Source organism: Schistocerca piceifrons, chromosome 7 (assembly GCF_021461385.2).
Source record: "Schistocerca piceifrons isolate TAMUIC-IGC-003096 chromosome 7, iqSchPice1.1, whole genome shotgun sequence".
Classification (NCBI taxonomy): domain Eukaryota; kingdom Metazoa; phylum Arthropoda; class Insecta; order Orthoptera; family Acrididae; genus Schistocerca; species Schistocerca piceifrons.
This window is the reverse complement of record NC_060144.1, coordinates 517,619,299-518,731,562: the sequence shown is the minus strand read 5'-3', so window position 1 is coordinate 518,731,562 and position 1,112,264 is coordinate 517,619,299. Positions and strand designations below refer to the sequence as shown.

At 42.8% G+C, this 1,112,264-nt stretch overlaps 4 protein-coding genes and 2 non-coding genes across 13 annotated transcripts; 3 read left to right on the top strand and 3 right to left on the bottom strand.

Moving 5' to 3' along the window:
• Positions 1 to 25,524: 25,524 nt before the first annotated feature.
• On the bottom strand, positions 25,525 to 77,919 carry LOC124804718 (Krueppel homolog 2). 2 transcript variants are annotated; one of them, XM_047264991.1, is made up of 6 exons: positions 77,738 to 77,919; positions 77,469 to 77,642; positions 76,861 to 77,042; positions 69,955 to 70,022; positions 51,637 to 51,770; positions 25,525 to 27,545 (listed from the first exon to the last, which is right to left on the bottom strand). In XM_047264991.1, exons 2-6 carry the CDS (start codon positions 77,627 to 77,629, stop codon positions 27,320 to 27,322), a joined length of 771 nt encoding a protein of 256 aa, XP_047120947.1. In that variant the 5' UTR covers positions 77,630 to 77,642; positions 77,738 to 77,919; the 3' UTR covers positions 25,525 to 27,319. The 2 variants fall into 2 exon arrangements, with proteins under 2 accessions (XP_047120947.1, XP_047120946.1); XM_047264990.1 differs by having other exon boundaries at positions 77,469 to 77,919.
• Positions 77,920 to 77,952: 33 nt separating this feature from the next.
• Positions 77,953 to 144,560, top strand: LOC124804716 (dehydrogenase/reductase SDR family member on chromosome X). Of its 2 annotated transcripts, XM_047264988.1 has the most exons (6): positions 77,956 to 78,280; positions 83,676 to 83,783; positions 104,188 to 104,361; positions 122,580 to 122,790; positions 132,111 to 132,312; positions 144,138 to 144,557. In XM_047264988.1, exons 1-6 carry the CDS (start codon positions 78,166 to 78,168, stop codon positions 144,327 to 144,329), a joined length of 1,002 nt encoding a protein of 333 aa, XP_047120944.1. In that variant the 5' UTR covers positions 77,956 to 78,165; the 3' UTR covers positions 144,330 to 144,557. The 2 variants fall into 2 exon arrangements, with proteins under 2 accessions (XP_047120945.1, XP_047120944.1); XM_047264989.1 differs by lacking the exon at positions 104,188 to 104,361 and having other exon boundaries at positions 77,953 to 78,280; positions 144,138 to 144,560.
• A 108,623-nt stretch (positions 144,561 to 253,183) lies between these two features.
• On the bottom strand, positions 253,184 to 304,451 carry LOC124804660 (protein SPT2 homolog). Of its 2 annotated transcripts, none has more exons than XM_047264894.1 (8): positions 304,096 to 304,451; positions 303,768 to 303,914; positions 283,313 to 283,448; positions 273,269 to 273,429; positions 268,783 to 271,567; positions 264,079 to 264,208; positions 262,814 to 262,899; positions 253,184 to 255,986 (listed from the first exon to the last, which is right to left on the bottom strand). In XM_047264894.1, the coding sequence occupies exons 1-8, from the start codon at positions 304,153 to 304,155 to the stop codon at positions 255,901 to 255,903; spliced, it is 3,591 nt and encodes a 1,196-aa protein (XP_047120850.1). In that variant the 5' UTR covers positions 304,156 to 304,451; the 3' UTR covers positions 253,184 to 255,900. The 2 variants fall into 2 exon arrangements, with proteins under 2 accessions (XP_047120850.1, XP_047120851.1); XM_047264895.1 differs by lacking the exon at positions 304,096 to 304,451 and adding an exon at positions 293,450 to 293,528 and having other exon boundaries at positions 303,768 to 303,818.
• Positions 304,452 to 401,927: 97,476 nt separating this feature from the next.
• On the top strand, positions 401,928 to 1,084,843 carry LOC124804661 (zinc transporter 1). 5 transcript variants are annotated; one of them, XM_047264897.1, is made up of 12 exons: positions 401,928 to 402,043; positions 652,543 to 652,598; positions 888,202 to 888,303; positions 973,346 to 973,536; positions 991,017 to 991,130; positions 1,003,497 to 1,003,770; positions 1,013,550 to 1,013,741; positions 1,036,184 to 1,036,309; positions 1,036,392 to 1,036,570; positions 1,068,754 to 1,068,840; positions 1,069,345 to 1,069,527; positions 1,084,172 to 1,084,843. In XM_047264897.1, exons 4-12 carry the CDS (start codon positions 973,348 to 973,350, stop codon positions 1,084,430 to 1,084,432), a joined length of 1,605 nt encoding a protein of 534 aa, XP_047120853.1. In that variant the 5' UTR covers positions 401,928 to 402,043; positions 652,543 to 652,598; positions 888,202 to 888,303; positions 973,346 to 973,347; the 3' UTR covers positions 1,084,433 to 1,084,843. The 5 variants fall into 5 exon arrangements, with proteins under 5 accessions (XP_047120853.1, XP_047120852.1, XP_047120856.1 ...); XM_047264896.1 differs by lacking the exon at positions 888,202 to 888,303; XM_047264899.1 differs by lacking the exons at positions 401,928 to 402,043; positions 652,543 to 652,598 and adding an exon at positions 745,242 to 745,303.
• On the bottom strand, positions 480,679 to 480,753 carry Trnas-uga. Its single transcript has one exon. It is a non-coding gene; the product is annotated as a tRNA-Ser (tRNA).
• Trnas-cga lies at positions 480,829 to 480,903 on the top strand. Its single transcript has one exon. It is a non-coding gene; the product is annotated as a tRNA-Ser (tRNA).
• Positions 1,084,844 to 1,112,264: the final 27,421 nt, after the last annotated feature.

Below are 1,112,264 nucleotides of genomic sequence, written 5' to 3'. Positions count from 1 at the left end.
ATGCTCATGTCTGGATCTCAAAGTAAAGTAAGAACAGAGTAAAGAAACGCTCAGCTAAAGATTATTCTAGAGGAAAAAAGTGATTGTTGTTTAAATGAAAGATGTATGTATAAGAAAAGTATATTGTTATGATATGAAATGTTGTTATGAGTGATATTATTTACATAATGGTTGTGTATAAAATATCACGTGTCCGATCTGAGGGGGAGATATATAGTGTTTCAAGAATGTCTGTGTAAATTCTAGAACCACTCAGCCTTCTACCGTCTTGAACACATGACGTTTTAGAAGTGAGTGTGGAATGATAGAATCCTGTCTACTGCGTGTCACATGTTTGTGTGTGCAGGTTTGAAATTTAGTTGTGAGAATAATGTAGATGCAACGGTCGAATGGCAACGACAAGTACTTGTCAGGTCATCCATGGAAGTTTTAGTGAAAGTGTATGGAAGAACCATGGAGCTTCTATGTTATTCTGTGCTAATTGTGTCAGTGATCATTGTTATAATAACGAGAACAGTTGAGAAGGTACTCTTGAGAAAAACTTTTGTCTTAGCCTTGTTGAATGGAAGACGTGTTTCTGATTTATGTTGAGAATGGACATGGTGTTTAAGCCAACTTTCTCATATATGTAAATTAGTTTGTTTCTGACGTTTGGAAGCACGAGAGACTTACTAAAAAGTATAGATTTAATGTGAAGAATGGGTTTTGTAATATGTCTGAAGTTTAAATATACACTGTTAGTTAACGTAAATGAAACTTTGTATGACTACTTATTTTTATAAGTAGAAAGAGTCTTAAGGAATTCCTGTACCTAGCAGCATACTTCAGAGAAGAAGTGAAATAGAGTTTGCAGCAGCAGGCTAACCAGCAAGGAAGACCAGCCAAGCATCTCAAGTAAGTCACCTTGGAAAAGAAGTGGGAGTTAGTATATCTACTTCACATTTAAATTGTCGTCCAAACCGTTAGAGTAGCTAGGCTGTATATGAGCAATATTTTTGTTGTGGAAGGGATGACAGATGTCAAAATGCAGGTGCTGTTGATGGTTAGTGGGCTCAGTATTGGCAGAAGTATAGATAACACCAACAGAGGGGTGGCAGTCAACATCCAGGAAGTTGGCACGCTGCGCTGGAGAGGATCAGGTGAAGTGAACAGGAAAGAACATGTTGCAGCTATGGAGGAATGATAATAGGGCATACTGGCTCTGTGTCCAGATCATGAAAATATCAATGAACGGACAAGGGGTTTTAAATTTTGGGAGGCAAAGATGATATGCTCTAGATGGCCCGTAAATAGGTTGGCTTAAGAGGTTGCCATGCAGTTCCCCATGACCATGCCAGGGATTTGTTTGAGGGCATTGCTGCAGTATATATGCAACGGAGTGTGACTCTGATGTGGATATATAAACACTGACACGAAGGCAAGGAGTTACTGTAGCATTAGTGTCTTTCTGACATGCATGTGGTAAATGTGAAAATGTGAACTATGGCGATGTTATTACCAAATGTGTCCAAACAGGATCAATGGGCTGTTATTCTTTTCTTGGCTGCTGAAGGCCAAACACCAGTAGCCACCCATCAGAAACTGAAGAATGTGTGTGGGGCAGCATGTCTGTTGAAAACCACCGACAAGGGGTGCTGCTGCTTCATCATAACATAGTTCCTCATATTGGAAATGTTGTAGTGCAGAAGTTAGCCAATTCAAATGGGAGATACCCTGTAGTTCTCATCCCTCCCCACGACATTATAGCACCTTTGGTCCCTTAAAAAAGGCTCTGAAGGGTGGACAATTCCTATTGTTGATGCTGTGCAACAGGCAGTTACGGACTTCTTAGTGCAGTGGGACACAGTCTTTTATTAAACAGGTATCATCAATCTGGTGCATTGGTAGGATGATTGCCTCAGTCCTCATGGCAATTTTGCCTGATTGGCATAATGATTCTGAACTGTATGTCCTTCAAATGGAAACTTTTTTGTTTGGCCTGATGATTCTGTACCACCTGTATGATTATCGAGAGCTCGGATGGAGAACCAGTCCTATGCAAAGAAGGGAAAGGAGAAAGGTGGAAGAAGTATATAGAAGGTATATACAAGGAAGGTGTACTTCAGGGCAGTATTATGGAAATGGAAAAGGACATAGATGAAGATGAAATGGGAGACATGATACTGCATGAAGAATTTGACAGAGCACTGAAAAACCTAAATCGAAACAAGGCCCCAGAAGTAGACAACATTCCATTGGAATTACTGATAGCCTTGGGAGAGCCAGCCATGACAAAACTCTTCCATCTGGTGAGCAAGATGTATGAGAAGGTGAAATACCCTCAGACTTCAAGAAGAATATAATAATTCCAATCCCAAAGAAAGCATGTGTTGACAAGTGTGAAAATTCCTGAGCTGTCACTTTAATAAGTCATGGCTGCAAAATATTAATACAAATTCTTTACAGAAAATCTGATAGAAGCCCACCTCAGCGAAGATCAGTTTGTATTCTGTAGAAACATTGGAACATTGTTGTTGTTGTTGTGGTCTTCAGTCCTGAGACTGGTTTGATGCAGCTCTCCATGCTACTCTATCCTGTGCAAGCTTTTTCATCTCCCAGTACTTACTGCAACCTACATCCTTCTGAATCTGCTTAGTGTATTCATCTCTTGGTCTCCCTCTACGATTTTTACCCTCCACGCTGCCCTCCAATACTAAATTGGTGATCCCTTGATGCCTCAGAACATGTCCTACCAACCGATCCCTTCTTCTGGTCAAGTTGTGCCACAAACTTCTCTTCTCCCCAATCCTATTCAATACTTCCTCATTAGTTATGTGATCTACCCATCTAATCTTCAGCATTCTTCTGTAGCACCACATTTCGAAAGCTTCTATTCTCTTCTTGTCCAAACTATTTATCGTCCATGTTTCACTTCCATACATGGCTACACTCCATACGAATACTTTCATAAATGACTTCCTGACACTTAAATCAATACTGGATGTTAACAAATTTCTCTTCTTCAGAAACGCTTTCCTTGCCATTGCCAGCCTACATTTTATATCCTCTCTACTTCGACCATCATCAGTTATTTTGCTCCCCAAATAGCAAAACTCCTTTACTACTTTAAGTGTCTCATTTCCTAATCTAATTCCCTCAGCATCACCCGACTTAATTAGACTACATTCCATTATCCTTGTTTTGCTTTTGTTGATGTTCATCTTATATCCTCCTTTCAAGACACTGTCCATTCCATTCAACTGCTCTTCCAAGTCCTTTGCTGTCTCTGACAGAATTACAATGTCATCGGCGAACCTCAAAGTTTTTATTTCTTCTCCATGAATTTTAATACCTACTCCGAATTTTTCTTCTGTTTCCTTTACTGCTTGCTCAATATACAGATTGAACAACATCGGGGAGAGGCTACAACCCTGTCTTACTCCCTTCCCAACCACTGCTTTCCTTTCATGTCCCTCGACTCTTATAACTGCCATCTGGTTTCTGTACAAATTGTAAATAGCCTTTCGCTCCCTGTATTTTACCCCTGCCACCTTTAGAATTTGAAAGAGAGTATTCCAGTAAACATTGTCAAAAGCTTTCTCTAAGTCTACAAATGCTAGAAACGTAGGTTTGCCTTTCCTTAATCTTTCTTCTAAGATAAGTCGTAAGGTCAGTATTGCCTCACGTGTTCCAGTGTTTCTACGGAATCCAAACTGATCTTCCCCGAGGTTGGCTTCTACTAGTTTTTCCATTCGTCTGTAAAGAATACGTGTTAGTATTTTGCAGCTGTGACTTATTAAGCTGATAGTTCGGTAATTTTCACATCTGTCAACACCTGCTTTCTTTGGGATTGGAATTATTACATTCTTCTTGAAGTCTGAGGGTATTTTGCCTGTTTCATACATCTTGCTCACCAGATGGTAGAGTTTTGTCAGGACTGGCTCTCCCACGGCTGTCAGTAGTTCCAATGGAATATTGTCTACTCCGGGGGCCTTGTTTCGACTCAGGTCTTTCAGTGCTCTGTCAAACTCTTCACGCAGTATCATATCTCCCATTTCATCTTCATCTACATCCTCTTCCATTTCCATAATATTGTCCTCAAGTACATCGCCCTTGTATAGACCCTCTATATACTCCTTCCACCTTTCTGCTTTCCCTTCTTTGCTTAGAACTGGGTTTCCATCTGAGCTCTTGATATTCATACAAGTCGTTCTCTTATCTCCAAAGGTCTCTTTAATTTTCCTGTAGGCGGTATCTATCTTACCCCTAGTGAGATAGGCCTCTACATCCTTACATTTGTCCTCTAGCCATCCCTGCTTAGCCATTTTGCACTTCCTGTCGATCTCATTTTTGAGACGTTTGTATTCCTTTTTGCCTGTTTCACTTACTGCATTTTTATATTTTCTCCTTTCATCAATTAAATTCAATATTTCTTCTGTTACCCAAGGATTTCTACTAGCCCTCGTCTTTTTACCTACTTGATCCTCTGCTGCCTTCACTACTTCATCCCTCAAAGCTACCCATTCTTCTTCTACTGTATTTATTTCCCCCATTCCTGTCAATTGCTCCCTTATGCTCTCCCTGAATCTCTGTACAACCTCTGGTTCTTTTAGTTTATCCAGGTCCCATCTCCTTAAATTCCCACCTTTTTGCTGTTTCTTCAGTTTTAATCTACAGGTCATAACCAATAGATTGTGGTCAGAGTCCACATCTGCCCCTGGAAATGTCTTACAATTTAAAACCTGGTTCCTAAATCTCTGTCTTACGATTATATAATCTATCTGATACCTTTTAGTATCTCCAGGGTTCTTCCGTGTATACAACCTTCTTTCATGATTCTTAAACCAAGTGTTAGTTATGATTATGTTGTGCTCTGTGCAAGATTAGACCAGGCGGCTTCCTCTTTCATTTCTGTCCCCCAATCCATATTCACCTACTATGTTTCCTTCTCTCCCTTTTCCTACACTCGAATTCCAGTCACCCATGACTATTAAATTTTCGTCTCCCTTCACAATCTGAATAATTTCTTTTATTTCATCATACATTTCTTCAATTTCTTCGTCATCTGCAGAGCTAGTTGGCATATAAACTTGTACTACTGTAGTAGGCGTGGGCTTCGTATCTATCTTGGCCACAATAATGCGTTCACTATGCTGTTTGTAGTAGCTTACCCGCATTCCTATTTTCCTATTCATTATTAAACCTACTCCTGCATTACCCCTATTTGATTTTGTGTTTATAACCCTGTAGTCACCTGACCAGAAGTCTTGTTCCTCCTGCCACCGAACTTCACTAATTCCCACTATATCTAACTTCAACCTATCCATTTCCCTTTTTAAATTTTCTAACCTACCTGCCCGATTAAGGGATCTGACATTCCACGCTCCGATCCGTAGAACGCCAGTTTTCTTTCTCCTGATAACGACATCCTCTTGAGTAGTCCCCGCCCGGAGATCCGAATGGGGGACTATTTTACCTCCGGAATATTTTACCCAAGAGGACGCCATCATCATGTAATCATACAGTAAAGCTGCATGCCCTCGGGAAAAATTACGGCTACATACGGGGCAATATTGAGCCTATGATTTATCTTAGAAGATAGGTTACGGAAAGGCAAACCTACATTTATAGCATTTGTAGACTTAGGGAAAGCTTTTGACAATGTTGACTGGAATACTCTCTTTCAAATTCTGAAGGTGGCAGGGGTCAAATACAGGGAGCGAAAGGCTATTTACAATTTGTACAGAAACGAGATGGCAGTTATAAGAGTTGAGGAGCATGAAAGAGAAGCAGTGGTTGGGAAGGGAGTGAGACAGGGTTGGAGCCTATCCCTGATGTTATTCAATCTGTATATTGAGCGAGTAGTAAAGGAAATAAAAGAAAAATTTGTAGTAGGAATTAAGACCCATGGCGAAGAAATAAAGACTTTGAGGTTCGCCGATGACATTGTAATTCTGTCAGAGACAGCAAAGGACCTGGAAGAGCAGTTGAATGGAATGGACAATGTGTTGAAAGGAGAATATAAGGTGAACATCAATAAAAGACAGATGGCAGTTATAAGAATCGAGGGACATGAAAGGGAAGCAGTGGTTGGGAAGGGAGTGAGACAGGGTTGTAGCCTCTCTCCGATGCTGTTCAATCTGTATATTGAGCAAGCAGTAAAGGAAACAAAAGAAAAGTTCGGAGTAGGTGTTAAAATCCATGGAGAAGAAATAAAAACTTTGAGGTTCGCCGATGACATTGTAATTCTGTCAGAGACAGCAAAGGACTTGGAAGAGCAGTTGAATGGAATGGACAGTGTCTTGAAAGCAGGGTATAAGATGAACGTCAACAAAAACAAATGAGGATAATGGAATGTAGTCGAATTAAATCGGGTGATGGTGAGGGAATTAGATTAGGAAATGAGACACTTACAGTAATAAAGGAGTTTTGCTATTTGGGGAGCAAAATGTGTCAGGAAGTGATTTCTGAAAGTATTTGTATGGAGTGTAGCCATGTATGGAAGTGAAACATGGATGATAAATAGTTTAGACAAGAAGAGAATAAAAACTTTCGAAATGTGGTGCTACAGAAGAATGCTGAAGATTAGATAGGTAGATCACATAACTAATGAGGAAGTATTGAATAGGATTGGGGAGAAGAGAAGTTTGTGGCACAACTTGACCAGAAGAAGGGATCGGTTGGTAGGACATGTTCTGAGGCATCAAGGGATCACCAATTTAGTATTGGAGGGCAGCGTGGAGGGTAAAAATCGTAGAGGGAGACCAAGAGATGAATACACTAAGCAGATTCAGAAGGATGTAGGCTGCAGTAGGTACTGGGAGATGAAGAAGCTTGCACAGGATAGAGTAGCATGGAGAGCTGCATCAAACCAGTCTCAGGACTGAAGACCACAACATCAACATCAATAAAAGCAATATGAGGATAATGGAATGTATTCGAATTAAACCAGGGGATGCTGAGGGGATGGCGTAAGGAAATGAGACACTTAAAGTAGTACATGTGCTTTGCTATTTAGGGAGCAAGATAGGTGATGATGGTTGAAGTAGAGAGAGTATAAAAAGTAGAATGACTATGACAAGGAAAGCATTTCTGAAGAAGAGAAATTTGTTAACATTGTGTGAGTTAACAAGCATTTCGCTCTCATTTAAATATATGGCCGAAAGAGACAGCCTTCAGGAATTGTGAAACAAACCCCGTCGTCCAAGACCGTGTGCCACAAAGAGTGCAGATTTGCCACGAGATGGCGAAAATCACAGGCGTCTATTGTGCTGAATGATGCTAGGCTGAGTGAGGCCTAAGCGCTGCAGTGTGAAGTGAGACAGATGAGAACCTACCTGCTAGGGAAACCCCACAGAAGCCGTTTGTGGCCAGGGAGATGTAGCAGTGTTAAATATGGCAGACCTAAGATCAGCCATAAAGGGAAACATTTATGAAAACAATTTTAATTCTGTAGTAATTCAGGGAATGGAGCCACAGGAATTTTAATCTACCATCCTTCATAAATTTTCATGGTGATCCCAATAAAACTTGAAGTTCAGGAGTAACTGTTAAAGTGAAATTAACAAGTTTTGTAAGACCTGAATGCTAAAATCTGAATGCTTTGGTCGATCTTAATGATCAACATTTCATATAGAAGCGCATCTTTAAAATGACAAATGTTGTATATATCAACTCTGTTTCTTTATTTGTTTAAAAGATATAGTAAATTTAAATTATCAGTATTTTCAGTTAAGCATTAGATCATCATTTCCTCCACACAAAACACATTGAACAATGACAGCATGACACCTTATTGACTCATTAGGTAATAGAATATTCGTTGTAATGTTTAGTGCATAAAAGTTACTTTTGTTCTTTATTTATTTATCAGAAAGCACATTGGTGCAAGGCTACTGGCCATGGCATTCAATCCTAAGAAGAAAATTGTATTGGTTTTATGTAAAAGAATTTAATTGGTTGGTTGGTTTGTTGGGGGAAGGAGACCAGACAGCGAGGTCATCGGTCTCATCAGATTAGGGAAGGATGGGGAAGGAAGTCGGCCGTGCCCTTTGAAAGGAACCATCCCGGCATTTGCCTGGAGCGAGTTAGGGAAATCACGGAAAACCTAAATCAGGATGGCCGGACGCGGGATTGAACCATCGTCCTCCCGAATGCGAGTCCAGTGTCTAACCACTGCGCCACCTCGCTCGGTGAAAAGAATTTAATGTTTATTATTTAATGGATATTATTGTTACTTTATTTAGAATGTGGAAGTGGTCAAGCTTTGATTAATAATAATAAGATGCAGCCAATCAGATGGATGGCTTCAGAAAGGAACTGCACTAGTCAGTTGAGCGAAGATACTTGGTGCGCAGGAAACTCGACTGGGGACAGGCAGAAATAGTTTGGATTGCGCCACAAAAGTGGATGGTCAGTCTTTAGGTAGCTAGGAAGAGTAATGACTTAGAAAATTTCGTGTTGTGTGGTATCACGGGACTTAGTCTCTGAGCAGTGAGAGCATCCACGCGCCTGGCATGAACTCTTAACTTTTCGCGTAGTTAACGAGGTGGAGTATTGGACTTGTAATTCGCGATGAGATTGTGAATGCTCTAATTGTGACAAATGGATATGCACTCAAGTGTAATAGTAATTCTAAATATGACCACTTCTGCTAGTAGTTTTCTTTCTGAATAAACATTGTCCTAACCAAAACACAACTGTGTGGCCTACATCATTTATGGCTCGCTAGTTTAGTTACCGATATTATTATTACTGTTATTATACGTATATTTTATACAATTTTGCAAACCTACCATCAGCCAGACAATTTAACCGAATGTGTCACAAGTGTCTAATTTAGGGCATGTAATGCGACACGTGCGGTTCAATCCCTAGACGAGTTTGACCCAGGACATTTCAACGAAGAGGAACTGTGTGTGATCCCAAACACCTTTGAGATGTTAGCTTGCAATTGAGTACAGATTTAAGTGTCAGGAAGTCTTTTCTGGAAGTATTTGTATTTAGTGTAGCCATGCATGGAAATGAAACGTGGTCAATAAACAGTTTAGGCAAGAAGAGAATAGAAGCTTTCGAAATGTGGTGCTACCAAAGAATGTTAAAGATTCAATAGGTAGATCGTGTAACTAACAAGGAGGTACTGAATAGAATTGGGGAGAAGAGGAATTTGTGACACAACTATCGGTTGGTAGGACACATTCTGAGGCATCAAGGGATCACCAATCTAGTATTGGAGGGAAGCGTGGAGCCTAAAAATCGTAGAGGGAGACCAAGAGATGAATACACGAAGCAGATTCAGAAGGATGTAGGTTGCGCAGTAGTTCAAAAAATGGTTCAAATGGCGCTGATCACTATGGGACTCAACATCTTAGGTCATAAGTCCCCTAGAACTTAGAACTACTTAAACCTAACTAACCTAAGGACATCACACACACCCATGCCCGAGGCAGGATTCGAACCTGCGACCGTAGCAGTCCCGCAGTTCCGGACTGCAGCGCCAGAACCGCTAGACCACCGCGGCCGGCACGCAGTAGTTACCTGGAGATGAAGAAGCTTGCACAGGATAGAGTAACATGGAGAGCTGCATCATACCAGTCTTTGGACTGAAGACCACTAACAACCAACAATGATTCTGGACTGTATGTTGTTCAAATTAAAACTTTTTTGTTTGTACCTTTTATCGTTACTTCAAAGATGAATTTTACCTTTACTCCTAAATAATTTAGTTTTTGCCATAACATTTCTTACCATACATATTTTCATTTTTGCTCTGATGAAATAAATTTGCTTAAATTTTGTGGTTTTATCTGTACATTCATATGCTTTGTGTCAATTTATTTGCCTATAAAATTTGTTTCCTCTTCCTTTAACTAAAACATAAATAACTAATTCTGAAACTTATCAGAATGGCAGTGATATTGATATGTTCTTGTTGTTGTGGTCTTCAGTCCAGAGACTGGTTTGATACAGCTCTCCATGCGATATTGATATATGTATCAGATGTTGATATATGTACGTGAAAGAAGGCCAATTAAATCACTGTTGCTTTGAAAATGTTAATTGTTGTGCCATTTATTTGTATATTAAGTCTAAACACATCTAAAAGCTGTAAATTAGTGGAACAACAGCTCCTTAAACAATGAACTTGTTTGTGTCTGGATTAAAATGCTCAGATTTATTTTCTTCATAAAGAACTATATTTAGAGTTGTACGAATTCCTAAAAAAACTTTTGTAACCAATTTGATAAAAAAGCATCATACAATATGAAAGGTCTGCACTGAATTTATTTGTGGTCAGTTGCTCAGCTAAAATGTACGATGAAATCTAATGAAAAACTACATCAAAAACTGCAGTCAAGCAGAACAGATTCCTCACAGCTAGTCCATAAAAAAGACTATGGAAGAATTGAGAGTTTCAGAAACAATGGCAAAAGCAGCAATAGACCTGATGGACACTAAAGAAGCCAATGTGGTAAAACCTTCCATAATATACCAGAATGGGTTGTGTGATTTTTTGAGAATCATGAAATTAGTCATACAGTATTTGTCCAGATAAAGATGACTGTTCTCATTCAAGTAGATGGAGAGAAAGTTCAGAAGCAAAATCACTTCCTACTGAGCTACTTGAAAGAAACTTTTTTTGCTTATTGAAATAAAAACTGTCCATGAAGGTGGATTTTCTAATACTGCAAATTCTATCCAAAGCAGTGTATGACAGTTGTGACAAAGCAGGTTGGCTCCTACCATCCTACTTTGTATGCACACTTATTTCATATGTTAAGGTCTATATAAAAGTTTTGCTAATAATTTAAAGTGCTTACATTAAGCACATGTCTTGCAAATTATCAAAACTGTAGAAACAAATTCCTTGAACAAAACTTTGTTATTCAGATCATTCAGTTTGTTGTTCTGGTTGCAATCAAAAGTTAATGCAGTTATAAAATTTTGTACATCCAGCCCTACGGAAAATCATAGGAGCTAATAGGTAAATTTGGAAGGACTACTTAAAATTAAAGAGCTATTTTTCCTCTTTTCAGTAATGTGTTTACATTTGTCCAAACTTAATTAGTTCACAAGGCATCGATAATTATAGGTTTCACCTGATCCATAGTTTCAGTGCCAGTTATAGCCAAATCACTAAATTTCTGGGATCTATTGATATACTTTTGATCACCTGCTTTTTCTGAATCAGCTGACGCCAATATGGGCTAGAGTCCCCATTAAAAATAATTAAATTGTAGTAACTAAATCTTAACATACTAGATGGATTCTCTGTTCATAAATCTGGGTTCCCCACTGCATAGGCATAAATTAGTACTGCATATTTTAGTAGATGCTGCTCATGATAAATACTACACAAACAGAACATAATCGCAGATTCAATAGCAAATAAAAGATCAGTAATATCACAGAACGAATCTTTATAAGGCTAACAACTGTCATGTCATTTCAGTCAGTCCGTCCTAAGTCTGCTCTGATTCTTCGTTTAGTACAGATTCCGTCTAGCTAGTCTGCATTTTAGCCCAGCCTTGGGAATGGTTTATGTTGCCTCTTCATTTGTTTAATTCAGGTAGAGAGCACATATTTTATAGTTATGAGCAGTAGACATCAAAATGTGTGTGTAATTGCTAGTGTAGCAACTTATGATCACTTCATCTGTACTGTGTGTATCTTTTACTTCCTGAAGAGCTAAAAACTATTAAACTATGCATATGTTTGTACAATCTGTGTGTAAATATTATTAGAGACCGTAAGAGTCCAGGTTATCATCAGCAGGCTCTGAAAGACTTCATTAAATATTGGTGAACTTACAATTTTGAACTTAAAAAAGAAGCTTCTGGCTCTGTATTTTAAGGATGTCTCCTACAACAGCAATTTCAGGTGGCGATCCAGTGAAACTGCACAGGTACGAAAGGCTTATGCCACGGCAGGTAGCTTAAGTGATTTGACGCAGTAGATTCACACTAAGTCTGTGTGTCACAATACATCAAATGTAATGTAACTGATTGTATTGCAGTCACCATGGACCACTCATCTTAAATGAAATGGCACTAAAATGAAAACAAGTATTTGATAAACTTAAATGCAATCTTTTCAATAGTGTTGATTATTACCAAATCAGATGTGTCAGTTTTAAAATACCATTTGGAGGCTGATAACAAAGTGAATAAATTTCTAGGGAAGTTCATAATTCATTAATTTTTTGACATGCAGACAAACAATGCACACACACATCATTATGTTCCCAGTATCCATTACTCACTACCTATTCCTTGTTGAAAGCTAGAGAAATTTGTGTCAAAATTTTCCAGCAAGTTTGAAAAGAGATGGTGCCAAGGGCATTGCTTTCTGGTCATTAGTGTTAATTCTATATTCTGTGAAAAAGTTGTGTTAGGATCAGAAGTTGCTAGATTGTAGCTCTATTACTCCTAGTTTATACAATGATGGTAAGTTGCGCACGGCTGTGCTACTAACCACTGCACGTATGTGGTGCATTTTTGCATACCTTGTTGCTAAAACCAAAAACAGTTTTGAGTTAATGTGTGGTGTCGGTAGAGTATAAACAAACTGAAATATTAACTGGGAAACAGTAAATTGTTTGCTTCTAGGATATCTGTGCTGTGAATAGGTGCTTATGGAATTTCAGTGTGACATAGGTTACAAAACAAGCAGTAACGTGTTGCTGCCCTTGAGGCTTTCCTACATGATCTGAACATGGATAGGTTGACAACATATGAACTGCAGAGGAAAATTCATTCAGTTAGGAGTACATCCACTAACAAATTAAGAAAAATATAGGCAAGCAAAACGATTTTGTTGTGGAACAGCTGATGTTTCACAGACTAAATTCCCGTGGTTCAAGTTGCCAGATCGTTTTTTCAGCAAAATTGTGTACAGGAGGAAAAGCTTTCGAAAATCTGGTAAGCTGAAGTTTTTATTCTATATTCAACCACTGGTATGTCCTGGACTGAATAACAGCAACATGGAAAGGATAGATTGAGTCGCAGACAAGCACAAAGAAACAGAATGCCAGACATACTTCATCTTTCAGACAAAGCCCATCTTCAGAAGTAGAAAACACACATTCATGCAAAAACAACTCTCACACATGGCCACTATGACCAGGCACTGAAGTCCAACCCTCAGTTCCCACTCCAGCTAGATTTCTGCTCTTGGCAGATACAGTCATTCTTATAGTGGTGTGTGTGTGGTTTTTTTTTTTTTTTTTTTTTTTTTTTTTAAAAGAGTAATTTTTATTCTTTTATTCATAACATTTAAATTGGTTTGAGATATTGCATATTATAGAAAATGGGAAAAGCATTCAGTGCTATTTTAATAACAATGCTGACAGAAATGAGCTAAACAAAGGTGGCACAAGAATTGTTACAGCATGGCTGAGGCAATAATGTCCCTTTTGCCACATGTCGTGGCTTAAGGCATAAGTGTTCATGCGGAGAGTTCCTGCACCTGGTCTATGCGATAGTTTCTTGCTGTGGTCACTGGAAATCATTGTATTGCAGAATGACGCCAACCCTAGTCTGGAAGTATTTTTATGAAGTGCTGTAGCAATGACGTATAATGCTTCACTTGCTTAAAAGATTAAAGACATGTCTGCTATTTCTGTGAAATAAAAATGAGCAAGAAAATTATCATAACAGTAATAAATTAAAAACTTAACAAAAATTCATTCGTACTATACAATAACAATAGAAAGTAGCTGATCTGCTGCTTGGGTTTACATAACATGCTTTAATCTGCTTGTAGCCCTTGAAAATGGGAAAATTAACATGATAAACAGAGTTCTTTGCCCTCATTTTTCACCTTTAGCACTGACTATTTGTTATACTCAAATAGCAGCATGGCCCCAGATTGCAACTTCATTTTTTAGCAGAGTTTCAAAAAATTAGAATCAGTAGGAGAATATGGTGATTTTTTTCCATATTTGTTGTGTATGACTTCATATGCAATGGGAAGGAGAGGTGGGCTACAGATTTGCGCAGCAACTGTCATCGTAGGAAAGCTGGGCAGGAACAGATATGATTAGCGAATAAGTTACCACATTAAATGGAAGATTTATGTAACTTGTATTTCTCGAAGTGTGCAGAGACTCACTCCAAATAACACAGCAAGAAACAGTGTCCAGCTCTCAATGTGAACAAGAATGGGGCTCTCTGTACCTAAGCCACTAATGGCATCAGAGCCATGACTATGCGTAGCATCACGTAGCAGAGAGGCTCCAAGTCCAAATGTGCTATCTGGCAGGCGGCAGAGGGCATTCGTAGTCCGGATCCGCTGGAGGCATAGCTCAGTTGGCATGCTCCATTGGGTCCATGAGATGCTGCACAGTGCCTCTGCTGATCCACAAGATTCCAGTGTGGTGTGTGTATATAAGTCAGTGCAAATGCCAGCACCGGGATCTGCTGCTATGACACTCGGCGACTCCGTCCCCGTGACATAATGGCTCTTGTCCTCGCCCAGACACCATGGCCAATAGTGTGTGTTTGCCAAGCAGGAAGTCCCATGCTCACCCTCTGGAGTGCTACTTGTGGTCACCATGTAGAGCACCAAAGGGTAACAGCCAGCAGCAGATGTAGTAGTTCAGCCTCAGCAGCTCCAGTTGCCCACTCACAACAGCTCAGTCAGTGATTGAGGACAGCCTTGGACCGAGGAGGCCACAAGATAGTGTCCCAGCATTCACCCTTGCAGACAGTGGCTTTCGGTCCAAAGGACAATGTCATGCAGAGAGCAGAGGCTGGCTGCATCTCTGCTCCCCGCACCCATGCAGTGCCAAGTTTCAGACTTGCATTGCCACGGTTGTGGTGCGTCTGTACAGCGGAGCTCGGCAGTTGATACATGGGCAACTTGGCCACTGAAATCCATCATAAGATTGTTGCTGTGGTTAGCCAGCAGCTTAAACAATTGTCATTTCTCTCTGGTTCCAGACGAAGCCACAATGGCAATGTGACTGTTTGCCTTGAGCCTCTGAGCTCCCTTATTTATATTTCTTTTCCTATGCTTCTGACATAGTCTCACTGGAAGGGCAAGTGGAGTGTTCCTTAATAATTATAACTTCAGGTTTTTCTAGCCCACTTTGGCCACAGGTGCTGCTGTAACTGCAATGTATGAATTTTCATACCACGCCAGTGCCCTGTGTTGCACCTGATTACTCTACACTTGTTCATAGTGCTCACCAGGACTGACTCCTTGTCTGTGAGTGGTGTTGTACACCTGGCTCACAGAATCATGTGGTTAATAACAACACTGACAGTGCCCCCTACCCGATGTGTCCACTGGAACCTTAACTTCTGCCTCCCGGCCATAGCTGTGCAAAATTTCCAAGAATTCCTCAAACTCTGTCTATACTCATTTGTGGTGCAGCACTACTGTCCATATTATTCAGTATTCATATGGTTATAATAGAGGGAATCATTCCACGTAGGAAAAATATATCTAAAAACAAAGATGATGTGACTTACCAAATGAAAGTGCTGGCAGGTCAACAGACACACAAACAAACACAAACATACACACAAAATTCAAGCTTTCGCAACAAACTGTTGCCTCATCAGGAAAGAGGGAAGGAGAGGGAAAGACGAAAGGATGTGGGTTTTAAGGAAGAGGGTAAGGAGTCATTCCAATACCGGGAGCGGAAAGACTTACCTTAGGGGGAAAAAAGGACGGGTATACACTCGCGCACACACACACACATCCATCCACAAATATACAGACATAAGGTCTGCTTATGTCTGTATATGTGTGGATGGATGTATGTGTGTGTGTGTGTGTGTGTGTGTGTGTGTGTGTGTGTGTGTGTGCGCGAGTGTATACCCGTCCTTTTTTCCCCCTAAGGTAAGTCTTTCCGCTCCCGGGATTGGAATGACTCCTTACCCTCTCCCTTAAAACCCACATCCTTTCGTCTTTCCCTCTTTCCTGATGAGGCAACAGTTTGGTGCGAAAGCTTGAATTTTGTGTGTATGTTTGTGTTTGTTTGTGTGTCTGTCGACCTGCCAGCACTTTCATTTGGTAAGTCACATCTTCTTTGTTTTTAGATATATTATTCAGTATTCAGATTTATTTAAAATGAAACCACAGTGCTTCACATTCACAAACTGTAGTACATACTTTTAAACTTTGAAATGTTGCTAAAGCACAGATCAGTTTTCAAGAAATTAGCTGGCAAATCTTTCTCTTCTAAATGCAGCCTGCTTCAAATCATTATTGTTGCCAAATTGCAGCTTTGCATCTGTCAGCCACCTATCATTTATGCTTCTTCACTTACCTGGCTGGTAAATTCCATTTTCCACATGCTCCTGGTCTATGAGCTGCAGTTTTACATATTACTGACAAGCTGTTTTTCTCTGCAAGTTGTGAATCACTCTAGCTTTGACATCTTTGCCAACTATTTGTGAGCAAAGTGATACCGGCTTTTTGTACAAGCAAAATTTAGAAACAACAATTCTAAATGATTTTTCCATAACACGGAGAGCTCTCAACAGTCTGTTCATTAAAACTTAAGAGATTGGACCTTTGAAAACAACTTCATTAAATATGGTGTTAATGGACGTGAGTCTACTCCAACTAAAACTGCATCTTTTCACAGTCTAAGAAGTAGTGTCTTAAGGAAACTGTGTAAATATTCAGTCAGGACTTGATAAGATTTCAAATTGGGGCAAAGATTGGCAACTTGCTTTAAATGTTCAAAAATGTAAAACAGTGCACTTCACAAAATGAAAAAAGATAGTATCCTACAAACATAATATCTGTCAGTCATAACTGAAATCGGCCAACTCGTACAAATACCTGGGTGTAACACATTGTAGGGACATGAGATGGAATGATCACATAGGCTCAGTCGTGGGTAAAGCAGATGGTAGATTGACAGAATACTAAGAAATAAAATCAGTCTACAAAGGAGACTGCTTACAAATCACTCCTGCAGACCATTCTAGAATACTGCTCAAGTGTGTGGGACCCATACCAAACATGACTAACAGGGAATATTGAACGTGTACAGAGGAAGACAGCACGAATGGTCACAGGTTCATTTGACCTGTTGCAGTGTGTCACAGAGACGCTGAAGAAATTGAGGTGGCAGACTCTGAAAGATAGATGTAAACTAACCTGAGAAAGTTTACTTACAAAGTTTCAACAACCAGCTTTAAATGATGATGGCTACAAATATACTACAACCACCTATGCATCACTCGCATAGTAATCATGAGGACAAGCTTACATTAATTACAGACAGCATACACAAAGGCATCCAAACAATCATTCTTTCCACACTCCATATGTGAATGGAATGGGAAGAGACCCTAATGACTGATACAATGCGACATATCCTCCTCTGCCATGCATTTCACAGTGGTTTGAAGACAACAGATGTAGATGTAAATCACAAAACTCTTCATTTTACTCTTCCAGTCATTGGAAAAAAGCAATCAGGATTACTGATCCAAAAATTGTAGATCAGTATAAGAATACAAATTATGATCAAACAATTGAAACTCCACTTACAAGGGAACCTCCCCATCGCACCCCCCTCAGGTTTAGTTATAAGTTGGCACAGTGGATAGGCCTTGAAAAACTGAACACAGATCAATTGAGAAAACAGGAAGAAGTTGTGTGGAACTGTGAAAAAATAAGCAAAATATTCAAACTGAGTAGTCCATGGGTAACATAGACAACATTTAGGACACTCTGAACTCCTGAGTGCCGTGGTCTCGTGGTAACGTGAGCAGCTGCGGAACGAAGGGTCCTTTGTTCAAATCTTCCATCGAGTAAAAACTTTAATTTTTTATTTTCAGTTTATGTGACAAACTCTTATGTTTTCATCTCTTTTTTGGGAGTGATTATCACATTCACAAGAAAACCTAAATCGGGCAAGGTAGAAGAATCTTTTTACCCATTCGCCAAGTGTACAAGTTGGGTGGGTCGACAATATATTCCTGTCATGTGACTCACATGCCGTCACCAGTGTCGTATAGAACATATCAGATGTGTTTTCCTGTGGAGGAATCGGTTGACCTATGACCTTGCGATCAAATGTTTTCGGTTCCTATTGGAGAGGCACATCCTTTCGTCTACTAATCGCATGGTTTTGCGATGCGGTCGCAAAACACAGACACTAAACTTATTACAGTGAACAGAGACGTCAATGAACAAACGGACAGATCATAACAATCCAAAAATAAAGAAACTAAAGTTTTCACTCGAGGGAAGACTTGAACCAAGGACCTCTCGTTCTGCAGCTGCTCACGCTACCACGGGACCACAGCGCTCGTGAGCTTCCATTACCCATGATGTTGCCTATCTTGCCCATGGACTACACAGTTTGTATATTTTGCTTATTTTTTCACAGTTCCACACAACTTCTTCCTGTTTTCTCAATTGATCTGAGTTCAGTTTTTCAAAGCCTATCCACCGTCCGACTTATAACTAAATCTGAAGGGGGTGTGATGGGGAGGTTCCCTTGTTAGTAATACCAACAATGTAGGAAAAGACAGATTGCCACTTCCCGTAAAACACATTAAGTTACAGACAGGCACAATTAAAAGACACCTACATACAGCTTTTGCCCACAGCCTTCAACAGCAACACACACACACACACACACACACACACACACACACACACACACACACACACACACACAATTAAAAGACACCTACATACAGCTTTTGCCCACAGCCTTCAACAGCAACACACACACACACACACACACACACATACACACAAAAGCAAGCACATCCCACACACATGACCAGTAGCTCAGGCCAGAATGCAGCTATCACGTGGCATGGCAGCTGGATTGGGTGGGGAAGGGGTCAGGATAGTAGCGTACGGATGGCAGGACAGAGGAATGCTGTCTGGCAGAGTGTGCAGAGACGAATTTCTACATGCAAAGCATGAGGTGGTTGTGGGGCAAGGAGGTGGAGCAAAAAAGAGAGGAGTGGGGAAAGATAGGTGAGTGCATTGGCAAGGGGTTGCAAACAAAGAGGCTGCGAGACAAGGGGAGGAGGAGATGATAGGATGAGGGGGGTGGAAACTGTTGGTTGGAAGGTGTGTCCCTCTGTTTCTCTTTTGCTGATAAAGGCTGTGGCTGAAAGCTTTTGTAAGTATCTTTTAATTGTGCCTGTCTGCAACTTAACTTGTCTTCTTTATGGTAAGTAGCACTCTATCTTTTTCCTACAAATTATGATCAGGTATGCTTCAGCTCAAGCTGAAACCATCTCATTCCTCCCTTTCAGGGTGATTATGCAGCATATGAAGAAGATGAAAATTTTCAGTCACAGGAGCACAATAAGTGAACCACTCTTGCTACACCATGGACAAGCAGAATCAGTGACTGTTCAGTCTTGTAACAACCAGTATCAAAACTGAGTGTGAAGAAAAAAAGTAGTGGAGATCCTTTTCAGCATCTTGAGAAAGATGCTGATGCTCTAAGGGCAATCATAAAACATCCTCAGGCTGACAACTAAATTGTCAGCTTAGGCAAAGCTTTGTAGTGAAAATGTGAAAGTTGCCAGAAGAATACAACATTGAACTTATGTAGGAAATGCAATCACTAATGGCTAAAAGTCAAAAGAAAGGACATCTCTACTTGGAACAGTTCCTTACTGCTGAGCAAATACCAGGCAAAGAAGGGATGTCAAGTCTCGAGCAATCACATTGTACTACGATGCCACATTAAATTAGGTTTAATAGTATTCCAAGTTGGTGACACATTTTCAGCTCTTTAACAATAATAAAAAATAATTAAATAGCATCAATAGTATTTATTCTGCAAGTCCTGTGTAGATGACATCACACACAATTGGAACAAATTGGGCAATTGTTGAATTTGGAACACTACATAGGTACTGTAGAGATGAATATGTATCTCAACTTGCCAAGAAATGCACTGTAATTTTTAGTTTCAGTTGCTCCACACATTGCAGTGTCTTTCTTACTTACTGCATTATGGACTCTAATTAGAAGGAATGTGGTCTGTTCTGATGACATTTTCAGATGACTGGACTAACATCCTGGGTCTTCCACAACAATTTTTATTAGCTAGATCGCTGAGCAACTTATCAGACTTCTTTACTTTATCCAACCAGGAACCCAAACACATTTCTTATAACTCTGGTGCAACTCTTGCAGCTGCTAAAACTCACAATGAATCTGAAGTGTACACTGGTGATGCTGTGTCTACAATCGTATACGAAACCAGATGCGGGAAATTTGTTTCATGATCAAGGTGGCAAACCTAATGTCGCTGTGTAAACTAGTCTGCCTGTTGGGAATATTGACTTGCTGTACTTTTGAGGATTTTTGGCATGTTTCCAGTTCTGGTCTTAGTGAAATAGCTCCAGTACCTACACCAAGTTACAAATGGAGCTGAAACTCAGCAGTGGTTCATGCAGTACCTACACCAAGTTACAAATGGAGCTGAAACTCAGCAGTGGTTCATGCAAGTCCCTTAAGCAAGTTCTGTACAAATTTCAACAAAATTGAAGATGGTTGTACTGGAAATATCTTCCATGCTGGCTTAGTTATCACAGACTGACCCACAATTACATTCGCTACACTACAAATATTAGCAACTGGCAATTTATGTTGTGCACTGCAATGGTACTGTAGTTGAGTGAGACTTGGTACTCTGCAGAGGTAAGGTAACTTTTTATGACTTATACTTCAGGACAAAGTCATATAAGCAAATCTTGCACGATTATATTTTCTTCAGTCAGCATTTCAATCAATTTGTGATCATTTACTGACAAACGTCCTTTATTAACTATGGGAAAAAATAAAAGAAAGAGAAAAAGAGGGACAGGAGCCAAGATGAGACTGGTTGAAAGCTGTCGGCCAAACTGATTGCATTCCCGCAGTCAATGTTGCAGTTAAGTATAATTTTTGAGGCCAATACATTCCTCGCCTCCCCCCCCCCCCCCCCCCCCATGTATATGAGGTCAAAGTACCCAGACACCTGGCTGAAAATAGCTTACAAGTTCCTGGCATCCTCCATCCATAATGCTGCAATTCAGTATGACGTTGGCCCACCCTTAGCCTTGATGACAGCTTCCACTCTCACAGGCACACATTCAATCAGGTGCTGGAAGGTTTCTTGGCGAATGGCAGTCCATTCGTCACGGAGTGCTGCACTGAGGAGATGTATCGATGTAGGTCGGTGAGGCCTGGCACGAAGTCGGCGTTCCAAAACATCCCAAATGTGTTCTATAGGATTCAGGTCAGGACTCTGTGCAGGTCAGGACTCTGTGCAGGCCAGACCATTACAGGGATGTTATTGTCATGTAACCACTCCTCCACAGGCTGTGCATTATGAACAGGTGCTTGATTGTGTTGAAAGATGCAATTGCCATCCCTGAATTGCTCTTCAACAGTGGGAAGCAAGAGGGTGCTTAAAACATCAATGTAGGCCTGTGCTGTGATAGTGTCACGCGAAACAACTAAGTGTGCAAGCCCCCTCCATAAAAAACACGACCACACCATTAGACCGCCACCTCCGAATTTTACTGTTGGCACTACACACGCTGACAGATGATGTTCACCGGGCATTTCTCATACCCACACCTTGCTATCGGATCGCCACATTGTGTTCCGTGATTCGTGACTGCACACAACGTTTTCCCACTGTTCAAGAAAGAGAGGCAATAGGTGGGGACAAAGACGTCTTAAAAACTATGTAAGTGGGGGACTTTTCAAGGGAACATCCTTTAATTGTTGTTAAGAGCAAAGCCACTACCAACACTGGTGTATCAGGTCTGAACTGTAGCTTATAGGCTGTATTTTTTTATTGAACCAATTGGGAACTTACAGGTGCAGGTGTGGCTCATTGTTTCCGTACTGGGGAAGGCTGCGACATGAATCGATTGGAAATAACCTAGATCTCGCTACAGATCAGTCTGTAACCACAACCAAGAATTCAGGGTGGAAAAGGGGGGGGGGGGGGGGGGGACTGCCAATATGACACTCTAGTGAAATGTTTACATACTGTATCTTCTTTACTTTCCATAATCAACTACTAAATAAGATCAAAAGCTAATTCTCAAGATCGTACGTAGCTTATTTATCCCCCAATGTCATATTTCCCGATGGTTTACCACAACAAATTGTACTAAAAGGAGCATTTTGGAGACACTTTAATGTGGTGTATGTTAGCTTCACTGCACACTTAATTTAATGTTTTTGGTGTTTTCATTCCTATACTTCACACTCTAATGTTTTGTGTGCTCAAACTGTGGTGTTTATGAGTTTGTGTGACAAAACAGCGATGTTTCCTCGATGTCATGGATCTTGTGCTGTGATTGGTTGACATAAGCAACCCAAGTAATTGCCGTGTTAGATACCATTGCAGTGCACAACATAAATCGCCAGTTGCTAATATTTGTAGTGTAGCGAATGTAATTGTGGGTCACTCTGTGATAACTAAGCCAGCATGGAAGATATTTCCAGTGCAGTAAAGATCTCCCCAAAATGTGTCATTTTTTGTATGTTTCTTGTGCTAAAGTGTCAGAAAATGTAACAATTTAACTAAGAAATGCATGTTTTGTAAAATATGACATAGGTGGCTAAACATGTCACTACCCTTACTATGCATTTAAATTCTATGCTAAACTGATAGTTACAACAAACAAATTGCTTTTTATTTCCTAGTAATATTCATTTGCTTACCTTAATTCATTTGTTCATAGATGAAATCAGCTCATCTCCCCTTCTCTGTGGCAAAATGGTCTATGACCATTTCACTGAAATTTGGCTGATTCAATACTACTTCTTTGAGAGAACACATTGCAGGCACACAAAGTCTATCTTCATTCATGGTATTATGCATAAATGTTTTCATTCATTTTAGCATTTAGAAGCAGCATTCGGCCTCGTCTCTCGTCATTGGGAAGGTTACAATTATCTGCGCAAGTTTAGTACTTTCAGGAAAAACTCTTACCATATTGTTTTCACAAAGAAAGTACAACAAGCTCAAAGCACCTGATGCTTTCATAAAATCCTTTCAGCTTAAAAAATGCATTTGATTCACGACATAAGTCTGAAGACTGTAATTTAAACAAATTAACAGTTACTTTCAGTTTTTTTTGTTTTTTGTTTTGAAAATGATGGTCCAAACAGTTGTGCAATTGACAAGTGATCATTAAAACTGAATCAATCGCTAATCTGAGTCATGATGCAGTCACAAATGTTTCGTGCATCCATCAGTCTCGATTCTGTGAAATATCCCCATTTCACAGTTGGTTCTTTCTGTTCCCAGTAACTGTTATGGTCAAGTGCGACCCTAACATGCTGGACAGAAGCTTCAACGTGAGATAAATATTCAACAGTTTTCACTGCATCAATTCTCCTTTGCTGCAGTTGGTTGAACAGAATGTCACAATGACACATGACTTTATTTAGAAAAAGTAATCAGAAGAGGAGATGATGATCTAGCAGGAAACCCTTTACTCCCGCAGTCTTGTTTATGTCCTGTAATCATCAGTATCATCACTGAAAAATTTTTCCATACACTCAACAGTTTCCTTTCGTTATTTGTATACAGTGGTTACACTCCATGATTTGAAATTCCATCCGATGGTCTGAGGACAGGCAGGAATCCATTTCTTCACTATCAAGAATAGCTGTGCATTTAAGAGACTGGGGGGAAAAGGTAGATATTCCTTTCAAGAAGCTGAGATGATCTGCACTTGCTCATTGCCTGCCACAACATTCAGCAATTAAATTTAACTGAAATGCATAACAGTGAATGAAGTGAGCATTTTCTTACACCTCTAATTCTGACGAACTCCACTTTCTTGGCTGCTCACAGTAGGAGCCCTGCCACAACACTGAGTTATCAGTTTTTCAGGTTTTTCATTTACACTCATTTTCTCTAGTTAACTGGGAACAACTGCAGTTACATCATTTGCAGTGCGACTGTTTGGTTGTACAAAGGAAATTAATCTTTCATTTATTTTTACCAGTATCTCACACTGAGTTATTACAACCAGTTGTGACAAATCTGTGCAGTCAATGGGCACATCAACTTCGATTGCAAGGAAATTTGTCTTCAATAGTTCACTCCTGATGAGACTGAGGGATACCTCATAAATTGTTTCCAGCAGTTCATTTTGAATTGTTTTGGACATGCCAAAGAAAACCTGGTTTTTCGGTTTTTCAGTGTGCTGCTTCTACATGCTGTCCAATTCTGACATCAAATCAACTAGACCACAAAAGAATTGTGGGGTCTTGGAATTTTCTGTTTCATCATGCTCCCTTAAAGCAACCTTGAATTTACCGCATAATTTAATGCAGTCACTATTTTACTCAATATGTACTTTAAAAAAAAAAAATACATTTTCATTATATGTCTTCATATTAAGGTGGTAAACACTATCTAGTTGACACATAATGTCCCCAATTTCACTTTGCATGAAAATTTGTCTGTGATACCATTCTGAATTTGGCACTGTCACTACAATTTGTCAGATGAGAGGTGAAACAGAAAAATGCATTTTTTCACTTCACAACCACTCAGCTGCATAGCACATTGCTCTGTTAAAATTGTGTGTATACAATTGCCTGGATTTACCCTGTTTTTGTCCTTGACTGGTGTTCAGATCAGATCTAGGTGCACCAAGTTCCCTCACTTTCATCCTAATGGCATGTTCCAAAATTTTACCCGATAAATCACACACCGTCTTCATATTGTGCTGTTTTCGAACTCATGGTGTGCTGTTGTTATTTGCAAGAAAATAAAGCTCATGCATAATACACTCACAAAAAGAAAGTTGCTAATAACGCATATTACTCGCAAACTCAGTCTGCGGGCAAGGAAACTAAAGTAATGAGACATATTTTGTGCATGGAATGTATTTTGCATGCTTTTTCCTCTAATCATTCATGAAAGCCTTGTTAGGTGACAATACTTATGTTACTCTGGTGATACATTTGCAAACTTATTCAAATGGTGGACAGTATAGTCAATGGCAGAAAAAAAAACACTACCAAAACAATAATACTAAATGTCAATGATGCATCAAAGCATAATAGAGGTATTTACAGACAGGAATTCCACAGTGAAATTTCAGCATCTCTGATCATTCCTTTTTTATGTAAGCAGTGGAATGTGAAAATTTTGTGCAGGTTGTTAGGACAGACTTAGGTTGAAACACCAGAGCCTTCGTTATGTCTGTAAGAGCGGTACTCCAAGGAAGTTATGCCTCCAAACGTCTGCTATAGAGGGTTAAGTGGCGTTTTAAGGCGCAGTCTTAAAACTAGCTACTACTTGTTTGCAAAACGTCACTTCATATCTCATTTCAACAGTTACAAAAATGTTGACTGACATCATTTAAATGTGTGAGGAACATGTGAAATGCATTCCGGTAATTTAAATTCTGTAATACTTTATTGATAAATTTACTTTAATATGTATTTTGGGATGGCTCTGCCTCAGAGCATTTAATTTAGAACTGTGCCTGTAGAGGATTTAAACTATTTGGAAACTAGTTGCATATGCCAGTAACAGATAACAGAAATAAATAAAGGACAGATAAATTACAATTAAACAGTTTATTGAAGTGTCTGTCATATGCACAAAAGACAAACGTGTTTTTATAAAAAGTGGAACATGAAAATTTCTTAAACAGTTGTTTTGTAAAATGTTTCTCATTCCCTGTGATGAAATATCATTAATTGTCCAATGAGCAACAGTAATACAAACTGCATAGTAGCAAAAACTCTGTTGCAGGAAACAACAATTCCATGCAATTCCCAGTATAATACTGTCATAACTGGTTCTGATTGACGTAATGAACACACAATGATTTTCTAAGCAGCTGCCATTATGTTTCATTAATTTCATTTCAGTGATAGATTTCGTAACTTTATATTTTTTGGTATCATATCCTGTAGATTATCAGTCACATAAAATGCACACAATTAAGTGAAACAATGCTCAACAAACAAAATCCACTGTTACCTACATTAAACAAAGTTTTTTACATTTATCTGTTTGCACTAGTATACAATAAATGCTTTTAATAAGAGAAAATAATACTGCAAAACAAAATCTACAGCAAATATACAGGTAATCCAGGAATAGTCACCTACTGCGCATACCTGTTGCGCAGACTGATATCGGACTTCTATCTGAGATCGAATTATTTCCTCATCTTAGCTCTGTTGTGTAAGTACCATTCAAAACAAGTTGCTACTGTGCAATGAGTGGTAGAAAGTCCCACCAACTGCGAGGCCAGAGATATTATTTGATTTTTGAATGCTCAAAATATGAAACCTGGACAAGTTTATTGTCAACTAAAAGAAGCATACGGTGGTGCAGTCATAACAAGATAAGTATGAAAGTGATATGAAATGTTCAGCAATGGACAAATAAATGTGCGTGATGAAACTTGACCTAGGTGTCTGTAATTAACTGCAGATGATTTGAAGAACCAACTGACGAACAAAATCTTGTGACACACATCTTCATGAAGCTCAAAAGAGTTCCTGGGTGGGAAAGATTCTGCTGGTGATGCCAAGGTAAAGGCACACTGAACAACTTGATTAATGAGCGGGTAAAAGCCAACTAAGACACCGGAATTCTAAAACTCATGTACAGATATGACAAATGATCAAATAATAGAGGTGGTTATGAAGATGAATGAAGCAAGGTTCAATTTTGCAAGTGACATGTTTCCTTAAGAGAAAATATTTATTGAATTTATTATAGCCAAATGTTTGTTACTACCTGGATTATACCTGTAACATTAACAGGAGTGGAAAAAGAACAGCTGAATTACTCTCCACCTTAACCTAACTTAAGTTCCATAAAAAAAAAATACAACAATAACGGATACATATACAAAAATATATCATCATGCTGTGTACTATGTACTTCATTCTTTTAACTAGATTTGATAAAAAAGTACCTATCTTTCAACATGCACACTCACTGATTATGCAAATGAAAAATTCATTCATTACACACAATGATCTTCCCTAAAAACAATCGTGATGTGCTCAGAGGACATACACAACTCCTATAGTAACCTAACCGTTCTCTAATAGTCATAGGTGTAAAATTGTCTGGAAATTGGAAATGTGTACCTGAACATTACACACATGTGGAATCCAAACTGTACACAAAAGTGCACCACATTGCAACAACATGTGAGGAAAAGTTAGTAACAGAAAAACCTTTCCATAACCTTAAAAGTAGTGTCATATTTATTCCACAAACATTACATAATTCAAATAACCAATGTGAAGACATTTCCCCCATGTCTTTCTTTTTTTTGTCTTTTTCCCTTCTCATCAGTTTTTCTTTTTTGACAAACATATTACAATAAGTTCACTGCTGTCCTGGTGGTAGCTGTGGTGCGAGCCTCAGAGTAAAGGCGACAATCGTACGTAGGGCAGATCGTACAAATCCAGGTACACTTGGCTTGTTCGCCGTGTGCTCTAGCAGGACCCGCAACTCGTAGAACATTGTCCTGGTATATCGATTACGGCGGGACGTGTAGCGTAATTGCAGGAAATGGTAATAAACAAATGGTGTGATGAGACCTGCTTTCCCACTGGAAGCAAACATAAATAACAGGACATAAATATAGCTATCACCTCTTATCAAAATAATCTTCCTCATATGTAACAGAAACAGTCACAAACAAAACACAGACTAAAGTCTCTACAGAATAGGATAACATCACCTCCATTGTTTTAAGAGGATTGAAATACACACACTTTCTTGTTAATCTGTTCAATTAAACTTTACATAAAAGCGTGTTCCTATCCAAATTAAAACTCACAATAGTCAACCTACTGTAAACCACTTTATTTTTGATCTTAAGTAAAGTCCCCCCCCCCCCCCCCCAAAATTATTAAATGAGATTAGGAAAGTTCGTTGTTCAGGAAAATACTCATAAATGAAACAATAATGTTATAGCCACGATCGAACAGTGAGTGAAACCGCCAGGCGGGGGACTCGCTGGAGGCACTGTTAACAACGAAGACACAGGGCAGATGAACAAATAGGAGACAACAGACACTACGACTGACCACACCACAACACGAGGCAAGTGCGCAAGAACTGAGGTGATAAACATGGTGGGACAACAAAAATGCAGGAACACTCCAAATAATGACAGTACCTATCCCAACAAATGGAACTGGAATGCAGTACGACCAAGATGCACATGCAAAGCACGGCGAGTACCAGACTGCCAACGTAGCACTGCCAGCCGCCTAAATACATGACTGTGGGAAATGCAATTGGCCGTTGACTTCACGTGGTACGGAGTGACACACTCGAACAGGTGTGTGCTGGAGCACCCTATGGCATGAATTAAGGCACCAGATTCCCCTCCTCCCTGAAACCTGATGGTGCCATGGTGGGCGGAAGGAGGGAACGGACAAAGACCCTGTGTCATCGCCTGCCAGTGCTGGGATGGGAGGGCAGTCTGTAAAATCCACCGGAGAGCAGGGCATTGCAAGGCAATTCCGATCCTCGTGGGTGCGGGAAGGAGTGCCGGTGTGCCTGCTGGGAGCCGGTAGCCATCGGCAGTGGGGCCAGCTCAAGGGCCTCATGCACACCAGAAGGAGCAGGAGGTTGGGGGACATGAGGTTCCACAAAGGGGCATGAGGAAGGAGTTGATTATGCTGGTGGCACTCGACCCCCTTCTGTGTCTGTACCAACATTACACGCCGCCCATGGGTCGCGACTACTGTGGCGGGAGTCCGAGCAGCCTTGCCCCCATATGTGCAGGCCCACATGGCCATGCCCAGGGTGTAGCATTGAGAGGGGGTGGAAGTGGGACTCAGAAGGCGACAGCGACAGCAGACAGAGGAGAGTACGTGGTTGCCACCCACGGAAGAGTTCGGCTGGACTGTGACCATCAATCGGTGTTGTGCGGTAAGTGCTCAAGAATAAGATGAGAGCCGATGTGGTGGCAGAGGGTTCGATTGCTTTTGTCAGCTGTTGTTAAAACATCCTGCCCAGTCGTTATGCTGTGCCACTGGAGAATGGATGGAATGGAGGGGTGTGGATGTGTTTGATACTGTTGGCTTCACAGAATGCGTGGAAGGAGGCTGCCATGAATTGGGGCCATTATCGGAGACCAAGGTACAAGGCAGGCCTTCGATGGTGAGAGCCTGAGCCAAGGCCATGGGGGATGCCATACACGCCACACACAGGTATCTGGAGTATGAATCCACAATGAGGAACCACATCAATTCCAAAGAACAGGCCCGCAAAATCGAGATGGATGCGGTCCCAGGGCCAGTGAGGTGTGGACCAGGGCGCAAATGACTATGAAAGGCTGGCCTACCGGCGAGCCAACGCCTTCATATGCGAAATTCCCCAGTGTCCACAGTGTAGCAAGTGTAGGATGCAGTGGCGCAAATCGAGTGGGATGATCACCCAATGAGTGTCAGCCTGCGTGGCCAACAGAAGGACACCTGCCACAATTGAGAGCCTGTGTGAGAGGTGCTGCCAGGGGCTGAATTCAATTTTCAACTGGCGAGTTAGATAGGTGGGCCAATCATAGGTCATGTAGCGGAGGACCTGCCACAGAATGAGGTCCTGGCATGTAGCAGAGGCGACCTGTGCAGCTGCGATAGGAAATACGTCTGGTGTATCTTGGTGGGGTGTATCAACGTAAAAGCAGAGGATGTGAAAGCAGAGGACTTCCTGCTGGTCGAGCTCGGGATCAGGGCCCGAGGGCAGACGTGACAAGGCATCTGTGTTGGAGTGTTGAGAGGTGGACTTATATCGGATAATATAAGTGTAATTGCGTAACAACAACACCTAGGGTTGGATACATTGATCAGTTCACTCTGGGAGCTGTGTGTGTGTGTGTGTGTGTGTGTGTGTGTGTGTGTGTGTGTGTGTGTGTGCCGAATAGCATAACCAAAGGCTTATAATCAGTGAGGAGGACAAAAATTGTCCCAAACAGGTAGATGTGAAACTTTTGAATGGCAAACACAATCGGCAGAGCCTCTTTCTCAATCTGAAAATAGTTCCTCTGTACTGGGGTAGTGTCTTGGACACATATGCAATGGGCTGTTCATCATCATTCCTGTGAGCCAGGACTGCCCCAATACCGTAGGCCGAAGCATTGGTTGCCACAACCAAGGGGCGGTCCAGAGAGAAGGCAGTCAGGCAAGGGGCAGACTTGAGCGTAGTTTTCAAGTGGAGAAAAGTATGATCACAGACAGGAGTCCAGTTTAAAGGCACCCCCTTGCAACACAAGTGATTGAGGGGCTTTGCAATGTCAGCAGCCTGGGGCAAAAACTAAGTAGTAGTTAACCTTTCCCGGAAAAAAAAAAAAACCCTAGATAAACCCTTGGGTCGGGGAAGGGAGTTGTCCTTGAGGTGGGAAAGGGAGTTGATGGCTGTGACATTGTTATATGATAGACGAATTCTGCCTTTACTGAGCCAGTGTCCCAGGTATTCAACTTCCGGTTGAAAGAAAGTACACTTTTCTAGCCGAAAGCTTAAGCCTGCAGCCTGCAGGGCATGAAATAAGGTACCGAGGTTTTGCAAATACTCATACCGTGTATGGCCGGCGACCAAGATGTCATCGAAATAATTGGCAAAAGCCGGGATGGGCTGTGTAAGATGCTCCAGGTATCTCCGGAAAACGGCTGGTGCAGAGGACATACTAAATAGAAGGCGCTTGTATTTATATAATCCAAAATGCATTTTGATGACAACGATGTTCTGGGATTCCTCATCTAAGGGTAATTGGTGGTAAGCCTCTGTCAGGTCGAACTTAGAGATGTACTCGCCATGTGCAAGTTTGGTGAGAAGGCCTTCCTGCCTGGGAATGGGATAAGTTTCCACCAGGGACTGTACATTGATTATAACTCCAAAACTCCTACATAGGCGAAGGGAGCCATTGGGTTTCCTGATCACCACTAGTGGGGTCGCCCAAGCACTCGCTTGCACAGGCTCAGTGATGCCAGCAGCCTGCAATCGTCAAGCTCTGCTTGACTGCTGGACCGGAATGGGTTGAGCCCAGAAGAACCACAGCTGAACATCTGGCTGGAGAAAAATGTGCCTGGAATTCCAAAGCACACCCTAAGTCAGACTGGAGGAGAGAGGCATATGCCAAGCACAGACTGTCAAGATCCTGGAACGGGACGGCAGTGGAAATGTCCTTAACTTCATCAGAAATCGAAAAGCCAAACAGTGTGAAAACATAGAGTACAAAAATGTTTGAAGCTGAGGGATGGTCAACCACCAGTAGGGTCAAGAGCCAGGGAACTTGTTTATAGGTGGCCGGGATCGAGAACTGGCCATGGAGGGTGATAGAACCATCACTGTATGAGACCAAATGCCGAGACGTGGGAGACAGCTCCGGGAAACCCAGGCACGTATACGTCGCCAGACTAAGCAAGGAGACAGTGACCCCCGTATCGACCTGGAAACAAACGTCCACATTAAAAATTTGGAGTGTGAGAAACAACTTATGTGTCAACGGGGCATCCAGAGGAACGACTGACTGCAGCATGTGCACGGATCCCGATGCCCCGTGAGTGAGGGGCGGGAGCATGTTGAGTAGCTGTGACAGACAGATCGGAGATAGCTGTCTTTCTGACAGAGTGTGCACGTCTTCCAGTGATTGGGACAGTCTGTGCGAGAGTGGGCAGAAAAGTACTATGGGCAAGACAGACGTGATTGTCGATGAGGGATGACCGACAGCTCCGAAGCCACAGAGTTGTCGGACAAGGAGTCTCGATGATGATTCTCTCTGTAGGCTGTACCATGCAGACGGTGGGAGGGAAGCGTCCATGGGAGGACTCTACTGCTGCCACCTGCGGTCATGCCAAGAGACACTCGTTCGCCGCTTGTGCAATTTCAAACGAGTAGGCTTCCAGCGAATAGTTACTGAGTTTCCATGCAGCCGTGCAGACGTCTGGATCAGGTGCCAGTTGAATGACACCGCAAGTCGAGGAGTCTGCATACAATGCCTTGCAATGCTGATTGGTGCAAGTGAAGTCGCATTTGCGGCTGAGACCCTGCAAGTCCATGACCCAAGAGTGGTATGACTGACTGCGCTGTTTATGGTACTGGTGGAATTCAAGCTGAGATGCTACAACATGGTATCACTAGAAATAGTAGTTAGTAAGCAGCGTACATATCTCCAGAATGAGATTTTCACTCTGCAGTGGAGTGTGCGTTGATATGAAACTTCCTGGCAGATTAAAACTGTGTGCCAGACCGAGACTCGAACTCAGGACCTTGCCTTTCACGGGCAAGTGCTCTACCAACAGCGTACATATCTCATTAAAGGAGAGAGCCATGGGGTCTGACAATGGTGCCAACTTGCTGAGAAGAAAGAACATGTCTGGTGATGCCCAGGACAAGAATAACAACCATGACCCGAAACACTGAAATGTTGTTTCAGATGATGCAAGTATGTTTCCCAGTCTTCCTTAGTGTCAAAGAGCTGAAACGATGGTAGACATGGGGAAGTGTCAGAAAATGGGACACCCGGGAGTTGGTGTGGTAGGGCATCCCATGCTGTGACTGTCCGTCAGCAACTGCAGGGATTGCTGTAAGACATCTAACTGGTGCTGCTGCTGCTGCTGCTGCATGGGCTGCTGTTGCTCCACAGGAGACAGACCAACTTAGCCTCCATGTTACCGAACCTCTTTACCTCGTTACCAATGTTATAGCCACGAGTGATTGGCAAGCGGTGCATGGCAGAGAATGGAGACGCGAAATCGCCATGCGGGGGAGCTGCTGGAGGTATCACTAGCAACGAACAGACAGGACAGACGAATAAGTAGGGGATGACAGACACTACGATCGACCAGGACACAACACGAGGCAAGCAAGCAAGAACTGAGGTGATAAACATGGTGAGACGAGAACAACACAGGAACACTCCACACAACAACAGAATGTATCTCAACAAATGGAACTGGAACGCAGTACAGCCGAGATGCACACGCGAATTATGGTGAGTACCAGACTGCCGGGATAGCGCTTCACGGCCGCTTAAATACATGATGCAGGAAACGCGATTGGTTGTAGACTTCATACGGTATGGAGAGTGGTGCACTTGCACGGTGAGGCTCGCGGCGCAGGCATGCACCGGAGCACAGAGACCCTTAGTGGGTATCCAGGTCCATACCCTCTGACACGCATTCAACTTCTGCACCTTCCAACATCAGACGTACAGTATCCGAAGGTAGCTACAGTCATAGGTACAAAACAGAGCTCAGTTACACACATTGAACACCATTAGGAAGTACTGCTCTAGTCTAACTATTTTGTGGTGTCTCCCCAAGAAACAGTTCTGTAAAATTTATTGTTCACAGTGTACCTTATGACCGACATGCAGTGTACAGATGCAATGTAGATGGCACAACAATTGTTGGCTAGGAACCCAATGAGAACTATCCGTTATGCAATTGTACTAGTTCTTTACATATCTCATAAAAGAAATTGCCTAAGCTTAAACCTTAATAAGTAAAATCTAATGTACTTCAACTAAATCACCAATCTGGTGGAGTACAATGGGATGTTGTGTCTGGTGATGGTCTGGCAGTAAAATTATGAAGATAGAACTGCCTTCTTTGGCGTAATTTAAGATAGGCATCTCACTTGGGAATATCACACTGATCTTATCTACATTTACTACATTGCAAGCTGCCTTATGCTGTATGGCGAAGGACTGCAGTCGCTTCCCTTCCTTCTCGGTTTCAATCATAAATAGTAGGCAGGAAGAATGATTGTTGGTAGGCCTCCTTGTGAGCCTGAATCTCTCTAATTTGACTTTCATGGTCTTTATGTGATATATATGTAGGATCAAGTTATATATAAGCTGAATTCTAGGTGCATACATTCTCAAAATTTTAACCTAACCCATACCATAGAAACTGGATGAGTGTCTTCATGATGCTTTCACATGTACTAAACAAACCTGTGATGAAATGCACTGACTGCTCTTCTTTGGATCTTTATCATTCCTATCAATCCTATATGGTGCCTTTTATGAAAAAAGTAAAGAGAATCAGTTTATGTATTAAGGACAAAGAGAAAAATTTTGAATGCCGAATAAATGTGTATGGTGCACTTTGTGCTGGTGTATCAATACTTAACATATAAAATTAAAGTATAACGATCTGTCAGAGCCAAGCTGTCCAGTATTCAAATTCCAAACCCTAGTACAACACATTCCATTTCGCATTGCAGATTGGCTTGTGCTAGCAGCACTTCAGAACAGTTTTTGGTTGTTCCCATAAAAGTTTTCACATGTGTATTAATTTCAGTTTCTTGACAGCAGCTCGTTACTACGAGAATTATAGCAATGGCTTTCACTTGTTCACCTTTTATGCGAAAAAGAAGGTTATACTAGAAGGTGTATTTTAAAAAGATTATAATTTGGGTAGTGCTTGCTTTAACTTGCATTAACACTAAGTCCAGAGAATTTCACTAACAACTGTTACATTCATTTTCAAGAAAGCTGTGTGTGTACAGACTTAAAAGTAATTTTGACATGGTATCTATCTTTTGTATGCAGTGGTGTATTACATAATGTGAACTAAACACATAGCACAAATGGCGTTCAAAACGTTTTGCACAGTCGTCTCTAATTTTTTTATTGTTTGCAGGAGGAGAATGAAATTTTCTGTGAACATACTTGGAACATTTAGCTATAAGATGGGATATAAAACTATTTTCTTTTATTTACAGGTGAGCCATAATGGACCGTGAAGTAGATGTCAGGTTGCAACAATGGTCGATGATGGAGTTCCTCTTCAAGACCGGAGATGACTCTGCCAAATTGATTCACAGGAAGTTGCTCCCTGTTTATGGAGAGGACACAATGGATCGCAGCAGTATCCAGCGGTGGTTGCAGAGGTTTAAAGAAGGTAATTTCTCTCTACAGGACAATCCACAATACAGTAGACCATCGACAGCAGTGAGTGATGTGAATAGAACCATTCATCAAATCAACCAAAACGACAGATGTGTGACAACACGACAGCTTGCTGAAATGACTCGTTTGTCATTGGGTAGTGTGGTATCACTGGTACAGTCACTAGGGTAGAGCAAAATCTGTGCACACTGGGTGCACATTATTAACAGGAGAAATGAAAATGATGAGGAAGAATGGAAACAGTGTTTTGACGGCATCATTATCCAGGATGATTTTTACCTCTTTGGTCGTCTGAAGGCCCATCTGTGCAGTAAAACATTTGATAGTGAGAAAGGCCTTATTTCCAGTGTCAAGTGATGGTCTAAAAGTCAATCCCTAGAATTTTACCAAAGTGCATTTACATAATGGAAAGAACATTGGGCTAGGTGTGTCACAGCTGATGAAGGCTACATTGAGTAGGATCAATGTATAGCTAAATATTCCAAGTATGTTCACAAAAAATTTCATTCTCATCCTGCAAAAAAAATTAGATATGCCTGTGCAAAACTTTTTGAACACCCTTTGTATATAAACAGCTAGTTTTTATTGCAAAATTCTTCAAATTAATTTCAGAGCATCTTTAAAGCTATGGCTAATAATGGAATGATAAGTTCACTGTCAAGCAATGATGTGAAATTATAGTAAGAATTTGTTTCTTTAATTTCCTTAATTAGCAGACAAGAAAGATGGCATAACAAAGACAAACATGCTAGTCAAAAAACAGTGTTTTTATTTCTACATAAAACATATAATTATTTGAATTACTTACTTCTGATGCAGACATAACATTGCTTCATTTACCTAACTACTTTCTGTAGAGACACAGCAGACAACCATGAAATACACATTACGGATGTAGGTATGCTAGCTACGCATTCAAGAGCTGAGAACCTTATAAGCATGGTAGGCTGTATGGTTGAAGCTTATGGTGCCCTTAACAACTAGGCTGAGCTTGTAAAAGTTTTTGGTTCAATATTTCATTTCTTTTGGTTTTCTGTTCCTTTAAGTTCTTTATTCTACCCATCATTACTGTATATAAGATTCTACAATATATGGGACGACTTCAGCAAGGACTTAACAACTTTGGAATTTTATATAACTTTATTTTGGTGACTCTCAGAGATAATTTTTCCATCATTCTTAAGCAAAATACACTGAGTTTTGGCTCACATAGTGAATCACACCAATGTTAAGTGTTCATGTTGGTTGTTGCAAAAATGTTGTTTTTAATGTTCCTGAACAAGCTTGTTCTGTATTCTGGACTACACAATCCAAGCCTGCAATAATTGTACAACAGAGTAAGAAAGTATGGTCACAAAGCTACGGAAACACACATATAAGATTTTAATCCAGAGTATTCACAGCATCACACTTGAGAAAGAATGCCAAATGACTGGACCTCCACTATCATCCAACCTCTTAACACTATAAGGGCAGCAGGTGAGACCGTAGCAACTACATAGGAATCTCCCGCTTATCTTCCCAATGCACTACTTACAAGAGTGGGTTAACTAGGCTCTTGCATAGGAGGGTTTCAAGCCATGTTCAGGTATTCAAGATAACATGCAGAACAGGTACTGAACCTCAAAACCATCCTCACAAACAGGAACTTAGGAGTATCACCTTCATAACAATCTTTATCAACTTCCAAAACACCTCCCTATCACTCTGCGGTGACATTCCCTCTTCCAGACACTAACCATACTGGGCCCAGACAACGAGATTTTGAACACTGTGGATGTGACACCGGAACAACATACAAAGTTTATTTAGTTACATGTTCCATACATAAGTCGAGCAATTCTTTCATCAAAATGATGTCGAAAGAGTCAGTTAACAGGATGTAGATATGTATATTTGGTAGTAACATCAGTGAACATATTTTTTAGTCCTACTCATGAAACTATCCCTAAAAGCTAGGTTTTTTCCCCTTCAACTGGTCTGAAAATAGAAATCTGTCCATGGAATAGAAATAGTTGGCAAAGCGAAACAACTTTAGGTTTGGCTTAAAACTTGCTTGCAAATGATCAAAACTTCTGTTGCATGCTTATCAAACTCCTTTCTGAAGTACTGCAAGCCATAATAATGGGTAATAAAGGTCATCTTTCCTCTAGTGTTTAAAGTTTGGACATTACTATTTTTCTCAAATTGTGATGAATTTCAGTAGGGAACACACGTATTTCATTAGTGCAGTTAAAATGCCTAATTCCTTGAAAAGGTCCCCAAATTATGACCGTGGGTGAACGCCACAATTATTATTACATTGCTCTTTTGTGAAATCTATACTTTCTTTATAAGTGATGAGTTACGTCAAGAAATTATTCCACAAGACATTACTGAGTGGAAATATGCAGAATATGTCAAGAGGACAATTCATTTGTTTCTAAGACTTGCAATCATATGAAAAGCAAAAGTTAAACAATGGAAAGCCCAAGATGGAATAAGCCCTAGGCAAATTATTTACGCAGGTCAAGAAGAGAAGTGGGCAATGCACTGTATCTTGCAGGATCCACTCCAAATATAGTCTTCTTTCTGTGATATCATTTGTTAGTGCAACCTCTGTTTTCTACTGTTAAGATATGATGTGTCCACACAAGGGGATTGTACCTGACAACACACTATTTCAGTTAACCTAGCAGAATTTTGCTAGTTGCACTATTACACAACAGAAAATGCCAACAGAACAATTATTAGGTTTGCCTTATTGCAGTAGCAACACCAGTTCCCATCAGTCATCGAAGTTAAGCACTGTCGGGCTTGCCTAGCACTCGGACGGGTCACCCTGAGTATGCTGAGTGGTGTTGGCTGGCAGGGTGCACTCAGCCCTTGTGAGGCCAATGAAGGATCTGCTTGACTGAAAAGTAGCAGCACTGGTCACGAAAACTGACAACAGCTGGGAGAGCAGTGTGCTGAACACGCGTCCCCCCCTCTGTGCCTGCACCCGGTGACACCTACAGGCTGAGGATGGTACAGTGGCTGGCTGGTCCTGTTGGGCCTCGAAGGCCTGTTTGGACGGTGCTCTTTCTTCTTCACAATAGGCTGCTTATTCCATCACTCAATGTATTTTATCCAGCTGTATGCAGCACTTGTTACAAACTTTTGAGAATCAATTGTTAATGATACATGTATGAGAGTCATTCAAAACCTTAAAACTGCAAGGAAATTCCATTGTAACAGGTTGTTATAATTAAAGTGCAGGTACTCATGGAGGTCCAGTGTGGGCTTTAATCATCATATTGAAGCAAAATTTGGTAGATATGCTAATGCGTTAATACAGAACGAATTTATGCTGGAAAAAAATTAGTTCCAATTTTGGCCACCAGCTGCAAATCTGGTGCCATCTTGACCTCTCCGGTGCTCATGTCGAACAACTATGAAAGTGGCAGTTAATAATGAAATCAACATTATGACTTCCTCATTTGTTTGACCTTTTCTGCCTATGTCCCCCCCCCCCCCCCCCCCCCCTCCCTGATCCATTACATATGGAAACATTTCTACATGTTTATCGTGTGTTCACAGTGCCAGAGTTGCACCTGGTGGGCAAAACTGGAACTTGAGGAAGTTGCCCCCAGTGCAAATCAGTTCCACGTTAAAACTTTAGTATGTCTACCAAGTTTTGCTGGCATACGATAAATATAGCCCACACTGCACCCCTGTGAGTAGTTGCAATGGTACTACTGGTTTGGCAGCAAGCAGGCGTGATCCTTGTGTTTCAACAAATAACAAATAGTTGATAGCTTGTTGCTGCATCATAGAAAAGGAAGCTATATCAGTGCAAAGGTGGCCACCCCACTGTTGACTGGCATTGGTTTGGAGTTGCAACCCATAAAATGCTTTTTGAGTAGCAAAGCTGTTAAACCTCTGGAAATCCATCACAGGATGAACTCACAGTACTCTGGTTCACATAAAAACTGCATCAAGTGTGTATGTGATGCAAAAAGTTAAAGAGAGGTGTAACCTCTGTGAAGACATTCCACAGCTGCAGCAGGCACGTGATGTAGTGACAAATGAAAACAGTGTTGCAGTGAAAGACTCTGTGAAGGAAAACTCTTATTACTTCAAACAAAATAACCACTCCTTTGGCTATCAGTGCTGGTTCAGCATACAATATTGTCCACGGTATGCTGCAATTTGATGAAGCCTCCACAAGAGGGGTGCCTTGTCAGCTAACTGCCAAACTACAAGTTCATCCTGTCAATGACTGTAGGGAACTTCTGCATCATTTACAGATTGGAGTAATGGATTTCTGGACAGAACTGTTACAGAAGATGAAACATGGATGCACTATCACCAATCTGAAATGAACATGTCGAGCAAGGAATGTGCCACAATCTTCACCAAAAATAAATTGGTTGGTTGGTTTGTTTGTGGGATTGAAGGGACCAGACTGCTAGGGCCATCGGTCCCTTTTTCTAAAAACTTCAAATACCCACAAAGAATAAAAACGAACAATTGAGACGACAAGAGATGGCACAGGACAAAAAAGACTCAGACAGAGACCAGACAAAAGGAATTAAAATCACACAGAGTGAGACTGGTTGGCCGACGATAGAGACAAAAAAGGAAAAGCCAACCACCTAGAAACACACTATCGTAGGCCAATGGCCGGACTCAGCACAAAAAAGTGACAAACACTTAGATCAAGTGATAAAAGCCCTCTGCCCGAATAAAACGCAAAACTAAGCATGCCATGGCAGTGTCATCTGTTAAAAGGGCAGGGAACGTGTCAGGCAGTGCGAACATCTGCCTGAGCACAGTTAAAAGGCGACAGGCCAACAAAATGTGGACCACCATCAAAGCCGACCCGCAGCGACATAGAGGCAGGTCCTCATGGCGCAGTAAACAGCTGTGTGTTAACCGGATGTGGCCAATGCAGAGCTGACAAAGGGCAACTGATTAGCTGCGAGTGGCTCGCATGGATGACCGCCACACATTCGTCGTCTCCTTGATAGCATGGAGTTTGTTTGGTGTGGTCAGGTTGCACCATTCAATGTCCCAAATCGCAAAAACTTTGTGGCGGAAGACTGCTTGCAAATCGGTCTCCGGGAGGCCAATGTCCAGAGATGGTTTACTGGTGGCCTATTTGGCCACGCGGTCAAAATGTTCATAGCCCGGTATCCCAACATGGCCTGGGGTCCAAATGAAGGTCACTGAGCATCAACTCCTGTAGAGGGCATAAAGAGACTCCTGGATTAACAATATCAAAGGATGCCTAGGGAAGCACTGGTTGGTTGGCTGGTTTAAAGATTAAAGGGACCAAACTGCAAAGGTCATTGGTCCCTTGTTTCATTAACACACAGAGCATATTTAAACCATCCACCAGTCAGGCTGAGCACTTAAAAAAAAAAAAAATTATTCCTGGGAAGAAAAGCCCCAAAGTCAACGGTAAGGCAACATGGAAAATGGAGCACAACGACAAAAACAACATATAGAAGAAACGCAGAAAGAATTAAAACTGTACAGCAAATAACCATGGCTGGATGATGACGAAAATAAAAGGATGAGCCAGCCACTCTGCAACACGTTAAAACCTCCAGCCTAATAGATTAGGGTGGAGTCGAATTACAACACAAAACTCAGTAAAATATACAGCACAAAAGAGGGCGACACAATAAAATTAGATGGACCTATAAAAGCCGCTTGCGCGAATAAAACTTAAAACCCGATCTGCCATAGAGACATTGTCACCTAAAAGAGATGATAAATCACCTAGGAGATTAAAAGTTCGCCTGAGGGCGGTTAAAAGAGGACATTCCAACAACACATGGGCCACTGTCATGTTTGCACCACAGCAACAATTAGGGGAGTCCTCTCGATGCAGGAGATGACTCTGCGTCAGCCAAGAGTGACCAATGCAGAGCCTACAGAGAACAACAGAATCCCTGCGAGAGGCCCGCATGGAAGACCCCCACACAGTCATAGTCTCCTTTACTCGCCGCAGCTTGTTGGGTGCAGAGAGTGCGCCATTTGTCTCCTCACATCCCAAAGACCCAATGGCACAACACCGATCGGAGATCAGTTGCCGGTAGGCCGATCTCCAGCGTCAGTTTGCAGGTAGCCTCTTCGCTAATTTGTCAGTGAGTTCGTTTCCCACTATCCCACCGTGTCCCGGGGTCCAGATGAACAACACCAAACGTCCACACTGTTCAAGAGCGTTAACGGACTCCTGGATGGCAACAACAATGGGATGGCATGGGTAACACTGGTCAAGAGCCTGCAGACTACTGAGAGAGTCACTGCAAATGATGAAGGACTCTCCAGTGCCGGTACGGATACGCTCAAGGGCATGAAAAATGGCTGTTAGCTCTGCAGTGTAAACACTGCAGCTTTCCGGCAAGGAGTGCTGGTCTATATAGTCCGCATGAGCGTAAGCGTACCCCACATGGCCATCAACCATTGAGCCATCGGTACAGATAATCTCCAAGTCATGGGATGCATCTAGGAGAGCAAGAAATTGGCGGCGCAAGACTGCAGGAGGAACTGAATCTTTTTGCCATCGTGAGAGGTCCAGCCAAAGCTGTGGCCGACGAATACACCAAGGTGGTGTATGTGGGTGGACCCGGAAAGCAGATGGAAGAGGCAAAGACTCGAGTTCACTAAGTAGTGACCAAACACGGATCCCAATTGTATGTCGTGATCGCGGACGCCGGTGTGGGATATGGACTGCCACATTAGTGAAAAGGAGATGGTAGTTAGGGTGATGGGGCGAACAATGGACGTGTGCAGCATAGTTAGCTAAGAGTTGTTGACGCCAGACGCGAGGTAGAGGAACCCCAGCCTCAGCAAGTAGGCTATTAACAGGGCTGGTGCAGAATGCTCCTGTCGCCTGCCAAACCCCGCAGTGGTGAACGGGGTCTAGCAGTTGCAACGCTGAGGGCGACGCTGAGCCATACGCCACACTCCCATAATCGAGTCAGGACAGCACGAGGGCTTTGCAGAGCCGCAGCAGCATATTACGATCTGCACCCCAAGTCGTGTTGCTGAGGCAGCGGAGGGCATTCAGATGCTGCTGCCAGCACTGACGCTTGAGCTGACGAATATGTGGAAGCCATGTAAGCAGTGCAGACTGCAGACTCAAGGAAGACCACAGTATCAGAGGTGGAACGGCCCTGACGGAAGCCGCTCTGGCATGGAGCCAGGAGACCCCGAGACTCGAGCAGCCAACACAGCCGTCGACTCACCATACGTTCCAGTAGCTTGCACAGAGCGTTTGTTAAGCTGATGGGCCTATAGCTATCCACATTAAGCGGGTCCCTACCAGGCTTCAGCACCGGAACGATGGTACTTTCTCACCACTGTGACGGATAGACACCATCGCCCCATATGCGGTTGAAGATGGTAAGAACACATCACTGACAGTCTGGGGACAGGTGTTTGAGCATCTGATTGTGGATGCCATCTGGCCCAGGGGCTGTATCAGGGCACCATGCCAGGGCACTTTGGAGTTCCCACGAAGATAGACACTGCAGATAGTTATGTCCTGGGTAGTCCTTACTCTGACAGCCACAGCTTCCAATGATGTTTGAAGGTGCACAGGAGCACTATATACACAGGTAAGGACATACACGCAGGCTCTACCTGACACACTATTGTAAATGCTACAGTTACAGTAATAGCCCCTGTATCCATGAAGGACAGGGGTACGCACTGCCGGGAACCAGGTTTCCTGGAGGGCAATGCAGAAACCAGGTGTCATGTTTAGAAGCTGCTGTAGCTCAGGTAGATGCCTAAAATAACCGCCACAATTCCACTGGAGGATTGTACAAAGGGTGTCCTGTAGGGGCATGAAGGCACTGAAAAGGCAAATTACTTTGCAGGGTCACATGCTGCCACCGACTGAGTGACTGACGTCACAACTTCCGTCGTTTCTGAGGAGATGGCGAGATCCAGGTCATCAGTGGATGCAAAGAGCTCGACATCCTCAGAGGCTGAGCTGACAGGAAGCGGTGGCGCAGGAACCACTGGGTCCTTATTCTTCTTAGAGAGCTTCCTCTTCTCTCTCTTGTCTTTGGGAGGAGGGTTCGCATGTTGGGAGGGCTTTCCTGACATATTGTCTGGAACAGAGGAAGAGTGTGAAGCCCTTTGATCAGCAGCTGGTGGCTTCTTCAGCCACTGGCTAGTGGCTTGTGAGACACTGGTAACGTCCTTGGAAGGGACCCCTTCCAAACGAGTGAGGCCAGAGGAGGCTGTTGCTTCTCTGGCTGAGCAGCCGGAGAAGGCTGTCACTTTTCCGGCTGAGAGGTGGGGATGGACGTCCCCGGTTGTTCGGGGCACACTGCTCCCAAACTGGGTGTTTTGGGAGGAGTGGAAGATAGAGTGGCCTCTACCAGCAGTGGGGCAGGCGTAACTTGACTGTTCTGTGGGCCAACTGAGAAAGGATTCTTTGCAGGAACTGGTGGCGGCAGTGTTACAGCAGCATAACTCCTCAACAAAGGTGTGGGGTTGAGTCGTTCTAGCTTCTTCTTTGTCTCTTGGTAAGTTAAATGGTCCAGGGTCTTAATATCTTGTATCTTCCGCTCTCGTTGGTAGACTGCACAGTCTGGCGAGCAGGGAGAATGATGCTCCCCACAGTTAACGCAGGTGGGAGGCGGAGCACACGGAGCATTGGAATGCGAAGGTCATCCACAATCTCGACACGTGGGGCTGGCAGTGCATCTGGAGGACATGTGTCTGAACTTCCAGCACTGAAAGCAGCGCATAGGGGGTGGGACATAGGGCTTGACATCACACCGGTACATCATGACCTTGGCCTTCTCGGGCAAGCAGTCGCCCTCAAAGGCCAGGATGAAAGCACCAGTAGCGATCCTATTATCCTTGGGCCCCCGAAAGACATGACGGACAAAGTGTACACCTCGTCGTGCCAGGGTCTCCCATAGCTCATCATCAGACTGTAGCAGAAGATCTTTATGAAAGATAATCCCCTGGTCCGAAATTAAGGACTTATGGGGAGTGACGTTAACGGGTATGTCACCGAGCTTCTCACAGGTGAGTAATGCCCATGACTGTGCAGATGAAGCTGCTTGTATCAGGATGGGCCCGCTCCTCATTTTGGAAAGAGACGCCACTTCCCCAAACGTATCTTCAAGATTGTTCACAAAGAAGAGAGGCTTAGTCCCCAAAAACGAATCCCCATCGGTTCTGCTGCACACAAGGTATCGCGGTGAATACGGCTCCTGTTTGTCCGCAGCCTTACATCCCTCCCAGGGCGTGGCTATGGAAGGGAACGATTTGGGGTGATATATCACAGCGTTAAAGTCTACCTTACCGCGCTTAGAGACGTTGGCGGTCGTTCGACCACTGGATTGAGACTTCATCTGCTTCAGTGCGGATCATCTGCCCCGATGCCATCCACTCCAACCAGGGGTTCTCTCCAAGGGTGCCACCCAGCCGCAGCAAAGACCACCACCTGGCAGGATGGCCGTTGCCGGGAGTCCCGATGCACCAGAAAGGCAGGCAGCTACTCCTTGGCTTACGTGGGGAGATGGCAGCTCAGGCATCGGCAGTATGATCCCTGTGTCGTCAGGGGGCTACAACCTAGAGGGTACATGACAACCCCACCAAAACGGGCTGGCTACCGTGCTGGATGTTGGGTGCCATGGGAAATCCATATTTATTGTGGGTGCAGATGGTGATGCACTAAGGGTGTAACTTACGCAACCCATCAGGCGCGTATGCCCAAAATGATGGATGGTGGGAGCAGTTACGACGCCAAGAAGATGAAGAGTGCCAAGGTCTTAGAGCACAGAGAACTGATGGTGCACCACATAAGGTGTCCTTCCCCAAAAGGCTCGTACTTCTGTTGAATTTGAAGAATGGAGGTCAAACCCTAATGGGGACCAACACATGAAAGGCCAAAACGGTTGAGACTCCTTTTAGTTGGGAAGCACTGGCCGAGGGCTTGTAGGCTGCTTAAGGAGTCACTACAAATGACTTAGGACACACCAGAGCAGGAGCGGATATGATCAAGAGCGTGACAGAGGGCAACCAGCTCTGCAGTGAATACACTGCAGCCAACCAGCAAGGAGCGTTGTTTTGTATGGTCAACATGAGTGTAAGCAAAGCCAACAGGACCGTCGACCAGTGAGCCATCAGTGTAGATGATGGCAGAGCCCCCAAACTTGCCAAGAACAGAGAGAAAAGTCCGACGGAGGACCTCAGGTGGGACTGAGCCTTTGGAGCCAAGCAATAGGTCCAGCCAAAGCTGCAGCCAAGGTATTGACCATGGAGGGGTATGGAAATGAATCTGCAGGAAAGGTGGTAGGGGGGGTGGGGGGGGGGGGGGGGGGGGGGAAGCATGGTCATGAAGAAATGACCAGACACGGACAGCGAAGAGATTTCCAATTCTGGGTTGCCGCTGCGGAAGATGGACCGCCGTGTTGGGGAAAAGAAGATGGTAATTTGGGTGGCAAGGTGAACTATGGATGTGTGCGGTATAGTTTGCGAGCAATAGTTGCCGCTGGAGCTGCAATGGAGGAACACCTGCTTCTACAAGGAGGCTGTTCACGGGGCTAGATTGAAAGGCTCCAGTAGCAAGGCGAACTCCACAGTGGTGGACAGGGTCTAGTAGACGCAGTACAGAAGGGGTGGCTGAACCATACAGCACACTTCCGTAATCAACATGGGACTGTACAACGGCTTGGTACATCCGCAGTAGTGTACGACAATCAGCACCCCAGTCAGTGTGGCTCAGGCATCGAAGTAGATTGAGATGCAGCCAGCACTTGTCTTTAAGCTGATGTATATGCAGAAGCCAACTTAAGCGGGCATCAAAGACCAGTCCCAGGAAGCGGTAAATCTCCACTAAGTCTAGTAGTTGGTCATCGAGGTAAAGTTCGGGATGGGGTTGTACAGTACGGCGGCGACAGAAGTGCATCACACAAGTTTTGGCGGCCGAAAACCGGAGGCTGTGATTGAGGGATCATGACTGCGCCTTCTGTATAGCTCCCTGCAGACAGTGTTCAGCTACAACAGTAGAAGAGGAGCAGAAAGAAATACAAAAATCATCAGCATAGAGGAGGAGAGAGACTGACGATCCTACTGCGAGCGCAAGACCATTGACGGCAATCAGAAAGAGTGGGACGCTCAAGACAGAGCCCTGCTGGACCCCATTCTCTTATGGATGGGGTGTGCTATGGGAAGCACCAATGCAAACTCGGAAAGTGCGGTAGGATAAAAAGTTCTGTATAAAAATTGGGAGTGGTCCCAGAAGACCCCACTCATGCAAAGTAGCGAGAACGTGGTGTCGCCAAGTAGTATCGTAGGCCTTCGTGAGATCGAAAAAGACGGCGATGAGGTTTTGTCGCCGGGAAAAGACTGACCAAATGGCAGACGCCAGGTACACAAAGTTGTCAGTGGAGTGTCCTCAGCGAAAACTGCCCTGGGACAGAGCCAGGAGGTCCCGAGACTCAAGGAGCCAACTCAACCGCCGGCTCACCATGCGTTCGAGCAACTTGCAAAGAATGTTGGTAAGGCTAATGTGGTGGTAGCTGTCCACCTCCAGTGGGTTCTTGGCAGGTTTCAGAATGGGGATTACGATGCTTTCCTGCCATTGCGATGGGAACTCACTCGCAACCCAGATATGGTTGTAAAGGTCTAGGAGGCGCCACTGGCAGTCCACCGAGAGGCGTTCGAGCATCTGACCATGGATGCGATCTGGCCTGGGAGCCGTATCAGGGCAAGCAGTGAGGGCACTTTGGAATTCCCATTCACTGAACGGAACATTGTACGATTCAGGGGGGCGCATGTGAAATGAAATGCTTCAATGTTCCAACCGCTCTTTCAGGGAGCAGAAGGCCAGTGGGTAATTCGCAGAAGCAGAACTCTGAGCAAAATGCTCTGCTGAGCGGTTTGCAATGGCCTCGGATTCAGTACAGACTGCCCCATTCGGTGAAAGCACAGGGAAGCTGACGGGGGTCCGATAGCCATACAGTCGCCTAATCTTGGCCCAAACCCGCGATGGAGAGGTAAGGAATGGTGGAGACATACCTTTCCCAGCACTCCTGGGTGTGGTGGTGAATGATGTGGCGGGCCCGTGCAGGGAGCCGTTTAAAGGCGATGAGGTGTTCCAATGAGGGATGCCGCTTGTGACGCTGGAGCGCCCACCTGTGATCTTCAATTACCTCAGCGATCTCAGGCGACCACCACGGCACAGTCCTCCGCCGAGGGGACCCAGAAGAACAGGGAATGGCAGATTCTGCGGCAGTAGCAATGCCGGTGGTGACCGAGTGAACCACTGCATCAATGGCGTCATTGGAAAGAGGCTCAAGAGTGGCAATGGAGGAGAACAAGTCCCGGTCAGCCTTATTCATAGCCCATCTGCAGGGGCGCCCAGAAGAGTGACGCTGTGGCAGTGACAGAAAGATCGGAAAGCGGTCACTACCACACAAATCGTCGTGCACACTCCATTGGACACACAGCAAGAGGCTAGGGCTGCAGATCGAAAGGTCGATTGCTGAGTACGTGCCGTGCGCCATACTGAAATGTGTGAAGGCACCATCATTTAAAAGGGAAAGGCCAAGCTGTGCCAATACATGCTCAACGGTGCTGCCTCGGCCTTTTGCCACTGATCCACCCCACAGAGGGTTATGGGCGTTGAAGTCGCCAAGTAACAGAAAAGGTGGTGGCAATTGAGCTATCAGCGCAGCCAGGACATGCTGCGGGACATCACCATCTGGTGGAAGATACAGACTGCAAACAGTAACAGCCTGAGGAGTCCACACCGGAACAGCGACAGCCTCTAAAGATATTGTAGAAGGGCAGAATCACTGTGAAGGGAGCGAAGGATGTAGATGGAGATCCACCAGATCCCTTTCATAAGCTGCCCGGTTCCTTTAATAACCCCGATAGCCACGGAGGGTGGAGGTTCGCATTGCCGGAAACCAAGTTTCTTGAAGAGCAATGCAGAGGAAAGGGTGAAGGCTGAGAAGTTGTCAGAGCTCAGCAAGATGGTGGAAAAAACTGCTGCAGTTCCAGTGGAGGATGACACTGTCCATGGCTGAGAAAGGCGTGAAGGGACTGAGGAGGCAAATTATGCTCCTGGGTCACCTGCCGCCACCGACTGAGTACTGACAGGAGCGACATCCATCATGTCCGAGGGACTGGCGAGATCAAGGTCCTCAGCAGAATCAAGAATCTCCACCTCATCCTGAGACGCCGAGCTTGTAGGTAGCGGTGGAGTGGGTGCCACCGCAGGTTCCTTGGTCTTAAGGGTCTTCAATTTCGCTTTCTCACGCTGTTCCCTAGGTTGCCCTTGCTGGGAGGGCTTCTTGGAGTCAGTCTCCGGGACTGAAGAGGATCACGAAGCTCGACAACCAGCAACCCGTGACTTCTTCAGCCACTGGTGGGTGTTTGCTGTGCTTCTGGTAAGAACCTGGGAAGGGAGTGACCCAAGGGATCCCTTCCTAGCGGGAGAAGCCGAAGACGACTTGCGATTCTCCGGCTTAGAAGTGGGGACTGGCGTCCCCAGTGGTTGAGGGGGTGCTGCTCCTGAGTTAGGTGGTGCGGGAGCAACAGGGAGGGAAGTGCCCCCCACCATCAAGGGGGCAGGTGTGGTCCTTCGGCTCGGAGAGCTGACTGTATGTGGTGCAGCTGATGGAACTGTAGCAGGAGTGACAGTGGCGACATAAGATGACGTCATGCGCACTGGATGAAGCCATTCAAATTTCTGCTTAGCTTCAGTGTAGGTCAGTCGGTCCAGGGTCTTGTATTCCATTATTTTCCTTTCCTTCTGTAGAATCTTACAGTCCGGCGAGCAAGGGGGATGGTGCTCTCCGCAGTTGACACAGATGGGAGGCGGGGCACATGGAGTATCAGGATGGGATGGACGACCATAATCACGACATATGAGGCTGGAAGCACAGCGAGAAGACATATGGCCAAACTTCCAACACTTGAAGCACCGCATCAGGGTAGGGATATATGGCTTGACATCACAACGGTAGACCATCACCTTGACCTTCTAAGGTAATGTGTCACCCTACAAGGCCAAGATAAAGGCAACTTTATGATCCCTCGGACCCTGGTGGACGCACCAGACAAAATGGACACCTCGTTGCTCGAAGTTGGCGCACAGCTCGTCATCGGACTGTAAAAGAAGATCCCGGTGGAAAATAATGCCCTGGACCATATTTAAGCTTTTATGGGGTGTGATAGTAACTGAAACATCCCCCATCTTCTTAAAAGCGCGCAAGGCTCATGACTGGGCAGAGGATGCTGTTTTTATCAAGACTGACCCGGACCGCATTTTGGACAAGCCATCCACCTCCCCGCACTTGTCCTCTAAACGCTCTACAAAGAACTGAGGCTTCACAGACACAAAGGATTCTTCATCAGCTCTGGTAGAGATGAGATACCGAGGCAAATATGTTTCGCTATCATTTATAGCCTTACGTTCCTCCCATGATGCGGCCAGGGAGGGGAACGATTTGGGGTCATACATGTTAGCTTTAAAGTGAGCCCTCGAACACTTAGAGGCTGCTGGTGGTTGGCCACCAGCAAGAGAAGACACGCCACGCTTCATTGCGTGTCATCCACTCTGATGCCACCTACTCCAATCAAGGGCCCTCCCCATGGGTGCCACCCAGCAACAGCAAGGGTCACCTGGCAGGATGGCCATTGCCGGGAGTCCTGATGGCCCAGGGAGATGGGTATCTACTCCTTGGCATATGTGGGGAGCTAATGGTGCAGGCATCAGTACAGCAACCCCTGTGTTGTCAGGGGGCTACAACCAACAGGGTACATGGTGGCCCCACCACAACGGACTGGCTACCATGCTGGATATTAGGTGACAATTAGTCCATGGTCGTCATCAGTGCACACAACCGTACTGCACATTGCATGGCGGAAAGTGCACACAGAAACGTATCCATGGAGAGATGGAGAGCGGGCAGGACTGCAATGCAACGACAAATAAGCTGGCGAAAGGTCTCAACGCACGATGGACACAATGCAGCAAGTAAGGCGCCCTTCCCCAATCGGCTCACTCTTTGGAATAATTTTGAGATATGGAGGTCAAACCCGACAGGGGACCATCACATAAGGGCCGAAACGTTTGAGCGACTCCTTCTAGTCGCCTCTTACAATAGGCAGGAATACTGCAGGCCTATTCTTACCCCTGAACGAGCAGGGGGGCCAAAAATAAATTCTGCACTTAACCTTCAGCAGGAAAAGTAATGCTCACTTTCTTTTGGGATGCAAAAGAAATAATTCTGGAACATTACATGGAAAGGAGGTTAACAGTGACCAGTAACTCACACTCAAATATGCTATGAAGTCATCTTGCCCTGAGTAACTGAGTAAATGACAAGCAACACAAAAATGTTTGTCCATATACTGTTCACTCAACTGAAGCAACAATAAGGGAGATGAAATATGAATGTGTTTAACATCCACCTTATTCGCCAGACCTCACCCTGAGTGACTTTCATGTGTTCGGAGCGCTCAGTGAAGTGCTGGGAGGCAAGCATTTCAGAAATGATGACGAGGTGAAAATCGTGGTGCGCAAATGCTTATTCACAACCAAAAGAATTCTTCTCACGAGGTATCCATGCAATTCCAAAGTCATGAAATGTGTGCTTTACACATCTGGGGACTACACTGGAAAATGATGTATGTGTAATTTTTCTTATTATATCATTTGCATAATAATAAACAAAAAAACTCATTTGAATCACCTTGTAGTATGTAATCAGGAACCAAATACGAAGGATGAGTTTTAGTGGGTTTTCGAACTCCTACATTGTCTGGCCACTTGAAATGGAGAAATCAATTTTTCCCACGAGTTGAGAAAACCTATAACAAACCTGTTAAAGAAGAACAGTGGCACGCTAGCAGGCAATGAATCTCATTCTGTTCTGTGATCTTACTACCAGCTTCTGCATTCTATTAAGTGCTGGCAAATTCTGCAACTAATGTTTAAGTTTAATTATTTGATGTTTCAGTGAGTAATAGTTCCTTTTTTGTTCTCTGTCTATTGATGCTGATATCTGTAGGGTGCATTAAAAATGGAAGGCTTTGAATCACTGCTGTACAAGTGACTAAATTTTTATCAGAACAAAAAATTAGTAATAAAAAGGGACACAATTTATGATTACACCATTCCTTAATGCTGAAATGGCACACCATGAATCAATTCCTTGTTCACATGTTAGGACAAGATCTGAAACTTCTCAACATAATACAATGATCCACTGGTGTTTGAGAAAGTTCAACAATCTTCATGTTTGAAACTGACATTTCGTGTTCAACATTCTTAAACTATCTTGCACCCAAGACCAGCAGCTCATATTTATATCTGATGTTTACAAATTCCCTTTTTTCAAGAGAGCTTTTCTTGCTATTGCCAGCCCTCTTTACCTCTGCCACCTCTACATATTTCACTTCACTAAATAGTTAAACTTGTCTGCTGCTTTCAATATCTCATTTCCTAATCTAGAACCCTCAGTATCATCTGATTTTATTGGACTACATTCCATCATCCCTGTTTTACTCTCATTGTCATTTATGTTATAACCTCTTTCCAAGACACTATCCATTTATTCAAATGATCTTCCAAGTCCTTTGCCATTCATTATATTGAAATCAGCAAACCTTAAAGTTCTTACCACTTCCCTTTAACTTTCATTTCCTTTACAAAATTTTCTTGGTTTCTACTACTGCTTGCTCCATGTACAGAGTGAGTAACTGGTACACATTTTAAAATTTATATCTTAATTTTAAGATCATGAAGAAAACTTACACAAGTATTAACAAAACGGCAATTGGCATCAGGACAATCTCCACAAAGGCGACCAGCCTCAGAATATTGTATGTCTGGAACTCGACGAGTGAGATAAGCAGCCTAGCTGCCCACCATGAGTTCTGTCCCAAATCCTGGAAAGAATGTACAAGTTTTTATCATTTCATTGGATATAAAATAAAGTGTTTTATGGGTAAGATCCCTAAAGTGAATCCCTAATCAAACTACTAGAACCGGGAGGGGCGGGGGGAGGGGGGGGGGGGGGGGGGGGGGCAAAACGACACGAAGTATTGGTAGACATAGGCTAACACTTACTATACTGTGGTAAGTAAATAAGTACAGTCCCCCTCACCCCGCATTCTTTATTCAACAGTAATTTCATAGCAAACAAAGGCTACTGATATGGACTACTATTATAGTTGTCAGACAGGAAAAATTGTATTGACATTAACTATAAAAAATGTAAGAGTAGATGTTCAAAGTGACAAAATGCAATGATGACATGAAACAAACTATTACGGTTAGGCTGAGAGTCGACGGAACAATTGTACAGAAACGCAAGTGGCTTTATTAAACCTTTGTTCTCCCCATTCTCGGGTAATGTTGTTAGTGTGGCACCTTTACCAGGTAGGATTAATAGAAGACCTTTACCAGGTAGGATTAATAGAAGAGAGAGACAGAGAGAGAGAGAGAGAGAGAGAGAGAGAGAGAGAGAGAGAGAAGATAGAAAAAAGAAAAGAGCAGCACATTTTGTTACAAATTCATTTAGTAAATGCAAGAATGCTATAGAAATGAGCAACAAAATCCAGTGGTAGACACTGCAAGAGAACCTTTTACCCACCAATAAGGTGTTTTAGAGTTGTAATTTTGAGATTGTATGATCCAAAAACTGCTGAGCAATATGCAGGTGATCCCCCCCCCCCCCCCCCCCCCACATACAAACTCTAAGGACTGATCGATGAGAGGATACGGAACAAAAAAAGGTGCAATAAACTTACGTCCAGAAATGCATGGTTTCCATGCTAGAGACAATTTATTCAATCATACTTCATTACGGAGATTGCGGTCTAATACGCACTGTACCATGCAGCTACAGTTACAGTATGCATGGTTTCCTCCTAGAATGCGGTACTGTTCCTCATACATCGTGCCCTCTCCTGGCATAGTAATTGGTAATGTTGTGTCCAATTCACTTCTCTCACTGACTCACCTTGCAGTGGATGTGATACAGCATTGTACACAGTGGTTCCATATTCAAATCCAGAGCTCGCCAACATGGTATTTACTTACAGAAAGGCAAATGGCAATGGGTGCCAGGTAGTAACCTATTCCCACCGACAACAACCACAGCATTCAATGTTTGTAATAGTGTTTCATCGTCCATTTGAGACAGTCATTTCAGGAATCAAGAAATTGTTAAGGATGTACCTGAAATGTTCCACATCAGACTTGGACGAAAATGTGATTAACACTGTCGGCAGTAACCGCCATGTAAGTATCAGGCAGTTGGCCCGCCAGTACAGGGTAACCCCGATGACCAAGTGGAACATTCTCCATGACAATTTTTACTACCCTGATCACTTAAAGCGTGTGCAGGGCTTACTACCGACAGAATTTCCACATCTGGAGCAGTTTTGTCATTGGTTTCTTCATCAGGCTCAACAATTCCGGGATTTGCGTCATTCACCCTATTCACAGATGACACCATCCTTACGCTGAGAGGTGTCTTCAACTTTCATAACAGTCATCTGTGGGATAGTACGCAGAACCCCCATCGTATGGTCACAGCAAATCATCAGCATCGGTGCAGCTGGAATATGTGGGACAGGATAACTGACAACCTCATTTTGGGACCAGTCTTCCTTCCTTTACGTCGCCTAACAGGCTGGAACTATCGGCATTTCTGGAAGAAGTGGCATTGTTGATTTGAAGGGTTATGTGGCAGCTACATGATGGTGCTCCAGCCCACTTCACTGTTACAATGTGGACGCATCTCAATAGTGTCTTCCCTTGTTGACGGATCAGACTAAGGGGTCCAGTTGCATAGCCTGCTCATTCACCGGATCTCAACCTATGAGGTTTCTGGTTATGGAGCTATCTCAAAAGCATCGTGTATGCAGAGCCCACTCCAGATGTGGAGACACCGGAACAGCTTACTCATGCTGCCTTTGACATTGTTCAGATGCTGCCTGGAGTAATATTTCTGGATTTCCGGCCATCATATTCAGGTGCAAGAAGCTCTTCTTAGAGCAGTTGAGAATGCAGCAATGGCAAGATGACATAATGTGGTGTGAGGTACCGATGACAGGTGGTTACAGCCTAAATTGTAGTCCTTCTCTGCACAATTGGCTGCTGCATTCAGAAGTTACATGCCAAAATAATAATGTTCTGTTATTAATATTGGACAAACTGAACAGTGCATTTACTTCAATTTCAAATTAAACCATCTCTCAACAGTGTACTATCATTCCATTATTTCACAAGGATTAACAACCAGCAGAATAATGAATACCTGCTAAACAAAAAGGCAGACGAGGCACTTTGCTTATCTTTGGGTCATGCTTAACTCGGGTGGCGGGCAAAATTGTTCGGCTGCAAGATCATAGCTGGTTTGGCAGTGTCGGAGGACAGACATGTCTGCCACAGATGGTGTCAACAAACTCTGGTTATTTGGACATGAAGTCGAGAACCGTATGATAGTATTTACGGAAATACGCAGTTAATTATCTTGTTGAAGACTGGAAATTACTTGGGACTCTAAAGTGGAATGTAATTGTGCAGTTTCTAATAAAAAGCAAGTGGCATCCCATATAAACAAAAATAACTGAAAATTTAGTTATTCATGTAATATCATTCCTAAGATTTTCTTACAGCCTCAAGATAACGAATTCATGACCTATGTGCTGTTTCCTGTGCAGGGGACAACTACAGAAGACTCCAGGTAGGTGAACATTTATTAGAACTTATGCATTCCACTCAGAGCGGTGGAAGCAAATAGGCACATCGTTGTACTGCAATTGTAGTACAAATGATATGAGTGACAAGTCATCTGTGGTAACACAGAGGAGGTATGGAGGAGAGAAGTTTAATCTCATTCTCTCAATCCCTCTCTTTTTTGAATTGCTGTACTGACTGAATTGAACGTGTAAGACAGAACACTCTGTGCATGTACACACATGCACTGAAGCACATGCAAGCCATTTTCCACACACTGTAACTGTGGCTGCATGGTACAGCGCACATTAGACCACAGTCTCCGTAACAATTTATGACTGAATAAATGGTCTCTAGCATGGAAACCATGCTTTTCTGGATGGTAAGTTCATTAGAACTTTTTTTGTTCCGTATCCTCTCATCAACCAATCCCAAGAGAGACAAATCACAGTAAGTACAGCTCATATGGAGGTTTACTGATTGTCACTTGTCCTGTGATACATTTGTGAATGGAACAGGGAGCAGGCAAGTGATGGTGCTACCACAAGTACCCTCCACCACACACCATAAACGGGCTTGTAGAGCTGTAAATGTAAAAAGGTACAGTAAACAGCCACCTATAAAAATACAAGAGTCAAACCTATTATGCTTTTCATGTTGTGCAGCATTCTTATGTAATTCTGCATTCAGACAAAGTCTATAAAAATGTTTTAATCGCTGTAGTTTTTAATGAGGAATACCACAGCAACAAACAAAATTTGCTTCACAAAGCATAACTACCATACCGTTGTTATTTAATAATCCATACTGGTTTATCTAATTTATAATGATATATTACTGTTGTTGTCTTCAGTCCAAAAACTGGTATGGTACACTGATGTATTTTTTAGATGCCTGCATTTCCTTTTGCCTACTATGATTTGCTGCATTTTTATATCAACTCATTTCTTCAAATGCAATATCCTATGGGTTATATGAGGATTTCTACAGTTTTGTCTTTTTGCTGATCTGATCCTTCATCATCTTCAGTATTTCATCTCTCAGAGCAGTCAATAGCTACCTAATGCTCCATTTGAAACTACCTTTCAACTGATCCAGGTCACATCTCCAATTCCAATTTTTTTCTGCAATTTCTTCAGTATTTATCTGCAGCTCATAAGCAATAAATTAGGATCAGAGTTCACCCTACAGTTTAAAATCTTCTTTTGCAGTCTGTGTTACCACTAGATAACCTATCTGAAACCTTCCAGTGTCTCCAGATTTCTTCCATTTATATTACCATCACTCATTATATGTTTGCAATAATTAAACTGTGATTTGCACACAGTTCTATTAGGCGAATTCCCCTTTTATGCTTTCCTCAGGCCTTGTGTTCACACTACTGCTATCAAATACCAGTCTCCATACACAATTAAATTTTCGCCTCCTGTACTGTAATGATCTGAATAATATATTTCCTCTCATAATACATTCTTTCAAATTCATCATCTATGGAGCTAGCAGATATATATATACACATCTGCTATTCTAGCGAGTGTCACCTTGGCTACAATAACGTGTTCACTAAAGTGAACACAGTTCACCCACGTTCCTCTGTTCTGATTCATTATTAGTCCTGCTATGGTGTCACACCTTCACGATCTTTTACTGATAACCCTATACTCACCTGACTACCAATTCTGTTCCTTCTGCCACTGTACTTCATTAATTTCTGCAGTATTTACCTTTAGCATATCCATATCCCTTTTCAAGTTTTCTAACCTACCTGCCAGATTAACTGACTTAACATTACACACTCCAAACTGTAGAATGCCAATATTTGGTGTTCTGATGACATTCTCCTCAGTAGTCTATGTTTAGGGATCTGAATGGGGAACTATTTTTCTTCCACAATATTTTATCCAAGAGGACATCATTACCATTAAAACGTAAAGTAGTGCTACATGTTCTTGATAAATAATGGTTATGGCTTCCCCCGCGCTTTCAATAGTGCGCACACCAATATTAAAAAGCCAGATCAGTCGTTCAGACTGTTGCCCCTTAAACTAATGAATGGCAGCTGTCCCTGTTCTTCAGGACCCATATGTCAAGTCTCTCTCCAAACTGGTGGTACCTATGGTATGCATAACTGTTTCGTTGAGGCACACCAGCCACCTCACCACAGCAAGAACGATGGTTAACGGAGGGGTTCAATATTGTGCTTGTGACACCGCTTCATTTTCCATCTGTACAATGACTGCTAAATATTCATATGTTATTATATTTACAATATTTTTGTTCTCAAATATTTATGCAAATGCCTTCTTTTGGTTTCATGATTGTAATGATTTTAGGTGAGGGGCACTCAACATCCTGGTCAAAAGTGCCCTGACAAAAAGGCAGCATGCCAGTCTCAAGGGTGGGTACGAAGGCTGTCCCACATGCAGAGCAGTTTATAATGCATTAGTCTGCCTCTCTTCCCCACCAATTTAGGGGCGAGGCCCGACAGTTCACAAATTCCACCACTCTTGTAACACTGGAATCAGGTGAGGATGGTGGGCAGAGCTCCATCGAGACTGATGGCTGCCCTCATATCAGTATATAAGACACGTGTTGCCAAAATATGCTAAACTGAATGTGGCACACCACAAACCTCACAGAGTGGTGGATCTTCCCACCAGACGAGGAAGCCACGTGTTAAGGTGCTATGTCCAATGCACAACCTGGTAAGCAAAACCTCCTTCCAGCAGTGAGGCTGACAAAGTCTGCCATGCCTGTGTGGTCAATTTGAGCATCCACAGTTTGTTTTCTGTCACCTGCAACAGTCAGTCTCCCACTGACACATGATGCGTCTATCAGAAAATGAGATGACAGCATCCAATGGGATGGGACATTGATGGACAACACCATCCCGACACACTTCTTCGGCTCCTTTGTCGGCCATGTCATTTCCCTGTATCCCAGTGTGGCCAGGTAACCAGCAAAAGGATCACCTCCTTGCCACCGTGTTGGAGCTGCTGTAAGGAGTCGTGGATGAGCGGAATCAGCTGGTCTACAGGCTGCATTTGGTGAAGTACTTGTATTGTATTAAGTGAGCCGGAACAGACAAGAAACCTTATATAGTGATGCCTGTGAATCCTCTCCATTGCCATCATAATGCCATTTAACTTTGCAACATAATTTGTAAATTTTTCCGAAAGACACACTTTGAAAACCGTATCATATAAAACAGTGGAACAACCAAGGACATCCTCTTTCTGAGATCCTCTGTATAAACAATGATAAAACTGTGGTACACACTTAAAATGGAAGAAAACAAAGCTGTAAAATTGTAACCTGGAGAACAAGTTTTCTTGCACCTTAGCAAGTTCTGAGCCTCTGAAGACACTGAGGCGGCAACACGTTCCCTACCTGGCTGTGTATTCGGAGGTCTGATAATCCAGATCTTTCAGGCAGTTAATAGCATGTAGCCCGAATGGCTTGGTTGCATGGGACCAATTCCTGAAATCCATTCAAAGTTGGGGTGGACCACAGCACTAAATGCCATTGACTTCAGTAATGCTGAGATTCTCACCACCTGTCAAGCCAAAAGGAAAGATTGGTGGTTGACCAGCTTCTGCACACAGACTCTAGACCGGGCTGGTCCAAAAGGCGCCAGTCGATACCCGAATTCCCTCATGATTGACAGAGTCTAACATTTTGAGGTAGGAAATATGGGCTGATCCGTAGACCATGCTGCCATACTCCAAACGTGATTGAACAAATGCCCCATAAAACTGCAGGAGGTGGGACCTATCAGCTCCCCCTGCTTTTCCACTGGGGCATTTCAAAACATTCAATGACGAGAGGCACTTTAGAGTGAAAAAGTGTACAGTTTTCTGAAAACGGTAAAATATTATACCCCCCCCCCCCCCCCACATTGTGAGCACTGGTTGGTTAAAACTTCGACAAGCATGGTTAAAATAGACACACATAATCTCCTTTGGTGAGAACTGAAAACCAGTTGTCTTAGCCCATGTTTCCAGCCTCCTGATGGTCAGCTGTAGCTGTCCTGTCGTCATTGAAAGATTGGAGGAAGGGTAGAAGATTGTGAAGTCATCCACAAACAAAAACCATTCGAAAGGGTTCCTGACTGTGGAGGAAATGCCACTGATAGCAATGGCAAACAACGTGACACTGAGTACCCTGCCTTCGGCGACCCCATTCTCTTGAATGTAACAGACAGACAAGGCATCATTAATATGATATTGAAAGTACCGGTCCTCGAGGAAGGAGTGGATAAGAAGCGGCGGATGTCGTCCATGTAGTCCCCATTTGTGAAGTTGGAGAAGGATGTTGTACCTCCAAGTAGTGTCATATGATTTTTAAGGTCAAAAAACACAAAAAACAAGTGGTTTTGGCATAAGGAGGACTCCTGTATCGCTGTCTCCACCAGAATTAAGTTGTCAAGGGTGGAACATTAACACCTGAAACCGCTCTGGGGGGCGGCTCAGGCGACCTTGGGATTCAAGCAGCCAGATGAGGCAGTGGTTGACCACGAGTTCAAGAGTCTTACCCATACAACTGGTAAGGACTACACTCCAATAACTGTTAGGGGTGCTACGGTCCTTGCCTGGTTTCCATAATGGAATATTGTCTCCTTACAAGTCATGAGGTACTGTCCATTAAACCACATCTGACACACGAGAGGAGCTGTCCTTTTGCTTCAGGGCACAGATGATGGAGTAAGACATAATCAATCTCATCAGCTCCTGGAACAGTGTGTCTGGCTGTGGACAGAGCTGATTCCAGTTCACACATGGAGAATGGAGGGTTGTAGACTTCCCCATAATGCGAGAAGACATGGAGCTTCCTCATCTCCGCAATCCTACAGAACACCTGAAATGAACGATCTTGTTTGGATGACACAATGACTGTAAAAAAGGTTCAGCTAAAACATAAGCCATGTCTTTAGGCACGTCCACCAAGACCTCATTTCTTGACAAGGCCGTAAAGGTATGTGTATCGTCCTTGCCTGAAATCTACATGACTGATTCCTAAACTTGCACAGTGGAAATGGATCGATTAATGGAACTTGTGAATTCCTTCAAGGAATTCCTCCTCTGTTCTTTTATCACTTGCCTTACATGTGCTCTAACAGATCTGATCGCAAGAAGGTTTTCTGTAGTTGGATGGTGTTTGAAGTTCCACAGAGCTGTTCATGTGGCTCTGAATGCCAAGTGACAGCTGTCATTCCACCAAGGTACACACCATCATCTGAGCTGGTTGCTGGACTGGAGGATGGACTATGCAGCAGCCCGCTAGATCTCACAAGTGATATGGGCCACTGTCTCCTGTGCACAATCCTTTTGTTCAAACGCAGTCTGTTGACTGTACTGCAACCTATTTGCCCTTTGATTCATGTATCGTTGTGGTCTCCTGTCAACTCCAGTCAGAGGCAGCAGTTGGTTGGTTTAAAGGTGGGAGAAGGGACCGAACTACGAGGTCATCGGTCCCTTGTTCCTAATAAAACAATGCCACAAGGGTGAGAATAAAATGGATGAAACATATAACACAAAACAGAAAGAAAGGAAAAGCCACAAGAACAAAGGGAAGGCAACAAACACTAAAAGGAACAAAAGAGGACAAGAAAACTAAAGAGAGACGCTAGAAACAGAAGAGAGTAAAACACGAGAGTAGATTACAGTGGCTGGTCAACCACGAGAATAAAAAGGGAAAACCACCCACTCTGCAACACATTAAAACCTCCACCCTAAAAGCACTACGGTGGAGGACACAGAGGGACAAAGGACATGCGCTAAAACCTACACATAAGTATAAAACCCACTCTCATGGATAAAACGTAAAACTAAAGCTGCTGTGGAGGCATTGTCGCCCAACACCAAAGGCAGGGTGCTGGGAAAGTTAAAAGTCTGCCACAGAGCGGCTAAAAGTGGGCAGTCCAGCAAGAGGTGGACGACTGTCATTTGGGAGCTACAGCGACACTGAGGTGGGTCCTCGCGATGGAGTAGGTAACCATGCGTTAGCCACGTATGGCCAATGCTGAGCCGGCAGAGGACAACTGATTCCCTGTGAGAGGCTTGCAAGGAAGACTTCCACACAGTCGTAGTCTCCTTAATGACATGCAGTTTGTTGTGTGTGCTGTTATGCCATTCTGTCTCCCAAAGCTGGAAAACCCTACGGTGTAAGACAGAACACAGGTTAGCTTCAGAGATGCCTATCTCCAGAAGCGGTTTCTGCGTCGCCTGTTTGGCCAGCCTGTTGGCAAGTTCGTTGCTGGGGATTCCGACTTGTCCTGGGGTCCACGCAAACACCACGGAATGGCGGGACTGTTTCAGGGCATAGATGGACTCCTGAATGGATGCTACTAGAGGGTGGCGAGGGTAGCACTGGTCAATAGTTTGTAGGCTGCTCAATGACTCAGTACACAGGAGAAATGACTCGGCAGGGCATGAGCAGATGTACTCAAGAGCACAAGACATGGCCACCAGCTCTGCAGTGAAAATACTGCAGCCAACTGACAAGGAGTGCTGCTCAATATGTCCTCCATGAGCATATGTGAAGCCTATGTGACCATCAGTCATTGAGCCATTGGTGTAAACCACTTCAGAGCCCTGGAACACGTCAAGAATCGAGAGGAAGTGACAGCGGAGAGTGGCGGGGTTAATGGAGTTCTTAGGGCCATGCAAAAAGTCCAGATGAAGCTGCAGCCGAGGGATGCACCAAGTAGGTGTACGTGAATGGGCCACAAGTAGAGGTGGTAAGGGGAACGACTCCAGTTCGGAGAGAAGGGATCGCACGCGAACCGCAATCGTTAGCCCCGGTCTGGGCCGCCGATGCAGGAGATGTACTGCTGCGGGCGGGAAAAGGAGACATTAATTCAGATTCTCAGGGGAACTATGAATGTGTGCTGCATAACTGGTGAGCAGTTGCACACGTCTGATCTGCAGCGGATGGACACCAGCCTCCATCAGTATGCTGGTCGCCGGACTCGTCCTAAAAGCTCCTGTCGCTAATTGAACCCCACAGTGGTGCACAGGGTGAGTTAATGCAATGCTGAAGACACTGCTGAACCACAAACCACACTTCCATAGTCAATTCGGGATTGGACAAGGGCTCTGTAGAGCTGCAGAAGCGTACAGTGAGCTGTACCCCAATTATTGTTGCTCAGGCAATGGAGGGCATTGAGGTGCTGCCAGCACTTCTGCTTAAGCTGACGAAGATGAGGGAGCTAAGTCAATCGAGCCACAAAAACCAGTCCTAGGAATTGATAACTCTCCACTACAGTGAGTGGATCATCATTAAGGTAAAGTGCAGGTTCCGGATAAACGGTATGACGACGACAGAATTGCATGTCACACGACTTTACAGCTGAAAACTGGAAGCCGTGGGCTAGAGCCCATGACTGTGCCTTGTGGATGGCTCCCTGGAGGTGCTGCTCAGCAACAACAGTACTGGAGCAGCAGTATGAAATGCAGAAGTCGTCTGTATACAAAGAAGGTGAAACAGAGGGCCCGGCAGCTGCTGCTAGACCGTTAATGGCCACTAAAAATAGAGACACACTCAATTAAGAGCCCTGCGGGACTCCATTCTCCTGAATATGGATGGGACTATGGGAGTCACCGATTTGGGCATGGAAAGTATGGAGCGACAGGAAGTTTTGGATAAAAATCAGGAGTGGTCCCTGGAGGCCCCACCCATACAATGTGGCAAGGATATGATGTCACCAAGTCATGTCGTACGCTTTATGTAAGTCAAAAAAGACGGCAATCAGGTGTTGCCGTCTGGAAATGGCTGTTCGGATGGCAGACTCGATGGATACAAGATTATCAGTGGTCGAGCGATCCTGGCAGAAGCCGCCCTGACATGGAGCCAGCAAGCCACACGACTCCAGAACCCAACCCAACCACCGACATACCATACATTCCAGCAGCTTACAAATAACATTGGTGAGGCTGATGGGCCGATAGCTATCCACATGAAGCAGGTTTTTATGGGGTTTGAGCACCGGAACGATGGTGCTCTCCCACCATTGCAATGGAAAGACGCCATCGCACCATATCTGGTAGAAGATGATGAGAAGATGTCGCTTGTAGTCAGATGAGAGATGTTTAATCATCTGGCTGTGGATGCCATCAGGTCGAGGAGCTGTGTCGGGGCAATGTGCAAGGGCACTGAGGAGCACCCACTCTGTAAATGGGGCATTATAGGATTCACTGCAGCGTGTAGTGAATAGAGGATGTTCCCTTCCAGCCGCCGTTTGAGTGTGCGAAAGGCTGGGGGGTAATTCTCTGACACAGAGGCTCGAGCAAAGTGCTCGGCAATCGCGTTTGCATTGGTACATAACTCACCATTTATGATAACACCGGGGACAGCTGTTGAGGCCTTGTACCTGAAAAGACATTTGATCTTTGTCCAGACTTGGGAAGGTGACGTATGGCATCCAATGGTGGAGACTTATCTCTCCCAACACTCCTCCTTCCGTTGTTTGATAAGGTAGCAAACATGGGCATGGAGCTGTTTAAAGGCTATGAGGTGCTCCAGGGAAGGGTGCTGCTTAAGCCGCTGTAGAGCTCGCCGACACTCCTTAATTGCTTCAGAGACTTCCGGCGACCACCAAGGGACTGCCTTACACCTCCGGCACCCTAAAGAGCGAGGGATCGCATTTTCTGCTGCAGAAACAATTGTGCTAGTCACCTGCTCAACCATCACATCAATGTTACTGTGTGGGGGAGATTCAGCAGTGACAGCAGAGGTGAAAGTTACCCAGTCCACGACCAGCTGCTTTTGGGCTCTTCATCCACTGGCGGGTGTTGTCTTTCCCACTAGAAGAAACCTGGGAAGGGAGTGACCCAAGGGACCCCTTCCTAGCGAGAGAAGCCGAAGAAGACTTACGCTTCTCCAGCTTAATAGTGGGGCCAGACGTCCCCGACGGTTGGGGGGCGGGGGGGGGGGGGGGGGGGGGGGGGTTGCTCCTGAAGTAGGTGGTGCAGGAGCAACAGGGAGGGAAATGCCCCCACCATCAAGGAGACAGGTGTAGTCTTCCAGCTCTGAGAGCTGACCTGGGTTGGCAGAGCTGATGGTGCCAGAACTGTTGTAGCGGCGGCGTAAGACGATGTCATAAGCACAGGATGCAGGTGTTCAAATTTTCTCTTAGCCTCTGTGTAGGTTAGTCAGTCCAGCGTCTTGTAATCCATGATTTTCCTTTCTTTCTGGAGAATCCTGCAGTCAGGCGAGCAACGCGAATGGTGCTCTCTGCAGTTGACACAGGTGGAAGGCGGGGCACATGGAATATTGGGATGTTATGGACGTTCGCAATCTTGACATGTGACACTGGAAGTACAGCGGGAAGACATACTGCCAAATTTGCAGCATTTAAAGCATCGCATTGGAGGAGGGATATAGGGCTTTCATCACCGCGGTAGACCATCACCTTGACCTTCTCGGTTAATGTATCACCCTTGAAGGCCACGATGAAGGCACCGGTGGCAACCTGATTATCCTTCGGACCCCAGTGGACACGCCGGATGAAATGTACACTTTGCCATTCTAAATTGGTGCGCAGCTCATTGTCGGACTGCAAAATATGATACCCTGTATCATATTTAAGCTCTTATGGGGCATGATGGTTACAGAAACATCTCCCAGCTTGTCACAAGAGAGTAACTCCTGTGACTGGGCAGATGAATCTGTTTTGATCAAGACTGACCCAGATCTCATTTTGGACAAGGCCTCTACCTCCCCGAACTTGTCCTCTACATGCTCAACAAAAAACTGAGGCTTCGTCATGAAAGATTCCCCATCAGCTCTCGAACATACCAGGTACCTAGGCGAATAAGGTCCGCTGCCATCCTTAGCCTGATGTTCCTCCATGGTATGGCCAGGGAGGGGAACGATTTGGGGTCATATTTCTATGCATTGAATTGAGCTCGTGATCGCTTATAGACTGCTGGTGTTTCACCACCAGCAAGAGACGATGTACTACGCTTCATGGTGTGTCATCCACCCTGATGCCACCCACTGTGACCAGGTGTCCTCCCCACGGACACCATCCAGCTGCAGCAAAGGCCACCTTGCAGGATGGCCATTGCTGGGAGTCCCGATGCCCCAGGGGGATGGGCATCTACCCCTTGGCATACGTGGGGAGTTAGTGGCGCAGGCATCAGCAGAGCGATCCCTGCGTTGTCAGGGGGCTACAACCAACAAGGTACAAGGCAGCCCCACCTCAACTGACTGGCTACCGTGCTGAATATCAGAAGCAATGAAGTCCATGGTCATTGTCGATGCAGAAATCGACACTGCATAGTGCATGGTGGAACACACACCCAATAAGGTGTCCTCACGCAAGAGATGGAGAATGGGCGGGACTGCAATGCACGATGGACACGATGCACCTTGTAAGGCGCCCTTCCGCAGTTGGCTTGCTCTTTGGGATAATTTTGAAGAGTGGAGGTCAAACCCTACAGGGGACCATCACATAAAGGCCGAAACGTGTGAAACTCCTTTTAGTCACCTCATATGACAGGCAGGAATACCTCATGCCCATTCTAATCCCTGGATCCGCAGGGGACGGCAGCAGTTGGATCCACAATGGGAAGTGGTCACTAGAACATAAATCTTTAGCCACTTCCCACTAAACTGAGTTTGCAATAGCTGGGAAGCAAAAACAAAGGTCAATCACTGAAAAAGTGCCTGCAGCTGTGGAGAAAAATGTGCCATCTGACTTGAATTCTAAAGGCAGGTATTCTCAGACTGGACAAGTCACCTGATAATTCGACCTCTGGAGCAAGTGGTAGCCGAGCCCCAAAGCACATTGTGTGCAATGAAGTCCCCCACAACGATGAGGGAGTGCCCAGAACAATTCTGTCAGTGCATCTGCATCCAAAGGATAATGAGGTGGAAGATAGAAGGAACACACAGTGATGTTAAATGGTGCTATGCTAGAACTTTCACAGCAACTGCTTGTATGGCCATGGTAAGAGGGACAGGTGAGGCATGGAATCTGTCTTCAATGAAAACAGCCACTCCACCTTTAGCCTGTCTCCAGTAATATTGTCCTTCCTGTACAGGTGGTGACTCCTTACAGCAGGTGTGTTGGACACTTTAAAATGAGTTTCTTGTAAGCAGATGTAGAAGTTTATCCTGGACCAGGAGCTGTAATTCTTCCACATGTCTTTATTAGCCATTTAAATTCCACTGCAATACAGAAGTCCTTGTGGGAAACATTGATTAGCAATGGTTGGTCTTGTCTTTCTCCCTTGGTGGCAGCAATTTACCCAGAAGGTCAGAGGCAACGTTTGTCAGTGCCTGGGTCTCCAGTTGCTCCAAGTGAAGGTCCATATCCTCAGAAATAAAGTCCTGATCTGAGATGGGGAGAGCTTGCCAATCCGAAGGCTTAACTGGCACTTTCTTCGACTTTGAACTACTTTTTGGGTGACGGTATTGCTTACTTTAGGGAGGAGTTGGTTGGCTGAGCTGAAGGGACAGCTTAATAGGCTTCTGATGGTGGGCAGCAGCATGTGGCTTAGGTTGTAAGCCCATCGACAATGACTTCCAAACGATTTCTGGTTCAAGTGTAGCTCCGCCCCCCACACACTAACAAGTGCACGTGCTTGTACTTGAATAGAAGTAGTAAAAATCAGAGGCTGTGAAGCTTTGAAAGCTATTTCAGCTGCAGTATAGGGTATGAGTCTTGTGACTTTCTACTCCTGAATTTTCCTTTCCTCGTTGCAATCCTCATACTTTCTACTCCATTCTGGGTGATCCCCAGAGTAGTTTATACATTTTGCAGGAAGTATACAATAACTGCCTGATCTGCAAGCTGAGCCTCCACAATTTCCACACGTAGCCCTCCCATTACATACCATAGTGGCAGGGTCAAATCTTTGGCATATGAAGCATCGCATTGTGTTGGAAACAAACAGGTGACCCTTAAGACAGATATAGTCTGCAATGATGTGTTCAAGTAATTCTGGAATAAATGATGCAGATTTTTCCAATGTGACACTGGCTCTCCTCATATAGTTCACCGCTTCTGTGATGCCCATTGTTTTCCATTCTTCACATAACTTGCAGGGTCCGTCTCCATAATAATATTGGAGCAGGTAGAGCCTTTGTAGAAGTTAGGTGCGGTATGCAACTCGCTTCTAAGGCCTTACATTCCAGAAGCTTAGATACTTGGTTTGAATTAGCAGTTTCGACTAGAAATGTTCCATTACAAAGTTGTTTGACACTTTTCAGGGACCCAGCAACAAACTCCGATGCCTTGTGAATATAGAATGGGACATCTTCTCTCAAAGATTCTCCCCGTTTTCATGATTACAATGAAAGTGTTATGGCTTACTAGTGCCCTGTTACTATGGTTCTGAGAATACTTCTCAGGAGGAGTGACCAACCAAGCTCTCTCTTATGAGAGGGAGGGGGTGCAGGTACTATATGACAGTACACCCGCCCTGTCAGTAGTAGTAGTAGTTTGGTGAGACAGTTCCACAGAAATCCCATGAGATGCTAGGGAAACAAACATTGGCCCCAGCAGAGTGCTGCATCCCTGAGCAGGCCTTAGACAACTGGGGGACCGATGGTGCCCTAGAGGTTGCCCGCTAGAGCCTATTTTACCTCAACAGCCATTCACCTCATAGGCACATAGCACACTTTGAAGTTGATGGTCTTTTTATAGAGATGTGTACCTTTCTCGTGGTCCAGACAATGAAGCCAGGGCCCCTGTTCTCCGAAACATACAACATTTCACTGCTGCACTGCACAGTGGTTGCTGAAGCATGCACAGAGCTTATGGGAAAAGAGGACTGGCAGCGCTTACCAGTCCTCAGCTCAGGAACCCGAGGTTGCCAGGGCTGTACCCAGCAAACAAACACTTAGCCCCTGGAGGGTTTTTGGTTTCATGTGACGTTGGCAATGTAGTATTGTTTTCTTTGCCTGAGGCTCCTTTAGCAGCGCCATAAAATGGTATTTTTTTGCCAATAGTCAGGATCATGAGAAGATGGCAGCCACACTGCCAAAATACGCTACATTCTCTATTTCAAAAGTAAAATGAATGGAATATTTTTTCATCATGAACCAACTATGCAATATGCTGTGAAGAAAATGTGGTACTCATCAGTCAAAAGGCAGATCATTCACTGTATTGTACTAAAGCTGGTGAGTGCAACAGTCTGTAATGGAAATTAATTGTGATACAATACAAGTTCCTTAAAGAAAATGTTTTTCACCAAATGGATTTTACGAAATGTGACAAAGTGGTAAATGAAGTGCCTGAGTTGAATTTTTGGAATGATGTGATGTGAAGTATGTAGTCTATGTAATTTATTATAGAAGCAAGTGGCAGCTGCTTTGACTGACAAGTTATGATATAAACTGGTGTGCAGAACTTAAGGACGACATTAACTTTCACATGATGTGTCATTGCCAGTTAACATAGCTTAATGAAATTTGTACTAGATAGAAATCATGATTTTTTTATGGTCCCCTGGACATTATAAATGGTGGGACATAGTTCTTAATAGGGTGTGTGAGCATTATGGATGGTAATGCACGTTCCCATGCTGCAAGGTTGGTAACGAGTTCTTGTGGTAGGGTGTCCCATTCCTCCAACAGTGTGATTGACAACCGCTATATGGTTTTGGTACATGTGGATGTTGCACAATACATCTCCCCAATACATCCCACATGCACTCAGCACAGGCCAGGCCAGCCCATTCATCAAACATTCTCTTGTCCCAAGAGCTGCTCCACCTGCATAGTTGTTAAGACAAACTTTGGTGTTTGTCTAACAGTCGGAAAGCAAAGCAATGATTGAAGGGATTGCTATGCTAAGGAGAAATCTACGGATACCAGTCACCGAATGCTGGCCCCTATTTTGACTGGATCAGAGGTGGGATCTTCCTATGCGTCAATCAGCGGACCTGAAGGTAGGGTAATCTAGTGCTGAAACTGGTGGCAATAAAGTAACAACTGGAAATTTACACGGCTGCAGGTGCTTTGTTTTACATTTATATCGAATATCAGAGGTCCCACAACCATCTGTATAAAGACGGACTTACAGAGACTTATGGTAATGGTAATGGTGATGGATTAATGGTAATGGTGATGGTGATGGATTAACTGATGAAGTAGGCATTCACTCTGAAAACACTGAGATGTCCAGAAGGAACAAGACAGCTGCCCAAAAATTATGGTTTACTTGGAACACCAAATTGAAACAACTTCAGTCCAACTAATGTTGGTAAAACACCTCTCTGATTGTGCTGTATGTAATACACAAAGCTTACTAATTACTTCAAACAATGGAAAATCCAGGATCGAATAATGACACTATCACGAAATGGATAGATTGCTACTCACCATGTAGAGATGTGAATTTGCAGGTGGGCACAACAAAAAAAGCGCGCGCACACACACACACACACACACACACACACACACACACACACACACACACACACAACTACTGTCTCTGGCCACTGAGGCCGAATACCAACTGATTACTTCTGTACATAAGACTCACTGGTTGAAATTTGTGTGAAAATAATTTATAATTTGGGTGTTTATGTGAAAATAAGCATAAAGTGTGTTTATGGTATTTAACCAGTGTCAACTTTTTCTGACGTTTCAGATTATCCATTTTTACAGCAGATTATATGGCTAAGCAATGGCGCCACCTAATATGGGAAAAAAGTTTCACTGCAGTTCAATACAAATAGATAAGGACAGAATCTTACGGTAGTTGGCAGGAGCACAGCAAATGAAAAAAATGCACACAGTAGCACTAGATATAGATTAAGATAAAAGGCTGTTTCTTCCTGCAACAGAGGGGAATTTTTTGTGCATACTTGCACTTGCATGTTTTATGGAGCAGGAAGTCAGTAAAGTTTTTTTTTTTTTTTTTTTCATCAAATTGAATTTTGTAGGTGGCATTTACTATTTCTAAACATAACTCATCAATGCTAAAAGCAGTTAATTATTTTGAGTGTTGCAATTTGTAGCTAAAGCTTGTCTTTGCACAAAACAAATGGTCACAGAACTTCACCATTACACTCTTCCATCTTACGAAGTATGTAATCAACACAGCAGCACTACTACTACTGATATACCTCCTTCCTCCAAATGAGAGTACATTTAAGACAGTTCACAGCTTCCATTAACGATAGTCAGTACCCAGCCTCATATTTACGTATTAGGTAAGAAACACTGCGCTATTCAAAAATCAGATAAAGCAGAATTGTTTGTTAATAATTGCCTTTAAAATGAACATCATACTCACTGAAACACTGTATCGTTCTCATTACTTGTTTAAATGGAAGGAAATCAAACCAGTTTCTTACTTATGTTGTTTATGACAATACAAATTTTATCACCTATTAGGTATTAAGTCAAAGCATTTGTACTTACATCCAATAAAATCAGAGAGTATCGTGAGAACTGAAGCACTGCGAATAAAAACACTGGCAACAGAACCACTGTAAAAATGTTAAGAGAAATAAACTTTATGACAGTGAAACTATTTTTTGAAAACATACAAAATACACCCTGAAACCACTTTTCTCCAAGCAGCTCATAAATTTTCATTTCCTAATGCTAACAAAAAGTTACATTCGAATATGAAATCTGAAAACTGCTGTGAAAAAGAATAAGTATCAAACAAATCAATATGGACAGGATAATTTTGCAAAAATGATGGCACAAAATTAGTGATTTTTAGTGAAATAATGAATATTGTGATTTTTATGAGATATTGTGAAATTTGTAGTTTTGTCAAAATATTATAAACCTGAGGTTGGCGGTTTACTAATATTTGTAATTGATAGTTATTGAATTTTAAAATTATTTTTGACTTCTAATCTCCTCAAGGTTCAAGTACAATCTAAAACTGACAGTTCATTTCCCACCAAACCAACTTCGACGTGACAACGAAAATAGTACCAAAATTAGCAAAAAATATCAGGGAATTTGGCTCCGCATGGTGAACAGTCAGACCCTCCTGTTGCTAGTCAGACCCCACAATGACGAATGGTGTCTAGTATCTGCAATGCTGAGGATGATGCTGAACCATACGCAAGACTCCCATAATCAAGACGTGTCAGAACCAGGGGTTTGTAGAGTGAGACTGAGGCAGTTGAGTGTACTAAGGTGTCGCCAGCACTTTCGCTTAAGTTGGCGAAGGTGGGGAAGCCACGCCAGCCGGTAATCAAAGACTAGTCCTACAAAGTGGTGCGTCTCAACTACAAGAAGTAAAACTGGGTGTGGATGGGCAGTATGATGGCGACAGAAGTGCATGACACAAGTCCTGGTGCAAGTCATGCAAGCAGTACATCCTGAGACACCATCATCATCATCATCATCATCATCATGAGGGTGATAAACATTACAGATGGTAAAATCCTGATGTGCCCGTGCCCAAACAGCCACAGCCTCCAACGGAGTATCAAGAGGCACAAGGTAACTGTATATGAATCCAGCACATACATATGAAGTCCACTTGATATGCTCTCACAGTCAGTACGATTCTTAAAATAACCTCAATAGTTAACGAAAGGCAGAGGTCCAATATGCTGGAAACCACAATTCCTGGATGACATTATAGAATGCAGGTTATGTGCTTAAAAGCTGCCATAGTTCAGCCAGGTGGTGCAAAAATCTGTTACAATTCTACTGGAATGTAAGAGTGTCTAAATATTGTGGGAACATGACGTGACCGGGAGGGGAGGCGAGTGTCAGATTATGACCAAGGGTCATGTACTGCCACTGGCCGACACATCAGGGGATCCACTGACATAGATTCTGTGGCGCATTGCCTGGGGAGATCTGGTGCTTCAGGAGCCACTGGGAGCACATACAGAGTCTAGTGGCATGGGGGGGCACATAATTTCCTTTGTCTTAGAGGACTTCTTTTTATATTTCTTCTTCTTAGAAGACAAGGACTGAGAAGGTTTCCCAGAACTGGTTTCTGGTACACAGGAGGAACAAGAAGTCCAATGGAAAGCAGCCTGTGGTTCCTGGCTGTGGACCAGCAGGAACCAAGGAAGGAAGAGTCCCAAGGGACCTCTTGGTAGCTAGAGAAGCCACAGGAGGATGAGGTGCCTCCAGATGGGAGATGGGGACCAGTGTCCCTGGCACATGGGGAGCCAATGCTCTCGAAGTGGGTGTGGTGGAAGCACCAGAAGGGCCCCTAACCACCTGGGGGGCAGGTATCAGTGGGTGGCTCTGAGGGCCCACTGTAAGAGGCGCAACAGAGGAAGGCACCATCGACAGAGAAAGTGATGACATTGCAGCTGTAGCATAAGATTGTGCTATTTGTCTGGGATTTAGATGCTCATACTCTTTTCTGGCCTCTTGATATGTGATCTTGTCCAGGGTCTTACAATCTTGGATCTTCTTTTCACGGTTAAAAATGAAGCAATCTGGTGAGCAGGGAAAGTGGAGCTCACTGCAGTTTACACTGACAAGGGAGGGGCACGAAGAGCGTTCACATGCAGTGGATGCCCATAATCCCTGCAGGTAGCAGCTCGTCATCAGATTTTAGGAGAAGAGCACAGTTAAAGATTATGCCCTGTACCATACTGGGACTTCTGTGTGGAGTCACAGTCACATAGGGATGTCATCCAACATTGTTTTGCAAGAGAGAAGTGCCTATAAAAAAATTAAATTGAATTAAAAAAAGAAGGCTTTGTGGCCAAAAAGGTGTCCCCATGAGTCCTGGTATAGACCAGGTACCAGGTATTCTAGGGAGAATTTTGCTCCTTGTCTTTAGTTCTGCATCCCTCCAACGGCGTGGCAAGCGAAGGGAACATGTTGGGATCATACTTTGTTGCATCATACGAGACTTTTCCAGAAACCGCAGGGCGCGTGTGACCACCAACGGGAGAAAGTTTAAGTTGCTTCATGTGCAAACTATCTGTCTTGGTGCCACCCACTCGGAGCATGGGCTCTCTCCATTACTGCCACCAAGCCACAGCAACAGCTACCTGGCCAGCATTCTGTTGCCAGGAGTTCCCGTGCCCCAGTCATGATGGGCACATACTCCATGGAATACTTGGGGAGTGTGCAGCACAGGCACCAACAGTGCGATCCCAGTGTGATCGGGGGCTACCACAACACAGGTACTTGATGAACCCCCCTCCCCCCACAATGGGATGGCTACCGTGCTGGGTTTCACACATACTACATCAGAAAGGAAGGGTGCCAAGGACCATCCGATGAAAAGTAAGAGGAGGGAGAAGACAATCGAAGTGTAGGTTTGCAGCACAGAAAGAGGAAGCAATGCTGCAAAGGCTGAGGCCCCGTCGTAGCCACACATGTACTCACCAAAGAGTGGTGAGCCCCCTGGAGCAGCTATCTATTGTCACATGAATTTCATTATCTTGAATACTAATTAATAGCAAATAAAGGTAAATTAACTGTCTCACTAATGAAAATGCAGATAACGATAAAACTAAGGATCACCAGCTAATACCTACAGGAGCCACAGGAAAGATGGTGAAATTCTGGTCTTTTAGTACCAGAAAGTGAAATACAAATTTCAGAATTTTGCCACGGAAGATTACATCAACTTTGCATTGGAGACCATACTGGCATACAGGTCACTTCATGATTTGTCCAAAACTGGATGCACGGTTGAATGAGATGTGTCAGTCATGGCTATAGGTGACTGACAGTTTTTGGACAACTTTCAAGGACTTGAAAATTTTTGTGCAGCGATTCGGCATACTTACAATAAAGTTTCAATGGTTAGTCAACGGCTCTAACATTGAGTATCCACACATTTGGACTCTCAAATAATTCAATGCCTAGCCTGATGAACTTTAACTTATCTGCTGAAATGCTGGACTTGTGAAATTTTCCAGCAATTAGCTTCAAGAGCTTTAACATAGAACAGTAATATGGTGTTTTGTACTTATCATTTTTGTAACTGCATGGTATTTTTCTGTGTCGCCATGTTGCTTTTACAATCTTAAAGATTTAATAACTGTTTTTATTGCTAAATGTTAACTAGCTGGTCTTCGTAACACTTTCTTTAATTTGTCATCACTGACCACAATAATGCTTCCAATGAACATTTATTAAGAGGTTAAGACAACTATTTAATGGTGCTCAAGCTCAAAGATTATAGGATATACCCAAGAAGCCAAAGCTTTATTAAAAATTATTATGTATGTTCAACAGCAAATAAGTCCTTTTACCCCAGACCTCGAGTTGATTAGATTAAATATGCAACTTTTATAGTGTATCTTGTGTGTACATACAGAAAGAATATGGGATTATTCTGCGACAAGTGACCAAACGTGGATGATGCTCCTCCTACCAAGCTCTTCAACTTTGCTGAAATCCGTATAAAGTGCACTTAAGGGTATTCATGAAGTTCTACCAAATTTCAGCCTGATCTGTAACTTCTTGTAAGGGTAGAATTTTGATATATCGATATCACACTTTCAGGCACTGTAGTACAACAAACCATGAAGAAAAAAAAAAGGACATTTCTTGGATAGATCTTTAATGCACTGTAGCACTGAAACTGATTATTTGCAAAATAAGCAAGTACAAATACAAAATCCACCAAACACTGCACGATAGCTTTGGAAACCGTGAAATCAAGATTGGGCTGTACAATGTGCTATTCTAACACAACCTGGGCATAGGACATGTGATGATCTAAGCCAATCAGAACACAGAATGAGAGCACATTACACATTATGTAATCAACCAACAGTATCATCATATTTTCAACGCATAACACACAAATGATGAAAAAATTTTAAGAACGAAACACTAGTAAAGTAGATATTCCAATGCAATGCACAAAATGTACAGTGCCAATCAAAGCAATGCTGTAACGTATCAGTAATGCTGAAGAAACTGAAGGCACCAATTTCCCTGAAAGGCATGGAATAGTAGTTGCTACTCATGCTTGCAATTACTTTGAATGTTATTGCACTACAACTCCACCGCGCACATAAATTTTACCCACTTCAACAAGAAGGTGATATGATATTTCTTTCTGGCTATGTGCTTGACAGAACGTACTCTCAGCTAGGTAACCTGCATAATGTTTAGTATTTCTGCCACATCAATGGATGACACCCTTGAAAACCTACCATGTCCTGTGTGTGAATCGGATGCTCCTTCATATCTACCAAGTTCAAACTACGGTTCACTTTATAGTGCTGAAAACCTTCAGTATCTCAAATGTTGTATGAACTAAAGAAGTCACTAACAATTGTTGTCCCAGGGAGCATCTTTTCTTTTTATTATTGTGAACAACACTTCCTTGGCCAGGAATTCAACATGCTCAAGGAAGCATTTCTTCAACCCTCGCTGAATTCCACTGAACACCCAATTTCCTATGATTTCATGGCCTTTTTTGCATCTACTTTTCCCAAATTTCACTTCGCCAACTCATAACCAAACTGTTGCATTCCAACCTAACCTAGAGTTCCCGGTATGATACAGATCAGTCAGTCATCACAACCAGATTTTTTGGTTTCACATTTTTTGGCTTTGCAAACTCACAACAAAACTGTTGCTTTCCAACCTAACTTAGATCTCTGGCTATGCTACAGATCAGTCTGTCGCCAAAACCAGATTTTTTTCTGTCAATTCAAGCCGTTCTCTTATGTCCTGGCCAAACAATACCATAGGGAATCACGAGATATTCAGTCAAAATCAGTTTAACTACACTCCTGGAAATCGCAACGTATTCATAGAATAACAGCCAAGTATTTGTAACGACAAAGAATATTAAGGTCATGCTTCACTCCCAGCAATTTAACCCTAGATCACTAAATCCTCCTAGAATTTATGGTTGGAACTGATACCAATTCACAGCTCCCACCAACATTTTGAGCAGTACAGTTGTCAGTACAGTGTGGTGTGGAACAGGGTAGTTGTATTTGTTTGTATGTGACATACCACTGGTGACAATCATAACTAACTAGTGAATAAACTGTAAACTACAACTTCCTTTCAATAAAATATACAGTAGTAGAGTTTACAGTGGTTAAGTAACATAGTAACAGTGTCACAATGCCCTCCCCTCCCCCCCCCCCCCCCCCCCCCAAGCCACATCAACTTTAATGTTCTAGGATTCAGTTCTGTTAATATGTCCCAGCTGTACTATACCCTTGGAAATTGCAGTATGGAAACCACAATATTCAGAGCAAAAGAGCCATTTATTCTCTCAAACAAGTGTAGTAATGTCACTGCCTCATTCGCATCAATGTAAGATGTCATCTTACATCCCAGCCTAACCACACCTGACGAAAAACACAGCAGACCCAAAATTAGATATGAAGCAATAACTCTACTTATTTTTATATTGTACTGTATGTATTTTAATTTGTGTGTCTGTGCAATGAAATAATCATAGTGTTGTTGGTTGAATAGATCACATCTGCTACGCCCACTGTAATTGGCTAACTAGACAAGTGTCCTGCACTCGAATTGCATAACAAAAGCTCATCATACAGCACAATCTCAAGTTCACAGTTTCCGAAGCTATCATGGCGTATTTGGTGGATTTCATATATATACTCGCTTATTCCAGAAATATACAGTTTGTGTTACCGCGCATTAAGTATCTGCCCAAGAGACTTTCTTGCCCTCTCTTTTTGTTGTGCTACAGTGCCTGAAAATGTGATATTGATATATAAAAATTTAATTACTGTAAGTATTAGATCCTTTTCACTTCTTCATATTGCAAATGCATCACAAAATTCAAGTTCAGCAAGCCATTGTACATGCTCTAACAGAGCTACAATCCTGCAAATACACCCCAACACAACATTTTGTGCGGTATACAGAAATACAAGTGATACCCCCCCACCCCTTTCTTTGCTTCTATAATAAAGAATAGGTAGAAAGTAAAATGAACTGGAAACATTATGTTCCAATATGTTTCCCTATCAGAAAATATGTGAATGATTAACTTTCCTACATGTGTATTCACTACATTATCAGCTGCTATAGTTGCCAAATTACTATATGAACCAATTATTTTTTTAATGCCAGGAACATCAGCTTGCTGAACATGAGGATTTCTTTGTGGGGGTTTCAGAAAATGGTCCTTGTGAAAAAGGCTCAATTTTCTACACCAGGATGCAAACAAAGCTGAAACTCGGCAGAAGTTAATTTAGGTCTATTGTATACAAATTTCAACAAAATGAAATATGGTCAAACTAGGACACCTTTACAGGAAATAACACACGAGAGACACACAGACAGATGACACATCGGAGATAGAAAAAAAACTAATAGAAAAAATAGCTTTCAGGATATTTTCAAATAAGGTTTTGTAAAGGATACAGCCAACTGGAGCTACATATAGAAATATAAGAGAGTACAACAAATAGTGGCAGCTATCTTCTGATAACAATTGCTGAAGGAACTCTTTAGAGAATGAAACTCGAGGAATTCTCTGATGTAGTCGCAGTGCACTTGTTGCAGCATTGGACATCAGTGCTTTATAGTATGCATTATAGGCGTTTCTGTAAGCAGAAGAAAAAAATTCTATGATAAGCTTAAACTATTTACATGGAACTACAGGTAAAAACACTGTCAAAATGTGAATTGATAAATATGTAAAAGTATAGTAGGTCTGAAAACAAGATGTATTACTAGTCGCTGACGTCTAAGAGGTCCAGTGCCGTTTTGATTTATTTAATTAGTTGCACCAATTAAAAGTTACGCAGTCACAAACAGTCGTAGGCAGTATCTAGGCCAACCAGTCCTGCCGTGTGCGCAAGGTCAGCTGGTCAAAAGCAGCAATGTCATTCTAACTTCCAATGGCAAATTATAGTCAACAAATGTGATAACGTTTAATAACTTAAATAAAAAGCGCAATGCGGTTACAAGCAAATCACTAGGTATAAAATTACTGGCTGCAACATGATATGGTTCAAGAAATCACGTACCCGAAGATAGGGACGAAATACCCAAAAGTAAAAAATATTGTGAATATTCTCGTTGCCCATAAAGCAACTTCAACTTTCTCTTCAATCAGACGTTTCTTCAGCGTTGCCCAACCTTTAACCTGCGGTTGCGTTGAAGTGCTTGTGCTAGTTGTATCGGCCATATTTCAGAAGTATCTGTCCAGAAGTATAGATACAGTTTTCAATCAAAACAAGCAGCAGGGTTTCGCTAGCAATTTTTTGAACACCACCACTATTATTGCTACTTTTACCGTCACTCGTGGCAGTGCAAATAAACAGACCTACTCAACATGAAAATAATCTCTGCACTAATTATCAAGATACTCTTATTTGCACGTGAAAATTAAACTTCAATCATACACTATTAGTGACCACAACGCAACCTGCACGCAATGACTTGACCACACTGAGTATCGTTTCTGAAGTTTCGTGTTTTCGCAGTAGATAGCGCTAGCAGATGCGAAAATGGTATCTTCCGAGTAAGTACTTTGAATTACTGCCGCCTCTTTAAAATGTGTTTACTGGCGGGACGGGAAGCACTCTGGGACAGCTGTCGCTAAGTAGTAAAGAGAAAGTGGAGGTGACAGAGAAAGTTATAGTAGAAAGCTGTGAGGGAGGGTACGTCCTCCTGTGGTGTGCGGACAGTATCGCATGCGCAGTGTAGTTGCAGAGTGAAACCATGGCTATTAACTGGAAGCTTATTTTTAAGGCAGTTTGTTACGAGATTTATTACTATGTGATTGGAGCGGCAGCAATTGTAGAAGATTTTATGAATGGGCATCGCAACAAACTAGGTAACTATTAATATCTAGTGAGAATTGTTGCTTACAGAGAAAGTTTGTGCGCAGTGCTACGTAATCGATCTGTATCCATGAAGAAATATTACAACATACCACAATGTTTCTCCTCCTTTCTCCTCTCTGCCTGCCTTTAGTCGAATAGTTGAAGTCTACTGTATTTCAGTGAGATTGACCAGTTTACGTGTATGTTTTCGAGCATACATGGCAAACAACTCTAATAGAGTTAATTGTCCTACATTCTTCACCAAAGCAGGCGGAGCACTAAGTAGAGATACTGGACACCTCTTTCGGAATAACACGATGCACTTGGCTGCTACCTTCTATAAGGAAGTGTCAGTAACGACCCATCTTTTGAAATTGTGTATTATTTGTTTCTCACAGAACTCATTTTTATATAAAAAAGAATTCTGCAGAATGCATTGGTCTGCCATCAGAGAGTCAATGGGTGCTTTTGCTCTGTTGTTTTTAGAATATAGTTTGTTTCAGTTTTGTAATGTGTTTGTGCACTTGCCCAAGCAAAGCAAAGTTATTGTATTCTCCGTATGGCATTAGGTATTGATAGAAAACGTTGCTTTCATTCTGATTTTAATCACAAAGACATCCAAAGTATTGTTTTATGTGACCATTTGATCATTTTGATGCTGCCCTTGAACTACGTTGGGCCAGATTAATTAGATGTGACTCAGTCAATGATGTGTGTAAGATTGTGCTTTAAACATGTACGAGAGTCAAGATGGGATATCATATTTGACTGTAGCATTCATCGGTGAAGCATACCAGACAGCTGTGACCACAGTGAAATGCACAGCTCAAATATACATCTAAGTTGAACTCCCTTGTATTTTCTTCTGGGCTCTCAACAATTGCATTTAATCTTGTACTGCTTGGTTGGCTGTGTGTAGTTTTTAAACAGTAGTGGCAGGTGCCAAACTGTTTGTGGTCGGCCGAGACAGAGATTGACCTGTGCAACATTCTACTACCCACTTGTCACTGTTTGTGACCCTCTTTTACATCTGTATGTATAGTTTCACTGTAAAGTACCTAGCAGAAGCTACTTCATACCAGTTTCAAGAATTTTCTATCCGATTCCATTCACATACTGGACACGGGGAAAAATGACTGTCCATATGCCTTTGTATGTGCTCTAATCTCTCTTGTCTTATTCTTGTGGTCCCCATATGGGATATTCAATAGTGGTAGCAGAAGTGTTGCACAATCCCCCCTGAACACAGATTCTCTAAATTTGTCAGACAGGATTCCACAAGGGCAATGGCTTCCTTTGTGAAATATTTCCACTTAAGTATGCCAAGCATCTGTTACACTATCATATGGACTATACCAATTTTCTACAGTTACAAGCATGAGTTTTGATTTCTCAGCAGTAGAATTATAAATTATCGCTCAGTCATATCAAAGTTGCCCCACCCAGCTCTTTACCTGCAGAGTGACCTCTGACACAGACCAACCTCTCAATATAACACAAACATCTGATGAGAGTTGCAATTGCACACAGCCTGCTAACTGCAAAACATGTACTTCCTATATGCATCTGTCTTTATTGTAGCATTGAAGGAAAATATCAAGCCATTTATATAATCATTCGAATTGTTATTGTCCTTTTCATCATGAAAAAGGTTTTATAGCTTTCCTACACTGTGTGGGTGCAAAAAACCAAGATCATTGTGTAATCCAGCTTGTGAGTGCTCAGTGTCATGAATGTGGCTGGTTAGATTAGATTAGTACTTGTTCCATAGATCATGAATACGACACCTTGTAATGATGTGGAACGTGTCAGGTTAATAAAAGGTGTCTATACAAGATATTACATTACACAAAATATTACATGATTTTTATTTTTATTTTTGTGGGGGTTGAGGAAATTATCCATTTACTATATCCAAAAATTCATCTAATGAGTAGGAGGAGTTGCCATTAAGAAATTCTTTTAATTTCCTTTTAAATGCTATATGGCTATCTGTCAGACTTTTGATGCAATTAGGTAAGTGACCAAAGACTTTTGTGGCAGCATAATTTACCCCCTTCTGAGCTAAAGTTAGATTTAAGCTTGAGTAGTGAAGATCATCCTTTCTCTTAGTGTTGTAGCCATGTACACTGCTAGTACTTTTGAATTCATTCGGATTCTTAATAACAAATTTCATAAGTGAATATACCGGGTGATTAAAAAGTCAGTATAAATTTGAAAACTGAATAAATCATGGAATAATGTAGATAGAGGTACAAAATGACACACATGCTTGGAATGACATTGGGTTTTATTAGAACCAAAACATACAAACATTCAAAAAATGTCCGACACATGGCACTTCATCTGATCAGAATAGCAATAATTAGCATAACAAAGTAAGACAAAGCAAAGATGATGTTCTTTACAGGAAATGCTCAATATGTCCACAATCATTCCTCAGCAATAGCTGTAGTCTAGGAATAATGTTGTGAACAGCACTGTAAAGCATGTCCGGAGTTATGGTGAGGCATTGGCGTCGGATGTTGTCTTTCAGCATCCCTAGAGATGTTGGTCGATCACGATAAACTTGTGACTTCAGGTAACTCCAAAGCCAATAATCACACGGACTGAAGTCTGGGGACCTGGGAGGCCAAGCATGACGAAAGTGGCGGCTGAGCACATGATCACCACCAAACAACGTGCGCAAGAGATCTTTCGCCCGTCTAGCAATATGTTGTTTTTTTTTTTCCCCCCTCTAATAAAACCGCATGTCATTCCAAGCATGTCAATTTTTACATCTCTATCTACATTATTCCGTGGTTTATTAAGTTTTAAAGTTGTACTGACTTTTTGATCACCCGGTATATATTGTGAAGCCACAGTGAAGATCCCTAGCTCTTTAAATAAGTGTCTGCAGGATTATCTTGGATGAGCTCCAGCAATTATTCTGATTACATGCTTTTGTGCAATGAACACTCTTTTACTCAATGAGGAGTTACCCCAGAATATGATGCCATACGAAAGCAGAGAATGAAAATAGGCGTGGTAAGCTAATTTACTGAGATGTATATCGCCAAAATTTGCAATGACCCTAGTAGCACAAACGTTTCAGCAGATCCTCAGTGTGTTTTTTGCAGTTCTACCCCTCATCAATGCATACACCTAGAAATTTTGAATATTCTACGCTAGCTACCGATTTCTGATCGAAGTCTATATTTATCAGTGGTGTCATTCGATTTACTGTGTGGAACTGTATATACTGTGTTTTGTCAAGGTTTAATGAGAGCCCATTTGCAGAGAACCACTTAATGATTTTCTGAAAAACATCGTTTACAATTTCACCAGTTAATTCTTGTCTGTTGGGTGTGATAGCTATACTTGTATCATCGGCAAAAAGTACCAGCTTTGCGTCTTCGTGAATATGGAATGGCAAGTCATTAATATATATTAGGAACAGCAGAGGACCCAAGACCGAACCTTGCGGCACCCCATTCTTGATTGTTCCCCAGTTCGAGAAACCACCAGTTTTCTGCATATTATGTGAACTGCTTATTTCAACTTTTTGCACTCTTCCAGTTAGGAATGATTTAAACCATTTGAGCACTGTCCCATTCATACCACAGTACTTGAGCTTATCTAGAAGTGTTCCATGATTTACACAATCAAAAGCCTTTGAATAGATCACAAAAAATCCCAACGGGTGATTTCTGGTTAGTCAGAGCATTTAATATTTCATTAGTGAAAGTATATATAGCATTTTCCATTGGAAAAAACCTTCTGGAAACAAAACTGACATTTTATTAAAACTTTATTTTTACAAAGGTTTGAAGTTACTCTAAAATACATTACTTTCCAAGAATTTTGGCTAAGGCAGTCAGAAGAGAGATTCGGCGGTAGACATCAGACATATCCCCTTTTTTATGCAGTGGTTTAACAATGGCATACTTCAGTCTATCTAGGAAAATACCCTCCTTCAGAGAGCTATTACATATGTGGCTAAGAATCCCACTTATCTCTTGAGAACAAGCTTTTATTATCCTGCTGGAAATGCCATCAATTCCATGTGAGCTTTTATTCTTGAGAGTTTATTATCTTCGTAATTTCAGGAGGAGAGGTGGGTGGAATTTCAATTGTATCAAATGGTGTGGGTAAGGCCTCTTCCATTAACTACCTTGCTTTATCTAATTAACATTTAGATCCTATTTTCCCTACAACATTTAAAAAATGATTATTCAAAATGTTTCCTACTTCCGGCTTGTTGTTTATCAAGTTTCCATTCACTTCGATGGTGATGCCATCATCCTGTACTCTTGGTTGCCCTGTCTTACTTGTAATAATATTCCAAATTGTTTTGATTTTGTTATCAGAGGTATTAATCTCAGACATGATGCACATGCTTTTGGACTTTTTAATAACATTTCTTAATGTAGCACAGTAGTTTTTATATTATTTGGTTGTTTCTGGATCATTAATCTTTCTTGTTGTTAGATACAGTTCCCTTTTGTGGTTACAAGATGTTTTTATTCCTTTAGTAAGCCAAGGTTTTTTGCTTGGTTTCTTATTATTAGATTTATCTACTTCCTTGGGGAAACAGTTTTCAAATTCTCTTACAAGTGTATCAGGAAATAAGTTATATTTTAAATTAGCATCAGGTTCCATGTACACCTCATCCCAATCTCACTGCTGAAGATTTTCTCTGAAATTTCTAATTGTTGAGTCATTAATTGGCTTCTTTGGATCTGTAGAAATTAATCGGAGGGCATACTTGTTATTCTTATTGTATCTCACTTTAAAATTGACCTCTGTATGTCTTGAGTGCTTCGTGTCATGTGTTGAGCACTGTGTTTTCGAAACATCTGAGCAGTTATTATTAGAATCATTCTTCAAATTGGGACATAAACTATATCTCGTCGAGTTATAAATTGTGAATGCCCGTTAGTTTCGATCGGCTTCAGAGTGTTAGTTACTTTCTCTGGAATGCAACATTAATTAGGTAACATAGTGGTTTCATTACTTTCTTATTACACATTCAGAGGAGACAATCAGATTCTCTTACTAACCATTTGCCGTGCATATAGCATTTGTTGTGCAGAATTCAGCCTGCGTGGCCTTGTTGGCCATTGGAAATTTTAGTCCTGGTGTACTTAAGTTCTAAATACATCTTTTTTGTTAATGTTAAAGTGACAAGAATCAATTTCTGTTGTCATATCAATATTCGCTAGTCTCGTATACATTGAAAACATGTTATATAATATTTCTTGATGTTAACATCAAGTAATTGCTTCTCGAAATGCATCATTTGACATTTTATTTGTTAGTAATTGTGTGTGATCAAGCCAGAGTACAATATTCCACTGATTCAGAAACAACCCTCGTACTGTGGAAAATTCTAAAAGCTTTGATTCAGTTTGTTTCTTTGTACAGAACTTGTGCAGAGGCCAGGAGATGTTGCAGTTATTACAGGTGGAGCACGAGGAATTGGAGTGGAAGTGGTGAAGAATTTACTGAAGTGTGATATGCACGTGATTATTGGTGAGTGTGTATGTATGTATGTATGTAACCTGTGTATGTAACAACAAATTTTTTTTTAATATGTTGACCAGTGTACAATAACTAAAGTGCAGAGGTCAGCCAGAACTTGTGAACTGACCACATCTTTACATTAAAAACTACACAATGCTTTAACTGTCCAGGAAATTGCAAAAATCATTAGGTTACTTACAAGTAGTTTTTCACCTGATAATTATGGTATTTCAGTACTGAAATGTTTTGCTGAGTTGATAATGCCCCTCTTGAACTATGTTTCTAATCAGTCAATGAATCGAGATATTTTTGTACATTTAAATATAGTACAGTAAAACGTATTTATAAAAGTGGAAGAAGCAAATGACCTATATAGAGCCATTCCTTCCACATGCTTAATGTCTGTTTTCAAAACTGTTAGAGAAGGGAACTTAGAATAGAATAATATTATTATTATTATTATGGTGGTGGTGGTGGTGGTGGTGGATGAGGAGTAGTAGTAGTAGTAGTAGTAGTAGTTTCCACCATATAGACTATTCATCCCAGTGTAACGTGTAGAATGAAAATTTGTATGTTGAGCTAGAAGTGTGTAACAGCTTGCGACAAATATTAGACAGGAATAGGGAAATCCCCATGTATTCCAAACTATAGTGAGAGTATCTTATTAGCCAATTATTTTATAATTATCAGATTTGGGCCTGGGGATCTATGTTCTGGTTAACATAGATGTTTACTACGAACAAGTTTCTTAGGTTTCAGGTATACAAGACAGCTATAGTGGTTTTTGAAATCGATAACGTTACTAAATGCTTAGTGTGAAGTAGAAAACTTTTTTAAGAGGGAAGGGTAGCTGATTAGTGTAAGAGTAGTGGCTTTTACTGAACTACCTAATTTTCTGCTATCATATCTAAACAAATGTTACCTTTGCTAGTTACCTTTGCTAGTGAGAGAGTTGTTGGGATGAGGGGAGACATTCTGGGATGGGCCTGAGGATTTGAATAAGAAAATAAGAATAGGTGGTTTCGCTGGATTTCCAGAATGGAATCACTATGGCAGGGTTTGTAGTCAGATGCCTTCTGTCAGATAATCACTCCAGTTCATCAAGATGGTGGTGGAGCGTTGGTGTGCAGGGAGCATGATTAAATCAAGGTCTGTCTTGAGGTTACGGATAACTGTTCTTTCTTCCATTTGCATCTTTGGTCCTGGGAAGGGATGTGGCAAAAAAAGGGTGAGGCCAAGTTGGAAGTAACGAATTCCTGGAAGATAAATAGGAGGCACATGTTTATATGCCACTAGATCCACAGGAAGTGATGAGACTGAAATTACAAATGATGGGAGATATGAAATTGCTCAGATTGTTACAAGAGATGGAAATTAGTGATGGAGGGATAGGAAAAAGGAAGAGAAAAGGGGTAAGTAGTATGAGAACATGGACTGTAGGAAAGAAACGGAAGTAGACCACCTGGTGGAATTTTGCACATAGCATAATTTAATTGGTGCTAACACCCGGTTTAAGAATAAAGGAAGAAGGATGTACACATGGAAGAGTCCTGGAGACACAGGGAGGTTTCAGGTAAACTATATAATGGTTAGACAGAGTCCTGTCAAACACTTGGTTGTGCACATTCTACACCCATCACAAGCTTATCCTATCCATTGGAATCAGGGCCACCTTTAGAAGCAGGAATGCATACTAGTTTGTGACAGTTTCTCCACAGCACTTTATGTGGGCATGTCCACCAAGCAGCTGTCCACCTGAATGAATGGTCATTGGCAAACTGTGGCCCAGAGTAGAACCGACCACCCAGTGATGGAACATGGTGCCAAGAGCACAATATGATCAATATTAATGGCAGCTTCACAACACAAGCCATCTGTATCCTTTGTCCACCCCCCTCCCTTTCCATAACACTGTCTTCTCTGAATTGCATAGATACGGGTTGTCCGTGCAACATATCCTTAAATTCCGTAATCCTCCTGACTGACCTCTGTCTTTCAAAACCCCATACCCCTCACCTGCCTCCACCACTGCTTCAGGACTCTAATTTCACTCATCCTGCATTCAAACACATAGTGTCTTCCCCACAGACTCCCCTTTCTCTGTTCTGTCACCTCCTCTTCAACGTAACAGAGTTTTGTGGCCGTGGTGTCCATGCCTGTACTACCATATTCCTGTCCCGCTTCTTTCACCCACATTCCTGTCCTGTGCAACCACTGCCTGTCCCTCCCAACCATCAACCACCCTTCTTGAACTCTCCCTCCCACTTCCTGCCCTTGCTTGCCTCACGTACTCAACCCAACCACAGGCGTGTGAAGCTGGTGGTACTTGATTTGCCAGTAGGAATTTAATGGCTTTGATAGTCAATGCCAGTGCTGCATAGATACCAGGTTTTCTGGAGCATTATTGTCTGAAGGACATGTGAACACCTGTGTGATGGATTTTATCTTTGTGGAGATGGTATCAGTCAGGGCACTGTTTATCTTTGCTGGGAATATCTGTTGGATGCACGTGCTACCAATCCACTTGAGTGAGAGCATTTATCAGGCTGGAATTTCTGATAAGATTATTGTGATTATATTCTTGGGAGAATCCCTGTCTTGTATTAGTTCATCTTGTGTGAATAGTAATATTTAATAAAACTATGTAAATGTGTTAATATTTGAAATTTCTAACTAACTAATATTAGTTCAAAAGTAACAGCATCACATATTTGAGAACTGTTAGTGCTTTTATTTTCAAAGAATTGAAATTTTGTTACTGGTGAGGATAGAGATCATTGAAGTGGGACAAAAACTGAACCTTAACTCTAGATTTTAAATGTTTGCAGCAGAATTCAAGTTTCAAAACTTGCCAAACTAGGCTTGAACCCCAGAATCTCGCAATTCATGGGTAGTCCTCTTAGTGACTCATGAGCCACCCTCATGGTGTCAATTCTGCCACATATTTCTAGTGCACAGTACTAATCTGTAAAGAATCTCAGAACAGCGTGCACTTGGCTGCAAAGCCAGGATTCGTTCTGGAGAGTATTTTGACAGCTTCACCTACTGCTTTCATCAGATGTCTTGGTCAGTGGATATTGGCCAAACTGAACTGGATGAACTGCATTTTGCCTTTTGTAACTGAAATCATTTTCTAGCTAACACAGTGGTGTTCCGGTGCAAGTTCTGCCACTGGGCATTCCCCATATGTCAGTTGACAGAAGTCTCTTTTGCTTAAAGTATCTTACCCTCTAATCTGTACCAGCACAATTAGTTTCACTGCGAAAGCTTCAAACATCACAACAGAACATTTTTATAAAAGAAACATAAATAGATAAATTCATAAGAGGGCTATGAGCCATCTGAAATCCAAACAGAGTAAGACAATGAGGTAACCCTTCTGCTTTTGTGTTTAATTGTATCCTGGAGAAAGTAACAAGACAGTGGCAGAAAGAAATACACAGGGATATGAAAATAACACAGAAGCTAAAGTAACCTAAATGAGCTTCTCACCCAGTACCTCACTTAATTTGGAGTAGGAATTAAAATCCATGGAGAAGAAAGAAAGACTTTGAGGTTTGCCAATGACATTGTAATTCTGTTGGAGACAGCAAAGGACCTGGAAGACCAGTTGAATGGAATGGACAGTGTCTTGAAAGGACGACGTAAGATGAACGTGAACAAAAGCAAAACAGCAAAACAAGGATAATGGAATGTAGTCAAGTTACCTCAGGTGATGCTAAGGGAGTTAGGTTAGGAAATAAGATACTTAAAATATTAAATGAGTTTTGCTATTTGGGAAGCAAAATGAGTGATGATCATTGAAGTAGAGAGGATATAAAATGTAGACTGGCAATGGCAAGGAAAGCGTTTCTAAAGAAAAGAAATTTAACATAGTGTAGATTTAAGTGTGAGGAAGTCTTTTGTGAAAGTATTTGTGTGGATTGTAGCCATGTATGGAAGTGAAACATGGAAGATAAATAGTTTAGACAAAAAGAGAATAGAAGCTTTCAAAATGTGGAGCTACAAAAGTGCTGAGATTAGATGGGTGGATCACATAACTAATGAGGAGGTAGTGAACAGAACTGAGGAGAAGAGGAATTTGTGGCACAATTCGACTAGAAGAAGGGATCGATTGGTAGGGCATGTTCTGAGGCATCAAGGGATCACCAATTTAGTACTGGAGGGCAGTGTGGAGGGTAAAAATTGTAGAGGGTGACAGAGATGAATACACTAAGCAGATTCAGAAGGATGTAGGTTGCAGTAGTTACTTGGAGATGAAGAAGCTTGCACAGGATAGAGTAGCATGGAGAGCTGCATCAAACCAGTCTCTGGACTGAAGACCCCAACAACCACCACCACCTCACTTAAAAGGCAGCAGTCAAAGATGGAGACAGTGTTCGGACTGCGGAAGAATACTTTGAAATACAAATGCCCATCTTATCACACCAAATTCAGATGGCAAGCTACTGTATGTATGTAGTACACAGGTGGTGTCCAAACAGAAGCTGTCAGAAATAAACAGAATGAAAGGAAGGAAATTTCTGAATATCGTGGGGCCAAAAGAAGTAATATCAGAAGTCATGAAACAGACTTTAAAAATGCTGTATGGAACTATAGGAAACTATCATTTTCAATTTAGATTTAATAGCAGATTAATTTACATTAAATTGGAGACTAAATAAAAAATGTTGTGAAAACTTGGAAAGATCTCAGCCACAATAAAGGAAGGATGGTGGCTTCTTATGGACACACTATTAGAATAATACCAGAAAGTGTTATACAAGGTATTTAATTACCAGAAGAACAAAACGTGATAAATAAAAGAATTATATCTGCTTCAAAGAAGGTGCGGAACCATTGCAGAAGCTACATCTGGAGTTAGACAATTACTCTGCAATTCACAATTAAGTGCCTGACAGAGGGTTCATCAAACAACCTTAAAGGGATTTCTATACCATTTCACTCTCAAACAACATTTGAGAAAAACAAACACTTAAATTTTTCCATGCAAGCTTTGATTTCTCTTATTTTGTTTTGATGATCATTTCTCCCTATGAAGGTGGGCGCAATAAAATATTTTCACTGTCTGGGGAGAAAGTTGGTAATAGAAATTTCATGAAAAGTTCCTCCAGTGATGAAGAATGCCTTTGTTTTAATGATTTCCGCCCCCTACCCCATTTCATGTGTCATATCTGTAGCACTGTCTACTCTATTTCACGATAACACAAAAAATGAGCTGCCCGTATTTGGACTTCTTCTATGTCCTCTGTCAATCTGAACTGATTAAGATCTCGCATGACACAGCAGTTATTCCAGAAGAGGGCAGACAAGCATAGTGTAAGCAGTCTGTTTAGTAGACCTGCTGCATTTTCTAAGTGTTCTGCCAATAAGTCTTTGGTTTGCTTTCCCACAACATTATGTATTCAGTTGTTCCGATGTAAATCATTTGTTAATTGTAATCTGTAATCATTTATTGAGCTGCAGTCTTTTCTACAGGGAACAGAAGTTCAGAGCAGTCTAACAAATAGGGGAAAAAAGTTGTAACAATGTAGGAAAAGACAGATTGCTACTTACGATAAGGAAGGTATGTTAAGTTGCAGATGGGCACAATTAAGACACACAAAGCTTTCGGCCAGTAGTGTTTCCTTTCCTCTGGGTTCTGCCGTGAAAAATATAAAATAGAAAATCTGATTGGGTTTTGAATTTTTGATGGAATAAGTTACGGATAAGGCGGACTTCGTATTATTGATTGAGATAGTGCTGTAATTTGACCATGCATGGAAGACCAGGTCAGCAACACTACAGAAAGGGACTATACGGAAATAGCATCAGAAACTAGTTGAAATTTACCTTATAATCTTGTTAGAAATGCAGTACTAATTACAATATAGTCTTCATGGCTGTCCTCCTAATTCTCTTATAGGATGACCCGTCTTTCACTTTTCTCCGTCTGTTGAAAACTTTAAGTTGTCACTGTCAGGATTAATTTTTAAATTTGGCGATAACCATTTTGAATCACTATTGAAATAACTTTGTTTCGTAATATAGTTTTAATTTCCACTTTAAAGCATATTTAACACAGTGCCGAAAAATACGTCTTTCGTATGAAGACAAGAGAGAGATAGTGAGTAATGAATTAGTTGTTAAAAACAAACACCTACGCAAAAGTAAAAAAAACAATTATTTATAAAAATTGGTTGCTGGCGCAGCACTCTTCCGCGTGTGCGATTGTAAATCATATCTTTGTATTGGCGGAGGCGCGGTAGTCAAAGTACCGTTACAGGCCACAGCCTTCTTCAGTGAGAGAGAGAGAGACACACACACACACACACACACACACACACACACACAGAGTCAAGCACACCTCAGCATCTTGGGCTGGAATGCAGCTCACACATGGGATGTAAGGGGTATGGATATATGGAGGGGGCGGGGAAGGGGAAGGGATAGTAGTGTACGGGTGGTGGAGTATGCATGGACTAAAATGCCAACAGGCACAGTGTTAGGTCATTGTGGGGCAGGGAGGTGGGGGGGAAAAAGGAGCAAAAATAGGAGAGGAGCAGGAAAAGACAGGCAGATGGATTGAAAGAGAGTGGGGGATGAGAATGGGGAGGAGACAATAGGACAGGGGGGGGGGGACTGTTGGGTGGAGGGTGTGGGGACAGTATGTTACTGCAGGTTGAGGCTGGTACAATGACCATTTATTCACACAATGTTAATGTTTATATATTTAGTCTTTTTCTGGATAAGTATTGGTACCGAAGGGTCTGAAGTAGTGACGATCAGCTTTTACCTCGGCAAGTTCTTCGCATTTCAGTTCCTATGACTGTGAGTTAATTGCGGTCTGCCCAACATCTCCTATATTGTTTCCATGTAGCTTGAATTCAGTGATTGGATGTGATTTGTGTTCCATCATGCACTGAATTTTTTCCACCAATACTTCTTTTATAGCTTCAGAGAGAAATAAGCAAAAATCTTCTGCTTTTAACAACTTTAGGAATTCTATTTTCCATGCAAGCATTTTTAGTATGAGCACTGTTCTCTTCAGTACAACCACCTCTCTCAACATCTCGTCACAAACAGAAGCAGCTAATAAAAAGTAAAATAAAAAAAACTGAAGTCTGCTTTTTTTCATTATTTTTACATACATTACAGCAAGAATAGCAAGAGTGGTGGATTTATCAAATGAGAAAGCAAGAACAGGAAGAGTATTCTTGCAGAAGAGTGAGAGGGGCTGTGTTGTAGAATGAAGGAATACTACCGAAAGAGGGAAGAACTTAAGAAGGAAAGTCAATTGTTTAATCATAGCCCATAGGTGGCTGAAATAATTATGGTAAAAATTACCAAAAAGAAGGAAGTGGACATATTGAACTAGAGGTCAAAGGCCGAAATATTGTGCAAATATGAGGATGGTTCTGATAAAAGTAAATTGAAAGGGAAGTCAGAATTTGTTGAATGGGCTTACTATTACTACATCAAAGCTAAACATAATTTCAATACCATAATATGTTTCAATGTCACAAGTACAGGTATAAAAATGTAGACATTTGGGATAAATTTTCAGAGTTAATGTTCTCAGTTTCTTCCCACAATATTTTGACAACCTAGTTACTTTAAACACCAGAGGAAGACAAGAAGTTGTTGTTGAAATAACATGGAAGGAAAATGATGTTAACTCAGCTGCACATCCAGAAACTTGAAATAAATTTTTATATTTCTTTCCTAACTAACGAAGGACAAAGAAAAAAAAAGGTATAAAAACTAGTACCTTAATGTTGCTGTAGGATGAATTAAATGAATTTGACTGTCACTGATGCATTTGTTTGTGATGATACATTTTTTGGAAGGTTGAGAGTGCTCACTATTACAATATGTCGACTAGTGACCTTGATTTTGGAATGTTTATTTCAACAAAGAAAGGGAGCTGCATTTCATAATCTGTCACTAATACTTCAGTAAATTACATTAACTTGTTCATATTTTTGAAAGAACTTTACCGTAAATGTAGGAATTCTATCAGAGAAGTCACATAACTACACATTACAATTGATGACACGTGTCTAATTAAAACTGCCTTCCTCTGCATTGTTTCTAGGTCCCTGGTTCAATACACAATACAAGGGATAAACTGCTCTTCCTGTACTTCAGCAGTGGCAACATTCTTGTTCAGCAGTGTCTAACTGAAAAATACTGCATGCAGCAGTAGATGGTAATGGCATATGTCACTTGAAATGTGAGATTTCTTTTTCCAGACAAACTTTGTGTGAAGGACTTGCACATTTCCCACACATTTTTAGTCATTTCTTTCTTGAGTTTTTAAGCCCTAGATAATTGTCCTCACACTTTCCTGAGTTCCTCCATTTCGTATAAAAAAACTGTGCCAAGAGTTTTCATCATGGGAATGGAAACTTATAGTAAAGCTTCAGATTCTGTGGACAGAAATGTTTTACTGAATATTTCTTGTGGCAGATGGCTGGACCCTGTAAAAAGTACATTGGAAGGCACAATTGCTAGGCTTGTGTAGCAAAGCACTATGTCATGAAGCTTTGAAATGGATTCACGAGGTTGCCAATATGAGGAGTCATCACTGAGGTTGTGAGTGATGTGCCCAAACAGTGGAGACAGATGAACAATACTGTGGCTATTGAAGGTGTACAAATTGGATGCAAAATACAGTACACTTCCTAGTCATCACCTAGAATAGGGCATCATTATACAAGAAAGTTTAAGGTGCATAATTCGTACTGAAATTGCAGGGAAAACTGATCTCGAAATAGTGCCTGAGAAGACTTGAGGTATGGTATGCAGAAAGCAAGTGTAAAGTCAAAAGTAAAGTGCTTTCAAGGAGAGCATAAAGAGTTCACCTACAATCAAACAAGATCATAATAGACAGAAATTATATGTTGCAAAAATGATGACTGGAAAAAAACCACATGTAAAGGGTTACCAAATTGTGACATTATATGGCAGTAATCAGAAACAGTGCATAATATGCAATGGAGACACCCCCCCCCCCCTCAGGGAACAGAACCTGTATCAGAGTGAAAGAGGACATTGAAAGGTCTTGAGAGACATCTAGGGCATGGAAAAAATAAGATGAGGTATCGGCAGTTAAAGACAGCACCTTCACAAGTATTTGGAAGCAATTTCTAGCAAGACACAGACAGAAGACTGAGATTTCCAGAGTGCATCATGAGGATGGACAGCCATGTTATACCAACCACATATGAAATGCAGTATGTACTATGAGGAATGGCTGGGTGAAGGAAGCAGTTTATATAAAGGGAAGAATTCATACACATCATTGCGGTATATGTTCAGTTGTAGGACAGCAGTGGAAGATCATGTAGTGTAACATATCACTTTGCTAAAGTGATGTTATGCAAGCATTCACCGAACCGACAAATGACGATTGCCACTATAAAAACTTTATTTTGGTAATGAATTAGTATATCCTACTTTTTGGACGCATGTTTTATTTATGTACATGTATTAAGAAATGGGTGGCTGCAGCATATCTGCAAGTCAGGACAACAATAGGAATCGTATCATGTTCATGGTACCTGCTGGTTGGGCGGTTTTATTCCGTGTCATTGGGACCTGCCTTGGAGATATGATGCAAGTCATTGAGCAAGAGTGACCATGACAGTATCCATGATTTCACAGGGACAAGAGAAAACCTGTTATCTAGTCTTCCAGTGGGAATCTGTTAACTGAGACACACTGTTTTTGGACATAATCCTTATCAGTGTATATGATGTTCTGAGTAACGAAGGAATTTTGTTATGAAACTTCCTGGCAGATTAAAACTGTGTGCCGGACCGAGACTTGAACTATGTACCTTTGCCTTTCACGGGCAAGTGCTCTAAAGCTGTGAGGACGGGGCGTGAGTCGTGCTAGGGTAGCTCAGTTGGTAGAGCGCTTGCCCGCAAAAGGCAAAGGTCCCAAGTTTGAGTCTAGTCCGGCACACAGTTTCAATCTGCCAGGAAGTTTCATATCAGCGCATACTTCGCTGCAGAGTGAAAATCTCATTCTGTAAATTTTGTTACGCATAATCACTGTAAATGAGTACAGCATACAATACATTGTTTATGAGAAGAATCATATTTATTTCAACAATCGGATGTAGGATAGTATGCGTAACTTCCGGCAGTAACTGCAGCACTTCATTTCTCGAAGTCTAATCAGAAGGTTGGTGGTGAACTGAAATAATGTGAAAAAGATTGAATAATAGGAAACTGTACCTCCCAATCAGCCTTCACATCACAATGCTATATCGAGGTAAAGAAGCAGCAGAACATTTCAATTGTAGGTGGACTGAGTCAGGATCAAAAATGAACATTACAGGAGTACAGGAGGGACGAGAGAATTGAGAGGTATTGCATGCTGAATAAGTTACTCTTGATCCTAAATGGTCAACACGCTTGAGAAGAAAAGTTGAGCACCCAGAAAAGGAAGAGAAAACAAAATGAAATTTCACAGGTTGAGATGGTATGAATGTTGTTTCGGTGACTACAGAATCGTGTCAGTTATAAAAACCTTGGCAATATTAGCTCACTTATCGGGATGATGTAGCATCTCATCTGGCTTGGATGCAGGCACTCGTTCAGTTGCAAAGAGTGTCATAAAGCTGTCGTAGCCTCTAGCGAGATAAGCTGGCTCACATCTGTTGTAAATGGTCTTCTATATCTCGGATACTGGTAGTGCTATAGAATTGATGCCCCAGTTAGTCTTGCACGTGATATACCGTGGACATATCTGAGGAGATTGCTGGCCATTGAAAAACATTTCAACACTGTTGTCATCTTGAAAAACATTTCAAGAATGAGACCTCACCCCAGATCGCAACTGTACTCACTGACAGTGATCAACTGGGCTAGGAAAGACTTGCGGTTAATCACTGAACATAATTTGACACCATTCCTGGTTACGATTCCACTCCAAATGAAGTTTTTTGAGTTGTGGTATTAATGGCAGCCTGTGCGTGAGATAGAATTCCCCAGTGTGCCTGCTGATAGTCTCTTACCAATGGTGTCGGACGATACAGTGTTGCAGTGAGTGCATTACTTGTTCTCGGATGGCAGGTGTGCATCATACGCACTCTGTGCACATTACGGCAGTACTCCCTTGAGGTGATCAGATGTGGGCAACTGGAACCTTGAGGAGTGTCTCTTCCCCTCATGTTCTCATGCGGTCAAACGTCAGGTCACTGTCACATCCAAATGCCCTGTAAATCTGCATATTGCAACAGTAGACCAACCTGCCAAATGGAGACCCACAATGAGGCCCCCTTTCAAGCTCTGTCAGGTGGTAATAATGTTGCCTCACAAGAGTACATGTCATCTCTGGGTCTTTCACAGTGATCACTCATCTGATACTACATACACCCTATGAGGTCTGGTAACAACACTAAACACAAACAACACTAATGCACTCTGGTGGCCATTCTACCTGATGCAGAGAATTGACAGTCTAATCATTTACATACCCACCAATTGTGTGTACATGTATGAAGTTACGTGGACATCCAAGCATGTTGTCTTGAGTGCTTCACAATTTTTTTTGTAAGGGGGACTATAATTATTATTATTATTATTATTATTATTATTATTATTATTATTATTATTTCTATCCTTTCTCAGACGTTATGTCTGGTTAAAAATGGAAAGTGGCGTGGACCTTGATCAAGCGTGACTTCCTTTTAACTGTACGGTATTTGTTACATTGCATTTAGGAACTTTCGGCTAATTGAACATGTATTAATGATATCAATATAATAGAGGGAAACATTCCACGTGGGAAAAATATATCTAAAAACAAAGATGATGTGACTTACCGAACGAAAGCGCTGGCAGGTCGATAGACACACAAACATACACACAAAATTCTAGCTTTCGCAACAAATGGTTGCTTCGTCAGGAAAGAGGGAAGGAGAGGGAAAGACGAAAGGATGTGTGTTTTAAGGGAGAGGGTAAGGAGTCTTTCCAATCGCGGGAGCGGAAAGACTTACCTTAAGGGGGGAAAAAGGACGGGTATACGCTCGCGCGCGCACGCGCACACACACACACACACACACACACACACACACACACACACACACACACACACACACACACACACACGAGCAGACATATTTAAAGACAAAGAGTTTGGGCAGAGATGTCAGTCAAGGCGGACACACGAGCAGACATATTTAAAGACAAAGAGTTTGGGCAGAGATGTCAGTCAAGGCGGAAGTGCAGAGGCAAAGATGATGTTGAATGACAGGTGAGGTATGAGTGGCGGCAACTTGAAATTAGCAGAGATTGGGCCTGGTGGGTAACGGTAACGCTAATTTCAAGTTGCCGCCACTCATACCTCACCTGTCATTCAACATCATCTTTGCCTCTGCACTTCCGCCTCGACTGACATCTCTACCCAAACTCTTTGTCTTTAAATATGTCTGCTTGTGCCTGTATATGTGTGGATGGATATGTGTTTGTGTGCGCGAGTGTATACCCGTCCTTTTTTCCCCCTAAGGTAAGTCTTTCTGCTCCCGGGATTGGAATGACTCCTTACCCTCTCCCTTAAAACCCACTTCCTTTCGTCTTTCCCTCTCCTTCCCTCTTTCCTGACGAAGCAACCGTTCGTTGTGAAAGCTAGAATTTTGTGTGTATGTTTGTGTGTCTATCGACCTGCCAGCGCTTTCGTTCGGTAAGTCACATCATCTTTGTTTTTTGAACATGTATTAATAATTACAGATTTCTGTAGTTGTATATATACGTTTGGATGTAGCTGTATTGCATTGATGTACTGGTGGATATTGTGTGGTATGACTCCTGTAGTTGATAGTATAATTGGTATAATGTCAACTTTATCCTGATACTATATGTCCTTGACTTCCTCAGCCAGTTGGATGTATTTTTCAATTTTTTCTGCTGTTTTCTTCTGTATATTTGTTGTATTGGGTATGGATATTTAGATTAGTTACGTTAATTTCTTCTTTTTATTGGTGAGTATGATGTCAGGTTTGTTATGTGGTGGTGTCTTATCTGTTGTTATGGTTCTGTTCCAGTACAATTTGTATTCATCATTCTTCAGTACATTTTGTGGTGCATACTTGTATGTGGGAACATGTTGTTTCATTAGTTTATGTTGTAGGGCAAGTTGTTGATGTATTATTTTTGCTACATTGTCATGTCTTCTGGGGTATTCTGTATTTGCTAGTATTGTACATCCGCTTGTTATGTGATCAACTGTTTCTATTTGTTGTTTGCAAAGACTGCATTTATCTGTTGTGGTGTTGGGATCTTTAATAATATGCTTCCTGTAATATGTCGTCATAACTGCCGCCTGCTTCACGTCTGCTGTGCAGCGAGCTACCTTAATTTAAGTATCAACTGTATTTTTCTTACTTGTCACTTCTTCTTCCGTGTGTTTTTGCTTTTAGGAAGCTTTAATTGTCGAGTGCTAGTAATAGTGTTCCATAGATTTCGTGTTTGTTTTGAATACAGTCAGAGAGAGTCCCTTTGGTCAGCCACAGTACCAGTAGTGCTAGTGTTTGTTTTGAATACAGTCCAGAGACAGGTAGTGCTATTTTAATTGTTTTCTACAAGAAGTGGCTAGCAATCACAGTTTAGTCAACAATCAGCCGTCTTTATTGAATTAGCAGACTAGTTAAAAGTTGATTAACTCTCTACAGTAAATTGATTCCTTAGGATGGATAGGATGTGTGACTGCTGTGTACGGATGCAGGAGGAGCTGACCACTGTTCACGAACAGCTGAGCGTGTTGATGGCCGCGGTCAGCCGTCTTCAGGCTGCTGCAATGGGGAGTCTGGTGCGTTGCATGGTACACCCACTGTCCCTGCTGTCGAGACATCTTCGCGGGTACCGGGCACGGTTGGGCCACCCTCTCCCCAAGGGGAGTGGCGGGTTCAGCAGCGTTCGCGGCGCACGAGGTGGAGGGTAAATGTGGAGGCTGGCCGTGTGGCATCGCCCGCTCTGCCTCTGAGTGGACATGTGGCTGCTCCTTCAGAAAGGTCCGAGCAGGCACACGGGGGGAGGGGTTTATTAGTTATTGGGAGCTCCAACGTTAGGTGGGTGATGGAGCCCCTTAGGGAGATAGCGGAAAGGTCGGGGAAGAAGGCCAGTGTTCACTCTGTCTGCTTGCCGGGGGGTCTCATCCGAGATGTGGAGGAGGCCCTGCCGGCGGCGATAGAGAGCACCGGGTGCACCCGACTGCAAATTGTTGCTCATGTCGGCACCAATGACTCCTGCCGTCTGGGTTCAGAGGTCATCCTCAGTTATACAGGCGGTTGGCGGAATTGGTGAAGGCGGAAAGCCTCGCTTGCGGGGTGGAATCAGAGCTAACTATTTGTAGTATCGTTCACAGAACCGATCGCGGTCCTCTGGTTTGGAGCCGAGTGGAAGGCTTAAACCAGAGGCTCAGACGATTCTGCAGAGATCTGGGGTGCAAATTTCTTGACCTCCGCTATCGGGTGGAGAAATGTAGGGTCACCCTGAATAGGTCAGGTGTGCACTACACGCCGGAAGTGGCTACGAGGGTAACGGAGTACGTGCGGAGTGCACATAGGGGTTTTTTAGGTTAGAGAATTCCCTCCGTAGGCCCGACAAGACGCCTCCAGCGACGTGGCAAGGTAGGAGTAGGCAAAATGCAACAGGGAATGACAATATTAATGTGCTAATAGTAAACTGCAGGAGCGTCTATACTATAGAAAGGTCCCAGAACTGCTCTCATTAATAAACGGTCACAACGCCCATATAGTACTGGGGATAGAAAGTTGACTGAAACCAGACGTACACAGTAATGAAATCCTAAACTCAGATTGGAATGTATACCGCAGAGACGGGCTTGGACAGTGAAGGGGGAGGCATGTTTATAGTGATAAGAAGTCCAATAGTATCGAAGGAAATTGATGGAGATCCGAAATGTGAAATGATTTGGGTGAAGGTCACGGTTAAAGCAGGCTCAGACATGGTAATTGGATGTCTCTATAGGCCCCCTGGCTCAGCAGCTGTTGTGGCTGAGCACCTGAAGGATAATTTGGAAAATATTTTGAGCAGATTGCCCCACGTCATAGTTCTGGGTGGAGATTTTAATTTGCCGGATATAGACTGGGAGACTCAAATGTTCATAACTGGTGGCAGGCACAAAGAATCCAGTGGAAATTTTTGTAAGTGATTTATCTGAAAACTACCTTGAGCAGTAAAACAGAGAACCGACTCGTGGCGATAACATATTAGACCTTCTGGTGACAAACAGACCCGAACTATTTGAAACAGTTAAAGTAGAACAGGGAATCAGCGATCATAAAGCGGTTACTGCATCGATGATTTCAGCCGTAAATAGAAATATTAAAAAAGGTAGGAAGATTTTTCTGTTTAGCAAAAGTGACAAAAAGCAGATTACAGGTACCTGACGGCTCAACACAGAAGTTTTGTCTCAAGTACAGATAGTGTTGAGGATCAGTGGACAAAGTTCAAAACCATCGTACAATATGCGTTAGGTGAGTATGTGCCAAGCAAGATCGTAAGAGATGGAAAAGAGCCACCGCGGTACAACAACCGAGTTAGAAAACCGCTGCGGAAGCAAAGGGAACTTCACAGCAAACATAAAAATAGCCAAAGCCTTGCAGACAAACAAAAATTACGCGAAGCGAAATATAGTGTGAGGAGGGCTATGCTAGAGGCGTTCAATGAATTCGAAAGTAAAGTTCTATGTACTGACTTGGCAGAAAATCCTAAGAAATTTTGGTCGTATGTCAACGCGGTAGGTGGGTCAAAACAAAATGTCCAAACACTCTGTGACCAAAATCGTACTGAAACAGAGGATGACAGACTGAAGGCCGAAATACTAAATGTCTTTTTCGAAAGCTGTTTCACAGAGGAAGACTGCACTGTAGTTCCTTCTCTAGATTGTCGTACAGATGACAAAATGGTAGATATAGAAATAGATGACAGAGGGATAGAGAAACAATTAAAATCGCTCAAAAGAGGAAAGGCTGCTGGACCTGATGGGATACAGTTCGATTTTACACAGAGTACGCGAAGGAACTTGCCCCCCTTCTTACAGCGGTGTACCGTAGGTATCTAGAAGAGCATAGCGTTCCAAAGGATTGGAAAAGGGTACAGGTCATCCCCGTTTTCAAGAAGGGACGTCGAACAGATGTGCAGAACTATAGACCTATATCTCTAACGTCGATCAGTTGTAGAATTTTGGAACACGTATTATGTTAGAGTATAATGACTTTTCTGGAAACTAGAAATCTACTCTGTAGGAATCAGCATGGGTGTCGAAAAATACGATCGTGTGAAAACCAGCTCACGCTATTCGTCCACAAGACTCAGAGGGCCATAGACACGGGTTCCCAGGTAGGTGCCTTGTTTCTTGACTTTCAAAAGGCATTTGATACAGTTCCCCACAGTCGTTTAATGATCAAAGTAAGAGCATATGGACTATCAGACCAATTGTGTGATTGGATTGAAGAGTTCCTAGATAACAGAACGCAGCACGTCATTCTCAATGGAGAGAAGTCTTCCGAAGTAAGAGCGATTTCAGGTGTGTCGCAGGGGAGTGTCATAGGACCGTTGTTATTCACAGTATACATAAATGACCTTGTGGATGACATCGGAAGTTCACTGAGGCTTTTTGCAGATGATGCTGTGGTGTATCGAGAGGTTGTAACTATGGAAAATTGTACTGAAATGCAGGAGGATCTGCAGCGAATTGACGCCTGGTGCAGGGAATGGCAATTGAATCTCAATGTAGACAGGTGTAATGTGCTGCGAATACATAGAAAGATAGATCCCTTATCATTTAGCTACAAAATAGCAGGTCAGCAACTGGAAGCAGTTAATTCCATAAATTATCTGGGGGTACGCATTAGGAGTGATTTAATATGGAATGATCATATAAAGTTGATCATTGGTAAAGCTGATGCCAGACTGAGATTCATTGGAAGAATCCTAAGGAAATGCAATCCGAAAACAAAGGAAGTAGGTTACAGTACGCTTGTTCACCCACTGCTTGAATATTGCTCAGCAATGTGGGATCTGTACCAGATATGGTTGATAGAAGAGATAGAGAGGATCCAACGGAGAGCAGCGCACTTCGTTACCGGATCATTTAGTAATCGTGAAAGCATTACGGAGATGATAGATAAACTCCAGTGGAAGACTCTGCAGGAGAGACGCTCAGTAGGTTGGTACGTGCTTTTGTTAAAGTTTCGAGAACATACCTTCACCGAAGAGTCAAGCAGTATATTGCTCCCTCCTACGTATATCTCGCGAAGAGACCATGAGGATAAAATCAGAGAGATTAGAGCCCACACAGAAGCATACCGACAATCCTTTCCACCAACAATATGAGACTGGAATAGAAGGGAGAACCGATAGAGGTACTCAGGGTACCCTTCGTTACACACCGTCAGGTGGCTTGCGGAGTATGGATGTAGATGTAGATGTAGATCTGGTGTTTATTGTTTGATCCTGTATTGCAATCATGAATTCTTCCGTCTCACTGTATATATTGCCTTTTGTTAGCCATGTGTTGGATGCGTCTTGATCGATGTGTGGCTATGTTAGATGATACGGGTGCTTGCCATGTAGTATTTTCTTTTTCCAATTTACTTTCTTTGTATCTGTTAATGTTATGTGGTCTAAAGGGTTGTAGAAGTGGTTATGAAATTGCAGTGGTGTAGCCGATGTATTTATGAGTGATTGCTTTGTGTATTTTGCTAGTTTCTGCTCGTTCTAGAAAGAATTTTCTTAAATTGTCTACCTGTCCATAATGTAGGTTTTTTATACCGATAAATCCCCTTCCTCCTTCCTTTCTGCTTAATGTGAATCTTTCTGTTGCTGAATGTATGTGATGTATTCTATATTTGTGGCATTGTGATCGTGTAAGTGTATTGAGTGCTTCTAGGTCTGTGTTACTCCATTTCACTACTCCAAATGAGTAGGTCAGTATTGGTGTAGCATAAGTATTTATAGCTTTTGTCTTGTTTCTTGCTGTCAATTCTGTTTTCAGTATTTTTGTTGGTCTTTGTCTGTATTTTTCTTTTAGTTCTTCTTTAATATTTGTATTGTCTATTCCTATTTTTTGTCTGTATCCTAGATATTTATAGGCATCTGTTTTATCCATCGCTTCTATGCAGTCACTGTGGTTATCCAATATGTAATCTTCTTGTTTAACATGTTTTCCCTTGACTATGCTATTTTTCTTACATTTGTCTGTTCCAAAAGCCATATTTATATCATTGCTGAAGACTTCTGTTATCTTTAGTAATTGGTTGAGTTGTTGATTTGTTGCTGCCAGTAGTTTTATATCATCCATGTATAGCAAATGTGTGATTTTGTGTGGGTATGTTCCAGTAATATTGTATCCATAATTTGTATTGTTTAGCATGTTGGATAGTGGGTTCAGAGCAAGGCAGAACCAGAAAGGACTTAATGAGTCTCCTTGGTATATTCCACGCTTAATCTGTATTGGCTGTGATGTGATATTATTTGAATTTGTTTGGATATTAAGTGTGGTTTTCCAATTTTTCATCACTATGTTTAGGAACTGTATCAATTTAGGATCTACTTTGTATATTTCCAATATTTGTAGTAACCATGAGTGGGGTACACTATTAAAAGCTTTTTGGTAATCAATGTATGCATAGTGTAGCGACCTTTGTTTAGTTTTAGCTTGATATGTCACCTCTGCATCTATTATCAATTGCTCTTTACATCCTCATGCTCCTTTGCAACAGCCTTTTTGTTCTTCATTTATAATTTTGTTCTGTGTTGTATGTGTCATTACTTTCTGTGCAATGACTGAAGTTAATATTTTGTATATTGTTGGTAGGCATGTTATGGGGCGATATTTAGCTGGGTTTGCTGTGTCTGCTTGGTCTTTAGGTTTCAGATAAGTTATTACATGTGTAAGTGTATCAGGGAATGTGTATGGGTCTGCAATATAACTGTTAAATAATTTAGTTAGATGTGAATGTGTTGAGGTGAATTTCTTTAGCCAGAAATTTGCTGTTTTATCTTTTGCAGGGGCTTTCCAATTGTGCGTAGAATTAATTGATCGGGTGACTTCATGTTGCAAAATTATCACTTCAGGCATTTGTGGTATCATCTTGTATGTATCTGTTTCTGCTTGTATCCACCGTGCATGTCTGTTGTGTTGTACCGGGTTTGACCATATGTTGCTCCAGAAGTGTTCCATGTCTGTTATGTTTGGTGGATTGTCTATTTTAATGTGTGTGTTATCTATTGTCTGGTAAAATTTCTTTTGGTTTGTGTTGAATGGTTGGTTTTGTTTCCTTCTGTTTTCACTTGTTTTGTATCTTCTAAGTTGTTTGGCCAATGCTTGTAATTTCTGCTTCTTATCATCTAATTGCTCTATCACTTCTTGTTGTGAGATTTTACCTAACCTTTTTTTTTTTTTTTTTTTTTTTTTTTTTTTTTTTTTTTTTTTGTGTTGGTTGGTTCTGATCTCTGCCTAGTGTGTATATTTAGTGTAGTGAGTGCTCCTATATAAACCAGTAGTTGTAACTCTTCCATAGTTGTGTTTTCATTTATTTTGTTGTGTATGATTGTGTTGATAGTTTTTTTATTGTTGTTTCGACTTGTGGGTTATTTGGCAGTCTATGCAAGAATGGTCTAATGTCTGTATTTGTGTCTTTGTATTCTATATATGTCATCTGAAATTTTTCTTCTATATCTAACATGTGTGTCACTTCGTGTTCTATTTGTGCTTGTTCTCGTGGCTGTCTTAAGATTTCGTTTTCCCCTGACTGTTTAATTGATGCGTGTTGTTCTTTGTTTGTTTGCTCTGGGATGTTTGAGTCCATTACTGTATTTTCTTCTTCTTCTGATTGCACATTATTTTGTTCCAGTATTTGTTGTACTTGTTGTTTGATGTTTTCTAATTCTGACTGGGGTATCCTGTTATTTTTGATTATTACATGGATCTGATCAGCTAGTCGTTGTTCTGTTAAAAATTTTAATTCCGGGTATCTGGTAATAAATGTTGTGTATACTTGTGATCTGTATCCAGTTGTGTTGGTTCCTAGGTTTGTTGCTTGGTAATAACAGAACATGAGGTGTCGATTAACTTCATCTGACCATCTCATCCTCTGTCTTTGTTTTCCTTCTAGGGTGGTTGCAGGAAGCATATCCTGCAAAACACCTCTATTTGGATTTATTATTATTATTATTTTACTGCTACTAATGTTATATTCATTCCATGAGCATGAAGTTGGTATTTAATTTGTTTTAATTCAGTCAATTGTCTGATACTGACATATGACTGATGTTAAGATAGCCTTTACAAAAATACTTATTTCAGAGTAGGCAAACTAGTGGAAAATCTCAACTAGTTACCTGTTTCTGTACTAAATTTTTATGGAAATATCATTAATTTCAAATGGTTTTAGGCTGCAGAAACACAAAAGCTGGAGAGAGAACAATTGAAAGAATCCGTTCATTGGGTGTCACTAGTGGTTCTGCAGAATGTTTTACACTAGACATGGCGTCTTTTAAATCTATTAAGGAATTTGCTGCAAATGTAACTGTGAAACATCCTGCTTTACATCTTCTTATTAACAATGGTGAGTAGGGATGTCACTTCATGTAATTTGTTATGATAGTCATAATTCAGAATGCTTCAGTTTCAAAATATTTTACAACTTTCTGATTGTATACAAATTTAACAGCTGGTAATGTGGTGCTGCCAGGATGCTCATACATCCTAATCTTGTATCAGGTAGGAAGAGGACTGGACTGTGTCTACAGTGCAAAAATGAACTTCATTTATTTACTTGTTTTTAAATTATGAAGGAAGTTCAGAAAGGAAAATCTTTTGCAACTTCAGTCAATAACATACTATGTTTTTTCACTTTGTGTAGTGTGCAGGTTTACATTTCTGAACATTTAAAGCAAGTTGCCAATATTTGCACCACTTCAAAATCTTATCATGATCTGACTTGATATTTATCCAACTTCTTCCAGACTGTACTCCATTATAGATAATTGCATCATCTGTAAAAGGTCTGAGGTTCTAATTAATATTTTCTGTAAGGTTGATAATACAAAATGTGAACAGCAAGGGTCCCAACACACTTCTGTGGGCCACACTCTAAGTTACTTCAACATCTAAAAATTTCTCTCCACCCAAGATAACCTTCTACATCCTCCAGACCAAAAAATCCTCAATCCAGTCACAAATTTCACCTGATACCTCATTCCCTCGTACTTAAAAGCATTGGTGTGGTACAGAATCAAATGTGTATTGGAAATAAAGAGTGTCTGCATCTACCTGACTGCCTGTATCCAAGGCTTTCATTATGTCATGCGAGAAAAATGTGAATAGGGTTTCACAAGACTGATATTTTTTTAAGTTCATGATGGTTGGCATGAAGGAGGTCATTCTGTTCAAGATACCTTATTTTGTGAGCTCAGAGAGATTCTACAACAAATTAATGTCAAGGATATTAGGCGGTGGTTTTGTAGATCACGTCAACTACCTTTCTTGTAGACAGTGTGATCTGTGCTTTCTTCAAAGTACTGAGCAGGCTTTTTGTTCAAGATATCCATGATAGATTGTAGTTAGAAGAAGGGCTAATTCAGCTAAAAATTCAGTACAGAATCTGATAGGGATGCCATTGGGCACTGGGGCTTTGTTAAAATTCAGCCCTTTCTCAATACCTCTGACACTAATACTGATTTAACTCATCTTTCAGTGGTACAAGGACTACATTGGGGCAATTCTCATGAGTTTTCGTTTGCAAAGGAACATTTGAAAATGTGGTTAAGCATTTGAGTTTTTGCTTTGCTTTGCTACCCTCAGATTAAGTTCCTGTCTCACTCACTTGGGACTGGACACTAACTTTGGTGCCACTAACAGCCTTTACATAAGACCAGAATTTCTTTGGATTTTGTGAAATATGATTTGACAATATTCTGTTATAGTAGTCATTGGAGACTGTATGCATTGCTCTCTTGACAACCAAACACATTTCATTCAGCATCTTTCTCTGTAGCCCTTTGCTTTGTTTTACGCCAATCGTGCGGTAATCTGTTTCTCTAGAAGTTCCTTTACAGTGACTGTATACCATGGAGGGTCCATCCTAGTATGAATTGTCCTACTGGGTATATATCTATCCATTGCATGGTCAGCCATTGTTCCTTTAGGCTCCTACCCTGTTCTGAAAGTTTAAAGTTCCTCATTGAGAAAGGACACTACTGATTTTTTTATCTAGTTCACTCAACATAGACGTCTCTGTGCTCATTTTAGTTATGCTTTTTACTTTGGTAATCATTGTTACCACATGGTCACTGATACCAGTTTCGACGTGGATATCCTCAGACGTGAGGTCTATTCGTTGCCATTAAATCCAATATATTTCCATCATGAGTGGGGTTCTGAACTATCTGTTCTAGGTAATTTTCAGAGAAGGCATTTAGCAATGTTTCACAGGATGTCTTACTATGCCCACCACTAACAAAACTGATTTTTCCCCACTTGATTGTTGGATGATTAAAGTCTCCACCAATGATTATGGTATGATTGGGGAACTTACATACAAATGAACTGAGGCTTTAAAGATTTCACTTACATCAGGAGATGAGACTGGTGGATGATAGTAGGCTCCAATTATTATTTTATGCCCAACCCTGCTACTGAGTCTTGCCAAACATTCTCACATGCAACTTTAATTTCTGTCTTGGTGAATCTGAGTTACTTGTCTACTGTAACAAATAGACTACCTAGATTTCCCATTAGCCTATCCTTTTGATAAGCACTTTAATTTCAGGGTTCAACTTTCAACCAGTTTTCTGTACCTAGTATTATGTAATCTTTACAGGGACACTTGAAACTCTGGCACTTTGTTGCAAATGCTTCAGCAGTTAACTACTAGGATTTTAATAGTCTCACTTGTGAGAAACATTTCTCTCAATCTTACACTGATTATTCTGGGTTTCCTACAGCTGTCATTATCTGGACTGGATGGAGAGTCATGTAGTCCAAAAACCCTTGTGTGCACATCGCACATGATCAGATACCTGGATAGCACCCTATGATGTGTAGTGCACACGTGACTCATTTAGGGGGACCCTACAGTTCTCAATCCTATGCCACAAGTCCAGGAAATAGCAACATAGCTTGTCATAGAACTGTCAAAGTCTCTGGTTCAGTTTTTCAACTCAGACCCAAGGGGTCACGGTCAGTTCTGGGGATAATGCTGCAAATTGTGAGCTTCATTGAAACCCCATGTGCAAGGCTGGTCTTCTCAACCTTCTCTGCCAGTCACTGGAATGATAAAAGTAAGACTTCGGAGCCCAGACAACAGGCTTCAATTGTTCCAAGATGCGCAATGATCTGCAGTTGTTTGCACCCTGTTCTGTTGATGATTGCTGGAATAGATTTTTTCAGAATGTTGAATGATGGCCCCAAAGTGTACACACTGAGTGCACCTAGTGTACTGTCCTGTCCATTGATGCCATTTCCCTAAGGGGTACCATCATTCACCGTACACTTCAGCTGCTGATGATTAATAGCCTCCTACCCTTAAAAGGGTATTGTGTTTGGCCCATATTGACACCATACAAAATGAGTTTGCCCAAAACAGGTGAACTGAGTCGCACTGGCTCAGTTTCATTTTCTGTGAAAGACTGCACCTGAACTTGTTGGCAGATGTGTATACTACTTGGTGTCCTCCCTGATACCCATACACACTGTACAGGACACCTAGGTCTATCATTGAAGTGCCACTTGCAGTCAAGTGGGGGGAGTAGTGACAGATCCCATACTTTCTGCAATTGAGACAGGACCCACAGGAGAGGATAGCACTTCAGGTACATTTTGTACGGTATCCCAGGTACATAACTCTTGAGAGCTCCTCCAACACACGAATCCACAGCAGCTGCCATCGTTTGACAGTAGTCAGGGCGATTCCCAGTTGCTCTGTTCGAAAACAGCCTTCGCAATGGGGCTGCAATTTGGCTGGTGCAATGTATTAACAGTACAGTAGCTTCAAACTAGGCCTGCTGATTATCTCTCTCATGTTGAGTTAAAAACATTACTAATTCCCTATAAGGATTTGGGCATATACACAAAATGAGATTTTTCTTAAGGCAACAGAAAAACCTTCGGTAAAAATTACTAATTTCTGAAAACTTTTTACGTTAGTTATAATTATTAGCGAACTTGAAAATGGAGTTAATTTGTGATAAATGTGGGTAATATAAACTCTCCTTTAAGGGAAAACTAGAGCAAACACAATATGTTTGCTAGAATATCTGCTATTGTAACAAAATGGCAAATGCCAATTTACTAAAAATTGGAGGATGCACAAGAGGTCGTAGAGAGCAGATGGTAGACTTCAGTTTATTGGTAGAATACTGGGGAAGTGCAATCAGTCGACAAAGGAGATTACTTACGAATTACTAGTGCGATCCATTCTAGAATATTGTAAAGTGTATGGGACCCATACCAAATAGGACTAACAGGGGATATTGGATGTATACAGAGAAGGGCAGCATGAATGGTCAGATTTTTAATCAAAGGGAGAAAGTTACAGGGATGCTGAAAAAACTGAACTGGCAGACTTCCCCCTGCGGGTCGGGGGGTTAGAATAGGCCAGAGGTATTCCTTCCTGTCATAAGAGGCGACCTTTATGTGATAGTCTTCTGTAGGGTTTGACCTCCATTTTTCAAAATTTTCCCAAAGAGCGAGCCAATTGGGGAAGGGCACCTTACATGGTGCAACATGTCCATCTTGCGCTGAGACCTATCACATCCTTCGTTGACGTGGATCTGCACTTCTGCTCACTCTCCAACTGTTGGGCGAGGTCACCCTCCTGGGTGCATATCTTCCCATCAACTGTGCACTATCGTATTCTACGCAGACGATGATAATGGCCTTGTTTGTTTGGTTGCACCTGATATCCAGCACGGCAGCCAGTCCGTTCTAGTGGTGCTGCCATGTACACTGTTGGTTGCAGCCCACTGACCACACAGGAATTGCTCTGTGGCTGGGTGGTGCCTGTGGGGAGGACACCTGGACAGAGTGGGTGGCATCAGGGTGGATGAAGCTTACTATGTCATCTCTTGCTGGCGGCCAAACACCAGCAGTCTCTAAGCTTTCATGGGCCCAATTCAATGCACAGAAGTAGGACCCCAAATCGTTCCCCTCCCTGACCACACCATGGGAGGAACGTCGGGCTAAGGATGGCAGTGGCTCTTATTTGCTCCAGTACATTGTATGTTCAAATGATGATGGGGAATCTTTAATGTCAATGAAGCCTCAGTTTTTTGTCAAGCATTTAGGGGAGGTGGAGGGCTTGTCCAAAATGAGATCCGGGTCAGTCTCGATCAAAACAGCATCCTCTGCCCAGTCAGAGGTGTTACTCGCTTGTGGCAAGCTGGAGATGTTTCTGTAACCATCACACCCCATAAGAGCTTAAATATAATCCAGGGTATCATATTTCACAGGGACCTTCTTCTGCAGGCTGACAATGAGCTGCGCGCCAATTTAGAGCAGTGAGGTGTACATTTCATTCAGCGTGTCCACCAGGGTCTGAGGGATAATCGGGTTGCCACCGGTGCCTTCATCTTGGACTTCAAGGGTGATACATTTCCCGAGAAAGTCAAAGTGATGGTCTACTGCTGTGATGAAAGCCCTATATCCCTCCCCCAATTCGGTGCTTCAAATGCTGGAAATTCGGCCGTATGTCTTCCCACTGTACTTCCAGTGTCACATGTCAAGATTGCGGATGTCCATCACAACCTAATACTCCATGTGCCCCGCCTCCCATCTGTGTCAACTGCAGAGAGCACCATTTGCCTTGCTTCCCTGACTGCAGGATTCTCCAAAAAACAAAAAAACAAAACGTGGATTACAAGATGCTGGACTGTCTGACCTACACCGAGGCTAAGAGGAAATTTGAACGCTTACATCCTGTACGTATGACATCATCTTAAGCCGCCGCCACTACGACAGTTCTAGCCCCATCAGATCTGACAAACCGAGCTACCTCTCAGAGCTGGAAGACTACACCTGCCCCCTCGATGGTGGAGAGCCCTTCCCTCCCTATTGCTCCAGCACGACCTACTTCGGGAGCAAACCCCTGCCCTGCCCCCATCCATCAGGGATGTCAGTCCCCACTTCTGCGCCAGATAAGTGTAAATCTTCTTCTGCTCCGCTCGCTAGGAAGGGGTCACTTCCCAGGCTTTTGCTAGTGGGAAAGATGACACCTGCTGAAGAGCCCAAAAGCAGCTGGTCATAAGGCTTCACGCACATCGTCAGTCCCAGAGACTTTCCCAGTCTCACGATATCATCCTCCAGTGGAATTGTGGCGGTTTTTTCCACCGCCTGGTTGAGCTACGGCAACTGTTAAGCTTTACACCTGCTATCTGCAGTGTCCTCCAGGAAACCTGGTTCCCAGCAATGCGGACCCCTGCCATCCATGGCTATAAGGGATATTATAGGAACTGTAGCGACTATAATAGACAGTCAGGTGGGGTTTGTGTTTATGTTCGAAACTCGGTCTGTAGTGAAACTGCGCCCCTTCAAACCCCTCTTGAAGCTGTGGCTGTCACAATAAGGATGACACAGGAAATAACTGTCTGCAATGTATATCTTCCTCCAGATGGTGCAAATCCCTGAATGTATTAGCTGCACTGAGTAATCGACTCCCTAAACCTTTCATTCTTTTGGGAGCTTTTAACACTTGTAACCCCTTGCGGGATGGCACCGTGCTTACTGGCCAAGGCAGAGATGTCTAAACTTTACTGTCACATTTCGACCTCAGCCTCTTCAATACTGGGGCTGCCACACATTTCAGTGTGGGTCATGGTAGTTACTCGGCGATTGACTTATCAATTTGCAGCCCAAGACTTCTCCCATCTCTCCTCTGAGAGCATGTGATGACCTGTGTGGTAGTGACCACTTCCCCATATTCCTGTGACAGCACCGGTGTCAGGCCCACAGATGCCTGCCTAGACGGGCTTTAAACTAAGAGGACTGGGGAACTTCCACCTCTGCTGTCACTGTTGAATCTCCACGACATGGGAACGTCGACTTGATGGTTGAGCAGGTGACTACAACAATCCTTTCTGTGGCAGAAAACGTGATCCCTCACTCTTTGGTGGTCCCGGTGAAAGGCGGTCCCATGGTGCTTGCGAGAAGTCTTTGAAGCAATTAAGGAGCATTGGTGAGCTCTACAACAGCATAAGTGGCACCCTTTCCTGGAACACCTCATAGCCTTTAAACTGCTCTGTGCCTGTGTTCACCAACTTATCAGACGACAGAAGCAGGAGTGTTAGTCGAGATATGTCTCGACCATTGGGTGCCATACATCACCTTCCCAAGTCTCGGCAAGGATCAAACTTGTTTCCCCACAGGGGGTCCACAACTCTTTTGTGGATACGTGTGTGGTGAGCACGGGGCCCCAAGCTAGTGCAGTTCTCCTTCCTCAACGGGCTGCCCTAACCCCCTTCCCTATCCCTCCTCGTCCCCCAATCCTCCCCCCTCCCCTACCTCCCTTTCACACTCCCTCTTCTTGGGAGTAATGTATTGAGCCTTTGTTCGGATACAGACGTTTGAAAACTCCAGGATCCTGTTTCCTTTGTTTTTCTCCATCCTCACACTTTCTTCCTCTATTGGTCTTTCCCTACATTCACTCTTCTCCTTGCTTTCATGCCCTTACTTCTATCTCTGCCTCATTCTCCTTGCCCTATTCTCCTTGTCTTCTTTACCGTGTCTTATTCTCTGCTTCGGCGTTTGAGATTCTTTTTTTCTCTCTCTCTCTCTCTCTCTCTCTCTCTCTCTCTCTCTCTCTCTCTCCTCCCTGTGCGTGTCTGAAGGCCGACCCACGTGTTCTCTCTCTCTCTCTCTCTCTCTCTCTCTCTCTCTCTCTCTCTCTCTCTCTCTTTCCTCTCTCTTTCCTCCCTGTGCGTGTCTGAAGGCCGACCCACGTGTTCGCACACGTAGCCGGTGACGGGGTAACACGTAATTTCCCCCCCTGGGTAGACAAGTAAGGCACGCACGTACCCCCTGGTAAAGGCCAGGCCAAGGGAGGGGTGATTGCCTGTGCTGTTATCTTCCAAACGTGCCGATTGGTCCCTCCGTCCATTTCTCGGAAGGTGTGGACAATCACCTAGGGCGGGAGTGCCCTCTGAGAGGGCCCCCACAAGGAAGGAGTGCGCAATCAGAGACACTGGCAATCATGGGGGATTGATCCGCAATGGATTTCTTCTTCTTCTTCTTCTTCCATGTGTTCTGCCCAGAAAAAGAAAGCTACATTAAACTCCTGTTCAGAAAATTCTACAACCAGCACTGAAGTTTCTTGTTACAAGATCTGGCAGTCACGGTTTCTCAACAGTCAACCCTTTTGTCATTCAGAAGGCTGTAGATGTGATTGCAGGACCAGTGAAATCTTGTAATCAGTTGCGCAACGGTACCTTGCTGTTGGAGACAGAGAATGCCTTCCAGGCCCAAAAATTACTTCGAGCCCCTCTCCTACACACATTTCCTGTACGGGTGGAGGCCCACCGCACCTTGATTTCGTTGCGTTGCGTTGCGTGGTGTGGTGTATACCAGGTCACTCAACGGACTAACTGATGAGGAGATTCTGTCTTTCCTCTCTGATCAGGGAGTGACGGCCGTCCATCGGGTCGTGAAAAGGGTCGACAAGGATCTCGTACCGAACCGAGCCATATTCCTGACGTTTGACATTGTGCAACTGCCTTCACGAATTAAAGCAGGTTATGAGATCATTTCTGTTCGGCCATATGTACCCAGCCCTACAAGGTGTTACCAATGTCAGTGGTTTAACCATATACGGCAGTCTTGTTCAAGTGTGGCTAAATGCGTTACCTGTGGCAGGAACGCCCATGAGGGTGACTATCCACCTCCGTCCCCTCATTGCATCAACTGTATGGGTGACCATGCTGCCTCCTCTCGCAACTGCCCCGTCTACAAAGATGAGAAAAATATACAGGAACTTGGAGTGAAAGAGAAGGTGTCGACCTCGGCTGCTCGCAAGTTATTCAATAGCAGAAAGCCCACTGTGCTTCTGGCAGGTTAATACAGTACCGTTCTCGCCTCTCCTCGGCCTACCAGGGAGGTAGCTACACAGACATGTGATCTAACATTTTGCGATTTGGTCATCAGATCGGCCAGTGCTAAGATCGCCCGATCAATGTCTCCTCTTCCTCCCACCAACCCTAAGGCTCAAACGTCATCTGCTACTGCTAAGACGAGAACCTCTAAATCAGATGCTCAGACCTTCAAAAAAGAACCGACATGTGGAGATTTCTTCTGTACACAAACTTCACAGCCATCAACTGTTCTTTCGACAAAATGTGATTCTTCAAAGAAGGCTCAGAGAAAAAAGAGTTCTCCATTTCCACCAAGGCGCGTTTCTTCTCCTGCGCCACCCAGCGGTTGCCGTCCCCGGCTATCTTCAGTTTCGCCATACCACACTGCTTTTCACCTCCATGGCAACCTTCCATGATCATAACTTCTCCAGCTGCAACAGTCAGGTCGCATACCTCACGGAAGTTATTCTCACTGCTACTGAATATTCCATCCCTCGTACTTCCTCTTCTCCACGTCGAGTCCCAGTCCCCTGGTGGACTACAGCATGCAGCGACGCTATTCGTGCTCGGCGACGTGCTTTACGCACCTTCCAACGCCACCCTACGATGGCGAACTGTGTCAGTTGCAAACGAGTCTGTGCACAATGTCGTCGTGTTACCTAAGAAAGCAAAAAGGTTTGATTGGTGGCTTTCACCAGCTCATTCAACAGTTTTACTCCTCCTTCGGTTGTCTGGGGGGTGGCCTATGCTGGCTATCTGGCACCAAGGTCCACTCCCCGATTTCTGGCATGACTAGCAAATGAAGTCCTTGTGGATCCTGAGGATGTCTCAAATGCCTTCGGCCACTTTTTCGCGGAGGTTTCGAGCTCTGCCCATTACCACTCTGCCTTCCTCCCCAGAAAACAAGCAGAGGAGGCACGGCCACTTTCTTTCCACCACCACGCGGGAACTCGAAAGTGCACTCGCCCGGTCCCAATCCTCTGCTCCAGGGCCCTATGGTATCCATATTCAGATGCTGAAGAACCTTTCTCCTGCAGGTAAAGGCTTTCTTCTTCGCGCCTATAATCGCATCTGGACTGAAGGTCATGTTCCCACATGCTGGTGTGAAGCAATTGTTGTTCCCATACCCGAACCGGGAAAGGACAAATACCGTCCTTCCAGTTATTGCCCTATCTCCCTTACCAGCTGCGTCTGCAAGGTGATGGAGTGTATGGTAAATTCTAGATTGGTTTGGCTCTTTGAAACTCGACGCCTCCTTACCAATGTCCAATGTGGCTTTCATAGGTGCTGCTCTGCTGTTGACCACCTAGTTACCTTGTCGACCTTCATTATGAACAACTTTTTGCGTAAGCGCCAGACGGTGGCTGTGTTCTTTGATTTGGAGAAGGCTTACGACACCTGTTGGGGGGGCGGGCATTCTTCGCACCATGCGCACTTGTGGCCGCCTCCCTCTTTTTATTAATGCGTTTTTAATGGATCGAATGTTCAGGGTACGTGTGGGTTCTGTTTGGTCAGATGCCTTTCGCCAGGAGAATGGTATGCCCCAGGGCTCCGTTTTGAGTGTGGCCCTTTTTGCCATAGCTATCAATCCAATAATTGATTGCCTTCCAGCTGACGTTTCAAGCTCCCTTTTCGTGGACGAATTTACGATCTACTGCCATGCTCAGAGAACATGTTTCCTGGAGCGCTGTCTTCAGCGTTATCTAGACCATCTATATTGCTGGAGTGTCGCTAATGGTTTCCGTTTTTCTGGTGAGAAAACGGTCTGTATGAACTTCTGGCATTACAGTTTCTTCCACCGTCTTCCTCACGTCTCGGTCCCGTTGCTCTCCCATTCGTGGAGACAACAAAATTTTTGGGTCTTACATTTGACAGGAAACTTTGCTGGTCTCCACATGTGTCTTACTTGGCTGCTCACTGTACCCATTCCCTAAATGTCCCCAGTGTTCTCAGCGATACATCATGGGGAGCAGATCGAATGGTCCTGCTTTGCTTACATCGGTCCATTGTCCAATCAAAGCTGGATTATGGGAGCTTTGTCTACTCTTCTGCCCGGCCGTCCATCTTATGCCGTCTAAACCCTATCCACGATCGGGGGTTACGTCTGGTGACTGGAGCATTCTACACCAGCCCTGTTGAGTCTGTATGCTGAAGCTGCCGAATTACCGCTAAACTACTGGCGCAATATGTTCCTTTGTCAGAATGCCTGCCGGCTGATGTCAATGCCCGCCCACCCGTCATATTTCTCCTTCTTTGACGACTCTCTCGACCGCCAATAAGGGCTGTATGTCTCTGCCCTCTTACCTCCTGGAGCTCGCTTTCGTAGCCTGCTTCAGCAACTTGATTTTACCCTCCCTACGACTTTGAGTGGGTGTGAGCCCAACGCCACCTTGGCTCCAGGCTCAGGATCCCGTTCACCTTGAACTCGGCTCGCTCCCAAAGGAGAGGACTGCGAATTCGATATACCACTAGAGGTTTGTCGAACTTCATTCGAGGCTTGCTAATAACGTCTTTATTTACACAGATGGCTCCAAGACTACTGCTGACGTCGGATGTGCCTTTGTCATTGGGGGTGATACCTTTCAATACTGGCTCCTTGACCAGTGTTAAAGCTTTACAGCTGAGCTTTTTGCTCTTTATCAGGCTGTTCAGTATATCCGCCGCCATCGTCATTCTCCATATGCCATCTGCTCTGATTCTTTGAGTGCCATTCAAAGTCTCCATGACTCATATTTGGACCACCCTCTCGTCCAACGAATTCAATGGTCTCTTCAGTCGCTAGCTAATACCAGCGCTCATGTCCTTTTTTTGTGGATTCCTGGCCATGTTGGTGTGCCTGGGAACGAAGCTGCTGATGCTGCGGTCAAGGCTGCTGTCCTCCTGCCTCGGACAGCTTCCTTTTGTGTCCCATCAACTGATGTTCTTGGGGTTCTTTGTCGGCGCCTTTCATCATTGTTGCATGAGGCTTGGTCCTCTCCCCGTGAAAATAAGCTTAGGGCCATCAAACCGATCCCGACTGCTTGGACGACCTCTTCATGCCCTTCCCGGTGAGAGGTCATTTTGGCCAGGTTGCGGAATGGGCATTGCCGATTTAGCTACCACTACCTGTTGTCCGGTGACCCCACCCTGCAGTGCCCCTGTGGTCATCCCTTGATGGTGCGCCATGTTTTATTGGCCTGTCCCCGTTTTATTCACTCTCGTGTTGTCCTGTGTCTGCTGTCTACCTTACAGGAACTTTTAGCTGATGACACTCGAGCAGCTGCTCGTGTCCTTAGTTTTATTACATTGACAGACTTGTCCAAAACGATCTAACTCTTTTATTTTGTTTCTCTGCGTCTTTGTAAATACTTTCTGGTGTTGGCCCCCCCTTGCATTTTTCTACGCTATTAGTGCACTAACATTTGTGACTGGGCACTAATGACCATAGTAGTTGCGTGCCCTAAAACAAAAAAAAAAGAAAATCAAACATGTTTTTGGGTACCAGACCCCAACAGGTGTTCCTGGTGTTAACATAAAATTTGTGTTATAATCGCGATTGCCAAGGATTTTGCTGAGGACTTTGCTTGAGCCTCTGTGTCGGAGAACTACCCCCGCCCCCCCCCTCCTCCCTCGATCGGATCGGATCCACAGTCAGATGATTAAATATCTCTCATCTGACTACAAGCGACATCTCCTCGTCATCTTCAACCGGATCTGGTGCGATCATGACTTTCCATCGCAATGGCGTGAGAGTACCATCATTCCAGTGCTCAAACCCGGTAAAAACCCACTTGATGTGGATAGCTATCGGCCCATCAGCCTCACCAACGTTCTTTGTAAGCTGCTGGAACGTATGGTGTGTTGACGGTTGGGTTGGGTCGGGTCCTGGAGTCATGTGGCTTACTGGCTTCATGTCAGGCGGCTTTCGCCAGGGTTGCTCTACCAATGATAATCTTGTGTCCCTCGAGGCTGCCATCTGAACAGCCTTTTCCAGACACCAACACCTGGGTGCCATCTCTTTTGCTTTATGAAAAGCGTGTGACACGACCTGGCAACATCATACCCTTGCAACATTATATGAGTGGGGTCTCAGAGGTCCGCTCCTGAGTTTTATCCAAAATTTCCTGTCACTTCGTACTTTCCATGTTCAAGTTGGTGCCTCCCATAGTTCCACCCATATCCAGGAGAATGGGGTCCCACAGGGCTCTGTATTGAGTGTATCATTATTTTTAGTGGCCATTAATGGTTTAGCAGCAGATGTTGGGCTGTCTGTCTCACCTTCTCTGTATGCAGACGACTTCTGCATTTCGTAATGCTCCATCATTACTGGTGTTGCTGAGCAGTGCCTACAAGGGGCCATCTGCTAGGTGCAGTTATGGGCTGTAGCCCACAGCTTTCAGTTTTCAGTCGTGAAGTCGTGTATTATGCACTTCTGTCAGCGTTATACCGTTCATCCAGAATGATGACTTTACCTTAATGACGATCCACTCACTGTAGTGGAGACATATCGATTCTTAGGACTGGTTTTTGACACTTGATTGACTTGGCTTCCTCACCTTCATCAGCTTAAGTGAATGTGCTGGCAGCACCTCAATACCCTCCACTGCCTGAGCAACACCAACTGGGGTGCAGATCGCTCTACGCTGCAGCTGCTCTACAGAGCCCTTTTTCAGAGCTCCCGCATCGGCAGCCCTGGTCAGGGATTCCAATTGCAGTTTGTGACCGATCCCTTCTTTCTGAACTAGAGTCCTTGCCTTTACCACCTATACTTGATGTCCATTCACGTTCACCTCCATGGTATACACCTAGGCCGCGGCTTCGCCTCGACCTTTCACATGGCCCTAAGAACTCGGTTAACCCCACAGCTCTCCGCTGCCACTTCCTCTTGATTCTTGACATGTACTGCAGCCATTTACTCGTTTATACTGATGGCTCGATGGCTGATGATCACGTCGGCTATGCGTATGACCATGCATGGAGGAAATATTGAACAGCATTCCTTGCCTGATGGCTGCAGTGTTTTCACTGCTGAGCTGATGGCCATATCTTGTGCTCTTGAGCACATCCGTTCATGCTCTGGGGAGTAGTTTCTTCTGTGTACTGACTCCTTGAGCAGCCTCGTCATCCTTTGGTAGTGAACATCCAGGAGTCCATCTATGCCCTGGAACATTCCAGTCATTCAATGGTGTTTGTCTGGACCCCAGGTCATGTTGGAATCGCAGGCAATGAACTTGCTGACAGGCTGACCGAGCAGGCTATACGGAAACTGCTAATGGAGATCGGCTTCTCCGCAACTGACCTGTGTTCAGTACTACACCACAGGGTTTTGCGACTTTGGGAGACAAAATGGCATAACCTCAGTGAGCAGAACAAACTGTGTGCCATTAAGGAGACTACGAATGTGTGGAAGACCTCCATGCGGGCCTTTCACAGGGACTCTGCGGATCTCTGTCGGATCCGCACTGGCCACGCTTGGGTTACGCACTGCTACCTTCTGTGCCCTGATGACCCGCCTCAGTGTCAGTGCGGTGTCCGGCTGACAGTGGCCTATATCTTGGTGAGCTGTCCTTCTTTGGCTGCCCTGCAATGGGCTCTTCAGTTACCGGACTTGTTGCCATTAATTTTAGCTGATAATGCCCCTCATCAGCTAATTTAGTTTTACGTCTTATATGTGACGGTGGGCTTCATCATTCTATATAAGTTTTTGTGCATGTCCTTTGTGTTCTCCACACTAATGCTTTTAGGCTGGATGTTTTAATGTGTTGCTGAGTGGCTGGCTTTTCGCTTTTATTCTCTTGGTTGGCCAGCCACAGTCGTCTGCTCTCTTGTTTTTATCCCATCTACCTGTTTCTTGTTTCTCTCTGTGGCCTTCTTTTCATGTTTTCTCCATAGTAGTGTTGGTTGTCCTTCTGTCATTCTTCTGGGTCTTCCATTCTCCTGTTATTGTGCTGTATGTCTCCTTCCTTTTCTTCTTTCCCTTGTGTAATTATTTTACTGGGAATAAGGGACCGATGACCTCGCAGTTTGGTCCCCTCCCCCCTCCTTTAAACCAACCAACTGGCAGACTTTTGAAGATAGAAATAAGTTTGAAGAACCAGTTTTAAACGATGACTGTAAAAATTTATTGCATTTCCCTATGTATCGCTCACATAGGGATCATGAGGATAAGAGTAGAATAATTACTGCACACGTACACAGAGGCATTCAGTCAGTCATTCTTTCCATGCTCCATACATGGAAGGAACCCCAATAACTGGTGCAATGGGATGTGCCCTCAGCCATGCACTTTCTGGTGGTTTGCAAAGTATGGATGTAGATCTAGATGTAGAAAATGGTAACTTCCAAAAATTCTCAAAAATCACTTTTGTTTGTGTTAATACATATTGAAATTTTGGATGATCTGTTCTTTGGCAGTAGCTAAGTATCACAAATGCTGATTTGCCATGAAGGAAGTTATCCAAAAATACTCTTACTGGTAACTTACAAAAATATAGCTGTGTAAGTGTCCAAAAATTCTCAAAAAAAACCTATTTGTCTTGTAATTATACAATGAAATTAGGGAAAGATTGTCTTGAAAGAGAATAGGTCTACCATTCTCAAATTTTGAAAGAGCACAAATAAGTTTAAGCTGAAGGTTGATAATAACAGTAAGTTTGTCAAGGCACTCATGAATGTTTGAAATTTCACAGTATGTCACAGTGCAAATGGGTGTTGATAAAATTGGTGAAAGACTATGCAAAAGTGATGTGAACAGTAAAATATGCAAATCTAGAATTTCATATCGGCACACATCATCTTGCAGTTGTGGTGTTGCTTTTTGATACAAATAAATGTGAGAGTGCATAGTTTTCTTTTTTTTCTTTCTTTCTTTCTTTCTTTCTTTCTTTTCTGTGCCAACTTCTTTACTGGCTTGCCAAAGTAATACACTGCAGCATGAGTTTATCTTAGTCAGAATCCAGAAAATGTGCAGCCCCAACAAATCATGTCTTCTGCATATTGCAGCTAACAATGCTGCCTGCAAATGCTTTATCAGTACTCGTCATATTCATGGCTTACCTTCTAGATAAAATAATCTTTGTTCACATTTGAATACTGAAAAGTGTCTTGGACCTTGTTGATCCTTATACATATATGAACGTATTGCAACAGTTATTGGCCTGTAACTCTACGTGTACCCACATGATAAAATACCATGAAGTACACATACCGTCCTTATTACATAAGGAAATACTGAGCCACAGTGAGCTGTCTTCTCCTTATACTTGGCTGTACCTTCCAGCCAACAACAACTCGTATTTCTGCACTGTGCTGACACATAGCAGGAAACTGAACTGGCCTCAGAGGGCCACACAGAAGGTATAGTAGACGGGAAAAACACATGATTTGACACAGGCCTTGCTATCAACTCAAGGCATTGATCTAACTGCTCTGCTAACCTAAAAGAGTGATTTACATTATATGACAGAGTAACTTCTAATCTGTCTAATATGTAGAAAACAAAAAAGAAATTTAATTAATGCAAATGTTTTAGTGAGTCTTATAAAATGACATGATCAGCACTGTTTAGTAACATTATCAGGATGCTACATAACTTATGGAACTGCCTAAAGATACCAGTTATAACTGCTGGCAAGCATTGGAAAGCAGCTGTAATCCACGCAATGATGAATGCATGAAACTAGTTAAATTATGCAAAATGCATGAAAGTGTAAAATATAATTGTAGTTCTTACACTATTGTACGTACTACGTTGTATAATGAAGCATATAAGCAAACCAAGAGAAAAGTGTAACAGTTCATTTTGAAGAAAGCTTGGTGAATGTGATACTAGGTATATATCTTAATGTGCATTTCTCTTTTGTTGCGATACAGATCTTGTGAAACTTTCTGGCAGATAAAAACTTCATGCCAGACCAGGCCCTGAACCTGGGACCTTTGCCTTTCCCAGTCCAGCACACAGTTTTAATCTGGAAAGAAGTATGAAATTGGCACATACTCCACTGCAAACTGGAAATTCTGGAAAAAAAACCATGCTCTGGGTTAGCCAATCCTCTGTCATAAACTTTCTTCTAGGAGTGTTAGTCATGCAAGGTATGCAGGAGAACTTCTGAGGAGTTTGGAAGGTAGGAGAAAAGCACTGGTGGATGTGAATCCGTGAGGGCAGGTCATGAGTTCTGCTTGGATAGCTCAGTGAGTAGAGCTCTTTCCCCATAAAGGCAATATCTCAGGTTCAAATCCCAGTTCAGCACAGTTTTAATCTGCCAGGAAGTTTAAAATTAGTAGATGCTTCGCCGCCGAATAAAAATTTGTTCTGGTTACAGGTCACCTGATGGTCATCCATGAAATTGCCTGGTAGTGTCATGTAGAGCTCTTTTTTTGGAAAAAAGACAAACTAGGCAGTGACTTGGATATGCTTTAAAGTATCAGTAGCTGTGACAGCATAAATGTGTACCTCAAAGTAAAAATTACATATTGAGGCTTCCAGTTTCGGGTGAATGATGGAGCATTGTATTGAGTCCACCTCAGCCTATCCTCATCTAAGTTGCAGGATTTTGCACCCATTGTCATTGGTGATATGATCTTCAGAGTCGTTAGGCCATGTCATATTCCTCTTCAAACTTGATCAGTGATTGATCCCTCTGCTGAGATCCTCTTCAGGATTCCTCTGATTTCCCACAACGGCTGAACACTCTTTGACCATCCTGAACAAGGTCCCAGAGGAATCGAAACATCTATCATTGAAGAGGAATATGACATGGCTTAATAACACTGAAGATTTTATCATCAGTCATTGTCTTTCTGAGAAATCTATCTTCAGTTTGTACATTAAGCTGTCGACTGTTCCTCTTTAAAGAGACAGCTGCAAGCTTTTCCCTTACTTAAACTGTGACAGGCTATTACAATAATGTGTTTTGGTACAGGTTACTGTTGTTGTTGGTTTTTTTCCGTTCTGATAACTGGCTTTGTTCAGTTAAAGAATATTTTGGATCTTTTAAAAAAAATAAGCATACTGTTATCATACCTAATTCATGATATATCATACACATTTGTGAATAATAGATTTCAGCTATCAGTCGCACTTTTGAAATTCCAGCTAGAAACTAGCTGTTTTCAATGCACTGTCATTTTTGATCAATGCATGTAATTCCTGTTCGTTGGGCCTCATCTACAGTTCATTGAGTATTCAATGAACTGTGGATGAAGCCCGACCAACAGGCATTACACACTTCATAAGGAAAATTAGTATGTCTATTTTATTTTTAAACACTCTGGCACATTATATCACAATTCTGTCACTGTAATGTTTTTTTATATAACCTCACCAATCTGCCTATGGATTTTGACAGCTTTCACACATTTTGCCCACAGAAAATGAACCACAGCTCATTATTCCACATCTGGCAAGATTTTCAGTTAACTAAATCATTATAAATAGGCATAAACAAGTTTAAAAATAAATGAATGAATGCGTAAACTATGACATCTGTAATGAGCCAGTAGACAAAAGTACTTGACATGCATATGCAGATTGCAGAGTGCAGCAACATGGTGGTGCATTTTTAAAAATAGTACAGCTCATAGTGATAAACTGTGCTCCTTCAAATTTAAATGCACAGAGGACATTTGGGGCCAGTGATATGTTATTTGTGTAAAACTTGAAAGCTGTAAAGTCTGTATTGAAAAAGATAGTGATACTTACCATATAGTGTCATCTCTAAAAGAATCTTTGCATCTGTGTTTTCAGCTGGCATTATGTTTGTGCCGTTTTCACTGACAGAAGATGGATATGAATCACATTTTGCCGTCAATTACTTGGGTCACTGCCTGCTCACACACCTACTGCTGCCACAGCTGAAGGTAGGTGGGCACTCGAGAGACGTCAATGCACGCATCATTAATGTCTCCTCCAGTGCCCACGTGGTGGGGAACATAAACTTCAAGGACTTAAACTTGAAGTAAGTACATATCACATGTAACTGCCCAGTGCTTCTTATTCCCAGTGTTTCTTATTGCATATCTGTTATGTGATAAATATTTAATATTTTTGTCCATTTCTGTGTATATGAGATAGAAGTTGTAATGTTCACTTATCGCAGCTTAGTAGTATTCAGCACACTCTACAGCAGTCTTCACATAACACAGCAACACATTTAGAGATGAAAGGCTCCCATCCTAGGGCAGTAAATGTTCACATCATCTCATCAAAATTATTAAGACACTCGTAGCAGCAATCATAACATAACACACAGTTTTAACAGCAACAGGCATTTTCTGTATGGGGTGCACTTACTGAAACCAAGTTTTGAAAACAGCCAAAAGTTGCACTTAGTATTTTTTTGTTTAGTATTTTAACTCTTCAAATGAAAAATAGTGTAATCAAAATCAAAGATACAAGCTGAGATAATATGGAGAATTTACATTGACATTACGTTTTATGCAGTTGTAATTAATCTTTTGATACACTGTACCATGAGCATTAAAAGGACTGTTGTACAGTCAGATTAATCTTTGGCACTGTCAGTGTCATCATTTACTGCTGTACTTTACATTCAAAGTTTAAGTACTACAGTACAGCCAGTTTGATCTTTAGTGCTGTCAGCCAGTAATGTCAGTGTAAGTTTCCTGTATGATCTTAATTTATACTTTTCATTCTAATGATGCTCTTCTTTTGTAGAGGTGAAACTGGTAAATAAAAAATACTAAGTGCAACTTGTGGCTATTTTCAAAAACTTATAACACACAGTGTTTCGGTGAGCACAACAATGTACAGTTTATGCTTGACTGGTGGGTGTGTTATCTTATAACACGGTTTGTGGCAACGACTGGCAAAGGGGACTGTGACAGTATGTCCACATTTACAAAGTATACTTTCTCTTGCTATCATCATTCTTGGAATATTAACTTAGTGAGCTCATTTTGTCATGAACACAAACCACAATATTTTTCTCCAATTGTGTTATCAACTGTACGTGTCCCATATATTTTGTTAGGACAATGATACTGTAGCTTATTTTTGTTGCAGGTACGTAATAAATAAAAAAAGAATATTAACAGAATCTTCCGTTGGTTCTTCGTAGAACAACATTTCAATAATAAATGAAAAGCACCAGTTTGCTTTTGTTCTACAATATTATTTTTATTGCTAACCGGTTTTCGGCTTACAAGGCCATCTTCAGACATTTTTATTGCTAACCGGTTTTCGGCTTACAAGGCCATCTTCAGACATTTGTCTGAAGATGGCCTTGTAAGCCGAAAACCGGTTAGCAATAAAAATAATATTGTAGAACAAAAGCAAACTGGTGCTTTTCATTTATTATTAAAAAAAGAATAGATGATTTTTTTCCTGCTGATTTCATTTAAAAATTGAAATGTTTTATCTGTCTATGTAGAGAAAGGGGTTTTCTTTCACATTGTCTCTGAAAACTGTTGATAATTAAAACAATCTTTGCACTTTTTTATTTTCTGATTCTCAGGAGTGGTTTTCCTTTTCTTTCTTTAATTATTTTTTATGTAATTTAATATCAACATACATTCCTTTAATGCTGAAGCATTTCATTTGTAGTTAATATTACCAGTTCAACATCATTGATTAACTCCAGTATTTAGATGGCCAAGCAGCTCTGAAATATCTATCAGCCCCTGGAATGAGATCAAAGTTCATTGCAGAATGCCATGAATCCCTTAAGAGACCAGAGGATAGCAACAAGGCAAGTCTGCTATGGGTGTCTGGCTGATAGGCTAGCCAGGACGGGCAACAATCTCATTTGTTGGACTGGAACGTATCCTAACTATCCCTGAGGTGGTGATAAAATATTAACTGTGTAGGTCTATCAGAAGGCAGAATTTAGAACTTTGGACTAACACCCAAAAACAGAAACTTGGCAAGCTCATGATAGAGAAGTTCTATGCATTCCAGGACTTGAATAGAAGGCAGATTAAACGCATGTATGGTAAATGTGATTGACCACAGGAACTTCAAGAAACATCTACACATAATGGGAGTAGAGAAAGAAGCCTCTAAGTGCAGACAATGTGGTGCAAGGGATGAAACTGCACCACCTCTAATGTGAAGCACTGGAGACCAAAGGGCACAAAATATATAGATCGAAAGTTCCTTAAGAGATTGTGTCTAACAAAGGCCCAGTAAAGGGTATCCCAGTATTCCTCAGGGGTTCTGGCTGGCTTTACTAGAATGACTGGGAGAAAAACTGCACAATATACTTAGTTTCATTGTGGGCAACAGAGGATTAAGTCCACTGTTGTTCTGCCTTCCTAATTAAATCAAATCAAACTCCACTATACAGATATGCATATCGCATGTAACGATTCCGTGTATTTATTCTTGAGCAAGGCTAACAAGGAAGAGGTAAAACTTCAATATAACAAGCAACATGATACATATTAGTCCTAAATATATCAATGAAAATAATAAATTTTTGAAAATAAAGTGTAATTGGATAGATAAAAAAAAAGCCACCCACCAAGAGGCAGGAGAACACACATATAAAGGTATTAAAGTTTGCAAACTTTTGGAGCCAGTGGCTCCTTCTTCTGGCAGAAGGGTTGAAGGGGAAGGAAGAGGGGTGAAGGGAAAAAGACAGTTGAGGATCAGGAAAAGGAGTAGAATTTGGAAAAGTCGCCCAGAACAGCAGCTCAGGAGAGACTTGCTGGACAGGATGAGAAGGAAAAGACTGATAGTTGGGGACACTCTAACAGGATGAGTAAGAAAGACGGATTGTTGGGGACTGCACCAGATGAGATTTAAAAACCGAAGAGTTTAACGGTGAAAGATAGGATAATACACAAGATAGAGATTACTGCCAAAACATCGTGCACAAGTTGAGAGTAGAAAGCTTTATGCATTGTATGTGAGAGGTGGGAGGTGGAAGATGGGGGGGAGTGGCAGATAATAGACAGGTCAGAAAATGACAAAGAAAACTAAAAGGAAATGAAGACAGGAATAGTTACTGTGAAGAAAATGCTGATACCTGAGAAATTAACATAAATTAAGGCCAGGTGGGTGGCGAGAACCAAGGACGTGCTGTAGTGCCAGTTCCCATCTGCGGAGTTCTGAAGAAATGGTGTCTGCAGGTAGAATCCAGATGGCACGTGTGATGTAGCAAGCACCTATGTCATGACTGTTAAGTTGCAGAGCATGCTCTGCATTAGTATATTGTGTGTTCCCTCTGTCTATGCCCGTTACACTTAACTGACAAGTTGGTGGTAATCATGCTCATGTAAAAGCCCAAACAGTGTTTACATAACAGTTGGTATACAACATGTCATTTCACAGGTGTGTCTCCCTTTGGTAGTATATGTTTTGCCTGTTACGGGGCTGGAACAGATGGTGATAGGAGACTGCACAGGGCAAGTCTTACAGCAAGAGCAGTCACAAGGACTGAAACGATAGGGTAGGGAGATAGGGGCAGAAGGAGCATAGGGTCTGACAAGGCTATTGTGGCGATTGGAGGGTGACAAAAAGCTATTGTAGGTGTGACAGACAGAATGTCAGATAGAGTGGACCTACTTTCCGGACATGATCTTAGGAAGTCATAGTCTTCTCGCAGTAGCTGATTAATTCATTCAAGGCCAGGATAATACTGAGTGACAGATTGGATGTGATAGAGAAATCTGCTCTTGAACTAGGCTTGTGTGGTAAGTACATCCAGTGAAGGTGGAGGTGAGAATGGTGCTGTATTGCTGTGATGGGTTTGTACCATAACAAATATTTTTACCTCTTATGCCAAGGCTGTATTGGAAAGAACATATGACATGAAAAGGATGACAACTGTCAAAATGTAAGTACTGTTGTTTGTTAGTAGGTTTAATGTGGACAGAAGTGTGTAGTTGGCCTTCAGTGAGGGTGAGATAAACATCAAGGAAAGTGGCATGGGATTCGGAATAGGGCCATTTGAAATTTAATTGGGAGAAGGTATTTAGAGATTCCAGGAATTTAAGAGGTCAGCCTCACCACGAGTCTGTTTGACAAAGATGTCACCTATGTATGTAAACCAAACCAGGGGCTGAATGCTTATGGAACCCAGGAAAGCCCCCTCTAAGTGACCCATGGAAAGGTTGGCATCAGAAGGAGCCTTCTTGGTTCCCATTGCTGTACCCCTTATCTTTTTGTATGTCTGCCACTCAAAGGTGAAGTAGTTGTAGGTACCTATAAAGTTGCTTAAGGTGAACAAGTAGGATGTCTTAGGTTTGGAATCAGGTGGGTGCTGGCTGAGAAAATATTCAGCGGTAGACCAACCATGGACATGGGCATATTAGAATAGACGGAGGTGGCATCAACTGCAACAAGCAAGGTGTATAGTGGTGGTGGTATGGGCACAGATTTCAGATGTTCTAGGAAATGTTTGGCTTTTTTTTATTTAGGAGGGAAGTCTTAGTGCTATTGGTTGCAGGTGTTGATCATTGCATAGTTGGTGGGTGCTTTGAAGCTGTCAACTATGGGTTGGCCATGGTGATTTGGTTTAAGGTTCTTATAAGGTAAAGGTGGGGATGCGTGGTTTGGATCGAGTAAGAAGGTCTATAGATTGAAGTGTTAGTCCTTGTGACAGGCCTGAGGTTTCAAGGAGAGGCTGCAGGTCAGTTTGAATCGCAGGGATGGGATCCTGACGGCAGATACTGTACATAGATGTCGGACAGCTGACGTAGAACTTCACTTGCATAATCCCATTGGTGAAATACCACAGTGGTAGATCCCTTGTCTGCTGGGTGGATCATGATGATGTCAGCATTTAGGGAACCAAGAGCCTGGAGTGGTGCAGAGGACAGGTTAGGGTCATGTTGTAGGAACCTGAGGAAGGGTTGTAAAGCAAAGCTGGATGTGAGTTCTTGGAAGGCTTATAAGGAATGATTTTGAGGTGTGATGGTGGATCAAGCCCTCAACAGTCAGTCTTTCCTTCTAATCCCACCTGTCAAGTCTTTCCTGACCTGGCGTTCTGGGCAACTTTTCCAAATTCTGCCCCTTTTCCTAAACCTCACCTGTCCTTTTCCTTCATCCCTCTTCCTTGCTGTTCAACCCTTCTGCCAGAAGGAGCCACTGGCTTGGAGAGCTTCCAAACTTTAATACCTTTATATGTCAGTTCTCCTGCCATATTAGTCTTACAGTTATTGATTGTCACTACAATTGGAATTCAATTAATGTGACTAAATCGGAAGTCTGCAACACTGAATGGTGGGATCTTCTTATGGTTACTGGTTATTGTAGAAGTTTTAGTAGTGACCAGGTCAGCATATGAGGCTGTCATAGCACAGATACCATGTCAGAATGTAGCATCTCTCATGTGCTCGCCGTGAAAAAGAAATAAAATGTAATAAATGTTTATTAAATCACCCTATCATTTAGTAATATTATTCAGTCTTCTCAACTGTAATACCTTTGGTGGGAATCGTAGCAGTGTGAGAAGTCCCATACCTTGCCACATACAGGATGCAGACTGGTGTGCAAGGATAAGCTGTGATGAGATGGCAAAATCACAAAATGTGAAAAATTGTGAAGTAAGATAAGGACTACTTGTCCTACATATTTTATTTTATAATTTCAGCTAAACATTTTTTAGTAGTTTCGGTAATGTCATTCAAATATTAACAGTGTGATGATGAGGTCCTTTATCTCAAAATGTGTGGTGGCTGTGTTTGGTGGTGCTTACTGTAAAATGAGTGGAACACCATAGAGCTCCCTGAGCTCCCCCCCCCCTCCCCCCCTCCATGAACCATGGACCATGGACCATGGACGTTGCTGTTGGTGGGGAGGCTTGCATGCCTCAGCGATACAGATAGCCATACCATAGGTGCAACCACAATGGAGGGGTATCTGTTGAGAGGCCAGACAAACATGTGGTTCCTGAAGAGGGGCAGCAGCCTTTTCAGTAGTTGCAGGGGCAACAGTCTGGATGACTGACTGATCTGGCCTTGTAACATTAACCAAAATGGCCTTGCTGTGCTGGTACTGCGAATGGCTGAAAGCAAGGGGAAACTACAGCCATAATTTTTCCCGAGGGCATGCAGCTTTACTGTATGGTTAAATGATGATGGGGTCCTCTTGGGTAAAATATTCCGGAGGTAAAATAGTCCCCCATTCTGATCTCCGGGCGGGGACTACTCGAGAGGACGTCGTTATCAGGAGAAAGAAAACTGGCGTTCTACGGGTCGGCGCGTAGAATGTCAGATTCCTTTAGCGAGCAGGCAGGTTAGAAAATTTAAAAAGGGAAATGGATAGGTTGAAGTTAGATATAGTGGGAATTAGTGAAGTTCGGTGGCAGGAGGAACAAGACTTTTGGTCAGGTGACTACAGGGTTATAAACACAAAATCAAATAGGGGTAATGCAGGAGTAGGTTTAATAATGAATAGGAAAATAGGAATGCGGGTAAGCTACTACAAACAGCATAGTGAACGCATTATTGTGGCCAAGATAGATACGAAGCCTACGCCTACCATAGTAGTACACGTTTATATGCCGACTAGCTCTGCAGATGATGAAGAAATTGAAGAAATGTATGATGAAATAAAAGAAATTATTCAGATAGTGAAGGGTGACGAAAATTTAATAGTCATGGTTGACTGCAATTCAGTAGTAGGAAAAGGGAGAGAAGGAAACATAGGAGGTGAATATGGATTGGGGAGAGAAATGAAAGAGGAAACTGTCTGGTAGAATTTTGCACAGAGCACAACTTAATCATAGCTAACACTTGGTTCAAGAATCATAAAAGAAGCTTGTATACATGGAAGAATCCTGGAGATACTAAAAGGTATCAGATAGATTATATAATCGTAAGACAGAGATTTAGGAACCAGATTTTAAACTGTAAGACATTTCCAGGGGCAGATGTGGACTCTGACCACAATCTATTGGTTATGAACTGTAGATGAAAACTGAAGAAACTACAAAAAGGTGGGAATTTAAGGAGATGGGACTTGGATAAACCGACTAAACCAGAGGTTGTACAGAGTTTCAGGGAGAGCATAAGGGAACAATTGACAAGGGGGGGGGAGGGAAAGAAATACAGTAGAAGAAGAATGGGTAGCTTTGAGGGATGTAGTACTGAAGGCAGCAGAGGATCAAGTAGGTAAAAAGACGAGGGCTAGTAGAAATCCTTGGGTAACAGAAGAAATATTGAATTTAATTGATGAAAGGAGAAAATATAAAAATACAGTAAATGAAGCAGGCAAAACGAATACAAACGTCTCAAAAATGAGATCAACAGGAAGTGCAAAATGGCTAAGCAGGGATGGCTTAGAGGACAAATGTAAGGATGTAGAGGCTTATCTCACTAGGGGTAAGATAGATACTGCCTACAGGATAATTAGAGACCTTTGGAGAAAAGAGAACCACTTGTATGAATATCAAGCGCTCAGATGGAAACCCAGTTCTGAGCAAAGAAGGGAAGGCAGAAAGGTGGAAGGAGTATATAGAGGGTCTATACAAGGGCGAATGCGTGAAGAGTTTGACAGAGCACTGAAAGACCTGAGTCGAAACAAGGCCCCGGGAGTAGACAACATTCCATTAGAACTACTGACCAGTCCTGACAAAACTCTACCATCAGGTGAGCAAGATGTATAAGACAGGTGAAATACCCTGAGACTTTAAGAAGAATATAATAATTCCAATCCCAAAGAAAGCAGGTGTTGACAGATGTGAAAATTACTGAACTATCAGTTTAATAAGTCATGGCTGCAAAATACTAACGCGAATTCTTTACAGACGAATGGAAAAACTAGTAGAAGCCGACCTCGAGGAAGATCAGTTTGGATTCCATAGAAATATTGGAACATGTGAGGCAATACTGACCCTGACTATTTTAGAAGCTAGATTAAGGAAAGGCAAACCTACGTTTCTAGCATTTGTAGACTTAAAGAAAGCTTTTGAGAGTGTTGACTGGAATAGTCTCCTTCAAATTCTGAAGGTGGCAGGGGTAAAATACAGGGAGTGAAAGGCTATTTACAATTTGTACAGAAACCAGATGGCAGTTAGAAGAGTTGAGGGACATGAAAGGGAAGCAGTGGTTGGGAAGGGAGTGAGACAGGGTTGTAACCTCTCCCTGATGTTATTCAGTCTCTATATTGAGCAAGCAGTGAAGGAAACAAAAGAAAAATTCGAAGTAGGTATTAAATTCGTGGAGAAGAAATAAAAACTTTGAGGTTCACCGATGACAATGTAATTTCTGTCAGAGACAGTAAAGGACTTGGAAGAGCAGTTGAACGTAATGGATAGTGTGTTGAAAGGAGAATATAAGATGAACATCGACAAAAGCAAAACGAGGATAATGGAATGTAGTTGAATTAAGTCAGGTGATGCTGAGGGAATTAGATTAGGAAATGAGACACTTAAAGTAGTAAAGGAGTTTTGCTATTTCGGAAGCAAAATAACTGATGATTGTTGAAGTAGAGAGGATATAAAATGTAGACTGGCAATGGCTAGGAAAGCGTTTCTGAAGAAGAGAAATTTGTTAACATCGAGTATTGATTTAAGTGTCAGGAAGTCGTTTCTGAAAGTATTTGTATGGAAGTGAAACATGGATGATAACTAGTTTGGACAAGAAGAGAATAGAAGCTTTCGAAATGTGGTGCTACAGAAGAATGCCTAAGATTAGATGGGTAGATCACATAACTAATGAGGAAGTACTGAATAGGATTGGGGAGGAGAGAAGTTTGTGGCACAACTTGACTAGAAGAAGAGATCGATTGGTAGGACATGTTCTGAGGCATCAAGGGATCACCAATTTAGTACTGGAGGGCAGTGTGGAGGGTAAAAATCATAGAGGGAGACCAAGAGATGAATACACTAAGCAGATTCAGAAGGATTTAGGTTGCAGTAGGTACTGGGAGATGAAGAAGCTTGCACAGGATAGAGTAGCATGGAGGGCTGCATCAAACTAGTCTCAGGACTGAAGACCAAAACTACTACTATAGAGGTGTGCTATAGACAATGGCTTACCCAACAGTAAAAGAAAATTAAGATGTTGTGAAGTAAGGGGGATTTTATTTTTCAGATATCTGGTTTTCAATATTGTGATTCAATATGTTGTGTAAATATGTGTAAGTGTTGCGTATGGAAGATAAGTTTTTTAATGGAACATTGTGACTGTAGCAAAACAGCAGCAGTCTCCCTCGCACTAATTTATGGCTGACTTTGTAGCCCTTCTGTTAACTGCCTAAGAGTTTTATTATTGTTATTAATGTAGCTGGAAGTACACATCAGATTTTGTATAAATAGTTTCTGTTTAACAATGTTGTCTTTTATATATATGTATTTTTTTTTTACAGGGATATGTATGTTGCAAGTGAGGCATATGCTCAGAGCAAACTGGCTCAGCTTCTTTTCACCAAAAAACTGGAGTCTTTACTGAGAGAAAGTGACTCTCACGTTCAGGTGCATGCAGTTCATCCTGGTGTGGTTAATACAGACCTTTTTAATGACACCACATTGAAAAAAATATTTCCGTGGGTACCTCCACTTTTTTTCAAGGTAAGACCTTTTCGATGCAGAATATAGGATACGATTAATAAGGGTGGTTGGATAAGTTAGGTAAATTTCCATGAAATAATGGAACACTTTTGTTGAGTCTTCACAGTTGGTAAGCTTGATTATTCCAAGGATCGTATGAAGAATTTCAAATATGTACAGCATACAGTTCGTTGGTAACAGCCTTCTGGTTGTGTCAGTGTGTCAACTGTGACTGAAGATGGAGAAAACAAAGTTTCATGCTGCCAATAACATGTTCATTTGAAGTGTTGGACTGCTACACAAATAAAGACAGAATTGTATGACGTTTAAGTGGACTCTGCACTATCACTGAAGACCATTTACTTTAAGATTAATGAATTTAAACTTGCTTGGACAAGTACTGAAGACGAAGTGAGCACAGGCTGTCCAGTTGAGCTGGCCGGAGTGGCAGAGTGGTTCTAAGCGCTGTAGTCTGGAACCGCGCGACTGCTATGGCTACGGTCGCAGGTTCGAATCCTGCCTCAGGCATGGATGTGTGTGATGTCCTTAAGTTAGTTAGGTTTAAGTAGTTATAAGTTCTAGGGGACTGATGACCTCAGAAGTTAAGTCTCATAGTGCTCAGAGCCATTTGAACCATTTTGTCCAGATGAGGTTACCACAAAGGAAACAATTGACAAAATCTATGAAATGGTAATAAAAGACTGCCAAATAAAATTCTGTGAGATTTCTGAGACTGTAGGCATTCCAACTGAATGAGTGAATAATATACTGCACAGGGAATTGGCTGTGAAAAGGCTGTGTGAGAGATTGGTGCGTGATTGCTCAGTCAACCAAAAGTACATAAAATACAATGAATTCCCAAGGAATAATCCTCATAGATTACTTGGAAAAGGGCGGAATCGTAATTGGACACTTTGTGTGTCATTGGTGGATCGTTTGAAACTTGTGTTGGCTGAAAAACCCAGATTTACACAAAAAGGTGCTGTTTTGCCAGGATAGTGCCCCATTCGACAAGTCTGCAATAGCAGTGGCAAAAATTCTTGAATTGGGCTTTTGAATTTGTTCCTCATCCATGCTACTCACATGACTGAGCCACAAGCGAATTTTTCCTGTGACTTGTTTATGAAACACTTTTTTTCTGTTGCTTTTTGCCCTTACTTCTGTACATAGTCTCTTTTGAGGGATACATATACTTGGTGCAGCAATCCAGCAGCCTTTTCATCTCATTTAAAAAAATAGGTTTTGTCAAATGCTACAAAATGCTCGTTGACTGCAACTGTCACTTCTCATCTAATGAAAATTTATTCCAAGCAACCAAAGTTTCAAGTTGTGGGGTGGAACATTGTCTTGGTGAAAGAGCAGTTTATGTGGAGGCATAGATCTTTTTTTCCATCCAACACAAGTTACAAATGATCCAACGATGAAGCGTAATAGGGTCCCTTTATTGTTCTGCCTTTCTCCAAGTAATCTATGAGGATTATTCCTTGGGAATCCCAAAAAAGTCACCATCACCTTACCATGTGACAAAATGGTCTTCGCATTCTTCGGTACACTTTCATCAGCCTTTGTCCCTTGTTTTGACTTTGGCATGTAATGATGTATCCATTGTTAAAGTGTCAGGATTGGTGAGGAAGGGAAAGCAGTGGGCACCCGTTGAGGTGAAGATGTCAAACATGTTTTAAGAGCATGGTTATTTAATGCAGTAAGAAAGAAATAAAGAAAGGCAGGCCTAGAGAAGTCGCCAAAACTGAAAGGGCAACTGCCCAAGAGAGCAGGAGAGGAGAGCATCTGGTTGGGTCAGAAGCTGCCAGCAGAAGAGAGCGGACAGTGTGTCCACTCCCAGCAGCTGACTGCGGTTCCACCCCCATGTAACCACCTCCAACCCTCCCTATTGGACAGCCCAGTTGTAGACATGCAGTTTGATAGCATTACCTCATCAGCAACATGGAGTTTAGCTGCTGATGGTTCAACACGTGAGTTTCAAAGTGGTTCTGTCCTGTTTTGCACAACATGACTGATGCGCTGCAACTAGCGGCCAGGCATGAAGCATTGACAAACATAAAGTGGAAAAATAAAATCAGATTTTTATACTATTCAATCTATTCAATAATGGGGCCCCCTCTGTACACCATGTTTCATCAACATTCACAAATCGGCACAAATAGTCTTGCAGATTGTGACTAAACATCACCAGATATTGTGTTGAAGTGTTGTGCCAGACGTGCTTTTGGTCGACTGTGAGCAATTACACTCCTCACCTCACATACAGCTTCTTCATAGCCAATTGTCCATGCAGGATATTAAGCAGCAACTCAGTTGAGATGCACACAATCTCGGCAATCTCACAAATATTTATTTGGCAGTCTAACATTATCATGTCACGGATTTTGCCAATGATTTCCTTTGTGGTGGTGAACTCAGTTTGACGGCTGGACTGCTCTTTGTCTTCAGTGCTTGTCTGGCCATGTTCAAATTCATTAATCCAGAAGTAAATGGTCTTCAGTGATGATGCAGAGTCCATGTAAACTTCATCCAATTCTGTTTTAATTTGTGTGACAGTCCAACCCTTCAAATGAACATGTGTAATGATAGCACGAAACTTGATTTTCTTCATTTCCAATCACATTTGACACACTGACAAATTCAAAAGGCTGTCAACAATGAACTGTGTGCTGTACATTATTGAAATTCTTTGTATGATCCTTAAAATAATAAAGCTTACCAACAGTCGAGGCACAACAAAAATATTGCATTCTTTCATGGAAATCTACCAGACATGAAAATCACCCTCATAATACATATGTATTTGGCAACCTCATTTAACAACCAATTTAGGGAATTGATGTTAAAAGATTAGAACACGTCATGCAATAGTAAAATTTGTTACCTGCAGAATGGAGAAATTGCAGTCGGAAGTGTTAGACATGCTGAGAAGATAAAATGGAAACAAAATGTCAAAGCCAGTGCATGTAAAGAAGACAATAAGTAAGAACAGGTGTTTTGGAACACTGTAAATAAACAAAAATTTTGTGCCAGAATGAGATTTTCACTCTGCAGCAGTGTGTGCGCTGATATGAAACTTCCTGGCAGATTAAAACTGTGTGCCGTCCCGAGACTCGAACTCGGGACCTTTGCTTTTCACGGGCAACTGCTCTACCAACTGAGCTACCCACGCTACTCACGCAGAAGTAAAGCTGTGAAGACGGGGCATGAGTCGTGCTTGGGTAACTCAGTTGGTAGAGCACTTGCCCGCGAAAGGCAAAGGTCCCGAGCTCGAGTCTCGGTCTGGCACACAGTTTTAATCTGCCAGGGAGTTTCAAAAATTTTGTGAAATACATACAAAGGGCTATCAAAGTATAAAGAAAACTTATTACAGAGGCAGCTGAGAAAAATCAAGAGCTCAAAGAAGCAAGAACCAAACTGTAAAAGGGCACAAGTATCACAGCCAAGTGCTTCACACAAAGAACTGCAGTACCTACACAGCTGGAAGAGAAATGACAGTCTAAATTGTGTGCTGTATCTGGTGTTCTCCACATCCCACTGTAAAAAGCAGTCAAGACTTTGTGCTCCATACACAATACTACTCTCTCCTGTACATTCACCTGGTTTAGCAGAGTGCTTTGACAGCAGCAGCTCTACTATGAATATTCTGCTTGTAAATTTCCTGAAACATTGTTCTCTAGATGAATTTAAGCACATTTACTATCATGGCAAAAAAAAAACTGCTCCCAGAAACTCCATTAATCCATTTACACATTCTGGATTGTCATCTCATGCATAGTCCATCTCGGCCACTGAAATCTAAAAAAGAAAAATTTTGGTGGGAGTAGAAACTTCTGCTCGTATGTTAGTGATGACATTACTCATTGTTATCAGTCAGTTCCTACTTTACATATTGATAAGCATACTCGAAAATACAGTCCATGTCTTCATTTTAATTGCATCACTATTTGTTCTGGTCTTCATTGTAGATAAATTTGGTAGTAATAAAAGGAAGCTCAGTGATGGAGAACTTTGGCATCTAACTAATGTGGACAAACAAAATGAAATGAGTTATGAACAAATTCTCGAATAGTGTAAGTTTGTGCAAACCATCTTAAAGTGGGTATTCAGAGACAGATGATAGTAAAGGAATAAATATGATGATCACTTTGGTGTGATAGGATGCACCACAAACAACACTGATTGGTGGCGCAAAATACCTAGAGAACTACAAGGTAGCTTTTCTTATGTAGAAACCATACTTGCTACAGAGAACAAAGAACAGCCAACAAAGATGTGCAGAGCATGTACTTCCAGAGAAACATCACAAATTGCATTACTATTTTTTGATTTGTGAAGAATGCTTGTTTCTCTTTGTAGAAGAGTGCTTAAAAACCTTAGTTTATCAACAAAACTTGATTTTTTTTTTTTTTTTAAAAGATTTCTGATACAGTGGATACAGTTTATTCCGAAAGTAAACATTAGTTGTATTACCTTTTCTGTGTACTTTGAAGGTACTGTAGTCTTGGGATGAATATGATATTTATGGTATACCAACCCTAAACAATTACCTATGCATATTACTGATGCCCACAACATGTAGTACACAGGTATTGGCTATCCAGTTTGATGTAGAAATTCCCTTTGTATGAGTTAATTTGTAGTTGAGGCCAACAGTGAGCTGGTCAGCTATGAGAATTCATAGTTGGCAGGCAATATGTTGAGCTAAATAGTCACTTTTATTCTGATATTGGTTTCAATGAGTGAGTGCAAGTAGTGCATGAAAGACATCATAAATTTAGTTTTTCCTGTGCTATTACATTTAGCAGAAAGTTATCAACCCTGTAATCTGCCATGATAATAGAAAGGGTAGTTCTGCATGGTACCTCAGCAGACTAGAAACTGTCACCAGGTGAGGTGTCACAGTAGTAAGATATTAAACTTGTATTTGGGAATCCAGATTTGTTTTCCACATTTTCCCTAAGTTGCGTAAGGCAAGTGCCAGGAGAGTTCCTTAGGACCGCAGCTTGTTTCCTTCCCCGATCTGTGTGTAGTCTCCGTCTTTAAAGACCTCTCATCAACAGTATGTTAAGCTCTAAAACATCCTGCCTTTCTGAAAACTGTAACATATGTAATAAATAAACTGGCATTGATGATTTTCTACCATACACAATTAGTTCACAACTAGTTCCAGCCTTCTAGGCCAGTCTAAATTGATTTGTGATTCTGTGTAAAATAGAATGTATGATTTTATGCCCATGAATAGAAATGTTATGATGTGAAAGTAAATCTATAGGAAATACATTTACCTCCAACAGAAAACTATGCCACCTGTATAATGGTTTGACATCACATTTACAAGGATCAAAGAGTAATGCTAATCAAGGAACAAAAAAAATGTTCAAATGTGTGTGAAATCTTATGGGACTTAACTGCTAAGGTCATCAGTCCCTAAGCTTGTACACTACTTAACCTAAATTATCCTAAGGACAAACACACACACACCCATGCCTGAGGGAAGACCCGCACCTACGCCGGGACCAGCTGCACTGTCCAGGACTGCAGTGCCTTAGACCGCTCGGCTAATCCCAAGCGGCTAATCAAGGAACAACAATTTCTAACACCATACTACGACCTCAGTTACACTGTGCTGTGACCACATCTGTGGTACATTTTTGTGTGTACTTGAGAAGGGTTAGAAAAAATAACGAGGAATAAAATGGCTTGGAAAATAAACTTAAAAAAAAATAATAATAATAATAATAAAATGTGGAAATGTAGATTGGATTTTTAATTTTATAAGGGAAACGATAGATTGTTAGCCACCTTGAAGATGACATGTTGCATTTCAGACAGGCACAAAAAAGGAAAAAAAAAACTTGGACATTAGCTTTTGCCCACCAGCCCCCCCCCACCCCCCCCCACCCCACCACACACACACACACACACACACACACACACACACACACACACACACACACACACACACACACACACACATTCACACAAGCTAGCATACTCTTGCACACATGATCACCATCTCTGGCAACTTGGACTGGAATGTAATGGTGTTGTGGAACAAAAACAGGAGTCTGGAGGGGCAAAGAAGGGATGGCAGGGTGTGGTTGGGGGGGGGGGGGAGAGAAGATTACTGTCTGGTGGAGCATGTGGGGACTAGGTGGAGTCACAACAAGACTGCTACCAGGCACGGTGTTGGGAGGCTGTGGGGCAGTGAGTTGGGAGGGGCAGTGGTAAAGGAGAGTATCAGGGAAGGGGAACTACGGGCATGTGCATTGGCAGATGGTGGCACACAATGAGGGAGAGGGGATGTGAATAGGGGAAGAGATAAGACAGATGGGGAGGGTGTGGGGCAGTAGGTTATTGTAGGTTGAGCCTGGGCTAAAAAGTGTTGTAAGGATAACTTCCATCTGCACAGTTTAGCAAAGCTGGTGGTGGAGGGGAGGCTCCAGATTGTCTGGGTTGTGGAGCAGCCTTTCGAATAAAGCATGTTACGTCCTGCTGCATGTTGTGCCACAGTGTGGTACACTTTGTTCTTGGCCACAGTTTGGCAGTCGCCATTCCAACTGGTGAACAGTTGGTTAGTAGTCATACCAATATAAAAAGCTGTGCAATTATTGCAGCAGAGCTGGTGTGCAATGTGGTTGCTTTCACAAATGGCTTGGCCTCTGTAAGAGTAGAATAACATGTGACAGGACTGGAATAGAAAAAGCTGGGTGGGTGGATTGGAAGCATCCTTCACCGGGGTCTTCCACAGAGATATGATCTCTGTGGCAAGAAGTTGGGATTGGGAGTGGCATAGGGATTGACTAAGATGTTTTGAAGGTGGGTGGGTGATGGAACACTGCTTTTGGAGGGGTGGGAAGGATCTTGAGTAGGATTCTCATTTCAGGACATGATGGTGGGTAATCAAAGCCCTGGCAAAGGATGTGGTTCAGTTGTTCCAGTCCGTGGTGGTATTGGGTGACAAAGGGGCACTCCTTTGTAGCTGATTCTTGGGGTTGGTAGGAGGTTTAGGGGTGTGTGGGCAAATGGTGTGGGAGATCTGTTTGCGAACTGGGTCTGGGAGTTAGTGCCTGTCTGTGTAGACCTTGGTGAGACTTTCAGCATACTGGATAAGGGAGTTCTTGTCCCTGCAGATATGCCATCCGTGAGTGATGAGGTGAGATGAGATTAATTATTCATTCCGTAGACCCACAAACGAGGGGATCCTCCTGGGTGTGGAACATGTCAGATACACACATTACAAAAATGTAATTAGAAAAACTTGAGTTTCATTAATTTTAATGATCCTCAGTCAATAAACAGTAAAATTATGTACATGAATTACAATTAAACTTCTAATATTTACAGGTTTAATACTTACATCTGCTTTCATTAAATCCATCATTCACACAGTTGCTAGTTACTTGGCTATTACAACCAAGCATTCTCAAAAATTAAAGTATAATAAATTTGCATTAAAATGGTCTACTGCACTTGAGAAGTTCATGGATGCATGGATGGAATAGGAGTTGGCCACCAAAAATTCTTTAAACATAATTTAAAAGTGTGCCTTGTGTGAAACTAAACTCTTAATGGTTGCTGGTAACTTATTAAAAATATGCATTGCTGAATACTAGACTCCTTTCTGGGCAAGAGTAAGTGATTTTAAATCTTTATATATAATTGTTCTTATTCCTAGTATTGCTACTGTGTACTAGGCAGTTAGTTTGAAAAAGAGATGTATTATTTACAACAAACTTCATTAAGGAATGACTACAGAGAAGCTGTAGTTAGTACGCCCAATTCTTTGAATAGGTTTCAACATGATGTTCTTGGATTTACACTACACATTACTCTTCTTATACAATTCTGTACTCTAAAAAATTTTTTTTCTCGGTTTGTGGAGTTACCCCAAAATATGATACCATATGACACCATATGACATAATGGAGTGAAAATAAGCAAAATATGCCAGTTTTTTTAATATTTATATCTCCTATGTCTGACATCATTCGCATTGCAAACACAGACGCGTTTAGGCGCTTCAGCAGTTCATTAGTATGTCGCTCCCAACTGAATTTATCATGCTGTAATCCCAAGAATTTTACACTCTCAACTTCTTCCATTTCCAGGTCATCGTATTTTATACACACACCAGAAGGAAATCTCTTGAAGTTATGAACTGCATATAGTGGGTTTCAAAGTTTAATGACTGTGAATTGGCTGTGAACCACTTATTAATGTCAGTAAAAATTTGATAAACTGGCCTTTCTAAATTTATATTTGATTTACTATTTATTGCAGTGTTTGTATCATCTGCAAATAAGACAAACTTGGCATCTGGTAATGTAACAGATGACAGGTCATTAATTACACAAGAAAAATAGTGGACCTAGTATGGAACCTTGGGGAAAACCACATGTAATTTCTTTCCAGTCAGATGATGTCCGATTACCTACTGCTGAAGTGTTACATAATGACACCCTTTGTTTTCTGTTAGTAAGATATGACTGAAACCACTTTGCAGCAATACCAGTGATGCCATAATATTTTAATTTACTTAAAAGAATGCTGTGATTCACACAGTCAAAAGCCTTTGACAGGTATGGGAAGGATTTTTTTGTTTTGGAAGTGATGACAGCTGTTGAAATGCAGGTATTGTTGGTAGGTTTAATGTGGATAGAGGTATGGACAGAACCATCAGAGATGAAGAAGTCAATGTCCAGGAAGGTGGCACTCTGGGTTGAGGCGGCTCGGGTAAAGTAGATGGGAGAGGTACTGAGGCTGTGAAGGAATGAGGAAAGTGTGTCTTGGCCCTGAGACTCCATGTGAGTTTTCTTTTCTGAAGAAGGCTTTGGCCAAAAGCTAAGTGAGTAACAGTCATCTTGTGCGTGCCTGCAGCCCAATGTGCCACCTTTACAGTGAGTAGCCACCTATCCTTTTCCTTATATTGTTGATATGCCAACCTGGATTTTCCATTGTTTGTTTTAATTTGATTTCATTGTATAGATGATTTTTGATTAGTCATAGCAGAATGTGAATGAAGTTATTAAGAATTTTTGTCTGTAGATCTTTTTGATCCTTTTGGGAAGTGTATGGGAACTTGGGCTTTATCTCTCGTCCACAATACATATCGCTCAGTTATTCATTAATAGCTGTATTATGCTTGCATGGGATAAAACAACTAACTTAGGATAAAAAGCTGTAAATAACAATAGTCACTATGCCGACTGCAGCAAAGATTCATGTTATAGTCCACGATGGCTTCACTCGCTTATTGCAATGATTTGGTGGTGTCCTCATGTCTATCCGATTGACTTTTTAAATGACTGAAAATTTTGATTAGTTCTAAGATATTCGTTTGCACCATTTCTTAGCCTAATGCAAAAATCTGGAACTTCAATTAATGTTTCCCAATATGTGTTGTTGAGGAGATGTAGTGCAAAGGCACTTGTACTGTTATTGTGATGTTATGTGCTCTTTAAAATGTATCTGAAAGTTTCTACCAGATTGCCCAGTGTATAATCCATTAAATTTCGGGCATGCAGCCGCGCAAAAAAAATTTCTTCTGTTCGTCATCGTGTCACCGCTGCCGATCAAACATCGATAAGCACATCGAATGCCCGTAGGCCTTCGCCACAGGCGGCGCATGTGTAAGCGTATGTCTCTGCCGCCAACCAGCATCTGTGACCCGCATGCGCAGTACTGCCGCAGTGGAGCATATAAGGCCGCGCTTGGCGCCTTGTAGTCAGTCTTGTGACTCGCTCTGAAGATGGCCGGACGATACGCGGCCGAAATTACGCCGCGAGAAGTTGAAAATGCCCAGTGTATACTTTGTGACAATTGTCACATCCAATTTTGTACATCCTTGACTTGGTAAATGGATCTGTTGTATTGGTGGTGTGTCATAATATTACTAACATTGGTTTCAGTTTGGAACCCAATTTTTATATTTGTATTTTTAAATGTTTTGGCTATTTTATTAGTAATAATTCCATAATAGGGCAGAACTATAAATTTACTTCTTGTTTGGTTTTCTCTTTTTCTAGAGTATTTTCATTTGTGTCTTATTTAATTTTCAGTTTCTGTTTTTACATTTCTTTAATTATTTGTGGTTTAAAATTAAGAAATTTCATGAAATAAGTAGTTTGTTTTTTCGTAGTTAGACTGTTAATTTTCTTGACTTTAAGCTTATACATAAGACACTCTCGCTAACTCCATGTATGAACTCTTACTTCAACAATTACAGATTAGAAAATAAAGGACATTGAACGACGTGAAATGATTTCAGTTTTTTACATTTGTCACAATAATGTGAATTTGCAAAAACTAATTTTATAAAATGAAATAACTTTTTAGAACACTGTATTCACAATTTGATTAAAAAGTATGTCATCACCTTGCATTATTTATATTTATTTCAATGAAGCTTTAGATATTAGCACTGAAGTATTTGGCCTGCATTTCCCATTGGAATCTTTTTAGTTTCTCTGCACCAATTACAGGGTATGAGTGCCCAACATTTACTGGGAAATGTCAATTGTCCTCCAACAATAATGCACTGATCTTTCATAATTTTTGTATGAAAAGACATGGGTAAAACTTGGTATCTGAGCAAAGTTGTCCATCCAGATGGAGGCATCAGGCATGAAAACTCACAATAATTGTAACATTTTAAAACTGAAATTGATGACAAGAAGACAATTTATTCAGTTAAAAGCATATTTTAAACAATTTCCAAGTGTCTGGGTTTTGCAGCCAAGTGTTTTTTTTTTTTTTTTTTTTTTTTTTTTTTTTTTTTTTTTTTTTTTTTTTTTTTTTATTTTATTATACAACGTTTTGACAACTTCCTTACTTGCCTCAATGTGTCAAGCCCAGATTTCCTGCCTTGTTGTTTGGATTATAACCCAACAGTGAATAATTTTCCAGTTTTCCATTCCAGGTGTTGCGCTTTGTCTTAACTGAAATGTTATCACATCTGGGACAGCTTTGACTGGGATGTTTCCTGTTGCACGCAAAGTCCTGGGGTCGCCCATCTTCTGACTCCTATCTTCATCATCTTGCTTTTTATTACTGATAATACAAAAGATGTCCATTTCATTTTCAGCCTTCTCTGTTTACTGTTATGAGTCTCCTGACAATATCAGTTTTGGATGCACCACTCTTGGATAGTCACTGATGACGTTTTTGTTGGTCCCTTACACCCACGCCCTCCCATGCAAACCAACCAGCCAACTCAACTGTACTACACACAGCCTTAGTGATTGTTTTCCAGCACTTTTAAACAATAAAACTGTCTCGTAGAAATTTTAGACCAGTCAAAAGGCTATGCCAAAGCATATAGAAAATTATGATAAAAAAATTGCCATAAGACAGTTGCCTTCACCTAAAATTACCTTTAAATGCATTCATCCCTAATCAGATGGGAGTCAGAGATAATGTTTCCTGATGTGATGTAAGCAAACTGAGTGCTTGGTCTCATGATTTTCTTCAACAAAAGCCTCTGTCCATGCTAAATAAATCGCTTGCTACTGTAATCTTAGTTGGTGACTTTTCTACAGTGCTCCACCTGCCATCACCTCGGTGTTTGGCATGGTTTTTGTTAGTCTGTTATTCTTTGATTGGGCCAGCAAGCAATCTCTAGGGTGTCCTGTTCAGTTTGAGTGGAACCCAGCCAACAGGTCAGAAAATCTGCACTCGGTGCATTGTAAAGGCAACCAGGGAAGTTTTTGAAACACTCGAAAGAAAAATGAAGTTTCACTGATATCTGGTGAATCATGTTTGAAATAGATAATGTGGTTAGTCGTGTATCGTGCAATAACTCTTTAACATGATGTCTGTACATATGTTTTCTTTTCCAGACTCCTGCACAAGGAGCAATAACCATTATGCACGCTTGCCTATCCCCATCGCTGGAGGGGCATGGTGGGAATTATCTCAGCAATAGCCGTGTAATAGCTAACAGCCCAAAAGCTGACAACAAAGTAACACAGGACAAGCTGTGGGACGCTATGCGTAAAATTGTAGAAGTCCACATGTTTGGTGAAATGTAAACCAATTTCTATATTTTACAAGTGTCAGTAGGTAAAAAGATTGACAGTATTATTATAGTGCTGGTTTTTAGCTGATTTTTGTTGTTATTTTTGTTGTGTTTGTAAAGTTTTTCATGGCAGCTTTTGTTATGCACAGCAGCTGTTGTTATCAGTATTTCGCAATGTGCATTTCTGTATGTGTACCATATTTGTAAACACCATTTATATTGTTCACTTTAAGACTGCATCTTGTAAACCAAATGATTTTAGAGACTTATTTTTGTAAATAAAGGCAATTATCTGCATAAAATCCAGAATTGGGTTCATTCTTCTGTAGTCTTAATCTTTTGGATGAAATAAGGAGCATTTATCTCCTTACTTGCAGGTGGAAAACTAGTGATTGAGTTCAAACTGAAATGTTCATTAACTTACAAGCACACTAATCTTTCACAGTTAGTTGACACTAAGCCTTCACTGTTAGCATCTGTAAGAGAAGAAAGCTAATCTATTTGTACCCAACAGTAAAATGTGTGGTGTGGTACGGTACTTTTATCAAACTTTCTTATCCCATTTGTGGATGAAGTACCAGATTGGATATTTCCATACAAATTGCTTAATTGATCAACTCTTGCCTTTTACATGCCTGTGAGAGTAATATGTAAGTGGCTACAATGCTACTGGGCTGGTCCATGAAATAACAACTGTTTGCTTATAAGTTCTGTTTTCATATTTTTCGTAGCAATTGGAGCTTACTGTTTTTCTCTATGTAACAGATTCAGTTATTTAAGCATTTATCATATTTATTGGCTAACTTTGGAATTTCTGTCTCAATGTAAACAGCCATCTGTCAATTAAGATAGTTGTTCATTGCATTCTTCACTGTGACATAAATAATTTCTGCTTAGGGACTATGTAAAATTTGTGAAAAGGTGAAAATGGTAAGAGTGAGATTGGAACTTTAGGTAGGATTGTCAAAAATTATCCATCCAAACTGATCCAGAAAGTCTCTGGTTGCAGCAGCTGGATGAGGGTAGACATTATTGTGAAAAAACAGTCCCAGTGAGAAAGCATTAAAATTTTGGAATGCTGACTGTAGTTTTCTTAGGGTATCACAGCATCATCGGTTTGCATTGATTGCAGTACTGTATGGCATGAAATCTACCAAGGGAACATGGTTGTCACGTGTTTTTTCTTGTTGACAAAATTTGAAAGTTAACTTTTTTGATGATGAGAGATGATGTCACTAAAGTATTGGTGAATTAAACTGAGAGGCATTTCCATCTGCATAACACCACATCAACAATATCAGTGCTGCTTCCATTCCCCATCTTTTGTTTTGGTCACTCAGCTGCTATCGTGCCGATTGAGCAAATTTTGCTATACATGGGATGCTTCGACATAATTTCACCAGAGAACGAAAAAATTTGTAAAATAAATGTATAATTGAACCATTGATAAATGCCTGTTACCCCTAATTTCATTCTTCCCTTGCTTCTTCAAATTGTGGGTAATGAGTGACTGACTTCAGGATTGAGTTTAGTTACATACATTTGTACATCTACACAAGGGAAGCAAACCATTTTTATGTAACTACCCACCAGTTCCACATCATGATGATTTATAAACTAGGAAAGTAATTATGCATTATAAAATTTGTAAAGCAGAGCTACAGTAACATAAAGAATATAATAATAATAATAATTGCTTACCAAATGCTTTCCATAAATAATAAAAAAAAAATTGTGGAAACCTAATGTAAATGTTTTGAAAGTCCCTACCACTTGCTGCCCACAATGGATGTTGGAACGTCCTCTAGTTGGCAGTAGGAATCACGTTGACTACTACTGATCTACACCTTGTGGCGGTCCCACCTGTTTTTATTTGTTTCGTTTGTGGTCCTCTGTTTCGTCGTACTGCGTTGCTACACTGGCTGAAAAATGGGTTGGGGATTCCAAAAAGACTACTGTAAATCATGTAGCCGACAGGTGGATAGTTTTTTTGTTTTTTGGGGGGGGGGGGATAAACTGCTATGGTCATTAGTGCCCGGTCTGTGACTTAGGAAACTGTAAAAAAACGAAAATGGAAACCAGCAGCAATGGGAACAAAACTCAAAAAATTGGAGAAACTAAAAGCAGAAGGAAAGCTTAAAAATCCACTACAGAAAGGGGTTGGTTGTCCCCAAAAAGAGCTTCAAATGACTGACGTCATCTCACAGGCACTAATAAACTCGAACGCGATTGGCCGAGCGCGTGTCATCTGCTAAAATGGACAATATATCGGGCAACAGCTGTAGATGGGCACATAACGGAGTAAAATAGGGGCACTCAATTAAAAGGTGTCTTACCGTCCACAGCTGAGAGCAGTGGGGACAGAGTGGGGGAGGATCACCGCTTAAAAGATGTCAATGGCTAAAAAGACAGTGCCCTATCCAGAGACTAGTTAAAATTACCTCCTCCCGATGATGCGTTCCGGAGGAAGAGGTCCAAGCACAGGGAATAGCTTTCACGTCCCGCAATTTATTATGGGGAAGTGTCGACCAATGTGTGTGCCATAAGAGAACAATACGACGACATAAAACACTCCGTAGATCAGCGAAGGGAATCGATCGAATAGCTGATTGACGAAGAGAGACTGCAGCCTTGGCCGCTGTATCGGCCGCCTCATTTCCACAGATACCAACGTGTCCTGGGAGCCAGAGGAACACCACCGAGACGCCCCCCAAGTGGAGCAAGGGCAGGCAGTCCTGAATCCGGTGGATGAGAGGGTGGACAGGGTAGAGAGCTTGGAGACTGAGGAGAGAGCTGAGAGAACAGGTAACATACTGTATCCGCTGATGGCGGCGGATGTAGTAGACAGCCTGGAGAACAGCGTAAAGCTCCGCAGTATAAACCGAACACGGGAAGCCGAAATCGATTTGGGGTGTCGCCAACAATATAGGCACTCCCTACACCTAATGATGTTTTCGAGCCATCAGTGTAAATAAATGTGGCTTCCTTCATTCGTGCACATAGAGCAGCAAATGCTCGACGATAAACAAGTGAAGGGGTACCATCCTTGGGAAACTGACAAAGGTCACGGAGCAGGCAGGTCCGGGGATGGAGCCAAGGCGGTGCTGTACCCCAAGTCGTCAAGAAAGTTTTAGGAAAGCGGAAGGAAAGAGAATGGAGCAGTTGACGGTGCTTGCCGATTGGATAGCGGAGGTTCAGCAGTCTCAGCATAAAGGCTTTCCACAGGGCTGGTGTAAAAAGTTCCAGACACTAAACGTAATCCACGGTGGTGGATAGTCGAGACGCCGAAGAATAGACGGCCGAGCAGAGGAGTAAACTATACTTCCATAGTCCAATTTGGAGCGCACTAAGGCGCGATAGAGGCGGAGAAGGACCACTCGGTCCGCTCCCCAGGAGGTACCATTCAGGACACGGAGGGTGTTGAGGGATCGTAGACAGCGAGCTGAAAGATAGGAAATGTGGGAGGACCAGCACAGTTTTCTGTCAAACATAAGACCCAATAATTTAGAGACGTCCAAAAACGGAAAGTTGACAGGTCCTAGATGTAAGGAGGGTGGAAGAAACTCCGTATGACGCCAAAAATTAACACAAACTGTCTTACTGGGAGAAAAGCAGAAGCCTGTTTCGATGCTCCAAGAGTGGAGGCGATAGAGACAGCCTTGAAGACGTCGTTCAAGAAGGCTGGTCCGCTGGGAGCTGTAGTAGATCGCAAAATCGTCTACAAAGGGAGCCTGAAACATTGGGAAGGTGACAGTCCATAATTGGATTTATGGCAATGGCAAACAGTACAACACTCAGCACGGAGCCCTGGGGTACCCCTTTTCCTTGGGAGAAAGTACGGAAGAGAGTAGTGTTCACCCGCACTCTAAATGTGCGCTCTGCCATAAATTTGCGAAGAAATAGTGGCAGCCGACCTCGAAAACCCCAAGAGAACAGTGTGCGGAGGATGCCTGTCCTCCAACAGGTATCGTATGCTCTCTCCAGATCAAAAAATATTGCTACTTTTTGCCGTTTCTGGAGAAAATTGTTCATGATATAAGTGGAGAGAGCAACAAGATGGTCAACTGCAGAATGATGCTTTCGGAAACCGCATTGGCCAGGTGTTAACACATACAGTTGACCAAAGTAGGATAGTGGCGGAAAACGCGAAGAGCACGTCGCCGCTCACGTATTGCGTCATGGCATGCCTCGTTCCACCAAGGAACTGGGGGGCGCCGGGGCAATTCGGAGGTGCGTGGTATTGAACATTCCGCAGCTGTAAGAATAACGTCTGTAATATGAGTGACCTCATCGTCGACACTAGGAAAGGGACAGTCATCTAATGTCACTAGAGACGAAAAAAGTGTCCAATCGGCTTGGGCAAACTTCCAGCGTCTCGGGCGCATATATGGCAGTTGTGGCTGCAATCGAAGGACACATGGAAAGTGGTCACTCGAGTGTGTATCAGCTAGGGCGAACCATTCGAAGCACCGAGCTAGCAGAACAGTACCGACCGAAAGGTCCAAATGGGAGAAATTTGTCGTGGAGGCAGACAAGATCCGCTTGGTGGAAGACGTCTAGCAATAGTGAGCCACGCGGACATGGATGTGGAGATCCCCAAAGTGGGTGGTGGGCATTGAAGTCCCCAACCAGCAAATAGGGGGGTGGAAGCTGACCAAGAAGATGGAGATCAGCTCATGCCATAGATGTGGACGATGGAATGCGTACAGTACAAAGAGAGAAGGTGTATCCAGAAAGGGAAAAACGGACAGCGACTGCTTGGAAGGAAGTGTTTAAGGGGATTGGGTGATAATGGAGAGTATTATGGAGAAGAATCATGAGTCCTCCATGTGCTGGAGTGCCTTCAACAGAGGGGAGATCAAATCGGACTGACTGAAAACGGGCGAAGACAAAGTGGTCATGGGGACGCAGCTTTGTTTCCTGAAGACAGAAGATGACTGGCGAGTAGGATCGTAGGAGGATCGTCAATTCATCCTGATTGGCTCGAGTGCCGCGGATATTCCAATGGATAATGGACATAGGGTGGACAGAAAATGGAAGAATGTGACCAAGGTTGCCGTCAACTCAACGACTGCTCAGAGCTTGCGACCGACAGCGTAAAACGGCACTCAGCCGAATGCAAAAGATCCTGATCCATAGGTTGTTCAGGAGCAGCTCCTGCCACCAGCGATCGGCCGGTTGATCGGCCGCCAGCAATGCGCCTTGGCGACACACAAGATGGCTGAGGGCAGTTACCGCCAGGTGGTGCTGTAGATCAGACATGCCGTGACGGAGAAGGAGAGGAACTGGGTTTCTTATTAGCTTTCTTGGAAACATGATGTTAAGATGAAGGAGGAACCGATGGCTGTGAAATTGGGGTACGTAAAAAATCTTCAGGAGTATGCTCTTTTTTGGAAGTCCGGGTATCTGACTTTTGGGATCGAGATTTAGCAGAACCCGATGAAGGGTGAGCCATAGATTGAGCAGGCGAAAGTGGGGAGATTGAACAGGTGATCTTTGTGCTGGCCGATCTGACGACCGTGTCGCTAAAGGTGAGATCACAAGTGTGCATGGCCGCCTCCTTTGTTGGCCGAGGTGAGGCAAGGACAGTGCCGTATTTTCCTGTCTGAGGCACAGTGGGCTTTTGACTTGCGAATAATTTTCGAGCAGCAAAGGTCGACACCTTTTCCTTCACTCTGATTTCCTGAATGTGCTTTTCGTCTTTAAAAACGGTGCAATCTTGAGAGGAAGCAGCGTGGTCACCCATACAGTTGATGCAACGAGGGGATGGAGGTGGACAAGCACCCTCATGGGCATCCTTGCCACACGTAACACATTTGGACGGGTTGGAACCGGACTCGCTGGTGTGATTGAACCGCTGGCACCGATAGCAACACGTAGGGTTTGGGACGTAGGGGCGAATGGAAATTATTTCATAGCCCGCTTTTATTTTCGATGGGAGTTGAACTCTGTCAAATGTCAAGAAGACAGTATGGGTTGGAACGATGTTCGTGTCAACCCTTTTCATAACTCTATGAACAGCCGTTACGCTCTGGTCAGACAGGTAGTGCTGAATTTCCTCGTCAGACAATCCCTCCAGGGAGCGTGTATAAACGACTCCATGTGAGGAATTTAAAATGTGGTGCGCTTCAACCCGAACAGGGAAGGTATGGAGTAGTGAAGTACGCAGCAGTTTTTGTGCCTGGAGGGCACTGACTGTTTCTAACAACAAGGTGCCATTCCGTAATCTGGAACAAGACTTTACAGGATCTGCAATTGCGTCGACACCTTTCTGAATAATGAAAGGGTTGACCGTGGAGAAGTCGTGACCTTCGTCAGACCGGGAAACAACAAGGAACTGTTGGGCGCTAATGACCATAGAAGTTTTGCGCCCTAAAACCACAAAAAAAAAAAAAAAAAAAAAAAAAAAAAAAAAAAAAAAAAACAAGGAACTGTGGCAACGATGGAAGAACTGTCTGTGGCTGAGACTCAGTGAACTTACGCTTGTGAGCAGACATAGTGGAAGATAAGGAAACCATTGCGGAAGAATCCCCCATGATTACCGGCGTCTCCGATGGCGTGCTCCTCCCTTGTGGGGGCCCTCTCTGAGGGCACTCCCGCCTTAGGTGATTGTTCACACCTCCCGACAAACGGACGGAGGGACCAATCGGCACTTTCAGAATGTATCAGCTCGGGTAATCACCCCTCCCTGGGCCTGGCCGTTACCAGGGGGTACGTACGTGTCCTACCTGTCTACCTGGGGCGGGGAATTGGGAATTACGCGTTACCCCATCACCGGCTACGCACGAAAACGTATGGGTCGGCCTTCAGACACGCACAGGGAGGAAGAAAGAGAAAGGGAAAAACAAAGAAAGGAAAAGAAAGAAGAGAGGTCTCAAATGCCGCAGCGGAGAAAAGGGTAAAGAGGAGAGGTAACGAAAAGAGAAGGACAAAGGAAGGATGAAGACATACAAGCAGGGAAGATGAAGAATGTGTTACATTTACGAGCGTCCGTCTCCGGACGTAGGCCAGAGGGGGAGAAAGGGAAGGAAAGAGCCAGAGGGGGGGGCGGGCGAAGATGGGGGATAGGGAATGATGCGGAAAAAGAAGGTATGCAGCCCGGAAAGGAAGGAGGGCTATATTAGGGGTCCCATGCTCGCTACGCACGTATCCACAAAAGAGTTGAGGACCCCCTGGGGGGGGGGGATAGTTGCGTATCACAGTACTTTAATTTCACCGTACTTTAATTTCACCGTACTTTAATTTCACCGTACTTTAATTTCACCGTTCACAACCCCCCCCCCCCAATAATACACAGTTATATGACCAGTGCACTGTTGTTTAAACTTTCCATAAGCCTGGTTAATAGTCTGCATGTGAAACTCCACATGCTGCTGTGATAGTTTACTGTTGAACAGCTATGAGCAATAAAACCTAACCACAAAGTTCACACTTCTTGAAGAATAATTGGGTACATATGGAACAGACACTGTCACTCTTTTTACACATGGCGAAATTGTTTAACACTTTTTACACAGTTAATTTGAAACATTGTTGTTGTTCTAACAAGTACAGGTTACTCATCTGAAACTCGGCCGTGAACTGACTGTCTCGTGACCAAAAATCGGGCCTTTATATATCATCACAATAATCGGTACTGAAACTACATATTGTTTGAAGATAAATTTACAGAAATTACAATTAAAACTTAACTCATAAAATTAACTGAAAACCTCGACATATTGTGTCTTTTTAACAGTTTTGTCTACTGCAAGGGTTAAGCTGAATTATTTGTTTAAATCATAAAATTAACAAATGTAGTTACGCAAACAATACTTTTGACAAAGCTGTTAATTACTTTGGAATTAATGAAGGGCTGGTTTTGCTAACATGCTTTTGAATAGAGCCAAATAGATACTTTAAGATTACTAGTACTTCGCCTTACAAATGTTCACAATTATTACAGAATTTATACTTGTCTATATGTCAACAATAGAATTTAAGTTATGCAACGATTACTGATTTCACCCTATAATGGAAGCTACTAACTAGGAATAACCAAAATAAATTAGAAAATCAATTACATACATAAAACTAAGCACAAAATTAGATCTGGTGTTATTTACTTTAAAACTGAGGGCCAGTCTTTCTCTTTTATGACAATACAGCTTATACTCACGTATGTTAATGTTAATTAAGTCAAATCGAAAAAATGAATTTTAAGGAGGCAGATGACAAAACAAGAGGGGAATTAACATTATCCCAGCTTGCTTCATCACAAACTGCACCACTACCATGGAATTCACATCCAGATGTGTGACAGAGGGTTTGCAAAACCAGTATCAAACCATTTCTCAACTGTTTGGGAAAAATGAAAATATGTCTTTATGTGTGAGCTCTGATTTCTCTTATTTTATTATAATGGTAATTCATCCCTCTTTAGGTGGGAAATGGCAAAATATTTTCACATTCGGAAGAGAAAGGTGGTGACTGAAATTTTGTGAAAAGATCTCACCGCAGCAAAAAAGTCCTTTTGTTTTAATGGTTGCCACTCCATCTCATGTATCGTATCCGTGACACACACTCCCTTATTTTGTAATAGTACAAAAGGAACTGCCATTCTCTGAACTTCTTCAATGTCCTCTGTCACTCCTGTCTGTTAAAGGACATGTACCACCAAGCAGTACTCCAGAAGAAGGCGGCTGAAGATAGTTTAGGCAGTCTCTTTAGTAGATCTGTTGCACCTTCTAAGTCTTATCTTAATAAAATGCATTCTTTGGTTTGCCTTCTCCACAACATTATCTACATGATGTCTCTAAATTAAGTTGTTCATGATATGGTATATAATTGAATCAACAATTATCAAATTTTTGTTGTTTATCATGTAGCTAAGCATAGTGAAGACATTATTGTAGCCCACACCTACCACAGTAGCAAAAGTTTATATGCCAGCTACCTCCGCAGATGAAGAAGATATTGAAGAAACGTCTCAGGAGATAAAAGAAATAATTCAGATAGTGAGGCGAGAAGAAAATTTAATGGTCATGAGTTACTGGAATTCGATAGTAGTAAAAGAGAAGGAAAAGTAGTAGGTGAATATGGACTGGGGCTAAAGCCGTCGGCACACGGACCGTGCATCAGAGCGTTGAGCGTGCCGAGTTTCTGATGTCACAGCATGGAATAGCATGCTCGGGAGTCTTTCTGAACGTGCAGAGCAATATCTGGCATGTCAGATATTCTGAGCGTTGACCAGTGAGATGGCACAACGCCACCTACGTCACAAGCACGCCGTCTCCCTTCAGTACCGAGTTGTGAGGCGCCATATTGGCATTCATTTCAAGCCTATATGTATATATGCCGTTCCGAGCACCAGCAAATTGAGAATCACTGCAAAACCCGTTGTTAACTGTGTGATTCGTTCCAATAAAATAATGAGAAACATCATATTTGTGGCAAAAGACTTACTGTAACTTGCGTATAATGAGAGTAGGCTATTTGAAGGCAGCTACACACTGAATATCCACCCAAAATGCATTGTTCTTGGTACAATGTGTTATAATTAAATTTCAGTTAGTAAAATATCTACGATTAAAATTTTTAGCAAGAGGTAAGATACTATGATTAGTTACAGAAAATGTGGTGTTGGTTTAGCATAATGAATAGCATCACTGTATAATGAGTTTTCTTCTTGGGAGGTGGTTCGCGTCCTGACACAACAATATTCCCCCCCCCCCCCCCCCCCCCCCTAACATTCGCGTTTTTATTAGGTTCTGATACTTATTATTAGTTTAATATAAGTATAGACTATATGTTTGATTTTATGTAAATACAAGTTCATCTTTTTTTGAGGGGTGATTTTGCTCAATTGGCTTAATCTGAAGGACTGACCTTGGGGTTTTACTAAAATGTGGGAATGATGAAATAATGTTTATCTTATGCGGAGAAGTATTCCAAATTTGTAACGCACTGTTTGTAATGGAACTTTTATAAGCCTGTGTCCTTATTGATTGGACATGGTACTTTCCTTTTCGTCGACGATGGAAGAAATGGGCATTTTAATAGAGCTAACGTGGGAATTTTACGCGCGCCCGTTGAGTAAACAGTGTGATTAACGAACTAGAAACATCCCTCAATTGTCGCTTGAGTGCGTTGCGATCGCGTATACCACGTTGGGGTCCACGTACCGTATGCACAAGTCCCATCATTCCTGAGTGTTCAGCAGCACATTGAACTTGGCACGCTCAACATTAACGTTCGGCAGCACGGTCTGTGTGCCAAGGGCTTAAGGAATGAAAGAGGAAGCCGCCTGGTAGAATTTTGCATAGAGCGAGAATTTTGCTTAGAGCATAACTTAATCATAGCTAACACTTGGTCTCAGAGTTGTGAAAGAAGGTTGTATACATGGAAGAGCCTGGAGATACTGGAAGGTTTCAGATAAATTATATAATGGTAAGACAGAGATTTAGGAACCAGCTTTTAAATTGTAAGACGTTTCCAGTGGCAGATGCGGACTCTGACCACAATTTATTGGTTATAAACTGTAGATTAAAACTGAAGAAACTGCAAAAGAGATAGGAATTTCAGGAGATGAGACCTGGATAAAATGGAAGAATCAGAAGTTGTAAAGAGTTTCAGAGAGAGCATTAGGAAATGACTGACAAATACAGGGAAGAGAAATACAGTAGAAAAAGAATGGGTAGCTTCGAGAGATAAAATAGTGTAGGCAGCAGAGGATCAAGTAGGTAAAAGGACATGGGCTAGTACAAACCCTTAAGTAACAGAAGAGATAAAGAATTTAATTGATAAAAGGAGAAAATACAAAAATGCAATTAATGAAGCAGGCAAAAAGGAATACAAACATCTCAAAAATGAGATCGACAGGATGTGCAAAATAGCTAAGCAGGGATGGCTAGAGGACAGATGTAAGGATGTAGAGGCAGATAGATACTGCCTACAAGAAAATTAGAGAGACCTTTGCAGAAAAGAGAACCACTTGCATGAATATCAAGAGCTCAGATGGAAAACCAGTTCTAAGCAAAGAAAGAAAAGTGGAAGGAGTACATAGAAGGTCTATACAAGGGCAATGTACTGGAGGGCAATATTATGGAAATGGAGGACATAGATGAAGATGAAGTGGGAGATACAATACTGTGTGGCGAGTTTGACAGAGCACTGAAAGACCAGAGTCGAAACAACGCCCTGGGAGTTGAGAACATTCCATTAAAACTACTGATAGCCTTGGGAGAGCCAGGTTTTAAAACAGTAGGATGTGAGGTCCGCCAGTTATGCAAAACACCTCCCCCCCCCATCCCCCACCCCCCACCCCAGTACCCAAACGTGTTTCAGCACCACTGTTCCATCAGTGGCTTTCCGTTTTATGTATTCTGTAATGTGAACATTTTTATTAAATGATTACAAAATTATGTGGATGTTAATTCAAACTATAGTTGTTTTCTTTTTGTTAATACCTTTACACTTGGTGTGCAAGATTTTTTCGGATCACTTGTATTTTATTTACTGCAGATAGCTTGTCGTTATCAGGAGAAAGAAAACTGGCGTTCTACGGATCGGAGCATGGAATGTCAGATCCCTTAATCGGGCAGGTGGGTTAGAAAATTTAAAAAGGGAAATGGATAAGTTAAAGTTATAGTGGGAATTAGTGAAGTTCGTTGGCAGGAGGAACAAGACTTTTGGTCAGGTGATTACAGGGTTATAAATACAAAATCAAATAGGGGTAATGCAGGAGTAGGTTTAATAATGAATAAAAAAATAGGAGTGCGGGTTAGCTACTACAAACAGCATAGTGAACGCATTATTGTGGCCAAGATAGACACAAAGCCCATGCCTACTACAGTAGTACAAGTTTATATGCCAACTAGCTCTGCAGATGATGAAGAAATTGATGAAATGTATGACGAGATAAAAGAAATTATTCAGGTAGTGAAGGGAGACGAACATTTAGTAGTCATGGGTGACTGGAATTTGTCAGTAGGAAAAGGGAGAGAAGGAAACATAGTAGGTGAATATGGGTTGGGGGGAAGAAATGAAAGAGGAAGCCGCCTTGTAGAATTTTGCACAGAGCATAACTTAATCATAGCTAACACGTGGTTCAAAAATCATAAAAGAAGGTTGTATACCTGGAAGAATCCTGGAGATACTAAAAGGTATCAGATAGATTATATAATGGTAAAACACAGATTTAGGAACCAGGTTTTAAATTGTAAGACATTTCCAGGGGCAGTTGTGGATTTTGACCACAATCTATTGGTTATGAACTGCAGATTGAAACTGAAGAAACTGCAAAAACGTGGGAATCTTAGGAGATGGGACCTGGATAAACTGAAAGAACCAGAGAGTTTCAGGGAGAGCATAAGGGAACAATTGACAGGAATGGGGGAAAGAAATACAGTAGAAGAAGAATGGGTAGCTCTGAGAGATGAAGTAGTGAAGGCAGCAGACGATCAAGTAGGTAAAAAGGCGAGGGCTAATACAAATCCTTGGGTAACAGAAGAAATATTGAATTTAGTTGATGAAAGGAGAAAATATAAAAATGCAGTAAATGAAGCAGGCAAAAAGGAATACAAACGTCTCAAAAATGAGATCGACAGGAAGTGCAAAATAGCTAAGCAGGGATGGCTAGAGGACAAATGTAAGGATGAAGAGGCTTGTCTCACTAGGGGTAAGATAGATACTGCCTACAGGAAAATTAAAGAGACCTTTCGAGAGAAGAGAACCACTTGTATGAATATCAAGAGCTCAGATGGCAACCCAGTTCTAAGCAAAGAAGGGAAGGCAGGAAGGTGGAAGGAGTATATAGAGGGTTTATACAAGGGCGATGTGCTTGAGGACAATATTATGGAAATGGAAGAGGATGTAGATGAAGACGAAATGGGAGATAAGATACTGCGTGAAGAGTTTGACAGAGCACTGGAAGACCTGAGTCGAAACAAGGCCCCGGGAGTAGACAACATTCCATTAGAACTACTGATGGCCTTGGGAGAGCCAGTCATGACAGAACTCTACCATCTGGTGAGCAAGATGTATGAGACAGGCGAAATACCCTCAGACTTCAAGAAGAATATAATAATTCCAATCCCAAAGAAAGCAGGTGTTGACAGATGTGAAAATTACCGAACTATCAGTTTAATAAGTCATGGCTGCAAAATACTAACGCGAATTCTTTACAGACGAATGGAAAAACTGCTAGAAGCGGACCTCGGGGAAGATCAGTTTGGATTCCGTAGAAATGTTGGAACACGTGAGGCAATACTAACCTTACGACTTATCTTAGAAGAAAGATTATGAAAAGGCAAACCTACGTTTCTAGCATTTGTAGACTTAGAGAAAGCTTTTGACAATGTTAACTGGAATACTCTCTTTCAAATTCTTATGGTGGCAGGGGTAAAATACAGGGAGCGAAAGGCTATCTACAATTTGCACAGAAATCAGATGGCAGTTATAAGAGTCGAGGGACATGAAAAGAAAGCAGTGGTTGGGAAGGGAGTGAGACAGGGTTGTAGCCTCTCCCCGATGTTATTCAATCTGTATATTGAGCAAGCAGTAAAGGAAACAAAAGAAAAATTTGGAGTAGGTATTAAAATTCATGGAGAAGAAGTAAAAACTTTGAGGTTCGCCGATGACATTGTAATTCTGTCAGAGACAGCAAAGGACTTGGAAGAGCAGTTGAACGGAATGGACAGTGTCTTGAAAGGAGGATATAAGATGAACATCAACAAAAGCAAAACAAGGATAATGGAATGTAGTCAAATTAAATCGGGTGATGCTGAGGGAATTAGATTAGGAAATGAGACACTTAAAGTAGTAAAGGAGTTTTGCTATTTGGGGAGCAAAATAACTGATGATGGTCGAAGTAGAGAGGATATCAAATGTAGACTGGCAATGCCAAGGAAATCGTTTCTGAAGAAGAGAAATTTGTTAACATCGAGTATAGATTTAAGTGTCAGGAAGTCGTTTCTGAAAGTATTTGTATGGAGTGTAGCCATGTATGGAAGTGAAACATGGACGATAACTAGTTTGGACAAGAAGAGAATAGACGCTTTCGAAATGCGGTGCTACAGAAGAATGCTGAAGATAAGGTGGGTAGATCACGTAACTAATGAGGAGGTATTGAATAGGATTGGGGAGAAGAGAAGTTTGTGGCACAACTTGACTAGAAGAAGGGATCAGTTGGTAGGACATGTTCTGAGGCATCAAGGGATCACCAGTTTAGTATTGGAGGGTAAAAATCGTAGAGGGAGACCGAGAGATGAATACACTAAGCAGATTCAGAAGGATGTAGGTTGCAGTAGGTACTGGGAGATGAAGAAGCTTGCACAGGATAGAGTAGCATGGAGAGCTGCATCAAACCAGTCTCAGGACTGAAGACCACAACAACAACAGCTTGTCATCTGCAACCAAACGATGTTGATGAGAAATTTTGCTGCGAGTTATACTATCATCTAGAATGTAATTTAGTTTGTCGCAATATTTTGTGCCTATATTCATTTTTTCTTAAGTTTTCATCTGGCAAGCCGTTTTATTCTCTGCATCATGGTGAGGTGTCATGACGCACACACAAATATAACACTCATTTTCCACAAATAAGGTCGTAAAAACACGTTTTACTTCATCAAACTGAGTGAGGTGGTGCAATGGGTAGCACACTGGACTTGCATTCGGGAGGATGATGGTTCAATCCCGCGTCTGGCCATTCTGATTTTGGTTTTCTGTGATTTCCCTAAATCTTTAACGGCAAATGCCGGGATGGTTCCTTTGAAAGGGCATGGCCGATTTCCTTCCCTGTCCTTCCGTAATCGGATGAGATATTGTGAAGTTGTGTGTATTGTTTGTTTTATGTATGGTGAGATCTAGAGAGTGTAGTGTGTTGTTAGTTTCTGTTTCTAATATGAAGTTAATTTTTGGGTGTAGGTTGCTTATTTCATTGTGTAGCTGTTCTATGTGTGTATGTGTATGTGGTTCATCAATCAGGCATATTATGTCATTTACATAACGGTAACTGTATATAACTTTGTACTTTTTCGTTTTATTATTTGTCTGAAGATCATGTTCTCCAAGTTGTTCATAAATATGTTAGCTAGGAGGCCACTGATTGGTGATCCCATTGGCAGTCCTTTATGTTGAGAATAAAATACTTTTTTGATATTATGGTCTTGAGTATGGTTGTTGTTTCATTGATGTGTGTGCCTGGTGTATTTCCTTGTTGATTTAATCTTTGTGTGATGTTGATTGTTCCTTTATTGGAATACTAGTGTACATTGATGTGACGTCGAATGATATGAGGGTTGCTGTGTCTGGTATGTGTATGTTCTTGGTTCTGTCTATTAACTCCTTTGAGTTTTCCAGGTTCCTGTTGTTTTCAAAAGCGTCCAATTTTTTTAGTAGTGTGTGTGTCTGTCGGGCTAGGTGGTAGGATGGAGCATTTCGGAAGTTAATGACGGGCCTTAATGGAAACTTTTGGTAGGGAATTTAGGATGGGTGATTTTGGATTTTTCTGTGTCGTCCTCTTTACCTGGTCTTTTGAGAATGTATTTTTGATGTTTTGCAGTGTCTGTTGAATGTTATTCTGGTACTGTGGTGTTGGTTCACTGATCAGTTTTGTTACGTCGTTGTCTTTGAGAAAAACTAGTGTTCTCTCTATGTATTCCCCACCAAAAGTTCACAAGGATAATATTCCATTAAGGGCCATCATTAACTTCTGAAATGCTCCATCCTACCACCAAGCCCAACACACACACACACACACACACACACACACACGTAAAATAAAATTCAAATTTGGCACCGAACTCTCTGGTGAACAAATGAACACTAAGTGGGCTGGGACACGCAACAAACCACAGTCAACTGTGTTTTGGTGAAGTTAAGTGTTCTTACGACCTTATTTGTGGAAAACACATGTTATATTTATGTCTGCATCATGACAACTCACCATGATGCGGAGAATAAAAGGGCTTGCCACACGAAAACGTAAGTAAAAACAAATATAGGTGCGACATATCACGACAAACTAAATTACATTCTAGATGATAGGTTAACTCCCAGCAAAATTTCTCATAAACATTGTTTGGTTGCAGATGACAAGCTACCTATAGTAAATAATACACAAGTGATCCAGAAAAATCATACACACCAAGTGTAAAGGTATTATCAAAAAGAAACGAAGTATAGTTTGAACTAAACATTAACATAATTTTGTAATAATTTAATAAAAATGTTCACATTACAGAATAAATAAAATGGAAAGCCTCTGATGATGGAACAGTGGTGCTGAAACATGTTAGGGTACTTAAAAAAAAAAAGGTGTTTTGCACAACTGGCGGACCTCACATCCTACAATTTAAACTGCAAACACGGTCAACACAAGGAGCTGCAAATCCGAATGATGAATGGGTGTGGAAAGTATCAGTTTAATAAGTCACAGCTGCAAAATACTAACATGAATTCTTTACAGATAAATGGAAAAACTGGTAGATGATGACCTTGGGGAAGATTAGCCTACGACTTATCTTAGAAGAAAGATTAAAGAAAGGCAAACCTACATTTCTAGCATTTGTAGACTTAGAGAAAGCTTTTAACAATGTTGACTGGAATACTCTCTTTCAAATTCTGAAGGTGGCAGGGGTAAAATACAGGGAGCGAAAGGCTATTTACAATTTCTACAGAAAGCAGATGGCAGTTATAAGAGTCGAGGGACATGAAAGGGAAGCAGTGGTTGGGAAGGGAGTAAGACAGGGTTGTAGCCTCTCCCCAGTGTTATTCAATCTGTATATTGAGCAAGCAGTAAAGGAAACAAAAGAAAAATTTGGAGTAGGTATTAAAATCCATGGAGAAGAAATAAAAACTTTGAGGTTCGCCGATGACATTGTAATTCTGTCAGAGACAGCAAAGGACTTGGAAGAGCAGTTGAATGGAATGGACAGTGTCTTGAAGGGAGGATATAAGATGAACATCAACAAAAGCAAAACGAGGATAATGAAATGTATGCTAATTAAATCAGGTGATGCTGAGGGAATTAGATTAGGAAATGAGACACTTAAAGTAGTAAAGGAGTTTTACTATTTGGGGAGCAAAATAACAACTGATGATGGTCGAAGTAGAGAGGATATAAAATGTAGACTGGCAATGGCAAGGAAAGCGTTTCTGAAGAAGAGAAACTTGTTAACATCGAGTATAGATTTAAGTGTCGGGAAGTCGTTTCTCAAAGTACTTGTATGGAGTGTAGCCATGTATGGAAGTGAAACGTGGACAGTAAATATTTTAGACTAGAAGAGAATAGAAGCTTTCGAAATGTGGTGCTACAGAAGCATGCTAGAGATTAGATGGATAGATCACATAACTAGTGAGGAGGTACTGTATAGAATTGGGGAGAATAGGAATTTGTGGCACAACTTGACTAGAAGAAGGGATCAGTTGGTAGGACATGTTCTGAGGCATCAAGGGATCACTAATTTCGATTTGGAGGGCAGGGTGGAGGGTAACAATTGTAGGGGAGACCAAGAGATGAATACACTAAGCAGATTCTGAAGGATATAGGTTGCAGTAGGTACTTGAAGATGAAGCAACTGGCACAGGATAGGATAGCATGGAGAGCTGCATCAAACCAGTCTCTGGACTGAAGACCACAACAACAAAATGTAACTAAAATTTAATGGATTCTTTTTAGTACTCATATGGAGGACCTCACACTTTTTATACTTTAGGGTCAGTAGCCAATTTTGCACCATACAGATATTTGTCTAAATCATTTTGTAATTTGTATTGATAAGGTGGTTTTACTAAGCAGTAAATGACATCATTTGTAAACAAATATAAGAGAACCGTTCACATTCTCCTATATCAGAAACAGCAGAGGGCCTAGGATACTTCCTTGGGGAATGCAAGGTACCACTTCACACGATGGCTTCCAGGCAGTTACTACAAGCTGCCCCCTTTCTGAGAGGAGATCATGAATCCAGTCATATACATGACAGGAAGCATGCAATTTGATTGGAAGCCACTTGTGAGTAGCAATGTCAGAAGTCTTCCAGATAGACAGAAATATGAAAACAGCTCGAGATCCCCAGTCAACAGCACTCATGAGTTCATGTGAATAAACGGCCAGTTGTGCTTCACGAGAACAATATTGTCTGGCTCTGCTAGTTGTGTGTCAATAGATAAGTTTCTTCATGGCATTTCATAATGTTTGAACACAGTAATGTTCCAAATATCTTACTGCAGATTGTTAGTTATATGGGCCTGTAATTCAGTGAATGAAATCTATTTCCTTTGTAGTGAACTGGTGTGTCCTGTACAATCCATAAGTGCTGATCTTCTGCTGAGCGAGTGGTTGTGTATGCTTCTTAAATACAGAGCTATTACATCAGCATACTCTGAAGGGAACCTAATTGTATAATCTGGATTGAAAGACTTGCCTTTATTAAGTGATGTAAGTTGCTTCGTTACTTGAATTATGGAAAACTGTGTTTAGTAGCTCCACTTTAGTGATGTTGTCATCAATAACATTACTATTGCTATCATGCAATGAATGTATTGATTGTATGTTGCTGCTGGTGTACTTTACATACAACCAGAATCCATTGTTGAGCATTTCAAACCACTCTCTCAAATTTCTTTCATTAAACTTCCTGACAGATTAAAACTGTGTGCCCGACCGAGACTCGAACTCGGGACCTTTGCCTTTCGCAGGCAAGTGCTCTACCAACTGAGCTACAGAAGCACGACTCATGCCCAGTACTCACAGCTTCACTTCTGCCAGTACCTCGTCTCCTACCTTCCAAACTTTACACAAGCTCTCGTGCACCATTTCTCTCACTAGTTGTGTTTGCAAGGTGATGGAACATATGATTCATGCCCAGTTGGTATGGTGGCTCAAGTCTCACAATTTACTAACCACTGCACAGTGTGGATTCTGAGCACGCCATTCTGCAGTTGACCATCTTGTTACTTTGTTCACCCATGTCATGAATGGTTTTCTGTGGAAATCCCAGACTGTGGTCATGTTTTTAGATTTGGAGAAGGTCTACGACACCTGCTGGAGGACTGGTATCCTCCATAATCTATACACGTGGGGCTTGCATGGTCACCTGCCCCATTTCCTTCAGGAATTTTTGAAATATTGAGTTTTCAAGGTATGTGTGAGTTCTGCATGGTAGGACTGCTTCATCCAGGAAAACGGTGTGCCTCAGGGTTCTGTCCTGAGTGTTGTCCCCTTTTCTATCATCATTAATCCTATCATGGCCTGTCTCCTGCTGGGCATCTCCGGCTCTCTTTTCATTGACGATTTTGCCATTTCTTTGAGTTCTCCATGGACCTGTCTCATTAAGCCACATCTTCAGCAATGTCTCAATCATCTTTACTGATGGAGCATTGACAATGGCTTATGTTTTCCCACTGACAACACTGTTTGTGTGAATTTCTGCCAGTGCAATTGGTTTCTTCCACTGTCTTTACTTCTTCGGCCTGTTGCTATCCCGTTCATTGAAACTATGAAATTCCTGGGGCTCATGCTCGATAGGAAACTTTCTTGGTCATCCCACATGTCTTACCTGGCAGCCTGCTGTATGCGGTCACTCAATGTCCTCAGTGGTACTTCCTGGGGAGCAGATCAAACCACTTCCTCCATTTGCACCAGTCCCTTGTCCGTTCGAAACTAGACTACTGGTGTTTCATTTATGCATTTGCACACCTGTCCCTCCTATGCCGTATCAGTAATGTCTACCATTGTGGTATCTTTTCAACTGGCCTGGTTGAGAGTATGTATGCAGAAGCTGCCGAACTGTCCTACCACCGTGACTTTCTCCTCAGCAGATATGCATGCTGTTGGTCCACCATGCATGGCTCCTCATCCTATGCCTCCTTCTTCAGTGACTCCTTTGATCACCAGAAGGGGCACGTCCCTCTTCTTTGTTACTTCCTGGAGTTCACTTTTGGCTCTTGCTCCAGCAGCTTAACTTCATGCTACCTGCAACTTTCCCGGTAGGTGTAAACCCTTCAGCATCTCAGCTTTGTGCAAAGGCCCATGTTCACGTTGGCCTTCATTTGCTTCCTAAGGACACTACTCCAGTCTCGCTCTATCACCTTCAGTTTCATGACCTTCACATGGAACTTCGCGATACTATCTTTTTGCACACTGACGGCTCTCAGACTGACTGTGGTGTCAGGTGTGCCTTCATCATTGGCACCAATGTTTTTTTCAGTATCAGCTTGTAGCAGTTGGCCTACTTTATTTTCTTTGTTTGTTGTCCTTGGTGTTGACGTACTGCATTGCTACACTGGCTGAAAAATGGGGTTTGTAATTTGGACACTGACTATGGTAAATAATGTAGCCGACGGGTGCACAGTTGCATTTCACAGATGTTTACTTTCCCTTTTCACAACTCCCCATACACACATTTAATACGGCCAGTGCACTGTTGTCTAACTTTCCATAAGCCTCATTAATAGTTGGCAGGTGAACATCCACATACTGCTACAATAGTTTACTGTACTATAGTTTACTGAGCAGTAAAAGCCTAACCACACAGTTCAGTCTTTCAAATAAATTGAACAGTCACTGTCATTGCTTAAACACACGGGCTATTGGTGTAACACTTATTTCGCTGAAAGGATAATTAAATCGACACCATAGCTGCAAACAGGTGTTGATACACATCACTGGGGACATGTTGAAAATGTGTGCCCTAACCGGGACTCAAACCCGGGATCTCCTGCTTACATGGCAGACACTCTATCCATCTGAGCCACTGAGGGCACAGAGGATAGTGCGCCTGCAGGGACTTATCCCTTGCACACTCCCCATGAGACCCACATTCCCAACATGTCCACACCACTACATTTGTAGTGCGTCTAATAGATGTTTGCCTATCACACTCATCGATCTTGTGCGAACACACACACTATGCCCCAACTCGTAAGGGACTTGGTAAATTATTCTGCCACGAGTAATGAGTGTGATGGGCAAACGTCTATTAGGTGCACTACGAATGTAGCGGTGTGGACATGTTGGGAATGTGGGTCCACAGGGAGCATGCAAGGGATAAGTCCCTGCAGGTGCACTATCCTCTGTGTCCTTGGTGGCTCAGATGGATAGAGCATCTGCCATGTAAGCAAGAGATCCTGGGTTTGAGTTCAGGTCGGGGCACACATTTTCAACATGTCCCCAATGATGTATATCAATGCCTACTTGCAGCTAGGGTGTCAATTTAATTATCATTTCATTCTAGAGAAGCTGCACAGTCATCAATGGTACGTGTTCTTTCGGGAACAGATACTACCTACGTATATACTTATTTCGCTGTTAAGTTGATGCATTGTTGTCGTTCTAACCAACACGGGTTCCTCGTCTGAAACTTGGCCATGGACTGATTGTTTTGTGACCAAAACCTGGGCCCTTATATATCTCACAATAATAGGTACTGAACTTACACATTGTTTGAAGTTAAATTTACAGAAATCACAATTAAAACTTAACTCATTAAATCACCTGAATACATCAAAAAATTTGTTCTTTTTAACAGTTTCTTCTACTGCAAGAGTTAGGCCAAATTATTTGTTTAAATCATGAAATTAATAAATATAGTTATGCAAACAATATGTTTGACAAAACTGTTAATTACTTTGGAATTAATGAAGGGCTAGTTTTGCTAAAATGTTTTCGAATAGAGCCAAACAGATATTTAAGAACACTACTAGTTGTTCCTTCAAATGTTTATAATTAGTTCAGAATTTATATTTGTTTATATGTCAACAATAGAATTTAAGTTACAAAGCAATTACTGATTTCACCCTATAACAAAAGATACTAACTAGGAAATGTCAAAATAAATTCAAAAATCAATTACATAAACAAAAGATACTAACTAGGAAATGTCAAAATATATTAGAAAATCCATTACATACATAAAAGTAAGCACAAAATTAGATCTGGTGTTATATTCTTTAAAACTGAGGGCCAACCTTTCTCTTTTATGAAAATACAGATTATACTTATGTATGTTAATGGTAATTAGTTCAAAGTGAACAAATGAATTTATGGGGGCAGATGGCAAAACAAGAGGGGAAATAAAAATAGCCCAGCTTGCTTTGCCACATCATTGGATTGAACACATAGATATTGCAAATAGCTAACTCTGAAATTCAATGAACACAAGTGACACCAGAAATTGGGTTTAAAATCTACACACAAAAGATATTGCATAAGAAATCTTATCAAAACTATAGTACATAGGGTTTTTTTTTTTTTTCTTCAAATTTATACGTATGTGAACTGGCCATATGAAAATCCCCATACAAAATAATTACTCACAGTGTACTGTTGTACAATATCACACAATATCCACAAGTTATACTTTTAACAAAAATTATGTGTTTATAAGTGATGTCCTTTTTTGTTAAGCGAATATTACATTTTAAAATATATATCACTTTGTACAAGTCCTGTCTTACTAAACAAAATAAATTATAATGGGTTGCAATAGACAAAATATTTCACTTGCTCAATGTTTAGTATTTTTCACAGGCACTTTCACACTTTTAATGAGCTTTTATGCATTTTCTCACCAAGCTGTCCATGTCTTCAACAGGTCCAAGTGGCAGTTAGTTAGGAAATGCATTGCGATCAGTTCCTTTGGAGATGGTTCTCCTCCACCATAGTACATGAAAAAATGAGACAAAATAACCTACTTCAGTACACTTAATTTTTTCTTCTAACTAAGTTTAAAAATGGCAACACTAATGGCAAATGATAATCGTTACATCACAAATAAATACATTACCTAGCTCTCATAACATTACAATTGTGGCGCCAATGAGGTAGACACCAGCATTGATCTGAGTATCATCTTCGAACTAAACTAAGATTATCTTTGGGCAAAACTGCCATGCTAGTTCTGTATAAGCCTTGCTTGTGTAAAGAGGTGAATAAATAAACTGCTGTAAAATGGGAGTGTTGTTTGATGTAACCGACCCGAACTTCCTCCTCACTGGTGACCCCGAGTTGTAACGTCTTCCGTTTTCACCGTTTTACTGTGTCCGCGGCCTCCGCGTCGGTTATTTTCGTGTGTATTACATCAACACAACATTCAAACAATGACTTCGGCCCAACGCCTATCGCCGGATTTTGTGATCGACATGCATCGTGTTGCGGGTGATGTACTACAGCCAGGACTGCAACACGATGCCTCTCACTCAACAATTACGCCGATTTTGCCACACATTTTCGAGCCTACAACAATAAGTGAGGTTAGGAGTGTGCATGACTCCGGCTATCAAATGCCTTTGTTCCCTCCACATGTGCCCTCCCTCATCGACTGTGCAGTTACCTCTTACGGATCTCCGTGCAGTGCAGGACCAATGCCGATTTCTGCAAATGCTTCGTTGGGCAACCTACCACTGCCAGGACAACGATTGTCTACGCTGGAATCTGTATCGTACCACGCAGATACCTGCCACATGGCCGGAACCGCTTCTTTCACAGGTCTACCTCCTCAGCATCCAATAACACCCGTGCCTGTCTCGGTTCAGCATCAGCACATGCCTTCCTACTTCGATACCTCGCCCTGCAACGGAAACAATAACTTGTTATCTGTGCCTGACCTACACCTCCATCCCACTGCTACGCCTCGGTGTTTTGTGCCACGACGTTCACCTTATCCACACACCGTTTTGAGTGGAGTGACTATGAACAGTAAACATTTGCACTTTCCATCCTATGTTCGACATTTCCCACACTGTGCTTCTGGACAGCCCGCACCTCCGCAGCCTCCCTGCAACACAGGTAGCCCTGGTTCTGATCAAACATCGAGCTTTCCGGCTCCAGTCGAGATTCTGCTACCGTTCTCGGCACATCTCAGTGCCTCATCCGCGTCAGTCTTCTGCGAAGCGTCAATTCGAGCGCGCCCGCAACTTGTTGAGCTTTCGAAACTGCAAACGACACAGTATGGTGCCTCACCCGTGTTGGCCTTCCACATTGCGATGGATTGCACTCAACCACAACGTGTCACCTTCATGCTGCCACCCGAACAGCCGTCGTTGCCACATCCCCTGGAGGCACACTCTCCTGGAATACTACAGCAACAACAGTTCGATGCAGGCAGTGACCCGACGAAGTCAACTCAACCTGTTCTTCTGAACATTCTACAATGCTTACCGACATTGCCGCCATTTAATCCCGACAGAGCTACAACCTGGTTCAAAATTGTGGACAAAGTGTTCGACCATTACAGATTGACCAGGTTTCTGTGCTTCATCACCCACCTGCACGACCAGGAGGACTTGGTTGCTGACCTGGTTGACGCCCGGGACTCATCTACCCGGTACACGCTAGCCAAAGAGACAGTTCCTCATCAGCTTGCATACTCAACTGAGGCAGCAATACGGCAAGTGCTCCATGTCGAGCAACTAGGCAACAACAAACCTTCCCAGCTCTGGAGACGGCTACATGCCCTGGTCAGCGCCGATCTATTGTCTGACACAGCTCTCCTCACCGTCTGGTCAGATAAACTCTCCTCTCACATCCACTTTGCTCTGGCTCAGAGGTCTCCTGAACCTGTCGAGCAAAGAATGACAATTGCTGACAAACTACACGATGCATCACTGCTCCATTTTGCCAGACACTGCCTACCTGACAAGTCTCAGTTTCAGGCTCATTGACCTGCGGCCAAATGCTGCTGGGGCCGTACTGTGCTGACTGTTCCGCTTGCCCCGGGAAGCAGTAAACAAGCAACTGGGACGTCACCAGCTCTTCCCACGGTCACTCCCCTTCCTCCAACTGAACCTGCTGCAGCCACCGAACCTTGGCCACTGTAGCGACCCTTTTTTCGATCCCGACTTCCATATCTTGCATGAAAGTAGGAATGTTAATTTATCTATACATTGACTGGTATTGAGGGGTTTTGTTTTATCCTGGCTGGTTCTTAAATTAACCCCAGTGAGTCACTACACGTATTGTCTTCCCAGTTCTGAAGGAAAAAACCACAAGTAAATTAATACTAGTGTTTTCAATAGATTCTTGTTCACTTGTTTCAGTTACTAGTCTGCAGTTTATTCTTTGTGAAAATCAAGTAACCTAATTATTTATGAAACTAAATCGAAGTAAAGTACAAGACGAATAGTCAGTTTCAAATTAGCACATTATTTTTATTCAACAATAATTATTAATAAATTAGTTCATTCACATTATTGCATTCAAAGGGGTTCTTTGAATAAGTATCTAATCTAAAATCCCGTCAATATCAGAGATACTAAACATTGTTCTGTCACTTTCGATAAAAAGATTGTTCCCGTTTAATATCCATAAACTGTCACGAACCATGATTACTAGTCGCATGAAGTAAAGCTTTTCCACTATCACAATACAAAGTCCGAATCTGTTCAAAAATTGTTAATTCCATAAAATATTTAAATCTTTACACAAAGTGATGTTAAAGTCAGAGAGATTATTGACCACCTCCCCGTTCCTCTAATATGACAAAAGTTGTAATTCTGATCTGAAATTAATGCTTCCCAAAAAACAATCTCGTCGCAATTTATTCTTGCTCCCTGGTTTAATAAAGCTCCTATTGTTGCTTCCTAAAGCTGTACGTCCTAATTGACTTCGACAGACTAGAGGATAGAGACTGGAGTATCATAATTGCATTGTATGTCTATTTATACTTTCGTAAACGCTATATTTGGTGTTCAAGACCTACGTTCTGTGACTATAATATTCATTTTCTCATATATAACAATAACTAATAATTTAACCATTTCTATTGTTTTCCCCCCCTCCCATGCTTCCAAAATTTATAATTAAAATTCTTTTCTTTTTCTATTATTTTTCTACTATAGATTTCCCTCTATTTGTCTCTTATTTCTATTTCGTAAATTACTACTTGTGGAGGGACTTGCCACATTTTCTGAATTTATATTTCGAGGGCATGGGAGCTAATTTGGGAGCTATTTTGGTTTATTAACATCAACAGGCATTGTAGATGTTACACCACCGCCACTGGCAACGAACTTTCTGCAGGAAATGCAACCACACTACCCGTGCTGTTACTTCAACACATGGTTTGGTGAGGTGGCACGGAACTGCAGACCACCTTGCTACTTCAAAAACGCCAATTGCAGGTAGGTTTGGGTGCCGCCTCCTGCGCACAGTGCTCCATTCTGTCCTGGAACAACCGGATAATTGTGTACGACTTTACATTAAAGACATTTCGTCGGGATACCTTTTCCTAGTGGACACAGGTGCCAATGTTTCACTGCTGCCCACATCCTTAGCGTCATCGAACGTCTGCCCTCATCATACTACACTGAAAGCCGGGAATTCCACTAAACTACAATGCTCGGGTTCAACCTCACATGTCGTCTCACTCTCCGCAAACTGCAAACTCGAGTGGAAATTTTTAGTGTGCGAAATTGACGAACCTATACTAGGCATTGACTTCTTGCGACACCACAAACTTTCACTGGACCTAGTGCGAAACACTGTGTTTCATCATCCATCCAAGATTCACTTCCCCTGTACTCCGTCGAGCAACCCACCCCGTGACACATCGGTCTGGGCTCATCTCATCTGTACATGCTTGTCTCTGTCAACAACATTACAAGAAACCACGCATAAGTGCCTTGTTGAGCTCGAACATGTCGCTCACCTATGCAAGGAAAACTTCGAGCTCTCCCTGCGGCTCCATGAAACGCAGCTCCAGCTCTCCGATGCAACAAAGGAATTACAGACACTTCAGCAAAGTCAGTAAGTGCGCCGAATCTGCTTGCATTCCCAGCAACCGAGCTTCCATGTGTTTACCTCCTGCTACCCCTCACAACTGTGCTATCAAGACTGCCATAATGTGTACTAACAGTTCTGCAGGGCCACACCCTCCTAACCTGGCAGCGTTTAACACTCTGCCGGACACAAGTGTGCATGCGCGATGAGTGTCACGTGCTCCCGAACTGACGGCTCCTACCCCACCCCTTGTGGACAGTACCTCAAACAGTGCAACTTTGGCTCCTGCGCGCCGCCGTGCAACTGCCACTGACAACACAAACAGTGCACTTGCGCCTAGCGCTTCCCCCGTGACCGTGCTGCCACAGGCTGTGCCCTCAGACAATGGTCTCACTAATGCTTCACCAGCTCTACCGAGCTCACCCGACCGTGTTGCCACTGCTTCGGGCCGGCGGCCATCTTGTCACGTTGACTCGTGGGACACTTTGCCGCCTCGGCTCCCGTCGGATCTGCTGAGTGGCTCCGAACACCACGACCACGCCTCGCCTGCCCAACCCACCACACATTGTAAACAAACCGCCTCCAGTGCTGCCAGCAACATTTCCGTCGTCACCAATGGCGCGGTTCACAAGCTTCGCCTCATGCCAGGCCCCCTGATCTCCAGTAAACCATGTTGACTTTGTTCCGAGTGCCTCTCCGACCTTAAAAAGCAGATTTCTGAACTACTAAGCTCCGGCGTCATTGAACCCTCTGCCAATAGCTGGTCTACACCCATTCATATGACACCCAAGAAAGACAGGTCCTGCCGCATGTGCTGAGACTACCTTCGACTAAATGCACTAACAATTATGGACAACAACCCCATACCCAACATTGCCAACTTTACCAGTTCCCTCGCAGGTGCAACCACGTTCTCTGTCATTGATTGAAAATGGGCCTACCAGCAGATCCCCATGGCTCCTGAAGACATCGAGAAGACAGCAATCACCACCCCAATTGGGTTATTTCAGTTTTGATTTATGCCCTTCGGTCTGAAGAACGCAACCTAGACCTGGCAGTGCTTCATCAACGAAGTGCTTTTTGAACTAAAATTCTGCTTTGCGTATCTTGATGACATTCTTGTATTCAGCTCCTCTGTCGAGGACAACCATATTGCCCACATAATTACATGTAATGCTTTCAGTTTCAACTTTTCCTTGTCCTTTCTGCTCCACTAATTCTTATAGCTGTTCCTCCAAACTAGTGAATGTGTTCTGGGCACCAGTCTTTCTTTAAATTCTCTACCCTTTTCAAGTAGTTCTACCTGTCCTCATGTATCTGAGATTTGGTAATGTAAAGTCTTGATTCCATAATGTACCTCTGTAAATTGGTCATTTATTTCATTTCTTACTAGGTCACACTGTTTATTTACTTCAGTCCGTAACTCCTTAGGCAAATTTGATTTTATTGTTTCTAAACAAGAAATCTTATCATCTTGTATATTTATGCTAGAAGCTAATTCTGGCTTAGTAGCTTTAATCTGAGTCATCAACTCCTCTGATTTCATGAGTAATGCTTTTACATTCCCTTCCATACTTCAGATGACCATAGGCATACAATAGTGACCAAAATAAATATTTAGTTTTTTAAAAATATGTAAATAATGTCACTTTGTATCTTCACCTCTACAGCATTATTCAGTTCTATGGGAGATTAAAGTGCAAACAAAGCACACAAAATGTCAGTTATGGGCTTAGTACAGTTCACCAGATGATGAAAACAGATTGCTGAGCATGTTTCCACAGAAACTGAAAATTTCTAAAGTCGATCCCCTGTTGAAAAAGGGTGATAACCTTAAAATAGAAAACTACAGACAGGTCTCACTTCTCCCAACTTTCTCTAAGGTTTTAGAGATACTAATGAAATATAGAGTCACACATTATCTTAATATCCACAATCTGATAAACAGTAATCAGCTTAGATTTCAAGCTGGGAGAAGTACTGAAACAGCTGTAGTTGGGGTAAATCTAGATCTGTCAAAAGCCTTTGACACCTTTGACCACAGCTTACTTTTGGAAAAGCTTGAAGCTATAGGTATCAGAGGGCTGGTAAAAAAGTGGTTTGAATCGTATCTGGAAAAGAGGATGCAGGTGGTTGAAATTACAGCACCAAATATTAACCAAACAATTAAACTAAGATCAGATCCAAGGGAGGTCACAATAGGAGTACCCCAAGGAAGTGTATTAGGTCCCTTGCTGTTCCTCATTTACATTAATGATATTCAGGTGTCAGAGAGAAAAGCTAGAATCATGTTATTTGCTGATGATACTAGTTTAATAGTTAGTGATATGAATCAGTCATTGCACAGTACTGTGGACAATGTCCTACAGGATATACAAAAATGGTTTAGTGCAAACAAGCTAACACTGAATGCAAAAAAAGGGAAAAATAAGTGAACATGGTGACCTAAATCCCACCATGGAGGGCAAACAGCTTGAAAGAGTAGTGTGTGCAAAATTCCTGCATATGGACATTGATGAGAAGATAAACTGGAAGGATCATGTGGTGAGCTTAGCACTAAATTTAAATTCATCATGTTTTGTACTTAGAATAATTTCAACAGCTTGTAATAATGACTGTACCAGATTAGTATATTTTGGATATTTTCAGTCCATTGCACCCTATGGGACAGTATTCTGGGGAAAAACAAATTGTCGTCTAAAGGAGATTTTCAAATTACAAAAACGTGCTATTTGGATAATGACCCAGAGCCCACCTCAAACACATTGTAGGCCCCTTTTTAAAGCATTAAAAATTTTAACAATTCCATCATTATACATTCTGAAATGCCTGTTGGTGATCAAAAGAAATCAGGGCAAAATGAAAACCAATACAGACTACCATAATTACGATACACGGCAATGTAAAGATCTCCACTTACAAGCTGTACCAAGGACCCTAAGTCAGAAACATGTACATAATCGAGGCATCAAACTTTTTAATGCACTACCAAAACATATCAAAGAGCTGGAAAATGATGATAAATTTAAAATTGTTACAAAGAATCACATGCTTGACAAATGTTATTACAGTGTAAGTGAATTTCTATGCTCAACTGTATTAGCATATAAAGATCCACATGCTTGACAAATGTAATTACAGCATAAGTGAATATCTCTGTGCAACTGTATAAGAATATGTGTTTAAATTAATATGACAAATGAAATTACATCAATGAATATGCCTGTCAACCACATAAAAAGATTAAGAGCCACATGCTTAACAAATGTCACTACAGTGTAAGTGTGAGGAGGAAGTTCGTGTCGGTTACACCAAACAACACTTCCATTTTGCAGTAGTTCGTTTATTCACCTCTGTACACAAGCAAGGCTTACAAAGAACTGACTTGGCGGAACTGCACAAAGATAATCTTAGCTTAGTTCAAAGACGATACTCAGATCGATGCTGGTGTCGACCTCATTCGCACCACATAGCCCCCCCCCCTGCAGTACGGGCGGGGGGGGGGGGGGGGGTGACTATGGCGTCGGCAGGGGTGGTCCGCAGGAGCCGGACTACGGTCTGTGTGGGTAGATGTCGTGAAGGAAGGTTTGACGAACAAACCCGGAAGTCGTTGAAGCACGCCGGGTGTCGTACTGGGCGTGCTGGTCGTGCGGCAACAGGTAGGCCGGCGGTTTGCGGTTGGAACGGAGCGGTGACGACGATGTCTCCGGTGGGCGTGGCTAACACATGAAGCATGTCCAGGTCAACTTCGGGCAAGAGGGGAACACATTTCACCAGGTGGCAGGGAATGCCGGAGGTTGTGTCATGAGCACCGGATGAAGGGAAACAAACGATGAACAGTGTATCATCACGTAGTATTATGGAGATGTCGTGGATTATGTCTGGGGGGGAAAGGCACAAACACCTCGAGTGAGAGCACGTTCAAGATTGGGGGGCGTGAGAAACCTCGACAGGGTGAGGCAGGCGATGGGGGAGAGTTAGAAGGGTCCAGAGAAGGGCCTGGCGGCAAGGGCGTGATCCTAGGTAAGCTCACTGTGGAGAGCATGGGGTCACTCGACAGAGTGCATGAGACCGGAGTAGAAGGTGAGGTTGGAGAAGAGCTTGACGATTGGAGCTGGAAGTCACTCAACTGAGTGTGTAAGTCCGATGTGGAGGGATTGGTTGGAGCGTCGTGAGCCAAGACAGTGAGTGGCGTGGTCATGGCCTGAAGAGGGGTAGAAGCGAGCTTGACATGAGCAGGCTTAAGTCTGTCGAGAGAGACTGTAACAGCTGAATCTTTTATCTGGATGTCATAGGTGTTGGCTGAGTGCCGGAGAACTCAGTACAGGCTGGTATATGGAGGTTGGAGGGGAACACGGACAGTGTCATCTCGGACCATGACATACTCGCAAGTGTCCAGAGATTTCGGGACATGAACATTAGGGCGGGAATGGCTGGCGGGCAGAGGGATGTGGAGGTTGATGAAGTGGCATCTGACGCGATCCACGAAGGAAGGTAAGTCAGACTGAGGGAGAGAAGTGGAAGGACTCAAGTTAGCCAGGGAGAACAATGTTCTGGCCGTATACGAACTTGGCTATTGTGCCTTTGAGGTCTTCCTTATAGATCGCATGAATGCTGAGTAGCACAAGGGGAAGGGCCTCTGTCCATAGAGAGTCGTGGCATTGAAGAGCCGCCTTGAAAGTGCAGTGCCAGTGCTCAACTAGCCCGTTACTTTGCGGGTGATATGCTGTGGTGTGGATGCGCCGGATGCCACAAATGTTACAAATCTCGTTGAACAGGGTCGAATCAAACTGTCTGCCCTGGTCAGTCGTGATGATAGCTGGACATCCAAAATGCGATACCCATGACTCGACGAAAGCTCGAGCAACTGTTTCTGCTGTGATATTGTTCGGTCGATAGACGAGAGAATATAACAAAAGCCATTAGAGGGGGGGAGAGGGCCAGCAATGTCAATATGAATATGCTGGAAACGCGCAGGAGTGATCGAAAAGGCGCCAATGGGGGGTGAAGTGTGCTTGTGTACATTGCAGCATTGGCATGCGACACAGGAGCGTACCTATTGCTAGCAGTCCTTGTTGACATTTCTCCACACGAAGCGCTTCACTACGAGGCGGGCGGACGCACGAATAAACACCGGGGTGGGCTAAATTATGCAGTGCGTTGAATACAGCCTGACGGAGCGTGGTTGGGATGAGGGGGCATAACGTGCCCACACTGTCGTCACACCAGATCTTACCAGAATACCAGGAAAGGTGGTGCGGACGAAGTGTAGTGAAGAGGTAGAGTCTGAAATCAGGTTTTGTGTGTCCTCATCGGCAAGTTGGAGCTTAGGCAGTTCAGAGAGGTCTAACAGCGAATGGATGGCATCAACTCATGAAAGGAAATCAGCAACTATATTGTCAGCACCCTTTATGTGTCTGACATCGGTGGTGAACTGAAATATGAAGTCCATATATCTGAAGCGGTGAGGAGGCGGGTCAGCTGGCGGGTTTGTAATGGCTGCAGCCAGGGGTTTGTGGTCTGTTAAAACATAGAAATGGCGTCCATCAACATCAGAACATCAGTCTTAAAATGCTTGATCGCTTCATAGACCGTGAGCAACTCCCTGTCAAACGCGGAATATTTCCGTTGTGCATTGGTGAGCTTGCAGGAGAAGAATTGCAGAGACGAAGTTTAGCTGTCGACTGTCTGACTGACAGCGCCGATGGCAGTATCGCTCGTGTCTGTGGTGATGAAAATCTGCGCATTGGGATGAGGGTGCACGATGGTGCAGGCCTCGGTAAGAAGATTTTTGAGGCAGTGAAAGAGAGCAGGGGTCCATGGAATGGGTCAAGATCCAGAAGTCTTGGTGCCTGCCAAGGCGTCCGTCAGTGGAGCCTGAATCTCCGCAGCCCGAGGTAGATGTCGGCGATAATAATTAACTGTCCCCAGAAAGCGCCGGAGCTCTTTGAATGACGAAGGTCTGGGTAGGTTTAGTATGGTGTGCACTTTCTCAGGGGGCAGTGAAATGCCCTCGGCAGAGACCAGAAAACCAAGAAAAGTGACGGCGGGTTGATGTAGCTGCAATTTGTCCTGGTTGGTCTCGATGCCTGGTGCCGCGAGAGTGTTCATAACAGTTTGCACATGTCGAATGTTGTCCTTGACGGAGGAGCTGAAAACAAGAATGTCATCAAGATATGCAAAGCAGAATTTTAGGTCGAGTAGCACTTCATTGATGAAGCCTTGCCAGGTCTGGGTTGCGATCTTCAGGCCGAAGGGCATGAATCGAAACTGAAATAACCCAATCGGGTTCAATGATGCCAGAGCTTAGTGGTTCAGAAATCTGCTTTTTAAGGTCGGCGAGGTGCTCCGGACAAAGTCGACGTGGTTTACTGGACATCGGGGGGCCTGGCGTGAGGCAAAGCTTGTGGACCATGCCGTTGGTGACGACGGAAATGTTGCAGGCGGCACTGGAGGTGGTTTGTTTACAATGTGTGGCTGGCGGGGCAGGCGAAGCGTGCTCATAGTGTTCCGAGCTACTCGGCGGATCCGACATGAGCCGAAGTGGCTAAGTGTCCCAGGAGTCAACGTGGCAAGATGGCCACCGGCCCCAAGCAGTGGCACTGTGGTTGGGTGAGCTCGGTAGAGCTCGTGAAGTATTAGTGAGACCATTGTCTGAGGGCGCAGCCTGTGGCAGCCTGGTCACAGGGGAAGCACTAGGCACGAGTGCACTGTTTGTGTTGTCAGTGGCAGTCACACGGCAGCGTGCAGGCTCCACAGTTGCATAGTTTGAGGTGCTGTCCACGAGGGGAATGGGTAGGAGCTCTCAGTTCAGGAACATGTGATGCTCGTCACGCATGTGCACTTGTGTGCAGCCGAGTGTCAAATGCTGCCGCGTTGGGGGGGGGGGGGGGGGGGGGGGAGGGGGAGTGGTCCTGTGGAATTGTCAGTACACGTTATGGTAGACTTCATAGGACAGTTGTGAGGGGTAGCGGGAGGTAAGCACACGGAGGCTCAATTGTTGGGACTACAAGCAGATTCGGCACACTTACTGACCTTGATTTGTCCCTGCTGCAGTTTTTGTAATTCCTTTGCTTCATTGGAGAGCTGGAGCTGAGTTTCGTGGAGCCGGAGGGAGAGCTTGAAGTTTTCCTTGCGTAGGCGAACGACGTTTTCAAGCTTGACAAGGCACTTGTGCGTTGTTTCTTGTAACGTCGTCGACAGAGACGAGCGTGTATGGATGAGATGAGCTCGGACCAATGTGTCATGTGTGGGGGCGGGGGGTGTTTGCTCGACGGAGCACAGGGGAAGTGAGTTTTGGATGGGTGATGAAACACGGTGTTTCGCGCTAGGTCTGGTGAAAGTTTGTGGTGTTGCAAGAAGTCAATGCCTAATATAGGTTCGTCAATTTCACACATTAAAAAAGTCCACTCGAGTTTGCAGAGAGTGAGACGACATGTGAAGTTGAACTTGAGCATTGTAGTTTAGTTGAATTCGCGGCTTGCAGTGAAGTATGATGAGGGTGGATGTTTGACGATGCTAAGGACATGGGCAGCAGTGAAACATCGGCGCCTGTGTCCACTAGGAAAAGGTATCCCAACGAAATGTCTTTAATGTGAAGTCGTCCACAATTATCTGATCGTTCTGGGACAGAATGGAGCACTTGGGGGTGCCTGTCACGTTGTGCACAGAAGGCGTTTGGGAAGTAGCAGGGTGGTCTGCAGTTCCGCACCGCCTCACCAAACCGTGTGTGGAAGTAACAATGCGGTTGCATTTCCTGCGGAACGTTCGTTGCCAGTGGCGGTGGCCGAGGTTCGATGGCCGCCGCTGGCTCAGTTGCAGGAGGGGGTGTGACCGTGGGTGGAGCTGGTGATGTCCCAGTAGCTTGTTTACTGCTTCCCAGAGCGAGCGGAACAGTCAGCACAGTACAGCCCCAGCGGCGTCTGGCCGCAGGGCGATGAGCCTGAAACTGAGATTTGTCAGGTAGGCAGTGGCTGGCGAAATGGAGCAGTGATGCATCGTGTAGCTTGTCAGCAATCGTCATTCTTTGCTCGACAGGTTCAGGAGACCTCTGAGCCAGAGCAAAGCGGGTGTGAGGGGAGTGTTTTTTCTGACCAGATGGTGAGGAGACGTATGAGCTCGACGTATGATCAGAGTGGGGACCACCTGTGTTGCAGGGAGGCTGCAGAGGTTCTGCTGTCCAGAAGCACAGTGTGGGAAATGTTGAATCAGACAATAGATTGGCGCTGACCAGGGCACGTAGCAGTCTCCAGAGCTGGGAATGTTTGTTGTTGCCTAATTGCCCGACGTGGGGCACTTGCCGTATTTCTGCCTCAGTTGAGGGTGCAAGCTGATGTAGAACTGTCTCTTTGGCTAGAGTGTACCGGGTAGATGAGTCCGGGGCGGCAATCAGGTCAGCTATCAAGTCCTCCTGGTCATGCAGGTGGGTGATGAGGCACAGAAACCTGGCTGACTCATCGAGTTTGTAATGGTAGAACACTTTGTCTGCAATTTTGAACCAGGTTTTAGCTCTGTCGGGATTAAACGGCGGCAGCGTCGGTAAGCGTTGCAGAATGTTCGGAAGAACCGGTTGAGTTGAGTTCATCACCTGCGACACGATACATGTCGATCACAAAATCCAGTGTTAGGCGGACGGCCGAAGTCATTGTTCGAATGCTGTGTCAATGTAATACACGCTAAAATAACCAACGCGGAGGTCGCAGACACAGTAAAACGACAAAAACAGAGGATGTTACAACTCGGGGTCACCAGTCAGGAGGAATTTTGGGTTGGTTACCCCAAACAACACTCCCATTTTGCAGTAGTTCATTTATTCACCTCTTTACACAAGCAAGGCTTACAAAGAACTGACATGGCGGAACTGCACAAAGATAATCTTAGTTTAGTTCAAAGACGATACTCAGATCTATGCTGGTGTCGACCTCATTGGCGCCACAAGTGAATAGCTCTGCTCAACTGTATAATAATATATGATATCATAAATGTCCCCCCCCCCCCCCCCCCCAGAACAATGGACCTTGCTGTCGGTGGGGAGGCTTGCGTGCCTCAGCAATACAGATGGCCGTACCGTAGGTGCAACCACAACTAAGAGGTACCTGTTGAGAGGCCAGACAAATGTGTGGTTCCTGAAGAGGGGCAGCAGCCTTTTCAGTAGTTGCAGGGGAAACAGGCTGGATGATTGACTGATGTGGCCTTGTAACACTAACCAAAACAGCCTTGCAGTGCTGGGACTGCGAACAGCTGAAAGCAAGGGGAAACTACAGCCGTAATTTTTCCCGAGGGCATGCAGCTTTACTGTATGGTTAAATGATGATGGCGTCCTCTTGGGTAAAATATTCCCGGAGGTAAAATAGTCCCCCATTCAGATCTCCGGGCGGGGACTACTTAGGAGGACGTTGTTATCAGGAGAAAGAAAACTGGCATTCTACATATCGGAGCGTGGGATGTCAGAGCCCTTAATCGGGAAGGTAGGTTAGAAAATTTAAAAAGGGAAATGGATAGGTTAAAGTTAGATATAGTGGGAATTAGTGAAGTTCGGTGGCAGGAGGAACAAGACTTTTGGTCAGGTGAATACAGGATTATAAATACAAAATCAAATAGAGGTAATGCAGGAGTAGGTTTAATAATGAATAAAAAAATAGGAGTGCGGGTAAGCTACTACTAACAGCTTAGTGAATGCATTATTGTGGCTAAGATAGACAGGAAGCCCATGCCTACTACAGTAGTACAAGTTTATATGTCAACTAGCTCTGCAGAGGACGAAGAAATTGATGAAATGTATGATGAGATAAAAGAAATTATTCAGGTAGTGAAGGGAGACGAAAGTTTAATAGCCATGGGTGACTGGAATTCGAGAGTAGGAAAAGGGAGAAAAGGAAACATAGTAGGTGAATATAGATTGGGGTTAAGAAATGAAAGAGGAAGCCGTCTGGTAGAATTCTGCACAGAGCATAACTTAATCATAGCTAAAACTTGGTTCAAGAATCATAAAAGAAGGTTGTATACATGGAAGAATCCTGGAGATACTAGTAGGTATCAGATAGATTATATAATGGTAAGAGAGAGATTTAGGAACCAGGTTTTCAATTGTAAGACATTTCCAGGGGCAGATGTGGACTCTGACCACAATCTATTGGTTATGAACTGTACATTAAAACTGAAGAAACAGCAAAAAAGTGGGAATTTAAGGAGATGGGACCTGGATAAACTGACTAAACCAGAGGTTGTACAGAGTGTCAGGGAGAGCATAAGGGAACAATTGACAGGAATGGGGGAACGAAATACAGTAGAAGAAGAATGGGTAGCTCTGAGGGATGAAATAGTGACGGCAGCAGAGGATCAAGTAGGTAAAAATACGAGGGCTAGTAGAAATCCTTGGGTAACAGAAGAAATATTGAATTTAATTGATGAAAGGAGAAAATATAAAAATGCAGTAAGTGAAACAGGCAAAAAGGAATACAAACGTCTCAAAAATGAGATCGACAGGAAGTGCAAAATGGCTAAGCAGGGATGGCTAGAGGACAAATGTAAGGATGTAGAGGCCTATCTCACTAGGGGTAAGATAGATACCGCCTACAGGAAAATTAAAGAGACCTTTGGAGATAAGAGAACGACTTGTATGAATATCAAGGGCTCAGATGGAAACCCAGTTCTAAGCAAAGAAGGGAAAGCAGAAAGGTGGAAGGAGTATATAGAGGGTCTATACAAGGGCGATGTACTTGAGGACAATATTATGGAAATGGAAGAGGATGTAGAGGAAGATGAAATGGGAGATATGATACTGCGTGAAGAGTTTGACAGAGCACTGAAAGACCTGAGTCGAAACAAGGCCCCCGGAGTAGACAATATTCCATTGGAACTATTGACGGCCGTGGGAGAGCCAGTCCTGACAAAACTCTACCATCTGGTGAGCAAGATGTATGAAACAGGCGAAATACCCTCAGACTTCAAGAAGAATATAATAATTCCAATCCCAAAGAAAGCAGGTGTTGACAGATGTGAAAATTACCGAACTATCAGCTTAATAAGTCACAGCTGCAAAATACTAACACGAATTCTTTACAGACGAATGGAAAAACTAGTAGAAGCCAACCTCGGGGAAGATCAGTTTGGATTCCGTAGAAACACTGGAACACGTGAGGCAATACTGACCTTACGACTTATCTTACAAGAAAGATTAAGGAAAGGCAAACCTACGTTTCTAGCATTTGTAGACTTAGAGAAAGCTTTTGACAATGTTAACTGGAATACTCTCTTACAAATTCTAAAGGTGGCAGGGGTAAAATACAGTCAGCGAAAGGCTATTTACAATTTGTACAGAAACCAGATGGCAGTTATAAGAGTCAAGGGACATGAAAGGGAAGCAGTGGTTGGGAAGGGAGTGAGACAGGGTTGTAGCCTCTCCCTGATGTTATTCAATCTGTATATTGAGCAAGCAGTAAAGGAAACCAAAGAAAATTTCGGAGTAGGTATTAAAATCCATGGAGAAGAAATAAAAACTTTGAGATTCACCGATGACATTGTAATTCTATCAGAGACAGCAAAGGACTTGAAAGAGCAGTTGAATGGAATGGACAGTGTCTTGAAAGGAGGATATAAGATGAACATCAACAAAAGCAAAACGAGGATAATGGAATGTAGTCGAGTTAAGTCGGGTGATGCTGTGGGAATTAGATTAGGAAATGAGACACTTAAAGTAGTAAAGGAGTTTTGCTATTTGGGAAGCAAAATAACTGATGATTGTCGAAGTAGAGAGGATATAAAATGTAGACTGGCAATGGCAAGGAAAGCGTTTCTGAAGAAGTGAAATTTGTTAACATCGAGTATTGATTTAAGTGTCAGGAACTCGTTTCTGAAAGTATTTGTATGGAGTGTAGCCATGTATGGAAGTGAAACATGGACGATAAATAGTTTAGACAAGAAGAGAATAGAAGCTTTCGAAATGTGTTGCTACAGAAGAATGCTGAAGATTAGATGGGTAGATCACATAACTAATGAGGAGGTATTGAATAGAATTGGGGAGAAGAAGAGTTTGTGGCACAACTTGACTAGAAGAAGGGATCGGTTCGTAGGACATGTTCTGAGGCATCAAGGGATCACCAATTTAGTACTGGAGGGCAGCGTGGAGGGTAAAAATCATAGAGGGAGACCAAGAGATGAATACACCAAGCAGATTCAGAAGGATGTAGGTTGCAGTAAGTACTGGGAGATAAAGAAGCTTGCACAGGATAGAGTACCATGGAGAGCTGCATCAAACCAGTGTCAGGACTGAAGACCACAACAACAACAACAAAAACATCATAAATGTGACAAATGAAATCACATCATCAAGGAATAGGTCTGCCAAGCACATAAGAAATTATGTTATAAAAATACTTATTTGCTGTATATTGTATTAAACATAAGACAGATTCATATGAATTCAGAAAAAATTTGTAAAGATATTATATAGTTGTTGAAATGTATCCTGACAAATCCCACATCGCAAATGTGATCATTGGGATGGTAATGAATAACTAAAATTCTGATAATTGGCCTATGCGCAGCCAATGACAGTGTGTCAATGAGCTGCGCTGTGGATAGTATGTGGAGATGAGCGTCTGTCATGTCAATCATTGGCTGCTGTAATGGAGTCACGGACCACTGAGTCAGTTGTAGCCCTCTGACCCTAGACAGGAAATCTTCTTAGTTAAGCGACAAAATCTTCTTGCATTTCTATCATGATGATATCTTATTGTATTTTCATGTCAAATTCGACTTGAACACTGTTGAATCTACCATGTCATCCATGTTGCTATGGACAACAAAGTATAGTCTAGAACTTGACTTTTGAGTTCAGTTTTTTTTAATTATCCATTTCAACAGCATTTTATGTTGCTTTCCTTCTTATAGTTCAGCTTACTACACCACACTGCGTACAATTATTCTTCTTTATTGTTTAGTCACAGCAGATAGGCACGACAAAAGACTGTCACAAATAAAGCTTTCAGCCAGTAATGCCTTTCAAAAATAGATCTCTCTCTCTCTCTCTCTCTCTCTCTCTCTCTCTCTCTCTCTCTCTCTCTCACACACACACACACACACACACACACACACACACACACACACACACGGCTGCAGTCTCAGTTGCGCAACTGAAACCACACCGTTGATGTGATTTCAGTTTCCTGAGACTGCAGTCTGTGTGTGTGCATGTGTATGTGTGTGTGTGTGTGTGTGTGTGTGTGTGTGTGTGTGTGTGAAGCTTTATTTGTGACAGTCTTTCTGTCGTGCCTATCTGTGCCTCAGCATCTTCGCTGTATGGTGAGTAACAACTTTCCTTTTCATAATATTTTTACATTCCATCCCACATTTTCCATTGTTTGCTTCTTCATTGTTTTTTATTGATGTCACTCACCCTTGGCAACCACATATTTTCTCCAGTTTTTTCTATGAACTTCGTGTAAAATTTTCTTTTTCTCTCTTTCTCTAGCACTGCTAATCCAAGTCCTTCACTTAGTTTGCTGTATTGAAAAGCGACATCAGTTGTTTCTGATATGGTATCAATTTTACATTTTCTTTGTGTGATCTGTAACCCTTCTATGTCTGATGCCAGTTGATTTATTTTCTCTTGGTCACTGTTCTTTACAGTTGCTGAGGTGACTGCTGTTCAGTTCCACCTAATTTTGTTGCAGCAGTCTTCACAGGATTTCATGTCCTTGTACTTGGAAGAGGTGGCTATTTTTCTGGAAAATTTGGAATTCTCAGGGAATTAAATTTTTACCTAAAAAAATCAGGGAAATCTCGGGGAATTTTGAGTTTTTAACCTAACACTGAAAATTAATTTTATCGGACTATACAAATCACAAATTTTTAAATACTTAATATTCCAAAATGTGTTAATTATTCAAATATTAGTTCATAAAATTATCAATGTTTAAAAACTGTGGTTAAACTACAACCGAGAGGAAAGAAAGTTGTTGTTGTGGGATGCCAGCTCCATCCCCCCCCCTCCTCCCCTCTCACAGTTAATTTCTCACAAGCTTCTTATGATGTCATCTCCCTCCCAATACCAGGAATTTTCAGGGGATTTTTTTATTGTCTTCAGTGCTACTTGAATTATGTGAAAGACTGAAGTTTAAACCTTCTATACCGACACTTTCTCTTACAAAACATCATGTCGCAATTACAGTCTTGCATATGATGTGGGTTAACAGATCTTTTTAAAAACTGATGTTGCTTGGACAAGATCAAGCTGTACACAAGATAGTTTGACAATCATTTGTCATGGTGCTCACTGTAGCCATGATCTTCGTTTTCCTCTTTGTCTGTGTTATTTACCAAGGAACTGCAGTTTTTTAACCTGTTATGGCATTGTATGTTTGGCCTGGCTGTGTCAGTATAATAAAAAAATAAGAAGAAAACTTTTCAGATTTCCATTTTCCAGCCATCCATTTGACAGCAATACAGCAACTGCAACTCACATTTGAGAGGTAGGTTTTAAATTTTCTCGTCAATATTTGTAAATTTTCTTTTCTTCATTCAAAGCCTGTTTCTAACATTTTTGAATTTAGAATTGCAAACACCATTTTAAATCTTATGGATCAATGAGTTTTCTGTGCCTCATTTTGTGAAATAAAGTCACCCAATACTGCATCTGAAGGATGCTGCATATTACTGAATCGCTGACAGGATGCAGAAAGCAGGCCAAACTCACCTGCTTCAGCTTTACAGAGCCTCTGTATGGTGGGTGGGCCTACCAGTTACCTTACCCAGAGACACACGCCAGGTCACTCAGGGTCAGCATATCCAGCTGGTCACAGTGGCCTCTGGCTCCAGCCCATTTCCCAGACTCACATGACTCATCACATGCTGTGAAGCACAAGTTTTCCACAGTAAAACAGCAATAGAGTTTACCTTACTGCTGACTGCCTCTCAGTTTTAATGCTTATTTGTGAAGACTGAGGCTTCTTGAGACCCGTACAAATAACTCTAGCCTTTCCCTCGTGTTCTTCAGTTTGTATATTCAGCTAGCAGTGAAGGAAACTGGGGAGAAATTTGGAAAGGGAATTAAATCAATCAAGAGGGTTAGGAGAGTATTTTTTCCTAGAAAGAACAGATAAGCAGTTGCTACCATTCCACTTAGACAATGAATGGGCATCATTTAGTTACAGTATGATGGAAGTACAGGAATTGTGGACAAAATTTAAACAGATTGCAAATTGTGATTTGGAAAAGTATGTGCCAAGTAAGTGGATTAAGGATGGACAGAAAAGACACCCACTGTGGTCTAATAACAAAATTTGGAAAATGCTGAGGAAACAAAGACAGTTGTACACTCGGTTCAAAAGAGAATGTGCAAATGATTACAGGCAAAATTTAGTGGAGATTCGTGTGTGTGTGTGTGTGTGTGTGTGTGTGTGTGTGTGTGTGTGTGTGTGGGTGTGGGTGGGTGGGTGGGTGGGTGCACGCACGTGTGTGTAAGCAATAATTCTAATAACATATATGCATGGTAGGCTGTGAAATTGTGTGATGACTGAGCACTACTTATGAATTTAACCCAAGTTGGTTTTGCAATAGACACATTGAAAAGACCATACATATTCAGTGTTCATTACAAGTGGCATACGTCACAATAATTATTGTTTCCCATGTTTCTATGATCTGTATAATTCTCATTTGTACAGTGCTCCATAGATTGCTCATTTTGTTTGCCAGACATGTAGATAAAATAATAAAATAAAAGCTTTATATTGATTTGATTGCAAGTTATTGTGTATCCATTTTTTCCAGTCTCATTATGAAAACTTTTTTCCTTCTTTTTTCAGGATAAAGATTATGAAAATAATAAATGAATTATTCAATAATGAGAGTTTGCACACTCCTAATAATTACATGGGAAGAAAAAGAAAAGTAGTGGCAGGAATATTCAATCCATGGGCCCCTTGCTCCTGAAACAAACTGCTTAACACTCTCGGCTGTGGACTTCTTGAGTACTAGCAACCATAGAAAATATGCAAATACACATAAAATTTCCAAACTCGATTTTCTTGAAAACAGTTGAGAGTCATGTCTTCTTGTTTACATATATTGAAGTTGTAATTGTGCCCTACACATCCCGTCAATATGAATCAAATAGGCAAGGGGAAGTTGGTATGGTCCCCTTGTAAATGGGACAAAGGCTTCTATCCAGTCACTTTTTGACCAGTCTGGTGTGGAATAGAAGATAGCAATAGGAAACCTCAAGTATTAAACTTTGGGTTTAAGAAATCATTTACACAGGAGTATCATACAAATATACTATTGTTTGAACATCACAGGGACTTCTATATGGAGGACATAGCAGTAGGTACCCCTGGTGTAGACAAACAACTCAAAGTTGAAAACAAGTAAGTCCACAAGTCCAGATAGAATCCAAGTTCAGTTTTACAAAGAATATTCTACAACATTGGCTGCTTGCTTAGCTTGCATTTATCGCAAACCTCTCGCCCAGTGCAAAATCTGAAGAGACTGGAACAAAGTGCAGGTTACTCCTGTACATAAGAAGGGTAAAAGAACGGACATGCCAAATTATGGGCCAGTATCCTTAGCATCACTTTGCAGCAGTATTCTTGAACTTATTCTCAGTTCAAATATAATAAAGTTCCTTGAGATCAAACAGCTACTGTCCACAAACCAGTATGGTTTTAGAAAACGTTGCTCTTGAGAAACTCAGCTTGCCCTTTTCTCATATTATATCCTGTGAACTATGAATGAAGGGTAATATGAATATTTTATATTTCTAATTTCTGAAAAGTATTTGATATGGTGCCCCACTGCAGACTGTTAATGAAGATATGAGCATATGGAATAGGTTTCCAGATATGTGTGTGTCTCAAAGACTTCTTAAGTAATAGGACCCAGTACATTGTCATCAATGGCAAGTGTTCACCAGAGACAAGGGTATCAACAAGAGTGCCTCAGGGAAGTGCATTAGAACTGCTAATACATAAATGTTCTGACGAACAGGGTGAGCAGCAATCTGCAGCTATTTCCTATGATGATATGGTGTACAGGAGGAAGATGTCATTGAATGGCTGTAGAAGAATACAAGATGACTAAGAAAGTATTTATAGTTGACTGGAAGCTATTCTAGATGTAGAACAATGTAAGGTAATGCAGATCCATAAGAAAAACAAACCCATAGTGTTTGAATACAGCATTTGTCATACGCTACTCAACATAGTCAAGTTGATTAAATATCCAAGCATAACATTGCAAAGCAATATCAAATGGAATAAGCATGTAAGAATTTAGTGGAGAAGACAGATGGCTGACTTTTGTTTATCTGGAGACCTTTATGGAAGTGTGGTACATCTGTAAATAAGACTGCATATAGATCACTAGTGCCAGCGATTCTTGAGTACTGCTCAAAGTTTGGGATCCCCACCGAGTTGGATTAAATGAAGATATTGAAGTAATTCAGAGGTGTGGTAGGTTCAGCCAACACACAAGTATTACAGAAATGCTCCAGGAACTCAAATGGGAATGCCTGGGTGGAAGGTAACATTATTTTTGAGGAACACTACTGAGAAAATTTAGAGAACCAGCATTTGAAGCTGATTGTAGAACAATCCTGCCACTGCCAACATACAATTTGTGTAAGGACCATGAAGGTCAGAGAAAGTAGGGCTCACATGAAGGCATATAGATTGTTGTTTTTCTCTTGCTCTATTTGAGTGGAACAAGAAGGGAAATGACTAGCAGTGGTTTAAAGTACTGTCCGCAACATACCGTATGGTGCCCTGTGGAGTATGTATGTAGATGTAGATGTAGATGTAGATGTAGATACAAAGTTCATGGGAGGAGAGAGAGAGTTGGTTTGCCAATGGTATTTTAATTTTACGAGAGATGGCAAAGAAGTGGAAAACCAGTTAAGCAGAATGAATAGTATTTTCTAACAAGGTTATGAGATGAACAACAACAAAATTAAATCATGATTAGTGTAATGAACTGGAATCAAGTCAGGTGATGTTGAGGGAATTAGATTATGGAATAAGATGTTAATGGTAGTAGATGAATTTTGCTGTATGTGCAGCAAAACAAATGTGAATAGCAGGAGTAAATAAACTGCAACATGTGAGATGGCAAGGGTAAATTGGCTGGGGAAATAGCAGGAAAGTTAAAGGGAGGAGGCACTGTCATGAGTGGTAAAATACCAGTGGTTATAGGGTTCAGAAAAGACCCTTTTTTAGGGTAGGGAGGACAGAAAGAAACCAAATTTTAAGAGAGGTTAGAACTGAGACAAACCTTCAGTTTGAGAAAGAAACAAAAAAACATAATTCCAGCTTATCACATCAGCATAAACAGCCATTGGTTAAGAATTTTCAACAGTCAACAGATATTTTAACTCTACCCAATTTTAACTCAGTCAATGTGAAATGTCAGCTATCTTTATTGCATCAAAATATTCGAGGACTGAGAAATAAAATTAATGAATTAACTATCTGCATAGATGAATTAGAGTCTTCAAACCCAGCTGACATAATCTGCCTCTCTGAACATCATGTGACCACTGGTATAGAACTTTTAAGTGTTACAGGGTTTAGGTTAGCATCTCACTTTTGTAGATCAGAAATGGAGAAAGGAGGAGTTGCCACATTCATCAGGAACTGTCATAAACTTAAGAACATAGACATTCATAAATTTTGCCTAGAACAGCATATGGAAGTATGTGCAACAGAATTAGAATTTCATAAAAAATCCTTCATAATATTAAGTGTATATTGAGCACCTGCAGGTAACTTTAATCTGTTTGTAAACCGCCTTGAAGCTGTACTGCCCCATTTAACAACCAAAAACAAAGAAATAGTGGTTGCTGGTGATTTCAATGTAGATTTCCTTAAAGACTCTCCCAATAAGAACTTATTTGAGTTAGTAACACTATCATTCAACTTAATTCCCACAGTAAAGTTCCCCACTAGGATAGCCACTTGCTCACAAACAGCCATTGATAATATCTTTATAGAAAAGTCCAATGAACAAAATTATATTACAAAACCAATAGTCAATGGCCTCTCAGACCGTGACATGCAGTTCCTTCTGTTAAATGTTAATACTGAACAGGATATAAAATCTGTTAAATCTGAGCTCAAGAGGGTAATCAGTAAGCCAAAAATTTATTATTTTAGGACACTCCTCAGAGACATTCACTGGACTGATGTTTACAGTGCTCATGGCATGAATGAAAAATATAACACTTTTGCTAATAAAGTGCTTACCTTATTCGAACACTGCTTTCCCCCAAAACTTACCAAGGTTAGAGCAAAGTCTACAAAGAAGCCATGGATTACTCGAGGAATAGGGGTGTCTTGTAAAACAAAAAGAAAACTGTATCTTTCAATCCGAAACATTTCCAATGTTGATGCTATAGCACATTATAAGAAATACTGCAAAATATTAAAGACTGTAATACGGATGTCAAAGCAAATATATTACAAGGAAAAGATAGTCATATCAGATAACAAAATAAAGACAATATGGGATACAGTGAAGGAGGAGACTGGTAGAACCAGACATGAAGAGGAACAAATAGCATTAAGAGTAAATGATACATTGGTGACAAATGTGTATAGTGTTACAGAACTTTTTAACAAACATTTTATAACTGTTACTGAAAAGATGGGGTTGTCAGGTTCGGTAGATGCTGCTATGGAATACCTCAGACCAGACATTTCATGCAACTTCCATAATATGAATCTGACCCTCACTACCCCAACAGAAATAATGTCCATCATAAAATCTTTAAAATCAAAAACATCTAGTGGGTATGATGAAATATCAACAAAGTTAATCAAAGAATGTGATTCAGAGCTAAGTAACATATTAAGCTATCTGTGTAACCAGTCGTTTACCAGTGGAATATTTCCTGAATGGCTGAAATATGCTGAAGTTAAGCCACTGTTTAAGAAGGGAGGTAAAGAAATAGCATCAAATTTCCGTCCAATTTCACTGTTGCCAGCATTCTCATAAAGTTTCGAAAAAGTAATGTACAGTCGGCTTTATAACCATCTTATCTCAAATAACATACTGTCAAAGTCACAGTTTGGATTTCTAAGGGGTCTGATATTGAGAAGGCTATCTACACTTACAGTGAAAATGTGCTTAATTCATTAGACAAAAAATTGCAGGCAACTGGTATATTTTGTGATCTGTCAAAGGCATTTGACTGTGTAAATCACAATATCCTTTTAAGTAAATTAGAATATTATAGTGTAACAGGAAATGCTGCAAAATGGTTCAAATCTTATATCTCTGGCAGGAAACAAAGGGTGTTACTAGGAAAGAGACATGTATCAAGCTATCAGGCATCATCCAACTGGGAACTAATTACATGTGGGGTCCCACAAGGTTCCATTTTGGGACCCTTACTTTTTCTTGTGTATATCAATGACCTTTCATCAGTAACATTACCAGATGCCAAGTTTGTTTTGTTTGCCAATGATACAAACATTGCAACAAATAGCAAATCAAGTGTAGTCTTAGAAAGATCAGCCAATAAAATATTTGTGGACATTAATCACTGGTTCCTAGCCAATTCTTTGTCACTAAACTTTGAAAAAACACACTACATGCAGTTCAGAACTTGTAAGGGGTGTCCCACAAGTATATGTCTAACATACGATGACAAGAAGATAGAAGAAGCGGACAGTGTTAAATTCTTGGGATTACAGCTTGATAATAAATTCAACTGGGAGGAGCACACCACAGAACTGCTGAAGCGTCTTAACAAATCTCTGTTTGCAATGCGAATTTTGTCAGACATAGGGGATATAAAAATGAAAAAGCTGACATACTATGATTACTTTCATTCCATAATGTCATATGGGATTATTTTTTGGGCTAATTCATCAAGCCAAGCTAAAGTTTTCCGGGCACAAAAACGTGCAGTAAGAGTTATATGTGGTGTGAACTCAAGAACATCCTGCAGAAGCCTGTTTAGGGAACTAGGGATACTAACTACTGCTTCCCGATATATTTATTCCTTAATGAAATTTGTCATCAAAAATATATCACTTTTTCAAACCAATAGCTCAATTCATGGAGTCAATACTAGAAATAAGAATAATCTTCACAAGGATTTAAAGTCACTTATTCTTGTACAAAAAGGTGTGCTTTATTCAGGAACACACATTTTCAATAACTTGCCAGCAGCCATAAAAAGCTTAACAACCAATGAAATTCAGTTTAAGAGAAGCCTAAAGGATTTATTGGTGGCCAACTCCTACTCCATTGATGAATTCCTCAGTAAAACCAACTAATTTGTATATAAGTACAATCTAATTACATGTTTATTACCTTATAAATAAATAAAAAAAATTATTTTAAATTCAGTGTATTAGTATTTGTAAAATGACTCTTTCATATAGTGTTCATTAAAAAATGACGGTCATTCCACTTGGGACCTGGGGAATGGTACATTAGCTTATTTGTTTTAGTTGTAAATATTTGTCATGTATTGTTGTTTTTCTGACATGTTCCACATCCTGGAGGACCTCCTCACTATGAATCAATTGGAATGAAAGTAAATCTAATCTAATCTAATCTAATAGTGTACGACTGTTTTCTGGAAATCATCTTAAATTGTTAATTATGTAATTTTATGCTCATAAAGTGCTTTTTTTCTCTTTCTTGAATGTCAGTATTCTTTTATAAAAATTGAAATGAAATTCAAATAATTTGAAAGCCTGCTTAAACACTCCCTTCGAGTCATGGTATGCCTGTGACATCACTGGCTAGCTGACTGCTCCTACTTTCATAAAGCTAATTCACAGTGATGTCTTGTTTTGGAATTTACATTTTGGAAAATGGATTACAAATGGTGTGTAGTACCACACTGTATGAATACATCCATGAAAATTCTAGAAAAAATTATTTTTGGGTGTTACTGAGAACGAGAAGATGCCTAAAAATTGGTTGCGCTGTACTGGAAAAATGCCACCACTTCGATGCCCAAGTTTGTGTACTTAATTAAAAATGTCTTGCACTCTGAAGTTAACATTAATTTACCTATGAGAGATTCTTTCCCATAGTTACAAAGAAGGATAGCATCCACTGATGGAATTAAGCTGTCATTATATGCAATTCGTTGCACACCATTAGTACCTCCATTGGTAGAGTGGTGAACTATTGAATATTAAAAGATGATACCCATAGGCCACTGGTTTGAGTCCAGCCAGCAACAATATCTTAACTTATTTATAAAACAAATTGAAAACCAAATTACAGTTGCAAAACTTCACCACACCAATTAGAAATGGAGTATTATTGTATTTTCCTTGGTGTTTACATGCACTTATATTTGCAATAGTTGTTCCCATAAGTCACATTCAAAATTATATTTTCTATTTAATGTGACAAATGTCTTTTATTTATTAGAAACAATGTATTTTTTTATCTTTGACTGTCCAGCTAGAATCCTCGTTGTTTAAGCTTCTGAAGTTTCATCGTCTTACATAAGATGAAATTAAGTCTACTTCAGACACTGACGTTAGTTTACACTCACAGACGGCAGAGCCCTTATGTTTGTGTTACCTGTATGATGTACATGCTTTATATCTGTCTGGATACAAAGCCTCATCATCCTGCACCTCTTTGTTTTGTACTGTTAGAGTATGGTGATGTCTTCACTACTAGCAACACTTTCCAAAAAAGGTAATTGTTTGTAGGCAAAGTAGATGCATTTATCCTCAGTTGCCCATTTCTTGGACTAAGATTAATGTGAAGCTACATGCAATACATCCCAGCATCAAAACAACTGCTACAATGAAATCTTGCTAACGCTGTTTTCATATTTCCTATAAAACTTCTAAAAATTTACGACCTTCCCAGGTTTTGAACCTGTGTTCTTCTTCTTCTTCTCTGTAATCACAGATGTTATCTGTTGTGCCTCTGCTGAGTGTCTTGTATAGCGGAAATTGTTACTCAGATTTGTCAAGAATAGTTTTGTGCCTTAGGTCACATTTCGTGACTGATAGTCAACCATCTAGGTATAAGTTAGGGACTCATTTGCAAAAGTTTTACAATTCTTTAGATTTGAGCAAGTTTAATGGTGTTGCAGGGAGCAGAGAAAAGAATGTTTGTTCTTGCACATATCACCACTTTTGCCTCAATTTTCGTAAGGTTTTTCACTATCAGCATTCACAAAATTCCTTTCTACTGTTACTAAAAAGTTGTAAATGCGTTGTCTGTCACTAAATAGCTAAATTACTTGCAGAAAAAGTGTGTTAAAACTCACTAACTTTTGCTAAGACTTGTGTAATGTATGTACAGATTCGTCATAATCCTAGCCCGAGATGTCACCAGAGCTTCAGCCACTAACAGAGCATTTTCAATCACATGACCAAATCTTGATATTTAATGATTTTTAAGCTTTAATTACATAAAAATAAGAGATATTTTGTGATAATATTGACCTAAATGCAATTTGAATGCTATTATCACTCCGAATAACAATCTGAATCTTGTTTTTAATGTAGGAAAATAGCCATTGCAAGAAAAGCTTTTCTGGAAAACAAAACAAAATCTTGACATCAAGTATAAATTTAATTGTTAGTAAATCTCTTTTGAAAGTATTTTTGTGGGGTGTAGTGTTGTGTGGAAGTGAAACGCAGATGATAAACAATACGGAGAAGAAGAGAGTAGATGCATTTGATATGTTTTATACACAAGAATGCTGAAAAGTATGTTGAGTAATTAATAAAGAGGCCCTGTATTGTAGCAGGAAGAAAAGAAATGGCATAACTTGACTAAAAAGAGGGACTGGATGATAGATCACAACCTTAGGAATCAAGGAATAATTCATTTGGTACTGGAGTGACAACAATGGCAGAGACCTGCATTTTAGAAATGGATTTGCAAGGACCAAAGTGTTATGCCACGGACATAGCAAAAGAGTGCCTTGGTAACTTGGGAAAAGTAGACTGATTTTAGATTTGATGTTCTTTTATTTTTCTTAAAAAGAACACATACAATGTTTTAGGTAAGCACCACAGTTTTCTTAAATGTACAATTATTGGTGGATTCAAGTAAAGGGATCCTTGTTACACTGTGTAACACTCCCATAAAATTATCCTCACCCTGAGGCTACTAGCCCTGCAATTATTCCTGCTGTAAAACCTGCCTTGTGCACGCACCCACCCACTAACACATACCCAGACCCACAATTGGCAAATCCTGCATCATAAAAGCCAGTGGAAAATGTGAAACCACACACACTGTGTACCAATGGACTGCATTATTTGAATGACCACCACAAAGCCAGGCGAGTGCATGAATGGATGCAGAAGAACTGTCTGCCTTGGAGTCAGGCGGTGCCCCAAAGCTGAGAATGCCTTGCAGTGAACTGAGTGCCTGTTACTGCTACTGCTGCACCACACTGTCTATTCACATCCTCCCAACTCCAGATATAGGGACTTGCTCTCCAACATATCTTCGCATTGGCAGTTGAAGGTGGCAAAATGAAAACCGAAACTTTAAATTTCACGTTCAAGAAGTCATTCACACAGGAGAGTCGTACAAACATACCGTCATTTGACTGTCAGACTGATTCCCGTATGAACAACATAGTAGGAAGCATGCCTGGCATAGACAAACAACTGAAAGATTTGAAAGCAAGTAAATCACTAGGTCCAGAGGGAATCCCAGTTTGATTTCACAAAAAGTACTCTACGGCATTGGCCCCTTACCTATCCTGCATTTGTCATGAATCTCTTGCCCAGCGCAAAGTCCCAAGTGACTGGGAGTGGTTGGGGGGAGGGGGGGAGGAATAATAATAATAATAATAATAACAATAATAATAACTGCAGGTGGCTCCAATATATAAGAAAGGTAAAAGAATGGATCCACAAAATTACAGACCAATATCCCCAACTTCTGCTTGCTGCAGAATCCTTGAACATATTCTCTGTTGAAATATAATAAACCTTCTTGAGACTGAGAAGCTTATGTGCATGGTTTTAGAAAACATTGCTTGTGCAAAGCTCAGCTTGTTCTTTTCTCACATGATATTCTGAGAACAATGGGTGAAGGGCAATGGGCAGATTCCATATTTCTTGATCTCCAGAAAGCATTTGACATGGTGCCCCATTGCAGGCTGTTAATGAAGGTACAAGCAAATGGAATAAGTGCACAGATATGTGAGTGTCTTGAAGACACCCAGTATGTTGTCATCAACGGTGAGTGTTCATCAGAGACAAGGGTACTGTTGGGAGTGTCCCAGGAAAGTGTGATAGGACCACTGTTGTACTCTGTATACATAAATGATTTGGCTGACGGGGTTGGGAGCAGTTGGAGGTTGTTTGCTGATGATGCCATGGTGTAAAATAAGGTATCAATGATGAGTGACTGTAGGAAGATACAAGACAACTTGGACAAAATTTCCAGTTGATGTGATGAATGGAAGCTTGCCCTAAATGTGGAAAATTGTAAGTTAATGCAGATGAGTAAGAAGATCAAATCTGTAATGTTCGGCTACAGTATTACTAGTGTCCTGCTTGACACAGTCAAGTCATTTAAATACCTGGGCATAATGGTGGAAAGTGATATGAGGTGGAACGAGCATGTGAGAACTGTGGTTGGGAAGGGGAATGGTCGACTTATTGAGAGAATTTTAGGAAAGAGTGGTTCACCTGTAAAGGAGACTGTATATAGCTCACTTGTGCAACCTATTCTTCAGTACTGCTCAAGTGTTTGGGATCCGTACCAGGTCAGACTGAAGGAAGAAATCGAAGCAATGCACAGGCAGGCAGCCACATTTGTTACTGGTAGGTTCAAAAAACATGCAGATATTAAGGAGATGCTTCTGGAACTCAAAGAGGAATCCCTGTAGTTAAGGTGAGACTCTTTTTGAGAAACACAGTTGAGAAAGTTTAGTGAACTGCATTTGAAGCTGACTGCCCAATGATTCTACAGCCACCAACATACATTGGTCGTAGGAACGACGAAGATAAGATACGAGAAATTAGGGCTCATATGGAGGCATATAGATAGTTGCTTTTCCCTTGCTCTATTTTTGAGTGCAACAGGAAAGGAAATGACAGGTATTGGTATAGGGTACCCTCCACCATGCACTGTACTATGGCTTGCGGAGTATCTGTAGGTTCTGCACCCTCGTGGACTCATCCTCTGTTAACACCAGCCTCACTTCCATCCTTTCCGTCCCTTTCCTTTCCTTTTTCCTTTTCCCGTTTGCCTTTACCTTTCCTTTCCTGCTCAACATTTTTCTCTCTTGAATTTTCTTTTTAATACTTAAAACACTTATTCAGATAACAGATGATTCCCTTCCCCTGTTACAAAGATAGGGAAAGTGTGAAGCAGCAGCCGAAACTATGGCACAACATGTGGCCCCCCATGAGTGCCTATGTTGAGTAGGGAGGTTACAAGCCAACGGGAGTAAGAGCAGCAGGAAATGATGAATAATGAGCTGTGGCCAAAGAAACTGATTGTCTGGTGGTGGGACTCTTCCTCCTGGTTGCAGGGTCAGGCCAGAGTGGTGCATATCAGGGGCACCGTCCTCTGACACTCCAACCTGTTTGTTCTGCATGTGCCACATGCAATTCAATACATCACATTTTAAGGGAGTACATTTTACACCACTTGACAAAAAAAAGTGAAGCACCCAGAAGTCATGGTTCGTTGTCAATGTAACTTCATACATGCAGACACAATTGGTCAGTATATAAGTGTTTAGACTTGCTATTATTAGTGGCAGACGGAACGCTCACCAGAGTGCATTGGTTTTGTGTGTGTTTAGTGTTGTAACCAGGCCTGGTAGGGTATGTAAGGGTTATAAGGGGTATAACAGTGTGAGATGTGCGATGAATTTGAAGGATACAGAGATGACACATACTCCTGTGAGACAGCATTATCAGCACCTTTTGAAGTTTGGGAAAGGCCTTATTTGAATGTAGTTTGGGCCGGCTGGTTAAATAGTGTAATTTCCAGTTTTGTGGCGCATTCTGATGTGAGGGTAGCCTGATATTGGACTGCACGGGAACACAAGGGCCTGCATACCCGTCTTCTAGGTTCCGGACGACCACGTCTGACCACCACAAGGGAGGATCGCCATATTGTGCACAGAGCACATTATAATCCCTCTCCATCTGCTCCTGCAGTTCAAGAACAGGTAACGGATCCAGTACAGCATCCTGTGCCTTCCTCCACCATTGGTCAGAGACTAGCAGCAGACAGACGAGGGAACTTCGTCTCATGTGTAGACTACCGTTAACACCACAACACAAATGGCCATCTTTGGAGTGGTGTGATGACCGTTAAGAGTGGACTGCTGATAAATGGCACTACACTGTGTTCAGTGACAAATCATGGTTCTGCACTACTCCAGATGGTGGAGGCCACCTGGGGAGAGGTCTCATTCTTCTGGCATTTTGGAGAGGCACTGTGGTGTAGGAATCGATCACGTATGACTGCAGGTCACGGCTGGCGGTGACTGAGGGAACTCTGACAGCACAATGGTATGTCATGGACATATTGGGTCCTCATGTGTTACCTCTCTTGCAATAGTACCTTGGTCCATTTTTCAACAGGAAATTACTCATCCACACATGGCACATGTCTCTAGTAACTGTCTTTGTGATGTCCTGGTACTCCCATGGCTGGCTAGATTCTCAAATCTTCCCTGATATAACATTTGTGGGGCCAACATGGACATCAACTCTGTCCCTGTGCCAGTACACAGGATAACAAGGACCTGGTTTACATTTTTGGGTCGCAGAAACAGTGCGTGCATCCAGTCCAGAGAGGATGCAACATTATACCGATAAGTGGGATCATACTTCCAAGTTCTTTGCAAATTTGACTCGATATTGTAATGATGGTCGAAGTAGAGAGGATATAAAATGTAGACTGGCAATGGCAAGGAAATCGTTTCTGAAGAAGAGAAATTTGTTAACATCGAATATAGATTTAAGTGTCAGGAAGTCGTTTCTGAAAGTATTTGTATGGAGTGTAGCCATGTATGGAAGTGAAACATGGACGATAACTAGTTTGGACAAGAAGAGAATAGAAGCTTTCGAAATGTGGTGCTACAGAAGAATGCTGAAGATAAGGTGGATAGATCACATAACTAATGAGGAGGTATTGAATAGGATTGGGGAGAAGAGAAGTTTGTGGCACAACTTGACTAGAAGAAGGGATCGGTTGGTAGGACATGTTTTGAGGCATCAAGGTCTCACAAATTTAGCATTGGAGGGCAGCATGGAGGGTAAAAATCGTAGAGGGAGACCAAGAGATGAATACACTAAGCAGATTCAGAAGGATGTAGGTTGCAGTAGGTACTGGGAGATGAAGAAGCTTGCACAGGATAGAGTAGCATGGAGAGCTGCATCAAACCAGTCTCAGGACTGAAGACCACAACAACAACAACATTGTAATCACTGAAGTAACATCACATACCCTCACAACCTCTGAAGTATCATCAGTGGCTACACCTAATGGATGAAAAGTTCCATGTCTAGCCTTTTTGTATTCCTGTCCGCACAGACAATATCCCATGGAGTCCTTATGTCACTGGTTTTGAGGACTCCACAAACTACACATTATTCTATGTTGTATATCATCATTACATCACAGTGTATTTACAAGAAAGAACAATCATGAAAAAATTTGTGGAATGCGATTCATGAATAGATGTTAAAAAAGGAAACAACTTATCCAGAAAGACAACATCTTAACATGATTTAATGTAAAAATGTCGATGTACAATGTTGTAATAATATACCACAATAAGAAATGCAGATAAATAATCTGGGAAAAACGTAACACCACAACACCTACCTTTTATTTTAGATCCACTTATTACCTGGCATTTTCTGGTGACTTCACTCCCAAGATGCCAGGGATGTTTTACCATTGCAGTATTTTATTGTAAATAGTAACAATTATGCTTACATATCATCCCTTTCCCTCTGCTACCCTTAGCCCATCACTGTGATTGCCAGAGATAGCCTAGTTGGGCAGCATTTCTTCCCCAGCTACTGCGTCATATGTGTACATAGGTTTGTTGAAATTGCTCATATGATACTGGAATTATGCTTTGCATGTTCACATCACCAAACCTATATGAAGGGTTGAAACGGCACTGGAACTGTCTCTGATCAACCCAAGAAGTTATGAATTTGACACAAATCTTTTTTAATACAAGGATAAAGCAATGTAGTCAATTTAAATAAGGTGAAGCAGTCTGGACATTGTTGTGGCATTGAACAACAATGTGGATTTGTAGAGCAAGACACATGATTGATTTGCAGGAGGGGAGTCCATAAAGCACAGTCAGTATACACTAGGGTGACAAATGCCAGGGGACAGTGAGATGCACATATACAGATGGCAGGAGCATCATACACACAAGGTATAAAAGAATAGTGCATTGTTGGAGATGTCATTTTTACTCAGGTGATCCATGTTGAAAAGGTTCCCGACATGATTATGGCTGCACAATGGGAATTAACAGACTTTGAAAGTAGATGGAACTAGACACTTGGCATGTACCCTTTCAAAAATTGTTAGGGAATTCAATATTCCGAAATATAGTGTGTTAAGAGTGTGCCAAGAATGCCAGATTTCAGGCATTATCTCTCACCACAGACAACACAGTGGCCAACAGCCTTCAGTTAATGACCGAGAGCAGCAGCATTTGCATTGAGTTGTCAGTGCTTACAGACAAGCAACACTGAGTGAAACACTCACATAAATCTATGTCGGACGTACGACAAATGTATTCGTTAGGACAGTATGGCACAATTTGGCGATGATGGGCTATGGCAGCAGATGACCAATGTGAGTGCCTATGCTAACAGCACAACATTGCCTGCAGCGCCTCTTCTGGGCTGGTGACAATATCGGCTGGATTCTTGATGACTGGAAAACTGTGGCCTGGTCAGATGAGTCCCGATTTTACTTGGATAAGAGCTGATGGTAGGTTTAGAGTGTGGTTCGGACCCCATGAAGCCGTGGAGCCAAGTTGTCAACAAGGCACAGTGCAAGATGGTGGTGGCTCCATAATATTGGGGGCTATGTTTACATGGAATGACTGTGTCCTCTTGTCCAACTGAACTGATCATTGACTGGCCATTATTATGTTTGGCTGCTTGGAGACCATTTGCAGCCATTCACGGACTTCATGTTCCCAAACAAGGATGGAATTTCTGTGGATTACAAATGTTCCCTGTCACCAGGCCACAATTGTTCCTGATGTACTTGGTTCAAATGGCTCTGAGCACTATGGGACTTAACATCTATGGTCATCAGTCCCCTAGAACTTAGAACTACTTAAACCTAACTAACCTAAGGACAGCACACAACACCCAGCCATCACGAGGCAGAGAAAATCCCTGACCCCGCCGGGAATCGAACCCGGGAACCCGGGCGTGGGAAGCGAGAACGCTACCGCACGACCACGAGATGCGGGCTGATGTACTTGAAGAGTATTCTGGACAATTCAAGTGAATGATGTGGTCACCAAAATAGCCCAACAAAATCCTGCATTGACAACAGTTTTGCAATTGTTGACGACTAGAGGCAGCCTGGCTCAATTTTTCTGCAGGGGACTTCCCAATGACTTGTGGAGTCCATGCAACATGAAGGTGCTGTATAATGCTGGACAAAAGGAAGTACGACACAATATTAAAAGACATCATACAACTTTTATCACCTCAGAGTGTACAAGAGTGTAAGTGGAAGCATTTTTTTTAAAGATTGAATTTTGATCAAGCTTTTTTATATTCTTGATTATGTCAAGTGTATCCAAGGCTGAAATATTGTCACGTAGAGAAAGGTGTAATTAGATGAATGACAAACACCAACTTCACTTAATGAAGGTTTATTCAGCACTTGCACATACAAGAGTGCAGAGCAAACTGCCTCCGCCCAGAACACATACAGTGTATATACAGCTACAGACCATTCCAGTACAATTATTCTTGACATTTGTGGATATTTCTAGAATGTACTCAAACCGAATATAGAAATTAAAATTGCACAGTCCAAGTGAGTTTTGAACTCATGACCCTCCATGCGACAGTTTAGTATCATAACCAGTACACCATGTTGCTACTCAGATTCTTCTGCCAAATTGCTCCCGCCTTAAGAGAACAGTGTCTCAGTGTTACGTCCTCCTTGTCTGGGAATGAGTCATCGGTCCTGCACACTCTGACTCCCAATGACTGATTCTCGCTCTGGCAGTGATCTTCTTAGAACTTCTTTTGCTGCTATGCTCTTCGTCACCTTTCCACTTGTTGCCTGTCGGTGGAGCTTTGAATTTACCCTGGGTTGCAGGATTCTTATAGGGCTTCATTCGAAGGATGTGTACCATATCTCTGATCTTTCGTCATCTTGTGTCAGGATTGAAATCTTCAAATTCATAAGTAACATCAGACAACTGTCTTACAGCCTTATAAGGTCCAAGGTAGTGCCTGAGGAGCTTCTCAGAGAGACCAACCTTCCGAACAGGAGTGAAGATCCAGACGAGGTCACCAGGCTGGTAGACAACAGGGCACAGGCTCGCGTTGTACCTTTGGTGATAGTTTTCTTGAGCCTGCAGTGTGTGGAGTCAAGCTATCTGCTGAGCTTCCTTGGCTCCGGTTAACACCTGGCCGATGTAGTCATTGTCGTCCACATCATCAGAATGTAACGGAAACATAGTGTCCATCATCTTAGGTGCCTCATGCCCATGCACTAGGAAAAATGGCATAAATCCTGTGGTGTCTTGTTTGACAGTGTTGTAGGCAAACGTCACAAAATGTAGCACCTCATCCAGTTGCTCTGCTCAACATTGACAAACATTGATAGCATGTCGGCCAAGGTCTTATTAAGGCGTTCAGTAAGACCATTAGTTTGTGGATGGTAGGCAGTCATCATCTGATGAGTAATGTTGCACCAACAGTTTATCTCTGTCACAAGATTCAATTGAAAAACTTTCCCTCGATCCGTAATTAATGACCTTAGGGCACAGTGTTTTAATACAATGTCTTCCACGATGAATTTGGCTACCTTGGATGCTTCGGCTGTTTTCACGGCTTTTGTAATGGCATAGCATGTCAGATAATTAGTGCAAACAATAACCCATCTATTGCCACTAGCAGATGTTGGAAATCGTCTGAGGAGGTCAATCCCAACATGGTGGAAAGATGTTTCGGCTGGTGGAATTGGTGTGAGTCAGCCAGGTGGTTTCTGAGGAATTGGCTTTCTCCTCTGGCACTCTCAACAGTGTGACACATAGTGACAGACACTCCTAAATAAACCTGGCCAGAAAAATCTCTTGTGGATTCTATCGTACGTCTTAATAAATCCTAAATGTCCAGCCTCAGGTGTGTCATGGAATTTCTGTAGAGCAGCGAAGTGCATGTGTTTACAAATCATTGGTAGCCACCTTTTCCCAAACAGATCAAAGATTTTCCTTGCAAAGTAATCCATTAACTACCTTAAATTGTTCTTTCACATCCTCTGACCAATTTAAGGCAAGCATAATTTGAGATATCTTGGCATCCTTCTTCTGCTCAGCAGAGACATCCTGGAGTGCAGTGAGACAATCACTATCTTCATCAAAGTCTTGATGGTCTTGCACAGGGTTTCTTGATAGACAGTCGGCGTCTTGGTGATTTCTTCTACTTTAGTGCACTGTGGTAATGTCATACTCTTGAAGACATAGTGCCCACCTGGCAAGTCATCCTGTTGGATCCTTAAGACCTGTCAACTGACAAAGTGAATGATGGTCTGTAACAACTGTGAATGGCCTTCCATAGAGATACTGTTGAAATTTGCACTTGTCCCAGATCACAGCAAGACATTCCCTTTCTGTAGTTGAGTAGTTTCTCTCGGCTTTGGTAAGTGTCCTAGATGCATGGGCTATAACCTTCTCTTTTCCAACTGAAATCTGCACCAGAACAGCACCGATCCTGTACCCACTGGCATCTGTGTGTAGTTCTGTAGGTGCCCTCTCATCTCACAGACCAAGTACAGGGTCAGTCATCAGAGCTTTTCGCAGCACATCGAAAGAATCTTGTTGAGCACCACTTCAGATAAATTTGGCATCAGCTTTTAACAACTCTTGGAGTGGCCTGGCTTTGATACAAAAGTCTTTGATAAAATGATGGTAATTAGAACGTAATCCGACGAAGCTTCTCACATCTTTAATACTTTTAGGAATAGGAAGATCTCACCTTTTCTGGGTCTGGCCACACACCTTCGTTTGACACAAGGTGTCTAAGTATTTTGATTTATTTTGCTCCGAAGAGACACTTTCTTGGATTAAGTTTCAATCAGCCTTGTTGGAGACAATTAAGAATGGCCCTCAGTCTTTTTATATGTTCATCAAATGTCTCTGAGAACACTATAATGTCATCTTAATAATAAAGACACATCGTCCACTTCAGGTGCCTCATCCGCTCAAAAGTTGCTCGTGCGTTACACAAACCAAATGGCATTACCTTAAACTCATACAAGCCCTCAGGGGTGATGAATGCAGTTTCCTCATGATCAGCCTCATCTACTTCAATTTCCCAGTATCCTGAGTACATGTCCATGGTTGAGAAAAACCTAACCCCCTTCAGACAATCTAGTATATCATCAATTCATGGAAGAGGGTAAACGTCCTTTTTAGTTATCTTATTAAGCTTCCAGTAATCAACACAAAAGCGCCAACTGCCATCCTTCTTCCTGAGGAGGACCACTGATGATGACCATGGGCTCTGTGAAGGCTAAATGATGTCATTCTTCATCCTTTTCTCTACCTCATCGTGAATTATTCGACGTTCCGTTACTGACACAAGGTATGCTCTCTTGCTTATTGGTTGATGGTCTCCAGTGCTAATTCAGTGCCTCACCATCAGTTTCTCTGATCTGCTCTTCACCTGTGGATTGGAGCATTCAGAGAACTCTTCAACAATGGCAAGTAGCTTCTTCTGTTGTTCCTTAGTGAGATCTGGTGATGGTCAAGCTAGAAGATCTTGTCTCGTAGTGGTAGCACTAATTTCGCACACAGAGTCAGCATGGGAGATTTCTGTGATGCTCAGCTGTTCAATTAATGGCTGAGCAGTTGCTACGCACATGCACCTTGGAAGGATCTGCAGTTCTCGGCAACAGTTAACTATCCACAATTCACCGAATCTGTTCTTAAACGAGATGACAGCGGCTGGGATGACAAAGTTATTCTTCAGTGGTCATGCTTCTATTACATTCCACTACAAGATCCATGGGTTGATGCATGGCATGACATGTGACAGTTACCTTTCTAGTGCTGACTGCAAGAATGATCACTTCATCCAGCACACAGTCTCCACACACTCGGATGCACATCTTCCTGTCCACAGTATCTCATCTTGTCCAGCATAATCTTCAAGTGACCACAGTCTATAATTGCCTGAGAAGCTTTCAAAAAGTCCCATCCGAGAATGACTTCATGACTACACTCTTGTAAGATGATGAACTCCAAGGTCTGTGTATGGCCACTTATACCAACACAAATGGTACATCTTCCTGTAGGTTTCACATATTTCCCATTAGCCACCTTCAACAGAGATGTTTTGCTGTCGACGAATATGGTTTTCTGCAACTGGCGATGGTACTTCTCTGAAATGGCTGAATATCATGCTCCAGAGTCCACAAGAGCTTGGGCTATCCATGAGGGTATCAATGTAGTTTCCTATCATTTTTCTAGCGATCGACGGCGGAGGATTTTTCTCTTTGTTGGCCTCACCTTCAAAGAAGGTCACACCCTTTAGTTTTCCAGGTTGTGGCAGCTAGGTGATCGGCTGGAGCTTCTAAACGGTGATGGAGACCTTGATCAGCATGTTGGAGAGCATCCTCTCCAGAGGCTAGCTTGCGGCGATGGTGACCTACGTCGTCCTGCACCCACATCTTTTTGTTCATCTTCGTCGTCCCGGAGTTGGCGTCAGCTAAGATTGATCTGCTATCTTCTTGCGCAGGCGTCATCAAATATCTGCTACCTTTCTCAACATGTGGTGACATGTCCTGGTTGTCTGCAGTGAAAACATACTGGTTGGTTATCCTGGGTCCTCCAGACATCAGTCTTCCTTGGTGCCCAAACAGGTTCCTCTTGTGACATTGTAGGAATGTAACTCCACCTGGGTCTCAACTTTTTCACCGCTTTAAAGGGAAATGAAGGACGAGAGACTAGGTTCAATGTCTGTTCCACTCCCCCCCTTATGACCTCTTTAAGTGTCTTAGTGTTTTGCTCACTGTGCAATCCAAGTGCCTTCTGAATTTCCTCTCTCAGTATCTGATGAAGAACACTGTGAAATCAGTTGCTTCCTCCAACACAGACATCGATATGACTTTTGGAATCTGTTCAAACTTCCTGCATGTAATTCTTTTTTGATGCATTGTCTCGATATACTGACACCATTTTATGAAGTTGTCTGCTGTCGAAACGTCCTTCTGGAGTAGGGCTTGATACATGTCCTCAGCAACACCCTTCATGAGATGTGCAACCTTATCTTCCTCCTTCATTCTAGGATCCACTACTTTACACAGCCCCAAGATGTCTTGAATGTAGGATGTTGTAGTTTCTCCCGGACGCTGTGCCCTGCAATTTAATTTATCTTCAGCCTAGCTCTTCTGTCGTTGTGTGTCCCCAAAATACTTGTGCAGTTCCACCTGGAATACTTCTCAGCTTGTGAACTTCTCCTCATTGTTCTCATACCATTGCTTGGCAGTGCCCTCCAAGTAGAAAAATACGTTAACCAAACACACTGTGTCATCACATTTGCTAAATTTGGCTATACGCTCATAAACCTGCAGCCACTTGTTTGGGACTCGGCCATCATCACCAGAGAACCTGGAAGGATGTCTCATGTGGTGGCACACAGTTGCTGTCATCGTAACGTCGTCTTCTTCTTCTGTCTCCGATAGAGTGCGATCTGTTGAAAATGGCTCGAACTCGAGTTTCTCACCATGTAAACGGCGGCTCTGTTGTGGCCTGACGGGAGCCACAGTGTCATCGATAATGTGCGCTATCACAAGTTCCAATACCCAGTGCCTCCACTAGAATAATGTCACGTAGAGGAAGGTGTAAGCAGATGAATGATGAACACTAACTTCACTAAACGAAGGTTTATTCAGCACTTGCACATACAAGAGCGCGAAGCGAACTGCTTCCAGCCAGAACACATACAGCATATATACAGCTACAGAACATTCCAGTTCAATTATTATTGACATTTGTGGATACTTCTAGAATGTACTCGAACCAAATATAGAAATTAAAATTGTACATTCCAGGTGAGTTTTGAACTCACAACCCTCCATGCAACAGTTTAGTATCATAACCACTACACCACAGTGCTACTCAGCTTCTTCTGCGGCAATATTATGAATTCTTGTATACATACAGACCTTGTTGGATTTAATTAAAATTCATATTGAAGTGCATGCTCACAATGGAAATACATTGACTGTTAAGCAAGCTTAGGACCTTTACTACAAAATCCTGTGACTGTCACTTATTTATTTGGGATACTGAACTCATGCTTATTAGTGAGGGCTAATAAACACATAAGTCTAATGATGGACTTCCTACATAAAAATGCAGGATTGTGATTTTTAAAGTGAATTTCTGCATGACTTTGAACTGATAATAATAATTAACAAATATTTTCAAAGAGAATAAAACTAAACTCTAGAACTGCCGTTATTTCAAATTTTCCCCCTCATTAATGTTATAGGTGGGTAAATGAAAATTTAACTGTAATTGTAGTTGTTAGGGGACACAATCATTGTCAAGATCTGTTTACAACTGTGTCCTTCTGTCTAGTCGCTATACAGCCGAGTTTGCCCCACTCACAGTTAGAAAACACATACAGGTGCATGACTCTTCCTCTCTGTGTGTGCGAGTGATTCCATTCACACCTGTGTTCACACTGGACGCATCTACTTCCGTGTGGGCCAAGTTAAAGCTGCACAGTGACTAGCAGCAAGGCACACAGGTGTAAAAGCACCTTTAGGAAGAAATGCCACCTGTGATTGTGAGATTATGTACTAGTCAGTCAGTACAATGTCTAAGTTTTGAGAGCCTAACATTGGTAGGAAACTTCCAACATTAATTTTTAACCTTAAGACAAACCATGTGCATTACCTTCATTTACATAGACCTTTAGACACATTTGAGTATAATCTCCATTTAGTTTTATACGTTTTTTCCAGCTGCCTGAACAATGTGACAAATTACTTTCTGAACGTTCTCCAGTGTCTCATAGTATTGGTCCTGTAACTGTTCTTTCAGGGAACAGAAACGACGGTAGTGAATGGCACAGGAAGACTTTCCACCCTAATGTCTTAATTTTTCCTCAGAGTGAGACAAAGAGTGAGAGACCATTGCAGAAAATTAGTCTTCCTAGGGAATTTATAGTGAATTGCACTATATAGCTCTGAAAATGTCTTGATTTAACGTACATCATTTATGGTTGGTTAAGATTCATGAGAGTCAATCAGAATACAATGTACTACATCACAGCAGATGCTGCCCATAACTTTCCCATCAGCTGGCACTGTCTTTTCTTTCTTCTTCGATAGTGTATCTAAAAAGTCATGAGTGGTGTAAAAGAGAATATTCATGGTCATGTAAGAGGAGGTGGTGGCATAGCTCAGGAGGTGGTGTGTGTTTGATTAGCAAGTGAAAGGTTCCATGTTCAAGTCCCAGTGACTCCAAAGTTTGGATTAATGCTGTAGTAAAAATGGTCTGCATGTAGAATTGTGAACTGCTTATAATCTACAGCAAGCTGATATTGGTGAGCAAATTGTTCAGAACTATTAGCAGCCATAATGGATGAACTTAAGCAGGCATGTTGTGCATGAGGTCTGACCCTCCATGGCTCCAGAGCATTTAATTTGGAAACAGTACAAGCCATTCAAAAAATAGTTGAATCTGTTGAAAATTACTGCTGAGGCAACAAAAATCCAGTCCATTTCACTGCATGTCCATCCCTCGGGCCACTGCTGGAACTGGTTCCACAATTTGGTGTTTTGTTTTAGGCTCATAATAACGGAACAAGATTTCAATGGCCATAACAGTATTTGTCAAAAAACATCATATCTTCTATTCTGAAATCTCTGAAGAAGGCTTGGGCAACGGGTATTCTCTGAACTTCATGATCATTAGTTAACAAATGCATGAGCCAATAGGCACAATACTTTTTACAGCCCAAGTTTTCAATCATTTCCTGCATTGCAGTATGTCCTATTTGCCAATTTTGTTGTGATTTCTTTCACAGTGCCGTATGTGTTGCCTCCAAGTAGCCTATCAATCTCGTCTTGTCATGTACTGTGAAGGCGGTTGAGGACAAACCCTATGATGCTTGTGTTCCCATCTCTGAAGTGTTTCACTCATCTACTAACACTTCTGGTGCCCATGCAATCTACACATGTACACTGAAACCTGAGATGAAATTCTGTAACACATCTGTTCTTCAACCAGAAATTCAATGAAATCATGCTTTGAAAACACAGCTTGTGGTCACATATAGAAGTTAAGGACATCAGAATGTGTCAACACAGTGTTTTGTCTGTAGATTATGACAATGCAATCCTTTTTTGTCACAATGTATAATTTACAGTTGTAACAAAGGATTAATGATGACTTTTAGTACAACCCTTGTAAGAGTGAGATGAAGGTGGTGTACATTTTTACCGTTGTGTATCATGTCAAACCTCCTGCCAAGTTACTGGACAGAAGAATTTAACATGTTTGAGAATGCCTGGCTCATCCATTCATCTGGCCAATGATCATGGACTTCATCTACAAGACAACTTGAAATGGAAAGCACATATTGATCAGATGAACAAAGAAATAAGTACTTCTTGTTTTGTGCTGCGTACATTAAAAAATTGTACCAGCTACAACACCCTTCAGTGTGTATATTATGCAGTTGTACACTCTCACCTCCGGTTCTGGGGAAATTCTGGAGATGCCATCAAAACATTCAAAATTAAAAAAAAAAAATTATAAGAATAATGGAAGGGCTAGATAATCGCAAATCATGTAGACCATTGTTTCAGAAAAGGATGATCCTGCCACTTCCTTGCATATACATACTTGAAAATATAATGTGAATATAATAGGGGAAAACATTCCACATGGGAAAAATATATCTTAAAACAAGCTGTCTGTATATGTGCGCATGGATATGTGTGTGTGTGCGCGAGTGTATACCTGTCCTTTTTTCCCCCTAAGGTAAGTCTTTCTGCTCCCGGGATTGGAATGACTCCTTACCCTCTCTCTTAAAACCCACATCCTTTCGTCTCTCCCTCTCCTTCCCTCTTTCCTGATGAAACAACCGTGGGTTGCGAAAGCTTGAATTTTGTGTGTGTGTTTGTTTGTGTGTCTATCAACATACCAACGCTTTCATTTGGTAAGTTACATCATCTTTGTTTTTTGAAAATATAATGTATTTAAAGCAAAACTTACATACGAAAAGACCACTCATCACTCAAAATCACACAATACACAGCTATGATACAAGACAAAAATTGGATGTACATGTTCAAAGTTCCAACACAAAGTTATTTCAAAACAGCCTTATCCATCCTAGTATCAAACTATACAATGCCTTACCAGATACCATTAAACACATACAAAACATTGGCCACTTCAAATCCAAACTGAAGTTGTACTTGGTTGATCACTGCTTTTACACAGTAAATGAATACCTACAAAACTAAATTTTGGTGTGTTTACCCACTGTAGTCCCATTCAGAAGAACATTTGTATTTTATCTCTCTGTATATAGCATAACAACATTTATTTAAGTATTCATCATTGATTGATATATTATTGTGTGTTATTATGTACAAAGGTATATTATATGTAAAACTGTTAATATTAACTAAAAAATCCAAATATCACACTGTGCAGCTGTAGATGAAAATGGATCAATAAATCAATCAACCAGCCAAATTGCCATGACTTTTTAAAATTTGAATGGCGTGTTTTAAACATATTCTGTATTAATTTTTCAAATGTGTTTTTGTTTGAATTTGAAAGTGAGCACAACTGTAAAAGAGCAAATGAGTTCCAGACAAAGCTTATTACAATTTCAATTCAAAGTCTCTTAGCCACATTTCTCTTTATTTTAGGATGCACATGGGTAAATTTATGATTGAAGGTCATAATACTGAAGCAGCACCACCTTTTTATGCAAAGCTGTTTCTGTTGGGGCTAGGAATCCTGCATACTCAGTTTGCTAGACAAACAATCAAACAACTCATATTAATGAATTTTATTACAACAAGACAAGTACAAACACTTAACATTGACTGATGTGTTGCAAGCAAAAGACAACATACAAAAGAATCAGTCTTCTTCAGAAAAGACAAACACAAGTATGTGCTATGTTGGGATAACTAATGATAGAGGCTATGATGCATCGGCTAATGAAGTGGCTAACATTGAAGCAGCTATTAAAGTGGGCTGCCATCGGTTGGGTGTGGCACTTCTGTCCTCTTCACCTAGGGGCTGCTGCTGTTGCATTGTCATCCTGGATGGAGGTCGGTCAGTGTGTGGTTGGCTGACGCGTCCTCACAGCCATTTCTTCTTTGTCGTTTCCTACTGGTGTGCTGGCGCTGACTTTATGCTGTAACATTCCTCCCACCCACAAAGCGATGGACTGTCATCATATATGGAGAACAACAATGGGGAGGGGAGGGGGGGGGGGGGGAGGCATGGCTTTGGATGCTCTGATGGACTGGAAGCTGCAGCTCTAGGGGACATCAGACTTCCAGTCATACCCTGCCATCCGGCCTTTGCTCTAGTGGGAACGTCCCCGGAAAATGCTCAGAAGTGTGTGTGTCCACCTCCTGAGGGCCATACCAAGATATAGAAAGTGTCGGCCACTGTGGAGTGGGCGGGTCCAGCTCCATTGGTGGGACAAGTGGAGTTGGAGGAGGTAAAGGCTCTGTCTCCATGGGGTTCACCTGCAGTGTCATGATAACACCCTCTGGCAGCTGCTGTGGCTGCACTGTCCTCAAGATCTGCGAATCTGGAGGAAGAGATACTGAAGGATCACCGTGTACATGACAGCGGCGAATTTGATTGTGATGTCGGCGCTGCAGTCTGTCTAGGCCTGAAATGAAATACATACGTGTGCCAACTTGACAAAGGATCTCGCCTGGTGCACACCATCTACTGCTGCTAAAAACCCTGAAAAACACAATATCATGTGGTGCGAAGCGATATTTGTGGCCTTCCTTTGGCACTGGATGCCGAGGAGGGTGGAGCAGTGTTGATGGTGGCAGCAGTGAAGCAATTCTGCCGGCAATGGTCTATCTCGTGGATGCAAATGATAGGTGGTGAGAAACAGTTGTATTGCTTGATCCTTGGTGTGTGCGGTGCGAAGTTTGGCCATCTTCTGCTTGAAGGTTCTAACAAAATGTTCTGCTTTGCCGTTGGGCTGTGGGTGGAATGGTGCACTAGTTAGATGCTGTTTGCCACTGCATTCACAGAATGTTTCAGATTTGTTTGACATTAACTGAGGGCTGTTGTCAGACACTATGACTTCAGGCAAACCTTCGAGGCAAAAAATGCAATGTAACATCTGAATATAAGCGCCACAAGCACATTTGAATTTGTGTTTCCTCGTCAAACACTACAAATCTGTTAGCCACTCACGATAAGCTTTTTTCTGACCTTTTCTTGCAATGAAAGAATTGGCATCTAGCTGCCTCCGCATTCACTTGTTGGTCATAATAATTACTTAGAGAATCTACGACTAGATCATAGGAAAGTTCATTGGTGTTAGGGAACAATTTCTGAATGAGGCAAAAGACTGCATTTCCTACCAATGACAAAAAGTAATGTAGTTACACAGTACCTGATACTTTGTGAGCACTAATATGGGCTCCATACCGCTGCAACCACTCAAGCCATTCATCTTCTTTATTGTTAAACTGGCAAAAAGATGGTATGGCACTCAGAGCTACAGTTGTTGCATGTTGGTCATGCTGCATTTGTGGCTTGGTTAGCCAGTAATGCTGTACTGTGTTTAAAAAGGTTGCAGTCTGCTGCATCTGAAACTGAAACATCTGCATTAGCTGCAATGCATCTATCACTTGCAGCTGAGTCACCTGAGCAGGGATGGGAGAGGTGGGTCGCTCATTTTGGAATAGGCAATACACAGATAAAGCAAGCAATAAAAAGAAGCACACAAGCAAATAAAATTTCTGCAATGCCCACCTGAAAACACTGAATAGAAAAAACACTATTAAAACATGTAAACACACCCCTGCAAAGAAAAGACAAGGTAGAATTAAGATGCCAGAAAAACACAAAAGCCCATGATAAAACAAAACAGAGACAATCTGAGGCAGCTGGTGGCTCTGAGTGTGAAATGTTAACAGGCTGTCACTACGTTATAGCTCCTATATTGTCAGGACCATGTTATCCGTACATCTCATTGCCATGTCGCTGGGTCTAGGAATCCTACATACTTGGTTCCTTAGACAAACAATCAAACAACTTATATCAATGAGTTTTATTACAACAGGACAAGTACAAATACTAAACTTTGATAGATGTGTCACAAGCAAAGGGCGACATACAAAATAATCAGTGTTCTACAGAATAGACAAACACAAGTCTGTGCTACATAGAGATTGCTAATGACAGAGACTAAAATGCATCAGCTAACGAAGTGGCTAACATTGAAACTGGTATTGAAGTGGGCTGCCACCAGTCAGGCGTGGCACTTATGTCCTCTTCACCTAGGGGCCACTGCTGTCGCATTGTCGTCCTGAAAGTAGTTGCTCACGTCAGCATCAATGATGCCTGTCACTTGGGTTTTGAGGCGAGCCTCAGTTTGTACAGGTGGCAGGCGGATTTGGTGAAGACCGCTGGCCTCGCACGCGGGGTGCAAGCAGAGCTCTCTATTTGCAGCATTGTTCCCAGAGTGCATCGGGGTCCTTTGGTTTGGAGCCGAGTTGAGGGTCTCAACCAGAGGCTTCGTTGACTCTGTGACGGTCTTGGCTGCAGATTTCTAGACTTGCGCTTTTGGGTGGGGAATTGTAGGACGCCCCTAGATAGGTCAGGGGTGCACTACACAAAGGAAGCGGCTACTCGGGTAGCAGAGTACTTGTGGCGTGCACATGGGGTTTTTTTAGGCTACGCAGTAGTGCGAGGTGTCCTGATGAACACTCACCAGTCAACGTGTGGGCAGGGAAATCAGGCCATGCTCAGTATAAAGACACTTCAGCTGTCAAGATATTAGCAGTAAATTTTTAGAGTGTTCAGAATAAAGTTCCTGAATTTACTGCCCTCCAGGAAGCGTGTGGCAAGCAAATTATTCTCGGGACTGAGACCTGGCTGAACCCTGAGATGGGAAGTTCTGAAATATTTAGTGAGGGTTGGAATGTGTATCGGAGAGACAGATTAGACACCGTAGGAGGTGGTGTCTTCATTGCAGTTGACAAAAATATTGTGTCTACTGAGGTCAAAATAGAGTGTGATTGTGAAGTTATCTGGACACGTTTAACAAGGCTAGGGGAAATAAAGTTAATTGTGGGGTGTTATTACCAGCCACCAGGTCCCACCGTGACAGTTCTAGAACCATTCAAAGGGAGTCTACATTCTGTATCGCAGAAGTACCCGTATCATGCTATATTAGTCGGAGGCGACTTCAACCTACCTAGTATAGACTGGGATGTCTATGGATTCATTACAGGTGGTACAGATAAGCCGTCGTGTGAATTACTTTTGAACACATTATCTGAAAACTGTCTTAAGCAGCTAAATTGACAGCCAACGCGTAATGGAAATATTTTGGATCTCGTAGCCACGAACAGACCAGACCTCATCGACAGTGTCAGTGTTGAGACAGGGATTAGTGATCATGATGTTGTCATTACGACTACGGTTACAAAAGTTAAAAAGTTGGTCAAGAAGCCTAGGAGAGTATTCCCACTAGAAAGAGCAGATAAGCAGTTGTTAGCATCCTACTTAGTAAATGAATTGATTTCATTTACTTCTGGTACAATGGACGTGGAAAATTTATGGGCAAATTTTAAACACATTGTAAATCACGCATTGGACAAGTATGTGCCAAAAAAGTGGGTTACGGACAGAAAAGACCCACCGTGGTTTAACAGCGCAATTCGGAGAATGCTCAGGAAGCAAAGGCAGTTGCACTCGCGGTACAAGAAATATTGGGAGAATGAGGACAGGCAAAAGTTAGTAGAGATTCATGCTGCTGTAAAAAGAGCAATGCGTGAAGCATTCAACTACTACCACCATCATACCTTAGCAAAAGATCTTGCTGAAAACCCAAGGAAATTCTGGTCTTACGTAAAGTCGGTAAGCGGGTCGAAGGCTTCCATCCAGTCACTCACTGATCAGTCTGGCCTGGCAATGGAAGACAGACAGGAAAACGAAAGCTGAAATTTTAAATTTAGTGTTTGAGAAATCTTTCACGCAGGAGGATCGTACAAACATACCGCCATTTGAGTCTCGTACAGATTCCTGTATGGAGGACATAGTGATAGACATCCCTGGGGTTGTGAAGCAGCTGAATGGGTTGAAAATAAAAAAATCGCCAGGTCCTGATGGGATTCCAATTCAGTTTTACAGAGAGTACTCTACTGCATTCGCTCCTTACTTAGCTTGCATTTATCGCAAATCTCTTGCCCAACATAAAGTCCCGAGCGACTGGAAAAAAGCGCAGGTGATGCCTGTATATAAGAAGGGTAGAAGGATGGATCCTCAAAATTACAGACCAATATCCTTAACATCGGTTTGTTGCAGGATTCTCGAACATATTCTCAGTTAGAATATAATGAACTTCCTTGAGACAGAAAAGTTGCTGTCCATGCATCAGCATGGCTTTAGAAAGCATCGGTCCTGTGAAACACAACTCGCCCTTTTTTCACATGATATCTTGCGAACCATGGGTGAAGGGTATCAGACAGATGCGATATTCCTTGACTTCTGGAAAGCATTTGACTCGGTGCCCCACTGCAGACTACTATGGTATGAGCATATGGGATTGGTTCCCAAGTATGTGAGTGGCTCGAAGACTTATTAAGTAATAGAACCGAGTACATTGTCCTCGATGGTGAGTGTTCATCGGAGGTGAGGGTATCATCTGGAGTGCCCCAGGGAAGTGTGGTAGGTCCACTGTTGTTTTCTATCTACATAAATGATCTTTTGGATAGGGTGGATAGCAATGTGCAGCTGTTTGCTGATGATGCTGTGGTGTACGGGAAGGTGTCCTCATTGAGTGACTGTAGGAGGATGCAAGATGACTTGGACAGGATTTGTGATTGGAGTAAAGAATGGCAGCTAACTCTAAATATAGATAAATGTAAATTAATGCAGATGAATAGGAAAAAGAATCCTGTAATGTCTGAATACTCCATTAGTAGTGTAGCGCTTGACACAGTCACTTCGATTAAATATTTGGGTGTAACATTGCAGAGCGATATGAGAAGGGACAAGCATGTAATGGCAGTTGTGGGGAAGGCAGATAGTCATCTTCGGTTCATTGGTAGAATTTTGGGAAGATGTGGTTCATCTATTAAGGAGACAGCCTATAAAACACTTATACGGCCTATTCTTAAGTATTGCTCAAGCGTTTGGGATCCCTATCAGGTCGGATTGAGGGAGGTCATAGAAGCAATTCAGAGGTGGGCTGCTAGATTTGTTACTGGTAGGTTTGATCATCACGCGAGTGTTACGGAAATGCTTCAGGAACTCGGGTGGGAGTCTCTAGAGGAAAGGAGGTGTTCTTTTCATGAATCGCTACTGAGGAAATTTAGAGAACCAGCATTTGAGGCTGACTGCAGTACAATTTTACTGCCGCCAATTTACATTTTGTGGAAAGACCACAAAGATAAGATGAGAGAGATTAGGGCTCATACAGAGGCATATAGGCAGTCATTTTTCCCTCGTTCTGTTTGGGAGTGGAACAGGTAGAGAAGATGCTAGTTGTGGTACAAGGTACCCTCCGCCACGCACCGTATGGTGGATTGCGGAGTACATATATAGATGTAGATGTAGAGGGAGGTCGGTCAGAGTGTGATTGGCTGACCTCATCTCACAGCCATCTCTTCTTTGTCATTCCGGACTGGCGTGCCAGCACTGACTTTAAGCTGTTCTTTTTTTCTTCAATTTTGGGTTTATTGTTTCTAATTGTTCCCAGGATCCTGAATGACTTACCTTCCCTTTATCACACTTTTAGTTTAAGTCCCATTACACTGAAGTATTGACAGTTTCCCTTGTCAACCTTTCCCCCATAAATGTCTTTCTTTCATTTTATTTTTGACTGCAGAAGTGACACGATTGTAAGATCATATCGTATTGCAACTTACCTGTTTTCTCCGACATGTTTTGTGATCACCACTTCTCTCCTGCCTCCACAGAAGCCTGCATCCATACAAACCCACTGATCACCAACAGTACGTCCATTCTGATAACCGCCACCTTCTTCCATGTAGAAAAAGTCCTGTCACTACAGCACTGACATCTGTGGATGTCATCCATACAATACTACCACAGTGTTTATTGGCATATGTGTAGAATAAAGCATAGAGCTACAGATAGAGATATGCTAAGTGAAATGCATTTGGCTGTCGAGAGAGCAATGTGTGATGCCTTCAATGACTACCACAGCAAAATATTGTCAAATGATCTTTCACAGAAATGAAGAAATTCTGGTCATATGTAAAGGCTGTTAGTGGCAGCAAAGTTAGCGTCCAGTACATAGCAAATGAGACAGGAACTGAAATTGAGGGAAGCAAAGCAAAAGCTGAAATGCTTAACTCCATTTTCAAATGTTCCTTTACAAAAGAAAACCCATGAAAACTGCCCCAGTTTAATCCTTGTGCCACTGAAAACATAAATGAAAAAAATATTAGTTTCAGTGGTGTTGAGAAACAGCTGAAATTGTTAAAACTGAACAAAGCTCCAGGGCCTGATGGAATCCTTGTCAGATTCTATACTGAATTTGCAAGTGATTTAGCCCCTTTTCTTATCTAGTGTAGTTCCCTCAAACAAAAAACCATGCCTGTTCTCGGAAAAAGGCACAGGTCACACCTGTCTACAAGAAGGGTAGCAGAAGTGATCCACAAAACTACCGTCGCATGTCACTGACATCAATTTGCTGTAGAATCTTAGAACGTATTATGAACTCAAATTTAATAATGTGTCTTGAACAGAATGGCCTCCTCAATGCCAACCAGCATGGATTCCGAAAACACCCCATCATGTGAAACCCAACTAGGACTTTTCTGACATGACAAACTGAAAACTTTGGATCATGGCAATCACGTACATGCAGTATTTCTTGATTTCCGAAAAGCATTTGACTCTGCACAACATCTACACTTATTGTCAAAAGTTCGATCCTATGGGGTATAAAGTGAAATTTGTGACTGGAATGAGGCATTTTTGGTAGGGAGGACACAACATGCATATACATGTGTATACCCGTCCTTTTTTCCCCCTAAGGTAAGTCTTTCCACTCCCGGGATTGGAATGGCTCCTTACCCTCTCCCTTAAAACCCACTTCCTTTCGTCTTTCCCTCTCCTTCCCTCTTTCCTGATGAGGCAACAGTTTGTTGCGAAAGCTTGAATTTTGTGTGTATGTATGTGTCTGTTTGTGTTTCTATCGACCTGCCAGCACTTTCGTATGGTAAGTCACATCATCTTTGTTTTTAAATATATTTTTCCCGCGTGGAATGTTTCCCTCTATTATATTTAATTTATATACATATGTTTTCCAGGTGGGAAAAATATATCTAAAAACACAGATGATGTGACTTACCGAACGAAAGTGCTGGCAGGTCGATAGGCACACAAACAAACACAAACATACACATGAAATTCAAGCTTTCGCAACTAACTGTTGCCTCATCATCAGGAAAGAGGGAAAGAGAGGGAAAGACGAAAGGATGTGGGTTTTAAGGGAGAGGGTAAGGAGTCATTCCAATCCCGGGAGCAGAAATACTTACCTTAGGGGGAAAGAAGGGGTATATACACGCACACACACACATATCCATGCGCACATACACAGACACAAGCAGACATTTGTAAAGGCAAAGAGTTTGGGCAGAGACGTCAGTCGAGGCGGAAGTACAGAGGCAAAGATGTTGTTGAAAGACAGGTGAGGTATGAGCGGTGGCAAATTGAAATTAGCGGAGATTGAGGCCTTGTGGGCAACGAGAAGAGAGGATATACTGAACGGCAAGTTCCCATCTCCGGAGTTCTGACAGATTGGTGTTAGTGGGAAGTATCCAGATAACCTGGATGGTGTAATACTGTGCCAAGATGTGCTGGCCGTGACCAAGGCATGTTTAGCCACAGGGTGATCCTCATTACCAACAAACACTGTCTGCCTGTGTCCATTCATGTGAATGGACAGTTTGTTGTTGGTCATTCCCACATAGAAAGCTTCACAGTGTAGGCAGGTCAGTTGGTAAATCACGTGGGTGCTTTCACACGTGGCTCTGCCTTTGATCGTGTACACCTTCCAGGTTACAAGACTGGAGTAGGTGGTGGTGGGAGGGTGCATGGGACAGGTTTTACACTGGGGGCGGTTACAAGGGTAGAAGCCAGAGGGTAGGGAAGGTGGTTTGGGGATTTCATAGGGATGAACTATGAGGTTACGAAGGTTAGGTGGACGGTGGAAAGACACTCTTGGTGGAGTGGGGAGGATTTCATGAAGGATGGATCTCATTTCAGGGCAGGATTTGAGGAAGTCGTATCGCTGCTGGATAGCCACATTCTGAGTCTGATCCAGTCCCGGAAAGTATCCTTTCACATGTGGGGCACTTTTGGGGTTCCTCTGCGGGAGGTTCTGGGTTTGAGGAGATGAGGAAGTGGCTCTGGTTATTTGCTTCTGCACCAGGTCGGGAGGGTAGTTGTGGGATGCGAAAGCTGTTCTCAGGTTGTTGGTGTAATGGTTCAGGGATTCCGGACTGGAGCAGATTCATTTGCCACGAAGACCTAGGCTGTAGGGAAGGGACCGTTTGATATGGAATGGGTGGCAGCTGTCATAATGGTGGTACTGTTTCTTGTTGGTGGGTTTGATGTGGACGAACGTGTGAAGCTGGCCATTGGACAGGTGGAGGTCAACGTCAAGGAAAGTGGCATGGGATTTGGAGTAGGACTAGGTGAATCTGATGGAACCAAAGGAGCTGAGGTTGGAGAGGAAATTCTGGAGTTCTTCTTCACTGTGAGTCCAGATCATGAAGATGTCATCAATAAATCTGTACCAAACTTTGGGTTGGCAGGCCTGGGTAACCAAGAAGGCTTCCTCTAAGCGACCCATGAATAGGTTGGCGTATGAGGGGGCCATCCTGGTGCCCATGGCTGTTCCCTTTAATTGTTGGTATGTCTGGCCTTCGAAAGTGAAGAAGTTGTGGGTCAGGATGAAGCTGGCTAAGGTAATGAGGAAAGAGGCTTTTGGTAGGGTGGTAGGTGATCGGCGTGAAAGGAAGTGCTCCATCGCAGCGAGGCCCTGGACGTGCGGAATATTTGTGTATAAGGAAGTGGCATCAATGGTTACAAGGTTGGTTTCCGGGGGTAACAGACTGGGTAGGGATTCCAGGCGTTCGAGAAAGTGGTTGGTGTCTTTGATGAAGGATGGGAGACTGCATGTAATGGGTTGAAGGTGTTGATCTACGTAGGCAGAGATACGTTCTGTGGGGGCTTGTTAGCCAGCTACAATGGGACGGCCGGGATGATTGTGTTTGTGAATTTTAGGAAGAAGGTAGAAGGTAGGGGTGCGGGGTGTTCGTGGGGTCAGGAGGTTGATGGAGTCAGGTGAAAGGTTTTGTAGGGGGCCTAAGGTTCTGAGGATTCCTTGAAGCTCCACCTGGACATCAGGAATGGGATTTCCTTGGCAAACTTTGTATGTAGTGTTGTCTGAAAGCTGACGCAGTCCCTCAGCCACATACTCCCGACGATCAAGTACCACGGTTGTGGAACCCTTGTCCACCGGAAGAATGACGATGGATCGGTCAGCCTTCAGATCACGGATAGCCTGGGCTTCAGCAGTGATGATGTTGGGAGTAGGATTAAGGTTTTTTAAGAAGGATTGAGAGGCAAGGCTGGAAGTCAGAAATTCCTGGAAAGTTTGGAGAGGGTGATTTTGAGGAAGAGGAGGTGGGTCCCGCTGTGACGGAGGACGGAACTGTTCCAGGCAGGGTTCAATTTGGATAGTGTCTTGGGGAGTTGGACCATTAGGAGTAGGATTAGGATCATTTTTCTTCATGGCAAAGTGATATTTCCAGCAGAGACTATGAGTGTAGGACAGTAAATCTTTGACAAGGGCTGTTTGGTTGAATCTGGGAGTGGGGCTGAAGGTGAGGCCTTTGGATAGGACAGAGGTTTCGGATTGGGAGAGAGGTTTGGAGGAAAGGTTAACTACTGAATTAGGATGTTGAGGTTCCAGATTGTCTTGATTGGAATTTTGAGGTTTTGGGGGGAGTGGAGCTGGAAGTGGGAGGTTGAGTAGATGGGAGAGACTGGGTCTGTGTGCAATGAGAGGAGGTTGAGGTTTGCTGGAAAGGTTGTGAAGGGTGAGTGAGTTGCCTTTCCGGAGGTGGGAAACGAGGAGATTGGATAGTTTTTTGAGGTGGAGGGTGGCATGCTGTTCTAATTTGCGATTGGCCTGTAGGAGGATGCTCTGAACAGCCGGTGTGGATGTGGGAGAGGAAAGATTGAGGTCTTTTAATAAGGATAGGAGTTGACAGGTGTGTTCATTGGCTGAGTCGGTGTGTAGGTGGAGGATTAGGTGGGTGAGGGCAATGGATTGTTCAGTTTGGAACTGGTATAGGGACTGATGGAAAGAAGGATTACAGCCAGAGATGGGAACTTTAAGTGTGAGGCCTTTGGGGGTAATGCCAAATGTCAGACAAGCCTGAGAAAATAAAATATGGGAGTGAAATCTGGCTAGGGCAAAGGCATGTTTGCGGAGGGAATGTAAATAAGACTTAATGGGTTCGTTGTGGGGATGTTGTGAGGGTGACATGGTATTAGAAGGTGGAAAGTGTAACATGAGGCTGAAATGAAAATGAAAATAAAAATATATGGCGAGAGATAAGGTGAACTAGAAAGCAACTGGAGATCTGGTGTGAAAAAAGGCGAAAAGGTGTTGGTTATAGCTGGGCTATGTTGATCCTGTGGTGAACTTGGGTTGGTAGACAACGATGTGAACAAAGGTTATGTGGTTGTGTTGCCGCCAAAACACGTTAAAGGGTGGAGCAATTCGGGAAAATTTCGAAAAAACTGCGTGTAAATGTATTAAAAGGGGTGGTTTTGTGGTGGCAGATTATGAAAATGAGGCTAACAATTGTCTGACGAAGAAATAATGATGTTAAAACCTGTGGGAAGCGGCTAAAAAAGGTCAGTGATGTGGGAAAAACGGAAATGGAAAAAAGCGAACGTTATTGGAACTAGCTGAAATGGCTGTTTAATAGCTGAAAGGAACTGTTCGTGAACTGGAAACGGTGAAATTTGTGGTAGCAGTATTGTTGAAAGCGGAAGAAAAAAAATTTTTTGGTTAGCACCAGGATGGCCCCCTCGTACGCCAACCTATTCATGGGTCGCTTAGAGGAAGCCTTCTTGGTTACCCAGGCCTGCCAACCCAAAGTTTGGTACAGATTTATTGATGACATCTTCATGATCTGGACTCACAGTGAAGAACAACTCCAGAATTTCCTCTCCAACCTCAACTCCTTTGGTTCCATCATATTCACCTAGTCCTACTCCAAATCCCATGCCACTTTCCTTGACGTTGACCTCCACCTGTCCAATGGCCAGCTTCACACGTCTGTCCACATCAAACCCAGCAACAAGCGCCTCCATTATGACAGCTGCCACCCATTCCACATCAAACGGTCAATTCCCTACAGCCTAGGTCTTCGTGGCAAACGAATCTGCTCCAGTCCGGAATCCCTGAACCATTACACCAACAACCTGAAAACAGCTTTCGCATCCCACAACTACCCTCCCGACCTGGTACAGAAGCAAATAACAAGAGCCACTTCCTCATCTCCTCAAACCCAGAACCTCCCACAGAAGAACCCAAAAAGTGCCCCACTTGTGACAGGATACTATCCCGGACTGGATCAGACTCTGAATGTGGCTATCCAGCAGCGATACGACTTCCTCAAATCCTGCCCTGAAATGAGATCCATCCTTCATGAAATCCTCCCCACTCCACCAAGAGTGTCTTTTCGCCATCCACCTAACCTTCGTAACCTCTTAGTTCATCCGTATGAAATCCCCAAACCACCTTCCCTACCCTCTGGCTTCTACCCTTGTAACCGCCCCCGGTGTAAAACCTGCCCCTTGCACCCTCCCACCACAACCTACTCCAGTCCTGTAACCCGGAAGGTGTACACGATCAAAGGCAGAGCCACATGTGAAAGCACCCACGTGATTTACCAACTGACCTGCCTACACTGTGAAGCTTTCTATGTGGGAATGACCAGCAACAAACTGTCCATTCGCATGAATGGACACAGGCAGACTGTGTTTGTTGGTAATGAGGATCACCCTGCAGCTAAACATGCCTTGGTGCACGACCAGCACATCTTGGCACAGTGTTACACCGTCCAGGTTATCTGGATACTTCCCACTAACACCACCCTATCCTTTCGTCTTTCCCTCTCTTCCCTCTTTCCTGATGAAGCAACCTTGGGTTGTGAAAGCTTGAAATTTGTGTGTTATATATATATATATATATATATATATATATAAAAAAAACCAAAGATGAGGTGACTTACCGAACAAAAGCGCTGGCAGGTCGATAGACACACAAACAAACACAAACATACACACAAAATTCAAGCTTTCGCAACAAACTGTTGCCTCATCAGGAAAGAGGGAAGGAGAGGGGAAGACGAAAGGAAGTGGGTTTTAAGGGAGAGGGTAAGGAGTCATTCCAATCCAGGGAGCGGAAAGACTTACCTTAGGGGGAAAAAAGGACAGGTATACACTCGCACACGCGCACATATCCATCCACACATACAGACAGAGGTGACTTACCGCTCCCGGATATGTGCGTGTGTGCGAGTCTGCTTGTGTCTGTATGTGTGGATGGATATGTGCGTGTGTGCGAGTGTATACCTGTCCTTTTTTCCCCCTAAGGTAAGTCTTTCCGCTCCCGGGATTGGAATGACTCCTTACCCTCTCCCTTAAAACCCACTTCCTTTCGTCTTCCCCTCTCCTTCCCTCTTTCCTGATGAGGCAACAGTTTGTTGCGAAAGCTTGAATTTTGTGTGTGTGTTTGTGTTTGTTTGTGTGTCTATCGACCTGCCAGCGCTTTTGTTCGGTAAGTCACCTCATCTTTGTTTTTTTTATATATATATATATATATATATATATATATATATATATATATTAAAAACAAAGAGAAGAGACGATATACTGAAGGGCAAGTTTCCATCTCCGGAGTTCTGACAGGTTGGTGTTAGTGGGAAGTATCCAGATAACCCGGACGGTGTAACACTGTGCCAAAATGTGCTGGCCATGCACCAAGGCATGTTTAGCCACAGGGTGATCCTCATTACCAACAAACACTGTCTGCCTGTGTCCATTCATGCGAATGGACAGTTTGTTGCTGGTCATTCCCACATAGAAAGCTTCACAGTGTAGGCAGGTCAGTTGGTAAATCACGTGGGTGCTTTCACATGTGGCTCTGCCTTTGATCGTGTACACCTTCCGGGTTACAGGACTGGAGTAGGTTGTGGTGGGAGGGTGCAAGGGGCAGGTTTTACACGGGGGGCGGTTACAAGGGTAGGAGCCAGAGGGTAGGGAAGGTGGTTTGGGGATTTCATACGGATGAACCAAGAGGTTACGAAGGTTAGGTGGACGGCGGAGAGACACTCTTGGTGGAGTGGGGGAGGATTTCATGAAGGATGGATCTCATTTTGGGGCAGGATTTGAGGAAGTCGTATCCCTGCTGGATAGCCACATTCAGAGTCTGATCCAGTCCCGGGAAGTATCCTGTCACAAATGGGGCACTTTTGGGGTTCTTCTGTGAGAGGTTCTGGGTTTGAGGGGATGAGGAAGTGGCTCTTGTTATTTGCTTCTGTACCAGGTCGGGAGGGTAGTTGCGGGTTGCGAAAGCTGTTTTCAGGTTGTTGGTGTAATGGTTCAGGGTTTCCGGACTGGAGCAGATTCGTTTGCCAAGAAGGCCTAGGCTGCAGGAAAGGGACCGTTTGATATGGAATGGGTGGCAGCTGTCATAATGGAGGTACTGTTGCTTGTTGGTCGGTTTGATGTGGACAGATGTGTGAAGCTGGCCATTGGACAGATGGAGGTCAACGTCAAGGAAAGTGGCATGGGATTTGGAGTAGGACCAGGTGAATCTGATGGAACCAAAGGAGTTGAGGTTGGAGAGGAAATTCTGGAGTTGTTCTTCACTGTGAGTCCAGATCATGAAAATGTCATCAATAAATCTGTACCAAACTTTGGGTTGGCAGGCGTAGGTAACCAAGAAGGCTTCCTCTAAGTGACCCATAAATAGGTTGGCATACGAGTTGGTCATCCTGGTACCCATGGCTGTTCCCTTTAATTGTTGGTATGTCTGGCCTTCAAAAGTGAAGAAGTTGTGAGTCAGGATGAAGTTGGCTAAGGTAATGAGGAAAGAGGTTTTAGGTAGGGTGGCAGGTGGTTGGCGTGAAAGGAAGTGCTCCATTGCAGCGAGGCCCTGGACACGCGGGATATTTGTTTATAGGGAAGTGGCATCAATGGTTACAAGGATGGTTTCTGGGGGTAACAGACTGGGTAAGGATTCCAGGCGTTCAAGAAAGTGGTTGGTGTCTTTGATGAAAGATGGGAGACTGCATGTAATGGGCTGAAGGTGTTGATCTATGTAGGCAGAGATACGTTCTGTGGGGGCTTGGTAACCAGCTGCAATGGGGCGGCCGGGATGTTTGGGTATGTGAATTTTAGGAAGTAGGTAGAAGGTAGGAGTGTGAGGTGTCGGTGGGATCAAAAGGTTGATGGAGTCAGGTGAAAGGTTTTGTAGGGGGCCCAAGGTTCTGAAGATTCCTTGAAGCTCTGCCTGGACATCAGAAATGGGATTACCTTGGCAAACTTTGTATGTAGTATTGTCTGAAAGCTGACGCAGTCCCTCAGCCACATACTCCCGACGATCAAGTACCACGGTCGTGGAACCCTTGTCAGCCGGAAGAATAATGATGGATCAATCAGCTTTCAGATCACAGATAGCCCGGGCTTTGGCTGTGGTGATGTTGGAAGTAGGATTAAAGTTTTTCAAGAAAGATTGAGAGGCAAGGCTGGAAGTGAGAAATTCCTGGAAGGTTTGGAGGAGGTGGGTCCCACTGTGATGGAGGACGGAACTGTTCCAGGCAGGGTTCAATTTGGATAGTGTCTTGGGGAGTTGGATCATTAGGAGTAGGATCCAATTTATTTTTCTTCGTGGCAAAGTGATATTTCCAGCAGAGACTATGAGTGTAGGACAGTAAATCTTCGACAAGGGCAGTTTGGTTGAATCTGGGAGTGGGGCTGAAGGTGAGGCCTTTGGATAGGACAGAGGTTTCGGATTGGGAGAGAGGTTTGGAGGAAAGGTTAACTACTGAATTGGGGTGTTGTGGTTCCAGATTGTCTTGACTAGAATTTTGAGGTGTTGGGGGGAGTGGAGCTGTAAGTGGGAGATTGAGTAGATGGGAGAGACAGGGTCTGTGTGCAATGAGAGGAGGTTGAGGTTTGTTGGAAAGGTTGTGGAGGGTGAGTGAGTTGTCTTTCCGGAAGTGGGAAACGAGGAGATTGGATAGTTTTTTGAGGTGGAGGGTGGCATGCTGTTCTAATTTGCGGTTGGCCTGTAGGAGGATGCTCTGAACAGCCAGTGTGGATGTGGGAGAGGAAAGATTGAGGACTTTGATTAGGGATAGGAGTTGACGGGTGTGTTCATTGGCTGAGTCGGTGTGTAGGTGAAGGATTAGGTGGGTGAGGGCTATGGATTGTGCAGTTTTGAACTGGTATAGGGACTGATGGAAAGACACAATAAAAAAACACATAAACACACACACAAAATTTCAAGCTTTCGCAACCAACGGTTGCTTCATCAGGAAAGAGGGAAGGAGAGGGAAAGATGAAAGGATGTGGGTTTTAAGGGAGAGGGTAAGTAACAAGATAACATGGTCTCATACTTGAAATTTTTATTAAAGATGAAAACAGCCTTGGATGCCTCCCCCCCCTCTCCCCAAATCTTAAGATTTTTGTGTGGTTTGATGCTGGCCTCCAGGCTTCCCATCTTGTGCTAATCTCTTCTCACCTATCAACAACAGCCTCATAGTTACCCTACTTCCCAATGAATATTGCTGTAAAAAATCAATAATCATTCAAAAACATCAGTAACACCTATAATCTAACGCTGAAAGCACTTTGCCTTTAAATATGTCTGCTTGTGTCTGTATATGTGTGGATGGATATGTGTGTGTGTGCGAGTGTATACCTGTCCTTTTTTCCCCCTAAGTTAAGTCTTTCCGCACCCGGGATTGGAATGACTCCTTACCCTCTCCCTTAAAACCCACATCCTTTCGTCTTTCCCTCTCCTTCCCTCTTTCCTGACGAAGCAACCGTTGGTTGCGAAAGCTTGAAATTTTGTGTGTGTGTTTTTTTATTGTGTCTATCTACCAGCGCTATCCCGTTTGGTAAGTCATGGAATCTTTGTTTTTAACATATTTTTCCCATGTGGAATGTTTCTTTCTATTTCATTCACATCATTTATATACATATAGACACACACACACACATACACACACACACACACACACACACACACACACAGGGTGTTACAAAAAGGTACGGCCAAACTTTCTGTGCGGAAATGCTCATTTTAGTTTCGTCATTCCAACGTGATCAAATTGTAAATTTTCACAATCAACATGTGTGGGCTGATGAGAATCCGCACGCAATTGTGCAATCACGTCATCAACACAGATATTCTGTGAACATTTGGGCAGGCATTGTTGGTGATGTCTTGATTGGGCCCCATGTTCTTCCACCTACGCTCAATGGAGCAAGTTATCATGATTTCATACGGGATACTCTACCTGTGCTGCTAGAACATGTGCCTTTACAAGTACGACACAACATGTGGTTCATGCACGGTGGAGCTCCTGCACATTTCAGTCGAAGTGTTCGTATGCTTCTCAACAACATATTCGGTGACCGATGGATTGGTAGAGGCAGACCAATTCCATGGCCTCCACGCTCTCCTGACCTCAATGCTCTTGACTTTCATTTATGGGGGCATTTGAAAGCTCTTGTCTACGTAACCCCGGTACCAAATGTAGAGACTCTTCGTGCTCGTATTGTGGACGGCTGTGATACAATACGCCATTCTCCAGGGCTGCAACAGCGCATCAGAGATTCCATGCGACGGAGGGTGGATGCATGTATCCTTGCTAACGGAGGACATTTTGAACATTTCCTGTAACAAAGTGTTTGAAGTCATGCTGGTACGTTCTGTTGTTGTATGTTTCCATTCCATGATTAATGTGATTTGAAGAGAAGTAATAAAATGAGCTCTAACATGGAAACTAAGCGTTTCCGGACATATGTCCACATAACATATTTTCTTTCTTTGTGTGTGAGGAATGTCTCCTGAAAGTTTGGCCGTACACTTTTGTAACACCCTGTATATATATATATATATATATATATATGTGTATGTGTGTGTGTGTGTGTGTGTGTGTGTGTGTGTGTGTGCGTGTGTGTGTGTGTGTGTGTGGTTATAATAGAGGGAAACATTCCACGTAGGAAAAATATATCTAAAAACAAAGATGATGTGACTACCAAATGAAAGTGCTGGCAGGTCGACAGACACACAAACAAACACAAACATACACACAAAATTCAAGCTTTCGCAACAAACTGTTGCCTCATCAGGAAAGAGAGAAGGAGAGGGAAAGACGAAAGGATGTGGGTTTTAAGGGAGAGGGTGAGGAGTCATTCCAATCCCGGGAGCGGAAAGACTTACCTTAGGGGGATTATAGAGGGAAACATTCCACGTAGGAAAAATATATCTAAAAACAAAGATGATGTGACTTACCAAATGAAAGTGCTGGCAGGTCGACAGACACACAAACATACACACAAAATTCAAGCTTTCGCAACAAACTGTTGTCTCATGAGGAAAGAAGGAAGGAGAGGGAAAGACGAAAGGATGTGGGTTTTAAGGGAGAGGGTAAGGAGTCATTCCAATCCCGGAAGCAGAAAGACTTACCTTAGGGGGAAAAAAGGACGGGTATACACTCGCACACACACACATATCCATCCACACATATACAGACACAAGCAGACATATTTAAAGACCAAATATATGTCTGCTTGTGTCTGTATATGTGTGGATGGATATGTGTGTGTGTGCGAGTGTATACCCGTCCTTTTTTCCCCCTAAGGTAAGTCTTTCCGCTCCCGGGATTGGAATGACTCCTTACCCTCTCCCTTAAAACCCACATCCTTTCGTCTTTCCCTCTCCTTCCTTCTTTCCTGATGAGGCAACAGTTTGTTGCGAAAGCTTGAATTTTGTGTGTATGTTTGTGTTTGTTTGTGTGTCTGTCGACCTGCCAGCACTTTCATTTGGTAAGTCACGTCATCTTTGTTTTCATATCATCCAATACCACAGTCTTTGGAAAAGTGTTTATCCAGTGTTTTTTCCTCCCTACCTCCCCCCCCCCCCCCCCTCCGCACCCCTCTCTCTGTCTCACTGTGCTCTGAAAAGAGCATTATCTTAATGAAAATATGTCAGTCAGGGCCCCTTTCTGATGTGGTATTCTGTTGGCTGCCCAACATGTGCAATATCCATCTGTAAATTGTACACTCCTGTGGATGAACCAGAAAATGACCTGTGCTATATACCTGTTAGATATAGACTCTCATGTGAAAGCAGCCATTGTATCAAGTACCATACCACAACTGCTATGCAGCTTATGAATCTTCTTCAATAAATAATCGCGTTAGCAATAACATTTCTCGTTGTATACAAGTTACTGTTACCACTGTGAGCCTCATCTTTTGGATAATGCTAAAAGAATACACAACACTGGTTCATATACTGATTTGGTTTTAGCAGCGATTTCAGGAAATGGTGGTTTGCAGTTTTTTTGCCGAAATGGGAAATGTGCATTGTCATTCAATGATTTGCTTTTTGCTGCGAACCTCATCATGGGATAAAATTGGTTGCTGCTTAAAATGACCCTTCCCCATTAATGACAATTGTTAGAAATTAATTTGACAAATTTAAGTTATTGAACAGCTGTTTTTAATGAGGATCGTCCAAAACACTAAAGATGTGGGTACTCTAGAATGATTCATACTGACTGTCAAACACAACTGCATGAATTAGTAGATGCTATATGTGTGTTGACTAGAATACCAAATTATTATTTTATACGGTAAGTTGCAATTGAAATAATTGTGGATGCAATGGGTGTCACAGTTCCAACAGTGGGAAAAAGGCTACATAAAACAACGCCAAAATTTGGGAGGAAATGGAATAAAATTGTATTACCCCCCTATCGTATGTGAAGGGTACTGATGAATATGTGGAATATTTTTTCCACCAAATGGGTATTGCACCAGTCTATCAATGCACAAGCAACATCTGATACATGATACACTTCATCAAGGCTGCTATCATTAATCTGCACATGGCTGGAGACTGTAAAGCCAGCTGGGGTTGCAGAAAAGCACTGTGTCTTGAACAACACAACAAGTCAGCAGTTGGGCAACATCACAATGAATGTGGCAAAACTGTTCAGTCTGGGAAGCTCGCATACTAATTAGGCACCTACTTTCTTTATGGAGGACGATAATGGAGGCAACTGACATGATGAAACAGCCTGACAATGAATCATGATAACAGATAAATAAGGGCTACCATCATTCAGCTACTAGAAGTAGCCAGTTTACAGACCGACAGCATTTGTGAGGCTTCCCCAAGGTATGCAACACCGCAACACAGCACACTGTGTTATCTTGGCTGCCACAGGGCACCATAGGAATACATCACTGCACTGACTTATTTCTCATTTGTTGAGACTAGCCAATATTAAGCAAAATAAAACCTATACCCAATAAAGAGCATCAGTGCCCCATTTCACAATTCTGCCACTGAATCAAAACAAAAGTTCAGAAAGATTCTTGAGTACTGACACTACATCTAGGATGACATATCAGTTATAAAGATATGAATGTAATACTGGCACAGTAGTAAACAAACCACACTGAGGAATGCCACTTACACCAGTAGCTTGTGTAACAAGATGACATGGTCTCATACTTGAAATTTTTACTAAAGATGAAAACAGCCTTGGATGCCCCCCCCCTCCCCCCCCTCACCCCAAATCTTAAGAATTTTGTGTGGTTTGATGCTGGCCTCCAGGTTTCCCATCTTGTGCTAATCTCTTCTCACCTATCAACAACAGCCTCACAGTTAACCTACTTCCTAATGAATATTGCTGTCAAAAATCAATCATCACATCAGGGTCATTCCATGTCAAACCAACCAATTGTACTACATGATTTGAACCATGACCTCTCAGATTTGGATGAATTTTTTTCAGGTAATGTACCCAGTAACACTAGTTTAAATTTGAAATTTCAAATTTTTCTGACCTTTGGTTTATGAGTTTCAAGGGTTTAAAAATAAAAAAAACTCTTTTTTTTTTTATCAATCGATGAGTGTTTAAAAATGCTGTAGCTCAAAAACTATACAACCTAGAGAGCTCAAACTTGTACCATTGTTTTCCTCTAAAAATTCCTTTCAATTTGATATGTAACATGACTATGCTACCTAAATATGAAAATTTTAAACTATTCAAAAAAAAATTTTTTTTGAAATTTCCAAAATACATATCCTCGGATTTTTTTTATAAAAATTATATGTGTTGTTCAGTCTGACTGACTACATGCATGCAAAATTTCAAGATAGGATCTCAATGGGTTCTTGTATAAAATAATATTTTACTACTGCAAAACACACTAGTGAGGTGAAAAGCAGACTATTTCTAGGCTATGAATATCAAGGTAGGCCTATGGAATTCTAACAAACTTAAATTATTATGTTAGTCTTTTTATGCAACATTACCCTCTTATGGTTTGTTATTTCATTAAATGATGCAGTGTTGTTTTAATTTAATGTTCATGATTCTTTTAACTATGCATCAGAAGGAAATGAACACATTTTAATTGGTAATATACGCGCTACAAGTTAAAATTTTGAATAAAGCCACTCACCTTCATGCTTAGTTATAAATGGCAGAGGTGATCTTTTTCTTGGTTTTCCAGTGTTATTTGTAATCGTTTACAACAAGTTCCTTCTATTAGAAATTGGCATATAAGTAATTTCACTTGGGAAAAAGATTAACTTGTTGATATTTACATGGATATAACTGTATTTCTAATACTAATTGGTATTTACAAATTTAATACACATGGTATTTATATAGCTTAGTGTTTAGTGACGGTAGGTGTAACATAATTTAAACATGCTTCTTTTATGATCTTTTAAGATATTTTGCCAAAGCAATAGAAGACAACTTCATTTCTTTAACACTTAAAGAGTAGGTTCTTCTTGTAGCTGTTGTTGGATTCGCTGTTTGTAAAAGAATTTCCTGGGACATCTAATATATCTCTTGTGTGTGGATAGTAAAAGACTGGGCTCGACCCTTTGGGTGTAAAAAAATTTTTCGGTACATGTTGTATTTTTCTTAAATGCATCCTAGCCATCAAGAGTCATCATATGCTACTGTCACAAAACTAGCAGCAATATTTTCCATATGTGACCATGTTATTTGGTTCAGTGTTGTCACATATTCAAGAGACTCATCCAGACTAAAATGATAAGGCTTGACAGTAATTTGACTCTGTGCAGGCTTTATATGAGTGAAACTTTTGTGTTCCCACAATCGCTTTTGATTCACTAAACAGAGGAAGTAAGTATTCGTTGGTCAGTTCATGGTCCTCTGTTGTGCAAAATTGAAAGTCAATGTTTTTTATGTTTTCCGTGGCAAATACATAAAGTGGTTTGGGTGTTAAAATTTGTTGGTCATATGGCCTTTGTAAGCTGGCTTCAGCAGCTAGCTGCTTAACAGTTCCGCCAAGGCCATCGCATGCACTCTTGCCGTGGGATGTTGCAAAGAACTCCCACTCTGCCTCGACTTCAAAATCAGTTTTATGCAAACACAAATTAAGGAAGTTTTTCTTATTTTTATATTGTGTAGCACTGCCATCAGAAAAGTAAGTAATCTTTTTAAGAGTTAAAGGCAAGGTTTGCTTCATGATATCTAGCAGTTTTTTCTGGAATACATAGAAAGCGACTGTATTATGTTTCAGGCAATCTGATATGAAGACATACTGCAGATGTTTTAGTTTTCCCTTCCATTTATAATATATGATGAAAGGATGCAGTGTAGCTCAGGTGAAAAGAGTAGTTTTCTGCAAAATCACATTTGACAACTACATGGCCTTCAGCTAAATTGTTCTTGATTTCGCTGTAGTATTCTTTCTGCTGACTAGCTATAAATGAATAATTTTTCACCTTCATTAGAATGTCCAAAAACTCATCCATAAAAGTCATCAGTACTTTTAAAATTGCTTAAAATTGCACCCGTTACATCAAGATGGCCATAAGTGGAGTAGTGGCCAAAACTAGAGCCTTGACCCTATATGAAAATCTCATGTTTTTCTTAAATAAAAAGTGAATGTCGTATAAAATCGTAATATTCTTAAGTTATTATTTTTTATATATTTTCTTCGCACATTAAAATATTATTTAATGAATTAACAAACAATAAGAGGCTAATGTTGCATAAAAAGGCTAACATAATAATTTAAGTTTGTTAGAATTACATAGGCCTACCTTAGCATTCATAGCCTAGAAATAGTCTACCTTTCACCTCACTAGTGTGTTTTGCGGTAGTAAAATATTATTTTATACAAGAACCCATTGAGATACCATCTTGAAATTTTGCATGCATGTAGTCAGTCAGACTGGAAAACACATACAATTTTTATTTAAAAAAATCCGAGGGTACATATTTTGGAAATTTCAAAAAAATTTCAGATTTAGGTAGCATAGTCATGTTACATATCAAATTGAAGGGAATTTTTAGAGGAAAACAATGATGCAAGTTTGAGCTCTCTAGGTTGTATAGTTTTTGAGCTACAGCATTTTAAAACACTCAATGATTGATCAAAAACAGAGGTTTTTTTTATTTTTAAACCCTTGAAACTCAAAAACCAAAGGTCAGAAAAATTTGAAATTTCAAATTTAAACTAGTGTTATGGAGGGTGCAGTACCTGAAAAAAAATTCATCCGAATCTGAGCTATCAAGGTTCAGATTGTTAGTTGATTTGAGATGGAATGACCCCTCAGTAACACCTATAATCTAATGCTAAAAGCAAAAATTACTTACATTATTTATAAACAATATTAAAGAAAGGATAGATTGCTACTCACCATATAGGGGAGTCACTGAGACGGAGACAGACACAACAAAAAGACTGCTATGCATTTTAGCTTTTGGCCAAAATTCTCTCTCTCTCTAGCTGCTGCTGTGTGTGCAAGTTATGCTTGCTTGTGTTAATATGTGTGTGAGTTGTGCTTATGTGTGTTTCTATTTCAGACGAAGGCCTAAAATGTATTGCAGTCTTCTCATTGTGCCTATCTGCAACTCAACATTTCTTCTACATAGTGAATAGCAATCTATCCTTTTCATAAAATTGTTGTTATTCCATCCTGGACTTCCCATCATTTGATTTTATATTATCCATTAATTAGCTTTAGTGTGTCTAAAAGTCGATCGAGGGATTGAGACACAAAAATTTTTGACCACTTACTCAGTAGTGCAATGAACATAACAAGATAACGAAACAAATCAAAAACAAACAATGGACAGAGTAAAAGTAATAATTCAGCATTCAGAAAAGTTGCCTATAGGCACATAAACAAGATAAAGTGTTGTTAGGCTTTCAGACGTCGCCGTCCTTTGGAGCTACAGCACTGCAGCTTGATTAGGTTGAGATATTGTGTTAGAAGGGTGGGGGTGGAGTGAGGTGTTGGTGAGAGGACAAAAGGATATGGGGAGGTTGAGGGAAGACTGAAGACTGGAGGGAAGGTTGGCTGAGGGCTGGGAGGGAGAATCAGCACAGGATAGGAATGTGGCACTGGTGCATGTGACTGGGACATCATATTCAAGTCCTTGTCCGGCCACTGGCATATCCTACCCTACCACACAGTAGGGGAAATCAGTTTAAAGGCATGAATATTTATAGAAAAATTGTCTCTTGGAACAATTGTGAAAGGTGTAGTGCAATAGTATGAGATCCAGTATACTGACAAATGCAGTCAAATGCTATCACATTTGATATCAGTAATACAATATATACCAAGGCATCAATGATTGACATGGTAGAGGGTGGAACTCAGTATGAAGACAGTCAGCTCTGTGTGCTTATGGGCCTTTCTTGCAGACGGGAAATAGGTACCGTTAGTGACAGTGTGCAGAGCATACATAAACCACAATTTGCCCATTTAGGATCAGACAGACATAACCACATTTTTGCCACCTTTGAGTTGTTAGTGCCGGAATCAAGACCTACGTTATGATCAAACAAGCATAACTCTATCTTATGTGGTCTCCATTTTATTTGTCAACGTATCTACATTTTACGAAAAATAGTAAGGATCAGATAGATGGAAGAGCTGATCAGTTTTTGGACTACAGGACACAGTGTTGTGTTAATTTGTGAAAGGAAACAGCTCTTACATTTCTCTGATCCTTACATGACTGTTAGAAGTTGCTATTCCAGCTACTTATCTCTAGACACATTGTCATCTGTGAGAACTATGAAGTGCACCTTCCTGGTAAGGAAGATAAGTATTGTTTCAATCATGAATGGGTTTACAAGCAACTAGGAGCACTATACAGTCCAGAGGAAGGAGGATGGTGAAAATGCACCTCGAGAAGGAACAGAATTTAATCGAATCTTGTAAGTATTAGAACCTGTTTCTTACTGTATATATTTCAGTAGTAAGTATTATAGTAATAATAATAATAATAATTATTATTATTATTATTATTATTGCTATTACTGCTGTTGTCATTATTTTTACTATTATTATTATTTCTTATATTCATAGCTGAGGAAGAATGTGATGTGGAGATGCTCAGGACATTCATGGGTTCAGATACAGATGACGATCCTTCCTATGAACCAGGCAACACTACAGATTCTGGTGAGAAACCAAACAATTACTAGACACTATAGCAGTTCCAGTTAATTTTCTTTTCCCTTACTCTGAATACCTGTCATGTTATTATTACAGTCAGCAGTGTTGATTGTGGAGCATCCCTTGGAAAGAATGTCACAAAAACTGCTGAGGGTGCAACTGGTGCACAAGTAATCAGCTCGGGGAAATTGCAGATGACAATGCTGGTATTGAGAATAGTAACAAAACAAGAAAATGAAAAAGGGTAGGGGTTAAAGAGACATGGAAAAAAAAACACAAAGAAAAATCAATCGACAGCATGGTAGGGCATATATTTCTACAAAGAATTCTGAAGTTCCTGCAAGAAATGTGAAGCCAAAAGATTGCCCTACAACAGTGCAGCAGTAAGTTTACTGAGTAAGACAGACAAAATTTCCATAGAGCCCACTGGGATCTTGGATCACTTGTGCTACAAAGGCAGTACCTAGATAAGTTTGTGGAAGAAGAAGAGGAACAAAATCGGACAACTCACGGAGGAGGAGGATGATGAAATTCTGTCTTATACAGGGATCTGATAAGATTCAAGTGTGTATGCAATTTTTCCTCAAGACATTTGACATTTCTGAAACCTTTGTAAGAAGTACTATTAAAAAAAAAAGGAGATGTACATCATGTAATTGAGAATAAGCAAAGAGGATTAATGAGCCAGGTATAAAGAGACCAGAAGAAAGTAAAGAAGCTATAAGGAAACAAATTCAGAGTTTTCCTACCCTTCTGTCTCATTACAAGAGGAAAGAATGTACAGCAGATTAATTACCTGCCGATATTAATATTAAGATATCATATGAGTTACATTGGGAACAATGCTATGAGGAAAGAAAGACAGTCGAGAAATTATGGCTGTATAGGGAGATATTCACAAAGGAATTTAATCTGAAATTCCATGGGTCACAAAAGATGTGTGTGATAAATGTTTAAATGTTCACACCTTTTGGCTGAGGAAAAGGAAGACAAAGATTTTAAAAGAGAATAGGGAGCGTATTTGAAAAGGAATGAAATGACAAGGGAATTTAAGAACATTAAGAAAGAAAGTGGAAGAAAAGGTGAATCTTTGTTAGCTGAATTTGACTTACAAGCCAATATTGTATTAGGTACCAAAAGCTGGTTGAAACCAGACATAAATAGCAGTGAAATTTTAAACTCAGATTGGAAAATGTTTAGGAAGGATAGGACTGATGCTATGGGAGGTGGTGTGTTCATTGCAGTTAAAAGCTGTTTAAATGCAGTTGAAATCGATACTGGGTTGGACTGTGAAATAGTCTGGATAAAACTGTCAATCAGACAAGGATTGACCATTGTATTAGGATATTTTTATAGACCACCAGCATCCACAACAAACATTTCAGAGCATTTCAGGGAAGTCTTGAGTACATAGGAAATAAATATCCAAATTATCCATTAGTTATAGGTGGAGACTTTAATCTGGCATCAATTGACTGGGAAAATTACACGTTTATCACAGAGAAGTTATTCTAGGAGCACTCTCAACATACAATCATGAGCAATTGGATAGAAAACCAACTCAAGATGGGAACATATTAGATATCTTGGTGACAAACAGACCTGATCTTTTTGAGGAAGTTAATCTAGAAGAAGGTATTAGCGACCATAATGTCGTTGTGGCTTCTATGTCAGTGGAAGTTGCAAAAAAACCAAAGAAACAGCGTAGAGTTTTCTTGTTTGGGAAAGCAAGAAAAGTGTCATTAATGAATATTTTCATAGTCAGCTCCAAGCATTCACTGCAGAACACAAAGATATTGAGCATCTTTGGTTGGAACTTAAAGGTATTGTCCACCACATGCTAGAGAAGTATGTGCATAGCAGAAATATAGGAGAGTGAAAGGATCCACCTTGGTACAACAAACATATTAGGAAGTTGCTGAGAAATCAGATAATTCTGCACAGTCGTTTTAAACGTAGTCACTGCCCCACTGACAAACAGAAATTATGCGAAATGAAAGCAGCTGTCAGAAGGACACTGAGAGATTCTTTTAACAAATTTGAAAGCAATATTTTTTCTGCAGATCCTATTAAAAAAAAAAAAAAAAAATTAAATAAATAAATTTGTCGTACGTAAAGTCTATGAACGATAAAAATAATTCAATACCTTCTCTTGCTGACAGTATGGGTAATGTAAGTGATGATGATAAACAGAACGCCAAAATTCTAAACCCAGCTTTCAAACACTCGTTTATGGTAGAGGACTGCAGCACCATTCCCCCTATCAATTATCGAACAAACGCAAGGACAGCTGACATAGTGATTAGTGTATCTGGGATTGTAAAACACTTAAGATCCTTAGATGCCAGGAAGGCATCTGGCCCAGACGGTATCCACGTAAGATTATATGTTGACTATGCTACAAATCCCCCCCCATGAACCGTGGACCTTGCCGTTGGTGGGGAGGCTTGCGTGCCTCAGCGATACAGATAGCCGTACCGTAGGTGCAACCACAACGGAGGGGTATCTGTTGAGAGGCCAGACAAACGTGTGGTTCCTGAAGAGGGGCAGCAGCCTTTTCAGTAGTTACAAGGGCAGCAGTCTGGATGATTGACTGATCTGGCCTTGTAACACTAACCAAAACGGCCTTGCTGTGCTGGTACTGCGAAAGGCTGAAAGCAAGGGGAAACTACGGCCGTAATTTTTCCCGAGGGCATGCAGCTTTACTGTATGATTAAATGATGATGGCGTCCTCTTGGGTAAAATATTCCGGAGGTAAAATAGTCCCCCATTCGGATCTCTGGGCGGGGACTACTCAACAGGATGTCGTTATCAGGAGAAAGAAAACTGGCGTTCTACGGATCGGAGCGTGGAATGTCAGATCCCTTAATCGGGCAGGCAGGTTAGAAAATTTAAAAAGGGAAATGGATAGGTTGAAGTTAGATATAGTGGGAATTAGTGAAGTTCGGTGGCAGGAGGAACAAGACTTCTGGTCAGGTGACTACAGGGTTATAAACACAAAATCAAATAGGGGTAATGCAGGAGTAGGTTTAATAATGAATAGTAAAATAGGAATGCAGGTAAGCTACTACAAACTGCATAGTGAACGCATTATTGTGGCTAAGATAGATACGAAGCCCACACCTACTACAGTAGTACAAGTTTATATGCCAACTAGCTCTGCAGATGACGAAAAAATTGAAGAAATGTATGATGAAATAAAAGAAATTATTCAGATTGTGAAGGGAGACAAAAATTTAATAGTCATGGGTGACTGCAATTAGAGTGTAGGAAAAGGGAGAGAAGGAAACATAGTAGGTGAATATGGATTGGGACTAAGAAATGAAAGAGGAAGCCGCCTGGTAGAATTTTGCACAGAGCACAACATAATCATAGCTAACACTTGGTTTAAGAATCATGAAAGAAGGTTGTATACATGGAAGAACCCTGGAGATACTAAAAGGTATCAGATAGATTATATAATGGTACGACAGAGATTTAGGAACCAGGTTTTAAATTGTAAGACATTTCCAGGGGCAGATGTGGACTCTGACCACAATCTATTGGTTATGACCTGTAGATTAAAACTGAAGAAACTGCAAAAAGGTGGGAATTTAAGGAGATGGGATCTGGATAAACTGAAAGAACCAGAGGTTGTACAGAGTTTCAGGGAGAGCATAAGGGAACAATTGACAGGAATGGGGGAAAAAAATACAGTAGAAGAAGAATGGGTAGCTTTGAGGGATGAAGTAGCGAAGGCAGAAGAGGATCAAGTACGTAAAAAGACGAGGGCTAGTAGAAATCCTTGGGTAACAGAAGAAATATTGAATTTAATTGATGAAAGGAGAAAATATAAAAATGCAGTAAATGAAGCAGGCAAAAAGGAATACAAACGTCTCAAAAATGAGATCGACAGGAAGTGCAAAATGGCTAAGCAGGGATGGCTTAGAGGACAAATGTAAGGATGTAGAGGCCTATCTCACTAGGGGTAAGATAGATACTGCCTACAGGAAAATTAAAGAGACCTTTGGAGATAAGAGAACGACTTGTATGAATATCAAGAGCTCAGATGGAAACCCAGTTCTAAGCAAAGAAGGGAAAGCAGAAAGGAGGAAGGAGTATATAGAGGGTCTATACAAGGGCGATGTTCTTGAGGACAATATTATGGAAATGGAAGAGGATGTAGATGAAGATGAAATGGGAGATATGATACTGCGTGAAGAGTTTGACAGAGCACTGAAAGACCTGAGTCGAAACAAGGCCCCCGGAGTAGACAACGTTCCATTGGAACTACTGACAGCCTTGGGAGAGCCAGTCCTGACAAAACTCTACCATCTGGTGAGCAAGATGTATGAAACAGGCGAAATACCCTCAGACTTCAAGAAGAATATAATAATTCCAATCCCAAAGAAAGCAGGTGTTGACAGATGTGAAAATTACCATACTATCAGTTTAATAAGTCACAGCTGCAAAATACTAACACGAATTCTTTACAGACGAATGGAAAAACTAGTAGAAGCCAACCTCGGGGAAGATCAGTTTGGATTCCGTAGAAACACTGGAACACGTGAGGCAGTACTGACCTTACGACTTATCTTAGAAGAAAGATTAAGGAAAGGCAAACCTACGTTTCTAGCACTTGTAGACTTAGAGAAAGCTTTTGACAGTGTTGACTGGAATACTCTCTTTCAAATTCTAAAGGTGGCAGGGGTAAAATACAGGGAGCGAATGGCTATTTACAATTTGTACAGAAACCAGATGGCAGTTATAAGAGTCGAGGGACACGAAAGAGAAGCAGTGGTTGGGAAGGGAGTAAGACAGGGTTGTAGCCTCTCCCCGATGTTGTTCAAGCTGTATATTGAGCAAGCAGTAAAGGAAACAGAAGAAAAATTCGGAGTAGGTATTAAAATTCATGGAGAAGAAATAAAAACTTTGAGGTTCGCCGATGACATTGTAATTCTGTCAGAGACAGCAAAGGACTTGGAAGAGCAGTGGAACGGAATGGACAGTGTCTTGAAAGGAGGATATAAGATGATCATCAACAAAAGCAAAACAAGGATAATGGAATGTAGTCTAATTAAGTCGGGTGATGCTGAGGGAATTAGATTAGGAAATGAGACACTTAAAGTAGTAAAGGAGTTTTGCTATTTGGGGAGCAAAATAACTGATGATGGTCGAAGTAGAGAGGATATAAAATGTAGACTGGCAATGGCAAGGAAAGCGTTTCTGAAGAAGAGAAATCTGTTAACATCGAGTATAGATTTAAGTGTCAGGAAGTCATTTCTGAAAGTATTTGTATGGAGTGTAGCCATGTATGGAAGTGAAACATGGACGATAAATAGTTTGGACAAGAAGAGAATAGAAGCTTTCGAAATGTGGTGCTACAGAAGAATGCTGAAGATTAGATGGGTAGATCACATAACTAATGAGGAAGTATTGAATAGGATTGGGGAGAAGAGAAGTTTGTGGCACAACTTGACCAGAAGAAGGGATCGGTTGGTAGGACATGTTCTGAGGCATCAAGGGATCACCAATTTAGTATTGGAGGGCAGCGTGGAGGGTAAAAATCGTAGAGGGAGACCAAGAGATGAATACACTAAGCAGATTCAGAAGGATGTAGGTTGCGGTAGGTACTGGGAGGTGAAAAAGCTTGCACAGGATAGAGTAGCATGGAGAGCTGCATCAAACCAGTCTCAGGACTGAAGACCACAACAACAACAACAACAACAACATGCTACAAATATAGCACCATTCTTATCCATCATCTATCAGAGATCATTGGAACAGTGGAAAGTTCCACGGGACAGGAAGAAGGCCCAGGTCATAGCAATCTATAAAAAGGGTAGATAATCGGATGCACAAAATTACTGGCCAATTTCACTGACATCGATTTGTTGTAGAATCATGGAACATATTTTGTGTTCAGACATAATGACCTTTCTAGAATCTGAGAAGCTCATCTGCAGAAACCAGCATAGTTTTAGGAAGCAACGGTCATGTGAGACATAGCTGGCCCGCTTTGTGCATGATATACAACAGGCTCTAGATACCGGCTCCCAGGCTGATGCCATATTTCTCAACTTTCGAAAGGCGTTCGACTCAGTTCCGCACTGTGTTGTCCTGAATGGGGAGACTTCAACAGAAACAAGCATAACTTCAGGTGTGCCCAGGGCAGCGTAATAGGTCCGCTGCTTTTTATGATTTACATAAATGATCTGGTTGATGCTACTGACAGCGGCATTAGGATGTTTGCCAATGATGCTGTAGTCTACAGGAAAGTAGTATCACACGAAAGTTGTGAACAAATCAAAGAGGATATTCAGAAAATTAATGCATGGTGTAATGACTGGCAGTTATCTCTCAATATTAGTAAGTGCAACCTACTAAGTATAAGAAGGCGAAAATCCCCATTAATGTATGAGTACAAAATAAATGCCCTGTCTTTGGAAGCGGTAACATCTGTCAAGTATCTGGGTGTGACTATTCGAAATGATCTCAAATGGAACGATCAGATTACACAAGTAATGGGTAAGGCAAACTCTAGATTGTGGTTTATTGGTAGAATCCTGAAGCAGTGCAGTCCTTCAACAAAGGAAATCGCTTACAATACATTAGTTCATCCAGTCTTAGAGTATTATTCATCTTTATGGAACCCTTACCAGTTGGGTCTGATTCAAGAGATTGAGAAGGTCCAAAGAAGAGTGGCAAGATTCATGACTGGTACATTTAGCCATCGCGAGAGCATTACAAATCTCATAGAAAGTTTGAAATGGGACACACTTGCAGATAGACGGCATGCTAAACAGAAGGGGATACTCACTAAATTCTGAAATCCAATCTTCACCAACGATGTAGAGCATTTATTATTACCACCAACTTTCAAATCGCGCAATGATCACCATTCAAAGATAAGGGAAATTAGAGCTCATACTGAGGCGTTAAGACAGTCGTTTTTCCCTCATGTGATCCGCGAGTGGAACAGAGGGGGGGAAATATGACTTGGGTGCAAATTGTGTCCTTCGCCACACACCGCTTGGTGGCTAGCGGAGTATACATGTAGATGTAGATTTACTGCCCTAAAGTGAATGCAAAGGCAATATTCTATAAAAGAAGCCTCTACATGTACAATCTCACAGTTTTTAATGTAGGGGAAAACATAACTTATTGCTACATGTGGGACGAGACAACATCTAAAATGGGGTCCATAGAAGTGGCTTCATGCCTGTGATATTTTTTGAAAAATCCTGCACAAGGAAAATCGATAACCTTGCTTTCTGATACATGTGGGGGCCAGAACAGGAATGTCAAATTGAGCACTGTGTGTTTCCATGCAGTAAAAATACACTGCACATTCCAACTATCAACCAATGCTTTTTTTGAGCCTGGACATACACAAATGGAAGTAGACTCAGTGCACACAAGTATTGAAAGAAAAAGTAAACATGCAGATGTTTTTGATCCCATTGGGTGGTTTACAATTGTAAGAATGACCTCTAACAAGTACAGAAATGGATAACACTCAAATTTTACATTTCAACCAGCTTCAGAAGAAAATAATTTGGAATAGGAAAATGGCTGAGAATGGAGGAACTGTGAAATGGCTTAAGATTGCTTGGATGCAATAAAGGAAAGATCAACCTGACATGAGGTTTTTCAAGTATTCCTACAACGATTGTGGCGTTCAAGTTTTGCACACCAAGAAAAGACCTGGCCTACGAAATTCTTCGAATTCAGGATCTGTGCCCAGCATATGACAGTCCTCTCTGCAAAAGTAAAGATGAGAAAAAAAAACTCTTATAGATTTGTGTAATAAGGGTATTATACCTCCTAGGTATCACACATTATATCAAGGACTCAATGCTGCTAACAATTTAGAAAATGAGGAAAACTTGGAAGAATCACAGGAATAGATTTCATGTTTATTTTGGTTTTTGTCTCCTTTATTATTGATGCTAGTTCGTCACCTTAGTGGTTCATGTAAATAACTAATTTTGGCTCATTTAAATGTCTATCTTGTATTATTTTTGAAACAGTAATCCACAAACAGAAAAACTGGTGAGAGGGAGCTAAAAAAAAAAAAATAGTTCAAATGGCTCTGAGCACTATGGGACTTAACATCTGTGGTCATCAGTCCCCTAGAACTTAGAACTACTTAAACCTAACTAACCCAAGGACATCACACACATCCATGCCCGAGGCAGGATTCGAACCTGCGACCGTAGCAGTCGCCCGGTTCCGGACTGAGCGCCTAGAACCGCTAGACCACCGCGGCCAGCTGTGATGGAGCACTGTGTTTAGTTAAAATGATTTTTCCTATGTTTGTTATGTGAAGACTAAAAAAAAAAAAAAAAAAAACAAGATTATTATTTCTCTTACCTGTAAATTATTTATTGTGAGTTCAATGCTACTGCAGACAAATTTCATTATTGTCCACCAAGTAACTAGAATAGTAACGCCTAGTAGAAAACAGTCAATGAAGTATACTTTTTATTTCCCATAGAAAGGTTTGTGAAAACTATTAGAAAGTACTCAGTCTTTTGGATAAAACCTTTAAATCGAATTATCTCAAAATACTGTTTTTGGAGTTGCGTTTCTTTGATCCTAAATGGGCGAATTGTGACATTGTCATGCAGAAAACAATTATGTGCTGGAACAGCAAAAACTGATTTATAGCAGGAAATGTGACACTCTAATTGTCAGACAGCCAAGAAGTTCAACCGTTACAGTACAGTGATTTATGATTTTGTTAGATTTGGATCAAGATATGGACAGAATGGAAAATATGGCAAAGCAGAAAATTAACTGAGGCACTGAAACTATTATTTTGGTGCAAAGCAAGGGCCACAAACTGTTATTCTTCTCCACATGTTGCTGGTTTACAGTCGACAGTAACTGCCAGACGTGTATGACAAATTTTGTCAAATGACAAACATCTTGCATTCAAGCAATGAGTGCAGACACCTGCTCTAACACCCAAACATAAGGAGAATAGGTTGGAGTTTGCTGAAAAACATTCATCACAGACATCAGATTGGGATAAAGTGAATGTCAGTGATGAGAAGAAGTTTAATTTGGTTGGTCTCGATGGATCTCAGTATGATTGGCACAATCTGAGAACAGAGCAGCAGGTAAGAATGAGAAGAAATTTTGGTGCTCGAAGTGTTATGACCTTGGCAGCCTTCTGCAGTAAAGGTAAATTACGAATTGCTTGGGTGAACACTTAAATGAACTCCAATATGTGTACTGAGAATATATTAGAACCTACGGACAAAAGTCTAATGTTTCAACAAGGTAATGCATCAGTGTATGTTTCTAAAAAAGAGTGGTGTCTTGCACTGGCCTGCACGTAGCTTGGATTTGAACTCCATGAAAACTTTGGGGAATACTTGCAAGGAGTGTTTATTGCAATTGAAGGCAGTTTGAGGTCATATGTAAGCTGAAAAGTGAAATACAAGTAGAGTTAAAAAAAAAAAGTAAGCCGAAGAATTTTTGAGGCAATTCAGAAGAACGGAAGTTGGACACAGTACTAGAAACTTAAAATGCAATAACACAACAGCACAGAGTGAACCTTTGCACCAGTTTCCATCCAGGAAAAGCAGACTTCTTATTTTGTTACTCATGTTATGAAAGAAACAATGTGATTCCATCATGATTGTTTATGTTTTAAATGTATCTACTACTTTCATAATAAACTCGATACATGTAAGCTTCAGACATTGTATATTATTTTTGTAGAACACTGCCTTTATACTGATTTCCGCTACTGTAGGTAGGGCCATCTGTTAAATCAGTCTTACCTTGTTCTAGCTTTGCATAGGCTTCTAAGTGAGCATGACTACCAATCACCTGACTATCAGAATGGCTGCTAAACTGTGCTCAAAAGCAGAGTTGACTAACCTGAGCCGGCCAGTGTGGCCAAGTGGTTCTAGGCGCTTCAGTCTGGAACTGCGGGACAGCTACGGTCACAGGTTCGAATCCTGCCTCGGGCATGGACGTGTGTTATGTCCTTAGGCTAGTTAGGTTTTAAGTAGTGGTAAGTTCTAGGGGATGACCTCAGATGTTAAGTCCCTTAGTGCTCAGAGCCATTTGAACCATTTTGACTAGCCTGTGTTGTATCACAGGCTAACCCATCTGTGCAGATTGCTCTTGTCAATGATGCTGGGTCTGTACACATTTTGTGCTTGTGCATGTTTGACAACACATTATTTGTGTGTGGAGTCTTATTTTATAGCTGCAGGAGGAGGGAAGTAACACCTCAGCTCCATGTAAATTTAGAATTGCGTACATTAGTTAGCCTTTGCATGTCCAGAAAATGAGATGGGAAGTCATACAGAGTCTGCCTTGCGCAAAAAGTGTTAGTATCCTCAACATCAAGGAAATTTTATTGAAAACTGTAGAGTGCGTACACTTGATACAAGTATATTTTCTGCTAAAAGTCCTGTGTTGTACATTGATATACTGACTGAAACCAGTTGATATGTGTGTTTAAAATAAAAGCAGCTGATGATGAAACATTCATTTCATACCTTACTTGACAGCTGTTGATAAGTCATCTTCCAAACCTGTTTAGTTACATCTATACAATGTACCTCCCCCTTTGGTGGACAAGCAGGTGTGTATTCTGGTTTGCAAAGCCAATGTCTGAATGACATTGTGCAATAGATTGTCTCTAGTAACTTGCACCTTTTGTTGCAATTTGGCAGTAGTTCTTGAAGGCTCTAGAGAGTGAATAAGTTCCAATTTCACTATGTTCCAAACATGTTTAATTGGTGAGAGTTCTCATGATCTTGCTGGCCAGGACAGTTGATGTACCAACGATGCCAGTCACAAATGAATCACTAACCCTACATCCTCTCAGTACATACATGTTATACCATGGTGCCACTCAACACAGCCATTGAGGGTGTTCCACTTTTCTCCTGATCAGTATAGATGGAATCAAGTGGCTAACAACATACTACTATTTTCAGAAGGATGATGACTGAAGCATAACATCAGAAAACTGTAGCTCCAGCACTTCGGTCTACAACTTTGCTTCCGCCATTTTGCAATAGACGGCAGTAGCGGCAAGTGGGGTTTGGATAGTTGGTCATAGGTGTAATACAATAAGCTTAGGTATCTATAAACATAATGCCATAAAAATACTAGTCGATTTGTGATTGCATCATAACGTTATTCTCGATTAAGTATGTCAACTTACATACCCATTTCCTGCCATTTGCGGGAAGTTTTAATTTTCTGCTTTAACACAAAGAAATCTGCGGCTGTGGCTCTTAAGGGGGGTAGGACATCAAATGGGCTGACTTGGAGCAGGAGAGGCATCACAGGACATTTTAATTTCCAGTGTCTATACTTTTACAAATAAATTCATAAAACTTTGTCAGCATCACCAGGAAGGATTCAGGATTCACACTCATTGCAGTGGAAGTTTGAAAACATAGCAAAATATTTTTTTTTTACGTGTGAAATTTCATCATTTTTTTCACTTACTAATGGCTGCATTTGTTGCTATATGTACACTTTTCTTCATAAGTTAGAGAGATTCTTTGATGAATTTTGCACAGCATACATACCATACTTACAGGTGTATGAAACTCTAGAACATATTTAATTTATGAAAAAACGAATGATCTGTTGTATTTTAAACTTCATGTTTAGAAAAAACACAAACTTTGTAGCTAATTACCTCAATTTTTACCACAGTTTTTAATAATTTGGAAAATTCTAGAGTTTCATACCAGGACAGGTATACACTCGCGCACACACACACATATCCATCCACACATACAGACACAAGCAGACATATTTAAATATGTCTGCTTGTGTCTGTATGTGTGGATGGATATGTGTGTGTGTGCGCGAGTGTATACCTGTCCTTTTTTCCCCCTAAGGTAAGTCTTTCCGCTCCCGTAAATATGTCTGCTTGTGTCTGTATGTGTGGATGGATATGTGTGTGTGTGCGAGTGTATACCTGTCCTTTTTTCCCCCTAAGGTAAGTCTTTCCGCTCCCGGGATTGGAATGACTCCTTACCCTCTCCCTTAAAACCCACTTCCTTTCGTCTTCCCCTCTCCTTCCCTCTTTCCTGATGAGGCAACAGTTTGTTGCGAAAGCTTGAATTGTGTGTGTATGTTTGTGTGTCTATCGACCTGCCAGCGCTTTCGTTCGGTAAGTCACCTCATCTTTGTTTTTATATATAATTTTTCCCACGTGGAATGTTTCCCTCTATTATATTGAAATTACTTAGTTATGTTTTTGAACTTCCACTGCTATGAGTGTGAATTCTGAATCTTTCCTGGTCATGCTGACAAAGTTTTATGAATTTATTTGTAAAAGTACAGACAGTGGAAATTAAAACGTCCTATGGTGCCTCTCCTGCTCCAAATTGGCCTGTTTGACGTCCTACCCCCCTTAAAATGCTGGCTAAGACCAATGGTGAGGGAACTATTAGTGGAAGAACGTGCAAAGAATGTTTTCAATGTCTTAAGAACGATGATTTTGATGTCTAAGACTGGCGTGGCAGTGGAAGACAGAATGTTTTCGAAGCTACTGAAACGGACGAAGACAGTCACAGGACATCATTATTGAAAGCAATTGATGCATTTGAGCCCTGCACTGAAACACAAATAGCCACAATACAGCGATAGACACATAAAGGTAATTTTGCAGAAGGTCAGTGCTTGAACCCATGTCGCAAAACCTGCCAAATATACACGGAAACGTTGAAATGAGAAGTCTTATCCCTACCGTTGTATATTCTCCATGCATTTCTCTCTCTGACTACCAACTTTTTCGATCAATGGCATACAGTCTGGCTGACCAGCACTTCCGATCATATGAGCAGTGCAAAATTGAATTGATTCATGGATCTAGACACCCAGTCGTTCTGCTATGGGATTTGTATGCAAACCGAAAGATGGGAGAATGTAGTGGCCAGCGATGGGCAGTACTATGAATCATAATTTTTTGGTAAATTTTTCACAATAAAGTCCCAAACTTCGAGAAAAATGGCGGAAGCAAAGTTGTAGACCTAGTACAAGAGTTTTTTTTTAGGGGGGTTAAGGGAGGAGAGTAAAAGCAACAGCAAGATTGGGTGTGTAAATAGGTTAAATTGGCATGAAATCTGTGGGTCTAGGTAAGGGAGCATTTCACTTAAGAATGGCTACTATCAAATTTCAATCTATTATTAAGATTTTGTTTCTGATCACTTATCATCATTTCAACACAACAGCAATATGTGAGCACTATCCAAAAGTAACCTCTGTTTCTTGTAGTATGGACAGTAGTGAAGGGAATGCAACAGCCATTACTCTGGCTTACAAAGTAGCTTGGGACACTTAGTGGTATGATAGCAAGGAAGCCACAATGTTTCTTTGCCATAGCCGTTCAGCAAGAGTGTTGCAACTGAAAATCATACGAATTGTAAAATTTGTTCCATAATACAGATTTTATTGGCAAAAATCCTAACATATGTTGTCAATCAATCCAAAATTTGTTACGTACACAAACAATATGATGAGCAAATGTGTTATACATCAGTGGTTTCATGACCAATATTCATGAAAACGATAGAAGTGGTCATCCATGTGATCAGCAACAAAATGGTACAGAAAACAACAGGGGGGGGGGGACACATAAAAAACTGGCATTTCCTTGGCATCTTTTCTGTCGAACAATGTCCCATAGATTCTCCTGAGAGTTTTGTGTGAGACTGCCCCCAAACAATTAGCGTACCACAAGTTCTGTTCTCATCAGATTACAAAATGGCCCGAGAAACAAAAAACTCTACAAGATAGCAGCGTCTCTGAATGTCCTTTTTTCATAATGCTGCAGAGGACCTACTGATCAGAATTGGAGCAGCTAAGAGAGATGGATTTCATATGATAACAAGGAGACTAATGGCATGGGTTCAGACCATTTTTGCCCAACAAACTGAAAAAATGTTTGCCTAACTCCATCACTCTTGTTTTGGCTACCTCTTTTTGAAGTACTAAATTAAACTTGCTTGGGTCTATTATGGTATGGGGAAGAACAATCAATTCTGAAGCCTAGTGAGAGGGGGAAAAAAAGAAGAAGTCATTCAAAGCAAGTAATGTGTTCTCTTACTGCATGTGTAGCATTTGTGAGAATCCTTGGCCACACACTGCCCAGTCAACACAAGAATTATTGTGCCAGTTCAAATGTGGCATTTTTTTTTAACATCTGCCTCACAGTCCTGGTTTGTCTATAAGTGACTTTGATTTTGTGCTCATGAAGAAGTGGCTTGGTTCCCAGTGCTTTGATTACAATGAAGAACTTCAAAATGCTATCAAGGACTTCTTATAATGTCAGGCAGCAGAATTTTATGCAGATCAAATTAAGATATATCACAAATCTGCTTAAACCTGTTTGGCAATTATGAAGAGAAGTAATAAACGGTGTTGTTTTAAGATTTATATCATAAATTTGCTTTAGTATTTCTGTATTTTCTTTATAATATAAGGGGGTTACTTTTAGGGTAGCCATTGTATTATGGCTGACGCTCTAACCTCTGTACTCCTCCAATTATTGTAGAATCTACAAGTTCACAGTTTATGTGGAATCCAACACACAGAGCAATATGCTATCTGCTACATACGTAAAGAATTACACAGCTTAAGTCAATTAGATGTTGGGGAGAGGGGGACATAGGTGAGGAAGGGGGATGGGACACTAATATGAACTGGAAAGACACATATACTTCATTATGAACTGACAGCAAATTTAACAGTAACATCCACATGTTGCAGCCACACGCAATGTAAGGTTTAAAGGCACAAAATACCAGATCCTCTGAGTTACATAGTTGGGAGCTGTCCTCGCAACACAGCCTTCAATCCCATAATCCTCCTGGTTTCAATCTCCACTAGCCCCTGCCCCTGGGCACTAACTTTATCCGCTCTCCACTAACAACCTCTTTCCCATAGTTTCCACTCCCTCTGTTCTAACACCAACCTCTCCACCTGCATCCACTACTCCCCATCATCAATTCTCCTGCCTGCACCAGAGTGAGCTAATCAGGGCCTCATTTGTACAATTTGCACCTTTCTCCCTCTCACTTCCCACCTCCTCCTCCTCTCCCCATAACCTTCACTGCATTTGAGCTGCAGTCAGCATAATGTACTTATCAGGGACAATTTGGCTGTACAGTTTGTGTGTGTGTGTGTGGGGGAGGGGGGGGGGGGGGAAGGGGGGGGGGGGGAGGTACATGGTAACACACTACACTCTATAACTCTGAAAAAGAATTTGTCTAAAGACTAACAAAGTTCTGTCTTGTTTACGTTCAAAGACTCAGCATCTTTTCTGTCTACTGAGTTGTTACCTACAGCACATATTCCTTGAATTATTTACATTGCACTCCACTTTCTGCTGCCTAATTTATATCTGGAGGTCAACAACTAAAAGAAAAGCAAACTGGTGATTGACTGGCAAAGGAGAAAGATCTGGGTAATTATATAGAACAAGGACGACACCTTGGTTAACATAGTTTATATTGCAGCATAATTGGACAGATAAAAGTTCTACTTATCAATCAAGAGCAGGAGGACACACACATGAAAAAGTTTCACTTACACAAGCTTCTGGAGCCAGTGGTTCCTCCTTTTGGCAGAAGGGTTGAAGGGGAAGGAAGAGGAGTGAAGGCAAAGGAACTGGAGAGGCTTAGGAGAAGCGATAAAGAGTTCAGAAAAGTCACCCGAAACCATAAGTCAGGGGAGACTTACTGACGGAATGAGAAGGAAAGACTGATTGCAGGGGCTTTCACCAGTTTCGTTCCCTTCATCCCCCTCTCCTCCTCCTCCTGCCAGATGAAGGAGCCACTAGCTCAGAAAGCTTGCATAGGTGAAACCTTTCTTTATACGTGTTCTCCTGCTGCCTCTTGGTGAGTAGATTTTTTATCTATACAATTACAATCTATTGTCAAAAACGGATTATTTTTGTTATATTATGCTGACAGTTATGTGTGTTTTTAAGGTGTGTAGATACGATTTCAACACTGGATAGCCTGCTCACAGGACTCTCAAAATGCCTCATGTAAACAGGGTTGTGAAGTGTGTTGGAAGTCATTAAGCTTAACAGATGGAGTAAGACAACTGCTACCTTGCATCTGTATAAATGCATCATAATTTTAAAGATTTTACAAACTCAGTAAGACATTATAAAGATCATTAATATTTGCTAACACATACAGACACCAATGACAAAATGTTGTCCAAGTTTAAATGTAAAACAAGTGGTATTTGAATTCCAATATAGTTAAAATTAGCACTTTCCTTTATAAATGCACAATGTTTTTTTTTTCGTGAAATGAAAATCTGACCTCCCCCCGCCCCCCCTCCACCGCCACCACCACCACTCATTCCCTCACACGTGCGCGCGCGCGCGCGCGCTCGCGCGCATGCACGCACGCGCGCGCACACACACACACACACACACACACACACACACACACACACTGAGATTCTGATACAAAATGTGGGTGACTACAGCTGTAAACATACAATATCAAAATACTGTCACTATAACTAGTAAGGCAAGAACTACACTGCTCTTCCAGGTATTTCTTTATGCCACTATACATCAAAATAATATGAACTGAGTGCAAAGAAACATTCGAAAAACAAACTACTTGCAATATCAAGGTAATTTTTTTTTCTTTCCTTTTTCTTTTCTTCTTTTAAAGGACTGTGGCATAGTTTTTATAAATACACATAATCTGTCAGATTTTGAGAAAAAGAACAAAAGAGCAATGTTCACTGTGTGTTAACTTCCACTGGGAAAGTAATCAATGTCTTGAAAAGATGCAGTGCTGCTCCAGAACAAATTAATGACACAAAAACTAATAGGGATCTCTCCCCTTTCGACAAGCAATATACACTGGAAAATTCTGTCAACTTAAATGACATCAACAAATAAAGCACATATTTCTGCTTTTTTAAAAATGAGTATATTCAAACATGAGTAGTAATTTTGTTAACGTAACAATAACACTTGACTGTAAATATCACAGAAAAATATAAATGATATTATAGACAGCAAGCAGCCGTTTCATACACTTTCTTGTTACTCTTATTTAAATGCTGTGCTATAGTTTCTTTATGTTGTTTATGCCTGCTTGGGGAAAATAAAACTCACAAAATGCTAACACCACTATAAACTGTACATGAAAATAAATACACCAACCGAGACAAGAAGCAAGCAAAAACCACTCACAAATTATATAAAACAGCTCTTAGACAGATGACATTTTACACATACAATCAGCAACAATAAGCATTATACAAATTTGTGACCATAATGTGCTCAAGGTATGTACGAAAATGATGCCTTGGTAATTGGGAATGTCAAGTGTCTTTAGAATCTTTCTAACTAAAATAAAAAATTAGTAATCTGTCAAGATTATCTGATGATTCATATTGTGTATGCTTTTCTTTAAAATGGATGAAAACTAACACTTGTGCTTTCACACTGATAAGTCATCATTACTTTCAGAGAACACGATTCTAAAAGGTTGAGAAGTATTAAATATTAATCAGAAAAGTAACAAAACGTATTGAATATAATTGAACAAACATACATTTCAGTTTATGTTTTTATGGAAAAATGCATACACATCCTGAATACTTAACAACGAAAAAAGAGACTACAGCTGTGCGATAACTTACAAATGGAGTAATAGCTGTCTGCTTTTAAGTCCCCTTTTATCATTCTTAATATTTACTTTGTTTTGTTCTTTGCAATAACATATTGTCTTTCTGCTGAGAAATATAAGAACTATTTACAGCTTACAACAAACTACGAATAACATTTACTGTTATGCACAGATTTTAAAAGTATAATGAGATCTGATAACCAAAAGGAGAAAAACAATAAATATCACTATTTTTAAATAAACTGCGATAACAACAGAACAGCATCACATATTTAATGGCTTTAACAACTTTCACGATTAAACATTTATATTCTAAAATGCAAATTATTGGCATATGAAGCATACATAAGCCAAAGCATCAAAAGCTACGAGATTCGTAGATTAAATTCACACTTTACACTTTCTTCAATAAAAGATATTTTGGCAGTAATTACTTACACATTGAAAACAAAGTAATTATCATTATGACCAAAAAACTCACTTTCACAAGCATTCCATTACCACTTCTGACATATTTACAAGACCTAAATAGACAGCAAGGATATTGTTGCCTTTCAAAACATTCTAGCAGACCTACATAACAACTAATAAAATAAATTCTGAAGAAAAAATATATGGTTGGGTAAGGAGGGCTGGCGGGGGAGGGGGGGGGGTGTTCATTTACTTAGTAACAATGCTTTCTACACTACACTGCAAGAACAAGTTTGGACTTGGTTCTATCTCACAAGCTTAGTTGAAATGCCATACTATTTTTCAGTCTTATTCGTCTGTTGAGTGTACATCTATCAACAATACTTACTCTGACCTTAATAGTTTTATTTGGTTTAATTGTGGTGACAATCAAGAACTTAACACAAATTGTCCCTGTGTGTGTGTGTGTTGATTTTTCTTCTTTTGATTCAATATGCGATTAACTTTCAATAAAATTTGCCATAAAAGATTAATAGTCATTGACTTCTTTAAAAAATTATGTAACTCAAATTATTCATAACATCTCTTATCATTTATGACTGTATTAAATCACAAGTTATTTATTCTGAAAACCAGTACTCATAATGTCTGAGGTATTTATCTTGAACTGATGTAAAGCTGCACTGCTATAGATTTATGTCACAAAATATACACTTTTTATTAGAAGGCAAAAGTGAAATTGTCAGCACCAATCAACGTACATATCTGAGGAAGATCCGCCACCAAGATCCTTCCCTGCAATGACACCCAGTTTCATTGCTTGATGTGAAACAGCATCCATATACTGACAGGTCACAAATTCCACACAGCAGAAATGGGATACCAACACTAATGAATAAAAATCTTACTGTCAACTGTTGTAATACAAATTTTGGTGCAGTTGCAGTGAAGACTTTGAAGTAGTGGCACATTACTTTTTAGAGATTAAATTCATAAATACATACTTCAGATGATAATTTTTTTTCCACTCCTCAAATCAAATTATTTAAAAGAAATTTGGAAACCATATGGCTTCTATATTAATACTTGCTTTTAATATTTACAGATACCTTTTATATAATTATCAAATGTAATTTACAGGCAACTATTGTAATTTTATTTAGAATCAAATGCTGTTATAATGGAAGTATATTACAAACCAATTTATGTACTCTCTCTATCACACACACACACACACACACACACACACACACACACACACACACACACACACACACACACATTCTGGCAGTGTCTTCCAGAGTTCTTAGCTGCTTGTTTTATACACTTGTGACATATTTGTTGACCACTATTAACAAAAATGCAACTAAATTAATACAAGAAGGAAATTTGTGTGACTTAACAAACATATGATACATACTGATTATGATCCAGAAGGATTCAAAAATATTACAAAGCAAACTTTTGTACATGCAAAGGTCCCCAGTTACAATTTCATAAAAAATCTATACTTAGATTTCTCTATCACACTGCTCCCTTATATTACACTGGGGTAAGACGGTGTGGAAACCCACAGAACTATCTCATTTTTCTCTTCTTTAACAGGGCTTTCCTTCTTTTTTCTTCTTGTTCCTTCTTTATGTCCTCCAGATCTTCCAGTATACCTGTTAATGAAATAGCATTTAAGTTGGATTACAACTAAAACAGTCATTTGTCACACAAATAAATAATCCACAAAGCATAAAATACAAATAAACTTCACAACTGAAATTTTATATTACCAAGTGACTCACAAAACAATACTTTTTTTTACTGAGACTAGATCATGCAAAGGATCTGTTTTAAGGCACCACTATTCAGAAAATCAAACCTTCTTTTACACAGCATTTCTCGTAAGGTATGCTTTATGAGACTCTCAAAAATGTCAACATACTTCTGACATCACAATCCTGCAGCACTCAGCGTCTTAGGACACCAACAGGATTGGATAACTTTAGAAATGGGTCAATAGACTGAGTGATAAATGGAAGTGTGTGGGCTGCTATTCACAGCAAACAGCATACTAATCTGTTAGGTCTGCAATGGCAAACAACACACAGAGAAAATTTGTTCATTCCCTCTGAGCTGTAGCATTCATCAAGGTTGCTTAAGAAAGAGCTGTAGTGAATGCAGTGCAGTGTGTACTGAAGACAATGTTGATGATATCATGGTCTGGGATTACTTCATATATGATCAAGAAAATACAGTGCAATGTTGTTTTAGTTCTTGGTATATCACTACTGAAAATCAAAATATAGCAGGCACAATTCGCCATTTGTAGAACCATGAAATATTTCAAGTCAGTTAGTAGCAGATTACATTTAGTGTAGGTATGACTAATAACAACAGTATATAACTCTGAGGAAATGAAATACCATATTTACCAGATTATAAAATGAGGTTGTTTCCCAAAACCACCATTTAAAAAAATACAGGGTCATCTTAAATTTGCAGATGAAACTATTGCTGTTACGGCAGCACTTTCATGTTGAGTAGCTGGTTAAGCAGTCTTACATTTACATATGAAGGTTTGGCAACTGAGGTCTTGTGCAGATTTATTTTGAAGAAATCTGAAGGACTGGGGGTGGGGGGTGGGTGTGTGGGGGGGGGGGGGGGACAATGACACCAGCTTGGCTAACAACTATGATGAATTTGGGAAGAGGAGTGGTGAATGGGCAGCATATTTCGATATGCTACCAACCACATGAATGTATACCACATTCCTTGGCTTTTTATGAACATCTACCACATTTAAACTACAGTTTGCCCAAATCCATTAAAATTAGAGAACAGTATACATTTCTGCAGAAGAGGACAAAAACCAAGATAGAGGCCAATGGTGTACTTAAGTGTTTTGTGCAGCAATGTTGTCAAACATTCACTGCAAGGTATGATGGGAATGAAATGGAGTGTGTCAGCTGCTGGTTCTATGCAGCAAATGAGAAAGCAATGAGGAGATGGTATGTTTGGAAGCAAGAGATGAAGGAAAATTGTTACACTCTCATTCCAATACAGATGCAAAATCTGCAATGTACTTGGAGGGGGGGGGGGGGGGGGGGGGGGGAGAAAGAAAAAAAAAAAAAAAAAAAAAACAGCCATGTCTTCATGACCCATTTCTATAATAAAAAATGGTGATACTACAGATGCTTACATAGTAATCAAAAAAGGAAAGGAAGATAAAAATTAATGTAAACCATTTCTTTTTGTTTATTTTATTCTAAGTTTAGAATAGGTATAATGTTAACTTTTATTTGGCTGATACTTTATATCCATAAACTAAAGTAAAAGCTACAATCATATTACATCTATAAATGAAATGAAAACTATGGCCTTTTTAGGTATTCACTCAGTGCAAACAAAAACAGTCCTCAATAATAAACTGATAGAACAGGTACCCAATTTCAAGTATGTAGGATGTGACATCATATGATCGATACAGATATACAGAATAAAAACTACTACTTACCAGTGTATATGTGGCACAAGAACAAAAACACTTAAGGGTAAAATAAGGAAAGGGACATAACTGATATTTTGTGAAGTCACGGCAGTTCCTACTTTATATGGAGCAAAAAGTTGGACGCTAAGGAATGAAGATTTACAGCAACTAAAAGCATCAGAAATGAAATGTCTAAGATCTGTGAAAGGCTGCACTAACGAAGACAAAATTATAAATGAAGTAATAAGGGAAGAATTAGGAATCCAATACAAAGAAAGCTGGGGAGAACATGCACTTCATATGTCTTGTCACCACAAAGACTTCCTAAACTAGCAACGGATTGTAAACCTTGTGGGCAGGAGAAGTGCGGGGAGCCCAAGGATGAGATTTGAGACCAGAGCAGGCCCTAGACCTAAGCCTGGAGTGGAAGAAGAAGAAGAAGAAGAAGAAGAAGAAGTAGACTTCATATTCATAAAACAGTTTGTAACTTTGATTAGTCAGAGTATGCTGAAAACAGAATTTTCTCAGGAGACACTTAAAAAAGGGGAGGGGGGGGGGGCAGTTTGTCTTATATCCATAGTTGTCTCGTATTCACATAGATTTGGCCCATTCTCACGTGTACTTTAGGGATAAAATAACATGACTTTACCACTATAAATACTGTGGTATTTATTCGATTGGTTTTCTGTGCACAGCTTAATGTTATTACTTCATTTCCTCTATCTTCATGAACTGTAAGTGTGAAATGGATTCAGACACCTTCAAGATGAATCGATTTTTTTTCCTTTTCCCTTCAAACTTAGATACTTCAGGATTGGGGCTTGTGTAGGAGACAAGTCACCATGTTAACATGACAGTGTGCCAGAATTTGTACATGTAAAATGATTAAAAATCCTTCCCAAGGGACACTGCCCTACTGAAGGTACCTTCAGTGCCAGGCGGGAGAGTTTGCGTGCTCTGATGAAGTCAAGAGCTGTGTCGGCGGTAGTGTAGATAATGGCAGGATCACCCAAGCCGGAGTGGTCTTGACAAAGGGGCCACACAAAGTGTGTCCCACAACATAGGGCAGGGAGGGCTCTACAGGTGCAATGAAGCCAGCTTCCCTAAAGGAGTAAACCTCATACAAATCCTGGTCCTCCAAGTTGGAGGTCGGGCAAGCGGCTAACAAACCCTTGCTGTAAAAAAATTCTTGTTCACAAACCTCAGAGTAAAGAAGCCGGATGGATTTATTGACGATGACATGTCACTGTTAAAGGCAAACAAAAACGAAAAAATGATGTGTTTATTGGAACCTGGAATGTACAATCGCTGTACAGGGCAGGGGCCCTGAGGTCACTGCTAGATCAACTCAATAAAACCATGGCAGGTATAATTGCCCTACAGGAAATATGATGACTAGACATGGAGTGCTTGATATGGGAAGCTGGATAATTTTCTACCATGGTTCAGAGAGCTACCATGAATTTGGTACAGGAGGGGTAAGACAAAAATTTAAACACCTAGTGAGTGGATTCACTGGAATAACTTCTAGGATCTCACATATGAGATTGAAGACCCAATTCTCAAACTACTCATATCAATGTACATGCACCCACAGAAGTATCAGATGACCAGGATAAAGACACCTTCTTTGAGAACCTCAAGAAAACGTATGACAGATGCCCTGTGTATGACACTAAAATAATTACTGGAGACCTCACTGCACAGATTTGTAAAGAACATTACCTCCCAGCAAGAGGAAAGCACAGCCTTCATGAATACACAAATAGCAATGGTCACAGAGGCATTCAGTTTGCACTGTCACATAACATGGCTGTAGGTAGCACTATATTCCCACACAAAAGGGTTCATAAAGCAGCATGGTGTAGCCCTGATCAGCATACCTTCAACCAAACTGATCATGTAATTATTGATAGCAGGCATTCCTCAAACTTACTAGATGTACAAACTTACAGAGGAGTTAATGTAGATTCATAGCAAAACTACGAGTTCGAATATCTATTGCAAGAAAAGTCAAGGAACACCTCTAAGTAAGTATGTAGCATCGAAGTTAAAAAATGAAGACATCTTTAAAACGTACTCTAAGAAGGTTGCTGAGAATCTTGCATTAAACACCCCTAGTGTAAGTGATAACCAGGTTCAGGGATGGAACTCTTGCAGGGATGCAGTCATTAAAGCAACAGAAGTAGTGCTAGGGAAAGAAGGAAAACAACTGAGGAATTCCTGGTCTGATGAAGAATGTAAGAGAGTAAGTCGGGAGAAAAATCTGGCATACAGGAAAATGCTTGAGAAATCATACACTCATTTAGCGGTAAGAAATCATTTAGATAAAAGAAAAGAAGAAACTGCATCGGTGAAAGAAAATGGAATGGGAAGGAAAGCAGATTGAAGAACTGGAGACAATTGGAAAGACAATTGTAAAAACAAATGATGATAGAAAATTTTATCAGGAAATTAAAAGTGAAAGAAGAGTATTTAAACAGCGCATCAACTTGTGTAAAAGTAAAAATGGGACACTACTAACCGATGATCAAGAGGTACTGGAGTGTTGGGTACAGTATTTCAGTGACTGTTGGATGCTTCAGATTCCCCTATTGAAGATATCCCAGTCGCTCCAGAAGATGATGCCATAGTACCTCCCCCTTCCCAAGGAGAAGTGAACAAAGCAATCGTCCGACTGAAGAACAATAAAGCGCCAGGGACTGACAATGTATCATCTGAACTATTGGAAGATGGAGGAGTTGAGCTAAATCGTAGGATCTACAAGATTGTGTTCTTCATCTGGGAAAAGTAAGAGCTACCAGAAGAATCGAATGTACGGATAGTGCATCTGGTGCATAAGAAAGGAGATCTATTTGAATGCAGCAACTGCAGAAGCATAACACTTAAATATTACATATAAAGTACTTTCAAATATCCTGTTTAGTAGACTTTCACCTATAGCAGAAGATGATATTGGAATCTATCAATGCGGGTTCAAACCAGGAAAGTCAACTGTAAACCAGGTATTTACTCTCCGACGAATAGTAGAAAAGACCAATGAATTCAATGTTGGTGTGCACAATCTTTTCATTTACTAAAAATCTGCATATGACACAATAAACCAGGCCAAACTTATGAGGCAATGCGGGAATTTCAAGCATCTGGAAAATTGGTGCATTTAATAGAGATCACCCTAAAGTATCCCCAGTGTACCGTGCGGGTGCAGTCAAGGCTATCACCTTAGTTTCCCACTCGAACTGGACTAAGGCATGGAGATCGGATTTCCGGCCTACTTTTCAACCTGGCACTTGAAAAAGTGGTGTGCAAATCAGGTATTCAGACAAGAGAACTATCTACTATGAGTCTGTACAATTGCTGTGATATGCAGATGACTTGGATTTAATTAACAGAACACTTAGAGATCTACAAAGTGCATTTTCAGCTCTAAAACTGAGTGCAGAGGAGATGGGTCTGAGAATTAATGAAGGAGAGACGAAGTATATGTATAATGGCACTAACCAACCCTTACAGCCCACAATAACCGTTGATGGCATGACATTTGAGCGAGTGGAATGTTTCACCTATCTGGACTCAAAAAATAGAAGCAAATGGCACCACCTTTACTGAAATTAAGGCTTGCAGAAGTGCTTCTAACTGATGCTACTTTGGAATGTTGCGACATTTTAAATCCAAGCTTATATCACGAGGGACTAAGTGCCGACTTTACAAAACGCTGATACACCCAGTACTTATGGCTCAGAAACATGGACAATTACGAAGCAGGGTGAAAGCAAACTGAGATCACATGAAAGAAGTACATTGAGGAGGAAATTTAGACCTGTATATGAAAATGGGACCTGGAAAAGGTGAAGAAATGAAGAACTTTGTGACTGCTATAAAGAGGATGACGTGGTAAAGTTCATAAAGGTGTGTAGACTGAGATGGGCTGGACATGTAACGCGAATTGATGAGACAGATCCTGCAAGGAAAGCCTGCTGCAGTGAACATGTAGGAAGAAGAGCAAGAGGACGATCTAGGTTGAGATGGAGTGACGAGGTTGGAGAGGATGCTGCCAGAGTCGGTTGCCGTAACTGGAGGTCCACAGCGAAGTCCAGAGAGCAATGGCAGAAAATTATTCAGGAGGGCAAGTCCCATCCCCTGATGTAGTGCCAATGGAAGAAGAAGAAGAAGAAGAAGAAGAAGAAGAAGAAGATTTATTGCACCAAATAAAATAAAACTTTCAACGGCCATCCATTTCAGATACACAACAAGTACCCAGACACTTTGGATATCCTTTCGGGACTTACTCCTGGTGTTTGTCACGGATGCTGTAATCAGTTGCTATCGCATGCGACGCAATAATGACACTACGATTTATCATAAGAGGTAGGTTAAAGCCACATTTATAGCATTTGTACATTTGGAACAATCTTTCTCCCATGTTGAAAGGCACACAATCTTTGAAATTCTGAAGTTATAAGCGATATAATACAAAGTGTTAAAGGGTATGTACAATTTGTACAAAAATCAGACTGCCATTCTAAGAGTCAAAGGACATGAAAGGGAGGCATTAGTTGAGGAGGGAATGAGGCAGGACTGTAGCCTATCCATATGTTATACAAAAATGAAATACTAAACTGAACTTAAAAAGTTTAAGAACAAGAAGTTTATGTGCAATAATTATTGAAGAAATGAGGCACAGACTAGAAAAAGAAGGCAGAGTAGACACACACACACACACACACACACACACACACACACACACACAAACGCGCGCGCGCGCGCGCGCGCGCGCAAGTGCAACTTGCACACACGTCTGCAGTCTCAGAGAGCTGAAACTACAGCTGAAACAGGTATCATTCAGAGATATATGTCAAGAGGTAAAAAATGATTCCCGCACAATGTAAGAAATACATTCTAAAACAGGGTTAAGAGACTAACTTTTTAATTTAAGTAATTTGTGCTTATCCAGAAAAAAGATTACTACACACTACTTAACTAGATACAGATTACCCAAAAAATGTTACATACCTATTTTTGTGCTGACAAATTCCTCCTTTAATACTTGGGCAAAATCTGCTTCCATACACTCGTCGTCATCATCTATATCAAGATACCTAAAAAAAGGGGAGGAATTATATACAAGCTTTTAAAGGGTGTAGCCAGGTGTGAGTTACAATGCTGCACTACTATGTTAATGTTGCACACACATATAATGAAAACAATGGATGAGAAAACTAAGAATCAGAAGTTTAGGATTGTTGACCACATATTATATAGTAGTATTAATAACAGGCATTAATGTATGTGCTTTATACTTACAGTATGTTCCACAAACAATGTAAAAGTTGTCACCTGTGTTTTGGTTTATAAAGATCACAAACAAAGAGGAAGATGAGGTGGTAGTGTATACAGATTAACAGTGACAGGTTGTTACATAGAATTTCCATATATTGTATTTAAATCATGAAGAAATATCCAAAAAAGTGTTTGCAGTTTTATACCACAAATGAGTAGATTTGCAATTAAATACTGGCACTAAATGGTTCATGCATATGCCACGGAAACACTCTATCACCTAAAAGAAGATTAGGTGCTCAACTGAGGCAAGTGGCATGTTACGTCCCATACAGTGGAAGAGTTGTCAAAGACACGCAATATGTCATTATTCCATCCTGGATTTCACGCTGAGGTAAGTGGAGTATATTTGGAGTAATTTTAATTAACATTATTCATTAATTAATAAAGCACAATAAATCAGGTACAGCTTTTTGGTGAAGGACTAAAATTCTCACACAGGCTTTTGCCCCACAATTTCAAAAAAACAACTCCATGTTATAGGTGATAATTTCCACATCTTAAGAGATTAAACAGAGAGTGTGACAGCGGATGTGTTTCTTAAAAATATGTCTGTATAACTGCAGATCAACTGCCAATATACGACCACATACGAATGTCTGTCATTTGATAGTTGTACAACTTTTGGTCACAGCGCAATCAAAACACTGTCAATGGTTTTTTTAATGATTTTTCTGCCAAGTTACATGGTTGTTGCGCAAGTATTGCCTGTAGTGTAAGCACACCTCCACAGTGGCCAATTACACATACTTGCACAGCTGAATGTTACATTTATACACCTGGCCTCACAACCCTACATGTCACAGGTTGTTTTTCTCACATTTAGAATAAAATATTTAAAACTGTAGGAAAATCCATAGTCAATAAATATCAAAGCATAAAACACTGACTGATCAAAGGCTAAAATTCCACAATTAAGAAAGTATGTTGTACCATACCTCGATTTATCATAACCAAAAATTTCTCTGATGTGTTTTGAGTAATCCTCTCCATCCTCTGGTCCATCATCTATGAATTCGTCCATCTCTGAATCGTATTCATCTTCTTCATCAGAATCTTCTATACGCCCTGCATTTACATTAATGAGGAAATGTAACACAGACAATTTGTGACTAGATTTCAGAACAGATAGCAAGCAGTTTTGAGTAGAAAGAATTGCTGGCAGATATTTATCTTCAGTGGACAAAATTCACAATACTGTTGACAAAAACATTTAAAAGTAGAAAAAAATTATAAATATGGTAATGGGAAGTCAGATGAAATGTAAAAAATTTAAGGAGAAAGGTGACAGCTCACCAAATGTAGTTCTGTATCACTGAAAGGCAAGTACACTGGACTAAAAACTTTGCTAGTTTTTGGATGAATCCTTATCAGAGGTGTAGATTACACATTGTACACACTTCGAAACTTGACCGGAATGAGAGGTTGTGTTGTGTGGAGTGGGCAAGGGGAAAAACAGAGGTATGGTGCGGGAGGGAGGGTTCAGGAAGAATGGCTAACAGCTAGGAGGGAGTGGTAGCACATACAAAGAATAGGAATGTGGCACTTGTTAGCTCGTTCTGGCACAGACAGAGGAGTGTGTGTCTTAATGATCAGACGATGACATGGAGGAATGGATTCGGAGAGGTAGGTAGAAGAGAGGGAAATACTGAGAGGAAGCATAAAGACCGCACATGTCATGATGCAGCCATTAAAATCAAGCTTATTGTGTTCCGCAGCATGTTCTGCCAATGGCTGGAAAACTCTGCTCTCAGGCACAGTTTGACGGTGGCCATGGCAACACAGAATACTTAGCACAAATTTCAGTAGAGCTGGTATATGGTACGGCAGCTTTCACAGGTGATCCTGTGGTGGGACTTCAGTAGGATACACTGGGTTGATGTAGTGGACAGGTCTTGCAACGGGGTCTTAAACTGGGTATGACACATACAGTAATGAGCTGGGAATAGGTGCGACGTAAGCATGGGCTACAATATTTGCTAAATCAGATAGGCAGTGTAACTCCAATTTGTGTGCAATATGCTGGTCATTTCCAGGCACAATGGTAAATAATTGAAACCCTGGTGAGTATGTGCAATCAGTTGTTCCAGTCCAGGATGAACCGTATCCTACCCCAGGGATTCGAACCCCCCCCCCCCTCCCCTCCCCACCAAAACGCGCGCGAACGCGCGCACACACACACACACACACACACACACACACACACACACACACACAACTGTCCAAAGTTAACAAAGATGTTAACTTGTTCTTATGCCTTTTGAAGACTCAGTGCCTTCACTGTTCATTGTGTTGTTATTTTTACTCCTATATACCCTGGAGGTATGTCCCATCTTTGGAAAGGCAGTTTGTTTTTTGCCATGTGTGTTTCATTTCTTCTACTTATGAAGCTTTTTCAGTGACCCGTAATATATGTTTGTTTTTATGTATATAATAAATGCCATTATGTAGTAGTTACAAGTACATTGCTATGTTATGTTTTCTCATGTTATTCTCTTGTTTTCCAGGTTAGAAACTACTTTTGCAGCACAAGTTTCATGAGGTTAAATTATCGTTTTATGCTTCTTACAATTTCGATTGTTGCTAGTACATGTGCGTCATTCCAGAGTTGCATTTACTCGGTCTTCATACTCCAGTTGCCCAATTATCAGCATTTTTTCACCCACATTTATTACAACACTTCACTTGCACTTCTTGCTGTGTGTTGAAGAACTGTATTCAACCGTCACCGAGTTTTTACTTTTGTCTTTTGCCTGTGTTGTGCATGTGTGGTCTGATATTTGTTTGTTTTTGACCACAGGCATTTAGTGACTTGATCATTAATTACTTTCTTTTTCACTGATGGTGTTCTTTGTATATGAAATTTTTCCTGTAATGTCAGGAGTTTTTGTCGTGATTGTTCACTCTAATAATTAGGTCCTGTTCAATTTTGGCTGATTCGTGCTCATGTTTTATTAGATATTCAGCAAAGGTAGAATCACTCTTTTCATACTTACAGCATTTTACATGTTCTGCATGCCTAGCTTTAAAATTCCTGCTTGACATTCCCAGATGCAATGATTCACATTCTTGACATTCTACCTGGTTTAGAAAAGTGCAAGTGAAGTGCTGCAATAAATGTGGGTGAAACAATGCCGAAAATTGGCCACCTGGAGTGTGAAGACCGAGTAAAGTATCTCTAGGATGACACACACGACTAGCAACATTGGAAGTATTATTTAATATTTCTAATGTTGCTAGTCATGTATTGAGTAACACCAAACGATAATTTAACCTCACGAAACTTGTGCTTCAAAGGTAGTTTCCAAGCTGAAAAAGAAGAGAATAACACATGAAAAATACTTGTAACTACAGAATAATACATTTACTACAAATATACAAAAACAAACATATATTACACGCCACTGAAAGTGCTTCATAAATAAAAGTGAAACATGTATGGCAAAAAACAAACTGCCTTTCATATAGTACAGAGACAGAATGTATCTCCATGAATTCTGAGGCAACTAAAAAATGAAGAAAAATTGAGAAAACGAGTTGTCTTGTTGAGGATGATCCACCTATCAAGAGGATGTACTGAGACAAGAATGAAAGGTGAGATGTCAAAGGGAGTACAAGGTCTAGGACAGAACACAGATAAGCATTGCTCAACTTCATTCTAGAGATCATTTTAGAACAAAGTGAGAAGTGAAGACGCATCAGATGAAGAGAAATGAGAGAATGAAAAATGCAATTAAGAGCTACGAGGAAAGTGGAAAAGGACATGGGGAAAACCAAAAAGAGAGAGAGAGAGAGAGAGAGAGAGAGAGAGAGAGAGAAAGATGGAGACAATAAAGTAGAAACAAGTCCAAGACTTCAAGAGGAATGTAGTAGTCCAATTTTGAAGTTTGCAGATGCTGATGGATGTGAGTACTACAGAAACATCTGTTTAATAAGTCATGCTTACCAAATACTAACATATATTACTTACAGAAGGATGGAAATATTGGTTGACACTGACCACAGGGAAGATCATTTTGGGTTCCACAGAAATGTAGCAACATGTGAGGCAACACTGCCCCTATGAGTTATCTTACAAGATAAGTTAAAAGAAAGGGAAACAAATATGTATAGCACAAGAGTCAAGGGACATGAAAGGGAAGCAGTGATTGAGGAGTGAGACAGGGTCGTGACGTATCTCAAATGTTATTTAATCTGCACATCGAGCAAGCAATAAAGGAAACCGAGGAGAAGACAAATGGTTGACTTCGGTTTATTGGGAGTATTTTCTGGAAAGTGTGGTTTATGCATAAAGGATACCACATATAGTACCCTGGTGCGACCTATTCTCGAGTACAGCTCGAATGTTTGGGACCTGCACCGGGTCAGATCGAAAGAAGACATCGAAACAATTCAGAGACGCGCTGCTAGATTTGTTACCAGGAGGTTCGATTGGCAGTCGAGTGTTACAGATACGCTTTGGGAGCTCAAATGGGAATACCTGGAGGGAAGAAGACATTCATTTTGAAGAATGCTCCTGAGAAAGTTTAGAGAACCAACATCTGACGACGTCTGTAGAACAATCCTATTGCTGCCAACATACATTTCGCATAAAGACCATAAAGATAAGATACACGAAATTAGGGCTCATATGGAGGCATATAGATAGTCTTTTTCCCTCACTCTATCTGTGAGTGGAACAGGAAAGGAAATGACTAGTTGTGGTACAGGGTACCCTCTGCCATGCACTGAATGGTAGCTTGTGGGTTATCTATTTAGATGTAGATTATATCTAGAAATTTGAAAAGAAAAGTATAAAGTACAGGAAAAGAAATTAAAACTTCTGAGGTTTGCCAATGACATTATAGTTCTATCAGAGAGAGCACAGCAGTTGGAAGAGCAGGTGAAAGGAATGGACAGTGTCTTGAAAGGAGGACATAAGATGAACACCAACAAGAGCAAAATAAGGGTGATTGGATGTAATTGAATTAGGCCATGCAACACTGTAGGAATTAGATTTGAAAATGAGGCGCTACAAGTAGTAGGTGAATTACAATATTTGGGCAGCAGTGGCTGAAGTAGAGGGGATATAAAATACTATAGCATGAAACGCACATTCTGTTAACACCTGATATAAATTTAAGGGTTAGGAAGCCTGTTCTGAAGGTATAAGTACAGAGTATAGACTTGTATGGAAGTGAAATGTGGAAAATAAAACAGTTCAGGTAAGAAGAGAATAGAAGCCCTTTAAATATGATGCTACAGAAAAATGCTGAAGATTAGATGGTTAGATCAAGTAACTAGTGAGGTGGTGCTGAATCCAATCAGGGAAAAAAAGAAATTTATTAATCAACTTGACTAAAACAAGGGCTCGATGTTAAGTTGTCACGGTTATTTGGAAATGAAGAGCCTTGTGCAGGACAGTCTAGCATGGAGAGCTGCATCAAACCAGTATTCAAACTAAAGACAATGACAAAGATGATGACAATTCAAAAATGAAGAGTGTATTGTTACCAAAGGTGGTGAGGAAATTTCCAGGTATTCCTACTTTTAAATGTCTTTTGGCAATACTTTGAATTTTACTCCTCGAAAATAAGTACTGACTACTCATCCAGTCTCTTTGTAATTAGACACTTTTCTCAAGTTTAAACACGCATACTCACGCTTTACTGGAGCTGGTTTGGGCTTCTTCCTAACATCCGGTGGTGGAAACTGTTTTGGCCTCCGAACATCAGGAGGTGGAAACTGTTTCGGTCCTCTGACGTCAGACGGGGGAAACTGTTTCGGTCCTCGAACGTCAGGTGGGGGAAACTGCTTTGGCCTGCTTTCGTTGGGTGGCAACTTCTTAGCCTTATCAGTGGACACTGCTTGCCCCGGTCTGGCCTTGCCACCCTGACTGGGTCCTCCACTTTGCCTGTTCCCAGGCTGATTCTCCCTGGCAACCGCATCCAGTTTCCTCTGACGGAATGCGTCCAGCTGCTCTTTCGAAACTGGCCGAGTGACACCGCCGCTGCCCTTAGCCTGCACTTTGCTCGTGTTGCCCCCTGGACCGACACCGGATTTCTGAGACGAAAGTGGCTTGTTGACCGTCTTCTGCTCACCATTTCTTCTTTCAGAGTCATTCGAGGCACTCTGCTGACTTTTCACAACTTTAGGAACACCAGATTTAATAACGGGGAGATCGGAATCACCAAACAGGTCATCGAGATCATTTTTACGGAAACTGTCTGCTTTCTTCAGTTTATTGGTATCTGCTGCAGGAGACTTCTTTGCCTGTAATCTAGAATCATTAGTTTCCTGCTGCTTTTTGCCAAATGAGGACGTACTGGCATTTCTCGCTATAGAACCACTGCCATTCCGCCTCTCGTCCACTGTACCACTCTTAGCACTCACGTTGTGCTGTGAAAAACTAGATTTAGAACGCTCTGTAGATTTTTCTGCTGGCCCTCGGACATCTGAATCATGATCTGACAATTTTAAAGGCTTCTGCTGAGAAACTACTGAATTATCATATCTTCGTGACACGTCTCTCTTAAAATTCTGTTGCTCTTTCTCCTGTCTGTAGGTATCTGCTTGCCTCGCCACCTTAGCTTGTAATGCACGCTTATCACTGGCAGTATTTTGCACCGAGTGGTTCAGTCTGTTACCAGATTTCGATTCCAACCTGTCGGTTGAACCGTCATTCGTTCTGTAACCTCCATTCAGCCGTTCCTCTCTCCTTTCACCTTCAGATAATTTTGCCGTCCTCTGCTTTTCGTCCCTCCTGTCTGTGTCAGACAATTTTGGTTTCTTGGGCTTTTCATCCCTAGGCTCACCTTCAGATAACTTGCGTATCCTCGGTCTGTCGTCTCGCCTATCATTTTCAGATAGTTTAGGTATCTTTGGTCTATCGTCTCTCCTTTCACTTTCAGTTACTCTAGGTATCCTAGGTCTTTCATCTCTCTTATCGTTTTCACCTAATTTAGGCATCCTTGGCTTTTCATCTCTCCTCTCGCTTTCAGACAATTTTGGTATCCTCGGCCTATCATTTCTCCTCTCACTTTCAGACAATTTTGGTATCCTCAGCTTTTCTTCCCTATCATTTTCATATTTTGGTACCCTCAACCTTTCTTCTCTATCATTTTCATATTTTGGTACCCTCAACCTTTCTTCTCTATCATTTTCATAATATTTTGATGCCCTAGGCCTTTCTTCCTGATCACTTTCATAATATTTCGATGCTCGAGGCCTTTCTTCCCGATCACTTTCATGTTTTGATACCCTAGGCCTTTCTTCCCGATCACTATCATAATATTTTGGTATCTTCGGCTTCTCTTCCCTATCATCTACATGATATTTTGGTATCCTTGGCTTTTCTTCCCTATCATCTCCGTGATATTTTGGCATCCTCGGCTTTTCTTCCCTGTCATCTCCACGATATTTCGGTATCCTTGGCTTTTCTTCACTATCATCTCCGTGATATTTTTGTATCCTTGGCTTTTCTTCCCTATCATCTCCGTGATATTTTGGTATCCTTGGCTTTTCTTCCCTATCATCTCCGTGATATTTTGGTATCCTTGGTTTTTCTTCCCGATCATTATCGTAATATTTTGGTATCCTCTGTTTTTCGTCCCGATCATTATCGTAATATTTTGGTAGCCTCTGTTTTTCGTCCCGATCATTCTCAAATCTTGGTACCTTCAGTCTTTCTTCTCGCTCATTTTCAGAAAATTTAGAAGCTCTCTGCCTTTCTTCCCTCTCACTTTGAGAAAATTTTGGTATCCTCTGCCTTTCTTCCCTTTCATTCTCCGGAAACTTTTGTATTCTGGGTTTTTCTTCCCTCCTTTCATTGTCAGAATATTTTGGCACTCTGGGTCTGTCATCCCTCCTATCCGTGTCTCTCGCCCCCCTGCCCGATGATGAGTCGGAGCCCGAGTCCTCCCTGCCATTTCTGCCCTGTGCCGCCCTGCCCCCCTCCCCAGCGGACCCCACACCCTTAGAACCACCTTTCGCACCTCGCATCCTCTCATCAAGTGCCCTCTGGCGTGCTGCATCCCTCTCCTGCCTCCTGCGGCGGGCCTCCAGCTCTTTCTCATACTCCATCTTCTGCTTCTTTGTCATCGGACGGCCCATTTCTTCCTCATCCTGAGATTTGCTCTTTGGTTCTGGCTTTGTCACAGGTTCAAATTGCTTCTGCTCTGCCAGCTTCAGCAACTGATTGAAATCCATTGGCGGTGGCATGGGTTTTCGTGGTTTGGGCGGTTTATTTTCCGGTCTCCTCTGTGGTTCTTCCCTCCTCTGCGGATCTTCTCTCTCGTCGGAGCCCAGATCGCGTTTATCACTCGAGGAATAATTTATTGTCTGGTCTCCATCATCATCCTTGTCTCCTTTGTCCTTAGATTTTCGCTTTCGCTTGTGTGGCATCATTTCTTCTTCTTCGGCTTTCAGCAATGCATTTCTTACTCTGTCCTGTAACCGAGAAGAAAGAAATTGTAACAAATAGAAGTCAAAAGTTCATTTAATTTATTTAACCCAAACAGGTATTGGGGAAGGTAGCGTTAACATGGGCATTACGGCTGTTAGTGTAAAGGGAGGTGGCATCAATAGTGACGAGCAGGACACCTCAGGTAAAGGGACAGGAACTGTGGAGAGTCAGCAGAGGAAATAGTTGAACATAGTCCATAGTAAACTGTTACCTTGTTGTACATAGAGCAAAAGCTCAGAATATGATCTTACAAGGTGACACTGTAGTGTGGATTCTTTCATACGAAGACAGAATATGGCTACATTTTACTTGTAATTACGAGTGATATGAAAATTAAATGAAATACAAAAGTTACAAATGCACTAGACAATGGCACTTAGTTGAATTAGCTAATCACATGATTAAATAAACATCACATTAGAGCCTCTACAGACCATGTTTATGTTTATTACTTGTTGATAAACGTGAAATTGGGCAAGGTGAGCAGGAAGGATGTTATACGTTTGGAAACGAGTGGACACTGATTGAGGAAATGTTCATCTGTGGAAAGCACATATACATAATGATGATGGTATAGATGGAGGTAGCATGAGCAGTGACAAACAAGGTGTGCGTTGGTAGCAGGATCGGTATAGATTTCAGACGATCTAGGAAATGGTTGGCGCCTTTAATAGAGGAGGGAAGTCTTTGTACTACAGGTTGCAGGTGTTGATCAACTAAGCTAGATATATGTTTGATGGGTGCTTTGAAGCCATTAACTATGGGACAGCAATGGTGATTGGGTTTATGGTTCTTAGGAAGATGGTAGAAGGTGGGGGTGCACAGTTTGAGTGGGTAAGAAGTTCTATGGACCAATGTGTTAGTCTCATGAGGGGCCTTAGGTTTTAAGAAGGGATTGTAGGCCAGTACGTATCACAGAGATGGGATATTGATGGTAGACACTGTACATAGAGGTGTCAGACAGCTGGCATAGACCCTCGTTTACATAGTCTTGACAGTCAAGTACCACAGTGGTAGATACATTGACTATTGGGAGGATAATGTCATCAGTTTTTAGGGAACTGGTGTACTGCAGAGGACAGGTTAGGGTCATGTTGTAGGAAATGGTTGTGAAGCAATGCTGGGTGTTATGGAGGCTAGTATGGGATGATTTTCAGGCAGGAGTGGTGGATCAAGTTAGGATCATGGCTGGACCTATTCAAGGAAGAGTTCAATGTAAAATTTGTTGTTAGAATGGTTTTGGGATTGGGTTGCAAGGTGATGTTTCCAGTTAACTTTACATGTGACAGAGTAGGTCCTCCAACAAGGCAGCATCATTAAATGCAGGTTTAGGGCTGAAAGTGAGACCCTTGGATAACACAGTTAATTCAGGAGGATAGAGTGCCCTAGATGAGAGGTTGAGAATAATGTACTGTTGAGACAGGTTCTTGTGATAATGAGTTATCATTGCTCTGGGAGGTAGTGCTGAAGGCTGGGAATGTTAAGAAGGTTGGCTAAGCATGGTTTGTAGGAGAGGCATGATGGCTGTTTAGGGAGCTGGTGAGGGGCAGGAAGGGAAACAGCACTGCCAAGTTAGTTTATGAGAAAACAAACAATTCAGATCACCAGCTGAGCTTACTGTCAATACTTGATAATGAAACTGTGACACATTTTATGCTGGACACTGCAGTATTTCACAAAGTTACCTTTGTGCTGTTTAAATCCTTTATGACACCTTTTGGTGCTCTTTGTGGAAAAGCTGGTTCTTCAGGTGGTGCCGATTGATACTTGTCCATTAGCTTGGCGTAGAATGCACTGGCTTCCTGAGATACATAACCATAATCATCTTCATCTGGCTGCGCTGGTCCTACAAAACAAACAGTAACAATTTTATAATTTAAGCTTCTTATAAAATGACACACATAACACATAATTCTGCTGATGTAGCAAGAACATAAAATATAGAATGAACTGTTAAAGTTGTTGGGCTTTATTTATCTTCCAGAAGGACAATTTCAGTACCACCCACAGACACATTCTAGACCTGTTCGTTCCTCCCTCAAGCATAAAATGTGAGAGGTTCACAAATGGAAGAGCAGGAGGGGCAGGTCAGTCAGTCCCCAACTGAAAGGAGCCCACGCTGTGAAGGTTGACAGATCTTTGCCTTCCTTTGTCTAAACAATAAATGGGCCCCTGTCACATGGGGGTCCAACTGACCTGCCCCTATTGTTCACTGTTCTCAAAGAATGAGGAAGGAACAATTCTGAAAGCTAAGTTGCAGTTTTTTATACAATTTAACCCTGCCTTTATGTTCTCAGAATTAATGTTTTCCCGCTGTTAACATTTTTAATCACTCCGGTAAAATTTCTTATGTTCACAATGTTAATTTGCACCCATTTTTGTGTTAACATATTTTCCTGCAATTTACCCTTTATGAAATAATGTTTGTGGAGAACAAAATGGCATAAAACAACACTGGCACTGCATTGGCCTTCAAGTACTGTTTACAAACGTTACATGGTTAACTTTCTTAACACCAGAGTGCTCCATTCAGCAAATCTGAATCCGTAAAAGTCGAAACAATTCATGATTTGCCTCCTGTCACTGCCAATCTCTACTTACAAGGGGAGGCCGCCAATTGTGAAATTCAGATTCGATTCACACTGCGCATAATAAAAGCTCATGGCCAGAGGTGTAATGTGGCAAAGCACCAAGATGCACTTCTCAGCCGTTGTCGAGACAATTGACAGTTAAAAGTAACCATTGCGGTGAAATACTCTCTACGATTGATAGTTTTCTACAGCGTCGTGGCGCAGCGGTAAGCGCTGGGGTTCGTAATCTGAAGGTCGCCGGATCGAATCTCGCGCCATGCAACTTTTTTTATTATTAGTTTTTATATATATATATATATATATATATATATATAAAAACTATTAATGAATTGCTTATGCATCTTGGTGAAGGCGGATCGCTCTCCAATTGTACAGCTTCCATTTTTCCGTTTGTTTAACAGGGTGTACCAAAGCTTTCACGTCCGCACTGATTTTATATATATATATATAAGATGAGAATGAATATAATAGAGGGAAACATTCCACGTGGGAAAAATATATCTAAAAAGAAAGATGATGAAACTTACCAAACAAAAGCGCTGGCAGGTCGATAGACACACAAACAAACACCAACATACACACAAAATTCTAGCTTTCGCAACCAATGGTTGCCTCGTCAGGAAAGAGGGAAGGAGAAGGAAAGACAAAAGGATATATCCTTTTGTCTTTCCTTCTCCTTCCCTCTTTCCTGACGAGGCAACCATTGGTTGCGAAAGCTAGAATTTTGTGTGTATGTTGGTGTTTGTTTGTGTGTCTATCGACCTGCCAGCGCTTTTGTTTGGTAAGTTTCATCATCTTTCTTTTTATATATATATATATGGTGTCTGTATATGTGTGGATGGATATGTGTGTGTGTGCGAGTGTATACCCGTCCTTTTTTCCCCCTAAGGTAAGTCTTTCCGCTCCCGGGATTGGAATGACTCCTTACCCTCTCCCTTAAAACCCACATCCTTTCGTCTTTCCCTCTCCTTCCCTCTTTCCTGATGAGGCAACAGTTTGTTGCGAAAGCTTGAATTTTGTGTGTATGTTTGTGTTTGTTTGTGTGTCTGTCGACCTGCCAGCACTTTCATTTGGTAAGTCACATCATCTTTGTTTTTAGATATATATTTCCTACGTGGAATGTTTCCCTCTATTATAACCATATATATATATTTTCCCGGTACTCAGTTGCAACAATTATGCATATAATAAATTGAAGAAATGTATGATGAAATAAAAGAAATTATTCAGATTGTGAAGGGAGACGAAAATTTAATAGTCATGGGTGACTGGAATTCGAGTGTAGGAAAAGGGAGAGAAGGAAACATAGTAGGTGAATATGGATTGGGGGACAGAAATGAAAGAGGAAGCCGCCTGGTCGAATTTTGCACAGAGCACAACATAATCATAACTAACACTTGGTTTAAGAATCATGAAAGAAGGTTGTATACATGGAAGAACCCTGGAGATACTAAAAGGTTTCAGATAGATTATATAATGGTAAGACAGAGATTTAGGAACCAGGTTTTAAATTGTAAGACATTTCCAGGGGCAGATGTGGACTCTGACCACAATCTATTGGTTATGACCTGTAGATTAAAACTGAAGAAACTGCAAAAAGGTGGGAATTTAAGGAGATGGGACCTGGATAAACTAAAAGAACCAGAGGTTGTACAGAGATTCAGGGAGAGCATAAGGGAACAATTGACAGGAATGGGGGAAATAAATACAGTAGAAGAAGAATGGGTAGCTTTGAGGGATGAAGTAGTGAAGGCAGCAGAGGATCAAGTAGGTAAAAAGACGAGGGCTAGTAGAAATCCTTGGGTAACAGAAGAAATATTGAATTTATTTGATGAAAGGAGAAAATATAAAAATGCAGTAAGTGAAACAGGCAAAAAGGAATACAAACGTCTCAAAAATGAGATCGACAGGAAGTGCAAAATGGCTAAGCAGGGATGGTTAGAGGACAAATGTAAGGATGTAGAGGCCTATCTCACTAGGGGTAAGATAGATACCGCCTACCGCCTACAGGAAAATTAAAGAGACCTTTGGAGATAAGAGAACCACTTGCATGAATATCAAGAGCTCAGATGGAAACCCAGTTCTAAGCAAAGAAGGGAAAGCAGAAAGGTGGAAGGAGTATATAGAGGGTCTATACAAGGGCGATGTACTTGAGGACAATATTATGGAAATGGAAGAGGATGTAGATGAAGATGAAATGGGAGACATGATACTGCGTGAAGAGTTTGACAGAGCACTGAAAGACCTGAGTCGAAACAAGGCCCCCGGAGTAGACAATATTCCATTGGAACTACTGACGGCCGTGGGAGAGCCAGTCCTGACAAGACTCTACCATCTGGTGAGCAAGATGTATGAAACAGGCGAAATACCCTCAGACTTCAAGAAGAATATAATAATTCCAATCCCAAAGAAAGCAGGTGTTGACAGATGTGAAAATTACCGAACTATCAGCTTAATAAGTCACAGCTGCAAAATACTAACACGAATTCTTTACAGACGAATGGAAAAACTAGTAGAAGCCAACCTCGGGGAAGATCAGTTTGGATTCCGTAGAAACACTGGAACACGTGAGGCAATACTGACCTTACGACTTATTTTAGAAGAAAGATTAAGGAAAGGCAAACCTACGTTTCTAGCATTTGTAGACTTAGAGAAAGCTTTTGACAATGTTGACTGGAATACTCTCTTTCAAATTCTAAAGGTGGCAGGGGTAAAATACAGGGAGCGAAAGGCTATTTACAATTTGTACAGAAACCAGATGGCAGTTATAAGAGTCGAGGGACATGAAAGGGAAGCAGTGGTTGGGAAGGGAGTAAGACAGGGTTGTAGCCTCTCCCCGATGTTGTTCAATCTGTATATTGAGCAAGCAGTAAAGGAAACAAAAGAAAAATTCGGAGTAAGTATTAAAATTCATGGAGAAGAAATAAAAACTTTGAGATTCGCTGATGACATTGTAATTCTGTCAGAGACAGCAAAGGACTTGGAAGAGCAGTTGAATGGAATGGACAGTGTCTTGAAAGGAGGATATAAGATGAACATCAACAAAAGCAAAACAAGGATAATGGAATGTAGTCTAATTAAGTCGGGTGATGCTGAGGGAATTAGATTAGGAAATGAGGCACTTAAAGTAGTAAAGGAGTTTTGCTATTTGGGGAGCAAAATAACTGATGATGGTCGAAGTAGAGAGGATATGAAATGTAGGCTGGCAATGGCAAGGAAAGCGTTTCTGAAGAAGAGAGATTTGTTAACATCCAGTATTGATTTAAGCGTCAGGAAGTCATTTCTGAAAGTATTCGTATGGAGTGTAGCCATGTATGGAAGTGAAACATGGACGATAAATAGTTTGGACAAGAAGAGAGTAGAAGCTTTCGAAATGTGGTGCTACAGAAGAATGCTGAAGATTAGATGGGTAGATCACATAACTAATGAGGAAGTATTGAATAGGATTGGGGAGAAGAGAAGTTTGTGGCACAACTTGACCAGAAGAAGGGATCGGTTGGTAGGACATGTTCTGAGGCATCAAGGGATCACCAATTTAGTATTGGAGGGCAGCGTGGAGGGTAAAAATCGTAGAGGGAGACCAAGAGATGAATACACTAAGCAGATTCAGAAGGATGTAGGTTGCAGTAGGTACTGGGAGATGAAAAAGCTTGCACAGGATAGAGTAGCATGGAGAGCTGCATCAAACCAGTCTCAGGACTGAAGACCACAACAACAACAACAAGTTGTTGAAAGTCGTTTGTCGTGGAAAAACTGGCGACTTCGAACATCATTATGTTTTCCGCAAACAAAGATGTATTTCACAAATGTTATTAATTGCCTTCATAATGTTAACCACGTATAGTTAACGGAAGACGTAGAAACGATATTCCGAAACGAATATGTATAGCGTAAGTCAAACGTTCGAATTAGAATAGAGACCCCACGAACACAAATTTGCTGTGTCAGGTATGAAATGTAAACTCCGTTACTCGCTCGTTACACTTGAAGGACAGATGTTGAATGGGCCGAAACGAGCCGCCGCATAACAGCGTAGTTGCCTGCTAACTTCGAAAGAAGGTAGATGCGGTCCCTAACGCAACTTATAACATCGTCGAAAATCAGTGCGGACGGGAGAGCTTTGGTACACCCTGTTACACAAACGGAAAAATGGAGGCGGTACAATTGGAGAGCGATCCGCCTTCACCAACGTGCATAAGCAATTCATTAATGTTTGAATTACAAAAAACTAATAATGAAAAAAAATTGCATGGCGCGAGATTCGATCCGGCGACCTTCGGATTACGAACCCGAGCGCTTACCGCTGCGCCACGACGCTGTACAAAATTAGTAATCGTAGAGAGTATTTCATCACAACGGTTTCTTTTAACTGTCGATTTTCTCGACAACGGCTGAGAAGTGCATCTTGGTGTTTTGCCACATTACACCTCTGGCCATGAGCTTTTATTATGCGCAGTATGAATCGAATCTGAATTTCACAATTGGCGGCCTCCCCTTGTTAGTCCAGAGGCTGGTGGGAGTAACTGTTTTGATAGAAGTCGTAAGAAGGTGTGACTACAGAGAAACAATCACTTGTCTCTTTTCACTACCAACTTGTTCTTTCAGTGTTGTGTGCTACAGAATAACTAGTATCCTCTCATTATTATAGCCACATTCTTTCAGCATTAACTTCGCCCTGTGATTATGATCATAAGCAGAGAACATCCACTTCCCAGTATTTGTAATTTGATAATATACGGTAGATTCCTGTATGGTTCGTATATGCACTCAACACAATGTTGTTTGCTAACTAGGGTTGACAATGTTGGTAGCACTGACAAAACTGTTCCTACAACCAAGGTGAGCCGAGTTGAATTGACACAGCTACTCTTGACAACTGCTGTGGCAAGAGTTTATTGTGTGTATCATGTAGCGTGTTCATAGCCATGTGTTAAGTGACCGAAATTTGTTCTTTCAAGTTTCTGACTGTTTTCTGTTGCAGTTTTAAGATGGAAAATACCTGTGTTATGAAGAGACAGGAAAACTCTTTTCTACGGGAGAAGAAAAAAATTCTCAAAAGTGTTGAAGCTCATCATGAAACATGTGTTGCATTAGCACGGAGTATAGGAATACCTGAGTCCATGTTGACTACCATTGTGAAAAAATGAGCAGAATTAGTTTCAGGCAGCATATGCTTCAAACATTCCAGTGAACGGTATGATGTTGCATGAAAAGATGCTGAAAGTCACCAATATGCTTGGGACCGAGGACATTACCGCAACTAATGGCTGGATTGATAGGTTTAAGAAGTGGTAAATTGTTGTACATAAAACTGTAAGTCGGAAAGGAAACACTGTAAATATAAAAGCTGTTAGTAAATTGCAGTGTGGCAGGTTACAGGAACATATGAAGCAATATAAACTGAAGGACATTTTCAACATTGATGAAATAGGTCTCTCTTTCAGCATCTTGCCAAACAAAACACCTGCCTTCAACAGGCAAAATTTCCCATGGAGGCAAACACAGTAAAGTTTGCCTGACAGTAATGGTAGGCACAAATGCAGATGGTTCCGAAAAAGTTAAACCATTTGTGAATGGCAAAATGAAAAACAATACAGTGTTTTGAAAATATAAAATCACTGCCAACAATAAAGCATGGATGACACCAAAATTATTTGAAAAGCAATTATGTTGCCTTGAAAGAATGGAAACCCACAAAAGGAAAATTCTCTTTTTAGTAGATTGATGCCTTGCACATCCAAAATATATAAGTTTACCTAATGTGCAATTAGAGCTTCTGCTATCAAACTGCACAAGCAAATTATGGCCCTTGGCTTTGGGTAGTAGACATGCCTTCAAAACATATAACAGGAAAGCAATTGTGAAAATGGCTTTAACGTCAATGGGGGCTAAGAAAAACCCAACCTCCTTTAAAGTGCCGATTTTATATGCTTTGCACTTTATTGCCAAAGCATGGACAGAGGTTAAGGCAGCCACCATCGCCAACTGCTTCTGAAAAGCAGGATTCATTGAAGCTGATGAAGAAAATAGATCTGATACACCAGACCTGAGTATTAATGACACTAAAAAACTACTTGCTTCATCACAGAAAAAGATGCAGCTGAAGAATCTGGTTTAAGATTTCGTACACACTTACTATGATGCTGTCACAGTGGAAAGTGTAGCTGTTGATGACTTGACTGACTTTCATACAGAAGAAAATGCTGACAGTGCACAAAGTAAAATGTCAGTGATGATGATGACAGGGAGGTTCCCTCAACTGCAGTTGTAAATGCAGCAGTGCAAACAATAAAAAAATTATATTTCTGCTGCAGATCTTGATAACAAAGCTTTCAACTGTTTATGAACTGGAAAACAACAAAGACAAAAATTCACCAAAAAAGTTAAAAACAACCCACTTTTTTTTTTTTTTTTTTTTTTGCTAAAAAGTAGTGACTACTGTACCCATTTGTTCAAACAGCATGTTAGTAAGACCATCCAAATTAAAGGTTGGTATACTACGTAAAAATGGCTTATTAATGTTTTATAAAATGTGTGCTTCAAAGGCTACAGTGTAGTAAGTTACCCTCCCCTGTAATCTTGGCTGTGGATACAGAACAATCTGTATCATAGCCCTGATGGCTAGGCTGATCTGAAGGTGACAGTCTGATTGCAAGTTGACGAAGCAGTTAGTGTGAAATAAAGGCTGCATTGACAGATGGCTCTGCAGTGTAATGCTAAATTTAATGCACTTTACAATATTTCAAGCACTTTTCTTTACAAAATGTAAAACAGCTAGATAAGTTGCGTGTACTGTGTACATCTGCTGGCATCAGTTTTGCAGGACAGTTATTTGATGTGGTTTAGAGAGATCTTTAATGCAGGTGTACACTTGAACTGAACTTTTTGTAGACTGCAAGTATAAATACTAAAACTGCCAAATATGCCACCTTTGCTTGGAAGGCACGTAAATCAACACGGCGGCTGATTGGTTTGCATTTTTTTAGCGCTTTGTTGGGCCAAAGTGTCAGTAAATGTCATGTCAACTGCTAAACATAGCACAAAATTCAGATAACTGTCATTAGATAATAAACAAGTTTCTGATGAGTATTTTGATGCATATCATGAACATATACAAAACTACGAAAATGCAAGGGGGCCCTAGATGTAACTTGTACAGCTTCAAAAGTTATTTCCCACATTTTACATTTTCCTGCATTTTACACCATTTTTTCAAGTCCCTTGAAAAGTGCAAAAGCAAGATTTTACTGTACTTTTAAGTGTGTCAGCATGCAGTAGTTGGAAATTCACCTCTGCACAGCAAGTAGTTTCCAGTCTTCTGCCTTAAAGTAATTTTAATGTTTTCGAATTCAACTTTCTTTTTGGTACAAAATAAACTGCTAGCTTTAAACAACAAACTCAAATGTGATTTTCCAGTACATTAGTTTACTACTAGACGTAATTTTTGCCTATAGGTACCAGTAACAAAAACCAAGGTGATGGGCTGGTAACAAACATCTGAGGGCTGATACACATACAAACAGAAACAAAATGTTAGAGTAAGTATGCAGTTTCAATCACTAAGGGTATAAAATATCTTACTTTGGTTTGCAATAAATTGAGTAAATTCTAAAGAATGTGTTATACAATTATCAGGACATTAATAGGGAAAACCATGAAATCAACACAAAGTTTTTTCAGTGATGGAAGTCATGTTAACATACAGCAGTGAGAACTTAACAATGAACAAGTCAGACATAAGGAAATCAGGAGCTTTTGAGACTCGATTTTTAAAGATCTGTACCAGACCTGTGAAAACTCAAGTAATAAGACAGATAAGTAACTGGAGATATTTAGTACAAATGAAACTGGACAATAAACCAGGGGAAGAAAATACTGACTAACGTAATTCCAAATATTTTACTACAGTATATGCCCATCATAGATCCAAGCCAGCCCACGTTATGCTGACAATGGTGCTTCAAATCTCTAAGCAGCTGCCACTAGGGCTAACCGGTAATGAATACTCACATCTGATAAGCAAAACTAGTGATAAGTCAAATAATACCAACATGTGGCAGTTTATCTGTACATTATAACGAAACAAATGGTAGAATATGTAATCCGAACAAGTTCCACATGTAATGACTATAGCTCAGAATGAGATTACCACAATCTATCCAGAAAAGCCACACCATGGACTTATATTTTGTATGGGCATACCAGTGATGTTACTGGAAATTTTTAATCTCTGTGATGACACTAAGATTCAAGATAAAGCTGTACATAACAATGTAGTGGAGACCACTATTTGAAGTAGGTGTGTTCATGGAGAAAATAAAGTATGCCCCCCCCCCCCCTCATTTCATCAATCCCTAGTGAATTCTCACTTAAATTCAAGAAACTGCATTTCCCCCCAAACGAGTGCTCCACAATGATAATAGATAAATCGCAGGGTCACCAAGATTTGTAGTAGTTGATCTGCCATGGGACTTTTTCCCCATGGTCAGTTTCAGGTGGCAAATAGGCTCACAACGCAACCTGGTTGTTTAGGTGTCACGCACCGACATGGCAAAAAAATCTGTTTGTAAAAAGGTACGGTAAAAGTCCAACACACAAAGTGACACTTATACATTCTAATAATGTACTAAAGCATACAATTCTGTGTGTTTCTTTTTATCCATTTCAGATTCAGTATCTTCCACCGAATCTATCTTCTCGTAGTCTGACAACAAACAACAAACAGGAACAGGTAGCTACAAACATTAAGCACTTGACAGACATTTACTGAACAACTGAACCATCTCAAATTCTCCAATTTTTCCCCTTTCACCTCATGTATGATGCAAGACAAAACACATTCTTTTTCTCACTGTCTACTCATGATGCAGCAGTCAATATTACATTAAAAAAAAAAATCTCATAAAGTAACAACAGTACGCATAGGTCTTTCTATGCCATCGTGATGAGCATCTGTGAGTGCATAATAAAAAAAAAAAAAAAATAAAATAAAAGTACAAGAGAAAATAATAAAATAACATAGGTGACAATATCTTCCTACCAATGTGCAAAATAAACGCAAAAAGAAGGAGGAAGAATATGTGCATTTAGACTGATTAAAGAAACTGAATGCAACTAATGGAAGCCACTGCTACATACCGCCCAGTGTCACAGCTGTGTTATCATTGTCAACTGCATCATCTATAACAGACTTATTTGCCGCTTTTGTCCTCTTGAGCATAGCTGCAACTCTTTTCTTCGCTTTCCCATCTTGTGAACGTAGTGCCAGTAGTTCCTGCAGAAAAGATCAATACAAACTTGAAAAAAAATTATCTCCCCAACAATGCACTATTAAAAATTAACACTTTGCATAAGAAAATCCATTACATTTGGCATTATTTAAGAAGTTGAAAAAAATTAGCACTATCAACAGTATGGGAACAGATAAAAGTAACACAATTCTTCAAAAACAATTGTGAAAGTTATAATAGGACAGCCTGCAAAACACAGGATACAAGTTTTAGGGTAAAATTTTGAATGTCAGACCAATAACATCTGAATGTCTTAAGTGCAGGGTAATCAAGCATCAGTAATATCAGCTACATATATATGTTTAATGCACAATTATTGGAAAGTGAAGAAAATTTGGTGGCACATTTCACAAGCTTATATTCTCTTCTTCTTTGAACAGCTTATCATCCAAGTTTCGTTTCCATACAAGACCAAAACTACACTACGGCAAAACTTAAGCAGAAATGTAAACTTACATTCAGTACTAACAAATTTCACTTTTCAGGAAAGGTTTTCTTGCTACTACTAGAGTGCATGGTATATATACTTCCTTGTTCAGCTTTCATTAGTTATTTTGCTGCCCAAATACACTATGTGATCAAAAGTATCGGAACACCCCCCAAAACATATCTTTTTCATATTAGGTGCATTGTGCTGCCACCTACTGCCAGGTACTCCGTATCAGCGACCTCAGTAGTCATTAGACATTGTGAGATAGTAGAATGGAGGGCTCCGCGGAACTCATGGACTTTGAATGTGGTCAGGTGATTGGGTCACCTGTGTCATATATCTGTACGCGAGATTTCCACACTCCTAAACATCCCTATGTCCACCGTTCCCGATGTGATAGTGAAGTGGAAACATGAAGGAACATGTACAGTACAAAAACATACAGGTCCAACTCATTTGTTGACTGACAGAGACCACCGACAGTTGAAGAGGATTGTAATGTGTAATGGGCAGACATCTATCCAGACCATCGCACAGGAATCCCAAACTGCATCAGGATCCACTGCAAGTACTATGACAGCTAGGTGGGAGGTGAGAGAATTTGGGTTTCATGGTCGAGCAGCTGCTCTTAAGCCACTCATCATGAAGGTAAATGCCAAATGACGCCTCGCTTGGCATAAGGAGTGCAAACATTGGACGAAAACAATGGACGACTGAACAGTGGAAAAAACATTATGTGGAGTGACGAACCACGGTACACAGTGTGGCGATCCGATGGCTGGGTGTGGGTATGGTAAATGCCCGGTGAACGTTATCTGCCAGCGTACATGGTGCTGACAGTAAAATTCGGAGGAGGTGGTATTATGGTATGGTCGTGTTTTTCATGGAGGGGGCTTGCACCCCTTGTTGTTTTGTGTGGCACTATCACAGCACAGGCCTACATTGATATTTTTTAAGCACCTTCTTGCTTCCCCCTGTTGGAGAACAATTCGGGGATGGCAATTGCATCTTTCAACACGATTGAGCACCTGTTCATAATGCACACCCTGTGGTGGTGTGGTTACACGACAATAACATCCCTGTAATGGACTGGCCTGCGCAGTGTCCTGACCTGAATCCTATAGAACATCTCTGGGATGTTTAGAATTGCTGACTTTGTGCCAGTCCTCACCAACCGACATCGATACCTCTCCTCAGGGCAGCACTCTGTGAAGAATGGGCTGCCATTCTCCAAGAAACCTTCCAGCACCTGATTGGACGTATGCCTGTGAGAGCGGAAGCTATCATCAAGGCTAAGGGTGGGCCAACACCATATTGAATTCCAGCATTACCGATGAAGGGCGCCATGAACTTTTACGTCATTTTCGGTCAGGTGTCTGGATACTTTTGATCACGTAGTGTAGCAAAGTTGATCTTTTACTTTTAGTATCTAATTTCCCAATCTAATTCCTTCAGCACTGCCTGATTTAATGTTACTACATTCGATTAGCCTTGTTTTTCTTTCGGCAATGTTCTTTCTATAACTCTTTTTCACGTCACTATTTATTCCATTCCAATGATCTTCCAAGACTTGTGCCATCTCTTACAAAATTCCAGTTTCCTCTTCCTAAATTTTACTTCCCTTTGAAAATTTCTTATTAGTATTCTTCACAGCCTGCCTGATGTACAGACTGAATAACACGGGGGACAGACTACAACTCTGTCTCACTCCCTTCTCAACTTCAGTTCCCACTTCATGTCCTTCAACTGTCTGGTTTCTGCAAAAGTTACTGGCAACATTTTGCTCTCTGTATTTTATCCCTGCTACTTTCAGAATTTCAAACAGTGAACTCTGTCATATACTTTCTCTAAATCTACAAATACTATATAAGTACAAATCTTTGATCCTTGATGTTCTACAGCTTGTAAATATTTGTTAAAGGTCATCTTCTAAACACCACGAGCCTTACTTATGATGTTTACAGCCAAACTGGTATTTGGGTGTATAACCTGTCGTCAGTGGCATCTAGTACACAGGACAAAAACAATAGTATGTATATCGCTATTTAAAATGTAACATTAGAAACACATTTTACATTAAGGCCAACTTACTCAATATGTTGCTCATGAAAATTAACATCAGCTTTTATTTACAGTTGAGCCACAGTGTTTTGACATTCCGTGTAATTTGAGCTGGTCTTAAGAAAACTAAAATTTAACATTAAACTAGAGTAAAAAAATTGTTTTCATACACTGTCTGCAAGAACATTTCACACACTTTCAAATGTGTTACATTTTTTTTTTACTTTCTTTCAATTTTCCACGTACAATATGGGTAAAACTGTCCCACTTAGGGTTTTCATCATTCATAATAAACAGAAATAACCCTGGCCTTAGACTGCTAATGCATTTCTATTACAGATGGACAGGTACCATTAGGCTTTGAGGAGTGCTTGCTCTTTCTTTGTTACCCCTTCACTATATTTAACAGGGACTGTCTGACAATCAGCTGTACAGTGCATGCCATCCTTTCTGTTACCCCTATTGTTGTGCCTACTCAACAACAGTGGTCATTGAAATACAGTAGTCCGAAATAGCAACACAGTGCACATCTTGTAACATTGGCTGACCATTGTTGTATGAATTGTAGTCGGTTGTGGGTTTACAACTGCATCTATATTCTGAAAAACCCGAACAAGGTGTATGGCAGAGGGTATGTTCCATTGTGTTAGTATTAGGGTTTCTTCCTGTTCCATTCACATAGGGAGCATGGAAAGAATGATTGTCTGAATGCCTCTGTGCATGCAGTAATTACTCTAATCTTATCCTCACAATCCCTGTGTGAGTGATATGTAGGGGGGTTGATGTATATATCCCTAGAGTAATCACTTAAAGCTGGTTCTTGAAACTATGTTAACAGATTTTCTCGAGATAGTGTGCATCTGTCTTCAAGAGTCTGCCACTTCAGTTACCCGAGTATCTCTGATGACACTCTCCCACGGATTAAACAAACCTGTGGTCATTCGTGCTGTCCTTCTCTGTATACATTCAATATCCCCTGTTAGTCTTGACTGGTATGTGTCCCTGCACTGTAGTGAGCCTACCTCTGTCACATCAATTTTAAAGTGTTGTACATATTTACAGTGTACTGTACATATGTAACTGTGTCTCTTAATTTTAATTTATACATTACAATGAGTGGTAGGGGCAAGGGAAAATTTGTGCCACTGAATGCGAAACTGGAGGCTTTAAAAAGACTACACAAAGGAGAAACATTAAAAACACTTGCTGCTGAATATGAAGTTGGTGAAGTGACTGTTGGAGACTGGTGTGGAAAGAGACAAAATTGAGATATTTTCATCAAACAAGTGTCCTACTGTATCACTTGAATGGAAGTCAATGAAGAAATCTGAGTATGAAAAACCAAATGAAGCTCTGTTCATTTGGTTTACTCAACAAAAGCAAAACTGAAATCCAATTTCTGGGCCTATTCTTCAAGAAAAAGCTGTAATTTTCAGAAACAAAGAAAGGTGAGGACGATTTTACACAATGAGGGTTGGATAGGTGGAAGAAGAGATATAGCATAAGGGAGCTTAAAATTTGTGGTGAAAAACTTTCTGTGGACTCTCAAACTGTTAGAAAATTTTATATGAAATTAGGAAAAATTATACAAGAGGAAAAGCTCACTCCTGATCAACAGTATAACTGTGATGAAACAGTGTCACATTATAAAATGCTTCCATCTAAAACTCTAGCCTCAAAAGAAGAAAAGATTGCCCAGGGCTACAAAAAGCACAGAGAGGTTAACAGTTTTTGCTGCATCGAATGCAAGTGGAGACCAAAACTGAAGCTGCTGGCAATAGCAAAGGCTGCTAAGCCTAGAGCTTTAAAAAATATCACTGCTTCTGCACTGCCTGTTGCATATGCACACCAGAAATCTGCCTCTGTTTTAAGATTTTGTTCCAGAGACCAAAACATATCTAAAGATGAAGTGTTTGCCTTCCAAAGCAATCTTAACACTTGACAATCCTGGTTCGCACACTGATGAGGAAGAACTACAATGTGATGGTATTCGTGCCTTGTTCTTACCCCCTAACATGACAAGTTTAAATATGGCTATCGACCAAGGCATTTTACAATGCTTGGAAAAAAGGTATCGTTGTAGTCTGCTTCAAACACTTCTAAAAAGAACAGAAGGTGAAAGAAAGAACTATCAAAGAATTAAAAAAACTACGACAAAAGACAGTTTGCCGGAGAGCTGATTCATGGTCTGAAATAAAGATGGAGGCACTAAACAAGTCATGGAACCAAATTTTATGGAGCAAAATGGGTACCTACAGCACAGATGAAGATGACCTACTGTTGACAGAGCTGATGGAAAAGCTTACTGGATGTGAAAATGTGAATGGGAGTGATGTTTCAGAATGGATGAATCGTAGTGAACAGTTTGAAGTGACTAATCTTACAGTTATTGAAATGTTTAGTAAATCCACTGAAAATGGTGACAAGGAATTACCTGAAAACATTGTAACAGTGCCACACACACCGAGGGTTTGACAACACTAGATGTGGCATTGCTTTAAATCAAGCAGCAAGTGGAAGCTATTCCAACTGACACCATACTTCCTAGAAGATGGTTTGACATTGCTGCTAGAAAACGAGGTTCTATTTTAAAACAAAGGTCTATGGACAATTTCTTTAAAACGTAATTTATATTTTTGCAACTTGGAAATGTGTGCCCATATATGTACATGTAACAAAGATATGTAACACACTATTTTTTATTTATTTTTAATCATTATTGTGCTCTTAAATGATTGATTTATGATTTACCCATTGCTTAAGTGTTATTTCTGTACTATCTGAGTTTTTTGTCACCTGAGGTAACCTGAATTTTTCAATCATTATTGTGCTTTTTAAAGATTTATTTATGATTTATCCTTTTATTTAGTGGTATTTCCATATTATCCAAGTTTTTTTGTAATTTGAGGTAGCCTCAACCCCAATTAGCTTGAATTACCAGGGCTCTACAGTATTTATAAATATTTTATACTTCATATACTCTATTCTTACATACTAATCATCCAGGTAAAGTATTTTACAAATATTGAATGCATGGCAAAGATGCAGAGGAATATGATTTCAGAAATAACAAGAAACAGGGAGATACACAACACATTTCATTACAATGCCCAGACTGAATGGTACAACCAAAATAAATAAAAAAATATGTGATGCAAATATCAAGATTTATAGGTCAATAATAAACTATAAGAGGCATTAAAGGTTAATCTATACCAAAAGAAGTAATTAATTAAGTACAAAATATTTATCATCACTTAGCAAATACTGAATAAAGAAAAAACCAATGTAGACTCTTTGCCCTATTTGTCAGTTTCATGTTTACATTATATAACAGTTACATCCAATGTGACCAAGAAATTTTACCAATGAACACAAAATTTTTTGTTGTGTTCTGTATCAGGTGCCACTGACAATGTGTTACACAACCAAATAAGAGTTAGGCTACATATTTTAAGTGCAAGTGCATCTCTTGGTGGCTAGATGTCTTTTAACATCTATAAAAGTTGGTTTGCACTTTTTTTAAATCTATCTATTAAGATAAAGTTTCAGAGTCTGCATTGCCTCACTTGTTCCTTCTTCAGAAGTCAAACTGATCTTCCCCAATGTCAGCTTCTACCAACTGTTCCGCTGTACTGTAAGTAATTTGTGTCAGTATGCATGACTTACAGAACTGATGGTTCAGTAATATTAACACCTGTAGGCACATTCTTTTTTGGGAAGTGAGATTATCAGAGTCTTCTTGAAGCCTGAGGAATATTTTGCCTGTCTCATTTATCTTGTTAACCAGATGGAATAGTTTTGATATGGCTGCATTTACAAAAGATCTCAATAATTCTGAGGGAATGTAGAATACTCCATGGGTCCTGTTCTGACTTAGGTCTTTCAGTGCTCTGTCAAACTCTTCTTGCAGTATCATATCTCCCATCCTAACTTCATTTACTTCCTCATCCTTTGCTATAAAGTTGTCTTCAAACTCATTTCCCTTTTATAGCATTCCTATATATCCCTTCCACCCCTACCCTTTCCTCTTTTTTGCTTAGTAGTGGCTTGTCATCTGAGCTCTCAATATTCATATAGTTACTTCTCTTTTCTCCAACTATATCTCTAATTTTCCTGCAGGTGTATGGTTACCAACCAGCTAGCTTTTTCTAAACTCGTCCAGCTTTTCAAGGCTTTTTTAATGTACAGTTGGCTTTTTTTATTTTTAGAAAATGCTCGGCTTTTTGGTAATGAAGTAGAATTTCATCGTCTCACAAATTTTTGTGTGAAGTAATTGGACTGAAGTGTAATAAGTTGCTCACACTTGGCTATTTTTATTTTTGCAACATCAAATGTGTAATTCTTTGGAGAATCATTGCAGTCATTCATAGATGGTGTATACAATATCTCGATTCAAGATACTGTTGTTTGCCTCACACTGTCTCAATACTTTCACACACTGAAACAAATGCTTGTTAGTTAATCATCTGAAGTTGGAGATTCCTCATTTTATCACGTTTAGAAATGCTGAGTCACTGAGAATCTTTTGAAGTACTGTTGCCCTACAAGACTGCATCTACTAATTAGAAGTCTGTCATCTTCCCATATAAAAAATAGTGACAGCAGAAAAAGTCTTGCAACATCCAGAATTGGGCCATATCTACAATCCTGGATGAAAACTCTACACTAGATCAACAAAGTTGTTCTTTGCTAAAAAAAAAAAAAAAAAAAAAAAAAAAAAAAAAAAAAAAAAAAAAAAAAGGGTCAGAATGTCAAAACATTTTGAGAAATTTTGAAAATCTGCCAATTTTTCTAGTAACCCTGCGTCTACTGAATGTGTGTTTTTTTCTCATTGCATCTCAGAGGGCAAAAGAAAGGAACAGTTTGTTAATAGACTCAGTCAAAGGAATATTATTGGTCAAGTAAAATTTTAAGGATACGTTTCATGATGAATTTTGTAGGATTCAGGATAATATTTCTCCTCTTCATATTGAAAAATACAAGTTTCAAAGGAAGTACCACTGTAAAAGACTGAAAATTACATTAAGGTAATTGTACTTATTTGTGACCACACCATCATTTAACACTAACGCAGATTTTCTACACGAGACCTGAGTTTGTCCCAGAATATATAATGTTCAATTAACTAACGGAAATGCAGCAAAATGACGTTGTCGACAGCTGCCAATATTTTGACAGGTGACCACACTCTCATTTTCAAGGTAAAACTGCAGCGAGTAAGCATGGTGCAAAAGCATTTAAAACCTTGGTCTGCAGAGCAATTCTGGAAAAATAATGCAAACTCTCTCTCACACTCTGTAAACACTAGTGCCACCACACATCTAAAGATGACTCACACCAGAAGGTAATGATAGTGAAAACTAACAAACAACAGGTGAGGTAATTGGTTGTATTATGCAGAAAAATTGTATGAAATGCATTTTCCGACCTCCATCTACGATTAGGGTCTGTTAAACATTGTCTTGTTTTGCATAAGGGGGGTTTCTATTGTATTCTTGCAGCTGTGGCTTGCCATGTACTGGTCAGAGTGTCAAGACTGTGGAGGACTGGTGTACTGAGCGCAAGCATCCCACATGTTTACAACATCTGAGAAAAACGGCTATTGCAGAACACTGTCTATGCACTGGGCAACCTATGAAATATAACTACACAAAGATTCTATCCTGTATTTGTAGCTGTTGGGATAGTGTTACTGAGGAAGCAGTTGAAATCAAATCAGCAAGTATAGAGATTGAGGTTTTTGCTCAAATTCTGTGTTGAATCCTGCTCTCTCCCTTGACAAAAAATAAATAAATAAAATAACACGGAGCTGGAGTAAATGCCATGTCACCCACTGTTCAGTAATTTTCACAATTGATAACTTCTTGCATTGGTCATTTTTTGTTGTGTGGTGACCTAGTGTTTACAGAGTGTGTGTGTGTGTGTGTGTGTGTGTGTGTGTGTGTGTGTGTGTGCGCGCGCGCGCGCATGCGTGTGCGTTTTACCTTTTCAGTACTGATCTGCAAACAAAGGTTTTAAATTCCCTTCCACAGTCTGTTGCAACCTGTAGTTGTAAAGGTACTAGCTGCCCATGTGGCTCACCTTCACGCATTCCTTTTTATATATTTTGTGACTAAAACCCTTCTGGCCTGTTAATTATTTTATATGTGACATATAAGTACTGCCTCTGTCTTATTTTTTATTGTTAGTTAGTACTTACACTTTTTATATAAAAATATCTTTTCCTATAAATTTGTAACTATGTTATAGGCCATTTTAATTGTTTTAATTCTGATGAAGGCACTCGTAGAAGTGTTGAAACCTGGTCAATAAGACTAAAAATAGTGACTGAGAGCTCATTTGTTTCAATTTTAATTTAGAAGCTGTCACTGAACCAAGTAGCCATGTTTAAAACTTTCCCTTCCACAATACTTACTTGCTGTAATGTTGCCTTGAAAATGACAGCATTGTCACCAGTCAAAATATTGGTGGCAGTTGATGATGTCACCCAGCTGCATCTTCTGTACGTCAATTGGAAATTTTCAATTTATGATTTTCTGCTCATATCGGGATTAGCATTATCATCACCCCAATGTGTAAATTATAAATGATTTATTGATTCTTAAATAAACTATCAGGCTTTTTTTTAAAAAATGTTCTATTTCTTGTGAAGCACTGTCCTGATTTTGATAATTCTGTATTGTTAAACCTATACAGATGGCAACTATCTTCCCTCTAGTTATACATGCTTTCATAGCTTTAGTTTCACCTCTAATGATGCCTGCTTTGCCATTTTGCACTGTGAGAGAGAGAGAGAGAGAGAGAGAGAGAGAGAGAGAGAGAGAGAGAGAGAGAGAGAGAGAGAGAGAGCAATTACCGTACTTACTCGAATCTAAGCCGCACTCGAATCTAAGCCGCACATGAAAAATGGGACTCGAAATCAAGGGGGGGGGGGGGGGGGGGGGGGGGGGGGGGGGGAAATTTCCCGAATCTAAGCCGCACCTGAAATTTGAGACTCGAAATTCAAAGGGAGAGAAAAGTTTTAGGCCACACGTCCAAATCGAAACAAAGTTGGTCCTTTGTAATATGAGACACGATTTAGGTCGAATGAATGATGATACAGCTACAGTACTTTGGTTCGAGTCGTAAGCTTAGCAGTTAAGCTTTCCCAGGTAGTCATTGCTATGTGTCAGGCGCTCCGTCCGTATTTATACGGGCACCCTTCTTTTTCACGTGCTTCGTCTGGTTTGAATTGATTGCTTATTTTTCATTGATCTGATAAGTGCCGTTCTTTTTGTTATAGGTGTTTACGTTACTCTAAGCTGAAAATGCATTATTGTACTGTGTCATGCATTGTTTGTCACATTCTGATAATGAATGTTTACAGCCTGTCGCCACTCGCGGCATGGCTTCCTTTTGTGCGCGCTACCGCCGCTTACGATTTTTTAAAAAAGAGAGAAATCGTCTCATTAGTGAAACAATGGCAAGAGACTGCTACTTGTTGTTATTTACACTGCTGCTTTCTCGGTAGTCTGGTGTCTTCTGATGAATAGGATTACTGACACTGCTGACAATCAGACTTCAAAATTTCCTGTTGGTAGAGGAGTGTGTGTCAAAGATAATTTCTACAATATAAAAATAAAACAGCTTGAGCTTAATAGTTGAAGAAGAATGGACTGGTTGTATTCTACTTACAGAGCCAGGAAAATATACATGTACGGTCAAGAGTTTAGAAAGCTCATAAATCATGGCAGACTCGGTAAAAAACTGTTGCAAGAAACAAAAAATGGCATCTATCAAACAAAGGTAAATGCAGGATGGAATGTAACAATATTATGAAAAAGAAAGTTGCTACTCACCATATAGTGGAGATGCTGAGTCGCTGACAGGCACAACAAAAAGACTGCCACAAATTAGCTTGTGGCCAATATGGTCTACACACACACAACTGTAGTCTCTCTAGCAGTGTGGCTTTGTCAGTGTGGCTTTGTTGCCAGAGACTGCAGAGTAAATGAGTGAGTGTGTGTGACACACGTGCGTGTCCACACACGCTCTAGTGTTTCATCTATTTTTGATGAAGGCCATATTGGCAGAAAGTTAATTTGTGACAGTCTTTTTGTTGTGCCTATCTGTGACTCAGCATCTCCACTATATGGTGAGCAGCAACTTTCCTTTTCATAAAACAATGGCATCTGTTCTAAACGACTGATTTGTGGCACTGCAACAAGATGGCAGCTGGTCAAAAATTGACACTGCAAGAGCAAACAGATAGAAAATCTTCAGCCAAGACAACAACGTAACTTCTTTTCTTTTCCAAAGCAGCTGAGGAGCTTGTCCCTTCCATGGGGCCATATCACGAACGTGTCATAAAAATAACGTAGAAAAACAAGTAGGTTTCCATTTGGATGACGCCAAAGCTTCCTCCTCGAAATACTCCATATAGAAATTCGTCCTATGGAAGGGACAAGCTCCTAGACTTCCTTACACACCTGAACTCCATACATCCGAACATCAAATTCACTATGGAGACCGAAGCAGAAGGAAGTTTACCATTCCTGGATGTCATGGTCAAAAGAAGAGAGGATGGCACCCTGGGCTATGAGGTATACAAGAAGAAAACGCACACCGACCTGTATTTGCATGCAAATAGCTGCCACCACCTTTCGCAGAGGAATGGTGTTCTAAAAACACTGGTGCACAGGGCGCGCACCATCTCAGACGCAGAGAGTCTGCCCCATGAGCTGGAACACCTTAAAACTGTATTTTGGAAAAACGGGTACTCGGAATGGCAGATCAGACGCGCTCTCCGCCCCACCTCTACAGTACAGCGTGTGGAGATGGACAAAGTCACAGAGGAAGAGATAGCCATCGCCTATATACCGTATGCTGGCACGCTATCGGGGAAAATAGGACAAATATCGAGAAAACACCGAGTAGGAACTGTCTTTTGCCCACCCAATAAAACACGAGCATTACTGGGAAGTGTCAAAGACGATCTCGGTTTGCGGAAGGCAGGCATATACCAGATTCCCTGTGAGTGTGGGAAGACTTACATTGGACAGACGGTGCGCACCATCTAAGATCGTTGCCAAGAACATCGGAGGCGCACTCGACTTATGTACCCCAAGAAGTCGCTAGTCGCAGAGCACTGTTTGTCTGAAAATCATGAAATGGACTACCAACATACCAGGGTCTTGGCACAGACATCTAAATACTGGGACAGCGTCGTTAGAGAGGCTATCAAAATTCATACCAGGGACAGACTCATCAAGAGAGATTGCGGCTATAACCTCAGCAAGGCATGGGAACCAGCACCGAGTCTAATTAAAAAGAGGCTCAGCAAAGAAAACGAACGAGCGACCAGGGCGGACAAGGCAGTTACACCGATGCCACCACAGACGCCAACGCCAGCCTCTCAACGACTGCCGACACGTGTCCATGGGCGTGGACCGTGGAGAGAACGCCTTGCGCGGAAAGGGGATTTAGGACGGCCGCCTGCCCTCAGCACCTCAGTTCGTCAGCACACCTGACGATGGCGACATGTCTGATTGCCGAAATAAGGTGCCCTTTGAACACTTTGGACCGGCAGTACACCCATGGACTGTTCGAGCAAGAAACAGGCCGGGAGAAGTTGAAGAATCATACATGATGACAGTTTACTGCTTTCACAAGTATCATGTGGCAAGATGTGCAATACAGACAGTAATGCCTGTTGGCTCATTTGTGCAGGTGGACAGTTGAATGTGGAGTCCGGAACTGAGGCAAGAGGCACAGCAGTATTTCCCAAGTCCAAGAGCCACTGATGTGTGTGTGTCTTAATGTGGGAGGTAGTAAAGAGTGGAACTAGGTTTAACATTGAAATTGACTGGAAGCATACCAGGAGTCACCAGCAGGTGTCCTCAGTGTGTGGACAGTGAAGACATAAACTATGTTTTATATTGCAAGTTACCTGAAACAATTTGCAATGTAAATGAAGGAACATCATACACTGGAGAATTACCAAATAAGGCAGTGCACCAGTTACAATGCTGACCTCACATACGGGAGGATGAAGCTGCTCTGTCCAGCAATACTGATTTGATACCAGAATGAGATTTTCACTCTGCAGTGGAGTGTGCGCTGATATGAAACTTCCTGGCAGATTAAAGCTGTGTGCCTGACCGAGACTCGAACTCGGGACCTTTGCCTTTCGCGGGCAAGTGCTCTACCATCTGAGCTACCGAAGCACGACTCACGCCCGGTACTCACAGCTTTACTTCTGCCAGTATCTGATTTGAGTTTTCCTGGATTGCTAAGGCAAATGCCATGACAGTTCCTTCATCCAGACCAGGCCAAACACCTGCACTATGTCATTAAAGGCATAATCCGTATCACTTCAGGTATGCAGGTTACCTTCATAGTCTCGGATGTTATTGAATTTAGCTTATGTTAAAATTCAGGAGTAAGGTAGGAACACGAATTTTTTTTTTTCCTCCAAAAAAATTCCTGCCCTGAGATACACACCTCCAAAGATGACATTGCAAACACCATTTTGAAGACGCGGATTTCAGAAATTTTTTTTAAAATGCTGTGTCTCTGCAACAGTTCTAGATATTTTGTTTTTTTATTTGAAGGAGAATTGCTTTATGATTACAATGGCATCATCCACTTGGACATATCTGTGAAAGTTCTTTTACTGTCGCCTTTTGAATTTTTTTTATAATTTACAATTTTTTTTTTCAAAAATGCAAATCCAGAAAAGTTAAAATTTTTTCCTGTTGATTAGTACCATGTAGTACTATATTCTCTTTAAAGGACAGCTTCCACTTTTAAGTTAGACAGGTTTTATTTTAAAAAATCTTTTTAATTTTCAAGGGTAATATATGTCTTCACTGAAGTTGTTTCTTATAATTTCTTTGTTACAATGTTTATTTCGACGGTCTTTGTTGCAGTTATTTCTTATCACTATCTTTGTCGTGACTATTTCTTTTCACCTTCATTGTTACAGACATTTCTTACACTTTGTTGCAGTTTCTTGTCAGTTTCTTTGTCATCGTCGTCGTCCATTGCATGTTTCTGTATTGTAGTTGTCCAGTGCTAATTTGTTTACTGAAGAGGTGCCTAAGAAATCAGAGACCATCCAGAGAGTTCTGTGTTTTCGTGAGGAATTTGCCAGTTGACACAGTTGTTGTGTGTGCGGTCAGACGGTGATGGTCGTTCTGGAACTCGACAGGGACAGGAGGACTGGTTCGGCAGCTAATCAGATGACAAAGCAGCCATATTTAGCAATGCTCTGCTTTCCCTAATCAAGGGAGGGGCCTAGAAAAGGTGGCCTAAACATAGCCCATCTCAACTCAGTGCAAGTGGCAAACTGTGGTTACTTGTTCACCAAAATCTGTGGTCGAAAAAAAAAAAAAAAAAAAAAAAAAATATATATATATATATATATATATATATATATATATATATATATATATATATAAAGGAAATACTTGCATTAAACACTTTACGAATGGTACATGGAACATCCGTACTTTACTGGATAATGACCATAATCAATGTCCAGAGGGAAAGACAGCACTTATTGCTAGGGAGTTGGCTAGATATAACATCGACATCACCGCCTCACGTGAAACACATCTTAGTGACTCCCGAGAGCTGTGTGAATAGCTCGTAGGTTACACCTACTACTGGAGTGGGAAACCATCTACCGATAGGGCAGAAAGTGGTGCAGGCCACAGAAGTCTTGGGAAAACCTCAGAAAAAGAACCAAGATTGAATTGACGATTCAGATGCAGAGATCAAAAAGCTTGTTAATGACTTCAGAGCATCTCTTCACAGTCCTGATCTTGACAAGTGTAAAGTAGCACATTACAACCTGAAAGTAAAGGTGCGTGCCCTCAAAGACAAATGGTGACTGAATAAAGCCAATGAAATGCAATCATATGCTGCCACAAACCAAATAGGCAGATTCTTCGAGTGCCTGAAAACTACCTTTGGTCCAAAATCAAGGAAGATAGCACCTGTTTATGACAAAGATAAAATCTGTTGGCTGCCGCAACAGAGTGATACCCTTGCTCGGTGGGCAGGACATTTTGATGACAATCTTAATCCCAACCATCAGACGACATATTCCATACATAGAAATACTTGAAGGCCTGCCCGCCGCCGAACAACTTGCTGATGTCCCTTTGTTCAGTGAATTCATTTCCGCATTGTGTAAGCTGAAAAATAACAAATAAGCAGGGTAAGACAACTTACCATCACAACTTTATAAATATAGTGGACCAAACATTACGAACCCACTGTTTGTTCTAATTTCAAAGATTTGGGAGTGCGAAATAATTCCACAAGATTGGAAGGGTGACTGCGTTTGCAAAATTTACAAAGGCAAAGGTGACATTTCTGACTGCAGTTCTCACAGGGGAATCTCTCTTCTCTCAGCAGCTGGGAAAGTCCTGGCTCACATACTCAACAACAGGCTAACACACCTTGCAGAAAAAGTGCTACTGGAGACCCAGTGTGGCTTTCGCTCGAACAGAGGCACAATGAATGCCATATTTGTCGTCAAAAAATGCAAGAGAAAAGCTTAGAGCAACATCAGCCTCTCTTCATGTGCTTTGTAGACCTGGAAAAAGCATTCGACCGAGTCCCGCGGGAAGCTCTCTGGATTATACTAAAGAAAACTGGCTGCCCTGATGAAATTATTAACTTGATTAGACAGTTTCATGACAACATGATGGCAAAAATCCGCCATGAAAATGAGCTTTCAGACCAGTCTCCTGTGACATGCGGTGTAAAACAAGGCTGTGTACAGGCTCCCACACTCTTCTAACTTTATTTCACAGCTGTTACTAGACACGCGACCAAATCCTGCAGTGGTCAAATGGGTCTTGACTCGAGAACAGACAAAAGTGTCTTCAACATCTCTCGCCTCAGAACAAAAAGTTGTGTAAATAAAATATCTATCTTAGAAATTCTTTATGCAGTTGATGTATGCATGATGGCTAATTCTCCTGAATCCCTCCAAACATACATGTACCTGCTAAATGACTCCTGAAGAAGATTTGGTCTAGTCATAAGCATAACCAAGACATAAGTCCTTCAATAACCACTTAGGGGTTCCAATACAGACGACTGCAGTATTATGCTGGACAACAAACATTTGGAAAACGTGTCACACTTTACGTATCTAAGTAGTCACATTAAAAGTGACAACAGCCTGACAACAGAAATTGCAGCTCGTATAGCCAATGCAGCCTCAGTTTTTGGCAAACTGAATCACCGAGTATGGAAATCACATGATCTGCAGTCTACAAAGCAATAATATTACTAACTTTACGAATTTGGAAACCTTGTGCTGTTATAAAGCTGACATTAGGAGGTTAGACACCTTTCATCTTCGCTGTCTGAGATCAATTCTTCGCATGAAATGGGAAGACAGTGTTCCAAACACGGAGATTTTGTGCCGCGTGAAACTGCCTGGCATTGAAACTCTCTTAATGAAACACCAACTGAGATGGAGTGGCCGTATCATACGCATGGAGAAGGTGGCCAATACCTGCGATACAAAGACACCATCAACTGTCATCTCACGGCCTGTGGCATTCCGAGCAAACGTTGGGAGGAGCTTGCATTACACCAATCAGAGTGGCGCTCAACTGTACACAGGAGTGTGGAGTAATTCGAGCATATCAGCCTAAAGAACTTGGACGATAAACAAAAGCTCCACAAATCTAAGCCCAAGCCTAATTACATCTGTGTATAACTCCACCGGGCAACTGTATTGCACTTCGTGCGACTTGATCTTCAAAGCAAAGCTCGGTTTTGCAAGTCACAACTGAGCCCACCACAATACGGACTGAACCACAATAAGGACTGAACGACTGATGGAGTCACTGTCACCAGACACAGCGAGGAGGACATGATGACGAGTGTGTTTTGTGAAAAGGATTCCTTGAAATGCCTTCTGACTGCGGCCACAGGAGAGTGGAGTGTGCTGACTATTTGCATATCCACAAAAGAGTGATCTACAAGGGAGAGAAAAAAAAAAACAACAGCAGACTTTGTTCAGGTTGGGAAGAAGTGTTCTCATTTGAAGACTCTGTTTCAAAGTGAAGATGTTTCCAGTGACGACTTTTTGTGTTCTAAATGTTTTAACAGAATAACAACAATGATAGTACCTGAACAAGGTGAAGCCTCCCATGGTGCAGATGATGCAGATTTTGCATCAACAGAGGAAGAATTGAATACCCTGAATCAGTCAACTACAGAAGTAAGTGTTAGTCCTGTCAACAAACCGTGGTCAGTGAAGTCGAGTCATAAGCTCTATGGATCAAGAGAGTGTAGAGAAATTACTAAAGCTATGGATGAATACACTACAGCAAAACTGACCACACTCTTCAAAGTAGGAATTCCATCTTCAGAAGAAAATGAACTAAAGCACTCTTGCACCTCTTGCCAGGAATTTTCCACAAATATCAACTCAGCTATTGAATATTGTGAATTGTACAGTGAAGTGGTGCAAGTTTTAACTATTATTCCAGAGACTTTTCAAAGAAAACAATTTTGAACCACATTCCATCAGTATCAAAGTACACAGTAGACAAATAAAGAAATATGAGGTATATAAAAAGAGTTTTTCGAAGACCAGATCCCTATTATGATCATACTGTAGAAGTTGCTCAAGTTCAAATAGAAAACTGTTGCCTTTGACAGTTTCATTGATGAACATGGTAAATGGTCAGTGAAAGCAGTAACACACCATCATCTGAAGAAATTGCAGCAACAACACATTGCAGAAGTGAAAGGGTGTGTACAGGCTGAAGAACTATGTTTAGTGCTTCACTGTGATTTTGCTGAGAACAAGAAGTACATGGGTATCACTGGAGTAATGACCAGGTTTCAATTTTTACAGGAGTGACATATTTTCAAAACAAGACCACAAGTTTGCAGTTACAAGTGATGACACAGGACATGACTCCGCACAAGCTTTGCTAGCAATGCGCAAAATTCTTCAACAGCAAACAGGGGCAGAGAAGGTCATCAATATTTCTGCTGGTACTACTAGTCATTTTAAAAATGGTTGCCAGCTGTTTGAATTGAGTAAGACACTTGTGACAACTGACTGGGTATACAGTGCTACTGGTCATGGGACAGGGCCTTGCAATGGTGTAGGAGGCCTGCTGAAGCACCATGCTAGAAAACATAATCTTTCCAGAACAAATACAGCTGCAATTCAGAATGCTGAGGATTTTATGAGAGTCATGAAATCTTAAAACATCCACAGCCCTCATTCTTTTGTCCAAAGAGCAAATCGAAGAATTCCGTGGTCAGAAAAAAGAAGAATGGTCCAAACAAACGACTCCTGTGAAAGGAATTCAGAAGACATTTTTGGACACAAAGTGATGGGCAAACTCATATTGCACTCACTTTAAAGAACAAGAAAGAAGAAATTTCGTTGGTTCTGCCAACACCTCACAAACAGCAGATTCACTGCCTGAGAAGGGGGGATATTTGTGGCATGTGTGTATGACTGTGACTGGTGGATTGCAAAGATTATAGATACTAGTTGTGAGTTAAATGAAATGTAGTGACCTTTATGCTACCACATGGACCAGCTACTGGATATAGGTTTCCAGCTGAAGGACAGCAACAACATCATTAGTGCTCACTTCCTGTTCACATTGTTTTGAAGAATGTAAGTGCTCCAGTTCCTATTTGTTTAACAAGAAGGCATCACTCCATATCAAAGGAAGATACTAAAGTAGTGGAACACATTTTTAGTTCATTGACTGGCTAATTTTTGTACAAAACAGAGTGCACAGAAGTTGTATAAACTGAAACCTTCAAGTCTTTGGACCTTTCACATACATTTTGGAACCATTTAAAATGCTTGGAAATGAGTCTCTTACTCATCTTTCAAAATAAAAATTATGTTAAATAAGGCCAGGTTTTGATTTTTATGAGCCTATTATGCAATAATGTGGTAACAAAACAGGTTTCATGTATGGCAAAAATTTCAATTGTTTACAAAACCTGTTCAACCTAAAAATGGAAGCTCTCCTTTTCAGGGAATATGGAACTAGCCTATATGGCACTAATTAACAGAAAAAAAAAATCAAAATTTTATGGTTGGCATTTACGAAACAGAAAAAAAATCCATAAATTATAAAAAAAAAGTTCAGAAAGCTATAGTAAAACGACTTTGACAGGTAAGTCCAAATTGAGGATTTCTCTGCAATCATAAAGCAATTATCTTTTAAATTTTAAAAAAAGTTGAACTATTCCAGAGATATGGCATTTTAAATTTTTTTCCGAAATTTGCATCTTCAAACTGTTATGTGCAGTGTCATCTTTGGAGGACTATATCTTGGAGCAGAATTTTTTTTTTTTTTTTTTTTGTTGAGAAATGCGTGTTCCTTACTTAATCCTTCATTTTAACATCATGCCTAATTCAATAACATCTGAGACAACGAAGGTAAGATTTTTTCTAGCCTGCCTGAATCGATATGGACTATGCCTAAAGAATCTTATGAATGCTGTCTGTTATATTTTGACCTACTGAGTGGCACTTTATTATCTAAACAAATCCTGTATCATGGTGAGATGATCCTCAAATGAAATAATTTAATAAATAAATAAATGTCATGGCTTCCTCTTTCTTCATAATTTCACTGACCCTCACAAGATGAGCACACCATCTTGGATACAGAGTGTCTCCCCCAAGAACTGAGAGCTGGAACACTTTTGAATGGTACTTTGGAGAAACAGTTATAAGGAGTGGCAGATTAGATGTGCTCTGCACCCTACAACTGCAGTATGACACGTTAAGATAGATGAAGTTACAAATTTTGGTAGTGTTGCCTCTACTAAAACACTTAATTAACTTCGGTCCTACCCTTATTTTTGTGTGTTCAGGTACTGTCTCTTGTACACAACATATGCAACAACGGCACTGGCCACATCCTTTGCCACCATGAGGGATTCAATACTCTAGTTATACATGCTCCCATCTGGAACCTTGCAGATACCCTTGAAAACGGTTTTAGCGGCACAGTACAATATGGCTTCCATAACATATTCTTTGTTTTTACATTACCGGTGGTGTACTTTCATCTGTTCACAAGTAACTAGTAAACACAAGGTATTGCAAAAAGCTGCTTATTGGATCTGAAGAAGACCAGTGATGGTTGAAATGCATTAGTTGCGAACAGATAAAATCAATGTTAGATTATAAAATTGTTAAAACATAATATCAAGTATGGGTGTCTGTCTTGACAATATGTTGGATTTTTCATAAAGGACTTGTTTTTAATATTTTTTTAATGTGTCAGACTTTTCAAACTGACACAAATTATTAATGAACTTTATACTTGCATTCTGAACTCATTTCTGTATCAACCTAAAACTGAATTGAGTACGAAACCATTTTTCTCTTCATGTTTTTGCATGTGTAAATGCTGATTTCCAAATGCAATTTGTTGCCAAAGACAACTGCATGTATTTCAGACTCCTTAGTACACAGAAATGTCTTCCAGTCAAAAATTCATATAATCTAGGTAAGCTATTAATATGCGATAATAATTTTCAGGAAAATAATAAATTTAAAAAAATCCCTGTGAAGATAGCGCAAATTGATAAGACATGTTTAGGTAATAGCAAAACTGTGTCTTGCATATGGTTGAACTTCTCTTCAGTAAAACATTTGACCCTTTTTACATTTAAAATTAGATACTTACGAATAATACGGTCTCATGCGGCTTTCTTCACATATTAGCTGCTTACAGAAAACAATGAGGGAAGGGAGAGGTTGGGGGGAAGATGCAACAATTAGCCACAGTATACTTACAGCCCTCCTTTGCATGGCTTCTACTTCTCTCTTCTTTTCTTCTTCTTCCTTTCTCTGCAAAAATTTCTGTATGTTTACTGACAATGATTTGGAATCCCTCACTTCCTTCTTCGGCGGATCGAAAGTAGAACGGTAACATCTCGCAGGCTGAAACATTACGAAATCATCATGACAATAACAACACTGATTCACAAATGTTGCTGATAGAAATTGATACCTGGATACCAGTAAAACTTTCGTATTCATACGAGGTGAGCAAAATATAAATTGATGACAGCAACATTCAATTGAAAAAGTGTAAACAAAACGGGGAATGTAAAACATGTACCTCTTTCTTTGAATTTCGCTCGTTCTTTTGAGCAACGTGTAATAATGACCCGAAATCCATCTCTACAGTGAATAAGTAATTGATGACAGCAAAATTACAAAAATATTAGAGGCATTTATTCAACAATCTGCTACGTGTACAAATTCGTCCATCTTTCCTGTCTCTCATTTCGTTCTTATTGCTGCCAACATCACACCGTGAAACTACTTCTGCGAGAAAAGTAGATATCTCCATCACTAAAAACTCAGGATCCTCCGTCAATAAGTATCCGAAAGGCGCTAATTTGCCCTGTAGCCGTATTTATTTAGCCGAACTGTAGTTCGCCAGCTAGCAGTGTTGTTCACAAACAGCTGAAGGGAAAGAATGCCAGAGTACTTGCTAGTAACAATTCGTTACTCTTTTGTCTCAACGGGGGGACGATGTCCTAAATGAGACGCAATAAGCGACGCGCCGAGCAGAAAGGTTTGTGGTGTTCTGCGCACTATGTTGTCGTGGAACATATGGCGCCAACATTTGAATGTTGGCGGAGTGTTATGATTTCCAAGAGATTGAACCAGATTCGAATCCAGGTCTGGCACATAATTTCAGTCTGCCACGAAGTTCCAAATCAGCTCACAAACTGCTACTGGATAACATTCAATGAGATACTGATTACATTACCGGCATACGTTGGGAACTGCTAGGAAAGGGGTAGGCCTACTTAAGATATGCATTTTCATCGTGTCATTTATCCTGCAGCCATTACGCTTGTAAACTACTTTCAATTGGAGAAAGGAATAATGTTTGAACAAACGCGAGCTTCGCGGGAGTACCCCAGAGAGAAAGTAGAGAAGCTTTCACAGCGAAAGATAAGAGTGTCGATAAATATATTGTTTGTTGTGCCTCAGAGAACATTAGATTACCTAATTCTGAAGCAAAAGACAGGAAATTTTCGTATGAGAAACGTGTGCTTGAAGTCAGAGGCAGCTACCCAAGTAGTTGCTGGTGTGTGTGTGTGTGTGTGTGTGTGTGTGTGTGTGTGTGTGTGTGCGCGCGAGGGATTTTTTTTTTGTTATTAATTAGGCGACTCTTCATACATTCCACATAACTATTGCTGTGGAAAACCCAGAAGTATCAGTGCAAGATAAAAAAAAAAAAAAAAAAAAAAAAAAAATATGCCTCCCTCAGATGACAGTATCAAAAACCTACTGGTTAAGCTCCAAAGCACTCGCAACAAAGTGTTAGAATTTGAAGTGCCCCTAAAGAGCACTGAAGTCATCATAATATTAGGCACAGAAAGTTGGTTAAATCCTGAAGTAGACAGTAGTGAGATATTTGGAAAAAATCTAGTGTAGGCCAAAGGAATAGGGAAACGAAAAATGGAAGTGGTGTATTTGTTGCAACAGACAGTAAACTCAAATCTGTGGAGATATATAGGTGAAGCTGCACATGAGACTGTTTGGGCAAGACTCAGTATCAAGGATAGGCACAAAATTATAATAGGGTCCTATCAACCACTTGATGTAACCAAAAACTTCCGAGAAAACCTCACTTCACTTGTACATAAGTTCCCTAATGATACTGTAATCATTGGAGGAGACTTAAATCATTCAACAGTCGATTGTGATAGTTATAATTTTGTTATTGGCGAGCGTGACAACACATCCTGTACTAAATGCGTACCCTGTAAACTAACTCATTCCACATCATTTCACCTGATCTATGGGACATGTAACTAAATAACTAAATTAGAATGCCTTTTCTGAAAACTACGTAGAACGGAGAGTTCAGAATGCCACTCATAATGGAGGAGGAGGAGATTAGTGTTTAATGTCCCGTCAACAACGAAGTCATTAGAGACGGAGCGCAAGCTCGGTTGAGGGAAGGATGGGGAAGGAAATCGGCCGTGCCCTTTCAAAGGAACCATCCCGGCATTTGCCTGAAGCGATTTAGGGAAATCACGGAAAACCTAAATCAGGATGGCCGGAGACGGGATTGAACTGTCGTCCTCATAATGGAGACAGATCTAATGTCAACAAACAAACTGACCTCTAAGGAAGCTCATATTGAATCTAGCATTAGTGACCATGTGGCAGTTACAACAACAGTTTATACCAAAACACAAAGGGCAACTAAAGCAAGAGAAAGATTTATTCATTCAGTGAACTAGACAAAGAAGCAATAGTGTCATACCTCAATGAGGAACTTGAGGCTTTTAACTTGGGACAGGAGCATGAAATATATATAAGTTCAGTAAATTACATGAAAAGTCTTTAGTGTCATAACTCAGTGAGGAAGTTGAACTTTCAAACTAGGGCAGGAGCACGCAGAGAAACTATGGCTCAAGTTTAAAAAAATAGTTGAACATGCAATGCATAGATATGTACCCTGTAGAACAGTTCATGATGGGAGGGACCTGCCATGGTGTACAGTCACTGTAAGGAAACTGCTAAGGAAACAGGGACTACTGGATAAAAGGTGGAAAACAAAGCATAGGACTATAGCTAGAGAGATACTTAATGAAATACACTTGGTTGTCGAGAGAGCAAAGCATGAACCCTTCAGTGACTACCGTAGCAGAATATTGTCGAATGATCTTTCGCAAAACCCAAAGAAATTCTGGTCATATGTAATCCTTAAAACTATCGTCTAATATTCTCTACATTGGTTTGTTGCAGAATCTTAGAACGTATTCTGGGTTCAAACACAATGACACGTACCTTGAAGAGAATGATCACCTTAATGGCAACCAGCATGGATTCCAAAAACATTGATCATATGAAACCCAACTCACACTTTTCTAACATGCCATTCTGAAAGCTGTGTATGAATACAGTTAGGTAATGCTGTATCTCTTGATTTCTGAAAACCATTGAATCAGTACTATAACTACAATTATTGTCAGAAGTGTGATCAAATAAGGTATAAATTTGTGATTGGACTGAGGACTTTTTGTTAGGGAGGATGCAGCATGTTATCTTGGATGGATAGTTGTCATCAGATGTAGAAGTAACTTTGGTTGTGCCAAAGGGTAGTGTATTGGGACCCTTGCTATTCATATTGTACATTAAAACCCTAGCAGACAATATTAACAGTAGCCTCAGGCTTTTTGCAAATGATGCATTCATCTGTCATGAAGTGCTGTCTAAAAGAAGCTGCATAAATATTCAGTCAGATTTTGATAACATTTCAAAGTGGTGCAAAGATTGGCAATTTGCTTTAAATGTTCAGAAATGTAAAACAGTGCTCCTCACAAAACGAAAAACTGTAGTATCCTATGACTATAATGTCAGTGAGTCATATTGGCCATCTCATATAAATATCTGGGTGTAACACTTTGTAGGGATACAAAATGCAATGATCACATAGGCTCAGTTGTGGGTAAAGCAGGTGGTAGACTTCAATTTATTGGCAGAAAACTGGGAAAATGCCATCAGCCTACAAAAAAGATTGCTTACATATCATTCATCCAACCCATTCTAGAATATTGCTCAAGTGCGTGCGACTTGTACCAAACTGTACTAACAGGGGATATTGAATGTACACAGAGAAGGGGGGCACAAATGGTCACAAGTTTGTGTGACCAGTGCATAAAGACACTGAACTGGAAGACTCTTGAAGAGAAACATAAACTATCCTGAGAAAGCCTACGTACAAAGTTTAAAGAACCAGCTTCATATGATAATTCTAAGACTATACTAAAACCCCCAACATATCACTCACATGCAGATTATGAGGATAAGATTAGAATAATTATGTGTGCATAGAGGCATTCAAACAACTATTCTTCCTACACTCAATACATGAATAGAATGAGAAGAAATCCTAATAACTGGTATAATGGAACATACCCTCTGCCATGAACTTCATAATGGTTTGCAGAGTACAGATGTAAATGTAATTGTATGACAGATTGCTAGCCACAAGAGAATTACTGGCATTAGCTGAGAACACACAATCTAGATGACGGCATGATTTCTCATGGGGTTTGCTTGTACTATCAGAACCAGCCAGCCATCTCATGTTAATGTGTTTGCCAATCGATGGATACAGCAATGTGCCCAGAGAAATGGTTGTTATTAAGAACCTGGATTTCACACATACCAAGCATTTCATCACTGTTCATCCAGAAATAATTAAAATTTAGGGCAGAACGTAAAAATGTAACTGGCTGTCATCAAGAGAGGAGGTAAAGAAATTTGAGGCAGCTTGTCAATGCAAGGTGCAAATGAACAACATATATGTAGATTAAGTAGTGTATGAACTTAAATTAGTGACAGAAGTGAAGTTCCCATGATTGATATTTCTGGAATAGCAACTGTGTAGCAGGATTCCAAGATTGGTGGTGCCAATCATATAGGATATGTAAAAGGGAAAAGGTCAAAAAAACCATGGGTGACACAAGAAATGATTTCCAAGATGGAGGAGAGAAGAAAATTGAAAAACAAGAACACTGAAGATGCAAGAAAGATGTACCGAAGGTTAAATAATGAACTGCGAAGTGAAACAGAGCAGGCTAGGAAAAAATGGCTAAAAGAGGAATGTGATGAAATTGAAGAACTGGACAGGAAGGGAAGATACGACTTACTATACAACAGAGTAAAGACTATGACATGGGAACAAAACAGAGCAGGAAGTGCTACTATGGAAATTTTGAGTAAAGACGAAGAGGTAGTGTACAAAGATCGTGACGATGTCCTCCAGAGGTGGGAAGAATATATAAAAGAGCTATATGACACAAATAGCAAACCAGAAACTCTGGAACTTGAATCCCACAACAGTGTAAGTGATGACGAGAAAGGACCGACCATCATAATGGAAGAAGTAAAGTCTGCCATAGCTGCAATGAAAAATGGCAAAGCGGTAGGTACAGATACAATACCGGGAGAAATACTAAAATGCTTGAACCACGATGGAATAAGAGAAATATTGAGGTTATGTAATAAAATATATGACAGTGGTGAATGGCCTGAGGACTTTCTGACAACAGTAACGATTCCATTACCGAAAAAACAAGGAACCAAGAAATGCAGCGAACACAGGACAATCAGCCTCATTTCACATGCAGCCAAAGTGATGTTAAGAATAATTAATAAAAGACTTGAAAAAGTAATGGAGGAGAATCTTGGCGAGGAGCAGTTTGGCTTTAGACGGAATACGGGCACCAGAGATGCAATAGGGCTCCTACGAATCTGGGAGAAAGGTTTATTGAAAAAGGAAGAGACCTATATATGTGCTTCATCGATCTAGAAAAAGCATTTGACAATGTGGTTTGGGACAAGCTGGCGACTATAATGAGGGAAAAGAGAGCGGACTGGAAAACCAGAAGACTTAAAAACTCATTATATCTTAATCAAAAAGTTTCAGTTAAAGTGAGAGGAGAAAGTACAAACTGGATCAGACTAGGAAAAGGAGTAAGACAAGGATGCTGTTTATCACCTACTCTTTTCAACCTCTACTTGGAAAATATGATTGACCAATGCTCATTAGATGACAAAGGAGTAGAAATTGGAGGAAGAAGAGTAGGGTGTTTGAGATTTGCTGATGACATTGTCCTTCTAGCCACAGGGGGAAAAGAATCACAGGATTTGGTGGACACCATTGCAACTAATGGAAAAAAATATGGAATGAAAGTTAACACAAATAAAACAAAAGTATTGGCACTAGGAGGAAATAAGGAAATAAAAATTATGCTGAATGGAGAAACACTAGAACAGGTGCAAAATTTTAAGTATCTTGGAAGCAGGATAGACACCGGCTGGAAGTGCACCACAGAAATTAAAACGAGGATAGTAATGGCAAAAGAGGCATTTTATAAGAAAAGGAGAATCTTCTGCAGCGGTCTGGACAGAGAACTCAGGCAGAGACTCATAAAATGTCTTGTATGAAGTGTTCTTCTATATGGTGCTGAAACATGGACTATGAGGAAGAAAGGCTGGAGGCTTTTGAGATCTGGACATGGCGGAGGATGGAAAGAATAAGTTGGATGGACAGAGTAAAAAATGAAGAGGTACTGAGAAGAGTGGGAGAGAAAAGACAGTTACTAGATGTAATAAAGAGAAGAAAAAGAAATTGGATTGGGCATATATTAAGAAAGAATGACGGACTGATAAAAACAGTTTTAGAAGGTTATGTAGAAGGGAAAAGGAAGTGAGGAAGGAAGAGATTCCAGATACTGGATGACATGATGGACGGTACAACATACAGCAGCCTTAAGAAGGAAGCAATGGATCACAGAAAATGGAGAGGCAAAGGACCTGCTAATATAGCAGATAACTGATGATGATGATGATGAGGTTTGGCTAATGCAACATTCCAGCTTTACTGATCAGAAAGAATGGTAATGGAACTTGCAGCATCTCCTGTAAATTGCAGTTTGCAGGTCTGTTATGTGTTTGAGCTAATGTCCATTTATATCAGTGAATTTCTTTTACATCAGTTAATATTCTCTTCATACTTTAATAGAATTCATAGAGTAGTGGTGCAACAAAGTATAAAAGTGTGTGCAATAGTGGCAGTTAGATTAGCCAATTCAATTTTCTGGAATGAAATCTCTTGCATAGTTAATTAAATGAAACGGACAATGTACATCCATCAGCAGATTTTTTTGTTTTTTAATTTTTTTTAAAAAACTTGTGATACATGAAAAATGAAAATAGTACTTTATCTAGATCTTGTTTTTTCATTCAAACTTTTCTCTGAGCCAACTTTGAAAATTGTGTGCTCATTTCCGACAATCGTCAGGAGTGGGGCTTTATTTTACACTTTCTGAGTTCTGCATATATCCAAGAGTCATTGACAGAAATAGTCCTAGGGTCCTTGGGACGAGCTTGAAGTTACTTCAAGCATGCCCAGAGAAGTGCACTGAGCCTCTCATCGTTTATGTTGTAGCCTATATTAATGTCCTGGAAAACAATAATAATAGTAGCCAAAGACTTTTTAAGATTACAAAGTTATCTATAACTATAGTTGGAATCAAGAACGATGATGGTCGAGTTTAGGCTTGTTCTGTGTACCTACATCACGCATACTCCAATAGCGAATGAGCGTTTGGTAGTGTTCTGAGTGCTTTGCTCTGATTGCTGTATCTAATGTGAGCATTAAACGTGATCTTATTGAGTTTTTTAGTGAATTTCAATTTCATTTATTGCAAGCTGTCATCGCTGATGGTGATGGTAAGTCATAAATTCTGCATATGCAAATGAGAAACATAATATGCAGGATATATGCTCCCTTCAAGAGGAGAGTGTGCACATGCGCATACCGCAACTGTCACTTGGAATCGTCAACAATGTCATTCCTGTCCATGCATCAACATGCGCAAACTGCCATCATTCATGGATTGAACTACAGCATAGTGCTCACTGCTTCTTTCATGCAGACTGTTTGGTCAGCAAAGAATTTTTTTTAAATTTCTTTAACTGATTTTTCATGTTGTTTACAAATTGCAACATCTGCTAATTTTTTAATGTTAATTAAGGCCATAGAAGAATGGGTTGTTCAGAATGTACTTATGACCAAAAAGTGATTGCAGTAGCTGGAGTGCAAGGTTTTTGTTAATCATGCCTTTTGCATTCTTTTAGTGATTTTTCCATAGAAACTTTCATCCACTAACACCCATTTCTTTATGTCAAGCCCAGAAGTGAAATATCAGTTTCACAGCTGTAATTTTTTTTAACGAAACGAAATATTTTCGTAAAGGTCTTCATACCCTCTTTCCCTCCCTTAGGGGTTGAATTCCTTTAAACGCTTTCCATAGTTTTAAAAGTGCTTCGGTAGTTCTTTAGTGGTGATTTATTTTCAAAAAAACTTTCACCCACTACTTTACCCCCTTAGAGGTTGAATTTCCAAACATGCTGAAACATGTTTTTCTTTTTTTCTGCCTGAGAAACCAAATACCAATTTTCATAGGTCTAGCTTCAAAATTGCCTTAATAGAGATATATTTTCAAACTTTTCATCCCCTACTTCACCCCCTTAGGGGTGGAATTTTGAAAAATCCATTCTTGAACAATGTCTACAGTATAAGATCAACACCTTCTGAAAATTTCAAGCTTCTATCATTAGCCGCTAAGGCTGCATGATGATGAGTCAGTCAGTCAGGGCATGTATTTTATAGGCAGAGATGAGGCACAGTCTGAAAAAAGCTGTACAAATATCCAGTCAGATCTTGATATGATTTCAAAAGGGTGAAAATATTGGCAGCTTATTTTAAATTTTCAGAAATATAAAATTATTCACTACACAAAATGCGCAAAAGTAGAATTATATGAAAGCAAAAATCAGTCAACTTATACAAATACCTGAGTGTAGCAATTTGAAGGTATATGAAACAGAATGATCATGCAGGCACTGTCCCAGGTGAAGAAGGTGGCAGACTTTGGTTCATTGGCAGGATACTGGGATAATGTAGTCAGTCTATATAGAAGTCTGCTCTCAAATCACTTGTTCGTCTCATTTTAAAATATTGCTCAAGTGCGTGAGACCCATGCCAAATAGGACTAACGAGGATTAGAACATATACATTGACTTATTTATTGTATGGCTTTTTGACACAATGAAAGAATACATAGGGTGTAGAGTGTAAGATTTACAATATAAAATCTTATAAACAAACATATAGAGCATTTGTGTAATCTCCCAAACTTGGTGTCACCAACAGAAAGTCTTCTGGTCTACCACCTACATCAACAGCTATACTCTGCAAAGCACTGTGAGATGCATGACAGAGGTTACTAGGATTTCTTCTCGTTCCACTCATGTACGGATCGTGGGAAGAATGATTGTTTGAATGCCTCTGTGTGTGCGGTAATTATTCTAATCTTATCCTCACTATCCCTATGTGAACAAACATACGGGATTGTAGTATATTCAGATTCATCTTTTAAAGCTGGTTGTCAAAAATTTGTTAATAGACTTTCTCGAGATAGTTTACATCTCTCTTCAAGAGTCTTCCAGTTCAGTACTTTCAGTGTCTGTGTGACACTCTCCCATGGATCAATCAAACCTGTAACCATTTGTGTGGCCTTTCTCTGTTCAGTATTCCCTGTTAGTCCTATTTGATATGGGTCCCACACACTTCAGCAATATTCTAGAGCCATTCGAATGAGTGATTTGTAAGCAATCTCCTTTGTAGACTGATTATTTGAAGAAATCCCTGTTGAACAAGCACACTTCCGGCCAAAACAGGGCTGCACAGATCATGTGCTGTCACTCACCACATACATTGAGGCAGGATTTCAAAGAAAGCTTAAAACAACAGCTGCATTCACTGACTTATTAGTGGCCTATGATACAGTGTGGAGGGGAGTATGGTCTCATGTAGCATTCTTCTGTGATGTGTCTGGTGGGCAGTCACAAAGTGGGGACGGTTTCTTACACCATTTGTATAAAAACTATGCACATGTGACATGTTGATCTCTAATTACATTTAGCACTCAGCATGTTTTGCATGGTAAGTCAAATCCTGATTGTTTTTGGGTGATACATCGCATATTATTATTTTGTTGTCCAGTCCATGCATTGGTAATGTTGATTTTATCTTCCACAGCAACCACTGCTGTTATTGTTTGTGGTCATCTAGAGTGGAATTGGTTTGCATTATGGGATCCTGGATACGGATTGTATAAATAGTTCCCAAGTTTTCTATATACACATATATTTTACCATAAAGACTGATACACATGAGCACTGCATGAAGTACAAAGGCAGACTGAATTAAACATAGCAGCTCATCAGAGCTGTTAATATTCCAAACACAGTAATTTGTGTGGTCGATGCGACCTAGCGATGCCACATAGCCCCCCCCCCCCCCCCCCCCCCCCGCAGTACGGAGTATGGCCTATGAGACGTGAGAGGGGGTCGTGTGGGTGTCAGCGTCGGCATGAGTGGTGTGAGATGGCAGATCGGGAGTAGTGGTATGGGAGAGGAGGTGGCATGTGAGTGTGCCTTCCCCGAATGCAGACTGAGCCATCCGAAGAAATGAAAGCTTGAACACATGACGGGTCACACTCTTGTGGGAGGGACAAACTGTGCTCTATCTTGATGTTGAGTTCCTCGGTGAGGGTTGGGTCTGTGCTGTCAGTGAGTCAGTGAGCAGTACAATCATGCGATTGTCTAACACCATAATTGACACGTTGTCAAAGTGGTCAGGTGGAACGCTGCAGCGCAAAACAAAGAACGGAGCATCTGCGTCTCTAGTGTCTTAAATGTCTTCAAAACCTGTGAATGAGGATGATGATGACATGCCTGAGGAACCTGCGAACTGTGGTGGTGAATCATTGGCCGGAGAAAACCTAACCATAGGTTGAATGGACTCGTTAGTGGATTCGTCCAATGAACATGTGCTTGGGCAGTTCGACTGGGACGGCAGACGGGTATCGGAGTCTATGAAGGCAGGCTTGAGCCTGTGTAGAGAAACGGTTTGAGGGTGATCTCTTATTATAATGTCGAACATTGTCTCGCCCCTCCGGAGCACTTTGAAGGGGCCGCGGTAAGGGAGCTGTAGGTGTTGACTGACAGAGTCGTCCCTGAGCATGACATGTGACCAAGAGCTGAGTGCGGTCAGCACGGAAGTGTCAGATGGGGAATGGCTGACAGGTGTGTGTAGCCGGGTGTTTCTAAAGTCTGCACACATCCTGCCGATAAAGTCTGGGAAGGAGGGGGAATCCCCTGGATCTTGGGGGAGAATTAGTTCCCCAGGTAAAACCGGGTTTTCGCTGAAAACGAATTCGGAAATTGTCCCATGTAAATCTGGTTTAAATGTAGAACGTAGGCCCAGCAACACCCAAGGGAGTGCCTCGGACCAGAGACAGTCGTGGCACCTGAGTACAGTTTTAAGGGTGTGGTGCCATTGTTCCACGAACCTGTTGCTTTGTGGGTGGTAGGCTGTCGTAGGGATCTTTTTAATACCTCAAAGATTACAGAGAATCATAAAAAGGGCACATTCGAACTGTCGACCCTGGTTGGTTGTGTTGGTGGATGGACAGCCGAACCTAGTGATCCAAGAAGAAACGAATCCTTTCTGCTGTGATGTTGCGTGAGGGGATGGCTTCCACCCAACAATACATTTGGTCTATAGTTGACTGGATATACCTGTGGCCCTCCGACGGAAGCAGGGGACCAATAAGGTCGATATGTACATGACGGAAACGTCCCTTAGGTATATCAGACTTGCTGAGTGGTGGAGAGGTGTGACGTCCTATTTTGTTTTGTTGACAGGAAATGCAGCTGCGTGCCCATGTTTTATGGTCCTGTTTCACATCTTTCCACACAAAATGTTTGGTGACGAGGCGAGTGGTGGCTCAGATGCCGGGGTGGGCGAGATTATGCAAGGCGTCGAAAACCTGTTGGCACAGCATGGGTGGGGGCAAAGGCCACAGAATGCTCGTAGAAGAGTCGCACAACGCTTTGTCCGAAATGCCAGGTAACTTAGCCTTGGTAAACACGAGCGAAGACTGCGGGTCCGCGAGCAGAACCTGAGGTCCTCGTCCGAAGCCTGTAGAGCGGCAAGGTCGGATAAATCAACGATACTTGAAACAGCATTGATCCAAGAGGAAATCAACGGGGATGTTCTCCGTGCATTTGATGTAGCGTACGTCCATTGTAAATTGAGAGACCAGGTTGAAGTGGTGGAAACGTCAGGGGGAAGGATCCTCTGGCAGGTTGCAGAAGGCGTCTGCCAGCGGTTTGTGATCAGTAATAATGAAGAAAGGATGGCCCTCGATATCAGTGCGGAAATGTTTGACGGCCTCATACACCACCAGAAGCTCTCTATCAAAAGTGGAATATTTCTTCTGTGCTATAGACAGTTTTTTGGAGAAGAAATAAAGTGGTGAAACTGTGTCGCCTTTGCTCTGTTGTAATACTGTCCCGACCTCGACATCACTGGCGTCCGTCGTGATGAACAAATCGGCAGACGGATCAGGGTGGGCGGGTATGACTGCGTGAGCTAAAGCTGTTTTAAGAGCCCTGAAAGCCTCTAGCATGGGTTCAGTCCAACGGACTGGCTTAGTGTCCGAAGTTTGTTTTTCCGGAGCGTCAGTCTGGAACGGGGCTTGCACGGCAGCAGAAGAAAGTAGATGACGACGGTAGTAATTTATAGTACCTAGGACACGTCAGAGTTCTTTGTACGTAGCTGGGGGTGGCAATGATGTGATAGCCTGCACGCTGGATTTGGGAGGCTGTATTCCATCTGCGGAGACAGTGTAACCCAGAAATGTCAAACAAGACTGATGCAATTGGATATTTTCTTTGTTGACCTCGACACCATTGGATGCCAAAGTCTGGAGCACCTGGGATAAATGATCTTTGTGGTCTTCGGTCGATTTTCTGAGTAATGAGTTTTCATCCAGGTGTGTGAAGCAGAACTCGAATTGTTGTAAGATTGAGTCAATGAAACGTTGACAGGTTTGTGCCACATTCTTTAAACCAAATGGCATGAAGTTGTACTGGAACAACCGAGCGGCATGATGATCGCAGTCTTTGGAATGTCTTCCGGCTCTACGGGAATCTGGTGATAAGCACGTTTGCAGTCAATCACACTGAAGATTGTGGCACCCGATAACATATGCGTGAAATCGTTTATGTTTGGCACGGGGTAATTATCCATGACAGTGCAAGCATTTAAACGTCTGTAACCATGACACATTCGAAAAGAACCATCGTGTTTGGTGACGAGGTGAACTGGTGAAGACCAATTGCTGTCCGATGGCTGTAGGATGGCTGCCTCCAGAAGTTCGTTAATTTTCTGCCGGGCCGTGCGCAACTTAATGGGGTTGAGGCGTCTAACCTTGTGTCTAATAGGCAGTGGTTATTGTCTTGTGTGTCGTTCCGTCAGTGACGGAAGAGACTGAGAACTGCACAGGAGTCTGAGTAAATTTCTGATGTGGAGTTTTGGGACGAGTGGTATGCTATGAGGCGTGGCTGTTAGTGCGAGTGGGACAAGGCAGCACGAAAGTCACATGCCTAATACGTGAGCGTGGCGTACGCTTGTTTGTAGAGGTCAGCTGTGCGCACACCAAGGAGCAGAGTCTGTCTGTTGTTAGCTTTGCCTTGTGCAACCGGCGCAGTCGAGAGAGGCGCTGGCGTCGCTTGAGGGACAGCGATGGCCGCCAAGTTGCTTGGCTTGCGTGTGGGAGAGGGGGAATGGTTATCAACAAGCGGTGTGGCTACCTGCATAGTGGGCGTTGTCATGCTGAGCGAGTGACTGTTATTAGAGACACTGTTTGAAACACGAGGCACTGCACATGGGCGCTTGGGTGGGGTGGTGCTGAGGTCACTGAACGCGAATTGTCACACCAATGAAAGTTTTTGAACTAACCTGATGAGTGTTCAAACTGATGCTTGGCGATAAAGTTCGATCCAGCGAAGGAACTGCGGATTGCAGTTTCAACAGCAAAACACTGAGGTGTGGGCCGCAGTGAGCTCGTTGTAAGTGTGAGCAATGCTTTGTCTCAGCTCATCGTTCTCCTGGCTGAGGTACAACACTGAGCCATATTCTGAAAGTAGGTTAGTGACGCAGGTCATAATCTTGCCTGCGAGTGTGGAACACTCGCATACTAAATCCCATGTTGCGGCGGAAACGGAACAAGGAGTATGGGCGATGGAGCATGGTCCAGTCCATGCATTGGTAATGTTGATATTATCTTCCACAGCAACCACTGCTGTCATTGTTTGTGGTCATCTAGAGTGGAATTGGTTTGCATTATGGGATTCTGGATACGGATTGTATAAATAGTTCCCAAGTTTTCTATATACACATATATTTTACCATAAAGACTGATACACATGAGCACTGCATGAAGTACAAAGGCAGACTGAATTAAACATAGCAGCTCATCAGAGCTGTTAATATTCCAAACACAGTAATTTGTGTGGTCGATGCGACCTATCGATGCCACATAGCCCCCCCCCCCCTCCCTCCCCTCCCCACAGTACGGAGTATGGCCTATGAGACGTGAGAGGGGGTCGTGTGGGTGTCAGCGTCGGCATGAGTGGTGTGAGATGGCAGATCGGGAGTAGTGGTATGGGAGAGGAGGTGGCATGTGTGTGTGCCTCTCCCGAATGCAGACTGAGCCATCCAAAGAAATGAAAGCTTGAACACATGACGGGTCACACTCTTGTGGGATGGACAAACTGTGCTCTATCTTGATGTTGAGTTCCTCGGTGAGGGTTGGGTCTGTGCTGTCAGTGAGCAGTACAATCATGCGATTGTCTAACACCATAATTGACACGTTGTCAAAGCGGTCAGGTGGAACGCTGCAGCGCAAAACAAAGGACAGGGCATCTGCGTCTCTAGTGTCTTAAATGTCTTCAAAACCTGTGAATGAGGATGATGATGACATGCCTGAGGAACCTGTGAACTGTGGTGGTGAATCATTGGCCGGAGAAAACCCAACCATAGGTTGAATGGACTAGTTAGTGGGTTCGTCCAAAGAACATGTGCTTGGGCAGTTCGACTGGGACGGCAGACGGGTATCGGAGTCTATGAAGGCAGGCTTGAGCCTGTGTAGAGAAACGGTTTGAGGGTGATCTCTTATTATAATGTCGAACATTGTCTCGCCCCTCCGGAGCACTTTGAAGGGGCCGCGGTAAGGGAGCTGCAGGTGTTGACTGACAGAGTCGTCCCTGAGCATGACATGTGACCAAGAGCTGAGTGCGGTCAGCACGGAAGTGTCAGATGGGGAATGGCTGACAGGTGCGTGTAGCCGGGTGTTTCTAAAGTCTGCACACATCCTGCCGATAAAGTCTGGGAAGGAGGGGGAATCCCCTGGATCTTGGGGAAGAATTAGTTCCCCAGGTAAAACCGAGTTTTCGCTGAAAACGAATTCGGAAATTGTCCCATGTAAATCTGGTTTAAATGTAGAACGTAGGCCCAGCAACACCCAAGGGAGCGCCTCGGATCAGAGACAGTCGTGGCACCTGAGTGCAGTTTTAAGGGTGTGGTGCCATTGTTCCACCAATCTGTTGCTTTGCGGGCGGTAGGCTGTCGTATGGATCTTTTTAATACCGCAAAGATTACAGAGAATCATAAAAATGGCACATTCGAACTGTCGACCCTGGTTGGTTGTGATGGTGGATGGACAGCCGAACCTAGTGATCCAAGAAGAAACGAATCCTTTCGTCACAGTTTCTGCTGTGATGTTGGGTGAGGGGATGGCTTCCACCCAACGATACATTTGGTCTATAGTTGACTGGATATACCTGTGGCCCTCCGACGGAAGCAGGGGACCAATAAGGTCGATATGTACATGACGGAAACGTCCTTTAGGGATGTCAGACTTGCTGAGTGGTGGAGAGGTGTGACGTCCTATTTTGTTTTGTTGACAGGAAATGCAGCTGCGTGCCCATGTTTTATGGTCCTGTTTCACATCTTTCCACACAAAATGTTTGGTGATGAGGCGAGTGGTGGCTCAGATGCCGGGGTGGGCGAGATTATGCAAGGCGTCGAAAACCTGTTGGCACAGCATGGGTGGGAGCAAAGGCCACAGAATGCTCGTAGAAGAGTCGCACCACACTTTGTTCGAAATGACAGGTAACTTAGCCTTGGTAAACACGAGCGAAGACTGCGGGTCTGCGAGTAGAACCTGGGGTCCTCGTCCGAAGCCTGTAGAGCGGCAAGGTCAGATAAATCAACGATACTTGAAACAGCATTGATCCAAGAGGAAATCAGCGGGGATGTTCTCCGTGCATTTGATGTTGCGTACGTCCGTAGTAAATTGAGAGACCAGGTTGAAGTGGTGGAAACGTCAGGGGGAAGGATCCTCTGGCAGGTTGCAGAAGGCGTCTGCCAGCGGTTTGTGATCAGTAAGAATGAAGAAAGGATGGCCCTCGATATCAGTGCGGAAATGTTTGACGGCCTCATACACCACCAGAAGCTCTCTATCAAAGGTGGAATATATCTTCTGTGCTGTAGACAGTTTTTTTGGAGAAGAAATAAAGTGGTGAAACTGTGTCGCCTTTGCTCTGTTGTAATACTGTCCCGACCTCGACATCACTGGCGTCCGTCGTGATGAACAAATCGGCAGACGGATCAGGGTGGGCGGGTATGACTGTGTGAGCTAAAGCTGTTTTAAGAGCCCTGAAAGCCTCTAGCATGGGTTCAGTCCAACGGACTGGCTTAGTGTCCGAAGTTTGTTTTTCCGGAGCGTCAGTCTGGAACGGGGCTTGCACGGCAGCGGAAGAAGGTAAATGACGACGGTAGTAATTTATAGTACCTAGGAAACGTCAGAGTTCTTTGTACGTAGCTGGGGGTGGCAATGATGTGATAGCCTGCACGCTGGATTTGGGAGGCTGTATTCCATCTGCGGAGACAGTGTAACCCAGAAATGTCAAACAAGACTGATGCAATTGGATATTTTCTTTGTTGACCTCGACACCATTGGATGCCAAAGTCTGGAGCACCTGGGATAAATGATCTTTGTGGTCTTCGGTCGATTTTCTGAAAATGAGTTTTCATCCAGGTGTGTGAAGCAGAACTCGAATTGTTGTAAGATTGAGTCAATGAAACGTTGACAGGTTTGTGCCACATTCTTTAAACCGAATGGCATGAAGTTGTACTGGAACAAACCGAGCGGCATGATGATCGCAGTCTTTGGAATGTCTTCTGGCTCTACGGGAATCTGGTGATAAGCACGTTTGCAGTCAATCACACTGAAGATTGTGGCGCCCGATAACATATGCGTGAAATCGTTTATGTTTGGCACGGGGTAATTATCCATGACAGTGCAAGCATTTAAACATCTGTAACCACGACACATTCGAAAAGAACCATCGTGATTGGTGACGAGGTGAATTGGTGAAGACCAATTGCTGTCCGATGGCTGTAGGATGGCTGCCTCCAGAAGTTCGTTAATTTTCTGCCGGGCCGTGCGCAACTTAATGGGGTTGAGGCGTCTAACCTTGTGTCTAATAGGCAGTGATTATTGTCTTGTGTGTCATTCCGTCAGTGACGGAAGAGACAGAACTGCACAGGAGGCTGAGTAAATTTCTGATGTTGAGTTTTGGGACGAGTGGTATGCTATGAGGTATGCTGTTAGTGCGAGTGGGACAAGGCAGCACGAAAGTCACATGCCTAATATGTGAGCGCGGCGTACGCTTGTTTGTAGAGGTCAGCTGTGCGCACACCAAGGAGCAGAGTCTGTCTGTTGTTAGCTTTGCCTTGTGCAACCGGCGCAGTCGAGAGAGGCGCTGGCGTCGCTTGAGGGACAGCGATGGCCGCCAAGTTGCTTGGCTTGCGTGTGGGAGAGGGGGAATGTTTATCAACAAGCGGTGTGGCTGCCTGCGTAGTGGGTGTTGTCATGCTGTGCGAGTGACTGTTATTAGAGACACTGTTTGAAACACGAGGCACTGCACATGGGCGCTTGGGTGGGGTGGTGCTGAGGTCACTGAACGCGAATCGTCACACCAATGAAAGTTTTTGAACTAACCAAACTGATGCTTGGTGATGAAGTTCGATCCAGTGAAGGAACTGCGGATTTCAGTTTCAACAGCAAAACACTGAGGTGTGGGCCGCAGTGAGATCGTCGTAAGTGTGAGCAATGCTTTGTCTCAGCTCATCGTTCTCCTGGCTGAGGTACACCACTGAGTCATATTCTGAAAGTAGGTTAGTAACACAGGTCATAATCTTGCCCGCGAGTGTGGAACACTCGCATACTAAATCCCATGTTGCGGCGGAAACGGAACAAGAAGTATGGGTGATGGAGCATGGTATCTGAGCGTTAGATGGGTGTGTAACACTGAACACTAGACTACGTTCGGGGAGAGCTCGTAATGGGACAAAAGATCCATACTGATAATTGGTTCATCGATGTCGGCGATGTAGGTGGTCCATGGCAAATCCAGAGAAGGGGATAGGTGCACCATCACTTCCAAAGAACTGACAGTTTGTAATGTTGATGTGTTGACAGTTCGTAGGAGAGACTTCGTCGGTGAAAAGTCGGTAGGAGCCAATGATCGAGGTATGATAGACACTTCAGCGCCAGTGTCAATTAGGTAGACAAACTGTGATGAATTGTCTGTCACGTACAAATGACCACTCAGCTGGGGAGATGAGTGGACGGAGTGCAGTGTTAGGGGATGCCTGTGAAGTTCCCCGTAGGACTCGGTGTCACTTATTTCCTGCGGTCGGTGTTTGGGTGTTGGCAAGGTAACCTGCACTTCTTGGCCTCAGCACCAAAAATCTTGTGGTTCCAACAATACGGATGAGCCGGATGTGGCGGTGGCAGTGACTGTGATAGTGGGAGAGGCTTGTCCTCGTTGATCTATTCTGGGATGTAAACTGGGACGTATGGAGCTTGGGCGAGTCTTGAGTGCTCGGAAAGAGGAGAGATCGAACGAGTACTGCCTGGCGGTGTAGAATGCGTGGAAGCAGAATGGGCCCTGCCCCTGCCTGCAGACAGCTGGTAAACAGGAGGTGTAGTGTCACACAGTGCAAACTCGTACTTCGGTGGTAGTGGAGGTGAAAGTAGCAGAACACAAATTAAATCCAAGTGGTCGTGAAGGTGTGTGACCAAACATAGGAACTTGGAGTTGTCATCAGTCACTTGATGCAGCTCGAAGAGGTGCTCCACCAGTGTGAACCATGAAACTGGATTGTCCTCGTATAGAGGAGGTAGCTTGGTTAGGCGGCCTAGAGGTGCAGACAAAGGGCACTTCAATGTGTCTTGGAAGGCCTGCGGTCCTGCTGCACAAGAGTTCATGCTGGGATCCAGCATCACCGGAGCGGAAATGTTACTAGCACACACGTTCGGAACAACGGCTGGTTGTAATGTCTCTGAAGACACCCGAAAACATGACACGGCAGGCACGGTCGGTACCATGGGAGTGAACGGGCGAGCGGCATGTAATGAGGGCCTGTAAACTGGACCAGAAATTGCAGGAATAGCACAGACATTGTCCAACTTGGAAATGACACAGAAGGCCGGCACGGCAGATGCAGATGGTATTGCGGAAGGAGTGAGTAGTTGTATGGTCAGAATTGAGGCCCCCGTGGGTGTGTGTGTGGGGGGGGGGGGGGGGGGGGTTAGGGGGGCGGTGTACCCTGGAGCTTAAAGTAGCAACAACGAGAGTTTTTCCGCACATACTGGCCACCCACCCTTCGTGGTAGGACCATAAAACACTGGTGAAACCTGTTGGCAGTCGCATTGTCATAGTACAATGTTGCTGGGTGAAGAGGCTATGTTGTGTGCACTCGTACCCACATGGTTGCGAAACTGGGCCACCGATCCGGTGGTTTGTTGTGGCGAACTGGATCCATAAAAATGTCTGTTACTGATTTGTGAGGAAGGCGAGGCTGGCATAGCTAGGTAATAGATGACTGCACGTGTGTTTTGCATGACTGGCAGCATTTCACACAGCACTACTGTAACCGATATCGTGTTGTGTAGAGGATCAAACCACGTGTGAGAATTTTGGTCCCTTTGAACTTCGTACAAGTGGTTGATCGTCACACTATTTAGTAGATCGTCAACTTCATTTTTCACTTGTTGTTGTGTGTAATCCGGCATACCAAAGCGTGAGTCCATTGTTTGAGGTAACTGCATAACATTTGGTCTTTGTGAAGTTGCTAAAGTAGAGGTTATTCTCGTTGAAGATCGTCGATCATTGTCTGTTAGCTGCGAAATAACTGATGGAGGAAGGTTGTGTTGGCCTGGTCATAGGAGCTGGGCCTCCAAATCTTCATAAGGAATGTTTGGTGATGTAGCCATGGCGTCGGACGTGAAACCTGTTGATTCTATATGACCGGCGTGGAAGTCACGGAAGACGTAGAACTTTTTGTCCAGGGTCACCAACATGGGATTCTGGATACGGATCATAATATACATAATAAACAGTTCCCAATTTTTCTATTTATACATACATTTTACAATAAAGACTGATACACATGAACACTGCATGAAGTACAAAGGCAGACTGAATTAAACATGGCGGCTCGTCAGAGCAGTTAATATTCCAAAGATTGTAATTTCTGTGGTCGATGTGACCTATCGACATCACAGCATCATTGACATCTTGATTAATTAGTAGATTTTTAATATCCATGCTCTTTTTGTACTTGTTTGTGAGAGCATTTATGTGTTGTAGTTGATGGAGTGGAATGTGGCTAACAAGGGAAACTCCCCACGACACCCCTCTCAGATTTAGTGGTAACATTTCGCGGTGGATAGCCCATCAAAAAATGCACAATGCTCAAGCATGAAACTAAGAAGAAGGTGTACTAAACTGTGAACAGACAAGCAAAATAGAAACAGTGAGTGGTCCAAGCTTAAGATGTGTGACAGCAACCACATTGGCAGAATCATGGTATTGAGGTTGTATGTTCACAGTATTGGACTGCAAAGCAAAAGATCCATGTTCAAATCTTCCTCATACCTCATTTTTTTCACAAAACTATGAACTTTCTGTCTGATTGTTGATGTGTCTGTTCTCCTTCTATAATCTTGACAATTGTCATTCTATAGATTAGTTATAGGATATGAGTCATGTGGTAAGAATATATTATTACCATCACAAGTAAATGTGATTGATAGTGACAGCAGGCGGGATGCCTCATAGATCTGTCACAGATATGAAAACAACAAATAAGTGGACGTGAACTATATTACAACCAAGGAATTCAAAAGTCAAAACTTCCAATATGGAATGCAAGAGTCATAACATGTGCCACTTGTGTTGAACAAATAGGAGGTATGTATGTCTAGAGGTCCCTTCCTTACACCTCACTGTTGCAAATGGATGTTACACCACGACACAGATACAAATCTGAATACAGCAAACAGACACATCAGTGACTGGATGGACAGTCCATAATTTTGTTTGGGCAAAAGAAAAAGGGGGGGAGGGGGACTGCGGAAGATCTGAACACCACGATGCCTTTGCTATTCATCTTCACTCGATGTTACACGTCTTGAGCTTGTACTGTTTACTATTTTGACTTTTCTTCTTTCTCGTAGCTCAGTACACCTTCTATCCATTTTCATACTTGATCTGTGTTCAGTTTTTGATCATCTATCCACTGTGCCATCTTACCACTAAATCTGAGTAAGTACTGGGAGCTCTTCTGTAGTGTAGATTTTATAATGGCATCAATCATTCTCATGACATTATTTAGTTGGTAATATGTCTTTTGTGCATGTGAGCTGCTTAACCTAACTGGGGCACAATATTCAGCAGTTGAGAAGACAAGACCCTGATCAGAAGGATGCAGGGTTGATGCTGATGCTCCCCATGTTGTGTCACATAGATTTTGAATGACATTGTTTCTTGTTTTCTATTTTTTGGCTGTTTTTGTTAGATGCTCTCTGAAAGATGGAATTCTATGAAGTGTTACCCCAGGTATTTTGGTGTTTCATTACGAGTGAATGTGGTGTTTTGAAACTATATGTTGAGGTTTTTTATGGCAAGTTTATTATTTAGGTGGACGCATGAAACATTCATTTTGATGACATTTTATTGGAGTCTACATTTGTGAAAGTACTTTCCCACTATATCCAGGTCCTGTGTCATGATTTCGTCTGATTGTTCAATTGAGGTACATGTTGTTGCAAGTACCCATTTGTTAATGTAACCAAACTTTCTTGATTTTGCTTTTGGCACATCTTTAAGGTACAAGCTGAAGAGAAACAGAGCAATTACTGATCCCCATGACAGACCATTTTTTAATTTTCTTCTGGAGCTGATGTTGGACTCCATAACTACTCAGGACTGCTGGTCATTTAGCATGTTGGTGATTAGCTGAGCAATTGGTTTACAAGGCATTATGTGAAGAGGCTTATATATTGTGCCTACTCTCCACAATGCATAATAGGCCTCTGATAAGTCAATGAATGCAGCTGTGGTTTTAAGTTTTCTTTGAAATCCTGCCTCAATGTAGGTGGTGAATGACAGAATTTGATCTGGTTAGAAGCCTGCTTGTTCAACTGGGATTGCTTCAAGTAATCCTATTGTTATTCTATTATGGATAAACCAGTCTAGTAGCTTGTGGGTCACAGACAGAAGGACTATTGGTCTGTATCTCTTAGAGCTGTCACTTGATTGACCAGGTTTTAGTGTAGCAATTCTCTTAGAGCATTTAAGTTCTTGTGGTACAGGGTGACACATGGAAGATGGATAGTATTGAACTGCATAGTACTCGGAGTGCAGTGGTGGGAGAAGATAGTTCTCCATACAAGGCGCCATTTCAGTTACAATGGAGCTGTGGGACCTGCGACATCATTTGTTCATCTATGACACTTTCATTAAGTAGTGAGTCTCTTACAGCTAAGCAGCAATTTTTTAAATCTTGGTCGACACAGAGTTGTTCCAAGCCATAACACAATCCCCAGATGAGTGGAACACTTCAGACCAACTGGGAACACAAAGGGTGAGAAGTAAACAAGTCCAAAACACAGTGTAATGATGCCAGAAAATGTTGCAAGGTAACAAAAGCCCAGGACAGTCAGCTAGATGTCATGCTAGTGAGCTAGCAATAAATCTTGACTTTGTTAGATGAATTTTACATACATTAAAATTCCAGTGCAACAACTGAAACAAACTGATTTTGTTATACATAAAGATTTTGCTTGCAGACTGCAGGTGATAATGTGATTTTATTGATGAACAATGAAGCTCATTTTCATTTAAACGGGACAGTTAGTGAACAAACCCTGCATTACTTGATTCCTGAGCATCCTCATTCAATTCACTAGCGTCCTTACACTCTGAAAAATTCGCAGTCTGGTGTGGACTTGGCTCTTTCAGTATTATTGGACTGTATTTTTTTGAAGAAAATGTGGCCATAGTTTCTGTTAATTTGGCTCAATACATTTATATGCTTGACATATTCTTGCAGCTGGAACTGAGAAGGTGAACAATCCCTTTGAAATATATCTGGTTTGAGCAGGATGGCACTCCATAACATACTTTGAATGCTTCAGTGGCAGCTCTCCAACGCATGTTTCCTGAACAGATTATCTCATGTTTTGGTGATATTCCTTGGCCTCTCAGATCTCCAGACTTATCAGTGTGTAACTGTTTACTATGGGGCTATCTCAAGAGCTGTTTCTAGAATCACAAGCCCTGAAATTTGGACCAGTTGATGAATGCAATCATTTAAGAAACTGCTGCCATCCCTGCAGAGATATTGGTACATGTGACTGGGGGGGGGGGGGGGGGGTTGGAGTAGATACTTGAATCGTGCATTTGAAATGATGGACATCACCTGGACTTCATTATTTTTTACAAATAAGTCTGGCCTTCATTAAATGGCAAGCAGTGAGCTTCAATTTAATGTCAATGAACATACATTAATTTTAAAATTGACTGAGTATGCTTTATTTTAAAACTGCCCACCTCCCGTGTGTCATCCTGTACATTGTTCACTTGCATAACGTGTGGAAGAAATAAGCCATCCATACTTTTGTGTATTTGGCACAGTTTATTAGGAATTCCAGCTGGATATTTTCAAAAACTGAAGCATAATGTCTGGAATAAATGAGCCATCCATACTTTTATGTATCTGCCACAGTTTATTAGGAATTCCAGATGGACATTGTCGAACCTTGGAGCATAATGTCTGGAAGAAAAGAGCCATCCATACTTTTGTGCATTTTCCACAGTTTGCTAGGAATTCTAGATGGATATTCTACACCTACATCTACATAGATACTTTGCAAACCACTGTATGGAGCATGGCGGGGTGTGTCTGTTTCCTAGTTTCCTTACTAATGCCCTCGCTTGTGTACTCAAATGTTTGAAGCTGCTGATTTTATATTGTTTCTGTTTATAATGATGGGTGGTAAGAAAGGTCACCAGTTTGCTTGAATCACAGGAAAGCATCATGAAAATGTTGAAAAAACCTTAACTGGCAAATTCTTGTAGATAGACTAAATGAGATTTGATTTAGACATCAATTATCCATCGAAAATGCACTAACAATGTTTCAAAAAACTGTATTACATGAATATTCTAGAATTATTCTTGAGTTCCCTACATCTCACTTCCAAGGGATCCTGAAGACAATATTAGACTAATTCACAGAGACATTTTAACTTCTCATTCTTCTTGGGCTCTATATGTGAATGGAGATACAGAAACCTTAAATGTGGTAGCATAGTAAATACTGTGTGCTATGCACATCACAGTGGTTTGCTGCGTATGAGGTGAGATCAAAAGTAACAGGAATTTTGTGTTTCTTAAAGAATTATTATTTATTCATCAACTTTGTGTCCTTCAAAGTAATCCTCCTCACATGAAATACTCTTGCCCAGCACTTGTTCCAATGTTGGAAGCACTTGTGGAACTCTGTTCACAGTATGGTGTTCAGCTCCTTCAGAAATTCTGTTTGTATCTCATCATGGTTCTCTTCAGCCTCGAGGCTAGAAAGAAGTAGCAGGGGGTCATGTCCAAAGAATATGGTGTCTGAGGCAACATAATGATTTCGTTTTCTTGAGAAACCAGCAAGCAAGGATGTATGAGGAGGACCATTATTGTGCTGCAGTTTTGATGACTGGTTATGGAGCAATTCTGGTCATTTTCTTTGGACTGCTTCAAGCAAATGGCTCATAAGTTGCAGGTAGTATTCCCTACTGACAATTCGACCATAGGGTAGGATTTCATGATGCACTATCCTATTGTAATTGAAGAAAACAGTGAGAAGAATTTTCACATGTGATTGAGCGTGTCCAATTTCCTATTGGTCTTGGCTCTTCAGGCAGTTTGCATTGGAATGACTAGGCCTTGGTTTCAACATCATACTCATATAACCATGTTTTTGTCACCAGTTACAGGCTTCTTTAGAATTTCTGGATAATTGTCAGCTTCATTCAGCAATTGCTTAGTAATGTCTACGCGACGTCATTTTTGGTTGAAATTCCACAATTTGCTGCTACACATTTCATGCCCAAAATGTTGGGAAAAAAAAAAAGAAAAGAAATTTGCTCAGCACGAGCCAGAGGATATGCCGACTTCATCATCAGCCTCTCTGATGGTGATTGGTAATTTTGCATAAACATTTTCTTTACTCCTTCCACACTGTCATCAGTAATTTATGCATTAGGGCAACCAGAGTGGTTGTAGTCTTCAGTGTCTTCCTGACATTCTTAGAAACATTTATACCTCTCGCAAACTCTTGTCTTACTTGTAGCAGAGGCACCAAAAACTGCAGTCAACATTTACAATGTGGAGCTGCACTTTATTCCATTTTATGCAAATTTCGTTGATCCAGCTTCTTCTAAAGTAAAACTTTGCTGACTATTCGAGAACATGTAAAACCTTCCTGACTGTCAACAAGTAACTAAATACTCAAAACACCTGAAAATGCAAATATACAGCAGGAAAAAGTGTAGCAACAAAATAAAAAAATTGAAAATCATATGTATAAAGTGCACAAAATTAAAAAATTCCCATTACTATTTGATCACGGCTCGCATGTATGTAACTGCACACATAGAAACAAAAGCATTCCAACATCATGATAGTGTACACGACACATGTTATAGTACTATTCTTGACATTAAGACTGTTCCACAGTGAGATGACAGCACCAGGTCAGCCAATAGCAGTGCAGAATTCATACTGATAATTGTATTTTTTTCTAATAACCTTGCCTGTGTCATATTTATATTGGTACACTATGAATATATTGTGAAAATCCAGTAACTTCCATTCTGAAAGTGAATAGAACAAAACACTGAACATAGTTTATGTAAGTATATTGATTAATACTTAAGCACACCTCCAAATGTATGTGTACACACACACACACACACACACACACACACACACACACAGAGAGAGAGAGAGAGAGAGAGAGAGAGAGAGAGAGAGAGAGGGATTTCTATGGAGTTAAAGGGGTTGTAAAATAGATAAAATTTCAGTAAATAATTTAATGAGTAGAGGTGAAGAGTCATTGAAATACACATGAACAAGACTGAAAACTTTGTTAGCATTTGGGAAAATCAATTTTAGAGCTAGAGTAGCACTGCTGCAATGGTTCCGCCATTTCCCTTGCAATGAAAAACCAGTGTGAGCACTACGCACTACCTCACTCAACTGGCAGTAACTGATGCCATTGACAGGCGGGAAAAAATTCACGCATGTACATGAAGGTTCAAGTTTGGCTCATGCAAGCATGCTAGATTCCATTCCATCAGGTGTCTGGAGAAAAAGAAAAAAAGAGTTGATATACTTTTCTAAAACACATTATGTACTTATAACAAGGCCTAATTATTGAGTAGATTAGAACTAGTCATAATTTGTTGTTAATATACTTTACAGAAGTAGTCTGCTGTGTTTCCTTCTGGCTATTTATTTCAGTGTAGGTAATGCAACAGTATGAGTCATATTTTCTTCTTTTGACTCCCACCATTAGTTTCAGCCAGTGAAAAATATTTAGCCAACAGCATGCTGTGGTAGCAGTTAAACATTAGACATTCTCTTTATCGTTGTGCTGCTGTCCCTTTCCACAGAGAAACAGACCTTGTCTTGTGATTAAAAAAATGTTTCAATCTCTTTTGGTTGCCGGATATTTATACCACTCATTGAATGAGTCCTATCAGAGACATGAACTATTTTATCTGTCTCATAATATTAGTGCATATCCAACTGTGTCACACAAAAAATTTGCACAAGAAACAAATTCAACTCAAGTACATAGTGTACTAGTCAAGGGGCATACAGACTTCCTAGTAGCTCGAGCCGAAAACCACTCACTGGTTGCTATGTAAGAGCTGAAGGAAAAAAGAAGTTTACATATTTTTTTTCATGAAACCACTATAATAGATGGAAACATTCCATGTGGGAAAAATTATATATAAAAACAAAGATGAGGTGACTTACCGAACGAAAGCGCTGGCAGGTCGATAGACACACAAACAAACACAAACATACACACAAAATTCAAGCTTTCGCAACAAACTGTTGCCTCATCAGGAAAGAGGGAAGAAGAGGGGAAGACGAAAGGAAGTGGGTTTTAAGGGAGAGGGTAAGGAGTCATTCCAATCCCGGGAGCGGAAAGACTTACCTTAGGGGGAAAAATGGACAGGTATACACTCGCACACACGCACATATCCATCCACACATACAGACACAAGCAGACATATTTAAAGACCCATGTCTGCTTGTGTCTGTATGTGTGGATGGATATGTGCATGTGTGCGAGTGTATACCTGTCCTTTTTTCCCCCTAAGGTAAGTCTTTCCGCTCCCGGGATTGGAATGACTCCTTACCCTCTCCCTTAAAACCCACTTCCTTTCGTCTTCCCCTCTCCTTCCCTCTTTCCTGATGAGGCAACAGTTTGTTGCGAAAGCTTGAATTTTGTGTGTATGTTTGTGTTTGTTTGTGTGTCTATCGACCTGCCAGCGCTTTCGTTCGGTAAGTCACCTTATCTTTGTTTTTTTCATGAAATGTTTTACAAATATTATCCTGCTGGAATACACCACTATTTAGTAGTTTCCATGAGAGTGCACCCCTCTTTTCTGGGAGGGAGTTAAAAATGATTTTTAAAAAAGTACAAAAACGAACATTGAGGGGCAGGCTGCTATCAGATATCAGATCAATCGCGCGCCACAAGCAGCCTGCAGACCACAATCTGTGCATCTCTGCAATAGGCTTTACAGCTAGAGTTTGCTTCAGCTTGCCAGTAACAACAACTGGAGGAAGTTCTTTGATTAGTCATGCACTTAACATTTCATCATTTAAATCTTCATCTGCTTCATAGTAGTAACTGCAGACCTGAGCACACAGGCATAGCCAGAAGGAGGGTTTTGGGGCTTCAACCCCTCCCCCCCCCCCCCCCCCCAAATCCAGCCACCACCCAAAATGGTGAAAAAGGTAAAAAAAGGACGATGTGATTTTTCAAACTGCTACAAAAGAATGCTGCGTGAAGAAGCATAGCATTGCAACTTGGCACACCAAATAACATGTCTTACATTTCCTCGAACACATATGTTTTATATGTCAAACTCTTCAGAAAGATGTGTGCTACAAACTGAACGTACTTTTGAAAAATCAATTAAAAAAAATTTTTTTTGACATCCTATCTCAAATGCTTGAGATGGTGGGGGGTTCCACTATCACATTTTTGCCCTGGTTCGGAAATATCATAGATCCGGGGCTGCCTACAGAGGGCCAGATTCTTTTCCACCAATCCTCTCTCTTTTGCTGCATCTAGCAGGCTGCTTCCAGTATACACCTTGACATCACAGTCAGCCAATCAAGATATAGATTCACCATTTGTATGGGAACATTGGTGTAGGAGCCTAGGTGACCCTAAAAAAATGCAGCAGTTTTTGGAACACCTCTGCACTGGGTGTCAAGACATGCCGACTGAAGCAAAAACATTTTCTTACACTGTCCGTTAGGGCATTCTCAGGAAGGTTTAGGATAAAATGTTGTCATGGCTATCTGCAAAATCTGAGGCACATTCTCTCCTTTGCCGGGATCAATTTCCAGCACCACTCCATCTTGACGCGATGTGGCAAAGAAGACATAAAAACTCGGGCGCCAGCTTCTGGACAGAAATGCCCCATGTATCATTAAACATGCATCCCTGCATGACAAAGGCAAGACTCCCTGTTGCTTAAGGCCCATATGTCACCGTTCCTACCACAAGGGGAAGCAGTGACCAGGAGTCCTCGCCCATCGCCTCGTAAACCTGAACTCAGTTCTTCGTATTCCCTAAATACGAGGGTTGCCAAGAAAGTAATGCACCACTTTTTTTCTCAGCCGAAAACAATGCTGCAAACACAAAATGTTACGTATGTATTATTTGAAGTTTCCTGAGTGAGTGTGCAAAGTTTCCGTCACTTCTGAGAGATAGCGTAGCTGCAGGAGAGTTTCAAAATGGCATCTGTAGATGATGCACGTTACAAGCAACATGCCGTAATTGAATTTCTCACTGCAGAGAAAGAAACTGTGGGGAATATTCACAAACGATTGTGCAAAGTCTATAGAGCATCTGCTGTCAACAGAGGTACAGTTAGTCGTTGGGCACGGAGGGCGAGGTCATCAGAAGGTGGTTCGGCAGAGCTCCACGACTTGCAGCAGTCGGGGAGACCATCCACAGCTGCCACACCTGACATGTTGCAGCGAGCTGATGTTGTCATTCATGAGGACAGATGCATTATGACTCGGCAGTGGGCACTGCAGCTGTCAATCAGCAAAGGAAGTGCACACATTGAAGCACTGGCTCCGCCAACAGGACAAGGATTGGTACACGCCCTTGTTTCTCACTGGAGGAAGGCCATAGAATGGAATGGAGTTGACATGGAAAAATAGGGTGTGTAGATAAAACACCATTCTTTTGGATGTGTAATTCTCACTATGTTCAATGAAGAAATGTTGAAGAAAAAAGTGTGGTGTATTACTTTCTGGGCAACCATCGTAGCCAGCAATGAAGTGGCTGTTCTGCTATTTATGCTGATGGTTGCCTCCACGACCAACAGCAGCCTTAGCTGTTCATGAGGAGGACACTCTTCCAGTATGAATACAATCCCCTCACCTCAAAATGCTGCATGAAAAATTATGTAACAGGCAATACCGTGCCTAATCACTGTCAGTTCTCCACACTGTTCACTGAATTTGTAACTGTGTCTCCTTAATGTGAGATGATTGGCCTAATCTGCATGCAGTTCATAATTATGATCAATTAGGTGTAAAAAAGGTGAGCCTAAAGGACTAGCCACCTTTCAATATCTCCATGAAGATACCATTGACAAAAGAATTCCACTGACTGATTTGTCCTTGATGTTGAATGTTATAATTTATTAGCTGAATTACTCACAATAACTTAAATTGGATGCTCAAAAAGTACCCATGAGTGGGAACTTAAGGGAAGTCCGATACCTACTAAAATTTCAACCATTCTTCTCTGGTATGGAAGACTGAGTCATCTTCTGAGCGAAATTAGTTTCATAATTACTGAATTCCAGGACATTAGCGCCATGTAAATACACTACTGGCCGTTAAAATTGCTACACCACAAAGATGACATGCTACAGATGCGAAATTTAACTGACAGGAAGAAGATACTGTGATATGCAAATGATTAGCTTCTCAGAGCATTCACACAAGGTTGGCACCGGTGGCGACACCTACAATGTGCTGACATGAGGAAAGTTTTCAACCAATCTGTCAACCACAAACATCAGTTGACCAGCATTGCCTGGTGAAATGTTACTGCGATGCCTCGTGTAAGGAGGAGAATTGCATACCATCATGTTTCCGACTTTGATAAAGGTCGGATTGTAGCCTATCGTGATTGCGGTTTATCGTATCGCGAAATTGCTGCTCGCATTGGTCAAGATCCAATGACTTAGCAGAATATGGAATTGGTGGGTTCAGGAGGGTAATATGGAACGCCTTGCTGGATCCCAACGGTCTTGTATCACTAGCAGTCGAGATGACAGGCATCTTATCCGCATGGCTGTAACGGATCGTGCAGCCACGTCTCGATCCCTGAGACAACAGATGGGGATATTTGCAAGACAACAACCATCTGAACGAACAGTTCAATGATGTTTGCAGCAGCATTGACTATCAGCTCGGAGACCATGGCTGCGGTCACCCTTGATGCTGCATCACAGACAGGAGTGCCTGCAATGGTGTACTCAACGTGGGTGCACGAATGGCAAAACGTCATTTTTTCGGGTGAATCCAGGTTCTGTTTACAGCATCATGATGGTCGCATCCGAGTTTGGCGACATTACGGTGAACGCACATTGGAAGCATGTATTCGTCATCACCATACTGGCATATCACCCAGCATGATGGTATGGCGTGCCATTGGATACACGTCTCAGGCACCTCTTGTTCACATTGACGGCACTTTGAACAGTGGACGTTACATTTCAGATTTGTTATGACCCGTGGCTCTACCCTTCATTTGATCCCTGTGAAACCCTACATTTCAGGAGGATAATGCACGACCGCATGTTGCAGGTTCTGTAAGGGCCTTTCTGGATATAAAAAATGTTCAACTGCTGCCCTGGCCAGCACATTCTCCAGATCCCTCACCAACTGAAAACATCTGGTCAATGGTGGCCAAGCAAATGGCTCGTCACAATATGCCAGTCACTATTCTTGATGAACTGTGGTATCGTGTTGAAGCTGCATGGACAGCTGTACCTGTACACGCCATCCAAGCTCTGTTTGGCTTGATGCCCAGGCCTACCAAAGCCGTTATTACGGCCAGAGGTGGTTGTTCTGGGTACTGATTTCTCAGGATCTATGCACCCAAATTGCGTGAAAATGTAATCACATGTCAGTTCTCGTATAATATATTTGTCCAATGAATACCCGTTTATCATCTGCATTTCTTCTTGGTGTTGCAATTTTAATGGGCAGGAGTGTATCAATACACATCTGTAAAATATAGCACTACTCACCAAGTGGTGGCAGCAGAACACACATATAAAAGTTACGGAAATGTGTATACTTTCGCCCACAGTGGCTCCTTTTCCCGACAGAAATGTTGAAGGTGTAGGAAGAGGGATGAAGCAAAGAAGACTGTCAAAATTTAGGAAATGGGGAGAGGTGCAGAAACGTCACCCAAAACCCTATGTCAGGGCAGACTTGTGAAATGGGATGAGAAGGAAAGTCAGGGTGTCCAGAGCTTGGACATTGTTTATTTATTTATTTACATGTCTAGTTCTGTAGGACCAAATTGAAGAGTCAATCTCTGTGGTCATAGAATGAGTCAGTACATGATATTACATCATAAAATTTAATACAATAAAATATTTACATGAATCTTATGCAGACGACAAGCCACTGAGTATATATTAGTAAATTAACAATATAATACAGACATTTGCTTAAATTTTTCCTGGAGCTCCCCGACTGGATGGGAGTGAGCCACAAGGAAATTCTTAAATTTAGATGTGAAAGTGAGAGGAGTACTAGTACTCCTGAGATTTTTTAAATTCTTGTGGTAGCTTATTGAAACTGGATAGAGCTGAAACATCTATAGTACGCCTTTCTGCACAATAGTCAAGGAAGTGCCATCGAGATGCAGATTGGATTTCTGCATAGTGTTAACTGAGTGAAAGCTGCCACTTTCAGGGAATAAGCTCGTATTGTCAATAACGAACATCACTAAGGAAAATGTCTTGAGGGGTCACTGTCAGAATTTCAAGACTCCTGAACAGGGGGCGATAGAAGGTTTGTGAACCTACACGACATAGTGCTCGAACTGCCCATTTCTGAACCAAAAATACCTTCTTTGAATGGGAATGGTTACCCCAGAATATAGCCCCATATGTCATAAATGAATGAAAATAAGTAAAGTATACTAATTTTCATGTTGGACTAACACTTATTGTAGATACTGTTCTAATGGTTATTCAGTTTTGCAACAAGGTTCTGACCATGGGTTGTCCACGACAGCTTACCATCTATCTGTAAACAGAACACCTACAGTCAAGACAGCGCAAGAAGATCCCTGTCAGCTAGTAGCACTTTACCCTGCTTTCAACTATGAAGTGTGAACTGCTGTGGGTGAGATAGGAGCCTCCTATAGAGCTGCAGCAACACTGAGGTGTTGCCATAGAGACATTTACAAAATCATGTTATGTGATTGGTTGAGGCAGGAATATGAAGATTCTGTGCAAGTCCATTGCAACTGTCAGGGATCTTCATATGTCGTCTCGACTATAGGGATTTGTGTTGTTCAACTCACCAATCATGTGCCTATTCTGTGTAGTCAAAATGTCAGTTTTACCTGAATTGTGTATTAAAAACTGTCAAACCTGGGTCTTATTGTGATGTAACCAATTTATTTTTCACGAGCCATGAACCTATGTCTTGAACTGCACTACTTGGTACAATGCATGTGTTGCACTCAACATCCTTCACTACTAAGCTAGTGCTATGAGCACATTGAAATATTTTAAAATCCCCTGCTGTAGACTCTAAAAAAAAAAAGACGCACTGCATAGGAACTATCCAAATGGGATGGAAATTGGTAGATGCGATGTACATGTACAGGCAAACAGATTATTAAAGTTTCAGGAAGCCTGGATGATTGATTCAAGAGAAAGAGCTTCACAAGTTGGGAAGCCAGTAACATGCTGGTACACCTCTGGCCCTTAGGCAAGCACTTATTCCAGTTAGCATTGATTGACAGAGTCATTGTAGGTCCTCCTGAAGGATATTGTGCCATACTCTGTCCAATTAGCGTGTCAGACCATCAAAATCTAAAGCTGATTGGAGGGCCCTGCCCATAATGTTCCAAATGGTCTCAGTTGGGAAGAGATCTGGCAACCTTGCTGGCCAAGGTGGGTTTTGGCAAGCACGAAGAGTAGCAGTAGAAACTCTTGCCATGTGCGGAGCAGGCATTATCTCGTTGAAATGTAAGCCCATGAGCACTTGACATGACGGGCAACAAAACGGGGCATAGAACATCGTCGATGGACTGCTGTACTGTAAGTGTGTCAAGAATGACAATCAAAGGGGCTTACTCTGAAAGGAAATGGCACCACAGACCATCACTCCTGGTTGTCAGACCATGTGGTGGGCGTCAGTTTGGTTGGTATCCCACCACTGCCTGGGGCATCGCCAAACAAGTCTTCGCTAACTGCCTTGGCCAATAAAGTCACCCAACCTCTCCCCAGTTGATAAAGCCTGGAGCAATGCTCTCCAATCAGTTCAGGATTTTGACGATCTAAAGCACCTGTTGGACAGAATTTGGCATGGTATCCCTCAGGAGGGCATCCAGTAACTCTGTCAATCAGTGCCAAACCAAATAACTGCTTGCATTAGGGCCAGATGTGGACCAACACATTATTTCTCAACCTGTGATGAGCTTTCTCTTGAATAAATCATCCAATTGTTCTGTAATTGTAATTGTTTGTTTTTCTGTATATGTAAATCACATGTATCGATTTCTACTCCATTCGGATAATTCCTTCGGGGTTGGCTTCCATAGCTGAATGGTCAGTGTGGCAGAATGCCATGCGAGGGCCCCGGGTTCGATTCCCGGCTGACTCGGAGACTTTCTCTTGGAGACTGGGTGTTGTGTTCTCTTGTTGTCTTCATCATCATTTCATCCTCATTGATACTCAACTTGCCGAAGTGGCATCAACTCAAAAGACATGTTACAGGTGACCAGCCTACTCGATGGGAGGCCCTAGCCAGACATTTCATTTCAATTTCTTCATGGTGCGCCGTTTAGCTGTTTTAGAGTGTGTTAGGAGGAGGTGTATCATTTATATTTATGAGAACAGTATTGATCCCAGCAAGAAGTGAGTCAGGCTGCTCCCCCCCCTCCCCCCTCTTAACAGTGCCACAGTCACAGACACTACCTCATAATCATTTTCATTACTGTGGAGAATGATCTTCTATGCTGCTTGTTCTTAAAGTATGAGAGGAACCAACTGAGAGCTGCTCACAACCTGGTTAGAGCCGTTGTTGCTGCTAGAGGAGGCAGTTACATGTGCCAAATTTCTCACCCTGTATACTCCAAAATCAGCTACACACTTAATCAAGTATTCTACCTATTGTGTGTTTACACATAATAAGTAACTTTTCGTTACTTGCAGTCCATTCTGGTGACACAGCTTTTACAGCCAGCAGTGCGTATAATTTTGCTTAGTAAGAAATGAATACAGACTAACCAGCAATATACGGGGTGAAGAAAAGCGCCACACTTGGAGGTCAGAATGCAATTTCTCGTCCTGCTTCAAGACAATTTTTTATCTAGCAGAATCATATCATATGCATTTAGAAAAACATGTATGAAAACAAAGAGCTGGAAGGCTGTCATATTGTGCAGTGCATTGTAAAGTGCAGAGGAACGTGTATCTCCCTGCACTACCATGCCAGCTATTATAACTCAGTGAGTGCCAGTACAGTAGCTCAGCGTGTTCGGACAGAGGGATAGCTGTCCTCTGTAATAAAAGAAACTGAGTGAATGGACCAATGATGAACTTGACCAAGCATCATGGGACATGTGCCCTGACCAAATACAACAACCAATAACAAACAAAATGAGATTTTAAAAAAAGTGAGGTGACCGCTAGGCCATCAAACCCATGTCCACCATGGAGCTATGGTTCGAATCCTCATCAGGTTACTTTTTTATTTTTTAGATGTCCGTACTATAGTTCCATTTATAAACAGGGCATCATTTTGTCAAATGACAATAGCCTATCACATGACAGTGGGATCCATTAAACTGCATGCATGCGTCTATTAACCATGCAGTGCACAAACATAACTGGTCCTGCCAAGTTCATGTAGGGAGCACAAACAATGAATAAGCCAATGTGCATCTGATAACGAAGCTGCTGCTGCTGCTCGTACATATGGTGCACTGTACCCTCAAAAGGGTCTTCCTGACAAGCGTGTTTATCGTCACCTGGAGCAACACCTTTGGGAAACCGGTAATCTTCATCCACAAGTAATGGGCAGAGGTCGTCCAAGGACTATACATACTCCATAAACTTGATTCTTGAAACTGTTCACCGGTCACATTGGCTAAGTACCCATGATGCTGCAAGGCAGGTTCAGATATCTCAAAGACTGTTGGTTGAAGCATTGCATGACGAAGAACTGCACCCATATCATTACACATTAACTCAGCACCAGCAGCCAGAGGACTAAATTCGATGAGTACAGTTCTCTGAGTGGCTTTTGCACCAAGTAGAAGATAACAAACATTTTATAAATAATGTGATATGGAATGATGAATCTAGATTACTACAACAGCCGTTGTTGGTCGGTACACAACCCATATGCTACCTGTCAATGTGGCTTTCATTCATGATTTGGCATAAATCAGTCTATGGGTTGGAATCAGGAGAGGAGTGATTTTTGGCCCTTATCTATTGCCGGACAAGTCAAATGCACCATTGTATCATACATTTCTTGCAATACTTTGCCTGATGCAGTAGAAGATGTTCCACTTTGTGTTCAGTGACAACTATGGTTTTAGCATGATGGTGCACCGCTGCAGTTTGCAATGAATGTGCATCATTTTAATAAATGAAGTGTTTCCATGTAAATGGATTAGTCATGGAGGTCCAATGTTCTCGGCTTCACATTTCCCAGACCACAATCCACTATATTTTTATTTTTGGTGAGGTTTAAAGGAACAAGTTTATAGTAGTCCACACATGGTTGTTCATGACCTAGTAGCTCATGTGCATGCTGCTTTGGAAATTGTGGATGCAGGAGTGCTGCATAGGGTCCGGCAAAGTATGATCCAGTGACTTCTGAAGTGTGTAGAAATGCAATGTGGTCATTTTTAACATCATCTCTAAATTAAACGTTGCTCGTATGTGTATGTACCAGCTCTGTGAATGTAAGCCTGGGCTTCGGACATACAGAATTATTGTATGTAGCACAATGTGCAATGTAGTGTATCCTAAGTGTTTTGTACCTCATTGGATACAGGCAACATTACTGCATCCACCATTACTTTCTATTGCCTTTATTTGTCATGTGGTTGTTTCCGTATGTAAGAAGTTCATGTTACATCTTAATGTTTAAACAATGGCAAAAGTAACAGAAAGAAATATACAAGATACCGTACTATGGAGGTGTATATTGGATACAATTTGATGGTTTAACTAAAAAAAGAGAAGTTTAGCATGAACACAGCTCAAAGATCAACAAGTCTGCTTATTCATTCCCCACTGTATTGCATTCCTTGTCTCAGTCACCTAATGGGACAACTCTGGCAGAGTGCAGAACTCATGTCTCCTGTTCTTGGCCGCACTGCATGCAGTTACAGCACTGCCAGATCGCAAATCGCATTTCTATTAAACCAATCTGTGAGACTAAGTTCAGTGGTGAGTTTACATATCTCACGGCAAAACACAAAGTGGCTGCAAGTTGTGGCCCATGTGCCTGCAGCCCACATTCTGAGGCCATCTTTGGTTACTTTAGGCAGTTGGTTTAACCGATTAAGACAACAAATCTTGGTAGAAGATGGAAGCACAACAAACTAGGTGCAGGATCCTGCCCCAAACTAATCACCGTTCTCTGGTTTAGAGTTGAGCGGACAGCTTATATCAGAGACGCTGATGATTCTGTGGCAATCTCGGATGCGGATTTCTTGACATCTGCTACCGGTTTGGAGAACTGAAAAACACTCAATAGGTCAGATGCGAACTACACATAGAAAGTGGATAGTTGGGTAGCAAAGTACGTCTGATGTGCACATGGATATTTTTGGGAGAAGGTGGGGGGGGGGGGGAGGTATGTTAGGAGTAACCCTTCCAGAGACAAGATGATCAATTATGGGCCATAAATGGAGAAAGGAATCCATTAGCTATGTTAATCACAAGGAAATATTTGTCTTCGCAAGTCAGAAAAAAAAAAAAATAAAAAAATGTTGATGTGACATTACTTAAATGCTCAAGGGTCTATGGTAAGTTCCCATAATTAGTCTCACGTATTAAAGGTATAATGCCCACTTTGTATTAGTAGCAGAAAGCTGGATGAAACCAGACGTGAACAGCAGCGAATCTAAAATTCAAATTTCAAAATATATCACTAGTACAAGCTAGACACTGATGGTGGTGGCGTATTTGTTACTGCAAACTAGTCAATCATATCTATAATACAGATTCTGGATGTGAAATTATTTTGGCAAAGGTAACAACAAAAATGGGTCAAACAAAGTAACCACGTGCATTTACAGACAGCCTGGCTCTGGAGCTGGAGTGGCAGAGTGCGTAAGACAAGACTCGGAGAATATAGGTGGTAAATGTCTTGGTCGCGCTATTGCAATAGGAGAAGATTCCAACTTTCCAGTTATTTAATAGGAGAGTTACTATGATTAAAACGTATGCCAAGCACAGGGATTTGCTTGAGCTTGTCCTGAACATTTTCTCTGAAACTAATTTAGAGCAATCACACAACCTGCTCGTGACAGCAGCATCTGAGTAGTGACGAACGGACCTCAACCTTTCTAATCAGTTGGAGGAAATCAGTGACAGTGAGACTTTTATATAATCTACATACACTATGTGATCAAAAGAATCCTGACACCCCCAAAAACCATACGTTTTTTGTATTAGGTGCATTGTGCTGCCACCTACTGCCAGGTACTCCATATCAGTGACCTCAGCAGTATTAGACATCGTGAGAGAGCAGAATGGGGAGCTACTCGGAACTCTCAGACTTCAAATGGGTGTCACTTGTGTCATACGTTCTCATAATATGCAAAGATCAGCACATTCCTCAAACTGGGGAACTATCAAGAATGGGGTTCCACAAGGGCTGGTCTTGGGTCCTTTGTTGTTCTTAATATGTATTAATGACTTGCCATTCTATATTCATGAAGAGGCAAAGTTAGTTGTTCTCTTTGCTGATGATACAAGTATAGTAATCATACCTGACAAACAAGAATTAACTGGTGAAATTGTCAATAATGTCTTTCAGAAAATTACTAAGTGGTTCCTTGTAAACGGACTCTCACTGAATTTTGATAAGACACAGTACATACAATTCCGTACAGTAAATGGTATGATGCCATTAATAAATATAGACCTTAATCAGAAGCATATAGCTAAGGTAGAATAATCAAAATTTTTAGGTGTGTCCATTGATGAGACATTAAATTGGAAGAAACACATTGATGATCTGCTGAAACGTTTGAATTCAGCTACTTATGCAATAAGGGTCATTGCAAATTTTGGTGATAAACGTCATAGTAAATTAGCTTACTACACCTATTTTCACTCATTGCTTGCATATGGCATCATATTTTGGGGTAATTCATCACTGAGGAATAAAGTATTTATTGCACAAAAGCGTGTAATCAGAATAATAGCTGGAGTCCACCCAAGATCATCCTGCAGATATTTATTTAAGGATCTAGGGATATTCACAGTAGCGTCTCAGTATATATACTCTCTTATGAAATTTGTTATTAACAACCAAACCCAATTCAAAAGTAACAGCAGTGTGCATAACTACAATACTAGAAGAAAGGATGATCTTCACTATTCAAGATTAATTCTAACTTTGGCACAGAAAGGGGTGAATTATACTGCTACTAAAGTCTTTGGTCACTTACCAAATAGTATCAAAAGTCTGACAGATAACCAACAAGTATTTAAGAAGAAATTAAAAGAATTTCTGAATGACAACTTCTTCTACTCCATAGAGGAATTTTTAGATATAAATTAAGAAAAATAGAAAAAAAACAAACAAAAAACTTATTTAAAAAATTAAAAAAAAAATAAAAAAGTTGTTATATTAACTTAATTATGTTGTTAAATTAATTTAATTATATCATGTATTGGAAAATTTGACTCGTTCCACATCATTACGAAATATCGTATTCATGATCCATGGAACCAGTATAAATCTAATCTAATCTAATCTGTACGTGAGATTTCCACACTCCTAAACATCACTATGTCCACTGTTTCCAATGTGATAGTGGAGTGGAAAAGTGAAGGGACACGTAGCACAAAAACATACAGGCCGTCCTCGTCTGTTGACTGACAGAGACCGCCGACATTTGAAGAGGGTCGTAGTGTGTAATAGGCAGCCATCTATCCAGACCATCAGACAGGAATTCCAAACTGCATCTAGATCCACTGCAAGTACTATGAAAGTTAGGCAGAAGGTGAGGAAACTTGGATTTCATGGTCGAGCAGCTCCTCATAAGCCACACATCACGCTGGTAAATGCCAAACGACGCCTCTCTTGGTGTAAGGAGCGTAAACATTGGACGATTGAATGGTGAAGAAACGTTGTGTGGAGTGACGAATCACGGTACACAATGTGGCGATCCGATGGTAGGGTGTGGGTTTGGCGACTGCCCGGTGAATGTCATCTCCCAGCGTGTGTAGTACCAACAGTAAAATTGGGAGGTGGTAGTTTTATGGTGTGGTCGTGTTTTTCATGGAGGGGGCTTGAACCCCTTGTTGTTTTTCGTGGAACTATCATAGCACAGGCCTACATTGATGTTTTAAGCAACTTCTTGCTTCCCACTGTTGAAGAGCAATTTAGGGATGTCGATTGCGTCTTTCAACACAATCGAGCACCTCTTCATAATGCACGACCTGTGGCGGACTGGTTACACAACAGTATCATCCCTGTAATGAACTGGCCTGCACAGAGTCCTGACCTGAATCCTATAGAACACCTTTGTGATGTTTTGCAAGTCTACTTCGTGCCAGGCCTCACCGACCAACATCAATACCTCTCCTCAGCGCAGCACTCCGTGAACAATGGGCAGCCATTCCCCAAGAAACCTTCCAGCACCTGACTGAACGTATGCCTGCGAGATTGGAAGCTGTCATCAAGGCTAAGTAAGGGTGGGCCAACACCATATTGAATTCCAGCATTACCGATGGAGGTGCGCCAAGAACTTTTAAGTCATTTTGAGCCAGGTGTCAGGATACTTCTGATCACGTAGTGTATGTACCGTGTAAACCAGTGGGAACTGCATACAGAGGATACTTAGCATTGTACCTCATGTTAGGATTTTTTCCATTCCAACAAGATGTGCGGTACAGGAAGAATGACTGTCTAGATGCATCTGTGCATGCTGTGGTTGATCTAATCTTGGCATCCCGGTCGCTACGGGAATGATACATACTCTGTCAGGCTGTGATGATTTTTTCCAGAGAAAAACTGTTCTCATTTTGCAATTTGGGAGTCAATATATGCGGGACAAACTTTGCTCACACTTTTCTCTTCTTCAGAACATTGGAGATGCTGTCTCAAAGACTTGATTTAAAGGTGTTGCTCCATTGCAGTTTGTGACACTACGGCCGAACTTCCACTACTTAACACTGGCTGCTTAAAACTGACTGAGCGAATGCACATCTGTTGCTTAAAGCTGTCAGTTTGAGCTCCTACTGTAGTTACCGCGCTGACGCTGCTTATGCCCCAGGAATAAAATCAGTCTCGGAACCTTTTGAATGGACGATGTGTTTCTACAGTTTTCACCTAATATTGGTTTCTGAAACTTCCTGAGTGGGCTTTTGCGGGATAATATTGACATGTACTTTCAATTGTATGGCAATTTAGATTCTTCGGAATTTCCAAGAGACATTCCCGTGAGTCAAACAAACCTGTGACCATTCTTTTTGCCCTTCTTTATGTATGTTTAATTCCTCTATTAGTTTTATGTAGTATGGGTTCCACACGCACTTGAGCACAAATGATTTGTAAGTTGTCTCCTTTGTAAACACATGTCAGCACCTGTTTTACCTGTGACTAAACCTAAGTGATCATCTGGTATCATATCCATAAAGGTTTGTGGGGCAGCGGGTGGAATTATTGTTATTTAAAATAATGTTTTGTTTGTTTTTCCCGGCCGATTAGCAACATATGTGGGGCGGCGGGTGGATATTAATTGAGAATAATAATGTAGAGTGTAATGTAGAAAGGATGCATTTCCCAGCCGATTCACCATATGTGGGGCGGCGGGTGGAATTATATCTGTTGTTATTTAAATGTTCCTGTCATTTATGCAGTCTTTTGCTGTTCTCAACACTGGCTCACTAACTACAATATTGGCAACCAGAAAGTGATTAGCAAAACATCAAGCCTGTAATTAGAATTCCTAGTGCCCACTTCATCTGAGAAATACACTTACAGCTACAGCTTATAGCTCTGAGGAATTAGGAGATTTTCTGGGAATCATAATCAAAAACGATTCTCTAAAAATGTTCACTATATTCTGAAAGTCACAGACCAAAAAGAATCCACACAATCCAACTAACAGAGCAGTTCAGAGTCTAATGCGCTGATGCAACTATAACTGTTCAAATTAAATTTTTAAGTGAATGCTCGCCATAATTTGATGATAATGTTCATCAAACGCCACGCTAAATAATGGTAGAATGTCTGTCCCGCGACGGCACGTGAAAATACGATATACGCAAACTGAAGATAGATCATTAAAGTCATCCCAGAATTAACACTTCACTCGAAAACGATTTCATGGTTACGCGTATCCTGAGTAACTTATTACGGCATCCGAGGCTGTTTATAGCAATGATACCGACGCGACGCAACTCCCGGCACAGGTGGCGTGCTATTCAGCGTCTGGAGAGAACTGGGGCCTTCTTCTCTCGCGTGCATCTGCTCGGATATAACTTGTCTTCCGATGTGTGATGGAGTTCGCAGCAGTTATTGCTTTGCCTCCCATGGGCCTTCTTCTCTCGCGCAGCGTTCTTATACACTCCTGGAAATTGAAATAAGAACACCGTGAATTCATTGTCCCAGGAAGGGGAAACTTTATTGACACATTCCTGGGGTCAGATACATCACATGAGCACACTGACAGAACCACAGGCACATAGACACAGGCAACAAAGCATGCACAATGTCGGCACTAGTACAGTGTATATCCACCTTTCGCAGCAATGCAGGCTGCTATTCTCCCATGGAGACGATCGTAGAGATGCTGGATGTAGTCCTGTGGAACGGCTTGCCATGCCATTTCCACCTGGCGCCTCAGTTGGACCAGCGTTCGTGCTGGGCGTGCAGACCGCGTGAGACGACGCTTCATCCAGTCCCAAACATGCTCAATGGGGGACAGATCCGGAGATCTTGCTGGCCAGGGTAGTTGACTTACACCTTCTAGAGCACGTTGGGTGGCACGGGATACATGCGGACGTGCATTGTCCTGTTGGAACAGCAAGTTCCCTTGCCGGTCTAGGAATGGTAGAACGATGGGTTCGATGACGGTTTGGATGTACCGTGCACTATTCAGTGTCCCCTCGACGATCACCAGTGGTGTACGGCCAGTGTAGGAGATCGCTCCCCACACCACGATGCCGGGTGTTGGCCCTGTGTGCCTCGGTCGTATGCAGTTCTGATTGTGGCGCTCACCTGCACGGCGCCAAACACGCATACGACCATCATTGGCACCAAGGCAGAAGCGACTCTCATCGCTGAAGACGACACGTCTCCATTCGTCCCTCCATTCACGCCTGTCGCGACACCACTGGAGGCGGGCTGCACGATGTTGGGGCGTGAGCGGAAGACGGCCTAACGGTGTGCGGGACCGTAGCCCAGCTTCATGGAGACGGTTGCGAATGGTCCTCGCCGATACCCCAGGAGCAACAGTGTCCCTAATTTGCTGGGAAGTGGCGGTGCGGTCCCCTACGGCACTGCGTAGGATCCTGCGGTCTTGGCGTGCATCCGTGCGTCGCTGCGGTCCGGTCCCAGGTCGACGGGCACGTGCACCTTCCGCCGACCACTGGCGACAACATCGATGTACTGTGGAGACCTCACACCCCACGTGTTGAGCAATTCGGCGGTACGTCCACCCGGCCTCCCGCATGCCCACTATACGCCCTCGCTCAAAGTCCGTCAACTGCACATACGGTTCACGTCCACGCTGTCGCGGCATGCTACCAGTGTTAAAGACTGCGATGGAGCTCCGTATGCCACGGCAAACTGGCTGACACTGACGGTGGCGGTGCACAAATGCTGCGCAGCTAGCGCCATTCGACGGCCAACACCGTGGTTCCTGGTGTGTCCGCTGTGCCGTGCGTGTGATCATTGCTTGTACAGCCCTCTCGCAGTGTCCGGAGCAAGTATGGTGGGTCTGACACACCGGTGCCAATGTGTTCTTTTTTCCATTTCCAGGAGTGTATATAAAGCCGCGCTGCGGACGGCTAAGGGAACGCCTGAACAAAAAGCTCTCCCGACTAGCCGCTGGGCTAGTAATGCACCACTGTAAGTTATCGAATAAATCATTGCTTCCTTTACTGATTCCCGATTTAAATGCGCATTCAGCACACAGGTAAGTAATCATAATAAAAGTCTGACGTGGCTAAGTCACATATTTTGGGCGAGAGAATTAATTTAATTACACTACACGCAGTAGACGAGCTCTGAACTTGCTCTTTGGAGATACGCTATCGCTATAGTTTTATAGTTATTCAGTTGAAATTTCTCACATCTTTATGATTATAGCGGATCTCCCTTCTACTTAAATTTAAACATCCTAGCCTTGTTTATTCGCCTACTTAATCTATCTTGCTTCCTTAATTTCTAAGACAAAAACCAGAAAATCATGAATTTCAACTAAAATTTTAATTTGTGAGATCCAGAATACTGTTTCTACTAAATTATTATGCAAAAGGAATCTAAATACAAATTTTTAAGTCTCTAGCTCTTTTCTGTTGCGCCAATGATTTTTACAGAAAAACATACAAATTTCGAAAATGGTTAAAGTTATTGAACTGATATTCAACACATATTGATTTAGTATTACTCCTGACATGCTAGAAACGTTTTAGGTTATTTACTTGATTTTTAAAGTATTGCGCAACATTTATGACGTCAGAGCTAGTTACAGCGGACTGGCTGGCACACAATGGAAAGACTGATGTGAATTTTATACGGCGTGAGTAGGCTGCTTCCCTACATCTAATGAATTCTGTAGGTTCGCCGGCCGCGGTGGTCTAGCGGTTCTGGCGCTGCAGTCCGGAGCTGCGGGACTGCTACGGTCGCAGGTTCGAATCCTGCCTCGGGCATGGGTGTGTGTGATGTCCTTAGGTTAGTTAGGTTTAAGTAGTTCTAAGTTCTAGGGGACTTATGACCTAAGATGTTGAGTCCCATAGTGCTCAGAGCCATTTTTTTGAATTCTGTAGGGAGGAGGTTGTTCTGTAACCTCTACACAGTGTGGCAGCTGTGCAGTCCCAGCTGTGTGAGATCTTCTTTCCCATTTCAGATCTCACTCACTCTTCATCTTTTCTATCCACCTAAAATTTCGACCTCTTCTTTCCAACACATTAAATTTTCCGTTATGGTTATCAAGCCAATAATAAACTAATGAATTCTGTAGGGAGGAGGTTGTTCTGTAACCTCTACACAGTGTGGCAGCTGTGCAGTCCCAGCAGTGTGAGATCTTCTTTCCTTTTCAGGTCTCCCAGCGGAAGCTGGAGCAGACGCAGCACTTCTGCACTTCGTGGTAACCACGATCGATGCTGCTACTATAGCAATGCCGCCCCGACCTCGCACTCCGCCTGACTACTCCCGACAGCTGCCGCCGGACATCCTTGCGGCCATCACTGAGAAGAACCAGGTCTACCGGGAGTGGCAGAGGACAAGAACTGCTGACACCAAGCGCCTCCTCAACAGGATGCGTCAGGACATCTGGGCTGCCATTGACAACCATCGCAGTCGCGACTGGAATAACAAGGTCGCCACCCTCTGTCTTGACGACGGCACGGCCTGACAGACGACGAAGCGTTTCCTACGCCGCACGCAACGTATCCCTCCGCTGCTGGTCCATGGTCAGGCTGTCTGCGAACCTGCTGCGAAGGCTGATGCCCTCGCTGACGTCTTTGAGGCTGCGTTTACGCCGATCGAAGACCCGACCGACGCTGTCCACGACGACCTGGTTGCTGACCGGCTCCCACGCTACTTGGAGGCACGCGACGACGATGACGTCATTGAAGAGACGACGGCGGAGGAGGTGTCGTCCATCCTGCGTGCCCTGAACCCCAGGAAAGCTGCGGGCCCAGACGAAGTTTCCAACGCCCTACTCCAGAAGTTGCCGCCGGTGGCTGTCACTCATCTCGCCGACGTCTTTAATGTAATCCTCCGGTCCTGCAGTTTTCCTCAGTCCTGGAAGCATGCAGAGATCGTGGCGATTCTGAAGATGGGGAAGGATCTGCGCCAGCCCGCGAACTACAGACCTATTGGTTTACTGCCGGCTGTCTCCAAGGTCTTTGAAAGGGTGTACATCAGGCGGCTGCAGCGCCACGTTGACGAGGAAGGCCTCCTGCTCGAAGAGCAGTTCGGCTTTCGCAGGGGCCACTCGTCAGTTCACCAACTCCTTCGGCTAGTGGAAGATGCGTTCGTTGCCCTCGAGCAGCGCGAGTTCTTCGGCGCGGTGTTCCTGGACGTGTCGCGTGCTTTTGACAGTGTGTGGCACTGCGGCCTCTTATTCAAACTTTTTGAACTTGGAGTCCCGACGTCGCACGTCCGTCTCATCCATTCCTATCTTGCTGATAGGACCTTCCATGTGCAGGCCGCGCATGGCTTGTCCTCCGTCCGCCGCATCAACGCCGGTGTGCCGCAGGGCTCGGTCTTGGGGCCACTCCTGTACTCGCTGTACACTTCTGATGCGCCGAAGATCGACCGTGTGTGGCTCGCCCTGTACGCGGACGACACGGCTCTATATACGAGGAGCCTCAATGCCGCCGTCATGCGCCGTCGCCTGCAGCTCGCCGTTGACACCCAGGCAGCCTGGGCCGTCAAGTGGCGTCTACAATTCAATGGGGCCAAGACGCAGTTCCTGATCGTCACCAGGCGACTCGTTCCTGCATGTCTGCAACCGCTCACCGTCGGTGGCAGCCTTGTCCCGTGGCGTCCAAAGGCGCATTACCTCGGCGTCACCATCGACCGCCGACTCACGTGGGTTCCGCACATCCGTGAAGTGAAGACCCAAGTGCGGAACAGGCTCCGCATCCTGTACCTGGTGCTGAACCCCAGCTCCCAACTACCACCGCGGCTGGGCATCACTCTCTACAAGGCGCTGCTCTGCCCTGTACTCCAATACGCCGCCGTCGTCTGGGGGAATGCCGCCGACACGAACCTGAAGAAGCTGGAGACACTGCAGAATCGCATCCTTCGGCTGGCCTTACACCTGCCTTACGATTTCCCCACCGCTCATCTTCACGACGTCGCGGAAGTACCTCTGCTCCGTGACCTCTTCCAGGCGACCGCCCGCACCTTTTACGAACGTGCAGGCCGGTCACACAACGCCCAAATCCGGATGCTGGGCCGCAAACTGCCGCCCAGCGTCACCACCCGCTGGCCACACCTGCTCGCTGCATAGCTAGCACTGCAGAACTGTGCTGAGGAGAAACCCAAGAAAACAATCTACATGTGAAGACGCATTACATCGGCATGCATGGGAGGCAAAGCAATAACTGCTGCGAACTCCATCACACATCGGAGGCCAAGTTATCTCCGTGCAGATCCACGCGAGGCGAGAGAAGAAGGCCCATGGGAGGCAAAGCAATAACTGCTGCGAACTCCATCACACATCGGAGGACAAGTTATCTCCGTGCAGATCCACACGAGAGAAGAAGGCTCCAGTTCTCTCCAGACACTGAATAGCACACCACCTGTGCCGGGAGTCGCGTCGCGTCGGTATCATTGCTATAAACAGCCTCGGATGCTGTAATAAGTTACTCAGGATACGCGTAACCATGAAATCGTTTTCGAGTGAAGTGTTAATTCTGGGATGACTTTAATGAACTATCTTCAGTTTGCGTATATCGTATTTTCACGTGCCGTCGCGGGACAGACATTCTACCATTATTTAGCGTGGCGTTTGATGAACATTATCATCAAATTATGGCGAGCATTCACTTAAAAATTTAATTTGAACAGTTATAGTTGCATCAGCGCATTAGACTCTGAACTGCTCTGTTAGTTGGATTGTGTGGATTCTTTTTGGTCTGTGACTTTCAGAATATAGTGAACGTTTTTAGAGAATCGTTTTTGATTATGAATCCCAGACAATCTCCTAATTCCTCAGAGCTATAAGCTGTAGCTGTAAGTGTATTTCTCAGATGAAGTGGGCACTAGGAATTCTAATTACAGGCTTGATGTTTTGCTAATCACTTTCTGGTTGCCAATATTGTAGTTAGTGAGCCAGTGTTGAGAACGGCAAAAGACTGCATACATGACAGGAACATTTAAATAACAACAGATATAATTCCACCCGCCGCCCCACATATGGTGAATCGGCTGGGAAATGCATCCTTTCTACATTACACTCTACATTATTATTCTCAATTAATATCCACCCGCCGCCCCACATATGTTGCTAATCGGCCGGGAAAAACAAACAAAACATTATTTTAAATAACAATAATTCCACCCGCCGCCCCATCGCCCCACATATGGTGCATCGGCCGGGAAGAACAAAACATTTAACATTTTAAATAACAATAATTTTACCCACCGCCCCACATATGGTGCATCAGCCGGGAAATGCATCTTTTCTACATTACATTATACACATATATTCTCAATAAATTCCACCCGCCGCCCCACATATGATGAATCGGCCGGGAAGAACAAAACATTTAACATTTTAAATAACAATAATTCCACCCGCCACCCCACAGGTTGTTAGATGTCTGTTTATTGGCCTTGCAGCATGTTTACCATTCAGTTGCCCTCGTCAGTTGGAGTTAAACACTGATGAGCCGAAACCTTATGACCACCTGCTTAATAGCTTGTTTGTCCGTCTTTGGAACGAAATACGTAACTGATTCTGTGTATCAGGGATATTACAGTTTGATGGTAGGTTTGTGGAGGTATAGACATTAGATGTCTACGCACAAGTCGTGTAATTCGCGTAAATAGCGGACTGCTGATTCGCGTTCGCAGTGACGGGCCCGATAGCGACACAGATGGGCTCCATAGGATTTACGTCAGGCGAATCTGGCCACCGAGACATCAACGTGAGTTCACTATAATGCTTCTCAAACCACTGTAGCACGGTTCCGGCTCACAGATACGGACAATTATACTGTTGAAAGATTACACCGCCGTCGGGGAAGACGTCAAGCATGAGGGGTTGAAGGTGGTTTGCAGCTGTCAGCGTGTCTTCGATTACCACCACAGGTTCCATGCAAGCGCAGGTCAAAGACCCCGATAGCATAACACTGCTCCCACCAGTTTGCGTGGTGGCATGTTGCACGTTTCGAGCCGCCGTTCTCCTCGATTACATCATTTGAGTAGCAAAAATGTTTCACCCGAAGAACCGACACGTTTCCATTGAGCGGCGGTCGAATCCCGATAGTCCCATGCCCATTGCAATCGTAATTGACGAGTAATTTGGTTAACATGTGAACACGTAGAGGTGGTCCGCTGCGGAGTTCATAGAGTGAATATCTCTGGAGTGAGCATTGCGTTCTGTGCATGTTGTCAACATTAAACCAGGATTGTCACGTGTTTTCGGGACTTCGCTGTGCGTGTGTGCTTTCTGCAGCGTTTGAAGTTTATAATATGAAGAGTTTTTGTGGTATTTCACCGTTTGTTGATAGTGTAATAGCGATGGTGAATTACTGTTGTTGCTACGGATGCAAAGAAAAATATGTGAAAGGAGGGATAGTAACTTTTCATGGGTACATACCATGTAGCTCTAATTATAGTTATCATATTAGTAAGAGACACTGTATATGTTTAAAAATTTCGAGGCGCGTTATAATTAAGGCTTGATTCTGTAGACCTAGTTTTCTACGCTTTTATGACTATATAATAGATATTACAGCTCGTACAAAAGCATACAAACAATCGCTTCCTCTCGTAAATTTGCTAGTGGATCAGAGAAAGGAATGGTTAGTTATTTCAGCAAATACTATCCTCCATGCGTTTATCAGTGAGTTGTCGATTATGTACATAGATTACTCAGTCTACTGTTTATTTAATAAACTGGGAGCAAGTACGTAAAATGCGTTAAATAAACACTTCGAAGTGTCACCAGTAAGAAAAATTGTGCTTTAGGTCGCAAAAACCAGAAAATAAATACGCAGAAACAGCAGAAAAAAGGACGAATTAGCAGGGATATAATCGCTAATGTGTGGCAAATTCGGTGTTTTTCGGACACTTGCTGAAGTACTAGCGTACTGTCAAGTCGTTTTGCAAGACCATCGCAAAAATGTACGTCAGGCTCTGTAATACTGTGAAGTGCCGTATCATACCGAAAACTACCAAAAATCGAGTGCATCTGAACTGTTACACCTATCGCAAAGAAGCAGAATGTAATATCATTTGCCGTTAAAATTTACGTAGCTGGTTTATTCCCGGTATCAAATGGATACTGTTAAAACGTCTGCACAACATATATAAATAATCCACGACACGTACGAAGAGAAGCTGTCTGTACTAGGGATGTAGTGACATTCTAAATATACACGGCGCTATACGGACAAACACACGACGTCCCGAGAACACGTGACCAGGCCGGAAATGTGTGTTGACAACACAAAATCTGTTCTGCGCACGTGAATGCTCACTCCAGAGATATTTACTCTATGGCGGAGTTCCACGTTTAACAACGTACGACGAACGGCGTGCTCGGAAACACTTGTGCGTGCACTAGCACTATGCCCTTTTGGCAGAGATGCCACAGACCACCATCTGTTCTACTTTACAGAGCAGATAAGTCTCCGAACTCCGCATTCTGTGAAGAGTCGTGACCTTTGGACCATTTAGCGCCTAGTGGTAGTTTCACTGTCCTTCTACCCCTTTCCATAGATGGTGACACGAACATTCTATCAGTTTCGCCGTTTTCGAGATAGTGTTTCAGAGGCTCTGCGTTGCAATAATCTGCACTTTATCAAAGTCGCTCATCTCAAGGGATTTCCCAATTTGCAGCCGATGCCTTCGCTGGAATGGTACCCTGTCCGTACCTGCTCCGCTTAAGACGTCGGCACACGGACCGTGCATCCGAACGTTGAACGTTGAGCGTGCCGAGTTTCTGACGTCATAGCGTGGAATAGCACGCTCGGGAGTCTTTCCGAACGTGCAGAGCAATATCTAGCATGTCAGATATTCTGAGCGTGCGTCTGAGCGTTGACCAATGAGATGCCACAACGCCACCTACGTCACACGCACTCTGTCTCCCTTCAGTACAGAGTCAGAGTTGTGAGGCGCCATATTGGCATTCATTTCAAGCCTATGTGTATATATGCCGTTTCTGAGCAAACAATAAAATAATGAGAAACATCATATTCGTGGCAAAAGAATTACTTTAACTTGGGTGTTATGAGAGTAGGCTATTTGAAGGCAGCGACACACTGAAGATCCACCCAAAACGTATTGTTCTTGGTACAGTTTGTTATAATTACATTTCAATTAGTAACATATCTACGATTAAGGATTTCAGCGTCCAACGTCACCGTGGGCTGTGGTCATAGCATTCAGGCTGATCAGTGAACACGTACTTTGTAGTTAAACACGTACAGTTTCAACACATTTACGAATTGATGATTGTCATTACAAAATTACATTCAAGTGTATTTCTTTGCGTATCTTTATAATCACACATAAATGAGTAGAAGGGTGGATGGAAGAGTGAGTTTAACGTCCCGTCGACATAGTGGTCATAAGAGTCGGAGCACAAGGTCGGATTGTGACAAGGATGGGGAAGGAAATAGGCCGTGCCCTTTCACAGGAACCATCCCGGAATTTACCTCAAGCGATTTAGGGAAATCATGGGGAACTTAAATCTGGATGGCTAGACGTGGGTTTCAACTGTCGTCCTCCTGAATGCGCGTCCAAAAAAATGGTTCAAATGGCTCTGAGTACTATGGAACTTAACATCTGAGGTCATCAGTCGCCTAGAACTTAGAACTACTTAAACCTAACTAACCTAAGGACATCACACACATCCGTGCCCGAGGCAGGATTCGAACCTGCGACCGTAGCGGTCGCGCGGTTCCAGACTGAAGCGCCTAGAACCGCTTGGCCACACCGGCCGGCAATGCGCGTCCAATGTCATAAATAAATACAGCATCTCTTCCATTATAAAGGGTGATTCAAAAGAAGCTGTGCACACTTCGTGGATGTAGTGTATGGGTTACATTAAGACTAACATGTTAAATAAAGTTTTGTCTGAAATTGCTTATTTCCGAGTTATGATGTATAATATCATCTGCATTAGGCATTGCAACCTGGGTGGAAATAATAGATGAAGATCCGACCACGAATACCGTAGAAGTGCCGCTATAGGAGTTCCTATCAAGTGCTACGGAGACAGCAGTTCCACCCTTTTCACCTGCAGAAGGTACAGAAGCTGATATCTGTAGACTGCCCTAAACACCGAGCGCGCTGGCGCAGTGGTTAGCACACTGGACTCGCATTCGACAGGACGACGATTCAAACCCACGTACGATTCCCTAAATCGCTTCAGGCAAATGTCGGGATAGTTCCTTTGAAATGACACGGCTGACTTCCTTCCCTGTCCTTGCCTAATGCAATGGGGAGCGATGACCTCGCTGTTTCATCCTTCCCCCAAATCTACCAAGCAACTACCCTAAACGTCAGAATTTCTTTCAGTAGTTTCTCGAGTGCCATGTTGCTGATCCACTGTTAAATCATAGGGTACTGTTTACGAATGAGAGTCCTTTTACTCATGTGGGTACCGTGAATGCTCATAACATGCACTTGTGGGCGTATGAGAATCCCGCTGGACTTTACCTTTTGGGCCGACTCACGGAGCTCCTGTATGGTGTTGCAACTGAGAATTATGGCAGCGAATTGAAAATCGCTGTACAAGCGTGCAGAATGAGATGTACGGAGTCTGCAACATTCTGAGAGCGCTAAGACGTCGAGTACGTCACTGTCTTCGTCTACATGGACATCGTTTTGAATATGTTCTGGGGTAAATGTACTGTATGCAGTTTTGATGAATTTCTGGTCTCTTCGTGTCGTTACTTTCCGAGAAGCAAATAATTTTCTGTTGCTACTTTTGCACTTGTGATCCCTACTCTATTGCATGTCTCGGAAATAAAGCATTTTCAGACAAAACTTTATTTAATATTTTAGTCTTATTTTGATGTCTGCGTTACGGTCATGGAGTGTGTACAATTATTTTTGAATCACCCTGTGTATTGTTTCATATCAGCGCACACTCCGCTGCAGAGTGAAAATCTCATTCTGGAAACCCTGTATATTGATTACAGAAGTACAGACATGTTATTCCAGTTTCAAAGTGTGTATGTGGTATGTCTACATTTTATATGAATGGAAAAGTATATTGAGATTGCGAAGCTATGGTACTCTTATTTAATAGCTACCTGTTTTAGAAATCACTATAAAAGCACAGCTCTGCCCTTCGGATTCAATCGAAGTCAATGCTTTGTAGACAAACAGAATCTGCATAAAACCAAAATGAGCGTAATTGGAGAAATGTGAAAGGCATTCAGTGTAATATTTTGCCCATAGATCTGACTAGACAATCCTATGAAATCTTGATCCAACACGAAATCTGGAAATGAATCGAAATCGTCTGTTCATTTATTCTTAGACCACACTGGGATCGATGTGGATGGTGACAACCAGAAGGGCGAAATACTGAGAATTATTAATAAAATACATTGCGATAAATATTAATTTAGTGATTTTCATTTCTAAACTGATCGTCTTCGTTAGCTCAACAACTAGAGGTACATTTCTGTTGCAGGAGGATATTCAGTTTTTGGTTTAAAATTTCTACGATGAAATAACTTGTTGCAGCAACTTCATCTTCACATAGAGAATTTAATTCTCTTCATCACGAACCATCACAATTTCAGTATTCAAATATGTCTAAAACTGATAATACATGATCCACAAAATATAATAACTTGCTGACGACCTCATATGACAACCACCTCTCAACCACTAGAAGAGCATTCAAGTATCAAAGAAATTCTATTATGTAACTAATGAGTTACTTATCGGCAGTCTTTTTTTTTCAAGTTATTTTGAAAGTTTATTGTTCCCAGTCTTAATGGCAGTGACTTAAAAAGAAATAAAAATTGAATAGTCAAAATTTTGAAGTAAATCCAATATAGGAAAAATAATTAAATTTTTTGAAAAATAGTGACATTAATATTATTTATATTAGATCCATGTTTGTACACGTGCTCTGTATGTAAGTGTATAAAACTATTTTATGGGTGCTATAAAAACTATATGGAATGGGAAATTAAAATTTTGAACTCGTATGTAACACAAAGAAAATTTATGGAGTGTATCGTATAATCTATTTCATTTAATGTATTGACAGATACTATACACAGTGAAAGACGACCTATTGACCAGTTTCATCATACCTTCTTGCAGCAGTTATCACAGGCTACCGTAGAAAAGGTTGGTGGCAAGTGATTGGAAGAAAATCCCAGTTCACTCTTGTTTTGGTGAAGGGTCTTTGAACCAATCCGTTTCGCTTGCAGAATTATAGAGCATTTTTTGTGATCACGAATTATGACCATTTTGATAAACGAAAATCTGCTCTACGGAAATCAAACGCATTCGTCAAACGCAGATTTTGCGAAACTCAGCTCGCACTGTTCACCCATTAGATCGACAGTTCTGTGACGCCGTATTCTTTAACTTGAGGGGTATGTTTCATACAGTTTAGTGAACAAAATATGAACCAAATTTGTGACTGGATTCAGGAGTTCCTTGCACATAAAACTCAACAAGTTGTTCTTAATGGAACGAATCTGAATGTGTAAAAGTAACTTAAGAATAACCCAAGGGAATTTTTGTAGGTTCACAATATACACAACGTGTTTGCAAAAAATGTACGTAGTACAAAGTATTATGTCGTCAAAACTATCGATCGCTGTGCCACGGCTCGTTTATTGGAGGAACGAATACATTGTGTAGTTTAAATTCATTGCCGCTAGATGTCAGTTGTCTTCCGTTTCCTCGGTTACCGCCACATGTAAAATGGCTGCGGAAACCATTCTGTGTTCTCAACTTTGCAAAGTGTACTTCCTTGATTTAAGTGCGAAGACGTTTCAGGATGAGGTACCAAACTGCTCCTCTGAATGGATGGAAGTTTGACAGATGGTATTGATAGTCTGTAGACACAAGATGTGTATCTAAAGAAAAGAGTCGTGGCTACCCTTGTATTTCCGACGAAAATATCGCACGAATTCACACTGCTTTCCAATGTAGTCCTCCAAAATCAACTCATCGTGAACTTGAATGACATTCACCTAAAGTGAATATGTTTTGTGCGGCATCCCACTAATCTGTTTATGGCCCACTATTCCTTGATCGTAACATAGTTATGGTCAGCGGAATCTTGCATTGTTACAAAACTGGGTCTTCCTCAGGGTGCAGGACTACAGCTTCATTTCTCAACAAAATGTGGCACCCTGTCATGGAGTAACCAATGAAAATCTGAATGCAAATCTATCGAGCTGCTGGATTATTAGTCAAACAGCCAGCGACATAGCACTACCAGCTAGCCATAACGGTCACCAGATTTGATGCCCTGGGACTTCTTTGTATAGGGTTCCATTAAGGACGACGTTTATGCACCAACACTACCGCAGAACCTAGAAGAGTTGAAGAATCGGATCTGTGCTACCATAACATCAGTGATGATGGACATGCTTAACAGAGTGTGGGAGAAATTCGAGTATCTCTTTGACCCTGTTCGTGTCGCTGATGGAGGACTTATTGAACATCTGTAACCTAAAATTGAGGGATTTGTAAGTATGTGTCCCTAGTTTCATAGTTGTATGTCTTACAGTTTATAAGAGGGTTCAGAATACATATATTCTTTTTGAAACAGCCTCTACATGACGTGTCAGGAGGAATAGTAACTATTTTGGAAAGTGTCAGTATATACTAATTCGAATAAAACGTTTCATGTAACATGTGTCCAATTTTTATCTGTTACAAACAGCTGGTTACAGAAATAAGTATTTACTTTATGTGTTAGCATTCCAATTGCTGTGGGTTTATGTAATGACTGTAATTTTTGTTTTGAAATTCATGTTGTGAAGCTGTGCTTGAATTTTTCAATTGTAATTGAGATATACTGGGCAGTTCTCCTGTGTCGATAAAGCATGCCACACATATTTAAAAATGATGAACAAGTTGATATGGTTTTTGTGTACAGGTTTTCTAATGGAAACGCTACTGCTGCTTGTAGAGAAGACAGTTAGACGATTCCATAACCACAGACTAACAGGTTCAAGGGTGTTCACATACACTATGTGACCAAAAGTATCCAGACAAATGGCTGAAAATGACTTACAAGTTTGTGGCGCCCTCCATCGGTAATGCTGGAACTGTGATGTTGGCCCACCCTTAGCCTTGATGACAGCTTCCACTCTCGCAGGCATACATTCAATCATGTGCTGGAAGGTTTCTTGGGGAATGGCTGCCTATTCTTCACGGAGTGCTGCATTGAGGAGAGGTGTCAATGTCGGTCAGTGAGGCCTGGCAAGAAGTCGGCGTTCCAAAACATCCCAAAGGTGTTCTATAGGATTCAGATCAGGACTCAGAGCAGGTCAGTCCATTACAGGGATGTTATTGTCGTTTAACCACTCCCCCACAGGTAGTGCATTATGAACAGGTGCTCGATCGTGTTGAAAGATGCAATCGCCATCCCCAAATTGTTCTTCAACAGTAGGAAGCAAGAAGGTGCTTAAAACATCAATGTAGGCCTGTGCTCTGATAGTGCCATGCAAAACAACAAAGGGTTCAAGCCCCCTACATGAAAAACACGACCACATCATAACACCATCACCTCCGAATTTTACTGTTGGCACTACACACGCTGACAGATGATGTTCACCAGATTAAAATGGCTCTGAGCACTATGGGACTTAACATCTGAGGTCATCAGTCCCCTAGAACTTTGAACTACTTAAACTAACTAATGTAAGGACATCACACACTTCCATGCCTGAGGCAGGATTCGAACCTGCGACCGTAGCAGTTGCACGGTTCCGACCTGAAGTGCCTTGAACCGCTCGGTCACCGCGGCCGGCTGTTCACCAGGCATTCGCCATACCCACACGTTTCCATCGGATCGCCACCTTGTGTACCGTGATTAGTCACTCCACACAACGTTTTTCCACTGTTCAATCGTCCAATGTTTACGCTCTTAACACCACGTGAGGCATCGTTTGGCATCAGTGTGACGTGTGGCTTATGAACAGCCGCTCGACCATGAAATCCAAGTTTTCTCACCTCCCGCCTAACTTTCATAGTACTTTCAGTGGCTCCTGAGGCAGTTTGGAATTCCTGTCTGATGGTCTGGATAGATGCCTGCCTATTACACATTACAACTCTCTTCAACTGTCGGCGGTCTCTGTCAGTCAACAGACGAGGTTGGCCTGTACGCTTTTGTGCTGGATGTGTCCCTTCATGTTTCCGCTTCACTGTCACATCAGAAACAGTGGACATAGGGATGTTTAGGAGTGTGGAAATCTCACGCACAGACGTATGACACAAGTGACACCCAATCACCTGACCACGTTCGAAGTTGGTGAGTTCTGTGGAGCACGCCATTTTGCTCTCTCACTATGTCTAAAGACTACTGAGGTCGCTGATGTGGAGTACCTGGCAGTAGGTGACAGCACAATGCACCTAACATGAAAAACATATGTTTTTGGGGGTGTCCGGATACTTTTGATCACATAGTGTGTGTTTTCTCTAAACTGCGTGAGACGTGTGCAGTACCCACCAATCATACTGCCCGACAAAAAATGCAGGGCATCTAGAAGATATGGTCAGATGTCAATGTAACTTTGTACAAGTACACACCATCGGCTCATATGTAAATTATTAATGTTGCAATCTCTGTAATGGTTAGAACGACAACTAGAGTTTGTTAGAGTGGGTCACGTTTAGTGTCGATACCCGGCCTCGTGGGGTGTCCCAGGAGGAATCGTCAATACTCAGGGACATGACAAAAAAGTCATTCGAAACAAAAAAAGTCGAGCAAACATGGGCTCTACAATGGATATCTTAAGAGACAGGAGCTCATCTTCTGTAGGAAAGGTGTATTTCACAATAGTGAAGATCAAGTATTCACAGCTATTAAATTATGGGTTTTAGAGCACTTGTTTATTTGACTTTTGCCTTGTTTTGGTTATCTCCTCCCAAAATAAGAAGTCATGTCCCCCAATGTTGACCATCTCTCCTGGGACACCACCTGTAAGTGGCGTAAACAGCGTCAGATGTGAGTGATCACTGTGTAGGTCATGGAAACCCTACACACTTGTATGAGCCAGTGTTACCAGCAGGTGGAAGGGGTGTCATTGTGGGCCTCAATTTGGCTGTCTGGTTGAATCGTGCTATATCAAGATTTGAGGGGATTCGGATGTGATGGCGGCCTGAAATTGAACCGCGTGAGAACGTGAGGGCAGGCTAACTCATCATAAAGGTTCCAGTCGATCACGTTGAGGATCGCCGTTCTACGCACCAAGCACATTGTAACCACTTCACATGCACACCAGCCATCCAACATCAATTAATGGACTCCCTGCAACATTCTGTGTGATCCCGCATCGTGGATCAGAAACTATTATCTACATCTATATCTAAATGATTACTTTGCAATTCACAATTAAGTCTTGGCAGATGTTTCATTGAACCAACTTCAAGCTATTTCTCTACCGTTCCACGCTCGAACATCGTGCGGGAAAAACGAGCGCTAAATCTTTCTGTGCGAGCTCTGATTTTTCTTATTTTATCATGATGATCATTTCTGCACATGTCGGTGGGAGCTAATAAAATATTTTCGTATTAGGAGGAGAAATTTGGAGATTGAAATTACATGAGAAGATCCTATCACAACGAAAAACCGCTTCATTTTAATGTTTGCCATCCCAATTTACGTATCATGTCCGTGGTAACTCTACCCTACATCGCTACAACATAAAACGAGCTGCCATTCTTTGAATATTTTCGATGTTCACCATCATTCCTATCTGATGAGGATCACACTTGCACAGCAGTGCTCCAGAAGAGGGCGGACAAGTGTGGTGTAGAAATCGAAGTCTTTACTTCAATTTCCTCGCACCATCATCTATGTTATCGTTCCAATTTAAGTTATTCGTAATGGTAGTCCCTAAGTATTTAGTTTAACTTGCAGCCTTAGATTTGTGTGATTTATCGTGTAACCTGTCAGTTTTTGACAGATGTGAAAATTACCGAACAGTCAGTTTAATAAGCCAGAGCTGCAAAATACTAACGCGAATTCTTTACAGACGAATGGAAAAACTAGTAGAAGCCGACCTCGGGGAAAATCAGTTTGGATTCCGCAGAAATATTGGAATACGTGAGGCAATACTGACCCTACGACTTATCTTTGAAGCTAGATTAAGGAAAGGCAAACCTACGTTTCTAGCATTTGTAGACTTAGAGAAAGCTTTTGACAATGTTGAGTGGAATACTCTCTTTCAAAAACTGAAGGTGGCAGGGGTAAAATACAAGAAGCGAAAGGCTACTTACAATTTGTACAGAATTCAGATGGCAGTTATAAGAGTCGAGGGACATGAAAGGGAAGCAGTGGTTGGGAAGGGAGTGAGACAGGGTTGTAGCCTATCCCCGATGTTATTCAATCTGTATATTGAGCAAGCAGTGAAGGAAACAAAAGAAAAATTCGGAGTAGGTATTAAAATCCATGGAGAAGAAATAAAAACTCTCAGGTTCGCCGATGACATTATAATACTGTCAGAGACAGCAAAGGACTTGGAAGAGGAGTTGAACGGAATGGACAGTGCCTTGAAAGGAGGATATAAGATGAACATCAACAAAAGCAAGACGAGGATAATGGAATGTAGTCGAATTAAGTCGGGTGATGCTGAGGGAATTAGATTAGGAAACGAGACACTTAAAGTAGTAAAGGAGTTTTGCTATTTGGGGAGCAAATTAACTGATGATTGTCGAAGTAGAGAGGATATAAAATGTAGACTGGCAATGGCAAGGGAAGCGTTTCTGAAGAAGAGAAATTTGTTAACTACGAGTATAGATTTAAGTGTCAGGAAGTCGCTTCTGAAAGTATTTGTATGGAGTGTAGCCATGTATGGAAGTGAAACATGGACGATAAATAGTTTGGACAAGAAGAGAATAGAACCTTTCGAAATGTGGTGCTACAGAAGGATGCTGAAGATTAGATGGGTAGCTCATATAACTAATGAGGAGGTACTGAATAGATTGGGGAGAAAAGGAGTTTGTGGCACAACGTGCCTAACAGAAGGGATCGGTTGGTAGGACATGTTCTGAGGAATCATGGGATCACCAATTTAGTATTGGAGGGCAGCGTGGAGGGTAAAAATCGTAGAGGTAGACCAAGAGATGAATACACTAAGCAGATTCAGAAGGATGTAGGCTGCAGTACGTACTGGGAGATGAAGAAGCTTGCACAGGATAGAGTGGCATGGAGAGCTGCATCAAACCAGTCTCAGGACTGAAGACCACAACAACAACAACAACAACCTAATAAACGTTAAATTCTTTTACGTAAACCCAATACAATTTCCTTCTTAGGTTTGAATGCCACGGTCACTAGCTTTGCACCAATGTGCTTTCTGATAAATAAATAAAAAACAAAAGGGACTATTATGCACTAAGCTTTACAAGAAATAATTCTATTACCTAATGACTCAATAAGGTGTCATGCTGTCATCGTTCAATGTGTTTTGTGTGGAAGAAGTGATGATCTGATGCTTAACTCAAAATACTAATAATTTAAATTTACTGTATCTTTTGAACAAAAAAGTTACAGGTTTGCTATTTACAACATTTTTCATTTTAATGATGCGCTTCTATATGAAATGTCGATCGTTAAGATCGACCAAAGCGTTCAGATTTTAGCATTCAGGTCTTTGTTGCAAAACTTGTTAATTTCATTTTAACATAAATCATAAACTGTTATCGATATGAACAATATTCAAGTTTTATTGGGATTACGATGAAAATTTATGAAGGATGGTAGATTAAAATTACTGTGGCTTTATTTCCTGAATGACTACAGAATTAAATAGTTTCCATAAATGTTTCCCTTTGTGGCTAATCATAGGTCCGCCATATGTAACACAGCTACATCTCCTTGGCCACAAACGGCTTCTACTGCGTTTCCCTATGACGTAGGTTCTCGCCTGTCTCACTCGCACACTACAGCGCTTAGGCCTCTATAGAAAATAGACGCCTGTGAGTTTCCCCACATTGTGGGGAATCTGCGCTCTTTGTGGCTCACGGTCCTGGATGACAGGGTTCGTTTCACAACTCCTGAAGGCTGACCCTTTCGGTCATATATATAAGTGAGAGCGAAATGCTCATTAACTCACAACGTTACCCACATTGGATTTTTGCCAGTAGTTTTAATTGAAAGTCAAACTCTACAAAGAGAGAGAGATGGAGAGGGAGAGAGAGAGAGAGAGAGAGAGAGAGAGAGAGAGACGAATTGATGTTAGAAGTTATCAATAGTGCTGCCCACATAAAAGAATGCCGAAACGACCTCCGAATTGCTACACGAGAAATAGAGGGCACATTGAAATAGAAGCTGGAATTTATGGACAACAACTTTTAACTTAAGTATTTGCCGTTGTTTGAAACGTTCTGTGAGTATTTATTTGGGTTACGTTTTCACAAATGTGTCTCTGCAACGTACAAAAAATGAGACGGATATTATACGAAATGTTTTATTCGGATTAGTGTGTATTACCACTTCCTAAAATACACTCTAAGAATAATAAACGAAATGTCCAAACGGGATGGAAATCGGGAGATGTCATCAGCACGTACAGACTAACAAATGATTACAATTTCAGAAAAATAGGATGATTTCTTCAAGAGAAAGACCTTCACGAGCAGAGTTAGTCAATAAAGAGTTGGTCCACCTCTCGCAGTTATTTGGCTTGGCACTGATTGATATAGTTATTAAATGTCCTCCTGCGGAATGTCGTTCTGGTCTGATGCAGCTCTCCATGCTACTCTATCCTGTGCAAGCTTCTTCATCTCCCAGTACCTACTGCAACCTATATCCCTCTGAATCTGCTTAGTGTACTCATCTCTTGGTCTACCTCCACGATTTTTACCCTCCACGTTGCCCTGCACTACTAAACTTGTCATCCCTTGATGCCTCAGAACATGTCCTATGAACCGATCCCTTCTTCTAGTCAAGTTGTGCCACAAACTCCTCTTCTCCCCAATCCTATTCAGTACCTCCTCATTAGTTATGTGATCTACCTATCTAATCTTCAGCATTCTTCTGTAGCACCACATTTCGAAAGCTTCTATTCTCCTCTTGTCCAAACTATTTATCGTCCACGTTTCACTTCCATACATGGCTACACTCCATACAAATACTTTCAGAAACGACTTCCTGACACTTAAATGGTTCAAATGGCTCTGAGCACTATAGGACTTAACATCTATGGTCATCAGTCCCCTAGAACTTAGAACTACTTAAACCTAACTAACCTAAGGACAGCACACAACACCCAGCCATCACGAGGCAGAGAAAATCCCTGACCCCGCCGGGAATCGAACCCGGGAACCCGGGCGTGGGAAGCGAGAACGCTACCGCACGACCACGAGATGCGGGCTGACACTTAAATCTATACTCGATGTTAACAAATTTCTCTTCTTCAGAAATGCTTTCCTTGCCATTGCTAGTCTACATTTTATATCCTCTCTACTTCGACCATCATCATTTATTTTGCTCCCCAAATAGAAAAACTCCTTTACTACTTTAAGTGTCTCATTTCCTAATCTAATTCCCTCAGCATCGCCCGACTTAATTCGACTACATTCCATTATCCTCGTTTTGCTTTTGTTGTTGTTCATCTTATGTCCTCCTTTCAAGGCACCGTCCATTCCGTTCAACTGCTCTTCCAAGTCCTTTGCTGTCTCTGACAGAATTACAATGTCATCGGCGAACCTCAGAGTTTTTATTTCTTCTCCGTGGATTTTAATACCTACTCCGAATTTTTCTTTTGTTTCCTTTACTGCTTGCTCAATATACAGATTGAATAACATCGGGGAGAGACTACAACCCTGTCTTACTCCCTTCCCAACCGCTGCTTCCCTTTCTTGCCCCTCGACTCTTATAACTGCCATTTGGTTTCTGTACAAATTATAAATAGCCTTTCCCTCCCTGTATTTTACCCCTGCCACCTTCAGAATTTGAAAGAGAGTATTCCACTCAACATTGTCAAAAGCTTTCTCTAAGTCTACAAATGCTAGAAACGTAGATTTGCCTTTTCTTAATCTAGCTTCTAAAATAAGTCGTAGGGTCAGTATTGCCTCATGTGTTCCCATATTTCCACGGAATCCAAACTGATTTTCCCCGAGGTAGGCTTCTACCAGTTTTTCCATTCGTCTGTATGGAATTCGCGTTAGTATTTTGCAGCTGTGACTTATTAAACTGATAGTTCGGTAATTTTCACATCTGTCAACACCTGCTGTCTTTGGGATTGGAATTATTATATTCTTCTTGAAGTCTGAGGGTATTTCGCGTGTCTCACACATCTTGCTCACCAGATGGTAGAGTTTGGTCAGAACTGGCTCTCTCAAGGCCGTCAGTAGTTCCAATGGAATGTTGTCTACTCCCGGGGCCTTGTTTCGACTCAGGTCTTTCAGTGCTCTGTCAAACTGTTCACGCAGTATCGTATCTCCCATTTCATCTTCATCTACATCCTGTTCCATTTCCATAAAATTGTCCTCAAGAACATTGCCCTTGTATAGACCCTCTATATACTCCTTCCACCTTTCTGCTTTCGCTTGTTTGCTTAGAACTGGGTTTCCATCTGAGCTCTTGATATTCATACAAGTGGCTCTCGTTTCTCCCAAGGTCTCTTTAATTTTCCTGTAGGCAGTATCTATCTTACACCTAGTGAGATAAGCCTCTACAACCTTACATTTGTCCTCTAGCCATCCCTCCTTAGCCACTTTGCACTTCCTTTCGATCTCATTTTTGAGACGTTTGTATTCCTTTTTGCCGGCTTCATTTACTGCATTTTTATATTTTCTCCTTTCGTCAATTAAATTCAATATTTCTTCTGTCACTCAAGGATTTCTACTAGCCCTCGTCTTTTTACTTACTAGATCCTCTGCTGCCTTCACTACTTCATCCCTCAAAGCTACCCATTCTTTTTCTACTGTATTTCTTTCCCCCATTCTTGTCAATTGTTCCCTTATGCTCTCCCTGAAACTTTGTACAATCTCTGGTTTAGTCAGTTTATCCAGGTCCCATCTCCTTAGATTCCCACCTTTTTGGAGTTTCTTCAGTTTTAATCTACAGTTCATAACCAATAGATTATTGTCAGAGTCCATATCTGCCCCTTGAAATGTCTTACAATTTAAAACCTGGTTCCTAAATCTCTGTCTTACCATTATATAATCTATCTGATACCTTCTATATATAGTTTTATCAAAAATAAAATCATGCTTGAGTATATATTTTTTTCATTTTCTTGACAACAGGAGCATCTTACCCATCTCTCCAGGATCCGTCAGCAGAATTCTGCAAGAAGTACTGTCTGCATTTGTCTACAGACTTTCTCTTATATATTTCCCAGTTACTTCGTCAGAAAAACTTTGGGAGCAAGCAAACGAATTTTCGACCAAATGGCAGCTTTCCAACTGTGGCGGCGCTGGAACAAAACGCCTTCGTACATACCGGTATGATGTTTAAAATTACAAAGTGACTGGTGTTGAGAGACTAACTCACAGAGTATTACTTCCTGTGAGTGTCTCGCGGTTTTCTTTGGCTAGCCATCGCGCAACAACGCTACGTAAAACGCGTCTACCTTGCGGCTTCCGACGCAGCAGTGCTGACGCTCAAGACACAACAGACGCGCATCGCAGCCCAAGCTGAAAATGCGCATGCGCGAACATTCAGCCCTTCTTCTTCTTTTTTTTTCTTTTTTTTTAACCTTGCTAGCCTCTATACTAATGCGATCTCTGATATTTTAGTTCAAAAACACATACTTAGTTTTCTAGATATCCACTAGATGTGACTTCCTCTTCAAATCAATTGATGTACCAGGTGTAGAAGTATGAAACCAGAATTTCCCTATAGATGGTGCTAGTCATCAGTGTAGGGCCATCTGCTTCCTGTAACGGCTGACGACGAATGTCAACACACAGTAACCCAAGTTCCATACATCGGTATCAGTTACAAACCCATAAACATGTCGTCTTTTGTGCCTACGAACTACGATTTGCGGACAGCATTGGTTTTCTGTATCATTTGCAGGAAACTGCTGCAGAATCGGATCGAATGCTTGTTGAAACTTTCGGCAAACATGCTCTTGGGAAAACACAGTATTTTGAGTGGTTCAAAGAAATTCAAAAGCGATGATTTTGACGTGAGAAACGACGAGCGCGGGAAACCCCCGAAAAAGTTCGAAGACAACGAATTGCATGCCGTATTGGATGAAGATGGTACTCAGAATTAACTGGAACTCGCGGAACAATAGAATACGATGCAGAAAGCCGCTTCTCTGCGGTTGAAATGTATGTGAAATGTGCAGAAAGTGGGAAAATAGGTTCTACATGAACTGAATGAAAGACAGCAAGAAAATCGAAAGACCACTTGTGAAAAGCTGCTCGCCAGGCACAAAAGAAAGTCGTTTCTCAATCGAATAGTGACAGGTGATGAAAAATGGATCCTAAGCGTCGTAAATCATGGTTGAATCTAGGCAAACCATCGACATCCACTGAATACCAAATCGCTTTGTTTGATGGCATCAGAAGGGCATCATCTACAACCTGGTGAAACCATTGACACTGATCGCTACCAAGAGCAAATGATCGGGTCAGGGAAACGATCGAGGCTTTCAGTAGGGAAATACTAGGGCATACGGCTTATTCCCCGTCCAATTATCATCTATTTGCATCACTGGGACACGCTCTCTCTGAACAACGTTTCAATTCTATGGAAATGTACGAAAATGGCCGAGGAGGTGGAAGAAATGTATAAATAGCAATGGAGATTATTTTGAATATAATATTGTTCGTCAGTTTTAAAATACAGACGTATAATTATTGTAAACAAATACCGGTTTCATACTTCTACACCTGGTACATTCCCAGTTTCCACCACTTGGGAGGTCAGTCGACTTTTGTGGTCAATCGTGTTCTGAGGAGATGCAGTATTGGATTCCGTCGTTTTAGTTGGAGCTTGTAATTGATTTATTTTATATTATAACGCATGTCCTACGAATATATCTTCTTTTAGGTGGTGAGGATCGCTTGAAAACGCCTCGGTATTGGTATGATTTATTATAATTAAATGTAAGATATTGACAGACTGGTGGTCTTCAAGAGGTGTAAGTAAAAAACAATGACATGGATTTTGTGTGTTCACAGTAGCGTAGTAGATAGAGGTCACGAGTTGCGAAGTGATATATTGATGGTGTGCTAATGGTAAATCAATAGAACAATGAAAAAAAAAACCATGAAGAAAGCAAATGTGGTGGCCCTAGAGAAGGTTGTTTTTTATTTTTGTGGTCAGTTTTTTTTCTGAAGATTAAAAATTTTAGTTTCACTATAATTTTACAGCCTTGAACTCATAATTTCGCATCTTAAAAATACCAACACTGATAACAAATAAGAATTTAAAGAAATAGGGAGGTTTAAGATATTTGGGGAAAAATTGCTGAAATGGTATCATGTTGGGGAATTTTATTGCCTGCTGTGGGAGAATTTGGAAAACTCAATCTGGGAACGCTGTTTGGTGTCGTGTCACATTCGCAAGCCAGTTTCGCGCGTTGGAAAGCGCACCGTAAGTTGTTGTTGTGGTCTTCAGTCCTGAGACTGGTTTGATGCAGCTCTCCATCCTACTCTATCCTGTGCAAGCTTCTTCATCTCCCAGTACATACTGCAACCTACATCTTTCTGAATCTGCTTAGTGTATTCATCTCTTGGTCTCCCTCTACGATTTTTACCCTCCACGCTGCCCTCCAATGCTAAATTTGTGATCCCTTGATTCCTCAGAATATGTCCTACCAACCGGTCCCTTCCTCTTGTCAAGTTTTGCCACAAACTCCTCTTCTCCCCAATTCTATTCAATACCTCCTCATTAGTTATGTGATCTACCCATCTAATCTTCAGCATTCTTCTGTAGCACCACATTTCGAAAGCTTCTATTCTCTTCTTGTCCAAACTATTTGTCGTCCATGTTTCACTTCCATACATGGCTACACTCCATACAAAACTTTCAGAAACGACTTCCTGCCATTTAAATCTATACTCGATGTTAACAAATTTTTCTTCTTCAGAAACGCTTTCCTTGCCATTGCCAATCTACATTTTATATCCTCTCTACTTCGACCATCATCAGTTAATTTGCTCCCCAAATAGCAAAACTCCTTTACTACTTTAAGTGTCTCATTTCCTAATCTAATTCCCTCAGCGTCACCCGACTTAATTCGACTACATTCCATTATCCTCGTTTTGCTTTTCTTGATGTTCGTATTATATCCTCCTTTCAAGACACTGTCCATTCCGTTCAACTGCTCTTCCAAGTCCTTTGCTGTTTCTGATACAATTCACCGTAAGTTAACGCGGGCCAATTATGGAGATACGTAACCAGCTCCAGCGACTGACGCTACGAGAGAGGTATACTCGTACTGTTGAAATTCCAGGAAGAACAGGACAACACAGTATTATTTCTCTTTCCCACATACCTCTTGAGAAAGGATCGCGAAGAGAAATTAGCGCTCATAAGGGGGCTTACCGCCCGTCGTTCTTTCTGTGAACTATTCACGATGGAACAAAAGAGGGGAAAAGAATAGCTACATACATACTCTGCAAGCCACCATGGCGGAGGGTATCCTATACCATTACTAGTAATTTGCCTTCCTGTTTCACTCACGAAAAAAGCGAGGGAAAACCACTTTCTGTATGCCTCTGTACGAGTTCTAATCTCTCTGATCTTATCTTCGTGGTCCTTACGCGAAATGTACTTTGGCGGCAGTAAAATCGTTCTGCACCCAGCCTCAAATGCCGCTTCTCTGAATTTCCTCAGTAGTGCTCCTCGTAAAGAACGTTGCCTTCCCTCCACTGATTCCTATTTGAGTTCCGGAAGCATCTCCGTAATATTTGCCTATTGTTCAAACTTACTTGAACAAATCTAGCAGCCCGCCTCTGAATTGCTTCAGTGTCTTCCGGTAACCCAACTTGGCGCGGATCCCAAACACTCGAACAGAACTAAAAAACGGGTCGCACTAGCGCCCTGCACGGTCTACTTTACAAATGAACGACACTTTCCCAAAATACTTCTAATTAACCAAAGTCGACCATTCGTCTTCCCTACTACAATCGTTACATGTCCGTTCCATTTGATAACGCTCTGCAACTTTACACGTAGGTATTTAATCGACGTGACTGTGTCATTTGCTGTACTCGAATATTATAGGTTTCTTTTTCCTAACGATCTGCATTAACTTAAATTTTTCTACATTTAGAGCTAGCTGTCATTCATCACACTGAGTAGAAATTTCGTCCAAGTCGTCCTGAATCCTCCTAAAGTCACTCTACGGCGACATCTTCGCACTCACCTCAGCATCCTCAGCTGACAGCCTTAGACTGCTGTTCACCCTGTCCGCCAGATCATTTATATATACACAAAATAACAGCAGTCCTAACACACTTCCCTGCAGTTCTCCTGACGATACCTTTGCCTCTGATGAACACTCGTCGTCGAGGACGACGTACTGGGCTGTGCTATTTAAGAAGTGTTCGAGCCACTCACGTATCTGGCAACACATTTCATAGGCTTGCACCTTCGTTAACAGTTGGCATTGTGGCACCGTGTCAGATGCTTTGCGGAAATCTAGGGACATGGAATCTGCCTATTCCCTTCATCCATGGTTCGCAGGATCTCATGCGATTGGTTCAAATGGCTCTCAGCACTATGGGACTTATCTTCTTAGGTCATCAGTCCCCTAGAACTTAGAACTACTTAAACATAACTAACCTACGGACATCACAGACATCCATGCCCGAGGCAGGATTCGAACCTGCGACCGTAGCGGTCGCACGGTTCCAGACTGTAGCGCCTAGAGCCGCTCGGCCACCTCGGCCGGCTGATCTCATGTGAGAAAAGCTGCATTTCGCACGAGCGGTACTTTTGAAACTTCTTTATTAAATCTTTTACTTAAACTGCTGAGTGAAATTGAATGCAAGTGAACCTGCTTTCTCTTTATTTTTTCTTGTCATGTCAACACTGACCCACAATATTCTAGCCCAACGCAGTTTGACTGCTCTAAAAAAGGATAACCAGACTTCAAATAATTAATTCAAAAGAATGACCCTGAATAAAAAGAAATCTTAACAATAACCTATACATTTCATTAAGCACTTACCTCACAAAAATCTTCATTACGCGATCTACTGCAATACAGCGAGCGTCAATACTGCCAGCTAAATAAGAGATTCTAACTACTAAAGCCACTAACTACTAATAGGCATGAGGTTAGCAAAGGAAATGTTTTGTGGCAAACCAAATAATGTATTTTTTTACCTTAATAATGTGACATCCAGTTCAAACACGAATGATTCAAATGGCTCTGAGCACTATGGGACTTAACATCTATGGTCATCAGTCCCCTAGAACTTAGAACTACTTAAACCTAACTAACCTAAGGACAGCACACAACACCCAGCCATCACGAGGCAGAGAAAATCCCTGACCCCGCCGGGAATCGAACCCGGGAACCCGGGCGTGGGAAGCGAGAACGCTACCGCACGACCACGAGATGCGGGCAAACACGAATAAAATCGTCATTGACATCTAGTACAAAGGTATATAATCATGGATAATATTCCATCTCCAAGTTGAACATGTACAGACCGTTAGCCTGCGCTAACACTTTAGACCTCTACCCTCCATCAATCCTAACTTCTGACACCTAATACAGTCTGGAACTGCGCAGGTTAGAATCTTGCCTCGGTCATGGATGTGTGTGGTGTCCTTAGGTTAGTTAGGTTTAAGTGGTTCTAAGTTCTTAGAAGTTAAGTCCCATAGTGCTCCGAGCCATTTCTCACATCTAACATCCAGCACTGCTGGCCGTTCACCTCCAACTGCCCAACAGTACTTCCATTATTGCTGGCGACTTATTTCCAACTGCCCAACACTACTGGCGATTAATTTCCAGCGAGTCCAACCAGCCACAGAGTCTCTTAGAAAGCGCAGTCAGAGATCCAATGTAAAGTGCTACACAGCGCTGCTAATACAGAAGCAGCCCACTTTCACTTTCTAAAGCCCTGCCTGTTTGTGGACGGAAGCTTTTCCCTCGTAAGGAAATTTAATACATTCGAACTGATGATATGTTCAAAGGTTCTGCAACAAACGGATGTTAAAGATATTGGTCTTAATTTTGCTGGTCCATTCTTTTATCCTTCTTATGTACTGGAGTCTCCTGCGCATTTTTCCACTCGCTTGGGACTTGCAGCTGGGCGAGAAATTCGCGAGAAATTCAAACTAAGTAAGGGGCCAATGATGTGGGATTCCATCAGGACATGCGGGTTTACTTGCTTTCAACTTTTTCAGTTGTTTCTCTGCACCAGTGATGCTTATTACCATGTCGTCCACTTGCGAGTCTCTGCGATGCCCCAATGTCGGCATGTTTGTACGATTCTGCTGCGTGAACGATTTCTCAAATCCGAAATTTAAAACTTCGGCTTTGCTTTTGCTGTCTTCTTCTGACACAACAGACTCGTCAACAAGTGACTGGATAGAAGCCTTACATTCACTTAGCGATTTTACGTAACACCAGAATTTTCTCGGGTTCTCGGCAAGATCTGTTGCTTAGATACGACGGCGGTAGTTATAAGCTTCGCGCTTCGATAGTGGAAATACCCTCGCCCACACACCGTAAGGTCGCTTGCATAGTATGAATGTAGACGTGTACATTTCGCGAGCCTACATTGCAATACAATTCAGTTAACGTGCGCTTTATCCAAAATGTACAAGGTTATTCGTAAGTACCTCCACGATTTCAGAACACAAGCGTGCGAAACCTACAAGTTGTAATGAAAATACACACATCAGTGGGAAGAGAGCATCTCTGCAAGTTTCCAACGCACATTATAGGTGCTTAATTCAGGCACCGTTTATGGTGCAGCAAACATCAATACGTGCGTGCAGTTCATTGAAGTCCCTCACACGAATCGCCCGGGAAGTCGCGACAGCAGTCAGCTTTGGAAATATGTTCACTGGTTTGCCTGTCTCCAGGGGCGAAATAATTCGATGTGACAATATGAGCGTATGATTTATATACATGCTGCCCCGTTCTGGAACTACACCACGGCGCGTATTACAGTCGAGCTTCGTGACATAGTCTGTGCAGTGATACGTGTCATTTTTCTGCTTTTTCTGCATGTGTTTTAGTTTTCGCGCTGCCGCCTTCTGAAACTCCTGAAATGTAATGCCTCCGAATTTGTTATTCTGTTCTCGGTATCGGTTGAAGTGTTACATCTCATGCATATTACTAGGTCGACTTTCCCCCTTCCCTGACGCAAGTTGCAACTGTCTGCCGCTAGAATACGCCGAATTGTAGCGTGTAACACGGCACAGTGTAACGTAACTGTGTAGGTGCGTGAGAAAAGAAAAGTACCATTTCGAAGAGTTCGTCCACACATGGAACACGTTCTCATTCAGTACGACAAAGCCATAACACACACACGAGCTCTGCGACATCTGCCACAGTCCGACGCTTTGGGTTCACTGTCATCGATCATTCTTCATACAGTCCTGACTGGGCCCCATCCGATTTTCATCTGTTTCCAAAACTTACAGAACGCCCTCGAGGACTTCACTCTGACAATGAAGAAGCCGTTCCAGTAGTGGTGAGCTCGTGGCTCCGCCAACAAAGTCAAACGTTCTTCAGTGACGGTATCAACAAAGTGGTCTCTCATTGGGAGAAATACGTTCGTCGCCAGGGCGAATACGTAGAGAAATAAATACGTAAATATGAAAAATAAAGATTTAGAGCGTCAATAAAGTTTATTTTACCTAAGGAGCTATAAGCGTTTTCACATAAAAAATTCCGAGGTATTACTTTTCAGCGCGCCCTCGTACTTATGAGTAACTCTGCATTTCGTGTGATGACATGGCGCGAAAATTGGCGAAATTAGGCTACACGGTGGGTTCTTCACAAACAGGGAACAGGAAAATGTTTTTAGTGTGCTTTGTACTTTCAGGCACACACCACAGGTATCCTGCGAATTCAAATGTAGATCTGTTCGCAAATGCATCCTACACATTTTTGTTTTTGCAAGTAATTCAATGAAAGTTGAATGTCAGGGCAAATTGGCTCTTTCCCTGCGACTGTATTTGTCATCTTGTCTGTTCTATCACTTGTCTCACTTGATGTACAAATACAATTTATTCTTCAAGCATAGACGGAATCATATTGGGTATTTTAAAGTTATATTTCGAAATAAGAAAAAAAGAAAACATTTAAAGCACCAAAATTTAGAAAAAATGACGCTGTTGACACACTTTCGAATTTGGGAGTTACCAGGAATAAAATAAGGAGGGTGCAAGTTTATTGATAGTTTGCACAGAAACCAGACTGCAGTTTTTGGAGGAGAAGTACTTGAAAGGAGGCAGTGGTTGAGAATGGAGTCAGACCCATTTGTAGCCTATCCCCGCCGTTATTCAGTCTGTATGTTGAGCAAGATGTGAACGAAACCAAGGAGAAATTTAGAAAGGGAGAACAAAATATTTGAGGATTGCAGATGACATTGTAATTGTATCAGAGACGGCAGAGGATTAGGAAGGACAGTTGCATGAAGTGCATAGTGATCTGAAAAGATTTTATAAGATGACCACCAAGAAAAGTAAAACAAGGGTAATGGAACATTGGTAAATTTAAGCAAGAGATGGTGAGGTAATTAGATTAGAATATGAGATAGTAAAAGTAGTAACTGAATTTCGTTATTTTGGCAGCAAGATTACTGACGATAGCCGCAGCAGATAGGATATAAAGTGAAGACTGTGCTTCGATTAAAATTACTTCACGGAGCTGGTTTCCTCCAATAAGAGCGCTCAACGTCACGCCCAAACTATTCGTTGTTGCCAAACTGCCACAACAATCGGACAGTGCACTTCCAATGCTTTGTATGGCAATCTTTCTTGTTGTGTTTGGAGCCTGGAGTATGGGTCTGGCTCTCTCATGTCGTATTTCATTACACACGACTACCACACCAAAAACAACACACGCACACAACGCTAGTGATGTAAACACATTTCAAACGCAGCACTAACCAAACACTTTTGGATACTTCGGCACAAGACGCGATTCAGCATCACAAATACACTTATGATAATCACAGAAATCAGCTTACATTATAAACGCTTCGCACGCCATTGAGTGAAGCGAAATTTTTGAAGGCTGCAATTCATGGTTGTGAGCAGGCAACTGCAGTCGTAAATAGTATCACTTAACGCAATGTTCTGTCTGAGAGCAATGGTTAACGTATGAACCTGACATGAAGAAGGTCGTAGGTTCGAATGCCGGCACAGTAGCTCAGCGTGTTCGGTCAGAGGGTTAGCTACCCTCTGTAACAAAAAACTGAGTGAATAAGTCAACGAAGAACCTAAACGGGTGTCATTGGACATCCACCCCGAACAAATTCAACGAACAATATAGAACAAAATGAGATCACCAAAAAAAAATCTAGTCCACTGTAGCGAATTTTTTTGTTGGTAAATCTAATCAAATGACTTTGAATATTATTTTTATTCAGCTAAATGATTTAAATTAATTTTTTTCCACAACATTTTCATCTTCATCATATTAATTTTGTTATTTGCCCTTATTTTTCTTCCTATCCTTCTTTTTTCGTCTGGAATCTGGCTGTGTCGCCTTTCATCTGCAACCAAGAGCCAACGAGCACTGCTCGTCGACTAGTAAAGTGGCAGTTCACGCAGCCAGTGTAAGAATAGTTTCAGGTGTCAACGATAGCGAGAAATTACGGCTTGCTTTTCCCTGAAACTGAATCTTTTCTGTCTTGAGTTTTCTCTTAGAGGTGTAAGTAGGCTGTTCAGGTTTTTATGTTGGTAACGTCACCTAGCGCTCTGTATGAAAATCACTGGCTGTGCTGTATGCAGTCTGTGGCTGGTTGGCATTGTTGGAACATTCGCTATTGTAGTGTTGGGCAGTTGGCTGTTAACAGCGCGTAGCGTTGCTCAGTTGGAGGTGAGCCGCCAACAGTAGTGGTGAGGGGAGAGGGATGGCGGAGTTTTGAGAGCGGATGATCTGGACGTGTGTCCATCAGAAAGAGTAAATTTGTAATATTGGATATCAACATACAGGGTGAGTCACCTAACGTTACCGCTGGATATATTTCGTAAACCACATCAAATACTGACGAATCGATTCCACAGACCGAACATGAGGAGAGGGGCTAGTGTAATTGGTTAATAGAAACCATAAAAAAATGCACGGAAGTATGTTTTTTAACACAAACTCACTTTTTTTTTAATGGAACCCCGTTAGTTTTGTTAGCACATATCTGAACATAAAACAAATACGTAATCAGTGCCGTTTGTTGCATTGTAAAATGTTAATTACATCCGGAGACATTGTAACCTAAAGTTGACGCTTAAGTACCACTCCTCCGCTGTTAGATCGTGTGTATCGGAGAGCGCCGAATTACGTAGGGATCCAAAGGGAACGGTGATGGACCTTAGGTACAGAAGAGACTGGAACAACACATTACGTCCACATGCTAACACTTTTTTATTGGTCTTTTTCACTGACGCACATGTACATTACCATGAGGGGTGAGGTACACGTACACACGTGTTTTCCGTTTTCAATTACGGAGTGGAATAGAGCGTGTCCCGACATGTCAGGCCAATAGATGTTCAATGTGGTGGCCATCATTTGCTGCACACAATTGTTATCTCTGGCGTAATGAATGTCGTACACGCCGCAGTACATCTGGTGTAATGTCGCCGCAGGCTGCCACAATACGTTGTTTCATATCCTCTGGGGTTGTAGGCACATCACGGTACACATTCTCCTTTAACGTACCCCACAGAAAGAAGTCCAGAGGTGCAAGATCAGGAGAACGGGCTGACTAATTTATGCGTCCTCCACGTCCTATGAAACGCCCGTCGAACATCTTGTCAAGGGTCAGCCTAGTGTTAATTGCGGAATTTGCAGGTGCACCATCATGCTGATACCACATACGTCGACGCGTTTCCAGTGGGACATTTTCGAGCAACGTTGGCAGGTCATTCTGTAGAAACGCGATGTATGTTGCAGCTGTCGGAGGTTTCAAGCGTCAACTTTATGTTACAATATCTCCGGATGTAATTAACATTTTACAATGCAACAAACGGCACTGATTACGTATTTGTTTATATGTTCAGATGTGCTAACATAACTAACGCGGTTCCATTTAAAAAAACGTAAGTTTGTGTTAGAAAACATACTTCCGTGCATTTTTGTATGGTTTGTATTAAACAATTACACTAGCCCCTCTCCTCACGTTCGGTCTGTGGAATCGGTTCGTCAGTATTTGATGTGGTTTACGAAATATATCCAGCGGTAACGTTAGGTGACTCACCCTGTATACATGATGACTTTGGAACATTACTAAGGTAAATACATTGTTTGTTCTCTATCAAAATCTTTCATTTGCTGACTATGCCTATCAGTAGTTAGTGCCTTCAGTAGTTAGAATCTTTTATTTAGCTGGCAGCATTGGCGTCGCTGTATTGCAGTGGTTTGAGTAACGAAGATTTTTGTGAGGTAAGTAATTTGTGAAAGGTATAGGTTAATGTTAGTCAGGGCCATTCTTTTGTAGGGATTATTGAAAGTCAGATTACGTTGCGCTAAAAATATTGTGTGTCAGTTTAGTGTTGATCAGAATAAGTAAAGAGTAATGTCTGAGTATGTTCAGTTTTGCTCAGCTGTTTGAAAATCAAATAACGTAAGAGGCTTACCAGCACAGCAATTCATAAATTTTTCTAAGGGGACGTTTCAGAGGTTAGCTTTAATCTCCACGAACAAAGTGATCCTGATATTAGTTCTGCCTCAGATTATCGACCGCCATTGTGTCGCATAAAAAATGTTGAAATGCGTGTGAATTCCTAAGGTACCGAACTGCTGAGGTCATCGGCCCCTAGACTTACACACTACTTAAACTAACTTACGCTAAGAACAACACACACACTCGTACCCGAGGGCAGACTCGAACCTCCGGCGGGGAGGGGGGGGGGGGGGGGCGCAATTTGTGACATGGTGCCTCTAACCGCGCGGCCACTCCGGGTGGCTTTCTCGCATACAATATGCCAACAGTACGTTGGAATACGAGTTATGTTGGAATATGAGTTCGAATTCAGGGCTATAAAACGAGTTGCCCGCTGCAGTTCAGTCACCGGTCACTCAGTCAGCTGTCGACAGAGCGTCTCGCATTTCCGTCCGTCATACCTCGCGGCGGTCGCTTACTACATTACACACCAACAGCATTTGTGAAGTCAGCCGCCGTATTTGAGTGACACCTATAACCGGTCGGTAGCCGGCAGCACTGTAGCGGAAAATGACAAATGTCAACTATCAAGTAATTTCAATCCGACTATAGCAATGATGATAAAATCATTTCTGCATTACAGAAATTTGTTAATACCTAAGAGAAATTTCGGTATTAGAAAGTCTCCTCGGAAATATTTCTCTGTAATGTGACGTTTTATGGAAGTGACAGGCAAACATTCCCCCTAAGAAGAGAATAGAAAGTTTCGGTGTAGTATTACAGAAAAATGCTGAACGTTAACTCGATAAATCTACTAACGTATAAAGAGGTGCTGAATCGAGGTGTAAGGGAAAGAGAATCATCGGACAAGTTGTCTAGAAGAAGGAGCCGACTGGTAGCAAACCTCGTGAGGCGTTAACTAATAGGCAATTTGGTAATGGAAGGAAGTGTTGGGGCTAAAAATGGTAGAGGGAGACCAAGGCTCGAATACAGTGAGTGGGTTCAAATTACGTAGGGTGCAGTTGTTGAGCAGGCATGGAGAAGCTTCCACTCGGTAGGCTAGTCCGGAGAACGGTATCAGACCACTCTTCGGACTGAAGATCACAACAACAGGATTCTAAAATAAGTCATTAGTCGTATATTAGTGCCACCAAAGTTAGCGTCCAGTCCGCAGTGAATGAGACAGCAAATGAAAACGAAGGTAGCAAAGCGAAAACTGAAATGGTAACTCCGTTTTCAAAGGTTTCTTTACAAATGAAAGCTCAGGACAATTGTCCCAATTTAATCCTCGTATCACTGAAAAGATGAATGAAGTAAGTATTGATATCAGTGGTGTTGAGAAACAGCTCAAAGCGTTAAAACTGAACAAAGCTCCAGAGCCCGACGGAATACCTATCAGATTCTTTGCTGAATTTTCGGCCGGGTTAGCCCCTCTTTTAAATATAATCTATCATAGATCCCTCGAACAAGAGACTTTGCCCAGTTTTTAGAAAAGGTCACATGTCATACTCGTCTGCAAGAAGGGTAGTGGAAGTGGTACACAAAACTACCGTTTAATATCCTTGACATCGTTTTGTTGTAGACTCCTAGAATATGTGCTGAGCTGAAACGTAATGAGCTATTTTGAACAGAATGACCTTCTCAGTGCCAACGAACATGGATTCCGAAAACGTCGATCACGTGAAACCCAACTCGCATTTTCCTCACGTGTCATACTGAAAGCTTTGGATCGAGGCAGTCAGGTAGATGCACTATTTCTTTATTTCCGAAAAGCATTTGAACCAGTACCACGTCTACGCTTATTGTCAAAAGGGTGGTCATACGCGGTATCAAGTGGACCTTTCGGGCCGGCCGAAGTGGCCGTGCGGTTAAAGGCGCTGCAGTCTGGAACCGCAAGACCGCTACGGTCGCAGGTTCGAATCCTGCCTCGGGCATGGATGTTTGTGATATCCTTAGGTTAGTTAGGTTTAACTAGTTCTAAGTTCTAGGGGACTAATGACCTCAGCAGTTGAGTCCCATAGTGCTCAGAGCCATTTGAACCATTTGAACCTTTCGGTCGGGAGGATGCAGCATGTTGTCTTGGATGGAGAGTCATCGTTAGATGTACAAGTAACTTGAGGTGTGACCCAGAGAAGTGTGCTGGGACCCTTGGTTTCATATTGTGTATTAATAACCTTGCACACAATATTAATAAAAACCTCAGACTTTTTGCGGGTGATGCAGTTATCTGTTATGAAGTACCATATGAAAGAAGCTGCATAAATATTCAATCAAATCTTGATAAGATTTCAGAGTGGTGCAAAGATTGGCACCATGCTTTAAATGTTCGGAAATAAATAATTGTGTACTTCACAAAACGAAAAAACGTAGTATCCTATGACTCTAATTTCAATGAGTCACTGTTGGAATCGGTTAACTCATACAAATACCGGGGAGTAACACTTTTTAGGGATATGAAATGGAGTGATAACACAGGTTCAGTTGTAGATGCAGCAGGTGGTAGAGTTCGCTTTATTGGCAGACTACTTGGGAAGTACAATCAGTCTGCAAAGGAGATTGCCTACAAATCACTCGTGCGCCCCATTCTGCAATATTGCTCAAATGTGTGGGATCCATATCAAACAGGACCAAAAGGGAATGTTGTTGTTGTGGTCTTCAGTCCTGAGATTGGTTTGATGCAGCTCTCCATGCTACTCTATCCTGTGCAAGCATCTTCATCTCCCAGTATCTACCGCAAACTACATCCTTCTGAATCTGCTTAGTGTATTCATCTCTTGGTCTCTCTTTACTATTTTTACCCTCCACGCTGCACTCCAATACTAAATTGGTGATCCCTTGATGCCTCAACACATGTCCTACCAACCGATCCCTTCTTCTAGTCAAATTGTGCCACAAACTTCTCTTCTCCCCAATCCTATTCAATACTTCTTCCTTAGTTATGTGATCTACCCATCTAATCTTCAGCATTCTTCTGTAGCACCACATTTCAAAAGCTTCTATTCTCTTCTTGTCCAAACTATTTATCGTCCATGTTTCACTTCCATACATGGCTACACTCCATACAAATACTTTCAGAAACGACTTCCTGACACTTAAATCTATACTCGATGTTAACAAATTTCTCTTCTTCAGAAACGCTTTCCTTGCCATTGCCAGTCTACATTTTATATCCTCCCTACTTCGACCATCATCAGTTATTTTGCTCCCCAAATAGCAAAATTCCTTTACTACTTTATGTGTCTCATTTCCTAATCTAATTCCTTCCGCATTACCCGACTTAATTCGACTGCATTCCATTATCCTCGTTTCACTTTTGTTTATGTTCATCTTATATCCTCCTTTCAAGACACTATCCATTCCGTTCAACTGCTCCTCCAAGTCCTTTGCTGTCTCTGAAGAATTACAATGTCATCGGCAAACCTCAAAGTTTTAATTTTTTCTCCATGGATTTTAATTCCTACTCTGAATTATTATTTTGTTCCTTTACTGCTTGCTCAATATCCAGATTGAATAACATCGGGGATAGGCTAAACCCCTGTCTCACTCTCCCTTCCCAACCACTGCTTCCCTTTCATGCCCCTCGACTCGTAAAACTGCCATCTGGTTTCTGTACAAATTGTAAATAGCCTTTCGCTCCCTGTATTTTACCCCTGCCACCTTCAGAATTTGAAAGAGAGTATTCCAGTCAACACTGTCATAACTTTCTCTACAAATGCTAGAAACGTAGGTTTGCCTTTCCTTAAACTAGCTTCTAAGATAAGTCGTAGGGTCAGTATTGCCTCACGTGTTCCAATATTTCTACGAAATCCAAACTGATCTTCCCCGAGGTCGGCTTCTACTAGTTTTTCCATTCGTCTGTAAAGAATTCGCGTTAGTATTTTGCAGCCGTGACTTATTAAACTGATAGTTCGGTAATTTTCGTATCTATCATGGGAATATCGAACGTATACAGGGGTTGGCAGCACGAATAATCGCAGGTTTGTTTAATCCATGCGAGAGAGTCACAGAGATGCTGAAGGAACTGAACTCGAAGACTCTTGAAAATAGACATGAATTATCCCGAGAAAGTCTACTATCAAAGATTCAAGAACCGGCTTTAAATGATAACTCTAGGAATATACTACAACCCCCTACGTATTGCTCACATAGGGATCGTGAGGACGAGATTAGAATAATTACTGCACTCACAGAGGCATTCGAAAATCATTCTTCCCGCGCTGCATACTTGAATGCTACGGGAAGAAACGGTAATAAATGGTACAATGTGACGTACCCGCTGCCATGCACTTCGCGGTGCTTTGCAGAGAGTAGATCTAGACGTAAATGTAGATTTTTCCTTCTATCTAGCCCATATCTCACGTAATCTTTAAAAGCATAAACAAATATAAAGGTGAATTCTGCTGAGTTAGGAAAGGCCCTGGTATATAATGCTCTTAAACGGTGGCAGCCTACGGATCGATAAACAGAAGCCAGGCGGTTGACACAGATCGTCGGCACAGAAACCCAGCACGAAGCCTGCGCCGTACACAAGTTTGTTTCTGATTTAAAGTGCTCCGTGCCCCGAATAACTTTCTTAAGCGAAGGCTTAGTAATGTCTTTCGGATTATGAGACTGTGTTATTACCCTGCGACGTTCTTTGTCAGGGACAAAAGGACCGGACAATAAAAATTAGTAGTCGATAATATGTACATAGTATTTGGTCTCTGCTGCAGAGGATGCACGTTTTTGGTGAACACCAAAAAATGAGAGTTTTTTGTATCGTAGTCATAGTATCAAACCCCCGACGTACTCTCTGGCTTCAAGGAAAACATATTCCAATTTCGAATAGAACATGTGCTGACAGGTGACAATATTATCGAACTATCAGTTGCAAAATATTGACAGTAATTATTTGTAGAACAATGGTAAAACTTGCAGAGGCAGACGTCGGGGAACATTAGCTTGGGTTCCGGAGAAACGTAGGAACATGCGAGGCAGTACCGACCCTACAACTCGTCTTAAAAGATGGCAGAAGATAGACAAACTTATGTTTATAGCATTTGTAAATTCAGTTAAAGTTTTTGACAACTCTGAGTAAACTACACTGTAATATGATAGTCGCGGGGATAAAACATAGGGAGTGAAAGCTTACCTACAATTTGAATTGAAACCAGACTATAGTTATAAAACCGAAGGACATGAAATGGAAGCCACAGCTGAGAAAAGAGTGAGGCTGATTTGCATCCTGCCCAAAATGTTATTTAACCATCTTTTAACTTGAGCAAACAGTGAAGGAAACCAAGAAGAAATTTGGAAAGTGAATCAAAGCCCATGACGTAATAATTCTGTCAGAGATGGCAAAGGACTTGTAAGAGCAATTGAATGGAATGCACAGTGTCTTGAAAAGAGATTATAAAATGAACATCAACAAAAGCAAAACATGGTAATGAAATGTAGCCAGATTAAATCAGAGGATGCTGAGGGAATTAGGATAGTAAATGAGATACTAAAAGCAGTACATAGAGTCTGCTATTTGGGCAGCAAAATAACTGATGATAGCAGAAGTAGAGAGAATATAAATGCAGACTGACAATGGAAAAAAATGTCTGAAAAAGATAAGTTTTGACATCGAATGTAAATTTGAGCGATGGGAAATATTTTCTGAAGGTACACTGTAAAACAGAAAAACCACGCATCACAAAGGTATTATCCGAATGTGAAGGAAATCGGTAGTTGTAATGTACGTGTACAGACAAACAAATGGTTACATTGTCAGAAAAATTGCACGATTTCTTCAAGAAAAAGACCATCACAAATGGAGCAAGTCAATAACTCGTTGGTCCACCTCTGGTCTTTATGCAAGCAGTAATTCGACTTGGCACTGACTGATAGAGTTGTCGGTTGTCCTCCTGAAGGATATCGTGCCAAAGTCTGTCCAATTACAGCGTTGTTGTTGTTGTGGTCTTCAGTCCTGAGACTGGTTTGGTGCAGCTCTCCATGCTACTCTATCCTGTGCAAGCTTCTTCATCCCCCAGTACCTACTGCAGCCTACATCCTTCTGAATCTGCTTAGTGTATTCATCTCTGGGTCTCCCTCTACGATTTTTACCCTCCGCGCTGCCCTCCAATACTAAGTTAGTGGTCCCTTGATGTCTCAGAACATGTCCTACCAACCGATCCCTTCTCCTAGTCAAGTTGTGCCACAAGCTCCTCTTCTCTCCAATTCTATTCAATACCTCCTCATTAGTTATGTGATCTACCCATCTAATCTTCAGCATTCTTCTGTAGCACCACATTTCAAAAGCTTCTATTCTCTTCTTGTCCAAACTATTTATTGTCCATGTTTCACTTCCATACATGGCTACACTCCATGCATATACTTTCAGAAACGACTTCCTGACACTTAAATCTATACTCAATGTTAACAAATTTTTCTTCTTCAGAAACGCTTTCCTTGCCATTGCCAGTCTACATTTTATATCCTCTCTACTTCGACCATCATCAGTTATTTTGCACCCCAAATAGAAAAAAACTCCTTTACTACTTTAAGTGTCTCATTTCCTAATCTAATTTTCTCAGCATCACCCGACTTAATTCGACTACATTCCATTATCCTCGTTTTGCTGTTGTTGATGTTCATCTTATACCCTCCTTTCAAGACACTGTCCATTTCGTTCAACTGCTCTTCCGAGTCCTTTGCTGTCTCTGACAGAATTACAACGCCATCGGCAAACCTCAAAGTTTTTATTTCTTCTCCATGGATTTTAATACCTACTCCGAACTTTTCTGTTGTTTCCTTTATTGCTTGCATGAATATCAAGAGCTTTGATGGAAACCCAGTTCTAAGCAAAGAAGGGAAAGCAGAAAGGTGGAAGGAGTATATAGAGGGTCTATACGAGGGCGATGTACTTGAGGACAATATTATGGAAATGGAAGAGGATGTAGATGAAGATGAAATGGGAGATATGATAATGCGTGAAGAGTTTGACAGAGCACTGAAGGACCTGAGTCGAAACAAGGCCCCCAGAGTAGACAACATTCCATTAGAACTACTGAGAGCCTTAGGAGAGCCAGTCCTGACAAAACTCTACCATCTGGTGAGCAAGATTTATGAGACAGGCGAAATACACTCAGACTTACAGCGTTAGATGTCAAAATTCCGAAATGGTTGGAGGGCCATGCCCATAGTGCTCCAAAATTTCCTAATTTGGGAAAGATCCGGCGACCGTGCTGGCCAAGGTAGGGTTTGGCAAACAGGAAGACAAGCAGTAGAACTGTCACCGTGTGTGGGCGGGAAGTATGTTGCTGAAATGTAAGCCCTGGATTGCTCGTCATGAAGGGCAATGAAATGGGGTGTAGGATATCGTCGACGTACCGATGTGCTGTAAGGGGTCCGCGGATGACAGCCAGAGTGGTCCTGTTATGGTATGGAGCGGTTCTTCAGTTCACCACTCATGGCTGTCGGGCCACGTGGTGGGTGGCAGTCAGGTCGGCATTCCGCCGCTCTCTGGGTCGCCTCCAGACACGTTTCCGGCTTGCAATCTCACTGACCGGAGTAGAAATGTGTAGAAATGTCTTCAGTCACGAATCCCGCTTCCAACTGAGCCTTGACCTTCACGGCAAGCCGTGCTGTCCTTTCATTTTAGCAAGATAACGCGCGCCCGCTTCGTCCCTGCCGAACCCCACCTCGGCCGGCACGGTCGCCGGATCTTTCCCAATTGAGCACGTTTCCAGGATTACGGGCAGAGCCTTCCAACCGTCTCGGGAGTTTGACGATCTAAGGCGCCAATTCGACAGAATTTGGCACGATATCGCACAGGAGGACTCCAACAACTCCATCAATTCGTGTCGAGCCGAACAAGCGCTTGCATAAGGGCCAGAAGTGGAGCAACACGTCATTGACCTGATCTACATCTACATACATACTCCGCAATCCACCATACGGTGCGTGACGGAGGGTACCTCGTACCACAACTAGCATCTTCTCTCCTTGTTCCACTCCCAAACTGAACGAGGGAAAAATGACTGCCTATATGCCTCTGTACGAGTCCTAATCTCTCTTATCTTTGTGGTCTTTCCGCGAAATGTAAGTTGGCGGCAGTGAAACTGTACTGCAGTCAGCCTCAAATGCTGGTTCTCTAAATTTCCTCAGTAGCGATTCACGAAAAGAACGCCTCTTTTCCTCTAGAGACTCCCACCCGAGTTCCTGAAGCATTTCCGTAACACTCGCGTGATGATCAAACCTACCAGTAACAAATCTAGCAGCCCGCCTCTGAATTGCTTCTATGTCCTCCCTCAATTCGACCTGATAGGGATCCCAAATGCTCGAGCAATACTCAAGAATAGGTCGTATTAGTGTTTTATAACCGGTCTCCTTTACAGATGAACATCTTCCCAAAATTCTACCAATGAACCGAAGACGACTATCCGCCTTCCCCACAACTGCCATTACATGCTTGTCCCACTCCATCTCGCTCTGCAACGTTACGCCGAAATATTTAATCGACGTGACTGTATCAAGCGCTACACTACTAATTGAGTATTCAAACATTACAGGATTCTTTTTCCTATGCATCTGCATTAATTTACGTTTATCTATATTTAGAGTTAGCTGCCATTCTTTACACCAATCACAAATCTATCGATTTACGTCCCATTTCGATAATTCCTTTTGCGATGCGTCGTTTTTTAGTGTTGGGGTGTAACAGTTACGAAGAAAAAAACTCGACACTTCGCCACGTTTCCGAATTATTTTGGATCGAAGTTAGCCAATCTGGTTGTCATCCGCACAGATTCAAGCTGCATGCCAGGGACAGTGTCACCAAAGTTGTTCTTCGTTTGGTGTCCTCAGACCGAAAGAAAGTAGCTTTTCCTCGCATACCTTAAATTTATGACTCTTGAAAAATGTACATTTTAAATGGTAATGAGCACTTGAACAAGTGGTAACTCATGGACACTCTGTGTTTTATCGCATTCTAGAACGTGCAGGTGTTTGAATTTGCTAACGCAACGATCTGATAGGATAACTTCAATGTTAAATATCTCGTAAATGAGGCAACATATAGAAGTTTCTTGTTAACAATTATTTCTCAGCACAACTTCCCCTGCAGCATCCTTCCAAGCTTTCCAGACTGTTTCTGACCAACCTGTATAGTGAGGGAACATTTATACAGGGTGTTACAAAAAGGTACGGCCAAACTTTCAGGAAACGTTCCTCACACACAAAGAAAGAAAATATGTTATGTGGACATGTGTCCGGAAATGCTTACTTTCCATGTTAGAGCTCATTTTATTACTTCTCTTCAAATCACATTAATCATGGAATGGAAACACGCAGCAACAGAACGTACCAGCGTGAGTTCAACCACTTTGTTACAGGAAATGTTCAAAATGTCATCCGTTAGCGAGGATACATGCATCCACCCTCCGTCGCATGGAATCCCTGATGCGCTGATGCAGCCCTGGAGAATGGCGTATTGTATCACAGCCGTCCACAATACGAGCACGAAGAGTCTCTACATTTGGCACCGGGGTTGCGTAGACAAGAGCTTTCAGATGCCCCCATAAACGAAAGTCAAGAGGGTAGAGGTCAGGAGAGCGTGGAGGCCATGGAATTGGTCCGCTTCTACCAATCCATCGGTCAGCGAATCTGTTGTTGAGAAGCGTACGAACACTTGGACTGAAATGTGCAGGAGCTCCATCGTGCATGAACCACACGTTGTGTCGTACTTATAAAGGCACATGTTCTAGCAGCACAGGTAGAGTATCCCGTATGAAATCATGATAACGTGCTCCATTGAGCGTAGGTGGAAGAACAACAATGCCTGCCCAAACGTTCACAGATGCTAGTACTGTAGAGCAATGAGTCGCATGTCAACACAAGCACCGAAGTCAACACTACCTTCCTTCGATTGGGCCACCTGGCGGTGAATCGAGGATGTACAGTACATACTGACGAAACTAAAATGAGCTCTAACATGGAAATTAAGCGTTTCCGGACACGTGTCCACATAACATCTTTTCTTTATTTGTGTGTGAGGAATGTTTCCTGAAAGTTTGGCCGTACCTTTTTGTAACACCCTGTATAGGATGTCCATCCTTAGAGTCGTCAGAACGTCTCTCTGACGTGTAACTGGAATCAGCCCAGACAAATACTGCTCACCACGTCTCTCATGCGACGCCCAGTGTCGGGGGAAAGTGTCGGTTTGTGTCCTCGTACAAAACAATTTTTACAGTACTATTTTATGTGTCCATCAGAAACAGTGGACCCAAATTAGCCTAGAGCGAGTCCCTTTTAGCCTAACAGCGACAGTAGAGCGCAGAGACTAAGCAGTACTCTAGAAGCGACTGAGCAGCGCCGCTCCGTGGCGGTAGCAGTGAGCACGGGTCATGACGCTCGGGTCTGCTGTAGCGCTGGTTATTCACTGTTTTAATGTTCCTGTTAATACATAACGATAAAACGTAGATCACACTACAGTAATTTGGGACCACTCTATCGAATTTTACATGCCCATGTAAGATTCTACTTTAAAAATAATTTTGTTCGTAACGAGAAACAAACCGACAGTTTCCGTCAACACCGGGCATCAAATGAAAGACGAGATGACTAGTGTTTTTTTTGGATAACTCCAGCTACTCATTTCATATATACGAGGTTTGTCCGGAAAATACGTATAAAAGTTGAATAATGTCTTTATGTTAACAAGTTGCATTCATCGCCAGGTGGGACTACTGCTGTAATCAATCCCATCAACGCTCAGTTCGAGTCAGAGCACTCTGCGTGAAGGTGGGAGTGTGTGGCAGCTTGTTGACGGTTACCCTTTTTCACCTGCCGTCGGCATGGAGCTCTCTCTGGTTGAGGAATAGCGCGTCAACATCAAGTTTCTGTCAAAGATAGGCAAGAATGGCCGTGAGATTTTTGAGTGTTTGAAACGGGTTTACAGAGACAATTCTCTGAAGGAACCAACCGTGAAAAAGTGGTTAAAAAGGTTCCGGGATGGCCGACAAGAAGTGAACGATGACCCTCGCCCAGGACGCCCGTCGACATCGAGTTCCGATGCAAATGTTGAACGAATTCAGGCTTTTGTTCTTAAATACCGCAGATTGACAGTCATAATGATTGCTGACGAGCTGTCAATCCCCAAAACAATCGGTCACGAAATCCTGACACAAAAACTTGAAATGAAGAAATTGTATGCGAAAATCGTACCGGAGCTCTTGGCGCCAGAACAGAAAGCAAAGGGGGTTGAGTGCTGTGAGGAAACAGGTTGGAAGCAGAGGAACGAGGGGACTTTCTCAACCGAGTCATCACTGGAGACGAGTCCTGGCTTTAAGAATTCGGTGTGCAGCTCAAATCTCAAAGGAAGGAATGGAAACTAGCAGGAGAACCGAGAGCAAAAAAGCCGCGAAAATCAAGGTCCAATGTGAAGACAATGTTGATTGTTTTCTTTGATTCTAGATGCATTGTTCATAAGGAATTTGTCCCTCCCGGCCAGAGAGTGAACGGAAATTTTTACGTTGAAGTTCTGACACGCCTCAGAGCTCGTGTGGCCCGAGTTCGACCGGAACTGGCTAAAGGGGGCAGGTGGATCCTTCATCACGACAATGCGCCCGCTCACACGTCGCTTGTTGTGCGCGAGTTTTTGGCCCGAAGCTCAATCACCGTGACAGACCGCCCGCCTTATTCACCCGATTTAGCCCCGTGTGATTTCTTCATGTTCCCGAAATGCAAAATGGTGCTTCGGGGGCGGCAATTGGGAGATGTGGAAGCCATCAAGGCGGAAACGACACGGCAACTGAACAACATCACAACTGAAGACTTTCAGCAATGTTATCAACAGTGAAAACAGCGTTGGTAGAAGTGTGTCGCGTCTCAGGGCGAGTACTTTGAAGGAGACCATATTGTAATACCTGAATAATGGTAAAATAAAGTTATTATTCAACTTTTATACGTATTTTCCGGACAAACCTCGTATATATATATATATATATATATATATATATATCCGTGTACGTGGACGTGCCACAGGATGGGGAGGTTATCACAACCCGGCTAGCCCACATTTCACCCCTTCTTTTGACAACTTCGCGGTGGAGGTCATAACGGCGACGCCCAGCATTGAAACAACGCGGTTTTCTTATGAGCGGCAGAGGAAAACAGTTCAGACACACTGCCGCTCAAAATCGACACGAAAAGGCCTCAAGGGTTGGTATGAAGGGCGTGAACGAAACGACTGCTTTCCCTGCGACGTTGATTACCATACATTTCGCAGTCGAAATGGACGCTTCCCAGTGCTATGAGCGACACGAAGACGTTATTGACAGCTTTTGACAGTGCTCACACCCTCACACCCTCGGACATTCCACTAGAGGAGACACTGTGGGACTGCATCCCAATGTAACGTGGTCTGAACTTTTTGCTCGTGTGTATACGTCGGAACCGCTACGGACAGTTAAAAACCATCCTACAGAATTTGAACGTTATTCGTGGCAGGAAAGTGTGCTTATGCATTTTCACGCTTAATTTTTCGCGCTCTTCTGTGGCGTTATGAGTCGAAACAAGGCCCCTGGAGTAGACAACATACCATTAGAACTACTGACAGCCTTGGGGGAGCCAGTCCTGACAAAACTCTACCATCTGGTGAGCAATATGTATGAGACAGCCGAAATACCCTCAGACTTCAAGAAGAATATGTTGTGTCTAGACAAGACAGCCTAGACACAATGATAGGAAGCCGAAAGGCACGCGCTACGCTCACGCAGATGGGCGTGAGGTCTGAAACAGGATACGTAATGAATGCTATAAAGAAAAGTACGTAGCTTCTGGAATACTTAACTTTAATCCATCATTTGTATACATCGTTCTTGATGAGACATGCTTCATACGATAACTATCAATTGCTATGGCGCCTTGCTAGGTCGTAGCCATTGACTTAGCTGAAGGCTATTCTAACTATCTTCTCTGCAAATAAACGAGGCTTCGTCCGTTGCATCGCTAGCTAAGTCGTCCGTACAACTGGGGCGAGTGCTAGTAAGTCTCTCGAGACCTGCAGTGTGGTGGCGCTCGGTCTGCGATCACTGACAGTGGCGACACGCGGGTCCGACATGTACTAATGGACAGCGGCCGATTTAAAGCTACCACCTAGCAAGTGTGGTGTCCAGCGGTGACACCACAGAATATAATAATTCCTATCCCAAAGAAAGCAGGTGTCGACAGATGCGAAAATTACCGAACTATCAGTTTAATAAGTCACGGCTGCAAAATACTAATGCGAATTCTTTACAGACGAATGGAAAAACTGGTAGAAGCCGACCTCGGGGAAGATCAGTTTGGATTCCGTAGAAATGTTGGAACACGTGAGGCAATACTGGCCCTACGACTTATCTTAGAAGAAAGATTAAGGAAAGGCAAACCTACGTCTCTAGCATTTGTAGACTTAGAGAAAGCTTTTGACAATGTGTTTTGGAATACTCTCTTTCAAATTCTGAAGATGGCAGGGGTAAAATACAGGGAGCGAAAGGCTATTACAATTTGTACAGAAACCAGATGGCATTTATAAGAGTCGAGGGACATGAAAGGGAAGCAGTGGTTGGGAAGGGACTGAGACAGGGTTGTAGCCTATCCCCGATATTATTCAATCTGTATATTGAGCAAGCAGTGAAGGAAACAAAAGAAAAATTCGGAGTAGATATTAAAATCCATGGAGAAGAAATAAAAACTCTGAGGTTCGCCGATGACATTGTAATTCTGCCAGAGACAGCAAAGGACCTGGAAGAGCAGTTGAACGGTATGGAAAGTGTCTTGAAAGGAGGATATAAGATGAACATCAACAAAAGCAAAACGAGGATAATGGAATGTAATCGAATTAAGTCGGGTGATGCTGAGGGAATTAGATTAGGAAATGAGACACTTAAAGTAGTAAAGGAGTTTTGCTATTTGGGGAGCAAAATAACTGATGATGGTCGAAGTAGAGAGGATATAAAATGTAGACTGGCAATGGCAAGGAAAGCGTTTCTGAAGAAGAAAAATTTGTTAACATCGAGTATAGATTTAAATGGCAGGAAGTAATTTCTGAAAGTATTTGTATGGAGTGTAGCCATGTGTGGAAGTGAAACGTGGACGATAAATAGTTCAGACAAGAAGGAAATAGAAGCTTTCGAAATGTGGTGCTACAGAAGAATGCTGATGATTAGATGGGTAGATCACATAATTAATGAGGAAGTATTGAATAGAATTGGGGAGAAGAGGAGCTTGTGGCACAACTTGACTAGAAGAAGGGATCGGTTGGTAGGACATTTTCTGAGGCATCGAGGGATCACCAATTTAATATTGGAGGGCAGCGTGGAGGGTCAAAATCGTAGAGGGAGACCAAGAGATGAATACACTAAGCAGATTCAGAAGGATGTAGGTTGCAGTAAGTAGTGGGAGATGAAGAAGCTTGCACAGGATAGAGTAGCATGAAGAGCTGCATCAAACCAGTCTTAGGTCTGTAGACCACAACAACAACATGACGGGGAAGAGGAGGGGGGGGGGGGGGAAGTTGCAACATTAATACGTGTGAATAAAATGGGTAAGGGTCCGTCTAAGACCACCCAGTTTGGCAACGCCTTCGGTGCCACCCACGAGCCTTAGCAGAGCACATTACAAATGTACCTGTCGGGAACTTCCGACACACGTTCCGCCTTGCGGTTGCTCTAGCGCCTGCTGGCGGGCACAACCACCTCAAGGGTGTCGAAGGGGTTGCCTGACTCTCAAGCGCTACACCAGCCACGAGGCTTAATGCATGTCAAAGTTCAGACAGGTACGCGGTGACAGTTACTGAACTATACGAAAAAAACCTAAATTAGTTAGAAACTACGATGTTCACACACTTTATTCAACATCAAAACCTCACAACAGATTTTCGGATTTAGCTTATTCCATGTTAGATGTGCCTGCCATCATTGGCGATGATGTGGCACAGACGAATAGCGAAACATCGATGATCTCCTGAAAGGCTGTTTTCAGCTGAAACGTCCCCTTAGACATGTTATAAATGTCTGTGCTTAAACTGACACACAATATTTTTAGCGCAACGCAATCTGACTTTCAATAATCCCTACAAAAGAATGGCCCTGACTAACAATAACCTATACCTTTCAAGAATCACTTACCTCACAAAAATCTTCGTTACTCGAACTACTGCAGTACAGCGAGCGCCAATACTGCCAGCTAAATAACAGATTCTAACTACTGGAGGCACTAACTACTGATAGGCATAGTTAGCAAATGAAAGATTTTGATAAAGAACAAACAATGTATCTACAGGGTGTTTCAAAAATGACCGGTATATTTGAAACGGCAATAAAAACTAAACGAACAGCGATAGAAATGCACCGTTTGTTGCAATTTGCTTGGGACAACAGTACATTTTCAGGCAGACAAACTTTCGAAATTACAGTAGTTACAATTTTCAACAACAGATGGCGCAGCGGTCTGGGAAACTCTATAGTACGATATTTTCCACATATCCACCATGCGTAGCAATAATATGGCGTAGTCTCTGAATGAAATTACCCGAAACCTTTGACAACGTGTCTGGCGGAATGGCTTCACATGCAGAAGAGATGTACCGCTTCAGCTGTTCAATTGTTTCTGGATTCTGGCGGTACACCTGGTCTTTCAAGTGTCCCCACAGAAAGAAGTCACAGGGGTTCATGTCTGGCGAATAAGGAGGCCAATCCACGCCGCCTCCTGTATGTTTCGGATAGCCTAAAGCAATCACACGATCATCGAAATATTCATTCAGGAAATTAAAGACGTCGGCCGTGCGATGTGGCCGGGCACCATCTTGCATAAACCACGAGGTGTTCGCAGTGTCGTCTAAGGCAGTTTGTACCGCCACAAATTCATGAAGAATGTCCAGATAGCGTGATGCAGTAATCGTTTCGGATCTGAAAAATGGGCCAATGATTCCTTTGGAAGAAATGGCGGCCCAGACCAGTACTTTTTGAGGATGCAGGGACGATGGGACTGCAACATGGGGCTTTTCGGTTCCCCATATGCGCCAGTTCTGTTTATTGACGAAGCCGTCCAGGTAAAAATAAGCTTCGTCAGTAAACCAAATGCTGCCCACATGCATATCGCCGTCATCAATCCTGTGCGCTATATGGTTAGCGAATGTCTCTCGTGCAGCAATGGTAGCGGCGCTGAGGGGTTGCCGCGTTTGAATTTTGTATGGATAGAGGTGTAAACTCTGGCGCATGAGACGATACGTGGACGTTGGCGTCATTTGGACCGCAGCTGCAACACGGCGAACGGAAACCCGAGGCCGCTGTTGGATCACCTGCTGCACTAGCTGCGCGTTGCCCTCTGTGGTTGCCGTACGCGGTCGCCCTACCTTTCCAGCACGTTCATGCCTCACGTTCCCAGTCCGTTGAAATTTTTCAAACAGATCCTTTATTGTATCGCTTTTCGGTCCTTTGGTTACATTAAACCTCCGTTGAAAACTTCGTCTTGTTGCAACAACACTGTGTTCTAGGCGGTGGAATTCCAACACCAGAAAAATCCTCTGTTCTAAGGAATAAACCATGTTGTCTACAGCACACTTGCACGTTGTGAACAGCACACGCTTACAGCAGAAAGACGACGTACAGAATGGCGCACCCACAGACTGCGTTGTCTTCTATATCTTTCACATCACTTGCAGCGCCATCTGTTGTTGAAAATTGTAACTACTGTAATTTCGAAAGTTTGCCTGCCTGAAAATGTACTGTTGTCCCACGCATATTGCAACAAACGGTGTATTTCTATCGCTGCTCGTTTAGTTTTTATTGCCATTTCAAATATACCAGTCATTTTTGAAACACCCTGTACCTTAATAGTGTTCATATATATATATATATATATATATATATATATATATATATATATATATATATATATATATATATATATATTATTCAGTTCATGACATCCAATATTACAAATTTACTCTTTCTGATGGACACACGTCCAGATCATCCGTTCTCAAAGCTCCGCCATCTCTCTCCCCACATCCACCACTGCTGGCGGGTCACCTCCAACTGCGCAACGCTACGCGCTGTTAACAGCCAACTGCCCAACACTACAATAGCAAATTCGAACAATGTAAACCAGCCACAGACTGCACACAGCACAGTCAGTGATTTTCATACAAAGCGCTACGTGACGTTACCAACATAAAGACCTAAACGGCCTACTTACACAGCTTAACGATGGTTTTTGATGTTACTGCTGCACGCCTTGTCTTTAACATTGTTCAGATGCGGAGAATATGGCGGCCAATTGCGGCTCATGCCAGTAGCCTCTTGGTACTCCAGAACAAGAATGCGATCCCCAAAATGCTGCTCCAGGACATCAAACACTCTCTTGCCTCGATGGGGTCGAGCTTCGCCTTGCATGAACCACATCTTGTCGAAATCAGTGTCACTTTGGATAATGGGGATGAAATCATCTTCCCAAACGTTTATCTACCGTTCGGTAGTCGCCGTGCCATCAAGGAATAATCGCGCCGATTATTCCGTGGCTGGACGTTGCACACGACAGAGTCATCTACATCCATACTCCGCAAGCCACCTGACGGTGTGTGGCGGAGGGTACCTTGAGTACCTCTATCGGTTCTCCCTTCTATTCCAGTCTCGTATTGTTAGTGGAAAGAAGGATTGTCGGTATGCCTCTGTGTGGTCTCTTCGCGAGATGTACGTTGGAGGGAGCAATATACTGCTTGACTCTTCGGTGAAGGTATGTTCTCGAAACTTTAACAAAAGCCCGTACCGAGCTACTGAGCGTCTCTCCTGCAGAGTATTCCAATGGAGTTTATCTATCATCTCCGTAACGCTTTCGCGATTACTAAATGATCCTGTAACGAAGCGCGCTGCTCTCCGCTGGATCTTCTCTATCTCTTCTATCAACCCTATCTGGTAAGGATCCCGCACTGCTGAGCAGTATTCAAGCAGTGGGCGAACAAGCGTACTGTAACCTACTTCCTTTGTTTTCGGATTGCATTTCCTTAGGATTCTTCCAACGAATCTCAGTCTGGCATCTGCTTTACCAATGATAAACTTTATATGATCATTCCATTTTAAATCACTCCTAATGCGTACTCCCAGATAATTTATGGAATTAACTGCTTCCAGTTGCTGACCTGCTATATTGTAGCTAAATGATAAGGGATCTTTCTTTCTATGTATTCGCAGCACATTACACTTGTCTACATTGAGATTCAATTGCCATTCCCTGCACCATGCGTCTATTCGCTGCAGATCCTCCTGCATTTCAGTACAATTTTCCATTGTTACAACCTCTCGATATACCACAGCATCATTCGCAAAAAGCCTCAGTGAACTTCCGATGTCATCCACAAAGTCATTTATGTATTTTGTGAATAGCAACGGTCCTACGACACTCCCCTGCGGCCCACCTGAAATCGCTCTTACTTCGAAAGACTTCTCTCCATTGAGAATGACATGCTGCGTTCTGTCATCTAGGAACTCTTCAATACAATCACACAATTGGTCTGATAGTCCATATGTTCTTATTTTGTTCATTAAACGACTGTGGGGAACTGCATCGAACGCCTTACGGAAGTCAAGAAACACGGCATCTACCTGGAAACCCGTGTCTATTGCCCTCTGAGTCTCGTGGACGAATAGCGCGAGCTGGCTTTCACACGATCGTGTTTTTCGAAACCCATGCTGATTCCTACAGAGTAGATTTCTAGTTTCCAGAAAAGTCATTATACTCGAACATAATACGTGTTCCAGAATTCTACAACTACCCGTTGAGGGTGACGAGATTTCTCGATCGCGTAACGCGTACCCTCAGTCCCCCAAATGCGCCAATTCTGCTTATTGACGAACCCATCTAAATGAAAGTGGACTTCGTCGCTCAATCAAACCACATTCATCTGATCGATTTTCTGGGGCTGGCTTGAAACCCATCGCCTGTCTTTTCGATGTTTTCAGGCGTTTTCACTCTTTTTGGACGACCGACGTTGCCAACCTGTAATCGCGAACACTACCCGTTCTCTCAGGCTTGCGAATCAAGTTCTTGGACTCGGTCGCAAACTCCCTTTGAGTCGCAGATGCGCTGTTATTGATCGCATACTTGGTTTCACAAGCGCTATACGATCAGGCACGCTGTACCGTGACATTTTCACGTGCAAATGGGCGACAACAAGAAGGCGCGTGCGCATGTGCATACGAATTCCCATGGTGCCCCGCGGCCAACCGTGCAGTTTGAAGGTCCTAACGCAAACCGTTCAGAAGTTATGACGATTTTATTTCATATTGTTCAATAATTGTCACCCCGTACATTTATAACGTGCTCAACTAAGGTGAGTGGGTGGTACCCAGTACACTGACAAGGGAACCTCCCCATCGCGCCCCCCTCAGATTTAGTTATAAGTTGGCACAGTGGATGGGCCTTGAAAAACTGTACACAGATCAATCGAGAAAACGGGAAGAAGTCGTATGGAACTATGAAAAAAATAAGCAGAATATACAAACTGACTAGTCCATGTGCAAGATAGGCAACATCTAGGATAGGAGCGCCGTGGTCTCGTGGTTAGCGTCAGCAGCTGCGGAACGAGAGTTCCTTGGTTCAAGTCTTCCCTCGAATGAAAAGTTTAATTTTTTATTTTCAGACAATTATTATCTGTCCTGTCCGTCCGTCCGATGCGAGGTAACTGCGCCGTAGTGTGGGGACGCTACACCTAAACAAACATCGAAACACACGTCGTCAGTCGACTACAGCGTACGGAAGAGAGAGTATTCCTGCTAACGAGGCTCCCTGGCTGGCAGTTGACTGTTCGCTACTTTCGACGAGAGTGCATTAAATACGTGAGATGTATTCCGTGGACAATATGAATCCAGCAAATATATCAGACGTGTTTTCCTGTGGAGGAATCGGTTGACCTATGACCTTGCGATCAAATGTTTTCGGTTCCCATTGGAGAGGCACGTCCATTCGTCTGCTAATCGCACGGTTCTGCGGTGCGGTCGCAAAACACAGACACTAAACTTATTACCGTGAACAGAGACGTCAATGAACGAACAGACAGATCATAACTTTGCGAAAATAGAGTTCGTAAAGGTTTCACTCGAGGGAAGACTTGAACCAAGGACATGTCGTTCCGCAGCTGCTCACGCTAACCACGGGACCACGGCGCTCCTGAGCTCAGACTATCCTAGATGTTGCCTATCTTGCGCATGGACTACTCAGTTTGTATATTTTGCTTGTTTTTTTCATAGTTCCACACAACTTCTTCCTGTTTTCTCGATTGATCTGTGTACAGTTTTTCAAGGCCTATCCACTGTGCCAACTTATAACTAAATCTGAGGGGGGTGCGATGGGGAGGTTCCCTTGTGAGGAACTGCGCAGTCTTAGAGAAACGTTTTGCCGTTTTATTCGTGCACATCTTAATTCTGCATCCCTCCGTGATCAAGCCATAGGAGGGAGCGCAAAAGGAGGGATGAAAATGCGTAAGTACCATTTTCTGCTACAGATCACGTTCACATTTAGCCTATGGTCTGGAACAGTTGCTGGTGGTTTTAATCTGTACACGAGAGTAAAAACTGCGGTAACGCTAGCTTCCAGAGAGGTTAGATCACTTGTGTTGGGGATGCAGTCCACCATGTCCTTAGAGCAGGGTTGAAACGTCCGAGGGTATCAGTAGTGTCAAAGGTTGTCAAGAACCCTCGCTGTTCAAAAATGGTTCAAATGGCTCTGAGCACTATGCGACTTAACTTCTGAGGTCATTAGTCGCCTAGAACTAATTAAACCTAACAAACCTAAGGACATCACACACATCCGTGCCCGAGGCAGGATTCGAACCTTCGACTGTAGCGGCCGCTCGGCTCCAGACTGTAGCGCCTAGAACCGCACGGCCACTTCGGCCGGCCACGCTCGCTGTTGCTCGTCGCACTGCGAACTTTCATTTCGACCGCAAAATATGGTTTCATTGATGCCCTTTATGCCCAACCCTGAAGCTTGTGGCGACCAACACACATTGTGTAAGCAGAGGACGCGGTCAACTCATCACCAGTGTCTGACAGAGAGATTCGAGCGCTCCCCACGCTATTCCGTGCAGCAAAGAGAGTCGCGGTGAAACTTACGTGGCTTATGTTGTATTACTGTCTTGTTGTCGGGCTTGATGATAAGTCATTAATGTATCAGCTCTCCGCAATAAATGTTCTTGGTCCCTTTCGTCACTGTTTATTGTGTAGATGTAAGAAGAATTGCTACGACGAAATAAGTTGCTAGCACTCTTTTCTGTTATCGCACACACACGTAACATGCATTTAATTTGTGGCCCACTTGCAGCAGTGTAAGACTTGCCTCAAGCCTTTTCGTACCGGTTCTGATTACACCTTCAAACCTGACTCAGACAATCATAGTGACTGATGTCTCCCTCATACTACTTGAGTACAAACAGAAAGAACAGATATGATGGACCTTGCCCTGCCACATGCGATGTGTCAGAAGAATTAACTTCCCTGGCGTCAAATGAATAAAGTCCATGGGAACGGAGTCAATGAAAATGCAATGACATGAAATAATAACGAAAATCTGGGATGCTCAGTCTGGAACCGAGCGACCGCTACGGTCGCAGGTTCGAATCCTGCCTCGGGCATGGATGTGTGTGATGTCCTTAGGTTAGTTAGGTTTAATTAGTTCTAAGTTCTAGGCGACTGATGACCTCAGAAGTTAAGTCGCATAGTGGTCAGAGCCATTTTTGAACCTGGGATGCCACGAATATTTCATGGTGCTGTTTCCTCATACCGAGTGCGGGATCCTTTGGTAGCAGTGTTTGGTAATCAACGTCGAAACGCCAGTGACGACGGAAGACTGAGTCACATAAGGCAAGTTTGTCTGTTAGGACGACTACTCATGAGAAACAGGAATTCCAGGCTCGAGTCCCCGAATGGCAAAAATTTTTGTTACTTATGTTGTATTCATTGCATTGCAGGTTAAGTATTTTTGAACTTCATTTCACTATCTTGACATTGTATCTTCATTGATTTCAAACATCTCATTCGTCCATTTCATGTCTGTGAAATTAATTCAACTTTCATACAAAGTTTCAGACCATAAAATAAAGAGCACCCACTAAAAATGACGTAGCTCCGTTGAAACATGCTTAAAAACCAAAACAAGGCAAACAATAGCGAAGCAATTGTGGTCAGAAGGCGTGGGTGCAAATCCAGTAGCTCATTACCTGCGCGATGATAAAACAGTGAGTAATGCCGCCGTTTAATGCACGCGCCGGCAGGAAACCGTAACGAGTGCCAAAGAGTGAATGGCTCTCCCGGCATACTGCGAATTAACTGTGACATAACCGCGAAACTGGCGCAGGCGTCGGCGGTAGTTCGGTCGGCCGGCGCGTGGCAGCGCCACCGCTGCTCGGGGGGCGTACCGCCGCTGCCCTGTATCGGTCAGTGTGTCACTTGCCGTTGCCGAGTGCGGACATCGAGTAGAGCCGGTGCGCCGCGTGTGAACTCGCAGGGCTGCCTCTTCCAGCGAGCGCGGAGAATTCGTCCAAGCTGCTGATGCTCGGAGGGAAAACGCATGTAAGTTGCACGCCAGTAGCGACGAGTCTGCGAAACTGTTGCGTCGAAAAATTTACGGCGTTGGTATGGCTGTGCTTCATTATAGCGATTTTGTGACATTCGATCTCAATCCAATGCTAGATTACTATACTCAAAATACAAACAACAAACTGTAAGGCAGACAGTGCTAAGCACACATTACTTCATTTAGAATATAGTCTCTTGCTTACGTTCGTAGTCACTAAAGTCAAATAGGGCAGTGGAATATAGCAGAATCAAATCGACTGAAGTTGGAAAAAATTGTTATGAAATTAGACGGTGAAATTAGTACACGAATTTTGCTATTTTGGTGTTATAGTACCTGGCGACGGCTGAAACAAATAGGATACAAATTGTGGAATGGCAACGGGAAGAAAAGCTTCCGCAAAAAAGTAAAAAGAATTGAAATTCTTAACAACTAGTATAAATTTGTTTGGAAGTTTCTTCTGAAAGTATTTGTGTGGGTTGTAGCCTTACATGGAAGTGAAACGTCGACAGAGAAAGAGAGAATATAAACTTTTGGAATGTAGTGCTACAGAAAATTGCTGAAGATCGTTAGATGGTATAACTAGAGAGGAGGTACTACCACGTTTCGGCTCGAGCTAGACTAATAGAAGCGATAGAATGATCGAACACATTATGAGACATAAAGGAATAGTTAATTTGGTACCAGAAGGAATTGTAGAGATCAATGCGTTACTACCCTAGGCAGGTGCAAGTGCATACAGCGCGCAGTATTCAGGCAGATATCGAGACTTAACAAATGGTAAAGTAGCAGCATCAAACCAGTCACCGGATAGAAAGCCTTTACAGCAAAGGCTAATACCACTAAATTTTCGATCTTCTCGTCTTAAAGCACTCTAAAAGGAATTGAGCATCTTCTGAAAAGGTCACCAGTTTTCAACCTCAATCTACGTTAAGACATACTACGATATGTAATAGAGAACATTCTGCTGTTGTCAGGTATTTATTTTCATAGTGGATAGTAAACTGTGTTTGATTTAGAAATACAGCAGCTCTTCGGACACTTGCTCTTTTCTTTTCAGCCATATAGCTTTCGAACACTGTTAATTCATAGATTTACGGCCCAATGTGGATGTTATATAGTCACTCGAAGGTCTGAGGTTTGGTCTAAATGGTTGTGTTCTGCATGTGTTGCTGTAATGGATCCTCAGTAGTGTGCTTACCCCTGTTGTAACGGTTACGTTTTTATGTTGAAGCCTGCTGCACACCAGTACAAACGTTAGCCGAGTACGTAAACAAAATGTCTCCATTGATGTGTGCTACAAGCCTTTGACTGCACAGTTAAATGCCCACCCATCCACACACACCCATGTGCATATTCCGCAGGGCGCTGAGTGGTGTATGGCGGAGGATACTTGCGAGCTGCCTTCCATCGCACTAAACAGAAACTCTGATCGGATCACCTCGATCCGCCCTGCAGTCATGCAACGACGGCACTTTCCTGTACGCTGTAGCAAACAGTATTAGACTGCTGTCATCCATATCTGACGGGTGGCTTAGGTACCGGGAAAAGAGGATAGCTCGTATCATTCCTCTCTGGAGCACAGCTGACGTTACTTTCGCCCATGATGATCTCTCTTCGTCAAGTAAAATACCGGGTTCTACCGCCCGAGAAGTCTACCGAGCCGATCCCATACTTGAGTCTCAGGGCCGATGTGGATGTGGCCGGTACGCACCTTTTGTTTGCGAGTGAAAAGCGGTAGAGCGACGCTGTAGCAGCTCTAGAGAGACGCCTGCAGGCAACCGTGTTGTGCTTTGTTAGAATGGAGGACACCCGACGTGTACAGACACGCGAAACCGAAGCAGACGCATCTGTACGATTGGCGGCAAAGCTGGCGCCAGCAGTGGAAACGTTGTGCGGGATCCGACTTGTCGCCTCCAGTGGAGGGGCCTAGCCGTACCTGAGGGATACCTGCCACATGTGACCAAGTCTGAGAAAAACAGGTCAGTCCAGAAACTGGGTCAAAAAGGCGTTATCTTTCCGGAAAACACTACTTTGCGCTCTGCTCGAGACGTAAGAGATCTTGGAGTGCTTTTTAGAATGAATCCTCCAGCTCAATCACGTACAGTAGACATTATTTCGGAAAATGAACTACTTCTTAAAAAGATGCTCTACTATTGCTCTGTTCTTGGGGTTTACTATCTCCACATATTTGAGGTCTCTAGGAAATGATGAATAGTGTGTGGGGGAGGGGGTGGGTTAGGGGTTGTTTGCAGCATGGGTAAGTCTCATAGTCTCATTTTCTCCCTTCCTTCCAAGTTCATTCTGAACTGCGTGAGAAGAAAGACGGCCGGTTCCACTCCGCGAGGAACCGAATTTCCCCACCGAGCGAGGTGGCGCAGTGGTTAGACACTGGACTCGCATTCGGGAGGACGACGGTTCAATCCCGCGTCCGGCCATCCTGATTTAGGTTTTCCGTGATTTCCCTAAATCACTCCAGGCAAATGCCGGGATGGTTCCTCTGAAAGGGCACGGCCGACTTCCTTCGCCATCCTTCCCTCATCCGATGAGACCGATGACCACGCTGTCTGGTCTCCTTCCTCAACACAACCAACCGAATTTCCCCAATTGTAGCATACTAGTAGATGACATTGCCGAAGTAGAGATTATATGAGGGTGTCCCAGGAGGAATAGTTAACATATGGTGTTATGACTCGATCATTAGAAACAAAAATTTCTAGTAAACATTGGCTCTAACATGCGTACCTTTAAAGCTCTTAGCTCATGAGCTTTAAATCCAACGTTTACCGGACTTTTTTTCTTTTGGTCCATGGTACCTCCTCCCAAAATGTGGCAAACAAAGAGTAGGAGTGGTGTGTTTCACAGTATCGAAGATGCATTGCTTACAGCTCTTGAGGAATGCATTTTAGAGCCCGTGTTTACCAGACTTGTTTGCTCCGATTGATTGTGCGTGAATACTGACCGTTCCCCTGGGAGAAACTGTATAAAATGCAGACTCACGATAGCAAGAAAAGCGTTCTCAGTAAAGGACCAGTCTTAACTGTTCGACGTGGTAAAAATGGAGAAACGCAGTCTGTTTTATTGAAGCTGTCGATTCACAAAAGTCCTTGATAGTCCACTTCGCAAGTTTAATTTCATTTTGTTACCAGTTTCGGCGTATCTACGTGCCATCTTCAGATCAAAACAAAGTACATTGATGAATGTAAAAGTGTCAAACGGGCGAGAGACTACTCTGCGAATAGTCTCACGAGGCTAGGCCAGGTTATTTGTAAACTGTCTCATCGACACTACACGGACACCTAAAAGTGGACTTAACACGGGGAGCGTCCGCTCTTCGCTTTTATGACGGCTTGATGTCGGCTGTACACACACTCAGTGAGGTGTCTCAGTGTCTACAGATGAATGGCAGCCCAGCTTTCATCAAGAGCGGAAACCACAGAAAGCAGTGACGTCAGACGCTGGCAGGTGGAGCGAGGTCTACGGTTTGACTCATCCCAGAGGTGTCCCGTTGCGTTTAGAGGGCAGTTACAGGCTGTCCAGTCCGTTTCTGGAATGTTCTTGTACACAAACCACAGCTTCACAGATCTTGACTTATAACAGGGTGCATTGTCGTGCCGGTACAATCCTCGTCTCCGATATGTTCCTCTACTGTACGCAGCACGCAATGCTATAAAATGCGCTGATTTTCTTGATGCGCAGTAAGGGGGGGGGGGGGGTGGTCACGCCCTAACCATGAAGAAAAAAATCATACGCAGGTGACGTTCTCCAGGCATTCGCCATAAGCAGGCCCTTCTGTCGAGTTGCAGCACGGTATAGAGGGATTCGTCACTCCTGACACCACCCGAAGCGTCACTTGGCATTGATTACCGAAATGTGTTGCTTGTGATGAGCTACTGGAGCTTTCTAACTCCCTACGCACTGTCTTTGTGCTGGCTGGACTGCCGGTAGCACTTTGCGATGCTCGACGGTGCCTGCCCGCCAGTACACGAGTTCCGCCTGACCTTGCTTGGTTTAGGTGTCGTTGTTTCTTCTTGTTTCCAGTTCACAGTCAAATGGTCAACTTGGACAGCTTTAGAAGTATTGAAATGTCCCTCATGGATCTGTTTTATGCGCCCAACATATGTAAACAGATGTGGTATTGTGTACCGCACAAGCATCTGTGAGCACTATGTGTAAGGACGTGGCTTTTTGGACAAGGTGCTGTGCGTTTTTAAACATTTTAGTGATGACAAACTTTTATAACGCGTTGGGTTTTATCCAGTTGACATCGTTTTCATGAAGTTCAGCGAAAATGAACTTGAACGTATTTTGCTGCAAAAATAAATAAATAAGTAAATAAAAAAATTAAGACCCGATGATGACAGCTAAGACTGTTGAAACCGGTTGTCCTGAATAAAATTATTTTGGCCGATCTTGGCTTTAGGATGGTTTTTAATATTTATTACTCACGCTACGTCCAGTGGCCAGTTCACAAGTAATATTTCTGGCTTTACAGCCATCACATTCGGCTACAAGGGGCCCTTCTTAGAGCAGTTGAGATGGCAGCGGTGAGAAGATGGCGTAATGTGGTGTGAGGTACCGATGACAGACGGTTTGTTCGGTACGGATATCGTGTGAAAGACCGCCTAAATTGTGGTCCTTCTCCGCGATTGGCTGCTGCTTTCGGAAGTAGCGCGCCACAATGATAAATTTCTATTATTAATATTCGAAAAACTAAACAGTGAATTTACTTGCATTTAAGTTGAAAGCATCTCTCATTAGCAGGCTACCATTCCATTATTTCAAAATTGTTAAGTACCAGAAATATAATAAACAATAGCTAAGAGAAAAGGTAGACGGATCACTTCGGAGATCTTCGGATCGCGCCTAAATTGGATGGCGGGCGGGCGAAGCGGTTCAGCTTTAAGATCAGAGCTGGTTGGACAGCCTCAGAAGACAGACAAGGCGGCTTGGCCGGTATCGTTAAAGGTGTAATTAGCAATATCTGGACATGCAATTGAGGACAACCTGATATTAATTCCTCAAATACACAGTTCATTGTTTTATTTTTTATGCAAGTGTGAAGACTGGAAATTATTTGTAATTCATAAAGTGGAATGTAATTGAGTTTCTCTATTCTACCAATAAAAAGCGAGTGGTATCCCGTACAGACAAACTAACTGAAAATTTTATTATTCATAGAATACCAGTTCCTTGCTAAGAGTTCATTACAGCCTCAGGATAACGGATTCACGACCTACGCGCCGTTTTCTGCACAGGGGACAAGAACTATAGGAGTGTGCAGGTTGGTGAGCGTTAATTACTACTAATGCATTTCACACAGGGCGGTGGAAGCAAATACGCAGCTCACGTGCACTGCAGTCTCTGTACAAATGAGATGAGTGACGCGTCATCTGTGCTGTGCAGAGGAGCTGTGAACGAGAAGAATTTTCCAGGGGAAGGGGTTTTATCATACAGACAGAAACACCTCCCACTTGCGATATCTCAATACCTCTCTCCTTCCACTTGCCGTGGAAATCACTTACAATCAGTCCAACCCGTTCCGCTGTTACTGGTTGCTTCCCTGCTGACAACACAACACTCCCCGCCTTCTTTTATACTGATGGGTTCGCCCCTCTTGACATCTGGCGGTCAATTCAGCATTAGAAAGAGGTGTCGGGATATTTTTGATTGAACATTGTGTATATCATAATTAGCACCAGCCTTAAATAGGGGTGTAAGACCAGTTGAAACACCCAATCAGAAATCTGTCGTGTGATATGATAACAAGCTAGTCGCTTCCGTCACGTGGACTCTCCAACAACTCTAGAGTTGGTAGCAGTTACTTCTGTAAAATATCTGGAAGTATGCGTGCGGAACGATTTGAAGTGGAATGATCATATAAAATTAATTGTTGGTAAGGCGGGTACCAGGTTGAGATTCATTGGGGGAGTCCTTAGAAAATGTAGTCCATCAACAAAGGAGGTGGCTTACAAAGCACTCGTTCGACCTATACTTAAGTATTGCTCATCAGTGTGGGGTCCGTACCAGATAGGGTTGACGGAGGAGATAGAGAAGATCCAAAGAAGAGCGGCGCGTTTCGTCACAGGGTTATTAGATAAGCGTGATAGCGTTACGGAGATGTTTAGCAAACTCAAGTGGCATACTCTGCAAGAGAGGCGCTCTGCATCGCGGTGTAGCTTGCTGTTCGGGTTTCGAGAGGGCGCGTTTCTGGATGAGGTATCGAATATATTGCTTCCCCCTACTTATACCTCCCGAGGAGATCACGAATGTAAAATTAGAGAGATTCGAGCGTGCACGGAGGCTTTCCGGCAGTCGTTCTTCCCGCGGACCATTCGCGACTGGAACAGAAATGGGAGGTAATGACAGTGGCACGTAAAGTGCACTCCGCCACACACCGTTGGGTGGCTTGCGGAGTGTAAAAGTAGATGTAGTTATACCACATCCACCTACGACGTCACTTGGCGGGGAGCTATTTGACTGGTTACGTCTAATCGCCACTTGTTTACGAAAAACAATGTGCGTATACCACGTAAGTAATTCAGCCACTAAGTAATGAATTCAGCCATGTGTAAGCCAATCCCTAACTCAAACAGGTGGCCTCTATACCACTGTTTCCCCGAACTTATGAACAGCTCACTGCGTGCTGGAGAGGAATGAATTCGGGTTATGCGTAACACAGATAATGGATAGGCCATCGTAGAAGTAATAAAAGGGCTCATTTGTTGTCACGTCACAGCTAATCAGACAGCTTCCCGCCATGATTTCACACTGACGTCAGCGTGATGTCACACCGATTGTAGACGCCAAGCCGGCAGCATTCGTTGCGTACTGTCTGCAAAATAGTACGCCTGCCGCCGAGACACGGATTCAGACACGGATTGTCCCGGTCCGCTGCTAAGATCCGAGATTTCTTTCGCTCCGTTAAAGACGACGAACGCTTTAAAGTGCCGTCATTTCTTGCGTATTTGGTAGCATCTAGAAAGGCCAAAAGAGTTAGACTGTAGCTGAGCTGTATTAAGCTTACGCGCTGTATAAAGCAAATGGAACTGAACAAGTCGGCCGTGCTAAACATTGCCTAGAGCACTGGCATAAAATACAATTTGGAAAGGCGAGGTCTTGGCTCTTGCGACTTGAGGTAATGATTTCGTTAGATAGGACGCGGTGGAGATTAGATTAAATTGCGACAATTTTAACCGAGATTAGAGATGTTAGTAGGGCAAGACAGCGTACTTTGGACACCGAGCGCAAGGAGAGACGGATGCTGGGGGCTCACAGGGCTGCAACAAGCGCAGTGGTGTTTTTTCTTCTTTTTTCTTTTTTAATCTCATTTTGTTCGCTTTTGTTCGTTGCATCTGCTAGGGGCGGACGTCGTAAGACATCCGTTGAAGTTCGTTGTTGATCGATTAAGGGGGGTAGGACGTCAAACGGGCCGACTTAGAGCAGGAGACGCACCACAGGACATTTTAATTTCCACTGTCTATACTTATACAAGTGCGCAGTGGTTAGACACTGGACTCGCATTCGGGAGGACGACGGTTCAATCCCGCGTCCGGCCATCCTGATTTAGGTTTTCCGTGATTTCCCTAAATCGCTCCAGGCAAATGCCGGGATGGTTCCTTTCAAAGGGCACGGCCGACTTCCTTCCCCGTCCTTCCCTAATCCGATGAGACCGATGACCTCGCTGTCTGGTCTCCTTCCTCAAACCAACCAACCAACCAACCAACTTATACAAGTAAATTCATAAAACTTTGTTAGCATGACTAGGAAGGATTCAGGATTCACACTCGTAGCAGCGGAAGTTCAAAAACATAACAAAATAAATTCTTTTACATGTGAAATTTCATCATTTTTTTCACTTACTATTGGCTGCATTTGTTGCTGTAGGTACACTTTTCTTCATAAGTAAGAGAGATTCTTCGGTAAATTTTGCACAGCATGCAAACCATACTTACAGGTGTCTGAAACTCTAGACTCTATTTAACTTACGAAAAATGGAATGAGCTGTTACGTTTTAAACTTTATGTTTAGAAAAATATCAAATTTTGTAGTTAGTTATCTCGATTTTTACCACAGTTTTTAGCAGATTTGGAAAATTCTAGAGTTTCATACATCTGTAAGTACGGTTTGTAAGCTGTGCAATATTCATCAAAGAATCTCTCTTACTTGTGAAGAAAAATGTACCTGTAGCAACAAATGCAGCCAACAGTAAGTCAAAAAATGATGATATTTCATATCTAAAAAAAAAATTTATTTTGTTATGTTTTTGATCTGCCGCTGTTGTGAGTGAGAATCTTGAATCCTTCCTGGTCGTGCTGAAAAAGCTTCATGAATTTATTTGTAGAAGTATAGGCACTGGGAATTAAAATGTCTAGTGGTGGCTCTCCTGCTCCAAGTCGGCCCGTTTGACGTCCTACCCCCCAACTCAGTTTTTTTATTACAGAGGGCAGTTCACCCACTGACCGAACACGCTGAGCTACCGTGCCGGCGTTAAGTGTGGCGTCAGCCCCTCGCTCCGTGTGACGTCACTGGGTGCCAGGCGAGGCCTGCGAGAAAGGCAGGCCGCGGCGCGGTGCGTCCGTCACGTCGCTCGCTCAGCTCAGAAGACAAACTGCGTTTCTGCACGTGTTAACTCGTAACTGCCTGTGTACGTAGAAACGAGAACTCATCCCCTACTGGAATCCTCTATTGTGGAGTCTTACAGTTAATGATAGGCAGTCCACAGGCCTACTAATAATTTGTTATGGCTGTACTGGGGTACAATACAATTGAAATCGTGCCAAAATGATTATCAGTTCCATAAGGCACCACATCTTGTATGAAATGATGACTGTTACGCAGAAGAGACTAAATCCTATAAACAAGCCGTTATACCATTTATGTCGAGAATAGATCTTAAATTTTGTTGTACAATTAGTAATCAGTAAGACTGCATAACAGCAGATTCCAGTAGAAGATGCTGTAACACCCCACCCGTCACTTACCTGGTTTTGGCGTGTGTTCGCCCCAGCTAATTGACTAACAGATCAACAGAGAGTGCAAAACTGCCGCAATATCAGATAACGCAGAAAAAGTAATAAGGCCCTGTGACTCCTGATTGAACTGTGGTGGCAGTGTTGATATTAATTGATTCAAAATTTATCACTTTTAATTAAAAAGGGGTGCACATTGATGTTATATTCAGCTATTGAACACCAGATGCAAATGTTGAACATAAAATTAAGAAAGTAACTTGGGATTTCAACTACTTGATTGAAAACAGATGCAGGCGATTAGCACAAATTTATTTTAACTCTCGACCTTCAATCATCACGTAACAAGACTCTCCTATCAGGCAGTGGTAATAAATTGCGTTTGCATGGAGTAAAGCGCGATAACTCAAAACTAATTCCTATCGACTGACCCAGGCCTAATGCGAAGTGCGAGAAGAATTCTACAATATATGGCCCATGAAACCCTCAAGGAAACTTTGCCGATGTGATCCAACAAATTAATCAGTGGCCGGTGCGGGCGCAATATCACCAAATACAGCGTGGCGGAGCGTCGTCGTTGTGCGGACGTCGGCCAACCTCGTGGTGCTGCAAGGCTGCGCTCGTCTATTCACTCCTAGCTATCTTGCTCAGTACATAGCTGAATCAAAACTTCCTATCTCCAAGCTCAATCGTTCCATTTGTTAAGTCCTAAACTGCAGAGATGCTCACTCTTTCTCAGGCAAGCTGAGTAAAGAAAGCCACGTCTGCACTCTAGGCAAGCTGGGAACGGAAGACTCCTATGGAGACTTCTCACAGTCCGCTCTTCACCTCGGTTTCCCCTCCAGCAAAATCACTTACGCCAATTGCAGCGCAAGTCGAGTTAATAATGTGTCGCTTCCCAGCGCCGACCAATGCCTGCTCTGGGAAGTGAACAAATTCACAAAAAATTTCCCTTCCTCTCAACTTATGCTATTTAGCTGCTCCCAGGCCACCCATCAGGGTTGGCGTCTGCACAAAACACCAATTTTTCCGGAATTCTGACTCCCAGGAGAGTACTTCAAATTCCTCGGTCCTATGTTCCCAACGGAGGCCGGCGTATCTCATTCTGTCGCTCTTCACCAGATTTACTTCAGACTCTGCGGACCGTGAATTCAGTGTAAAGTTGCTATAGTCACAAACACACGTATTTTGGCCTCTGTTGACCGCTGCACCGTAGCTTTGTGCGGCTTTCTCGTATGTTTCACTGAGAACGGGTAGACAGACATTTACCAACAGGCGTACAAGTTCTCTGTCTGCTTCCCGGTACACCAGCACGGGGTCAACCACCCATTCACTGTCACTCATCTTAAGGCAGCTGGAGGCCGCGCTCCGTTACCGCTTTCTCAGAGCTTGAGCCGCCCTAAGCTGCCTATTGTCGCTTCCCTTCGCCGCTCCCCAGCCGGCCACGGTCAACTCGAATACTTCCCTGCGATAAACTAGCCTCCAGTAAATCGACTCTTTTCCACAAAGTTTTCACGTCGTGTGAATTACTTTAAAACCATCACCTGACATCAATCATTTCAATACGTCCATACTATACCCTCTACAAGATGCATTGTGTCTTGTCAGTCATTTTTGTTCAGCCCTACTGTTCGCTCAACGTGAGTTAGGTGATCTTTAATGACTTCATGTGAGGGGCATAGTTCTTGCCACCTTACAATGCAATTCTCGTTAGTACATACGCACCTAGTTGCGAGTCAACAGGTTCAGAAACACATTTTGCCTGCTGAGTTCAGCGAGCGAGATAGCTCAGGCCTACGTTCGTGACGTAGGCTGCGCGCGCGGTCTGTCTTGCTCGCGGCCCGCGGTTCACTGTAGTTGTGGGCGTGCCACCCCGCTCATGTGTTACTTGCCCCCCCCCCCCTACCCCCCTATCTCCCTCTGGGAACTTCCAGACGCTGTCGCCTCGCGTGTGTAAGCGGAACACCGTTCCAGCCCCGACAGTCAGAAGTTTCACTCCTGATGATGATCGCAGAGACAGTTGCCGAAAATAAACGAATAGAAATGCTCGCTACACGTGTGCTGCCAGCACTTTTGGAAAATTTGCGCTTTATCTTACTGTGTAACGCATCATTCATGGTGAAACGTACATTACTGCAGTTACGGTTATTTCGTAACTAGACTCCTTTACCTTAACCCTCTCTCCTCCTTTCTATCTTACAGTAAGAGACCTCAGCGTATTTCTATCCTTATTCATTAAAATGAAGGTAATGACAGGTATGTACGGTAATTCTGCACTACTTTTTAAAAAACTATATGTAAACAAGAACGAAAATTTACGGTGCACAGTTGCTGTCAGTACGTTTATAACCGTTTTTTATCTATTACTGTGTAACTCATCACTCACGCTGAAAGGTACTACATTGTCTTTGAATTTTTATTAATTTTTCATTTAATTATATGTGGAGAAATAGTCTTGCTCTGTTTTAATGTATTCATCTGTGGCTTACGCACATGCCACGTGGGTATACGAAAATTTTACCCCACAACGACCTTGTTTTTTTGTGAGTTCCACAAACGTTGACCTACTGCACTTTTCGGTGCCGGGAACGTGCGTCTGAGTTCATATATGTTTTTGTTGTGTGTATTATTATGAGACAGGGATTAGTAATATGACACTTCTGTAAAAAATCATTGTTGTTGTTGCCTTTTTCTTTCAACTTAGATCTGAAGAAGGTGATACGCAACAACGATATGCTACGCAGATCGAAACCGGTTGTTGCTAAATTAAAAATGTTGTGATCCAGACGGTTGTTTATTATAACAAAAGGGTCACGGTTCATAAGACATGGCGTCAATTACGAAGTTGTCGAAAGCTAGAGAACTTTATTCTAAATGACCTAGCTTGAAAGCAAACAAGATTTTGTTGACGTACACACTAACAATATCAACATGTTCGATCCTTGTCTTCCTTCTGCAATATTTACGGCCTACAGTACCAAATTAACTACTAATTGCAAGATGTGTTCCGTCAACCTAACTCTTCTTTCTCTATTCAGCACTTCTTCAGTAGATACTTGATCCATCCACCTAATTTTCAGCTTTCTTCGCATTTCAGAAGCTCCACTTCTCTCTCATCGCCTGTTCTGCTTATCATCCATGATTCATTTCCGCATAACTCTGTATTCCAAACAAATACTTCCAGAAAATGGTTCGAAAACATGTAAATTTACGTTAGATGTTAACATTTACCTTTTTTTTCCTGAGAAGCTTTTATTTCTGCAAGGCGCTGGGTTTCTTGTCCGATGTTGTCTCATTAGATATTACGTTCCTTTCACAGTGTGCTGATGCAGTAGTCCATATTGGGAAATCATAAACGACCGCTTGTTCTACGAAAGATCCGTAAATAGAATTAATTCGCTGAATTACAGACCCATGCCACAGAAATCGATTTACAGTAGGATTTTAGAACGTGTGTGTGTGTGTGTGTGTGTGTGTGTGTGTGTGTGTGTGTGTGTGTGTGTGCATTATGAATTACTCGTGACTCGAACAAAAAGATCTGTTGTCACATACCAGAAGGCGTGTGAGGCTGTTCTTCACAAATGGCTTCTAATTCAGTTGCGTGACTATTGAATGTAGTCTCAGTTGTGAGACTGGAATCCTGATTTCCTGTCAGAAAGGTCACAGTTCATAGTAACTGAAGGGAAGACATCGAATTAAACAGAATTGATATTTGGAGTCCCGCAAGAAAGTGTAACAGACCTTCCGTTGGTTCCAATTTATATAAACGATCAGGCACACAATGTGAACAGCCGCCTTAGATTGTTCGCGTTTACCGTTTATGTGATGAAAACCAATTTCAAAACGATTCAGACAAGACACCTGCGTGGTGCGATGAGTGGCAGGTGACAGTGAACAATAAAAAGTTTGAGATCCTCCACATGAATACTAAAAAGGATTCGTTAAATTTCGGTTACAAAATAAATAACACGAATTTAAAAGTTGTCGGTTCAACTAAATACCCGGGGATGAAAATAATTACGAAGAACTTAAATTGGAACGATCACCTAGAAAATATTGTGGAGAGTGCGAACCAAAGATTGAGTTTTTTTGGCAGAACACGTAAAAGATGCAAGAACTCTACTAAAGAGAGTGCCTTTGTAGTCAAGAATTTGTTTTGGAAGTATATTTTCACGAGCTTTATCTACATGTTCCTACCATCTGTTTATGTTTGTATCTACTTTCTTGTGCATTGGATAGGCTTGTAATATGTCTCTGATGTCCTATTTCTGATGCTACGGAGAAGTATATTTTCCGCAGCCTGGATCGTACCCTTTTGCATGGAAACCCAGGTTTCAGATGCATAGAGCATAGTAGGTACTGCCATGACTTTGTAACACTTCATCTGAGTCTCTTTCGCAGCTTTTTTGTATTGTATTTTTGTTTTACAGACTGCCTTAAATTTTAGGATTTTGTTATCAGTTTCAGAGTCGAAACTTCGTTCTACGTCATTGCTGAGGTATTGAACGTGGGTGACATGGTCCAGTATTACATTATTTTATTACAGTTTTAGATATCTGCCCTTAGATACCATAATCTTCGTTTTATTAGTGGAGATGTTCGTTACACTTACAAGGAGACGGCACGACTGTAGGGTCGGGGATTTGTCCGAAATTTTGTGTGGTGAAAGAAGACCCCTAACACCTCACGTGGTTAAAATATTAGGACGCACTACTCTGAAAATCCCGAGAAAAATCGATCCAAAGTTTCTTATGTGCCTTAATAGTATAAAATGTTAGTCCACTGCCGAGCCGCCGTCTGGCCTAGATGGTTAGGGCTCAGACTCGGACTCTTACGCCAGAGGTCTCGGGTTCGATTCCTCCTGTGGTACCTTTTTTCTTTTGTTTCATTTTCTTTTGTTATTCCACCAATGATTCGAAAAGTTTCCCAAACCTACATTATTTTAGCTCAAGAACGTCAAGTTTTTCATTCAATGAAAAATATTCTTGCTCGTTGTTCTATTTCGTTTTATGGGGTTTCGAGGTTTAATGGGGCTTTGTAAGGGTCCTCTTGGGATTATAGCGATCATCTGCACATAGGACTGTGCGCGAGCCTTGAGAAGTAAATGGCAGTTTGTTTTTCGATTTCGTCGTGAACAGACGTGCATGTTTCAAATTTCAACGTGTTATTCCGATCCGAGGTTAAACATGTCGACTGAAGAAGATGCTGGCTCATCTGGAATAGGAGAAGAAATTCCTGAATAAACCATTCGTAGTGATCTTTCAAAATTACGATTGGGGGACGCAGTGGTGTATTATGAAAAGCTTTGACGGAAAATAATTTAATTGCAAAAACAGGATGTCGCCAATTGAAGAGAAAAGAACATCTTTCACAATGGGAGAAAGATATTAAAAGTGGTAGTACGCGAATGGATAAATTTGAGGAGATAGATTCGTGGACCTACGACCGTTTCGTGGAAGCAAGACAGCAATATCAGCAAATTCACGACAACAGCACTGGGGATTGGCTGCGGCCGTACAATTCGTCGATTTCAAATTCAAGGCGTCTGATCGATGGGTCACGGCATTTAAACAGAAGCCCAGAATTTCACAACGCAAGATCACGAAACTGGTTTCGAAAAAAGAAGCGGCGTCAATGGAGGACATCCAGGCGTCTGCAGAAAACTTTCGTCGGCAGACGTGCCGTTTAATCCCCCAATACCATGAGGATTATGTGATAAATACTGACCAAACAGGTAAATACATGTTTTCTGCCTACAAAAAATATCAACGAGCATGAACACGAATATTTTTCAGTGACTGAAAAACTTTCCGTTCTTAATTTAAATAATGTTTTAAATATAATGTAGGTTTGGGAATCTTTTTGAATAATTGGTGGAATAACAAAAGAAAATGAAACAGAAGAAAAAAAAGTGCCACAGGAGGAATCGAACCTGAGACTTCTGGCGTAGAACTCATAGTCTGAGCCCTAACCTTCTAGGCCAGACGGCGGCTCGGCAATGGACTAACATTTTATACTCATAAGGCACGTAATAAACTTTGGATCGATTTTTCTCGGGATTTTCAGAGTAGTGCGTCCTAATATTTTAACCACGTGGGGTGTTAGGGGTCTTCTTTCACCACACTAAATTTCGGACAAATCCCCGACCCCACGGTCGTGCCGTCTCCTTGTTAGAAGCAAGCAAATTAAGGTGATAAACGGCTCTTTGAAGGTGGTCTTCATTGTACTGAATTGTTATTTGATCATATGTGTATGGTAGAGCATTAAAATATTAATCTCTCTCGATCTTTATACCATATGTGGTACGTTGTTTCGAAGCTCTGACTAGGTCAAATGGCTCTGAGCACTATGGGACTTAACATCTATGGTCATCAGTCCCCTAGAACTTAGAACTACTTAAACCTAACTAACATAAGGACATCACACAACACCCAGTCATTACGTCTGACTAGGTCATCTACGTAGATGTTGAAAAGAATTGGAGACGGGCCACATTCTTATCTAACTCTAGTCTTATTATTACCTGTTTGGACAAATTATGTCCATTTTTGATTATTACTTTTGTTTCTTTGTAAAGAGTTTTTACAGAACTATTTAGATGCTTTGGGTAGTCTCTCTTTTTTTTTTACCTAATCTGCCACAGGTGTCCACTGGTTTTGTCAACAGCTTGTTTACGTATAATCTATAAAAGCTACGTGCGTATCTAAGTTAAAATCTTTTCTCTTCTCTACGCTTGCTTTATATTAGAAACATCATCATTCGGCCGTTCCCATCACTACAGTGGGCCGCACGCCGCTAGACGCTAGTGCTCGCGCCGCTACGGCGTTTGCTCTGCTATCGACTGCTGCGGCTGCAGGTAGCAGGGAGGCGCGGAACACGTCGCTGGGCTCTGGGGAACGCACTTGGCGGATTTCTGCCGGGGCTGCTGAGGCGACGGAAGCGGCGAGCTGTTCAACTACACACACAGGTGTTGGACAAAAATAAGCAAACACCGCGAGAAACTCATGCCTGAACAAAAATACAGAAGCTAGCCAAACCTGCAGGTTGTGCTGCTTCATTTGAGCAAGAACGGCACTTTTGTCATGCCCTCAATACGTTACAGCCGCGCGGGACTAGCCGAACGGTCTCAGGCACTGAAGTCATGGACTGTGCGGCTGGTCTACATCTACATCTACATTTATACTCCGCAAGCCACCCAACGGTGTGTGGCGGAGGGCACTTTACGTGCCACTGTCATTACCTCCCTTTCCTGTTCCAGTCGCGTATGGTTCGCGGGAAGAACGACTGTCTGAAAGCCTCCGTGCGCGCTCTAATCTCTCTAATTTTACATTCGTGATCTCCTCGGGAGGTACAAGTAGGGGGAAGCAATATATTCGATACCTCATCCAGAAACGCACCCTCTCGAAACCTGGCGAGCAAGCTACACCGCGATGCAGAGCGCCTCTCTTGCAGAGTCTGCCACTTGACTTTATTAAACATCTCCGTAACGCTATCACGGTTACCAAATAACCCTGTGACGAAACGCGCCGCTCTTCTTTGGATCTTCTCTATCTCCTCCGTCAAACCGATCTGGTACTGATGAGCAATGCTCAAGTATAGGTCGAACGAGTGTTTTGTAAGCCACCTCCTTTGTTGATGGACTACATTTTCTAAGCACTCTCCCAATGAATCTCAACCTGGTACCCGCCTTACCAACAATTAATTTTATATGATCATTCCACTTCAGATCGTTCCGCACGCATACTCCCAGATATTTTACAGAAGTAACTGCTACCAGTGTTTGTTCCGCTATCATACAATCATACAATAAAGGATCCTTCTTTCTATGTATTCGCAATACATTACATTTGTCTATGTTAAGGGTCAGTTGCCACTCCCTGCACCAAGTGCCTATCCGCTGCAGATCTTCCTGCATTTCGCTACAATTTTCTAATGCTGCAACTTCTCTGTATACTACAGCATCTTCCGCGAAAAGCCGCATGGAACTTCTGACACTATCTACTAGGTCATTTATATATATTGTGAAAAGCAATGGTCCCATAACACTCCCCTGTGGCACGCCAGAGGTTACTTTAACGTCTGTAGACGTCTCTCCATTGATAACAACATGCTGTGTTCTGTTTGCTAAAAACTCTTCAATCCAGCCGCACAGCTGGTCTGATATTCCGTAGGCTCTTACCTTGCTTATCAGGCGACAGTGCGGAACTGTATCGAACGCCTTCCGGAAGTCAAGAAAAATAGCATCTACCTGGGAGCCTGTATCTAATATTTTCTGGGTCTCATGAACAAATAAAGCGAGTTGGGTCTCACACGATCGCTGTTTCCGGAATCCATGTTGATTCCTACATAGTAGATTCTGGGTTTCCAAAAACGACATGATACTCGAGCATAAAACATGTTCTAAAATTCTACAACAGATCGACGTCAGAGATATAGGTCTATAGTTTTGCGCATCTGCTCGACGACCCTTCTTGAAGACTGGGACTATCTGTGATCTTTCCCAATCGTTTGGAACCCTCCGTTCCTCTAGAGACTTGCGGTACACGGCTGTTAGAAGGGGGGCAAGTTCTTTCGCGTACTCTGTGTAGAATCGAATTTAGATCCCGTCAGGTCCAGTGGACTTTCCTCTGTTGAGTGATTCCAGTTGCTTTTCTATTCCTTGGACACTTATTTCGTTGTCAGCCATTTTTTCGTTTGTGCGAGGATTTAGATAACTGCAGTGCGGTCTTCCTCTGCGAAACAGCTTTGGAAAAAGGTGTTTAGTATTTCAGCTTTACGCGTGTCATCCTCTGTTTCAATGCCATCATCATCCCGTAGTGTCTGGATATGCTGTTTCGAGCCACTTACTGATTTAACGTAAGACCAGAACTTCCTAGGATTTTCTGTCAAGTCGGTACATAGAATTTTACTTTCGAATTCACTGCACGCTTCACGCATAGCCCTCCTTACGCTAACTTTGACATCGTTTAGCTTCTGTTTGTCTAAGAGGTTTTGGCTGCGTTTAAACTTGGAGTGGAGCTCTCTTTGCTTTCGCAGTAGTTTCCTAACTTTGTTGTTGTACCACGGTGGGTTTTTCCCGTCCCTCACAGTTTTACTCGGCACGTACCTGTCTAAAACCTGTCCCGGCGGAGGTTCGAGTCCTCCCTCTGGCATGGGTGTGTGTGTTTGTCTTTAGGATAATTTAGGTTAAGTAGTGTGTAAGCTTAGGGACTGATGACCTTGGCAATTAAGTCCCATAAGATTAAAAAAAAATACGTTACAGGTGTGAGTTACGGTCGGAACATTGTTCTGTTTGGCTGTGAGCTAAGTGAACCCGAAAGTGGGAAAATTATGCTCTTATGCTGGGTGCTTCCTTAACGAAGGGAGACGAGGTGTTTGGTGTTTCGAGAGCCACCGTATCGAAGATTTATACCACATACAGAGAAAGCGGAGATCATCATCCACTAACTCACAACGCGAACGAAAGTGTGTGTTGAAATATCCTAACAGACGATCATTGGAGAGGACTGTGACGATAAATGAGGACGACAGCTGCGAAAATCACTGCTGAATTGAATGTTGCACTCAATAACCCCGTCAGCTCGAAAATAACACGAAGAGAACTCCACAATCAGGGAGCTGCAGGATGGCCTAGAATTCCAAAACCACTCATCAGTGATGCATAGCCCCGTAATTGAAGGAAATTGTACCAAAACCATAAAACCTGGACTGTGGAGCAGTGGAAGAAAACCGTTTGGTCGACTGACAAGGAGACGGCACGACCGTGGGGTCGGGGATTTGTCCGCAGTTTTGTGTGGTGAAAGAGGACCCCTAACACCTCACGTGGTAAACATATTAGGACGCACTCCTCGGAAAATAGGTGCTTTATGAGTATAGAATGTTAGTCCACTGCCGAGCCGCCGTTTGGCCTACATGGTTAGCGCTGGGACCCTTACGCCAAAGGTCTCGGGTTCTATTCCTCCTCCGGCACTTTTTTTTTTCTTCTGTTGCTTGCAAAATTGCAGCGCATTGTTACAGGAGAATCGTGAAATCAATTTCCGGGAAGACTGTATAAAAATTTATTCTATAATTCACCATCAATTGTCGTCACCAATATTCCGAGACATGATTCAATATGCCTGGTTTGCCTCAAAATTGTCAGAAACTCGAAACATTTTCGTAAATGTTAATGTTGCATGTTTTTGTACAGATTTATTGCAAACGCCCTGTGATTGTAAAAAAATCCGATTTTATATGTTGCGCAAGATGTCGCAAAAATTATTGCTTTGTTTGTTTTTACGATAATTACCACTGCGGTTCTTGTTTATAATTATTGTATGTATAAAAATTGAATGTTTTCCAATCGACTTTGTTATTCTGATTAAAAAGGCAATGTTTCTCCTCAAATACTTTACAATGAAAAATGGAAAACCCACCGCCATGAATTGTGTTTTTTGTACAAAAAGAAAATAATTTTTATTCAATAATGAAACTAGTTTGTTAAAGATAATGTAGGTTTGGGAAACTTTCTGAATAATTGGTGGAATAACCAAAGAACATGAAGCAGAAGAAAAAAAGTGCCAGAGGAAGAATCGAACACGAGATCCCTGGCTTAAGAACCCGAACCGTAAACACCCAGGCCGGCGGCGGCTCGGCAGTGTACTAACATTTTATACTCATAAGGCACCTAAGAAACTTTGGATCGATTTTTCCCGGGATTTTACGGGTCGTGCGTCCTAATATTTTAACCACCTGAGGTGCTAGGGGTCCTCTTTTACCACACATAATTGCGGACAAATCCCCGACCCCACGGTCGTGCCGTTTCCTTGTGAGTCTAATTTGACAGTTTCCAATTTGTGGTCGAGCTCATGTTGCAAGAGTGGATCATGGCGGGGGTTCGGTGGTGATATGTCCAGCCATATCGTGCTACTCCTTTGGCCCCACGGTTCCTCTGGAGGTCTCGTTAATACTGCCGAGAGTCTGTGACCATTTTGGCTGATCAGGTCCACTACGCAGCACAGTGTTTGTTCCCAAATGGTGATGCTGCGTTCCACGGTGGCAGGGTCTCTGATCGCACAGTTCGCATCATCCAGGACTGGTTTTGTGAGCACCAGGATCAGCTGCCGCATCTCCCCAGATCATCACAGTCGCCAGATCTCAATGTTATTGAGCCTCTGTGGTGCACTTCAGAGAGAGTGATGCGTGATCATCGTTACCTTAACTTGCGACTGTTTTCAAGGAAAACGGTATAAGATTTCCCTGAAAACCACGCAGGGTCTGTGTCCATTACGAGACGACTGGAATCTATTTCGAGTGCGAACCGGTTTGCTACACCGTGTGAAGCATAGTAATGCGTTGTGTTTTTGGTCTTTCATACTCTTATCCAACTAGCAATGATGCTTCTTGTACTAAACGTCAAACTGGGATGAAGCTGTCATGTTGGGGAATACAGTGATCAGCATTTCAGCATGACCGCACAACCTAGGAAGGAGTGACACAGTGTACATACTGCGCACAAAGAAAGATTACACATGGCGTTACTCCTTCAGAAATCACAGCTAAACGTTACTTGTTGGTCACAAGATGGTGGTGTGCCTCGTGTAAGAAGGAGCAATGTCTGCTGGCGCGTGCCGCTGTCAGGCAGTGGCGGGATCGCGGTCTAGAGAGACTTCAGTTCTGTGATGGGAATCTGGAATCAGTGGCTTCTGGAGAACCAACCCAACGCCGTGCAGGATCTCAACGGCCCCACGCGACTAGCGCTGGACAAGAGAATGACTACCATACCAGAGTTCCGGTCGTATGTACAGGCTGTTAGTGGCATCAAAGTTAACGTCCAGTCGCTAGCGAATGAGACAGGAACTGAAATTGAGGGTAGCAAAGCAAAAGCGGCAATGCTTAATTCTGTTTTCAAATGTTCCTTTACAAGGAAAAACCTAGGTGAATTGCCCCAGTTTAATCCTTGCACCATTGAAGAGACGAGTGAAATAAGTGTTAGTGTCAGTGGTGTTGAGAAACAGCTGAAATCGTTAAAACCGGACAGATCTCGAAGGCCGGAATGATCGCCTATCACGTTCTTACTGCATCTATCTTAGATACCTTGAACAAAAATCCGCGCCCCGTAATTGAAAGAAAGCACAGATTACGCCCGTTTTCTCAGGAGGATGGTAAAAGTGATCCACAAAACTACCGTCCAGTGTCCTTGACAATAGTCTGATCTCAAACACAATGAGGTATCCCGAAGAGAATGACTTCCTCCATGCCAACTAGAATGGATTCCGAAAAATCGCTAATGCGAAACTCAACTTTCACTTTTCTCACACGACATACTGAAAGCTGTGGATCAAGGCAGTCAAGTGGATGCAGTATTTCTAGATTTCCGAAAAGCGTTTCACTCAGTACAGCACCTACGCTTATTGTCAAAAGTACGGCCATAATAGGATACCAAGGGAAATGTGTGGCTGGATTGAGGATTTCTTGGTATGGAGGATGCAGCACGTTACCTAGGATAGAGTATTATCGTCAGATGTGGAAGTAACTTCGGGTGAGCCCCAGGACCCTTAATATTAATGATTAGTAACCGCAGACTTTTTACAGATGTGTTGTTATCTGTAATGAAGTACTGCATGAAAGAAGCTGCATAAATATTCAATCAGATCTTGATAAGATTTCAAAGTGATGCAGAGATTGTTAACTTGCATTAAATGTTCAGAAATGTAAAATTGTGTGCGTCAGAAAATGATCAACATATTGTTCTATGACTATAATATAAGTGACAGTTGGAATCTGGCAACTCCTTAAAATAGTTGGATGTAACACTTTGTAGGGATTTGAAGTGGAATGATCACATAGGATCTGTCGTTGGTGAAGCACGTGCCAGATTTCGGTTTATTGGTAGAATACTGGGGAAATGTAGTCACTCTACAAAGGAGACTGCTTACAGATCATTCGTGCGACCCATTATGGAATATTGCTCAATTATGTGGGACCCATACCATATAGGACTAACAGGGGATATTGAACGTATACAGGGAAGGGCAGCACGAATATTCACAGGTTTGTAAGAGCGTGGGAGAGTGTCACAGAGATGCTAAAGAAACTGAACTGACACTCTCTAGAACGTAGACGTAAACTATCCTGAACAAGTCTGCTAGCAAAGTTTCAAGAACCGGTTTCAGATGATGACTGTAGGAACATACGACTACACCCTATATATACAATACACTCATGCTTATAAATTAAGGATAATTGCAGAATGTGGTGCCACACAACGTGGCACTACACAAAACTGGCGCTAAAAGCATAGGCACATAGGGAACACACACGACACAGATCTGTAAGTCCACGGTATTGGTGATAAGCTGAGAAAACCGTCCCGAAACACATCTGCTAAAAAACGCCACTGTTTCCTGAGTATGTGCCCCGAGAACAATATGGGATATGATCACCATGCATATGTACACAGACCGCAACAACGGGTTGGCATACTCTGGTTCAGGTGATCGAGCAGCTGCTGGGGTATAGCCTCCCATTCTTGTACCAGTGCCTGTTGGAGCTCCTGAAGTGTCGTAGGGGTTTGAAGACTGCAGCGATACGTCGACCGAGAGCACCCCAGACGTGCTCGATGGGGTTTAGGTCTGGAGAACAGGCAGGCTACTCCATTCTCCTGATGTCTTCTGCTTCAAGGTACTCCTCCACGATGGCAGCTCGTTGGGGCCGTGTGTTATCATCCGTCAGGAGGAAGGTGGGACCCACTCAGCCCCTGAAAAGGTGGCCATACTTGTGCACAATGACATCCCGATACACCTGATCTGTTACTGTTCCTCTGTCAAAGACATGCAGGGGTGTACGTGCACCAATAATAATCCGACCCCACGCCATCAAACCACGACCTCCATACAGGTCCCTTTCAAGGACATTAATGGGTTGGTATCTGGTTCCTGGTTCAGGCCAGATGAAAACCCGGCTAGAATCACAGTTCAGACTATACCTGGACTCGTCCGTGAACATAGCCTGGGACCACTGTTCCAATGACCATGTACTGTGTTCTTGACACCAGGCTTTACGGGCTCTCCTGTGACCAGGGGTCACCTTGCAGGTCTCCGGGCGAATAAAACATGTCTGTTCAGCCGTCTGTAGACTGTGTGTCTGGAGACAACTGTTCCAGTGGCTGCAGTAGTCCCGAGCAAGGCTACCTGCAGTGCTCTGTGACCGTCTGCGGTCACTGATGGTGAGATATCGGTCTTCTTGTGGTGTTGTACACTGTGGACGCCCCGTACTGTAGCGCCTGGACACGTTTCCTGTCTGCTGGAATCGTTGCCATAATCTTGAGATCACACTTTGTGGCACACGGAGGGCCCGTGCTACGACCTGCTGTGTTTGACCATCCTCCAGTCGCCCTAGTATTCTGCCCTTCATAACGCCATCAATATGTGTTCTTTGAGCCATTTTCAACACAGAGTCACCATTAGCACGTCTGAAAACGTTTGCACACTTACTCGCTGCGCCGTACTCTGACATGCACCAACCCACCTCTGCGTATGTGGACTGTTGCCAGCGCCACCGTGCGACGACCGCAGGTCAAATGCATCGCATGGTCAAACCCCGAGGTTATTTCAACCCGTAAATCACCCACAAGAGCATTGTTTCACCATGAATCAGTATTATCCTTAATTTATGAGCGTGAGTGTATATATGGAGGGAGGGAGAGGGAGAGGGGGAGGGAGAGAGAGAGAGAGAGAGAGAGAGAGAGAGAGAGAGAGAGAGAGAGAGAGAGAGAGAGAGGGGGGTAGGGGTACGGGGTGTAGGGAGGGAGAGAGGGGGGATGTGTGTCGTATTAGCTCACAAAAATCCACCTCATCATGGAGGTTTAAATCTCTAAAATGCTTAGTGGAAATAAAATCAGTTGTATGCCTGCATGAATGGTGCCTGTTCGTTCTGACTTGTATGTTGTGAAGGCCAGCGTGATCATTTAGTAGAGGGCACTGGTCGGCCGACCGTGTGAAGGACTTCACGTGTTGCGACGAGCAGAGATGAGGAAGAACGGCTATAGGACGCAACATTGGTAGTGTGCGGTAAACTGGAATTGGAACAGAGATGGGAGACGTGCTTAGGTAATCCGTGCACTGTGCCAAGGTGGTGTAGATGGTTAACCGATGTGCTTGGTAAGTGGAAGACCCGGGCTCGAATCCTGGCCTTGGTACAAATTTTCATTTGTCACCAATGAATTATTTCACAGCCCAAACGCGCCAAAGATCGGAATTTCTCTTTTCTGGAAATAAATTGTGTGTGGTGACAGTAAACTTGTAGTTTGGATCAATCTCAATAGCCATCACAGTAGTAATTCACTGCAAGTTTAAAGAGAATTAAAATGCATGCACTGTCTATGAAGTGTGGACGAAATACCGATATAGTGGTAAAAATTACGTACCATGTGCATTGTACAACAATCATATCACGTTTCAGCAACATCTATCAGCAAATATTAAGTATGTATTTACTACTTTGGCGAAGTGCTCCGAATACTGATTTGTTCTCTTATTGGTTTATGTAAGCTTTGCATAATTCGCTTATTTTGCCTTATATATTAAAGAAAAAGCTTATTATAGAACGAGTGCTTTTGTCTCGAAGAAAAGCTTGTAATCGTGCACTGTAATAATGGCAACTATGCATCGAATAAAATTTATGTGATGGGACGTATTTTGTATGCAGCTGGAATGTTCGTCCTCCTGTACCTACGATTGTACACTGTCTGATGAGAGGTGGTGGGACACACCAGAGTCCGGTGAGCCCACCCTCCTCCTTTATGACGCCTTGAACTCTGCTGGAGGCACTTTCAGTGAAGTGTCGGTGTCCGTGGGGGAATGGCAGCCCATTCTTCATCGAAAGTCAAACCACACAACGCAGTGATGTTGGACACTGTGAGTCTGGACCAAAGTCGTTCTAACTCATCCCATAGGTGATCAGCTGAGCTGGTGTCGGGACTCTGGTCAGGCCAGTCCATTTCACAAATGTAACTGTCAACAGTCCAAACACCCAAAACACGCCCATACAGTAACACCACCTCCTATTTCATTACTGCCACTACATACGATGGCAGCTAACGTTCTCCAGCGTTCGCCAAAACCAAAGCCTTCCATCCGACTGCTACAGGGCACAGCGTGGTTTATGACTCCTAATCGCTCGTTTCCAACCATCGATTGTCCAGCGGCGTCCCTCTTTACACAACCTCAAGTAGTACTCAACATTGACTACAGAAATGTGTTGCCGAGTGGAACTACTCAACCACTGTGAGAGATTCTCTTTAATTCCCGGCTCACAGTGGTCGTGCTAGATGGACTGCTGGTAACACTTTGCTGGTTCCTTCCGCTGATTTACAACCACTCACCGCGACGCTCGACTGTCCCTGTCCTTCAGTACAGAAGGTCCTCCTGACCGTGGTTTGGCTGCTGCTGCTGCTGCTGCTGCTCCTCCGCGTTTCCACTTCACAGTCACACCAGTAGCAGCCATCTCGGGCAACTGCCGAAGGGTTCAAACGTCGCTGATGGACTGCCAGTTAAGATGACATCCAATGACTAGTCGACGTTCGACAACACTGAACTCTTCTGATGTTACAGCTTCTCCACCGGCCACACAATACTCCTCACCTCCTTTTATACTTGAAGTGAATTGACGTTTGCGAACTTGGACAATCATCGTCTGTATGATGGAATGAGGACAATGAAAATTTTTGCCCGGCCGGGACTCGAACCTGGATTTCCCGCTTATCACGATCAGCCGCCTTACCATCAGGCCATCTGCACACGAATCACAGTTTGACCCAAATTTCCATATGTCGTCAACCGTGTGTCTACAACCTGCACACGCACATTCATTATGTATATTCCTGTACAAGGGAGGCATTTTAATTGAAAGTCATTTGCCTAGTGTCGTCATATCATTATACAGCCGGCGGTTGTCCATATTTGCAAATGCGAATAGGTTTCTTGTACTTCATAATGGCTGTAGTCGCCACAGTGGCTGTTCCCTCGGAGACGCCTGTGCAGCCAAACAACACAGGCACTGCAATATCATATAGATGACAGTGGTGAAAGACGGCTGCAGGGATGTGAACGGGCGAATAGACCTGCAACTGCTCAACATCTGGCCCCACAGATGAACCGAGGGCCTCCTCAACGACTGTTCAGCGAAAGTTACTGCATATGGGCCTCTGCAGAAGGCACCTGTTTCCTGCACCTGTTCAAATGGTTCAAATGGCTCTGAGCACTATGGGACTTAACTTCTGAGGTGATCAGTCCCCTAGAACTTACAACTACTTAAACCTAACTAACCTAAGGACATCACACACGGCCGCGGTGGTTGTGCGGTTCTAGCGCTGCAGTCCGGAACCGCGGGACTGCTACGGTCGCAGGTTCAAATCCTGCCTCGGGCATGGATGTGTGTGATGTCCTTAGGTTAGTTAGGTTTAAGTAATGCTAAGTTCTAGGGGACTGATGACCTAAGATGTTAAGTCCCATAGTGCTCAGAGCCATTTGACATCACACACATCCATGCCTGAGGCAGGATTCGAACCTGCAACCATAGCGGTCACGCGGTTCCAGACTGTAGCGCCTAGAGCCTGCACCTGTGCTGACTCCTGTTCTTCGTCGACAATGGCTGGATACTGTAGGCCATTACCGCAACGGGTGGTCAACTGAGTGGCAGCGATGGACTTTCCGGATGAATCACGTTTTACGCTCCACAGGACGGATGGCCGTCGGCGTGTACAGCCCTGCAACAATAGTCGGGAGGGTCCAACCCAGAGGAGGGATCGTTACGGTCTGCAGGATATTTTCGTGGCATTCTCTGGGTGATATCGTCATTCTATAAAGCACAGTGGATCAACGCAAGTTCGCATCTATCCTTGTGCAGCACGTACATCCCTATATCCAGTTCTTTTTTTCTCAGGACGATGCCATCTATCAGCAAAAAATGGTTCAAATGGCTCTGAGCACTATGGGACTTAACTGCTGAGGTCATCAGTCCCCTAGAACTTACAACTACTTAAACCTAACTAACCTAAGAACACCACACACATCCATGCCCGAGGCAGGATTCGAATCTGCGACCGTAGCGGTCGCGCGGTCCCAGACTGTAGCGCCTAGAACCGCTCGGCCACACCGGCCGGCATCTACCAGCAGGACAATACAATACGTCACACGGCTCCCATTGTACGTGCATAGTTCTAAGAGCACCAGGGTGAGTTTACCGTACTCCCCTGGACACCAAACTCCTCGAATTTAATATCAATGGAGACTCTGTGGGACCACATCGATCGGGCTGTTCGCGCCACGGACCGTCAGTCCTGAAACCTGGCGCAGCTGGCCACGGGACTCGAGTCGGCAGGGCTCTACATCCCTGCCGGTACCTTCCAGAGCCCCACTGACACTCTCCCTGTACGTCCTTGCTGCAAAAGGTGGTTATTCCGGCTTTCGTCTGGCGGTCACAACGTGAGTTCATCACGTAATTGGGAGTTAAGCTCATTAAATTTACAGGTACGCAGAGTCCGAAATGCAGTACACAGAGGTGCTACTTCTGGCAGCAACAATCGCCCTAGCGCGGCTGAGCGACAAGCACGCGCGCTTGTGTGACAGATACGGGTGAGTACCAGAAAATACAACTCTTAGGTGCTGGCGTGCCTGTCTTTCGGCAGGCCGCGACATCAATCTCTGAATGAACAAGAGATCAGTCTACATCGAGGTAGGTCGAGATAGCACCGGCAGCACGCGACCTTGCGTTATCTCGGCGAAAGATAATGTCAAGGAGACCTCGGAGATAGGACACAGCTCTGTCCGTAACTTGTCCGAAACGTGGCGCCTGCTACCCAAATTACCAGCTGTACTAACCAGAGGTGTCACGTGTTGTGTACGCAATGGCACCCCATACCATCACAGCAGGTGCTGCGGTCGTATGAGGGTGGCAAACGCAACCTGGAAAGCCGGCACGGTAGCTCAGCATGTTCGGTCAGAGGGCTAGCTGCCCCCTCTGTAAAAAAAAAAAAAAAAAAAAAAACTGAGTGGAAGGATCAAAAACGAACTGAAAGTTCCCCAAGGATGGTACCCCTTCTCTGGTTTATCGTCGGGCATTTGCTGCTCTCTGCGCACAAATGAAGGATGCCACATTTATTTACATTGATGGTGTTGGGAGTGCCTATATTGTTGGCGACACCCCACATCGATTTCGGCTTCCCGACCAGTGTTCGGTTTATACTGCGGAGCTTTACGCTGTTCTCCAGGCTGTCCAATACATTCGTCGCCATCAGCGGACACAGTGTGTTATCTGCTCAGACTCTCTCAGCTCTCTCTCCTCAGTCTCCAAGCTCTCTACCCAGTCCACCCTCTGGTCCACCGGATTCAGGACTGCCTCCACTTGCTCACTTGGGCGGCGTCTCGGTGGCGTTCCTCTGGATCCCAGGACATGTTGGTATCTGTGGAAATGAGGCGGCCGAAAGAGCGGCCAAGACTGCAGTCTCTGTTCTTCGGCCAGCTATTCGCACGATTCCCTTCGCCGATCTACGGAATGTTTTATGTCGTCGTGTTGCTCTTATATGGCACGCACATTGGTTGACACTTCCCAATAATAAATTGCGGGACGTGAAAGCTATTCCCTGTGCTTGGACCTCTTCCTCCCGAGCTCGTCGTCGGGAGGAGGTAATTTTAACTAGACTCCGGATAGGGCACTGTCTTTTTAGCCATCGACATCTTTTAAGCAGCGATCCTCCCCCACTCTGTCCGCACTGCTCTCAACTGTGGACGATGAGAGACCTTCTACTTGAGTGCCCCTATTTTACTCCATTACGCGCCCGTCTACAGCTGTCGCCTAATATATCTTCCATTTTAGCAGATGACACGCGATCAACCGACCGTGTTCTCGAGTTCATTAGTGCCAGTGAGATGACGTCAGTCATTTGAAGCTCTTTTTGGGGCGAAACAACCCCCCTTCTATAGTGGTTTTTTAAGCTTTCCTTCTGTTTTTGGTTTCCCCATTTTTTTGAGTTTTTCTCCCATTACTGCTGGTTTCCAGTTTCGTATTTTTAGCTTTTCCTAAGTCACAGACCGGGCGCTACTGACCGTAGCAGTTTTGCGCCCTAAAACCATAACAAAAAAAAGCAACCTGGAAAAGTTCTTTGTTCTCCGTGCTTCCACCCGCAGCTGTATCCATCGCGCCACTGTGCGCAGTAGAGTAAAAGGGGCGATCAAGAGGTCTCAGTTTGACGGCTTTGCTGCAGTGTATACGCAATTTAGCAGGAATCCAACGCGGCTATACAGGGTGAGTCACCTAACGTTACCGCTGGATATATTTCGTAAACCACATCAAATACTGACGAATCGATTCCACAGACCGAACGTGAGGAGAGGGGCTAGTGTAATTGGTTAATACAAACCATAAAAGAATGCACGGAAGTATGTTTTTTAACACAAACCTACGTTTTTTTAAATGGAACCCCGTTAGTTTTGTTAGCACATCTGAACATATAAACAAATACGTAATCAGTGCCGTTTGTTGCATTGTAAAATGTTAATTACATCCAGAGATATTGTAATCTAAAGTTGAGGCTTGAGTACCACTCCTCTGCTGTTCGATCGTGTGTATCGGAGAGCACCGAATTACGTAGAGATCCAAAGGGAACGGTGATGGACCTTAGGTACATAAGAGACTGGAACAACACATTACGTCCACATGCTAACACCTTTTTATTGGTTTTTTTCACTGACGCACATGTACATTACCATGAGGGGTGAGGTAAACGTACACACGTGGTTTCCGTTTTCAATTACGAAGTGGAATAGTGTGTGTCCCACTGGAAACGCGTCGATGTATGTGGTATCAGCATGATGGTGCACCTGCACATTCCGCAATTAAAACTAGGCTGATCTTTGACAGGATGTTCGACGGGCGTTTCATAGGACGTGGAGGACGCATAAATTGGCCAGCCCGTTCTCCTTATCTTATACCTATGGACTTCTTTCTGTGGGGTACGTTAAAGGAGAATGTGTACCGTGATGTGCCTACAACCCCAGAGGATATGAAACAACGTATTGTGGCAGCCTGCGGCGACATTACTTCAGATGTACTGCGGCATGTACGACATTCATTACGCCAGAGATTGCAATTGTGTGCAGCAAATGATGGCCACCACATTCAACATCTATTGGCCTGACATGTCGGTACACACTTTATTCCACTCCGTAATTGAAAACGGAAACCACGTGTGTACGTGTACCTCACCCCTCATGGTAATGTACATGGGCGTCAGTGAAAAAGTCCAATAAAAAGGTGTTAGCATGTGGACGTAATGTGCTGTTCCAGTCTCTTCTGTACCTAAGGTCCATCACCGTTCCCTTTGGATCCCTACGTAATTCGGCGCTCTCCGATACACACGATCGAACAGCGGAGCAGTGGTACTTTATGTTACAATATCTCCGGATGTAATTAACATTTTACAATGCAACAAACGGCACTGATTACGTATTTGTTTATATGTTCAGATGTGCTAACAAAACTAACGGGGTTCCATTTAAAAAAACGTAGGTTTGTGTTAAAAAACATACTTCCGTGCATTTTTTTATGGTTAGTATTAACCAATTACACTAGCCCCTCTCCTCACGTTCGGTCTATGGAATCGATTCGTCAGTATTTGATGTGGTTTACGAAATATATGCAGCGGTAATGTTAGGTGACTCACCCTGTAAAAGCACAGACGTGTTGGCAGGGGATTAGTGTGGGATTCGCGTCTTTCTGACGAGCCCGTGGTAAATGCGGGGACGGGGACTATAGCGACGTTACTACCAAACGCGTCCAAACAGGACCGATGTGCGCCGGCCGGAGCTGCCGAGCGGTTCTAGGCTGCAGCGACAGCTACGGTCGCAGGTTCGAATCCTGCCTCGGGCATTGATGTGGGTGATGTCCTTAGGTTAGTTAGGTTTAAGTCGTTCTAAGTTCTAGGGGACTGATGACCTCAGAAGTTAAGTCCCATAGTGCTCAGAACCATTTTCAGGACCGATGTGCTGTTATCCTTTCCTCGAATGGCGAAGAACAAACACTAGTAGACATCCATCGGAAAATGAAAAATGTGAATGCGGCAAAACGTGTCCCGAAAACCACCGTTGTGGAGTGGAGCGCCAAGTTCCGTGATGGCTGCACTTCGACACGAGACTCCAGTCGACCGGGGAGTCCAGCATCACCTGGCAGGCACCCGAGCACCCACCCTGAAGTCCTGGTGCCTCCCCGTGCGAACATCACCCCTTCGGTACCTTAAAAGAGGCCTTGAAGGGCGACTATTCCTGTCACACGAGGGTGTGCAGCAGGTAGCTGTGGACCTCTTCACGCACCAGGACAGCGTTTTACCGAAAGGGTATCTTTAACATGCTCCGTCGGTGGGATGATCGCCTCAATGTTCACGGCGATTCTGTCCGGTTCGCATACCAATTATGGCCTGCAGAGCCTTCGAACAGCAACTTTTTGTCGTCCGTTACGAATCATGTACTGAATCACGGAAGTTTTGTTCACCGTATATCATGTACTAAATTACAGAAGTTTTGTTCACCAGTTTCTATTGTCTGCGCGTTAACGACCTTTTGCGCTCAGTGCTTGTTGTTCTCTCTGCTGCCATTCTTTTCTTCGTTATCCGTTATCTGCTGAATGAATTAAATATTGGGTGCTGTGTGACGACTCATGCTAGAAACTAAATGTGTATGTGAATTTGGCCACGTAGTTAGTGCTCTTGATAATTCAAATATTGTATCGCGATCTGTCGAACGCAGTTGAAGATACCAATAAATATTTTGTTCTGACACTGCTGAGACAAGCTTCTATCAGAGGGTCCGTGTAATTATTCTTAGATTGAATGAATACTTTTTTTTCCTTTCGCAATTAAATTTTGTGGAACTGTTCACACTGACAGGTAATGCTGTGGCAATATGGAGAGCCTGCAGTTCGGTGACGAGTTTAGTTCTATTATTACCATCAACTATTTCGAAATTTTATCCAAGCGAACCATTTCCCGCACAATCAAGCGGGAATTGCACTACGCACGACTACATAACAGCCAGTCAAAATTGAACCAGCACTCGAAACACACCCTATAATTTCAGTGCAAAGAAATTCCATTTAACTTCAAGTCAAAGTATTCTTCCAGAATGAAATTTTCGCCCTGCAGCGGGTTGTGCGCTGATATGAAACTTCCTCGCAGCCTGAAACTGTGTGCCGGACCGAGACTCGAACTCTGGACCTTTGCAAAGGACCCGAGTTCGAGTCAATGTCCGGCATACAGTTTCAATCTGCCAGGAAGTTTCAAAGTATTATTCTTTATTGCGACAAATTATTAGTAATATTCTTAAATAGCAATAGGACTCGTCCGAAAAGACGACATGGAGCCACTTGTATGTACAGTGTTGCCATCTGGCGAACCCTGTCTCTACATCTGAGTCAAAGGACGAAGCGAGAATGGCGATCCTGCTGACTGACTGTGGTGCTCGAGACTTCGTCGCAGTGTATGAGTGAGTGCATACCTGTCCTGGATCAAACGAGCGAATTTCATTGCTCAACGTGGCTGTACGACGCTGCAGGGTCGAGTGAACGATCTACATCTACATTTATACTTCCTGTCCCATTTACTTATGCAATGTGGGAAGAATGAGTGATTGATTGCCTCTGTGCGTGGTATAATTATTCTGGTTTTGTTCTCACGATCGCTACGTGAGCGATACATATGTACTAGTCGTATATTCCTAGAGTCATAATCTGAAGCCGGTTCTTGAAACTTTGTTAGCAGGCTTGTTCGGGATAGTTTACGTCTACGTTATAGAGTCTGTCAGTTCAGTTTCTTTAGCATCTCTGTGACAACAGTCACCCCCCCCCCCCCCCCCTCGCCCCTTCCCCGCTGTTACAAACCTGTGAACATTCGTGCTGCCCATCCCTGTACACGTTCAATATACCCTGTTAGTCCCATCTGGTATGGGTCCCACATACTTCAGCAGTATTCCAGAATGGGTCGCGCGAATGATCAGTAAGCTATCTCCTTTGTAGACTGACTACATTTCCCCAGTACTCTACCAATAAACCGAACTCTGGCACGTGCTTCATCCACGACTGAGCCTATGTGATCATTCCACTTCAAATCCCTACAAAGTGTTACATCCAACTATTTTAAGGAGTTGCCAGATTCCAGCTGTCAGTTACATTATAGTCATAGAACAATATGTTGATCATTTTCTGACGCACACAATTTTACATTTCTGAACATTTAATGCAAGTTAACAATCTCTGCATCACTTTGAAATCTTATCAAGATCTGATTGAATATTTATGCAGCTTCTTTCATGCAGTACTTCATTACAGATAACAACACATCTACAAAAAGTCTGTGGGTACTATTAATATAGTATAGGGTCATTAATATTCAACATGAACAGCAAGGGTCCTGGGGCACATCCGAAGCTACTTCCACATCTGACGATAATACTCTATGCAAGGTAACGTGCTGCATCCTCCATACCAAGAAATCCTCAATCCAGCCACACATTTCCCTTGGTATCCTATTATGGCCGTACTTTTGACAATAAGCGTAGGTGCTGTACTGAGTGAAACGCTTTTCGGAAATCTAGAAATACTGCATCTACTTGACTGCCTTGATCCAAAGCTTTCAGTATGTCGTGTGAGGAAAGTGCGAGTTGAGATTGGCATCAGCGATTTTTCGGAATTCATGCTAGTTGGCATGGAGGAAGTCATTCTCTTCGAGATACCTTATTGTGTTTGATATCAGACTAATGTCAAGGACACTGGACGGTAGTTTTGTGGATCACTTCTACCATTCTTCTGAGAAACCGAGCGCGATCTGTGCTTTCTTTCAACTAGGGGGCGGGGCGCGGATTTTTGTTCCAGGGATCTAAGATAGATACAGTTAGAATGTGATAGGCGATCCTTCCGGCCCTCGAGCTCTGTACAGTTTTAACGATTTCAGCTGTTTCTCAACACCACTGACACTAACACTTATTTCACTCATCTCTTCAATGGGGCAAGGATTAAACTGGGGCAATTCTCCTAGGTTTTTCTTTGTATAGGAACATTTGAAAACAGAAGCATTGCCGCTGTTGCTTTGCTACCCTCAATTTCAGTTTCTGTCTCATTCGCTAGCGACTGGACGTTAACTTCGATGCCACCAACAGCCTGTACACACGACCGGAATTCTGGAATGGGAGTCATCCTCTCGTCCAGCGCTAGTCGCATGGGGCCGTTGAGATCCTGCACGGCGTTGGGTTGGCTCTCCAGAAGCCACCGATTCCAGATTCCCATCTCTCTAGACCGAGATCCCGCCACTGCGTGACAGCGACATGCGCCAGCAGACATTGCTCCTCCTTACACGAGGCACACCACCATCTTGTGACCAACAAGTAACGTTTAGCTGTGATTTCTGGAGGAGTAACGCCATGTGTAATCTTTCAGTGTACGCAGTATGTACATTGAGTTACTGCTTCCTACGTTGTGCGGTCATGCTGAAATGCTGATCACTGTATTTCCCAACATGACAACTTCATCCCAGTTTGACGTTTAGTACAAGAAGCCTTATTGCTAGTTGGATAAAAGTATGGTAGACCAAAAACAGAACGCATTACCATTTTTCACACGGTGTAGGATACCGGTTCGCACTCGAAACAGATTCCAGTCGTCTCGTAATGGATAAGACCCTGCGTGCTTTTCAGGGAAATCTTACACCATTTCCTTGAAAACAGTCGCAAGTCAAGGTAACGATAATCACGCATCGCTCTCTCTGAAGTGCGCCACAAAGGCTCAATAATATTGAGATCTGGCGACTGTGATGATCGGGGGAGATGCGGCAGGTCATCGTGGTGCTCACAAAACCAGTCCTGGACGATGCGAACGGCGCGCCTTAACCTTTGAGCAATCTTTTTACACTGGAGGGAGCGGAAGAGAAGACGAGATGACGTACGTCGGAATGTGTGAGCCCTACGAAAGCTTCGTTATTTATTTCCGTTTCTGGTGTAAAAAGATTGCTCAGAGGTTCAGTGCGCGCCGGTGTGCACAAGCAAATTGTTCTGTGAATTCTCGTTCTCTTGTGTTAGCTTGCATTCGCCTCGCTGTAAACGGGGCTTAACGACTGTCCCGCGAACTGCTGAGTGCCGTATGCGACACGCGCCGCGACCGCTACAGGTCCAGCTGACTCACCTCACCTCTCTCGCCGCCCCCCCTTCCCGTTTCCCACTCCAGTGCACCACTCCTTACTGGACAGCGGGCACAGTTAGCGGGAGCCTCCAGGTCGAGCCCCGGGCCGTCATATGGAGCGCGGCTACATAGACCGGCTGCAGACGTCGTGCGGTTCCAAAGGTCTTCCCAAAACCTCGCCAGTGATTGCGGCCGTTTAAGGAAAGCCACACCGCAACTGTTTTTTTTTCCCTCATCCGTTTTTCCACTTCTTCGATGTTGTCCTCAATCTTTTCCGAAGCTATACTAAACTGTTGACTTCTGCATAATTGCACCGCTGACCACTGAAATTACAACACCAGGAAGCACAGCCAACAGCGAAATTTTACTTACTTTGAGTTTATAGTAAGAAGAATACTCGATTATTTTTGTAGCAGATTTGCTGTATAGTGTCTGCAAAATTTAGTACACATGGCTGCCGCCTCTGGCAGTAACGGTGATTCTAAACCGGCTGTGCACGTCGAAATGAGCTCCGCCCCTGCGGGTCCGGGGATTAGAATAGGCCCGAGGTATTCCTGCCTGTCGTAATAGGCGACTAAAAGGAGTCCCTCCCCCTCAAGGGGGTAGTTAGCGCCCGCGTCCGGAGACGGACGGTTCCACGACCTATATTTGCGGTCATTTTGGTTTTTCACTTCTTCTCGTTTCTTCCTTCTTTTGGTTGGTTCCTTTCTTTGTTCTCCTCCATCTCACTGTCTTCCTTACTCTTTCCCTTGCTTTCTTTCCCTTGCCTTCTTTCCCTTGCCTTCTTTCCCTTGCCTTCTTTCCCTTGCCTTCTTTCCCTTGCCTTCTTTCCCTTGCCTTCTTTCCCTTGCCTTCTTTCCCTTGCCTTCTTTCCCTTGCCTTCTTTCCCTTGCCTTCTTTCCCTTGCCTTCTTTCCCTTGCCTTCTTTCCCTTGCCTTCTTTCCCTTGCCTTCTTTCCCTTGCCTTCTTTCCCTTGCCTTCTTTCCCTTGCCTTCTTTCCCTTGCCTTCTTTCCCTTGCCTTCTTTCCCTTGCCTTCTTTCCCTTGCCTTCTTTCCCTTGCCTTCTTTCCCTTGCCTTCTTTCCCTTGCCTTCTTTCCCTTGCCTTCTTTCCCTTGCCTTCTTTCCCTTGCCTTCTTTCCCTTGCCTTCTTTCCCTTGCCTTCTTTCCCTTGCCTTCTTTCCCTTGCCTTCTTTCCCTTGCCTTCTTTCCCTTGCCTTCTTTCCCTTGCCTTCTTTCCCTTGCCTTCTTTCCCTTGCCTTCTTTCCCTTGCCTTCTTTCCCTTGCCTTCTTCTCCTTGCCTTCTCTGGTCTCCGCCTCGGCGTTTGAGACAGTCTGTCCTCTCTCTCCCTCTCCTTTTTCCTCTTCTTCCTTCCTCCCTGTGCGCGCCTGAAGGCCGACCCACGCGTTCGCACGCGTAGCCAGTGATGGGGTAACGCGTAATTCCCCGCCCTGGGTAGAAAAGTAAGGCACGCACGTACCCCCTGGTAAAGGCCAGGCCCAGGGAGGGGTGATTGCCTGAGCTGATACCTTCTGACCATGGCGATTGGTCCCTCCGTCTGTTTCACGGGAGGTGTGACCTGAGGTGTAAACATTCACCTAAGGCGGGAGTGCCCTCTGAGAGGGTCCCGTCAAGGAAGGGGCGCGCCATCGGAGACGCTGGCAATCATAGGGGATTCATCCGCAATGGACTTCTCTTCTTCTTCTCTCTCGACTTCTGCCCACAAACGGAAACTTGACCAGCCACCAGTGACAAAAGTACTACCGCCTGCCCCACAGTTCCTCGTAGTTTCTCTGTCTGACGACGGCAAGGATTTTTCCTCTGTCAACCCTTTCGTTATCCAGAAGGGCGTAGATGCCATAGCCGGATCTGTCAAGTTGTGTACCAGGTTGCGTAATGGTACCTTGTTACTAGAAATTGAGAGCGCCTTTCAGGCACAAAAACTGCTTCAGGCCACACTCCTGTACACGTTCCCTGTCCACGTGGAGCTCACCACACTTTGAATTCGTCTCGTGGTGTGGTATATACTCGATCACTCGACGGATTGACTGACGAGGAGATTCAGTCTTTCCTCGCTGAGCAGGGCGTGACGGCTGTCCATAGGGTCATGAAAAAGGTCGACAATGACCTTGTACCGACACGGACTCTTTGCTTGACCTTTGATAGTGTTCAGCTGTCGCGGGCTACGAGGTTATTTCTGTTCGCCACTATGTTCCGACACCTACGCGCTGCTACCAGTGTCAGCGTTTTAATCACACTCGCCAGTCTTGTTCCAATGCGGCTAAATGTGTCACTTCTGGCAGGGATGCCCATGAGGGTGACTGTCCACCTCCGTCTCCTCGTTGTGTGAACTGTCAGGGTGACCATGCAGCGTCCTCCCGCGACTGTCCCATCTACAAGGAAGAACGCTGTATCCAAGAAATTCGGGTCAAAGAGAAAGTGTCCACCTCGACTACTCGCAAGCTATTTGCTAGTAGGAAACCCACGCTGCTCCCAGCGGGAAAATACAGTACTGTCCTCGCCTCTCCTCGGACTACCAGGGAGGTGGCGAAGCAGACATGCGACTTGACCTTCAGCACCACGGTCGTCCGTTCGGCCAGTGCTAAGATCGCGCGGTCGACGTCTCCTCTTCCTCCCGTCACCCCTCAGACACAAGCACCTTCATCAGCTTCTGCCAAGACGAAGACCCAGAAGTCAGATGCACAGGCCTTCAAGAAGGAACCGTCCCGTGCAGACTTCCTACGTACCTCGAACTCCCAGCCGTCGACCAGTACTTCCACTAAACGACCTTCCAAGAAGGCTCATAGGAAGCACAGTTCTCCTTCTCCGCCACGGCGCATTTCTTCTCCTGCGCCACCCAGCGGTTGCCGCCCCAGGCCGTCATCCGTTTCGCCTGGCCGCACCGCTGGTAGCCGAACATCTGGCCGTTCACCTGCAGAGGAAGCTCCCCCTCCCGGCCATCTTAACAAGATGGCCGATGAACCTATAGAACCAATGGACGATGACTGTCCGCCTCCTGATGGCGGCGGCAGTGCTCGCTCGAAGCCAGGCCCTCAGCGGCCTTCGAGCTGACCCCTTCTTTCATCTTCCTTTTCTTCTCACGATGGCACTTATTCACTGGAATATTCGCAGCATTCGCTCCAACCGAGAGGACTTGAAGTTGCTGCTCCGCTTGCACCGTCCGCTCGTCGTAGCCCTCCAGGAAACGAAGCTACGCGCATGCGATCAAATTGCATTGGCACACTACACCTGTGTGCGTTTTGACCTACCCCCTGTGGTAGGTATTCCGGCTCATGGAGGGGTTATGTTGCTGGTCTGGGATGATATTTACTACGATCCCTTCACATTGCCCACCGGCCTGCAGGCTGTTGCCGTCCGAATTACTCTCCCCACTTTTACATTTTCCATTTGTACCGTTTACACTCCATCGTCGTCTGCCGTTACCAGGACAGACATGATGCAAATTATTGCTCAGCTACCTGCACCATTTTTGTTAACTGGAGACTTCAATGCCCACCATCCCCTTTGGGGCTCTCCAGCATCCTGCCCGAGGGGCTCCCTGTTAGCAGACCTTTTCAACCAGCTCAATCTTGTCTGCCTCAATACTGGCGCCCCTACTTTTCTTTCGGACACATCTCACACATATTCCCATTTAGACCTCTCTCTATGTACTACCCAACTTGCACGCCGGTTTGAGTGGTATGCACTTTCTGATACATATTCGAGCGACCACTTCCCATGTGTTATCCACCTCCTGCATCATACCCCCTCTCCGTGCTCAACTAGTTGGAACATCTCCAAAGCAGACTGGGGGCTCTTCTCTTCCAGGGCGACCTTTCAGGATCAAACCTTCACAAGCTACGAAAGTCAGGTCGCACACCTCACGGAAGTCATTCTCACTGCTGCTGAATATTCCATCCCTCACACTACTTCTTCTCCACGTCGCGTACCGGTTCCCTGGTGGACCGCAGCATGTAGAGACGCTTTACGTGCTCGTCGACGTGCTCTACGCACCTTTAAACGCCACCCTACAGTGGCGAATTGTATCAATTATAAACGATTACGTGCTCAGTGTCGTCGTATTATCAAAGAAAGCAAGAAAGCCAGCTGGTCTGCTTTCACAAGCACCTTCAACAGTTTTACTCCTTCTTCTGTTGTCTGGGGTAGCCTGCGCCGGCTATCTGGCACTAAGGTCCACTCACCAGTTTCTGGCTTGAAGGTCGCGAATGACGTCCTTGTGGCCCCTGAGGCTGTCTCCAATGCCTTCGGCCGCTTTTTCGCAGAGGTTTCGAGCTCCGCTCATTACCACCCTGCCTTCCTCCCCCGCAAACAGGCAGAGGGGGCTAGGCCACCTAACTTCCGCTCCTCGAATCGTGAAAGTTATAATGCCCCTTTCACCATGCGGGAACTCGAAAATGCACTTGCCCGGTCACGGTCCTCCGCTCCAGGGCCTGATTCTATTCATATTCAGATGCTGAAGAACCTTTCTCCTGCGGGTAAAGGTTTCCTTCTTCGTACTTATAATCGCCTCTGGATTGAGGGACATGTTCCCGCATGCTGGCGCGAGTCTATTGTTGTACCGATTCCTAAGCTGGGGCAGGACAAGCCTTCCAGTTATCGACCCACCTCGCTTGCCAGCTGTGTCTGTAAGGTGATGGAGCGAATGGTTAACTCTCGTTTGGTTTGGCTGCTCGAATCTCGGCACCTACTTACCAATGTACAATGTGGATTTCGTAGGCGCCGCTCTGCTGTTGATCATCTGGTTAACTTGTCGACCTTCATTATGAATAACTTCTTGCGGGAGCGCCCGACCGCGGCTGTGTTCTTTGATTTGGAGAAGGCTTACGACACCTGTTGGAGGGCGGGCATTCTCCGCACCATGCATACATGGGGCCTTCGTGGCCGCCTCCCTCTTTTTATTCGTTCCTTTTTAATGGATCGACAGTTCAGGGTACGTGTGGGTGATGTCCCGTCAGACACCTTTCGCGAGGAGAATGGGGTGCCACAGGGCTCAGTTTTGAGCGTCGCTCTCTTCGCCATCGCGATCAATCCAATAATGGATTGCCTCCCAGCTGATGTATCAGGCTCCCTTTTCGTGGACGATTTTACCACCTATTGCAGCGCGCAGCGTACATGTTTCCTGGAGCGCTGTCTTCAGTGCTCTCTTGACCATCTTTACTCCAGGAGTGTCGCCAATGGCTTCCGTTTTTCTGCCGAGAAGACGGTCTGTATTAACTTCTGGCGCTACAAAGAGTTTCTCCCACCGTCCTTACGACTCGGTCCCGTTGCTCTCCCATTCGTGGAGACAACAAAATTTTTAGGTCTTACATTTGACAGGAAACTTAGCTGGTCTCCACATGTGTCTTATTTGGCTGCCCGTTGTACCCGTTCTCTAAATGTCCTCCGTGTTCTCAGTGGTATGTCGTGGGGAGCGGGTCGAACCGTCCTACTTCGCCTATATCGGTCGATCGTCCGCTCCAAGCTGGATTATGGGAGCTTCGTATACTCATCTGCACGACCGTCCATCTTACGCCGCCTCCACTCCATACAACATCGGGGTTTACGTCTTGCGATCGGAGCATTTTATACTAGTCCCGTCGAGAGTCTTCGTGCTGAAGCCGGTGAATTGCCACTGCCCTACCGGCGCGATATACTGCTTTGTCGGTATGCCTGTCGGCTACTGTCAATGCCCGACCACCCGTCGTATCGTTCCTTTTTTGACGACTCTCTCGACCGTCAATACGGGTTGTATGTCTCTGCCCTGCTACCCCCTGGAGTTCGCTTTCGTCGCCTCCTTCAACACCTTGATTTTTCACTCCCTGCAACCTTTAGAGTGTGCGAGAGCCACACGCCACCTTGGCTCCAGGCTCAGGTTCGCGTTCACCTTGACCTCAGCTCGCTCCCAAAGGAGATTACCCCCGGTTCGGTATACCACTCCCGTTTTGTCGAACTTCGTTCGAAGTTCATTAATATGACCTTCATTTATACAGATGGCTTTAAGACCAATGACGGGGTCGGTTGTTCTTTTATTGTCGGGGCAAAAAGTTTCAAATACCGGCTCCATGGCCATTGTTCGGTCTTTACAGCTGAGCTCTTTGCCTCTGCCAGGCTGTTCTTTATATCTGCCGCCACCGACATTCTGCTTATGTCATCTGCTCCGATTCCCTGAGCGCCATCCAGAGCCTCAGTGATCCGTATCCGGTTCACCCTTTAGTGCACCGGATCCAACGCTCTCTTCAGCAGCTGGTGGACGACGGTTCTCCAGTTAGTTTTATGTGGGTTCCTGGCCATGTCGGTATCCCTGGGAACGAAGCTGCAGATGCCGCGGCCAAGGCTGCTTTAGTGTCCCTTCATCAGATTGTAGCAGGGTCATTTGTCGGCGCATTTTATCGCTGTGGCATGCCGATTGGGCTGCACTTACGGACTACAAGCTTCGGGCCTTGAAACCTCTTCCCGCGGCTTGGACGTCCTCCTCGTGCCCATTTTGTTTTGGGCCGATTACGAATTGGACACTGCCGGTTCAGCCATCGCCATCTGCTGACGGCTGCGCCGGCGCCGTTCTGCCCATGTGGGCAATTGCTGACGGTCCGCCACATTTTAACGTCCTGTCCGGATTTTAATACACTGCGTCTTGATCTTGGCCTGCCATGTACTCTAGATGCCATTTTAGCGGATGACCCAGGAGCAGCTGCTCGCGTTCTCCGTTTTATCAACTTGACAAACCTGTCTAAGAACATTTGATTATGCTGGTTTTTTTTAATACTATGCCTGTCAATCTGTCTTTTATCGTGTTTTCCCTTTTAGTTGCTGTTTTAAACTTGTGCCTCGCGGTGCATTCCTGGGCGCTAATGACCATTGAAGTTGTGCGCCCTAAAACCACAAAAAAAAGAAGAAAAAGAGCTCGGCTGACACACACGGTACACCACATTAACGTGACCACCTGTCAGAAGTCTGAGTGAGCACGTTTCGTAGTGCGGACCTCTGCGAGACGAGCAGGAGGGGAAGCCACGGGTTTCTGGGAGGTGCGGACAGGGGCGTGGGTGGAGCCGCGGCGACTGCAACGCCGTGGTCGTCTGCGGCGGGTTCCGCGACTGGGGAGCCACGGTGGCGCCGACAGGCCGACCGACGAGATGTTACAGAGTCTCGGCTATGTTTAAATCTGGGGAGCTAAGTGGCCGAGGGAGTGCGGTAGATTCACCCTGATGCTCTTAGAGTGTGACACGTCGCATTGTCCCGCTGGTAGATGCCATCTTGCTGAGGAAAAACAGAATGTATGTAGGGATGTATATGGTCACAAAGGGTAGATACAGTGTCCCCTCCAGAATGACGAGATCACCTAGAGTAGGTTCATCCAAGAATTGCGCCCGGCGGGCGCGCTCGCGGCCCGCGGGCGCAAAGCAGTGTAGTTCAGCACCTCGTCCGTAACGGTGTGTCGCTAGTGTCGACATAGGGGGGGGGGGGGGGGGAGAGAGAGAGAGAGAGAGAGAGAGAGAGAGAGAGAGAGCTGCAGAGCGAGTGAGACCGCACAGCACTGCTCTGCGTTGGACTGTCCCGCGGTCAGATCTAACGTAAACAAAATATTCTATTTTAGAATTAATTTTATGTAAGGGATATAGAGTCTCATTCTTACTGTTAGTAGTTATAAGTAAGTATTTTTTGTTATACTTCGTGCTACAATTTTTTGTATCACTTTTCAGAGTTTAGAAATCGGATCCTTAGTTTGCTGTTTTGTACGTAATAATTTTAACTGACCAAGTTTGAAAACTTATTAAAATAGAATTAAGGTTATAAAGCTCTTTAATTCTTACAGTCAACATTGTTAAAGAAGACAATTAACATTTTACACGTTTTTCTGTTTCGAGGAAACGATTTTGTCTAGGCTTGGTACAATATTCCGTGAGACTGCGACTGCTAACCTCAAAGAATTGGTCAAAATTTCATACCCAAGGAATGAACGGTTCTTAGTTTTAGCAAGCTTTAAAAGAGAGAGAAAGCGCTCAAAAATATACGTGGAACCAAACATTGAGAGAACTTTGGCCGCGTGCTTGTGCAAAAGAGGATATTTGTCTTGTGGAAGACAGCTGTAAAAGTCATCCAAAGTTTTACACATAAGAAGGCGGTCCTTCAGGTGGATATGGGACTGTAGGTCAATCAGCTCTAGTTGAAGCACTTGTGAGACGTCCTCTGCCAGAAGGGAAGTCGGGCGAACAAATATATCGGCTGGCGTTCGGGCGGTCCTCACGGCCAGCTAAGCAGCACGGCTCGGCCACTGCAGCAACATACGAATTCGCCCGGGGCGCTGGCCGCGGGCGATCGCGGGCGCTAGCGCCCCAGGGGCACAGTTTGGACGAGCCTGACCTAGAGAATGCCACGAAAATATTACCCATACCATGACGTTCCCACCTGGTTGCAGGATGTTTGCTTTCAGACGTTTGACGCCGTTCACGCCAACTGCCATCTGTCCAGTGGAGCATAAAACTTGATTCACCTGAAAAGACCACCTGTAGCGACTCAATGGACGTCCAGTTGCACTGTTGACGTGCAAATTCCAGCCTTCGTCGCCGACGAACAGCAGTCAGCATGGAAGCATGAATCACGCACCTGCTGCGGAGGCCCATACGCAGCAATGTTCGCTGAACGGTCGTTGAGGAGTCGGTAGGTCGTTGGTTCACCTGGGCGGTCAGTTGCTCAACAGTTGCACGTCGACCCGCTGGTACACATCTACGCAGCCCAGTGGCTTAGGCCGGTATTACACTATCAAATTTCTTTGTCCAATATCTTTGTCAAAGATATTTGATAGTGTAATAGGGACTTTGTCAAATGTCGTCCAATATTTGATCAAATCTAGGGCCTCGCTGTATATTTGATCAAAGAAACCGCTTGTCTTCTGTTCACTGCAATGTGACATGTTACCACATGGAGCGCTAGCATCGCTGCATTCTGTCGTCTGTAGTGTTTTTACAACCATTGCCGGTAAATACAATTGGTGTGTGCCGACAACTACAAAATTAATAGAGATGTCTGAAGCTGATGAGGCGCTTTACAACGTGAGGCACCCTGAATACAAAAATTGATTAATAAGATTGGAGACCTAACCTAACATAACCCTCTCCTGTAACAAGGAATCGGAGTGTTACAGTGAGCCTGTCTTCTGAAGATGTAGCAGTTCTTAAGTGAATATTGTGCTTTGTGATATGAGGATACACTTCACTGAGCACATACAGAAATGTATGCTCATCCATTCTTAAGTAATTGATGTACGACTTGACGTCTTCCACTGTAAGCTCACGTAACAAGTTATGTTGAATGCTTTTATCGTGTCGTCGTAAAACCCACGGCTTCACCCAGATTAGATTAGTTTTTCGTTCCATAGATCCGTGCTGAGGAGATCCTCGTGGATGTGGAACATGTCGATTTTTTTTAAAGCTGAAATAACAATACTAATAGTATGAATAAATACAATACATCATTTGTTTCTATTAAAAATTTCGCCAATGGAGTAGAAGGAGTTGGCCAGTAGTAAGTCTTTCAGGCTCCTTTTAAACTGATCTTTATTTCTAACTAAATTTTTTATGTTTCGTGGCAAATTATTGAAGATGAGTGTTCCTGAGTAGTGGACCCCTTTTTGAACTAAAGTAGGTGCTTTTAAGTCCTTGAGCAGATCGTTTTTCTTCCTGGTATTGTATGTATGAACTGAGTTGTTTGTTGGAAAAAGAGATATATTATTTACGACAAATTTCATTAAGAAGTAAATATACTGAGAGGCAGTAGTTAGTATATCCAGTTCTTTGAAGAGGTTTCTGTAGGACGTCCGTCAATTTACTCCACAAATAATACGTATTACACGCGTTTGGACTCTGAAAACTTTTGTTTGACTTCAAGATTTACCCCAAAATATTATCCCATAGACATTATGAAATGAAAGTAGGCAAAGTATGCAAGCTTTTGCATTTTTATGTTGCCTATGTCTGCTAACACTCGAATTGCAAATACAGGTTTGTTAAGGCCTTTCTGCAGTTCTGTGGTGTGCTCCTCCCAACTGAATTTATTATCAAGTTGTAATCCCAGGACTTTTAAGACTGTCAGCCTCGTATGTATGGTTCCATTTTTCCCCCACTTCTTTTCCGCATGTGCACGCAATGTAATTGGGGTACGTACAACTTCTGCGGTTAATAACAAGGTGTTGTCAGCCATCTTGAACTTTGACGAAAAATTTGATGACAGTGTAATACCCCTTCTAGCGCTACGTCAAAGATCTTTGTCAAATATATTGGACGGAATATTGGATCACATCTTTGATCAAATCTTTGACAAAGAAATTTGATAGTGTAATACCGGCCTTAGCGAACGTAACTGGCACCCGGGACACGGCACTTTATCCCTCCCCCCCCCCCCTCCTCCTCGGCGCCCAGGGTACGACACTACACTTCATTGTCGCCCCCCCCCCCCCCTCCAGTCCAGAAACAGACATATAGTAATATAATATATATACAGAGTGTTACAAAAAGGTACGGCCAAACTTTCAGGAAACATTCCTCACACACAAATAAAGAAAATATGTTATGTGGACATGTGTCCGGAAACGCTTAATTTCCATGTTAGAGCTCATTTTAGTTTCGTCAGTATGTACTGTACTTCCTCGATTCACCGCCAGTTGGCCCAACTGAAGGAAGGTAATGTTGACTTCGGTGCTTGTGTTGACATGCGACTCACTGCTCTACACTACTAGCATCAAGCACATCAGTACGTAGCATCAACAGGTTAGTGTTCATCCCGAACGTGGTTTTGCAGTCAGTGCAATGTTTACAAATGCGGAGTTGGCAGATGCCCATTTGATGTATGGATTAGCACGGGGCAATAGCCGTGGCGCGGTACGTTTGTGTCGAGACAGATTTCCAGAACGAAGGTGTCCCGACAAGACGACGTTCGAAGCAATTGATCGGCGTCTTAGGGAGCACGGAACATTCCAGCCTATGACTCGCGACTGGGGAAGACCTAGAACGACGAGGACACCTGCAATGGACGAGGCAATTCTTCGTGCAGTTGTCGATAACCCTAATGTCAGCGTCAGAGAAATTGCTGCTGTACAAGGTAACGTTGATTACGTCACTGTATGGAGAGTGCTGCGGGAGAACCAGTTGTTTCCGTACCATGCACAGCGTGTGCAGGCACATCAGCAGCTGATTGGCCTCCACGGGTACACTTCTGCAAATCGTTCATCCAACAATGTGTCAATCCTCATTTCAGTGCAAATGTTCTCTTTACGGATGAGGCTTCATTCCAACGTGATCAAATTGTAAATTTTCGCAATCAACATGTGTGGGCTAACGAGAATCCGCACGCAATTGTGCAATCATGTCATCAACACAGATTTTCTGTGAACGTTTGGGCTGGCATTGTTGGTGATGTCTTGATTGGGCCCCATGCTCTTCCACCTACGCTCGATGGAGCACGTTATCATGATTTCATACGGGATACTCTACCTGTACTGCTAGAACATGTGCCTTTACAAGTACGACACAACATGTGGTTCCTGCACGATGGAGCTCCTGCGCATTTCAGTCGAAGTGTTCGTACGCTTCTCAACAACAGATTCGGTGACCGATGGATTGGTAGAGGCGGACCAATTCCATGGCCTCCACGCTCTCCTGACCTCAACCCTCTTGACTTTCGTTTATGGGGGCATTTGAAAGCTCTTGTCTACGCAACCCCGGTACCAAATGTAGAGACTCTTCGTGCTCGTATTGTGGACGGCTGTGATACAATACGCCATTCTCCAGGGCTGCACCAGCGCATCAGGGATTCCGTGCGACGGAGGGTGGATGCATGTATCCTCGCTAACGGAGGACATTTTGAATATTTCCTGTAACAAAGTGTTTGAAGTCACGCTGGTACGTTCTGTTGCTGTATGTTTCGATTCCATGATTAGTGTGATTTGAAGAGAAGTAATAAAATGAGCTCTAACATGGAAAGTAAGCGTTTCCGGACACATGTCCACATAACATATTTCCTTTCTTTGTGTGTGAGGAATGTTTCCTGAAAGTTTGGCCGTAACACCCTGTATAATAATAATATATTTTCCAGAAAATCTTGTTTGTGATGCACACCATTTGGACTTTCGACCCCCCCCCCCTCCCCCTCCTTCCGATGCAAGAGGTACCCGACGTATGACAGATACCTTTCACAATCGTCTCCCCCCCCCCCCCCCCCCCCTCGTTACACCACTGCCGCAGCCGTCATTCGCCACTGTCATCTATGGCTCTTGGTGCACCACGTCTGCCTCTGCCTGGGTTTGGATACCGCCATTTTGCGATTCACGCTGTTCTTTAACCACAGCGGCACGCGAATAGTTTTAGGACTTAGGCCGGTATTACACTATCAAACTTCTTTGTCAAAGATTTGATCAAAGATGTGATCAAATATTCCGTGAAATATATTTGACAAAGATCTTTGACGTAGCGCTAGAAGGGGTATTACACTGTCATCATATTTTTCGTCAAAGTTCAAGATGGCTGACAACAACAACAACAACTTGTTATTAACCGCAGCAGTTGCATGTACCACAATTGCACTGTGTGCACATGCGGAAGAGAAGTGGGGGAAAAAAAGGAAACATACCTGGGTGAAGCCGTGGGTTTTACGACGACACGATAAAAGCATTCAACAAAACTTGTTACGTGAGCTTATAGTGGATGACGTCAAGTCGTACATCAATCACTTAAGAATGGATGAGCATACATTTCTGTATGTGCACAGTGAAGTGTATTCTCATATCACAAAGCACAATATTCACTTGAGAACTGCTACATCTGCAGAAGACAGGCTCACTGTAATACTCCGATTCCTTGCTGCAGGAGAGGGTTAGGTTAGTTTAGGTTACGTTAGGTCAGGTCAGGTCTCCAATCTTCTTAATCTATTTTTGTATTCAGCGTGCCTCACGTTGTAAAGCGCCTCATCAGCTTCAGACATCTCTATTAATTTTGTAGTTGTCGGTACACACCAATTGTATTTACCCGCAATGTTTATAAAAACACTACAGACGACAGAATGCAGTGCAGCGATGCTAGCGCTCCATGTGGTAACATGTCACATTACAGTGAACAGAAGACAAGCGACTTCTTTGATCAAATCTACAGCGAGGCCCTAGATTTGATCAAATATTGGACGACATTTGACAAAGTTCCCTATTACACCATGAAATATCTTTGACAAAGATATTGGACAAAGATATTTGACAAAGAAATTTGATAGTGTAATACCGGCCTTAGCCATGTCGGAAATGTTTCCGCCCTTAGTCTGAGAGCCAATGACCGTGCCCTTGACTGCCAGGTAAATCTCTCCATTTGCGCGTTACCACAACTACAGTAGTGTTTTCCACATCCCCCTATCGTGCTTCATCCACCCTCCACTGCCAGTGCTGCTACCTGTAGTCTGTGAGTGGCTATTGCACGTTCACGTCGAACATAGACGGTGGGCACGTTAAAGTGGACTGTGTATACAGGCGCGCCGTTCCCACTGATTATGCGCTCTGCCACATTTCATCAGTCGCAGTAGCTGCCAGACTTGTGACACGCCACTGTGCTGGCAACCTCTGGCCGGATGTATTCAGTGAATGAGAGGTGTTGGAAAACGCTCTGGGCGGGCCAGTAGCCGAACACCAGGAGTATCGAGCCGGCCAAGATAGCACAAGCAACGGGCGGCCTTGGCGTCATTTTATTGAAACAAAACATCACGAGACTTCGAAGACAGGGCGCAACCACCGGCCGCAATAAGTCGGAAACGTAACGGCTGCTGTCCAAATGACGGTGTATGCGAACCAGAGATGATCATGTTGTATATCTAACTGCACGTCATGCCATCACGGCACCTGTTGGGCCCGTATGATGATGACTGCCCCCTTGGTAATTCTCGTTTTACTCAGAACGTCTACACACGCGTAAGCGCATCGTGACGCTATTCACAGAACCGGCAGAAAAGGAAACCCCGTGATCAAACTAGACATGTCCACATCACGTAATACAACATACTAACGCAATACCTCGGCTGCAAAATGCTAACGCGAATTCTTTACAGACGAATGGAAAAACTAGTAGAAGCCGACCTCGGAGAAGATCAGTTTGGATTCCGTAGAAATGTTGGAACACGTGAGGAAGTACTGACCCTACGACTTATCTTAGAAGCTAGATTAAGGAAGGGCAAACCTACGTTTCTAGCATTTGTAGACTTAGAGAAAGCTTTTGACAATGTTGACTGGAATACTCATTCAAATTCTGAAGGTGGCAGGGATAAAATACAGGGAACGAAAGGCTATTTACAATTTGTACAGAAACCAGATGGCAGTCATAAGAGTCGAGGGGCATGAAAGGGAGGCAGTGGTTGGCAAAGGAGTGAGACAGGGTTGTAGCCTCTCCCCGATGTTATTCAATCTGTATATTGAGCAAGCAATGAAGGAAACAAAAGAAAAATTCGGAGTAGGTATTAAAATCCATGGAGAAGAAATAAAAACTTTGAGGTTCGCCGATGACATTGTAATTCTGTCAGAGACAGCAAATGACTTGGAAGAGCAGTTGAACGGAATGGACAGTGTCTTGAAAGGAGGATATAAGATGAACATCAACAAAAGCAAAACGAGGATAATGGAATGTAGTCGAATGAAGTCGGGTGATGCTGAGGGAATTAGATTAGGAAATGAGACACTTAAAGTAGTAAAGGAGTTTTGCTATTTGGGGAGCAAAATAACTGATGATGGTCGAAGTAGAGAGGATATAAAATGTAGACTGGCAATGGCAAGGAAAGCGTTTCTGAAGAAGAAAAATTTGTTAACATCGAGTATAGATTTAAGTGTCAGGAAGTCATTTCTGAAAGTATTTGTGTGGAGTGTAGCCATGTATGAAAGTGAAACATGGACGATAAATAATTTGTTCAAGAAGAGAATAGAAGCTTTTGAAATGTGGTGCTAAAGAAGAATGCTGAAGATTGGATGGGTAGATCACATAACTATTGAGGAGGTATTGAATAGGATTGGGGAGAAGAGAAGTTTGTGCCACAACTTGACTAGAAGAAGGGATCGGTTGGTAGGACGTGTTCTGAGGCATCGAGGGCTCACCAATTTAGTATTGGAGGGCAGCGTGGAGGGTAAAAATCGTAGTGGGAGACAAAGAGATGAATACACTAAGCAGATTCAGAAGGATGTAGGTTGTGGTAGGTACTGGGAGATGAAGCAGCTTGCACGGGATAGAGTAGTATGGAGAGCTGCATCAAACCAGTCTCAGGACTGAAGACCACAACAACAACAAACCGTGGCGTAAAAATTGACGAACGACTAAAATTTAATTGCCGCTTACATATGGTTTTCGCCAAGGCCGAGCGACTGTTACCTAAACGGGTCAAGGCAAACACCGAACACTTGAGATTACCACTTGTCGCCCTTCGTACATATCACTGTGCAGTGTTGGACCTATCGTGTGCGACGCGGCCAGTACACGGGTACACCGCCTGAACGTCGTTATAAGGGACGATAAAAAACTTGAAGTCTGATGGCGGTGCAGTCCAGAATTGATATGCCAACCAGGCAAAATAGACGTGAGCATTGAGGCAATCAACCCACGGACAGGCCGGCCGATGTCGCCGACCTGTTCTAGGAGCGTCAGTCTGGAACCACGCTGCTGCTACGGTCGCAGGCTCGAATCCTGCCTCGGGCATGGGTGTGTGTGATGTCCTTAGGTTAGTTAAGTTTAAGTAATTCTACGTCTAGCGACTGATGACCTCACATGTTAAGTCCCATAGTGCTCACAGCCATTTGAACCCACGGACAGACCAGGTTGAAGACACCCGTTTGGTAAAACACCGTGTCCTGCTGGGTGAAGAAGTTCGTGACTACCTGATGCCTGTCCTCGTCAAAACGGAATAGTCGAGCATTCGAGATCTTTATTAGGGAATGGAGGGTATGATGGTCGCGTGGGGAGAGATCAGGACCATAGGGCGGGTGCTCCAGTGTCTCTCCCACCTGAGGTGGCCTAACTTCTGCGTGACGACATTTCCGATAAGAGGATGTCAGCTGTCATGGACCTGGCGCACCACTCCGCAACGGTAGTTTCCGACGCACATGTTGCCCCACATTCTCCGATGGATGTCTACCGGTGCCGATCCTTCGGCAGCCAACAAAAGAATATCAGCACGCTGATCCTGTTTGGACGTATTTGGCAATAACTTTGTCATGGTTCACGTTTCCGCATTAACCACATGCACATTGGAAAGACACGACTGCCAAACTTATTCCTTGCCTACTGTCGATGCGCATATACTCGCATCGGCGTCACGCTATGCTGCATATACGCTATGTGATCAAAATTATCCGGACACCCCCAAAAACATGAGTTTTTCATATTAGTTGCATTGTGCTGCTACCTACTGCCAGGTACTCCATATCAGCGACCTCAGCAGTCATTAGACGTCGTGAGAGAGCAGAATGGGACGCTCCGCGGAACTCACGGACTTCGAACGTGGTCGGATGATTGGGTCTCACTTGCGTCATACGTCTATACGTGAGATTTCCACACTCCTAAACATTCCTGGGTCCACTGTTTCCAATGTGGTAGTGAAGTGGAAACGTGAAGGGACACGTACAGCACAAAAGCGTATAGGCCCATCTCGTCTGCCGACAGTTGAAGAGGGTAGTAATGTGTAATAAGCAGACATCTATCCAGACCATCACACAAGAATTCCAAACTGCATCAGGATCCACTGCAAGTAGTATGAAAGGCGGGAGGTGAGAAAACTTGGATTTCATAGTCGAGCGGCTGCTTATAAGCCACACGTCACGCCAGTAAATGCCAAACGACGCCTCGCTTGGTGAAGGAGCGTAAACATTGGACGATTGAACAGTGGAAAAACGTCGTGTGGAGTGACGAATCACAGTACACAATGTGGCGATTCGGAGGCGGTGTAATCGTGTGGTCGTGTTTTTCATGGAGGGGGCTTGAACCGCTTCTTGTTTTGCGTGGCACTATCACAGCACAGGCCTACATTGATGTTTTGAGCACCTTCTTGCTTCCCACTGTTGAAGAGCAATTCGGGGATAGCGGTTATATCTTTCAACAAGATCGAGCACCTGTTCATAATGCACGGCCTGTGGCGGAGTGGTTACATGACAATATCATCCCTGTAATGGATTGGCCTGCACAGAGTCCTGACCTGAATCCAATAGAATGCATTTGGGATGTTTTGGAACGCCGACTTCGTGCCAGGCCTCACCGATCGAATCGCTACCTCTCCTTAGTGCAGCGTTCCCCAAGAAACCTTTCAGCAACGGATTGAACGTATGCTGGGAGAGTGGAAGCTGTCACCAAGATTAAGGGTGGACCAACACCATATTGAATTCCAGCATTACCGATGGAGGGCGTCACGAACTTTTAAGTCATTTTCAGCCAGGTGTCCGGTTACCTTTGATCACATAGTATACATTGTGAAAACGCCCTCAATCGGAAACTTTTTGACCGCCCCTTATGCTAGCAGAACTGCTGTTAGCCGAAGGCAAAGGGGTGTACGATTCAGGCTATCTCAGTGCGCCTCCAGACTACATTATTTGAAGCTGTCTTTGTGGTCTTGGCAATATACCCTATATAATACACCATCAGATGTCGGACACCAGCGTATTGGCTGAAGATGGGAAGACATGAAAAGGTAACTACCGTAACAGGGGAAGATATAACAGACAAACGGTACTTACAGAGGTGGTCAGATAAGTGACTACGGGGATAGGATAGCAGTGATAAGGACCGCTGGGAAGAGTTAGCAATGAGACACATCGACTGAAGTAGAGGTATGGTCCACTTTCTGACTGGACATGACCCTCACCTAATGCGTTTACAACGCATGTATCTCAGTGAAAGGAAAGAATGTACTTGTGGGGAGAGAGGTTCCCCAGAGCGCGTCGGAATACACTGCCCACTTCTCATACAGGCCCGACGACTACAGAGCATTCACGAGGACGTGTACAGCGTGATTCTAGACGATTGTATGGAAAGAAATCAGCAGCACGACAGGCTCGATCTCAAAGCCACTGCGCCTTCAATACGTAAACTAACTACAGAATGGACCTGACTTGAGGCCAAGAACACTGCAATCATTCAACAGACAGACGCCTCAGAGGAAGACGGCGAAACTGACCAGAGAAACAATGCAGACGATGACAACTTCCTTCACCAAATCACCTAGCATGTAAGCCATGATTGGGTATTGTATCTATAGTCACATGAAACCTGTGCAGTAAATATTGGCTTAATGATAATAACAGCCACCACCAGCAGTGGGTGTATGGCTTGACGTCTTTCCTGGGTATCGACTGCCTCCCCTCCCTCCCCCACCACTGGGCTTCTGTGGAGGAAATCTGCTACTCAGTTCTAATCTTTCATATCGTCTTTAACCCTTCATTACGTGATTTTTTTCTCAGTAACTATAACCTGTTACACATTTAGGACGGGTTACAGAACATTGAAAATATTTTTAAAAATCCTCGGCTTACAGATTTGGAGTAAAGTTGATTTTTTGTCCCTTTGTACATATGCAAAGCAGCGCAATTATAATCGAATTAAGTGATAAAGTAAACTCAACAGCAAGAAGCTGAAACATTTCAAAACTATAAAATTAACAAAAAGGCTCGTGTCCTCTCTTGGGTCGAGGCTGTTTGTTCCTCCACGCTTTCCTGGCTCCTGGCCTACCCTACATAGAGTCTGGACTAACTCAATCCTAAACCTCTTTTGTTTCATGGGCGTGTCTGTTGATCCTGTTTCAAGAAGCATTATTCGGTACAGTATCCATGAATGTATTACCATTGTATCAAGCAGGTGAATAAATAGAAGAAGATACCATCTCTTTGATCTTATCTTGATGTGGTGTCTTCCTGTATTGCTGCCAAGCAGACCAACATTTCGCATGTGAGAATTGTATACAGAGGCAACTGCTGAACAAAGCACCGTTCCGTGCTCCTTTTTCTTCCTATCACATCTTCTCACTTCTGATTTTGGAACTTCTCCAACATAAGTGGAGAGGAAACTGACATTGTTGTTGTCCTTGTACAAAACAGTAGAAATGTCAACTGACTCAAGATTTGTTGTGAATTTCTCTGAATAACCACGTGATTTCTTTTTGAGTTCTTTTTCGTCACTGAACTTGCAGTTAAGAATTCTATTGCGTTGAATCGTACCAACGCACTGAATTCCTTTCTTGAACAAATACACCGCTAAATCCAGAGAAGTATAGCATCTGTCAGAATATAACTTGCAATTCTCATCTGTTGGCACTTCTCTTAACAGTCGAATAACATCATTTCCACTTGCTACGATATCAGGTTCCTCATCAGCCCAAAATTTTGGATCATTTTCCTGTCCGCTGTAAACTTCGAATTTGTGAGCAAACCCAAGTCACCACAAACCATAAAGAGTTTGTAGCTGCATTTGTGTGGTTTGTCTTTCATATACATTTTCATGTGGTGTCTTGCCTTGGTAGCACACATTCGATCATCAATTGAAAGACGTTCACTCATGGATACTGAAAGACATCTTCGGTTCAAGTAGTCTAGTATTGGTCGTATTTTGTACAGTTTTCAACTTTCAGAACCTTCGGGGTTTGGTTGCTTTAGGTTGTCATTAAAATGCAAAGTACTATGAATTCTCTCGAAGTGCTTCTGTGACACAGTCTGTTTTACCGTCTCAATTCTAAATACATAATTCCACAGAGCACGGATGTTGGCTGGTAGGGCCAAAGCACTGATTATGCATATGCCAAAAAAATTAATAAATGTCGTAATTTGTACAATCAATTGACTTGTTTGGATTTTGTTGAATAGCACATATATTTGTTTCATTCACAATTATTGATATAATTTCATCAGTGAGGAAATATTTAAAAAATTGGTACAGCTCTAGAACTGATTTCTGTAATTTTTCCTTTCCTGTGAATGGGAACTTGTCACGAGAGGAAGGAAAACTTTGCTTTTTGCATAAAAGCTGATGTTTTTTTTATATTTCTTCTATTGGTAACAGGAATTTTAGCTCGAATTTCCGGAAGAGATGGAGAATTTCCTTGAACGTTTCCCTTAGCTGCACTGGACATATTTGTTTCTGTTATGATATCAGTTCCAGGATCACTACCGCTGTCTGGAGATTCAAGAACTTGGACGTTTATTGTTAGACCTTTGTCAGAATCGTCGATTTCTAGTCCATCTTCACCCTCTAAAGGGCAAACCATCGCCATCAATTCATCTGATGTCAAAGCCTTAAGTTTTTCACTATCCCATTACACAATGGAATCAATCACATTAATGTTATGTCAACAAGTGTACAGGAAACTGAAACAAAAAACATGTAGTTGAAATTTGCATAATGTACGAGTTGAAAACAGCACTACAACCATATCACGCTCTTTTGCAGATGTGCAGACAGAGTAATATTACATATTACATACTTGTTAATTACCAGAATTATGCATTAACTCGAAGACACGTTCACCACTGTTATTGAATCACGAATATATTATTTTCGTTTTCACCATGTGTACAGACTCTTATAAGATGGCGCTTCATGCCAAACTGAAGTTTCTGTGTACGCGGCGAATGTGTCACGTAAGTCGGCTGTGGCGCAAACTAGTGGCAAACTCTTGCACACAGTTTTAGATTCGCAACATTGCAGTTGTGTAAAGGCAATTTCAAAGTTAAACTAGCAACGACACCAGAGAAAATTTTGTTTAATGCTGCTTTGCAGATATCCAAAGTTGCGTAGTGAAGGATTAAACTTCCTTCAGTTTCAACATATTATTAACAGTCTTATCCAACACCCTTCGTTTCCACCAGTTAATTAAAATTTTTCTTCATTATTACTTTGATTTTTATTCCTGAATACACCATTTGCTTGGAATAAGGAACAGTTTGTTATTGCATGAAAAATTGTAAAATGTCTGAAGTACCGTACTTTAAAAAAGTGGGCAACGGGTCTGCAAATATGCAATAGATGAAATGGAAAAAAGGGACTCTTCTGGAAGCACGGCGTAGTGTCAGCCCTTTCTGCAGTATTGCTGAGCGCGTCACTGCTAGCGCGCCGAAACAACAGCCACCAACAGCCAGTCCTTGATTGCCTACGTGCCGTTGCACTAGCACTTTGGGACTTAACAGCTGAGGTCATCAGTCCCCTAGAACTTAGAACTACTTAAACCTAACTAACCTAAGGACATCACACATATCCATGCCCGAGGCAGGGTTCGAACCTGCGACCGTAGCGGTCACGCAGTTCCAGACTGAAGCGCCTAGAACCGCACGGCCACTCTGGCCGGCGCTGCTTGTCCTCTTGGGCGCTAGTCACGCGGGATTCACAGAGAACCGCATGACGGTGAGCACGACCCTCGTGAACCCGTCTATTCCAACCGCACAGACGGTCCACGTTTCCCTTTAACACACACTTTGAAGATTTATCCTCGATTACCGCATCACGAGTACTAGCAGAACTCTACTAGTTGAAGAACGTTTTCTTTGGCTATGCCAGTCTACTTCTGATATCAATCTTCCTTGCTTTGACTATCCTGCGAAATATGTTTCGTGTCTGTTAATGGGTCTTCTAACTAATCTTTACAAAGTCTATGTAAGCCATCTCTGGACCTTAGCATAGATATGTTCCCCTTGAACTTTCATTCCTCTCACGACATTTTCTTCACTTCCCTTACTGCTCCTTTGTGGTATAAGTTAACAGCAGTGGTGATAAACTGCACCTCTGACTTTCACCTTTCTTAACAAGAACTTATCTTTATCTACCTTCAATTTTTATTACTTCCTCTTGGGTTTTGTAGATTTTGTGCATTTTTTTCTGTTTCTGTACTTTAGCTCCACTCTGCTATGGATAAGTGAATACAAAATTACGCTTCAGACTAAAATCTTGATCACTTCTTATTGGCGCAGGAAAAGTGTGAAACAACTGGAACAGATAAGGGAAACATGTAAAATGGCGAGTAATGGTAATTACCGACCTGACAGTAGCAGACACTGTTATCGTGGGGCCGCGCGGGATTAGCCGAGCGGTCTTGGGCACTGCAGTCATGGACTCTGCGGCTGATCCCGACGGAGGTTCGAGTCCTCCCTAGGGCATGAGTGTGTGTGTTTGTCCTTAGGATAATTTAGGTTAAGTAGTGTGTAAGCTTAGGGAGTGATGACCTTCGCAGTGAAGTCCCAAAGATTTCACACACATTTGAACATTTTTTGTTATCGTGGGCCCTATTGCTATCTTCAACACCTTGGGCCGCCGTTTGCGGAATTTTCGGGCTCTTCCCACTATTACGCTGCCTCCTCCATCGGAAACGAGCAGAGGAGGCTCGGGCGATATCTTTCTCTTCTCGGAATCGTCAGTGCTACAGTGCCGCCTTCACTATGAGGGAGCTAGATCGTGCTCTCAGTTCATCCCGGTCCTCCGCCCCAGGGCCAGATGTCATCGACATTCAGACGTTGCAGCACCTTTCTCTCGCGGGCAAGCACTTTCTGCTTAACACACACAACCACATCTGAGCAGAGGGCACATTTTCCGGACGCTGGCGTGAAGCCACAATCATACCCATACCTAAGCGCGGTAAGGACAGAAACCTTCCTTCTAGCTGCCGACCCATCTCTCTTGCTGGCTGCGTTTGCAAGGTGATGAAATGTATGGTTCATGCCCGGATGGCATGGTGGCTCTAGTTTCGCAATTTACTGACGAATGCACAGTGTGGCTTTCAAGGGCGGCGTTCTGCACTTGACCATCTCGTTACTTTGTCCATATATGTCATGAATGGCTTTCTGCGGAAATCCCAGACTGTGACCGTGTTTTTCAATTTGGAGAAGGCCTACGACACCTGCTGGAGAACTGGTATCCTCTGTACTCCCTACACGTGGGGCTGCCGTGGCCGCCTGCGCTGTTTCCTTCAGGCATTTATTAAAAGACCGAGTTTTCAAGGTTCGTGTGCGTTCTGCCGTGTCGGACACCTTTATTCAGGGAAACGATGTGACCCAGGGTTCTGTCCTGAGCGTCGTCCTCTTTGCTATCGCCATTAACCCCACAATGGCCTGTCTCCCACCAGGCATCTCCAGCTCCCTTTTTATTGACGCTTTTGCCGTCTATTGCAGTTCTCCGCGGACGTGTCTCACTGACCGGCGTCTACACTGATGTCTTGATCGTCTTTACTCCTAAAGCATCGACAATGGCTTTCGCTTTTCCGCTGACAAAACAGTCTGTATGAATTTCTGGCGACTCAATTGGTTTCTCCCACCAGCTTTACATCTTCGGCCTGCTGCCCTTCCATTCGTTGAAACTACGAAATTCCTAGGGCTGATGCTCGATAGGAAACGCTCTTGGTTCTCCCATGTGTCTTACCTGGCAGCCCACTCAATGTCCTACGTGTCCTCAATGGTACTTGCTGGGGTGCCGATCGAACCACCTTCCTCAGTTTGTACCGGTCCCTTGTCCGTTGGTGGCGCAGTGTTTAAACACTGGATTCGCATTCGGGAGGACGACGGTTCAATCCCGCGTCCGGCCATCCTGATTTAGGTTTTCCGTGATTTCCCTAAATCGCTCCAGGCAAATGCCGGGATGATTCCTTTCAACGGGCACGGCCGACTTCCTTCCCCGTCCTTCCCTAATCCGATGAGACCGATGACCTCGCTGTCTGGTCTCCTTCCCCAAAACAACCGAACCCAACCCTTGTCCGTTCGAAACTCGACTTTGTTTATGAGTCTCCACGTCCACCCATCTTACACTGTCTCAACACTATCCAGCATTGTGGCATTCGTTTGGCCACAGGCGCCTTTTACACAAGCCCAGTTGTGAGTCTGCATGCTGAAACGCCTGAACTACCACTGTTCTACCGCCGTTACTTTCTTCTCAGCAGGTATGCACGCCATTGCCGTGCATGGTCACCCATCCTATGCCGCCTCCTTTGATGATTCCTTTGATCGCCAGTATGGGGCGCGTCCCTCTTCTCTGTTACCTTCTGGAGTCTGCTTTCGGCACTTGATACGCCTGCTTAACTTCGCACTACCTGCACTGCACCTTTCTCGGTGGGTGTGAACCCTTCACCACTTTGGCTTCGTCTACATTTACATCCATACTCCGCAAGCCACCTGACGGTGTGTGGCGGAGGGTACCTTGAGTACCTCTATCGGTTCTCCCTTCTATTCCATTCTCGTATTGTTCGTGGAAAGAAGGATTGTCGGTATGCCTCTGTGTGGGCTCTAATGTCTCTGATTTTATCCTCATGGTCTCTTCGCGAGATATACGTAGGAGGGAGCAATACACTGCTTGACTCTTCGGTGAAGGTATGTTCTCGAAACTTTGACAAAAGCCCGTACCGAGCTACTGAGCGTCTCTCCTGCAGAGTCTACCACTGGAGTTTATCTATCATCTCCGTAACGCTTTCGCGATTACTAAATGATCCTGTAACGAAGCGCGCTGCTCTCCGTTGGATCTTCTCTATATCTTCTATCAACCCTATCTGGTACGGATCCCACACTGCTGAGCAGTATTCAAACAGTGGGCGAACAAGCGTACTGTAACCTACTTCCTTTGTTTTCGGATTGCATTTCCTTAGCATTCTTCCAATGAATCTCAGTCTGGCATCTGCTTTACCGATGATAACCTTTATATGATCATTCGATTTTAAATCACTCCTAATGCCTACTCCCAGATAATTTATGGTATTAACTGCTTCCAGTTGCTGACCTGCTATATTGTAGCTAAATGATAAAGGATCTATCTTTCTGTGTATTCACAGCACATTACACTTGTCTACATTGAGATTCAGTTGCCATTCCCTGCACCATGCGTCAATTCGCTGCAGATCCTCCTGCATTTCAGCACAATTTTCCATTGTTACAACCTCTCGATACACCACAGCATCATCCGCAAAAAGCCTCAGTGAACTTCCGATGTCATCCACAAGGTCAATTATGTATATTGCGAATAGCAACGGTCCTATGACACTCCCCTGCGGCCCATGTCAACCTTGGCCTTCATTCGCTTCCTAAGGACACTACGCCAGCCTCGGTCTATCACCTTCAGTTTCACGACCTTCGCATGGAACTTCGCGATAGTACCTTTGTAAACACTGATGGCTCTCGGACTGACCATGGGGGTCGGGTGTGCCCTCGTCATTGGCACACTGATCAGTATTTGCAGCCGAGCTCTTCGCCCTGTATCAGGCCACGGAGTACATCCAGCGACACAGCCTTTTCAATTATGTCGTCTGCTCATTCTCGCTTAGCGCCCTTCAAAGTCTACGTGTGCTGTACACTGCCCATGCCTTAGTGCAGCGGGTCCAGGAAAACTGTCACTTGCTCACTCTTGGTGGAGCCAGTGTCCTGTTTCTGTGGGTTCCTGGTAATGTCAGTCTGCTAGGAAACGAGGTTGCTGACGCTGCTGCCAAGGCTGCAGTCCTCGTAACTCAGCCAGCTACTTCCTATATTCTCTCCGATGATCTCTGTGTTGCCGTCTATCAGGAGGTGGAGTCCCTTTGGCATCGTAAGTGGTCCTCGTTTCATGGGAATAATCTCTGGCTTATTAAGCCTCTCCCAGTGGCTTGGACGATCCCCTCTCGACTCTCTCGCCGGGAGGCGGTTATTTAAACTAGGCCGCGTATTGGGCACTGCCTTTTAAGCCATCGTCATTTGATAAGTGGCGCTACCCCACCACTTCGTACACACTGCGCCCAAGTTTTAACTGTCCACCACTTCCTGACGGACTGCCCATTTTTTAACCGTTGACGTACCCGTTTCGGTTTTCCGTATGAGTTATCGGCCGTTATAGTAGATGACGCGCGGGCTGCATTTTACTTTTTCTCCGACAAAGCAGTATGACGAAAGCCATTTAATTTTTAGTTTTGGACCTCCGTTTCTGTATGGTGTCGTTTTTAGCTCTTTTTCCATGTGCCTGTTTTTAGCTGTCTTCTATTATGTCAGTTGGGACTGACGTATAGTCGTTTTTTAACTCCTCTCTGTCTTCGTGTTCTATAGTCTTGACTTGGGCGCGTATGTCGCCAGTTGTTTTTTGCGCCGTAAAGCAAAACAAAACAAACAATGTCTCCCCCCCCCCCCCTTTAGGCAAGTTGCGCCATTAAATTGTTTCCTACCCGATTCCATGCTATATTCGTCTGTGGCGCTACATCTTAAATGTTTCTATTCACACTACTGTGTTTCGTCCACGTTTCTCTTGCATATGAAGCTATGCCCTTGTGTTATTGTACGAGGGGCGTTCAATAAATAATGCAACGCATTTTTTTAAAAGCAGGTTGGTTCTATTCTGGATGCCGTCTCAGGGGCTCAGCATTCGTTTGCTGAGTACGTGCTTGGCGAGCTGGCCGGGGGGACTGAGCTGGGGACTGGTAACTGCCTCCAATCCTCTGTCACCGTAAGCTCTGGCCGTAGTTCAGCGACCACGGTTCAGCGCAACGGTGGAACGTTGTATGTTTCGGAGAACGGGGGCTTGGCTTCACCTCCTGGACCGCGAGGAAGGTACACACCTCTATAAAAAAAAAAACCTTCAACCTCAAGGTGTGCTACGTGCTGAGGAGGTGAATGGTTGTTGAGGTAAAACAGTCTTTAGCGGGCATCCTCTGGGGCACCTGCCGCCCCCAAGTTGTATCAGGCTTGCTCAGGCATGCAGGGCTGTGCCTGGGTCGACGGTTGATTCCCTAGCATCTCGTGGGATCCTTATGGAACTGTCTCACGAAACTACTACTCCTGACGGGATGGGTCTATCGTCAGGCAGCACCTACACCTACTCCTCAAAGAGAGCTCGGTTGGTCAGTCCTCCCGAAAAGAAGCCTCAGAGTAATAGTAACAGGGCATTAGTGTGCCATAACACTTTCATTGTAATCAAGCGAAACGGGGGAAGCTTTGAGAAGATATCCCCTTTCTATATTCACAAGGCATTGGAAGGTACTGCTGGGTCTCTGAAAAGTGTCAAACGTCTTCGTAATGGAGCACTTTTAGTTGAAACTGCTAATTCCAACCAAATATCTAAGCTTCTGCGATGTAAGACCTTAGGTGACTACCAAGTCGAGCCTGAGTAACTTTAGTAAGGGCGTGGTTACCTGCTCCGATATAATGGAGGTGGACCCCGCGGAGCTACGTGAAGAGTGGAAGAATGTGGGCGTCACGGAGGCGCAGAATTATATGAAGAGAGTCAGTAGCAAATTGCAAAAATCGGCAACGTTTATTCTAACGTTTAGTACTCCAGAATTACCGGAACATATCCTTGCGGGCTATATCCTCCTTAAGGTTCGCCCTTTTGTTCCTAACCCGATGCGATGCTATAAATGTCAAAGATTTGGCCATTCCTCTATGGGATGTAATGGGAAGGCTACGTGTGGCAACTGTGGAGGCTCTGTTCACGAGTCAGGGACTTCTTGTACACGTCCTCTGAAATGTGTAAACTGCTCTGGGGATCACTCAGTGTGGAGCAGAAAGTGTGGGGTTTACGACGAGGAAAAGAAAATTGAAGAGTTGAAAGTAAAGAGACTCATACCCTGTGGTGAAGCTAAAGTTTTCAAAGCCATGAAGCCACCACTTTTCGTTACTTCTTTTGCAGCAGCTCTTGAGGCACCAATCGCTAAGTGTGATAACCACATAAACTCAAACCACAGATTCTAGTACGAGCACATGCACTTGTCGATGTACTTGTGGGGGAAATGCTCCACTTGCAACTGATGTCGTTCGGAAGCCGTCAGCAGTAGGCTTACCACCTAAGCCCCATACCACTCCCCAACATCAGAAGCCAACTAGGCCATCCCTGCAACCCAGGCAACCACCTCCTTCTGTCAGTAAACGCATCTTCGGAGTTGCTCCTGGTTGTGCTGAGTCCTGCCGAGTCGGCAAGACTCAACACAACAAAGAGCACCTCCGAAGATGTCCAACGTAGCTTTGGACGAAACGTCAGGGATACAAGAGTTCCATGGACCACGGCCATACAACTCGGAAGAATTCTCGGCAGCTGTAACTTCAGAGTTGATCGTTGGACCATGAAGGAGAACTGCAAACAGAATAACGTCTTCGAAGTACCGAAAGACCATCGCCATAACTTAACCGTCTGAGTGTGTGACTTTGAAATGTTTCTTCGGAGCAGAGGTGGCGTGGCGCCACTCCTCGGTTTGCCGTTTTGTTTCCGGTTCGAAGTGACGAACCCACGTTTCAACACCTGTAACTATCTTTGGGAAAAATCAGCCTCGTAACGAGCAGGCAACTGCGCAAAGATGGTCCTTCGTTGCTCTTTACGGTCTTCTGCTAGGCGGCGAGGATCGCAGCGGGCACACGCCTCTGACTGCCCGAACTGGTGGACGGGTATCAGTAGTAACAACAGAGGCATCCAGTTGTGCAGCGGTGTACCGATGGCTTCGGATGAGTGCGTCCGGCCGTTGCATCACTGGAGGAGTCACAGCTGCGTATGGCCGGCCGGCACGCGCGACATGGGACAGGTTTGCGCGACGTTGTTGCGATGAAGACAGGCGCCTCTCTCAACGACTCGTCGTGCTTTTGTTGATTGCCAGGTCTCCGAAGACAGAACGCTGAAAAGCAGGGTTTTGTAGCCAGAAAAGTAGGGATGACATGGTGTCTTGGAATCCAGAATAAAGATGATGATGATGATGGTTTGGGTTGAGGGGGCGCTCGACATCATGGTCATCATCGCCCTGACGAAAAGTCAACATGCAAATCTCATGGATGGGGACGATGGCTGTCCCCACATGCTGAGCAGTTTATAACTTATTACACTCTGCCACCCTTCCCTACCAGTTTAGGAATGAGGCCTGACAATTCACAAAATTTCACCACTCTTGTAACACTGGTATCGGTATCTGCGGTGCTTTGGTTTTCTGCCAAAAGAAACTGCGACAGCTCTCTGCTTGGAACGCATCTCCGTTACAAACGCATTTTTGAATGCTGCGCATAGCGCCGCCACGTATCGCAACTTCATCAAACTACAGAGGCTGAAGAGGGAATATTCCACGATGTCCCACAACAAATTCCTCATTTTTTCAACCGAAACTGGCCAAAAAAAGTGTTACATTACTTATTGAAGGCCTCTCGTAGTTAATTATTTTGTGGGGTGTTCTAAGGAGAGCCGCGCCTACTCGTTATCATAAATTTCATCTAATTTAGTGGTGTATGCAGGGCTTGGTCAGAAATGAAAGAGACTGAATTGGGAGCTCCAGATGGGCAAGCGCTTAGAAAAAAAAGGGTTTTCTGTCGCAGATCGGGGGAGATATGAGTCATTCACATTAGCCGCAAAGCAGCGGTTGTCGTAGCTATAGTAGTACAGAGTGGTAAGTCGAGGGTCGTGGGTTCGACAATCTATGCGGGAACTTGTTTAATTTTAAATTTTTACGTTACAAATAAACCGATATAATGCTCGGTATACTGTATTTATTAATATCTTCATAAGTGGCACGAAAAAGAAAGGCGAAAGAAAATGTGGGGTTGCAAAGAATTTCCAAGAAGGGCGTGTACTAACAGCTTCCACGAGGACTATGCAAATAACTCTCCGATATGGGACTGTGATTAAGGCCTACAGGACTTCCGTTACTTTCATTTTGACTTTCGTGGAGCCATCGGTAGGTGTACTGGAACAGTTAGTTGCCCCGCTTTTGTGTGTAAGTTATCAGTTGTAATGTAATAAGAGAATGTAATTTTATCTAAGAACTTTTCGTATAAGCCCTCCCATGAAATTTATCTGCAATTCCAAATCGTCATTTGCCTCGCCTTTTCAAGCATTTTGGGAAAATATTAATAAATGCAATATCGCAGCGTTATTTCGATCTATTTACCGTATAAGTAACGTACAAATTAATTATAATAACAAAGAAAAGGCTTTCTACATAGGGTCCGCAGCTCGTGGTCGTGCGGTAGCGTTCTCGCTTCCCGCGCCCGGGTTCCCGGGTTCGATTCCCGGCGGGGTCAGGGATTTTCTCTGCCTCATGATAACTGGGTGTTGTGTGATGTCCTTAGGTTAGTTAGGTTTAAGTAGTTCTAAGTTCTAGGGGACTGATGACCATAGATCTTAAGTCCCATAGTGTTCAGAGCCATTTGAACCTTTCTACATAGAGATTCGAAGCACGACTGCCGTATTACCGTTCTGTGCTCTTTCTGCTACGCCAGCTGCTGGCCTGAAACAACGGTAACATAAACGGCTCATGTTTGGCCCGTCCCTCGCCAAAAATGCTTTATTTTTTTTTTAAATAAACGCTTAGCCATCTGGAGCTCCAACTTAGATCACTTTTATTACGGCCAAGCCCTGCATAAATTTGTACGAGGTAGGTGGTGACGAGCAGGCGCGTTCCCCCTGGTAGTTGACTGTAAAACTAGCAAGCGAGGCCCCGTCCCTTTCGATGATACCAGGTGCAGATATGCGGATACACATCAGATCTCTCTCTGCCCTCAAGACATCTGGTGCGCTACTGCTCTCAGTAATAAACTCGGCACAATCCAGGAGACTTTAGAGTGCGGTGGCGCATTGGTCAGCACTCTGGACTCACATTCCGGAGGACGGTGGTTCAAACCCGCGTCCGGCCATCCTGATTTCCCTGAATCGCTTCAGACAAATGCCGGGATGGTTCCTTTGAAAGGGCACGGCCCACTCCTTCCCCATCCTTCCCTAGTCCGATGGGACCGATGACGTCGCTGTTTGGCCCCTTCCCCCAAATCGACCAACGAATCAACGAGACCACTGCAGTTTGGGCCTCTTCCTTCCGCTTCTCTCGAAAAGAAAAAAAGAAATGGTTCAAATGGCTCTGAGCACTATGGGACTTAACTTCTGAGGTCATCAGTTCCCTAGAACTTAGAACTGAACCGCTCGGCCACTCCGGCCGGCTCTCTCGAAAAGAGTCCACTGTTTTATGCCGTGTACGCATCGTTCATACTAGGCTCACCCATTGTTTTCTCTTGCGTAACGGCCAACCCCTACACAGTGCGGTTGTGGAGCCTGACTGACGGTATCCCTTCGTAGTAAGTATAGCCTTAGAGATTCCTGGTCCTTAATATTAACAGACTGTTCATGGATGGTTGAACTGGTCCCAAGTTTCCTACGTGAAAGTAGTTTTTATTTTCAGTTGTGAGGTTTTGCCTTTCTGCTGGAGCAGGGGCGGGGTGGTCGTGGTCGTGGCCTCTCTTCGTGTTTTCCAGGTCACCCATGACCACTCCTCTGTGCAAAGATCACTCTTCTATCCCTCAGTTTTTAGATGTGGCCTATCCTTTTATGCCTTCTACTGTGTATTTTTACTTCTTTGCTATACAGTTTGACCCCTCTGAATGGATCCGGTCACTTGTAGCGCAGGCTCTATTTTAAGCAAGTAACTTTAAATTGCGGGACCGATTACCTCGCCGTTTAGTCCCATAGTCCCCTCAATCAGTCAATCAATCAATTAGGAAGCGCTACTATTTCCCATGACTCTAGGTAACAGACAAATTCTTCGTGTCGTAAATTTGCCCCATATTGCAGATGTGTTCGCACGTTTGTTTATAATATGTCTGCCAAACGAGTCGCGAACCAGACCTAATCAGACATTGCAGTATGTTGAATGTGTGTGTGTGTGTGTGTGTGTGTGTGTGTGTGTGTGTGTGTGTGTGTGTGTGTGTGTGTAGAGAGAGAGTGGGGTGGAGGTGGGGGGGAGGGGGAGAGACATGGGCTTATATCACACACGAAACATGTTCGAACAGTGTTGTTAGATTAGGCATTACCAGACAGCAGTTTGAGTAACCGATAACCTGAAACACTGATAGCGTAATGATGCGATGCTGTTGCTCGCGCAGGGGAGAGAGAGAGAGAGAGAGAGAGAGAGAGAGAGAGAGAGAGTGGGCAGAGGAGCAACCGTTTGCCCTGCACTTCCGTGTAGCCGTCCAAGGCCGCGCCTCTTGTCACGGCTACACTCTACACTCTACACTCTGCTCTATGCGAATGGAGACTCTCACCTGTTCCGCACATGGTGCTTAAATGCCGGCCACTTACAGGTTACAAGATAATCACTGGCTTACGTTTCATAAGATCAGACACATCAGTCTTTAGTCGTGCAACTTTCGATACTTTTGGAGTGCAAGCAGCGGTCCAGAAATGATTTTAAATCACGTCATAAGTGAACTATAAAAGTGCGCTATTGCAGGCTTGTAGTTTATACTGTTACTCTCGTATTATGTTTTAATACGTCGTATTGTCTTCGCAGATGGCCGAAAATGGCACAAAAACGGAAACTGCAATAGAGCTGTGAAACTTCTACAGCTGCCGGCCGGAGTGGCCGTGCGGTTCTAAGCGCTTCAGTCTGGAACCGCGTGACCGCTACGGTCGCAGGTTCGAATCCTGCCTCGGGCATGGATGTGTGTGATGTCCTTAGGTTAGTTAGGTTTAAGTAGTTCTAAGTTCTAGGGGACTGATGACCATAGATGTTAAGTCCCCTAGTGCTCAGAGCCATTTGAACCATTTTTGAAACTTCTACAGCTAAAACTGAACATGATATTTTAGAAAGTTGTCGAGGCTGTGGACCCGTATTACAAGAAATTAAGGTAGTGATTGCAATCTAAATTAAAAATTTGATATAGACATTTTGTGTAACTGGAAAAATGATCAAATATACTTGAGACTGCACACTGGATCTCTTTCTGAGCCATAGGTTGTTTGAGCACCCCAGTAATAAGTTTTTTTCAGTCCATATATTTCTCAATACCTCCAACCAAGACTTCTGTTTCGTTTCCCTATTTACTAACTCCTGTTCCACTGCTACGCTAATGATTGGTGGTGTTGCATTTTTTAGGCAGCAATGATTTTTTCAGCATTAACGGAGGATAAAGTTTTAGAAAAACATGTAACAATTATTTGAACAACGTTAACAGATTCATGTGTTGCATCCAGTATAACAGGATTAATTGAACCGCTTGTGTCATCTGCAACAAGAACTAAGACTGCTAGATGTACCAGTTGAATGGGAGGGGATTCGAGAACGAACCTTGTGGGACTCCATTCTGGAAGCACCCCTAGCATTTCGAGGACAGCCACTACCAGACGTCACAGAGCAGAGCTCGGGCCCCGCAACTGACTTGTGACGTCACGCTAGTAGCCTTGTCCGCCATACTTCGCGAATGCACGGCTCCGTGCAGGGCCCACAGGATATCAATACGACAGTGAAAAAGTTCGACCTTAAGGTCTTAATTTGGTCGTGTGCTATTGAGAGCTTGCATGCATTTAAACATGTATTTAAGAATGATTAAATTCGTCGGAAATAGTTACTCGAAGAAAGACCGCCCGCCGTGCACATTATTTCTGTTGTAGTGTCTGCCACTGCAGTTCTTAAAGTACACTGACGGAAAAAATCGCAACACCGAGAAATAACTAATGTTGAAAGTCGAAATTTTGGGAATACACTTGTTTAGGTAACATTTCCCGTACCTCCCAGGCTATACGGATTGCCCAAAATTCACAAGGATAATGTGCCACTGAGGCCTATTGTGAGTAATATCGGGGCACCAACGTATAATCTCGCGAAACATCTGGCAGCGCACCTGAGCCCTTTAGTAGGAAAGTGTGTAACTCACAAGACTTTATTCGTCGGCTCAAGAACTTACGATTCGCACCATCAGATAAACTCGTGAGTTTTGACGTAGTCTCACTTTTTACTCGAGTACCATTGCAGGAATCGTTGTTGCTCATTAGCGAGAAGCTGGATGGGGAACTTTTAGAGTTATTCCAACATGTGCTCACCTCGACGTACTTTTCATTTAACGGACAATACTTTGAACAGACTGACGGCGTCGCAATGGGTAGTCCCCTGTCACCCATTGTGGCTAATCTTTTCATGGAAGACTTCGAGGAGAGAGCACTCCAGACGTCGGATTTGAAACCTACGTGTTTTTGGCGATATGTGGACGACACCTTTGTTATCTGGCCTCACGGCATTCCATCGCTGAATGTTTTTCTTGAGCATCTTAACTCGCTTCATCCCAACATCAAGTTCACGATGGAGATGGAGAAAAACGGCGAGCTTCTATTCCTGGACGTGTTGGTACGGAGAAAAGAAGATGGCACATTAGGTCACGCAGTGTACCGTAAACCAACGCACACGGACTTATACTTACAGGCCACCAGCTGTCACCATCCTTCACAACGAAGTGGCGTACTGAGGACGTTGGTCCACAGAGCACGAGCCATATCAGACTCAGACAGTTTATCCAATGAGCTACTCCATCTGCGTACCACTTTCCAACAAAATGGATACTCCGAACGGGAGATTCGCCGCGCCTTACAACCGAAGCGGGTTACCCAACGTGAGGAAGTGGAGGAAGGCGAAGAACAAAGGGGAATGGTCATCTTGTCATACATCGGCGGCGTTTCTCCAAAAATAGGAAGATTATTGAAGAGGCATAAAGTTAACTGTGTCTTTCGTCCGCCGGAAAAACTCAGAGTTCATCTAAGGACAGCCTTGGCCTAAAAAGACCCGGTGTTTACGAGATTCCTTGTAGCTGCGGCACGTCGTACATCGGACAAACTTGTCGCACTGTAGAAGAGAGATGCACTGAACACCGACGCTACACTCGTCTGGAGCAACCAGAAAAGTCTGCAGTGGCCGAGCATTGTCTCAGTACAGGCCATTCTATGAATTATCAACATACAAAAATTCTCGCATCGACGAGTTCGTACTGGGACAGTGTTATTAAGGAAGCAGTGGAAATACGTAGCTTGACGAATCTTGTAAACAGAGACACGAGCTTTCAGCTTAGTACAGCTTGGGATCCAGCACTGGCCATATTGAAGTCGCTCCGAGCAGAGAGGAGTGCTATTGGTCATAAGACGGATGACGATTCGCCACCAACATAAATATTCTGTTGACAACGGGAGGATAATCAAGACGCCTACGTGGACGCGCATTTTTGCTTGCAGCTTCCGACAGAGGTCGCTGGGGCGGCCGATGGCGGCGCAGAGTAGCAGCGGCAGCCTCCGCGCGTGCGCCGAAGTCTTTGGTTCTTCATGCTGTAGGTGGCGTTGCTGTCCTTCCAGCTATCGGTTGATATCGTCGCTATTGGCCATCGAATTTGGCACCTCCACGCATGCGCACTTCCTGCCTAAGACTGGCATAAATAGGGGGCTCTGGTCCTGCCTTAGCAGTGTGTTCGTCGCACCTGAAGATGTCGGCCAGTTGCGCTGACGAAATACTGTGGAGTTTTCGCTATGACATCCGACGTCTCGCCCGAGAACCATATATACAATATTTCATTAACATTGCAAGATCACAGGCTAATGTAAGTGCAATATAAGCCATTGCAAATGTGAAATGCTGGTACATTCATAGCCTGTGCAACCGTCAGAATACTGTGTGCAAGCGTGCATGCATTGTATTGTGTCTGTTTCTCCAGTTTGGCAAGGGTCCCACACCGACGAACGGTACTGAACAATTCGTCGAGCGAGGGTCCTGTAAATTGATTCCGTGTTTCTATATTTCCAGAAGATTTTTGACACTGTAGCTTATGGAATATCGTCTCAGTTACGCGATTGGATTGATGACTACCTGTCAGAGAGGTCACAGTTCGTAGTAAGTGACGGAAAGTCATCGAGTAAAATAGAAGTAATTTCTTGCGTTCCTCAAGGCAGTGTTATAGGTTCTCTGCTGTCGCTTATCTATATAAACGATTTAGGAACAATCTGAGCAACCGTCTTAGGCTGATTGCAGCTAGTGTTGCTGTTTATCATCAAGTAAAGTCATCAGAAGATCAAAGCAAATTGCAAAACGATTTAGAAAAGATATTTATAAGATGCGAAAATCGGCAATTGACCCTAAATAATGAAAAGTGTGTTAAAAGAAATCCATTAAAGTTCGGTTACTCGATAAATCAGTCAAATCTGAAATTCAACTAACTACCTAAGAATTACAATTACGGACAATTTAAATTGGAAATAGCACGTGGAAAATGTTGTTGGGAAGGCAAACCAAAGAGTGCTTTTTATTGGCAGAACCATTACAAGATGCAACAGATCCACTAAAGAGACTGCCTACATTACGCTTGTCCATCCTTTTTCGAGGCCTTGCTTCGCAGTACTCCAAATAAAACTCTGTAATGCCACAGATCTACTAAAGAGACTGCCTGCACTACGCTTGTTCGTTCTTTTTTGGAGTACTGCTGCGCAGTGTGGGATCCTTACCAGAGAGGGTTAATGATGTACACCGAGAAAGCTCAAAGAAGGGCAGCACGTTTTTTATTATCGATAAACAGGGGGCAAAGCGTCGCAGGATTTGGGGTGGAAATCATTAATACAAAGGCGTTTCTCGTTGCAGTATGACCTTCTCACGAAATTTCAATCATCAACTTTCTCCTCTGAATACGAAAATATCTTGTTGACGCCGACCTACATAGGAAGAAGCGATCATCATAAGTAAATAAGGGACATAAGAGCTCGCAGAGAAAGATATACGCGTTCGTTTTCTTCCGCGCGCTATTTCGAGATTGGGATAATAGAGAATTGTTGTGAAGGTGGTTCGATGAACCCTCTGCCTGGCACTTGTGTGATTTGCAGAGTACCGATGTAGATGTAGACGTAGACGTAGACCCTCTTCGTACGTGGATTGGCGCTAGAGACCGTCGTCCGCCAGTAGCGTCATGAGATGCGGCTTGATGGTGCGTGAGTGACGTCAGCACACCGTTCTTGCGGCCGTTGTCGGCTCACCTGACGCTGGAGCCGCCATTTCTCATTCCTGCAGATCCTGAGCTGGCACTCATTCCAGTCCTCCCACCAACGGGAAATACCTGGCAGTACCGGGAATCGAACGCGGATGCTCCGCATACCTGCCAGACACGATAACCACTCTGTCTTTGTGGGCCATCAAATCCCCGTATAGCCCATCCGTTCGCTCTCTTCCTTTATCGTCTACGACTATCTTCGTTGTTTTATTGTTTTTGTCATTATAATGCAAAATCTAAAGTAAATGTATTCTTCTGTGAAACTAAAAGTTATTCCTCTCTTAAAGCAAAGCTATAATTGTTCTCGTGAAAAGATACTCTTCTTAAAGTTCTTTTCGTGTGAACAAATGAATCTTGGCCCCTCTGCCGTCGTGGATCTGCTCTTCAGCAAGGAAAACAGAAGGCTGAAATTCTCCTTTCTCGAGAATAAAAAGGAAATCTCGTAAAATCTTCCTCCTCAAAGTACAAATGGTCAGTATAGTAGTACAGCGGCCAAAAATCGGGCAAAGTTGTCTTCGTATTTCCTGCAATTTGGCAGCCTGTTACGCTTCACTGTCAGGTGACACCAGTAATCTTGAAGACTCAGTGCGGTCTTATTGCCAGTTGATTAGTAAGTTTAACTGGCTAGGAGCCATAGAAATGCGTTATGTTTCACTCTTGGGTAAAAGAACTTGTCTTGGAATAGAATGTGTTTTGTACTGTATGTGGATGGCGAAGTAAGCGTTATGATAGCAAGTTTGTGTCTCTTCCAATGCTGGGTTTCAGGCTTCTCACAGCATGTTAGACGGTGACGCATCGTCTCATCTACGTTACAGCCATTAAGGAGCGCGGCTTAAGCCCTTTACTATGTAATTTGCTGTTTGCAGAAATCTGTTAGAGGAGAACACTGAGCCACAGAGATCGCGCATTTGAATTAATGAGTGGTTCAAATGGCTCTGAGCACTATGGGACTTAACAGCTGAGGTCATCAGTCTCCTAGAACTTAAAACTACTTAAACCTAACTAACCTAAGGACATCACACACATCCATGCCCGAGGCAGGTTTCGAACCTGCGACCGTAGCGGTCGCGCGGAGCCAGACTGTAGCGCCTAGAACCGCTCGGCCACCCCGGCCGGCAATTAATGAGTGGATTATGAATATTAGCTCACATCTTTTTCCAGTTCGTGCATTTATTCTCAGTTTCAACTTTACTCGTATACTGTTGCCATATTGCGTCGTATATCTTCCTAGTGCGATTTCCTGCAATTGACTGTTCTATACAACTTTACGAAGAATGAGCGGACGCGCCTAAAATGGGGATTGATGCGGCTTACATCAGAGCTACGGAGATACACACATTTCGTTAAATTCATTCCAATATATTGTTGTCCGTTAAAATCGGAGTGCCATGAAGACGGCGGGCAACAAAAGTAAAATTAGAATGCTGTGTACCACATACTTGAATGTGCAGATAACCTCACCGGACAAAAAAAAAATTCATCCCATAAAGAGATGATTACAAGCATCATTTAAGACCGTGGACTCGTAATTCCGCACCTCGATTTGATAACCGGCTGGATTCGGTTCAGAAGAGAGTACACAAGGTTATGCAGGTACATCGCATCCAGGTTAAGTCACTCGCTGAGGATTTGATCGCGCACTTCCACCAAATGGGGAAGAGCCTCATTTTGGCGTTTTACCCGCTGTTGATGTTCCAACATGGCCCACAGATGTTCTGTGGGGACCAAGTGAAGTGATTTCGCAGGCCAATCGTGATGTGACAGAGTGGAGGAGTGTTCAGAAAATCAGTTGCACATTCTTCCAGCCCGACGAACTTCGCTGTTGTCGTCTTTATGAGCCTGTGTAAGCAATGTCCCCTTGTGAGGTGACCGATTCAAAATGTTCACTGCATGCATTTTTCTCGCTGATAGGTTGGAGTGCACATGCATTCACTGCCCGCAGTAATTTCTGTTGGATGTGGAAGCGATTTTGATTCACAAGCCGTGAAACGCATCTTTGATTCATCTGTCAGGATCTTTTTCCGATCACAATTATGACGACGTGTTTCGTGAACACGCGTGTTACATTACTGATTATATAGACAAGTTGAACAGTCCGCGACGAAACGCCAACAAATCCAGCAACTTCACACACACCGCATGCCAATGGGCACGCCCAGACATGATTGCACCTTTTTGCTACTGTGCAACGTCCTTCCATTTACCGATATTTAGGTACACTGCCCACCCGAAACACAAGTGTTTCACTGATCGCCGCTCTCTTATGCTCACGTAGAGGTAGTGCGCGGTCGGCCGAACTCGCCACTCGATCGCTGCGCCTTTTGTAGAGGCTTTGGGTGACTAAATTTTTTTCCTGTGGGCTTAATTACTACTTCAGTGCAGCCGCACGAAAGAGACAGGACTAAGGCCGTCTACATTGTGTGTATATGGAAGGATTAAGCAGCAGGCTTTTCATTCGTAAATCCCAATAGAATATTTGTTTGTGAAAAGATCGAAGGGCTTCATGAGGGCCATTTGTTTTGTTTTAAGGCGGGAAAGCAATTAAGGTCTTACGCGCCCATGTTAGAACCGTAGAATAGGAAGATGAAAAAAAGAATTAAAAACGACTGCAGCTGAAGCCCAATCGACGGAAGGAAAGACCTAAAAAACAGGTACTTTCTTGGACAAAATGCTATAAAAGACGCCATAGAGACAACGGAGGTCCTGAAATAAAGATTAAATGTCCTTCGCCATATCGCTACGACAGATAAAAAGTAAAACGCGGTCGACAGCCCGCACATGGTTCTCTAAAATGGCTGATAACCCACACGGCAAGCATAAATTAGAAAGCTAATTTGTCGAAACCTGACATTCTGAGCCCGTGGCTGTGTACAAAATATAGGTTGACTCTTACGTAGAAAATAATAGCAACCAGCCACTATTTTTATTAAAGATCGTCGGCGAGCTCTACAGCGACATAAGTGACACCCTTCCCTATAGCACCTAATAGCCTTCAAGCGGCTCTGTGCCAGAGTTTGCCTGCTTATAAAACGACGGAAACAGGGGTGTTGGGAGAGGAACGTGTCGACCATTGGGTGCCACACGTCACCTTCCCAAGTCTGGACGAAGATCAGACGTCTTTTTGGGTACGTCTGCGTCGGAGAACTACCCCCCAGCATTGGCCATACGTGGCTAACGCATGGTTACCTCCTCTATCGCGAGGACCCACCTCGGTGTCGCTGTGGCTCACAAATGATGGTCGTTCACCTCTTGCTGGACTGCCCACTTTTAGCCGCTCTACGGCGGAATTTTAACTTTTCCAGCGCCCTACCTTCAGTGTCGGGCGACAGTGCCTCAACAGCAGCTTTAGTTTTACGTTTTATTCGGGAGGGTGGGTTTTATCATTTGATCTAAGTTTTAGCGCATGTCCTCTGTCCCTGTGTGTCCTTCACTCTAGGACTTTAAGGGTGGAGGTTTTAATGTGTTGCAAAGTGGCTGGCTTCTCCTTTTTATTCTTATGGTCAGCCAGCCGTGGTAATATGCTCTCTTGTTTTGATCCCTTCTACATGTTTCGTGCGTCTCTGTGTGGTTTTCTTGTCCGATTTTGTCCATTTTAGTGTTTGTTGTCCTCCTGTGATTGTTGTGGTTTTCTCCTTTCTTCCAACTGTGTTTTGTATGTCTCTATTATTTTACTCCAACCCTTGTGGAATTATTTTAATCGGAACGAGGGACCGATGACCTGGCAGTTTGGTGCCTCCCCCACCCCCTCTTTTAACCCAACCAACCACTTTTTAAAACGCTATTTATTTATTTATTTAAAGCGCGTAGTTATTAAAGAGAAGATGTTTCGGTTACTTACGATGAAAAATTCGAGCCATTATGATGCAGTGCAGAGTGCTTGTAATTTTCCAGCATCGAAAACAGTATGCTGCACTCTTTTTATACCGTTTTCGCTGCTGCAAGATCACAAGCAGTTTGCACTGGAACATAATGGCGTGTATTTTTAATCGTAAGTAGCCCAAACGTCTTTCCTTTAAGTATTTGTTAACATCACTTAAAGTCGTTGTGAGGCACAATTATAGTTAAAAAGACATTGTCTCACATCTTGCTTTGGTTGTAAGGCACCACCACCGCAAGGAAATTTCATCAGATGGGAAAACGAAAAGCGAAAGCTGATGTAAAATTTATCTTAACGTGAACCAGCCGCCTGAAGCTGAACCTGCCGTTTCGAAACCGGTAACAGCGCTGTTTAAATAAATAAATAGCACTGTAAAAAGTGGCTAGTTGCTGGTTTCTTCTGTGTAACAGTCAACCTATATAAATTAGAAAGTAAGTGGTTAAAAAAGGGGCGAACTGTCAAAGGTTGACGACAATAAACACGAAGTAGTGGGGAGCACCACTTAACAAATGGCGGCGGCTAAAAAGACAGTGCCCAATACGCTACCTAGCTAAAATGATCTTCTCGCCCCGAGAGGAGGTCGGTTAAGCCGCTCGGACAGAATTCACCGGCGCTTGTTTCCCATTACGGGAAGACCAGTGGCGAAGCCAAAGTGACGCCACCTGCTGACAGACGGCGACACAGAGATCGTCGAAGGGATGGAAGAACAAGCGGGCAGAGGCAGGACTGCAGCCTTGGTAACAGGCTAACGTGACGGGAACCACATAAACATCACTGTGGCTCCATCAAGAGTCAGCCAGTGACAGCTTTCTTGGACCCGTTGCACCAGGGGATGGACGGTGTACAGCACACACAGGCTCTGAAGCGCTCTACTCAACACCACACAACACCTCAAGAGCCCAGAGGAGAGCGCCTGAAGACAACATAAACGAGGTAGGTTCCGAAAGTTTCCGGCCTGACTACGTTTTCAAAGTTATAAAAATAAAACAACGATGCTATTTTTTCAACGTTATCACCCTTTATTTCAATACACTTTTCACATCTGTGAATTAACAATTCTAAGCCTCTCAAAAAGCAATCTGATTCCCTATCGGCAAAATGTCCCGTTAGAGCTGCTTTCACTTCATCATCAAATTTCCTCCCTCGATGATATTTCTGCTGTTTGGAGATGAGAGAGAGTAGAGACTCGAGTCTAGGTCTGGACTATAGGGTGGGTAGTCATTCTCATGGAAGCCACATTACTTTACTGCAGCTTCGCAACTGCCATCGTTTGCATTGGCGCATTGTCATGGAGAAGACGAACAGCACGTGGCAACCTTCCTCGCCTCTTTAGTTTTTACGAAGTAGCGTAATTTGTGCAGAAGCGAAGCATGGTATTGTGCTTTCACAGTGGTTCAAATGGCTCTGAGTACTATGGGACTTATCATATGTGGTCATCAGTCCCCTAGAACTTAGAACTACTTAAACCTAACTAACCTAAGGACATCACACACATCCATGCCCGAGGCAGGATTCGAACCTGCGACCGTAGCGGTCACGCGGTTCCAGACTGAAGCGCCTAGAACCGCAAGGCCACAACGGCCGTCTTCACAGTGGTGCTCCTTTCTTTGAAATCATTTAGAGAAGTCCTCTATTCAGAAGACCGTTGCTACGAAATTCTTCGTGGATTGAGCGACCTTCACCTTTCTTGGTGGAGCTTCACCTCGTTTGTCCAATTCAAGAGTTTCTCGTTTGGACAGAGCGTTATAATAAAAAGCCATAGTTCCATTTCCTGTAAGAATGGATTCCGGTACATCTTTCTGGTCGCCACGGAACAGCCCCAAAGAACTCGGTGCAACGAGTCACACGCTGCTCCTTCTTCACTGCAGAGAGAAATCTGGGCAGCCATCTTGCACTCACCTTTATCGTGTGCAAATAATCATGGATGATCTGGAGAAGATTGTTTTAGATAACCCTAACCTTCCTCCAGTTTCCTGGGATTACAGCCGTCTGTCACTCAGAAACTCACTGTCAAGAATAGCGATGGTTCCCTCAGACACCTCCTTAGACGGTCGATCATCATGTGGATACTCAGCAACGCTGCCTTTCCCCAGACTAAATTGTTTAGACCATTCCTTTACTGTGGAGTACGAAGGGGGAGCACATCTTAAACACCATCCAAGCGGACTTTGATTTCAGCGGGGGCAAGATGTTCTTTTGTCAGGAACTTGATCGCGGCACGATACTCGATGTTATCCACTGCAGCGCGCAGCACGCAACGTCTTCCTCAAACGAGTGTCGCCATTCTACTGGAGCCAGTAGCGGGCTGCAGTTCGTGTGCGCATCTGCTGACTTAGGGAACCTGCCTCGTACTTTTCGCCCAGCCGTACAGCATCGCGCCGCCACGTCAGTCAGGGGTCAAATGCCGCGGCACACTATCTGGCATATTATGAAACCGATATTAATCACAGCTACCACTCAAATGAGTTCTCGAGATTCTGACCTAGCGAAACGATCAGCAAAATTAACTCTTATCTGCAGTATTTTGCTTCTGCGCTGGTTATTAGAGGAAGGGTCTAAACGATAGTCTTGGAAAACAGTTGAAAATAAAATTTTAAGCATCATAATTGACAGATAGTTTGGTTATGGCTGTTTAGTGGATGCATTATCCATCCTGAAATGAAGCAGGAGTGTGTTCTAGAAAGTATGTATGCTCTTTAACATGAAGTGGACTTAGCTGTTGCCGTTCTAATTCGTTGTTTGTTTGGTTTCCTATTCTGGTACATGCGCGCACGCGCACACAAAAATTGAAGAAACAAGTTGAGTGTTTCCAGAATGAGATTTTCACTCTGCAGCGGAGCGTGGGCTGATATGAAACTTCCTGGCAGATTGAAACTGTGTGCCGGACCGAGACTCGAACTCGGGACCTTTGCCTTTCACGGGCAAGTGCTCTACCAACTGAGCTACCCAAGCACGACTCACGCCCCGTTTGGAAGGTAGGAGACGAGGTACTGGCAGATGTAAAGCTGTGAGGACGGGGCGTGAGTCGTGCTTGGGTAGCTCAGTTGGTAGAGCACTTGCCCTCGAAAGGCAAAGGTCCCGAGTTCGAGTCTCGGTCCGGCACACAGTTTTAATCTGCCAGGAAGTTTCAAGTTGAGTGTTTGTCGCGGCAGAAATGCAAACGAACTGCTTCTTCTACGTGACAACGAAAGACCCCCACCGAAGTCTGCGCTCCCGACAGAAGCTCACAAACGTTCATTGCACTGTTCTCCCTCACCCGCCCTGCAGCCCGGATCGCGCACCTTCCCTGGTTGACCCAGTGCTCCGCGAGAAGCATTACCTGGATGATGGTGAGGTTATTGATGCAACAAGACGTCGCCTCGACGACGACCAGCAGAGTGGTCCCATGAAGGCATACGGGCCCACCCAGGAAGTGGGCGTTAGGCCATCGTATTGAACGGAAATTATGTTGCAAAATATGGTTCCGTAGCCAAAAGGCTGGGGAATAATGTAGTGTATTGGAATCCTGAAACAAACGCGAACCTGCTTTCAGTAAAAAAAGTGTTGCATTACTTATTGAACGTTTCTGGTACATTTATGCGACAGGGAACGCATCATTTTTCGTGAAAGAAGAGAACCAGCTTATACGTTTCACGTGATGAAGGCATCACTTCTTGAAATTAAGGTGCCCTTGTTGCAAGGTTGGTACAAAATTGCTGTTCTGAAACGCTCATCCATGGATCTACATCTACATCCGTACTCCGCAAGCCACCTGATGGTGTGTGGCGGAGGGTACCTTGAGTACCTCTATCGGTTCTCCCTTCTATTCCATTCTCTTATTGTTCGTGGAAAGAAGGATTGTCGGTATGCCTCTGTGTGGGCTCTAATCTCTCTGATTTTATCCTCATGCTCTCTTCGCGAGATATACGTAGGAGGGAGCAATATACTGCTTGACTCTTCGGTGAAGGTACGTTCTCGAAACTTTGACAAAAGCCCGTACCGAACTACTGAGCGTCTCTCCTGCAGAGTGAATAGCAACGGTCCTATGACACTCCCCTGCGGCACACCTGAAATCACTCTTACTGTCCGCTAGTACAGATTATCTACATCTGGTATCGTAACAACAGGATACGTGTGTCATTCGTGATTCGCTAAGACAGATCCCGAAAGAGCTGCAGCCTTCAATTTGTGTGTTTAACATCCAAACTACGGACTCAGAAGGACGGGTTTCGCATAGCATAGAAATATAAAATTATTCCTTCCCATTTGGATCCACTTGGTTGCTCCTCATTAGGTGCTATTCTTCACTTTTCTGGAAAGCGTTCCTACGGTGTGATGGTCATTCTGTAAATGTTCTGTTCGTTCAATACGTCTAACATGTCACATGTGTTCACCTTTGTTTCAACTCTAATGGGTACTGAACATAGAGAGCTCGAGAATGATCGGATGCATCGCCCGGTAAGGAATCCAGGACACAGGCTGCCACACGGAGCACGTGACTGCTTTATAGGCGACACGCAGTGCACACTCTGGTCGCAGAGTATACTCACACCCTGTCGCCTCCCTAGAGGCAGATCCACCGAGCTAGGTAGCGCGCTGGGTGAGTGCAATGGACCCGCATTCGGGTGGAAGACGGTTCAAATCCCCGTCTGGCCATCCAGATCTTGGTTTTTTCATGGTATCTGTAAATGCCGGGATGAAATCCCGTCATTTCGTAATCCGAGCTTGCGCTCCGTCTCTAATGGCCACCGAGCGAGGTGGCGCAGTGGTTAGACACTGGACTCGCATTCGGGAGGACGACTGTTCAATCCCGCGTCCGGCCATCCTGATTTAGGTTTTCCGTGATTTCCCTAAATCACTCAAGGCAAATGTCGGGATGGTTCCTTTGGAAGGGCACGGCCGACGTCCTTCCCCTTCTTTGCCTAATCCAATGAGACCGATGACCTCGCTGTCTGGTCTCCTTCCCCAAACAACCCAATGGTCGCGCTGTCGACAGTACGTTAAACTCTAATCTTCGTTCCTTTTTTTCTTTCTGACGAAGACGCCATATTTTACTCTATTCTGTAGCACCAGGACACTGTTTCCGCAATAACTCTCTCTCCACCGCTCCATTCATTCATTGCAGAGACTTTAATTTAATCCCTGATGGTCTATAATTATGTGCATCCGCTCCGTTATCCCATTTGATACACAAGAGTGACATGCACTGTACCATATTTTGCCGGAGAGTGTCCGATGTGCGAGAAATTCGAGGTGAGTACTGGAACGTCCCTCTGGCCTCTTACCCAGAGCTTCAGCAGCGACGAAGTCGTGCACTGGTCGCGGTAGCGGCGACTGTCCACACACACTCTGCGCAGAGCGGCGCGCGAGGCAAGATCCCCGCCGCTTCACAGGTTCTCCATGCAGCGTCTAATGGCGGCGTCAGATTACTTCTGTGTACTGCTACACGCGCAGAATTAGTCCAAATTAGGGACACCAGCCTCGCTTTGAGACGCGAGACACAGTTAAACTTCCCACAAGTCCAAAGCCAATCATAGAAACCCCGTAGTTATCTAACTATTCTCAGGAAGATTCTGAGATCCGAGCACTGGACTGGAACACGTACACAGCTAACAGTTCACACACCGCCCCCAGCTCACTCTCAGCAAAATTCCGCCTATTATCTCCACAACAGCGAAGTAGGAATACAGATCAGAGTCAAGAGGAATAAAGTCGTGCAAAAGAAATTGAAAAAAGGTCAACTAAAGGCTCTATACAAAATTACGTATATAGATAATCAATGCCGGGAATGCAGAATCTCGACGATTTTTGCCTGTTACGATATCATTACTAGCAAGATGTCGGTCCTGGGAATTCCAAGATCTTGTCAAACTCCCTGCCGTAGTGCATGAGGCAAGCCCGGACACACAAAAGGAAGCGAGCAGGGCCGGCAGGAGTGGCCGTGCGGTTCTAGGCGCTTCAGCCTGGAACCGCGCGACCGCTACGGTCGCAGGTTCGAATCCTGCCTCGGGCATGGATGTGTGCGATGTTCTTAGGTTAGTTAGGTTTAAGTAGTTCTAAGTTCTAGGGGACTGATGACCTCAGATGTTAAGTCCCATAGTGCTCAGAGCCATTTGAACCATCTGAAGCGAGCAGGGGACTTCAGTTTATACTCTTATACGAACTGAGAAAAGATTTAATAAAATGGAGAAGAAGATACGTTAGATTCAGAGCCATGACCACTGTCATGGTTCCTTGAAGTTGAAAAGTCGGTCCCAGGATCTCACATTGAGTTCCATTCGGTAGTATCCCACAATCCCATAGTTTTAAGCATTCCATTCCCCTTGAACATTCCTGCTCCTAGCATATGGTGATAACTACAAGTGGGTCATATATGGAGTATACCCAGAAAGGTCCTGCCTTCTGAAAATATAATTGTATTGTGAGAATGTCCCGTGTGCACTTCTCATATTTTCTCCTCGAGAAGTAGTCGCGATTCTCTGTGGGAGTTTGGATCACCATGGAAGAGCATACCATAACCCGTTTTGTGTTGCCACCCTTCTTCTACTGACGTCAATGCATGGCTCTTTCTTTCTAATGTAACAAGCAATATATCCCTCATCCTGATATTAACAAGTTTACCTGAAGTCCGCCATCTTACGGGATACAGGTGAAACACATAACGAGTCTTATCCGATGGTGGTACCTGCTATTGGCAAGTGTACTAGCACACAGAGGCAGGTGCGGTCAGTCCTAGCCTTCACTATTCAGAGGTGGCAATGCAATGACAAGGTACTTTCAATGGGATACAATAAACTCCAGCGTAGCTGGTAGTTCAGCCTATGCCTGGCATAGCCCTGCCAGACATTGGTCTCGTAGTAGCAAGGTAGGAGTTAGCTATCAATGTACTGCTTAGTGCATGGCTTTCCATTTTACAACAACTTACATTTTATGTTTTCATGCAGTAATATTTTTCTGTTATGCTTTTGACGAATGATGAATGCACTGTATCAAAACAGTTAGTTGCATGTTCCATAGATCATTTGAACGATTCTTTTATCGAAATGATGTGGAGCGAGTGAGTTAACAGGTTATGTATACACGATTAAACATTAATGACCACATTATCATTTTATTTCTACTCATGTGACTACACTTAAAAAGAAGGGTCCTTGTCTTTCTACTGGCTACGATTTTTAAGCAGAAATTCGTCAATGGAAAAGGAGTTGTCCAGGAGAAATGATTTTTAAATTATTGAGCAAATGATCAAAAACATTTATTGCAGCGTATTGAACTCCTCTTTGAGCCACTGGCGACAATTACAATGGGTAATACGTTATTTTTAGCTCTAGTGTTGCAGGAATGTACATCATTCTTTTTCTCAAACTGTGATGTATTATTTATGACGATCTTAATCAGCGAAAGCATGTATTGTGATGGCGCAGTTAAAATGCGTAGCGCCTTGAAGAGGTGCCTATGACGTCTATGGGTGGACACACAACATTCTTACTGCTCGCTTATGTGCAATCAATACTTTATACGTGGTGAGTTACCCTACAAAATTATTCTGTATGACATTATTGAGTGGAAATATGCAAAAAAAGTCGGGAGGTTAATACGTTTGTTTCCAAGATTAGGAATTATACGGAGAGCGAAAGTAGCTGAAATTAACTGTTTGAGGGTATCAGTAATATACTTCTTCCAATTCAAGTCTTCATCAACATGTACACCAAAAAATTTGGTGTCTCCTGTCCCACTGAATGACTCCTGCTCAAGTGCTGCATGACTCTATTTGTTGTACAGAGCTGAATGCGGTGTGCTTTTTTTATCAGACTTTAAGAAGAGCCCATTTTCAGAGAGCCACTAATTAGTTCTTTGGAAAATGTCATTTACTAACTCTTCTGTTGCTTTCACTTTAATGGGATTTATTGTAACACTTGTATCATTAGCAAAAAGTATCAGTTTTACTTGTTAAATGTTAAGTGGAGGGTCATTCACATACCTAAGGAAGAGAAGTGGACTCAATTTTGAACCTTGTGGGACACCCTTCGTGACCCTTTTTTTTTCACCTCAGTCAATAAGTAACATAAATAGACGTATCTGTTGATTACACTGACTTATAAACCTAAATTTTTTACACCACCAAGGGACTGTAGACCTTAACGCGCTTACCTGTTCCTGAGACGGGGTTCTCAACATTGGCATTGGGACAGACAGAGGGACGGACGACAAGGCGCACCTATATGGGTCCGTTTTTGCCGACTGAGGTACAGAACCCTAGAAATAGGTCATATGTTTCGTGAAACAATTTGTGTAAAACTAAGAAATAAGATAGATTAAAGAAACATTTGAAACACCTTCAACTGCTGTTCAAAATCATGTGCAGCAAATGGGAAGCCTCAAATGTTTCTCTAATCTGTTTTATTTCTTACTTTTACGCGAATCATTTCACAAAAAAATTGACTTTTTCTTTTTTCAAGTTTGTACCGAAAACATGAAATTTAAATAAATGCCTCTAGGTATTCTACATACTATTATTAGGAATATACAGATTAATAGAAAGCAGAGATGTATCAATTTGTGCTGTAATTTGATATTCCGTTTTTCCAACATGGCTGAAGGAATTCCAGAATTTCTATACCAACGTAATTTTTTATGCTAAAATTACTAGCCCTTGAGCAGACGAACTTTTTGGCACTTCATTTACGTACACAGCAGCAGATGTCTGTGAAATACTGTTATTCCTCCTCAAATAACAAATTAAGTTTTTCTTTATTATTCTGTTTAGCTTCAAGTAGTTATTTATTTTATAAAACTAGACCTCACACTGGTCACTTTGATACCCGATTTGTCCATACCGTGCTCTTCGTTTGCCTATGAAAATTAGGATAAAAACCAATTGTGTAATTTTTAGGGAGCCTTATTTTCGCTTCAGACTTTTGGCAAAACGATAGAACGATACTGAAATGCGATATGTCAGCTGCAACTAAACCAGACCAACTCCATCTCGTTCGCTAAACACCATCACCCAACTGGCTGCGTAGCTCCACAACCTAGTTAGCGCTCGCTTAGAATACCGGAAACGATTCAACCAGAAGTCCACTCCTGCACAAAGGAATGCGCTTCCGGATTCCCCGTTTACCGTATTGCAAGATATAACTTGTTGGATCACCAAGGGTCACAGTGTCGGCTTCAGAAGTACGCCACAGAATCACCACTGTTGCTCCAGAGGCACGCGACGTGACCCTGCGAGGCTGAACAGCGACTTCGCAAGTTCGGTAGCGCTCCGTGCAGTTATTTCACATCCAGGAGTAGGTGCGCGCGACGGGTGAGGGAGGGGCGGCAAATTGGGAAATTGGTGGTAAGGTTCTATGGGACCAAACTGCTGAGGTCATCGGTCCCTAGGCTTACACACTAAATAATGTAACTTAAACTACAGGGTGTTTCAAAAATGACCGGTATATATGAAACGGCAATAAAAACTAAACGAGCAGCGATAGAAATACACCGTTTGTTGCAATATGCTTGGGACAACAGTACATTTTCAGGCGGACAAACTTTCGAAATTACAGTAGTTACAATTTTCAACAACAGATGGCGCTGCAAGTGATGTGTAAGATATAGAAGACAACGCAGTCTGTGGGTGCGCGATTCTGTACGTCGTCTTCCTGCTGTAAGCGTTTGGTGTTCACAACGTGCAAGTGTGCTGTGGACAACATGGTTTATTCCTTAGAACAGAGGATTTTTCTGGTGTTGGAATTCCACCGCCTAGAACACAGTGTTGTTGCAACAAGACGAAGTTTTCAACGGAGGTTTAATGTAACCAAAGGACCGAAAAGCGATACAATAAAGGATCTGTTTGAAAAATTTCAACGGACTGGGAACGTGACGGATCAACGTGCTGGAAAGGTAGGGCGACCGCGTACGGCAACCACAGAGGGCAACGCGCAGCTAGTGCAGCAGGTAATCCAACAGCGGCCTCGGGTTTCCGTTCGCCGTGTTGCAGCTGCGGTCCAAATGACGCCAACGTCCACGTATCGTCTCATGTGCCAGAGTTTACACCTCTATCCATACAAAATTCAAACGCGGCAACCCCTCAGCGCCGCTACCATTGCTGCACGAGAGACATTCGCTAACGATATAGTGCACAGGATTGATGACGGCGATATGCATGTGGGCAGCATTTGGTTTACTGACGAAGCTTATTTTTACCTGGACGGCTTCGTCAATAAACAGAACTGGCGCATATGGGGAACCGAAAAGCCCCGTGTTGCAGTCCCATCGTCCCTGCATCCTCAAAAAGTACTGGTCTGGGCCGCCATTTCTTCCAAAGGAATCATTGGCCCATTTTTCAGATCCGAAACTATTACTGCATCACGCTATCTGGACATTCTTCGTCAATTTGTGGCGGTACAAACTGCCTTAGACGACACTGCGAACACCTCGTGGTTTATGCAAGCTGGTGCCCGGCCACATCGCACGGCCGACGTCTTTAATTTCCTGAATGAATATTTCGATGATCGTGTGATTGCTTTGGGCTATCCGAAACATACAGGAGGCGGCGTGGATTGGCCTCCCTATTCGCCAGACATGAACCCCTGTGACTTCTTTCTGTGGGGACACTTGAAAGACCAGGTGTACCGCCAGAATCCAGGAACAATTGAACAGCTGAAGCAGTACATCTCATCTGCATGTGAAGCCATTCCGCCAGACACGTTGTCAAAGGTTTCGGGTAATTTCATTCAGAGACTACGCCATATTATTGCTACGCATGGTGGATAGGTGGAAAATATCGTACTATAGAGTTTCCCAGACTGCAGCGCCATCTGTTGTTGACAATTGTAACTACTGTAATTTCGAAAGTTTGTCTGCCTGAAAATGTACTGTTGTCCCAAGCATATTGCAACAAACGGTGTATTTCTATCGCTGCTCGTTTAGTTTGTATTGCCGTTTCAAATATACCGGTCATTTTTGAAACACCCTGTATCTTACGCTAAGGACAACACACACATACCCATGCCCGAGAGGGGACTCGAACCTCCGACGAGGGGAGCCGCGCGAATCGTGACAAGACGCTTTGTAAGTAGGCTGTTTAGGTTTCAATGTTGGTAACGTCACGTAGCGCTCTGTATGAAAATCACTGCCTGTGCTATGTGCAGTCTGAGGCTGGTCGGCATTGTTGCAATATTTGCTATTGTAGTGTTGGGCAGTTGGCTGTTACTTTTGAACACTATTAAGGTAAATACATTGTTTGTTCTCTATCAAAATCTTTCATTTGCTAACCATGCCTATCAGTAGTTAGTGCTTTCAGTAGTTTGAATCTTTTATTTAGCTGGGAGTAGTGGCGCTCTCTGTATTGCAGTAGTTCGAGTAACGAAGATTTTTGTGAGGCAAGTGATTTGTGAAAGGTATGGGTTAATGTTAGTCAGGGCCATTCTTTTGTAGGGATTATTGAAAGTCAGATTGCGTTGCGCTAAAAATATTGTGTATCAGTTTAGTGTTGATCAGAATAGGTAAAGAGCGAAATGTCTGAGTACCTTCAGTTCTGCTCAGCTGTTTGAAAATCAAATAGCGTAAGAGTTTTATCAGCACAGTAATTCATTAAATTTTCTAAGGGGACGTTTCAGCTTGAGACCGCGCGGCTAGGGGCGGCAAGAGGGGATGATTGCCCCCTACTGGAATCTGAATACAACCTTCTTACTCAATGGAGAATTTGTAATAATGATTGTGACTCAACAAAACTGCAGATTTAACATTGCCGTGTGCGATGGGAAAGACCGCGACTTACGTATCAAATACAGGCTATTTCAAAAAGAATATACGAACATTGAGGTGAGGTGGCAAGTCACGGATACCTCCTAATATTGTGTCCAACATCCTTCCGCCCGGCATAGTGTAGTAAGTCAACGTAGCATGGACTCAACTCGCCGTACGAAGTCCCCTGTATAAATACTGCCTCTACTGCCAACCATAAGTAACTGCGGAAGTGTTGCCGGTGCGCAGTTTTGTGCACGAACTGACCTCGCGATATTCGAGGGAAACCTTCTCGGGCGATCTGGGTAACCAAATAATTCGCTCGACTTGTCCAGAGTGTCCCTCAAACCAGCTGCGAACCCAGTGGTATGGCGCATCGTTGTTTGGGAGCGTGAAGTCCTTGAATGGCTGAAGATAGTCTTCAAGTAGCCGAACATAACAGTATCCAGTCAATTATCGGCTTAGTTGGACCAAAGGCCCCAGTCTGTTCCAAGTAAACGCAGCCCACACCATTATGGAGTCACTACCAGCTTGCGCAGTGCCTTGTTGAGAACGTGGGTCTGTGGCTTCGTGGGGTCTAAGCGTCACTTGTACCTTAGCACCAGCTCTTACCACTGAGACTCATCTGCCCAGGCCATCGTTTTCCAGTCGTCTAAGGTCCAACCTATATGGTCACGAGCTCCAGAGAGGCGCTGCAGGTGATGCCGTGCTGTTAGCAAAGGCCGCCTGCAGCCGTAACCAAAGTACGCCAGATTTTGCCACGCTGACCTAACAGATACGTTCGTCGTATGTGTTATTTGTCTGATAGCACTGACAATTCTGCATTTCCTGATTCACATTCGGTGTGTCATACAGTATAACTGGGAGTCCGTACGACTCTGACGCCGTTTTCGCTGTGAGAATTTTTGAATTGTTTCGTAGTAACGAGAGCTCTTGTTTGAGCACCATCAGTACGGGAGTTGGTGTGGCGGCCAAACGACATATCGTCGGTAACTTAAAAAAAAAAATTGTGTAAATGGCTCTGACAAGGGAACCTCCCCATCGCACCCCCCTCAGATTTAGTTATGAGTTGGCACAGTGGATAGGCCTTGAAAAACTGAACACAGATCAATTGAGAAAACAGGAAGAAGTTGTGTGGAACTGTGAAAAAATAAGCAAAATATACAAACTGAGTAGTTCATGGCAAGATAGGCAACATTGAGGACACTGGGGCCGCAGTAGCGCCGTGGTCTCGTGGTAACGTGAGCAGCTGCGGAACGAAAGGTCCTTGGTTCAAATCTTCCATCGAGTGAAAACTTTAATTTTTTATTTTCAGTTTATGTGACAAACTCTTATATTTTCATCACTTTTTTGGGAGTGATTATCACATCCACAAGAAAACCTAAATCGGGCAAAGTACAAGAATCTTTTTACCCATTCGCCAAGTGTACAAGTTAGGTAGGTCGACAACATATTCCTGTCATATGACGCACATGCTGTTACCAGTGTCGTATAGAATATATCAGATGTGTTTTCCTGTGGAGGAATCGGTTGACCTATGACCTTGCGATCAAATGTTTTCGGTTCCCATTGGAGAGGCAGTTCCTTTCGTCTACTAATCGCACGGTTTTGCGATGCGGTCGCAAAACACACACACTAAACTTATTACAGTGAACAGAGACGTCAATGAACGAACGGACAGATAATAACTATGCAAAAATAAAGAAAGTTAAATTTTCATTCGAGGGAAGACTTGAACCAAGCACCTCTCATTCCGCAGCTGCTCACGCTACCACGGGACCACGGCGCTCCTGCGCTCCCACTCTCCATAATGTGGTATATGTGGCCCATGGACTACTCAGTTTGTATATTTTGCTTATTTTTTCACAGTTCCACACAACTTCTTCCTGTTTTCTCAATTGATCTGTGTTCAGTTTATCAAGGCCTATCCACTGTGCCAACTTATAACTAAATCTGAGGGGGGTGCGATGGGGAGGTTCCCTTGTGAGCAATATGGGACTTAACATTTATGGTCATCAGTCCCCTAGATCTTAGAACTACTTAAACCTAACTAACCTAGGGACAGCACACAACACCCAGTCATCACGAGGCAGAGAAAATCCCTGACCCCGCCGGGAATCGAACCCGGGAACCCGGGCGTGGGAAGCGAGAACGCTACCGCACGACCACGAGCTGCGGACTCGGTAACTTCATTACGCGCCAGTGCACTGTGGAATGCAGCGATTAATAATGAGGACTTTCATTTGTAGTATACTATATCGACAAGGCAGTTTACTTGTTGAAAATCGAACTTCCGACACAAAATAGATGACGGAAGGAGATGTACGGATGTTGGATGACTACGACGGAATCAACCCGCTTCGTCATCCATACAGCTTTTGCTGCTTCTCTTTCCAACGGGTCCAGCTTCTTGACCTTTGGCGCTAACCTGTCTCCTTCCGTTACTCGGCTAAAACAAACACAAACACAAACACACACACACACACACACACACACACACACACACACACACAGAGAGAGAGAGAGAGAGAGAGAGAGAGAGAGAGAGAGAGAGAGAGAGAGAGAGGCCACTGCAATAGCGGACATTACCGCAGAATTGTTGATGTCCTTCGTATAGCCAGCCATGACAAAATTGTTTCACCTGGTGAGCAAGATATCGCACAGGGGAAATACTCGTAGATTTCGAGAAGAATGTAATAATTCCGGTTGCAAAGATGGCAGATTCTGACATGTGTGAATACTGGCGAACTATCATTTTGATAACTCGTGGTTACAAACTAGTGACACGAGTTAGTTTCAGAAGAATGGGAAAATTGGTAGCAGGAGACCTCAAGGAAGTTCATATGAGGTTCCAGGGAGAAGTAAGATCACGCGAGACAATACTGACCCTACGAGTTATTTGGAAGATAGGGTAAAGAAAGGAAAATTACGTTTAAAGCATTTGTAGATTTAGAGAAAACTTTTACCATATTGACTGAATACACTCTTCGAAATTCTATAGTTGGCAGGGATAAATTAGAGGGAGCGAAAGACCATTTACGAGTTTTACGGAAACTAGACTGGAGCTATGAGTCCAAGAGAAAGCAGTGAGATTGGATTATTGCCTATCCTCGATAGGCGAAAAAGTAGTAAAGGAAACCAAGAAGAAATCTGGAAAGGAAAGTTTGGGGAGAAACTATGAGTTTGCCGATGACATTATGGTTCTGTTGTATACGGCAAAGGACTTGGAAGAGCAGCTGAACGGAATGAATACCGTCTTGAAAACAGGCTATAAGATGAACACCAACAAAAGTACGAGTAAAACAAGAGTAATGGAATGTAGTCGAATTAAATCAGGTGACGTCGAGGGAATTGCGGGCTGGTTACAGTTGAACTTGCGCTACTTGCTTGAGACACTGTCCATTCCGTTCAACTGATCTTCCAAGTCCTTTGCTGTCTCTGACAGAATTACAGTGTCATCGGCGATTCTTAAAGTTTTTATTTCTTCTCCATTGATTTTAATACCTACTCCAAATTTTTCTTTTGTTTCCTTTACTACTTGCTCAATATACAGATTGAATAACATCGGGGAGAGGCTACAACCCCGTCTCAATCCCTTCCCAACCACTGCTTCCCTTTCCATTGAAAGTAACACACTTTAATTTTAAACATTTATGGAAGATGACTACCAACAGCCTTTAAGTAATGTACAAAATGCATGCTTGAACTATCAGCTGTTTCTATTTTAAACCCAAATATTTGGGTTTAAAATAAAAATAGCCGATGGTTCAAATATGCATTTTATACAACAATTTAATTTCTACATGGCCTCACAGACTTTCCGTGTTTGAAAAATACCTTGGTTGACACTGAGGGTTTCTAACCAACTACTTTTGAAGTACATTTCGAGATGTTTTCCCTCGCCAGAGAGGGCGAGACATCCTCCTACCGCCACCAGAGCTGCGGGCCGATCACCTTTAGGTTTTGCGAGCTTCTTGCAGTGCACGAAATTACACCGTCTGACGTAAAAAGTGAAGCACCTGGTAGGCGTGGAGGAAACTAAATGAAACTTCGCGGGTTGGGAGGGTATGCACTGTCATTTCAATGACTAGAATATCGAGTCATATTTATGAATAAATTGGCAGTATGAGGCCCCTTAGCACTTTAACGTTGCACCTCCTCTGGCTTGCACGAGGGAGCACTGATTCGGCTGGGGAAGATATAATAAAGCCATTGAATCCCCTCCTGAGTCGAGCTGGACCCCAGCTGTTGTAAATGTTCTTTGCTATCCTGCTTACTGGCATTCGGACGAAGCTGACGTCCGAGCTGGTGCCACACATGGTCTATCGTGGTCAAATCAGGGAATCTTGATGGACACAAGACTACCTCAACGTCACGCATAAAGTTCATAGACACATGTGCCATGCATGCACGATCATTGTCTTCGTGGAAATTGGCACGACGATACTGTCACACGAGAAGTAATATATCGGGATACAAGATAAAATTTGCTCTTTTCAGTCAATCCGGCCAGGAACTGAATTAATGATTTCCATCGGCCTTTTCCTGCTTCCACTAATAGCAGTCTTCAGCAAAAGAGCTAATTCCTGGCAGAGCTTTTCAAAATTTTTCCAACAGGTGGCGGAGAAAACTACGGCCATCCTGGGAAAATCATTCACTTTGAAGTCAGCGTAGTAGACCATAACCGTAATCCATTTAGGTTAATGGACAGACCATGCCATGATCTTCAGGTTGGACGAAACGCCTCCCCACTCGCGACATCCGCTCCCTCCCCCCTCACACGCCCTTCTCCTTCCCCCTTCTCCCCACAGATAGCAGAATCCGCCATTGGCGTCCACAATAGCCAGCTGACGAGCACGGCCAGGGAAGAGGTGTCATAGCCCGTATTTTTCATGTGTTTTTAATTATTTGCACTCGCGAATCCTATAACGCTCCTTGGGTTATGCACTGAAGAGCCAAAGAAACTGGTACACCTGCCTAATATCGTGTAGGGCCCCCGCGAGCACGCAGAAGTGCCGCAACACGACGTGGCATGGACTCGACTGATGTAGTGCTGGAGGGAACCGACACCATGAATCCTGCACGGCTGTCCATGAGTCCGTAAGAGTACGAGGGGGTGGAGGTCTCTTCTGAACACCAGATTGCAAGGCCTCCCAGATAGGTCCAATAATGTTCATGTCTGGGGAGCTTGGTGGGCAGCGGAAGTGTTTAAACTCAGGAGAGTGTTCGCGGAAGTGTTTAAACTCAGGAGTGTGTTCCTGGGGCCACTCTGTAGCGATTCTGGACGTCTGGGGTGTCGCATTGTCCTGCTGGAATTCGCCAAAGTCCGTCAGAATGCACAATGGACATGAATGGATGCAGGCGATGAGAAAGGATGCTTACGTACTTGTCACCTGTCAGACTTGTATCTAGACGTGTCAGGGGGCCCATGTCACTCCAGCTGCACACACCGTTACGAAGTCTCCACCACCTCGAACAGTCTTAAGCTGAGAAGCAGAGTCCACGGATCCATACTTGTACAGGTCCATCCGCTCGATACAATTCGAAGCGATACTCATCCGACCACCCGACATGTTTCCCGTCATCAACTGTCTAATGTCAGTGTTAACGAGCCCAGACGAGGCGATAAGCTTTGTATGTGCAGTCATCGAGGGTACACGAGTGGACCTTCGGCTCCGAAAGCCCATATCGATCATGTTTCGGTGAATGGTTCGCACGTTGACACTTGTTGATGGCACAGCATTTAAATCTGCAGAAATTTTCTGGGGGGCTGCACTTCTGCCGCGTTGAAGCATTCTCTTCAGCCGATATTGGTCCCGTTCTTGCAGCATCTTTTTCCGGCCACAACGATATCGAGGATCTGATGTTTTACCTGACTGCTGATATTCACGGTATACCCGTGAAATGGTCGTACGGGAAAATTCCCACTTCATCGCTACCTCGAAGATGCTGTGTTCCATCGCTCGTGCGCAGACTATAACGCCACGTTCAGAGTCTCTTCAATCTTAGTAACCTGCCATTCTAGCAGCAGTAACCGATCTGACAACTCCGCCAGACACTTGGTGTCTAATGTAGGCGTTGCCGACCGCAGCATCGTATTCCTCCTGTTTACATTTCTCTGTATTTGAATACATATGCCCACACCAGTTTCTTTGGTGCTTCAGTAAATACGTCGTTACGCGCACTCGATCGAATACCGCTCACCTACCGAGAGGGAACTTTGGCGTCATTCAAACACAATGTGTCAGTTGTTGTTTAGTGAGATACTGCGTCTTACGGTATTAGACAAAGGAGTACACGTTCATTTCATATACGTATGGTGTTACAAAAAGGTACGGCCAAACTTTCAGGAAACATTCCTCACACACAAATAAAGAAAAGATGTTATGTGGACATTTGTCCGGAAACGCTTAATTTCCATGTTAGAGCTCATTTTAGTTTCGTCAGTATGTACTGTACTTCCTCGATTCACCGCCATGATTTCACACGGGATACTCTACCTGTGCTGCTAGAACATGTGCCTTTACAAGTACGTCACAATATGTGGTTCATGCACGATGGAGCTCCTGCACATTTCAGTCGAAGTGTTCGTACGCTTCTCAACAACAGATTCGGTGACCGATGGATTGGTAGAGGCGGACCAATTCCATGGCCTCCACGCTCTCCTGACCTCAACCCTCTTGACTTTCATTTATGGGGGCATTTGAAAGCTCTTGTCTACGCAACCCCGGTACCAAATGTAGAGACTCTTCGTGCTCGTATTTTGGACGGCTGTGATACAATACGCCATTCTCCAGGGCTGCATCAGCGCATCAGGGATTCCATGCGAAGGAGGGTGGATGCATGTATCCTCGGTAACGGAGGACATTTTGAACATTTTCTGTAACAAAGTGTTTGAAGTCACGCTGGTACATTCTGTTGCTGTGTGTTTCCATTCCATGATTAATGTGATTTGAAGAGAAGTAATAAAATGAGCTCTAAGACGGAAAGTAAGCGTTTCCGGACACATGTGCACATAACATATTTTCTTTCTTTGTGTGTGAGGAATGTTTCCTGAAAGTTTGGCCGTACCTTTTTGTAACACCCTATATATGCCACAAAGGTAAACGGAGCCCACCTGGCATTTAAACTGACGATAAAAGGACGTGTACGAGACCGTGAGGCAACAGAACATAACAGATGGCTTCATCGCGGCCAGGGCGGTGGCTGCCTATAGAGTTGTCCGTTCCGCTGGCGAACTGAACTCGGAAGCACTTCCTGGCTGCTGCAGTGAAGCGCCCTTCATAAAGAGCACACACTTACCTGCTTCCTGTTTGGTATTTGTCGCATCCAGCAGGGCGGACACGGCAGCAAAACAGAATGCGCGCTCGGTCTGTCCTTCACAGAGCAACACGTGAAGCTTCCAAGTTCTTGGCCGTGTGTATCAAACAACCGTCTTTGGCGTTGTCCCCAGCGCATGGCAACGTGGATTAGGGTTGTTCAGATACCATCCCGATACTTACTCAAATGAATGGTACTCCAAAGTGTCGATGTCTACTAATATGGCTACCTTAAATTTTTGTGTAAAAGAAATAAGGTTGATATATTATCGAATCCTGCCCGCCCGTCTGATGTAGGGTGCCTAGGAAAGTGTTTTCTCGGACAGCTAGACAAGAATTCAAGCAAATCTTATTACTTAACTTTGCGTATTGACAAAGAGGTGTCGCAAGCAATTTGCGACATGCAAATAATCAATGTCCTTTGGTATATACAATTTCAATGCAAGCAAAACACAACACTTCATAAGTGACTGCTAAAGCGCTTGGATGACGGATCGTCTTCTAGTGCGCCCGCGGTCAGGCGGAGCGGCGTTTGTGTTCTCTTCCTGTAGATGCCGCTCCTGTCGTGGTGTCGCCCTAGTCAGCGTTCTATTGGCTGACGTCGTCTCTCAGCCTTATCTGTTGTAACGTTCCGGGCCGACATGCAGGCACTTGACGTTACGCCGGAACATATGTGACACTTGATTGCTTATTTTATGTAGTCAAACAAAAACATCACTTTTATTTATTTATTAATGATAATTCCACACACAAAAATTTGATTTTGGAAGGTCTTCCAAAAAGAGTAATTGCTGTAACTATTTAGGAGACAACTTGCTTCTTTTCTAAGTCATAGTTGCACCAGATTTGTCAGCAGCTCGTGGTCGTGCGGTAGCGTTCTCGCTTCCCGCGCCCGGGTTCCCGGGTTCGATTCCCGGTGGGGTCAGGGATTTTCCCTGCCTCGTGGTGACTGGGTGTTGTGTGCTGTCCTTAGGTTAGTTAGGTTTAGGTAGTTCTAAGTTCTAGGGGACTGATGACCATAGATGTTAAGTCCCGTAGTGCTCAGACACATTTGAGCCTCTTTTTTTTTTTTTTTTTTTTTTTTTTTTTTTTTTTTTTTTTTTTTTCCACCAGAGTTTTTAAAATAAACACTCCCTAGACACAGATGCCGTAACGACGACGATGATGTATTGTTCAGTATATTTGCACAAACATGAAATAATGACTTCCATTCTACAAACGTGTTGGTTCTTTTGTGTGACAAATATTGGTACTTGGTCGTTTTGGTGTGTTTCCTTTTTCTTTTTGTGGCCGCGCGCCAATTGTTTATAACGTTTCCAAAAGTCTTGTTCCTGTGTTGCAGTAAACTAAGCAACATCTTCCTCCAAAATCGAGTTGGCTAGGACACTCACAGAAAAAGGCAGTAGGAAGAATAAGGTAGAAAGTAAAGCTACACATCTAATAAGAACATAAAATTGAGGTAACCATTATTAGGGAGAAACGTAAATTCAGGAAATTAACAACACTGATCTTAGGGGTTTTATGCAGGACTACGAATATGAGTCGTAAATGAGGAAAATACGTAAAATGGAAGTTTCAATGTACTTGTCGGAAGACGTTACTTTCCAATACTGTACGTTTTGATTCTATTTTCGACATAATTTCTCAAAGCATAATGTAACTTGTAAATTCAAAATGATAGTTACTCGTAGCTACATCCTGAATGAAATTACATTACTGACAAACCTTAAAATAACGACACGTAACCTAAAACAATAGGCCTACACAGATATAATAATTTTGTATCACAGGATATCAAAACATTATTACACTACTGGCCATTAAAATTGCTCCACCACGAAGATGACGTGCTACAGACGCGAAATTTAACCGACGGGAAGGAGATGCTGAGATATGCAAATGATTAGCTTTTCAGAGCATTCACACAAGGTTGGCGCCGGTGGCGACACCTACAACATGCTGACATGAGGAAAGTTTCCAACCGATTTCTCATACACAAACAGCAGTTGACCGGCGTTGCCTGGTGAAACTTTATTGTGATGCCTCGTGTGAGGAGCAGAAATGCGTACCATCACATTTCCGACTTTGATAAAGGTCGGATTGTAGCCTATCACGATTGCGGTTTACCGTATCGCGACATTGCTGCTCGCGTTGGTCGAGATCCAATGACTGTTAGCAGAATATGGAATCGGTGGGTTCAGAAGGGTAATACGGAACGCCGTGCTGGATCCCAACGGCCTCGTATCACTAGCAGTCGAGATGACATTCATCTTATCCGCATGCCTGTAACGGATCGTGCAGCCACGTCTCGATCCCTGAGCCAACAGATGGTGACGTTTGCAAGACAACTACTATCTGCACGAACAGTTCAACGACGTTTGTAGCAGTATGGACTACCGGCTCGGAGACCATGGCTGTGGTTACCCGTGACGCTGCATCACAGACAGGAGCGCCTGCGATGGTGCACTCAACGACGAACCTGGGTGCACGAATGGCAAAACGCCATTTTTTCGGATGAATCCAGGTTCTGTTTACAGAATCATGATGGTCGCATCCGTGTTTGGCGACATCGCGGTGAACGCACATTGGAAGCGTGTATTCGCCATCGCCATACTGGCGTATCGCCCGGCGTGATGGTATGGGGTGCCATTGGTTACACACCTCTGTCATCTCTTGTTCCCATTGACGGCACTTTGAACAGTGGACGATACATTTCAGATGTGTTACGACCCGTGCCTCTATACTTCATTCGATCCCTGCGAAATCCTACATTTCAGCAGGATAAAGTGCGACAGCATGTTGCAGGTCCTGTACCGGCCTTTCTGGATACAGAAAATGTTCGACTGCGGGCCTGGCCAGCACAGTCTCCAGATCTCTCACCAACTGAAAACGTCTGGTCAATGGTGGCCGAGCAAGTGGCTCGTCACAATACGCCAGTCACTAATCTTGATGAAGTGTGGTGTCGTGTTGAAGCTGCATGGGCAGCTGTACCTGTACACGCCATTCGAGCTCTGTTTGACTGAATGCCCAGGCGTATGAAGGCCGTTATTACGGCCAGAGGTGATTGTTCTGGGTACTGATTTCTCAGGATCTATGCACCCAAGTTGCGTGAAAATGTAATCACATGTCAGTTCTAGTATAATATATTTGTCCAATTTATTTAGCGTATGAATACCCGTTTACCATCTGTATTTCTTCTTGGTGTAGCAATTTGAATGGCCAGTAGTGTATTACTAGTTTCAAACATACGTTCCACTTATTTCATCAGACCCGATCGATCTGATAACTTTCCGGTGTTCTCTTTCTACAAGAGTTACAAGAGTACTGGTGTATTTAAATAATTCGACATATTGCCACAAAACTTCAGTTCCAAAACAGTGTTTGCAGTGTGTCGTAGCGTCATTCATTTTATTATTAGTAAAATATTAGGTTTCGGCGGCGCCACGACGCAATAGAAACTAGTAAGCTTTTGAGGAGAGCACGCTCAGCACGGTTGCAAACGTAACCACAACAAACAATATGGACGACGAACAGATGTAAAAGCCGAGCGGACGCAAGGCAACGCGGGGGGCGGAGGTCAGTACCGTAGACACACGTGGTCACTCTATCACTACTTGGATATGTGCGTAAGGTCGGTTCGATACAACTACTTCCCTCTCCATACCGAGTAAGTATCGAAAGCTAATTCGATACGCGGTATCGAAAGAAAAGTATCAAAAACTTGGGTATCTGAACGTCCCTAGTGTGGCTTGCTAACGGAAGCATGAAAGTAGCGTCACAGCCTTGTGAGATTCTACACGCGACAAAATTACACAAGACAACAAATTGATATCTCTGCCTCCTGACGAAAAACCGAACGAGATGGCGCCGTGCAAAGACTCTGGACTCGCATGCGGGAAGAGTTCAAACCCCTGTCCAACCATCCAGACTGAGGTTTCTCCGCGGTTTCCCTTAATCGGTTGAGGCAAATGCCGGGATGATTGCTCTGTGAGAGCACGATTTCCTTCCCCACCGCTCCCACAAATCAAGCTTGTGCCCCGCCTCTAACGACTTTCTTGTCTACGGGATGGTAGACACTGAACTTTATCCCTTCACTTCTCCCTTACATTCATTTAAATTGATGCATCGATGGACGGTTAATTTGGGGATGAAGGAAAGTGTGAGGAATGAAAATTGTAGACTGGTGCGATGTCTTTGTGCAAAGCCCCTTCATTCGTGCATAACTACATCCGCTGGAACTTGCTTTCTGTAGTCAAGATTTGATCTCTTCCTACAAAGTTTGGAAGGTATGAGACGAGGTACTGGCAGAAGTAAAGCTGTGAGTACCGGGCGTGAGTCGTGCTTCGGTAGCTCAGTTAGTAGAGCACTTGCCCGCGAAAGGCAAAGGTCCCGAGTTCGAGTCTCGCTCGGACACACAGTTTTAATCTGCCAGGAAGTTTCATATCAGCGCACACTCCGCTGCAGAGTGAAAATCTCATTCTGGAAACATCCCCCAGGCTGTGGCTAAGCCATGTCTCCGCAATATCCTTTGTTTCAGGAGTGCTAGTTCTGCAAGTTTCGCAGGAGAGCTTCTGTAAAGTTTGGAAGGTAGGAGACGAGGTACTGGCAGAAGTAAAGCTGTGAGTACCGGGCGTGAGTCGTGCTTCGGTGGCTCAGTTGGTAGAGCACTTGTCCGCGAAAGGCAAAGGTCCCGAGTTCGAGTCTCGGTCGGGCACACAGTTTTAATCTGCCAGGAAGTTTCTTCCTACAATGTTTACCTATCAAACTTCGATACATTACGAAACTGACGATTGCTTGATGCCTCAGAACGTGTCCTATCTACCTATTCCTTCTTTCAGTCGGGTTGCTTCCTGAAGCTCTTTAGTCCACAGCTCCGTTCTTTAACTCTTCATTAGTCACTCGGTCTATCAATCTACTCTTCAGCATTGTTCTGTAATACGACGTATTCGAAGCTTGAATAGTGTTCTTCACTTCCATAGGACGCTACGCTCCTGACAAACACGCTGGTGTCCAAAATTAAAGCAACAAACGGAAATTTTGCAAGATTGCTCTTATTTTGCCACAAACCAATTTAAACAGGCCCCACCTTAGTTACACGATCTGCAAACATTTCGGTAACTTCCATTCACTGCGCGCAAGCAGCTGGGGTACACTCACTCTCTCCTGGGAGTAACGCGGTGGAGGCAGAAAGAGCATCCGGCCATCCCTCAGATCAGCCACGCCAAATCTGTTCACAACCACGTCGACCCTGCGCCGATGCCGGATAAAGGCACAAGAAGAAGAAGAAGAACCCACTGATCAAGATAAAACTTGGCTGAAGCTTGTTTGAGCAAGAAACATAACGTAAGAATAATTATTTAATTTTCCATTTGTGTGGCCATGTTGTCTGTAGTTGCTTCACAATGCCTAGAGGCATTTTCGCTTTGTCGTCGCAACTAAAAGAAATCAGAGTCTTTTTTTTTTTTTCTTTTTTCACCAGACGCGTTTCGCTTTATTGATGTGAAGCATCATCAGTCGTCTGCAATTAAAGGTATTTGAACTTCATTTGTTTTTAAGATCGAGAAACACTTCTTCGTTAACAATATGTTGCTTTTTACTTGCGGTGATTTCCGCTTGGTTTCTCACCTAAATCGGGAGGCGCCACCTGCCGACACATCTTTGTTGTTTATCGTCGTCAGACACTGATACTCTTCAGTCTAATTTTTAGTTGCTCTGCAGAACTGTGGATTTCTTACGTTCTCACAGCACAGTTTTTCGCACACCTCTGTTTTCTGTTTAATTTTATACTTCTAAGTATGTATTGTGGTTTGTGTTTCGTAGTGTTGCCAACATAACATTGCCACTGATTTGTCTTTGACCTAATGTAAATCTCATTAGACATGAGTTGCAACGATAGAACGAAAATACCCTCAGGAATAATTATTTAGTTCGCAGATACAGGCAAAATCAAGTTCCTTAACTCGCCCAGTGAGTCAGATACGAATGAGTGAATGACTATTTACGGTAACGGTAGCACTTTATATGGAAAAAAACGAAATACTCTGCATTATTCGTGTTTCGCAGAAACTGAGAGAAGAGTAAGAACCCGAGAAGCTGCACAACGCGCATATTTTGTGACCCATGACCTTCTAAAATAGCAGCGAAAACGTGCAGGGTTTTCTCAGCACGTTCCTTTTTGCTGTGCATACCGCAGCACTGTGCAGTACTGAGAAAATTAATGTACTCGGTGGTAATTATTAAAGGGCAGAGGGGAGCTACACGCGCAGGTGTAGCGTCGGCTGCAATTAGCGCATGGCAGCGAAACTTGGTAAATGTGCTAACGCATTAATACTGACCGATTTAAGCTGGAAAAAAATAATTCCAGTTTTAGCCACCAGGTACAAGTCTGGCGTTGTGAATGCAAGAGAAGTTTCTAGTATATGTAGTGGATTAGGAAAGGGACGGCGTCAGAAAGGGGCAGACAAGTGCGGAAAGCATAATGTTGATATTATTAACTGCCGTTTATACAACTGTTGAGCACTGGAGACACAGATGCCCACGAGGTGCTGCACAGCGCCACATTTACAGCCCACGGCCAAAATTGGAACAATTATTTTCCAGCGTAAATCGGTTCGGCATTAACGAATTAGAATATCTACCAAGTTTCGTTGCCTTACGATAATTACAGCTCACACTGGAGCTCTGTGAGTAGTTCCGCTTTAATTGTATCCGCCCGGTACTTGTGTCATGGCCGTTCTGAATATTATGTCATTTACTGTGCTTTCCGCCCGCTAATGTGTGTCGTTTTACTGGTTGCATAAACATCCACAATCGACATGACGATGCAGTCCTCAGCGGAGGATAATTCAAATGGTTCAAATGGCTCTGAGCACTATGGGACTCAACTTCTGAGGTCATTAGTCCCCTAGAACTTAGAACTAGTTAAACCTAACTAACCTAAGGACATCATCACAAACATGCATGCCCGAGGCAGGATTCGAACCTGCGACTGTAGCGGTCTTGCGGTTCCAGACTGCAGCGTCTTTAACCGCACGGCCACTTCGGCCGGCGGAGGATAATTCTGGTACCATTAACCATTATCATATTATCATCTCCCCCCTCCCCCCCTCTTTCGGTTCCATTCGCAAATAGCGCGTGGAAGTAATGACTACCGGTAAGCCTCCGTACGAACTCCAGTATTTCAAATATTCCCGTAGTTCTCGTATCACGAAGCGTATATGGGAAGACGTAACACTTTGTCCGATGCTTCCTGGAACGGACATCCTACTTAACACTAAACAAGTACGTTACGCACAGTGCCTCTTCTGCAGCATCTGCCACAGGAGTTTGATCAGCATAGCTACGGAGCAACATGCAGCCGATCGTTGTTTCTCTTCCAGTAGCCCAACCTGGTGAAGGTCGCAGACGGGGTAGCGATCTACATTACTGAACAGCCATTTGCAGTTTGTCTACCGAACCGCTTCCAGGGCAACAAAAATTTGATTTGCAACGTTTCATATAGTTATTCACCGAATTTAAAACGCTATCATAATCTTTTCTTTAAGAGGCAAAATCTTAAGTTAAAGGCTTCTTTTGAGTCATCAGTCTTCTGACTGGTTTGATGCTGCCCGCCACGAATTCCTCTTCGGTACCAACCTTTTCATCTCAGACTCCAATTGCCAACTTACTTACGCCCTCAATTATTTGTTGGATGTATTCCAATCTCTTTTTTCCTCTACAGCTTTTACCCTCCACAGACCCCTCTTGTATCTTGGAGGTTATGCCCTGACCTCTTAACAGATATCCAGTCACCGTGTCTCTTCTTCTTTACAGTGTTTTCCGTATATTCCTGTCCTCGTCAATTCTGCAGAGAACCTCATTTTCAAAATTCCTCTCTAGCATCACACCTCAAACGCTTAGATTTTCTTCTGTTCCGATTTTCCCACTTTCCACGATTCATTGCCATAGAATGCTATGCTCCAAAGATACATTTTCAGAAATTTCTTCCTCAAACTAAGGCCTACGTTTGACACTAGTAGACTTCTCTTGACCAGGAATGCTCTTTTTTCCAGTGCTAGTCTGCTTTTGATGTCCTCCTTGCTCCGTCCATCTGCCTGGATAGCAGAATTCCTTAACTTCGTCTACTTCGTAATCCCCAATTCCGTTGTTAAGTTCCTTACTTTTCTCAATTCTGCTACTTTCATTACTTTCGTCTTTCGTCGATTTACTCTGAGTTCGTATTCTGTACTTGTTAGACTGTTCATTCCATTCAACACATCTCGTAATTCTTCTTCACTTTCAGTGAAGATTGCAGTATCATTAGGGGGTTTTATCACTGATATCCTTTCACTCTGAATGTTAATCCCACTCTTGAACCTTTCTTTTATTTTCATCATTGCTTCTTCGAGGAACAGATTGAACAGTGGGGCCGAAAGAATACATCCGTGTCTGACCCCCCCTGTTTAATCCGAGCAACGCGTTCTTGTTCTTCTGCTCTTATTGCTCCCTTTTGGTTCTTGTACACGTTGTATATTACCTGTCTTCCTCTATAGCTCACCCCTACTTTTCTAAGAATTTCGAACATCCTGCATTGCATTACATTGTCGAACGCTTTTTGCAGATCGACACATTTTATGAACGTGTGATTTGTCTTCAGTCTTGCTTCCATTATCAACCGCAACGTCAGAACTGACTTCTGCCGCCTTTACCTTTTTCTAAAGCCAAACTGATCGTCATCTAACAGACCGTCAGTTTTTTCCAGTCTTCCGTAAATTATTCTTGTCAGCAACTTGGATGCATGAGCTAAGCTGGTTGTGCGATAATCCTCGACTTTTCGCCTCTCGCTATCTCGGAACTGTATGGGTGATGTTTTCTCGAAAGTCTGATGATACATCGCCAGTCGCACACATTCTACACACCAGCGTGACCGACTAGTCGTTTCGCTACCACTTCTCCCAATGAGTTGAGAAATTCTGATGGAAAGTTATCTGTGCCTTCTGCCAAAGCTCTTTTTAAGTTCTAACTCTGGGTCATCCCGCGTCCGGCCATCTCGATTTAGGTTTCCAGTGATTTCCCGAAATCGCTTCAAGCAAATGGCGGGATGGTTCCTTTGAAAGGGCACGGCCGACTTCCTTCTCCATCCTTCCCTAATCCGCTGGGACCGATGGCCTCGCACTTCGATCCCCTCACCCCAAATCAACCAACCAACCAACCAATCTTCTGTAATGTCAGCAGACAAGTCGTCCCCCTCACAGCGGTCTTCAATGTACTCTCCTCCGCTTTGAACGGTGGAATTCCCATTGCACTCTTAATGTTGTCACCCTTGCTTCTAATTTCATCGAAGGTAGTTTTGCCGGCCGCGGTGGTCTAGCGGTTCTGGCGCTGCAGTCCGGAACCGCGGGACTGCTACGGTCGCAGGTTCGAATCCTGCCTCGGGCATGGGTGTGTGTGATGTCCTTAGGTTAGTTAGGTTTAAGTAGTTCTAAGTTCTAGGGGACTTATGACCTAAGATGTTGAGTCCCATAGTGCTCTGAACCATTTGATTTTTTTTTTTTTGAAGGTAGTTTTGACTTTTCTATATGCTGAGTTCAGTACTTCTGATAATCATTTCTTTTTCGGTTTCTTCAAATTTTTCGTGCTGCCGTTTCGCCTTAGTTCCCCTGCACTTCCTATTTATTTCATTCCTAAGTGATTTGTATTTCTGTATGCCTCAGATCAGCTGAACATTTTTGTACTTCCTCCTTTCGTCGATCAACTGAAGTATTCCTTCCGTTACCCATGGTTTCTTCGCAGTTAGCTTCCTTGTACATACGTTTTTTTCCCCCTTCTAACTTCTGTGATTGCCCTTCCTAAAGATGTCCCTTCCTTTTTAAGGGAACTGTCTACTGGGCTACACATTATAGCAGTGTCTACAGCCTCAGAGAACTTGAAATGTGTGTCTTCATTCCTTAGTACTTGGATAACGCATTTCTTTGCACACAGACTGCCCTGACTAGTTTCTTAAACTTCAGCCATACATAGAGAAAACTTCAGAATACGATCTTAAAAAGGAGTCACTGTTGTGTGGATCCTTTCGTAAAATGACGAAATATGGCTACTTTTTACTTGCAATTAAGTGATTTGAAAATGATATGAAATTCAGATGTTACAGATGTCCTTCACAATGATGCTTAGACGAAATTAGCTAATCGCACGATTAAATAAACATCGTATTACGGCCTACTACGGACCATGTTTACGTTTATTACTCATTACTAAATTAAGATCTGAGTCTATATCTGCTCTTGGGTACGCCTTACGATCCAATATCTGGTTTCTAAATATCTGCCTGACCATGATTAATCATCCAGTATCTCTCGACCTTTTCCAAGTATACTGCCTCCTCTTGCGATTTTTGAATAGAGTATTCGCTATTACTAACTGAAGTTTATTGCAGGAATAAATTAGTCGTTCTCTTCTCTTTTATTCCTACCACCCAGTCCACATTCTCCCGTAACCCTTTCTTCTGGTCCTTCCAATAAAACCGCATTCCAATCCCCCATGACTGTTAAACTTTCATCTCCCTTTGCCTACTGAATTACCCGTTCAGTATCTTCATATAAATTCTCCGTCTCTTCATCTTCTACTTGCAACGTCGGTATGTATACCTGAAATATTGTTTTCGGTGTCGACTTGCTGTCGATTCTGATGAGAATGACCCTATCACTGAATTGTTTAGGATAACTCACTTTATGCCCTACCTTCCCATTCATATCGAATCCTCCTATACCATTCTCTGCAGCTGCTGATATTACGTTATATTAGCCTGAACAGAAATCCTTGCCTTCCTTCCATTCCACTTCACTGAACCCCCCACTGTATTTAGATGGAGCCTTACTATTTCGCTTTTTAGATTTTCTAAATTCCCTACCACGTTCGAACTTCTGACATTCCACGCGCAGACTCGTAGAACATTACCCTCTAGTTGGTTATTCCATCTCTCTCTCGTGGTCACCTCCCACTCGGCAGTCCTCTCCCGGCAATACGAATGGGGGATTAGTCTGGAACCTTCTTCCAATGGAGAGATCATAATCACACTTACTGAATTACAGTTCCATGTCACGTGGATACACAATGTGTCTTTAATGCAGTGTTCTCTATTGCTTTCTGGATCCTCATGCCGTTGATCACTGTTGACTTTTCCCCCTTTTAGGGAGACTTTCCCACCTCAAGGGCAAGAATGCCCTGAACCTCAATCCGGTCTTCTGCCCTCTTTGGTAAGGCTGTTGGCAGAAAAAGCGCGACTTCTTCTGCCGGAGGTCTTCGGTCGCCATTGCTGATTTTTTACCCAAAATGTAAGCAGTCGCGAGGTTCGAACCAGGGACCCAGGGTGTTTTGATTACTGGACAAAGACACTACCCCTAGACATTGGGTTCCATCATCGTTAAAGTCTTAACAGTGCTTTCACCGTTAAAGGCTTAAGGCAGTGCAACCCAAGGAGCAGAAATTACGCAGGTCATACTCATCTAGTATTTGAGAATGATAGCAATTAGCGACTTCCTACAAAATTTCAACATAATTTCAAACCCTTACGAAATTTTTTCTCGCTGACGAGCCCCACGAAATGACGGAAGGAAAAAAACTAATCGCTAATTAATTTTCGCTGTTCGTGCAGTAAAACTTTAGCATCGGGCTTGACTTTTAATCTATTACTTTTTACTATTAACGGTAACGAGATGTAGCAGAAATGAGAATAACGAGTACCTTAACATAAACATTAGAGATCACAAAGGAGACGAAGTTAAGGAATTCTACTACCTTCGAAGCAAAGCTAACTATGACGGACGTCCCCCTGCAGGTCCGGATGCTCGACTAGGCCCGCGGTATCCTTGACTGTCGTAAGAGGTGACTTTTTAGAGTCTCACGCTTTTCAGCCCATTTTATGGTTTGACTTTCCACTTTACAAGTTCTACAGAAGTTCAGGCCATATGAGGAAGGACGCCTTAGGTGGTGCATGAGTTATCCATAGTGCCCTTATATTCCATCTCTTGAACCTTCTGTCAGGGCTTTGTATCTCTACCTGCAATTCAGCTATTTGGGCGAGGACACTTTCCGGGATATGTCATCTTCTTCCATTGTCTCGTGTCTTCTTTCGCCCCCATGACAGTACTGGATTTCTCTCCTCACAGTATCCGGCTACTTCGGAATCACAGGAAATGAACTTGCCGACAGGCTGGCCAAACAGGCTACACGGAAACCACTTCTGATCGGCATCCCTGTAACTGATCTCTGGTCATTATTACGCTTCAAGGTTTGTCAGCTTTGGGAGACAGAATGGCATAATCTCTGTACGCACAGCAAACTGCGTGCCCTTAAGGAGATACGAATGTGTGAAAGACCTCCATGCGGGCCTCTCGCAGGGACTCTGTGGTTCTGTGCGGTCTCCGCAGTGACCATACGTGGCTAACACATGGCTACCTCTTCTGTTACGAGGACCCACCTCAGTGTCACTGTGGCTCACATATGACTGTCGTCTACATCTTGCTGGACTGCCCACTTTTAACCACTTTGTGGCGGACTTTTAACCTTCCGAGCTCCTTACCTTCGGTGTTGGGCGACAATGCCTCAACAGGTGATTTAGTTTTACGTTTTATTCGTGAGGGAGTTTTTATCGTACCATCTAAGGGTGGGCATTTATCCTTGTCTCTGAGATCGCCACCGTCCATCCATTTTAACTCTGTCGCACTGTCTTTGCATTTGTTTGTCTCGGTGGTCGTCTTTTCCCTACATGCGTTCATCTCGCCTTGTCTTTTTGGGGTAGACATTTCAATGTCTTGCAGAGTGACTGCCTCATGCTCTTTTATTATTGTGATCAGCCAGCCCAGACCATCTGCTCTATGATTTTAATACCTTCTTCTACTTTTTCTTGTGGTGTATGTTTTCCCCTTTTTATGTTCGTTCCATTCGTTTTCTTTTTAGGTGTGGTGTTGGGTGTTTTTGTAACTTGGGCCTTGCTTGCGTCAGAAAAAAGGGACTGATGACTCTGTAGTTTGGTCCCTTTACACCCCAAAACAACGAACCAACTACGAGGGACAAAGCAAGGACTTAAAAAGCAGACTAGCTCAGGCGGAGTGGGCGTTTCTGGCCAAGAGACGTCTAAAAAGCCGTGCGGGATTAGTCAAGCGGTCTGGGGCGTTGCAGTCATGGGCTGTGCGGTTGATCCCGGCGGATGTTCGAGTCCTCCCTCGGGCATGGGTGTGTATTTGCCCTGAGGATAATTTAGGTTAAATAGTGTGTAAGCTTAGGGACTGATGACCTTAGCAGTTAAGTCCCATAAGATTCCACATACATTTGAACGTCTACTAATATCAAACATAGGCCTTAATTTGAGGAAAAAATTTCTGAGAATGTATCTTTGGAGCACAGTGTTGTACGGTAGTATGTCATGGACAGTGGGAAAACCGGAACAGATTCGAATGGAAGCGTTTGAGGTGCGGTGTTACAGAAGAACGTTGATAAGCAAGTGAATACATAAGGTAATGGATGAGGAGGTTCTTCGCAGAATCGGTGAAGAAAGGAAAATACGGAAAAGATTGACGAGAAGGGGGGAACAGGATGATAAGACATGTATTAAGACTTCCATGCCACTAGAGGGAGCTGTGGACGGTAAAAACTGTAGAGCAAGACAGAGACTGGAATATAGCCAACAAATAGAGGACGCAGGGTGAAAGTTCTACTATAAGATGACGAGTTTGGTGTAGGCGAGGAATATTTGGCGGGCTGCATCAAACCATTCAGAAGACAGGTTAGTTGCGTTAAAAAACACTGCTAACGATATTCGTAACGCAATTTGCTATAATACCAAATGTATCAGTGAAGTTATATTACTGCACGACTCATTGTTCAGTATAATGACGTCATAGACACTGAGATACTTGGGAAACTAGCTTTCGATTAAAACGGAACGCAAATAAAGCAGACTATATTATTCACCTATTGTTTGATAAGGACAGCACACAACGATTTCGGACAAAATTTAAACATGATTTCAAACCGTTTCTGAAGTTTTTTGTCGCTTGCTTGCTGAAAGTCAAATACTTAACACATTAACTCACTTATAAATCAGACAGGTGTCTGAATCTGTTTTATACCTGCTAGTTCGATTCTTCGAAGTATCTGACATGGGTGGCATAATGAAACTTAAGAATCGGTAGCACGAGTGTTTCGTAAGCCACGCCTTTTGTGGTTTAGTTACATTCCCGTACTACCCTCCCAACAGTTCTCATCCCTGAATCTGCTCTCCCTGCAGTTGTGTTCATGTGGTCACCCACACCAGATCGCTCCGAGCACTTACTTTGGGTTGACATTTTTTAAATAATTTTCCTATTTATGCGTAATGCGTTACATTTATTTACTTTTAGGTTCAATGCCAACCCCCCCCCCCCCCCCCCCGTATGAAACGTACACTTGTATGATTTTGCCAAGGTCCTATAAAGTGCAGACGATATGGTCCACGAATAACGTCGCGCAAGCTTTCGATGCTATCCGCTGGAACATTTGCATATATATTGAAAACAGGAACGGCACAGTAGGACATCGCTGGGTTACTCCAAAATTACTTTTGCACCTCTCAATTTCGATGCGTAAGAACGGTGTGTGGAGTTTTCTGGTAAGTTCTGAATTCAGTCACAAGGCAAATACGGCATTCCGTTACCTCCCATTTTATTGCAAACTATGAATTTTAATGCTCTTGTTCGGAATATAATGTAGTAACAATTGGAATATTGTGGACTCTTACAGCAAATATGGGCGACGAAAATCCGCTTGCAAAAGTGATTACAGCTAATGAACACACGTGCAGTGTGAACCGGTTGGCAGAAATAACTTGTGATCGGACCACTGGTCGGTGTCTAACGTCAACCACACTAACAGGGCTGGTGTACCTCATTCTTCTTCCCACTGTGCTGCGTGAGCTGGGACTACGTGACCGTCAGTTAATGCGAGAGAGCTCCACACACGCTGCAATGTAAATGTGCGGCGCCGCCTAGACGGCACGTACTCAGATCGATGGAGTTGTAGAGGGCTGACCTTCTCCATGGCCACCACGTCCATCAGGTCATACACATGTATACTATTTACCGAACGAGTTGCCACAGGGATAAAACACTGTTGTATTAGAAATGACGATATATAATTGAAAGTAGTAGCTATGTATTAAACGCCTCGTTGTCGATCACTCACACTCATTCATTCGCTGGTCATACCGGACTCGAGAGTCCATTACCGCAGCAACGTATTTTCGCCATGTGTCCCTGTCTTGGGCTATTTCCTTCCATTCACCGTCAATATCTAGGCTCCTCAAATTAGCCTTCACATTGTCCTCCCATCTACGCCTCGGTCTCCCCACAGGACGTTTTCCCTCTAAGTGCCCTACCAGTACTCTGCGTGCTGCCCTGCCCTCATCCATTCGAGCTACGTGACCCGCCCATTGCAGCCTACGTGATTTAATAATACTGATTATGTCAGGGTTTGAATAGAATTCGTGAACCTCTTCGTTATGCAGTTTTCGTCACTCTCCACTAATGTCATCCCGTTTTGCTCCAAAAATTTTCCTCAAAATTTTGTTTTCAAATACTCGAAACGGATTTTCATTTTGCACAGTGAGAGACCAAGTCTCACACCCATACACCATAACTGGTAGAATAACAGTTTTGCATATTCTAATCTTTAAATTCCTAGACAATATCCGTGATGAAAGTAATCAATTCAGTGAGAAGTAGCACGCATTTCCCGCCCGTAATCTCTTCTTCAGTTTGGATTCAATCTCATTTCTCTAAGTGATGTCCACGCCTACATACTCAAATCTGTTCACTTTTTCAAACGGCATGTCTCCAACTCTTATCATTTCCTGATCTACTGCTGTTGGCTTTCTAATAGTAACCAGGTATTTAGTTTTGTGTTCACTTATCCTTAGACCTACATCTTCACTAGCCTTGACTAACGCATTCGCATTTGCTGTTACAGATTCTTTCCTATCGCTAATGATGTTTAGATCATCTGCATACCCTAATATCTTAATATTTCCATTTGACTCCACACTCTCTGAATTATCTGCTGCCATTCGTACAATATATTCTAGGACTAAATTAAAAAGTAGCGGAGACAGGGCATCTCCCTGCTTAAGTCCGTTCTTTATTACAAATTCTTCTGACTCCAATTTCCCCCCGCGTACTCTGCCTTTTGTGTTTTTCAAACTCGCTTCTATAAGTCTAACGTACTTCTTTGGTGTTCCAAGTTCCAAAAGAATTCTGTACAATTTTGATTGCAATACTGAATCATATGCTTTTGTAAAATCTATGAAAAGTTTATGAAATGGTTTATTGTATTCCCATTTCTTTTTCAAAATTTGATGCAAGGTGAATATTTGGTCTATAGTTGATCTGTTCCTTCGAAAGCCGGCTTGGTAATCCCCCACAATTTCATCTGCATATGGTGTAACCCTGCTTAGCAGAATATTCGAGAAAATTTTTGGAACACACTGGTAATAGCGATATCCCTGTATAATTACTACAATCCATTTTGTCGCCCTTCTTAAAAATTGGGATCAGAATCGACTCCTGCCACTCTTCAGGTATCATCTCTGAGTTCCATAATTATCACTTTGTGAACTACTTCCACCAATTTCTGTCCCCCATTTTTAACTAATTCTGCAGATATGCAATCTGATCCTGGTGCTTTGTGGTTTTGCAATTTGCTGATTGCATCTCTTACTTCCTTTAACGTTGGCTCAGGTATCTGGGGTTCTGCTGTATGTATTTAGTACACCTGCTCATTTCCTGCTTCCTGGTGTACATTTAATAGATGCTCAAAATACGCCCTCCATTTTCTTAATATAGCACTGGGATCTGTCAGTATTCCCCCGGCATCCCCTCGGAGTGCATTTGTCCTAGCCTTGAACCCCTTCCTATACCTGTTTATGTCTAGGTAAAGTTCCCTAATGTTTTTTGTTTTACTGTTTGTTTCCATTTTTTTATTTGATTGTTCAAATAATCCCTCTTCTTTGCCCGTAGCCTACGACCAACTTCCCTTCTCATGTTCAAGAACTCCTCTCGTTTTCAGTCTCCCATTCTATCCCAATCTAATCGCGCTTTTATCCTTTCCTCTACCAATTTCTTGCATTCCTCATCAAACCACGGTTTCCTCATGTTCTTCTTAATTGTACCTATTATGATCTTCGCTGCCTCTTTGATATTATTCCTCAGTGATCCACTGTTTATTTACGTCCTCGTCTTGATCATCGTGTGTCGTGAGAGCATCAAACCTATTTGAAATTTCTATCATATACCTTCTTCTAAAGCTTTCATCATTTAGCTTGTCAGTGTAAAATCTAACAAGTTCTGCATTGCGACACCTTGATGTTGCTGTAGATAGCCGTTGGTGAACTTTGTTGGTGAACGTTGTCGATGGGAAATAAAACCTTTATCTTTCTTTTTGAGTTTAAAATTATTAATATACAGGGTTATTACAAATGATTGAAGCGATTTCACAGCTCTACAATAACTTTATTATTTGAGATATTTTCACAATGCTTTGCACACACATACAAAAACTCAAAGTTTTTTTAGGCATTCACAAATGTTCGATATGTGCACCTTTAGTGATTCGGCAGACATCAAGCCGATAATCAAGTTCCTCCCACACTCGGCGCAGCATGTCCCCATCAATGAGTTCGAAAGCATCGTTGATGCGAGCTCACAGTTCTGGCACGTTTCTTGGTAGAGGTGGTTTAAACACTGAATCTTTCACATAACCCCACAGAAAGAAATCGCATGGGGTTAAGTCAGGAGAGCGTGGAGGCCATGACATGAATTGCTGATCATGATCTCCACCACGACCGATCCATCGGTTTTCCAATCTCCTGTTTAAGAAATGCCGAACATCATGGTGGAAGTGCGGTGGAGCACCATCCTGTTGAAAGATGAAGTCGGCGCTGTCGGTCTCCAGTTGTGGCATGAGCCAATTTTCCAGCATGTCCAGATACATGTGTCCTGTAACATTTTTTTCGCAGAAGAAAAAGGGGCCGGAAACTTTAAACCGTGAGATTGCACAAAACACTTTAACTTTTGGTGAACTGCCCAGATTAGCACATTGTGTCTGTTCACTTCACCATTAAGAAAAAATGTTGCTTCATCACTGAAAACAGGTTTCGCACTGAACGCATCCTCTTCCATGAGCTGTTGCAACCGCGCCGAAAATTCAAAGCGTTTGACTTTGTCATCGGGTGTCGGCTTGTAGCAATTGTAAACTGTAAGGCTTCTGCTTTAGCCTTTTCCGTAAGATTTTCCAAACCGTCGGCTGTGGTACGTTTAGCTCCCTGCTTGCTTTATTCGTCGACTTCCGCGGGCTACGCGTGAAACTTGCCCGCACGCGTTCAACCGTTTCTTCGCTCACTGCAGGCCGACCCGTTGATTTCCCCTTACAGAGACATCCAGAAGCTTTAAACTGCGCATACCATCGCCGAATGGAGTTAGCAGTTGGTAGATCTTTGCTGAACTTCGTCCTGAAGTGTCGTTGCACTGTTATGACTGACTGATGTGAGTGCATTTCAAGCACGACATACGCTTTCTCGGCTCCTGTCGCCCTTTTGTCTCACTGGGCTCTCGAGCGCTCTGGCGGCAGAAACCTGAAGTGCGGCTTCAGCCGAACAAAACTTTGAGTTTTTCTACGTATCTGTAGTGTGTCGTGACCATATGTCAATGAATGGAGCTACAGTGAATTTATGAAATAGCTTCAATCATTTGTAATAGTCCTGTACATTGTCCAGACACACTGTGACCACCCGTCAAGTCCGTATAACCACATTTCACAGCGCGGACCGCTCCAAGACGTGCGGGAAGGGACTCCATGAGGTTCTGGAAGGTACGGAAACGGACACGGAGCCATGCCGGGTCGGCAGTGCAGTGGCCAGCTGCCCTGGGCTTCTCGATTGAGGATCCACGGTACGAACAGCCCGATCAAAGCGGTCCCACAGATTCTCGAGGGCTTAAGTCTAGAGAGTTTGATGGACAGGGCAGCACGGTAATCTCATCCCGGTGCTGTTCGAACCACTCACGAACACTGCCAGCTGGGTGACTTGTTGCATTGTCCTGTTGGTAGATGCCATCATGCTGAGGAAAAACAAACGGCATGTAGGGGTGGACATGGTCCTCAACGATAGATGCGCACTTGTGCTGATCCAGTGCGCCTTCCTGAATGAAGAGATGACCCAGGAAAGGCCACGAAAACATTCCCCATTCCGTAACGCTCCCTGTTCCCACCTGAACCTTTCGGCGACTGTTGCAAGGTGTCTACTTGCACACGTTACACGCCGTACTCTAAAAGGGCCATCTGTCCGATGGGGCATAAAACGTGACTCACCTGGAAAGGCCACCTGTCGCACTCAGTGGACGTCCAGTTGCATTGTTGACGGGCAGATTCCAGCCTTCGTCGCCGACGAACAGCAGTCAGCAAGGGTATATGAACGAGACACTGACTGCAGAGGCCCGCGCCTAAGCAGCAACGTTCGCTCAACGATCGTAGAAAATACAGTGCTGGCAGCCCCCTGGTTCATCTGGGCGATCGCTTGCTCAACGTTGCACGTCTATTCGCCCACACGCATCTCCACAGCCGTAGTTCATCCCTGTCGTCCATGGCTTGTGGTGCACCACAGTTGCCTTGGATAGCACCATTTTTCCCATGCACGGCATACTTTAAATATGGTGGCACGCGAACAGTTTACAAACATTGACAATGCGCTGACGCATGTTGTTAGGCCTTATCGGTGGATCACCATAGCAAATATCTTACAACTTTCCCACAGAAAGAAATCCGGGGACGTCAGATCCGATGAACGTGCGGGCCACGGTATGGTGCTTCGACGACCAATCCACCTGTCATGAAATATGATACTCAGTACTGCTTCAACCGCAGGCGAGCTATGTGCCGGACATCCATGATGTTGGAAGTACATCGCCATTCTGTCATGCAGTGAAACATCTTGTAGTAACATCGGTAGAACATTACGTAGGAAATCAGCATACATTGCACCATTCAGATTGTCATCGATAAAATGGGGGCCAATTATCCTTCCTCCCATAATTCCGCACCATACATTCACCCGGCAAGGTCGCTGATGTTCCACTTGTCGCAGCCATCGTGGATTTTCTGTTGCCCAATAGTGCATATTATGCCGGTTTACGTTATCGCTGTTGATGAATGACGCTTCGTCGCTAAATAGAACGCGTGCAAAAAATCTGTCATCTTCCCGTAATTTCTCTTGTGCCCAGTGGCAGAACTGTACACGACGTTCAAAGACGTCGCCATGTAATTCCTGGTGCATAGAAATATGGTACGGGTGCAATCGATGTTGATGTAGCATTCTCAACACCGACGTTTTTGAGATTCCGGATTCTCGCGCAATTTGTCTGCTACTGATGTGCGGATTAGCCGCGACAGCAGCTAAAACACCTACTTGGGCATCATCATTTGTTGCAGGTTGTGGTTGACGTTTCACACGTGACTGAACACTTCCCGTTTCCTTAAATAACGTAACTATACGGCGAACGGTCCGGACACTTGGATGATGTCGTCCAGGATACCGAGCAGAATACATAGCACACGCCCGTTGGGCATTTTGATCACAACAGCCATACATCAACACGATATCGACCTTTCCCGCAATTGGTAAACGGTCCACTTTAACACGGGTAATGTATCACGAAGCAAATACCGTCCGCACTGGCGGAATGTTGCGTGATACCACGTACTTATACGTTTGTGACTATTACAGCGCCACCTATCACAAAGCGAAAAAAGTGGTGCAACTAAAACATTCATATTTCTTTACGTACTACACGAATATGTAATAAAAATGGGGGTTCCTATTTTAAAAAAAACGTAGTTGATATCCGTTTGACCTATGGCAGCGCCATCTAGCGGGCCAAGCATAGCGCCATCTGGTTTCCCCCTTCAAGCTAGACAAGTTTCGTTCTTTGTAGTATTCTCGTTTGACGGTTATTTCGTGAGATATTTGGCCCCCGGTCACTATCAATGGACCACCCTATATATATATATATATATATATATATATATAATTATTGAACTAGATGAAATAAAATCGGTTATAACTGTTTGCGTTACGACGTACAAACGACAGTGGCCGCGGGACATGATAGGAATTAGTACGCGCGTTTGGTTTGGCATAGCGACGAATCTCACTTTCATTTGAGTGGGTTTTTCAATAGGCACAACTGGCGCTGGCGCACTGACAATCCGCAACCAAGAAGTCTCTTCATCCTCAACGCGATGTCCAGTCACGGAATAATCGGTGATATTCCTTGATGCCACGGTGACCATCGAATGGTACATGAAGGTCTTGGAAGAAGTGACCCTGATTGCGATAACCAGAGTTTCCTGCAAGACGGAACTCGATCCCATGGAAGCAGGAGAGTGTTTGATGTCCTGGAGGAGCACTTTGGGGACAGCATTCTGGCTCTGATGTACCCAGAGGCCACTGGCATGGGCCTCGATTGGCCGCCATATTCAGCGGATCTGAACACGTGTGACTCCTTTTTGTGCGGCTATATGAAAGACCATGTGTAAAGCAATAATCCCAAAACCACTGCTGAGCTGAAACAGCGATTCAGTTGGTCATCGACAGCATCGATTTTCCGATACTTCAGCGGATCAGGCGGAATTTCGGTATTCGTCTGCGCCACATCATTGTCAGTGATGGCAGGCATATCTAACATATCGTAACCTAAATGTGAATATCTGTAGAGTGCGTTTACATGTTGAATAAAGTGTGTGCACGCCGTAGTTTGTAACTAATTTACGATTTTTTCATATACTTCAATAATTGTCACACAGTATATATAGACTCAAAAGGGAACTGCGTTGACTTGATATCTCTAGACATTCGAAGAGCTTCTGATTCAATACCTTCTGTGGTGTCACCACCAGACACCACACTTGCTAGGTGGTAGCCTTTAAATCGGCCACGGTCCGGTAGTATACGTCGGACCCGCGTGTCGCCACTATCAGTGATTGCAGACCGAGCGCCGCCACACGGCAGGTCTACAGAGACGTCCTAGCACTCGCCCCAGTTGTACAGCCGACTTTGCTAGCGATGGTTCACTGACAAATTACGTTCTCATTTGTCGAGACGATAGTTAGCATAGCCTTCAGCTACGTCATTTGCTACGACCTAGCAAGGCGCCATTATCATTTGCTATTTATCTTGTGATGCATGTACCGTCAGACCGATGTTCACCAATTATGGATTAAAGTTAAGTATTCCAGGAGCTACGTACTTCTTTTTACTAGACTCAACTCCTTTAACTGTTCCAGACCTCACGCCAGCCTGCTTGAGCTTAAACGCGTGCCTTTCGATTATCTCATAGTGGCTTGGCTGTCTTGCCAAGTCACAACACCTTCTGTGGCTTTTGACTCGATACCTCTTCTAAGGAAAATACATTTCTGTGGAACGCCTAACCAGGTTTAAGGCTGGATCTGAAATTTCCAGGCAGGCAGGACGCAGCAGTTACACTATATGATCCAAAGTATCCGGACACCTATCAGTGGACATTAATACCGTGTTTGTCCATCCTCGGCTATTAAGACGGCTTGAGGCCTGGCGCGAAGTCGGCGTCAGAGGGAAATTTTGCAACAAACATTTAGAGAAGAGTGTCCCCTTGAACGACCCTCTTCTTGGTTTAGTGCATGGTGGGAAATTATTTAACACTGCAGTTTCACGCTATTGGACACAAACAAACAACATTTTGCCTGATTGGCGTTCTTTGCCGTGCCGGCGCAAACGAGGGTGTCGGGTTCAGGAAAGCGTAATCGGGGTGTCTGGGATCGTCCTAGAGCCGACTTCCGGCTTCTGGGGGGGGGCATCATCCTTGTGTTCTGCGCTGGGGCGTCGTCCCGACTACTTAGCGCGATCCGCAGATTCCGGGCTGGTGCAGATCTCGTGCTGACCAATGTCTTCACGTCCATCGAAATAACAAGAGCTTGGTGCGCATATTGTGCAGCACCGGCCCCTTAGGTGGGAGTCTACCGTTTTTAATAACGCCACACAGACGCCACAAAGTCGTTAGATTACTGATAAGAAGATAGGTTCTTTTCAGTTCAGATTGGACCAGCAGCTAATGCATAGTCAGATTCGGATTCGCGGAATTTACTCACATTTTTTTAAGGGAATATGCAGCTTGAATCTATTATCCTTCCATACCATTCATACGAGGCTAATCCTGAAAGTAAGTTTACAAGAATTTTTTGAAGTACAGAAAATCAATTTATTTTATTGAAATTTACATTCGTTGTATAGAATATATCAGACGTGTTTTCCTGTGGAGGAATCGGCTGACCGATGACCTTGCGATCAAATGTTTTCGGTTCCCATTGGAGAGGCACGTCCTTTCTTCTACTAATCGCACGGTTTTGCGGTGCGGTCGCTAAACACAGACACTAAACTTATTACAGTGAACAGAGACGTCGATGAACGAACGGACAGATCATAACTTTGCGAAAATAAAAAATTAGACTTTTCACTCGAGGGAAGACTTGAACCAAGGATTTCTCGTTCTGCAGCTGCTCACGTTGACGGCGCTCCTGAGCTCACACGGTCCTTGATGTTGCCTATGTTGCGCATCGACTACTCAGTTTGTATATTTTGCTTATTTTGTTCATAGTTCCACACAACTTCTTCCTGTTTTCTCGATTGATCTGTGTTCAGTTTTTCAAGGCCTATCCACTGTGCCAACTTATAACTAAATCTGAGGTTCCCTTGTCAGGAAAAAGGCGAATGAAAAAATGGCGACATTGTACGTGTGCTTGTCAACGGCAGCGGCAGTCCAACTGCGCGTCGCCGCTGTCGCCGCACGCGCTCCTTGTCTCGCACTGCGGCCGTTGCGCGCGTTTGGGTGAAAGTGTCCGGGCGGACGACTCTCGCCCGGCTAGCGGCTTTCGCCAGCTTTTCGGACGGGCCGGAAGACGCGTCGTGCGGATTGGCGCGTGCTGCCAACTGAAGCGCTTCCGGAGCTCCGCCCACAGTGAGAACGGGGAAAGTCCATAGTGGTCATCTCTGAGCGTCCTGCTCACACCAGACTCACATCTAGTCGTCACGAGATATATCTGCCACGAAATGCACCTTAGTCTCACTATACCGAGCCTGACTGCAAAATTGACTCGAATTATTTACAATCTGTATATTGAGCAAGCAGTGAAGGAAAGAAAAGAAAAATTCGGAGTAGGTATTAAAATCCATGGAGAAGAAATAAAAACTTAGAAGTTCGCCGATGACATTGTAATTCTGTCAGAGACAGCAAAGGACTTGGAACAGCAGTTTAACGGAATGGATAGTGTCTTGAAAGGAGGATATAAGATGAACATCAACAAAAGCAAAACGAGGATAATGGAGTGTAGTCGAATTAAGTCGGGCGATGCTGAGGGAATTAGGTTAGGAAATGAGACACTTAAAGTAGTAAAGGAGTTTCGCTATTTGGGGAGCAAAATAACTGATGATGGTCGAAGTAGAGAGGATATAAAATGTAGACTGGCAATGGCAAGGAAAGCGTTTCTGAAGAAGAGAAATTTGTTAACATCGAGTATAGATTTAAGTGTCAGGAAGTCATTTCTGAAAGTATTTGTGTGGAGTGTAGCCATGTATGGAAGTGAAACATGGACGATAAATAGTTTGGACAAGAAGAAAAAAAATGGTTCAAATGGCTCTGAGCACTATGGGACTTAACATCTATGGTCATCAGTCCACTAGAACTTAGAACTACTTAAACCTAACTAACCTAAGGACATCACACAACACCCAGTCATCACGGGACAAGAAGAGAATTGAAGCTTTTGAAATGTGGTGCTACAGAAGAATGCTGAAGTTACATGGGTATATCACATAACTAATGAGGAAGTATTGAATAGGATTGGGGAGAAGAGAAGTTTGTGGCACAACTTGACTAGAAGAAGGGATCGGTTGGTAGGATATGTTCTGAGGCATCAAGGGATCACCAATTTAGTATTGGAGGGCAGCGCGGAGGGTAAAAATCGTAGAGGGAGACCAAGAGATGAATACACTAAGCAGATTCAGAAGGATGTTGGTTGCGGTAGGTACTGGGAGATGAAGAAGCTTGCACGGGATAGAGTAGCATGGAGAGCTGCATCAAACCAGTCTCAGGACTGAAGACCACAACAACAACAACTACTACATTTACAGAAGGGCAAAATCATTGTCAAACCTGTAACAGAACATATTAAAGGCTTTACTTTACCGAAGTATGCGATACCCTCCAAATTCAACCAGTTTAATGAGTATTTGTGATTATAGAAAAGTTATTGTGTATGTTAACAATGATTGCACAACATATCTCCATAAACAGTCAACCCATTAAATTATACTGAATAACTGACCCACACAAAAGTTAATATCACTTGATCACTGATACAGCAAATGTCATCATGTAAAAACACTAAGTTTATCTTAAATAATTAATATGAAGTACGAAAAATAGTGGCCAACTTAGGTATTTTGGATCTCCTTAAATAAAAATCACCCAGTGAAACCTATTTGTTCAATAGGAGCGTTTTCACTCCGTATTTACGTAATCAATCCTATTTTAGATGAAAACCAATGTAATTCTTAATAATTCATGTTACTTACTTATTTATGCAAATTAGAGAAGTCAATTGACAAACTTCTAAAAAACGGCCTTTTTGTAACAAAGAATTATTCTGTGAAGTCAACAAATCTGTCTGTCATTTTAACAACATGTTAAATTATGTCACTCGATGCAAATTAATAACTTTTCTGCACAAATTATGATAACAGACGTACATGTGACTTACAAACTATATTTCTTTTTAGTAGTTCTTTGACAAGGTTATAAATACGAGCAGCAAGAAGGGTTGGAGAGGCAGTCGGAATGTCACTTTGGTAAAGTGTGTTTCTGTGTTATTGTTTGAGATGGATAAACAATGCAAAGAACATGTAAAGGAAGTACTACTTTGTGTTGTGTTATGGTCTTTGGTGGACAGTGGAATTAAGATGGCCACCAAAGTAATAAATATTTGATGTTTACATATGTGTTGGTTTCGCTGGTTCTTTATCATCAAAAGCACATAAAAAACACGGGACCTCATGTTTTTAACCCTAGACAACCAGATTTAGAGCCAGCATCAGCATCGAGACACAGCAGCGATCCAGCAAGCAGCAGCGATTACTACAACGCATTTTAATGGCGCCAACCTAACATCAAGTGCTAACAAGCTCCGTAAATGGGAGTGAAATAGTGCGATTACAGCAATTAGCAATATCAACGATTAGGCGACCATTACAAACCGAAACACGGAGAAGGCTAATTTGGGTTCCGGAGAAATATGAGAACGCGCAAAGCAGTACTCGCTCTCCGACGTATATTAGAACAGTGGGTGTCTACCTGACAGTAGTTCCCTCTTGACACGTGAAATATAATTTTCTTAGGAGTAAACACAAAAGGACTCGATTGTCTTTCGCTCATGAAACTGAATTACTTTTAAAAGATCAGTAGTATTTTCACTAATTCGTAAGTCTGCAAAACTGATAAATAAATTACCAATAACAACTTTAAAAAAATACTAGTGTTAATGCGAGTGTGTGTGTGTGTGTGTGTGTGTGTGTGTGTGTGTGTGTGTGTGTGTGTGTGTGGTTCGGTGGGTTACAGCTTGTGAAACGAAGTTTTACGGCAGGCCTCGTCTTTTTGGGACTGTGTTCTGAAGGAGACGATTGAAGTATGTGTAGCTGATGGGATGATCAACAGAGACGCCGGGTTCAACCTCAGCAATGCCTGGGACCCAGCACTCAGCCAACTAAAAGTACAGCGCCGACCCAAAGCGACTTCTGCGACCGACGTAGGGCACAGGACATCTGATGGTCCACAGTTCGCGTCCAGCAGCCAGTAGCCCGCCCCTCCCCTCACCACTCCACGCAGCGCCGCGTGCGGCATGTCTCGGGGGAAGGGGTGGGGAGCGATCAGAGTATAAAAAAGGGAGGAGATTCAGCGAAGACGCTCAGTCTGCAGGTATCACCTGAAGATGACGGCAAGGAACGCTGTCGAAATATCGGGGTTTGAAAACGACTGCACCCGGCTGGAGACCCGAGAACACTACAAACAAATAGAAAATTTCGCCAAAACTTCTTTTTGCAAATCCCTACCATGAAGAAAATTACATCTGTAGGGATCAAGATGATACGTTTATTTCACGTCTGAGATATCCACAACCAGAGTTACAGTGACAACCGTCGATGTAGCTCCTTTCAGAGCTGCCTCGGGAAAATTAAAAAAAAAAAAGGCTCTGAGCACCGTAGCGGTCGCGCGGTTCCAGACTGTAGCGCCTAGAACAGCTCGGCCACTCCGGCCGGTGGAAAATTTCAATTATAGAGTGAAGATATTAACATTTTCCAATAAAAATACAAAAACAACTCGATAAATGCTTTATTCATTACAGAAAAATCCATTTGTTTACTACATTCTAGTATGGAGAAAAAATAATGCTGAATTTGAGCAATATTTCCGTGCGTCACCCTGCCGTTCCCCCTCAATCGAATCAACTCATGCATGAGAAAGTAAAAGCAGAAGAGTTTTCTCATTTGGACAGTAAAATAACGACGGAAGAAGTCAAAAGAATATAAAATTTAGAACAGCAATATCAGGAAAAGCTTCAGTTAAAAAGATAATGTTGAATATACAGTTCAGATTTAGACGTAATTTTTTTGAAAGTGTATCTTCGGAGTCCAGAATTAAATACGAGCGAAAAGTGAACGATGAAAAATTTAGCCAAGAAGAGATTGGAGGCTATTGAAACACGGTACTACAAAAGAAAGATGAAAATCGAGTCTTTACGAGTAGATTTGTTAATTGTGTATTGAATCGAATCTGGGAAACAGGGCATTATGGAAGAACTCGTCTAAAAACGCAATAAATAAGTAGAACACAACCAGAGCGATCAACAAATAGTTCTGAAATCCACGAACAAATGCCTACTATTTTTCTCGATGGTATGCCAGTACCATATCAGCAGCAGAACTCATCTTAGGTGTTGCTTCGGACCACCTCAACTACGTGCAAAATACTGTTGCTTTCTCCTAGCACTACTGTGTTGAAACGGAAGTTAAACTTGTTAGACTTGACGAAGGTTTTAACATTTTTTTGGTATCAAAGAGAATGTTACACAGTTGAAACTTTCGCTCGACTGACGGACTGCTGGCAAGTGACAAGAATGGAGCGTTGTTTCAGCCACCTTAGTGTTTCTGAAAGAAATAAGACATCAGCATTTATTCTCGTTATAGAAGCAAGAGTCGATCCCGTCTATTGTGTAACGGTAACCGCTTGGGTCAGGTGGACAGTGGGGTTCGAGGCTGGACAGATGAAGCAGCAATGTTAAAAAAGTGCCGCAGGCCGAGCTCCAGAGGGTGAGTGTTTCTGTCTTAGGCCCGAAGGCATAATACGTAACAACATATTCACGTGATTCCGGCGCGCAATAAACAGGCCGGGTTGCTCGCTCACGCGTCGGCGCAGAGTGCTACAAACTAGGACTGCAGGTATTTTTAAAATAATGGGAATCTGATATACCGATATTTAAAAAAATATCATTATCGGCACCGAAATATCGACAATAAGCATCGATATATTGGCAGATAAATTATCGAAGTATCAGCCCATAAAATATCGCCTTCACATTGTCAATATACTGCCGGTTTTAGAGCTGTATATTTAAGTATTGATTTATTATTAGACTTTCTGTACCTCAATAAACTATCAGTCTGCCTATCACCTTTAGAGCACGAACTGAAAGGAAAAGATGCACGTTTATGCTTGGCGATAACCACTTTGCTAACAACGGTAACTGAATGTAAGTGGCGCAATAAAAGGTGTCAGATGGTCCCATCGCTTGCTTGCGTCAAATATCGGATTTGTCCGGAACACTTCACGTAGAATTTTTTTCCAACGCCAGCGACCTAGCAGGTGTTGTGTGGAAATTGTGTGGTGAAGCTGAACGTTTCAGTTCCTGCCGGTAGCACCAAGCGCCGATTACGTCACATTTTCTCTGATACGTCTTCGTCCACCGCAAAGACCAATCTACATCTACATCCACATCCATACTCCGCAAGCCACCTGGCGGTGTGTGGCGGAGGGTATCTTGAGTACCCCTATCGGTTCTCCCTTCTATTGCAGTCTCGAATGGTTCGTGGAAAGGAGGATTGTCGGTATGCCTCTGTGTGGGCTCTAATCTCTCTGATTTTATCCTCATGGTCTCATTCGCGAGATATACGTAGGAGGGAGCAATATACTGCTTGACTCCTCGGTTAAGGTATGTTCTCGAAACTTCAACAAAAGCCCGTACCGAGCTACTGAGTGTCTCTCCTACAGTCTTCCACTGGAGTTTATCTATCATCTCCGTAACGCTTTCGTGATTACTAATTGATCCTGTAACGAAGCGCGCTGCTCTCCGTTGGATCTTCTCTCTCTCTTCTATCAACTCTATCTGGTACGGATCCCACACTGATGAGCAGTATTCAGCAGTGGGCGAACAAGCGTACTGTAACCTACTTCCTTTGTTTTCGTTTCCTTAGGATTCTTCCAATGAATCTCTGTCTGGCATCTACTTTACCGACGATCAACTTTATATGATCATTCCATTTTAAATCACTCCTAATGCGTACTCCCAGATAATTTATGGAATTAACTGCTTCCAGTTGCTGACCTGCTATATTGTAGCTAAATGATAAAGGATCTTTCTTTCTGTGTATTCGCAGCACATTACACTTGTCTACATTGAGATTGAATTGCCAGTCCCTGCACCATGCGTCAATTCGTTACAGATCCTCCTGCATTTCAGTACAATTTTCCATTGTTACAACCTCTCGATATACCACAGCATCATCCGTAAAAAGCCTCAGTGAACTTCCGATGTCATCCACAAGGTCATTTATGTATATTGTGAATAGCAACGGTCCTACGACACTCCCCTGCGGCACACCTGAAATCGCTCTTACTTCGGAAGACTTCTCTCCATTGAGAATGACATGCTGCGTTCTGTTATCTAGGAACTCTTCAATCCAATCACACACCAATCTTCTCATTTACATTTTTGTTCATCATTTTCTGCAACTGTATTTGAAGAATGCCGATGTGAAGAAATAGCGCACTAATTCCGATAAAAATTAATTTTTAACACAGCTGGTGGGCTATTTCTTCGCATCGGAAACCCTGCTACTTCATTCACACCGCTTCCCTGCAGTGCAATCGGACTTCTTTTGTGCCATGTATACTTGCTTCAAACAGCCAGAGATGATTAGACGTGATGAAAGCTCAAAAAGTAATAAGACTCCTTCAGACAGTGAAAGCAAAATTATTTTCTACTTTAAGTTCGAAAGAACAACTTCACATAATTATCGTAAATCATGAGAAAATAATATAAAATAAAAATATCGATAGTCGGTATTGACATTTCAATATCGGTATACAGGGGAGGGGGAGGGGGGGGAGACATATCGCCGACATATATTGAAATCCTTTGGGTAAATATCGATATTTTATCAAAAGCCGTAGTGCAAACGGCGCTCCGGCAGTACACTTGGCTTGCGGCAGGTGAAACACGCTGCCTGACGGCGACGCGGCGCAGAGTGCGGCAGCAGAGGCCGGCGCGGTGCGGTGACCCATGGATGCGACGGACCTCGGCGCTCTCGAGGCTGGACGCACACTTACAAGGAGACGGTACGACCGTGGGGTCGGGGATTAGCACGAAATTTTATGCGGTGAAAGAGGACCCCTAACGCCTCACGTGGTTAAAGTATTAGGACGCACTACCCGGAAAATCCCGGGAAAAATCGATCCAAGGTTTCTTAGGTCCCTTATGAGTATAAAATGTTAATCTATTGCCGAGCCGCCGTCTGGCCTAGATGGTTAGCGATTGGGTTTCTTACGCCACAGGTCTCGGGTTCGATTCCTCCTCTGGCACTTTTTTTTCTTCTGTTTCATTTTCTTTTGTTATTCCCCCAATTATTCAGAAAGTTTCCCAAACCTACATTATCTTTAACAAATTTGTTACATTATTGAATAAAAATTGTTTTGTTTTTGTCCAACAACACAATTCATGACGGTGGGTTTTCCATTTTTCATTGTAAAGTATAAGAGAAGAAACATTGGGTTTTTCATCAGAATAACAAAGTCGATTGGGAAACATTCAATTTTTAAACATATAATAATTATAAACAAGAACCGCAGTGGTAATTATCGTAAAAACAAAGCAATAATTTTTGCGACATCTTGTGCAGCATATAAAAGCGAATTTTTTAGTCACAGGGCGTTTGTAATAAATCTGTACAAAACATGCCCCATTAACATTTACGAAAATGTTTTGAGTTTCTGACAATTTTGAGGCAAACTAGGCATATTGAATCATGCCTCGGAATATTGGTGACGATAATTGATGGTGAATCATAGAATGAATTTTTATACAATCTTCCAGGGAATTAATTTCACGATTCACCTGTAACAATGCGCTACAATTTTGCAAGCGCTTTATGAAATTTTTAACTTGCCTGTAAAAGTAAACATCACAAGGTTGCACCAAAGAAGTGCATTTTGGAGGTATGACTTTCACAGACCAAGTTGGCATATTTTCGTCATCTTGAAAAATTGCATCATATCTCTCCGGATTCGTTTGACCTCTCCAAGAGTCAATGACAAGTAAATATTTATTCTCCCCAGTGTATTATTATAAGTTCTCCGGCCAATAACATAGCATCGCGAGAGATTCCTTCCGAAGATGTCGATGCAATTAAGTTATTTTCCTTCAACAGCTTTTCGTAATACACCACTGCGCCCTTCAATCGTAATATTGATAGATCACTATGAATGGATTCTTCAGGAATTTCTTCTCCTATACCAGATGAGCCAGCAACTTCTTCAGTCGACATGTTTAATCTCGGTTCGGAATAACACGTCGAAATTTGAAACAGGCACGTCTGTTCACGACGAAATCGAAAAACAAACTGCCGTTTACTTCTCACGGCTCGAGCGCAGTCCTATGCGCAGATCACCATTATAATCCCAAGGGGACTCTTACAAAGTCCCTTTAAACCTCGAAACCCCATAAAACGAAGTAGAACAACGAGCACGAATATTTTTCACTGAATGAAAAACTTTACATTCTTGAGCTAAAATAATGGTTTAAAAATAATGTAGGTTTGAGAAACTTTTTGAATAATTGGTGGAATAAGAAAAGAAAATGAAACAGAAGAAAAAGTGCCAGAGGAGGAATCGAACCCGAGACTTCTGGCGTAAGTGTGCGAGCCCTAACCATCTAGGCCAGACAGCGGCTCGGCAATGGACTAATATTTTAGACTTATAACGCACCTAAGAAACTTTGGATCGATTTTTCTCGGGATTTTCCGAGTAGTGCGTCCTAATACTTTAACCACGTGAGGTGTTAGGGGTCCTCTTTCACCACACAAAATTTCGGACAAATCCCCGACCCCACGGTCGTGCCGTCTCCTTGTTAGACATGCACAGAGAGCGTCCTGTGGACGTCAGTTGTCATAAAGGCAGAAGCCCAGGACTCTCAGCACACACGGCGTACAGCCAGGAAGGCAGTAAACTCACAGCCTGCGAGCAGGCACTCAGGTTCCCGTCCAGAAAGCGGAAGATGGTAGCTTGCAGTCACTCGGTTCGGCCCTTTACCAGAGGAAGGGCCGAAATGTCCGCGTCCTCTATCAATCACGGCTGTGACCCATCGTGAGTGGCAGCGTGGAGCGGCCGAGTCCAACCACAACTAGCAGGCTGCAGTCCCTTAGCTGAAATCTTCAAACAGGTAGCAAGCAGCATATGGGGGATCGCAGCAGAGCTAACCTGTAACTACTGAGACTGTCATATCATCGGGATCGGTGATGCAGATGGAATGAACAGTTACTGAGGACGAGATAAAGCAAGACATCACGTCGTTGTAGAAGCTTAGATGGCCATTTGCCCTCGTTTAACCAGGGACGTCAGCGGTCCTGACCGCACTGTGGTGCCTCAGTTATGGATTGCTTTCCTCGCCTCTGCATTTTTCAGATGCGTATTATTACTCCATATTGTAAAGTTTGCTGGTACTGCCATACTGCACCGTTTTCACTCCTTGCTATGGTTCTGCTCGCTATGTGGCAATCCGTTAAGTTTGCCACACTTTTTCAATATTCGCACTCTTCAATTACTCTAGCGAACACACGGTTTGAGTCGAACTTGATTCCTTTACCGTATGTGCGGAGCAATAGCTTCCAAAATATATTAGTGCACCTCAGAAAAGGGTTGCTGTGCAAAAGTAGTGACGTAAGTGGTAAGCTGGTCACATCTGGAAGATGTCTTGCTACTGATACGGAAAGACGGAAAACCACAGATGCAGAGGGTCGAGACAACGACTGGGCGCCCCTTCGTCAAGACACGTCCGAAGAGTGGTTTGATGCTGTCCTCTATCCTAGTCCATCCAACCAAGACTCTTCATCTCAGCACGACTACATAAACTTTTTTTAATATCCATCCTTCTGGCTGCAGGTCTGGCGTACTACGGCCATTCACTATTGTAAGGAAATGGAACACCTACAGCCATCCTTAAGATGTCACTGACTGCGTAGCGCCGAAACTGGTAGCTACACAATAAATAACATCTTACAGACGGCTAAACGTGTTTCATTTTCTTACAACTTAAGCCTATGTCCCTATGAACCTGCTTACTGTAGTCAAACCTTGGTCACTGGAGACCACTTGTTCCAACCCCTCTCGCAAGGAGGAAGCAATATCCTGGTAGACTCTTTTTAGGAAAGTACGCTCTCGAAATTTTAACAGCAAACGGCTCCATGATGCAAAATGCCTCCCTCGTAATGTGTGCAACTGGAGCTTGCTAGCAATTCCCTGGTTCTTTCTAAACGAAGCTATGACGACACGCGCTAGCTTTCTTCGGATGTCTATTTTCTCTACCAACCCTACCTCGTAAGGGTCCTAGACTGAGGCGAAATACTTTAGTATGGGCCGAACAACGATTTTGTAAACTATCTCCTCCACTGACCAGATACACTTCCTGAGACTTCTTCCAATGAATATTTCTGGCATCTGCCTTTTCTTCGATTAGTTTTATGTAATCTTCCAGTGTAAGTCGCTCTGCACGCATATTCCAAAATATGAGAGCTATTCGGAAATTAAATTCCGATCGGTCGCGAAACGGAAACCATTCTGAAAAGACGATGAACTTTTGGACAAAAGTGTTTGGTACTGTCTCTCTTATGCCCGTCGATCGCGGTACGTTCCCCTTTTCAATTCTGAGCACACAGTAAACACGTGAAGACGCCTAGAAAATACACTACTGGCCATTAAAATTGCTACACGACGAAGATGACGTGCTAAAGACGCGAAATTTAACCGACAGGAAGAAGATGCTGTGATATGCAAATGATTAGCTTTTCAGAGCATTCACACAAGCTTGGCGCCGGTGACGATACCTACAACGTGCTGACATGAGGAAAGTTTCCAGCCGATTTCTCATACACAGATCCAATGACTGTTAGCAGAATATGGAATCGGGAGGTTCAACAGGATAATACGGAACTCCGTGCTTGATCCCAACTGCCTCGTATCACTAGCAGTCGAGATGACAGGCATCTTATCCGCATGGGTGTAACGGATCGTGCAGCCACGTCTCGATCCCTGAGTCTACAGATGGGGGCGTTTGTAAGACAACAACCATCTGCACGAACAGTTCGACGACGTTTGTAGCAGCATGGACTATCAGCTCGGAGACCGTGGCTGCGGTTACCCTTGACGCTGCATCACAGACAGGAACACCTGTGATGGTGTACTCAACGACGAATCTGGGTGCACGAATGGCAAAACGTCATTTTTTCGGATGAATGTTGTTTACAGCATCATGATGGTCGGATCCGTGTTTGGTGACATCGCGGTGAACGCACATTGGAAGCGTGTATTCGTCATCGCCATACTGGCGTATCACCCGGCGTGATTGTATGGGATGCCATTGATCACACGTATCGGTCACCTCTTGTTCGCTTTGACGGTGCTTTGAGCAGTGGACGTTACATTTCAGATGTGTTACGACCCGTGGCTCTACCCTTCATTCGATCCCTGCGAAACCCTACATTTCAGCAGGATAATGCACGACCGCATGTTGCAGGTCCTGTACGGGACTTTCTGGATACAGGAAATGTTCGACTGCTGACCTGGCCAGCACATTCTCCAGATCTCTGACCAATTGAAAACGTCTGGTGAATGAATGCTGGCCGAGCAACTGGCACGTCACAATACGTCAGTCACTACTCTTGATGAACTGTAGTATCGTGTTGAAGCTGCATGGGCAGCTGTACCTGTACACGCCATCCAAGCTCTGTTTGACTCGATGCCCAGGCGTATCAAGGCCGTTATTACGGTGGTTGTTCTGGGTACTGATTTCTCAGGAGCTATGCGCCCTAATTACGTGAAAATGTAATCACATGTCAGTTCTAGTATAATATATTTGTCCAATGAATAACCGTTTCTCATCTGCATTTCTTCTTGGTGTAGCAATTTTAATGGCCAGTAGTGTATTATCTTCCTCCCAGTATCAGGGCCTGGTGAAAGATTTCGCCCGATGTCGTGCAGCCAACATAACGTAACTGTCATGTGTTTCATCCTTCATGACAATTCCAGGCCGCACTCTGCAGTGGCAATGAAGATGATCCTGCAGCGTTTTCGATGGGAAGTTATACCGGTCGTTTGGGAACGAGAAACATTCACTTATTGTCGACATGAAATGTTTAAACGAACTGTTGCTCTGTGCACAAGAGTACATAAAATATTAATTATCTCACTGTGATGTACATGAAATGCAGTATCACTATTGTATGATAATCTATGTTTTGAAGTAAAGAATCTGAGAACAATATGTATAAAAAATAATTGTACAGTTTTTCAGAGTTTAATAACGTGCGGTAACTTGTAATTGCTATTGTTGGCCGCCATTTGCAAGACGGCAGATTCTTTTTCAAATTACGCCACTATTACGTGGCGTCAAGAAGAAAACCAGATGGGTTACAATTAATTTCTTGAATAAACAGACTAAAATGAAGTTAATTCCATTCATTTTACAAAGAGTGGTATCGATATCAAGAGAGATTCTTGTGGTTGCCGTTTCACGGCTATCTTTTGTTCAAGTGATAAAGGTTTTCACAGTTAAGAACGTGCTCAGCTTTGAATTAACAGAGAGTATACCATGCAAAAGGTGTTTCTCCCATAGAGTAGAAATATCTCTGGAGTGAGCATTGCGTCCTGCGCATGTTGTCAACATTAAACTGGAATTGTCACGTGATCTAGGGACGACGTCGATTGTTTAACGCCAATTCGCGTCCGCCATCAGGTAACGTCACGTCTCGTCATATAACACCAAAACATTCTACAATACCTTTCGAATGGAGGCATTCGCACAGGTCGTCAACGGAACGTCACGTCATTTCACGGTACGTCAAGGTTTCTCTGGAAGAAAATTTTAACGGTACCAGTCTGTTAACATCTTAAGTTAAACTATTTTCGCCGCGCTCATTCTCCTTATAATAGGGGATGTTGTACTGTTGTATCGTCATAATCTTTATTTTATAATAGCGCTTTGTTTTAGTGGCAAATTGGAGATATTCATGACGACTGGGATATTTTTTCCACTTTCTTACACAACCGAGATTGTATATTTGAAGGCGAAAAGTTATTTAGGTTTTACGATAACACAACGGCGCTGACGCCTATAATGTATGTGTATAAGAACATAAGTAGACGAAGCAAATTCCACCATATGACATTTTAAACAAAAAAGTCAGCTTTAGTGAAGGAGTAAAACAGTTTTTATGACGTTATTAATTACGTAAGAAAAAACATAATGGATAAGTTTAACATTCTTCATTAATTCGTTTGAAGCTTTCTTTGATGTGTATGAATGTACATATTTTCCCTAGCAAATAATTGTCATTGTTTTGAAACGTTGTCTCACTTCTCAGTAATTTACCAAACATAATTGATCAAGAACATAGGTTATAAAGTTTGCTTCGGCCATTGACAAATTTTGTCGTTGTTAGCTCCTCAGTTCTGATTTGATGCATATTAGGGATGGTGACTCAAAACCCCAATTTCGCCGTTCAGTACTGTGTTAAGCGACTTGACGAGATGTGACATGAAAGACATTGTAAATACATGCTGACGTAAAGCTTCTGTGACGCCATGCTCGTTAATTTTGCTCTTCAAAGCTAAGAGCCCAATTTATTTCAAATATCAGACGTAAACTGCTTTGGTGCCTGCAAAACGTCTATACTAAATCCACAGCACTTACGAAGGGAATCTGTCTTTACTAGCGATATGACAACATTCAAAATTTAGAGGACAAATGTCGGACAAATCTACGGCGTCCCGAGATCGCGTGACCATTGTGGCAACGTATGTTGACAACACAAAATCAATTCTGCGCTTCTGAATGCTCACTCCAGAGATATTTCTACTCTATGGTTTCTCCACGTGAACCTACGAAAGTATAAATTATTATTCATGTGAAAGATATTCGATTAAAATTTCGAGATATTTCTGAAAGTAAAAGATTATGGTGCTTCGCACCGAGCTGTTCCTAATTTATTTTACGTGTATGCAGGCATTTCATGGTGATTTATTTATCGGACACTTGAATAGCCGTAGTGCCAGTGTCGTCGTAAGTGGCGTCTGCTTCACACCTGCTGTGCAGCGAGCTACGTAAATTTAAGTATTAACTGTGTTTTCCTTACTTGTCACTTCTTTTTTCCGTGTGTTTTTACTTTTAGGAAGCTTTAATTTTCGAATACTAGTAATAATGTTCCATAGATTTCGTGTTTGTTTTGAATACAGTCCAGAGACAGTTAGTGCTTATTTTCATTGTTTCCAACAAGAAGTGTCTAGTAACCACAGATTAGTCAGCTGTCAGCCGCCTTTAGTGAATTAGCAGTCTAGTTAAAAGTTTATTACTAAACTTTCTACAGTAAATTGTTGATTTATTAGGATGGATAGGATGTGTGACTGCTGTGTAAGGACGCAGGAGGAGCTGGCCACTGTTCACGAACAGCTGAACGTGCTGATGGCCGCAGTCAGCCGTCTTCAGGCTGATGCCTCGGAGTGTAGCGGCAGTGGGGAGTCTGGTGCGTCGCATGGTACACCCCAGGTGTTACATTCTTCACCCACGGTCCCTGCTGTCGAGACATCTTCGCAGGTACCAGGCGCAGTTGGGCCACCCTCTCTCCAAGGGGAGTGGCGGGTTCGGCGGCGTTCGCGTCGCACGAGGCGGAAGGTCAATGTGGAGGCTGGCCGTGTGGCATCGCCCGCTTTGCCTTTGAGTGGACATGTGGGCGCTCCTTCAGCAAGGTCCGAGCAGACACACGGGGGGAGAGGTTTATTAGTGATTGGGAGCTCCATTGTCAGGAGGGTGATGGAGCCACTTAGGGAAATAGCGGAAAGGTTGGGGAAGAAGTCCAGTGTTCACCACAGCAGTTGAGTCCCTTAGTGCTCAGAGCCATTTTAGAGCCAGTGTTCACTCTGTCTGCTTGCCGGGGGGTCTCATCTGAGATGTGGAGAAGGCCCTGCCGGCGGCGGTAGAGAGCACTAGGTGCACCCGACTGCAAATTGTTGTTCATGTCGGCACCAATGACTCCTCCCATCTGGGTTCAGAGGTCATCCTCAGTTCATACAGGCCGTTGGCGGTGTTGGTGAAGGGGGAAAGTCTCGCTCGCGGGGTGGAATCTGAGCTGTTTGTGGTACCGTTTCCAGAACCGATCGCGGTCCTCTAGTTTAGAGCCGAGTGGAAGGCTTAAACCAAAGGCTCAGACGATTCTGCGGAGATCTGGGGTGCAAACTTCTCGACCTCCGCTATCGGGTGGAGAATGTAGGGTCCCCCTGAATAGGTCGGGCGTGCACTACACGTAGGAAGCGGCTACAAGGATAGCGGAGTACGTGTGGAGTGCACATGTGGGTTTTTTAGGTTAGAGAATTCGCTCCCTAGGCCCGACAAGACGCCTCTTCAGACGCGACAAGGTGGTAGTAGGCAAAACGCAACAGGGAATGACAATATAACGTGGCAATAGTAAACTGTAGGAGCGTCTGTAGAAAGGTCCCAGAACTGCTCTCATTGATAAACGGCCACAATGCCCACATAGTACAAGGGACGGAAAATTGGCTGAAACCAGATGTAAACAGTAATGAAATTCTAAACTCAGATTGGAATTTATACCGCAGACAGGTTGGACAGTGAAGGGGGAGGCATGTCTATAGCGATAAAAAGTGCAATCGTATCGAAGGAAATTGGCGGAGATCCGAAATGTGAAATAATTTGGGTGAAGGGCACGATTAAAGCAGGCACAAACATGGTAATTGGATGTCTCTATAGGCCCCCTGGCTCAGCAGCTGTTGTGGCTGAGCACCTGAGGGAAAATTTGGAAAATATTTCGAGTAGATTTCCCGACCATGTTATAGTTCTGGGTGGAGATTTTAATTTACCAGATATAGACTGGAAGACTCCAACGTTTATAACGGGTGGCAGGGACAAAGAATCCAGTGAAATTTTTTTAAGTTCATTATCTGAAAACTACCTTTGAGCAGTGAAATAGAGAACCGACTCGTGGCGATAACATTTTAGACCTTCTGGTGACAAACAGACCCGAATTATTTGAAACAGTTAAAGTAGAACAGGGAATCAGCGATCATAAAGCGGTTACTGCATCGATGATTTCAGCCGTACATAGAAATATTAAAAAAGATAGGAAGATTTTTCTGTTTAGCAAAAGTGACAAAAAGCAGATTACACCTACCTGACGGCTCAACACAGAAGTTTTGTCTCAAGTACAGATAGTGTTGAGCATCAGTGGACAAAGTTCAAAACCATCGTACAATATGCATTAGACGAGTATGTGCCAAGCAAGATCGTAAGAGATGGAAAAGAGCCACCGTGGTACAACAAGCGAGAGAAAACTGCTACGGAAGCAAAGGGAACTTCACAGTAAACATAAATATAGCCAAAGCCTTGCAGACAAACAAAAATTACGCGAAGCCAACTGTAGTGTGAGGAGGGCTATGCGAGAGGCGTTCAACGAATTCTAAAGTACTGACTTGGCAGAAAATCCTAAGAAATTTTGGTCTTATGTCAAAGCGGTAGGTGAATTAAAACAAAATGTCCAGACACTCTGTGACCAAAATGGTACTGAAACTGAGGATGACAGACTAAAGGCCGAAATACTAAATGTCTTTTTCAAAAGCTGTTTCACAGAGGAAGACTGCACTGTAGTTCCTCTCTAGATTGTCGCACACATGACAAAATGGTAGATACCGAAACAGATGACAGAGGGATAGAAAAACAATTAAAATCGCTCAAAAGAGGAAAGGCCGCTGGACCTGATGGGATACCAGTTCGATTTTACACAGAGTATCCGAAGGAACTTGCGCCCCCTCCCCCTCCCCCCTTCTTGCAGCGGTGTACCGTAGGTCTCTAGAAGAGCGTAGAGTTCCAAAGGATTGGAAAAGGGCACAGGTCGTCCCCGTTTTCAAGAAGGGACGTCGAACAGATGTGCAGAACTATAGACCTATATCTCTAACGTCGATCAGTTTTAGAGTTTTGGAACACGTATTATGTTCAAGTACAATGACTTTTCTGGAGACTAGAAATCTACTCTGTAGGAATCAGCGCGGGTTTCGAAAGAGACGATCGTGTGAAACCCAGCTCGCGCTATTCGTCCACGAGACTCAGAGGGCCATAGACATGGGTTCCCAGGTAGATGCCGTGTTTCTTCCGCAAGGCGTTGTATATAGTTCCCCACAGTCGTTTAATTAACAAAGTAAGAGCATATGGACTATCAGACCAATTGTGTGATTGGATTGAAGAGTGCCTAGATAACAGAACGCAGCATGTCATTCTCAATGGAGAGAAGTCTTCCGAAGTAAGAGTGATTTCAGGTGTGCCGCAGGTGAGTGTCGTAGGACCGTTGCTATTCACAATATACATAAATGACCTTGCGGATAACATCTGAAGTTCACTGAGGCTTTTTGCGGATGATGCTGTGGCATATCGCGAGGTTGTAACAATAGACAAATGTATTGAAATGCAGGAGCATCTGCAACGGATTGACGCATAGTGCGGGGAATGGCAATTGAATCTCAATGTAGACAACTGTAATGTGCTGCGAATACATAGAAAGGTAGATCCTTTATCATTTAGCTACAATACAGCAGGTCAGCAACTGGAAGCAGTTAATTCCATAAATTATCTGGGAGTAGGCATTAGGAGTGATTTAAAATGGAATGACCACATAAAATTAGATAAAGCAGATGCCAGACTGAGATTCATTGGAAGAATCCTAAGGAAATGCAGTCCAAAAACAAAGGAAGTAGGTTGCAGTACACTTGTTCGCCCACTGCTTGAATACTGCTCACCGGTGTGGGATCCGTACCAGATAGGGTTGATAGAAGAGGTAGAGAAGATCCAACGGAGAGCAGCGCGCTTCGTTACAGGGTCATTTAGTAATCGCGAAAGCGTTATGGAGATGATAGATAATCTTCAGTGGAGGACTCTGCAAGAGTTCGAAGGCCAGTATCAGTTGCAAAGCTATTTAGAAAAGATTGCTCTATGGTGTGACAGGTGGCAGTTGACGCTAAATAACGAAAAGTGTGAGATGATCCACATGAGTTCCAAAATAAATCGGTTGGAATTAGATTACTCGATAAATAGTACAATTCTCAAGGCTGTCAATTCAACTAAGTACCTGGGTGTTAAAATTACGAACAACTTCAGTTGCAAAGACCACATAGATAATATTGTGGGGAAGGCGAGCCGAAGGTTGCGTTTCATTGGCAGGACACTTACAAGATGCAACAAGTCCACTAAAGAGACAGCTTACACTACACTCGTTCGTCCTGTGTTAGAATATTGCTGCGCGGTGTGGGATCCTTACCAGGTGTGATTGACGGAGGACATCGAAAGGGTGCAAAAAAGGCAGCTCGTTTTGTATTATCACGTAATAGGGGAGAGAGTGTGGCAGACATGATACGCGAGTTGGGATGGATGTCATTACAGCAAAGACGTTTTTCGTCGCGGCGAGATCTATTTACGAAATGTCAGCCACCAACTTTATCTTCCGAATGCAAAAATATTTTGTTGAGCCTAACCTACATAGGTAGGAATGATCATCAAAATAAAATAAGAGAAATCAGAGCTCGAACAGAAAGGTGTAGGTGTTTTTCCCGCGCGCTGTTCGGGAGTGGAATGGTAGAGAGATAGTATGATTGTGGTTCGATGAACCCTCTGCCAAGCACTTAAATGTGAATTGCAGAGTAGTCATGTAGATGTAGATGTAGATGTAGAGACACTCATTAGCTCGGTACGGGCTTTTGTTGAAGTTTCTAGAACATACTTTCACCGAGGAGTCAAGCAGTATATTGCTCCCTCCTACGTATATCTCGCGAAGAAACCATGAGGATAAAATCAGAGAGATCAGAGCCCACACAGAGGCATACCGACAATATTTCTTTCCACGAACAATACGAGACTGGAATAGAAGGGAGTACCGACAGAGGTACTCAAGGTACCCTCTGCCGCACACCGTCAGGTGGCTTGCGGAGTATGGATGTAGATGTAGTAGATGTAGAATATAGAAAGCCTTAACAATAACAAAAATAAAAATACCGCCAGTGACAAGATTTTGTAGTGTTTATGTTGTATGTAGCCTCGTGCGATCTTACGATGTATTATTAAAAGCGACAGGTATAAGTATACACTCGATACACATACATACATACATACCCAACGACAGGAGAAAAAATCACTATAATGTGTTTGACCACTCGCAACACAGCCCGTACCAGTAAGTGACTCGTCCTGAGTTTCATCTCTGCTCACATGAACCGCTGGTTGTGAACACAACATTTTGGTACAGATAACGAGCTGTAGACGAGCGTAGATAGTTGGCGGAAAGTACACACGGCTGCTTCCTATGACAAGGGCATTGGAAAGCTGGTACAACACTACGACAAATACGTAAGTCCGAGCTGCGACTATATAGAAAGTAGCTGTAAAGTGTATCTTAGAATTCCAAATAAAACATTATTGATTTTCACAGTGGTTTTTCGTATCGGTACTTACTTTCCAAATAGCCCTCGTATTTAAAGGATCTGACTGCATCCAGTAAATGTTCTGCAGTCGTGTAAGTACAGAATAACAGATCTTTCCGCCTATTTATGCGCGCTATGCTACGTTTGGTCATGTCGAGAGTCAACTCCAAAACCTGCACCAAGGGTCGATCCTAGATGTTCTGCGGTTCGTCCCGTATTTCAGTACAGTTTTCTAGTTTTGCCACTTTTCTGTGTACGGCAGCATCATCCACGAACAGTCTTGCAGAGCTTACGAGACGTTGTCAATTATACACTACTGGCCATTAAAATTATACACCGAGAAGAAATGCAGATAAAAAACGGGTATTCAGTGGACAAATATATTATACTAGAACTGCCATGTGATTGCATTTTCACGCAATTTGGGTGCACAGATCCCGAGAAATCAGTACCCAGAACAACCACCTCTGGCCGTAATAACGGCCTCGATACGCCTGGGCATTGAGTCAAACAGAGCTTGAATGGCGTGTACAGGTACAGCTGCCCATGCAGCTTCAACACGATACCACAGTTCATCAATAGCAGTGACTGGCGTATTGTGACGAACCAGTTGCTTGGCCACCATTGACCAGACGTTTTCAATTGGTGAGAGATCTGGAGAATGCGCTGGCCAGAGCAGCAGTCGAACATTTTCTCTATCCAGAAAGGTCCGTAGAGGACCTGCAACATGGGATCGTGCATTATCCCGCTGAAATGTAGGGTTTCGCAGGGATCAAATGAAGGGTAGAGCCACGGGTCGTAACATATCTTAAATGTAACGTCCACTGTTCAAAAAGTGCCGTCAGTGCGAAAAGGGGTGTCCGAGACGTGTAACTAATGGCACCCCATACCTTCACGCCGGGTGATACGCCAGTATGGCGATGACGAATACACGCTTCCAATGTGCGTTCACTACGATGTCGCTAAACACGGATACGTACCATCATGATGCTGTAAACAGAACCTGGATTCACCCGAAAAAATGACGTTTTGCCATTCGTGCTCCCAGGTTCGTCGTTGAGTACACCATCGCAGGGGCTTCTGTCTGTGATGCAGCGTCAAGGGTAACCGCAGCCATGGTCTCCGAGCTGATAGTCCATGCTGCTGGAAACGTCGTCGAACTGTTCGTGCAGATGGTTGTTGTCTTGCAAACGTCCCCATCTGTTGACTCAGGGATCGAGACGTGGCTGCACGATCCGTTACACCCATGCGGATAAGATGAATGTCATCTCGACTGCTAGTGATACGAGGCCGTTGGGATCCAGCACGGCGTTCCGTATTACCCTCCTGAACCCACCGATTCCATATTTTGCTAACAGTCGTTGGATCTCGACCAACACGAGCAGCAATGTCGCGATACGATAAACCGAAATCGAGATAGGCTACAATCCGACCTTTATCAAAGCAGTAAACGTGATGGTACGCATTTCTCCTCCTTACACGAGGCATCACAACAACGTTTCACCAGGCAACGCCGGTCAGCTGCTGTTTGTGAATGAGAAATCGGTTGGAAACTTTCCTCATGTCAGGACGTTGTAGGTGTCGCCACCGGCGCCAACCTTGTTTGAATGCCCTGAAAAGCTAATCATTTGCATATGACAGCATCTTCTTCCTGTTGGTTAAATTTCGCGTCTGTAGCACGTCATTTCGTGGTGTAGCAATTTTAGTGGCCAGTAGTGTATATATAGCTTAAAAATGCGCTTATTTATGAGGCTTATTCGAAAAGTAAGGCTCGGCCAGTCATGAAAGAACAGATTCGTTCGGAAACGTTTCTACTGACTGTTTTAGTTTCGTAAAACCATGATTCACTTTTCCATGTTTTCGCCTTTCACTTTTTTTCAACCTAATTGATTAGCCTTCGGCTTGAACCATACTGACATAAAATATGCCTGCATTGGTAGAAATTAGCGTCAAATTCTGTGTTGTAGAAGCAACTGTTATGGAACGTTTATGTGCAGATCATTGACAGTGATGTATTGGCGCGGATACCTGCGGCAACAATGAATCTGTACATTGCGTGGAAAGTTCTATGATCCGGTGTCACTAACAGTTGTCACGCAGGTCGGCAACGGATGATCAGACTTCACAAGTTCTTGCAAAAGGATTATAGTAGTTCCTTCTAATCTGGAACACCCAAAGAGAAAGTGATCCGCGTCTTCTTATTCTCTATAATAGCTGGAAGTTGTCTCTACGACCTGAGCTCCTGTGCAAGTAATGGTTTTTTCTTTATTATTGGTCTTTTGTTTCACGACCACACAGTCATACGTTATTTATAGATATCAACTACTGCCAGATTTGGGCGTTATCTATGTACAGCTATGCACACAGACAGATAACAATGTTACTGCTATTACAAAAGAAAAAAAAAAGATTTACAAAATAATTAGTGATATTATAAATTTTTAGAAAAATTCTGTATATAAAGGTGGCACAAAAGTAGCTAAACACTTATATGTAACTTTCAACGATCTGAGCAAGATACAGTCCTATCAACAAACTGCAGTACAAGTCACGTCTTATTATAGTCAGACTATCTCCCTTCTTCATTGATCATTGAAGTCTACCTGGAAGACTACGACACACACGCAAACACAGCTCAATTTCGTTGTACAGATTGTGGAAGGCTGTCAGTTCTACTGTCCGAGTCCAACAATTCCGTGGTACATAATTTACCGCGTTTATCGAGCACTGAAATGTCGTAGAATTTTTGCATTCGTAATTGCTCTGTGAACTTCTGCGGAAAAAATGACTAAAATTGTAATCGGTATTAGAATTGACCTACATCAGTTAATTCTAGTTACCGATTCCAATCATTCCACGGTTCGTTACTTAGATCGTTTTAACAACAAGTGTGTGCACTGAAGTGTTACAACATTTCTACGTTTGGTATTACTCTGTGCACTACTATGAAAAAGAGAAAAATGTGGAAGCTGTACCTACAATATTTGTTACTTTTTGATGATATTTCTGAGAGCAATAAGAAAGCTAGAAGTCCTACAAAAACATAGTCCAGCGGTTTACTGTAAAAATGTTGAAAATTATGAACAACCGAATAGTTGGAATCGGTAACCAGAAGTGACCTCCTATATAAGTCAATTTTACTTATCGATTCCAACCATTTGGTGGGTCACACGACCAAAAAAAAAAAAAAAAAAAAAAAAAAATCCACTTTTATGTTAGTGCGTCCTTACTTTCCGAACGCACCTCCTACATATATCGCAACGCGTTGATGCTTCTTATGATGATAGCAGTGATGAGATCACACAGCTCTCAAGTCTAATTTTACCCTGTTTCATTTGCACTTTCCTGCTGGAATTTAAAATCGGATATGCCGCAACAAGTGACCATCGTGAACGTTGCATTTCTTTCCTCTACTCTGGTAGACTAGAGCAGGCACGGGTCACCTTTGTTGACTGACCGACCTGATTCTCGTACTTAAGCTCACGGGCTGCTTCGTCACGTGATGTGACAGCAGCGCTACTAGCGCACAAAGGCAGAACTGTAGCGTCCGCGACACCAGTGTTGATGGGGTAACGCACCGACATGAGTGGCACCCATTTTCCGACACTCCACAACAATAATTTTGACGGCACATTCACCTTACATTCACCACATCTTCAGATGTTTAAATTTATTTACGCGTCATGAACATTCTTCCGGCACTTGATGTTTTCCAATAGCTGTCTTAAAAACTTCTGTTGAAGGTTGTGCAACGCCGTTAATAAAGAAACAATGTTGACGAGACGTAAATGGATGTAAACGTCTGAAAGTGGGATATCAGGCACCTTGAAATAATATCAAGCAACTGCTTCCAGCTAACCAATACAAATCATAAAAATGGATGTTATGAAAAGGATAGATTGCCCCTCATCATATAGTGTAGATGTCGAGTCACAGACAGGTAAAATCAAAAGACTGGTAAATAAGTAAGCTTTCGGCCAAAAGATATTCTTCTAAACTAGACACACACACACACACACACACACACACACACACACACACACACGACCTCTGCCTTTGGCTGCCGAGGCGAGGGACAGTGGTCGTTTGTATGTGTGTGAGTTGCGCTTACGTGAATGTGTGTGTACGTTGTCAAATTTAGAAGATCTTTTGGCCGAAGGCTTACTTATTTACCAGTCTCTTTGTTGTACACTATATGGTGAGCAGCAATCTACCCTTCTCATAAAACTGTCATCATTCCATCCTGGATTTTCCATTGTTTGATGCATATGTTCCACATCTCCTCCTAAATCAATGGACCGATTTCAACAAAACTTGGTACACACATCATTTTCAAACTAGAAAGAATCGCTGTGGGAGTAAGAAGCATCCACCCATGAAAGAGGTGGGGTGCGGTGAAAAGCCAGTGCCGAACACGACGCAAGAACACCCGTACTTTAGTTATCCAGTAGTTTGAGAATGACAGCACTTAGACTTCCAACACACTTTTCACATAATTTCAAACCTTTATGGAACTTTTTCTCGCTGACGAGCCCCACAAAATGACGAAAGGAAAAAGTTTGTCACTTATTACATTTTTGCTGTAAATGCAGTAAAACTGCCACATGAAGCGTGGCCGTTTAATTTATCACTATTTTACTATCAGCTCTATTCGCAACAAATTTCGCAGACAGTGTCCACATATGCCGCTGAATACACGAACAAAAATAACTCATTTTACCACACACAGTTCATGAGATATAACGTCAAATATTCAAAAGTGTGAAATATTGCCACATCATGCACTACCTTTTAATTTATTACTTCTTTGCTACTGATTCTATTCGCAACACATTTCGCAGGTAGCATTCACATATGCCGCTGAGTGTACCTAGAAACACAGACCGTTGTACGACACACAGTTGAGGAGACATGACCCATAAACAATGAGATGCATGAGAAATTGCGGCATCGTGCATGACGGTTTAATTTATTACTTCTTTACTACTAAGTACTCACAACACATTTCGGAGACATTAGGCATACTACTGATGTGCGTGGAAACTTATATCGTTGCACAGCACACAGTTTAGAGAATGTCAAACATTAAGCTGCGTGGGAATGAGAAGCGGACCGAAATCCGCTAGACAGACAGGTGAAATAGGCTCACAATTACGCGGAAAAATGTTAAATATGTGTGAAGTATATTTGATGTGCATATGTAAGTAAAGACAAGGGTAGGAAGCTCATCCTAAACCCCTGAAACGATTTCAATCAAATGGGGTACCTGTATTATTTATCATACGGAAAGAAATACTGTAGGGATGGGAACCACCAGCGGACAAGGAGGTGGACACACACACACAGAGGAGGAAGAGGAGATAGACAAAGACAGCAGGAAAAAGAGAGAGGCAGAGAGATGGGGGAAGAGGATATGGACAGAGTGGGAGGAGGAAATTGACAGAGAAAGGGAAGAGGAGGAGATGTGCAGAGAGAGGGGAGAGGAGAAGATTAACACAGAAATGAAAGGGCATGAGATGAGTAGAGAGAGGGTGAGGAAGAGATGGAGAGGGTGAGGAAGAGATGGAGAGGGTGAGGAAGAGATGGAGAGGGTGAGGAAGAGATGGAGAGGGTGAGGAAGAGATGGAGAGGGTGAGGAAGAGATGGAGAGGGTGAGGAAGAGATGGAGAGGGTGAGGAAGAGATGGAGAGGGTGAGGAAGAGATGGAGAGGGTGAGGAAGAGATGGAGAGGGTGAGGAAGAGATGGAGAGGGTGAGGAAGAGATGGAGAGGGTGAGGAAGAGATGGAGAGGGTGAGGAAGAGATGGGGTGGGTGAGGAAGAGATGGGGTGGGTGAGGAAGAGATGGGGTGGGTGAGGAAGAGATGGGGTGGGTGAGGAAGAGATGGGGTGGGCGAGGAAGAGATGGAGGGGGTGAGGAAGAGATGGACAGAGAGAGGGAGAGGATGAAATTAAGGAATTAGGGGGTGGAGGAGATGGACACAGAGGGAAGGAGGGGATGAACTGGAGGTGGGGGTTGGGGTGGAGGAGGTCAAAATGGACAGGGAGAGGGAGGGGTGGAGATGACTGACAGAGACAGAAGGGATGGATAGAGATAGGAGGTGGATAAAGAGAGAGGGACAGATAGAGAGGGGAGTGAGGAGGAGGAGGAGGAGGAGGAAGAGCATGTGGATGGTGAGAGAGGGGAGGAGAAGATGGTCAGAGAGAGAGAGGGGGGGGGGGGGGAAGTGAAGGTAGACAGAGAGAACAGGAAAGAGGAGGTGGACAGAGAGAGGAGGGAGCAGGAGGAGATGGACTAATAGAAGACTGGAACAAGCACGAGTAAATATCTCGGCAATGCCTGGTTTGTTAGTTAGTTTGTTACAAATTACCTTCAGTTTCAATGACTGTTTTGTTCTACTATGTCTACGCAGGACGAGAATTATTTAATAATGTTAATACCAGAAAGAATGAAAAAATACGGCAGTGAGATACGCAGCTCTAGTCCACGAGAAATTGTGAGTAACTCTGCGATTTTTGGCCACAGGCAAGTCATTCGAGTGTTTGTAATGTAGTGTGTTAATATCCGCAAACATTATTAGCAAGCATTTTTTTAGTTATTGGTCCAAAATACTTTCTACGGCTAACTGCGGAAATATCTGAACATGCGTCCCGGCCGGTGTACAGTGCGAGCGCCTCGCTCACCCCCTCCCCCATGAATTTCGTCAGAGGCCGGATTGAACGCAATCTTTGGCCGGATCCGGGCGGGGTGCCGCCGGTCTCCAAACAGTGGTGTGGAGATCTTCGCTTCATGTCGAGCGCAATTTTATAACAGACGCACTGGAGATAATGTTACAAGAGGCAGAATAGTCGCCGGTCTCACGCACCTTATCTGCAGCCACTCCACAGCGCAGTATCTCTCCGAATCGTTTCAGTTAAATATCAATTGATTACGCGTCGGCCGCTTTGATACACTTGAGACATGGAAGGCCACACAGAGGGGGGTAGTGTTACATCTCGCCATGCCCACTGCTTCCGCCATCAAATGGCACCTAGTGAAGGCGATGCCATACCATGTGGAGTTTCGAAGCATCTAATTCGATCCTATTTAAAGGCGTGACTCGAGCAGTCACTGTGGATTTGGATTAATCGAATTTAATCATGCGGATGTACGTGAACAGAAAGGTAGTACAGTACCACAATCAGAACAATTCGAGGAGCCCAGATTAGATTCCATTATTGAGATATATCCTGAAATCTAGATTTACAAGGTAACAGAAAACGATTAAGCACTGAGATCGGTAGGAACGAATGTCGAATAGCAAGAAGTACAGGGTTATTACAAATGATTGAAGCGATTTCACAGCTCTACAATAACTTTATTATTTGAGATATTTTCACAATGCTTTGCACACACATACAAAAACTCAGTTTTTTTAGGCATTCACAAATGTTCGATATGTGCACCTTTAGTGATTCGGCAGACATCAAGCCGATAGTCAACTTCCTCCCACACTCGGCGCAGCATGTCCCCATCAATGAGTTCGAAAGCATCGTTGATGCGAGCTCGCAGTTCTGGCATGTTTCTTGGTAGAGGAGGTTTAAACACTGAATCTTTCACATAACCCCACAGAAAGAAATCGCATGGGGTTAAGTCGGGAGAGCGTGGAGGCCATGACATGAATTGCTGATCATGATCTCCACCACGACCGATCCATCGGTTTTCCAATCTCCTGTTTAAGAAATGCCGAACATCATGATGGAAATGCGGTGGAGCACCATCCTGTGGTATGTTTAGCTCCCTGCTTGCTTTATTCGTCGACTTCCGCGGGCCACGCGTGAAACTTGCCCGCACGCGTGAAACTTGCCCGCACGCGTTCAACTGTTTCTTCTCTCACTGCAGGCCGACCCGTTGATTTCCCCTTACAGAGGCATCCAGAAGCTTTAAACTGCGCATACCATCGCCGAATGGAGTTAGCAGTTGGTGGATCTTTGTTGAACTTCGTCCTGAAGTGTCGTTGCACTGTTATGACTGACTGATGTGAGTGCATTTCAAGCACGACATGCGCTTTCTCAGCTCCTGTCGCCATTTTCTCTCACTGCGCTCTCGAGCGCTCTGGCGGCAGAAACCTGAAGTGCGGCTTGAGCCGAACAAAACTTTGAGTGTTTCTACGTATCTGTAGTGTGTCGTGACCATATGTCAATCAATGGAGCTACAGTGAATTTATGAAATCGTTTCAATGATTTGTAATAGCCCTGTAGTATGAGATTTTCACTCTGCAGCAGTGTGTGCGCTGATATGAAACTTCCTGGCAGATTAAAACTGTGTGCCGGACCGAGACTCGAACTCGGGACCTTTGCCTTTCGCGGGCGAGCGCTCTACCAACTGAGCTACCCAAGCACGACTCACGCCCCGTTCTCACAGCCCCACTTCTGCCAGTACCTCGTCTCCTACCTTGCAAACTTTACAGAAGTTCTCCTGCGAACCTTGCAGAACTAGCACTCCTGAAAGAAAGGATACTGCGGAGACATTGCTTAGCCACAGCCTTTCTTTCAGGAGGGCTAGTTCTGCAAGGTTCGCAGGAGAGCTTCTGTAAAGTTTGGAAGGTAGGAGACGATATACTGGCAGAAGTAGAGCTGTGAGGACGGGGCGTGAGTCGTGCTTGGGTAGCTCAGTTGGTAGAGCACTTGCCCGCGAAAGGCAAAGATCCCGAGTTCGAGTCTCGGTCCGGCACACAGTTTTAATCTGCCAGGAAGTTTCAGCAAGAAGTAGTATTTAGTATCAAGCCCAGAGGTTACTGAGCGACAGAATAGAAGTTAGAAAACTGCAGTCAATGAAGCCTCTATAACGTTGAGTAGAGTGAGAGAGAAACATTAGCAACTAAAAGCAACAGTGGAGTAGGACTGCGCACATTACCAGACCTGTGGGCTCCAGCGTCTGGCCGTGATGTGCTGACGGCGGCTGATAGTCGTGCACAAGGGTCTGTGATGCACCCGGACGCTACTTGTTTGCTGGTGTAGGACGTCAACAAAAGTAGGCCTGAGTGAACCTGCTAGGTCCTATTTAAAATCTTGGTCCCAGAAAGAAGTCGGAAGACTGTAAGAGTAGGCACTATTTTCCATTGCCACCCAAAATCGCCATTCCTACAAAAAGCTGTGTGCCTTACAAGAGACTTCTGAGTGAACTCTACCGATCCGCCTCGTTGCTGTTACTTGACTGGTCCTTACCTCCAGCTCCCTCCCAGGAATGTATCCCTACGCTTCTGGCGTTCTTCTTGGAACTAATGAGCTTCTCTAATGGTGACCACCAAAAACTATAGATTCAAGGGCTTCGCCTAAAAAGTGGACCGAAATTACTCCTGTACAGAGGGGAATAATGTTAAGTACCGTTTGTCTCTCTCTTGTTTTGCGGACTCACAAAAAATCGGGGTAGGGTTCATACATACTTTTATTTATACCTTGTATTGTACTGTATGTTAACTGGGGACCTAGAAACGACGGAGAGGCTCCGTCCCCGCCGCAGCCGCAGTGGTCCACAAGCCTACGACGAGTGCCGCAGTCCACTTCACCCCTCCGCCGCCCCACACCGCACCCAGGGTTATTGTGCAGTTCGGTCCCCGGTGCCGCCCCCCTCCCTCCCCCCCCCCCCCCCCCCCCCCCCCCCCAGTGAAAGTCTCATACCAGACGAGTGTAATCCCTATGTTTGCGTGGTAGAGTAATGGTGGTGTACGCGTACGTGGAGAACTTGTTTGCGCAGCAATCGCCGACATTGCGTAACTGAGGCGGAATAAGGGGAACCAGCCCGCATTCGCCAAGGCAGATGGAAAACCGCCTAAAAACCATCCACATACTGGCCGGTTCACCGGACCTCGACTCTAATCCGCCGGGCAGATTCGTGCCGGGGACCAGGCGCTCCTTCCCGCCCGGAATGCCGTGCGTTAGACCGCACCGCCAACCGGGCGGGCTATTTATACTTTAGTTTGCCAATGAAATGAATGTCGTATCATAAGGGGTAATGGTTGCTGCATCTGTAATATTCAATAAGTATCACGTGTCTCCTGGATCGTGCCAAATTGTGAGCACCTCGGGGAGGTCAGATTTCGTTAGCTGGTTACGGGTTTGGCGAATCTGAGGTACCTAAGCTAGGGGCTCGAGAGCTGTGGGCAGGCTTCAGCCACCGTGGCTGCGTTTCACAGGGGATGGGGATCTCGGCTAAAGCATCCAGGTCGCGAGACTGATACAAATGTCTGTTAAAAATAACGGAGTGGATGGCTGTTGAGGCTAAACCGTCGTTAATGGGCAACGGCTGGTTGGGGTACATCGCATGTCGCTGGTCGCCCGTTGCCTCGCCACACTCGAGGTGCACACAGGTGCTCGCTGGTCGCGCACGTACACCAAACAGCTGTTCACATCGCTAGTTGATAGGCATACTTGCAGTGCGTGAATCAAAACCCGTGTTCTATGCATTACCTGATGACAGTAATAGTGGTACATTCACCCAGAAACGTGGCTATTGACAATGAGAAAGATGAGCAGAAAAGAGCGGTTATTGTAAAAGAGAAAAAAGGGGTGGTATGGATGCACGCTTTGAATGTAGACATCCACACTGTAGATAGTTTTACCAGTTTAACAACTGATTAAACATTACCTAGAGCACTTTTTCAGATAGTTACTAATGTCTCAACAAATTTCCCACTTTATTTTAAAAATTAGTGAACCAGAATAGTTCAAGATATGAAGATTCGATCCAAAATTATTAACGTAATTTCTGTTGAAGAGTAATTCGTTGCCCTACTTACTTTTAGGTAATATTTCGTAATTTTTTCCCCACATCTATTACATGTATAACATCTACCACACGTCGATTTTCGTGCTAATATTGCAACGCAAATAAGATATGAAACAGAACAACAAATTTCCAAAAATTCTTACACCTACTATTATCCGTGATGAAGCGGTTATGATGATCGGTGCCTAAGGTCCGAGACAGCTTCTGCCCCGAAATGAGGGAAAGAAGTGCTTTTTTAAAATCGTCACTTGTAGTTGTCACAACAGTCCTCTGTGCTTATTGTGATTACATTCATAGGATACTGGAAAATTACAGTCAGGCTACAAAATGTCCGTGCGACCCATCCTAGGATACTGTTCTGTTGTGTTAGATTCGTACCAAATAAGACTATCAGCTGACTGTGAAACTATGTAACGGGGGACAGCATCGATGGTCACATGTTTGCTTGATCCTTTTGAGAAAGTCACGGATATGCGCAAAAACTTGAACTGGCAGAGGCTTGAAGTTAGGTGCAAACTATCTCTCGAAATGATTTTTCTTTCTTGGCGAACCATAGTCACGTAGGACTTTCCCAAAGCAATTTCCGCACTTTCACAGTAGATTTCTATTCATTTATTTCACGCAATCATGATTTCGGCTTTATAGCCATTCTCCAGTACAATTTGTAATATCAGTAACTGTCCGATGACGTATCATCGTTCAATTAGCATTTGTCGAGGCTTATCTGTGCTTTTGTTTTGACAAATGCTAACGTTACGGTAGTCGATTTAGGAGCGTGATGAATCAAGTGGCAATAATGTATTGGCTGTCAAATACATATTACAGCTCGATAATGTTTATTTTCTATATACAGTTTATCACTTTACTATACCTGCTCATAGCCTTTAATATGATGACTGGCTTATAAGAACAGATGAATGTTATTTTGACAACGATATGTCATTTAGACATTACAGATGTTTTCTGAAATGTCAGGCTGCACTTGACAATGACTGCACAGCCGAGACCATGGTGTACGAAATAAATGAATACAAATGTACCGTCAGGTGGCGGAAATTTCTTTCAAAAAAGTATCTACTTACGGAGTTTCAAGAAGCAGTATTAAGTGAGGAATCTATGAATATACTACAGCTCAGTACGTATCGTTCGTGCAGCGATCGTGAAGAAAAGATTAACCTAATTACTACTTGATCAAAGCCACCAGCAACCTGAAGTTCAAAGAATTGGGTGAGTACCCCTTTGGAGTTTAATTGCACCACACCCTTAACTATATGCAGTGACAGAAGGCACATAGGCACTACAGAGCTTAAGAAATAGAGAGCTTACGAAGGCGTCATACGAGTGTGAAATGTAGTGTCGAGTAAATGGAGCATGAGAGAAAAGAAGCAATGATTTACATTGTCATTCGATTCTCCAGTTTTGTCAGTTATACTAAAGCTGAGCGTGTAAGACTGAAGGTAAGACCAAACATCAACAAGTCCATGAAGTGCAGCAAATTTAAGCATAACACTATTGGGTATAAAGGTGAGAGTACAGGCGGAAAGTGTATTATGGTTGCCAGTACTGAAGGAGCTACATGCACCTCCTATGAATTCTGTGTGAAACGCCCAGGTGAACATCCAGCCAGCAGCAGAAGCGCGTGCGGTAATCAGAGAAGGAAATGAGACTCAGGAACTGAAGGTAACTGAGCGCATACCATATGCTCATACGAAGGTGATACTCAAATCTGTTCAACCGCTAATCTCTGCTGCATCACTTGTTGCAGGACTCGTGTACAAAAAATGAAATAATGCTTCCACATACACGTCATCAAATGGTGCTAACACAAAACAATTCTCTTGCAAGTACACCGCGGAAGCAAAGTTTTGGAATAAATTGCTTAGTCGCCACACCAACTCTAATGATAACCAGAGCTTCATTACCAGAAGTAAATAGAATATTGAAAGAGAAGTTACTGAAAAACAGTTTACTTCAGTCCTAAAAGGTGTCTTGAAATCAGAAAACGCCGATTGTGAGGACCCGACAGTGTTCTCTGAGGTCTTCGTGAGCAGCTCTGAAGTCCTCTCAATTCTTCGCCTTCTGAAGTGTGTTGTTCTACAAGTATCGGAGAGATGGGGAGACGAAAGCCTCATCGATAAATGGTTCCTGTATTACAGTGCAACATTATGATGATTCAAATTCAACACATGGTCCAGTCACATTGCGACCACCGCCTATATTCGACGTTAATGTTCAATACCCACTCACAGATTGCAGGTGGCAGCACTGGCACTGGAGGGTGTATAAAGGGTGTCGGAGGGGGGGGGGGGCTGGAAAATGCAGTCGTCATAACGCGAAAACGGAGCGACTTATCTGATGTCCAGAAGGTTATGACGATTGACTTTCGGGTCAAGGGTGGAAGAATTACCGAAACGGCTGGCTGTAAACTGTCCGCGTGCGGCCGTGGTTAAAGCAACCGCGCATGGCAAAAGTGACGCCGACTGTGCTTCACCAAGGACCTTACATGACAGGACGACAGGGGTCAACGACGGCTGGGAAGACGTGTAGATGTGCGCTGTTGTGCAACTGTCCACTTCGATGAACGATGGGTCTGCCAGCAGTGTCTTGCCCCCTCACTGAGAGCTCAGCGAACGTTGCTGCACGTGGGTTCCGCAGCCGGCGTGTACTTCACGCACCCACGCTGACCACTGTTCATGGGCGGCCCAGGCTGAATTTGCGCTCCAGTGCCTCAAGTAGAAGACCACCGAGTGGCGGCAGCTGGCCTCTTCAGACGTGTGATGTTTGATGCTCCATCGGACAGATGGCCGTTGGCGTGTACGGCGTGAAACTAAGCGGAAGCAGCTTTCAACAATCGTCGGGAGGATCCAGCCTCGACGAAGGAGCATTATGGCCTGGAGAATGTTTTTGTGGCATTCCCTGGGTCATCACGTCGTTCTGGAAGGCACAGTGCAGCAACGCAAATATTCTTCTATCCTTGGTGATATTGTGCACGCCTACCTACAGTTTGTTTTACCTCGGCACTATGGCATCTACCAGCAGGACAATGCAACGTATCATGCAGCTTCGCAGTGTACGTGCGTGGTTCAAAGAGCACCAGGATGAGTCTACGTGCTCCTCTGGCCACCACACTCCTCGTATTTAAACCGAATGGAGAATCTATGGGACCACCTCGATCGGGCTGTCCCGTCATGGATCCTCAACCGAGAAACCTAGCGCAGGTGACGATGGCGCTGGAGCCGGCATGGCCCCAGTTTCCTGTCGGTACCTTCCATAATGTCAACGTCTATCTTCTTCCACGGTTTGCAGTGATCCGCGCCGCAAAAGGTGGCTGCTCAGGCTTTTGACTGCTGGTCGCATTAATGTAATTGGACAGTATACTCTGAGATGACGTAAGTAGTAAGATACCTCTTATATCGTGGCAGACATCCTTTTTCGCGGCGTACTGCAGCAGCTCGAAGTGGCAAAGCACACAGCAAGTCGCTGAAAGTCCCCTGCAGAAATACTGAGGCATAATGCCTCTATAGCCGTCCATAATTGGGGAAGTGTTGCCAGTGCAGGATTTTGTGCACGAACTGACCTGTCAACTATATCCCACAAATGTTCAATGGGATTGATGTAAGGTGATCTGGGCGGGCAAATCCTTCGCTTGAATTGTCCAGAATAATTGTTCAAACCAATCGCGAATAACTGTGGCCCAGCGACACGGCACAGTAGCATCTATAAAATTCCATCGTCGGTTGGGGACATGATGTTGGTGTCCAAGCAGACGAACATAACCATTTCCAGCCAATGATCGGTTCAGTTGAACCAGAGGACCGTTCCGTATAAACACAGTCCACACTATTATGGAGTCACCACCAGCTTGTACAGTGGATTGTTGACAACTTGCGTCCATGCTTTGTGAGTTCTGCGCTACACTCGAACACTACAATCACCTCTTACCAACTAAAATCTGGACTCATTAGACGAGGCCACGGTTTTCCAGCCGTGTAGGGTCCAACCGATATGGTCACGAGTCCAGAAGAGGCGCTGCATTCGACGTCGTGCTGTTAACAAAGGCACTCGCGTCTGTCGTCTGCTGCATCAGCCCATTAGCGCCAAATTTCGCTGCACTGCCATAATTGATACGTCCGTCGTACGTTCCCCACTCATTGTTGCGATTATTTCACGCAGTGTTGGTAGTCTGTCAGCACTGACGACACTACGTAAACGCCACTTGTCTCGTCCGTTAAGTGAAGACCGTTGGCCACTGCGTCGTCCGTGCTGAGAGGTAACGCCTGATTTTTGTATTCTCGGCACACTGGTGGACCTCGGAATATTGAATTCTCTAACGATTTATGAACTGGAATGTCCCATGCGTCTAGCTCCCACTATCATTCCGTGTTTATAGCACGTTAACTCCCGCCATGCGGCCATAATCACGCCGGGAACCCTTCCACACGAATCACCTGAGTCCAAATGACACCCCTGTCAGTGGACTGCCATTTCTTACCTTATGTACTCGATACTACCGCCATCTATACATGTGCATATCGCAATCGCACGTCTCTTGTCACCTCACTGTATATCATGTGGTATTCAAGGATTTCCGCTGCGCCTCGTTTGTTTGTCTACCTTTTCGTGTTGTAGCTTTAGGTGATGAAACACTGAAAGCATATTTTACCCACCCTTGTATATCTTTCCCTTTTCCAATTAATCTTTGCCTAATGCTCCCAATGAAACGACGTAAAACCTGTTTTTCCCCCTACTTATCCAGGTTACACCACCTGAATTCCCTTTATGCGAATTCTTCATTTTTTTTCACCGTTTATTGAAATTTCAGTAGGCTTGGAAGCGAGCTGCCGGCAGCTAGCAATGAACAGCATGTTTCAGATACACGTGAAGGCTCTTTCCGTGGAAAATTCCTTTTGTGTATAGAAATACTTTAGGTCCATTTCATTATGTTAGTACAGGGTTATTACAAATGATTGAAGCGATTTCACAGCTCTACAATAACTTTATTATTTGAGATATTTTCACAATGCTTTGCACATACATACAAAAACTCAAAGTTTTTTTAGGCATTCACAAATGTTCAATATGTGCCCCTTTAGTGATTCGGCAGACATCAAGCCGATAATCGAGTTTCTCCCACACTCGGCGCAGCATGTCCCCATCAATGAGTTCGAAAGCATCGTTGATGCGAGCTCGCAGTTCTGGCACGTTTCTTGGTAGAGGAGGTTTAAACACTGAATCTTTCACATAACCCCACAGAAAGAAATCGCGTGGGGTTAAGTCGGGAGAGCGTGGAGGCCATGACATGAATTGCTGGTCATGATCTCCACCACGACCGATCCATCGGTTTTCCAATCTCCTGTTTAAGAAATGCCGAACATCATGATGGAAGTGCGGTGGAGCACCATCCTGTTTTGAAAGATGAAGTCGGCGCTGTCGGTCTCCAGTTGTGGCATGAGCCAATTTTCCAGCATGTCCAGATACACGTGTCCTGTAACATTTTTTTCACAGAAGAAAAAGGGGCCGTAAACTTTAAACCGTGAGATTGCACAAAACACGTTAACTTTTGGTGAATTGCGAATTTGCTGCACGAATGCGTGAGGATTCTCTACCGCCCAGATTCGCACATTGTGTCTGTTCACTTCACCATTAATAAAAAATGTTGCTTCATCACTGAAAACAAGTTTCGCACTGAACGCATCCTCTTCCATGAGCTGTTGCAACCGTGCCGAAAATTCCAAGCGTTTGACTTTGTCATCGGGTGTCGGCTTGTAGCAATTGTAAACGGCAAGGCTTCTGCTTTAGCCTTTTCCGTAAGATTTTCCAAACCGTCGGCTGTGGTACGTTTAGCTCCCTGCTTGCTTTATTCGTCGACTTCCGCGGGCTACGCGTGAAACTTGCCCGCACGCGTTCAACCGTTTCTTCGCTCACTGCAGACCGACCCGTTGATTTCCCCTTTCAGAGGCATCCAGAAGCTTAAAACTGCGCATACCATCGCCGAATGGAGTTAGCAGTTGGTGGATCTTTGTTGAACTTCGTCCTGAAGTGTCGCTGCACTGTTATGATTGACTGATGTGAGTGCATTTCAAGCACGACATAAGCTTTCTCGGCTCCTGTCGCCCTTTTGTCTCACTGGGCTCTCGAGCGCTCTGGCGGCAGAAACCTGAAGTGCGGCTTCAGCCGAACAAAACTTTGAGTTTTTCTACGTATCTGTAGTGTGTCGTGACCATATGTCAATGAATGGAGCTACAGTGAATTTATGAAATCGCTTCAATCATTTGTAATAGCCCTGTATATTATTAAGTCACAAAAATTCATTGGAAAAAAGAAAAACTTGATGTAAGGAGCCCTCAGAATTTTTCCAGGTTTAGGAATTCAGATTTTCGTTCCCCCGTATTCGTAATAACAGGCTGTGGCAGGAATCGTTTATGTTACTAAATCCTGTAAAATGAAGTAGTCTCTGTCTCATCATCGGTATGTTCATTGTGGAATTTGATTATTCAGCTTTTGTAATTCCTTAGACCTTCAGGATGTGATACGAAGTGGTCAGACATCATCTGTCTGTGAGACAGCTGTGCAATTGAGTGAAAACAAAATAAAGGAAAATGAAAAGTTACCGATTGTTATTCAGACCAGTCACATTAATAAATTTTTCTGCAGTTCAGTCAACGCCATTATACAAGGCGTGTTTTTTGTGTTTTTTAAGCAATAAATGTTGCGCGCGCGCGCGCGCACACACACACACACACACACACGCACACACACACACACACACACACACACACACACACACACACACACACACACACACACACAGCCACCACAGACAGCACACACACACAGAGAGAGAGAGAGAGGGAGAGAGAGAGAGAGAGAGAGAGAGAGAGAGAGAGAGAGAGAGAGAGGGAGAGAGAGGGAGAGAGAGAGAGAGAGAGAGAGAGAGATACGCATTTTAAGACATTTTTATTACTGCACCAGTACGTATATATTTGCCTGATTTTCAATGCAATTATTATTAAGGCATTTAACACAGTTAACAACGTGCTCCGGCCGAGCGGTTCAGGGCACTTCATTTCTTATCCCCAATCCATATTCAAAAAGTTAAAGAAAGAAATACGTGCATGTTCTGAAGAATACATTACTGCCGTTGACAAAGTTGACATTTCCTCCATTTTGTACGAAGACAATAGTATTGTCTGTTTTCTGTCCACTTTCGTCGGCGAGCTGCAAAAATCTCAGGTGAAAAAGTTTGATAGAAAGGAGAGAGAACACAGAATGGTACCGTGTTCCACGGTTATTTCTATTTACAACTCACATATGAGAAATGTATATCTATTTGATAGGAACATTTCCAGAAAACAAATAAAGATTGGATCCAAACGATGGTATTTACGTTTGTTTTTCCATTTGATTCATATAACTGGAATAAATTCTTACATCCTCGACAGAAGGGTGCTCACTGAAAAAAGTACAGCAGACATACCCATGAAAATAGAACAACGTGAAAACGCCCTAATTGCACAGGCTATACTTTTGTCATATGTGAGAAATGCAAATTAAATTTGCCGGCCACGGTGGTCGAGCGGTTCTAGGCGCTTCAGTCCGGAACCGCGCGACTGCTACGGTCGCAGGCTCAAATCCTGCGTCGGGCATGGATGTGTGTGATGTCCTTAGGTTAGTTAGGTTTAAGTAGTTCTAAGTTCTAGGGGACTGATGACCATAGATGTTAAGTCCCATAGTGCTCAGAGCCATTTGAACCATTGAATAACCAGCTCCTGAATTCTGCCATTAAAATGCCATCGTCGTTGCACTGACGCTGAAACTTAAGGAAACTCATTACAGATGAGAACGAAATCGTGAATCGTTTGATTTCATGAATTTTTGCACCACGTTTCTGCGTCAAGCCTTCACTAATGCTGATGGTCACCCACTTCGCACTTTCAATGCTGTAACCTACTTTCTCCCATTCTATTGCTTACAGTGTGTTCTCCACAAACTTTTCTACGCTGTTGGTAAATTTTGACCACTTTCCCGTCTTTTGGACACGGAAAGTACATCACTGCGATTATGTCGTTTTCGTGTCACTGAGGCAATCTAAAGAAGCACAGGCTAACGTAACCGCGGACGAATGCTTCCATTATGGCGCCTATGGGAAGCCGGTAGCTGCGGGTAGCCGCGCCCATGCGCGGTCGCCTGTCGCAGCACTGTAGAGACCCTATTCAAAAACTCTAAACAGAAATAAAACAAAAAGAACTCCAGAGTTCTGCCCGCACCAGTTCTGCAAACAATAATTTTTTCTGGAGCTCAGCTTGTACTAAAAAATCGTCAGATTTCGTAGGCTTATAGCAAGAAAAGACAAAACTGACATAAATGAATTCTATTAACGCCTTGCGCATCATGTTGTATAGTTGATCTTAAATGGAATGAACAAGAGAAGCAGATCTTTTCCAGTATTCTGTGCAAGAGGAGGAAATACCGAGCCAACGGGACGGCTGCTCTGCCCGGAGATAAGCCGACGAGTTAGTGGCTCCTTCACCGACTGCTCATCGAAAGAGAGAGGAAAAGCGCCTTCAGAGGGTGTGACGCCCTACTGGAGAGCAGACTCACCTGTCTCTTGGCGCCTCCATTCTCTCCACCCTGTTCTTCGCTGTCGTCGGTCTGCTCTTCAGCTTCTGTCTTCTCTTCATCTTCCTCCGTGTCTTCTTCACCCTCATCGTCCTCTTCATCTTCTTCTTCGTCCTCCTCCTCCTCATCTTCGTCCTCATCCTCATCCTCTTCCTTTTCCTCCTCTACCTTGGAATCCATGGCGGAGAGTGCGACGATTATATCTCCTTCATCCTCGATCAATATCGGCTCCCCGTCCGTCTCTTGGAAGAATATCTGCCGAAACAGAAACGAATGTCAGCTGAGACATTTTGTGTCGGCGCTGCTTCTTCTAGCGAGATAGCGTAGCATTTTTACAGAGAATACAGATCCCCCATAAAATCTTAGTTTATTTGCAAATTGAGTTCCAACTGCACTAATGATGTTGACGTACGCAGCCTGATGAAAAAAAGTGAAGCACTCAGAACACGCAGTCCGATGCCATTGTACAATTACACACTGCCGGTGGGTGTGCAAATGATCACAGTTGTGATTCACTGTGGCAGGTTGGCCAGCCACCAGAGTGTGTTACTGCTGTTCATCATGAATGTTGTTACAAAGCATGGTAGAGTATATATGGACGAGAACAGCGTGGGTTGTTGGGTGATCATTTTGAAGGACACAGAGATGCCGCATACTCGTGAGAGACGTTGTCAGCACTGGACAGAGCTTGAAATGTTTCTGTATGTCCACCCTCGTGACTGATGGTCTGTGGGACTTCGGCCGTTCATTTACGTAATAAAATGAAACACAACCGTCGTTTTTTATTATACTGCAACCAGTTTCGGTGACTCAGTACACCATCTTCAGGCCTTAACTGTTGCTGAGGGGGGTGAAGTCCAATCATATACAAGATCCTACCAGTGGACAACACAGGACATAGTTGTTGGCCACTGATGGAATCGTCTATACGATCGGAGTTCACCCTCTCAGCGTCCGTTAAGGCCTGAAGATGCTGTCCGAGTCAACGAAATTGGTCCAATGTAATATCAAGATGACGGCTGTACGTATTCCATTTTATTACGTGAGTTTGAAAGGATCTCTATTTGACCTGCTGGCCACATCGTGCAAGATCGAGATTTGTGGTGCATTCGCGTGATGCAGTGACCCCACGTTGGACGGCATGGGCACCCTCTGTCAGGCACTTCATTGTGAGTTACAGAGAAGTCATGTAGATGTAGATGTAGCTGCAGCTGCAGTGGTAGTGGTACGTGTTACTTTACGCACATGTCAGTTGAGTGAATACATTTGTGCTATGCGTATTTTATACTTTCGTTTTCTTGTTTTTGACAAACCAATTTGCTTACACTGTAGGACGTTAAATTTTCGTACATCAGAAGATGACGGCATGCTTCTGTCCAAACCGGCCATAGTGTAATAAATAATTTTTTTAGCGATCTTGGCTTCAGAAGAATTTCTTTTCAATAAACTGACAGATTGCTTTCATCACATAAACATATGTAAGCCATATATGAAGCGTATTCGGAAAAAAAAACATCCGATTAGTTGCGAAATGGAAACCACTGTGAAAATCCGATGGAACTTGGCACAGGTGTGTTCGGCAGTGTCTTTAGTGTGCCTGTCGATCTCTTCACCTCACTCTTTTCAGTTCAGAATGCAAAGTGATCACGTAGAAACGCCTGAAACAACAGTGTCTACCGCCAAGTATGTGGATCTGATGAGAGATTTCGCCTGGAGCTATGCAACCCACATAACATAAATGTCATGCGTTTCTTTCTTCAACACAATTTTCAGCCGCATTCTACAGGGACAATGAACACGCTCCTGCAGCGTTTTCGATATGAAGTGTTTTGATCACCCACAATACAGCCCTTAATTGGCTCCCTCTGTTATTTACCTCTGCTCACATGAACTGCTGGCTACGAAGACAACATTTTGGCACAAACAAAGAAAGGCAGACCAGAGTGAAGAATTGGCGGAAAGCACAGGCGGCTGCATTCTGTGACGAGGGCACTGGAAAGTTTGTACAACGCCACGACTAATGTCAAAGTCGGAGCGGCGACTATTTAGCTAGAAGGTGTGGCTAACTGTTGCGAATAAAATTTTTTTATTTGCACTGTGGCTTTGATTTCGCGACCGATCGGACCTTACTTTCCGAAACAGCTCTGGTAATTCCCCAAGGTAGTGTTATAGGCCCTTCGCTGTTCCTTATCTATATAAACGATTTGGGAGACAATCTGAGCAGCCGTCTTCAGTTGTTTGCAGATGACGGTGTCGTTTATCGAGTAATAAAGTCATCAGAAGATCAAAACAAACTGCAAAACGATTTAGAAAAAATATCCGAATGGTGCGAAAAATGACAGTTGGCCATAAATAACGAAAAGTGTGAGGTCATCCACATGAGTGCGAAAAGGAACTAGTTAAACTTCGGTTACACGATAAATCAGTCTAATTTAAAAGCCGTAAATTCACCTAAATACCTAGGTATTACAATTACGAACAACTTAAATTGGAAAGAACAAATAGAAAATGTTGTGGGGAAGGCTAACCAAAGGCTGCGTTTTATTGGCAGGACACTTATAAAATGTAACAGACCTACTAAGGAGACTGCCTACACTACGCTTATCCATCCTCTTTTAGAATACTGCTGCGCGGTGTGGGACCCTTACCAGGTAGGACTGACGGAGTACATCGAAAAAGTTCAAAGAAAGGCAGCACGTTTTGTATTATCGCGAAAATTGAGAGAGAGAGAGAGTGTCACAGAAATGATACAGGATTTGGGCTGGAAATCATTGAAAGAAAGGCGTTTTTCGTTGCGACGGAATGTTCTCACGAAATTCCAGTCACCAACTTTCTTCTCCGAATGCGAAAATATTTTGTTGACACCGACCTACATAGGGCGGAACGATCACCACGATAAAATAAGGGAAATCAGAGCTCGTACGGAAAGATATAGGTGTTCATTCTTTCCGCGCGCTATACGAAATTGGAATAATAGAGAATTGTGAAGGTGGTTCGATGAACCCTCTGCGAGGCACTTAAATGTGATTTGCAGAGTATCGACGTAGATGTAGAACTCATTGACTGTTCAGTTGGTCAGGAATGGCTTGCTAAATGTATAGTCTTGTCACTCATAAACTGCAGTAACTCAGCTAAATTAGAGATGTTTCGTCGACTTTGTGCTATGTTTTATTAATCTCGAACTTTGAGAACATTACCTAGATATTTTCATGCTAGGGATGTCGACACTGAAATACCTGGCCGCCGCGTGAAATCGTCTTGAAAGTGTTACAGTATTGGACTGTATTGGATTTCTGTCAAGCGGTATCTCATGCAGTTGAGACCTACAGCAGACACCGAAGGATCAGTAGACTTTTCTTCGATACGTCTTCCTTGTCTGACTTGCCCCATCTCGTGTAGCCCATGCACCAGTGATACTCAGCCACTGCTGCAGGCCTGGTTATTTTTCGTGTTTTGCTGTCCCTATTAATATCTATAAACAGGATATCGGACTCGACTGATCTGGGACCACTCTATCGAATGGGCTCGTTAAATTTCACTTTAAAAATAATTTTGTTAGCAACGGGAAAGAAATCGACGTCTTCCGTTTACACTGGACGTCGCAGGAAATTTGTGATAGACAGCGTTTGTTTGGGCTGTGTTCAACTACACATTACAAAAATTAAACTGCAAGTATCTGTCGAAGCACCAAAAGAAATGCGCCTGATGACCCATTGGAGAGAGACCCTGGATATGCACTCGAGCGTAGGATTCCACAGCTTTTGCCACTTCGCTAAAACTTTTGTGGCTATACAAGGCTGCGCCATCTACATCTACATTTATACTCCGCAAGCCACCCAACGGTGTGTGGCGGAGGGCACTTTACGTGCCACTGTCATTACCTCCCTTTTCTGTCCCAGTTGCGTATGGTCCGCGGGAAGAACGACTGTCGGAAAGCCTTCATGCGCGCTCGAATCTCTCTAATTTTACATTCGTGAGCTCCTCGGGAGGTATAAGTAGGGGGAAGCGATATATTCGATACCTCATCCAGAAACGCACCCTCTCGAAACCTGGACAGCAAGCTACACCGCGATGCAGAGCGCCACTCTTGCAGAGTCTGCCACTTGAGTTTGCTAAACATCTCCGTAACGCTATCACGCTTACCAAATAACCCTGTGACGAAACGCGCCGCTCTTCTTTGGATCTTCTCTATCGCCTCCGTCAACCTGACCTGGTACGGATCTCACACTGATGACCAATACTCAAGTATAGGTCGAACCAGTGTTTTGTAAGCCACCTCCTTTGTTGATGGACTACATTTTCTAAGGACTCTCCCAATGAATCTCAACCTGGTACTCGCCTTACCAACAATTAATTTTATATGATCATTCCACTTCAAATCGTTCCGCACGCATACTCCCAGATATTTTGCAGAAGTAACTGGTACCAGTGTTTGTTCCGCTATCATATAATCAGACAATAAAGGATACATAGATTACTTGCTGCAAGGCGAGCGCGAGCTCACGGTTACGAGAAGTGTTACAGAACTGGAAGACGTAAAATAACGAAATTTCAAAGAAAGCGTTAACTTCACTATTCACAGCAAACTGCAGAGTCGGTCCCAAAATTTGTAGTTGGGATAAACGAACGTATTCGGTCGTTCAGTAAGGAATTTGTTTTCAAAACCAAACAATCGGGATTTCAAGGGGAAATGTATATGAAAGGTGTTGTGTTGGCAGAAGAGCCAACACCGTGTTACTAGAGGAGGCCGAAAAACACGCGTCTTAGCTCAAGTAGGCTGGCGTGAAGAGGGAAGAACTATATTGACGTGAGGTCTGGAACATGGCAAGGAATAAGAATTCCGAAAGCGGACGTAATTAGTTTGATACTCAACTTTAAACCATTAATGATGAACGTCGCTCTTGACGGTACATGATTCACAATATTATTTGTTCAGAATACATTCTTGAAGAATATGGCGCCTTGCTAGGTCGTAGCAAATGACGTAGCTGAAGGCTATGCTAAACTGTCGTCTCGGCAAATGAGAGCGTATGTAGACAGTGAACCATCGCTAGCAAAGTCGGCTGTACAACTGGGGCGAGTGCTAGGGAGTCTCTCTAGACTAGACCTGCCGTGTGGCGGCGCTCGGTCTGCAATCACTGATAGTGGCGACACGCGGGTCCGACGTATACTAACGGACCGCGGCTGATTTAAATGCTACCACCTAGCAAGTGTGGTGTCTGGCGGTGACACCACAAGAAGTTTTACAGGAGTAGGGTGTCGCTGTAGTAGTGGACAGCGTGTCGGAGCGTCAGTTGAGACCGCGCGGCGCTTTCACTAGAGGCTTGCTGGCCGGCACGTCCCAGTCATTGAGCTCGATTCGCACTGTGCGTCAACGGAGGGGAAGGGAAGGGCATCGTCAAGTTGTGTGATGACCGTGCCAGCGTAAGCAGCGTCACGTCGTTCAGTGAAGCCCTGGACGGTGGGTATGAGGCTCTGAGGAACGAGCCACCTTAAAACAGAACCGGTATATGTGGTATCAGCGTGAAGCGACTAGCAGCGGTTTGTTAACAGCCAAAGCTAAATTTATAGGGGACAGAGTGTCTTCGGTTACTTCTACACGCTGCTGCGAAACTGAAAGAATAGAAAAAAAATCGCACAAATTTTTCAAAACCTCATATATTTTCTCCAGATTGTATACACATAAATAAATAACAATCTATATTCATAAGGAAATGCATAACAATTATTTGCATCCTTGCCTCTCTAAATCCCAAATGACATAGTTATGTCTTCTTTAATAGAGACGACTGTTGAAGGAATTTTCATTAAAAATTTTATATATTTACGTTTTTATTTATGCACACTGTAAGCTTTTTCTTTGTTCAGGTTTTGCAAAACGTGAATAATTTTCCCTTTCAAATAATTAGTCTCTTTTTGTGGGAGAACACGTGACGGAAATACGTGAAAAATCTTGCAGACTTAGTACTATGTCGCCAAAACAAAGAAATCAATAAAGTGAATTCGTGTCGCGCGCATGCAGTGTAGTGTAGTTTAGTGTCATATTCGTATTGGGTGGTGGTGGTGGTGGTGGTGGTGGTGGTGGTGGTGGTGAAGGAAGGGAGCGGGTGTAGCGCGGTGCCAGCAAACATATAGCCTGCTCCTCCTCCTCGAATAGCACCAAGTTGGCCGCCGACCTTAACGCCCCCATCCGACCTACGAATCGCCACTCACATTCTCCAGTGCCACATGCCCTCGTTTGACGAGACCCTGCGGCGAGGTTTGGAATTTAAGCCCGATCATTGCCATATTGGCGCAAAGACTGATGGTCAGAAGCCTTACACCACCACCACCCCTCTTCCCCTTGCTGGCCAAATAGCGGCAGTGAAAATGTCATGAACGCTCGAGTTGAGCACCACCGCCAACGCTCAGGTGCGCGTTAGCGCGACCTCGGCTACGAAGGAGGATAAAGAATGCAGTGAAATGATTATGATGCCACAACAACACCAAATCCGCTGCTGTAACACGAGTGAGCCCGACGAGGCAGTAAATTTGCGTTGCTGCCAAAATGAGCGAGCGAGGCGGTCGAGACGGCGCTATGACAATTTACTCGCATTCCAGAGGACGGACAGTCAAACCTTCCAATCCTCCTAGACAGACTTAACTGCGCTGCTTTGCATATGTTCTATGTACTGACTTGGCAGAAAATCCTAAGAAATTTTGATCTTATGTCAAAGCGGTAGGTGGATCAAAACGAAATGTCCAGACACTCTGTGACCAAAATGGTACTGAAACAGAGGATGACAGACTAAAGGCCGAAATACCAAATGTCTTTTTCCAAAGCTGTTGCACAGAGGAAGACTGCACTGTAGTTTCTTCTCTAGATTGTCGCACAGATGACTAAATGGTAGATATCGAAATAGACGACAGAGGAAACAATTAAAATCGCTCAAAAGAGGAAAGGCCGCTGGACCTGATGGGATACCAGTTCGATTTTACACAGAGTACGCGAAGGAACTTGCCCCCTTCTTGCAGCGGTGTACCGTAGGTCTCTAGAAGAGCGTAGCGTTCCAAAGGATTGGAAATGGGCACAGGTCATCTCCGTTTTCAAGAAGAGACGTCGAACAGATGTGCAGAACTATAGACCTATATCTCCAACGTCGATCAGTTGTAGAATTTGGGAACACGTATTATGTTCGAGTATAATGACTTTTCTGGAGACTAGAAATCTACTCTGTGGAAATCAGCATGGGTTTCGAAAAAGACGATCGTGTGAAACCCAGCTCGCGCTATTCGTCCACGAGACTCAGAGGGCCATAGAGATGGGTTCCCAGGTAGATGCCGTGTTTCTTGACTTCCGCAAGGCATTCGATACAGTTCCCCACAGTCGTTTAATGAACAAAGTAAGAGCATATGGACCATCAGACCAATTGTGTGATTGGATTGAAGAGTTCCTAGATAACAGAACGCAGCATGTCATTCTCAATGGAGAGAAGTCTTCCGAAGCAAGAGTGATTTCAGGTGTGCCGCAGGGGAGTGACGTAGGACCGTTGCTAATCACAATATACATAAATGACCTTGTGGATGACATCGGAAGTTCACTGGGGCTTTTTGCGGATGATGCTGTGGTACATCGAAAGGTTGTAACAATGGAAAATTGTACAGAAATGCAGGAGGATCTGCAACGAATTGACGCATGGTGCGGGGAATGGCAATTGAATCTCAATGTAGACAAGTGTAATGTGCTGCGAATACACAGAAAGATCCTTTATCATTTAGCTACAATATAGCAGGTCGGCAACAGGAAACAGTTAATTCAATAAATTATCTGGGAGTAGGCATTAGGTGTGATTTAAAATGGAATGATCATATAAAGTTGATCGTCGGTAAAACAGATGCCAGTCTGAGATTCATTGGAAGAATCCTAAGGAAACGCAATTTGAAAACAAAGGAATTAGGTTACAGTACACTTGTTCGTCCACTGCTTGAATACTGCTCAGCAGTGTGGGATCCGTACCAGATAGGGTTGCTAGAAGAGATTGAGAAGATCCAACGGAGAGCAGCGCGCTTCGTTACAGGATCATTCAGTAATCGCGAATGCGTTACGGAGATGATAGATAAACTCCGGTGGAAGGCTCTGCAGGAGAGACGCTCTACAGCTCGATACGGGCTTTTGTTGAAGTTTCGAGAACATACCTTAACCGAGGAGTCAAGCAGTATATTGCTCCCTCCTACGTATATCTCGCGAAGAGACCATGAGGATAAAATGAGAGAGTATAGAGCCCACAGAGAGGCATGCCGACAATCTTTCTTTCCACGAACAATACGAGACTGGAATAGAAGGGAGAACCGATAGAGGTACTCAAGGTACCCTCCGTCACACACCGTCAGGTGGCTTGCGGAGTATGGATGTAGATGTGCAAACCAAAGTTTCAACTCTCCTTTCATCGTTCACCTTGAACTTTGGCACTGGAAAGTGGCTTGCACGTGGGCAATGTTGCTTTACGGAGGTAACTGATAAGGACCTGCCACTGGGATGCGCTACTGAACACTTGACGCAGCGGTGTGTGTGTCGCTCGGTGTTCTAGCATTGTCAGTCTCTCACACATTGCTGTCTTTTTATATTGACTGTTGGTGGTTGTAAGCAATAACAAGTGAACGTAAAAGTTGTTTTTGCTTCTGTAATCTTAGGAGAACATGCTGTTCAGTTCAGATAGAATTTCTGCTAATAAATACGTAAATAATTCATGAATCAATTTTGTCTGCATATGTGCAATGCGCTTAGTACAGCTCCTAGCCACACTTGAACGATAACAAATTAGCGCTTCCGTCATTCTGCTTTCTTATCGTTTCGCGTGCTAGCTAGAGAGTTGTAACGGGATAATTCTCGTGTTTTGAAACTGGACGACGTATAGTGAGGACTTGCGAAGAATTCGTGACCCTAGAATGTCCGTCTGACAGTGAAGATTACTTAATTTTTGACGATTCGGATGAATGTCCTACCACGACTGTAAATGAGGTAGAATCTTCAGACAGTGATAGCGAGCATGAGAGTAGAGAAGGACTACATATAATTCAAATAATTTTTTGGAGGATGATAATGAACGTTTTGCAGCTACACCGGTACTACAAGCTTCTGAAAAACGGCCAAACATACAATCATTTGAAAAAGACTGTTTATTTCATAATGAACCAGATGTTGCAACATCTGGAAACGTGATTCGCCCCCTAAAGGAAATTCTAAGGAACCACAATTACAAGATCTATTTTGGCAGATATTATACCTCTATAGATCTATTTGTATACCTATTCAAGCTAGTGATTCAATGTGTGGGAATGCTCCAAAGGAGTAGAGTGCCAAAGTGTAGTTTTCAAAATAAAAAGGAGTTAACGAAAGAAATACGTGGATATTCTGAAGAATACATTAGTGCCGTTGACAAAGTTGCCATTTCCTCCATTTTGTACGAAGACAATAGTATTGTCTGTTTTCTGTCCACTTTCGTCGGTGAGCTGAAAAAATCTCAGGTGAAAAAGTTTGATAGAAAGGAGAGAGAACATAGAATGGTACCCTGTTCCACGGTTATTTCTATTTACAACTCGCATATGAGAAATGTATATCTATTTGATACGAACATTTCCAGATAACAAACAAAGATTAGAGCCAAACGATGGTATCTACGTTTGCTTTTCCCTTTGATTCATTCTTACATCCTCAACAGAAGGGTGCTCACTGAAAAAAGTACAGCAGACATACCCATGAACCAGAAGTAGTTTAGAACTGCATTGGCTGAAACTCTTTGCCAGTGTGGTCCTGGAGCAAAAAAAAAAAAAAAAAAAAAAAAAAAAACAGCTCAGATCCAACAGAGATCAACAGAATTAAATATAATGGATCACCTTACCTCCAAAGGATAGCAGATTAAATCCCTTTCACCACCGGGTAGTGTGGAATGAAAAAAGAACAACGTGAAAACGCCCTAATTGCACAGGCTGTACTTTTGTCGTATGTGAGAAATGCAAGTTAAATTTGCCGGCCAGGGAGGCCGAGTGGTTCTAGGCGCTTTAGTCCGGAAACGCGCGACTGCTACGGTCGCATGTTTGAATCCTGCCTCGGGCATGGATCTATGTGATGTCCTTAGGTTAGCTAGGTTTAAGTAGTTCTACGTTCTAGGGGACTGATGACCTCAGATGTTAAGTCCCATAGTGCTCAGAGCCATTGGAACCAAATTAAATTTACGTTTCAGGAAACACAAAAATGCTTTCTTGCATTTCACAGTATCTACAGATACTTGCCATCCATCGGTTTTTTATAGTACCATTAATTCTATCATAGCTGTTATTCGTTTGGTGTTTAAAACTTAATGTTTTATACTTAAAAAATATTTATTAATTGTGTAAATTTCACAGGATTTTACGCAAGTGTAAAGTGTCACGTATGATTGAGTACGATACGTTTCACACGGTTTTGCATGAATGCAAGGTGTTAAAAAATATATTTTTTGTAGAACTCAGAATATATTATTTTCTCAATATTTTTCCTGATATCTTTGAACAAATTTAAAAACAAGTATATTATATGTCTTCTAAATTAATGAAGGGTTAAGTTTCGAGTGATTTAACTAAACCGCTGTCAGCGAACGCCTAGAAAGAGCACGGACGGTTGCCTACCTCAATATGAGCGCCTGCTCCATCGCTAGTGACCTCGTCGTCGACGGGGCCGTTAAGCTGTACTCTTCTTCCTCCTGCCGCTCCACCTTCCTGCTACTGCAGGACGTCAAAACTTCTTTTCGACATTACTTTAGGGCAACTTGCCTCCGATTGAATGCCTGGTGTCACGCTAGACGTCTGGTGTGGCTCGAACTTTAATAAAAAGCAACAGAATACTGTTTCGTTGCGGCAATCGAGACAGTATGTTTGCTGGGCTGTGGCTCTGTGGCTAGCGAGTACTGCTCAGGAGCGGTGGAAAGGTTCGGCTGACTGGTGGGGACTAACTTCTCTCCGGTTGAAAAAATTGAAAAAGCGACCAGTGACTCATGCAACATAAACCAACAGGTTTTTTTTATGCGTTGCAACATCAGTGAAAAGTTACTGTGCATGAGTATCGGCGTGGCTATATTACAAGAGAAAATAGTCGGAATTAACGCCGAAATTGCCAGCAGACGCCGCTTCATGCAACGGATGGAAGATGTCAGGTACTGTGCCACCATAATTACTGTCCAGCTCGATGTGATGGCTTTTCAGTACATATCCATAATCAAAAATTACTCGGTTCCGTCCGAGCAACGTGATTCTCAATTAGTATTTTCAGTAACTATATTGACAAGCAGATCTATATTCTTTAATTAAGCGTTCAAGGAAATTGCTGCCACCACAGTACACATTGTGCCTTCAGCACAATGCAAGCTCAATAACATTAAATTCAGTAATTATAATTTGTGTAGTTTACATTAACCTAAAACAAGTTCAAGTGTTTATCATGTGTGTTTATGTATTGTGAAACGATTTCAGGCTGTGGTACTGTTTTAAATGATTAATGTCCTCCTGCTAGGCAATATCAAACACACAGAATTAAGCGCTCCCTGTTCAGTCACTTCAAAGAGATGATCAATGCTACTAATAATCAAATATAGACGTAAAAATAAGTTTGTTACGCGCCATTATCATTATTTATTCTAAAAATTCCGTGTAGTAGTTGGATCACCATAGGTTGTCTGTTCAAACCTATTACACGCGAGAGCCGCTTTCCGGAAGTCCGATGCCGCATTGTTTAATAATAATACAGTAAATTTGGGTAGTGGCATTGCACAGTCTCATGTGGTAAGGATCCCATACGGCAAATCAATACTCTCAGAGCGGGCAAGCATAGAGTAGGCAGTGGATTTTTTGCGATTTGTGCAATTTATCACGTAACCGAAATTTATCAATTCATTTTAGTACTCAGGTAGGTGACCTCTCGATTTTTATTATTCAGAGACAAGTTTCGCTCCATATAGATACCGTCTCTAAATAATTTTGGAATTGCGTTTCACTTTGGTATGACGTTACTAAACGGCAAATGACAGCATCATCTGCGTACGATCAAAGATGACTGCTCAGAACCTCTCTTAAATCGTTTATGTAGATTAGGAACAGCAGAGAGCCTTGAACACTTCCATGGGGAACGCCATATATGTCACTTCTGTTTCACTCGGCGACTTCCCGTCATTTACTACATACTGCTAATTATCTGGTAGGAAATAACCAATCCAGTTGCACAACTGAGGCGATACTCCATAGGCACGCAATTTGATTAGAAGAAGGAAAGGCACCTGAAGCCTTCTGGAAATCTAGGATCTGTCCCGTGAGCCTTTTGTAAGCATTCTCGTTAGTAGACGCGTATTCTTTCCATCCTCCCAGTGAACTGAAATCTGCCGCTTGCTTTCCCTACGAGTGAGTCAATGTCATCTTCTTTCGCGATCAGGCCCAATGGACCGCGTGCTGCTTCGAAAGATTGCCTCCACTTCAGCCTGTCTGCAGCTCCTTCTAGCAGTCCCACTATCTGAAGGTCTATGGATTTGCAGTCACTCCATAGTCCTAGCTCTTCCTACGGGCCTTCTGCCGGTTGGCTTGGTGCTGAGTACAGTTTTCGGCCATCGGTTGTCCTGCATTCGAGCAACATGCCCTGCCACTGGAGTCGTCGTGTCTTCATTACAGCCACGATGTTCGCCTCTTTGTAAATATCATACAACTCTGTATTGTGACGAAGCCTCCATTTTTCACTCCCATTATCGTAAACTGGTCCAAAAATGTTTCGAAGGACTTCCCTTTCAAATATCTTCAGTCTGTTCAGATCTTGCTTGATTGTACTCCAGGTAGGCTGTAGGAGTATTTTGTAGATGTTTATTTTGAAATGTCTTGACAAACTTCTGGTTTTGAGGAGAGCATTAAGGCCGTGGTAGCAGCGATTACCTGCCTGTAGTCTTGCCTGTATTTCCATTTTACTGGATGGTTCATCTCTGAATACTGCGTCCAGATATTTGAACTCCCTGATTTGACGATAAGAACCTTCAGTTGTCTGTAAGGATGGAAGTGGTTCTTAAGTTTCATTATGTATACGGTGTAGAACCATGTATTGTGTCTCGTCACGATTTATTTGAAGTCCAATTTTCCTCGCTGTTGTCTCCAGGATGTCAGCCATTTCCCATAGTTTTGCCCCAGATAGTAGCACTACGTCGTCGGCATGTCCGAGGTACTTGTTCACATACCCGGTCTGGACTCATCTGAGTTCATTAGATGACATCTCTCGCATTACCTTCTCTAATGCGAGACTGAAAAGAACAGGGGATAGTCCATCGCCCTGCTGTAGCCGAGTTTTCATTTTGAATGCTTGTCACTTCCAATTTTTACCTTTGTTGTCGTATCGTCATGCAGGACTTCGTGAGGCTTACTAGTTTCTTGTCAAAACCGAACTCTTCCAGACACCTCAGCATACTTTCCCGATGAATGCAATCGCATGTTTTTCTGAAGTCGACAAACAGCATGTGTAGTTCTTGGTCAAACTCCCACCTTGTTTCTACGATCTGGCGTAGAACAAAGATTTGGCCGATAGTAGATCTCCCGTGATGAAATCATCCTTGATATTCTCCAATGATGGATCTGCCAACGGTTCGATTCGATCTAGAAGACAGTTTGAGATCTTGTAACAAATATTGAGCAGTGCGATACCACGGTAGTTTTCACAAGATATTCGGTGATTCTTCATGTGGATGGAGCAGATTAGTGCATTCCTCCACTCTTCTGGAATATTTTCAGTGTTCCAAAGGGTCTCTATTAATTTGTGAACCCTTGCGACGAGGTATTCACCCCCCTTCCTGAATTATTTCAGCATGGATGCCAACTTCTCCCGGGCTTCTGTCCTTTTTAAGCCATTTCATCTGCTTCCTGATCTCTTCTACAGTTGGCGTTGGGTATTCAGGGTCTGCTGCCTGTGGTAGGGGGAAGTTAGTGTCGTTGGGTCTTCATAATTTAACAACTCACTGAAATATTTTTCCCTGTCTCTTTGCAATTTGATATTAATTTGTCAGCACGTCTCCTCTGGCATTTTTTTATGAATTTCTCAGTGGGTTTATAGGCTGTCCTCAGATAGTTGAAGTCGTCATCTGCTTCTGTAATAACCCCACTCATGAACTTCCTCTTTTCTCTCTTCAATACCGCCTGTCTGTCTGTCTGTCTGACTCTGTCAAATTCTGCCTTACTGCTCTGATCAACTGCTGACTGTAACCACTTGTCACGGGCTTCTTTTCTCCTGTTGACCACCTCTTCACAGACCTCATTGAACCATTTCTTCTTCCTCTCCACTCTTTTTGTAATCACATTTGTAATTTCTTTCTATTGCTGATTTACATTTAAGTCCTTTGTTTCCGGCTGAACTGTAAAACGATTCCTGATCTCGAAGACCATTTCTGGTTTCTTCCTGTGCTACTTTTCCTATTTCTAAACGTGCCACTTTTTTTAGTTTACATCTTTGGTTTGGTTTCAAGGTGACTCTGAGTTGACTTCTAACCAAGAAATGGTCGGAACCATACTCATCCCCACGGGAATTTCTTACATCCATAATCCAATTCCTGGCTTCTGCGCTAATTGCTATGTGGTCTATTTGATTGACTGATTTCCATCTGAGGATATCCATGTTCCTTTGTGCACCTGTCTATGTGGGAGGTTAGCGCTACTGATAAACATGCTCTTGGACGTAGCAAAGCTAGTTAGCATTTTTCCGCTGTCGTGACTGATTTCATGCAGACTGTGAAGGCCTGTTCTGGGAGTAAAGCTGGTCTCCTTCCCAATCCTGGCATTAAAATCGCCGATCAGAATTCTGCAGCTGTTTTAGGGACAGAATCCAAAACATCTTCCAGCTCTGCATAGAATATATGATTTACTTGATCTTCACTTACCTCTGTTGATGCATGACAGTTCACAAAGGTAAGTTGGTGCTTTTTCACTGATAGAGCGGTTCTAGACGCTACAGTCTAGAACCGCGCGACCGCTACGTTCGCAGGTTCGAATCCTGCCTCGGACATGGATGGGTGTCATGTCCTTAGGTTAGTTAGGTTTAAGTAGTTCTAAGTTACAGGGGACTGATGACCTCAGAAGTTAAGTCCCATAGTGCTCAGAGCCATTTGAACCATCTGAACTGATAAAGTTAGAACTGAGATTATTGGATTCACTGCCGTAAATTTCTTTACCATGGTACAGTGTCTTTGTTAACACAGAAACCAGTTCCAAAACTGTGCTTCACTGCTTCCACATAGAATATTGTGTAATTTTCTACGTTTGTTGTATCTGTACCTTCCTGTCGAACTTCCTGCGGGGAGACCACCGACATTTTCTGCTTCTCCAACTCTCTAACTGATATTACTGTCGCCCCAGGTTTGTACAGAGACTGTGCATTCCATGTTACAAATCTTAGTCCTTTCCTATGCTTAGTTCGTCGTATTAGGTGTCTGTTCTGTATCCGAGGCCTCTCCCTAGCTTTCGTAACACGACTGGTTTTACGAGGTGGGGTTGTCAGCCCCACGCTCCACGCCCAACCCCCAACCTGGAGGACCAGGGTATCCCATTCAGTCTGGATCATCTCCTTTGACCTGTCCGGCTTGGGAGGCCCTACTGCCGGCATAGCTCTCAGGATCTTTTGACTGCGCAAGCCCCACCACCACGACAAGGTAAGGATACCGTTGGAGGGAAAGACAATGTCATCGCTCCATTTTACACTACTGGCCATTAAAATTGTTACACCACGAAGATGACGTGCTACAGACGCGAAATTTAGCCGACAGGAAGAAGATGCTGTGATATGCAAATGATTAGCTTTTCAGAGCATTCACACAAGGTTGGCGCCGGTGGCGACACCTACAACGTGCTAACATGAGGAACGTTTCCAACCGATTTCTCATACACCAACAGCAGTTGATCGGCGTTGCCTGGTGAAACGTTGTTGTGATGCCTCGTGTAGGGAGGAGACATGCGTACTATCACGTTTCCGACTTTGATAAAGGTCGGATTGTAGCCTATAGCGATTGCGGTTTATCGTATCGCGACATTGCTGCTCGCGTTGGTCGAGACCCAAGGACTGTTAGCAGAATACGGAATCGGTGGGTTCAGGAGGGTAATACCGAACGCCGTGCTGGATCCCAACTGCCTTGTATCACTAGCAGTCGAGATGACAGGCACCTTATCCGCATGGCTGTAACGGATCGTGCAGCCACGTCTCGATCCCTGAGTCAACAGGTTGGGACGTTTGCAAGACAACAATCATCTGCACGAACAGTTCGACGACGTTTGGGGCAGCATGGACTATCAGCTCGGAGACCATGGCTGCGGTTACCCTTGAAGCTGCATCACAGACAGAAGCGCCTGCGATGGTGTAGTCAACGACGAACCTGGGTGCACGAATGGCAAAACGTAATTTTTTTGGATGAATCCAGGTTCTGTTTACAGCATCATGATGGTCGCATCCGTGTTTGACGACATCGCGGTGAACGCACATTGGAAGCGTGTATTCGTCATCGCCATACTGGCGTATCACCCGGCGTGATGATATGGGGTGCCATTGGTTACACGTCTCGGTCACCTCTTGTTCGCATTGACGGCACTTTGAACAGTGGACCTTACATTTCAGATGTTTTACGACCCGTGGCTCTACCCTTGGCTCTGAGCACTATGAGACTTAACAGCCGTGGTCATCAGTCCCCTAGAACTTAGAACTACTTAAACCTAACTAACCTAAGGACATCACACACATCCATGCCCGAGGCAGGATTCGAACCTGCGACCGTAGCAGTCACGCGGTTCCGGACTGCGCGCCTAGAACCACGAGACCACCGCGGCCGGCGCTCTACCCTTCATTCGATCCCTGCGAAAACCTACATTTCAGCGGGATAATGCAAGACCGCATGTTGCAGGTCCTGTACGGGCCTTTCTGGATACAGAAAATGTTCGACTGCTGCCCTGGCACATTCTCCAGATCTCTTACCAACTGAAAACGTCTGGTCAATGGTGTACATGTATACGGCATCCAAGCTCTGACTCAATGCCCAGGCATACCAAGGCCGTTATTGCGGCCAGAGGTGGTTGTTCTGGGTACTGATTTCTCAGGATCTATGCACCCAAATTGCGTGAAAATGTAATCACATGTCAGTTCTAGTATTATTATTATGTGCGATTGGACCCATACGGATCACGCAAAGCTTTTCCGATTCAATTTTTTAATTCTCCAAACTTCTCTCATTCTTTCCCCATGAATTCTCTTTCTTTCCTCTGTCCATTTTGTCCCCTGTCTCTTGCAAACTTCATTCTCGGGTTGTACTTTCCAACTATTGATTTTTTGCCTGTATACATTTCTGTTTATAACTTCTGAAGAATTTATTTGTGCATTTGCTAGATTTGTTTTGGTTTCTTGTATCCAGGGTATGGTTTTCAATTTTTCAATGTATATTAAAATTTTGTAGGAGAGTCTGGGTGTTGGGAGTCTGTGGATATGACCGTAAAATTTTAGTCTTCTTTTCCGGATGTCTGCGGCGAGGTTAGATAATTTTTCTGTAGTTTTCCGAGACTGTAACCTGTTCTAGTATAATATATTTCTAGTATAATATATTTGTCCAATGAATACCCGTTTATCATCAGCATTTCTGCTTGGTGTAGCAATTTTAAAGGCCAGTAGTATATATCCCTACTAATTGATACACCCAGGAATGTCTTTGAGTCGTCCGATTCCAGTTATGACTTACTGGTATTTTAATCGTAGTAAACATGAACACTGTCCACAGGTCATGGCGGGTCCATCGGTATCGGCCGACCGCGGTGTCGTCCTCCACCAGTGGGTGCTGTATGGCAGGGCATGGGGTAAACACAGAGCTCTTTCGACGTGTCGACAGTTTTCGTGGCCTGGACTGTAGTGACAATACACTACGTTACTTCGATTTGTTAAGTTCTCATATCTACATTTCAGAACATTTGAAGCAACTATCCAAACTCTGCACCACTTTGAAATCTTATCAAGTTGTGACTGAAGATCTGAGCAGATTTTTTTCGAGACAGTTCTACATTATAGATAACTGCATCCATTGCAAGTCCCATGCTGCTATTAATATTGTTTGCCATGTTCCTAATACGTAAAATCTAGAGCAAAGTTCCCGGCACATTTCTCTGGGGAACGCCTCATCTTTCTTTCAGGTCTGTCGATTAGCTGTCGCCCAAGAGAACTTGGTGTGTTCTCTCTACTAAGAAATCCTCAATACTGTCAGAAATTCCACTTTATACGCCATATGATCGTACTTTAGATAAGATGAAAGGTTGCACGTGAGTCAAATGCTTTCCAGAAGTCTATAAATACGAGGCGTGTTCAAAAAGTATTGCGAATTTTGTAACTTCACGTGATGTATTAGTCCCATCCAGGCGATTTTTCTCTGTGTTGGTAAGCTTGTCTGAAATGTATCTATACACGGGTAAATATATTGGGTCTTTAGTCTGTCGTCAGCTGTCAATAAGGTTGCATTTATTTGTGTACGAGCTATTATTACTGATTTATTTTAATAATGGGTCGAAGAACTTGCATTAAATTCTATAGAAATAGAGTAAAATGTGACAAAGTTTTAGAACTGTTGGCTAATGCTGTCAGTGGATCTTGTATTAGCAAAACAGTGGTTTATGAGTGGTATAAAGGTTTCCAACATGGTCATGAAGACGCTAAAGATGACGAGATTTCTGAACGAATGATAATGAACGATCGCCGAATCACAGCCTCAGAAGTTCCTGTTGATGGTGGCATATGAGGAAAATTTGGAAATTTGTGGTAAGGTCTTATGGGACCAAACTGCTGAGGTCATCTGTCCGTAAATCTACACACTACTTAATCTAACTTAAACTAACTTACACTAAGGAGGACAAAACACACACACACACACACACACACACACACACACACACACACACACACACACACACACACGCACGCACCCATGCCCGAGGAAGGACTCGAACCTCCGACGGGGGCAGCCGCACGGGCCGTGACGAGGCCCCCCTAGACCGCGCGGCTATCCCACGCGTCTTGGCATATCAATTGGACGTCTTGGCATATCAATTGGATCATGCCATGAAATCGTTTCAGATGTTTCTGATATGAAACGTGTGAAACAGTCCACGGATTTTGTACCACATTATGTACCTGCTCATACCTCATTGTTTGCTCATGAATTTTTGGCGAAAAACAACACTGTAATGATGCTCCAGTCTCCTCCATATTCGCGAGATGGCTGAAAGAGGTAAGTGTTATCCCAAAGATAGTTTCAGAAGTGAACTGTTTCCGGGATTGGAAGAAGCTCTGGCGTAAATGTATAATATCTAATGGTGAATGCTATGAAGGAGATAATATTAATGTAGACCAAGAAATAAAATTATTTAAAAAAAATTCCCCGTACTCTTTGAATACACCTCGTAATGCATCTATTTGACCGCCTGGATTCTTGACATTCAGTACTTCATGTGAGAAAAGCGCAGGTCGGGTTTCGTATGACCGATATTTTCGGGACACCTGCTGCTTCGCATATAAGTAGTTATCCTGTTCGAAAAAAGTCTTTACACTTGAGCTCAGAATATGTCCAGCGATTTCACACAGCGCATGAGCAAGTTCGTAGAGTCAGAACAAACTTTAGTGCATGTGACACCGCTTTCCCCGTAAAGCAGGGCCATAAAGGCACTTGCTGTGGCGTTAGGCGTCGCTGTGCGGCTCTGCAGTAGGCAGCGTTTAGCGGCGCACGCGTAGGAATTACGAGCTTCGGCAGCGCATTACGACGCCATTCGCATCCCGTTTCTGTCCGGCGCGGAAGAAACACAGCCGACTACCTGCGCCGTTACACACACTGAAGGCATACCGTGTCCAGAAGCCGTGTGTGCTCAAGCAGCGAGTGGAGTGGTAAGGCAAGACGTGTCAGATTCTCGATTGGGTTTAAATCTGTGGAGTTTGAAGGCCAGGGCAGTACGGTTAACTCATCCTGGTGCTCTTAGAACCACACACGCACACTGCGAGCTGTGTGACACGTTGCATTGTGCTGCTGGTAGATGCCGTCGTGCCTAGTAAAAAACAGACTACATGTCGGTGTGCATATTCCACAAGAGTAGATGCACACTTGCGTTGATCTACTGTTCATTCCATAATAACGAGATGACCCACATAATGCCACGAAAGCACTCGCCAGACCATAGCGCACCGTCCTTCGTCTTGGATCATTCCCACTATTGTTATAGGGTGTTCGCTTTCAGACGTTTCACGCCGTACGCGCCAATGGCCATCTGTCCAATGGAGCATAAAACGTGATTCATCAAAAAAGGTCACTTGTCGGCACTCAATGCACATTCAGTTGCGATGCTGGCGTGCAGATTCCAGCCTTCGTCGCCAGTGAGTGAGTCCGATTCCAGTTATAACTTACTTGTATTTTAATCGTAGTAAACATAAACACCGTCCACAGGTCAAGGTGGGTCCATCGGTATCGGCCGACCGCCGTGTCGTCCACCATCAACAGGAACTTCTGAGACAGTGATTGGGCGATGGTTCATAATCATTCGTTCAGAAATCTCGTCATCTCTAGCGTCTTCATGACCATGTTAGAAACCTTTATACCACTCGTAAATCACTGTTTTGCTAATACAAGATCCACTGAAAGCATTAGCCAACAGTTCTAAAACTTTGTCACGTTTTACTCTATTTCTATAGAAAAATTTAATGCAAGTTCTTCGACCCATTATTAAAATAAATCAATAATAGCTCGTAATCAAACAAATGCAACCTTCTTGACAGCTGACGACAGACTAAAGACCCAGTATGGTTAACCGTGTACAGATACATTTCAGACAAGCTTACCAACACAGAGAAAAATCGTCTGGATGGGACTAATACAACACGAGAAATTACAAAATTCGCAATACTTTTTGAACACGCCTCGTATTTATAGACTTCCGGAAAGCATTTGACTCACGTGCAACCTTTCATCTTATCGAAAGTACGACAGTATGGCGTATAAAGTGGAGACCTACACGCAGCAACGTTCGCTGAACAGTCGCTGAGTAGACACTGTAGGCAGCCCCTTGGTCCATCTGGGTGGTCAGTTGCGCAACAGCTGCACGTCTCTTTTTCGGCCATACACATGTCGCGCCTGCCATTTATGGCCCGTGGTACACAACAGCTGCGTGGGTGACTGTTTTCGATGGCGCCATTTTGCCACGTACGGTGTACTTTAAACACGGCGACACGTGAACAGTTTACGAATTTAGCCCTTAAGGAAATGCTTCCAAACTTCACCCAAAAACCAGTGATCATACACCCTTGTGGACGTCAGATAAATCGCTCCCTTTCTGCTTTCCAACAATGACTGCACTGTTTTCTGCGTCCCCCCCCCCCCCCACCCCCGACACGTTTTTATCCCCTCCGCCGCTAGTGCTACCAGCTGCCACTGTGAGTAGTAATTGCACGTTGATATCGGGCATAGACTGAGGTCACATTAAAGTGACTGCACCTTGTAGGCTGATACAAAAGGAAGACACTTTGTACCATAACCTTAATTTTCGCGTAATAGAAGTTGATAATGATATGACACTTTTGGCTACTATATAAAATTGCTTGAAATTATCCGCCTCATTCTTTAACGATTTTTTTTACTTGTATTTGCTTTTAATTTTTTCATCTGATTCAAGTTTTCATATATGGTATCTGTTTTCGAAATTATCATCAGTATTATTTATGTCTATTGCTAGTCAGTCTTCAAAATGATGTAAAACCTTTCGTGGGGGATTTGCTTCAGTGAACTAATCTACGGCAGCTGATTCGTGAGCTCTGCTCAACCTATTTCTCGACACACTGTTCGACAAGCGTTCTGAAGTAACTGAAGTACCATACTCGATGCATAGGCTCTAAATTCCTCGATACAATAAACTAGTTTCATCCAAACGATAATTTACTAATTAATTTTAATTGAAACATTCGTGGCTCACGAGATACTTACAAATCCATTTTAGTAATTTGTGTCTGAAACGCATTTTTATATACAGTGTGACATACCTAGTATTAACGGATATGTACGAGTAGATGTCCTCCAGGGTGAGTTAAATGAAAGGATCTGCTACCAGGGGGGGGGGGGGGGTGGGAACCAAATGAAAGTAAGCTGTTGCTGTTGATTCTACTGATGACTTGATACTTGATACACCGTCCACAGGTCATGGCGGGTCCATCGGTATCGGCCGACCGCCGTGTCGTCCTCCACCAGTGGCGTCACTTTGTGCTGTATGGCAGGGCATGGGGTAAAGATACAGAAGATCCAATGGAGAGCAGCGCGATTCGTTACAGGATCATTTAGTAATCGCGAAAGCGTTACGGAGATGATAGATAAACTCCAGTGGAAGACTCTGCAGGAGAGACGCTCAATAGCTCGGTACGGGCTTTTGTTGAAGTTTCGAGAACATACCTTCACCGAAGAGTCAAGCAGTATTTGGCTCCCTCCTACGTATATCTCGCGAAGAGACCACGAGGATAAAATCAGAGAGATTAGAGCACACACAGAGGCATACCGACAATTCTTCTTTCCACGAACAATATGAGGCTGGAATAGAAGGGAGAACCGATAGAGGTACTCAAGGTACCCTCCGCCACACACCGTCAGGTGGCTTGCGGAGTATGGATGTAGATGTAGATGTAGATGAAGTATTAAACTGTCGCCGGCCGGAGTGGCCGTGCGGTTCTAGGCGCTACAGTCTGGAACCGAGCGACCGCTACGGTCGCAGGTTCGAATCCTGCCTCGGGCATGGATGTGTGTGATGTCCTTAGGTTAGTTGGGCTTAATTAGTTCTAAGTTCTAGGCGACTGATGACCTCAGAAGTTAAGTCCCACAGTGCTCCGAGCCATTTTGAATAACTGCGTTCCCCTTAGTGGTAAGGAGAGGTTAGACATGCATTAGAATTAATTCGTGTAAGAGTATGTTAGTGATAACTCAAGATTCACTGTAACAAATGTTGAGTCCCAAATCGCAAAAGAATTTAAATGAAAGTTAAGAATGATGACTTGGACTGTGAAACGACTCTAACTAGATCGTATGGTTCCTAAACTCCACACGATGCCGCTCTTAGTTGTATCCTTGCAATGCGCGACGATACTTATCATTCTGGCTGCCAACTCGCTTCTCGGACGAAGACCACCTGCTCTCCATCGATATCCGTCATAGGACCTTCTCTCCGCCACTCTCCGGAACAGAATGTCTTCTCTAAACCGCTCTCCGCAACAGAATGTTCTCCGTTCCGCTCTCCGAAACCGAATGACCGCTGCACTGTTTAGTTTTTCTAGCTCTGGTGTCTTGACAACAATACCCGGTCAGCCAATCAGGGCTCGTGCTGGTTTTTAAATCTTTCGCAAGAGGGATATTTTCCACCCGACTCCACGCCTCCTCTTAAGAGTCTCACAAGTGTAATGGTACTTGAATTACGTAACCATTACGGCACGTCACCTGAACTTCTCGATACCAGTAATATTCTACTGTGTTTCTGTTAAGTAGTTAACATATTTCTGAGACACATTCAGATTTGATTTCATTTGTGATACATCAATATGTTTATACTGCAATGATATTATTCTTGTGTATTCTTTCTTTTGTCACTATGATCTTTGACGTACTTGTAACTCTGATTTTTGGGCGCGTAAGCGATTATTAGTTAGTTGTTAGAGAGTCGGGCCTTGAGAAAGTCATGTCTTGGACGTCATGTTGGAAAGACGCATAACGTAGTCAGCTTATAAACTGTGAACTTTAACAGTGAGAAAGATGTTTTCAAGAATGTTTTGTATTGTGAAGTGATGTTTTGTGTGTTACGTGACATTGCATTAAAGCAATGAAAAGGAAGTGTAACTTAAATTCGGAGTGCTGATTACTTTTTTTTTTTTTTACATCACCATTGTCCTGCAAAAGTGTGATCTTCAAGAATGGTTTGTGAAGCGCATCTACAAAACTTTTGAATATAGCAGAATAAAACCTAGGCCTCTTTGCTTCCGAGCTTGGAATCACCACCACCCAGATTTTCGACGGTAGAGCCATGATTTTACAACGAGACCAGCGTGGGAAACACGAAAAGATGAGTGCCTAGTTTATTCATTATTACATGAAATGACTTTATTAGCTTTGCTCTAATGACACCTGCCATATAATAACTTTCTTGTTGCCCGAAAATGCAATATTTAGCAGCGTGAGCAACACCACAATCATTATTAAATTTTGACCTTTGTTGTGGTAGGGTTGTTAGACAAGGAAGCCGTTGAATGCGAGGTCGCAAGTTCAACCTTTAGTAAACCTCATTCGAATGTGTTTTGTTAGCAGTTACGACGGGAAAAATGCTGCTAATGACTCACTACGTGCATCAGTAGAGTGACAGAAAATGAATGTCCGGGAAGAAGAGAGATCAACCCTGCATGGAATGTGTGTACTACACTTCACAAAATAAGCGTCGTCGACATTCAAGAAATGTTCCGAACAAACCATTGACTTGCATCATGAACACCGAATGAAAAATGGCGCACCACAGTGATCAGAAATGTTCGCACTATCAAGATCGAAGACGAACTCTTTGGGAGTTACGAAACGTGGAACTGGATATCCTTTAAGGCGTAGCTACAGATAGTTTTATAGGCACGGAAAAAATAAATGTCCAGTGGTTCTAGGTGGTATGCGCTGCGATTTCCACACTCCTCAGGAGGGATAGTTTGCTACAAAGGAGTATGATTTTTATACTCAATCCAGGAATCGAGCAGAAGCAAGTTACTTCGACCAGGTGGTGGCCAAGAGCAGTCTTCACACCACAGCTGTAGTTCTCTTGTGTTTGTTTTCTCACCTTTTGCTTGCTGTGATGTAAATATTCCCTGTCGCCCTTGCAAGATCACCCACACGAGAAAAGATCGTAGGGGTCAGAGGACCTGTAACTTCCCACAGCACAATAAATAACCGATTAACAGTTGGTATAATTGTATACGATTGCATTACAGCATTCCTGTTAGTTGATCTTGCCTGTTAGTTGATATTGATAAAACTCTCTTGGTACCACTAATTTCCAGGGTTCCTTTTGTGGTGTCACCGCCAGATACCACACTTGCTAGGTGATAGCCCTTAAGTCGGCCGCGGTCCGTTAGTATACGTCGGACCCGCGTGTCGCCACTATCAGTGATTGCAGACCGAGCGCCGCCACACGGCAGGTCTCCCTAGCACTCGCCCCAGTTGTACAGCCGACTTTGCTAGCGATGGTTCACTGTCTACATACGCTCTCATTTGCCGAGATGACAGTTTAGCATAGCCTTCAGCTACGCCATTTGCTACGACCTAGCAAGGCGCCATATTCAGTTACTATTCTGAACAGATAATATTGTGAATCATATACCGTCAAGAGTGACTTTCATGAACAATGGATTAAAGTTAAGTATGAAACTAATTACGTCCGCTTTCTGAATTCTCATTCCTTGTCATGTTCCAGACCTCACGTCAGTATAGTTCTTCCCTCCTCACGCCAGCATAGTTCTTCCCTCCTCACGCCAGCCTGCCTAAGCTAAAACGCGTGCATTTCGGCCTCCCCTAGTAACACGGTGTTGGCTCTTCTGCCAACACAACACCTTTCATTTACATTTCCCCTTGAAATCCCGATTGTTTGGTTTTCAAAACAAATTCCTTACTGAACGACCGAATACGTTCGTTTATCCCAACTACAAATTTTGGGACCGACTCTGCAGTTTGCTGTGAATAGTGAAGTTAACGCTTTCTTTCAAATTTCGTTATTTTACGTCTTCCAATTCTGTAACATTATTTGAAGTTATGTAACCGTCCAGTGCATCCCTTAAAATCACTGTAATGTCTGTCGGGCGCAATTTGATGTGCATAACTTAGCAGCCTGTATCATACGCATCCTGTAAACGGAATGGGGCATCCTTGAAACGAGCAAACACCAATTTTTGTAACAAGTGCGCCTTGGTCTCCTTCGAATATAGTAGTTTTCCTTAGGCACTGCACGGTCATATTGCTGCGGACTATGGCGCGTATAATCATATATGCACGTAATTACGTTTAGCCCCAGCTCCTTGGACAACGATTGTCTTTACCACATTTCACTGGAGGCAGGATTTGTGGCTTTCTGTCCGACGAGGATGATGAACTACATGGCTCGGCACCTGTTTCAGCACCACTTTCACTTGTTAAGCACGTGTCATCGTCATTATTCTCCTCATGTACTATCACGTGCAAAAGTATCCGATCGACCTGAATTGTGATCCGCCTGATTTGCATGCAACCAACATAACATAGCTGTCTAGCGGGTCCTCTAATCGATTTGCGGTACAGTCGTTCGACTATACAAAATGGGTACCACGAGAGACCACTAGACAACACGGTTCTTTAAGGCAATCAGTGCGATGTAACATCACACCATTATACTGCAAAAACTAGGAAAACACCTAATTAGAGATGAATTAGACCCTAACGCTTCTACAGGTTACAATGATTTTCAAAACCGTTACCATCTCATTACAATCTGAAACAACTAACTATGGCATATAAACTATGTAGCAATCCTTAAACCAAGTAAATGTTTGCAGGAACAAGATATTCTGAGACCATGTCGGGACTAATAAAGGTCTATGACAGTTCGAAGTATTTTTCCTCTGTATAAGGTTTTCCCGCACCTCCTAAATGTCCCAGTGACGATTGGTTTTTGCATAAATGGGTCTTTAAAGGAACTAGTTCAGGAAAACGCAATAAACAGCGGTAAACGCTCTACAGAAACCGCAATATTAATAGAGTATAATCAGTAACGTCACTGTACTAATTATTCATGAGGAATTATTTGGCCACATGTTTGAGCTATAAATGACATGACGAAATTTCTTTGTTCTGGATCTGGACAGAAACCCAGCAGTCGTAGCCACTATTAACTGAAATACACTTTCGCACGTGCCTGGGACTTGTTCAAGGCAACGACAATCGATGCTGACTAGCCGTAAAGAGACGTGAAATATGAAGGTTTTCCCCAGTATTAGTTAAATCTGAACTTGAAACGAAAGACGAAATTATTTCTACTCTATCAAAACCATTATCGCCGTTTTAACTAACCACGAAAGACGTTTAATATACTCTCCTTCACAAGTAACCAAGTATGCCTGTGCTGAAAATTGGAATACTATGATTTAAAATGTTGTGACGGGGTTTTCTACCCAGCACGTTATCGGATTGTTAACTAAGTAAAATCAGATGCTAGAAATCGAATTTATTTACCAGCAGCGAGCTGTATCAATATGAGGTGAGGGTGCAGTTTGTTTTGCTTGCCCGGGAATCGAACCCGGCGCGTACTGTCGCTGTTTGCCATCCATAAAAAGACGTTAAGTACAGCTGTTTATCCACCAGTAGTGTGATGCTCGTATGTTTCACTAGAAATAACGGTACCTATCGGTATTGTTGACTATTCGTGAACAAACATAAAATATGCAAATTATTTTTCAGTGGTAGGTCAGTGTGCACATGCCAGGGCGTAAAATGAAATTATGAATATGTTTGTGCTGGACCAGGATTGCAACCCAGATACGTTCCATTGCTAAAGGTCCGAATTCGAATTCCAGTCCGTCTGAAGCTCAAATTAAATATGAATACTGTGAACGAAATAACCATTCCTAAATTAAATGAAATAAACTTTTTAGTGCTAGTTTACTGGCGACAGAGTATAAGCCTTTGGGTAGAAAATCCCGTCACAACATTTTAAATCAAAGCATTCAAATTTCCAGCAAGGCATACTTGGTTACTTGTGAAGGAGAGTATATTAAACGTCTTTCGTGGTTAGTTAAAACGGCGATAATGGTTTTGATAGAGTAGAAATAATTTCGTCTTTCGTTTCAAGTTCAGATTTAACTAATACTGGGGAAAACCTTCATATTTCACATCTCTTTATGGCTAGTCAGCATCGATGATCGTTGCCTCGATCAAGTCCCGGGCAGGTGCGAAAGTGTATTTTAGTTAGTAGTGGCTACGTCTGCTGGGTTTCTGTCTAGATCCAGAACAAAAAATTTCTGTCATGTCATTTATATTTCAAACATTTGGCCAAATAATTCCTCATGAATAATTAGTACAGTGACGTTACTGATTATACTCCATTAATACTGCGGTTTCTATAGAGCGTTTACCGCTGTTTATTGCGTTTTCTTTAACTAGTTCCTTTAACGACCCGTTTATGCAAAAACCAATCGTCACTGGCACATTTAGGAGGTGCGGGAAAACCTTATACAGAGGAAAAATACTTCAAACTGTCATAGACCTTTATTAGTCCCGACATGGTCTCAGAATATCTTGTTCATGCAAACATTTACTTGGTTTAAGGATTGCTACATAGTTTATGTGCCATAGTTAGTTGTTTCAGATTGTAATGAGATGGTAACGGTTTTGAAAATCATTGTAACCTCTAGAAGCGTCAGGGACTAATTCATCTCTAATTAGGTGTTTTTCTAGTTTTTGCAGTATAATGGTGTGATGTTACATCGCACTGATTACCTTAAAGAACAGTGTTGCCTAGTGGTCTCTCGTGGTACCCATTTTGTATAGTCGAACGACTGTACCGCAAATCGATTAGAGGACCCGCTAGACAGCTACGTTATGTTGGTTGCATGCAAATCAGGCGGATCACAATTCGGTCGTTCGAATACTTTTGGGCATTATAGTACATTGTACGCACTATCGAGCGTATACGACACCACACGTTCCATTGACTTCGCAGAAACGCTGATATTTCATCTGCCACTTCTTTCTCACTCTGAGAATTTCCTTGGGTCCTTTCTGACGAAATGTCAGCTTCGGCAGCTGTTGTTGTGGATATAGGGCAATGTTTCCTTTGTTTGTCGTTGCTGTTGCTCTGCTTCATATGAACACCACTAGCACTGTCGTGAGTTACTCGTCGCTTAAAAAGTTGAACTACGTTTCGTAGCCTCGTGCTGTGCTCACCATTGGGTGCTTCCAGCCCGCCCCTGTTGCCATTAACAGTCAATACTGTAGTTGTGTGGCAGACAATATGTGAGACGATATTATTTTTCCAAAGTGTCTCAACTCTAACCACGGGTTTCCTACACACCTACACACGTTTGGCGTCAGTATGTCTGTCGAGTGCGTAACTTCCTACTTAATAACAGGCTGTCAACCTGCGACTGAAGGCCGTAAGTGGTCGTGTGCGTTACTGGACACTAGTTTCGAAGCTGTCGTTCCTGGCCTGGGGCCATCGAGTCTGCAAGGGGCGTGTATCCACTAATAATCGGAGAAGTGTCCACTTCGATGCGTTCCGGCGAGAACGCACAATGACGGCCGCCTTTCTGAAAAGGGCGCGCAACTTGCGTGTGGAAACCGGCCGTCTTAAATAACTGCTCATACGAACAAAATCTATTATTTCCATAAGATGTGACTTGCTTTATTCCTTTACGTATTAAGACGAGTATCGCATTGTCCATATAAATTCTATTAAAAGGGGGTAATTACGAGGGTGGCTGCAATTGTTTCTGCTCTATTCACACTGAAATCACTGGTGGAAACGAAATTTAACTAACTTTGGGTGATGACTAATACAGCTTGTAGAATGTACAGCTGTGGCCGAGTGGTTCTAGGCGCAACGGTCGCAGGTTCGAATCCTGCCTCGGACATGGATCTGTGTGATGTCCCTAGGCTAGTTAGGTTTAAGTAGTTCTAAGTTCTAGGGGACTGGTGACCTCAGATGTTAAGTCCCTTAGTGGTCTGAGCCATTTGAACCATTTTGAAACTGTACAGTTGGTCTCTTCTGGCTGGAGACTGCAAATAAATCATGATACTGTCATCAGGCACGATGTCGATACTGTTAAACTAACTTCTGATGCAGTCTGTGTGAGCGGAGCCGTTAGTCCGCTTATATGCTCCACTAGTGGATGGAAGTACACTTGTGAATTACTTACGTGGCGCTAGGCTGAAGCATGATTTATTTGCAGTCTCCAGCCAGAAGAGACCAACTGTACTGTCTCAAAAGGGTTCAAGTGGCTCAGAGCACTAAGGGACTTACCATGTTCGAGTATAATGACTTTTCTGGAGACTAGAAATCTACTCTGTAGGAATCAGCATGGGTTTCGAAAAAGACGGTCGTGTGAAACCCAGCTCGCGCTATTCGTCCACGAGACTCAGAGAGCCATAGACACGGGTTCACAGGTAGATGCCGTGTTTCTTGACTTCCGCAAGGTGTTCGATACAGTTCCCCACAGTCGTTTAATGAACAAAGGAAGAGCATATGGACTATCAGACCAATTGTGTGATTGGATTGAAGAGTTCCTAGATAACAGAACGCAGCATGTCATTCTCAATGGAGAGAAGTCTTCCGAAGTAAGAGTGATTTCAGGTGTGCCGCAGGGGAGTGTCGTAGGACCGTTGCTATTCACAATATACATAAATGTCCTTGTGGATGACCTCGGAAGTTCACTGAGGCTTTTTGCAGATGATGCTGTGGTATATCGATAGCTTGTAACAATGGACAAATGTACTGAAATGCAGGAGGATCTGCAGCGAATTGACTCATGGTGCAGGGAATGGCAATTGAATCTCAATGTAGACAAGTGTAATGTGCTGCGTATACATATAAAGAAAGATCCCTTATCATTTAGCTACAATATAGCAGGTCAGCAACTGGAAGCAGTTAATTCCACAAATTATCTGGGAGTACGCATTAGGAGTGATTTAATATGGAATGATCATATAAAGTTGATCATTGGTAAAGCTGATGCCAGACTGAGATTCATTGGAAGAATCCTAAGGAAATGCAATCCGAAAACAAAGGAAGTAGGCTACAGTACGCTTGTTCGCCCAATGCTTGAATACTGCTCAGCAGTGTGGGATCCGTACCAGATAGGGATGATAGAAGAGATAGAGAAGATCCAACGGAGAGCAGCGCGCTTCGTTACAGGATCATTTAGTAATCGCGAAAGCGTTACAGAGATGATAGATAAACTCCAGTGGAAGACTCTGCAGGAGAGACGCTCAGTAGCTCGGTACGGGCTTTTGTTGAAGTTTCGAGAACATACCTTCACCGAAGAGCCAAGCAGTATATTGCTCCCTCCTACGTATATCTCGCGAAGAGACCATGAGGATAAAATCAGAGAGATTAGAGCCCACACAGAGGCATACCGACAATCCTTCTCTCCACGAACAATACGAGACTGGAATAGAAGGGAGAACCGATAGAGGTACTCAAGGTACCCTCCGCCACACAGTCAGGTGGCTTGCGGAGTATGGATGTAGATGTAGGTGTAGAACATAATGCATGTGTGTGTGCTGAATGGCGTTTGATCACAAGCCGACGTTGCACCTCTGTTTTAATGATATCCATCCCAAATCCTGTATCATGTCTGTGACACTCTCCCCCCTATTTCGCGATATTACAAAACGAGTTGTCCTTCTTTGAACTATTTCGGTGACTTTCGTCAGTCCTACCTAATGCGGAATCCATTCCGCGCAGCCAGCTGTATTCCACAAGATGGGGGACAAGTGTAGTGTGAGCAGTTTCTTTACTAGACCTGCTGCATTTTCTAAGTGTTCTGTCGAGTGCGTTACTTACTACTTAATAACAGGCTGTCAACCTGCGACTGAAGGCAGAAAGTGGTCGTGTGCGTTACTGGACACTAGTTTCGAAGCTGTCGTTCCTGGCCTGGAGCCATCGAGTCTGCAAGGGGCGTGTATCCACTAATAATCGGAGAAGTGTCCACTTCGATGCATTCCGGCGAGAACGCACAATGACGGCCGCCTTTCTGAAAAGGGCGCGCAACTCGCGTGTGGAAACCGGCCGTCTTAAATAACTGCTCATACGAACAAAATCTATTATTCCCATAGGATGTGACTTGCTTTATTCCTTTACGTATTAAGACGAGTATCGCATTGTCCATATAAATTCTATTAAAAGGGGGTAATTACGAGGGTGGCTGCAATTGTTTCTGCTCTATTCACACTGAAATCACTGGTGGAAACGAAATTTAACCAACTTTGGGTGATGACTAATACAGCTTGTAGAATGTACAGCTGTGGCCGAGTGGTTCTAGCTGCAACGGTCGCAGGTTCGAACCCTGCCTCGGGCATGGATTTGTGTGATGTCCCTAGGCTAGTTAAATTTACGAAGTTCTAAGTTCTAGGGGACTGATGACCTCAGATGTTAAGTCCCTTAGTGCTCTGAGCCATTTGAACCATTTTGAAACTATACAGTTGGTCTCGTCTGGCTGGAGACTGCAAATAAATCATGATACTGTCATCAGGCGCGATGTTGATACTCTTAAACTACAGGGTGTTTCAAAAATGACCGGTATATTTGAAACGGCAATAAAAACTAAACGAGCAGCGATAGAAATACACCGTTTGTTGCAATATGCTTGGGACAACAGTACATTTTCAGGCAGACAAACTTTCGAAATTACAGTAGTTACAATATTCAACAACAGATGGCGCTGCGGTCTGGGAAACTCTATAGTACGATATTTTCCACATATCCACCATGCGTAGCAATAATATGCCGTAGTCTCTGAATGAAATTACCCGAAACCTTTGACAACGTGTCTGGCGGAATGGCTTCACATGCAGATGAGATGTACTGCTTCAGCTGTTCAATTGTTTCTGGATTCTGGCGGTACACCTGGTCTTTCAAGTGTCCCCACAGAAAGAAGTCACAGGGGTTCATGTCTGGCGAATAGGGAGGCCAATCCACGCCGCCTCCTGTATGTTTCGGATAGCCCAAAGCAATCACACGATCATCGAAATATTCATTCAGGAAATTAAAGACGTCGGCCGTGCGATGTGGCCAGGCACCATCTTGCATAAACCATGAGGTGTTCGCAGTGTCGTGTAAGGCAGTTTGTACCGCCACAAATTCACGAAGAATGTCCAGATAGCGTGATGCAGTAATCGTTTCGGATCTGAAAAATGGGCCAATGATTCCTTTCGAAGAAATGGCGGCCCAGACCAGTACTTTTTGAGGATGCAGGGACGATGGGGCTTTTCTGTTCCCCATATGCGCCAGTTCTGTTTATTGACGAAGCCGTCCAGGTAAAAATAAGCTTCGTCAGTAAACCAAATGCTGCCCACATGCATATCGCAGTCATCAATCCTGTGCACTATATCGTTAGCGAATGTCTCTCGTGCAGCAATGGTAGCGGCGCTGAGGGGTTGCCGCATTTGAATTTTGTATGGATAGAGGTGTAAACTCTGGCGCATGAGACGACACGTGGACGTTGGCGTCATTTGGACCGCAGCTGCAACACGGCGAACGGAAACCCGAGGCCGCTGTTGGATCAAGTGCTGCCCTAGCTGCGCGTTGCCCTCTGTGGTTGCCGTACGCGGTCGCCCTACCTTTCCAGCACGTTCATCCGTCACGTTCCCAGTCCGTTGAAATTTTTCAAACAGATCCTTTATTGTATCGCTTTTCGGTCCTTTGGTTACATTAAACCTCCGTTGAAAACTTCGTCTTGTTGCAACAACACTGTGTTCTAGGCGGTGGAATTCCAACACCAGAAAAATCCTCTGTTCTAAGGAATAAACCATGTTGTCTACAGCACACTTGCACGTTGTGAACAGCACACGCTTACAGCAGAAAGACGACGTACGGAATGGCGCACCCACAGATTGCGTTGTCTATATCTTTCACATCACTTGCAGCGCCATCTGTTGTTGAAAATTGTAACTACCGTAATTTCGAAAGTTTGTCCGCCTTAAAATGTACTGTTGTCCCAAGCATATTGCAACAAACGGTGTATTTCTATCGCTGCTCGTTTAGTTTTTATTGCCGTTTCAAATATACCGGTCATTTTTGAAACACCCTGTAACTTCTGATGCAGTCTGTGTGAGCGGAGCCGTTAGTCCGCTTATATGCTCGACTAGTGGATGGATGTGCACTTGTGAATCACTTGCGTGGCGTTAGGCTGAAGCATGATTTATTTGCAGTCTCCAGCCAGAAGAGACCAACTGTACAGTCTCAAAATGGTTCAAAAGCCTCAGAGCACTAAGGGACTTACCATGTTCGAGTATAATGACTTTTTCGGAGACTAGAAATCTACTCTGTAGGAATCACCATGGGTTTCGAAAAAGACGGTCGTGTGAAACCCAGCTCGCGCTATTCGTCCACGAGACTCATAGAGCCATAGACACGGGTTCACAGGTAGATGCCGTGTTTCTTGACTTCCGCAAGGCGTTCGATACAGTTCCCCACAGTCGTTTAATGAACAAAGTAAGAGCATATGGACTATCAGACCAATTGTGTGATTGGATTGAAGAGTTCCTAGATAACAGAACGCAGCATGTCATTCTCAATGGAGAGAAGTCTTCCGAAGTAAGAGTGATTTCAGGTGTGCCGCAGGGGAGTGTCGTAGACCGTTGCTATTCACAATATACATCAATGACCTTGTGGATGACCTCGGAAGTTCACTGAAGCTTTTTGCACATGATGCTGTGGTATATCGATAGCTTGTAACAATGGACAAATGTACTGAAATGCAGGAGGATCTGCAGCGAATTGACTCATGGTGCGTGGAATGGCAATTGAATCTCAATGTAGACAAGTGTAATGTGCTGCGTATACATAGAAAGAAAGATCCCTTATCATTTAGCTACAATATTGCAGGTCAGCAACCAGAAGCAGTTAATTCCATAAATTATCTGGGAGTACGCATTAGGAGTGATTTAAAATGGAATGATCATATAAAGCTGATCGTCGGTAAAGCAAATGCCAGACTGAGATTCATTAAATAGGTTACAGTACGCTTGTTCGCCCGCTGCTTGAATACTGCTCAGCAGTGTGGGATTCGTACCAGATAGGGTTGATAGAAGAGATAGAGAAGATCCAACGGAGAGCAGCGCGCTTCGTTACAGGATCAATTAGTAATCGCGAAAGCGTTACGGAGATGATAGATAAACTCCAGTGGAAGGCTTTGCAGGAGAGACGCTCAGTAGCTCGGTACGGGCTTTTGTTAAAGTTTCGAGAACATACCTTCACCGAAGAGCCAAGCAGTATATTGCTCCCTCCTACGTATATCTCGCGAAGAGACCATGAGGATAAAATCAGAGAGATTAGAGCCCACACAGAGGCATACCGACAATCCTTCTCTCCACGAACAATACGAGACTGTAATAGAAGGGAGAACCGATAGAGGTACTCAAGGTACCCTCCGCCACACAGTCAGGTGGCTTGCGGAGTATGGATGTAGATGTAGATGTAGAACATAATCCATGTGTGTGTGCTGAATGGCGTTTGATCACAAGCCGACGTTGCATCTCTGTTTTAATGATATCCCAAATCCTGTATCATGTCCGTGACACTCTCTCCCCTATTTCGCGATATTACAAAACGAGCTGTCCTTCTTTGAACTAGTTAGATGGCTTCCGTCAGTCCTATCTGATGTGGAACCCATACCGCGCAGCCAGCTGTATTTCACAAGAGTAGTGTGAGCAGTTTCTGTACTAGACCTGCTGCATTTTCTATGTGTTCTGCCGAAACCGCGGTTTCCAGAAAGGTTTTTCAACAGAAAATGCCATATATGCTTTCACCAGTCAAATTTTGAATGATCTGAATAACCGAACACCACCCATTGGGATTTTTTGTGATCTCTCAAAGGCTTTTGATTGTGTAAATCATGAAATTCTGCTAGACAAGCTCAAGTATTGTGGTATGAGTGGGACAGTGCACAAATGGTTTAATTCGTACCTAACTGGAAGAGTGCAGAAAGTTGAAATAAGTAGTTCTCGTAACATGCAAAGATCAGCACATTCCTCAAACTGGGGAACTATCAAGAATGGGGTTCCACAAGGGTCAGTCTTGGGACCTTTGTTGTTCTTATTATATATTAATGACTTGCCATTCTATATTCATGAAGAGGCAAAGTTAGTTCTCTTCGCTGATGATACAAGTATAGTAATCACACCTGAGAAACAAGAATTAACTGATGAAATTGTCAATACTGTCTTTCAGAAAATTACTAAGTGGTTCCTTGTAAACGGACTCTCACTGAATTTTGATAAGACACAGTACATACAGTTCCGTACAGTGAATGGTATGACACCATTAATAAATATTGACCTTAATCAGAAGCATATAGCTAAGGTAGAATATTCCAAATTTTTAGGTATGTCCACTGATGAGAGATTAAATTGGAAGAAACACATTGATGATCTGCTGAAACGTTTGAGTTCAGCTACTTATGCAATAAGGGTCATTGCAAATTTTGGTGATAAACATCTTAGTAAATTAGCTTACTACGCCTATTTTCACTCATTGCTTTCATATGGCATCATATTTTGGGGTAACTCATCACTGAGGAATAAAGTATTTATTGCACAAAAGCGTGTAATCAGAATAATAGCTGGAGTCCACCCAAGATCATCCTGCAGACATTTATTTAAGGATCTAGGGATATTCACAGTAGCTTCTCAGTATATATACTCTCTTATGAAATTTGTTATTAACAACCAAACCCAATTCAAAAGTAATAGCAGTGTGCATAACTACAATACTAGGAGAAAGGACGATCTTCACTATTCAAGATTAAATCTAACTTTGGCACAGAAAGGGGTGAATTATACTGGCACTAAAGTCTTTGGTCACTTACCAAATAGTATCAAAAGTCTGACAGATAACCAACAAGTATTTAAGAAGAAATTAAAAGAATTTCTGAATGACAACTCCTTCTACTCCATAGAGGAATTTTTAGATATAAATTAAGAAAAAAATAAAATAAAAAAATAAATAAAAAATAAAATAAAATAAAAAATAAAGAAAAACAAAAAAACACAAAAAATAAAGTTGTTATGTTAACTTAAGTATGTTGTTAAATTAACCTAATTATGTCATGTATTGGAAAATTCGACTCGTTCCACATCATTACGAAATATCGTATTCATGATCCATGGAACTAGTATTAATCTAATCTAATCTAATCTGGTTTTCTGTATCCACAACATTATCTATGTGACTGTTCCATTTATTCGTCATTATAATCTCCAAGTAGTGGCTGAATTGTCAGCTTTTGGATTTGTCTATCGTGTAACCAAAGTCTATCGAATTCCTTTTAGTACTCATTTGGATTGTGAGGTCCTGCCCAGTCGTCTCGTTTAGGGTGCCTAAAGGGTGCTGCGTTCTCGAAATGCTATACAAAAATTCAAGCAAATCACATTAACAGTTTTTATTACAAATAAACCACATTGACAATACTTAACTTCGAATTTACAGAGGTGTCGCAAGCGATGGGCGACATGCAGACAGTCAGAGTCCTTTGCTGTGTACAGGGTGCATTTAAGTAAGTGATATGGATCACGCGTCACTGCTGTCGTAGTGGTCTCCTAAAACTGTGCCAATACTACCCGGCCGTGGCAGGCAGGAGCCGTGCCTATATTCTGTATGGTGCGGTCCTTGTTAGCGGGCTATTGGCTGACGTCGTGTTACAGCCTTCTTTGCTCTTGCGTTCTTCATCTTCGTGCCGTCGCTTATCGTTATGCCGGAACATGGATGACCTCACATGTTTCATTATTTAGGATCAGATGCCATTTTTCGCACAGTATAGCTATCTTTTCTAAATCATTTTGTAGTTAGTTTTGATCATCTGATGACTTTAAGGGACATTTATGTAGATCAGGAACAGCACAAATTGGAAATTCGTGGTAAGGTCTTGTGGGACCAAACTGCTGAGGTCATCGGTCCCTAAGTCTACACACTAGTTAATCTAACTTAAACCAACTGACGCTAAGGACAACACACACACCATGCCCGAGGGAGGACTCGAACCTCCGGCGGGGGGAGCCGCACGGACCCTGACAAGGCGCGGCTGTAGAGGGCCTAAAGACTTCCTGCGAGAACGGCACATATTGCTTCTGTTTTACTTGATGACTTTTCGTCAGTTACTACGAACTGTGGCTTTCCTCGCAGGAAATCACAAACACAGTCCTACAGGTGAGATTATACTCCGTAGGCACGCAACTCGTTTACAAGTCGCTTTCTGTGTAGCTGGTTCTCGTACCTTCTGGCTCACGCGGTAACAGCGGTACAACTCTCCTAGTTCGCACGATGGACATGGAGGTACGAGGGCTGCTACAAGTAAATAATCGTCAAAATTGTGTGTGAAGGACTGGAGGTGCTAAAGGCACAAACCGAGCTGTTGCGTGGTCAATTCTCAATGAGCAGTTAGTTTATCCGTACCACCCACAGCGTGTACAAGCTCTTATGGACACCAGACCATAATGACAGATTGCTCTTCTGCCAGTGGGTTCTTAATACGGAGCGATGAAGGGCCGCAGTTTACGGCTTGCATTTTACTTCGGGTGACGCAGGATTCACATAGAGCGGATTAATAATTTACAACAATAACGACGTGTGCGCAGGTATAGATCCTCGAGCAACAGGATCGGTTTAGTATCAGTGTTTGAGCTAGGAATGTGGGTAGCACTCTGACCCATACACACCTTACCCGAGAAATTAACATAGTATCGTGGTTGCAGATGATCCCATGTGTACAAGAACGGTTTTTTGGATCTTTGTTTTTAAACGGGCTGCTGCGTAGAGGATGTCATTCGCCTGCATAAGTACCTGTCTGCGTCGTTTCACACTTGAGAAACCACTGATCTTGTTCTGACGTCGGAACAGCCCCAAAACGGCACTTCCGGACGACTGATGTAGGGAGTCAGTTGTAAGTCAACAGCGCCACAGTCAGAGCATTAAGATCAGAAATAAAACACTATCAACAATGTAATGAGCAATGAACTTAAAAACAAAGACAACTTAGACTTATTGAGTACTAGCCACTCACCACACAAATCTAGGTCTACATCGTACTCTGCAAGCCATCTAACGGTGCGTGGCGGAGACTACTTCTGACACCGTTATCTGATACCCTCTTGTCGGTGAGCCTCTGTATTAGCACTTATTTCTGGAATTTTCTCGTTGTGGTCATTTCGCAAGACTTATGTAGAAGGAAGTAATGTGTTGCCCGTCTCTTCCCTGAACGTGTTATCTCGAAATTTCGATAGTAAGCCTCTCCGCAATGCATAACGCCTCTCTTTTAGTGTCTGTCACAGGTGTTTGTCGAACACCTCCGTAGTGCTCTCGCAGTGACTAAACGATCTCGTGAAGAAACGAGCCGCTCTTCTTTCTTGTTCTCCTCTCCCTCCCTCCCTCCCTCCCTCCCTCCCAGTCCTACCTGGTAAGGATACCAGATCGACGAACAATATTCAAAAATCGGTCGAACTAACGGCTTGTAAGCCACTTCCTTTGTGGGCTAGCTACATTTCCTTAAGAGTCTTCCTATGAATCTGTCTGACATCCGCTTTTCATTACTATTTGTTTTATGTGATCATTCGACTTAAGGTAGCTCTAGATACTTACTCTCAGATATTTTGCGGGTGATATCGTTTGTAACCGTTTGCCATCAATAGTGTCGTTGTACAATAGTGGATTTCTTTTCCTATGTTTGCGCAGTATGTTACATTTATTTATGTTCAGGGTCAACTGCCGGAGCCCTTATCTCAACAAGTAATAGTTTCCCGTCATTTGTACACAGAGCCATCTTTTTTCTAGTTCTACTATACTGGGCATTTTTAAATACTCTGTGCGTTATAAACATTCATATGTAATAAGCATTTGTGAAAGGGTTCTCTCTGCATAAAATTGTGCTGCCTGAGATTGCAGCCTGCCCATAAGAACGGTTCTTCTCATCAGTAAAACTCGAGTGTGTAAAGAAGCGAACTTCAATTCATAAAACTGCTTCGGATGTCAGATTACTTTACAAATGAGTTAATGTGTTAAATATTTGACGTTAAGCGTGAAAACAAGAAAAAAATTAGAAAAATTTTGTTGATAATCGTCAAGTCCTCTCATTCTCAGTTACTGGATGAATATTCTGGGTATCTGTGCACGACGAATTAAAGGGTTCTGAGCGCTATGGTACTTAACATCTGAGGTCATCTGTCCCCTAGAACTTAGAACTACTTAAATCTAACTAACCTAAGGACACCACACACATCCATGCCCGAGGCAGGATTCGAACCTGCGACCGTAGTGGTCGCTCGATTCCAGACTGAAGCGCCTAGAACCGCTCGGCCACACCGGCCGGCGCGAGGTAAACAGCCTGAAGACAACATTTGCGTAGTTTCTAACTGTAACACTTTTCCCATTGCGTTAAACTTTCAACATAAGATTATACCAGTTAATGATCAGCTAATGTCAGCTTGGCAAATTTTTAAATTGGATCAATAATTACATAAAATATTGAAAATTGAGTTTTGTTGCACCTGGAGGCCTTTAGACAGGCAACCTACAACTGGGGTCGGGTTCCCGCCCCGCGATAGTGTCTTAGTAATATACTCCCAGGGAAAGAGAGTAGTACACGCTTTTGCAGGTTTCCAATTCACTCAATGGAGTGCATTTACAGATCAACAGCAGAAGCGCTTCCGCTGAAATACCCATATTAGTACCTGGCGTAGCCCCTACGGGCGGCTTTGCAGGGGCTGACTCTGTCGTACATACGGCGAATACTGTCCAGCTACACGTCATTCCACAGCCGCTCCACCTGTTGACGCAGTCCCGTAAGAGTTGGTGGTTGACGAGTCGCACGAGTCACTTGTTGTTCGTCATATGCCACACGTGCCCGACTGGAGACAAATCCTGAGATTTTGCTGGACAGAGAAGTTGCTGCACGTCTTGCAGAACACGTCGAATTTCACGGGCAGCGTCTGGTCGAGCATTATCCTGTTGGACCAACACCTCACCCTGCTGATGCAAGAACGGAAAAAGAACGGATTTAACAACATTCTGCTCGTACCTAGCACTGGTTAACGTCTTCTCCAGAAACACAAAAAGTGAACGAGAGCTGTAGCTCATTGCACCGCAGAACATGAGGCATGGAGTGTGGCCGGTGTGTTTTGGACGAATGCATTCTGCGAGACAGCGCTCGCCAGGTGTGTTGTACCAACACCAACTAAAAGGAAGGCCTCGGCGCTTGTTCGTGACGTCGCGTCAGCTAGGCACGGCGAACGCCAGGTCTGTTGCCGGCACACTCATAATGGTGGTCTCTCCCTCTCTGACACAGGAAAATGTGAGACTATTGGCGGTAGTTGAGCAACACACATCGTTCTGAGAGATTTCTGCAATCAATTAATTGTGTAATTCACTACACTTCTTAACAAATAGTGTACTCCTGAACTTAAATTTCCACCTGTTTTAAGGATTGATGTACAAAAACTACTTCATGGTCCAGCAGCAACAGAATTCGTCCTCCTTTACCTTATTTGTAAATCTGGGTTGCTTTTACAAGAAACTGTGAACATATTGGTGCTCCTCTTTAGGTATCTTGGTTGACTATGGGGTGAGGAGCACTGAATGTTAATGAAATATCTTGCGATTGTACACGTTGGAGGAGGGGGTGGGGGACAGAAGAAGAGGCAAAAGGGAGATATTTGTTTTATAAAATAAAATTTTTATCTTTTAAAGTTTCTCCTTTCAGTTGCAAGAGGGGAATATTTATCTTTTCTAATGCGCATGTTTAAAAAAGTTTAAGCTCAGCAGTATTTTCGATGTATGAAGCTATTTTGTTTCCTGTTTACAATTCCTTTCGTTGAAAACGACTGTAATCTAATGACTGGCAACAGTTGGACATTTGCAGTGACAATGTCAAACGAAAATAAATAAATAAAAGAAACGAGTTAATTGTAAGGGGATTGGGGTAAGTTTAGATAACAACATTAATCAGATAAATATAATTACTTGAATGTAAAATTTCCGTAGCTTGCAATTGGGCAAAGCATCTTCTCATATTGATCTACGTTTGTTTCGACAGGATTCAGCAATACATAACTGTGATCTTCATTTGTAGCTTTACGATAGTAAGAAAATCTTTCATCTAACTAAAACTGCAGAATCCAAAACAATACCAAACATTTTGTCCAAAAATAAGAGATTTATAGTGATAAGCACGCTCGGGCGTTTCTGCGTGCAACAGACCTGGCGTTCGCCGTGCCTAGCTCACGTGACATCACCAACAAGCGCCGAGGCCTTTCTTTGAGTCGGTGTTGGTCGTACTCGCAATCGACCACCACTTGCATTCATGCAGGATCTACTTTCATCGCTGAAGGCCACAGAGCGCCATTACATCTTCCAACTGATCCTCTGACGGCACCAGTCGGGCAGTGCACGTCGGTGTCGTGGCGTTAGTAGAGGACGGTCTCGAGGGAAACGTGCCCCCGGTCCCTCTGCTAATAGCCAGTTCGCAACAGTTCGTGTAGACACGTGTGCGCTCACGAGTCATCTTATCTGTGCTGTGGCAGCTGTACGGCCTGCCGCTGCTGCTCTTACTGTACGACGACCCCAGTGGCGCAGGTGTGCTGCGAGGACATCCAGTACGTCGGCGACGGGTGTGACAATGTTCTGGTTACCACTGATCCAGCATCGTTTTACAACCGACGCAGCACGCCCAACTTGTGTGACAATTCTCCGAAAGAACCACCCCGCCAATCAGAAGGCCACAATTTGACCCCTTCCAAACTCCCTCAGTAGGCTGTAGGAATCACTATAGTTCAATTCTTTTATCTTGCCGGCTCGCGCATGCTCGCCCAGGCGCTGGAGATTACTGCGTTGCCAGTTGCACACGACGCACGCGCCAAGAGAAGCAGCGCCATAGTATGGCATAGTTCGCAAACTTACGTTTAGGGGGGGAGCGCGCAGTTCATGAAGTAAAGCCACCACGGCCGCATTAACCCTTTCGCTGCTACAAAGACGTGCTCCCTGCATTCCGCGCTGTGGGCGATTTTGTCACTTCACTGCTCGCCTGTGCACACACATTGTGTTCCGACTGCTTTGACTCTCTTTATCATTCGATTCCACAAAAACTATTTGGCTCAAAAATTAGATTTTTACCGATCTTCTTGACTGATACCTTCCCCCCATAAATGACTTAATTTTGTTTCGATGTTCAAATCAGTTATTATGCAGCATTAAATATAGTAAACCATTGCACGAAATTTGGAAGAGTTTGCAGAGGTAAAGTCCATAGAGTATATATACTTTCCGGATGGTCGATTTTAGTTGCCACAATGTTGAGAATGAAATGTGGACAAGATACCTATATATTTCATTTAATTTAAGTACTACATAAGTGTCGTATGTAATATTGAGAAATATTCCACCTTTCGCGACTGTAACAAAAGTTTTACTTACTGGGCACGTTTGGCTTTATTTTAAAGCACTTCAATCAATCAAATGGAAGTAGACAAAATACATTAAACAAAACTGTGGACTTACGAAAACATTAGGACTTGAATATACCGTCTGTCAGTGAAGTGCGCAGAGCTATGTCAAATATAATTTTGTGTGTGGCACACACAACCAGCATTTATTTGCTAAAACACTGATGAGCCAACACAAACGTTGAACATTGTGCTACCGCAGCACAAAACTACGAAAGGTGACTTGGCAATGGAGGACACAAAATACAGTCCTCTTATGATGCTTCAAAAGAGAAAAACGCGTCTGGTCTAAATAAGTCGCTTATTACAGTTGCAGAAGAGGGATATATTTCAATACCATTGGTAAAATTGCGACTGTGGAACAAAAACAAGAAATAGAACATCAATACCATTGTGTATGTGCCATACCTTTCACCGATGGAAGTGCTTTAAAATAAAGCCAAACGCACCCTGTGTAAATAAATCTTTTATTACAGTCGCGAAAGACGGAATATTTCTCAATATTACATACGACACCTATGTGGTACTTAAATTAAATGAGATATTGTTATACAGTAAATATTATATGAAATTTAGGTATCTTGTCCACATTTCATTCTCAACATTGTGGCAACTAAAATCGACCATACGGAAACTATACGCTATGGACTTTTACCTCTGCAAACTCTTCAAAATTTCGTGCAATGGTTTACTACATTTAATGCTGCACATCAAAACAAAATTAAGTCATTTATGGGGGGAAGGCATCAGTCAAGAAGACGTGTAAAAATCAAATTTTTTGGCCAAATAGTTTTTGTGAAATCGAATGATAAGTGGTCAAAGCAGTGGGAACACCATGTGTCTGCACAGGTGACAAGTGCAGTGATGACAAAATCGCGCACAGCGCGGAATGCGGGGAGCACGTGTCTGCAGCAGCGAAAACGTTAATGAAGAGGCAAAGCACTAGAAATTTCATTCAAACGAATAAAATTCGTGAAGTAAGCCACTCCAATATTGTTTTTAAATAAAGAAAATATTAAGCACCATACAAGGTTTGAACTCTTAACCATTCACTTGGCAGCCCAACACCTTAACCGTTCCACTACCTCAGCTCATCGAACAGTGTAGCTCCATAAGGACTCTAACACTCACGCAACTACTTATAAACACTGTTGGTATGACTATGAATTACTCACGCTTCGTCGAAGTACAGTAGGAAATAAACAATTACCGCTGTTCTGTATTGCCAAAAAGCAGTTCGTGAGATTGAAACAAACACCTTTCCTTGCTATCGCCTGAATTAGGAGCCTTATTGCTTGTTTGGTTTAATTAATTAATAGAATATGAAGCAATTGGTATAAAGAATGCTTTTTCCAAACTTTCTATAAAAGAAAGTCTGCTATCAAGACATTGCTTTTGTTCTATTACTTTATTTATGACTGAACGTTTCTAAAACTGAAGACACTCGTCTGTGCTCTGCACTGCAGTCGAGATTTGGCAACGTCGTTCTCTGTTCATTGGCTGACTGTGTTTTGTGACGTCAGATGCGCAGAACGAACCTAAACTCGGCCGCCAAGATATATGACGCGCACTTTAGTGCATCTCCGTGACTCGGTTGCCCACTTGCTTCACACGTCTGCACCACACTGAGCTTTCTGACTGTGAACTTTGCCTATTGAAGGATAGACATAGATGGTGCTCTGCACTTCTCTTGTTGGCGGATGACGTCGAAATCATTATCAGTACATCTACTGTCCCCCAGGAGCACATGTCGTCACCGGATCAAAATCAACGCCGCCTTTCCGGCACTGTACGTGGATACTGGAGATGTCATTTTCTGTGCTCCATAACTTCCACCGTTATCAGTGCGCTGGACTGACGATGCCGCGTTCATCTTTCGCGTTCTGCTGTAGAGACTGTCACTGAATCAGACTAGTGCCACATACCTCCAATTCGCAACTTTATTCACATAGTAATATAAGCCAAATTCAGGTTTTTCTTCTGGTCGTAGTGTTACATAAACCCGGTGATATATCCTAGACTCCTTCATTTTATATTGAGAGTAAAGGTACTGCCCCAGGCGTTTCCTCATTAACTTTCACTGAGTGCACCACAACATCAAACTTTCTTGAGAGGCGCGCAAAACTATAGACCTATATCTCTGACGTCTATCAGTTGTAGAATTATGGAACACGTACTATGTTCGAGTATAATGACTTTTCTGGAGACTAGAAATCTACTCTGTAGGAATCAGCATGGGTTTCGAAAAAGACGATCGTGTGAAACCCAGCTCGCGCTATTCGTCCACGAGACTAAGAGAGCCATAGACACTGGTTCCCAGGTAGATGCCGTGTTTCTTGATTTCCGCCAGGCGTTCGATACAGTTCCCCGCAGTCGTTTAATGAACAAAGTAAGAGCGTATGGACTATCAGAACAATTCTGAGATAGGATTGAAGAGATCCTAGATAACAGAACGCAGCATGTCATTCTCAATGGAGAGAAGTCTTCCGAAGTAAGAGTGATTTCAGGTGTGCCGCAGGGGAATGTCGTAGGACCGTTGCTATTCACAATATACATAAATGACCTTGTGGATGACCTCGGAAGTTCACTGAGGCTTTTTGCAGATGATGCTGTGGTATATCGATAGCTTGTAACAATGGACAAATGTACTGAAATGCAGGAGGATCTGCAGCGAATTGACTCATGGTGCAGGGAATGGCAATTGAATCTCAATGTAGACAAGTGTAATGTGCTGCGAATACATATAAAGAAAAATCCCTTATCATTTAGCTACAATATAGCTGGTCAGCAACTGGAAGCAGTTAATTCCATAAATTATCTGAGAGTACGCATTAGGAGTGATTTAAAATGGAATGATCATATGAAGTTGATCGTCGGTAAAGCAGATGCCAGACAGATTCATTGGAACAATCCTAAGGAAATGCAATGCGAAAACAAAGGAATTAGGTTACAGTACACTTGTTCGTCCACTGCTTGAATACTGCTCAGCAGTGTGGGATCCGTACCAGATAGGGTTGGTAGAAGAGATAGAGAAGATCCAACGGAGAGCAGCGCGCTTCGTTACAGGATCATTTAGTAATCGCGAAAGAGTTACGGAGATGATAGATAAACTCCAGTGGAAGACTCTGCAGGAGAGACGCTCAGTAGCTCGGTACGGGCTTTTGTTGAAGTTTCGAGAAATACCTTCACCGAGGAGTCAAGCAGTATATTGCTCCCTCCTACGTATATCTCGCGAAAAGACCATGAGGAATAAATCAGAGAGATTAGAGCCCACACAGAGGCATACCGACAATCCTTCTCTCCACGAACAATACGAGACTGGAATAGAAGGGAGAACCGATAGAGGTACTCAAAGTGCCCTCCGCCACACACCGTCAGGTGGCTTGCAGAGTATGGATGTAGATGTAGATGTTGATGTTGATATTTTATTTCGTCGACACCACTTCATCAAAAGTGTCCGAATACTACTAGTGTACATTTATACGGGGTGCGTTGACTCTTCGCCTTAAGGACGGCTTGAACTCTGCTGGACATGCTTCCGGTGAGGTGTCTGAATGTCTGCGGAGGAACAGCAGTTCATTCCTCCTCAATGTTCGATACCAGAGAAGGTAGCAACGTTCAATGCTGCAGTCTGGAGCGAGGTCGACACTCTCGTTCATCCCAAAAGGTTTTCGATTGGGTTCAGGTCACAACTCTAGGCAGGCCAGTCCATTTCAGGACTGTCAGTGACCACAAAGCATTGCCTCAAAGATGCTTCTTCATGGCACGGTTCATTCTCAAGCTGATACAATCAATCAATGTCTCTGAACTGTCCCCCTACAGTGCACAGTTCACAATGCAGTAAAATTTGATCATATCCTTCTGCGTTTAGCTTTCTTTTAAGCGCAGTGCGAGGACCACACCCTAACAACAAAACACTCGCACATACCGTACTTCATTGTTGGCACTACAAATGATGGCAACTAATCTTCTCCACGCATTATCCGAACCTAGCCCCGGATCTACACACATCAAAAAAAGTTTTGCATCATCTCGATTCCGAGACTTCCGGAACCTGCACAGAAAATTGAAATAGACATCAACATAAACATCACTTCCGCCCTTTTTATTCCTTATGAAAACCACACATTGCATGTTGTACCATCATACAGAGAGACCTTCAGAGGTGGTGGTCCAAATTGCTGTACACACCGGTACCTCTAATACCCAGTAGCACGTCCTCTTGGATTGATCCGTGCCTGTATTCGTCGTGGCTTACTATCCACAAGTTCATCAAGGCACTGTTGGTCCATATTGTCCCACTCCTCAACGGCGATTCGGCATAGATCCCTCAGAGTGGCTGGTGGGTCACGTCGTCCATAAACAGCCCTTTTCAATCTATCCCAGACATGTTCGATTGGGTTCATGACTGCAAAACATGCTGGCCACACTAGTCGTTATCCTGAAGGATGTTATTCACAAGATGTACACGATGGGGACGCGAATTGTCGTCCATAAAGACGAATGCCTCGTCAATATGCTGCCGATATGGTTGCACTATCGGTCGGAGGATGCTACTCACGTATCGTAGAGCCGTTACGGCGCCTTCCATGACCACCAGTGGCTTACGTCGGCCCCACATAATGCCACCCCAAAATAGCAGGGAACCTCCACCTTGCTGCACTCGCTGGGCAGTGTGTCTCAGGCGTTCTGCCTGACCGGATTGCCTCCAAACACGTTTCCGACGATTGTCTGGTTGAAGGCATATGCGACACTCGTCGGTGAATAGAACGTGATGCCATCCTGAGCGGTCCATTCAGCATGTTGTTGGGCCCATCTGTACCGCGCTGCATGGTGTCGTGTTTGCAAAGATGGACCTCGCCATGGATGTTGGGAGTGAAGCGCATCATGCAACCTATTGCGCACAGTACAGTAGTAACACGATGTATGGTGGTGTTGCTGTCAGGGTTCCTCCGAGCCATAATCCGTAGGGAACGCTCATCCACTGCAGTAGTAGCCGTTGGGCGGCCTGAGTGAGGCATGTCATCGACTGGTTCCCGTCTCTCTGTATTTCCTCCATGTCCGAACAACATCGCTTTGGTCCACTACGAGATGCCTGGACACTTCATTTGTTCACAGTCCTTCCTGGCGCAAAGTAACGATGCGGACGCGATCGAACCGGGGTATCGACCATCTAGGCATGGTTCAACTACAGACAACACGAGCAGTGTACTTCCTTCCTGGTGGAATGACTGGAACTGATCGGCTGTCGAGCCCCCTTCGTCTAATAGGCGCTGCTCATGCATGGTTGTTTACATCTTTGGGCGGGTTTAGTGACACCTCTGAAGAGTCAAAGGAACTGTCTCTGTGATACAATACCCGCAGTCAACGTCTATCTTCAGGAGTTCTGGGAACTGGGGTGATGCAAAACCTTATTTGATGTGTGTATGATGTTTTCGATCCGCCCCTCTCTCCCGTCCCAGTCGAGCGTTTGAGATAGGATGTCAAAAATTTAAAAAAATCGATTTTTCTTCGAAACCATGTACATTTTATAGGGCACATCTTTCTGAAGAGTTTGACATATAAAACGTATACCCTATGTTCGGGCAAATGTAAGACATGTTATTTGGTCTTAAATGTGCCAAAATGCAGTGCCACACCTCTTCACACAGCATTCTTCTACAGCACATTTCGCTTTGCGGAATTCAGTCGTGTATATTTTGCAATGGAAGTCATCAAACCTATATTCAGGACAGTGGAAATTAAAATGTCCAGCAGTGTCTCTCCTGCTCCACGTCGGCCAGTCTGTTACCCTACCTCCCTAGAAAAAACTCACAATCAATACTGGATGGGATTATTTGTGACCCGAGAGAATAAGAACCCGAAACTTCCTGGCAGTCCCTAGTTAGAGTCTCAATCCAGCACACAGTTTTAATCTGCCAGGAAGTTTCATATGAGCACACGCTCCGCTGCAGAGTGAAAATCTCATTCTGGAAACATCCCCCAGGCTGTGGCTAAGTCATGTCTCCGCAGTATCCTTTCTTTCAGAAGTGCTAGTTCTGCAAGGTTCGCAGGAGAGCTTCTGTAAAGTTTGGAAGGTAGGAGACGAGATACTGGTAGAAGTAAAGCTGTGAGGACGGGACGTGAGTCATGCTTGGGTAGCTCAGACGGTAGAGCACTTGCCCACGAAAGGCAAAGATCCCGAGTTCGAGTCTCGGTCCGGCACACAGTTTTAATCTGCCAGGAAGTTTCATATCAGCACACACTCCGCTGCAGAGTGAAAATCTCATTTCAGAATAAGAACCCAATAGAAAATTTGCACTCTTTATTGCCTGTTAGCTAATAACTTTCTCTTTTGTGGGACATAAAATTAAATATAGTAAACACAAAACTAGTAAAGACAAGAGACAAGCAAGACAGTCCAGTACAGTACAGTACACATTTCTTCAATCCTTAGGTCCCAGCATTTTTTCTCTCTAATCTTGCTACAGCTTTACACGGCGTGCTTTCCTTGCTGGCAAAGAATCTATTACCTCATCAAAGTTCGTCAAAGGTTTTGCTACACGAAAAATCAAAATATCGTTGTCTCATAGTAAAAAAAATGTTAATATGAATAGTATCATAGACTGATGTGGTTTGTAGATATGATTACGGCTGTTCTGTCTGCTAGATTAAAGGAATTAGGCCATTGCAATACTGCAGGACTCGTAATACATGCCAAATATGCTCTCTAAGGCCATTCGCAGATGAAACAGTTGTTTATACCAAAGTAGCAACTCCAGAGGATAGTAAGAATTTGCAGAACGACCTGTAGACAATTGATGAATAGTGCAGACTGTGGCATTTGACCCAGAACGTAAATAAATGCAACATATTGGCCATACATAGGAAAAGACATCCACTGCTGTACAGCTACCCTATTGATGACAAACAGTTGGAGACAGCGTCTGCCGTAAAGTATCTAGGCGTAACTATCCAGAGCGACCTTAAGTTGAATGACCATATCGAACTGGAAAGGGGAAAGCAGACTCAAGATTCAGATTCATCGGAAGATTCTTAAGGAAACTTAACTCATCCACGAAAGAAGTGGGTTATAAGGCGCCTGTTCACCCAATTTTTGAGTATTTTTCATCTATAGGGGATCCCTATCAGGTAGGACTGATAGAGGAGAGAGAGAAGATCCAAAGAAGAGCGGCACGTTTCGCCACGGGATCGTTTAGTTGGCGAGAGAGCGTTACGGAGATGCCAAACAAACTCCACTGGCAGACGTTACAAGAGAGACGATCTGCATCATGGAGGGATTTACTATTGAAGTTCCGGGACAGCACTTTCCAGGAGGAGTCAGGCAACATATTACTTTCCCCCACATGCATCTCGCATATTGACCACGAAGAAAAAAATTCGAGAAATTAGAGCCAATACAGAGGCTTACCAGCAATCATTCTTCGCACGCACTATAGTTGAATTCTTTTATCTTAGCGGCTCGCGCATGCCCGCCCAGACGCGGGAGATTGCTGCGTTGCCAGTTGCACACGACGCACGCGCCAATAGAAGCAGCACCATAGTATAGCATAGTTCGCAAGCTTACGTGTAGGGGGGAGCGCGCAGTTCATGAAGTAAAGCCACCACGGCTGCATTAACTCTTTCGCTGCTACAAAGACGTGCTCCCTGCATTCCGCGCTATGCGCGATTTTGTCACTGCACTGCTCGCCTGTGCAGACACATCGTGTTCCGACTGCTTTGACACTCTTATCATTCGATTCCAACTTAAATTAAATGAGATATTGTTATACAGTAAAATTTTAAATGAAATTTACATATCTTGTCCACATTTCATTCTCAACATTATGGCAACTAAAATCGACCATACGGAAAGTATACGCGATGGACTTCTACCTCTGCAAACTCTTCAAAATTTCGTGCAATGGTTTACTACATTTAATGCTGCATAATAACTGCATTGAACATCGAAACAAAATTAAGTCATTTATGGGGGGAAGGTATCAGTCAAGAAGATGTGTAAAAATCTAATTTTTGGGCCAAATAGTTTTTGTGAAATCGAATGGTAAGCGTGTCAAAGCAGTGGGAACACCACGTGTCTGCACAGGCGAGCAGTGCAGTGATGACAAAATCGCCCACAGCGCGGAATGCGGGGAGCACGTGTCTGCAGCAGCGAAAGGGTTAATGAAGAGACAAAGCACTAGAAATGTCAAAAAATTGCATTCAAACGAATATAATTCGTGAAGTAAGGCACTTCGATATTGTTTTTAAATAATGAAAATATTAAGCACCGCTCAAGGTTTGAACTCGTAACCTTTCACACAGAAGCCAAACACCTTAACTGTTACGCTATCGCGGCTCGTCCGCTTACAGGATGCCATGAGGACACTAACACTTCACGCAAAATACTGACAAACACTGTTGGTATAACTATGAATTACTCACGCTTCGTCGAAGTACAATAGGAAATAAACAATTACCGCTGTTCTTTATTGTGAAAAAGCAGTATAAAAGAAAGTCTGCTATCAAGACATTGCTTTTGTTCTATTACTTTATTTATGACTGAACGTTTCTAAAACTGAAGACACACGTCCATGCGCTGCACTGCACTCGTCGAGATCTGGCAACGTCGTTCTCTGTTCATTGGCTGACTGTGTTTTGTGACGTCAGATGCGCAGAACGAACCTAAACTCGGCCACCAACATAAATGACGCGCACTTTAGTCGCGAGTGGAACAAGGTTGGAGGGATCAGATAGCGAATGATGACTTCAGCTGTTAAGTCCCATAGTGCTCAGAGCCATTTGATCAGATAGTGGTACCGAAAGTACCCTCCGCCACACACCACTACGTGGCTTACGGAGTATGGTGTAATTTTTATAATGTCCCTGTTTTTTTTCTCCTTCCTCGTTCAAACAAACAATCTCGTCATGACTAATTCTGCCACGCGAGGTAGCCTCGCGGGCTGAGGCGCCTTGCGTGGTTCGCCCCCCCCCCCGCCCTCCCTCCCACCACCCACCCACCGCCGGAGGTTCGAGTCCTCCCTCGGGCGTGTGTGTGTGTGTGTGTGTGTGTGTGTGTGTGTGTGTGTGTGTGTGTGTGTGTGTGTGTGTGTTTGTCCTTAGCGTAAGCTACTTTGATTAAGTAGTGTGTAAGCTGATGGACCGATGACCTCAGCAGTCTGGTTCCATAGGGTCTTACCACAAAAAATTCATCACTAATTCTGTAACTACTCCTGCCACTGTCAAAACTTAGTCTCTCGTTTACTTCACTAACCCTGCCAGAATCACTCGTTCAGTTATCCCTCGATTATTCTCCGGTTAGGCCTCATTACGTGTTCGTACAACGCGTTTTCTGCACTCATCCGAGAACAGAACTTTGGCGGCTGGTAACTGGGGACTGTACAAGTGGCCCTTACTAGTGTAGCGATCTGGCAAAATTTTGAGTCAAAGTTTCATTTTCTTGAATACACAGAGAAGATAACAAGTAACCTTCGTTACCTGTTGTTCCTGTTTGTCGGTTATTTCCACTCTGGTAGTCTGAATCTATGGATATCGCTAGTAATTATAACAACGCTTATCATTAATACACCCATTCAACCACAAACACGAACACCGATTGGTATTCAGCCGCTCGGGTTCGTTCGGCTCAGCTCATATAACTCCATCCCCTTCTGTCTGCGGGAAAGTGTTTTAATTCTTGATGCGACGGGGGTTCCCCTGGAAGACACATCACGAACACTATGCACATATTCAAAAATCATCGTATGATTCTTTCAGAAATCAACTTAGAATGTGTTCAAAAATAATTTTTTCATAATGCTGGGCCACAGTCATAATATATTTCTTTAAAGTCAGTACCGCCATTAGAGTGTTTTTTATTTGCAGTGTTACATTTACACGATCATGATTTCGGCTTAAAATAACATTATCGAGTGTTTTAATGTTATTCAGTGCCTAAGACGGCATACTGTTGTACACTTCTGGAAATGGAAAAAAGAACACATTGACACCGGTGTGTCAGACCCACCATACTTGCTCCGGACACTGCGAGAGGGCTGTACAAGCAATGATCACACGCACGGCACAGCGGACACACCAGGAACCGCGGTGTTGGCCGTCGAATGGCGCTAGCTGCGCAGCATTTGTGCACCGCCGCCGTCAGTGTCAGCCAGTTTGCCGTGGCATACGGAGCTCCATCGCAGTCTTTAACACTGGTAGCATGCCGCGACAGCGTGGACGTGAACCGTATGTGCAGTTGACGGACTTTGAGCGAGGGCGTATAGTGGGCATGCGGGAGGCCGGGTGGACGTACCGCCGAATTGCTCAACACGTGGGGCGTGAGGTCTCCACAGTACATCGATGTTGTCGCCAGTGGTCGGCGGAAGGTGCACGTGCCCGTCGACCTGGGACCGGACCGCAGCGACGCACGGATGCACGCCAAGACCGTAGGATCCTACGCAGTGCCGTAGGGGACCGCACCGCCACTTCCCAGCAAATTAGGGACACTGTTGCTCCTGGGGTATCGGCGAGGACCATTCGCAACCGTCTCCATGAAGCTGGGCTACGGTCCCGCACACCGTTAGGCCGTCTTCCGCTCACGCCCCAACATCGTGCAGCCCGCCTCCAGTGGTGTCGCGACAGGCGTGAATGGAAGGACGAATGGAGACGTGTCGTCTTCAGCGATGAGAGTCACTTCTGCCTTGGTGCCAATGATGGTCGTATGCGTGTTTGGCGTCGTGCAGGTGAGCGCCACAATCAGGACTGCATAGACCGAGGCACACAGGGCCAACACCCGGCATCATGGTGTGGGGAGCGATCTCCTACACTGGCCGTACACCACTGGTGATCGCCGAGGGGACACTGAATAGTGCACGGTACATTCAAACCGTCATCGAACCCATCGTTCTACCATTCCTAGACCGGCAAGGGAACTTGCTGTTCCAACAGGACAATGCACTTCCGCATGTATCCCGTGCCACCCAACGTGCTCTAGAAGGTGTAAGTCAACTACCCTGGCCAGCAAGATCTCCGGATCTGTCCCCCATTGAGCATGTTTGGGACTGGATGAAGCGTCGTCTCACGCGGTCTGCACGTCCAGCACGAACGCTGGTCCAACTGAGGCCCCATGTGGAAATGGCATGGCAAGCCGTTCCACAGGACTACATTCAGCATCTCCACGATCGTCTCCATGGGAGAATAGCAGCCTGCATTGCTGCGAAAGGTGGATATACACTGTACTAGTGCCGACATTGTGCATGCTCTGTTGCCTGTGTCTATGTGCCTGTGGTTCTGTCAGTGTGGTCATGTGATGTATCTGACCCCAGGAATGTGTCAATAAAGTTTCCCCTTCCTGGGACAATGAATTCACGGTGTTCTTATTTCAATTTCCAGGAGTGTATTTAAAATACACTATTAGACACATTGGGTCAATATTTCTGGTAAATATTGACCCTTAGACAATGTGCCTAATAGTGTATTTTAAATACAACAGTATGCCATCTTAGGCACTGTATAACATTAAAACACTCGATAATGGCATTTTAAGCCGAAGTCATGGTCGTGTAAACGTAACACTGCAAATAAGAAACACACTAATGGCGGTACTGACTTACAAGAAGGTGTTCAAAAATATTCAAAAACCAGCACGGAGGCTTTTCAAAATCTCACCAATGATCGATAGACCAACTTAGCGCCACCCCGAAACTGCTGCATTACCACAGGAGACAGCGTTATTCGTCACTTCAGGTGGCTGTCCACCGCCCAGTGGCGCCGCTGTTTACGTCGCTTCAAGAGTCGCTCAGCATTAAGTTCAGAAATGTGCTACTTGCGAGGAACTGTTCGTTCTTTTATAACTTCATTCGCACAGCCATTGCGCCAGCTGAACTGTTTGTAGCACTTGGCGATTTCTTCCGCTGATTTCATGAAGTTTATTGCAATGAGTGTCCGGTAGGTCGACAGCCTCCATCCGTCAGTACACGAGACGTGCCTGGTCTAGGTGTGGTTGTGGTTGTTGCTTCGGGTTTCCATTTCAGTCACACCGACAGCAGTCGACTTGGGCATCTTCTGAAGGGTTGATACGTACTCGGTAGGGTCAGCACTGGGATGAACTCCAGAGTGACTGAACTCTCCCGAACGACCCCGTTCCGCTGATCGCTATTAACTCTGCTGACAACGCAGCACTCCCCGGCTGTTTTTATACTGGCAGGTGCGCCTCCCGTGACATCTAATGATCAATTCTACATTACACAGAGATGGCCGGACTGCTTATCAGTGTATGTAAATACACATTCTAAACCACTGAGGAATGCGTGGCAGAAGGTATTTTTCACTGTATGAGTATTAGGTGCGCGGCACAGGAAGAATGGCTACTTGGGTGCGTCTCTGTACACTGTAATTAGTTCAATGCGATACACAGCACGGTGTAGTACATTCCTATGTGCATAGTTAGCTGCAAACTACATTTGTGCTTTCTACAAATTTCGGCATTACTATCCTCGTTCAGACAATTATTCTTCTTAATTTCAGTTAATGTCTAAATGTTTTTTTTTAAATTATAAGGCGGTATCAAAAAGTTTCCGTTCCAAGGGCTTACAGTACAGAGTCTGTTTGCCAGTCGGGCAAAATTGCCGTGGGAATTAAGGCAATCATCCCATTGACACACCAGGTCGAAGGTACCCGTTTGGTAAAACAACGTGTCCTGCTGCGTAAACAAGTCCGTAACTGTACGCAGCACTTTCTCGTCCGTTAGGAATCGTCACCCTTCCAGGCGTGATAATCGCACGGGAAGAGCTGCAGGGCGAGTGCTCGAACGTCTCCCTCTTGAATTGGCCGTAATGGATGGGGGCAGACCTTCCAGCTCGACCGCCGTCTTGTGTAGAACCGCTACCAGCACATAAACTGGTGCACCATTCCACAACGGTGGTTTTAGACACACACGCTGTCCTGTTCTCCGATGGACGTCTACCGGCGTTGTCCGTAAGCTGCCAACACGCATTTGGTAGGAACGGCGCCACAGTTGACGTTCCCGCATTTACCGCATGGTCATCGGAATGACACGAATGCCGCACTTACCCTTACCTACGTGTTGGTTCACAATGTCCGCAGCTCGTGGTCTAGTGGCTAGCGTTGCTACCTCTGTATCACAGGGTCTCGGGTTCGATTCCCGGCCGGGTTGGGGATTTTCTCTGCCCGGTGTTTGTGTTGTCCTCATCATTTCATCGTCATTCGTGACAGTGGCAAGATTGGACTGTCAAAAACAAACTGGACTGTGAAAAAAAAGTTGGGACTTTGTACGGACGCTGATGACCGCGCATTTCAGCGCCCCACAAACAAATCATCATCACATCATCATCATCGGTTCGCAGTCACAACGCACACGTCTACAATCAAGATTTGTTCCAAGTCGTCCAACCTTTTAAAAAATGTGAAAGCTGACAAGGAGACCGTACGAATTTGCCTTCGACGATTTGATTTATATCGACAGGGTGTGTATGGCACGACTATAACTTGAACAGCAGTGAACAGGAGGACGCAACTCTCGCCAATTTCCGAGAAAATCGAATTTGTAAATTTCAAGCCTGCTTATACACTGAAGAGTCAAAGAAACTGGTACATCTGCCTAATATCGTGTAAGGCCCCCGCGGAGCACGCAGAAGTGCCGCAACACGACGTGGCATGGACTCGAATGAAGTAGTGCCGGAGGGAATTCACATCATGAATCCTGCAGGGCTGTCCATAAATCCGGAAGACTATGTGGGGGAGGAGATTTCTTCTGAACAGTACGTTGCGAGACATCCCAGATATGCTCAATAATGTTCATGCCTGGGGAGTCCGGTTCCCAGCAGAACTTTTTAAACTCAGAAGAGTGTTCCTGGAGCCACTCTGTAGTAATTCTGCACGTGTGTGGTGCCGAATTGTCCTGCTGGAATTACCCAAGTCCGTCGGAATGCGCAGTGGACTTGAATGGATGCAGGTGATCAGACAGGATGCTCACGTACGTGCCACCTGTCAGAGTCCTTTCTAGACCTATCAGGGGTCCCATATAACTCCCGCGCCTCACACCATTACAGAGCCTCCACCAACTCGAACAGTCCCCTGCTGATACGCATGGTTCATGGATTCATGAGGTTGTCTCCATACCCGTACACGTCCATCCGCTCGATGCAATTTGAAACGAGACTCGTACGACCAGGCAACGTATTCCCAGTCACCAACAGTCCAATGTCGGTGTTGACGGACACAGGTGAGGCTTAAAGCTTTGTGTCATGCAATCGTCAAGGGTACACGAGTGGGCCTTCGGCTCCGAAAGCCAATATCGATGATGTTTCGTTGAATGGTTCGCACGCTGAGACTTGTCAATGGTCCAGCATTGAAATCTGCAGCGATTTGCGGAAGGGTTGTACTTCGGTCACGTTGAACGATTATCTTCAGTCGTCGTTGGTCCCCTTCTTGCAGGGTCTTTCTCAGGTCGCAGCAGTGTCGGAGGTTTGATGTTTTATCGGATTCCTGATATTCACGGTACCCTCATGAAATGGTCATACGGGAATATCCTGACTTCATCGATACCTCAGAGATGCTGTGCCCATCTCTCGCGCGTCATAACACCATGTCCAAACTCAAATCTTGATAACCTACCATTGTAGCAGCAGCAACCGATCTAACAACTGCGGCAGACACATGTCTTATATAGGCGTTGCCGACCGCAGCGCCCTATTCTGTCTGTTTACATATATCTGTATTTGAGTAGGCCTACCCATGCCCATACGCGTGACCTGCAAGTTGGCAGACCGCCCCATTTCTCTTACAAGCTGTATCTGTAAGGTGATGGAGCGCATGGTTAATGCTCGGTTAATCTGGATTCTTGAATCTCGACGGCTACTTACCAATGTCCAATGCGGCTTTCGTCGCCGCCGCTCCGCTGTTGACCACCTTGTGACCTTGTCGACATTCATCATGAACAACTTTTTGCGAAGGAGCCAAACGGTAGCCGTGTTCTTCGATTTGGAGAAGGCTTATGATACCTGTTGGAGAGAAGGTATCCTCCGCACTATGCACAGGTGGGGCCTACGCGGTCGCCTGCCCCTTTTTATTGATTCCTTTATAACGGATCGAAAGTTTAGGGTACGTGTGGGTTCCGTATTGTCCGACGTCTTCCTCCAGGAGACCGGAGTGCCTCAGGGCTCCGTCTTGAGTGTAGCCCTTTTTGCCATCGCGATCAATCCAATTATGGATTGCATTCCACCTAATGTCTCAGGCTCTCTCTTTGTCGATGACTTCGCGATCTATTGCAGTGCCCAGAGAACATGCCTCCTGGAGCGCTGCCTCCAGCGTTGTCTAGACAGCCTATACTCATGGAGCGTGGCAAATGGCTTCCGGTTCTCTGAAGAGAAGACGGTTTGTATCAACTTTTGGCGATATAAAGCGTTCCTTCCGCCATCCTTACATCTCGGTCCCGTTGTTCTCCCATTCGTGGAAACAACTAAGTTTCTAGGGCTCACATTGGACAGGAAACTTCGTTGGTCTCCTCATGTCTCTTATTTGGCGGCCCGTTGTACACGTTCTCTTAATGTCCTCAGAGTTCTTAGTGGTTCATCTTGGGGAGCGGATCGCACTGTCCTGCTTCGCTTGTATCGGTCGATAGTCCGATCGAAGCTGGATTATGGGAGCTTCGTCTACTCGTCTGCTCGGCCATCCCTCTTACGCCGTCTCAACTCCATCCACCATCGGGGGTTACGTCTTGTGACCGGAGCCTTCTACACTAGTCCTGTCGAGAGTCTTTATGCTGAAGCTGCCGAATTACCATTAACCTACCGGCGCGACGTACTGCTGTGTTGGTATGCCTGCCGGCTGTTGTCAATGCCCGACCACCCCTCTTATCAGTCCTTCTTCGCCGATTCTCTCGACCGTCAGTACGGGTTGTATGTGTCTGCCCTGCTGCCCCCCGGAGTCCGCTTCCGTCGCCTGCTTCGACAATTGGATTTTGCCCTCCCTACCACCTTCAGAGAGGGTGAGAGCCCGACACCACCTTGGCTCCAGGCTCCGGTTCATATTTATCTGGACCTCGGCTCACTCCCGAAGGAGGGTACTCCGGCTGCAGTGCATTGCTCACGGTTTGTCGAACTTCGTGCTCGACTTGCCGGTCACACCTTTATTTACACCGATGGCTCCAAAACTGACGATGGTGTCGGCTGTGCCCTTGTCGTCGGGGCCGCCACCTTTAAATACCGGCTCCTCGACCAATGTTCCAGCTTTACGGCCGAGCTTTTTGCTCTCCATCAGGCCGTTCAGTATGCCCGCCGCCACCGCCATTCATCGTATGTACTCTGCTCTGACTCACTCAGTGCTCTTCAGAGCCTTGGGGCTCCCTATCCGGTCCATCCCTTGGTTCAACGGATCCAGCAGTCCCTCCATTCTTTCGCTGATAATGGTTCTCCTGTGAGCTTTCTGTGGGTTCCCGGACATGTAGGAGTGCCTGGGAATGAGGCTGCAGATGCTGCAGCCAAGGCTGCAGTCCTCCTGCCTCGGCCAGCCTTCCATTGTGTCCCGTCATCTGACGTTCGTGGGGTTGTTTGTAAGAGGCTTGTGTCGTTGTGGTGGGATGCTTGGTCATCCCTCCAAGGAAACAAGCTCCGGGCAGTAAAACCGCTCCCAACTGCTTGGACAACCTCCTCCCGACCATCTCGGCGAGAAGAGGTCCTTCTGACCAGGTTGCGGATTGGGCATTGCCGGTTTAGCCACCGCTACCTGCTCTCCGGTGACCCAGCCCCGCAGTGCCCTTGCGGTCAAGCACTAACAGTGCGCCATGTTTTATTGTCGTGTCCCCACTTCAGTCAATCTCGTGTTGTCCTGTCCCTGCCATCTACTTTACCGGATATTTTAGCTGATGACGCTCGAGCAGCAACTCGTGTTCTGCGTTTTATAACTTTGACTGGCTTGTCCAAAGACATCTAACTTTTTTACTTATTTTATCTGCATCTTTGTCAGGACTTTCTGGTGTCCCCCCCACCCCTTGAGCTTTACTAGATTCCATGTGCTCTAACAACAGTGACTGGGCGCTACTGACCTCAGTAGTTGAGCGCCCTTAAACCCCACCAAAAAAAAAAAAGTTGGCAGACCATATCCACCTTGAAAAACAAAAAGGGGACCGACAACGAGGTTCGATGCCGGGACCCTGTCCATATGAAACCGAGCGCTTACTCGCACGTCTGCAGCCTCTTCGAATACTAGCCCCCGTACAAAGTTTATAAGCGCGCCTAAAATTTTCAAACTAGATTATCTCGATAACAGATTAGAGTTGTGTCGTCTTGTTTACACGTATGTAGCCGTGTACTACACAGCGTGTCACTATGAATCGTGACGGGGTATTCGTACGGTCCCTTTGTGGTATGTTAGGTTCAACACGAGACAGACAATTGTGACGTTGCGGTTGATAATGGAAGCAAAAAAAAAAAAAAGGTTCAAATGGCTCTGAGCACTATGGGACTCAACTTCTGAGGTCATTAGTCCCCTAGAACTTAGAACTAGTTAAACCTAACTCACCTAAAGCCATCACACACATCCATGCCCGAGGCAGGATTCGAACCTGCGACTGTAGCGGTCACGCGGTTCCAGTCTGCAGTGCCTAGAACCGCACGGCCACTTCGGCCGGCTAATGGAAGCAAGGCTAAAGACAAATCAAGACACGTTCTTAGGAATTGTCGACCTGGAAAAAGCGATTGACAATGTAAAATGGTGCAAATTGTTCGAAATTCTGAGAAAAATAGGTGTAAGATATAGGGAGAGACGGGTAATATAAAATATGTACAAGAGCCAAGAGGGAATAATAAAAGTAGACGACCAAGAACGAAGTGTTCGGATTAAAAATGAGGTAAGACTTGGATGTAGTCTTAGGCCCCTACTGTTCAATCTGTACATCGAAGCAGCAGTGATGGAAATAAAAGAAAGGTTCAGGAGTGGGACTAAAATTCATGGTGGTAGGATATCAATGATACGATTGGCTGATAACATTGCTATCCTGAGTGAAAGTGAAGATGAACTGCAGGATCTGCTGGATGGAATGGATAGTCTAATGAGTGCAGAATATGGACTGAGGGTAAATAGAAGAAAGGTGAAGGTAATAAGAAGTAGCAGAAATGAGGACAGCGAGAAATTTAACATCCGGACTGATGGTCACGAAGTAGATGAAGTTAAGGAATTCTGCTACCTAGGCAGTAAAATAACCGATTACGGACGGAGCAAGAAAGACATCTAAAGCAGACTCGCTATGGCAAAAAAGGCATTTCTGGCCAAGAGAAGTCTACTAATATCAAATACCGGCCTTAATTTGAGGAAGAAATTTCTGAGGATGTGCGTCTGGAGTACAGCATTGTATGGTAGTGAAACATGGACTGTGGGAAAGCCGGAACAGAAGAGAATCGAAGCATTTGAGACGAATGTTGAAAATTAGGAGGACTGATAAAATAAGGAATGAGGAGGTTCTGCGCAGAATCGGAGAGGGAAGGAAGTGGAAAACACCGATAAGGAGAATGGACAGGATGATAGGACATCTGTTAAGACATGAGGGAATGACTCCTATGGTACTAGAGGGAGCTGTAGAGGAAGACAGAGATTGGAACACATCCCGCAAATAATTGAGGACGTAGGTTGCAAGTGCTACTCTGAGATGAAGAGGTTGGCACAGGGGAGGAATTCGTGACGGGGCGTATCAAAGAAGTCAGAAGACTGATGACCGAAAGAAAAGGTTTCACACATCACAGTTTCATGGTCTCAGCTTCATTTTTCAATGTGATCTTTAAAACAATATGATTATCCCCCACCTGTACAGCACGTCTAACACAGTAATGTGAATCGTATGACGGAGGCCATATTCAGCATGTTTTGTTAGTTTTTCACTTTCCCGTGACGTCATATTACCTTTTGAACAGCTAGTGTTTACAATTTTTGTGGAAGTCTTAAAATGTCACCGTGTAGTCACTGAGATCTATTCGCGACCAGATTCGACGCCCAAACGGCTCCTCAGCTTCTCTACAGTGCTTCCCTCCGCCCAGAACTCGGCGTAATCGGTACAAGTGTCTCCGGGAACAGAGCGAGGGAACGTGTCGTGCTGGTGTGGGAGTGGGCGTCCCGTGGCAGCGAGCTACGGTGCCACCGGAGGCACTTCCCGGAGTCGCCGCGCGACCTCCTACAAGGCAGTCTGAAAACTAGCGGAAGCGCGAACAGCGGGTCGCACTTCCCAGAAACTCCTGTTGCCGACACTTGCGAAGGCTGCGCGCCTTTCAGCACCACTCAGGCAGGAATACAGTGGGGCAGGTTCTCAGAGGTGGGACACAGAGTTACTCGTGACGTTGAAAGGAGTCTACTGCGGTACACTTGTATGTGCCACCCGAATATTGTAATGATACTAGTGTAAACTAAAATGAAGCTTGTATTGTAAACGATGTATGTCTCTGATGGGATCTATAAAGCGGATCACTGACTTTGAACGACCGCAGAGACAAAGATACTGTTTCTGGTCTGAGATTGTAGTGTTGAAGCAAGAGAGCGCTAGGTAGTTAAAAATGATGAGTGATTTTGTAGTGGAATGTAAAGTTAAATGTTGAAATATAAATTTGTGACAAGAAAGGATTACTGGATTGATATTACAAAGAAGCTTTACGAGTAAGTGCATTATTGGAAATATAAAGTGGGAGCAGAAGTCTTCTCGCACTTAAGGTAAAGAAATTAATTTTTATTACTTTCTTTTTGCCAGTGCGATAATGAAAATGAGTTGGCTGATAACTGGTAACAGTGAGTTCTATGCTGAGTAAACCCAGAATGTACTTAAACAGATTTCATGCATGTGCTAGTTAGATATTTCCCTTTATAATGTTCCTAAGATTTGTTAACATTGGGTTATGTAATTTGATGATTTATCTTTATGCTTTTTAGTGATATTAGATAATACTTGCCCTACAAATCTCATTGTTTTTGGCTACGACAGCAAAGATGGTTGTTGTCGTGGTCTTCAGTCCTGAGACTGGTTTGATGCAGCTCTCCATGCTACTCTATCCTGTGCAAGCTTCTTCATCTCCCAGTACCTTCTGCAGCCTACATCCCTTGGTGCCTCAGAACATGTCCTACCAACCGATCCCTTCTTCTAGTCAAGTTGTGCCACAAACTTCTCTTCTCCCCAATCCTATTCCACACCTCCTCATTAGTTACATGATCTACTCATCTAATCTTCAGCATCCTTCTGTAGCACAACATTTCGAAAGCTTCTATTCTCTTCTTGTCTAAACTATTTATCATCCATGTTTCACTTCCATACATGGCTACACTCCATACAAATACTTTCAGAAACGACTTCCTGACATTTAAATCTATACTCGATGTTAACAAATTTCTCTTCGTCAGAAACGCTTTCCTTGCCATTGCCAGTCTACATTTTTTTATCCTCTCTACCTCGACCATCATCAGTTATTTTGCTCCCCAAATAGCAAAACTCCTTTACTACTTTAAGTGTCTCATTTCCTAATCTAATTCCCTCAGCATCACCCGACTTAATTCGATGGTTATTATTTAGTAAAAGGATGTAATTTTTCTGAGTAATGTATTTTCATTTGTCAGAGATTTTGAAAAGCCAAACTGAACTTCGAATACAACTTCACTATTGAAAAAGTCAGTGATAGTAATTCACCCAAATCACCACCGCCTCCCTGTCCAGCTCATGTTTTTTTTAGAGGCATTCAATTTTTCTTAAATTTTTCATTTATCAGCCAAAAGAATTTCATGCATATTTCAAAGTATTACGGCCAAAATTGCACACAGCTGAGCCTGTCGCTAGTATATTTTATTCTTGTTCGTGAGAGAGCAGAATACAGCGCGATCCACAGTTGCTGCTTTTGAGGTTAAGACAATATTATTCATTTGTTATTTGCACAGGGACCAAAGTTACCGGTTTTGAACAGGTCCAGAGGATTCAGTACCTAAGGGACTGAACGTATTTTTGGAGTGACTGTATTTCGTTATTGGTATTGGGAGTTGCATTGCCCACTCATTTCTTATAAAGTTTTGCTAACAATAACACAGAGCAAGCACACCACTTGCAGTTAAAACACGCTACACGATAACTCCAGTTCTGTATGCATTCCCAGTTCAGGCAATCGTTTAAGCATTTTCAAATGGTTCAAATGGCTCTGAGCACTATGGGACTCAACTTCTGAGGTCATCAGTCCCCTAGAACTTAGAACTACTTAAACCTAACTAACCTAAGGACATCACACAACACTTCCATGTCCGAGGCAGGATTCGAACCTGCGACCGTAGCGGTCGCGTGGTTCCAGACTGTAGCGCCTAGAACCGCTCGGCCACCCGGCCGGCGTTTAAGCATTTTAATAATTTTTAAACAACGGTACACTTCAATAATTTTTAAAGACCGTTACACTACAAACATTTTTTAAGAACTTTACAACGTCGACTGGTGCAGCAGTTGTCAAGCTGGACGTCTTTTTCACTTCCCTACGGAATGCCGGAACAGAAAGGTACGGCAGGGGAGGAGCGGGGGACATTATAACGGAATGGGGACACCAGGAGGCGGGCATTTATTGTTTGCTCTGATGAGAGTTTTATCAAATATCAACAGGGGAAGATATATGTGAATTTAACTTCCTGAATAGAGTCTGGCGTATAATACATGCGACGAAACCAGTACCGTTGAGTAAAACTTAATTTCTATTACCAATTAGTCTAAAAAAAAAACTTCAAAAAGACAAACACGAACATGATTCTAAATACATTTCACCTACATCTGTGCTTACCAAGTCACTTTACGCTGTACTTCACCAAATTTAAGTGAACGCTAAATCTCCAAGATTGACGATGTTTCGCTGAAGCCCTGGACCCATGTAAAGTACACTAGCGGCAAGATACACCACCTTCACTGCGCAATACATATGGTACTATTACTGATGACAGCGCCACTAAAGTGAAGATATAAAACACAGTTTTCCGAAATTCAACAAAGAAGACGAAATAAATATTCCAGAATTCGAATCAAGGACGGCTGCCAACAAGAACAACATAGAAGTAGATATCCTCTGCGTAGCGAAGCAGCTTAATGCAATTAATAAAGGCAAGTCTTCTGGTCCAGATAGCATACCAATTATGTTCCTTTCAGAGTGTGCTGATACAATAGCTCCATGCTTAGCAATCATATACAACCGCTCGCTCGACTCAAGGTCTGTACCAAAAGACTGGAAAGTAGAGCAGATGGCACCAATACTCAAGAAAGGAAATGGGAGTAATCCGCTGAATTACAGACCCGTATCGCTAACATCAATGTGCAGTAGTATTTTGGAACACATACTGTCTTCAACCGTCCTGATTGACTCGAAGCAGGGGTTCAGAAAACACTGTTCTTATGAAACACAATCAGCTCTGTATTCGCGCGAAGTAATGAGTGCTTTTGACAGGGAATTTCACATTTATTCTATGTTTCTTGACTTCCAGAAGGTTTTTGACACCGTTGCTCACAAGGAGACTTGCAATCAAATTGCGTGCCTATTGTGTATTCCTTCAGCTGTGCGACTGGATTCGTGATTTCCTGTCAGGAAGGTCACAGTACGTAATAATCGACGGAAAATCGTAGAGTAAAACAGAAAAGATTTCCGACGTTCCCCAAGGTATTGTTACAGGCCCCTGTGCTATTCCTTATCTATACAAACGATTTAGAGACCGACTGAGCAACCCTCTTAAATTGTTTGCATATGATGCTGTCATTAACCTTCATGTATAGTGACCAGATGATCGAAACGAACTACAAAATGATTTAGACAAGATATCTGTATAGTGCAAAAAGCGGCAATTATATCTCAGTAAGGAAAAATGTGAGGTCATCTGTATGAATACAAAAAGAAATTGCTAAATTACTATTACACGATAAATCACACAAATTTAAACGCCGCAGGACTTACGAATTACGAACAGCTTTTTTAAAGATGGAACGACCTCATAGAAAACGTTGTGAAGAAGGGAAAGTGAAGACTACGTCTTATTGGCAGAACACTTACAAGATGCACCAGGTCTACTAAAGTGACTGCCTTCGCTACGCTTGTTCGTCCTCTGCTAGGGTACTGCTGTGCTGTATGGTATCCTTACCGAACAGGATTGCCGGAAGATATAGAAATATTTCAAAGAAAGGCAACTCGTTTCGCATTATCACAAAATAGGAGACAGAGTACCTTACAGAGATCAAGGTGCACGTCATCGATCGGGACACCGGAATCTGCTGCCTTTTGATCTTGTGAGCGAACAGAGAGACCTGAATTTCACGCGATCATTGTTTCGGGAATACACGTTAAGCCGTGGCTGGCTCATGTTACGCGTTGGATTAAACCTCAGTTGCTATTCTGTGTTTAGTCTCGTGCGGTTATTGCGATTGTGCTGTTATCCTCTCCCTCCGCGAGTGGTAGCAGCGGTGTGTATCGATATTCGCACCTTGTACTCTCTTTGGCCCGTTGCTTATAGTGCCGGCTGTGCGGTGTGCGATCAGTTGGTCGGTTGGCGTGGAGCAGTGAGGAAATCTCCGAGGCGCGTAGTTCGGCCGAGGCCGCTGGCGGCGTCCACGCGCGGTCGGAGTGTGTGGTGCTGTTCCCACTGCTACGAGGTCCGTGGCTCACCGATCCTGGACAGGAAAGTTCAGTTTTGACTTAATCTACCAGCAAGTCACGACTGTTCACATTGTTTCGTTTGGATTTCGTTGTCGGCTGTTGGGACATTCTCGTGAGCAACAACGTGTGTTTTCAAGTTGGCAAATTTTAGCGACCCTCCGGTGGAGTTTAAATGTATTTGGTTATTTTGAATTGAAGTCCACCAGCGAAATCTTCTGCCTTGTGGCCGTTAACGTCCCCGTTACCTGCCCTGGCCGTTAACGCAAATTCAGGCAGGGTATTATCCTCATCGTGTTGTCGCTGTCCAGCACGGTGCGTAGTTTGCAGCTCAATGTATAATTGGTTGTGGGCGCCAATACCTTCTACGTTGTTCCATCGAACTCCCTGTTGTGTGCTGGTCGGGTGGAGCGGAAGTTATCTTGTCGGTGGGTCCGTTGACTGTCTGTCGGTTGGGTTGTCGCCGGATCGAGAATGGTTGGGCCGACTGCTTGTCTCACCTAAGCGAGCGTTAGTGTTTGAATTCCAGGCTGCCCCTCGGAATCTTCTGAGCGCCGTTGCGTCGACTGCCTTGTCTTATTTGTTCTTTTTGTTTGTATTTGTATGGCTTCTAGCCGATTTTTAAATTAAGGTTGTTTTGCCCTTAACACGTAAGATTGTTTGGGCCTTCAGGCTAATTAAAGAGCTGTTTGAAGATAAGGCCTTTTGCCTTTTAAATATTTAATTTTGGTTTGGGTCTTAAGAGATGGGCTTTCAGCCGAATTTTTTTTAATTAAAGTTGTTTTGCTGTTAAGATGTGAGATTGATTGGGCCTTCAGCCTAATTGAAAGAACTGATTTAAGATAAGGCCTTCTGCCTTTTAGATTTCTGATTTTGGTTTGAGTTTTAGGTTATTGGCTTTCAGTCGATTTTAAATTAAAGTGATCTTGCCCTTAAGGCATGAGATTGTATGGCGCATTCACCTGGTAATTAAGTTCCAAAAATTAATGCTGTGATTTTTTTAAAAATTTCTTGGTTCTTGTAACGTTTGGTTAAATGAATAAAGTTGTATGTTCGAGTGTAACCGACAGTCGCTTATTTTGGCCCGTTTCCACAATTTAAATAACCTGTGCGGTCCTGCGGGCTTAGCAGGGTGTCTCGCACGTTTATCTCTACAGAGGGCTGTCTACTGTTCCAAGACAGATTAGATTAGATTAGATTAATACTAGTTCCATGGATCATGAATACGATATTTCGTAATGATGTGGAACGAGTCGAATTTTCCAGCAAAGGCGCACCAATTTCATAAAGGTTGACACTATACAGGGCTATTACACATGATTGAAGCGATTTCATGAATTCACTGTAGCTCCATTCATTGACATATGGTCACGACACACTACAGATACGTAGAAGAACTCATAAAGTTTTGTTCGGCTGAAGCCGCACTTCAGGTTTCTGCCGCCAGAGCGCTCGAGAGCACAGTGAGACAAAATGGCGACAGGAGCCGAGAAAGCGTATGTCGTGCTTGTAATGAAATGCACTCACATCAGTCAGTCATAACAGTGCAACGACACTTCAGGACGAAGTTCAACAAAGATCCACCAGCTGCTAACTCCATTCGGCGATGGTATGCGCAGCTTAAAGCTTCTGGATGCCTCACGGTTTAAAGTTTACGGCCCCTTTTTCTTCTGCGAAGAAAACGTTACAGGACACGTGTATCTGGACATGCTAGAAAATTGGCGCATGTCACAACTGGAGACCGACAGCGCCGACTTCATCTTTCAACAGGATGGTGCTCCACTGCACTTCCATCATGATGTTCGGCATTTCTTAAACAGGAGATTGGAAAACCGATGGATCGGTCATGGTGGAGATCATGATCAGCAATTCATGTCATGGCCTCCACGCTCTCCCGACTTAACCCCATGCAATTTTCTTTCTGTGGGGTTATGTGAAAGATTCAGTGTTTAAACCTCCTCTACCAAGAAACGTGCCAGAACTGCGAGCTCGCATGAACGATGCTTTCGAACTCATTGATGGGGACATGCTGCGCCGAGTGTGGGAGGAACTTGATTATCGGCTTGATGTCTGCCGAATCACTAAAGCGGCACATATCGAACATTTGTGAATGCCTAAAAAAACTTTTTGAGTTTTTGTATGTGTGTGCAAAGCATTGTGAAAATATCTCAAGTAATAAAGTTATTGTAGAGCTGTGAAATCGCTTCAATCATTTGTAATAACCCTGTACACAGTTCACATGACCAAACGTTGAAACTGTGGTATCACCGCCAGACACCACACTTGCTAGGTGGTAGCTTTAAATCGGCCGCGGTCCATTAGTACATGTCGGACCCGCGTGTCGCCACTGTCAGTGATCGCAGACCGAGCGCCACCACACGGCAGGTCTCGAGAGACGGACTAGCACTCGCCCCAGTTGTACGGACGATTTTGCTAGCGACTACACTGACGAAGCCTCGCTCCTTTGCCGAGCAGAAAGTTAGAATAACCTTCAGCCAAGTCCATGGCTACGACCTAGCAAGGCGCCATTAGCCTTACATAGCAATTGATACTTATCGTATAAAGCATGTCTCATCAAGAACGATGTATACAACAAGGATGGATTAAAGTTAAGATTCCAAAAGCTACGTACTTTTCTTTATAGCATTCATTACGTATCCTGTTCAGACCTCACGCCATCCTTCGTGAGCTTATAGCATGCATTGCGGTCCCCTCAAACCACACTGTGTCGGCACTTCTGTCGACACATCAAAAACTACCTTCGTCGGTAACCCAAGACCGCATTATAGGCCATTATTGATCCCGGTATACAATGCTGCCTATTAAAAACTCAGCACAACGAAGGCGGAGTGCAACAAAAGGCAACAAGTGATTAAGTGTACTATTTGCTTAGATATGCGAATTGTTAGCACTTCAGTGGATCAGCCTGACGTAGGTAGGAGTAACGCTATTTGCATTCTTAACGCAAGATTATGTCACAGGTTCGGCTTTCAGAGATCGCATTTCAATGATGGCTGTTGGCGAGCAGATCGCATTGTGCAGGAAGAAGAAACCCCCACCAGCACATGGCAGAATTCTAGAGCAGTATAATCGAGACATTGGTTTATTATTCCGCAGTATTGCTCCAGTCGTTGGTCGGGATACCACGATTTTTATGTGAATATGGAATCGATGACTAAGGACAGCCAAATTCGATGCCATGCAGGGTCTCAAAGATCCCGCGCGTCTAGCGCCAGAGAGGACAGACATTTTTGCTCGGCCACACAGGATCATAGAGCCAAGCCTCGTGCCTTGTATCTGGAAACGAACTTGTTTCTAGTAAGACAAGTATCCTCATGGACAGTGCGACGATGTTCGGTCCACCATGGACTATCGGAATGGTATCCGTTGTTGCTGGTTCGCTTGATGCGGCAGCAGAGAGAGGCTCACCGACGGCGGTTCGCCTGACGGAGTGGCGCCGCGTCTTCTCGGTCGATTCCTGGTCCTAGGCACAGCATCAAGATGTGCGGAAGTTCGGAGGACAAATAACGTTGCGAGACTGCATTCAGAATCGTCGTATCGGCCCGGTACCTTGGCCTGATAGTACGAAGTTCCCAGTGGGTATTCAACGCGATCATCTTGCTGGTAATATGGAGATCGGGCGTTCGATTTCGGACGTGTTAAGGCTGGTAGTGACTGTTTCCTATTTTCGACGTTTCCGTGACGCTCTCTTTCAACTAGGTAAAACACGGCCACATGGTACCCGTGTTGTCTCGACCAAACTCGATAGTAAGGGTGTTGGGATGTTACCCTGGCCAGGACGTTCTCAGGGTCTCTCACCTACTGAAAGTATAGGTCTTGGCAAAGTTTGAAAGGAAAACATAGGTTCAAGGAAAGTGACTGCGAAGAAACATCGTTAACGGAAGAAATACTTCAGTTAACCGACGAAAGTAAGAAGTACAAAAATGTTCAGAGAAATTCAAGAATAGAGAAGTGCAAGTCAGTTACGAATGAAATAAATAAGAAGAGCAGAAGAGCTAAGGCGGAATGGCAGCAGGAAAATCTGAATAAATCGAAAAAGAAATGATGGTCGGAAGGACTCACTCAGCACATAGAAAAGTCAAAACAATCTTCGCTGAAATATCAAGTGGCAATATCAAGAGTGCAATGAGAATTCCACCGTTAAATGCAGAGGAGAGAGCAGATCGGTGAAAACAGTCACTGAAGACATCTGTGAGGGATGGACTTGCCTGATGACGTTGTAGTAGTAGTAGTAGTAGTAGTAGTAGTAGTAGTAGTAGCAGAAGAAGAAGAAGAAGAAGAAGAAGAAGTAGACAGAGAAGAGACGTTTCTCTTCTCTGTCTACTTCTGTTTCTTCTTCTTACAATTTAAAAGGGCTGTAGACGACTTAAGATCGAATAAGGCAGAAGGAATAGATAACGTTCCACCAGAATTTCTAAAATAATTTTGGGAAATGGCAACAAAAGACTACTGACGTTGGTGTCCAGAATTTAGGACACTGCCACTGTACCACCAGACTTTTGGAAAAACATGACCCACACAGTTCCGAAGATTGCTGAAGCCGACTAGCGTGAGAATTATCGCTCACTCGACTTAGAAGCTCATGCTCTCAAGTTGCTGATAAGAATAACATGCAGAAGAATGGAAAATCAAATTGAGGATGAGTTAGATGAGGATGAGTTCAGCACTAGAGGGGCAAGACCTGACGTTTCGGTTGATGATGGACGCAACGCTGGAGAAAAACGAAGACACGTTCATAGGATTCGTCGATTTGCAAAAGTGTTCGAGAACGTAAAATGGTGCAAGATCTTCGAAATTCCGAGAAAAATAGGGGTAAGCAATAGGGAAAGATACATAACACGTACAACTACCAAAAGGGAACAATAAGAGCGGAAGACTAAGAACAAAGTGCTCGGATTAAAAACAGTGTAAGGCAGGGATGTAGTATTTCGCCCCCTATTATTCAATCTATACATCGAAGAAGCAATGACGGAGATAAAAGTAATGTTAAAGTGCACGATTAAAAGGTGAAAGGATATCAGTGATAAGATTCGCTGATGACGTTACTTTCTTTGGTGGAAATGGAGGGTTACAGGAATGAACAGTCTAACGAGTACAGAACATAGATCGAGAGTAAATCGAAGAAAGTAGTGAGAAGTAGCAGATGTATTAAAGACGAGAAACTTAACATCAGAATTGGGATCACGAAGTAGACGAAGTGAAGGAATACTGCTATGTAGGCAGCAAAATAACCCATGATGGATGGAGCAAGGACGACATAAAAAATACACTAGCACTGGTAAAAAGGGAACACTTGCCAAGAGAAGTCTACTAGTGTCAAATATAGGTCTTAATTTGAAGAAGAAATTTCGAGAATGTACGTTTGGAGTACAGCATTGTATGGTAGTGAAACAAGGACTGTGGGAAAAGCGGGACAGAAGAGAATAGAAGCGTTTGATATGTGGTGTTGTAGAAGAATGTTGAAAGTTGGGTGAACTGATAAGGTAAGGAATGAGGAAGTTCCACGCAGAAATCGAGAGGAAAGGCATATGTGGGAAACAGCGACCAGAAGGAACAATACGATAGGACGTGTTGTAAGACAGCAGGGAGTAACTTCCGTGGTACTATATGGAGGTGCAGAGAGTAAAAATTTGAAAGGAAGAGAAAAATTGGAGTGCTTCCAGCAGATAATTGAGGACGTAAGTTACAATTGCTACTCAGAGATGAAAAGGTTGGAACAGGAGAGGAACTCCTGGCGGGCTGCATCAAAACAGCCAGAAGACTGATGGCTCTTATGTTGACGAGAGACTGGTTGGTACTCCACTGCACACCCTCCACTACGAGCGTTGAACACAGGCACAGATTTGAAGGAGCAGGGAGTGACATGTACTCACGTCTGTTACACAATCGCAGTTTGACCGATGCCCAGCCCGCTAGAAGCAATTGTTGGTGTCAGAGATGGCAACACTGTACATTAAAGTTTGCATGCTGTACTCTCCAAATCCTACATACTGCATGTGCACAGTAAGTAAAATTTCGCTGTTTTCTGTCCTTCCCGGTTTTGCAATTTTAATGAGTAGAAGTGCAGTTGCCCGTCCGGATAGTTGCGCGCATGCGCTCTCCCCGCCGGGATTCGGGGAGACGCACCAGCCTCAGATCGGATGCACCCGGCGTGTTAGCGACGCAGGTGTGTGTGTCGGCCGGCATGTGTGTGGTTTTCACATCCGACTAGGTGAATACCGAACTGGTACAAGCGTCTCACTTCACTTAAGCGATTCGCAAACATTTAGAAATCGTTCTCACATTTTCACGTGGTGTAAGCCTAGACGCAGACAGAAGGGGTACAGAAATTTCGTCGCGAGGGGGAAAGGGGTGGCGACAGGTGGGCATCTGGCCAACCTCTGCCAGTAAAACGGGAAATTCACAATTAACACGCTGATCCCGTGAAGATATGGGATGAAGGCCAGAAAAAAGAAGAAATAATTAACATTTTGTACATGGCTGCACGTTCAGAGACCGTGAATAGTTATAATTAACCGGGTTTCAACACTGCTAGGAGTGTCTTCCTCAGAATTTAAATCAAAGAATGGTCTATATTCTATAACATGGTCACAGAATTATGACTAAAAGCGTATAATAGAGTATAAGTACGGAATTATCGAGAAAGACTGGCAGTACTTATGTCATTTGTAAAATAATAAATATGCCAAAAGGGCATTAGTCACAAAGATATTTAAGATAAACTGCGATGGCGAGCCACTAAGGGCTGCTCGTTACATGCGTGGTGCAGGTTGCATCGCAGTTTTCTTTATCTTAAATATCTTTTTGAATAATGCCCTTTTGACATATTTATTATTTTATAAATGACATATAAGTACTGCCAGTCTTCCACGATAATTCCGTACTTATACTCTATCATACGGTATTAGTCATAATTCTGTGACCATGTTATAGAATATAGACCATTCTTTGATTTAAATTCTGAGGAAGACACCCCTAGCAGTGTTGAAACCCGGTTAATTCGTTTAAATATAGTGACCGAGGACTGTTTTTCTTTCAATTGAAGAAATAAGAATGTCCAGAAATCCCTTAATTATTGTAAATAACGCACACTTTTAACTATTTAAAAATAATGTTCAATGCGTTTTCCCTCTGCTCGCCCAATATACACGGCAATGTCACATTAATGCATTAACGTGACTACCGCTTACGTTCGGCGTCAGCCACTCACAGACGGCGGTTGGTAGTACAAGCAGTAGAGGGTATACAAAGCCTCCCAGAAGATGCGGGGGATTGCGGAAAACAGTGTAGTCCTTGTGAATCTTCAGGTTTTGGCGGCGCAAATACTGTTCCATTAAGTTTCGGGTGTGCAGCCGCAAGAAATCTCAATCTTCTTCTTCTAATATTTCGGCTGTATACCGTCCAGCCATCTTCAGAGTGAGCCGCAAGACTGCCGCTCCAGTGCTCGCTTCGTCCCTTTATACTCGTGTACAGCGCGACTGCGCATGCGGCCACAGATGCAAATGTGCCAGAGACGTTGGTCGGCGGCAGAGACGTGCATAATGCGCGAGTTGTATCTATGACTCCGCAGTCGATCTATGTTGGCATATCGATGTATCATTGTGAGCTGCACTGTGACGGCGTCTTTGTGAGTTTATTACAGCAAGTGCCCGATTCCAGGATTTATCAAGATTGAAACCACTATTTCTATTAATTAAATTCGTCGTCAAGCGAATTTCAATTGCCTCCTTCACTATCGAGTCGCAAAAGGATGATGTAGTTGCCAAAATTTCGACGTTTTCATACAACGTACTGTGACCGTTATCAATACAGTGCTCTGCCACTGCCGACTTGTTAGGTTGTAAAAGCCGTGTGTACCTCCGGTGTTCTGTACCTCTTTCTTGGACAGTACGAGTTGTTTGTCCGATGTAAGAAAGACCGCATTCGCATGGAATTTTGTAAACCCCAGATTTTCGGAGCAGCAAATCATCTTTGACGGAGCTCACGAGTGCAGCTGTCTTGGGTGGAGGACGAAAAATCACTTTTACTTTGTGTCTGCCGAGAATCCGTCCTATTTTTGATGAGAGGCTACCCACATATGGCAGGAAGACCATCGATTTAAAGGTTTCTTCTTCTTCTTCTTCTTCTTCTACTTTCTTTGTAGCCTCTTTCGGTTTCATTTTCATTGCCCTCTGTATTTGTTGTGGAGAGTACCCATTGTCTTCAAACACTCTTTGTAAGTGGGAAAGTTCATCTTGCAGACTGCTTTCGTCAGAAATAATTTGTGCTCTGTGGGTCAAAGTTCGGAGAACACTCATTGTCTGGGCTGGATGGTGGCAGCTATTTGCACGTAAATACAGATCGGTGTGCGTCGGCTTCCTATACACTTCATGTCCCAAAGTGCCATCCTCTCTGCGCCGAACCAAAACATCCAAGAACGGAAGGCATCCCTCCTTTTCAATTTCCATTGTGAACTTTATTTGATCGTGGAGGGAGTTCAGATGTCTTAAGAAGTCTTGCAAGTTGTCTTCACCGTGGGGCCAAACTACAAAGGTGTCATCAACATACCTCCAGAATACCGTGGGTTTCAAGTCAGCAGATTCAAGCGTCTTCTCCTCGAAGTCCTCCATAAATAAATTGGCCACCAGAGGGGATAAGGGACTACCCATGGCGACTTCGTCCGTCTGTTCAAAAAAATTGTTATTAAATAAGAAATATGTTCTGACCTCCACATATTTCTTGTTTGAAGACAATGGGTACTCTCCCCAACAAATACAGAGGGCACTGAAAATGAAACCGAAAGAGGCCACAAAGAAAGAAGAAGATGAAGAAACCTTTAAATCGATGGCCTTCCTTCCATATGTGGGTAGCCTCTCATCAAAAATAGGACGCATTCTCAGCAGACACAAAGTAAAAGTGATTTTTCGTCCTCCACCCAAGACAGCTGCACTCGTGGGCTCCGTCAAAGATGATTTGCTGCTCCGAAAATCTGGAGTTTACAAAATTCCATGTGAATGTTGCCTTTCTTACATCGGACAAAGAACTCGTACTGTCCAAGAAAGATGTACAGAACACCGGAGGTACACACGGCTTTTACAACCTAACAAGTCGGCAGCGACAGAGCACTGTATTGATAATGGTCACAGTATGTTGTATGACAACGTCGAAATTTTGGCAACTACATCATCCTTTTGGGACTCGATAGTGAAGGAGGCAATTGAAATTCGCTTGACGACGAATTTAATTAATAGAGATAGTGGCTTAATCTTGATAAATCATAGACTCCGGCACTTGGTGTAATAAAGTCACAAAGACGTCGTCACAGTGCAGCTCACAATGATACATCAATATGCCAACACAGATCGACTGCGGAGTCATAGATACAACTCGCGCATTATGCACGTCTCTGCGGCCGACCAACGTCTCTGGCGCATTTGCATCTGTGGCCGCATGCGCAGTCGCGCGGTACACGAGTATAAAGGGACGAAGCGAGCACTGGAGCGGCAATCTTGCGACTCAGTCTGAAGATGGCTGGACGGTATACAGCCGAAATATAAGAAGAAGAAGAAGAAGAAGAAGAAGAAGAAGAAGAAGAAGAAGAAGGAGGAGGAGGAGGAGGAGGAGATTTCTTGCGGCTGCACACCCGAAACTTAATGGAACTGTGTAGTCGTTGTCTCATGACGCTGAAACGGAGCGATTTATCTGACATCCGAAAGGATATGACCATCGGCTTTCGGGCCACGCATTAAAGAATCTCCGAAACGGCTAAGTTTGTAAAAGTGGTTAAAGTATACCGTGAATTGCGAAATGGTGCCATGCAAAACTGTCGCCGAGGCAAGTTTGGTGCATCACAGGCCACAGATAACAGGGGTGGACCACTGTTGCGGAGATGTGTACAGGCGAACAGACCTGCAACTGTTGAGCCACTGACCGCCCAGATGAAACGAGCGGCTACCACCAGTGTCTCCTCAACGACTGTTGCTGACTGCTGTTCGTGAGCGACGAAGGCTGGAATGTGCTCTGCAGTAGCGCAACTCGACTTCCACTGAGTGACGACACGGGTCCTTTCTAGATGAGTCACGTATTACGCTCCATCGGACAGTCGGCTGTTGGCGTGTGCGGCGTGAAACGTCTGAAAGCAAACGCCCTGCAACAATCATCGAAAGGTCTGGTCCGAAGAGTTATGGTGTCGGGAATGTTTTCATGGTATTCCCTGGGTGATATCCTCATTCTGGAAGCCACAATGGGTCAACAGAAATATCCTTTGTTTTTCTTCGTCACGATGGCATCTACCAGAAGGACAATGCGACGTGTCACACGGCTCGCAGTGTACGGGCGTGGTTCTAAGAGCACCAGGGTGAGTTTACCGTACTCTTCTGGCCACTAGTCTCCCAGGATTTAAACCATGTCGAGAATCTGCGATGCCGAGCCGTGGATCCTCAACCGAGAAACCCATCGTGCTGAAATCGACATCGCCTCACACCCCTGCCGTTACCTCACAGAACCTCACTGACAACCTTCCTGTACGTCTTACAGCTTTTGGCGCTGCAAAAGGCAGCTATTCAGGCTTTTGGCTGGTGGTCGCGTTAATGTGACTCGACAGTGTAATTATCAGCCTGAAAGTTTACTGAGTGTGTCTGCGCTGGCAGTGGTGAGTGTCAGCTTTTCCCGGAGGTCCTGCAGTCGACACTTCCTGGCGTCACAGACATTGACATTTTCACACATTGTAGAATAACTGCTAAAATATTTCCATGATACCTCACCTCGCTAACATTAATTGTACGGAAATATGCATTTGATGAGTTCATATAGTGCACATATTCACGTTTAGCAAGGCCGCTGCTACATTGAGCGCCCTGCAACGGTCATCGTCGTCATCATCATGAACTGTGCATAAAAGGGACTTATATCAATATGTCGATGCACCTACAGGATATAAGAACGTGTGAAAAACACTCTGAGAAAAAAAAAGACGACCCACCACGAATGAATTACCAAATAGGACGGCAGTCGATAGATGTGATGTCCGTTTACAGACAAACAAAAGAATACAATTTCAGAAGAATTGTTAGATTTATTCGATAGAAAAAGCTTCACAATTTGACAAAGTCAATAATTCGCTGGTCCACGTCTGGCCCTTACGCAGGCCGTTATTCGGCTTGGCATTGACTGATACAGTTGTTGGGCGTCGTCCTCAGGGATAGCGTGGCAAATTCTGTCCAATTGGCGCGAAAGCTCATTAAAATTCCGAGTGGCTGGAGGGCCATGTTCATTATGCTCCAAACCTTCTCAGTTGGGCAGAGACCCGGCGACTTTGCTAGCCAAGAAAGGTTGTAGCAAGCACGAAGATAAGCAGTAGAAGCTCTCGTCGTGTGTGGACGGCCGTTATCTTGCTGAAATGTAAGCCTTGGATGGCTTACCATGATGGACGATGAAACGGGGCGTAGAATATCGTCGACGTAATGTTGTTCTGTAAGGGTGTCGCCGATGACACAGGGATCCTGCTATGAAATGGAATGGCACACGAGACGATCACTCCTGGTCGTTGGGCTGTATGGCGTATGACGGTCAGGATGGTAGACCACCACTGTCCGTGGCGTCTCCAGAGACACCTTCAGCCTGGAATCTCATTGGCTCGAGTAGATCTGTCTTAAGTGATGAGTCACACTCCGAACTGAGCCCTGGTGACCGGCGAAGTCGTGTCTGCAGACGCCTCGGACAGCTGCGGGAACCAGCCGGCCGGAGTGGCCGTGCGGTTCTAGGCGCTACAGTCAAGATAATACCATCCCACACACGGCGAGAGTTTCTACTGGTTTTCTTCTTGCTTGCCACAGCCTACCTTGGCGAGCAAGGTTGCCGGATCCCTCTGACTGAGAACGTTTGGAGCATTATGGGCAGGGCCCTTCGACCAGCTTGGGAGTTTGGTGATTTAATGCTCCAGCTGGAGAGAATCTGACGCGCTATCCCTCAGGAGGACATACAACTACTCTATCGATCAATGCCAGACCGAATAACTGCTTGCATAAGGGCCAGAGACGGATATTGTTCTTGACATGCTCAATCTGTGAAGCTCTTTCTGTTGGATAAATGATCCAATTTTTCTGAAATTTTAATCATTTGTTTTTCTGTACATGTACATTGTATCCAACGATTTCGGTTCCATTCGGATAAATCCTTCGTGATGCGTAGTTTTTTTGTCTTATAGTGTAAACAAGTTACTTACAAGGGAACCTCCCCGTCGCACACCCCTCAGATTTAGTTATAAGTTGGCACAGTGGATAAGCCTTGAAAAACTGAACACAGATCAATCGAGAAAACAGGAAGAAGTTGTGTGGAACTGTGAAAAAAATAAGCAAAATACACAAACTGAGTAGCCAATGCGCAAGATAGGCAACATGAAGCATAGTCTGAGCTCAGGAGCGCCGTGGTCCCGTCGTCAACGTGAGCAGCTGCGAAATGAGAGGTCTTTGGTTCAAGTCTTCCAACGAGTGAAAAGTTTATTTTCTTTATTTTCGCAAAGTTATGATCTGTCCGTTCGTTCATTGACGTCTCTGTTCACTGTAATAAGTTTAGTGTCTGTGTTTTGCGACCGCATCGAAAACCGTGCGATTAGTAGGCGAAAGGACGTGCCTCCCCAATGGTAACCGAAAACATTTGATCGTAAGGTCATAGGTCAACCTATTCCTCCACAGGAAAACACGTCTGATATATTCTATACGACACTGGTGACGGCATGTGCGTCACATGACAGGAATATGTTGTCGACCCACCTAACTTGTACACTTAGCGAATGGGTAAAAAGATTCTTCTACCTTGCCCGATTTAGGTTTTCTTGTGGATGTGATAATCACTCCCAAAAAGTGATGAAAACATAAGAGTTTGTCACATAAACTGCATCAAATGAATGCAACAGTTTCACAGTCGCACAGTTTTCCCTGTGCTCTGTCAAAACATATGTTTTTAACGTTTTCAAATTTTTCAGTGTGTAGACCGTCAAATCCTGCATATGTCCAAGCAAATCTGAACATGTCCTGGAATTTTGGAGAGCGAAGTTGATTATGCTATGTGTGAGTGCCTGAACTTTGATAACTGTCTGAAAATAAAAAATTAAACTTTTCACTCGGGGGAAGACTTGAAACAAGGACCTCTCGTTCCGCAACTGCTCACGGTAACCACGGGACCACGGCGCTCCTGAGCTCACTCTGTCCTTGATTTTGCCTATTTTGCGCATGGACTACTCAGTTAGTATATTTTGCTTATTTTTTTCATAGTTCCACACAACTTCTTCCTGTTTTCTCAATTGATATATGTTCAGTTTTTCAAGGCCTATCCACTGTGCTAACTTATAACTAAATCTGAGGGGGGTACGATGGGCAGGTTCCCTTGTTAGTAACCTGAAATCACACTGTGTTGAGGACGATTTTGCTTTGCTAACAATGCAGGGAGTAACTAAATTCCCTTTGCAGAGTTCGACGACAGGTTCCTTACACCAAAACAAGAAAAAAATCGTGTAAACAAGGACTCTAAAGTGCATAGATAAGACCTATGTGCACTTCTTCAATAGAAGAGACGTGTTTCACTATAGCGGAGATGAGCAAATGCTCAGACTTAAAGTAAGCGTTTTAGAGCCCATGTTTACTGGACGTTTTTTCCCTTGTTTTGGTCCACTCTGCCTCCTCCGAAAATATGGAAAGCTTGCTGTAGATGTTTCACAGTATCGAAGATGAAATAGAGCTCATTGCTATTAAGGTAGAAATTTTTGTTTCTGTCCCCTAAAGTATGTAAAAGGAAATTAGTTACACTACGTATTTAATAAGTATACAGGAAATATCAGAACAGTAATCGGGCGATTTTCTCTCTCTCTCTCTCTCTCTCTCTCTCTCTCTCTCTCTCTCTGTGTGTGTGTGTGTGTGTGTGTGTGTGTGTGTGTGTGTGTGTGTGTGCTGTACGTTAGTGTAACATAGTGTAACAAACTGTCCTTAAGGCCGGTCACACAATTTTATTACGCACTTACGGTACATCCGACGGTAACTATTTATTATGGGAGGTTGCAACACCAGACGTCTGTAGCGAAATGCTGGAAGACTTGCAGACGGTCTACATTTTATTGGTGCAGGGACTGGCCGTTGACCTGGAAGGTAAACCAATGTAATTTACTGCGCATAATAAAGCCGACAGATCCATTACTGTTTGATTACGCCGCTGACGATAAGTCACGGGAAAAGGTAAGAACCGTAAATTTAATATTATCCATTGTTCGGCTATGAGGTAGCGGTTGTTTCATTTCAATAGCCCACCTCAATCTGTACATCACACAATGCCACAATGCTTTTCGAGAGACAGTGCTCTGTCAGATTATCGTCACTCAGTTCATGGGACAAAAAAACATGAAAAATCTCGAAGAACAACACAATTGTGAAGTTCATGTAAGCAAACACGTCGAATTTTTGGCCCATGTCTTTCATGAAAGGAATTGCTACACGTATACGAAACAGCCAATCTTACTTAAATTGATTAGGAGACGACTTAGAAATCTTTCACGTGGAAGAGAAAAGAAATCAGTCCGAGTTGCTAGAACAATTGTAAACAGCGATTCACGAAAAGAAATGCAACATTTTTCTTAACGCATAGATGAAGGAATACGGAAAGAAATTTTTTATAGTAAGGAGAACTTATCACAGCGTAAATGTAATAGCTACAGGTTGGCGGTAGTACTCGTCCGCATCCAAGCAGTACCTTGAGAAATGAGGGAAGAATATGTGACCAATAAAATGGCATTGTGGTTCAGTAAGCTGTGCATTCACAGTGGCTATTCTTTATTCGAGTCAGAAACAAATAGAACGCATGTTTATCATTAAAAACAAATAAAAAATAAAGCATAATAAAGTTACGCAGCTGCGCAAGCAGTAGATCTTGTAGGCAAGATGTAAGGCATGCTGAACACTCCATCATGTGCTCCACGGTCTGTGGTTCTCCACAGTCAGTTTGTGGTATCCGCAGGGAAGCGCCATTTCTGGAAGTAACACCTGGACCGTCCAGCTCCAGAACGAAGACGGTCGAATGGCCTTCACGCGATCCAATTTTGTTCGTTCCCTGGTGGGTTTCCGAAATATTCTCATTATCCTCAAGTGAAGAAATCCACAGTTCTTTCCTTGTTGTAGCTGCTGCCGTTTGAAAGACTGAAATGCTCTCGAGGAAACTACTTCTGGACCTCGACTTTGGTGTTGCTGCATCGTGCCCACATAATGGATGGTTTTCTGATCAGCTTGATTTCTCCTCTCCGCGTTGGCAGCTGCTTCATGATGAATGGCAGGTGGTTTGGTAGGATTGGTAGAGTTTTAAAAGTGTCTTAGTTTCCGAACAAGCTGTTAAACTGAAGAGCCAAAGAAACTGGTACATCTGCCTAATAACGTGTGGGGTCCCCGTGAGCACGCAGAACTGCCGCAGCACGACGTGGTGTTGATTCGACTAATGTCTGAAGTAGTGCTGGAGGGAACTGACCCCATGAATTCTGCAGGGCTGTCCATAAATCCATGAGAGTACGAGGGGGGGGGGGGGGGAGATCTTTCGTGAGCAGCACGTTGCAAGGCACCCTAGATACGCTCAATAATGTTCATGCCTATCTAAACTCAGAAGAGTGTTCCTAGAGCCACTCTGTGGCAATTCTAAACGTGTTGGATGTCGTATTGTCCTGCTGGAATTTCCCAAGTCCGTCAGAATGCACAATGGTCAGGCAGGATGCTTACGTACGTGTCACCTGTCAGAGTCGTATCCCGACGTATCACGGGTCTCATATCACTCCAACAGCACACGCCCCAGACCATTACAGAGCCTCCACCAGCTTGAACAATCCCCTGCTTACATGCAGGGTTCATGGATTTATGAGGTTGGATCCATATCCGAACACGTCCAGCCGACTCGTCCGGCCAGCAAACATGTTTCCAGCCATTAACAGTCGAATGTATGTGTTGACGGTCCCAGGCGAGGCGTAAAGCTTTGTATCATGGAGTCTTCAACGGTACACGAGTGGGCCTTCGGCTCCGAAAGCCCCTATCGATGATGTTTCGTTGAATGGCTCGTACGCTGACACTTGTTGATGGCCCAGCATTGAAATCTACAGCAGTTTGCGGAAGGGTTGCACTTTTCTTACGCTGAAAGATTCTTCGGTAGTCGTTGGTCACGTTCTTATAGGAACTTTTTCCGGCCGCAGCGATTTCGGAGATTTGATGTTTTACCGGATTCCTGGTATTCACGGTACACTCGTGAAATGGTCGTACGGGGAAATCCCCACTTCATTTTTACCTCGGAGATGCTGTGTCCCATCGCTCGGGCGCCGACTATAAAACCACGTTCAAACTCACTAAAAATCTTGATAACCTGGCATTGTAGCAGCAGTAAACGATGTAATATCTGCGCCAGACACTTGTTGTCTTATATAGGCGTTGCCGACCGCAGTCTGCCTGTTTACATATCTCTGTATTTGAATACGCATGTCTATACCGGTTTCTCTGGCGCTCCAGTGTATGTTCAAGCTTGTATTTGTCGCGATGTTTCCATATTTTTGTTCAACATCCGTACGTAAACAAGTTGTCAGATAGGATGAGCGGCACTGTAGTATTGTTCACTAACGGATGGAACTGCACTAAGTGTAATGAATGGCAGTTCGATTTAAATGTGGTTAAGTGTAAGATAATGTCCATAACAAAGGGAAAGAACTGTTTAGTATCTGATTATAAGTTTAGTGGTGATCGTCTTTAGCACGTCACACCGTATAATCAATTAGAGGGAACACAAATAAGCGATATGAAATGTGGCGATCACGTAAAATCAGTACTGGGGAAGAAGATTGTATGACTTGGGTTTGCTGGAAGAATTCTGGGAACGTGCGGCGCATCTGTGACGGTAAGGCGCTAGCAAAGCTGTCTTAGATGCTAAATCTGCTGTACAGGATGTTTCAAAAATATTTTTACAGATTATGGGGACAGGTTTCTTACACCAAAACAAGGAAATTCGTTCAAACATGTGGCCGAAAATCCTTCGTTCTCGAGTTACTAACGAAGTTTACAGTTTAGGTGATGGGACCTCTTCAATAGATAAACTGATAATACACTCCTGGAAATTGAAATAAGAACACCGTGAATTCATTGTCCCAGGAAGGGGAAACTTTATTGACACATTCCTGGGGTCAGATACATCACATGATCACACTGACAGAACCACAGGCACATAGACACAGGCAACAGAGCATGCACAATGTCGGCACTAGTACAGTGTATATCCACCTTTCGCAGCAATGCAGGCTGCTATTCTACCATGGAGACGATCGTAGAGATGCTGGATGTAGTCCTGTGGAACGGCTTGCCATGCCATTTCCACCTGGCGCCTCAGTTGGACCAGCGTTCGTGCTGGACGTGCAGACCGCGTGAGACGACGCTTCATCCAGTCCCAAACATGCTCAATGGGGGACAGATCCGGAGATCTTGCTGGCCAGGGTAGTTGACTTACACCTTCTAGAGCACGTTGGGTGGCACGGGATACATGCGGACGTGCATTGTCCTGTTGGAACAGCAAGTTCCCTTGCCGGTCTAGGAATGGTAGAACGATGGGTTCGATGACGGTTTGGATGTACCGTGCACTATTCAGTGTCCCCTCGACGATCACCAGTGGTGTACGGCCAGTGTAGGTGATCGCTCCCCACACCATGATGCCGGGTGTTGGCCCTGTGTGCCTCGGTCGTATGCAGTCCTGATTGTGGCGCTCACCTGCACGGCGCCAAACACGCATACGACCATCATTGGCACCAAGGCAGAAGCGACTCTCATCGCTGAAGACGACACGTCTCCATTCGTCCCTCCATTCACGCCTGTCGCGACACCACTGGAGGCGGGCTGCACGATGTTGGGGCGTGAGCGGAAGACGGCCTAACGATGTGCGGGACCGTAGCCCAGCTTCATGGAGACGGTTGCGAATGGTCCTCGCCGATACCCCAGGAGCAACAGTGTCCCTAATTTGCTGGGAAGTGGCGGTGCGGTCCCCTACGGCACTGCGTAGGATCCTACGGTCTTGGCGTGCATCCGTGCGTCGCTGAGGTCCGGTCCCAGGTCGACGGGCACGTGCACCTTCCGCCGACCACTGGCGACAACATCGATGTACTGTGGAGACCTCACGCCCCACGTGTTGAACAATTCGGCGGTACGTCAACCCGGCCTCCCGCATGCCCACTATACGCCCTCGCTCAAAGTCCGTCAACTGCACATACGGTTCACGTCCACGCTGTCGCGGCATGCTACCAGTGTTAAAGACTGCGATGGAGCTCCGTATGCCACGGCAAACTGGCTGACACTGACGGCGGCGGTGCACAAATGCTGCGCAGCTAGCGCCATTCGACGGCCAACACCGCGGTTCCTGGTGTGTCCGCTGTGCCGTGCGTGTGATCATTGCTTGTACAGCCCTCTCGCAGTGTCCGGAGCAAGTATGGTGGGTCTGACACACCGGTGTCAATGTGTTCTTTTTTCCATTTCCAGGAGTGTATATCTGCACGAGTTATAAATCTAAATTAGTCCTAAGTCACTGTCCCTAGGGTGCCAGAATGCGTGGTTGGCTTTTATGGTTTGGCTTCGCTGTTGTCCAGAGGCCAACCAAACGCATTTGTAGCATTTACCCTCACAGTTTAATCGCAAAAGTTCAAAAAATGTAAGGAGGTAGCAATATGCATTAGATTATAATTTTCGAAACTAACTCTATTTCATTATTTAAATGAAACTGTCGCTTTGCCGCTGTATCAACTTAATAAATGTTTATGAATAAATTAAAGTACGACTGTGGAGAGCTTCGAGGAAAGCAGAGCAGTATCTCACGACGAGTTGCGTAGAAAATTCCTGTAAAAATCTCGGAAAGAAAGGAGAGTTCATCTAGCGTAAATTTTAAATTACAGTTCCACATTTGCGAATCTGACGAAAGCACATACAACCATCGCTTTCTGGACTTGACTTCTACAGATAGCTGATCTATGGAAAACATTTCTTTTTTTCAGTGGTATTTTTTAAAGTTCTATCCAAGAAACCCGTGGCAGATAACGCCACACTATTTGTTTTCTACAAACTGGCGGCTTAGCGACCAACTAGAGCGAGAAACTTGTAGACTGCTTGAAGAGAAACCCGTGGTAGATAACGCCACACTTTTTGTTTTCTACAAACTGGCGGCTTAGCGACCAACTTGTGCGAGAAACTGGTAGACTGCTTGAAGAGAAACCCGTGGTAGATAACGCCACACTATTTGCTTTCTACAAACTGGCGGCTTAGCGACCAACTAGTGCGAGAAACTGGTAGACTGCTTGAAGTTAGGTTCAGCGAACAGGTCGCTTTAAATCGAAATAGTACGGCGGAAAAATCCAGTTTCACTGTCCACCTTGTTGAAAGCGGGCATAGTATACCAGTTATGCCCTCACATATGAAGATGCTCCACCCCCGGTACAAGGATAGGCTTATGGAGCTGTTGGACGAGTTGGAAATTTTTACAATCAGGCGTCATCTCTTGAGACACTGCCTATGAGCGTGTGGGCACGAGAAGCAACCATTTTTGGGGATTGTTTAAATGGGATTCGGCTACTGTGAGCAGATTACAATAGACGACCTGTTTATGATTACTGTCCTATCCCGCACACGAGTACATAATTTCTGGGGGCAAACAGATACACACTGACGTGGAAAAAGTCATGGGAGACCTCCTCCTCTCGTCCCGCATAATGCAGCAGCCCAGCGTGGCAGGGACTCAGCAAGTCGTTGGAAGTTCCCTGCAGAAATATTGAGCCACGTTGCCTCTGTAGCTGTCCATAATATCGAAAGAATGTCCCCCTGCAGTATCGTTTTCACCTAGATCAATGTTTATGACGTCACATGCCCTGAACTGTGTGTCGTGCAGCGGTATAATTTTGTTGTTGTTGTTGTTGTTGTTGTTGTGGTCTTCAGTCCTGAGACTGGTTTGATGTAGCTCTCCATGCTACTCTATCCTGTGCAAGCTCCTTCAACTCCCAGTACCTACTGCAACCTACATCCTTCTGAATCTGCTTAGTGTATTCATCTCTTGGTCTCCCTCTATGGTTTTTACCCTCCACGCTGCCCTCCAATGTTAAATTTGTGATCCCTTGATGCCTCAGGACATGTCCTACCAACCGATCCCTTCTTCTAGTCAAGTTGTGCCACAAACTTCTCTTCTCCCCAATCCTATTCAACACCTCATTAGTTATGTGATCTACCCACCTAATCTTCAACATTCTTCTGTAGCACCACATTTCGAAAGCTTCTATTCTCATCTTGTCCTGTGATGACTGAGTGTTGTGTGATGTCCTTAGGTTAGTTAGGTTTAAGTAGTTCTAAGTTCTAGTGGACTGATGACCATAGATGTTAAGTCCCATAGTGCTCAGAGCCATTTGAACCATTTTTTCTTCTTCTTGTCCAAACTATTTATTGTCCATGTTTCACTTCCATACATGGCTACACTCCATACAAATACTTTCAGAAACGACTTCGTGACACTTAAATCAATACTTGATGCTAACAAATTTCTCTTCTTCAGAAACGCATTCCTTGCTATTGCCAGTCTACATTTTATATCCTCTCTACTTCGACCGTCATCAGTTATTTTGCTCCCCAAATAGCAAAACTCGTCTACTACTTTAAGTGTCTCATTTCCTAGTCTAATTTCCTCAGCATCACACAACTTAATTCGACTACATTCCGTTATCCTCGTTTTGCTTTTGTTGATGTTCATCTTATATCCTCCTTTCAAGACACTGTCCATTCCGTTCAACTGCTCTTCCAAGTCCTTTGCTGTCTCTGACAGAATTACAATGTCATCGGCGAACCTCAATTTTTTTATTTTTTTTCCATGGATTTTTAGTGCCTACTCCCAATTTTTCTTTTGTTTCCTTTACTGCTTGCTCAATATAAAGATTGAATATCATCGGGGAGAGGCTACAACCCTGTCTCACTCCCTTCCCAATCACTGCTTCCCTTTCATGCCCCTCGACTCTTATAACTGCCATTTGCTTTCTGTACAAATTGTAAATAGCCTTTCGCTCTCTTTATTTTACTCCTGCCACCTTTAGAATTTGAGAGAGAGTATTCCAGTCAACATTGTCAAAAGCTTTCTCTAAGTCTACAAATGCTAGAGACGTAGGTTTGTCTTTCCTTAATCTTTCTTCTAAGATAAGTCGTAAGGTCAATATTGCCTCACGTGGTCCAGTAAATATATATATATATATATATATATATATATATATATATATTTTATAACATGGACGGACTGTGGCTGGTCTCCCAATTCAGCCTTGATGAATACCCTTCCTATGTTTTCCGCCAACGGCTGTGCGTTTTGTGATTTTTTTTTTTTTTTTTTTTTTTTTTCGAACCCTCGCCCCCACTCCGTCGGAGCGTGCGTTTCAGACGTGCCCACGTGTCCGTGGCACACTGACACTCGCGCGGTCCCTCGGAGATTGGCCCGGCGAGCTCGGCACCTGTTCTTACCTGCCGACTACTTGCACCGGACCAGCTGCGCCGGTTTGTCCGTCGTAAGAAGACGCGTGCCCATAGTCATGCCTGCTTTTTAAAGTTTTCGCTCCCTTCTGTAGGTAGGAACTCTCACAACCGCTTCTAAAGCGTCTCTCGAGGGTCTTAGTAGATTTATTTCATCTCCCATTCTCTTCATCGATTTCAACGCTATTATTTGTTCATTCCACTTCACTGCAGCGAATATAATTCTGATGTTTAACTACAGGATTGACGTTCCAAGATTACTATCACGAGCAAGTAGCGATACTTTTTTTCCCATACCTGCAGTAATTTGTAACTATGCCAGTTATTCGGTAACTAGTTTCTTCTCGCGTCCGTCGACCGTCGTAATTTAATATATTATTATTATGTTGATTGTTGCCGACTTACGTGGTGGGCCTTAATAAAAATGATATTTCATTTTATTTTGATTTACAACTAAAAGCTTTTCTGAAGTTCTTCCCTTTTTTTAACAATATTTATCTTCAGTATAAATTATTTGTTACGATAATGAACGTTAGACTCACTGATTCGTAAAACATGAGCATATAAGTTGAACAATGGAATAAGCTTTTCATATTAATTTCCTTGGCTAGTCAGCTCACTTTAAATAAAAAAATCTTTAGTTATTAATTACAATTGCGGCCCACACACGCGCGAGAGTATTTTTTCTTACCTCCGTTAAGCATTGCCTCACAGTCGGAGTCGTGTCTCTGGCCCTCGGCTATGGTACTGAAAATAAGAATCTTAAAGCTACGTATTTCTGCAAAGTCGGGCGGTTGTGGAGAAAAATGTATATTATGTTAATGGCGGGCGAGTTTCTCGCTTCCACTAATTTTTATAAGTTAATATCGCCACGTAATGGCGTCGTTGGCTGCATCGGCCGCTGCGATTGTTGAACTGTAAATTACTCGAATGCAGGTTAATTCGAGGAAGGCGAACATGAAATCGGGATCACCAGTTACAAATTAAAAGTGCACAATAATATTAAATCAATATATTATCTGCTTAATTAGTCAAATATGCTTACATTTGCCAGCACTCGCAAGATGTCCGTCTACGGCCGGCTGGTGTGGCCGAGCGGTTCTAGGCGTTTCAGTTTGGAACCGCGCGAGCGCTACGGTCGCAGGTTCGAATCCTGCCATGGATGTGTGTGATGTCCTTAGGTTAGTTAGGTTTAAGTAGTTCTAAGTTCTAGGGGACTGATGACCTCAGATGCTAAGTCCCATAGTGCTCAGAGCCATTTGAACCATTTTGTCCGTCTACAAGCAATCAAGACAAGAGAAGAAGTGAAGACGACTAAAAAATTAACAAAAGAGCGTATCTTTTCGTCTCTTTAGATCATTTTGTTATATTTCTTTGCACTCGAAACTTACACAGAGAAATTATTATTTTACGGGTACATGATAAAAATATATATTCAATTTTTAAATGTCTCTTCTTTCTAAATACTATTTTTTTAAAGTCTTTTCGTATTATTTCCTGGCGACGCTATACACTGCAGTATGAAACAAGAGAGTAGGGAAAGAAACTGACCACCTTCAGTCTGAAACTCTCGCTAGATACACTACCTGATCAAATGTATCCGGGCGCCTAGAAGTAGACATTAATATCGCGTATTTAACCTGCCCTTTTGTGATGACTTGAACACTTCTGGTAACACTTTCACTGAGATGTGTGAATGTCTGTGGAGGAGTGGCAGCTCGTTCTTCCTCAGGAACCGAAACCAGTGAAGGCAGTGGCGCCGGACGCTGGTGTCTGGAGCGAAGCCGATGCACTGACTTGTCTCAGAGGAGCTCCACTGGGTCCAGGTTGGGCCCCTGGGCAGCCCAGTCCGTTCCAGGAACGTTACCGTCCAGAGACCACTGCCACACAGACACTGCTTTATGGCAGGAAGCAACCAGCCACCGTCTCCGAACTGTTCCTCTATTGTAAGGAGAACACAACTGTGTAAACTGTGTTTATATAGCCGGCCGGATTGGCCGTGCGGTTCTAGGCGCTACAGTCTGGAACCGCGAGACCGCTATGGTCGCAGGTTCGAATCCTGCCTCGGGCATGGATGTGTGTGATGTCCTTAGGTTAGTTAGGTTTAAGCAGTTCTAAGTTCTAGGGGACTGATGACCTCAGAAGTTGAGTCGCATAGTGCTCAGAGCCATTTGTACCCGTGTTTATGTGTTTCCGCATTTAGCGATTTCTTAAGTGCAATAAAGGGAACAAACAGTAACCAGAAAAACAACTCCATACCATAACGACATCACCAAATGATGGCAGGTAATGTTCTCCACGCATTCCCCAAATACTTCAGTCGCATTACCAGAGGATTTAGCGTGATTCATCATTTCAGATAACACATTTATAAGTCCACTGTACAGTGACGTCGCTTTTCTTATCGTTCCAAAGCATCGCTTAGCGTTTGCTACAGAAACCTGTGCGTTATGAGCAGCTCCTTGACCACTGTCCTTCACTATTTAAGTGCCTACGCGCAGTCATTGTGTTAGATGTAATGCTTCTGGAAATTTGGACCTCACGATTTATTCTTTCCACTGATTTCATGCAGGGTCTTTTACAACCACACTTCACAATACTCGACGATTTCTGTTCGTCACGATATGAGGACTGTCTGTTCTCGGTTTAGCTGCGGTTGTTCGTTCGCGTTTCCACTTCAGTCGCATCACCAACAGGCGATTTGGGAGCTTTAGAATGACTGAAATGTCGCTGACGGATTTGTTGTTCAGGTGACATCCGATGACACGTCCACATTCCAAGTCACCGAGCTCTGCTGTTGCTGCTTCTGTACTGAAAACACTCTACTCCCCGCCTCCTTTTATATTGGCTCGTTCGTCTCTCGTCACATCTGTTGGTTAATTCCTCATTACATACGGGGTGTCTGGATGCTTTTAATCAGGAGGGGTATGAGGCGTGCGGGTTCAGGTAGGTGGCAGATGACGGGCAGTTCCAGAACTTTCCGAAAAATAAGGCACGAACAACACAAGAACATACAGTTCAGCTTGGAAATACAACTTATATGCACGTTTAGATACTAATATTGGCATCTACACAGGATGTCACCAATTTAGAATATGCAGGAAAGATACAGACTCTTGTATTTCAGCTTCTTCACTACGCCCTTTGTCCCGCAATCATGTTGCTTTTTATTATAAGATCCACCGTTTGCTGTCGGTTCTAATGCTCCTCACTTGTTACCATTCCAGTCGCAGTGGCAGTATTCTTAATATAACGCGAAAAAGTTTTAACTTAAACACCGGAAAGAACACAATCTGTACCCCAAACGAATGGCAGTGGAAGATGTATGCTACCCTGTTGGTACGTTATCTATCAGAACAGACAATATTTTTGAACAAAATGGAATATTCAGTGTCCTCCTAAACGGCACACATACTAGGCAAGAATTTGTTTAAACACAAAGACAAGCAGTCCTTCATCAATCTAAGTGGAATCTATGAGATGACCTGCAAAGAGAGTGGCCCAAACTGCGTAGGAAACACAGGTAGGGATCACTGCGCACCAGACTTGATGACCACAGAAACCCGATGCTGCACCGAACGGGCAGCGTTCTGTGAAAACCAGACGTAGTGATGTAGCGGCTGCTCTGTGGGTATAATCGACAGAAAATGTCCAGGTCTGAAATACTGGAAATCATGAATACCTATTGTAAACAGCCACTGAACGAACAGCCTTCAGTTTCTTTTCACTCCTCAGTATTTACTAATGAACCTGATTTCCCGACCCATGTTTGTTGTGTCTCAATACAAATGAATTTGCCGATAATGTATTTTAGTATTCTAGTATTATTTTGTGCGTTTACCATTCGCAATTAATACATTCTTTGGTGGTTGTACATTCTTCGCTTGTTTATTTTTACCAGTATGCTCAATAACATCTTTGACGATAATTCCATGGAAGGAGCTAATAACACCAACTTCATGTCAAATAAATGAAGATTAACTAGTGAAACACTAGACGACAGAAAAAAACAGAGAATCATCGCAAGTGTCGGAGGGGAGAGGGGGGTGATAGTCTTTCATTGCCGTTTACTGAAGCCATACCCATTCGACAGAGAATCAGCCTCCAGCAGGCTGGTAATAATCGCACGAGTTTAAGTCAAGGCCTATATTTTTGTATTTGGAGTATTTATCTTTAAAGTTTACGTTCGCATATCTTTTCATACTGAAGATAGTTTATCCTCAGATAGCATAATAGGCATATTTCGGTTCGAATTGTAAATGAACATGTATTTTAAAATATGTTTATTGTAAACGAGTCCTTTGGTTTAAGGGAAACTCTTGTAACAGTGGATTCTAATTATGGGAAGCACGCATATTTATAGGATAGAGCTTATGTAAGTGTTTGTAGTTCTATTTGTGGTTGGAATGACTGCTCACGTTTATATCTCATTCTATATTCGAGTTAGTTCATGCGAGAATAGCATTAGTGGAAAAAAAATTGGCTTTGTATTCTAAGAAAGACATTTTGCTTCAAGGAAATGCTTAAAAATATGATCAGCAACTTGATACTTTTGTTTCGATATTATCGAGATAATTTTGCTAATTGGTTTCGACACCATTTCGTATTCTAATATCACTAAGATCACACTCTTTCTCCGACGGAAAGTAGGGGGGGGGGGGGGGTCAGCGTGCAATTCAAGCACTCCTGAGCGCCGTCGTTAGTTTGAGGAAGCAACAGTCACAGAAACTTTCTCATGTCGTCCTCGTCATTTCAGGTGCCGGGTGTCGGTGATGCCTGGATCTACAGCCACGCCTGCCTCTAGCCATTTCGGTAAGTATGAAAGGTCTCTGTTGGATTCCTTTCATGTTATTTTTCTTAAATATGTTATCATTTACGGCATAAATTCCTCTTCTAAATTTACTGTGGTGTTTCTGACTATCTGGGAGGAGACTGAGCAGTGGAACGTGTTACTTTTACACATAAACAAGAACGATCTGTCACACTACTACACTTTAAAACACAGTTTATATGAATTCATGTCACACAGTCTCATACGGAACCTACATCCGCTTTCTTTTTATACTGTACATGATAAGATACTGTCATCCCCCTTCCTTTCTGTGTGAGAGGATGAATGAGCAAATGTATTTCTAGTTGCATGCTTGAGGGTAGCAGACAAGCCTGTCTGCTAGAGAACAGTAGGACCAACGTCGGAACAGGTAGCAACGCTTTCTAAAAGCAGAGAGGTTTCTATTCTTAGTATGATCCTGTCCGTCCCTTGTCATTTTGGTATAGGAAGCTGCCTCTCTGGCAGCGTGCGATTTGTGCTTTTACCAGTGGGGGGGATGTCTTAGGGGGTTAGTAGAATTATATATGTTACTAGCTTGGACCGTGGCCTTACGCATGGTTAAACAGTTATTTATAAATAGATGTTAATGCCGAAACTCACTATTGACGCGTATGCACTATTAGAAAAGCCATCCCTTGTTATACCTTTAAAAGTACATTATAACTAAAGCTTATTTACAAAATCATGTACATAGGGTACAGATATAAGAGGGGAATTAAAAAAAGTAGAGGCACATTTGTGAAAAGTTGTACTTATTCTGATGATAGAAAGCTGAAACATATTAATAGTATTAATAGTAATTATTATTAAAAACTTTCAGTGTTCGGCTCCACAAATTTAAATTATATGTAAAGTTTTACTCCAGTGCGTGGGAAATAAACATCCCAGGTAGGTATGCGTAAACTAAAACCAGAGGAGGGGATAGTCTGATGCAGAGGGGGGGAAATCCCCCCCACCCCCCCTGCAAATCGCACACTGCTCTCTGGTCACTTCCATTTGTATTTGGGAGGCACCCCTCAGGAGGGGCCCATGGCAGTCTGTCCACGGCGAGCGTCTGAAGTGGTAAGATCTCCGGCTAAGCGCGTGTCTGCTAAGTCCGTAGAACAATGGATTTCTTAAGTTTAGCCTAACTGAAAATTTAATCACCTTTATTTCAGATTTAGCTCTAAAATATCTAATGTTATGTTAAATTGCAAAGCAGTGTAATTCGCGTGTGAGGTTCAGAATATCTTCCGGTAGTTGCTTTGTCACTACTTTGTGAGTAAAGTGGAACAACGTGTTGATCAGTAACTCTAACTAAGATCATCAATCTTAAATGCGAATGTGTGTGAGATTATAACGTCTCGTCTTGACAATATTTTTCAATATAGCAACTTTTCTTTATGTTCAACCCACGTGGGGTGAACTTTGTGAGACCAGTACCACGTGCTTATACAATTGTTTGACCCATCAAGTTAATAGTAAGACGATAGTAACCAGTTCGAGGTTTTTCTTTTGTAAATTGCGTTTCGATGTAATTTATTTTAATTATCAAAATTATTGTGGAGTTACGCTCTTTGTGTAAACCAAGTTGACCACGTGAAGCATGTGGTAAGCATCAAAGTAGCCCTCAGCTATTCTTTGCTGGAAGATTTCACAGAGAGTTAGTGTGAATTTAGTATACCAGTGTGTGGTAATTTCATGACGGACAGGATTGCGGTACGAACGTAACTACTTTGGGTGACAATTGAATCGGTTGGTTGTGGTTAATTTCCTCTTGCATATGTTTCAACGTTCTTCGTGTGTTATTTTATGAATGCAGTGTTGTATGTAGTCTCCCAATCTTGGCTCCCTATTTGATGTGTTCCGTAAGATTACAAACTCACATTTACACAATCCTAAATAAGGCACCAGTTTAGTTATGCATCAAGTTTGATATGCTGAAATTTTAACGGAACAATGATGTTAAAATAAATGTCCAAATATAAACTGATTTATTTCTTTTTATTTAAATTGTCTTATATAATCAACGGTTATCGTAAGATAAGTACTGAAAGATTATAACTAATGTTAGTCTGGTTGGGAATTTGGTAAGCTAGACTGGATACCTGTGAAACAGTTGCGCAGTAATGCAAGGTTAACTTCCTCAGATAGCTCACAGCTTTTAACCCACTTTTATGGTCTTGAATATCAGCACCGCTTTCATAACAAATTAAAGCAACAACATTACAAGTATAGCGACTTTGCTTTCTCAACAATTAACGGCAAAGTGTCAGCGGCGTAGCTTGTGCCGGTATGGAAAATTCGACAACACTCTGAACAGAGGAACCGACGATCACTGTACACCAGCCGAGGGAAATGAAGATAAACTGAAAAAACAAATGTTAAACTATAGTTCAGTACACAGTGCATTTCAAAAATATATTTTTATTGAACAAATTTGTGACAATATTACTGACTTCAGAGGTTTCTTTGTGCAGAATGATTAATTTGAAAAGAAAACATTAGTTTAACTTTGAATTCTTTGTTAGGCATTCATATCCACACGGTAACAATTATCGTCCTCAAAATACTTTAAATACGTTCAATACGGAAAGACTGGACTATTCGAAAACAGCTAACGTGGTCCTCCACAGTGGAGTCTCTTGATAAGACAGTGTACGCTGAGGGAACAAAAACCATGGGACGTCCCCTGATGTCGTGCCGGGTCTCCTTTTCCCCGGAGTAGTGCAGCAACTTGACGTGGCCTGGACCAGACCTAACAAGTCGTTGGACGTCCCCTGCGAAAACATAACCCAATATGCTGCGTCTAGAGCCATCCATAATCGCGAAAGTATTGTCGGTGAAGCCCTCTCCATGTCTTTATTAACTTATGCTTCAAATAATCGTTCAGTAAAATTATTCCCTCTTATGATTCGATTTTTTATTTTTATTTTATTTTTTATTTTTATTTTTTAGTTTATGAAGGTGTGAAAGTCAAGATTTTAGATTTTCGAGCGCAGCCTGGTGAAACATCGGATATTGTAGTCGATTATTTGAAGGAGGTGTTGCGGAATCTTGTGGAGACTTGTAACGGTACTTTGACTACCGCGCCTCCGCCAGAGCAAAGATGTGATTTACGATCGCGCATGCAGAAGAACCCTGCGCCAGCGACAGATTTTCATAAGTAATTTTGATCTTTTTTTTACTTTTGTGTAGGTGCTTGTTATCTTGTCTTCATACGTTTGAGACGTGTTTGTTTTTTTTTTTTTTTTTTTTTTTTTTTTTGCGCTGAGGCTAAAGAATGATTTTAAGTGGAAATTAAAACTATATTACGAAACGAACACACGGCGTCTTCAAGTTATTTCAGTAGTGATTCGCAATGGTTATCGCCAAATTTATAAATTAATCCGGATAGTGAGAACTTAAAGAAATTGTCATCAGACGGTGAACAAGAGGACCAGCGAACAATGAAAAAAGTACATCCTACAAGAAAATCAAGAAATATTCCAGATGCAGCCACGAAGACTATATTATAATAGATACTACGTTTCTGACAGAATTATAAGGTAAATTTCAAAAAAATGGTTCAAATGGCTCTGAGCACTATGGGACTTAACTTCTGAGGTCATCAGTCCCCTAGAACTTAGAACTACTTAAACCTAACTAACCTAAGGACATCACACACATCCATGCCCGAGGCAGGATTCGAACCTGCGACCGTAGCGGTAGCGCGGTTCCAGACTGTAGCGCCTAGAAGCGATCGGCCACTTCGGCCGGCGGTAAATTTCAACTTATTTCTGATGCTATTTCCTTACAGTCGCCTTTTGTAGTGCTGCCGACCTGGTCTGCCATTCACGGTCAAATTACAGTACTATCTCAATCAGTAATATGAAGTCCGCCTTATCTGTAACTTACTCCATCAAAATTCAAACCCCAATCAGATTTTCTATTTTATATTTTCACGGCAGAACCCCGAGGAAAGGAAACACTACAGACTATACTAACTGCAATTTTGAGAAAAGAATAGAAAAGGGCGTAATAATGTTTACGTGAAATTGGATGTATCATTCGGAAGACAACTAATTGGGGCTGGCTGTGGAGCCCATGTAGTTCACAACACGATCGAAACAGCTGTGGACTTCGAATGTATCATTATGAAAATTTACTTTTTTACATCTACAGCTTTCGAGTGGATGGTCTCAGAGTCCTGAGGTTCCAGTGACAAAGAATACCAGAAACCGCTGCGCTGCAGCAAAACCAGGTGCCATGTGGCTCACGTTAATGCTGGCGCTTGAAAGGATTTTAAAAATGTTTCAAAATAATTTCAGCCCTTAAAAAGCTATTTTCTGACCATCGATAAATGTCCAAATATTTTAAAAACGTTTTTCGAGAATCCCACCCCTGAATTATGCTTGCTTTTTGCATGTATAGGCAGCGATTTTCCATCAAACGGAGTTAAAAATTGAAGCACAGTGCGTGTCTGCTGTAGAATCTACAAAGGAAATTAAGCGTCTCTCAGACAACTTGCCACGTAAAGAGAGTTCGCTTTTTCTTGCGCACCGTCCGTAATATAATAACAAAATTACAAGAAACTGACGCTGTTGTTCAGGGTGTAGAAATTGCGCCTGCTGAATTTTACAAGACAAGCAAATAATACTTAGATCAGTCGTGTCAGTTCAATGCAGACTTAAAAGTGCTTGAATGGGCACCTTTGACAAAAGTACCTATGTGGGAATAAATACAGAAAGTGATGGATTTGCTGATTACACAAGGATTTCTTAGCAACGACCAACATACGGACGTATTCCATGAGTTTTCGCTTGTTTCCAACTACATCACAGATGAAAGAATATCAAGCTGGAACGTTAAAATTGTTGCTACTGAAGTCCATTTGGTGGAGCTGTTCACACATTTTCGTGACTACAGTCTAAAATCTACGAAATTTCGTGTAATAATTGAATACGTTTTATACTTGCCTGGAAGTAACGCGCCTGTAGAAAGAGATTTTTCTCTAATGAATAAGCTATGGACAAGTGACAAAACACGGTTAAGTATCACAGTTTTGATGGTTCAAATGGCTCTGAGCACTATTGGACTTAACATCTGAGGTCATCAGTCCCCTAGAACTTAGAACTACTTAAACCTAACTAACCTAAGGACACCAAACACATCCATACCCGAGGCAGGATTCGAACCTGCGACCATAGCGGTCGCGCGGTTCCAGACTGAAGCGCCTAGAACCGCTCGGCCACAACGGCCGGTCGCAGTTTTGAAAACCATTTTGATTACCAAGACGAACGTCTACAAATCATGTGATAAGCTCCATTCCTACTTGAAAAGCAGACCCGACCTTTTGGAACAGATTTCCTCCGGCGACAAATATAAAACAAATAGGGCTGCAACTGTTGATTAATTCAAGTTATATATAATTACTACATTGTTGTTCTGTCTTAATTAGTAAAATAAGTTTTTCCTAAATTTTGTAAACGTCCCGCTCTGACAAAAAAAGAAAGATTACGTTATACTACCGCCGTCCGTTATCGAGTGTAAGCCTTTAAGCTTTGGAGTCGGTAGAGCACAAAGGTATCAGTTTCTCGGAGAATGTCATACTTGATAGATCTGCACGTTGCTTATTACTGTCAATCTACAAAAACTATCGAGCGGAGGTATTCGTTTAAATCTGGAGAATCACTTTGCTTTGTTCTGAATTATTCATCGTACTTGAACCCACGAAACCTTTTGATTTTATGTTTGTGTCCAATTTTCTGTTTGTCATAATGTTCGATTCTGTTCTTGTTCGAAAACCATACATTGGGACCACTTTCAAGTTCTTTCTGTATGTTTTCAATACTCCGATATAATCTTCATGTGGATAAAGTCGATGGTAATGCATCACTATAGTTTCACAGTTAGAAAAATCATAATTGTTCCGTAGAAAACTTCGAGATGATATCAGCAAACGCACCTGAACGCTTTGCGGACATGAATATTGTTAGAATACATCTTTCTCCATTAGTGAAGGAGATTGTGTATAGCATTACGAAATCGAAAAATGTGACGCTGTCCCGTGTGGTGCATGGCTCGTAATGGAAGACACTGAAACAATCTTAAGTTCGTTGTCCAGGGAATGTCTATCAGCAGTTTTCTTTTTTCTTTTTTTTTTTCATGTCTGCCGTTTCAATCACGTGCACGTATGGAGAGATGGAAAGATGTGAGTGTCCTACATCTACACACCTTTCCGCAAGCCACCGCACGGAGTGTGGCAGTGGGTTCTCTGTATCACTACTAGCCATTTTCTTTCCTACTCCATTCCAAAAGTAGAGCGAGCAGAAACGATCATCTATATACCCCAGTACGGGACCTAATTTCTCATATCTTGGTGGCCCTTATGTGAAATTTATGTTGGCGGAAGCAGAAGCGTACTGCAGTCAGCTTCAAATGCCAGTTCTCTAAATCTCCTCAACAGCGTTTCTCAAAGAGAACTTCGCCTTTCCTCCTGGGAAACCAATTTGAGGTACTGAAGCGTTTCCATAAGACTTTCGTGTTGTTCAGACGCACGGGTAAGAAATCTAGCAGCCCGCCTTTGAACTAGTTCGACCTATTTCTCCACTTCGACCTGGTTGGGATCCCAAATACTCGAGCAGTTCTGAAGAAGCAGGTCGCACCAGCGTCGTGTATATGGTCTCCTTTACCAATGAACCTCACTTACCCAAAATTCTCCCAATAAACCGAAGTCGACCTTCCCTACCGCAATCGACATATGCTCGTGTCATTTCATTTCATTTTGCAACGTTATGCCCAGATATTTAAAGAACGTGACTCAGTCAAGCAGGACACTCCTAATGCTGTATGCGAACATTACTTGCTTTTTCCTGCTCATCTCCATTACCTTACATGTTTTTACATTTATAGCTAGGTTACCATTCATCACACCGAATAGAAATCTTGTATAGGAATATAGTATCTTGCTGCAGTCACTCAACTCTGATATCTTACCGTACATTACAGCACCCTCAGCAAACAGGAGCAGATTCTTACCCATGCTGTCCGCCAAATCGCATATGTATACAAAGAGCAACAGCGGTCCTCTCACACTTTCCTGGGGCACACCTAACGATACCTTCGTCTCTGAATAACGCTCGCCGTCGAGGAGAACGTACTGAGCTCTATTCGTTAAGAAGTCTTCGAGCCACTCACATATCTGTGAACTTATTCCATGTGCTCGTACCTTCGTTAACAGTCTGCAATGGGGCACCGCGTCAAATGCTTTCCGGAGATCTAGAAATACGGAATCTGTCTGTGTGTCCCCCATCCTCAGTTCGCAGTGTAACACGTGATGGAAGGGCAAGCTGAAGTTAGCATAGCGATGCTTTCGATAATGTGGAAATATTTGCTTCTCAGTCTCAAGAAAAGTTCTTGTACTCGAAGTGACAATATGTTCAGGGATTTTGCAGCAAACCGATATTAGGGGTGGGGGATGGTGCTGGGAGCGTTATAGACGGCATCAGCGCTCCACTTCTCGTTCTGTAAACTTATTTCGAAGAAGAATTGTTGTTTTATAGGGGCTCAATTAGCGTAAGACTTGGAGTTTGAGGTTGGATCGTACACACGCGCAGACATTCCCATCATGCGCTCTCAAGCCTTTCAGCTATGTAATGACCGTAATGGAAACTTAGTGGCAATGCAAGGACACACATCCAAGCGACTGAATGCTAGGTAGACCAAGGAAGGTTTTGCTGGATTCCAAGAGCCGTAAAAAAACCAAAAGGACGGCTTAATAGATGTTGGGTAGATTACATCACAAAGCTTATTGGAGTAACACGCCGAAGACTGTAACGCATGGGAAAATGTCAATGTGTTGATTTTTGGCGATTTGTACTTGAAACTGAATGATCACAAGCTTGAATTTATGTTTAAAGTTTGTTGGAAGACGCTAAGTGCTCCCATTATCAAACACTGGATGTGTATAATCTAAGTACTTTGCACTTTGTTTTAATCAAAAGCTATCTTTTCACGCATTTCAGTGTTTATGACGTCATATCTCCTAGACTATGTGTCGCAGAATGATAAAATTTTACAGGTACGTTCACTGACATTAATGGATACTGTCTGCAAAATTCGTTGCGATTACAGTTAGCAGCAAAGAAGTAAAAATTAAAACGTCGTACCTCATACTGAAATACTCTAACTGGCAGATGCTTGAAGAAGGAAGCAAGCAGGGAAGATAAGGGTTTGAAGTTCCTTTCACAACGAGTTCATTAGACACTGAAGAGCCAAGGAACCTGGTACACGTGCCTAATATCGTGTAAGGCCCCGGCGAGCCCGCAGAAGTGCCACAACACGACGTGGCACGGACTCGACTAATGTCTGAAGTACTGATCGAGGGAACTGACTCCATGAATCCTGCAGGGCTGTCCATAAATCCTTAAGAGTACGAGGGGTGGAGGTATCTTCTGAACAGCACGATGCTAGACATCCCAGATATGCTCAATAATGTTCATGCGTGAGGAGTATGGTAGCCAGCCTAAGTGTTAAAACTCAGAAGAGTGTTCCTGGAGCCACTCTGTAGTAATTCTGCACGTGCATGGTGTCGCATTGGCAAATGACTCTGAGCACTATGGGACTTAACTTCTGAGGTCATCAGTCCCCTAGAACTTAGAACTACTTAAACCTAACTAACCTAAGGACATCACACACATCCATGCCCGAGGCAGGATTCGAACCTGGGACCGCAGCGGTCGCACGGTTCCAGACTGAAGCGCCTAGAACCGCTCGGCCACCTCGTCCGGCGGTGTCGCATTGTCCTGCTGGAATTACCCAAGTCTTTCGGAAGCATAATGGACATCGGTGGATGCAGGTGATCAGACAGGATGCTTACTACGTCTCACCTATCCGAGTCGTGTCTAAGCGTATCAGGGGACGCATATCACTTCAACTGCACACGCCCCACGCCATTACAGAGCCTCCACCAGCTAGGACAGTTCCCTGCTGACATGCAGGATCCATGGACTCATGAGGTTACTCCATACCCGTGTATGTCCATCCTGTCCATATAGTTTTAAACGAGACTCGTCCGACCAGGCAACATGTTTCCAACGTCGGTGTTGACGAGCGCAGGCGAGCCGTAAAGCTTTGCGTCGTGCAGTCATCAAGGGTACACGCATGCGCCTTCGGCTCCGAAAGCCCATATCGATGTTTCGTTGAATCGTTCGCAAGCTGACACTTGTTGCTGGCCCAGCACTGAAATCTGCAGCAATTTGCGAAAGGGTTGCACTTCTGTTACGTGGAACGATTCTCTTCAGTCGTCGTTGCTCTCGTTCTTGCAGGATCTTTTTCGGGCTGCAGCGATGTCGGAGATTTGATGTTTTACCGGATTCCTGATATTCACGGTACACTCGTGACTCTGTAAAATCCCCACTTCATCGCTACCTCGGAGATGCTGCGTCCCATCGCTCGTTCGCCGACTATAACACCATGTCCAAACTCATTTAAATTTTGATAACCTGCCATTGTTGCCCGCATCTCGTGGTCGTGCGGTAGCGTTCTCGCTTCCCACGTCCGAGTTCCCGGGTTCGATTCCCGGCGGGGTCAGGGATTTTCTCTGCCTCGTGATGGCTGGGTGTTGTGTGTTGTCCTTAGGTTAGTTAGGTTTAAGTAGTTCTAAGTTCTAGGGGAATTATGACCACAGCAGTTGAGTCCCATAGTGCTCAGTGCCAAGCCTGCCATTGTTGCAGCAGCAACCGTTCTAACAACTGCACCAGACACTTGTCTTGCCGACCGCAGCGCCATATTCTGCCTGTTTATATATCTATGTATATGAATACGCATGCCTATACCAGTTTCTTTGGGGCTTTAGTTAAGATCGAGTGCAAGCTCGTATCGTTTCAAAACTATGGAGGGAAGTAAGCCGTGTCATTTCAAAGGAACCATCCCGGCATTTGCCTGGAGCGATTTAGGGAAATCAAAACAAACAAAAACAAACACCGTCCGAATAGGCCTTGAAGGCTCGATGGGACCGACCGACCGACCGCCGTGACCTCTTAGCCCTGAGGCGTTACCGGATGCGGATATGGTGGGGCATGTGGTCAGCACACAGCTCTCCTAGTCGTAGGTCAGTTTACGAGAACGGAGCCGCTACTTCCGAAGCAAGTAGCTCCTCAATTGGCCTCACAACGGTTGAGTGCATCCCGATCGCCAACAGCACTCGGCAGAGCCGGAAGGTGACCCATCCAGCTGTTAGCTAAGACTGACAGCGCTTAACTTCGGTTACCACGGCGGCAAGGCTGTTGAAGGTTTAGGGAAATCATGAAATACGTAAATCAGGATGGCCAAACGCGGACTTAAACTGTCGTCCTCCCGAATGCGAATCCATTGTGGGTGCCTGAAGATTAATTCGGGAGGACGACGGTTCCATCCCGCGTCCGGCCATCCTGATTTAGGTTTTCCGTGATTTTCCTAAATCGCTCCAGGCAAATGCCGGGATGGTTCCTTTCAAAGGGCACGGCCGACTTCCTTCCCCGTCCTTCCCTCATCCGATGAGACCGATGACCTCGCTGTCTGGTCTCCTTCCCCAAAACAACCAACCAACCAACCAACCAACCTGAAGATGAACGTAAACTATGCCGTGAAAACAAACTCTCAAATTTTCTGGAACCAGTATTAGATGAGGGATCTAAAAATATACTATGTAAGTAGGCTCTTTAGGTTTTTATATTGGTAACGCCACGTAGCGCTCGGTATGAAAATCACTGGCTGTGCTGTGTGCAGTCTGTGGCTGGTTTGCATTGTTGTTCGCTATTGCAGTGTTGGGCAGCTGCATGTTAACAGCGCGTAGCGTTGCGCAGTTGGAGGTGAGTCGCCAGCAGTGGTGGATGTGGGGGGGAGAGATGGCGGAGTTTTGAGAGCGGATGATCTGGACGTGTGTCCGTCATAGACGGTAAATTCGTAAGACTGGATGTCATGAACTGATATATATTATGACCTTCGAACACCATTAAGGTAAATACATTGTTTGTTCTTAATCAAAATCTTTCATTTGCTAACTATGCCTATCAGTAGTTAGTCCCTTCAGTTGTTAGAATCTTTCATTTAGGTGGCAGTAGTGGCGTTCGCTGTATTGCAGCAGTTCGAATAACGAAGATTCTTGTGAGGTAAGTGATTCATGAAAGGTATAGGTTATTGTTCGTCAGGGCCATTCTTTTGTAGGGATTTTTGAAAGTCAGATTGCGTTGCGCTAAAACTATCGTGTGTCAGTTTAAGCAGTCATTTATAATTTTTCTAATGGGACGTTTCAACTACATATCGCACGACGGGAAGTAATAGACTTTGAACGCGGAATGGTTGTTGGGGCGAGGTGCACGGGACATTGCATTTCGGAAATCCAGGAAATAAAACATTCCGAGAGCCCAGTTGAAGAGTGTGCCAGAAATACCAAATTTCAGTCATTCCCTCTCACCACGGACAACGCACTGGACGACGGCCTTCACTTAACGACCGATAGCTGTGCGGTTGTCAGTCCTAACAGGCAAGCAACAGTGCGCGGAACAGCCGAATAAATCAATGTCGAACGTACGACGAACGTATCCGTTACGACATTGCGGCGAAATTTGCCGTTAATGGGCTATGGCAGCAGACGACCGATGGGCTCGTGACCGTATCGGTTGGACCATGGACAATTGGAGAACCACAGCTTGGTCAGGTAAGTGCCGATTTCACTTCGTAAGAGCTGACACAAGGGTTCGAGTCTGGCGGTGATCCCACGGACCCAGGCTGTCAAGAAGGCACTGTGCAAGCTGGTGCCGGCTCCATAACGGTGTGAGCTGTGTTTACATGGAATGGACTGGGTCCTCTGGTCCGACTGAACCGATTATTCATTGGAAGTGGTTATGCTCGGTTACTTGTAGCCAATATGCAGCCATTCATGGATTTATTTTTCCGAAACAATGATGCCATGTCACCGGGCCACAACTATTCGCGACTGGTTTGGAGAACATCCTGGACAATTTGAGCGAATGATTTGGCCATCCACATCGCCCTATATCAATCGCATCGAACATTTATGGAACGTAATCGAGAGGTGAAATCGTGCACAAAATTCTGTAGCGGCAAACCTTCCCCAATTATGGACGGCTACAAAGGCAACATGGCTCTGTATTTCTGCAGGGGACTTCCAACGACTTGTTGAGTCGATGCCACATCGAATTACTGCACTACGCCGGGTGGAAGCAGGTCTGACACGATATTAGGGGACGTCTCATGACTCGTCACCTCTGTGAAAATGCTGTCGAAATAAACCAGTATCTAATTATGGAGAGTACCTGTGACTTATGTTACATTTTAGTACATTTTATTTTCGTGTTAATCTGATATATCTGATGTACTATCTTTGAGCGAATAAATAACTGAATACGCGAACTTTACGTAACACTTCTTTTTGTTCTCGTCTCTTTGTTAATGCTATTACTATGTACTGCTGTTACCAACACTTTATTGTTGTTGTTGTTGTGGTCTTCAGTCCTGAGACTGGTTTGATGCGGCTCTCCATGCTACTGTATCCTGTGCAAGCTTCTTCATCTCCCAGTACTTACTGCAACCTACATCCTTCTGAATCTGTTTAGTGTATTCATCTCTTGGTCTCCCTCTACGATTTTTACCCTCCACCCTGCCCTTCAATGCTAAATTTGTGATCCCTTGATGCCTCAGAACATGCCCTACCAACCGGTCCCTTCTTCTTGTCAAGTTGTGCCACAAACTCCTCTTCTCCCCAGTTCTATTCAATACCTCCTCATTAGTTATGTGATCTACCCATCTAATCTTCAGCATTCTTCTGTAACACCACATTTCGAAAGCTTCTATTCTCTTCTTGTCCAAACTATATGTCGTCCATGTTTCACTTCCATACATCGCTACACTCCATACAAATACTTTCAGAAACGACTTCCTGACACTTAAATCTATACTCGATGTTAACAAATTTCTCTTCTTCAGAAACGCTTTCCTCGCCATTGCCAGTCTACATTTTATATCCTCTCTACTTCGACCATCATCACTTATTTTGCTCCCTAAATAGCAAAACTCCTTTACTACTATAAGTGTCTCATTTCCTAATCTAATTCCCTCAGCATCAGCCGACTTAATTCGATTATATTCCATTATCCTCGTTTTGCTTTTGTTGATGTTCATCTTATATCCTCCTTTCAAGACACTGTCCATTCCGTTCAACTGTTCTTCCAAGTCCTTTGCTGTCTCTGACAGAATTACAATGTCATCGGCAAACCTCAACGTTTTTATTTCTTCTCCATGGACTTTAATATCTACTACGAATGTTTCTTTTGTTTCCTTTACTACTTGCTCAATATACAGATTGAATAACATTGGGGACAGGCTACAACCCTGTCTCAATCCCTTCCCAACCGTTGCTTCCCTTTCATGCCCCCCGACTCTTACAATCACCATCTGGTTTCTGTACAAATTGTAAATAGCCTTTCGCTCCCTGTATTTTACCCCTACCACATTTAGAATTTGAAAGAGAGTATTCCAGTCAACATTGTCAAAAGCGTTCTCTAAGTCTACAAATGCTAGAAACGTAGGTTTGCCTTTCCTCAATTTATTTTCTAAGATAAGTCGTAGGATCAGTATTGCCTCACGTGTTCCAACATTCCTGCGGAATCCAAACTCATCTTCGCCGAGGTCGGCTTCTACCAGTTTTTCCATTCGTCTGTAAAGAATTCGCGTTAGTATTTTGCAGCTGTGACTTATTAAACTGATAGTTCGGTAATTTTCACATCTGTCAACACCTGCTTTCTTTGGGATTGGAATTATTATATTCTTCTTGAAGTCTGAGGGTATTTCGCCTGTCTCATACATCTTGCTCACCAGATGGTAGAGTTTTGTCAGGACTGGCTCTCCCAAGGCCATCAGTAGTTCCAATGGAATGTTGTCTACTCCCGGGTCCTTTTTTCGACTCGAGTCTTTCAGTGCTCTGTCAAACTCTTCACGCAGTATCGTCTCTCCCATTTCATCTTCGTCTTCATCTATAGATCGCTTATACAACCATAAAAGAAATCGTTTTTTCCTCGTTCCATTTGCGAGTGTAACAGAAAAAAGAATGAGTAGCAATGACAGACAGTACTTTCCGCCGCGCCCTGTACAGTGGTTTTGTGAGTATGTATGTAGACGGAGAATTGGAATAGGTTGTATAAAAGTCCAGCTTATTTTAAATGTGTAAAAAAATGAGAGATTAACCGAGGGTTTACGGTCCGCCGCTCGTGGTCGTGCGGTAGCGTTCTCGCTTCTCACGCCCGGGTTCCCGGGTTCGATTCCCGGCGGGGTCAGGGATTTTCTCTGCTTCGTGATGACTGGGTGTTGTGTGATGTCCTTAGGTTAGTTAGGTTTAAGTAGTTCTAAGTTCTAGGGGTCTGATGACCATATATGTTAAGTCCCATAGTGCTCGGAGCCATTTGAACCGGGGGTTTACGGAATTCTAGCTCTGAGTCTTGTCGTGCAGCGCAGAGATTACGAGGAGAAGAACTGCTCACTCACCATACGTGGAGGGCCGTGCCAATGCTGGATTCAATATGATATTCGCTATCGATACCAGTAACTAAAATCACATCGAGACCTCGATAAAATCAGATCAGAGTATCAATACCGACTGAGTCGTAAGGTGTTGATTTTTTTGAGTATTTTTAAGAATTTCCTTAACACCAAAAGATTTCTTTAAAATACAAGAATAAAATATTGAAATTATGAGAAATTTGAGTGAACTACAGTTAGTATAGAATTAAATACAAACTTAAGCTGGCAGGTGCAAGTATTCCAATCACAATTAAAATTGCAGACCATTATATAACCTTTTTGCTTCGCATATGTGTCGTCATTAGAAAGCATTAATGTAAGTGTTACATTAAGCTACAGGAGTTTCATTTACAATTAGTTTATTTCTGGTAGAAATAAATTTAGAATTCAAGACAAAATATGTGAATTATGCTATCTCTGAATGAACCAACTTGAGTTTAAAAAGAAATACAAACGCAGGCAGTAAATGATAAATATATCAAATAAAAAAATATTGTATAGTGTATTGGGATAAAGTTCATACTACTGTACAAACTCGTGCCATAATTACAGGCAAAATCGTTTTCCTAATGGGAAGTCATATCTACTTGAACCATTCTTCTTCCGATAAGGGGCTTAAAAGTATCCCTTTCCTACTTGTTTGGCCGGCCTTTGTGGCCGAGCGGTTCTAGTCTGGATCCGCGCGACCGCTACGGTCGCAGGTTCGAATCCTGCCTCGGGCATGGATGTGTGTGATGTCCTTAGGTTAGTTAGGTTTAAGCTAAGTTCTAGGGGACGGATTACCTCAGATGTTAAGTCCCATAGTGCTCAGAGCCATTTGAACCATTTTTTTTTTTTTGTACTTGTTTGCCGTAAATTTGGTTTCTCTTGTCAGGTGATTATGGCGCCAGTAAAAAAGCAGTAATAACAGTTGCGTGGGGATCAAGTCTCTCAACTGGTCACCACTTCACCGAGTGGCGTGTTCCTAATCTCGCCAACTAATCCCGGTACCCACGGTTAAACGTGGAGTTCGAACCACGTGCCGCTCCTGCCGCATCGTCACGACACCGAGAGGTGGAGGCTAGCTTACAGGCAGACTGAAATATTTAGAGGTGCATCGTAGATTCGATACGTCTCCCTTCAGTTTTCCAGGGACGCGCTTAAGCACTTGACCAGCAGACCCGACAAGCAACTGTGAATCATTATTTTGCGCAACACACTTCGATATTCCCGATCGCGGATATAAAGTAGTAGAAAACATCGATTACTCTTTATCTATACCGATACAACAGTCATCGAAGGAAAGTATTGATAGTTACTCGTATCAGCAATATCGGAACGTCGATACACGTGGGCCAGTTTGTGAAGGGAGAGCAGAAAGAGGCGGCTGGCGGTTGCTGCAAAGTTGCGAGTGAGCAGGTATTAGTGGCGCCCGTAATTAGGCGGCACTCTCCACCTGCCGATAAGCCGTCGGCCCGTGTGCAGCGTGTTGTTATCTCGTCTCTGTCTCTCTCTCTTTCTGTGCATTCGCGGCTCGGTAGCATCGACGCTGGAGTTGAGCGACACTACGCCGGCTGCAGTTGCTGCGTCGCTTCTGCGAGGCGGGTGAGTACTCCAGAGTGGCGTGCCCAAAACTTCCTCCCAACAGCCCCTTTCAGGCATTCTTCTTTTTCAGTGAAACACAACAATAATTGAAATAATCTGAATATAAGGGTCTCCACTAACCTTACCTTGGGAATCACAAAAGTACGGAACTGATTGGAAGACAGCACCATTGTTCAATGACTAATATTAACTATTAGTTATTAATGAAAAATATCTAATTTTTAATTTAAAACTAACATCATTTAACAACCTATCATTACATAACAAGAAAGAAGAAGTTACTTCAGTAATGTGTTCCTTCGAATGTTTGTTTTTGGTGTGAGCTGATTGAAATCCGGCTCGTAAGTGGTCAGAGTGTTTCATATATGGTCACTTGAATATTTGTCAGTTACTTCAGATTGATATTTAGATTGAAAGAACTCTAGGATTGCGTACACTAATTCACACTGAAGTGCTCCCAAAAATTCAGGTCTTTGGTACAGTCTTTCCTGAAGGGTTATTTTTTTTGTGGAACCTTCTCTCATAATTAGAGTTGAACAACGAATTCGTTTCAGTCCTTAATAGTCCTCCATCCACTTGCACTTCCAGTACCTCTAACTCTGCAGTAGCTGAATCCTTCGTAATTGCCTACGGAACGGGGCAGGCATTCCCCATATCAACACCAGATGGACTTACCAGGAATGAATATGAAGGTTCAAGTGTCTGCCGTTTACGAGGTGGCAACAAAAAGTAAATTGAACATTATAGCATGCAATTTTCACTCTGCAGCGGAGTGTGCGCTGATATGAAACTTCCTGGCAGATTAAAACTGTGTGCCGGACCGAGACTCGAACTCGGGACCTTTGCCTTTCGCGGGCAAGTGCTCTACCAACTCAGCTACCCAAGCACGACTCACGCCCCGTCCTCACAGCTGTACTTCTGCTGCGAGCTTCTGTAAAGTTTGGAATGTGGGAGACGAGGTACTGGCAGAAGTAAAGCTGTGAGGGCGGGGCGTGAGTCGTGCTTGGGTAGCTCAGTTGGTAGAGCACTTGCCCGCGAAAGGCAAAGGTCCCGAGTTCGAGTCTCGGTCCGGCACACAGTTTTAACCTGCCAGCAAGTTGAACATTATTATGGCAGACCAAGTAACTTCTACTGAATGCTGCACTAAACTTCATAGAGACACTGATACACAGCGCTATTTTTCACCACATTCACCAAGTCTCTGTAAACAACGGTCGGAAGTTCCACCAACCGCCCAGTTTCCTTCACAGTCACGAATCCTGTCAAGCGCTCTTTGTTTGTGGATGGCTTCGCGATCCCTACTCTTCCTCCTATCATACAATGACGACAAGGCAGCTACAGCTAACCATCAGGGGGCTGGAAACCTGGGACAAGACAAAAGCTTCTCGGTTCTCACCAGAAAAGTCTACATGCGTCAGTTTTAACCGTGCTCGTCCAAGTTTTAACCTACCAATGACTCGAAATTTGCGTGACCCCCTCACCAGAAAGACCGACGCACAAAGGGCTTCCGGCCACTGACTGTTTTGAAATGCGTTAACGGAAAAGCAAGGGGCTCCGACAGGGCTTTTGTTCGATCACGTTTAGATCATGGCAGCGTGGTCTACGAATCGGCCCGTATTTCCTGCCGAAAGATGTTAGACGCTGTCCATCGTGAGGGTATTCGGATATCGACTGGAGCCTTTCGGACCAGCCCAGTTCAGAGTCTGGATTCGGCGACGTGTCCTTTTTGCTCGACAGATATTGAAAATCTCAGCGTCACCTTGGTCATTGGCATTTAGTGCTGTGGTTCGACCCAACTTTGAACGGCTGTTCATGATTCGGCCCCATGCGACGAAGCCATTCGGGATACGTACTATTGACTGTCTCAAGGATCTGGATCTATCAGACCTCCGAATACACAGTCATGGATGCAACGCGTTGCCGCCTTGGTGTCTTCAGAGGACCAAAGTGATTTTGACTCGGTACAAGAAAACTTGTACTCCAGATTACGTTTTTACAACTTTCTTCCATTTTAAGTACATACCCGAGTTTTATCGTTGTTTATACAGACCAATCCCAACAAGAGAATGTCCTCTGTTGCTACGCGGTTTTCCCTGACAGTTTTCAAAGTGCTTTTTCCGGAACAAGTTACAGATTATGATGCGGGGTTATATGGCATTATGGTGGCACTGGAGAGGGTTGAGAGACATCACCGTAACCAGGTTTCTTGTCTGTTCCGACTCGCTTAGGACACTACAATCACTTCACCCAATGTATCCAGTAGACCAGTTGATTCAGCTCATCCATGACTCCTTCCACAGGTTACAAGCCCGTGGCAAGGAGGTGATCTTTGGCTGGTTACCTTACCGCGTCGGTATACAGGGAAACGACACGGCCGACAAAGCGGCCAAGAAAGCGTGTCGGAATGGTTTTGTCCGCCAGTGTCCCATTTCTTTGCACACCGTCATCTCTGAGAGACGAATCATACGTCAGTGGGAGACTGAATGATCGGAGGTGACAGAAAACAAACTGCGATCGCTCCAACCGACCATACAGGCATGTCAGATTTCGTGTCATCCTCGCAGCTGGAAGGAGGTTCTGCTTACCAGGCTACACATCGCACATAGTACTTTAACACATGTGGACTCGCATTCGGGAGGACGACGGTTCAATCCCACGTCCGGCCATCCTGATTTAGGTTTTCCGTGATTTCCCTAAATCGCTCTAGGCAAATGCCGGGATGGTTCCTCTGAAAGGGCACGGCCGACTTCCTTCCCCGTCCTTCCCTAATCCGATGAGACCGATGACCTCGCTGTTTGGTCTCTTCCCCCAACCAACCAACCAACCAACCAACTTTAACACATGGCCTCCTCCTCTGGCGGGAAGATCCACCACTCTGTGCTTCTTTCGGTTCAGCATATTTTGGCAACGTGTGTCTTATACACCGTTATCAGGGTAACTCTCAGTCTGGATAGAGATCTGCCCATAATCCTCTCCGATTCTGATTCCAGTGTTCACAGGAGTGGTGAAATTTTGTGAACTGTCACGCCTCATCCCTAAACTGGTGGGGAATGGAGGCAGGCTTTAATACATTGTAAACTGCTCTGCACGTGGGGACAGCCTTCGACGCTACCCACGAGATTGGCGTGCTGATGTTTCGTCAGGGCCCTGAGGACCACGATGTTGAGCACCCCTCACCTAAAACCATCATCATCCATTTCTCGACAGTAGAAATCCGCTCCTCGGTGAATGAGCCAGTCGAGATTGCTGCGAGTCAGTTCCCCGATTGCCTGGACGTTGTTGCGCGCGCTCAGTGTCGGCCGCCTTGCTGCCCTATCAGCACCAGCTACTCCCGTGTGGCTTTGGTCAAATTCTTGGCACCATTTCACTGCTGTTGAACGCGACACTGCATTTGGTCCGCTACAATTTCGTGGTATTTTAAGTGGAGTTTAGACGTTCTGCCCACGAGGATCGTACTGTCACGCGTACTTCAACTTCGGACTACGTTTCCAGTTTCTGCACCATTTCTCTCGCAATCTGTTCTGCGTCAGTTAGATCAATGTTCGCAGGGAGCCCTGAACATGCACCACTCTTCATGTGCTGTGGTCACGACATGTGTAACTTACTTCCTAAAGTCCCTTCGTATATCCTCATCTACATGCATACTCCGCAAGCCACCTGATGGTGTGTGGCGGAGGGTACCTTGAGTACCTCTATCGGTTCTCCCTTCTAATCCAGTCTCGTATTGTTCGTGGAAAGAAGGATTGTCGGTATGCCACTGTGTGGGCTCTAATCTCTCTTATTTTATCCTCATGGTCTCTTCGCGAGATATACGTAGGAGGGAGCAATATACTGCTTGACTCCTCGGTCAAAATGGCTGACATCGAAATGTGTCCAAGGAATAGAAAAGCAACTGGAATCACTCAACAGAGGAAAGTCCATTGGACCTGACGGGATACCAATTCGATTCTACACAGAGTACGCGAAAGAACTTGCCCCCCTTCTGACAGCCGTGTACCGCAAGTCTCTAGAGGAACGGAAGGTTCCAAATGATTGGAAAAGAGCACAGGTAGTTCCAGTCTTCAAGAAGGGTCGTCGAGCAGATGCGCAAAACTATAGACCTATATCTCTGACGTCGATCTGTTGTAGAATTTTAGAACATGTTTTCTGCTCGAGTATCATGCCGTTTTTGGAAACCCAGAATCTACTCTGTAGGAATCAACATGGATTCCGGAAACAGCGATCGTGTGAGACCCAACTCGCTTTATTTGTTCATGAGACCCAGAAAATATTAGATACGGGCTCCCAGGTAGATGCTATTTTCCTTGACTTCCTGAAGGCGTTCGATAAAGTTCCGCACTGTCGTCTGATAAACGAAGTAAGAGCCTACCGAATATCAGACCAGATGTGTGGCTGGATTGAAGAGTTTTTAGCAAACAGAACACAGCATGTTGTTATCAATGGTGAGACGTCTACAGACGTTAAAGTAACCTCTGGCGTGCCACAGGGGAGTGTTATGGGACCATTGCTTTTCACAATATATATAACTGACCTAGTAGATAGTGTCGGAAGTTCCATGCAGCTTTTCGCGGAAGATGCTGTAGTATACAGAGAAGTTGCAGCATTAGAAAATTGTAGCGAAATGCAGGAAGATCTGCAGCGGATAGGCACTTGGTGCAGGGAGTGGCAACTGTCCCTTAACATAGACAAATGTAATGTATTGCGAATACATAGAAAGAAGGATCCTTTATTGTATGATTATATGATAGCGGAACAAACACTGGTAGCAGTTACTTCTGTAAAATATCTGGGAGTATGCGTGCGGAACGATTTGAAGTGGAATGATCATATAAAGATAACTGTTGGTAAGGCGGGTGCCAGGTTGAGATTCATTGGGAGAGTCCTTAGAAAATGTAGTCCATCAACAAAGGAGGTGGCTTACAAAACACTCGTTCGACCTATACTTGAGTATTGCTCAACAGTGTGGGATCCGTACCAGATCGGGTTGACGGAGGAGATAGAGAAGATCCAAATAAGAGCGGCGCGTTTCGTCACAGGGTTATTTGGTAACCGTGATAGCGTTACGGAGATGTTTAGCAAACTCAAGTGGCAGACTCTGCAAGAGAGGCGCTCTGCATCGCGGTGTAGCTTGCTCGCCAGGTTTCGAGAGGGTGCGTTTCTGGATGAGGTATCGAATATATTGCTTCCCCCTACTTATACCTCCCGAGGAGATCACGAATGTAAAATTAGAGAGATTCGAGCGCGCACCGAGGCTTTCAGACAGTCGTTCTTCCCGCGAACCATACGCGACTGGAACAGAAAAGGGAGGTAATGACAGTGGCACGTAAAGTGCCCTCCGCCACACACCGTTGGGTGGCTTGCGGAGTATAAATGTAGATGTAGATATAGATGTAGGTGAAGGTATGTTCTCTAAACTTCAACAAAAGCCCGTACCGAGCTACTGAGCGTCTCTCCTGCAGAGTCTTCCACTGGAGTTTATCTATCATCTCCGTAACGCTTTCGCGATTACTAAATGATCCTGTAACGAAGTGCGCTGGTCTCCGTTGGATCTTCTCTATCTCTTCTAGCAACCCTATCTGGTACGGATCCCACACTGCTGAGCAGTATTCAAGCAGTGGGCGAACAAGCGTACTGTAACCTACTTCCTTTGTTTTCGGATTGCATTTCCTTAGGATTCTTCCAATGAATCTCAGTCTGGCATCTGCTTTACCGACGATCAACTTTATATGATCATTCCACTTTAAATCACTCCTAATGCGTACTCCCAGATAATTTATGGTATTAACTGCTTACAGTTGCTGACCTGCTATATTGTAGCCAAATGATAGGGGATCTTTCTTTCTATGTATTCGCAGCACATTACACTTGTCTACATTGAGATTCAATTGCCATTCCCTGCACCATGCGTCAATTCGCTGCAGATCCTCCTGCATTTCAGTACAATTTTCCATTGTTACAACCTCTCGATATACCACAGCACCATCCACAAAAAGCCTCAGTGAACTTCCGATGTCATCCACAAGGTCTTTTATGTATATTGTGAATAGCAACGTTCCTACGACACTCCATTGTGGCACACCTGAAATCACTCTTACTTCGGAAGACTTCTCTCCATTGAGAATGAGATGTTGCGTCCTGTTATCTAGGAACTCTTCAATCCAATCACACAATTGGTTTGATAGTCCATATGCTCTTACTTTGTTAATTAAACGACTGTGGGGAACTGTATCGAATGCCTTGCGGAAGTCAAGAAACACGGCATCTACCTGGGAACCCATGTCTATGGCCCTCTGAGTCTCGTGGACGAATAGCGCGAGCTGGGTTTCACACGATCGTCTTTTTCGAAACCCATGCTGATTCCTACAGAGTAGATTTCTAGTCTCCAGAACAGTCATTATACTCGGACATAATACGTGTTCCAAAATTCTACAACTGATCGACGTTAGAGATATAGGTCTGTAGTTCTGCACATCTGTTCGACGTCCCTTCTTGAAAACGGAGATGACCTGTGCCATTTGAAATATTTTAGTGTCAAGGTCTTTCCGAATTTGTTATGAAAGCTAGACACACTCTGCTCCAAATTGTGGATGTTCTTTCCACTCCCTTCTAATGCTATATTTAGCGTTTATACTCGTAAGTTCTGAACATCATATGTAATAAATTATGTCTTAAGCCATTGAGGGTCACCAGTTTGAGCGAAATATTTTCTTTTTTCTCGCAGAAATTATTTAATGCGATTGAGTAATTGGGAAAAATCTGTCTAAATCACTACCAAGTGATAGCCACCTCACTTAGCAGTGGTCAAGGAGCTTGACGTGTGAATATTCAAAACCTCTTGGTTTTTACCTATCATTGACGGTGCACCCTCAGTCGAGCTACTGACAATCTCCCCGACGGGCGCTGAACTTTTCACGGAACCACAATCCGGGCCTTCTTTCACAGTAATCAAATCTTAACTGCTCTTTGAACACAGCCAAGTCATTTGACCAAATCTAATAGGGCAAGCCGTTGTTTATCTCTGATGTGTGTAGACTCGTCCAAAGCCAGGTTGATTGCTGAACGTTCAAAAATATTGTTTTTCTCAGATTATTTATAAAATAGGCTGTTGCAACATTACTGCCCAGGACATGGACATTACTGGGTGGTCGCAGCCCACCGACGGTCACGCACAATTGGATGGTCTGCCCTCGGGATGGACACGTTGTACGCGTCCAGTGAATGCGGGAACTACTTGGTCACCCACTGCGAGAGTCCGCTAGGGCCCCTCTGCCTGAATATAGCCACTGATGACAGAAATTTGTTCCTCTGTTGTTAAGGGTAGATGCAGGACAAAATTGCAAAAAATTCGAATTTTTTATTGTGTAATTTATTAGATTAATTCTTTAAGAATAACATCACAAAGTTTCAAAATCGAATTCTGGCTAGAAATATGTTTTAAAAAAGTTTGTTTGGGCGTCTGCACCTGCCACGACTCCTTTTTCTAAGCCGTGATCCACATCATCTCTACGCCAGAAATTTTTTGTGACTTAATTTTTCTTTCACACAATGGAAACGAACTTCAGATGATTCTAGAAGGCTGTGAGAAAGATTATATTTGCTTGTTTATTCTTTTACAACGTGTTTTTTTTAATAGTACATGCAACAAACTTATTTCAGTTTTTAGTTCTGCATATATCAACCTGTTTTGCTCGAAATTGGTCATAACAGTGTATGCATGTTAAGAAAAGTGAGTAAATGTAGAACTTCCCGTGTAAAAGGTACAGGAAATTTAAATAACAGTGTAAAAAATGCTGCTCCTAAATGTTTAGAACAATTTTCGACAAAGGCACTGAGTTCATCGAAGAAGGAAGCTAGTGAAGAAATTTATGACGCTGTTTACAGCGCCAAAGACGAGTTTTCCAGTTAATTCAGGTTAACTGACTTAGAAATTAATGCCCATGTGATTAATGTTTCGCCGGCCGGAGTGGCCGTGCGGTTCTAGGCGCTTCTGTCTGGAACCGAGCGATCGCTACGGTCGCAGGTTCGAATCCTGCCTCGGGCATGGATGTGTGTGATGTCCTTAGGTTAGTTAGGTTTAATTAGTTCTAGGCGACTGATGAAAAAAAAATGGTTCAAATGGCTCTGAGCACTATGGGACTCAACTGCTGAGGTCATTAGTCCCCTAGAACTTAGAACTAGTTAAACCTAACTAACCTAAGGACATCACAAACATCCATGCCCGAGGCAGGATTCGAACCTGCGGCCGTAGCGGTCTTGCGGTTCCAGACTGCAGCGCCTTTAACCGCACGGCCACTTCGGCCGGCTGGCGACTGATGACCTCAGAAGTTAAGTCGCATAGTGCTCAGAACCATTTGAACCATTAATGTTTCATGTGCATGTGGTAATTGTGGGTGAAATGGCCTTACACTCTTTGATGACAGTGACAGTATTTGTGTTCTCGGTTGTTGTGAAGATAGCTGCATTTAATGCCTGTCTAGTGTTCAATAGTGGAAATACAGGTGGGATTAAGTGTCTGCAGAGACTATGGTTCCATCCAGATGCATTCACACTGAAGATACTCAGAAATTTTGGTGAAGCGTAACTGGACAAAGCTCAGGCAACAGAAGAAGAAATGCACTGGACTCGCATTCGGGAGGACGACGGTTCAATCCCGTCTCCGGACCTTCCTGATTTAGGTTTTCCGTGATTTCCCTAAATCGTTTCAGGCAAATGCCGGGATGGTTCCTTTGAAAGGGCACGGCCGATTTCCTTCCCAATCCTTCCCTAACCCGAGCTTGTGCTCCGTCTCTAATGACCTCGTTGTCGACGGGACGTTAAACACTAACTACCACCACCAGAAGAAGAAATGAAAAAGTTGGCTAGACAAAGGAGGCTATGGGAGAGATTACGCCAAGAAGACGACGAAGAGAATAAAGATAATGGATATGGACAGCGTTAGTCACTAGAGGCATAGCAATATTGTCAAAAATTTAAATAAAAACTTTAAATGCGAATTGCTGTTAAGTGACTTCCTTCAGATGCCTTTTCTGAGGAACTATAAAAGCTAACATCCTGAAATTTGGCGAAGTTCTTAAGAATTACTTACTGAATAAATGTCAATGTCGTGTGACTAGGGCCTCCCGTCGGGTAGACCATTCGCCGGGTGCAAGTCTTTGGATTTGACTCCACTTAATCCTGTTCAGCACTTTTCCGTTATTTTTTCTTTGAGAAAAGTTCTCCTTTAAAATCTGAGAGTAATAGAGCAGTCCTGGGTAACAGAAAACTGAAAAGTTCATTTCAGAGCAACCTTGATCTTAAACAGAAATGTGTTCCACGCGTTTTCTTAGCCTCTTATGCAGATGTAAAATGTGAAAGTCCAGTTTTATTGCTTGATTAATTTACGAGATAAGGTACATTATAGAAACAATTGTAATTAAAAATTCAAATTCTTATAAAATGTAAGTCGATGCCCATTTTGAAACAAAAATGGCACAGAATATCAAGTATGATGTTGTACATAATAGTCTCAAGTTTTACTATTTTAGCTGTGATATTTTTATAGACATATACATGTGTTTAAGTACAAGAATGTACTTTTCCCTACGTTTTTCGCTGAGTGTATCAGTGAAGACTTGCTAAACCAAATCAATAAGCGAGTCACTAGACTCAGACAAGAATGTTTTGTTGGAAGCGAAAGTGCTTTTACTGGCTGTAACTCACATCTAGGTTACTTCTGATTTTTGAAAGAATTTCAGTCCCTTGATAGTATGCAGCAGAGTGGATGTGCCAATTGGAATAGCGGACACGTTCAGTGAGTTAAACGTACTGAGTAGGTAGCAGTGAAGAGAAGTTAAGTTACAAATATGGTGAATCGGCTTATGCACAGAGCGAGGAGGGCAGAAAAAGCATAAATAGGTAAGGATAAAAGGATATAAATAAAATTACGTAGACACCGCTATGACCATTAGATGCCATGAGAGGCAGACCTGCTTGTATCAAAGAAGGCAGTGAGTGTTATGTTGTCGTTAGAATGATTAAAATGGCTCTGAGCACTATGGGGCTTAACTTATGAGGTCATCAGGCCCCTAGAACTTAGAACTGCTTAAACCTAACTAACCTAAGGACATCACACACATCCATGCCCGAGGCAGGATTCGAACCTGCGACTGTAGCGGTCGCGCGGTTCCATACTGTAGCGCCTAGAACTGCTCGGCCACACCGGCCGGCTTGTCGCTAGAGAAGTAGTAACAGAACAATGGCAGCAGAGCTCAGTGACATCATTGTTAGCTATTGATTGGAGATCATCTGAGTAACAAATCCATCAGGGACATATCAACCTCTCCTAAACACCCCAAGTCGACCGTTGGTGATGTGATGGTGAAGTGGAAATGCGAAGGAGCGATCTCACCTAAACCGTGACCAGGAAACTTTTACGTACTGACGGACAGCAACCGCCGAGCATTGGGGAGAGTGGTTGTAAAAAATCGCGCGACGTCAGCAGGAGGAGAGACTCGTGAGTTCATAAGTGCTGCCACACGTCCTGCACAGTGGTCGAGCACCTCCTCATGAGCCACACGTTTCTGTAGTCAATGACGAGCGACGGCTGGGGTGGTCTGAAGTGCGACGCCGCTCGACGGTGGGTGACTGGAAACGAGTGCTTTGCAGAGATGAGTCACCTATTAGTGGACATTAATATGGGGTGCCTTCATTGTTTAGCTTTGTGACGGCTTGATCTCTGTTGGGGACACCACCAGTGAGGCGTCCGTACGTCTGTGCAGGAATGGCAACCGATTCTTCCTCGTGAACCAAAGACAAGAGAAGGATGCTGGGGTCTGGACAAAAGTCGACGTTATAACTTATCCCAAAGGTATTGCCTAGGGTTAAGGTCGGGAATCTGAGCAGGCCAGTCCACTTCAGAACGTCGTTGTCCGCAAACCATTACCTCGCAGAGGCTGCTTTATGAGAGGGTGCAGCAGTGCACAGTGCTGTAGAATGTGTTCACATCCTTCCCATTTACCGGTCTCTTTAAGTCACCCTAACCACGAAAAACAATTCCATACCCAACACTACATCCCATCGTACTTCACTTTATTATTATTCTCGAGTCAGAAACGTACAAATTTACAGCAGCCATACACATCAATATATATACAAATTGTATTTATATTACAGTCCTTTGCAACCTGCAAGGGCTTGGAGTGGCTTGCAGGAGATCATTCTTCGTGCAGAATGTAGAGCACAAAGGGTATTGAAGCATGTGTCTCGTGGTTTGTCCTTGTCCACAATCACAGGTCGTGTCTTCTGTTACGAAACCCCGTCTCTTCAGGTTCTCTCTGGATCGTCCAACTCCTGATCGTAATCTGTTTAAAGATTTCCACACCAGCCAGCTCTCATTGTGTCCAGATGGTAGTTCTTCAGCTTCTGGCATCCATCCGCGCAGGTGAGGCGTCGACTTTTTCCATAGCTCCAGCCTTGCCTTCTCTGGTGAAACGCGGAGCTTGTCGGATGTCCCCAGGAAGCTCTTCCGCGAGCTCAGTCGTTGCTGTGGTGTATCATGTCCGTGCAGTGGATGGGCACTGTTCTGTTCCACTTTCCGTCTCTCGTTGTTGGCAGCCACTGCTCTGCGTACCCACGGTGGCGCTATTCCAGCCAGGTAGTAGAGCTTATCAGTTGGGGTAAGTCTTAAGCAACCTGCGATCAACCTGCAGGTTCCGTTGAGAGCAATGTCTACTTGTCTGGCATGAGATGACATGTACCAGACTGGGGAAGCATATTCGGCAGTAGAAAAGCACAGTGCCATTGCAGAAGAGCGAATAGTTTGTGGACGTGAGCCCCACTGTGTCCCCGCTAGTTTGCGAATTAGGTTGTTTCGAGTAGAGATTTTCGTTTTGGTGTTCTTGCAGTGGGTTTTGAATGTCAGAGTTCTATCGACAGTGACTCCCAAGTATTTAGGGGCTTGATGATGGTGCAGTTGGATGCCTGACCATTCAACATGTAACTCCTTAGCTTCCCTGTTACTTAGGTGAAAGGCACACACTTGTGTCTTCGAAGGGTTTGGTCTGAGTTTGTTCCGATTGTAATAGCTTGACAGTGTTCCAAGTGCAGTTGTCAGGTTTCTTTGCACAGTTTGAATGCATCAGCTGTGCGTAGCAAGGCTAGCTCATCTGCATATAAAAATCTCCTCGTGCCCGAGGTCATTGGCTGGTCGTTGGTATAAATGTTGAAGGGAAGTGGAGCCAAGACGCTTACCTGAAGTTGACCATTTTCCTGCGCTCTCCAGCGACTGCGTTGTCCTTGAAATTCAACAGAAAACCTGCGGTTTTGGAGGAGGGTGCTGATGAGTCTAACTAGGTGGGCGTTCTTGACCATATTGTGTAATTCTGCATGGACCGTACTTCACTCTCGTCGCTACACATGATGGTAGGTAGCGATCTCCAGGCATTTGCCAAACCCAAACCCTTCCACCGCATTGGCACAGGGTACAGCTTTCACTCCAAATCAGTCGTTTCCAGTCTACATCTACATGGATATTCTGCGAATCACACTTAAATTCTTGGCACAGCGTTAATCGAACCATCTTCACAATAATTCTCTGTTATTTCAATCTGGAACAGAGTGCGGAAGAAACGAACACCTATATCTTCCCGTACGAACTCTTGATTTCCCTTATGGCCTCCGTTTGCAGGTCGGTGTCAACAAAATATTTTTGCATTCGGAGGAGTTGGTGATTGAAGTTTTGTGAGAAGATTCCGCCGCAATGAGAAACGCCTTTGTTTGACTGATGTCCACATCAAAGCCTGTATCACGTCGGTGGCATTCTATCCCCTATTTCGCGATAGTACAGAACGTGATCGTGCTGCAATACAGCAAAATAGGACAGAGAAGCGTAGTGTAGGCAGTCTCTTTCGTACATCTGTTCCTATGTATTTAACTGATTTTACGGCCTTTAGATTTGGCTAATTTGTCGCGTAACCCAAGTTTAAAGCATTCCTTTTAGCACTCATGTAGATCACCCCACAATTTTCATTATTCACGGTCAAATGCCGATATTCGCACCATACACTTATCTTTTCTAAATCGTTTTGCAATACGATACATCATTTGCAGGCAATCTAAGACGGCTGCTCAAACTGTATCCTGAATCGTTTTTATATATAAGAAACAGCACATGGCCTGTAACACTATCTTGGAGAACGCCAGAAATCACTTCTGTTTTATTCGATGACTTTCCGTCCGTTACTATGAACTGTGACCTGTCTGACAGGAAATCACGGATCCAGTCACGTGACTCGGACGATATTCCATAAGCACGCAATTTCACTTCAAGCCGCTTGTGTGCTACAGCGTCAAAAGCGTTTTGGAAATTTGGAACTACGGAATAAATTTGAAATCCCTTGTCAATAGCATTCAGCACTTAGTGTGAGTGAAGAACTTGTTGTCTTTCACAAGAACGATGTTTTCTACATCGGCGTTATTGTGTGCCAGTAGACGGTTCTCTGCGAGGCACTTCATGACGCACCAACACAACACAACAACACAGCACAGCACAGCACAGCCATCTACCATCCGCTGGCCAATGGCGCCGCCCTTTACTCCACCACAAGCCTCGCCTCACTCAGCGCTGACTGCAGAAATGTTTGGCTTGTGAGGAGCTGCTCGACCTCTGCACCACGTTCTTTTTAACTCCCTACGAACTTTCTTTACGCTATTGTAGTTTGAGTGATTTCTTCTACTGATTTCATATGGTGTCACTGCATGAGGTCTTCTTGGTGTTGGTGTTGTGATCGTGAAGTTGAAACGCGAAGGAATATTCACAGGCAGACCAACAGTAGACCTGAGCAGCTTTAGAAGCGTTAAAACGTCCCTGATGTGCGTGTTACTCAGGCGACTTCGAATGTCCGAACTCTCTGAGCTCCCGTGACCGGTCCACCGCACTCTTACTGCTTCTCTGCTGACAAACCCCCCCCACCCCCCACCGCTTCCTTCTGTACCGGCGTGATATCTAATGGTCAGTTCCACATTACGTGGAGTTGTCCGGATACTTTTAATCAGAAAGCGTATCTTCAGAAGACATGTTCATATTGTTGACAGACGGTCCTTCGTGAAATACGAAATACTCAATTTTCAATTGATTATTTAATGCATTTTTCAGAGACGACACAATTAAAGCATACGTTTTGAAAGCAATTACGTCGAGAAGACAGGCCACACCTTATAATTTTAATTGTTGCAAGTAATCACGCGTTTCAAGTCTTTGACTTAAATGACAACATCATATAAAATTTCTTAAGGTAACAGAAAATAATGTGTCTGATTATCTTCATGTGGGCCGGCCGGAGTGGCCGTGCGGTTCTAGGCGCTACAGTCTGGAACCGCCAGACCGCTACGGTCGCAGGTTCGAATCCTGCCTCGGGCATGGATGTGTGTGATGTCCTTAGGTTAGTTAGGTTTAAGTAGTTCTAAGTCTAGGGGACTGATGACCTCAGAAGTTGAGTCCCATAGTGCTCAGAGCCATTTGAACCATTTTTTATCTTCATGTAATTACTTGTCAGTTACGATAGTTACATCACATTACCGAAAAGGTGAAAAACAATTAGAAACGCAGAACAATAGAAAAGACGAAGTAGCAACTTACAGCAATGATTTCAGAAGAAAAGCGCGTAAAATGAAAAGGACTGAAAGGTACAAATGGTAAGAGAACGATTGTGTGATGTGAAGGAAGAAAAAGGAGATCTAGTGAAATAAGGAAACAATTTGGCAGAAAAGAAAATAGCAGGCGATAAAAAACTGAAATTGGCACATGTTCCTTAGTTGGCCATAAAAACTAAAAACCATTACGAACTAAAATTCTTAGATTGTCCAGTGGTTGTAAGTTCTGTATGTTTTTGTAAAATATGGTAGCGAACCGCATACCGGTCTGCTAGTGGCTGCCGGCCAATGTGGCCGAGCGGTTCTAGGCGCTTCAGTCCGGAACCGCGCGGCTGCTGCGATCGCAGGTTCGAATCCGGCCTCGGGCATGGATGTGTGTGATGTCCTTAGGTTAGTTAGGCTTAAGTAGTTCCAAGTCCAGGGGACTGATGACCTCAGATGTTAAGTCCCATAGTGCTTAGAGCCATGTGAACCATTTGCTAGTGGCTGCTGGTCAGTGTTCCATAGCATCTGTGCTGCTGGCTTATCATTTGATTGCAGGCCCAACTACATAGTTCAGCTATTATGCGGACACTTAGAGATCGCTCCTAAACTACCGCTGCCAACCGCAGCAAATAGTTGCGCTGTAGCCACTACCAAATGCTTTGTGTACTCCAATTTCCTTCACGTTGTGGATTGGTTGTTTTTTTCTAATTTTGAAATGAGTGAAGAAACTAATCCTCGTCCATAAAGGGATTCGAAGAAAGAAAAAAAGTAGCAGTGATCCGTGTGACCGTTAAGTGGCAGCCTTCGAGAGCAAGGCGGGGTTTAGTTCCACGCGCCGCCCTCCCTCGGACAGACCAAGTTCTCGTTTGTGTGCGTGCGTGTGTGTGTGTGTGTGTGTGTGTGTGTGTGTGTGTGTGTGTGTGTGTCTGAGTTTGTTTTCATCGTAGATCCAGCAAGGTTTTTGCACCCGGCTCGTTATGTGTGCCATATGATAAACGCCTTTGCACACGGCACAAATGCTTGTGGAAGGTTTCTATTCATCACAGTGTGTGAAGAGCAATTAGGCTTGGCAGAAAGTGTACTGCCGGAGATATAAAATGCGGCAGTAGCTGGTTCACTCTTATCTTCCACCTTATCACCGGTATTCTGTCTATTTGCTGGTCGTGTTGTCCTTTCCTTCTCATTTTTGGCGAATTGTCAACAAGTTAATGTGATTGTGCGTGCCTCTACATACTAGAGGGCTGCATTTCCTAAACTAGACAAACTTCTGTTTGCCCAGACAACGGGGTCAATGTCAAAATCGTATTCGGCGTGAAGGATGCAGCAAGGCATTAATATGCGCAGGAAAGACGGAGGGCATTCTATTTTTAGGCCACCGAAGTCGTGTCTCAGCAATTTGTTCACAAGTCTGTTACATCTCCCGTACATCAGTTGCACTCCTTTTATCAAAACGACGTGGAATGAATCGCTTTGCAGGCTACAAACACAGAGTGTATTTGGCTATTTACAGGTTGCTAAATACCTCACTGCCTTAACTTAATAAGAAAAATACATATCAAACTTTAATTATACTCATGTAATAAGTTACACATTTAACTGTAATTGTTGTAGCAACACATGCAACTAGCTTTTGATTAAAAATTCGCATTTGGAATGGAGGAATTGTCAGCGCGAAAAGATTCTAGGACGCACTTAAAATTTCCTTTCCTGGCTGTCATGCATGTTACGTTAATGAGTAGTCTTGTGGCGCAAGACATCACTACTATTGTCAAATTGTGATCGATTATTTATGACTAATACATGAAGAGATGCCAACAAGATGACTGTGAGTCAACACTGCGTATTACTCTCACTGCTTGCTTTTGTGCAGTCAATACTGTGATAAGTTACCTCAGAAAGTTATGATATGGATGGAAATATGCAAAATATAGGGTGTAACGGGCATAACTACAAATATTTCTAGTGGTGGCTGAAAAGGGCAAACTGAACAACATTACGTTATTTGCAGGCTAATAATTATAGCCATTCCAACTTGTATGTTTTTAGGTTGGTTAGTAGCTCCATGTACGTGTGGCAAGAGCACGCCAGTAATGCTTATTTTTCCCTAGGCAGCAGTTCAGGCGTTGAAGTGTAGACGTGTGGTCACAAAACAGTCAGTACTTACAGGTATAGTCCGCTTAGTGGTGTAGTACAGCCATGTATAAAACATCAGGTTGTTAAGTTTGTGACACGTTTGTGGGCACTATTCGACACAAGGAAAAAGCAACCAATATACTGCGTGAGTATATTAGCGTACAAAAACATCTCCACTTATGCCTGTTATACAGTGTATATTCAAATGTTGATTTGATTGTTTCCAAAAGTAACATTTATATGAAGAGAGAAATCTATGTAACTCGTTTCTTTGAGCACTTTCATAACGTCTTTCTTCCAGTGCAAGTTTCCATCACCTGGTGGTCTATTGGAAAACCACGTGCCTGGAGACCAAAAGCTCCCAGGTAGAATCCTGGTCAGACCACGGAATACTTCAGTCTGCGTTTAACCTAGCCTTCACCTCTCAATGATGTGAAGATTCACTAGGAAAGACACGTGGTGCAGATCCCACGATAAACTGTAGGTCCCGTTTCCATGGTTGGATAAGGGTGCCACGTTAGGGACACACACGTCACCCAAGTGCCGTCCAATTGAAAGACCCGGTCGTTGAGCCACACACTACTACTACTACTACTACTACTACTACTAATAATAATAATAATAATAATAATAATAATTATTATTATTATTATTATTATTAATATTATTTCTTTCTTTTCTCAGACGTTATGTCTGGTCAAAAATGGAAAGTGACGCGGACCTCGATCAAGCGTGACTTCCTTTTAACTGTACGGTATATGTTATATTGCATTTAGGAACTTTCGGGTAATTGAACATGTATCAATAACTACGGATTTCTGTAGTTGTATATATAAGTTTGGATGTAGCTGTATTGCGTTGATGTGCTGGTGGATATTGTGTGGTATGACTCCTGTAGTTGATAGTATAATTGGTATAATGGCAACTTTATCCTGATGCCACATGTCCTTGATTTCCTCAGCCAGTTGAATGTATTTTTCAATTTTTTTCTCCTGTTTTCTTTTGTATATTTGTTGTGTTGTGTATGGATATTTCAATTAGTTGTGTTAATTTCTTCTTTTTATTGGTGAGTATGATGTCCAGTTTGTTATGTGGTGTTGTTTTATCTGTTATAATCGTTCTGTTCCAGTATAATTTGTGTTCATCATTCTCCAGTACATTTTGTGGTGTGTACTTGTATGTGGGAACGTGTTGTTTTATTAGTTCATGTTGTATGGCAAGTTGTTGATGTATTATTTTTGCTACATTGTCATGTCTTCTGGGGTATTCTGTATTTGCTAGTATTGTACATCCGCTTGTGATGTGATCTACTGTTTCTATTTGTTGTTTGCAAAGTCTGCATTTATCTGTTGTGGTATTGGGATCTTTAATAATATGCTTGCTGTAATATCTGGTGTTTATTGTTTGATCCTGTATTGCAATCATGAATCCTTCTGCCTCACTGTATATATTGCCCTTTCTTAGCCATGTGTTGGATGCGTCTTGATCGATGTGTGGCTGTGTTAGATGATAAAGGTGCTTGCCGTGTAGTGTTTTCTTTTTCCAATTTACTTCCTTCGTATCTGTTGATGTTATGTGATCTAAAGGGTTGTAGAAGTGGTTATGAAAGTGCGGTGGTGTAGCCGATGTATTTATATGAGTGATTGCTTTGTGTATTTTGCTAGTTTCTGCTCGTTCTAGAAAGAATTTTCTTAAATTGTCTACCTGTCCATAATGTAGGTTTTTTATGTCGATAAATCCCCTTCCTCCTTCCTTTCTGCTTAATGTGAATCTTTCTGTTGCTGAATGTATGTGATGTATTCTATATTTGTGGCATTGTGATCGTGTAAGTGTATTGAGTGCTTCTAGGTCTGCGTTACTCTTTCACTACTCCAAATGAGTAGGTCAATATTGGTATAGCATAAGTATTTATAGCTTTTGTCTTGTTTCTTGCTGTCAATTCTGTTTTCAGTATTTTTGTTAGTCTTTGTCTATATTTTTCTTTTAGTTCTTCTTTAATATTTGTATTATCTATTCCTATTTTTTGTCTGTATCCTAGATATTTATAGGCATTTGTTTTATCCATCGCTTCTATGCAGTCACTGTGGTTACCCAATATGTAATCTTCTTGTTTAGTGTGTTTTCCCTTGACTATGCTATTTTTCTTACATTTGTCGGTTCCAAAAGCCATATTTATATCATTGCTGAATAGTTCTGTTATCTTTAATAATTGGTTGAGTTGTTGATTTGTTGCTGCCAGTAGTTTTAGATCATCCATGTATAGCAAATGTGTGATTTTGTGTGGGTATGTTCCCGTAATATTGTATCCATAATTTGTATTATTTAGCATGTTGGATAGTGGGTTCAGAACAAGGCAGAACCAGAAAGGACTTCATGAGTCTCCTTGGTATATTCCACGCTTAATCTGTATTGGCTGTGATGTGATATTATTTGAATTTGTTTGGATATTAAGTGTGGTTTTCCAGTTTTTCATTACTATGTTTAGGAACTGTATCAATTTCGGAGCTACTTTGTATATTTCCAATATTTGTAGTAACCATGAGTGGGGTAGACTATCAAAAGCTTTTTGGTAATCAATGTATGTGTAGTGTAGCGACCTTTGTTTAGTTTTAGCTTGATATGTCACCTCTGCATCTATTGTCAGTTGCTCTTTACATCCTCGTGCTCCTTTGCAACAGCCTTTCTGTTCTTCATTTATAATTTTGTTCTGTGTTGTATGTGTCATTAATTTCTGTGTAATGACTGAAGTTAATATTTTGTATATTGTTGGTAGGCATGTTATGGGGCGATATTTAGCTGAGTTTGCTGTGTCTGCATGATCTTTAAGTTTCAGATAAGTTATTCCATGTGTAAGTGTATCAGTGAATGTGTATGGGTCTGCAATGTAAGTGTTCAATAATTTAGTTAGATGTGAATGTGTTGAGGTGAACTTCTTTAGCCAGAAATTTGCTATTTCATCTTCTCCAGGGGCTTTCCAATTGTGAGTAGAATCAGTTGCTTGAGTGACTTCATGTTGCAAAATTATCACTTCAGGCATTTGTGGTATCATCTTGTATGTGTCTGTTTCTGCTTGTAGCCGGCCGCGGTGGTCTAGCGGTTCTAGGCGCGCAGTCCGGAACCGCGCGACTGCTACGGTCGCAGGCTCGAATCCTGCCTCGGGCATGGATGTGTGTGATGTCCTTAGGTTAGTTAGGTTTAAGTAGTTCTAGGTTCTAGGGGACTGATGACCATAGATGTTAAGTCCCATAGTGCTCAGAGGCATTTGAACCATTTTTTTTTTTTTCTGCTTGCATCCACCGTGCATGCCTGTTATGTTGTACTGGGTTTGACCGTATGTTGTTCCAGAAGTGGTCCATGTCTGTTATGTTTGGTGGATTGTCTATTTTAATGTGTGTGTTATCTATTGTTTGGTAAAATCTCTTTTGGTTTGTGTTGAATGTTTGGTTTTGTTTCCTTCTACTTTCACTTTTTTTGTGTCTTCTAAGTCGTTTGGCCAATGCTTGTAATTTCTGCTTCTTTTCATCTAATTGCTCTATCGCTTCTTGTTGTGAGATTTTACCTAACCTTCTTCGTTTTTTTTTTTCTGACATTTCATTTCTTATAAATTGTGTTAGCTGTCTGATGTCTTTTCTCAGTTTTTCTATTCTGATCTGTAGCCTGTGCTGCCATGCTGGTTTTGTGGGTTTCTTCTGTGTGTTGGTTGGTTCTGATCTCTGCCTAGTGTGTATATTTAGTGTAGTGAGTGCTCCTATATAAACAGTAGTTGTAACTCTTCCATAGTTGAGTTTTCATTTGTTTTGTTGTGTATGATTCCGTTGATAGTTTTTATCGTTGTTTCGACTTTTGGGCTATTTGGCGGTCTATGCAAGAATGGTCTAATGTCTGTATTTGTGTCTTTGTATTCTATATATGTCAGCTGAAATTTTTCTTCTATATCTAACATGTGTGTCACTTCGTGTTCTATTTATGCTTGTTCTGGTGGCTGTCTTAAGATTTCGTTTTCCCCTGACTGTTTAATTGATGCGTGTTGTTCTTTGTTTGTTTGCTCTGGGATGTTTGAGTCCATTACTGTATTTTCTTCTTCTTCTGATTGCACATTATTTTGTTCCAGTATTTGTTGTACTTGTTGTTTGTTGTTTGATGTTTTCTAATTCTGACTGGGGTATTCTGTTATTTTTGATTATTACATGGATCTGATCAGCTAGTCGTTGTTCTGTTAAAAATTTTAATTCCGGGTATCTGGTAATAAATGTTGTGTATACTTGTGATCTGTATCCAGTTGTGTTGGTTCCTAGGTTTGTTGCTTGGTAATAACAGAACATGAGGTGTCGATTAACTTCATCTGACCATCTCATCCTCTGTCTTTGTTTTCCTTCTAGGGTGGTTGCAGGAAGCATATCCTGAAAAACACCTCTATTTGGATTTAAATCATCTTCCAGTTGGCTAGCAGTGTCGTTACCATTGTGGGCGGGCGTATGGTTCAAGCGTCGTCCCCGACCATGACGGCGCTTGTCCGAGGCTTCTTTAGTTCTGTCATTATTATTATTATTATTATTATTATTATTATTATTATTATTACTAATACTATCGTTATCAATACGTAAACCTTGTTGGAGTTATTCCTTTTGTTGTACAGAAATGAATAGAGTAACATAGAAGTAATATACATGGTGCGATGAAGCAGCTCAGATCAATTAATAAAGGCAAACCTTCCGTTCCAGACGGTGTACAAATCTGATTCCTCTCAGAGTATGACGATACAACAGCTCTGCCCCTAGCAGTCACACACTGCGGCTCGCCCGATGAAAAATGCGTAGCTGAAGACAGGAAAGGAACTACCACGAAGAAACGATCCGTTGACAGATGGTCAGCTCGGACCAGGAAAACACCATTCTTGTGCAACGCAAGCAGCTCTTTATTCTCATGAAATAATGAATGCTATTGACAGAGGACCTCAAACTGTTTCCACATTTCCAAAATGCTTTTGATAATTAAAGGCTACTGGCATTTTCTGTCACCTGTCAAAACCATTTGACTGTGTTAATCGCAGCATTCTGTTGAGTAAATTAGAATATTATGGTGTCACCGACAGTGATGCGAAATGGTTTGAGTCTTATCTACCTAACAGGAAATAAAGGGTGTCGTTGCGAAATACCTGCGCAGTAAGCATTCAGTCTTCTTATGATTGGGGATAAATTAGATGTAGTGCTCCTCAAGGTTCCATCTTGGGTCACTTGCTTTATCTTGTGTACATTAATGACCTCTCGTCTGTTACCTTTCCAGATGCTAAGTTTATCTTTTTTGCAGATGATACAAATATTGCAATAAGTAGCAAGTCAAGTACAGATTTTGAAATGGCTGCTAATCAAATTTTCACTGACATTAATAAATGGTTTAACGCTTATTCACTGTCATTAAATTTTGAAAAGACTCGCTGTATGCAGTTCAGGACCTGTAAGAGATTTCGTTCCAGTATGTGTATAACATATGAAGACATGCACGTCGAAGAGGTTGACCATGTTAAAGTTCTGGGATTACAACTCGATAATAAATTCATTTGGGAAGGCCACAACACAGAGCTGCTGAAGCATCTAAACAAGTCTGTATCTGTAGTGATAATGATGTCAGATGTATGGGATATGCTTACTTCGATTCTATTATGTCATACAGCATCATATTCTGGGGTAACTCGCCAAACCGAGCAAAAGTTTTAGCGTGCAAAAGTGTGCAATAAGACTGACTTGTGTTGTAGAATCAGGAACGTCACGTGGAAACCTGTTCCAGAAGCTCTGCGTTGTAGCCACTGCTCGTCAGGACGTTTACTCCTTGGTGAAACTTGTTGCAAGTAACAAATCACTGCTTCCAACAAATAGCTCAATACGTAGTATCAATACTAGAATAAGGCCAATCTACATAGAGAGACCTAAAATCACTTACCTTGGTCCAAAAAGGGAAACAGTATACAGGAACACATATTTTCAGTAAACTGCCAGGAACCATTAAAAACTTGGTTCCAGATAAAGCACAGTTTAAACAGAGCTTGAAAGCCTTTTTTTAGGCAACTCCTGCTCGATAGATAAATATGTTATCAGGGACAGTTAGACCAGATTAAGGGTAAAAACGTCTGTTAGATTTCAGTTTTGACAGCACTTGGTCACAACAGTCAAGATTAGGTATTTTGTGTATGATAAATTTATTAAAAGTGCATAACTGTGTTTCATTCCGACAGTGTATTAATTGTGTAAATATTAGCAGTCCCGGTGTCCTGTAATGTAGTCAACTATTTTGATAGTCTCCTGACAAATGATCAGGGCAGTGAGTATCATATTCAAGTGTTTTATGTGATACTTTCTGACTTGTTCTACACCCACGGGAATCATCTCATTTTTGGTTCTGTAGAACGAAAAGTGAATCTGATCTAATCTAATACCGCTCCTGACGCGCGGCTTCTAAACAAATTGCGCGCCTATGGAGTATCGTCTCAGTTGTGCGTTTGGGTAGGTAATTTTCTGGCGTAATTTGTCGTAAATGACGGAAATCATCGAGTGAGATAGTAGTGTCTGGCGCTCCCCAAGGAAAAGTTATAAGCTCTCTGATTTTCCTACTCTGTATGTTCAAATGGCGCTAAGCACTATGGGACTTAACATCGGAGGTCATCAGTCCCCTGGACTTAGAACTACTTAAACACAACTAACCTAAGGACATCACACATATCCATGTGGATTCTAACCTGCGACCGTAGCAGCAGCGCGGTTCCAGACTGAAGCGCTTAGGAACGCTCGGCCACCGCGGCCGGCTCCTATTCTATACAGGGTGTAAAAAAAAAGTCGAATATTTTGATCGGTGGTAAGAAGAAAAGTTTAATACCGTAAGAGCTAAGGCACTTGTTCATTTTCGCTACAGTGAAACACGTGTCTTCTATTGAACATTGTTCACAGCTCTTGCGGTATACATTTTAGAGCCCATGTTTAGTGGACACTTTTTTCTTGTTTTGGTCCGTGCTACCTCCTCACAGAGTATAGAAAGCAAAGATCTTTCAACAGAAGCTTTACGTACGTAAACTTCAGACAGACTGAGAAATAATCTCAACAAAGCACTCCAGGACGCCATATTGTAACATGTAAAACGATGCCTTTAAAATGGCGTTATAGCCGGAATGAGACTCGTCGTATGTAAATAAATAGTTTAAAAAATAATTGTGCAGCAGATAATCAAAAAAGACATACTATATCGTTCACTGACTTAATGATTGTTTTGGGCCCATCAGAAAAGATACTAACGGAACTCCACTTGATGAATCGGCTACAGTTTTCATTAGAGTTCCATCGTAATGACCATCCGAAATACAGTATGCGGCCGTGGGAAATGTACTGGATTGGAAGAGAACTGTGTGCTCCACAATGCGGTCCAGGAAAATGCGTGTGGTTCGCCCTACATAGTGTTTGCCGCAATCCACGGAACCCTGTAGACGCAACGCGTCCCTTTCGCAGCATTATGTAGTCTTTGCTTGACTGCACAAGCATCGAAATTTGGGCTGGAATGAGAAAGTCAGCTTTAAACTGGTGTTTCTCCTGGACACTGTACCGACTTTCTTGTAAATATTACCAACATATGGTCAGTAAGCTGATGTCTTGAAGGCTTCATTCTCTTACAGTCTGTCATTCCTACGTCTACAGCGCCGTCTGCAACTGACGATACCAATAATCGATTCCTAGGATCACAGTACGGGGATGATTCAGTTACGTATACAGCCTCTCCGCATCACAGTTGATACTGGTTTATTGAATGAAGGTCATGAGAATGACCTTTGTCTGAGCAAGAATGTGGAAACCGGTAGACTGTAAATACAGATGTCTACAAATGGTCTTTCAATACACGGAATTTACAAGTGTGCCGTCTTTAAGAGGACTAAGGCGTCAAAAAACGACAGCCACCATTTCCCATCTGCACTGTAATTTAATGCTGAGGTATGGTATTAACATGTTCCAAAATCTCCTGGAGACTGTCAAAATATTGAAGCCAAATCATCAATGTATGACCAAAATATTGCCGATTTAAGAGCTCGCTACCCAAAACCCTTCAAAACCGAACCATCAGGATGTGGTGTCACCGCCAGACACCACACTTGCTAGGTGGTAGCCTTTAAATCGGCCGCGGTCCATTAGTATACGACGGACCCATGTGTCGCCACTATCAGTGATTGCAGACCGAGCGCCACCACACGGCAGGTCTAGAGAGACTTACTAGCACTCGCCCAGTTGTACAGCCGACGTTGCTATGAAAGGTTCACTGAGAATTACGCTCTCATTTGCAAAGACAATAGTTAGCATAGCCTTCAGCTAAGTCAATTGCTACGACCTAGCAAGGCCCCATTTATCCTTTGCTACGTACCTAATGAAGCATGTACAGCAACAAGACCAATGTTCACCAATTGTGGATTAAAGTATTCCAGCAGCTACGTACTTTTCTTTATAGCATTCATTACGTATCCTGTTTCAGACCTCACGCCAGCCTGCGTGAGTTTAAGCGCGTGCCTTTCGGTTACACGTCACTGTGGACTGGCTGTCTTGCCAGTCCACAACACAGGACATGCAGAATTCTCCCCATGGTGAAACCATCGGATTGTTAGAAACCGCTGTTGAAAATTTTTGTTAACAAGGCTGAAATATCACAACGATTATTAACATTTAAAGTTGACTTATTGCGTGGGATCAACTGTATGCTGATGATGATGACACACTTGTGGAAACTCTGCGAAAGCGATTCAAGCCTACCGACTGCCCTCTGACAGCAGAAAGAGTGGTGTTTGGATGAGGTTTACAGTCTTCCTAGTGAGCTTCACAGCTCTCTAAGTACGTCAAGTAGAACAACAGACCTCTACAACAGCCAGAAGCAAGCCACGCGCACTTGTATCTGTCACATTTCGGGCGAACGGTGGCCATCCTGGGAGAACCCTATACTCCCGACCTTCGGCCTAACTACTTTCCTGCACGCAGACCACCTGTGCTGAGTATTCCCTCGCGCGACCCTTACGGCTGTCCCCAGCGGTTCCGTCTAACGGATGGCGCATCAACAATCTGTCGAAAACCTACTGAAAGGGCGGCGACTACGTTGTCTGCTATTAGCCGCGGATCAGACGTTCGTCCCCAAACTCCGAAATGTCGGAACGTCTACATCTACACCTACACAGACATTCTGCCAACCACTGTAAAGTGCGCGGCGGAGGTACTTCACATTGTACAAGTGTTGAGTTTTCTTCCCATTTGTCTCGCGTGTGGAGCGCGGAAAGAATGGCTGCTTCAGTGCGTCTTTGCGAGCTGTTACACTACTGGCCATTAAAATTGTTACACAAGAAGAAATGCAGATGATAAACGGGGATTCATTGGACGAATATATTATACTAGAACTGACATGTGATTACATTTTCACGCAATTTGGGTGCATAGATCCGCAGAAAGCAGTACCCAGAACAGCCACCTCTGGCCGTAATAACGGCCTTGATACGCCTGGGCATTGAACCAAACAGAGCTTGAATGGCTTGTACAGGTACAGCTGCCCAAACAGCTTCAACACGATACCACAGTTCATCAAGAGTAGTCACTGGCATATTGTGACGAGCCAGTTGCTCGGCCACCATTGAGCAGACGTTTTCAGTTGGTGAGAGATCTGAAGAATGTGCTGGCCAGGGCAGCAGTCGAACATTTTCTGTATCCAGAAAGGCTCTACAGGACCTGCAACATGCAGTCGTGCATTATCCTCCTGAAATGTAGGGTGTCGCAGGGATCGAATGAAGGGTAGAGCCACGGGTCGTAACACATCTGAAATGTAACGTCCACTTTTCGAAGTGCCGTCAGTGCAAACAAGAGGTGGCCGAGACGTGTAACCAATGGCACCCCATACCATCACGCCGGGTGATACGCCAGTATGGCGATGACGAATACACGCTTCCAATGTGCGTTCACCGCGATGTCGCCAAACACGGATGCGACCATCATGATGCTGTAAACAGACACTGGATTCATCCGAAAAAATGACGTTTTGCCATTCGTGCACCCAGGTTCGTCCTTCACCATCGCAGGCACTCCTGTGTGTGATGCAGCGTCAAGGGCAACCGCAGCCAGGGTCTCCTAGCTGATAGTCCATGCTGCTGCAAACGTCGTAGAACTGTTCGTGGAGATGGTGGTTGTCTTGCAAACGTCCCCATCTGTTGACTCAGGGATCGAGACGTGGCTGCACGATGCGTTACAGCCATGCGGATAAGATGCCTGTCATCTCGACTGCTAGTGATATGAGGCCGTTGGGATCCAGCACGGTGTTCCGTATTACCCTCCTGAACCCACCGATTCCATATTCTGCTAACAGTCATTCGATCTCAACCAACGCGAGCAGCAATGTCGCGATTCGATAAACCGCAATCGCGATAGGCTACAATCCGACCTTTATCAAAGTCGGAAACATGATGGTACTCATTTCTCCTCCTTACACGAGGCATCACAACTACTTTCACCAGGCAACGCCGGTCAACTGCTGTTTGTGTATGAGAAATTGGTTGGAAACTTTCCCCATGTTAGCATGTTGTAGGTGTCGCCACCGGCACCAACCTTGTGTGAATGGTCCGAAAAGCTAATCATTTGCATATCACAGCATCTTCTCCCTGTCGGTTAAATTTTGCTTCTGTAGCACGTCATCTTCGTGGTGTAGCAATTTTAATGGCCAGTAGTGTATTAGTCTCTAACTGTGGGAGCGATAACTAGGGAGTTCTGGTAGACTCCTTCGCTTGAAGCTTGTTCTTCAGATTTTGTAAGTAGGCTTTGACTGGACAGCTGGTGTCCACCTTCAAGCACATGTAAATTAACTTTTTTTTTCGGCGTCTACGTAACGCTCTCCCACGAGTGAAACAAGCCCGTCACTGTCAGCGCTGCCCTTAGTCTTATATGGAATGGATCCCACACAACTGAGCAATATTCTAGAATTAGACGCTAAAGTGATTTGTAACCAATTTTGTTCGTACACTGAGTGCATTTCCCCAGTACCTTGCCAATGGACTAAAGTTTTCCTCCTGCTTTAACTACGACTGAGGCTTGTCTTCTTCCATTTGACATCTATACAAACAGTTTCAGCCCGATATTTGTATTGGTTGACTGATTCCAATTGGGTCTCATTGACTTTGCAGTCATAGAACACTACGTGTTTTGGTTTTGTTAAAAGTAGTCCCCCTCTCCAACTCCTCTCGGGCTTTGGACTGCGACTGATTTTCACTTTATAACACGGACTTTTTGCAGTTGAGAAATATCGGTTTCACAAATACCGTGCTTAACATTATTTACCTGGCCTTGAGTGGCAAATCGTATGAAATTCAATGGATACTAACTCAGTATTAGCCCTAGTCTCTGTCCTAAGAAGAAAACTGTTGAACGGAAATTAGTGAACTTCCGTACGATCGATCGACTTTAACACTTCACTAAACATTTCAAGTTTCTCTCATGTGGACGTAAGGTTAGAGATTTCAAGACTAGAAAAGGTGTGCACGTATACACTTAGTGGCGAAGTTTAACCATCCAGGAAAGCTGCATAACGAACATTTAACAGATGGACCGTACTCTCGAAACTGCATTTACATGGAACACACACAAAATACAAAACCTATGGGTCCATACAAGCGAACGACAGTAACGGACTAACGATCGTTTGTCAACAAGAATTGGTTTGGTTAAGGAAAAGCAACATGAACACACAATTGCTCATATACCAAGATACGAATTCATCGGGTAATCGAAACCAACTTTCACTGTTTCGGCCGGCCGAAGTGGCCGTGCGGTTAAAGGCGCTGCAGTCTGGAACCGCAAGACCGCTAAGGTCGCAGGTTCGAATCCTGCCTCGGGCATGGATGTTTGTGATGTCCTTAGGTTAGTTAGGTTTAACTAGTTCTAAGTTCTAGGGGACTAATGACCTCAGCAGTTGAGTCCCATAGTGCTCAGAGCCATTTGAACCATTTTTTTCACTGTTTCCATTAATAAATAAATCGTCAAATCTGGCCCTTCACTCAAGGCGATGGTTCAAATGGCTCTGAGCACTACGGGACTTAACTTCTGAGGTCATCAGTCCCCTAGAACTTAGAACTACTTTAACCTAACTAACCTAAGGACGTCGCACACATCCAAGCCCGAGGCAGGATTCGAACTTGCGACCGTAGCGGTCGCGTGGTTCCAAACTGAAGCGCCTAGAACCACTCGGCCACACTGGCCGGCACTCAAGGCTAGAAGTGAACTGGTAAACAGTACGTAATGTAAATCATGACCATTATAGGACAGAGTTCAGCTCCATCTGAATTTATGTAAAACGATACTGAAATCATAACTTGAGAGAATTCCACACTGCCCCTAACGATGGAATTTAATCGTTATAAAGAATCCTAACTCGAAACTGAACTCACTCCCATCAGAGCCACTGTTCATGTGTGTACAGACACAGCACATCACACGTGACTACGTCCGCAGCTCGTGGTCTAGTGGCTAGCGTTGCTGCCTCTGTTTCACAGGGGTCCCGGGTTCGATTCCCGACTGGGTTGGGGATTATCTTTGCCCGGGGACTGGGTGTTTGTGCTGTCCTCATCATATCATCATTATCATTATCATTATCATCATCATTCGTGACAGTGGCTATAATGGACTGTGAAAAAAATTGGACTCTGAAAACATTGGGACTTTGTACGGACGATGATGATCGCGTAGTTGAGCGCCCCTACAAACCAAACATCACCACACTTGAGTACGAAGCAGTGAGAGATTATTGCGACTCGACTCCTCCAAGCCCTGGTACGTTCCATCTGAATGCAACCTCCCTCGCCTCCACGTGCCGACAACAACCAAACTTGATGGAGGTGCACAAATGAGTTTGCTAGTATGAGAAAGGACACACAACACCTGTTTCTTTCGGCCTAAAATTTTCAGTTCCGTTCAATGGCACAAATTTTGAAGACATATCCAAGCGTTTGGATTCGAAAGGCCCAACTGCGAGGCCAGACGTCTAGGTACGTGCTATCGAGTGTGGCGAGGGAGTGTTGACAGCAAAACTAACTCCAAAGATTACACTCGACTGCCTTCCAGGCTCCTACTAAAAAGCTAAATCAAGAACTTCCACCTGAGTTTGCCTAGTGGGATGCGTTTGTAATTACACCCACATTCATTCAAACGAGCGATCATCTATGTCAGGGATAGGTGGTTATGGGTACATGTTGTGCTGACTAGTCATTGAGATGAGAATAAACACACACAATTTAGGTCGAAAATGGCTCTAAGCATTATGGGACTTGACATCTGAGGTCATCAGTCCCCTAGATTTAGAACTACGTAAACCTAACTAACCTAAGGACATCACACACATCCATGCCCGACGCAGGATTCGAACCCGCGACCGTAGCAGCAGCGCGGTTCCGGACTGAAGCGCCTAGAACCGCTCGGTCACAACGGCCGGCCACAATTTAGGTTTCCAGAGTGATATTCCTCCTTGGCGTGGAAAATATGACAAAATGCAGACACAGGAATGGTACTCTGTCAAACATGTTAAAGCAAAACCATAAAAGTATATGAGAGGCAGACTGATTGGCGCCTTTCGTTGTGGAGAGCAAAATTATATATTTTTAAGATAAAAAGCATGTCGTCAGTTTTTCTATCAAATTTAAATCTTACCAAGATTTGACTGCATATGCGTTCACCTTTTTTGAGATAGTTGTTCACTAACGGTAACTGCAACGTCTGCCAAAACTATGAGATTAGAGTTAATATTATATGCCAGGCCCCTAATATACAACCTCAACAGCAACGGTTCCAATGTACATTCCTGGGGCATGCTTGAAGTACTTCTACGTGTTTCGGTGAGTCTCCATCAAATATAGCGTGGTGCGTTCTCCCTACTAACAAATCGTTAATCCAGTCTCAAACTTCGAGTTTACTCCATATGACAGCGCCGACAGAAATTGCAACTCTCAAAAATGTTCAAATGTGTGTGAAATCTTATGGGACTTAACTGCTAAGGTCATCAGTCCCTAAGCTTACACACTACTTAACCTAAATTATGCTAAGGACAAACACACACACACCCATGCCCGAGGGAGGACTCGAACCTCCGCCGGGACCAGCCGCACAGTCCATGACTGCAGCGCCTGAGACCGCTTTTTTTTTTTTTTTTTTTTTTTTAATTTGTTCGCTTTTGTTCGTCGCAACTGCTCGGGGCGGACGTCGTAAGACACCCTTTTAAGTTCGTGGATGATCGATTAACTCAGTTTTTTATTACAGAGGGCAGCTACCCCTCTGACCGAACACGCTGAGCTACCGTGCCGGCAAAAAAAAAAAAAAAAAAAAAAAAAAAAAAAAAGAGAGAGAGACCGCTCGGCTAATCCCGCGCGGCAAATTGCAGCTCTCACTGTGGCTCCGTCTCCAATAGTTTTGATGAACTTTCACGGAAAGTGGAAGTTGGATGTCTGAACTTCGAAAATCAAAGGGTCAAACAGCGTTGAATACGAAATATTCTGTTTGACCGATACGTTAAATGAGAGTTAGTCATACCAAAGATTCTGATGCCACTGCCCAATGACGAGGGAGGCTAGAATGATAGATAGCAAATACAGCAGAAGCTGCTGAACCCAGCAGTAGCTCTGATACTGTGGAAGAAATAACCAGTGTTGATTACCAAATATTTCAATGCGCCGCGATGATAACACCTCTAGAGATAACGAATATCTTGTTGACAAACTTACTCTGAGGAAAAGCTATTTATAGATTTTGTACGGCACTTGGTGGTATTGCAAAACCTCTGTTTTAATTAATTGTGCTACGGCGACATCGCGCTAAAGAAAACTCCCACCACGAATTTGGAACTATGACGTGAGGCACATTTACGTTGCATTACACTTTGAATGTTGACGGATCAGATTCTCCTGTTTTTACCTTCTGGTGTTGCCTATTCAATCTTAGTTTTTTTGCTAATGAAAACTAAAACAGTAATCGAATATAATCATTCTCCACGTAGTAGCTACTGGACATTACACATATCAATAAACGTTTTGCGTCACCACGGTTCCCAGAACTCCTGAAAACAGACATTGACTGTGGATATTGTATCACAGACTCAGTCCTTTTGACTGTTCAGAGATGTCACTAAACCCGCCCAAAGATATAAACAAACATGCATGAGCAGCGCCTATTAGACGGCGGGGATCCGACAGTCGATCAGTTCCAGTAATTCCACCAGGAGGGAGGTACACGGCTCGTGTTGTCTGTAGCTCAACCATGCCTAGATGGTCAATACCGTGGTTCGATCGTGTCCGCATTGTTACTTTGTGCCAGGAAGGGATCTCAACAGGGGAAGTGTCCAGCGTCTCGTAGTGGACCAAACCGATGTTGTTCGGTCATGGAGAGGAGATACGGAGAGACAGGAACTGTTGATGACATGTCTCGCTCAGGACGCCCAAGGGCTACTACAGGAGTGGATAGCTGCTACCTAAGGATTATGTCTCGGAGGAACCCTGACAGCAACGCCACCATGTTGAATAATGGTTATCGTGCAGCCACAGGACGTCGTGTTAAGACTCAAACTGTGCGCAATAGGCTGCATGATGCGCAACTTCAGTCCAAACATCCATGGTGATGTCAATCTTTGCAACCACGAGACCATGCAGCGCGGTACAGATGGGTCCAACAACATGCCGAATGGACCGATCAGGGTTGGGATCACGTTCTCTTCACCGATGAGTGTCGCGTATGCATTCAACCAGACAATCGTCGGAGACGTTTGGAGGCAACCCAATCAGGCTGAATGCCTTAGACGCACTGTCCAGCGAGTGCAGCAAGGTGGAGGTTCCCAGATGTTTGGGGTGGAATTTTGTGGGGAAGACGTACGCCGCTGGTGGTCATGGAAGACGCCATAACGGCTGTACGATACGTGAATGCCATCCTCCGACCAATAGTGCAATCATATCGGCAGCATACTGGCGAGGCATTCGTCTTCATGGACGACAATTCGCAGCCCCATCGTACACATCTTGTGAATTACTTCCTTCAGGATAACGGCATCGCTCGACTAGAGCGGCCAGCATGTTTTCCAGACATGAACCGTATCGAATATGCCTGGGATAGATTGAAAAGGGCTGTTTATGGACAACGTGACCCACCAAGCTGTTTATGGACAACGTGACCCACCAAGCTGTTTATGGACGACGTGACCCACCAAGCTGTTTATGGACGACGTGACCCACCAACTGCTCTGAGGGATCTGCGTTAAATCACAGTTGAAGAGTGGGACAATCTGGACCAACGGTGCCTTGATGAACATGTGGATAGTATGCCACAACCAATAGAGGCACGCAAGAGGAGGTGCTGCTGAGTATTAAAGGTACCGGCGGATACAGCAGTCTGGACCACCACCTCTGAAGGTCTCGCTGTATGGTGGTCGTGCAATGTGTGCTTTACATGAGCAATAAAAAGGGCAGAAATGATGTCTATGTTGATCTCTATTCCAATTTTCTGTGCAGGTTCCGGAACTCTCGGAACCGAGGTGATGTAAAACTTTTAATGTGTGTATTATTGTATGGCTACTTCTGTACCTTTATTATTATCTATCCTTGTAGGAAAGGAAACAAAATACTTCTGTGAAGCAACTAATGGATTTAAAAAGCTTCCAGTGGGATAGTCTGGATGGAATATTAACTTCTATATGATCCTACAGCCTAGCTAACCCGCTTTAGAAATTAGGGTGAGCGATTAAATCGCGGTCCAGGTAGTAAAAATCGTATTGTCGCGCAATGGAAACGTTTTACGCGTGCAGATGGCGAAAGATCGCTTGGATGAGAATGCTATCACTCGCGCAAGTCAGGTCATACAGCAGCGCTTCGGAGTGGGGGAAATAAAATTCGTTGAGACCAGCTACAATCATTCCTGCATGACGTAAAAATTTCTATCCTCGTTTGAATCTATACTTAGCTCTCTCGTTCGCCATGCCAGCCCTTTTGCGACTGTTAAGTTTCGCATACAAAGGGAAAGGCTAAAACTCGTTACATTTTGAAACACCCAACCATTACAACGCACACAAACCTGCGTCCCTCTGTCTCTCCACACTTTGGCTTCCTCATCTTTTCTGAACGGCGCTCGGTCTTACGTAGAGGGGGAGAGAGAGGGAAGAGCTGATCGGTGGATTTGAAACACACCAAACGAAGGTCGTGCAGGACACGAATTTTTCTGTCTCTTTGCCATCTTGGGTGTATACCTGGAAGTCCAAAACACGCTCTCTCTCCCTAGTGGCGAGGAGAAACATCCGTTTGAATTCGAACTAGCCAATGATTCTCTCCTTGTCAATTACGCGTTTTGTCGTCTGCCTCTCACAAAAGCCTCTATCTCACTCACAAAGTAACTCAGGTGGTGAGGAGGGGTTTTCGTTAAAGTTTACCGTCTTCCTAAGACAAATTGCGCATTTGTCGCCCTTAAAGTAACATAAAGTTTCAGGATGGGAGCAGTTTCCGTTACCAACTGAAAATCAAACCGTCGTTCCCGCCTTCGCTGTATTATTCCTTCCTCTGCCACCGCGATGTCCTTGATTCTAGCTACCCAACTACAGTCGCACGTGGAGATGCGGAAAAATAAAATTAGGTGAAATAAAACACTTGGCATGTCCCATTTCCTTTCCAGAAGTCTTTTGGCATTAGTTTTCCTAACGCAAAATTTGTGTGGCACACTCAATATAGTCACCTGCATGACACACAGATGATACATTTCGATAATCATTGTGAAAATAAGTAACCGTCACCTTTCACTACGGCTACTTAGAAGTCAGCAGAATGGTTTGGAACTGTGAATAATACAGAGGAAAAGACTCAGGCTGTAATATATGCAGATTACACATTGTTTGAAATTTGTACACATCCAACTGACCAACTGGCAACACACTCCCACACAACCAAATTTATCTAGCACTTGCAAATATATGTCCATACAGTCACACATATTTACGCTAAGATTTTATGCCATCATTACATTGTATCTCGATATTTATAGACACATAAAGCACCAGTTACTACTATGATAACTAAAATTGGAAATCTGTGTTATTTAGCTATGAAAGGTAATTTTGTCTTTTTTGACGAATTTAGATTTCCATCCTTAGCGGCAGCAATTCAGCGTAATTGCTGTTACTAATAAACAGATACGTGAAAACTGGGCAAATCTGTATAGTATTAAAGTTTCAGTCATAGTGCAGAACCTATTCAGACAACGTTGTACGAAAGGCAGGTAAAATTACGAATTTGATGGCGAGTCCATAGACATTTCAAATGGTTCAAATGACTCTAAGGACTATGGGACTTAACATCGGTCCCCTAGACTTAGAACTAGTTAAACCTAACTAACCTAAGGACATCGCACACATCCATTCCCGAGGCAGGATTCGAACCTACGACCGTAGCAGCAGCGCGGTTCCAGACTGAAGCGCCTAGAACCGCTCGGCCACGGAGGCCGGCTCATAGACATTTCTGTTATACGGTAGCAACATACGATTGGACCACCACAGGTGCCGTCGGTGCCTTAAATGTAGGAGCTCTGTGCACTTTTGCCAGTATATACTAGCTAGTTACGATAGTTTCCCGAAGTTCCGGGGGACAACCAAACAGTAGTTCCTGTTTGCTATCGCCTACAAGGAGGGCAGTACCCTACACAGCCTGCCTTCGCGGGCTGCATAAGTGGTCAGGCGTAGCTGCTACGCTAGCGTGTTGTTCGCCAGCAACAGGGTCACGCAGCAGTAACAAGGGGAGGGACTCAGTCGCGGCCAACTGATTCGGCTCTTGTGTGGCAGATGGGATCGATACATGAATCAAAACTGAGCATAATGTACCAGCATACACTGGTGTGCAAAACTTAAGGACGAAAGTAACTTTCGCACGACATGTCGCTGTAAAGTTACGTAGCTTGATTAAACTTGGAAAGTGCTACAGTACGTTACATTACGGTACAATACATTACAGTACAGAAGATAACGGAAAGAAATACGCAATCAGACGATCAGATATGACAGTATTAACCAACGACAATAATTACGCTGTAGTCACCGTGATTTATGATGGTCTCTCGGACATTACAGAAGGCGAGACGTGGTTCTTAAGAGAGTGTGTGGTGATCACTGACTGCAGTGCTCTGCGGCGTGCTCTCGTGGCGGCTACAAGGCTGGTGATAACTTCTTGTGGTAGGGTGCTCCATTCCTCTAGCAGCGAGATGACGGTTACTGGACAGTCGTCGGTGCACTGCAGTACGTCTCCCCAGTGCGTCGCACACGTGCACAATGGATCTCGGACGCTCATGATAATCTGTAAAAACCCAGTCACGGTCAAAGGAACCCCTGAAAAGACACACATGGGGAAGGAGTAAAGCGTCACTATAATGTTTACCGGTGAGTTGAAATATTTGGAGGCCAGTACGCTCTTGCAGTATTATGACTCCCTGCAACATCTTCCACCAAAACGATCATTTTCAACAATGCTGGGCCGGCCGGAGTTTGTAGCTCAATGTGTGACACTTTGCACGAAACATTTTCTCATTTATGACTCACTCGCTAAATTTTGCATACCTAATAAAACAGTTTCGTCGTCGGTTGTTTTTACTTACATTATTGCCGAGTCAGAAACATACAATTAAACACTGACAATCACATTAGGAAATAGAATAATTAGACCTCCAAAATAAAATATCTTCGCATCATATGTGTCCAGAACTTCGTGACCATCATCGTCTACGAATTACCGTTGGCCACAGGGGAATTTGAAGCATGTGGCTTACGATTTGCTCTTGTCAAGGACCTTAACAATTCTGACGGGATGTCGTCTATACTCAAAGCGCCCAGTTACGACTTACGTGAGCTGTCAATTTCTTCTTACAATATCATATCTCCCATGTCATCTTCTTCCAATACTGTTATTAAGTCCCTTTTCTATGTACAGATCTTATACAGATTGCATCCACCCTGCAGCCTTCCCTAGTACTGGCAAAGCGGCATCTACGTTGGCTAACGTCTTTTTTTCTACAGCTTCTGCATTTCTCCTCTAGCCATTCCCGCTTTATTTCCTGCCAGCCTTATTTTTAGACGTTTGTATACCATCTTGTCGGTTCCATTTACTGATTTTTTTAAATTTACTTTTTCTCAAATGGGAAGGTAATATCTACTGTGTTATGCAAGCGTTTCCGGCGGTCCTATGCCTTCTTATACACCAAGTTTAACCTATACTATCAGCTACGTGACTCAGTGACACTGTGGTTAAGTACCAGAATAATCGATAATTTCGTATTACCTTAGCCCTAGAACACAAAAAGGGGTAAAGTGTAACATTGTTACTAAACCGTCGTAAATTTTAGTCCTTCATATTTTATTCGAAGGACGTCATAATTTATACTTCAAGCACTACTGAATTACAATTTTCCTAAATATTAGGTCTCTAATGGTATGTCCCATACAACATTAATACAAAAGTTCTGTTTTGCACCCTAGCCGACCGGTGTGGCCGAGCGGTTCTAAGCGCTACAGTTTGGAACCGCGCGACCGCTACGGTCGCAGGTTCGAATCCTGCCTCGGGCATGGATGTGTGTGATGTCCTTAGGCTAGTTAGGTTTAAGTAGTTCTACGTTCTAGGGGACTGATGACCTCTGACGCACTCTTACATGACGAAAGGTGAAACACATAATGAATTCAGGAACATTGCCGAGTATGATCGTTTTTGGTGGTCTAGGTGTTATGGTATTGTCAGGCATAATCTTGTATGGGCGCACTATCCTTCAGATCTTTGAAATATGTACAATCACTGATCCACGATATTGCGACATTGTACTCCTTCCCGATGTGTCTTTCCAGGAGCGCATTCGACCCTGGTCTCATTTTTATAGATGAAAATGCGTGACCGCATCGAACTGTGCAGGTGGAGCAGCTCTTGGAACGAGAGAGTATACGGCAAATGAACTGGTCTGGCCGTTCCCCCAACTTAAATCGCATCGAGAATATGTGGGATATGTTGGGGAGACATATTCCAGCACATCCACTTGCACTAACGGCCATCCAACAGTTGCCACCCACACTAGTGGAGAAATGGAATGACTTACCGCAAGAACTTGCATCACTATAATACTCATACAAATTCAAGTTCATTAGGCATGCGCGTTCGCGGTCGTATTATCGTATTAACCGATCAGTAAGTGGGGAGGTTGGAAACTTCTTACCTGCCTTGTGGCCATCGCAGGAACTTCTGGCAAAGTATGTATTGCCATTCCCGGTGATCACACACCCTATTATGAACCGTGTCCCTCCTTTTGTGATGTCCAGGAAGCTACCACGAGTCGCAATGACTTCAATGTAATTATTGACTTTGAATAAAAGTGTCATTTCTATGTGTGTCACTGCGTATTTCTTTCGGTTATCTTCTGTAATATGCTGCGGCAGTTCTTTTTATGTATCGTCCGAGTTCTATCGAGCTATTTTAGTTGCCTGTGACACATCTGCGGTAGCTACTTTTGTCCTAAGTTATGCGCACTAGTGTCAGTAAATTAACATATTGCTCACACGTAAACAGTCGCAAAGACTGTTCCACTGCACAATTTTCGCTAGATCACTGGAACCGGTAACCAGCGGAAGCTACCAAAGTGAAACACCAACAGTGACCTGAAGTGGATTAACCATATGACAGTAGTTGAAGGAAGTCGTTCGACTTTTAATGATGTAATCTCATCTCCGTATAAGTTTTAGATAACTTTCTATTGGCTATTCTAGTCAACACTGTGAAACGTCCCCTTAGAAAAATTAATGAATTACTGTGCTGATAAACCTCTTACATTATCTGATTTTCAAACAGCTGAGCAGAACTGAACGTACTCAGACATTTCGCTCTTTACCTATTCTGATCAACACTAAACTGACACACAATATTTTTTAGCGCAACGCAATCTGACTTTCAGTAATCCCTACAAAAGAATGGCCCTGACTAACAATAACCTGTACCTTTCATGAATTCTTACCTCACAAAAATCTTCGTTATTCGAACTACTGCAATACAGCGAGCGCCAATACTGCCAGCTATATAAAAGATTCTAACTACTGAAGGCACTAACTACTGATAGGCATAGTTAGCAAATGAAAGATTTTGATAGAGAACAAACAATGTATTTACCTTAATAGTGTTCAAAAGTCATAATATATATAGCAGTTCATGACATCCAGTCTTACAAATTTACTGTCTCTGTCCAGATCATCCGCTCTCAAAACTCCGCCATCTCACTCCCCACGTCCACCACCACTGGCAGCTCACCTCCAACTGCGCAACGCTACGCGCTGTTAACAGCCAACTGCCCAACACTGCAATAGCATATACTCCAACAATGCAAACCAACGACAGCCTTCACACAGCACAGTCAGTGATTTTTCATATACAGCGCTACGTGGCGTTACCAACATAAAAACCTAAACAGCCTACTTACAACTGTGAACAGCCTACATTTGAGAAATGTACGTTTGCCTCTTTTTAAGTGTATCTAGTAAGATAAACCGTAGGTTCGCCCCCCCCCCCCCGACAACCCCCCCCCCCCCAAACCCCATTCCCCGCTCTACCTGGTGGGCAGACACTAGTCGTTCAATTTTTCTACAGATTCTCGGAGACTTGGTATTTAACCGAGGCCTTTAGCGTGTAAGCACGCCAACGGAAATCGGATTCCGAAATTTGTCTTTCGTCTTGATGACGTCTTGATGACGTCTTGTGGTAGGTCTAGGTGAGCGCGGTGAGTAATCAACCACGACGCAGGTCTCAGCCCGGCCTGCCCGCTGCACTGGGCAGCTCACTCAGCATAGTCATCCTAGCCAAGCTGACCCAACTCGCCGGGTTGTGCGCTGGGGCTACTCCCTGGTCCAGTCTGGTCGCCTCTGCCGCAAAGCCCTCCATTTATCCCATCGTTGTCGTTCTTTAGACTAACCGTGCGGGGGCAGCCGGCGGTCTGGCAGAATGTTATAGTTTATAAGCTTCAGTGCCAAGTTTATCCATTTGCTTTTAGGCCAGGCGCGCATGAACAGTTTCCCGATCGGCCAATCACAGAATCGTTTTGCAATGACAGTGATGTTAAATGGAAACAGGTACATGGGCGATCGAAAAATCGGCCGATAAAGTCTGTAACAAGACAAGAGACTTTCGCCGATCCACATCGGCCGAGGGAATGACGCTTACAGTACTGCAAGCTGCAACGCGCATTCGTCTTTTCGCTCGGCCGATTGCTGCGCAATTTGACAATTTCTAAAAATGGAAAATATTAACAGCCAGGAATTAATTTCTGTAGTACAATGTCGTCCCAAAATCTACGACAAAAATGGGATATTACAATGATCGCCAAATAAAAGAAACACTGACGCCAAAATGGGCAGAACTAACCTCTGCTGAGGGAATTAGACTAGGAAATGAGACACTTAAAGTAGTAAAGGAGTGTTGCTATTTGGGGAGAAAAATAACTAATGATCGTCGAAGTAGAGAGGATATAAAATGTAGACTGGCAATGGCAAGGAAAGCGTTTCTGAAGAAAAAAAATTTGTTAACATCGAGTATAGATTTAAATGTCAGGAAGTCGTTTCTGAAAGTATTTGTGTGGAGTGTAGCCATGTATGGAAGTGAAACGTGGACGATAAATAGTTTAGACAAGAAGAGAATAGAAGCTTTCGAAATGTGGTGCTACAGAAGAATGCTTAAGATTAGATGGGTAGATCATATAACTAATGAGGAGGTATTGAATAGGATTGGGGAGAAGAGAAGTTAGTGGCACAACTTGACAAGAAGAAGGGATCGGTTGGTAGGACATGTTCTGAGGCATCAAGGGATCACCAATTTAGTATTGGAGGGCAGGGTGGAGGGTAAAAATCGTAGAGGGAGATCTAGAGATGAATACACTAAGCAAATTCAGAAGGATGTAGGCTGCAGTAGGTACTGGGAGATGAAGAAGCTTGCACAGGATAGAGTAGCATGGAGAGCTGCATCAAACCAGTCTCAGGACTGAAGACCACAACAACAACAACCTCTGCTAAAAAAAATGCAAACATTTTTACCTAACGTAGCAACAATATAAATAGAGGCATTTCAAAATTATTCCGACAAACTTCGAGGGTTCGCAGAATGTGACTTGAGGAACACAATGGCGATAGAAGCCGTGTCCGGAAACGCCATCGAGCGACGCTACAGAACACAGAACTTACAGGTTTCGGCACCTGTATATTTATGTATATACAAGGTGTTTCCGTGATGATGATACAGAAGAATGTACGTATCAGTATAAGGGACCAGGGTCGGGAAATGAAGCAATCGAAACTTACATGCGAAGACTACGGTTGACAGTGTAGTACATGTGCGGGTACCGTTCTTGCTAAGACCGTCCGGTAGGCAACTTAAAGAGGAGCTAGTATGGACCAAACAAGAAAAAAAGTCAAGTAAACATGGACTTCAATACAGGAGATGTGTTTCACAATACCGAAGATGAACCAGTGGTTAGAGATCCTCAGCTATACATTTTAGGTCCAATGTTTACTGGATATTTTTTCTTCTCTTGGTCCATACTACCACCTCTATCAAACGATTTCCGCTTGTAACTTTCGACTCTATCTTCTCCGGAGCAGAGTTCCTTATCTATGATTGATAAACTTATCCATCATCCTGAAAGTTGGTAACATCATCACAGAAGTGTGTCGACGGCTGTAACTTCGACACACTATAGCGTCGTTGAATGACGTTTCCGGATACGGGTCCTATCCTCATTTTGGTCCTGAAAACACCTTCAACACCCCTCGAAGTTTGTCGGTGTAATTTTGAAACACCCTGTGTGAATTAGTGTAATTTATATACCGAATTCTTCGACAAGTCGTGTTATCTGCACACACAATGTTGAAATGTAATTATAAAAACGATGCTGACAAATATGTCTATATATGATCATATTGGCAATCAACAAATGCTGCTGACGAAAAAAATACTCAGAAAAATACTGCACTAACTATTATCTTGAGATACTTCAGAAGTACTTTTTTATTGCGGCAATACCGAAGAAACAGTTTTATTTTTGCAGGAATGTTGCTCTTGTCTTCTATTTGTTTACCATTGTGTTGCCTCACAAGATTATGAAGCACGCAACACGCTTTTATGATGATCACAAAACAATCGGGATTTCTGTAGAGAGGTCTGTGTAATAGGCTCGATTTGTTTAAGAGAATGCCACAAGCACACTTTCACATTCTGCGAGCTGCACGTAGTCTATGACTGAATATTCATATTAGATGTTTCAAATTTGTTTTTGCATAAGGCCATAACACAAGTTCTGATAGACTAAATGCCTCATCACCAACAAAACATATGACACCGCTATTCCATTTGCGTCGGCTGGTGTACGACTTCTGTCAGGAATGTTTAAATTACATGAAAGTTGTTTCAGAAATTCGTAATCTTAAATATTTCTGAATCACTGCAACTACAATATGCTCCTACACCTACCATCTGAAACAGTAGTTACTATCCGCAATCGCGATTAGTACCATTGAAAAATTGTTCGTAATTGTAGTAGAATGATTCTGTGTTGTTTGGTTTCTTTACGTATATCTCTCTCTTCCAACCATAGCTTGAACGTAATTTGGAAAATGAGTTCTTTCATAAAATCATTTTGCTACATTTACCAGTACTTCGCTAGTCTTTTCTGCCATATAAATAGATTGGAGACATTTCCATAACTTACTGCACGCATCACTTGCTATTCGTAGCGCCAAGTAAATATACGGAGTGTAATGACAGAAAGCTGTTTCCTGTTGTCAACTATCTGTTAAGAAATTAAAACATCTAATCCACAGTGTTTACACAAGTCAAAACTATGTACAATTGAATATTTACTAAAATACACACAGTGCTTTCTTTCTTATATGTATTTACCTTATGGCAACTAAAAGCCTTCCAGTACATGAAATACACTACTGGTTATTAAAACTGCTACACCAAGAAGAAATGCAGATGACAAATGTGTATTCATTGGACAAATATATTATATTAGAACTGACATGTGATTACATTTTCACGCAATTTGGGTGCATAGATCCTGAGAAATCAGTACCCAGAACAACCACCTCTGACCGGAATAACGGCCTTGATACGCCTGAGCATTGACTCAGAGCTTGGATGGCGTGTACAAGTACAGCTGCCCATACAGATTCAACACGATACTACAGTCCATCAAGAGTAGTGACTGGCGTATTGTGACGAGCCAGTTGCCCGGCCACCATTGACCAGACGTTTCCAGTTGGTGAGAGATCTGGAGAATGTGCTGGCTAAGGGCAGCAGTCGAACATTTTCTGTATCCAGAAAGGCCCGTACAGGACCTGCAACATGCGGTCGTGCATTATCCTGCTGAAATGTAGGGTTTCGCTGGGATCGAATGAAGGGTAGAGCCACGGGTCGTAACACATCTGAAATGTAACGTTCACTGTTCAAAGTGCCGTCAGTGCGAACAAGAGGTGACCGAGACGTGTAACCAATGGCACCCCATACCATCACGCCGGGTGACACGCCAGTATGGCGATGACGAATACACGCTTCCAATGTGCGTTCACCGCGATGTCGCCAAACACGGATGCGACCATCATGATGCTGTAAACAGAACCTGGATTCGTTCGAAAAAATGACGTTTTGCCATTCGTGCACCCAGGTTGGTCGTTGAGTACACCATCGCAGGCGCTCCTGTCTGTGATGCAGCGTCAAGGGCAACCGCAGCCATGGTCTCCTAGCTGATAGTCCATGCTGCTGCAAACGTCGTAGAACTGTTCGTGCAGATGGTGGTTGTCTTGCAAACGTCCCCATCTGTTGACTCAGGGATCGAGACGTGGCTGCACGATCCGTTACAGCCATGCGGATGAGATGCCTGTCATCTCGACTGCTAGTGATACGAGGCCGTTGGGATCCAGCACGGCGTTACGTATTACCCTCCTGAACCCACCGATTCCATATTGTCCTAACAGTCATTGTATCTCGACCAACGTGAGCAGCAATGTCGCGATTCGATAAACCGCAATCGCGATAGGCTACAATCTGAGCTTTTTCAAAGTCGGAAACGTGATGGTACTCATTTCTCCTTCTTACACGAGGCATCACAACAACGTTTCACCAGACAACGCCGGTCAACTGCTGTTTGTGTATGAGAAATCGGTTGGAAACTTTCCTCATGTCAGCATGTTGTAGGTGTCGCCACCGGCGGCAACCTTGTGTGAATGCTCAGAAAAGCTAATCATTTGAATATCACAGTATCTTCTTCCTGTCGGTTAAATTTCGCGTCTGTAGCACGTCATCTTCGTGGTGTAGCAATTTTAATGGCCTGCAGTGTACTTTCACGTACGACATTCTGATACGCAATACGAACTGCAGTAATTGCAAGTAACGTATCGAAACTGTTGATAGACGTTCTGGTGTACCCACGAAATTTTGAATGTTGAAATCCCAGTGCTACATACGACCTATTGAATTGCACTTAATTTTGATCCATAAAATTTCGGGCGTGTAGCCGTATAATGCAGCAAAATGCGACTTCAAGCCCGAAATTTTATGGATCAGTATTTGCGCCGCGAAAATATGAAGATGTGCACGTATTTTGTTTATCTTGCACTTACTGCTGGATGTGCCCAATATTTTGGCGGCCGTTTCTTCTGCTTCTATTTCACAAGAGAGGAGCAAACACTCGCAACGTTTCAGTGTTTATGAAAATCGTTGACTGTTTAATAAATCGGTCAAGCGCGCTCACAGTTATCGACCGATTTGCAAAAGCTCGGTGCTCGCTATCGGCTGAATAAAATTGGCCAATCAAAAAAATTGTTCATGTGCGCGCAGCCTTTCTCCATCCAGTTACAGTATGCACATTGGCACTTGTTATAAGAGCGTATGTGATAGCAATAGCAATCACAGAATATCTTTATTCTGAATAAATTGTTCTAACAATACTTCTTAATTTACAAATAGTGGACAACATTTTTACGTTGGTGGAATTAAATGCATTGCATTCTTGTAGCAGGGAATCGCTGATAATCACAGTGTAATAATTGGTAGACGCAAAGTAGGAATCAGCTGGTACACAGTGTCAATGAACCGTATTTACTTCCTAGCTTTAGGACGTTTTGACAGACGTAATGTGTGCCGTAGTAGAGTATACGGGCTGGAGAAGCACTTTTTTCCGGATGTGCTGCCTGGAGCAGTGGATGCCGCGAACTCGGTGCACAGGACGCGGCCTGGTGAGCCGACGTGTGTGTCATGTGCCGGTGGGCTGGCCTGCTGGCACACCGTCCTGATGCGAACCCGGGACCGCGAGAGTGTCGGAGCGATCCGGCGCGAAGTGGCCGCTCTGTCCCTCCCTACGTGTGCAGCGCACTCGCCTTCTGCGCGCTCGCCCGGGCGGCACAGTACATTCATTATGGACGGACGAAAGAGATCTTTAATGGACAACTCCTGCGTCAAGTATCAACTACTGGAGAATCGTTATCTACGACAAAGGAGTGGAAAAAAATGTTACACATTCGGAGAGACATAGTCACACGGAATTTCACCATTTGTATAAAGAAAGAGAGATATGACGCTGCGTGAAGAATTTGACTGAGCACTGAAACAAGGCCCCGGGAGTAGACAACATTCCGTTAGAGCTACTGATAGCCTCGGGAGAGCCAGCCATGACAAAGCTCTTCCACCTGGTGAGTAAGATGTATGAGACAGACGAAATACCCTCAGACATCAAGAAGAAAGCAGGTGCTCACAGGTGTGAAAATTACCGAACTATCAGTTTAATAAGTCGCGGTTGCAAAATACTAACGCGAATCCATTACAGAAGGATGGAAAAACTGGTAGAAGCTGACCCTGGGGAAGATCAGTTTGGACTGAGGGGAAATGTAGGTACACGCGAGGCGATACGGACCTTATGACTTCTCATAGAAAATAGGTTAAGGAAAGGCAAACCTACGTTTCTAGCATTTGTAGACTTAGAGAAAGCTTTTGACAATATTGACTGGAATACTGTCTTTCAAATTCTGAAGGTGACATGGGTAAAAGGCTAGTTACAATTTGTACAGAAACCAGACGGCAGTTACAAGAGTGGAGGGGCATGAAGGGAAAGCAGTGGTTGGGAAGGGAGTGAGACAGGGTTGTAGCCTATCCCCGATGTTATTCAATCTCTACGTTGAGCAAGCAGTAAAGGAAACAAAAGAAAAATTTGAAGTAGGAATTAAAGTCCAGGGAGAAGAAATAAAAACTTTGAGGTTTGCCAATGACATTCTGTCAGAGACAACAAGGAACGCGGAAGAGCAGTTGAACGGATTGAACAGTATCTTGAAAGGAGGATATAAGATGAACATCAACAAATGGAGTGCAGTCGAATTAAATCAGGCTATGCTGACGGAATTAGACTGGGAAATAAGACAAAGTGGTAGATGAGTTTTGCTGCCTGGGAAGCAGAATAATTGATGATGGTCGAAGTAGGAAGGATATAAAATGTAGACTGGCAATGGCAAGAAAGCATTTACGAAGAAGAGAATTTGTTAATATCGAGTATATATTTAAGGGTCAGGAAGTCCTTTCTGAAAGTATTTGCATGAAGTATAGCCATGTATGGAAGTGAAACATGGTCGACAAACAGTTTAGACAAGAACAGAAAGTTTCGAAATGTGGTGCTACAGAATAATGTTGAAGATTAGATCGATAGACCATGTAACTAATGAGGAAGTGCTGTATAGAGCTGGGAGGAGAGACTAGAAAAAGGGATTAGTTCGTACGACACATTCTGAGGCGTCAAGGGTGTACCAATTTGCTACTGGAGGGAAGCGTGGGAGGTAAAAATCGCAGAGAGAGACCAAGAGATGAATTCAGTAAGCAAATTCAGAAGGATGTAGGTTGCAGTTGTTATTCGGAGCTGAGGAGGTCTGCACAGGATAGACTAGTATGGAGAGCTGCATCAAACCACATGTTGAACTGATATCTACAACAACAATAGAGAACATAAGTTATATGTTTGGCTCTAAGAGACTCGAAGCTCCCGTACCGATCTCAGATGTTGCCTCCAAATGCTTTTACCTTGTGCTGCTTCCTACCAACTATTTATACCCTCGTTGCATATGTGCTCCTCGATCTCCACTTCGGCCTATTGTCAAATGACTTCTTCATGAATATTCTTGAAATCACTTGATTCTCTTTCGTTTTCATCAGATCGCTTGACTATTGCAATCTTCTGGAATCTGTTATGGTTATTATTATTGCTTTTTGTGGTAGCATGCTTATTTCTGTGTTGTGTCTTCTCTTCCAGCTTTGCGATTCATTATCATAGAATGGCCCAAAGATTGTCTTGTAAACTTTGCTTTCAAATACTTGTAGTCGATGTTCTTCCCCTTTAGCTAAACTCCATGTTCCTGTGCCATAGGTTAGGATGGGTCTGATGATTGTGTTCTATAGTTTCATTTTAGTTTCCCCTCTCAGTAGTCTAGACCTTAGAAGTTTTTTTATGTAGTGGTAGGCTCGATTAGCTTTCTGCGGTCTCATTTTCAGTTCTGCTTGTCTGGTTTTGTTTGTCTGTCACTGGGCTCAGCATTTGAACTGTTCAACGCGAATTTGTTTGCCGATTATCAGCTGCGATCGGGTGTCTTGTTCATCTCTACGTCTTTGAACTGTCGTGTATTTTGTTTTCTGCTCGTTTACTTTTAGCCCGAGCTTGGATGCTAATCTCTGTTTCGCTTTTTCAAGTGACCACTATATCACCTACACACGCTAAAACTTTATTTCTGTGGAGGATCCCATCTGGCGGTAATTCCAGCTTCCTCACAACTCTCTATGAGGCCACAGAGCATCTCGCTGTCTTAGTCCAGGTTTAAAGTGGTCACATTTTATTCCATCTAGCCAAACTCTGCTTATATTATCGTCAACACACATTTTACAAAAATTTATAACTTTAATTGGAAATACTAGGTCCTTCATTGCACTCCAAAGGCTTTGCTTGGGTTTAGAGTCATAAGTTCTCATGAAACCGACAAACAAGGAATGTTTTTGTTTACATTCCAATACTTTTTCATTTATAACTCCTGCCGTCTGGGTGCAGAGGTCATCCTCAGTTCATACAGGCGGTTGGCGGAGTTGGTGAAGGCGGAAAGCCTCGCTCGCGGGGTGGAATCTGAGCTAACTATTTGTAGTATCGTTCCCAGAACCGATCGCGGTCCTCTGGTTTGGAGCCGAGTGAAAGGCTTAAACCAGAGGCTCAGACGATTCTTCGGAAATCTGGGGTGCAAATTTCTCGACTTCCGCTATCGGGTGGAGAAATGTAGGGTCCCCCTGAATAGGTCAGGCGTGCACTACACGCAGGAAGCGGCTACAAGGGTAGCGGAGTACGTGTGGAGTGCACATGTGGTTTTTTTTAGGTTAGAGAATTCCCTCCCTAGGCCCGACGAGACGCCTCCAAGGTAGGGGTAGGCAAAATGCAACAGGGAATAACAATATTAATGAGCTAATAGTAAACTCCAGGAGCGTCTAGACTATAGAAAGGTCCCAGAACTGCTCTCATTAATAAACGGTCACAATGGCCACATAGTACTAGGGACAGAAAGTTGGCTGAAACCAGATATAAACAGGAATGAAATTCTAAACTCAGATTGGAATGTATACCGCAGAGACAGGCTGGACAGTGAAAGGGGAGGCGTGTTTATAGCGATAAGAAGTGCAATAGTATCGAAGGAAATTGACCGAGATCCGAAATGTGAAATAATTTGGGTGAAGGTCACGGTTAAAGCAGGCTCAGATATGGTAATTGGATGTCTCTATAGGCCCCCTGGCTCAGCAGCTGTTGTGGCTGAGCACCTGAAGGATAATTTGGAAAATATTTCGAGTAGATTTCCCCACGATGTTATAGTTCTGGGTGGAGATTTTAATTTGCCGGATATAGACTGGGAGACTCAAATGTTCATAACGGGTGGCAGGGACAAAGAATCCAGTGAATTTTTTTTAAGTGCTTTATCTGAAAACTACCTTGAGCAGTTAAACAGAGAACCGACTCGTGGCGATAACGTATTAGACCTCCTGGTGACAAACAGACCCGAACTATTTGAAACAGTTAAAGTAGAACAGGGAATCAGCGATCATAAAGCGGTTACTGCGTCGATGATTTCAGCTGTAAACAGAAATACTAAAAAAGGTAGGAAGATTTTTCTGTTTAGCAAAAGTGACAAAAAGCAGATTACAGGTACCTGACGGCTCAACGCAAAAGATTTGTCTCAAGTACAGGTAGTGTTGAGGATCAGTGGACAAAGTTCAAAACCATCGTACAATATGCGTTAGGTGAGTATGTGCCAAGCAAGATCGTAAGAGATGGAAAAGAGCCACCGTGGTACAACAACCGAGTTAGAAAACTGCTGCGGAAGCAAAGGGAACTACACAGCAAACATAAACATAGCCAAAGCCTTGCAGACAAACAAAAATTACGCGAAGAAAAATGTTGTGTGAGGAGGGCTATGCGAGAGGCGTTCAATGAATTCGAAAGTAAAGTTCTATGTACTGACTTGGCAGAAAATCCTAAGAAATTTTGGTCTTGTGTCAAAGCGGTAGGTGGATCAAAACAAAATGTCCAGACACTCTGTGACCGAAGTGGTACTGAAACAGAGGATGACAGACTAAAGGCTGAAATACTAAATGTCTTTTTCCAAAGCTGTTTCACAGAAGAATACTGCACTGTAGTTCCTTCTCTAGAGTGACGCACAGATGACAAAATGGTAGATATCGTAATAGACGACAGAGGGATAGAGAAAGAATTAAAATCGCTCAAAAGAGGAAAGGCCGCTGGACCTGATGGGATACCAGTTCGATTTTACGTAGTGTACACTAAGGAACTTGCCCCCCTTCTTGCAGCGGTGTACCGTAGGTCTCTAGAAGAGCGTAGCGTTCCAAAGGATTGGAAAAGGGCACTGGTCATCCCCGTTTTCAAGAAGGGACGTCGAACTGATGTGCAGAACTATAGACCTATATCTCTAACGTCTATCAGTTGTAGAATTTTGGAACGCGTATTATGTTCAAGTACAATGACTTTTCTGGAGACTAGAAATCTACTCTGTAGGAGTCAGCACGGGTTTCGAAAGAGACGATCGTGTGAAACCCAGCTCGCGCTATTCGTCCACGAGACTCAGAGGGCCATAGACATGGGTTCCCAGGTAGATGCCGTGTTTCTTGACTTCCGCAAGGCATTCGATACAGTTCCCCACAGTCGTTTAATGAACAAAGTAAGAGCATATGGACTATCAGACCAATTGTGTTATTGGATTGAAGAGTTCCTTGATAACAGAACGCAGCATGTCATTTTCAATGGAGAGAAGTCTTCCGAAGTAAGAGTGATTTCAGGTGTGCCGCAGGGGAGTGTCGTAGGACCGTCGCTATTCACAATATACATAAATGACCTTGTGGATGACATCGGAAGTTCACTGAGGCTTTTTGCGGATGATGCTGTGGTATATCGAGAGGTTGTAACAATGGAAAATTGTACAGAAATGCAGGAGGATCTGCAGCGAATTGACGCATGGTGCAGGGAATGGCAATTGAATCTCAATGTAGACAAGTGTAATGTGCTGCGAATACATAGAAAGAAAGATCCCTTATCGTTTAGCTACAATATAGCAGGTCATCAACTGGAAGCAGTTAATTCCATAAATTATCTGGGAGTAGGCATTAGGAGTGATTTAAAATGGAATGATCATATAAAGTCGATCGTCGGTAAAGCGGATGCCAGACTGAGATTCATTGGAAGAATCCTAAGGAAATGCAATCCGAAAACAAAGGAATCCTGCCTCGGGCGTGGATGTGTGTGATGTCCTTAGGTTAGTTAGGTTTAATTAGTTCTAAGTTCTAGGGGACTGATGACCTTAGAAGTTAAGTCCCATAGTGCTTAGAGCCATTTGAACCATAACCACCAGCCAAAAACAAAGGGGCGAGAATCATCTGTAAAGTAAGGAAGATACCAATAACAGAGACAAATACAATACACTTCCAATAAATTAGCATTCCAAACGAGCCAGATACCCCTTTTCTAAGTAACTGGATCTAATATTTCTTTTAAAAAATCGTGCTTGTGTTCGTTCCTTTGGTTTATATTCATCTTGAGGTACACATACACTTAACTCGATTTCGCAACACACGAATAATTTTGTTCAGTCTAATTACCGCACACTCAAAAGACGTCTGTGTTGATGGTTCTGACATTTAAGGTCCTGGTTCTGTCTCTGACGTAGCATCACTTGCGGAATCGGTTTCTTCTGTGTCGCGTGAATAATTCTGTCGCTTTCGAGTTTGTGTTTTTACTTATGTGGGGCATTTTTCTCTTCATCCACAGTACCAGTGGCTTGTTTGATACGTTATTTAACATACATGCTGCACTCCAAACTTTTTTTTATTTTTAATATTCATAAACAAATCTCTATGTACTGCTTAAGTATACGCCACTTTTCTGCGAGAGGTCTTCATCCTTGCTACAAAGGCGTGCTGGAAAGCAATGCTTCCGAAATTATGTGAAAACTTTTTAACTGGAACAAATGTTACCAACATCCTACATCTCTATTTTTCATGTCTATATACTTTGCATGGGGGCTTAATTATATAAATATGAAATGCAAATACTTTTTAAATTTTTGATAGCTGTATGTCCGATTACGCTGTCTCGTAAACGGTTGGCCCTGACTAGTATTATTACGCAATCTGACTGCATAGAACAACAACAAAGAATGAAATGAAAATTTTTGTTAACACAATTAATTAATTAATTAAGTCCCCAGCAACTATAAAACCTACGAAACCAAAGCACAAGTATAACTGTTCTGTGTGTGGAAGTATGACTCAACGTACACATCTGGCACGGTTCTTCTTCAATAAGACAAGAAATTTCAAATACCATTTATACTGACGTGATAAAAAAATTAGAAATACTATAATTGCGCAAGAAAACCAGAATTACACTCTAATACAAGAGCACAAGCCAGATGCTTTGTTGGCTGAACCTGTAATGACGCATTATTCAGGGCATTGAAATAATGAGGAAAAAAAGAAAAGGAGTTTGTTACCTTCATTTATATTGATGAAAAGCACTCTAATCATTACAATATCTCCACACCGACTCGCTACTACTACATCTCAACAAGAACTGACTACTGCCACATCTCGACAAGCACTCTTCACTACGACATCTCAGCAAGCACTGCCTACTATGAGTTCTCAACAAGCACTGCTCTCCGCCACTTGTCAATAATCACTGCCAGTGGAGGCGGCGAAACAAAACTCTCTGGCGCTGTGGCTCAGTGTAGCCACCTTTCAACTTGCATCTCCGAACTGTAACTGGTAGCATGACGGTGTGTAACTTCACTTTGTCGGTAAGTGGGAAACAGCGTGCTGTAATCGAATGCCGAATCCGAAGAGTGCGTTCACACACGGGGCACCCTGTCCTTCAGCATGACAACGCCGCACCACAAACGAGCCCTGCGACACGTGCAGCAACCCGACGCCTTGGATTCACTGTCTTCGATCATCCTCCGCACGTTAAGGAACAGCTTTGAAGAACTTCTGATGAAGCGGTGCGAGCAGCGGTGAGCGTGCGACTCCGTCAACGAAGTCAAACAATCTACAGTGGAGGTGTCAAAAAAACTGGTCTCTCGTTGGCAGAAATGTGTTCGTCGCCAGGGTGACTATGTTGAGGAATAGATATGTAGACATGATGAATAAGGATGTAGGATGTCAATAACGTTTGTTTTATTTAAAAAAGTTTTAAGAGTTCTCACACAAAAAATACGGAGCCATTGCTTTTCAGCACGCCTTTGTGTTTTCTAGGTCCTGCTTGTTGCTGTTACCCTTCACCTTCGACCATAGATACTAGTAGACTGGCCTTGCTGTGCAGAAGCTATAGGGCTGGTGGGGCTCCAACATAAACCGCGTGACTGTTGGCAAACCATGGCGGGATTTCAAATCAGCGGTCTGCCATCCTATGTTTGTATCGTATTTTACCCACATTTCTCAATCGACTGCCAAACGCTTCCAACAAAAATTACTTTTTTATTTGCGAAAAATTATGTCAGAACTACATTTGACCTAGATTTGTTCACAGTACCATTTATAAAATCTAACAAATACACCGAACGCCCCTCTGGTGGGGAGCGGGACGAAATTACTATAAACTATCAATTGAAGTAGAGTGTCGTTAAAATTCTTTTAAACAGTAAGAGTGGGCTCGTGTCAAAACTTTAAATGTTGGATTCGCCGCGTTTTGAGCTCTAGTCACTTATAAAAGAAAATGGGATATGAGAATTATGTCAACTATAGGTGCCAAAATCGTCGACTTTAGGAGCAGGTCCATTTTAGAGTATCAATTTTAGGTGCACTTCAAAGGTTCAGTTCCTACTATTTTTACAAAAGTTTAAACTATCAGTTAAAAAAAAGATACTTTAGATGAAAGGTGAGACTTTGAAGTTTCAAAAAATAATTTTGGAGCCTAGATTTATTTAATAGTATTAGAAGGTAGAAAAAAAATTCTCTTCATGTGCCATGCTCTTACCTTATTATAATCTCGCTTGTATATACAAAAAGGCGCGTATGTGAAGATGGCTTAAAGTTTTTCAGTTTCAGGGCCTGTATCCAAAGCTGCCTTCGGTTTTCATCCTTAGTGAACCTATGAGTAGGAACGAGAAACAGTTATAGTTACTTCTGTAACCGAATTATCACAGATACTTTCCAAAATGTAATATGAGTCTGACTTTACAGGCATCACTTTCAACACTTTAATTTACGTGATACTCTATTTCAAGTGAAAAACATATAAAAGTCACTTCAGCAGATTTCAATAAACGCATCTGCACTGTCATAGAAACACACGTGAAATGTAATCCATTTCCCCCGACAAAACGCTGAGTACAGCCATAAGCGCAACACGAAAGAACCATGTTTTGCCAACATTCACGTGACTTTAGCCCAGAGATGTTGGAGCCACGAAAATTGACGTCAGGGCCAGTCTATTTATTTATGGTCGAACCCCTTCACCAAATGTTCTTAGGTTAGAAGAGAATCATAAATTAAGCTGTCCTCTAATGCTACGTTTAATACCTTAGGAAACGTAACTAATAACAAATGCAGTATCTCCTGCTTGTTATTGCTGTAATTTATTGCGCTGCATGTGCTCCCTTTTATAACAAGCATACAAAATATCAATGCAAACGATACTCTTCACATTCGTCATAACAGCGTTCAGAAGTGTGGATGCTGGCCGCTAGGCGCGCAGCCTTCGTGGCGTCTGCGGCAGCGTCACGGCTACTACCGTTTACATTAGACTTGTGTGGAACCACGTGTTGCCAGCGGGGGTGGTGAGGTGGGAGGGTCCGACGCCTGGCCATCTGCCGAGTCCGGCCTTAGCCTCAGTGGGCCACGGCCGGCGGCGACCCGGAATGCACAACGAAGAGGGAGGCGAGGCGCAGCTGGGCCGTACTGGTAGCCGGCGAGCGTCGAGAAGCACTCGTTCCTGGGCAACCGTCGCCTTCCAAACACCCCACGAAGCGTTGGCGAGGTTCTGGGTAACCGACTGAGGCGTCAGTCGCGTCTAAGGTTGCTCGAGTTAAGTTTTCAGGCCACAACCAGTCCGTCTGTCATTACTTTTAGTCACACAATGGCGGCTTTAACGAGCGGCTTCCTTAGCTGCTGGTGAATCATCCAGGATGTACGGTCTTGGTCCACGAAACTAACGTTTCCAGAGCTGCATGGAGATCTTCAGAGACGCTCCAGGTTCCACCGAGTCTTGTCGTCTCACGGGTTCCCTCATAAAAAAATTATTAAGACCTCTGCGACAAACAACAATGATTAAACTCCTCCAGCTGGTAACGGAGATAAATGGTACAGGCGAAATACTCTCAGACTATGAGGAGGAGCCGGCCGAGGTGGCCGAACGGTTCTAGGTGCTCAGTCCGGAACCGCGCGACTGCTACGGTCGCAGGTTCGAATCCTGCCTCGGCCATGGATGTATGTGATGTCCTTAGGTTACTTAGGTTTAAGTAGTTCTAACTTCTAGGGGACTCATGACCACAGCTGTTAAGTCCCATAGTGGTTGGTTGGTTTTGGGGAAGGAGACCAGACAGCGTGGTCATCGGTCTCATCGGATTAGGGAAGGATGGGGAAGGAAGTCGGCCGTGCCCTTTCAGAGGAACCATCCCGGCATTTGCCTGGAGTGATTTAGGGAAATCACGGAAAACCTAAATCAGGATGGCCGGACGCGGGATTGAACCGTCGTCCTCCCGAATGCGAGTCCAGTGTCTTACCACTGCGCCACCTCGCTCGGTAAGTCCCATAGTGCTCAGAGCTGTTTGAACCATTATAAGGAAGGTGTAATAATCCCGATATAGCACGTTCCGATAGGTGTTAATATAACGTAAAGTCAGTTAATAAGTGATGCTTACACAACATGGCAACAGCTGGTAGATGATAGCCTGAGGGAAGATTAATTTTGATTCCGATTATCACATCGCCTCTCTTCGAAACATTCGCATAAGTCCTCCGTGAAATTCTGTTACATTTTCTTTATGACAACAGCAGTGTGTTCCTGAATTCATTCGGTATCTGTTGTATTTCTATTTGATAAGCACGCTGAACATTAGAACAATACTCTACGATTGGTCGCATTAGCGTCATGTATGGGATTTCCTTTACAGATGCATACATTTTCACAGAACCCTTCGAACAAGTAAAAGTATTCCAACCGTCTACCGTAATACTAATTTCACGTCTTCCTCCAATTTCATATTCCTCCTTACAAGAGTGATACGAAGATGGTATCTGTTCTTTCGGACATCTTCATATCGTTAAGGCTAACCGGCTGATGACCTCCTTCAGTGCGGATGCACACGATTTTCCTGAACTCTTACAGGACTCTGTGGATTGTCTGCCGCGAGTAATGGGTATGATGGCAGGGGCGTTACGAATGTAGTGTGTGGACCATAAGTTGAGAATGTGGGTCTCACGGGGAGCGTGCCAGAGGTAAGTCCCTGCAGTCGCAATATCCTCTGTGTCCTTAGTGGCTCAGATGGATAGAGCGTCTGCCATGTAAGCAGGAGATCCCGGGTTCGAGTCCCGGTCGGGGCACACATTTTCAACTGTCCCCTTTGATGTATATCAACGCCCGTCAGCAGCTAATGGTATTGATTTAATTGTAATTTATTACAAGAGGGAGGTCTCAGACACGGCCAATCGATTCGACTAATATGCGGCAGGTTCCTTTTGTACAAAATGAAATGAAAGATGACACTTATCTTATTCTTCCTAAGCAATAGACGAAGTACTAAGTTCAATCGTCTCGCAACACGTAAACCGTAAGTTTCATCAGTTCTATTGAAGAGGCTATTAGACCTTCTTCTGCGGATTCTACGGGCGAAATTCGACGGGAATCGTGTCGTACCTTTCTGAAATGTGCACCGCTATGGAGCAATATTTCGGTTCAACCCCACTATGATTTTGAGAGATCACTCCTAAACTTGATAACACCTAATCGACCCAAAATTGGCAGGACCACTTTTTTTTGAGCCTTCAGTGTTCTGAATCGTCTGATGTGACGCGCCACAGAGTCCTCTAATGGTAGCACTTGTAACCTCAGTTACTTGCTGGCTGTATTCCAATCTCTGTCTTCCTCTACAGTTTTTGCCCTCCACAGTTTTTGCCCTCTACAGCTGCCTCTAGTACCATGGAAGTCATCCCATGATGCCGTAACAAATGTCCTATCATCGCGTTCCCTCTTCTTGTCAGTATTTTCCGTATATTCCCTTCCTCGCCGAATCTGCGAACAACCTCCTTATTCCTTCCTTATCAGTGCATCTAATTTTAGACATTCTTCCGTAACACCACATCTCAAATTCTTCTATCCTCTTATTTTTCGGTTTTCCCACAGCCCGTGCTTCACAATGATACAATGCTGTGCTCCAGACGTAAATTCTCATGAATTTCTTCCTCAAATTAAGACCAGTATTTGATAATAGTACAGTTCTCTTGGCCAGGAATGTCCTTTTTGCCAGTGCCAGTCTGTTTTCTATGTCGTCCTTGTTCCGTCCGTCATGGGTTATTTTGTTGCCTAGGTAAGCACCAGTTCTGAAGTTTAGATTATCCCTGTTCTCATTTCTGCTATTTCTCACTACTTTCGTCTTTCTTTTCCATTTTTCTGTATATTATTCTTGTCAGTAACTTGGATGTATGAACTGTCTTTGCGATAATTTTCCCTCTTGTCGGCTCTTCCTATCTTAGGAATTGTGTGGCTGATGATATTCCGAGAGTGTGATGGTATGTCACCAGTCTCGTACACTGTACACACCAACGTGAATAGTAGTCTTGTTGCCACTTCCTCCAACGATTTCAGAAATTTCAATGGAATGCTATCATCCCTTCTGTCTTACTCAATCTCAAATCTTCCAAAGCTGTTTTAAATTCAAATACTGGATTCCCTATTCTTCCCTGCCGCCTCCTGTTTCTTCTTCCACCACGTCATCAGACAAGTTCTCCCCCCTCAAGTAAAGAACTATCGTTCAAAAGAGTAGCAGTTTTTCTGGATATACGGCTCGTTGGGTCCTTATCGATTTTGCGGTACACAGGATCACTTAATTGACTATTTATCTTCTCGTTGTACGCTTCCCTTGTCAAAAAGACTGTAGCATTACCCTTTTTAGCAGGGAGTACGACCGTACCAGTATATTCAGGAAGAATAAGATTTTCACTCTGCAGCGGAGTGTGCGCTGATATGAAACTTCCTGGCAGATTAAAACTGTGCGCCCGATCCTTTCTTTCAGGAGTGCTAGTTCTCCAAGGTTCGCAGGAGAGCTTCTGTAAAGTTTGGAAGGTAGGAGACGAGGTACTGGCAGAAGTAAAGCTGTGAGTACCGGGCGTGAGTCGTGCTTCAGTAGCTCAGTTGGTAGAGCACTTGCCCGCGAAAGGCAAAGGTCCCGAGTTCGAGTCTCGGTCGGGCGCACAGTTTTAATCTGCCAGGAAGTTTCATATTCAGGAAGGTTGCGAAGAGCACCAGTTTCCGCTGGAGAGATGTTGCTCCCTAGCGGTGCACATTTCAGAAAGGTACGACACGATTCCCGTCGAATTCCGCCCGCAGAATCCGCGGAAAAAGGTGTAATAGCCTCTTCAATAGAACTGATGAAACTTACGGTTTACGTGTGGCGAGACGATTAAACTTACTACTTCCTCTATTGCTTAGGAAGAATAAGATTAGTGTCATCTTCCGTCCACCTGCATAGAGCAGTGCTTTAGTCGTATCCGTTAAAGACGATTTTCAATCCAGGAAGGCGGCTGTTCATAAAATTCGCTGTGAGTGTGGCTCGGCATATGTAGGTCAGACGACATTAACGGTCCAGGAACGCTGTGTAGAACACGACGTACACTCCCCTCTGCGTCAACCCTTACAATCAGCACTAGCAGAACATTGCATTTCCGTGGGACATTCAATGGAGTACAATAATACCAAATTTTAGCACCGGGTTACAGCTTCTGGGACTCTGTAATTAAAGAATCCGTGGAAATACGTCGTGCTGATGATTTAATGAATCGTGATGACGGCTTTCAGCTGGATAAAAATTGGAATCCGATTATTAAAATTATGCAGTCACAGCGGAATCGACTTGCTCGGTCGATACTCAGCGATCAGACTGTTCTTACTTCACCACTGAGGGCAGCACACAAAACTTGGCTGCCTCGCGCGTCACCTTCTAACGCATATGCCGTAAACCGCCAGTACGATTCGCATGCGCAGAATTCGCTATAAATACCATCACTGCATCAGCTCTGTTCAGTACTTCGTCTACTCACCTGAGGGTAGCCTGACGTCTCTGGGCCGAAATATCGTGACAAAATTTTGATGGGATCCGACTGCAAACACGAAAATTACTGGAAGAATAAATAAATATTACTTGTTATAAGCAACCATTTGGTGCATCTATTCTAATAATCATGTCGTTATCAGGCTTACACGATGTGCGCTGCTCAAGACATCCATTAATTATATTTTAATCGTATGCTGCTGAGTTTTCCTCTCTGTTAAGAACATGATCTTGCTGTGACTTCGTTAGAGAAGCGGGGATCTCGCATAGGCCTTTGCGTGTTTCCTTACGATCTTGCAGCGGCGCTACTTTCCTGTATACAACATTGTGGGAAATGGCATTCAGATGACAATTCAACTTGGTGTGTAGACTCTTTAAAACTTGAGACTTACCATCAAACTTTGGGAAAACAAGTTGGGAAAGGTAAAGATACCAGAGGGGCAGTTTTAATGTTGCACTTGTTAATATAAACAAGGCTCAAGACAACTCAAAACCCCTTCATAGGAGCCGGCCTGCGTGGCCGAGCGGTTCTAGGCACTACAGTCTGGAACCGCGCGACCGCTACGATCGCAGGTTCGAATCCTGCCTCGGGCATGGATGTGTGTGATGTCCTTAGGTTACTTAGGTTTAAGTAGTTCTAAGTTCTAGGGGACTAATGACCTCAGAAGTTAAGTCCCATAGTGCTCAGAGCCATTTGAACCATTTGAACCCTTCAAAGGATCTGTCAACTTAGGGAAAGCGTTCGATAATCCAAAATGGTGCAAGATGTTCGAAATTCTGAGAAAAAGAGGGGTAATCTGTAGGGAAATAGGAGTAATACATAATATGTGTAAGAACTAAAATGGAACAACAAGAATGGAAGACCAATAACGAAGGCATCTGATTAAGAAGTGTGTAAGACAGGGACAGCGATGCAACCTTCATGTTGTCTGTATATTCCGTTGATTCTTGGTAGAAAAGCGCTAGTTTACTTTTATTTTGTTAATCGGTTTTCGGCTTACAAGGCCATCTTCAGACGTTTGTGTGCCTTGTAAGCCGAAAATATGTTAACGCAATAAAAGTAATATTGTAAAACAAAACCTACTGTTCAGTTTGTATGTCAAAGAAGCAATGTCGGAAACAAACAGGTAGGTTAGGAGTGGGATTAAATTTCAGAGCGAAAGAACATGAACGATAAGATTCGCTGATGGTTTTGCCGTCCTCAGTGAAAATGGAGAAGAATGTTGAATTGAATGGAAAGTCCAATGAGCACAGAATATGGGTAGTGATAATGTTAATATTAAAACTGGGGACCACGAATCAGACGAAGTGAAGCAATTCTGCTACCTTGGAAGAAAATAACATATGACGGACGAAGCAAGAACGACATACAATAGCGCTATTGTATAATGGAGTCTGACGGATATCTATAATTTCACAGTGTAAACGCCCAGAAGATGACCCATACGTCGGGTTGAAACCGGTTGGCGGTATACAATAATAATAAATGCGATTAAGACTGTTTTTGAATATTTGATTAATCATACTAATCGGTGCTTCATCTCCACAACCATGTTGTCAAAAAATCTATGTTATCTCAATACCTGCCATTTCGAAGCTCGAACGATTATTTAACAGACGAATTGTTTTACGATCTTCCGCGGTGAAATAGTTTCGGAAGACCGACTTCAGTATTTCGACCTTCTGTCTGTCATTTTCCGTTTCGGTTCCATTATGGTCACTAAGTGATTGAATACATGATTTCGAACCGTTTACTGATTTTACGTAAGATGAATACCAATTTCGATTTTAGTCATATCGATTGACAAAATTTTACTTTCACAGTTATTGAGGCTCCTCTCATTGCTCTCCTCGCGCTTCTTTTCGCTTCGTTCAGCCTCTGCTCGTCACCTAGGTTACGACTTGTCCTGAATCTGTAATGAAGTTCTCTTTGTTTATGTATCTGTTTTATAGCACGGCTATTAAACCACGGTGTCTTTCCCGACGCGTAAGACCTTGCTCGGAACATAGTTTTCTGAGTCATATTGAACGATGATTTCTTTCGATTTGAGCTTTACATCTTTGTCCACAGCACTGAATATTTTGATATTGTTCAGATACTCTGCAATCTGTATCGTGCTACTCTTGCTAAGAAAAAATATTTTCCTAGCGTTCTTAACATTCCTCGTAATATTCTTACAAGGGGAGGCCGCCAATTGTGAAATTCAGATTCGATTCATACTGCGCATAATACAAGCTCATGGCCAGAGGTGTAATGTGGCAAAGCACCAAGATGCAGTTCTCAGCCGTTGTCGAGAAAATCGACAGTTAAAAGAAACAGTTGCGGCGAAATACTCTCTACGATTAATAATTCTATACAGCGTCGTGGCGCAGCGGTAAGCGCTCGGGTTTGTAATTGGAAGGTCGCCGGATCGAATGTCGCGCCATGCAACCTTTTTTTTAGTATTTGTTTTTCATAACTCAAATATATATATATATATATATATATATATATATATATATATATATATATATATAATTCCCGGCAATCAGTTGCAACAATTATGCATATAATAAGTTGTTGAAAGTCGTTTGTCGTGGAAAAACTGGCGACTTCGAACATCATTATGTTTTCCGCAAACAAAGTTGTATTTCACAAATGTTATTAATTGTCTTCATAATGTTAATCACGTATAGTTAACGGAAGACGTAGAAACGATATTCCGAAACGAATACGTATAGCGTAAGTCAAACGTTCGAATTAGAATAGAGACCCCACGAACACAATTTTGCTGTGGAAGGTATGAAATATAAACTCCGTTACTCGCTCGTTACATTTGAATGACAGATGTTGAATGGGCCGAAACGAGCCGCCGCATAACAGCGTAGTTGCCTGCTAACTTCGACAGAAGGTAGATGCCGTCCCTAGCGCAACTTATAACATTGTCGAAAATCATTGCGGACGGGAGAGCTTTGGTACACCCTGTTTAAAAAAAAAAAAAAAAAAAAAAAAAAAAAAAACGGAAAAATGGAGGCGGTACAATTGGAGACCGATCCGCCTTCACCAACATGCATAAGCAATTCATTAATACTTATATATATATATATATATATATATATATATATATATATATATATATATATATATAATTTTAATTACAAAAAACTAATAATAAAAAAAATTGCATGGCGCGAGATTCGATCCGGCGACCTTCAGATTACGAACCCGAGAGCTTACCGCTGCGCCACGACGCTGTAGAAAATTACTAATCGTCGAGAGTATTTCACCGTAACGGTTTCTTTTAACTGTCGATTTTCTCGACAACGGCTGAGAAGTGCATCTTGGTGCTTTGCCACATTACACCTCTGGCCATGAGCTTTTATTAAGCGCAGTATGAATCGAATCTGAATTTCACAATTGGCGGCCTCCCCTTGTTAGTGGTAGATGCTATCACAGCCTAATGATCACTGATAAGCCGGCCGCTGTGACCGAGCTGTTCTAGGCGCTTCAGTCTCCAAGCGCGCTGCTGCTACGGTCGCGGGTTCGAATCCTACCGCGGGCATGGGTGTGTGTGATGATGTCCTTAGGTCATTTAGGTTTAAGCAGTTCTAAGTCTAGGGGACTGATGACCTCAGATGTTAAGTCCCGTAGTGCTTAGAGCCATTTGAACCATTTGATCACTGATACCCTCCTCTACATTAACCAGCGAGCTGGCTCAGTGGTTAGCACACTGGACTCGCATTCGGCAGGACGACAGTTCAAACCCGCGTCCGGCCATCCTGATTTAGATTTTCCATGATTTCCCTTAATCGCTTCGGGCAAATACCGGGATGATTATTTTGAAAGGGCACGGCCGACTTCCTTCCCCAACTTCCCCTAATCCGATGAGATCCGATGACCTCATTGTTTGGTCCCCTCCCCCGAATCAACCAACCAGCCTCTACATTTACTGATTTGACAAGTTCAGGTCTGTTGCTTGCTATGAGGCCTGAGACATTACCTTCATGAGTTGACTCTGTAATTGTCTGCTTGGAGTAATTCTATGGTGCAAGAGGGAGCTGTCGAGGGTAAAATCTGTAAGGCAGAGATTACTGAGGACGCTGGGTACAAGCGATAGTTTGAGATGAAGAGGCTGGCGGTGGAGGGGATGCCATGGCCGGTTTCATCAAACGAGTCAGAAGACTGACAAGCCAAGAAAGATGAGAGACTAGCATCGTCAGCGAACAGTCTGATCCCATCTGATAAATAGTTTGTTTATTTAAAAGACTAGACGTTCTGTTACAGTTCATTCCTTAAAACATCCTCCGTCATGAAGCGTCAGGTACTAGAACTACCTCATCTGCGGCAAAAATCGCGATACGCTGAAGATGCATGCAAGGACAACATGGCGCAGCTAGAGATGCGCCGCTGCCTTAGACAGCATTGTGATTATGGAGCGCGCGCGATAACGGAATCTTGTGTACCCTTGACGGTAAACGCGACCTTCGAGCGGAGATTGTCGTATCACTGTGGATGACATGGTCTCCCCCCTGCTCAGCTGGGTGGGGAAGTGCCTGTCTTCGCTCCGTCTTGTCAATTTCCAAGGCCAGGAAAACGTAGCGAAATGCAGAAAAACCCGCAGAGCGTCCACTTTCATTCCATAAACTTGCAGTGGGTCGTCAGCGATTAAAAATGCAACGTACTGGGCAGAAGTAGGGAAAGATGTTAATTACTGTTCGAATACACTGTTGGCGATAAATCGCTGGAGACGGGAACAAGTGTTGGTTGTATTAGGATCTTTCGTTGTATACTGGTGTAGTCTTGTTGGAATATTCCACTGCGTTGCTTATATCAGTACATCGGGCATTGCAGAAATGAGCGTGGTGCAGTCGTATGTTCGTTAATGTCAGACCAGGATATAAGAACCTTCAACATCGCAGCGCGTGAGCAATCGTTGGTTAATATATTAAAAAACTTAAAACCTGCCTCGATTGCGAAAAAAGCACCTAGTGTTAACCCAGGTTTCGGCGTAGATAACTACACCTTCTTCAGAACAATGAAACCCACAAGTGCCTACGAAAAAATGTCAATGACAAAAAGAACACCATAGCTATACATTTATAAACAAAAAAGAAAAGGAAAACACAAACAGTACATATGTACAGAGTCAAAACCACTGCTTAACTTAATAGTGTACGTTCCACCTCACACTGGCCTATGTTCGATGGGCCATGACCCGCCATAAACATATGGTGTTCTTTTAATCATTGACAAAGGTCTTCTTAGGCACTTGTGGTTTTTATTGTTCTGAAGAAGGTGCAGTTATCTACGCCGAAACCTAGGTTAACACTAGGTGCTTTTTTCGCAATCGAGGCGGGTTTTTAGTTTTTTAATAGACCAGGATATAGTTCCTATCAATAAGTCACCCTCCGATGGTACATGACTACAACCGTCAACACAGCGAGGGATCCTACCTGTGTAGGTGGCACTCGCGTGTATTCTGGAGTTTCTTTCATGAAACAACCTGCTGCACAGCACTTTTGACTATTGTTAAGCCGGACAGGGTGGCCGAGCGGTTCTAGGCGCAACGATCTGGAACCGCGCGACCGCTCGGTCGCAGGTTCGAGTCCTGCCTCGGGCATGGGTGTGTGTGATGTCCTTAGGTTAGTTAGGTTTAAGTATTTCTAAGTTCTAGGGGACAGATGACCTCAGAAGTTAAGTCCTATAGTGCTCAGAGCCATTTTGTACTATTGTTAATAACACGTGTTTGGCCATTGTTGGACGAGTAAGTTCCGTAAATTTTGTGGCCTAGTACTGCAATTACGTTTAGAAATACGCTGGTCGCATTGTAAGTCATTACGATGTTATACAAAAGGCACAGTGTAGTCTGTCAATGGTTCTGAAGTTTCTCAGTGATACACTCATAAATATCGCAAAAATAAGTCAAGATCGAGGATACATAAACAAAGCATGCCACAGCACGTATTATTTATTAGCGGATACAACACACTGCTACCAAACTGTCCGATCCTTCACGACATCGAAGCCACATTTCAACGAAACTTACAACATTAGCAGGAGCATCACGACGATCAGCGTTACGCGATTTACTCTCCTGTACGCCAGTGTCTCGCCACGGACGCGAGTCCCAACTCTAGCCGCCTGATAAGTGTTCAGATACTAAGTTGGGGTGACAGTAACGTCACAAATACGTGGGAGTGACCGGCTGTAATGATAATACAAAAGTGTACGCCACACAGAGATTCAGTGAAAAAACTGGAAAGCTGAAGTACTTGGTCCACAAAAGTGGCGTATTTCAGAGTATTTACGAGTAGTATCACCCTGAGACCCTTCCCATATTCAATTACTAGAAGTACAGAAGACTTAAAGAAGAGTGGTTCGTTTCGTTGCAGGTTAGACTAGAGAGTGTGAGAGCGTAAAGGAAATAACTGCACTCCAAGTGCAGACAGTACATCATGGCGTGCTTTACAATTAAAATTCCGAGAGCCCATTGTTCCTAGAAAAGCCAACCAGCAATTTGCTTCCACCAGTACATCGCGAGTGGACCATGATGGCAAAATGAAAGTGATAAGTGTTTCATCCTTCCCAAGAGCCATTCGCAACTGAAAAGGGGAAGGGGAGGGGACGACGACTTGAGAATGGCACCAGAAGTAGAGTGACTGGTCTACATTTTGGTTACCATTTACTTTTTAAGGCACATCTAACGTTCTATTCAAAATAAATGAAGAATATTGCAGTAAAAAATATTTTGACTGTTCTACTATAAGTAATTAAGATGGAATGTATCATACTTTCTCTATTTCTTCTTGTTTCCGATTTTAAAAAATATTGGTGAATGTACACAACTTGGAGGTGTGGTCTAAATTTGGACTAGTTCTAAAAATATTCAAATATCGTTGAAAACCACAGTAAGTGGATAGGGACTGCAACTGCTGTGTTCGGATGCAGGCTGAGTTGGCATCCCTTCGCTCCCAGCTTCAGGCAGTGTTGGCTTCGGTCACACAGCTTGAGGCTGTTGCCAATGGGCATCACTGTGGGGGTCGGGATGGGGGTTTGTCGGGGACGGCCAGCTCGTCCCACGCATCCCCTGATCGGACTACGACTGTGGTTGCCCGGGATACTGCCCGCATTGAGGCTGATCCCTCACCTGTGGTAGAGTGGGAGGTCGTTTCAAGGTGTGGCAGGGGCGAAAGACATTCCGGAGGGCTGAACGGAAAGCCTCTCCAGTTTGTCTGACGAACCGGTTTCAGGCTCTGTCTCAGGCTGATACTGATCTTCGGCCTGACATGGCTGCTTGTCCTGTTCCAGAGGTTGCCCCTCAGTCTGCAAGATCCGGGCAGTCGCAGAGGGTGGGCTTACTGGTAGTTGGGAGCTCCAACGTCAGGCGCGTAATGGGGCCCCTTAGGGAAATGGCAGCAAGAGAGGGGAAGAAAACCAATGTGCACTCCGTGTGCATACCGGGGGGAGTCATTCCAGATGTGGAAAGGGTCCTTCCGGATGCCATGAAGGGTACAGGGTGCACCCATCTGCAGGTGGTCGCTCATGTCGGCACCAATGATGTGTGTCGCTATGGATCGGAGGAAATCCTCTCTGGCTTCCGGCGGCTATCTGATTTGGTGAAGACTGCCAGTCTCGCTAGCGGGATGAAAGCAGAGCTCACCATCTGCAGCATCGTCGACAGGACTGACTGCGGACCTTTGGTACAGAGCCGAGTGGAGGGTCTGAATCAGAGGCTGAGACGGTTCTGCGACCGTGTGGGCTGCAGATTCCTCGACTTGCGCCATAGGGCGGTGGGGTTTCGGGTTCCGCTGGATAGGTCAGGAGTCCACTACACGCAACAAGCGGCTACACGGGTAGCAGGGGTTGTGTGGCGTGGGCTGGGCGGTTTTTTAGGTTAGATGGCCTTGGGCAAGTACAGAAAGGGCAACAGCCTCAACGGGTGCGGGGCAAAGTCAGGACATGCGGGGACCAAGCAGCAATCGGTATTGTAATTGTCAACTGTCGAAGCTGCGTTGGTAAAGTACCGGAACTTCAAGCGCTGATAGAAAGCACCGAAGCTGAAATCGTTATAGGTACAGAAAGCTGGCTTAAGCCAGAGATAAATTCTGCCGAAATTTTTACAAAGGTACAGACGGTGTTTAGAAAGGATAGATTGCATGCAACCGGTGGTGGAGTGTTCATCGCTGTTAGTAGTAGTTTATCCTGTAGTGAAGTAGAAGTGGATAGTTCCTGTGAATTATTATGGGTGGAGGTTACACTAAACAACCGAACTAGGTTAATAATTGGCTCCTTTTACCGACCTCCCGACTCAGCAGCATTAGTGGCAGAACAACTGAGAGAAAATTTGGAATACATTTCACATAAATTTTCTCAGCATGTTATAGTCTTAGGTGGAGATTTCAGTTTACCAGATATAGACTGGGACACTCAGATGTTTAGGACGGGTGGTAGGGACAGAGCATCGAGTGACATTATACTGAGTGCACTATCCGAAAATTACCTCGAGCAATTAAACAGAGAACCGACTCGTGGAGATAACATATTGGACCTACTGATAACAAACAGACCCGAACTTTTCGAATCTGTATGTACAGAACAGGGAATCAGTGATCATAAGGCCGTTGCAGCATCCCTGAATATGGAAGTTAATAGGAATATAAAAAAAGGGAGGAAGGTTTATCTGTTTAGCAAGAGTAATAGAAGGCAGATTTCAGACTACCTAACAGATCAAAACGAAAATTTCTGTTCCGACACTGACAATTTTGAGTGTTTATGGAAAAAGTTCAAGGCAATCGTAAAATGCGTTTTAGACAGGTACGTGCCGAGTAAAACTGTGAGGAACGGGAAAAACCCACCGTGGTACAACAACAAAGTTAGGAAACTACTGCGAAAGCAAAGAGAGCTCCACTCCAAGTTTAAACGCAGCCAAAACCTCTCAGACAAACAGAAGCTAAACGATGTCAAAGTTAGCGTAAGGAGGGCTATGCGTGAAGCGTTCATTGAATTCGAAAGTAAAATTCTATGTACCGACTTGACAGAAAATCCTAGGAAGTTCTGGTCTTACGTTAAATCAGTAAGTGGCTCGAAACAGCATATCCAGACACTACGGGATGATGATGGCATTGAAACAGAGGATGACACGCGTAAAGCTGAAATACTAAACACCTTTTTCCAAAGCTGTTTCACAGAGGAAGACCGCACTGCAGTTCCTTCTCTAAATCCTCGCACAAACGAAAAAATGGCTGACATCGAAATAAGTGTCCAAGGAATAGAAAAGCAACTGGAATCACTCAATAGAGGAAAGTCCACTGGACCTGACGGGATACCAATTCGATTCTACACAGAGTACGCGAAAGAACTTGCCCCCCTTCTAACAGCCGTGTACCGCAAGTCTCTAGAGGAACGGAGGGTTCCAAATGATTGGAAAAGAGCACAGATAGTCCCAGTCTTCAAGAAGGGTCGTCGAGCAGATGCGCAAAACTATAGACCTATATCTCTTACGTCGATCTCTTGTAGAATTTTAGAACATGGTTTTTGCTCGCGTATCATGTCATTTCTGGAAACCCAGAATCTACTATGTAGGAATCAACATGGATTCCGGAAACAGCGATCGTGTGAGACCCAACTCGGCTTATTTGTTCATGAGACCCAGAAAATATCAGATACAGGCTCCCAGGTAGATGCTATTTTTCTTGACTTCCGGAAGGCGTTCGATACAGTTCCGCACTGTCGCCTGATAAACAAAGTAAGAGCCTACGGAATATCAGACCAGCTGTGTGGCTGGATTGAAGAGTTTTTAGCAAACAGAACACAGCATGTTGTTATCAATGGAGAGACGTCTACAGACGTTAAAGTAACCTCTGGCGTGCCACAGGGGAGTGTTATGGGACCATTGCTTTTCACAATATATATAAATGACTTAGTAGATAGTGTCGGAAGTTCCATGCGGCTTTTCGCGGACGATGCTGTAGTATACAGAGAAGTTGCAGCATTAGAAAATTGTAGCGAAATGCAGGAAGATCTGCAGCGGATAGGCACTTGGTGCAGGGAGTGGCAACTGACCCTTAACATAGACAAATGTAATGTATTGCGAGTACATAGAAAGAAGGATCCTTTATTGTATGATTATATGATAGCGGAACAAACACTGGTAGCAGTTACTTCTGTAAAATATCTGGGAGTATGCGTACGGAACGATTTGAAGTGGAATGATCATATAAAACTAATTGTTGGTAAGGCGGGTACCAGGTTGAGATTCATTGGGAGAGTGCTTAGAAAATGTAGTCCATCAACAAAGGAGGTGGCTTACAAAACACTCGTTCGACCTATACTTGAGTATTGCTCATCAGTGTGGGATCCGTAACAGGTCGGGTTGACGGAGGAGATAGAGAAGATCCAAAGAAGAGCGGCGCGTTTCGTCACTGGGTTATTTGGTAACCGTGATAGCGTTACGGAGATGTTTAATAAACTCAAGTGGCAGACTCTGCAAGAGAGGCGCTCTGCATCGCGGTGTAGCTTGCTCGCCAGGTTTCGAGAGGGTGCGTTTCTGGATGAGGTATCGAATATATTGCTTCCCCCTACTTATACTTCCCGAGGAGATCACGAATGTAAAATTAGAGAGATTAGAGCGCGCACGGAGGCTTTCAGACAGTCGTTCTTCCCGCGAACCATACGCGACTGGAACAGGAGAGGGAGGTAATGACAGTGGCACGTAAAGTGCCCTCCGCCACACACCGTTGGGTGGCTTGCGGAGTATCGATGTAGATGTAAGATAAATGAAAACAATTTGTTTATAGAATACAATATCAGAACAATTTATGAAGTAATTTCAAAATAATATTGCATAGTTTTATTTTAGAATCACTGCGGTATTCAAAAAATCAGGTCACATAATGTAAAATATTGTATTCTCTTTGCAAGATTCACAAACATAAATATCAGTCCCTGCACGTTCGTTGTGGTGCCCACATTACGTGTGGTGCACATAACGCACCGCTCTCCTTGCAAGTCACCACAGAAGTTTCCTTCGCAAAAAATGCGTTCTGCATCATCAGTTTGGCCTGTTTCTGTCCAGCAGCAAAGTCTAAATCAACCGAGTCGCCGCTAACGAGTCGCGTTGCCGGTTCATCTAACTGACTCACCTGGACTATCTTCATGCTTTTTTCGTCCTTTTCCATTCGTAATTTTTTTCATTTTTCTCAACCTCCACTTTTTTGGATGAGATTTCAGACACTTTTCCAAACTTCGGTTTATTTTTCACAGTGTATAGTTTGAGGAGAAGCAAAAATTTTTTCGTCAGTAGCACTCTTTTGTAACATTGTTTTGTAAGGGCTGTCAGTTATCAGGACAGATCCGACAGCTTTAAATAATTTGTTGCTTTTTTTAAAGGCGCTGATCTGCCTCGTTCCATTTCTTCCTGTTTCCCTGCGGGAGATATTTTTGTTTTCTTCTCTTGTTTGTAGAACTAAAATTGTATAGGATAATCATATCGACAAAATGGTCCAATATGTAGACTATCTTTAGCCCAAATATAGACCACACGTAATGGCCAGGATTTAGACTACTGCTGATACTAATTTTCAGGGTAATTAAAAAATATCGGAAAATAGTAGCTATTAAAACTAAAGACATTCTAAAAGATAGTATTACCCTTAATACGACACCCCAGAGAGAAGACTATTTGTGTTAACAGAAACTGCATGAAAAAATAATAAATGTCTACCTGCAAACGTTTTAAGAGGATAGAAATTGAGTTTATGTTGACCACAATCGCATACGACAAAGAACTTTCGTGGAGGTTTTACAGAACAGCTGATGGGGCCAGAAACGCTGTTTTGCGTTGTTGCAGCCAGATTGCAGCCTTTCGCAGTACCAAATTTCTAGCTAGCCCAAATTTAGACCCTATCCCAAATGTAAAACACTTCATCTACCCTCCGCCACACACCATGAGGTGGCTTGCGGAATATTGATGTGCATGTAGATATAGATTTGAAGAGAGCTACCATTCGATAGACCTGTTTTAAAGGTAACAAGGCAAAAAAATCCGAGAGGAAGCTTGGGCAAACAAGTGACTAATCCGAAGAACGAAACTCATCAAGAAAGAAATACACCTACGCTCTGTTACTTACGGAGCTGATTTTCGTAATTATCTAAGAATGGCTGAAACTTCCTTTTCGGAACTGCTGTTCCATTCGTAACGAAACAGAATACAGTCGTGGGAGAGACTGTAAGTTGGGAGGAGAGGTTGTGAGGTATGTTACGGTTTCCGGCCCCTGCCAGAAGTTGACATGACCTCTTACAGTGACATCTAAATGCCGAGGAAAATAAGTTTGATGGCATTTAATTAACGATTAATTAAATCCTAGAGCACTAAAGGGGGCGGGGGAATATTACATTGCTACTAAACCATCGTAAATTTTACTATTCCAAATTTCATTCAAAGGAAATAATGATTTATAGGTTATGTACTAGATTATTGCAATTACTAGAGCTCCAGCGGTATGTTACATACAAAAAAGTGTAAATTCTGTTTTATAGCCTATAGTGGCAATTGGAAAAGAAGCCATAATTTCTGTTATGCACTGCTTGCAAATTACTGTAATTATTATAACTCCAAGAGTACTTTAAACACCTAATGAGTAGAGTATCCCGTTTTAGACATTACTATTGCAATCTATGCAAGACCTAGCTCACTATTCTGCGCAAACTGCTCTTGAACAGTGGTTACAAAATGTTGCCATTCTTCATTTGCTCGAAGGACAAAATGAGCATACTTTTCTCCCTTGAATGGTTTATACGTTCTTTTTCTTATTCTTCTGCTGTTGTTGCTGCTGTTGCTGTTGTTCAGGTGAAGTTTCTCATCGCACAGCACGCACTACGTTAGTGGCAAAATCAAACTCGACATCTTCCATCTCGAGCTAATTTCTGTAGCAAGCGACGAAATCAACACCGAAGAGGGCCAATGTGACATAACCTAACACCCTTCTGTCACTAAGATAAAATCTCTGCGTTAAAAGAAATATGCGAACTATTAGAAAATAAAAAAACACACACACAAGACTAAACATTCGTAATATTTACTAGAAAAACACCAGTACCAGCGAACCGCTGCAGTCAGGCAATAAATAATTCAGCCATTGTTAACAATAATGTTTGCCATGAAAGTACTCAAGAGCATGTGTCGCTCACGACTCCGGATTGGTGGGAACCGCGAAAAGATGCCAAATGTAATTGTAAATTTTACGAGGGTCTAGTAATCTACGGTTTGGGAATTTATTCATGACGACACGAGACATACATAAGACGATTCGCCAGTTTGCGTAGAGTATGAATCTATCATCGGAAATGCAAATTATATTTTTACTGGACGCGTTTGTTTGTCAGGACGGCTGGACGAGGCGTCAGTCGTTCCTACTTCCTGCCTTGTGGTAGACTCTGGGAAAGTCTCTGCACTACACAAGCTCCACTTAAATACTGAGATATCGAGTGTACACAATCGCAGAGTTTTACAGATAAGCGATCTTCGAAGGTGTTAGGACAGACGTATATCCATATTTGAAAATAATTTTCGCACAGTTCAAATCAAGCGTTCGATCTGTGGTACTTGCTTTGCATCCTCTGAAACATGAACTGAGTTCGAAAATAATAAATTTCCTCGAGAACGGAAAGCTAGTATCCACGAATCAGCACTGTTTTAGAAAGCGTCTCTCGCCCAGTACGTTGTCCTCGACGCCGAGTGTTCGTCGGAGACAAGGGTATCGTCGGATGGGCCCAAGGTCACTGTGACGGAAGGGCTGTTATTTTGTAGAACGAAAAACCAGTCCAAGCTGCAAAGTTTTACTTTTTATTCACTCGATGATTAGTTTCGGACCGAGGCCCATTTTCAAATTACCATAACAAAGTCAAAAAGGGGATTTCCGAAGATGTTAAATATGTGTAATGAACATTTACAGTGTATAAAGATAATATTCGACTTTGTTATAATGATTTAGAAATGGGTCTCGGCCCGAAATAAATCATCGAATCTATAAAAAATAAAAAAATTTGCAACTAGGACTGGTTTTTCGTTCTACGGATTTACAGAAGTTGCTTCCGTCGTCTGCTGATAATGTAGTGAAGCGGAAGGTGTCGAAGTTGAGAGACTTGGCAAAAATTTCAATTAGTGTGATGGATGTATAAAAATGTAAGTTAATGCGCACGAGTAGGAAGAACAAAGCGGTAATGTTCGGATGCAGCATTAGTAGTTTCCTGCCTGGCACATAACGTCGTTTAAATATCTGGCCGTAACGTCGCAAAGCGATATGAAAATGGAACGAGGATGTGAGGATTGTAGTAGACAAGGCGAATGGTCGACTTGTGTTTATTAGGAGAATTTTAGGAAAGCGTGGTTCATCTGTAAACCAGATCGCTTATAGGACGCTGATGAGATCTGTTCTTCAGTACTGCTGCAGTGTTTGGGATCAGCAATGGGCCGTATTAAATGAAGACATCGAATCATTTAAGAGGCCTACTGCTAGATTTGTTTCCGGTGTATTCAAATGACAACCAGGTATTACGGGCCCGCTTGGAGAACTCAATTGAGATGGAAATACGGAAGCGTCCGATCCCGCCCGTCTGCTTTGACCCATGACGTCACAAATATGGCGGAAACGACCATAAACCACGATTCCAATATGGCGCATATAAAGTCGTTACGTACACATTATGAAGACGAAAATACATCGAAAAACAAACACACTTTCCACAAAAAGCCTAATGACACTAACGGGACAAACGCGGGAATGGGGTGTTTTTAGGTGGGGGGCAAACTAAATATAAACAAATTTAGACACCCACCCCCATACAAAACCACACAAAAAGACGATAAAAACCGACATCACAAAACTCCCCAAATACCACTAGACTCAATATCATCTGGAATCGGACACTTCCCTTGACCTATATAGCCTAACAGCATCTCCCGATCCCCTAAATTATAGTCAAACACTTCCCTTGGCCTGTATAGCTCAAAAACATCCCAGCCACACATTGGGATCGAACACTTCCCTTGACCTGCGCACTGTTAATTTTATCCGTCATATCCATTCCTGAACAAAATCAACAACCGATTAATTTTACTAAAATTACCACACGACGTACAGCGAACAACACTAAATTAACCTTCACACAAAATCGTTAACTCACTGAAGCGAATTCCACTACAAACACAGCCGACACTCTAAAAATTCTGGATAATGGGCAAAAGCAAACTGAGCCCATTACACCACACAAAAGAAAACCCTGAACATACCACCAGAGAGCACAACAAACCACAACATGATGACATCTACAAACACGCCACACTCACAAACCAAACTCCGCGCCGTCATGACGTCACACACGACAACACCCTTACGTCACGGATCAAAGCCGACGCGTGGGATCGGACGCTTCTTCCAGGAGGGAAGGTGACATTCTTCTCGAGGAACGCTATTGAGAAAATTTAGAAAAGCGGTATTTGCAGCTGATTGCAGAATGATTCTACTACCGTCAGCGTATATTTCAGGTAAGGACCACGAAGATGAGATACGAGAAATTAGGGCTCATACGCAGAGACACAAACAAGTGGTTTTCCTCGCTATGTTTGCGAGTGCAACAGGAACGGAAATGACTAGTAGTGGTACAGCGTGCCTTCCGCCTTGTGCATCTACATCTACATGACTACTCTTCAATTCACATTTAAGTGCTTGGCAGAGGGTTCATCGAACCACAATCACACTATCTCTCTACCATTCCACTCCCGAACAGCGCGCGGGAAAAACGAACACCTAAACCTTTCTGTTCGAGCTCTGATTTCTCTTATTTTATTTTGAGGATCATTCCTACCTATTGAGGTTGGGCTCAACAAAATATTTTCGCATTCGGAAGAGAAAGTTGGTGACTGAAATTTCGTAAATAGATCTCACGAAAAACGTCTTTGCTTTAATGACTTCCATCCCAACTCGCGTATCATATCTGCCACACTCTCTCCCCTATTACGTGATAATACAAAACGAGCTGCCCTTTTTTGCACCCTTTCGATGTCCTCCGTCAATCCCACCTGGTAAGGATCCAACACCGCGCAGCAATATTCTAACACAGGACGAACGAGTGTAGTGTAAGCTGTCTCTTTAGTGGACTTGTTGCATCTTCGAAGTGTCCTGCCAATGAAACGCAACCTTTGGCTCGCCTTCCCCACAATATTATCTGTGTGGTCTTTCCAACTGAAGTTGTTCGTAATTTTAACACCCAGGTACTTAGGTGAATTGGCAGCCTTGAGAATTGTACTATTTATCGAGTAATCGAATTCCAACGGATTTCCTTTGGAACTCATGTAGATCACCTCACACTTTCGTTATTTAGCGTCAACTGCCACCTGCCGCACCATACAGCTATCTTTTCTAAATCGCTTTGCAACTGATACTGGTCTACGATGACCTTACTAGACGGTAAATTACAGCATCATCTGCGAACAACCTAAGAGAACTGCTCAGATTGTCACCCAGGTCATTTATATAGATCAGGAACAGCAGAGGTCCCAGGTCGATTCCGTGGGGAACACCTGATATCACTTCAGTTTTACTCGTTGACTTGCCGTCTGTTACTACGAACTGCGACCTTCCTGACAGGAAATCACGAATCTAGTCGCACAACTGCGACGATACCCCATAGGCCCGCAGCTTGATTAGAAGACGCTTGTGAGGAACGGTGTCAAAAGCTTTCCGGAAATCTAGAAATACGGAATCAACTTGAGATCCCCTGTCGATAGCGGCCATTACTTCGTGCGAATAAAGAGCTAGCTGCGTTGCACAAGAACGATGTTTTCTGAAACCATGCTGATTGCGTATCAATAGATCGTTCCCTTCGAGGTGATTCATAATGTTTGGTTCAAATGGCTCTGAGCACTGTGGGACTTAACATCTATGGTCATCAGTCCCCTAGAACTTATAACTACTTAAACCTAACTAACCTAAGGAAAGTACACAACACCCAGTCATCACGAGGCAGAGAAAATCCCTGACCCCCGCCGGGAATCGAACCCGGGAACCCGGGCGCGGGAAGCGAGAACGCTACCACACGACCACGAGCTGCGGACCATAATGTTTGAATACAGTATATGCTCCAAAACCCTACTGCAAACCGACGCCAATGATATAGGGCCGGCCGAAGTGGCCGTGCGGTTAAAGGCGCTGCAGTCTGAAACCGCGAGACCGCTACGGTCGCAGGTTCGAATCCTGCCTCGGGCATGGATGTTTGTGATATCCTTAGGTTAGTTAGGTTTAACTAGTTCTAAGTTCTAGGGGACTAATGACCTCAGCAGTTGAGTCCCATAGTGCTCAGAGCCATTTGATATAGGTCTGTAGTTCGATGGATTACTCCTGCTACCCTTCTTAAACACTGGTGCGACCTGCGCAATTTTCCAATCTGTAGGTACAGATCTATAGGTGAGCGAGCGGTTGTATATGATTGCTAAGTAGGGAGCTATTGTATCAGCGTAATCTGAAAGGAACCTAATAGGTATACAATCTGGACCTGAAGACGTGCCCGTATCAAGCGATCTGAGTTGCTTCGCAACCCCTAAGGTATCTACTTCTATGAAACTCATGCTAGCAGCTGTTAGTGTTTCAAATTCTGGAATATTCCATTCTCCTTCCCTGGTGAAAAAATTTCGGAAAACTGCGTTCAATCTACCTACATCTGCGTAGATGTAGGCAGTAGAGGTTGTGTTGGCCCGGCGCACAGATTCCGTGATCTGGGGTGTCGGATAGCGGCGCGCCGTGGCGCTGCGTGGGCGTAACAGGTAGCCAGCCAGCCAGCCAGCTGGTGGCGCCAGCAGAGCGGCGCTGGCGGTCCAGTGCGGCCGGCACCAGCGGCCAGTCTGCTCGCGGACGGCGTGCGGAGAACACGGCGGGACGCGCCGCGGTGAGTAGGCCTACACCACGAGGGTGCGCTAGCGCAGCGGCACTGCCGGCTTCCTGCTTCTCATAGGGAGACCGCAAGCAAATACGAATACATTAACAAGAGCGCAAATTTACTGTCGCGGACGCTTTTGGGTCATTACGCCCACCGTGATATCCGTACATTTGTTTTAGTGCAGCGAGAGAATCTTCAGCAACGTATCTGCTCGTCTACTGCGTAAAAATATTTATTTCAAGCTTGACGGTGAGTCCATTTTCGGCAGCTGTCACATGAAAGTTCGTTTTTTTAATTTCAAGCGCGTTATCCTTGCTGCAACCTAATATCTATTTACGTTCCTGACACGTTCGGCCGCTTATACATTTTGATTGTAAAGACATACTGAATAATGGCATACTGAATACATTCACTTTCGTTAATAAATTACTAGTTTTATGAATTTATTTATGGAAATGACGTTATTTCGAAATTTCCCGTTTCCCTGCGCCACACTGTATTAAAGGCGTCTTCACTGGATCTTTTCCTGCGAACAACTTTTGTACCAACGATAGATTTTTTTAGTGATAGGTCACAGTTCTCGGAAGATAAATCAGACATTGGTCTTATATCAGCACTGGAGTCTTTTGCGTCATTTACCTAATGAAAACCGAAATGTCAAAGCTACGTAACCAAAATATATCTACGTGAATATGTGGCGATTTTTCACAAGTGTAATGGAAGTGCGCCCTCTAACGTATCGCCAGAGGGGGAACGCAGATTTTGGTAGGACAGACGAATAATTCCAAGTACCATTTTATACATGTAAAAACTGTGATGTGAACTGTTTCGAATCGATGAGAAAGTGCCGCTGCAGATGCCTTTAATTTAAAAGGAAATCGCACGTGGAATGTAAATAAAGACTTTCGCAGCGCTACTTTATATCGTATACTGATAACAAAAAGGTTCATGCAATTTCACAACACTATCTTTCACTAGAATTGAGACTGAAATGTAGGTGTGAATTTTAACTTGTGCATAGCACCATATTTTTATCTTATTTTCAAAAGAACTACCCGATTTTGCCGGATTGTATCTTGGTCACTTGTGGACTTACAACTTTGGTGTACATTTCAGAATCGTTTATCGTCAAAGTTTTCATTTACCTTTCACAAATGTCTTGTGCCCTCCGCAAACGGCAAACATCCAGACAATAGTCAAAGACCCATACTTCTGAAAGCATGTATGGCGCTACAGCATTCACTCCCGCTGTTGTGAGCCGTTATAGTTATCTCAGAATTGTCGTAAGGGTAGACACACAACGTATCACCCCCCCCCCCTCCCCCCCCCATGCCACCTTGTCGGTCAACTGGACAATGCGAAGTCGATATACCCCTTACGTCCGATCCATCGTTGAAACTCATGCCGCGCAGCTATAACTCAATTGCCCTTGCTGAATCCACGAACGACAACGCCTGTCATTGCTGTATTATGTATATGCAATTGAAAATGAACAAAATGTAAAAGTTTCGTGAACTTAAATTTATTCTATTGAGCGATATTTTTTTCTTTATTTGCCCTAACGCATTTCAGAAAAAAAACACAAGGTGAGTAAATGTAAATAGCACGCACACATTTCGCTATCCACTGTGGCGCAACATTACAGAATATTTATCACGATAGTCGCAGCTTCAGACATCTGCTCTACAGGTAATGTTCTCGCTTACAAGCAAGGATTTTCCACCAAGGAACTACCTTTCGTTAAAGTATAGAAAATGTGTAGGAGGTGCAACAAGTTAAGAAGTCCAGTGCATACTTGATCCACACGAACGAACTTCTTTTAGGACATCTCGTAGGTGACTGCCTAGAACTGTGAAACATACGGAAAAAAGGGTATTTGTGCAGTCAGCTGGAACATTACATGTTTATTTTTATGTTGTTGAGCAACAGCTATACAATAATCTTTAAATGAACATTTGACTGCATTGTTGTTAATTTAATTACGACCTAGGTTTCGGTCTTTTATTGCGTTTTCAACTGATTGTCATTAATACATATTGCAAGCCAACAGTCTGAAAATCGGCCATAAATTAAGAAAATATTGACTCCCCACGAAATGCCAGATGTAAAATCATCGTCTTTTTAAAAGATCTGTAAATGTCCGCAGCTCGTGGTCTAGTGGCTAGCGTCGCTACCTCTGGATCATGGGGTCCCGGGCTCGAATCCCGGCTGGGTTGGGGATTTTCTCTGCCCGGGAACTGGATGTTTGTGTTGTCATCATCCCATCGTTCATGAATGTGGCTAGACTGGTCTGAATACAGATTGGAAACGTATACCGGCGCTGATGACCGCGCAGTTTAGCGTCCCACAAATCAGTCTGATCATCATCATCATCATCAGTAAATAATAGTGGGAGCACATCATATTTCGCAAAAACAGTAAACCGATTTTTACTAAATATTTTCTTAAATATAGGTCGTAATTAAACAATAATAGAGTCAAATGGCGGTGCGTTCATTAAAAAAGAAACATACATGTTCATTTTTTACCAGAGTCAGATATTACAACCATCTTCACAGAAGATTCGTTGACGGATACTGGTTTTTTACTGTGAAGAGGTTGTAACAACTGAAACCAGTAGAGAATAAACATACAATTGTAGAACTTTTTCGAAATTAGTTTTGGATTTTCTCTGCCTCGTGATGGCTGGGTGTTGTGTGCTGTCCTTAGGTTAGTTAGGTTTAAGTAGTTCTAAGTTCTAGGGGACTGATGACCATAGCTGTTGAGTCCCATAGTGCTCAGAGCCATTTGAACCATTTTGAAATTAGTTTTCAAGGGCTAAGTGACAAATTGTCTTAAAATCAATAGCCTATTTTAAGGATCTCTGGATAGTGTACTAATTCGGTTTACATATCTAAACATTTATTTTGCTGAAAGAGCTGAGGTTTCCCAAGTGCAGTGGCAGTTTATGCCAACACGAAATTAACTGCGCAGCACGTATTTCGGCGCCATTAATTTATCCACGATACAGGTGGCTGAGCCCAATGGCTATGGATTAATTACTGCAAGAAATGCAGTAAACCAGACAGAACTGTATTTATGCAGAAAAGCATTTCAGCGTTTTACCAATCTACAACTGGCTCAATAAATTTTCATATTCATCGTCATGAAGCTCATGTCGACTGCAATTTTTAGTGCTGCAGCTGCCCTGCGAAAATAAAAATTCCTGGAGCCACAATCTTTTTTGCGAGTCGTATGTTTACGTCCAATTTACAGCTAGGTGCACGTAACAGCCGGCCGGTATGGCCGAGCGTTTCTAGGCTCTACAGTCTGGAACCGCGCGACCGCTACGGTCGCAGGTTCGAATCCTGCCTCGGGCATGGATGTGTGTGATGTCTTTAGGTTAGTTAGGCTTTAGTTCTGAGTTCTAGGGGACTGAATACCTTGGAAGTTCAGTCTCATAGTGCTCAGAGCCATCTGAACCATGTTTTTGGACGTAACATTTATTCTGTTTCCTGTAGCTCCTTGCTTTGATATTATGTACACGTCCCAGACCAGACACACATGGAGTGGTGCTCTTTTGCAATGGAACTTTTCGTTTTTAAATTCTCATCAATAATTATACCTACAATTTTTGAAGTTTGCATCCTAATTATTACTTCTTCAGCTTCATTAGGTACTCGACCCAGTCTCTGTTCACTTTCACCAACTACTACTGTGTCCTCAGCATACCGTATCATCCTGGTTTTCTGTAAATGAGAATCGATTCCCACACGCGGATAGTCGTTTAGTCGCCTCATTTTCTGCACAATACACACATTAAATATCAGTGTTTACGATTTTGAAACATCAACGATTTTCGGTCTGCCACCTCATGCTGCAGGCGCATTATTATTATTTTCAGTTGTTTTTGTTGCTGGTAAGACGCCCGTCCCCCTCATCGTAGGACCATATAACGATGAAATCGATCGTGGAAGAAACACCAATTCCATTCATTCTTCAAACAGCTTGGGACTATGATGAACATCACTAGTAAGACGGCTCACTGTCGTCACTCTATCGAGCAGTTCGCAAGTCTTCCCACTTCCTTTAGTAAACAGCAGTCTTGTCAGCTGCTACTGTAATACTTCCGTACGGCTCAACGCCCTGGCCCGGCCTGGCCTAGTGCAAGTCTTCCAAGTGGATGTCACTTCCAAGAACTGCGTGTCCTTAAACCATCCCAGTAATCCTGCCACCGAAAAAGGGCCTGCAGTTTAACTGTGCAATTCGAATCACATGCTCCTGCGAAACCTTGAAGTGTAGATTAAAGACAGACTGAAATATTTCGTGATCCGTGATCCGACTCCGTCTCGATCCAGTCACCTTTCCGTTTCCAGGCACGCGCTTTACCATTTCTCGCCCGATGTCTGTCTTCGTCGTTTTTTCGTCAGTTCTGTGCAGATGTCGCATGACATGTTTCAAATTCTGTCTGTGAGAAACTACACTCAATTTTTTCCTTTTTTTTTCGAACACGCAGAGTTTCCGTTCAGGCTGTCTAGGCCATTAATCCCGCTTATTATCACTGATTACATGGTTTTATAACTCTCTTGTGCGTGACAGACGTCTTTCATACGAACTATTCATTCCGCAAACCATTTGAGATTTTTCTGTTTTCTATACAGGGTGATTTTTTCCCACCGTGTACAAACTAGGAATTGATCGATGAGAGGATACGTAATAAAAAAAGGTCTAATGAACGTATGACCGGAAATGCATGGTTTCCATGCTAGAGACCATTTGTGTCACCCAGTCTATTCACAGATGAGGCCACCTTTACTCGGAGTGGTACCTTCCGCAATAGTCATCTATGGGATAGTATGTAGAATCCCCATGGTATGGTGGCAACGAATCATCAGCATCAATGCAGCCAGAATCTGTGGGTCAAGATAATTGGTGACAGTATTTTGGGACCAATCTTCCTTCCACGTCGCTTAACACTCCGGAATTATCAGCGTTTCTTGCGGGTGACGTTGCCTCCCCTGCTGGAAGAAGGGCCACTGATGATTCGCAGGTCGCTTCGCCGTTAACGTCCGGACGCATCTCACAAGGGAACCTCTCCATCGCACCCCCCTCAGATTTAGTTACAAGTTGGCACAGTCGATAGGCCTTGAAAAACTGAACACAGATCAATCGAGAAAACAGGAAGAAGTTGTGTGGACTATGAAAAAAATTAGTAAAATATACAAACTGAGTAGTCCATGCGCAAGATATGCAACATCAAGGAACATACGAGGTCAGAAGCGCCTTGGTCCCATGGTTAGCGTGAGTAGCTGCGGAGCGAGAGATCCTTGGTTCAAGTCTTCCCTCGACTGAAAATTTTACTTTCTTTATTTTCGCAAAGTTATCATCTGTCCGTTCGTTCATTGACGTCTCTGTTCACTGCAATAAGTTTAGTGTCTGTGTTTTGCGACCGCACCGCAAAACCGTGCGATTAGTAGACGAAAGGACGTGCCTCTCCAATGGGAACCGAAAACATTTGATCGCAAGGTCATAGGTCAACCGATTCCTCCACGGGAAAACACGTCTGATATATTCTATACGACACTGGTGACGGCATGTGCGTCACATGACAGGAATATGTTGTCGACCCACCTAACTTGTACACTTGGCGAATGGGTATAAAGATTCTTCTACCTTGCCCGATTTAGGTTTCCTTGTGGATGTGATAATCACTCCCAAAAAAGTGATGAAAACATAAGAGTTTGTCACATAAACTAAAAATAAAAAATTAAACTTTTCACTCGAGGGAAGACTTGAACCGAGGACCTCTCGTTCCGTAGCCGCTCTCGCTAACCACGGGACCACGGCGCTCCTTGGCTCCCAGTCTCCTAATGTTACCTATCTTCGCATGGACTACTCAGTTTGTATATTTTGCTTATTTTTTTTCATAGTTCCACACAACTTCTTCCTGTTTTCTCGATTGATCTGTGTTCAATTTTTCAAGGCCTATCCACTGTGCCAACTTATAACTAAATCTGAGGGGGGTGCGATGGGGAGGTTCCCTTGTCAGCCGTGTCTTCCCGGGTCGGTGGATCTGACGAGGGTGTCCAGTTGCATGGCCTGCTCGTTCACCGGATCTCAACCCGTGCGATTTCTGGCTATGGCGTCATCTCGAAAGTATCGTGTACGTAGAGCCATTCCAGATGTGGAGATACTGGAGCAGCGCATTCATGCTGCCTTCGACACTGTTCGGATGCAGACTGGCCGACTTGAACGTGAGAGACAGAACATGCTACGGCGCGTAGATGCTTGCGTTGAGGCACATGGAAACCATTTTCAGCACATACTGTAACTGTGGCTGCATATTAGACCATAGTCTCTGTAACAATGTCTGACTGAATAAATGGTCTCTAGCATGGAAAACATTTCCGGTCATAGGTTCACTAGACCTATTTCGTTCCGTAGCCTATCATCGACCAACCCCTGCACTTTGTACAAAATTGAGCAGTACAGGAATTTTGATGTAGAAGTGTCAGCCTGGATCGTACAAGGATAAAATGCCTTCTGCAACGGCACGGGTACAAATTCTTCTTATAGTAAATTTCCACTCACACTCACATCTTTTTCTGCAGCGACGCCTGCCCTGTTAGAAACGGATAATGTTTCTCGACTGGGTGAGCCATAGTAGAACCTGTCGCATTACATGTATCTAAATGGGGCATGTCATGTTTTCCAGTTTCAAGATGACATAGCTTCTAAATGAAAGTTTAAATCGAAAACGTCGGTATATTCCTACTAGTTTTGTATAAAACATTGAGCTGTGTTCCGACATTCACACGAAAACACAGTCACTCATTATGGCCAGCTTATGGTAATTAACGGAACCTCTTAGCAGAAAGATTACAAAACGGATTGTATGTAACATAATGTCCGCTCTAATATACAAATGCCACATGAACTTCAGTTAATTCAAAAATCACAGTTTACTCATAAAAAACGGAATTTCACTCTTTCGCTTTCTCACTTGTTCGCGATTGCTTTGCGGCACTCCACTGCCAGATTTAATTCATAATTCCGCAGAATTATTGTATTTAATCAGAGCTCCTAATACACACGACTTATTGTCATGCTGGCTCAACTCTGAAGGCCATTAAGACTCCACAAAGAGACTCTTGTAGCCCACCAGGTGCACATGAACATACTGTCCTCTGGCTGAGAACAATCTTAGTTAATTCTATATCAATATTAGGCCGATCACAACTTAACAGCTTTTATGAACAATTTATTAAAAGAACAAATTTAGATAACCCATAAATACGCAAATTACTTTCCTCTTTAAATAACTTAATTATTGTAATATGCTTCTCGCCTGAAAGACCTACGAACAAAGGGCTTCTAGTCATTGAATATTTTGAATTACCTTGGCGGAAAGCACGGGGAGCTGACAGGTCCCGCCTCCTGCAGTTTTATAGGGCATTGTTCGATAACGTCTAGCTTATGGCAGCGTACTCTATGGATCTCCCCGTCCTTCCTATCTCAAGATGTTAGATGCTGTCCACCATGAGGGTATTCGGATATCGACTGCAGCCTTTCGGACCAGCCCAGTTCAGAGTCTGTGTGCAGAGGTCAACAACCACTCTGAATTTGACGACTTATTCTCTTGGCCCGACAGGCACTGAAAATCTCAGCGTCACCTCAGTCATTGGTATTTAGTTCAGTGTCCAACCCAACTCTGAACGGCTGTTCGGGAATCGGCCCCATGCGACCATGCCATTTTGGCTGTCTCAAGGATCTGGATATATCAGACCTCAGAATACACACCCAGGGATGGAATGCGTTGCCGCGTTGTTGTCTTCACAGGCCCAAACTGATTTTAAGTTTGACGCGGTACAAGAAAACTTGCACTCCATATTGTTTTTACAATTTCGTTTTCTTCCATTTTAAGTACATACCATAGTTTTATCATTGTTTATGCGGATGGATGCCAGCAAGAGAATGTCCTCGGTTGTTACCGTGTTTTCCCTGACAGTTATGAAAGTGCTCCTTTCGTAACATTTCACAAATTATGTTGCACAGCTATAGGCATTATGATGGCACTGGAGAGGATTCACAGACATCACTAGGTTTCTTGTCTGTTCCGACTCTCTTAGTGCATTACAAGCACTTCACCAAATGTATCCAGTAGACGAGTTAATTCAGCTCATCCATGACTCCTTCCAGCGGTTCCAAGTCTGTGGCAAGGAGATGATCTTTTGCTGGTTACCTGACCACATCGGGATAGAGGGAAACGACATGGCCCACGAAGCAGCCAAGGAAGCATGTCGGGATGGAGTTGTCCGTCAGTCCCCTCCCGTTGCATGCCGTCATATTATTTTCTGACAGCCCCATCATACGTCAGTGGGAGACTGAACGGTTGAAGGTGACAGAAGACAAACTGCGAAACCGACCACACAGGCACTGGGAGGAGGTTCTGCTTACCAGGCTGCGCATCGAACGTAGCCTTCTAACACGTGACTTCCTCGTCCAGCTGGAGGATCCACCACTTTGTGAGCTCTGCTGTCTTCTACTGTCTTACGTACTGTTTTCGGGCAGCCCTCAGTCTCGATGGAGATCTGCCCACCATCCTCGCCGATTTTGATTCCAGTGTTACGAGGGTAGTGACATTCTGTGAACTGTTCGGCTTCATCCCTATTGGTGGGGAAGGGAGGCAGACTTTAACGCATTACAAACTGCTCCGCGTGTGGGGGTAGTCTTCGTCCCCAATCACGAGATTGGCATGCTGACTATTGGTCAGGGCGTCGATATCTATGATGTTGAGCGCCCCCTCATCTCAAATCACCACCACCTTCATTCACACTAGCAGCTGAACATATGAAGTCAGCAATAATTAAGAAACGACGTAATATTCACGGAAGGTAGTTTCATTTAAAAAATCCACGGTTTTCACTACTGAGGATTTCACACTCCTTAAGATGCTGACACCTTTCGGCCACAGTCGTCACTGGTAGGAATTGCTGCTGGATCGGAGTGCACAGACGTTAAAACAGCATCGTCTGTGTGAACGTATCTGCTATCGTCAGACTTCTATAGGTGCGGTGCAAAGCGCTATAAACCTCACTTCCACAAAAAGAATCAGTTACAAACATAAAAACATTAATCTTGAGATAGAAAAATATTTATGCAAATGTAGATTCCGAGAACAGTTCTACAATGGTGCGAAACGTGGACGGCGGAGAAGACAGAAACGAAAAGATTGCAAGCTTTTGAAAATTGGTGTCTGGAGGCCAGATGGGTTGAATGAGAAAGGAATTTAGGTATTTTGCGGCAAATCAATAAGAAAAAATGTAAAATAGATAGCGAATCAAAGTGCTAGAGTGGTTGGAGACATTTTACGACGTGTGGCATTGCTGAAAAGTGTAGTTCAAGGGATAGTGAAAGGAAAGAACCTAAGGGGCAATGATATATATATGAGTACGTAAGACATAGTATCTATGACACGGGACGTGACAGTTGTGCTGAAATTGAGATAAATGGAATGATCGAGCGGAACACATCACCTGCCGTAGTTTGCCCGCCTAGAGCAGGTCTGTCTTCTTGATGCCACTCCCAAGTCTCGGTAAGCGACGAGGTGGCCAAGTGTATCAAATCACAGAATAACAGCAAAGGAACTGCAGCACCAGAAATTATACCACGAAGTGAGTTCTTCCTTTTGCTCTTCAGCCCTTTTAAATCAAGTTGATTAAGACAGCCAGCGAGCGGTGCTGCAACCGCCTTAGGATCGCTTTCTCGTGCCTCTTCCCCTGCGCAGAGCATTGTGCAGGCCAGTTCTCCGGTCGCGAATATTCCGCCCACTCCCAGGGAAAAACCTAATTTTGGTGTTAATCGAAAATAAGAACAAATTCTGTACATGCTTAGACAGTATTGATGTATAGAGGTTGGACAAAAATGTGAAAACATCGCGGGAGATGCACTCTTTCACATAAACGTAGATGCCCCCCGAGCCTGCAGGTTGTGCTCTGTCGTGCTCGACCACGATCAGCAGCTGCGCAGCGTCCTCAGCACGTTGTCAGTCGTAGTTAGAACAGCGTTCCGTGTAGTGGTGAGTGCACTGTGTCTCAGCTAGGTGAATTCGAGCGTGGGCAAGTTGCTGGTGCTGATACGGTGCGTGTCTCCGTAGACGAAGTGTCTGCTGTTTCAAGAGGCACAGTATCGAAGATTTTTACTGCATACGGGGAAATGGGAAAAAACATCATTCGCTAGGTCACAACGTGGATGAAAGTGTGTGTTGAGTGATCGTGACAGACGGTCGTCGAAGAGGCTTGTGGCAACAGAGGACGACACCTGCGAATCACTGCAGCACCAAAAGAACGAAGCAGCTCAGAAAATCTGTAGGACGGGGGTGGCTCCAATTCAACTTTTTCTGCTATACTTACATGTTTCAAATTTCGATCTAAAACGTGCCCTTCCCTACACCTACGTGCTGAACTTTGCTGGTCTGGGAGGGTCCAGACCACCCAACCCTACGTACAGTCTCCACTCATCTCTATTTTTCATTTCCACTGTCTCCTCTCTTTCGCTCCCACTGCTGCTATCTCCATCCACCTCCCTTTCCTATTAACTACCACTGTCACTCGCTGACCATCAATATCTCCTCTCTCTTTACCTCCCATTGCTATTATCTTCACCCATCTCTTTCTATCGCTCCCACTTTCTCCATTACTGTTTCCTCTCCCTTTCCCTCCCTGTCTCCTCTCTCTTCCGCCGTCACTGTCTCTCTCCTATTCTTTCAGCACAAAAGACCGCGAATATTTTCGCATGCCAAGATTTTTGGTGAGGAAGGCGGATTGAGTACTGAGGCAGCTGGTTCTCCACTTTCCTGTCAGGAACCTATTCGACGACTTGGTTCTAAGACATTTTCGCCGCTGAAGCATTGCCTACTGCCTATATAAAACAAATTCTATAGATCAGTAGCGTATCAGAGTTTGTTTATGACACACACACACACACACACACACACACACACACACACACACACACTCACTTCGAAACAAAGAAGTATGCATAATATCAAGGTAACAAACATCGTTTGCTTTACATTTTTTCTGGATGCTTAGCTCGTCGATCGTAATTCCTCGAAAACGTCCTGCTTATGACTTGTCTCTTATGAGCTCAGACTAGTTTCCAATGCGGAGGCTGTTCTTTTCTAACTGATCTAACATGGCTGTTATTACTGTCATCGTCTTTAATACTGATAAAACAGTTCTAGTGCAGAGACGCTCAGTGTTGTGCTGTATGCGACTGCAATTTCATGGAGGATGCATCTTTAAATGTAAGATGGTAAAAGCAACGCGTACAGGAATTTGAGAAATGCCGAAATGCTTTGTGCAAGTGTAACAAAAGCGAATGGTCCTGGTAACTGCGTGGTTCCCAGAAACGAACTACCGATGACGCTCGGCTCTGCAGACAGCGTTATCGGAGGGCCGGCCTGCCGACTGCACACACTGACCACAAGATAATGGGCCTCTCAGAGTGTTTGCTCTGTGCTTTCGGGCAGGAGCGGAATTATACGGCTGGCGCCGTTTTCAGTTCTCTTTCCGACGCTCCAATTCATTTCACTGTCACCAAATGGACGCAGATTAAAACAAAGAGGAAGAGAGAAGGAGCCGTTGTTGTAACGTTGTCAGCACCGCAGAGGATGTAAGATCCTGAGACAATGTCATAGTACGCCTGAAGAGCAATTGCAATCATCCATCATCAGTTTTTCACTCCAGTTGCCTAGGTGAAATTTACAAGTGCTCTTCACCTGCATGTGTCCATGTACCCTCTTCTCTCAGAACTGTATACCAGCTGACTCCTCTTTTTCCTATATCCTCCATCTCTTTCCTTGGGCTTCCTACCGGTCTTCTACCATCAACAGCTGTGTGCAGCCACTGTTTTGCTATCTTGCCCTCGTCCAATTGCTTAACATGACCAAACATCTGAAACGAGCCCTTGTCACTTCTTCTTTCAACGTCACGTACATTCCAGCATCTTCCCTTTTTTTTCCCTATCGTTCCTAGTTTTCTGGTCCATAGTTCGTAAGAAGTTCATTTTTGCGGCTTGAAGTTTGTTTTCCACCTGTTTCGTTATTGGTTCAAATGGCTCTGAGCACTATGGGAATTAACATCTGGGGTCATCAGCCCCCCTAGAACTTAGAACTACTTAAATCTAACTAACCTAAGGACATCACACACATCCATGCCCGAGGCAGGATTCGAACCTGCGACCGTAGAGGTCGCGTGGTTCCAGACTGAAGCGCCTAGAACCACTCGGCCACACCGGCGTTATTGTGTAGGTTTCTAGACCATATGTTGTTATAGGGATCTTAATGGAAACTGTTCTTTCTAGAGTAGGATCCGAAGTTGTTGGTAGAACAGAGCTCAGTTTTGAGTTCAATAATTAATCTCAAGTTGGGTCCTGTTATCGCTTGAAATGATTTACCCTAGATATTTGTACTCGTCTGCTGTTTCCAGTTGTGTATCTTTCTGCTTTAATTTTTCTCTCTTATTTTTCCTGTTGATTGACATTGCAAACTGTTCCTAATTTATTTATTGTTAATGCTTTTATTACACCCTTCATCGACTCCACTTGTGCCAACGCCCGTCTCGCTTACCTCGACTTCCTGAACAGTGAAGTTCGCTCTCTGTTCTTCCACTATTGCAGTGAATCCAAAATAGTGTACACTCACTGTGTTGGCAGCAAAATAGAAAAGATTAATGATGAATCTACAGAAACAGTTTACAAATATGTATTAGAAAAAGTGAAAACTGCAAGCCGATGAAGACTTAGAGAAATAAACAGTCAATCAAAAGTGAGTTAAGTCTTTTGGAAAACTGAATGATGTATTCAGAAGTAAACTATCACTACTTCTTCAACGGAAAGTCTATAGCCAATGTATGCTGCCAGTAGTAACTCACAGATGTGGAAATGAGGATGAAGTAAGTTCAGTTGCTGATGGAATAAATGGCAGGCTTCGATACACTGTTAGAAACTGCATCGAGTGAATACAAAGGCAGCACAAATGGTCAAAGATTTGTTTGAGTCGCTAGGAACTTAAACGGAAGAGCCAAAAAATTATCAATTTGCAGATGCTCGATGTCTCCCACAATAACCGGCTCTGAGAGTGGAAACTACGACTATTAATCTTTCTACATTTCGCCCTAGCCAGGATAGACATGCGTGGAGTGGCTCTTTTGGGATTGAAGACCACGACAACAAAAAACAAAGACTCGTAGGAAGTTATTTTTCCACCGCCCACGAATAGAACTCAAAACTTAATGTGCAGGTCAACAAAGAGAACCTTCTGACACTCACTCGACACTGTTTCGAAGAGCATAACAGTGGCTGAAATAGGCAATAAAATTGCCTACTCACAGACAGAGCATCGAGGAAAGTTACAAATATTGATTCTTATGAAGTTCATACTGAAATTAATGAGCAACCCTTTGTTGTTGTTGTGGTCTTCAGTCCTGAGACTGGTTTGATGCAGCTCTCCATGCTGCTCTATCCTGTGCAAACTTCTTCATCTCCCAGCCTACATCCTTCTGAATCTTAGTGTATTCATCTCTTGGTCTCCCTCTACGATTTTTACCGTCCACGCTGCCCTCCAATACTAAATTGGTGATCCCTCGATGTCTCAGAACATGTCCTACCAATCTATCCCTTCTTCTAGTCAAGTTATGTCACAAGCTCCTCTTCTCCCCAATTCTGTTCAATACCTCCTCATTAGTTATGTGATCTACCCATCTAATCTTCAGCATTCTTCTGTAGCACCACATCTCGAAAGCTTCTATTCTCTTCTTGTCCAAACTTTTTATCGTCCGTGTTTCACTTCCATACATGGCTACACTCCATACAAATACTTTCAGAAACGACTTCCTGACACTTAAATCTATACTCGATGCTAACAAATTTCTCTTCTTCAGAAACGCTTTTCTTGCCATTGCCAGTCTACATTTTAAATTCTCTCTACTTCGACCATCACAGTTATTTTGCTCCCCAAATAGCAAAACTCCTTTACTACTTTAAGTGTCTCATTTCCTAATCTAATTCCCTCAGCGTCACCCGACTTAATTCGACTACATTCCATTATCCTCGTTTTGCTTTTGTTGATGTTCATCTTATATCCTCCTTTCAAGACACTGTCCATTCCGTTCAACTGCTCTTCCAAGTCCTTTGCTGTCTCTGACAGAATTACAATGTCATCGGCGAACCTCAAAGTTTTTATTTCTTCTCCATGGATTTTAATACCTACACAGAATTTTTCTTTTGTTTCCTTTACTGCTTGTTAGGAATATTAATTTTGTTCTTCGGACATTCCATGAATCTAGATACTTTTACTTTCAGATAAGGTCGATTTCTTTTCATATTTCTCCTGCTTTTTTTTTTCCTTGCGGCTGCTTGAAGGCACCGACTCACCACTTCTTGTATGTCCTCCGACTTTAACCTCGGAGCGCTGTCCTAACAGAAGCGAAAGGACCGCAGGTCGTCGTCCCACCTGACTGTCTGAACTGCCTGCGCCGACACGAGAACAGTATTATGGCGCTGCAGGATGATCTTCCTCCCAGGGTGGTGGTCGACGCAGCTTCGAAGGTGTCTAAATGTAGCAGACTCCGTTGTTTCTCTCTTCAGGATCAAGAAAATCAGCCAGATTTCAACCCTCTGAATTCGAGAAGACGCTGCCCAAAAGCTTTCCCAAGTTCGCAGCCTGTTTGTTTTTATGATAACGAATCGAAATGTTGCCATTGCACTCCCTGGGAGGTTTGTTTTAGAGTAATAATGATGGAACCAGACTTCATCGCATGTTAAAATACTCACAAATTATGTAAATAAAATTTTCTGGTACGAATTGTTTTCAAAACGCACCAGTAAGTCTAAAATAATTTCTCCTTGTCCCATACATACGGTTGTGAAAATTTGTGCTTGCGAATTTTTAATAGCTATGAAAATACTTCTATAATTTAAAACGAAAAACGTGGGGCATATGCAACAGATAACAGCAAGGAGGTGAACTATTCATGCACCAATAATGTATTGCATGCGATCCATTTTTTCATTTTAATTTGCATGAGTATTTTCATAGCTATTAAAAATTCACAAGAACAAACTTTCATGACTATCTGTATGGCGTTAGGAATCAGCATGGGGCTAGGGAAAATTATTTTATACTTTCAGCCGTGCGGTTTTAGGCGCTTCAGTCTGGAACCGTGTGACCGCTACGGTCGCAGGTTCGAATCCTGCCTCGGGCATGGATGTGTGTGATGTCCTTAGGTTAGTTAGGTTTAAGTAGTTCTAAGTTCTAGGGGACTGATGACCTCAGGTGTTAAGTCCCATAGTGCTCAGAGCCATTTGAACCATTTTTTATACTTTCAGTCCACATTAAAAACCTTATGTAGCAAAATTTTTATTTAAATAATATTCTATTTTTTAGTCTTCGTTGTGTCTAATTTTTGAGTCGATTTCAAACATTTTGTTGAGATAACAACGGACATTTGTTCAAATGGCTCTGAGCACTATGGGACTTAACATGTGAGGTCATCAGTCCCCTAGAACTTAGAACTACTTAAACCTAGTTAGCCTAAGGACATCACATTCCCATGCCCGAGGCAGGATTCGAACCTGCGACCGTAGCGGTCCGCGGTTCCGGACATTTGTTAAATTTCAGAATTACTTCAGTTTCCCTTCGCTTGAGTCAACCAATGCATAGATTCCTCCTATCATTACCTCACGAAAAGACCTCGAAGATTAAGAGAAAATAGAGCTCGCACGGGGACTTCTCAGCAACCGTTATTAGCACGAAATATTCGCAAGTGGAACAGGAAAAGGGGAAACAGCAATGATAAATAAAGCGCCCTCAGCCACATACCAGATACTAAAGGGAGCTAAAATTGTATTGTCATCGAATTCTGAGTCACGTTGAAAGTTTAAAGTCTCTAGATCATCGGGAAGTTAGTTTAAAATAAAATCTGTACCAAACAAACAGACAACAAAGCGATCTAATAAAAACGTGTGAAAAAAGTCGTCTTCGTTTAGACACAGTTAAAGATCAGACTTTTCGTTTAGCCAAGCTTTGGATCATTCTCTCCACTGCACCACTGCACTACGTTCAGTGCCAACTTTTGTTGCGAGTCATTCACAGTGACATGCCTGTCCAAAAGGTGTGAATTCCTTGCTTTCTGCGTACCGTGGAGACAGTTGTAGCGGGATTTCTTTGAGGCTCTTCTCAGACGCTGTGGTATTCGCGTGTGATGTGTTTCGACCATATTTTGTAACACAGCTTGCGTCCTTGCACACATCCCCGTATGCACGCTGGAATCTGAGATAGATTTCAGCAGCAGATCTCTTCTTTCAGAAGCATTCCAACGACAGCATTTAGTTCAAACGAAACACCGACGTTCCCCATTCTATAAATTTAGCCAACGTGTTACATGTTAATGATATTATGTCAACTCTCGGTGTAAGGTCTGTAGATCAGAATTATGAAGTCGTTTTTGTTGCATTACTAGCTTAATGCCTGTTGCTTCGCTCTCGTAGACAGTATGGTCTCCGCAGATTTTTTGTTTTTCTTTAATCGTATTTTCATATTTTCACAAATTGCAGCGTTTTCCAAACTTTTCACGGTAAATAAGACACAGAAACATGGTCTTTACTGATTCTGGTAGCTGGAGCCGGAAGTCTTTTAATTCTGCCTTTTGAGTTCTTTTGGTGATACTTCCACAAAAAATTTATCCCCTGACGCATATATCTCTAGTAGTCAAATACCAATTTAACGTAAAGAAATATTTTCATAAAAATTTTCACCTCCTAAGGGGCTGAATTTCCAGAAACACTGTAACACTTTTTTTTATTTGCAACCGAAAAATCAATTACTAATTTTCATAGACGTAGCTTTAAAAGCTATTCACTAGTTTATAACAGTGATTTATTAAATAAAACTTTCATCCATTATTTCACCACCATAGGGGGCTAAATTTCTAAAACCGCTGAAACACGTGTTTCTTTATATCTCTGACAGAGAAACTAAATGCCAATTTCCGTAGTTCAAGCTTCAAAATTGCTTTAATAGCAGGATTTTCAGAAAAACTTATCATCCCCTATTTGAGCATCTTAAGGGTGAAATTTCGAAAAATCCCTTTTTAAACGATGGCTACAATATAAGCTCAACACTCTTCAAATTAAAAGTTTCTATCCTTAGCGGTTTGGGCTGAGCGATGATGAATGTGTCAGAATATTTCCTTTTTGGATGTAAGAGATTGGAATTGCGATTCTGGCAAACGTTTGTTGTTTTTCATACAATGTAGGCTTTCACGGCCGGTGTTGTCTTCAGTTAAAACTTCCGGGCTGAGATGCCGTGGTCGATGTATAAAATTTCCACCTGTTGTTGTTGTTGTTGTTGTTGCTGTTTTCAGTCTGAAGACTGGACTGACGCAGCTCTATACACCACGCTATCGTTCCAAGCCATCTGATCTTACGCGTAACTACTGCAACTCCCAATCACTCTAAACTACTTTCTGTAGTCTTGTCTTGCTCTGCCTCTACCTGTTTACCCTCAACACGTCCTATTATTACCTAACTGACGAGTCCTCGATGCCTCAGGATATGTCCTGTCACTCAATCTCTTCTTTTAGTCAAATTGTACCATAAATTACTTTTGTCGCCTTGTGATCCTTGTATTTCACAAATGACACGAGTAGAACAAAAAAGGACATTGACCCGCCGCGTTACAGTGTAGCTGAACAACTCCCCAGTTCAGCAGCGAGCCGCGGAGCCTCGGTGAGTAACGCGGCACGAGCGGCAGCCGTGTCCACCAGAAGCAAACACCACCCGAGCCAAACTGGCGTCGGGCCCAGACAACGGCGGAGAGCGAGCGAGACCCCGAGGCGTTGGCACGGAGGGCGCAGTGTTTGAGGTTAGAGAGAGAGCAACTATCGAAAAATAGAAGACCCAGATCTACACGGAAACAAATTCCAGATGTATAAAGCGGCGTGCTCTAAAAACTGTTACAGTTTTATAATCAACGTAAACATCACTCAAGGTTTCGGCCTTAGGCGTGTTTCAGCTGGTCTACTGCCGCCTATAAGGCAGTACGAGGAGCGATCTATGATCGTGGGACCTGTGATCAGCGGCCATTGTCGCCAGTAGATGAGTCTTGATTATGCTACTGCTTCCTTATTCAACGAAATCCTCATTTGGCCTCGCGAGGCTGAGTGGACCTCGTCCCAGCCCTCGATACCTCAGAAAAAAAATGTGAGGTGACATCAGGAATCGAATCTTGGTCTTTTTGCACCGAAGGCAGCGATACTAAAAGTTTGTTTTCTTTCAATCTGTTCCTCTGTCGTTATGTCCTCAGTGGTTCTGTGAAAATGCCTCATGACATGTTTTAAATTCTGTCGATGAGCACTATATATATATATATATATATATATATATATATATATGGCTGCCCGTCCCCTGACCGAACACGCTGAGCTGCTTCGCCGGCAAGCCGTTCGGTTACGAAGGCGACCTCGATTTTAGAATATCGCTCAGATGCGTGGGACCCGTACCAGATATTACTAAAGGGCACTGGACGTAAACAAAAAACGTCCATTGTGAATGGTCACAGTCGTTTTTTCACTTTAGGAAGAGTATCGCCAAAACTAAGTGCTAGGCCCTTAAAGAGGGACCCCAGTCATCCAGCGAAAGCCAAATTACGAAGTTACAAGAATCAGTATTACGTAAATAATCTAGACATATTCTACGTAGAGACTGCGAAGACGAGACTAGCCCTTACTTGACACGTTTCTGCTTGACACGCTAGGTTGGATCGCACCCGAGCTACAAAAATTGTTATAAACATTAATCTGACTGTTTTTACTCGAAAATTTTTATAAATTTTCAAAAGTTTTCTTTTTGATGTCATATAGGTAACACAACCAAGAATTAAATAAATCAAATATCGTAAAAATTAAAAACATTACTGTTTTCAAAAACGTCATAGCTTTTTCATATAAATGGCTAAAAATTTAAGCGAGTTTGCTTAAGATACAGCACTGCAAGAAATACATGGTATATTAGTGAAGCATCTAAGAAAGATAATCATTCTGGAAAATAAAAGCGAGGAAGATCGTGAGAAATGAAAATCTGTTTTATCAAAATAATCAAATTTTTTATTGTTTGCGCGTAACATTCAAACGATTTTGATTAGAAAATATTAGAAACATGTTCATAATAACGAAATGAAAACGCCGGACGCTGTGGCCGAGCAGTTCTAGGCGCTCCAGTCCGGAACCGCGCTGCTGCTACGGTCGCAGGTTCGAATCCTGCGTCGGCCATGGATGTGTGTGTTGTACTTGAAATGTATTCGCAGCTGAGAATATGGACAACCATTAGTTGTATAATGGAATGACGACAAATGAAAATTTCTGCCCGACCGGGACTCGAACCCGGATTTCCCGCCTACTGCGAGCGGTCGTCGACTCAACCACTTCGCCTCTCCGGCCAGACCCAAACTTGTCACAGTGTATGAAAGCCGGGGTCGAGTCTCTGTCGGGCAGAAATTTTCGCTGTCGTCATTCCATTATACTGCTGACAGCTGCGAACATATTTAATGTGTTTCGTAACTGCTGTAGTTGCCGCAATGCCTGTTCCGTCTGTCATGCATACATGTCAGAAGGAAATTCACGCCAGTGTACCAAGGAACACGTTTCCTGGTCGGTGTTTCAATATGGTGACTTATCCTAGAATCGCACGTTGGCGCGTTCAGTAGAAACCACCATAGACAGTGCCTGGCATTTTCTGCTATTTCCGCTCTTGGGAGACATGAGGTTGTGATTTGGGGAGCGTTTATAAATATTTCGATCTCTGCGTATGTAAGTGCTGTATAATATATTAATACTATCTGGAGGATATTGTTCATTATTCAGTTAGTTTTAAGCTGAGTAAAATTCTATATATATTTTTGAAACTAATTACGTAACATAATGGACGGCTAAGCCACATTTCGTCAGTGATAGACTGTCTTGTCATGAATAGGAATGTGGTGTTTTACCGTAGAGCACATGATAAATGCAAATGACTGACAGTGCTTTTAACTTGTAACTGGTTTTTGATAATGCTTCTTGATTTCACTTGCTGGTTATTGGCATGTAGCACAGTTTCCGTGTAATGCATAGGTTATTAAATTAAATGCTGACAGATTTTTATGGATTACAACATTTTTAGATTTGAATAGTTGCTCCCAGATACATGATCATGTTGTACCTTGGAACAGGTTTTCATATTTGAGGAAACCTTACTTTACCAGAGTAATTTTTGCAACTGCAGAAAAAGACTGAAGCACACACGAAATTCGGAAAGGAATAATAAAATACGAGGGATATTTTTTTCAACCTCCGATGCCTCACGAAATTAAAACCACAGTGAAGATCCAATGAAACTTTGAGCAGTTGTTGTACGATGTCTCTAGTACGCTCACCAGTCGCGTCATGTCGCCCTTTTCAGTGCTGAGCGCACATTGAGCACGTAAAGGCGCTTAGAGCAGTAGAATCTCCCAGGTACTGCCATTTTATTTTTTCATGCTGGAGGGTTTCGCCTGATTTCATGCAGCCCCCATAACTTACATGACACGCGTGTCCTCGGTGGCAATGCTCGGCCGCACACTGCAGGTGTTACAGAAACGCTGCTCAACGTTTTCGACGGGAAGTGTGTGATGACCCACCCTACAGCCAAGACTTGGCTGCCTCTGATTTTCATCTCTTCGCTTACATGAACCACTGGCTGTGAGTACAGCGTTTTGGCAAGACAGCGAGCTGGAGGGAAATGGCAGAAAGGACAGTCTTCTACGATAAAGATATTAAAAACTTGGGACCACGCTACGACAAATGCCCACGTTGGAGTGATGACTGCGTAGAGAAGAGCTATAAGATGTTGCAATTAAAACATTTTTAATTTTCACTGTCGTTTCCATTCCGCAACGAATCGGAAGTTGAAAAACAAGTATCCTCTTGTTTATGAAATTTGTTTTACGTGGCTGACTAGAGGTGAAATTCTGAACAGTGCTAACATACAACAGACTCCCCTTTCTGCGCTCTAAGCCCCGGTGTCAATGGTACACGCAGTATGTTTTAACTCTTACTCAGGTGCGACCTTATGCACAGATTGTAATCACTTCCCTTTTGATACATTACGGGTCTTCAGTGACAAAAATTTGCAGTCCTGCAAAGAAAACACTGCTGATACGTGACATAAGTTTCATTTCCGCGTGTAAATTGTCACTGACCACAGAAGCTCACGTACTTAGTCCTCCTACTTTATAGTTGGATCCAGTACAGGAGAATGCAGATTATCTTTCATTCTAGTTGATTTACCAACAAAGTCATACATCACACCTAATGTAATCACGTAGTATATATCATAATAGGTTTATGTTCAGCGATTTGTCATGAATGATATATTAGTGATTTAAAATATCTTGAATATTTTTCATTGCTCAGAACGAAATGATTAGAATTCATCTTGTATGCATGTGTTTAAACAGCTGGAAACATCAACCAGACTCTTTTGTATATATAATGCATTTGAGTTTCGGGTCTTCTCAGAGACAGGTCTTTGTGAAAAATCGAAACTCAAATGGATTATTAACAAAAAATTCATCTGTGGTTGATATTCCCAATTATTTAAACACATGCGTAAAAGATGGCTTTTTATGAGCCACAAACACAATTCTAAGCATTTTGTTTTGAACAATGGAAACAGAGATATTTTAAACTGCTGAGTTATCCCTCATTTAATACTTATATGACAAAAATTGCGGAACATTTTATGTTTTCTACGATATGATTACGTTCCCTGTGATTGCGAGCTTTCTTAGCAAATCAGTTGTTTGTATTTTCTTAGGTGTCCGGCCAGGTGCAGTTGTTCATGCAACATGTTATTCCGACTGGGTACCTTGCCGCCATCTTCAGGTGAAACCTCTAGAATGAGGCTCTTTGTTACATAGCACTTCCTTTATACTCATAGTGTTTCCCCACTTCCCGGCCGCAGGTCGCATCGGGTGGCATTAGGGGGACGCGCTCACCGAATGCTGGGTGCAAACTCTGGTTCCTCCTTGCCTCTATCTATGGGTGATAAAGTCGCCCTCAGTCGCCGTTGTGACTTGAGAGGCCTGAGCGATGGGACCCACGCTTTACTGAGAGGGGGAGCCACTGCCTGTATGTTCAAATGTGTGTGAATTCCTATGGGACCAAACTGCTAAGGTCATCGGTCCCTAGACTTACACACTACTTAAACTATCTTATGCTAAGAACAAAACACAGGGTGTTACAAAAAGGTACGGCCAAACTTTCAGGAAACATTCCTCACACACAAATAAAGAAAAGATGTTATGTGGACAGGTGTCCGGAAACGCTTAATTTCCATGGTACAGCTCATTTTAGTTTCGTCAGTATGTACTGTACTTCCGCGATTCACCGCCAGTTGGCCCTATTGAAGGAAGGTAATGTTGATTTCGGTGCTTGTGTTGACATGCGACTCATTGCTCTACACTACTAGCATCAAGCACATCAGTGCGTAGCATCAACAGGTTAGCGTTCATCACGAACGTGGTTTTGCAGTCAGTGCAATATTTACACATGCGCAGTTGGCAGATGCCCATTTGATTTATGGATTATCAAGGGGTAATAGCCGTGGCGCGGTACGTTTGTATCGAGACAGATTTCCAGAACGAAGGTGTCCCGACAGGAAGACGTTCGAAGCAATTGATCGGCGTCTTAGGGAGCGCAGAACATTCCAGCCTATGACTCGCGACTGGGGAAACCTAGAGCGACGAGGACACCTGCAATGGACGAGGCAATTCTTCGTGCAGTTGACGATAACCCTAATGTCAGTGTCAGACAAGTTGCTGGTGTACAAGGTAACGTTGACCACGTCACTGTATGGAGAGTGCTACGGGAGAACCAGTTGTTAGCGTACCATGTACAGCGTGTGCAGGCACTATCAGCAGCTGATTGGCCTCCACGGGTACACTTCTGCGAATGGTTCATCCAACAATGTGTCAATCCTCATTTCAGTGCAAATGTTCTCTTTACGGATGAGGCTTCATTCCAACGTGATCAAATTGTAAATATTCACAATCAACATGTGTGGGCTGACGATAATCCGCACGGAATTGTGCAATCACGTCATCAACACAGATTTTCTGTGAACGTTTGGGCAGGCATTGTTGGCGATGTCTCGATTGGGCCCCGCGTTCTTCCACCTACGCTCAATGGAGCACGTTATCATGATTTCATACGGGATACTCTACCTGTGCTGCTAGAACATGTGCCTTTACAAGTACGACACAACATGTGGTTCATGTACGATGGAGCTCCTGCACGTTTCAGTCGAAGTGTTCGTACGCGTCTCAACAACAGATTCGGTGACCGATGGATTGGTAGAGGCGGACCAATTCCATGGCCTCCACGCTCTCCTGACCTCTACCCTCTTGACTTTCATTTATGGGGGCATTTGAAAGCTCTTGTCTACGCAACCCCGGTACCAAATGTAGAGACTCTTCGTACTCGTATTGTGGACGGCTGTGATACAATACGCCATTCTTCAGGGCTGCATCAGCGCATCAGGGATTCCATGCGACGGAGGGTGGATTCATGTATCCTCACTAACGGAGGACATTTTGAACATTTCCTGTAACAAAGTGTTTGAAGTCACGCTGGTACGTTCTGTTGCTGTGTGTTTCCATTCCATGATTAATGTGATTTGAAGAGAAGTAATAAAATGAGCTCTAACATGGAAAGTAAGCGTTTCCGGACACATGTCCACATAACATCTTTTCTTTCTTTGTGTGTGAGGAATGTTTCCTGAAAGTTTGGCCGTACCTTTTTGTAACACACACTATATATATATATATATATATATATATATATATATATATATATATATATATATATGTGTGTGTGTGTGTGTGACTCGAACCTCCGGCGGGAGGGGCCGCCACTGTCTCTGTTGATCACGCTGTTGGCTACTCATATTTCGATGTCATCCATTTGGAATTAATTCGAAAACTACAGGTGTGTCCTAGCACTTCCGTCTGTCCATATTTGAGTCCCCTGCGCTGCACCCAGCTGTCCCGCCACAAGCGGCTCGCAAATCACCGCCGTCTCACTGTGGGCAGCGCTAGGATCGCGAGGTGCCAGTCAGCTTCTTCGGCTCAGCAAAACTACACTCGGGTATAAAAGAAGGCTGTGGCTGTTATCTACGCCGTTTGCGTCTTCCATAGGTTTCTGTGTGCTGTAAAGTTTCATGCGGTGGCTGACCACAAATCCTGCTATGTCTGTTCAGTCCCGATTTTCGCTGTCAGACAGAACACCTCAATACGTACAGAGGTGGACCTCGTTCCTCTCAGCATACAATTATCGCGTTCTACACGAACCTACCAGTCGTCATGCTAATGCACACACACATTATGCAGGCTCCCGTCTCGTCCAGATACAGAGTTCGACCAGCAAGAGATCGTTTGTTTCAAGACACACGTCGAAACATGCCACGGTGACTAAGATTACCCGATTTTTGCATTAATGATAGCAGTAGATTCAGAGGAGGATCCTACCTTGCAGCGACTCCTAAAATGGGTGCCATTGGGATGGCTTGACCGCCTACCAGCGTGGGCTGGCCCGATACTGAAAATCTATTTTTTCGTGACGCAGAGTCTAACAGCTCAGGATGGCGCTCTACTTATTACTGCGAGGGTGAGCCCTGCCGTGTTGTCGTTCCACCTACACTACATGGCAAAGCACTTTCGCTACTTCATGCAGTACGGTGGAGTATGACCTCCACTGAAGGCCTCAGTCTGCTGCCGTGTCTTTAGATCAGCAACGGACAAGAAATTCGAGCTCAAGGCCCACGCATGTCTGTCGTGTGGGCATCACCAGACTGCTCCTCAACCATCCAGTCCCTGCGACCAGGTACATAGCAACTTCACAGGACGTTTTTGAATGCTATGTGGCTCGTAGTGGTAGATGATTTTTCTAAGTTCCCTCATGTCAGGCTAATGTGTAAGAAAATGACAGAAACCACAGTCAGGATGTTTCCAGAATGAGATTTTCACTCTGCAGCGGAGTGTGCGCTGATATGAAACTTCCTGGCAGATTAAAACTGTGTGCCGGACCGAGACTCGAACTCGGGACCTTTGCCTTTCGCGGGCAAGTGCTCTACCAACTGAGCTACCCAAGCACGGCTCGCGACCCATCCTCACAGCTTTACTTCTGCCAGTATCTCGTCTCCTACCTTCCAAACTTTACAGAAGCTCTACTGCGAACCTTTCAGAACTAGCACTCCTGAAAGAAAGGATATGGGGAGATATGGCTTAGCCACAGCCTGCAAGGTTCGCAGTAGAGCTTCTGTAAAGGTAGGAGACGAGATACTGCCAGAAGTAAAGCTGTGAGGACGGGACGTGAGTAGTGCTTGGGTAGCTCAGTTGGTAGAGCACTTGCCCGCGAAAGACAAAGGTCCCGAGTTCGAGTCTCGGTCCGGCACACAGTTTTAATCTGCCAAGAAGTTTCACAGTCAGGATGCTCACAAAAATTTTCGACATTGGGGGTCTTCAAAGAAGAGTTGACAGTGGCCCTCAGTTTATATCATCCGTCTTCACGAAATTTTTTGACCAAACTGGAATCCAGTACATCTGTACTGTCCATTCCACACTAAATACAATGGAGAAGTGCATTTCCAAAGAGAACAGTTTCCATAGACACCAAACAAGATGAATTTTGTTGGGCACTTACAGAGTTAAATTGGTTGCAGTCAGAAATACTGGAAAGCTTCAGCATGACAGACAATTTTGAACCCTACTCTAGCTTCTCCGTGCTCAGCAGTACAAGCGACTGTCACTGTGTCATTGGTTCTGCACGGACGCCTCAGTGTGGCTGCGAATGTTTGGCAAATGGCCAGGACAATCGCCCACAACTACGACCGGCGCCCAGGGACGCTGTCTTAGCCATGTAAAGGAAAATGGCTGCCGGTGGTGGAAGGCTCGGCCGTGCAACACTGCCTCCTTTCCAGCAACAGCAAGGACTGCGCAAGCGCCAGTTCTCGGCGGGTCCCACGGACTGGCTCCTTGTACACTCTCCACAGAAACAGCAGCGCCTGTCGATGTCAAGGACCCACTCCCCACGTATGGCGACAATGGTGGTGACACAATGATACTCCCGTCACCCAGAAGGCTGACAAATCCAGCAGTGGTCCTTGAGCACCCAACTACGCTGGACAGAGATATCAGGATAGATGAAGTGCACCCCAGACGTCTGTGGTGGCCCCTCTCATCCTCAAGGCTGGAGAGCCAGCGTCTGCTGGGTTGGTGCCACCCCTAAATGCAGTCATTGTGGGAAGGAATACTGTATCATGTGGTTCAGATATCAATATCTGCAATCGGGTTTGCACAGTACTAGGACCGGTGGCCCACAAATCACCGTGGTCACACCGCAAATGGCGCTACGGTCAGAAATACATCTCCAGGCGACGCGTGCGATCACGCAGCGCCAATTAGCTTCTTCCGACTCACAATGAAGGTGCCAACACGCTTAGCGGAGGACCACTTACCTGTTGCCCTTGCTCAATGATTCAGACGCTGCAGTCCGACTGTTATTTCTACGACGACTACGGCGAGGGAATATGACAGAGATGTTTACTGTGTTAGCTGGATTCTCATCAACAGCTCTTAGTTTGCTACGCCTGGACTTAGTTTCGAGTATTATGCTTTTTTTTGTAACTACTTCATTGTGCTTAAAAACAAGCCACGTATCACGACTCAACACACTGTAAATATGCAGTGTCCTGTAACAGCAGGTTTTCTGGGTTGAGTGAGTTCGGTGTCTCTCTTTTGCTCCCAGCACTTTTCTTCAGCTTTCCACAGTGTGTGCCAGATCGACGCCTTACCGTATTTGCAAGAACTACTGCTCTGTAACCAGGCGCTTATGGTGGGTTTTGTTCTAGTCTGCCACTTCATCGGGGTGCGGCTTTCTCATCATGTGAAGCTGATCAGACTGGAGTTCAGACCCACAATGATTAACTACTTCGAATTCGTCCTAACATCTATATTCTTTCTCGTAAATAGAAATGGCGACTATTATCAACAAATGGATGGTGCCCCCACGGAGTATACTCAGTCACCGGTTGTAGCAAACTTATTTCTAGAGGATTTAGAAGACAAAGATCGGGAAGAAGCTGTACTGAAGCCCACATGCTTTTTCAAATACGTTAAAGACACATTCATGGCTTGGCCACAAGGGTGTGAAAGACTCCAGTAGTTTGTGCAACATATGAACTCTCTACACTCCAGAATCACAGTCGCCAAGGAAGAGGAAGAGAACGGCAAATTTCTCATTTTGGACTTCCTAGTGAAGCACAAAGCGGACGACATACAGGAACGCACCCACGACCATTTCCACAAGCTCAACCGCCATCATTCTACAGAACGTGTGTGCTGCGTACACTGGCCCAGAGCGATGTGCAAAAACAGACGAAGAAAGCCTAACAAAGCAGCTCAACCTCAGTAACGATTTATTCAGGAACAACGGATACGACTAGACAAATGTGACATGCTTTCAGGGAGAAGGTAAAGACAGAGATAACAGAACATGACGACGACAAGGCTATAGCGTATGTGCCGTACGCCGCCAAAAATCGAACTAAACCGGCGTCTTCCGCCTGTCTCCAGACACGGGTGCACTGCTAGATATGGCTGAGAGATGACTTCTGCCTACGTAAACTGGGTGTCCCTCGCATTCCATGCAAATGCAGTAAAGCATGCATGGAGGCAGATTGTGCTGACAATCGAAGAAAGATATCAGGAACAAAACGAACTAACACACAAAATCTGCGGTTGCGGGACACTGCATAGCTACAGAGGACACATAAAGGATCAAGAAACGGAATTTGCAAGACAGACTTCGACATCGTAAGACTGAGTTCTAAATGAGGCTGTTGAAATTCGATCCGCCGGCCTGATCAATACACACAGCTGTTTCTATCTTAGTAAAGCGTGGCGGCACCACTCCACCCGATGTGCTGACGTGCAGTGGCGGCAAGGTGTGGGAGCAACACAGTATGGGGGAGGCGCGATGTCTCGAAGACGCTCATTGTACGGGAAACACCTGAAGTATACTGTCGAAATATCGTGTTTTGTAAACGACTGTTAAGCATCGCAAAGGGTTACATCATGTTTCAACTTCAGTAAATACATATGCCAATGAACTTCAGAACCATCTTTGGCGTTAGTTTGCACTTCATCCATGGCTAGATCATTTACAATGCTAGCAGACATCTGTGATTGATACTACAATGATATATAATAGCAAGTTAACAAATATGCAAGTGTATGATTACTAACAGGTCTCTTTGAATCCAAAACTAATGTTATATTGTTTGTTCAGTTTAAACATAAGTCGCTTCAAACCTTGCACTCACTAGACGCACGCCCTTTCGGCGAATATCAGGACCATGGTGATGCCCTTGCTTTTCCATTACATTCTTTGTGCTTTACCATTTGTCTGTTTGAGAAACTGATTCAGTATCCCGCCATAATGGAAGAGATATTGATCTGAGGAAGATGTACGGTGGTTTTCATTTCTGATCTCGGGCATGCAGTATTCCACCAACGTGAATTAAGTTCTGATAGTATATTGTGGAATTACGAACTTTTTTAGTTTTTACCACACTGAACCTTTTTTACTAACTTCGCACTTTGCGTTATTTAAGTTATCATTTATTGTACGTATGGTTTAAGCTTTATCATTGAATTGCCTTTGTAAACGTGTTGGTTTTAGTAACGTCTCTTTTTCTTGAACTGTTTGTTACAAAGTTTGATTTCGGATAGAAATACTGTTTAGAATATTTGTTCTTCGCAGTACGAATTGGTTGTTGTTACATGAGGATGAACAGAAGTGATAGTGTAATAGTTTTTTCTTAATAAGCCAAGTTGATTGATACGAGGGCAGTTCAATAAGTAATGCAACACATTTTTTTTCTCGGCCAATTTTGGTTGAAAAAGCCGGAAATTTCTTGTGGAATATTTTCAAACATTCCCGCTTCGTCTCGTATAGTTTCATTGACTTCCGACAGGTGGCAGTGCTGTACGGAGCTGTTAAAATGGCGTCTGTAACGGATGTGCGTTGCAAACAACGGGCAGTGATCGAGTTTCTTTTGGCGGAAAACCAGGGTATCTCAGATATTCATAGGCGCTTGCAGAATGTCTACGGTGATCTGGCAGTGGACAAAAGCACGCTGAGTCGTTGGGCAAAGCGTGTGTCATCATCGCCGCAAGGTCAAACAAGACTGTCTGATCTCCCGCGTGCGGGCCGGCTGTGCACAGCTGTGACTCCTGCAATGGCGGAGCGTGCGAACACACTCGTTCGACCCCCTGCGGGTCCGGGGTAAGAATAGGCCCGAGGTATTCCTGCCTGTCGTAAGAGGCGACTAAAAGGAGTTTCAACCGTTTCGGCCTTCCATGTGATGGTCCCCCTTGGGGTTTGACCTCCATTTTTCAAAATTCTACAGAAGTACGAGCCTTTTGGGGAAGGACACCTTACGTGGTGTACCACTGGTCCTAAGTGCACTAAGACCTTGGCACTCGGCATTGTACCGGCGTTGTAACCATACCCACTATTCCTCAAATTGGGCCTAAACGCCTGATGGGTTGTCCTAGTTACGCCCATAGTGCGTCTCCATCTGCACCAGCGATCATGATGGACTTTCCATGGCACCAGAAATCCAGCACGGTAGCCAGCCCGTTGTGGTGGGGTCGTCATGTACCCTCTAGGTTGTAGCCCCCTGACAACACAGGGATCGTACTGCCGATACCTGAGCTGCACCCTCCCCACGTCGGCCAAGGAGTAGATGCCCGTCTCCTTGGGGCATCAGGACTCCCGGCAATGGTCATCCTGCCAGGTGGCCCTTGCTGCGGCTGGGTGGCGCCCGTGGGGAGAGCCCCTGGTCGGAGTGGGTGGTATCGGGGTGGACGTTTCGCAGATGAAACGTCAACATGTATCAGGTCGCTCTGCGGCCGAGTCTTTCAAAAGAAAAGGTACCGTTTCTAGTTCTGGTTCTCCTGCCCTTTCCCCCTTGGCCACTCCATGGGAGGAGGGACAGGCCCGCCGGCTTGGGGCAAAGTACTTCCCCCGCTATTTGGTCTGTTCTCGAACCGATGGGGGGACGTTCGCCACCTCCAAGCCCATGTTCTTTGTTCAGCACATTGAGGACATCTTCGAGGAAATTGAGGCTCTCAGCAAGATGCGTTCAGGGTCCGTTCTTATCAAGACCACCTCCGCCACACAGTCGGCAGCGCTCCAGGCGTGCGACCGCCTAGGGACATCCCAGTGTCCATTGTCCCGCATCTGGTACTAAATAGGACGCAGGGGGTTATTTTCCATTGTGACCTCCTGCTACAATCTGATGAGGAGCTCAGGGCCAACTTGGAGCGCCGAGGCGTGCATTTCGTCCGGCAAGTCCAGCGCGGCCCCAAAGACCGTCGCATCGACACCGGGGCCTTTATCCTCGCCTTCTAGGGGGACGTTCTCCCAGAGAAGGTAAAGGTGATGTGCTACCGGTGCGACGTGCGACCTTACGTCCCGCCTCCTATGTGCTGTTTTCGGTGTTTGCGCTTTGGGCACATGTCGTCACGGTGTGAGGCTGAGCCCCTCTGTGGCGATTGTGGACGTCCTCTTTGTGAGGAACATACATGCACCCCACCACCTTGATGCATTAATTGCCCTGGCCTCCACTCGCCTAGATCCTCAGACTGCCCCACATATCAGAAGGAGAAGAAGATACAAGAACTCAAAACTTTGGATCGGCTCTCTTATTCTGAGGCCAGGAAGAAGTATGACCGCCTCCATCCCGTGCCGTTGACCACTTCGTTTGCCTCAGTTGTGTCCACTCCTTCCGCGGTATCCTCACCCCTATCCTGTCCCCCCTCCACCTCCTCCGCCCATCAGGGGGCTCTGCCTCCGCCTCCCAAATCCCTCCCTTCCAAATCCTCCTCCCCCGTGGCCCCCGCCCCCTCTGCCCCAGGGGCCACGCTTCCTCCTCCTCCTCTGCCCCCGCCACATGAGAAGCGATCCTCTTCTCAGGCGTCCATCGGGGAAACGTTCCGGACCCCAGCTTCCGAGGTCCGGCGTTCCAAAACAGACCCCGCGCGTGAGGACCTTCTTCGGGTCCAGCCCACCATCCCTGTGCCTCCTCGGCCTTCCAAGAAGGCCTCAAAGAAGAAGTTTCTATCCCCCTCTCCACCCTGGCGCGTTTTGTCTGATGCTCCATCCGTGAGTCGCTGCTCCCAGCCGTCCTCAGTTTCGCCGGGACGCTCTGCTGCCAGGCGCTCAGCTGGCCTCTCGTCGGCAAATGATGCTGCCCCTCCTACACAACCAGGGACAGCGGCCGCAGCTGGTGACGAGTCGATGGAACCGGATCCGCCTCCCGTCGGTTTTAGCGTTGTTCCCTCGCAACCTGGCCCTCCGCGGCCGTCGAGGTGACCAGCTCTTCCCCCATCTCGTTCCCCCAACTTTTTGACTAGCGATGGCGTTGTTTCATTGGAACATAAGAGGTATTCGATCTAATCGGGAGGAATTACAACTGCTCCTCCGCCTGCACTGTCTGCTCGTCCTTGGTCTCCAGGAAACCAAGTTGCGCCCGACTGACCGTATTGCCTTTACCCACTATACCTCGGAGCGGTATGACCTAACCCCTGTGGACGGTATCCCAGCTCATGGTGGGGTCATGTTGCTCGTTCCAGACGATGTCTATTACCGTCCCATCCAATTGATCACCCCACTCCAAGCAATAGCTGTCCGCATTACTCTTTCTGCTTTTACTTTTTCAGTTTGTACCATCTACACTCCACCGTCATCTGCTGTTAGTCGGGCTGACATGATGCACCTGATCGTTCAGCTTCCCCCGCCGTTTTTATTGTTTGGCGACTTCAATGCCCATCATCCCCTTTGGGGCTCTCCTGCATCCTGTCAAAGAGGCTCACTCTTGGCGGATGTCTTCAACGATCTCAATCTTGTCTGCCTCAATACCGGCGCCCCGACTTTCCTCTCGGACTCTACTCATACCTACTCCCACTTGGACCTCTCGATCTGTTCTACAACTCTTGCCCGTCGGTTCGAGTGGTATGTCCTTTCTGACACCTATTCGAGCGACCACTTCCCCTGTGTCGTTCGTCTCCTGCACAACACCCCATTCCCACGTCCTTCGCGTTGGAACATACCGACAGCTGACTGGGGACTTTACTCCTCCCTGGCGATTTTTTCGGACCACGATTTTCTCAGTTGTGACAGTCAGGTCGAATACCTCACGGCTGTTATCATCAATACTGCCGAACGTTCCATTCCTCGTACTACCTCTTCTTCACGTCGCGTTTCCGTCCCCTGGTGGAACGAGGCTTGTAGGGACGCTATCCGTGCTCGACGACGTGCTTTACGCACCTTTCGCCGCCATCCTACGTTGGCGAATTGTATTGAATACAAGCGACTCCGAGCGCAATGCCGTAGAGTCATAAAAGATAGCAAAAAAGCTTGTTGGGCCACTTTCACCAGCTCCTTTAACAGTTTTACTCCCTCTTCCGTCGTTTGGGGTGGCCTGCGCCGGCTGTCGGGCATTAAGGCCCACTCCTCGGTACCTGGCCTGACCTCAGGTAATGAGGTCCTTGTTGATCCTGTGGCTGTCTCCAACGCCTTTGGCCGCTTTTTCGCGGAGGTTTCAAGCTCCGCCCATTACCACCCTGCCTTCCTTCCCAGGAAAGAGGCAGAAGAGGCTCGGCGACCTTCCTTCCACTCACTGAATCTGGAAACTTATAACGCCCCCTTTACTATGCGGGAACTCGAACGTGCACTTGCACTGTCCCGGTCCTCTGCTCCGGGGCCAGATGCCATTCACGTTCAGATGCTGGCACACCTTTCTCCGGCGGGCAAAAGCTTCCTTCTTCGTACCTACAATCGCGTCTGGACCGAAGGTCAGGTCCCCAAGCGTTGGCGTGACGCCGTCGTTGTTCCTATATCCAAACCCGGGAAGGATAGACACCTTCCTTCTAGTTACCGCCCCATTTCTCTTACAAGCTGTGTCTGTAAGGTGATGGAGCACATGGTTAATGCTCAGTTAGTCTGGATTCTTGAATCTCGACGGCTACTTACTAATGTCCAATGCGGCTTTCGTCGCCGCCGCTCCGCTGTTGACCACCTTGTGACCTTGTCGACATTCATCATGAACAACTTTTTGCGAAGGCGCCAAATGGTAGCCGTGTTCTTCGACTTGGAGAAGGCTTATGATACCTGTTGGAGAGGAGGTATCCTCCGCACTATGCACAGGTGGGGCCTACGCGGTCGCCTGCCCCTTTTTATTGATTCCTTTTTCACGGATCGAAAGTTTAGGGTACGTGTGGGTTCCGTATTGTCCGACGTCTTCCTCCAGGAGAATGGAGCGCCTCAGGGCTCCGTCTTGAGCGTAGCCCTTTTTGCCATCGCGATCAATCCAATTATGGATTGTATTCCACCTAATGTCTCAGGCTCTCTCTTTGTCGATGACTTCGCGATCTACTGCAGTGCCCAGAGAACATGCCTCCTGGAGCGCTGCCTTCAGCGTTGTCTAGACAGCCTCTACTCATGGAGCGTGGCAAATGGCTTCCGGTTCTCTGAAGAGAAGACGGTTTGTATCAACGTTTGGCGATATAAAGCGTTCCTTCCGCCATCTTTACATCTCGGTCCCGTTGTTCTCCCATTCGTGGAAACAACTAAGTTTCTAGGGCTCACGTTGGACAGAAAACTGTGTTGGTCTCCACATGTCTCTTATTTGGCGGCCCGTTGTACTCGTTCCCTTAATGTCCTCAGAGTTCTTAGCGGTTCATCTTGGGGAGCGGATCGAACTGTCCTGCTTCGCTTGTATCGGTCCATAGTCCGATCAAAACTGGATTATGGGAGCTTCGTCTACTCGTCCGCATGGCCATCCCTCTTACGCCGGCTCAACTCCATCCACCATCGGGGGATACGTCTTGCGACTGGAGCCTTCTACACTAGTCCTGTCGAGAGTCTTTATGCTGAAGCTGCCGAATTACCATTGACCTACCGGCGCGATGTACTACTGTGTCGGTATGCCTGCTGGCTGTTGTCTATGCCCGACCACCCCTCTTACCAGTCCTTCTTCGCCGATTCTCTCGACCATCAGTACAGGTTGTATGTGTCTGCCCTGCTGCCCCCAGGAGTCCGCTTCCGTCGCCTGCTTCGACAATTGGATTTTGCCCTCCCTACCACCTTCAGAGAGGGTGAGAGCCCGACACCACCTTGGCTCCAGGATCCGGTTCATATTTATCTCGACCTCAGCTCCCTCCCGAAGGAGGGTACTCCGGCTGCAGTGTATTCCTCACGGTTTGTCGAACTAAGTGCTCGACTTGCCGGTCACACCTTTATTTACACCGATGGCTCCAAAACTGACGATGGTGTCGGCTGTGCCTTTGTCGTCAGGGCCGCCACCTTTAAATACCGGCTCCTCGACCAATGTTCGAGCTTTACGGCCGAGCTTTTTGCTCTCCATCAGGTCGTTCAGTATGCCGCCGCCACCGCCATTCATCGTATGTACTTCGCTCTGACTCACTCAGTGCTCTTCAGAGCCTTGGAGCTCCCCATCCGGTCCATCCCTTGATTCAACGGATACAGCAGTCCCTCCATTCTTTCGCTGATAATGGTGGTTCTGTCAGCTTTCTGTGGGTTCCCGGACATGTAGGAGTGCCTGGGAATGAGGCTGCGGATGCTGCAGCCAAGGCTGCAGTCCTCCTGCCTTGGCCAGCCTCCCATTGTGTCCCGTCATCTGACGTTCGTGGGGATGTATGTAAGAGGCTTGTGTCGTTGTGGTGGGATGCTTGGTCATCCCTCCAAGGAAACAAGCTCCGGGCAGTTAAACCGCTCCCAACTGCTTGGACAACCTCCTCCCGACCATCTCGGCGAGAGGAGGTCCTTCTGACCAGGTTGCGGATTGGGCATTGCCGGTTTAGCCACCGCTACCTGCTCTCCGGTGACCCAGCCCCGCAGTGCCCTTGTGGTCAGGCATTAACAGTGCGCCATGTTTTATTGTCGTGTCCCCGTTTTAGTCAATTTCGTGTTGTCCTGTCCCTGCCATCTACTTTACCAGATGTTTTAGCTGATGACGCTCGAGCAGCTGCTCGTATTCTGCGTTTTATAACTTTAACTGGTTTGTCCAAAGACATCTAACCTTTTTACTTATTTTATCTGCATCTTTGTCAGGTCCTTCTGGTGTCCCCCCCATACCCTTGAGTTTTACTAGATTCCATGTGCTCTAACAACAGTGACTGTCCGCTAATGACCTCAGCAGTTGAGCGCCCTTAAACCCCAACAAAAAAAAAAAAAAAAAAAAAAAAAACGCTCGTTCGAGATGATCGACGGATCACCATCAAACAACTCAGTGCTCAACTTGGCATCTCTGTTGGTAGTGCTGTCACAATTGTTCACCAGTTGGGATATTCAAAGGTTTGTTCCCGCTGGGTCCCTCGTTGTCTAACCGAACACCATAAAGAGCAAAGGAGAACCATCTGTGCGGAATTGCTTGCTCGTCATGTGGCTGAGGGTGACTATTTCTTGTCAAAGATTGTTACAGGCGATGAAACATGGGTTCATCATTTCGAACCTGAAACAAAACGGCAATCAATGGAGTGGCGCCACACCCACTCCCCTACCAAGAAAAAGTTTAAAGCCATACCCTCAGCCGGTAAAGTCATGGTTACAGTCTTCTGGGACGCTGAAGGGGTTATTCTGTTCGATATCCTTCCCCATGGTCAAACGATCAACTCTGAAGTGTATTGTGCTACTCTTCAGAAATTGAAGAAACGACTTCAGCGTGTTCGTAGGCACAAAAATCTGAACGAACTTCTCCTTCATGACAAAGCAAGACCTCACACAAGTCTTCGCACCCGAGAGGAGCTCACAAAACTTCAGTGGACTGTTCTTCCTCATGCACCCTACAGCCCCGATCTCGCACCGTCGGATTTCCATATGTTTGGCCCAATGAAGGACGCAATCCGTGGGAGGCACTACACGGATGATGAAGAAGTTATTGATGCAGTACGACGTTGGCTCCGACATCGACCAGTGGAATGGTACCGTGCAAGCATACAGGCCCTCATTTCAAGGTGGCGTAAGGCCGTAGCATTGAATGGAGATTACGTTGAAAAATAGTGTTGTGTAGCTAAAAGATTGGGGAATAACCTGGTGTATTTCAATGCTGCATAAAACAACCCCTGTTTCAGAAAAAAAATGTTTTGCATTACTTATTGAACTGCCCTCGTAGATATACATTGCTGATGTTGTATAAACAGATTTGTACGGCGAATCCTATCATTGTTTGTAGTTACTATTCTTGTGGTCCTTTTCTATAGTTTGAGTATTGTGCCCATATTTCGTGTACTTGGTCCACAAAAATCGTACCATATCCGCAGACTAGGTGTACATACGAATACTATCTGACGTCGAGGTATTTGCTTTACTTCATAATTATATTCTTGACGTTGGTACAGGAGTACTGCAACAATAAAAATGTGACAGTGTTTTCTCAAACTTTTGACGCAGTTCCTTATAGATCAATAAGAATTAATTTTGTTTTCTCTGTGTATGCTTCTCCGATATGCTTCCCAGCGATACTTGATACGCATGTACATAGGGCTAATTCTAGTTCCCGGTTGAGATGGTAGTTCGTTAAGCAGCTCTTCGGGGAAAAGATGCGGTTTGTCGACTGTTATCGCAAAAATGGTTTGCTAAAAACTGCTGAATTAAATTTCTCCTAAACTGCAAAATTTTGGTATTTAAGACTCACGAATAATGATTTCCATGCAAAACTCTGTATCTGTCACTGTACTTCTGGACTGGATATCCTTACGATACCTATTCCAATCATATTTCGCACTTCCTCGTTCGTTAATTTACTTTTCTTGTAGCCAGTCTGATATTGTGTATTAAAGTTTCACTAATTTTTCAGTGTTTCCAAGAACCTTTCCTTGAGACAACGCTGAATGTCGTCTATTCATCCACATGGTGTTTACGTTTTACCATTACAATTTGCTGAACAATTCCCGTTTTCCAAGATAAATCAGAATGGGGTTATTTAATCTTACAGTCTGGGGTTTATGCCATATCCGTATCCAGTTCTTCGGCAGAGCATGGTTTTTTCTCTGCCTCATGTAAGGTCAATGCATGAGCATTATTAGTTGTTCTAATCAGTTCTTACTACCTTTCACCTCACGTTTCTGGGATTTTAGTTATTTTCTCCTACTACTTCTACAGTTTAAGCAATTATTCGTCATTGGTTATTTCTTCGGCAGTTTAGTTCAGCTTCACCATTCTGCCCTTCAGAACTGTAAAAAATGTTCATTTATCTTTAACTACAACTTCATTTTTCTTGCACAGTTTCAAGAGTTAAACATAATGCCTGGACAGTCTACGTTTCTCATTTTACTAAAACTCTTAATTTCTTCATTCTGAACCTGCGTAGTATTCCCCGACATGCGGCTATCCGATGTGCAACTTGATGTGTCGGTCGTTTGAAACGCTCTATTCGCGTCGTTCCAACCCCAAACATCTGTTTGTTGCGTGCATCAGATTAGTGTGATCCCGATCAGTCATCTATCCTTTCGTGTTTTGCTTCAATTAAGGAAAATATATAAAGATCATTTAAAGTACTTACACGAGAGCTGTTTTGTTTTCAGCCTCAGATGATACGCGAAATTAAAATCATAGCAGATATCTGATGAACCTTTGCGCAGAAGTGTTGGGCAGTTCTCTAGTGTGAACGTCGATAGCATCATGTCACACTTTTCAGTTTTGTGTGCACAATGAGCACGTAAAGATACACACAGCAGCAGAGTTTCTCGCAAAGTGTAAAGTGCACGCTGAGGGTTGTCGCCTAATTTCATGTGCCCCACACAGTGCAACCGCCATGCGTTCCCTTCTCCACGGCAACGCTCGGCAGTACACTGTAGGGGCAACAACGACGCCCCCACACCGTTTCCGAGGGAAGTGTTTGGTCACTGTTTTCCATCTCTTCGAACACATGAACCGCCGGCTATGAGGACAGCGTTTGGTACAGACAGCGAGCTGCAGACCGGTGTAGGGAATTGGCGGAAACTACAGGGAGGGTACGGGTAAGTCAGTACCTCTCCAGGACAAATGTCGAAGTCCGAGCGGTGACTGTTTAGCTGGAAGGTGTAGCTCAGTGTTGCAAATAGAACGCCATGGCTTTCACTGTGGTTTTCATTTCGTGATCGATCGATAGGTCGAAAAAAGTTGCTTCAGTGTAAAGCGAAGGAAATAAGTCAGTTCCACTCAAAAGAGGGACATGGGGATGATGCAAGGGATACATAAGGCACACCAGAACCAACCATAAAATCGATGCATCCTGTCTACACCCATAACTAATCCATAGTATGCAAACGATGTGAAGTGCATGACGGGGGGAATTTTCCGTTGTACAAGGTATTAGTGTTCCTTCCTCTTCCATTCGCGTATGTAACACTGGAAGAACCGTTCGAGCGCCTCTGTCTCAGCTGTATTTGACCTAATCTTGTCATTGTGGTCGCTTCCTGAGCGATACGAATGGGCTGTACTATATTCCTACAGGTCTCGCTTAATACCGATTCTTGCAACTTTGTAAACAGGCTTTCGAGGGGATAGCTGGCGTTTATTTGCAAACATCCGACAGTTCAGGTGTTTGAGATCTATCGTGACTCCTATGAGAGAGTCAAGCCGTATACGGCCCTAGCTTACGATGGTTGGGATGTGAACAGTAACTGGACGCCCACCAGCTGATGTTCAAGTTAGGGAGTAGCTAATCCAGCACTAATAATGAAAAATATATCAAGATGCCTACAAGTTTTTTTCCTGATTTCACTAAAACATATTTTGAGGCGTCTTCGTTCATCACCATAAATGCAACACTAAAACACATTTTGGACTCTAAATTTTCAAAATAAAATATTTACAGAAAATCTACTTTCTGAGCTTTCCTATCAGAAAAATTCTTGACAATGTCACTAATTTCTGTTCGACTTAAAAGAGGATTCAGTTAAAATTGTGAGTCTCAAGTATTTACGAGCTGTCACCCATATAAGAGAAATAAAGTTTGTAATACTGTGGCATCTGAGTACAAATCACTAATTAACTTAGCGACGGGTCGGGCGCCAGACCTTCGGCGCGCCCATGCGGCCGGAGCCCTTTCTCGTGCATCCCTCGCAACCTCTGGCAAGACACGCCTCTGGGTAGAACAGACGTGGAACAACACGTGCCGCCCTTCTTTGGATCCGTTAAATATACCCCGTTAACACTACCTGATACGAGATTCACACAATCGAGCCATCTGTATTATTAAATAGCTATCCCCGAGTCCGGATGCAAGTTAAAAGTTGAATATCTACTGGCTTCCAGGGGAACAAAATTTGATTTTCAATATTTCGCATAATTACTGACAGAATTTAAAAATTAGAAGTGCTTTAACAATACGCTTAAGAGCTATAATTTTATGTTAAGACTCCAACACAATAAGAGGAATATTACAGTTACAAACTGTGTTTGTATTGAGGTAGCGTGACTGAGGGCACACAAATACCCGAACTATATCCAACGAGTATTTGCGAATGAGAACATTTTGCTACTTCCAACAAGCTTAACACACAGTTTCAAACTCTTACGAAACTTTTTCTCGCTTTCACCCCCCACAAAATGATGGAAGGAAAAAAGTTCATCGCCTACTACATTTTCGCTAATCGTGCAGTAAAACTTCAGCATACGCCATGACATTTTGACTATTTATTTACTGTCCTGTTCCCTCAATGGCTGCCGGAATAGCCTATTCAACACAATGAAGCAAACCCCCAGGCATACACAATGAGTGCACCTGTTGTTCCGTCCCATACCTTGCCGACAGTTCCTAAAATCGCTAAGCGGGTCTAACGTTTCTATCTAGTCACTAGTTGACCAATCTGGTGTGGCAGCAGAAGATAACGAAAGGAAAGCAGAAGTTTTAAATTTAGCGTTCAAGAAATCGTTCACGCAGGAAAATTGGAAAACAGTCATTTGAACATAGCACCGACTCCCACATGGGGGACATAAAAATATCCCTGGCTTAGATAAGCAACTGAAAGAGTTGGAAGCAAACAAGTCCCCAGGCCCCGATGGAATCCCAATTCGGTTTTATGAAGAGTGGTCTACAGGAATGACCTCTTACTTCGCTGACATTTATCGCGAATATCTCGCCCAGCGCAAAGACCCAAAGAACGGACCCGAAAAATTACAGATTAGTTTCCTTAACATCGCTTTGCTGCTTACTTCTTGAACATATTCACAGTTCAAATATAAGAAATATAAAGTCCGATGTGGTATCAACGTTCGATACCACACTTGTTGGGGGTTGCAGTTATCGACCGCGGTCCGTAATAGTACCGCTGGACACGCGAGTCGAGACTAGCGCCGCAACAAGTCTCTAGCGTGCGCTCGGCCACTCCTACTCGGGACGTCGAGTAGTAAAGTAGCATAGCCTTCAGCTGATAGGAAACAACCTCTAACAAGGCGCTTAGTAAGGTATGGCCTAAGTGAGGCCTCAACAGCTATCTGCTTATAATTATATGTATGCAGCCAAGAAGAATATTGTACAACCAGTTAAGTTCAATATACAGGGTGTTACAAAAACGTACGGCTAAACTTTCAGGAAACATTCCTCACACAAAATAAAGAAAGGATGTTATGTGGACATGTGTCCGGAAACGCTTAATTTCCATCGTAGAGCTCATTTTAGTTTCGTCAGTATGTACTGTACTTCCTCGATTCACCGCCAGTAGGCCCAATTGAAGGAAGGTAATGTTGACTTCGGTACTTGGGTTGACATGCGACTCATTGCTCTACAGTACTAGCATCAAGCACATCAGTGCGTAGCATCAACAGGTTAGTGTTCATCACGAACGTGGTTTTGCAGTCAGTGCAATGTTTACAAATGCGGAGTTGGCAGATGCCCATTTGATGTATGGATTAGCACGGGGCAATAGCCGTGGCGCAGTACATTTGTATCCAGACAGATTTCCAGAACGAAGGTGTCCCGACAGGAAGACGTTCGAAGCAATTGATCGGCATCTTAGGGAGCACGGAACATTCCAGGCTATGACTCGCGACTGGGGAAGACCTAGAACGACGAGGACACCTGGAATGGACGAGGCGATTCCTCGTGCAGTTGACGATAACCCTAATGTCAGCGTCAGACAAGTTGCTGCTGTACAAGGTAACGTTGACCACGTCACTGTATGGAGAGTGCTACGGGAGAACCAGTTGTTTCCGTACCAGTTGTTTCCGTACCAGTTGTTTCCGTACCATGTACAGCGTGTGCAGGCACTATCAGCAGCTGATTGGCCTTCACGGGCACACTTCTGCGAATGGTTCATCCAACAATGTGTCAATCCTCATTTCAGTGCAAATTTTCTCTTTACGGACGAGGCTTCATTCCGACGTGATCAAATTGTAAATTTTCACAATCAACATGTGTGGGCTGACGAGAATACGCACGCAATTGTGCAATCACGTCATCAACACAGATTTTCTGTGAACGTTTCGGCAGGCATTGTTGGTGATGTCTCGATTGGCCCCCGCGTTCTTCCACCTACGCTCAATGGAGCACGTTACCATGATTTCATACGGGATACTGTACCTGTGCTGCTAGAACATGTGCCTTTACAAGTACGACACAACATGTGGTTCATGCACGATGGAGCTCCTGCACATTTCAGTCGAAGCGTTCGCACGCTTCTCAACAACAGATTCGGTGCCCGATGGATTGGTAGAGGCGGACCAATTCCATGGCCTCCACGCTCTCCTGACCTCTACCCTCTTGACTTTCATTTATGGGGGCATTTGAAAGCTCTTGTCTACGCAACCCCGGTACCAAATGTAGAGACTCTTCGTGCTCGTATTGTGGACGGCTGTGATACAATACGCCATTCTCCAGGGCTGCATCAGCGCATCAGGGATTCCATGCGACGGAGGGTGGATGCATGTATCCTCGCTAACGGAGGACATTTTGAACATTTCCTGTAACAAAGTGTTTGAAGTCACGCTGGTACGCTCTGTTGCTGTGTGTTTCCATTCCATGATTAATGTGATTTGAAGAGAAGTAATAAAATGAGCTCTAACATGGAAAGTAAGCGTTTCCGGACACATGTCCACATAACATATTTTCTTTCTTTGTGTGTGAGGAATGTTTCCTGAAAGTTTGGCCGTACCTTTTTGTAACACACTGTATGTATGCAGCCAAGAAGAATCCTGTACAACCAGTTAAGTACAATGTATATTATTTTTTACCAACGACTGCTAATTATTTTAGTCGTTACAGATCCAGATCATGCAGCCAGCACCTTATCGACGTTACTGACAGACCTGCTCTGATTCATATGTTTCTATTTAGCGCTGGCCTCCAGTAAACATTTGCGACGACTCGTTCGTCGTCATCAAAAGAACCGAAAAGCATGAATCAGCACTGTTTTAGAAAGTAGCGCTCAGGTGAAACTCAGCTTGCCCTTTTCTCACATAATACACTGCGAACTTCGGATGAAGTGCGACGGGCAGATGACATGTGATCAAAAGTATCCGGCCACATCCAAAAACATACGTTTTTCGTATTAGGTGCATTGTGCTGCCATCTATTGCCAGTTACTCCATATCAGCGACCTCAGTAGTGATTAGACATTGTGAGAGAGCAGAATGGGGCACTCCGCGGAACTCACGGACTTCGAAACTGGTCAGGTGATTTGGTGTCACTTGTCATACTCACACTCCTAAAAATCCCTAGGTCCACTGTTTCCGATGTGATAGTGAAGTGAAGTGGAAAGGTGAAGGGACACGTACAGCACAAAACCGTACAGGCCAACCTAGTCTGTTGACTGACAGAGACCGCCGACAGTTGAAGAGGGTAGTAATGTGTAATAGGCAGGCATCTATCCAGACCATCACCCAGGAATTACAAACTGGATCAGGATCCACTGCAAGTACAATAACAGTTAGGCGGTAGGTGATAAAACGGATTTTATGGTCTAGCGGCTGCTGATAAATCATACATCACGCCGGTAAATGTCAAACGACGCCTCGCTTGGTGTAAGGAGCGTAAACATTGGACGATTGAACAGTGGAAAAACGTTGTGTGGAGTGACTAATCACGGTACACAAGGTGGCGATCCGGTGGCAGGGTGTGGGTATGGCGAATGCCCGTTGAACGTCATCTGTCAGCGTGTGTAGTACCAACAGTAAAATTCGCAAGCGATGGGGTTATGGAGTGGTAGTGTTTTTGATGGAGGGGGCTTACGCCCGTCGTTGTTTTGCGTGGCACTATCACAACACAGGCCTACACTGATGTTTTAAGCACCTTCTGGCTTCCCACTGTTGAAGAGCAATTAGGGGATGGCGACTGCATCTTTCAACACGATCGAGCAACTGTTCATAATGCACGGTCTGTCGCGGAGTGGTTGCACGACAATAACATCCCTGTAATTGACTGGCCTGCACAGTGTCCTGATCTGAATCCTGCAGCGCACCTTTGGGATGTTTCGGAACGCCGACTTCGCGCCAGGCCTCACCAACCCACGTAGATACCTCTCCTCAGTGCAGCACTCCGTGAAGAATGGGCTTCCATTCCCCAAGAAACCCTCCAGCATATGATTGAACGTATGCCTGCGAGAGTGGAAGCTGTCATCAAGGCTAAGGGTGGGCCAACACCATATTGAATTCCAGCATTACCGATGGAGGGCGCCACGAACTTGTAAGTCATTTTCAGCCAGGTGTCAGGATACTTTTGATCAGATAGTATATTTCCGTTTTTCTAGATTTCCGAAAAGCATTTGACACGTTGCCCCAATGCAGTCTGTAAACGAAGGTACCAGCATACGGAATTGGTTCCCAGATATGTGACTCGAAGGCTCCTTAAGTAATAGAACCCAGTAGGTTGTCCCCGACGGCGAGTGTTTATCAGATACAATGTCATCGTCAGGAGTGCCTCAGGGAAGTGTAATAATACGGCTGTTGTTATCTGTATACATAAATGATCTGGCAGACAGGGTGAGAAGCAGTCTGCCGTTGTTACTGATTATGCTGTGGTGTACGGTAAGGTGTCGGAGCTGAGTGACTTAGGAGTATACAAAAAGACTTAAACAAAATTTCTAGTTGGTGTGATGAATGGCAGCTAGCTCTAAATGTGGAAAAGTGTGAGCTAATGTGGATGAATAGGAAAAAAAACGTTATCTTCGACTGCAGCATTAGTAGTTTACTGCTTGTCACAATCACGTCGTTTAAATGTCTCGTCGTAATTTTGCAAAAATGAATTGAAGTAAAACGAGCATCAGAAGATTGTGGTAGGGAAAGCGAATGGTCGACTTCGGTTTATTGGAAGAATTTTGGGAAAGAGTGGTTCATCAGTAAAGGTGCCCGTATACAGGATGCCAGTGCAACCTACTCTTCAGTACTCCTCGAGTGTTTGGAATCAACACCAGGTCGGATTAAAGGAAGACATAGAAGCAATTCAGAGGCGGGCTGCAACATTTGTTACCGATAGATTCGAACTATGTGCAAGTATTACGGAGACGCTTCAGGAACTCAAATGGGTATCCCTGGAGGGAAGGCGACGTTATCGAGAAAGTTTAGAGAACCGGCTTTTGAAGATGACTTAAGATTGTACTGCCACCGACGTACATTTCGAGTAAGGATCACGAAGATAACATATAGGAAATTAAGACCCATCAGGAGGCATGCAGACTGTCGTTTCTCCATCGCTCTATCTGCGAGTGGGACAGAAAAGGAAACGACCAATAATGGTACAGGACTCCCTCCGCCACGCACCGTACGGTCGCTTACGGAGTGTTCATTTAGATGTAGATTTAAGAAGTAGCATTATTAGCCGTACGTTTGAATGGTCGAGGATTAGTATCCCACTATAGTTTTGCGTTTGCCTCGTCTTTACAGAGAACACAGCAGGTTTTCCAATAGGTGAAGTCTCACTGGCTCGGATTGGGTTTCAGTGGAAGACAGCACCTCGAACTTACTGGCTACGGAGATAGTGTAACACCCTGAGTTCTCCCTGATTCCTCTCTCTCGTAGATAGGATGCCTAGCCCGACCATTGATATTGCAGTTACAATTAATAGCGTGTACCACGTCACTAATATACACTGCCGCTCATTAAAATTTCGTCACCATGGAGACTACATTCAGTAAACGTCATATTGGAACGAAGTTTGTTACATTTTTGGATAAGCAAAGGGTCAGCTTTTCGGCGCAGCCGCCCATATTATGTAAGACTAAAGCCAAGCACGTATTATGTAATGGGTTTCCCATTGAGAAATCTCCTTCGAATGTTGGTTGTATGTTAGAAAATCGTGTGCTTCTGCCTCATGTACGAGGAGTAATGTCTTAACAGCGCGTGTCGAAATTAGGCAAACTATTTCATAAATGTATCTCACCACAGGGTATTACTCTATCTTCAATCTAAGGCCTTCAGACAGTATGGAAAAAGTTCGTGCATTGTAATTCTGAATCGTTATATCTGTTTGTGTATACTTACCAAATACTGCCGCATATATGTAGCTTTACATTTTATTACTATTTTTAATGTACTTATAGGTGGTTCACTTATGGGTCTGCTATGTACAACGTGAAGGCAACTGTATATATGTAGCTTGTTATGTTGTTGGACCTAACTGTAACAGTGAGCGAGACTCGGTTGGCGAATACCCCTGCTTGCAGATCTCTATATTTATTCCGAAAGCCACGGTGACGCATGCAGCGGAACGGTGCACAATGCAGTTGGTATTATCCCTACCCTTTCGCATATGCTACGGTGTAAGGCAGAATGTGGGTACTGCTGCTAATAGGCCGGAATTTCTCTGATTTTAGCATCGTGCTCATTAGGCAAGATGAACCATTTTGGAACGTGTTCTCTGAATGACGCCCAACCCCCCTCTGCCCATACTGTTAGTTGTTCATTCGGCACTTGTATAACGCTTTTCCGCTGACCAAACAAACGCATGACGAAGCGTGCAGCTCCTCTTTGAATCCTTTCTATCCTCTCCGTTATGAAGATGTGTTCAGCTTACGAGAAAGACGAACAATAGTTAAGAACTGGTCGATCTATGCCCTTGTAAGAGACCACTTTCGTACCTCACTTCCACTGAAATATTTCCCTTCGTTCATCCTCGCGCAAAGTCCCCCTTGCAGACAGCTCAAGAATGCACGCACTCTGAATGATGTGTAGTTTGCGAGAGAAATTATGCGATTTAATCGGAAGCGTACCAGGATAAATCATCTGCACTATTATACTACTAAATAAGTCAATATAAAGCTTGCTTCGACCTGCGAGACAGGGTTAACCGTATCACTATCCCCAAGTAATTAATTATTAAAACACTCCAGCTAGCTACCCCAAGGAAGATCCCCAGGTCCAACCTCTGGACTGGATGACTAAACAGAATTAGGCATCTGCCTATGGGAGAGCATTTCATATTGTTGTAAACCTCCACCGCTCTGGACTCTCATGGGCCAGTCGGGCCAGCCTACTGCTGTGTTGTCTTCAGTCAATACGAATGTGGTATGGACGGGTGTCTGGGGTCAGCAAACGGCTCTGCTTCTCAGTGAGATGGACGGTCCGTTTAAATTAAAATAACCACTGCCTATGCCCCCTGTGGGTCCGGGGGTTAGAATAGGCCCGTATTCCTGCCTGTTGTAAGAGGAGACTAAAAGGAGTCTCTCACTTTTCGTCCCTATGAGATCAGGTCCCATTCTATGGTTTGACCTGCCACTTGCAAAATTCTACAGAAGTGCGGGCCATATGGGCATGGACGCCTTATGTGGTGCACGAGTGTCCTTAGATTCGATCTCCTGAATATCTTTTCATTGCTTTGCATCTCCACCTGCAATTCAACTATTTGGGCGAGGACACTTTCTGGGCTACGTCATCTTCTTCCGTTGTCTCCTGTCCTCTTTCATCCCCATGACTATTGGATTTCTCTGCACCCAGTATCCGTTGTGGTGGGGCCGTCACGCACCCATTTGACCCATTTGGTGGGAGCCCCCTGACGACACAGGGATCACACTGTTAACGCCTGAGCTATAAACTTCCCACGTATGCCAAGGAGTAGATGCCTGTCTTCCTGGGGCATCAGGACTCCGAGCAACAGCCATCATGCCAGTTGGCCTTTACTGAGGCTGGATGGCACCAGTGGGGAGAGCGCCTGATCAGAGTGGGTGGCATCAGGGTGGATGACCTGCAATGAAGCGGACTAAGTCATCTCTTGCTGGTGACTGTATGGCAGTATGTACCAGCAGTCTCTAAGAAGGGCAAGATAGACTACAATGTCGGCAGGTATGACCCTAAATCGTTTGCCTCCCTCGCTACACCATGGGAGGAATGTAAAGCTACAGAACGGAGAGAGCTATATTCGCCTCGGTTTTTAGTCTATAGCAGAACCGATGGGGACTCTCTTCTACCTATGAGGCCTCAATGTGTCGTTGAACACCTTGAGGATTACATTGGAGAACTGACAGCACTGTCCAAGATGCGAAACGGTGCAATCTTGACATCATCCCCAGCCCAATCTCGAGCGTTACTCGCCTGTGACAAGCTGGGTGATATTCCTGTTTCCGTTACTCCCATAAAAGCTTCAGCATAGTCCAGGGGATTAGTTCCCATCTTCAGATCCTCTTGCAGTTTGACGAAGAGCTCCGCGCCAATTTAGAACGGAGGATGTTCACTTCATCTGGTGCGTTTACAGGGGACCCAAAGACAACAGGGTTGTTACCAGTGTCTTCATCTTGGCCTTTGAGGGTGATTCATTGCCTGAAAAGGTCAAGGTGATGGTTTACCGCTGTGATGTTAAACCATACGTCCCTCCCCCTTTGTGGTGCTTTAAGTTTGGGCGTATGTCTTCCTGCTGCACTTCCAGCGTCACATGTCGAGACTGCGGACGTCCACTCCATGTGCGCCTCCTCCCACTTGCATCAGATGTGGAGAGCACCACTCCCCCTGCTTGCCAGACTGCCCAGTACCCCAAAAGGAACGGAAAAGCATGGAGTACAAGACCCCAGACCGGTTGACTTACACAGAGGTGAAATGTAAATTCGAAAGATTACACCCCATTCAGTTGACGTCGACATACGCTGCAGCTATATCGCCATCCCAAGTGGCAGTGGTTCCCCACGTTGTGCCATGAACAGTGGGATCTCTGCGCCACCAGAATATATCCGCCCCCTTGGTGGTAAGGGGTATATCTTCCTCTATTGCTCCCAAAGGACCTACTTCAGGAGCAAAGCCCCCCCCCCCCCAAAATGCAGGGGGCTTCGGTCCTCTCCCCCCTGCCAGGGAAGTAACAGCCTCCTCTGGCTCCTCTCCTGTGGAAGGGGTCCTTTGGGGCCCTCTCTCCCAAGGTCTCCACTGATTCCACACTGGACACTCGCCAGTGGCTTAAGAAGCCAAAAGCTGCTGGACAATGAGCTTCATGGTCTTCCTCCATGCCTGAAGCTGCTTCAGAGAAATCTTCACAGCAAGCCCCGAAAGAGAAGCGAGAGAGCAAGGAAACTAAGCAGTAGTCTGGTTTGAAACAGGACCCTCTGGTGGCCCCAACACCACCATTCCCTATCAATTCTACATCTGTGGATGCACTGGAGGTTTTATCATCCCCTGTGGACCTGGATTTCACTGATGCTTCATCCACAATAGAAATGGCTACTCAGTCGGTGGCAGCAGGTGACCCTGAGGCATAACTTGCTTCCTTGCGCACTCCATGCCTTCCCAGCCTCACGATAACGTCATCCTCCAGTGGAATTGCGGCGCTTTTTTCCACCACCTGGCTACGCTATGGCAACTGCTAAGCTTTACACCTGCTTTCTGCATTGCTCTCCAGGAAACCTGCTTCCCAGTAATGCGCACCTCTGCCCTTTACAGCTATAAGGGATATTACAGGAATCGTAGCGACTATAATCGAGTGTCAGATGGCATTTGCGTTTGTCCTAAACTCAGTCTGTAGTGACCATGTGCCCCTTCAAACCCCTCTTGAAGCTGTGGCTGTCAGGATAAGGATAACGCAGGAAATAACTGTCTGCAGTACCCCTGAATGCATTGGCTGCACTGATTCATCAGCTCCCTAAACCTATCCTAGTTTTGGGAGATTTTGACGCTCATAAACCCTTGTGGGTTGGCACCGTGCTTACTGGACGAGGCAGAGATGTCGAAACTTTCCTGTCACAACTCGACCTCTGCCTCTTAAATACTGGGGCTGCTTCACATTTCAGTGGGGCGCATGGCACATATTCAGAGGTGGATCACGTATTTGCAGTACCTCCTTAGTTCTGTAAGGTGCGAGTCCTAGCGAGACCTTTCAGAGGTATTGGAAAGATTCACCATAGCGGGAAGACACAACCTCTAAAGCCAGCCTAGCCAGCCCGACCTTAGCCTATTTAGGAAGATTACGGAAGATAAGCGCATCATCCAGAAGCTGAACTATAACCGCCCTTCCATCTGCTACCGAAATTGGCCCTGGCGTCGACAGGACCGAATGGGACGCACCGTCAGTAGTGAACAGGAAATGATACAACACTTGAAGATTTTTCGAATAAAGGCGTTCATCGTGTACCTTCTCCACTGCTTGATTTATACCGCCCTTCGACATTACATCGCTTCCGAGAGAAACTCGTTGAAACATGAAGGCTGTGACACTCCTCTGATTAATCACCAATTGATTAGTCGAACGATATCGGATCCATTAGTCTATTTACATTCGTTACATTACATTTTTTGTAATGTTTACAGTCAAGTGACAATCTTGGCACCAGGCACTGAACGTCTGCGAGTCTCCGCATTTCGTAACAAGTTTCTAGCGGTGTCACCTCTCTTTGCACAACTACGTAGTCTGTCAACATCATCATAGTGCTTCAGACACAAGAGAGATGGGATACTGTTACAAAATGGTGAAGCGTTAGTGTTGGGCAACAAGAAGGCGCATGTCGATGGGAGTTCTATGTCTAAACGCGTCGCCGTCCTGATTTCAGCTATGAAAAGTGACTTAAACAAAAAACGACGATTAATCTATACAATGGAACCCTGCACTGCCACCATAGCTAACGTAAAGGCATTTTACAGACTGGTGAACTAACTTCTCCCCATCAAACAACTTTTGAGTCGTTCAACATTTCTCATTGCTTTGTACCTAGATGAATAATGAGCAGGGAAAGAAAGAACAACGCGTTTACGCAACTTTATTAATGTTGTTCGTTCTGGAAGTTACGGAACACAGCCTATATAGAAGAGCGCCGAACTGCCTTGTACTCACTTGTATTTGGGTTAAGGCCAGCCTTCAAAGGAGGGCCGCAGCAAGGCACTGTCTGTTTTATGCCACATGCGACTCAAATATTTCGCAAGTGGATCTCCCCCCCCCCCCCCCCCCCCCCCCCGCCAAAGAATGCGATATAAGCGGACACACGGGAGGACACGAAGTGACTGAATGCTGGTCGCTATTTCGACGGTATAAGAGGTGGAATTCTTCCTACACATCGGTCAGGGGGCTGGAGAAGGCGTAATGAAACGCTGAAATTAGGTGCCAAATAAAATGAAACTCGTTTCGTTTGACATTTTATACTGAACAGCCAAGGTCTCGCAGCTTACAGAGAATAGTAGATCAATATGAGAGAAATATCTCATTTGTTTATCTGATGACAGATTGCGATGGAAAAACATTGTCCGTCGAGAGTGGCGTAAACACGACGTATCGCTTATGTCGGCGTCGCTGGTTTCCATGGAGAGTGGCGTCAACTTATGGGCAGCGCGCCACAACAGCAGCACAGAAACCGTCCACATCTAATGCAGTATTACCCCGTAATTCCTAGTCACACCTTTCCGAGAATTACATCGCTGAGTTTGCTGTTTCTCACTCAGGTTACCTAGTATAGCACAAAACAAGGAAAAGCGTCTATTTAGAAGTAAACAACGTCGATACAGTGTCTTGAGGGGTTTAATGAAGTTAGGAAAACGAGTTGAATTTTCTTAGGGGTGCCCCTCCTCGCTATTCGTCTAGGCCAGGGGTGTCCAAACTACGGCCCGGCAAACCGGCCCGCGTTAGCTGGCCGGACATCCCTGGTATCCGGCCCGCCAAATATTTGCGGTGGTGCCTAAACTGCCAGAAATTGAGTTTCGAGGCCTATCGTGACCAATACACCGCGACATTGTCGGAGCTCTATCTTTACGAAGCGGAAGGTCATGGTTAAACTTGTGGCTATCCACAATAAAGACAGACCATTCTCCTTGTGATAGTGAAAAAAAAAAAAGGTTAACAGACTAGTTTGGCGGAAACATTTTAAGTAAAAAAATTCTTTGCATTTTATTCTACTCAAGAGTCTGGTGCAAGTCTTTCAAATGGACGCCACTTCGGCGACTAGCATTAGTAATCAATCATTATGGAAGATGCTTCTTAAGCAAGGTTTCAATTTCTTTACGTATTTCGATTTTCAGATTTTCCTTGTCTCTTCGAATTCAAACTTTGAATTGTCCCACACCTACTAGTACAGCGCATAAAACACTAAAAAACTCGTAAGACACTCGCAACATAGACACAATCACGCAACAGAACTATCAAATATATGCTCTGGCTCTGCTACTCGCTATACGACTACATAACTAAACTTATTGTTGCGCTGCTTGAAATAACAATGCGCTGACATACTCTACCTCTGTTACGTCTTGTAGTAATAGTGTTGCTAACAATGATTTTGAGATTTCGTTAACTTTGCAGGACGCTTTCGCGAAGAATGTGCAGTGACATACTTTTTTGTCAGTGAAATTCGCTAGAATAAAATATGCCGGAAATTCGGTCAGGTACGTCCACCAATCAAAATTATGTAATGAAATAAAAATCGTAGTTCGTTTCAGTGCTAGCTATTCCCACAGCCTTAGATTTTTGCGATTTCATCTTTCCTTTAGCCTTACATTACGGTGATCATGGAGTGCTAGGGTTCTTTAATCCCAGTAGGTAGAACTTGGCCCTTACGACTTCGTGGAGGAATCAGTGTGGCCGGCGACTAAAACGTTTGGGGACCCCTGGTCTAAGTGAAAAGAAATAGAAATGTCTGTAACGAGACCAAAGTTATTTGAAGTGGAACAGGCAAGTCACCCTGTTAAGAGTTGATACCGCTTTGTAGTTGGCAAGCAATGCCATCTTCACGATGTTAACAATTACGTGAGACCACCTCTCTCCGCCACCCGAGTTTTGGAACGGAAGTAAGTGTCCGCTTTGTTGAGCGGTAATTGTCGAAGACGACACTTGTTACGGGGAGCGTTAGGCGGCCGGTGGCAGGTGCTGGGGACTAACCTGCGAAGCGGCCACGTCCACGTCCAGGTCGGAGCCGGCGGAGTCTTCACTGGAGCGGTCTGCCATGGCGGCGAGCTGAGGCGGGGAGAGGCGAGGTGAAGCGCGGCGCGGCGCGGACGCTGGCCCGACGAGAGCCTGCAGACGCGGACGGCGACTGCCCGCAGCCGCGCCGCGTCCTCTCCCACCTGGCGCGCCCGGCCGCCGTATAAATAGCGAGGCCCACCGAGCCTGCCACCCGTGGCGACGATGGACGCCCACGCCGAGCCGGCCCAAAGTCCTACCGCACTACCGACTGCCAAACTGATAGGGCTGACAGGCCGCATCACGCTCCTCTTCAGCTACGTCTCCAGTTAAGGCCCCTCTCCTGGGATCTAACCAGGGATGTGTAAAAAATATCGATATGCAGGGTGTAACAAAAAGAATCATCCGATTTGGGACGTTTGTACAGGGTTATTACAAATGACTGAAGCGATTTCACAGCTCTACAATAACTTTATTATTTGAGATATTTTCACAATGCTGTGCACACACATACGAAAACTCAAAAAGTTTTTTTAGGCATTCACAAATGTTCGATATGTGCCCCTTTACTGATTCGGCAGACATCAAGCCGATAATCAAGTTCCTCCCACACTCGGCGCAGCATGTCCCCATCAATGAGTTCGAAAGCATCGTTGATGCGAGCTCGCAGTTCTGGCATGTTTCTTGGTAGAGGAGGTTTAAACACTGAATCTTTCACATAACCCCACAGAAAGAAATCGCATGGGGTTAAGTCGGCAGAGCGTGGAGGCCATGACACGAATTGCTGATCATGATCTCCACCACGACTGATCCATCGGTTTTCCAATCTCCTGTTTAACAGATGCCGAACATCATGATGGAAGTGCGGTGGAGCACCATCCCGTTGAAAGCTGAAGTCGGCGCTGTCGGTCTCCAGTTGTGGCATGAGCCAATTTTTCAGCATGTCCAGATACACGTGTCCTGTAACGTTTTTTTCGCAGAAGAAAAAGGGGCCGTAAACTTTAAACCGTGAGATTGCACAAAACACGTTAACTTTTGGTGAACTGCCCAGATTAGCACATTGTGTCTGTTCACCTCACCATTAAGAAAAAATGTTGCTTCATCACTGAAAACAAGTTTTGCACTGAACGCATCCTCTTCCATGAGCTGTTGCAACCGCGCCGAAAATTCAAAGCGTTTGACTTTGTCATCGCCTGTCAGGGCTTGTAGCAATTGTAAACGGTAAGGATTCTGCTTTAGCCTTTTCCGTAAGATTTTCCAAACCGTCGGCTGTGGTACGTTTAGCTCCCTGCTTGCTTTATTCGTCGACTTCCGCGGGCTACGCGTGAAACTTGCCCGCACGCGTTCAACCGTTTCTTCGCTCACTGCAGACCGACCCGCTGATTTCCCCTTACAGAGGTATCCAGAAGCTTTAAACTGCGCATACCATCGCCGAATGGAGTTAGCAGTTGGTGGATCTTTGTTGAACCTCGTCCTGAAGTGTCGTTGCACTGTTATGACTGACTGATGTGAGTGCATTTCAAGCACGACATACGCTTTCTCGGCTCCTGTCGCCATTTTGTCTCACTGCGCTCTCGAGCGCTCTGGCGGCAGAAACCTGAAGTGCGGCTTCAGCCGAACAAAACTTTATTAGTTTTTCTACGTATCTGCAGTGTGTCGTGACCATATGTCAATGAATGGAGTTACAGTGAATTTATGAAGTCGCTTCAATCATTTGTAATAGCCCTGTATATCTGAACATATACAATGACTTGTTTTTTGATGAACGTGTTGTAATCCCTGGCACAGCACTCGTTAAAGCCTGTGCTATGGTAAGTGAGCGGGATTCACCTCATGAGAAAGGATTTTCGTATAGATATCGACTGCGTGTACCTGAATGGCGGCAAATCAGACTTACATCCACTCTGTAATAACAACGATCCGTCAAGTAAGTCCGAAATGCAATTGCACGTCAGGATGGATCAAAAGCAACCCAGAAGATGCGACCAATTTGATGATAATACGGTCGCCAGCCTAATTAGGCATTAACTGAGTTTCTTCCCTGTACAAGTTGGTATATATTCATACAAAACAAGAAGTTGTAACACTGCATGATATAGTAGAATTTTAGAACCAGAAAATCTATTGAACTGATAGTTCCACGTTCTGTACTGATATGGAAAACCATGAATGCATAACACTACACTATAATGTATACTACAAAACTTTATACTGTCTATTAATCTGATTAAAATCGGCCATAGGTTACCCTAGAAATTGCACTTTCGTGCCACACACAAAATGTCAATTTTGATAAAGATAAAACACTGCTAAATTTTGACTTTTATATTGACTTTAACTTTTGCTGGTCAAACCAGTTTAGAACACTTCAGAATTCAAATGAATGAGGGGGACCCCGAAACTGTTATGATCGCTGTATTTAAAAAATGATTACTGAATTTATTATGCGTTCAAGATTTCCAGTATATAAGTTACTACTCTTTTCATCTTACTTACTGCTCATTTAAATGCCTTTAAATCTGTCTCGAAATAATAAATTTCATTACTATGTCAATACTAAAGTTATCTTTCAACTTCATTAGACGTTCGTTATTCATTTACTGGTTCATTAACAAAACATTTCTTTAAACACCATTCTAATATAGCTAGTTCTGCAAATAATTATTATTAACACAAATTTTAATTTTCATTTCGAGACACTCGGGTTACACAACATTTGGAAAGGACCCTGTCTAGGTTAGTTGTGAGGATAATTAAATGATGGGAAAGTTCTGGTAAATTTTAGGTTATTATTGCACAGTTCACTCTCTGATCCATACGAATACAGTAATAAAAGTTTCAACCTGCTAGTATCGATGCGGCGGTTGGCGAGCGGCAAAACGGTGAGGCACAGAGCACACATACAACCAGAGCTATGGCTCTTGACGTATCGGCACTTTAATTCTTCTTACTTTTCCATTTAGTGCTTATGGAATTTGGCCATGCCGTGTGGGCGTTGGAACGGCATACCCGAGGCTCAGTGAAGCTATGTCTTCCAGGAGAGCCTCCTCGCTCCAGAAGGTGTTGCTCAAACCAGTGCCAAACTCCAACAACAATTACTACTACTGAGCCCGTTGTGCCGTGCAGTGCCCGTGCGCATTTTCCCGCGCTCACCTGCCATCCACCTTTTACCGCTCCCTGACAGACCGGGTGTTCACCCGAGGTTTTGCATTCTACATATCCTAACACATTGCCTACGTATGGACCAGACGCACAGTTACAATTTTAAATATCTTACAACAGTTTCAACATTTGTTACATTTCAATTCTATTACAATATTACTTCACATTTGACATAAACATTAATATTCACATTGAAACTGATTTACAGTTTTCTTAACACAATGGCATGAAACTAAAAGAAATGAAATCAGAACATCAATTACACAAGTTTATCGTAAAATCTGACGAAAAGAATTTCTTACAGGTACAATATTACAGACTCGTTGTTGTTACAGGGTAACTCAGAAAAGTTTATTTTATACCTCTTCATAGGTGTTCAATATGCCCCCCTAGAGACGCACGGCACATGTCAGTGCCGTATTCAAAGTGTTCCCACACTGCAGCGAGCACAGCGAGTTACAGCTTCCACAGCTGCTGTTATGCTATGTCTCAGTTCATTCACTGTTACTGGTAACAGAGGGACATAAACAGTCTTTTATAAACCCCCGCAAGAAATAATCACGTACAGTCAGGGTCGGTGACCTTGGAGGACAGTAATATAAAGCTGAATCATTTGGTCCAGTGCGACCAATCCACCGTCCAGTAATCCTTTGATTTTTAAAAATTTCTGTACTTCCAGATGCCAGTGCGGCGGTGCCCCATTCTATTCGTAAATGAAATCCTTCGAATCAGTCTCCTACTGTGGAAAAAGAAAGTTCTCAAGCATATCGAGATATGTCCCTCCTGCAACAGTGTTCTCAGCATAGAAAAATGGACTGTACACCTTTTCCAGTGAAACTGCCCAAAACACATTAAATTTTGGAGAGTCCCTCTCATGTTGTACAATTTCATGCGCTTGTTCCGTACCCCCACATTCTCATATTATCGTGGTTCACCTTTCCATTTTAATGGACTATTGCCTCGTCACTAAACACTAAGCGTGGAAGAAAACTGTCATCCTCCATCTTGTCAAGAACGAAATTACAGAACTCAACACGTTGTTGTTTGTCAGCCTTCACGAAGAGCTTGCAGTAGCTGAATTTTGTTTGGTTTCATATGTAAACGTGGACCCAAGAGGTAAATATCGGCGGTATGTTGAGCTGTCGAGCTGCACGGCGAACGGATTTCTGCGGACGACTCCTGAAACTATGGCGGATGCTTTCGACGTCTGTTTCTCGGTGTTGTTCGTGCCATCGTCTAATCCTCAATGCTGGAGGAGGATCCACACCATACGTATATGAAAGTCACGCTGAAGAGTTACTACTGGCCCGCACTGCGCCAAACTTAGAACACCATTTTTACTACAACTGAAGTGGGCGCACACTGCTGCTACCTACTGGTATTGGCCACCTCTTACTTGTGCAACTTCATACACCAATAAACGCAATTAAACTTTTGGAGAATGCTTAAACATCTAATTAGAAAGCTTCGTGTTAAATTAATTCCACGATAAGCTTCCACTTTCAAAACCTAAGGACTACGTTATTTTGTATGTCGTGTAAAATGTTTCTCCTTTATAAACAGCTAGGGAGTGTACTGCGTAACGATTCGCACTGCGCTTATTCGTCTGGTGCTGCGTCTCTAACAACTTCCAACAACGTAGCAACAATACGTTAACATCAATCACAAAATTTGTGCGGATGAACGGTCAAAATTAACATTATTTTCAAACACAAGCAAAACTGTGCACATATACTTACTATTTCCTTTTTGCTTGATAGGTTCTCGGGACTTACGCCGGATAATATTGTAGAAGCCGCACAATATTTCAGCGAGACAACTGCCCGCCATCTTCAGATGCTGAGAAACGCGCCAATTTATATGCTGGCTTTCTAGAACAGCGCAGGCGCCAGCGGGGCATAACGTCATCGAAGACCAATCGTAGACAGCGTCGAATACCCGAGTCCTCTGCTGGAGAAACGGGTCGCGGTCTGCGGAAGCGCGCCGCGGCGCGGGAAATGCGGCCGGGAGCGACGGACCCCGTTCGCGCGCGCGAGGTGTTGGCGCCCGATTTAAGCATCTGCGCTAAGGCTTCCCATCTGCGTTGACTCGGTGCGGTTGCTAATCTGTGGCTGACGGTTCCTTAGTGCCGACAAGGCTGGTTCCCAGGCTTTGCTCAGGTGAAACCCCGTGTCTCTGTTTATTAGCTCACTGCTTATATGTATTTCGACCGCCTCTTTGACGATGGAGTCCCAGTATGTGGAAGCATGCGAGAGGATCTTGGTTTCTTCGTAATTCATGCCGTGTCCCGTGTCAAGGCAATGTTCAGCAGCCGCAGATTTCTCTGGCTGACCCAACCTCGTGAGGTATTATTCTGTAGCACCACATTTCGAAAGCTTCCATTCTCTTCTTGTCCAAACTATTTATCGTCCATATTTCAATGGCTCTGAGCACTATGGGACTTAACAGCTGAGGTCATCAGTCCCCTAGAACTTAGAACTACTTAAACCTAAGGACATCACACACATCCATGCCCGAGGCAGGATTCGAACCTGCGACCGTAGCGGTCGCGCGGTTCCAGACTAAAGCGCCTAGAACCGCTCGGCCACACTGGCCGGCTTCCATATTTCACTTCAATACATGGCTACACTCCATACAAATACTTTCAGAAACGACTTCCTGACACTTAAATCTATACTCTATGTTAACAAATTTCTCTTCTTCAGAAACGCTTTCCTTGCCATTGCCAGTCTACATTTTATATCCTCTCTACTTCGACCATCATCAGTTATTTTGCTCCCCAATTAGCAAAGCTCATTTACTACTTTAAGCCTCTCATTTCCTAATCTAATTCCTGCAGCATCACCTGATTTAATTCGACTACATTCCATTATCCTCGTTTTGCTTTTGTTGATGTCCATCTTACATCCTCCTTTCAAGACACTGTCCATTCCATTCAACTGCTCTTCCAAGTCCTTTGCTATCTCTGACAGAATTACAATGTCATCGGCGAACCTCAAAGTTTTAATTTTTTCTCCATGGATTTTAATACCTACTCCGAATTTTTCTGTTGTTTCCTTTACTGCTTGCTCAATATACAGATTAAATAACATCGGGGACAGGCTACAACCCTGTCTCACTCCCTTCCCAATCGCTGCTTCCCTTTCATGCCCCTCGACTCTTATAACCGCCATCTGGTTTCTGTACAAATTGTAAATAGCCTTTCGCTCCCTGTATTTTACCCCTGCCACCTTTAGAATTGGAAAGAGAGTATTCCAGTCAACATTGTGAAAAGCTTTCTCTAAGTCCACAAATACTAGAAATGTAGGTTTTCCTTTCTTTAATCTTCCTTCTAAGATAAGTCGTAAGGTCAGTATTGCCTCACCTGTTCCAACATTTCTACGGAATCCAAACTGATCCTCCCCGAGGTCGGCTTCTACCAGTTTTTCCATTCGTCTGTAAATAATTCGCGTTAGTATTTTGCAGCTGTGGCTTATTAAACTGATTGGTCGGTAATTTTCACATCTGTCAACACCCGCTTTCTTTGGGTTTGGAATTATTATATTCCTCTTGAAGTCTGAGGGTATTTCGCCTGTTTCATACATCTTGCTCACCAAATGGTAGAGTATTGTCAGGACTGGCTCTCCCAAGGCCGTCAGTAGTTCCAATGGAACTCTGTCAAACTCTTCACGCAGTATCATATCTCCCATTTCATTTTCATCTACATCCTCTTCCATTTCCATAATATTGTCCTCAAGTAGACTCTCTATATACTCCTTCCACCTTTCTGCTTTCCCTTCTTTGCTTAGAACTGGGTTTCCATCTGAGCTCTGGATATTCATACAAGAGGTTCTCTTTTCTCCAAAGGTCTCTTTAATTTTCCTGTAGGCAGTATCTATCTTACCCCTAGTGAGATAACCCTCTACATCCTTACATTTGTGCTCTAGCCATCCCTGCTTAGCCATTTTGCACTTCCTGTTAATCTTATTTTTGAGACGTTTGTATTCCTTTTTGCCTGCTTCGTTTACTGCATTTTTATATTTTCTCCTTTCATCAATTCAATTCAGTATTTCTTTTGTTACCCAAGGATTTCTACCAGCCCTCGTCTTTTTACGTACTTGATCCTCTGCTGCCTTCACTACTTCATCCCTCAGAGCTACCCATTCGTCTTCTACTGTATTTCTTTCCCCCATTCCTGTCAATTGTTCCCTTATGCTGTCCCTGAAACTCTGTACAACCTATGGTTTAGTCAGTTTATCCAGGTTCCATCTCCTTATATTCCCACCTTTTTGCCATTTCTTCAGTTTTAATCTACAGTTCATAACCAATAGATTGTGGTCAGAGTCGACATCTGCCCCTGGAAATGCCCCACAATTTAAAACCTGGTTCCTAAATCACTGTCTTACCATTATATAATCTATCTGATACCTTTTAGTATCTCCAGGATTCTTCCATGTATACAACATTCTTTTATGACTCTCGAACCAAGCGTTAGCTATGATTAAGTTATGCTCTGTGCAAAATTCCACCAGACGGCTTCCTCTTTCATTTCTTAGCCCCAATCCATATTCACCTACTACGTTTCCTTCTCTTCCTTTTCCTACCGTCGAATTCTAGTCACCCATGACTATTAAATTTTCGTTTCCCTTCACTACCTGAATAATTTCTTTTATCTCATCAAACATTTCATCAATTTCTTCATCATCTGCAGAGCTAGTTGGCATATAAACTTGTAATACTGTAGTAGGTGTGGGCTTTGTGTCTATCTTGGCCACTATAATACGTTGACTATGCTGTTTGTACTAGCTTACCCGCACTCCTATTTTTTATTCATTATTAAATCTACTCCTGCATTACCCCTATTTGATTTTGTATGTATAACCCTGTATTCACCTGACCTGAAGTCTTGTTCCTCCTGCCACCGAACTTCACTAATTCCCACTATATATAACTTTAACCTATCCATTTTCCTTTTTAAATTTTCTAACCTACCTGCCCGATTAAGGGATCTGACATTCCACGCTCCGATCCGTAGAATGCCAGTTTTCTTTCTCCTGATAACGACGTCCTCTTGAGTAGTCCCCTCCCGGAGATCGGAATGGGGGACTATTTTACCTCCGTAATATTTTACCCAAGAGGACGCCATCATCATTTAACCGTACAGTAAAGCTGCATGCCCTCGGGAAAAATTACGGCTGTAGCTTCCCCTTGCTTTCAGCCGTTCGCAGTACCACAACAGCAAGGCCGTTTTGGTTGATGTTACAAGGCCAGATCAGTCAATCATACAGACTGTTGCCCCTGCAACTACTGAAAAGGCTGCTGCCCCTCTTCAGGAACCACACGTTTGTCTGGCCTCTCAACAGATACCCCTCCGTTGTGGTTGCACCTACGGTACGGCTAGCTGTATCGTTGAGGCACGCAAGCCTCCCCAGCAACGGCAAGGTCCATGGTTCATGGTTGCAATTTTTCATTACTATATTACTTTTCATTACTATATTACTTTTCTATATACTGAGGCTATTATATATATATTATATATTATTACTATATACTTTTCATTACTATATTATTAAGTTCTATAATACCCAAGTTTTAGCGTCATCTTTGGCTGTAAATGTCTTTTGTCGCCGTTCCTCACAAGAGACTTGTAGTCAAATTGTGGCCCTATGAATCTGGTTTGATTTCCTGCCAGAAAGCTCACAGTTCGCAGTAACTGATGGGAACTCGTATACTAAAACCGAAGTTGTATCTGAGGTCCCCCAAGTAACTATTATAGGCCCTCGGCTCTTCTTAATCTGTATGAACGATTTAGGAGACAATCTGCGCAAAAGACGTCTGCGTGGCACGAAAACCCGGCAAGATAGTCGTGAGCGTCAGCAGGCCGCTTCCGGGACTCGGGGAGGCACAGCGGCCGAGGATCGAATCCTCTCTTTTTGTTTAGCGAGGGGGGGCGTTGTGCGGACCAGCCTGGATGTGGTTTCAGGCGGTTTCCCATAGACGACAAGGTGAATTACGGACTGACTTGGAACATGACTAGTCGTTGGATGTCATCTGAATAACAAATCCGCTAGGGACATTCAACCCTTCTAAAGCTGCCGAAGTCGACTGTTGGTGATGTGACTGTGACGCGGAAACGTGAAGGAAATACCACAGCGAAACGATGTAAGGCGCACCTCATGTAATGACTGACAGGAACAACTGAGGATTAAAGACGTAAAAAATCGTATGAAATCAATATAAGGAATCTCTCGTGTGTTCCAAGGTGTTGCCATCAGTCCACTAGCGCGAGGGTTGTGCTTAGGGAGTTAAAAAGAATGGGGTACTGTGTTCGTGCAGCTCCTAATAAACCACACATTTTTTCAGTCAGTGCTAAGTGGCACTTGAGGTGGTGTAAACGGCGTCGCCACCGGACAAGGGATGGTTGGAACAGAGTAATTTGGAATACTGAATCACCGCATACCCCGTGCCAAGCCAATGGAAGAGTTGGGATTTGGGGAATGGCTGGACCACATTACCTGCCATCATGTGTAGTGCCAAGAATGAAGTTCGGAGGGGGTGATGTCAGTTTATGCAGGGTATTTTTAGTGGTTATGGTGTGGTCCCCTTATTGCGCTTCAGAAAACGTTAAATGCGAAAGGATATTAAAATAATTTACAGCATTGTGTAATGCCTACAGCAGAGGAACAGTTCAGACGCGACGGCCGCGTGATAGTGCACGTTGTCACAAAGCAGTACATGTGACTGACCAATGGTTTGTAGAGAGACTGGTCTCTCCAGGGTTCCGGCATGAACTCAATGGAACACCTCTGAGATGAGTTAAAAGTGGACTTCGCTGCACAATTTTGCGACCAACATCATCTTCGTTTTCAGTTCTTGAGGAAGAAATGACTACCATTTCTGCACACGCATTAAGACACCTTATTGGAAGTGTCTCTAGAAGATCTGAAGTCGTCATAAAAGATGGACACAGCTCATATCACTGGTAGACGCTACGATAATTTTGACCAGACAGTGTATGAAACATATTGACAGAACAAAGCAAAGGGCATATGTGAATACGAGACGTGCAGTACACCACTATGGCAGCGTTTCCTATCACAGATTTTTTGATAATCCTAAAATCATTATTGTATCCAGATATTTAAAAATAGCCTCAGGCCGTAATTGTACAGTAGTGCTTAGTTGCTGACGATATCGTCTAATATTAAAAATATTAGGATTGCAACATAATAAAGATTATTTCTTTTAATGATTAGGTATAAGAATACAGATGGTGACGATGTGGCTGGTGGTAAAACGTTGGCGTCCAAGACGTTAGCAGGTGAATACTTGGAGGTCTGCAGTACAAGCGGAGTGATCATTATGGCTAAGACCGTGAGGGTGGCAGGGAGGGGCGACGGACGAGAGGGGGCAATGGGTTTATAGTGGTCGGCCTGGGAGTGGCATTGGAGCCTTGATTTAAGGAAGGGAAATGGGGATAGGGGTGGAGGGGGGTGAGGGGGGGTTTCTAGGACTGCACATAGCTGGTAGGACGCCAAGATGTGAGGCGGAAGCGTGTCGGGATAGGTAACGATGGTGTGGAGAGAGGAAAAACAGTGTGTGTGTCTGGGAGCTGCACCAGCGTGGAACAAAAACTAGTGTCGCGTGACCTATAAAATGGTATCGAGCACATTTTCGTAAAAAATTTGGAAATTTGTGGTAAGGTCTGTGGGACCAGACGGCTGAGGTCATAGGTCCCTAAGCTTACACATTACTTAATCAACTTAAACTAATTTACGCTAAGGACAAAACACACACACACACACACACACGTCCGAGGGAGCCGACGAGGGAAGCCGCGCGAACCATGACAAAGCCCCCCTTCACCGCGCGGCTTTTCGTAATAAGTTGCAGTTTCGAGTGATATTCCATTCTCTTCCATCGGTGAATTAGTCATTGCGTAGATACTGATACCTTGTAGTGAAAAAGGGGGAGAATGTTATCAAAATGTTGTTGTCGTGTCGTCGAGACGGCTACTTCGTGTTGTTCGCGCGCCTCGACTGGTCTTCTAGTGGCGGGAAGTCATGTAGCCGGAAGCATATAGTCGCCATCTCTGTCGAAACTACACCCATTGGTAGAGGTCTCAGCTGCCTCCCAGACTTCCATTCTGCAAATGTTACATATTTTGGTTGCTACCCTGCATTCTCATATACTAGCCTTACTTTATTAAAATCTAAACCCCCAGCGAAATACTCCTTGTGTTCTGCTGCCGGAGACTTCACACTTTGCTCCAAACGTGAGTGCAGTTCGTGGTGTTCAATGTGTTCAAAATGGTTCAAATGGCTCTAAGCACTATGGGACTTACCATCTGAGGTTATCAGTCCCCTAGATTTAGAACTACTTCAACCCAAGTAACCTAAGGACATCACACACATCCATGCCCGAGACAGGATTCGATCTTGCGACCGTAGCAACAGCGCGGTTCCGGACTGAAGCGCCTAGAGCCGCTCGGCCACAGCGGCCAGAAGTTTTTCTTTCCACGTTCGTCTAATACACTTTATGGTGTTACATCACAATTTTAAAAATAAAAACTAATAAATACGAGGCCTGTTCAGAAAGTAAGCTCCGATTGATTGCCAAATTGAAACCACAGTGAACATCAGAAATGTTTTACTTGTAACAATTAGCTACACCTTTCAGCTACTTCTCTACGTAGTCGCCGTTCTGACTTAGACTTTTGTCATAGCGTTGTACCAACTTTTCAATAGCCTCATCATAGAAGGCAGCCGCAAGTGCTTTCCGCCAATTCTCCACGCTGGCCTACACCTCGTTGTCTGTGTCAAAATGTTGTCTTCAAAGACAGCGGTTCATGTGACCAGAGATGAAACTCAGGGGGAGACAATTGCGGACTGTATTGTGGGTAATCTAACGTTTCCATTTGAAAACGATGCAGGAGCATCTTCATTGCCCCTGCAGAATGCGGCTGAGAATTGTCGTGAAGACGAAACAGCACGACAGTTATGTAATGTTAGCTGCATAGCTTCAGGCGAAATTTCTCACCAGGCCCTCGTACTTGGCGGCAGACACTATTTTCTAGACATCTTTACGCACTCACTGCGAGCTCAGAAATGAGAAAAGCGACGTGATGCTAACTGGGGTTATACTAGAGACACTACCCAACACATCTGTGCAAAGCTTTATCGGATTTTCATAGTCGTTTCCATTTCGCGACCGATCGGAGCTTACTTTCTGAACGCCCCTCGTATTTTTGCATACATGATGATGAACTGCACTTACACGTCAGGTAAAGTCCGACTGATGCTCAACTGATTCATAACAGCGCGCTGTCAGGTACCCCCAATGGCGTTAAAAACAGTAGGCCACCTCTTTGTCCTGCCAAGCTCTTCAGGCACACTCTGCGTGACGTCACATGCACTCGGCACAGTGGGTACGTTCAGTACTCCATTACTCCGTAAAATATATTTACGACTAAGATTGTTCATATTAACTAATTTTTATATTTTCAAGTCGTCTGTTTTAAGGATCGGCACATCTTGCAGAAAAACAAAATATGGGGCTAGAGAAATGATAAATGGAAGGCTCACGGCTCGCCAAAGAGCAATAGAAGTAGTTTTTAACTATTATCATAGCAGAGTGTTATCTGAAGATCTCTAGCAAAACTCAAAGAAATTTGTCATGTATAAAAGCTATCAGTGGCGCAAGAGTTTACTGGTGGGACCCTCACGAATGAAACAATAACTGAAATAGAAGATAACAAAGCAAATGTTCAACTCTCGCATTACTGCAAACTTTACCAATACACACTTTAATGTCAGAGGCGTTGAAATTGCATTATTGAGAGTCCCGATGGAATTCCTGCCTGCTGTAGGTAATTTGCGGCCGAGTTAATCTTTATTTAAGGGTAGAAAATCAAAGAACCTTCGATAAAGAAATAATTGGCCATTCGCGCACTGAGGATTCTGTGCAAACTTAATTATGTATAGGCAGTCCATCCATTTCGCGAACCGAGGATTTCGACTTTTTTGCTCGTTGACAGCGACACTGGCAAGATATCGATGCCAGAGATTCTAAGACTTTAGAGAATGTTTTAAATTAAAGTTCTAAACTGGATAACAAATGACTAAAGACATTTTTTCTGCGATATAATTATCAATTAACAATTTTTTGATTTTTTCCTGTACTTGTACTATTAAACCTTTCTTCTCAAATTCCATGACTCTACGTCAAGGGAAAGAATCCTGTAGGTTTTAATGAATGACTTTGCGAGTGTCAAAACACGTGACCTAAATAGCCGTATCTTTCGATTGTATGGACTTAGAAGCTAACGTTGACTATACCGACAAGGAACCGTAGATTTTAGTATGTGACGTAAATTTCAGCTTGCTGTGTCTACCCGTTCCTGAGAAAAAGGGCTTTGAACAGACGGACTCTAAACAAAGTGATGCAGTAAGGGTTCCGTCGCTACCGAGTGAAGTACAGAACCCTAAAAGCCAGTGCCCAGTAGCTGGAGAGAAGCACAGGTCACACCCGCGTGCAAGAAGCGCAGCAGAGGTTATCCACAATTGTCGAATGTATTTGGCATAGATCTGTCGCAGATACTTCGAACGTAGGCTACACTGATCTCAAACGCTATGTTGTTCCTCGAACAGTATGACCTTCTCCATGCCAGCCAGCATGGATTCCGAAAACATCTGTCGTGCGAAACCGACCTTGCGCTGCTATCACGTGACATGGACCAAAGCAGTCAAGTGGTTGTATTTCTCGGATTCCGAAACTGACTCAACATTATGTTTTGCCCCCCTCTTGTGTACTAATAAACTGAGTAACAATGATAAACTCACGTTTTTTATATGATGCAGTAATCTATAATGTCTGTCTGGAAATGTTGCTCGCATCTCTGAAAAATTATAAAGTGATACAAAAAGATTGGAACCTTGCTTAAAATCTTCACTTAAAACTTCCGGGCTGATAGGCCGTGGTCGAAGTATAAAACTGTCTCCTGACGTTTCGTCTCCGACTGCGGGAGACATCCTCGGAGGTAAAACGGCGAACTGCGAAGAGAACTCGAGGAAGCGCTGATTATATAAGCAGTACAGAGGGCGCCACAGTCGATCACGTGGCGTCGGCTATGAGATTGTCTCTGGTGATGCCAACATTCTCGATTGAAAGTAATCGATCGTCACACTAGCGGTGCAACGCTGACATCCAAATTTTATCCAGTTTAACACCTTCGTCTTTCCTGTTAAAATTATTACGATGTTTGTCAATCTCGATAGCCTCTCTATACAAGCGTGCATAATAATGCGAGGTTTTTGATATGACGCTTGTCTCGCTGAATTTTATTTCATGATCACCTTCCTGGTGAACATGTTCCGCTACGGCCGATTTTTCCGTGTGACCCAGGCGGCAATTCCTCTTATGTTCAACAAGACGGGTGTTCACACTTCTCTTTGTGGTACCGATGTAAACCTGTCCACAACTACAAGGAATTTTATATACCCCCGGTGTAGCCAAAGGGTGACGTGCATCTTTTGCCGACCTTAAAAATTCTTTTATTTTCCTAGTGGGTCTGAAAGTAGTAGCAGACTGCCAGTAAGAGACGAGCCAGATGGTATCGCTATGTCGATGACACGTTCGTAGTATGGACACACGGAGCAGAGGAGTTGGATGCCTTCCTGACACATTTAAATAACATTAATCCGAAAATCCAATTCACTATGTAGACGGAAAGAAATGGGCAATTGAATTTCCTGGATGTGTCTGTAATTAAACGACGGGACGGAACGTTGGGCCATAAGGTATATAGAAAGCCCACACATACTGATCGCTACCTACATAACGATTCAAACCACCACCCTAGACAAAAAAGAGGTGTAATGAAAACTTTGATAGACAGAGCGCACAAACTTTGTGAACCTGTTTATTTAAAAGATGAGATTGAACATCTACGGTCAACTTTCGTGAAGAATGGCTATTCCAGCAAGGAATAGACCGAACACTTCGCTCTAGGCAGAGAATCAGGAGCAACGACGAACAACAGTCGCCCAAGGGCAAAGTTTTTCTTCCGTTCATTAGTAAAGTCACAGATCGCATTGGGAAAGTTTTAGGCAAGTATGGGGTGGAAACTACTTTCAGACCCACTAGGAAAATAAAATAAAAGAATTTTTAAGGTCGGCAAAAGATGCACGTCACCCTTTGGCTACACCGGGGGTATATAAAATTCCTTGTAGTTGTGGACAGGTTTACATCGCTACCACAAAGAGAAGTGTGAACACCCGTCTTGTTGAACACAAGAGGAATTGCCGCCTGGGTCACACGGATAAATCGGCCGTAGCGGAACATGTTCACCAGGAAGGTGATCATGAAATAAAATTCAGCGAGACAAGCGTCATATCAAAAACCTCGCATTATTATGCACGCTTGTATAGAGAGGCTATCGAGATTGACAAACATCGTAATAATTTTAACAGGAAAGACGAAGGTGTTAAACTGGATAAAATTTGGATGTCAGCGTTGCACCGCTAGTGTGACGATCGATTACTTTCAATCGAGAATGTTGGCATCACCAGAGACAATCTCATAGCCGACGCCACGTGATCGACTGTGGCGCCCTCTGTACTGCTTATATAATCAGCGCTTCCTCGAGTTCTCTTCGCAGTTCGCCGTTTTACCTCCGAGGATGTCTCCCGCAGTCGGAGACGAAACGTCAGGAGACAGTTTTATACTTCGACCACGGCCTATCAGCCCGGAAGTTTTAAGTGAAGACAATACCGGCCGTGAAAGCTTACTTTGTATGATCTTGCTCAAAATGTTCGAAAACTTAAAACTGAGCACTTGGCGTAACGCGAAAACATAGTATCCTGTGACTACATTGACAACGAGCAAATGTAGGTACTAGTCATCTGAAACAAATACTTGAGTCAAACAATTTGTGGTTCTATGAACCTGGATTATCACATAAGGTCTTCCGTAGGATTTTAGTAACGCTTGTGGATATCGTCAAAACTAACGGTAGCTTTACAGAGTGAGGAGTTAGTTTACGACATTCTTATTTTTAATACAGCTTCGTCTAAAATTCATAATTGTGGAAACGCCGTGATGGCCGGTGGTCTTCAGTGTTTCTCTTGAATCCCTGCTCCGATTCCAAGCTCTTACTGTCAGCGATATGTTGCAATCGAGAAAACACAGTGCTCACCACTGCTCGCTTCCGAGATCGAGATGGGTGGTGATGCGAAGTGGCACCTAAGTACCCCTTTGTGCAGGTTTACACCACCCTCTGTCATTATTAGCTATCGGTACCTAACGGCAGAAGTAAAGAGTATATAAATGGAGATTGTCAATAGCAACTAATGCCTTTCTGGAAAAAGTGAAATAAATTAACATGTAATTTTGCGAGAGGATTTTGCCTGGAGTGTAGCCCCTATACGGAAGCGAAATGTGGACGATAAACAATGGTCCGCAGCTCGTGGTTGTGCGGTAGCGTTCTCACTTCCCGCGCCCGGGTTCCCGAGTTAGATTCCCGGCGGGGTCAGGGATTTTCTCTGCCTCGTGATGACTGGATGTTGTGTGATGTCCTTAGGTTAGTTAGGTTTAAGTAGTTCTAAGTTCTGGGGGACTGATGACCATAGATGTTAAGTCCCATAGTGCTCACAAGGGAACCTCCCCATCGCACCCCCCTCAGATTTAATTATAACTTGGCACAGTGGATAGGCCTTGATAAACTGAACACACATCAATTGAGAAAACAGGAAGAAGTTGTGTGGAACTGTGGAAAAATAAGCAAAATATACAAACTGGTCATCAGTCTTGGCCACATAGGCAACATAAAGGAGAACGTGAGCTCAGGAGCGCCGTGGTCCCGTGGTAGAGTGAGCAGCTGCAGAACGAGAGGTCCTTGGTTCAAGTCTTCCCACGAGCGAAAATTTTACTTTCTTTATTTTTGCATAGTTATTATCTGTTCGTTCGTTCATTGACGTCTCTGTTCACTGTAATAAGTTTAGTGTCTGTGTTTTGCGACCGCATCGCAAAACCGTGCGATTAGTAGACGAAAGGACGTGCCTCTCCAATCGGAACCGAAAACATTTGATCGCAAGGTCATAGGTCAACCGATTCCTCCACAGGAAAACACATCTGATATATTCTATACGACACTGGTGACGGCATGTGCGTCATATGACAGGAATATGTTGTCGACCCACCTAACTTGTACACTTGGCGAATGGGTAAAAAGATTCTTCTACCTTGCCCGATTTAGGTTTTCTTGTGGATGTGATAATCACTCCCAAAAAAGTGATGAAAACATAAGAGTTTGTCACATAAACTGAAAATAAAAAATTAAACTTTTCACTCGATGGAAGATTTGAACCAAGGACCTTTCGTTCCGCACCTGCTCACGTTACCACGAGACCACGGCGCTGCTGCGGTCGCAGCGTCCCTAATGTTGCATATCTTACCTTGAACTACTCAGTTTGTATATTTTGCTTATTTTTTCACAGTTCCACACAACTTCTTCCTGTTTTCTCAATTGATCTGTGTTCAGTTTTTCAAGGCCTATCCACTGTGCCAACTTATAACTAAATCTGAGGGGGGGGGGGGGGGGGGGTGCGATGGGGAGGTTCCCTTGTCAGAGCCATTTGAACCATTTGATAAACAATGCAGACAACATAAGCTCTCGATGTCTGGTGCTGCAAAAGAATAAGGAATCGATAGGTGATCGAGTAAGTGGCATAACATATAAGATACAGATTGACAGGAGACATCAACATATATAAAGGAATAGTTAATTTGGTAATAGAAAGGAAAGTTCAGGGTGAAAATTGTGGAGGGAACGCAAGATAGAATCCAGTAAGCAGATTCAAATGACTGTTGGTTACCGAAATTTGTCGAGTAATGTAGGGCTAAGTGATGTAGAGGCTTGCATAGGATGGCTGAGCGTGGAGACCGGCATCGAGCAACTCTTCAAAGTGAAGACCACGACATCGCGAATATGAGCAGGAGATTCAGACATTTACCGAACTGAAGAGAGAACTCACGTCACATGAACAGGCGGGTTCGCTGAGAAGACCACACGCAGAGCTGTGGGGCTCATAATGGCGGAACGCGAGCCACTGGTCGGCGTCAGCTGTCAGGGTATACGGCGCCGGCGGAAACTAATGGCCCGCGATAACCTTTCTCGCGTCGCAAATTGTAGCCACTGCTGCCTAAGGTCTCCTTCTCCTCTCCCTCCCCCGTGCGTTCGCGACAAAGATCACCTCAGCTCAGGATACTTCAGGGTGCGGTGCCAAAGCATCGAAGAAAGGAGGGAAGGGAGAGTAGATAGTATGCTGACAGTGCACTGTTATTCCTCACAATAGATGCCATTTCTAAACTTTCTGGTATCCTGTTATCTTCTTAATGGAGTAGTTCTCTCTGATTTTCGTAGTTTTTTAGAGTAAAATAAAAAGTAATGCTAAAGCCGATGATACAGTTTTATTCCTTACACTTTTGTCTTTAACAAATCATTTCTGTGTCCAGACAGGACGCTCCCTGTAGCCGCTGCAGCAGGTGGAAAAAGCCGTTGCTGCCAGAACGTTGGTCTTTTTTTTCCGTACTTTCTTTGTCATGTCACATTCATAACTTATTACGTATCAAGTTTCACAGATTCAACATACATAAAATATCATAAATCTATAGAAATACATAAATAATAGTTACATACAAGGTAAATGAAAGTGAAAAGAAAAAATAAATATATTTGATTCCATGCGGAAACACCCGCGAACTTAGGTTACAGAGTACAGTGCGCTAGCACATAGCTATTTTTTTTCTTTATTAAAACAACTACATAAGTACATAATGAAGTGCTGGAACTGTTTCAACACGAATTGTATCCTACAATAGACTGAAGAACACATTTCAACATAGTGCCATTAGTAAGCTTACAAAATAGAACAAAAATATTAAACTGACAATAGCATCTTCAGTCCAGACAGAGACATAGAATCAAAACGCAAACATATTAAAGAGAATATATATATATAATTGACTGTCTTAACTAGAATGGCAGTTCTGTCAATTGATTCACAACCGTCGAAACTGTCATTTGGATCATATAAACGGATAATAAAGACATGCACAGGAAACATAAATTAATGAAAACGTCATAATGAAGTTAATAACACCATTGAAAAGGCGGGATCAGCCCTAGGAACAGGTGTAACCCATTATTCGTTGTGTATTTTGTTCTCTACATAGTCTTGCATGTGATTTGTGTCCTTACCGGCGTCGAGAATTACCCTACGCCTTGTTTTTCAAAAATTATGTCTAACACGTTAGCAAACATCTTCCTGAAATTTGGGTAACGTTTCATTTTCCAACGTGCCGTTCTCATGTAAGCCTCGAAACTAATGAGATTCGGTGCGAATTCTCACCGCCCTTCTACTGGCACTGCAACAAAAATAACACTGTACAAGTCATTGTCAGTATATTTTCCTCGGCATGGAAACATTGAAAAATAATATCTAACAAAAATGTGAAGTGATGAGATAAATGTCATCTTCTTCAACCACAAAATCGAGCCAAAAACGTACGCCGAAAATCGACTTTTGCAGATACCGCAAAACAGCTAGGTAGGCGGATAGAGAAATCCATTTACAGTACCATACTCGAATTCCGATCAAAATCTTATTTATGGTTCTCAAGTTATGTTTCCCGCCAACTGATAAGAACGCGTTTAAAGTTTTGGTTTTCATTTTTGGTAGTTAAGTTAAAACACACCTCTCATCAGAGATCCCTGGACGGTAGAGCAAGCCTTCTAGATCCAAAACGAGGCCCTTCTCCATCATCATCGTGGCCGTGGTGGACCAGCCGGCCTCTTCGGCAGATCCTGTCCTCCTCTGCTCTGCTCTGCTCTGCTCTGCTCTCTCGATATGTTTTTTTGTCCGTTTTAGAAACTGTAAGAGGTTTGATCGAACTCATGATTTGCCTAATGCGTCCGTTGAAATTACGTGTTGACTATTTTTTCCCCTCTGTGAATGCTTCCGAACACACTTATTCACAAATAGGCTTTTAAGTCGATAAGGGTGTTTCTGGCGAACTTGGGACGAACACAGCAATAAAGTGTACGTCTCAGAGAACATTTTAACGAAAAAATTAATTTTTTGAAACTTTCAAAGAGGACTGCCACCTTAAGCCACACACTAATCTACTTGACCTCCAACAGTCTATTGGTGGAACAGTGGAGTGGGGCGGTATGAAGGCCAGTAACTCGATAGGCACCCACCGAAAGACGCAGGCGCAGATGGAGCGCGAAAGCTTACCAAAAAGAACGACAACAAAGATAGTTCAAGAATTGACAGCGATATGTGGCAGAGTCCTCCAGCGCCACTTGTTCGTATCTTCCGCCTACAGGAAGGAGCCTTTCCTCGGTCTGCACGCCGTTGTCACTGCGTCTTTTTTTTTTAAGTGGGCCTCCCACCTCCCCTACATCCCTACCTTTTCCTCTCCAAAAATGCCGCCATCCACTAGTGTCGACGCAGCACGCGAATCTTGGTGCTTTCAGTAGCAAGACTTATTGCCATATACGAAAAAAAAGGGTAGGCATACTCTGCTATGCCTCATGGGGCCGACTACACACTAATCGGAAAACACACCTCCCTCTACAGGTGTGAAGCAAGAGATGAATTTGGAAACTAAGAGGAAAAGAATAAATAAAGATAGAAATGAAAACGAAGTAAAACACAGGAGGGCGGCTCATTCAAATGGAACTAAACTGGCGAGATAATCCCATCGCCTATTAGAATAAACTAATTGTAAGCCTCTAAGATAAATTACGAGTTTTCCAATTTTCTGAGAAGTTTCACAGAATTTTCATATTACCACCTTCATATATTACCACCTTCATATATTACCACCTTCATATATTACCACCTTCATATATTACCACCTTCATATATTACCACCTTCATATATTACCACCTTCATATATTACCACCTTCATATATTACCACCTTCATACTACCATTTTCATACTACCATTTTCATATTACCATTTTCAGAAAAGAATAGTCTCCAGTAACGCCCAGAAGGGCAAACTCAAATCAAGTGTAGTTCGAAAATCCGAGGTACAGAGATCTCGGGCCACTCTCAGGCGATCTCCTTACGAGTCGCCTCAGCTAACCCGGAAAACCTTTTGATAGCCATGAATCACTGCCACTTTTAGAAACCCTGCAAAGGTAGTGGTGTATTGTCGGTTGGTTTCCGCCAGACGATGCTGCCTCCAAAGGTAGTCCATGAAGGAGACAGCATCACTTTGGCGAAGATCATAAATCGTGAAAACGGTGTGGCCCAAGCTACGCTACGTCGTGTTCGGGGGTTGGTCTGAATGTCAGGGCGTGATAAACCAGTCGATTGACACATTGTCCGGTGTTGTCCCACCGATCAGCGCCAACAGCACACGCGCGAGGTCCCACACCTCCGTGACGTGAGGGCATAAGAGACGATGCTCTCTGGTGTCCACGTCGCCACATCGGCCGCAAGCAACCGAGGGGCGCGGGGCGGATGGCTGCTAGGCGGTGGTTTGTAGGTATTAGATTGTTGACCACGCGGTACCACAGCGCTGAAACTTCCGTGGGAAGGGCCGCATGGTTGATGTTGGCCCAGACTTGGCACCAGATGACTGACAGCCTTCTGTCTTCCAATTTGTGGGGTGTGGGACGGCCGCGAAGTGCCTGGTGAAGGCTCTTAGACGTGCGTGCCTTATCGGTAGCTACTGACCATACATAACTTCGGTGGAGGTAATAGTCCCTGATTGTTGCCATCCGGAATGGAATATGTGCCAACCACACAGGTGCACGCGCTGAGCGTGGTCGGTAACGGTCGAAAAGCACTGCTGTCCCACCCGGGTCAATCTCTCGCAAAGTGGCGGTACGGTGTATTAGGAGAGCCGCACACTTGCGGGGAAGATCAATGAGCCCAATACCACCGTCGACTTGTGGCAGCGTACAGGTCTGTGCATCAACTTTGAATATGGCGTGCCGCCACAAGAGCCAATACACCGCTTGTGAAATGGCTCTTCCGATTAGTTTCGGTAACGTGAGAAGTTGCGGTACGTATCATGCCCTAGACAAGATGAAAGTATTTATCAGGTAGATCCGTTGATGGAGGTCGAGTCGCCGATCAGCGTGACTAACGCAAAGCCCTCTGATGCGAGTGAGAATTCGCCTCCACGTGAGTGTTATCGTGCGCTGCGGGCAGGCAGTCACTTCGAGGCCCAAGATACGTTGCTCCCCGACAACACGGTACCACGGGCGCTCGATGGTCAGGGGGATTAGCACCGTTTTGTTGGAATTTAACACGGCACCAGAAGCTCGTTCATAAAGGTTGAGGACTCGCCGAACCGAGTCGATGTCTAGCTTGCGCCACAAGCACACCGACGTCATCCGCGTATGTTGCACTGCGGTAGGTTACGCCCGGGAAGGCGACCGTCTAATTAGCTTGATAAGGAAATTACTGCCGAACAGGCGCCATGAGTTACATATCGACAGTGTACTTAGCTCATACGGCTGCGAGCTACACAGCTAACTGCTACTTTGCAACAATGCTATAGGATCTCGAACGTTGGCGGCTGGGTGCTGAAGCAAATGGGCTATTTGACCGAAGGCTTCCGTTTTTTGTCAATTTCTGCCTATAGAGTACTGGAGTAAAATTACTTAAAGTGCCTCAGACTATTTGATAAAATAATAAATGAAATGTGGAAACAAATCTCATATATAACACACCATTCCACCTCACTTTAATTTCCTCTCGGAAACTCCGTAAATGAGATCTCCGTATCTTATTTTGAGAAATATGTACAGCAGGTTTTTCTACCAAATATAGCAGAATTGTCGATACTGCTGAGGTAAAGAAATAGAGACTTTGAAATTCCGGTAGAAAGGGCTAATCGAGAGCACTGGCATCGCTTCTCATTAGCATATTTTGAAATTTTTTTTTCGACGTATGGGTTGCAAGATGCGAATAGAAATATCATAATATGTAGTAGCTTTAAAGGATACTTTACTACTTTAGTGACCAGCATATTGTCGACACTGTTGCAGCAAATTAAAGGTGATACAAAACTACTTGAGGTCGAGTATATCTGAAGCAGACTGTCAAATTCAGCCATCGTGTAGACAACACAGCACAGCTACTAAAGTTGACTTCGGTGACATATTCAGCGAGTCTGCTACGCTCAAAGCTAGGAAATGGCAAGGAAAATTATGATAAAAACATAATTTTTGGAAAGGGATGTGTTCACAGCACTTTACAATTATTCATGCAAATTAATAATTTATGAGCAGCAAACAAAATGTGTTGTTGAAGATACCCGTTTGGTAAAACACTGTCGTGCTGCGTAAATAAGTCCGTAACTGCCTGCTCCCCCTCCCCGTCCGACAGGAATCGTCGGTTCCTCGAAGATCTTTTCCAAGGGGCCGAAGGCGTGATAGTCGCGTGGGGAGAGATCAGGACTAGGCCAGGTGCTCGAGTTCTCCCACTTTTGAGTTGGTGTAACTTCTGCGTTAGGACATTCCCGATATGGGGACGTGCATTATTGTCAAGGAGCACGGAACTTGGCACACCATTTCACAGTGCTGATTTTTTACTTACACACTGCTCCGTTGTAGAGAGAGACCAAGGGATGAATACACTAAGCAGACTCAGAAGCATGCAGGTTGCAGTAGTTACTCAGATATGAAGGAGCTTGCATAGGAGATGGAGAGCTGCATCAGACAAGTTTCTGGACTGAAGGCCACAACAACAAAAACTACTACTACTACTACTGCTGCTACTACTACTACTACTACTCAACACACATTCTTCGCTCTCTGATGAATGTATACGGGTGTTTGTCCTGTGGCAGCCAAGAAAAGAATAACAGCATGTTGGTCCTGTTTGAATGCACTGGGTAGTAACGTCGCCATAGTTTACATTTCCCTATTTACTCCACGCACGTCGGAAAGATACGAAAGCCACAAATTCCCTTGCCTACATGTCGGAGCTTATAGACCCGCATCGGAGTACGCTACGCCCTCAAACGGAAACTTGTTGATCACCCCCTTATACATCGTACAAAAACAAAGTAGCTGCCGTAAACGTAAGACATAGATTTTGCTTTAATTTCAATTCTTTTTAGAAAGTTTATACAACTGTAATTTAATACAATGATACATCTACACTACTGGCCATTAAAATTGCTACACCACGTTGATGACGTGCTACAGACGCGAAATTTAACCGTCAGGAAGAAGATGCTGTGATATGCAAATGATTAGCTTTTCAGAGCATTCACACAAGGTTGGCGCCGGTGGCGACGCCTACAACGTGCTGACATGAGGAAAGTTTCCAACCGATTTCTCATACACAAACAGCAGTTGTCCGGCGTTGCCTGGTGAAACGTTGTTGTGATGCCTCGTGTAAGGAGGAGAAATGCGTACCATCACGTTTCCGAGTTTGATAAAGGTCGGATTGTAGCCGATCGCGATTGCGGTTTATCATATCGCGACATTGCTGCTCGCGTTGGTCGAGATCCAATGACTGTTAGCAGAATATGGAATCGATGGGTTCAGGAGGGTAATACGGTACACCGTGCTGGATCCCAACGGCCTCGTATCACTAGCAGTCAAGATGACAGGCATCTTATCCGCATGGTTGTAACGGATCGTGCAGCCACGTCTCGATCGCTGAGTCAACAGATGGGGACGTTTGCAAGATAACAACCGTCTGCACGAACAGTTCGACGACGTTTGCAGCAGCATGGACTATTAGCTCGGAGACCATGGCTGCGGTTACCCTTGACGCTGCATCACAGATAGGAGCGCCTGCGATGGTGTACTCAACGACGAACCTGGGTGCACCAATGGCAAAACGTCATTTTTTCGGTTGAATCCAGGTTCTGTTTACAGCATCATGATGGTCGCATCCATGTTTGGCGACATCGCGGTGAACGCACATTGGAAGCGTGTAGTCGTCGTCGCCATACTGGCGTATCACCCGGCGTGATGGTATGGGGTGCCATTGGTTTCACGTTTCGGTCACCTGTTGTTCGCATTGACGTCACTTTGAACAGTGGACGTTACATTTCAGATGTGTTACGACCCGCGGCTCTACCCTTCATTCGATCCCTGCGAAACCCTACATTTCAGCAGAATAATGCACGAACGCATGTAGCAGGTCCTGAACGGGCTTTTCTGGATAGAGAAAATGTTCGACTGCTGCCCTGGGCAGCACATTCTCCAGATCTCTCACCAATTGAAAAGGTCTGGTCAATGGTGGCCGAGCAACTGGCTCGTCACAAAAAGCCAGTCACTACTCTTGATAAACTGTGGTATCGTGCTGAAGCTGCATGGGCAGCTGTACCTGTACACGCCACCCAATCTCTGTTTGACTCAATACCCAGTCGTATCAAGGCCGTTATTATGGCCAGAAGTGGTTGTTCTGGGTACTGATTTCTCAGGATGTATACATCCAAATTGCGTGAAAATGTAATCACATGTCAATTATAGTATAATATATTTGTCCAATGAATACCCGTTTATCATCTGCATTTCTTCTTGGTGTAGCAATTTTAATGGCCAGGAGTGTAATTTGTTGTGCACAATAATTTTCATTTATGTATCTCATAAAAGTACTATTTTTCAAAAACACTTCATTTTTAATCAATCTACCTTACAAATTACAATATTTCCTAATTATTTGTAGAGAAATTTGTAGATATGCTTTCTCTGTGGGACAAGAGTGGCGCTTTCTGCCTTGGTCGTACTATTACCTCGGTACCTGCAGTAGAACAGCCTGTATTATTATGTACTGCACGCATTTTAACGACGTGCTATGCTGACGTTGCCACTTCGTACCTGTTATTTTTCTCAAATGAAATGCATGAATAACTTCGGTTGATAAGCTTGTATCGCCTAGTACAGTGTGGAATGTCTAACACTTTTCTTTTGCGTCACGTTCTGTGCTGATAGCAGTTCAGTAAGCCACAAAATACACTTGTTCGATTCTTGAGTGCTGCTTACCAGTCTGGCACACTTACCAGGTTGGATTAATAGAAGAAATATACAAGATCCAACGTAGAAGTGGCATGTTTCGTCACGGGATCGTTTAGTCGGCGTGAGAGCGTTACGGAGATGAGCAGCAAACTCCGCTGGCAGGCGCTACGAGAGAGGCGGCGTGCGTACTGAGAGATATGCTGTTAAAATTCCGGAGAACATTCCGATCCGAGTTGTATTACATATTATGTCCTTCGTGAGAAGATCACAACGAGGAAATGCGAGAAATTAGAGCAAATACAGAGGTTTACCGACAATCATTCTTTCCGCGCGTGCCATACGCGAATGGAACAAGAAAATGGGGACCAAACATTGATACCAGAAGTACCGGTTGCTTGTGGAGTATAGATGCAGAATCATAACCACCGCAACGCTATAACGGCTTAAGAGACTGTTCGTCTGACTTTGGTTGTACTTATGTTACAGACAGAACCATCTGAAATTGCGATATTTCAGTTACGTTGCAAAATAGCCTACCCCCTGAATCCTCCTGGGTTCGCTACCTGCGGAGGCCCCAGCTCAGCTGACGTAATAAGCCTGATTTTATGCTCACGTAAAACTTTTTTTTCTGCAAAAAATTATTTTTCCATACACATCTTCATTGACAAGCAATTTTCACCTATAAATTGATGTGCCTATGCTGCAGAAAGTGGCGGCCAAAATACCTCTGTGCAGATAGCGCAACTAAACGGTTCGCGCGATAGATGTTTAGGTCTCCAATCAAAATTAAACATAGGTACATTATCAGAATTAAATTCTTTTTTGCGTGAATCTCGAAGATCAAATTTCCTCAAGTGCATTTCAAAATGTGGCCATTTGAAAACGTACGTATGAAAATCGAACCTTTTTGGAGAGCTTTAAATGTAAATAAATAACAAATATTATGAAAAATGTATTGTTTTTTATTGCATTGATTGACTGTTCCGTCGGTTCTTTGTAGAATATTTTATACATTATGAATGAAACGCACACAACACGGTGTAATATTCTACAATATTAAAAAATCTAACTCTAAACGTTAATTATGTATTTCTCTATACCATTTTTTCACTGGTTTACATGATTAAAAAGTACTCGCTAAAATAGGATGAAGTTTTGAGTTTAAGAAAATAGACACTTTTAGTTTAGGCGTGAACGTAAAAACAATATGAATGAAACACACTACACTGGTGTAATATTCTACAATATTAATTATTAGTTACACGAAGCGGTTTTCGGCAGTTAAGACATCAAGTACTAAGGTAAGTACGTGGTGCAGTGAAATTTTGTTGGATCAAAGATTTTAAACTAACAACTGTGCAGAGTATCTCCATTTCCAGAGATCAAAACGTTAATGTTAGAGTAGGAATAAAACAAACGAGGTTATTTCGGTATAAATGCGAAGTAAGATTATTTAACTAAGATAAAATGTGATACATTAACTAATGAGGTGTAGACAGATGACAATAGTTGTAAAAACAAAAGCGTAATTAAATAATAAGCTTTGGTCACATATTCCAAAAATGTGGCTGAACAAAATACATCGCAGATAGATGGGATATAGTAGTGATATTAAGCAGGTGAGTGATGCAGCTGTGATTATACAAAGTAAAAATTTTTAATACAACAAGAGAAATTTTAGTAAATGAAACAATACAAATGGAGCATGTGAATAAGAGGGGTAATTTACATCATGGTGTGGTACTATGGCCGGCCGGGGTGGCCGAGGGTTCTAGGCGCTACAGTCTGGAACCGCGCGACCGCTATGGTCGCAGGTTCGAATCCTGACTCGGGCATGGATGTGTGTGATGCCCTTAGGTTAGTTAGGTTTAAGTAGTTCTAAGTTCTAGGGGACTGATGACCTCAGAAGTCAAGTTCCATAGTGCTCAGAGCCATTTGAACCTTTTTTTGTGGTACTATGAGTAGTATTTGCAGTTAGAAGCGGTAAGGGAACTGTGTCTGGTCATTCAGTACTAGACTTGGGTTGATTGACATGTCTTTGATTTCCACAATTTCCAGATCATCATCTTCCTTCTTTTGTTTACGTTATGTAATACTTAATGTTTCATCTTGTAACTATAGCACGCTTTAAGCAGGTGGTCTGCAAAAGTAGTCTCCCTTTCTAAGTTTCCAATTTCTGCGGTGTTCCTTCAAGCGGATATTATTGCCCTGTCAGACTGATCTATACAGAATTTGCCACAGTTAAAAGTAATTTTATATATTCCACTCTTTTTCCGAAGCTGTAGCGCTGTCTTTTCCGTTAGGCAAAGAGTGTCCAGCAGTGTTATCCACTGAAATAATCTTGCTTGTTTTATTACTATTGTAACATTAACATTTTCATCTCTGGAAATGGAGATACTCTGTACATGCAGTAGTTTAAAATCCTTCCTCTAACAAAATTTCACTGCGCCATGTACTAACCTTTGTACCTGATGATGGCGTAACAGCCGTAAACCGGTTCGTGTAACAAATAATTAATATTGTAGAATATTACACCAGTGTAATGTGTTTCATTCATATTGTTTTTGACGTTCACGCCTAAACTAAAAGTGTCTATTTTCTTAAACTCAAAACTTCATCCTGTTTTAGCGAGTACTTTTTAATCATGTAAACCAGTGAAAAAATGGTATAGAGAAATACATAATTAACGTTTAGAGTTAGATTTTTGCGTCTATTGAAAGGTCTCTGTTGGATTCCTTTCATGTTAATTTCTTCAATCTGTTGTCATTTACGGCATACATTCCACTTCTAAATTTACTGTGGTGTTTCTGACTCTGGGAGGAGACTGAGCAGTGGAACATGTTACATTTACACATAAACAAGAACGATCTGTCACACTACTACACTTTAAAACACAGTTTATATGTAATTCATGTCACACAGCCTCATATGGAAACTACGTGCGCTTTCTTTTATATACTGTATATGATAAGATACTGTCATCCCCCTTCCCTTGTGTGTGGAAAGGATGAATGAGCAAATGTATTTCTAGTTGCATGCTTGATGGTAGCAGACAAACCTGTCTGCTAGAGAACAGTAGGACCAACGTCGGAACAGGTAGCTATGCTTTCTAAAAGCAAAGATGTTTCTATTCTTAATATGCTCCTGTCTGCCCCTTGTCATGTTGGTATAGGAAGCTGCCTCTCTGGTCACTTCCTTTTGTATCTGTGAAGCACCCTTGGTAGGGGCCCACGGCAGTCTGTCCACGGCGAGTGTCTGAAGTGGTAAGATCTCTGGCTAAGTGAGTCTCTGCTAAGTCCGTAGAGCAATGGATTTCTTAAGTTCAGCCTAACTGAAAATTTAATCACCTTTATTTCAGGTTTAGATCTAAAATATCTAAGGTTATCTTAAATTGCAACGCAGTGTAATTAGAGTGTGAAGTTCAGTTCTTTCAGTAGTTGCTTTGTCACTACTTTGTGAGTAAAGTGGAACCACGTGTTGACGAGCCATAATTCTAACTAAAATCATCAATCTGGGATGCGAATGTACGTGAGATTATAACGTCTCGTCTTGACAATATTTTTCAATACAGCAACTTTTCTTTATGTTCAGCCCACGTGGGGTGTACTTTGTGAGACAAGTACCACGTGCTTATACAATACTTTGACCCATCAGGTTAATAGTAAGACGATAGTAACCAGTTCTTTTTCTTTTGTAAATGGCGTTTCGATGTAATTTAATTATCAAAATTATTGTGGAGTTACTCTTTGTGTGACCCAAGTTGACCAGGTGAAGCATGTGGTGTAAACATCAAAGTAGCCCTCAGCTATTCTTTTCGGGAAGATTTCACAGAGAGTTAGTGTGAATTTAGTATACCAGTGTGTGGTAATTTCATGACTGACAGGATTGCGCTACGAACGTAACTTCTTTGGGTGAAAATTGAATCGGTTGGTTGTGGTTAGTTTCCTCTTGCATATGTTTCAACGTTCTTCGTGTGTTATTTTATGAATGCAGTGTTGTATGCAGTCTCCCAATCTTGGCTCCATATTTGATGTGTTCCGTAAGATTACAAACTCACATTTTCACAATCCTAAATAAGGCACCAGTTTAGTTATGAGTCAAGTTTAATATGCTGAAATTTTAACGGAACAATGATCAATGTTAAAATAAATGTCCAAATATAAAGTGATTTATTTCTTTTTATTTAAATTCTCTTTATATATATAATCACCGATTGTCGTAAGATGACTATTAAAAGATTATAATTAATGTTAGTCCGGTTGGGAATCTGGTAAGCTAGACTGGATACCTGGTGAAACAGTTGCTCAGTAATGCAAGGTTAACTTCCCCAGTTAGCTCACAGCTTTTAACCCGGTTTTATTGTCTTGAATATCAGCACCGCTTTCAGAACAACTTAATGCATCAACATTACAATATAACTTCAAACTTTTTCAATTCCTGGACCGTACAGTAAACCTTCCTATTATAACAGAACGTAAAATCATGTATGTCAGTAATTTCTTTACGTGTAATCTTTTAGGTAAATATAGCTTTTGACTGCGAGTTTAACAACTAAGAGACGGTTATCTTTGGTCATGCGGGAAGGAGGTGGATCTTGGGAAGAGGTGGTTGATGGTCTTGGGATCGGGAGCGTGGGTTGGAGGAAGTGGTGATACAGATGTGGTGTAAAACAATGTCTAATTTCATATTATTGTAGAAGTGTTAAATATGAATAAATGAATTAAATAGTGATGTGCAAAACTAATGTAACGTTTGCTCTCTAAAACTCAAAATACCACGTCGCCCTACAAACCAGTTAGTCTCATCCAAACACAAAGAAAACCGCGGGAACATCGCAGTGAAATCATCTCTAGACTTCACGAAGACAACAACGCAGCCATCGATATGAGTTAAGTACCAAACTGTTCGTACTTGTTAACGACCTCGGACTATAAATTTGAATCTCCTGTAGTGCCTGAAGTCACCATGTGGACGAAGGAGTAGGACAACTTACAGACTGTGGAAATCTTAGGAGGGGGTCCGTTAAACTATTCTTCGGAGATCTCATTTTCTAAAGCGCGAGACGCTTTCGGCGCAATTCTATCCTCTGTGCTGTTCCGGAACGAGCGCCGGTCCAAACGCTTGAGGTGTTTCTCGTCCCTTTTCGTGGCGAATGGGCACGCCGTGGTGCCCATGACTTTGACGCTATTGCAGGATACCCTTATATCCGTCGTTAAAAATGACGATCGTTAGCAATTTGGATGACCCTTACACTCGAAACCATGTGTTTTGGAGCAAAGTCCAAATTAATGAATTCAGTGCCCCATTGTTGTTCTGTGTAGGGGCTCCAAGCCATCTCTCCATCAAACTGTTTTCAGTCAGATGCTTGTACACATCAGCAGTAGCTTCACTAACCTCACTCGTCAGTGGTGGCTTATGATCACGAGTATCCAGTGTGTCGTTCATCTCAGTCCCGTGTTCCGAATTACTACGCAATGTTGCTTTGGACAGGACAGGCACTGCGACGACCACAGTCGTTACGAAATAGATTAAATGTATTCGCAGTTGCGAGTACGGACTATACCATCGGCTATATAATGCAATGACAATGCAAACGTGTGCCTGACCGGTACTCGAACCTGGATTTCCCGCTTATCGCGAGCAGTCGCCTTACTATTAGGCTATCCGAGCATGACCAGATAAAGCTTCTATATGTCGTCAGCCATGTGTCTACAACCTGTTCTCGTACGTCCAATATGTGCATTCCTGTACAGGGGAGACATTTCACTTTAAAAGTCGCTAACTTGGTGTCGATAGATAAACATGATACTGCAGTGCCTATGTTGTTCTGAATTACGATACAATGTTCCTCTGGAAATGAATGTGGCATGTTATTAATAATGTGGACATTTTCCGTGAGTCTTGGTCGTCGTTAACTGTGCACTGCTTTTAATGTAATGACGTTCATGTTGTCTTTTTTTTCTTTTTTGGTCTCTTTTTTTCCACAGTCGCAGATATAAAATATGTATACGTTACATACCGTCTTTTGGAACTGTAATAGATCTTATTAAGACCAGACGCTTTTCGCTTTATTTTAAAGCGTCTTCAGTGGTCACTGTAACAATATGGTTTCAAATTATTATTTTTTATTTTTGAATTTGGCCAGCCATGGACCGAATACAACTTAAGACTTATGGTGTTTATTTTTCTTCCTTTCTTCCTACTACTTCTTCATTTTGTCTCCAACTGCTCGTCTCTGCTCATCTGTCCACTCTCTCTTGGGTCGAGGTTTTTGCTCATCTTCTTCATAGTTTGCATTTTCTATTAGTAGCCTGAAGTGATTTCTGTCACGTACTATTTCTTCTGCAGCCCCTATTTTGTTCGCATCTTTCTTTACTGCTTCTATCCATCCTACAGTTTTTCAGCTTACCAATGTAATTAAAAATGTTCTGTTTCCTCCATTCTTTCTAAATGTCCATAAAATTTTAGCCAGCTCTTCCTCACTATATCTGTGATGTTCTATGTATTTTTGTATAAATCTTCATTTCTCGCTTTAATCCACCTCAGGACCTAGAATTGTTCTTACTATTTTTGTCTCTCATTTTTTCAGTTCTCTTAATTCGCCTTTCTTATTCAATGTTAGGCACTCTGATCCGTATGTTGCTTGTGTCCTAATAACTTAATTATAATGTCTAGTCTTCGCTTGTATGGATATTGATTTCTTACTGTAGTAGTTTTGTGTTAATTTATATGCAAATTCTAACTTTATTCTTTCTTTATATGTTGTGTTATCCAGTCCATTGGCTTCGATCCACTCTCAAAGGAATCTAATTTTATCAACTCTTTTAATTTTTCCGTACTTTGTTTTCATAAACTTTTCTGTATTATCTTTGTGTTCTATATACAGAGGAAAAAAAATCACATTTTTACTGTGACCACTGAAGATGCTTTAGAATAAAGCGGAACGGATCTGGTCTTAATAACATATTAATTACAGTTGCCAAAGACGCTAAGCAACTAACGCAAATTTTATAATAATGTTCATGTAGTTATCTTTTCTAAAGGGCATCTTATTCGCTGTTGATTGGTTTGTTACAATTTCCTCGGTTGCAATATCAACCTCTGACCTTTTAAAGAGGTTGAAGCTGCTGAAAATGCAGCGATTCTCAACATGAATAAAATTAATAAAAAGAATCCGTCTCTGATTCAGGTCAGCATTCGGTACGGACGTCTCTCGAAACTAGATTCGTGCTTATTGCACATGTCAGCAACGAACACCGTGCCAGAGAAATATAACTGTGTAATCTAACGTCACCGTTATGGCCGGCGCGGTCTTCTCTCTAGCTAGACGCACCGGCTACTTGTGGCTGTAGCAAGTGCTGTGTCGGCCTGTCTGCTATATAACGAGCCACCGACTTCAGAATCCCGTTCTTTGGACGTTTCCGCTGCTCTGAAGGGGTTACATGTTATTTGTGATCACGTTCGCACGTAGAAATATATGTTCTTAAATATTAGGCACGTATCTCCACAAAATGTTTTCAAAACGGAGACTTCGTGATGACAGTGAGAGTCATTTGTTGATACTTCTGCTACCGACAGTGACAGTAGTGACGTCATACGTTCTGCATGACAAAAATTCAGGAGATTAGTTATTGATGTTGATACCGCTGACGAAAATAAACCACCAGAGCCTTTTATTTGAAAATAAATACGAAATAGTTGAAATATATGCAACTGTACAATAACACCTGACATAAGAGGCAGCTCTACGTCATGTAGGAGTAAATAAGAGGACAACATATGTTTCATATAACATCTGATAATGTGTTCTGGGAGAATATTGTAGCAGAGAGTAAGCGCCAAGCAGAACAAATACGAACCAATCCAAACAGAATACGAAGGGTCATCTTCAGTTGGTTTCCTGTGGATTGTAATGAAGTTACAATATTTTGCATTGTCCATAATAATGGCTCAGATAAAGAAATCAAGAATTCAACTGAACTGGTCGAAGAGAGCTGCTATAGAAACGCCCATATTTAGAAAAACAATGCCGCTAAAAAGATATCTGCAAATTAGATGATTGCAGTTTGCAAATAATGACCTGGTTTCCGGTATAGACAAATTGAACAAAATAAGAGGTGTGACAAGGTATCTGAATCAAAAGTTTAAAGAAGTGCATACAATGAAACAGGATATTACTATCAATAATCGCTCATCAAATATGAGTCGCGGTTACTAACGGTTCATTCCGTCCCAAAGGGCACCAGTTGGATCTTGCACGTACTTAACGTTCCGTAAATCGTGAGCGATTGGCACAATATCGGGCAGATTCTTCCGAACCGTGGAGAGGCTCGCAAAAGGACGATCGTGTTTACATTTTGGTCCAAGATCGTTGGAAGATCGTAGTTTAAGGCGTTAAAGTCCCAACAGAAGTTTGAAGTAGGGGGTGGGGGGGGGGGGGGGTTGAGGAGGAAGAAAAGAGTCAGCTGTATCGTTTTGAATGAGAAAATAAAATAAAGGAGCACAAGAAAACATTTCTTGAAGGCATAATAAATCACCTTGTAGCACAACCTTACGTACTTCACTTGGAAATCAGTAGAACTTGTGTGCATTTTTTACATTTTTTAAGGAAATTATTCCATTTTTCCCGTTGTGCCCCAGTCCATGGGGTACAAAGGGATAAGACTTGTTTTGTAAAATGATTGCATAAACAATGAAATTCTTATGGATACAACCGTAGAAATAACAAGGGCAGGATCTGACGTGTGTGGCCGATTTTGACCAGATTTTTCAGAGAAGTTGTATACTGAAAATAGATGTGTGTTTCGGCTTTCTGGAAGCCACTACACAGTTTTTGAAAAAAACTAGAAGTCAAAGATGATGACGGAAAATCGTATTTTCCATGCTGTACATAGAAAATCATCTAAACACATTTCATTAACAGAATACGGAGTCCAAAGTTAATAATTTTAGGGTTATTAAAAATGTTTGTGTTTTTATATTGCAGCTGGGTTACCTGTCACTCTACGCATCTACTAACCTCGTTTCGGTGGTCAAGTGGTCGATGCGTTATACTAGCAAACCGCTGGTCCATGTTCGATTCTTGGTCTTGGCTTTTTCATTCGGTATTTTTATCGATGTATCTGATAATATTTTTATAATGGGAATACGTTTCTAAGACACTTTCAAAGTAAAAGTTCAAGGTGTGTGATTAATGATAAAATAAGTATACATAGTGTATTGGTAGCTATTCTCATCGTGATACACGACCCGCTGGATACGTCTTTCGTGCATGACGACGCTCAGCCGACCTGCACCGTGAAAGTAATACCACCGAAATATGCCTTTGTCAACCCTCTGACGTTCCCTTTTTCCGACAGTTAAAGAATTTCATCTTATGACTTCAAGTCATGCAACATCACAGCAGGACAGAGAATTAAAAGATAAGAGGGATGCCATCAAAAATCATGCATTGATTCAAATGACTCTGAGCACTGTGGGGCTTAACATCTGAGGTCATCAGTCCCCTAGAACTTAGAACTACTTAAACCTAACTAACCTAAGGACATCACACACAGCCATGCCCGAAGCAGGAATCGAACCTGCCACCGTAGCAGTCGCGCGGTTCCAGACTGAAGCGCCTAGAACCGCTCGGTCACAACGGCCGGCAAAATCATGCGTTGCTCGATAACCAATTGTCCTCGTCTATATTGCAATATATGTTCTTATACACTTGATAGCATCCAAATTTATACTTGTTAGCTCTGTTTTTAGCAACGTGAATCGGATATGTTTTCCACAAACAATGTACCGGAAAACACGCCAATGTGGCGAGCTTTCTTTCGTGTTTTTCGCATTGCCCAAAAAAATACTTGTCTTGCCCGTTTCTACGATACGTTTGACCCCACTGATTGCGAGAACGCTTACTACCAGGCCATCAGTCAGGATTGTGCAATAATATATATAGTGTTATTTTTGTACACGTATGACGATGAAAATAATTTCAATAGAGTGTATATATTTGATTATTAATCATACTTCGTGATGTTTTATCTTAAAAAATGCAAGGAAAAGTACATCAGAATATTATCAATTACACCTAAGAAAAAAGTGAGATGAAAGAAAGCCACTGGCAAGAATCGGAGCAGTAGTTTGATAGCCCGATGCCTCGACCGCCAACCTCGCGCAGCTAGACACGCAGAACGACACCCATCCTAGGTACGCCACCAAAACGCAAAAACGTTACTAACTCGAACATTATTAACTTCGAACCCCGTATTCTACTGATAAAAAAAATGTTTGTTTTTAGACAATCTTTCTATGTACAGCATTCAAAATACGACTTTCCTTCATTAAATTTGATCTCAATTTTTTTCAGAAACTAGGGAATGTCTAGCAAACAGCCGAAACACGTGTATCTTTATTTTCAATATAGATCGTCCGTGCAAAACTGGATCAAAATCGGTGACTCACAAGTCAGACCCTCTAGTTGTAGGACCTGAAGTTGTTTGATGAACAATTTAGACCAAGGAATATGGAAACTTTAAAATATTCTTTAATACAAAAATATTTTAATGGCATTCGACAATACGAAAATATTTCCATGTCATATGGAAAATGTACAATTCCTTTTAGTACCTAATTCCAAGTTACATTTTGTTACTTCATTGAATCCTATCACTCGTGCTCTGAATGGATTTTTTTGTGTGCGAATAGACAACATGGAATGCGTAGTTGTAAAGTGTATAACTCAGTCCTGTCCAGCTAGACAAGTTTCCTTGTCAAAACTGTGCGGTAAGCCGTCTCTTTTTGCTAGCTGATAGGCTAATGATTTGACAATGAGGTGTTCCGTTGTTGGACTAAAGAGACTGACCTCCATTGACTGCAAGTAGGCTACCATGAGGTCTCTTTGTTCTGGTGTAAGCACAGTTTTGAATTACCGGTCTGATTTGACGACTTTGTTCAAATGGCTCTGAGTTCTATGGGACTTACCTTCTGAGGGCATCAGTCCCCTAGAACTTAGAACTAATCAAACCTAACTAACCTAAGGACATCACACACATCCATGCCCGAGGCATGATTCGAAACTGCGACCGTAGCGGTCGCGCGGTTCCAGACTGTAGCGCCTAGAACCGCTCGGCCACCCCGGCCGGCTGATGACTTTGTAGTTGGGATTATTCATAGCTTTACGAACGCATCTTTCTAACGTTGATTGGGGTACATTTTAACTTCTTAGATGCTTTTAAAACTCCCACTTCAGAAGATAAGAGAACTGGAACTACCACTTCCATTGATTTAACATCCATATGGTGTCCATCAGTTTTTACAATTTTAGTTCACATGTGAAAAACCAAGGGAAAAGAAACAGATTAAAATCCACTTGCATCGACAATTGGAGGGGCAGAACGGGACTATCCCATTCTGCCCCATCCAATTCCACCCCCAATAGCCTATTTCCCGTTAAAATCTTCTATGGAGTATAATAGCGTAAAGCGAATGGCAAGCACTTAAAGATTACATACCATTTAAGGTCGTACAATTAAGAATTAACGACTTACCTCACGTTTAAAATCATTAGAATTTATTTAAAACACAACTAGAAAGTTGAAGGGCAACTGTCCACTTTAGTCACTCCAAATTAAGTCAAAATGGGTGTCGCATCTTGCCTTCCACTCAGAGACATAATTACATGTCTCTACGATAGGTTGCAGCATTCTCCAATCTAGAAAACAGCACAATTCCCTACAGTATTTGCCTTTAGCGATACATGAAAACTCCGGAAGACCTAAATCTGGATGGGTTCCCGACCAAGGGGTCTGGTGTCTCATCAACGCATGGCCACCTCGCTGCTGGCACAGTCAGAGCGACTACCGAGGGCGAGCTGCCTGTGTCCTGACATTTCTACGTAGACTGCCTGCGCTTCGTCAGCTGCCGAACTTGGCGGATCCTCGTGGCCGAGATAAGCGCCAGCCGCTGTACTCCCCACCTGCTGCTCCAGTCCTCCCCATTGTACGGTTGTGCCTTTGTGCTCACAAGCCACGTTCAGAACATTGTCTCCTCAGGACTAAAATTTTGGTCTGTTTTTTGTATACGTAGCTTTCTGTCGCTTTCGTATTTAATCTCCATCGCTTGTAATGTAATTTAATAAAATTTTTAATTTATTATATCTGCTTTGGTTTTCGTAGAAATATTGTAACACGTGAGGCAATACTGACCCTACGACTTATCTTAGAAGATAGATTAAGGAAAGGCAAACCTACGTTTCTAGCATTTGTAGACTTAGAGAAAGCTTTCGACAATGTTGACTGGAATACTCTCTTTCAAATTCTGAAGGTGGCAGGGGTAAAATACAGGGAGCGAAAGGCTATTTACAATTTGTACAGAAACCAGGTGGCAGTTATAAGAGTCGAGGGACATGAAAGGGAAGCAGTGGTTGGGAAGGGAGTGAGACAGGGTTGTAGCCTGTCCCCGATGTTATTCAGTCTGTATATTGAGCAAGCAGTAAAGGAAACAAACGAAAAGTTCGGAGTAGGTATTAAAATCCATGGAGAAGAAATAAGAACTTTGAGGTTCGCCGATGACATTGTAATTCTGTCAGACAGCAAAGGACTTGGAAGAGCAGTTGAACGGAATGGACAGTGTCTTGAAAGGAGGGTAAAAGATGAACACCAACAAAAGCAAAACGAGGATAATCGAATGTAGTCGAAAAAAGTCGGGTGATGCTGAGAGAATTAGATTAGGAAATAAGACACTTAAAGTAGTAAAGGGGTTTTGCTATTTGGGGAGCAAAATAACTGATGATGGTCGAAGTAGAGAAGATATAAAATGTAAACTGGCAATGCGAAGGAAAGCGTTTCTGAAGAAGAGAAATTTGTTAACATAGAGTATAGATTTAAGTGTCAGGAAGTCGTTTCTGAAAGTATTTGTATGGAGTGTAGCCATGTATGGAAGTGAAACATGGACGATAAATAGTTTAAACAAGAAGGGAATACAAGCTTTCGAAATGTGGTGCTACAGAAGAATGCTGAAAAATTATTCGTAGTGGCCACATAGCTCATAGAGTCTGAAAGAAAGTTTAGTGTCCCAACCGGCGGTACGTCTCGAAGATGAGCTGAAACAAAATTACGAATTATTTTCTAGTATGGCGCTGAACAGTGGTCAACATTCCGTTAAGGCCACGTCTAGTCAGGACAAGTAAGGGTGAAGAATATACATTACTGCATACCGTACACAAATTTTAAGTTGTGAACTATATTTTTCCTTCGTTTTTAAGTTACATACACTATTACAGCAAGGTGAACTTCAGACAATCGTTCATTTTTCTTCAAGTCCAATAACAGAAGACGACGACAAAAGAATAGAGTGTTCAGACATAGTGTCTCGAATGTCCATGGAATTCTATATAATGCATTTGTTTACTAGCTGGCATTCTTCGCCCGCTATTCATACAATAATTATCGGCACATGGCATTTACACACTTAAAGTTCATGCCCACCTCAGGAGATACAGTACACGCTGCAAAAGAGGACACTTTGATATGATATCAAGTTACCAGTATCAATGAAATTCGCCAAAAGCCGTGTAATTGAGATTTCATTTTATTTTGACTACCAGTTTCGGCATTCCACTGTGTTATCTTCAGATGTCCAGACTGGTAGATAAAATATCTCGGTTAACCGGCTGTTAGCGAATTTCATTGATATTGATAATTACTTGACTATCTGATGTCCCCTGTCCATGATGGATCAACAGAGATTGATTTTCAGTTGGCATAGTTATCAGCATATCAAGTTTTTGTCATATTACACACTCTTGGTGTTTCGTAGATTGTAAGTAAGCTCTCTTTTCTCACACTTTTTGCCTTTCACTGTTATCTGGTGTTAAAATTTTCCACTCCCGACACGGACTGAGACAATCGTACGGCGGCACACTCAACGATAGATGAACTTTATCATTACAGGATGTCATGAATGGAAGCTCTCTCATAATGTTTATAACAAATAGAGAGAGCGTGATACTAACGGATTAGAAGACTGGTGACGAACGTATGAACTTGTTACATGGACTAAAAAATTAATGGCAAAATGTACTAAGAAGCAATATGTTATGAAATTAACACTTAAAATCAGTGCCACACATGGTTGAGTGGAAGACTTACATTTGAAGAGTGGCAATGGAAAACGGTCTAAGTGCCATTTTTTTTCACAAAACGAGTTTTCAGTACTATTGAGTTTTCGGTACTCTGCTGCGTGTTCCTATCTTAATCCAGGTGCCAGACGACGCGGAAAGTCTTTGAAACGTGCGGTAGTAGATGGTGGACGGTCTTTGTGTCAATCTGTGCTTCCTTCTGGAGTTCCAAAATTTAAAGGATACGAGAAACGGTTTTTGTTGACTGCAGTTCTAATAGTTATAAACCGAATGCTGTAATTCCGTACTTGTATTACCCCAAATAACACGTAGTGCTCGCCTATAAATGGCACTTGAAACACCCTTTCTTCCTGCTACTTTGTCGGAAACTGACATTTCTGAGACCATAGCTGTGTACGAAATAAAAGTAAAGTTCTGCGAAGGAACCACTATTAATAATACTGTTTATTTACGCACTTCCTATCTTGGTACCCTCCCAATGGTCTCGGCACGAGATGAGTAGCCCACCCCTCACCACTTACTTTAAGCGGCCACTCCTGACAAGGTGTTTTTGCTTTAGGGCCCCACACCCCAATGAACTTTCGCCACACGGGGGAGGTAGGCTGGAGGAATCAACCCACAACCAATGTAAACAACAAATGTAGTCTAAAAGTGAGCAGCCGTCTGAAGATGAACGTGTTGGATCGAAATCGGCAACAGTGCTGTTTGTGCACACAAACAGTTTTACTAGAAGTGAGTGGCTGGCTGACTGCTTCTTTGCAAGAATCATCTAGCAAAAAATTTATTATTAGCAACTACAACCAGTCAGCTTCCTGGTATCGGTCTTACAACGTTCTTAATAACGTAATAGAGTATTTATTTTCTAATTTATCTCATCACATTTGTGGGTATGCAGTGAGAAGCATAATTCCGTGGTATCAGAATACCTTCTCAGTTTTTTTGCATACAAATCAATTATCTATAAACAGAGATACACTGTTTTTTCATTCTCCTGACTGACGTCAAATACGGTACTTAAGAACGTTTTGCATTTCCTCTCTGCATTTGACGGAAGGATTCTGTGAAATTATGATGCATCTGTATATGAAATCGCATACAACACTCATATCCTACGAATTCTAGTGTGTTATTCTGATGTTCGGAACCTTTGTGAAGCTGGCGTTACAACAGGGATAGAACGGTATCGGAAAGACGTCGATAGGATCGTAACAGGTATGTACAGCCCATACGAAAGTGCAATAGCGATACTCGGGGAACTGAAGTGGGAATCGTTGGGACAAAGCCGCCGTTGTTATGCTGAAACCCTGTTCGGTAAACTTGGAGAATCGGTATTAGAGGTGAATTCTGCGACCGTTAGGCTGCCTCTAACGCATACCTCATGCAGGGAATCACGGAATAGTCGATTTGGTAACTGCGGGAAGTGTGGATTGTAAAAACTGCAGACAGAGCCCTATGCTTGGCTGCAATAAGCAGGGTAAAGTGGATGTAGGTTGCAGTGAGTAGTTACGCAGAAATGAAGCAGCCTCCAGACAGTAGAATGCAAGCGTGCAGACCTGCACCAAAGAAGTCTACATATCGGAAAAACAGCTACTAAAACAACTACCACCACCACCACCACCACTACTGCTACTACTACTACTACTACTACTACTACTACCACCACCACCACAACAACACCAGTCTTCACCTGCCTTTTTTCAATGTTTTTGTCAGTTACCTCCCCAATCTCTTTAGATATTTAGTGTACCATTTGTTCGCTTGTCTAATGTCTCTCGTAAATGTAAATGAAGTGTGTGTGTGTGTGTGTGTGTTCTTCCATGATCGTGGATGTACGAGGTTGGTTTCTTAAGTCTAGTAAAAAAAGACAGGAAAAAATATTTCGAAAATAAACCACCTTACTGCTCGATATAGTCTCATTTGAGGGATATACATTTAGTGTAGCAATCCTCCAGCTTTCTCATCCCGTCGGAAAGATAGGATCCATCAAACTCTGCAAAATACACGTTGGCTGCAACTATCACTCGCTCATTTGGTGAAAATCTCTTCAAGTCAGGGAACAGGATGAAGTCACTTGGTGCTAAGTCTAGTGAATAGTGTGGACGAGGAACAAATTCAGAGCTCAGTTCGTGCATTTTCGCCATTGTAACCTCCCCACAAAAAATATAATAAATAATAATATGAGTATGATTCTAATTTAGTGTAACCTCCCCACAAAATTCTTTCTCATTCGACCTCCCACACAAAATTCTTTCTGATTTAATCTAAGCTCAAATTCATTCACAATTAGCGTAACCTCACAACAGAAAAATTCCTAAACCTCTCAACAGTAAAAATTATAATTATGTCGTTCACATTCAGTGTAACGTCCCAATAAAAAATAAATTCAGTAACCTAGTAATAATTCAATGTAACTAACCTCTCAATTTAATTGTCGCTCACTTATGACTTTTCAATAATTCACTGTAAATTCAACCTGGTAAATTTTGGACGAAAGCAGTGCTGCGTCATGGCCCTGAAAGATCATTCTGAATAAAAAAAAGGAAAAATTCTTACCTCAATAAAGTCGCCGGATATATCTGCTCTTACAATAAATTTTTCCGGCACAGCTCTGTGCAATGCTGGCCGATATATCTCTCATTTATGAAAGAAAGCAACTGATTTTTCTATTGCAATAATCGGGATGATCATGGATGGGAGAAATTAGTAAATTCTTTAAATTGAAATGAATGGTTGTTAAAAGTTGCTTTTTATGAGGAAGATTATTATTACGAGAGTTTTAAAACATTTACATGCGACTTGAGATAACATTACTACATATGCGCGAGGCTGCTTTTTACCTTGTACAATAATACTCAGGCTCCGGCATCGCTGCACCGCGACTGGGCCAGCCAACATGATACACCAGACCAGACCAGAGCAGACTCCAGACTAGCAACAACTTACTACTACACAGTTCTTACTGCAGTCAACACTGCTCTCTGGTCATAGATTCTCTTATACCTTGCCTATTGCAGGCAGCGCATGAGCAATACGTCGAAATTACATCTGCTCGGACCTCTTACATAACCCTCCACTGGGGGGCAAAAATTTGGCCGCGATGGTGAGTCAACTGGACTTGCCATGAGCAACAAATTTTTCTAAAATCTACTTAATTAACTAAGTTTACAGTCACAGAGAGATATATATAAGTGCAGAACATGAAATAGAGTGCACATGCACTGAGTACAGATCATATCAAGAAATGACAAAATGTACATGCAATGAGTACAAAACATACTAACAAATGACATAAAGTGCACACACACTGTATATATCTCTACCATTTTACAAGAACTAGGATAAGCAGTGAGTACAAAACATATTAATAAATGACATAAAGTGCACACGCACTGTATATATTTTTTTACCATTTTATAAGAACTAGGAAAGGAAAGGGTAGGATTGCATCATGGTTGTAGCACAGTAGGTTGCACGTAGCTGCACTGAAAGTCCATATCTTTCTACAGAAGCATAACACCAAGTGAGTCAATCTTAAGTTTTCTTCCCTGAAGTATTAATCAGTGTAGCCAAGACACTGAAATGTCATATTAATATTCAATGTTATCATTTTGGTAGTACATTAGGTACACCAAACAGTGGGACCATAATATCTCCATCATTCAAGGTGGTGGACAGCGTGATGTGTCAACACCACACTCTTGTAAGGTACATCAACGTAGAATTAGTGCAAAAACCAAATATAGTGCTCCATGATCACGAGGATAGACAGGACAAACGGATATTGCAGTAATTTCTGGTAATTAGGTCAGAAGGTGAAGGACATTACGTCTTATGTTAGTCATCATAGAGAATTACACTAGTCTATTAACCGATTTGAGTAATTATTGGCACTCATTGCCTAGTTACTAAACATTTCTGTACTTTGTATGGAGTATTACAGAACATTATTCATAAGTCATCTGATTACACTAAATATTGGCACTCATTGGCCAGTTACAAACCATTTTTATGCATTATTCAGAAGTGATCATTCAAAACAAGAGTTAATTAATGGCATAGCATTAACATAATTCATCTAGTTATAGCAATCATTGGCACTCATTGGCCAGTTACTAAACCATTTTATGCATTATTCAGAAGTCATCATTCAAAACAAGAGTTAATGAGTGTAGCATGAAGCTACTGATATTCATATATAATAGCATGTAAGTGACAAAGACAAATTCAAAATATAAGAAACAGTGGCATTCATTGGCCAGTTACAAAGTATTCATATAGTTTTATAAAACATTATTCAGTATTATTCAGAAGTCATCATTCAAAATGAGAGTTAATTATTGGCATAGCATTTACAAAGTATAACAAAAATATTATTCACAGAAATTATTGGCATAGCATTTATGCATTATTACAAAACATCATTCAGTATTACTCAGAACTCATCATTCAAGTGACATAGGACATATTTAAAATGTAACACACTGTAACTATTACTCAAGGTCTGTGTTCCAATAATACATAGATATAATGGATTCAATACTTCTGACAAATCTGCATTATATTTAGTACTATAAATATCTCTTAAACTAGTAGCATTATTTGGGACTGGTAATACATTTTTTTGTGCCAGCAATGCACTGCGTTTGGATCGATAATTAATTGCTGGGGCATGAAAATATTTGCTTTTGACTTATTGCTGCAAATAAGGTTAGTAACGTCATTCGTCATGAGTCAGCTGTAGCAAGGTTATGAACAAGTAGAGTATATGTGATCACATTCATGAATGACACACACAGATGGGTAATAAAAATGCAAGTACTAGAACAGGTTTAGTAACTAACTGCTTATAGCACATTAATTTCATGAATAGCTTCTCCTGGAAAAAATACATAATGGATTATTAAGCTGAAAGAAGAAACGCATATTATGCTGAAAAGTAGTGAACTTCGAATTAACAGGTAATGAAACGTGTACTCAATATGTATGTACTCTAGCTGTCCTTTCCAAAACATTCAGTCGTTATACCATGCGATATAAGACATACTGTCAAAACGAACTGCAACAAATACTTAAATAACTACATAGCATTTCTTAACTAACAGTAAATATATAAACTTTATCATTATCCTCATCTGCAAAGAAAAACGTCATTATTCATATTACCATAACTTCATCACTATCATAAGCTGCAAAGAAAAACCTCGTTATTCATATTAGCATATTCTTCATATAACTATTCATCATCATTCATTATCATCTGCAAAAAAAGACACTTCATTATTCATATTACCATTTACTTCACACAACTATTCAAAGCATAGAGTTTCTTATTTCTAGCATATTTCATCACTAAAATTAAGATGTGTAGTTCTGTCTAACAGCCTGCATCAATCGCCTCGTATTCTGAAAGAAAAAATTAGTTAAGACTGCTATCATACGATGTGTATAGTATATTCTTGTTAATGTTTGTTAATTCTGATCCATATACTCTTCATGACGAGGTATTGCATTTTATTTCGTTCATTCCGAAGGTGAAATTTCCACTTCATAGTAATCCACTGTGGTTTGTTTAATCTATTTCTTTTACACGTTATTGCTTTCTGAAAATAATGATTAAGGATTAATATCTTGCATTTAAATCATATACCCATTAAATAAAAACTTGTTTCTAGTGATATAATTAAGCATACAGCATAGCATGACAGAAAACGTATTATGTCAAAAACATAGAGAGTGTTCAGGTGCAAAAAAATGTACACAGGGTATCATAATGTAATAGCAAAAAAATGTAAAATAGTCACGATTTTGAGATATCATAAGGCAAAATGTCAAAGTCAACTGGTGTTTGTTACATCTTAAAGATTTCGTAGTGTATACAAACAAACTAGGAAAACAATCATACATACACGAAAAATGGAAAATGTGCACGGTCTGATATATAACGACAAGAAATGACTTTCTGTGTGTTCAGCTTGTATGTTGTGTAGTTGATAGAGACGAGAGTTGAAGACTTTAATGGAGAAAGAATTTGATAAAATTAATATGTCACTACATAGAATTGCATAATTCGTCATAAAATATGTAAGTTTATCTGGAAAAATGTGCACGGTCTGATGTGCAACGACAAGAAAAGCGACCTGCTAACCTTACCTTGCCGGGCACTTGCCAAGAAAAAATGTGATAATCATCAGTAAGTGTTCATATAAATATCTGCAAATGGCATTACAGTGTGATAAATCATAAAGTATGTTCATTCAATAAAGGGTTTAATATTGGAGACATGGTGATTGCCTTTTTCTGGTTCTCAGAGTTTCGATGTGTACTACATTGCGGTGAGGAATGCTGCGAATTCGATATGGACCTGCGTCTAGAAGCTCAAATTTACTACATCTACTCTTTCCTCTGTTGGATAAATAATGTGTGCGTACTAATATCTTCTGTCCAATGTGAAAGTCACGGCGTGTACAAACCTGTTTTTGCTGTCTTCTTCGGCGCTCTGCGGCACGTTTGATGTTGTTGAGTGCAATGTCAATTATTTCATGGTGTCGTAGTCGACGAGATGTAGGAAAGGATACTAATTCTTTAATTTCGTTAGGTGGTTCAACATTTTTCAGTATAACAGTCGGAGATAGCATAGTAAATTCATTTGGTATGGAGTTAATTACATCCTGGAATGAGAGTATGTGTGTGTCCCAATCAATATGTTTTTCATGGCAGTATATTCTACTTGATTTACCAATTTCTTTCCTTAGACGTTCACAAGGGTTCGAAGAAGCGTGGTACCTGGATATATAGATCGGAGAAATGTTTCTTGCTCGTAACATACGTGTCCATATAGCAGATCGAAACTGTGGTCCATTGTCGGAAATTACTTTCAATACATGTCCTACATGAAATAGAAAATGTTTTACAAATGCTTTCGAAACAGTTTTAGCAGTAGCTTTGCGTAACGGAGTGAAGGTAACAAATTTCGAAGTGAGTTCAACAGCGACAAAGATGTAGCAAAAACCTCTATTAGTTCTGGGAATCGGACCAAAAATGTCTACAGCGGCCATGTGTCTCAATTTAACAGATACAATGGGATGTAACGGAGGAATATGTGAAGTAGTGTCTGACTTAGCTTTCTGGCAGATTTTACATGATGCTAAAACTCGTCGAATACGTTTCTCCATGTTGGCAAAATAACATTTCTCTCTCAGTATAAGAAAACATTTTCTGGCTCCGTAATGTCCGTAACTTAAATGAGTATACCAAATTAATTTGTTAACAAGCTCGTCAGGAATACATAATAACCAGTGTTGCTGTCAGGGTGAGAGCGGCGAAACAGAATGTTATATTGCGTACAGTGTAATGGTTTCTGATGGTAACATTATTCCTATCTTGCCAAAGGTGTTTAATTTCTTTCCATACGTTATCTTTACTCTGCTCTTGTGCTATGTCTCGTAATGACGACGAAATGAAATTTTCAAATGCAACTTATTGAATATACATGACCCTAAAATTTGCTTGCCAGAAGTTGGTTGCGATGTCTTGCTGATTGTTGCTGAGAGAATGGGATAGTGCGCCTGCTACAACATTTTGTGTACCGGGAATGTGAACAATTGTAAAATTAAATTCCTGTAAATAAAGTTTCCATCTGCTTAAACTGTCATGTGTAAATTTTGCTGAAAGTAAAAACTGGATAGCTCTATGGTCTGCGTAAACGGTCGTATGTCTTCCATAAATAAAATGCAGAAATCTCGTAAATGCCCATACAATACATAAGGTTTCAAGTTCTGTAGCAGAATAATTGCGTTCAGCAGGTGACAGAATGCGACTCGCAAAGGCGATGTTTTTAATTACTATAGAACCATCTTCTTCAATTTCCTGAAAAATGTGTACGCCTAAAGCGGTGTTAGAACTGTCGGTGGCAATGGAAACATTTCTAGTAAGATCTGGATGTGATAAAAGTGGTGCATTCAACAAAGCTTGTTTCCGATTGACAAATTCAGAATGTGCTTGGCTATCCCAGGACCAAATAGTGTTTTTACCCGTCAATTGACATAATCTAGGGGTGTCTAAAGCAGAGTAATGAATAAATTTACGAAAAAAGTTAATTAAACCCAAAAAGCTGCGTAGTTGTTTCTTCGTCGTAGGAACAGTAATGTCACGTGAAGCTTGAAGTTTTTCCGGGTCAAGCGCAATGCCTTCTGCTGAAATTACATGACCAAGAAATTTTATAGAAGTTTTGCCAAAGTGCGATTTACTGAGATTAACTGTGAGTCCTTGTGCACGAAAAGTTTGTAACAGTTGTTCAAGAATCAAATTGTGTTCAGACCAGTTAGCTTCTGCAATAAGAATGTCGTCTACATACGATGTGATTCTGTCTTTTAATCCTGTCGGAAGTATAGTATTCAAACCGCGAATAAATGCTACTGAAGAAATAGTTAAACCGAACGGTAATTTACAAAATTGATAAGTCACCAAAACACAGAAAAGCTGTGTACTTTCTGCAGTTTGGACGGAGCCGAATTTGCCAAAATCCCGATTTCGAATCTAACGTGGAATAAATAGCAGTACCATGAAATTTCTGTAGAAGTTCTTCTAGTGTCTGTGGATGATCTGTTTCATTAATAATAATGTCATTGATATGACGCGAATCAAGTACGAGGCGAAGTGAACCATCCTTTTTCTTAAGAATATGGAGCGGGTTTATGTACGGACTAACTGCCGGTTCAATAATTCCTTGGTCAAGCATAGCTTGCAATTCTTTCTTAACTTGTTCTCTGTGAATATACGGAATGGGATAATGTTTGGCTTTAAATGTATCGTGCTGTTTAACTTGAAATTCACACATAAAACCGGACATAATACCAGGGACGTTGTCAAAAACTGGAGCTTGCTGTAAAATAATATTGCGTATTTGAGTACGTTCGTCGTCTGTATTTGCACTGCTTTGTTTTACTTTATCAGAAATCATCTGCATAACGTCATAGTCGGCTTCGTCTGGTGTATAATAGTTGTGAACAATGTGGAATGACAGTCCGTGTTACGTGATGCAGAAATGACCTCTGTACGACTAATTGTTTGTTCTTCTGCAGATAAAGAGTGCTGAAATTCTAATGCCAGTTGTACATTTTCATCCTTTAACATTAAATACGAATTTTGAAAGTCAGCAATTGCGTCATGTTGTACCAGAAAATTCGTACCTAAAATAACGTCTGTTGTCAATAAGGGAATAATCCAAAAATTTGAGTGAAACGTATGACCTGCAACACAAAACGATAAGTGTAATTTTACATCTACTCCTTTACCGGATACTGCTCCTTTTACTTTAGTTTTGCCTAATGGTAACGTAGGATAGGTATTCTTTGTGTTACATTCGTTGAAAGTTTCCTCATTCATAACTGACATAGGTGATCCAGAATCGATTACTGCTGAAAATTTGGATGAGCCAATCTTTACTTCAATGACAGGGTGTGAAATGGTTTTTTGAATAACTGGTTTTTCCTGCAAAAGAGTGTCTCGGATGTCGTCAAAAGTAATATTTACGTGAACAAGATTCTGTGTGTCAAAAGTATTGCTTACGTTGCTGGAAGATTCATTCTGCACTGTATCTAGTCAAATTCTATCTGACGTGCTATTATTTGCAGGAGGATGCTGTGGCATTTCGACTATTTGTACTGTTCTGTTATTTCGTCCTGACGCATTAGTTTCGGGATGATACCGACTGTCTGGTTCATTCATGATAATCTGTTGTTGCGGATGATTTTGCTGCTGGTAAGACCGACTGTTATTAAACGTACGCTGAAAATTGTGCTTATTACTTTATCTGTCATGATGGTCATTTCTATACGGTGCATTGCGATAGGAATTGAAATAGTGTGTTTTCTGTACGTAGTGATTTCCTTGCTGCTGTGCGTTACTATTTGGTGTGGCCGACGCTATACGTGTAGGCGGCGAAACATTAAAGCTTGGCTGACCTTGCACATTACATTGTTGGTTAGGCATACTAACCGGCTGGCTTTGATGCTGTTCTTGGGAAAAACCTCTATTGTTACCAAAATGTGGATCCTGTTGCTGATAATTTTGACGATACTGATAATTAAAATTTTGTCTGCTATTAAAGTTCTGGTGGTTGTCGCTCCTGGAGCGTCTATTACCTTTGCTATTGAAATAGCGTGGCTGATCGTAATTACTGTATGTTGGTTGGCCTTGGTTATGATGTGAAAAATTTTTGTTTATGAAGGAATAATCTGATTGCTGAACTTCCAAAAGCTGTAACAGATCTCTGAATGCCGAAATATTTTCTTTCTGCTGACCTGTTAAAAGTGATACTCTTAACGATCGTGGTAATTTAGAAATACATGATTGGATAAGTGCTGATTCACTGTATGGCTCACTTAAGTACTGGTTTTGTTGGACCATGTGTTCCAAAAATTGCGTGACAGTGGAAAAATTTTGTTTTCATAATTCGGTAAACTAATTAACTGATCCTTGATTCCACGCTGTGTCGTCTTCGACCAATACGCTGACAGAAAAGCATTCTGAAATTCATCTACCGAGTAGCATTGTCTCGCGATCGGTCTCATACGAATTGCCGGTTCGCCTTCCAAAAAACTGCAAATAAATTCAAGTTTGTGTGTGACGGGCCAAGTTGGTGGAAAAGCAAAGCTAAATTGTTGTATCCAATCCAAGGGGTGAATCTGTGTTCTATCTTTTTTAAATACTTTAAATTTCCTAACGAATAGAAAGTGCTTGTAATCAAAATTATCGTCTCTGTATGTCTGAACAGGTTCAGGATTGTATGATAATCTGTTTGTCTGTGACGTTCGGAATCTAACTCACGTACTCTCTGTAAATTACCTAAATTATATTGGCTGTGTGAGTCTGACAAATGTTCGGAGAGTGGCGTATACTGTACCGTGTTAGAGGCTGAAATATTTTTCATCTTCGTCACTTAGTGCTGTAAAGATGACAATTTTCTACGTAATGTATTATTAGACGAACCTATCTCACTGATCGTCTGCTGTAAATTTTGGAATTCGGGTGTTTGATTAAACGAAACTGGTGACGTATCGTCTGATTTGGTGTCATTATTATTTTCGATAACATCAACACGACTGGCCAATTCATCATATTTTTCAGTCAGTGCTTTTACGTGATCATCGATTTTAGTATCACAAGCATTAATTTGTTTTTGTATTTTACGTATGGTTTTGTTCAATTTTTTAACGTCTGCTTTGATGGCATCGGAATCCTGTATTAGTTCCAACTTTTCAAGTCTGTTGGTCATTGTCTGAAAGTCTAATGTGTGTGTGTGTGTGTGTGTGTGTGTGTGTGTGTGTGTGTGTGTGTGTGTGTGTGTGTCTGTTTTTGTTTTAAGACCGGAGATTTCATCACGCAATTCGGTGTTCAACTGTTTGATTTCGTCTGATACTGTAACTATTGTTGTCTACGTATGTTTTTGCTTTCGTAAACAATTTACACTTATCTTCCTGTCTTTGTGCAGTAATTGTTTCCATGACTTGTCGCTTTACTTTATTCTGTTCCTGTATAAATTTATTGTAACGCGTTTCACTTGTTTGTAGGTGGTGATTAAAACGTTCGTCAATTTGGCTGTTCTGTTGGTCAAATTTCGCGTCTACTTTTGCATCCAGTGTGCGTGAAAGTTCTGCTGACATTAATTTAAACTCGTCGCGTAACTGTGTTGCGTTTTCAGAGCATTGTTTAGCGACTGCACTAATTTCGTCTCTAAGTAATTTTGTTGTGGCTGCTTGTGTATTACTTAATTCTTGTGCCACAGATCTAATTTCTTCACTACTGTTCCTAGCACAAGCCTTAATTTCCTCACGTAATTGTTCTTTAGTATCATGACATTGTACGGCAACGGCTGTAATCTGTTCACTAAGTTGTTTGAAATTGTTGTCTTGTTTATCATTCGACTGCTTGGAATTGCTGTCTAGTTTTTCATTAAGTTGTTGTTTGAGATTTTCATTAAGTTGTTGGTTGAGATTTTCATTTAGTTGTAGCAATAATGCCATAAATTGATCCATGCCAAAATTAGCTGCTGTATTCTCTGTGCTGTGTGATGGTGTATCTGCATATGTCACGTTTTGTGTACCGGTAACCATTTGGTCATTGTCTGATTCTTGAAAAGGTTCGCCAATTGGATGTGCACTGTTGGTCACAACACCGGAACCAAATAAATCTGAAGTATTCTGACTACATTGTTCATCTTCGTGGGAAAAGTTTATCTGTTCACAATGCAAATCTTGCAAACCGGGTATGTCAAACTGGGCAGCGTTCATTGTATCAGAACGTGCCGCGTCATCAATTGTTACATTTACTGTGGACATAATTGAATTTGTTTGCTCATCATTAGAATTTGACTAAGCACTAGTGATCGGTAGGCACTGATTATCAGTAATTAGAGCATTATAGCTATTACACTGAGTGTCGCACGTATTATCGGTCAAATTATTCGAGTCGGCTATTTCACTCATTGCACATCGCGATGTACTGTTAAGTTTTTCGCGGCATTTTCACAGTTCAAGATTAAACACAAAAATGAAACAAAGACAAAGCAAAAAAAATGGAACAAACACAATTACAACAAAGAGCAATAAATTGCCGATGATCTGTGGAAGAAAGAGTGACAAATTAGTAAATGCGTTGCGCCAGATGCAAACTACATTTAAGTAAATAAGAGCAGATATATGACTACTTCTCAGAGATTCACAAAGAAATACGATCCTGGCCGGTTGTCGCCAAGTGTAACCTCCCCACAAAATTCTTTTTCATTTGTAACCTCCCTACAAAATTCTTTTCACATTAACTTCCACACAAAATTCTTTCTAATTTAATCTAAGCTCAAAATTCATTCACATTTAGCGTAACCTCAAAACAGAAAAATTCCTAAATCTCTCAACAATAAAAAATTATAATTATGTCGTTCACATTCAGTGTAACGTCCAAATAAAAAAATACATTCAGTAACCTGGTAATAAAACAATGTAACTAACCTCTCAATTAAATTGCCGCTCACTTATGACTTTTCAATAATTCACTGTGAATTTAACCTGGTAAATTTTGGACGACAGCAGTGCTGCGTCATGGCCCTGAAAGATCATTCTGAATAAAAAAGGAAAAATTCTTACCTCAATAAAGTCGCCGGATATATCTGCTCTTACAATAAATTTTTCCGGCACAGCTCTGTGCAATACTGGCCGATATATCTCTCATTTATGAAAGAAAGCAACTGATTTTTCTATTGCAATAATCGGGATGATCATGGATGGGAGAAATTAGTAAATTCTTTAAATTGAAATGAATGGTTGTTAAAAGTTACTTTTTATGAGGAAGATTATTATTACGAGAGTTTTAAAACATTTACATGCGACTTGAGATAACATTACTACATATGCGCGAGGCTGCTTTTTACCTTGTACAACAATACTCAGACTCCGGCATCGCTGCACCGCGACCGGGCCAGCCAACACGATACACCAGACCAGAACAGACTCCAGACTAGCAACAACTTACTGCTACAGCTACACAGTTCCTACTGCAGTCAACACTGCTCTCTGGTCAGAGATTCTCTTATACCTTGCCTATTGCAGGCAGCGCATGAGCAATACACCGAAATTACATCTGCTCGGACCTCTTACACCATCGTTACCGCTGATATGAGGGCTCGTTCATTATCCTGGTGAAAGAGTACTTTTTTGCGTGCAAACCTAGGTCTTTTTTCAATCAGTGCAAGTTTCAAGCTATCCAACAATTAAGCCTAATAGGGTCGAGTTATGGTGGCTTTTCCCAAGTGCTTATGAGGATTATTCCTTGGGATTCCGAAAAGTCAGTGGCTATCATCTTACGAGCTGCCTTCTTCAGTGCACTTTCGCCTGTATTTATCCATTATTCTGACTGCCTCTTTTGATTCTGGTATGTAATGGAGGATCCATATTTTACCAATAGTCAAAATCTCTGCAAAAAGTCTTGCGGATTGAGATTAAACGGCCGGCCGGAGTGGCCGAGCGGTTCTAGGCGCTACGGTCTGGAACGGCGTTACCGCTACGGTCGCAGGTTAGAATCCTGCCTCGGGCATGGATGTGTGTGATGTCCTTAGCTAACAGCCATTTGAACCATTTTGAGATTAAACATAGCCAAACATTGTGTTGAAACATCGTGCTGGGTGCGGTTTTGGTCGACTGAGAGATTCTGCATAGCCAGTTCTCCGTGCAGAATATTACGCAGTCACTCAGTTGCAATGTCTCCAGTCTCGACAATGTCTCAAATTTTTATTCGGCAGTCTGGCAACACCGTATCATGGATTTTATCAATGGTTTCCTTTGTGGTGACGTTAACTGGACATTCGGAAGGCGCACCGTCATCGGTGCTTGTCTGACCACAGTCAGAAGTATACGGTCTTTTATGATGGTAGGGAGTCCGCGTGGACTTCTGTTTTGACTTGTGCGGCAGTCCAACCGTTCAAATGAAAATGCTTAACAGCAGCACGGAACAATAATTTCTCCATTTTCAACCGCAGTCCACACACTGACCAAATCAGGCGGCTATTGACAATGAACTGTACGCTGTACGTTGTTAAAATTCTATATACGATCCTTGGAATAATCAAGCTCACCAACCATTAAGGAGTAACAAAAATGTTTCATTCTTTACCAGAGTTATCAAGCCATCGTCGTAAGCTAGTGTAAAGAGTTACTTGTGTATTCATTACCGTACTCAATAGATTCGTAAAAGTATTTGTGTGTTACATTTCGAACCAGTGAATCCTTATACCGATTAATAATAGGAACCTGATTGCCATTTCAGTTACAGTGCTGGTTGAGCCTTACAAAAAGTGACACACAGGCATTACGACCAGGCTCGTAGGATCATGAGATACCGACCAGCCGCCATCTCGTCCTATGCGTATGGCGTAATTTTGATGCGGTAAGGCGGGGTAATGGCTCAGCACACCGCTCCGTGAGCTATCTTAACAACAGACAGCAACCAGAAACTGTTAATATTGCTATTTATTTGTAAATAGCACCGTTTACCGTCTTGATGATGAACGCAAATCATTTTCTTCCTGTGGGTCTACCATGACGATTTTCGACAAAATAACATAGCTTACTTTTCGTATACCCCTTTCCTATAAACCGGATTTTTTCCGTACTTCGTGCATTTGATTCGCAAAGGGAGCTGGAACAGGTAATGAAAGAGTGAGAGGAGGTATAGTCCGTCTGCAAACCGATAAGTGAGCAGGTAGCTGCCCCCCACCCCCCACCAACGACGTCGCAAGCAGCACGTACAAACTGTTTCACAAAGTTATAACGATCCTTCCGCAGTGCCTATTAGTGGCGACAAAGTGCAGACACAAACAGGGTTGCTTTCTTTTCCACTAAATGCATTAACCCTATAAGAAATACAGAAATTTGTAACTAATATTACTAACACAAGAAACACGCATCAGTACATTCGACGTAAATCATAGCACGGTGCACTCCACAGCTAGACGGGGAGCTGCTACTTAGTCGCCACGTACTGTAGTCGTAGCGTAGTGCCTCTTACGCCACCACAAGCGCTGCCCTCTTTCGTTTGCAGAAAGACTACACCTTCATTCCCCTAAATTACATTCGGCTGACTCCTGGTATTCCTTCAACAGGGTATAACGCTTTACTGCCCACAATTTTATTTCCTGTAGAAAAAATATTTATATGCACAGAACGTTAAAGAATTATTGAAAGACATAAGATGGACTTTCGTTTTTCAAATTATTTACATATATTCAAAATACTTTTGTGACTCTGAGGTCACGGTGAGCAGTTATACTTAATGTTCAGTCTTGTACGGATATTTTACTATTTCCATTACAAGACGACACTGCAGCTGTTTGAGACAATAAAATCTCAAAAAAGTAACGAATAATGGAGTAACACTTAATAACATGCTGAAATACACACCATAATAATGAAAAATACGCAATTAATTGATTTTCATGTCATAGTTTCTCAGATTTTTAGCTTCTCATATGAACTGTTTAGTATGAAAATAAAAAAAATAGAATTTGGTGTGAACCAAAGATGCATTTCACGTTTTGTGCAATACACTTTTGTTGGACAATTAGCCGGCCGCGGTGGCCGAGCGGTTCTAAGCACTTCAGTCCGGAACCGTGCGACTGTTACAGTCGCAGGTTCGATTCCTGCCTCGGGCATGGATGTGTGTGATGTCCTTAGGTTAGTTAGTTTTAAGTAGTTCTAAATTCTAGGGGACTGATAACCACAGCAGTTAAGTCCCATAGTGCTCAGAGCCATTTGGACAATTAAATCCTGATTTTCTGAAAATTGAGGGCGGTGACCCATTCCATCCGACCCCACGTCTTTTTAGGCCATGCTGCTGCTGACCCAATTTTCTTCAGCTGGACTGCAGTTTCAATTGACGACTGTTTTCCCCCTTTTCTCTGTCCATCCCTATTCTCTTTGCAAAGACAAACAGCAACATGTGCTTTGAAGTCAAATAGACTGATCTGATCTGAGTTTTTTTTTCACTTTACAACCTGTACAATCTCTTCCGTATAGCAGCAAAGCACCGTTCAGTTTCATATTTATCAGTGCTTAATGGTTTTGAAACGTATTTATGCATTGCGTATAAGTTGGTTTGATGTACAGAATTTTCCACAATTTTATCCTCTAACAGGTGCCTGAAATAGGCCACAGGTAGACAAGTGCTTCCGGTGTACAAGTGAGAGAACACTTCCGTGGTGGAATAGACGAATAACACGGTTGGTAGTACTTCTCCGATCATAGCTGGCTTGAACATCATCAGAAACGTTCTCATTATTCCAATGTGCACCACTGTCAGCGTCCTCCGAACTTTCATTATCCATCTCGGCTGTAATTATGTTTCTTCGGGGATTTCCTACTATCTGGGTGTCGTCTTCGCTACCTGAAGCTAAGACAGAATCTTTCTGATTCATACCCAGAAATAGGCCTAACTTCATATTCTTCACCTTTTTCTCAGTTTTCCGTAGAATATTCTGGGATTCGTGACTCTGTAACAAAGTGAGGTCATGATTCCATTATCGTCCAACGTCACTTCAGGTAAAATAAGCTAAATTCACACATAAAACTTGCGACGTTTATACTTATATGAACTACAGTACTTTAATAATGAAGAATGAAACTTACATTGATTACTATGTATTTGCCGGCCGCTGTGACAGAGATGTTCTAGGCGCTTCAGTCCGGAACCGCGCTGCTGCTACGGTCGCAGGTTCGAATCCTGCCTCGGGCATGGCTGTGTGTGATGTCCTTAGGTTAGTTAGGTGTAAGTAGTTCTAAGTCTAGGTGACTGATCACCTCAGTTGTTAAGTTCCATAGTACTTAGAGCTATTTGATCTCTGAATTTGTATTTCTTGAAAAGTGAAAATGAAATCACTCCACATAACTAAACTAGCATCAACACAAAAAGCCGCCAAATGAATGCAGTCCAACATTCTGTGCGACCTACTGACAAAAATATGACGACGAAATTCGACGTGACTTGAGAGTGGCGGCGGGCAGCGGAGGGATAAGGTATCGGTCGAAGTCAATCTGCCCGTCCGCCATTCATTGTTCCGTGCCTGCCTGCTTTTAGGTCGCCAAGGGAAGGCGTCACTAATTTTAGTTGCCCCTCCTCCCCCCCCGCCCCCCCCCCCCCCCCGCCTGCTATAGTCTGCGGCCTCCCGCACAACACATCGCGTCCTTCCCAACCGAAACCTCGCCACCCACGCTAATCGTGTGACATACCACAGCTGCAGATCGATAACCTCATATCCCTAACCGGTAGTCTAAAGCTTACTTAATTATGCCAGGAAGCTGACCAGGTAACTAATACTACAGTAGTGGAAATAAGTATAAAGGCATGTATATTTATAGGAGAACTAATATTCTCGGTAGGAATAGTTGCGCACAGTATACACGTAGTTTTTGAGACCCAATATACTGACAAATAGTATCACCTTTGATGTCGGTAGTATAGTATATAAAAATACGCTAGTGATTCAGGTAGTAGAGGGTGGAACTCAGCGTAACGGTAGTGGCTCTGTCCGGTGTTGGCGCTATTTCTGCAGATAGGAAACAGACACCATTAGTGACACTGCATATTGCGTACGTAAACCATGATTGTGACAGTGCCAAGCGGAAAACAGTTTCATGTGATGAAGAAGCAAAAATCGGTGCGTAGAAGGAATCGTCAAATCGCCAAGAAGTTGAACCGTTAAAATACAGTGATTTATAATTTCGTTAGATTCAGCGCTCGATAAGGGCAGAACGTAAAATATGGACGAAGTAGAAAATTATCTGAGGCATCTAAACGGTTACTTTGGCGCAAAGCAAGGGCCACAAACTGTTATTCTTGTCATCCTGTTGCCAATAGTTGCCAGACGTGTACAACAAAATTTGTCAAACGAAAACAGATTGCATTCCAGAAAACCACTACCGAAATCCGCTCAAACACCCAAGCTTGGAGTTTGCTGTAAAGCATATGCCATGGCCTTGAGAATGGGGATAAGGTGATCTTCAGTGATGAAGTTTAATTTAGATGGTCTGGATGGATTTCAATATGATCGACATGACCTGAGAACAGAGCAGTAGCTGAAAACGAGCAGAAATTTTGGCGGTAGTTGTTATGATTTGGGCAGCATTCTGCACTAATGTTAAATCGCCCATAGGTTGGGTGAAAACTAGAGTGCCTGACGACCTAAGCGATGAAAGTCTTTTGTCTCAACGAGGTAAATTCTGGACCTGCTTGCAGGTTCTTTAGCGTATTCTGTGCGAAATTTACGCCCAACATTTGTTGCAGAGTTCGTTTCATAAAACCAAAACACATGGCGAACACGCTCCGCATCAGTGACAGCAGCCGTTTTAGCTGCGCACTACGCTGGCGCTCCTGATGGCGGAATAGAGTACTGATGCACTACGCAAGTCAAACACCTGAGGTTGCTACAATATGACACATCTACTGATTCTGCACGTTATCTCAATAAATTTCTACAGGGTGTTACAAAAAGGTACGGCCAAACTTTCAGGAAACATTCCTCACACACAAAGAAAGAAAATATGTTATGTGGACATGTGTCCGGAAACGCTTACTTTCCATGTTAGAGCTCATTTTATTACTGCTCTTCAAATCACATTAATCATGGAATGGAAACACACAGCAACAGAACGTACCAGCGTGACTTCAAACACTTTGTTACAGGAAATGTTCAAAATATCCTCCGTTAGCGAGGATACATGCATCCACCCTCCGTCGCATGGAATCCTTGATGCGCTGATGCAGCCCTGGACAATGGCGTATTGTATCACAGCCGTCCACAATACGAGTACGAAGAGTCTCTACATTTGGTACCGGGGTTGCGTAGACAAGAGCTTTCAAATGCCCTCATAAATGAAAGTCAAGAGGGTTGAGGTCAGGAGAGCGTGGAGGCCACGGAATTGGTCCGCCCCTACCAATCCATCGGTCACCAAATCTGTGGTCGAGAAGCGTACGAACACTTCGACTAAAACTTGCAGGAGCTCCATCGTGCATGAACCACATGTTGTGTCGTACCTGTAAAGGCACATGTTCTAGCAGCACAGGTAGAGTATCCCGTATGAAATCATGATAACGTGCTCCATTGAGCGTAGGTGGAAGAACATGGGGCCCAATCAAGACATCACCAGCAATGCCTGCCCAAACGTTCACAGAAAATCTGTGTTGATGACGTGATTGCACAATTGCGTGCGGATTCTCGTCAGCCCACACATGTTGATTGTGAAAATTTGCAATTTGATCACGTTGGTATGAAGCCTCATCTGTAAAGAGAACATTTGCACTGAAATGAGGATTGACACATTGTTGGATGAACCATTCGCAGAAGTGTACCCGTGGAGGCCAATCAGCTGCTGATAGTGCCTGCACACGCTGTACATGGTACGGAAACAACTGGTTCTCCCGTAGCACTCTCCATACAGTGACGTGGTCAACGTTACCTTGTTTAGCAGCAACTTCTCTGACCATGACATTAGGATTATCGTCAACAGCACGAAGAATTGCCTCGCCCATTGCAGGTGTCTTCGTCGTTCTAGGTCTTCTCCAGTCGCAAGTCATGGGCTGGAATGTTCTGTGCTTCCTAAGACGCCGAGCAATTGCTTCGAACGTCTTCCTGTCGGGACACCTTCGTTCTGGAAATCTATCTCGATACAAACATACCGCGCCACGGCTATCGCCCCGTGCTAATCCATACGTCAAATGGGCATCTGCCAACTCCGCATTTGTAAACATTGAAAGCGTATCCGGACACAAGTCCACATAACATCTTTTCTTCATTTGTGTATGAGGAATTTTTCCTGAAAGTTTGGCCTTACCTTTTTGTAACACCCTGTATATCATTCCAAAGCTGTGAAGTCCTTTTTGACTCGCCCTGTATAAATATTAAGATTATATATACTCGTATATATATATAATATGCAATGTCCTGACGCCCAGCACAAACCGCTTAAGGATGGAAACTTGAAATACGGAGACTCGGTTGATGTTATACTGTAGAGGTAGTTTACGAAGGGATTTTCCGAAATTCCATTGCTAAGAGCCTGAAGTAGCGAATGAAAGGTTTTTTTGAAAATATGTCGCTATTTAAGGTAATTTTGAACCTAGAGCTACAAAACATTTGATTTCCCTGTCAGCAGTAAAGAAATGCATGCTTCCACATTTTTGGAAATTTAACCATTAAGGGTTGAAACAGTGGGTGAAAGTATTTTTAGTGTTAAATCTGTGAAACTGGTATTTGATTTCAGTTACAAACAAAAAAAATGCTGCCGTGTTTTTCGAAATTCAACTCCTAGGAGAGTGAAATATGGGATGAAATGTTTTGTGGAAATATTTCATAATCTAGATCGATAGTCCGCAAGCTTGCGTGCGGTGAGTGGCGGAGGGAACCCTGTACCACTGCTAGTCATTTCCTATCCTGTTCCATTCGCAAATCGAGCTAGGGAAAAACGACTATCCATATGCGTCCGAATGAGCCCTAAATTTCTCGTATCTTATCTTCGTGGTCTTTACGCTCAATGTATGTTGTTGTGACAGTCAGCTTCAAATGCCGGTTCTCTATATTTTATCAATAGTGTTTCCCGAAAGAGCCAGCCGCGGTGGCCGAGAGGTTCTAGGCGCATCAGTCCGGAACAACGCGACTGCTGCAGTCGCAGGTTCGAATCCTGCCTCGGGCATGGATGTGTGTGATGCCCTTAGGTTAGTTAGGTTTAAGTAGTTCTACGTTCTAGGGGAGTAATGAACTCAGAAGTTAAGTCCCATAGTGCTCAGCCATTTGGACCATTTTCCCGAGAAGAAACGCCACCTTCCCTCAAGGGATTCCCATTTGAGTTACCGAAGCATCTCCGTAACACGTGTTGTTCGAGCCTGCCGGTAACAAATATAGCTGCCTACATTTTTAAAACTAAATCTATGAAAATCTGAATGTCTTCTCTGTTAGAAATTTTTTAAAAAAATACGCGTTTAACTGTTTTTGGAAATTCAGTGCCTCAGGGGGTGAAATGGAGTATGAAAATTTACAAGAAAATGTTTCGTTGTATTAAAAAATTTTAAAGCTAAATCTGTGAAAACTGGTATTCACTTCGGTTAGATACAAAGAAGTATGTAGTGGGGGATGAATTTTCTATAGAAATATCACCATAAGGGCGGAAAAGGAATGACTGACAAAAATCTCGGACTCTGTCTACCAGGAGCGCTTTTTCGTAAGAAGTACATTCGGAAAAGTCTCAGTTAGCGTGAAAAGTTTTGAAGGTACTGCAGTTCGTGAAAGACATAAAAATTCGATTGAAGAAAAAGAAAGAGAAACTGTGGAGACCATAGTCTTACTTAAACATCGATAGTATTTTTAAAACTATCGATGTATCGAATAACTACCGATTGTTTTGGGCCAGTATTTCAAATGAAAAATAGCTTTCTAAGAACTTTTTTCCTAAAATATAACAACACAATAAATGCAAATTTTGTTTTATAAAAAGTAAGATATTTAGATTCTTGTCCTTCAGTCTGTTGTTTAAAATACAACATTAAAAGATACGCCTAAGGTGTTCAAATTCTTCTCCTTTAGTCCGTTGCTATTTTAAGTAATTATTTATCCTGCCCCAGAGAAAACCCTCTCTGCAGGAACTGAAGTCCCTGGACACCACAAAAATTTAATGGCCACTACACACAAATTACTATTAGATTTTGCACAATATTCTAATACACGAGCGTGCTTGTCTATTACAGGTTCTTCAAAATATTGATGCAGGTCAATAATTGTAGGTCGATAATTATTATGGAATCATTGACTTGTGTAACGACATCGACGTTACGCTGTTGCTAATTGGCCAAAAAATGTAGATCATCCGATTTCAAACTGTTATACTATCAGGTGACGTATTAACACTGCTCATGGATGCTTCTGTATCAGCTATTTTCTTGTAGTTGATGTGATGATAGCAGCATACTCTTTCTGAAGTACTAGTGCAGCGTTCTCTCTGCCTCTTGAAATGTCCTGAAAAAGTTTTTTAAACCTAGGATCTAATAATGTCACAAGCATATTAACAGTTACCGTGTTAAATGGTTTCGCTCTTTCACTGACTGATTAATCAAGGTATCAAGAACACTTCGTCCTTCATTAGGTGTTGAGTTGTTTTACAAGTCTGAAAACTTCGCAGCAATACCTCGTGTAAGAGGTATAATTATGGAAGTAGTGATGTATGATTTCCCTGAGATTGTTGTTGCTGCTACTTCAAAAGGTTCAAGATCTATTATCTCTTGTATAGCTAAGTAATTTTCTGCTGTGAGGGTAGGCAGTGCTTTTGAACTTCCATAATGTCAAGCTCACTTCCAAAATTTTTTACGCGTGTGGCATGAGCTGTTCCATCTAGTTGGAACCTCTTGTACCAGTCTCAGTTCTTTTTGTCGCTGGCTAGTGTAGAGTTATGAAAGAACCAGACAACAGCCTTTGTTTTCAATAAAGTTTTGGGAAATGTTTCTGCTTTGAAACAAGTTTGTGCTGTTAGGTTGATGCAGTGAGCAAAGCAGGGTGAATGTCAAATCCTTAAGATTTAGACAGCTTTTTCGTAACTGCAGAGTTGTCTCTAACCATTACTGCTGTCTTATCATGGGTATTGTATTCTAGTAAGATTTTATTGATAACCTGAAAAAATGTAATGTTAAAATAACCTGCCAGTATGTCCGAAATTTTGCATAATATTGTCCAAAAATTTCTTTGTTTTCAACGTCTTATCTGAAAAACTACTTTCATATATAAAAAATAATTCTCATACAAATTGGGCCAATGTATTACTTGTCGATGTTACGTTAGCTTCTTAGAAGCAAGGGGAAAGCAGGAAGAGCAAGATGACGAAGAGGAAGGTCACCACAAGGAATAGGGATGCGAGAAGAGACGTGTTTACGGGTCTGTCATGCAATGCTGTTACCTTAGGTGTCCATGCTTGCTTATGAACTGCAGCAGATACTGTATAAACTGCACATGGGAATAACGAAATTGAAACTGCGTTGAAAGATAAAGGGCGGCTTCTTCACTCGTTTTTCTCAGCTGAGTTGACAGCACAAAACAAAAGGGCCATCACTCGACTGCAGTGCTACAGCTGCTACATCGCTGAGATCGGCAACACTTGTGATCTTAGTGCAGTCGACATATTGTGATATTAGTGTAGGGCAAGGAAAGGTGCATCGAGAGACAGCAGTGCTGGCACCCTTCACCCATCATACCGATGTACAGGGTTATTACAAATGATTGAAACGATTTCACAGCTCTACAATAACTTTATTATTTGAGATATTTTCACAATGCTTTGCACACACATACAAAACTCAAAGTTTTTTTAGGCATTCACAAATGTTCGATATGTGCCCCTTTAGTGATTTGGCAGACTTCAAGCCGATAATCAAGTTCCTCCCACACTCGGCGCAGCATGTCCCCATCAATGAGTTCAAAAGCATCGTTGATGCGAGCTCGCAGTTCTGGCACGTTTCTTGGTAGAGGAGGTTTAAACACTGAATCTTTCACATAACCCCACAGAAAGAAATCGCATGGGGTTAAGTCGGGAGAGCGTGGAGGCCATGACACGAATTGCTGATCATGATCTCCACCACGACCGATCCATCGGTTTTCCAATCTCCTGTTTAAGAAATGCCGAACATCATGATGGAAGTGCGGTGGAGCACCATCCTGTTGAAAGATGAAGTCGGCGCTGTCGGTCTCCAGTTGTGGCATGAGCCAATTTTCCAGCATGTCCAGATACACGTGTCCTGTAACGTTTTTTTCGCAGAAGAAAAAGGGGCCGTAAACTTTAAACCGTGAGACTGCACAAAACACGTTAACTTTTGGTGAATTGCGAATTTGCTGCATGAATGCGTGAGGATTCTCTACCGCCCAGATTCGCACATTGTGTCTGTTCACTTCACCATTAAGAAAAAATGTTGCTTCATCACTGGAAACAAGTTTCGCAGTGAACGCATCATCTTCCATGAGCTGTTGCAACCGCGCCGAAAATTCAAAGCGTTTGACTTTGTCGTCGGGTGTCAGGGCTTGTAGCAATTGTAAACGGTAAGGCTTCTGCTTTAGCCTTTTCCGTAAGATTTTCCAAACCGTCGGCTGTGGTACGTTTAGCTCCCTGCTTGCTTTATTCGTCGACTTCCGCGGGCTACGCGTGAAACTTGCCCGCACGCGTTCAACCGTTTCTTCGCTCACTGCAGGCCGACCCGTTGATTTCCCCTTACAGAGGCATCCAGAAGCTTTAAACTGCGCATACCATCGCCGAATGGAGTTAGCAGTTGGTGGATCTTTATTGAACTTCGTCCTGAAGTGTCGTTGCACTGTTATGATTGACTGATGTGAGTGCATTTCAAGCACGACATACGCTTTCTCGGCTCCTTTCGCCATTTTGTCTCACTGCGCTCTCGAGCGCTCTGGCGGCAGAAACCTGAAGTGCGGCTTCAGCCGAACAAAACTTCATGAGTTTTTCTACGTATCTGTAGTGTGTCGTGACCAAATGTCAATGAATGGAGCTACAGTGAATTTATGAAATCGCTTCAATCATTTGTAATAGCCCTGTATTCCTATAATATACCCGGGCCGCTCAAAGTTTGAACCTGCCGGATAGCGTTTCGTCGGCTTCACTGTCGTGGCGATACAACAGCTTCCATAACACAACAACTAAGAGTTTCCAGTACCACTGGAAAGTTCCGATTCGGTTATTAAGGTCTATATTTACAACTTGCTATAGTTAGTCTCTTTTGGGAAATATGTGCATTAATATTGGCGCTGCTTTATAGGCACCGAAAGTTTTAATTCTGTTCGATACGCTAATACAATGAAAGCGCTTCCGCTTAAATCGCCACAAGAACAAGTTGTTGATATATTCGGAAGACAGCAACACAGGAATTGTAACGTCACTGCCAGCTGATTTTGCTATGCTGTATTAATTTGGTTTAGACGGTGTTGGGGTTCGCGGTCGTTTCTCACTTGTTAGTCTGCTATCGCACAAACTCCCAAATGAAAACTATGGACACAGAAGTAGCAATATTTTGGGTAAGCGTATTATAGACACATCTATGTTCAAATGTATTGCTTATTTGTAGTAATGAATGAGAAAATATATTAAGCCTGTTGTAACGCTATTATTCAATAATTTGTTACGGTTGGCAGGAGTCCGCAAACAGAACACACATGACAAGACGGCTTCTGATTTCTATCGACAAGAGGGGCAGGGGGAGGGGAGGGGTGAAACTACCAATAAATGCCTTATAAGTTACGCCGACTTGACATACACCGATCATAAAAATGAAACGAAACTCAGCATGGAACTGACGAATTAAAGAAAGAAACATTTTAAAAAATGTTAGTTACATGTGCACAGATTCTGTATTGTGATGACCTGCAGTTTGTCAGTTTTAATATCGGTGGAACTAATTTATCGTCTATAATAAAGTGGCAAGTCAATGGCAGTATGCCTTCCTTCGTGTTGCTTTTCCACAAGCCCGTTCTAACACTAAGAAAATTACATTTTGTAAGGGCTTTATCTAATCTATTTTTTATCTCTTCCTATATTTTTTAGATCACTAAAGAATTAAGTGTGGTTTTATCTGGCAACTCGTATCTGCTGTCTAAGGCATAAACAAATTTTTTCAAACCTTGACGGTTGGAAGTTCTATACAGCAGCATATCGATAGCGAACATTGTGCATGATGAGAATCAGGTTCTCTTTCTACTTTTGAACTGGCATCGTGCAACTGACTTCTGTTAAAATAATTTGTTAAAGAGCTTCTCGATTCTTTTCGTTGCGTCTCTTGTGCTTAATGTGGCTCACAAGTTGATCCCTCACATTTCAGTTCTATTCGATGGTTCTCTAGTTTTTCACCAAGCTTTCTTTTTAAGTGGTCTCTTAAATTGGTCGTATTTGCTGAATATGTATATTCTTCACTGCACATGGTACATTCACAAACTGTTATCCATCACTGCCTTGAAATAATTCGGCACAGATGATTGATTTTTATGGTTCATTGTCAAAACAATAACAAATCTACTTCGCACCTGTTACATAAACAAAATAATCTTGGAAGCGCGGAATTTCCTTGGTGAACAGAGACTATTGATGGCGTGCGAAAAGTACTGATTGTTTCATGTCGGCACCATTCGGAACACTTCTTCGCCACTCTGCTTTTTGTCTCACTGCTACCAAAGACAGTTGTGGCACTATAACTGCGTGATGAAGAATAATCCCGTTGTTGTGTGGCTTTTATTAACGAAATGAGTGACGAAGAAGACATTGTTGGCACATTGAGGTCACATCCTACGATACCCCGTAGAGCTAGAAACTTTAGAGGCAAAATTCTTTCTCGCGACGCTCGAAAACTTATTAATCAGGTTGCAGAATGATGTTAACTCGAAATAATAATAATAATAATAACCCCGTGGAGGCCCGGGAAAAGAATAGGCCTCCGGTATGTTCTGCCAGTCGTAAAAGGCGACGAAAAGAACAAACCACTAATAGGGCTAACCCCCCTTTTAGTGTGATTTGTTGGTTCAGGACAGAAATAAAGAAGCCTCGGACAAGCGCCGTCATGGTCGGGGACGACGCTTGAACCCTATGCCCGCCCACAATGGTAACGACACTGCTAGCCAACTGGAAAATGATTTAAATCCAAATAGAGGTGTTTTGCAGGATATGCTTCCTGCAACCACCCTAGAAGGAAAACAAAGACAGAGGATGAGATGGTCAGATGAAGTTCATCGACACCTCATGTTCTGTTATTACCAAGCAACAAACTTAGGAACCAACACAACTGGATACAGATCACAAGTATACACAACATTTATTACCAGATACCCAGAATTAAAATTTTTAACAGAACAACAACTAGCTGATCAGATCCGTGTAATAATCAAAAATAACAGGATACCACCGTCAGAATTAGAAAACATCAAACAACAAGTACAACAAATACTGGAACAAAATAATGTGCAATCAGAAGAAGAAGAAAATACAGTAATGGACTCAAACATCCCAGAGCAAACAAACAAAGAACAACACGCATCAATTAAACAGTCAGGGGAAAACGAAATCTTAAGACAGCCACCAGAACAAGCACAAATAGAACACGAAGTGACACACATGTTAGATATAGAAGAAAATTTTCAGCTGACATACACTCCTGGAAATGGAAAAAAGAACACATTGACACCGGTGTGTCAGACCCACCATACTTGCTCCGGACACTGCGAGAGGGCTGTACAAGCAATGATCACACGCACGGCACAGCGGACACACCAGGAACCGCGGTGTTGGCCGTCGAATGGCGCTAGCTGCGCAGCATTTGTGCACCGCCGCCGTCAGTGTCAGCCAGTTTGCCGTGGCATACGGAGCTCCATCGCAGTCTTTAACACTGGTAGCATGCAGCGACAGCGTGGACGTGAACCGTATGTGCAGTTGACGGACTTTGAGCGAGGGCGTATAGTGGGCATGCGGGAGGCCGGGTGGACGTACCGCCGAATTGCTCAACACGTGGGGCGTGAGGTCTCCACAGTACATCGATGTTGTCGCCAGTGGTCGGCGGAAGGTGCACGTGCCCGTCGACCTGGGACCGGACCGCAGCGACGCACGGATGCACGCCAAGACCGTAGGATCCTACGCAGTGCCGTAGGGGACCGCACCGCCACTTCCCAGCAAATTAGGGACACTGTTGCTCCTGGGGTATCGGCGAGGACCATTCGCAACCGTCTCCATGAAGCTGGGCTACGGTCCCGCACACCGTTAGGCCGTCTTCCGCTCACGCCCCAACATCGTGCAGCCGTGAAGGGAGGGACGAATGGAGACGTGTCGTCTTCAGCGATGAGAGTCGCTTCTGCCTTGGTGCCAATGATGGTCGTATGCGTGTTTGGCGCCGTGCAGGTGAGCGCCACAATCAGGACTGCATACGACCGAGGCACACAGGGCCAACACCCGGCATCATGGTGTGGGGAGCGATCTCCTACACTGGCCGTACACCACTGGCGATCGTCGAAGGGACACTGAATAGTGCACGGTACATCCAAACCGTCATCGAACCCATCGTTCTACCATTCCTAGACCGGCAAGGGAACTTGCTGTTCCAACAGGACAATGCACGTCCGCATGTATCCCGTGCCACCCAACGTGCTCTAGAAGGTGTAAGTCAACTACCCTGGCCAGCAATATCTCCGGATCTGTCCCCCATTGAGCATGTTTGGGACTGGATGAAGCGTCGTCTCACGCGGTCTGCACGTCCAGCACGAACGCTGGTCCAACTGAGGCGCCAGGTGGAAATGGCATGGCAAGCCGTTCCACAGGACTACATCCAGCATCTCTACGATCGTCTCCATGGGAGAATAGCAGCCTGCATTGCTGCGAAAGGTGGATATACACTGTACTAGTGCCGACATTGTGCATACTCTGTTGCCTGTGTCTATGTGACTGTGGTTCTGTCAGTGTGATCATGTGATGTATCTGACTCCAGGAATGTGTCAATAAAGTTTCCCCTTCCTGGGACAATGAATTCACGGTGTTCTTATTTCAATTTCCAGGAGTGTATATAGAATACAAAGACACAAATACAGACATTAGACCATTCTTGCAAAGACCGCCAAATAACCCACAAGTCGAAACAACAATAAAAACTATCAACACAATCATACACAACAAAATAAGTGAAAAAACAACTATGGAAGAGTTACAACTATTGGTTTATATAGGAGCACTCACTACACTAAATATGCACACTAGGCAGAGATCAGAACCAACCAACACACAGAAGAAACCCACAAAAACAGCATGGCAACACAGGCTACAGATCAGAATAGAAAAACTGAGAAAGGACATCGGACAGCTAACACAATTTATAAGAAATGAAATGTCAGAAAAAAGCGAAAAAGGTTAGGTAAAATCTCACAACAAGAAGCGATAGAGCAATTAGATGAAAAGAAGCAGAAATTACAAGCATTGGCCAAACGACTTAGAAGATACAAAAAGAGTGAAAATAGAAGGAAACAAAACCAACCATTCAACACAAACCAAAAGAATTTTTACCAGACAATAGATAACACACACATTAAAATAAACAATCCACCAAACATAACAGACATGGAACACTTCTGGAGCAACATATGGTCAAACCCGGTACAACATAACAGGCATGCATGGTGGATACAAGCAGAAACAGACACATACAAGATGATACCACAAATGCCTGAAGTGATAATTTTGCAACATGAAGTCACCCAAGCAATTAATTCTACTCACAATTGGAAAGCCCCTGGAAAAGATAAAATAGCAAATTCCTGGCTAAAGTAGTTCACCTCAACACATTCACATCTAACTAAATTATTTAAGAGTTACATTGCAGACCCATACACATTCCCTGATACACTTACACATGGAATAACTTATCTGAAACCTAAAGATCAAGCAGACACAGCAAACCCAGCAAAATATCGCCCCATAACATGCCTACCAACAATATACAAAATATTAACTTCAGTCATTACACAGAAATTAATGACACATACAACACAGAACAAAATTATAAATGAAGAACAAAAAGGCTGCTGCAAAGGAGCACGAGGATGTAAAGAGCAACTGATAATAGATGCAGAGGTGACATATCAAGCTAAAACTAAACAAAGGTCACTACACTATGCATACATTGATTACCAAAAAGCTTTTGATAGTGTACCCCACTCATGGTTACTACAAATATTGGAAATATACAAAGTCGATCCTAAATTGATACAGTTCCTAAACATAGTAATGAAAAATTGGAAAACCAGACTTAATATCCAAACAAATTCAAATAATATCACATCACAACCAATACAGATTAAGCGTGGAATATACCAAGGAGACTCATTAAGTCCTTTCTGGTTCTGCCTTGCCCTGAACCCACTATCCAACATGCTAAATAATACAAATTATGGATACAATATTACTGGAACATACCCACACAAAACCACACATTTGCTATACGTGAATGATCTAAAACTACTGGCAGCAACAAATCAACAACTCAACCAATTACTAAAGATAACAGATGGCTTTTGGAACAGACAAATGTAAGAAAAAAGGCATAGTCAAGGGAAAACACACTAAACAAGAAGATTACATACTGGATAACCACAGCGACTGCATAGAAGCGATGGAAAAAACAGATGCCTATAAATATCTAGGATACAGACAAAAAATAGGAATAGATAATACAAATATTAAAGAAGAACTAAAAGAAAAATATAGACAAAGACTAACAAAAATACTGAAAACAGAATTGACAGCAAGAAACAAGACAAAAGCTATAAATACTTATGCTATACCAATATCGACCTACTCATTTGGAGTAGTGAAATGGAGTAACACAGACCTAGAAGCACTCAATACACTTACACGATCACAATGCCACAAATATAGAATACATCACATACATTCAGCAACAGAAAGATTCACATTAAGCAGAAAGGAAGGAGGAAGGGGATTTATCGATATAAAAAACCCACATTATGGACAGGTAGACAATTTAAGAAAATTCTTTATAGAACGAGCAGAAACTAGCAAAGTACACAAAGCAATCACTCATATAAATACTTCGGCTACACCACTTCAACTTCATAACCACTTCTACAACCCTTTAGATCACATAACATCAACAGACACGAAGAAAATAAATTGGAAAAAGAAAACACTACATGGCAAGCACCCGTATCATCTAACACAGCCACACATCGATCAAGACGCATCCAACACATGGCTAAGAAAAGGCAATATATACAGTGAGACTGAAGGATTCATGATTGCAATACAGGATCAAACAATAAACACCAGATATTACAGCAAGCATATTATTAAAGATCCCTATACCACAACAGATAAATGCAGACTTTGCAAACAACAAATAGAAACAGTAGATCACATCACAAGCGGATGTATAATACTAGCAAATACAGAATACCCCAGAAGACATGACAATGTAGTAAAAATAATACATCAACAGCTTGCCTTACAACATAAACTTATAAAACAACACGTTCCTACATACAAGTATGCACCACAAAGTGTACTGGAGAATGATGAATTCAAATTATACTGGAACAGAACCATTATAACAGATAAAACAACACCACATAACAAACCTGACATCATACTCACCAATAAAAAGAAGAAATTAACACAACTAATCGAAATATCCATACCCAATACAACAAATATACAGAAGAAAACACGAGAAAAAATTGAAAAATGCATCCAACTGGCTGTGGAAGTCGAGGACATGTGGCATCAGGATAAAGTTGACATTATACCAATTATACTATCAACTACAGGAGTCATACCACACAGTATCCACCAGTACATCAACGCAATACAGCTACATCCAAACTTATATATACAACTACAGAAATCTGTATTTATTGATACATGTTCAATTACCCGAAAGTTCCTAAATGCAATATAACACATACCATACAGTTAAAAGGAAGTGACGCTTGATCAAGGTCCGCGTCACTTTCCATTTTTAACCAGACTTAACGTCTGAGAAAGTAAAGAAAAAATAATAATAATATTGGCCGCTGTGGGGGAGGGGTGTACATCAATCATCAATCAGTACATCAATGCAATACAGCTAGATCCAAACTTATATATACAACTACAGAAATCTGTAATTATTGATATACGTTCAATTACCCGAAAGTTCCTAAATGCAATATAACACATACCATACAGTTAAAAGGAAGTGACGCTTGATCAAGGTCCGCGTCACTTTCCATTTTTAACCAGACTTAACGTCTGAGAAAGTAGAGAAATAATAATAATAGTCAACTTGTTCACTTGGTGCACAAGTTTCAAACGGGGTTTCAGCATAACGGGCAAGAGCTTAAGAAATATCTGCAGGATTTGAAGTTTCGCAAAGCAGTCGTGGACATTCACAGTCAACTCTTGGCAAGAAGAGATTATTTTTGTCTCACATCCACTGAAACAGCCACATTTCGCCCGAATTACTTAGGAATGTGCATTGAAATCCTGTGAAAGCTGATACAACGTAAATACAACTGTGTATTTTAAAGATTATGGCCAGCCACCATACAAATAAACTTGACACTCGACGTTGTGCTTTTACTAGATTCAGATTTGCGGGAGCTGGTGTGTTCTTGAAGGAACAGGCTCCGCTAATCGACCACAACATGGGCAACCAACATATGAACTATAGTTATGCTTCTGCAAAAGCAGAAGTGGCGCAGGGGCGTTAGGATTGCGTCAGTGTTTTGTGTTTTCTAATCACTTTACACGTAACATGTAGAACTGAAAATACTTGCAAGCACAATGAGGACTCGGAAATAGGAGAGGACAGTAGCAGGTGTGTTCAATTAATAACTACAATAATTCTAATCAATTTAGAACGCATTATACAGTACAATCAGAAACACTTACCAAATTCTTAAAATGTCATTTTTTTTTCGTCTACTAACTGCGTTGTACTACAACAGACTTATTTACATTTGTATTCCTTGCTAAAAGTAATCAAGCTCACACATTTGAAGATGAACATCAGTATAATGTACATTCACAAATCCATGTTATTTACGTGTGTAGTTTTTACCATCAGGATATGATCGGTACGAGATGCTCACGACCGTGAGTTGTCATCACTGGAAGACAGACAAGAAATTTCCCTCTTTCACGACCCCTCCCCCACAGCGGCCAAACTATTAACAACACAGTTTATTAACATAGTTTATTTTTTCCAACTTAGACCGGCTAAGGCGCCACCCTATTTCTTGTTCATTAAATATCTCCACACAATCTACTTTCCCTCTGAACTCCAAACGTCATGGAGGTAATAGAAACCAACAATTTTTTCAGGCCCCAATTAAAAACGAATTAGATTATAAACGACAGGACTAGCGATAGTAAAACCAGACTACCGATAGTGCAGATACTATTGATTAATCGAAAGTTTATCGATGTTTAACACTAGCAGACCATACAGCCCGGTCAAGTAGCTGTCGGAGCGCTGATCTCTGTTGCTACGTCAAGGGAAGCCGCAACAATGAACTCCGTGCAATTGTAGTCGCTCTGTCCGTGTCAATACCTGGCTTGTCGCACACGTCTCCATTTGCTGTTTCAAGGAAAGTGAGGTCGCTGTCGGGCCTGCACTGTCTAAAGTGAACAAGGTGTCTGCCCTATTGTGCGCTAGTCATGTGGGGTCGTTGGTACCAAGCAGGGCGTTGAGCATGGACCTCCTGAACTACATATAGCAGTGTCGATCGACCACAACCCTGCCGGTGTCGAATTTCGTCAGGTGCTGGCAACATTTCCCCTCCTTACATGAGACGTGAAAGCATCTTCTCACAAATAAACGACATTGCAATGTGACTTCTGAATGAAATCCGCTACGTAATCTTTCCTTATATACTGACGTCACGAAAGTCATGCGACAGGGATGTGCACATATATAAATGGCAACAGAACCGCGTACACAAGGTATAAAGGCGCAGTGCATTTGCGGAGCTGTCATTTGTACTCGGGTGATCATGTGAAAAGGTTTCTGACGTGATTATGGCCGCACGACAGACTCTGAATGCGGAATGGTAGCTAGAACTAGACGCTTGGGACATTCGGATTCGGAAAAATTGTTAGGGAATTCAATATTCCGAGATCCACAGCGTCAAAAGTGTACCGAGAATAGCAAATTATGGGCATTACCTCTCACCACATACAACGCAGTGGCCGACGGGCTTCACTTAACGACCGAGAGCAGCCTTTGCGTAGAGTTGTCGGTGCTAAGAGACAAGCAACACTTCATGTCGTAACCGCAGAAATCAATGTGCGGCGTACGACGTACGTATTCGTTAAGACACCGCGGCGAAATTTAGCGTTAACGGGCTTTTGTAGCAGGTGAACGACGCAAGTACCTTTGCTAACAGCACGACATCGCCTGCAGCGCCTCTCCTGGGTTCGTGACCATATCGGTTAGTCCCAAAACCGAGGCCTGGTCAGACGAATCCAGATTTCAGTTTGTAAGAGCTGATGGTAGGGTTAGAGTATTGCGCAGATCCCACGAATCCGTGGACCCAAGTTGTCAACTCGGCATTGTGCAAATTGGTGGTGGTTCCATAATGGTATGGGCTGTGTTTACACGGAATGGTGTAGTTCCTCTGCTTGTTCGGCTATTTGCAAACCATTTCCAGCCGTTCAAGGACGTTATGTTTCCAAACAACGATGGAATTTTTTGTGAATGAAAATGCGCAATGGCGCCTGACCACAGTTGTTTGCGATCGGTTTGAAGAACATTCTGGACAATTCGAGCGAATGATTTGGCCACCTAGATCGTCTGACACGACTTCCATCTAACATTGATGGAACGTAATCGAGAAGTCAGTCGGTGCACAAAACCCTGCGCCGGCGACATCTTCGCAGTTATGGACGGCACGGCTGCATACTTCTGCAGGGGACTTTTTGCTGACTTGCTGACAAGGGCACCTCCAAATCGCACACCCCTCAGATTTAGTTATAAGTTGGCACAGTGGATAGGCCTTGAAAAACTGAACACAGATCAATCGAGAAAACAGGAAGTAGTTGTGTGGAACTATGAAAAAAAACAAGCAAAATATACAAACCGAGTAGTCCATGTGCAAGATAGGCAACATGAAGGATAGTGTGAGCTCAGGCGCGCCGTGGTCCCGTGGTTAGCATGAGCAGCTGCGGAACGAGAGGTCCTTGGTTCAAGTCTTCCCTCAAGGGAAAAGTTTACTTTCTATATTTCCTCAAAGTTATGATCTGCCCGTTCGTTCATTGACGTCTCTGTTACTGTAATTAGTTTAGTGTCTGTGTTTTGCGACCGCACCGTAAAACCGTGCGATTAGTAGACGAAAAACGTGCCTCTCCAATGGGAACTAAAGACATTTGATCGTAAGGCCATGTTGTTGTTGTTGTTGTTGTTGTGGTGGTCTTCAGTCCTGAGACTGGTTTGATGCAGCTCTCCATGCTACTCTATACTGTGCAAACCTCTTCATCTCCCAGTACCTACTGCAACCTACATCCTTCTGAATCTGCTTAGTGTATTCATCTCTTGGTCTCCCTCTACGATTTTTACCATCCACGCTGCCCTCCCTTGATGCCTCAGAACATGTCCTACCAACCGATCCCTTCTTCTGGTCAAGTTGTGCCACAAACTTCTCTTCTCCCCAATCCTATTCAATACTTCCTCATTAGTTATGTGATCTACCCATCTAATCTTCAGCATTCTTCTGTAGCACCACATTTCGAAAGCTTCTATTCTCTTCTTGTCCAAACTATTTATCGTCCATGTTTCACTTCCATACATGGCTACACACCATACAAATACTTTTAGAAATGACTTCCTGACACTTAAATCTATACTCGATGTTAACAAATTCCTCTTCTTCAGAAACACTTTCCTTGCCATTGCCAGTCTACATTTTATATCCTCTCTACTTCGACCATCATCAGTTATTTTGCTCCCCAAATAGCAAAACTTCTTTACTACTTTAAGTGTCTCATTTCCTAATCTAATTCCCTCAGCATCACCCGACTTAATTCGACTACATTCCATTATCCTCGTTTTGCTTTTGTTGATGTTCATCTTATATCCTCCTTTCAAGACACTGTCCATTCCGTTCAACTGCTCTTCCAATTCCTTTGCTGTCTCTGACAGAATTACAATGTCATCGGCGAACCTCAAAGTTTTAATTTTTTCTCCATGGATTTTAATACCTACTCATAATTTTTCTATTGTTTCCTTTACTGCTTGCTCAAAATACAGATTGAAAAACATCGGGAAGAGGCTACAACCCTGTCTTACTCCCTTCCCAACCACTGCTTCCCTTTCATGTCCCTCGACTCTTATAACTGCCATCTGGTTTCTGTACAAATTGTAAATAGCCTTTCGCTCCCTGTATTTTACCCCTGCCACCTTTAGAATTTGAAAGAGAGTAACGTCATAGGTCAACCTATTCCTCCACAGGAAAACACGTCTGATATATTGTATACGACACTGGTGACGGCATGTGCGTCACATGACAGGAATATGTTGTCGACCCACCTAACTTGCACACTTGGCGAATGGGTAAAAAGATTCTTCTACCTTGCCCGATTTAGGTTTTCTTGTGGATGTGATGATCACTCCCAAAAAAGTGATGAAAACATAAGAGTTCGTCACATAAACTGCAACAAATGAATGCAACAGTTTCACATTCGCACAATTTTCCCTGTGCTCTGTCAAAACACGTTTTCAAATTTTTCCGTGTGTAGACCGTCAAATCCTGCATATGTCCAAGCAAATCTGAACATGTCCTGGAATTTTGGAGAGCGAAGTTGATTGTGTGAGTGCCTGAACTTTGATAATTGTTTGAAAATAAAAAAATTTAACGTTTCACTCTAGGGAAGACTTGAACCAAGGACCTCTCGTTCCGCAGCTGCCCACGCTAACCACGGGACCACGGCGCTCCTGAGCTCACACCATACTTGATGTTGCCTATCTTGCGCAACGACTGCTCAGTTTGTATATTTTGCTTATTTTTTTCATAGTTCCACACAACTTCTTCCTGTTTTCTCGATTGATTTCTATTCAGTTTTTCAAGGCCTATCCACTGTGCTAACGTATAACTAAATCTAGTGGGGGTGCGATGGGGAGGTTCCCTCGTGAGTCCAGTCCACGCCACGTCGAGCTGGAGCACTGCGCCGGGCGGCTGGTGGTCCGACACGGTGTTAGGAGGCGACCCACGACTTGTCTGTCACCTCTGTCTACGAGTGCACTCTCAACTACACAGAGCAGTGTTCTGACCGTGACTGACACTTGCACGTACCTAGGGTTCTGCGCAAGTACCGTTCGTGGTCGGATCCAATAGTGCAAACTGCACTCTTCGCTAGCATCTGCATTTATGCTCAACCACGGATTACTCTCGGTGACGCCATACTTTCGTCCACCCCCTGTACCTGTAGTGATAAATACTTACATACGCTTACACACATAGTCATGAAGCCACTCTACGGCGCCGGGTGAAGGGTACTTACTACCAACCCTTGTCACTTCCATTCGTGATCCACTTCCAAATGAAGAGACGGGAAAGTTATCTCTGAATGCATCTGCCGGCCGTGGTGGTCTCGCGGTTCTAGGCGCGCAGTCCGGAACCGTGCGACTGCTACGGTCGCAGGTTCGAATCCTGCCTCGGGCATGGATGTGTGTGATGTCCTTAGGTTAGTTAGGTTGAAGTAGTTCTAAGTTCTAGGGTACTGATGACCACAGCAGTTGAGTCCAATAGTGGTCAGAGCCATTTGAACCATTTTTGAATGCATCTGTACGAGGTCTGATGTCCTTAATTTTTTCGTTAAACTCTTTAATTTTTGAGAACATTTCCTGTGGAGAAACAGTGGTCTGGAATCATAACACCTTCTCCGTGTGATATCGCAAAAGTGCCCTCAACCTCTGTCCGCTCCGCCGTCCTCTTTGACAAGGCCGTTGGCAGAATGAGGGTGACTTATTGTGCCGCCAATGCTTTGTCCTTAAACAATCTTAAAGTTGGAGGATATAGTATGGTTCTGCAGTCTTTAGCAAATGCTGGTTCTCAAAACATTATGAACGTCGTTTCGTGAAAAGATAGTCTTCTTTTCTACAAGGATTCTCTTCTAAACTCAGAGTTCAAATCAATTTTTGTATCGTAGGAACAAATTATTTAATAGTTTTCAAAAAGTTATAATATTTTTTGATTGTCATGGATATCTAATTTTTCAAATTTTCAGGAACCTGAAAGCCAAAAACTGGTCTTCAGTTGACTAGTCATTGAAACCATCTGCACCAGAGTCTTCGTTTTTCCCTAGGTCTTAAAGAGTTAAACTACATATCCTCGTTAGTGTTGTGAGAACAATAACAAATTTCAATGATTAGTGAAATTTGTATTATCACCTGCGAAAAGAAGTTTGAATTACTGTTTAGAATAAACAAATGCAGAATGAAATTTTCACTCTGCAGCGGAGTGTGCGCTGATATGAAACTTACTGGCAGATTAAAACTTTGTGGCGGACCGACACTCGAACTCGGGACCTTTGCCTTACGCGGGCAAGTGCTCTACCAACTGAGCTACCCAAGCACGACTCACGCCCCGCCCTCACCGACGAGGTACTGGCAGAAGTGAAGCTGTGAGGGTGGGGCGTGAGTCGTGCTTGGGTAGCTCAGTTGGTAGAGCATTTGACTGCGAAAGGCAAAGGTCCCGAGTTCGAGTCTCGGTCCGGCACTCAGTTTTAATCTGCCAGGAAGTTTCAATAAACAAATAGTTTGCTTAAAGAAAAAGTTACAACCTCTTAAAAAAGGAAGTATTTTAACGGACTTTCTTCACAGCAATTTAGCACCTGTGTAAAAATTCAATTTCTAGAAATAAATGAAGTGCCTGGAGTACATGGGCATTGAAAACGCAGAGAATGTGAATATTAAACAGTGCAACCAGCTTTTCGTATTACAATAACAAATGTTATAATTAGGCTGCAAGAGATTTTGTTTCTTGATGACGCAGAATCAAGAACGTAATTTTAATTAATAACAAATCGTATTTTTTCTTTCAATAAATAATTTTGAGTCCTCATCACACCATCCCTCACAAAGAGCAGACGTAAGCGCTCCAAAACAGCAGTCTGGGAAAAGCCTATGCTCACTGCATTTACAATGCAGCAAGTGAGTAAAGAGAGGAATTTGTAACCTGCCTTTGAGGGTTCATCTACAAAAAAATTCATTAACAACTGTATCTTCTTTTATTGTATTTCTTTGACTGTAACTTAAGTTCATGTTTATCCCGCTGGCAGTACTACAGTGTACACATATTTTGTAACTTGTCCTTTTATCTGTGATCTTTCACTTTGACTTGTAGCTTCCTTGAGCAACTCTGTGTTAACCTACTGGTTCTTGTTGTAACCGAGCAGTGGTGCTGTTCACTTTCTGCTCTTACGGCTTTTCATGTTTTTAACGTTGTTTTCTGCCTATTTAAGCCTGTATTACCGCGTTAGGTATAAATTTTCTTAAGTTTTCAAGTCAGCAATGGCATATACTTTCCTGGTTTTTATAGCACGTATGCCATGTGAACTAGTTATAATAGATATTTTTCGTAAGTACACTTAATTTTTCCGACAAATAATTCCCATTAAAATGTAATGTATTATGAGTTTCTCAGTTTTCACTTTATTTCCTTTTTGTGATGGCATTGTAAAGATTGTCGATGATGGAAACCGGTAGTGAATAAATGTATTGGAAAACAGCTCAGTGTTATCATGCCTTTCTAAAAGTGCGTCGATGCTCCTGACAGGTGTATGGAAAAAGGTTTCTTTCAGTTTAGGTTGTACACAAGCGACTGCCAAATATGAACCGAATTGGTTGGCCATATCTGACACCCCCCTCTTGTAGCAACATACCTGTCGCCTGCTACTTGTTTCAGATCGCATCTTTTCTATCATGCTCGTTAATTCAACTTGATTATGAGGCTAGAACGACGAACAGTACCCCCAGAATGGATCGAATGATACCCTTGCAAGCGTCTTCTTATTCTTTTTATGGATTCTTCCAATAAATATAATATACGTCTTCCGCGTGACTGGATTTATGTTGTTGCACCTTACCCGGATAGAAACTCCGAGATTCTTTTATTATGTGACTGATTCCAGTGGTTGAAGACTGATTGCGTAGTCAAATGACTGGATCTTTTCGTCTATTTATATGAATTACCTCAGTTACATAATGGTACAAAATGTAAATAAATAAGAACAGATGTTTATCTGCAGTTCCTTAAATTACCTGTATTTCTGTACACCTGCGGACAAAATGGGATCTTCACATTGGGTGGATGACATGTAACTCTGCCTCCGTAATGTCCTTTCACCCGCCTCCCTCGTCCTTGCCTCAGTCCCGCTCCCCCCCCCCCCCCCCTCCCCTATGATTCCTACGTCCCCACATTTGGGTATTAATCCCCCTCCTACCCGAGTGTGTGTCCCTCTTCTTTGGTCCCATCAGTGATGGGACTCCCAACTAGGACCTCAACCCTGCCATCTCACACGTCTGCTGCCACAGCTCAGCCACGTGACCCATAGGATGTGTGCCCCACTCTCTCTCTCTCTCTCTCTCTCTCTCACTCACTCACTCACTCACACACACACACACACACACACACACACACACACACACAGTGCCCGTCCTCGATCTGTGGAGGAGGAGGAGGAGGAGGAGGAGGAGTAGTTATCCGAGGACAGGGGCCTCCAGTGCCTTGGAGGTATCATCTCCCCTCTCACAAGCCGAGTCTGACCTATTTATGGATGTCACCCCCCTCCTCATTGGTAACGGATGGTGATTTGGTATCTTAACTGGCTCCACCTCATTTGCCTCCCATTTGCCTCCCATTTGGATTCCCATTCCATGCTTATTGAATTGAACTGTAATGGTTATTATTCTAATCTACTGGAGTTGCAAACTCTATCTTCCTTTTACTTGGTTCTGTCGGATCTGGGTCGTCACTTCGAGGGCTTCCAGTGGTGTTCACAGGTTGGTCCATACAATGTTGTTGGTACCTGTCTCCTCCTTTGTACCACACTGGACGTACTTTCTGTCCAGCTTCACTTGTACCCTGCAGTCATGTTTTGAAATCTCCATTTCACTCCTGACAAGCCATATACACACACTGCCCTGACTGGCCTCATTCACCAACTCTCAGCAACCCGTTACTTAATCAAAGAGAGCAAGTAGGTGTGTCGGGAACTCCTTGTCTCCTCCCTATGTTCTTCTCGGTCTTTGTCATGGGTGTAGACTACACTCCACACCCTCCAAGGTTGTCTGTGGTAGCCTCCCATTCACAGCCTTGCTGTTCCAGGTGGCCTTTATACAGATCCATCAGTTCTCACAGAACACCTCAAGAACCTATTTTGCGATTGTATCTGAAAAGTGTGGGCTGAAATTTCCCACTTATGTTTCGCCCCTTGTCAAGTGGAATCCTACAATGACCCTTTAACTGTATGGAACTTATTTTGACCCACTCTTCTTCCCAGTATTCAGCAACTGGCCCTGATTCCACCCATAACCAATTGCAGCAATACCTCAACTTTCCACAATGACAATATCTCCCCCAGGTGTTTAACTGAATTTGGCTCTTGTCAGACATTTTTCCCTCTCAATGGAGAGATAGTATTGTAGTTGCTGTCCTTAAGCTCAGCAAGGATCCATGTTCCTTCATAGTTACTGGCCAGTCAGACTGACCAGTGTCCCCTGCAATTTATTTTACAGAATGGTGGTTTGTTGGCTCATTTGGGTCGTTGAATCTTGGAACCTTTTGTCTCCTTACCGATGTGACTTTCAGGAGGGGTAGTCTCCAATCGATCACCTACTTTGATTGCAGCATGCCAACTGGTGGGCTTCTGCATGTACATTCTTGCACTTTCTTTATGGCAACAAGCTTAGTTGGTTGCCTCACATCCTCCTCATGGAGCCTTTGCTTCCTTGCCCACAGCTCTTGGGGCGCGGATTATTCAACTCCTGTGTTTATTAGGCATTAGTTCTGGCTTGTCTGGACTATGGTTATCGAGTTTGTAGATCAGCTGTTGCTTCCACTCTATTCCTCAGATAAAGTTCACCATTGCGGTACCCGTTTAGCTACCAGTGACTTTCACATTAGCCCTGTCAATAGCCTTCTGCTTGACTCTGGCATCCCCTCCTCCCCCCCTCCCCCTTTCGATTCTGCAGTCCCAGCTCGTGATTTCCTATGCCATCACTATCTGCTTTTCCACTGGCCTCCCCTCATACTCTATTTGTTTTGAAGCTTCAGGACGTCACCCACGTGTTGCTCATTATAAAGTGATTTTGCTGGTTGGTCCCTGCCTCATTCCTCTCTGCTGTCATTTCCATGTACCTTCCTTGTCCTCTTCCCCACGTTTTCTCCTGAACATCTCCACTTAGCCCTGGATCTCTTCTGGCGTTCTTACCTCTATATCTACATCCTCTGCCATTTTTATCAGCCATAATAGGTTGACCCATGGTTTTTTACACAATGATGGTTGCAAGCGCCCCCCCCCCCCCCCCCCCTCACCGTGATCCATAGTTTGCTGTACTGCTCCCACCATTTATCCTTTGCACTAAATATCCATTCCCACCTTTCTTGTCCCGAGTGTTAGCAGACGACCCTCGCATTGTTACATCTCTCTTTGGTTTTCTTTGCAGAAATGGCTTGTCCTCCCAAGTTTAAGTACCTGAACTAGCCTCTGGAACTGGGGGGGCTCTCGATTAGCATTGGTGTTGGTTACAGAGGCCTTGGCCTTGACTCCACACCGGCCAGGTTCTCCCCCCTTTTTCCCTACATGTTGCCTGGTCTTTTGTGACGTTTTGTCCCCCTTTTACTGTCGTCTTCCCCTGGTGTTGTCCTCACTGTGTCGTGATCATGGTGTCGAGTTGGGATTGGGAAGGATTGGTGGTGGAGCCAGTGCCCCAATGTATGTAGTATCCCTGGGGTGTACCTGATCTCACTGTTTCCCTGCCTTCCCTCCGTCTTTGTTCTCTATTCTTCCTGCTGCTCTGATGTTCCTTTTACCTCTTTATTTGCTTGTTTTCTCTTCCCCTTGATTGGACTGTGCTGTTTTTGGGGGTCCACCCTTGGTTTCTGTTACCTTAGATCATGGGACTGATGACATTGTTTGGTCCACCAACCAACCAAACGTAAATTCCCAAAAATTTCTTCCTCAGTTGAAGACTTGTATGATACTAGTAGACTTTTCTTAACTGGGAATGCTGTTTATGCTGGTGCTAGTGTGCTTTTTATTTCGTCCTTGCTCCATCCATCATTGGTTATTTCACTGCCTATAACTTCATTTACTTTGCGATCGTCAGTCCTGATGTTCATGTTTCTCGCTGTTCTCATTTCTGCTACTTCTCACTACTTCGATTTACTCTCAGTCCATTTTCTGTACTCATTAGACTGTTCATTCCATTCAACAGATCTTGTAATTCTTCTTCACTTCCACTGAGCAAATCTTAACATTTATATCCTTTCGCCTTGAACTTTAATCCCACTCTTGGACCTTTCTTTTGTTTCCATTACTGCTTCTGCAATGTATAAACTGTGTTACATCCTTTTTAATCCGAGCACTTCATTTTTTGTCTTCCAGTTGTCTTATTCAGTCTTGCCCCACCTCACCCAATTATTTTAGAAATACAATGGCCTTTATTCATCCCTTCTGCCTTATCTACTTTTAAGTCTTTAAAAATTATTCTAAATTATGATCCTAATACTGGATCCTCGTGTGTGTTCCCTATCGCCTCCTGTTTCTTCTCGTATCAAGTCATCAGATTAGTCTTCCTCCTCAGAGGGCCTCAATGTAATCTTTCCAGCTTCCTGCCCTCTCCTCTGTGTTTACCTTTAACACTGGAATTCCCGTGGCACTCTTAATGTTAACGCCCTTCCTTTGAATTTGTTTCGAATTTTTTGTATGCTGAATCAGTCCTTCCGACAATTTCTTTTTCGATTTCTTCACTTTTTCAAGTATTCATTTCGTCTTAGCCCTGCACTTCCTGTTTATTTCGTTCCTAAGTGACTTGTATTTCCGTACTCCTAAATTTCCTTGAAAATTTTTGTACCTCCTCCTTTCATCGAGCAACTGAAGTATTTCTTCTGTTACCCATGGCTTCTTCACAGTTTCGTTCCTTATATCTACGTTTTTCTCTCTAACGTCTGTGAGTGCTTTTTTTTTTTTTTTTTTTTTTTTTTTTTTTAGATATGTTCATTCCTCTCGAATTGAACTACATACTAGGCTATTCATTATGGAAGTATCTATAGCCTCAGAGAGCTAAAAGCGTCTCTCTTCATTCTTCAGTACTCCTGCATCCCACTTATTTGCCCATTGATTCTTCTTGACATCTCTTAAACTTCAGCCTACTCTCCATCACTACCAAACTGTGATCTGAGTGTCTGGCTACCCATGACTACCCTTTGAAATCCTATATCTGATTTCGGAATCTATACCTGAACATGATGTAATCTAACTCAAACCTTCCCATATCTTCTGCCCGTTTCCAAGTATACCTCTTCTAGTTGTAGTTCTTGAACAGAGTATTAGCTTTTACGAGCTGAAATTTGTTGCAGAACTAAACAAGTCTTTATGCTCTTTCATTCCTACTATCAAGCCCTTTTCTTCTAGTCCTTCCCCTACAACTGCATTCCAACGCCCTTGACTATCAGATCTTCATCTCCCTTTACGTTCTGAATTACCCTTTAAATACCCTCATATTCTCTCCCTCTCTCTTTCATCTTCTGTTTGCTGTATTGGCATGTATATCTGAACTATTGTCGTCAGTGTTGGTTTGCTGTCGCTTCTGATAACAGTACTATTGCAGTGTTCACCGCAAGTCACTCTCTGTTCTATGTACTTTTTAATAACGAATCCTACTCCCGATATTCCATTTTCTCCTGCTGCAGATATTACCCTATACTCACTACTACAGACTATTATAAAACATATATTGAAAATTTTATGTATATAGACTGAAGCGGAAAGTGAAAATTTTTACCAAGGCCGGGAATCGAACCCGTGTCTGCTGCTTAATAGGCACGTGCGGGTTTTTTTCCATTTTGTTCGTTGTTGATCGTTCCGGACGTCACATGACAGCCGTTCAAATTCATTGTTGATGTTTTCACTCAGTTTTATATTACAGAGGCCAACCAGCCTCTGACCGAACACGCTGAGCTACCGTGCCGGCTGTGTGTTAGCCACTAACAAGGGGAGGCCGCCAATTGTGAAATTCAGATTCGATTCATACTGCGCGTAATAAAAGCTCATGGCCAGAGGTGTAATGTGGCAAAGCACCAAGATGCACTTCTCAGCCGTTGTAGAGAAAATCGACAGTTAAAAGAAATCGTTGCGGTGAAATACTCTCTACGATCAATAATTTTCTGCAGCGTCGTGGCGCAGCGGTAAGCGCTCGGGTTCGTAATCCGAAGGTCGCCGGATCGAATCTCGCACCATACATCCGTTTTTTTGTATTTGTTTTTTGTAATTAATATATATATATATATATATATATATATATATAATTCCCGGTAATCAGTTGCAACAATTATGCATATAATAAGATGTTGAAAGTCGTTTGTCGTGGAAAAACTGGCGACTTCGAACATCATTATGTTTTCCGCAAACAAAGTTGTATTTCACAAATGTTATTAATTCTCTTCATACTGTTATCCACGTATAGTTAACGGAAGACGTAGAAACGATATTCCGAAACGAATACGTATAGCGTGAGTCAAACGTTCGAATTAGAATAGAGACACCACGAACACAAATTTTCTGTGGCAGGTATGAAATATAAACTCCGTTACTCGCTCGTTACACTTGGACAGATGTTGAATGGGCCGAAACGAGCCGCCGCGTAACAGCGTAGTTGCCTGCTAACTTCGAAAGAAGGTAGATGCGGTCCCTAGCGCAACTTATAACATCGTCGAAAATCAGTGCGGACGGGAGAGCTTTGGTACACCCTGTTAAAAAAAAAGGGAAAAATGGAGGCGGTACAATTGGAGAGCGATCCGCCTTCACCAACATGCATAAGCAATTCATTAATAGTATATATATATATATATATATATATATATATATATATATATATATATATATTTGAATTACAAAAAACTAATAAAAAAAAAGTTGCATGGGGGCGAGATTCGATCCGGCGACCTTCAGATTACGAACCCGAGCGCTTTCCGCTGCGCCACGACGCTGTAGAAAATTATTAATCGTAGAGAGCATTTCACCGCAACGGTTTCTTTTAACCGTCGATTTTCTCGACAACGGCTGAGAAGTGCACCTTGGTGCTTTGCAACATTACACCTTTGGCCATGAGCTTTTATTATGCGCAGTATGAATCGAATCTGAATTTCACAATTGGCGGCTTCCCCTTGCCACCTTAGCACTGCGGTTGACACAAGTGCACGGACTACTGTGGCTCGTCTCCCACCTCGATCCAAATTCTAACTGCTGCCCCAGCCTGCTTAAATTCCCTCTGATACGAACAGAATTGCAGAGGCTCTCCATGTTCTAGAACAAGCACCTTAGCATCGAACGTAAACGGGAGATCCAGTCTGAAACCCAGGTGCAGGTACTTACACAAATGAAACCACATAATTAGAGAGACCGTACTGGTCTCATACAGATAAAATCATATCTGTATGAGACCAGTCAATTCTCCGAAACTGTCATGTCATTTTGTTCATAGTGATCCACTCAGACCTAAGGTTACAAAGAATTCTAGGTGGCTCATTCAGGGTAACTAGTACGGCATCGCTTAACAAAACCTTGTCTCCGTGCACAGTACGTGACTCTGTATTGTGAATATGACAGAATGGTGTGAATTGCTTTTCTTTTCCAATTAAGGCTTCAGTAAGTTAATCACAGTTACCATATTACTACGATATTTAATTCATTAACAGTAGATTGCACAACTAATGAGGAGGTATTGAATAGAATTGGGGAGGAGTTTGTGGTACAACCTAACTAGAAGAAGGGATCGGTTGGTAGGACATGTTCTAAGGCATCAAGGGATCACCAGTTTAGTATTGGAGGGCAGCGTGGAGGGTAAAAATCGTAGAGGGAGACGAAGAGATGAATACACTAAGCAGATTCAGTAGGATGTAAGCTGCAGTAGGTACTGGGAGATGAAGAAGCTTTCACAGGATAGGGCAGCATGGAGAGCTGCATCAAACCAGTCTCAGGACTGAAGACAACAAATGGCTCTGAGCACTATGGGACTCAACTGCTGAGGTCATTAGTCCCGTAGAACTTAGAACTAGTTAAACTTAACTAACCTAAGGACATCACAAACATCCATGCCCCAGGCGGGAGTCGAACCTGCGACCGTAGCGGTCTTGCGGTTCCAGACTGCAGCGCCTTTAACCGCACGGCCACTTCGGCCGGCACTGAAGACAACAACAACAGTCAGTTACAAAAACTTAGTGCAAATCTTACCTTCTGTCACTGTTTCCTTGTGTCTTAGAGGAATAGTTTACCACTAAGATTGCGTATCTTTGGCGACACTGGATACACTTAATGATTGCTGGAATGCTCCTATTGTTAATATGCACAGAGAAATCGAGCCGGCCCATTCGGGGACCCGGATCACCGATAGCAACCATACCCTAAGTCAGTTTCCAAATTACTCAGCTAACTTTTAGATAATACAGCAGCCCGAGAACTTAAACTCTAAAACGGCAAAGAAACTCTTAGAAAATTACAAACTACGTTGAACACGAGATACTTTTCAGTTTGTTGCCCACGTCAATGGGCTTGCCCTCTGCCACTTGCAGTGAGCATTTATCCGGCCAGAGTAGAGGCCCCGATTCACAGGCTGTGAGCGTACCTGCTGTTAGTCACTACAAATACGACCCAGTTCTTTGCCACTATTCAGTGATTCAATTGGATACAAAAAGTTGATTCCAAACGAGACCGGCTTCGCGCAATTTAAGCAGCTTGTCTGTGAAAGCCTGGAAAAATCAGAACAATTTCCATAAAGCTTGGTCGGCTTTAACTAAAAAACGTGAACTCTTAGTAGGATAAATACTGTGGGACAGTTGGAGTGCTTCTTGCCGCACATTTTGATGTACAATTAGTCACATTAGTTCTCATATTGACTTTATTACAGCTTTTTGTGAGCATCAGTAACTTATATACTCTGTTTTCTGGCCAATACTTGGAATCTGTGCGCTAAGTGTCTTACTTAGATGGTTCAAACATTACGCACACATTAACATCATGCCTATCTAAAAAGTACACGACAATCACGTATTTCAGTTACAAGTTTTTTTTCTGGAAATATTTGTAGTTGAATAATCAAAATTAAGGTTATTATTCTATAACTAATCAGTATATAGTTTTCTTCCTGTTGGTAGCACTCTAGTATATGTGGTCTACTTCACTCCAAATAGTATCCTGAAACATCGCAAAAAATTTCGTAGCTCGAGCTCAAATAGATTTTTTCGGCATAAAATAAACATGGCATAAAATAAACATGGCATAAAATAAACATGGCATAAAATAAACATGTCAAATGTAGTTCTCACAATATTCAGTTCAAAATTATATTTGATATAGACAACACCTCTGTTGTTCCTAATACAGTCCAACAGCAGAATCTTCTCGGTTTACATGTTCCTCATCTTGTCTCTTCCTTTCCTCGTTTCTCTTGTCATTCTGGCCTCTTTAGTTTCCTCAAGCTTTGGCCACTCTCATGGAATCAAGTACCACCAGTGACTACCTCATACTGAACCCATACTATATTCCTAGCAATTCTAGAACTTCAGTACCAAAACACTTTTCTGGAGGCATAACAACTCTGGAGAATGACAAAATAGCAAGAACTCAAATTACAGAAAAGTTTATAAGCAAAACAACGCTCGAATACCAAATATATATAAAGGAAAACGTAAGACCATGCCAAAGAGAATCTTCTAACAGAGCTGTCAACTCGAGAAACAGTTGTATAGTATATACTTCTCCAATGGGAGTCTACTGACTACATGTAATGTATGAAAGCAGCGGAAACGTAAGTGTGGGCGCACACCGAGAGATCTTTAAGTTGGTTTTTTAAATAACTCTCCTATGTCCAAGTCAGTTTTAACTACTATTTTCTTCAAAAAGATAAGATTTTTTGAATCGAGTTCACAAGTACAAGACCTTAACGGTTTGTTTAAATGAAATAATAATAAAGGAAATGATGAATGCTAGTTTCAAGTCTGCGTGAGTTCCTGAATGCGTAAGAGGTTGGTTTTAAATAATTGGTTAAGTTTATCGTGTAGGGACCAACCAGCGCATTAGTCGCAATACCCTGGTGATTAATCACACAGTAAGGTGATAAGAAAAAAGGCATGTTTTTACCTATGTGATGAAAAATGTTTACAACTCACTGACCTCTGAGTTAAACAAATCAAAGTTCAATGATTGCCCTTTAAGTAGAATCAACGTCTCAACAGCACTAAAGTCTTTAAACTGAAGGACCACATTATCTAATTGCACAGGATGTGGAGTGGTACGAGTGAGCGTCAGATGGCAGCATAGGGAAAGAGGTAAAAGAAAAAAAAAATCAGGCTCATTAAACGAATATTAATAAAGCGCAATTTATGAGCGAAAGAGCTGGCTCACCAAACGCCTGTAAGACCGATTTTTGAGTATTCCTCTCCAGTGTGCGACAGTTGAGAGTTTGAATTAATAAAAGAGGCAGAGGAAAGGTCCAACGAATAGCGGCCCGTTTCGTCACCGGGTCACTAAATAAGCGCGACTGTGTCACGGAGATACTCAAAACCGCCAGGGGCAGACGCTGCAAGAGGTCCGCGGTCCATCACATCAGTTCCACCCTCATATAACCCGCAAAATAGCCGCGAAGAGAAAATGACCGAAATTAGAGCTAATCCGGATCTTCAGCGACAGTCACCCTCTTCATCCACCATTTGCAAATTGTGTGCCGCTGTCGTTTCCTCCTTTAACAGTTCAAAGTACCCTCCATAATACAGTGGCTCGCGGATGCAGATGTAGACGTGTACACTCAAGTACGACACCCTTCCCTGGCTTTGCTACAGCCCCTTTGTATTGATGAATTGTGTCCCGGGCATGCGGGAGTAATGCTATCCTTTTCGGTTGGTTTTGCAGCTGGAGTATGAGACGGACTTTCGGGAGGAAGAGGCGGCGATCGTGACAGTGTGTGACACAGAATGACGCGGCCGTCTGCAGAAACCTAGCGGCACCTCTCAGGTACGGCAAACACGACGAGGCGTACAATAGAAAAGTTCATTTCCACAGCTTTTTTCATTTTTGTGTTTAGAATTTATACATCATCGAAGAACACATTTTAGACAGATTATTTAACATTAAGACAAATCCGGCAAATACAGGCCTTAATTTCGGCCGGAAGGTACCGGAACCTCCCAGACAACTTTTTTGAACTCACTGGACCCCCTGCGGGTCTGGAGGTTAGAACAGGCCCGAGGTATTCCTGCCTGTCTTAAGAGTATCTCACGTTTCGGCCTTTATGTGATGGTCCCCTGTACGGTTTGACGTCCATTTTTCAAAATTTACCCGAAGAGCGAGCCAATTGGGGAAGGGCACATTACATGGTGCATCATGTCCATTGTGCATTGAGATCATTAGCCCACGTTCTCGTCGTCACATTGCAGTCCCGCCCATTCTCCATCTGCTGGGCGAGTACACCTTCCTAGGTGTGTGTTCCACCAGGCACAGTGTCGCTTTCCGTGCCGACGATGACCATGGACTTCTTTGCACCTCATATCCAGCACGGTAGCCAGTCCGTTGTGGTGGGGCCGCCATGTACCCCGTTGGTTGTAGCCCCTTGACAACACGGGGATAGCTCTGTTGATGCCTGCGCCGTTAACTCCCCACGTATGCCAAGGAGTAGATGCCTATTTCCCTGGGGCATCGGGACTCCCGGCAATAGCCATTCTGCCAGGTGGCCCTTGCTGCGGCTGGGTGACGCCCGTGGGGAGGGCCCCTGTTCGGTGTGGGTGGCATCAGGGCGGATGACACACCGTCAAGCGTAGTACGTCATTCTTGCTGGTGGTCCGCCGCCAGTAGTCTCTAAGCGGGCAAAGTCTAACTTTAATGCTCAGAAATATGACCCCAGTTTTGCAAGTCCTACTCGCACCTGGCGATTTTTTTATTGTGAAACTAAATAAGATTACATGGCATCCTTAGTGACGGAAAACATGAGAAACTGTCTGCGTCTGTCCCTATACCCACAGTTTGTGCCAGGCATAAATTTTATTATGTCTTCGACGCGCCACAAATAGTTCAATAATACATATTTTTTTGTGTTTATTATCTATGTCGTGCGGCTGATTAACGGTCTCTCTCTCTCCCCGCTCAATAAAGCGTAACGTGGGCACTGTGCACTCTGGCGAGAGAGATTGGTACGCATGCATGAGCACCACATACGAGATGAGTTCTTGGCCAACTATGTTTGAGATAAAACATATTAGTGAAATACATGTTACACGATTTTAAGGTAAATCCACGAATAAAATGAAAAAATGGCAGGGAACTTTTATTATTTCACTGTGCAGATATTATTATATATAAAAATAAAGGAAAAACTCATGTGTGAACAGAACTAATCATCGAACACTCCGGAAACTTATTTCCCCTATTATTCTAGAAGGTATTTCTGAACAGTCCCTTTTTAAAGTACAGCAGTAATCTGTAAACACGCGCTTATCGCATCTTCCTTGGTAGTGGTCCTCTGTAGTTTCAAAATCATGGTGAAATCGTCCACCTTGTACCTCACTGGCGTCTCCTAAATCGTCTGGAAAATGGCCCGAGTATTTGTGTAAATAGTTCCCCTTAATACTACTCTTTCACTCAAGGGACTTCAAACCGTTAAGCACCTCGTTTACCAGTCCAACATAGTTTTTGGATTTGCGTTTGTCCAGAAAAGTTTCGGGCAGCTGCACCAAATGAGGTCCAGGCTTTTAACTGAGCCACGTTCATGTATGAAGGCACGATCCTTAATGAGTTGTTTTATTTGTTGACAGTTAAATATTCCTGCTTCAGTTTTTTCCATTCTCAGATGAGACAACATATATATGCAAAACATGATCCGTTTGTATCAAGAACCTTCACCAACTGTTTTGAAATTCTTTCGATAATTATTTTAACTATTTTGCAAGACGTACGGAAAATTCTCAACTATCTGACTGCGAGTTTTAACAAAAAATTCTCTAACGTCTCCTAACAACTGTTCTGCAATGCTCCTGTGTGCAGCGGACAACTTACCTCGTCTTGCCGCTGCAACTACGTGATCAGCAACATGCTAAAATATTTCAAAACCAATACTGCTATCCATGAGGAGTGCAATACGTGGACTAATTGCAACAACTACTGCACATTTTTTATACATAGAAATTGATCAGGAGGGGTTTGGTGAACTAACCTTAAACGATGCAAGAAAAAAGGAAAGAAACCAATAACGTGTATAGTCTATTATTTTTGCAATATATTATTTAAACACTGACAAACTTTACACAGACTTTTAATTATTCCACAATGTCTATACTCAATAAACATGTTTCTGGTCACAGCAAAGGTACCGATATTATTGTGAGTGTATAAACAAATTTGACAGAATCCATCTAGTACGTAAGCAATCAACAACTACGAGGGTTGGAACTTAAATAGTGGCAACTATTCATTCACAACCGATACAAAAGAGTTACATGTTTGCACCTGTTACTGTCATTCAAAGTAGTCACCAGCGTTGTGCAGAATCCGTTGCCAGCGATGTGGAAGGCGTAGTATACCGTTAGCAGAGCCTGGTCTGCTGATGATGCGAATGGAGCAGTCTAAAGTTACGGTTATTCTCGTGTACGACTGTGATGGTGTTATCCTAACGCATTACGTTCCTCCACGGCAGATCGTCAATGCATAATATTACTGTTCGTTTTTGGAGCATCACCTGCGACCAGCTTTGCGAAAGAAGCGGCGACACTTCCTGCGCAACCCATCCATCATTTTGCACGACAATGCGCGGGCGCATACAGCGCAAGCTGTGGCTGCTCTGTTCGGTCGATGGGACTGTGAAGTACTGTACCATGCACCATACTCCCCGGACTTAAGTCCTTGTGACTTTGATTTGATTCCGAAAATGAAGGAACTACATCGTGGCATTCGCTTCAGAACTGTTCCAGAGATTCGACAGACAGTAGACCGCTCCATTCGCACCAACAGAACTGGCTCTGCCAACGGTATACTACGCCTTCCACATCGGTGGCAACAGGTTCTACACAGCGCTGGTGACTACTTCGAAGGACAGTAACAGGTGCAAACATGTAACTTTTTTGTATCTGTTGTGAACAAATAGTTGCCAGTATTTAAGTTCCAACCCTCGTACTTGCAGCAAAAAGGTAAATTACCAAAAATCCTCAAATATTACCAAAGTCTCCTCCGGCGCTACCAACACGATCACGGCAGGCTGCGACCTCTCACCCTGCGTCCGACCACTTCGGACTCCCCTCGACAACTGCTCGCTCTCCACTACTCGCAAAAATATTTCGGAGTTTGTGTACGCACACAGCAGAATCATGTACGTCTAACTTTCAGGCCCAGTTTGATATGCAGTGGAGGGACGACGTATTCTTTCGTTCACCAAAAGTGTAGTTAATGACACATTTTTCCTCAACGTCCATGTTTCCTCTCTTAAGTCACACTTTTTCTAACCCAGTGTTTGTTTTATCTCTGTGGTCACAGAGGCCCAAGAAGTAAGAATATTTATCGTCATTTTGCTGTCAAAGGAAAAAGTTAACCATTTTTATCTCCACGTTCATGTCCGTGATACTTTATCGTCTCGAAGACCAAAGCTACGATCTTGAATGACTTTTTTTTGTCATTTTCTTTGTGTAAGTAGTTCGTAACGAACCGCATTTGTTCTGATTGTGTAGAACACATTTCAGTCTTAGGTCTGAACTGCCAATAAATAGGCGACAATCATATGGAAAACATACAGAAAGTACCATTTTTTCCACGAGTCCTCTAAATTCGTGACAAAATACAATGCTGTCTTCTTGGAAGCAGAAGGGTAGAAAACCTCTTTCTCTTGAACGGTAAAACTTAATTTTGGTTTATTGTTCCACTAAATTTTTATTGTTCAACCTGGAAGCCAGTAATTCAGAAGCTTCTTTTGACATGTTGGCGTCTCTGGTGAGGTCATTTAAGTGATCCTGGTTAAAATGGCGAGGAACTGGTATCACCTCATAATCTCTGTCTCCATCAATATGTGAGGGCAACACTCGTCCTGACCGAGGTGTGTTAGTTGGCGAAACGTTGGGCTGGCCACTTCCTCTGAGTTAGGGGCCGGCCGTATTGCACAGACTAAATCACGATAAATTCTCCTGCTAGAGTTGTCTCAATTGATTCCAGTAATATTTAATAGGGAACGTTCTGTAGAGGTTTTACACGTCTGACGCGGTGCCTAGGTGCGATCCTGATCACGAAGCCCAACACCAAAGATCCAAGATAAACTATCTTTACAAAGTCGCTAACAGTTTCCTGTTTCCTTGCAATGTTGTATTCTCCGCATATGAAGCAAATCGCATCAGTTAGATTCACACAACTTCTTCTTGAACTCATTTTCTTTCTGTTTCACAACAAAAAGAAAACAATCTACGAAACAGAGCGTTTTTGGTAAATTTTGTAAAAATTCCTTCCTGGGCACAAACAACACGCGAGACCCAACTTCGCTCTACCTTGTAAGGCGAGAACTCGCAAACTAACCTAACTTTAGTGTTGAGTGTCATTAAGTTAGTATGTCCTTACTCCATCTCATGGACTTCCCTGCAACTAACTGGACGGCAGACTGACAGTAGGGCAAATATACAAGAACCAATCCTTGTACACGTGATGTAGAACGGCACAAAATGGATTTAAAACTCTACATGTCACGTAGAAGTGCACATTAAAGAACACTGGTCAGAAAAAGTAGAACAGACTGAGGAAATCTGATTTCATATTTGTATTCACTGTCCCTAATGAAGTTAAAATTAGTTTTAAAATTCTAGGCACCAAGAAAAATTTGTCTTGTAAGCCTATGTTAACTACTACTTGCTTTACATTGGACTCTCAATTATGAAATTGTGGAGCCAAAAATTTGTGGTATGAAGCGGCTTTTGGTTGTTGCAGAATAAATATTTCAGCCACGGTCAACATTTGAATGATCCTTTTAAAGCACGCAGCTGTTTTTTCGTTATGTCTTTAAGCAATTCTGTTCGTTTTATCTTACGAAGTACGGCGATAGGTTTTACTGAGTTTCATTCAGGAAAATATCCGTCCGGCAGAAAATCATCGGATCACTGCAAGTGAGAAATAATTATCGATTTCCACGCTCATTACGGGTATAATTGCTAGAGGCATCTGCAGGCACTAGCTAGCTATTCACAGCACCAAGGATCTGCTGGTCAAGAGGAGCAGCATTTTACCTTGGATGGAATCACTGAAGTGTGTTAGGACCATTTGCTCATGTACACGGGTGTGTGCAGAAAAGTATTACTTCCAAATCATCATCTTTTTTTTCTTTTGTTCTCAACATCGGTTGAGGTATTACATGTCATGCGTATTACTCGGTCGACTTTCCCGGAAGTGCAAATCCTATGTTGCTAGAGGGCTCCGAATTGTAGCGTGTAACATAGAGGTGTGTAACGTAACTATGTCGGTAGGTGAGAAACAGCGCGCTGCAGTCGAGGTTCTAACCGCAGAAGAGCTATTCCACATATTATGGAGCACCCTCCCCGTCAGCGTGACAATGCCGGACCACACAACACACGACAGCACTGCGACATGCAGAACAATCCCGACGCCGTGGCTTCCCCTGCCTGCCACCGGCCATCCCCCACACACACCCGACTTGGCCCCATCCGATTTTCATCTCTTTCCAAAACTTACAGGAACTTCGAGGACTTCACTCTGATATGCAGAAGCGGTGCATCTACATCTACATACATACTCCGCAATCCACCATACGGTGCGTGGCGGAGGGTACCTCGTACCACAACAGGCATCTTCTCTCCCTGTTCCACTCCCAAACAGAACGAGGGAAAAATTACTGCCTATATGCCTCTGTACGAGCCCTAATCTCTCTTATCTTTGTGGTCTTTCCGCGAAATGTAAGTTGGCGACAGTAAAATTGTACTGCAGTCAGCCTCAAATGCTGGTTCTCTAAATTTCCTCAGTAGAGATTCACGAAAAGAACGCCTCCTTTCCTCTAGAGACTTCCACCAGAGTTCCTGAAGTATTTCCGTAACACTCGCGTGATGATCAAACCTACCAGTAGCAAATCTAGCAGTCTGCCTCTGAACTGCTTCTATGTACTCCCTCAATCCGACCTGAAAGGGATTCCAAACGCTCGAGCAGTATTCAAGAACAGGTCGTATTAGTGCTTTATAAGCGGTCTCCTTTACAGATGAACCACATCTTCCCAAAATTCTACCAATGAACCGAAGACGACTATCCGCCTTCCCCACAACTGCCATTACATGCTTGTCCCACTTCATATCGCTCTGCAATGTGTAAGTAGGCTGTTTAGGTTTTTTTTTTTTTTTTTTTTTGGTAACGCCACGTAGCGCTCTGTATGAAAATCACTGGCTGTGCTGTGTGCAGTCTGTGGCTGGTTTGCATTGTTGTTTGCTACTGTAGTGTTGGGCAGCTGGCTGTAAACAGAGCGTAGCGTTGCGCAGTTGGAGGTGAGCCGCCAGCAGTGGTGGATGAGGGGAGTGAGATGGCGGAGTTCTGAGAGCGGATGATCTGGTAAATACATTGTTCGTTCTCTATCAAAATCTTTCATTTGCTAACTATGCCTATCAGTAGTTAGTGCCTTCAGTAGTTTGAATCTTTTGTTTAGCTGGCAATAGTGAGGCTCGCTGAATTGCAGTAGTTCGAGTAATGAAGATTTTTGTGAGGTAAGAACTCATGAAAGGCATAGGTTATTGTTAGTCAGGGCCATTCTTTTGTAGGGATAACTGAAAGGCAGATTGCGTTGCGCTAAAAATAGTGTCACTTTAGTGAATGTCTGAGTACGTTCAGTTTTGCTCAGCTGTTTGAAAATCAAATAATGTAAGAGGTTTATCAGCACAGTCATTCATAAATTTTTCTAAGGGGACGTTTCAAATGTTACGCCCAAATATTTAATCGACGTGACTATGTCAAGCGCTGCACTACTAATGGAGTATTCAGACATTACGGGATTCTTTTTCCTATTCATCTGCATTAATCTACATTTATCTATATTTAGAGTTGGCTGGCATTCTTTACACCAATCACAAATCCTGTCCAACTCATCTTGTAGCCTCCTACAATCACTCAACGACAACACCTTCCCGTACACCACAGCGTCATCAGCAAACAGCCGCACATTGCTATCCACCCTACGCAAAAGATCATTTATGTAGATAGAAAACAACAGCGGACCTACCACACTTCCCTGGGGCACTCCAGATGATACCCTCGCCTCCGATGAACGCTCACCATCGAGGACAACGTACCGGGTTCTATTACTTAAGAAGTCTTCGAGCCACTCACATACTTGGGAAAACACAGATGAGGCGGTTGCTCCGTCAACAAAATCAAACGTCCCACAGTGACGACGTCTACAAACTGGTTTCTCGTTGGGAGAAATGTCTTCGTCACCAGGGTGACTATGTTGGGAAATAAACTTGATAATGTTTGTTTTATTTAAAAATCTTTAAAAATTTTTACATAAATTTGGAAGCTTTACTTTTCAGCACGCCCGATTACAACTTCTGTCAAAGATACATTATTTGAATAATTTGTACTGTACTGCATTGTTAACAAACGTCAGACGCAGGGCGACATGGGACAGCATACGGGTAAGAAGATCGAGAGCTTATGGGAATTGGTTGTGCAGTGTCACTCAAGCAATTAGTCTTGCGGAGCTAGCACAGATGGTTTTGGGAAACAGTTAGCAGCGAGCCAGTGGTACACGATGGTTTGGTCTGCGATTCAACTATTTCGCTAGTATCAGCGATATGATCAAGTTCTTCATTTCTGAGAGTTAGTCTGGTGTGGGACTTGGTAAAAAATCACGTGTAACTGCGGTTAGTGAACAGCACGTCCGCTCCCGGTAGCTGAGTGGTCAGCGCGACGGACTGTCAATCCTGAGGGCCCGGGTCCGATTCCCGGCTGGGTCGGAGATTTTCTCCGCTCAGGAACTGGGTGTCGTGTTGTCCTAATCATCATTATTTCATCCACATCGACGCGCAAGTCGCCGAAGTGGCGTCATATCGAAAGACTTGCACCAGGCGGGCGATCTACCCGACGGGAGGCCCTAGTCACACGACATTTTTATTATTATAGTGAACAGCACCAGTGAACAATATCAGAATGGTGAATGGAATGGGACTGTGGTGGTAATATTAGTGTGATGAAAGCTATGCGACTATGGTAGTTTTTTGGAGTTTCGATAAATTAATGGTGGAGTTTTATTAAATGAACTTTAATATTCAGCACTGGCCTTTCATCGTGCATCTGCTTGTATAAAGTCGATGTTTCATAGTTTCGAATGATCACTCTGATTCATGTTACTTACAACTTCAGTCGGTCCAAGTGCCACCTAAATCATTTAAGCCGATCCACATATCCACAGATCTCATAAAATTTTCAGCTAGTCGTTGCTGAAATTTAGGAAAAGACGAACACGACGTTAGTGAGTACCCCTTGATAGCGCAGAATAATTTATCTGAGCAGTCGTGTGGTAACTCAGGCAGTAGCCATTCAGTATCTACCACTCTCGTCTCCCACTCAGATTTGCAGAGTTATAACCAGTATTAAGTGATGAATTTAGAGAAATTCCTCAGCTGCCTTCGTATTGTAAGTTCCACACTATGTGGTTACGTAAGAAATTAAGCCCAAAAGTACCTCCCACTCTACGTATTATCACATGTACACACAAACTGTAACCCAACTTAAACTCGTACGCTAACTTTTGACTAAACGGAACCCTCTCTGAATTGCATTACAACTGATTTGAATACAACTCGTCTTTCTATTAAATACGCAACTGAAGTAAAACAATTATCTGGCGATAATCAAAATGTCCACTTACCTCGCGTCTTGACAACATTGTTGCAGATTTCTCGAAAGCACAGCAGCAAACAAGCAGGAAGCGCCTAAGCTAGATTTCTATTTCCAAATAAAATTTCCAAACTATATTCAAACTGTTGGATACCATATGGTGCAGTGTGGTAATGCATGATGATAACCCTTCAAATAGTCAGATGGAGAGAGTAACTATTAATGTGAAATAATATTCCAAGACAACGATTTTAAAGTAATATTATTGAAAAAGACAGAGTAAAACTTCGCGTGATCACACACGTCACTGGTCTGCACGATACTGTGCTTAACCAAGTGAACAATAATTTAAAAACGGTACAGTGTTAACAGAGGCCGGCCGCGGTGGTCTCGCGGTCCTAGGCGCGCAGTCCGGAACCGCGCGACTGCTACGGTCGCAGGTTCGAATCCTGCCTCGGGCATGGATGTGTGTGATGTCATTAGGTTAGTTAGGTTTAAGTAGTTCTACGTTCTAGGGGACTGATGACCACAGCTGTCAAGTCCCATAGTGCTCACAGCCATTTGAACCATTTTTGTTAACAGAGAATTATTATAAAATCCAAACAGCTTCATCAGGTGACAGTTAATGCTTGACTCAGGGAAGTGGGGTGGTCTTTCTCTCAGCTCTGAGTTAGTGAACAAAGTAAACTAGTTGGCAATAATCTTTCCGACAAACTACCTGCGCAGTGCTGCAGTGTTACGTCAAATTTCTTGCCTTCAAAAATTATTCATAATTTATATTCTTTTCGCCTTTCAATATACTTGTAGCATTCACCCTTGCTGTCCTTCACAATAAATCTTTCTTCATCTAACATATACAATCACAAGTCAAACACAGCACTACTGGATACCTCCATCACCTAGCACATTTCAACTAAAGGTAGCAGACTTCGCAGGGGTACTGTGCCACGACAAGACCAAAGATTGTTCGACAGTAACGTAACTTCTATCTCTGTCATGCACATCGATAACTTACAAAAATCAAAATAACATGCCCACCCTACAGTATCACTGACGCAGTGACCGTGAGGACAAAATTAGACTAACTACAATCATCACAGAAGCAATTAAACGATCATTCATTCCGCATTCCATAAGCGACTGGAAGGGGCAGAAGGTTTAATATGCATTGCCTTGTTTAGTACCGTATGCCATGTACTTCACTGCTATATAGGCTATGTATGAAGATGGTACTAAGGTAATGCGTATGTGTACGACGGTACTGGGCACTACACGTGGAAGTTTGAATAGCTTGGCTCGAGCCACCACGTGGTATGGCACGAATATATATATATATATTTGTTACACTCAGCTTAATTGTTCGGCCCAGAGATGTGGCTGGTCCCAATATTCCGCTACGGTTTTCGTCATAAGATGCCAGCTCACACCTGTCGTAAACTCAATTTTTAAGCTGAAATAAAATATAAAAAACAATTCAGGTAGGTATTGCGGCGAAGTTTAAAATATTGAGTCACTCATGTTGATTTATAATTTGAACAAATAGTTTTTCTTCAGTACATTCACTAAACACTTAAAATGCAGTCTGAGGTGCTCTTACAGAAGGACGGCCGTTAATTACTGATGCTACAACAGTTCACTATAAAATTCACATGTCGGGAGCACGACATTCGACAGTCTGATCACAGTTCACAAAGTATACGTCTGCTGTCCCAATCCACTACATTGCGCTCCACCTGATCGCTTTCGAACGTCGCTACGTACATACTTGATACTTGGTCCCTAAAAACAAAAACGTATGTTTCCAGAATGAGATTTTCACTCTGCAGCGGAGTGTGCGCTAATATGAAACTTCCTGGCAGATTAAAACTGTGCGCCCGACCGAGACTCGAACTCGGGACCTTTGCCTTTCGCGGGCAAGTGCTCTACCATCTTTCCTTTTTTTTTTTTTTTTTTTTAATCTCATTTTGTTCAGTTTCGTTCATTGCATCTGCTCGGGGCGGACGTCAGAAGACATCCGTTTAAGTTCGTTGTTGATCGATTAACTCAGTTTTTTTTATTACAGAGGGCAGCTAACCCTCTGACCGAACACGCTGAGCTACCGTGCCGGCTAACCATCTGAGCTACCGAAGCACGACTCACGCCCGGTCCTCACAGCTTTACTTCGTCTCCTACGTTCCAAACTTTACAGAAGCTCTTCTGCGAACCTTGCAGAACTAGCACTCCTGAAAGAAAGGATACTGCGGAGACTGCGTGAGTCGTGCTTCGGTAGCTCAGATGGTAGAGCACTTGCCCGCGAAAGGCAAAGGTCCAGAGTTCGAGTCTCGGTCGGGCACACAGTTTTAATCTGCCAGCAAGTTTCAAAAACGTATGTGATATATAGGAAAATATGGAAAATTTACGGACAATAACAATTTAAAGTCCAATTGTCTGCATCTGCCACCGTTTTTTCACGAATAATGTTCTTGTGGCATGATATTGTTTTTCCCAGATTTTTGATACTAATCACAAATAAAAATACATACTTAATTACTCATCTACCTCTTTAAACTTTAGAATAGTGCCGCTAGTTTCGTTTCTTTAAGTTTATTTATTACCAAAACCACATTTTCTCTCAGTCTAATCCCATATTCCAACCTCTCATTAAAAAATGGTGCAGTTTCTGCTAAATCGGCTATGATTCATCGATGCAGCTCTACTAGCCGCATCCGTCGATACAATGTTCATATTAATCGGCCGAAGCATTGCCGAGATATTAGCTTTTGAACTTTCATAAATTCACAATTTTTAAGGCGACAATAACCTTTAAACTATTATACATTTTTGTGGCGCGTCTAGGTAATTTAGTTATACATATTTTTCTGTCCATGCATGCCAACTCGCACCTGTTTGTCACTCTTAGTTTTGTTTGTATCAATTTTTCTCTGACACATAAATTCCTCCAAGCCCGGAAACACGGTCATACACGCCCCTACCTAGCGCTGGGGTATTTCCAAGCCTAGCCGATAGACGCGGTCCCGCAGCAACCGCCAGCCACGTGCTATGCGGCGGGAAACTGCCGCTCTAATCTCCAGCCACAGCTTGTACGCTCACAATTACCCCCACATGCTACTCCAAAACGAAGTAGCACCAGACCCAATCTGCGCCCTCAGAAACGAAATAATACACAAAAATAAACTCTACATATGATAGCAGAAAAATCGAAATAAACAAGTCCCTATATTAGGGCTTCCGACCCTAACTCAACTAAACTTACGCTAAATACATTTATTCCTCAGCATTTCCATGATGCTGATATGACTGGCCAAAGGTTGTGAGTAACAAAACTTAAACGAATCGAAGGTAGACCAGCAATTTTTCTTGAAGTCCTCTAAATATTGTCCTTTTTCTTTTTTTCAGTCTTTTTATTTCGATGCACTATATTTCTTAGTAGAATTTACACAGCACATACAGTAAGCGCTACACCTTTTGTTGTTGCGTCAGTGCTGCAGCTCAGACTGCAGACGCCGTTCCTAAAGTTCTCCTGCCAGTCAACTAACCCGATTCTACCAGCAACAAATAAAATTCACCCAATCAGTTTCCTGTCAGCGAAGGGGTCTGGGTACCAAGAACCGGTCGTATGTAAACCCGTTGAAATATGGCTTCCCGGCTATTACACAAGTTGAAAGTATGGTCACTATTTTTTATAAACTTAAATTTGCCATATTTCGTGACAGTACCTTTTCCATTAGACGTTTGCAAGCAAATATAAGTCTTGGCTTCAGTTGTCTAAGTATGATTCCACAATGCATCGTTGTCGGCTGCAGAAAATGACGTGGTTCAGCGTGTTTCTCTCATTTTGGTGTTTCAAATACAGTTTCTTCCAATGTAGTTTCTTCTTTTCAGATAATACAAAAATACTACTAACATAATTCAAAATAATTTATGACGGCGACCTTCACATTGTTCTTCCGTCAACACACACCAAGAGTTAGCTTCCGACTCGGACTGACTATAGTCAAAGACTAGTCAAACGTCAAAGATATTTTACACAATCAGTTTCTTTGCTATTCTTCGATACATTTTCTAATAGTAATCAATATGCTTTTACTCTCAAAAACAGAAGTAAATTAACATATAATAAGACAAATTATAATAAATTCTGACAAAAATATAAGAAAACATTTTCAATTCAGTATCGACAAATACGGTAAAAAAATAACATCTCCCAGATCCATTACAACTGCTCCCCAGGGCTTTTGTTTTTATGGACATATACAACAAAATCCCGACAACACTCAGTGATGGATCTGTATTACACTATTAGTACATTAATGATGCAGTCTGATAACCTCTTCCAAATTTGGACTCTTTGAATCTGTGGACTTGTTACTGGCTGTTGTTGCAATGATACTTCCCCATCAATCTCATACACAAAAAAAATTCAAGTAAAGAAATTATTTGACATGACAAATATACATGGTATAAAACACACATGAGAAATATTCTGACATACAGCATACAGATTGAAAATAATAGAAAGGTAAAAACTCCTTTGCTAGAATAAGATATCTACAACCACTTCTTTGGTCACACTGTGCCAACTGGCTCATGAACATATATAGTGTAGTGTTTTTTTTTATATTTGCCTTTTATATATATATATATATATATATTTTTTAACTTCTGATTTTTTTAATTTTTATATTTTTTTATTAGTCATGGTTTTTTTGTTTTTGTATTTTTTTTGCTTATGATTTTCTTTTTAAAATTTTTTTTACTCATGTTTTTTTTTCTTTTTTATGATTTTCTTCTTTTAGTACAGCTAAAGATACATCAGTATTATCTAAATTTTTGCAATTGTTTATATACACTTGCCTCTCTACTACAATATTACTACAAGTCACATTCTTGTGAAGAGTGCTTTTGCTCCCCACAACATCAGTATAAAGAACAATAAACTGCTCATATATCATGAGGCTTTATCTAAAATTGGTTTTGAAACTTATACCTTTGCATGTATGTCCTCACATGCATGCCTTCACCCACAGGGAAGACACCTTCCAAAATTAGAAAAATTCAGAAATGCTCACTAGGGAGACTTTTTTTTGTAAAAAAGTAAAAATAAATCTCTCTCATTCTTTGTTACATCAGTGTTTTTTCATCAGTTTCAATTAACATGTGACTTCAAATTATTAATTTATACATGCAAATATACATACTTGGTTGTACAGGTAGTTTTGTTCTAACAAGCATATTCCAGTGGAGGACTTTTGTTTTAGATGATAATAGATTATTTAAATTTTGAAATTATGATTTCTGTTTATATAGTTTTAAAGAGACAACATTCCTGAGACCAAATAATTTCTTTGACTTAGGATATACCAAACGATAAGCATTAGGGTGTGGATTTTCTATGACTTCAAAAGGCCCAATATAGATATCAAAGAATTTCTTAATTTCTGAAGTTAACATTTTTGATTTTTCATGAGATTTGACCAGAACAAGATCCCCAATTTTAAAAGTGGTTAATCTTACCCTATTGTTATGTCTTTTATTCCTCTTTTCCCCTTGTTTCCTCATAGTTTCCCTGACAATATCTTCTCTCTCTTGCATAGTTAAAGGTGTACATTTAGGAAATTCAATAAGTTCTGATATAAGATTTGGAGGTCTAATACTAAACATAATCTCATATGGTGAAAATCCTGTGGAACTGTGTTGTAGGCTATTCATAATATCTTCAAAATTTCGAATGTGCTCAAACCAAGTTGGATGTTTATGGCTACAATAGGTTCTACAAAGTCTCCCAATTTCCCTCATATATCTTTCTGCAGGATTGGTCGACGGAGAATAAACAGATATAAGTATATGCTTCAATTTTGATCTTTCAATAAACTTTTTCCAAATTTTTGAGGTGAACTGTGAACCATTATCTGATAATATAGCTTTTGGTTTACCCACCTGTGCGAAATAATCTCTTTCAATTTTTATTATAATTTCATGGCTAGTAGCTTTTTTACTGGATATAGTTTAATTAATTTTGAAAATACATCTAGCATAACAAATATGTAACAGTGACCACCTTTACTCTTTGGTAACATTCCATATAAGTCCACTGCGATAAGATCTAAAGGTTTTTCTGGAATAATGTTTTGCATCTCTCCACCACATCTTTGATTGCTCACTTTAACTCTCTGACATTTGTCACAGGTTGCCAATTCTTTTCTTACCTTCTTTCCAATATTGTAAAAATAAACATTTTCTTGTATCTTTTGAATTCACTTCTGTATCCCACAATGACCAAAACTTTCATGTATGTAAATGATCAGCTTTTCAGCATCTGCCTCTGGCCAACACAGTTTCCAATTATCAGAATCTACATCTGTTCTCGAAATAAAATCCCCTTATGTAATTTGTAAAATTTATCAAGTTTCTCACACCCCTTCTTGCCTAAACATTCTTTGATTAATTTCCAACTCTGATCCAAATTTTGATTTTTTTCTAATTTTGTTACACATAGCTCTAATTGTTTTCTCATTTTCCACCCCTTTCAAGTATCTAATTTTAAATTGCTTTTCCTCCTCTTGTTCAAAAATCTCCTTTTCTCCCCCAATTGGTAACCTTGAAAGTGAATCAGCTACTACATTCTCAGAACCTTTTATGTGTTTGATTTCAAAGTCAAACTGTTGCAGAAAAATTGCCCATCTGGTCAATCTACTGTGGTATAATTTGCACTCTTGTAAGCAACTCAAAGCTTTGTGATCCGAAAATGATATGGTCTTATGCCCAATAAGGTAAATTCTAAATTTTGTAAAAGCCCAATGAATTGCCAAAAGTTCCTTCTCTGTGACTGTATAATTTTTCTCATGCTTGAGCAACATTCTGCTTGCAAATGCTATGGTATAATGTATCTTAACTCCATTCTCTACTCTTTCTTGAAATAACTCTGCTCCAAGCCCATAATTACTGCTATCAGTGTTCAAACAAAATGGTAAATTAAAATCAGGTCTGTGTAATAAGTGTTGCTTCCTCAACTCTTGCTTAATTTTATCAAACTCTTCCTGACAACTTTTATCTCAAACCCAAACAGTGTTTTTCTTAAGTAACTGACTTAAACATGGTGCATTCAGACTCTGATCACTTATGTTTTCGGTAATAACTGCATAACCCAAAGAACGACTTTAATTGTTTTTTAGTCTTAGGAATAAGAATTTCTGAAATTGCTTTAATTTTTTCTGGATCTGCCAAAATTCCCTTGTCTGTGACAACATGACCCAAAAATTTTAATTCAGAAACTGCAAATTTACATTTCTCTAATTTCAATGTCATCCCCCCTTTTCTAAGTTTTTCACAAACTGACTTCAAAATCAAAAAATGTTCCTCCCAATTTTTCCCTATAACCAAAATGTCATCTACATAGATTATCAGTTTAGATGCAAGTTCTTGCCCCAGTACATGATCCAAAGCTCTTATAAATTCGGAAACAAGAATTTAACCCAAATGGCACAACACAATATTGGTAACTCTTACCATTGTACAAGAAAGCAGTATATTTTCTAGAATTAACCGAAAGTGGTACTTGATAAAAACCCGAAGTTAGATCCAAACTTGACATATATTTTATATCTGTAAATTTATAGAGTAACTCATCAATATTTTCAGGATGGTCTGTCTGTCTGAACAAAATTTTGTTTAAGTGTCTAGAGTCCAAAACCAATCTTACTCCACCAGCTTTTTTTCGAAACTACTACTAGAGGATTATTATATGCACTGATACTCCTTTCTATTATATTACATCCTTCCATCTTTTTCAGCTCTTTCTCAACAGCAGGTCTTTTTGATATTGCAATAGTGTATGGTTTTATGAAAAATGGTTCATGAGGTTTTACCTGAAGCTCACACTGGTAACCCCTTACCCTACCAGGTATGTCACTAAAAATATCACTGTATTCCCACAGCAGATTTTCTAACTGTTGTTTTTGCTCCCCAGATAAATTTTGTGTTTCTGAAATTTTCAAATTTACTAAATTCCCAAATTCAACTTCATCAGTATCAAATCTATGAATTTCAATATTCTCCAATCTATTTTCTTTTAGTAAATTAATACTGTCAAAATTTCCATTACTCTGATCACCAAGTGTGTTCACAAAATTTGTCTGAATGTATTCCCTTTCACTAGTTTCTATCAAAAGTTTTCTTCCAACCCAATCAAATGCTGTATTTACTTTTACTATCCAATTCATACCCAAAAGAAAATCCTCATTAAATTCCTGAATTACAAAACATCCATGTGTGAACAACTTGCCTTCAATTAAAAATGTCACTAAAGCCTGGCTTTTTACCAATTTACTGCTCTTCCCAGTAGCACCTTTTATCTTTACCCCAACAACTGGCATTTCAACATAATCTTTCCCCACTTTCAATTTTTTGCTTAATCTTTCAGATATTCCCGAGATCTCACTTCCTGTATCAATTAAACATTTACCAATCCATGACCCAATTTGAACTTTTATATAAGGACTGCAAAATTGATCACTTTTCTCAGAACCTCTATTCTCATGTAATAAATCACTTTCAATTTCCCCAAACCTATACTTATCAGAATCATATGGTATACAATTATATGCATTATTTGTCACAGTTATAAAATTTGCACAAGATACAAAATTGTCATTAGTACTCTCTATTATCTCAAATAGCCAAGAATTTTCATCCAAATCACATTGTATACTATTGAAGTACTTATCCTTCAGCTTTTCAAAAATAAAATATCTCATCTTTTTCCACCACTCAGGACATACAGTTTCACATACATTAATAAGCATCTTTCTAAAGTTCTTGTCAAAAGAAATAGTTTCACTGTTCAGCCATATATTCATAAGAAATTTGTGTGTATCATTAGTATCTATAAAATTTTCACTTAGGTAAGAAGTTATACATGTGTCATCGTTATTTGTGTAGTCAGATTCTTTACCAGCAACATCTAAATTCACACTTTTACATACACCCAAATTGCGAATATTATTCATCCTGGTAACATCCCTGGGAATTTCTATAATATTCTCACTATTTAATCCATTTTCAACAATGTGTATACCCAACTCCCTATTTAAACTAATGAAATACCTTTCTTCAACATCATCATCAATACCATTACCATCATTATCAACTTTATCAACATCATTATCATTACACATATTCAGGTCATACACATTCAAATTATCCCCCAAAATATTATTTCCCCTTTCTAAAGTTACCAGATCCCTTTCACCAACATTTTCATTCTCACAGCATGCATTCTCTCTTTCATTCACACACATCTCTGAACTACTGCAAATTACATCATGCGACAAAGTGTTTTTCTTTTCTGCCCAAGTGTAAAACTCTGTTAAATTAAATGGATCACAATTACTTTTATCTACTGTATGTTCTTGTGTATTGAAAATGTTATCTTTATCATTATTATTTTCCTCTTGAAATTTCTTCAATAAGTAACAACCAATGACCTCATGTGATAGCTTAGGTTTGGAACTGACCTGTTTGGGTTTATGATAGTCACATCCATTGGTCCTTTCATCATGCTCACCTTCTGCCTCAACCTTGCGGACCTTCAAGGGGGCGTCTACTCGTTTTTTATTTCCGGTTCCTGTTTGAACTGCTGATTGTGGTTCTGCCAATGTCTCTGATCAACATTTCTGATCCCATTCCTATGCCAAACATTACCTGATTGTTGGTAGTTTCTATTGTACTGACCTCTATCAAAATTTCTGTGATTTTTGATCCCTAAAGTGTTCTCTATTTTGTTGATTATTAACGCGAAAATGTTGTTCTTGTTTTGGATAAAAATTATGGTCCTTCTTTACAAAATTGTTATATCCCCCTGAATTTTGACTGACACCATGATAATTGTTTTGTTCCCTTTTTTGAAAGTTGTCATTTCCCCAATTTTGACCATTACCTTTCTGAGTAAACCCACTGTGTGTTCTTGTTGTTACCCTATCCAACTTTTCAATATAATTGAGAAACTGCTCTACATTACTATCAGGACAGTGAACTAAACTCAACTGCATTGCTGATGGCAATCTTCTCTTTAAGGTATCAATTTTGATCAAGTCATCCAAAGGTTTTGTTAAATGAATAAGTTTTTGAAGTTCACTTTTGCAAAATTGTTTCATGTTCCCATCTGATTCCCTATAGTTTCGCCCATTCAAAAATTCACTTTTGATTCTGGTTTGTTTAAGATCTTCCCAAAATTTTTCGAAAAATTTTGATTCAAATTCGGAAAACGTCATCCCCAAAGTTACAGTCTGGTTTGCCCAAGTCAAAGCTTCCCCTTCCAAGAATTTTTTCACAAATTTAATTTTTATTTCATCTGGTGAGTGAGGTAAAAAACAATCCTTACAATACTGCATAAAATCAACGGGATGTAAGGGTCCATCTACCCAAAAGTGCTTCACTGGAATATTAGATATAAGATTACACGTGTTGACATTGTAATTTTTGCTTTGAAATTCAATGTCAAAACTTTCAATTTCTTCGCTAAGTTCTTTGACAGATTTTTTGTTTTCCAAATCATTGCATTCTACTTTTTCTTCTAGAGTAACCAAACGATTGTCAGTTTCTTGTTGTACATTTTTAACTAAAACTTTTGTATTCTCATCAAAATTTTTAATTTCCCCTTTTATCTCATTAAAATCAATTAAATTTCTTTCCCTATCTACCAGTAACTCATTTTTTACAGTATTAATTTGACCGCTCAATTTAACATCAATTTCATTTACTTTTGCTTTCACAGATTCAATTTTTTCCTCAACACTGCCAACTCTGTTCGAAAGCTCACCCACTTTGGTATTGACTGCTTGGACTTGCAACAAAATGTTATCAATTTTTTCATCCCAATAAGTCTTATTGTCGTCAACTGATTGTTTAATTTCTTTCATGAAATTTACAAGAAAACTTTTTAAATCAAATTGATCGGTTCTTTCTCTTTCATTTGACCTGTCCTGATGTTCGAAGTCTATTAAATTACTACTTTCTACTTTAGGCACAATACTCTCGAAAATCTCATAAGTCATTGTGAAGAACAAGAATTTATACACAACAATACAAAACAAGATAAAAATATTGTTTTAACAAAATACGAGGGTTTCGTGACTTATCTGGAACACTCTTCTACTGTTGCAAAACCACGTTTTCCATCCATGTGATTGTTGACCAAAATTCTTGAAGTATTTTCTTCTGTCGAAAATTATATTTTTTGCCGAAACTTTTCTTCTCCAAAACTTTTACTTCCCGATGAACACAAACACTGTAACACACATTCTGAAGAAACTGGTATTAACACACAAAAATTTTCTTCCTCGTAGCACTGTTGAAGATCTCGTGAACACAATATCCCGGCTACAGTCCCCGGTTGAAATATGGCTTCCCGGCTATTACACAAGTTGAAAGTATGGTCACTATTTTTTATAAACTTAAATTTGCCATATTTCGTGACAGTACCTTTTCCATTAGACGTTTGCAAGCAAATATAAGTCTTGGCTTCAGTTGTCTAAGTATGATTCCACAATGCATCATTGTCGGCTGCAGAAAATGACGTGGTTCAGCGTGTTTCTCTCATTTTGGTGTTTCAAATACAGTTTCTTCCAATGTAGTTTCTTCTTTTCAGATAATACAAAAATAATACTAACATAATTCAAAATAATTTATGACGGCGACCTTCACATTGTTCTTCCGTCAACACACACCAAGAGTTAGCTTCCGACTCGGACTGACTATAGTCAAAGACTACTCCAACGTCAAAGATATTTTACACAATCAGTTTCTTTGCTATTCTTCGATACATTTTCTAATAGTAATCAATATGCTTTTACTCTCAAAAACAGAAGTAAATTAACATATAATAAGACAAATTATAATAAATTCTGACAAAAATATAAGAAAACATTTTCAATTCAGTATCGACAAATACGGTAAAACAATAACATCTCCCAGATCCATTACACCGTCCCCTCTCTTATCCAGACTTGACGCAGTTAAAGCCAAATTTCAGGGCGAAACCTGACACAAACATACAGATGGTAGTGTTACCAAGAAATACATGCTGGCTACAGACTTTTCTTTGATTGCAACAATTTGTTCCATTCAAGAACAGAAATGGCCCAAATAGCTGCAACTGTACAACATTGAAACAACGTTTCTCTAACCAAATTGAAACTAAGAAAATGTGAGACCCGAATAGTACTCAAAAATTTATTATATGATGGGTTCCATGGTAGGTTCCAGGAACAACCCTGTATCTAGCTTCAACCCAAACAATAATCTAACTGCTGCTCAATGCCCAATGAAAATTGCAGCACTGCAAACTCCATAAAATTAGATATATAAAATACCACATGGCACAACATAGTCCACAAATTAGCATATATTTCCCTGAAACTAAGTAATCCTAAACAAATAAACAAAAATAAAAACAAATTATATATCCCCAAACTAAACATTTTTTAATGAATACAAGAACATATTATATGCATACCATTCAGTTCCATATTCTCATCAGTCAATCCCATGCTGAACTATCTCCACCCCCATGGACCAAAAAAATTGGTGTGTGACCAAATCACAATCACCACTTATGGAAAATGGAATCAATATTCATATCATTATAAACAATAAGAAAAGTGCCACTCAATGTCCCTCTAAATCTCATTCGCACCCTATCATGTACATATAAGTGCTGTACAGTGACTACAACTGTTGTAGCCTGTATCACTAGTCATTATGAGAGGATTAGATGTGTCAACCAGCTGTTCCACAATTTCAAGTACCACTATACTTTTACACAGGAAAACATGAAAACCACTAGGCCACCCAGAAAATTCTTAAAACTAAACACACATGTAAATGGTATATAGCAAGGAATCCCTTGCAAAAAGAAAAAAAAACTTACCGAACATACAAATGATAAATTATCCTCTAACTGCCTCCCTCTCAGCCAGTGCTATAGGGTATTGCCTGGCCTTAATAGGTTCACGTGGATTCACTTTGAGTGAATACTCAAAATCAGTCAAATGGTTCAAATGGCTCTGAGCACTATGGGACTCAACTGCTGAGGTCATTAGTCCCCTAGAACTTAGAACTAGTTAAACCTAACTAACCTAAGGACATCACAAACATCCATGCCCGAGGCAGGATTCGAACCTGCGACCGTAGCTGTCCTGCGGTTCCAGACTGCAGCGCCTTTAACCGCACGGCCACTTCGGCCGGCCTCAAAATCAGTCACCTTCCCTGGTTTTTCAGAAAACAAATCTTTGTTTTTACTCAATAATTGATATAATTCTGCCTTCTCATCCTCAGAAATCCGCCTTGTACCATTTACTTGACTCCTTCTCTCTTTCTCAACCTCCATCTCATCCATTAAGCACTGTGCTACATGCAAACTAGTCACCAATTTTTCATCATTGACTGCATTGTTGAATTTAACCCTTTCTAACCCTCAACAGTATTCAGTTCCACCATCTGCCCCTTACAATCTACATATGCCTCATATTTACTCGGGAAATCTAGTTCACCTCCAGTGTTTCAATCTAGAACTGCCTCCTTTCTCACTGGTTTACTGAAAGTTCCATTAGCATTTTTAACTCTCACCCCTATGACTGGAAATTCCACTGTTTCCTTGTTCTTAATATAATCATAAAAGCTCTCTGCCACCCCCAGACACAGAACTTCCAGTGTCCACAAAAGCAGTTCCACAGACCTCTGCCACACCAACAGTTATTATCACCTGCACCTTTTCAATAAAATCGTGATTCAATTCTGTTTCGACCAACAAGTCCTCCTCTATCTCATGTATGCAGTCTTTAGTCATGGTGCACACCTGCTCTTCACTAAAATATTCAATAGCCTTATCCCCTGAAAATATTAAATCAAAGGCCTCTTTAAGTCCAGAGTTTCCTACACTCGTGACAGCACACATTTTCTCCCACAGGTTGTATAGCTGACACATGCTCATTGCTTAAAATTTTTGCCAAGCCAATACTATTTGAATCACTATCCCCCACATCTTGATCCCTTTTATCTAACAAAGCCCCAACATTTATTTCTCCCTCTTGATTCTTACATTTCCTATTATTTTTATTTCAAAAGGCCATCATGCTGATTAAACCATCCTCCAAACATCTCATCATTACCTATAATTGCCTCCATTCCACAAATCCTTTCTTCCCCCACTTATTTATTTTTATCATGATCAACAAACCACTGTTAGTTTGCCTATAATTCTCATTCCATACTTTCTCTTCCCTTGTTCCACTGCTTTTGCTTTCATTAAAATAACTCCCATTATTTTGCCTAAAACTATTAAACAATCCACCATTACTTCTCCCACAATTATTTTCCCATCTCATGGTCCTATTTTCTGCATGGTTTATTGTTCCAAATTGGACCCTGTTTGGAACAAATTTCAGTTTAAAGAATTTTATCCCTGTGGCCACAGTTTACATTCCAAAAACGCGTCCACTTTGCGGCACTTCATGGCTTAGTTTTAACCGTTATCCCGTAAAATTTTCACATCTATTCAGAGCCCCTTCTATCCACGTCCGAAAATTATCACGGCTGAGATTCGAACTGAACTTAGGCTTCACAATGCAGTTCTCTTAGCTCACAAAACACGCGCGAACGTATTGTTCTCTGATTGTCATACATAATATACTTATACTTACTTACACTCACTTATACTCGCCACACAGACGGCAGCTGGTCCTTGGCCTCACTTAGTGCAGCCTTCACACTTTCCTGTCATCTGCATCTTCATCTCCCAGACCCAGTATCTGCATGTGTCCCATGGTATTATCCTTCCATCTCATTCTCAGCCGTCCCAGTGGTCTCTTTCCATCAGCTTCTCCGTCCATTCCAGCCTTTATTACCGTGTTCTCCCCTCTCTTCCTCACATGTCCGTACCATCTTAGTCTCTCAATTTTCACTCTCGTTACGACGTCAGGCAGTGTGTACAATTGTCTGAGTTCTCTGTTTTTCCTTATCCTCCACTGTTCATTTTCTTTCGCTTGTCCATATATTTTTCTCAGTGCAGTATTTTCAGAAGTGATGAGTTATTTCTCTGTTTTCTTTGCCAGGGTCCATGTCCCACTTGCATATCACACTATTGGCTTGATTATGGTCTGATATATTCTAATTTTTGCCTGCCTAGTTAGTAACTTCGATCTTATGATGTTGTGCATAGCTCCAGGACATCTTCCCCCAGCTTGAATTCTTGTTACTATCTCTTGTTCTATAAGGTTTTGCTGGTTGATGTTGACACCGAGGTACGTGAATGTGTCTGCCTTCTGTATTGTTAATTTCCGATTTTTAGATGGTTTGGTTCCAAATGAGCTGTTCTACTATGAACTTCCTTTCATTTATACTTAGACCTACTTTCTTAGCTTCTTCCATCAGCACAGTCCCCATTTTCTACAGGTCTTCCATGTTCTTTATTATCAGCACAATATCATCCGCAGAAGCAAGGACATTTATCTTTCTTCCTATGATGACTCCTGCACTTTCACATGTCACTCTGCTCAGGGTGTTGTTGGGGTCCAAATTGAACAGGATTTGTGATATATATCATCTCCCTGTCTCTCTCCTGTTTTTACTTCAAATGCTTCTGAGAACTCCCCCTGTACTTTCACTCTACTCTTCGATTCCATCACACACATTTTAGTTAGCTTTCTCACTTTTCCAGGTAACCCACACTCTACCATTATCCTCCACATTTCCTCTCTTACTATGCTGTCACATGCTTCGTTGAAATCTATAAACAGGCGAAAGGTATCATGATTGTGCTCCCAGTTCTTATCTAATATTTGTCTTAGTGTGAATATTTGGTCCATTGTTGATTTACCTTTTCTGAGCCCTCTTTGTGCTGTGTCTAATATTTCCTCAATGTATGGGTTGAGCCTGTTTAGTATAATTCTTGATATTACTTTACAGCATGTGCATAGGAGAGATGTCTCTCTGTAATTCCGTGTCAGCATTTTGTCTCCTTTCTTGTATATGGGACATACAGCAGCAGTTTTCCATTCCTCCGACATTACTTCTTTTCTCCATACCTCTTTTATCAGTTCGGTTAACCAGTCATGCATCTTCTCTCCCCCTCCTTTGATGAACTCTGCTGATATCGTGTCTTTATCAGGGGCCTTCCCATTTTTTAGTCTTTTTATTGCCTCCTTCACCTCCATCAGAGTTGTTTCTTCGACCATTGGTTGTACGTTCTGATTGTTTTCTGCCTTGTTTTCATTGTTGTAGGTATCTACCAGGTTGTTCAGCAGTTCTTTGAAGTATTTCCTCCAGTTCTCTAAATTTCCTTCATTCGTAGTGATCAGTTTTCCATTCTCGCCCTTCATTATCACAGGCTTAGCCCTGTACTCTTTTCTATAGCCATTCATTGTCCTCTAAAACTGTTTACTATTGTTCTGGTTATAGTCCTCATCAGCGTTCTCTATCTGTTTATATATGAATGCTCTTTTCTCTCGCCTTACTATACTCTTCATTTCTCTCGCGGCTTTCCTGTAAGTTCTTTGGTTTTCATGGTTGTTATTGTTCATCTGGCTCCCTTCCTACCCTGTACTGCTTTTCTACATGTTTCATTGAACCATTATTTGCTTTTTATATTGCTATTATCATTATCTCCTAGAAGTTTATGCGCTGTCTCCCTCGTAACTGTTGTCATCGTCTTCCATTTTGTGTTGATATGTTCATCTTCTTTTCTATTGTTGTCATTCTCTAATTCAACGAATCAATTTTTAAGCTTAAACTGTTTATTCCCCTCCTATTTTAGCCTATTCACATCTACTCTTTGGGTTCTTTTACCACTGTTGTTCCTACTAGGTGGTTTTGGTAATGATTGTTTCATCTTCATTAGCACAAGAGAATGGTCTGATCCTATCTCAGCGCCTCTCATTTTCCTAAAATCTGTTATTGCCTTTTTACGTTTTTTCTCTATCAAAACATGGTCTATTTGCTTCCTAGTTAATCCATCCGGTGAGGTCCATGTTGCTTTATGTATGTGTTTATGGGGGAATGATGTACTTGCTATTTTCATGTGTCTAGCTGTGGCGAAGTTGATAAACCTTATACCATTTCATTTGATTCAGTGTGAAGGCTCAACATGCCTATATATGGTTGCCATTGCTTTCCTTGTCCTATTTTGGCACTTAAGTCTCCCAGAACAATTTTGATGTCATGCTGTGGTAATCTGGAGTACATATGGTCTAAGGTGTCATAGAATTCGTCTTTTATGTCTTGCTCCTTGTTCTCAGTAGGGGCATGAACATTTATTAATGAGATATTTCTATATTTCCCTTTGATACTGATGTAGCATATTCTTTCATTGACATTTTGTAGTGACATCACATTGGCCATTATTTTATTATGAACGTTAAATCCTGTCCCAAATATATGGTGACCATGCTTGTTTCCACTGTATATGATGATGTAGTTTTTTTTCTCTGTGCATGCCTTGTCCAGGCCATCTTATCTCCTGCAGGGCTGTAATATCCGTCTTGTAACTTGTTAGTTGTTCATCAAGTATCATTGTTTGTCCTGCAGCGTACAGTGTTTTTACGTTCCATGAACCTATTCGTTGTCCTTTATTCATGAGCTTGAGTCATTTTCCTTTAGATACATTCCAATCCGAGGCTGGGTGTGAGTTATAGGAACCAGCCAGTTTTTTTACAATGTTGGATGGTTAGCCCAACGATTAATCCTCCCACTTTATCCGGGCTTGGGACCGGTTGGAAGGCTAGTTTTCTTCCAGGCGTGGTTCATACATACTCATGCTGAAGAGAGAGAGAGAGAGAGAGAGAGAGAGAGAGAGAGAGAGAGAGAGAGAGAGAGAGAGAGAGAGAGAAACACCTTGAACGACTAGAGACAGGACGCTCATATTACAGGACATGTAAATTAGTGTGTTCTGCAGAAATGATTAGTCTTTGGTTCAAGGTCAACATCGATATCGCGGCCCAACACCACCCACCGGTAAAATGTGCCTGCAGCTCTCGTTGTCGCTGTAAGCCGAAGGTAGTGGATCAGAGTGACTTGACCAGAACTTCAGGATGGCTCACAAATGTATGCGCGAACCGTACCGTCAAATCAGTGAGTTTGAAAGAGGGTGCATTATTGGCATGACAGAATGTGATGCATCCATCCGGGAAGAATAGCAGCTCTTTTGGGACGAAGCGTTTCGGTAGTGCAACGAGTGTGTGGAGAATGGTTCATGAAAAACCGTAGAACACGACGTGATGGGTGAGGTCGCCCCGCGCGAATATCGACATCTCATCCGAATGGCATTGCAGGAGGGATCTGCGTCCTCCTCAGCTCTGGTACAACAGTGGAACACTTCGTACGCTATCGGGGGCTGACGGTCCGTCGCCGTTGGTTACGGCATGGGTTACGTGCGTGTCGTCAACTTCTCCGCCTACCTTTGACGAATGTGCAGAAACATGCTAGACAGCAATGGTGTGTGGAATGAGGTCACTGTGGGTAGGAATGGCATTAGTGTTTTCAGACGAATCTGTCTGTCTGAAAAATATGGCCGCATTTTGGTTCGCCGCAGAAGGGCGAGCGGCATCTCAGTCACTGCATTCGCGTAAGACATATAGCGCCAACTCGAGGCCTTATGGTGTGGGGTGCTATTGGGCACAACCACAAACCACAGCTGGTGCGTGTCCAGGGCACCGTGACCAAGGTGACCTACGTGAATGACACCCTGCGACCCGTGGCCATACCGTTTCTGCACATCAGTCCCATTAACTGGGTGCTTGCACTTACACAATTTCCTCTGAGTATCATTCACTCCCTCAGTACACATTGCTCACGCTAATTCAAACACACAATACTATTAATTTATTTAATACTTCGCATTCACACCACCATTCTTCTTCTTCTTTTTGTTTAGCGTTTGTGCCGGCTAGTGGCAGGGTCCGCTGAGTGTATTCGTTGTCTCCATTTTGTTAGACTGTGGGCTATGTTTGGTTGAAGATTTACAGCCTTCATGTCGTCGTGCAAAGAGTCAGCCCATCGTTGTCGAGGTCGTCCCATGGGTCTTTTTCCTATGACTTCCACTGTGTATGCTACCTTTGCAATGGTATCGTCCTTTGGGTGCAGCAAGTGTCCAAACAATCGCAGACGACTTTCCCGCATTTTTTCCTGGATCGGTGCGGCCCCGAGACGTTCTCTCATAGCTTCAGACGTGATGCAAGATGTCTTAGTCTCCGTGACACCCAGTCGTCGTTCTGCCTCTTTCGTAGCTGGCCAAAACTCGATAGTGTAGACAGCAGCAGTACGGATGAGAGTCTGGTAGATCTTTGACTTCAGGTGATCCTTAATCCGACGATCGCAGATGACGTCCTTGCGTTGACCTCGTCTGTAAGATTGCCATCGCTAGAAATTGTAGAACCGAGGTACTTAAATTTTTCTACTCTTGGTAGATCTTCTCCGTCAACCTTGAAGGTCCCAACTTTTCGCGGATCCGATGCCATGTATTCAGTTTTCTTTCTGTTGAGGCGCAGGCTATATCGGACGAGTTGGTCTTTCTACTTTTGTGTTTGGTGCTGGAGATCAAACTTGTTCTGTGCAGCCAACAAGGCGGCACCAGCACAGGAATGTCTCCATGGTAGCGGCATGTGCAGACCTGATGTGACGGTGTCCATCGCAACAATAAACAGTGGTGGTGATAAGGCTGAGCCTTGGTGGACTCCTACCATGATGGAGAAGTCGTTTGACTCTCCTGCTGTCACTTGGACATAGCTCCTCGGTTCCACATACAGAAGCCGTACCCAGTTGACAATGTACTCCAGAATGCCGTGGTGTCGAAGCGCTAACCAGATTATATCACGTGGTACCCAATGGAAAGCCTTTTCGAGGTCCGGGAAAGTAAAGTGCAGTGTCTTGGTCTTTTAGCAGTGTTTTTCACCCAGCAGCCGCGCAGTATAGATTACGTCAGTTGTGCCATTTTTCCACAAATCCGTCTTGTTCCTATTGATTTGACCTATTTCGCGTTTCCTTTTGCCGAGAAAACATTAAAGGATCTTCATCGCGTGGCGTAGTAATCTGATAAGGCGGTAATTAGAACACTCAAAAGGACATCGTTTCTTTTTGAAGACTGGTAAAATTATTTTCCCCTTCCAGTCTGTTGGTACTCTATCTTCTTTGATTATCTGGTTGAAAAGATGCGTTAGCCAAGGCTGCCGCATTCCACTGTTGAGAACTCCATAACTCTGCTGGGAGGTCGTCTCTCTCTCTCCATCTCCTTCAGAGCAGCCTTAACTTCAACAACGTTAATTTCCTTAACTGGTCCTTCAACAGCTGACATGGGGACGTAGTTGGTATTGGTGGGAAATTCCTCGGCAGGAATTCTCTCAAAGTAGTTCCGCCACCGTTCCCTTGCTTTCTTCTTGCCGACCAGCAATTCACCCGTTTCTTCGTTAATACCGTAAAAGTGTTGGGTGTCCTCCGTTTTCCGATGTTTCGATTTGACTGGTCTATAAATGTCACGTTCTCCTCCGCGCGTGTCTGCTTTCGTGCAGAGATCTGAATACTTGTCTGCTTTTGTGATTGCAACAAGCTCCTTCGCGTCTCTGCGGACTTGTTTGTGAGCATTTTAAAGGGATAGTGTTTTGTCTGCAAGAAACTCGTGGTACAATTTTTTCTTCTTGCGTATGGCATCCTTAACATCGTCGCTGCAAAGCTACGTCTCTTTGCTTATCCTTCGTCGTAGTGGTTTCGTTGTTCCGAGAACAGCACGCGCCTTCGCGAACAGAGATCTTCAGTTTAGTCCGGCTGTCTTCGACAATGTTAATTAGTGACACCATAATTTCTGTCGTAAAGTCAGCCTGTTCCTGCTTGTAGTGCCACCATTTGATTCTTGGTGGTCCGTTTCTGGCAGAGTACCCAAATCTTGATGGTTTTATTATAAGCTTACAGATGACTGGGGGGGGGGGGGGGGGGGGGTGTTGCATTGCAACAGTTTCATGTGGAACAACTTTATGTCTAACACTTCTCTGAAGTTTCGACGTCTTACTAGGATATAGCCAATCTGAGTTGCATTTAATTCATTATAGCACTTGATTAGATGAGTTTCACGTTTTTTTTGGACCAAGTCATGAACTTCTCTATAACTGAGGATTCGCTGGCCATCGTCGTTCTTCCCTCCATATCCGTGTCCGCCACGGGCCTCGCGATCCTCTTTCCTTTGCGACGATGAGGTGGTCTTCTGCTGAGACTCCAGCAGTCTTTTCGTCAAGCAGTGCCAAAAGGCATCTTTAATTTCTGCAATCACGCCTTTGTGTAGGGAATAGTCACTGAAGAAGTGTCCTTGTCTCCATTGTAGACAATTTTCATAAGGTGATCATCCTAACGATGCACCTCGGAGGCAGAACCATCGAATTTCACTGAGGTGGCAGTGCCAAAGTCGTTGGTTGTTCCGCGGTTTCTGTTGTATATAAGTTTGTAGCCACAACCATAAGATGACATTTGCCCACCCCACCTTGTTTCTTGAACTGCACGGCTGTCGATATGCCTCTTTCCTAGCCTCTTAGCTATTTCGCTGCACCGCCCAGTCATAGTCCTGGCGTTCAGTGATACGAGACAGAATGGGTGGGCTCGCTTGTTTAGCCTTCGCTGTCCTTGCGACGGTAACCCTCGCATACTTGCCACGCTCACTGGGCCCTGCCAATGCGCGTCGCTTTCGGGGGACGTCCCAGCAGTGGCACTGAATCCTTGGTACAGCGTTTCCGTAAGGATGTGACTGTGGTTTTGCGGCCGGTTCATCGCAAATGGTTTTAGAAGCCGCTGCCAGCAGTGAGTCAGGCCGCTCCTGACGTGGAGAACAGGCGGCTTCCGTAGCAGCTCTTCTGAAGAACAGACGCTACTTTTTTCACACCGTCAGTCACACTAGCAATTAAACAAATTAGCAATAATTAAAGTCGCAACAATAGCAATAAATACAGTTCTGTTCCCAAAATGCACAATTTTAGCTACTAGATAATTTCACAGCCTGTAAGACGCTGACACCTTTAGACCTCAGTCGTAACTACTTGCATCTAGCTGCTGGACTCGAGCGCTCCTGTCGTGCGAGACACGACTCGTACACAGGGTGACAACTACTGAACTATGTGAAATAAAATCGCCATACCTTCCGAACGGTTTGCGTTAACACGTTCAAACTTTGCAGTTGGCTGCGGAACTTGTGGGAATCAGTATGCGCTGTATGGTTTGGTCTAGCGACGGAGCCCAATTTCATTTGGATGTGTTCGTCAATAACCAAAATTGCCACATCTTGGGGACTGAGAATCCGCATTTCGCGATCGAGAAGTCTCTTCACCCTCAATGGGTGACTGTGTGGTGAACAATGTCCACTGACGGAAAAATCGGTGCGATATTGTTCGATGGCACGGTGAATACCGAACAGTACGAGAAGGTTTTGAAAGATGATTTCATCCCCATTATCCAAAGTGACCCTGATTTGGTGCGTGCAAGATGGAGCTCATCGAAGCAGGAGCGTGATTAATGTCCTGGCGGAGCAGTCGGGGGACCGCATTCTGACTCTGTGGTACCCAGAGGCCACTGGCATGGGTCTCGATTGACTGCCATATTCTCTGGATCTGACCAACTGCGACTTCTTTTTGTGGGGCTATATTAAAGACATGGTTTACAGCAATAACCTCAAAACCATTGCTGAGCTGAAATGGGTCATTCAGGAGGTCATAGACAGCATCTATATTCCGTCTGCGCCACATCATCGCCAACGATGGCAGGCATATCGAACATGTCATAACCTAAATCCGAATATCTGTAGTGACGTTTACATGTTGAATAAATTGTGTGCACGCCGTAGTATGTAACTAATTTACGTTTATTTCATATAGTTCAAAAATTGTCACCCGCTACACATCAATGTTAATCCCACAGAAAACGCCAGGGATTCTGTGCTGAGTAAACAAACCTTGTTGCACTCTCGGTTCAGGAAAGAATGCGCGTATAACAGGCAGAAGTTAGCAGTAACTCGTGCGTCCGTAAGAAGTTCACTCCGCGAAGCATACAGCTTCCACCGTCATACCTTAGCGAAACATTTTTCCGAGAAGCCGAGAAACTTCTAGTCGTACGTAATATTGAAACCTTCCCGTCTCCTCTACATCTCTTTCGTTGTTAGGCAACAACCGTCTCCTCTATATCTCTTTTGTTACGCAACCTTCCCTTTTACAATAACCTGTGTAACCTTCCCTTAGGATTTCTCTCTCTTGCTTAATAATAACAAATAAAATCTTCACTTTGAAATTATTCTCTTTCTCAATCTTCGCATACAAATTTAATTGCTGCTTTTTAAAAGTGATTTTCGCATTATTTCGACGAAACATAGAATGTGTCGTCGTCTTGTGGCCCTCAGTCGTTATCTGCAATAACCCAAAACTGTTCCTTACCTTTTTTACTGTTACTGGATCGCCATCTGACTGCTACATCGGACTGCGACATGAATATACTTACTCTGTTTCACTATACTCTATTAGCTGCTGGTGGGCTTTCATAATAAGTGGCTGTATTTATTACCAAAGCTGACGTTATTCTTTAATAGCAAAGTTGAAGTTATTCTTTAATTAATTTGACTGAAGTTACGTAATTCATAGTTAAACTTTTTCTTGACAACAATAAAATTTTGCAAAGTTTTACGTTGATAGTTTTTGGGATGGATTATAATTAGAAATGCAATATTGCTGGGAAAAGTTAATTATATTCTGAATGAAATGATTTTACAAACGTTCAAATGGGACTTACTTTTTACGATAATCTTACAACTAGCAATGCGCAACATACTCTGTAGATCCGTTTATAATCTCTTGTAAATCATAGCTAGTGGCTGGCAGGCACACCGCTCCTCTCAACCTCTCGCTTCAGACCTGCTACCGACTCGCTTCACATCTCGCTTACTACTAACTACCTACGAACGCTAAAGTGCGGTCTCTCCTGCCAACAATGCTTTCTGGTGCAGACAATCCCTGCTACCATTACAAAATGTATCAATGCACGGTCTTTCCCGCTCTTTTCTTAAAATGTATCCATACGCGGTCTCTCCCGCCCTTTTAAAAATTATATCAATGTGCGGTCTCTCCTGCCAACAATACTTTGGTGCAGACATTCCCTGCTGCCACAATTATTTCCAACATGACAAGTATTAATTAATCCTGCTTTGTCCTATTAATAAAATATAAACATCTTTCATAAATTGTGGTTTGACAATAGAAATATACACGTCTCACAATATCAATAAGTGGAACGAACCCTTCCATCCAGTCACTTGTCAACCAGCATGGTGTAGCAATAGAAGGCCAAGGAAAACTGAAGTTCTAAATATCACGTTAAGAAATCATTGAAGCGGGAGGGAAGTACAAACATAGCGTCGTTTGACTGTAGCACAGTGTGCCGCTTGGGTGATGTAGAAATAGACATCCGTGGTGTAAGGAAGCAAGTAAGAGAGCTGAAAACAAAGAAGACGCCAGGTCACGATGGAATCTGTTCGGTTCTACGAAGAGTACTCCACATCGTTGGCCTCCTTACTTAGCTTGCGTTTATCACGAATACCTCGCCCAGCGCAGTATCCCAAGCGGTTGAAAAAAGCGCAGATGACTGCTGTGTACAAGAAGAGTAAATGAACGGACCCGTAAAACTACAGATCAATATCTTCAACATCGGTTTGTTGCAGAGTCCTTAAATGTATTCTCAGTTCGAATATAATAAATTTCCCTGAAAGGAGAAAAAGCTCCTGTACCCAAATCAGCGCGGATTTACAAAACATCGCTCGTACAAAAGTTAGCTTTCCTTTTTCTCACACAATGTCCTACTAACCACGAATGCAGAACAGGCAGATGTCGCGTTCCTAGATTTCCGCCACAAGGTGTTTGACGCGGTGGTCCCTTGCAGACCGTTGACGAAGGCCTGAACATACGGTTTATATTCCCAGATATGAGAATGGCTCGAAGACTTTTTAAGTGTAGGCAAGGGTATCGCGAGTGCCCCAGGGAAGTGTGACTGTATCGTTCACATTCTATACACACACAAATGATCTGACGGCCAGAGTGGGCAGTACTTTATGGCCGTTTGCTGACGATTCTGTGGTGTAACTGGAAGGTATCGTCGTTGAGTGAGCGTAGGAGTGCACAAGGTGACTTAGATAAAAATCCTATTTGGCGGATGTATGATGGCTTTCTCTAAATGTAGAAAAATGTAAGTTGATGCAGATAGTAGGAAAAACCATCGCGCAGCGTTCGAACACAGCACTCGTGGGGTACTCTTTGACACAGGCACGTCGGCTAAGTGTCTAGGCGTAACGTTGGAAACCAACATAAAATGGAACGAGCACATCAGGTTAGTAGTAGGGAACGCTTCGTTCTGTTAGCAAAATTTCAGGAAAATGCAGCTCATCCGTAAAAATGTCGGCGTGTAGAACGCTAGTGCGACGCATGCTCGAGTACTGTTAGTGTTTCGGATCCCCACCAGGTCGGTGGAATACAAACGTCTCAAAAATGAGATCGACAGGAAGTGCAAAATGGCTAAGCAGGGATGGCCAGAGAACAAATGTAAGGATGTAGAGGCTTATCTCACTAGGGGCAAGATAGATACTGCCTACAGGAAAATTAAAGAGACCTTTGGAGAAAATAGAGCCGCTTGTATGAATATCAAGAGCTCAGATGGAAACCCAGTTCTAAGCAAAGAAGGGAAAGCAGAAAGGAGGAAGGAGTATATAGAGGGTCTACACAAGGGCGATGTCCTTGAGGACAATATTATGGAAATGGAAGAGAATGTAGATGAAGATGAAATGGGAGATAAGATACTGCGTGAAGAGTTTGACAGAGCACTGAAAGACCTGAGTCTAAACAAGGCCCCGGGAATAGACAAAATTCCATTGGTACTACTGACGGCCTTGGGAGAGCGAGTCCTGACAAAACTCTACCATCTGGTGAGCAAGATGTATGAGACATGCGAAATACCCTCAGACTTCAAGAAGAATATAATAATTCAAATCCCAAAGAAAGCAGATGTTGGCAGATGTGAAAATTACGGAACTATCAGTTTAATAAGTGACAGCTGCAAAATACTAACATGAATTCTTTATAGACGAATGGAAAAACTTATAGAAGCCGACCTCGGAGAAGATCAGTTTGGATTCCGTAGAAATGTTGGAACACGTGAGGCAATACTGACCTTACGCCTTATCTTAGAAGAAAGATTAAGGAAAGGCAAACCTACTTTTCTAGCGTTTGTAGACTTAGAGAAAGCTTTTGACAATGTTGACTGGAATACTCTCTTTCAAATTCTAAAGGTGGCAGGGGTAAAATACAGGGAGCGAAAGGCTATTTACAATTTGTACAGAAACCAGATGGCAGTTATAAGAGTCGAGGGACATGAAAGGGAAACAGTGGTTGGGAAGAGAGTGAGACAAGGTTTTAGCCTCTCCTCGATGTTATTTAATCTGTATATTGAGCAAGCAGTAAAGGAAACAAATGAAAAGTTCGGAGTAGGCATTAAAATCCATGGAGAAGAAATAAAAACTTTGAGGTTCGCCGATGACACTAATTCTGTCAGAGGCAGCAAAGGACTTGGAAGAGCAGTTGAACGGAATGGGCAGTGTCTTGGAAGGAGGGTATAAGATGAACATCAATAAAAGCAAAACGAGGATAATGGAATGGAGTCGAATTAAGTCGGGTGATGCTGAGGGAATTAGATTAGAAAATGAGACACTTAAAGTAGTAAATGAGTTTTGCTATTTGCGTAGCAAAATAACTGATGATGGTCGAAGTAGAGGAGATATAAAATATAGACTGGCAGTGGCAAAGAAAGCGTTGCATGGGGGCTTAATTAATTATAATGCAAATAATTTTTAAAATTTTAGCGCTGTAGTTGTCCGATTACGAAGTCTCGTAAACGGTTGGCCCTGACTAGTTTTTGTACGCAATCTGACTGCATAGAACAACAACAAGGAATGAAATGACAATTTCCGTTAACACAATTAATTAATTAAGTCCCCAGCAACTATAAAACCTACGAAACCAAAACACAAGTGTCATTGTTCTGTGTGTGGAAGTGTGATTCAACGTACACATCTGGCACGGTTCTTCGTCAATAAGACAAGAAATTTTAAATACCATTTATACTGAAGTAATTTAAAAAAATAGAAATACTATAATTGCGCAAGAAAACCAGAATTACACTCTAATACAAGAACACGAGCCAGATGCTTTGTTGACTGAACCTGTAATGACGCATTATTTAAGACATTGAATTAATAAAAAGAAAAGGGAATTTTTTTTACCTTCATATATATTGACGAAAAGCACTCTGATCATTACAATGTCTCCATTCGAACAACATCTGCTGTCTAGCCCATCAAACAACTGCATAAAACATGGAACAAGCACTCCCTACTACAACATCTCAACACCGACTCACCCCTACCACTCCACAAGCACTCTCCACTACGACTTCTCGATAAGAACTCTTCACTACGACATCTCAGCAAGCACTGCCTACTACGAGTTCTCGACAAGCACTGCCAGTGGAGGCGGCGGAATAAAACTCTTTGGCGCAATCTCTGGCGCTGTGGCTCAGTGTAGCCACCTTTCATATGCCCTTCCTCCACGGGCCAGAATTTGATGGTATTTTTGCCAGCATTGGTGGTGAAAATACCACCAAATTCGTCCACAAAAATACAGACAAAAAATAAAAAATAAAAGATAATATTAATACGTAAATATCACATAATTAGATAAAATTTTGGCTTTGCACTGACCTTTCAATAACCTAATATATGAAATACAGTAAGCAATACAAATTCTTTCATACATATGACTTTATATAATAGTTTACACAATACACAAAAAATCAGTTTATAGAAATGTTCACATAAAATGTTTTTATTTATTCAAAAAAAAACAAGTAGTTGATAATTCCAGCAGTAGCTCCCAGCAATGGTCAACAGGTGCAAACAGCAAGAAGTAACATCATTTCAGTAGAAACAGTTCCAACAGTGGCACCCAGCAATGTTGAACAGGTGCAGACACCAACAAGTGACATCTTTTCAGTAGAAGCAGTCCATCAGTGGCACCCAGCATTGTTGAACAGGTGCAGACACCAACAAGTGACATTCCAGTAGAAGCAGTCCATCAGTGGCACCCAGCATTGTTGAACAGGTGTAGACACCAACAAGTGACTTTATCTCAGTAGAAACAGTTCCATTAGTGGCACCCAGCAATGTTGAGTAGGTGCAGACACCAACATGTGACATTATTTCAGTAGAAGCAGTTCCATCTGTGGCACCCAGCAATGTTGAACAGGTACACACAGCAACAAGTCACATTATTTCAGTAGAAACAGTCCATCAGTGGCGCCCAGTAATGTTGAGCAGGTGCAGACATCAATAAGTGACATTATGTCAGTAGAAGCAATTCATCAGTGGCACCTAGCAATGATGAGCAGGTCCAGACAGCAGACCATAATATTCACTATCACGAATCACACTGTTCATCAGAGTTTATAAGCAGAAATTAAACATGTCCTAGTGGCACCAATCATGTAGAAAAAGTGCAAGTAACAGTTCATAATATTCACTATCACTAATCACACAGTTCATCAGCAGAAATTAAACATTTCTAAGTGGCACCCATTATGTTGAAGAAGTGCAGGTAACAGTCCATAATATTCACCATCACTAATCAGACAGTTCAGGCATAAACAATAGTTTGAATGCACACACAATTGCTTTTACAAAATTATTATCAATGCTCTTACACTAAACATACAAATTATAACAAACACACAAATGATGTCAGATAATTGTCATATTAATTATTACAAATACACAAATATCAGTAAACCTATAATATTTATGAGTGTCAGTGCAAGCCACTACAAACAAGTAAGATAATATTTAGGAGATAGGTCGGTACCAATTTGGGATTGGGAAAGGAAAACACACAAAACACACTCACTCATCTTTCGTCCACATTAGTGCTACTGTGTAATTGAATAGTGTTAACTGTGTAAATGCAATTCTGTCAAAATTTGATGTTCATCATGTGTATCAAGTAGTAGTGGCAGCACTGTAGAACAGTCAATAATAGTTAGTCAACGTCATAGTCATTATGTCAAGACCAATGTTTGCCAAGCCAAATCAAATGTATGGTTGCTGAACAACTGTCAGTGTGCCAAGATATGCAAATACTTCCTCTCTCCAAAAAAAAGTATGTACTGCTTATTGATTTAACAAAGTGTGTGTAGACGATCTTCCTTCCACTTTAGTGTTCTAGTCTGCTATCTTCATCCTCCTTGTTCCATATAGACCAACAAAAAAAATATGCACCTCACTTACTTTACCTCTTATCCACCAAAACTCCAATAATCATCAACTTCACACAATCTCAATACCTCAGTAATACCTCTTCAATACGTCGATACATATAAACATTATTACCAATATCATTTAACTTCCTTAACAACTCTTTCCTCTAGTCAGTCTCCTCGAACAAGTACAGATAAAATCCTAGTGCAAACTTCAATTCATCATCCCATGCAATCCGAAGACACAGTGTCCACACACAACCTCTGTGTAATCCATCTGACCCAAATCTTCTACTCATTATGAATTATAAGATACATTTTGGTTACCTTGTCGATCATTAAATAAGAGAAATGCATACATGACCTCTAACAGACTTTAGTTCGAATAACTCTCAGTAATTAAGTACGATTACGGAGTGTGAATGATCATAATATTTCACAGTGTGTACACCACTTCAAGAATCATGGCAGAAGCAAACATGTGGAGTATTTTTTGTGTCAAGTGTCACTTCCTATTTCAATTGCTCACGAAGAATGCAGTGTAATAACTGTCAATGGTCTAACCCTAGTGTTGGTATGTCATGTCGTTAGCTTCCTTCCTATTAGCATAAATTTATACAGCTTCCATAAAACCTCCAGCTCATGTGACTTCTATGAAGTTTCTTGTACTAATGTCGTTCGTCGAATTATAGCAGTTCATTTTCTTATCTTAAAAATATAAGGCACTGAGCATAATCAAAAGATGCAATAGCGAGTAAATATACCAGTGGAGAACAGAATGTCAACAAGTGGATGCAGCACAATCCCTACAACGAGGCTCTGCCAAGCGAACAATAATTAATACCATAGTGTAACCTAAACTCTATGTTCGTACACTGTACATCAGCATTGCTATATTCTAAATTGAAGAGTAGTTATGATAACAAAACAGAAATGTGTAAATATGCAATCCATACGCAAAGCAGCAAATATATATCTCACATAATAAACAGGTCATTATCATCATATCAGCATAAGCAAATAAATGTTCTTTGAAATCTTAATAAGTAAACATGAAGGCGTAAGCAGATAAATCACAAAGTATAACTTACATACCTAACCACAGTCAGCACAATTAATCAGTTGACAATTACAATTTAAATAAATAAGCACAGCAGGCACATAATAAAAAAAATATGACGTCAGTGAAAAAAGCATAGCAGCCAAGCGATGCATAATATACACAAGTAACAGCCCTGTTCAATCATCAATCATTGTCAAAATCAGTTAATGTACGCAAGAACGTCGCTTCACAAGTAAATTCATAGAACATGAAATTTAGCACAAAGTATGAATCACGTAATCGCGAGCAGCAAATTACGTCTAAAGTGCGTACCTAAGTGGAAATATGTTACCTGAAAAATAAACTCAATTAATAGTTACCTTTTTAGTTTATTAGTTTCTTCTTCGAAATTACATTCTTCCTGAAATTTTCTCGATAGCAAGTCGTCTTAACGTCGGACACGCACAGAATTTACCTGAAGTTCTTAAATATTTTATAGAACCGTATCCTGAAAAATACTGAACGTTAATAACATAATTTATCAAGTCACTATAGCTTTATACTGAATTTAATCCGAGAAATTAGACTGTGTATTTGTTTACGTCTGTCAGTGCATTCACACTGAGCGCACGATCAGCTGTAGGCGCGTGACGTAAGAAGTGATTGTTTGCGGTCAACGACTGCCTTGAGCGGCGCGCAGACTTGATTGTTGCTTTGAGTATGTGCCGCCGCCAAAACACGGCGCAGTATCCTTATACTCTCCGTGTGTTTACGTATAACTGCTGATGTCTCAAAAGTATGTCATTCCACAAAAATTTTAACGTTCGATATATGATGTATTCCCTTAGAGCGCCGAGATTTAAGAGTTTCTACTTCGACAGTGTTATCATGAATAATTTTGCGAACTCTGTATGGACCGTTATAAAGCAGAAAAAATTTGCGACACAAGCCCTTTCCTTTGTGGGACAAACGGTGGGACTTAATTAACACCTTTTGACCAACTGACATGATTTTTAAACGACCGGGACGTTTAGCTGATTTCTCTCTTCTAGCAGCCGCAGATGCAATATTTCGTAGAGCCAGGTTGACAACTTCAGAATGCCGCAGTTTCCGTGAAGGTGAAAAAGGAACGATTTCAGAAATGCGATTTGTCGGTGCTTTATTTTTTAATATCAATATCGGCGGTAAAGAAGTTGAATCATTAGGGAGAACGTTCAGAATGTTTTGAAAATATGAAGGTACTGATCCCATGTTTTGTGATTCTGATGACAATAAAGTCGACACAATTTATTGATTTCCTTCATCCATCTCTCTGAAGCGTTAGATTGAGGGTGAAAAAGTGAAATGAAAATTGGTTTAATCTTACGACGCCGTAGAGTACGAAGCCAAATTTTAGAACGAAACTGTGATCCATTATCTGATATAACCTTATCAACATGACCCACTTCTTTAAGAAAATGTTTGATGAAAGCATTAGATACTGAACGAGCTGTTGCTTTGCGTAAAGGTGTAAAACACATATTTTGATGTCAGTTCCACTGCTACGAAAATGTACGCAAAACCATTAGTAGAACGAACCACTGGACCGAACAAATCGACTGCAGTCATCTCCTTTAATTTCGCTGGAATGATAGGAAACAACGGTGCTCTGTGAGAAATCGTTGGCGGCTTATCCTTTTGACATAATTTGCATTTGGCAAGAACAGATCGAATACGTTTTTCCGTATTACTGAAGTAGCAATTTTCTCGTAATTTATGAAAGCATTTTCTGGGACCAAAGTGTGCATAACTGAAATGTGTGTACCAAATCAATTTATTGACCCACTCATCAGGAATACAAACTAACCAGAGTTGTCGACCGATTGTCATTACGAACTAAATAATACTGTCTAATCGCTACACTTTCCTTTCTCCTCCACTTCTCCTTAATGTCCTTCCAGATTGGATCCTTATTTTGCTCCTTAGCGATGTCCTGGAGCCAAGACGAAATAAAATTCTCAAACGCAACACCTTGACTATACATCAAACAATAACTGTTTTCCTTGCAGTCCTCTTCAGCACTTTGTTTCAAACCCATAGGTGCACGTGATAAAGCATCAGCAACAATATTTGAAGATCCCTGTATGTAAACAATACTAAAATCAAATTCCTGTAGGTACAGCGCCCATCGTGACAATCTTCCATGTGTTAATTTTGTTGACATAAGAAATTCCAGAGCTCGGTGATCGGTGTAAACTTTAGTATGTCTGCCATACAAAAATATGCGAAATTTTGTGAAAGCCCATACAACAGCCAAAGCTTCAAGTTCCGTAATCGAATAATTCTTTTCTGATTTAGAGAGAACACGACTTCCAAATGCAATAGTTTTCTGTACTACAACGCCGTTTTCTTCTATCTCTTGAAATAAGTGCGCACCTAGGCCTTTGTATGATGAGTCCGTCGCCAAACAAAAACCTTTAGATAAATCCGGATGTGAAAGAAGAGGAGCAGCAACTAAAGCATCACGAAGTTGTTCAAATTCTGACTGAGCTTCCTCATCCCAACACCAATTAGAATTCTTTCCAGATAGTTCACATAAACGAGGTGTGGCCAAATCGTCCAATCTAACAAGGCGTCTAAGAAAATTACAGACACCAAGGAAACTACGAACATCACGTTTTGTGGTAGGAACAGCATAATTACGAATAGCGTCTGGTTTCCCTGGATCAGGAAGAATACCTTCTGTAGAAATAATGTGACCGAGAAATTTCACCTGAGAACGACCAAATTCAGATTTTTCCAAGTTCACTGTAATGCCAACTCTTGCAAAGATATTTAATAATGAATCCAAAATTTTGTTATGCTCACTCCAAGAACGTTTAGCAATAAGAATATCGTCAACATATGAAGTAATATTGTCACGAAGATAAACAGGTAAAATTTCGTTTAAACTACGAATGAATGCTGCAGAAGATACAGTAAGTCCAAACGGCAATTTCCGAAACTGGTAACAGTTACCAAAGGCTAAAAAGGCAGTGTATTTTCTACAATCAGGGTGGAGTTCTATTTGCCAAAAACTTGCGCGCATATCAATCGTGGATAAAACTTTAATTCCATGGAAATGTTGAAGAAGTTCATCTAAATTTTGTGGACGGTCAGTTTCAGGAATGATGATATTATTTATCTGTCTGGAATCCAGAACCAAACGAATTGAACCATCCTTTTTAAGAACAACGTGTAATGGGCTGGTATAAGGACTGACTGCTGGCTCAATAATGCCTTGATCTATCATGTATTGAAGTTCACTCTTAACCTTCTCTCTGTAAGCCAAAGGAATAGCGTACGTTTTCCCCCGAAATGGTGTGTGTTCTTTTACTTTAAATAAATATTGTAAGCCTTGTATAGTTCCTGTGTGATGACTAAATACTGTAGCATGTGAAGTCAAAATTTGGTGCAGTTCTTCTCTTGCAACGTCATCTGGCAATTCAGCTTTCTTAACCTTTTCATTAATTAATTCTTCGCTATTAATTATATCATCCATCGCGTCTCTGTATCTATTGTCATTGTCATGAATGAACACATTGTCGTCATAATGCTCAACGAAAACATCAGAAGTAAGAAACCTTAAACATTTTGTATCTGATTCAGATCTTGCTAAACACTCGAAAAATTTCAAACATTTCGGCATTCCGGCAACAGTCAAATTCACACTTCCTTCTTTAAAGTTCAAAATTGCCTTATGTGTGTTAAGAAACTCCATACCTAATATAATTTGTGTACTGAGTAATGAAACAATAATAAAATTAGCAGAAAATTCGTATCCTTGACAAATGAAACTTAGGTTGGTCTGTTGTTTAACTTCCACACTTTTTCCAGAAATAGCGCCTCGAATTGTAGTTTTAGAAACAGGTAACACAGGACAAGCAATGGTTCTTACACATATACGAAAAACTGATTCACTAATGACATTCAATGGGCTCCCAGAATCTAAAACTGCAGTGAACTTATTCTTACCCACACATACTTCAATAACAGGAAGTAAAAATGCGTCTACATTATTTTCCTTTTCGTCTAGCAAAATGTCTCTCACGTCTTCCAGGCGTACGTAGTGTAAAGTCGTAGTGTCATTACTTTCCGAACCGTCTATATTGCTGCCAGAAGCCGAAGCTACAAGTCATTGTCGATTGCTTGCGTCACGTCTTTGATTATTCGCGTCATTTCGCGGATCAATTTCTACGATTTGCACTTGTCTCTCTGAAGTTCTGTCACGTGGAGGATGCCAATTAGGTCCTTCCTGTCTATTAGATGCAAATTCTTGGTTGTGTCTGTTATTAAAATTTCTGTTTTCCTGTCTGTCTGCATAACTACTTCTTGTGTAATTTCGACTGTCACTTCTGAAATTATTGTTGTATCTACTACCCTGGTTATTTCTGTAGTAAGAATTTCTATTATTGTATGAATAATTTCTGTCTTGATGATACCGATTACTGTTTCCGTATGATTGATCATTCCGGTAGGAATTACCGTTATTATAATTGTCCGTGTAATTTCTGTTAGAACGTCTGTTATTGTCATAAGGCTGGTATCTATTGTCCTGTCTGTTCCGTCTGTCATTCTCAAAATGACCCATATAACGTCCGTTCCAATCACTATCCCTTTTCTCTGAAAATCTATTATGATTACCGTTACTGAAAAAATTACAAGAAGTCCCGTCGTCGTTATCATACTCAAGTTCTTGTAGCAAAGTCTTAAAAGTCTCAATGTCGTCTTTACATCTTCCGGCTAAAGCAATTTGTCTTATGGATTGTGGCAGCTTAGTTAAACAAATGCGAATTAATTCAGTCGGGCTATAAGGGCTGGAAAGGAACTGATTCTTTCGAATCATGTCTTCAAAGTATTCTGCTGGCGTGCGGAACTCAGACTGTTTAAAATTACGCTGCATAATAAGACTGTGTTTGACTCTGTCTTGCGTGTTTTCGGACCAATATGCCGATAGAAATGCATGATAAAAATCATTTAGGTTATTACAATCTCTAATGAGTGCGCGCATCCGCATCGCCGGTTCGTTTTCTAAATATCCACACATAAATTCCAGTTTGTGACTTAGTGGCCAATTTGGTGGAAGTGCGTACATAAATTGATCTAACCATGAACATGGATGTATGTCATTCTTAGAATTGCGAAAGATCTTAAATTTCCGAACAGTTAAAAAGTGTTTATAGTCAAAGTTTTCTCCTCGTGGCGACAAAGACCTACCGCGTCTGTCCCTGTCCCAATGTCGATTATTGTCAAGTTCGCGCGCCTGGCGCTCTCTTGTTGCTTCTCGTAAATGAAATAAATTACTTTCTTCAAACCCCTCTGCTATCTGTGATTCTAAATTTCTTCTTCTGTCTTTTCCTACAATTTCTTCTTCGATTTGTTTGACTTGCTTTCGTAATGCCTCAACTTCCCTTTTAACGCGTTCATTAAATTTTCCCTGATTTTCAACATGTTTATTTATGCTCTGATACTCTTCGGTTTCTGCAAATGGCAATGGTGCTGTATCATCTGAATCTCTGTCCCCATTTAAAATAAGACTTGTCAATTTATCTGAAATCTCAACTCTTTCCGATAAATCACCTATTTGTTCTTTCTGTTTATTTACGTCTTCTGTAAGTGTCGCGACTCGGATTTCAGTATTGACACATTTAATAGTTAACTGTTCATATTGTTGTGTTAGATTATTTATTCTCATATTGTTGTGTTAGATTATTTATTCTGTCATTTGGTACGGATTCCTCGATTCTCTCAAATATTTCTTCCTTATCGTGTGCACGTTGTACATTTAACTCTGAAAATTTTTGTACTATCACGCGATCTCTTTCTTCCTGTTTTCTATCCTGTTCCTTTTGTCTAATCTCTACTGCAATTAATCTATTATTGTGAGCATTCAAAATCGGTTGTACTTCTTCTCTGATTTCTTTCTTTAATTCATCTTTCATATTTTTGAAACATGTCCCTATTCGTGAATCTAACCGTGTTTCCATTGTTTCCATCTCTGTTTTAATTGTTCCTATTTGTGATCCCACTGTTTTTAATTCAGATCCTAACTGTGATCCCAGTGAGTCTAACCGTGTTTCCATTGTTCCTATCTCAGTTCTAATTGTTCCTATTTGTGAGTCCAACCGTGTTTCCATTGTTCCCATCTGTGTTTTTAATTCAGATCTAAACTGTGTTTCCATTCGTGCTCCCAAATTTAATATAGCACCCATCAAATGCTCCATATTAGCCGGTTCGAAATTCTTTTCGCCCCTAACATTTCCCGCAAAACTAACTTCCTTCTGCATAGCCATAAAGCTATCTGTGTTCGATACTATTTCAGAATCTTCTATCGTTAATCTCGTATTCTGTGAATTTTCTGATTGAGAAAAATTTTGAAATGGTTCCGGACTATTTTCCCGACTTATTAAATTGTTTTCCACTTCATTACTCATCATACTGTTCTCCTGTGTTGGCGAGTTCGCCATGTCAACAATTTCGTCATTCTTGACTATCCATCATTTTTGCCTTTTTCATCGATCGCGTAATCATTTACAAAACATACAAAACTCGTCACAGTACGAAAATTACACACAATGACTCTTTATCTCCAACAATACCATTCACACGAAATGTTTCCCTCAAACACGATTAACGAACAATTGAAATAATTGCACTTAATTGTCAAACCCGTAGACAAGACAACAAAAATTAAATTTTGCAAAATACCATTAGAAGAATGCCAATTACCAAATCTACACATGCAATATAGACTACAATTATTAAACTACAAATTACTACAACAATACTACTGTCTACTATTTTTACAATCAGAAGAATTCCAAGGGACGATCCGAAGCAGCGGTCGCCACGTGCATGGGGGCTTAATTAATTATAATGCAAATAATTTTTAAAATTTTAGCGCTGTAGTTGTCCGATTACGAAGTCTCGTAAACGGTTGGCCCTGACTAGTTTTTGTACGCAATCTGACTGCATAGAACAACAACAAGGAATGAAATGACAATTTCCGTTAACACAATTAATTAATTAAGTCCCCAGCAACTATAAAACCTACGAAACCAAAACACAAGTGTCATTGTTCTGTGTGTGGAAGTGTGATTCAACGTACACATCTGGCACGGTTCTTCGTCAATAAGACAAGAAATTTTAAATACCATTTATACTGAAGTAATTTAAAAAAATAGAAATACTATAATTGCGCAAGAAAACCAGAATTACACTCTAATACAAGAACACGAGCCAGATGCTTTGTTGACTGAACCTGTAATGACGCATTATTTAAGACATTGAATTAATAAAAAGAAAAGGGATTTTTTTTTTACCTTCATATATATTGACGAAAAGCACTCTGATCATTACAATATCTCCATTCGAACAACATCTGCTGTCTAGCCCATCAAACAACTGCATAAAACATGGAACAAGCACTCCCTACTACAACATCTCAACACCGACTCACCCCTACCACTCCACAAGCACTCTCCACTACGACTTCTCGATAAGAACTCTTCACTACATCTCAGCAAGCACTGCCTACTACGAGTTCTCGACAAGCACTGCCAGTGGAGACGGCGGAATAAAACTCTTTGGCGCAATCTCTGGCGCTGTGGCTCAGTGTAGCTACCTTTCAGCGTTTCTGAATAAGAGAAATTTGTTAACGTCGAGTACAGATTTAAGTGTCAGACAGTCGTTTCTGAAAGTATTTGTATGGAGTGTAGCCATGTATGGGAGTGAAACATGGACGATAAATAGTTTGGACAAGAAGAGAATAGAAACCTTCGAAATGAGGAGGTACTGAATAGGACTGGGGAGAAGAGAAGTTTGTGGCACAACTTGACTAGAAGAAGGGATCGGTTGGTAGGACATGTTCTGAGGCATCAAGGGATCACCAATTTAGCATTGGAGGGCAGCGTGGAGGGTAAAAATCGTAGAGGGAGACCAAGAGATGAATACACTAAACAGATTGAGAAGCAGTAAGTACTGGGAGATGACGAAGCTTGCACGGGATAGAGTAGCATGGAGAGCTGCAGCAAACCAGTCTCTTTACTGAAGACAACAACAACAACAACAACAACAACAACCTGGTCGGTTTGAAGGAATACCTGGAAGCAGTTAAAGAGGAGGGCTGCTAGCTTTGTTATCGGTAGATCTGAACAACACATAAGTGTTACGGAGAAGCTTCGCGAACTCAAATGGGTACCCTTCGAGGGAAGACGACGCTCCTTCCGCGACGCACTACTGCGGAAATCCAGAGAACCACTATTTGAGGCTGACTGCAGAACGACTCTATTGCCGCCAACATATATTTTTCGTAAGGACCACGAAAGTAAAATGCGAGAAATTAGGCTGTTACGGAGGTTTTTTACATAGTCGTTTTTCCCTCGCTCTGTTCGCGAGTGAAACACGAAAGGAAATGACTACAGTCGGAGTCGACGATGGCGGTCGAGTTTAGGCTCGTTCTGCGCACCTACGTCACGTATTCTCCGACGTTCAATGAGCGTTCGGCTGTGTTTTGGGCGCTCTGTGTGGCGATAAGTAATAAATTCTGTATCAGCAAGCGAGAGACATAATATGCAGGATACACGCTTACTTCGAGCAGAAACCACGTGCATGCGCGTCCCATAACTGTCGCTCGGAATCATCAACAATGGAATCCCCGTCTGTGCCTCAACATGCGCGAACCGCCAACGTTCGTGGATCGGACTATAGCAGAGGGTACCTTCGGCTGTCAGCCGCAAGGTGGCTTGCGGAGTAGATTTGAAGAGCGCGCGAATTGCAGCCAGCAGCCTGCTCCCAGGGTGGTAGCTGTAGTGTCTGACAATCAGTTAGTGGCTTCACTTAGATATGGAATACCTGCTGACACTCGTGCACGCTCTTTGTTGCCGATTTTACGCCTTTATGGACGCTGGAAGAGGTGTGACTCCGTATTACCGTGATGACTCCTGCGGATGATGATGGTGTTTTTTTGGTCGTGTGCCTTGTGCCGCGTCGACAAGGACCCTGACCCCAGCTGAGCTGAGCTGAGCTGACCTCACCTGAGCCGGCACAGTTTGCGCCGCTGTAGCGTGTCGGCCGCCACGCCCGCCTGCCCCGTGTTGTTTGCGTCGGTGTCTCGCGTTGTGTCCGGTGACCTCCAGCCGACTGCGGGCAGCCCACCCACCCACTGGTGCTCCGCACTTCGTGGAGGAAATGGCGCACGTTTAGCCCTCGAGGACCAGTCGTTTCTGCCTGAATTTTAATGTTTTTAAAGTGCAGTTGTCTTTAGCATGAAACCATCAATGCTACTGTGAGACCAACACCTAGTGTTACACTGACGTATTTCACTTCCAGCGTACAAAGCAACAGTCAACGCAAGGATTGTGCTACGTGGCTGTACGAGACGGTGTAGTGTTTCTTTTTTTATTTTTAGATATTGCCCGTATTGTAAGTCAGTATAAAGCTGAGTTTGTACCATGACTCACTTCCAAACGAAACCACTGGGGCAGTAACTAGTTTTGATACAAAAATCATTAAATTTTAGGCCCATTTTTGCTTTTTATTTAGGACTATGATTATAGGCTTTATAAGTACATGGAAGGTTTGAGATGTGGGATTGTGTCTACGGAAAACGCGAATTGGCTTTTAAATATTCCACATGAAATGATCGGTGGTTGAAAACTGTGTGTCCTAGTGGTATTCGCTGCTTGCTATGGTGATAAAGGTTATTATTGTGGAAAGTTTTAAAATTAGGTTCGAAAAAGAAACTATCAACTTAGAACAGTTTATTGTTTACTTTTTGCGAATTTGTTCTTGTGTTCGTTGCTTGCTAGTTTTCCTTTGCGAAAAAATGTAATTTATAATTTCTCATATTGTTCGGACTCGGTGGGTTTAACAGCAGCCGGCTTAGTTAAAACTCGTGAACCGTCGACGGGACGTTAAACACTAATTTCTTCCTCCTCCTCCTCCTCCAAAACTCGTGAAGGTACTTTCTTTAATTTTATTTATTGATTTATTTAACCTGTCAAGATTAGGGCCATCAGGCCCTCTCTTACATCTAACCAGGCATTCTACTTATTTTACATTCATATGTTTTCGTAGGCATGTTAAACTACATCTAGTACAAAAAGTGAAATAAACAATTACAAAGGCACACCTGAGGAAAAAATACGTATAGAGTTTATATTCGTAGATGATAAGTACTGTTATAATTAGACATTATGAAAGAGAGAGATTGTAGATAGGAGTGCTAGCAGCAGGGAGACTGATGGTGAAGGGAGGAGAAGAATAGAGACATGGTGAAACATAGTTAAGGAAATATAAAGGAAAAGAAGATTGCGTGGCTAATAGAGACAGATGAAGAGAAAGGAGCAAGATAGGAGACAGTAGCTTTGCTATTTGACAGAGGGAGACTACCCCCTGCCATGTAATGTATTGCTTGCTCTGGTCCAGATGGAAGGTACGAGGTGTGTACGTCGTAATGGCTCCCTCGGCTGTGTCGCTGGACGTTTGATCGAAGTATCCAAAGTGGTTATTTCTTTCCGTGCAGGTTTCGTGCTCGCCTATTGGATTCCCATGCGTGTCGTTAACCTCAACCCACCAAAATCTAATTTCCGAATCAAATAAACGGAATTCATTAACTCTTCTTCTGAGTGAGATACGTATTCCCTGAGACGCATTCACTCGTTGTCAGTATGTCCAACAGCACTGCAGCGTTCGTATTACAGAAACGCGTCTTGGAAAGCATCCTGCTGCCACCAAGTTCGTCCCATGACTCATGAGTCAAGACCAAAGAGACCTTCACCTCGCAATATGTAAAGAGCTTTTGGATTGCGCAAATGAGAACAAGATGATCCTTAAGAGCATCATAACTGGTGATGAAAAGTGTGTCTACGGTTATGATGTTCAGACCAAGGTTCAATGGGTCGGGGAAAGTTCTCCAAGACAAAAAAAAAAAAGCTCGTCAGGTCAAATGTCAGAGCCATGCCGATAGTTTTCTTTCACTCTGAAGGATTAGTTCATCCTGAGTTCGTGCCACAGAGACAAACTGTTCATAGATGGTACTACCTGGATGTGTTGCGACGCCTGTGAGAAAATGTGAGAAAGAAACGGCCTGAAATGTGGCGGGACAGTTCATGGCTCTTGCATCAAGATAACGTACCCGCGCATTCATCCCCGCTGATGCGTGCACAAAACACGAAACCCTCATGCTGCCTCATCCTCCGTTCTCTGGAGACCTGGTCCCTGCGGACTTCCCTTGTTTCCAAAGTTGAAAACCCCGTTGAAATGACGAAGATTAACAGTGATAGGCGAGATAAAAGAAAGTTCTCAGAGAGTGAGTGCTTCGCGCGATCCAGCATGAGGCGTAATAAGACTGCTTCCGGGAGTGGAAATAGCATTGGGAGCGGTGTGTCAATTGTGGAGGAGAGTGTTTCGAAGGAGACCATTCGCTACAAGTAAAATGTAAGCGTAGAAAAATTTTGTGGACAAAATTCCGGAATTTTTTTTTTTAACAGAACTCGTATACCCTTTTGTCAGTTTACTTCGATGCGTATAGTTCTACTATTTACACTGAAGAAACTGGCACACCTGTCTAATATCGTGTAGGTTCCCCGCGAGCAAGCAGAGGTGACGCAACACGACGTGGCATGGACTCGACTAATGTCTGAAATAGTGCTGGATGCAATTGACACAATGAATCCTGCAGAACTGTCCTTACGTACGTGGGGGTGGAGATCTCTTCTGAGCAGTACGTTGCAAGGCACCCCAGATCTGCTCAATAATGTTCATGTCTGGGGAGTTTGGTGGCCAGTGAAAGCGCTTAAACTCAGAAGAATTCCCTTAGCATTACCTGATTAATTTCGACCACATGCCATTACCCTTGTTTTACTTTTGGTGATGCTCATCTTATAACCTCTTTTTCAGTATATCCATTCTTCTCAAATGCTCTTCAAAATGGTTCAAATGGCTCTAAGTACTATGGTACTTAACATCTGAGGTCATCAGTCCCCTAAACTTAAAACTTCTTAAACCTAACTAACCTAAGGACATCACACACATCCATGCCCGAGGCAGGATTCGAATCTGCGACCGTAGCGGCAGCGTGGTTCCGGACTGAAGCGCCCAGAACCGCTCGGCCACCACGGCCGGCCTCAAATGTTCTTCCAAGCCCTTTGCTGTCTCTGACAAAATTATAGTGCTGTCTGCAAATTACAATAATTTCATTTCTTCTCACTCAATTTTAATTCCTTTTCGTAAACTTCTCGCAACTTCCCTTTATTGCTTACTCACCGAGCGAGCCGGCCGGGTGGCAGAGATGTTATAGGCGCTACAGTCTGGAACCGCGCGACCGCCACGGTCGCAGGTTCGAATCCTGCCTCAGGCATGGATGTGTGTGATGTCCATACGTTAGTTAGGGACTGATGACCTCAGATGTTCAGTCCCATAGTGCTCAGAGCCATTTGAACCGTTTTCACCGAGCGAGGTGGCGCAGTGGTTAGCACGGTGGACTCGGATTCGGGAGGACGACGGTTCAAACCCGCGTTCAGGCATCCTGATTTAGGTTTTCCGTTATTCGCCGAATTCGCTTCAGGCAAATGCCGGGATGATTGCTTTGAAAGGGCACGGCAGAGTTCCTTACCCATCCTTCCCTAATGCTATGGACCGATGACCTCTCGGTTTGCTCCCCTTCCCCATATCAACCAAACAACCTATTTCTTGCTCAATGTACAAGATGAACAGCATTCCGGATAGTTTAAGTACCTTCTCAACTACTGTCTTTCATTTTCGACTACTTGATTGTTACACACACACACACACACACACACACACACACACACACACACACACACACACACACACACACACACACACCCCTTTTCCTTTCGCTCGTATTTCGGACGCTGGAGTAGGTGGCAGGTGCAGGCATAAGCAGACACGCACAGTAGGTCTAAAATTTAGGTGTAGAGGGAGGACGTGTCACCGATCCGCCAGTAGGGATAATCCGCAGGTGCAACAGACGGCAGTAATCCCGGGACCCGAGGCTCTTGTGTGCCAGTCAGTCGGACGAGGCAGCCCGGCCGAAGCGACGCCACTTCGACAGGTCAGCTAACGCTCATTCCCTGTTGCTTTTTCTTATTTTCAATTGCCGCCAGGCGATTAGTCTAGCCTGTTCATTACTTCTTCTTGCAGTACTCAATCGTCTTTTACAAACAACGATTCTTTCTTTCTTTTCATTGATCTTATAGGTGGTTTCATGCGATCCTCCAAGATTTCCCCTGCTATGCCAGCCTCATCTTACAGTAGCACATCAACATCCCGAATTATTTGTTGTGTGTGCTAAAATCACAATCGTCCCCTACGATTTCTCTTCTCTACAGGTCCATCTACTGTCGTGCAAGTTATTGCCTGATGACTCCACACATGTCGTATCATCGTGTCCTTCCTAGGCCTCTGCCTAATATTATTAGACTTGTTTGTATTACTCAGGGGTCGAAACCCGCGCAGTCGTTTACGAAACACGATGTCTCGACAGTGTTCCCTGCCGTCATCTTAAAGTGATACCCTACAGTTCCAGACTTTGTAGATTTACAGGTAAGATGTCGAAATATCGTCTATCGTAAACTACTACACCCAGCTGGACACCCGAGAGCACCACAAACTGTTTATTCGCCTGGGACGTCTTCCTTGCGTGTGCTACTCTGCTTCTCAGTACCTTCTTGTTTCGTCTGCCACGTTTTATTTTGCTCCCAAGGTAGCAGGATTTCATCATTTCATCTACGATGTAATCCCCAGTTTTGATGTTGAGTTTATCGGAAATCACATTTCCAATACTCCTCATTACTTTCGCCTTTGGTTTACTCTCAATCCATAGCTCAATAGACAGGTCACTCCGTTCAACAGGTCCGCTAATTCTTCACTTTCACAGAGGATAGAAATATAAGCAGCAGTTCTAATCACTGATGTATTTTCACCCTGAATCTTAATTCCACTTCTGAGCCTCTCTTTTATTTTCATCATCTTCCTCTATGCGGCAGTTGAACAACAGAGGCAAAGGTCTGCATCCCTGCCTTAAGCCTTCCTCACGCGGGATCAGCCAACTCAAGTTACACAGAGCCGACGGCACACGGGTCATGCGCTCTCGCCGCTCTCCAGCGGCAGTTATCGGCTTTAAACCCCTTTACGAGGTCTTAATGCAAACCACACAGTTTCTCTGCGGAAATGGACGTGCGTTAAATAGCTGTATTAACTGTTAGCGATTGTCGAAGAAGATTCTGTACTTTTGACATTGGCTCGAAAAGTGAATTGTTGGTAGAGGCACACTATATAATGCTGTACAACGATCTGAGAGATATACTAGTAACAGTTTTTCGCTAACTCAATCGAATTTTTATCCATTTTTCGGTTTAAAATGAATGTGATTAAGGTATAGTTGTAATGTCAGCATGCACATGCATAATTTCCATTTCCCGCTATTGCATCGGCTTCTCACACTGTCAAAAAATGTACTTCATCACATAAATTTCAAGTTAGAGATTCGTTTCGTAATTACATTCTAATGAAAGAGATTTTTTTCGAAGTTGTTGATCCCTCATTGAAAGGGAGATTTACCGGCAAGCTACGAACGTGTGCCAGTCAGTAAACCCAGAGATGGGTACATATTTTACAGAAAGTTTCATAATACCACTGACTTCCAGTGTGTAGCTCGTGTTTAACATAAGACACAGACTGACGGTCACGTCAAGATGTCTAGTTGCTGGGGCAACATTCCAGTCGTTGACCTTGGCAACAATAAATGCGGCAGATACATTATTTATGATAAATAACATAGACTGTTACAAGCAATACTTTTATTAAATGAATCAGAAGTACTCAGTCTTTCACAAAATAAAAGGTTAAAAATTAATGTGGAAGGAAGTGAATGCGAACCTGCTACCTTTCTTTTCACAGTTCGTGAGCTCTCGACGTTATGACAACAAATGTGTCTCCGTATAACGTACAGATTGTCTAAACAATGTATCTAAAAGTGTCATTATTTAATATTTACTTTGTAAACTGTACCAAAAGAACACAATTTTGATATTTCATCATTGTGCCGTAGCATTGAAACGGTACACTTTCGTAGAGCACGAATTATAACACTAGAAACATAAACTACACGAAATCTTTACCCAACGGTGTGTAGTTTCCTGTCACTTTATTACAACAAATTGTAGCTAAGACAATGCATTTTTAAGAGAGCTTCAACTTGTTGGTGCTTTGAAACGGTTTATATTCATACCACGTTCTCTACGGGAAAGTAAACCCAAGAAATACGATGTTACCGACATACGATATGGCGGCTGCTTTGTCCCGCTTGTGACCAAGTCGCATCTCACTGGTCACGTTTCTCTGAACGAGACAAAAGACTGACGTGCCAGATTCTTTATTTCACGCCCCGCAGTGTACTTGAACGTGGAATTTCACGCTGTGACGTCACCAGTTCCTCGCCCACTCACGTTTTCATGTTTCCTCAGATCCACGAACGTTTTCATGTCTCGTGGGAGAACGGATTTAGGCTTCTGTGCTCCATTGTTATCGTCCCATCTTGGTTCCGGTACATATTGCAGATCACTCGTACTTCTTTACTGTGCATACCTATGTTTTCTGAGAGTTTCGGACATTTCGACTTGTACAACAAAGCACTGGCCAGCCCTGATGGTCGCAACCAACACTTTGTCACGTGGTATCAGTTTCCATTTCAGAGCAGCCTGCGTTTTAGCTCAGAGTGTACGCGTGGAACGTAAGATCACGGGAAATGTATTTGTAGACACGCGATACGGCTTGCTAGCAGTATCAGTCGGCATGAGCACACAGTCCCCACCAGTTTTGACGAGCTGCGGCACACTATTCGTAGTCACTTGAAAATAACTCGTGTGGAAAGGATTTCCATCATTACACGTCCTTTTTTGAAAATATCGTTGTCAAACGTCACGACGTGGAGTCAGTTTCGGATCAGGTAACTAGTTAAAACTTTCGAAAACAAAAGAAAAAATTATTTATACGTGAGAAAACGACGACGAGAAGATGAGGGAAACTTTAGATTATATGGAACGCTGCCGACATCCATTGTTCCCATGCGCCATTCGCGAATGGAACAATGAAAAGGCAGTGAGGTTGATTGGTGTTAGTGGTACAGTGGTACCAGAAGTAACCTCCACTACACACCGTAAGAGATTTAAGAAGTACAGATGTAGATGTAACATGTTGTTGTTGTTGTGGTCTTCAGTCCTGAGACTGGTTTGATGCAGCTCTCCATGCTACTCTATCCTGTGCAAGCTTTTTCATCTCCCAGTACCTACTGCAACCTACATCCTTCTGAATCTGCTTAGTGTATTCATCTCTTGGTCTCCCTCTACGATTTTTACCCTCCACGCTGCCCTCCAATACTAAATTGGTGATCCCTTGATGCCTCAGAACATGTCCTACCAACCGATCCCTTCTTCTGGTCAAGTTGTGCCACAAACTTCTCTTCTCCCCAATCCTATTCAATACTTTCTCATTAGTTATGTGATCTACCCATCTAATCTTCAGCATTCTTCTGTAGCACCACATTTCGAAAGCTTCTATTCTCTTCTTGTCCAAACTATTTATCGTCCATGTTTCACTTCCATACATGGCTACACTCCATACGAATACTTTCAGAAATGACTTCCTGACACTTAAATCAATACTGGATGTTAACAAATTTCTCTTCTTCAGAAACGCTTTCCTTGCCATTGCCAGCCTACATTTTATATCCTCTCTACTTCGACCATCATCAGTTATTTTGCTCCCCAAATAGCAAAACTCCTTTACTACTTTAAGTGCCTCATTTCCTAATCTAATTCCCTCAGCATCACCCGACTTAATTCGACTACATTCCATGATTCTCGTTTTGCTTTTGTTGATGTTCATCTTATATCCTCCTTCCAAGACACTGTCCATTCCATTCAACTGCTCTTCCAAGTCCTTTGCTGTCTCTGACAGAATTACAATGTCATCGGCGAACCTCAAAGTTTTTATTTCTTCTCCATGAATTTTAATACCTACTCCGAATTTTTCTTTTGTTTCCTTTACTGCTTGCTCAATATACAGATTGAACAACATCGGGGAGAGGCTACAACCCTGTCTTACTCCCTTCCCAACCACTGCTTCCCTTTCATGTCCCTCGACTCTTATAACTGCCATCTGGTTTCTGTACAAATTGTAAATAGCCTTTCGCTCCCTGTATTTTACCCCTGCCACCTTTAGAATTTGAAAGAGAGTATTCCAGTCAACATTGTCAAAAGCTTTCTCTAAGTCTACAAATGCTAGAAACGTAGGTTTGCCTTTCCTTAATCTTTCTTCTAAAATAAGTCGTAAGGTCAGTATTGCCTCACGTGTTCCAGTGTTTCTACGGAATCCAAACTGATCTTCCCCGAGGTTGGCTTCTACTAGTTTTTCCATTCGTCTGTAAAGAATTCGTGTTAGTATTTTGCAGCTGTGACTTATTAAGCTGATAGTTCGGTAATTTTCACATCTGTCAACACCTGCTTTCTTTGGGATTGGAATTATTATATTCTTCTTGAAATCTGTGGGTATTTCGCCTGTTTCATACATCTTGCTCACCAGATGGTAGAGTTTTGTCAGGACTGGCTCTCCCACGGCCGTCAGTAGTTCCAATGGAATATTGTCTACTCCGGGGGCCTTGTTTCGACTCAGGTCTTTCAGTGCTCTGTCAAACTCTTCACGCAGTATCATATCTCCCATTTCATCTTCATCTACATCCTCTTCCATTTCCATAATATTGTCCTCAAGTACATCGCCCTTGTATAGACCCTCTATACACTCCTTCCACCTTTCTGCTTTCCCTTCTTTGCTTAGAACTGGGTTTCCATCTGAGGTCTTGATATTCATACAAGTCGTTCTCTTATCTCCAAAGGTCTCTTTAATTTTCCTGTAGGCGGTATCTATCTTACCCCTAGTGAGATAGGCCTCTACATCCTTACATTTGTCCTCTAGCCATCCCTGCTTAGCCATTTTGCACTTCCTGTCGATCTCATTTTTGAGACGTTTGTATTCCTTTTTGCCTGTTTCACTTACTGCATTTTTATATTTTCTCCTTTCATCAATTAAATTCAATATTTCTTCTGTTACCCAAGGATTTCTACTAGCCCTCGTCTTTTTACCTATTTGATACTCTGCTGCCTTCACTACTTCATCCCTCAAAGCTACCCATTCTTCTTCTACTGTATTTATTTCCCCCATTCCTGTCAATTGCTCCCTTATGCTCTCCCTGAATCTCTGTACAACCTCTGGTTCTTTTAGTTTATCCAGGTCCCATCTCCTTAAATTCCCACCTTTTTGCAGTTTCTTCAGTTTTAATCTACAGGTCATAACCAATAGATTGTGGTCAGAGTCCACATCTGCCCCTGGAAATGCCTTACAATTTAAAACCTGGTTCCTAAATCTCTGTCTTACCATTATATAATCTATCTGATACCTTTTAGTATCGCCAGGGTTCTTCCATGTATACAACCTTCTTTCATGATTCTTAAACCAAGTGTTAGTTATGATTATGTTGTGCTCTGTGCAAAATTCGACCAGGCGGCTTCCTCTTTCATTTCTGTCCCCCAATCCATATTCACCTACTATGTTTCCTTCTCTCCCTTTTCCTACACTCGAATTCCAGTCACCCATGACTATTAAATTTTCGTCTCCCTTCACAATCTGAATAATTTCTTTTATTTCATCATACATTTCTTCAATTTCTTCGTCATCTGCAGAGCTAGTTGGCATATAAACTTGTACTACTGTAGTAGGTGTGGGCTTCGTATCTATCTTGGCCACAATAATGCGTTCAGATGTAACATAACGAGTAGCTATATCTCCCGGGTGATCAAAAAGTCAGTATAAATTTGAAAACTGAATAAATCATGGAATAATGTAGATAGAGAGGTACAAATTGACACCCATGCCTGGAATGACATGGGGTTTTATAAGAACCAAAAAAATACAAAAGTTCAAAAAATGTCCGACATATGGCGCTTCATCTGATCAGAATAGCAATAATTAGCATAACAAAGTAAGACAAAGCAAATATGACGTTCTTTACAGGAAATGCTCAATATGTTCACCATCATTCCTCAACAATAGCTGTAGTCGAGGAATAATGTTGTGAACAGCACTGTAAAGCATATCCGGAGTTATGGTAACCCATTGTCGTCGGATGTCGTCTTTCAGCATCCTTAGAGATGTCGGTCGATCACGATACGCTTGTGACTTTAGGTAAACCCAAAGCCAATAATCGCACGGACTTAGGTCTGGGGACCTGGGAGGCCAAGCATGACGAAAGTGGCGGCTGAGCACACGATCATCACCAAACGACGCGCGCAAGAGACCTTTCACGCGTCTAGCAAATGGGATGGAGCGCCATCCTGCATAAACATCGTATATTCCAGCAGGAGTTTATCAGCCAGGCTGGGGATGATGTGATTCTGTAACATATCGAAGAAAAAAGGCCCGATAACGGTAGATGTGGTAAATTCAACCCATACCGTGACTCTCTCGTCGTGCAATGGAGTTTCCACGACACTTCTATGATTTTCGGAAGCCCAAATTCTGCAGTTGTGGGCGTTGACAGACCCTCGGAGCGTGAAATGACCTTCGTCGGTCCACAACACGTTGCTCAACCAATCGTCATCTTCCGCCATCTTTTGAAGCACCCACACCGCAAATGCCCTCCGCTTCACTAAATCGCCAGGTAACAGATCATGATGCCGATGGATTTTGTACGGATAGCATCGGAGGGTACGCCTCAGTGCCAACCAAACAGTAGTGTATGGAATGCCGGTGCGACGTGCGACTGCACGAGCGCTGACTTCCCCGTGTATACACGAACCCGCTACAGTCTCCATTTCCCCCCAGGGGGTCCACAACTCTTTTGTGGACACGTGCGTAGCGAGCACGGGACCCCGAGCTAATGTGGCCCTCCTTCCTTTCCGGGCTGCATACCTTCCCTTCCCTTTCCGCATCCCTCCCCGTCCCCCATCTTCGCCCCCCCCTTCACCTCTGGCTCTTTCCTTCCCTTTCTCCCCCTCTGGGAGTATGGTTTGTGCCTACGTCCGGAGACGGACGCTCGAAACTGTTCCAAATTCCTTGCTTTTACACTTGCAAGTCCTCGTCCTTCCTCTGTCCTTCTCTTTTCCTTCCCTCTTCTCCTTGCCCTTTTCTCTGCTGCGGCGTTTGAGACCCCCTCTTCTTTCCTTTCCCCTTCTCTTTTTTCCTCCCTGTGCGTGTCTGAAGGCCGACCCACGCACTTCCATGTGTAGCCGGTGACGGGGTACCGCGTAATTCCCCGCCCCGGGTAGACAGGTAGGACACGTACGTACCCCCTGGTAACGGCCAGGCCCAGGGAGGGGTGATTACCCGAGCTGATACCTTCCGAAAGTGCCGATTGGTCCCTCCGTCCGTTTGTCGGGAGGTGTGACCTGAGGTGTGAACAATCACCTAAGGCGGGTGTGCCCTCGGTGAGGGCCCCCACAAGGGAGGAGCGCGCCATCGGAGACGCCGGTAATCATGGGAGATTCTTCCGCAATGGTTTCCTCACCTTCCACTATGTCTGCTCACAAACGTAAGTTCACTGAGTCTCAGCCACAGACGGTCCTTCCATCGTTGCCACAGTTCCTTGTTGTTTCTCGGTCTGACGAAGGTCACGACTTTTCCACGGTCAACCCTTTCATTATTCAGAAAGGTGTCGACGCAATTGCGGGTCCTGTAGAGTCTTGTTCCAGATTACAGAATGGCACCCTGTTGTTAGAAACACACAGTGCCCTCCAGGCTCAAAAATTGCTGCGTACTTCTCTGCTCCACACCTTCCCTGTCCGGGTGGAACCGCACCGTACCTTAAATTCCTCGCGTGGAGTCGTTTATACCCGCTCCCTCGATGGATTGTCTGACGAAGAAATTCAGCACTACCTGTCTGACCAGGGCGTCACGGCTGTTCATCGGGTTATGAAAAGGGTTGACTCGAACATCATTCCAACCCGCACTGCCGGGCGCTGATAACCACGCAGTTGAGCGCCCCACAAACCAAACATCATCATCATCATCATCATCAACCCGCACTGTCTTCTTGACATTTGACAAAGTTCAACTCCCATCAAAAATCAAAGCAGGCTATGAGATAATTTCCGTTCGTCCTTATGTCTCAAACCCTACGCGTTGCTATCGATGTCAGCGGTTCAATCACACCAGCCAGGCCTGTTCCAATCCGGCCAAATGTGTTACGTGTGGCAAGGATGCCCATGAGGGTGCTCGTCCACGTCCATCCCCTCGCTGCATCAACTGTATGGGTGACCACGCTGCTTCCTCTCGAGATTGCCCCGTTTTTAAGGACGAAAAGCTCATCCAGGAAATAAGAGTGAAGGAAAAGGTGTCGACCTTTGCTGCTCGAAAGTTACTCGCCAGTCGACAGCCCACCGTGCCTCAGAAAGGAAAATACAGCACTGTCCTTGCTTCTCCTCGGCCAACAAAGGAGGCGGCCACGCAGACTTGCGACCTCACCTTTAGTACCACGGTCGTCAGATCGGCCAGCGCAAAGATCGCCCGTTCAACCTCACCACTTTCGCCTGCCCACTCTATGGCTCACCCTTCGTCGGGTTCTGCTAAATCTCGAGCCCAAAAGTCAGACGCCAAGTCTTCGAAAAAAGAGCATTCTCGTGAAGAGTTTTTACGTACCGCTACTTCACAACCATCGGTTCCTCCTTCATCTAAACATCATACTTCCAAGAAGGCTACGAAGAAACACAGTTCCTCTCCTTCTCCGCCAAGGCGTGTCCCATCTACAGCACCACCTGGCGGCAATCGCCCTCGGCCGTCTTCTGTGTCGCCGAGGCGCACTGCTGGTGGCCGGTCAACTGGCCGATCGTTGGTGGCAGGAGCTGCTCCTGACCAACCTATGGATCAGGATCTTCTGCCTTCGACTGAATGCCATTCCATGCTGTCGGTCGCCAGCTCTGAGCAGTCGTTGAGTTGACGGCAACCTTGGTCACATTCTTCCATTTTCTGTCCACCCTATGTCCATTATCCATTGGAATATCCGCGGCACTCGAGCCAATCAGGATGAATTGACGATCCTCCTACGATCCTACTCGCCAGTCATCTTCTGTCTTCAGGAAACAAAGCTGCATCCCCATGACCACTTTGTCTTCCCCTGTTTTCAGTCAGTCCAATTTGATCTCCCCTCTGTTGAAGGCACTCCAGCACATGGAGGACTCATGATTCTTCTCCATAATACTCTCCATTATCACCCAATCCCCTTAAACAGTTCCTTCCAAGCTGTCGTCGTCCGTCTTTCCCTTTCTGGATACATGTTCTCTCTTTGTATGGTATACATTCCATCGTCCACACCAATGGCACGAGCTGATCTCCTTCATCTTCTTGATCAGCTTCCACCCCCCTATTTGCTGGTTGGGGACTTCAATGCCCACCACCCGCTTTGGGGATCTCCACATCCTTGTCCACGTGGCTCACTATTGCTAGACGTCTTCCACCAAGCGGATCTAGTCTGCCTCAACACTGGGGTCCCCACATTTTTGTCTGCCTCCACGACAAATTTATCTCATTTGGACCTTGCGGTCGGTACTGTTCCGCTAGCTCGGCGCTTCGAATGGTTCGCCCTTGATGATACACACTAGAGTGACCACTTTCCATGTGTTCTTAGACTGCAGCCTCAACTGCCATTTTTGCGCTCGCGACGCTGGAAGTTTGCCCAAGCCGATTGGACACTTTTTTCGTCTCTAGCGACATTCGATGACCGTCGCTTTCCCAGCGTCGACGATGAGGTCACACATGTCACCGACGTTATTCTCACAGCTGCGGAACGTTCAATACCACGCACCTCCGAATTGCCCCGGCGCCCCCCAGTTCCTTGGTGGAACGAGGCATGCCGTGACGCAATACGTGAGCGGCGACGTGCTCTTCGCATTTTCCGTCACCATCCGACTTTGGCCAACTGTATCCGATATAAGCAGCTCCGTGCGCGATGCCGTCGCGTCATCCGCGATAGCAAGAAGGCAAGCTGGAAATTCTTTATTAGCTCATTTAACACCTTCACTCCCTCCTCGGTAGTTTGGAGTCGGCTTCGACGGTTCTCAGGCGCGCCTAGTTTCTCCCCGGTCACTGGGCTCACTGTCGCGCATGATACCTTAGTGGACCCCGTCGCAATTTCTAACTCATTGGGTCAGCACTTTGCTGAGATTTCGAGCTCTTCAAATTACCCGCCAGCGTTTCTCCCGAAGAAACGTGCAGCGGAAGTGCGACATCTTGCTTTCTCCTCTCAAAATCACGAAAGCTACAATACTGTTTTCTCCATGCGGGAACTCCAACATGCCCTCTCTTCTTCTCGCTCCTCCGCCCCAGGACCGGATGGTATCCATGTCCAAATGTTGCTGCATTTATCAACCCATAGCCTGCGTTACCTCCTTCGCCTTTATAATCGAATTTGGACCGACAGTACCTTTCCCAAGCGATGGCGGGAAGCTATTGTCGTTCCCGTTCCGAAACCTGGACAGGACAAACATCTCCCCTCTAGCTATCGCCCCATTTCTCTCACGAGTAGTGTCTGTAAGGTTTTGGAGCGTATGGTGAATTACCGTTTAGCTTGGTGGCTGGAATCCCGCAGTCTTTTAACACCAGCCCAATGTGGATTCCGAAAGCATCGTTCTGCCGTTGACCATCTTGTTGCTCTCTCCACTTATATCATGAACAATTTTCTCCGGAAACGCCAAACGGTAGCAATATTTTTTGATCTGGAGAGAGCATACAATACCTGTTGGAGGACAGGCATCCTCCGCACACTGTTCTTTTGGGGCTTTCGAGGCCGGCTGCCCCTTTTTCTTCGCGAATTTATGGCAGAGCGCACATTTAGGGTGCGGGTGAACACTACTCTCTCCCGTACTTTCTCCCAAGAAAACGGGGTACCCCAGGGCTCCGTGCTGAGTGTTGTACTGTTTGCCATCGCCATTAATCCAATTATGGATTGTCTCCTTCCTGATGACTCGGGCTCCCTCTTTGTGGACGATTTTGCGATCTACTACAGCTCTCAACGGACCAGCCTTCTTGAACGACGCCTTCAAGGATGTCTCGATCGCCTCCACTCGTGGAGCATCGAAACCGGCTTCCGGTTCTCACCCAGTAAGACCGTTTGTGTTAATTTTTGGCGACGTAAGGAGTTTCTTCCGCCCTCCTTACATCTAGGTCCTGTCAACCTTCCGTTTTCCGACGTCGCTAAATTCTTGGGTCTTATGTTTGACAGAAAACTATGCTGGTCCTCCCACGTTTCCTATCTTTCGGCTCGCTGTCTGCGTTCCCTTAACACCCTCCGTGTCCTGAATGGTACCTCCTGGGGAGCGGACCGAGTGGTCCTTCTCCGCCTCTATCGCGCCTTAGTGCGCTCGAAATTGGATTATGAAAGCATAGTATACTCCTCTGCTCGGCCGTCTATTCTTCGGCGTCTCGACTCTATCCACCACCGTGGATTACGTTTAGTGTCTGGAGCTTTTTACACCAGCCCTGTGGAAAGCCTTTATGCTGAGACTGCTGAACCTCCGCTGTCCAATCGGCGGGCAGTCCTTCTGAGTCGTTATGCTAGCCATCTGTCTTCCATGCCTGCTAATCCAGCCCATGACCTTTTTTTCGACGCCTCCTTTGATGTCGGGTATGCAGGCCGCTCCTCCTCCCTACTACCCCCGGGAGTCCGCTTCCGTCAACTGCTCCATTCTCTTTCCTTCCGCTTTCCTAAAACCTTCTTGACAACTTGGGGTACAGCACCGCCTTGGCTCCGTCCCCGGATCGACTTGCTCAGAGACCTATGTCAATTTCCCAAGGATGGTACCCCTACACTTGTTTACCGTCGGGCATTTGCTGCTCTATGTGCACAAATGACGGAAGCCACATTTATTTACACCGACGGCTCGAAAACATCGTTAGGTGTAGGGAGTGCCTATATTGTTGGTGACACCCCAAATCACTTTCGGCTTCCCGACCAGTGTTCGGTTTATACTGCGGAGCTTTACGCTGTTCTCCAGGCTGTCCACTACATCCGCCGCCATCAGCGGATACAGTACGTAATCTGCTCAGATTCTCTCAGCTCTCTCCTAAGTCTCCAAGCTCTTTACCCTGTGCACCCTCTGGTCCACCGGATTCAGGACTGTCTGCGCTTGCTCCACCTGGGGGGCGTCTCAGTGGCGTTCCTCTGGCTCCCGGGACACGCTGGTATCTGTGGGAATGAGGCGGCCGATATAGCGGCCAAGGCTGCAGTCTCTCTTCCTCGGCCAGCTATTCAGTCTCTTCCGTTTACCGATCTACGGAGCGGTTTATGTCGCCAAGTTGCTCATTTATGGCATGCGCATTGGTCAACACTTCCCCATAATAAATTGCGGGAAGTGAAAGCCCTTCCTTGCGCTTGGACCTCTTCCTCCCGAACGCGTCGTCGGGAGGAGGTAATTTTAGCTAGACTCCGGATAGGGCACTGTCTTTTTAGCCATCGACATCTTTTAAGCGGTGATCCTCCCCCACTCTGTCCCCACTGCTCTCAGCTGTGGACGGTCAGACACCTTTTAATTGAATGCCCCTATTTTAATCCGTTACGCTCCCGTCTACAGCTATCGCCTGATCTATCGTCGATTTTAGCAGATGACACGCGCTCAGCTGACCGCGTTCTACAGTTTATTAGTGACAGTGAAATGACGTCAGTCATTTGAAGCTTTTTTGGGGACAACCAACCCCTTTCTATAGTGGATTTTTAAGCATTCCTTCTGCCTTTAGTTTCTCAAATTTTATGACTTTGTTCCCATTGCTGCTGATTTCAAATCTCGTTTTTTTCCTGTTTCCTACGTCACGGGCTGGGCGCTAATGACCATAGAAGTTTTGCGCCCTAAAACCACAAACAAACAAAAAAAAGTCTCCATTTCTTCCTGAACTGTCTCAGCAGCATTACGCTATGTGCTCGGTCGGCCACTACGTCTATCGTCTAAACAACCCGTGGCTTCGAATTTCGAAATCATTATCGCCACAGCTGCATTTGTCAACGGACCTTTACCCGTTCGAATCCCCCCTTCCTATGGCGATAGGATCGTAACGCTGAACTAGCACATTCCCCATTCTGATAATACAGCTTCACTAAAAGCGCCTTTTCAGGTAACGTCAACATGCTGCGACTGCTGGCGCATCTGATTCTCTCTCTCTCATTACAGCTTCTTTTATACACTATTGTCATGCGCAGTCACTGACGTTTTGCTGTCAAGCGCCATCTGTCGGACATTTTGGGAACTTTTTTTTTTTTTTTTTTTTTGTTCTAATAATACCCCATGTCATTCCAACCATGTGTGTCAATTTTTACCCCTCTATCTACATAATTCCGTGGTTTATTAAGTTTTCAAAGTTATACTGACTTTTTGATCACCCAGTACATGCACTCTTCGAAAGCCATATTATGGTGTGTAGCGGAGGTTATTTCGTAAACCTCCATTAACCCCCACTTTCCTATTTATATTCGCGAATATTACGTGGAAAGAACAAACATCGGTAACCATTCGTTCGAGCTACAAATTTCCTGATTTTTTCCCCCCATTGTCATTTCGCAACATGAGAATTGCGCTCTCATTTAAATATATGGCGAAAGAGTCAGTCTACAGGAATAGTGAAACGAACCCTTTCGTACAGGACCGTGTGCCACAAAGGACGCAGATTCACCACGATATGGGGAAACTCAGAAGCGTCTATCTTCTATAGAGGCCTAAGCGCTGTAGTGTGCGAGTGAGACAGACGAGAACCTACGTCATAGGGAAACCCAGTAGAAGCCATTTTTTATCCAAGGAGACGTAGCAGTGTTAAATATGGCGGACCTAAGTTCGACCATAAAGGGAAACATGAAAACTACTTAATCCTGTAGTAATCCAGGGAATGAAGCCAAAGTAATTTTAATCTATCATCCTTCATAAATTTTGATGGTGATCCCAATAAAACTTGAATATTGATCATATCTATAATAATTTAAGATTTACTGATAAAGTGAAATTAACAAGTTTTGTAAAAAACATCTGGATGCTAAAATCTGAACGCTTTGGTCGATCTTACGATCGACTTTTCATATAGAAGCGCATCATTAAAATGACAGACGTTGTAAATATCACCTCTGTAACTTTATTTGTTTAAAAGATATACTAAATTTAAATTACCAGTATTTTGAGTTAAGCATCAGATCATTATTTCCTCCACACAAAATGATAGCATGACACCTGATTGAATCATTAAGTAATAGAATATTTATTGTAAAGCTTGGTGCATAATAGTCACTTTTGTTCTTTATTTACTTATCAGGAAGCACATTGTTGAAAGGCTACTAGCCGTGGCATTCAAAGATAAAAAATAATTTGTATTGGTTTTATGTAAAAGAATTCAACGTTTATTGTGTAATGGATACTATGGTTTCTTTATTTAGAACGTACAAGTGGTCAAGTTTTGATTATTTAAATATGTTAAAATGTAAAAGAATGTAGAATACGCTGTAGCCAATCAGATGGACGGCTTCAGTAGAGGGAACTGCCCTAGTCAGTTGAGCGAAGATGTTCGGCGCGCGGGAAACGCGGCCGGGGGCGGGCAGAGGGACAGTGCTGGTGCAGATGCGATAGCGAACAGTTAGGATGGTCTAGACGCGAAAGCGGACGGTCGGTCTTTAGACAGCTAGGAAGTGAAACGACTTAGAAAATTTCGCGTTGTGTGGTATCGCGGGACTTCGTTTCTGACCGGTGAGCAGCCGAGCGCCTGGTGTGAACTCTTAACTTTTCGTGTAAATGACGAGGTGGAGTATCGGACGTGTGTTTCGCGATGAGATTGTGAATGATCGAACTGTGTCAGATGGATATGCGCTCGAGTGTAATAGTAATTCTAAATACGACCACTTTCACTACTAGTTTTCTTTCTGAATAAACATTATTCTAACCAAATCGCAACTATGTGGCCAATGTCATTTATGGGTCGTTAATTTAGTTCCCGATATTATTATCTGTTATGTTACATTAACTTTGGTAGATATCGAAATAGACGACAGAGGGATAGAGAAACAATTAAAATCGCTCAAAAGACAAAAGGCCGCTCGACCTGATGGGATACCAGTTCGATTTTACACAGAGTACGCGAAGGAACTTGCCCCCCTTCTTGCAGCGGTGTACCGTAGGTCTCTAGAAGAGCGTAGCGTTCCAAAGGATTGGAAAAGGGCACAGGTCATCCTCGTTTTCAAGAAGGGACGTCGAACAGATGTGCAGAACTATAGACCTATATCTCTGTCTATCAGTTGTAGAATTTTGGAACACGTATTATATTCGAGTATAATGACTTTTCTAGAGACTAGAAATCTACTCTGTAGGAATCAGCATGGGTTTCGAAAAAGACGGTCGTGTGAAACCCAGCTCGCGCTATTCGTCCACGAGACTCAGAGGTCCATAGACACGGGTTCACAGGTAGATGCCGTGTTTCTTGATTTCCGCAAGGCGTTCGATACAGTTCCCCACAGTCGTTTAATGAACAAAGTAAGAGCATATGGACTGTCAGACCAATTGTGTGATTGGATTGAAGAGTTCCTAGATAACAGAACGCAACATGTCATTCTCAATGGAGAGAAATCTTCCGAAGTAAGACTGATTTCAGGTGTGCCGCAGGGGATTGTCGTAGGACCGTTGCTATTCACAATATACATAAATGACCTTGTGGATGACATCGGAAGTTCACTGAGGCTTTTTGCGGATGGTGCTGTGGTATATCGAGACGTTGTAACGATGGAAAATTGTACTGAAATGCAGGTGAATCTGCAGCGAACTGACGCATGGTGCAGGGAATGGTTAATTGAATCTCAATGTGGACAAGTGTAATGTGCTGCGAATACATAGAAAGAAAGATCCCTTACCATTTAGCAACAATGTAGCAGGTCAGCAACTGGAAGCAGTTAATTCCATAAATTATCTGGGACTACGCATTAGGAGTGATTTAAAATGGAATTATCATATAAAGTTGATCGTTGGTATAGCAGATGCCAGACTGAGATTCATTGGAATAATCCTAAGGAAATGCAATCCGAAAACAAAGGAAGTAGGTTACAGCACACTTGTTCGCCCACTGCTTGAATACTGCTAAGCAGTGTGGGATCCATACCAGATAGGGTTGATAGAAGAGATAGAGAAGATCCAACGGAGAGCAGCGCGCTTCGCTACAGGATCATTTAGTAATCGCGAAAGCGTTATGGAGCTGATAGATAAATTCCAGTGGAAGATTCTGCAGGAGAGACGCTCACCGTAGTTCGGTACTGGCTTTTGTTGAAGTTTCGAGAACATACCTTCACTTAGGAGTCAAGCAGTATATTGCTCCCTCCTACGTATATCTCGCGAAGAGACCATGAGGATTAAATCAGAGAGATTAGAGCCCACACACAGGCATACCGACAATCCTTCTTTCCACGAACAATACGAGACTGAAATAGAAGGGAGAACCGATAGAGGTACTCAAGGTACCTTCCGCCACACAACGTCAGGTGGCTTGCGGAGTATGGATGTAGATATAGATACAGTTTCGCTAACTTGCCATCAGCCAGACAATTTAATCAAAGGCTCACAGGTGTCTAATTTAGGTCGTGTAATGCGACACGTGCTGTTCAACCCTTAGATGAGTTTGTGCCAAGACATTTCGATGAAGAGGGACCGCATGTGAGCCCAAACATCTTTGGGATGTTAGCATGCAAACGCCTCTCTTCTAACGTCTGCCAGTGGAGTTTGTTTTGCATCTCCGTAACGCTCTCTCGCCAGCTAAACGATCCCATGACGAAACGCGCCGCTCTTCGTTGGATCTCCTCTATCAGTCGTACCTGATAAGGATCTCAGATAGATGAATAATACTCTAGAATCGGGCGAAGAAGCGCCTTAAAAGCCACATCTTTCGCGGATGAGTTACATTTCCTTAAGATTCTTCCTGTGAATCTGAGTCTGCTTTTCCCAGTATCTGTTCTATATGGTCATTCCACTTTGTCGCTCTGGACAGTTACGCCTAGATATTTTACGGCAGACGCTGTCTCCAGCTGTTTGTCATCATTAGTGTAGCTGTACAGCAGTGGATTTCTTTTTCTATGTATGCGTAATATGTTACATTTCTTTAGGTTCAGGGTCAACTGCCAGAGCCTGCACCATTCATCAATTCTCTGCAGGTCGATCTGCAAATTCTTACTATCTTCTGGCGTCACTACTTTGGTATAGACAACTGCATAATCTGAGAATAGCCTTAAAGTGCGTCCGACGCTTTCTACTAGGTCATTTATATATATTGTAAACAGCAACGGTCCTATCACACTTCCATGTGGTACTCCGGATATTACCTCTGTCGATTTAGTTCCGTTAAGAGCGACGTGTTGAGTTCTGTCTGCAAGAAAGCCTTGAATCCAATCGCAAGACTGCCAATGCTCCGTAAGTTCGTATTTTTTCCATTAAACGGCAATGCGAGACGGTGTCAAATGCCTCACTTAAATCAAGGAACCAGGCATCAACCTGAGCGCCGTAGTCCACTGCGCTGTGGGTCTCGTCGAGGAACAGAGCGAGCTGAGTTTCGCAGGATCTCTGTTCGCGGAATCCATGTTCATTATTATAGAGGAGATGTTCACTTTCCAAAAACGTCATAATTCTCAATCACAAAACACGTTCCATAATTCTACAACAGATTGACGTCAGCGATATAGGACTATAATTGTGTGGACCTGTCTTAACGACTTTCTTAAAAACTGGAATGACCTGCGCTTTTTTACAATCGTTAGGTACCTTTCCATGCTCAAGCGATCTACGATAACTTACTGCTAGAAGGGGAGCAAGTTCTTTTTCATACTCTTTATAGAATCTTATAGGTATCTCATCTGGCCCACAACTTTGGAAGACCGAATTCAGTACTTCAACCTTGTCTCTTTTATTTTCCGTTTCGGTGCTGAGAGATTTTGACCCAGTTACTGATATTACGTACTGCCAAAATCTCTCAGGGTTTTTCCTCAGGTCTGTTGCAACGTATTACTTTCGATAAATAATAAACGCTTCTCTCACTGGTGTCCTGACGCTCATTTTAGTTTCGTTCAGCTTTTTTGTCAGCTAGGTTTTTACTTCTTTTGAATCTGAGATGAAGTGCTCATTGTTTACGCAGCGCTTTTCTAACACGGCTAGTAAAGCATGGTGGATCTTTCCCATCCCTTAAAACCTTACTCGGAACTTACTTGTCTGTGGTATATTGAACGATGTCTTGGAATTTTTTTCCATTTGTTCTCCACATCTTCTTCCTCATTATCGACTATTTGATGCTGACTGCTGAGATATTCTGAAATGTGTGGCCTGTCACCATTGCTGAGCAAATAAATCTTCCTGCCTTTCTTAACATTACTTGGAGGACCCTTCGTCATAGATGCTGTCACAGCCTTATGATCGTGATACCTTCCTCTACGTTAACTGATTCGATAAGTTCCAGTCTGCCTGTTGCGAGGGGGTCTAAGACGTTACCCTCACGAGTGGGCCTCTATCTGCTCAACGTAATTTTCGGACAACACATCCAGAACAATGCCACACGATTCCCTGCCCCTGGCACCAGTTTTGATGGCATAATACTCCCAATCTATACCTGGCAAGTTGAAGTCACCCCCTATTACAATGGTATGGTCAGGAAAACGACCAATGGGATTCTGCAAGTTCTGTCTGAAGCGCTCTACAACTACAGATCCTGACCCAGGTGGTTTATAAAAGCATCCTATCACCATTTTTGACCGTTCTTTGATATTCAATTTCACCCAGGTTAATTCACATTCGGAATCTGTGATAACCTCGCTAGGTTTTATCGAATTTTTTACTGCAATGAACACGCCGCCACCATTGGCGACTAACTTATCCTTACGATAAACATTCCAGTGTGAAGTTAGGCTTTCGTTGTCAGTGACGTCTGGTTTCAACCAGCTTACTGTTCCTAATACTATCTATACCTTCAGCCCCCCAGGGGGCTCACGGTTCTTTCGTGAGTGCGTATGTGGCGAGCACAGGGCCCCGAGCTATTGCAGCCTACCTTCTTTCCAGGACTGCATTTCCTTGCCCTTCGCCCTCTCCTTTCCCTCTCTTGGTGTCCTTGCTTATGTTGGCCCCGCTATTCTCCTGGTTATGTTGGTTTTGCAATTTGGTTTTGTTGCGTAATCACCTCATCCTTTTGGCATTCCCTGGTCCCCCTCTGGGGTTTGACCTCCATTACTAAATTTATCTTCCGTAGTGTGAGCCATTTGCGGAAGAGCACCTTACCTAGTGTCTCCGACGTGTGCCCTCCTAGTTCATTCCACCTTTTCTTTCACGTCGTTGTCTGATGCTTGGGTGCATAGCCAGCACAGTAGCCAGCCCGTGTGGTGGGGTCACTATGTACCCTTTTGGCTGAGCCCCTGAACACACAGGGATCACACTTCTGATACCTGAGCTGTGACCTCCTCATGTAAGTAAGCCTGGGAGTGGTTGCTCGTCATCCTGGAGCGTCGGAACTCCCAGCCATGGCTGCCGTGCCAGACGGCCCTGGCTGTGGCTGGGTGGCGCCCGTGAGGAGAGCCCCTGATCGGAGTGGGTGGTATCAGGGTGGACGCTATGCAAATGAAACGCATACAGATCCAAAACTCTGGCCGTTCTTCTGCGGCCGTCTCTGTGTGTGGAACTGATTCTTTTAGTGCTGCTTCTCCTGCCCCTTCGGCCTTCCCTTCCATGGCTACTCCCTGGGAGGAGGGTCAGGCCCATCAGCTAGGGGCGAAACCTTTCCCCTGCTATCTAGTTTGCACCAGGACTGCAGTTTAATAAAATCATATTAATCTTTTTTATCTCTGATCTGCGAGAACCAAGATCCTCTGAGATCGCTGTGGCTGATTTAACAGGCCAATCGTCTTTGCTCCCAAGGGAGGGGTTCTCTAACCTAAAAAAAGCCCCATGTGCACTCCACACGTACTCCGCGAACCTGGAAGCCGCTTCCTGCGTGTAGTGCACGTCTGACCTATTAAGGGTAACCCTACAATTCTGCACTAGATAGCGGAGGTCGTTAAATTCGCATCCGATACCGTCACAGAGCCGTCTGAGCCTTTGGTTTAGACCTTCCACTCTGCTCCAAACCAGAGGACCGCGGTCAACCCTGGGTACGATGCTACAAATAGACTGCTTAGCCTGCAACCCGCGTGCGTTGCTAGTTGCCTTCACCAAATCGGCCAGCCACCGAAAGGAGCCGAGGATGGCCTCAGAACCCAAGTGGCAGGCGTCATTCGTGCCGACATGTGCCACTACATGCATCCGGTTGCACCCACTGCGCTCGATTGCCGCCAGCAGGGTCTCCTCCACATCACGGATGAGACCTACCGGCAAACATACCGCATGCACACTGGAATTCTTTCCCGCCTTGACTGCTATCTCCCTCAGGGACTCCATCACTCGCCTAACATAGGAGCTCCCAATGATTATCATTCTCACCCTCTGTACTTGTCCGGACTGGGCAGGAAAATCGACCGCTGGCCCAACAGGAGAGGCATCCCGTGCTGGCTTAGAGTTATCGTCAGCTACATGCCATGTACTACAAGCTCTTCGCTGTTACGAACAAAGCCGGCCGGAGTGGCCGTGCGGTTAAAGGCGCTGCAGTCTGGAACCGCGAGACCGCTCCGGTCGCAGGTTCGAATCCTGCCTCGGGCATGGATGTTTGTGATGTCCTTAGGTTAGTTAGGTTTAACTAGTTCTAAGTTCTAGGGGACAAATGACCTCAGCAGTTGAGTCCCATAGTGCTCAGAGCCATTTGAACCATTTTTTGTTACGAACAACCTGCACAACGCAGTAAAACTAGGAAACATTACTCTGTTGCTGTCCATGGATGAAACGTGCAGTAAACACGTCTAACGGTCTGGCAAAAGGAAGACGATAACCGAAGATCGTGTCTGTCGTTTCCGGTATGGACAATAGGCTATAGCTACGCTGGTAAATCCAAAGATAAAACCACAAAGCATAAGCATTTCAAAAACTTACGTAAACACATACGGCTACCATTAGAACTAATGTACGCACTGCACTTAGCCAGAACTGTGAATACGGTATACAGTAACAACACTAACACACGTCTACTGCGTACTTTATCGGTGAATAACATTAGAGCAATGTCTCCTCATTTGTTCAGTGCATACTGTAGGTCGTCTGTAATAGCAATACTTGAATATTGCTCGTCAGTATGAGATCCGTAGCGCACAGAACTAATGGAGAACATCAAAGGCCAGAGTTTCTGATACGGAAGGATTGCAGATCATGGGGCGCTGGAGTGGAAAGACCAAACCCAAGTCGAGGATGCAGTCAAAACACATTTTGTTTCTTTTATTTGTCCATTTGTGATATACTGGTAGCATACATAGAACAATTGTTTAGACGCACTTTAATTACAGCAAAGATTTAATTTGAAACAATTAAGCAAACTATGATTTTACTGACGGGCTCAGCAATCTGGCTAGAAAATCAGACTCAATACAAATGTTCAGAGAAACCTTAATTAAAGCAAAATTAGACTCGAAATCAAAAATATACTAAAGGTTCGAGTGCAATAAAATTGACCAGTCTACACCTGAAAATAAACTTGCACACAAATTTCATGGCTTTACTTGGGATTTATGTACAAGAGAATTTTCCCACAAGGTTAAGAGCGACGTATAACACGGCTACTCTGCGTTGGTCCTCTTAGTTGACCTAGACACTGGGCTACATGCGTAACAACTTCAGCAATGTTACAAAAATAACACTGGCAAAAAAAAAAAAATCAACGTTTCCTGCACTTAGGCGAGCCAAAGGTTGCGTTTCATTGGCAGGACACTTAGAAGATGCAACAAGTCCACTAAAGAGACAGCTTACACTACACTCGTTCGTCCTCTGTTAGAATACTGCTGCGAGGTGGGATTGACGGAGGACATCGAAAGGGTGCAAAAAAGGGCAGCTCGTTTTGTATTATCACGTAATAGGGGAGAGAGTGTGGCAGATATGATACGCGAGTTGGGATGGAAGTCATTAAAGCAAAGACGTTTTTCGTCGCGGCGAGATCTATTTACGAAATTTCAGTCACCAACTTTCTCTTCCGAATGCGAAAATATGTTGTTGAGCCCAACCTACATAGGTAGGAATGATCATCAAAATAAAATAAGAGAAATCAGAGCTCCAACAGAAAGGTTTAGGTGTTCGTTTTTTCCGCGCGCTGTTCGGGAGTGGAATGGTAGGGGGATAGTATGATTGTGGTTCGATGAACCCTCTGCCAAGCACTTAAATGTGAATTGCAGAGTAATTTTGTAGATTTAGATGTAGTCAGTTCTCACTAATTTGCGGTCTAGAAAAATGAATATGACAATGAAAAATTTTCCTTAGCTCTAGTTTCTGTGAGACACACTACGTGGAATTGTTTCATATTCACAGATTAACAGAAAAAAATACATTTGAATTACACATGCTAACAACATTGAAAGCGTATTAGACATTTTTTAAATGGTAGTTACATTTTAAGAGTTCTAAGTTGCTTGAGCAATACCTCGCAGATGGTTGGGTCTGAAGAGAATCACGTTATGACTGCATGTATCATCGTCTTTCAGCTTGTCTCTTGTAACAGAGTTCTGGAGCACTCCTACACATAGCCCAACAGTAATCCACAAGCATTGCTTCATTCCAGCACCTCTGACATCTTTGTTTCAATATAGAAATGTCCTGATGGAATCTTTCTCCATGTTGTGGAAGTGGGGAAAATGGATTTTAAGGGACATGTTGGTAGAGATCCTGGCAGGGGACGCCAAACGAAAAGCTTCTACTTATGTTTCTAATCTAGACTGTAATAATAAAGTGGGAAGGAACTGTCAATCAGAACTCAGGGAGAAGTTGTGATCTAAATAACACTAGATGTATTCATTCTTAACATTACAAGACAATAAAAATGACAAAAGAAACATTACAAAAGCATTTTTTTATTTGACAAACGCTTTTACTAACATGGGGTCTATGGTGTACAAAGTGATCACCTGGGGATCGACACACGACACTAACCAGAACACTAATCGCTTTATCTGACTTCATACACGTGAATCCGGGTTATGGCACAAAACTATGCCACTACCAAGCATCTATACTCTACTTTTCAAAAAAGAAAAATATGGTTAGGAAGAGCAGGGTGCTGAGAAACACATATTGGAGCCCTACGCCACAGCAGCGAATACTTTACCCTCCTGGTCAAGCCGGCACGCCACGATGCATACGGCATTGGAAGTTGTGGAAGACAGAATCTGTTATTAATGGCGCGTTCCAGAAAAATGTAAGTACGCGGTCTCGCGTTCAGTTAATTCGGAACGCAGGTACTTTACTATGAGCCTCTGAAACCCCGGTGGATTCCAGTGTGCAGGTGGACCCGTTTGCTGGTCTGCCAAACCAATTTGACTCCATGCTACGACTGTGCGTGACAGAATCTGTCAAATGTTTAGACGGCCGTCTCAAGACAAATAAGTACACCCACGCTTCACTTGTTGTGAGTGTGACATAAGCAGTACCTCTGACAGTTCAGAAGGTGACTGGCACAGGCTCTAAGTGGCACACCAGCAAAGGACACAAGTCTCACCATTTTGGTAGAAACCTGCAGTTCTTTACTAGCGAAGCGCCAGTACAAGTGTGTTCTTCCTTTCTGTTCGCTTCCTCCTCAGCTCGGTACCAACAGCACATTTTACAGTTTAAACTCCTCCCACTTTTGCACAAGCCAATCAGGAGCTGGAGGCCGGCATGTTTAGCTGGGAGAGAGGCCTTTGCTCTGCGAACACCGATTTGACCAATCAGAGGCTTTAAAGCTAATTGCGAGAAAAAGGAAAAAAGATTCAGCTTCGCAGCCTGTTTCCCACGCGTTTGCCATGTCTTTTGCTAACAAAATTGCTCAGGATGGAAGCACAGAACTCCATTAACAGCTTGTTATCTCCCCTGTCATATCCTTTTCAAAGGTTCCAAAGAAGGGCCATAAACTCGCTGAAAACCTCGTGCTTTCACAAATATGTTTTAAAACCGAGTCTGGGCGTCTGGGCGCCAGTCGCCCTGTCCCACGGAAATTCGCAGAACGTTCACAGTTCTTTTGTCGGCTTCCCCCCCCCCCCCCCCCCTAACAAGGGCCCATCCTCTGCTTTATTGCCGGTCTACAATGCGCTGGCCAGTGCAGCGTCGACTTCTCTGCGCTAGTCTGTATACCTGGACGCACCTTCCACCCGTTTGGCGCCAACTAAATGTGTCTTCACGATAAGATGGCGGAACTCGGCTGTCTGGAAATGCCTCCACACGTTCCGCAGAAAAAAAACACGCTTTGCTGGGTTCATCAGCGCTGCAGCTTTTACTGCAGTCTAAATCGGAACCCTATTTCTTTGAACGGAGGTAAGGCTTACCGTCATTCCTTCCCTAGAGCACAAAAACAAGACCGTTAACTACTGCCCACCATTTCATCATAATGTATGAAGTCAAATCGCAGTAAAGATCATATCCCGTAAGAACACGAAGCGGCATAACACCAAATGAGAAGTGAGAGTGCCTTGCAGTCTTTCAGTGTTGCACCCAAGGTTGTGGTATTTTTGTAGGAGCGCTGTCACCAACTGAGTGTAGTCATCTCTTTTGCTGTCTAGAAAATCCACAAACAACTTCCTTGATGGCTTCCCAAGCTTCCTTTTCTTTCCCATCCAAAACTTGGTCAAATGCAGGACCCTTTACAAGTTCTCGAATTTATGGCCCGATAAAAATACCATCCTTAACTTTTGTATCACTTAATTTCGGAAATTTCTCTCTTATGTACTTAAATGTCCCGTCCCTCTTGTTTCATACCTTTGACAAAATTTTTCATTAAACCCAGCTTGATATTCAGGGGTGGAAGAACATCATCTGTTGAGTCCACGAGAGGAGCAGCAACGACATTTTTCTCGCTAGGATTAAGATTTCGCCAAGACTGCTTTAATATAATGAGATTTCCTATTCCTACTGACCCACATTCATTAGAACTGGCACTGTTTTGTGTACCCCGGTTGCATACCTAAGAGTATGGCAATGACTTTTAGATCACCACAGATTTTTCATTTGTGTTCTCGACATTTGACCGAGTCCAAGAGGGCTGTCATATTTGCATGTCTCCTTCATGTGAACTGCATGACCAACACCACAGAAATAGAAGGTAGATGGTTGCCATTGTAAAATAGCACAGCTTTCAAACTAAGCTTGGAGGAGTCTATAAATAGCCTCCGTTCAGTTGGATCATGGTTCAAATTCAAAGATTATTTTTCATCTCCATAAAGGGAAGCAGTTCCATGTGACTTTTCTTTTACAAAGAGGCTGTGACATCACTTTCGAGAAGATTCCATTGCAGCAGTCGAGACCCAAGAATTTCTGCTTTCTCATTTGACAGTTCAATGTTTCTAATGAGATCACTCAATTGCGCTTGACTCAGTCTGTGCAGCGTATCAACTTTGCCCTCAAAATCAGGGTCACTGGATATTGTGGCGGTTTTGCGTATCAACAACATGGACAAATACAATGAATATGGATGATATTTAGCAGTTGCATTGATCTGATTTTATAAATGATACTGACAATATTATACACATGTATAGTGCAATATTCATACAACAACTTCTGCCGGATTATTATTTTGTTCAAATTGGACAAGAACTCCACCTGACGTAGTCTAATAATGTTGACTGTAAGTTGTGTTCATATCACTAAACTTACAGATCCTACATCAGAGCTTTTATAATTTTTGTCTTCGATGGAATTAATTATTCTTAGCAAATTGATCATGAAAAGGAACCACAGAATACCACCCGCATACAACACTGACGTATGCTACCGGAAATATTTTTCTCTGTGATTCGTGCGTAGTTTAATTTTGGCCTCATACATCAGCAATGGAATCTTGTTCAACAATAAATACAATCAGCACTGTTCTTAGAAGATGCAGTCTGATTCGATTTTTTTGTAATATAAATAGAGCTCAGTACTGCCGGTGCACATTTATTTCTTACACATCGGAATATTGTCTGCAGTTTCAAGTAATTTAAATTTGCCGCTGAGATAAAAGTTAAGATGGCGGCCAACAAAAGATATAGGATTTCTTTTTTAATTAAGATTTTCCTTTGCTCAATAAATAATTAATCATTTAAATTGATGCCACCAAAACACTATTAATACTGTTTTGCAAATTAGTTTAACATAAACCCTTGATATTTCGACCAGAAGTACAGACGAAGTTGCTATATAATCACAACTAACAATGGCTGCGCTTCTTGCAGCTATGATAAAACAATTAATACAAAATTATAATTAAAAGAGGAAGTGATTTTTCAATAATTAATCATAAATAGTTTTAACGCATTTGGCTCTATTTGTTTTTTACCATCAAATGAACATAAGACTACAATAATTTTACGTTAAATGTTTTTCATTCAACAGACCTCAAATCGATTCGCGTCTTGCGTCGGCGACGTACATCAGAAGAAGACGACAAAAGGGTAAAAAACAAAAGAAAAGAATGACATAGACTAACAAAGAATGTGAGACAAATATTATCTCTGTTTTACATAATTATCATATTTTTAAGAAATAATTACATTATTGAATGAATATTATTGAGATACGTAATTTTCCACACTTTCATATCCCATTCGTCCCATTATAGGTAAAACAAAAAAAAATATCGTGGATGTTATAATATGAAAAGCTTGTTTGGTTCTTCCTCTCCTCCCCTTCCTCTTCCTTCTTTTTCTTCTTCTTCTTCTTCTTCTTCTTCTTCTCCTTCTCCTTCTCCTTCTCCTCCTTCTGTCTTCATTTTCTACTTCAAACACACAATTTTCGGGTGGCGTAGGAACTGGTAAACTATCTGAATGCGGAATGGGTCGATTATCAGAGCGAAGTTTCGGGTACTGAACTGTTCTTTCTTTCTTTATAGACAATGCTGCATTTACAATTGGAGCCAAGCAGAAATAGCACTGTAGGCTACCGCCAAACCATAGGCACAGCAAAAGCCGTAGATTTTTCTTATTTTTGAGCCATTCTCGCAGTGTAGCTGATCATGCGTTGCAACGTACATATGGAGCGCAAGACTTATCGTGGTCCCCTACTTTCATACCGAAATAATGCTTATAGGCAGTCTTCACGAGAGGCGTCAGGCTGTGGTTCTGTAAGGAAAATGTTATTTGACCACAAATGAAACAAAAATTATTCATTCACCTTATTTACACATTTTCGTGACATTTTTACGAATTTTACACTACAAAAGCATTCTCACACCAAAAATTCTGCTTTAGTTACAGCAGAAACTATATGAAACTCAGTCACAGCAACAGTATCTATGTTTACGACTTACAGACAGCTTAAAACATTTGTGTTTTGTTACTAGACAGGTGTGCCAACTCCGAAAACAAAATTTCCCCCAAATTGAAAATATTGACTATAAGAATGAAATGTCACTTTATCTCCAAAGGAAGAGCTAATCTGTCATTTTTATGGTGATTTTTTAATTCAGCAGTTGAAAATGTATAAGAACTAACTATTTTTCATTGTTGGCCAGTGTATTTTCAGATGACCTAAAATCACTAACCACGGCATCAGGAAAACTTTCAGCTTAAAGCAATGCTTACAAAAAGCATAATTCAAACTGAGGCCTCTTTAAAGGGTGAATGAAAATCGTTTCCTTTTAATGGTGGGATTACTATAGCAAAAATTTATCCTGAGGCGCCTTTTAAAAACAAAACAAAATTTCTCCAAAACTTAAGCCAATGTAAAAGAGGGAAATAAGATTTTAAACAAATGTTTGCAATTCTAAAAACAGTAAGGTTACACTGAGGAGTCTTTAAAGGGTAGTAAAAACCTTTCGGACTTTAAACAAACTGGCGGTAGTAAGATTGCACTGAGCCACTCGCGAAGGGCGAGCACCTTAACTTCCACATCTCCATCAGTTCAGAGGCAGAAGTTCCGGAATTACAATTATCACGAACTAATTTACAAGGCGTAAGTTCCGTAAAACGTGGCATGCCGGGGGGGACTAAAAACGTGGGCACAGCCAAGCTAAATCAAATAACTGTGCGGTTCTAGGCGCTTCAGTCTGGAACCGCGTGACCGCTACGGTCGCAGGTTCGAATCCTGCCTCGGGCATGGATGTGTGTGATGTCCTTAGGTTAGTTAGGTTTAAGTAGTTCTAAGTGCTAGGGGACTGATGACCATAGATGTTAAGTCTCATAGTGCTCAGAGCCATTTGAACCATTTTTTCAAATAACTACTACGCCGATATGGTGTAGGAAAACACAGTACACTGCGGGCAGGGGAACTTCAACAGTAACCACTAAAGGGGAGAACCGAAGAACAACCTCCAAACCAAATAAAGCGTCTTCATTACGGGCAGTAGCCAGCAGAGCAGTTCACAAGGACTCTGACTACAAAGTAATTTCCCGAGAAGCGCACACTGCCCAGTTCCGCCATACGAAGCGCTGGTCCTGCTGAGTCTTCCGGTGACCACCAGCTGCTCCAGACCGGCGCGGGCTCCCGTCTGGTGGCTGGACTCCCTGCCCGTGACGCCGGCAACCTGCGGTGCTCTGTGTGTCACCCGAAACGGCTGTCCACCAGCTCCCTGTCCAGACACTCTTCACAACTTCACGATCGCTTCCTCTTACATCCCCCCAAAACCAAAGAGATCACTCACCGATGATAGCCCCCTAGATACTCTCTCTGGCCAACAACACGGGCGCGACCTAGTAGATAGTGTCGGAAGTTCCATGCGGCTTTTCGCGGATGATGCTGTAGTATACAGAGAAGTTGCAGCATTAGAAAATTGTAGCGAAATGCAGGAAGATCTGCAGCGGATAGGCACTTGGTGCAGGGAATGGCAACTAGCCCTTAACATAGACAAATGTGATGTATTGCGAATACATAGGAAGAAGGATCCTTTATTGTATGATTATATGATAACGGAACAAACACTGGTAGCAGTTACTTTTGTAAAATATTTGGGAGTATGCGTGCGGAACGATTTGAAGTGGAATGATCATATAAAATTAATTGTTGGTAAGGCGGGTACCAGGTTGAGATGCTTTGGGAGAGTCCTTAGAAAATATAGTCCATCAACAAAGGAGGTGGCTTACAAAACACTCGTTCGACCTATACTTGAGTATTGCTCATCAGTGTGGGATCCGTACCAGATCGGTTTGACGGAGGAGATAGAGAAGATTCAAAGAAGAGCGGCGCGTTTCGTCACAGGGTTATTTGGTAACCGTGATAGCGTTACGGAGATGTTTAGCAAACACAAGTGGCAGACTCTGCAAGAGAGGCGTTCTGCATCGCGGTGTGGCTTGCTGTCCCGGTTCCGAGAGGATGCGTTTCTGGATGAGGTATGGAATATATTGCTTCCCCCTACTTACACCTCCCGAGGAGATCAAGAACGTAAAATTAGAGAGATTCGAGCGCGCACGGAGGCTTTCCGGCAGTTGTTCTTCCCGCGAACCATACGCGACTGGAACAGCAAAGGGAGGTAATGACAGTGGCACGTAAAGTGCCCTCCGCCACACACCGTTGGGTGGCTTGTGGAGTATAAATGTAGATGTGGAACTAAGGTATCAGGTTTATGTTTAGTAACCGTGAAACTGTCACGGAGGTACAGGCTCTATTTGCTATGGGGAACATTGTCTCGGGCATCCGTGGGTCCAATGGAGCTGGTGCAAGGCACCACGTTGGCCAAGCACTATCGTACACTTGTTGCAGACCACGTACACTCTTTCCTGACGATCATTTATCCCAACGGTAGTTTTCCAGCAGGATACTGCGCCATGCCACAAGACCAGGATTGTGAAGGAGTCATTGGAGGAACAAAGTGGCGAGCTACAATTGATGTGGCGGGCCCCTAGCTCGCCAGATCTGAACCCGATCGAACACATGTGGAATGTCGCAGAAAATGGTGTCAGAGCCAGAATTTACGGGATTTAGATGACTTGTGGGTGCAGATTTGATGCCAACTCCATCCAGCGACCTACCAAGGCCTCACTGCTTCCAAGCCATGAAGCGCCGCCGTTGTCATCCGCGCCAAAGGTCTATTACGGGGTTATAATGTTCTGGCTGATCTCTGTGTGTGTGGGAGGGGGAGGGGGCGGGGGGGGGGGGGTGTATGTTCTGAGTCTTGTGGGCAAACAAGTCCTCGTTTACAGAATCAACATTATTTCTTACAAAGGAGAGTTTAATCTTCACCAATAAGTGAGTGTAAAAATGTTCAGAAATAGTGTAACAAAATGATGTCAGCGACAGAGATCTATGTTTTTGTACGTCTGATCGAAGACCCTTCTTGAAAACAGGGATGGCGTGCGAATTTTTCCAATCACTTGCAATGCTTCGATGCTCCAGTGACCCACGGTACACTGTCGTTACTTGAGGAACAATTCCTCTCACCTATTCTGTATAGAAACGTACAGGTATCCTCTCGAGCCCAGTTGTATTTCCTCTGTTAGCTCAAAGCAATAGGTTTTCTATCCTACAGTCACTTATTTCAGTATCTATCATTAGCGAAATAATTTTGGAAAAAAACTACATGGGAATGTGGAACCTTTTGAGCAGGGGTGGAATCTTTTGAACAGGGGAGATAACCTTTTTGGGAGGGGACGACCCTCTAACAATGAGTGGTGGAGCTTTTGGGTTGCGATGGTGGTGGGTTTTGTGATGGGGTGGTGGTGGGTTTTGGGCGACAGTAGGGGTTTTTGAACAAGGGTAGGGATGTTTTGGGTGGGGTTTGTGTTTTGGGGCAATGATGGTGAATGTTTTGTCTATGTAAGCTTGTAATCTCCCCCTCACTTATCGACCTTAATGACAATGAAAAATTAAACCGCGTGTACCTAATGGAAACTTGGCAAAAGCAATCGCCACCGAAGTTAATTTGTCGGTAAAGAGGGAGGAAAGGGTTACATCTAAATGAAAGGAAAAATGCAAGTGAAACTGGTGGAAATTAATTTTGAAAAGGGGTAAAGTTAATAAAGAAAGTAAATGTGCGGTCGTTACGTTAACAATTAACTGGTGTTAATTAGATATCTGAGATTTGGGGAAAATTACGGTCGCCAGTCCTATGGACAACTACTATAATAACTGAAAATGAAAGATTAATGCACACATAATTAGCACTAAAACTGAGGATTGGCACGTGTTGTGTGAAAACTGAATGTTTGTCAGGAGTAATAAATTTCGCTACACTCTGACTTAATTTAGCAAAAGAATTAATAAAACCGGAAAACTGACAGTTAATTTAGTGGTTGACATTAATAGTAATTCTGAAGCGCTACGAAATTCAATGAAATAAGGTTAGTCTTGGACTACCTCAACAATCATTTCAAAAGCTACATGAATCTACGCAATTTAGAAATAAGAGATTTAACTTTGACCTTGAATTAAATGATTCTGAACAATTAACAATAGTAAAATGCAGTACGTACCAAGCTGAGCTGCAGTCACAGGTAAGATAAAATATGGCAACAAAATTCGCACTCCTAATTTCTGCTTATGTAATTTAAATATTGTAGCCAGCTATGAATACTTTTACTGAACTTTGAAATTAAAGTAGCGAAATGGAATGATATTATTTTAATGCTGGCGTTTGAATTTCAACGACACTTGGGTTCATTCCAGAAAAGGAAGGGACCCTGCTTGGTAATGCAATTGGGACAATGAGCAACAAAGGTTTATGCTACGTTGCTGTAATTTTGTGAGACAAATTGAACAGTTTGAAAAGCTGAGGTCTGCCATACAGTTCAAAAACTTTACGTGCTTCCAGTCTTTCTTGTTGGTTGATTGAAGGTTTGAAGTCGCCGATAGGAGGTGGCGACAGTCACTCATTGTCGGCCGTCGATGTTGCAGAAGCTGGATGCTGGCGCGCCTTCTTCTCGACACGGTCACCAGGCGAAACGGGCTCTTGATGTGCGCCAGCTAATGCCTCCCGTCCGCGACACCGTGTCAAGTCGAGCGCAATTACATGCTGCCAAACCCGAAAGCGCGGCAACTCGCGGGAGCGTCACACAACTCACCTGCTCCACTGCCCTACTCCAGCCAGACTCCCTCTGCCCGCGCTCCATGCGGCGGAGTTAACACTACCAAAGATCCTAAACACCTTGGTTCTCCACACGACCTATCGATGTAATCGTTCGATAGCATAGTTTTCCCTAGGCCAGACCCAGCGTAAAAATACAAATAATATTTACAAAACAAACCAATTACACATCGACATATATATATATATATATATATATATATATATATATATATATATATATATATTGTGTGTGGTGTATATATACAAATAGTAAAACAATTACAATATATAAAGACACAGAAATGTCATTTCTTCAGGTACCAAAATAAGGAAAAAGAATTATAGTACAATAGATGGAAATAGGATGATATGCATTTCTGGCGTTACAAGCTTTTGGATTTGGCGAGATCTTAAGTGCTATCAGTTTGGGTTAGGATGTGTAGGGTGCTCTGGTTCGGGGGGGAGGGCGGGGGGTGGTACAGTTTCTTCATGAGCTGCAGTAGTATTTCTTCTTCCCCACCCATCAGACAGTTGCTTTTCACCCATTGGTTTAGTGGGTGCCTCAACCACACAGATGCTTTCTTCACCGTGGTGTGTCGCTTACCAGCAGCTACAGAAGACGTGACGAGCTCTCGGCTGCAGTGCTCAGACATCAGTTCTCGGTGGCTGTTCCAGAAATGGCGATGAAGCAGTGGGTGCGCCGGCTGCAGCCGCTGGCGCTGTACGCGATGCTGGCGGCCACGGTGGTCTTCCTGGTGCTGCAGCTGGTGCTGGCGCACGCCACGCACGCCCTCACCCTGCTGGTCGACGCCTACCACATGCTGTGCAACCTGGTCGCCCTCGCCGGCTGCATCATCACCATCAAGGTGAGCCGCCTGCCTGCCAAACACTAGCTGCACGCTGGGGTGCATTTTTCACTGCCTGTACTTGTATTCACTGCCTGTCTTTCCTCTCGTCGTTTTCTGGCCTCGAATATCGTATGCCGACCTTACATTATGCCTCTAGTCAATGTTCTCAGGTGACCTCATGCCTTGCATCTCTAAGTAGTTAGTCTGCACATCGGATGCTCAAATGTGTGCCATCCCTTGATGGCAGTGCAAGGTTAAGTACCTTCACTTGGAATATTCAGCACTTATATTGGATTTTCTTAAATTGTTTCATTTATGTATTTAATTTCATTTATTTATTTTATTTCATTTCATTTATTTTATTTCATTTCATTTATTTATTTGTTTCATTTCATTTATTTATTTGTTTCATTTCATTTATTTATTTGTTTCATTTCATTTATTTACTTGTTTCATTTCATTTATTTATTTATTTGTTTCATTTCATTTATTTCATTTCATTTCATTTTATTTATTTCATGCACTGTCGCACCATGTAGGAAGGAAGGAAGATTGTGGTTTACAACTCGTGATAACTGTATCATTAGAGACAAGATTACCAATTCAGATTGGTACAGATTACAAAAAGAAATCAGGGAATTTGGGGAAATGAATGAAAACCTATATTTGGATGGTAGTTTAACGAAAACTGACATTATGAGACCAGGGTTGTGTACAAAATGTATAGTTTATTTCATGAATATAAGAATCCAATAAGCTGAACTAGATCAGTCATCTAAATTTAAGCAACTGTTTTTACCAACTGTACACATCATCACTAAAGTCATCTAGACTTTATACGCCCGAAGTAACCTTAGAAAAACTTTTGATAACTTTTTTCGTATGGGGAAAGACTGCAGAGAATACGTCAGTAGGTATTCGACAGCAGTTGGAGGGAGACGGGCTGGTTACTGCGTTGTGCAGGGCTCGAGGCTGCCGTCAGCGCCATCTGCACACGGAGCAGCACAACGAAAGTTACGAGAAGTCACTCCAAAAGCTGTTCAGTTCCTGTGCCGATCATTCCTTAAATCTTTCTGGAGTTCCTCTATCCTCAAGTGTCCCGTCTAGTCTCGCATGTTGGGAGAAGTTATTTTCAAACTTCTCATCTTCTACAAACAGATGGAAATTACTTGTAGAGAAAACAGGAAAAAGTTTGAAACGATTGTCTGAAACTCGTGCTCAGTACAGACCAGTTAGTCATAAAAGAAAACGTGGAAACAGTTGTGAGTACTTCAGAAGAAATGCAAGATCCATTCAAGGCAAACCTTGACACTAGATATGCAGCAAGCTTGTTCCTTCCAGGTATGTGTGATTTTACTTGTGGCACACGAGACTGCAGGAAATTAATTTAGCTGAACAATTTCTACTGTATCCAGAAGCTAATCAGGAAAAAGGACTCTTCAAATGAAAAACCGTGAATGAGTTTTTAGTGACGGAACGAATCGCAATTGAATCGGTAGTTCGAAGAAGGGAACGAATCCAAAACCTCCTTTTGTGGGAAAATATAAAAAAACGTTCTCCGTTCTTATTTTTAATTTTGTCTTAACCGAGCAGTTATGAGATTCCTCACATTAAGCTGCTGTTTTAGTACGCTGGGAGAAATGAATTTGATTGTCCTGAAGGACACATCACAATCTTAAAAATCGAGAATTTGTTCCTTACTTCAAACTGATTATGAATTAGGCATTAAAAATTCTTATTACAACAACACAAATATTCATATTTTCAAAAAAACTTCCATAATACAGCATATACAGGAAATCTCTATACTGCTAAGCTGGGTTTAAATAACACAACCTTTACGTAAGAAGTATTCTGTCTATTCTTGGAAGTCGAAAATGAGGACTTTCGCAGGGATTTGGTTTACATAACTTAGGCCACCAATTCTTTGAAGTACTTCCAGCCGAGATTTGAGTAACACTGAATTCTGTCTTCATTGGATTGAATTGAATAACGTATTACTGTGACGTGCAAATTCTGTATAGTCGTCCGATTTTGCTTTTTGCAAACCCGAAATTGTGATCACATTGAAGAAAGGAGTGCCCTCGCAATGGGAAGTTGTAATAAATATTTGTAGATTCCCTACTAACAACCAAAGCAAGGAAAAAGCACACTAAGTGTTGTTCAGGTTTTGACCTCCGTAGTCGACAATGAAAAGGTGAAGTTATTTAATTTTTCAACCGCTGTATACAATATATTTCGTCACGGCCACGTATAGCTTCTCCTTCCGGATAAACGTAGAAACCGACAGAATATGTTTTTATATCGTGTAATACAAAATACATATAACCACAGTTTCCTCAGTTAGACTGTTTCCAGAACAGGCAATTTTGCCCCAACCTTCGGGTCATTAGAAAAGAGTTTTTATTTCTGTTTGTTATGGAACTTCTGAGAGCGACGAAAATATAAGATCTTATCGGCGACAGCTGCCCACTTTGCATTGTCGTTCCGATATGAACAGTTAGTTCCTTATAAGTAACAGATATCGAAATAAGGGCGCTCAAATCTATAATAACTTTCGTGGAAGTACTTTCCATAAAAGTATGAGAGTCATATTTTCCTTTCTTGGAAAAAATTGGACTTTTTTTGCAAAAGAGGGCATAATAGTTTTGATAAGTTCGGCACTTAAATACTTTATATTCTGATCGTTGTTATGTTTTCCTTTAACGGGAAATATATTAATCTTTTCATCGATAAAAGCGCGAATGTTGTTCGCTACTGCATTACTGCGATGTCCCTGCTTGCGCCTATTAAATATAAACGATAATCTGGTTTGCAGTTATTAGTGACGTTAATGGGAAAATTGCTTTATTCTTTATGTAATATACGCATCTAAATGCAGTTCCAGACAGAGCATTTTTGTTTCTCGTGTAATGAAAGGCAATGAACGCACGATAATCTCGTTTGAGTGGTGCGATTCTTTCAGAGTCCCTCCCTAGTGGTGATTTTCGACCAATCATCCCCGTTTAGAATGTGACCTGCTCGTTTTTACAACGCACATGCAGAAAACTTTTCACGTAAAGTTTTGCAGCAAAGTTCCTTCTCATCTACACTTAACCTTTCAGTTAATTTATGTTTGGTCTTAGACGATACTGTTGCACGTGTCCTAATACTCGACACCACGAAGTCGTTTATTTTTCTACACTTCATGACCACAACTTTCTGGACGACGAATGCCTGTCTTTTTACTGTAGCAGAGTCAGTAATGCCTTCAGAGGTGGATGAAGCGGCCGTAGCAATAACCTGACACGTGGCCCCACAACAAAAAACAAGACGTCACACTAGGAACACGAAACAAACGCGCTTTTAAAACATGCAGAGTAGTTACATCAATAACTATTATTCATTTATCCTTATTGAAGAATATCTAAACTCTGACGTGAGACACTAAACACACTACAATACTCTGATGCACTTTAAACAAGAGATTTTAAGCAACAACAGATATGAACACCGACTGTTACCGCGATCATGGCGTGGAGGGTGACAAACTTGAAACTGTGATATGTTGCTGCTTCAAACTAACGAATATTACCAAGTAAGATTAACTCGGTAGATGAGTGGTTTTGGTTCCCTTTTTATAGCTCAATACGAGCATATATATTCTAAAAACGTTTGGTGAAAACAAACAAACAAAAAAATAGATTTTTGGCGTTTGGTCTGTTTTTCAAACTATCGCTTCAATTATACATTTTTGTAATTAAAAATGCAATGATATGAACATTAACATTAACCTACGAGGAAGGAGGAGGGTAAACAAAACAGTGCCGGGTGAACTAGCAAACAATGCTGGATTATCTCTTCAAAAAGTAGTTCGTCGAGCAATTTTTGAATGCATAGAGAGATTTATTCAAGAACTTCAACGATACACAGCAGTGAACGAAATCATCAAAATTATCCAAATTTTGGAACAAAATTTATGCTTGAAGCTTCAGATTACTTCTTGCTGTAGCTCTGGAGAATCTGGTCCAAGTTTGATACGGAGCAGGTGCTACAAGAAATAAAAATTTGGAAAATGTGAAAAATTTCATATTACCCCCTGGAACTGCTGGTAAAGTACTTTATTTACAATTCATTCCCCACAGAGTCGCCTCCGTGTGCTATGAATCTGTTCAAAGCGTTAGCGCCGATGACAGTTTTAATATGAATGAGTACACTACCTATCACCCTTCCATAGATTGACGATGTAATTTATATTAAGATATAACAAAAGCGTGTAATTGATGATTTTCATCACCCGATAACAGTGATTTTATAATCCTTCTAACATGATGCTGTCAATACTTTCATGAACCTGATGACAGTCAGACCACTGAAACTGGTTGTGTAAATATAGTTTTTCAGCAGCAGCTCAAGGCGGCAGTATGACATTCTTTCAAATATGTAATAGCTGTGAGGCACCACTTCCTGAAAATAGAAAGGTATCGTAGTCTACGTTTCTGTATATGGGCAACCTAAGAAAGCCTTCAATTTGTAAGTAAATGGAACTTCTGAGAATCATTGCCCCATACATCACTTGCAATCCAATACTTCTTAACCATTTTTGTCTCAGTCGCACCATTCGAGAGAACATTTTCTAAACTGAAACTCATAAAAAATTATCTTCGCTCTAGGATGAGTCAAGGGCGACTTGCCAGTCTGCCCATTTTATCAACGGAAAGAAAAGTTTCACGTGAAATACGACGACGTTATTGAGAACTACAGTAAAATAAAAGCACGGAAACATAGACTACAACAATATCAATAATAACTATTTCGTATTACGGCTACGAAACAAACTGGTATTACACGAGCTTTGTTTCCAGACATACAAAATAAAAGATAATTTTCTTATTCAAATTCCTCAGTATTTCTCTGCGCTCTGCCTGATGGTTCCTATGCTAAATACTGATACGTATTTGGAGTTTGTCACCAGTATCTTTAAGTATGAATGTTAAAATTAGTAGAGCATACAGTACGCAATTATACATACTTGATTTTTGTGAGCCATCACGTCTACATCACACATTATTTTACAAAATGGCCGCCACAAATACATCAGTTTCTAAGCAGAGCCACGGTGTCGCTTACTTTTGCCGCCCCCAGGCCTCCGTAGGGCTTAGTGCGCCACGGTAAGTGACGGTAAAAAGTTAAAACTTGAGAAAAACCTGATTAATAGACTTTGTAGCAGTCAGGTCAGTTGCGAACAGATTAATAATTCACGTAATGGTACTTGCAATACTAAAATTACGGGCTACAATGGCGTTAAATGGAACGAAGGCCGCAATGGCAGACGGCAGTAAACACTTAATTTTTGACCCCATATATCCATAATTAGTGACGTAAGATTGATAGTGCATCACTACAATAAGAGCAAACAAGATGAAAAGTGGGAACAAAAAAGCTGTGAACATAAAAACGTGCTATGTTTCGTAAACAGAGCTGAAGTGCGACATCCAGTATGTGAGCAGATGAGAGGAAGCGCTGACGCCAACCAAAAAACGCGAAGAACTGTAAGTAATCGCTTATTTACATAAAAAAAGAGACGTGAGCTGTTTTATAATGTACAAACTAACGTATCAAAACGAAACTGTATAATTCTAGATCCCACTGACCATGGCTTAAAGTGAAAAAAGGAAAAACAAAACACAGTGCAACAAGAGAAGGCGCTTTTTATTTACAAAAGAAATATTTCTGGGCTTGCTGCGGAGGATGGCCGCTCAAACAAATTCGCTTTTCACTTTTTAGGATGTAGAATAATTTACGCTACCAATTATTCGTCACACGACCGGTTTCGGGCTTGTACCCATCCTCAGGTGTTTATACATTCATGAACATGTTTATATTGCTGGTGACTAAACAGACACAAGTGGAACAATTGTAAGTGGCAAGGCAGCATTGTCGAAAGTATATCTATACTTACATAAAGATGAAGTGTCCTTACTATAATTACGAAACATGGACGTGAAAATGATAACAAATGTGCAGCTGAGTGGAACAATTGTTACCACAGCGTAATTGTAATAAGGATACCTCGTCTTTATGTAAGAAGAGAGATATTTCTACATCTACATCCATACTCCGCAAGCCACCTGATGGAGTGGGGCAGAGGGTACCTTGAGTACCTCTACCGATTCTCCATTCTATTCCAGTCTCGTATCGTTCGTGGAAAGAAAGTTTGTCGGTATGCCTCTGTGTGGGCTCTAATCTCTCTGATTTTATCCTCATGGTCTCTTCGCGAGATATACGTAGGAGGGAGCACTATACTGCTTGACTCCTCGGTACAGGTATGTTCTCGAAACTTCAACAAAAACCTGTACCCAGCTACTGAGCGTCTCTCTTGCAGAGTCTTCCACTGGAGTTTATCAATCATCCCCGTAACACTTTCGCGATTACTAAATGATCCCGTAACGAAGCGCGCTGCTCTCCGTTGGATCTTCTCTCTCTCTTCTATCAACCCTATCTGGTACAGATCCCACATCGATGAGCAGTATTCACTCAGTGGGCGAACAAGTGTACTATAACCTACTTCCTTTGTTTTCGGATTGCATTTCCTTAGGATTGCTCCAATGAATCTGTCTGCCATCTGCTTTACCGACGATCAACTTTATATGGTCATTCCATTTTAAACCACTCCTAATGCCTACTCCCAACAAATGCTGCATTGCCACTTACAATTGTACTACTTGTATCTGTTTAGTCACCTGGAATATAAACATGTAAATGATTGTATAAACACCTGAGGATGGCCACAAGCCCGAAACCGGTCGTCTGACGAATAAATTATATTTTATTGTGGCTGGTAGCGGGATTTTTCTGCGCCCTATACCAGGTGTTCCGGTATGAAATGAGCGTTAAGATACAAATGTGTCGATAGGGAACATTTGTTGTGAACGAGCCTTAATTTTTTTATTTGGTTGGTATGACATCTGTCAAAGATATTTAGTGTACATAAAGTCATGGAACAAACATCATATTTTTTCATCGTGTTAACAATGTCGAATTTTGTACCAGAAAGTGATGATTTGCGGAAAGCATTAATTTTTTGTTTTCATTTGAAGAAAAGTGCTGCAGAGTAGCATCGAATACTTGTGATATGGTGATCATGCTCTATCAGAAACAACATGCAAAAGATGGTTTCAACGGTTCAGAAATGATTTTGATGTAAGAAATGAAGAACGTGGAAGACTACCAAAAAAGTTCGAAGACGCCGAATTGCAAGCAATATTGGATGAAGATGATACTTTGAGTCAGAAGCAAATGGCAGCAATGCTAAATGTTGCATAACAAACAATTTCTGACCGTTTGAAAGCTATGGGAAAGATGCAAAAGTGTGGAAAATGGGTGCCGCATGAATTGAATGACAGACAGATGGAGAAGCGAAAAACCATTTGTCGCATTTTGCTTCAAAGACATGAAAGAAAATCAATTTTGCATCGAATTGTTACTGGCGATGAAAAATGGATTTATTTTAAGAATCTTAAACGGGAAAAATCGTGGGTTAATCCGGGACAACCATTAACATCGACGGCAAAACCAGATCGATTCGGCAAGAAGACAGTGCCCTGTGTTTGGTGGGATCAGAAAGGTGTGGTGTATCATGAGCTTCTAAAACCCGGTGAAACTGTGAATACTAAGCGCTACAGACAACAAATGATCAATTTGAACAACGCATAGATCGAAAAAAGACCAGAATGGGCCAGAAGACATGGCAAAGTAATTTTTTACCACGACAATGCACCTGCGCACAAAACTGGTTCAGGATGCAATCAAAACACTTGGCTGGGAGCTGCTACCCCAACCGCCGTATTCACCAGACGTGGTCCCTTCCGACTGTCATTTGTTTTCATCAATGGGACTCGCATTGGCTGAGGAACACTTCGATTCCTACGAAGAAGTCGAAAATTTGGTGTCTGATTGGTTTGCTTCAAAAGACGAACATTTCTATTGGCGTGGTGTCCACAAATTGCCAGAAAGGTGGTTAAAATGTATATAAATCAATGGTCGGTACTTTGAATAAAATGTTTTTACTTTTCAATTCAAAATTAGTGTTTCATTTTCACAAAAACACGCTCGTTTCATACCGATACACATAGTAAAGGAACAGTTACGTAGTTTAACAGCATCCACTACGGATAAAATTAGCTTTTCACTATGTTCTCCTCCTCCTCCTCATCATCATCATTTAAGACTGATTATGCCTTTCATCGTTCAGTCTGGAGCATAGTCCCCCTTATAAAATTCCTCCATGACCCCCTATTCAGTGCTAACATTGGTGCCCCTTCTGTGTTAAGCCTATTACTTGTGAATCATTCTTAACCGAATCTTTGGTCTGCCCCGACTCCTCCTACACTCTACTGCTGAACCCATGAGTCTCTTGGGTAACCTTGCTTCTCCCATGCGTGTAACATGCCCCCACCATCTAAGCCTGTTCGCCCTGACTGCTACATCTATAGAGTTCATTCCCAGTTTTTCTTTGATTTCCTCATTGTGGACACCCTCCTGCCATTGTTCCCATCTACTAGTACCTGCAATCATCCTAGCTATTTTCATATCCGTAACCTCAACCTTATTGATAAGGTAACCTGAATCCACCCAGCTTTCGCTCCCATACAACAAAGTTGGTCGAAAGATTGAACGGTGCACAGATAACTTAGTCTTGGTACTGACTTCCTTCTTGCAGAAGAGAGTAGATCGTAGCTGAGCACTAACTGCATTAGCTTTGCTACACCTCGCTTCCAGTTCTTTCACTATGTTGCCATCCTGTGAGAATATGCATCCTAAGTACTTGAAACCGTCCACCTGTTCTAACTTTGTTCCTCTTATTTGGCACTCAATCCGTTTATATCTCTTTCCCACTGACATTACTTTCGTTTTGGAGATGCTAATCTTCATACCATAGTCCTTACATTTCTGATCTAGCTCTGAAATATTACTTTGCAAACTTTCAATCGAATCTGCCATCACCACTAAGTCATCCGCATATGCAAGACTGCTTATTTTGTGTTCATATATCTTGATCTCACCCAGCCAGTCTATTGTTTTCAACATATGATCACATAAATAATGTGAACAACAGTGGAGACAGGTTGCAGCCTTGTCTCGCCCCTGAAACTACTCTGAACCATGAACTCAATTTACTGTGAACTCTAACTTCTGCCTGACTATCCATGTAAAGACCTTTAATTGCTTGCAAAAGTTTGCCTCCTATTCCATAATCTCGTAGGGCAGACAATAACTTCCTCCTAGGAACCCGGTCATATGCCTTTTCTAGATCTATAAAGCACAGATACAATTCCCTGTTCCACTCGTAATACTTCTCCATTATTTGCCGTAAGCTAAAGATATGGTCCTGACAACCTCTAAGAGGCCTCAACCCACACTGATTTTCCTCCAATTTGTCCTCAACTAATACTCGCACTTTCCTTTCAACAATACCTGAGAAGATTTTGCCCACAACACTGATTAAAGAGATACCTCTGTAGTTGTTACAATCTTTTCTGTTTCCATGTTTAAAGATTGGTGTGATTACTGCTTTTGTCCAGTCTGATGGAACCTGTCCCGACTCCTCCTGTGAGCACTAATTTGCAATTCTGACCGAATAGAAATTGACGGTGTGTAAAACGTGACCGTGACGCGTGTGGGAGCAGATCGGGCTGGGGCACGGCGCACGGCTCTATCACGGCCGTGTACTGTGCAGCGGCGCTCGCCGTTTATCCCATCAGGGCGCTTCCTGCGGCCACAAGGACACGCGGCGGCGAGCCGAGGCGCGCCTGCAGCGCCGACCAGCGTGCGAGCGGCCTCCTGCCCAGGGGTCCCACTCTCAAATACTCTTAAACAAGATCACACTCGGGTGACAAGTCGCGGGACAGCGGTATGCACGTAGACGAGGTATGAAAGGGCAGGTCATCGGTAAAGACATCTTTTGTACTCGGGTTGCGGCGGCGCGGTTTTTTCCATCCCTTTACGACGAACCTGCACCTACCTGTGAACATTCTCAGCAGCTCATCAGTAGGAAAGCCGAGCGAAACCTGCTGTACTTCGACGTGAACCAGGCTGCAATTGAAGTCACTAATCTACGTTTCGGGAGAAAGTTTTCACACAAATGAAAGGTTGGAAATTTTGTCCTCAATTAAAATAATCTGAAACTTAGGTGAACAAGTATCACTGCCAAGCCCGTGTTAGTCTTAACACAGTCACTCATAATCCATTTCACTCACGTTAGCAAGTTTATGGTGTTGCATTTCCCGAAAATGTAATAGCTAAAAAAATACTGATTGTTTTTGATTGAGAATGCTCGCGAAATATTAAGTCTGTCGGTACTTAATGCAGTCACAGTTTTTAGCCACCGACCTGCTCAATACGCCACGCGGAATAAATGTCTTTTTCTCGTCACAAAATTCACTTAAAAATTCCGAATTCTGTTAATTCGCGTCCTGCGACCACAATCACGTCGCAAACCTTTCCACTTAGTCACCCTGAGGCGTAGCGCCATATACCGATCCTGCCTTGGAGGATCCCATCGGAATAATTATGCCAACACTTTACCACACTTTTGATGTATGAAGCACTGATAGATCCGGCAACTTATCGTTTTCACCGGAACTACTACTACATACGTCCGAACTAAAAAAATGACTGAGCACTATGGGACTTAACTGCTGAGGTTATAAGTCCCCTAGAATTTAGAACTACTTAAACCTAACTAACCTAAGGACATCACATACATCCATGCCCGAGGCAGGATTCGAACCTGCGACTGTAGTGGTCGCGCGGTTCCAGACTGCAGCGCCTAGAACCGCTCGGCCAAACCGGCCATACGTCCGAACTATTTCATGGCTAGGCTCCCACTCTTCTCTAGAATACTCTTCTCTACCAGCCGAGAAAGACGCGCGAAGAATATTGCTTTACCATTGGTCAGTTTACTCAACAGCCAACAGCAAAACCACATTCTCCCGCGTCAATCCGCGCTTTTCACCAATAACCAATTGCAAAATAGTAAACATAACGACTGCACTTTTACCGACGTAATTTTCTAATATGCTGAACTTTTGGTTATGCATAAAGTTATTTACTATTGTTATCCATACCTGAATTAACTTTCCCTTTACCATAAACTTACTTTACAAATCTATTCTACAAAAATCCCCTTTGTCCATATCCATACTTCTTCGAAATGTTCCCACACTAAATCCTACTACACAACTCGTTAAACAATTATCTTCATATTAACCTTAAACCACACTCACGCATCATTCATACTGCAAAAACACATTTATAACATTTTTCATACACATAAAACATACTAACAGTTTATGAAAAACACTATTACTTAGTGCACTCTAGTGGACACAATCGAAACTAAAATCACAGTCCCCCTATCCAATATTGTCCTCTATCGGCTTATCAGCCGATAAACTACGTGCGCGTCCAATCTCGCGTCACCATCTGTCACTATTCAGCTCTGAGACACGTCTCCCACTTAACAACCTCCAAGGCAGGATCGGTATACGGCGCTACGCCTCAGGGTGACTTAGTGGAAAGGCTTGCGACGTGATTGTGGTCGCACGACGCGAATTAACAGACTTCGAACGCAGATTGTTAGTTGGAGCTACACGCCTCTCGTGGACTCGTGACCGTATCGGTTGGACGCTGGACGACTGGAAAACCGTGGTCTGGTCGCACCATTCCCGACAGATGGGTTCGAGTGTGGCGCAGACCCCACGAAGCCACTGACCCAAGTTGTCAACGAGACACTGCGCAAGCTGGTGGCGGCTCCGTAAGGCTAGGCGCAAATTGAGAAGCGTATAGCACGTGTGACGTGACACGACACTACAGCGCGACACGCACGTGCCGCACGGGTCGCGCGGGTCCAGCGTACACCATACTTCGCACGCGCCGACTGGCGACGCTCTGCGCTGACTGAACCGAAACGCGCGCAACCTCTTATCTACCTCAAACTATTTTACAGAAACTATTCTCTGAAAATATATGATTTTTGCCTTACTTGTAGCGTTTATATGTCACCTTCGTGACGAAGTGCCCATCACCTCGCTAATGACCATTCTTATTGTGATGTACACATCTTAGTGAGACACTACGCAAAACTCAAAAAGTTTGCAACGAAAATTAGGGGTCGCCATGATTTTGCATTTGGTGCGTGTTACACCATATGTTGCTGCGTATGAAATTCAGCTAACATGCTGAATTTTTGTTTAGACTTGGGAGGAGATCTCTATCTGCCTCCGATCTCGACAAAATGGAACCCATGTAGCGCGCTCACTACCGATCTCACGCCCGCGAGAATGAAATACTCGCAACATCTCTCATATCTCCTAAACCACTCGAGGCATCGAAACGAAAGTTTGGCGAATGATAGCACACAAGGAGGAGAGTGTTTTGCCAATTATTAAACACACGGAACTTTCTTATGTATGGCGATATATTACTTATTCTTCTTTTTATATTTATTTCACTCCAGTGACTGTAATTTTTTAAGAGTTATCGACAGCTAGCGAAACAAGAGCTTCCTAGTATGAAAATAAACATGAAATTTCTTCTTTTATGTTACTGCAAACCGATACTACGAGGTTTTTCGTAAGCTATTGAGCTCTGTGATTGCCAATTACTTGTTTAATGAGGCCCTCCGTTTCGTAATTCTGTCTCAATAGCTGATGTGAGATGAGTTTGGCAAATTACATTGTGACAAAGGAACTACAATTAAACCAGTCACCAAGAGAAATGTGGCCTTTACTCATTAATGGTGATGCTTCTTCGACTGAGAAAAGGTTAACAACTCACACAAAAACAGATTAGCAATTCTGTTGGAATTTTGGTGGAATCTCCGTAACCCATCGTATTTTTAACACTGAGTGACTGGTATGGAAACTTACCAAAGGATTTTATTCCTTCTCTTGATCTGAGCAGTATTAAAATAATGACGAGCGTTCCTTCAGGCGGAATGATAGGCACATGCCAGATACTGTTTACTCATCTAGGGCTTGCCAAACTGACAATGCGTGATCGCGAATAAAATAGTTGTTACTGAGAAAAATAAACAATTGATCTGTCGCACAACACAATGGTGAGTGTATTGTCAGCAGCGACAGGAATGCACAAGCTAGCCATGTGTGCCTTGTGAGATGGAGTTCGAAAAACATTGTCATGAAAGTAGATCTGCCTTTGTGAGCAGCACATTTCAACAAATTAAATATATCTAATCATAACACTCTTTTAGGATATTCCTACTTTCGTAATAATACCGACCATTTTCTTCATTTGTGTAGCCTGTTGTTGTATAATTAGTTTATTAACGCTGATAATGTCCATGCAACAATTGAAATGCTTTTTCTCATCGCGGAGGCATACGGTGCAATTCCAGTGGCCAATTTCTCATCAGTTGCTGAGGTATACATTTTTCTTGACAGAAGAAAAACAAAACAAAACTATGCACATATAAGTAACAGAAAAGTATAACGTACTAACGAAGAAAGCTGGAGCGTTTAAATGGCGAAAAACGAAATACTACCCAAAGGCAATAAAATTCGGTACACAGTAAGGCAAAATTTATCGTATGGGCAATATTACCACTGCTCATATGCGCCGTTCCGATGTGAGCATATGGCCGGGCTACTTTTCCGCTCCCCGCTCCGGTTCGCCGTCCACACTGAGCGCGCAGAGTCGTTTTGCGCGGCTCGCTCGGTGAGGACCCGCCTTTAATGTGCAGGCTGTGTTTACGTGGAGTGGACTGGGTCCTGGCTATGTTCGGACACTTGGAGACAACGTGCAGCCATTCGTGTTCCCAGACGACGGTGGAATTTTTATGGATGACAACGCGCCATGTCATCGGGCCACAATTGCCCACGATTTGTTTGAAGAACATTCTTGACTGTACGAGCGATTGATTTGGCCAACCAGACCGCTCATCAATCCCGTCGAATATTTATGGGACGTAATCGAGAGGTCAGCTCGTCCACAAATTCCTGCAACGGCAACAACTTCGCTATTGTGGACGGCTATAGAGGCAGCGTGGCTCAGTACTTCTGCAGGGGACTTCCAACGACTGAGTCCACACCGCGTCGAGCTGCTGCACCGTGCCATGCAGAGTGAGGTCCGGCACCATGCCAGGAGGTACACCGTGACTCGTCACCTCAGTGTATCTCAGTTCGGTACCGACCACTAAGGACCACGTTAAGTGACGATGATACTTCACAGTAAGGCTCTGTTGCTGATGCCAGAGAAAAAGAAAATACGTAACAACTGAAAAATGAAATGATATGATCGTATGGCATTGTTGGCCGGGAGGCCCCATGCGGGGTTAGTTGACGCCACTTGGGCGACTTGCGAGTCAATGATGATGAAATGATGATGAACAACACACAACACCCAGTCATCAGGGGGCAGAGAAAATCCCTGACCCCACCGGGAATAGAACCTGGGACCCCGTGCGCCGGAAGCGAGACCACGAGATGCGGACAGGCAACAACTATTTATCGCTTACGCAAAACGAAATATACTTCGGGGACACTTAATTGAAACTATTTGAACAGCATTACCAGCAGTTACCCTAATTTCTTTTGCTTAGCTCAGTTTTCGGACAGCATATAGAAAGACAATGGCAACGCAAGCAAAAATGGCCAAGTGTTTCCAAAATAATTGACTGTATTAAGGTTTGCAGTGAGTCTGAACTTGACCTTTCGGGATTGATGAGCGATCTGGTTGGCCAAATCAGTCGCTTGTATGTTCAAAAACGTTCTTCAAACAAATCGTGAACACCTTTCGTGGACATGATGAAACAGCAGCATCTAACAATCCTGGAATGAAAACAGTATTGAATCCCGCGCACACTGACGAAAGACGAACTTTCGTCAGGCTGCTGGCACTACAGCACTACACACGGCACATTTTATTGCGTGAAGTAGTGGTGTGGGTCGAGTGAAGTGAAGTGGTGGAGGATTCGACTGTCGAGTGGTACTGCCCACCGGCCCCACAGTTGGCCAAAGCGCATACACAAATCCGGTTTGTCGGTCGGTACACTATTCCAGATTTTACCGTCGTTTACACTTCACAGGCCAGAACACACAGTACAACGTTGCGGCAGACTGGCTGGGGAAGTCTAATCTACATACTGCTTAGTGGTGGAACCTGACACTCACTGTAGCTGAGATTGGGTACCTGGCGTATATGAACGGGTTGAAAAAAATAGACTGAGCACACAGTGTGTGAACGTAAAAGGAAAGTAGAACAGGGCAGTAAAAAAAACAGCACGTAGTGAGGCACATTATCACTGACTTCAAAGTCAGTCTTTGCAGTCTGGCTGTTCCGCTATTTTACTTAGCGGCCTGCATGGTCTGATACGAGAGTATATGAAGACACGCGCAGAAAAAGGGGATAACCCTTATAATGAATCATCCTCCTCTAACATTACCTTTTTTTATAGAGATAATCGACACCATGTATACTATCGGTTCTTGCACAGGTTAAAATTATCTCAGCTGTTTCATTAAAAGAATTCATCTGAGTTTATATATGGTGTATTAGATTTCAGGCTAGAACGTATAAAAAAAGGAATGAATCTCTTACAATCGATACAAACAGTTACAATTACTCTTCTTCCAAAAATAATTGAAATTACAAAATTTCTTGCATACTTAAAATTCATATTATTAATTGCACAATCTAATGATAATTATTAAATTTGTTTCTGGATTAATTTATAAAATAATATATTTTAACGATGATTCACCTTTTCTTTTGTAAGCTCTTTTCTTTTGTAAGCTCTTTTCTTTTGTAAGCTCTTTTCTTTTGTAAGCTCTTTTCTTTTGTAAGCTCTTTTCTTTTGTAAGCTCTTTTGTTTTGTAAGCTCTTTTGTTTTGTAAGCTCTTTTGTTTTGTAAGCTCTTTTGCTTTGTAAGCTCTTTTGCTTTGTAAGCTCTTTTGCTTTGTGGGCTCTTTTGCTTTGTGGGCTCTTTTGCTTTGTGGGCTCTTTTGCTTTGTGGGCTCTTTTGCTTTGTGGGCTCTTTTGCTTTGTGGGCTCTCTTGCTTTGTGGGCTCTCTTGCTTTGTGGGCTCTCTTGCTTTGTGGGCTCTCTTGCTTTGTGGGCTCTCTTGCTTTGTGGGCTCTTTTGCTTTGCAGGCTCTTTTGCTTTGCAGGCTCTTTTGCTTTGTAGGCTCTTTGGAATAATGTGAATACTGCAGAATGTAAGTAATAGTGGGCATGCTTCAGATGGAAGTAGACGTTTTTATAAGTTTGTGACCAACAATGTAACTATTGGCTTTTTGAATGTGGATGTTATAAAGTCGGTGCGATTTAGAAGAATGGGATAAAATAAAAAGATATTCGTAGCACAGGCAATTCTTCGTCAGTTATTTCATCTTCAAGAGACTGCAATGTCAAATCAGAATTTTCAGCAACAAGAATGTACTCCTATACACAACAAGATTTTGAGCCAACAACAACAACAACAACGAGATAATCAAGATAAGTAACAAAGTTCTTTTGTAATCTTACTCCTCCTGAAGTTTTCAAAATTTATGGAAGGAATGAGAACACTAATGGTGATGTGTGGGAGAGTAAGATTACACCCTCAAATATAAAAGCTTAGAGATAAATGTTGCTATCTGTTGCTCAGTATGGGAACTATCAAAATTTGCATTGGTCTCATCCCTAAGTGGTATTTAGGCGTAAGACTAATGTAAATTTTGATAGTTCCTGTACCCATCAACAGATGGCAACATTTATCTCTCGTCTTTTACGTTTGAGGGTTAGCCTGTTTTTCCGCGCATGTCTTAATCTCCATATCAAGGAAAGCGTTATAGGCGGTATTTGTTAAAACAATGTAAAGCGCTGGCCGGTGTGGCCGAGCGGTCTAGGCGCTTCAGTCTGGAACCGCGCGACCGCTACGGTCGCAGGTTCGAATCCTGCCTCGGGCATGGGTGTTTGTGATGTCCTTAGGTTAGTTAGATTGAAGTAGTTCTGAGTTCTAGGGGACTGATGACCTCAGATGTTAAGTCCCATAGTGCTCAGAGCCATTTCAACCATTCGAGCACCTCTGTTATAAATGTCATTTTGAAGACTTTGTGTAGCGCCGACAACCATCAGAACTTCATAAACTATAGGGGCTGAAGCAGGAACATCCCACGATGTTACATGAAAAATTCTGTAATGAAATTAGCAGAGAAAGATAAATGTATTTCATTACTTACTGAAATACCTCGTAAAATTTCGCTCTCGCAATAAATACGCGACACAAGTTTACAAACTCAATGACTCAGTGACTCATTGACAAAAAAAATGTCAAATTTGGGATATTATCCCCCTCTCCCTTTCTTCCCTATGATAAATTTCTACAGCTTCGCAAGTTCTGGATACGAGATGGAAACGGCTAGACAAAAAATGTTGCACTGTGTTCTATCGCTTTGTGAGATTTGTACACGTGATTTTGTTGCACACAGCTGATTCTGTGGCGTTGTTGGGTTTCAGTACAGCAGCGAGGAGCACGAGCACGACCAAGAGGAGGAGGTGGAGGGGCAGGTGGAGATGGAGGATGCCAAGGGTGATGGCGGCGTCGGCGGCGGCCCACCTCCTGGGGAGGCGGTAAGGCAGACCCTCTGGGCCGCGGCCTCTACTGGAGCCGCCAGTGTGTGTGTGTGTGTGTGTGTGTGTGTGTGTGTGTGTGTGTGTGTGCGTGTGTGCACGCCAAACCCTCTGTGCCGGCGCGGCCGCTACTTCAGCCACCACCACCATCTCCGTGGACCTCCTGCGCATGCATGCGTGTGTGCGTGGCAATGGTGAGGCTAACCGCCTGGGCCAAAGTGGCCACTACTTCAGCCACCATCATCCTGTGCGTGTGCAAAACCATCCCCGCCCAATAAGATGCAACACTTCCTTATCCTGAGCTCATTTGTTTCAGTAACCAGGCAGCGCACTTAACAAATGGGAAGCAGCAAATGGGGCTATGGAATTAAGTACATTATTTCTTGTTGCTTTTTTGATGTTGTTACAGTCTTCAGCCTGAAGACTGCTTTCGAGCAGTTCCCCATACTACTCTATTTTGAGCTAGGCTGCTTCATCTCTAACTGCTGCAACCTACTTCTAGTAGAATCTACGTACTGCAGTTTTGTTTGGGTCTCCCTCTGAATTTTTTACCCCCCCCCCCTTCCCGTCCCTCCAACCATGATGCGTTGGGACGCATCTGACCAAAGTGTGCCATAAATTAAGATTTGGTACTTTTCATTTGTTATTCGATCTGCCCGATCAATCTCCACCATTCTGCTTGGAGCCCCGCTTTCCAAAGGCTTCTACCCTTTTCGTGTCTACTGCTTATTGTCCTCATTTCACTTCCATACAAGACTACCCTCCAGACAGATGCTTCCAAAAAAGTAGGTAACATTTAAATGTTGTTGTTGTTGTTGTTGTGGTCTTCAGTCCAGAGACTGGTTTGATGCAGCTCTCCATGCTACTGTATCCTGTGCAAGCTTCATCATCTCCCAGTACTTACTGCAACGTACATCCTTGTGAATCTGCTTAGTGTATTCATGTCTTGGTCTCCTTCTACGATTTTTACCCTCCACGCTGCCCTCCAGTGCTAAATTTGTGATCCCTTGATGCCTCAGAACATGTCCTACCAACCGGTCCCTTCTTCTAGTCAAGTTGTGCCACAAACTCCTCCTCTCCCCACTTCTATTCAGTACCTCCTCATTAGTTATGTGATCTACCCATCTAATCTTCAGCATTCTTCTGTAGCACTACATTTCAAGAGCTTCTATTCTCTTCTTGTCTAAACTATTTATCGTCCATGTTTCACTTCCATACATGGCAACACTCCATACAAATACTTTCAGAAACGACTTCCTGACACTTAGATCAATACTCGATTTTAACAAATTTCTGTTCTTCAGAAACGCTTTCCTTGCCATTGCCAGTCTACATTTAATATCTTCTCTACTTCTACGAATATTAGTTGATTGTAATTAACGTGTAACTACTCACAGAGGTACAGTGTCGGCTGTAATAACTATCATATGACAGCAAACTTGGTGGATACATTAATGCGTTATTGTGGATCCAATTTACTCTGGAAAAACAAATTCGTTCCAGCTGTGGCCACGACGTGCAAATCTGGCGCTGTACAGTGTACGACGGCATGACATTCAAACTGTCATCTGACAAGCTATAATGTGAGTCAAGAGTATAGCTATGGAGAAGAGAGGCCGCCCACTGACAGTGAAACTGTTTTGTGTGAGCATCGGCTATTACAGAGCTGCATTGAGATAGTACAGCCGACTGAAAAGTCTGAGAAGAGGCTGGATGTCATTAAACGGTTTAAAGAAGATGATAATGAAATTCAAAAACACGGGCTGGATGTGGCATCTGGAAGAGGAAGGCGCCCTACCCCAGTGCAAGTTACCGACGAGGTTGCCTCTGCTGTGGCCGCCCACGCAGCACGTGTCCCGGGTAGCGCTAGCGTTCGTGCGGCGTCACGAGAATTTTCCACTCCACTGTCAACAAGATCCAGACAGTGCAGCAGCTGAAACCTCATCATACACAGCAGTGTTCTGAATTTGCTCTTCGGTTTCTGGTACGGATAGACAGAAAAGCGCCAACATGGGCACTGCCAACCCTTCCCCAACTGAGACGTGACGGGGGAGGGAGTAGATGTAAATTACGTGGTATGATCTACAAAAGAAGTATGACAAGATTAATGTCAGAATGATTGAATGCATAGACACATGAGGGAAAAACACATATTGGAAGCACACAATTGCAAAATGTCACAGGATACGTGTACGTGGATCAACTTAGGGAGACTTAAAACCAGGAGTATTTCGACGAATTAAACTCAGCTGACAAGCTTACTGAAGATACCCTCAAGTTTTCAAGAGTAAGATGTACCCTATCTGAAAAAAACAGTTTTTGACCAATTATACTACCAGTAATATACCTTACATCTCGGACACATGCACATGGAGTTCATTGTTACAAAGCTCGTAGTATGTTAGTGACATAATGGAAAGAGTAAATACCTTTAAATAGCAGTGGAATATTCATGTCACTTGAAGAAAGGAAGACAGAGGCTCAAAAGAAATCTTACCTTGGAGGCCAATTTACCTCAAAGTTGGGGGAAGACCACCAAACAGATGGGCTAGAGATTTAAGAAATACAGCTAGTTTAATTGGCAACAGAAATGGATGAACCTCGTGGGATTCTATTTTGCACACCGACTGAGAGGTCACATCACCAAGTGATTGAACTGATGACGACGACGATGCGAGAGAAAGACACCATCATAGTATGTGAAATCAGCTGCAAATAATCCATTACAGTTCAAAACAAAGAAGACTGACAGATATCGAAGCTTAACTTTAAAACGAAAGGCTGGTGGATATTGAAGCTTAATAATTTGAAAACTGCCTGAAGAGTTTCTTTTGTGTCGGTCTCTCCGCCCCAGAGAAGAATTTTTATTCACTGACGTGTAGTTCAATAGTGTACGGACTCAGTTATGTAATAAAACCAACTATCGTTTACTAGTACTTGGAATGGTAATCATTCATCCAAATTTAATTCCGAATTAATTTAATAGCCAGTAAAACCCACTCATTCCATTTGGTTATGATGTATCACAAAACTGACACATTCAACACCCAAACAATTAGTTAACCTCAAGAATCCAGTATGTCCTCCATTTAAATCATGGAATGGCGTTGGCGATTTTTGTCAGTGCCTGTAGCTTTCTTGAGGATTTAACAGCACTGGAAGTGTTCTGAGCTTGTGTCGTGGTAGCACTTGCACAAACTAATTCACTGTTTTGCGCTTTAACGGCTTGCAATGTACACTTACTAACCAAAAACGTTAAGGATCTAGGAGGTCAAAAGAAATGAAATTCCACGCATTGAGAGGTTATGTGCTTTTATTTCAGTGAATATAAAACCAAGTTGCGTGAAAAAATTGGAAGTACCAAGACACTGCTGGTCCCTTGTGAGTAGCGCGTTACAAGTTCTTGGTGCGTAGATGCATGTTCTGATTCGGTAGAGAATAGTGTCGTGCAGATGTTATTTCATCTTATGAGGTAAGTTGTGGGTCAACTGTTGTAACTGGCACTCGATATCCCAGATACTGACGCTGGGAAGGAGTCGACATCAAAGCAGGTCCCACAAAAGATGTGTTGCGCAGAGAGCGGTGGATTTTGGTGCCCAAGGCAGTTCCTCAGCGTGATGAGAGTAGTTCAGAGACGTGGCTTCTGTCGACAAGCGTTGTACTGCTGATAGACGATGCCAGTATCTGTCTCATGAGAATTTACACATAAGGACCAGGATGTCTGTAAAGTATTGTTGTGCTATCAGAGTTCCGCAACAAGACCGGACGTGACCAGTGATATCCCATGTCGTGTCTCTAGGAATAACGCGGTATTTCTCTCTTTAACGCTGGCTGGCAGAATAAGTCCTCTCACCCTAACACCACTATTTGATGCGTTCGTAACCGACACTTTCAAGTGAACATTCCAGGTATAGGAGATAAAAAAGTTTATTGAACAGAATATCCACAAAAATATTCTCCACAATGAAACAAAAGGAAGGATGGTTTTCCAATAAGTGAAACGAAATGGATGCTAGTCCTTCAGTAAGTGAAACAAAATAAATGATGGTTCGCAAAAACAGGACCCACTTATAGTTCCAGGATCGCGAGGTAAATAAAGAAGTTAAATGATACTTCAGAGTTACACACGCTTCAGTAAATACAATCTTAGTCTTAAGAGCTTTACGCTAAAAACAGTGACTTAAGTTTCTGTAGTCACACACTTTTTAATGAGTAGAGTCTTCAAGTCCTAATAATTTTAGGTTAACGTAAAACTAAGTTTCCGACTTCCGGCAGAAAACCGAAGTACAAATCAAAGATTCTGTCAAGAAAAATACACTTGACTACTCTTATGGTGTACTTGGCTGAAGAAGTATTGCCAGCCAACAGTAATGAAGTATATGATATTGTAGTCCCTGTGTTCAGAAGTACTGTGGCGACTAGAGCGTTTATCAAACACATGAGACGTATTTGCAGTTGCGAATATGGGCAACCATCAACTGGACAATGGACTTTAATTTAAAATGCCTCCCCTGCATGGGAATACACATAATGGTCATAAGAGTGCAGGTTGTAGACACATAGTGAGCTAGAGTCACAACAATAAAATTATATTGAGTCTCAATGAGTACTTAGTCCTAGCTGAGGCGGCAGTGTCCTGTCCAGAAGTCGATGGCGATCTTCAGGTTGCTTGCTGCGACGAAACTGCTCCCCAGAGCTCGTGCACCAGCCTAAGTAGCTACCTTGTGGACGGATGCTTGTGAGCCTATTTTAGACATGGGATGTGGCGGATGCAGGAAGAGGTGCAGTTTGCCAACGACCTCTATCGTCGCTGTGTACACTGCCTGGTGGCACCCTCTGCTGGTCTGTCTGCGGAGTTCCCGGGTTACAAAGCTCTTACTCGTCTGCACTGTAGGGGTTGAGCTCAATACACGGCGCACGATAAATAAGTTATGCATGATGCCATCGGCACCTGATCTTTATGGTGCCATGGCACTATGCTTGCAGATGGTGATCAACTGAGATAGCGCGAACCGAGATTCATTACTCAAAAGACATGACATCACTCGTCATCAGCCCATGCTTCCCAGGTGCAGCACCACCACAAAAGCAGCTGTGTGTGTCGCAGTATTAACTCCAGCCTACCAATGGCACAGTGGTTTGGTAACATGGCTCCAGCTAGTATTCACACAGTGGTGCGGGATGACACAGGTGGCGTGAGACTATATGTGATCGCTCAGCAATATTGGTGCTTGCGTTGATGTGGGTCCCATGACTGTCACACAGCTATGGAGTTTCTGGGCTCTGGAAGGCAATACTTAAGGTTTTGCAGGATATAAACAGCCAAACATGATTAGAGCCTGACAGAAAAACCGAGCGAGGTGGCGCAGTGGTTAGCACACTGGACTCGCATTCGGGAGGACGACGGTTCAATCCCGTCTCCAGCCATTCCTTTGAAAGGGTACGGCCGATTTCCTTCCCAATCCTTCCCTAACCCGAGCTTCTGCTCCGCCTCTAATGACCCCGTTGTTGGGCGCTAATGACCTCAGTAGTTGAGCGCCCTTAAACCCCACCAAAAAAAAAAGACCCCGTTGTCGACGGGACGTTAAACACTAACCACCACCACCACCACCTGACAAAAAAGACATATTTGTCAGATAGCTGTGCAAGGTCATACTGCCACTGCTATCACGTAATGTGCATCCAGTCAGGAAAAAGGCTTGTTCGCAGCGAGACAAGTGTCTACGCGAAAAGCGTGACAAAATATACAGGGTGTTTCAAAAATTACCGGTATATTTGAAACGGCAATAAAAACTAAACGAGCAGCGATAGAAATACACCGTTTGTTGCAATATGCTTGGGACAACAGTACATTTTCAGGCAGACAAACTTTCGAAATTACAGTAGTTACAATTTTCAACAACAGATGGCGCTGCGATCTGGGAAACTCTATAGTACGATATTTTCCACATATCCACCATGCGTAGCAATAATATGGCGTAGTCTCTGAATGAAATTACCCGAAACCTTTGACAACGTGTCTGGCGGAATGGCTTCACACGCAGATGAGATGTACTGCTTCAGCTGTTCAATTGTTTCTGGATTCTGGCGGTACACCTGGTCTTTCAAGCGTCCCCACAGAAAGAAGTCACAGGGGTTCATGTCTGGCGAATAGGGAGGCCAATCCACGCCGCCTCCTGTATGTTTCGGATAGCCCAAATCAATCACACGATCATCGAAATATTCATTCAGGAAATTAAAGACGTCGGCCGCGCGATGTAGCCGGGCACCATCTTGCATAAACCACGAGGTGTTCGCAGTGTCGTCTAAGGCAGTTTGTACCGCCACAAATTCACGAAGAATGTCCAGATAGCGTGATGCAGTAATCGTTTCGGATCTGAAAAATGGGCCAATGATTCCTTTGGAAGAAATGGCGGCCAAGACCAGTACTTTTTGAGGATGCAGGGACGATGGGACTGCAACATGGGGCTTTTCGGTTCCCCATATGCGCCAGTTCTGTTTATTGACGAAGCCGTCCAGGTAAAAATAAGCTTCGTCAGTAAACCAAATGCTGCCCACATGCATATCGCCGTCATCAATCCTGTGCACTATATCGTTAGCGAATGTCTCTCGTGCAGCAATGGTAGCGGCGCTGGGGGGTTGCCGCGTTTGAATTTTGTATGGATAGAGGTGTAAACTCTGGCGCATGAGACGATACGTGGACGTTGGCGTCATTTGGACCGCAGCTGCAACACGGCGAACGGAAACCCGAGGCCGCTGTTGGATCACCTGCTGCCCTAGCTGCGCGTTGCCCTCTGTGGTTGCCGTACGCGGTCGCCCTACCTTTCCAGCACGTTCATCCGTCACGTTCCCAGTCCGTTGAAATTTTTCAAACAGATCCTTTATTGTATCGCTTTTCGGTCCTTTGGTTACATTAAACCTCCGTTGAAAACTTCGTCTTGTTGCAACAACACTGTGTTCTAGGCGGTGGAATTCCAACACCAGAAAAATCCTCTGTTCTAAGGAATAAACCATGTTGTCTACAGCACACTTGCACGTTGTGAACAGCACACGCTTACAGCAGAAAGACGACGTACAGAATGGCGCACCCACAGACTGCGTTGTCTTCTATATCTTTCACATCACTTGCAGCGCCATCTGTTGTTGAAAATTGTAACTACTGTAATTTCGAAAGTTTGTCTGCCTGAAAATGTACTGTTGTCCCAAGTATATTGCAACAAACGGTGTATTTCTACCGCTGCTCGTTTAGTTTTTATTGCCGTTTCAAATATACCGGTCATTTTTGAAACACCCTGTAGAATGCCATCGTGACCACTGTTGTGACTTTCCTTGCTGCAGCAGGAGAGAGTGGTGCGCCCAGCGACAGCAGGACGTAGGAGTGGCGCAAGTCGTCTTATCAGCTGAACCCCACTTCTGTGTATGGATGTGTCCATGTGTGGAAATTCGGGGAAGGACGAACGCTGTCAGGCTGTGTTCCTCATCGTGATACGGGCACAGCACCTGGCGTGACGATATGAGGTGCCACTGAGTACCCAAGAGGATCCCTTCTAGCTACGTTGTCTGCTAATTTGGACAGCAGCATTTACATTTCTGATGTATTAGGGATGGTGGTTGTGCTGTGTCTTTGACGTCTCCATCAACTTGTCTTTTGACATCGTAACACAATGAGCATGTTGCTGTGCATTCTTGAACTACCCTGATACAGAGGGATTTCCTCCACTGTTACCCTGCCCACAAGTTCTCCAAATGTTTCACCCACTGATATCTGGTTATGGGTTGCCGAGAGACTCGTTCGCTACTACTCGCCAGCCACCATGACTGTCGAACGATGGGACATATTTGAGCCAGTTGTATTAGTGCCACTGTAGCTGCAGCTTCTGGCAGCTCTGCGGCCTAAGTTTCGCACCACGTACATCCCCAAACTCCTACAAATTATATCATTTATTCCTCCTACTACACCATACACGTAAATTAAGTACCATTTTACCTGTTTTGAAGCCATTGTACAACTGTCTCATGAATCGGTACTGTGAATGATAACGCCAACAAGTCAACCCTTTGGAACTACAATGTGTCAACCAACATTCCATTCATGTCTGGTAAACTGATGTCAAATTTTCACTAACTCATTATTCGTTTCTCTCTCCACCAACAGTAGTAACTTTTTGATAAGCTACTGGTCGATACTTGTCACAATGAACTGTAAAAAACATTTACAAAAAACATTACGATTAAAGTGCACCGTAACTCCATTAACCTTCCCCATAGCGCATTGTTTTTAAAACTGTTGCAGCAAACAACCTCTGAAAACTACAAGGAATTGATACCTGATCGTGCTACTCAAGCATCTCGTGCATTTTCATGTGTCATTACCTTTGCGCTTGTTTCTCCAATTAATTTATAACAAAAAATTAGCTTTACGTTTTTGTACTTGAAAAAATTAAAGACTTGCATGGTAGACATTTTCCATTCAAATTCTAATGTTTGTTAGAATGATAAGATCTGATTAATGAAAACTAATAATTACACTAATATTTGACTTTATTTATCATTATTTACAAGAAAAAGTAATACAATAACAAAATTGTCATCCCAAAGAAACAAACAGGGACATCCCTTGGAACTTCTGCATTCTTGTAACTCGACTATTTCTCCACAGATGGCAATACGAGTACGTTCCCAATGTAGCAGTACTCAGATAGACCCTTGTCACACTAGCAACTCATTTTGTTCGATTTTGTCAGCTGGAACTTGTTCTAAAGAGTGGAATTGTCAAATGTGTGATATTTTTAGCACAAAATGTTCCTGGACTACGTTATCCCATCGGCAAATGCTATAAAACAAGGAAACCAATCAATAAATCGCAATATTACGCCTACTGACAGCCATACATCGTTCAGCAGTTTAACGTACCTTAAAGCGTCAGTGCTATAAGCCACCGTCCAAAGTAAAAGACAGCAGCAACCGTGGACTGTCAAACATAAAACTCTTCTCAGATCACCTCGGGTTGGTGTGTTGTGCTTAAAGGCACAGTTGCGAAATGAAGGAATGCGTCAGCGTGTTAAGTGAGAAGACAGAAGTATCAAAGGGACACTGCAGGGTCCACTTCATTGGTTCCCTCCGTGGGAATCAGCCACCAACTTATTCGAATTAGCGGCGTTGCGTTTTCTGTTGGCCATTCTACGTTGCTGTACACATTGAAACGTAGGTGTAGGATTGTCTTTTTTTTTAGAATTTACTAGGATTTGAGATATTATGTTAATCGATTTTATGACTGGCTGTATCATCGTTCGGAGTTGAGAGATATGTATTTCCGGAAAGTACAATCTTTTGGTAGGTGAGAGCCGCTGTCTTTTATTTCCAACTATGATTCGAGAGTATAACATGCGAACATGTTCTCGTACGTTCTGCAGAACAAAGTTCATGTAACAAGAGGGAATGTGTCATCTTCGATGTTTGTTTTAGTACAATGTGAGCATTAATCACTTGACAATTACTTCTTGAATAATGAAGAAACAGTATTGAAAAGAAAGTCTCTTCTCAAGTAGTGAAAGAACAATAATATTTATAGAGGCGAAAGACTGAACGAAAAAGTTACTGCTTGTGGAAGAACTGATGACCATAAAGATTGACTGAATACCTTTAGGAAGAAAACAAATACTGCTAGAAGCTATGACTAACTGGTAAATACACAATGCACTACGCTAGCCAGAGTTGAAGTCCTGACGGGACAGTCCGAACTTACACACAAAACGAGTTTGTCTCAGGGCAATTCAGTTTCAGGGTTCCAGCGTAGTGTCCGGGGAAGCAACAATGGCAAGAGAGCCTTACACGTAGTTGCGGCGGCTCCTGACTGATGGAATGCGACTGGATTCGGCGTCTGGCCCTGGAAGGCCACTCCGGTCGCCAGGCTGCTGTAGGCACTGTTTTCATCACGAGGGCTGCGGAGAATAATGCAGTGAGGTGACAGAAAGCGTGGGACAGCGATATGCACGTAAACACAAAGCGGCAGTGTGGTGTACACGGGCCATAAAAGGGCAGCGCTTTGGCGGAACTGTCATTTGTACTCGGATGATTCATGTGAAAAGGTTTCAGACGTGATTATGGAAACACGGCAGGACTTGACAGAGTTTGGACATGGAATGGCAATTGTAAATAGACGCACGGGACACTTCATTTCGGAAATAGAGAATTCAATATTGTAACCTCCTCAGAGAAAATTGTGGAAGTATTCTTATTCAAATGCTAATGGACATAGAACTAAGTGTAACCTCCCAGCAAATAATGTTCGTCAATGACAATAAATGTGAGAACTTGCAATCTGAGCCAAGTGTAATCTGCCCACAAAAATGTAAGACAATTCAATGAAAATGAAATCTCAGTGACAATGAAAACGCAAATAGACCGAAATGTCGATCTTAGGCCCTGTTCACTAATTAAACTGAAATTCTTACCTCAGTAAAACTGCACGTCTAAATTCTGCTCTTATTCTTCGCCATAGCTTGGAGGAAATGCATCGCAAATATTCTTTGAATTTAAGTGAATTTTTTCTTTAAGGAAATGGATGGGAAATGTTCTTTCAATTCAAATGATGGTTTTCTTAAAAAAAATTGCTTTGAAAACAAAATTATTGTTGGGGCGATTCTTGAACAAATTAATTACACTTAAGATGCATTACATTATCAGATGAGCGCAATGCTGCTTCATTACCTTATTTAAAAAATATACCTCGTCCTGAATCTTGACCAGAGGCCCATGTCGACGCCCGCCGACTCCTCACACACAGCTTCGACTGTCTCGCACGCGCTGCTAGCACGAACGAACTACATGCTCTCGCGACTCGCTACGTACAACCACCTTCTCGCAACTGAATCATCTCGCACGCGCTACTACTCTCCAACTGAACTGAACTCTCGCGCGGTCAAGCGCAGACTAGCAACGATAAATAACTCTCTGGTCAGAGATTCTGTCATGGCTCGCCATCGCTGGTACTGAATACCCTGCATACATACGTGTTTCAATATTCCGAAATGCACAGTCAAAAGCGTGTCGAGAATACCACATTTCAGGCATTGCCTCTCACCAGCGACAACTCAGTGTCGGACGGCCTCCGATTAACGACCGAGAGCACTGGCGTTTGCGTAGAGTTGTCAGTGCTAGCAGCCAAGCAACACTGCTTGAATTAACAGCAGAAATCAATGTTGGACGTATGACGAACGTATCCGTTAGGATGCTGCGGCGAAATTTGGCGTTACGGGCTGTGGCAGCGAACGACCCACTCGAGTGCCTTTGCTAACAGCACGCTTGCAGCTTGTCTCCTGGGCTCGTGACCATATCGGTTGGACCCTAAACGACTGGTAAACTGTGACCTAGTCAGACTAGTCCCGATTTCAGTTGGTAAGAGCTGATGGTAGGGTTAGAGTATTACGCAGACCTCACGAAACCGTGGAGCCAAGTTGTCGACAAGACACTGTGCAAGCGGGTGGTGCCTCTGTAATGATTTTGGCTGTTTTTTTATATGGAATGGACTCGGTCCTCTGGTCCAACTGAACCGATCATTGATCGGAAATGGTTATGTTCGAGTACTTGGAGACCATCCACTTTCGTGGATGACAATGCGCCATGTCACTGGGCTACAGTCGTTCGCGATTGGTTTGGAGATCACGCTGGCGAAATCGAGCGAATGATTTGGCCACCCAGATCACCCGCCACGAATCCCGTCTAACATTTATGGGACGTAATGGAGAAGTCAGTTCGTGCACAAAATGCTGCACCGGCCACACTTTTGCGATTACGCACGGCTATAGTGGCAGCATATTCCTGCTGGGGACTGGCGACCCCTGGCAGAGCCCGTGCCACGTCGAGCTGCGGCACTACGTCGGGAGAGAGGAGGTCTGGATCGACATTACGAGGAATGCCACGACTTTTGTCACTGGACTGCCGTCTGTTGGCGGGGCGGGTCGTCGCCGTGGCCGAATTGCGTCTGCCTACAGTGAGTCTGGCCCCTGTCAGCTGCGTGAATGCTTCCCTCGGGTGTAATGTTGGTTGCCACCAGGGTAGGCGTAACACGTACCTATAGCAAACATGAGGTGTTCCAAGGAGAGTTTTACGTTTGGCTGCGCGTGTTTGTTGTCATGTGTTTGCTTCTGACGGAGCCCCGCGGCAAAGAAGCTTTAATGTATGTCATAGTGCAGGACGCTAATGTTCAGTTCTGCGATTTATTGTTTGTTCACTTGTTTTATAGCATTTGACGGTGGGATAACGTTGTCCCGAAACACACATATGACAACTGGCGGTATAGCACTGTCGGTGCCGATAAGCAACACCCGCTGCCCTGCCAGGTGCTAAAGTGTTAACGGCCCGCAGTGTACACAGGTGGAGGAGCAGCGGCGGCTGCAGCGAGCGAGCGCCCGCGGGCAGCGCCGGCTGAAGAACACGTTCGGCTGGGCGCGCATCGACGTGCTGGCGCAGCTGGTGGTGTGCGTGCTGCTCGCGTCCTTCTGCTTCTCGCTGGTGGTGGAGGCGGTGCAGACGCTGGTGCACATCGGCCACCAGGATGAGATGCACCACCCGCTGCTGGTGCTCGCCATGGGCGCCGCGGGCCTGCTGCTCAACGGCCTCTGCTACCTGCTCATCGGCGGTACGCGGCCTCGCCTCGCCTCATCTCCTAGCGCTCGCTCTCTCTCTCTCTCTCTCTCTCTCTCTCTCTCTCTCTCTCTCTCTCTCTGGCCCTCGTCAATGCTGCGCACCATCTGCGTACACACATACATTTGGGTTGGATACTTCACGACTGCGTGCGTAAACGTACGCACGTGCTTACCCCACGGCGGCTGTTTTCTTGCTACTCCCACTGCTAGCTAAAGATAAAATTCTCCAGTTTTCATTAGTTCTGCATATATAGCGCAAGCCACAGCACGGTGCGTGGCGGAGGGTTCCCTGTTCCACTACCAGTTGTCTCCTTCCTTCTTCCACTCTCATACAGAGCGAGGGAAAAGCTATTGTCTATACGCCTCCGTATTAACCCTTACTTCTCGTATTATCTTCGAGGTCCTTTCGCGCAGTGCATATTGACGGCTGGAGAATCGTTCGGCAGGCAGCTTGTTCTTTTAAAATTGTAAAAAAGCTTTACTATTATCTTGAATAAATATCTGAACTGCGGAATGGGTACTTAACTTGAGTTATCGTGTTGCGTGTCGTAAGTACAAGTGGTGTACGTACCCTGTGTTATTGTTAGCAAAACTTTACACGAATTGCTTGGGCAACGCAACTCCCAACACCAATGGAGAAATACAGTCACTGCGAAATGCACTACTGGCCACTAAAATTACTACACCACGAAGATGACGTGCTACAGAAGCGATATTTAACCGAAAGGAAGAAGATGCTGTGATATGCAAATGATTGGCTTTTCAGAGCATTCACACAAGGTTGGCACCGGTGGTGACACCTACAACGTGCTGACATGAGGAAACTCTCCAACCGATTTCTCATACACAAACAGCAGTTTACCGGCGTTGCCTGGTGAAACGTTGTTGTGATGCCTCGTGTAAGGAGGAGAAATGCGTATCATCACGTTTCCCACTTCGATAAAGGTCGGATTGTAGCCTATCGCGATTGCAGTTTATCGTTTCGCGACATTGCTGCTCGTCTTGGTCGAGATCCAATGACTGTTAGCAGAATATGGAATCGGTGGGTTCAGGAGGGTAATACGGAACGCCGTGCTGGATCCCAACGGTCTCGTATCACTAGCAGTCGACATGACAGGCATCTTATCCGCACGGCTGTAATGGATCGTGCAGCCACGTCTCGATTCCTGAGTCAAAACATGGGGACGTTTGCAAGACAACAACCATCTGCACGAACAGTTCGACGAAGTTTGCAGTAGCATGGACTATCAGCTCGGAGACCACGGCTGCGTTTACCCTTGACGCTGCATCACAGACAGGAGCGCCTGCGATGGTGTACTCGACGCCCAACCTGGGTGCACGAATGGCAAAACGTCATTTTTTCGGATGAATCCAGGTTCTGTTTACAGCATCATGATAGTCGCATCCGTGTTTGACGACGTCGCGGTGAACGCACATTGGAGGCGTGTATTCGTCATCGCCATACTGGCATATCACCCGGTGTGATGGTATGGGATGCCATTGATTACACATCTCGGTCACCTCTTCTTCACATTGACGGCGCTTTGAACAGTGGACGTTACATTTCAGCTGTGTTACGACCCGTGGCTCTATCTTTCATTCGATCCCTGCGAAACCCTACATTTCAGCAGGATAATGCACGACTGCATGTTGGAGGTCCTGTACGGGCCTCTCTGGATACAGAAAATGTTCGACTGCTGCCCTGGCCACCACATTCTCCAGATCTCTCATCAGTTGAAAACGTCTGGTCAATGGTGGCCGAGCAACTGGCTCGTCACAATACTCCAGTCACTACTCGTCATGAACTGTGGTATCGTGTTGAAGCTGCATGGGCAGCTGTACCTGTACACGCCATCCAAGCTCTGTTTGACTCAATGCCCAGGCGTATCAAGGCCGTTGTTACGGCGAGAGGTGGTTGTTCTGGGTACTGATTTCTCAAGATCTATGCACCCAAATTGCGTGAAAATGTAATCACATGTCAGTTCTAGTGTAATATATTTGTGCAATGAATACCTGTTTATTAACTGCATTTCTTCTTGATGCAGCAATTTTAATGGCCAGTAGTGCACATTCTGCCCATTAGGCACTGAATCATCTGGCCCTATTCAAAACTGACGGCCGCGAGATGTATATGAAATGTCTGCGCTGTTGGCGCCTCCACTGGTCATCGGGGCTCAGTTCGAAGCGGAACTCATCACTGAAGACAGTTCTACCCCCGTCGATGAGATTCTAGGCCGAAGACGTGTCTGGATATGCCCCGGACAGCGCTGGCATCCCAGCCTGGCGGCTGCCAATTGGCCCGGAAAGCGAGAGCGGTGGTCTGGCGCGGCGTTTCTTTTTACAGCAGGACCCCCCCCCCCCCCCCACCGTGGCTGTCATCCGCGGGCTCCTTACAGCACGGCTGTACGCCAACGACACTCTACGCCCCGTTTCGTCGCTCTTAGTGGTAAGCCATCCTGGGCTAACATTTCAGCAAGATGATGCCTGCCCGCACGTGGCAAGTTTTTCTACTCCTTGTGTTTGTGCTTGCCAAATCCTGTATCGACCAGCAATGTCGCCATATTTCTTACCAACTGAGTATGTTCTGGGCATTATGGGCAGAGACCTCCAACTCTGGATTTTGACGCTCCGACGAGCCAGTTTGACAGACTTTGGCACGATATCCCCTCAGCGGGACATCAAACAATTTTGTCAATCAATGGCAATCCGAATAACTGCTTGCACGATGGCCGGAGGCAGACAAACGCTTCATTGACTTGCTCAATTTGTGAAGCTATTTCTCTCTAATAAATCTTCCATTTTTTCTGAAATTGTAGTAATTTGCCTTTGTCAGTACATGTACAGCGTATTTCAAATGTCCGGGAGCACTTTCTAAACTTTATTGTAGCCGAATGAGTAGCATTACAAAATAACAATACACATTTCAAAAAGTGAGCTTGTAAGTTTCTTCAGCAACTTTCACTTCACATACACTGAATGTGGGGACCATGTGTGATCCCACAAACGTCCACGCGATAATAGAACTCTTGCCACACATAGGCCAACACGTGTTCAGAGATTGTGGCTGTTGCTTGTTTAATTCTCCTTTTCAATTCCTCATCATCACCTGGAAGAGGAGGGACACAAACAAGGTCCCTTACATAACTCAATAAAAATAAATCACAAGGAGTAATATTCAGGGACCTAGGAGGCCACTTTAACACACATTTGTCTGTTGCTCTACCATGGCCAATTTGTTCGGATATGCCCTAAATCACGATGAAAATGTGGGAGTGCACCATCTAACTGAAGGACACATTTCTCTGTTTCTGTTTGCAACAAAGGCATTAACCGGTTCTGTAATATCTGAAAGAACGACCCCCCCATGAACAGTTTGTTCTTCAAAGGAGGAAGGCCCGTAAAGTTTCTTGTCAGACACGACACAGAAATCCATGCCCTTCGTAGAATCTCGCTCGCTTTCAACAATGTTAGACGGGTTTTCTGTTCACCCAAATCCTACAACTGTGCCTGTTTATTTTCCCATTCGTACGAAATGTTGTCTCGCCGACAAAATTACCGTATTCACAAAACCATCATCTTCGATTTGCAATGCACAGAAAAACTCGAGCCGTTGTCTTTAGGGTATAATTTTTGAACTAACTGTAGTCTGTATGGTCTCATGTTTCTAGTTTTTACGCAAAACACGCCACGCAGTCATTGCTGACATGTCCAACTCACGGGATGCTCTGCGTAGACACTTTGGCGGACTCATTGTGAAAGATTCCCTCGCTTGTTCAATGTCATTTCCATTCGCACCTGGCCGACCTCTTCTTTTCTTGTCACACAAACATCGAGTTTCAAGGAACTTTATATGCCATCAGTAGACTGCCTTTCTGGCTGGTGCTGTTCTCACGTACTTCAACCTAAATTTTCGTTGGTCATCCGTTACAGTCTTTTTCTCAAGTTCTTGACGCATAAAGCCTTCTCAGCTCCATATTCATTATGATACCATCTAACGAACATACGTGGAAATACATGTCACACCTATAATGAAGAAAACAAAAGTTTACCCTTCAAATTATATATATGTAATGACTCTTTCTTCAAAAAAGCTTTATTTAGCAACTAAAAATCTTAGCACCGCTGCTATGGCTAACTGATATTCCTGTTTTATGCCTGGTTATTAGTAAAAAATAAAAACACCTGTTACAACAGAGACCAAACAAATACCGAAAATTTCTGGTTATTCAAAACTTAAGTACCGGTAGTGGTTATAACTGGCCGGATTTTCTCATCCCTACGTCGATGCTAACATACAATAATATTATTTTATTTCAACTTTTACATGTAGTCACTTGTTAATAAATGTCGATTTTGCCTAGTAACGTAGACACTGCTTATTTAATTTACGAGCTGCAAATACAAACACACTGCAAATGAGCCATTTATTTATTTACACACTACTTTCACAACGTTGCTGCTCTTCCACTTCAAAATTTATGCGAGCCTACTCATTTTATCTCCTGTGCACTTGTTTTCATTGTATATCTGCTCAGCTTAGGGGCTTGCAAGAAGAAAATGTAGCTTTGTAGTGGTTAAATTATAAAAAGTGTAAAAATGTAGTAGATGTATTTTATTCGGTTGGTTATATTTTACATTTAGAAGCTTATTTATCTCCTGTATATATAAAACTTGTGACCTATTTTCCTCTCACTGTTACGAAAGTTACGAACGACAAACTCTGACAGGAATATTACGTCTCCATAGCTGTGTGGGACGGAGAGGCAGCCGCAGGGCGACGAGGGGACAGATGGGGCCCTGTCTCTCTCTCCATGTTGTATTGCCGCGCGCCAGTCAGCTACTATATGGTACAAATCGCTCACGGAATTAACGTTTTATGAAGGCGTATCATAGAGGCGTTAGTGTTCCAATGTCTTGCTTATTTGTAGTAATGAATGTGACCTTAAATATGATCAGAAGACAAATAATATTTAAAGCACTTATTAAACATCTGACTCCGTGTCTGAAGTCACATCGTGTTTTGTTTTTTCCTAATTCTTCGGGAAGTCGTAATTGTGCGTGACCCTGATAGGCTAGGAATTATGTATATCTTCAGCGAACAGCTACATGCTACTGTTTGAACGTTGCATCTATCATCAGTTGGAAACATGACGTCATAGTCACAAAGACTACCGTCTTGTACCGATACGTATAGAGTACAACTAGGAGCAAAATGGCAGTGCTGTGGGGACAAATGGTGGCGCCTGTTGTTCGTATTAAATTTTATGGTTTTATTTTTTTTTATTATAAGGTATTATGTTTTAAGAACCTGAATTTCAGAACAGTGTTTTGTAAAAAAAAAAAATTATTTCTTACTGTACTTTTAATCACAAGTTTTCAGAAATCGAAACCTGTCACTTTTGTGGTTGGGAGGGTGGAGGAGGGGGTGGGGAGGGTTGTACGGTTGAAGAGATGCATTCTGGCACCCAAATTTTCTTGAATCAATCACTGATTTTATACACAAAACATTCGCAATGGTCATGCACTCATACAGGAAATGTGCACTGATCAGCCAAACCATCGTGACCACTGCCCACTGCGACTTTGTATGCCGCCTGGGGGCGTTGCGTGCACGTGACGCGGTAACGAAAGTGTGTAAGGGGAGCAGACACAGACGGGGGGTATGGGCTGCAAATGGGGAAATACATTGAGATAAGCGACTCTGACAATGGACATTATTGTTACGCAGAGCCTGTGAACGAGTACCTCGGAAATGGCGAAGCTGATCGAATGTTCACTTGCTACTCTCGCGAGCATTTACGGAAAGACTAGTGAACTAATGGTTAAACGGTTGGACGTCCACGACTCTTCACCAAATGTGGGGTACGGAGGTTCGTCTGTTCTGAAAAGTAGGATAGATGGTGAGATGGGGCGTCTCTGCCGAAAAAGCATAATGCTGGTGCACGCACAAGTATTTCGGAGCACGCCGTTCGTCGTAAACTGTTGAATATGGAGATCCGCAGCAGACCACCCCAACGTGTTCAGATGTTGACCCAGCGACATCGTCAATTACGGTTGCAGTGGGCACGGGACCATGGAAGTCCGACTGTTGATCAAAGGAACCGTGTCGGCTCTTCAGGTGAATCACGTTTTTGCTACACTAGGTCGATGGTCATCTCCACAAACGCCGTCAAGGTGGTGAACGACGGACCGAAACGTGCAGCACCCCACGGACGCAGGCTGGTGGGAGCAGTATTATGCTGTGGAAGACGGCAAATCATCGAGTAAAACTGAAGTGATATCAGGTGTTCCTCAGGGAAGCGTCCTGGGACCTCTGCTGTTCCTGATCTATATAAGTGACCTGGGTGACAATCTGAGCAGTTCTCCTAGGTTGTTCGCAGATGATGCTGTAATTTACCGAAGACCAGTATCAGTTGCAAAGCGATTTAGAAAAGATTGCTGAATGGTGTGGCAGGTGGCAGTTGACGCTAAATAACGAAAAGTGTGTGGTGATTCACATGAGTTCCAAAAGAAATCCGTTGGAATTCGGTTACTCGATAAATAGTACAATTCTCAAGGCTGTCAATTCAACTAAGCACCTGGGTGTTAAAATTACGAACAACTTCAGTTGGAAAGACCACGTAGATAATACTGGGGGAAGGCGAGCCAAAGGTTGCGTTTCATTGGCAGGACACTTAGAAGATGCAACAAGTCCACTAAAGAGACAGATTACACTACACTCGTTCGTCCTCTGTTAGAATATTGCTGCGCGGTGTGGGATCCTTACCAGGTGGGATTGACGGAGGACATCGAAAGGGTGCAAAAAAGGGCAGCTCGTTTTGTATTATCACGTAATAGGGGAGAGAGTGTGGCAGATATGATACGCGAGTTGGGATGGAAGTCATTAAAGCAAAGACTTTTTCACCGCGGCGAGATCTATTTACGAAATTTCGGTCACCAACTTTCTCTTCCGAATGCGAAAATATTTTGTTGAGCCCAGCCTACATAGGTAGGAATTATCATCAAAATAAAATAAGAGAAATCAGAGCTCGAACGAAAGGTTTAGGCGTTCGTTTTTCCCGCGCGCTGTTCGGCAGTGGAATGGTAGAGAGATAGTATGATTGTGGTTCGATGAACCCTCTGCCAAGCACTTAAATGTGAATTGCAGAGTAATCATGTAGTTGTAGATGTAGAAGACATTCTCCTGCGCTTGCACGGGACCTGTGCTAATAATCGAAGACACGCTGATAGCTGCGAACCACATGTAATCCCTTCATGCTCGATGTCTTCCCCGACGTCGATGTCATCTTTCAACAGTATAACTGTCGGTGTTTCGGAGCCACAATCGTACAACAGTGGTTTGAGGGGGATTATGGTGAACTCTCGTTGATGTCTCGGCGACCAAAGTCGCCTGATGTAAATCCTACGGAACCCATCTGAGTCGCTATTGGGCGTCATCACTGTAAATCTGCGGCCTGTTATTTACGCGAATTACATGACCTGTGTGTAGACATCTAATGCCACGTATCTCCACAAACCTACCAATAAACTGTCGGATCTCTGACACGGAGAATTTAATTCCAAAGACAAACAAGCTATTAAGCAGGTGGTCATGATGTCACTGTTAAAAAATATATCGGCTCAACCACTTGTTTGTAGTGTAAAACACTAAGATTGACGCGTTTCGGAAGTCAAGCTTCGATCATCAGAATAATAAAAAGTAAAAGAACCTGTTAAAACTCGCTAAAATGGAACATGCACCCGGCACAATAAAATTGATAATAAAATTAAAACATCGTGGCTACTTCCCTTGTTGCAGCCGTCTCTTCCAAGGTGCATCTCCACGTAGTCGTCAAAATATAAAAAAAAAACTCTAAAATGGTGTCGCCTATGGTGTTCAACATGTAACCACATGGCTCTCTCCTCTATCGTCGTAAACCGCCCGTGCGTCTTCGTTGATACCACATATCACGAGCCAAACACGACACAGAGCTGGGGTCTATAAAATTCAGTGTAACACGTGCAAGGCAAGCTATGTAGGCCAAACTGGTAGGTCCTTTAAAGTACTTTACAAAGAACATAGCGGTGCTTTCCGGCTTAATAATTTCGAAAAGTCAGCTGCAGCCACGCATATTTGGGGAGCGGGACACCCCATATTGGGAATAGATCAGGATCTCGTTATTTTACATAGACAGGACAAAGGCAAAAAGCTGGATCTACTAGAACAGCTGGAAATTACGATACATAGCCTGGATAATCAGAACACACTGAATGACACAGCTAACTGGTGATACAAATAACTATTTCAAACATTTCACTGGTTTCTTTTAGTAACTACATTTTTAGCAATTGTCAGGATACCATCATTTCATGAGGTCCTTGGAACATGTATACGTTATCTGTTTCTATAGACATCTCTGTGACTTCCTTGTTTACTTGCGCGTGAGCTCACTCGCGTTTCAGTGTCGTGTTTGGCTACGTGGTGTGTGGTATCAACGAAGACGCACGGGCGGTTTACGACGATAGAGGAGAGAGCCATGTGGTTAGATGTTGAACACCATAGGCGACACCATTTTAGAGTTTTTTTTATATTTTGACGACTACGTGGAGATGCACCTTGGAAGACACGGCTGCAACAAGGGAAGTAGCCACGATGTTTTAATTTTATTATAAATTTTATCGTGCTGGGTGCATGTTCCATTTTAGCGAGTTTAACAGGTTCTTTTACTTTTTATTATTCTGATGAGGGAAGCATGACTTCCGAAACGCGTCAATCTTACAAGGGAACCTCCACATCGCACCCCCCTCAGATTTAGTTATTAGTTGGGACAGTGGATAGGCCTTGAAAAACTGAACACAGATCAATCGAGAAAACAGGAAGAAGTTGTGTGGAACTATGAAAAAAAATAAGCAAAAGATACAGACAGAGTAGTCCATGCGTAAGATAGGCCACATCCAGGAGAGTGTGAGTTCAGGATCGCCGTGGTCCCATGGTTAGCATGTGCAGCTGCGGAACGAGACGTCCTTGGTTCAAGACGCCGGCACGATAACTCAGCGTGTTCGGTCAGAGGGTTAGCTGCCCTCTGTAATAAAAAAAACTAAGTTAATGGATCATCAACGAACTTAAACGGATGTCGTAAGACGTCCACCCCGAGCAGATGCAACGAACAAAAGCGGACAAAATGAGATTTAAAAAAAAGTCTTCCCTCGAGTGAAACACAGACACTAAACTCATTACAGTGAACAGAGACGTCAATGAACGAACGGACAGATCATAACTTCGCGAAAATAAAGAATGTACATGTTTCGCTCGATGGAAGACTTGAACCTAGGACCTCTCGTTTCGCAGCTGCTCACGGGACCACGGCGCTCCTCAGCTCACACTATCCTTGATGTTGCCTATCTTGCACACGGACTACTCAATTTGTATATTTTGCTTATTTTTTTCATAGTTGCACACAACTTCTTCCTGTTTTCTCGATTGATCTGTGTTCAGTTTTTCAAGGCCTATCCACTGTGCCAACTTATAACTAAATCTGAGGGGGGTGCGATGGGGAGGTTCCCTTGTTAATGTTTTACACTATAAACAAGTGGTTGAGCCGATATATTTTTTAACATTGACATTCACAACCACGACCTCTCATCCAGTATGGATAAAATCAAAATGGGCATGATGTTTTTGGCTCCATCAGCGTATTTCCTTAATTAACACTGTAGAAGTAGACTTACAAAATGTAGTGTGTCACCGTGCTAGGAAGCAGAGAGAGACGCGGAGCTGTTGTTGCGCCGGCAGGGTATACGTTCCACCAGGCGAGCTTCCTGCAGGTGACGCCGAGCGGCGACGTGGTTCTGGCGCACGCCGTGACGCGGCGCTCGGTGCAGCAGGGCCGCCGCCGGCTGTCGTCGCAGGCTCGCCAACCTCCGCTGCCGCCGCCACAGCAGCAGCCCAGGCAGGGGCCGCGGGAGATGTGCCGCGACACGCTGGGTGAGTCAGCTGTCACCAGTAGTTTCAATACAGCTATGATTATAACTATGAAATATACAGGGTGAACTTCAATCAAACATACTGCAGGGAAGGATTCCTGACTACAAACGGAGGGAAAAAGGTATTATGAGCATGTATGCGAAAAATAGGTGTGCGTGCAACAACTGTGACTCTTCCAGGAGCTCAGCACACAGCTACATTGGATCCACGTCACAATAGATGTTTAAAGTGGCCTCATGGGATGCAATGAACATGTTGCATCGAGGGTTGCTCCACTCTTTCACACATTCCAGTCTCTCTCTGAATAGTGTCACAGGTGTTATGAACACGCTGTTATATGGTCTGCACATATATGCTGTATACAATGCTTTTCAGATGCCCACAGAGGTAAAAATCTAGGTGTTTTAAGTCCAATGATTTAGCAGGCCATGCTACAGGGCCACCACATCTTATCCAACGTCTGGGGATGATGATGTTCGTGTTGACGAGTTTTAAGGTGGAATTGGGGTGGTGTTACATCATGCAGAAACCACATAACCTCTTATACTGCCAAAGACACATTCTCAAGCAGCCCAGGCAGAGTATTCTGCAGTAAGTCCAGGTACAATCCTTTCTCAGGTTCCAGAATGAGATTTTCACTCTGCAGCGGAGTGTGTGCTGATATGAAACTTACTGGCAGATTAAAACTGTGTGCCGGACCGAGACTCGAACTCAGGACCTTTGCCTTTCGTGGGCAAGTGCTTCACCAACTCATTCTGGAAACATCCCCCAAGCTGTGGCTAAGCCATGTCTCCGCAATATCCTTGCTTTGAGGAGTGCTAGTTCTGCAGAGTTCGCAGGAGAGCTTCTGTAAAGTTTGGAAGGTAGGAGACGAGGTACTGGCAGAAGTAAAGCTGTGAGGACGGGGGCGTGAGTCGTGCTAGGGTAGCTCAGTTGGTGAAGCACTTGCCCGCGAAAGGCAAAGGTGCCGAGTTCGAGTCTCGGTCCGGCACACAGTTTTAATCTGCCAGGAAGTTTCCCTTTCTCAGGTTGCTGTGGAATAATAATTGGTCTATGTATGTGGTTGCCAAGAATCCCTGCACCCACATTGATGCTGGACCGATGCTGACTAAATGCCTCCACCATTCCTGGAGGATTGTCTGTAGCCCACAAATGAACATTACGCAGATTGATGATGCCAATTGTGGTAAAGGTTGCTTCGTCAGTAAATACGGCTGATGACAGAAATCCCACGGTTGTAGTGGTCTGGTGCAAAAGCGATCAATAAAATCCTTCCCGTAGAGGGAAACCTGCTGCTGATAATCCTTGCACTCATTTCAGATGACAGGGATAGTGGTGGGTGTCACGCAGGATACACACAATCGTACTTTGGCTTATGCCATGTTGGTGGGCCACTTTCCTGGAGCTTGTACTAGGGTTTGCCTCAATATCCTGTAGTAGAACCCAGTCCTCCAGATCTGGTGTACACAAAGTTCACTGCTTCCCTATACGGTCGTTTGTCTGAATGGACCACCACAAGGGGTGGCCGCGTGGTCTGAGGCATCTTGTCACGGTCTGCGCGGCTCCCCCTGTTGGAGGTTGGAGTCCCCCCTCAGGCATGGGTGTGTGTGTCGTCCTTAGCGTAAGTTAAAGTTAGATTAAGTAGTGTGTAGGCTTAGGGACTGATGACCTAAGCAGTTTGGTCCCATAAGATCTTTCCACAAATGTAAATTTTTCTGAAAGGACCCATGATAACAGAAACGCCCAAAAAGAGCTTGAAATTCTGTGCAGTGTGTTTGGTGTCTGTAAGGGTACTCCTCCTGATATAGCCTTACTGCCTCTCGACTGTTTTCATCTGCTTGGCCATACACAAACACCATCTCAGCTTGTTTCTGACATGAATATCGGACCATTCTGCTGCTTATAGTACGCTGCATCAACGACATGGCCTGCAACACGCAAGGAACACACATTACGTGGTCAGAGGAACTGTCATTTGTCAGCACCATCGACCATGGCAACGATGCATTTCCAGACACATGTTAATAGCGCCTTTTTTTCCTCCATTTCCAGTTAGGAATCGGTCTCTGCCGTTTGTTGGTTTTGTTAATGTTCCCCCTGTATAAAATGTTTCAGTACAGTAACGATTTCTTTACATCACTGCTTAGTACATCGCTATGTCACAAACTGCAATTTGAGGAAATACTCCATTCGAAAACTGTTTGTCTGAATATTTGAGAAGTTTCTATTTATTTACTTACTACTTATTTATTACTTATTTATATATTTTTTTAATTATTTATCAGCCGTCCAGAGATCTTACTACAATGATGCAGGATTTGTCATCATAATACAATGAAAATAAATAACTCAATAAACAGACATGCAGAATATATATTGAAGCCGCCCCCCCACCCCAAAATAATAGGCTCAAGAGCACAGTAGAATTTTAGAAGTCCCATTGTAAAGCAAGAGGAAGAACTGTCATTGTTACATCCAGCACAGCCTCAAGACAATTTTAAATGATACAGGCTAGAGAGAGAGAGAGAGAGAGAGAGAGAGAGAGGGGGGGGGGGGGGGGGGGAAGAGGACATGAGGAGTATCCAGTCACTGTCTGGGCCATACAGAACAAGTGAGCTTTTACCCAAAAGGTCTTCTTCTGAATTACACACACACACACACACACACACACACACACACACACACACACGACCACTGTCTCTGGCCATGGAGACCAGTCTAGAAGCAGTTGTGTATGATGGGAGAAGCATTCTGAATTGTGGGGATAAGGAGGCAGCTTAGGTGGGGAAGGGGAGGGATAGTAGGCTAGGGGTGTGGGACAGTAAAGTGCTGCTTGTGGGAGCATACAGGAATATGGTGTGGACAGGATAGAGCATGAGTAGCTATGTGCGGTTGGGAGGTAAGATAGAGGTGCAAAAGGAGGGAAATAAAAAGACTGTTGGTGTGTTGAGGGAACAGAAGGCTGCGTAGTGCTGGAGTGGGAATGGGCAACAGGTTAGGTGGGTGAAGAACAGTGACTAAACAAAGCTGAGGCCAAGGGGTTGCAGGAATGAAGGATAAAGTGCAGAGAGAATTCCCACCTGCACAGCTCAGAAAAGCTGATGTTGATAGGAAGACATAACCTTTGAAGCAGTTATTGAAATCAAGAACGTTCTGTTGGGCAACATGCTCAGCAACATGGTGGTTCTGATGTTTCTTGGCCACAGTTTCTGTGGGTATTCGTGAGGACAGATATCTTGTTGGTTGTCATGACAACATAAGTAGAGAGGCTAGGCAGGTGCCACCCCACATTCAATTATCACCAGATGAATCCAAGAGGGCGGCAATGGCGCCATCCAAGATGGCTGTGTGTAGACTTGGCAACAGTGCAGGATGTCATCTAAGATGGTGGCCATGGCATTAAAGATGGCTGATTCTGGCGGGAAGGAGGTGAATTTGGCTACCTCCACTAACCTAACCTCTCCCTAGTAAATAGTGGGAAATTCAAATTTCAACAGGACATTGCAACACACATCTACTAACCTAACAAAATGGCGGGAAAAAAGGTCACTTGGGCTACCTCCCCATAGGAATTCTCAGGAAAAGGACTCGACCAGTGCTGGACATAAGTCTTTATTTAAACAATTTGATGCAGTACAGCCATCCAGTGTGTTCACCACGAGGGCCGGACTCCAACTGACTTTGTACTCAGTACCACCACCAGCGGGTGCGCTCATCTGTGATGTAATCCAAGACGGTGACCATGATGTCATCTGATGATGCAAGTACCATTGGCCAAGATGGGGGCAAAAAGTGTGTTCGCCACGAAATACAGTCCTAGTTCACAGTACCACCACCAGAGAGCACTATCGTCCGTTCTGTGATGCAACCCAAAATGGTGGGGGAAAATAGCCAGAATCAATAGACCCTTAGTCCAACCACGTGCTCAACTTCAGCCAGTAGGATGGAAGTATTGTTGACGTCATTGTAGGAGATATAGGCGAGGCTCATCAGCTCTGGGACCTCAGTCTTGTCCAGTCCATCAGAAGAAGAAGAAGAAGAAGAAGAAGAAGAAGAAGAACCATGAAGCGCCAACAGCAGTTGCACTCCAGCACAGTCATGCAGAACAGAATTAAATGGAAAAGTAAGCATTCCATATCACATCTTTCTCTGTTGTTATTACTACTATTATTCAAAGTTTTCATGTCTTGCCCCATGTCTAATGCTTCCTCATCTCTGTTCAACAGGGTCGAGTGCCAACATGCCAAGTTCTGCTGCAACGTCCGGGCCTGTAGCAACCTCGGCTGCCATCCTGTCGAGACCTTCAGCAACAGCATCCAGCGCATCTGAACCAGTAGTGGCCATGTGGGGTTGGTAGCGCACATAGCCCACTTGATGGAGTGGGACAAGGAGTTGCACTCATCAATTTGTGTGATGAGGACACGCATTCTGCCCCTGACACATCGAATGCTGTCGCTGGTAGTGTTAACGAGATGGAGGTCAGTACTGGTTACCAACATATGACCCATCCCAGCAGAACATCCCTGTGATTGTGCAACCACAGAGTGTAGGTACTGTGGACAAGAAAGCACTGAGTGCACCTACACTTTTCGCCACCACCTACAATTTAACTCCCAGTGGATCGAAGTGTGTGAACACTGCTATAGCAGAACATCATGCCTGGGGGTTGCATGCGAGAATGGAGATTGAAAATGTATCCAAGTGTGTTAAAGTGACAATTTCCGAGTTCGACTGGGGTGAAATATGCCGTCCAGAGCGCTACATCAATCAGCAGATGACTAGAGAGTATTATCCAACTCGTTCTCCCCCAGACATTCGCCTTACTTGTGTGACACTTTCTATTACAACAGTGTATGATGACTGTGCCTTATGTGTGAAATCGAGTGACAACTGCGTTTATCTAAGACATACCTCAGCTATGAAGTTATATGTTCTGCACACAGCCACACGTCTTGCATTGGACACACGGAACCATCGGGTGCCTAGCATAGACTCTGCATACAATGATGTTTTAAACATCCTACGTGTGCATAGTGTACATATTGATGATCTTAAGCAGCACCTTTGTTCGCACATGAACGCCATACCTAAAGAGAAACAGATTAAATGTGTGTGTGAAAAACCTGAGTAATGTGAGTCATCTATTGGCCTGAGGGATATATGCACTGAATTTACTGCATGTCAAAAAGCTTTATTTGGTAAATACTGTACAGGTGCGAAGAAGAAGAAGAAGAAGAAGATACATACAAATTGTAATTATATTCCTGAAACACTACACCCCATGTATGATATTTAAATAAATAATTAGCCAACCGTGGTGGCCGAGCAGTTACGAGCTTCAGCCTGGAACTGCGCGACTGGTACGGTCACAGGTTCGAATACTGCCTCTGGCATGGTGTGTATGATGTCCTTAGGTTAGTTAGGTTTAAGTAGTTCTAAGGTCTAGGGGACTGATGACCTCAGATGTTAAGTTCCATAGAGGTCAGAGCAATTTGAACCATTTAAATAAATAATTTATGTATATATAATCTCAAACCGTGCTTGTGTTTTATTTCATACCTCTCTAATTATAATCAAAGTATTACAGTTATTATTTTTTTCGGTGCTATACGAGGTATTGAGATGATCATTGATAAAGTTACTTTTCATGGGTGAAATATATAGCTGTTTCCACTGTGCAGTCAATATAGCTCAGTCAGTTAAGTGATGGAACTATAGTGGCTACACATACTATTATTATACTTTCAAGTGTGTTTTCTATATACAGGGTGGTCCACTGATAGTGACCGGGCCAAATATCTCACGAAATAAGCATCAAACGAAAAAACTACAAAGAACAAAGCTCATCTAGCTTGAAGGGGGAAACCAGATGGCGCTATAGTTGGCCCACTAGATGGCACTACCATAGGTCAAACGGATATCAACTGCGTTTTTTTTAAATAGGAACCCCCATTTTCTATTAAATATTCGTGTAGTACGTAAAGAAATATGAATGTTTTAGTTGGACCACTTTTTTCGCTTTGTGATAGATGGCGCTGTAATAGTCACAAACGTGTAAGTACGTGATATCATGTAACATTCCCTCAGTGCAGACGGTATTTGCATCGGGATACCTTACCCGTGTGAAAATAGACCGTTTACCAACTGCGGAAAAGGTCGATATCGTGTTGATGTATGGCTATTGTGATCAAAATGCCCAATGGGCGTGTGCTACGTTTGCTTGCACATCAGTGGCAGACAAATTGCGCGAGAATCGGGAATCTCAAAACCGTCGGTGTTGAGAATGCTACATCAACATAGATTGCACCCGTACCATATTTCTATGCACCAGGAATTGCATGGCGATGACTTTGAACGTCGTGCACAGTTCTGCCACTGGGCACAAGAGAAATTATGGGACAATGACAGATTTTTTTTGCACGCATTGTATTTAGCGACGAAGCGTCATTCACCAACAGCGGTAACGTAAACCGGCATTATATGCACTATTGGGCAACAGAAAATCCACGATGGCTGCGACAAATGGAACATCAGCGATCTTGGCGGGTTAATGTATGGTGCGGCATTATGGGAGGAAGGATAATTGGCCCCCATTTTATCGATGGCAATCTAAAAGGTGCAATGTATGCTGATTTCCTACGTGATGTTCTACCGATGTTACTACAAGATGTTTCACTGCATGACAGAATGGCGATGTACTTCCAACATGATGGATGCCTGGCACCATAGCTCACGTGCGGTTGAAGTGGTATTGAATAGTATATTTCATGACAGGTGGATTGGTCATTGGAGCACCATACCATGGCATGCACGTTCACCGGATCTGACGTCCCCAGATTTCTTTCTGTGGGGAAAGTTGAAGGATATTTGCTATCCTGATCCACCGACAACGCCTGACAACATGCGTCAGCGCATTGTCAGTGCATGTGCGAACATCACAGAAGGCGAACTACTCGCTATTGAGAGGAATATCATTATACGTATTGTCAAATGCATTTATGTTGACGGACATCATTTTGAGCATTTATTGCCTTAATGTGGTATTTACAGGTGATCACGCTGTAACAGCATGCATTCTCAGAAATGATAAGTTCACAGAGGTAAATGTATCACACTGGAACAACCGAAATAAAATGTTCAAACGTACCTACGTTATGTATTTTAATTTAAAAAAACCTACCTGTTGCCAACCGTTCGTCTAAAATTGAGCCATATTTTTGTGACTATTACAGCGCCATCTATCACAAAGCGAAAAAAGTGGTCCAACTAAAACATTCATATTTCTTTACGTACTACACGAATATGTAATAAAAATGGGGGTTACTATTTAAAAAAACGCAGGTGATATACGTTTGACCTATGGCAGCGCCATCTAGTGGGCCAACCATAGCGCCATCTGGTTTCCCCCTCCAAGCTAGACGAGTTTCGTTATTTGTAGTTTTTTCGTTTGACGCTTATTTCGTGAGATATTTGGCCCGGTCACGATCAGTTGCCCACCCTGTATATCAACTACTTGTTTGTGCGTGACGTAGTTAGTATCATGGCATGGTGGGTGAAACATCCTCATCACAAGAACTTTGTTGTTGGTGACTGGTCCTGTGAAGATGCAAATGAAGACCTGAGGAAGAAGAACAAGAAGAATGGCATTTCCTTCCTAATAATATACGAGCAATTATTGTAAGTCCATTCAATTTTTGGAAGACTAATCCCCTCATGAGTCTGCTAACACATGTAGATGGAGTCCGATTTGAACATGTTTGTGTATTCTCGAAAACACTGTTTCAACCCAAGTATTGGCTATTGCAGGAGGTATTGCACGGTGTAGATGGTGTTACATACACGACATTTAGTGAAAGCAGTGATATCCCCCCAACTGAAATAGCAAAGCCAAACACTGTCTTCATATTTGACGATGTTGCTGTGGAAAACAAAGACCAAATTCGAAACTATTTCTGTTGCGGTCGTCATGTGGGTGCTGATGTATTTTATCTAAGTCAAACATATTCCAGAATCCCAAAACAGTTGGTTAAGGATAACACAACCCTCATTATAGTCTTCAAACAAGACAACCTGAATTTAAAACATATTTACCAGGCACATGTCGGAACAGACATATCGTTCAATGATTTTGTAAAGATATGTGCAGATTGCTGGAATCATTCACAGTATGGGTTTCTCGTTATTGATAAAACAAGATGACTTTGAACATCGTGTACAGTTCTGCCACTGGGCACAAGAGAAATTATGGGACGATGACAGATTTAACTGAAAAGATCGAGGCTATTGAGGGGAAAATAGACGTAGACTTCCTTGTTGTTGAGATGGGCAATCAGGATCGTAGTAAGAGCAGGAAGAAAATGACCGGATATATGAAGCCTCACGCTGGGGAGATGTCTGATTAGTATACTCGGAGATGTCGACGAAGCAGAAAGTGATTCAGTCGCGTAAAGCAGTTCGTGAGATATTGCGGCTGCTGAGGTTAGGGCATATGGATCGACAGCAAACACTGAGAGAGACCTTTAAGCCAGTTACTGAATCTCTCCGAAGAGCTCTCAGCAAAAACAAAAACATACGATAACGAGGGTGTTGTCATTGATGAATACATTATTCGTCACACCCCTGGTCAGAAAGACAGAACATTCGGCATTAGCAGGGGAAGACCGTACATGTTGGGTACGCATCCTACAACTGTAACTGATGACACAGATTGATGATAGACGGTTTGAGAGAACACCTGGCTTAATGAACCTTATTTTCCTAAGACCTGCCAAAAAACCTATAAATTATTCAGTTAATGATAGGGAAACGTGCCGTGAAATAGTGTATATGACTGGTGTACACAAGATCACGAAAAGCCTGAGCAACAAGAAATATAAAACCAATACTTGACGGCGAAAACAACAACAACAACAACAACAACAACAACAGCGGCGGCAGCGGTTATGGTATTGACATTGAGCATAAAGCAGTGAACAATCGAATCCCTCAGTATTATTACGACCCCAACCAACTAATAGATAGACTATGGGTGCTCATGGCATCAACTGCTGCAGGTAATACAGCTCATTCGAATGAGGTTGTTTCAATCTCGGAGCTTGGAGAGAGAGATATCATCGAATAAGTATGGAGACAGTAGTTCCAGAACTGCAAAAACCAGCACGCAAAACATACCCTCACAGACATGTTATGACTTGAGGCAAGCTGGTCTTGTAGATATGAGGGAATATCCACATCAGCATAATGGATTCAAATGTATTTTAAGGTTACTGATGCAACTCCAAATTTGCCTGGGCATTGCCTGTCAAAACAAAAACAGGTCGAAATGTCGCGGATGTTTTTGGGCGTTTGCTACAGACAGGAACGAATCAATTCCCAGACAACCTCCAAACCGATCATGGTGGGGAGCTCTACAGCAGGTATTTCAAGACCGTGATGCAGTTTTACGGAATACATCATTACTCAACATCCACTCACCTGAAGGCAAGTATCGTGGAGCGTCTGAACAGAACAATAAAAGGTCGAATGTGGATGCGTTTTAACCTTCGCAGCTCATACAAATGCACAGATATCCTCCCAGAAATAATTTCTCAGTATAATCGAACTAAACATAGTACAATAAAAATGAGACCAATCGATGCTCGTGATAATGGACTCATGGATACGGTGTACTCTTGCATTAAGATGCTGGATCCATGCAAACAGAAATTTAATGTAGGTGATTTGGTGTGTATCTCAAAACACAAGACAGCATTTGAGCAATCATACCAACTGAACTGGTCAACTGAGATATTTACAGTTTCAAAGGTGCAACGAACGAATCCTAGAACTTATATATTGAAGGATAGTAAAGGTGAAGAAATTGCGGGCTGCTTCTACACCGAGAAGTTGCAGAAAAGCTCAGAACCGGATGTTTTTCTCGTGGAGAGTCATAAGACGTCGAGGAAGTAAAGCACTAGTCAAATGGGTTGTTTTTCCTGCTACACAAAACAGTTGGATTGATGCCAGCGATTTGCTATATAATGGGAGTGCATAGTCCACAACCACCACAGTAGCATAACATGCATGCTTGGAGACACATTAGAGGAGGTGGTGGTGTTCTAGACAAGCTACCAGTGGAATTACACATCCCTGGGTATAACTACTGTGAACCTGGGACAAAGCTTCAGAAATGCTTGGCGTAAGGAGATTAATCTGCTCGATGAAGCATGTATGGAACACGACATTGCATATGCTGCAAATAAAGATCTATCAAGTCGTCACATTGCAGATAGGATTTTAGCTGATAAGGCTAAGGCAACATGGAGAAGAAAGGATATTGGTATAGGTCAACGCATTGCCTCATTTGCAGTTGATAAAACCATGTGTGGAAAAATTAAGTCGGGTTTAGGAGTGATTAATTTCAAGCGAGCTATGAATGCTGCGCATTGTGCACTAAACAAGGAGGAAGAGGACAAGGACTGTTTGAAGAACTATGTCCTGACAGCAATGTATGCAGCTAAAAACGCATTGAAGCAGAAAGATGTGAGAAGAAGAAGAGGAGAATCGGTTAAAGCACCTCGAGTTCTGCCAGTACCCAAGACATCCGGTGATTTTATTCCGTTTCTCATCCCTGCCCTCTCCACGCTCTCGGCGGTAGGTTCCCTCACTGGTGGTGCTGCAGCTATTGCTCGAAGGGTCAAGAATGTGCAAAACTCCCAAGCACAGTTAGAAGAGGCAAGAAGACATAACCGCATGATGGAAGCTGCAGCCATTGGAAAAGGACTATACTTAAAACCGTACAGGAAAGGGCTTGGTCTATTCATAAATTAAAAAAATAGCCCATTAGCGGTCCTACCAGATCGACCACTCACAAATACAGATCATCTTAAGTTTGTTGGATATAAACTCAAGATACCAAGATTCCATGGTGTATTTATGCGGGATACCTTACTGAAGACTATGTGGAAAACTGGTGAATGTGGTATTGTGAATTTAGATGTTGCTGGTGGCTCCGACACCCACTGGGTGTCATATATTATGAAAAATGCGGAAACCGTCTACTATTTCAACTCATTTGGTGACCTGCAACCACCAGAAGAATTACAACGATACTTCACTCACAGAAGACGTGAGCTCTACAATTATCGACGCTATCAGGACTTTAATACACACCTCAGTAGACATCTATGCATCATGTTTCTCTTGACGTTCACAAAGGAGAAGAAGAAGTTGAGCTTCAGATGCAATGTCATACACTTTGACGTTAAAAGAACTATCATCTGTATTGCGTGCAAATTACTTCTCATCAATTGATTTGAGCGTTGGTGTATTGTATTGTATTTTTATTGATCCAGGCAATCATAGTATTGTACAGCTGTACATGTGATATTGGATAGGTCAAGAGAGCTTTTTACAAATTGATTTTTACATTATTTTGTAACAAGGAAATTATCTATCTTAAACAAAACAGTTAAAACAAATCATAGAATTGTAAGGTTCTACATACAATATTGGACAGGTCAAGCGAACATATTTGCAGGTAATATTTAATAAATTGATTTTACATTATTTTGCAATGAGGAAGTTAACTATCTTTAACAAAACAGTAAATACAAATGTTGTATGGTAAAATACAAACAGCCAATATAAATGTAATAGTAAAGTAGTCCGGTGTATTTCATAGACATGCACAGTATATAATTTTCAGACCTAATTGAACATTTATCATATTGTTTACATTTTTAACCCCTTTCAAAAAAAGGATCAACTGCATAAAAGCAATGGTCCAAGAGATATTTTTTTAACTTAGGTGTGAAAGCTCTTAGGTTCTTTGTTGCTTTGATTTCATTGGGTAAATTATTATACATTTGTATCCCAACATTCAAAACACTTTTTTGGTAGCAGGTAGTTCTGGACTGAATCATATGTAGGTCAGATTGCTGCCTTGTTGCATAGTTATGAATATCTCCATTGAATTTTGGTGTGCAGTCATTGTTTAACAGGTATGACTTGACAAATGAGACGATATTATAAATGTAAGCAGAGAGCAGTGTCATAATGCCATTGTTTTGAAATGTTGTCTGCATGATTCGTTATGTCTTAGATAACATATTATGCGTATTGCCTTTTTTTGCATTTTGAAAATATATCTACCTCCAGGTGAGTTCCCCCAAAATATGATTCCATACTGTAATGTAGAATGGAAGTAAGCATAATATACATGTATGAGAACAGATTTTGTGACTGATTTTTTGAGTATCCTTAAAATGTAACACAGTTGAGAGCTTTTTTGAGATATGATTTGTGTAAGTCTCCCACTTACGATTTTCTTTAAGCCATATGCCAAGAAACTTGGCAGAGTCCACACACATAAGATCTTGGTTATTTAGAATCACATCAGGCATTTCTTGTTTTTGGGATGAGAGTCTGAAGTTGATGTACGTTGTTTTCTGTATGTTTATAATCAGTTTGTTCTCATTGAACCATTTGCTGAGTGACGACATAAGCGGTTTAATTTTTTGGTTGTGGTCCTCTGTATCAGTGCCCATTATTAGTATACTTCTGTCATCGGCAAATAGTGTGGTATGCCCTGTAGCAAGCTTCGTGCTTATATCATCAATGTGTAGCAGAAACAGTATGGGTCCCAGGATTGAGCCTTGTGGCACACCATATGTAATAGGTATTGTGTCAGAGGAGTGGACAGTAGATTGATGGGTGATTGTATTCTTTTTTTCAAAATTAATTTCAACTTTTTGAAATCTGTTTGACAAGTAAGATTCTAACCATTTGTTTGCAATTCCTCTTATACCTTTATTTGCTAACTTCTTAAGGAGTATGGTATGGTCAATTACATCAATGGCTTTGGATAAATCTAAAAAGATACCAGTAGTGGTTTCCTTATTATCCAGTGCTTTTAAGATTTTGTTGAGATACTCATAAATAGCTGTGGTAGTTGTCTTTTGCTTTCTAAAACCATGCTGGTGTTTTGTCAATAAGGATAGTTTATTAGTAAAGTCTTCCAATGTGGTGTAAAATAATTTTTCAAATATTTTTGAGAATGAGCTGAGTTGCGCTATGGGCCTTTAATTGGCTACATCATTTTTAGAGCCCTTTTTGTGAAGTGGGGTAATTTTAGAGGTCTTTAGTAGGTCAGGGAAAACTCCATTTGTAAAGGATGCATTTATTATGTGGGTTAGGGGTTCTACAATGGATTCTCCACATTTCATTACAATTAAATCAGGAATGTTGTCACTACCACTGGAGTACTTATTCTTTAGTCCTTTTATAGCTGTAAGTACTTCAGTATTGGAGACTTTGTGAAGAAACATTGATGTCTGTACTGGTATGGTTTCTATTAGTGTTTGGTGTTGAGTATTTGGTCTGCGGCAGTTGTTCTTTATCAGGTTTTCTGCTATTTTGCTAAAATAGTCATTAAAACCATTTACTATTTTTTGGGGATCTGCTGTGACTTCATCATTTAGGTTTAGTTTTAATGTTTTGTTTATAACATGCTGCTTACTGTTTGTTTCATTTTTTACAACTTTCCACAAGTCTTTCATTTTATTGTTAGATTGGAGTATTGCACTGATTGGACTGGAGACGTACAACAGCATCCCAAATATGACTGAGGCTAACAATAAACTGCATCTGGATATTAATGGTGAAATAGATATTGTGGAAATAGAACCAGGTGTATGTGATATTGACGATTTAAACGAAGTCTTCAAACAGTTTGGAAAAGGTTTTGAACCATGTGCAAACATCCGCACACTTAAATCTGAAATAAGAACTGTAAATGCAATGATTGACTTTAACGAGAAAGGTTCAATAGGGCGCCTGCTGGGTTTCACAGAAGGGCAGGTTTTGAAGAAGGATCCAAGTAAATTTTACAAGTCAGATCAAACTGTGGACATACTCCCCATCAGCACAATCCGCGTCGTGTGTAACATTGCAACAAACTCCTATCTCAACAATAGTCTGATTCACACTATTTATGGGGTATAAGGTTGTTGAGACCCCTGCCATTGCAATATACCTTCCAGTGACAGCTCAGACATTGGGCTATTTGGAGCTGTGTATTGTGGATCAGAATAATCAACTTGTTGACTTTCGTGGTGAGGAAATCATTGTACGAGTACATCTAAGGCAGGATGGGTGCATGGTATAAAACAAGTGCACACAATCCACAGCATGCCATTTCGCTACCGAACAGCAAAGTGATAACACCTGCAAACTAAGAGTTCCTTAAATCAGTTGGACTGAAGCCGTGCAATGACGTCCTCACTCAGTATACCCAGTCCAGTAGAGTATGATGAGAGAATTATATGTCAGGAATACTTCTCTCATAAACCTTACGCTTCAACCACATTTAACAAGAACGATGAAATCAGGATTGTCATCCAGCAACAAGACACACTTATGCTTCCATGCAAGAGTTTCATGTATCTAGGTGGGTCATTCAAGAAAATCGACGGCAGCGATACAGTGGGATCCAAGCTGACACGTAGCGCTTTAGCATTCCTGTTTCAAGAGATACGCTATGAACTCAGGGGGTCTGAGATCGACCATACACACAATGTTGGCATAACATCAACCCTTAAAACATACGTCTCGGTATCACCAGCAGATCTGCATAGTTTAGAAAATGCAGGATGGTTCGTAGACAATCCAGACGATAGAACAGTTGCAGAGTACAAGCAATTTACTGCCTGCATACCTCTAAAAATGCTTATGGGATACTTTGAGGACATGAGACAGATTATTATGAATGCTAAACAGCAACTCATTCTGGTGCAGTGTGCGACAGACAATAACTCCTACGTTTAAGGAGCTCAAGAGGAGAATATGATCACAATCAGCAAGATAATATGGAAAATGCCTCACATCAGTGTGTCAGACGAGGAGTGTTTGAAGCTTTTAAAAGTCCTTAATTCAGGTACATTTCTGTCATTGACATTTTGCTCATGGGAGATTTTTGAGTACACAGTGTTACCAACTGCGAGCAGACAGACATGGGTTATTAAAACCTCCAGCCATCTAGAGACACCTAGATTGATCATACTTGCGTTTCAGACTGATAGAAGAGGTAATATAGCAAATGATTCCACAGTGTTCGACAATTGCAAGTTAACTAATACCAAAGTCTACCTCAATTCAGAATTCTACCCATATTACAATCTACATCTGCAGTGGAATCAAAATGTATACAGTCAAGCGAATGACATGTATGCAAGGTTTTGCACTTCTTACTATGAAATTGCTGAAGGAGAGGGAGGAGGATGTCTACTCGGTCCGCGTAAGTTCGAAGAGCTTTCACCGAAAATCGTAATAGACTGCTCGAAACAGAATGAGATAATTAAATGTGGACCTACAGATGTTTGAATTGAATTTGACTCTTCAACACATTTCCCAGAACACACTGCCACGTATGCTCTAGTTCTACATGACTGTGTGATCAACTACTGCCCGCTCACAGGTGTTTTGCAATGAGCTGTATAAATGAATAGGTACTGCACCATACCTAGAGCATTTCACGATGATGTGTCATGGTGTGAACATCATTGCAGATGCTCAGGGTTTCTATGACAGTGAGTGTAGACAGTTCGTATTTAAAGATGTTGCGTTTGTAGTGTACACACAGTATTCTGGAATAAAGGAGACATTTTCCACAAACATTGCATCACTAAGATCTTTCAAGCGAGTGATGTGTACTGAGACACAGAAAAGTGCAAAGTGGTTAACACATTTCTACCATGTAATTCACTGGGAGGATACCCCATAAAGATATGGTCACTGCGCTTTAATTATTCGATCACATGGACACTATCGTCTATGTGAAGGAGAAGGAGATCATCTCATGGGTGCATCGAATCTTTAAATTTGCTTCCATTCAAGACCTGGAATACTACGGCTGTCCTTCTATCCATCAACTCAAGAACATGTATCAAAAAAGTCCTACTGTACCTGCTTATAAAAATGTAAGTTGGATGAGAAATAAATAATTTTTCTTCCCTAACCTACGTCCTTAGCATGTAAGTTTAATTACGATACTATACCTGCCTCCACCTATACCTGCATTCGACTGGAACTGTCTGACCCACTTACCACAGCCTTTGTGCACTGTCACCTGGGGAGTAGCAGTACCTGCGCTATTAATAGGTATTGGCTGTAATATACACAGTCAGCAACAAAGAAGAAAACCAGCAGAAGACATCACTGATTTAGATTTCTAGATACACACTCCCCCCCTCCTTCCCCCCAAATGCCATACCAGCAGCTACATTAAAAAATTAAAAAAACAATGGACAATGTGTTCTAGACTAATCTAGTTTAAGACTGTTTATTTTTAAATAACATTTCTCTATGTATGTATATATGTATGTATTAACGCTTGAAAATGAACGGAACATGTTCGAAACGCGTTGCATTATGTTAGATTAAGCATAAAATAAAATAAAAAGTGACTGGTAGCAGAAACTTGAAATAGATTGAGGAAGCTACAAAGAGAAATAAAAGGAAAGTTGCTATCTGATGGAAAATCTCTGTCTGGCCAAGGCAGATTGTCAGAAAATGAAATAGACTTCCTTCAGAGTTATTATGGACTGGCCATTAGACAAAATGCACCTCCAAATGATATTACAGCAATGAGAAAAGCTGTATGGCCCACCTACTTTCATAAGTTGTCCACAGGTGACCACCCTGTTCGCGGAATTTGCCCTAAAGGAGCAGATTCTTTGTGTGGTTCCCAAAAACCAAAAGAAAGTGGTCAAATATGCCATCATAAGCATCCTCTTCCTGAGACTGTTATGAATGAAATAAAACCAATTTTCAGAGACCTGAGTGACCCTTTTTTGCTTAATAAATGTCTTCATGGTGGCACTCAGAATGCAAATGAAAGTTTCAACCATTGCATATTGGAAAGATTACCCAAGGATGTTTTTTAGGACTAAACACGCTAAAAGTTGGTGTACTATATGAAGTGAGATGTTTCAATGATAGAGTGATAGGTAGGTTGGAAGTCATGAGAAATTTAGGCATAAAATGTGGCTTTTATATGGAAGATCAGTTGCTTGCATGTGACAATGGGTGCACGAAGCTGAAAGATTCGCTCTTCGAGTTACCAAGAAGCAAGAAGTGCTAAAAGGAATGCCAATAGGAAATTTGAAAATGAAGAAATGCTGCAGGATGAAGACTATGCTTCAGGAATGTTTTGAGGCACAGTTTCATTTGCATTCTGAGTGCCGCCATGAAGGCATTTACTAAGGAAAAAAGGGTCACTCAGGTCTCTGAAAATTGGTTTTATTTTATTCATATCTTCATTCACAATTTCCCACAAGTTGTATTTTTCAGAATTCAGGTACAAATATTTCCTAAAGTTTACAAAGCATTGCTCTAATTTTTTTCTGTTACTTGCAATAGTCTATACTTATGTAGTAGTCCTAAGCTTTAGTGCAGAATCAACTAAATTATAGAAAAAATAACATTTTAAGTAGGGAAAAAAATTATAAAAATTCAAATGTAAGATGTGATACTTTTTATCCTCGTAATATACATAATAGGTGGAATTAAATAAGTCTAGTACCTCAGCCATCTTCTCATGCATATCCAGTAAAAATTTGGTCTCCTTCAAATGTAGAACATAGGATTTGTGGGTTTTATGTAGCGTTGAACTGTAATAACACACTATTAGGATCAAAACGACATTTATTTTGTTGCTTAATAGAGCACAGTCAAAGAAATGTCACTTCGCGTCAGAGATGCCACAGAGGCACCCTCCCTCAGCGGTGCAGAGCGCGGCAGGGCAGAGCTAGCAGACGCCCACAAAAAAATCTTTGTGCCAGCACGACAGGTGGAGGCAGTGTCCGGTGCACGAAGTGTGTGGCCCGAGCACATCATCATCAGAATCCCGCATGTTAGACAGCTGCACAGGTGGTGACGAGTTGAAGGGGCCCTCAGCAGCAGCAGCAACAGGCAAGGTGTCGGTGAAGGCAGGTCAGCAGGGAGCAGTGAAAGTGGCTCTGGGAGGGACTATACAGGCTTTAAATGTTGTACCGAAACTGTACTTGGGCAGCTGTTGAGCAAAATCATGGATGTATTGACACCGTGGTGTAATATGTGGTGCAGGCCAGAGTAAGGAGGTTGCAGAGCCACACAAACAGAGTCTTCTTGTAACATGATGAAATTGCACGATTTCAAGTCCTCGTGAACAAACACCTGTGGTGTAGTGTGAGTGCGAGGTACAGGCAGGTGAATAAGGGGTCACGTGAGCACGCACTCCTTCGATGAGGGTCAGCAGGTCAGTAGCGTCCGTTGGAGAAGTGTCCTCTGAATTCAGCAGGCAGGACGAGCGGATCACCATACAGGTCCTCCTTGTGTGTGGAATGGATTCCCAGCAAAACCCACGGCAGAGTCTCAGACCAAAGCCTGCCGTGGTACATGAGTGCAGCTTTTAGAGTTCTGTGCCATTGCTCCACTAGTCCATTGGCCTGCGGATGATATGCAGTCGTGTCCAATTTCGCCACCCCGCACAACTCGCACAGGCGAGCGCAAAGTGACGACTCGAATTGGCGGCCTTGGACCATGGCAAGTGACGGGGCAACCAAATCTAGCCACCCACATCAAAATGAAAGTGTGAGCAATTGCCTCAGCTGTAATGTCCATCAGGGTACCGCCTCAACCCAATTGGTGACGCGGTCGATCATCGAAAACATGTATTTGTATCCCTCGGATGGGGGAAGAGGACCGACAACATCTATGTACACGTGGTACAGGCGGCCCCTGGGGATGTCGAACTGCCCTAAAGGCAGTTGCATATCTCTGCTCACCTTGCTCCACTGACAAGGAACGCACGCGCGTGACTGAGTGGCAATCGTGCCACACGCCCGACCAGACAAAACATTCGGTTATGAGTCATGTTGTTGCCCACAGTCCAAGGTGGGCAAGATTATGTAACGCTTCGAAAATTCCGCACCAAAGGTGGGAAGGCACCAATAGGCAGGTGAACCAGTAGAAACGTCGCAGATGATAGGAGTTGACAACCTGTGCAGGGCAATAGATTTGATGACGACCAAAGATCCATCGTCAGAGATCAGACGTGTGTCCGCGTCTTCAGCCTGAAGTCACGCCAGTTCCTCCAAGTTCAGTGGGGCAGAGATCATCGAAATGTGGGAGAGGTATTTGGCAACTACGTTTTCCACACCGCAGATGTAACAAGCATCCGAAGAATGTTGGCAAATAAAGTCCATGTACCGTGTGCAGCGTGGTGGGAGATCTTTCGCCAGTTTGCGGATCACGTCAATAAGAGGGTTATGGTCCAAATAGATGGTGAAATCGCATCCTTCGACATCACCCTCGAAATGTTTGACTGCCTCATAAAACGCCAGGAGCTCACGGTTGAAGACCGACGATTTACGCTGACTGCTTGTTAGCTTTTTTGAGAAGAAACGGCGCAGCTGCGTTGAGTCTGCAGTGTGCTGTTGGAGGACAGCACCTACTGCCGACTCCCTAGCATCAGTAGTGATAGAAATCTGCCCCTTGGGGGTAGTCTGCATGATGGCCGATTTCAAATTGTCGAAAGCATCTAGCATGGGCCTAGTCCAGTCCAATTTACGCTTTCCCATTGTATTTTTACTGGAGAGGGAGTCAGTTAGACCCGACTGGGCGGAGGCAGCCTGAGGTCTATGTCGTTGATAAAGTTCACCATTCCTAGGAAACGGCGCAGTTGTGTGTAATCCTCAGGGAGAGCCAGAGTCAGGATGTTCGCAGTTCATGAATCAGTAGGGCGGAGGCCATCAGCCGAGACTGTATGGCCAAGGAAAGTAACTGGAACAGAGCTGCGATTTATCATGGTGGATAACCGTGCCATTGGCCCCAAGAGCCACACGAACTGCGTCAAGGAAGAGGTAAGTATGTCATCCAAATAGGCAAAAGCGAAAGGAAGTGATAGCAAAATCGAATCAATGAAACATTGCCACATCTGCGCAGTGTTTTTTAAACCATAGGGCGTAAAGCAGTATTCAAAAAGGCCGAAAGGCATAATGATCACCATTTTTGGAATGTCCGGCAGGTGCATTGGAATTTGGTGATATGCCTTCGAACAGTCCAAGACAGAAAAGAACTTCGAGCCATGCAGTAACTGCGTGAAATCCTGGATATGAGGAACTGGACAGTCGTCTATAATAGTCCTAACATTAAGGGACCTGTAGTCGCCACACATGTGGAGTGAACCATCTTTCTTAGGCACCAGATGGATGGGAGAGGAGCAGTTACTGTCCGATGGTTAGAACACACCCGAAGCCAGTAAATCCTGAACTCTCTCTTTCGCTCACAACAATTTGGAAACATTAAGACGTTGAGTTTTATGACATATAGGAGGCCCATCCATGGTGCAGATTCGGTGGCAGGTGCCATTGCCGATTGCCGAGACCCGCAAAGGGAAGCACGCAGGGTGGGGCGAGAGGGGGGGGGGGGGGGGGGCACGGGCGGTGGTGTTTGAATAACGTCAATGTCTGGGACAGCGTGTACGAAGTGTCAGCAGTAGGCATGGTAGCTATGGAAAGTGAGCGATCCCGCGAAGCAGGGACATAAGCGTCCGAGCTGGGCTGGAGTGTCGTGGGCGGAGCCTCGGCCGGAGACAGGAATGGTGGGCGTGGCACAATGGCCACACGATGTGAAGGATCCTGAGAATTGGGGGCAGGAGTGTCCCGCAGGTCCAATTGTATTAGCAAAGAACCAGCAGCAGGAAAGGTGCAGCTAGACACAGGAGTGAAGCAGAGTGAAGACACTGTAGGAGAGGGAGGTTGCGTTGACAGGAGCGGCTGTGCAGAGGGGCAGTGTAAGGTAATCCGTGCACGAGCCAATTCAGCGGAGGCAGTAGCAATGCGGGAGCGTAGCTCCAGTTTAAGAGTACGTAGTCCGTCGATCTGCTTGCGGATGTCCGATAAATCGGAGAGGCGAACCGTAATATCTTCGAGCAGTGAAACACATGAGAGAGTGTGGCCAAGGATGTGAAGAGCGGAGACGTGCTGCACTTGTTCAGGTACGGAATGGTAGAACCAGACATGTGGTGGAGCGTAGCAGCCTGGAGGTCCCGTGAAAGCTCGTAATAGTGTAAAACGTCCAACCCAACCACAGGTTCGTCCATGATGGTGACGTGGAAGGCCAAGGAAATGTTATCCCTGGACACAGACGAAGCAACATCTTGATTTGGGGGGGGGGGGGGGGGGGGGGCGGGCAATGACATCAGGCAAGTAAGAATCTGTGACCCCTACACGTATGAGAGTTCAGAGTACAGTTCTCGAACTGCATCTGCACATCGAACTAACTGGAAGGCGACTGCTTAACTGGAGGGTGAAACACAATGTCCTTCACATGATTATCGTTCACTTTCGGTGAGTGGCATGCAATTTCTGGGTGGTGTGCACTGTCTGGGTGGCAGGCCCTCCTGTGTAGTAGCATTTGATGGTGACCATGTTGGGCTGGCAATGGTTAAGTGGCTGCTGGCATGGCAGGGGCCAGTAAATTGTTCACTTTTAACCAACTGTACACTAGGAACACTATTAAATACGAAAGGCCAATTGCTAGGGTACGACACACTTCCACAAATCGACACTGGAAGATCCATTGTTCTCAAGACAATGTGGGCCGACACATGGAGTCTGTCACTGATGAAAATAATTCCCGAATGCACAGTGTTGAAGTCAGGGTCACCACTGTGGGTTTTTGTGGCGTTGAACCATAACAATGCACTTTCATGATCGAAACAACACTTATTTTGTCACTTTATAGAGTGAATACAGAAAAATGGCTGTCGAACGTAGTGCTAGAACACAAAGAAAAAGAAGCAAAACAAAGAGCAAAGTCAAAGAACTGTCACGTCATTTCAGAGATGCCACAGATTAAATGGTATTTCAATTTGAAGAAGCATTTTGGAAAAAAATTGCATCAATTTCTTTGTAATTTTTAAATAACCCTAAGCAGGCTCAAAAATATTGAAAATACTTCTAATTTGTTTAGAAAGTTGCTGCATTACCCGATATCAACAAAAAAATCTGTAAAACATATACATTATAAACAGTACCTGAAAGAAATAGGTGTTAATTTTTACATACTATTGAGCCAGAAAAGTACCCTGTATCCTTAATTGTGAACCCAATTTAGGTCTTTCCTAATTACATATGTATATTTGGGTTCGTTATGAATAAGCTTTACTTTTTTCCATTGCAGTCCTAACAACTGTTAAGAAAACATGTTGTTTTGTCATGATTGTGTTCAAGTTCTGTACACTGCATAGATAATGCTTTCACATCAAATTGTATTTCACCTATTGGTGTGTGTGTGTGTGTGTGTGTGTGTGTGTGTGTGTGTGTGTGTGTGTGTGTGTGTGTGTGAGAGAGTGAGTGAGTGAGTGAGTGAGTGAGTTTCTGTGGTAATAGGTGGTGCTAACAGACTACTTTTTTTTGCAGGTTCCATATTGGTAATAATCTGTGCAGTCATTGTGTACTTCACAGATGTGTATGTAGCCAAGTTTGTGGATCCTGTCTTGTCTATCATCTCGGCAGTGTCCCTTCTAGTGCTAAGTTACCCATACAGTAAGTAAAGGAAGAAACATGTCTTCATATTTCTACACCACATATTAGTGTGCATCTTATTAACTACATTGTACTGTTACAGTGAAGGAGTCAGGATTGATCCTTCTTCAGACAATACCAGATACGATCAACATAGACTCATTCAGAGTAGAGCTCATACGAGAGTTCCCTGACATCATAAATGTGCATGACCTGCATGTGTGGAGACTGACACCAAGCAAGGTGTTTTGCACAGCACATATAATTTTTCTTAATCCAAAGGTGAGAAACTGATATGAATATCATAATTAAGTAACCATTGACATAAAAATTGTTCTAAGATTGAAATTCTTCAAATTTCTCAAGGAATTGTTAGAAAGGTCTTAAATAACATACGCTGACATTAAATTTGATTCCTTGTGACACAAATAAAAATAATCACTGTCGTACATATAGGACACTGGGTACTTGCAGTGTTCGAACATGCGAAATGAGAAAGTTATCAGAGTATACAGTATGGCTGTTTGGGTCACTGACTCACTTGAGCGTCATTTTCACAACATAACTTCTCAAAGGATATGCGTTTTCAGAGACATCCATCTCACAGTGATGATCCAAATTATATAACAGTAGCCATTACTTCCACACAAAGCCCAAAATTTATAGTCAGATCTAATGGGTTTCCCTTTTAGAAATTGTTTCAGAGAATGACAGTTATAATACCTAACCATCATTTCATCAAATGAAAAAATTTGCGTAAAAAATTTCCCATTTGTGGAAACTTTTATTCATAGTGACAGTAAGACTTTGCTCTTGACCCTTCAGTTCCTTTCAATTGCATTTGCTTCATTATTATCTGTGGAATGGAATGATGCTTTTAGTGCAAGGTATTTATTATATGGTATGAACTTTTTACAAGTGACACTATCATATCACAGCTTGCTAACAACTAATCTCTCTGGTTGGACAATCTGTAGTACCAGATAAAATTATGAAACCAATACAATGTTTCAATCATCTACTGAGGCAGAAAAATATGGCTCATTTTCCCAGTTTTTGACTTATTTTTCAAGTTCTTTCATAACTCTTTAGCAACTCAGAAGAAAGAAACTCGTTAGTGGGATACAACGTAGTAGATAATTAACAATATTTTAAAAGTATCATCATCATCATCATCATCATCAAAACCCTATTGGTCATTTTATCAACATTAGGTCATAACTTAATCATGTCTGCCTATGTTGTTGTTGTTGTGGTGGTCTTCAGTCCAGAGACTGGTTTGATGCAGCTCTCCATGCTACTCTATCCTGTGCAGGCTTCTTCATCTCTCAGTATTACTGCAACCTACATCCTTCTGAATCTGTTTAGTGTATTCATCTCTTGGTCTCCCTCTATGATTTTTACCCTCCACACTGCCCTCCAATACTAAATTGGTGATCCCTTGATGCCTCAGAATATGCCGTACCAACCAAACCCTTCTTCTAGTCAAGATGCACCACAAATTTCTCTTCTCTCCAATTCTATTCAATACCTCCTCATTATTTATATGACCTACCCATCTAATCTTCAGCATTCTTTTGTAGCACCACATTTCGAAAGCTTCTATTCTCTTCTTGTCTAAACTATTTATCATCCACTTTTCACTTCCATACATGGCTACACTCCATACGTGGCTACACTCTATACAAATACTTTCAGAAATGACTTGCTTTAAGTGTCTCATTTCCTAATCTAATTCCCACAGCATCACCCGATTTAATTCGACTACATTCCATTATCCTCATTTTGCTTTTGTTGATGTTCATCTTATATCCTCCTTTCAAGACACTGTCCATTCCGTTCAGCTGCTCTTTCAGGTCCTTTGCTGTCTCTGACAGAATTACAGTGTCATCGGTGAACCTCAAAGTCTTTATTTCTTCTCCATGGGTCTTAATTCCTACTACAAATTTTTCTTTTATTTCCTTTACTGATCGCTCAATATACAGATTGAATAACATCAGGGAGAGGCTACAACCCTGTCTCATTCCCTTCCCAACCACTGCTTCCCTTTCATACCCCTTGACTCATATGACTGCCATCTGGTTTCTGTACAAATTGTAAATAGCCTTTCGCTCCCTGTATTTTACCCCTGCCACCTTCAGAATTTGAAAGAGAGTATTCCAGTCAACATTGTCAAAACCTTTCTCTAAGTCTACAAATGCTAGAAACGTAGGTGCCTTTTGTTAATCTTTCTTCTAAGATAAGTCGTAGGGTCAATATTGCCTCAGGTGTGCCAACATTTCTACGGAATCCAAACTGATCTTCCCTGAGGTTGGCTTCTACCAGTTTTTCCATTCATCTGTAAAGAATTCATGTTAGTATTTTGCAGCTGTGGCTTATTAAACTGATAGTTCAGTAATTTTCACACCTGTCAACACTTTCTTTCTTTGGGATTGGAATTATTGTATTCTTCTTTAAGTCTGAGGGAATTTCGCCTCTCTCATACATCTTGCCCATGAGATGGTAGAGTTTTGTTAGGCCTGACTCTCCCAAGGCCATCAGTAGTTCTAATGGAATGTTGTCTAATCCCGGGGCCTTGTTTCGACTCAGGTCTTTCAGTGCTATGTCAAACTCTTCACGCAGTTTCCCAGGCTGTGGCTAAGCCATGTCTCCACAGTATCCTTTCTTTCAGGAGTGCTAGTTCTGCAAGGTTCGCAGGAGAGCTTCTGTAAAGTTTGGAAGGTAGGAGACGAGATACTGGCAGAAGTAAAGCTGTGAGTACCGGGCGTGAGTCGTGCTTCGGTAGCTCTGTTGGTAGAGCACTTGCCCACGAAAGGCAAAGGTCCCGAGTTTGAGTCTCGGTCGGGGACACAGTTTTAATCTGCCAGGAAGTTTCTTCACGCAGTGTCATATCTCCTATTTCATCTTCATCTACATTCCCTTCCATTTCTATAATATTGTCCTCAAGAACATCACCCTTGTATAGACCCTTTATATACTCCTTCCACCTTTCTGCTTTCCCTTCTTTGCTTAGAACTTGGTTTCCATCTGAGCTCTTGATATTCATGCAAGTGGTTCTCTTTTCTCCAAAGGTCTCTTTAATTTTCCTGTAGGCTGTATCTATCTTACCCCTGGTGATATGCACCTCTACATCCTTACATTTGTCCTCTAGCCATCCCTGCTTAGCCATTTTGCACTTCCTGTCGATCTCATTTTTGAGGCGTTTGTATTCCTCTTGGCTGCTTCATTTACTGCATTTTTATATTTTCTCCTTTCATCAATTAAATTCAATATCCCTTCTGTTACCCATGGATTTCTACTAGCCCTCATCTTTTTGCCTACTTGATCCTCTGCTACCTTCATTATTTCATCTCTCAAAGCTACCCATTCTTCTTCAACTGTATTTCATTCCCTAATGCTCTCCCTGAAGCTCTCTATAATCTCTGGTTCGTTCAGTTTATCCAGGCCCCATCTCCTCAAATTCCCACCTTTTTGCAGTTTCTTCAGTTTTAGTCTACAGTTTATAACCAGTAGATTGTGGTCAGAGTCTACATCTGCCCCTGGAAATGTCTTACAATTTAAAACCTAGTTCCTAAATCTCTGTCTTACCATTACCTGACACCTTTTAGTATCTCCAGGGTTTTTCCAAGTATACAACCTTCTTTCATGATTCTTAAATGAAGTGTTAACTATGATTAAGTTAGGCTCTGTGCAAAATTCTACCATGTTTCCTTCTCTTCCTTTTCCTACTATCGAGTTCCAGTCACCCAGGACTACTAAATTTTCATCTCCCTCACTATCTGAATAATTTCTTTTATCTCATCATACATTTCATCAATGTCTTCTTCATCTGCAGAGCTAGTTGGCATATAAACTTGTACTATTGTGGTAGGTGTGGGCTTCGTATCTATCTTGGCGTTCACTCTGCTGTTTGTAGTAGCTTACCCGCATTCCTATTTTCCTATTCATTATTAAACCTACTCCTGCATTACCCCTATTTGATTCTGTATTTATAACACTGTATTCACCTGACCAAAAGTCTTGTTCCCCCTGCCACCGAACTTCACTAATTCCCACTATATGAAACTTTAACCTACTCCTTTCCCTTTTTAAATTTTCTAACCTACCTGCCCTATTAAGGGATCTGACATTCCACGCTCCTATCTGTAGAATGCCAGTTCTCTTTCTCCTGATAACGATGTCCTCTTGAGTAGTCCCTGCCTGGAGATCCAAATTGGGGACTATTTTACCTCCGGAATATTTTACCCAAGAGGATGCCATCATCATTTAACCATTCAGTAAAGCTGCATGCCCTCAGGAAAAATTACAGCTGTAGTTTCCCCTTGCTTTCAGCCTTTCGCAGTACCAGCACAGCAAGGCCGTTTAGGTTAGTGTTAAAAGGCCAGATCAGTCAATCATCCAGACTGTTGCCCCTGCAACTACTGAAAAGGCAGCTGCTGCTCTTCAGGAACCACACGTTTGTCTGGCCTCTCAACAGGTACCCGTCCATTGTGGTTGCATCTACGGTACGGCCATCTGTATCATTGCGGCACTCAAGCCTCCTCACTAACAGCAAGGTCCATGTTTCATGGGGGGCTGATAAAAAAGTATTCTGCAGCCTCCCAGACCAATTAGAATGCTCTTTAGATATGTATTAGAATTCCTGAAAGAAAATCAAATCGATTAGAGGTTTTCACCAAGAATTTTGTGCAGCCGGCATAAATAGATTTCAGACATTTACATATGAAAGAATGTAATATGCTTACCCTTATCATGAGACTGCTAGCAAAGAGTATAGTAAGTCATGTGCACAGGGGGAAAAAAAAATCACTGATGTTGACATTAGGATTTATACACACTAAGAAGTTGTCTCGATTTGGAGTGTAGTTGCAGTTGAAAGTGTAAGTTTCACTGTCCTTCAAAGTAATCACCAGCATTGTGCGTAACCCATTGCCATTGATGTGGAGGCCATACGATACTGTCAACAGTGCCCCAGTTATGTTGACAGAGTGCAGTGGTCTATTGCCTAACAATTACTGAAATGAATTCAATGGAGTGCTTCCTTCAGTTGAATCAGTAGTTTTGAAAAGGGAAATTTTTGGGAAATCAATTAAAACTGTTATTTTTTTAATTGATTTTTATTTTTTAAAGAATTTTTTATTGATGCATATATTTAACATCTATTGTATACAATAATTGCAAGTGATGATCTTTTTTTGTTTTTGCAAAAAAAGTTTAAAGTAAGTGGACTTATGCCATTTTCAAAAAAAGGGAAATTTGAATAATAGCACTTTCTAAGAAAATGTGTTTTTTATTTAATGTTGAATTTGAATATGTTAACATTGTATCAAAAAAACCATTACTTATTTGTATTATCAACAAAAAATGACAAAATATGTGCATTTTAAGGTTGTATTTTATATTCAGTCATCATTGAGTTCTTCGTCTTGTCAGCCATTCACATATTTCTTCATAAAAGGAAAGATGCCCCTGTGGAATGTACTTTACCAACTTTTTAATATCTTCAGCTTTCTTATGGTTGATTGGGCACTTGTTGTGGTAAGCCTCCTCTGTTGGTAAGGAAATGTTTCCTGCCTTAGCCAGAGTAAAGTGGTGTACTTTTAACCAATCAGTATGTTCATTAGCTTTTAACACACCAGGATTATATTTTTCACACTGCAACATGAAATACTTTGATAAATTAAAATCAATTTTGTCCTTTTTTGGCACCCTATTTCCCAAAGATTCAGTCGAAGTGGTTTTGTTAAATCTTCCCACCAACCTTTAAACTCAATACTGAAAGATTTTTCATGCAGTATGCAAGTAAATTTACATTTTGAATTTGATTCAGCTACTTTCATTACATACTCTGTAGGCAAGTACACATGATCATGCCCCTTTATATATCTTTCAATTACCCCAAAGTAACGGTCACAGGGAAGAAAAGAGTGCCACCGTGTAGGACAATATTGTACAATTTTGTTGAATCTTCCTGTTGAAACCAGACTCATAATAAAGAGTGTGACTTTGTGGTTTTGGTTTTGACCACCACAGGAATCTGAAAGTAAATGAAGCTCCTTGGTGCTGTCAGGTATGTTATTACATATGTAATGATTAAGAAGTGAGCACACCTCATTAGGTCCTTTTCTGCCCAAGCCCTCATGATATAAATGATGTATTGAGGTTCCCTTTCTCATATCATGGATGCAAAACAAGTACACCCATAGTTGTCTCACGTAAAATACCTCTTGCACTGGGATGTGTGGCAAGGGCAAATTCTGCATGTAATTGAAACAAATACATGCCATGTCATCTTGTTCAACACAATTTGCTGTTACTTCCTTCAGTTTGTTGTAGAACTTTTGTGATCTATGCTTATGTACCAACAGCTCTGCAGCTACAACACCATTAGTGTTATCATTTAGAAAATCACTTTTAAATTTTTGGCCGAGCTCCTTACAAGTAGCACACACACCTTTTTGTGGCCTTCCAAATGCATAGCCGAAGCTCTTCCTTGTAATACATCCAATAAAATGAATAAGTAACTTTAATGTCTGGATATTTTTTGCAAAAGAGTGCATGATGATTATTACTGTTAGCTCGGTATTCAAATACTTGATATTTTGATTTGCATAAACTGTTTCCTTTACTGGGAAAGAGGAAATATGCTCATTTATTTTTTCACAAGCTGCTTCTGCTACAGCTTTGTTTCTAGAGTTTTCTGATTTTCCTCAATTTTCATTTGGAGATTCCCCTGCAGTCAGCGAGTCAACAAGTCTTCTCACTCTCTTTTCGGGTACTCCATACAAACTGGTAAACACTTTTTTGCAAATAGAATGTCTGTTACCTGCAACAGTAATGCTGTACATAACATTGTGGAGTCCGGCCTATGGAGTATCATTCGATGGTCTACCGTGATGAACATCAGATAAAGTCAGCTGGCCTTGTAGGAAAATATCTTGCTGTGTTTTAGTTTCAAAATCATGGAAATTTTCAAACTTGTTATGTTGTCTAGGTCACTGAATTCTGTAAAACACTTCATACTGCATCTGAAATCAAATAAAAGCTACTAGTTTTGGCTTTACTGTTTTGTAATGGGTATTTAGGCAAACTGTGTTATCTGCATAAATCTGTGGAAATACACTGCAGATTTTTAATTTATTTGAGCTTAAATACAGGTGAGACTTTATTTATGCTATGTGGTTGAAGGTGAATAATTGCAGTAAAATTCATTGATTGATCCCAGTAAACAGAATAAGCCTACATTAAGATTTTGATATATTTATTTTATAAGTTTTAATTAGTGAAGATGAAGTGAATGTTTGCCCCATTCAAATGTGATTTTCATTGTTCTGCTGACCATTATGTTGAAAGCTTATTTTGTATTAGATTGTATTTTTAATAAGATGTAATCTACATAAAAGTTAGGCTAGAAACTTACCTGCAGTCGGGTCCTGCCGATCAGGCTGCAATGACTTTCCCAAAATAGCTGATGTGTTCGTTTCTCTTTACCTTACACCTTTTAATCTTATTCTGTTTATATTCTTCTGGGTTTTGTTGGTCATTTTTGTGTTTTTGAGGTGACTCATTAGTATCACTGTCCATGTTTGCATGCAAATCAACTATAAAACAACACTCAACCAGCTGCTTGAAAAATTTACTAACATGGCCACCAGATAGCAGCAGCATAGTTGTTTTGGAAGGGACATTAGTCCAGGGGTAATGCCCTTTTCAAAAGATCCAACAAACCCATTGCCTTCCTCTGCCTATGTTATTTATTGGACTGATGCCGTTTTCAAACAAAATGATGTATCTATCTCTATAGATACCGAATCCAAGCATAACTCAATATGGCAAAAAATTTGACTCATGCCCTTTTCAAAATGACTGATTCAATTTAGGAATTAAGGTGCAGTCACAAGGACTAAAGTCCGGGGAGTGTTGTGGGTGGTGCAAGACTTCCCAGCCCCACTGAGCAAATAATTCGATCACAACTTGCACTATATGTGCCCCCAAGAATAGTCCTTCAAAATGATATGTGAGTTCACCTCTTCTTTGTCTAAGCTGCTCATTTTTACAACACAGTCTCTGACTAACTTAGAGAAATAAGAGGCAATGCTTTCTGCAAGATTCACCAATCACTTGGCAGGTCAGTGTTCCTTTGTGTGATCAGTTCTCCCTGGCTTTGGGATGAAAACAACTTTCACTGTCCTCCAAGCATTAGGAATGACTCCTACTGCTAGTCTGACTCTAAACAGTCTGCATAGAAATCTAAGTAGTCCCTCTCCTTCTTGTTGCAATAGAACCGGGAAGATTCCATCAGAACCTGGTGACCTGAATGTTTGAAATGTTCCCACTGTCTACTGGGTTGTTTTTTTTATTTTTTTTAGTTTAACATGTTGTATGGCAGATTCAAATGTAGTCGAATAAGTTGGTGATGCTGAGGGAATTAGATTAGAAAATGAGACACTTAAAGTAGTAAAGGAGTTCTGCTATTTGGGGAGCAAAATAACTGATGATGGTCGAAGTAGAGAGGATATAAAATGTAGACTGGCAATGGCAAGGAAAGCATTTCTGAAGAAGAGAAATTTGTTAACATCGAGTATAGATTTAAGTGTCAGGAAGTCGTTTCTGAAATAATTTGTATGGAGTGTAGCCATGTATGGAAGTGAAACATGGACAATAAATAGTTTAGACAAGAAGAGAAAGAAGCTTTCGAAATGTGGTGCTACAGAAGAATGCTGAAGAATAGATGGGTAGATCACATAACTAATGAGGAAGTATTGAATAGGATTGGGGAGAAGAGAAGTTTGTGGCACAACTTGACTAGAAGAAGGGATCGATCGGTTGGCAGGACATGTTCTGAGGCATCAAGGGATCACCAGTTTAGTATTGGAGGGCAGCGTGGAGGGTAAAAATCATAGAGGGATACCAAGAGATGAATACACTAAGCAGATTCAGAAGGATGTAGGTTGCAGTAGGTACTGGGAGATGAAGAAGCTTGCACAGGATAGAGTAGCATGGAGAGCTGCATCAAACCAGTCTCAGGACTGAAGACCACTACAACAACAGGGCAGATTCAGAGTTCTCCCTTTGGTTTCCTGAAAATGAGTACATTTCTGGGACTGAATCTTGGTCTGTGTTATCTGCCAGAGTGCAATGAAGGAAGTGAACCTTGAGGAGCCCATCCAGCATATCGCATGCTGTCTTTGTATACTCATTATCTTCCTTCCTTAGAGTGCCTGCTGAATTGGTTGTTATTTTAGTGAGAGTTTTTTGAAGTCTGACACATGTAGCTGTACCTTCCATGTCCTCACAGAATACCTTCCAGGTCGATAGTTCCAATTACATAAATGCGAGATTGTATTTGGCAAGGGCCTCCCAATATTTTGCCCATTGTCCTTTCATTCTTACCTGCTTACTTTGTGGTGATTACCATAAGTCACGACAGGCAAATTCCAGTATAGTTTCTTTGGAAAGGCATGGCTAAGTTCCTTCCCCATCCTCCACAAATCTGAGCTTGTGCTCTGTCTTTAATGACATTAAATCCAATCTTCCTTCATTCTTTCTTGGTTACTTTCCAATTCCAGGTTACTGTTCCACCAAGGTACTATTCTGATTTGTACACTTCTTGATGATAAGAGTGTTTTGTAAGTATGGTAGATGTCTCTTCATCTGCCATTTCCTCAGACCTGCTAGATTCGTTATTGAAGTTCTGATTTCAGATAGGCATGAGTTTAGGTCTTTCCTATATGAGTCCCAGCCTGTTTTCTTAGGATTCCTGTAAGCCATGGTCTGTTAAGTGCCTATTCCAACCTCAAACTTCATATGCCTGAGGTCAGATAAGGATGGCTCCAGTGTACCAAATTATGCACCACTTGTGTGGAACAATGTTCTTAAACTGGCCCTGAGAGGAGCATTGTCCTTGTGAGAAAGGTAAATTGAGGCCAGTAAAATTTCCCTCATGCTACCTTCCTTTTGCTGCTTCACCCTGATGGTCATGAAGCCCCTGGAACAAAAGTCCACCTTCAGCTTGAATGGAATTCCATTCTTGACATAATAAATGTTCTGGAGTGCTTTCAATATCTAGCAAAAATCAACATACCTCCAGTTCCTCTGAAGTCTGAAAGACCCCCTTAATATAAACAGTGTTCCTGGATATCGATCTCCTGTCTTCCCAGCAGATGACTCAGGGCAGCAGTTGGCCTATTACTGTGTTTCAGTGTATCTGCAACACATGTACCTGCCAGTTTGCTTCCATAGTTACTTCTGATGTCTTTGGTTGTCCTGACGGTAACCTGCAAAGGATTCTTCACTGAGTTTCACCTCAAGATTTTCGTCATCTGATACAACCTTTCATTTTATTGACCTCTAGTCATCTTTAGAGACCTTGTGGTTGTGCACCTGTACTTTATCAGACAATGTCTTTGGTGGAGTATCCTTAAGAAATTTTGGTACCCAAATTGATCTCTTTGCAGTCCCGAAGAGGTCAGCCACTGTCTTGACCAGCAACTTCACCTCCTCCCACAGAAGTATCTTGGGCACTATCTCCTGAAACCAATCCAATGTTCCCATTCCCTCACAGACAAAGATTACAGCAAAATCCTCGCCAATCTTCTCAAACAGAGCCATCTGAACGAGCTTCACTTGATGTGATGTGATGTTGACAAGTGGATATCCCTTTTGGATTACCACCATCCTGAAAACTGAGACTGCAGTACTGTGGGTATCTTTCCCTATTTCTGGCCTTAGCTTTTTCCGGATCTGATTATCCTGAGAAGTGGGAATATTAGACCCCTCTCTTGTTTCCTGTCTTGGAGGCGGAAAGTGTCTGTTTGCCCCTTTCACTCTGACACAGTCTTTTTTTTTTTTTTTTTTAAGAGATCTTAAGTTTGGTACCTTTTAATTCACTCCATTTATGTTTAGGAAGCCACTATTTGTCTTCCTCTTTTTTTTTTTTCCAATAAGTACTCGCCTCTGAGCCCTACAAAAAGGATTTGATCTTAACTCAGTCCTACTTCTCGGTAATGATTTCCACTTTTTGGTCTGGACTGGTTATGGAAACAGCTTCCATCAGTTCCAGCCTCATGCCTGGGTGTTGGTTGTCTCAAGTCCATCAGTTCTTGTTTTATTTTGGTCTGTGTTCTTCATTTGCTCATGAGAACTGGGGATTTATTAGGTTGACCAGCATATTTGTCTCCTCCCACAGAAGTATCTTGGGCGCTATCTCCAGAAGCCAATCCACTGTTCCCGTCCCCATACAGTGCAAGGCTAATTAGTCACGGAGGTTACCCAGTATCCCTGAAGCTCCATTCATGACACATCTTCCCATATGCCACCCATACATTGGCATGGATAATATCACAGCTTGGTTTGGGTTCCTGGGGAAGGATTTTTGGAATGTGTTGTGGGACATTGTTTATCTGGTTCATCTGTTGAGGCCTGTCCAGTACAGTAGACACTGCCATTAGCTGTGCTACAGGCAGCATAGGCCTCAGCTTCGTGCAAAGACACATGCCTCTCTCCCTGCACAGTCAGTGCCTTGACTAGCTGGTGTTCCCAGGAGCGACTAGTGTTAGAACTATGACTGTATATTATATCCATGTATATGATGAATCTGTCCTCTTTACGATAATTTCCCCTTTATTCAAAAAGTTGGTATGTTTATTTTGCACATCTAATGGTCAAATAGCAACTTCCTGTTATCTGATGACATCCTACACCTGGTAAATGTTATACAATGTGAATTATACAAACATATAAACAAGACAAACACAATACATAAAAACTGAAGTATCTGAACTAACTTGTGTAGTAAGGATCATAATGACGACATGCTCCTTTAAATGAACTTTTCTTTCTGACTAACAGAACTTGGGATTTTAATGTTGGGCTCTGTTTAAGTGTCACAGGGTAATTATGTACCAGCCTCTTGACAGCCTGTTCCTCAAAATTACCTAAATTTGAAGTTTTCTTCTCCCTCTTCCACATCTTTGTCCCCATGGTCTCACCACCCTTTGGTGAGTTCGCGGATGGCTACTATGGGCCCCAACCTTTGCAGCACTTTTCCCTTCTGTGCTGCATGTCTATCCTCCTGTTATTCTTTTTCTCTCCCTTGGAAAACATGTCTAGGATATTGTTGGAGCTATGTCCTGAATTTTCAGTAGCCTGGCATCAGAACAGCCCTCCAGTGTTTTTTCATTCTTTTTTCCTTTCTTTGGTCCCTTTCTCCTATACTTCCTATGCTTTGGCATTTGAGGTTCCTCTTTTCTTTCTTCCGCCCTGTGCACTTCTGAAGGCCGGCCCATGCATGTGATGCATAACAGGTAACTGGGTAAAGTGTAGTTTTTAGCCCTGGGTCAATGGGTAGTGTTCACATGTAGCCTCTGGTGCTGGCCAGTCCCAGGGAGGGGTGACTGCCTGAGCTGCTACCTTCCCAAATTGCCAACTGGTTCCTCCTGAACCGGAGGTGTGAACAATCACCTAAGGTGGGTGAGTCTCCCTCTGAGGGGGGGCCTCCAGTTGGAAGGAGCACGCAATCGGAGATGCCAGAGATCATGGGGATTTTCTCACAGTGAGCCGTTCGTTATCTTCAGTCTATGTCTATTAAACATAAATGGAATGAGGCTAACAATTCTAAGATATTCCCAGCTGCACCATGGGTCCTCGTGGTTTCATGTAATCAAGATGGTCAATCCTTTGCTACAGTTAATCTGTTTATTATTCAGAAGGGTGTTGATCCAATTGCCGGCCCTGTGAAATTCTGCTCTCATTTATGCAACAGCACTTTGCTTATGGAGACTAATCCTGATTCTCAAGCACAACAATTGACTTGTGCTTTGCTCCTCCATGGCTATCCTGCATGTGTCAAGGCTCATTGAATGCTGAATTCTTCACATGGCATTATTTACACTATGCTGCTCAGTGGTCTGATCAAGGCAGAAATCCAAATTTACCTGTCTGGTCAGCCTATCGGGTGATGAAAAAAATAGATGCATCCTTACTGCCCACATGCACTCTTTCTCTCACATTTGATAGAGTAGTGCTCCCCTCAAAGATCAAAGCAGGCTATGAAGTTATCACAGTCTGATCCCAATGTGCTGCTACCAGTGGTATCTTACAGCCACACTCAAATGTCCTGTAGACACCTGGAAAAATGTTTTACCTGTGGTAAGGATACTCACAAGGACGATTGCCCACCTCCTTCTCCCCACTCTATCAATTGAAATGGCAACCATGCAATTTCCTCCCAAGAATGTCCCATGTATCTTGATGAGCAGGCCATCCAGTAGGTCTGGGTGAGGGAGAAATTGCCTAACCCCATCTCTCATAAGTTGTTGGCTAGTCAGAAGCCCTGCGTTCTACCATCTAGCATTACAGTATCATTCTTGCTACATCTTGCTCCATGAAGGATATGGCCAAGCAGACCTGTGACTTCAAATTCATTACTGTGATTGTAAAATTGCCCAGTGTCACAGCAGCATTTGCATCTTCTCCTCCAGTTGTGCAATGAGTTGAAATCACCTGCTACACAACCAGCAGGTCAGACTGGATGGAAAGAACACCCATGTGAAGAGTTTTTACACCCCTGCAGCCAACGAACATCTGAATCTTCACCCGTCAACCATTAAGGATCCAAGAAATCAAACAAAGCAAACAGTCTTCTCCATCACCAACTTGGAGATCCTCTTCAATGCTGTCACTGCTCGGTACCCTCACACAGCCAACCTCCTGTCGCCGGTGGGTGGTGCCAACTATATTTCTGCCTTGGTATTCACAGACTGAGCAAGGGAGAAAGCTGACACCTCACAGAGAAGGACCCTCCAGCCTCCGCACCCTGTAGCAGTGTCTCTTTGAATGCTGGCACTCGACAGCCACCAAGGTGACACCCCTTAATTTTTTTTCCTCCTCCCCTTTTGTGGCCATGACCCTTCTCCAGTGGAACTTTCACAGCCATAGATTCAACAAGGAGGAATTACAGCTGCTTTTGGAATCACAGTGTTCACATGTTCTCTGCCTCCCGGAAACAAAGTTGCATACTCGTGACTGCTTCAACCTCTCGCATTTCTTTGTTGTCCATTTTGACCTTCGCCCCTAACGATAGCATTCCATCTTGTGGGGGAACTGTGCTGCTCGTCCACGATGTTCATAGTGAGACCATCTCACTGAACAGCTGACTACAAGATGTTGCAATCTGCATTTGCCTTCCACGTTTTCTCTTTGTACCATCTATATCCTTTCATCAGTCAGTGTTACCAGGCCAGACTACGTCCAGCTTATTGGGTAACACCATCCCCTTTGGGGCTCTTCCTGAACCTGTCAGAGAGGTGCCTTCTTGGCTGACCTTCTCAATCAACTGAACCTCATCTGCCTTAACACTGGAGCACCCACTTTCCTTTCATTCTCCCCACACACACCTATTCCCATTTAGACCACTCATTCTCCACTGCCCAGCTTGTCCATCATCTTGAGTGGTCCATTCTCTCTGACATGTATTCGAGCAAACATTTCCCATGTGCTGTCCATTTGCTGACTCCTACGCCACCTACACGTAAACCCAAATGGCAGCTTTCTAATCCAACTGGAGGCTTTACTCCTCCCAGGCAACCTTTGCTGGACACCATTTCCCATGTTGTGATGACTAGTTAGAATACCTTACAAATGTTATCCTTACCACTGCAGAACATTCCATTCTGTGCACTTCACCTTTACTGCACCATGTCCCGGTCCCTCGGTGGACTGAGACATGCCACAATGCAATTTGCAAGCGGAGACATGCTCTCCACATTTTTAACTCTCGTCCTACAATGGCAAACTACATTTGCAACTGTTTATTATATGTGCAGTGTTGTAACATTCTTCGAGATAGCTAAAAAGCTGCCTGGATTTCCTTTAGTAATTCTTTAGACAGTTCTACTCCCTCTTCCGTCATGTGGGCCACACTCCGCAGGCTCTCTGGGACCGAGGTCCATTCCCCAATTTCTGGCCTGGCTGTAGCAAATGATATCATACTGGACCCTGTTGCTATCTCCAACACCTTGGGCCACTATTTTGCTGAGATTTCGGGCTCCACCAACTATCACCGTGCCTTCCTCCAGAGACAAATGGAGGAGGCTTGGGTGGTACCCTTCCTCAGAATAATGCATGCTACAATGCTGCTTTTACTATGAGGGAGCTAGATCATCCTCTCACTTCATCCCAATCCTCTCACTTCATCCCAATCCTCTCACTTCATCCCAATCCTCTCACTTCATCCCAATCCTCCACCCCAGGGCCAGACGATGTTCACATTCAGATGTTGCAGCGCCTTTTTCTAGTGGACAAGCACATTCTCCTTCGTATGTACAGTTGCATCTGGGCAAAGGGTACATTTCCCAGACACAGGCAGGAAGCAGCTATTGTACCCATACCTAAGGCCAGTAAGATCAAACACTGTTCTTCTAGCTACTGCCCCACTTCTCTCACCAGCTGTGTTTGAAAGCTAATGGAACATACGATTCATGCCCGGCTGGTATGGTGACTCAAGTCACACAATTTACTAACCACTGCATGGTGTGGATTTTGAGCACACCATTCTGCAGCTGACCATCTTGTCACTTTGTCAAGCCATGTTGTGAATGGTTTTCTCCAGCAATACCGGACTGTAGCAGTGTTTTTTGATTTGGAAAACCATAAGACACCTGCTGGAGGACTGGTATTCTCTGTACTCTCTTCTGAGGCCACGTGCTCCATTTCCTTCAGTAATTTTTAAAAGACTGATTTTTCAAGGTACACACATCAAAAAAAGTTTTGCATCACCTTGTTTCTGAGAGTTCTGGAACCTGTACAGAAAATTGGAATAGAGATCAACTTAAACATCATTTCCGCTCTTTTTATTGCTCATGAAAACAACACATTGCATGTTGTACCACCGTACAGCAAGACCTTCAGAGATGGTGGTCCAGATTGCTGTACACACTGGTATCTCTAATACCCAGTAGCATGTCCTCTTGCATTGATGCATGCCTGTATTCATCATGGCATACTATCCACAAGTTCATCAAGGCACTGGTGGTCCAGATTGTCCCACTCCTCAACGGAAATTTGGCATAGATCGCTCAGAATGGTTGGTGGGTCACGTTGTCCATAAACAGCCTTTTTCAGTCTATCCCAGGCATGTTCAATAGGGTTCATGTCTGGAGAACATGCTGGCCACTCTAGTCGAGCGATGTCATTATTCTGAAGGAAGTCATTCACAAGATGTGCTTGATGGGGGTGTGAATTGTCATCCATGAAGATGAATGCCACCCCAATATGCTGCCAATATGCTCGTACTATCGGTCGGAGGATGGCATTCACGTTTTGTACAGCTGTTACGGTGCCTTCCATGACCACCACCAGCATATGTCGGCCCCACATAATGCCACCCGAAAACAACAGGGAATCTCCACCTTGCCGCACTCGCTGGGCAGTGTGTCTAAAGCATTCAGCCTGACCAGGTTGCCTCCAAACACATCTCCGACGATTGTCTGGTTGAAGGCATATGTGATGCCCATCAGTGAAGAGAACATGATACCAATCCTGAGTGGTCCATTCGGCATGTTGTTGGGCCCATCTGTACCACACTGCATGGTGTCATGGTTGCAAAGATGGACCTCCCCATTGATGTCAGGATGAAGTTGTGCATCATGCAGCCTATTGCTCACAGTTTGAGTTATAATACGACAGCCTGTGGCTGTACGAAAAGCATTATTCAACATGGTGGCGTTGCTGTAAGGGTTCCTCTGAGCCATAATTCATAGGTAGCAGTCATCCACTGCAGTAGTAGCCCATGGGCAGCCTGAGTGAGGCATGTCATTGACAGTTCCTGTCTCTCTGCATCTCCTCCATGTACGAACATCATCTCTTTGGTTCATTCCAAGACACTTGGACACTTACCTTGTTGAGAGCCCTTCCTGGCACAAAGTAACAATGCGGACATGATCGAACCACAGTATTGACCATCTAGGCATGGTTGAACTACAGACAAGATGAGCCGTGTACCTCCTGGCTGGTGGAATGACTGGAATTGATCGGCTGTCGGACCCCCTCCATCTAATAGGCGCTACTCGTGCATGGTTGTTTACATGTTTGGGCAGGTTTAGTGACATCTCTGAACATTCATTGGGACTGTGTCTGTGATACAATATCCACAGTCAAAGTCTATCTTCAGGAGTTCTGGGAATCAGGGTATTGCAAAACTTCTTTTGATGTGTGTATGTGTGAGTTCTGCTTTATCACACACCTTTATCCAGGAAAATTGTGCACCTCAGGGTTCTGTCCAGAGCATCATCCTCTTTGCTATTGCCATTAACCCAATTATGGCCTGTCTCCCACCAGGTATCTCTAGCTTTGTTTTTGTTGACAATTTTGTGATCTATTGGAGTTCTCCATAGATTTGTCTCCTTGGGCAGCGTCTTCAGTATTGTCTTTACTCATGGAACATCAACAATGGTTTTCACTTTTCCACTGACAACAAATTTGTACGAATTTCTGGTGGTGCAAAATGTTTCTTCCACTATTTTTATATCTTGGGCCTGTTGCTCTTCCATTTGCTGAAACTATGAGATTCCTGGGGCCCTTGTTCAATAGGAAACTTCCTTGGTCCTCTCACATGTCTTACCTGACTGCATGCTGTACCCGGTCCCTCAGCGACCTATGTGACCTCAGCAGTGCTTCCTGGAGAGCAGATCGGACCACCCTCCTCCATTTGTATCGATCCTTTGTCTGTTCAAAACTAGAATATATGTGTTTCATTTGTGTATTGGCATGTCCGTCCATCTTCCGCTGTCTCAATATAGTCCAGCATTGTGGCATCTGTTTAGCCACTGGCACCTTTTACACTAGCCCAGTTGAGAGTCTGTATGAAGCTGCTGCCAAACTACCACTGCCATACCAACACGATGTTCTCCTCAGTGGATATGCATGCCAATTGTCTGCGATGCCTGGCCACCCATCCTATGCGTCCTTCTTCGATGAGTCCTTTGATCACCAGTATGGGGTGTGTCCCTCTGCTCTGTTACCCCTGGAGTTCACTTTTGGCCACTATTCTGGCAGCTTAACTTCACACTACCTGCCACTTTACCAATGATTGTCAACACTTCAGCATCTTGCCTTCATGCAGCAGCTCATGTTCACCTGGAATTTCATTCATTCCTAATGACAAGAATCCAGACTCACTCTATCACCATAAGTTTCTCAACCTTCTCACGGAACTTTGCAATAGTACATTTTGCATACACAGATGGCTCTCTGACTGTGGCACTGACGATTTTTGGTATTGGCTTCTGGAAGACTGCTCAGCAGAGCTGTTCACCCTGTATAAGGCCATGCAGTACATCCGGCAACACAGACATTTCAACTGTGTCTTTTGCTCTGACTCTCTGTGTCCTCCAGATCCTCTGTGTACTGTACACAGTCCATCTCTTAGTGCAATGGGGGAAAGCTTCCACTGGTTCACTCTTGATAGAGCCACTGTGATGTTTACGTGTGTCCCTGGTCACATCACTCTGACAGAAAATGAGGCCACTGACACTGCTGCCCAGGCTGCAGTCCTCGTATCTCGGCCTGCTAATTCTTCTATTCCCTCTGATGATTTCCGTGATTGCCATCTGTCAGCAGCTGGTGTCCCTTTGGCATCACCACTGGTCTTCCCTTCATGGGAACAAGCTCCGGGGAATTAAACATCTCCCAGTGGTTTGGCGACCTCCTCTCAGCCTTCTCACTGTGAGGAGATCATATTAGCTATGTTACATATTGAGCAATGTTGTATTAGCCATCACCATTTGTCAAGTGGTGATTTCCCATCACTTCATGCGCACTGTCATCAATATTTTATGGTTCACCATTTCCTGACTGAATGCCCTTTTTTTTAACCACTTATATTCTCATTTATGTTTGTTGTCTGAGTTTTCGGCCATTTCAGCAAACGATGTGTGGGCTGCAGCCTGTGTTTTACTTTTTATCCATTGTAGCAATATGGCAAAAGACATTTAATCTTTAGTTCAGGACCTCCTTTGTCTCTGTTGCATATTTTATGGATCTTTCACCGAGAGGAAGGCCTTGTTTTTAGCTGTCTCTCCATCAATTGGGCTTAAAGTGTAGTCACTTTTAACTCTCTTTTTACATCCTCATGTTCTATGGTTCTGACATGGGTGTGTATGACATTAGTTGTTTTTGCGCCCTAAAACAAAACGAACATTAACATTCCAAATCTTTCCTTGAGTTGAGAAGTCTAAGGAAGTACCTTTAGCTACATTTGCACCCTCTTTCATTATTGTGCAATGAGAAACACCAGCAGCTGCTGCTACCTTCTCTAGCACACATTTAAAGAGATTTTTATTCACTCATACACCTCTTCTGACATAAATTTTATGATCTTGCACTAAATCTCCCATGCCTGACTGAACTACTTTCTACCTACAATGCATGGAGACAACAGTGCTATACTGTGTAGGAGAGAGATCAAGAATGCACAAAGTATGTGGTCAGCAGTTGACATACAGTTGATGACTGATCGACAGATGACGTGCACAGTTCAGCAGGTGACATGTAATTGAGGCAGATACTCCTTCAGAGCAAAGTAATGGATTTGTTCAGTTAAAGATGAGAATGCATCTTGCACAGGATCCATGTTATCTTACATAAGCTCTAGTAACATATGTTTGGCTTGCTTATGTTATCAGATGACCCCATCAGTAGAGGCATATTTAATTAAGTAAAACTATCACCTGACTGCATCAATGTATTGCCATACACATACATTAAACAAACATGTTTATTGAGTAGGCACCACATAATGAAATGCAGAACTCAGTTTGAGATTTGTTTTTCCAACCTATGAATATATATTTGACCCATAAGGCAACTTAATACAAACCTCAATAAGGTTAAGAAAGAGAATTCACCAAAATTGGAAATTTGACTATGTTAAAGATTTTTATACATGTCTCATGTTTGATTATAGTTACAAAATACAAGCAATAAAATGAAAAAATTATGAGACAGAATTGCTGGCCAATACTTACTTTCAGCACAAATGTCAGTACAGCCAATACACACATAAAAGTACACACCCTATCCTTGTTTAAGCCCTAATAGTTGTTTCCACGGGGAAGAGAGAAGGCTATATTGGGGAAAGTTAAAAAGAAAGGGTAGGTCACTCAGACACCAGGATGAGGGGAACCCACTTGATTCCAGACAGATCGATTTTTAACTCTTATGCTTTGTTATTGATAGGTACACTGTCTCTGTCAAGTGTCACTCCTTGTTGTCCTCATAATCCTCTCATCATCATAGACGCACAAGTTGCCCAATGTGGTGTCACATGAAAAAAGACTTGCATCAAGGCAGCCAAACTCGGACAGGACCTCCCAGCAAAGAATGCCATATTATCATTTCATTTCACTCCTAACAGCTGCTTGCCCCTCTTTACAATTCTCCATATTTGAGCCCTTGGGTGTGCCAGAAAACTCAATGTAATACTCTGAAACTGGCCACAAATGTGAATGTAGCACCTCACACGATGTAAAGAAGCTGCCCAGCCTTGATCAAATACCTCAGAAGGGGTGTCCTTCTCCTGCAACTACCATCCACAATACTGACCCCAACATTCCACAACTCCACCATTCCCCTCCTTTTCGCCAATGAGCCCAGCCTGACCTTATTTAATCTCCCAAGCTCAGCATGTATCTTCCTTAAACCCAACCATAATCCCAATCAAACTCAAGTACTCCACAATCAATGCCCCATTCAGTCCTTAGTCTCCCATTCAGATCCCTCTCTAATTCTGACATCCATTCTTTTCAAAGACTTAACTTTTAGCCAAATCCAAACACACTACTGTAGTCAAAGATCTCCTTTCATTCACCTATAACCTCAACTGGAAATACCACTTTGCTACACAATCCCAATCCACAACCAACAGAATGAGCATTCCCACTTTTTTCATTAAGTACTTTCATGAATGAAAACCATATGATATTTATATATTCAAAAACAAAGATGATGTGACTTACCATACGAAAGCGCTGGCAGGTCGATAGAAACACAGACAGACACATACATACACACAAAATTCTAGCTTTCGCAGCCAATGGTTGCTTCGTCAGGAAAGAGGGAAGGAGAGGGAAAGACAAAAGGATGCGGGTTTTAAGGGAGAGGGTAAGGAGTCATTCCAATCCCGGGAGCGGGAAGACTTACCTTAGGGGGAAAAAAGGACAGGTATACACTCGCATACACACACATATCCATCCGCACGTACACCTTGTGCGGATGGATATGTGTGTGTGTGCGAGTGTATACCTGTCCTTTTTTCCCCCTAAGGTAAGTCTTTCCGCTCCCGGGATTGGAATGACTCCTTACCCTCTCCCTTAAAACCCGCATCCTTTCGTCTTTCCCTCTCCTTCCCTCTTTCCTGACGAAGCAACCATTGGCTGCGAAAGCTAGAATTTTGTGTGTATGTATGTGTCTGTTTGTGTTTCTATCGACCTGCCAGCGCTTTCGTATGGTAAGTCACATCATCTTTGTTTTTGAATATATTTTTCCTGCGTGGAATGTTTCCCTATTATATCCATATGATATTTACAAACACAAAACAGTGAGAAAACTATCTGCCAAATTATCAAAAATGAGCAACAGCAACACACAGCTAAAATGTTTGTTTTCTTCACAGTGGAAGTGTAAAGGACCTCAGTTTCTGTGACTGTCATTTCAGAACATTTATTCAGTCACACAGTTTAATGAACATCACACAAATGTAAAATTACAAATAAACTGTTACGTATTCTGATACCAAAAGTTCAGTGTGCAGCCCAAGATTAAAGAACAGAGCAGGTCACTCTCACACACATCGAATGCTGCCACACTGCAACTGACAAAAGACTTTATGTGCACAATCCTGTTTTAAGTGAGGAAAGTCAAAGTCAAACTGGTGACTCAGATCAAAGGCATTAAATAAAGCAAAATTCACTGCACACTTGATGACAATAATAATCTAGAGAACATTGAAAGGGTCTCAAGATTCGTAAGTGAGTATGTCCCAGTTCGGTATGAGTGTGCACTATACACAATACTATACAGGGCTTTGCCAAAACAAGTGAGGGAGGGACAGTCCAGTGTGATACTAGGCAACTTCTATGCCACCTTGTGACAAAGCAAGCTGGAATCTTCATACTTCCTCTCTTGTTTTGCCATCTGCCTCCTTAAATTCATTTTTTCATTTTTGGCTAATTACCGTTAACATATATTAGTATAATCTGCATTTGCATAAAAGAGAAAGGATGGGCCCTCATTCTTAAGAAATATAACACCAGATATAATTTGTGCTTAGTTTTGTGTATGTAATGAATTTCTTAATTTATTTTGACTATTCCCAGTTAATATCTTTTGTTATATGGTGAAATAAATTATTGTTTCATGACACAGATTCTATTGTTTACTTACAAACAAATATAAATTTTATACTAATTATAAATATTTGAAAGAAAAAATACTAGGATTCTTAAAGTATTTATTTGGCTCCATTTGAAAACATATTAGCAAAGCTAGCCCTTATTTAATTCCAAAATAATTACCAGGTTTGTCAAAAGTATTTTTTGTATAACTATATCTGTTAATTTCATTATTTAAACAAATAATTCTGCCTAATCTTTGTGATAGAATGAACTGTTAAAAAGAAAGAATTTTTCCATGTATTCAGTTAGTTAAATGAGTTATGTTTCATTGTAATTTCTGTAACTTAAACAATATTGTGAGGATATATAAAGGCCCGATTTTTGGTCCCCAGGCAGTCAGTCCATGGACGATTTTCAGACTAGAATCCTGTATTGGTTAGGCCAGAAACAATGCTTCAACTTAACCATGAAACAAGTGTAACACAAATAGGTCATGTGTTAAAATAATGACAGTGTCTGTTCAGTAGTGCCACACATACTGTATTATTCTGCAAGAACTGTGTGGTTAGGTTTTTACTGCTCATAGATGTTCAATGGTAAACTATTGTAGTGGTATGCTGATATTTGCCTGCAAACAATTAATGAGGCTCATCAAAGGTTAACCAATAGTGAACTGGCCATATTAACTGTGTTATACGGGGGGTTGTGAACAGCAAAAGTAAAGAACTGAGAAACAACTGTGCAACTGTCAGCTACATCGTTTACAGTAGTCAGTGTTGAACTTCCACCTCCCTACTTCTGAGCCAATATAACAACATAGTACATAGACACCAAGGACTATCAACGAAGAAATAAAGCAAGCAAACGCCACAACCTCACTACAGCTGGAGTTAGCTGAGCCTCATTATTCCCAGCAGAGAAAAGTAGTGCAAGTTCTTGCTGTCCACTCCTGATATAAGGGAGTTTGTATCAAGTGACATAATGATGGTCAAAACCAGGACATTTATTTATTTATTGTTCCATGGGACCACATTAAGGAGAAGTCTCCATGGTCATGGAACGAGTCAATACATGAAATTATAACACGATTGTAGAAACAGATAAAATGAAATATAAGAAACATATTCAGGTGACAAGTCGTTAGTTTAAATAAAGAAAATCAAGAATGTAACACTGGAATTTGCTTAATTTTTTAGCTCTTCCAGGAGCTCCTCGACAGAATAGAAGGAGTGAGCCATGAGGAAACTCTTCAGTTTAGACTTAAAAGAGTTTGGGCTACTGCTAAGATTTTTGAGTTCTTGTGGTAGCGTATTGAAAATGGATGTAGCAGAATACTGCAGTCCTTTCTGCACAAGAGTCAAGGAAGTGCATTCCACATGCAGATTTGATTTCTGCCTAGTATTAACTGAGTGAAAGCTGCTAACTCTTGGGAATAAGCTAATATTGCTAACAACAAATGACATTAAAGAAAATATATACTGTGAGGGCAATGTCAAAATTCCCAGACTATTGAATAGGGGTCGACAAGAGGTTTTCGAACTTACACCACACATAGCTCAAACAGCCCGTTTTTGAGCCAAAAATACCCTTTTTGAATCAGAAGAATTACCCAAAAAGTAATACCATATGATATAAGCGTATGAAAATATGTGAAGTAGACTACTTTTCATGTTGAAATGTCACTTATTTCAGATACTGTTCTAATGATAAATAAAGCGGCATTTAGTTTCTGAACAAGATCCTGAACATGGGCTTTCCACAACAGCTTACTATCTATGCGAACGCCTAGGAACTTGAACTGTTCCGTCTCACTTATAATATGCCCATTCTGTCTGATTAAAATATCAGTTCTTGTTGAATTGTGAGTTAGAAACTGTAAAAACTGAGTCTTACTGTGATTTAGCATCAAATTATTTTCCACAAGCCACGAACTTATTTCATGAACTACATTATTTGATAATGTTTCAATATTACACACAAGATCCTTCACTACCAAGCTGGTGTCATCAGCAAACAGAAATATTTTTGAATCAACTGTTATACTTGAAGGCATATCATTTATATAAATAAGAAACAGCAGTGGCCCCAGCACTGACCCTTGGGGAACGCCCCATTTAACAGTGCCCCATTGGGACTGAACATCACTACCACTCTCAATATTGCGGAGAATTACCTTCTGCTTTCTGTTCTTAAAGTAAGAGGCGAACCAATTGTAAGCTACTCCCCTTACTCCATAATGGTCCAACTTCTGCAGTAATATTTTGTGGTCAACACAGTCAAAAGCCTTCTTTAAATCAAAGAAAACACCTAATGTTCGCAACCTTTTATTTAATCCATCCAAAACCTCACAGAGAAAAGAAACTATAGCATTTTCAGTTGTTAAGCCATATCTAAAACCAAACTGTACATTTGACAGCAAATTATGTGAATTTAAATGCTCCAGTAACCTGGTATATACAACCCTCTCGATAACGTTAGCAATCACCAATGTCACAGAAATAGGTCTATAATTGCCAACATTATCCCTGTCTCCCTTTTTATAAAGTGGCTTCACTACCGAGTACTTTAATCGGTCAGGAAACCGACCACTCCTAAAGGAAAAGTTACAGATATGGCTAAGTACTGGGCTAACATACATGGAACAATACATCAGTATTCTGCTAGATACCCCATCATATCCATGAGAGTTCTTGGTCTTTAGTGATTTCATTATTAACTCAATCTCCCTCTTGTCAGTATCATGGAGGAGCATTTCAGGTAACAGTTTCGGAACACTTTTTTCTACGAGCGCTATATGATTTCCTGTTGGGACTAGGTTTCTATTTAGTTCACCTGCTATATTCAGAAAGTGATTATTAAATACTGTACATATATGCGACTTATCAGTAACACAGACATTCCCACTACACACTGATTCTATATCCTCGACCTGTCTCTGCAGATCAGCCACTTCCTTTCCGACTGACCATATGGTTTTAATTTTATCCTGAGACTTAGCTATTCTATCTGCATACCACATACTTTTTGCCTTCCTAATAGCTTTTTTAAGCACCTTACAATACTGTTTGTAATGGGCTGCTGCATTTAGATTGTGATTGTTTCTAATGTTTTCATATAATTGCCACTTTGTTCTACAAGATATTCTTATCCCTTTAGTCAGCCACCCAGGCTGCCTGTTTGTGCTAGTACCCTGTTTTGAACATTCTAACGGAAAGCAACTTTCAAAGAGCACAGGAAAAGTCTTGAGGAAAGCATTATATTTATCGTCTACTGTATCAGCACTATAAACATCTTGCCACTCTTGTTCCTTGACGTTGTTGTTGTTGCGGTCTTCAGTCCTGAGACTGGTTTGATGCAGCTCTCCATGCTACTCTATCCTGTGCAAGCTTCTTCATCTCCCAGTACCTACTGCAACCTACATCCTTCTGAATCTGCTTAGTGTATTGATCTCTTGGTCTCCCTCTACGATTTTTACCCTTCACGCTGCCCTCCAATGCTAACTTTGTGATCCCTTGATGCCTCAAAACATGTCCTACCAACCGATCCCTTCTTCTAGTCAAGTTGTGCCACAAACTTCTCTTCTCCCCAATCCTATTCAATACCTCCTCATTAGTTACGTGATCTACCCACCTTATCTTCAGCATTCTTCTGTAGCACCACATTTCGAAAGCTTCTATTCTCTTCTTGTCCAAACTGGTTATCGTCCATGTTTCACTTCCATACATGGCTACACTCCAAACAAATACTTTCAGAAATGACTTCCTGACACTTAAATCTATACTCGATGTTAACAAATTTCTCTTCTTCAGAAACGATTTCCTTGCCATTGCCAGTCTACATTTTATATCCTCTCTGATAAGGTTTACAAAAGTCTCTACAGCAACTGGATCAGCTTTCCTAAAAAGTTGGTAACTATATTTTGATAGGTTCCCCCCCCCCCCTCCCCCCCGCATTAGAGATGCTCAACACAGGCACTGTTCATGACCTGGCGAACATCAGTACGATGATCAAACTCTTGCCGTATCGTATGCGTTCCTTCACATCGTGATCGACATCAGTGATTGCGTTAAGTGGCCTTTCTTGCAACTGTTCCAAATTCAGTGTCAGTGGAGGCAGGAACATACGATCTTTGACATGACCCCATAAGAAGAAATCACATGTAGTTAAGTACTTTGACCATAGGGGGCAGAGAAAGGTAAGAGTCATAATGCAAAATATGTCCATCCCACCAGTAAGGCAGTTTGGTATTGAGATAAACATGAACATCTTAAAGTAAGTGTGATCGTTCACTGTTCCATTGCAAAATGAAGTCTCCACTGTCATGCTGTAACTGAAGCATTTCCGGGTACAAGAAACTATTCACAATTTTCTCCACAAAGAAAAACAGTCCGTGAACTTTTGAAGAGGACATGGTGCAGAATATGTTAACTTTACCGGAATCACAAATGGGTTCCACAATCTTGTGTAGCTATTCTGGGTCCCAACCAAACACACATGTTAAGATGATTCACCTTTTTAGACATATAAAATGTGGCTTCATCTCTGAAAACTAACTTCTGTGGAAAACTGTCTTTCCCAGTAGCCACTGAAAGTTGTCACAAAAGTCAGAACAAAGGTCGTTGCCCCAAGTAGTTAGTACATGTAACAACTACAGCTAGTACAGTTTTACACACAGATGTTTGCACAGAATGTACCAGACAGTTGACTGCAGTATTTGCAGTTCTCTGCTCACACTTGTCATTGATTCCTTCAGGTTGCTGATGAATGATTCCCATACATGCCCCACTTTCTTTGCTGATGCTCCAGGCACCACATTAGCAACCAGTGTCACTGAATGTGTTGTACCACCTATGGATTGTTTCATCTGTTGGAGTTTTTACCTGATATTTAGTATGAAATTGTTGCTGAAATGTCACATCTGACAATTATTTAGCAAATCCAGAGACACAAAATGCACACATTGCTTCATTATACACCATGATCTGACACACCTGTCCAATAGTGGTGCACTCTGAAACTGTGCCACAGTAGATATTACGAATCAGAACTTGCAGAGCTGCTCTGTCCACTGATGTGTGTCGTTATTCTGTATACCTTGTAGATTCCATGCAGCCATCCTCTGAAAACCCAGAGGTACTTCCTGTATCTTACATTTGCTTTACTTGTGTTTTGCATGGCTGTTTGCTTATTGATACTGAACTGTTGTCCTTTTTTGTCTTTATGGACATGATTGGTAGATGGTACTGAGGAGGAGATGGAGGCAGTGTGTGTACTGTCATGTTTTCCATTCCACTGGTTCAATCTCAAAATTTTGCTGAAAATGATTAGACAGCTACAGAAATAGTGATGCAGGACAAACAAGGTTTTAATAGCACAACAGTGATCATAATTCTCCCATGTCCACCAGTAAACATCTCTCTTAGCTAATCTTTGGAGCTAACAGTGCGTAATTTGTCTTGCACCATGAGCACGTGGATTCTGGCAATAGCAAGTGGGGCTTCATGTGATGAAAAATAACTTCTAGAAGGATGAGGTGCATGAACATTACATTCTGTGGTGCTGATTGTAGTGTTTCCTTTATCCTCGGGGCTCTGATGTGAAAAATATGAAATAGAAAATCTGATTGATGTCTTGCATTTTGGTGGTTTGAGTTACGGATAAGGCGGACTTCGTATTATTGATTGAGATCGTGCTGTAATTTGACCGTGCATGGCAGACCGGGTTGGCAACACTACAAAAAGCAACTGTACAGAAATAGCATCAGAAACTAATTGAAATTTACCTTATAATCTTGTTAGATTCGCAGTGTTAATTACAATATAGCCTTCATGGCTGTCCTCCTAATTTCTCTTGTAGGACGACCCATCTTTCACTATTCTCCATCTGTTGAAAACTTCTTCAAGTTGTCACTGTCATGATCAATTTACAAATTTGGCGATAACCACCTTGAATCACTATTGAAACAACCTCACTTTGTAATGTAATTTTAATTTCCACCCAAAAGCACATTCAACACATCGCCGAAAAATACACGTCGTTCGTATGAAGACAAGAGAGAGAGTCTTATCAATTAGTTGTTAAAAACAAAAACCTACGCAAAAGTAAAAAGACGAACAAAATTATTTATAAAAATCGGTCGCTGGTGCAGCGCTCTTCTGCGTGCGCGATCGTAAATTATAACTTTGTATTGGCGGAGGCACGGAAGTCAAAGTACCATTACATGATACAGAACTCTTCAGAGATATCCCGCATACATATTCTCAAACAGACGCAAATTGGACACCCCACACATCTAGAAAACATGTTTGGCAGATCACAGAAGTATGTCTACATCAGTACAGTGGGCAGTGGATCTACAGGGTGTTACAAAACGATATGGCCAAACTTTCAGGAAGCATTCCTCACACACAAAGAAAGAAAATATGTTATGTGGACATGTGTCCGGAAACACTTACTTTCCATGTTAGAGTTCATTTTATTACTTCTCTTCAAATCACATTAATCATGGAATGGAAACACACAGCAACAGAATGTACCAGTGTGACTTCAAACACTTTGTTACAGGAAATGTTCAAAATGTCCTCCGTTAGTGAGGATACATGCATCCACCCTCCGTCGCATGGAATCCCTGATGAGCTGATGAAGCCCTGGAGAATGGCGTATTGTATCACAGCTGTCCACAATACAAGCACGAAGAGTCTCTACATTTGGTACCGGGGTTGCGTAGACAAGAGCTTTCAAATGCCCCCATAAATGAAAGTCAAGAGGGTTGTGGTCAGGAGAGCATGGAGGCCATGGAATTAGTCCGCCTCTACCAAGCCATCGGTCATCGAATCTGTTGTTGAGAAGCGTACGAACACTTCGACTGAAATGTGCAGGAGCTGCATCGTGCATGAACCACATGTGTCGTACTTGTAAAGGCACATGTTCTAGCAGCACAGGTAGAGTATCCCGTATGAAATCATGATAACGTGCTCCATTGAGCGTAGGTGGAAGAACATGGGGCCCAATCAAGACATTACCAACAATGCCTTCCCAAACATTCACAGAAAATCTGTGTTGATGACGTGATTGTACAATTGCGTGCGGATTCTCGTCAGCCCGCACATGTTGATTGTGAAAATTTACAATTTGATCACATTGGAATGAAGCCTTATCCGTAAAGAGAACATTGGCACTGAAATGAGGATTGACACATTGTTGGATGAACGATTTGCAGAAGTGTACCCGTGGAAGCCAATCAGCTGTTGATACTGCCTGCACACACTGTACATGGTACAGAAACAACTGGTTCTCCCGTAGCACTCTCCATACAGTGACGTGGTCAACGTTACCTTGTACAGCAGCAACTTCTCTGACGATGACATTAGGGTTATCGTCAACTGCACAAAGAATTGCCTCGTCCATTTCAGGTGCCCTTGTCGCTCTAGGTTTCCCCAGTCGCGAGTCATAGGCTGGAATGTTCCGTGCTCCCTAAGACGCCGATCAATTGCTTCGAACGTCTTCCTGTCGGGACACCTTCGTTCTGGAAATCTGTATCAATACAAACGTACCGCGCCACGGCTATGGTCCCGTGCTAATCCATACATCAAATGGGCATCTGCCAACTCCGCATTTGTAAACATTGCACTGACTGCAAAACCACGTTCGTGATGAACACTAACCTATTGATGCTACGTACTGATGTGCTTGATGCTAGTACTGTAGAGCAATGAGTCGCATGTCAACACAAGCACCAAAGTCAACATTACCTTCCTTCAATTGGGCCAACTGGCAGTGAATCGAGTAAGTACAGTACATACTGACGAAACTAAAATGAGCTCTAACATGGAAATTAAGCGTTTCCGGACACATGTCCACATAACATCTTTTCTTTATTTGTGTGTGAGGAATGTTTTCTGAAAGTTTGGCCATACCTTTTTGTAACACCCTGTATAGTGATTGAATGCCAGAATGGTTGTAGTACATTCATTCTGGCTCACTGTACCTATACCTGGTGTCACAAGCAAACGTATGTCAAGACTAACTGATTCCCTTCCCATTCCCCACATCAATTAGCACTCTCTTCCTGGATTTTCCATCCCATTGTCAAGAACCAATCTGACCTCACATAACTGCACACTGCAGTAAATTTTCAGCTGCACTACCAATGATTTCCCTCCAATTTGAAAATATGTCATTACATTCCCATATCATGAAGAGCTTCGAATTCTGAAGACACCAATTTCACTCGTGCAGCAATGCAACAATGTGTAATAATTTCTTCTACCCAAGTGACTGATTCAACATAATGGATTTTTAGGTGTTTCTGTATAGACATGAGAGAACATTTTCTGCATTAGCAGTGGTGGAACTCTGCCATCATTTTTGTATGACAGGAGGCAATGGAGCTACAGATACTTGATCCAGTAAAGAAGTTAACCCTTAGCCATGGTGCTGGCATTTTAGCTGTGTAGAATGTCATCTTTCACATTACTGTGTTCTCTTTGCATGTTGCATTATTATTCTTTCCCTTGTGATGTAGTCATTCTAAGACACACATACCATTATCCAAAGTTTGATTGCGCATGAACATAATAACTTTCCCAATCTAAATCATAGGACAAAAAAACAGCAACATAAAATAATTGTCACCTGAAGATGACATGAGAAGCCAAAAACTGCTTCATGACCAGATAAATATAATTCTGCAGAACATTAGGGCGCCTTTTCCTTTTTTAATATTAAAATAATTTTCCTCTGCATAATCCATTAGAAATATTTTGTAAATTATTTTTACACTCATTGTTTTCTTGCCACTTCAGATCAGTAGCTCGATGCAGAAGACAGAAAATTTTTCACAAAGAATAAATTTTCAACAAAATATTTACTAATTCATCCACTTAAGCATTCTTTACATCAGGTTACAGAACTGCATTACAATGAGTGATATTGTTTTGACCTTTCATCCCAATAAAGCTCCATAAAACACAAGGACAGTCTTCAGAGTGCAGCCACAATCTTCTTTCAATCGCTGGCTGTCAGCTAATAGACTGAATTGTCTTGCACTCTATATGTGTTTGTATTCCAATACATATTTTGATGTATTTTAAGCACACTGCCAAACATGACATCCTTCATTTCAGTGACTGCTTCACAGCCTGTGCACATGGATCCTGCCCACCAACACCAGCTTTTCTGAATTGTACAGGTGGGAACTTTCCCTGCAATACATCCTATGTACCTGTAACCCTCCTGGCCTCAACCTTTGTCAGCCACTGTCCTCACCCATCCAGCCCCTTCCCTGTTCCCATTCCAGCACTACACAGCCGTCGTTCCACCATCACAGTCTTTTTACTTCTCTCCTTTTCCACTATGCACCCCCTCTCCATCTCTCCCCTGCCCCCTCCATCTAACCTGCAGCACCTCACTGTCCGCTGCCCCTACCATACTATCCCTCCCCACCCTCCCCCTCCCCGCCCCAGCCTCCTCCTTATCCCCACCCGGTCACCATTCCCATCACACACCGGTGCTGCTACTCGCATTGTGGGTTCAGTTGCCTGAGACTGCTCTCTCTCTCTCTCTCTCTCTCTCTCTCTCTCTCTCTCTCTCTCTCTCTCTCTCTCTCTGTGTGTGTGTGTGTGTGTGTGTGTGTGTGTGTGTGTGTGTGTGTGTGTTAGACAGATTAAATTTTGCTGGAATAACCAGTGACAACATTAAGCAGTGTAGTGATAGGTTATATTATTAATAGGGCCTACAGTACACAGATTAAGTCTCTGTGACTCACTTATGTTTGGTTTATGTATACCTTCACTCATAGTTCATCCCTGAAAGTTCTCCTTGAGATCTATGGAATTCAGCACATGATTGAATATGGGATGCAGTTACATGTTGGTCTTTCCACACCACTGTATGTATCATGGCGTGCCGAGAAATGGGAACATATAGTACAACTTTCTTGTGTTGTTGCTTCATAATGCCCAAGAGATGGGGATCGACTAGTTGCCAATGAAATTTAATATTTCTTTCAGTTTAACAAAAAAACTATTCATAGAAAAACTATTTGCTCTGTATTCACTTGATATTTATTTGCAGGATTATGCAAAGAAATCTCAAAAAATAATTGACTTCTTTGAAGAACAAGGGATAACTCAAGTGACGATCCAACCAGAATTTTTTGAGGTATGTTGGCACTCTATGTTAAAATTTCAAATAGATAACAGAATGATGGATTTCATGGCCAGTAATTACTTATAACGTCCAGGCTGCAAGACAACCAGATAAGGCTTACATAGCAAAACACTCTTTACAATGTGAACACACAAAACAAAAATTTTAGAAGCTAATATTTTAGTGAACACATTGCATTGTTTTGTGAGCTTTCATAGTGACGTAAAAAGAAGTGTATAAACATTTAATGATTTTGACAGAAAGAAAGTGTACTTAAAGTTAAATAAAACATAAATGCTGATTTTGCATGGCAAGGAATTTCAATGGTTGAAGAGCTGAGAGATTTCTACTCAGTTTCCAGTCCTTCACCTCTGAAGACATCTCCAATGGGTGGGAATAAATGTCTGTGAATAGATTTACACATTGACCACAGCCACATGGATGTTTTAAGAGAAGAATTTTAAGAAAATTTTGCAGTTTTATAGTAGTAACAGTGATCTTCTTTCTGTCTGACAGACTGACAATGACACCAACATTATTGCACTGCCAAGCATTGAAGAGAAAAGCTGCCTGGTACAGTGTCGTGGCCAGGGCTGCATCGAGAGACACTGCTGCCTCAAGTTGGTGCCTGGCGTCTCTGTGGACCCCGCCTGCAAACAACTGCCCCAGAAGGGTACCCCAGACAAGGAGTGCATTAAGGTGCAGTTTACTTCCAACTGCTTTGGAAGAATATAGTATATTTTTTTGGTAGTTCCAGTGTTTCCTTTGTGTCTGCTCAAAATTCTTTCCAATTGATTATGATTTATTATGATGTGGTTTCCAATCTGAAGATTGGTTACATCCTCCTGAACCTGCTTACTGAAGTCAAATCCTGGTCTCTCTCTCTAATTTTAGTCCCTCCCCCCCCACATTCCAACCCCTTGATTCGGCACTTCTTCATTTATTATCTGATCAACCCATCTAATCTTCAGAATTCTTTTGTAGCACCATATTCCAAAATCTTCAGTCCACTTCTGGCCTGAGCTCTTTATTGTTCATTTTTTGCTTCTGTATAATGCTGCACTCCAGAAAAATACTAGCAGAAAAGCCCTTCTGTGTATTACCAGTCTGTGTTTTATATTCTCTTTACTTGAGATATCATAAGGTGTTCTGCTACCCAAGCAGAAAAACTCATCTGCTACTTTCAGCATATCATTTCTGAAGCTAATTGTGTTAGCATGGCCTTATTTAATTCAACTTCATTCCATTACTCTGGTCTCTGAAACTGACATTCGACCGGGAGAGCGGCGAGCTAACCATATGCCCCTCCATATCCATATCCACATCCAGTGACACCTATGAGCTGAGGATGAGACAGCGGCCGGTCAGTACCATTGGGCTTTCATGACCCATTTGGGAGTAGTTTAGTTTTTTTAAGTACATGCCATTACCCTTGTTTAACTTTTGTTGTTGTCGTTCATCATCTTATAACCTCTTTCCAAGGCACATCCACTCCATTCAGCTGCTCTTCTAAGGCACAGTTCACACTGAGGCTACACTATATACGATGCGACTCTATGTATTGTGCAAAAGCAACTCGTATCAGTGAGCTTGTAGAAACATAGTTGAAGCAACTTAACTGGTTCACACTGTAACGACAGTGATAAGACAAACACATACCTCTGTCATATCCCCTGGCGCAACACAGTATGCAGTGACTCCTTGCAATTTGCATTGTACAGTACATGGTGATGGAAATTTCATCTGACATGCCTAAAAAAATGTTTTATGTAGACGAAGTTAATTTCTCAATAAAACTTTACTTTTCACATAAAGTATTAAAAGCCACTGTTTTGGGATTCACATATTCTCTGCTATGCTGTCTTTCACATTTGGTTTTGAAGTTATTCTTAAAAAAACAACTTATAGTCCGGCCTCACATCTTGATAATGTACTGGATTTCTTTTCATTATTGTGCCTAGTTATTATAGTAGTTTGCAATTAAGTAAATCACTTGGTATTTTTTAAGAAGTTCGCACTGAAGTTGAAGTCACTGGCCGGTTCACTACTGGTAGGCTTCAGGTCACAGAGTACTACATTCAAAATATAGCTAATATATCAGAATTGCTTTTAAGGGTGGAGGGAGAGTGATACCTTGTTCCATTCTTGAGTAAATAAATAAGATACGTTGGAGATTATCTGTGATGAGGTTGGCTGCTATGTGCCACATGCAAGGCTGTTGCTACCTGCTGTAGCCTGCTATGCAGAGTACACAGCTGCCCTAGGTTTATCTTTTTTGTATGCTGATGATACAGGCCAAAGCTCAAAATGGAAAACTTACTGAAATGGAAAAAAAAGAAATGAAATGAAGACACAAAAAGTCATCTGTTGATGATGTCGAGTGGATGTTACGTCAGTCAATGCTCCCTCATTTCAGGAAACTTTGTGACAGGCATAAGAGATCTGAAATCTAATTTCTTGTTACTTGTGAATGAGCAGATGGATAAAACCAAGGAGAAGATGTCAGATTTTCCTTATCATGAGCTACTTCCAATTTTTCACACACATTATCTACACGTACACAGAGTTCACCACCCATTTTTACAGTCAGTGATGACTGATCTCACTTCAAATCCAGCAGCATTTCTTCTGAATACTCCTAAAGCTGGATCATATACTACTTTGCAAAACTGAACTGTTGCGAAAATACTGTCCTAAGTCTATTAATTTGAAACCATGCATCATACTGAGTAAAGTACCATACTAGCTGGTCATACAAAAAAATAAACTTTTCATGGTGGCACTTTTAATGTAATTCACATGCTTCTTCCAGCTTGCCTTATTGTTAAAGAGTAGCTTCTCAGCTGAATGAACATGATGAGGAAAGATAAAATTCCTGAAAGACTTAAGTACGTGGTAGTAACACTCATTTACATAAGTAGAGATAAAGGAGTGGCTTCTAATTGTAGAAATGTCATCCTACTACCTACATTACCAAGTTTTAGTTTTGTAAATGGCTTCTCTACATAGACTGCAACCTGAAACCTCATAAACTCTTTGTGGATACAATTAGAAAAGAAAATCACTCTGCCGGCAATTTCTGGTGAGGTACTGAACAGAATTGAGGGGAAGAGGAATTTGTTGAACAGAACTTGACTAGAACAGAACTTGCCAGGACACATTCTGAGGCATCAAGGGATCACCAATATAGTACTGGAGGGAAGTGTGAAGGTTAAAAATCATAGAGGGAGACCAAGAGATGAATATGCTAAGCAGATTCAGAAGAATGTAGGTTTCAGTAGTTATTCGGAGATGAAGAGGCTTGCTCAGGATAGAGTAGCATGGAAGGCTGCATCAAACCAGTCTCTGGACTGAAGTCCACCATCACCACCACCACCACCACCAACAACAACAACAACAACAACAACAACATAACTCTAGTAGGGCTACTAAAATATTAAGGCATTAATGCCATTCATCTTGCATGGATGATGTCATATTAACAGATTACACAACAGGACATGACTAGAGTTGAAGTGGGAGAAACATTAATAATGATATATCCACAAGGTTCAGTGCTAGTTCCACTCCATCTTGATCAGCCTAAACGATCTGCATTCTACATCATTCATTCATACTTTCTTCAAAAACTAATTTATTATGATGGTTGCACAAGTACTTTGATAAAGAACTCAAACACGGCCATGTTAGAGACACCCACAAGAATATGGTAACAAGTTTACAGCTAATTCACAGATTAGATTAGATTAGTACTTGTTCCATAGATCATGAATACGACACTTCGCAATGATGTGGAACATGTCAGGTTAATAAAAGGTGCTTATACAGATTCAGATTCAGATTATTTATTGGTCATTCAGCATTATTACATGCAATAGACTTCATCAGTTCACTTAGCCTATTAATTTTACAAAATAAATTTTTACATATTTAAGTTGATATTGGGCATTTCTAAAAATTCTTCTAATGAATAGAATGGATTAGTTAACAAGAATTTATGTACATTTTCTTTAAATGATTTGTCAGGCTTGATTGATGCATTTTTAGACAATTTGTTATATATTTTAATTGCCATATACTTAGCACTATTGTTTGTTTTAGCTAATCTATTTTGTGGTAACAGCAGAGAAGTACAGGTTCTTGTATAGTAGTCATGCCTCTGATTTGTTACACTTAAATTAGGTAGTTCAGCAAGTACGTAGTTAACACTGTCAAGAATTTATAAATTAATAACTGTTAAAATTCTATATTTAATGAACAATGGTTTACAATTTGTTCTGTTATCTAAAAAATGGTTCAAATGGCTCTGAGCACTATGGGACTTAACATCTATGGTCATCAGTCCCCTAGAACTTAGAACTACTTACACCAAACTAACCTAAGGACAGCACACAACACCCAGTCATCACGAGGCAGAGAAAATCCCTGACCCCGCCGGGAATCGAACCCGGGAACCCGGGCGTGGGAAACGAGAACACTACCGCACGACCACGAGCTGCGGACCATTCTGTTATCTACCTTAGCCATTACTCTGACTGCTTTCTTCTGGATCACCATAATTTCATTTATTTTTCTGCTGTTTCCCCTGAGTATTAACCCATACCTTAAAACAGATTGAAAAAAGGCAAAGTACACTGTCCTTACGTACTCAAGTGTCGCACAACACATAAGTCTCTTCAACAAATATATAACTCTTGACAAGCTAACCTCTATGTGATCAACATGAGACTTCCATCTTAGACTGTTGTCAAGTATGATACCTAAAAACTTTGCCTTTTGTTTTTCTATTTTTGTAGTCTTTGATAGGCTGAACCACATATTCTGGGTCTTTTCCTCATTTAATAGTAGACAATTTGCATTAAACCATGATGTTGCATTTTCTTTTGCCAATTTCATATCACTTACAAGGTTATCAAGTACATGGTTTACAGATAGAAAAGTTGTATCGTCTGCATACATATATGTCTTTTCATCTATATTTCCTGGTAAGTCATTTATGTGTAAAAGGAAAAGAAGTGGTCCCAATTTAGATCCCTGTGGCACTCCATGTTGAACCTCGAGTGTGTTTCACAGATAACTTCCTGAACTCACCACCTGTTTCCTTTTATTGAGGTATGATTTGATGAGTTTTAAACTTTTATCACACATTCCATAGTACTCAAGTTTTGAGAGCAAAAGTGAGTGGTCAACACAGTCAAAAACTTTGCTCAGATCTGTGTGTGAGCATGGTCCTCGAATGCTGCTAAAATGTTAATGCTCTGACAGAATTACAATGTCATCGGCGAACCTCAAAGTTTTTATTTCTTCTCCATGGATTTTAATACCTACTCCGAATTTTTCTTTTGTTTCCTTCACTGCTTGCTCAATATACAGATTGAATAACGTCGGGGAGAGGCTACAACCTTGTCTCACTCCCTTCCTAACCACTGCTTCCCTTTCATGCCCCTCAACTCTTATAACTGCCATTTGGTTTCTATACAAATTGTAAATAGCCTTTCGCTCCCTGTATTTTACCCCTGCCACCTTCAGAATTTGAAAGAGAGTATTCCAGTCAACATGCTCTATAGCATGTATAGCTGACCTTCCTTTTCTGTAACCAAACTGTGATGCACTTAACATACCATTTAGTTCTAGGTACTCATACATCTGCTGATATATTATGCCTTCAAAGACTTTTCCTAGTACTGGAATGAATGAAATTGGTCTGTAGTTTGCAGGATCTGATTTGATACCCTTCTTAAAGACTGGAGTTACCTTGGATAGTTTGAGAGGATCAGGAAAAACCCCTTCTATGAGACACAGGTTTATAGAATATGTTAATGGCGCTGCTATGTAATGTATGATTTCTTTCAACAGTGTGTTTGACATATTAAAAATATCAGTACTGTATGAATTTTTCATTTCTTTGATTATTTTAAGAACTTCATGTTGGCGTACCTCTTTAAAGTGTTTCAATCATGATCTGATTCTATTGTGATTTAGGTTTACTCTCTTAAGATAATCTATACATGTTACATTGGGTTTACTGATCAACTTTTTGATATCATCAGCACAGTTTACAAAATATTTATTGAATGTATCTGTTGGTATTGGGACTGTCTTGTCAAAGTTTTTGACTTCACCTTTAACAGTATTAATTACTGAACAGGCTGTTTTGCATTGGTTTTTACTATTTTTTATGATATTTGTGTTGTATCTTTGTTTTGCCAATTGTAACTCTTTCTTATACAGTTTCTTAGTGGCTTTTTTGAGATTCTTAATTTCATTAGAATTGTTTACTTTGGCAAGGCGCTTCAACACCAGTAGCTTATTTTTTTAGATTCTCCAGTTCTTTGGTGTACCACAATTTACCCTTTCTTGTTTTATGATATTTCTTTTGAACAATATGGGCTTTTAAAGTGCCTGTTAAGTAATTGTGGAAAGTTTCATAAACTGTTTGGGCACTGGAATCACAGTTTTGAAATAATTTGTCCCAGTTTGTTATGCTCGGCTGGTGTGTTAGTTTTATGAGATTGTGTTTTTTTAATATCAAGGTATTGGTTTTTGTTAACTTTTGTGCAGCCTTGCTCTCATCCCCTTTTATAAAATGTCTTAACTCTACTTTTAACATGGAGTGGTCTGAGAAAACAAATTCCTTTACCTTGGCGGAGTACATATCACGAACACAGTTGACAAAAGCATTATCCAAGCATGCTTGTAATCTTGTTGGTTCTGAATTTACATGATGGAAGTTGTGCTGCCTTAGCATATTCAGTAACTTATTTACACTGGCTTCGTTACATGTTACATCAAAGCTTGAATTAAAAGTCTCCCCCAATTACAGTTACATACTGTTTCCATTTCGTCATGTAGCAGAGTACACTGTCTAAATTATCTAAAAAAGTTTTATCATCTGCATGAGGGGAATGGTAAATACATACTATGATAAGTTTCATTATATCACATATGATCCCAGTAATTTCAAAGTGTTTCTCTACACATGCCCAACTAAGATCTAGTGCTCTACACACTATTTCATTTGAAACATAGATAACAGTACCACCATTACGGTACTGAGACCTGCAAAAACTGTTTCCATATTTATAACCTTCTGGTACATAGTATTGTATTTGTTCTGTTTTAAGCCAATGTTCTGATAGACATAAGAAAGAAAACTTATTCTGTGGCAATGACTCCTCCAGAATTTCAACTTTACTTTCAAGACCTTGAATGTTTAAAAATAGGATGTTGTTGTGACTTATCTGTGAGTTAGCAGGCTGGTTTTTCACATTTTTATTTTCTTCTTGGCTTGAAACCATAAAAAATTATCACTGAATGACACAGATGTATTTTTCCTTTGGCTCCTCCTTAAGCATTGCTGTGTTGCTGCTATAGTTGTCATTGGTTCTGCTACTGCTGCTGCTGTTCTTGTTGCTGTTGCTTCTGATGATAATGATGGTGCTGCTGTTGTTTCACTTATTTCTGGTGTTTGTTGTTCCACAACTGCTGTGCCTCTCTGTGAATTGTTAACTTTTGGAGTGTTCACTTGCATTAATAAAATTTCACATTTGTCTTGGAGAGGTGTAGCTTCACCGACAGCAGATTTCACATTTGTGTCTCCAGGTAACACACACTTCCTGTCCATGAGAGGTATGACTTTTCTATCATCACACTGCACATTTGAGATTTTATTTACTAGTTCTAAAATTTTTGTTACTATTAAGTTTTTTCCAAGTACATTTAGATGAGAACCGTGTGTTGTATGAATTCTTTTCCCTAAATTGCTGATGTTCACAAATGTTACATTATCAAACCTCTTGCAAATATTTTGCATCTCTTTATTTGCAGTTTCAATTTCTTTATTTGCACAGGACCATTCTATCAAGTCGTAATGATGTGGCACTGAAAAAACAATACCATTTGTTCCTCTCAGCTCATACAGTTTTCTTTTTAGTGAGATTAAGAGATCGTTTTTTACGTTCCTAGCGACATCATTTGATCCTGCCAGGAAGATGGAAAAGTCCTTTTTGCTCAATGAGGAAATTTTTTCTTGACTCATTGATGTAGCAGCACTGAATTTTGCTCCTGGTTTTATTGTACAGTTAAAATTAAAATTCCGACTGCTTGTACGCCGAAATTCAGTGCCTATGTTTCGTCCTTGGCTGTTGGCATACAGTTCAATTTTACTAGTACTTGCTGTTCCAAGACTACCTGTTTTCTGTCTACCTTTGCAGTAAGCGAAGTCTTGTTTGGCACTATTTATTATGTCTTTTTTGTTAACACACGTCGATATTGTCTCAGTAGAATAGCTTAACGGTTTAAGATTTTTCATGAGCACTTTCACATATGATCTTTTACTTAACTGCCTTTGAAATATTCCATGTTTTACCTCATTCACAAAGTTGTTTGGTTTTCCACATGATACACTCGAACTGTTAACAACACTGTCACAATCCGTAGTCGAAAGAGCTTGAATGTAATTTTCGCTCACTATGTTTATGTTTCTTTCACCGTTTTCTGTATCTTGTATTATCTGTTTGCGTCTTTTGTACTTCACTTCCGTCCAATTCGCAGACATATTCGTACTTTCATGGCGCGATTTTATCATGTTCGTTACACATTACACAAAATATTACATGACCATTACTATTTTTAATTTTTGGTGGGGGTCGGGGAAATTACACACTTACTATATACAAAAATTCATCTAATGAGTAGAAGGAGTTGCCATTAAGAAATTCTTTTAATTTCCTTTTAAATGCTATATGGCTATCTGTCAGACTTCTGATGCTATTAGGTAAGTGAACAAAGACTTTTGTGGCAGCATAATTTACCCCTTTCTGAGCCAAAGTTAGATTTAACCTTGAGTTGTGAAGATCATCCTTTCTCCTAGTGTTGTAGCCATGTACACTGCTATTACTTTTGAATTCGTTTGGATTGTTAATTTCATAAGTGCATATATATATTGTGAGGCTACAGTGAAGATCTCTAGCTCTTTAAATAAGTGTCTGCAGGATAATCTTGGATGAGCTCCAGCAATTAATCTGATTACACGCTTTTGTGCAATGAACACTCTTTTACTCATTGATGAGTTACCCCAGAATATGATGCCATACGAAAGCAGAGAATGAAAATAGGCATGGTAAGCTAATTTACTCAGATGTATATCACCAAAATTTGCAATGACCCTAATAGCATAAGTAGCTCAACTCAAACGTTTCAGCAAATCCTCTGTGTTTTTTTTTCCAGTTCAACCCCTCGTCAATGCAGACACCTAGAAATTTTGAATATTCTACCTTAGCTACCGATTTCTGATCAAAGTCTATTTTTATTAATGGTATCATTCCATTTATTGTGTGGAACCGTATATACCGTGTTTTGTCAAAGTTTAATGAGAGCCCATTTGCAGGGAACCTCTTAATGATTTTCTGAAAAACATCGTTTACAATTTCACCAGTTAATTCTTGTTTGTTGGGTGTGATAGCTATACTTGTATCATCGGCAAAAAGTATCAGCTTTGCATCTTCGTGAATATAGAATGGCAAGTCATTAATATATATTAAGAACAGCAGAGGACCCAAGACCGAACCTTGTGGCACCCCATTCTTGATTGTTCCCCAATTTGAGAAATCACCAGTTTTTTTGCATATTATGTGAACTGCTTATTTCAACTTTCTGCACTCTTCCAGTTAGGTATGATTTAAACCATTTGAGCGCTGACCCATTTATACCACAGTACTTGAGCTTATCTAGAAGTATTCCATGATTTAAACAATCAAAAGCCTTTGATAGATCACAAAAAAATCCCAGTAGGTGACTTCCGGTTACTCAGAGCATTTAATATTTCATTAGCGAAAGTGTATATAGCATTTTCCATTGAAAAACCCTTCTGGAAACCAAACTGACATTTTGTTAAAACGTTATTTTTACAAAGGTGTGAAGCTACTCTACAATGCATTACTTTTTCAACAGTCTAGCTGCTGAAGAGAGATTGGGCGGTAGTTGTTGACATCAGACGTATCCCCTTTTTTATGCAGTGGTTTAACAATGGCATACTTCAGTCTATCTGGAAAAATACCCTGCTTCAGAGAGCTATTACATATGTAGCTAAGAATTCCACTTATTTCTTGGGAACAAGCTTTTATTATCTTGCTGGAAATGCCATCAATTCCATGTGAGCTTTTATTCTTGAGAGTGTTTATTATCTGCCTCATTTCAGGAGGAGAGGTGGATGGAATTTCTATTGTATCAAATGGTGTGGGTAAGGCCTCTTCCATTAACTGCCTTGCTTCTTCTAATGAACATTTAGATCCTATTTTCTCTACAACATTTAAAAAATGATTATTCAAAATGTTTTCGACTTCCAGATTGTTGTTTATCAAGTTTACATTCACTTTGATGGTGATTCCGTCATCCTGTACTCTTGGTTGCCCTGTCTCCCTTGTAATAATATTCCAAATTGTTTTGATTTTGCTATCAGAGGTATTAATCTCAGACATGATCCACATGCTTTTGGACTTTTTAATAACCTTTCTTAATGTAGCACAGTAGTTTTTATAATATTTGGCTGTATCTGGGTCATTACTCTTTCTTGTTGTTAGATACAGTTCCCTTTTGGGGTTACAAGATATTTTTATTCCTTTAGTAAGCCAAGGTTTTATGCATGATTTCTTATAATTATATTTAACTACTTTCTTGGGGAAACAGTTTTCAAATTCTCTTACAAGTGTATCATGAAACAAGTTATATTTTAAATTAGCATCGGGTTCCTTGTACACCTCATCCCAGTCTAGCTGCTGAAGATTTTCTCTGAAATTTGTAATTGTTGACTCATTAATTGAACACACAACTTTGGAGGGTAGTTTTGAATTACTGAATGGAGCTATGTCATATACTGTAACTAGCTGAGCACCATGATCAGAAAGCCCATTCTCAACGGGACAAGAATTTATGTTTTTAAACCTATCTTGGTCTATAAAAGTGTTATCTATCAATGTGCTGCTGTCCTTTACTATCCGAGTAGGAAAATTAATGACAGATGTCAAATTGAAAGAACCGAGCAAGACTTCCAGGTCATTCTTCCTATTACACTCTTTCAGTGAATCAACATTCAAGTCCCCACAAATAATAATTTGCTTTCCCCTATCTTACAGATAGCACAACAAGGCATCCAAGTTTTCCAGGAATAAATGAAAGTTTCCTGAAGGGGACCAATGTACTGTTACAGTTATAAAGGAGCCCTCCTTCAGTTTAAGTTGACAGGCACATGCTTCTATATGTTGCTCAAGGCAAAGCTTTGTTGTATCTAAGCTTTCTACACAATGATAACTTTTGACATATATGGCAACTCCTCCTCCCACCTTATTCTCTCTACTCATATGTGTAGCTAGTTTATAACCACTGATATTTACCTTCTCCATATCAGACACAATGTGATGCTCAGACAGGTATAGTATATCTATTAAATTATCAGATTCAATGTGATCTAAACAAACCAGGAACTCATATAGTACTAGGGACAGAAAGTTGGCTGAAACCAGACGTAAATAGTAATGAAATCCTAAACTCAGATTGGAATGTATACCGCAGAGACAGGCTGGACAGTGAAGGGGGAGGCGTGTTTACAGCGATAAGAAGTGCAATAGTATTGAAGGAAATGGATGGAGATCCGAAATGTGAAATGATTTGGGTGAAGGTCACGGTTAAAGCAGGCTCAGACATGGTAATTGGATGTCTCTATAGGCCTCCTGGCTCAGCAGCTGTTGTGGCTGAGCACCTGAAGGATAATTTGGAAAATATTTCGAGTAGATTTCCCCACCATGTTATAGTTGTGGGTGGAGATTTTAACTTGCCGGATATAGACATGGAGACTAAGACGTTTATAACGGGTGGCAGGGACAAAGAATGCAGTGAAATTTTTTTAAGTGCTTTATCTGAAAACTACCTTGAGCAGTTTACAGAGAACCGACTCGGGGCGATAACATATTAGACCTTCTGGTGACAAACAGACCCGAACTATTTGAAAAAGTTAACGCAGAACAGGGAATCCGCGATCATAAAGCGGTTACGGCATCGATGATTTCAGCCGTAAATAGGAATATTAAAAAGGGTAGGAAGATTTTTCTGTTTAGAAAAAGTGACAAAAAGCAGATTTCAGAGTACCTGTTGGCTCAACACAAAAGTTTTGTCTCAAGTACAGATAGTGTTGAGGATCAGTGGACAAAGTTCAAAACCGTCGTACATAATGCGTTAGATGAGTATGTGCCAAGCAAGATCGTAAGCGATGGAAAAGAGCCACCGTGGTACAACAACCGAGTTAGAAAACTGCTGCGGAAGCAAAGGGAACTTCACAGCAAACATAAACATAGCCAAAGCCTTGCAGACAAACAAAAATTACGCAAAGCGAAATGTAGTGTGAGGAGGGCTATGCGAGAGGCGTTCCATGAATTCGAAGGTAAAGTTCTATGTATTGACTTGGCAGAAAATCCTAAGAAATTTTGGTCTTATGTCAAAGCGGTAGGTGAATCAAAACAAAATGTCCAGACACTCTGTGACCAAAATGGTACTGAAACAGAGGATAACAGACTAAAGGCCGAAATACTAAATGTCTTTTTCCAAAGTTGTTTCACAGAGGAAGATTGCACTGTAGTTCCTTCTCTAGATTGTCGCACAGATGACAAAATGGTAGATATCGAAATAGACGACAGAGGGATAGAGAAACAATTAAAATCGCTCAAAAGAGGAAAGGCCTCTGGACCTGATGGGATACCAGTTCAATTTTACACAGAGTACCCGAAAGAACTTGCCCCCCTTCTTGCAGCGGTGTACCGTAGGTCTCTAGAAGAGCGTAGCGTTCCAAAGGATTGGAAAAGGGCACAAGTCATCCCCGTTTTCAAGAAGGGACGTCGAGCAGATGTGCAGAACTATAGACCTATATCTCTAACGTCGATCAGTTGTAGAATTTTGGAACACGTATTATGTTCGAGTATAATGACTTTTCTGGAGACTAGAAATCTACTCTGTAGGAATCAGCATGGGTTTCGAAAAAGACGGTCATGTGAAACCCAGCTCGCGCTATTCGTCCACGAGACTCAGAGGGCCATAGACACGGGTTCACAGGTAGACGCCGTGTTTCTTGACTTCCGCAAGGCGTTCAATACAGTTCCCCACAGTCGTTTAATGAACAAAGTAAGAGCATATGGACTATCAGTTCCTAGATAACAGGACGCAGCATGTCATTCTCAATGGAGAGAAGTCTTCCGAAGTAAGAGTGATTTCAGGTGTGCCGCAGGGGAGTGTCATAGGACTGTTGCTATTCACAATATACATAAATGACCTTGTGGATGACATCGGAAGTTCACTGAGGCTTTTTGCAGACGATGCTGTGGTGTATCGAGAGGTTGTAACAATGGAAAATTGTACTGAAATGCAGGAGGATCTGCAGCGAATTGACGCATGGTGCAGGGAATGGCAATTGAATCTCAATGTAGACAAGTGTAATGTGCTGCGAATACACAGAAAGATAGATCCTTTATCATTTAGCTACAAAATAGCAGGTCAGCAACTGGAAGCAGTTAATACCATAAATTATCTGGGAATACGCATTAGGAGTGATTTAAAATGGAATGATCATATAATGTTGATCGTCGGTAAAGCAGATGCCAGACCAAGATTCATTGGAAGAATCCTAAGGAAATGCAATCCGAAAACAAAGGAAGTAGGTTACAGTACGCTTGTTTGCCCACTGCTTGAATACTGCTCAGCAGTGTGGGATCCATACCAGATAGGGTTGATAGAAGATATAGAGAAGATCCAACGGAGAGCAGCGCGCTTCGTTACAGGATCATTTAGTAATCGCGAAAGCGTTACGGAGATGATTGATAAACTCCAGTGGAAGACTCTGCAGGAGAGACGCTCAGTAGCTCGGTACGGGCTTTTGTCAAAGTTTCGAGAACATACCTTCACCGAAGAGTCCAGCAGTATATTGCTCCCTCCTACGTATATCTCGCGAAGAGACCATGAGGATAAAATCAGAGAGATTAGAGCCCACCCAGAGGCATACCGACAATTCTTCTTTCCACGAACAATACGAGACTGGAATAGAAGGGAGAACCGATAGAGGTACTCAAGGTACCCTCCGCCACACACCGTCAGGTGGCTTGCGGAGTATGGATGTAGATGTAGATGTACTTTATTCTTCAATCCCGGAATATTTTGGTGAAAAATGGTAACATTATTTTTTACTTTACTTTTCTGAGAATCTACTTTTTTCTTTAATCCACTAATATTTTGGTTAAATATGGTAAAATTATTATTTACTTACCTGTTGTGAGAATTTTGTGAGTTTTGGACCTCTTTAGCACCTGCCTGCCTGAACTTCTCATTGGACACTGATATTAGCCTAAAAAAGAATTACATCCATGAGTACTAGTGTCCCCCCCTTATAGATTTCGCTAACAACCCTGCCAGTTTACCCTTCCCTTTCCTATTGAGATGTAGGCCAGGCCTTGTGAGATCCCCCCTATCAATAGCCTCAACAGGAACCAATCCAATGTCTGACAGAGTGGCCGCCCTACGCAACTGATCCAGCTCCATATTTACCCTCCTGACAGAGTGGTTCAACTGGGGCTGATCACGCTGCACGAAAGCGGGCACCAGCCCAACATTGGTATGGGTCATTGCCGAGGCTATTTTCACCAGGTCACAGTGAACAGTTTAACTCTTAAAACAATTTAACTTACAGGTATGATAGAGATAGAGCTTCATGTGCCAAGTTCCTGGTCATCCAGATATATAATTAAATGAGGTGGCATCGACATGAGGATAAGTTAATCAGAAAGCTCATTCTTTCTGCTTTACACATAGGAGACTGTGGGATTGTGCTGACCTGCAGAGAAGATCAATACCATACCTTCACATGAAACTGCCTTAGGGCATAATCTTATCATGGCAATGGGCAAAAAAGTATTTTCTCTACAGGTGAAGTCAGTAAGAATACTGTGTAAAGTTGATAACAGAACATCTTGCAGATCTCTCTTTGAGACCCAGGGATTTTTACATTTATTCCATAATGATAAATTTGTGTTGTTAAAAATAAGTGTAAGTTAAGTATAAAATTCACAAGCACACTACTTGGTTTCATTTCCACATTCCTATCTGGGGTTCATAATGGAGTTTCGTATTTTGGCACAGAAGTTTGTAACAGGTTACTTGTTTATCGACAGCTGATAATGTTCTGTTTAAAGTTAAATGAATTCTTTGTGGTCATTCTATGAAACGGGAATTGATCATCTCTATATAGCTTAACACAGAGCTTTATTACAGTATTTAATCTTCAATTCATTGGTCATCTTTGTTCTTTTAGATCTCCTCACACAGTGTCGCGGAGAGTACAACAACACTTCCCTCTGATGACATTTCAGAGAAAACAGAAACTGACGAAGAGCATAACGCTTGTCAGTCAGCTGGGAGGCAAACACCAGATGAAGAAGAACAAGTTTCTGCAGCAGACGAAACCCAAGTGCCAACTATAAATGAATCTTCTCTCACTTCAGAAGTGGTTAAAGACTTATCTCAGAATAGTGACAAACATGAAAGTGAAGACCCACAAAAGGAATGTTTGTGACAAAAGTTTCTCACTGATGCCTCAGTGGGAAAAAGTGAAGATTCTGCTCTAGGCTATTGACAGTCCTGGGCCCAAATACCAGCCAAACAAGTCCAAAGAAATTTTTCACACAACTATGTTCCTGATAAAATGTTCATCCTGTGTTACCTTTAGCTTTATGTCTTTTAAGACAGCAGTGTTGATGTGTGGTGTTAAATGTTTGTGGCAAATGAAAGTGTGTGTGCAATTTGGCTGATCTAATGTGAAAGAAAATAGAGATTTTGATCTCCAGATATTGGTAGAGTGTCATATGAAATAGTGGGTTTTTTTGCCAAAGATGTGTACTGACAAATATATTTTACTAGTATGTACATATGAACCAGAAAGTTCATTTATTTTATAAACAAATTAAATAAATATGGATACTGTAAAAAGTGTTGCTTTTGTATATGTTGTGAGAATTTTTTTTTATTATAAGACTGTTTGCAACATTGTAATTGTTATTGTTGTAATTGTCATTACTGTACAAATTTTAAAGAAACAAATAAGACAATGTGCTACCTCTTTATCTCAGAGTTGCACTTACACCCAGTATCCCCAAACTGTGGAAGCATAGGCAGAGATGAGGGTGACTAAACTATCTCCAGTGAGATGAATTTGAAGAATTACAGTTCTTTCATTGACAGCAATAGGGGTTTAACCAATGTTGTTTCAGTATTATTGTTTTTTCTGCAAATCTTACATCACAGCATTTACCTGCATCCTTTCCTTTCCAGAATTTGTCACTGATTCATCTTTCACATGATGGTCTGGCTTCACTTACGGTAGCAATGTCTGTATCTCATCTAGCTAGTTCAAGGGTGATAAGATCTGCTCTTCAGTCTCTCTGTTATCAATTAAGTCCAGAAGAGTTCTGACATTCCATGTTCCAAGAGCCATAATCATATTGTGATGTATAGTCAATGACATTAGTGCCAAAGAGAGCGTGTGGCCAATGCAATGACTATATGAAGAGCCACGGTAGAATTGTGAAGCTGAATGGAAGTGTTTTGGCAGAGTGCAGAATAAGGAATATTATGAGGAAAAGAGGTTTACTTGATTGTAATAATCTGAGATTCAAGAGTGTAAATGCTGTATCAACAGAGTATATGAGAAGTTGTTTTCTGAATTTTTTTTATAAATTCCACTTTCCGTACAAATAATGAATCCCATCTGTTAACAGTCAACTGCATTGTGAATGATTGTTGTTGTTGTTGTTGTTGTTGTGGCCTTCAGTCCAAAGACTGGTTTGATGTAGGTCTCCACACTACTCTATCCTGAGCAAGTTCTTCATCTCTGTGTAACTACAACAACCAACATCCTTCTGAATCTGGTTAGTGTATTCATCTCTTGGTCTCACTCTATGATTTTTACTCTCCACACTTTCCTCCAATAGTAAATTGGTGGTCCTTTGATGTCTCAGAATGTGTCCTATCAATGGATCCCTTCTTCCAGTCAAGTTGTGCCACAAATTCCTCTTCTCCCCAATTCTGTTTAGTACCTCCTCATTAGTTACATAATCTACTCCTCTAATCTTCAGTGTTCTTCTGTACCAAAACTTTTCAAAAGTCTCTGTTATCTTCTTGTCTAAATTGTTCATCATCCATGTTTCACTTCCATACATGGTTACACTCCATACAAATACTTTCAAAAAACACTTCCTGACACTCAAATCTTACTCGATGTTAACAAATTTCTCTTCTTTGGAAATGATTTCCTTGGCATTGCCAGTCTACATTTTATATCCTCTCTACTTCAACCATCATCAGTTATTTTGCTGCCCAAACAGCAAAATTCATCTACTGCTTTAAGTGTCTCATTTCCTAATCTTATTCCCTCAGCATCACCTGATTTAATTAGACTACATTCCATAGTCCTTGTTTTGCTTTTCTTGATGTTCCTCTTACATCCTCCATTCAAGACACTGTCCATTCCACTCAACTGTTCTTCCAAGTCCTTTGCTGTCTCTGACAGAATTACAAAGTCATCAGCAAACTGTAAAGTTTTTATTTCTTCTCTCTGGACTTTTAATTCCTACTCCAAATTTTTCTTTTGTTTCCTTTACTGCTTGCTCAATATACAGATTGAATAACATTGAGGACATGCTACAACCCTGTCTCATTCCCTTCCCAACCACTGCTTCCCTTTCAAGCCCTTCGACTCTTATAACACCATAACTGTGAATGATTACACAGGAAATAAATGTGGTGGAGTAAATATGATTAATGGTGGGAAGAACACTGTTCAGAAAGCTGTAAGACAACGTCCAGTCCATTTGAAACATAACAACATTGCTGAAGTTCAGTATCACAACAGTGGTGGTAGACTTGGGACACTGCCACTGGTGTGCGAAGACTCTGTAAACTGTGTCCAATAAAATCAACATGGTGTACACAGTTTGTAGAGTAGTTGAGCAGTCTGTATCACAACTGAGCGTGAGTTAGGGAGTGTGTACACATCATCATAGTACACAACCATTCACAGGTGTTGGCCAACATTGTTGACTACAGTGATGTTGAGCAAGAACGGGACAGTGCTCTCGTACACACATCCAGACTGAACCCCAGTTGAACAGTTACTGTTTATGTAGTTGCATAGGGATATCCATGTGCCTTTGGAGGTAAGGTTGTCTCTTTCCAACTGATAGTGACGAATTTGGTGCTTCATTAACAGTCCCCCTCCCCCCCCCCCTCCCTCCCTCTCCCATAGGCCACGCAGGTGCACACTGAGGGACTGTGTGACTTGTAATTTCCCCCCCCCCCCCCTCCTTCCATCTATTGTCCACATTAAACAATGCCCAGTCCAAGTAATTGATAAGCAAAGTCTTTTATAAAGATTTGAGAGGAGTGAAGATTACAATAAGCTTTCAAGCTTACTTAGCTTGTCATGCTGAGAAGGCTCTAGTTCTTCTTGTCTAGGGGTCTGATTCTTGAAGCTGAAAATTTAACGTCTAGTCCTCACTGTTTGTTTGAGCTGAATGAATTAGAAGACTGTTGTTGTAGAATATTCTCATATTTTAATATATCATACAGTATTTCGATTTTTCACAATAACTAAGCTGAAATTACATTGTTCACATCTATTATACAAAAATATGTCTGATCACATCAGAGACAAGCTTAAGACTCTTACACTCTGCAGAAATAACAATATTCCAAAGGGTTTACAGTTTTTCTTAACAAACAAATTTCTACTAGTTTTCTTTTCTTCATTAATTTCAATCATCATTGTATAAATGACCCCAGAAATGCACACAGTAAACATTACAGGATTGTGTAATTAATAATAGAAATTTTAAGTGTGCACATAATTCATAATGTCAAATGTTTCATAAACTTTAGCTTGAAATATAATACACTATGTGTAAAATTATATGAAAGTTTTCAGAAAAACAACTGAGATAACCCTGACCTGTCCAAAATTTGAAAAATAATACTGGTATCGACAACTACTGTTGAGGAAAAGTAATGCTAGAGGAGGACGTTCCGTTACAGACTGTGACACAGTAAGATCATCACTTTGTTCACATAATCAATGGCCAAGTGAGGTCGCACAATAGTAAGTAATGGGGTGCTTATTCAAGGGGACAAACACTAACGGCACCATCCTGATATAGCAAAGACATCAAAAGACACCTTTCAACTTCTATTTTCACAACAACATATTTTATTTGTAACATTTTTCTACTAAATTTCATGACTTTTCCTCATTTCTTTTTCTTTTGCAAATTAAGTATACCTACAGCAGTGGGAGAACTCAGTTGATCCCTGGTATAATTCCTACACACACACACACACACACACACACACACACACACACACACATGCGCGTGCGCGCACACACACACAAACAAACAAACAAACAGTGTATGTTGCACAGTGAGCATGCTGTTCATTTGTAGAATGGGGAAGGCGAGGGCAGATTGTAATGGCCCGGAGGCTCAGCACAAGCAGTTCAGAAACTACATGACTTGTCAGGTGTTTGACCTGTACTGTGGTGAGTGTCTTCACTACATGGCAAAACCACATCCAGACAACATGGGGCTGGGCAGCCACCTGTCATTACAGATGTCGGACATTGTAGGTTGTGCAGACTGGTAAAACAGGACAGGCGGCAAACTGTGGCAAAACTAACATCACATTTTAAATGGTGGGCATAGTACAAGTGTGTCTGAACACACAGTGCACTGAACACTCCTATTGAAGGGCCACCGCAGCTGACAACCCATTCATGTACTAATGTTAACACCATGATATCAACAGCTACAACTGAAATGGGCACGTGACCATCAGCACTGAACATTGTTGCAGTGGCAGAATGTTGCACGGTCTGATGAATCCTGATACTTTTTTCATCAAGCCAATGGGAGGGGTCAAATCTGTCATCTCCCAGACATGACACCTGTGCTATGTGATGGAAACAAGCCGCTAGCAGCTCTATTATGCTCTGGGGAACATACTTGTAGGCATCCATGGGTCCAGCGCAGCTTGTGTAAGACATCATGACAGCCAAGGAGTATCATACAATGGTTGCAGACTACGTACATCCCTCCATGACAATCACGTTTCCCAACAACAGTGGCATTTTTCAACAAGATAACGCACCACGTTACAAGGCCAGGAGAATGGTGGAGTGGTTCAAGGAACACAGTGGGAAGTTTCAATTGAAGTGCTGGTCCCCCCCCCCCCCCCCCCCCAACTTTCCAGATCTGAACCTGATCAAACACATCTAGGATGTGATTGAACGTGTCATCAGAGCTCATCATCCCCCTCCCCAGATTTTACGGATATTAGGTATCTTGTGTATGTGTGTAGATGTGGTGCTGTCTCCCTCCAGCTACTTCTCAAGGCTCCATTGCTTCAGCACCACAATGTGTCGCCACTGTTTTCCGTGCCAAAGTGGACATACTGGCTATTAGATATGTGGTCATAATCTTCTGGCTAATCAGTGTAAATGCAATTTAGGGTGGCTCCAATGTGGGTATATGAACAACGATATGTGGGCAAGGAATTAGTGTCACATACATATCATTTTGACATGTGTGCAGTAAATGTGGTAACATGAACTATGGTGATGTTATTACCAAATGCGTCCAACAAGGACCAGCATTCTGTTTATTTTTTTCTTGGCTGCTGAAGAACAGATACTGGTAGACATCCATCAAATAATGAAGACTGTGTATGGGGCAGCATGTCTGTCAAAAACCAGCATTGTGGAATGGTGTGACAAGAGGTGTGGCTGATTCGTGATAAAGCAAGTTTCCAGACCACAAATGTTGTAATGCATAAGTTACACCAACTCAAGTGGGAGACACACTAACACCTGCCCCATAGTCCTGATCTCTTGCCATATGATTATCACGCCTTCGATCCTCGAAGAGTTGATGAGTCCTGTTCTCGCAGACGTGTAGCAGGCAGTTACAGACCTCGCCGTGCAGCGAGACATGGTGTTTTACTAACAGGTATCTTTAACCTACTGCATCAGTGGGATGATTGCCTCACTGTTTTGTCTGAGAGGCAGACCAATTCTGGACTGTGCAGCTTTTTAATGGAAGCTTTTGGATTGGCCCTTATATTTTGATGTTCAGTTATACAATGAAAAAGGGATATGTGCTTTCAGTAGTCAACAGGGCAGTAGATAAGTATAAACTATTGACATATCAATAGCATTACTAGTTATCACAAATACCTACTTTAGCTGAGACCAACTATATTGTTCACTATTGGCCTTACTTGACTTCAGTTGTTTTGTTACTCAGTTCAATTCTTGCTTACAGCTGAATGTAATGTAAGTGCTGTTGTTTATTGTTTTTGTGCTGTGTGTTTTTCTGACAGTTTCTAACTATGGATAAGTTTGTAACAAGAAAGAAGAGGGAAACCGATTCTGACTCATCCACTAGCATTATGATACGTTCAAAATATGTATGCACCACTATAATAGCCTAATTACCAATCTATAAGAGTTTAATGTTGACACTGGGCTGCTCCTTTTAGATGGGTAGAACTTTGGGGTTGCAGTATTTCATCATTTCACAAGGCAGTGCAGTTGTAAACATCATTCAAATAACATTAAATTAAAATATGTGCATAAAAATACACTTGGATTTGCTTCTATTGCCCAAAAACTCACATTGATCAACAAAAATACTGCTCAAACAGTGATGGTTGCATTTCTTTAAAATTTTTTACTTTTAAAAATTCTATCATTATTAGACCAAATGGAAAAATATCACCCAATCTCGTCACCCAGGCAGTGCTCAGTTATGAAAACTGGTTCTGATATGACACAATAGGGAGAAGTTTATGAAGAACATGAGGTGTATGTGATGACAGCACAGTCTGCAGTACTTTTGTTTCTAAAAGATTTTTTTCAAAGGGCTGTTTGAATTCATCCTAGCCAACTGCATCCTGCATTACCACCACCCCCCTCCTTTTTGGCAAAACTCTGTTTATGCTTTTGTAATATCGCAATGTCAGAACTCCATCTTTTGTGAAGAAGCATTTTATTTTATTTGAGAACAATGTACAACAGTCAGTTTTACTGAATTCTCCTCTAAGAGGGTGGCTCTGCACTTAAGTTGCTGAGCTAGCAACACCTGGATTCAGGAGGCGAGACAATTCAAATCTGTCTGCTGGCAATCTTGAAAATGGTTTTCTATGGTTTCCTATTTTCATTTTAGGCTGTTCTCTAGTATAGCCCACAGCCAATCCCTTCCAAAATCCCTTCTTTCCTGACAGATGCCAGTTCCCTTAAAGAAGCAGCCTCTCTGCTTAAATGAAAAGAGCTATATTGAAGGTGAGCTGAACATCTCTTTGGAGATTCCTGACACCAATAGCCATCATCTGTTTTCTTAGTGTTTTGACTCAGACCGCAACAAACTCCTTTCCTGTGCTTTCTGCACAACTCTTGCAACATACGTCCTCAGTTACCTGCTGGATGTATTCCAGTCTGTTTCTCCCTCTTCAGGTTTTACCCTCTTCAGCTCCCTCTGGTACCATGGAAGTTATTCCCTGATGTCTTATCGGGTGTCCTGTCATTCTGCAGCTTCTTCTTGTCAATGTTTTCCATATCTTCCTTTCCTTTCCTTGCCAATTCTATGAAGGACCTCCTTATTCCTTAGATTCCCAGAAATTTCTTCCTCAAATTGAGATCTATGTTTGATAGTAGTAGATCTCTCATGGCCAGGAATACCTTATTTGCCAGTGCTAGTCTGCTTTTTATGTCCTCCTTGTTCTGTCTGTGGTGGGTTATTTTTCTGCTTAGGTAGCAGAATTCCTTAACTTCATCCACTGTTTGTTCACCAATATTGATTGATGTAAGTTTCTTACTGTTCTCATTTCTGCTATTTCTCATTACTTTTGTCTTTCTTTGATTTACTCTCAAACCATATTCCATTCAACAGATTCTGCAACTCTTCTTGACTTTCACTGAGGATAGCAATGTCATCAGCAAATCTATCCTTTCACCTTGAATTTTAGTGCCACTTGTAACCTACCTCTTACTAATCGGCCTATCCTGCTTGCAACATAAAATATGACTGTGGATCGTGTGTATGCCTGATGGATTTTTTCTAATTGTATAAGGCTATCTTACCTGAAGAAGTCATACAAGTAAGTAGGAGATAAGTGTTCAATTGACCCTTCTGATGGAAGGTCTACTAAAAATAAAAGTAATTAAACTGAACAGGGCTATAATTTGGAAAACGAAAGTTATTTTGTGCATTCACTCACGAACAACACTGGACAGAAAGGGGTACCACTGATCATGAATCCAAAAGTTACACTAATGAACAAAAAGGAAGTAATTAACAGTCGCCAGCCCACTAGGGCAATTAATATCCAAAATCCTGTACAAGATGATGGGAAAGAAAAACATGTATTATTAAACACTGAACTAAAGGTTGCCACATTTATTTATTTTATTTTATCTTATTTTTTACACTAATTTTAAGTGAGTATGTACTGATAAAGAAAACTGAGAAGTCACTCTTACATTATGTTTGGCATTAAATTTTGAAAAAGGCCATATTCAATTAAACTGTATGTTAGTAATGAACTTCATTATGTGAACAATGACTTTTTCAGCATAACGTCATCAAAGAAATTTAGAAAAAAGCAAGCACTTTTTACTTTGCCGTTACTTATTTTGCAAATTGGATTTCATATAATTGTCTGAACAACTGAGCCTTTTTTACTAACTTGAACAGGATTAAATACTAGAATACATACCAAACCAAACAGCCATGTGCTCCAACCTATATGTAAAATAAATAAAACTTCCGCACTCTTAATTTGTGTATTTCTTTAGATTTGGATTTTTTTCAGGTGATTGATTCTCAAACTTGAAAAATGAAATTGCTTTGATTTAGTCATATACTGAAGGCTCTGTTGTACAACAGTTAACTGAAAGTAGACTGAAGCTACAATTCATAAAAGAGAAATTATTCATTAATAAACTGGCTGTAACTATTCAATTTGTTTCTTATAACATTCAGTTAGCATATTAGGAAAAAAAAGGAACAAGTATCCCGCTTGGTAACAATGTCTGGGGGCAATGAGGACACAATAGCCCTGAGTTTAACTGATTATTATTTAAATAAATCTTATCAATCAAATCACATTCAGTTGTGCTGCTGGGTTAGCCATTAACACTTTCTACCAATGAACAGTCTTTCTTCAGTGCTGTGCATATGACAAAACTTGGAGCCGACGATGAAACTGTGTTGCTGGAACTGCTGCTGTTGTTGGAGATGGTAGCATCTTGTGGAGCCACGGCTAATTACAGGAACGGGCAATCGTAATTAATACCGCCTCCTCCGCCCGTCCACTCTCCATACTCCTGCTACTAGATATTTGACTGGCACACGTACATGATCCCACCAAAAATGGTATTCTCTACTGCAAGAGCATTAATACCACACTTCCGCGCACTAAAAGCGCTGGAACCTGTCTCCCCTCTCTTCATGCACTCTGTGCAACAACTCCCTACCCAAAGATTTTACAATGCACAAGCACTGCTGCTATCATTGCTAGTCGATGCAAATAACAATTCCTTTGGCTTTTCCCAGAACTTAAAGTTTCACAGTAAAACACAGATAAATACAATGAAATGTCAACAGACTTCTACCTAAATGTCCACATACCATGAAGCAATGTCCTTACTTATTAAAAGAAAGCATTTAAATTACAAATATTTAAATACCATTAAAAAAAATATTATATATCGGTAACAGGTGCCATGCATCCTGCATTTTCGGTGTCACACACTCTTGAACTTTCTTTTATTTCTGGCATTACTTTTTCAAGATGTAGACTGAATAGGAGGGGTGAAAGACTATATCCATGTCTTACACACTTTTTAATACGAGCACTCTGTTGGTCTTCCAGTATTATACATACTGTATGTTGTCACCCTTTCCCTATAGCTTATCCCTTGTTCTACAGAATTTCGAACATCTTGCACAAATTTACATTGTTGAACGCTTTCTCCAGGTTGACAAATCCTAAGAACGTGTCTTGATTTTTCTTCAGTCTTGCTTGCACTATCAGCCGCCACATCATAACTGCCTCTCTGATGCCTTTACCTATCCTAAAGCCAAACTTGTCATCATCTATGACTGTCAATATTATTTTCCATTCTTCTGCATATTATCCTTGTCAGCGACTTGGACACGAGCCATTAAGCTGCTTGTCCGTTAATTCTCAAACTTGTCGGTTCTATCTATCTATGGTATTGTGTGGATGACAATTTTCCGAAAGTCTGATGGTATATCGTCAGTCTCATACATTCTTCACAACAATGTGAGTAGTCATTTGCTTGACACTGCCCCCAAATGATTTTAAAAATTCTGATGGAATATTATCTTTCCTGTTGCCTCATTTGATCTTAAGTCATCAAAAGTTCTTTTAAATTCTGATTCTTATACTGGATCTCCCCTCTCTTTCCTGTTGACTCTTGTCTCATCTTTCAACACATCATATGACAAGCCATCCTCCTCATAGAGACCTTTAGCGTGCTCTTTCCACATATCGGCTCTCTCAATGTTACCACCATCACTTTTACTTTCACAGAGGATTGTTGTTACTTTTCTATATGAGTCAGTCTTTTGGATAATCATTTCTTTTTCTGTTTCCTCATATTTTTCATGCAGCCATTTTGCCTTAGCTTCCCTACATTTCCTATTTATTTCATTCCTAAGTGACTTGTATGTCTGTATTCCTGAATTTCCCTTAACATTTTTGTACTTCCTTCTTTCATTGATCAACTGAAGTATTTCTTTTGTTACCCATGGTTTCTTTGGGGTTATTTGTATCTATGTTTCTCCTCCCAACTGCTGTGATTGGCTTTTTATAGAGACGTCAACTCGTCTTCAACTGCCTACTGACCTAAACATTATAGCAGAATCTGTAGCCTCAGAGAACTTCAAGCATATCTTTTCATTCCTTAGTACTTCTGTATCTCACTTCTTTGCACAATGATTCTTCTTGACTAGTCTCTTAAACTTCAGCCTCCTCTTCATCATTACTAAATTGTTATCTGAATCTATATATACTTTATTATCAGACTTTGGAATCTCTGCCTGATCATGCTGTAACCTAACTGAAACCTGAATTTCCTTTTATTGTTGAAATTTGTTGCAGAACTCAATTAGTCTTTCTCCTCTCTCATGCCTACTACCAGGACTATATTCCCCTGTAAGCCTCACTTCCACTCATTCCCTTTCCAGTCCCCCATGGCTATCAGATTTTCATCTCCCTTTAATTACTGAATTACTTATTCAGTATCCTCATATACTTTGTCTATTGCTTTATCTTCCACTTGTGATGTCGGCATGTATACCTAAGCTATTGTTGTTGGTGTTTGTTTGTTGTCAGTTTTGATGAGAACAACCCGTTCACTGAACTGTTCATAGTAACTCACTCTCTGCCCCCCTTCCTATTCATAACAAATCCTAGATATTACCTTATACCCATTTGACCAGAAATCCTTGTCTTCCTTCCATTTCACCCCACTGACACCTACTATATCTAAATTGAGCCTTATCATTTCCCATTTCATATTTTCTAGCTTCCCTACCACTTGTGACACTCCAGGACTCACACCCAGTACATTGCTTTTTTTGGTTAGTCTTTCTCTCATGGTCATCTCCCACATGGCAGTCTCCTCCCACAGATCCAAATGGGGGATTAGACTAGAATCATTTGCCAATGGAGAGATCATTGTGACAGTTTTCAGTTACTGGCCCTATGTCTCGAGGGCATGCAGCTTTACTGATGGTTAAATGATGATGACGTCCTCTTGGGTAAAATATTCCGGAGGTAAAATAGTCCCGAGGTAAAATAATCCCCCGTTCGGATCTCCTGGCGGGGACTACTCAGGAGGACGTCGTTATCAGGAAAAAGAAAACTGGCGTTCTACGGATCGGAGCGTGGAATGTCAGATCCCTTAATCGGGCAGGTAGGTTAGAAAATTTAAAAAGCGAAAAGGATAGATTAAAGTAAGATATAGTGGGAAATAGTGAAGTTCGGTGGCAGGAGGAACAAGACTTTTGGTCAGGTGAATACAGGGTTATAAATACAATATCAAATAGGGGTAATGCGGGAGTAGGTTTAATAATTAATAAAAAAATAGGAGTGCGGGTAAGCTACTACAAACAGCATAGTGAACCCCTTATTGTGGCTAAGATAGACACGAAGAACACGCCTACTACAGTAGTAAAAGTTTATATGCCAACTAGCTCTGCAGATGATGATGAAATTGAAGAAACCTATGATGAGATAAAAGAAATTATTCAGATAGTGAAGGGAGATGAAAATTTAATAGTCATGGGTGACTGGAATTTAGTATGAAGGCTTTCACGACCGGATGACATATCTTCTGGTAAACCTTGCGGGATGTAAGGTTGTGGTCCATGAAACTCTTCAGCTCCTAACGTTGCGTCCAGTGCTTCGCTGGACATCTTCAGAGGGGTGTTTCTCCTCCGGTGAGTCTTGCCGACTGACGGGTCGGACGTCTGAGAGCGACTTATGTATCGTAGAAAGTGGGCGTGACCAGAGTTACACGTGATATGCAGAGATAACCTTTGTCAGAGATAAAACTTAACTATCGATCGTAATCTTGTCACGGATAAAACTGTCTAGCAATTCTGTAGTGCTACTGTCCAAATATCACTAAGTTTCATGGTCTCTTCTTTCCGATTAAAATTATCCCTATGTTTATATATTTCAATTGCTTCTCTACAAAGCCGTGGGTAATAGTTCGTCGTCGTAGATAAAATTTTTGTTTCGGAAAACTTCACTTGATGATTTCCTGGGTGAAAAGCGTGTTCTGATACAGCCGATTTATCTGTTTTTTCTAATCGGCAAAGACTTCTGTGTTCTTTTAACCGTGTATTTACGCTTCTTTTTGTTGTTCCAACATAAACTTTTCCACATGTACACGGAATTTTATATACGCCACTGGCTGATAGAGGAGCGCGTTTATCTTTTACAGACCGAAGAACATGACAAATTTTCTTCGTTGGTCTAAAAACAGGTCTAATATCATGTTTACTTAAAATCTTTCCAATCTGATCCGTTACTTTCTTTATAAAAGGGAGAGAGACTGTATTCTTCCATCTTTTTCGGACTTGTCCTTAAGCTTTTTGTTGTTTGGGTGCAGAATTCTGCTTACTTCTTTCTTTGAGTAGCCATTTTTCTCAAAAGCGTGCTTCAGATGTTTTAATTCGTCGTCTAGATACTCCGGCGTGCAAATCCGTCTGGCTCTGTCAACGAGACTTGTAATCACACCTCTTTTTTGTTTTGGATGGTGGTTAGAGTTTTTATGTAAGTATCTATCTGTGTGCGTTATTTTTCTAAAAATCTGTTGTTTCAAGCTTCCATCCGTCTGTCTCATAACTAAAACATCCAAAAACGGTATTTTGTTATCATTTTCTCTCTCCATGGTAAACTGGATTCTTGGATTTATATTATTAAGGTACTCAAAAAATTCGCCTAAGGCTTCTCTACCATGTGGCCAGACCACAAATGTATCGTCTACATACCGATACCAGCGAGATGGTTTCTTATCTGCTTTTTCCAAGGCTGACTGTTCGAATTTCTCCATGTAGAAATTAGCTACTGCAGGACCCAATGGGTTACCCATTGCTACGCTATTAAGTTGTTCGTAAAATTCATTATTCCACTGGAAATGACTGGAAGTAAGACAGTGTCTGAAAAGAACAGTCAGATCTTCTGGAAAAATATCCGTTATAAAATCCATAACTTCATTAACTGGAATCATAGTAAATAAAGATACTACATCGAAACTTACTAAAATATCTTCAGGAGATCTGACTGTTCTTTTCAGACACTGTCTTACTTCCAGTCATTTCCAGTGGAATAATGAATTTTACGAACAACTTAATGGCGTAGCAATGGGTAACCCATTGGGTCCTGCAGTAGCTAATTTCTACATGGAGAAATTCGAACAGTCAGCCTTGGAAAAAGCAGATAAGAAACCATCTCGCTGGTATCGGTATGTAGACGATACATTTGTGGTCTGGCCACATGGTAGAGAAGCCTTAGGCGAATTTTTTGAGTACCTTAATAATATAAATCCAAGAATCCAGTTTACCATGGAGAGAGAAAATGATAACAAAATACCGTTTTTGGATGTTTTAGTTATGAGACAGACGGATGGAAGCTTGAAACAACAGATTTTTAGAAAAATAACGCACACAGACAGATACTTACATAAAAACTCTAACCACCATCCAAAACAAAAAAGAGGCGTGATTACAAGTCTCGTTGACAGAGCCAGACGGATTTGCACGCCGGAGTATCTAGACGACGAATTAAAACATCTGAAGCACGCTTTTGAGAAAAATGGCTACTCAAAGAAAGAAGTAAGCAGAATTCTGCACCCAAACAACAAAAAGCTTAAGGACAAGTCCGAAAAACGATGGAAGAATACAGTCTCTCTCCCTTTTATAAAGAAAGTAACGGATCAGATTGGAAAGATTTTAAGTAAACATGATATTAGACCTGTTTTTAGACCAACGAAGAAAATTTGTCATGTTCTTCGGTCTGTAAAAGATAAACGCGCTCCTCTATCAGCCAGTGGCGTATATAAAATTCCGTGTACATGTGGAAAAGTTTATGTTGGAACAACAAAAAGAAGCGTAAATACACGGTTAAAAGAACACAGAAGTCTTTGCCGATTAGGAAAAACAGATAAATCGGCTGTATCAGAACACGCTTTTCACCCAGGAAATCATCAAGTGAAGTTTTCCGAAACAAAAATTTTATCTACGACGACGAACTATTACCCACGGCTTTGTAGAGAAGCAATTGAAATATATAAACATAGGGATAATTTTAATCGGAAAGAAGAGACCATGAAACTTAGTGATATTTGGACAGTAGCACTACAGAATTGCTAGACAGTTTTATCCGTGACAAGATTACGATCGATAGTTAAGTTTTATCTCTGACAAAGGTTATCTCTGCATATCACGTGTAACTCTGGTCACGCCCACTTTCTACGATACATAAGTCGCTCTCAGACGTCCGACCCGTCAGTCGGCAAGACTCACCGGAGGAGAAACACCCCTCTGAAGATGTCCAGCGAAGCACTGGACAAAACGTTAGGAGCTGAAGAGTTTCATGGACCACGACCTTACATCCCGCAAGGTTTACCAGAAGATATGACTGGAATTTGACAGTAGGAAAAGGGAGAGAAGGAAACATAGTAGGTGAATACGGATTGGGGGTGAGAAATGAAAGAGGAAGCCGCCGGTAGAATTTTTGCACAGAGCGCAACTTAATCATAGCTAACACTTGGTTCAAGAATCATAAAAGAAGGTTGTATACATGGAAGAAACCTGGAGATACTGACAGAGATTTAGGAACCAGGTTTTAAATTGTAAGACATTTCCAGGGGCGGATGTGGACTCTGACCACAATCTATTGGTTACGAACTGTAGATTAAAACTGAAGAAACTGCAAAAAGGTAGGAATTTGAGGAGACGGGACCTGGATAAACTGAAAGAAGCAGAGGTTGTAGAGAGCTTCACGGAGAGCATTAGGGAATGATTGACACAAATGGGGGAAAGAAATACAGTAGAAGGAGAATGGGTAGCTCTGAGGGATGAAGTAGTGAAGGCAGCAGAGGATCAAGTAGGTAAAAAGATGAGGGCTAGTAGAAATCCTTGGGTAACAGAAGAAATATTGAATTTAATTGATGAAAGGAGGAAATATAAAAACGCAGTAAATGAAACAGGCAAAAAGGAATACAAACGTTTAAAAAATGATATCGACAGGAAGTGCAAAATGGCTAAACAGGGATGGCTAGAGGACAAATGTAAGGATGTGGAGGCTTATCTCACTAGAGGTAAGATAGATACTGCCTACAGAAAAATTAAAGAGACCTTTGGAGAAAAGAGAATCACTTGTATGAATATCAAGAGCTCAGATGGAAACCCAGTTCTAAGCAAAGAAGGGAAAGCAGAAAGGTGGAAGGAGTCTATACAAGGGCGATGTACTTGAGGGTAATATTATGGAAATCGAAGAGGATGTACATGGAAATGAAATGGGAGATATGATACTGCGTGAAGAGTTTGACAGAGCACTGAAAGACCTAAGTCGAAACAAGGCCCCGGGAGTAGACAATATTCCATTAGAACTACTGACAGCCTTGAGAGAGCCAGTTCTGACAAAACTCTACCATATGGTGAGTAAAATGTATCAGACAGGTGAAATACCATCAGACTTCAGGAAGAATGTAAGGATTCCAGTCCCAAAGAAAGCAGGTGTTGACAGATGTGAAAAATTACCGAACTATCAGTTCAATAAGCCACGGCTGCAAAATACTAACACAAATTCTTTACAGATGAATGGAAAAACTGGTAGAAGCAGACCTCAGGGAAGATCAGTTTGGATTCCGTAGAAATGTTGGACCACGTGAGGCAATACTGACCCTACGACTTATCTTAGAAGAAAGATTAAGGAAAGGCAAACCTATGTTTCTAGCATTTGTAGACTTAGAGAAAGCTTTTGACAATGTTGACTGGAATACTCTCTTTCAAATTCTGAAGGTGGCAGGGGTAAAATATAGGGAGCGAAAGGCTATTTACAATTTGTACAGAAACCAGATGGCAGTTATAGGAGTCTAGGGGCATGAAAGGGAAACAGTGGTTGGGAAGGGAGTGAGACAGGGTTTTAGCCCCTCCCCGATGTTATTCAATCTGTATATTGAGCAAGCAGTAAAGGAAACAAAAGAAAAATTTGGAGTAGGTATTAAAATCCATGGGGAAGAAATAAAAACTTTTAAGATTTGCTGATGACATTTTAATACGGTCAGAGACAGCAAAGGACTTGGAAGAGAAATTGAACAGAATGGACAGTGTCTTGAAAGGAGGGTACAAGATGAACATCAACAAAAGCAAAACAAGGATAATGGAATGTAGTTGAATTAAGTCGGGTGATGCTGAGGGAATTGGATTAGGAAATGAGACACTTAAAGTAGTAAAGGAGTTTTGCTATTTGGGGAGCAAATTAACTGATGATGGTTGAAGTAGAGAGGATATAAAATGTAGACTGGCAATGGCAAGGAAAGTGTTTCTGAAGAAGAGAAATTTGTTATCATCGAGTATAGATTTAAGTGTCAGGAAGGCGTTTCTGAAAGCATTTGTATGGAGTGTAGCCATGTATGGAAGTGAAACATGGACGATAAATAGTTTGGACAAGAACAGAATAGAAGCTTTTGAAATGTGGCGCTACAGAAAAATGCTGAAGATTAGATGGGTAGATGACATAGCTAATGAGGGGATACTGAACAGAATTGGGGAGAAGAGGAGTTTGTGGCACAACTTGACTAGAAGAAGGGATTGGTTGGTAGGACATGTTCTGAGGCATCAAGGGATCACCAATTTAGTATTGGAGGGCAGCGTGGAGGGTAAAAATTGTAGAGGGAGACCAAGACATGAATACACTAAGCAGATTCAGAAGAATGTAGGCTGCAGTACGCACTGGGTGATGAAGCAGCTTGCACAGGATAGGGCAGCATGGAGAGCTGCATCAAACCAGTCTCAGGCCTGAAGGCCACAACAACAACAACAACAACAGCCCTATGTCCTGTTGATACACATTATGTGTCTTTGATGCAGTTGTTTCTATTGCCTTCTCCATCCTAATGCCATTGATCATTGCTGATTAATCTTCCTTCTACCCCAAGGGCAAGAGAGCACCCTGAACCTCTGTCCACTTCTCTGCCCTCTTTGACAAGGCACTTGGCAGAACGAGGGTGACTTCTTATCGTGGAAGTCTTTGGCCGCCATTGCTGATGATTTTTATTCATGATTCGAGAAGTGATAAGGTTCACACCTGGTACCCATGATGTTTTGTTTACTAGCCAAAAATGTCACCTCCCCTCTTTCTCCTTCATTTTGTTCGTTATAGTACCCATCATGTGGTCTCTGCAGATGTCACACGAGACCCCTTAAAGTTGATCGTTGAATACTTCAGTCACTGTTTTATATTACAGAGAGCAGCCAGCACCCTGACTGAACATGCTGAACTACCATGTTGGCATCATGTAGACACATTGTAGATGAGTTTATTACCATCCAAGGTTAGATATCCCTATTATCATGGATAAATACAAACTGATTTACAAGGTCACTTACAATGGAAACCCAGTTGAAAGTTAATTTTTTTTAAAAAATAAATAAATGTGTTCTTGGCATAAAGTGAACCTTTAAGATCCTCTTTAACAAATCAGACACCCCTGCTCCCTGCCGCTGCCCCCCCCCCCCCTCTCTCCCCATGACAAAATCATGGCTGCATTCTTGTTGCTGTTCTTGTAATTATGGAGGTCCTTGCATTGAATTTTGCTTCAGTCAACAATCACTGCCTCAAATTATGGTAGGCTTACTGTTAGAAGGTTTCCACACTGGACACATAACATAACTTTTCAGTATTACTTGTGCATTGTTGTTGTTGTCGTCATCATTTTGTTGTACTCACACCATCAGTCAAATAGTACTGGTTGGCCAGGAACAGGTAGGAGGGCTATTCAAAAAGTAAGGAATGATAGGTCGTGAAATGGAAATCACAGTGAAAATCAAAACTGTTTTATTTGCAACAGTTAGCTACAATTTTCAGCTACTTATCTCCATAGTCACCGATCCAACTTAGACGTTTGTCATAGTATTGTACCAACTTTCCAGTACCCTCATTATAGAAGGCAGCCACCAGTGCTTTCCACCAATTTTCTACACTGGCCTACAGCTCGCTGTCTGTGCCAAAATACTGTCTTCATAGCCAGCGGTTCATGTGACCAGAGATGAAACTCAGAGGGAGGCAATTACGGGTGTATTGTGGGTAATCAAACATTTCCAACTGAAAACGATGCAGGAGCATCTTCATTGCAGCCTGAAAAATGCTGCTGAGAATTGTCTTGAAAAAGAAAACCCATGACAGTTTTGTCGTGTTGGCTGCATAACTTCAGGTGAAATTCTTTCGCCAGGCCCTCGTGCTTGGCGGGAGACACTATTGTTCTAGGTACCTTTATGTGCTCCCAGTATGCTCAGAACTAAAAAGAATGATGTAATGCGATAGACAGGCATACTAGAGACACTGCACAACAAGCCTGTGCAAAACTTAATCAGCTTTTCACTATGGTTTCCATTTCGCGACTGATCATTCCTTACTTTCTGAATAACCCTCGTATTTTTAATTACGTCATGTCAGCTTGGTCTTCTCAATGAAAAGATTTTATGTATTCTGGAGAACTCAGATACTGAATCAGGAAGTGACTTAGTCAATTCAGATGGCGACACTCTGCCAGTCAACTGATGACAAAACAAGCGGGACTTACGAGTTAGTGTCAGTAGTTGTCTCCACCTTTCAGTTTTTCCACAACAATTTCAGGAGTCAACTGGCAGTACAGTGAAGACAGCAGCTAGAAATGGAATAGAAGGGAAGGTTGCTAGCATGCTGTAGTATGGAAGAAGGGCTGCTCTAAATGTTCTGAAGGAGAGAGAGAGAGAGAGAGAGAGAGGAGGGCCCACTGCACATTATTTATTTATTTATTTATTGTTTCATGGGACCAAATTAAGGAGAAGGTTCAAATGGCTCTGAGCACTATGGGACTCAACTGCTGTGGTCATAAGTCCCCTAGAACTCAGAACTACTTAAACCTAACTAACCTAAGGACATCACACACATCCATGCCCGAGGCAGGATGCGAACCTGCGACCATAGCGGTCTCGCGGTTCCAGACTGCAGCGCCAGAACCGCGCGGCCACTTCGGCCGGCGCACTATCTTCTTTTTCAGTTTCTGGGGTTACTGAAGTTGACAGTTTACAGTATGTTTCTACGTCCCTATGTAAGTAATTGCACAATCTTCTGGTTCCTGCTGTAGTTCTTGGAGAAAATTCACATGTGAGAGAAAATTCACATGGGAGAATACTCCTCTCTTCAATAATCAATCCTAGGACCATCATGAATTATGTGTACACTTCATTTTCTTCTTCACATAGCACAGTCATTGTCATTAGCATTTCTTCCTCCATGACTATTTCAGAATGACCGAGCAAAAGTCTGAGCGAAAGTTTGAATAGTGTAGCTACACGATTTGCGTCAGTCTTTCATGATCATACACAACTGATGACAATATTATATGTAGACCAGGCTTAAGACTTTACTACTGTTTGGTTTATGATAAATATTTCAAGGTTAGTAATTCACAGTAGTGCATCAAACATTATTATCTAAATTGAAGGTGGAGGGGAAGAAAGGGAAGGGAAGGGAAGGGGGAGCAGGACTTGAACCCAGGACCTCTGCCTTCCAGACACAGTGCTATCGGAAACGCACAGACTATCTCAGCTTGCTCCCTGGCCGACTCACATTCCCACCTATTGACAGTCCCTATCCGTGTCCTCCATGCTCACTAATTTTAGATTTCTGTTGCCCAAAACAGCAGACACCACACATTCATATAGAAACAGAACATTAATGTTACACGGTTTGTAGAATCCTCTATTTACATGTATGGTATCCCTCTTGAAATGAATCTCTTTATTTTAAATCTTAATTACTGACTGAGTTAATGAGTGATGGTGTTTAATTTAGAAGAAGAAGACAAAGAAATACAGTTATAAAACTCTATTTTCAAAGTTCAGAATCTTCCAGTCATTAAAGAAAATAGGAGATTGAAATTTTGGAGAGTCCAAAATTTTGATGTCAATTATTTCATAATCTAATTACTTTTAGAGACTTCCAAATACGTTCTCAAAGAGTTGGGAGTGCCAGCTTTCAAATGAGTGGTAACAATAACTCGCTGCTGCTTCTTAGCTCACAAAGTTATTTCCGTTATATGATGTTGGCATTAGTTCCATTTGCTGGAGTTTTTAGTTCCTACGGCTTTCAGTCAAACAAATTGCATTATTGTAAGCAAGAACATAAACATAAACAACTGAGATATAAGTTTACAAGAAATTTTGCATCAATAATAACTTGACATATTCCCGTACATATGATGTATTACGTCTGCACCTGCATCAGATATGGAATTAAAAAGCGGAAAAATTGTTATTCTTGGAAGCAGAAACATAACAGGTGGATTATACTCCAACTTTTTACTTGTCAGGGTGCAACATTTATGCGGATATGAGAAGACTTGCACAGGACAGACAAGCAAGGAGAGCTGCATCCAACAAGTGATGCATGGAGCAACAGAATTGTACATAATCGCTGACTTTTTGTAAGCTGTGTATTTGTAGAACTTTGTGGCACAGGTGCATGAAGAAGGTGTTGTCACTTGAATGTAACAGGTGAAACTTAAAGGTAATATTTATTCAAAAAGTAAATATTGATTTCATGTTACATATTCAAATTTGTAAATGACAATTTTCTGTCTATACCAAGTAAGGCAAAATGTATTTTAAAAGCTTCCATAAAATAAGGAATATTGCATTATTATGTCAAAAATGGATGATGCAAATCTGAGCTTTGTTCATAAGATTACCTTTGTTTCGAAATAATAGTGTGCAAGTATGTGTGAGGGACGTTCAATTAGTAAAGCAACTCACTTTTTTTTTTTTTTCCAGTCAATTTCAGTTGAAAACAACATGGAACTTATTGTGGCACATCATGAAATATTCCTGCTTCAGCCCCTATAGGTTCATGAAGTTTCAATAGGTGGCACCGTAACATGTTGTCTTCAAAATGGGGTCTGTAACAGAGTTGCATTACAAGGAGAGAGCTGTCATTTTGTTTCTTTTGGCAGAAAGGCAGAGAATCACAGATATTCATAGGAGCTTGCAGAATGTCGACAGAAACCTGGTGGTGAACAAAAGCACGACGACTCCTCGGGTACCGCATCTTTCATAGACAGGTCAGACATACCTGTCCAATCTCTCTCACGTGTCGGCTGGCCACGCACAGCTGTGACTTGTGCAATGTCGGAATGTACGGTCGCTCTCATTCGAAGTGGTCGACGGATCACAAACGAACATCTTCCTGCTCGACTGGACGTCTCTGTTGGTATCGCATGGAAATATATGGTGTGTTGTAATCCTGAATAAAAACAACCTACCTTCAGAAAAAATGTTACTTATTGAATGCCCCTCGTACATGCCATGACTAATGAAAGTATGTGCCAAACTGGGCCTCAAATCTATATCTGCTACTCTTTTTGTGCAGTCACCTTAACTACGAGGCCTGTTCATTTGTGATTTCCAAACACTACTTTCAGAGGTTCTCCATTTTGCAATTAGAGCACCAAAAGAACCGATATGATGGAGGACTGTGACTTACCTCTTTCAAGAGATGATCAATTGAGTCAGTTTCAATATTCATGTTTGTGCGGAAGTAATAGGAAGAAAACAAGTGACAAACTTTGAGTCAGGTCCAAAGGTGATCTCAGACAGCTTAGTGATTAAGGTGCACGGTCTCGATAAATGAGAAATTCAAATCCCTCCCTTGCACAAAATGTCACTACTGATAACACATTCATTAACTGGGAGTTCAGAATTACTTGACATTACTTCAGTGACATCATTTCATGTACGTGAATCTAAATTCAATTGTCTGATGAGGCAATGTGATAAACACTGCCTATGGCTGTCAATATAAGTAATAGTTGCAGCTGAAGTTTCAATGGTTTGTTATTTCCTAATATATGTATTGCATGCCATGACACACATTAGCACTATTACAAGTGAACAAAAGGGGCTGGATCCCATATTTCATTGTGGAAGGTGCAACTATTACCAATTCTAGGGGGAAAAAAAAAAAAAAAAAACATGACATTTGAAATCCATCACCTATATTGCTTCATTTGGCCATTGGATAACAGAATATATCAACAGCTGTAAGTGGTATTGATCATTTTAAAAAATATATATTCAATGGCCCAGTATGTGCCTCTGAAGTGGATGTCTGGGTGCTGGGACAGCCATAGGAGGTTGCAATGGCAGTCCATCTGCAGTAGCCTGAAGGTGAAATCACAGAAACATTGCTCCTGCTATATGTACAAACACATAAAAAGATAAAATCTGACATTTTCCCATGAAGTCTATAAAGTTAACTGTCACAAGTTTCTAGTCAAAATTACAAATTGTTTAGAAAAATAGAGTATTAAGAGATAAGGATTCAATAGCGGAAAATTAATATTTTGCGGAAAATGAGATTCTGAATGATTAATGCGTTTCATAACAAACAAATGATTACTCCTTTGACATTGGTGACATCATTTTGAAATTACAATCAGAAAATTTTATGTAGGTGATGCCCAATAGCTCGTAAATATTTAAGGAATGCAATTAGCATCAGGATCAGCTGCTACAGGCATAAAAACTTTTTCTTGACCACTAGTTTCCATCAAAGGGATTAACATTAGATCCGTAAAATACTCAAGGCAATGTTCTCAACACAGGTAATAATGTGATATCAATTATAAAATACAATTGGTGTGATTCTTTTATAACCATAGCCATTGACAGAAAACTGTACGACATCATAGCTGTAATGGTCAACAACCACCTTCATACCAGGGATACTATATAATTTTCTATTTTAGAATGCAAAATGCCTATACATGATTTGTCATAATTACATACATCACATGTTATCCTTGCATGTCGGGGAGTCATAAGAGGCTGTATAATGGTTATGTTTGTTAAAATTTGTTTATATATGCGGTGTCTGTTATTTTGGACACATCTGAAAGAACAAACACCATTTCTCATCCAGCAGCCATTATGAACTAAGACACAAAGGAAATACAGATATTGGCTGTGACTGGGAACTGATTGAAAACAATGGAGAGAGTCGAACATTCGTGCTGGACTAGGATTCAAACCCGCATCTCCTCCTTACTTGGCACACGCTCTGACCACTAAGCCATACGGACACAGTGGTTATTGCAACTGCATGGACTACCCCATCATGCCTCCTGCCAGACCTGAATTCTCAACCTATCCACACACTACTAATGTACATGAAATGTATTCACTGTTACGAATATGGACTGTCATCAGCTGTATAATGGAATGACAACAATTTCCCATTTATCATGAGCGGTCATCTTACCATACAAACTTTACCTCATAATTTGGAATTACATAGGCACTGCAGTATCATATTGTACACTACTAATGTAGTGCCCTCTGCCCATTATTCTGGTTAGATGCGACATTCCACAGATTCCTGGTAGAGTTCGAGCCCGTTGTGCATCTGCACTGAAGTGATCATTGGCCATCTTGCCTTCATTATCTATATATGTGATGTCTGTTCCTTTGGACATGCCTGAAAGAACAGACAAACACACACACACACACACACACACACACACACATACAGATATACAGATGGGATTTAGCACAGTTGACCATATCTTCACACTACAGGAAATTAGTAGAACAAATGAGTACCATCTACCCCTTTGCCCTGTTTTTATAGATTTTGAAAAGGCCTTTGATTCTATCAGTTGCCCAGCTACGTTTGCGCCTCTACAAGAACAAGGAGTAGAACAGGGCTATATCAAAATCCTACAAAACATTTACAAAACCTCCAAAGCATTTGTGCGCGTTGTCAAATATACTGATGAATTTCCCATTGAAAAGGGTGTAACTATTTTCAGCAGTCTTGGAAAAAGCCATGTCTAAATTGAATTGGGTAGAAAAGGGAATTCAAGTTCTTGGAAAAAGACTGAACAACTTGAGGTTTGCGGATAATAATGTCCTACTTGCAAATGACATAGAAGAACTTCAAGTATTAGTCAATGAACTTGCATTAGTGCACTGAAATTGGACTAAAAACGAACATTGATAAAATCAAGATAATGATCAATGAATGGACACCTGAGGGAAATATATTAGTTAGAAGTACACAGTTCCAAAGAGTCACAGAATATATCTATCTGGGTCAACTGATAATCATGAAAGGAGATTCAAAACCAGAAATATTATGACAAATTAAATTGGGCTGGCAAGCTTATGGGAGGCACTCTTCAATTTTGAAATCTAAAGATGTCAGTTGAGCTGAAGAAATCTATTTTTGACCAATGTATATTGCCAGTAATAACTTATGACTGTGAAGGATGGACATTAAATGAGTTCATTGTTAGGAAGCTAACAGTAGCCCAAACAGGAATGGAAAGAGGAAGAGAGCAGTTGAAATAAGACAAACAATGAAGGTCACCAACATAATACAAAGAGTGAATACATTGAAATGGCAGTGAGGTGGACGTGTTACTCGAACAAAAGATGGTAGAGGGTCTAAACAAGTCCTAGACTGGAGCCCAATTTACCAAAAAAGACCTAGAGGAAGACCACCAGACAGATGGGACAGAGATATAAGGAAGACAGTGGGATTCAATTGGCAACAGGAAGCTCAGGATCAGAAGAAATGGAAGATCTTACATGCTGACTGCCGACTATATATATATATATATTTGGAGAGGCTGATTTTGAGGAAGAGGAGGTGGGTCCCGCTGTGACGGAGGAAAGGAAGTGTTCCATCGCAGCGAGGCATTATATATAATAGAGGGAAACATTCCACGTGGGAAAAATATACCTAAAAACAAATATGATGTGACTTACCAAACGAAAGTGCTGGCAGGTCGATAGACACACAAACAAACACAAACATCCACACAAAATTCAAGCTTTCGTAACAAACGGTTGCTTCATCAGGAAAGAGGGACGGAGGGGGAAAGACGAAAGGATGTGGGTTTTAAGGGAGAGGGTAAGGAGTCATTCCAATCCTGGGAGCGCAAAGACTTACCTTAGGGGGAAAAAAGGACAGGTATACACTCGCACACACACACATATCCATCCGCACATACACAGACACAAGCAGAAAATGTCTGTCTATGTGATCAAGACTGATAGTCAATAAAAAGTTTCTGTTCAAGCAGAACCTATCATAGTGATGATTACATTCTTTAGACATACAATCATCTGTGACATGTCTACAGTGGAATTTCCACTGCTTATAGTTCAAGACCAGTTGTTGAACACAGGGCATCATTACACAACCTAGCAGAATGCATTTAATGTAAGGGTTACCAAAACACGGTCTTAAGAAAGCCACAACAATGTGTGTGAAATTACGCATCAGCCGTCATCCTAATTGAAGGAAACTGTACCCGAGGATAGAAACTTACAAGCTCAGCCACAGTGAAATTTTAGGAGGATGTGTTCAATCATGTGAAAGTAAGTAACTTTGTCAGTAAGCTTAGTCAATTTGTCTGCGAGGGGGGAACATCAAAGAGTGTGGAGAGTACTGGTGGAGCTGCAATTACATCCCTGAAATAAACAAACACCTGTATGGTTTTGACTCTGTAAAAAGTCACCGACATGACATTTGTTGCTGGACACAGATCTCCCTTCTACACTTTTCTATGCACTACTGTCCTCAGCAATACACATCCTTGTCTGATTGGCATTAGACGCAATGATATAAAGAAATTTACTTTTATATGCATCATTTCATTTCAGTTTCCCACAGAGCTTAGTACAATCTGTGATGTGATTAATTCAGCAGTGTTCTCAACAGTGTCACTTTGTTGTCAGTCTCGTACTTTCTTATCTTATGTGTTTGGCTGCTGCCTATCAGTGGCTTTACACTGTTTCAACCCTTTACAAACTTCAATTTCTTTATTTTTTATTAGTACAGTGTTAAACAGTGCTACTATTAATCTTGCAGGAACAGTCACAAGAATTAAAAATTTAACATTATCATCAGTGAGTTTATTAAAAACTGACAAAAGAAGGCGAAGTCCCCAGAAAGGGAGGAGGAAACAGAACGAAACTTCACAGACCGAGAGGATATGTGGTGTTATTTCAGTGATTACAAAATTGAGGTAAATTTACATTAAAATTAGCAGAATTAACCCACTTATCAAGATGATGTGCACCTTCTCTGGCCGTACGCATCGCTTGGCAAGTATGTCAAAGCTGTCGTATTATCTCCCTAGATAAGCTGGCCCACAACATTTTTTTATGGGCCCTTGGTACCATGAATACTGGCACTGGGATGGAGTTGACATCCAAATTGGTCCCACAAGTGTTCTATCGGGAACAGATCTGGAGATCTTGCTGGCAACGGAAGTACTTCAACATCACAAAGCCAGTCAGTTCATAGAGACACGTGCCGAGTATGGACTAGCATTGTCCTGTTGTAAACTGTCACGCGAGGATGCAGATGTTCATGACACACTGTTGTGGTTTAACGGTTCGCTCAGTCACTACCACCTATAACTTGGTCATACACAGTGGATACCCACACTATGATCTCAGGAGTAACATAGCTGCATCTCACCAAAACATAGGAAGAATCGGACCTCTCTCTCCACCACTGCTATACTCACTGATGATCATTACCTGGGATAATGCAGAATCGTGACTTATCACTAAACACACCATGATGCCATTCGTCAGTAGTCCATGCTTGCCACTGCAAATAGCAGCGCACGGAATAATAATTCCATACTCTGGAGCTGCTAGCCTTTGACCAATGCTAAGGGATACCAGAAGGCTGCAAGAAATGCATTACTTGTTCTCAAATGGCATGTGCAGCTCTGAAGGGGTTCGAGTATGCTCGGTGCATAATATGGCAATCCATCCGTGTGGTCGACAGGAATCTTGATGAGTATACCTGCCCTCACATTCTCATGCGGTCCAACAATGTGCCACTGTCTCTTCCAAATGTCCCACAAATTTGGATATTGCACAATCTGATCAAATGAAGACCCACAATGAGATCCCTTTCAAATTTGATCAGGAGCTGATAATGCTGTCTCGTCCGAGTACACAGCATCTCCGTGCCCTTCACAGTCACCACTCCACATCTGACATTCTTCACATCCCTTATATACCCAATAAGACTTGGTTTTGGCATTAAACATGAATAACAGTAAGGTACACTGGTGGCTGTTCTACCAGTCACAAAGAATTGCTGCTCTAATCCACCAATGGTTTCATGTGTATGAAGCTGTATTGGTACTGACCATGTCTCCTGGGTGCTTTACTTTTCTTGCTAGGTGTGTGTGTGTGTGTGTGTGTGTGTGTGTGTGTGTGTGTGTGTGTGTGTGTGTGTGTCTTCATATTTTGGGATCAAACATAACAAATATGCGGTGTAACCAGATGGGTGTAGGCAGGATGTTTTTATGGTGCATATAAAGATTTCTAAAAAATTATAATCCAGAATTGTGGGCCATTGCTTACCTATAGTAGGTGAAATATTTAGTACTACCAATAGACACTATGCTAGTTTTCCTAATTATTAGGAGGGGAGAGAGATAAATTTGGGAAAGTTAAAAGCAT

Excerpts from the sequence above, each read along its gene's own strand:
- LOC124804661 (XM_047264896.1), top strand. Across the intron at positions 652,599-973,345 it reads GCCTGCCTCTAGCCATTTCG|AAATGGCGATGAAGCAGTGG; the intron begins GTAAGTATGAAA and ends TGGCTGTTCCAG. Across the intron at positions 1,003,771-1,013,549 it reads CTGCTACCTGCTCATCGGCG|GGTATACGTTCCACCAGGCG; the intron begins GTACGCGGCCTC and ends TTGCGCCGGCAG.
- LOC124804716 (XM_047264988.1), top strand. The coding sequence starts at position 78,166 with ATGGCTATTAACTGGAAGCTTATTTTTAAGGCAGTTTGTTACGAGATT. Across the intron at positions 78,281-83,675 it reads TGGGCATCGCAACAAACTAG|AACTTGTGCAGAGGCCAGGA; the intron begins GTAACTATTAAT and ends TTCTTTGTACAG. Across the intron at positions 104,362-122,579 it reads ACATCTTCTTATTAACAATG|CTGGCATTATGTTTGTGCCG; the intron begins GTGAGTAGGGAT and ends CTGTGTTTTCAG.
- LOC124804718 (XM_047264990.1), bottom strand. The coding sequence starts at position 77,629 with ATGGCCGATACAACTAGCACAAGCACTTCAACGCAACCGCAGGTTAAA. Across the intron at positions 77,043-77,468 it reads TATTTCGTCCCTATCTTCGG|AAACGCCTATAATGCATACT; the intron begins GTACGTGATTTC and ends TTCTGCTTACAG. Across the intron at positions 51,771-69,954 it reads ACTCTCTGATTTTATTGGAT|GATTTGGGACAGAACTCATG; the intron begins GTAAGTACAAAT and ends CATTCTTTCCAG.
- LOC124804660 (XM_047264894.1), bottom strand. The coding sequence starts at position 304,155 with ATGGATTTCGGGTCATTATTACACGTTGCTCAAAAGAACGAGCGAAAT. Across the intron at positions 303,915-304,095 it reads AGCGAAATTCAAAGAAAGAG|CCTGCGAGATGTTACCGTTC; the intron begins GTACATGTTTTA and ends GTAATGTTTCAG. Across the intron at positions 273,430-283,312 it reads CACAGCTGTGACACTGGGCG|GACCAGCGCAGCCAGATGAA; the intron begins GTATGTAGCAGT and ends TTTGTTTTGTAG.